At 42.9% G+C, this 1,153,433-nt stretch overlaps 3 protein-coding genes and 1 non-coding gene across 16 annotated transcripts; 2 read left to right on the top strand and 2 right to left on the bottom strand.

Annotated features, from left to right (window-relative positions):
• Positions 1-61,607: 61,607 nt before the first annotated feature.
• MTUS2 (microtubule associated scaffold protein 2) lies at positions 61,608-825,084 on the top strand. 8 transcript variants are annotated; one of them, XM_049867778.1, is made up of 16 exons: positions 61,608-61,848; positions 113,774-113,851; positions 293,404-295,843; positions 303,085-303,325; positions 347,254-347,445; positions 565,695-565,856; positions 617,280-617,378; positions 637,243-637,454; positions 734,726-734,792; positions 785,171-785,385; positions 806,507-806,612; positions 810,099-810,172; positions 813,797-813,895; positions 815,560-815,679; positions 820,022-820,119; positions 822,176-825,084. In XM_049867778.1, exons 3-16 carry the CDS (start codon positions 293,633-293,635, stop codon positions 822,387-822,389), a joined length of 4,110 nt encoding a protein of 1,369 aa, XP_049723735.1. In that variant the 5' UTR covers positions 61,608-61,848; positions 113,774-113,851; positions 293,404-293,632; the 3' UTR covers positions 822,390-825,084. The 8 variants fall into 8 exon arrangements, with proteins under 8 accessions (XP_049723735.1, XP_049723731.1, XP_049723736.1 ...); XM_049867774.1 differs by having other exon boundaries at positions 347,251-347,445; positions 822,176-825,083; XM_049867776.1 differs by lacking the exon at positions 61,608-61,848 and adding an exon at positions 61,922-62,190 and having other exon boundaries at positions 347,251-347,445; positions 822,176-825,083.
• Positions 607,677-607,747, top strand: TRNAR-UCG (transfer RNA arginine (anticodon UCG)). The gene has a single exon. It is a non-coding gene; the product is annotated as a tRNA-Arg (tRNA).
• A 5,109-nt stretch (positions 825,085-830,193) lies between the features above and the next one.
• On the bottom strand, positions 830,194-924,585 carry SLC7A1 (solute carrier family 7 member 1). 6 transcript variants are annotated; one of them, XM_049867183.1, is made up of 14 exons: positions 924,496-924,585; positions 883,786-883,885; positions 876,546-876,654; positions 861,643-862,026; positions 857,916-858,074; positions 853,239-853,413; positions 847,593-847,714; positions 846,723-846,945; positions 845,598-845,737; positions 841,928-842,030; positions 839,119-839,336; positions 838,761-838,927; positions 837,897-838,005; positions 830,194-835,534 (listed from the first exon to the last, which is right to left on the bottom strand). In XM_049867183.1, the coding sequence occupies exons 4-14, from the start codon at positions 862,010-862,012 to the stop codon at positions 835,431-835,433; spliced, it is 1,890 nt and encodes a 629-aa protein (XP_049723140.1). In that variant the 5' UTR covers positions 862,013-862,026; positions 876,546-876,654; positions 883,786-883,885; positions 924,496-924,585; the 3' UTR covers positions 830,194-835,430. The 6 variants fall into 6 exon arrangements, with proteins under 6 accessions (XP_049723140.1, XP_049723137.1, XP_049723138.1 ...); XM_049867180.1 differs by lacking the exon at positions 876,546-876,654; XM_049867181.1 differs by lacking the exon at positions 876,546-876,654 and having other exon boundaries at positions 861,643-862,029.
• Positions 924,586-1,061,653: 137,068 nt separating this feature from the next.
• UBL3 (ubiquitin like 3) lies at positions 1,061,654-1,145,149 on the bottom strand. The gene is made up of 5 exons (XM_049867186.1): positions 1,144,508-1,145,149; positions 1,077,964-1,078,072; positions 1,070,368-1,070,454; positions 1,065,524-1,065,601; positions 1,061,654-1,065,225 (listed from the first exon to the last, which is right to left on the bottom strand). Exons 1-5 carry the CDS (start codon positions 1,144,532-1,144,534, stop codon positions 1,065,173-1,065,175), a joined length of 354 nt encoding a protein of 117 aa, XP_049723143.1. The 5' UTR covers positions 1,144,535-1,145,149; the 3' UTR covers positions 1,061,654-1,065,172.
• Between the last annotated feature and the right edge of the window lie 8,284 nt (positions 1,145,150-1,153,433).

Genomic DNA, 1,153,433 nt, shown 5'->3' on the forward strand with positions numbered 1-1,153,433 from the left:
AGTGGTTAAGTACTCAGCTGCTAACTTACAGGTCAAAGGTTTAAAACCACCAGCTTCTCCAGGGGATAAAGATGTGGCAGTCTGCTTCCGTAAAGAGTGCAGCCTTGGAAGCCCTATGGGGTAGCTCTACTCTGTCCTATAGGGTCACTATGAGTCAGACCCGGCTCAACAGCAATGGATGTGTATGTGTGTGGCTCTGAAAGGTCAAGTCCATCAAGGGTGAGAGAAGCGATGTTTTGTGGTAAAATTGGCATGGGATTTCGCACTAAAGAGCTGGATGCCCCATTTGATTATCTTGGAGATTTTAGGGGAAGTCACACAAACTCTATACGCCTCAGTGTCGGACCTGTAAATGGGGTATGATGATGCGAGCTATTGTCAGTATTAAGTGGGAGTATATAGGAAAATTGACTCCGTAAACTCTGAAGGGCTATAGAAACACTATTGTAATAACAGTAATGGTCAACGGAGTCCCTAGGTGGTATAAACACTGAACACACTCTGATGCTAACGAAAAGGTTAGAGGTTCAAATCCACCCGGAGGCACCTTGGAAGAAAGGCCTGGCAATCTATTCCAAAAAGTCAGCCATTGAAAACTCTATGGAGCACAGTTCTACTCTGACACCCATGGTGTTGCCATGAGTTGAAATCAACTCACGGCAACTGGTGATGGTTATGATTAGTCAGTTCACTTTCTGAAATCCTTCGCTTTCTACCACATTTTTATACGGTCTTTGTAATATTCTGTGATGGCATACTAGTACACTTATTAAAGCACTTCTCTTGCACATTGAAGTATGATGTTGTCTGGAGGACAAGCATGTGTTAGATTGAGTTGTGAGCTCAACTAGTCACTGTTTTTCATGGAACACCAATTTTGCTTAAAGCAGCAACAAGCAGTCCAATTATTGGCACTCATACCTGGGTATTAGGGAGACACGTTCTTGAAGAGGAAGGAAGTAAGCCTATCACTTCAAAGCAAACAATTGGCAGAATTTGTTGCTATGATAAAACTCCAGCTTCCAAGTGAAAATTAGAATTTTGTATTGGCCACCATGAGCTTGGCAGGTTCCCAATATTTAAACATTTTTTTTTTGATGAGATCAGTGATATTAACCAATGTGGTTTTCTGACACTGTATTGTGAAATGTGTCCGCCATTTGGAAGACCTGCATAACTAGTGAACCAGTATTTCCAGCTGACCAATCTGTGATGTTATGAAATCACGCAAGGGTAAAAGCTCCGTTCAAAGCTCTGAGTAGACCCATGGATTTTAATGGAACACAATATGAAAAGTTAATTGATGTGGTTTCAAATTCTGTGATACAACTAACCATTTGTCATGTTTTGGTGTGTTTCATAGGCTGAATTCTGTCCACCAAAAATATGTGTCAACTTGGCTAGGCTATGATTTCCAGTATTGTGTGGTTGCCTCCATTTTGTGATCTGATGTAATTATTCTCCATTTTGTGATGTGTTGTAAATTCTAACTTATATATGTTAATGAGGCAGGATCAGTGTAGGGTATATCTTGAGTCACAGTCTCACACCCCTGCTTGAGTTACACCTTTTATCTTACAAGAGGTAAAAGAAGAGAGAAGTAGGTAGAGAGGAGAGGGACCTCACTACCACTAAGGAAGAAAAGCCAGGAGCACAGTATGTCCTTTGGACCCAGAGTCCCTCAGTTGAGAACCTCCTAGACCCAGGGGGAGATTGATGCCAAGACACATGAAGATCTCCAAGGAAAGACAAGTCCACAGATATTGAAAGGAGTCAAGGACCTTCCCCGAGAGCCTACAGAGAGAGAAAGCCTCCCTTTAGAGCTGGCACCCTGAATTTGGACTTCTAGCCTCCTGTAAGAAAATTAATTTTTGTTTTTTTAAAGCCATCCACTTATGGTATTTCTGTTATAGCAGCACTAAATGACTAAGACAATGTGGTACCATAAAAGAATATTCACAATTATCTGAAAAGGCTACTGAAGTACTCATCTTCCAACTATATATCTGCATTGTACCAGGTTTTCTTCATAGACTTTAATCAAAACAACATGTCACAACAGATTGAACGCAGACCAGATGTAACATCCAGCCATTTTTTATTAAGCCAGACACAGAAAGATTTGCAAAAATGCAAAACTACTCACTTATCTTTTTTTGTTCTGAAAAATAGTTATTTTCACAAAAAATATATTAACATGTAATGATTTATTAATTTTTAAGTAAATATTTGAAAATTTTTCTTAGTTTTAATTTCTAATATAATAAATATTGATAGCTATATATATTTTTTTATTACCTATACATGCAAACACTCTTTGAGGTCCTTAATAATTTTTAAGACTACAAAGAGGTTTTGAGATCACAAAGTTTGACAGCCACTGACAATCACGTCCAGACAACCACCTGCACCACCAATTTTCCAGAACTGATACAATAACTTCATTCAGCATTCCATCCTTACATAGTTCTTCTCAGCAGGTCAGAAATCACATTGTTGGAAGAAGTGGCAAAGCGGGTAGTGCCAGAAGGGACGAGCTTACCTGCAGCTCCCTAAGGTAACTTGCTTCCCTGTCTAGGAGCCCTTCCCTAAATATTTGAGTCCCCTTTTGTCACCAATCTTGAGTTCAATAAGGACCCTTTACCACTGACTTTTTGAGCTCACCTGGTTACTATCAATACATTGCTTGTGAGATTATAAGAGCTTTTAAAAGTCAAAGTTGTTTTAAAAAGAAATGGAATGAACTTCCTTAAAAGGTAGAGAGCCCCCTGTAATTAAAGTATTCAACGGTTGGATTGTGTCTCCTGAAATATGTCCTGGAATTTTAAACGCTATATTGTCTATGTGGTTGCTGTGAGTCGGAATCAATGAGGAGACTTCTCCTGATTCACAAAGCCACAGGGGCTAGCAGACCCAAGATTGGCAGGTCAGACAGCAGGGCTCTGGCTCACAGGCTGCAAAATCCAACGAATCCCAAGACTGGCAGGCAAGATGGCAAGTAAGCTGGTAGTTCAAATCCTAAGAACTGGAGGTCAGATAAATAGGAGCCAGCTGCAGGGTCCAGGGCAAGCAAAAGCCCACAAGTCCTGCCAGAATGTCCACCTACATTTGCTACAACCCACTCCCCCAAGGAAACTCCCTTTCAAATAATTGGCTACTCATTATATCAGATCTCATCACTGAGGTGGTCACATCCTTATACGACAGCCAACCTACATCGTAACTGCCAAACCACTCAGAATCATGGCCCAGCCAAGTTGACACACAACCTTAATGATCATCCCCCTCCCTGAAATATGTGTTGTAAATTCTAACCCCTACACCTATGGTTATAATCCCATTTGGGAATAGACTTTTCTTTGTTACATTAATGAGGTTGTATTAGTATAGGCTATGTCTTAAGTCAATCTCTTTTGAGATATTAAAGAGCAGATTAAACAAGCAGCAAAAAAGCAGAGATGGGAAGATAGATGCCATGGCACATGAAGATCACCAAGGAAGTGAGAAACAGAAGCTTAGAAGAGACAAGGACCTTCCCCCAGAGCCAACAGAGGGAGAGAGACTCCTCTAGAGCCAGCTCCCTAAATTCCGACTTCTAGCTCCCTAAAGCTGTGAGAAAATAAATTTGTTTGTTAATGTGCCACTCACTTGTGGTATGTTTGTCATAGTATCTCCAAGACAAAGAAGTTTCCATTTTTCTGGGTGAGAAGGGCAGGAAACACATTGACAGCTGCCATACGCAGTCCTTAGCACAGCCACTGGTGTGAATCCCCAGAGGGCCTGTGTCATGGATTGAATTATGTCTCCCCAAAATAACTGTCACCTTGGGTGGGCCATGATTCCCAGTATTGGGTGGTTGTCCTCCATTTTGTGATTGTAATTTTATGTTAAAGAGGATTAGGGTAGGCTGTAACACGCTTACTCAGGCCACATCCCTGATAGAGTGTAAACGGCGTTTTCCTGGGGTGTAGCCTGCATCCCTTTTTATCTCTACAGAGACAAAAAAAAGAGTGATGCAAGAAGAGAGGGGGGACCCTGTACCACCAAGAAAGCAGTGCCTGCAGCAGAGTGTGTCCTTTGTACCCAGGGTCCCTGCACAGAGAAGCTCCTAGTCCGGGAGAAGATTGATGAGAAGACAGAGAGAGAGCCTTCTTCTGGAGCTGACGCCCTTAATTTGGACTTCAAGCCTACGAGGCTGTGAGAAGATAAGTTTCTCTTTGTTAAAGTCATCTGCTTGTGGTATTTCTGTTATAGCAGCACTAGATGACTAAGACAGCATGGGTAGTGTTTCTGATGGTCAGTTTGATGCACTAAAGACAACTGTCACTGGGAAGTCAACACCCACGCCAGGGACCAAGGGAAAGCTGAGGTGCAGCAAAGAAGGCAAAGGGGGATGAGGACAGAGGAGGAAACTGATTCAGATGGAATGAGTCATTAACAGTCTTCTGATACCCTTGGCATCTTGGGAGATGCCCTTCAGGGCAGCACTTGCTGCTTGAAGCCTTCCAGAGTGGTAAATAACGGAATAAGCCTGAGGAAGAGCTGTGACAAAAGCAGGGTCAGGAGGGGGCTGGGGCTGTGATAGGCAAACTGAGAAGTCCGAGAGCTCGTCCTGGGCATACCCCCTCTCTCCCTGCTGCCCCAGACACCCACAACCTTCTGTGGGGCAAAGTCTCAGGTTCTAGGACAAGGAGGGCTGCAGCCTCTGCTGAAGCTCTGAAACACGAGTGCCCCTCAGCTCTTACAGAGCTGAAGGGATTGATCTGTGTTACAGTGCCAGGGATGGGGGGACCTGAAGGGCAGCCACCTCACATTGGAGAAGGGTCATCTTGGAACACCATGTTGCAGTTAGAAGATCAGGTATGGGCTGAGAGAGCACCCCAGGCAGTGGCAGCATGTCCACCTTGCCTGGGTTGGAAAGAGATTTGTAACAGGCTGGGCAGCAGCCCAAGTACCGCACCACAAGTCTTGATGGGACACTTTCTATCAGATGGGACTCCAGGGCCAGCCCTGAGAACTAGGCCAGGCTGAGCAGAGAAGACCACTTTCTACTAAAACCCAAAAAACCACACTCATTGCCGTTGAGTCGATTCTGACTCACGGCGACGCAATAGGACAGAGTAGAACCACCCCATAGGGTTTCCAAGGCTGTAATCTTTACAGAAGCAGACTGCCACATCTTTCTGGTGGGTTCAAACCGTGACCTTTCAGTTAGCAGCCAAGTGCTTAACAACTGTGCCACCAGGGCTCCTTAGCTCCTTGCTACTAGGACTATGTAAATAAATTAATTTTCAAGCCATTGACTGCATCATTCAATTTCAACATGTATGTCTCCTGAAGGTTCTCAAGGCAATGTTTCTCAAAGTAGGGCCCTCAGATTGCAAGCATCTGAATCCCCTGGATGTCCTTGTCAAAAATACTGATTCTGATTTTGTGGGTGTGGGGCAGGGTTCAGGCATGTGTATTTTTAACAAGGACTTCAAATGGTCCTTGCTGCATAAAGATTTCCCCCTGTAGATGGGTATCTTAGGAGTCAAGACAGGTTTCAGTTACTGTCAAGTTGATCTTAACTCAAGGTGACCCTATGTGTGTCAGAGTAGAACTGCGGCCCTCAGGGTTCTTAAAGCTGTAACCTTTCTTCCAAAGTGCCTCTGAGTGTGTTCAAAGCGCTTAACCCTGTCAAGGTAGGTAGGTGGGGTAAATATTTTTGGACTGACAGCTTTTTAGTATTGCTCAACTTATACTATGCTAGTTGCTGTTTGCTCTGTTAATTCTTGAGAGAAAAATGTGTTTGGGAGTGATAGAGTTCCATAATATTTCTCATTTTTCTCTCTCTTCTTAGGTCCAATGTAATTCTGAATTTCACATAAACATTCCTAGCTTAGCATCATGTGGATACCATCTTCCCTCTCCCACCAAATAGAAATCTCAGCATTGGGCCTGTATTTGTTTTCTATGCTGTGTAACAAATTACCACAAATGTAGTGGCTTAGAACAACACGCCTTTATTATCTCACAGTTTCTGTGGGTCAGGAAACCAGGCTAGGTCTTCTGCTCAGGGTCTCACCAGGCTGCAGTCAAGGCGTCAGCCAGGCTGTGAGCTCATCTGGAGCTCAGGGTCCTCTTCCAAGCCCATGTAGCCATTGACAGAATTCATTTCCTTGTGGCTGTAGGTCTGGGGGTCCTGGCTTCTCACTGGCTATTGGTTGGATGCTGCCTTTAGATCTTAGAGGCCACCCACAGTTCCCTGCCACATGGTCCTCTCCATAGGCAGCTTACATTATGGGTCTGTGCTTCTTCAAAGCCAGCAGGAGAGTCTCTCTCCAATCAGCTAATACAGACTCTTACACAGCATAACCTACTCAAGGGAGCAACATCCCATAATCTTTGCCATATTGGCTAGAAACAAGGAGAGGGAATTATCCTGGTCTTGGTCCAGTAGCTCAATGATGTCAGGACAGCACCTCTGTGATTCTCTTCTCTTTTCCCTCGTGGTCACAAGATAGCTTTTGTTTCCCTGGTATCATTTCCGGGTTCAAGGCACAAAAAATGAAGAAATGGTATTGGCAATGTCTGTCTTTTTTTATCAGGAAAGCAAAAGCTTTGCTAGAAGCATATACATTGTTGTTAGGTGCCGTCGAGTTGGTTCCGACTCATAGCGACCCTACGCACAACAGAACGAAACACTGCCCGGTCCTGCGTCATACTTACAATCATTGTTATGCTTGAGCTCATTGTTGCAAGCACTGTGTAAATCCACCTTGTTGAGGGTCTTCCTCTTTTCCGCTGACCCTGTACTCTGCCAAGCATGATGTCCTTCTCCAGGGACTCATCCCTCCTGACAACATGTCCAAAGTATGTAAGACGCAGTCTCACCATCCTTGCTTCTAAGGAGCATTCTGGCCGCACTTCTTCCAAGACAGATTTGCTTGTTCTTTTGGCGGTCCATGGAATATTCAATATTCTTTGCCAACACCACAATTCAAAAGCGTCAACTCTTCTTTGGTCTTCCTTATTCATTGTCCAGCTTTCACATGCATACGATGTGATTGAAAATACCATGGCTTGGGTCAGGCGCACCTTAGTCTTCAGGGTGACATCTTTGCTCTTCAACACTTTGAAGAGGTCCTTTGCAGCAGATTTGCCCAATGTCATGCGTCTTTTGATTTCCTGACTGCTGCTTCCATGGCTGTTGATTGTGGATCCGAGTAAAATGAAATCCTTGACAACTTCAATCTTTTCTCCATTTATCATGATGTTGCTCATTGGTCCAATTGTGAGGACTTTTGTTTTCTTTATGCTGAGGTGCAATCCATACTGAAGGCTGTGGTCTTTGATCTTCATTAGTAAGTGCTTCAAGTCCTCTTCACTTTCAGCAAGAAAGGTTGTGTCATCTGCATAACGCAGGTTGTTAATGAGTCTTCCTCCAATCCTGATGCCGCGTTCTTCTTCATATAGTCCAGCTTCTCGGATTATTTGCTCAGCATACAGATTAAATAGGTATGGTGAAAGAATACAACCCTGACGCACACCTTTCCTGACTTTAAACCAATCAGAATCCCCTTGTTCTGTCCGAACAATTGCCTCTTGATCCATGTAAATGTTCCTCATGAGCACAATTAAGTGTTCTGGAATTCCCATTCTTCACAGTGTTATCCACAGTTTGTTATGATCCACACAGTCGAATACCTTTGGATAGTCAATAAAACACAGGTAAACATCCTTCTCTGCTTTCAGCCAGGATCCATTTGACATCAGCAATGATATCCCTGCTTCCGCGTCCTCTTCTCAAACTGGCCTGAATTTCTGGCAGTTCCTTGTCGATACACTGCTGCAGCCGTTTTTGAATGATCTTCAGCAAAATTTTGCTTGCATGTGATATCAATGATATTGTTCTATAATTTCCACATTTGGTTGGATCACTTTTCTTGGGAATAGGCATAAATATGGATCTCTTCCAGTCAGTTGGCCAGGAAGCTGTCTTCCATGTTTCTTGGCATAGACAGGTGAGGACCTCCAGTGCTGCATCTGTTTGTTGAAACATCTCAATTGATATTCTGTCAATTTCTGGAGCCTTGTTTTTCGCCAGTGCCTTCAGAGCAGCTTGGACTTCTTCCTTCAGTACCTTCAGTTCCTGATCATATGCCACCTCTTGAAATGGTTGAATATCGACTAATTCTTTTTGGTATAATGACTCTGCGTATTCCTTCCATCTTTTGATGCTTCCTGCGTCATTTAATATTTTCCCCATGGAATCCTTCACTATTGCAACTTGAGGCTTGAATTTTTTCTTCAGTTCTTTCATCTTGAGAAACGCCGAGCGTGTTCTTCCCTTTTGGTTTTCCATCTCCAGCTCTTTGCACATGTCATCATAATACTTTACTTCATCTTCTCGAGAGGCCCTGTGAAATCTTCTGTTCAGTTCTTTGACTTCATCAATTCCTCCTTTTACTTTAGCTGCTTGACGCTCAAGAGCAAGTTTCAGAGTCTCCTCTGACATCTATCTTGGTCTTTCCTTTCTTTCCTGTCTCTTCAGTGACCTCTTGCTTTCTTCATGGATGATGTTCTTGATGTCATTCCACAACTCGTCTGGTCTTTGGTCACTAGTGTTCAATGCATCAAATCTATTCTTCAGATGGTCTCTAAATTCAGGTGGGATATATTCATATTTTGGCTCTGGTGCACTTGCTCTGATTTTCTTTAGTTTCAGCTTGAACTTGCATATGAGCAATTGATGGTGTGTTCCACAGTCGGCCCCTGGCCTTGTTCTGACAGATGATATTCAGCTTTTCCATTGTCTCTTTCCACAGATGTAGTCAATTTGATTTCTGTGTGTTCCATCTGGCGAGGTCCATGTGTATAGTCGCCGTTTATGTTGGTGAAAGAAGGTATTTGCAATGAAGAAGTCGTTGGTCTTGCAAAATTCTATCGTTCGATCTCTGGCATTGTTTCTATCACCAAGGCCATATTTTCCAACTACTGATTCTTCTTCTTTGTTTCCAACTTTTGCATTCCAATTGCCAGTAATTATCAATGCATCTTGATTGCATGTTCGATCAATTTCAGACTGCAGCAGCTGATAAAAATCTTCTATTTCTTCATGTCTGGCCCTAGTGGTTGGTGCGTAAATTTGAATAATAGTCATATTAACTGGTCTTTCTTGTAGGCGTATGGATATTATCCTATCACTGACAGCGTTGTACTTCAGGATAGATTTTGAAACGTTCTTTTTGACCATGAATGCAACGCCATTCCTCTTCAAGTTGTCATTCCCAGCATAGTAGACTATATGATTGTCTGATTCAATATGGCCCATACCAGTCCATTTCAGCTCACTAATGCCTAGGATATCGATGTTTATGTGTTCCATTTCATTTTTGAAAATTTCCAATTTTCCTAGATTCATACTTCTTACATTCCAGGTTCTGATTATTAATGGATGTTTGCAGCTGTTTCTTCTCATTTTGAGTTGTGTTTGAGGTGTGTTGCTGTGATGCTGAGACCTAAGCCACCGGTATTCAGATACCAGCAGGGTCACCCATGGAGGACAGGTTTCAGCTGAGCTTCCAGACTAAGGCAGACTAGGAAGAAGGACCCGGCAGTCTACTTCTGAAAAGCATTAGCTGGTGAAAACCTTATGAATAGCAGCGGAACATTGTCTGATATAGTGCTGGAAGATGAGCCCCCCAGGTTGGAAGGCACTCAAGAGATGACTGGGGAAGAGCTGCCCCCTCAAAGTAGAGTTGACCTTAATGACGAGGCTGGAGTAAAGCTTCCGGGACCTTCATTTCCTGATGTGGCACGACTCAAAATGAAAAGAAACAGAAGCAAATATACATACATACATATATATGTATATATATATATATACACATGCATAACTATACACGTACATATGTGCCTGTACATATATTGTTTGGTTGTTGGAGGTCATTCCTACCCTATTTAATTCGCCTAGCCTAGAGATAGAAAGGAAGACTGAGATCCTGGAGTCTTCAACAAATGATGGCACAAAGAAGTTCACAGGATAATAGCCATTTGGAGGGGAAAAGTGTGCAGCAGGTATGAATGTTTCTTTCATAAAGTTCAGGTTCATGAAACATGGCTTTTTTGTCTTTCTATAAAATCCCATCTGTTTTTGGGTCCCCACCTGCCTGACTAGTGGCATGGCCAACGTTGGTTGTTATTGGGGCTCTTCCTGCCCCCTTTTTATTGAATTCTTTAACATCATCCCAGGGCCGATATGGTCTCAGAGAAATGGACGATGGTTGCCATCATCCCACTTGCTCCCATTACATGATATGGTTGTCCAGCCTTGCGGGACTATTCAGGCGAGCTAGAGTGATGCCCACAGTAGTGGTCTTCTTCATTGGTGGCAGCTCAGCTACAGTCAATCCTCACTTAGGCTCCTGAGCCTTGCAGATTCAGACCCCAGCCTCCACAGACATCCAGCCACTCGGCCCTGACTTAGGTCCTACCTTCTCAGGGACACTGTGGAAACAGGGCTCAGGTTTCCAACGCTCTTGGAATTCACCACTCTTGGTTCTAAAATTATTCAGAACTCCAAAGAGCTTTTGTTGGGTTGTATTTATCAATATGTACTACGTTAGAAATTAAAACAGAGAAATATTTAAAATCTTTGTTTATTAATTGTGCAATTACATAAGAAAATGCACACAGAGCCCCTAGCATAGTCAGGGTCTGGTTCACAACAGATGTTTGTTGTGGCTTGTGTGTTGCTGTGATCCTGGAACCTATGCCACTAGGATTTCAAACACCAGCAGGGTCACCCATGGTGTACTGGCTTCAGCAGAGCTTCCAGACTAAGACAGAATATGAAGGAAGGCCTGACAATCTACTTCCAAAAATTAGCCAATAAAAACTCTGTGGATCATAGCAGAGTATTGCCCAACTCATGTGCTTTGGACACACCATCAGGAGGGATCAATCGCTGGAGGAGGACATCATATTTGGTGAACTAGAAGGCCGATGGGGGTGAGGGAGACCCTGGTGAGATGGGTTGGCACTGTAGCTGCCATGATGGACTTGAACATGCTAGTGATCATGAAGATGATGCAGGACTGGGTAAAGTTTTATTCTGTTGTGTGTAAGGTTGCTATGAGTTAGAGTTGACTCAATGGCATCTATATATCTGTCTATGTATCTATCTATGTCTCTATCTATGTATCTATGTCTCTATGTATCTATCTACCTACCTACCTACCTACTTACCTACTGATCTATCCATCCATCTGTCCATAAATCTATCTATCTAACCACTGAGGTCTCTCTGAGATGTAAGAGTCAACTGGCACTTCTTTCTATAATATAGAACTTTTACTCTATATCTCTTAGAGCTTTTTAAGGCCTCCAAAGCACTAATCATTCAAATTTTGTTTACCTCATATAAAGGGGTCTATGAGCATCTTCCAGTTGTGCCCATGTCTCTCAGAGTCAACCCAATCAACGCCATGACTATCCTTGTCACCAAGAACTTTGGTCACAATAATCTTTTCTGCATAACTCTTCCTTTTTTTTTTTTTTTTTACAGTTTCTCCTTTTTAAACTGAGACTAGTTTTAGGTCCACATTAAATCCTCCGTGTATTATGTAACAAGTACAGAATTGCAAAGTCATTTCTCTATGGATCTTTCCACTCAGCACTTTCCCCCTGGCTTGATGAGCTGAGAAGGGCATAATTGTGGCCACAACAGCTGCAGCTCCCCCCTCACCCCCAGGGGGTGAGTGTCTGTGAGGCAGAATGAACTGAACCAAGCTGCCCAACCTGAGGCTAATTTGACAGAAAACAGAACTTGGATTTAGTTAGTGAAGATCAGGTTTTCAATGCCCTCTTACAAATCCTTTTCTCCTTTCTTTTATGATTCATGTTTCCAAAGAAATAGTTGAACTGAAAAAATTCCTTTCTAACCCCCCCAAGGCACTTGGATTTAGCAACCAGATTATTTAGGGAGTTATCGGTCATTCGTTCAACATAGATTTATTGAATGCCTCCCAGGTTAGAGACATAGCTCTGTTTTTTTTTAATCAGTTTTATTGCAATATAATTTACATACAATAAAATCCACCACTTTTAAACTTGGTGATTTTTTTTTATTGTTATTGAAAACATGCAGTACAAAACATACACCAATTCAACAATTTCTACAGGTATAATACCGTGACACTGATTACATTCTTCAAGTTGCACAACGATTCTCACTCTCCTTTTCTGATTTGTTCCTCCCTCATTGATGTAAAGTCACTGACGCCTATGTGTCCTATCTAACCTTTCGAGTTGCTGTTATCGGTTTGATCCTATAAAGATAGATTTTAAAAGAGCTCAATGCTCAAGGGAGGCATTCTTTGCTAGTCAGGCTAGATGTTGTTTGGTTTAAAGAACCAAACAACATCTATTTAACATTTAACATTTCAAGGTTAAATATTATTCAGGGCAATAGTTTTGTGGAGGGGATTCATCCAGCCTCAGTGGCTCCAGAAAATCTGGATTACATGAGAATTGAAATTCTGTTCCACATTACCCTCCTTTTGATCAAATATCCTTTTATAGAATCTTTGATCAACATGTTCAGTAATGGAAGCTGAGCGTATAGACACAACTCTTGGTTCTGCAGACCCAGTAATGAACAGGGCAGACAGAAGAGGATACTGGGGCAGACAACACACAAGAACACAGGTAAACCTGAAAATACCAGGCTGGAGGCCAGGTGAACCAGGTAAAGATTTGGGTTACAAGCTTGACTTTGTTTAAACAAAAAGGCAAAAAAAAGGATTTTGCTAGGAGGATATAGCGTAACTCACAGAACTGAAAGAAAGGCAGAAGAACCAAGATTTGGAAACCCTGAAAGTAGGATACCTCTGAGGATAGAGGAAACAAAAAGCGATGAACTGTTTTTTGAGCACCTGCCCTCAAACCAATCAGTTCCTACTGGCATCTCCTGAGTCAAGATGGTCCCAAACCAAATTCCAGAGAGAGACCTAGTTTGAGGCACAAGCCCACCTCTTGGCCAGGGCAAGGCAAGCAATTCCTCCAGGATTCTGTCCAATGGCTAGAGTAGCAACCCTTCAAAGTGAAACTGGGGTGCTGTTGCAGAAGTGGGAGAACAGGGTACTGAGCAGGCAAAAGGGACAGATGCCCACGGTTTTACAGCAGTCTACATAAAGGAGATCTTGAGGTTTTAGCTCATGCATGTGCTCCAAAAATGGATTTGGATTTACATTAAAATGCTTGGGTTTTAAGGGAGCAACAATCTTCACAGTTCCCTATGGTGGTTAGAATAGGATTGAGGATTTAAGTTTAGTTATTTTAAGGACACTGGTTGTGCAATGATTAAAATTTTGGCTGTTAACCAAAAGGTTGGTGGTTCGAATCCACCCACTGGTTCTGTAGGAGAAAGACCTGGTGATTTGCTTCGGTAAAGATTAATCCTATGGGGCAGTTCCACTCTGTTACTTGGGGTCTCTATGAGTCAGAATCAGTCTCTATGGGTCAGAAACAGCAGCCAACAATAACAACCAACAATTTAGAATGTGTCAAGGGGAGGATAATCAGGACGGTGAAGGATCTAGAAACCCTGATCTATGAAGAATAGTTTAAAAAACTGCTATAATAGCCTGGAGCTCATAAAGAGATACTATTCTTGCCTCAATGTTGTGATGTCTTCTAAATGAGTTAAGAAGTAAGCTTCATTCCCTCTTTAAACTTTATTATGTCATCTTATTTTATCAAAGGCTGATAATTGGTTATTTCTGCATTTCTGTTTATTCCTCTGTAAAATGAATTTGAACCACATCACCTTTGGGGCCTCGTCCCCTTAAAAAATTTAGGAGCCCTGGTGACACAGTGGTTAAGTGCTCGGCTGCCGACTGAAAGGTTAGCTGTTCAAACCCATTAGCTGGTCTGTGGGAGAAAGACGTGGCAGACTGCTTCTGTAAAGATTACAGCTTGGAAACCCCATGGAGCAGTTCTCCTCTGTCCTACAGGGTCACTATGAGTTGGAATCGACTTGATGGCAACAGGTTTGTTTGTTCGTTTTTGGTTTATGTTAGACAAATCTCATCGTTTTTACCAATTTGTTATTAGACAATCATGTTGTAAATAAGGGCCACTATGAGTTGGAATGAACTCGATGGCAATGGGTTTTTGGTAGCTCAGTGGTTAAGCTCTCAGCTGCTAACCGAAGGTCGGTGGTTCGAACCCACAAGCCACTCTGCTGGAGAAAGATGTGGCAGTCTGCCACGTTGCCAGATTATTGTGGTTGTTAGCTGCCATCATGTCAATTATGACTCATAATGACCCACTGTGACAGAGTAGAACTGTCCCATAGGGTTTTCTAGGCTGTAATCTTTATAAAGAAGGCCTGGTGGCACAGTGTTGTTAAAGCGCTCAACTGTTAACCAAGAGGTCAACAGTTCGAACCCACTAGCCACGCCAACAGAGAAAGATGTGGCAATCTGCTTCTGTAAAGATTTACAAACTTGTAAACCCAATGGGCAGTTCTACTCTGTCTTATAGGGTCACTATGAATCAGAATCAACTTACCGGCAATGGGTTTGGGTTTTGGTATGTGTAAATACTAATATTATTTACATGGTTCCTTGCTTGCCAAAATTATTCTACGGTACTTTTTTTCCCTAAAAGTATTAAATTAACCTTCATAATCTCCTTTCAAATAGACAAAAGTCAAATGGAATTTCTTCAACTTTCAAGATTAGGAAATGAAGAACATGGTGGTTCATGGAAGAGGGTAGGATACATTTATTTTTTCTGTAGTCACACTGAAGTGCATTGTTCTAATCCCTGTAATAATTCAACATCAGACACTATTAGACAACCGTGTTGTGGGGATTATTGTCACTTAGGAAATCTGGTATCAACCCCGAAGCTGTCTGCGGTGTAAGGTTTACTTGGTTCCTTAGCTGTGGCCCGGTTTTAGAACTAGGTAAGATAAAACATGAGCATAGGACTCGATGATGAAATCTAAGATCTTCGTTTCAAGAGTAAGAAGCAATAACAATTTGCAATTTAATTAGGAAAACTCAGTTAAAGCAACGTAGAGTGTTTGTTCTCCTGCTGAATGTCAAGTTCACTGCAAAGGAAACCCGTGCGTGAAATGCAGCTGTGGTGAATTGGCCGCAGTATATGCGCTGGAACAAGGGCCTTGTTCAAGGTTAGGCAATGAGTCCTCTGGGGCTAGAGATCAGTGATCATGCAGGCAGCCAACGCTTGGAGTCATATAGCTTCGAGCATGCCTGTCTACTGCAATGTCTCACAGTACATCACACACACTCCTACATGTCTCTTGACATTAGATGTGCAATTGCTTAGAAACGTCCTCGGCTTGGGCTTACTCCTAAAGAACTATTGATCTGTTGACACTGAACAGAAACCTCTGCAAGCAGCTGGGTAAATCCCCAAGGTTCTGGGCCACTAAGCAGAGTTGCTCCAGGCAGCCACTCTTGGCTGCTGCCTCCTGACCCTGGAATAAGGATAAAAGCTCGGATAAACAGACCACGTGTTCAGAACGGCATGATTCCCGGAAAGGACACAAGGATAAAGGTCGAGAGTCTTGGTCTCCGGGTTTGGGCTGTGTGACTTTAAGTAAGATCCTTGACTTCTCTGGGCCTTAGTTACTTCACCTGGGAAACGAACCACCAAATCACTTTCCCGGACGTTGTAAAAATAAGACAAATTACCAGACCAGCTGCTGCGGAGTCAACCCCGACTCTTGGCAGCCCCATGTGTGTCAGAGAAGAACTTTGCTCCACAAGCTGGTTTTTTGGAAGCAGATCACCAGGTCTTTCTTCCAAGGTACCTCTGGGTGGACTGGAACCCCCAGCCTTTTGGTTAGCAACTGAGGGTGTTAACCATTTGCATCACCCAAATATAAAAGTGCTTTGCAAACTGTGTATTCTTTTTTTTAGAGCAAATCTGCATAGAGGTAAGGGGAGCTTTGTCGTCCTACCTGCTGATCGGACCTGCATACCTGTGTTGTTCTTATTCTGTGGTCTTGGCCTTTGCCTCAGGAGTGGGCACTGCCACCGTCAGGCCAGGGGGTTATCTACGTAAAATAGTGCCTATGGCAATTAGTTTTCAATTGCTGAATGATCTCTCACAGCTGGCGATGGAAACCACAGTGGCCAACAGAAACTGCTCCTTAGTGCTCCTCCCCAAGTGGTGCCCAGGGCACGCACCCTACCTGCCATACCTTAGTTACACCTCTGCATCAGAGTGAGTGGTCGGGACATCGAATCTCATTTCAACATTCAACAGTTGTTGTGGATTGAATTGTGTCCCCCCAAAATGTGTGTCAACTTGGCTAGGCCATGATTCCCAGTATTGTGTGGTTGGCCACCATTTCGTCATCTGATATGATTTTCCTATGTGTTGTAAATCGTACCTCTACGATGTTAATGAGGCAGGATTAGAGGCAGTTATGCTAATGAGGCAGGACTCAATCTACAGGATTAAGTAGTTTCTTGAGTCAATCTCTTTTGAGATATAAAAGAGAGAAGTAAGCAGAGAGGAGAGGGACCTTATGCCACCAAGAATGAAGCACCAGGAGCGTGTCCTTTGGAACCAGGATCCCTGTACTGAGAAGCTCCTAGACCAGGGGAAGATTGATGACAAGGACCTTCCCCCAGAGCCGACACAGAGAGAGAAAGCCTTCCCCTGGAGGTGGTGCTCTGAAGTTGGCTGTGAGAATAAATTTCTCTTTGTTAAAGCTATCCACTTGTGGTATTTCTTCTATAGCAGCACTAGATAACTAAGTCATTTACACATGTCGGGCACTGGTGGCACAATGGTTAAACTGAGCTGCTAACCGAAAGGTCAACAGTTTGAACCCACCCAGTGCTTCTAAGGGAGAAAAGCCTTGGAGATGTGCTCCCATAAAGATCCCCCCCCCCCAAAAAAATCCCTTTGCCATTGAGTCAATTTTGACTCATAGGAATCGACTCGACGGCGCTGGGTTGGGTGGGTTTAGTGACCCTATAGGACACAGTACAACTGCCCCATAGGGCTTCCTAGGCTGTAATCTTTATGGGAGCAGATCACAAGGTCTTTTATCCCACGGAGTGGCTTGTGAGTTCAAACCAACGACCTTTCGGTTAGCAGCCCAGCGCTTAACCATTTGTGCACAATGGCTCCTTATCTATTCTTACTGTATCATTATTATATATGGTTGGGTATAAGGAAAGGCTGAGGCCCTTTACTTTTTGTAAGTAACCATTCCTGGACTTTGTACAGAAACTCCATGTCATTCTGAAAGGCATAAATATATCCAATATTTAGGAAGAAGGGTGGGTATGGGTATTTTAAGGGCCAAAGAGGTGGTGTGACAGAAATTGCTAATTGTCTCTGAATACCTGTTCTTTCCTTTCTTCACAGCAGTACAAACAAACAAAGCCAGCTGCCACCGGGCTGATCCTGACTCATGGTGACCCCATGTATATCAAGGTAGAACTGTTCCCCATAACATTTTCAAGGCTGTGATCTTTTGGAAGCAGATGGCCAGGCCTGTCTTCCAAGGTGCCTCTGGGTGAGTTTGAACCACCAACATTTGGGCTAGTGGTTGAGCACTTAACTGATTGCACCACCCGGGCCTCCCAGGAGAAGGTAGTAAGCATAATTACGTGGAAAGTGTTCTTGAACAACTTTCAGTTAGCAGCCGAGCACTTCACCACTGCAACCCAGGGCGTCTCCCATAGAGATTCCCCCTTCCATTGCCATGGAGTCGATTCCAAATTATAGCGACCCTACAGGACAGAATAGGTCTGCCCCATAGGGCTCCAAGGCTGTAATCTTCACTGAAGCAGACTGCCACATCTGTCTTCTGCAGAACGCTGGTGGGTTCAAGCTGCCGACCTTTTGTTTAGCAGCCGAATGCTTATCTGCTACACCACCCATAAAGACTATATATAGCCTAGAAAACCCTGCAGTGCAGTTCTACTCTGTCATATTGAGTTGCTATGCAACAACAACAGACACTGCTCCTGGAGCTGGAGACACCATTGTGAATAATAAAGACAAGCCTCTTGCCCTCCTGGGTGTTCTAGTCTAGGCAGGCCAACCAAAAGCAAACAAGTAAACACACAATATGTCAGGGGTTAGTGACAAGGGCTGTGAAGGAAACCAAAGCTGGTTAAGGGGCGGGCCATGACGGGAGGGGTGGCTGCTCTGGCCAGGGAAGGCCTGCCTGACCAGTAGGATCTGAGCAGAGGTCTGCGTGAAGAGCCGGAGTGAAAAGGGTCTCAGGAGTGACAAGGGTCCTGGGGAATCAGCCTAGTAGGGTGGGCAGTTAAGGACAAAGACCCCAAAGGAATCAAGGAATAACAAAGAGACCACTGTGGCTGGAGCCAGCAGGGCCAGGTTAGGAGACTAGAGGGGTACACTTTCTGTTTGTTACGGCAATAAGGATCATGGGCCGTAAAAACTGCTTTCTTTCCAGTAGTTGGAAAATACACGGGTGACAGGCCAGTCCCAACTGAATGTTACCTAGGTGGTAGTCGTGGCTGGGCTCAAAGAGGCTCAGAGAGGCCAGCTTCACAGGCATGAGACCACTGGAGGTCCCTAGGGCTCCACTCTACCAATGGGGATTATTGCATGTGGTCACCATCTTAAGTTCCTAATCATTTCATCTCTGATGTTGTGATCGGTAAGTGAAGTCTGACGGGACAATGGAGCATGGGCTGGGAGTTTGGAGCCTCGTCTTGTGTGGAGTCCTGTGTCCAACACCTCCTGGGTAGGCTTCTCAGCCACCATGCCCACCATGCTGGGTGATCGCTGCTGCCCTCCATCACTGACAGGGGCTGGGCACAGTTGTAGGAAGGGCTGGTCCAGGACAGGCCCATGTACTCTGCAGGCCACGCACAGGGCAGGACCCCAGTGTCTGTGTGACTCTGTGCTCACCCTGCCAGCCTCCCTGTGTCTGGCAGAGAGACATCAAATAGCAAACAATGAACACTGTCACAGGGTGACAGAGAGAATGTGGGAGAAAGGAAAACACTTTTTTTTCCTGCTTTTTGAATGAAAAAAACAGTTGTTGTCAAGTTGACTCAGACTCATGGTGACCTCATGCGTGTCAGAGAAGAGCTCTGCTCTATAGGGTTCTCAGCAGCTGATTTTTTCAGAAGTAGATTGCCAGGCCTTTCTTCCAAGGCGCCTCTGGGTGACCTTGACCCTCCAACCTTTTGGTTAGTGGCTGAAAGTTTTATTTGCACCACCCAGGGGCTCTTTTTTTTTTTTTTTTAAACAAGGAGTTTGCATTTGCATTTGGCACCAGACCCCCTGATCCTCTTCTTGGCCAGGAATAGAGTGTCATCTCTCTGGCTGCAGCTTTCTGCGGTCAAGCCTGTGGAGCCTTATTTTTAAAACGGAGAAACTTGCTTGCTGTTATCCTGTGGGTGCTGTTGCCCTCTGCTGGACAGCCTAGACATCAGCACTACCTCAAGCCCTGGGGACGCATTGCTTCCCAATCAAAACTTTGAAAGCCTGATTTGAGACAATGGTTTAGTCATCGATTTTCTCCCTCTGGGCTTTTGAAAGCCACTGCAAGTTTAAACAGCCAATGCCAGAGTGAATTGCCTTGTATGTAGGAAGTTTTTGCTTCAAACATGCAATCACAAAGACTTAGTCTCCAGATCTGTGAGGCAAAGGATTGCAGAAACAGCATGTGAACAGTTGGTGATACTGCTGTTTTTCTTTAAATGTAATTTGTTTTACACCAATTCAACAGTTTCTGCACATACAATTCAGTGACATTGACTACGTTCTTCCAGTTGTCCAACCATTCTCACCCTCCTTTGCCGAGTTGTTCCTTCACTTTAACGTAAACTCAGTGCCCACTAAGGTTCCTATCTAACCTTTTGAGTTGCTGTTGTCAGTGTGATCCCATATAGTGCGAGTTTTAAATACCATAATGCCCCCTGGCGATATTGTTTTATTGTGCCATCCTGTAATATTGCTAGCTGTGTATGAAAAAAAAAAATAGTCTTTAAAAACTACTGGAAAGGGCTTACACAGTAGTGGTGTTTTTGTCCAAAGTATAAAGAACTTAATTACTCAAATATCCAAGCTCTACATGTCTGGCGGAAACCCTAGTGGCGTAGCGGTTAAGTGCTACGGCTGCTAACCAAGAGGTTGGCAGTTCGAATCCACCAGGTGCTCCTTGGAAATTCTATCAGGCAGTTCTACTCTGTCCTATAGGGTCACTATGAATCGGAATCGACTCCGCAGCCATGGGTTGTTTTTTTTTTTTTTTGGTTATGTGTCTGGTGACTTTTCATTTTATTAGACATAGGGAGGATTATCTAGGGAATATTTAATGACTGTAAGACATAAAGTATTTAATAGTTAATTCACTGCATCTGTGATAGGCTTTCTTACTGGTAATGGTGGGAGTCCCTCAGCGTTGCAAATGATTAACGTGCTTGGCTGCTAACCGAAAGGTTGGGGGTTTGAGTGCACCCAGAAACACCTCAAAAGAAAGGCCTGGCAATCTAGTCCCCAAAAGTCAGCCACTGAAAACCCTATGGAGCTTGTTGCTACTCTGACATGCATGGGGTCTCCACGAGTCAAAGGCAGCCCAGTAACTGCTGGGTGGTTGGGGGTACTGAAATCATAAGGAAAACTCCATTAAAGTTGCTGGACTACAGTCCTCACCCATTCCACCATGATGTGTGTGTGTGTGTTGGGGTGTGCTGGCATATGTGCGTGTTGTGTGTGTGTGTGTGTTGTATATGTGTGTGCGTTGCTACCTGTGTGTGTGTTGTGTGTGTGTGTGAGCTGCGATATGTGGGTTGTGTACGTGTGTGTTAGGGTGTGTGTGTTGTGGAGTATGGTATGTGTGTGTTGGGGTGTGTGTATGGCTTGTGTGTTGGGGTGTGTGTGTGATATAAGTAAAACACAATTAAAAAAAAGTAAAGACGAGTTTTCTCAGTGTATAAGCACGAGGGTGTAATGAACACCGTTGATGTCCCTGTCTAGACCCTGTTGCATACTAAGCACAGTGGCGTGTGCTTCATCAACCTGATGTCTTTTAAATTTCACAGCTACTGTGCAAGGGAGGTGTCTTAGTTATCTAGTGCTGCCACAACAGAAATACCACAAATGGGTAGCTTTAACAAACAGAAATTCATTTTCTCAAGTTTAGAAGTCCAAATTCAAGGCACCGGCTCTAGGGGAAGGCTTTCTTTCCTGTCAGCTCTGGGGGAAGGTCCTTTTCTTTTCAGCTTGTTTTCTGGTTCCGTGGAGATCTCCCTGTGACTTGGCATCAATCTTCCCCCATCTCTGCTCTGCTCATTTGTTTAATCTCTTTTATTTATCAAAAAAGATGGACTCAAGATACACCCTACAGTGATCCTGTCTCATTAACGTACAAAGACAACCCATTCCCAGATGGAATTATAGCCACAGGCATAGAGGTTGGGGTTACAACACATATTTTTTGGGGGGACATTATTCAATCCATGTTGTTGTTGTTGTTAGGTGTCGTAGCGACCCTATGCGCAACAGAACGAAACACTGCCCGGTCCTGCGCCATCCTTACAATCGTATTCAATCCATAGCAGGAGGTATTCTATTTTCCATGGAAAACAATAAAGTTAAATAACTTGCTCAAGGCTGTTCAAATAGTGTCTTAGTTATCTAGTGCTGCTATAACAGAAATACCACAAGTGGATAGCTTTAACACACGGAAGTTTATTTTCTCACGGCTAGGAGGCTAGATGTCCAAATTCAGGGTGCTGGCTCTAGGGAAAGGTTCTCTCTCTCTCTGTCGGCTCTGGAGGAAGGTCCATGCTTCCTCTGAGCTTCTGTTTCCGTGTTATCTTCGTGTGGCTTGGCAACTCTCTTCCACTGCTTCCGTACTTGCGTGTTTAATCTCTTTTATATCTCAAAAGAGATTGACTCAAAACACACCCTACACTAACCCTGCCTCATTAACATAACAAAGGCAACTCATTCCTAAATGGAATTATAACCACAAGCATAGAGGTTCTGAATTATAACACATATTTTGGGGGACACAATTCAATCCATAACAATTGGCAACTGACAGTTTGGACTCAATTTCAGACCTGCCCAACTCCAAAGCCCCGTGTCTTTCTATTATGTAACGTGGACGTCTAATGAATGAACCTAACCCTGAATAATTCTGTAGAGAACAAAGTTTGTGAGTTGCGATGGTTAAGACTGTGTGTCAACTTGCCTGGGCCATGATTCTCAGTGTTTTGGCAGTCAAATAATGTGATCACTTCCCTGTTGAGATTTGATACTTGATCACCCCATGATGGGATCTGCTGTGAGTAGCCAATCAGGTGAAGGGGAGTTTCCTTGGGTGTGTGGCCTGCACCTAGTGTGGGTGGACGTTCAGGCAGGTCTCTTGGGCTTATGCTCATTCTGGATCCTGCAGCTGGCTCCTTTTTGTCTGACCTCCAGTTCTTGGGACTTGGGCTAGCTGCAGTCTTGCCTGCTGATCTTGGGATTCATAGATCTTCACAGCCTGTGAACAACAGCCCTGATATCCGGCCTACCAATCTTGGCTTCACCAGCCCCTGCAGCTACGTGAATCAGGAGAAGCTTCTTTCCTGACTCATGGACGTGGGATGTTACAGCCTCTACAACCCTGTGAGCCACTTCCTTGATATAAATCTCTTTTTCTCTCTCTCTACATATTTATAGGCTTTACTGGTTTTGCTTCTCTAGAGAACCCAGTCTAAGATATAAGGATTTACTAGTTTGTCTAATATAACCTTCCGTTTTATAAATGGCAACATGGCAGCCCAGAGGGGTGAAGTAGCTGCCCCAAGCTGGGTGGTAAGAGGAAGAGCTAGATTTCGAATTTGCCCTTTCCTGTCTTCTGTCTTGGACCCTCCCCAAACTACTTACCAGTTAACTAGTTGCTGTCCAGTCAGCTCAGACTCATGGCAACCCTATGTGTGTCAGAGTAGAACTGTGCTCCGTAGGGTTTTCAGTGACTGATTTTTTTGGAAGTAGATCACTAGGTCTTCTTTCAATTCACCTCTGGATGAATTCAAACCACCAATCGTTGGGTTAATAGTTGAGCGCTTAACCATTTGCCCCACCCAGGAACTCCCAAAAAACTACCTGAGTGAGAAATATGAAAGAATGACCTGGGGCAAGAGTTGGAATGAATTGTGTGTTGGTCACAGTAAATGACTCCCAGAGAAGAGCAGCTAACCAAATAGGCTGCCCTCTGTCACTTTAGTATTACCCAGTACAACCTTCCAATCGGTTGATCAATCAGTTGGCATGTACTGAGCATCCTCTATGCCTGTGGTTATAATCCTTTTCGGAAATGAGTTTTCTTGGTTACATTAATGGGCAGGATTCATGTAGGGTGCACCTTGAGTCAATCTCTTTTGAGATATAAAAGAGATTAAACAAACAAGCAGAGCAGGTATGGGGAAAGAGAGATGCCAAGCGGCATGAAGATCACCCAGGAGGAGAAGCTCAGAAGAGGCAAGGACCTTCCCCAGAGCCGACAGAGAAAGAAAGCCTTTCCCTAGAGCCAGCACCCCGCATTCAGTCTTCTAGCCTCCTAAACTGTGAGAAGATAAATTTGTGTTAGTTAAAGCCAGGTACTGGTGGTATTTCTGTTACAGCAGCACTACATAACTAAGACAAATCCCGTCTGGGAATAGGGTTTCTTTGTTATGCTAATGAGCCATATCAGTGTAGAGTGTGTCTTAAGCTAACCATTTTTTGAGATATAAAAGGAGCAGCTTAGGCACAAAAGCAAGCAAGGACAAACTGCAGAAAACTGATGCCACACAGATCACCAAGGAACCACGGAACAGGCGCTGAAGAGACAGGGACCTTCCTCCAGAGCCAACAGAGACAGAAAGACTTCTTCTAGTGCCAATGCTTTGAATTCAGACTTATAATCTCTTAAACTGTGACAAAATACATTTCTAATCACTAAAGCCAGCCACTTGTGGTATTTCCATTATAGCAGCACTAAGAAACTAAGACAAGCACATTGCCATGCAAGGCCTACGAACACCCTGCTTTGGGAGCACAAAGAAGAGTCAGAGATTCCACCTGGAAGAATTGGGCAAGGCTTCACTGAGGGGCATACATTCACCCATGCCAACCTGCTGTTGTTGAGTCGATTTTGACTCACAGTGACCCTATACGACAGAGTAGAACTGTCCCATAGGGTTTCCAAGGAGTGGCTGGTGAATTTGAACTGCCGACCTTTTGGTTAGCAGCCAAGCTCTTAACCACGGCACCACCAGTCACCCATGCCAGCTTACCTTCAATATGGAAATGCAATTCACACATTTTTCTGGTCCTTTCTACAAGGAAATATGTGTCCTTCAATTCCAGGTTCTACAAACAAGATGATTACAAGATAATCCAGAAACTGGAAATAATAAATTTGTTGGAAGCACCTCAATTATTTTGGTTAATTAAGAAAGACATGTGAATTACTAGAAGGTTCTGGCGAGTTTAAATTCTCTAGAGGTATTGAGCAGCAGATAGAAGCTTAATTTCAGCTTAGTTAAACTCGAAATAATTGGATTAGTTGAATTGGTAGGTTAATTTAATGAAAAATCTAAAGGAAAAACAAACATTAGCTAAAAGGGTGAGTACATGTATAATATTAATGAGTTTCAATTTAAATACTTTTCTAATTAGAAACAAGATTAGCTTTAGGGCTCCTATATATATTTTATTGAACTCAGGAAAAAATAAAAAGATATAGAAATGATTACTATAACTCTCTCCAGAGAGATTACAGAATTACATGTTTGAAAAGTTTCAGAAAAACAAAAAATGGAATTGATTATGTATTAAACCTTGGAAGTGGGAAGGGCTGTTTCGCTTCAAAAGGGGTGGAATAATAACAACGGATATATGAACAAATTTAACTAAAAATAAAAGTTTCCTTATTGTTACGGACTGAATTATATCTCCCCCCAAAATGTATTGTAAATCCTAACCCCTATATAGACCTGTGGCAACCCTGGTGGTGTAGTGGTTCAGTGCTACAGCAGATAACCAAAAGGTCAGCAGTTCAAATCCACTGGGTGCACCTCGGAAACTCTATGGGATGGTTCTACTCTGTCCTTTAGGGTCACTATGAGTTGCAATCGACTCAAAGACAACAGGTTTGGTTTTTGGTATGTAGACCTGTGGACGTAATTCCGTTTGGATACAGGGTTTCCTTTGTTATGTTGATGGGTCACATAAGTATAGAATGTGCCATAAGCCAACAATTTTCGAGATATAAAAGGAGGAGATTAGGCACAGAAGCAAGGAAGCACAGATTGTGGAAGATAGATACCATGCCACATGAAGATCACCAAAGAACCAAGAACTGAAGCTGAAAAGAGAGAAGGAGCTTTCTCTAGAGCTGATAGAGAAAGAAATCTTTCTAGAGCTGGCACCCTGAATTCAGACTTCTAGCCTCCTAACTGTGAGAGAATAAATTCAGTGTGTTAAAGCCACACCCTTGTGGTATGTATTTCTGTTATAGCAGCATTAAGAAGCTAAGACACTTACGTAAATTAAACAAACAAAAAACACTATCAAAAGTACAGGGCAAATAAACAATAGCACATGGGGAATAGTTACAGTAATAAGCTAGTAATTATTTAAAGAATTCCTAAAAATTAGTAAGAAATTATCAAACACCCTAATAGATAAATAGCTGTATTGGTCAGCCAGTGTCACAATAATGCCAAGTAACAAATTCCCTCAAACTCGTGGCTTACAACAGCAGCATTTATTCTCACACAAGTCTTCAGGTCAACTGTGGTTCTGGTCGGACTTGGCTGGGTGACTGAGCTTCAAACTGCAAGTGAGTTGGGCTTGGCTCGAGAATGCTGTTTGGGTACAGGTCTACCGTAAGCGTCCCTCATCATTCTAGGACCAGTGGTTATCCAGGGCTGTTTCTTATGGTGATGGCAAAAGTGCAAGAGACAAGCCACTCTGAGCAAGCACAGTTTGCAGTGTCATGTCTGCTTAAGTTCTTTTGGCCACAGCAAGTCATACGATCAAGCCCAATATCATTGGGTTTGTTGCTGTTGTGTGCCGTTGAGTTGATTCTGATTCATAGTGACCCCAGGTGACAGAGTCGAGCTGCCCCATAGTGTTCGAACTGCAGATCTTTCAGATAGAAGCCAAGCGCTTAACCACTGCGCCACCAGGGCTGACATTCCATCCACAGTGGTGGGGGTGGGGAGTTAATTCAAACTGTCATGATGGGCAAAGGGAATAACTGGCAACCCACAAAGAGGGAGCCTTCAATTCATGTTGTTGTCGTGTGCTGTCGAGTTGATTCCGACTCATACTGACCCCGTGTGACAGAGTAGAACTGCCCCATAGGGTTTCCTAGGCTGTAATCTTTACTGGAGCAGATTGCCAGGTCTTTTCTCCCAGGAATGGTGGTGGGTTCTAACTGCTTACCATTAGGTTTGCAGCCAAGTGCTTAACCATTGCACAAATGATCAATCCTTTTAGTGATATAATAAACGGAAATTAAAATCACACTGAGATGCCACTTTAAAAAAACCCGGTTGCCATGGAGACAACTCTGACTCCTGGCGGCCCTGTGTGTGTCAGAGAAGAACTGTGCTCCGCAGGGGTTTCGGTGGCTGATATTTTGGAAGTAGATCACCAGGCCTTTCTTCTGAGGCATCTCTGGGTGAACCTGAACTTCCAAGCTTTCAGTTATCAGCTGAGTGTGTACACTACCCAGGGACCCTGGGATGCCACTTGTTACATACCAAATAAAGTGTTAAGGAAATCAAATTACTAAACAGTAAAAACTCTTATTAGAAAATAATTTCCTATTAGAAAAACACAAGGTGTTTATGATTTTACAACAGAATTCAACTGAATTTTCTAGGAACAGATCACTCTAATCTTACGTAAATTCTTCCAGAGAATTGAATGTGAGGAGATATCTCTCAACTCTTCTTATGGCATCAAAATAAATAAGAGGCAGAGCCAAGATGGCGGAATAGACAGACGCGTCCATCGAGCTCTCTTTACAACAAATACCCGAAAAAACAAGTGAAACGAGTATATTTGTGACAAGCTGGGAGCCCTGAGCATCAAAGGCAAGCTTAGACAACGAACTGAGGGGCAGGGGAAGGAAGAGGCTGTTCAGAAGCGACGAGGAGTTGCCGGACCTGAATCGCGGGGAGCCCTCAGGCACCAGTTCCCAGAGTGGCGGCGCCTGTGGCAGCGGAGGCAGAGGCAGGCTGGTCCTAGAGTTGGACCGCAGTTTCCTCAGGGAGAAGCAGCAGCCACACAGCCCGCTCACACCTCCGGAACCTGAGCAGAAGGGCGCTCTCGGCAAAAGCTAAGTATTTACGTATATTTTACCGCGCCCCCTCCACCCCCAACCCAGCTTCAGCGGCTGAATCCCTGGGCCCGAGATGGGCCCTGGTGAGCACCTGGAGCCGTCCTCCCAGCTTTGGGGAAGGAAAAAATTCGCAACTGGGGGGAAAAGACAATTTGCTAGCTCCATTAACTGGGGGAGCTCAGGACAGAAGCGGCTCCTGCCCAGGCATAAACTGTCCGTGGACCTTGAGCACCTCTCCCTTCTGTATGGACCTGTGTGGGCCTATTTCGGGAGAATAGGCCCTTGTTGGCAAACTCCAACCATTTCAGCTGTGCGGTGGAGAGGTGGGTGTTTGACGTTGACATTGCTTTGCCTCTTAAACAAGGTCCTCAGCTACCCACAACAGGGAACTAAGGACTGGTGGCTCCACTTGGGTCACCCAGCCACCCACAACAGGTGTCCAGGGATAACTGGTACTTCCCAGTCCTTACAACAAAAACTTTGGATGCCCATGACCCTCTGCAGAGCATACCCACCAGCACGCTCCAGGGAACAGAGATGCGTTTTCCTCAGAGACACTTGGGGGTCGGTTCTCAGCCCCCTGCCTTGTTCAGAGCATGACTCCCTGCTGCAATCAGATATGGGTATATACGCCAATCACCCCTGCCCCTCTAAGACTGTAGTACAGAGCCTGTACCACACACTTGATGTCAGCTGCCTGGAAATCTGAGCTGAATTCATACAGGAAAACTGAATGGACTCCTAGACTGATATACCTGATAACAGCTCTAGCCATCTGGGGACAGGTCACCAGAGCTCCAAAGGTGAAAATAATCAACCTAGCTCACTCAAGCAACCCATAGGGATATACCAAAACAAAACAAAACAAGCAGCTACGACACAGTAAGCAAACATAAACTAATACAATAACTTATAGATGGCTTGGAGACAACAGTCAATATCAAGTCACATAAAGAAACAGACCATGATCACCTCAACACGCTCTCAAAATAAAGAATCATGGGATCTATTAGATGAAAGTGCATTCCTGGAATTACCAGATGCAGAATACAAAAGTTTAATATACAGAACCCTTCAAGACATCAGGAAGGAAATGAGGCAATACGCAGAACAAGCCAAGGAACACACAGATAAAACAACTGAAGAAATCAGAAGGATTATTCAGGAACATAATGAAAAGTTTAATAAGCTGGAAAAATCCATAGAGAGACAGCAATCAGAAATTCAGAGATTCACAATAAAATTACCGAATTAGATAATAGAAAGTCAGAGGAGCAGAATTGAGCAAGTAGAAGCTAGAATTTCTGAGCTTGAAGATAAATCACGTGGCACTAATATATTTGAAGAAAAATCAGATAAAAGAATTAAAAAAAATGAAGAAACCTTAAGAATCACGTAGGACTCTATCAAGAGAAATAACCTACTAGTGATTGGAGTACCAGAACAGGGAGAGATAACAGAAAATACAGAGAAAATTGTTGAGGATTTGTTGCCAGAAAACTTCCCTGATATTGTGAAAGATGAGAAGATATCTATCCAAGGTGCTCATCTAACTCCACATAAGGTAGATCTTAAAAGAAAGTCACCAAGACATATTATAATCAAGCTTGCCAAAACCAAAGATGAAGAGACAATTATAAGAGCAGCGAGGGATAAAAGAAAAGTCACCTACAGAGGAAAGCCAATAAGAAACCATGCAGGCAAGAAGGCAGTGGGATGACATATTTAAACAATTCCCTGCCAAGAATCATATATCCATCAAAACTGTCTATTAAATCTGAAGATAAAATTAAGACATTTTCAGATAAACACAAGTTGAGGGAATTCATAAAAACCAAACCAAAACTACAAGAAATACTAAAGGGAGTTCTTTGGTTAAAAAATCAATAATATCAGGTATCAACCCAAGACTAGAACCCTGGGCAGGGCAACTAGAAGTCAACCCAGACAGGGAAATCCAAAAAAAACAAAGCAAGATTAAAAAAAAAAAAAAGAAGAGCCCAACACAGGGTAACGGTGATGTTATTACATAAAAGAAGACAACATTAAAATAATAAAGAGGGACTAAGAAATGTAATCATACACCTTCCATATGGAGAGGAAGATACGGTGATACAAAGAAAAAAAAGTTAGTTATAAATTTAGAAAAATAGGGGTAAATAATAAGGTAACCACAAAGGAGACAAACTATCCTACTCATCAAAATAAAATACAAGGGAAAAATACAGACTCAGCAGAAACAAAATCAACAACAACAAATATGAGGAAAGGACAATATATAAAGAAAATCTACTCAGCACATAAAATCAAGTGGGAAAAAGAAGCTGTCAACACACAAAAAAAGACATCAAAATGATAGCACTGAATTCATACCTAACCATAATTACCCTGAATGTAAATGGACTAAATGCACCAATAAAGAGACAGAGAGTGGCAGAATGCATTAAAAAACAAGATCCGTCTATATGCTGCCTGCAAGAGACACACCTTAGACTTAGAGACACAAACAAACTAAAACTCAAAGGATGGAAAAAATATATCAAGCAAACAACAATCCAAAAAGCAGGAGTGGCAATATTAATTTCTGACAAAATAGACTTTAAAGTTAAATCCATCAGAAAAGATAAGGAAGGACACTATATAATGGTTAAAGGGACAATACACCAAGAAGTATAACCATATTAAGTATTTATGCACCCAATGACCGGGCTGCAAGATACATAAAACAAACTCAGCATTGAAAAGTGAGAGAGACAGCTCCACAATAATAGTAGGAGACTTCAACACACCACTTTCGGTGAAGGACAGGATATCCAGACAGAAGCTCAATAAAGACACGGAAGATCTAAATGCCACAATCACCCAACTTGACCTTGTAGACATATACAGAACACTCCATGCAACAGCAACCAACTATACTTTCTTTTCTAGTGCACATGGAACATTCTCTAGAATAGACCATATATTAGGTCATAAAGCAAGCCTTAGCAGAATCCAAAACATTGAAATGTTGCAAAGCATCTTCTCTGACCATAAGGCCATAAAAGTAGAAATCAATAACAGGAAAAGCCGGGAAAAGAAATCAAACACTTGGAAACTGAACAATACCCTGCTCAAATTTAGAAGACATTAAAGATGGAATAAAGAAATTCAGAGAATCCAATGAGAACGAAAACATTTCCTATCAGAACCTTTGGGATACAGCAAAAGCGGTGCTCAAAGGCCAATTTATATCAATAAATGCACACATCCAAAAAGAAGAAAGGGCCAAAATCAAAGAACTATCCCTACAACTTGAACAAATAGAAAGAGAGCAACAAAAGAAACCCACCGGCACCAGAAGAAAACAAATAATAAAAATTAGAGCTGAACTAAATGAAATAGAAAACAGAAAAACAATTGAAAGAATTAACAAGTCCAAAAGCTGTTTTTTTTAAAAAATCAACAAAATTGATAAACCACTGGCCAAACTGACAAAAGAAAAACAGGAGAGGAAGCAAATAACCTGAATAAGAAATGAGATGGGCGATATTAGAACAGACCCAGCTGAAATTAAAAGAATCATATTAGATTACTGTGAAAAACGTACTCAAACAAATGTGAAAACCTAGAAGAAATGGATGAATTCTTAGAAACACACTACCTACCTAAACTAACACAAACTGAGGTAGAACAACTAAATAGACCCATAACAAAAGAAGAGATTGAAAAGGTAATCAAAAAACTCCCAACAAAAAAAAATCCCTGGCCCGGACTGCTTCACTGCAGAGTTCTATCAAACCTTCAAAGAGTTAACACCACTACTACTAAAGGTATTTCAGAGCATAGAAAAGGATGGAATACTACCAAACTCATTCCATGAAGCCAGCATATCCCTGATACCAAAACCAGGTAAAGATACCACAAGAAAAGAAAATTAGAGACCTATATCCCTCATGAATGTAGATGCAAAAATCCTCAACAAAATTCTAGCCGATAGAATTCAACAACATATCAAAAAAATAATTCACCATGACTAAGTGGGATTCATAGCAGGTATGCAGGGATGATTCAACATTAGAAAAACAATTAATGTAATCCACCACATAAATAAAACAAAAGACAAGGGTCACATGATTTTATCAATTGATGCAGAAAAGGCATTTGACAAAGTTCAACACTCATTCATGATAAAAACTCTCAGCAAAATAGGAATAGAAGGAAAATTTCTCAACATAATAAGGGGCATTTATACAAAGCCAACAGCCAAAATTGCCCTAAATGGAGAGAGCCTGAAAACATTCCCATTGAGATCGGGAGCCAGACAAGGATGCCCTTTATCTAGCCAGAGCAATTAGGCTAGATAAAGAAATAAAGGGCATCCAGATTGGCAAGGAAGAAATAAAAGTATCTCTGTTTGCAGATGACATGATCGTATGCACAGAAAATCCTAAGGAATCCTCCAGAAAACTACTGAAACTAATAGAAGAGTTCAGCAGAGTATTGCGATACAAGATAAACATACAAAAATCCGTTGGATTCCTCTACACCAACAAAAAGAACATCGAAGAGGAAATCACCAAATCAATGCCGTTTACGGTAGCCCCCAAGAAGATAAAATACTTAGGAATAAATCTTACCAGAGATGTGAAAGACTTATACAAAGAAAACTACAGTACACTTCTGCAAGAAACCAAAAGAGACTTACATAAGTGGAAGAACATACCTTGCTCGTGGATAGGAAGACTTAACGTTATAAAAATGTCTATTCTACCAAAAGCGATCTATACATTTAATGCAATTCTGATTCAAATCCCAAGGACATTCTTTAATGAGATGGAGAAACAAATCACCAACTTCATATGGAAGGGAAAGAGGCCCCGGATGAATAAGGCATTACTGCAAAAGAAGAACAAAGTGGGAGGCCTTACTTTACCTGATTTTAGAACCTATTATACCACCACAGAAGTCAAAACAGCCTGGTACTGGTACAACAACAGGTACATGGACCAATGGAACAGAATTGAGAATGCAGACATAAATCCATCCACATATGAGCAGCTGATATTTGACAAAGGCCCCAAATCAGTTAAATGGGGAAAAGACAGTCTTTTGAACAAATGGTGCTGGCGTAACTGGATATCCATCTGCAAAAAAAATGAAACAAGACCCATACCTCACTCCATGGACAAAAACTAACTCAAAATGGATCAAAGACCTAATTATAAAATCTAAAATGATAGAGATCATGGAAGAAAAAATAGGGACGTTAGGAGCCTTAATACATGACATAAACACTACACAAAACATTGTAAAGAATGTAGAAGAAAAACTAGATAACTGAAAAAAAAAAAAAAAACTGGGAGCTCCTAAAAATGAAACACCTATGCTCATCCAAAGACTTCACCAAAAGAGTAAAAAGACTACCTACAGACTGGGAAAAAGTTTTTAGCTATGACATTCCTGATCAGGGCCTCATCTCTAACATCTACATGATACTGCAAAAAGTAAACTGCAAAAAGACAAATAACCCAATTAAAAAATGGGCAAAAGATACAAACAGATACTTCACTAAAGAAAACATTCAGGTAGCTAACAGATATATGAGGAAATCTTCCGGATTATTTACCATTAGAGAAATGCAGATCAAAACTACAATGAAATTTCATCTCACTCCAACAAGGCTGGCATTAATCCAAAAAACACAAAATAATAAATGTTGGAGAGGCTGTGGAGAGATTGGAACACTTCTACACTGCTGGTGGGAATGTCAAATGGTACAACCACTTTGGAAATCGATTTGGCGCTTCCTTAAAAAGCTAGAAATAGAACTACCATACGATCCAGCAATCCCACTCCTTGGAATATATCCTAGAGAAATAAGAGCCTTTACACGAACAGATACATGCACACCCATGCTTATTGCAGCACTGTTTATAATACCAAAAAGGTGGAAGCAACCAAGGTCCCCATCAACGGATGAGTGGATAAATTATGGTATATTCACACAATGGAATACTAAGCATCGATAAAGAACAGTGAGGAACCTGTGAAACATTTCATAACATGGAGGAATCTGGAACGCTGAGTAAAATTAGTAGCAAAAGGACAAATATTGTATAAGACCACTATTATAAAAACTTGAAAAATAGTTTAAACTGAGAAGAAAATATTCTTTTGTGGTTACGAGAGGGGGGAGGGAGGGAGGGTAGGAGAGGGGCATTCACTAATTAGATAGCAGATAAGAACTACCTTAGGTGAAGGGAAAGACAGCATACAATACAGGGGATGTCAGCACAATTGGACTAAACCAAAAGCAAAGAAGTTTCCTGAATAAACTGAATGCTTCGAAGGCCAGTGTAGCAGGGACAGGATTCTGGGGACCATGGTTTCAGGGGACATCTAAGTCAATTGGTATGATAAAATCTATTAACAAAACATTCTGCATCCCACTTTGAAGAGTGGCGTCTAGGGTCTTAAACGCTAGCAAGCAGCCACCTAAGATGCATCAATTGGTCTCTACCCACCTGGATCAAAGGAGAATGAAGAATACCAAGGACACAAGGCGATTACGAGCCCAAGAGACAGAAAGGGCCACATGAACCAGAGACTACATCATCCTGAGACCAGAAGAGCTAGATGGTGCCCGGCTACAACCAATGACTGCCCTGATAGGGAACACAACAGAGAACCCCTGAGGGAGCAGGAGAGCAGTGGGATGCAGACCCCAAATTCTCATAAGACCAGGCTTAGTGGTCTGACTGAGACTTGAAGGACTCCTGTGGTCATGGCCCCTAGACCTTCTGTTGCCCCAGGACAGGAACCATTCCCGAAGCCAACTCTTCAGACAGGGATTGGACTGGACAATGGGTTGGAGAGGGATGCTGGTGAGGAGTGAACTTCTTGGATCAGATGGACACTTGAGACTATGTTGGCATCTCCTGCCTGGAGGGGAGATGAGAGGGTGGAGGGGGTTGGAAGCTGGAGAAATGGACATGAAAAGAGAGAGTGGAGGGAGAGAGCAGGCTGTCTCATTAGGGGCAGAGATTTTTAATAGGGAGTGTGTAGCAAGGCATATATGGGTTTTTGTGTGAGCGACTGACTTGATTTGTGAACTTCACTTAAAGCACAATAAAAATTATAAAAAAAAGAAAAAAAAGGACACTAGAATAAAAGAAAATTAAAGATTAATCTTACTCTCAATCATAGATATAAAAATACCAAATAAAATATTACTAAGTAGAATCTTACAGTGTATAAAAAAGGTTGTTGTTGTTAGCTACCATCACGTCAGCCCCTGATTCCTGGCTACCCCACGCCCAACAAAATGGAACACTACCCGGTCCTGTGCCAGACGGTGGTAGCTTCACATGAGCTGCATTGGCTGGGAATCAAACCTGGGTCTCCTGCTTGGAAGGCGAGAATTCTACGACCAAGCCGAGACAGCATGTCACAAGATGCCCCAAAACACCAGGGCTTAAATAAGAGAGGAATTTACAGCTTGGCCATTCTATACCGGTGGGCAGCTCTTCTTCAGCACGTTGTTGACAGACCTAGGTTCCTTCCAGTTTGTTGCTAGGTCCTTCCCTGGAGCATTGTCCTCATCTGAAAGATCAAAGCTGGGCAACTGCCACGTCACTTGTATTCAGCACAACATAAGGAAAAGCTGGAGTTAGGAAGAGCAATGTTTCTTGAAGCAGGAGATACCTAAAAAGTGTATCAGCACTTTTTTTAAAATAATTGTTTGTTGTTGTTGAGAATATACACAGCAAAACACACACCAATGCAACAGTTTCTACATGTACAATACAGTGACGTTGATCACATTCTTGGAGTTGTGCAACCGTTCTCACCCTCCTTTTCTGAGTTGTTAACAGAAACTCATTGCCTCTAAACTACCTAGTCATTCGAATTGCTATTGTCGATTTGATCTCATACAGATAGACTTTAAAAGAGCATAATGCTCAAGGCAGACATTTCTGTACCAGTTAATCTAATCTATGTTTGGAAACTCTGATGGCATAGTGGTTAAGTGCTACAGCTGCTAACCAAAGGGTTGGCAGTTCGAATCTGCCAGGCGCTCCTTGGAAACTCTATGGGGCAGTTCTACTCTGTCCTATAGGTTCGCTATGAGTTGGAATTGACTCGACGGCACTGGGGTTTTTTTTTTGATGTTTAGTTTTAAGATGACTTCAGAAGATATTTTTGGTTTAAGGCTTATTTCAAGGCAATAGTTTCTGGAGCCTCCATGGCTCCAGAAAATATAGAGTCCATGAGAATTTGAAATTCTGCTCTGCATTTGTCCCCTTTTAATCAGGATTCTTCTACAGAACCTTTGATTAAAATAGTCACTAATGGTAGCTTAAAAAAAAAAAAAATTTTTTTTTCTTAATGGTAGCTAGGCGCCATCCAGTTCCTCTGGTCTCATGGTGAAAGAGACGGTTGTTCATGGAGGCAATTAGGCACATATGCATTTTCTCCTCCTATTCCTGGCTCTCCTTCCTCTGATACTCAGGCAAATAGAGACCAACGTTGTGCCTTGGATGGCTGCTTGCAAACTTTTAAGATTCCATGTACTACGCAACAAACTAGGAGGTAAGAACAGAAACACTAAACACATTATTAGGCCAATTAACTGGAAGTCCCATGAAACCATGATTCTAAGCCTCCAAGCCAAGGAATCAAATCTCGTGAGGTGTTTGGTTGTACATTAGCAGCCTCAGTGGCTACTTTGTGTGTGTGTGTGTGTGTGTATCATTGTTGTAAATATAGCTACCACACAACATTTGCCAATTCAACTTTTTACAGTTTTACAACTTATTAACAGCAAATACCATAATCAGCTGTGTAATTCCAGCCTTAATCAATGTGATTTTTCCATCACTGTCAACCGAAACTCACTGCTGCTGTATAAGCAATAACAGCCCTCCTTTACCCCTCCCTCCTGCCCCTGGTAACCACTAATAAACTTTTGTCTCTATGCATTTTCCTGTTCTTGTCTTTTTATATAAAGGAAGTCATATAATATTTGTTCTTTTGTGATTGACTTATTTCACTCAACAATAGTGTCTTCCAACTCTATCCATGTTGCAGCATGTATCAAGACTTCATTTCTCTCACTGGCTGAATAGTATTCCATTTGTATGCAACACTTTTGGTTTATCCATTCATCCATTGATCGACATTTAGGTGGTTTCCACCTTTTGGCTATTGTGAATAGTGCTGCAAAGAACATTGGTGTATAAATATTGGAGTCTTTGTGTTCGAGTCAGTTTACATGAGGTCATACTGGAGTAGGTTAGGACTTAAGACAATTTGAGTGATGTCCCTGTGAAAGAGATGAGACACATAGAGAGAGAGGAAGGGGGGACATGTGAAGATACATCTACAAGCCAAAGAACACCTGGGGCGACCAGAAGCTGGAACAGACAAGACAGGATCTTCCCATGAACACTTGGGAGTGATCATGGTCTGGTTGACATGTTGATTTAGACTTCCAGCCTCCAGAACTGTGAGACCATCAATTTCTGTTCTTATAAGCCACATAGTTTGCAGTACTTTGTTATGGCAGTCTTAGGAAATGAATATGCCAGTGTTGTGCAAATTTTATAGTCATGTTTGAATATTTTGGTCAACATCATGGCTCTTCAGAGATCTTCTGAGATCCTAAGTATGGTGCTAGGGTATTCTCATTCTGCTAAGAAAGTCTCTTGTAAGATTTTCTGTGATTAGATACTGTCTTAGTTATCTAGTGTTGCTGTAACAGAAATACTACAAGTGGATGGCTTTAACACAGAGAAATTTATTCTCTCACAGTCTAGCAGGCTAAAAGTCCGAATTTAGGGTACCAGCTCCAGGGGAAGTCTTTCTTTCTCTGTTGGCTCTGAGGGAAGGTCCTTGTCATCAATGCTCCCCTGGTCTAGGAGCTTCTCAGCACAGGGACCCTGGGTCCAAAGATGTGCTCCGCTCCTGGCTCTTCATTCTTGGTGGTAGGAGGTCCCCCTGTCTCTCTGCTCACTGCTCTCTTTTATATCTTAAAATAAATTAACTCAAGATGCAACCTAATTTTGTAGATTGAGTCCTGCCTCATTAACATAACTGCCTCTAATCCTCCCTCATTAATATCATAGAGGTAGGATCTACAACACAGGAAAATCACATCAGATGACAAAACGGTGGACAATCACATAATACTGGGAATCATGGCCTAGCTAAGCTGACCTACTTCTTGGGGGATACAATTCAATCTGTAACAGGTATTTAGAGACTATAACATAAAATAACAATCTAGGAAAACCAGGACATTAGGAAAACTGGTTTGAATATATCAGATTTCCTAAGGATTCCTTGTATGCTATAGATTGTGTTAAAGCCTACTTGTACACCTTTCAATAGACTTTGCCATAATAAATGAAGTTTGTTTTTATCACAAGTATATAAAGCAAGCAAAGGGAAGCAAAGAACATAATTTTTTATATGTAATATTTTAGTTATGTTCTTGTAGTTGCCGTCAAGTTAACTGTGACTTATGGTGATCCAGTGTACAACAGAATGAAACGCTGCCCAGTCCTGCACCATCTTCAGGATCCTTGGTATACTTGAGTCCATTGTGGGGACCACTGTGTATTTTGAGTGCCTTCCAACCTGGGAAACTCATCTTCCAGCACTGTACCAGGCAATATTCTCTTGTAATCATTAGGTTTTCATTGGCTAATTTTAGGAAGTAGATTTCCAGACCTTTCTTCCTAGTCTGTCTTAGCCCGGAAGCTCTGCTGAAACCTGTCCAACCTGGGTGACCCTGAAATACCAGTGGCGAAGCTTCAGTGTAACAGCAACATGCAAGCCACCACAGTATGACAAACTGACAGACGGGTGGTGAATTTCAGTTATAGCCCTAAATTGATATCACTTTCTCAAATGACGTAATGCATTTGAAATCCGCATAGTATCAAGAGGATTGCAGCCATTTTTATTCTACTGATGTCTTAGCCACAGCAAACATAAATGCCTGGGGGGCTTTGCCTTAGGTCTAGGGACAGAAATTATTATTTTGTGTCGTTTTTCATACTTCACCCCACTAGAAGCCAAAAAGCCCAGCAAGTAGTCTAAAATTGGAGGAAAAACAGACCTTTGGCCCAAGCAGAGAGTTCACAGTTGTGGCAAAACCCAGTCAAATCAGTTTATGCCAGACTCTTTTAAGATATTTACTATAATAGTCTAACTTGTAAACAAATGTCAGAAGAAAAAAAAAAGACTTCAAGGTCTTAGACATTGTGTATAAATCACAAGCATGTTTCAAGAACAATTACCAGCTATGTAATCTACCTGGGAGGCAGGTGGCATTGATACTGTTTAATAACTGCAGCCAATACCCACAGGAGCCTGGGAAGCAAGGCCTGGCAATCTGCGTAAAAGGTCACAGCCTTGAAAACTCTACTGAGTACAGTTCTACTCTGCACACATAAGGTCAATATGATTCGGAATCGACTTGATAACAACTGGAAAAAAAAGGTCTGTCAGTGGAGGCTGGCGTGTTACCATGATGCTGAATAGGTTTCAGCAAAGCTTCCAGGTGAAAATGGACTAGGAAAAAAGGCCTGGCAATCTATTTCTGCAGATCAGCCAATGGAAACTCTATGGAGCACAACAGTTAGATCCCCAACCAATCGTGATGATGGCACAGGACTAGCCAGTGTTTTGTTCCATTGTTCATGAGGTCACCATGAGTCGGGGGCCAACTTGATGACAGCTAACAACAACAAAGACAACAACAGCTACTGCAGCAGCCGTGCCCAAGAAGTTTAGATCAGCTTCTCATTGGTGTAAGCAGTCAGCAGCTCACCTGGCTCCTGCTCTGTACATCTCTTATTTCCCCCTGAAGACTCTCACATCATGGCATGAGCATCTGTAGGAACGTGCTCAGCTCTGACACATGCACACTGTGGAAGAGTGGGTGAGTTTAGAGCCTGTGGGACCACCCTTGACCAGCACTGGATAAAGAATGGCTCCCTTTTGTTCCCCAAGGCAGCATTCCCGAGATGCATTTCTAAGGCTCTTCAGGAGGACCTGACAAGATCTAGTACCATTTACCCTTTGTTGCTGTTGTTGTTGCGTGCCATCACGTTGATTCTCTGTCTTGTCAATTTGGCACATAGCAACTTTATAAGATGGGGTAGAACTGCCCTATAGGGTTTCCAAGGCTGTAATCTTTACAATAACAGGTTGCCAGGTCTTCCTCCCATGGAGCCACTGGTGGGTTCAAACCTTCAACCTTTCAGTTAGCAGCTGAGTGCTTAACCACTGCACTACCAGGGCTTTTCTCAATAATGCAGCCAACATTCGTTTCCCCTCTGTTATGATTGGATTGTATTCCTCAGAAATACATGTTGAGTTCCTGGCTCTTGTACCCATGAATGTGACTTTGTTTGGAAACAGGAGTTTTCTTCTTTATGTTAATGAGGCCATACCTAGTGCAGGGTGGATCCTAAAACTAATCACTTCTGAGTTATAAAAAGACCAGAATAGACACAAAAACACACACATGGGGGACAACAGATGACCCATCTTCAAGCAAAGGAACACCAAGGATTGTTGGTAGACACCAGAAACTGGAAGAGAGGCTCACAGAAGGAATCGACGTGCCTGAAGCCCTGGTTTTGACTTTTAGCCTCCAGAACTGTGAGAAAATAAATTTCTGTTCTTGAAAGCCACGTACTTGTGGTATTTCTATTATGGCAGTAAGGCAGCATCCTTTCATGTTTCATAACTTCACTCCCTCTTACTGCTTCTTGGGGTTGTTTGCCCAATAGTATTTCTAAACACAAGCTTAAAAAAAACAAAAAACAAAAAAACTTCTCCTTTCAGGAGGACTCAGTCTAAGGCGGTTCTAGCTGTGGCTCTGGAAAGCAGCCCCTCAAGATGGGACTTTGGCTGGATCACTTTCCAGGCAGACAGCAATAAAGACCACATTGCTAGCAGAAACTGAGAGTGATAAACCTTCATGCAGTTACATCAAAATTACTGAGATGCTCACATGCGGTGGAGTAGGCTGAAGTAAAGGTAGGAGGGAAATCCTGGTGGCACAGTGGTTAAGAGTTCGGCTGCTAACCAAATTATTGACATCAGGCTCGAATTCACCAGGTGCTCCTTGGAAACAATATGAGCCAGTTCTACTCGGTCCTATAGGGTTGAGATGAGTCTACAGTAATTTTTTTTTTTTTAAAGGTAGGAGGGGAAGCGCTGAGATAGTGTTTGAGCAATATGGCGGCAAAAATAATGGTAAGGATTGTGGCAGAGCTGTACGGGAGACTGAAGGCACAGCCTCAGCTGGTCTCCCATGTCAAAGTCAGGGTCCTGATGTGAAAATGGCGGGGCCCTGAGTCATGGGATAAGTGTGTTTGGGTGGACAACACAAGTATTTTGAACCTGTAGATATCTCTCTTGTTGCTGGGTGCTGTTGAGTTGATTCCGATGCATAGCAACCCTGTCTTAGTCTTCTAGTGCTGCTATAACAGAAATACCACAAGTGGATAGCTTTAACAAAGAGAAGTTTATTCTCTCGCAGTCCAGTGGGCTACGAGTCCAAATTCAGGGCGTCAGCTCCAGGGAAAGACTTTCTCTCTCTGTTGGCTCTGGAGGAAGGTCCTTGTGATGCATGTCTTCCCTTGGCCCGGGAGCATCTCAGTGCAGGTACCTCAGGTCCAAAGGATGTGCTCTGCTCCTGGTGTTGCTTTCTTGGTGGTATGAGGTTTCCAATTCTCTGCTTGCTTCCCTTTCCTTTTTATCTCTTGAGAAATAAAAGGTGGTGCAGGCCACACCCCAGGGAAACTCTCTTTACGTTGGATTAGGGAGGTGACCTGAGTAAGGGTGGTGTTACAATCCCACTCTAATTCTCGTAACATAAAATTACAGTCACAAAATGGAGGACAACCACATAATACTGGGAATGATGGCCTAACTAAGTTGATACACACATTTTTGGGGGACATAATTCAATCCATGACAGACTCCATGTGACAGAGTAAAACTGGCCATTGGGTTTTCTTGGCTATACTCTTTATGAAAGCAAATTGCCAGGTCTTTCTTCCATGGAGCATCTGGTAGGTTTAAACTGTTAATCTTTTAGTTAGCAGCCGAGAGTTTAACTTTTGGGCCACCAGGACTCCTCTCGGATATCTCTAGACCCTCTAAACTGGCAGAAGTAGCCCCCCCACCCACCGCCTTACTAGAGGAGAGAAGCCTGCTTTTGCTTGCATTCCCTGCAGAAATATCACCTGAGACATGAGCCTCACAAAATCAGGCCATGCTCCTCAGGATCTGCCCACGCCATTCCTTTGCTGCCTCCCAGCTGGTACCCAAATTCAGCTGACGGCTCTGCCTGGGCAGAAAAATGCTGACCTTCTTCCAGGAAGAAATCGCTTGCACACTGAAGGAATTGCAGTACTGGATCATGTGGACCAGCAGGGAATGGGGGACACAGGTGGAAATAGACCTTGAGCATGTTGGACTGTGGGGATAGGGTATGAAGCTGATGGGGAGGAATCTTTTACACAGGAACATTTCCCTTTCATTTGGGTTTCAGCATCCTGGCCAGGACACTTAGAATTGGTCTTAATACGTTGCTGGGATGGCTCCTTGAAGCCTGGCCATGCCAATGCCCCGTAATAGATGAGGAAGTGGTCAGAAGGCTCAGAAAGGTAGGAATATTGGAATGAATTTGTTTTATGAGACCAGAAATCCCACCACCTAACCATGTTCCCTGGGAAAGCCCAGAGGATACTCTATTCATTAAAACGACAAGGAACATGGTAGTAAGTGTACCAGCATCTGTGAGAAGCTCAGTGGTGGCTGTCCTCTGCAGGCTGCGGTTGGCAGTGGGATGTGCCACAATAGTGTTGGGCTTCCTGATATAAGTTGGGGATTTTAGGCCATCTGGGACCAGGTTGTGGCACTTAATTGGCTAACTGAGATGTTACCTAACTTGCGTATCCAACAAAATCCCAAGCCAACCAAATAACAAGAGCTGGTAAGTAAAAATCTGATGTCAGCTGCCTTAACAGAACATCATATTCTCTAATTTCTAAACCTATCAGTTCTCAATCCAGAGTCTATTAATTGAGGGGTATGTGGGGTTCCTGTTTTAGTTGTCTAGTGTTGCTGTAACAGAAAAATTACAAGTGAGTGGCTTTAACGAACAGAAATTTATTTTCTCACCATTTAGGAGGTGTCATGGATTGAATGTGTCCCCCCAAAATATGTGCCAACTTGATTAGGCCATGATTCCCAGTATTGCGTGGTTGTCCTCCATTTTGTGACTATACCTTTATGTTAAAGAGGATTAGGGTGGGATTGTAACACCTTTACTAAAGTCACATCCCTAGTCCAATGTAAAGGGAGTTTCCTCAGGGTGTGGCCTGCACCACCTTCTATCTTACAAGAGATAAAAGGAAAGGGAAGCAAGCAGAGAGTAGGGGACCTCATACCATCAAGAAAGCAATGCCAGGAGCAGAGTGTATCTGTCTTAGTTATCTAGTGCTTTTATAACAGAAATACCACAAGTAGATGGCTTTAACAAAGAGAAGTTTATTTTCTCACAGTAAAGTAGGCTAAAAGTCCAAATTCAGGGTGTCAGCCCCAGGGGAAGGCTTTCTCTGTCTGTCAGCTCTGGAGGAAGGTCATTCTTGTCAATCTTCTCCTGGACTAGGAGCTTCTCTGCACAGGAACCCAGATCTAAATGACACACTCTGCTCCTGGTGCTTCTTTCTTGGTGCTATGATGTCCCTCACTCTCTGCTTGCTTCCCTTTCCTTTTATCTCTTGTAAGATAAAAGGTGGTGTAGGCCACACCCCAGGGAAACTCCTTTTACATTGGATCAGGGATGTGACCTTAGCAGGGGTGTTACAGTCCCACCCTAATCCTCTTTAACATAAAATTATAATCTTAAAATGAAGGACAACCACACAATACTAGGAATCATGGCCCAGGCAAATTGATACACACATTTTTCGGGGGACATAATTCAGTCCATGACATTCCACCTTTTGGCCCCCCCAAGTTACATCCTTGCAACATGCAAAACGTATTCACCCCATCATATCATAGCAAAAGTCTTAACTCAAAGTTCAAAATCCAAAAATTCCTCTTCATCTGTGAAATCTAGAATACAAGTTATCTGTTTCCAAAGGTAAAATGGCAGAACAGGCACAAGCTAGACATTTATTTCCATTACAAATGGGAGAAATTGGAGGAAAAGAAGTGATAACAGACACCAAAAAAGTCAGCAGAACACATTGCATTAGCCCTCAAAGCTTGGAAAATAATCCTCTGTTCTCTGAGACCATTTATATAATAGCCCCGGCTCCAGGCTCTAGGTATGGGCCACAGTCTCTGGATTCTCAGTGGAGGCCCCTCAGCCCTGGGCTTCAGTTCCGCCTTCCAGGCCCATGGGGGCAGTAACTCTGCTCCCTCAGCTTCAGGCTAACCATTCTCTTAGTCCATCTGAGCGGTGACTCCACCCTTAGAAACACCAGAGGCCATGGCTCCCCCTCTTTGAAACCACAGGGTCAAGGCCATATCTTTTGAGACTGAGGCAGCTTGGCTTCCTGTGTTTCTTGCCTCTTCAGCTTCTGCTTCCCAGTTTCTTGGCCTCTTGGATCCTCAGACCTCACACCTGCATCTGCCCTGCTGGGGCAAGTGTTCCAAAGCTCTGTAGCTCCACCGATAAGTGCCTAGAGGCACTCCACTCTGCCAGGAAGACTTCTGCACACAGGCACTCAGCTTTCTCGCTCCATGGGTTGGCTTCAGCACTGTCTGGCACTGTCTCCTGGTTCTGCTGCTGCCAGTTCACTTCTGCTGCTGGTTCAGTTCTGCTGTTTCTCACCATCTGCACCTTCTCTGGTGTTAACAGTTCTTCTTACTTTCTTCTGAGTCTTCTATCCATTCACAGTTTCAAAACTGTTTCCACATTTTAGGTATGTTAGAGCAGCACCCCATTGTCTCGGTACCAAATTCTGTCTTAGGCTGGGTTCTCTAGAGAAGCAAAACCAGTATATATATATATATATATATGGGTGGATATGTACATATATCAAGGAAACAGCTCACACAATTGTAGGGATTGGAACGTCCTAAGTCCTTGGATCAGGATAGAGGCCTTTCCCAATTCACAGAGCTGCAGAAGCGATGAACCCATGATCAGCAGGTTGGAGAGCAGGGCTCCCACTCACATGCTGTGAAGGTTGAGGAATCCCCAAGGTCAGCAGGCAAGACCGCAGGTTTCTCCTGATTCACGTGGCTGTAAGGGCTGGCAAATCCAAGACTGCTAGGTTGGGGAGCAGACTCTTGCTCTCAGGCTGTGAAGATAGATGAATGCCAAGATGGACAGGTAAGCTGCTAGCTCAAGTCCCAAGAACCAGAGGTCAAAAAAGAGATAGCTGCTGGATCCAGAGCAAGCCAACGACCTTGGCAAGGCAAGCAGGAAGGAAATAGGTGGCAGAAGGTGGAGAGATGAAGGCTGAAGGGCTAGGGTTCCTGAACAGAGAAGCTTCTGGTTGAGGGGAAGATTGATGACAAAGACCTTCCTCCAGAGGTTATAGAGAATGACTTCCCCTGGAGCTGACACCCTGAATTTGGACTTCTAGCTTACTAAACTGTGAGAGAAAAAACTTCTGTTTGTTGAAGCCATCCGCTTGTAGTATTTCTGTTATAGCAGCACTAGATGACTAAGACAGGAGGCTAGAAGCCTGAATTCAGGGTGCTAGCTCTAGGGGAAGGCTTTCTTTCTCTGTCAGCTCTGGGGGAAGGTCCTTGTCTCTTTTCAGTTTTTATCCCTTGGTTCCTTGGAGATCTTCATGTGGCATGGCACCTATCTTTCCCCATCTCTGTTGCTTAATCTACTCCTTTTATGTCTCAAAAGAGATTGACTCAAGACACACCCTATACTAATACCACCTTGTTAACATAACAAAGAAAACCCATTCCCAAATGGGATTATAACCACAGGTGTAGGGGGTTAGGATTTATAGCACATATTTTTTGGGGAAACAGTTCAATCTATAACAGTTCCTATGTGGAAGGACCCTGTAACCCCACCACAAGGATAAATGACAAACGTTTCCCCAAACTTTCCCCCATGGGAGACTGAGGCCATTTACCTGGGTGTTTGTGCTCTGAGGAACAGGGTTTACCCAGACTTTTTGAAGGTTGTCAGATATGAGGTGGGGGTGGTACTGATAGCAGGGAATTCACATGACATCATGGTCTTCCAGGTACAGCAGAAGCTTAGAGAGGCAAGGTGACAAATGGAGTTCTGAACCCAGTCTGTGTAATAGAGGGTACAGTGTGTCTACACAAAACCACTCTCTGGTCATCTGGCCGTTTCTCTGGCTGTCCAATTGGTGCATGCATGTGTGTGTGTGGGTGTGTGTATGCATACACATATGTTGTTGTTATTTTTGTTGGGTGCTGTCAAGTCAGTTCAAACTCATTGCGACCCCATGTGACAGAGTTGAACTGCACTACAGCGTTCACTAAGCTATAATCTTTAAAAAAAGGAGCCCTGGTGGTGCAGTGGTTAAGCGTTCAGCTGCTAACTGAAAAGTTGGCAGTTAAACCCCACCAATCGCTCCACAGGAGAAAGATGTGGCAGCTTGCTTCCATAAAGATTACAGTCTTGGAAACCCTGTGGGGCAATTCTACAGGGTCACTATGAGTCGGAATCGACTTGATGTCAATAGGTAATTTTTATAGGTACATATTGCCAGTTCTTTTCTTCTGAAGAGTCACTGGGTGGGTTTGAACCTTTGACCTTTTGTTTAGCAGCCAAGCTTTTAACCATTGGGCCACCAGGGCTCTCTACTCTCTCTCTATAGATACACACACATACTGTATTTTTACTCAAATAACACACACCTTCAATGTTTGTTTGCCAATTGCACACTCTCCCTGCAAGGTATTTTGGTATGCATGCTATACTATTTTTTTTTTTTAATAGCAAAAGGTAAAAAAATTAGCATAGAGGAGCTTGTGAAAATAACTTGTGGGGGAGGGCACGATTGGCAAACAAACGCAGAAGGCATGTGTTATTTGCTTAAAAATAAGGTACATATACACACATGTGTATTCACATGTTGTTGTTGTCACGTGCTGTCAAGTCGGTTCTGACTCACAGCAACCCTATGCACAACAGAACAAAACACTGCCCGGTCCTGAGCCATCCTCACAATCGTTGCTATGCTTGAGCTCATTGTTCCAACCACTGTGTCAATCCACCTCATTGAGGGTCTTCCTCTTTTCGGCTGACCCCGTACTCTGCCAAGCATGATGTCCTTCTCCAGGGACTGATCCCTTCTGACAACATGTCCAAAGTATGTAAGACGCAGTCTCGCCATCCTTGCTTCTAAGGAGCATTCTGGTTGTACTTCTTCTAAGACAGATTTGTTCATTCTTTTGGCAGTCCATGGTATATTCAATATTCTTCACCAACACCACAATTCAAAGGCATCAATTCTTCTTTGGTCTTCCTTATTCATTGTCCAGCTTTCACATGCATACGATGTGATTGAAAATACCATGGCTTGGGTCAGGCGCACCTTAGTCTTCAAGGTGACATCTTTGCTCTTCAACACTTTAAAGAGGTCCTTTGCAGCAGATTTACCAAATGCAATGCGTCTTTTGATTTCTTGACTGCTGCTTCCATGGCTGTTGATTGTGGATCCAAGTAAAACGAAATCCTTGACAACTTCAATCTTTTCTCCATTTATCATGATGTTGCTCATTGGTCCAGTTGTGAAGATTTTGGTTTTCTTTATGTTGAGGTGCAATCCATACTGAAGGCTGTGGTCTTTGATCTTCATTAGTAAGTGCTTCAAGTCCTCTTCACTTTCAGCAAGAAAGGTTGTGTCATCTGCATAACGCAGGTTGTTAATGAGTCTTCCTCCAATCCTGATGCCCCGTTCTTCTTCATATAGTCCAGCTTCTCATATTATTTGCTCAGCACACAGATTAAATAGGTATGGTGAAAGAATACAACGCTGACACACACCTTTCCTGAGTTTAAACCAATCAGGATCCCCTCGTTCTGTCTGAACAACTGTCTCTTGATCCATGTAAAGGTTCCTCACGAGCACAATTAAGTGTTTTGGAATTCCCATTCTTTGCAATGTTATCCATAGTTTGTTATGATCCACACAGTTGAATGCCTTTGCATAGTCAATAAAACAGATGTAAACATCCTTCTGGTATTCTCTGCTTTCAGCCAGGATCCACCTGACAACAGCAATGATATCCCTGGTTCCATGTCCTCTTCTGAGACTGGCCTGAATTTCTGGCAGTTCCCTGTTGATATACTGCTGCAGCCGTTTTTGAATGATCTTCAGGAAAATTTTGCTTGTGTGTGATATTAATGATACTGTTCTATAATTTCCACATTCGGTTGGATCACCTTTCTTAGAAATAGGCATAAATATGGATCTCTTCCAGTCAGTTGGCCAGGAAGCTGTCTTCCATGTTTCTGGGCATAGACGAGTGGGCACCTCCAGCGCTGCATCTGTTTGTAGAGACATCTCAATTGATATTCTGTCAATGCCTGGAGCCTTGTTTTTCACCAGTGCCTTCAGAGCAGCTTGGATTTCTTCCTTCAGTATCATCGGTTCCTGATCATATGCCACCTCTTGAAATGGTTGAATATCAACTAATTCTTTTTGGTATAATGACTCTGTGTATTCTTTCCATCTTCTTTTGATGCTTCCTGTGTCGTTTAATATTTTCTCCATAGAATCCTTCACTATTGTAACTCAAGGCTTGAATTTTTTCTTCAGTTCTTTCAGCTTGAGAAACGCTGAGTGTGTTCTTTCCTTTTGGTTTTCCATCTCCAGCTCTTTGCACATGTCATTATAATACTTTACTTTGTCTTCTCGAGCAGCTAAAGCAAAAGGAAGAATTGATGAAGTAAAAGAACTGAACAGAAGATTTCAAAGGGCGTCTCGAGAAGACAAAGTAAAGTAAGTGTATTCAAGTACATATTTATATATACAGTGGTACGTGCACTCAACTACTGGCCGAAGAGTGGTGTTGTGTCATCAATAGCTAGAATATATTGGTTCAGGAACCGCAGGGAAGAAGTAGGACTAGGTCTTCTCATTGCTCTCCCAGTGACCCACTCATATTTTGTGCTTCCCATGAAATCTTGGACTGTGCTGGATTAGAGGTCCTGTTTTACTGTAATGGTTCCACTGGACTTGGAGCTACAACTACTGTCTGGTCACTTTGAGCTCCTCATCCCAATAGACCAGCAGGCAAAGAAAGGAGTTAGTGTTTTGGCAAGAGATATTGACCTTTGTTATCAGAAACAGATAGAATTATTGCTGCACAATGGTGGCAAAAAAGAGCAGGCCTGGACTGCAGGGGATTCACTGGGCATTTTCTGATACTTCATACGCCAATGGGAGCAATACATGAGAAATTGTAGCAAACATGGCCTGACAAAAGCAAGGCAACTTGGGGCTCCAGGCCCACTGAGAGAGAAGGTCAGAGCCACCCCACAAGCCAAGCAACCTCACTGGCCAAAGTCCTGGCAGTTGTAAAGAAAATCTGGAATGGGAATTTGAGGTGAAAGATGATGATTATCAATTACCTCCTAGGAGCCAGCTGCAATGGAGAGATTGTAGCTGGTTCTACTAACCTACTGGTATTAAGTCTTTTTAGCGGTTATGGCTAGCCACTGCCATGACAGAAACTCTGTGATGGATTGGACTTCATGGAAAGCACAAGATATCTAATTGGTGCAAAGAGACATATCTGAGATGTATTTATAAGAGTTTAGCAAGATTGAGTATAAATTACCTGTAGCAGTGCCTAACTCTGTAATGAATTTTCATATGGTTTCCCCTCCTTCCCTGGTCCCTTTTTGCTGTTTCCTGGGATTATTTCCCAAATGAAATTCCTAAACACAAGACTTTGTCCCATGCCATGTTTTCAGGAGAACCCAGTCTATAATAACATCCTTTTTAATGCATATTTAAGTAACGAAGTAAAAGAAATTGACTAGGGGCTAAAGAAAGAACTGAAACCAGATTGATAAGCAAGGGTTCAAGAAACAGGTTGCCTATAGATTAGGGTTTCACCAGCTGCTCGGGTGGTGAAATATTAGGGCTTTGATTTATATAAAGGAAGATGTTGAAACTAAGACCTCTGCATAACACCTCTAAGGGTTATATCATCAGTAAGAGGGTATATAGAAAAATACGTCCATCAGTAAAAGGAGTCCAGAAGGAAACCAAATATGAGCTCTAAATAAACAATTACCAAACACACGAGGAAACAGCCCACAATGAGTGAGAGTCAGCAGAGGAAACAAGTAGTATCACTAGGCCCTCAGGACTTCAGGTATTGAACTAAGCAGATGTAAACATTTCAAAGGTATGCCTAAGATCCAAGAAAAGGCAAGAATAAGAGCACAGCATGCATTTAATTGAAATTCCAGAACCAGAATAAGGAAAAAGCAGTATCAGTAAATGGGTAAATTTTTAGATGCAAAAAGCACAATAAATCACAAGTAGGAGGAATAAAAGAGAATTCACACCTAGATGCAATGATATGAAACCGCAAAACACCAAAGACAAAGGAAAGATCATAAAGGCAAACAGAGGAAAGATAGATCACTCACAAAAGAATAACAATTAAACTGGTAGCTAATTTCTTAGCAGCAGGAATGGAAGCCTGAAGACAGTAAAAAATATTATCTTCAAGGGGTTGAGGAGAAAGTAATTGTCAACCTAGGCTTGTATAAATGGATAAGTATTGTGCAGAAACAGAAATAAAATAAAGACATCTTTAGGAAAACAAACTGGAGAATGATGCATTCACAAAATAGTTTTTTACCATGTGCTTGAAAAAGAAAAAAATTGATCCCAGAAAGATCTGAGATTCAAGACGCAGTGGTGAGCAAACATGGACTATAAAATAATAACAGAAAGAGAGATAGCTAACATTGAGTTGACTTTGACTCATGGTGACCTTACGTACAACAGAACAAAACATTGTCTGGTCCTGAATCATCCACACGACCACTGACTTGTCTGAGCCATTGCTGTGGCTGTGGGGCCAATCTGTTTCCCTGAGGACCTCCCTCACCCTTGTTGGCTCTTCTCTACTTCACCAAACGTGATGTCCTCCTCCAGCAATTGATCTCGCCTGATGTTGGGTCCAAAGCAAGTGAGCTGGACAATGTTCTGATGTGATCCAAAACCAAAAACCAAACTAAATCTGTTGTCATTGAGTCAATTCTGACTCATAACGACCCTATAGGACAGAGTAGAACTGCCCCGTAGGGTTTCCAAGGAGTGGCTGGCAGACTTGAACTGCTGACCTCTCAATCACTGTATCACAAGGGCTCCCTGATGTGATCTATCAGATTTTCATCAGCTAATTTTCAGAAGATCACCAGGCCTTTCCTCCTTGTCAGTCTTTGGAAGCTCTGCTGAAGCCTATCCACCATGGGTGGCCCCGCTGGTGTTTGAAATACTGATGGCATAGCTTCTAGCATCACTGCAACACTCGAGTATGACAAACTGACAGAAAGGGTGGTGGAAAATAAGAACACTGTCTAATTTGCAGGGTTAAAAAAAAATATTGCATGACATCATGTAAGATGGGCAGGGGATAATTAAAGTCTTCAAAAGTTCTTGTATTACGTAGGAGAAGGGCAATGATACAAAAAATCAGAATATCCAGTCACTCAGGCATGTAGCAAGTTTAAAGATATTTACTAGAAGGAAAAAAATAGAGTGTACGGCTTCTATAACAGGAGAGAGAAAACAATGGAACTAAAGTGACCTGTATCAATCCAAAGAAAAGCAGCAAGGAAGAAAAGAAGATACATAAAAAAGCAGGACAAATAGAAAGTACAAAATTATACGGCAGAGACAGGTACACTTACATAAGTAATTAATTTAAATGGAATGAATTTGCAAATTAAAATATAGGTATTGTCAGACTGGATGAAAATCACCAGATATTACAAATATTTTTACGTATTTAAAAAACATATATTTTATTGTGTTTTCGGTGAAAGTTTACACAACAAATTAGGTTCCCATCTGAGAATTTCTACACACATTGTTCACTGACATTAGTTACATTTTTCACTAACATTCTCTTTAATTGAGTCCTGGTTGCTCCGTGTCCAGTACTCTAGTTTCCCTCTCCCCTAGATATTACAAATTTGTAGGGAACACATCTAAAATATAATGACACAGAAAGGTTAGAAGAGTCACTATATAATAATAAAATACATAATTTGCCAGGAAGATATGATATTTTAAAAGCTGTTTGCCCCTAATAACATCATTTCAAAGTATATAAAGCAGCAGCTAACAGGATTGTAAAGAAAATGGATACATTCAGCATTAGAGTGAGGGATTTTAATACTGTCTTCTCAATAATTAATAGCTCATGGAGACAGAATATTAGAAAGACTGTAAAATATTTGCGCCAGGCGCTCCTTGGAAACTCTATGCGGCATATTTGAGGAAACCCTGGTGGTGTGGTGGTTAAGTGCTGCTAACCAAAATGTCAGCAGTTCAAATCCACCAGGTGCTCCCTGGAAACTCTATGGGGCAGTTCTACTCTGTTCTTTAGGGTCGCTATGAGTTGGAATCGACTCGATGGCAACGGGTAGTTATAGAGTATTTGAACAACAAAATTAACAATTTTTATCTAATAATAAAACCCTGCACCTAGAAATTAGAGGGTATACATTCATTTTAATGATGTGGCACTTTCATGAACAGGTCACACAGCAAGGTTATGTCAATTTCAAAGAATCTGTATCAAACCATTCTTGTGGTCTGACCACACTGCAATTAAATTAGAATCAATAGCAGAAAGACAGCTATAAAAAGCTTCATACTTTAGAAATTAAAAAACAGACTTCTAAATAACTCATGGGTCAAAGAAGTCATCATAACGGAAATGAAGAACTGACAACTTCCAGAAGAACTAGATGGTGCCTGGTGACCACTACTGACCATTCTGATCAGGGCCAGATGGATTCTGGTAGAATGGGAGAAAAATGTGGAACAGAACTCCAATTCTTAAAAAATCCAGACTTACTGGACCTGTTGAGACTGGAGGACTCCCCGGTACTATAGCCTGATATACTCTTCAAACCTTGACCCGAAACTAACCCCTGGGGTCATCTTGTATCTGAATAACAGATAGGCTCAAAAAATAATGAATATCACCCATAAGTACTGTCTAAAACCAAACTTGTTGCCACTGAGTAGATTCAGACTCATAGAGACCCTATAGATCAGAATAGAACTGCCCCATAGGATTTCCAAGGAGCGCCTGGTGGATTCGAACTGCCGACCTTTTCGTTAGCAGCCGTAGCTCTTAACAACTATGCCACCAGGGTTCCCTGAATCTGGCCCCTTAGACCACTCAGGCATCACCTGTATGAGACCAAATAGACAACAATTACTTTAAAACAAAGATGAGAATTAAAAAAAAAAAAAATCAGGGAAATTAGATTAATGGAAATGGAATAAGCAGAACAGAAATGAGAATGCTCACACATCGTGAAGCACGTAACCAATGTCACACCAATGTCACTGCACACCTTGTGCAGAAATTGTCAAGTGGAACCTAAAGTGCTGTGCAAACCTTCACTGAAAACACAACAAAATATTACTAAAAAGAAAAAGAACTTACAACTTAATGATACTGAAAATACCACATGTAAAATGTGTGAGGAATTAATGCAAAAAAGACTGAAAACAAATGAGCTAAGTTTTAAAGCTGAGAACTTAGAAAAAGAACACAAAATTAACCCAAATAACAGACCAAAACCAAACCCACTGTCGGCAAGTCGATTCCTACTCAAAGGAGGAAATAATAATCAGGGCAGAAATTAGTAAAATTTTAAGTAAAATACAGTAGACTCAACAAAGTCGAAAGCTAGTTCTTTAAAAAGACTAGAGAGAGAGAAACTGCAGGCATAATTAATTAAGAGAAAAGGCACATCTAAACAATATTAACAACAAAAATAAATATAACTACAGAAGTAGCAAGTATTTGAAATGAATAAGAAAATATCCCCTGAAGTCTTCTTAAAACCAAACAACAATATATCTTAACTGGTAAAGAATGTCTGCCTTGAACCAAACCCATTGCCTTTGAGTCGATTCCAACTCATAGCAACCTTATAAGACAGAGTGGAACTGCCCCATAGGATTTCCAAAGAGTGTCTGGTGGATTTGAACTGCCAACTTTTTGGTTAGCAGCCATAGCTCTCAACCACTAGGGCACCAGGATTTGCGTGGGACCCTATTGGCAACAGCAACTCTAAACGCTAGGGGCAGTGAGTGTATGTTAATGGGGGAGGAAGACACTCAGAAAAGGAGTGTGAGACTGCACTATTGGAAGAATATAATCAATACCACTGAACATGTAGAAACTGTTGGTGTATTTTTTGCTGTGTATCTTCTTAACAACGATAATATAAATAAAAATTTAAAAAATAAAAAAACGAATAAGAAAATACTATAAACAATTTTAGGCCACTTGTAGAGCATAAGGAGGGTCACCCAGATTCCCTTTCAAGGAAGGACTTGTCTCAGCTGCTGGAGGAAGAGCACACCTTCCCCAAAGAGTAAATATCCAATGACTGATCCAGGTGGGGATACAGACCTGGCCATTTGCCCACCATGGGACAACTCTGACCATGTCATATGCGCAGTGGCGTGCTCGTAAATGTTTAACAACTGGCTCCTTGCAGGGAAAAGCCCTGCTTTGTAGCCTTTGCCAATTTTGGTGGTGGAAATAATCTGGTGGTATACGACTGTGCACTACTGTCAGCTCTACATCCAGTGACGTTGCTTTGGTAGCTCGAAATTGTCTGTGGTGTGATGTTGTCAGGTGCTGTCAGATCGGCTCTGACTCAGTCCTGCACCATTTCCGTAACTGATAGTATGTTTTAGTCCATTGTTGTGGCTAGTGTGTCAATCCATCTCATGGAGGTTTCTTGTGTTTTTGCTGACCCTCTACCATACCAACCATGATGTCCTCTTCACTTTCTGGTTGTATTTCTTCTAAGGCTGATTTGTTCGTTCTTATGGCAGTCCATGGTAGATTTGATATTCTCTGCCAACACCACAGTTTGGACTCATCAGTTTTTCTGTCTTTCTTTTTCATGGCCATACTTTGGCACGTAATTGTAAAGAAACTCAAGAGCATATACACCTGCTGTAAAATAATTAGGACGTGACGAGTTTTGGAAAAAATTTTATTTTTTAAGATAATGTACTTAATTGCAAATTTATATAATTTTTTTTTATGTAGCTTTATTGTGTTTGAAAATTTACCTACGGAAATTTTTTAGATTCCTTTTTAATATTTATTTATTTTTATTATTGTACTTTAGATGAAGGTTTACAGAACAAACTAGCTTCTCATTAAACAATTAGCACACATATTGTTTTGTGACATTGGATAAATTCATAACCTTTACTTACGGCTGTGTTTACCAACTGGCTCACAGAGTTCCTAAAAATTTAACAGTTGGCTGTTGGGAGCTGGCACCAGCAGGTTCCAGCACACCACTCCAGAAGCTAGAGCTCCCCGTGGGGCTGGCCGAGGCTTTATTGGGCTTGACCCACAGCTCAGCCTTTCCCTCTCTCCAACTCTGGCTCCTTTCTTTTCCCACAGGTGCCAGCCCCTAATAAACAACTTGCTGTTTGGTAAACTCCTGCCCAGCGTCATTCCTGACTTGCAACCTCCACTCTATCCTTTCTTCCTCAGTCTTTGCCCACTGGCATTTCAGCCATTTGAGATTACACAAGCCAGTTACCTATGGCCCACCTCTCTGATCCTCAGTCTGGAAAGGCAATGGGAAAATATTCATTTCTTTTATTTATAATGTATAAATAAATCTATACTTTATTTTATTTTTGTTGTTACCATTGAGAATATGCACAACAAACCATACACCAATTCAACAGTTTCTACATGTACATTGATCACATTCTTGAAGTTGTGCAACCATTTTCATCCTCCTTTTCCAAGTTGTTCCTCCCCCATTAATATAAACTCGCTGCACTCTAAGTTTTGTGTCTATCCTTTTAAGTTGTTATCAGTTTGATTTCATTCAGATAGATCTCAAAAGAGCACAGTTCTCAAGGCAGACATTCATTACTAGTTAAGCTAAACTACTGCTTTAAGAAGACCTCAGGGGATATTTTTGGTTTAAGGTTTAAAGATTATCTCAGGGGAATAGTTTAGGGCATTCATCCAGCCTCCATGGCTCCAGACAATCTGGGTTCCATGAATATTTGGAATTTTGTTCTGAATTTTCCCCCTTTTGATTTGGATCCTTCTATAGAATCTTTGATTAAAATGTTCAGTAATGGTAGCCATCACAATCCAGTTCTTCTGGTCTCATGGTACAGCAGGCACTTTTAATGCTCTGTACCACATCTCCTAAGCTATCTTTAAGTCAAGCTCTGATGGACAGTACCTTATCACCTAGAACTCTGGTTGATAATGTCCTACCTCAAGGGTGCTTTCATGGGTCACTCTGTTTCTTTGTTGCAGGGCCTTTTCTAAAGCCCTGGGTCCTGGAAGTGTGTGGGAATTAAAACCCCACAGGCAATCCAAACAATGGAGAATAGGAGCCGGAGGGTAAATGCTCAGCCCCTTGTGCTTGAAATGGCAATTCTGGGAGGACTTCTGGAAGATTTCAGAGATCTCGGTGTTATTGAACACTTGTTGCATACAACAGTGACCTTTATAACATACCTTTATACTGGCTTTTCATCCTTCCTGGTCTCAATCTTTCGATTCATCACTCCTGCTTCCTCGGATGATGCAAAGAGTGAACATACTTGGCTGTTAACCAAAAGATTGGAGGTTCGAGTCCACTCAGAGGCATCTTGGAAGAAAGACTTGGCAATCTACTTCAAAAAAATCAATTGAAAATGTTATGAAACACAGTTCTATGCTAACACACATAGTGTCACCATGAATCGTAGTTGACTTGATGGCAACTGGGAAGTTTTTTTTTTGGCTTCCCTGGGATCACGTACCAAAATAAAGTCTCTGTATTCAAGTCCTTCTATCAGGTTCTGTTCTCTCTCTCTCTCTGTGTATGTGTTGGGGGGGACCTATACTAAGATACCAGCTGATGATATTTTTTTTTTCTCGAGAGAACATTCTACTCTTCTCTTCACAGCTTCTAAATCCATGCAAAACCAAATGTTACTATGGGACTTGTCTTAGAATAGCTGCTGGGGACAACAGGTGAGTGTGTCAATTTGGACCCTTGAGAAGTGGATGTCAAGAGACAACTAGATGTACAAAGATATATCAGAGAAAACACCTGTGAAGGATAAGGCAGGAGGGAGAAGGAGCCCGTGTGTAGTGGGGAGAGCCTTCAGACTGGGTTGCAGGTTTGACACTTGAGAAAGGAGAGAGGGAAGGAAAGAAGGTTGGGTAGGAAGAGTTTCAGACTGCAGTGCAGCCCTGAGGAAGTCTTGGCAGTGTAGTGGGCAGTTCTGAGCAAACATTGCCCATCAGAGGGGTTCTGGCTCAGGCAGACATGGTCCAGCCCTAGTTCCCCCACTATGCTCAGTTGTTGGCTGCGAACAGCTAGAGGAGTGTGTGACCTTTGTGTGAGAGCCTTGGTGGGCCCGAAGGTATGACAGCTGGGGGCTGTCAGTGAATTATGCTCAAAGGTTTGAGTGGCATCTCTTCACGGCCACCATGGCAAAAAGTATATCCACATTTTAGATAGAGCTATTGGGCCATAGAATCCCTCAATATTGCAATCGAGGCTTGAATTTTTTCTTCAGTTCTTTCAGCTTGAGAAATGCCGAATACGTTCTTCCCTTTCAGAGTTTTAACTCCAGGTCTTTGCACATTTCATTATAATACTTTGTCTTCTTGCGCTGCCCTTTGAAATCTTCAGCTCAGCTCTTTTACTTTGGCATTTCTTCTATCCACTTTAGTTACTCTACATTCATGAGCAAGTTTCAGAGTCTCTTCTGACATCCATTTTGGTCTTTTTTTTCTTTCCTGCCTTTTTAATGACCTTTGCTTTCTTCATGTATGATGTCTTTGATGTCATCTGACAACTTGCCTGGTCTTCAGTCATTAGTGCTCAGTGCATCAAATTTATTCCTGAGATGATCTCTAAAGGGAAAATTCAAGCTTTGAGTTGCAATATTGAAGGACTCTATGGGCAAAAAATTGAATGATTCAGGAAGCATCAAAGGAAGATTGAAGGAATACAGAGCCACTTACCAAAAAAAAGTGGTCAACAGCCAACCATTTCAGGAGACAGGATATGATCAAGAACCAATGGTACTACAAGAAGAAGTCCAAGCTTCACCGAAGGCATTGGCAAAAAACAAGGCTGCAGGGATTGACAGAATACCAAATGAAATGTGTCAACAAATGGATGCAATGCTGGAAGTGCCCACTCATCTATGCCAAGAAATCTGAAAGACAGCTACCTGGCCAACTGACTAGAAGTGATCCATATTTGTCCTCACTCCAAAGAAAGGTGATTCAGTGGAATGTGGAAGTTATCAGACAATATCATTAGTATCACACGCAAGTAAAATTTTGCTGAAGATCATTCAAAAATGGCTGCAGCAGCACATTGACAGGGAACTGCCAGAAATTCAAACTGGATTAGAAGAGGACATGGAATGAGGGATACCATTGCTGATGTCAGGTGGATCTTAGCTGAAAGCAGAGAATACCAGAAAGATGTTTACCTGTGTTACATTGACTGTGCATTGACAGTGTGGATCACAATAAATGATAGATAACATTGGGAAGAATGGAAGTTCTAGAACAGTTAATTGTGTTCATGTGGAACCTGTACATAGACTAAGAGGCAGTTGTTCAAACAGAACAAGGGAATACTGCATGGTTTAAAATCAGGAAAGGTGTGGGTCAGGGTTGTAGCCTTTCATCATATTTATTCTATCAGTATGTTGAGCAAATAATCTGAGTAGCTGGACTATATGAAGAAAAACGTGGCATCAGAATTGAAGGAAGACTCATTAACAACCCGTGATTTGCAGATGACACAACCTTGCTTGCTGAAAGTGAAGGGTACTTACTGATGAAGGTCAAAGACTATAGCCTTCAGTAGCTACTACATCTTAACATGAAGGAAACAAAAATCCTCACAACTGGACCAATAAGCAACATCATGATAAAAGGAGAAAATATTGATGTTGTCAAGCATTTCGTTTTACTTGGATCCACAATGAACACCCATGGAAGCAGGCGTCAAGAAATCAAACGATATATTGCATTGAGCAAATCTGCCGCAAAAGACCTCTTTAAAATCTTAAAAAGCAAAGATGTCATTTTGATGACTAAGGTGTGCCTGACCCAAGCCATGGTTTTTTTCATTCACCTCATATGCCTGCAAAAGCTGGACAATGAATGAGAAAGACCAAAGAAGATGCATTTAAATTATTGTTTTGGCAAAGAACGTTGAAAATACTGTGGACTTCCAGAATAACTAACAAATCTGTCTTGGAGGAAGTACAGTCAGAATGCTCTTTAGAAGCAAGGATGGCAAAGCTTTGTCTCATTTACTTTGCTCATGTTATCAGGAGGGGTAATCTCTGGAGAAGGACATCATGTTCTGTAAAGCAGAGAGCCAGTGAAAAAGAGGAAGACCCTCAACTAGTTGGACAGTCAGAGTGGCTGTAACAATGGGCTCAAGCACAGCAACGATTGAGGGGATAGCGTAGGATGGGGCAATGTTTTGTTCTGCTATGCGTAAGGTTGCTAGGAGTAGGAATCAACTAGATGGCACCTAAGAACAACAAATTGGTGCCTCTTTTTTTTTTTTTCTCACAGTTATGGGGTTTATTAAGGAAGTAAGAGGTTGCAATTCAGGTTCAGAAACACTCTATGATACTGTTCTCCCATCAGGACAGCCTCTTCCCAGCCATGCTCACAGGCACACCTCTCCCTGGCCCTCATGCTCTGCCCAAAGGCACTCAGCTTTCACTCTCCATGGGCTAAGAAGCCCACTGTGCTGTCTCCCGTGAGTCTCTCCTTTCTTGGTGGTGGTGAGTTCTTCTGTCCTGCCTCTGGGATGGCTCATTTCAAACCCAGCAGAATGGCAAAACTGGCCAACCCCTTTGGTGGGCCACAGTTACCCTATCACACAGTCCTGACCAATCGCTTGGGTGGAAGTTGCAAGGTCATGTGAGAAAGTCCACTCATTGTCGGAACTGAATTGATGGCATCTAACAAAAACAATTTCTTGTGAACTTACATGACAGGACTGATTCTTAGATATATGAATTCATTTAATCTTCACAATAACTTCATAAGAGAAACATTAATACAACAAATGGGCACCTCTTTATTGGAGTTGCTAAGGGTTCTGCCATCTTCAGTCGAAACTGAAAGAAAAGAGAGTGATCAAGGGGGAAAGTTGGTTCTGAGAATTTCCTTGGAATGAGCCTAGGGTGTTGTGATGCAACTTAGGGAGTATCTACCCACTTCATGCAAAAAAAGGGTGTGCTTCTGGAGAGCTACCTGGACCATGGAGAAAATGTATCACCTGCAGCTTGGGACATTTGTGAACCCAGAGATGGGAGTCTGACTCCGGCATGAAAAGCTTCAAGGAGAGAGGCTGGTCAGAGCTGCCTGTGGCCAAAGCCTGAGCAGAGTGTGCCTCAGGGACACTGGCCTGCAGTATTAGTGTGATGAGCAACAATGCCAAGTACTTTCCATGGGACAGAGTGGACACGGTGGAAGGTAGCTGGATCTGAACCATCTCAAAAGGACTGCACTCGAGAGGCTTGCCTGCCAGGGCACGGCAACACCCACCGAGGGTCTATGTGAGGTGGACCACCTGAAGGAGATGCTGAAGTGAAAGCTGCAAGTGATCAGCACCACGGCCTGATTCAGTGGGAGCTTCCCTCACCCCTGCCATCCTGGAGGATTCAGTCTTAACCCAGTCAGTGGGGAGGAGGCAGAACAAGGAAGGGAAAGACAGGCTTCTTTCCCCTTCCCCACTACAGGCGTCTGAGCTTGGGTCAGGCTGGGAGCTGGTGGGCATGGGAGGGGAATAAAGAAGGGGCAAATTGAATGAAATTAAAGTTTTGATTTGGATTTGGATTGGACTGGACTTTTTAATACCAGAGTTTTATTAACACCTGAAAGTGATAGGAAAAGCTATGAAATCTGCCCTAGATTCTTCCAGAAGAGAAGGAAGATCTGATAGAATACATTGTAAAACACAGTGCTGTGGGAGAGAAAAAAAAAGGTGCTATTTCACGTTGTCCTTTCACTAAGATCAGCTTGTTAAAAAATATAACTGATATAAAGTATTGCTTAATACCCACCAGGTTCACTGCTTAAGGAGCCCTGGGTAAGCGCTGGGCTGCTAACTTAAAAGTTGACAGCTCCAGCTCCGTGGAGAAAAGACCTGCCAACTTGGTCCCATAAAGATTACAGCCTAGGAAACCTAGGGGGCAGTTCTAACCTGTCGCATGGGGTCACTATGAGTCAGAATCGCCGTGAGAGCAACGGGTTTGGTTTTGGTCTAGGTGCACTGTTTAGGGGAAGCAAGAGCATTTCAGGTAGGGCCAGAAGACCCTGCAAGAAGTCATTAATGAAGCCATTTATTCCTGAGAACTGTCAAAAATCGCTGGAGCTCCTTGAAGAGTGTTAGGCACATTTGGTGCTTATTAGACACAGAAATAAACCTGATTCTAGAAAGAAAAGCCCGCCTTTTCCTCCAACAGTTTGTCGGAGACCGCATCTGGGCTCCTTGTTGTGAATGAGGGATCCCCCCGCCCTCCAAGCTCTTCCCAACGCTTTGCCTAAATTCCTCTTGCTTCACCCAATTCCAACCTGTTCGGTCTTCGTCCTAAGAGGAAAACAGCAGATCGCCCTCCTCGAAGCCCTCTGCCTTGCCACCCCTCTCCTCAGCCTTGCTTCTCCTTTCTCTCCCCTGGGGCCGCCTAGCCGCTAGGGGACCGCGGTGGCGCGGCTGGGTGGCTCCAGGAGCCGCCGGACGGTGCGGACGCGAGCGGAGCTGCGGGCGGAGGCTCCGAGGGGCCGGCAGAGGGCGCTGTGGCTCGCGCTGGGCGGCCTGGGTGCGCGGGGCGCGGGCAGGGAGGGGCGCGCCGGGCGGCTGGCGGCGCCGGGCCTCGGCGTGCGCGTCTCGGGCCGGCCAGGAGGGGGTGCGCGCCTCTGCTGCCCGCGCCGCCCGCCCTCCCTTCCGCAGCCGGCGGGCTGTCACCGAGGGCCGCACCGCGCGAGCGAGAGTTGCCGGCTGCGCGGCGCGCTCCGAGGCTCGGGCTCCGCCGCCGGCCCCGCGGCTCCTCTTTGTCCGGGGAGGCGGCCGAAGCGCGGTGGCTGCGACGGCCGAACCGGGCGCGCCCGGCGTCCTGCCCTGGTCCCCTGGTTATCCCCCGGCTCCCCTGCGCTGGGGCGGGGGCGGCGGCCTGGGCGGTGCCCGCGCAGAGGTGAGTGCGGGGGCGCAGCGGGGCGCTGGGTTCCCAGGCGCTCCCGGCGCTGCGTGCGCCGCGGCGGGCGTGGGTGGTGCGGGCGGCAGTTGTCAGGGGCTGTCTCCAGCTGGGGTGGCGTCCCTGGTTTCTCCACCTGCGCCCCCTCTCCTGGTTCCCTGGCAAGTTTGTCCACCCCCTTTGGCTGCAATCCGTGGCCGGTCCGCAGAGTCCATCCTCTCCGTAAATAGCAAACTGGAGCCGGGGAGGAGGAGGACGCGCGTCGGAGCCGGGTCGCCAGGAGAGGCTAGTTAAGGGCAGGAGTGGCCCCTCGGACATCTTTCTTGGCTCTTTCGGATCCAGGTGAGCACATTCTGTTCTGCGGTCTGCAGGGGTCGGTCTTGGCTCCGGTGCCTGCCTTCAGGGGACAGTGCTGAGACTGGGACAGAATTGGGAATGGTCGCAGCCGGTGCTCCGGAAAGCGCAGCGTTTTTTTCGGCTGTTCTGTCGTCATAGCAGTTATTCTTTCCTGCCCACATCACCTGCGTGGGCTGAAGTGTTGCAGCTCATTTGGCACCTTCGGGAGCTGCCGGGTTAGACTATCCCGTTTTAGAGGGGATGGTAGGTTAAACCGAGTGAAATCAGGTGTCCCCCACCCTCCTCCAGCTTTGGATAATTCGGTCTGTGTCTTCGTCTTAATTTAGTATGAATGTGTTACTTCCTTCGAGCTTTATAATGGTACGCAGTGAAGCGGTTTGCTACATCCATTTTTCATTCTGAGCCTGTGCACAGAGGAATTTCAGGCACACAAGTGATGTTACTACCATTCTATTTTAAATACAAACACGGGAAGAAGTACTCTTGGCAGGGTCCCAAAGGCGCCTGTACTCTCTGTTATATAAGTGCTTTAAAAAAATATTTGCTCTTTGGTTCAGTTATGAAAAGTGATTACCAGAGGATCTAAGAAGAGGGAGCGAAGATGTCAGAACCGTCATTTCGGCTTTAAACCAAAACTTTGCTTGAAGACAAACGTGGACCCAGCTCGAGCCACCCTTTTAAGATAGTAGGAAGCCCTTTTTTCTATAACATTAGGTAGAGACAGAGTTGCAAAGCATTAAACAATAAAGTAGGTTTTGTAAAGACTACTGCAAAACTTGATGAGAATCTTTGACTACTTATTGATGTTGCTGTGGGTGCTCTGGGGTCCGTTTGGACTCATAGCGACCCCATGTGGCAGAGTAGAACTGCCCCATAGGGTTTTCTTGGCTGTTGCCTTTATGGAAGCAGATTATTTGCTAGTAATGAAAAAAAAATTCTACAGATATCGTTTATGGGTTTCAAATTATCGAATGATTTCATTTTGACGTGGTTGTGTGCCGTTGAGTCGATTCCGACTCATAGCAAGCCCATGTGACAGAGTAGAACTGTCCCATAGGTTTCCTAGTGGTTATCTTTATAGAAACAAATTACCAGGTCTTTCTCCTGCAGAGATGCTGGCTGGTGGCTTCAAACTGCTGACCCTTTTGGTTAGCAGGCGAGTGCTTAACCGCTTTGCCACCAGGGTTCCTTTTATTTTAATATCTGATGAAAGCATAGTAATTGGGAGTTGCCAGTTATTCAAGACCTGCCCCCTCCCCCAATAAAACCTCTCTGCTCACATTTATGGTTGTTTTTTCAGGTAAAAAGAAGCCAAAAGTAGAAACTGTCAGATATACCAATATCTAGGTGCCTCCTCCCCAGGCCCTGCCATCCCCCGCCCCCATATCGTTTTACCTGGTTTGGGGTAGTGCTTTGGCATCTGCAATGTCAAAAGCTCCCATGGGGATTCTACCATGCATCCAGGGTTGAGACCCATTGGATAGCATTGTTGTTGTTGTTGGGTGCTGTCAAGTTTATTTTCGCTCACGGTGACCCAATGTGACAGAGCAGAACTGCCCCATAGGATTTTCTAGGCTGTGATCTTTACAAAAGCAGATGGCCAGGTCTTTTCTCCCGCAGAACTACTGGGTGAGTTAGAACCACCAACCTCTCCGTTAGTAACCCAGCACTTAACCGTTGCACCACCAGGGCTCTTGTTTTGGAAAACATTATTTCTTTTCATTTGTCAGTTTGTAGCCCAAGGTGTGGCTGGTAAAAGCCCAAGGTATGGTTTAAGTAAACAGTTGTTGTTAGGTGCAGTCCAGTCGATTTTGACTCCCAGCGACCCCATGTGACAGAGTAGAGCTGCCCTATAGGGTTTTCTAGGCTGTGATCTTTGTAGGAGCAGATTGCCAGGTCTTTCTGCCGTGGAGCTGCTGGGTGGGTTCAAACAGTAACTTTGTGGTTAGCAGCCGAGTGCTTAACCGTTGCGTCACCCGGGCTCAGAAATATGGGAAGAGAAAAATGGTATTGGAAAGGTGGTACGCTGAAGAATTTTACGGCATGTATACTTTCATATAAATAATGTTTCTTTTTTTTATACTTTCGTATAAACAATGTTTCTTGTTTTTTATTTTTTAACACTGCACAGAGTAATTTATCAGGGACTTGTAATTCCGTGTAGAACACTTGCCAGAGTCGTAAGCGACACGTTTCATTGTGCACAGCTCACAGCAGTGAAAGCTGAGTACTCAAAAAAAAAAAACCACACTCTTGGCCGTCGAGTCGATTCTGACTCGTGGCGACCCAGTAGTACTCTTTTATGTTTACATGATCAGAGCATCAGGTCTTATGAAAGATAATTTTTCTATTAAATTAAAAACTCGTTACGTTAGTATAGACTAGGAAATGAAGTACATAACACTTTTATTATTTTTAAGGTCTACATTATGTATTTCCAAATATCCCAGCCTGGGAGCAGATCTTAAGGATGGTTTACGGTGTAAACGTCTATCTGTTTCTGAGGCTTATGTAAGAATGCTGGCCGTTCTTTTGGTATTCCGTTAAACTCCTTGTTTTGGTGATTACATAACTGACATAGAACTGAATTGCTAAAGCCCAAATAGTGGAAGGACGCCCAACCCCAGGCCAGCACACACAGTTTTATAATGAATTGCTGCTGCCAAATTAGAGGAAAGAGCAGGGATGGTGGTTTGTGAAAGAGAGATAAGAATAGTATCTGGAGGACTGATGTAATATAAGACTGTTATGCTTAGCAGTTTTCTCGAGATTTTTTAATGCTTCGATATAAACCTCTCTAGTCTTTTATATCTCCCAGCTGAGGCAGATTAACTGGGAAGCTAATGAGTCTAAAGCTTCAGGGCCCGTCACCAGCTCTCCCAGACCCCTGGGAGAGGTGCTAGCCATGTGGACACATGGTCATACCTAATTTGTATTTGTAATTTTGCTTTCTTTCTAAAGAGGGAACATACCACCACCCCTGCCCCCGCCATTATATAAACCTCACGTCCTCCCCCAACTCCGAATCAGCCCCTACTCTAAGTTATGTTCAATCGTAAAGTTAACTTACAAGACTGCCTTTTTAAAAATTTTAATTTTTGCAGTCTTATGAACAGAGGAGCCCTGGTGGTGCAATGGTTAAGCACTCGGCTACTAACCCAAAGGTCTGTGGTTCAAACCCACCAGCCGCTCTGCAGGAGAAAGATCTCGCGATCTGCTCCTGTAACGATTACCTGTTACCATCGAATCAATTCTAACTCATAGTGACTCTGTAGGACAAAGTAGAACTGCCCCCATAGGGTTTCTAAGGAGTGGCTGGTGGATTCGAACTGCCAGCCTTTTGGTTAGTGGTCAAGCTCTTAACCCAGCCTAGGAAATCCTATGGGGCAGTTCTACTCTGTCACATGGTGTCACTATGAATTGGAATCGCCTCGGTGGCACCTAGTAACAACAACATGAACAGACCAAAAAAAAAAAAAAAAAAAATCTGGCCAACACTGCAGTTGACCTGCTGTGAAATGCATATTTACTCTGATGGAGGGCTGTGTGGGGTCCCTGAAGTCCAGGTGGTGACATGGAGAAGCAGCTCTCGGCCCCGCCATCTGACGCAGAGGGCCTGTTTTGGATCTGAGTGTGAGCTGGAGGCTGAGATGAGGGTGGGACAGTGGCGGCAAGCTCTTGCACATCTCAGAGGCGGGCTGGCAAGGAGACAGGAGGAAGAAAAGCAAGTACGAAAGTTAGCAGGAACAGATAGCAGCAGCTTCCTAGAGGATCTTTTCATAAGCTCTTTAGGATCTGTCTCTCATCTGAATTTTAAACAGAGAGCCAACAAACGCAGACCTGGAAAATAGCCTGCAGGGAGCAAAGTCAGGTTGGGAAGGACTTGTCCCGTTTGCAATTTATGTGAGTAACTGGGAGCCTCAGTGTATGCACTACGGGAATGTCTGAGAGGGACGTGTTGCAGAGTTGAGGAGTTTTTCCTTTTCTCTGAAATGATTTCTAGTTCATACCTAATTCAGACGTCTTCAGATCTTACCGTCTTGCCCCCTTTCCCACTCACCAGTATGCCTCACCCATCCATCCATCCATTCTTGGTGGCACAATGGTTAAATGCTGTGCTTCTAACGGAAAGGTCGGCGGTTTAAACCCATCCAGTGGCTTCTCAGGAGAAAGATCTGGCAATTTGCTCCCATAAAGATAGTTGTTGTTGTTAGGTGCTATTGAGTCAGTTCCGACTCATAGCGACCCTATGCACAGTAGAACGAAACACTGCCCAGTTCTGCACCATCCTCACAGTCGTTGCTATGCTTGAGCCCATTGTTGCAGCCACTGTGTCATTCCATCTCATTGAGGGTCATCCTCTTTTTCGCTGACACTCTACCAAGTATGATGTCCTTCTCCAGGGACTGATCCCTCCAAAGTATGTGAGACATAGTCTCGCCATCTTTGCTTCTAAGGAGTCTTCTGGTTGTACTTCTTCCAAGACAGATTTGTTCGTTCTTTTGGAAGTCCACAGCATTTTCAGTATTCTTCGCCAACACCACAATTCAAAGGCGTGAGTTCTTCTTTGATCTTACTTATTCATTGTCCAACTTTCACATGCATATGAGGCGATTGAAAACACCATGGCATGAGTCAGGCAAACCTTAGTCCTCAAGGTGACATCTTTGCTTATCAACATTTTAAAGAGGTCTTTTGCAGCAGATTTTCCCAATGCATTGTGTCTTTTGATTTCTTGACTGCTACTTCCATGGGCATTGATTGTGGATCCAAGTAAAATGAAATCCTTGACAACCTCAATCTTTTCTCCATGTATCATGATGTTGCTTATTGGTCCAGTTGTGAGGATTTTTGTTTTCTTTATGTTGAGGTGCAATCCATACTGAAGGCTGTGGTCTTTGATCCTCATCAGTAACTGCTTGCCAGCACCCAACAACATATATGCTAGAGGGAGTCCCTGGGTGGTGCAAACGGATAAGCATTTGGCTACCAACAGAAAGGTTGGCAGTTTGAACTCCCTGAGACGTACCTCAGAAGAAAGGCTGCTTCCGAAAGGTCACAGCCATGAAAACCCTATGGAGTACAGTTCTACTCTGCACACATAGGGTCTCCATGAGTCAGAATTGATTTGATGGCAAGTGGTTTGGTTTTTTGGTTTTTATATGTTCCAGGTACTGTTCTAGGCATTTAGTGTAGAGCAGAGAAAAAAAACAACACGTAACTGTGCCCCTGAGGAAATCACATTGTAATGGAAGGAATCAGATCCACTTAACTAAAACCTTTAACATATCAGGCAGGGATAAGTTGTTACGTGCCATCAAGTTGATTCTGACTTGTAGCGACCCCGTGTGACAGAGTAGAACTGGCCCATAGGGTTTCCTAGGCTGTAATCTTTACAGGAGCAGGCTGTGGCATCTTTCTCCTGAGGAGCAACTGTGTGGTTTGAACTGCCAACCTCTGGGTTAACAGCCGTGTACTTAACTGTTGCACTACCAGGGCTCTTTGTAAGTGCTCTGGGGAAAAATAAATCAGAGAAGGAGAAGAGGGAGTGTGGGTGGATAGGAAAGGTAGAGACCTGTAGGAGAGGTGGAGTGGGCCATGTGGAAATCTAGGAAGGGCATCTCCCTTACTGGGGAACAGCAAGTTCAGTGCCCTGAGGCCAGAGCAGGCGGGCACATGGGAGGAGCACTGGGAGGCCAGTGTGTGTTGTTTCTTTTTTTTAATTTTGTTGTTGAGAATATACACAGCAAAGCATATACCAGTTCAACCATTTCTACATGTACAATTCAGTGAGATTAATTACATTCTTTAAGTTGTGCAACCATTTTCACCTTCCTTTTCTGAGTTGTTCCTCCTTCATTAACATAAACTCACTCCCCCCTAGAGTTCCTATCTAATCTTTCGAGTTGCTGTTGTCACTTTGATTCCATATAGATAGATCTTAAAAGAGCATAATGCTCAAGGCAGACAATTTTGACTGGTTAAGCTAAACTACTGTTTGGTTTTAAGAAGACTTCAGGGGATATACAGATGTATATATACATATACACACACACACACACATACATATATATGAGTTGAGAAAAAGTCTTTACTGTATAATAATGGACAGAATCCAAGTTTCAAAGAGGGCATGGGTGATGTTTTTGTTACTTATTTTAGACATAGTGGCATTTGGTCTGGAGTCATATGTTCAATTATTATTAGATGAAGGTTTTCAGAACTAACTTCCTATTAAACAATTAATACACATATTGTTTTGTGACATTGGTTGCCAACCCCATGACATGTCAGCACTCTCCCCTTCTGGACTTTGGGTTCCCTGTTACCAGCTTTCCTGTCCCCTCCTGCCTTCTAGTCCTTGCCCTGGGCTGGTGTGCCCCTTTAGTCTCGTTTTGTTTTATAGGACTATCTTATCTTTGGTTGGGAAGCCCTGGTGGTGTAGTGGTTAAGTGCTACAGCTGCTAACCAAAAGGTTGGACGTTCGAATCCGCCAGGTACTCCTTGGAAACTCTATGAGGCGGTTCTACTCTGTCTTATAGGGTCGCTATGAGTTGGAATCGACTCGACGGAAGTGGATTTTTAGTGGGTATCTTTGGTTGAAGGGTGAACCTCAGGAGTGACTTCATTACTGAGCTAAAAGGGTGTCTGGGGGCCATATTCTCAGGGTTTCTCCAGTCTCTGTCAGACCAAGAAGTCCTTTTTTTGTGTGTGTGAGTTAGAATTTTGTTCTCATTTTTCTCCCACTTTTCCTGGGACCCTCTATTGTGATCCCTGTCAGAGCAGCCAGTGTTGGTAGCCAGGCACCATCTACTTGTGCTGGACTTAGTCTGGTGGAGGCTGTAGTACTTGTGGTCCATTAGTCATTTGGACTAGTCTTTCCCTTGTGTCTTTGGTTTTCTTCATTCTTCCTTGCTCCAGATGGATAAGACCAGTGGGGTATCTTACATGGCTGCTCACAAACTTTTAATACCTTCAGGGGATATTTTTGTTTAAAGATTTAAAGATTATCTCAGGGCAATAGTTTCAGGGGTTCATCCAGCCTCCATTGCTCCAGAAAATCTGGAGTCTATGAGAATTTGAAATTCTGTTCTACATTTCCACCCTTTTGATCAGGATTCTTCTATAGAATCTTTGATCAAAATGTTCAGTGATGGTAGCCGGGCACTATCCAGTTCTGGTCTCATGGTAAAAGAGCCAGTTTTCCATGGAGGCCATTAGCCACATATCCATATCCTCCTCCTATTCCTGACTGTCCTTCCTCTGTTGTTCCAGGAATGCAGGTTTTTTTATTTTATGCAAATGGCCAATACTTCCTCATGACAGCAACCACCCGTGTATTGTGTATGATGGTTCCTTGAGTCTGTTCTTGGGCCCTTCTCTCCAGTGACTTGAGGCTGTGTCCGCAAGTGGTGGCCTTGCCCTTGGGCCTTAGGTAATGTGGTGGCTTGGGGACAGGTGCAGCCAAGGGCTTCTCAGGGTGTTAGGAATCCAGTCTGGACCATTACATAACCAAAGAGTAGGGAGGGAGGGTGTATGTCTTTGCCAATGACTTCCACTGGTTTGTTGTTGGAAAGGGGCCAGCAGAAAAGTTCCATTTCAGCCTGGAATCCCTGGAACCATCTTAGGGTCAAGTAGAATGACTGTGGGTAAAGGATGTTGATGGGGAACCATGCTGCTCTCTCTCAGGGAATGTTTAAATGTCAAGGGTACAGAGCAATTCTCTGGGGTAGAACTGAGCCAGAGAGCACCCCCTGGCCTGAAGGCATCTTGGGTTTTACTGAATGCCAAAGCTGTAACAAGGGCTGTGTTACCCGTGGACACCCAGATGTGACTCAGCTGTGGTCCTAGCTCCCGAGGAGTGACAGATTAAAAGTCAGCATTGATTAAGAGCTAGGCAAGAGGTAGTGATGAGGGGGCTACAGAAACACAAAGGAAGAATGAGAAATTTGACCAGAGGAAAGAAGGGTGTCAGGGAAGATTTGCCAGAGGATGGTAGGAGTTAAGCATTGAAAGATAAGCAGAAGTTTTCCAGTCAGGTGAAGAGGAAGTAGGATATTTACAGCAGATAAAACAACATGGCAGAGACTTGGTGCTGTCACGGCATGTCAAGGGCATGGGGATGGAGTGTTGCTCATTGGCCTGGCTGGGATACCATGTGTCCAGATGGTGGCCCTGCATCTTATGACCAGCAGGCATGCAGACACACTGACACACACTCGTGGCTCTGGCAGAGGGGTGTCATGGTCCCTCAGCAGAGAAGGTGAAGAAGCCAGTGGGGGCAGCTGCCAGGAGCTATCTGCTGGTAGAGATGCCAGTGATAGTGTCCTGGGTGCAGGTGGAGATGGGGGTGCGTGACAATGATGTGATACTTCCTTGCTTTTTCAGGCTTATGACTGTTTTTGCCCCTTGCATAGCCCAAAATATAAGTTCCACGTAGAAGTTCTCTGGATTGGAACAGCTGGCCATGTAGGGGGCCCAAGAGCAGCCTTGATGAGCACATTTGCAGGTGGCATTAGAAGGCGGCTATCTTAGTTATCTAACCAAAACCTAACCCATTGCCATCAAGTCAATTCTGACTCATAGCAACCCTATAAGATAGAGTAGAACTGCCCCATAGGGTTTCCAAGGAGCGCCTGGTAGATTTGAACTGCCAACCTTTTGGTTAGCAGCCATAGCTCTTAACCACTATGCCATCAGGGTTTTTGTCTTAGTCATCTGGTGCTGCCATAACAGAAATACCACAAGCGAGTGGCTTCACTGAACAGAAATTTATTTTCTCACAGTTTAGGAGGCTAGAAGTCCAAATGCAGGAGGCTAGCCCTGGGGGAAGTTTCTCGCTCTGTCAGCTCTGGGGAAGGTCGTTGTCTGTTTTTGCATCTGTTCTTTGGTGATCTTTATGTGGGGTAACATCTGTCTTGCCCCTTCTCTGCTTCCTTGCTTCTGTGTCTAACCTGCTTGCACTGCACACTCAGGCTGCCTTGAAGGCTGTCTCCAGGTCCCAAGTAGCCACCTGAGTACTGGAATGAGGTTTCCAGCCGGTGGTGTTATAGCCATGGGCTGTGTCCATTTAGCCTGATCCAGTCGTACACAGGAGACACGAACATGGTGTTGGCAATAGTGAAAAAAGCTGTCGTAATTTAATTACTCACAGACAACAGTGTAGGACAGGACAAGTTCCATCGTGAGTGGTCCTCCCTGGCTCGAAAGCTGCCTGGGTGGGATGGGTAACTTCCACAGGCACCCCTCTCTTTGCACCGTTTATGAAGGACCTTGAGTCTCTTCCCCCACTGGTTTTCTATCCCAGGGGTTGTGTATTTCACTGCGCAGAGTGCATTGCAAGTTTTCCACTTGATCACCTGAAGGAGGGGGTAGCCAGACATGAGGGCGCCAGCTGGGAATTGTTAGCCTGGAATTGTATCTCTTTAGCCCTGCTGCTTATTTAGACAAACCATTGGGCTTCAGAGGGGAAGGGGCAGTGGTTTGTTCTGAAACCTAAAGAGGCTAGCAGTTGGGGAGATGGGAAGGAATGGGGAATAATTAGAGCTGTTAGGGACATGTGAAGAACTGCTTCCTCTCACTGTTCCTTTTATATCTCAAAAGTGACCGGCTTAAGACACACCCTAGACTGCTGTGGCCTCATTAACATAATAAAGAAAAATTCTATTTCTAAATGAGATTACAGCCACAGGTATCCTGTGGCCTTGGCTGTGGAGTCGATTCCGATGCATAGAGACCCTGTGGGACAGGGTAGAGCTGCCACATACGGTTTCCTAGGCTGAAATGTTTACAGGCAGATCACCAAGTCTTCTCTCCAGTGGAGCAGCTGGTGGGTTTGAACCGCCGACCTTTTTGGTTAGCCTCTGAGCGCTTACCCATTGTGCTACCAGGGCTGCTTATCCGCAGGTATAGGGGTTAGGATTCCAGCACCTATTTTGGGGGGAACACAGTTGAATCCATAACATCAGCATGTACGGGAGATTGACATTCTCGTCTCTTCTCTGTGAGTCTCACTTTGTAACCGTCTCTGTACGCCCTACCATGTTTGGAAAATGGGGGATTTGGGTTATTCCTGGGTAGTTAATACTCTTCTTCAGCTTTTGTGGATGGACCTTTTTCTCATTGGTTATTGTTGATATATAGAAAGTCCCATGGTTGTCTGCCTTGCCAACCATGATACCCTTTTCTAGCAACTGGTCTTTCCTGATGACATGTCCAAGGTGCTGCTGTTGTTGTTAGGTGCCATCGAGTCAGTTCCAACTCAGGCACTTGCCTGTAAAACTGGTGCAAACAGTTAACACACTTGACTGCTAACTGAGATGTTGGAAGTTCAAGTTCACTCAGAGACACCTTGGAAGAAAGGCCAGGTGATCTACCTCTGAAAAATAATTCGTTGAAAACCCTATGAAGTACAGTTCTACTCTGACACACCTGGGGTTGGTGTGAGTTGAAATTGACTTGGTGGTAACTGGTTTTGATTTTAAGATAATCATATAACCGGGCACTTTTCTGAGTTTGCATCAATTCTAATATATATTTTTTATTATTTCCCTTAGATTTTCTAGGTAGACAGTTACATCATTTGCAGATAATGATTATTTTGGTCTCCTTTTTAATTTCTATTTCACGTTTGATTACCAGGCTTGAGAGAGAAGGAGAAGAGGTTGTTAACTCAATCTGTTGAGTGATTTTTTTTTTTTTTTAAATAAGATTAGGCAAATGTATGTTCCCCGTCCCTGAGAGGATGGGCTGGGTGATCCCTCTAGACTCCTCTCTTTTAGTCATAATAAGTAGCTCCGTTCTTTGTGCACCTACGGACCCTCTCAACCAGTAGGTTCCGTCCCCCTAGGAATAAAGTAAGTCATCAGTTATGTGATTAAACCAAATCTATTTTTTTTATTGCTGTTGAGTTGATTTCAACTCACAGGGACCCTGTGGGACAAGAGTAGAACTGCCCCATAGGGTTTCCAAGGCTGTAAATCTTTATGGAAGCGGACTGCCACATCTTTCTCCCAGGAAGCAGCCGGTGGGTTCAAACCACCGACCATTCAGTTAGCAGCTGAGCACTTTAACCACTGTGGCAGCAGAGGTCCTTGCATATGTGATTAGGGCCAAGCTAATCTACTGACAGGTTAACATTGACTTTGGAAAGTGTGATTCGCCTGCAGAAATGAAAAGCCAACATAGTATATTGGCTCCCATAAAGACTGTAATAAAGCAAATATGTTTGTCCAGGAACAGGCTAATATGGATATGTAGTGATTTTACGTGCTTTAAATGGAGAAAGCGAGCTGTATAGTGCCATGGATGACAAGAGATGATGATAAAACAGCAAAGCAAATAATGAACTCTTAATGAGGGAGTTAAATTTGCCCGCTTCACCAGACTGCTACTGCAAAGTACTAATCTAAAAAACATGGTGGGAGCACTATCTCTGTTAAATGTCAGAATAGGAGAAGTAATCTCAGATCATTCAGAATTAATGGTCTTTGTACTAAGGTGTTTGAATGACTCACTCAAACATCAGTCTTTCTCTACACGGAAAGAACCATCTTCTCAGATTGGAAATGTTGCCACGTACTAAACCAAACCCATTTTTGTCCCTGATACACATATTACTATCAGTTTATTTTCATGGGCAGTCAGTTTGAGAACTGGAATCCTGCAGTACAATAATTTTGGTTGAAATTGGTATTTCTAAGCCTGATGAGTTTTCTGTTAGTGTTGAGTGATATCTTAGGAAGTCTGTATGGTGAACAAGCCACGTATTACATTTAATTTCCCCAAGACTCTAAGAAGTATTCCTTCAAATCTACATTATATTAGTCTAACCAGCATCTAGTAATGAGTTTCACACTGTGTGAGCAAATTTGACTTTAGGTCAGTGAAAAAGAGGAAGACCCTCGAAGAGATGGATTGAGACAGTGGCTGCAACAATGGGCTCAAACATAGCAAGGATTGCAAGGATGGTGCAGGAGTGGGCAGCATTTCGTTCTGTATACATAGGGTCATTATCAGTCAGAACTGACTCGATGGCACCTAACAACAACAACAACAGCACCTTGGACATGTCATCAGGAAGGATCAGTTGCTAGAAAAGGACATTAATGGTTGGTAAGACAAAGGGCAGTGAAAACAAGGGGAATCCTCTATGAGATGGATGGACTCAGTAGCCATAACAATGGTCTTGAGCATGTACAATCATGAAGATGGCACAGGACCAGGCAGTGTTTTGTTCTGTTGTTTATAAGGTTAGCATGAGTTGGAGCCAACTTGATGGTAACTAACAACAACAAGAAGAAAAACAGATTTGTGAAGTTAATTTAATATAACTTCATTACCCTCTACCCACAAACTTCATGCTGAAATTTTCTTGCCAGATTTTAGGATTATCATTTTGGCAACAGCCTGAGGTATTGTAATGGGATATAAATGTGTGTTAAAACTGACATCTCAGCTTGGGAAATAAAAAAAGCAGAGATGTGGGCTGAAAATCACCCTTACCCAGGGCCTGGAGGTGAGGCAGGCACTTGCCTGGGGTGAACATTTTAAAGGAGCACCAAAAAACTCAGTAATGTACTAGAGTGTACAGTTTCACATGGGTTTCACCACATCAAAGATGTAGTGCAAATCAGATGAAATTGTGCACTACAGATTAGTAAATAGGCACAAGTAAACCTCTGCATACCTTGTTTATTGGGTAATCTGTCCCTGCGTCAAAGCACTTCTGGAATGGCAGAGTATGACCCTCTGAAAATCTACTCCTCTACTCGAGCAGAGAGAACACTGGAAGAAATTGGCAGCATGAGCTTTTTTAGAACTCTAGAAATTAACCAAAAGCTTGCAACAGTCCAAACCAACCCAACCAACCCATTTCTGACAAGTCAGTTCTGACTCGTGGTGACCCAAGTTGCATTTAATCAAGAAAGGGACTGAATCTCAGTAAGAATAGTGACTTCGTGACATTTAAATTTGCCATATTCCCACCTCTCCTCCTCAGCTCTATGGTAGTCTTGAAAATCAGTAGCCTACAGAACAGATTTGGAGCTCCCCAAAAGCCCTACACCCAGAAAATTGTCATTGTATTACATGTCTGGCAGCTCCCTGAAAACCTTAATTCTCAGAGCTTGTCTTAATTTGACCTGACTCAGAGCTCATGCTATGTGAACAGTCCTATCTTTAGGGTGTTTGTTGAAAAACAGTCAGAGGCAATTGTCAAACATTGCATCTGCTTGAAGTGGTGAAACCAGTTAGGGATAACAAGACGCTGACCAAAAACACTTAGAAGGACAGACCTGAGAATGAGGTATTTGTAGAAAACTGAAAAGTTTTGACAGATTCCTGAGAATCTGGATGGCCATCCACATGTACAGGTCTTTGCGTATGCCCAGGAAAGACCTGAGAAAGCCCTAATCTCCCAACTCTGGCTGACTGGAGGCTGTGCACAGTCAGGAAGAGAAGCTAAATCAGAGTTGTAAGCTCCCTACCAGAGCATTGAAAGAATGCCTCAACATATGCACAAAACGCCTTGGCAGAAACTGTGAGAGTTATTAATTCCAGGCATTTAAGAATTCCTTTCCAATCATTAGCTGAACGCTAAGTTAACCAAGCTGAGCCCTGGTGGCATAGTGATTAAGAGCTCAGCTGCTAACATAAATGTTAGCAGTTCAAATCCAACAGCTGCTCCTTGGAAACCCTGTGGGTCAATTCTGCTCTGTCCTATAAGGTCACTATGAGTCAGGATTGACTCGATGGCACCTAACAACAACAACAATAACAACAAGCTAACCAAGCAGAGACTATATAAGATAACACAGACTTTACAGTATCAGTGCAGGAAGGCCACTCAACAAACAAATAGCAAAGGGAAGAACAACAATAAACACCACCAACAACAAACCTGGGGGGTGGGGTGAAATCTGATTCCAGAGCTGCCACATCGTACTATTTAAAACTCAGTTTTCAACAAAAAACTTCCACACACACCCACGTGCATGCACACACTCACACACAGCAGGAAAGTATGGCCCAAACACGGAAAAAAGCAGTGGAAAGTGTGCCTGAGGAAGCCCGGATATTGGACTTATTAGAGAAAGACTTTAAATCAGCCATTATAAATATGTTCAAATAACTAAAGAAAATCATGTCTAAAGAATTAAAGACAAGTATGAGAATTTAGACTCACCAAATAGAGAATATCAATAAAGGGATTGAATTATAGAAAAGAACCAAATGGAAATTCTGGAGTTGAAAAGTACAATAAGTGAAATAAAAAGTAATTCCCTGGGAGGGCTCAAAATCCGATTTGAACTGGCAGAAGGAAGAATGAGTGAACTTGAAGATAGGTCTATTGAGATTATGCAGTCTGAAGAACAGAAAGCAAAATGAATGAAGAAAAATACGCAAAGCCCCAGAGACCTGTAGGACACTATCAAATATATAACATACACATAATGGAAGTCCCAGAAGGACAAGAGAGAAAAAGGAAAGGACAGAAGGAAAATTTGAAAAAATAATGGCCAAACCAAACCAAACCCATTGCCATCGAGCTGAATCTGACTCATAGCGACTCCATAGGATAGAGTAGAATTGCCCCATAGGGCTTCCAAGGCTATGCATCTTCATGGAGGCAAACCGTCACATCTTTGTCCCCCGGAGTGGCTGGTGTGTTTGAACTGCTGACCTTTTGGTTAGCAGCTGAGTGCTTTAACTACTGCACCACCAGGGCTATAATGGCTAAAAACCTCCCAAATTTGATTTAAAACATTAATCTGCACATCTAAGAAGCTCAGTTTGCTGCACGTAGAATAAATGCAGAGAGATCCACACTGCGATGCATAATGGTCAAAGTGTCAAAAGCCAAAATAAAGACAGGATCTTGAAAGCAGCAAGAGAGATGTGACTAATTATGTACAAACCTATTGCTGCTGCGTTGATTCTGACACACAGTGACCCCATAAGACAGGGTGGAGCGGCCCAGTAATATTTCCAAGGTTATAATCTTTGTGGAAGAAAACTACCACATCTTTCTCCCACAGACAGAGTGGCTCTTGGGTTCGAACCACTGACGTTTTGGTTAACAGCCAAGCACTTAAGCGCTGTGCCACCAGGCCTCTTTAATTATGTACAAGGGATCCTCAGTTAGATGAACAGCTGACTTCTCACTAGAAATTATGGAGGCCCAAGGCAGTGAGATGACATATTCAAAGTGCTGAAATGAAAAGACCGTCAGCAAAGAATTCTGTCTCCAACAGAACTGTATTAAAAAGAAGGGAAAGTTAAGACATTCTCAGAAAAACAAACACCAAGAGAATTTGTTGCTAGCAGACCTGCCCTACAAGAAATACAAAACGGAGTCTTTCAGCCTGAAATGAAAGGACATGAGATAGTAACTTGAATCCACAAGAAATAAAGGTCACCAATAAAGTAACCACATAGGTAAATGTAGAAGACAGTATAGCTGTGTTTTTATTCGTAACTCTTTTCATCTATTTGATTTAAAAAACAATTGTATGAAGTGATAATTATAAAACTGTGTTGATGGGCTCATAATGTTTAAGGATATAATTGTATAAGAATAAGAGCACAAAGGCAGGGGCAGGGGACAGAGCTACGTTGGAGCAGAGTCTTTTAAGTGAAATTAAGTTGGTATTAAGCTCACCTAGGTTATTTTAAGTTGAGATTTTGAAGTTTAAGTTAATTATAGCCCGCAGCGCAACCATTGAGAAAAAGCAGGTACGAAGAGTTTAAAAAAGTAAAAAGACACACTATGAGAACAGCAACCAAAGGAGTTGGAGTGGCTATATTAGTATCAGACAAAATAGATTCTAAGACAAAAGCTGTTACTAGAGACTAAGAAAGATGTTTAAAAATGAGAAAGGGGTCAATCAGGAAGACATAACAATTATGAAGAAATATGCTCCAAACACCAAAAGACAACCCAGTTAAAAAATGGACACAGGATTTGAACATACATTTCTCATAGAAGATATACAGATGGCCAACAAGCACGTGAAGAGGTGATCATTGTTGTTGTTAGGTGCCATTGAGTTGGTCCTGACTCTTAGTGACTCTGTGCACAACAGAACGAAACACTGCCCGGTCCTGCGCCATCCTAACAGTCATTGCTGTGTTTGAGCTCATTGTTGCAGCCACTGTGTCAATCCATCTCATCGAGGGTCTTCCTCTTTTTCGCTGACCCTCTCCCTTACCAAGCATGATGTCTTTCTCCAGGGACTGGCCCCTCCTGATTACATGTCCAAAGTACATGAGAGAAATCTCACCATCCTCACTTCCAAGGAGCACTCTGGCTGTACTTCTTCCAAGACAGACTTGTTCATTTGACTGCCTCTTGGTCTATGTACAGGTTCTGCATGAACACGATTAAGTGTTCTGGAATTCACATTCTTCACAGTGTTATCCATAATTTGTTGTGATCCACACAGATGAATGCCTTTGCATAGTCAATAAAACACAGGTAAACATCTTTCAGCCAGGTTCCATCTGACATCGACAATACGAATATATCTTAGACAGAAATAAATGTTCCTTCATTCCGTCTGGATTTGGGCTTGAACCTACTCTTAGTTCTTCATCGTGGCCTGACGCTCTCCCGTCATATAAGTGCTGGGTTAGTGAGGCAGCCCTTCTGCCTTCTTCCTTTTGCATCTGTTCGCCTGTCATCCCAGTGTCCTGTCCCCCACGTACACTATCACACTTTAGCTTCTTAGAGGCCAGCATTCTGACTCTCCCCCTTTTGCCTTCCAACTCCTAGCAGAGCTTTTCTTTCTGCCACATTTGTACTCTTGGAAAAGACTCTTAGGTTTCAAGGAGGAAGCTGAGAGTGAGCTGAGAAGTTTGTTGTTGTTGTTGTTGGGTACTGTCGAGTCGGCTCTGACTCACAGCAACCTTCTATGACAGAGTACAACTGCCCCGTAGGGTTTTCTTGGCTGTAATCTCTACGAGAGCAGATCAGCAGGTCTTTATACCCTGAAGCTACTGGTGGGTTTGAACCACCAATCTTTTGGTTAGCAGCCATCGCGCTGCCTGGGCTCCTTAAATAGGGACTGGATGGGAAGAATGAGTTGAAAAGATACACTGAAGCCCCCCAAGAGCTGGCAGCAATTCACTCATATTTTTCAGGTGCTATGATGTTGGAGCCCTGGTGGCACACTGGTTAAGACCTTGGCTGCTGACCAAAAGGTCGGCAGTTTGAATCCACCAGCCGCTCCTTGGAAGCCCTATGGGGCAGTTCTGCTCTGTCCTGCAGGGTCACTATGAGTCAGAACCAACTTGATGGCACCCAACCACAACACCATGATGAGATGTTGGGTTGGAATAGGACCGGTGAATAACACAAACCACTGATTCTCTTCAGGGCAATGATGTTTGCCAAGCAAGAGTTTTTTTTTTTCTAATTGTAATAAAAAAGTATATTAAAAAAATTTGCCAGTCCATTAATTTTTACATGTACAGTTCAGTGACATTATGTTCATCATGTTTTGCAACCATCCTCATTCTCCTTCTCCTGCTTATTCCACCACCATTAACAGAAACTCTGTGTCCCCTAAGCAATGCCCGCTACTTCCCCCTGCCCCTGGCACCCACTAATACCCTTTTGTCTCCATACATTGGCCTGTTTCATACAAGTGGGATCAGGCAGTATTTGTCCTTTTGTGACTGACTGACTGACTGACTGACTACTCAGCATAGTGTTTTCAAGGTTCGCCCATGTTGTAGCATGTTTCAGGACTGCAGGAGGTAGTTTTGAGACTACACTTGTTTCATAGTCACTGGGTTTTCCAATCCTGCCTGCTCTGTTCCCTTGTTTGGAAAAAAATTAGAAAGAGCCATATGCAATTGCCATTTTTGTAGGTAAAAATATGGTTGGGTATTAGCAATTTTATATGGCCCCAGCTCATAACAGCAGGCATTCTATAGTATCCGTCCCATGAGCATTTGGGAGGAAAATCTGTGTCTTTTATAACACCTAGCCTTTAATCAAGGAGCCCTGGTGACACAGCGGTTTAGTGCTCAGCTGCGCACCAAAAGGTTGGTGGTTCAAACCCACCAGCAGCTCCTTGGGAGAAAGACCTGGTGAACTGCTCCCGTAAAGATTACAGCAAGAAGATTAAAAGATAAACCCAACGCTGTCGAGTTGGTGTCTAGCAAGCCTGTAGGACAGAGTAGAACTATGTGCCTCATAGGGTTTCCAAGGCTTTATGGAAGCAGGCAGCCATGTCTTTCTCCCATCGAGTGGTTAAGTTCCCGAGCACTTAACTACTGCACTCCCAGGGCTCCCCCTTTTTTAAAGTACAGAGTTCTTAAGTGTTTAATTAATATCAACATTGTTAATATGGTTGGATTCACAGTTCCCTTGGTTTCTTATTCCTTCTAAATTAGAGGAAAATAAGAAACGTAACAGAGCATAAATTTGGTGCACTTTAAGAAAATTAAGATCTACAAAACGGGCATGATTATTCATGTAAGAGAGGTATTTGTCCCCTGACAAAAGCCAAGCGTTAAGTCCCTAAGATACTTCATTTATATGGTGTATTTAAGAATCAGTTTTCAGATCTTTAAGTACTTGAGGGATTAAGATAGACAGAAAATTGAAGTCACGTCATCCACTGAGGATTAATCAGAAAATAAGATTAAGCGTCTCTGAAATTCTAGACACAGCCAATGGAAAATAATGAGTTATGAAACAGTTCCCGTCATGAAGAGTTTATCTGCAGTGCAAATTACTGCGTAGACTCAAGGACTTCTGAAGTAACTTTATTTTTCAACGAGAAGAAGCCTTATAATGAAATTAATGTTTGTGCTTTTCCTAATCTTTCTGCTTTCTTCTAAATTTTCCTTTTATTTTTTTTTTATGGTTTCTATAGCTGGATTTTCTGTAGGGCAGATTGTCACCGATGGCAGTAAAACTTATCTTCTGAGGCTCTGGGTGAATTGATATGGACTTCCAACTCATTTCTTTTTCCATTTTGACTTGGGTTCATAACTACCTCAAATGCTGTATAAAGGAGCCCTGTTGGTGCAACCATTAAGCGCTCAGCTGCTCACAGAAAGGTTGGCCGTTCGAACTCACCCAGTGGTTCTACGGGAAAAAGACCTGGTGATCTGGTGATCTGCGTCCATGGAGGTTACAGCCAAGAAAACGGTATGGGACAGTTGTACTCTGTCACTTGGGGATGTTATGAGTCAGAATTGACTTGATAGTACACAACGACAGCATTTCTCACTACTCAAAAGAAATAACTGCTGGTAGTTTTCTTAAGTGATATTGTTTAATGACACAAGTCAATGAAAAATTTTTATATGAAAGCTTAATTTTGCTTTTGTAAAATTTAATTCGAAGAACATATTCAGACATTGAAACTCTAGGTCAGGCAACGCGTTTTGTTAACGATTTTTAAAGCGTGGAGTGTGTCTACAATGGACATCTCTTTTCTACTGATAATTGATCTTCTGCTGTGACAAAAGGTTATCTTGCTATTGTTAACTTGGGTTTAGTAATATGAATTGTCAGAAATAGGACAAAGGGATGCAGCAATGCCTAATGACTAAAGATTTGTTAAGAGAAAAAGACCAGATTTGGGAGGGAGGGGAAGCTAGCCCAGTGTAGACAGAGTCTATTAAACTAACAGCGGAAACTTTAGCCAACAGCCAAGACCACAGAAAGTTTAAAACGTTTGAGGGAAGCTTTGTGGAGGGCTGCTGCTAGCTCATATGGCACTTTGTGCAAATAGACAAAGGTGTCCCTTCCACAAGACATTTCACTTCATCTCATGGAAAGTTGTTGAGCTATACTGATTTTGAGAGCAAGATACTTTATTGCCGTATGCCGGAAAATTAATGTCAATAATCAAATAAAAAAAAAAACCGTTGCCATGGAGTTGATTCTGACTCATAACAACCCTATAGGACAGAGTAGAACTGCGTCCATAGGGTTTCCAAGACTGTAATCCATACAGAAGCAGACTACCACATCTTTTCTCTGTGGAATGTGTGGCGGGTTCAAACTGCCAACCGCTGCACCACCACAACCCCCCCAAAACCAAGCCCATTGCTGTTGAGTTGATTCCGACTCATAGCAGGGCTCCTTAAATAATTCAATGAAAAAAACCAAAAGCCAGACCCGTTGCCTTTGAGTTGATTCGGACTCATAGTGACCCTATAGGTCAGAGTATTGTGCATCTTTAAATCATCAAAGTTAAAAGAAAAATACAAACAACTACAAAAACTTAGAGTGAGGCTAATGATGTGGTTGGTGCCTTCTTAAATGCGGCACACTTGCACAGTACACAACCTGAGCAACTATCAGGCTGGCCTGCCTTGTGGAGACTCACAGGACAGACTCTTAGGAAGAGAGGCTTTTTTATTGGGTTCTGTTCATAGGTGACAGGATAAGAGGGAGAGTTTGTGGTGTAGCTATGATTGGAAACGGGTGGTGCGAGTACAGGAATAGTAGCTTCTGTAGGCTCTGTGGCAAGAGGGGTAGTCTGAGCTTTCTAGGGGTACAATTAGGAGGAAAAAATTCCAGACTCTATTTTATTTTATTTTTTTGCAGACTGTATTTTAAACCAAGTTTATGACTGAGTCCCTGCAATTTAGTGATGGTAGTATGTATTTTCAGATCCTTGACACTTCAGTAAAGTAGGCTTCATTCTATAAATCACAACTTGTGTGATGTTCTTGTTGTTCTCAAAGACTGTTTAAACTTGATTTTTTTTCCCCCAGTAAAAGATTAGCTTTCAAAGTGTTACGTGTGTTTGTGATGGATGGCTGTTTCCTACTTAGGTGTTTTTTGTAATTAATCTTCTGATGAGACAAAAAGCTTATGTGTTGATGTTAATGTGTTTGGTAGCTGTTGGCTGGTCGATACAGGATAAGAGGAATGCAGCGGCATTTTGGGAACAGAGCGGAGAGGGCAGAATGGTTAGATGACTGACTGATGACAAAGAACACAGTTTGGGGAAAAGATCTTAACGCAGTGAAGATAAGGTGGTGGTAGATGTGGTAGCTGGAGTCGTGGGTGGAGGTGGGGTAGTTATTGGGGGATGATCAGGGTGGCTGTGGCGGGGGTGGCCGTGGGGAGGGCAGCTGGGGGGCTGAGTGGGGGCGGCAGTGGCAGCCAGTGCTGATGACTCCTATGAAAGAAGGAAATGAGAGAAGGAAAAGGTTCCAGGCCACAGACACAAAATACATGGCCTGAGAAAAGGATTTGGTTCTTTGGGTGCTGAGAACAGAATTGATCAGAGGGAAATTTAAGGTGCCTTTTGTATGTTTTTTTTTTTTTTTTTTTTTTAATATGTGAGCCCTGGTGGTGCAGTGGTTAAGAACTTGGCTGCTAACCAAAAGGTTGGCTGTTTGAATCTACCAGGTGCTCCTCGGAAACCCTATGGGGCAGTTCTGCTCTGTCCTGTAGGGTCACTATAAGTTGGAATTGACTCGACAGCAGCAGCTTTGGCTTTTGGTTTTTATTTGTGGTGAGCAGTTGGCTGCTGATTCAAAGGTTCAAATCCACCCAGAGGCACCTTGGAAAAAAGGCATGGCAGTCTATTTCCCAAAAAATCAGCTGCTGAAAACCAGATGGAAATCTTTCCATCTTAAACCAAACACATCCCCTGAAGTCTTGTTAAAACCAAAGGGTAATTTAGCTTAACTGGTAAAGAATGTCTGCTTTGGGTATTATGCTCTTTTAAGAACTGTCTATATGAGATCGGATTGACAACAGCAACTCAAAAGATTAGATAGGAATCTTGGGGGCAGTGAGCTTATGTTAATGAGGGAGGAACGACTCAGAAAAGGAGGTAAGAATGGTTGCATAGCTTGAAGAAGAAACTGTTGAATTGGTGTATGTTCTGCTGTGTATATTCTCAACAACGAAATCAAATATAAAAAGAAAACCCTACGGAGCTCGGTTCTGCCCTAATATACAAGGGCTTGCCATGAATTGGAGTCGACCTATGGCAACTGGTTATGGGTTTTTTGTTTTTTGTGGAACTCTAAGCTAGCTTTCTTACTGTATCATTTTTCCAGCCCCTTCCTCCCCCGAACAATAAATACTGCCCTGACCTTAAGACTAGCAATGAGGAGACCTCAGAGAGTAGCCAAAATTCCAGTGCACACTGATACTGATTTCCCATACACCTTATCATGGCCCACACTTTTTCTTGTCCTCCCCTGTCCTCCTCCTTTGTTGTTGGGTGCCCATGGAGTTCATTTCGACGCATAGTGACCCCACGTGACAAAGTAGAACTGCCACACATGGGTTTCCAAGACTATAATCTTTACGGAAGCAGATTGCTACATCTTCTCCCACAGAGTGGCTAGTGGATTAGAACCTCCAAGCTTTCGGTTAGCAGCCGAATGCCTAACCACTGTGCCACCAGGGCCCCTTCCCTCTCCTAGTTCTTTTCATTCTCTTCCTTCTCTTCCTCTTCCTCCTTATTCCCTTCCTCCTCACCCTCCTCCTCCCCACCCCCTCTATCATTAGGGGTACCAGCTGCGGTGGGTTGACACTCGGAATACAGACTCACAATAACGCGATCAATTGTAAGAACTGTTTACGTGATGATTTAGGGGAAAAGGCCCTGAGTGTTATTTACACGAGACACCCTCTACTTGACCCCGCCAGGCACACGGTGTCATTATGTATTGAAGAAAAAAAAAAAAAAACGTGGATTTTTTTTTTTAAACGAGTGGAGGGAGTGAAGGAAAAGGGGTCACAAGGAAGGCTTATCTCAATCACCCCGCTCCCCAGGGTAATTCATGGCTTAGCTGTGTTACCATGTTTGTGGGTATCATGACCGATTTTTTTCTTTGCCTTTGAGATGCTGAGGGAAGAATGGAGATGGAAAGAAAGCTTGAATCTTATGTTTGGCACCTGTGATATTGAGCTAGTAATTGCGTGCTCCATTTTTCCTTACCTTTCAGCAGAGAGAGAATATTTACCGTTGGAAACTGCCGAGGGAGTATTTGTGAAAACAGCAGTTTAATAGGTGTTAAAATAGAACAGAATGATAGGCTTCGCAGACATCAGCCCTTCTGCCTGTCATTCATCTTCGGAATTTTTGTATTTTATCACTGTATGGTCCAAATAATTGTCCCAGCTCTTTTATTTTTAAATATTTTTTAAATGACCTTTTTTTAAAGAGTAGTTTTAAGTTTACAAATTGTGCATAAAATACACAGTTCCCATATACCCACCCTCCCTATACATAACCCAGGGCTGTTAAGTTGATTCCGACTCACGGAGACCCTATAGGAGACAGCAGAACTGCCCTACGGACTTTCCAAGGAGTGCCTGGTGGATTCGAACTGCTGATCTTTTGGTTAGCAGCCATAACACTTAACCACTACGCCACTAGGGTTTCCCCTATACATATAGGGGGAAAAAAAAAGTTGCTGTAGAATCGGTTCTGACTCACGGCAACCCCTTATGTGTCAGAGTAGAACTATGCTCCATAGGATTTTCTTTTCTTTTTAATTTTTAAATTTTTTGGGTGAAGATACACACAAGAAGACACACCCATTCAACAATTTTTACGTGTGTGGTTCGTTGACAGTGGTTAAATACTTTCTGTTGTGTCACCAGTCTGTCGCTGCCTGTATTGTTTTACCACTGTTGACTTGGACTCCCTGCCTCTTAAAATTCTCATCTGTGGTTTACAGTTACTCTTGTCCATTGAATCTCACGTAGACAGTTTTTTAAAGTAATATTTTATTGTGTTTAAGGTGAAAGTTTACACAGCAAATTAGGTTTCCATTTAACAATTTCTACACAGATTATTCAGTGATTTTTTTACGTTTTTCACAATGAGTCACCATTCTCATTCATTCTGTTCTGGTTGTACCGTTTCCAGTACTCTAGTTTCCCTGCCCCCTTACCCTCTCATCTTTCTTTTAAAATAATTGTTGACCATTTGGTGCCCTGTAGATGATTTTTTAAAGGAGCTCATTTCTCATAGGTGATACCCTTTATTGTATGAGCCAGTCTGTTATTTAGCTAAAAGGTAACCTCAGGGAGGTAGTTTTGGTTTGAGGCTTATGGAGTATCTCAGGGTGATAGTTCCAGGGGGTCTTCTAGTCTCAACTGGTCCAGTAAGTCTGACTTTTTTGAGAATTTGAAGTTGTGTTTCACCTTTTTCTCCCATTCTATCAGGATCCATCTATTGTGGCCCTGATTAGAATTGTTGGTAGTGGTAGCCGGGTACCATCTAGTTCTTCGGGTCTCAGAGTAGATGAGGCTGTGGTTCGTGTAAACTATTAGTCCTGTGGACTACTTTCTTCACTGAGTCTCCAGTTTCCTTCTTTCTTTTCTTTTCTGGATTGACTAAAGACCAATAATTGTCGTCCCATTATTTTAAATAAGTTATCCTTTAGGATGATAATGTAAAGATGTGTATACTCTGCAGCAAGAGAGATTTAGACCTAAAGAACTATGCTCCATAGGGTTTCCAATGGCTGATCTTCTGGAAATAGATTGCCAGGCCTTTCTTTTGGGATGCTGCTAACCTTTCTGTTAGCCGCCGAGCGCTTAACTGTCTGCACCACCCAATGCATGTGTAATCAGGCTCCTTACACATGCTTAGCAAAGTGACTTTATAATGTTTAAATGCTAATAATATCACCGTATATTGAGTGGTGCCTTGCTTCAGTGTTGTGCAGAGCCCCAGACATTCATGCCTCATTTGATCCTTACGACCACCCTATGAGGTAGGTACTATTATTGCCCTTGTTTTACAGCTTAGCAACGATTTGCACTCGACTGCTGATAGGTTGGCAGTTTGAGCTCACTCAGCAGTGTCATGGAAGAAAGGCCTGGCGATCTCTTACGTAAAGGTTCCAAACCAATTCCATTGTGGTTGAGTTGATTCTGACTCGTAGCGACAGGCAGGGGTGGATTAACCAGTAAGCAAGGTATGCACGGGCTTACAGTAAGCAAGGTATGCACCTGTGAAATTGGGCACTACAGATAAATAAGTGGACACAAGTAAGCCCACGTGTACCTATATGGTGAAAAACAGGCGACACTGTATACTACAGGTTAGTAAGTAAACATAAGTAAGCCTATGTGTGCCTTGCTTGTTGGGTAATCTGACTTTGCGTGGGGTTCCAAGGCTGTCATCTTTATGGAAACAGACTATCACATCTTTCTTCTGTGGAGCCGCTGGTAGATTTGAACCTCTGACCTTTAGGTTAGCAGCAGAGTGCTTAACCACTACACAGCCAGGGTTACAGCCAAGAAAACTCTATGGAGCAGTTCTACTTTTTAACGCATGGAGTTGCCATGACTTGTAATCAACTCAGTGGCACTGGGTTTGGTTTTTTGGTTTAAGTGGTGAAGGGTGGAGCTGAGACTGGACCCAGCCATGCACCTAACCACTATGGTTTCCTGCCTCCTTGGAAACTGGACTAGATCCACTCTTAAAAGTTCTTTTGATTTCTCTAATTCTATGCATTTGAGACTACCCTGCCCGTTAATGTGAAGCCTGATAGCTTTATAGCTTGAATTTCTCTAATTCTATGTGTTTTTTTGTTTATGTGTTTGAGACTAGCCTGCTCCATAATACGAAGCTTGATAGCTTCATAGCCAAAGCCCATAATTCTGTCATTAGAGAGCACCAGCTGAACAAGGCCAGAGGAATGGCAGAAATAAATTTGCACCCTATAATGAGATGTTAGGGAATTGTCGCTTACAGTTTGTTTCCTAGACCTTAGAAATTTTTAAAGGCTATGTGGTTTTTTTTTCCCCCACCAAAGAAGGTCCTGTGATTCTGAACTAGCTAAATGTCAAATAGGACTGAAATATCCTCTGATTTGAAGTACGTGGAGAAACTCAGCAGCGTGTATATCTTATTTTCTGCCTTGAAATGATCCTCAGGAGTAGATTAGAAGCACCCGGGTCTCAGAGCACATCATTCCAGGGAGGGCAAGGCTAATCTTTTTCCTATTCCATCTGCTCCTTCACGAAAACACAGGCGAGGAAAAGACCAAACACACGCCAGTATTGAAATCGCTAAATCGGGAGCCCAGAACTGTAGGAAATTGGTTGTTGGGGGTTGGGGGAGGCAGTTTCTGTAAATGCCACACGGGCAGTTCTATTCGGATGATAGAAACCACATACGTTTCTTTGTTGTCAGTTTTTAAATGGTACATGAGGCTGTGCACCATTTCCCACGGCCTGCTGTCTCACACATACTGCTATCCAGCTGCTCAAGCTAGGGATTAAACCTGTGGTCTGTTTGACGAGAGGCCAGATTTTTATTAAACTAGGTCATCAGGGCATAGGCACAGAGGCCTGGGTCACCCTGGCACCGTGTCATTGCTGGTAATTAAATGGCCAAGCACGCCAGTGGGCCAGTGCAGTGACTTCACCCCTGCTCCAAGAAGCAGCTAGCAGGAAACTGTGTGATATTTGAATACTCGTCCAGTTAATGATGAATTACCACGGGAATGCTGGAAAAGGTCCTGAGATGCTCACATTATGTCAAATGAGTTCATCGGATTTAAAACCATCACAGAAATTACAGAAGAATTCAACATGAATGGGTTATTATTATTTCAGCGGCTTGTGAGTTATTGCTTCAGCTGGCACATTTTTAATACAGTGTGGATTTTTTCCCCGCTCTCCTTTTTGAAATGCGGAGAACCTGAGCTGTCATCAGCCGCTTGGCAGTGCTTTCCTGGGGTAGGAACTTGAGACATTGTCTAGGGAGATCAGTTGGAGATCTTTTGGAATTTTCTTCCTTTGAAGGTTTAGTTTGGTTCTGTCCAAAGAAGTTGTTGTAGTGTGCCATCAAGTCGATTCCGACTCATAGCGACCCCATGTGACTGAGCAGAACCACCCCATAGGGTTTTCTAGACTGTAATCTTTACAGGAGCAGATTGCTAGGTCTTTCTGCCCCGGAGTCACTGGATGGGTTCGAACCAACAACTTTTTGATTAGCGGCCAAGCGGTAAACCACTGCACCACCAGGGCTCCTTCTGTCTAAAGATAGGAGAGTGAATTAAATGGCTTTTTAAGATCTGCTTTTGACTGAAGAGGATCTTATATTTAATTCTTCATTATATACCTGTAGTTGTTATTCATTGTACTTAGTGTCCTGATTTTAAAAAATGCTGTTTTTTGTTTTTGTTTAATTTGGCTACTTAGATGGGGTACTCCTCTTTGATATCAAGACTGGAAGGTTGTGTGAGTATGTGTGTCTGTGCATACACATTTAATTTGATACTCAGAATACAGAATCACAATGTTGTTGAGTGCTGTTGAGTTGATTCTAACTCTTAGGGACCCCTTGTGACAGAGTAGAACTGCCCCATAAGGTTCTTAGGCTGTAATCTTTATGGGAGCAGATCACCAGGCTGTTCTCGTATGGAGCCACTAGGTAGGTTGACACTGCTGACCTTTGGTTAGCAGCCGAGTGTTTAACCATTGTGCCGTGAGAGCTCACAGAGTCACATTAGTATGGTCAATTATGGAAAGATGTACAAAATTTAGGGGAGTTCTGGACCGGATGGCTTCACTGAGGAATTCTACCAAATATTTAGAGAAGAATTGGCACCAATACTGTTTAAACTCTTCCAGAAGACAGAGAAGGAAGGAATACTCCCTATTCCTCCTGTGAAGCAAACATAATCCTGATACCCAAATCAAAGACACCACAAAAAAAAAAAAAAGAAAACTACAGGCCAATATCTCTTATGGATATAGATGCAAAAATCTTCAACAAAATACTAGCAAACAGAATTTAACAGCATATTAAAAGGTTCATACACCCATGACCAAGTGGGGTTTATTCCAGGAATGTAAAGGTGGTTCAACATTAGCAAATCAATCAACGTAACACATCAGTAGAACAAAGAAAAAAAAAAAAAACCCACATGATCATCTCTATGGATGCAGAAAAAGCATTTGATAAAACCTAACACCTTTCTTGATGGAAATCTTATAGAAGATCGAAATAGAATGGAAATTCTTCAGTATGATTCTGAGTATATGCGAAAAGCCAAAAGCTAACATTATACTTAATGAATAAATACTGAGAGCTTTCTGCTTGTAATCAGAACTAGACAAGGGTGCCTGCTCTTACCACTTCCATTCAATGTTATATTAGAAGTCCTAGCCAGATCAATATGACAAGAAAAAGAAATAAAAGATATCCAGATTGGAAAAGAAGAAGTAAATATATTTTTATTTGTGGATGAGATGATCCTATATATAGAAAATCCCGAAGAGTCCACAAGAAAACTTCTAGTACTAATAGAGAAATTTAGCAGAGTTTCAGGGTAAAAGGTCAACAAACAAAAATCAGTTGGGTTTCTATACACCAGCAATGAGAAATCTGAAAGGGAAATTAGGGGAAAATTCTATGTACAATGGCATCTAAGGGAATAAAATACCTAGGAATAAATCTAACCAGGGATGTGAAGGACTTATACAATGAAAACTGTAAAACACTGCTGAAAGAGATTAACCAAAAACCAAACCAAACCCACTGCTGTCAAGTCGATTCCGACTCATAGCGACCCTATAGGACAGAGTTGGACTGCCCCACAGAGTTTCCAAGGAGTGCCTGGTGGATTTGAACTGCTGATCTCTTGGTTAGCAGACGTAGCACTTAACCACTATGCCACCAGGGTTTCTAAAAGAGATTAAAGAAGACATAAATACATGGAAAGATGTTCCATATTCATGGAGTGGCAGACTTAATATTGTTAAGATGTTAGTACTACCCAAAGCGATCTATAGATTCAACACAGTCATGATAAAAATTCCAACAGCCTTCTATACAGAAATAGAAAAATTAGTCCTCAACTTTATAGGGAATGGCAAGAAGCCATGAATAGCTAAAGTGATGTTGAAAGAGAAGAACAAAGAAGGAGGACTTGCACTTCCTGATTTAAAAACGTGCTATATAGCTTTTAGTAATCAAAACAGCCTGATACTGGTATAACGATAGACACATAGCCCAGTGGAGTAGAATTGGCAGTCCAGAAATAAACCCACATATCTACGGTAACCGATTTTTGACAAAGGCTCTAAGTCCATTCGGTGGTGCAAGAAGAGTCTCTTCAATATATGGTGCTGGGAAAATTAGATTTCCAGCTGCAGAAAAATGAAGCAGGATCCATGCCTCACACCATACACAAAAAGAAATTCAAAATGAGTTAAGGACCTAAATGTGCAAATTGAACCATAAAATTCCTAGAAGAACAAGCAGGGGCAACGCTGTCGGCCTAGCTTTCAACAATGGATTATCTGATCTAATAACAAAAGCAGAAACAGCAAATGCCAAAATAAATAAATGGGACCTCATAAAAATTAAAAAGTTTTGTTCATCAAAAGACTTTACCGAAAAAGCAAAAAGACAAGCTAGTGACTGGGAGAAGATCTTCGGAAACCATAAATCTGACAAGAATTTAATTACCAAAATACATATAAAACTTGACAACAAAAAGACAAATATCCCAATCATAAAATGAACAAAGGACTTGAATAGACATTTCACCAAAGAGGGTATTCAAATGGCCACCAAACACAGAAAAAGATGCTCAGGGCCATTAGCTATCAGAGAGCTGTAAATCAAACCACAATAAGATACCATTTCATTCCCACTATAGGGTTGCTATAAGTCGGAATCAACTCAATGGCAATGGATTTGGTTTTTTTTTTTTTTTAGGATGGCTAAGATTAAAACAAACAAACAGCTGTTGGTGAGGATGTGGAGAAATTGGAACCCTTATCAACTGCTGGTGGAAATGCAAAATGGTACAGCCATTGTGGAAAGTAGTATGGTGATGTCTCAAAGAGCTAAAAATAGATCTAGCTCAATTGGCATAACATAGTTTTTAAAGAAAATGTTCTATATCCTACTTTAGTGAGTAGCATCTGAAGTCTTGAAAGCTTGTGAGCAGCCATCTAAGACACTCTACTGGTCCCACCCCATCTGGAGCAAGGGAGAATGAAGAAAACCAAAGACATAAGGGAAGGATTAATCCAAAGGACTAATAGACCACAGCTACCACAGCCGCCACCAGACTGAGTCCAGCACAACTGATGGTCCAGCACAACCACAGCACCACTGCCTGCTCTCACAGGGGTCACAAAAGAGGGTCCTGGACAGAGCTGGAGAAAAATGTAGAATAAAATTCAAACTCACACACACACACAAAGAAAAAAAAAAACAACACCAGACTTACTGGTCTGACAGAGACGGGAGAAACCCCGAGAGTGTGGCCCCTGGACATCCTTTTAACTCAGTACCGAGGTCATTGCTGGGGTTCACCCTTCATCCAAAGATTAAACAGGCCTATAAAACAAACAATACATGTATATAAGAGTAAATGGGCATACCAGCCCAGGGGCAAGGACAAGAAGGCAGGAGGGGCCAGGAAAGCTGGATGAATGGAAATGGGGAGCCTAAAGTCAAGAAGGGAAGAGTGTTGACACGTCATGGGCTTGGCAACCAATGTCACAAAACAATATGTGTATTGTTTGATGACAAGAACCTAATTTGCTCTGTTAACCTTCATCTAAAGTGCACACACACACACACACACAAACTAAAAATAGAACTACCATATAGCCCAGTGATTCCGTTTCTAGGTATATACCCAAAAGACTTGAAAGCAGAAACTCAGAAAGAAACTTGTACACCAGTGTTCACTGCAACACTATTCGCAATAGCCAAAAGGTGGAAAAAACCTAAATGCCCATCAACAGATGAATGGATAAACAAAATATGGAACATACATATGTCATGGATTGAGTTGTGTCCCGCCAAAATATCTGTCACCTTGGCTACGTCATGATTCCCAGTGTTGTGTGATTGTCTACCATGTTATCATCTGATGTGATTTCTCTGTGTTGTAAATCCTGTCACTATGATCTAGTAAGATGGATTAACGTGAGTTATATTGATGAGATCAACAAGATTAGGTAGTGTCTTAAGTCAGTCTCTTTTGAGATATAAAAGGGAGAAGCGAGCAGAGAGACATGGGAACCTCATACTACCAAGAAAGCAGTGCTGGGAGCAGAGCGCTTCCTTTGGATCTGAAGTTCCTGTGCTGAGATGCTTCCAGACCAAGGGAAGACTGATGACAAGGGCCTTCTTCCGGCACCAACAGAGAGAGAAAGCCTTCCCCTTTAGCTGGTGTCCTGAATTTGGACTTTTAGCCTACTGGACTGTGAAAGAATAATTTCTTTTTTGTTAAAGCCATCCACGTGTGGTGTTTCCATTATAGCCGCACGAGATGGCTAGGACAACATGCAATGGAATACTATTCAGCCAATAGGAGAAAAGAAGTCTCGATACATGCTACAGTACGGATGGAGCTTGAAGACATTATGCTGAGCTAAATAAAGTCAGTCACAAAAGGACAAATGTTGTATGTCCTCATGTACAATGACAAGAAAAGGCAAAGTTTATTAGTGGTTACCAGGGGTGGGGGGGGGGAAGGAGGGGCTAATAGTGATGGAAAAATTTCGTTGATCAAGGATAGGGTTGCACAGCCGATTATTGTAATTGTTGTTAATAAGTTGTACACCTGTAAAAAGTTGTAAAGAGTTGGCAAAAGTTGTGTGATAGATACATTTACAACAGCAACACAAAAAAAGAGTAGCTGCTGAGGCTCCTTATATGTACAACCAAATACCTCGTGGGATTTGGTTCCTTGGTTTGGAGGCATCCCAGTTAATTGGCCTAATAACATGTTTAATGCTTCTTTTCTACCTTCTAGTTCATCGGGTAGTCCCTAAGGTCTTAAAAGCTTGTAAGCGGTCGTCTAAAGCACAATGATTGGTCTCTGTTCACCTGAAACAACAGAAGAGGGAGAGTTAGGAACAGGAGGAGGATAAGGAATGTGTGGTTGATTGCTTCCATAAACAACTGCCTCTTTTGCCGTGAGACCAGAAGAACTACATGGTCCCCAGCTACCATTACTGAATATCTTGATCACAGATTCCCTAGAAGAACCCTGATCAAAATGAGGAAAATGCAAATCAGAATTTGAAATTATCATGGACTGTAGACTTTATGGAGTCATGGAGGGTAGATGAACTCCTGAAACTATTGCCCTGAGATAATCTTTAAGCCTTAAACCAAAAATATCCCCCGAAGTCATCTGAAAACTCAACAGTAAAATTAGCTTAACTAGTAAAAAAAAGGTTTGCCTTGAGCATTATGCTCTTTTTAAGAACTATCTATAAGGAATCAAAGCGTCAACAGCAACTCGAAAGATTAGATAGGAACCTTAGTGGGCAGGGAGGTTATGTTAATGGAGGAGGGACAACTCAGAAAAGGAGGGTGAGAATGGCACAACTTGAAGAATGTAATCAGTGTCACTAAATTGTGCCGGTAGAAACTGTTGAATTGGTGGGTGTATATTTTGCTGTGTATATTCTCAAAAACAACAATAAATTTAGAAATAAATAAAATTTAGAAAAAAAAAAAAAGGAAAGATTTATGGGAAAAGGTCCTGAGTATTATTTACATGTGACGCCCTCTTGTGTTGCTTGTTGGCCCATGTGACTTGGGGAGCAGCCATGGCACATGGAAAGAAATGCCGGGGGAACTGCCAGGATTATCTAACTCACTCCTATGGGCCCAGCTTATCACTGGAATGTAAGCTCCACGAGGGCAGGGGTTTCCTCTGTTTATTCACTGCTGTGTTCTTGACCCTCCATCCATCTGTTGGTGTTGTACTATGGAGGCTTGTGTGTTGCTGTGATGCTGGGAGCTACGCCACTGGTATTTCAAATACCATCATGGTCACCCATGGTGGACAGGTTTCAGTGGAGTTTCTGGACTAAGACTAGGAAGAAGGACTTGGCCGTCTACTTCTGGAAAAAACTAGCCAGTGAAAACCTCATGAACAGCAGTGGAATGTTGACTGATACAGTGTTCGAAGATGAGCCCCCCAGGTTGGAAGGCGCTCAGAATACGACTGGGGAAGAGCTGCCTCCTCAGAGTAGAGTCGACCTTGAGAGGATGGCCAGGACCGAGCAGTGTTTCATTCTCTTGTACATATGGTTGCTATGAATTGGAACCAACTGACAGTACTTAGCAACGTTTTCATGGCACCTAGACAATTAGCTGCCAGGCACATATTAAAAAAAAACCAAACTGGTTGTTACAGAGTCAGTTCCGACTCATGGCAACCCCACGTGTGTTAGAGTAGAACTGCGCTCCACAGGGCTTCAAGTGCTGACTTTTTGGAAGTAGATCACGAGGTCTTTCTTTCGTGGCACCTCTGGATAGACCTTCACCTCCAACCTTTTGGTCAGACAAGTGAGCACTCAACTGTTTGTGCCACACAGGGACTCCTAGACACATACTGGGTGCTCAGTAAATGTCTGTAAAATGAATAACTGCTGTCTCTGTCAGGCAACCTTGAAGCTTGGGGCTCTGGGAAGTAGAATCTTTTTCATTCATCTCAACTGATAGAAAACAGGGAGGTTTCATAGCCCTTTTCTCATTCCTTCAGCAGCACGGAAGCATTTTTGAGAGGTATAAGCAAGGCTTACTTCATTTAAGAAACTGAAAAGAAACAATTCTATATTCATGCTGTATAACTTAATAGAAACATTGCCTTTGCAGTAGAGGTCTGTCTTAGTTTCTCAGTGCTGCTATAACAGAAATACCACAAGTGGCTGGCTTTAACAAACAGAAATTTATTCTCTCACAATTTAGGAAGCTAGAAGTCCGAATTTAGGGCACCGGCTCTAGCGGAAGGCTTTCTTTCTTTTTGAGTTCTGTGTCTTTTCAACTTCTGTTCCTGGGTTCCTTGGTGACCTTTATTTGGCGTGTTAACCTCCATTTGCATTTGCTTACTTCTGCGCCTAATCTGTTCTTTTTATATCTCAAAAGTGATTGGTTTAAGATACATCCTATACTGACATGGTCTCATTAACATAAAGGAAACCTTGTATCCAAATAGGACAACAGCCATAGGTATAAACTCATTGCCACGGAGTTGATTCTGACTCGTAAGAACCCTATAGGACAGAGTAGAACTGACCTATAGGGTTTCCAAGGCTGTAAATCTTTATGGAAGCAGACTGCCACATCTTTCTCCCATGGAGTGGCTGGTGGGTTTGAGCTGCCAACCTATCCCATCGCAGCTAGGTGCTTAATCACTGCGCCACCAGGGCTTTACAACACATCTTTTTGGGGAACACAATTTAATCCATAAGGTCGCTTATATGTTTGATTCTTCTTTGTTTTTTACAAAGGAATGCTTGTTACACTTACCATTCAGGATGAGATAGAACACGAGTCGTTAGCATGCTGTGAAGAAGGAAGACATGGCATTGGACACGCTCTGGCTTGTGTCTCGGCTCTGGCATTTTGCGGTGTGCGGCCTTATTTACATTCCAGTTTTCTTACCTTAAAAGGGGAAAGGTACCTTTCTGGTAGTTAAAGTTTAAATGAGATGACCATGGGACCCACCCTATGACAGGGTCTGGCACAAAGCAAATGTTTTTCTCTTCCAAACAAGGCTGTGTTTAAACATTTCCTTGAAGAAGTTGGTACGTCTACTCTTAAAAAAAAAAAAATACGCAGTTTTTCAGATGTTTCTTTTAGAACGTTGTTATTGTTTTTAGTTGCTGTCATGGCACAGTGGTACGAAATGTTACCCAGTCCTGCTCCATCTTCGTGATGGTTGGTATGCCTGAGTCCATTGCTGCGGCCACCGTGTGTTTTGAGTGCCTTCCAAGCTAGGGGCTCATCTTCCAGACTATTGTGATCCATAGGGTTTTTATTGCCAATTTTCAGAAGTAGATTGCCAGGCCTTTCTTCTTAGTCTGTCTTAGTCTGGAAACTCTACTGGAACCTGTCCACCGTGAGTGACTCTGCCGGTATTTGAAGTACCAATGGCATAGCTTCCAACATCACAGACGCACACAAGTCATCATAGTACGACAAACTGACAGATAGGTGGTGGTTTCTCAGAATAAAAATTAAAAAAAAAACCAAACCCGTTGCCATCGAGTGAATTCTGACTCACAGCAACCTCACGCGACAGAGTAGAACTGCCCCATAGGGTTTCCAAGGCTGTAATCTTTACGGAAGCAGACTGCCACATTTTTCTTCTGCAGAGTGGCTGGCAGGTTCCAACTGCCAGCCTTTCGGTTAGCAGCCAAGCGCTTAACCACTGTACCACTGGGCTCCTTTTCCTCAGAATAGGTCATATTAAACAGAGTCCCTTAAGGGGATAGGGCTGCTAGAGTTATGATTTGGTACTGTGGAACTCGTTTAGACATTTACATCGCAACACTTATCTGAACTAGTTTGTTAATGAACCAACATTCTTACATGTTGAAGTTGGTGTGGGAGCCACGGAGGAAGCCTTGGGGAGATGCAAACTGAGTGTTCGCAGTCTGCCGGTCCTGGGCAGCTTTCTCTGCAGAGTTTAATTGAAAGAAGAGTATTCTCTCTAGTAACGAAAATGCATGAAAGAAGGAGATTGGAAACACTTGGCTGATTATAAATTCTCTGATGCATTTTTGGCCTCAGTGGTTTCACATCACTCCCAATGTGCAGATACACTTCTGAGTCCATCCAGCCAAAAGCTGCGTGTGCCCTTTAAATATTTTCGTTCTGTTTTCTTCTTTTCTCCATGGAAGAAATTAAATTATCTGGGCAGGTTCATCTCCACAGACTGTTATAAATGTGCAAATAATATGCCACTTACGGCGGATTTTTAATAGACTGCTTGTCAGAAGAACTCAGGTTTCCTGGCGCTTCACATAGAAGCCATTCTTAATGCATTCAAACAACAAAGCCATCTTCCATTTATTAAGAAAATGCCCACTTAACAAAACTAATGAATTTTAATAGGGAAAAGGTATTAGGACTCATGTTCCCTCTCAAAGGCAAATTAACAAGATTGCTATTCTGTGAATGTGCTAATTTGAATCTCACGTATAGTACTACTTCTTTCTTATTGTAATTGTTGTTGGGTGCCACTGAGTTGACTCACAGTGACCCTATAGGACAGAGCAGAACTGTAATCCTTATAGGAACAGTTCGCCAGGTCTTTCTCCTGCAGAACAGTTGGGTGGATTTAGACTGCCATCCTTTTGGCTAGCATACTACAGGTATTTATTTTCAAGTCGTATTTTTTTAAATTAAGCTCTTTCAAGGAGTCCCTGGGTGGTGTAAACAGTTAAGTCCGTTGTTGTGGCCACTGTGTATTTTGAGTGCCTTCCAACCCAGGAGCTCATCTTCCAGCACTATGTCAGACAGTAACTCTGTTGTGATCCATGGGGTTGTCATTGGCTGATTTTTGGAAGTGGATTGCCAGGGCTTACATGTTATATGAAAGGTTGGTGGTTCAGACCCACTCAGAGGCACCTCAGAAGAAAGGCCTGGCTATCTGCTTCTGAAAGGTCACAGCCATGAAAACCCTATGGAGCACAGTTCTACTTTGCACACATGGGGTTGCCAAATTGACAGCAACTAGTTTGGTTTTTAAGCTTCTTCAGGGGTTCCTTGGTGATTAATGCTCTGAGCCGCCAACTGAAAGATGGGAGGTTCAAATCCACCTAGAAGCACCTTGGAAATAAGGCCTGGCAATCTACTTCCAAAAAATCAGTCCCTGAAAACCATGTGGAGCACCATTCTACTTTGACACACATGGGGCCACCATGAGTTGGAACTGACTCGATGGCAATCCATGGTGGTCAGAGCCTCCTCAGGCCTGTGATGCATGCCTTGCTGACTCCTGATGTTATTTGGCAGGTGCCTTACATGTAACGGGCAAATGAATGAAGATTCTGTGTCTGACCAAGGCACAGAGGCTGGATTCATTGTTTGCAGTTCTCATAGTTTAAGATGGGGATGAGGCAGAAAAGGGTCATGTCCTTGTTAGATCCTGGCTTAGCCATTGCACTAGACTGTATTTAGGATGAGGAGCCCTGGTGGCATAGTGGTTAAGCGCTCAGCTGCTAACTGAAACGGTGGTTCGAACCTATCAGCTGCTCCATGGGAGAAAGATATGTCAGTCAGTTTCAGTAAAGATTATATCCTTGAAAACCCTTTGGGGCAGTTCTGTTCGGTCCTGTAGGGTCACTATGAGTTGAAATCAACTTGATGGCAGTGATTTTTTTTTTTTTTAGCATGTCTTTTAGGGTGATAGGAGAAGCCTGCTAGAAAATCACCTTTGTAAAATGGGAAGGTATTGAAATAGGGTGGGATGATTTGGAGTTTCTGCTAATAAAGAAGTCAATGCCACCTGAATTTTTTCTGAGTCTTTTTTTTTTTTAATTTATTTCAGTGAATGGAAAAAAACACATCAAGCAAACCATGATCAAAAAAGAGCGGTAGTGAAAATATTAATCTCTGACAAAATAGACTCTAAAGCAAAATCCATCAGAAAGGATATGCAAGGACGCTGTATAATGATTAAAGGGTCAGTACACCAGGAAGATATAACCATAATAAATATACACAACCCAATGACAAGGCTCCAAAATACATAAAACAAACTCTGACAGCATTGGAAAGAGAAATAGCTCCACAATAGTAGTAGGAGACTTAAACACACCATTGTTGGTGAGGACGGAACATCCAGAAAGAAGCTCAGTAAAGACATGGAAGATCTAAATGCCACAATCAGCCAACTCACAGACATATACAGAACACTCCCTCCAACAGTAGCCAAGTTTACTGTCTTTTCCAATGTACATAGAACATTCTCTAGAACAGACTACATACTCGGCCACAAAGCAAGCCTTAACAAAACTTATTTCAATGAAGATAAACACAGTCATACACCATTTCTACAATTTCTGTATGTACGACTCAGTGACTTTGATTACATTCTTCAAGTTGCGCTACCATTTTCACCATCCTTCTTGGAATTGTTCCACCACCATTGGCTTAGACCTCCTGCCTCCTAAGGTTCTCATCAAATGTTTTGAGTTGCTGTTACCAATTTGATCTCACATAGATAATTCTTTTTTTTTTTTTGTTTTATATACAGAAGGCATTTATTGTATATTGGTCTCCTACCCCCCAAAAATTAGCATAAATTTTCTTTAAATGACATTTGTCTTGAGTACCAATTGGTTGTATAAGTCTGAAGCTTTTCCTGGTTTGGGTGTTGAGAAAGTCTTAACCTCAGTATTTCCCATGCAGAGCGGAAGTCTGTCTTTCAGGTTTGTAAAGTGGCACTGAAATCAGATGATGAAGTCATCAGGTTGAATGCATCCCAATACATCTTGGAGAAGAAGCACTTTTCATCTTTCTTAGGGATCTTGCAGTTCATTTTCGTAATTAAATATGAAGTACATTGTAAATCCTGGAGGGCTGGCCCATATTTTCAGCGCTGACATTTTTTCTTGTCACACTGGTCTAAAAAAACTTTCTTTTCAAAGGTCAGGTCTCAAGCACACGTTGCCTGTGATTTTGCTAGTTTACCCCTTACACACTTCCTTATGTTTCTTGAGGGGCATTGGAAAAGCCTAGGGAACACACTTCTACTCTGATACATATGGGGTCACCATGAGTTGGAGTTGATGGCAACTGGATTCTTTTTTTTTTTTTTTTAATTTTTATTATTGTGCTTTAGATGAAGATTTAGAGAGCAAATTAGTTTCTCATTAAAGAGTTAATGCCCATATTGTTTAGTGGCATTGGTTGCCAACCCTACCACGTGTCAATATGCTCACCTTCTCGACCTTGGGTTCCTTGTTACCAGCTTTCCTGTCCCCTCCTGCCTCCTGGTGTGTCCATTTAGTATGGTTTTGTTTTATGGGCCTGTCTAACCTTTGGCTGAAGGGTGAGCCTCAGGAGTGACTTTCAGCACTGAAGATAATCCTTTAAAAGAGCACCGCAGGAAAGGGAGCCAAGATGGCGGACTAGGCAGACGCTACCTCAGATCCCTCTTACAACAAAGACACGGAAAAACAAGTGAATCGATCACATACATAACAATCTACAAACCCTGAACAACAAACACAGATTTAGAGACGGAGAACGAACTAATACGGGGAGCAGCGATTGTTTCCAGAGCCTGGAGCCAGCGTACCAGTCAGGTACGGCACAAGCACAGAGACCTGCTCCACCCCCCTGAACTAACCCCGGGAGGGGGACCAGCCGGTTCCACGGGCGGCGTGGGACTCAGCCGGTAGGAGAAGTCCCCGGGAGGCAGTGACTGGTCTTGGAGCAGAAAGAGCAGCATCCGAGCCGGGGAACCGTCCCGCAGGGATTTGGACTGGACGCAGGTACGCCATAAACACGGAGAGTTGCTCCACCCCCCTGAACTAACCCCGGGAAGGGGACCAGCCGGGTCGCGCGGGCGGCGTGGGACGCAGCCGGTAGGAGAAGTCCCCGGGAGGCAGCGACTGGTATTGGAGCGGGGAGAACAGCGTCCCAGCCGGGACACTTGGTCACGGCACAAGCACGGGGAACTGCTCCACCCATCTGAACTAACCCCGGGAGGAGGCCTACCTGGTTCTCGGGGGCGGCACGGCCACGCGGCTGGAGGGACGAGAAGTCCCCGGGAGGCAGCGACTGATTTTGGAGTCGAGAGTGCACCGTCCCAGTAGGGGAGCCTTGACGCTGGGCGTGGGGCTGGAAGCGGAGGATCTGACCGTGATTCCAGCGGGCCAGACCCCCCAGGGGCAATCTCCACACAGCCAGCACACATAGGCGACGCACCCGCGGGAATCTCAGATATAATAGTCATTCCAAGCAAGACAAGCAACTCTGGCTATATTCTGAGGTGCTACTCTCCTATCTCTCTATTCCCTCCCCCACCCTCCCCAGGCGGCTTCATTAACATCTGAATAGCCTGAGCCAGAGGGAGAACTCTGATAGGGATCTGACTGCATTTTTTTTTTAGCGGATTTTCTGGAAAAACTAGTTTCCCAGTGATGGCTCGGAGACAACAATCCATATCAAACCACTTAAAGAAGCAGACCGAGACAGCTTCTCCAACCCCCCAAACAAAAGAGTCAAAACCCTTCCTGAATGAAGATACAATCTTGGAATTATCAGATACAGAATATAAAAAACTAATTTACAGAATGCTTAATGAAATCACAAATGAAATTAGGATAACTGCAGAAAAAGCCAAGGAACACACTGATAAAACTGTTGAAGAACTCAAAAAGATTATTCAAGAACATACTGGAAAAATTAATAAGTTGCAAGAATCCATAGAGAGACAACATGTAGAAATCCAAAAGATTAACAATAAAATTACAGAATTAGACAACGCACTAGGAAGTCAGAGGAGCAGACTCGAGCAATTAGGATGCAGACTGGGACATCTGGAGGACCAGGGAATCAACACCAACATAGCTGAAAAAAAATCAGATAAAAGAATTAAAAAAAATGAAGAAACCCTAAGAATTATGTGGGACTCTGTCAAGAAGGATAACCTGCGGGTGATTGGAGTCCCAAAACAGGGAGAGGGGACAGAAAACACAGAGAAAATAGTTGAAGAACTCCTGACAGAAAACTTCCCTGACATCATGAAAGACGAAAGGATAGCTATCCAAGATGCTCATCGAACCCCGTTTAAGATTGATACAAAAAGAAAAACACCAAGACACATTATCATCAAACTCACCAAAACCAAAGATAAACAGAAAATTTTAAAAGCAGCCAGGGAGAAAAGAAAGGTTTCCTTCAAGGGAGAATCAATAAGAATATGTTCTGACTACTCAGCAGAAACCATGCAGGCAAGAAGGGAATGGGATGACATATACAGAACACTGAAGGAGAAAAACTGCCAGCCAAGGATCATATATCCAGCAAAACTCTCTCTGAAATATGAAGGCGAAATTAAGATATTTACAGACAAACACAAGTTTAGAGAATTTGCAAAAACCAAACCAAAGCTACAAGAAATACTAAAGGATATTGTTTGGTCAGAGAACCAATAATATCAGATATCAGCACAACACAAGGTCACAAAACAGAACGTCCTGATATCAACTCAAATAGGGAAATCACAAAAACAAACAAATTAAGATTAATTAAAAAAAAAATACACATAACAGGGAATCATGGAAGTCAATAGGTAAAAGATCACAATAATCAAAAAGAGGGACTAAATACAGGAGGCATTGAACTGCCATATGGAGAGTGATACAAGGCGATATAGAACAATACAAGTTAGGTTTTTACTTAGAAAAATAGGGGTAAATAATAAGGTAACCACAAAAAGGTATAACAACTCTATAACTCAAGATAAAAACCAAGAAAAACGTAACGACTCAACTAACATAAAGTCAAGCACTATGAAAATGAGGATCTCACAATTTACTAAGAAAAACGCCTCAGCACAAAAAAGTATGTGGAAAAATGAAATTGTCAACAACTCACATAAAAAGGCATCAAAATGACAGCACTAAAAACTTATTTATCTATAATTACCCTGAATGTAAATGGACTAAATGCACCAATAAAGAGACAGAGAGTCACAGACTGGATAAAGAAACACGATCCATCTATATGCTGCCTACAAGAGACACACCTTAGACTTAGAGACACAAACAAACTAAAACTCAAAGGATGGAAAAAAGTATATCAAGCAAACAATAAGCAAAAAAGAAGAGGAGTAGCAATATTAATTTCTGACAAAATAGACTTTAGACTTAAATCCACCACAAAGGATAAAGAAGGACACTATATAATGATAAAAGGGACAATTGATCAGGAAGACATAATCATATTAAATATTTACGCACCCAATGACAGGGCTGCAAGATACATAAATCAAATTTTAACAGAATTGAAAAGCGAGATAGATACCTCCACAATTATAGTAGGAGACTTCAACACACCACTTTCGGAGAAGGACAGGACATCCAGTAAGAAGCTCAACAGAGACACGGAAGATCTAATTACAACAATCAACCAACTTGACCTCATTGACTTATACAGAACTCTCCACCCAACTGCTGCAAAATATACTTTTTTTTCTAGCGCACATGGAACATTCTCTAGAATAGACCACATATTAGGTCATAAAACAAACCTTTGCAGAGTCCAAAACATCGAAATATTACAAAGCATCTTCTCAGACCACAAGGCAATAAAACTAGAGATCAATAACAGAAAAACTAGGGAAAAGAAATCAAATACTTGGAAAATGAACAATACCCTCCTGAAAAAAGACTGGGTTATAGAAGACATCAAGGAGGGAATAAGGAAATTCATAGAAAGCAACGAGAATGAAAATACTTCCTATCAAAACCTCTGGGACACAGCAAAAGCAGTGCTCAGAGGCCAATTTATATCAATAAATGCACACATACAAAAAGAAGAAAGAGCCAAAATCAGAGAACTGTCCCTACAACTTGAACAAATAGAAAGTGAGCAACAAAAGAACCCATCAGGCACCAGAAGAAAACAAATAATAAAAATTAGAGCTGAACTAAATGAATTAGAGAACAGAAAAACAATGGAAAGAATTAACAAAGCCAAAAGCTGGTTCTTTGAAAAAATTAACAAAATTGATAAACCATTGGCTAGATTGACTAAAGAAATACAGGAAAGGAAACAAATAACCCGAATAAGAAACGAGAAGGACCACATCACAACAGACCCAACTGAAATTAAAAGAATCATTTCAGATTATTATGAAAAATTGTACTCTAACAAATTTGAAAACCTAGAAGAAATGGATGAATTCCTGGAAAAACACTACCTACCTAAACTAACACATTCAGAAGTAGAACAACTAAATAGACCCATAACAAAAAAAGAGATTGAAACGGTAATCAAAAAACTCCCAACAAAAAAAAGCCCTGGCCCGGACGGCTTCACTGCAGAGTTCTACCAAACTTTCAGAGAAGACTTAACACCACTACTACTAAAGGTATTCCAAAGCATAGAAAATGACGGAATACTACCCAACTCATTCTATGAAGCCACCATCTCCCTGATACCAAAACCAGGTAAAGACATTACAAAAAAAGAAAATTATAGACCTATATCCCTCATGAACATTGATGCAAAAATCCTCAACAAAATTCTAGCCAATAGAATCCAACAACACATCAAAAAAATAATTCACCCTGATCAAGTGGGATTTCTACCAGGTATGCAAGGCTGGTTTAATATCAGAAAAACCATTAATGTAATCCATCACATAAATAAAACAAAAGACAAAAACCACATGATCTTATCAATTGATGCAGAAAAGGCATTTGACAAAGTCCAACACCCATTCATGATAAAAACTCTTACCAAAATAGGAATTGAAGGAAAATTCCTCAACATAATAAAGGGCATCTATGCAAAGCCAACAGCCAATATCACTCTAAATGGAGAGAAGCTGAAAGCATTTCCCTTGAGAACGGGAACCAGACAAGGATGCCCTTTATCACCGCTCTTATTCAACATCGTGTTGGAAGTCTTAGCCAAGGCAATTAGGCTAGACAAAGAAATAAAAGGTATCCGGATTGGCAAGGAAGAAGTAAAGTTATCACTATTTGCAGATGACATGATTATATACACAGAAAACCCTAAGGAATCCTCCAGAAAACTACTGAAACTAATAGAAGAGTTTGGCAGAGTCTCAGGTTATAAAATAAACATGCAAAAATCACTTGGATTCCTCTACATCAACAAAAAGAACACCGAAGAGGAAATAACCAAATCAATACCATTCACAGTAGCCCCCAAGAAGATAAGATACTTAGGAATAAATCTTACCAAGGATGTAAAAGACCTATACAAAGAAAACTACAAAGCTGTACTACAAGAAATTCAAAAGGACATACTTAAGTGGAAAAACATACCTTGCTCATGGATAGGAAGACTTCACATAGTAAAAATGTCTATTCTACCAAAAGCCATCTATATATTTAACGTACTTCCGATCCAAATTCCAATGTCATATTTTAAGGGGATAGAGAAAGAAATCACCAATTTCATATGGAAGGGAAAGAAGCCCCGGATAAGCAAAGCACTACTGAAAAAGAAGAAGAAAGTGGGAGGCCTCACCTTACCTGACTTCAGAACCTATTATACAGCCACAGTAGTCAAAACAGCCTGGTATTGGTACAACAACAGACACATAGACCAATGGAACAGAATTGAGAACCCAGACATAGATCCATCCAGGTATGAGCAGCTGATATTTGACAAAGGACCAGTGTCAATTAACTGGGGAAAAGATAGCCTTTTTAACAAATGGTGCTGGCATAACTGGATATCCATTTGCAAAAAAATGAAACAGGACCCATACCTCACACCATGCACAAAAACTAACTCCAAGTGGATTAAAGACCTAAACATAAAGACTAAAACGATAAAGATCATGGAAGAAAAAATTGGGACAACCCTAGCAGCCCTAGTACAAGGTATAAACAGAATACAAAAGATTACCAAAAATGATGACGAGAAACCCGATAACTGGGAGCTCCTAAAAATCAAACACCTATGCTCATCTAAAGACTTCACCAAAAGAGTAAAAAGACCACCTACAGACTGGGAAAGAATTTTCAGCTATGACATCTCCGACCAGCGCCTGATCTCTAAAATCTACATGATTCTGTCAAAACTCAACCACAAAAAGACAACCCAATCAAGAAGTGGGCAAAGGATATGAACACACATTTCACTAAAGAAGATATTCAGGCAGCCAACAGATACATGAGAAAATGCTCTCGATCATTAGCCATTAGAGAAATGCAAATTAAAACTACAATGAGATTCCATCTCACACCAACAAGGCTGGCATTAATCCAAAAAACACAAACTAATAAATGTTGGAGAGGCTGCGGAGAGATTGGAACTCTTATACACTGCTGGTGGGAATGTAAAATGGTACAACCACTTTGGAAATCTATCTGGCGTTATCTTAAACAGTTAGAAATAGAACTACCATACAACCCAGAAATCCCACTCCTCGGAATATACCCTAGAGATACAAGAGCCTTCACACAAACAGATATATGCACACCCATGTTTATTGCAGCTCTGTTTAGAATAGCAAAAAGCTGGAAGAAACCAAGGTGTCCGTCAACGGATGAATGGGTAAATAAATTGTGGTATATTCACACAATGGAATACTACGCATCGATAAAGAACAATGACGAATCTGTGAAACATTTCATAACATGGAGGAACCTGGAAGGCATTATGCTGAGTGAAATTAGTCAGAGGCAAAAGGACAAATATTGTATAAGACCACTATTATAAGATCTTGAGAAATAGTAAACCTGAGAAGAACACATACTTTTGTGGTTACGAGGGGGGGAGGGAGGGAGGGTGGGAGAGGGTTTTTTATTGATTAATCAGTAGATAAGAACTGCTTTAGGTGAAGGGAAAGACAACACTCAATACATGGAAGGTCAGCTCAATTGGACTGGACCAAAAGCAAAGAAGTTTCCGGGATAAAAGGAATGCTTCAAAGGTCAGCGGAGCAAGCGCGGGGGTCTGGGGAACATGGTTTGCGGGGACTTCTAAGTCAATTGGCAAAATAATTCTATTATGAAATCATTCTGCATCCCACTTTGAAATGTGGCGTTTGGGGTCTTAAATGCTAACAAGCGGCCATCTAAGATGCAGCAATTGGTCTCAACCCACCTGGAGCAAAGGAAAATGAAGAACACCAAGGCCACACGACAACTAAGAGCCCAAGAGACAGAAAGGGCCACATGAACCAGAGACCTACATCATCCTGAGACCAGAAGAACTAGTTGGTGCCCGGCCACAATCGATGACTGCCCTGACAGGGAGCACAGCAGAGGACCCCTGAGGGAGCAGGAGATCAGTGGGATGCAGACCCCAAATTCTCATAAAAAGACCAAACTTAATGGTCTGACTGAGACTGGAGGAATCCCGGCGGCCATGCTCCCCAGACCTTCTGTTGACCCAGGACAGGACCCATCCCCGAAGACAACTCATCAGAAATGAAAGGGACTGGTCAGCGGGTGGGAGAGAGACGCTGATGAAGAGTGACCTAATTATATCAGGTGGACACTTGAGATTGTGTTGGCAACTCTTGTCTGGAGGGGGGATGGGAGGATAGAGAGAGAGGGAAGCAGGCAAAATTGTCAAGAAAGGAGAGACTGAAAGGGCTGACTCAAGAGGGGGAGAGTAAGTGGGAGTAGGGAGTGAGATGTATGTAAACTTATATGTGACAGACTGATTGGATTTGTAAACGTTCACTTGAAGCTTAATAAAAGTTATTTAAAAAAAAAAAAAGAGCACCGCATTCAAGGCAGACATACTTATTACCACTTGAATTTTTTAGTGTCACTTTGATTCTCCTTGTGGCATCTCATGCCAAGGAGAAGGAGGGGCTGAGGGTGGGATCTAGGTTTTTGCCTCCCAGTGGGAAGGAGCCAGGGGGCATAGGAGTTCTGCGTTGGGTGTGTGAATGAGAGGAAGAGGGAAAGGGGCTGGCTCAGAGGACATGGAAGGTGTCAAGAAAGGAGCTTGGTGGGCTCTCAGGCCTAGACTAGATTCTAGAGAGCACTGAAGGTAACATTTGAGACTTTCGAAGCTTCTTTTGATTTTGTAAGTCCCCCGCCCATGTCTTCTGTCATTGCTTTAAATAAGGAATTGATGAGTTGGGAGGGGGCTTTTGCAGGGTTCTTTCCCTGCTGACTCTAGATTCCTTAATCTGGAACTCTCTTGTTCGTGTCTTTCTGCGCTCCCACATCTGCCAGACCTACGTCTTGCTGGGGCGTTGCTCGGGGAAGCCAGGTGGTGGCCCTGAGGACTGGGGTACTTGTCAGTTCTACTTTCTAACACGGGCTGAGCCTGCAGCGTAGCTCCGTATCCGGGTGTCCATTCTCCACAAAGCTCGCCTGTAGGAGGAAGGCAGAATGTAGTGAGGCCTGTTCATGACGACAGAGACCAGCATTTACCCAGGCATTCTGCCTCTCCCAGGCTGAGCCCTTCATGCTTCTAATGAACACTCTATAGCATTTGCCTAAGGACAACATCCAGATTCCTTAGAAGGAATATAGGGCCCTTCACACACTTCTTAAGAATTCCTGCTGGCACAATGGTTAAGCACTTGGCTGCTAACTAAAAGGTTGGTGGTTCAAATCCACCAGCGTCTCCGTAGGAGAAAAATGCGGCAGTCTGCTTCTGTAAAGATTACAGCCAATAAAACTCTATGGGGCAGTTTTACTCTGTTCTATGGGGTCTCTATGAGTTGGAATTGACTCAACAGGAATGGGTTTTTTGTTACATTCACTGTGCTGGAACCTGAGAACATAAAATGGAATAAAATATAATTTCTGCTTTTCACAAATTCACAATCTAATGGGAAAGCCCAATACCTAAAAGAATGATTATAAAAAGAATGGTTTAAAGAATGTTAAAGGGAAGCCCAGAGGTGGAAGCGACAGCCCCCTCCCCTCCATCCTTCTTAAACCGCTCATTGCTAGCATGTTTGGGATCAGTCATTTTGGTTGTGATATGTGTGTGGTATTGGTTTTTTATATCTGTAGTATAGTACGAAAGGAGCCCGGTAGTGCAAGCAGGTAAGCACTCAGATGCTAACCAAGCGGTTGGTGGTTTGAACCCACCCAGCTGCTTTGTGGGAGAAAGACCTGGTGATCTGCTTCAGTAAAGATTATAGCCCAGAAAACCCTATGGGGCAGTTCTACCCAATGGCATCGAACAACAACAAAAGTATTGCATGAATTGTATGAACTGTTGTTCAAAAACAACATTTTGTATTAAGTTACATTTATGTCACCTAGTGCAGTAGGAAAAGAGACTTATGCTTTGGAAGTATCTTCAATAACAAGGGGCGTGATTGTGAAGTTTCAGAGAAAATTAAATTAGTCAGAGGAGTCTTCCCGTAAGCGTGCCTATTAACCACCAGTTTACAGCATCCTGGTCCCCACCCCTCCATCCCTTCGCTGTCGATGTGAGAATCTTTTTGGCTTGAATGGTCTGTAGCTCAACTAGGGTAACTTTGCCCCTCTGCTCTCCCAGGGGAGAACATTTGGGAAAGTCATTTTTGGAAACATTTTTGGTTGTCACAAGTGGGCTACTGGCATCTAGCGGGTAGAGGCCAAGCATGATGCCAGACCTCCTGCAGCGCACAGGACAGCACCCACAACAAAGAGTTTTCTGACCCCAAATGTCAGTAGTGCTGAGGTTGTGAAACTCTGATCTGGTTGAGTGTTACTCACATTCAGTAGAACTATGGATAAGATGCAGTGTCATGTATTGTGCCCATTGTTGTTGTTGGGTGCCATCAAGTCAATTTCAACTCATGGTAGCCCCATGTGACAGAGGAGAACTGCCCCGATGATTTCCTAGGCTGTAATCTTTTTTTTTTTTTTTTTAATCTTTATGGGAGCAGATCGTCAGGTTTTATTCTCCCTTGGAGTGGCTGGTGGGTTCAAACTGCCAACCTTTCGGTTAGCAGCTGAATGCATAACCCTTGCGCCACCAGGGCTCCTGTTGTGCTGTAAGGATATACAAAAGATGATTCTGAACAAATGGGGGTCGGAGAGCTAGGTAGAAAGGTGGGATTTGGGGATGTTGGTAGTGATTTTTCACTGTTGGCCTGTTTTATTTTATTATGGCTTTTGCGGCAGGTCTTTTTTTTTTTTTCAGGTCTTTAGATGAAGGTTTAAGGAGCAAATTAGTTTCTCGTTAAACAATTAATATGCATATTGTTTTGTGACATTGGTTTCCAACCCCACAATGCGTCAACATTCTCCCCTTCTCGACCTTGGGTTCCCCGTTATCTGCTTTTCTGTCCCCTTCTGCCTTCTTGTCCTTGCCTCTGGATTGGTATGCCTGTTTAATCTGGTTTTGTGTTATGGGCCTGTCTAATCTTTGGCTGAAGGATGAACCTCAGGAATGACTTCAGTACTGAGTTAAAAGGGTGTCCAGGGGCCGTTCTCTCAAGGTTTCTCCAGTCTCTGTCAGACCGGTAACCAAACCCAAACCCAAACCCAAACCCAAACCCAAACCCAAACCCATTGCTACAGAGTTGATTCTGACTCATAGTGACCCTGTAGGGTTTCCAAGGAGGGGCTAGTGGATTTGAACTGCCAAACTTTTGGTTAGCAGTCATAGCTCTCAACCATGGCGTTACCAGGGCTCTTTAGGCCAGTAGTCTGGTCTTTTTTGTGAGTTTGAATTTTGTTCTACATTTTTCTTCAGCTCTGTCCAGGACCCTCTTTTGTGACTCCTGTCAGAGCAGTCGGTGGTGGTGGTAGCCAGGAACCATCTCGTTGTGCTGGACTCAGTCTGGTGAAGGCTGTGTGCTGTAGGTCTTTTTATAAGAAGCTTGTTTTTATTAATTGATCCTTAAGATACATTGTTTTATTTGGTCATTGTTTAGCATGTTTTGGAGGACGTTACTAATGTGTCCATAGTGTCTAGTACAGACCCTGTTACATACTGCACAATTAATATGTATTTGTTGGATGAATGTAGGAATGCATAAATACATATGTTCCTGGAGATGTTGCTGTTAGTTGCTATGAGTCGATTTCAACTCATGGTGACCCCATATGACAGAGTAGAACTGCCCCATACAGTTCTCTTGGCTATAACCTTTACAGGAACAGATTGCCAGGTCTTTCTCCCATGGAGCTGCTGGGTGGATTCGAACCACCAGCCTCTGGGTTGGCAGCTGAGTGCTTAACCATTGTGATGCCAGTGTTCCTTAAGTAGTGCTTTCTTTCTTTTCCAAATACTCCTCTTGTGCTTTCATAATTAACTAGATGGAAAATGTGCTGCTAGAATTTATGAAAGTCATTTCAAAGAGTCAAAGAGAGTGTTAGGTCAGTAGAAACAAGTTAGCTGGCTCTCCAAAAGGGAGAAGCTAGAAGGCCAAGGAACCTAAAGTCAGCTTGTGTGGAAGGCCTAACAGGCGAAAACACAGCAGAAGCTTACGGAAGTCCACTTGGTCTTAGCCACAGAGGGATATGCTTATTACAAGCAAACAGCCGTACCAAAAAGCCCACTCAACACAAATCAGTAATAGGAAACAAGCAGGCATAATACAGAGTCCTTAAAACCAAACCAAACCAAATCCGTTGCTGTCAAGTCAATTCCGACTCATAGTGACCATATAGGACAGAGTAGAACTACCCCACAGAGTTTCCAAGGAGCGCGTGGTGGATTCAAACTGCCTTAGGGACACAGAAATGTGTCTAAAAGGCAGCAGTAGCAGCAGCCGTGGGGCACGTACTGATATGTTGAGAGCCAGCTCAGAAGGCACTGCACACCATCTCATGGACGCCATCTTTGCTGGTCTGCTTTGAGAAGGTGGGTACTTGACTCTTCCGGAGTTCCTGGGTATTGCAGATGGGTAAGCGCTCGGCTGCTAACTGAAAGGTCGGAGATTTGAGTCTACCCAGATCTGTTTTGGAAAAACAAAAACAAAAAACAGTCGTTAAAAAACTTATGGAGAAACCTTAAATCAAAAATATTCCCTGTGGTCTTCTTAAAACCAAACAATAGTTTAGCTTAACTAGTGAAGAATGTCTGCCTTGAGCATTATGCACTTTGAACTATCTATATGGGAGCAAATTGACAACAGTGACTCGAAAGGTTAGACAGGAACCTTTAGGGGCAGTGAGCTTATATTAATGGGGGAGGAGCAACTCAAGAAAAGGAGCGTGAGAATGGTTGCACAACTTGAAGAATGTTATCAGTGTCACTGAATGGTACATGTAGAAACTGTTGAATTGGTGAATGCTCTGCTGTGTATATTCTTAACAACAACAACAAAAATAAAATAAATTATAAAAAATAAAACAAACCCTATGGAGCACAGTTTTACTGTGACACACCTTGGTTGCCATGAGTCAGAATAGATTTGACGGCAACTGTTTGTTTTTACTCCAAATTTCTCCTGATGTTTTCATATGTGAACCCTTTGCTCCAGCCGGACTCCCACCCCTCGTTCCCTACATGTGCCTGGTGCCATCTCTACCTGTTCACGCGATGCTTTTCTGTCTGGAAAGCCATTTTCTCCTCTCTATTTTTCAGTTTTCTTTCACAAGATCTAGCTCAAGTTGTAGGTCCTTTGTGAAACCCTTCCTAAGTTTTTCGGCATCGAAATCTTTAACGGTTTGAGTTGTTCCCCCCATCCAAATTTAGGAAGCAACTTCCAGTTATGTTTTATCACCAGGGCTTGGAAGGGCCAGCCTTCAGCACAGAGGTAGATTAGCCAATAAGCAAGGTATGCACAGGTTTACAGTAAGCAGGGTACACACAGGCTTTGATATGGTGAAAAATAGGTGAAATTGTGTACTGTAGATTAGTAAGGAAGCACAAGTAAGCCCATGCACACCTTGCCTATTGGGTCGTCTGTCCCTGCTTCAGCACCTTACATTCTGGGATGTGAGCCAGTGGTACGAAGGAGTAGAGATAAGGAAAGCCTCGGAAAGATTCCGCTCTGTGGAAACATCAGTGTTTCTAAACAATTAACTCAGAATAAATTCATCTTATGGTCCTGAAAGGAGCCCTGCTAATCGAAAGGTTGGCAGTTCAGGCCCATCCAGAGGCTCCACAGCAGAAAGACCTGGCAACCTGCTTCTGTAAAGATTGCAGTCTGGAAACCTACAGTGCAGCTCTTGTCTTTCCTATAGGGTCACTGTGAGTTGGAATCGACTCGAAGGCGCCCACTAACAGCAACGTCATGGCCCTGAAGCAGTCAGTAAGAACAGGTGAGCTTGCCCTTTCTGTCTAGCACGGGCCGTTGACTGAACACCTGCCAGGCAGTGGGTTTTTGGCTAGGGTCTGTAGCATACCATCCTGCCTGCTGGCTTAAGATCTGAGTGAAGGTTGGTTCTGACAGCACCGACCTGGACAAAGAGAGGATTGGAAGGAATGCTTATGTCTTGTCTGCAAACTCCAGACCTAGAGGCAGACAAAAACCTACATGTCACCTTAATGTTTTTATTGTTAGCTGCCATTGAGTTAGCACTGACTCATGGCGACCTTATATATAACAGAATGAAACGCTGTCTCATCGTGTGCTATCTTCATGATCATTGGTGTGCTCAAGTCCACTGCGTCAACCACTGTGTGTTTTGAATGCCTTCCAACCTACGGGGCTTATCTTCCAGCACTATAGCAGACAGTATTCTGTTGTATCATCCATTGGGTTTTCATTGGTTGATTTTTGGAAGTTGATCACCAAACCTTTCTTCCTAGTCTGTGTTAGTCTGGAAGCTGCATTGAATCCTGTCCACCATGGGTGGCCCTGCTGGTATTTGAAATACTGGTGGTATAGCTTCCAGCATGACAGAAACACACAGACCAACACAGTATGACAAACTGACAGACTGGTGGTGGATCCTGATAACAACAACAATGAAAAAACCCAAACCCATTGCTATAGAGTTAATTTCAACTCATAGTGACCCTATAGGGCAGAGGAGAACTGCCCCATAGGGTTTCCTAGGCTGTAACCTTTACAGAAGCAGACAGCCACGTCTTTCTCCCATGGAGCTGCTGGTGGGTTCTAAACACTGGCTTTTAGGTTAGTAGCCAAGTGCTTAACCACTGTACCACCGGAAGTCCTTATCATAACATTGGACAAAGGTAAGTTTCCCCATGTAGGGGGCCCTATCCCAGTTTTTGGATGCAGGCGAAATAAAGGCAGGTCTTGTTTTCTCAGGGTCCAGGTACACCACAATAGGTGTGCGTGTCTCTTCCCTTGCTCTCGGCAAGCTTACTGCAAGCCCAGGTGGAGAGGCCAAGCTTTGCTAATTGGCTGGAGCCAGCACCATTTTTGCTCGACATTTGTGTTGGCCTTGCCACAGATCCTCTCCCAAGATCCAGCTGAGAACTTTGCAGTCATGTGTAGAATACCCAGTAACAGTGGGTTTTGATCAGCCCTATTTAGAAGATGAATATTTAAAAACATAAGTTGCCCGGAGGGTGCGCTTAACATTAAAGTGTTAAGCGGCAGAATGGGAGAAGGGCCTTGTGAAAATGAAGTTTAATTTTGCTGTGGAGAACTTTCATTCTTTGTGCAGCATTATGTCTTTAAACTGTCTTGGAGGCAGGTCTTTAGACAGCTGGTTCATTTTATAGTGATAGCTCAGATGGTTAGATTAAAATTCAAATCTCATGCTAGGTGTTAACATTTCATTATTATACCTGTCCTTATTACAATTACTTGTGTGAGTGTGTGTGTGTGTTTTTTTTTTTTTAATTCATATGAGACCATTAAGTAGAGAAAATTTACATTGATTTTTGTATTCGGAATACTTGGTTCCCTGTTTACCATGATTTCATTTATGTTTTAGGTGATAATGTCCCCCTTTTTGTGTACGGCAGAGTCTATTTCTCAGTTGCCAGAGAGGAGGGAGTATCACGGTTAATGCAAGTTAAAATATATTCAGAAAAGGATGGAAGCTGCTTCTTGCCTGAAGCTTGTTTGTCTTTGAGGGCTCTGAAGTGTCTCTGAGGGCTGCGTTCTATGCTGTGTTTTTTTCCTGTGTCTTAGTGTTGTTGTTAGGTGCTGATGGGCCCATTTCAACTCCTAGTGACCTCATGTGACAGAGTAGAACTGCCCTACAGGGTTTCCTAGGCTGTAATCTTTATGGGAGCAGATCACTGGGTCTTTCTCCTTTGGAGCTGCTGAGAAGTTCGAACCACCGACCTTTCAGTTAGCAGCCGAGCACTTAACTGTTGTGCCACCAGGGCTCCTTCGTGTCTTAGTAAAACCTTTACATAGTGTAGGAAGCACAGAAAGGTGAAGGAATTTACCTGGAGTGGGCCTATGAGAAATAAGAAGCCCATAATATTTGCAAAATTTAAATGCAGGGCTTGGCTCTGGCAGGGTGGTTTCTTTTTTGCACAGTGTATGAGAAATTGACAAAAGGACCCTGCTATGCCACATAGGCAGATTTCTAGGAAAGATGATACTTAAAACAACAAAAAAAGCACATTACCAATTTAAAAATCACTGAACCGGTGATTCTGAGAGTTGAAATTTTGTCTTTAAATGCCATTTTGTAAGCACACGCAGTTACTGTCGACAGCTGTGGAATTCGTCTAAAACCATCACAGTACTTGCTGCCTTAGTGTTGCCAGTCTACGGAGAAAGGAAGTCAGAGCACTGGTTTCAAAAGCAAACCATCGCATATCTGCGTCAAATGATTCAGTGAATATTTGTTGAGGGACTGTTATATGCTGCGTGATGCAAGCAGTTGTGTTTGCTAACTGAAAGGTTGGCAGTTTGAACCCACCAGCAGGTCTGCAGGAGAAAGACCCAGTGATCTGTTCCCATAAAGATACAGCCAAGAAAACCCTGTGGAGCTCAGTTCTACTCTGTCACATGGGGTTGCCCCAAGTTGGAACTGACTGTGTAGCAATGGGTATGATTTTTATTATATTTTGGGTACTATGCAAATGGGTACCAACCATCTGTCAGTGTGTCGTACTGTGGTGGTTTACATGTTGCTGTGACGCTGGAAGCTATGCCACCAATATTTCAAGTACCAGCAGGATCACTCATGGTGGACAGGTTTCAATGGAGCTTCCAGACTTAGACTAGGAAGAAATGCTTGGTAATCTACTTCCAAAAATCAGCCAATGAAAACCCAATGTATTACGCACAGAGTATTGTCTGATATCGTGCTGGAAGATGAGCCCACTAGGTTGGAAGCCACTCAAAATACACAATGGTCACAACAATAGACTCAAACACACCAATTGTGAAGATGGTGCAGGACTGGACAATGTTTCATTGTGTTGTGCACAGGGTTTTCATGAGTTGGAGCTGATTCAAGGACAAGTAACAACAACAACAACATACAGATGTTATGAATACAAACGTAAATATTATATAGTCCTTGCCCTCCAAGAACCTAGTCTACAAGGCCATATAGACAAGTCAACAAGCAGTTACAGTACAGGGTAGGAAGGGCTCTGACCAAGGTCCTGAAGCCCATACAATTCTCTAGGCCCTCCTTTAAAAAAAAATATACAAAAAACACAATACAGTACAGAACTGGTTGTTTATTTAGAAGGAGTTACTGCAGGTGAGCAGCCCTGAGGCATCAACTTCCTTAGCATCACATCACCCCTGCCCTCGAGGAGGTTTCTGAAGGCTGTAGGAATGCCTGAGAGGGACCTGGCACCCTGCTTCCTGGAGAAGGCAGCACTGTAGGTGTGTGCTGTTTCCACCCTGGCTCCTCTAGAGTGTATTCTCCACACAGCAGCCTGAATGAGCCGCATTCAGAAAAAAGTCCCTCTAGTTGCTTTCCATCACACTCAATACAACCCCAAATCATCCCCCTCCCTCCAGCTTCTCCTTGCTCCAGGTGTACCAGCTGTGACTTCCTGGCTGTTTTTTTGTATCAGACATCTTCCTGTCTCAGGTGTTTACGCTTTTTACGCTTGCTGTTCCCTCTGCTAAGGAGCCCTGGTGGTGCAGTGGTTAAGTGCTTGGCTGCTAACCAAAGGTTGGTGGTTCCAGTGTACCTAGAGGCTCCACAGAAGGAAGACCTGGCGATCTGCTCCTGTAAAGATCACAGCCTAGGAAACCCTATGTGGCAGTTCTGCTCTGTCCTATAGGGTCAGTGTGAGTTGGGATCACCTTGACAGCAATGGGGTCGGTATTTGGTTCCTTCCCCATATAGCAGAGGAGCCCTGGTGACACAGTGGTTAAGCGCTTGGCTGCTAACCAAAAGGGCTCAGCAGTGCAAACCCACCAGCCGCTTTGCAGGAGAAAGATGTGGCAGTCTGCTTCTGTAAAGATTTACAGCCTTGGAAACCCTGTAGGGCAGTTCTACTCCGTCCTATAGCGTCATTATGAGTGGGAATCAACTCGACTGCAATGGGTTTTTTGGTTTTTATAGCACATGGCTGCAAATGTTGCCTTGCTCGGCTGTGCCATCTGCAGTGCTTCTGCATTCTCTTCCCTCTTTACTGTAACTTCTTGTCTTCGGAGCATTATCACTGCGTTGTGTACTCATTTGTTTGTTCGTCTCCCCAACTGGGATGTAAGCTCTGGCAGGATGTTTTGTTCTCTGCTGGACCCACCACCTAGAATGGGAGCTGGCATACAGGAGACACAGAGAACGAGGGTAGTAGAGAGAGTCACGGTGTGGGAACAGTAGTCAGGCAGTTGGTCTGTAATGGCTTGTAGAAAGAAAAGTTAATGGTCTTCAATGGCTTTCTCTCCCTATAGATACATATTTAATAACACTTTATAGTGTTTTTGGTGAAAGTTTACACAGCAAGTTAGGTTCCCATTTTTGTGTTCAGTAACATTAGTTACATTTATCACAATGTGTCAACATTCTCTTTAATTGTACTCTGGTTGTTCCATTTCCGTTATCTAGTTTCCCTGGACTTTTTATTAATTTGGGTTCTGTTCCATGTTTTTCTCCCTTTCTATCAGGGTCCATCTATTGTGGATCAGAATGGTTGGTGGTGGTAGCCGTGCACCATTTAGTACTTCTGGTAAAACCTAAAACCCACTGCTATTGAGTCAATTCTGACTCATAGCAACCCAATAGAGTAGAACTGTCCCATAGGGTTTCCAAGGCTGTAAGCAGATTGCCACATCTTTCTCTTGTGGAGTAGCTGGTAGGTTCGAACCTCTGACCTTTTGGTTAGCAGTTGAGCACTGTAATTACTGTGCCTCTTCTGGTAAGGGATCTACATATTTTTAAAGGCTAAAAATAGAAATAACTGTGTCTGAGCAACACTATTTTACAGAATTTCTAAATTCTTTTGGAAAAATGCCCCTGCCAGATTCCTATGGAAAAATAGCTTCAGATTACTCGGAAGAGATAGGTCTGCTACTGTGCTATAATTCATACCTATTTGAAATATTCTGTTTAGTTTCAAATGCTTTCATTTTGAATCTGCCTGAAAGATTTTAAACTAAAGCAGAAGTGAGAAAGGAAGGGGAAGTTCAGTGTCTGTATTTCAGGTGTGGTTTGAAAATCCCATATAAAATATTTTCGTCCATGAGTTATGTATTTGTTAAACTTTTTGGAAAATGCATTTGATCATGAGATCAGCAGCATGTTGGCAAGTGAAAGTGTATGTCTTGTTCTTCACTTTCTCGCGGGATGCACACGGCCTCTTGCCCAGGAGGGCAGTTTCCAAAGTGGGGTGTGTCCACCCCGGGGAGTTTTAATGGGGAGGCTCACAGAATTCCTTTGGGGGTGGGGCGTGGAGGATGGGAGGGAAACTGAGCATCATTAGATTTGCCATACGGAATGACACGGAGAGCCTCACCTGTCACCGGTAACATTCTGAGCTGAAGCGTCCTGGGGAGTGGTGGGGGAATTCATCATGGGGCGGGGCAGAGACCCCTGCATGCCCTCGTCCCTTTTGCAGCTTACCTGTGGGAGGTTAAGTAGATTTACAAGTTACATTCTCCAGCTTTAACTAAATTAGCCTTCACAAATATGGGTAAGTGTCTTCAAAAACAGAAAGCGACTGTCATCCTAACAAATGAAAGTGTAGATGAATATCAAGAAAATGGCAGAATTGATATTGCTTCTACTCCGTGTGTGAGAACTTCCTTAGACAAGTAAAAAACTCTGATAAACTAATCAGGTCGAACAAGACCTTGGCCCCAAATTCCTGGCCATTATTCTAACAAAGTTTGTTGTTGTTGTTGGGTGTCGCTGAGCTGATTCTGACCCATAGCTATCCTCTATGACAGAGTAGAACTGCGCCGTAGGGTTCTCTTGGTTGTAATCTTTACGGGAGCAGATTGCCATGTCTTTTCTCCCAAGGAACCGCTAGGTGGGTTCGAACCACCATCCTTTCAGTCAGCAGCTGAGCAATTAACTGTTGTGCTGCCAAAGCTCATAACAATGTGTATGGTCCTAGTTGGATAAAAACAAAAAAACCCAGTGCTGTATGGTTGGATAGTATGTCTTTTTATAACTACTGATCATAATACGTGTAGATAATATAAATAAGCAGATGTACCAGTTTTGGGGAATGCTTACTCAAAAGTTTTTTTACCTTTGGGGATCAGAGCATTTAGTGCCCACTGCTTTACCAGCTGCTTTTGAGTTGAATCCAACTCATAGTGACCTTGTGTGTGTCAGACTAGAACTGTGCTCTGTAGGGTTTTCAGTGACTGATTGTTTGAAAGTAGATTGCCAGGCCTTTCTTCCAAGGCACATGTGGGTGGACTCAAACCTTCTGCCTTTCAGTTAACAGCTGAGTACCTTAGGCTTTTGCACCCAGGGACATTACCCACTGCTCTGGGGCCTTGCTATTCAAAGTGTGGTTCCCAAACCTTGGCATCGCCTGGAATTGCTCCTTTTAGAAATGCAGAGTCTCGGGCCCCACCGAACCAGAATCTGCATTTCAGCAAGATTCCCAGGTGACTTGTGTGTACATTACAGTTTGGGAAATGCTGCTTAGGGGCATATTTCATAACTTGCTACTTCTTTGCATCAGAAATTGGGGAGGCATTCATTCCCCCACGCAAGGAATTGTGGAATCAGACAGGCCTGTTGTTTAATTTTTATTTAAATTAAGGTAAAATTCACGTAACACAAAATTCACCATTTTAAAGTGTACAGTTCAGTGACATTTAGTACATCCTCTGTGTTGTGCAGTCACCACCTCTAAGTACTTCTAAAACATTCATCACCCTAAAAAGAAACAGTTGAGTGCTCAGCTGCTAACTAAATGGTTGGCAGTTTGAACCCCAGTGGCTCCACGGGACAAAGTCCTGACTGTGTGCTCATGTAAAGATTACAGCCTAGAAAACCCTATAGGGCAGTTCTGCTCTGTACATGGGGTCACTTTGCGTTGGAATTGACTCGGCAGCAACTAAGCTAAAGGTTGGTGGTTTAAACTCACCCCGCAGTGCCATGGAAGAAAGGCCTGGTGATCTGCTTCCTAAACGATTACAGCCACGAAAACCCTAAGGGGCAACTCTGCTCTGATACACACTGAGTTGTCACCAATCAGAGTCAATTCAACAGAAATTTTTTTACCCATTTGCTAATCAGTCAGGCCTGGTTTGGAATCACAGCTCTTCCACTTGCGAACTTGACCTTGGACATCTTATTGAACCTCTTTGACCCTGTTTGCTCATCTGTAATATAGGCATAAGGACGCCTGTCTCCTAGGGTGTTTGTAAGGATTATATGTATGTCAGTCACAGTGGGAGGACATCAGTAAATGTCCCTGTAATCCCCTTCTGCCCTTCTGCCTCATTAGTCTGGGAACGCATTGACAGTGGGCAGCTTTTCCTTATCTTTGTATTTCGCGGTACAGAGGTCTTTAAACTTGTTGTTCATGTACATCTTAAACTGGAAGGTTGATGATTCGAACGCACTCAGCAACTCCACGAGAGAAAGGCTGGGTGATCTGCTCCCATAAAGATTACAGCCAAGAAAACCCGATAGGGCGGTTCTACTCTGCCACACGGGGTTGCTATGAGTTGCAGGTCGACTTGATGGCACCTAACAGCACCACCACCTAAGAAGAATTTAGAGAAACTGTGTATTCACACATTTTTAAAAGTGAACCGTCAGAAAGTTTCATCATGAGTTTAAGCAGTTGCAAGGTCATCTCTAGGTTACTATAAATATTGACATCACTCTGTTCTAGCTAGCTGATGGAATCTAAATACTAGCGTGGTACATTGTCGAGGGGGTTGGCTGGTGGGAGAAGGGGAGAAGCAGAGACGGTCTTCCCTCCCTCTGACTTGCTCCCCTCTGTCTGCATTTGGTGGTGCCTCAGCAGCAGCTGGGCCCCCTTGTGGCTCTGGCTGCCTCCTGGTGATGGTGGTCCCTGGGGTCTGGTAAACCGTCTCCTCCCGCTGTTCCTCCAGCTAGGGGTGTTGATGGCATCCAGCTACTGCTCATCTCTGTAGCCTCACTGTTCTCAGTTGGTGTCTCACCCCATCCTTCATCCTCGTAGTCAGTTTCCTGCATTAACACCCCCTGTGGTAAATATGTAAAGTCTTTTCTGTTTTCCTGGTTAGATTCTGACTGACATACCAGTCTTTATGGATAAGCCAATATTTGGAATTACTCGACTATCGTGGGAAGGTATTTTGTGTGTGTGTGTGTGTGTGTGTGTGTGTGTGTGTGTGCATAGTAAAATACGGAGCCCTGTTGGTGTGGTGGTTAAATGTTCAGCTGCTAACCAAAAGGTGGGCAGTTCGAATCTACCAGGCGCTGGTTGCAGACCCTCTGGGGCAATTCTTCTCTGTCCTGTAAGGTCGCTATGAGTTGGAATGAACTCAACAGCAATGGGTTTGGTGGTAAAATATACAAAACATTTGCCATTTTAACCAGTTTTATGTACACAGTTCAATGTCATTAATCACATTCACCGTGTTGTATAAGCATTCGTTTCCAAAAGTGTTTTTGTATCGCCCTAAACAGAAACTCAGTGCCCCTTAGGCAGCACCTCCCCACTTCCACCTCCCCCAGCCCCTGGTGCTCACGGGTAAACTTTTGTCTCTGTGCATTGGCTTATTCTAAGTGGGTCGCGTGGTAAGTGAGGTCTTTGATACCTGGAGCTGCTGTAACAGAAATTCCACAAGTGGGTGTCTTTAATGAACAGAAATTGATTTCCTCACAGTTTAGGAGGCTAGAAATCCGAATCCAGTGTGCTGACTCCAGGGAAAGGCTCTGTGTCTCTTGACTCTGGGGGAAGGTCCTTGTCTCTTCTCAGCTTCTGTTCCTCCGTTCCTTAGTGATGGCATCCGTCTTCCCCATCTCTGCTTACTTGGTTGCTTGCTTAGTCTCCTCATTTATGTCTCAAAAGAGACTGATTTAAGACACACACTACCCTGGTGCTACCTCATCGACATAACAAAACCCATCCCCAGATGGGATTATAACCATAGGTATGGCAGTTCGGATTTACAACACATATTTTTGAGGACACAATTCAGTCCATAACAGGGGGTCATACAGTATTTGTCTCTTTGTGTCTGACTTATTTCGCTCAGTGTAATGTTTTCAAGGTTCATGCATGTCGTAGCATGTATCAGGCCTTCATTTCTTTTTACGGGTGAATAATACTGCATTGTGTGTGTAGACTACATTTTGTTGACCCATTCGTCTGCTGATGGACATTTAGGTTGCTTCCGCCTTTTGGCTGTTGTGAATTGTGCTGCAGTGAACATTGGTGTAGATGTCTCTGTTTGTGGTCCTGTTTTCAAGTCTCTTGGATATATACCTAAGAATGGAATTGCTAGATCACGGAGTGATTCTGTGTTTCACTTTTTGAGAAATCGCCAAACTGTTTTCCATGGCAGTGCACCATTTTATATTCCCACCAGCAGTGCACGAGAATTCTGATTTCTCCACATCGTCACCAACATTGATTTTTTTCTTTTCTGGTAATAGCCATTGTAGTGGCGGTGAAGTGGTATCCCATTGTGGTTTTGATTTGCATTCCCGTCGGCTCTCGTTATCTCTGCTCTAGCTGTTTCACTCCCATTAATTTAGACTCATTGCCCCCTAAACTTCCCATCCATACTTAGAGTTACTGTTGTCAATCTGGGTTCCATACAGATAATTCTTCAAGAGACTCCAGCACTCAAGGGTGACAGTCTTTACTTTTTGAGCTAAACCGTTTTTCAGTTTGAAGATGACTTCTGGGGATAGCTTCAGTTCAAGGCCTGAAGAGTATCCCAGGCGGTAGTCTTCAGGGGGTTCCTCCAGCCTCAATGGATCCAGCAAGTCTGGATTCTTTAAGAATTCCACATCTTTCTCCCCTTCCATCAGGATCCATCCATTGTATCTCCATTTGCAATGTTTGGCAGTGGTAGCTGGACACCATCTAGTTCCTCTGGTCCCATGTTAGAGGAGGCAGTGGTTCGTGGAGGCAAAATAGTCCTGAGGTCCTAAACTGGAAGGTTTATGCCCTGAAACAGTACATTACAGGGAGATTCAGGATGTGCAAGAGCTTTGCCTTTGTTTAAAAAATGCAAGAAGGATGGTTGTGAGGAGGAGGAAAGATGTTCCCAGGCAGCACAGTTTTGGGAAAAAGTACAAATAAAGGATTAGGATCCATAAAGAGACTACCTTCAACTGAGAACTCCCTGAAAAGTGTCTGTGGACCGCCCGTTGGAAGATTGCTACCTTGGAAAGCCACGTGGCTTATAGCTGGGAAACTAGATGTTGTTTGAGCAAGCGGATGACTGATTATATACCAAGGCCCCAGCTTACCCAGGAAATCTGTACAGGTGTGCAGTCTGAATGCAGGCCAGCTACTTGGAATACGTGCTCAGGCAGACACATCCTGAGGCTGCAGTTCATGGCTACCTGTACTGGGCATCTGCGAGGGCCTGGGCACTTGGCTGAGTAGACAGAGTCACCAGAGGGACAGGCAGAATCTCTGAAGCCCAAGCCATGACGGGCCAACAGCTGGAACCAGGGCTGCTGGGCTGCGGTTCTTGGTTTGCCAGCAGCAGCGGCGGGCGGTGCTGATGTTTGCAGTTGTGGGCATGTGGCACTTTGCTTTGGAACTCTGCCACTTACTGGGGAAATCTCTTTGACAAATTTGTTTACAGAATATCAGATTGTGCATTTATTGGTTAGCCAGCTACACTGAAAATAGCCTAAGGAGGATTTTAAAAAGAGGGTCTATCTCCCATTGCTGGTAAAACGGAGTCCTTCCAAAAAAAGAGTAGCATTTAGCATGTTTGCTTGCTTTTTGCTGTGTTTTTTTGAAGTTACAATTATATCTCGAGCATTAACCCATATTAAAATTGAATTATAGGGATGGATCTTAAAAGAGCTAAAAAAAAAAAAAAGTGACACTAATGTAGAGAGAGAGTATGTATTTGTGGAGTGTTAACTGTGCCAGGAAGGGCCTGGTTGGCGGAGATGGTTTGCTGTCAACTACTAACGTAAAGGTTGGTGGTTCAAACCCATCCAGCAGTGCTGTGGGAGAAAGGCCTGGCAATCTGGTTCCATAAAGATTACAGCCAAGAAAATCCTATGGAGCTCAGTTTTACTCTGTAACACATGGGTTTGCCATGAGTCAGATTTGGTTTGGCTTTTGAACTGCGCCAAGTGCTGATAGGCTTTAACTCAGTTATTTCTCACCTTGTGAAGTAAAACATTATGTCATGGATTGAATTATGTCCCCCCTCCACCCCAAAATGTGTGTATCAATTTGGCGGGGCCGTGATTCCCGGTATTGTGTGATTTTCATGTGTGTTGTAAATCCTGCCACTGATGTCAATGAGGGCGGGTGGGCAGCAGTTGTGTTATTGAGGCAGGACTCAACCTACAAGATTGGATTGTGTCTTGAGGCAATCTCATGAGATAAAAAAGAAAGAAGTGAGCAGAGAGACGGGGGACCTCATGCTACCAAGAAAGAAGTGCTGGGAGCAGGGTGCATCCCTTTAGACTTGGAGTTCCTGCACAGAGAAGCTCCTAGTCCAGGGGAAGGTTAACCAGAAAGACATTCCTCCAGAGCTGACAGAGAGAGAAAGCCTTCCCCTGGAGCTGACACCATGAATTTGGACTTTTAGCCTACTTTAATGTGAGAAAATAAACTTCTCTTTGTTAAAGCCATCTACCTGTGGTATTTCTGTTATAGCAGCACTAGATAACTAAGACACGTTGTTTACATTTTACTGATGGTGAAACTAAGACCTGAATAAAGTAGCTTGCCCAGAGCCACATAGCTTGTCAGAGGCAGAAATGAAATTGACTCAGACATTTTGGCTCAAAAACATTTCAACCTCTTAATTACTAAATCAAAGCATCTTAGCAGTTGAACACATGAGCCACTGGTACTTTAAGGAGGAGCTGACATTTCCTGAGGGGACTGGTCACCTGTCTGCCTGGCTTACCTAGGAGGGAGGACTTTGGTGTTGATTACATTGAGGCTGTGTTAAGTTTGATATATAGTACCAATTAATACTGTTTCAAAGAGCTGCCCTGGTATAGAATTGGTGGTTTCCTATCAATTCTCAGCTGGAATGTCGCCCCAGCTGAGAAACTGAATAAAGATGGTAGCTCTGGGAGACAAAGGAAAGCCTGACCTTTCAACTGAAGATCCTTCTCATTAAAAATCCAAAAGATTAAAGTCATACAGCCCACGAGCTTTCTGGAGGGATTAGAGATCGAATATAAAATATTAGGAAGAAGCCAAATGGGATATGGAGGAGAGGCCAAGGTCAAAACAAATTGTCTCTTGAAAGAAAAGGTAAGATGGTAGACGTGGAGGAGGGGGGAAACCCAGAGAGCAAGGGGGTTTTAAAGTAGTGTCAAGAAGTAGTAAGAACCAGGGAGCAGGCTTTCTTCTGCGGAAAGAGGGAAATGGAAAATTAATGGTTTTGAAAAGTGTAACTACGGAACTGCCCTTTTCAAGTTTTTTAATAAATGAAGAAGGGAATGAAAATATATGCAGAAGCAGTGAAGGGCTTGTTAATGGAGCTTTGATCATCAGTATGTAAGAAAAATACTTAGGGGATAAGAGAAAATAAGTCAAGGTCAAGGGAGATGCCTAGTTAAGTTCAAGTTTGCTCCAGTGTTGTGTTACAGAATCTAACATTACGGCATCACTTTGGTATTTCCAGTATTATTGGTTATTGTCATCCATCCATCCACCCACGCACTTACCTATCCATCTATCCAACCATCCCTCCATCCGTGTATCCAGCCATTCATCCATCCATCCATCTACCCACCGTTCTATCTGTGCAATCATCCGCCCATTCATGCATCCAATCATGTATCTAAACCAACCAGCCAATCAACCAGCCATCCATTCATCCATATGTCCACCTATACACCCGCTCATCCATCCATCCATCCATGTAGTGACCATCCACCCACCCACCCATCCATTCATCCATCCATCCGTCCATGTATCTAACCAATCTCCATCCATCCATCATCCATCCATCCTCCATCCATCCATCCATCCATCCATCCATCCATCCATCCATCCATCCATCCATCCATCCATCCATCCATCCATCCATCCATCCATCCTCCCATCCATCCATCCTCCCACCCACCCACCCATCCACCCACCCACCCACCCATCCACCCATCCACCCATCCAGCCCCCACCCCCACCCCCCCACCCCCCATCCACGCACCCACCCACCCACCCATCCATCCATCCAGTCCATCCATCCATCCATTCATCCAGTCCACCCACCCATCCAGTTCACCCATCCACCCATCTATTCATTCTGCAAATATTTTTGAGCCCCTGCTATGTGCCAGGCTGTGTGCTTTGTGCTAAGGACACAGTGATGGACAAAGCCACACGTGGCAGCGGCTGTGATGGGTCTTATTAAAAACATATATAACTACAGTGATGGTAAGTGCTATGAAGAAGAGCTTTGTGGTGCTCTGAATATGTAATAGAGGGATCTGGTTTAACCTGATCACAGAACGAGATGGAAAAAGGCAACGAGTAAGGATGAACTGTTTCCCTGAAAGGCTGAGTCCTTATTTGTTTGAGAATTACAGGGTGTGTAGATCTTCCCTAAGATCGGGGTTCTTCTTCTGGGAAGATTTTTGAATGAAAATATCCAGGGATGGAAAGCCATTTCTGCTTTGTGGCATTTTTTTTTTTTCAGTTTATATCAGATCAGGTATTATACTGTGGATGCAGCTCAGAAGTTAAACCCATGGCTCGATGCAGGAGAATTGAACTGCAAATTTGTCTTTTTCACTGACCTGTTGTATAGAATGATATTAAGATCAGCAAATTACATGCTGCAACATTGTATGAGTACATATTAAAGATAACGTACAAAAAAAAGACGCAAGTGAGGTTCATTGTAACGTGAATGCATCATAAGTTGGAGACTATCGGTGTGTGTGTATATCCATATATCTGTATTTATGTGTCTCTATCTCTGTATCTAAAAACCAAAAACTCCTTGCTGTCGAGTCGATTTTGACTCATCAGGACTCTATAGGACAGAGTAGAACTGTCTCCTTGGGTTTCCAAGGAGCTACTGGTAGATTTAAACTACTGACCTTTTGATTTGCAGCCATAGCTCTTAACCACTACACCACTGGGGCTCCTGTCTATCTCTGTCTCTATCTCTATTTGTATCTCTATCTATATATAACACATGTGGCCACTACTTATCTCCCCCCCACCTTGAACTTAACATCCAGAGAGGGAAACAGATGTTTTCAAATATAATGCATTAATTTCTCCTGAGGCATGAACAAAGGGCATCAGAATATGAGGGAGAAACCCCTAACTCCGAACATGTGTGTGGGGTGGTGTGGGGAGGAGGTTGGGGGAAGGGTGGCTTCCTGGGGCAACATAAATGTTGATGAATGTGAAAGATTGAGCTAGAGAAGGTGAGGATGAGGGACAGGTACACACAGAAGGTGAACTTTGCTAGATGAGGAAGAGGGAAAGCTAGAGGTGAAGCCAGATCTTCCAATTTCATGGCCAGTGCCCGTCCCTGAGCTGAGTGTGTGGAGGAGGTGTCAGTGAGGACATGTAAAGTACATGTGATTTTTTTAAAGGTGTCTTTTATTGAGACCTTATCAGACCCAGGAGCAGAGCTAAACCCACTGCATTACATTTCCTCTTTACAATGTGAAGAAGAAAGGAAGGAAGGGAGGGAGGGAGGGAGGGAGGAAAAAAGGTGCATGGATGGATGGATAATTGGATAGATGGATGGGCAGTTGGATGATAAATGGATGAATGGCTAGTTGAATGCGTGAATGAATGGATAGTTGGATAGATGGATGGGTAGGTGGATGCATGGATGGATGGATGCATGGATGCATGGATGGTTGGATAGAAGAGGATTTTGGTCATATGCTCCATTAGACAGAAGGTACAGCTGAGGCCCAGTGGGGTTTGAACCCATGGTGAACTTCAAACCCTGTGTTGGTCTGATCCAGTGGTCAGCTTGCAAGAGTTGGGTGGGGAGTGGTGAGAACTATGATGGGTCTGTGGTGTTGCCCTGGGTTGGACTTCTGAAGATGTCTCCACGGTTGCCAGGCATGACTGGATCCTTCAGATACATAATGAACGTAGAGGATTTTGTGGACTAGCTTGGGGACCTCATCCATTCAGTATAAACATTTCTATGGAAAAAATGTGTGTTTTGAGTGAGCCAACTTGTAAAGGAGTCTTTTAGTTTGTTGTTGATTTTGTTTTTGGTTTGTGACTTTGGAGAGACTCCATCTGTTATAGAGTAGAACTGCCCCATAGGGTTTTCTTGGCTGTAATCTTTATAGGAGCAGATCGCCAGGCCTGTTTCTTGTGCAGTGCCATAGGGTGGGTTTGAACTGACAACGTTTTGGTTACCAGCCAAGTGCAAACCATTCGTGCCACCCAGTGACCTTCAAAGGAGTCTTTTGGAACACCACCTATTTGCAAGGTGGGCCTGTCTGGGTGTTACTTTACTTTCTGGTACTCAGAGGTCAATAGGCATATGCTAGTTTTTTTGGCCGTGTGTATTTGACAGTTTTATAAGTTGTAATAATTAAGGTGCAACAGTTTTATAAGTTGTAATAATTAAGGCACTTACGAGTTAGCAGAAGTCAATGTAATGTGGAGTAGATGTATCTACAATTAAATTTAACTACTCAGGTAAAGTGAGGGCAGCGGTGGCTCAGCGGTAGAACTCTCGCCTTCCAGGCAGGAGACCTGATTTCAGTTCCTAGTCAGGGCACCTCATGCACGGCCACCACCCCCTGCCAGTGGAGGCTTGCGTGTTGCTGTGATGCTGAATGGATTTCAATGGTGCTTCCAGACTAAGATGAACTAGGAAGAAAGGCCTGGCGATCTACTTCTGAAGATTAGCCATTGTGAAAACCCTGCAGGTCACAATAGTCCGATCCACAGCCGATCATGGGGATGGCCCAGGACTGGGCAGCACTTTGTTCTATTGTGCATAGGATTGTCATGAGTTGGGGCCTGACTTAAGGGCAGCTAACAATACCACCGCTTAGGTAAAACTTTATTTTCACAAAATATACTAGACTTATAATGGCATGAGGTAAATTATCACGTAACTGATTTTAAAAGGGCTATGTTTATTGAAAGGAGCCCTGGTGGCACAGTGACGAAGTGCTCGGCTGCTAACTGAAAGGTTGGTGGTTTGAACCCACCAGCTGCTCTGTGGGAAAAAGATGTGGCAGTCCGCTTCCGTAAAGATTACAGCCTTGGAAACCCTAAGGGGGAAATTCTGCTCTGGCCTAGGGTTGCTATGATTCGGAATCCACTCGATGACAATGGGTAATGGGTGTTTATTGAAGGAACTTCAGTAAGAAACATCATACAATTGAGAAAAGATGTAGCCTGGAAAACGTGTAATGGTGCTGCCAGAAACTCATGGAATAAAAAGTAGATGAGAGTTGTCAGGATTCGAGGAAAACAGCCTGCCGAACAGACACAGGTGCCGGAAGCCTTTATTGTAACATGTTTCCGCTGGAGCACAATCAGAGAGACAGACTGTTGGGTTTTTATTTCAGCATTAATCCTGCTTATCAATATACTTCGCTCTGCCTACTTTTGTTGCCAGACCTAATGTCCGAGGGGAGGCGGAGCTGGGGGAGGGATTTAAATTACATTTCCTTGTCATCAGTTAGACAAAGCAGTAAATATCTTTGACAAGATGGTTTAGAATTTGCTTAACTGCAACTTGCTGTGATGTTCTTCCGTCTGCAAGGAAAGCTTCCGTTTGGAGATATAATCAAAATAGTGTTTCTAGGCTTTTTTGGGGGGGGGGCTCTCCTCCCTTAAACAAATACTGTTGTTTCTCCTTTCTAGTTCGTTATTCTCATTTTCTGTGAAAACATGCAAACAACTTATTTATTAGAGAAGTGAGTCAGCATTCCAAGTAGTCACTCCTTTGCCAGCTTTCTGCAGGAATCAGGGAATTTGAGGTTCTTCTTCTAAGAGGATAATTCACAGCCAATGAAAACCTTGTGGATCAGAACAGACTACACCTACTCCTCACTTATCGATTATCCCGTTATCCGACATTTTGCGTCTACAACAGTAGTAAAAAATCTACTACCTGGCTATTTTGCACATTAACAATGTACATCTGGCAGTAATGAACACTGAGGTGTGAGGCAAAAGTAACGCTGGCTGTGATGGGTAAAGTTATGTATCAACTTGGCTGGGCCATGATTCTCAGTGGTTTGGCGGTTATGTGATGATGTAATTTGGCGGTTATGTAATGATACAGTGATGCTCCATTTTGTAATCTTTTGTGATCATCTTCTATTTTCGCACGACAACCTGGTCTTTGAAACCTAACCGTGTCGCTAAGTAAGGAGTGGTTGTATTGTCCAATGTAGTGCTGGAAGATGCTCCACCCAGGTTGGAAGCCACTCAAAGTGTACTGTGGGTAGGGTGCGCTTGAGCAGATCAACCATTGTGCTAATGGTGCAGGACCAGGCAATGTTTTGCTCTATTGTACATGGGGTCTTCATGAGTTGGAGTTGACTTGATGACAACTAACAACACCAACAAGATAGTGTCTGAACTGACCTGAGCAATGAACACTGAGGATTCACCCATCGTCACTTGAGCTGAGAGGCTAGAATGAGAGATTTGGAAAAGTAAGCCATGTCTTGACATTTTCTAACTCCCCGTGTTAAACCAGTGTAGAAACCCAGTGTAATTATAAGAGCATGGAGAATCTCATTGAAGGCGAAGCTAGTTTGCCCTCAGTTGTAAGGGTAAAGCAGTAGAGAACACCCTAGGAAATCATCAGCATTGTGCTGCCCATTTCAGCATAAAATGGGATGTGTGCCAGGCTTATCCCTTTAGCTCTCACCTGATGTTTGGAGTCTCACTGACTGCAGCCTCCTCTCTCACCCTCCCTTCTCAGCTGTCCCAGCGTGTGTTCTGGGTATCAGGGAAACTACGACAGGCTATTCTTGTGCTGGTTTAAGGGAGTTTACTAAATGCATGTGTGAAATGTCATTCTGTGCACACTCCTTGCAAACATTTGTCTTTACACATCAGGTAAGCTGTGACTGTGATTCAATGTGTGCGTCTCATTTGTCATGCTGACCCGCTGTAGCTCTCTGCTGGACAGCTGTCTGTTGGCATGATAACAGAAATCCTCCTTGCCAATGGCAGGCAGATGCTCCCTTACTAGTTCCCTCAGCAACAGATGTTGTTCTTGTCAGGCAATCAGTCTATTAGGAAACTTTATCCGTCTCGAGTGAGCCAGCAGATAAGGAGAGTTGAACCTCTGTGGACTGGGGGGGCAGGCCCGAGCGAGGGCAGTACTTTTTGCTGGGAAAGAATCTCTGTTGGGCCCTGTAATGGTTCATGTTATGTGTCAACCTGGCAAGGCTGTGATTCTCAGTGGTTCAGCAGATACTATGTAATCACCTTCCATTTTGTGATCTGATGTGAGCAGCCAGTCAGTTGAAAGGGGAGTTTTTTGGGGGTAGCCTGCCTCCTGGATATAAATGGGTGTTCTGGCAAAACTCGCTCTTTTTCTTAAGCCTGCACTCTTCTCTTCACCTGACCTCTGGTTCTTGAGACATAAGCCGGCAGAAGTCTACGGCCTGCCACCTGACCTGCAGATTCTGGGTTCGCCAACCCCACAACCCCATGAGCCAGCAGAGGTCTCCAGCCTGCTGCCTGATCCATGGATTTGGGACTTGCCAGCCCCTGTCACTGTGTGAACTGTTTCTTCACAACTGTGTGAGCCATTTCCTTGAAGTAAATTTCTCTTTACTGTAATTTTCTGATTCAGAGCGACCCTATAGGACAGAGTAGAACTGCCCATAGGGTTTCCTGGATTGTAATCTTCACGGAAGCAGATTGCCAGATCTTTCTCCCATGAAGCAACTGGTGGGTTCAAACTGATGACCTTTCAGTTAGCAGCTGAACACTTAAGCACTGTGCCACCAGCGTTCCTTATAGCAATTCCTAATTAGAATGATGATTTTATGGGTGTTTGTTCTTTTTTTTTTTCTATTTCCCAAATTTGCTTAAATTGTGGTGTTTTATAATTTCAAAAGTTATATATTTAAATAATTACCATTAGTCTACTAAGGTAGATCAAAAAGAAGAAATTACTGAATGTGAAAACATGTAAAAGTTGTTCACATGCTCTCTAGTCTAGTCTTCTGTTCCCTAAACATCCCAGTAGTATAGGTGAGGGCATTCCTGGGAATTTAAACAGTTAATGCACTCAGCTGCTATCCAAAAGGTTGGAGGTTCAAGTCCACCCAGAGGTGCCTCGGAAGAAAGACCTGGTGATCTCCTTCCCCAAAATCAGTGCTGTAGAGCACAGCTCTACTCTGACACACGTGGAGTCACCGTGAGTTGGAATCGATTTCATGGCAGCTGGTAAACGGGTGAGCACCTTCCCGCTCTCCCCCAGTGTGCTCACAAGTGCAGGCACTCTCTCACAAATACAAACCAACTGTGGGCCCGGAGTGTAACAACTGTTAACCACAGAGTACCCACAGCCGTATATTGTGAGAGCTCACACATGGTGAAAGGGAAGCAGAATGGTTTTCTACACCGTCTGATACAGGGAGCAAGGTTAGCCTGGTTCCGGGTTATCAGGTTCCCACAGAGCTCAAGATCTGAGCTGTTAGCATGTCTGAGGCAAGCTCTGTGCTTTCAGAATATACCAGTGGCAAGTGCCTGGCAGTGGTTGCTGTGTAATTCCCAGGCTTCCTGGCTCTCAGGGCCATTCAGGTCGGTGAGGAGAGAAGCAGCTAATGGGGGCATGACAGCGTGGTTCCTGAAACTGAAAGGCTGAGGGGGAGGATGTGGGACACGTCTTGGGGTGGGGGCGCAGGAGGTCCCTGAAGGATACTCAGGTCTCTGAGACCTGACTTCGTGCCTTACTGAGTTCCTACTATGTGCCATTGCTGACATTGTGTTTCTTTCCCAACTTCTTTGACCCAAATGTAAGCATGTTAGTCTAATTAGATAACATACCAGTTACTGTGGAGCCCATTCCAACCCATGGCGACTCCATGTGTGTCAGCGTAGAACTACTCTATGGGGTTTTCAATGGCTCCTTTTTCAGAAGTAGATCACTAGGCTTTTTTTACTAGTCTTCGTAGACTGGAAGCTCTGCCGAAACCTGAGCAGCATCATGGCAACATGCAACCCCCCACTGACAGACAGTTGGTGGCTGTGCTTGAGGTGCGTTGGCTGGGAATTGAACCCAGGTCTGATGTTGTTAGGTGCCACCGAGTCGATTCCGACTCATAGCGATCCTGTATACAACAGAACGAACACTGCCCAGTCCTATATCATCCTCACAACTGCTGCTGTATTTGAGCCCATTGTTGCAGCCAGTGTGTCAATCCATCTCATTGAGGGTCTTCCTTTGTTTTGCTGACCCTCTAATTTACCAAGCATGATGTCCTTCTGCAGGGACTCTTCCCTCCTGATAACATGTCCAGAGTATGAGAGATGAAGTCTCAACATCCTTGCTTCTGATGAGCAAATGAGCATTCTGGTTGTATTTTTTCCAAGACAGATTTGTTCATTCTTTTGGCAGTTCGTGATATATTCAATATTCTTTGCCAACACCACAATTCAAAGGCATCATTTATTCTTCAGTCTTCCTTATTCATTTTCCAGTTTTCACATGCATATGATGTGAGGTGATTGAAAACACTATGGCTTGGGTCAGGTTCACTTTAGTCCTTAAAGTGACATTTTTGCTTTTTAACACCTTTGCGGCAGATTTGCCCAGTGCAGTGCGTCTTCTGATTTCTTGACTGCTGCTTCCGTGGGTGTTGATTGTGGATCGAAGTAAAACGAAATCCTTGACAACTTCAGTCTTTTCTCCATTTATCATGATGTTGCTTATCGGTCCAGTTATGAGGAGTTTTGTCTTTTTATGTTGAGGTGCAACCCATACTGAAGGCTGTGGTCTTCCAGTCCTCTTCACTTTCAGCAAGCAAGGTTGTGTCACCTGCGTAACACAGGTTGTTAATGAGTCTTTCTCTAATCCTGATGCCCTGTTCTTCATATAGTCCAGCTTCTTGGATTATTTGCTCAGCATACAGATTGAATAGGTATGGTGAAAGGTTACAACCCTAACACACACCTTTCCTAACTTTAAAAACTCTTTAAACCACACAGTATTCCCTTGTTCTGTCCGAACAACTGCCTCTTGATCTTTGTACAGGTTCCTCATGAGCACTATTAAGTGCTCTGGAATTCCCGTTCTTCACAATGTTATCCATAATTCGTTATGATCCACACAGTCAAATTCCTTTGCATAGTCAATAAAATGGGTAAACATCTTCCTGGTACTCTCTGCTTCCAGCCAGGATCCCTCTGACATCAGCAATGATAGCCCTCATTCCACGTCCTCCTCTGAATCCTGCTTGAATTTCTGGCAGTTGCCTGTCAATATACTATTGTAACCACTTTTGAGTGGTCTTCAGCAAAATTTTACTTGCGTGTGATGTTAATGGAAGGTGAGCCACCACTACCCCTGTTAAAAAACCAGTTACCGTTGAGTCAATTCTGACTCAGGGTGACACCATGTGTATATGAGAGTAGAATTGTACTCCATAAGGTTTTTAATGGCTGAGTTTTCAGAAGTAGATTGACCAAGCCTTTCTTCCGAGATACCTCTGGGTGGACCGAACCGCCAACCTTTCAGTCAGCAGGTGGGTGCCTTTATTATTTGTTGCACCCAGGGACTCCAGTTAGAGAACAGGATTGATTAACATTTGGAAGTATATTTAATCCTCATGTGGGTCAGTTTAAAGACACTGTTCTGTGCCACCAGCCAGTGTCCTTGGCTCAGCTGCCTGTCGCGCCAGTGCATACTATTGATCCTCAGGAGGCCCCAGTTAGATTGTGGATGGCTTAGTTCAGTTATTTATCATCTCTGGAAAGCACATTTGAAGTTTCTGTTACTTTTTGTCAGGGAAGGGCAACCCCTTGATTTATTTAGTATTCCATCTGAACATACTGTAATGGAGTAAGAGCCTTATGTTTGGCAAGTTCATTTCTGTAAGAATTTCTCCTCAAGTGATTAAGAGTCAAACTACATGGCAGAGTGTGCCATAAAAAGATGGAAAGGAGTAAGTGATCCTGGGTTGTGTCCTCAGAGGGAAACAAAGTGACCGTTATGGATGGAATTGTTGTTGTTAGGTGCTGTCAAGTTGGTTCCGACTCATAGCGACCCAATGCTCAACAGAACAAAACACTGCCCTGTCCTGAGCCATCCTTAAAATTGTCGCAATGCTTGAGCTCATTGTTGCAGCCGCTGTGTCAGTCCACCTCGTTGAGGGTCTTCCTCTTTTCTGCTGACCCTGTACTCTGTGTCCCCCAAAATATGTGTTGTAAATCCTAACCCCTATACCTGCGGCTGTAATCCCATTTGAGAATGGCTTTCTTTGCTCTGTTAACGAGGCAGTATTAGTGTAGGGCGTGTCTTAAATCAATCCCTTTTGAGATATTCAAGAGCAGATGTAGCAAACAATCAAGCAAGCACAGGTGGGGGAAGAGAGATGCCATGCCATCTGAGATCTCCAAGGAACCAAGGAGGAGAAGCTGGAAAAAGACAAAGACCTTCCCCCAGAGCCAACAGAGAGAGAAAACCTTCCCCTAGATCTGGTGCCCTGAATTCAGGCTTCTAGCCTCCTAAACTGTGAGAAAATAAATTTCCGTTTGTTAAAGCCATTCACTTGTGGTATTTCTGTTAGAGCTACAGTAGATAACTAAGACAGCAACCCAAGAGTGTGACCATCAACACGGCAAAGGTCTTCAGCATGGATGGGGACACGGGGAAGGGGGTTTACTTCTCTTTAAAAGAGCTTCTAACAGAATAAACCTGTCTCCTGCAATGCTCTATGTGAGAGGACAGGAATTGGAGGGAACAGAATATTCTAGAGATTCAGCAAAATATTTTGAGCCAAAATAAACCTCACAGCTCTGGGACAATATGAGTTTATTGTCCAGTTGAGGTGGTAAATTATTTATAATGAACTTGTGTGAGCTGCTTCAGTCCCATTTTTGCAGTAAGATAAGAAAATAGAGAAGGCGCAGATTCTGTTATGTGAACATGCTAAAATGAGTATACCAGGTCCTCTGGACCCCTGGGAGGAGCTCAGGAAGGTTGAGAGAAGTTTCATGGTGGGGTGGGGCTGTCAGTTGACATTTTAGGAGCTACAGTGCACAATCCTGAATCCAGTTTCTTGGAATAAAGCTTGGAATGTTTTGTAATTTAAATCCAGTTTTTTTGGTGACCTGCAACAAACTGGGGAATTTTGGTTCTCACTCTTATTTGAAAGGATATTAGGGAACTGTGGAGCAAATATATAAATTTAAAGGCTTTTCCGTTTTAATGCAAACCATTTAATAAATTTCAAGGAAGTTATAATTGGTCACACAAGTTAAGATGCATTAAATTAATAGATAAAGACCGTGCATTTTAAAACACTGTGATCATAGCTTGCCAATAACCAAACTAAATCAAGCGAAGATTAAACTAAACCAAGAGAAAATTTAAAAGGTGTGGGCCTGAAATTGTGCTCAATCAAGAAGTTGTGAGGTTTTCAACTCACTAAAGAAAAGTATCCAACTCAGATTCTTCACCCCTAAATTGCCAGCCTGGTACTTTAGTGCTATTGGACATTTCCACTTCCGTCTTCCCATGGGGAAAAATTGAGCCATTCCTCAGAAACAGAGACTTGTAGGTTGGTGGCCAGAAAATGTGAACTGTGGTTACAAGTCACTGATCAACACCTTATTTTCATTGTGTTGTCCTTTGATTTGTTTGTTGTTTTTTGCCCTCATGTTGACAGCTGGTAGTAGTTGAATTTTTGGTTAGCTATTTTTTTTTTTATAGACATGGCAGCTCTTGAAGTTAGGTGAAACCGTGTTTGTAATCTTCGCTTAAAGTCTGAAATGAAACATGGAATTCTTTCAAGTGAATAAATCTGCAAGGGTGTGTGTTTGTGAGTTTGTGGTGGTGATGGGGAGAGATGGGTGTGTATGCGTGAATATGTGTATGTATGTGTATACATGTATGTGTGTGTATGTATGTGTGTATATGTATACATGAGTGTGAATGTGTGTAGGTATATATGTTTGTGTGTATGTGAGTGTATATATGTGTATGTATATGCATGTGAGTGCATGTATGTAGGCATATATGTTTTTGTGTATACATGTGGGTATGAGTATACCTGTGTGCATGTGTGTGCTTGTGTGTAAGTGTGTAAATATGTATGTGTGTATATGTATATGTATATGTATATGTATATGTATATGTATATGTATATGTATATGTATATGTATATGTATATGTATATGTATATGTATATGTATATGTATATGTATATGTATATGTATATGTATATGTGTGTATGTATAACATATATGTGCATCTGTGTATATATGTGTGTGAGTACGTGTGTATATATGTGTATATATATGTATGTGTGCACATGTATGTATATTGTAGGTGTATGTGTGTGTGTGCAGGTATGTAGGTGTGTGTGTATATGTGAGTGTGTGTGTACATACATGTCTATTCAGCGCAGTAGCATGCCTGTGAAGCAGACACAGCATCAGCAACTCTTTCATTCAGAATGGGCCAGCTGGTAGCTCGTGGGGCAAATTTTAACATGCACAAGCATTACACATACAGATTCCGGGGCCCATCCCAGGATATTCCGGTGGAGTAGGCCTGGGCTGGGGCTCGGGAGCCTGCATCTCTGCTAAGCACTGTAGAAGACCGGGTTGCAGGCAATGCCGAGGGCCAGTGTTTAAACAAACATGATGTTAGAGGAGTGAATGTGGAGCTAAGGGAGTCCCTTTCATTTTCATTCTGGCTCTAGCTCTTTCTCCAGTCCTCTTGTTCAGACCCCTATGCATGTGTCAGAGTCAAACTAAAGCCGTGAAGCACCCAGAAAATATTATTAAGTCTGTGTATTAAGTTGGCAAACTGTCATGCTGTTTTCAGCCATTTGGGCTGCTGAGTGTGACTTCGTGGTTGTTCTGGAAGTGCTCGATAATGAGAGCTGAGCTTAGTGATGCAGATTGTTTTAGCACCAAGTACCACCCTAGGCTGCATGTTTTAAATTGGGAGCAAATATAACCTGTGCTATGGAAGCACGTTCCGGGTTTTGGCTGATGGATTATCCCTTGCACCACGAGATGGCTTATGGTATTTCTGGGGCATTCCACTTAGCATCAGTCCATTGATTGAGCCGGCGTGCAAAGAGCCGTTTCATCGGGAACAGACTGTCATGTTTTCCCCATGGTGACATTCTAGGGAGAACTTGGGTACCCTGGAGCGACGGCCTCTCTTACGCGCTTAGCTGCTGCTCTGTGTAATTGCTTTTCTTTCGTGATTGATGAATGAGCCAAACAGTTTTCTTGCAAACAAAACTAGAAACAAACCGTCTGAGACTGCTGGAGAACTTTGCTTAGTTTGGGTTCCTAGTTTTCTTGCTAGCAAAAGCTAATGCCATGTTTTTAGGGTTTCTCACTTGTCTTTAAAAGGATCAGTGTAAACCATGGAGGGAGGAGTCCATTGATTGATGATGTGTTTCATTTTTAATGAAGGGTCTGTTTTAGTGCCTCCCCAGGTAGGTGGCTCTGATGCGAATGAGCCCGAAGGTGTTTGTTGTCTGCCTGGAAGCACGCGTGTGCATTGATTTTTGCTTCTGCGAGGAGACAGTGGCCACTGCTATGGGTGCTGTTGACTGCACTACCTCATTGTTTTGAGCTTCGGTATTAACTGCCTGGCTGTTGGTCTGAGGCCTCAATTCCTTTCCATGTGAGTCTTTCCAGGGTGCTGCTTGAGTGTCCTCCCAGCATGGTGGCTGGCTTCCTCCAGAGAAGGCAATCCAGGAGGCCAAGGTAGAAGCTGCAAGACTGTTTATGTACTAGCTTTTATGAGCTATCAATTTAACCGTAGCACACCTTCAGCTTTGTGCCTTCTTTCTTTCCCTATGTTGAGATTGAAACGATGGAGTCTCTTCACCCTGAACTTCACAGAGCTGGTGAGCACAGATGCTGTGGAAATGTGCAGCCCGGGGCATGACGGGAACAAGGAGCTGTGTGCTGCCTTGTGGCTCTTTGCATGAGGCCTTTTATGGTTTTTATTATTGATCCCGAGGGAATCTGTGCGTCTGGAAACTACGCATTAGAAATAGTCTGCATGAAAACATTCAAATGACTGATTCTTAGTTTGAAGCCAGGTTTCAAAAGTTACTTTGAAATGATATTAAGTAAAAAAAAAAAAAAAAAAAATTTTTTTTTAAATACTTAACATTTATTGTAAGCACTCTTTATATCATTATCATCTTTTAAAGACGGCTCTGTATAGGACTTAGAGAAGGACTACAAAGAATGGTTTTTAAGTAGAGTATACATAATTTTCATGTTGAGTAATAGTAACTCTAACTTGTTGGGTGTCATCAAATCGATTCTGACTTATAGCGATACTATAGGACAGTGTAGAACTGCCCCATAGGGTTTCTTTGACTGTATCTTTATGGGAGCAGATCTCCAGGTCTTTCTCTTTTAGAACATCCAGGTAGGTTTGAACCTCCAGTCTTTCGGTTAGCAGCCAAGGGCTTAACCATTGTGCCACCATGGCTTCTTAGCTTTAACTCAGGCTTTCACTTTTTGTTTGCCAACTAGAAAGTTAGTGTCATGGATTGAATTATGTCCCCCCAAAAATGTGTGTGTCAATTTGTCTGGGCCATGATTTTGAGTATTGTATGCTTGTCCTCCATTTTGTGACTGTGATTTTATGTTAAAGAGGATTAGGGTGGGACTGAAATACCCTTACCAGGTCACATCCCTGATCCAATATAAAGGGGAGTTTCCCTGCAGTGAGGCCTGCACCACCATTTATCTCTCAAGAGATAAAAAGGAAAGAGAAACAAGCTGATCTCATACCACCAAGAAGGAAGCACTGGGAGCAGAGCGCTTTCTTTGGACTCAGGGTTCCAGGGGAAGATTGATGAGAAAGACCTTCCTCCAGAGCCGAAAGAGAAAGAAAGCCTTCCCCTGAAGCTGACACCCTGAATTTGGACTTTCAGCCTATTTTACTGTGAAGGAATAAATTTCTCTTTGTTAAAGCCATCCACTTGTGGTACTTCTGTTATAGCAGCACTAGGTGACTAAGACGTTTAGGCTTCTCGCCTAGAAAGAAAGGACTTCCTGCTGCCTGTGACTCCCATGCTTGCCTTTTTAAAGTGGCTACCTCCTTCTTTAAAATACATTTTAATAATTTATTATGCGGAATGATCACAATTGTAAAATGAATTAGAGAATGCAGATAACTTTTTTTGAAGGACAGCATTAGGATCATAAATGAATCAAAATGCAATATCTCACACCAGCTACCTGAAGTAAACATTCGAGTTATGTAAATAATTCCTGAATCCCAGCAGGCCCAGGCAAATATGAGTAAAAGTTTTCATTCAGACTCACTGTATTTGAATGGGGGGTGGTAGGCACCAGAGGGCAGAAAATGCTGAGAGAAAGGGAGTCGATCCAGTCTCCTGGGAGAGAGTGGCCAAGAATGGTAACAGTTTTAGATTCTAAAAGACCTTTGCTCTTTAATATTAAGGACATACTTCTGTGTTTGTCGCCACTAACCCAAACTTGCTTATAGCTCGAGCCCGTTCAGGTTCGTAACCAAAGCTTGCTTTTCTTCCCTTCTCTCCCTTCATATTTGATTTGATATAACACCACCGCTACAGATTTACAAATAAAAGAAAAAAATTGAGAGAGGGGCCTTATATTAACCAACAATGTGAAATGAGAGGGTTCTAAACCCACCATTCGTGCTAGGTGCTTCTGGAGAAAGAGAAATGTCATTCAGAATTTCTTAAGCGTTTCACCACTGATCTGCTTATCTTTTTCTGGCAAATATTACTTTGCGTTGCTTAAAAAATATCTAGTGGGAGGAAAGCTTCACCTTTCTGTGCTAGTAGCCACAAACCAACCAGCTTCTGTGGAGTCAATCCCAGCTCCTGGCGACCCCATGTGTGTCAGAGCAGAACTGTGCTCCAGGGAGTTTTCAGTGGCTGACTTTTTGGAGGTAGATTGCCAGGCCTTTCTTCCTAGGTGCCTCTGGGTGAATTCAAACCTCCAATCTTTCACATAGCAGCTGAGTCCATTAACCGTTTGCACCACCCAGGGACTCCTAGTAGATTCAAATTGTATTTAGATTGTGTTGTAACACTTCATCTGTACACATGGGTTTCCTGAAGATGAAGAATACTGGAAGTTAATGTTTCAGGCAGGAAGCTTGGAGTTTTTCTTGTGAGCAGATTGTGAATCTAGGCGGTATGATTCCATCAGCTGTCATGATGATTTAGGCAGCCTTCGGCACTTGCGTCCCTTGCTTCGTATTTGTCACAGTGACTGACTGTCGCAGCACCTTTGCTTTTTCCTGAAATAGTGTTGCAAGGGCCCAGGCAAGTGACTGCACGTGGGGAGTCTTTTTTGCACAGCCGTTATCTCCAGGATGTGTGTTGTTTGCTCAGACTCCAGTGGTTTTAAAGTTCTGGGACAGTTAAGACCCTTTGAAGGGAATCCTGGAAAAATCATCACAAATAATAAAACAGCTGTGTAATTTCTAGTATCTGCTTCTAAGCAATGCTAAATGCTTTCTACCCATATCCTTCATCTTTATCTCTTGGTGACGGTGTTGAAGGGATCACAAAGACTGATTTAGAGAAAAAAAAAGAGAGAGAAGGAAATAGATGTTAGAAAAGAACATTTTTTTCCCAATTAAGAACATAGAGAGTTTTTTTTTTTTTATTGTGGTAAATATGTTTGTAACAGAGCATTTGCCATTTCACTATTCTTTGTGTGTGCAGGTTAGTGACATTTATTGTATTCGCCATGCTGTGTGACCATCACCGCTGTCCATTTCCAACTTTTCTCATCACCCTTCATGGAAGCTCGGTGTTTCCTAGGCAGTGGGTCCCTTATCCCCCTCCCTCTTGCCCGCCCTTGGTAACTGCTAATAACCTTAGATCTGTATACATTGACCTAGAACCTAAAGGATTTTGAATGTGCATTTTAGCCTTAAAAAAAAAAAAAGCAACAAAATCCAAACCCATTGCCATGTGTATAGTAATTTATAGCATAATGCATTAGCTCATTGGACCTCAGAAGAACCCATTATGATCCCTTCGGCTGCTAACCAAAAGGTTGGCCGTTCAAATCTACCAGCTACTCCTTGGAAACCCTATGGGGCAGTTCTACTCTGCCCTATAGGGTCACTATGAGTTGGAATCTACTCCGCGGCAATGGGTTTGGTTTTTCTTTTTTTTGGTTAGGCTAAAATGAAGGGGCTCTGGTGGTGCAGTGGTAAAGCGCTCAGCTTCTAATGGAAAGGTCAGTGGTTTGAACCCACCAGCTGCTCTGCTCCACAGGAGAAAGATGTGGCAGTCTGCTTCCATAAAGATTACAGCCTTGGAAACCTATGGGGCAGTTCTACTCTGTCCTGTAGGGTCACTATGGGTCAGAATTGACTCGATGGCAATGGGTTATTATTGTACTATAAAATTTCAAAGTGCAAATAAGAGTTTGTCAGTATCCATCCTGCTAATCAACCTTTTAGTCACACTTTAGTTTTAAGAAATATTTTCTTAAGTAATTCATAAGAAAATAATTCTTAAAATATTAAATATAAAATATTAATTAAACTTACTGTCATAATTCTTTACCACTTTTTAAGATTAATTGTTCAATTTATTTAGTTCTGAGTAAAAATTACACAAATCATTTATCATGTCTCACAGTTTCTGTAGTCAGGAATTGAGGGAAGGGTTTGGCTAGGTAGTTCTCACCTGGGGTCTCTCATGAGGTTGTACTCATGTATCAGCTGAGGCTGCAGTCATATAAAGACCTGATTAGGCTGGTTATTGCTCACTCATTTGGTTGGCTGTTGGCCTGAAGCTTCAGTTCCTCTCCAAGTGGGTCTTCCTTCCCAGGGGGCTGCTTGAGTGTCCTACTGGCATGGTGGCTGGCTTCCTCCAGAGAAAGCGATCCAAGAGGCCCAGGTAGAAGCTGCAGTACCATTTATGTACTGGGTTTTATGAACTACCTTCAGAGGTCGCATACCATCATTTCCATGAGCTGTTGGTCAGTCAAGGCCAGCCCTGATTTAGTATGGGATGGAAATAAACAAGGACATGAATACCAGGAAGCATGGCTCATTGAGAATTTTATTCTAAGTGGATTCAGCCCCAGGGGCACAATGGTTAAGTGCTCAGCTGCTAAATGAAAGCTCAGCGGTTCGAACCGACCCAGTGGCTGTGCAGGAGAAAGACCTGGTGATCTGCTCCCATAAAGATTACAGCCTAGGAAACCTTGTGGGGCAGTTCTACTCTGTCATATAGGGTCGCCATGAGTGAGAATCGACTTGATGACACCCACCAACAAAGAAGTAGTTCCTCCCAAACCATTATTTTATAGAGGTTCTTACCCCAGTTGTAATCATTTATTTGTGAGATTATATTATTTTCTCTTCCTCACGACGGTGTTCTATGCAGGCAGAGCCTGATGTATCCCCAGCACCGAGCATTGTACCTAGCATGTAACAGGGGTTCAGTAAAAATATATTAAGTGAATGCATAAATGAACGCAGTAGAGGTGATTTGTTCTTGTGCTAGAGAAGCTCTGAGCTCAGACGATATGGGTTCATTTTTTTGTTTTGTTTTGTTGTATTATCCTGGGTGTGTTCTAGAACGCTTATATATAAAAAAATATAGTGAGGTTATATGCTGAGTTTTCTGGGTTCATCCTAGTGTTTAGTTTCTAAAAGGGTTAACTTAGTCTGTGCTAGTTGTGGGAGGAAAAAAGACTGAATAAGTAAATATCTATTATTGGACTGATAGGGACTCAGCTTCTTCTGGGGGGAAAAATGACCAGGTGACTTCTGTGATTGATCACCTGATGTCACTAGAGAATGTTGATGGCCATTTCCACAATTTGGGGTTAGCGAGTGGTTAAGAATGGAAACCCTGGTAGCATAGTGGTTAAGAGCTACAGCTGCTAACCAGAATGTCAGCAGTTCAAATCCACCAGGCGTTCCTTGGAAACCCTATGGGACAGCTCTACCCTGTCCTGTAGGGTCACTATGACTTGGAATTGACTTGACGGCAACGGGTTTGCTTTTTTTTTTGTTTTTTAAGTGGTTAAGAGCTCAGCTGCTAACCAAAAGGCTGGCAGTTTGGATCCACCAGCCACTCTTTGGAAACACTATGGAGCAGTTCTACACTGTCCTATAGGGTCGCTATGAGTTGGAATTGACTTGACAGGTTTTTTTTTTTTTTTTTGGTAAGGGAGGTAGAGTCTTAGTGTGGCACAAATAGTTAAGTGCTTGGTTACTAATTGAAAGATTGGCAGTTTGAGTCCACCTGGGGTGCCTCAGAAGAAAAGCCTGGTGATCTACTGCTGAAAAATCAATCATTGAAAACCCTATAGAGCACAGTTTTACTCTAACTGACACACATGGGGTCCCCATGAATCAGAATGGACTCAATGGCAACTGCTTTTTGTTTGTTTTGGTTAAAGAAGTGTATCCCCCCAAAATATGTGTTGTAAATCCTAACCTCTCTGCCTACAGCTGGTGGCGTCGTGGTTAAGTGCCACGGCTGCTAACCAAGAGGTCAGCAGCTAGAATCCGCCAGGGGCTCCTTGGAAACTCTATTGGGCAGTTCTACCCTGTCCTATAGGGCCGCTATGAGTCAGAATCGACTCGCCGATGGCGGCTTTGGCCTTTGGTTTATGCCTGTGGTTATTATCCCATTTGGGGATGGGCTGTCTTTGTTATGTTAACGAGGCAGGATTAGTGTAGGTTGTATCTTGAGTCAATCTCTTTTGAGATACAAAAGAAACTAAACAAGTGAGCAGAGCAGAGATGGGGAAGAGATGCCAAGTCACACTAAGATTGCCAAGGAGCAGAAGCTCAGAAGAGGCAAGGACCTTCCTTCAAAGCCAGCAGAGAGACAAAGCCTTCCCCTAGAGCCGGCACCCGAAATTCGGACTTCTGGCCTCCTACACTGTGAGAGAAATTTTGCTAAAGCCACCTGTTTGTAGTATTTCTATTATAGCAGCACTGGGTAATTAAGACAGGAAGACAGAACTCTGTCTTCAAATGAAAAAAATTGGTTTCTATTCATTGATTTTTAATGATGTATCAGTAAGAAAGATTATTCTTGCTTAAAAGGTTTAGAGCAATTATTTTGTAAGTGATTATTTTGTACTTTTGCTACTTGTAATATTCTAGAATTTGTTTTATTTATGATTTGTTTTGCCTTCTAAAATCTGCTGAAAGTGTTAATTAAAAAAATTGATGACACGTGGATAAGTGACAGAATGCCAGAAAGGACCAATTTCTCCAGCTGCCTGCATGCTATGACTCCATGATGCTGTTACTTAAATGGCTGAGCTAACAGCAGACATGTGACTCTGAGCATGGTTTTGTGTTGGCGAAGAATACAGAATATACCATGAACTGCCAGAAGAACAAACAAGTCTGTCTTGGAAGAAGTACAGCCAGAATGCTCCTTGGAAGCAAGAATGGCGAGACTTCGTCTCATGTACTTTGGACATGTTATCGGGAGGGACCTTCCCTGGAGAAGGACATCATGCTTGGTAAAGTAGAGAGTCAGCAAAAAAAAAGGAAGACCTTCAATGAGATGGACTGACACAGTGGCTGCAACAATGGGCTCAAACATAGCAATGATTTGGAAGATGGCACAGGACCGGGCAGTGTTTTGTTTTGTTGTACATAGGGTTGCTATGAGTTGGAACAGACTTGGTGGCACCTAACAACAACAGTCTCCTGTCCTGAGGAGCCCTGGTGGCTTAGTGATTAAGCACTCAGCTGCTAACCTAAAGGCGGGCAGTTTGAACCCACCAGCCGCTCCATGGGAGAAAAATGTGGCAGTCTGTTTCCATAAAAATTTCAGCCTTGGAAACTCAGTGGGGCAGTTCTACTTGTCCTTAGGGTTGTTATGAGTCCAGTTCCACAGCAAGAAATTTGGGGTTGGTTTGTCCTCCTCGCCATCCTTGAGATGTCTGCAGCAGTTCCGAACCCCTCATCTCAACACACTAATGTCCAGAGAGAGAGAGTTGCTTCCTGAAAGTTCCAGAAGACCAAGGAAGATCTTTTCCACAAAGTTCGTAAACTCAATCTTGTAGATCTTTGGCGTGGGTTTGGTCACAGACCGCTTCTGGAACCCAGATCCAAAACCAATCATACCCACTGCTGTTGAGTCGATTCTGACTCCTAGCGACCCTATAGGACAGAGTAGAACTGCCCCATTGGGTTTCTAATGCTGTAGTTTTTTTGGAAGCAGACTGCCCACCTTTCTGTTAACAGCTGTGTGCTTTAACCACTGCACCACCAGGGCTTGGAAGCCAGAGAGGAACGGAATTATCCTCAAACCAGTCAGGCCCACCCATGGAGCTGGAAATGGGACCAACCTTTCCTGAGGCAAGTGAGATGCATTGGAGCAGAGGGGAATACGTGAGCAGAATCAGGGTTTTATTAGCAAGGACGGAATGCATGCTGAGTGGACAACTAACAATGTCCCCTACACTCCCCGTTGTGTCCCCAGACCTCGAACAATGCCAGCTACATCCTAGGTTGTCAATCAGTATTTATGACATTAATTTCCTTTTTTTTTTTTTTATCTTCTGGTTTCATTTCTCAAATTCTGTAATTGCTTTTGTGTCCCAGGGAGATTAACATTTATACATTGCTTATTAATATCTTACTTGTAACTGTCATTTAAGAAAAACTTATTTAAATAGCCTGACTCTAGTTCACAATTAAAAGAATTACTAAAAATAATTTATAACAAAAACAACTGGGTAGATATATCGTTAGGCAGTTTTGCTAGCGTATCCCAGTCTGGGGGCTCCTTCCTTACTACAGCTAAGGAAGCAGATCTGATCCATTATTTATAACTTGTAAGCCAGTGGAAGCGTAACAGAGAATGTCATCTTACAGTGATGGCATATGGTGGGAATCATAAAATCTCACATTCCTAGCTGACACTCGTTCAGTTGAAAGAAGTGACTTTAGTGTGAGATTACTATAAATCCTGTAACCAGTGTAGTGGTGATGTTGCTTTGGCAAATGAATACTTAAAAAGATTCTCAGAAGTTGTCCCACTAATCTGTGGTGGTGTGGGTATGTGTATATTTTATTTCTTGATGTCATTAAAAAAATCAGTCGCCGTAAGTTGCCCCTGACTCATGGTCCCCTGCTGTGTCTCAGAGTAGAACTGTGCTCTATAGGGTTTTCAATGGCTGATTTTTTGGAAGTAGATTGCCAGGCCTTTCTTCTGAGGTGTCTCTGGGTGGTGAACTTGAATCACCAACCTTTTGATTAGCAGCAAGTGTGTTAACGGTTTGTACCACCCAGGGACTCCTCTTGATGTCATTAACTGTAATTAAATTCTTACATTGCTAGGGCCATTGTGGGTCCATTTAAGTAAATTTAGCATCCAGATTACAGTTTACTTGGATGATTTCTACCCTGGTGCTTGTCATCCTCTAGGCACACAGGCCTTAGATGTGCTAGCTTCTCTGTTTCATCATGACCCAATAATATCTCCTTTTGCATTTGAAAACGAAGCTGCTGACCTACCTGTCCTGCGTGTGGGGCGTGGCATTATGTGTTTTCTCTGGTTAGGGTGCAAGGTCTGCCCTTGACCATGTGAGTAGGGGCTGGTGGATTAGGCTCCATGCTTTGTTGCTCCGATAGAACAAGATTTAATTCATGCATATGGGGACCAAACCTACTTTTTGGTGACCTTTAGCCTAAAAATGGCCCAGAGTACTTTCTGACATTGAGCTTTGTGGCTTAAAAAAATAACTCTGGTGAAAAGGGACCCTCCCCCAGATGATTTATGGGACCAAACCAAACCAAACCTGTTGCACTCAAGTTGATAAGGACTGCCTCAAAGGGTTCCTTAGGCTGTAATCTTCATGGGAGCAGATGACCAGGTTTTTCTCCCGTGGAGCTGCTGGGTGTGTTTGAACCAATGATCTTTCTGTTCGCAGCTGAGCGCTTAACCACCATGCCACCAGGCCTCCTTATTGTCCAGCAGACAGGGAATAAGTCATGTTGGCCAGCATGAGGGTTTGAGTTAGAGATCAGTGGGGGGTTTGTTGTTGTTAGGTGCCAAGAGTCGATTTTTGACTCGCAGTGACAGAGTAGAACTGCCCCATAGGATTTTCTTGGCTGTAATCTTTATTGGAGCAGCTCGCCAGGACATTTTTCCATGATGCCACTGGTTGGGTTCAAACTGCAAACCTTTCAGTTAGCAGCCGAGCGCTTGACCAGTTCACTACCAGGGCTCCTTAGTGGGATTTAAGGCTGGGTATAAAAAAAATTTTTTTTTTATATGCTCCAGCTGAGGAAGGCCTGGATGGTGATTAAGGAGTCTAGCCGTCATTTTATAGATAAGCCATTGTTAAAGAGTTTGATTCACGTAATTGACCGGATTGAAATAATGCCTTAAGAAGTTTAAATCATTCCCATTAGATTTCTTAGAAGTAGTCCTCTCTGTTTTAATTGTCTTATTCTGTGGGTAACCTCAAGATTGTTGACTACCCCGTTCCTGATGTGAAGTAACTGGATAGTGCGAACAGTTAATGCACGTGGCTGCTAACAGAAAGGCTGGAGGTCTGAGTTCACGCAGAGGTGCCTCGGCAAAAAGGGCTGGAGATCTGCTTCTGAAAAACCAGCCATTGGAAACCCAAGGGAGCACAGTTCTGCTCTGACACGCACGGGGTCGCCATGAGTCAGAATCAACTCGACGGCAACCGGTTCCTTCTTGACACACTCCCCGCTTTTGGCCCTGGACACCACTAACCCCTATTTCACTTCCAGTCTCTCTGACCGTAGTTCCTTCCTCATTCACTCAGTAAATTTTTATGGAGGGTTTGTTTTATGGTAGGCCTTATGCTGGGCATGGAAGGCGAAGCATGAACAAAACAGGCAGGGTCTCGTGGGGGAAATACATTAAATAGACGATTTCACAGAAACAAAACCAAGCCCATTGTCATCATGATAAAGAATAAAGGGAGAACTACAGAGCTCTGAGGAAAGGGGTTCTGGGAAAGGCCCCTGAGGGAGGGACTTTTAACCTGAGGTCTGAGACCTGAGTAAGTGTGGGCAGCAGGTAAAGGGACGAACATTCCAGACAGAGGGTGCGTGAGCAGAGGCCCAGTGATGGGAATGAGCTTCATGCATCCAAGAAAGAGAGCAGAGGGTGGTGCGGCTGCAGAGTGGTAAGGCGAGGGTCCCGAGGTCTGCCCTGGGACCGCTTTCTCCTCTCGTACCACCCTCTGAGCTCTTCCTTTGGCCTCAGCGATCATCTGGGCTGTTACTTCTGCCTTCCACCTCTCTCATGACATCCGGACTTCCTTAGCAGCAGTCACCACCTGAATGTCCTAAAGGCGTGGCAGACTTGTTGTTGCCGTTGGGTCGGCTCTGACTCATGGCGACCCATAACATTACTGAGTCGTGGACCATCTTCACCATCGTTGGTATGCTTGGGTCTGCTGTTGCAGCCACTGTGTGTTTTAAGTGCCTTCCAACCTAGGGGGCTCATCTTCCAGCACTATATCAGACGATGTTCAGTTGTGATCCAGAGAGTTTTCACTGGAGGCTCTGCTGACACCTGTCCACCATGGGTGACCCCGCTGGTATTTGACATACTGGTAGCATTGCTTCTGGCATGACAACAACATGCAAGCCACCACAGTCTGACAAACTGACAGGTGGGTGATAGATGATAAATTTAGCATGTACGGTGAAACCTGTGAGAGCTGGAACTCAGTGGTTCTGCCTTGTTTTTCCACGTCCATAAGTTTTCTACCTCTGACAGGGTGCAGTCTTACCACTTTTCTGTCATTCGTTTTAGTGAAAAACATTTGAGTTTTCCCTCTCTGACAGGTTTCTGCCTTACACAGGTTCTGGCGTCACAGGTTTTACTGTGTCTTCTCACTTTGCCATCTGGTTTTCTTCATGCTTTTCTCCCTGCCCAGAACCTTTGCTACTCTCTCCTGCTTGTCAAAACACAGCTCAAATACTGCTTGCTTTCTAAAGCCTTCCCCGGCCTGCGTCTGCTTCTCCTTCCCTGGCTTTCCCGGCAGCACTGATTAATCCCGTGGCCCTATAAAACGCTGTCCATTCCTCTGTCAACACGATTGCTTTGTATTATCGACTGTTGTTTATTTGTCTGTGTTCTTAATTGATTTCTTGGAGCTTATATCCCTGGTGCCTTGCATGATATTTGGGACTCAGAGTGTTACTACTCATTGCTGTCGAGTTGATTCTGACTCGTAGCAACCCTATAGGACACAGTAGAACTGCCCCATAGCGTTTCCAAGGCTGAAGTCTTTACGGGAACAGACTGCGACATCTTCCGCTGAGCCGCTAGTGGATTCAAACTGCAGACCTTTGGTTGACAGCCAAGTGCTTTAACCGCTGTGTCTCTAGGACTCCTTCAGAGTGTTACCAATATGAGCAGAATAAAAATAGCGATGGTGATGCTTTAAGTAGGACTCAAGGTGGAGAGGAAGTGGAGTCATGTGTAGTGCAGATAGAGGATATATAGTGAAACCTGTGAGAGCCGGAACGTGACAGGATTGCCTTGTTTTTCTGGGTCTCACAGGTTTTCCACCTTTGGCAGGGTATGTATGGTCTTACCACTTTTCTGTCGCTCTCTATTAGTGGGAAATATTTGTGTTTTCCTTCTCTGACAGGTTTCCGCCTTACACAGGTTCAAGTTTTCATAGGTTTTACTGTATCAAATGAAAGAAACCCAGCTCTCTGATTTTCCCCTCAGTGTCTTAATCAGGGGATGCTGTTGATTGTTATTCTGGTTGGAGAACCTACATAAATCTGGTAAAATCCACAGAACAGGAGATATTTCAAGAGAGAAAATGGGTCCCTTGAGATACCACAGTCATCCTTACATTTAGAATTATGTTGTCAGTGTCTAAGGCAAAGGGCAAGGGACAAACCACCTTATTTAGAAAGATTCGTTAAAGAAAAAGAAAGAAAATTATACGCTAACTTCAAACACCACCCGCCCCTTCACTCCCCAAGTAAAAGTGTAATTGATAGTGAAGTCAGATCAGCACGAATCTACTTAGAAGTAATTAGCGTTTGCTCAGGGTGTTTCCTGGAACCCATTTATTTTAATTTCTTTTTAATTCTTTGTGATGACGGTACTGACAGGCTCGTTGTTCACCTGCACAGGGCTTTTCCTGGGGTGTAGCCCTTCACGTGTGCCCCTGATTCTCTGTGCCAGGTTTCAGGACAAAAAAAGGAAAGATCTTTTGCTGGGGGTATTCCATTCGAGGGAAACAAATTGGGAGGCTTTTAAAGGGATCACTTGCCTTGCAAAGGTGATTGAATTAAGACAGGCGTTGCCTCCCCCAGATAATTCAGCTTATTTCCATAGTGGTGTCTTCTCTTCTGTGCTGGGATCCGGGTTGCAGGTCCCACACTTAGGATTTCTGACTTTCTAATTTAATTATAGCAAATTCATCACAGATTTGGGGGAGCTGCCTAGTGATTACCGCTATTGTCTCGCTCTTACCTGAGGTTGTTCGGAGGCTGGAGTAGGCCTTGAGCGTGGTGTGTCTTCTTTCAAGGCTCCTACATTTTTTCTCTGTTTATGTACTGATTGCAAACATTTCTTAAACATAGAAGGTGCTTTATGCTGCCGCTGGGATCTGCAGAGCATAAGAGCGTGTGAGGGGTTTTATTTTTCTTCCCGTTTTGGAGAGAGGGGTAGCTGTGACTGTGTGCACTGGGAAAAACATTAATCTCTGAGATGCTCTAATTTTGTGATTGTAAATGTACCCAGAGTAAACCACTAGTAGCAATAAGGATGCAAGCCCTGGGGGCGCAATGGTTAAAGCACTCAGCTGCTGACCGCAAGGTAGGTGGTTCGAACCCACCTAGTCGCTCCTCTGGAGGAAAGACCTGGAGATCTGCTCCTGTAAAGACTACAGCCTTGGAAACCCTGCTCTCTCACATGCACCACTGTGAGCTGGAATCACCTTGACAGCATACAACAACCAAACAGCAATAAGGATGGGGCCATGGTGGTTCTGTGGTAGAATTCTCACCTCCCATGTGGGAGACCCGGGTTGGACTCCTGGCCAGTGCACCTCGTATGTAGCCACCACGCACCTGGTCAGCGGAGGCTTTTGTATTGCTGCGAGGCTGCACAGGTTTCCGTGAAGCTTTCAGACCAAGGTGGGCTAGGAAGAAAGGCCTGGCGATAGACTTTTGAAAATCAACCGGTGAAAACCCTGTGGATCACAGTGATCTGATCCGCCACCCATCATGGCGATGGCGCAGAACCGGGCAGTGTTTTGTTCCACTGTGCGTGGAGTCGCCATGAGCCAGGGGCCAACTAGACAGCAGCCAACAGCAGCAATAAGGATAAGCTCCCCAAAGAGTAGCAAACAGAGAACCTGCCTGACCTCACTGAAGCTCTGCAGTGTCTGCGTGTGTTTTGTGTTCCTCATCTTAAGTGGAGTTGGATTGAGAGAAGGCAGAGATGGTCCACTGTAACGGGGGCGGGTGAGGTTGGGGAATGGGGTGCCTCAAGGATATTTAATTAGGATCTTTGGCTAATATTTCCCATAACTGTATTCTAGTGTTCTGGAGGACGTAGCAGGAAAGTTTCTAGGTGGTGTAATAGCTTTTTATTAGACCATGAAGTACGTATTGTCCCCGGAACATTCTTTATTTTGGTAACGTAACTTCACTTCTAATGATTTTTACTATACAGCCACAGAGTGACCTAAGTTATGTGAGCTCTTGGTGGTTGTGTCATACTCCTGATAGATGGTGGCTTGGTCTCCTGGTACTACTGTAACACAGATACCACAGTGGATAGCTTTAAAGGACAAAATTAATTTTCTTGCAGGTCTGGAGGCTCTAAGTCCAAATCAGAGTCTCCGCCATGTCGATTCTTTCCCTGTTGGTAGCCCTGAGCATTCCTTGGTTCCTTGGCTTCTAGACAGTTCTCACATGTGCCTGTCTTTCTGGTGTGTGTCTGTCTCTGTGTCTGTTCAGGTCTGTTTATAACTCAGAAGTGAAGGTTTAGGATCTGCCCGGCACTGGTATGACCTTGTTAACATAACAAAAGAAAACTCTATTTCCAAACAGGATCACATCCACAGGTACAATGACCAGGACTTCCACACCTATTTTTGGGGACACAATTCAACTCATAACAGATGGGTTGGAAGTGACCTTATTAAAACATTTAGAAAAGTATATTTCAAACGTCAGTGATCTGAGTGCTATATTCATGATTTGTGCAGTATCTGAAAACTACCTGTACTATTATTTACTAAACCGTTTGTCTCTAGATTACATCGTGTTTTTGGCTTAGTCTCATCTTAAACGTCATGTGTATGTTTGGTGATATTATAGCAGGGACTGTGAAGCTGGACTGCCAGGGTTCAAATCCTGGCTCCACTTCTTACGGATGTAGTGACCTTGAGCAAGTTTGCTTCAATGTCTCTATGCCTCAGTTTCCCCGAGTGCAAAAGGTGGATAATAAGAATATTTGTTTCCTAGGTTTTTTGTGAGGATCAAATGAAAAAATTAAAAAAGAATAGAAAACAGCTACAACAGTGCACAGCCCACAGTCAGTGCTCATAAAGTGTTGCATAATTATTAGTTACATATTTGTATAAGAAACATGAAAATAAATGTTTAATCATTAAAATAAAAAAAATCACTTTCATACCACCTAAACTGAGCATAAGGAGCCCTGGTGGTGCAGTGGCTAAGCACTCAGCTGCTAACCAGAAGAGCGGCAGTTTGAACCCACCAGCTGCTGCTTGGGAGAAAAGACCTGGCAATCTGCTGCCATAAAAATTACAGCCTAGGAAGCTCTATGGGGCAGTTCTCCTCTGTCCTATAGGGGTGCTATGTGTTAGAATCGACTCGAGGCACACAATAGCAACATTAGATTACACTCTATTAGCAGGATATCTATCTCACTTTGAGAAGCGTTGATCGTGTCATCTAGTCATACACTTTTTTTTGTGCTTGACCCTTTCCTACATAATCGGTTGACATTGAGTCGATTCTGACTCATGGCAACACCATAGTGTCAGAGTAGAACTGTGCTCCATAGAGTTGTCAGTGACTAAGTTTTTGGAAGTAGATTGCCAAGCCTTTCTTCCAAGATGCCTCTGGGTAGACTCAAACTTCCAACCTTTCAGTTACTAGCTGAGAGCATTAATCATTTGCACCACCCAAGGATCCCTTTCCTACATTACCGTGGACTGATGCCACCAGGGGTGCCACTCCGTTTTAGCCAATGGGACTGTTAGAACGATCCTCCTTACGTGGGGCTTCATAGCTTCCTCCCTTCAGTTCCGTTTTACCCTCTGACATCACAGAGACCAACTCTAACCCTTCCTCTACATTTCAGCCCTTTACATAACTGAAGAAAGATATCATGTCTCCCAGAGTCTTCTCTTTCAGCCCTTCAAAGTATCATCTTTACTCCCTGAATGAGTCCCAGCCTGTCTTGAGTGTAGAATATCATCCTTTGATGTGGAAGGAAGCTGGGAGGAGAAGAGATTTGTCCAAGAACACACGGGATACATTTTGCGGGTACTTCACTGGGTTTTTTAAGTAGTATTATCACCTTGCAACCTGAGGTTGGCGTCTTTTCAAGTGGGAAGTAGATACAGCTAGTATTCCCATGAAAAGCCAGAATCATTCATTTAAAGAAATCTTGGAAAGCTGGTGCCTTTGTTTGCCTCTGTGAAAGGAGACCGAATGGCTCAGTGAAAGTAATTTTTACTATATACTCTTTCACTTTTGAAATTTGCATCATACAATGGTATTACCTGTTAAAAAACTTTCACACTCATATACAAAAAAGCAGACTCATAGACTACTGGAACTGAAAGGGATCTTAAAAAATAAAATGAAGGAGCTTTGTAAATATCAGCTCCTGACTTCTCATTACTCATTGCCATTGAGTTAATTCTGACTAACACATAAAGGTTACGGCCCAGGAAACCCTGTGGGGCCATTCTGCACTCTCACATGGGTTGCTAAACGGATGGCCAGGTCTTTTCTCCCGCAGAGCCGCTGGGTGGGTTTGAACCACCTATCTTTCTGTTAGTAGCCGAGCACATAGCCATTGTGCCACCAGGGCTCTTAAGTCCTAGGTGGGAGAAGCTTGCACTTCATTCTTGAGGCAGTGGGGAGCCACTAAAGATATTTGAGCATGCAGTTAATGTATCAGAGTTGTAATCAGAGTCAAGTGTCCTAACTAGACAGAAAAACTAGTTTGAAAGCTTTTTATTAAGTCAGCTGGGTGAGAGGTATTAGTGTAAAGAACCAACAGACGCAAGAAGAAAATTATTCCTGGCCATATGGTTCATTGAGGTGGCTTTTCTGGATTCCTTCTCTGCTCAGTTTAATGTAGAAAATGGCACAAGGCAGACACAGATTGGAAATGACCAAGGAAACAATGCTGTTGTTGTTGTTAGGTGCTGTTGAGTCGATTCCAACTCTTAGCAACCCCGTGTGACAGTGTAGAACTGCCTCATAGGGTTTTCTTGGCTAAAATCTCTGGAAGCAGATTGCCAGGTCTTTTTCTCGTGGAGTGGGTGGTGGGTTCGAACCTCCAACCTTTTGGTGAGCAGCTGAGCGTTTAACCATTTTGCCACCAGAGCTCCTTAAGGAAACAATCTAATCTGTGTTTACAAGAGTCTCAGAGCGGCTAGAAATGGTCAGAATTGTGGCTTCAATATGTACATTTCTGTTAGCTTTGGTACGCCTGGTAATTTTTCTAAGGTTGGATAGTGAGTAATTCTGAAGCCTCTTTCTGCAGTAGAGGGACAGAAGTGCTTGATGAAGCACAGTGCTTCCCAGATGCCGTGGCTTTGCTGGATGGATCCCTGGAGGAATTTAGGTTTCAGAGACGTCAGAGAGTGACTCTGAGTATTGACCAAAAAACCCAAAACCAAACCTGTTGCTGTTGAGTTGACTGACTCATAGCAGCCCTACAGGACAGAGTAGAACTGCCCTATAGGGTTTCCAAGGACTGGCTGGTGGATTCGAACTGCCAACCGTTGGTTAGCAGCCTGAGCGCTTAACCACTGTGCCATCAGGACTCCTGAGTACTGACCAAACCAAAACCAAAACCAAACCCACTGCTGTCAAGTAGGTTCCGACTCATAGTGGTCCTATAGGACAGAGTAGAACAGCCCCATAGAGTTTCCAAGGAGCACCTGATGGATTCAAACTGCCGACCTTTTGGTTAGCAGCCGTAGCACTTAACCACTACACTACCAGGGTTTCCGGAGTATAGACCAAAGACCAAACCAAATCCACTGCCATCAAGTCGATTCCAACTCATAGTGACCCTATTGGACAGAGCGGAACTGCCCCACAGGTTTTCCAAGGATGGATGGATTCAAACTGATGCATTTAAACTGCCGACTTTTTAGTTTGCAGCTGAACTCTTAACCACTATGCCACCACGGTTTCCAGAGTATTGACAGTACCTCTCAAACGATTTCTTCAGCTACAGCTGGCTAAGCGAGAAGACAGGTTAAACAAACTTACCATATGAATAGAACATGATTGTAACTATTTCCATCCCTGAGTTGTGAGGCTCAGCTTCTGCCATGTGCAGATTGGTAGATAATTTTTATGACTCCAAGAGAAATATACTGTACAGCTAGGATCCACATAAAAAAAAAAAAACCACATAGAGCATCATTTTTTCTTCGCTGAAGACTGGGAATTTTGCACTTTCAGGTGTAAGCTACACTTTGTTCTTTCGTGATGGGTAAAAGGCACATGGAGGGGATTTGCTGTTGAGTGCGTCTAGGTTTGTATCGTTGGGCCACTCCTCACTGTTCTACTTCCCTTTTCGTGACTTTTTCACCACTGTCATAAGTGTGAAATTGAGGGTTCACGGTCACGCATCTGTTATGTAGAAATGCTGCTCCATGCCTCGACTGGGCTACGTTAAGTAATACATTTTTAGCATGTAATGTCTGATGGAGACCAGCTGAGGTCAAAACTGGGATCTGTTTGTGTGACAAATTATAGTAAAGGCGAAGGCATAATTTGCTTTGTTGTTGTTGTTAGCTGCTGTCGAGTTGTCTCATGGTGACACCACGTAGAAGAGGATAAAACGTTGTCCAGTCCTGTGCCATCTTCATGGTCATTGGTATGCTCAAGTCCATTGTTGCAGCCTCCGTGTATTCCGAGTGCCTTCTTCCAGTGCTATATCGGACAGATTACGTTGTGATCCATAGCATATTCTTTGGCTAATTTTTGGAAGTAGATCGCCAGGCCGTTCTTCCTAGTCTGTCTTAGTCTGGAAGCTCTGCTGAAACCTGTGCACATGGGTGACCCTGTTGGTGTTTGAATCCCGGTGGCATAGCTTCCAGCATCACAGCAACACACAAGCCTCCACAACTTAAGAATTGTTAAAAGGTTTGGAGCCTAGGATGCTGTATTCTCTAAGTATAGAAGCTTAGAGTCCCTTGGGTATTTAGCTAGCTTGATGTTTAAATCCAGAAGTTCTTGAGTGTACGGTAAGATTCACAGATTGGTTCATTTATGATTAGTGTCATTTTTGGGAGCTAACTCTGTAACAATAAAGGAAGTACCTAAGACCAAACAGTTTAAAACAGAGCAAAGATCAAGAGAAGTATGAAAGTATTTTTGTAGCTGAGTGGTATTTGTCTGTTTCAAAATGAAAAATAACCAAGCCCATTGCCATCAAGTCGATTCTGACTCTCAGAGACCCCATAGGACAGAATAGAACTGCCCCACAGGGTTTCCAAGGGTGTAATCTTTATGGAAGCAGACTGCCACATCTTTCTCCCACAGAGTGAGTGGCAGGTGGGTTCGAACCACCAACCTTTTGGTTATCAGCCAAGCACTTAATCATTGCATCACCAGGACTCCTAAAAATCGTCCTTTTACAGCCCCCCAGAGACCAGTCTCATGCAAGCTCCCCTTCCAAATCCATATATATAGATATACCTATCTATCTATGTATATTCATAGAGATGGACCTAGCTATGTCCTCATAATTCCCCACTCTGAAATTCAGTGGGACTCCCCTAGAACTTGATTTCAGGGGTCTCAGAGGCAGCAGCCCCAAATGCAGAGAACATATCATATCAACCTTTGATTGTATTTAGCTGATATAGTGGCAGTCACTCGTGGGTTTTATTTGACTTGTTATTTTCTAATTTGTGCAATAATGAGTTGTACTTCTGTTGGATTTTCAGGATATAGAAAGATATTTTGAGGAATTTTGTAATGAAAAGAAAATTACGGATGGATATCTTAAATTTTCACACCTGCCTGTGAGTTTGTCGTATTGTGGTGGCTTGCGTGTTGCTATGATGCTGGAAGCTATGCCACCAGTATTTCAAATACCAGCAAGGTCACCCATGGTGGACAGGTTGCAGCAGAGCTTCCAGACTAAGACTAGGAAGAAAGGGTTGATGACTTACTTCTGAAAACCAGCTAAGAAAAATCCTGTGGATCACAACAGAGCGTTGTCTGATACAGTGCTGGAAGACGAGCTCCCAACACTGGAAGGCACTCAAAGTATACAGTGGTTGCAACAATGGACTCACATATGTCAACAATCATGAAAATGGTGCAGGACTGGGCAGTGTTTTATTCTGTTACACATAAGGTCGCCATTAGTCAGAGCTAACTCAGTGGCAACTAACATCTTAAAAGTGAAGTCATGTAACTCCCAGATATTAATTCAGACAAAGAGTTACTTTCTTTTTTTAAGGTAAAAGACTATTAATAGATAGTGTGTATCTACCAGGAGTCCTGGTGGCACAATATGTTAAGCACTTGACTAATAGCTGAAAGACTGGCGATTTGAACTCACCTGGGGCACCTGAGAAGACAGGCCCGGTGATCTGATTCTGAAAGGTCACACCCTTGAAAACCCTATGAAGCACAGTTCTACTTTGCTCACATGGGGTTGCCATGAGTTTGAATTGACTTGACGGCGACTAGCAACAACAGCGAATAATGGTGTTAAACATCTTCACGTGCTCATTGGACATTTGTATTTCTTCTTCGGAGAAAGGTCTATTCATTTCCTTTACCCACTTTTTAATTGAGTTGCTTAGTTTTGGTTGTTAAGTTGTGGGAGTTCTTTATATATTCTGGGTATTGAACTTTTATAAGATACAAGGTTCCCAAATATTTCTTCCCATTCTGTAGGTTGTCTCTACATTGTTGACATAGGCCTTTGATGCACAAAAGTTTTCGATGAAGTCCAGTTTATCTGTTTTGTCTTCTGTTGCTTGTTCCAATGACTGTTTGGTTTTCGGAGCCCGCCTGGTGGTCTTTGGATTTCTTGGATTTACCTAGTACCACTGGTACTTCCGCTGGTTGCTGCTGGTGCCGCCTGAGGGGTTGGGAAGCAGCCAGGCTACCTGGTCCTCGAGGTGGGGTAAGGGTGTCTCTGGCCCATGAAAATAAGGGACTCCCTATGCCAGGATGCTTGTGGTGTTGGGATTCCCTGACTGGTGCTGCCTAGCTTCCCAGTGTTTCTTGTCCATAAATTGATAAAAAGTTATGGATTCTTTTTTTGAATGCGCAGTCTTAAAGCCTGCTGGGACAAAGAGGCTTCCCTAGTGAAGCACTTGTTGTGGCAGGATTTCCCCTGCCTACGGGGATGTAGAAGGAACCCTGGTGGCGCAATAGTTAAGCTCTCAGCTGCTAACTGAGTGGCCGGCAGTTTGAACTCATCCAGTCGTTCTGCAGGAGAAAGACCTCGTGATTTGCTCCCGTAAAGACAACCCTACGGGGTAGTTCTGCTCTGTCGCATGGGGTCACTATGAGTCAGACGGCAACAACGGCATGAGAATGTGGAGCACTTCCCTGACGGGGTACTTGCTGTGGGGGGTCCCTCCCGCCTGTGCTGGCCGGCCCTCTGGCACCTCTAGATGGGGAGAGTAGTTTGAGGCCTGCAGGGACAGAGAAGCTTCCCAGTCATCTGTTACGGTGGGAATCCCTTCGCTGGAGCCGTTAGCCCCCGCTGCCCCTCCTGTTTCTCCTGGGGGAGAATATTCTTGGCACACCTGGGAAGGAGGGTGTTTCCCGCCCACGGTCCCATATACTCCCCACTCCCCGGTGACAAGAACTGATAAACAGATTTGTGGTCAGGAAGGATTTTCACACAGCATTGTCTTGAAGAGCAATGAAAATAATTACTGATTTACCCTAAGCACGGCTCCCAGTCTGACCCTAGAAGCCTGTTTTCCAAAACTGACTGAATTCTTCAAAAGAGCGCAATACCAAGGCAAAATGGTCTTATTAGTTTATCTAGACCATTGTTTGGTACCCCTCATGGTGTAGTGGTTAGGAGCTTGGCTGCTAACCAAAACCTCGGCAGTTCAAATCCACTAGCAGCTCTTTAGAAACCCTATGGGCAGTTTCACTCTGTCCTATGGGGTCACTATGAATCTATGAATTGGAACAATTGAAACTGACTGGACGCCACCTAATAACCACAACAAGACCATTGTTTGACTGAAAGATGGCTTTTAGGAACCAGTTTTTTCAAGGCTCAAGGTTCAAAAGGACACCTCTGAGCAATACCCTGGATGGGTTACCCCAACTTCATCGAAAGCCAGGAATCTGATTTCAGGAAGATTAAAATGGTTTCTCAGGGTTTTCAAGAAAGCAAATCACCAGGCTTGTCTTCCAAGGTGCCTCTCAGAGGGTTCAAACTGCCGACCTTTTGGCTAGTAGTTGAGTGTTTAACTGTTGGCACCATGCAGGGACTCCACTTCCTGCCCTCTAGCACTGAAAAGGAATGGGAAAAGTGTGACAATCTCTTTAAGATGAGTGGGAATTAGTAGAGAAGCTGATGAGATTGCTACCTGATGGTCCTTTTTCCTTTAAACGAGGGCGCATACGTTGCCTTCTGCTGGAAGAGATAAACCAGCATTACATTTGTCTTCGTGGCAAGATTTGTTCCATTAGTGAGATGGATTCCGTTCTGTGCTGAATTGGAAAGGAAAGGATTTCTCTCCTGCTCCTTGCCTCGGATCCTTTTTCTACTGCTGAAAAGACGGTGAGCTGAGAGCAGCCTTGTTTGCCTTTGGGTCATAGAATGGTTTAGATCAAACAAGGCAATGTTAAATCAGTTTTGCATTTTACCCAGAATTGGAATGCTGTACTTAATTATTGAGACATACGAAGCCGTTGGCGGTCCCTGGCTTTGTGGAAGTCAGTAAATACGAAGGTTTCTTAAGGAAACAATTTGTAGCATATTGATCCTGGCTATATGCAGTTAAATGATTGAACAATTGACAAATTCATGGTTACATTCCTCTATTTTCTGTTTTATCTAAGACTACCGTTTCATTAAATGAATGAAAATGACTTTGGTACCAGTATGTATGTATTAACATATAATCCATTCAGATATTTTCAAAACTAATATATGATCATTCTCCATGAACAAGTACTACTCATTAGCTGCTGTTAAGCTATTTTAAACACAGTGGTGCAGTGGTTAAGAGCTAGGGCTGCTAACCAAAAGGTTGGCAGTTCAAATCCACCAGGCGCTCCTTGGAAAGCTTATGGGTAGTTCTGCACTGACCTTTAGGGTTTCTGTGAGTTGGAATCAACTGGACGGCAGTGGTTTGGTTTGGTTTTCAGGAGCCCTGGTGGTGCAATGATTAAGTGCTTGGCTGCTAACTGGAAGGCTGACAGCTCAAAACCCCCTAATGGCTTCCCGGGAGAAAAGACCTGGCATTCTGCTTCCATAAAAATTACAGTCCAGAAAACCCTGTGGGACAGTTCTCCTCTGTAACACACGAAATTGGAATTGACTTGACAGTGCCCAACAACAACAAATACTAAATACCTGGTACGATGTTTTCAAAATCCTAACTGCCAACTGGGTGACTCCCTGAAGCTTACATTTCCCCATAGTTGGAGCGTGCTCTTCTCTTATGAAGACCTATCACATTGGCGAGGAGCTGTTTATCCCACTCCGTTGCATGGCTTCGAGTCTTGGTTCCACTGTTTATGAACTTTGGGGCCTAGAAAGCTAACTCACCTCTGGGGACTCAGTTTCCTCATATTTAAACCAGGGAAATATAAACCCATTGCCTTTAAGTCGATTCTGACTCATAGCAACCCTATAGGACAGAGTAGAACTGCCCCATAGGGTTTCCAAGGAACAGCTGGTGGATTTGAACTGCCAAGCTCTTGGTTAACAGCCATAGCTCTTCACCGTTGCACCTACCAATATGGAGGCATTGTGAGAACTAAATGAAACAATGTTCGCAAAGCCTTTACAACAATACCTGGCTCACAGCAGACACGTACTTGATGTTAGCTTTTGTATTAACAATGGCAAAACCATTTTCTGTCAAGTTGGTTGACTCATGACAACCCCACGTGTGTCAGAGTAGAGCTGTGCTCCACTGGGTTTACAATGGAAAATAGACTGCCAGGCCTTTCTTCTGAGGTGCTTCTGGGCAGACTTGAACTGCAGCCTTCTAGTAAGCAACTAAGCATGTTAACCGTTTGCAGCACACGGGAACTCCGTTAACAACAATAGCCGTTCATGTTTCTCCTGGTGGGATGTTACAGTTATCATGAAACTGAAAGAGTATAGTCGTGACTGCCATTTAAAATAAACACTTAAAGATAAAACTAGCGTGGCATTGCTTTCATCACCAGAATCTTGAATACTCTGGACAAGTAATAAAAATAATGTGTCCTGACATTTAGCTTGATGACTCAGAGCAACCCCAGGTGTGTCAGAGTACAACTGTGCTCCACAGTTTTTAATGGCTGATTTTTCAGAAGTAGATGGCCAGGCCTTTCTTCCGAGGTGCCTCTGGGTGGACTCAAACCTCTAACCTTTTGGTTAGCAGCCGAGTGCACCTACTGTTCAAACCACCCAGGGACTCCGATGCCACATTGCCCCGTCTGAATTAACAGTGCCTTGCTTAGCTTGTTGTCTTCAACCACCTCCATTATCCTTCCTTCCTGCTTTCCTCCGAAGAGTGAGAATTCTCCTCAGCTTCTCTTTATTATGCTCTTCATAACAGCCAAATTGGAGACAAGCTACTGAAGACACAAAGCCCTATCTAATCTGTCTTTAAAATGCATGGCCTTAAAAAGCGAGTACATTTATGATGGTTAATTATGTTGTACTTTGTTATTAAGAGAAGGTAATGTTAAGACCAAATGAGTAATAGAATAATAAAAAACCAATTAAAATCATTTAGGGAAATTAAAGTGCTGACAAGTTCATAATGGTTTTTCTGGTTATTAAATGAGATTGACATGGATTAACGTTGGGTGATGGACAGAAATTTGCTGAATTTACTGAAGCATCTTTCCATTAAAATGACAGCCGTGTTGTTTTAAGAGCCAGCACCAGGCACTTAGTTACGGGGCCCCTGAGTGTCAAGGAGAGAGCTAATCAAATAAGACAACTTGTACTTTATTTTAATTAAGTAAATTCTCCTTCACGTTTTAATCACATAAACTCAGTCATGGATGATGTAGAACCACGTGATCAGCCCATTTTACTAACTCCTGTTTGTTTCTCTCAGTTCTTTTTAAAAAGAAAACTTAGTTTTAGGCTGAATTTTTGTACTGATTGTACATTCTAAATCCACTCTTTAATGAACAGAGTTTGTCAACTACCTTTTCAGTGTTTGAATTTTTTTTTAAATAATTTTTATTGAGCTTTAAGTGAACGTTTACAAATCAAGTCAGTCTGTCGCATATAAGCTTATATACACCTTACTCCATACTCCCACTTACTCTCCCCCTAATGAGTCAGCCCGCTCCCTCCTTCCGGTCTCTCCTTTCGTGACAATTTTGCCAGTTTCTAACCCTCTCTACCCTCCCATCTCCCCTCCAGACAGGAGATGCCAACACAATCTGAGGTGTCCACCTGATACAAGTAGCTCACTCTTCGTCGGCATCTCTCTCCAACCCATTATCCAGTCCCTTCCGTGTCTGATGAGTTGTCTTCGGGAATGGTTCCTGTCCTGGGCCAACAGAAGGTTTGGGGACCATGACTGCCAGGACTCCTCTAGTCTCAGTCAGACCGTTAAGTCTGGTCTTTTTATGAAAATTTGTGGTCTGCATCCCACTGATCTCCTGCTCCCTCAGGGGTTCTCTGTTATGCTCCCTGTCAGGGCAGTCATAGGTTGTGGCAGGGCACCATCTAGTTCTTCTGGTCTCAGGATGATTTAAGTCTCTGGTTCATGGGACCCTTTCTGTCTCTTGGGCTCATAGTTATCGTGTGACCTTGGTATTCTTCATTCTCCTTTGATCCAGGTGGGTTGAGACCAATTGATGCATCTTAGATGGCCACTTGTTAGCATTTAAGACCCCAGACGCCACATTTCAAAGTGGGATGAAGAATGTTTTCATAATAGAATTATTTTGCCAATTGACTTAGAAGTCCCCTTAAGCCATAGTCCCCAAACCCCCGCCCTTGCTCCGCTGACCTTGGAAGCGTTCAGTTTATCCTGGAAACTTCTTTGCATTTGGTCCAGTCCAGTTGAGCTGACCTTCCGTGTATTGAGTATTGTTCTTCCCTTCACTTAAAGTAGTTCTTATCTACTAACTAATCAGTAAATAACCCTCTCCCACCCTCCCTCCCTCCCTCCCCCCCTCGTAACCACAAAAGTATGTGTTCTCAGTTTATACTGTTTCTTAAGATCTTATAATAGTGGTCTTATACAATATTTGTCCTTTTGCCTCTGACTAATTTCACTCAGCATAATGCCTTCCAGGTTCCTCCATGTTATGAAATGTTTCACAGATTCGTCACTGTTCTTTATCAATACGTAGTATTCCATTGTGTGAATATACCACAATTTAGTTAACCATTCATCTGTTGATGAACACCTTGGTTGCATCCAGCTTTTTGCTATTGTAAACAGAGCTGCAATAAACACGGGTGTGCATATATCTGTTCGTGAAAAGGCTCTTATTTCTCTAGGGTGTATTCCGAGGAGTGGGATTACTGGGTTGTATGGTAGTTCTATTTCTAACTTTTTAAGAAAACACCAGATAGATTTCCAAAGTGGTTGTACCATTTTACATTCCCAGCAGCAGTGAATAAGAGTTCCAGTCTCTCTGCAGCCTCTCCAAAATTTATTATTTTGTGTTTTTTGGATTAATGCCAGCCTTGTTGGCGTGAGATGGAATCTCATCGTAGTTTTAATTTGCATTTCTCTAATGGCTAATGATCGAGAACGTTTTCTCATGTATCTGTTAGCTGCCTGAATATCTTCTTTAGTGAAGCGCGTGTTCATATCCTTTGCCCACTTCTTGATTGGGTTGTTTGTCTTTTTGTGGTTGAGTTTTGACAGAATCATGTAGATTTTAGAGATCAGGCGCTGGTCTGAGATGTCATAGCTGAAAATTTTTTCCCAGTCTGTAGGTGGTCTTTTTACTCTTTTGGTGAAGTCTTTAGATGAGCATAGGTGTTTGATTTTTAGGAGCTCCCAGTTATCTGGTTTCTCTTCGTCATTTTTGGTAATGTTTTGTATTCTGTTTATGCCTTGTATTAGGGCTCCTAACGTTGTCCCTGTTTTTTCTTCCATGATCTTTATCGTTTTAGTCTTTATGTTTAGGTCTTTGATCCACTTGGAGTTAGTTTTTGCATGGTGTGAGGTATGGGTCCTGTTTCACTTTTTTGCAAATGGATATCCAGTTATGCCAGCACCATTTGTTAAAAGGACTATCTTTTCCCCAATTAACTGACACTGGTCCTTTGTCAAATATCAGCTGCTCATATGTGGATGGATTTATATCTGGGTTCTCAGTTCTGTTCCATTGGTCTATGCGCCTGTTGTTGTACCAGTACCAGGCTGTTTTGACTACTGTGGCTGTATAATAAGGTCTAAAATCAGGTAGAGTGAGGCCTCCCACTTTCTTCTTCTTTTTCAGTAATGCTTTGCTTATCCGAGGCTTCTTTCCCTTCCATATGAAGTTGGTGATTTGTTTCTCCATCACATTAAAAAATGTCATTGGGATTTGGATCGGAAGTGCATTGTATGTATAGATGGCTTTTGGTAGAATAGACATTTTCACTATGTTAAGTCTTCCTATCCATGAGCAAGGTGTGTTTTTCCACTTAAGTAGGTTCTTTTTAGTTTCTTGTAGTAGTACTTTGTAGTTTTCTTTATATAGGTCTTTTACATCTTTGGTAAGATTTATTCATTTTTACTATGTTAAGTCTTCCTATCCATGAGCAAGGTGTGTTTTTCCACTTAAGTAGGTTCTTTTTAGTTTCTTGTAGTAGTACTTTGTAGTTTTCTTTATATAGGTCTTTTACATCTTTGGTAAGATTTATTCCTAAGTATTTTATCTTGTTGGGGGCTACTGTGAATGGTATTGATTTGGTGATTTCCTCTTCGATGTTCTTTTTGTTGATGTAGAGGAATCCAAGTGATTTTTGTATGTTTATCTTGTAACCTGAGACTCTGCCAAACTGTTCTATTAGTTTCGGTAGATTTCTGGAGGATTCCTTGGGGTTTTCTGTGTATACGATCATGTCATCTGCAAATAGAGATAATTTTACTTCCTCCTTGCCAATCCAGATGCCCTTTATTTCTTTGTCTAGCCTAATTGCTCTGGCTAGGACCTCTAGCACAGTGTTGAATAAGAGCGGTGATAAAGGGCATCCTTCTCTGGTTCCCATTCTCAAGGGAAATGCTTTCAGGCTCTCTCCATTTAGAGTGATGTTGGCTGTTGGCTTTGTATAGATGCCCTTTATTATGTTGAGGAACTTTCCTTCAATTCCTATTTTGCTGAGAGTTTTTATCATGAATGGGTGTTGGACTTTGTCAAATGCCTTTTGTGCATCAATTGATAAGATCATGTGGTTTTTATCTTTTGTTTTATTTATGTGATGGATTACATTAATGGTTTTTCTGATATTAAACCAGCCTTGCATACCTGGTAGAAATCCCACTTGGTCGTGGTAGATTATTTTTTTCATATGTTGTTGAATTCTATTGGCTAGAATTTTGTTGAGGATTTTTGCATCTATGTTCATGAGGGATATAGGTCTGTAATTTTCTTTTTTTGTAATGTCTTTACCTGGTTTTGGTATCAGGGATATGGTGGCTTCATAGAATGAGTTAGGTAGTATTCCGTCATTTTCTATGCTTTGAAATACCTTTAGTAGTAGTGGTGTTAACTGTTCTCTGAAAGTTTGGTAGAACTCTGCAGTGAAGCCATCCGGGCCAGGGCTTTTTTTTGTTGGGAGTTTTTTGATTACCTTTTCAATCTCTTTTTTTTGTTATGGGTCTTTTTAGTCATTCTACTTCTGAATGTGTTAGTTTAGGTAGGTAGTGTTTTTCTAGGAATTCATCCATTTCTTCTAGGTTTGCAAATTTGTTAGAGTACAATTTTTCATAATAATCTGATATGATTCTTTTAATTTCAGTTGGGTCTGTTGTGATGTGGCCCATCTCGTTTCTTATTCGGGTCATTTGTTTCCTGCATTTCTTTAGTCAGTCTGGCCAAAGATTTATCAATTTTGTTAATTTTTTCAAAGAACCAGCTTTTGGCTTTGTTAATTCTTTCAATTGTTTTTCTGTTCTCTATTTCAGTTAGTTCAGCTCTAATTTTTATTATTTGTTTTCTTCTGGTGCCTGATGGATTCTTTTGTTGCTCACTTTCTATTTGTTCAAGTTGTAGGGACAGTTCTCTGATTTTGGCTCTTTCTTCTTTTTGTATGTGTGCATTTATGTATGTAAATTGACCTCTGAGCACTACTTTTGCTGTGTCCCAGAGGTTTTGGTAGGAAGTGTTTTCATTCTCATTGCATTCCATGAATATCTTTATTGCCTCCTTAATGTCTTCTATAACCCAGTCTTTTTTCAGGAGGGTATTGTTCAGTTTCCAAGTATTCGATTTCTTTTCCCTAATTTTTCTGTTATTGATTTCCACTTTTATGGCCTTATGGTCACAGAAGATGCTTTGTAATATTTCGATGTTTTGGATTCTGCAAAGGTTTGTTTTATGACCTAATATGTGGTCTATTCTAGAGAATGTTCCATGTGCGCTAGAAAAAAAAGTATACTTTGCCGCAGTTGGGTGGAGTGTTCTGTATAAGTCTATGAGGTCAAGTTGATTGATTGTAGCAATTAGGTCTTCAATGTCTCTATTGAGCTTCTTACTGGAAGTCCTGTCTTTCTCCGAAAGTGATGTGTTGAAGCCTCCTACTGTAACTGTGTCGGTGTCTATTTCACTTTTCAGGTCTGTTAAAGTTTGTTTTATGTATCTTGCAGCCCTGTCATTAGGTGCATAAATATTTAATATGGTTATATCTTCCTGGTCAATTGTCCCTTTTATCATTATGTAGTGTCCTTCTTTATCCTTTGTGGTGGATTTAAGTCTAAAGTCTATTTTGTCAGAAATTAATATTGCTATTCCTGCTCTTTTTTGCTTATCGTTTGCTTGATATATTTTTTTCCATCCTTTGAGTTTTAGTTTGCTTGTGTCTCTAAGTCTAAGGTGTGTCTCTTGTAGGCAGCATATAGACAGATCGTGTTTCGTTAACCAGTCTGAGACTCTGTCTCTTTATTGGTGCATTTAGTCCATTTACATTCCACGTAGTTATAGATAAGTATGTGTTTAGTGCTGTCATTTTGATGCTTTTTTGTGTGTGTTGTTGACAATTTCATTTTTCCACTTACTTTTTTGTGCTGAGACGTTTTTCTTTGTAAATTGTGTGTTCCTCATTTTCATAGTATTTAACTTTATGTTTGCTGAGTTGTTATGTTTTTCTTGGTTTTTATTTTGAGTTATGGAGTTGTTATACCTCTTTGTGGTTACCTTAATATTTACCCCTATTTTTCTAAGTAAAAACCTAACTTGTATTGTCCTATATCGCCTTGTTTCCCTTTCCATATGGCAGTTCTGTACCACCTGTATTTAGTCCCTCTTTTTGATTATTGTGATCTTTTACATATTGAGTTCAATGATTCCCTGTTTTGAGCGTTTTTTTCTTTTTAAAATTCATCTTAATTTGTTTTTGTGATTTCCCTATTTGAGTTGATATCAGGATGTTCTGTTCTGTGACCTTGTGTTGTGCTGGTATCTGATATTATTGGTTTTCTGACCAAACAATTTCCTTTAGTATTTCTTGTAGCTTTGGTTTGGTTTTTGCAAATTCTCTAAGCTTGTGTTTATCTGTAAATGTTTTAATTTCGCCTTCATATTTGAGAGAGAGTTTTGCTGAATATATGATCCTTGGCTGGCAGTTTTTCTCCTTCAGTGCTCTATATGTGTCATCCCATTGCCTTCTTGACCGCATGGTTTCTGCTGAGTAGTCTGAACTTATTCTTATTGATTCTCCTTTATAGGAGACCTTTCTTTTATCCCTGGCTGCCTTTAAAATTTTCTCTTTATCTTTGGTTTTGGCAAGTTTGATGATAATATGTCTTGGTGATTTTCTTTTTGGATCAATCTTAAATGGGGTTTGGTGAGCATCTTGGATAGATATCCTTTCGGCTTTCATGATGTCAGGGATGTTTTCTGCCAACAGATCTTCAACTATTCTCTCTGTATTTTCTGTTATCCCCCCCTGTTCTGGGACTCCAATCACACAAGTTATTCTTCTTGATAGAGTCCCACATGATTCTTAGGGTTTCTTCATTTTTTTTAATTCTTTTGTCTGATTTTTTTCAGCTATATTTTTGTCAGTTCCCTTGTACTCCAGATCTCCTACGCTGTATTCCAATTGCTCGAGTCTGCTCCTCTGACTTCCTATTGCATTGTCTAATTCTGTAATTTTATTGTTAATCTTTTGGATTTCTGAATGCTGTCTCTCTATGGATTCTTGCAGCTTATTAATTTTTTCACGATGTTCTTGAATAATCTTTTTGAGTTCTTCAACTGCTTTATCAGTGTGTTCCTTGGCTTTTTCTGTAGATTGCCTTATTCCATTTCTGAGGTCATCCCTGATGTCTTGAAGCGTTCTGTAAATTAGTTTTTTATATTCTGCATCTGGCACTTCCAGGATTGTATCTTCGTTTGGGAAAGATTTTGATTCTTTAATTTGGGGAGTTGTTGAAGCAATCATGGTCTGGTTCTTTATGTGGTTTGATATAGACTGCTGTCTCTGAGCCATCTCTAAGATATTGTAGTGATTTATTCTATATTTGCTCACTGAGTCTTATATTGTTTAGTTTTCTGGCAATATACATAGATGGGCTACTAGATTGCGCTGTCTTGATTGTTGTAGCCCTTGACTCACTTATGTCCTTTTACCAGCTGGTTTGGGCTGTTACCAGATATATAAGCCTAAAAGTCCATTCACTATTCTTGAGTAGAATCTGATTTTGGGTCATCAAGTGTGTGGTGCAGACTGTCACCTGTCCACCTAGAGAAGTAGTGGTGATAGTTGTGTGCACCAGATTCTAGTCGCAGCAGGGGTTCATACTCTGGGGCGGAGGGGGGGGCGAGGCAGGATGCTGACAGGCTTCTCCCAAGTGTCAGTGAGGTAGGTAGTGTCTTTATTCCTAAAGCACTTTGGTGGGTGAGCGCTGCAGCTGTACCTTAGGCCCCCAATGTAAGTACCTCTACAGGTTGGTAAGTGTCACCCTCCTTAGACCCCTAAGGCAGGAGGCTAGGTGGTCTGGGGGGAGCTTCAGCCCTCAGTTTCGTGTTGTGGATCAGTGAGGGCTGTGCTGTATAGGCAGAGATATCAGACCTGGGAAACTTGGCTTTCCAGTAATCCGCTAAAACAATTATAGTCAGATCCCTATCAGAAATGCCTTTGCATTATAATAGCCACCTTGTTCCCTGTCGGGATGAAAGCCCAAGACTGTGGATCACGTATGTTTGGCTGGAGCTGGTTCTGTGTTTCTAGTCCAATTAGGGAAGGATTTTTGGTCCCTGGGTTTTTTGTAGCTGCTTCTCTCAGGCCAGGAGAATGTGTTAGGAAAAGATTAAAAAAAAAAAAAAAAGGAAAGAAAAGCCGCAGCGCACTTCTCTCTCTGGCTCAGGAAATTCCAATGTTAATGAAGCCGCCTGGGAAGGCGAGGGGAGGGTTCAGATAAAAAGGAGAGGGTAGCACCCCGGAATATAGACAAAGTTACTTATCTTGCTTGGGATGACTCTTTTATCTGAGATTCCCGAGGGGGGCGGCGACTGTGTGCCCTGGCTGGATAGAGATTGCCCCCGAGGGTCAGGCCTGTGTTCGGTGCTTGCTCTGTCTCAGAAGCCGTGGTCAGTTGCTCTGCTGCCAGTCCAAAGCCCAGTGCCAAGGTTCTCCGGCTGGGACACTGTACTCCTGGCTCCAAAACCAGTCGCTGCCTCCTGGTGACTTGTCCTCCTGTCAGCCACATTGCTGCGCTGCCTGCGTGCTCTGGCTGGGCTTCCCCCGAGGTCACTTCTGGGGGCTAGGGCTGCGTCCCGTGTTTGCACCCTCTCAGGATGCCGTGCTCAGCTCCCCTGCGCCCAGTCCAAAGCCCGGCGCCAAGGTTTCCTGACTGGGACGCTGGCTCCAGGCTCCGAAAACAGTTGGTGCTTCCCCGTGGTTGCTCGTTCTCAGTCTGTCTCACTGAGGTCAACTCTTTATATCTGTGTTTGATGGTCAGGGTTCGTAGATTGTCATGTATGTGATTGATTCACTTGTTTTTCTGAATCTTTGTTGCAAGAGGGATCCGAGGTATCTTCTACCTAGTCAGCCATCTTGGCCCCGCCTCCAGTGTTTGAATTTTTTTGTCTAATAAATCATGTTTAAGAAAATACTTGTAGTCCCTGACTTACGACGGGATTCGGTTGTGATGACTATGTCGTAAGTCAGTTTTGATGTAAGTTGAATACTTCATTTTTGTTTGTTTGTTTTCATGATTGTCTTTGGAGGTTGGAAACATTACATATAAACTTACAGATCATAATAACATAAGCAAATAATGGCCCTGCAACATTGTATGTAGTATATATTACTAATGGTAAACCAAAAAAAAAAAACAAAAACCCAAACCCATTGCCCTCGAGTCGATTCTGACTCATAGCGACCCTATAGGACAGAGTAGAACTGTCCCATGGAGTTTCTAATGAGTGCCTGGTGGATTCGAACTGCTGACCTTTTGGTTAGCAGCGTAGCTCTTCACCACTGTGCCACCATCGTCATAAATTGAATACATTTCAAGTCAGGGACTACCTGTACACTGAAAAATCATACAGTACGATTTGCTGTATAAAATGCAATCAGATACAAACGACTCATTTAAGCTAAGGTGTTCAGTTGCTGAAATGACAGTAGTGTACTTCTAGGATATGATTTCCAAAGACCATTAACGCCTTTTTAGTTTTGTGCTATTTATTTATTTTTTTGCAGTGTGGGTATAAATGGGATGTTGATCTCTGTTGGTTCAGCAGAGTTTTTCTTCACTAGGGTGTTGGGTGCAGGAAGGTACCCGATAATCAAGAGTCTGTTATACTTGTACGATATAACCAGGTGTTGCAGCATTTATAGCCATGGGATTTTCTTCTGATTAAATGTATAGCGTACAATTATTTTTTTGGTTAATATAAATAGAAGCATAATTAATGCATTTTGCAGCAGCCTATGAGATGGGAGCCCTGGTGGTGCAGTGGTTCAGCGTTAGCTGCAAACCGAAAGGTCAGCGATTCGAGTTTACCGGCTGCTCCAAGGGAGATAGATGTGGCAGTCTGCTTCCATAAAGATTACAGCTGTGGAAACCCTGTGGGGCAGTTCTGCTTTGTCCTGTAGGGTCACCATGAGTTGGAATCAACTCGTTGGCAACAGGTGTGCTTCTGAGATGAGCATTATAAGGCCTGATAAGTGTGTTCAGAAGGAAACACTGGTGAGTAGTGGGGCTGGAAACACGGCCATTAGACTTATATAATGAAATATTAGAGAATGTGATGCAGGTGGGGGCTTGAACATGCTTGAGTATATAGCTTTGTGCTTAGGTGGTTTGTCCTGAGAAGAATGCTTCCTGGAGCTGCACCCTTCAGGTCCTGGGCCCAGAGTAAGAAATGTGGAACAGACCACCCCCCGCCCCGACCTCAACCCAGAATCAACTCTGCTGAGCGCTGCCTAGGTCAGTTTAGCCTTGTCTCAGGCGGGGTTCTCCAGAGAAGCAAAACCAGCGAAGCATACATACGTGTGTGTGTGTGTGTGTGTGTGTGTGTGTGTGTGTGTGTATCTGGAGGCTTCTTCTGACTCACATAGCTACTGGGGCTGAGGAACCCAAGATTGGCAAGTCAAATGACAGGCCACTGGCTCACGGGCTGGCTGCAAAGGCCAATGAAACTCAAGATCGGCAGGTTAACAGGGCAGACTGCTGACTCACAGGCTGCAGAGGCCTGTGAATCCCAAGATTGGCAGGAAATATGACAGGCAGCTGGTTCAAGTCCCAAGAACTGGAGGGCAGATAATTATGAGCCAGATGCAAGATCCAGAGCAAGCTAGTGAGCTTTGCCAGAAAGTCCATATATATATTTTGGAAGCAGGCCACACCCACAAGGAAGCTCCCCTCACAACTGATTGGCTGATCACATCAGATTGCACCATGGAGGATGACTACATCATTACGTAACTGCCAAATTACATTATTACATAACTGCCAAACCACCGAGAATCATGACCCAGCCAAGACGACATACAACCTTAACCATCACAAGCCTCAACCAGGGTGCAGACTCATAAACAAGAACAGGAGGCATTTGTTGTTATAGGCCGTTGAGATCTGGGGTTTTTGTTCTGGGCGCAGTGGTGGTTCAGTGGTGGAATTCTCGCCTTGCGTGCAGGAGACCCAGGTTTGATTTTCCCCAGACAGTGCACCTTTATGGGCAGCCACTTGTCTGTCAGCGGTGGCTTACATGTTGCTGTGATGCTGAACAGGTTTCAGCAGAGCTTTCAGACTAAGACAGACTAGGAAGAAAGGCCTGGTGATCTATTTCCAAAAATCAGCCAACAAAAACTCTATGGATCACAATAGTCTGATCCCTAACTGATCATGGGGATGGAACAGGACCAGGGCAGCGTTTCATTTTGTTGTGCTTGGGGTCACCATGAGTTGGGGGCTAACTCAATAGCAACTAATAGCAGCTAACAACCACAGCACGCATTCTTGTGGCAATAGAGAACGAGACATGACACTCTGTCTGTTTCCTCTTTTGTGAAACAGGAGCACTAGCTCTTTCCTGTCTCAGGGTTTTTTTGAGAGCTTAAAGTAAAATGACCCTGTCAGTACAGCTCTTAACTCAGAGCAAGCACGCGGTAAATGAATTGCAGCTGTTTTTAATAATTAAAATATACGCTAGGCACATAAAATAAAGGGTGCACTCTCTGTACCTCTGGGAATTAAAGGTAAAACTAATGCTGTTGTGTGTCTGCTGTAAACCAGTTATTGTGCTGGGTGCTTTACGTTTACTTGTTCAGCATGACGCAGGACCATCCTTTCGGTTAGCAGCTCAGGGCTTAACCGTTGCGCCATCAGGGTTCCTAGTGTGGTGAGAATGGCCCACAATTTATTTGTCCATTCTATTCTTGAGGAAGATTCCAGTTGTTTCCAGTTTGGGGCTAGTATGGAGGATGCTGCTATGACCATTTTTGTACTTAGGTTTGGAGACCATAAGTAGTTACTTGTCTTGGTGTATATTCAGGAGTGAAACTGCTGGGCCACAGGACATATATGTATGTTAGTTTTAGGAGATAGGCCGAGCCATTTTTCACACTGGTTGTGAGTCAGCAGTGTGTGGTAGTGGCTCTACACCCTCACAGTCACTTGGTTCTTTGAGTTGGTTTTAAAATACTATAGACGAGCCCTCTTGAAGACATTTAGAGTCGTAAAAGTGACTACAGGCTTGCTATGAGTTGGAACTGACTCAACAGCGATGTTTTTTTTTTTTTTTTTTAAAGCAGCCCTGGTGGTGCCGTGGTTAAGTGCTTTGCTGCTAACCAAAAGGTCAGTGGTTAAAACCCACCATCTACTCTGAGGGAGGAAGATGTGGCAGTCTGCTTCTGTAAGGATTACTGCCTTGGAAACCCTATGGGGCAGTTCTCTGCTGTTCTATAGGGTTGCTGTGAGTCGGAATCGACTCCACGGCAGTGGGTTTGGATTTTGGTTTTTATAAGTGACTGTGCTGACAGCAATCATTACCTCTGCTTTCCCTTCGTGATTAAATTCTTGGATTGACGCTGCTTCTGGCAAGCCCTTTCCTGAAGTTCCTGGAGACCATCCTCTCAGGACATTCTGTTGTCACATTCACAATGGCTGGATGCTAAGCCTGAGATAAGGTGCTCATAGTTGCTTTCACTTCCCTTCTGGGCAGTGCCTCAAGACCAGACTCGTTTGAGGCCAGATTTTGCACTCAGGAAATCAAGACATCTACAACCCGCCAAGGGAAACTTTGTTAGTTTCTGTGATGTTCACATGATTATATGATGTTAGCAGGCAAGCATGGAGCCCTGGTGGCTCAGTGGTTAAGCGCTCAGCTGCTAAATGAAAGGTTGGTGGTTCGAACCCACCCAGAGGCTCTGAGGGAGAAAAGACTGGGCGATCTGTTCCCATAAAGACTACAACCTAGAAAACCCTGTGGCGCAGTTCTGCTGTCACGTGGGGTCGAAATTGACTCGATGGCACCTAACAACAACTGCAGGCAAGCTGGTGTAGCACTAGTGTCCTGGCACCTTTATTAGCACACAGTAACTTCCTCAGCTCCAAACCCCAAAACTAAACCCATTGCCATCAAGTAATTTTGACTCAAAGCGACCCTAGAGGACAGAGTAAAACTGCCCCGTAGGGTTTCCCAGGCTGCAATTCTTTCTGGAAGCAGACTGCCACATCTTTCTCTCGTGGATTGGCTGGTGGGTTTGAACTGCCAACCTTTTGGTTCGCAGTCAAGCACTGAAGCGCTGTGCCACCAGGGCACCTTCTCCTCAGCTCCAGCACCCCTAAAAGCCCTGGAAAGCCGACTTTGTTGTAACTGTTTTTTTCTTTTACAGCTGCAAAATGGGTTTACCTTGGCCACATGTGTCCCTGGAGGTACAAATGATCTATCTGACATTTGTGCTGACCTGATTGTGCGTGCCTCCAATTGCTCTTGTTACCTCTGAGTCTGGAGTTCACAAACAGATCCTTGCAGCTGAGAAGATGGTTGTTGTTGTGTGCTGTCGAGTTGCTTCCGACTCATAGAGACCCCATGTGACAGAGTAGAGCTGCCCCATAGGGTTTCCTAGACTAATCTTTATGGGAGTGGATCACCAAGTCTTCTCTCCCTTGGAGCCATTGGGTGGGTTTGAACCACCAACTTTTCAGTTAGCAGCCCAGTGCTTAAAAGTGGCGACATTAGGCTTCCTTGAGAAGGTGGCAGTGCTGGCCATTTCCTTTCCCTCAGGCGCTCTGCCTCGAGTGCCCCGAGTGGCCTGTGGAGAAGAGAGTACGAGCACCTTCCTCGGGAACTTAGTACTCACTCCTGGCGTCACCTCTGACTCTCTCTTTTGGGAGAACCTTTCTACCCTTGAAGCGTTGATGGTAGGGGTGTGTGGGGTGTGGTCAGCTTGTCTTTCCTCATCAGGTGTTTTCCTGTGCCTCTTGAGATCTAGGCTTTGGGAACCTCTAGGCGAAGATTGACTTAGTTTTCTCCCTTTTTTTTTTAAATATTGTGTTTTGGTGAAAGTTTACACAGCAAATTAGGTTCCCATTTGACAATTTCTACACAGTTTTTTCAGTGACAGTTACGTTTTTCACAGTGTGTCGGCACTCTCTTTAATTGCATTCCGGTTGTTCTGTTTCCAGTACTCTAGTTTCCCTGCCCCCTTATCTTCTCATCTTTGCTTTAGAGTAATTATTGACCTTTTGATCTCATACAGATGGTTTCTTAGTGGAACACCATACTTACGGATACTAGCCTTTATTTTGTGTGCCAGTCTGCTATTTCGCTAAAAGGTAAACTCAGAGGATAGTTTCAGTTCAAGGTTTGAAGAGTATCTCAGGACGATAGTCTCAGGGAATCTTCTAGTCTCAACTGGTCCAGTAAGTCTGGACTTTTTTTTTTTTTTTTTAAGAATTTGGGTTCTATTCTGTGTTTTTCTTCTATTTTCCTGGATTTATCTATATTTTGGCCCTGATCAGAACGGTTGGTAGTGGTAGCCGGGCACCATCTAGTTCTTCTGGTCTCAGGGTAGATGAAGGGATGTCTGCTTTCTTCTGGGATATGAACCCTGAGGTGATGATGCAGAATGTCCAGCTAACTGGATGGGAACTCTGTGGTAAAGGGAAGTATGGCGGGGTGAAGAGGGGAATCCATATGTTAAAATTTCAGAATGTTATATGGCTTCACCTGCTTCACATACTTGGTGGTGGTTGTTGTTAGCTGCCATAGAATTGGTCCCCGACTTGTGGAAACCTCATGCACATCAGAAGGAAACACTGCCCAGTCCTGCACCATCAGTTGAGGATAGGACCATTGTGAGCCATAGGGTTTTCATTGGCTGAGTTTTGGATATAGATCACCAGGCCTTTCTTCCGAGCCCATCTTAGCCTGGAAGCTCTGTGGAAACCTGTTCAGCATCGTAGCAACATGCAGCCTCCACTGACAGAGAGGTGGTGGCTGTGCGTGAGATGCATTGGCTGGGACTAGAACCCCGGTCTCCCGCATGGAAGACGAGAATTCTACCACTGAGCCACCACTGCCTTCTTTACCTGCTTGGCGGCTGGAGTTAATTCCTTTGTGCTGCCGCGATATGACTCTACTTTCTGGATATAATGTATTCTTTTCCTCTTTAAAGGGAGATATTAGGGTCCTGGAAGGAATGGGGACAGAGTTTGAGTTGAAGGAGAATTGAAGGGAGGAGATTCTTGATTTTAGACTGAAAAGCCAAGTAGGTCCCAGTAGGAGGAAGGCAGTTCAAGCCACCTGACTGACGGACCCCCCTAGCTCTTCACAAACCTAACTCACCAGGCGTTTTGGAGCAGTGCAGGTGGACCGCTGTGTGCGATGGAGCGTAGCTGAGAGAGAGCCCTGGGCACGGTGTCTTCTCCGGGCGGCAGTGCTCTGGCTTCTGACTGTGTCCTGTGGCCTCTGAGCATAGTAGTGGGGTCTGCTGACCCCTGGGGCTGAAGACAGGGTCTTCGAGTATGTTTTTGGGGGAAGGAAGACACTGAGCCAGAATGGGACAGGATCTTAGCCACTTCACTTCTTTAAAAGAAGAGCCGTTGCTAAACGTTCCTAATCCCCAGCCACACCTTCCTGTTTATCAAATGGTTCTGTATGCCCAGAAGTGAAGATGTGTCGCTGATCCAACCCCTTGGGTACATAGGCCACTCAGAAAATGAAAGTTAAAGTTTATTTTTAAATGTGACTGACTTCATTAAAAATGTATTTTTATCCCCTAGTTTATTTAATGAGCCCTGGTGGCACAATGTTTAAGCACTCGACTGCTAACCAAAGTGGTTCAAACCCACCAGGGGCTCCATGGGAGAAAGACCTGGCAATCTGCTCCCATAAAGTTTACAGCCTACAGAACTCCATGGGGCAGTTCTACTCTGTTACATGTGGTCGCTATGGGTTGGAATGGACTCAACGGCACCCAGCAGGGACAAAGAGCTTATTTAAGGAATCCTTCTGATTACTGTGGTGGTGTTCAGAATGATAATAATGTTTTTTAGAGCTCTTTAAGACCAGCAGTAGGTTTATCACAGAGAAAGTTAGCTATTTCGGGGTTTATAGTCTGGAGGAAACGCCAAATTTTAAAATTTTATGTTACACGTAATTTTGCCTCATTTCCCTTGCCGACTAGCATCTGTAATACACAACTGTGAGATTCTTCCAAACTTCCTATGTGGGGTTTTCAGTTCTAGAAATAGAGAGGAATTTATGGAAATGGCCATTAATCATTACTGGAGAAACTGAGGCACAGAGAGCCACAAAAAGGCCAAGTTTTAGCTAACTATGTCAGTGACCTTTCTCACTAGAGACTAAATAAGCCAGTGAGTTAAGTGCTTTGAGCTACTTTGTGTGCTGTTGAGTTGATTCCGACTCACAGTGACCCTATAGGACAGAAAAGACTGCCCCATAGGGTATCCAAGGCTGTAACCTTTATGGAAGCCTACTGCCACATCTTTCTCCCATGGAGTGGCTGGTGGGTTTGAACCGCTCCTGACCTTTCAAGTAGTAGCCAAGCTCTTAACTACTTGGCTGCAAAGACTAGTATGTCTTTGCACTTAACCCTTGCACCACCAGGGCTCCTTTTTGGGCTACTAAGACTTTCAATTTAAGAAATTGAATGGTATCTGAGATAATTTTGCTTGCTTTGAAATGGAAATCCATAAAGTGAACGCAGTTTTCAAATTAACTCTTCATTCAGTTCAGAAGTGTAGGTACATAGTAATAAAATAAGCCGTGAAATCAAATTTCTACACTTGGGTTTTTTTCATTCCATTTCACATTTCTGGGCTTTTCAGGAATTAACCCAAAGTAATCTGGTGCGCAGCCCAGTAGCCATCTTTCTCTTTCTCGTTGGGCAGGTCTATTTTTGCAATTCCATTTTGCTTTCCTCTCAAACTTTATAATGCCCCATGCTTTGCATTTAGCTTTCACATTGTATTAAAACTTTATTATTATTATTTTGTCAAATGCTAAATATTAAAAGTCAGTGTCCTCGTAGCCACTATAGTAATTGTTTGGTATGGGAGTATTATAGAGCTGGAAACTAGGCATTTTTAACTGGAGAAATAGAAGCAGAAATATTTAAGAATATCTGTTTTTGTTTTTTGTGTGAAAGGGGATTTTCATGTTGAATTTATGTAGCATATCCCTCTGGGGCTGAGTTGCTTTTTACACCATTGTTTCTGTATTTAGGCCTAAGGAGAGCTTGGGTGGTGTTAAAAAAGCATCAACAAGGCAGTCGCCAAATGTTTGCCAAAATATTTAAAATTGAATATTTGTTTTATATTCCAAATAATAAGCCTTTCCTTTAGTGATTTGTTCAGGATCCATTTTTTGTACTGTAAGTTTTCAAAATGAAATTGAAAATGGGCTTCTACTTCTGGTAATGATGGACTGTTGTTCTATGCTGTCAAGTTGATTCCAACTCCTAGCGACCATATATGGCAGAGTATGTGTGTAAACATAGTCCAAAAATGTTCTTTATGATCATAACTATATAATAGAGGTATAAGCCATGGTCAAGAATCCATGGGTCGAGTTTACTTACAATCAGAAAATAATTAATTTTTCTATTAATTTAAGTTGATAAGTATAGCTCCTTAGCTCAACAGGTGAATGCAGAAACCTTATCAAATTGTCTTAAGTGAAACCATTAGTTTACTTTAGGTCCGCTTATTTCATAGTTTAATTATGCCTTCTTAGCACCAATTGAAATCAGCAATATAAAAAAAAATGGCACAATGTGTTTATGAAAATAACGCGCAGGGGAGGTGGTGTGGTTGGCAAAGAACATATAATGCACATGTTATTTGTGAAAAAATATGGTATTCACCAAAGCATATGGACAGGAATGTCCATAGCAGTGTTATTCCAATAGCCCCAAACTGAAGACAACCCAGGTGTCCCTCAGTAAGAGACTAGATCAGGAACTTGTAGTGTACACTTATAATGGGACCCTCTATAGCAAGCAATAGAACTGCTGCTACACTGATGATGTGGAAACAGTGTTGTGTGAAAGAAGCCAGACACACAAGAGTACATAGTAAATGATTTCACTTTTTATCAAGATGAAAATAGGAAAAATAATCTATTGTGTCAAAGTCTAGACAATGATCTTCTGTGGGAAGGAGAGTGTGGGGGTACCGTGAGAGAGTACACTAGAAGGTTTCAACAGTGTGGTAGCGTTTTGTTCCCTGATTTAGGTGGTAGTTTCATTGAGTGTTCCCGTTGTATTTGTTCATTTAATTAACATTTAATTGTTCACTTTTCATTATGCATGTTATACTTCAAAAATATTTTGTATAAAGGGAAAATGGTTAAGAAAGAAATGTAAATTAAAAAGTGTCTTAGCCTGGGTTCTGTAGAGGAGCAAAACCGGTGAAGTGTGTATATATATGCGTGTGTGTGTATATATATATACACAGAGAGAGAGAGATTGATCCCAAGGAAATGGCTCATGAAGTTGTGGAGGCTGACAAGTCCCAAATCTGTGAGTCACACTTCAGACTGAAGGCTTTTCGTGACTCACACGGTTACAGTGGCTGACCCAAAAGCAGCAGGTCAGGTGGAATGCTGCTGGCTCATGGGGTTTTGGGAGCTGGGGAATCCCAGGAACTGCCGGTCGAGCAGCAGGCTGCTGACTGACATCCCAAGAACTGGAGGTCAGAGGTTGACAAGTTAGATGTAGGATAGAGAGAGCGTGAGCTTTGCCAGAACATCCATATATATTGGATGAAGGCTACACCCCCAAGGGAAATCCCTTTTCAACTGATTGGCCACTCACATCATATCACAAAATGGGGAATGACTACATCAGATCACAAAATGGAGGGTGATTACATTATTACAGAACTGCCAAATTATATCATTACATAACTGCCAAACTCCATCACTGCCTAACTGCCAAACAAGTGAGAATCATGGCCCAGCCAAGTGGACACATAACTTTAACCATTACAGTCCATCCATTGTCTGCTTGGCACCTGTGCACATCTCCTTAAACCACACATAATCTCTAAATAAAGAAAATTATAAAGTCATACTGGCACCTGACGTGATACAATTAACACATGTACAACTGAAACACAATAGCCCCATTTACATCTATATTTTATAATAACTAATGTTTTTTAATGGCATAAAGGAGGGAAGAAAACAAATATATATATGGAGCCCTGGTGGTGCAGTGGTTAAGAGCTACAGCTGCTAACCAAAAAGGTCGGCAGTTGGAATCCACCAGCTCCTCCGTGGAAACCTGGAACCTGGTGGGCCAGTTCTGCTCTGTCCTATAGGGTCGCTGTAAGTCAGAATCAACTTGATGGCAAGGAGTTTGGTTTTTTGGGATATATATATATATATATAGCAGGGTGAGTCAAAAAGAATTGGTACTAGGTTCCCAGGTCATACATGCATGTGTTTATTCCAAATAAAACATGTCTCTGTAATCAGTGGGTGGCTACAGACAAGTTGTCTTAGTCTTGCTAGGGTGCCTTCCAAAAAAAGGATACTTACTTTTTTTATATTTATTGTGCTTTACATTAAAGTTTACAAATCAAGTCAGTCTCTCATACAAAAACTTACATACTCCTTGCTGTGTACTCCTAGCTGTTCTCCCCCTAATGAGACAGCACACTCCTCCTCTCTACCGTATATTCCCCATGTCCATTCAACCAGCTCCTGTCCCCCTCTGCCTTCTCATCTCGCCTCCAGACAGGAGCTGTCCACATAGTCTCCTGTGTCTACTTAAGCCAAGAAGCTCACTCCTTACCAGGATCATTTTCTGTCTTATAGTCTAGTCCAATCCCTGCCTGAAGAGCTGGCTTTGGGAATGGTTCCAGTCTTGGGCTAACAGAGGGTCAGGGGACTACCAGTCTCAGTCATATCATTAAGTCTGATCATTTTACGAGAATTTGAGGTCTGCATCCCACTGTTCTCCTGCTCCATCAGGGATTCTCTGTTGTGTTCCCTGTCAGGGCAGTCATTGGTGGTAGCTGGGCACCATCTAGTTCTTTCAGTCTCAGGCTGATGTAGTCTCTGGTTTATGTGGCCCTTTCTGTCTCCTGGGCTTATACTTACAAAAAAGATACTGAGTCAGAAAAAATTGATTTTGAGGTCAGGGCTAACATCAAATTTTTAATGAAACTCAAGTGGATATCTTCCCAAATCATTGAAGCTTTGCAACAAGTTTGTGGGAATGCTGCCCTACATAAAGCAACAGTTTTTAGATGGATCAAGCATTTTAAGGACGATCAGGAACACCTCAAAGGTGAGCCAAGAGAGGGAAGACTGCTCAGAAGTTATGGTGACTGCTTTTTGGTATCCCAAAGGGATAATCTTGATAGATTTTCTTGAAGGACACAGGATGATCACGGGGGCTTATTATGAAGAAGTTTTAAGAAAATTGAAAACTTCATTGGTGAGAAAAAGGCCAGGAAGGTTGTGCTGAGGGATTTTTTTCCCATCACAACAATGCACCTGCTCGTTCTTTGAAGGTAGCAAGGGCTTTCCTATGAGAATTTCATTGAGAAATCTTACATCATCCACCCTACAGCCCTGGTCTTGCCCCTTCAGACTTCTTTTTGTTCCAAAAACTCAAATAACATTTAAAAGGAACACGAAGTGAGTCCCTCGAGAATGCCAAAAGTGCCGTTTTGATATGGTATAAATATAAGAGTGCAGAGTTCTTGGAGGAAGGGTTGGAGAGCTGGAAACACCACCTTCAGAAGTATATAGACCTAGATGGGAGGCTATGTTGAGAAACAATAGCTTCACATCTTGATATTTTTGTTTAATAATCGTTTCTATGATTTTGTAGCAATACTTTACTTACTCTCATGTATATACATATGTATGTATACACACACGCTCACATGCACGTGCAACAACACTATAAGAAATGCTAAAAACAATTACATCCTTGTTTCTGCAACTGATGATGTGGTCGTAGCTGGTATTTAGAACTACCTTCTTCCACCACTCGTTCCTTACTTCCTTTGCCCTCAGCAGGCACCTCAGCTGTCTGTGGTTCTTTGCCCGTTGGGGTGTCCCAAACTTTCATTCCTGAAAGGTCCGGGCCATGAGTAGTCATGTTGGAATTGGGTTGCTGTAGTTTTCCATTGCTGTTAATCACAGGGCATGGTAGTACTAAGCAACATCCTAAGGAATCTCCTGTATTCCAGACATACTGTTCTTTGCCTGCATTATGTAATACCAGTCTGATTTCCACTTGGAATTTTTTTTTTAATCAAGATCAGTCACTCCAGCCAATATGGTAACTCCCTTCTTTTCCTGTTGATCCAGAGGCATGAGGAGTCCAAAGTGGCTGGGTGGCATTCTTAACTTCCAGTTCAGTGGAATCATTGTTGTGTCTCCTGGTGGGAGCATTCCTTCCCTTGAAACTAACATCTCTAGACCCGCAGAGCATAAGGTCTGGGGAACTGGAGCAAAAAGTTTACAAATGGTCGCTAGGAGTAATAGTGAGTGGTGTCACTCCCTTTTCCACCCCTTGATTCCTGGTTACATGAATCCTGGCTATGAGAGAAACAACATCATATATTGGACACCAGTTTAGACCATATACAGACTCCTGGAGAACATTGTTCCAACTCTGCAAGGTATTGTCACCTAGCTGGTGCCATAATTGTGTCTTCAGAAGGCCATTCCATCATTCTGTCAAGCCAGCTGCTTTAGGATGATGGGAAACACGGTAAGACCAGTGAATTCCATGAGCATGGGCCCATTGCCACACCTCGTTTGCTGTGAAATGAGTCCCTTGATCAGAGGCAGTGCTGTGTGGGGTACCATGACAGTGGATAAGGCATTCTGAGCCCACAGATGGTAGTTTTGGCAGAAGCATTGCATTCATAGAAGGCAAATTCATATCCAGAGTAAGTGTCTATCCCAGTAAGAATGAAATATTACCCTTTCTATGATGGAAGTTGTCTTAGGATTCCCTAGAGAAGCAAAACCAGTAAAGCATATAAATATATATATAGAGAGAGAGTGAGATTTATATCAAGGAAACAGCTTACACAATTGTAGAGGCAGAAACATCCCAAGTCCATGGATCAGGATAGAGGCTTCCCCTGATTCACATAGCTGTGGGGGCTGGCGAGCCCAAGATCTGCAGGTCGAAGAGCAGGGCTCTTGCTCACAGCTGTGAAGATCAACAAATCCCATGTTGGTAGGTAAACTGCTAGTTCAAGTCCCAGGAACCAGAGGTCAGATGAACAGGAGGCAGCTGCAGGATCCAGAGCAGGCAAAAGCCAGAACACCAACTTATATTCGAATGCAGGCCACATTCCCAAAGAAACTCCCTTTCAACTGATTGACTACTCACAGCAGATCCCATCATGGGGTTGATCACATATACACACTGAGAATCATGGCCTATCCAAGTTGACACACAAATTTAACCATCACAGAAATGGTACAGTGTAATCAACCCACCACTATGTTGCTAGATGATGGCCCTGAGGAATGGTGCTAGATCAGGGACTCAGTGTTGGTCTCTGCTGCTGGCAGATTGGGCATTCAGCAATGGCTGTAACCAAGCCGGCCTTGGTGAGTGGAAGTCCGTGTTGCTGAGTGCCATAACTTCCATCCCTGCTGTCATGGCCACTTTGTTCATGAGCCCATTGGGCAATGATAGTAGTGGCTGGGGAAGGAGCATGACTTGTTTCCACAGAACACATCATCTTATCCACTTGATTGTTAAAATCCTCCTCTGCTGAGTTCACCCTTTAGTGAGCATTCACATGAGACACAAATATATTCACTTTTTTGGCCCATTCTGAGAGGTCTATCCACATACCCCTTCCCCATACCTCCTTGTCACCAATTTTCCAATCATGTTCCTTCCAAGTCCCTGACCAGCCAGCCAAACCATTGGCATCAGCCCAGGAATCAGTATGCAATTGCACATCTGGTCATCTCTCCTTCCAAGCAAAATGAACAACCAGGTGCTGCTCAGAGTTCTGCCTGCCAGTAGGATTTCCGTTCACCACTGTCCTTCAAGGAGGTCCCAGAAAAGGGCTGCGGTGCTCTTGCTGTCCACTTCTGGGTGCCTGCATAACACACAGAAAAATCTGTAACCGGGTGAGAGTTTCCTCTTCCTCAGTCAGCTGATCATAAGGAGACGCCATAGGTGCAGACTGGGAGAAGGAAAGTAACATAACAAGAGTGGGGACTATGGGCATTTGGGCCACTTCCTCATGCAATTTACTTGTGCCTTCAGGTGCTTCTTGAGCCCGATCTCATATATGCCATTTCCATCTCATAATCTGCACATCTGACTTTATGACTCTGTGGGTCAGACAACACCCAGTTCATGCACCCAGGTTGCATGGTGACTTGGTCACCCACGGTTAAGCAGGCTGAACATTCAGTCTCTACTAAGGCCCAGTAAGAAGCCAAAAGCTGTTTCTCAAAAGGAGAGTAGTTATCTACAGAGGATGACAGAGCTTTGCTTTGGTCCAAAATCCTAAAGGTCTGCACTGTGACTCACCGATAGGGGCCTGCCAAAGACTCCAAACAGCATCTCTCTGCCACTGACACTTCAAGCGCCGTTGCATCCGCTGGATTATATGGCCCTATGGAAGAGCAGCTTGCAAAGCTGCCTGGACTTTTTGTACAGCTTTCTCTTGTTCTGGGCCCCACTCAGAACTACTAGCTTTTTGAATCACTTAATAGGCTGCAGTAGAACATCAAACGAGGGATATGTTGCCTCCAAAATCCAAAGAGGCCCACTAGGCATTGTGCCTCTGTTTTAGTTGTGGGAGGGGCCAGACGCAACAACTTATCCCTCACTTTAAAGGGAATATCTCCACATGCCTCACACCACTGAACCCCTAGAAATTTCACTGATGTGGAAGTCACCTGAATTTTTGACAGGTTAATTTCTCACTTCTAGAACACAAATGTCTTACCAATACTATGGAGTGATTGATACTTCTTCCTGAATAGGTCCAATCAACATAATGTCATCAACATAATGGACCATTGTGATGTCTTGTGGAAGGGAAAGATGATTAAGGTCCCTGCATACTAAATTATCCCTTTCATGAGTAATGGGATACACATTTGCCAATCTACGTTTTACATCTTTCAGGTATCTTGGGAAATTGCTGGTAGTGTTCATGTGTGATGCTACCAGGCAGGGACCTGTGTAGCTGTTTGAAATGGAAGAAACAGGTGTGTGCCACAAATTACCATTTTTAAAGGGTATTTTATGAAGTGGTGCATCTTGAAAGCGTGATTCTGCAAAACTTTTGTTTCTTTTGGCTTTTGTATAGCAAGATAAGCCATGTAAGTATATTTCTGTTTTCTTGTGTGTTATTTGGAAGTTGTGTTTCTCTCGAGGCTTCCATGTTCACCTGAATACCTCATTTTCATGTGCCATACATTGTATGTACCTGTCAAGGCACCTAGTAGGTGATGCAGAGTCCAGAGGGACATATGTGTCCCACATAATCCTACACTCTGAGACCAGAGGGACATATGTGTCCAGCATAATATTATTCAAAATCCATATTACTACACAAAATTCAGACACACTCAATGATTCAGCATGCATTCTGTCAATGAGAAAACATTATATAAACAAAAAATTTATTAAATAATTTAATTTGTATATGAAAGTGTTAAGACATATGGTGGAAGAGTTGATATGCCCTGAGTTAGGACAGTGAAGGTGTATTGCTGGCCTTGCCAGCTGAAGGCAGACTGCTTCTGGTGGTCTTTCAAAATAGGTAAGGAGGAAGAGGCATTAGCCTGATCAATAGCTGCACACCATGTACCAGATGTATTAATTTGCTCAAGCAATAAATCACATATGGAACAGCAGCTGCATTTGGAGTCACCGCCTGGTTGAGTTTACAGTAATCCACTGTCATTCTCTGAGATCCATCTGTTTATTGCATAGCCCAGATAGGCAAATTGAATGTGGATGTGGTGGCAATCGCCACCCCTGCATCTTTCAAATCCTTGATGGTGGCAGTAATCTCTGTAGTTCCTCCAGGAATGCAGTATTGCTTTTGATTTAATATTTTCCTAGATAGGGCAGTCCTAATGGCTTCCACTTGGCTTTTCCTACCGTAATAGCCCTTACTCCATTTGTCAGGGATCCGCTGTGGGGGTTCTGCAAGTTGCTGAGTAGATCTATTCCAATTATGCACTCTGGAACTGGGGAAATCACTAAAGGGTGGGTTTGGGGACCCACTGAACCTACTGTGAGATGGACATGAGCCAAGACTCCATTAATAACTTGACTTCCATATGCCGCCATGCTGAGTGGTGGCCCAGTGACGTTTTGGGTCTCCAGGAATTAGTGTAAGTTCAAAGTGTCAGATCCAGTAATCCCCGAAAAGTCTGATTATTTCCTTTTCCTCAGTGAACAATTACTCTCATAAAAGGCCATAGATCCCTTTGGGGAAGACTGGGAAAAAGATGAACAGTATAAATTTTTGGCAGTGTAGTGGGGTCCTTTCTTCCTCAAGGGAACCCAGCCTTCCTTTCATTCAAGGGGTCGTGGGTCTGTAACCTGGCTCAAATTAGGGAATTGATTGAGAGTCCGTGGCTCTGTATTCTGGCGATTCTAATTAGACTGTTGTTCACTTGACCTAGAATTCTTTGTACAGATCAAGTAAATATTGAGTAGATTTCCTGTCTGTTTCATGCCTAGGGACACCATGGCTAAGTAGCCAGTGCTGTAAATCCATATAAGTCAGATTATACTGATTACTGCTTTGACTCTGCCGTCCGTTACAGTAACCACACCCACCTTGTCTTTGTTGATTGAGTACTGCCACTTGGCCCTTACCACTACAGGGTCCAATCAGCCCCATTGTAGTCAGGTGTCTTAATTCAGTTAGGGCACTCACCACTGTCAAATCTGACTTATATAAAATAGCAGTCACAGTAGTCTTCAAGGATGCTTCACAAATTTGTTCCTCACCATTGTGGTTGAAGGTGTGTCCTCTGGCCACACCATAGGTGGGCTTGTGGGTCCAACTTGATAAATCCACTCTAACATGCCAATTTCCCTAAGCCTTTGGATACCTTCTTCTGCAGTATACCAAGGCAGTTCTGGCATTTCAACTTGATTTAGTGTAGACCACCTTGTAATCCATGCTTCAGTGAACCAACCAAATAAATTATTAGATCCGTTTCTAACCTCTTGAGCTGAAACACTGAATGAAGAATCTGTGCTTAGTGGGCCCATACCAATAACTCAGAATAATCCAACTTTATGTTCCCTGAATCATTATCCCACACCCTTAATAGCCATTCCCACACATTTTCCCCAGGTTTCTGTTTGTATATATTAGAAAAGTCAAGCAGTTTTTTTGGAGTGTAGTATACCTCCTCCTGGGTTACACTCTGTACTTCGCCTCTTGGGGCTCACTGGGGCTTAAGCCTACCTATAGGTCTGGAAGTGAAAATGTGTAGTGGAGGTGGGTTCTGGGGACACTCAGCAATGTCTTATAAATCATCTGCCTCAGGCAATGCCCCAGATTCTGCCCCAGGTGATATCTCAGACAAAAGCTCTTCAGACACAGCTGGGTTAATCTCATAAGATGGGGGTGGAAGAGATAATGGTTTTATTGGGGAGGGTGGCTTAGCCGATGAAGACAGAGAGGTCTCTTCAGATGGGAGTAAGAGGTCCGGTTCTCTTGGCAGGAGTGATTCAGTGGAAATTAGGGGCTCAGCATCCCCAGCTTCCTGATTATCTGCCCATTTATCCCCATCCCAAGTTTCAGGATCCCATTTCTTCCCAATCAGTGCCCTTTACTTTAACTTCAGACACCATTCTAGGTTGGGAATCCAATTGGTGGTGTAATTCAGCCCCTCTTATGATAAAACTCTGGGTTTTGTTTGCAGCAATATAAGCTCTGTTATTACCATAAATGAGGCTTTATTTCAAGACACAAGTGGCAATTTTCAGGTCTTTTACGCAGCACTTGAAAATTGTGACTCCGAAGCCCTGAGCTCTTTACCACTTTATCTTGTGAAAGCAGGACTAACCAACCAGCTTCCTTATATTTCTCATTCTGTCAGAAAGGTGGAAAAGTATCAAATATGCGATCCCCCAGAGACTTGTCTCTCACAAATATTTGATCCACTGGTGGTTGTATTTTACTTATTTCTACTTGCTCCTCACACTATGGACTAGCAGTGCCCTCTATACTACTGCAGGCAGAGTCATCAGTGCCTTTAAGGCTAGCCAGACTTGAGAACCAATTCAGAAAACTCATCCTTACAATTTTGTTCCTCTAGAAGCACTGTTGGTACCACATGTCTCAGGTTGGGTTCTCTAGAGGAGCAAAACCAGTGAAAATATGTGTGTATGTGTGTATATATATACATACACACACACACACACAGAAATTTATTTCAGGGAAATGGCTCAGACTGTTGTGGAGGCCGGCAAGTCCCAATCCAGGGGTCAGGCATCAGGCTGGAGGTTTCTCCTGACTTGTGTGGTTGTCAGGGCTGACAAACTCAAAATTGGCAGGCCAGATATCAGGTTGCTGGCTCACAGGACTGCAGGGGTTGGTGAATCCCAACATCTGTAAGTCAGGTGGAAGGCTGCTGGCTCATGGGGTTGTGGTAACTGTTGAATCCAAAGATCTGCAGGTCAGGTGCCAGGCTGCTGGCTCACATCCCAAGAACCAGGGAGTGACAGCTTTGCCAGAATATCCATACATATTGGATGCAGGCCACACCCCCAAGGAAACTCCCTTTTCAACTGATTGCTCACATCAGATCACAAAATGGAGGATGACTACCTCATTACATAACTGCCAAATATGTCATTATATAACTACCAAACCACTGAGAATCATGGCCCAGCCAAGTTGGCACACAACCCTAACCATCACAGAATGTTACCATATCACAGAGAACTTGGAAAAACAGTTAAAAGGACACAACCCTCACAATCCCTACAGCCCCCAACTATTTACTAGCCATGTGATTTGGGGCAAGTTGCTTAACCCTTTCAGTTCCTTACATTCCTCGCCTGTAGAATAATGCCTATTCCATATTGTTGTCTTTGTTGCTGTTGTTAGATGCCATTGAGTCGATGTCCAGCTCATAGTGACTTCATGTGACATAGTAGAACTGCCGCATAGGGTTTTCTAGACTGTGATCTTTACAGGAGTAGGTTGCCAGGTGTTTTCTCCTGTCGATCACTGGTGGGTTTGAACTGCTGACTTTTTGGCTAGCAGCTGAGCATTTAACTATCTTTTGGAAATTGAATGGTATCTGAGATAATTTTACTTACTTTGAAATGGGAACCCATAAAATGAACATAGTTTTCAAATTAACTCTACACTTAGTTTTTTTTTAGTATTGTAGGTATATGGTAATAAGAGAGAAACTGTGAGATCAAATTTCTGCGCTTGGAATTTCTTCATTCTACTTCCCATCTCCAGGCTTTTCAGGAATTTACCAAAGTAACCTGGATTACTCTGCTGTCCAATACTGTGGCTACTAGCCACATGTGGCCATTTAAGTTTAAATTTAATAAAGTTAAAACTTCAGCTCCTTGGTTGCACTAACAACATTTCAAATGCTCTGTAACTGTACGTGGCTAGTGGCCACCACACCACAGATATGGATGATTTCCATCACTACAGAAAGTTCTTTTGGACAGTGGTGGACAGAGGAGGTCAGCAGGTATGGTGATAGATGCGGGTGTTGGCAGGTGTCCTGCTAGAGGACTTGAGCTGTTTTGAAGGATGAGTTTTCAGGTGGAGAGATGGAAAGTTGGCCTTTCCAGTAAAGTGGAAAAGCACGAGGACGCAGGGCTTTGAGAGAGCTTTGATCACCTGGAGATTGGAAGTAGTTTAGTGTGTTATGAGCACAAGTTGCAAGGGGGAAGAGGCTGGAGAGGAAGGCAGATGGGGGATCTGCCTGGAATGGAATGTGGGGCTGGTTCTGAAGGGCCTGAATGCCAAGCTAAGAAACTTTTCTGTAGAACAGTCCAGAGTGCTTTTTATCTGTGATTCACTTACCTATTGAGGGTTAATGCTTCTCTTACCAGTCCACCTAACAAAAGTAAGACTATCTGTAATAGTTGGTGAAAATATTTTCACTAGTCATTTGTTTTCTTTAAAAAAAAAAACAAAACCCAGCAAAAACTATGTGGTAGTCAGAGCGGACTTGAGGACAACTAACAGTGTTAAAAGTTTATGTAGGAAGTTGGTGCTCCTTTCCTTTTGTGGTTTCTAAGTATACAAAGTATCACCTGTAGAGGCTGAAAAAGTTTCAATTCTGTTTTATTTTTGTTTTCCTATGGCTTTATTTTTATATTTTAAAATATAAAATAAGGAGCCTTGAGGGTGCAACAGTTAAGTGCTCTGGGCTGCTAACTGAAAAGTTGGCAGTTTGAACTCACCTGGTGGGAGGGAGACTTGGTGATCTGCCCCCGTAAAGATTATAGCTTAGAAAACCTCATGGGGCAGTTCTCCTCTGACACGTGAGGTCGCTATGAGCACAGCACCTAATAACAACAACAAATATAAATTGGTGTCAAATCGGTGTTGGTATGGCTGGAATGGGGTGTCTGAACTATTCTCTCTCTCTCTCTCTCTCTCTCACACACACACACACACACACACACACACACACACACACACACACACACACACACACTTTATGTATTGGTAGCTATTATATCGTTGTTAGTTATGGCGATCTTTTACATAACAGAGCAAAATGTTGTCTGTATTGCTACCTAGTAATCCCCAAACCATTAAGTCAACATTGTTTCCCTTCCTGATGGATGGATCCTTTGACATATATTACATTCTTATATATAATGAGATTTGCTTCTGAGTTATTGGTTTTATTCTAGTGCTCTTTCTTTTCTTATGCCTGTGTAACATTGTTTATTTATACCATGAAATTTATTAAGTACCTTCCTGTGTTTGTAAATTAAAACGCGTCGTTACTTAGTTTCTCTTTCTATGTTTGTATGAAAATTGAAAGCCATGGTTACATAGGCCTAGAGAGTGGTCTGAGAAGGTTAAATCATGCCATTTGTCACTGAAATCCAGACCAGCATAGCACTTACTATAAAAAGCATTCACTTATGTTAGGCACGTCTGTAATTAAATGTATATGGTGGTCCTTCAGTCCTTAAAAAAACAGCTTAACCTGATGGGTGATGATACACTCAGTGGGGCATTTAGCACATAGCTCAGATATGCAGAAAGATCTTCTGTACGAGTGTTATATAATTATTATTATTTTTATTGAACTTTAGGTGAAGGTTTACAGAACAAACTAGCTTCTCATTAAACAGTTCGTACACGTATTGTTTTATGACATTGGTTACCAACTCCACAACATGTCAACATTCCTCCTTCTTGACCTGGAGTTCCCTATTACCAGCTTTCCTGTCCCCTCCTGCCTTCTAGTCCTTGCCCCTGGGCTGCTGTGTCCCTTTAGTCTTGTTTTGTTTTATGGGCATGTCTAATCTTTGCCTGAAGGTTGAACCTCAGGAGTGACTTCAGTACTGAGCTAAAAGGGTGTCTGGGGGGCTATACTCTTGGAGTTTCTCTAGTTTCTGTCAGGTCAACAAGTCTGGTCATTTTTTTGTGAGTTAGAATTTTGTTCTACATTTTTCTCCAGTTCTGTCAGGGACCTTCTATTGTGATCGTTGTCAGAGCAGTCAGTGGTGGTAGCCACAATCTAGTTGCACTGGACTCAGTCTGGTGGAGGCCGTGGTAGTTGTGGTCCATTAGTCATTTGGACTAACCTTTCCCTTGTATCTTTAGTTTTCTTCATTATTCCTCAGGTAGCAGTGTTATAGTCTTTTGAAATTTATGTTTCTGTAGTTTAATATTGCAATGTTAACGGACAAATATCAGCTATAGGAAAAGGCTGTATTATTGATATTTTATTGATTGGAAGCCTCACAAAGCTAAAAGTAACTAGCGTGTGAAGGGTGCTTCGAATTAACCAGTCTTGGAGCAATGGTTAAATGCTCAGCTGCTAACCAAAACATCGATGGTTTGAACCCACCAGGTACTCCTTGGGAGAAAGACATGGCGATCTGCTCCCGTAAAGATTACAGCCAAGAAAGCCCTATGGGCTAGTTCTACTCCATCACATAGGGTCACTATTGGTTGGAAAGGAGTCCTGGTGGCACAGTGATTAAGCGTTTGGCTGCTAACTATAAGGTCGATGGGTCAAACCCACCAGCGGCTCTTGGGGGGAAAGGTGGCAGGCAGTTCAGAAATTAATATTGCAAAGATTACAGCCTTGAAAACGCTATGGGCAGTTCTACTGCGTGCTACAGGATCACTATGAGTCAGAATCCACTCAATGGCAATGGGTTTATGAGTTAGAACTGACTCGCGGCACACAAAAACAACAGCTAGAATTGCCAGGGGTGCTTTCACTTTTCCTGGAATTTCTCTCAGTGTGTGTGTTCACACACACACACACACGAGCACACACTAATGGGCTGAGAGGGGAGAGGGATGCAAGTGACTAGGGCTTTGGCAGGCTCTTCAGAAATTAATATAATTCTTCAGTAGCTCATAAGAAAGAAGGCAAGGGAAGGATTTTGAAGGAAGCGGCTTGATCAGCATTTTAAAATACGGGCAAAGCAGCATCAGTTCTGTATCATGTTGCTATAGCCTTTAGGCAGATCATTGATATAGTTGTGTTAGTCATCCAGCGCTGCTATAACAGAGATACCCCAAGTGGTTGGCTTTAACAGAGAGAGATTTATTTCTTCATGGTAAAGTAGGCCTAAAAGTCCAAATTCAGGGTGTCAGTTCCAGGGGAAGGCTTTCTCTCTCTTGTTGGCCTTCTCATCAGTCTTCCCCAGACTAAGAGCTTATCTGCACGGGGACCCTGGGTCCACAGGACACACTCTCCTCCTGGCACTGCTTTCTTGGTGATATGAGGTCCCCCGGTCTCTCTGTTCATTTTTTTCTTTTGTATTTCAAGAGATTCCCTCAAGACACAATCCAATTTTGTAGATTGAGTCCTGCCTCACAACACATCTTCCGCCCTCATTCACATTATAGACGCAGGATTTACAACATACAAGAAAATCACCCAATACCAGGAATCATGGCCCAGCCAAACTGATACACACATTTTTGGGGGACATAATTCAGTCCATAATAGCCATGAACTGTTTCCGTGTTTCAGAGATTGCTTTAAAGAATAATTAGTAAATTTCACAGTTTGAAATTCAGACACTATCACTTCGCTTAAATGGAATATCACATACAGAAATGAATCAACAGTTTTTAATAGTTGCTCTTGCTTCTTTTGAACCCATTGCCGTGTGGCAATGTCTGATTCGTATACAGGTTTAGCATTCACAAAACACCTTTCCTGTCCCTCAGCTCATCTGTTCGTTACAACAGAACGTACCTGTGAGGTAGGTAGCAGTACTAACCACATTTTACAAATGAGGAAGCCCAGGCTCATAGAGATTAAGAAACACCCCCCAAGAATCAAATTGATAACAGCAACTTGAAAGGTTAGCTAGGAAACCTGGCGGGCAGTGAGTTTATGTTAATGGGAGAGGAACAATTAGCAAAAGGAGGGTGAGAATGGTTGGACAACTCGAAGAGTGTAATTAGTGTCACTGAGTGGTACATGTAGAAACTCTTGAATTGGTATATGTTTTGCTGTGTATATTTTCAGTAACAATAAAAACAACAAATAAACAAAAAGAAACCTCCAAGAAAAAGTAAGTGCCTCAGATTTCAGGCTTCTCCCAGACCTATCCCTCAGGGTTTTCTATAAAATGAAAGCAAACAGAATCACTGTAATTTTAACAGCAATCCGTCTGGTCGTGGTTATTCATGTTTGTAAAGATTGGTGATATGATGACGTTTAAAACATGCTCCATTGAGGACCATGTTTATTTATTTTAATTATTAGTAATGCATCAGAAACACACAAATAGAATGAAGCCTGATTGAGCCATTTTCCTTATCCAGAGAGTTTTTTCCCCTTAAGTTCTGTCCCGAGGCCAGCCTGTGAGTTTTGCCATATGTATTTTTTCTATTGCTGTCTGCCTATGGGTTGGGCTATTTATTCACAGCAGGTAACTGAAAGGAATCCCATAATCATTGGAATCAGCTCCACTAATGGGGGAACATGATCAGCTGCCCAAGTTCCCTCTTTGGCATAGAAAATGCCAGGCCACTGTCACTTATATTTGGGGCCCTGGATGCGTAGTTGTTGAGAGCTTGGCTGCTAAACCAAAGGTCGGCTGTTCAAATCCACCAACCACTCCATGGAAACCCTGTGTGCAGTTCTACTCTGTCCTGTAGGGTCACTGTGAGTTGGAACTTACTTGACGGCATCTAAGAACAACAACAACATCACTTATATTTAAGGAGCCCTGGTGGCACAGTGGTTAAAAGCGATGGCTACTAACGAAAAAAGTCAGCAGTTTGGATCTACCAGCTGGTCCTTGGAAATTCTGTGGGGCAGTTCTACTCTGTCCTGTAGCATCACAATGAGTCAGAATCAACTCAACAACAGCAGGTTTGGTTTTTGGTTTGGTGGTGTAGTGGTTAAAAGCTTGGCTGCTAACCAAAAGGTCAGCAGTTCAAATCCACCAGCTGCTCCTTGGAAACCTTGTAAGTAAGGCTGTTCTACTCTGTCCTGTATGGTTGCTGTGAGCTGAAATTGACTCTACAGTAACGAATTTGATTTAGTTTTGGCTTTGGTGGTGCAACGAGTCTTGGTGGCACGGTGGTTAAGCTCTCGACTGTTCACCGAAAGGTCGGTGGTTCAAACCCACCAGCTGCGCCATGAGAGAAAGATGTTGCAGTCTGCTTCCATAAAGATTACAGCTTTGGAGACTCTATGGGATAATTCTGCTCTATCCTATAGGGTCGCTATGAGTCAGAATTGTCTCGATGGCAAAGGGTTTGATTTTTTTTGGTTTTGGTGCTGAAACAAAACGATAGGGCAATTCTACTCTATCCTGTGGGGTAAGTGCTGGGCTGCTAACTGATAGGTTGGCCGTTCGGACCCACCAGCCACCCTGTGGGAGAAAGATGTGACAGTCTGCTTCCTTGGAAGCCGTATGGGGCAGTTCTGCTCTGTCCTGTTTGGTCGCTATGAGAGGGATTCAACCGATGGCAGTGGATCTGGTTTTGGTGGCACAACAGGTGAGCGCTTGGTTGCTAACTGAAAGGTTGGCAGTTCAAACCCACCAGCACTGCTGGAGAAAGACCTGGCCGTCTGCTTCCATAAAGATTATGGCCAAGAAAACCCGGTAGGGCGGCTCTACTCTGTCACACGCGGTTGCTGAGTTGGAATCGATTCGACAACACCCCACAACAACAACAACAACAACAATCGCTTACATTTACCACTATACTGAATTTCTAAGGAGCACAGGTGGTGAAATGGTTAAGTGCTCTGCTGTTAACCAAAAGTCAGTGGTTTGAACCCACCAGCTTCTCTGTGGGAGAAAAAAACCTGGCATTCTGCTCTGGTAAAAATTTACCCCTTGGGAGACCCTATGGGGCCGAGCTCTGTCCTGTAGGGTTGCTGTGAGTCAGAATCAATGGCACACACCAGCAACATGGCTTACGTGGTCCTTCTTGCCTAGGATCTGGGCACAGCCAAAAGCAGATTCTTTTGAGGCAGATAAAAATCTACAGGAATAGGTTATGAGTAACTGTTTGGAGAAATAAAATTAAGTTGGAGGTGAGATGTTGGTAAGCAAAGAATATACTTGGGCTGTTGTTTACAATTAATTTCCAAGTTGTAGAAATATTTAATTGCGCTTGAAGCCATCCATATACATCTCTGAATAAACAATAATTAAAGTTTTTTAAACCAAATACGTTCCTTTATTGTGATTGCATTTACTCTCATTACTGTAACTTAAGTAAGATTTTATATTACTTTATGTGAGTATCTTAATTTGAGCCTTGGATTCCTTAATTAAAGTTCCTCTGGAATTTTATTATATTTTGAGTATTAAGGAATGCAGCTGAAAAGGGTGTCCTCTTCTTGAAGGCAAGGAACACTTTTAACGATCTGATATTTGGTACTGGTTAGTGATGGTTATACAACCTGGAACCTGTTAAAAATAGTCAAAACTGAAGGAAACTTGAACATAAGGTTTATTCTGAGCAGTTATTCTGTATGCATGAAGGGAGATACATTTTTTTTTTTTAATTGTGCTTTGGATAAAGGTTTACAGAGCAAATTAGTATCTCATTAAACAATTAAGCCACATATCGTTTTGTGACATTGGTTGCCAACCCCACGACACGTCAGCACTCTCCCCTTCTGGACCTTGGCTTCCCCATTACCAGCTTTCCTGTCCCCTCCTGCCTTCACATCCCTGCCCCTGGGCTGGGGTGCCCATGTAGTCTTGTTTTGTTTTATGGACCTGTCTAATGTTTGCCTGAAGGGAGAACCTCAGGATTGACTTCAGTACTGAGTTAACAGGGTGTCCAGGGGCCATACTCTCGGGGTGTCTTCAGTCTCTGTCAGACCAGTAAGTCTCGTCTTTTTTTGTGAGTTAGAATTTTCTTCTACATTTTTCTCCAGCTGTGTCTGGTCCACTCAATTGTGATTCCTGTCAGGAGATCATTTTGATTCCAGAAAAAGCAAATGGCTGGAAGAAGCTGGGTTCCATGAAGCTTGTAAAGAGAAGAGGAGGGAGAAATATAGAAGATCAACCACTGGCTAACCTTAACATGACTGCTTGAACCCTGTCTACCGCGTTTTACTTAAAACAACTGCTATCAGGTCACAGGATGGCCCTTGCCCCTCCACCCAACCGTATCTTTTGAAATTCAAATTTGTAAGCCTGACTTCAACAGGAAAGAAAGGATTTGCACTTGGGGTGAAAGAAAGGTGGCTGGGGGATTAATTTTGGTCAGAGATTTCTTTAAAGTGACTATTTGGTGTCATGAGTAAGAAAACCCCCAAATCAAAGCAAGATACCTGCTATCAATTCCTCTGTTTGACAAACCCAATTAAGCATTAGAAGCGGAGACACTAGGGACTGGAGTATTGCTTTGGAATCCGTGAGCCAGAGACAATTTCCTAGAAGGATATTGCTTGAGAAAAATGTTTGAAATGAAATTTTATAATTTTTGTTTGATGAAGTACAAAAATTTGAGCACGCAGTGTATTTGTGGGCGAAACATTCATTTAGAAAAGGATTCTTCAAAGTGTGTGCCAAACCCATGAGAGGTTTTATTTTTTTGTAAAATAATGTTCGGAACTATTAATGGACACATATTATGAGTGAGCTCTTACTGTGGACCTAAAGCATCCTCCTACTTAAAAAAACATTTAAATACAGTACATTCTCAGTATTTAAAGAATATAACAGCGTACCAGGTGTATCACCAACACTGCTCAGGTCTTGCCAGTGTCAGCTAATTGGCATTTAAAGTTTTATATTTAAGGAAAAGAAAGGTCAGCTTGTTGTTCAATTTTATTTTCTACATCTTTCAGCAGGAAAAGCAAAATAATGAATAATTGCATGTATACAAACTCTTCAAGAAAGGATCTGAGGGAACTTTCAGAAATAGAAGCCATTACTTTAAAAAAAAAAAAATGAGAAGTACTTACGACATATTTGAGTTATGACAAACTGCTGTTAAGACCGTCCTTTTCTTTCATACATCTTATCCTTGGTAATGTGTACCACAAACAGTGTCGCAGAGCGTAATTTGTTGATGTTATCATTCTCAGATGTTCACTCGAAGATGTTCAATGTTACGATTTACTGTTCATGACACCCTCCTATAGCAGGCTATGACCTGCCTGCTGTACAGTGAAGTGTCGGTGTCGGGAGTCATAAGGGATAGAAAGTTCCAAGCATTTCATCAGGATAATATTCCGGAAGAGATTGGTGGGAAAATCGTCCACATGGCGAGAACGTTGAACTTAGAACTTGATGTCACCGACGTGGAACACTTCATAGATCACGAAGAAGAGGAATTGACAGATCAGGACTTGGTAGATTTCGAAAAGCAAAGAAATGCTGAAGAAGAAAGAAATAATGAGGAAGAGAAGTTGTCAAAAATTTTGCAGTGAAAGGATTAGATGAAGTTTTTTCTAAATTAAATCAGGGGCTTCAGTTGCTTGAAGACATGGACTCAAGTGCTGATCACTTTGCTAAAGTCAGTAGGAAGATTGGGGAAGCAGTGAGATGTTACCGTGAAATATATGAAGAAAAAAAAAATAAAAGGAGCATACAGACAGCTCTCACTAATTTTCTGGCTAGAAACACCATCCACAGCCCCAGGAATAATCCAGATGATCTCGAGCCTTCCACAGGTGGAGCTATTCCCATAACTGACAAAATGCCAACATCCAACTCCTCTCCATCGTCGGGGTAAATTTTTGATTTGTGTATTTTTATGTTTGTATGTAAATACATGTGTAAGTTTATGTGTAATATTTTCAACCCGCAAAGACAAAGATTGGATTTATAAAGATACTGATAAAAGAAGGCAATAATAATGAAAACTAAAAAAAAAGAGGTATTTAACTTTTTTTTTTATCAGAACTGACTTACAATGGAGTCGTTGGAACAGAACCCCATTGTAAGTCGAGGACTGCGTGCACTGGTCACTTGGTTAAATGTTTACCCAGAATTTAAAGGCAGTTTTCTAACATGGTTTTGTTGAGGATAATTGGAGAAAGGAGCAATTTATCACTCTTGACAATTGTGAATTTTGGTGGGTTGTTTGAGACCTTAATGGTTTTAAGTATACTGTTTATGCCTCAAGGGGAATTTTTATTTTAGAAATTCAAGCAGAATTCACAGGCCAACTTTTTCTTATTCAAAGATGACAGTTCGTTTTCACAGTTAGCATGTTTATGCAATAAAAAAATATCGGGCGTGATATTGGCTATTTTTCGCCGGTTTTATCGTTGGGTGTATTGAGCCAATTCTGAGTCCTAGCCACCCCACGTGACAGAGTAGAACTGCTTTATAGGGTTTTCTAGGCTGTAATCTTTATGGGAGGGAGCAGGCTGCAGCCCTTTCTTCAGAGGGGCCACTGGGCAGGTTTGAACTGCCAGCTTTTTTGTTATCAACCGAATGCTTAACCATTGTGCAACCAGGGCTCTTTTTTCACTGGCAAAGTCATTTTGCTGTTATTCTGACCTCCAGAATCTAAGCTCCTTGAAGGCAGGGACTCGGCGTCCAAGCGCTCACTCAACAGCTGTTCACTGACTCCTACGACCTACATATATCTCCAAGCAAATAATACGTCATCTCAGATGGTGGATAGGAGTTTCAAGTGTTTTCAAATGACCCTAAATCACTTAATAATTTCATATCTCTATTTTAAGAAGATAAGACTCAGGCCATAGGGTTGGAAGTTACAAGGAGACAGTTTTTGATTCTGTACAAGAAGGAATTTTCTAACTTTTAGGGCTGTTCAAAAATAGAATGGGTTGTCTTATTAGGTAGTGACAATCCCTACAATTAGAAGTGTTCGAGCAGACAGCAGACACTTACCTGTCAGGGATTCTGTGGGCCGGATTCCGCAGTTAGATAGGCATTAGTCTTGTCTGCTTCTAAAATTGCTTACCTTATTCCAGTATTGCTTATTTCTATAATCACATAAAATAACTGCTTCTGATCTGTTTACATATCAGAGGAGGCTTTATAACCTCTTTGGCAACATATTTTAGATCCCCGTGGTGGACATGTGTTGTTAGGTGCCATCGAGTTGGTTCCAGCTCATAGCGATCCCATGTACAACACAACAAAACACTACCCGGGCCTGTACCATCTTCACAATTGTTATGTTTGAGCCCATTGTTGCAGCCACTGTGTCAGTCCATCTTGTTGAGGGCCTTCTTTTATGCTTACCGTCAACTTTACCAAGCATGATAACCTTCTTCAGGGACTGGTCCATCTTAATAACGTGTCCAAAGTTACGTGAGAGAAAGTCTCACTTCTAAGGAGCATTCTGGCTATATTTTTTTTAAGACAGGTTTGTTTGTTCTCATGGCAGTCCATGGTGCATTCAGTATTCTTCGTCAACCCTGTAATTCAAAGGCATCAGTTCTTCGGTCTTACTTATTCATTGTTCAGCTTTCCCATGCGTATGAGGTGATTAAAAATACCACGGCTTGGGTCAAGCACACCTTAGTCCTCAAAGTGACATCTTGGCTTTTTAACACGTTAGAGAGGCCTTGGCAGTAGATTTGCTCAATGCAATGCATCGTTTGTTTTCTTGACTGCTACTTCCATGGACTTTGATTGGCTCCACAATCAACACCCACAGTGGACTTACAACACACAGATTTTAGTATGGTAATGTTGGCTATTGCTTATTTCAATGGGAGGGAAAGAACAGAACCAACATTTCCTGGGCCACTATATAGCTTTATATATTGTAACAGGTGTCCACTCTCTACTGGTCCAGCTTGAGGGGCTTCATAGTAAGCTCAGATCCCAAGTACAGGTGGGGGCTCCCCCCCCACTACCTCGTTGGATGTCCAAGGTTCCCCTTTGGACTTAAAGTTGTTCTGGGGTAGCTTGTTGTTGTTAGCTGCCATCAAGTCTCCCCCTTCTCATGGTGACCACATGCACAATGGAATGAAACACTGCCCGGTCCTGCACCATCCCTGTGTTCAGTTGCAGATTGGACCGTTGTAATCCGTAGCGTTTTCACTGGCTGATTTTCAGATGTAGATAGCCAGGCCTTTCTTTCTAGTTTGTATTAGTCTGGAAACTCCACTGAAACCTGCTTAGCATCATAGCAACACACAGGCCTCCACTGACAGACGGATGGTGGCTGGCATGAGGAGCATTGGCCAGGAATCGAATCTTGGCCTCCTGGATGGAGGGCAAGAATTCTACCACTGAACCACTATCAACTTGCAAATCTTAGAATATATGTTACATCTTTGAGCTTTATTTTTCCTTTTACCTCATAGAGCGTATGTATATGTTGTAGGTTATAAAAGAGATCATGTATACACAGTGGGATAGTAGACCTTTTTTAAAATTAAGAAAACAACTTGTTTTTCAATCTTTGCTGCATAGGAAGGGATTTTTTTTTTGCGCATTATATGGGAAGACTGACCTTCACCAGGATGGAATACACCTGTCCTGTTCTTTGAGTGCAGCCAGACTTTTGAGTTTTGAGCAATGGGAACCAGCTTTTTCTGTTGCTTATGATTTGGGCACGTTTAATAGACCATTAAAGCCCTGGTGGCACAGTGGTTAAGAGCTCGGCTGCTAACCAAAAGGTCGGCAGTTCGAATCTACCAGCCACTGCTTGGAAACTCTATGGGCAGTTCTGTTCTGTCCTATAGAGTTGCAGTGTGTTGGAATGAGTTGAAATCAACTTGACGGCAACAAGGCTATTCCAAATGGGAACCATTGTCCTGTGTTGGGGGCCCTGGCTTCCAGAATCCTTTTTGTTTTCTCCCTTGCTCCCACCCTTTCTCAGTTTTCAGCTTAACTTCTTACCACTACATTGCCCATCTTATCTTTTTTTTTCCTTCCTATTTGTTTAATATGGCCAAATACATGCAACATAAAATTTGCTGTTTTAACATGTATAAGCATGCAATGTAGTGGCATTAATTATAGTCACAGTCTTGTGCAACCATCATCATTACCTATTTCCAAAAGGTTTTTGTCACCCCAAGCAGAAACCCTGTACTCATTAAGCAGTGTAACTCTTCCTTCCTCCCTCACCTCGCCTCCCCCTCCCCCCACCCCAGCTCTTGGCAATTTCTAATCTTCTATACATTTGTTTATCCTAGATAGTCCATATAAGCGGAATCATACAATATTTGCCCTTTTGTATCTGGCTTATTTTACTTAGCATAGTGTTTCCAAAGTTCATCCTTCCTTTTTACGGCTGAATAGTATTCCATTGTATGGATAGACTACATTTGCTTATTCATTGGAATAAACTTGTTCCTTTGTCTTTTTTGATTGACTGTCCGTTTTGTAAGATGAGGATATTAGCTTACTTACTCTTCTCTCCATTGTCATTCTAAGTCCTACTTTGTATTAGAATTTAGGAAGATGAAGTCAGGAAAATTTGCCAGGCTAGAGAGCAAAGAGACAAAGAAAGAAAAAATATGTAAGGAAGGTCCATCATCCAACTAATTCATGTTCTTATTTTAGAAACGCTTGGGGAGTAAATTATCAAAGAAATAATAGCTGAAAAATACAACAAAATGAAATAAAATAACCCACATCTGGTATCCACCTTGTTGTCTTTTAATGAAAATGTCCAATTCCCCTTATTATTTATTTTTTTTAAATAAACACCCTTGCATTTTCAAAAGCACTGTGATTGGGACACCAAGATGAAGAATCTGACCTTGTGATAACACTTGCAAGTAAGCAATGCCGTTGGCAGAGCCTCTGCCCTGGCCAGGGTGGGACGGTGTGGATTGAAAGGTAGGGGCTAGTGATGGGGTATGTATGCTGCATGCCCACTGTCTTAGTCAGCTAGTGCTGCTGTAACAGAAGTACCACAAGTGGATGCTTCAACGAACAGAAGTTTATTCTCTCACAGGCTAACAGGCTAGAAGTTTGAATTCAGAGCACCGGCTCCAGGGAAAGGCTTTCTCTCTCTGTAGGCTCTGGAGGAAGGTCCTTGCCATCAATCTTTCCCTGGTCTAGGAGCTTCTCTATACAAGGACCCTGGGTCCAAATGGCACACTATGCTACTAGTGCTTCTTTCCTGGTGGTATGAGGTCCCCTTGTCTCTCTGCTCGATTCTCTTTTTTATATCTCAAATGAGATTGGTTTAAGATACAGTCTAATCTTGTAGATTGAGTCCTGCCTCATTAACATAACTGCCACTAATTCCATCTCAGTAACATCATAGAGACAGGATTTACAACAGATAGGAAAATCACACCAGATGACAAAATGGCGGACAATCACAGAATACTGAGAATCATGGCCTAGCCAAATGATGCACATATTTTAGGGGGACACAATTCAATCCATGACACCCACATAATAGATCTTCCACATGGTTGCAAATGCCAAACTGAAATTTGAAAAAAAAAGTTCCATGATGCATTTCTTATTCTGTCACTGTTAAGATTATTTTTCCTTTTCTAAAAAAGAAATAAAAATTTTATTTGATACATTTAGTTATGTTGTTGTCATTTGTGGTTGAGTCGATTCCAACTCATAGCAACCCTGTGTGACAGAACAGAATTGCCCCATAGTGTTTTCTTGGCCGTAATCTCTACTGGAGCAGATGGCCAAGTCTTTTTCCCACAGAGCTGCTAGGTGAGTTCGAACCACCAACCTTTTGTTTAGCAGCTGAGTGCTTAACCATGGCACCGTGAGGGCTTCTTTTTTTTTTTTTTTAAATAATTTTTATTGTGCTTTAAGTGAAAGTTTACAAATCAAGTCAGTCTCTCACATATAAACTTATATACACCTTACTACATACTCCCATTTACTCTCCCCCTAATGAGTCAGCCCGCTCCCTCCTTCCCGTCTCTCCTTTGGTGACTGTTTTGCAGGGCTTCTTTTAAGTGTCTGAGAAGGCTTTTATCATAGCACAGCATTAAAGGAAAGCCTTTGTCTCGTTATAAGCATCATACCATGTGAGCCAGAGCCAGCCACATAGGAAGCTGGTGTCCCACTTAAGTGCTCTTTAATTGCTCACTATAAATAGGTTAATGATGGTGCCATAAAAAGACTCTAATATAAGCGAGGAGCTCAGTGTGACCCATATATGTGATGTTTTTCTAGGTATTCGTGTCTGGGAAAATTGATGGTCATGCATGAGACGGTTTTCACTGCTGACTTCCAAGCTTGATTTTCCAGCCAGTCATTTCTTACCCCCTCTTCCCTTCCAACTTGAGCCCCGGTGGGTCAGTGGTTAAGCACATGGCTGCTAACCAAAAGGTCTGCTGTTTGAACCCACCCGGTGGCTCCATGGGAGAAAGATGTGGCAGTCTGCTTCCGTACAAGATTTATAGCCTTGGAAACCCCGTGGGACAATTCTGTTCTGTCCTATAGTGTCTCTATGAGTTGGAATCACCTCCATGGCAATGTTTTTTTTGTTTGTTTGTTTCCTTCCAGAGGAGCCCTGGTGGTGCAATGGGTAAGCACTTGGCTACTAACCAAAAATTGTTGGTTCTAACCCACCTGGCGGCTCCGTGGGAGAAAGACCTGGCAATCTGCTTCCATAAAGATGAAACCCATTGCTGCTGAGTTGATTCCAACTCACAGCGACCCTGTAGGACAGAGAACTGCCCTATAGTGTTTTCAAGGCTATAAATCTTTACAGAAACAGACTGCCACATCTTTCTCCTGCAGAGCAGCTGGTGGGTTCAAATCACTGACCTTTTGGTTGGCAGCTGAGCACTTAAGTGCTGTGCCACCAGGGCTCCTTCTTATAAAGATTACAGCCTAGAAAACCCTAGGGGGCAGTTCTACTCTGTCATGTGGGGTTGCTATGAGTTGGAATCAACTCAATGGGATATAACAGCTTCCCTTCCAACCCCATTGTCTTCATTGTTTCTTCCCTGCCCTCATCTATGGTGAGGTTGTAGCTCCACCCTCTACCACTCACATGCCAACTACAACCCACCACCCATTTGACCTGGTACAGGAAGACAAGTGTCTGTTGAGCCCAGCCCTGAAGCCTAAGAGGACTGCCTGCAGGCCCGATGGTGCTGCTTCCTTTCTGGTCTGCAGTCGTGGGCACCTAGACTCCTTGCTTTGTTGATCTAGACATCAATGGCTTTTGTTGATCACCTCTGCTATGGTTCTCACCAGCCTTTGCCGACTTTCCTGAGGCCTCTATGTCTCTTGCAGGTTCTTTCCCACTGCTGTGGTTGCAGCTCAGTGCTCCTTCTGGCTTTTCTGTCTACTTCCACCCAACCCTATGCTGGTTTCGCATACTAGTATGGAACATCCTACCAACACTTGCTTGGTTTCCCATCAGCGTGGCTCATTTCAAAGAGAAGGGGATCCAGTAGAATTGGAGGGTTGAAAGACTGGGAGTATTGCATTGAAAGGGAAGGGACTGGTGGGTAGAAAGCAGCATACAGAATAAGGACCCAAACTCTAGGGGAGTGCCCGTTGCTTGGGGGACAAACACCAAAACAAACCAACAAATCCACTGCTATCACTCGGAGGATTGAAGGGAGAGACAGGGAGTAAGAGAGAGCATGTGGGAGGCAGTCGTGGGGAGGTTAGATAAATGAGCTGGTGAATCAAAAGCATGGTTGGGACAGAGGGGAAGAAGGCAGCCCTAGATAAGGTGCTGGTGACTTTCACGGGTCTGCAGCTTTGCATTTGCCTTTCCGCATGCGCTAAAAGACATAGGACCCGGTACAAATAACTGCGTTTGGAGTCACAAGGTTGATTCTACCTAGACTGAACACCAACACAGTGCTTTGTACACAGAGGCTGATCACTTGTGGTGTTTTCTCTTCATAGAGAGGTAGTCCGTTCCTTAAACTTACGTATCACTAAGAGTGATATGTAAATAATAATATATATTTTTCTTTTTTAAGGAATTTATTGAAGTTTATTTAATATAGGACTTGCAAATCAGGATGAATTTTTTTTTTATTGTACTTTAGGTGACGGTTTACAGAACAAACTAGCTTCTCGTTAAACAATTAGTACACATGTTGTTTTGCGACGCTGGTTGCCAACCCCGTGACATGTCAACACTCCCCTTCTAGACCTTGGGTTCCCTATTACCAGCTTTCCCGTCCCCTCTTGCCTTCTCGTCCTTGCCCCTGGGCTGGCGTGCCCCTTTAGTCTTGTTTTGTTTTATGGGCCTGTCTGATCTTTGGCTGAAGGGTGAACCTCAGGAATGACTTCATTACTGAGCTAAAAGGGTGTCCGGGGGCCATACTCTTGGGGTTTCTCCAGTCTCTGTCAAGCCAGTAAATCTGGTCTTTTTTTGTGAGTTAGAATTTTGTTCTACATTTTTCTCCAGCTCTGTATGGGACTGTCTATAGTGATCCCTGTCAGAGCAGTCAATGGTGGCATCTGGGCACCATCTAGATGTGCTGGCCTCAGTCTGGTGGAGGCTGTGGTAGGTGTGAACCATTAGTTCTTTGGACTAATCTTTCCCTTGTGTCTTTGGATTTCTTCATTCGCTCTTGCTCCTGACATGGTGAAACCACTGAAGTATCTTAGATGGCCGCTCACAGGCTTGTAAGACCCCAGACACTACTCACCAAAGGAGAATGTAGATCATTTTCTTAATATTTGCAAGAAGCCCTGGTGGTACAATGGTTAAGCACTTGGGTGCTAACCAAAATGTTGGCAGTTCAAACCCACCCAGCGGCTCTGGGAGAGAAAGACTTGGTGGTCTGTTTCCATAGAGATTACAGCCAAGAAAACCCTATGGGGCTGTTCTACTCTGTCACATGGGCTCACTATGTGTTGGAATCGACTTGATGGCAGCCAACAACAAACATTGTTTTCATGATGCAAACTCAAGGAAACAAAATTGTGAAAAAAATCTTTGCTATGGGAATATGCAAAAGATGAAGAAAAGAAAGCATTGTGGGGGCCATGTGTTAAAAAAAAAAAAGTTGAGAAAATAGTAATAAAATTTGCCGTTGATTGAATAAAAACACCCATGTTTTTTTTCTTTCTTTTGCACTGTGGTTTTCCTCTCCAAAGCTCACCATAACTCAGTAAAGCAGGGCATATTTTCCTCATTATATTAGATGAGGAAATATTCAAGTAACTTGCCAAGGCCACAGAGATGAATTTGGAACTCTCTGGCTTTAAACTCACGCTCTTCCTTACGGCACATGTATCCTCGGCTCTCAGGAGCACAGGTGCTTGAGCCCTGCAGTCTGGTGTTGGAAGCTGAATCTGAATGTCCTGGAATACAGGGCTGCCATGTTCTGTGTTGTGTGAGATGCACGTGGTAGGAGGCATGAGAAGGAGCCCCAGTGGCACAACTATTAAGCACTCAGCTGCCAACCAAAAGATTGGTGGTTCAAACCCACCCAGTGGCTCCATGAGAGAAAGACCTGGCAATCTGTGACTGTAAAGATTGCAGCCTAGGAGACCCTATGGGGCAGTTCTACTCTGTCACATGGGGTCCTTATGTGTCAGAATCAGCTTGGTGGCACCCAACAGCAACAACAACAAAGGAGGCATGAGACTAAGCTCAGAGATGGGCCTTTAACCAGTTAATAGTTGAAGCATCTTGGAAAAACACACTCCTGGGACACGTGTTTGGAGCACATTACATTTCTGGAGACTAACAGGTGCCTGACTGTGACCCATTTTTGCTGAAATTGTCAGCTTTGGTTGTGCTTTGACAGTAATGAAGTCAGAAAAATTTTCAAAGTGCTTATTACCAAAACCAAAACCCATTGCCATTGAGTGGATTCTAACTCATAACGACCCTAGAGTACAGAGCAGAACTGCCCCATAGGGCTTCCAGGGAGCAGCTGGTGAATTTGAACTGCTGACTTTTTGGTTAGCAGCTGAGGCCTTAACCGCTTTGCCACCAGGGCTCCAAAGTGCTTATCAGGCACCAAAAATAAAGAAATAAACAAATCCGATGCCATGGAGTCGATTCCGACTCACAACGACCCTATGAGATAGGGTAGAACTGCCCCATAAGGTCTCCAAAGCTGTAATCTTTATGGAAGCAGACTGCCACATCTTTCTCCCGTGGAGTGGCTGGTGGATTTGAACCTCCAACCTTTTGGTTAACATGCAAGTGCTTAGCCACTGTGCCACCAGGGCTCCTTAGGCACCAATTAATGTTGTTAGGTGCCATAAAGTCAGTTCCTAGCCATAGAGACCCTATGTACAACAGAATGAAACACTGCCCGGTCCTGTGCCATCCTCACAATCGTTGTTGTGCTTGAGCCCATTGTTGCTGCCACTGTGTCAATCCATCTTGTTGAAGTTCTTCCTCTTTTTGCCAACCCTCTGCTTTACCAAGCATGATGTCCTTCTCCAGGGCCTGGTCCCTCCTGATAACAGGCACCGTCATTTAACTTGTTCCTCCTGTTTCATAAGGACAGTGGTGATGGAGTCCTGAGCTTCAAGCTGGTTGGAGACCCCCAGCCTCTCTCCTGGGTGGCAGGGTGGTGGGAGAGACAACAAGAGGAGGGCATGTTTCCAGTGGTCTGTCGTGAACCTGGCTGCCTGCTTTCCCACAGAGCTCAATGGCTCTGATCTCGACGAAGGGAAAAGTGAACCTATAAATACAGTAGTACTTCATGTTATTTGAGTTCATTTATCATCCAACTATGGGAGCCTTAGTGGCACAGTGGTTAAGTGCTCATCTGCTAACCAAAAGGTCAGTGGTTCGAACCCACCCAGTGGCCACGCAGAAGCAAGATGTGGCAGTCTACTTCTGTAAAGATTACAGCCTAGAGACCCATTGGGGCAGGTGTACTCTGTCCCGCAGGGTCGCTATGAGTTGGAATCGACTTGATGGCAATAGGTTTGGTTTTTTTGGATCGTCTAACTTCATCGAACCGGAATATAGATAAAGAAACAGTAAGAAAGCCAAATGGATGTCTGAGCAACCCACATCAAGGTTGGAAAATTTGTGTATAAAGCAAAGAGTCTGTTATTCTTAGTCTGTTTACTATTGTGTAAAAATATCTCCGAAGGATTTGATGATCTGATTTCGCAGCCCGCAGACTGTTAGAAGTAGCAAGTTAAAAAGTGTGGGGGTTCTCTGGGGAGAGTTGCACTGACACGAGCAAGAAATAGAAAAATGAACAAGCAGTCACAGGTGCTTCCAAAACTGGGTCAACGGGTCCTGTTCAGTGTGACGGCAAATGCAAGAGTGCCTATCACGTAGTCAATTCAACGTGAAATCTCGTGGAATAAATAAACATAGAGCCATGGGTGTTCATATTGTTGAGTTTTGTAAAAGGTTAAGTTAATTTTAGTGCCCTGTGTTACAGAAAAGGAGCCCTGTGGTGCAGTGGTTAAAGCGCTCGACTGCGATCCAAAAGGTTAGCAGTTTGAGCCCACCAGCCACTCCTTGGGAAAAAGATCTGGCAGTCGGCTTTCGTAAAGATTACAGCCTTGAAAACCCTACAGGGCAGTTCTCCTCTGTCCTAGAGGGTTGTTATGAGTCAGAATCGACTTGACAGAAACGGGTTTTTATGTTTCAGAAATGGAGTCCGTGAGTGGCGCAAATGGTTTGTGCTCAACTACTAATCAAAAGGTTGGCAGTTCAAATCCACCCAGCAGTGCTGTGGAACACAGGCCTGGTGATCTACTTCCATAACGATTACAGGCAAGAAAATCTTTGGAGCTCAGTTCTGCTCTGTAACTCATGGGGTCGCCGTTAGTTGGAATTGACTTGATGACAATGGGTTTATATTTCAGAATAAGGAAATGCAGGGTTCACTTAATAGCTATCTATGTTTATCTATTTTTCATTGTGCTTTAAGTAAAAGTTTATAATTCAAGTCAATTTCTCATACAAAAACTTATACACGTTGTTATGTGACCCTAGTTGCTCTCCCTACAATGTGACAACACACACTTTCTCTCTACCCTGTATTTCCCGTGTCCATTTTAACAGCTCCAGTCTCCCTCTGCTTTCTCATCTCGCCTCCAGACAGGAGCTGCCCACGTAGCCTCATGTATCTACTTGAGCTAAGAAGCACACTCCTCACCGGTATCATTTTCTCTTATAGTCCAGTCTACTCTGAAGAGGTGGCTTTGGGAATGGTTTTAGTTTTGGGCTAACAGAAAGTCAGGTGCCATGACCTCTGGGGTCCCTCCAATCTCAGTCAGACCATTAAGTCTGGTCTTTTTACTAGAGTTTGAGGTCTGCATCCTACTTTTCTCCTGTTCCATCAGGGATTCTCTGTTGAGTTCCCTGTCAGGGCAGTCATTGGTGGTAGCTGGGTGCCCTCTAGTTCTTCCAGTCTCAAGCTGATGAAGCCTCTGGTTTATGTAGCCCTTTCTTTCTCTTGGGCTCATATTTTCCTTGTGTCTTTGGTGTTCTTCATTCTTCTTTGCTCCAGGTGGGTTGAGACCAATTGATGCATCTTAGATGGCCGCTTACTAGCATTTAAGATCCCAGGCACTGCTCACCAAAGTGGGATTAAAAGCTATCAGTTTAAGATTAAAAAAAAAATTTTTTTTAATGTGTGTTTAAAAAGATAAACTGACTTCTGCTCTGGAAAGATAGAGTAAGAATACTTTTCCCTATTCTTCCCACTAAGAACAATGAAAACAAACATAAGAAGAGTCTCAAAGGTGGAGAGTACTATCTATACACTTTACAAAATTGAGATCATTGAAGATATACAGCTTCGCAGGGCACCTTCTCACAATCACAGCTTTTCCATACTGCTAAATAGTCTTCAAGAATGGGATTTTTCTATGGCTGCAAAACATTTCATAGTATGAGAGTAAAATGATTTATGTTTGGTCATTTTGGTGGTTTGCAATTATTTTTTTTATTGTTTTAAATAACACTCCCATGCACGTCATTGAACATAAATCTCTGGCTGTACCTTTCATTATTTTCTTAGGATAGGATCCTAGAAGTGGAATCCTTGGATTCAAGAGAGTAAACAATTTAAAATCTCTTGAAATATTTTGACAATTGCTGTCCAGAAAAGTTGTACTAGTTGGGATGGATATATATATGTATATGTTTTCTTTCTTTCTTGCAGTAAAAATATCAGATGCATTCTTCTACCAGTCTAGTCAAGAATCTTGACATATTTTCATCTCTCTCATCTCCTTACCCTGGATGTCAGCTGGCCCCAACACTTTGCTTACCCACATTGAGATTTTCTGGGATATTAGTTTTATAATGTCCCTAATATTTTTTTAAATTATATTTTATTGTGATTTCAGTGTAAGCTTACTCAGCAAATTAGGTTCCCACTTAACAATTCCTACACAAATTGTTCAGTGACATGGGTTACATTTTTCATAAGTGTCAGCATTCTCATTATTTCTGTTATGGTTGTTCTGTTTTTAGTAATCTCGTTTCCCTGACCCTTTAGCTTCTCATCTTTGCTTTAGAGTAATCGTTGACTGTTTTCACTAATATTTTTAATAATAAAATTACTTAAATATAACTTTTTTCTGGTATATTGACTTGCTATTATTTCTTGAATTAAAGTCTTAGCCGTGGAACCATTTCTTGTTTTATTGGAATATATCCTTCAGTTATATCTTTAACTTAATTTTGTGAATGGCAGGTCACTCTGATGAATTAGTAAAAATTCTGCTTCGTTGAAAGGAAACAAACAAACATAGGTTCCTGTTTTCAACCGATGTATAGCATCGACCACCATAAAATAACCCATTGCCGTGGGGTCAATTCCAACCCATAGCAACCCTATAGGACAGAATAGAATTGCCCCATAGGGTTTCCTGGACTGTTATCTTTACGGAAGCAGACTACCACACCTTTCTCCAGCAGAGCAGCTGGTGGGCTCAAATCACCAACATTTTAGTTAGCAGCTGAGCACTTAACCACTGTGCCACCAGGGCTTCATAGCTTCCTGATATCCTGGAGATCTTTTGCTGACATTTTTCAGCCTCAGTTGCTTCGGTCTTAACGTTTATTATTATTATTAATAATAGTATTTTATTGTGTTTTCAGTAAAGGTTTACGCAACATTTTAGGTTCTGTTCAACAATTTTTCACAGATTTTCAGTGACATTGGTTACATTCTTCACAACGCATAAACATTCTCTCATTATTTCCATTCTCATTGATCCATTTCCATCAGTCTAGTTTTCCTGACCCCCTGACTTTCTCATCTTTGTTTTAAAGTAATTGTTGACTGTTGGTCTCATGCAGATGATTTTTTAAAGAAGCATCACAGGTGATACTTTATATTTTGTGAGCCAATCTGTTATTTTTTAAAAGGTGGCCTCAGGGACTAGTTTTGTTCAAGGTTTAAAGAGTATCTCAGGGCAGTAGTCTCGCAGAATCTTCCAGGTTCAACCACTGCTCCAGCAAGTCTGGGTTTTTTAAGAATGTGAGGTTCTGTTCCACTTTTTTTTTTCTCATTCTATCGGGGTCCATCTATTCTGGTTCTAACCAGAAGGGTTGGTAATGGTAGCTGGGAACCATTAAGTTTCTCTGATTTCAGGGTAGATGAGGCCATGGCTCATGTAGACTGTTGGTCCTGTGGAGTAGTTTCTTCTCTGAGTCTTTGGTTTCTTCTTTCTGTGTTGCTCCAGATGAGTGGAGACCAATAGATTTATTATGATTTAAAAAATATATTCAGAATAGCTAGATTTAGTGATCCAAGATTTGGGAAGGAATGTTAGAGGACAGGTTTTAGAACCCTCTTTACTGAGTTGCCTTGGGCTTCTCAGAAATGCTGGATTGAGAGCAAGCGGCATGAGATCTTCTAGAGCCTGGTATACCTGGGTCTCTATGCATTCCCACCCCAACCAGCCTTGGCCAGTGCTGCCTTGGAAATTGATGAGGCCAAGTTTGCAGGTTGCATTTCCTTAGAATTCCTTTGGGTTCTCTCTTCCGCACCATCCATTTCTCCCTTCTGCCCTACCATTCCCAAATAACATATGTTGTCGTTAGTTGCTATCGAGTCAGCTCTGACTCGTGGCGACTCCGTGTACAGCAGGACAAAATGTTGCCCAGTCCTGTACCATCTTCACAGTCACTGGTGCGCTCCGAGTCCACTGTTGTGGCCCCTGTGTATTTTGAGTGCCTTCTAACCCAGGGGGTTTATCTTCTAGCACTATGTCAGACAATATTCTGTTGTGATCCATAGGGTTTTCATTGGATAATTTTCCAAAGTAGATAGCCAGGCCGTTCTTCCTAGTCTGTCTTTGTCTGGAAGCTCCACTGAAATCTGCCAACCATGGTTGACCCTGCTGGTATTTGAAATACCCTTGGCATAACTTACAGCATCGTAGCAATACACAAGCCACAGCAGGATGACAAACTGACCAATGGGTGTGCCTGTTCCTGTAATCTGGTCTTTATACTGCAACTAAGAGACCTTTGGAAAATGTAAATTGGATCATATCATTCACCTACTTAGAGTAAAACCCCGAGTCCTTAGTACAGCCTATAGTGCCTCTGACTTGGTCTCTCCGTGCCAATCTCATTCCCTTCTGTTTCTTGAACTTGCCAACCTTGTCTTGTTACCGTTGCAGCCACGGTACCTAAACAGCTCCTGGCAACAAGTAGGTGCCCATGTAGCTTTTGAATGAATAGTAAAGGATGGTGACAGGCAAGTATGCTTACAGTGTTAAAAGTGATACTTATCATAAAAAATTCTGTTGCTGCGCTTTGTGTGAATAGGGGCCTCTAGTGAATAGGGTCAGTATTCCAGTCTGTCCAAGCTTCATTTGTATAGATGAAGCTTTTCTGTGTTTTTAACATCTGGGTCTTGGGTTAGAATAACCCAGATGCCCGAGGTTCCAAACCTTGATTGTACATTTCCAAACAGTATCGTTCCATTCCTAAGTGCAGATCTCCATCTTGGCAGTAGTTCATCTCCGCATATAGATCTGAGAGTCCCATATGTTCTCCCGGTTTTGATGTGGCTCCCATTTTAGAAACATGTGGTTTGTGTGTGATTGCTCCCTTGAGCTGATGAGCGGAACAGTGATTGGAATCACCCTCTGGCATATGTGTGTCACTTTCCATTTCAGTGACATAGTGGGAAGAGTCTCTTGATTATAATCCACATCTTTGTAATGAGATTCACATACATTTCTTCAAGCTGGTTGTCGCGATTTATTTTCCGCAGTCTCGTCCACTAGCTCTTCCTGTTGTTGCAACATTTCCTGGTAGTTTACAAAGTTCTTTCAAAAAGCATAATCGTAGTGAGAACCTTACGAGGGAGGCAGCAATGGGAGCAGAACTTCCGTGAAGTGGATGGGGAGACTCCAACGTAGGAGGTCAATCACTTGTTCAGTTTTGCATGGTTTGTAATCTGAGGGTCAAGATCTTGAGCCTCGGTGTTTGCATTTTAAAGTGGAATTCTTGGCATTCCCCTCTCCTGTCTGCTTGTCTTCAGTGTGCAGAGATTCCTACCTGTGGTACGTAATAGGTAATAATACTGGTTATGAGAGAGATCCACTTGGAAGCCCTCTTTGCGTTAAATGTCTACAACTTGGAACTGTGTCCCTGTGTCATGGCACACCTAGCTAGTGCTTGAAGATGGCATCTCTCACAAAGAGATTTCTAGTGTGTCTGGCAAAAATGGAATGTTTATACTTCCCCTAGCATTGCTAACCAAATAATGAAATAAAGGAATAATTACAAGCAAGAGCCTTTAATCATATGGCTATTTTTATGATGTCCTACAAATGTTGTTGTTAACGGCCATTGAGTAGGCTCCAACTCATGGCGATCTTCAGTACGACAGGTCCAAATGTTGCCCAGCCCTGCGTCATCTTCATGACTGTTGATACGTTTATGTGGCTGTTGTGTAAACCCATCTCGTTGAGGGTTACCTTCTTTTTCGTTGACCCTCTACTTTACCAAACATGATGTCCTTTTCTAGTGATTGGTCAAAAAGTATTCCGGTTTTATTTCCCCTAAGACTGACTTATCCTACAAATAGTATTTAGTAAATAAAGAGATAATTTCACCCTTTTTATTTCAACACTAAAAGAGCTAATGATGATTAATTCCTAGAAAATTTTATAGCTGCTTGGAAGAGTGGGTTCTGGTTGCCAAAAGCTTTTGTTTCGGAGACTTCCTTAAAGACAGTTTACTTATACGTTCTTAGATTTGGAAATTCTTAGGCTTTTTTTTTTTTTTTTTTATTAAACTTCCTTGGGAGGCAGGGCCAAGATAGTGGAGTCTTACAACAAAGACCCCCCCCCAAAAAAAAAAAAAACAAATGAAACGATTATATATATGACAAGCTAGGAGCCCTGAACATCAAAGGCAAGGTTAGAAAAGGGACTGAGTGGCAGGGGGAGGGAGAGACGGTTCAGAAGTGGCAAAGAGTTGCTGGACCTGAATCACCGGGACCCTCAGGGACCATTCCCTGGAGCAACCACGGAGGGGCTGGCGGTAGCAGCCATAGCACTTAACCTGCTATGTCACCAGGGTTTCCCCAGGGTCACCAGGGTTTCCCCAGGGCTCCTAGGATATGTTAAATAAGCTATGATGACCTTAATTCCATCATGGGCATGAATCAGTGATGGGATCGTCAGTAGTACTTTGGTCATGAAGATGAATATTATATAAACTATATTCAAATTCTTTTGCTTTAAACATATAGCACACCCTGAGCTTGGTGGCTCTGTAAATATAACCTGCTCAACATTCTCCTGTTTATAGTGGGAGGAGGAAGGGCATTTGCTGATACTGTCTATTTCTCAATCAGGAACTTTCCAGAAAGTTTTAAAGTAACGAAATGTAATTATGGTTTGTGGAATATTGGACTACCAGTGTGTTTTTGACCCCACTTACATCTCCATAGTCTTTCCAGCAAGGAGAAAAAGGAAAGCTTTGGTTTACCATGAAATTATTGATTTCTCCAGTAGAATACATACAGGATGATTAGATCATCACTGTCTATATCTCCATTGTAATCACCATCATCATTATCATTATCATTAAAAAAGGCTCCATCATGTTGCTTGATGACATTCTGGATGTTTTCCATCAAAAGTACTGACACGTCTGGTTTGGCACTGGATGCTGTATTAGGTGTTGGTGGAATGGGGGCAGGGTCTTGAGTTAGGGCCCCATTGCCCTTCTCATTTCCCCTTTTCCCAAGCCAGTGGCCTCACACACAGTTGCTCTTGCTGCTCAGATGACATGGCCTGTACAAAACTTTCATCACCAAAGGAAAAGGTAAGCCCAGTGTATGTGCCAGGAATAATGCTGTCTGTATATGGAGGAGTCCCTGGGTGGTGCGAGTGTGTTAACATGTTTGGATACTAACCAGTGATGTGTCCAAAGTAAGGATACCAAAGTATTGCCATCCTCACTTCTAAGGAGCATTCTGGTCGTATTTCTTCTGAGACTGATGTGCTCACTCTTCTGACAGTCCACGGTATAGTCAATATTCTTTGCCAGCGCCACACTTCTGTCTTCCTTTTTCATTATCCAATGTTTGTGCGCATATGAGTTGATTGATTGGTTCAGGCACACCGTAGTCATCAAAGGGACATCTTTGCTTTTTAACACTTTTAAAGAGGTCTTTTGCAACAGATTTGCCTGACGCAATGCATTGTGTGATATCTAGACTACTGCTTCCATGGGCACTGATTGTTGATCCAAGTAGAAGGAAACTTGACAGCTTCAGTTTCTTCTCCATTTATTATAATGTTGTTTATCGGTCCATTTGTGAGGATTTTCATTTTCTTCATATTTAGCCTTTGCTCTAGACCATAAATTAGAACATAAAGTTGTTATTGTTGGTGGTGTTAGATGCCATCAAGTCAGTTTTAGACTCATAGCGACCCCATGTGGCAGAACAGAACTGTCCCATAGGGTTTCTAGGTTGTAATCTTTACAGGAGCAGATTGCCAGGTCGTTCTCCCACAAAGCCACTGGGTGGGTTTGAACCACTGACTTTTCAGCAGTCAAGCACTTAGCCATTTTGCAATCAGGACTTCTCCTCCATGTTGGCACAGCACAATAAGCATGCCTTCATTACATTCTGTACTTCTGTTCAGAGTCATAGGGCACAGTTATGCAAATGCATTTCCCTGGGGCACAGGTGGCTCAGTGGTTAAGAGCTTGGCTGCTAACCAAAAGGTGAGCAGTTCGAATCCACTAGCCACTCCTTGGAAACCCCATGGGGCAGTTCTACTCTGTCCTATAGGGTCACAATGATGAGTGGGAATCGACTCGACGACAATGGGTTTTTGAGTGGTGTTAATGAGCAAAGAGGATGATCACAGCCATAGGTCTGTGCTGAAGGCTGGGTTCAGAGTGACAAAGGCACCTGTGAGGTATTTTATTGTGTGTTTTTGTGATTTAGGAGGCCAGCTAATGCAAATGTGTGTAAGAGCTTACCAGGTGTCGTTGCCGAGTGGATTCCAACTCCCGGTCACCCCATGTGTGTCAAGCAGAACTGTGCCCCATCGGCTTTTCAGTGGCTGATTTTTTGGAAGTAGATCATCAGGCCTTTCTTCCAAGGCTCTTCTGAGTGGGCTCGAACCTTTACCCTTTCCGTTAGCAGCTGACCTTGTTAACTTTTTGCATCACCCAGGGACTCTGGGTATAAGAGTATTCAGTTTGTTGTATCAGCTGTGTTTCAATCCAGACATTGCTCACAAATCCGTGTTAAAGACTCCTACCCAACACTCACTCAGAAATACAATGCCAGAAAGTAGGGATTGCTGCTGGATTTGGAATTTTTAAACGCCGAGGGAAAGCTTCATTATTTCAATCCTTTGAGAACTTTTTAGAAATATGGATTTATAGGTTGTTCTTTTTTCTTTTTTTATAATAAGAACACTATTCATTACCAATAGTGCTTTTTCCTTAATATTGGTGAACTGAAGGCAGACACATGGTCAGGGCCACTGAAACACACCGTAATAAGCTATTTTGGGAGGCAAACAAATCCCAAGACTTTGGATGGAACTCCATGCATTATCTCTGTTCAACCAGGGATCGAAGAAACAGCCAAAGGAATCCTCAGGTTTCCATTTGAAAAAATAGTCTGAGTACCTTAGCAATCAGAGCTATGTGGGAATTAACGGGCCACCATGTGCAAACCTGGAAATGTCAATGCCCAGGTTTCTTTTTTTTTTTTTGCATTATATAATGAACGTAGGCATTACATTTTATTGCTACTACCACCAATAACAGTACCACCTTAAATATATTTTCATAATGCTTCCTATTTTTTAAAAAATAAAATATATTTCTTTAGGTGAAAGTTTACGTAGAAAATTAGATCTCCATTTGACAATTTATATGCAAATTATTCAGTGGCATTAGTTACATTTTTCGCTGTGTGTCAACATTCTCTGTAATTGTGTTCTGGTTGTTTCTTTTCCATTATTCCAGTTTTCCTGCCCCCATATCTTCTCATCTTTGCTTTAGAGTCATTGTTGACCTTTTGGTCTCATATGGATGGTTTTTTAATGCAGCACTGTACTCACAGGTAATATCCTTTATTTTGTGTGCCATCTATTATTTTACTAAAAGGTGACCTCAGGGAACAGTTTTGGTTCAAGGTTTAAAGAGCATCTTGGAGTGGTTGTCTCAGGGAGTCCTCTCGTCTCAACTGGCCCAGGACGTCTGGACTTTTTAAGAATTTGAGTTCTGTTCCCGTGTTCTTCTCCCAATCTATCAGGGTCCCCTATTGTGAACCTGGTCAGAACGATCCTATTTTTATACAGAATTTCCCACATACTTAAGCTCATTTAACCCTCATGTAATTAAATGTGAGAAAGTATAGACCAAGAAATGGAGTTCAGAAAAGTGAAGTGACTTGCCCAAGGACAGAAAGCTTCCATGTGACTAAAGTGGGACAGAAATTGAGGTGTTCTTCTGTCATTTGCCACGCTCTTTCTGTGTTACCAAGGCTTCCATAGGGTCATGGATGGCATTTGCATGCTGTACACAGCCACGCTAGATGCTCATGGTGACACTGAACCAAGTGTGAATAGACAGGGACGCACTCCAACATACGACTTCTGCCTTTAGAATTAATGAGGCCTTCCAGATCCAGATGTCACAAGACGAGGAGGGGTTTGTGTGTAGGGTGTTAGAAATATAAAAACCAATACTCATTCAGGTTTGACCTGTAGACCCACTGTTGAGGGGCAGGAAGTCCTTGCCCCGACCCTGCAGATCTTGAATAATGCCCAAGATCTTAGATCTGCACGAGCCAAGATGTCTCTGAGGGTTGAGGACAGTGGCAGGGTTTGTCCTCAGGGTACGAGTGTTGTCTGCAGATGGTGATGTGTGAGGAAGATGCCAGCCTTCGGGATCACAGCAGTCACAGGCAGCTTAATGAGCGGCTTCTGTGATGAAGTGACCCTCCGATTCTTCCAGGGCACTGCACAGAGAAACAGTCAGCATTATTCATCTAGGAAGTAATTGGGCCCCACCAAGTCCTTCTACATGATTTTAGCAGGTGGCCTTGCAAGGAGTCAGCTAAAATCGTGCCAGTTCAGCACCAGGCAGCATTTCAACCCCCGAAGCCTCAGGATAAGCAGTATGCATTGGGAAGTAGAGAATTTTAATACCCAGAAATCCCAAACGATCTTAGTTTTTCCAAGAGTCATTTTTTCATTTGCTAAAGATTTTTTTCAAAAGAAATAAAATACTTCAGATACAGCCATAGCCTATGAACCCTCAATTTTAACCCTTTTCAGCAGTAGATGTGAATTCTTCCCTTGCATGGTTTTATCTTTTACTATATATGTATGTACTCAAATACATTTGGTGAAGGTCAAGGACTACAGCCTTCAGCATGAATTATACCTCAACATAAAGAAAACAAAAATCCTCACAACTGGGCCAATAAGCAACATCATGAACAACAGAGCAAATATTAAAGTTGTCAAGGATTTCATTTTACTTGGATCCACAATCAACGCCCGTGGAAACAGCAGTCAAGAAATGAAATGACATATTGCATTGGGCAAATCTGCTGCAAAAGACCTCTTTAAAGTGTTCAAAAGCAAAGATGTCACTTTGAGGACTAAGGTGCTCTTTACTCAAGCCATGGTACTTTCAGTTGCCTCATATGCCTGTGAAAGCTGGGCAGCAAATAAGGAAGACCGAAGAAGAATTGATGCCTTTGAATTATGGTGTTGGTGAAGAATATTGAATATACCATGGACTGCCAAAAGAACAAAAATAAATCCATCTTGGAAGAAGTACAGCCAGAGTGCTCCTTGAAGTGAGGATGGTGAGACTTCGTCTCATGTACTTGAGACGTGTCATCAGGGGGACCAGTCCCTGGAGAAGGACATGCTTGGTAAAGTAGAGGGCCAGTGGAAAAAGAGGAAGACCCTCAATGAGATGAATTGACACAGTGGCTGCAACAATGGTGCAGAAACGGGAAGCGTTTTTGCTGCCATACATAGGATCGCTATGAGTTGGAATGGACTCGGTGGCATCTAACAACAACAACAACAATGTATCTAAATAAATATATGATTCCATTGTCTGTATTTAAAGTTACACACACTCTGCATATCTAACTTGCTTTTTTAGAAAAAAAACCTTAACATGGTTATTTTCAAGATTAATCAAAATGAATACCTGGATTTAGTTTATTCATCTTAACTACTGTATAATAGGAACGTGATATAACAAAAAAAACAAACCCATAGCCATCAGGTTAATTCTGACTCATGGCGACCCCATGTTGCGACGAGCATGATACGAATATGAAATCTTGTTGTTCCTGCCTGTTCTTGATAGACATTGAGATTTTTTTCAATTTTATTATAAGTAGTGCAACAAAATTTCTTACAGATGGACACAGGTGAAAAGTGTCCTCAAGGTACAATTTTCATACTGTGACCAAGTAGTGGATCATGAAATCAATATAATGGGTTGCAACCAACATAAAAAATAATAACAATAAATATGGGTACGTTATATGTTATGCAAACAATAATATCAAAGTGCATTATACTTTATAAGGCTAAGTTGTGTTTTGACAAAATTTTCTTTAGTTGTGTATGTTTACTGGTGCACTGGGTTGTCATGTAAAATGTGTTTCGTGCTGAGGGCCGTGGTCCCAAAGGCTGGAAGCCACCACTCTGGGCTATGTCCGAGAAGTTCAGTTGCTGGGCCATTCAGTATATGTATCTTCAACTTGTATTGCCGCACTGCTCTTGAAAGTGCTGTATCTTATTTGCAGTGTTCTTTCCTGTTCCACCACATCGTAGCCCTGACTTGGTAATCAGATTTTCAGGTTTTTGCCCCAAGTGTTTCTCATTGTAATCTTAGTTTGCTTTTCCGAGCAAACATAGAACACGTGTTATTTGTGTAGAAGTACTGTAGATGGCCAGACCTTTCTTCCTAATTGGAACCTCCACTGAGACCTGTTCAGTATCATAGCAACGCAGAAGCCTTCACTGACCGATGGGTGGCCAGGAATAGAACCTGGACCTCCTACAGGGGAGGCGAGAATTTTCCCACTGAACCACCACTGCTCCTGCTCAAAGAAATATGCCCCCTCCAGGTTTTCTTGAGTCATACTGCCCTCTTAGTCTTTTATTTTCCGACTCGTGGTATCTGTGTAGATCCAGATAGCCAACAGGGGGATGACAATGGTGGCCAGCGGTGGGTTTTCCTGTTGGGGAGGCGGTCTGCAGCGGTAGGGACAGGTGACCTTGACCTGGAGCAGGCCTGGCCTCTCTAAAGAGGCAGCTGCTGTTCCTCTCTAGAGGTTTTTGCTTTGTGGGAATGTGAATCCAGGGCGCCTGGCAGTTCTCATGTGTTTTCCAAAAGAGTGGAACTAGTTTTAAAATTAAGTTTAATTTCATCCAATCTCTTGATTTTGTTTTTAAAACACTGTCCCATGTTTCTGAAAATACGATTTCATCCAAACAAATTGTCTTAATTATCTAATGCTGCTGTAACAGAAATATCACAAGTGGGTGGTTTTAACAAACAAATTTATTTTCTCCTATTTTAGGAGGCTAGAGTCCGAATTCAGGGTGCCAGCCACAGGGGAAGGCTTTCTCTCTTTGTTGGCTTTGGGGAAAGGTCTCTTTCTCTTCAGCTCCTGTTCCTTGGCTCCTTAGTGGTGATCTTCATGTGGCTTGGCACCTCTCTTCCCCATCTCTGCTTCTGGTTTGGTTGTTTAATCTTTTATATCTCAGAAGAGATTGGGGTAAGACACACCCTACACTAATACTGTCTCATTAACATAACAAAAAAACCCATTCCCAAGGATTTACAACACATTCCTTGGGGGACACAATTCAAACCATACCTGAATTTTGCCTCTGGGCCACTGGTTTGCAATTTCTGCATTAGGGGAACAAAACCACGTAATGGCTAAAACTTAAAAAATTGTGAACGCCAAGGTTGATTCCTTGTGGCCTAATTTGTCATTTCTCTTGCTTCCTCTCTGCTTCAGTGCATTAATGGCTGTTGAGGAGCTGTGTGATATGGCATTAAATTGTTTCATTGGTCTTCCCTGCTCAGCACCTAACACAGGGCTTGCTATAGAATAGTTCATAGTAGATGTTCCCTGAGTGAATGTGGAAATGAATGATAAAGACATACAGCTTCTGCATTCCTTTGGATTTGCACATCTTCACGTTTAGGAAAAAAAAAAAAATGCAGTTACCATTTGTCAGTTTTGTGTTATTTTCTTCGGGCTCATATGAAAAGGGAATTTCTGCTGCACCAGACTGTCCCCATGTCATAGGCGGACAGTTTTACTGCTCACCAAAATGCCACATGGCTAATTCATGATTTATAAGGAAACCTCAGCACATTAATAGATTAGCTCGTCCGTCGAATGAATAATAAATGGCAAAGCTAGGTATACACAGAAAATATGCATAAAATACAGAAAATATGCATAGCTATTGGAAAATAATGTAACGAGGCCTGGCCCATCTGGAGCCCTGGCTTCCCTGGGGGAAATTAGAAGCCCAAGCGATAATCCTTCAGTCATAAAAGGAGAAAATGAAGTTCCATATGGGGCATTTGATCAAGCCCAGGAAATTGCAGTGCTGGGGAAATTCTAGAACAATTAACACTCTTCTGAACTAATGCAGTAGGCAGCTCTTTTGGATTGGTGGCAGCAGGATGTTATTGAAAATGTTAGGATCGAGTGGATTGGAATTATAGGCACAAGCCTTTCCAACCCCAACAGTCAGAGCCATCAAGGTATCAAATTTATTTTAAGTTTCTTGATTCCGAGAACTAATTCAGAGTTGTCAGTTCTCCTTCCTACCCATCCGCAAGCCCCCAACTTGACCTTCCTCCTTGCAAGTCTAACCACTCCCACTTTTTCCTTGTGTCACATCTCCTTGTCCACAGAGTTGTGTCGGGGTCAGCTGGACCCTTGCTGTTGCCCAGTGGGCCTTCTGGTCTCCCCTGATTCCTCTGCCAACACCCCACATCGGTGTATCCTTAACAGAAGCTTCCGGTTGGAGCTCAGCCCCTTCCTAAGCACCATTGTCACCATCCCCCGTGGCCTCTTGCCTTCAGCACCGTAAGAAAACTCAGCCTCCAAAGACCCCGGTGGCATCTTCGTCAACCACCCCACACATCTTTTTTCAGCCCTTACTCTCCTTGACATCATACTAACAACTAGCATCTACCGAATACTTTCTGTATGCCTGGCGCTGTTCCAAGTATCAGATGTGTATTCTCTCATTCAGTCTTTACCATGTCCCTAGGAGGTGCAAGTGGTTTACCCGGCGGTGCTGTGGAAGATAGGCCTGGTGATCTTCTGTTAAGACTATAGCAAAGAAAGCACTATGGAGCAGTTCTGTTCTGTAACGCATAGGGTTGCCATGAGTTGGAGTGGAGTCAGTGGTAACTAACGACAGCAGCAGCCTTTGCCGCAAACCTGTAGGGAAGGCACCGTTATCATGGCCAGTTTTTGCAGTAAGGAAACTGAGGCACAAAAACATCTTGATTCTCTTCACCTTTTTGAAACTCAGCTTCTCTTTTGCTTTCTGTACCAGTCCTTGTTGATAAACATCTCAGGGCTTATTGTATTTCAGTTGGGAGTTCTGGGTGGTGCAAACAGTTAAGCACTGGGCTGCTAACCGAAAGGTTGGCAGTTCGAAACCACCCAGAGGCATCTTGGAAGAAAGGCCTGGTGATCTGCTTCCAAAAAATCAGCTATTAAAAACCCAGTAGAATGCAGTTCATCTCTGACATACACGGGGTTGCCATGAGTTGGAATGAACTCGATGGGAACTGTTTTTTTTTTTTTTTGGTGTTTCAGTTATAAAGAGGGGCAATGCAGGCATCTTCCCCTCCAGGACGTCCAGTTGAGGGGAGGAGCGTTGAGTAATGACCCCACTGTGGCAGGTCCAGGGAGGACTAGGTGGGTGCAGTGACCCCACTGTGGCAGGTGCAGGGAGGACTGGGTGGGTGTAATGACCTCACTGTGGCAGGTACAGGGAGGACTAGGTGGGTGCAGTGACCCCACTGTGGCAGGTACAGGGAGGACTGGGTGGGTGCAGTGACCCCACTATGGCAGGTGCAGGGAGGACTAGATGGGTGCAGTAACCTGACGGTGGCAGGTACAGGGAGGACTCGGTGGTTGTAATGGCCCTACTGTGGCAGGTACAGGGAGGACTAGGTGGGTGCAGTGACCCCACTGTGGCAGGTGCAGGGAGGTCTAGGTGGGTGTAATGACACCAATGTGGCAGGTGCAGGGAGGACCTGGTGGGTGTAGTGACCACACTGTGGCAGGTGCAGGTAGGACCTGGGGGGTGCAGTGACCCCACTGTGGCAGGTGCAGGGAGGTTTAGGTGGGTGTAATGACGCCAATGTGGCAGGTGCAGGAAAGACCTGGTGGGTGCAGTGACCCCACTGTGGCAGGTGCAGGGAGGATCTGGGGGGTGCAGTGATCCCACTGTGGCAGGTGCAGGGAGCGCTAGGTGGGTGTAATTGCCCCACTGTGACAGGTACAGGGAGGACTAGATGGGTGCAGTGACCCCACTGTGGCTGACCCCACTGTGGCAGGTACAGGGAGGACTAGGTGGGTATAATGGCCCTACTGTGGCAGGTGCAGGGAGGACTAGATGGGTGTAGTGACCCCACTGTGGCAGCTGCAGGGAGGACTAGATGGGTGCAGTGACCCCACTGTGGCAGGTGCAGGGAGGACTAGGTGGGTGTGGTGACCCCACTGTGGCAGGTGCAGGGAGGACTAGGTGGGTGCGGTGACCCCACTGTGGCAGGTGCAGGGAGGACTAGGTGGGTGCAGTGACCCCACTGTGGTAGGTGCAGGGAGAACTAGGTGGGTGTAATGGCCCTACTGTGGCAGATGCAAGGAGGTCTAGGTGGGTGCAGTGACTCCACTGAATTAGGAGAGGGACTTATAAAGAGCTATCAGAGGAAAGCGAAGAAAATGTGTCTGTTTCTAAGAATCTTGTCCAGGCTCTTAGGAGAAGGAAAGGAAACTCATGTCAGTGATCTGGAATCAAATGGTTACTGGAAACCTAAATGCCATGTATTGTAGTTTTTAGGGCAGAACGTATTCTTAGTTCCTAATTACTTCCTTACTTACCGCTAAACTTTTTAGAATGTAACCTATTTGGCAAGTTGGGAACTATCTTTACTTGCTTCACATATACATCCATCGTAATAATGTTATTTTGCTGTATTATCAGCTGGAGAAGGAGCCCAGATGGCTTAGTGGTTAAAGTGCTCAGCTGCTAACTGAAAGGTCGGTGGTTCGAACCCACCAGCCGCTCTGTGGCAGAAAGATGTGGCAGTGTGCCTCCTTAAAGATTCCAGCCTTGGAAACCCCATGGGCTGGGATGAATTACCCAATAAGCAAGGTACGCACGGCTTACTTGAGCTCATTTATTAATCTGTAGTGCACAAATGCACCTGTTTTTCACCACAACCATGTGAAATTGTGCACTGCAGATGAGTAAATAAGCACAAGTCAGCCTGTGTGTACCTCGCTTCCTGGTTAATCTGCCCCTGCCTGTGGGGAAGTTCTGCTGTGTTTTATGGGGTCACTGTGAGTCAGAATCGACTGCAGTGGGTTTGATTTTTTGTTTTCGTTTGTTCTAGAACTTGCAGGCCACACCTGAGGATTTGTGCTGGCACTGGGGGACTGGCCACACCAGAAAAGACTCACCTGGAGGTCCATATCAAGTAGTCTAAGGAGGCATGATTTAGCCTCTCATACAGGACTGGCCGATAAAAGCCTGGAACCATTGGCTAATTTTTGGATGTAGATTGCCAGGCCTTTCTTTCTAGTCTGTCTTAGCTTGGCTACTCCACTGAAACCTGTCCACCTGGCTCTCAAAAGCGCTACTCTTTGAAATACTGCTGGCATAGCTTCCAGGATGACTGCATCACACAAGCCACCACAGTACAACAGACTGGCCGATGGGTGGTACAGTCCTTTCTCAAATCTATTGAAAATGACTATAATATGAAAGTTGTGATTCTGCTTGTTTTTTTTTTAATACTTTTTATTGTGCTTTAAGTGAAAGTTTACAAATCAAGTCAGTCTGTCACATATAAGCTTATATACACCTTACTCCATACACCCACTTACTCTCCCCCTAATGAATCAGCCTGCTCCCTCCTTTCAGTCTCTCATTTCGTGACAATTTTGCCAGTTTCTAACCCTCTCTACCTACCTATCTCACCTACAGACAGGAGATGCCAACACAGTCTCAAGTGTCCACCTGATACAAGTAGCTCACTCTTCATCAGCAACTCTCTCCAACCTATTGTCCATTCCCTTCCATTTCTGTTGAGTTGGCTTCAGGAATGGTTCCTGTCCCGAGCCAAAAGAAGGTTTGGGGACCATGACCGCTGGGATTCCTCTAGTCTCAGTCAGACCATTAAGTCTGGCCTTTTTATGAGGATTTGGGGTCTGCATCCCACTATTCTCCTGCTCCCTCAGGGGTTCTCTGTTGTGCTCCCTGTCAGGGCAGTCATCGGTTGTGGCCGGGCACCATCTAGTTCTTCTGGTCTCAGGATGATGTAAGTCTCTGGTTCATGTGGCCCTTTCTGTCTCTTGGGCTCATAGTTGTCGTGTGACCTTGGTGTTCTTCATTCTCCTTTGATCCAGGTGGGTTGAGACCAATTGATGCATCTTAGATGGCCACTTGTTAGCATTTAAGACCCCAAACGCCACATTTCAAAGTAGGATGCGGAATGTTTTCATAATAGTATTATTTTGCCAATTGACTTAGAAGTCCCCTTAAGCCATAGTCCCCAAACCCCCGCCCTTGCTCCGCTCACCTTCGAAGCATTCAGTTTATCCCGGAAACTTCTTTGCTTTTGGTCCAGTCCAGTTGAGCTGACCTTCCGTGTATTGAGTATTGTCCTTCCCTTCACCTAAAGTAGTTCTTATCTAATAACTAATCAGTAAATAACCCTCTCCCACGCTCCCTCCCTCCCCTCCTCATAACCACAAAAGTATGTGTTCTTCTTAGTTTATACTATTTCTCAAGATCTTATAATAGTGGTCTTATACAATATTTGTCCTTTTGCTGCTTTTGCTGTGTCCCAGAGGTTTTGGTAGGAAGTGTTTTCATTCTCCTTGCATTCTATGAATTTCTTTATTCCCTCCTTAATGTCTTCTATAACCCAGACTTTTTTCAGCAGGGTATTGTTCAGTTTCCAAGTATTTGATTTCTTTTCCCTAATTTTTCTGTTATTGATTTCCACTTTTATGGCCTTGTGGTCTGAGAAGATGCTTTGTAATATTTTGATGTTTTGAATTCTGCAAAGGTTTGTTTTATGACCTAATATGTGGTCTATTCTAGAGAATGTTCCATGTGCGCTAGAAAAAAAAGTATACTTTGCAGCTGTTGGGTGGAGTGTTCTGTATAAGTCAATGAGGTCAAGTTGGTTGATTGTAGCAAGTAGGTCTTACGTGTCTCTATTGAGCTTCTTACTGGAAGCCCTGTCCTTCTCTGAAAGTGGTGTGTTGAAGTCTCCTAGTATAATTGTGGAGGTGTCTATCTCACTTTTCAGTTCTGTTAAAGTTTGTTTTATGTATCTTGCAGCCCTGTCATTGGGTGCATAAATATTTAATATGGTTATATCTTCCTGGTCAATTGTCCCTTTAATCATTATGTAGTGTCCTTCTTTATCCTTTGTGGTGGATTTAACTTTAAAGTCTATTTTGTCAGAAATTAATATTGCTACTCCTGTGCTTTTTTGCTTATGGTTTGCTTGATATATTTTTTTCATCCTTTGAGTTTTAGTTTGTTTGTGTCTCTAAGTCTAAGGTGTGTCTCTTGTAGGCAGCATATAGACGGATCGTGTTTCTTTATTCAGTCTGAGACTCTCTGTCTCTTTATTGGTGCATTTAGTCCATTCACATTCAGCGTAATTATAGATAAGTATGTGTTTAGTGCTGTCATTTTGATGCCTTTTTATGTGTGTTGTTGACAATTTCATTTTTCCACTTACTTTTTTGTGCTGAGACGTTTTTCTTTGTAAATTGTGTGTTCCTCAATTTCATAGTATTTGACTTTATGTTTACTGAGTCGTTATGTTTTTCTTGGTTTTTATTTTGAGTTATGGAGTTGTTATACCTCTTTGTGGTTACCTTAATATTTACCCCTATTTTTCTAAGTAAAAACCTAACTTGTATTGTCCTATATCGCCTTGTTTCCCTCTCCATATGGCAGTTCTATGCCACCTGTATTTAGTCCCTCTTTTTGATTATTGTGATCTTTTACATATTGAGTTCAATGATTCCCTGTTTCGAGTGTTTTTTTCTTTTTAAAATTCATCTTAATTTGTTTTTGTGATTTCCCTATTTGAGTTGATATCAGGATGTTCTGTTCTGTGACCTTGTGTTGTGCTGGTATCTGATATTATTGGTTTTCTGACCAATTTCCCTTAGTATTTCTTGTAGCTTTGGTTTGGTTTTTGCAAATTCTCTAAGCTTGTGTTTATCTGTAAATGTTTTAATTTCACATTCATATTTGAGAGAGAGTTTTGCTGGACATATGATCCTTGGCTGGCAGTTTTTCTCCTTCAGTGCTCTATATATGTCATCCCATTGCCTTCTTGACTGCATGGTTTCTGCTGAGTAGTCTGAACTTACTGATTCTCCTTTGTAGGAGACCTTTCTTTTATCCTTGGCTGCTTTTAAAATTTTCTGTTTATCTTTGGTTTTGGCAAGTTTGATGATAGTATGTCTTGGTGATTTTCTTTTTGGATCAGTCTTAAATGGGGTTTAATGAGCATCTTGGATAGATATCCTTTCATCTTTCATGATGTCAGGGAAGTTTTGTGCCAACAGATCCTCAACTGTTCTCTCTGTATTTTCTGTTATCCCTCCCTGTGCTGGGACTCCAATCACATGCAAGTTATTCTTCTTGATAGAGTCCCACATGATTCTTAGGGTTTCTTCATTTTTTTAAATTCTTTTATCTGATTTTTTTCAGCCATATTGGTGTCAATTCCCTTGTCCTCCAGATCCCCCACCCCGCATTCTAATTGCTCGATTCTGCTCCTCTGAATTCCTATTGAGTTGTCTAATTCTGTAATTTTACTATTAATCTTTTGGATTTCTGAATGCTGTCTCTCTATGGATTCTTGCAGCTTATTAATTTTTCCACTATGCTCTTGAATAATCTTTTTGAGTTCTTTAACTGCTTTATCAGTGTGTTCCTTGGCTTTTCCTGTAGATTGCCTTATTTCACTTCTGAGGTCATCCCTGATATCTTGAAGCGTTCTGTAAATTAGTTTTTTATATTCTGCATCTGGCAATTCCAGGATTGTATCTTCATTTGGGAAAGATTTTGATTCTTTAATTTGGGGAGTTGTAGAAGCAATCATGGCCTGCTTCTTTATGTGGTTGGATATTGACTGCTGTCTCTGAGCTATCTCTAAGATATTGTAGTGATTTATTCTATATTTGCTCACTGAGTCTTATCTTGTTTTGTTTTCTTTCAATATACATAGATGGGCTACTAGATTGTTCTGTCTTGATTGTTGTAGCCCTTGACTCACTTATGTCCTATTACCAGCTGGTTTGGGCTGTTACCAGATATATATAAGAGTCCATTCACTATTCTTGAGTGGAATCTGATTTTGGGTCATCAAGCGTGTGATGCAGACTGTCACCTACCCACCCAGAGAAGTAGTGGTGATAGTTGTGTGCACCAGATTCTAGTAGCAGCAGGGGTTCACACTCCAGGGGGGGCAGGATGCTGACAGGCTTCCCCCAAGTGCCAGTGAGGTAGGTGTGTTTCTATTCCTAAAGCACTTCGGTGGGTGGGCTCTGCAGCTGTACTTTAGGCCCCCAATGCAAGTACCTGTACAGATTGGTAGGTGTCACCCTCCTTAGACCCCTAAGGCAGGAGGCTAGGTGGTCTGGGGGGAGCTTCAGCCCTCAGTTCCCTGATGTGGGTCAGTGAGGGCTCTGTTGAGTACGTAGAGATATCAGACCTGGGAAACTTGTCTTTCCAGTAATCCACTAAAACAATTACAGTCAGATCCCTATCAGAATTACCTTTGCATCATAATAGCCACTTTGTTCCCTGTCAGGATGAAAGCCCAAGACTGTGGATCACATATGCTTGGCTGGAGCTGGTTCTGTGTTTTTAGTCCAATTAGGGAAGGATTTTTGGTCCCTGGGTTTTTTGTAGCTGCTTCTCTCAGGCCAGGAGAATGGGTTAGGAAAAGACCAAAAAAAAAAAAAAAAAAGAAAGAAAGAAAAACCGCGGCACACTTCTCTCTCTGGATCAGGAAATTCCAATGTTAATGAAGCCGCCTGGGAAGGCGAGGGGAGGGTTCAGATAAATAGGAGAGAGTAGCACCCCGGAATATAGACAAAGTTACTTATCTTGCTTGGGATGACTGTTTTATCTGAGATTCCCAAGGGGCGTGTTGACTGTGTGTGCTGGCTGGGTAGAGATTGCCCCCGAGGGTCAGGCCCGCATCCTGTGCTTGTGCTGTCTCAGAAGCAGTGGTCGGTTCCTCCACTCCCAGTCCAAAGCCCAGTGCCAAAGTTCCCCAACTGGGACGCCGCACTCCCAGCTCCAAAAGCAGTCGCTGCCTCCCGGTGACTTCTCCTCCTGTCAGCCGCGTCACTGTGCTGTCTGCGTGTACTGGCTGGGCTTTCCCTGCCGTCACTTCTGGGGGCTAGGGCTGTGTTCCATGTTTGTGCCCTCTCAGGATGCCGTGCTTAGCTCCCCTGCGCCCAGTCCAAAGCCCGGCGCCAAGGTTTCCTGACTGGGATGCTGACTCCAGGCTCCGAAAGCAGTCGCTGCTTCCCCTTGGTTGTTTGTTCTCAGTCTCTGTCACTCAGGTCAACTCTTTATATCTGTGTTTGATGGTCAGGGTTCGTAGATTGTCATGTATGTGATCGATTCACTTGTTTTTCCGAGTCTTTGTTGCAAGAGGGATCCGAGGTAGCTTCTGCCTAGTCAGCCATCTTGGCCCTGCTTTTACTTGGTTTTAAGATACAGATTTAAATGTATTTCAGGTCAACATACATCCTGCTGAGTGTAATTACTTGGATACTGCCCTTTGGCTGTAAGAGAACACCCTTTTTTGGGTACCAGTGTTCTAACAGGCTCTATTCACTGCTCACTGCCCCTTCTCATCTTGTGACTGACCATGTCGGCTGTGAGCTACCTGTCCAGTCTCCACCAGGGGTGTTATCCTTGGTCGTTGGGTTCTGACAGCTGAGGGATCACTGGAAGACAGCCAGCCAGAGTGGTACCATCTCTGGAATCAACCATAGCATTTTCCTCCACCTAAGAAGACCTTTCCAAAATGGCCACCTTTCCTTTGTGCAATAGAAAATGACCCTGTTCTCAACCCATGTGTCCTTCAGAGGGGCGACTAGTCCCCGAAGTATCTGTCTGCGCTGGACTTAGAAATCACATAGAGCACCAGCTGATGTCTTAACATGAGTACCCAATGCAAGTGGTTTTATTGAGGAACTGAAGTTTGGAAGAAAGCGAAATTAAATTTTTTTTTTTTTTTTAACGGTGCTTCGGGTGAAGATTTACAGAACAAATTAGTTTCCCATCCAATAGTTTATACATAAACTGTTCCGTGACATTGGTTTCAATTTCAATCCCTGAAATGTGTCAGTGCTCTCCCCATTTCCACTCTGAGTTCCCCATTTCCATTCGTCTGGATTTCCTGTCCCTTCCTGCCTTCTCATCTTTGCTTTTGGGTAGATATTGTCCTTTTGGTCTCATGTAGATGATTGTTCTAAGGAGCACTTTCCTCATGGGTTACTGATTATTTTATAGGGCTGTCTATTATTTGGCTGAAAGATGATATCCGGGAATGGCTTCAGTTCCAAGTTAGAAGGGGATCCAAGGACCACAGCCTCAGGGGTTCCTCCAGTCTCTCTCAGACCAGTAAATCTGGTATTTTTTATGAATTTGACTTTTGTTCTACATTTTCTTCCCACTCTAACTGGGACCTTCTATTGTGATCCTGGTCAGAGTGGTTGGTAGTGGTAGCTGGGCACCATCTCGTTCTTCTGGTCTGAGGCTAGTGGAGGCTGTGGTTCCTGTGTCCCTTAGTCCTTTGGACTAATTGTTTCCTTGAGTCTTTGGTTTTATTCACTCTCCTTTTCTCTGGGCAGAAAGAGACCGATAGTTGTATCTTACATGGACACTCACAAGTTTTTAAGATGCCAGACACTACTCACCAAAGTAGGATGTGGAATGTTGTAATGAACTATGTTATGCCAATTGACCTAGATGTTCCCCCAGACTATGGACCTTAGCATTCAAGCCCAGTAACTCAGTCCTGCAAATGTTTGATTATATCTAGGATGTTTCCATGACTGTGCTCCCCATGTGCTCTCTTATTTTGGTAAAAATATGCATAACAATATATATACCAATTCAACAATTTATATGTGTATAAATCAGTGACATTGATTACATTCTTCAAGTTGTGCAGCCGTTCTTTCTGTTCTTTTCCAAATTATTCTACCATCATTAACAAGCCCTTAAGTTTCAAGAGGAGCCCTGGTGGTGCAGTGGTTAAGAGCTCCACTGCTAAACAAAAAGGTTGGCAGTTGGAATCCACCAGCTTTTTCTTGGAAACCCCATGGGGTACTTCCGCTCTGTCCTATAGGGCCACTATGAGTGGGAATCGACTCCATGACAACAGGTTTTTTTGTTGCTGTTGTTTGTTTTTTTATCTTGGGGTCAGGCCTGTCAGGTCCAAAGTGATTCAAAATAGAAAAGGAACCTGGAAGAGTAAGAGACTCAGATGAGACTTTGAGTTTTGTGCCTCAGATAATGCCTCTTTTCCCAAGGTACACTGTAGTGTGACTGCCCGAATGTAGTCTGAATCCCTCACACAATGGCTGTTTCCACCTGCCTCGTGAGAAAGTGGGTCCCGAACTCAGGGCTTAGATTTTGGCTCCAGCTTTTGCAACACTTGTCCTCTTTGCCTTGACCTTACTCTATTATGGTGCTCGCTGTGGCCTGCCTCTTGTGGTTGGTTTCCATCTCTTGCCTCCTGTCTTGATTAGTTTATGTGGTTTAGCTCTGGTTTGTTGTGATTTTTCACCCCTTTGAACTCTATCTCTGCTGAACTGGGGTCAGTTGTAGAGTTGACAAATGGTGTAAAAAAATACCAGCACACTTGATCAAAAAAGTATTAACGATATATATATATGTATGTCTGTACCCATTTATATATAGTTGACTCATTTATGTATATTACATACTTTTTTTTTTACACATTTAGGGTTTATTGATGACAGCCTATTTCTTATGTTATATTCTTCATTAGATTGTGAGGTTTTCAACACATTTGTATTTTTAAAAACTCATTGTGGGTGGAGAGGCTAAGCCAAGACGATGGACTAGTCAAAAGCAACATGCCATCCTTCAGCAGCAAAGACCTGAAAAACCCAGCAACACCAATGCAGATGTCAGCCCTGCAACCCTGAGCATTAAAGGAAGGGATAAAGAACTAGACTGAATACCGAATGGAAGAAGAAACTGCCTAAAAAAGGCAAACAAGAAAAGACTGAGAAGAGGTGCCTAGCTGACTGGCCTGGTACTGGGAGCCATCTTGAAACAAAGATAGCCGCGATCCCAGGTGAGGAGCATGGGGGCAACTTAACGGAATTCTCATCAGGACACAGAGAAACTGGGAAGATAAAGCTGAATTGAAACAAGGTGAACAATGACAGGAGCCTCCTCCCACCCCAACCCCTACAGCCCATCCACCGGGGACTACGGTACAAGCCTCCTCCTTTTTTTTCTTTCTCCACCCCACCCCCAACTCGGGCTGCCCACCCCATTCCACGGGCCCACCAGCCTGAGGGAGCCAAGCACTGGAAGGCAGCTCTGGCTCAACTTCGGCCCCAAGCTGCCCCCCACCTGAGGGACCCGAGCACCAGCGGGGAGCTCTGGGGCAGCTCTGGTCCTGTTCCATCCCCGCCCAAGTGACTGGAGCACCGACAGATAGCTCCTGCGCAGCTTCAGCCCCACCCCACCTTTCTAAACTGTATTGAGAACTGGCAGGCTGCTCAGGCACGGATGCGATCGCCTGACACGCCCTTCCTGCCTGCTGACCCTGCCACACTTGGGAAGGCCGTGTCAGCTTGGCTTGGCCCTCATCCGCCCTCTCCTGTCATCTGACCATGCCGAGCACCAGCAGGCTTCTCCAGTAGAGACCCAACCTCCCGCCTTGCCCGTCTTCCCTGCTGACCCTGTTGGGCACCAGCAGACAGCTCTGGCATGACTTTAGCTGCCCACTCTGCCTTTTCTGCCTCCCTGATTGAGCGCATGAGATAGCCCGTATATCATCCACCGCCCTTGCCAGGCGAGCGCCAGTGACCACGAGTCCATGCTCACACACCCCTCACCCACCTCTCTCTCTTCCCCGATCCTGTGAGTGGAGGAGCCTGTGCTCCTACTCCTAGCCACCAGTGCCAGACTATAATCCAGTGGCGCCTTCTACTTCCTCCAGCCACCTGCACTGGGGACCTGAGGACCAGCTACAACCCTCCCCACAGCTCGCCCTAGTGGACAGGGGCACACCTTCCAAATGGGCACCCCTGGGCTTGCAGCATCTTCTCTGCCTTGCCCTCCACACTGTCCTCCCTCTATAACAGGAGGCTTATGCCCATTCAGACCGCCCCACCCAGCCTGGCCTGCCAGGGATCATCAGTGTAAGTTTCCGTGCCACTCTCCTGGTGACCGACAACTCAGACATCCTTGACTAAGACTGGCAACTGGCAGTGCACACACACAATCCAAACCAGTGACCAGTGAGAATGTTCCATCTACCCACATCCAGCTGACTGACCGGACAGACACATCATCTCACTAGAAACACCAGCTATATCCTCAGCTATACTGTAAGACCAGTGAACAGAGAACGAAGCTCTCACACCCAGTCACTGCCCCACGCACCCAGAATCACATGGTGAGAGCTCCAGAATAGTCAAACTAGTGACCAGAGTAATATACATGCCTTGCCTACTCAGATATATATAAAAAAAACAAAAAATCAGGACACAAGATACAAACATACAATAAATCAATAAATACAATAACACCTCGATGCCTTATAAAGAAGCAGGTCAAGATGGCTTCAGCAGATTACCAAAATAAAGGGCCAGATAACCTTCCAGAGGAAAACATGGCAACAGAACTACCTGAAAAGGAATTCAAAAGACTAATATACAGGGTTCTTTTTATGAGAGATCAAGAAAGAGATCGACAAAACCAAGGAAAACACAGACAGGGCAATAAAAGCTGAATGACTGAAAACAGGGAACCAGAGATGTCAATCTATAAGTAATGACGATGTCAAGACAACAAGGGGGAATAAATGGTGTAGCTAGAGAATTTTCCTATGGAGAGGAAGTCAAGGTGATATCAAGAAGTAAAAGACTGCTTTAACTTAGGAAGATAAAGGTAAATTTCAAGGTAACCACTAGAAAGGTAACAAACCTAATCATCAAAATAAAAAAGAAGAAAATTTTAAAGTTTCAGTATTCACAAAATCAATAACCAATGAAAGAAATGAAGAGAACATTCATAAACAAAAAGAAAATTAAGCAGAAATCCTCAATACCACACACGCACACACACTCACAACAAAATGACAGTAGTAAATACCTATTGATAATCACACTGAATGTAAATGGTTTAAATGCACCAGTAAAGGACAAAGTTACAGAACAAATAAAAAAATCATGACCCTTCAATATGCTTTCTACAAGAGACACACCTTAGACAAAAAGACATTAATAAACTAAAATTCAAAGAATGAAACAAAAATATATATCAAGCAAGCAATAACAAAAAGAGAAGAAGTGGCAATATTAATCTCTGATAAAATAGACTTTAAGGCAAAATCTACCATAAAGGATAAGGAAGGATATTATATAATGATTAAAGGGTCAATCCACCAAGAGCACATAACCATAATAAATATATATGCATCCAATGAAAGGTCGTGAAAATACATAAAACAAACTCTGACAACATTGAAAAGAGAAATAGATGGTTATCAACAATAATAGTAGGAGACTTAAGCGCACCACTTTTGGTGAAGAAAAAAGCAACTAGGAAAAAACAAAAATACAGAAGACCTAATTGCCACTATTGACCAACTACACCCAAAAGCAGCAAAGTATGCATTCTTTTGCAGTGCACATGAATCATTCTCCAGAATAGAGCACATTTTAAGCCACAAAGCAAGCCTCAATAAAATCCAAAACATCTGAATAATGCCAAATATTTTCTCTGATCACAATCCTATAAAAATCGAAATCAATAGTGGGGAGAACAAGAAAAAAACATCGAATACATGGAAATACCTTACTTAAAAACTAATGGATAATATAAGAAATAAAAGTGAAATAAAAAAATTCCTAGAATCAAATGGGAATGAAAACACATCTTACCAAAGCTTTTGGGACACAGCAAAAGCAGTGCTCAGAGGACAATTTATAGCAGTAAACACACAACATCAAAAAAGAAGAAAGGGTCAAAATCAAAACGTTAACTTTACAACTCAAACATATAGAAAGCAGCAAAAGAAGCCCACAGTCACCAGAAGAAAGGAAATAATAAAGATTAGAGCAGAAATAGAGAACAGAAAAATAATAGAAAGAACCAACAAGACTAGAAGTTGGTTCTTTGAAGGATCAACAAAATCAAAAAACCATTAGCCAAACTGACAAAAGAAAACGAGGAGGAGAAGCAAATAATCTGAATAAGAAATGAGATGGGTGACATTACAATGAAACCAACTGTAATAAAAAGGATCATAATAGAATACTATGAAAAATTGTACTGCAACAAATTTGAAAACCTAGAGGAAAAGGACAAATTTCTATAAATGCACTACCTACCTAAACTAACACAAACTGAGATAGACAATCTGAACAAACTCATGACAAAAGAAGGGATTGCAGAGGTAAAACAAAACAAAAAAATCCACCCCCCACCAAAAACAAAAACAAAAAACAGCCCTGGCCCAGAAGGCTTCGTTGGAGAATTTTACCAAACATTCAGAGAGGAGCTCACACCAATACTACTCAAACTATTTCAGAGCGTACAAAAGGAGGGAACACTCCCAAATTCATTCTACGAAGCCAGTATAACCCTGATATGTTAAAGCCAGGCAAAGATTCCACAAAAAAAGGGAAAGAAAATTACAGAGCAATATTCTTCATGAATATAGATGCAAAAATTCTCAATAAAATTCTAGCCAATAGAATTCAACAGCATATCATGACAAAGTGGGATTCATACCAGGAATGCAAGGATGGTTCAACATTAGAAAATCAGTCAACATAATCCACCACATAAATAAAGGAATCGCATGAACATCTTCATCAATGCAGAAAAGGCGTTTGATAAAGACCAACACCCATTCCTGATAAAAGCTCTCAGCAAAATAGGAATAGAAGGAAAATTTCTCAACATAATTAAATGAGTTTATGCAGAGCCAACAACCAACATTATTCTCAATGGTGAGAGATTGAAAACATTCCCCTTGAGAATGGGAACCAGACTAGTATATCTAGTATCACCTCTCTTATTCGACATTGTACTGGAAGTCCTATCTAGAGCAATAAGGCAAGAAAAGGAAATAAAGTGCTTCCAAGTTGGTAAGGAAGAAGTAAAGCTATCCCTATTTGCAAACAATATGATCCTATACATAGAAAATCCCAAGGATTCCACAAGAAAGCTACTGGAACTAATAGAAGAACTCAGCAAAGTAGCAGGATACAAGATCAACATACAAAAATCAGATGGATTCCAACACAACAACAAAGAGAATTTCAAAAAGGAAATCAGGAAAACAATTCCATTTACTATAGCTCCACGTAAGATAAAATACTTAGGAATAAATCTATCCAGGGACATAAAAGACCTTTACAAAGAAAACGACAAAACACTACTGCAAGAAACCAAAAGAGAGCTACATAAATGGAAAAATATACCATTCTCATGGATAAGAAAACTCAACATTATGAAAATGTCAAAACTACCTAAAGCGATCTGCAGATATAATGCAATTCCAATCCAAACTCCTGCAACATTCTTTACCAAGATGAAAAAACTAATCACCATATTTGTATGGAAAGGAAAGAGGCCCTGGATAAGTAAAGCAATATTGAAGAAGAACAAAGTAGGAGGCCTCATGTTACCTGATCTCAGAACATACTGTAATCAAAACAGCCTGGTACTGGTACAATGACAGACACATAGACCAGTGGAACAGAATTGAGAACCCAGACATAAATGCATCCACCTATGGTCAGTTGATCTTCAACAAAGGGCCAAAGACCATTAAATGGAGAAGATACTCTTTGATAAATGGTGCTGGCAAAACTGGATGTACCTCTGTTAAAAAAAATAAAACAGGACCCATACCTCATGCCATGCACAAAAACTAATTCAAATTGGGTCAAAGACCTAAAAAAAGGAAAAAGTAGGGACAATGCTAGAGGCCCTAATACATGGCATAAATAGAGTATAAAACATAGCTAAAAATACACACACAGCATAAGATGAACTAGTTAAATGGGACCCCCTAAAAATTAAACATTTTTGCTCAACAAAAGACTCCTCCAAAAGAGTCAAAAGAGAACCGACAGACTGGGAAAAATGTTTTGGCTGCAACATAACCAACAAGAGACTAATCTCTAAAATTTATAGAAAACTTCAACTCAACAAAATGACACTCCAGTTAACAAAATGGGCAAAGGATATGAACACGCACTTCATCGAAGAAGACATTTAGTTGGCTAACAAGCATAGGAGGAAATGCTCATCATCATTAGCTATTAGATACAAATCAAAACTGCATTGATATACCATCTCACCCCAACATTACTGGCACTAATTAAAGAAAATAATAAATATTGGCAAGGTTGTGGGGAGATTGGAACTCTTTTACACTGTTGGTGGGAATGTAAAATGGTACAACCATTTTGGAAAATGGTGTGGCGTTTCCTTGAAAAGCTAGAAATAGAAACACCGTATGATCCGGCCAACCCACTCCTAGGTATGTACCTTAAGGAAGCAAGAGCTGTTACATGAATAGACATATGGACGTGCATGCTCATTGCAGCATTGTTCACAATAGCAAAGAAGTGGAAACAACCTAAATGCCCATCAACAGATGAATGGATTAACAAGCTGTGGTACATACTCACAATGGAATACTGTGCAACTATCAAGAATAATGATGAATCCATGAGACATCTCACAACATGGATGAATTTGGGGGACATTGTGCTGAGTGAAATAAGTCAATCACAAAAGGACAACTATTGCATGAGACCACTACTATAAAGTAATGACAAAAGGTTTACACACAGAAAAAAAAATTATTTGATGGGTACCAGGAACAGGAGGGGGAGGGAAGGAAAATTACCAATTAGATACAAGACACGAGTTAATTTTGGTGAAGAGAAGGGCAGACATAATATGGGGGAGGTCAGTACAACATGACCAAGGCAAGAGAAGACACTGAGAGGACGCAGGAAAAAAGGGCAACTATTATGTTAACTACTGTAGTTTAGGCAATCCTGCAGCAATAGGATTAACAATAATTTATGAATGGACAAATAGGTAGATAGATACACCAGGAAATGTGGGAAGATGTCAGGGAACACAACCACTGGCAAATATAGGTTTGCTGGTGGATATTTTTACATATACGACTGTAGGTGTAGCTCACACAGGGCACAAGAGGGGTGTAGTCAGGGAAATGTCTTAGACATAGCCAAACACCTCACAGAATGAAGTTTCTAGGCTAGAAGACAAAGGCCATCGACTTGGGGGACACCTACATCAGTTGGCACAATATAGTGCATAAAGTCAGCATTCTGCATCCTACTTTGTTGAGTAGTGTCTTGGGTTTTAGAAGCTTGCCAGTGGCCATCTAAGATATAACTATTGGTCTCTTCCCATCCAGAGTGAGGGAGAGCACAACAGGAGACCAAAGACTCAAGGAGCAATTAATCCAAAGGACTAATGGGTCACATGAACCACAGCCTACACAACCCGGTGACCAGAAAAGCTAGATGGTACCGGTTACTGCTCCCAAACACTCTGACTGGGATCACAAAAGAAGGTCCTGGACAGAGTGGGTGAAAATTGTAGAACAAAAATCAAATTCACAAAAAACTAGGCTTACTGGTCTGACAGAGACTGGAGAAACCTCCAAGACTGTGGCCCTAAGATACCCTTCTGACTGGAAAAGGAAGACATTCCCGGAGACCACCTCCCACCCAAACAATAGGTAGGCACATAAGATAAACAATAATACCAGAAGGAAATGTACTTCTTAGAACAATCAATTATATGAGACCAAAAGGACATTACCTGCCCAAAAGCAAAGATGAGAAGGGGTAGAAAATCAGGATGACAGGAAATGGGGCGGAAATGAGGAGAGTGCTGACACGTTATACCCAGTGCCATCAAGTCTGACACATTGTGGGGAGTGAAACCAGGTCAGGAAACAGTTTATGTACAAACTATTGAATGGGACGCTAATTTGCTCTGTAAACTTTCACCTAAAGCACACAGACAGACAGACAGACAGACAGACAGACAGACAGACAGACAGACAGAAAACATCATCGTAGTAGGTAGAATGGCTCTCAAAGAACCTGTGGCTATATCACATTACATATGGCAGAAACTTTGCACATGTAGGTAAGTTACAGACCTTTGTCGTTGTGGGGTACTGTCTAATCAATTCTGACTCATAGTGACCCCATGTGGACAGAGTAGCACTGCCCCATAGGGTTTCCTAAGCTGTGATCTTTACAGAAGCAGATTGCCAGATCCTTCTCCCACGGAACGGCTGGGTGGGTCTGAACTGCCAAACTTTTGGTGAGCAGCCGAGCCTTTAGCCATGGCGCTACCAGGGCTACAGACCTAAAGATGGGGAGATTATTGTGGTGAACACGATCTAATCACATGAGCCCTGAAAAGCCTAGTGTTTTCTTTACCTTTAGGGTCTCTATGAGTCAGAATTGACTCGACAGCAATGGGTTAGAGTCAGATTTGAAGCTTGAGAGGGACTTGACCCGCCATTGCTGCAGGGGGTGACATGGAAAGCATGGAAAGAAATGTCGGCTGCCTCTAGGAGCAAAGACTGGTCCCTGGCTGATAGCTAGCAGGGAAATGGGGCCCTCTGTCCTACATCCCCAAGATACTGAGTTCAGCCAACAACCTGAATGAGCTTGGAAGCTGATTCTTTCCCAGAGCTGCCAGAAGGCAACACAGCCCTGCCAACGCCTTGATTTCAGCCTTGTGAGACCCTAAGCAGAGGCCCGGGTTCACCCACTGAGACTTCTGACCCACAGAAACTGTGAGATGATACATTTGTGTTATTTTAAGTTGCTAAGTCTGTAGGAAAGTGTGGCAGCAGCTATAGAAAACGAACGTGCTCAACTTGTAGCGTCCAAATGTACTTACAAATTACATCTTATCAAAAAATCTGTTGTGAGCATCACTTCAGAGATCAGGATGCTTGAAATTATCTTCACGCTAACATTTAATGCACAGATTGAAACAGTATTAAGGCAACGTTTTAGAATTTGTACCAACTTTTCTTTTTGGCTCTACAGTGATTCCGCTTATGAAGGAATCTTGTTCCCTCCTGAGCAGTGAACTTGGCATCCAGAAGAAAATTTGAGGCAGGCTTGCTCTTTTGTGGTGACATGTTTAAAGTACATCAACAGAAGGGACTTTTTCATGATTAGCCAAACTCAAAGCACTTAGGGAACTATATGGTGAATTTTGAAAAGAAAGTCACTTTCCAAGTATTGGAGGGCTTTTGGGCATAGTTGGGATTTGAAAGGTAGATTTACTGATTTTGTGAATATTGGAAATAAATTGTTTACAATAAAGCGCCCTTCCAAGATGTGAGTGTAACTTCTACACCATTAAACTTCACAGTTCTTTTCCAAGAAACTTCTTCCCCTGTGGAGCCCTGGTGGCTCAATGGTGAAGAGCCTGGCTGCTAACCAAAAGGTTGGTAGTTTGAATCCACCACCCATTCCTTAGAAACTGTAAGGGGCAGTTCTGCTCTGTCCTGTAGGGTTGCTGTGAGTTGGAATCGACTCAATGGCAACTTTTTTTTTTCCCCCTATGTTTTATTATTTTTAAAATTTAATTCTTTCTGGATACATTTACAGAAATCCTGGGTGGTATAAACGACTAACACACTCAGCTGCTAACCAAAAAGTTGGACGTTTGAGTCCCCCCACAGGTGCCTCAGAAGAAAGGCCTGGCAGTCTGCTGAAAAATCAGCCACTGAAAACCTTATGGAGCACAGTTCTACTCCGACACACGTGGGGTTGCCGTGAGTCAGAATCATCTCGACGGCAACTGGTTAATGCATTTACATTGTTCAAAAATAAAAAAAGGTATACCTTGAGAAACCTAAATGAATGCCCCCCGCCCCAATTTCAGCCCTCAGCCCCTAAAATAGGCATGTTAGTTCCCTCGGTATCCTCCCAGTGTTTCTTTAGGCATGTGCAAACAAATATATATTGTTTCCCACCCCTCTTTTCTTACACAAAAGGTAGCAGACAACACATGCTGTTGTTCTCTTTGCTTTCCTCATGTCAGATTATATCCTAGGTCTCTTATCATGTCATATGCCATGTCAGAACATAGAGGGCTTCTCCATTCTTTTTATGGTGGCATAGTATTTACGTAACCAGCTTTCTGTGGATGGCTACTTGTTTTCTTTCTTTCTTTTTTTTTTAACAAACACTGCTGTTGTAAATATCCTCAAATATGTATGTGTAGAGCCCTGGGGGCACAGTGGTTAAGAGCTCGGCTGCTAACCAAAAGGTCGGCAGTTCGAATCTACCAACCTCTCCTTGGTGACCCTCTGGGACAGTTCTACTCTGCCCTATGGGGTCGCTAGGAGTCAGAAATGACTCATAGCAACGGGGTTGGTTTTTTTATATGCTCTGGCCTTTCATGTCTTAATGATTCTATCCCATTTCTTGGAGTAGGGAAAGCATTCTTTTTTTTTTTTAAATTGTGGTAAACATATATGTAACATCATTTGACATTTCAGCATTCTCTCCGTGTACAATTCAATGACATTAGTTACGTTTATCATGTTGTTCAACCATCCGCATTATCAATTTCCAGAGGGCAGAGGACTCATATGCAGTGGAATGATCTCAGCTGTGATACAGGAAGCCATTTGATGGTTGTCATGGACTGAATTGTGTCCCCTCAAAATATGTGTCAGCTTGGCTAGGCTGTGATTCCCAATATTGTGTGGCTGTCCTCCATTTTGTGATGTTTTGTAAATTCTAGCCTCTGTGGCTGTGGTTATGGTCCCATTTGGGAATGAGTTGTCTGTTACGTTAATGAGGCAGGGTTAGGCTATATTAATGAGGATTAGGTTATGTTTTTTCAGGATTAGGGTGGGATGTATCACCCTTGCTTGATAAAAGGAGAGAAAAGCAAACAGAGAACAGGGAACTCATTACCAGAAAGAAAGAAGAGCTGGGAGTGGAGCACATCCTTTGGACTCAGGATCCGTCTGCTGAGAACCTCCTAGACCCAGGGGAAGATTGATACCAAGACACAAGGAGACCTCCAAGGAACACTGGGCACACAGATGTTGAAAGGAAATAAGAACCTTCCCCAGAGCTGACAGAGAAAGAAAGGTTTCCTCTAGAGCTGGTGCCCTGAATTCGGACTTCCACTGGCCTCCTAAACTGTGAAGGAATGTATTTCTGCTTGTTAAAGCCATCCGCCTGTAGTATTTCTGTTATAGCAGCACTAGATATCTAAAGCAGTGGCCAAGATAAATGCCTGCTGCATTCTGGACCAAGGAATTAGGATGCCTAGATAGGCAAGAACAGATGGTCCCACGGATAAGTCAGGACCATGAAGGCAGTGAACATAGATGAAAGAAGCCAAGTGCTGTACGCCCAGGCTAAGGAGCAGATGTGAGAGCCTGAGAGGTCAGGAGTAAAAGAGGGGAGTGAGCTAAAACCAGCACTCGCCTGCTGTCATGGATTGAATTGTGCCCCCCAAAATATGTGTCAGCTTGGCTGGGTCATGATTCCCAGTATTGTATGATTGCCCACCATTTTATCATCTGATGTGATTTTCCTGTGTGTTGTAAATCCTATCACTATGATGTAATGAAATGGATCAGTGGCAGTTATATTGATGAGATCTACAGGATCGGATGGTGTCTCAAGCCAGTGTCTTTAGGGATAAAGAAGAGAGAGGTGAGCAGAGAGATGTGAGAACCTCATACCACCAAGAAAGCAGTGTTGGGAGCAGAGCATGTCCTTTGGACCTAAGGCTCATGTGCTGAGATGCTTCCAGACCAAGGGAAGACTGATGACCAGGACCTTCTTTGAGAGCCAACAGAGAGAAAAAGCCTTCCCCTGGAGCTGGCGCTCTGAATTCGGACTTCTGGTCTACAGGACTGTACGAGAATAAACTTCTCTTCGTTAAAGCCGTCCACTTGCAGTATTTCTGTTATAGCAGCACTACATAACCAAGAGACCTGCCAAGGCAGGGGAAGGCAGCTGCACAGACTCCCTCAGGTGGGTGGGACAGGCAGGCTGATGAAACAGGTGAGGGCAGCATCATCCATGTTTGTGCAGGTGTCTGTCACTTCCTCCTCATACTCACAGATCAGTTACTGAAGGCAAACACATTATAGCTCTGTGAAGTAGATGTCGAACGTTCCCTTAATTACATGCAGTATTTCCTGAGAATCAAAGGCAACACATTTGCTTTCTGTCATTGATGATGGGTGTGTGCTGAAAGGCTTGGAGATTTGGAGAACTGGCATCAGCAGCCAGTATTAGCTGGTAGACAAGCCCTTTCCCTTTTCTCCAGATGCCCATATGTTTTTATTATTGTTGTTGTTGTAAAATATATATATAGCATAATGTTTGCCAGTTCAACATTTTTCACATGTATAATTCAGTGACGCCAATTATATCTATCGTGTTGTGTACCCATCACCGGTATCTGCTGCCAAGTTTTCCATCACCATAAACAGAAACCCAGTGCCTCCTAAACAATGACTCCTTCTCTCCCCCTCCTTCTTGCCCCTGGTAACCACTATTAAATTTTGATCTCTATAAATTGCCTACTCTTTGATCTCTATAAATTGCCTACTCTGGGTATTTCATAAAAGTGAGACCATATAATATTTGTCCTTTTGCGACTGACTTATTTCAACAGCATAATGTTTTCAAGGTTCATCCATGTTGTGGCAAGTCAAGACTTCATTTCTCTTTCTGGCTGAGTACTATTCCATTGCATGTATATATGACATTTTGTTTATCCATGTGTTGATGGACATTTGTGTTGTTTCTGCCTTTTGGCTATTGTGAATAGTGCTGTAATGAGCAATAGTATGTATGAGTTGGTTTGTGTTGCTGTTCTCATATGTTCTCATTTTGGACTACTCAAACTCATCTTCTCCCTACCACCCCACATCTGGGCCTTGCTACCTTAGCAAACTCTGATACCTTAGGATTTTTCTGGCTGGTCTTAGATACCAATGTTAGGGGCCAGGGCCTAGCCTAGCCCACTGGTGTGTCACCCCGAGGGTCAAATGAATATGAATAGATCTTGTTCTCCATTCTACCTGGAGGGAATGCAGAAGCCAGATGACTGCTGGGAACATCTCAGGAATTTGCAGAGTCATCTGGGGGTTTCCTTCTGCTCCGTTTTTGTCCTGCTCCCAAGGACACTGGCTGTAGTACTAGATGTTAGAACTGCAAGGAGCCACTCTGTGCTCACTCCCCAGGCATGCAGTGTGTGACTTCTACTTTGACTTTTATGCATCCGTCCCTGGGCGGAGGGGTGTCTTTCCTTTGCCGTTGTGTGCCTTTCTTGGGCACACGAGTTACGAAACGGGGCTTCCTCAAGCTCGTGATGTTGTAGGGATGCTTTCACAAAGCCCCTTGTCTTAGATCTAGTGCTGCTGTGACAGAAATACCACAAGGGGATGGCTTTAACAAAGAGAAATCTACTTTCTCCCAGTCTAGTGGGCTACAAGTCCAAATTCAGGGCATCAGGGGAAGGCTTTCTCTCTCTGTTGGCTCTGGAGGAAGGTCCTTCTCATCAATCCTCCCCTGATCTGGGGACATCTCAGCGCAGGAACCTCAGGTCCAAAGGATGCGCTCTGCTCCTGACGCTGCTTTCTGGGTGGTATGAGGTCCCCATGTTTCTCGGCTTGCTTCTCTTTTATATCTCAAAAGAGATTGGCTTAAGACACTATCTAATCTTGTAGATCTCATCAATATAATTGCCACTAATCCATCTCATTACATCATAGCGATAGAGTTTACAAGGCATAGGGAAATCACATCAGATGCCAAATGGTAGACAGTCATACAATACCGGGAATCATGACCTAGCCAAGTTGACAGATATATTGGGGGGACACGATTCAATCCATGACAGCCCTCTTACAGGGTTTACTCATTCTAATACTCAGTCCTCGGGCGGAGGGCCATGGGCTCAATGAGAAAACAGCCAGTAGTTTTGCCTCCCCTGTCATACCGAACTGTTTAGGGCCTCTACTCTCTATTCCTTAGGGTGTTTTTCCCAGAAGGTTCTATGGTCTCTGTGTTAGTTGCATAGTGCCGTTATAAGAGAAATACAACAGGTGAGTGGCTTTAAAGAACACAAACTGATTTTCTCACAGTGCTGGAGGCTAGAAGTCCCAATCGAGGTCTTGAACGTGCAGATTCCTTCCTTGTTGGTAGTCCCAGCAACTCCATGGTAGATGATCCTCACGTGGTGTCTGTCTTCCTCTGTGTGTGTGTGTGTGTGTGTGCGCGCGCCTGTGCACACGCATGCAATAACACGTGCGCGTGTGTGTGTGAGTCTGATCTACCCTTTGTATAACACAGTAGTGATTAGGTTTAGGTGTGACCTTCAACTGATTAATTGATTACATTAGATTCGATTGCATCATGGAAAGTAATGTGTTCTAGTTAAGGCCAGCTTCTGTCTTAGTTATCTAGTGCTGCTATAACAGAAATACCGAAAGTGGGTGGCTTTAACAAAGAGAAATTTATTTTTTCACAGTTGAGGAGGCTGGAAGTCTGAATTCAGGGTGTCAGCTCCAGGGGAAGCCTTTCTTCCTTCGTTGGCTCTGGGAGAAGGTCTGTGTCACTTTTTAGCTTCTATTCCTCAGTTCCTTGGTGATCTTCAGATGGTTTGGCATCTGTCTTCCCCCATCTCTGCTTGTTTGCTTCATGGATTGCTCAACCTGCTCTTTTATATCTCAAGAGAAATTGATTTAAGACATACTCTATGCTTTTTTTTCCTATACTTATTCTGCCTCATTAACATAACAAAGTAAACTCATTCTTAAATTTACAACATATATATTTTTTGGAGTCAATCCATAACATTCCATCCTTTGTCTGCCCCCCTGCAAATTCATGTCCTTCCCATATACAGAACACATTCACTCCATCACACCATCCTGAAAGTCTGAAATCAGCCCCAAGTCCAAAATCTCATCTTCTGAATCATCTACAGCAAATATGGATCATAACATAAATCATAACAGTGTACGGCCAGGATTTCAATACATATTTTGGGGGGACACAATTCAATCTCTAACAGTCGCTAGTATAGAAATCCCGGCAGGTCCACCTCTTCAGCCCTCCAAAGATGCCTTATCCTCTTTGGAGTATCAATGACCATAACTTAGGCTCTAGCTCACCCCCTGCTATGTGCATTGGTATTCACACACAATGCTGATCTTCTCTAACGATGCTGTCTAGTAAAGTAGCCAGAAGCCACGTGTAGCTACCAAGCACTTGAGATGTGACTGGTCCAAATTAAGGTGTTGAAAAGCAAGTATGTCACCTTGAAGACTAAGGCGTGCCTGACTCAAGCCATGGTGTTTTCAATCGCCTCATATGCATGTGAAAGCTGGATGATGAATAAGGAAGACAGAAGAATTGACACCTTTGAATTGTGATGTAGGAGAAGAATGTTGAATACCACAGACTGCCAAAAGAACCAACTATCTTTCTATCTTGGAAAAAGTACAGCCAGAATGCTCCTTAGAAGCAAGAATGGTGAGACTTTGTCTCACATACTTTGGACATGTTATCAGGAGGGATCAGTCCTTGGAAAAGGGCATCATGCTTGGTAAAGTAGAGGGCCAGCGAAAAAGACAAAGATCCTCAATGAGATGGATTGACACAGTGGCTGCAACAGTGGACTCAGACATAATGATGGTTGTGCGGATGGCACGGGACCGGGCAGTGTTTCATTCTGTTGTGCATAGGGTCACTATGTGTTGGGATCAGCTTGACAGCACTTAACAATAACAACAATAAATGTTAAGTACACACTGGAGCTTAAAGACAGTATGAAAAACAAGAATTTAAAATACCTCGTTAATAATTTTATACCGCTAACATGTTAAAAGGATAACATTTTGAGTATACTGGGCTAAGTAAAATATATTAAAATTCACTTGTTTGATTTTAATTTTTTCATTGTGGCAGCTACTGTTTTTGGGTGCTATCAAATTGACTTTTGACTCACAGGGACACTCTGTGACTGAGTAGAACTGTCCCATAGGGTTTCTTAGGCTGTAATCTTCACAGGAGCAGATCTCCAGGTCTTTCTCCTGCAGAGTGGTTGGAAGGGTTCAAACTGCCAACCTCTCAGTTAACAGCCACACACTTAACTGTTGTGCTACCAAGGCTCCTTACATGGGGCTGCTGGAAAATTTTTAAATTACGTGTATGACTTGCATTGTATTTATATAGGACAATGCTTTTATAGAGCACCAGTATCACCTGGGAACCTATAAGAAATGCAAATTCTTGGGCCCTACAGTGGGCCCACTGAGTTAGGAACTCTGGGAGTGGGGGCCCAGCAGTCCATGTTTTAATAAGCTTTCAGGAGTCTCTGTTGCCTACTCAAGCTTGAGAACCACTGCTCTTCAGCTACTCTATCTCTATCAGTTCTTAAGTCACTAGTTACCTCATTGAGGAGACCCTGGGTGGTGCAAATGGGTTAATCTGCTTGGCTGCTAACTGAAAGGTTGGAGGTTCAAGTCCACCCAGAGGCTTCTTGGAAGAAAGGCCTGTTGATCTACTTCTGACAAACCAGCCATTGAAAACCCAGTGGAGCACAGTTTACTCTGCACTCAGGGGGTCCCCATGAGTTGGAGTCAACTTGATGACAGCTAGTACTGGTTTATTTCTGAAAGCATTTACAGTGGACAGAAATGAACAAGAAGGAAATAGCCAGCTGGTAACTGTGAATGAACGCTGGGATATTAGTGTAATAACTGCTGGGACTACCAGGTTGCCTTAATAGTGCTGCTAAACGCATTGGTCTTTAATTATCACTCATGGTCAAAAGGCCTACAGGTATGATTTAGCCATGGACACTCTACCTCCAATTGCAGCAATTGTTTTCGACTGTCCTGCTTTGCCCTGGGCTCCTCTCATCTCTCTCCTTGCTTCTTTTCCTCTTTCCTGCCCCATGTGCAGTTGGCCTGACACAGAGTTTGGCTTTCCCTTTTCATTGCTCCTCGGGACAAAGGCTTGCACTCACCCTGGAGCTGTTTCTGCTCCTTGATGAACTTGAGTTAATGATGATCACTGAGTAATCGTGTGAACTTTGATGAATCCTGAATGGTGTCTGCGTTCAGCTTAGACAGAAAGGAGGGGAAGACAAGGAGAAGAATAAATCAGGGAAAGGGTGTTGAATTTGCAGTGATTTCTGAGATCTCATATAGCTGAGAATCCCTTGAGGAAAATTGAAGACTCCAAATTTGTTTTTAATTTTTTTGTTGTTTTGTGCCCTTTTTAAAAATAATTCTTTTATTTATTTTATTGTTGTTGAAAGTGTACGTAACAAAACATACACCAATTCAACAGTTTCTACACTTACAATTCAGAGACATTGATTACATTTTTCGAGTTGTGCAGCCATTCTCATCCTCCTTTTCTGCGCTGTTCCTCCCCCAATTAACATAAACTCAGTCGACCCTAAGGTTCCTATATGATCTTTTGAGTTTCTGTTGTCAGTTTGATCCCATATAGATAGATCTTAAAAGAGCATAATGCTCAAGGTGGACAGTTTTTATTAGTTAAAGCAGTATCTCTGCTGCGGACACTTCAAGCACCATTGGATCAGCGGGATCATATGGCCCAAGTGGCAGAGCGGCTTGCATGGCAGCCTTCTCTTCTTCTAGGCCTCACTCAAAACGAGCAGCTTTTCAAGTCACTTGATAAATAGGCCGGAGTAGCACACCCAAATGAGGGATAGGTTGCCTTCAAAATCCCAAGAGGCCCAGTGAGTGTTGTGCCTCCTTTTTAGTTGTGGGAGGGGCCAGATGCAATAACTTATCCTTCACTTTAGAAGGAATATCTTGACATGCCTCACGCCACTGAACCCCTAGAAGCTTCACTGGTGTGGAAGGTGCCTGAATTTTTGTGGGATTAATTTCCCACCCTCTGTCACACAAATGTTTTACCAATAAGCCCAGAGCCATTGGCACGTCTTCCTTACTAGGTTCAATCAGCATAATGTCACCAATCTAATGGACCAATGTGATGTCTTGTGGAAGGGAAAGGTGATCAAGCTTCCTGCAGACTAAATTATGACATAGGGCTGGAGATTTGACGTAGCTCTGAGGTAGGCAACTGAAGGTGTATTGCTGGCCTTGCCAGCTGAAGGCAAACTGCCTCAGTGAGACAGAGAGAAAGGGAGGGAGGGAGAGAGAAAAAGAGAGAGAGAGAAATGGGTCATATGATTATAGAGACTGGAAAGTCCCATAGCTGTGAGTCAGGTTGGAGGTTTCTCCTGACTTGCCTAGCTGCAAGGCTAAGGAACCCAAGGTCAGTAGGTCAGTCAGCAGGCCACTGGCTCACAGGCTTCAGAATCTGACAATTCCCAAGGTTGGCATGTACGCTACTGGCTCAAGTCCCAAGAACTGGAGGTCAGATGGTGAGCCAGGTGCAGGATTCAGAGTGAGAAATCCCACAAGTTTTGCCAAGAAGTCCACATATATTGGAGGAGGACCACACCCCCAAGGAATAGCAGATCTCATCATGGAGGTGATTACATTATATCAGATCTCATTAGGGAGGTAATTACATCATTACGTAGCTGCCAAACTGTATCTTAACTACCAAACCAGTAGAATCATGGCCCAGACATTTTGACACACAGCCTGAACCATCACACCTACCTGACACTGTCACCCGGTGTGGTTCACACCCCTCTGCCCCTCCCACCCCACCCTGTACCCTCCTAGTGCCGCCACTGGTGGAAGATAAGGGAAACAGAAGTAGGAATCCCTGAGTCTCGAAAATGGTTAATGAGCTAAATTGCTAACTGAAAGGTCGGTGCTTTGAATCCACCCAGGGGCACCTTAGAAGAAAGTCCTGGCCATCTAACTCTGAAAGCCACTGCAGACCCTTTGGAGCACAGTTGTACTCTGACACACATGGGATCATCATTAGTTGGAGTCAACTTGATGACAACTGCTAGAAAGAGACATAAGAACAAAAGACAGACAGAATATTTTTAGGATTGAAGGGACTTGAGCCAGTTGCTAGGCTAAGTGATGCTTATGGGCACCAGGCTGGTGTAGCTTCAGTGGGGAGCAGCAGGAACAGTGGTAGCCCTGAGACCCACGCCATGTTTGAAGGGGCAGCCACCAAACTGTGCCAGCTGACTGGGAGATTATGTTAGCTTACTTTTGCCAAATTCCAGAAGTCTGGATCTTTTTGTGAAATATGTCTAATTATGAACATTAAAAAAAAAAAAAAAGCATGTCGTACCACCTCCAAACATGTCCCTGGGCCATTTTGGTCCACAGGCTATGAGTTCATGACTTTTGGGCCACGGCATAGAGGCTGCCTTGCTGAAGAAGTTGGAGATGTAGAGCAGTGCCTCCCTACCTTAGGTGCTCAGTAGAACCCTAATGCCTAGGCCACACTCCAGACTGATGAAATCAGACTGTCTGGGCTGGCACCCAGGCATCAGTAGTGGTTAAGGCACCCTGGTGATTCCAGTGCACAGCCCAACTTGAGAACCTCTGGTATAGCGGATGAAGTAAGTGGAGGATAGATGCCCCAAAAGATCTAGGAAGTAATAGACTGAGAACCGAAGTGTAGGGAACCCCTCTGCTTCTGGTACCTGAGGAACAAAAGTAAGGATGTTTGCAGATTATGTTTAAGATTAAGGGCATGAAGACGCCGGAGCAGGAGTAAACCCAAAACAAAGTAGTTGCTGTCAAGTTGACTCCGACTCATGGTGACCCCATGTGTGTCAGAGTAGACATAGGGTTTTCAGTAGCTGATTTTTTGGAAATAGATCGCCAGGCCTTTCTTCCACGACTGCTGGGTGGACTAGAATCTCCAACCTTTAGGTTGGCAACTGAGCACATTAGCAGCTTGTGCCACCCAGGAATTCCAGAGCAAGAGTAACAGAGACTTTTATCATGCTCAGTAAGTGAGCTCATCTGCTCTTTAGCTTCTTCATTAGTAAAATGGAAATGAGCCTTGGTGGCACAATGATTAAATGCTCTTGGCTGCTAACCAAAAGCTCAGCAGTTCGAACCTACCCAGCAGCTTTGTGGGAGAAAGACCTGGCAGTCCATTTCCCTAAAGATTGTTGTTGTTAGATGCCGTCAAGTCGGCTCTGACTCATAGCAACCCTGTGTGTGAAAGAACGAAACACTGCCTGGTCCTGTGCAGTCCTCACAATCGTTATGCTTGAGCCCATTGTTGCAGCCACTGTGTCAGTCCATCTCATTGAGGGTCTTCCTCTTTTCCGCTGACCCTCTACTTTGCCAAGCATGATGTCCTTCTCCAGGGACTGGTCCCTCCTGATAACATGTCCAAAGTATGTGAGACAAAATCTCGCCATCTTTGCTTCTAAGGAGCATTCTGGCTGTACTTTGTCCAAGACAGATTTGTCCAAAACAGCGTAGAAAACCCTATAGGGAAATTCTGCTGTGTCATGTGGGGTCACTGTGAGTTGGAATAAGGGGGCCTGGTGGCACAATAGTTAAGTACTCAGCTGCTAACTGAAAGGTTGGCAGTTTGAACCCACCAGTCACTCTGAGGGAGAAAGATGGGGCAGTCTGCTTCCGTAAGGATTACAGCATTGGAAACCCTCTGGGGCAGGTCTACACTGTCCGATGGGGCATCTATGAGTTGGAATTGACTCGACGGCATTGGATTTTATGTGTCCGAATCAAGTGGATAGCACCCAACAATAACGGGCTACATCTCAGTCCGCAAAATGTACCTTTGTGTTTTTGAACATCTCCTTGCTCCTTAGGAATTAGTTTTGTATAAATTTATTATAAAACAGAAGCGTCATTCTTCCCCACAATCACCTTTTTAGAATCACTTTACCTTTCAATTTCTATCACCCCCACCAAAGTAGTGATTAATTCCTTTTGGAGAAAAGAGAAAATTAGAAAAATGAGTTTGAGGGCAAAGAGATTGATCTGGAAAAAAGTTAACATCTAAATGTACAGCACCAACAACAAAGCTTTTAGTAAACTGAACATGTTCAAAATATTTACTGAATATTGACAGCTATTTCCAAAGGTGTAATTATCACTTTGAGTACAAACATGTTAAAAGTCCATTAATTACCACATATTTAAAGAGGTGCACTTAGAGTTGACAAAGCCCGAGGCATTCCCTCAGAGGGAGTGTTTTTTATTTTTATTTTAAGGAGGGGGGATATGTATGTGTACTAAAAATTAGAGAGGGTTTTGAAGCCCTAGTGGCACAGTCATTAAACACTCAGCTGCAAACTGAATGGTCGGCGGTTTGAACCCAGCAGCTGTAAAGTTTGTAGCCTCGGAAACCATATGGGGCCGTTCTGCTCTGTCCTGTAGGTTGGCCATGAGTCAGAATAGACTGGTTGGAAATGGGTTTAATGTTTTTTTTTTGTTGTTTTTACTAATTCCGGGGGAAATAAAGTTGTAGCATTTCCCTCTGAATTTAATGTAGTTTGAAGTGATATAGGTTCCTGTCTAAAATATTGGTTTAATATGAGAACAAGTCCTGTTACAGCATGAAGGTGTTTCTGGTTCAGCTTTCCTTGTAATCAAAAGCAGTTGTTTTGTAAAACAGCCCTGCAGTGTTTTGATTCAATTGGTTTTAGACCAGATTCTAATCAAGAGATGCAAATACTTTCTTGTCAACAGTTTTACCGGCTTTGGTCTGTCTGGGAGGGAGATTTATATTGATTCCCCTGTAATTTAAGATGCTCCAGTGGGCACGCTTTATAAAATTCTTGAGGCTGGGAGAGCACCGGGGAGCCGTGATTCTGCCTGCTGGGTCAGCTGTTGGTGGGAGAAGGTGCCAGGAAACCTAGTCAGCCCCAGGAAAATCGTTGCTTAGTAATTTGGGCCTTCGGGGATGAATTCTCATCTTGCCTAAAACCTAACCAGTGCAAGAAGCTTATGGAAATGAGGCCAAGATAGTGACATCTTTTTAGAACAGAGATAAAGGCATGAGGACCATTTAAGAATGTACATGTAGCTCAGATACACGACTGGGAAAGACAAAAAGAATTGGCATCCCACTGAACATCTGTTCATGGTGATGGAAGATTTGGCAGTGGATACTGGTGATGGTTGCACACATGATGAGTATAATGAATGCTATTGAATTGTACATGTAAAAAATGTTGAATGGGCAAATGTGTTATGTATCATATCGTCATGAGTCTGAACCAACTCAATGGCAACTGGTTTGGTTTTTAGTTTGGATGTGAGAGCTGGACACTGAAAACGGAAGACCGAACAAGAACCGACGCCTTTGAATTGCGACATTGGCAAAGAATATTGAGTATACCATGGACTGCCAGAAAAATGAACAAATCAATCTTGGAAGAAGTACAGCCAGAATGTTCCTCAGAAACAAAGATAGTGAGATTTCATCTCATGTAATTTGGACATGTTATCAGGAGGGACCAGTCCCTGGAGAAGGACATCATGCTTAGTAAATTAGAGGGTCATCGAAAGAGAGAAAGACCCTCAACGAAATAGATTTACACAGTCGCTGCAGTGATGGGCTCAAGCATAGCAATGATTGTAAGGATGGCACAGAACCAGGCAGTGTTTTGTTCTGTTGTACATATATAGGGTTGCTATGAGTCAGAACTGATTCCACAGCACCTAACAATAACAACCCACAGCACCTAACAATAACAACAACATGTAAAATATAAATATCTCTTGATTTGCTGGGTCCCCTTGCCCTGCTAGGGTGAAAGCCCCTTGAGAGCAGGAATGCCATTTTATTTGCCAGTTTGTTCTCAGTTTACAGCCTAGGAAATCTTATGGACCAGTACTACTCTGTCAGCTACTCTGTTGCTATGAGTTGGAATCAACTTGACAGCACCTAACAACAACAACAAAAGATGTTGGTGAGTGGCTTTCTGACAAGGTGACGTTTAATCAGAGACCCAAAGGTGAATTTGCCTTTGTATATTTTGTATTCTGCCTTCTCTTGCCTTCTCAGGGATCACGCACTGTTATTATCTCCCATTTTTCTCTTTGATGGCTTCTTCCCGTCCAAATTTAAACACATCTGTTTAAGAGCTCCGGTGGCACAGTGGTTAAGTGCTTGGCTGGTAACTGAAAGGTCAGCAGTTCAAACCCACAAGCCGTTCTACAGGAGAAAGATGTAGAGCCTGCTTCTGTGAAGATTTACAGCCTTGGAAACCCTATGGGACAGCTCACCTCTGTCCTATTGCGTCACTGTCATGGATTGAATTATGTCCCCCCAAAATGTGTGTATTAACTTGGTTAGGCCATGATTACCAGTATTCTGTGGTTGTCCTCCACTTTGTGATCATAATTTTATGTTAAAGAGGATTAGGGTGGATTGTAACACCACCTTTACCCAGGTCGCATCCCTGATCCAATGTAAAGGGAGTTTCCCTGGGGTGTGGCCTGCACCAACTTTTATCTCTCAGAAGATGAAAGAAGAGGGAAGTGGGCAGAGAGGGGGACCTCATACCACCAAGAAAGCAGCACCAGGAGCAGAGCACATCCTTTGGACCTAGGATCCCTGTGCCTGAGAAGCTCCTTGACTGTGGAAAGATTGAGGACAAGGACCTTCACCCAGAGCTGACAGAGAGAGAAAGCCTTCCTCTGGAGCTGACGCCTTGAATTTGGACTACTAGACTGTGAGAAAATAAATTTCTCTTTGTTAAAGCCATCCACTTGTGGTATTTCTGTTATAGCAGCACTAGATGACCAAGACAGTCACTGTGAGTTGGAATCGACTAGGCCACAGTGGGTTATATGTTTGACACCTTAGAAGCAAGTAAGGAAGAAAAGAAGGAAGGAAGGAAAGAAAACAGAAAAAATGAAAACCCCTTGGGACTCCCCTCTTTCTCCTGGTACTTCCCGATGGTCCAATTTCCCATCCCAGCCACACTTTTTTTTTTCTCTCTAATCATGAATTATTATTATTTTTTTTTATTGTGCTGTAAGTGAAAGTTTACAATTCAAGTCAGTTTCTCATACAAAAATGTATACACACATTGTTATGTGACCCTCGTTGCTATCCCTACAATGAGACAACACACTCCTCCTTTCCACCCCGTATCTCCCATGTCCATTCAGCCAGCTCCTGTCCAACTCTGCCTTCTCATCTCACCTCCGGACAGGAGCTGCCCACATAGTCTTTGTGTCTACTTGAGCTGAGAAGCACGCTCCTCACCGGTATCATTTTATGTCTTATACTCCAGTCTAATCTTTGTCTGAAGAGTTGGCTTTGGGAATGGTTTTAGTTTTGGGCCGACAGTCTGGAGGCCATGACCTGTGGGGTCCCTCCAGTCTCAGTAAGACCATTAAGTCTGGGCTTTTTACTAGAACTTGAGGCCTGCATCGCACTTTTCCCCTGCTTCCTCAGGGATTCTCTGCTGTGTTCCCTGTCAGGGCAATCGTTGGTGGTATCCGGGTACCATCTAGTTTTTCTGGTCCCAGCCAGCTACACTTAGTAAATGAGTTCTCCAGTCTTGCTTCTTCCGCTTCCTCATTCCATAGTCCACTGAAATTTGCTTTGAACTCTACCAAAACTGTCTTGTCAAGGTCTTTAGCTCCTTAAAAAAAAAAACTGGACACTAAATCTGGTGGAACGTTTTCAGTCCTTGTTCATTTTGCTGCCTACAGCACTCCTCTTTGAAACACTAGCTTCTTTTGCATTCTGCCTGTAACAGCAGATGCTGCTAGTTTTTTCCCTACACCTGTGTTTTTTTTTCCAGTCTCCTTTGTAAATTCTTCTACTCTTATTTAGTCCTACATCCCCTTCTCTTTTTCCTCCTATATGCTCATCCTAGGTGGTTTCATCCGTTCGCATGGTTTAAATGTTGCTGTCAGCTGCAGCGAAGTCAGCCCTGACTCATGGTGACCACCTGTACAATGGAACAAAACACTGCTCATTTCTTCGCCAGCCCCATGATCGGTTGTGGTTTGGGCTGTCGTGATCCATAGGGCTTTTATTGGCTGATTTTTGGAAGTAGATCTCCAGGCCTTTCTTCCTAGCCCATCTTAGTCTGGAAGCTCCCCTGAAACCTGTCCAACATCATAGCAACAGGCAAGCCTCCACTGACAGATGAGTGGTGCATGAAGTGATTGGCCGGGAATCGAACCTGGGTCTTCTGCATGAAAGGCCAGTATTCTACCATTGAACCACCACTGCCCCCATTGTTTAAATAGCCATCCAGAAAGCCACCCATAAACTCCAAATACGCATTTGCAGCCTGTATCTCTTAGCTTATCATGAAATTTCATATAGTCATCCACCAGCGTTTTCAATGAGTATCTCCTGCATACCTGAGTCTCAGCCTGTCACAACCAGTTAGTTCATTGTTCTTGCTGAGCCTCCTGTGCGGCTGATTAGCACTACCATATTAGATACACATTCACTCAAGCCAGACCTGAGTGTCATCCTTGACCCCACAACTGGTCCCTCACCAAGTTTCGCCATTTTGGCTCCTAAGTAGCCGTGAATCTGTCTGCTCCTTTCTCTCTGCTGTCACTGTCCTCTCTGCTGGACTCCTGCAGCGGCCTCCCAGTCCTTCTCCTTCCCTCCCAGCCCACCTCCTCTAGTCCATCCCATGCTGCAGCCACGGCAGTCTTCTCCAGACGCAGACTTGGTCACAACACCGCTCTGCTGCTCCCTTCAACAGCTCCCCGAGGACCTTAGGATAGGGTCGGATGTGTACCATGGTTCACCACGCTTCCGATGCACGGATGCACCTTTCATTCCTTCTCACAGTCTTTGCTCAGGCCGTCCTGAATGGCTTTCAATTCCCGGATAGCACTGTGCTCTTTCTTGCCTCGGAAATTTTCCCCATGCTTTTCTTTTTTCCTGCGGTGCTTGCTGTCAGGACTTTGGTTTCAGAGAGAGAGAGGGAGAGATACATGATAGATAGACAGACAGATAGATAGATCGATTGATTGATAGATCAATCCCTCTCACCTGGTGGCTGCCAGGCGCAGGTGATGAGGCCTTGGGGTTGTCACAGGCTTACGACCAGGCAGGCCCTTCTGCAGAAGGCTTTCTGCCTTGTTTTGCCATTAGGTGCTGTCAAGTTGATTCGGACTCACAGTGACTCTGTGTGTTAGAGCAGAACCGCTCCATGGGGTTTTTTAGGCTGAGTCGGAATTGACTGGGTGGCAACAGGTTTTGGTTTTTTTGGTTTCCTCTTTAAGGGAGTACATCACTAGGACTTTATCCTACAGAGCCACTGCACGGGTTCGAACAGCCAGCCTTTCAGATAGCAGCCAAGCACTTAACTGTAACTTTCTGTCTTATTTCCTCTTTATTCCTAGCACCGGTACCATCTTTGGCACAAAATAGATGCTCAATATATCTTCAGAGAGTGGACCAACCAAGATCATCAGCTGAGCTCCTGCGGACAGTGGGAAGACCTCAGTCACCAGGGCTGTGGCTGAGGGACCTCTTGCACCTTCCTCAGGGCTGAGGGGGACATGGAGCTCTTTGGGGAAGCAGCACATACAAGGTGCCACCCCCAATACCGCAGAAACTGGATGGAGGTGCAAGTCTCAGCACAGCTCCGATCCTAGTGCTCGCTTATCCGCAAATCAGAAACCACAGGTTTTACCTGCTGAACTGGGCAAATTTTTATTGAGGTCCTGTTACGTGGAAAGGGAGCCTGGGTGGCGCAAACGGTTTGTGATCGGTTGCTAACCCGTAGGTGGGCAGCTTGAGCCCACCCAGCAGTTCCATGGAAGAAAGGCCCAGTGATCTGCTACCATAAAGATTATAGCCAAGAGAACCCTATGGAGCACAGTTCTGTACTAACCTACTCTAACACATGGTGTTGCCGTTAGTCAGAATTGACTCGAATTGACTCGATGGTAACCAATTTGATTTTGGGTTTTTGATTGTGTCTCTAGACTGTAAATAGACATTTTGCCGGGCCACTCTTACTCTTCACTCTTGGCATCATCTGACCTATGGCTTTTGGGACAATAGCCTGCTAGAATCTCCAGTCTGCCACCTGGAGTTAGACTTGCCAGCCCCTCACAATCTCATGAGCCAGTTCCTTGAATTAAATCTCTCTCTCTCCCTATTTACATATCTATCTCACTGGTTCTGTTTTTCTAGAGACTAAGACAGCATGGCACAGGCAGAAAGAGCATGGCCAATGGCCTTGGGCCATAGTCGAGTTTGAACTCCAAATTGACTTTGGAGGATGTAAACCGGGTACATACCTGTTCCCTTTCTCTATTAATGATACCAATGTCTTGCCACCCCTGCTTCTTCTTGAACCACAGTGAACCTGGCGCTGTTCACCTCATTCATCAGAGCACTTCTGTGTACTGGGGGCAGTCCGCTGAGCACAGTCGTCTCTCTAGGAATGTGAACCACGAGATGATGCTGGAAAGGAACACCATTATGGCATCTCTCCTTTCAGAATGAAGCTATTTCCGTGTCCTGGCAGATGGCCCATAGTAACGATCCTCTTCTGTGATTACAGCCAATTCTTTTAAAGATGAAGCTCTGCCGACGGGGTGTTTTCCCAAGTCCCTTACTATACAAGGAGTCAGCTTCTGGAGCAGAAACTAAATATTTATTCACTGTTGATGGGCTGGACGTTCTAGAGTAGAGAGAAAGGAGGTGGTATAATTAGAGGATAGGAGCCCTGGTGGCGCAATGGTTATGCACTTGCCTGCTCACTGAAAGGCTGGCAGTTCAAACCCACACAGTGGCTCCTGCTGAATCCTGCCGAATAATGTAAAAGCCATTCAGTCATTTCAGGGAGAACGTTCTGTTGAGTCTGCAGGCGTCCAGTACAACCATCTCTTTAGATCCCTTACATATTAAATTTAAGTTTAAACTGAAAAGCCATGCTATAGATCTTGTTGTTGAATTTCATAATGTCGCTTCCGTTCTTCATTCAAGTTATCCATATGTTCACACTTTGGACCAGTTTCCTTTAAGTCGCTGTTGTTAGGTGCCGCTGAATCAACTCTGACTCATAGTGACCCCATGTGACAGAGTAGAACTGCTCCACAGGATTTCTCAGATTGTAATCTTTATGGGAGCAGACTGCCAGGTCTTTTCTTTCATGGAGCCATGGGGTGGGTTCAAACCGCCAATCTTTTGGTTAGCTGCTGAACCATTGCCCCACCAGGGCACCTTTTTCTGTAAGTAGTTCATGAAGTGGCTTTAAAATTTTAACTTCTTTTACCGTATTTTTACACAAATAACGTGGCCTTCTATGTTTATTTGCTAACCATGCCCTCCCCTCCAAGGTATTTTCGTAAGCATGCTATGTTAATGTTTTTACAGCAACATGTAAAAAAAAAATTGGCATAGCGCTGCTTGTAAAAATTCCTCCCGGGAGGGAGGGTGGGTTGGCAAACAAATGTAGAAGGTGTGCGTTATTTACGTAAAAATATGGTATATGACAAAAGGCTTCTAAGACAAAGATGTAATCCCCTGCCCACCCTTCCAATTCTAAGTCCTACTTCTCAGAGGCAACCTTTTCTGGTCATTGGGCTGTTCCTTCTGGTATCTGTCTTCAGCATTCTAAAAATAAACCTGCTTCTATTTTTTTTTTTTTTTTTAAATAAATCAATCTTGGACATTTTCAGGTGGTTTCTCATCACGGTAGTGGGGAATCCAGCTCTCTTACTGCATACCCCCGCTGTTTCCCTTTCCCCGGCTTTCCAAATTTTGGGTAAGTCAGCAGCAAACATTTGCATTATGTGACTGTTTCATGGAATGTATTGTTGGGCCCATTAGTGCGCTATGATGATTCATTGGTTTTCTCAGGCAGCTTTTTTTTTTTTTTTTGAGTTTTTTTCCTCTAAGCTTAATAAGGAGTCCCTGCTGGTGCAAATGGTTAAGTGCCCAACTACTAACCAAAAGATTGGCAGTTTGTACCCACCCAGAAGCACCTCAGAAGACAGGCCTGGCAATCTGCTTCAGAAAGCAGATTGGAGCAGTTCTGCTCTGCACACACGGAGTTGCCATGAGCTGGAGTCAACAACCAACAGCACCAACACAATGTTAATAAATGCCACATGGAGTAGACCTTGCTGGTTGCTGCCCCAAAGCCCTTTCCTCCTGTGTCGTGCTGGCTGAATCCAGAGTCTGTTCTTCACCACTTGACTCAGTAACTCCTAATTAAGCGAAATCAGTCAGTGGGGTCCCGTTCCACTGCCATGTGAGAGAAAGCCTGTAGGAGGTGCCATCCGGGGAAGATCTCTTTGTTTTTAGCAAGATCAGCAAGGAAGAGATGGCCTTCCTGATCTCTGGGAGAAACTTCAGGGCTCCAAGACACCAGCTGCCCTTGAGTCAACTGTAACTCATGGCAACCCCATGTGTGTCAGAGCAGAACTGTGTTCCATAAAACTTTCCGTGCCTGATTTGTCATAAGGCCTTTATTCTGAGATATCTTTGGGTGGACTTGAACCACCAACCTTTCCATTAGCAGCTAAGCACATTAACTGTTTGTTCCAGCCAGGGACTTTGCAGAACACTTAGTAAACACAAAATATCCAAGTGCATCCAGCCCTCCATTGCGTCTTTCTCACTGGGTTCTCCTTCCACAACCTCTGTTCTTCTTGCTCCAGCCTGAACTGGTTTGTCCCTGGGTCTGGGGCACTACATTTTTTCCTGGGGTTTTTCTTTGATTTCACCCAGTCCTGGCTCCCCTGTCTTCTTTCTTGATTTACATATTCATTTTGCAGAAGCATGTTCTTTAGAGGTATGGGAAATACTCATATATTTGAATTTACTGCATGTTTAAAAATACGTTTAATCTGTCCTCACACTTGATATGGTAGTTTAGCAAGATACAGAATTCTAAGTGAAAATGATTATTTCTTGGCATTGCTCCCCTGACTTCAGATATTTGTTAGTGCTGCTCAGAAGTCTGTTTCTAGTGCCATTCCTGTTACCTGAGATCTATTCTCTATCTGGAAGTTTTAGGACCTTCTTTTCATTCCTTGTTAGTTGCCATCCAGTTGGCTCTGACTCATGGTGACCCCATGTATGACAGAATGAGACATTACCAGGCTTTGTGCCATCTTCATGATCATTGGTGTGTTTCAGTCCATTGTGGTGACCACCATGTCAGTTCATCTTGTTGAGGGTTTTCCTCAACTTTGCTGGCTCTCTGCTTTACCAAACATGATGTTCTTCTTATGGATTAGTCCTTCCTGATGATGTGTCTAAAGTAAGCAAGTCGAAGTATTGGACAGTATTCTGTGATCTGTAGGGTTTTTGTTGGCTCATTTTTGGAAAAAAAATATCTGAGTTGTCAAGGATTTCATTTTACTTGAATCCACAATCAACGCCCATGGAAGCAGCAGTCAAGAAATCAAACAACGCATTGCATTGGGCAAATTTGCTGCAAAAGACCTCTTTAAAGTGTTCAAAAGCAAAGATGTCACTTTGAGGACTAAGGCACACTTGACCTAAGCCATGATATTTTCAGTCGCCTTGTATGTATGTGAAAGCTGGACGATGAATAAAGGTAGACTGAAGAAGAACTGATGCCTTTGAATCATGGTGTTGACAAAGAATATTGAATATACCATGGACTGCCAGAAGAACAAACAAGTCTGTCTTGGAAGAAGTACAGCCATAGTGCTCCTTGGAAGTGAGGGTGTTGACACTTTCTTTCATGTACTTTGGACATGTTATCAGGAGGGATCAGTCCTTCGAGAAGAACATCATGCTTGGTAAAGCAGAGGGTCAGCAAAAAAGTGGAAGACCCTTGATAAGATGGATTGACGCAGTGGCTGCTACAGTGGTCTCAAACATAGCAATGATTGTGAGGATAGCACAGGGCTGGCAAGTGTTCCATTCTGTTGTACCTAGGGTCCCTGTGAGTCAGAAATGACTCCACAGCATCTAACAACAACAACAATAGATTTCGAGGCCTTCCTTCCTGGTCTGTCCTAGTCTGGAAGCTCTGTTGAAACCTGTCTACCATGGGTGACTCTTCTGGTATTTGAAATACTCCCAGCATAGCTCCCAGCATCATAGCGACATGCAAACCACCACAGTATGACAAACTGACAAACAGGTGGTGGCTTTTATTCCCAGGACACTTGAATTACGTTATGCTTGCCTTGCAAAATGCAAATTTTTGTGTTCTTCACCATTGAGAATTTTCTTGTACTGTTTCCTTGGTAATTCTCCTTCCTTGTTTTCTTGTTCTTTTATTTTTCCCTGCATTTCTATTAGAATTTAGACCTCCTGGATCAATCCTGTAATTATTATTTTCTCTTTTTTCTTTCAGTTTCTCCTTTTTCATTGTTCTAATTTTTTGGAAATTTTCTAGACTTTACCTTTAAAACTTACTGTTCTTACACTGTAATGTTCACATTTTTAATTGTACAGGCTCTTTTTTATTCCCTGACTGTCCTTTCTGTAGCACTCTATTCTTGCTTTATGGAGATTCTTATTGCCCTGAAGATATGAATTAGAATTTTATAATGTTTTATTCTGTGCTTCAACTAGTGAATGGATAAACAAACCACGGTGCATCCATACACTGGAATGCTTGTTGTTGTGGGTGCCATCGAGTGGATTCCAACTCACTCAGACTCCATGTGACAGAGTAGAACCAGCCCATAGGATTTTCTAGGCTATGACCTGTATGGAAGAAGATTACCAAGTCTTTCTCCTGTGGAGCTGGTGGGTGGGTTCAAACTGTCAACCTTTCAGTTAGCAACCAAGTGCTTAACCATTGTGCCACCAGGGCTCTTTAAGAACAAACTATTCATACATGCAGTCATGTGGAGGAAGTCAGACTCATCTGATTGTATTTATCTGACGTTCTGGAAAAAGCAAAACTTTAGGGGTGGAGAGCGGATCAGTATTTGCCAGCAGTTTGCGGTAGAGGAGGGGTTAATTTACAAAGGGGTAGCGTGAGAGAAGTTTGAATTCACTGTAATGGTGGTTACTCTATGCGTGTGTACAGGCATACAGAACTGTGCACCAGAAGTAAATTTTATTGTATGTAAATTAAAATATTAAAAAAAAATTCTCTTATTTTCCGTATTTTTTAAAGCCTTCTTTTTTTTTCTTTTAATTGAAGGCTTTTTGGCATGGTTGTTAATTCTCAGCTGTTCCTATTTAAGGGTGAAGCACTGAAAGTTGATTGGAAGCTGTATGGGTGTGTGCACTTATTACTGCTACATAATGTTTGCCTGTGCTCTGCTTTAGGTATCGAGAGATGTCGTTGTTGGGTGCCTTCGAGTCAATTCCAACTCGTGTTGTTGTTTGGTGCCGTTGAGTCAGTTCCAACTCACAGTGACCCCATGCACAACAGAACAAAATACTGCTTGGCCCTGCACTGTCCTCATAATCATTGTTATGCTTGAGCTCGTTGTTGCAGCCACTGTGTCAGTCCATCTCGTTGAAGGTCTTCCTCTTTTTCGCTGACCCTCTGCTTTACCAAGCGTGATGTTTCTCCAGTGATGGTCACTCCTGATAACATGTCCAAAGTATATGAGACGAAGTCTTGTTATCCTTGCTTCTAAGAAGCATTCTGGCTGTACTTCTTCCAAGACAGATTTATTCATTCTTTTGGCAGTCTGTGGTATATTCAATATTCTTTGCCAACTGTAATTCAAAGGCGCCGATTCTTCTTTGGTCTTCCTTATTCATTGTCCAGCTTTCTGGAGCCCTGGCGGCACAGTGGGTGAGAACTATGACTGCTAACCGAAAGGTCAGTAGCTCAAATTCACCAGCTGCTCCTTGGAAACCCTATAGGGCAGTTCTACTCTGTCCTATAGGGTGCTGTGAGTCAGAATCGACTCGACAACAGTGAGTTCGTGGGTTCTGAGATTCCAACTCATAGCAACCCCATTTGACAGAGTAGAACTGCATCATAGAGTTTTCTAGGCTGTAGTCTTTATGGAGGAGCCCTGGTGGCACAGTGGTGGAGTTCGGCTGCTAACTAAAAGGTTGGCAGTTCAAATCCATGAACCGCTCCTTGGAAACCCTATGGGGCAGTCCTTCTCTGTCCTATAGGGTTTGCTATGAGTCAAAATTGACTTGATGGCAGCAAGTTTTTTTTTTGTTTTTTGTTTTAATCTTTATGGAAGCAGGTCTCCAGGTCTTTCTCCCACGGAGCCTATGGGTGGGTTTGAATGGCCAACCTTTGGATTAGCAGCCAGGAGCTTAACTGTTGGCGCCACCAGTGTATTGAGAGTATGGAGGATGAAAAGCTATAAAATGTTTACATGTGCACACACGCACACACACGAAGCAGTAGCAAATCACTGTTACCATTTCCTCTTTTCTAGATTGATTATCTTTTTCTTCTTCCCTTGAATGCCCTCTGGTTTCCCCTTTCCTTATCTTTCCTCCTCGTGTAGCCTCCTTGGGCTGGCGGGGACGGGGGATGTCTGTGTTTTGATGGGGTGTGGAGAATTATCATCATTTGTCCCATATGACTTTATTCTTTTCACCTTAATGAGGGGACGTGGTGTCAGGAATTCTATTTACCTCCTTCCCCTTCCTGGCACTCCTCAGGATGAGGGGCTTTGGGCCTTTGCAGGCTGGTGTCACTTGAATCTCCTCCCCTGGGGGTTGGAAACCCTGGCTTTCAGGCTTCTACTCTGAGCTGGTAGGGCGCCCTGCTCACCTGCTCATGGACAGGTTTCCTCTGGCTCACTTATGCCACCTCCTGACACCCAGCTATGCTCCAGGGGAAAGCTGTCCCCAACTGGATTCTTTGTTTTCTCCTCACCTTTGTAGCTGTTCTCACACTTCTGGTCAGCTCAGGACTACTGTCTCTGGTTAGGGGGACAGTGGTGGTTTTTGTTGCTGTTGTTGTTGGGTGCCATCTAGTTGATTCTTACCCATAGTGACCCCATGTGACAGAATACAACTGCCTCAAAGGGCTTTTTTTGGCTGTAATGTTTATGGGAGCAGATCACCAGGTCTTCCTTTCGCAGAGCTACTGGGTGAGTTCGAACCTCTGACCTTTCAGTTAGCAGTCAGGCCTTAATTACTTCACCACCAGGGCTCCTGGGAGAAGGGTCCCCCTCACCCCCTACCCTGATCCCTGTTTCTGTTGAGTCGATTCCAACTCATAGTGACCATATGGGACAGAGTAGAACTGTCTTATAGGGTTTCCAAGGCTGTGATCTTTACAGAAGCAGACTGCCACATCTTTCTCCCGCAGAGTGGCTGGTGAGTTTGAACCGCTGATCTTTTAAACCAATACGTCTCCAGGGCTCCTCGGGAAAAGGGTAATTGCGTGTAAACGTGCTAGTCCTAGCAGTTGGATCAAGGCTGGCTGACTGCCCTTGAAGATGTTGGCCGGATGAACAGTCAGAGGGCAGAGGCTTTCCTGCAAGCTGCCGGGCCCACACTCTCGGGAGGGCCTGTTAGGATGAGTGCTCTTAGTGGATTTATCCAAGGAACGGACCCTTCTTGTGCTTACAACAGATGCGTCCGTCTCATACATATAAGAGGCTGTGAATCATGCAATGAAATTGGCTAATTAGCTTTTTTTTTTTAAATGTGTGACATGAGACGTATGGAATTTCTTTGAGAGACTCTGATGGCAGCGAATGTGTTTGAGTGTCTCATGTTATTTAACAGTGACTTTCCAACACGTGATTTTAAATATTTAAAACGTGCCCATTAAAATTCATACTTATTCAGATTTGGGCTCTCTGGGAATGTTTGATTTTTGTTGCTTACGGATTATCTAAGTTGATGACCTGGAAGCATGAAGCTCAGATCCAATCCCCAAAATGCTAGCAAGCCAACAATCGACCCTGGGATTGTAGACTGGCTGCTATTCAAATACACGTCTGCAAGCTGCTCTTTAAAAAAAAGCCTTCTTAAATTTTGGTTGGGACCATAAATATTTTTACTATTTTTCTTCAAGTTTTACGGAGATGCTGGAGGATTTTTCCGAGTTAGCCAAGGCAGTGTTTTCGTATGTCCCCGTTGGACAGAAAAACCAGGCGTTCTCTGAAGCATGTATCATTTATTTTTCTTGGGTCTTTTGAGGCCGAGTTGGTTCCTAACTAAACAATAAGTATTTTTTTCCTTTTCTGTTTATCTTCATTTCCTTATCTCTTTTTTACAGATAAAGGCACTCCAAGCATGGTGATCCAAAATACCTTGTTCATTACATAGCACAACCAGTGAAAGGAACTTGGAAATACACACTTTAGGGTTTTGCATTCGCCTGTACAGTTTATTTGCTTCTCGGTATTTCCAGCCTTTTATTTATTTATTTATTTATTTGATAAATCTATGAAGCTAAATATTTAACAACCACGATGCAAAATTGCATCATGGTTGTTAAATATTTAGCTTCATCCTTTGAGGTTTCGAGTTTACTTGATGGAAGAAGGGTTCTGTGTTTCTGATAAAAGATAAATTTCACCTCCCAGTAAAAAAGCAGTTTGTAGAAGTCTCACTTATAGTGACCCGGGGCAGGCTTTTGAGCTGTAGGTGATCCGCGTTTCATCCCTGGTAATGTTAGAACGATTTCTTTCTTCCTTTCTGGAAGCAGAGATTTATAACCCGCAGGCACACAGATATGCGAGGGCTCAAGGGCCGCCTCGGTCATTAAGGAGAGAAGTCCTTTCTCTTGGCCTCATGTGCGTGCAAGAGTTGTGTGTACACCGTTCAAACATGCCTGCTCCTTAAAATAAACCCACTTTGAGAAGTTAGGCTGAGTGGGGCCTATCAGAGTTTGAGAATATCTGTGCTGTGCTGGGAGTTTCTTGGTTGTGCAAACGGTTAACACACTTAGCTGCTAACTGAAAGTCAGAGGTTCTAGTCCACCCAGAGGCACCTCAGAAGAAAGGCCTGGTGGTCCTCTTTCGAAAAATCAGCTGTTGGAAACCCGATGGAGCGCAGTCCTACCCTGACACACGTGGGATTGCCATGAGTCGGAGTTGACTCAGTGGCAACTGGTTTGGTTTTGCTACCCACAAGCTGGCACTGAGCCAGCCTCCCCTGGGACCGTGCCCATAGGAATCCGCCTCCCTCTCCACTGCTCAAATGGCTTTATGGATTCTTCTGTGACTGCTCTGGTCCAGTCTGTCTACACTACAGAGGCCACTGGGCCATAGAATTAGACGTAGGAGAGAAAAACTAAAAAAAAAAAAAAAACCCATTGCTGGCGAGTCAATTCCAACTCATAGCGACCCTATCGCACAGAGTAGAACTGCACCACGGGGTTTCCAAGGAGCGCCTGAATGTGCTGGAAATATTCACATAAAGGGTTTGTGGTTAGAAATGAGGAAGGGAATGCATTCATGAAATATTCAAGTATTGTATTTATATTCTGGCAGCTGAATAAATAGAAGGCAGCCCTCTAAATGTGAAGGAGTGGGCCCAGTTTCAGTTGCCATCAGGTGCCCGGCAGGTAGTTTAGGCTGTGAGGCACTCAGGTGTGAGTTAGTAGGCCAGATCGCCACCAAAGAAAGGGGAAAGCGCCGTGCCCTGCAAACATGTATTTCTGTTTAATTTTTAAGAAACTGTGCTGCCCACACCTCCGACAAAATAAAATCAAAAACAAAAGCCTCGTTGTTTGGGCTCAATTCAGCCCTTGGGCTTCTGGCTGAAATTCCTCCATATAAATACCTTGGCTTTCCCGTAAGTCAAAAAACCGTTCGCTTTAATCTAGACGTGATGTCCCTGGTCTCTCTTTTTAGTCTCCTGTTAAGAAACACAGGCTGGTAGTATGCTCTTGGAACAGTTTGCATCTTATCTGGTATTTTGTAGGTAGCGTGTTAGCCGTTAATATGTCAGCATTTTTTTTTTTTTTTTACCTTGTACTCATGAAGTACTGGCATGAAATTTGTCACCAACCTTTGAAATGTTGAAACAGTTGTCCCTGCTGCCTTTTGAAACTGCCTGTCTTCTAAAGCAGATGACAATGTTTTCTTCCTTCGCCAGCACAGATAACTCCCAGTTTTTCTGGTAAGCAGATAGGGATTGCAAAGATAATTGAAATCTGTAGATAACCCCAGGCCTCATTTGAACAGTTATTTTGCTCTCTTTTCTTATGACGCCCGTTTTAGAGGAAGCAGTGTTTGGCAGGTTTGAGTTTTATGGTGTTTTTCCTTATGCACTTTCAGCACAGGGAGGGTATCAGGTAGAGATCCCAGGAAGTAGAGAGCTGGGGAAGGAAGAGGCCATGGGGCTCCAGCAACAACTACACACCCCTACTCAGGCCTGGATAGAGGCATTGCTTCTGAGATGCGTGAACATCGGGCAACCAGCTTGAGTCCTTGTAAAACTGTGTGTGTGTACTCACCCCCGCCCCCCCGTTGCCATCGAGTCGATTCCGACTCATATTGACCCTGTAGGACAGAGTAGAACTGCCCCATAGCGTTTCCAAGGAGCGCCTGGTGGATTTGAACTGCTGACCTTTTGATTAGCAGCCATAGCTCTTAACCACTAAGCCACCAGGGTTTATACATATACATATACTGTGTGTGTACCGCATATATTTATTATTATTATTAGCTGTCAAGTCAGCCCCCAACTAACAATGGCCCAGTTCACAATGGAACAGAATGGTTCTGTGCCATTCCCGTGGTTGAATGTGTATCCAACAGTTGTGATCCATAGGGTTTCCATTGGCTCATTTTTGGAAGTAGCTCCAGGCTTTTCTTTCATGTCTCTATCTCTATATCTATGGGTGGGATTTGATAAGAATAGACATAGAGATGGATAAGAGATACAGATATGTAGTATCTGCATCTTCTGTGTCTCTGCACATGCAGACAGGCTGGGCCTCAACTTTTCAGGCAGCCGTAAGACTGCTAGGAATGACATGGACACCCACTGGCGTCAACCACTCTGTGGGTGTTAAATTCATGTGATCAAGCCAGACACATGAGGCACTTAACACAGTGTTGGCAAAGAGAAAACCATTACTATTATTCATAGAAAGCAAACAGTAAACAATAAGAACAGATTCCCAAAGGGGAAATGCTAATCCTTCCTTAAATTATCTATGTCCTGTCTTTTCTGGGCGGGCAGGCCCGTGGTTCAGGTCAGATGTCAGATGCTGTCTTCATGTTAACCGCTGCCTCTGGCTACCACCACAGTGCTGGGGGCGGGGGGCGGGGGGGCCTGCACGGCTCCCAAGCCTTCTGCTCTGCAGCCGGCCTTGTGGCTTCCGCTGCCAGCTTCTGCTGCACTATTGGAGCCTGTGGGGTCTCTTGCTGCCACACTACCCAGGCCCACACTGCATGGGCACACTTAGGCCTCTTGCCCTGCAGAAGCAAGTGTTAAAGACAGCCCTTTTAGCTCCACTGGCAAGCCTGCTGCCCAGAGGCATCCGGCTCTGCCCTGCTGTAGGAAGGCCCCTGTACGAGACCCTCTGAGGCAGCCTGAGCACTGGGCACACTCAGGGCTCTGCCTTCACGGGCAAGTGTTACAGCTCTTTTAGCTCTGCCGACAAGCCTCCTGCCCGAAGGCGCCCAGCTCTCACTCTGTGATCTGGCAAGCCTGCTGCAGCTGCCTCGCTCTATAGGCTGGCAAGCCCGCCACCACTGTCTCTCACCATCTTGTGTCAGTCTTCAGTGTTACAGCTCTTTCTTTTGGGTCTAGGAGATTCTTAGCCATGGGACCCTGGGTCCTTGGCCCAAAGTACATGCCCCACTCCAGACTCTTCTTCATGGTAGTGAGGTTCCCCTACATAAGTGGAATTGGCCCTTATATAAACAAACCACCTTGTCAATTTCAAGCCGTGGTCCTCCCACCAGGACCGTGAACTGACCAGTCCCTTCGGTAGACCACAAATCAGTCAATTTGCGTAGTAAACTGACCATTCCTTTGCAAGATTGTGGCTCAGTCAGTCATTTTGGGAGAGTTGGAAGAAAGACCACATAAAAGCAATTCACTGCACCGAATATAGTAGTCCCTAGGGGGCGGAAATGGTTAATGCATTTGGCAGCTAGCAGAAAGGTCAGAGGTTCAAGTGCACCCAGAGGCACCTCGAAAGAAAGTCCTGTTGATCTACTTCCAAAAAATCAGCCATTGAAAACCCTGTGGAGCACAGTTCTACTGTGACACACATGGGGTCACCGTGAGTCAGAATCAACTTGATGACAACTGGTTTATAAAAATCCTCTACGGGTGGGATTTGATATCTGAAATAGCATACCCATAAGTTTCAAAGAGGGGCAACCCCTCAGTTTCCCCCAGCCTCTCGGTTGGGATCACTACCTCCATCTGGCCGTTACTGTAGTCCTTGGTACTTTGATTTCACAGTGTGTTTTTTGGTAGCGCAGTGGTTAAGAGCTCAGCTGTTAACCACAGGGTCAGCAGTTCGAATTCATCAGCTGCTCCTTGGAAACCCCATGGGGGCAGTTCTGCTCTGTCCTATAGGGTCACTATGGGTCAGAATCGATCGAGTGACAACAGGCTTTTGCTCTTATTACCTTAGTTATTTGTTGTGTGTACGTTACATCCTTTTCCCTGAAGAGTCTGCAGTTTCCCTGAGGATTCGGGCCCCTCTTTGATTGATCTTTTAGTTCCCAGTGTCCCTTGCACTGTGCTTTTTATAGAGGGATACTCATCAGCTGCCTCTGCCTTCAGAGCGCCTTTGAGCCCCACTTGCATGCCACCTTGCTTGTCTTACCTTGCCAATACCTGTGGCTGTGTCCCAGGGAGGCCAAGGTCTGTGGGGCAGGGTGAGTCTAGCCTGAGCTTGAGAAGCCTGGCCACGGCCCCTGTGACCAGGTCCCAGCTCTGGGACACTGGTTTCCTCACTTAATAAAATGAGGGAGTTGAACGAATTAAAATCTCAATTCCTTCCCCCCCACCACTTAGAAATCCTGTGATTAATAGACACTCAGCAAGACTTTATAACCCGGACAGACAAATAAATCAGGAAAAACTCAATTATGCCATCATATTACTCAATTCACCAAATATATATCAAGTGCTTGCAATGTGCAAAGGAGCCCTGGTGGTGCAGTAGTTAAATGAGAAGGTTGGCGGTTTGAACCCACCCAATGCCTCTATGGGAGAAAGACCTGGCAATCTGCTTCCATAAAGATTACAGCCAAGAAAACCCTATGAAGCAGTTCTACTCTGTCACATGGGGTCGCTATAAGAATCAATTCAACGGCACCCAAGAACAGTTGATTATGTATCTGTCTTGCCCTCATAGACTGTCCAGTTCTTTAGGGCAGGTATGGGAGGGATTTACTCATCTTCCTGATCCTGTGCCTAGCAGTGCCTGGTGTGTAGTATGGGCTCCAAACAAGCCTTTGAAGTGAGCACGAGGCAATACATTGCACCAACATCCTCCTTCCAAGAACATGAAATGGGGAGCTTGAAAACTGATCTGATATTAGTTCAGGTTCCTAATGCTAAGGTGTCCTTGGGTAGCACAAACAGTTAAGCACTTGGCTATTAACAGAAAGGTTGGTGGTTCAAGTCCACCCAGAGGCTCCTTGGAAGAAAAAGGCCTGGAGATCTCTTCCGAAAGGTCACAGCCATTGAAGAGCCTATGGAGCACAGTTCTACCCTGAATCACATGGGGTCACTGTGAGTCGGAATCAACTTGATGGCATCTAACAACAACAATGAACAACAACTAACAATAACAATTAACAGCAACTAACAACAAGAACTACAACCTGGGGCGGAGCCAAGATGGCGGTCTAGGCAGACGCTACCTCGGATCCCTCTTACAACAAAGACACGGAAAAACAAGTGAATCGATCACATACATAACAATCTACGAACCCTGAACAACAAACACAGATTTAGAGACGGAGAACGAACTAATACGGGGAAGCAGCGATTGTTTCCAGAGCCTGGAGCCAGCGTACCAGTCAGGTACGGCACAAGCACAGAGACCTGCTCCACCCCCCTGAACTAACCCCAGGAGGGGGACCAGCCGGTTCCGCGGGCGGCGTGGGACGCAGCCGGTAGGAGAAGTCCCCGGGTGGCAGTGACTGGTCTTGGAGCAGAAAGAGCAGCATCCGAGCCCGGGAACTGTCCCGCAGGGATTTGGACTGGACACAGCAGATTTTCTGGAAAAACTAGTTTCCCAGTGATGGCTCGGAGACAACAATCCATATCAAACCACTTAAAGAAGCAGACCGTGACAGCTTCTCCAACCCCCCAAACAAAAGAATCAAAACCTTTCCCAAATGAAGATACAATCTTGGAATTATCAGATACAGAATATAAAAAACTAATTTACAGAATGCTTAATGATATCACAAATGAAATTAGGATAACTGCAGAAAAAGCCAAGGAACACACTGATAAAACTGTTGAAGAACTCAAAAAGATTATTCAAGAACATAGTGGAAAAATTAATAAGTTGCAAGAATCCATAGAGAGACAACATGTAGAAATCCAAAAGATTAACAATAAAATAACAGAATTAGACAACGCACTAGGAAGTCAGAGGAGCAGACTCGAGCAATTAGAATGCAGACTGGGACATCTGGAGGACCAGGGAATCAACACCAACATAGCTGAAAAAAAATCAGATAAAAGAATTAAAAAAAAATGAAGAAACCCTAAGAATTATGTGGGACTCTATCAAGAAGGATAACCTGCGGGTGAGGTGATTGGAGTCCCAGAACGGGGGGGGGGGGGGGGACAGAAAACACAGAGAAAATAGTTGAAGAACTCCTGACACAAAACTTCCCTGACATCATGAAAGACGAAAGGATAGCTATCCAAGAAGCTCATCGAACCCCATTTAAGATTGATACAAAAAGAAAAACACCAAGACATATTATCATCAAACTCACCAAAACCAAAGATAAACAGGAAATTTTAAAAGCAGCCAGGGAGAAAAGAAAGGTTTCCTTCAAGGGAGAATCAATAAGAATATGTTCTGGCTACTCAGCAGAAACCATGCAGGCAAGAAGGGAATGGGACGACATATACAGAGCACTGAAGGAGAAAAACTGCCAGCCAAGGATCATATATCCAGCAAAACTCTCTCTGAAATATGAAGGCGAAATTAAGATATTTACAGACAAACACAAGTTTAGAGAATTTGCAAAAACAAACCAAAGCTACAAGAAATACTAAAGGATATTGTTTGGTCAGAGAACCAATAATATCAGATATCAGCACAACACAAGGTCACAAAACAGAACGTCCTGATATCAACTCAAATAGGGAAATCACAAAAACAAACAAATTAAGATTAACTAAAAAAAAAAATACACATAACAGGGAATCATGGAAGTCAATAGGTAAAAGATCACAAGAATCAAAAAGAGGGACTAAATACAGGAGGCATTGAACTGCCATATGGAGAGTGATACAAGGCGATATAGAACAATACAAGTTAGGTTTTTACTTAGAAAAATAGGGGTAAATAATAAGGTAACCACAAAAAGGTATAACAACTCTATAACTCAAGATAAAAACCAAGAAAAACGTAACAACTCAACTAACATAAAGTCAAGCACTATGAAAATGAGGATCTCACAATTTACTAAGAAAAACGCCACAGCACAAAAAAGTAGGTGGAAAAATGAAATTGTCAACAACACACATAAAAAGGCATCAAAATGACAGCATTAAAAACTTATTTATCTATAATTACCCTGAATGTAAATGGACTAAATGCACCAATAAAGAGACAGAGAGTCACAGACTGGATAAAGAAACATGATCCATCTATATGCTGCCTACAAGAGACACACCTTAGACTTAGAGACACAAACAAACTAAAACTCAAAGGATGGAAAAAAGTATATCAAGCAAACAATAAGCAAAAAAGAAGAGGAGTAGCAATATTAATTTCTGACAAAATAGACTTTAGACTTAAATCCACCACAAAGGATAAAGAAGGACACTATATAATGATAAAAGGGACAATTGATCAGGAAGACATAACCATATTAAATATTTATGCACCCAATGACAGGGCTGCAAGATACACAAATCAAATTTTAACAGAATTGAAAAGCGAGATAGATACCTCCACAATTATAGTAGGAGACTTCAACACACCACTTTCGGAGAAGGACAGGACATCCAGTAAGAAGCTCAACAGAGACACGGAAGATCTAATTACAACAATCAACCAACTTGACCTCATTGACTTATACAGAACTCTCCACCCAACTGCTGCAAAATATACTTTTTTTTCTAGCGCACATGGAACATTCTCTAGAATAGACCACATATTAGGTCATAAAACAAACCTTTGCAGAGTCCAAAACATCGAAATATTACAAAGCATCTTCTCAGACCACAAGGCAATAAAACTAGAGATCAATAACAGAAAAACTAAGGAAAAGAAATCAAATACTTGGAAAATGAACAATACCCTCCTGAAAAAAGACTGGGTTATAGAAGACATCAAGGAGGGAATAAGGAAATTCATAGAAAGCAACGAGAATGAAAATACTTCCTATCAAAACCTCTGGGACACAGCAAAAGCAGTGCTCAGAGGCCAATTTATATCGATAAATGCACACATACAAAAAGAAGAAAGAGCCAAAATCAGAGAACTGTCCCTACAACTTGAATAGAAAGTGAGCAACAAAAGAATCCATCAGGCACCACAAGAAAACAAATAATAAAAATTAGAGCTGAACTAAATGAATTAGAGAACAGAAAAACAATGGAAAGAATTAACAAAGCCAAAAGCTGGTTCTTTGAAAAAATTAACAAAATTGATAAACCATTGGCTAGACTGACTAAAGAAATACAGGAAAGGAAACAAATAACCCGAATAAGAAATGAGAAGGACCACATCACAACAGAACCAAATGAAATTAAAAGAATCATTTCAGATTATTATGAAAAATTGTACTCTAACAAATTTGAAAACCTAGAAGAAATGGATGAATTCCTGGAAAAACACTACCTACCTAAACTAACACATTCAGAAGTAGAACAACTAAATAGACCCATAACAAAAAAAGAGATTGAAACAGTAATCAAAAAACTCCCAACAAAAAAAAGCCCTGGCCCGGATGGCTTCACTGCAGAGTTCTACCAAACTTTCAGAGAAGAGTTAACACCACTACTACTAAAGGTATTCCAAAGCATAGAAAATGACGGAATACTACCCAACTCATTCTATGAAGCCACCAAAACCAGGTAAAGACATTACAAAAAAAGAAAATTATAGACCTATATCCCTCATGAACATAGATGCAAAAATCCTCAACAAAATTCTAGCCAATAGAATCCAACAACACATCAAAAAAATAATTCACCCTGATCAAGTGGGATTTATACCAGGTATGCAAGGCTGGTTTAATATCAGAAAAACCATTAATGTAATCCATCACATAAATAAAACAAAAGACAAAAACCACATGATCTTATCAATTGATGGAGAAAAGGCATTTGACAAAGTCCAACACACATTCATGATAAAAACTCTTACCAAAATAGGAATTGAAGGAAAATTCCTCAACATAATAAAGGGCATCTATGCAAAGCCAACAGCCAATATCACTCTAAATGGAGAGAACCTGAAAGCATTTCCCTTGAGAACGGGAACCAGACAAGGATGCCCTTTATCACCGCTCTTATTCAACATCGTGTTGGAAGTCTTAGCCAGGGCAATTAGGCTAGACAAAGAAATAAAAGGTATCCGGATTGGCAAGGAAGAAGTAATCACTATTTGCAGATGACATGATTATATACACAGAAAACCCTAAGGAATCCTCCAGAAAACTACTGAAACTAATAGAAGAGTTTGGCAGAGTCTCAGGTTATAAAATAAACATACAAAAATCACTTGGATTCCTCTACATCAACAAAAAGAACACCGAAGAGGAAATCACCAAATCAATACCATTCACAGTAGCCCCCAAGAAGATAAGATACTTAGGAATAAATCTTACCAAGGATGTAAAAGACCTATACAAAGAAAACTACAAAGCTCTACTACAAGAAATTCAAAAGGACATACTTAAGTGGAAAAACATACCTTGCTCATGGATAGGAAGACTTAACATAGTAAAAATGTCTATTCTACCAAAAGCCATCTATACATTTAACGCACTTCCGATCCAAATTCCAATGTCATATTTTAAGGGGATAGAGAAACAAATCACCAATTTCATATGGAAGGGAAAGAAGCCCCGGATAAGCAAAGCACTACTGAAAAAGAAGAAGAAAGTGGGAGGCCTCACCTTACCTGACTTCAGAACCTATTATACAGCCACAGTAGTCAAAACAGCCTGGTATTGGTACAACAACAGACACATAGACCAATGGAACAGAATTGAGAACCCAGACATAGATCCATCCACGTATGAGCAGCTGATATTTGACAAAGGACCAGTGTCAATTAACTGGGGAAAAGATAGCCTTTTTAACAAATGGTGCTGGCATAACTGGATATCCATTTGCAAAAAAATGAAACAGGACCCATACCTCACACCATGCACAAAAACTAACTCCAAGTGGCTCAAAGACCTAAACATAAAGACTAAAACGATAAAGATCATGGAAGAAAAAATTGGGACAACCCTAGGAGCCCTAATACAAGGTATAAACAGAATACAAAACATTACCAAAAATGCTGAAGAGAAACCAGATAACTGGGAGCTCCTAAAAATCAAACACCTATGCTCATCTAAAGACTTCACCAAAAGAGTAAAAAGACCACCTACAGATTGGGAAAGAATTTTTAGCTATGACATCTCCGACCAGCGCCTGATCTCTAAAATCTACATGATTCTGTCAAAACTCAACCACAAAAAGACAAACAACCCAATCAAGAAGTGGGCAAAGGATATGAACACACATTTCACTAAAGAAGATATTCAGGCAGCCAACAGATACATGAGAAAATGCTCTCAATCATTAGCCATTAGAGAAATGCAAATTAAAACTACGATGAGATTCCATCTCACACCAACAAGGCTGGCATTAATCCAAAAAACACAAAATAATAAATATTGGAGAGGCTGCGGAGAGATTGGAACTCTCATACACTGCTGGTGGGAATGTAAAATGGTACAACCACTTTGGAAATCTATCTGGCGTTATCTTAAACAGTTAGAAATAGAACTACCATACAACCCAGAAATCCCACTCCTAGGAATATACCCTAGAGATACAAGAGCCTTCATACAAACAGATATATGCACACCCATGTTTATTGCAGCTCTGTTTATAATAGCAAAAAGTTGGAAGCAACCAAGGTGTCCATCAACGGATGAATGGTTAAATAAATTGTGGTATATTCACACAATGGAATACTACGCATCGATAAAGAACAGTGACGAATCTCTGAAACATTTCATAACATGGAGGAACCTGGAAGGCATTATGCTGAGCGAAATTAGTCAGAGGCAAAAGGACAAATATTGTATAAGACCACTATTATAAGATCTTGAGAAATAGTAAACCTGAGAAGAACACATACTTTTGTGGTTACGGGGAGGGAGGGAGGGAGGGTGGGAGAGGGTTTTTTATTGATTAATCAGTAGATAAGAACTGCTTTAGGTGAAGGGAAAGACAACACTCAATACATGGAAGGTCAGCTCAATTGGACTGGACCAAAAGCAAAGAAGTTTCCGGGATAAAATGAATGCTTCAAAGCTCAGCAGAGCAAGCGCGGGCGTCTGGGGAACATGGTTTGCGGGGACTTCTAAGTCAATTGGCAAAATAATTCTATTATGAAATCATTCTGCATCCCACTTTGAAATGTGGCGTCTGGGGTCTTAAATGCTAACAAGCGGCCATCTAAGATGCAGCAATTGGTCTCAACCCACCTGGAGCAAAGGAAAATGAAGAACACCAAGGCCACACGACAACTAAGAGCCCAAGAGACAGAAAGGGCCACATGAACCAGAGACCTACATCATCCTGAGACCAGAAGAACTAGTTGGTGCCCGGCCACAATCGATGACTGCCCTGACAGGGAGCACAGCAGAGGACCCCTGAGGGAGCAGGAGATCAGTGGGATGCAGACCCCAAATTCTCATAAAAAGACCAAACTTAATGGTCTGACTGAGACTGGAGGAATCCCGGCGGCCATGCTCCCCAGACCTTCTGTTGACCCAGGACAGGAACCATCCCCGAAGACAACTCATCAGAAATGAAAGGGACTGGTCAGCGGGTGGGAGAGAGACGCTGATGAAGAGTGAGCTAATTATATCAGGTGGACACTTGAGATTGTGTTGGCAGCTCTTGTCTGGAGGGGGGATGGGAGGATGGAGAGAGAGGGAAGCAGGCAAAATTGTCAAGAAAGGAGAGACTGAAAGGGCTGACTCAAGAGGGGGAGAGTAAGTGGGAGTAGGGAGTGAGATGTGTGTAAACTTATATGTGACGGACTGATTGGATTTGTAAACGTTCACTTGAAGCTTAATAAAAGTTATTAAAAAAAAAAAGAACTACAACCTGCTGGATGCTCTTCTGGTCACTGGGGACCAAGGATGAGCAGGACTTACAGGATCCCTAACCTCACGGAGCTTACATTCTATTGGGAGAGGAGGCAATGCACAAATAAACCAATGTGTAGGATCGCTGGGGAAAGCTGTGAAAGAAATAGTGAGGTACTGTGATCGGGGAGAGAGAATGACTTCTCAAGGAAAGCCTCTCTCAAGAGAGAACATTAACCTGAAAACTGAAATACAAGAAGGATCTGGCTGTAGAGTGTTCAAATGTAAGGGCTTAGCTTTAGTGTTGGGGTCATGCTTCTGTGTGCTATCCCAGTTAATTGGCCTAATAACACGTTTAGTGCTTCTGTTCTACCTCCTAGTTTGTTACATGCTGCCTGGGGTCTTAAAAGTTTGCAAGTGGCCATCCAAGGCACAACAATTGGTTTCTGTTTGCCCAGAGCAATAGAGGAAGAAGGAAAGTCAGGAATCCCATTGCTATCCAGTTGATTCTGACTCATAGCAACCCTATAGGACAGAGTAGAACTGCCCCACAGGGTTTCCAAGGCTGTAATCTTTTTGGAAGCAGACTGCCACATCCCACAGAGCTGTTGGTGGGTTTAAACTGCTGACCTTTTGGTTAGCAGCTGGACACTTAACCACTGTGCCACCAGGGCAGTCAGGAATAGAAGGAGGAAATGGAATGTGTGGCTGATTGCTTCCATGAACAGCTGCCTCCTTTGCCATGAGACCCAAAGAACTAGATGGTACCCGGCTACCATTACTGAACTTTTTGATCAAAGATTCTACACAAGAATCCTGATCAAAAGGGGGAGAATGCAGAATAGAACTTCAAATTTTCATGAAATCCAAACCTTCTGGAGCCATCAAAGCTGAATGAACCCCTGAAACTATTGCCCTGAGATAATCTTTAAACTTTAAACCAAAACTATTCCTGAAATCTTCTGAAAACCAAATAATAGTTCAGCTTAATTAGCAAAGAACACCTGCCTCGAGCATTGTGTGCTTTTAAGATCTATCTAAAAAAAAAAAAAACCCAGTGCCATCGTTATCTATATGGGTTGAATTGACAGCAGCAACTCGAAAGCTTTCTAAGGAAACTTAGGGGACAGTGAGTTTATGTTAATGCAGGAGGAACAACTCAGGAAAGAAGGGTGAGAGTGGTTGCACAAATGGGAGAATGTACTCAGTGTCACTGAATTGTACATGTAGAAACTGTTGAATTGTTCTGTGTTCTGCTGTGTATATTCCTAACTACAACAACAAAATAAGTTTATATATATAAATAAATACATGCAAAGGCAGTGGGCAGGAAGGCCCATGGAGCTACAGCTCAGAGAGGGAGGTAGGGGAGTAGTGGAGATGAGAGAGGTTGTACGACCAGGCAGGTGAAGGCAAGGAAGCCATCTGAAGACTTGTAGCAGGGAAGTCATCTCTGATTAATAAAACCAGTTGCTGATGAGTCGATTCTGACTCAGGGCGACCCCATGTGTGTCAGAGTAGAACTGTGCTCATATGGTTTTCGATGGCTGATTTTTCAGAAGTAGATCACCAGGCCATTCTTCTGAGGTGCCTTTAGGTGGACTCAAACTTCTGACCTTTCCGTTAGCAGCCATGTTGTTAACCATGTGCACCACCCAGGAACTCCTATCTGAGTAACAGGTTGGGATGTTACTCTGGCTACTGTGTGGAGAATGGCTTGTTAGAGAAGTAAGATTAGAAGGCAGAGACCTGGTAGGAGACTTGTCGTGGTTATGTGGGCAGTGGTGGTGGTGATGGCGATGGAGAAGAGTGAATGGACTGGTGATTAATTTTGGAAGTCCACCTGAAAGCTCTTGCTGATGGATTGGGTGTGAGTTAAAGGGAAGGGCCAAGGATGCTCTAGATTCCAGGCTTTGGTGACGAGGCGAATGAAGGCATCAATAACTCAAGTAGGGAAGACTAAGAGAGGGTGGGACTAGGGGTGTAAGGTGGGCAGAGTCAAGAGGTCATTTGTTGTTGTTTGCTGCTTCGAGTCATCTCCAACTCATGGTGACCCCACAAGTGCAAAGCAGAACTGCTCCATAGGGTTTTCAAGGCTGTGACCTTTCAGAAGCAGATCACCAGGTCCTTCTTCCAAGGTGCCTCTGGGTGGGTTCGAACTGCCAACCTTTTGGCTAGTAGTTGAGTGCTTAACCATTTGTGCCACCCAGGGATTCCTTAGAGGTCTTTTATCGGATCCTGATTCTGGAACAAATCCGTTAAGTTCTAATATCTTAGTTTCTCTTGGTAAAACCTGGATTCTAGAAATAGCTTGTCTCCAGTGCTTGCCACTAGAAACAATAGTTAAAAATAATTCCACTTTAGAGATAGGCAGTACCAAAGAAGAAATACAAATAGCCAAAAATTATATGAAAGAATGTGTAACCTCACTAACCACGTGATACAGGGTAGAACTGTGCTCTATAGAGTTTTCTTGTCTGTAATCTTTATGAAAGCAGGTTGCCAGGGCCTTTCTTGCACAGCACCCCGGGTGGGTTCAAACTGCCAACCTTTAGGGTAACAGCCTCTTTCAGACTGCACTACCCAAGGGCTGAAACCTCACTAGGGGTAAAGTAAAAACAAAAGAAAGTAACAGGGTATTGGTAACCATTCACATTTAAAAGGCTAAGGACTCTGTGGAAGCTTAACATAGTGTTTTAAGACTGTGGACTGTGGGTTCAAATCCCAGCTCTGCCACTTACTTTCAGAAATTATTTCACTTCTCTCTGCCATAGCCATTTGCTAGTAAAATGGGATAATAATAATAATACCTATCCATGGTATTATTATTATAAAGATTTTAAAATTTAAAAAAGATGGTAGAGTATTTACTACATGTGTTTATATGTCAAGACGCCCAGGACATGCTAAGTTAAGAAGTAGATTATGGAACTCCTCCCATGAATGTAAATAGCACAAAGAAAAAAAGAAGAAGAAAGAAAATGTCCAGTCAAACTCTGTTCGTTGGGGGTGGGGGAAGGATTTGTCATATTTTTCACCTTCCTTTTTTTATACAATGGAGAGCCATTCGTTTTATAATTGGCAGCACAAATACTTACATTTTAATAAGTCCAAGAAAAGAAATATTAAGCATAACCAGCAAGGAATGAATACCCTATGTTTTCTGGGTGAAATTCTGTCCTGGAAAGAAGGATTTGTTCATTACAGGGGAAAACTACAAATGCTTTCTGCTGGCCAATGAAATTGAAGCTTTTTTTTCGAGAAACACGCAGCATTTTTATTGTGTAAAACTTGAAATATCAATGCACACAGCATTTTGCTTAAATATCAGATTGGCTGAACCTATGAAAAATCAAGTTCCCACCTCCTTTCCTAGCCCTCCGTAAAGGGCGAAAGAGCAGCGTTCCAAGTATGCACGTGTGATGTTCTTTACAATTTTTTCTCAACATAAAAGTCAAATAGCCTCTGCTACTTTGAAAAAAGATATTCCTCCTGAACAAAGTTCTATCTGTATATTCTAATAAAATGTGATGCGCTCTCCGTGTTAGGTATGTAAGATATTGTTAGTGCCATCGAGTCGATTCTGACTCATAGCAACCCCATGTGACAAGTAGAACTACCCTATAGGAGTATTTTTACTGGGCATATATTTGAAGTCTTTAACATTCTATTACAGAGCCCTGGTGATGTTGTGGTTGAGAGCTTGGCTGCTAACCAAAAGGTGGGCAGTTCGAATCCACCAGGTGTTCCTTGGAAACCCTGTGGGGCAGTTCTACTCTGTTCTAGAGGGTCCAAATGAGTCGGAATCGACTCGATGGCAACGGGTTTGGTGTATCATGTTAATAATATAATTTTTTATAAAGTTGTTGTTGTAGCGACCTCACATGACAGAGTAGAACTGCCCTATAGGGCTTTCTAGGCTATAATCTTTACAGGAGCAGATTGCCAGGTCTTTCTCCCTTGGAGCTACTGGGTAGGTTCGAACCACCAACCTTTTCAGATAGCAGCCAAGTGCTTAACTGTTGTGCCATCAGGGCTCCTGTATGAAGATGAGGAAAGCAGAACAGCTGTTAGATTTTACATTATTTGGCAGGATTCAGCAGGAGCTACTGGGTGGGTTTGAACCGCCAACCTTTTGTTTAGCAGCCGAGCACTTAACCATTGGACCACCAGGGATTCTTTCTGATACCATAGAAATCTCAAAAGCTTCCTTGAGTTTATTTATGCTGTGAATAAATGAAATATTAAGACAAATATACATCAAAGTGATGATGAGAATTTATTTTTTCATATAATCTCCCCCGGATATTCTGATACAGCCCTTTCTGTTGGGGGAGGAGGGTGCCTAAGAGTTACCCAGCTGGAAATGATGGCTTTACAATCACTATCTTAAAAGATCTGACAGAAATAATAGAGCCATTGTTGAGGACAAGTTGAGATGAGATACTTCATCCCAAAGCGCCTACTATGTGCAAAGTGCTGTCCCAGACACCACCAGGAAATGGAAGTTTAAACCTAATGAGCTTATAGTTTAATAAAGGGTGTGAGACACACATAACTGTAATAAAAATGACACACATGCTGATGTTGTGAGTTGCCTTCGAGTCGACCCCGAGTCATGGAAACCCCATGTACAAGGAAGGAAATGCTGCCTGGACCTGTGTTATCCCCATGATCGGCTGCAGATCGTAATGGTGTCATCCATAGGGTTTTCGCTGACTGATATTTGGACGTGGATCTCCAGGCCTTTCTTCCTGGTCCACTGTAGTCTGGAAGCTCCGCTGAAACCTGTTCAGCGTCATAGCAACACGCAAGCCTCCACTGAGGGACTGTTGGGGACTGTGCGTGAGGTACGTTGGCCAGGAATTGAACTTGTGTCTCCAGCATGGAAGGGGAGAAGTCGACCACTGAACCACCATTGCCCTCAGAAGACACACATAACTAAAGTAAAAAGACATGGTTAACAATAATAAAATAAAATTTACTTAACTATAATGAAAAAACATAGCATTACAGTACCCGAGGAAAGATTTGGGGTTCAGGGCATGGGGGGACAATATGTAGCTCCTTCTTCACTTTTCCTTTGCCAGGAGGAGGCTTGATGTAGGAGGTAGTGTTTGAACTGGAATTTGACTCTCAGAGGGTAGAGCTATTGGGTTTTTATCTTAGTAGGGAACTGTGAATTGAAACCCAAGTCCAGAAAAAAACTCTTGTTTGTATTTGCTTTGGGATCGTCTTCTGGCAGACTGATAGCTTTGTGGTGGGAGTGTGAAGCAGGGTTGAATGGGTGGGGGGGGAGGAAGGAAGCGTGAGCCCTAACCTCCTGTGTACAGTTCCGCCTTATGTAATTCAAGAAGGTCTTTTCAATGACTTCTTTGATCTTGTTTAAGCTTTCTCTCCTTGTTTGGTTTTTCCTTTGGCGTTTCCATTCGTGTTCTTAGACAGTGCTTTCACGTTGGATTCCTCCCATGAGGTTGGCACGGTCTCACCCACGGGCAGCCTTCCTTTACAGCTCCTGCTTTCTGCAGGCATTTACTTTTCTGTCTTTGTCTCTGCTCTGCCGCTTCCTAGCTGTGTGTCCTAAGGAATGTCACCCTCTCTGAGCTTTTGTTTCCTTACCTGGAAAAAAAAAAAGTAGGTGGATGTTAAGAGCTATTTCTAGAGGCCATCGCAGATATTAAATAGCCTAATATGAAAAAGGGCTGAGCAGAATATCCAGTACCACTCATCTGTCAGTGTGTCGTACTCTGGTGGCTTGTGTGATGCTGGAAGCTATGCCACCAGTAATTTAAATACCAACGAGATCACCCATGGTGGGCAGGTTTTAGCAGAGCTTCCAGACTAAGACAAGGAAGAAAGGCCTGGCAATCTCTGAATGTTGTTAGCTGCCATCCAGTGGGCCCCGACTTAAGGTGATCCTATGCATACTGGGATCAGATCATTGTGATCAATAGGGTCTAATAAAAACGTTATGGATCACAACAGAACGTTGTCCAACTTGCTTGCTTTGGACACGTCATCAGGAGGGATCAATCACTGGCAGAGGGCATCATGTTTGGGGAAGTAGAGGGCCAGTGAGAGCAAGGGAGGCCCTCGGTGAGATGGATTGGCACAGTGGCTGCTGCAATAGACTCAAACATACTGGTAGTCATGAGAATGTCACAGGACTGGGGGCGGCATTTTGTTGTGTTGTATATAAGGTCTCCATGAATCCGAGTCAACTTGTTGGCTGCTAGCAACAGGTGGTTCCAGCTTTCCATCCACTTACCAGTGAGTAATAGCTATTGCTTACTGATGGAGACAAAGAACATCTATGATACAGTTCTTTAAAAATTAAACTACAACGCTTTAGAGCAAGACACTGATTTTATATCTGCTTGTCACTTTCTACCAGCCACATTGTGGATTGTGGTTTATATAGTGTTCTATTTTGTTGTTTACTGCTGAGAAGAGTTTGAGTTGTCTCCCAGCCTCACCAATTCAAACCAAAGGGGACTCTCAGCTTCATGCTTACAGTTCTGCCTGCAGAGCGTTAGGGAAGCTCACTGTCTGTGGATGGCCCTTATTGGTGGATTTTTCTGCTCTTCATGGCTCGCTGGGTTGTCTGCTTATGGACCCAGGGAACAAAGTATTCTTTTAAACTGCTGTCTTATTGATTTGCCTAAATGGTTGTCACCAGAGCTCTGTTTTGCAGTGCCTTTTGTATTTGTGCCCGAGAACATGTATACATTCAAGGGAAACACTTTTAAACTGAAACTATTCGCTGAAGTCTTCTTGGAACCAAAAAAAAAAGCTTATCTTTGTTAGTAACGTATGTCTACTTTGGACATTGTGCTCTTTTAAAGAATTATCTATGTGAGATCAATTCGACAATGGCAACTCCAAAGGTTGAATGGGAAGCTTGGGTGCTAGTAGTATAAGATAACGGTGGTGGAATAACATGGAAAAGGATAGTGAGGATGGGAACACAACTTGCAGAATGTAACCAATGTCACTGAATTATACCTGTAGAAATTATTGTAATGGGGTGTCTCTGGCTGTGTGTACTTTCACCAAAATAAATAAATAAAAACACCATGGGAGCAAATAGCAGAAACAACAACCAAAAATAATAAAATTGACCAAAGAAATATTGAGAATACTCTGTGTGTGAGGAAACTAAGGCCGGGATCAGAGTATCAACACCTGGGTTAGGCTTGAGGGGTGTGCTGGGGTCAGGCAGACCTGGGGTGCCACTGGCTTACTGAAGACAGGCCTGGGAGGAGAGGAAAGAGAAGGAGAAACCGAGTGGGAGACAGGGATGAAGGAAGTGGGGAGGATGACGACAATGAGTGAGACACTGAGAAGAGGGACGGGCAGCACGATGGGAATAGAAAGCACATATGTATGTGTATGGGTGTGAGTCTTCGAGGAGGGCTACTGAGCCTGGGGGAAGCATGGAAAGAAAGAGACCAGTACGCTAATGTGTCTTGGGGTGAAAGGGAGGAAGGACAAACAAAAAAAACTGACTTAACAAACCAGCTGATGTGAAATGATCTCACTGATGCAAAAAATACATGTTTATGCATAGATGAGGTCCCAGGTGGCACAAACAGTTTGTGCTTCACTGCTAACCTAAATGTTGGCTGTTCGAACCCACCCAGAGGCACCACAGAAGAAAGGCCTGGCGATCAGCTTCTATAAAGGTTTCCAAAAGAACCTTACAGAGCAGTTCTACTCTGTCACACATGGGGTTGCCATGAGTTGAAATCGATTCAACAGCAAAGGGTTTTATACACGGACGCCAAAGAAATGAAAGGAAAGAAGAATGCTATCAACTGATTTTTTTTTAGGGAAGGTTGTCGAGTGAAAAATTAAGTTGGAAAGGTAGGGGTTGGGAATGAAGAGGGGCAGAGAGGTAGCTGCAAGTTAATGGGAATCTTTCAGCCCTAGGGTCAGGTGGTAGACTCTCAGATGTTCATTATATCATTTTGCTTTAATACACACACATGCATCCACATACATACACATATATGAATAATATATGAGATGATGATTATGATATGAATAACATATTAGATAATGATGAAAGGATGTAACCTATTTCAGTAAAAACAAAAACACCTCCTGTGTAGTGTACCGTATTTTTATGGAAATAATGTGCACATTCTACATTTTTTTGCCAACCATGTAACCCCTCTCCACCCGTACTATTTTTGTAAGTGCACTATGCCACTCACTATATGTGCGGTTGCGCTATCTATGTGGGCGCATTACTTGCAAAAAATACGGTGTATATACTGGTATTGTCTGTACAAAGGAATAGGAAGGTGTGAGAGACTGTTAACTTTGAATATCCATTGGGGGAATTAGGGATGGGGCATAACTTTGTTACAGTTAAAATCTACCACCCTCAGTTCTAATAAAAGGCACTCAGAGTGGTAGAGAAAACAGTGTTAGCCTTGACTTGAATGACTTAGTGATGATGGGTGAACTTACTTTAACAGGGAATTAAATACAGGTAGTCCCCGAGTTATGGTGGGGTTCCATTCTGAAGACTCCTTCGTAAATTGGCTCTGACGTAAGTCAAATACCTCTTTTTTTTTTTTTTTAATTGCCTTTTTTTTTTTTTTATTAACGATGTCTTTATAAATCTGATCTTTTTTGTCTCGGGGGTTGTAAACATTACATATAAACTTATAGAGAATGGTAACATCAGCCAATCCTGCTGCATTGCGACATTGTATGTAGTACACGTTATTAACAATAAGATGTACAGAAAAAAAAAACTGACAGCTGTAAGTGGGAATATATTGTAACTTGAATATGTCTTAAATTGGGGACTACTGTATTAGATTTTAAACTCTATGAGGAAAGAAACAACTTTTATCTTCGTCATTGTTTATTCTTTCATTCATGCTGTAAATAAGTATTAAGTGCCTAATACATTTTCCAGATATTGAACAATATTTATCTCCGGTGTCTAGCACATCTGAAGGTTTTTTTTTTTTAATTTAATATTTCAACGTCAAACTACAAGATGTCATGAATGTTCATCAGAGACAGATTTAATTTGTTCCAGTGGCTCAGGAAGACTTCCTGGAAGAAGTGGTATTTATGCTGTGGACTGTAGAATATGTAGCAGTTACTTGGATGAGACTGGGGGAGGACTCCACATTCCACTGCAGATGGGAGAGTAGGTGCAAAGGTCCTGGTGCAGGGAGGAAGCAATGTGTAATGTGAGGAATGAGCCCAGTGCGGCTGCAGCCTGGAGACAGAGAGGGAGGTAGAAAGCTCTGTAGGGGCCAGATCATGGAACCCTGAAGGCTGGAATCAAGAGTCTCCCCAACTTTTTTATTTTGAAAAATTTCAAGTCTGTAGAAAAGTTACAGCTATAATAGAGTGACTCACCTAGATTTTCAAATGGCTCATCTTTTGCCATGTTCGTGCTTTCTCTATCTCTCACACACACACATTCACATTTTTATTTGTTGGATCACTTGAGAATGATTTCTAGACATCATGTCATGTGTCACCTAAATTCTACACCATGATACTTCTGAGGACAAAGATAATCTCCGACATAGTCACATTACTGGTATATACCCAATAGTGTAACATTGATGCAATACTCTTACCTCACATACAGTCCATATTTAGATCTCCAATCGTCCCAATAATGTCTTTTGCTGACTTTTTTAAAAATCCAGGACCCAGTCCAAGATCATGCATTGTGTTCAGATACCACCTGGCTGTTTTGAAGAGTTAGGCCAGTTATTGAGTTGAATGTCCCTCAATTTGAATTTCTGTTTATTTCCTCACAGTTAAACTCAGATTGAGCATTTATGGTGAGAATACTACATCAGTGCTGTGCGTGCTGAGAAGGACCTAGCTTCAAGGGCATGTGATGTCAATGTTCATTATTGATGATATGAAATGTGAACCTGTGGTTAAGGTCATGTCCTCCAGATTGCTCCATTGTAAAGATAAAACTTTGCTTTAGTAAGAAATAGAGTAGTCTGTGGGATGATACTTTGAGACCCTGTAAGTAACCTGTTCCCCAGCAATTTTTCATCCAATGTTTTGAGCGTCCATTTGTGGCCTTTGCACAAAACAGTTATCGTTGCGATCATTGCTACAGGGCGATTTTCCTAATTCTGTCATTTTTCTGTTAGTATTCTTCTGTAAAGAAGAGCCTTAGCTTCTCCTCTATCCTTTTTTTATTTTTTATCATCTGTATGGACTTGCAGCTTTTTAAAATTTGTCGTTATTGTTAGATGCTGTTGAGTCATTTTCGACTCCTAGCGAGCCCATGTGACAGTGTAGACCTGCCCCTTAGGATTTTCTAGGCTGTAATCTTATTTTTTTTTTTAATTTTAATCTTTACTGAAGCAGATTGCTTGCCAGGTCTTTCTCCCCAGGAGCTGTTGGGTGGGTTCAAACCCTCAACCTTTCGTTTAGCAACCAAGCGCTTAACTGGTTGCGCCACCAGGTCTCCTTTATAAAATTTAGTATGTTTTTATCCACTTGTAACATGGTATCAATTTCCCAGTGTTTGGCCAGGAGGAGCCCCTGCCTGACAGGTTTTTGAGAAATATGTTGATTGGGTGAATGAAATGATAGTATGAAAGCCATGAATGAATCTACATATACTACGCTTTTGTCTCCTAAGTATCTCTTGTTGTTGACCTAACGCAGATGTATTTTTATTTGTCTATAGGTCTTTTGGACTAGTTGATTCTCATTCAGCGGAAACCCAACCGATACGTCATTGTGCTGTGCGCCCAGACAATGCCTGGTGTTAAAATGGCAGCAGCATCATCACGTGACATTGTCCGGGGGCAGCAAGCAGCTTGAGGACTTCCTGTTGGTCAAATTGCAGCTTGAAGGAAGCCCCTGCCTGTTGAGGAGGACTGCATGGCACACAACCCCCCCGTGAAGGGGTGACAATGAGTGTTCCAATGGCTCCTAAGAAGTCATGTTACACGCAGTTGCGGGACAACAGAAATGGAGTGAAAAATAATAATGAGAGTATCCTCAGTCTGGGAGATACAAACGCCAATCAAATCACGGGAGAGGCCAGTTCCCCTCATGATGAGTTGAAGACGTGTGGCCTGGCAGATGAAACCGGAAATGCAAACTCAAGGGAGCCAGAAAATATCACCCATTTCAGTAAGGAATTCCACAAGCTTCAGGGCTTTGGGAAGGACTCTCAGGCCAGCCCCGCCAGCCTGAAAGACTGTAAGCTCTCTTCAGCAGTTCACGGGGAGCTGAGTGAGCACACCATGGAGAAAGGCACAGCTCTTCTGCAGACTCCCCTGGGTGTTCAGGGACCTAGCCTGCCGGGCTGGAGGACTGTTTCAAGTGAGGCATGTCCGGAGGTTTTGGCTAAAAGGGATGCTGACATTACCCAGCATGTTCCCAAGGATAAATTGGCAAAGGCCCTTGACGGCGAGGAGCTGAGGAAACATTCCACGGAAAGAGCAAGTGGCTATGCTGTTCAGATGGACGCGCTCACCAAGGAGCATGCTGGGAGCGGGAATCAGCAGCGTCTCCAGCCTGCCTCAGTGGATGCCACCCAAGCCCTGTGTCCTGTGTCTGGAGGTGGGGAGAAACCACAGAAGACGTTGTCAGTCCACTTTTTAGAGGCAGCTTTTCACTCAGCTGACAGAGCCTCAGAGGAAAAGCTTGGGCTGTATCCTAAACCATCTACCTCAGAAATCAAGGAAACCACCCCCTCAGAGACCCAAAGGGAGGGGCTAAGTGTACTGAATGTTAGCGATGAGAGCACATCACGTTCCTCACAGACGGAGCCTACTCTGCATTTCATGTCAGGCTCTAAGGAAATCCTAAGTCAGCCTGAAGCACAATTAGTTCAGGGAAAGGAAGAGCCCAAGACGGAGCTGAAATATATTCAACCCAGGGCTGCACAGGAATTAAAGTCTACTCAGGCAGAATGTCTGGGGGGTAGTAAGGAAGATAGTACATTACCCCTAGAGAGAAAAGAGCCATGTGGAAAAGCAGAGAAGCCTCCCTCACACCAAGAAGCCACAGGTGCAGTCAGTAGCCTGCCCAACAACAATCTTCACCATCTTGGGCTGGGAAGAGGAAGTCGTGACGATGAGAAGAGAGAGGTTGACCTAGATGATGAAGATTCTCTTCAAACCATCTATACACAGGGCCCTGCTTCCACTGGCAAAATTTCACCAAGTGTAGGTAGGAAATTGGGTGAAACACCACCAAATATTTCACCAGGTGAAGGTCAGGCAGCTTCTAGTCTTGGTGATCCACCCAGCAGCAAGCCCCCTGATGTCAGTGAGAAAAGAAGGATACTGGGCAGTGGGAACATGGATGTTGCCATGTCTTTGGCTTCAGATTCTTCTGCTGGAGAAAACAATACTGGGGTCCCTGAACCCCTTGTCCATCAAAGCAGCAGCTCAGAAGCAGGAGAAAACAAACAGATGACTGCATCTGCTGTTGAAACTAGGAAACTTCTAGAAAATGCAACTGAGACGGACAGTACCCCAGCAAGAGCCAACTCCCTTTTCAACATCCCAGCACCCCTCAGTATCCCAACAGTGAACGTGACCCACCAGCCCATACTGGCCAGTAGCAGTGTCCAGGATCTTGGCATGTTGGGCTTGAACTCGGGGTTCTCCGTGGCTGCCCCACCTGCCCCCGGCAGTGTGCAGTTGTTGAACACTCCCCCGAAAGTGCCTGACAAGAACATCTGCCCCAGTGGGGTCCCCAAGCCTGTCTTCACACATTCCAAGGACACGCCTTCCTCTCAGGAGGGAATGGAGAATGGCCAGGTTGAAAAAGCAGATGAGAGGACAGAAGCCAAGCCTGTCATCATGCCCAAACCCAAGCACGTGAGACCCAAAATCATCACTTACATCAGGAGGGGTCCTCAGGCTCTGGGCCAGGTGGATGCCTCGCTGGTTCCAATGGGGCTCCCTTACGCCCCGCCTGCGTGTAGCATGCCTCTTCCCAAAGAGGAGAAGACAGCAGGTGGAGACCTCAAGCCGCCTGCCACCCTCTATGAGAAATTCAAGCCAGACTTGCAAAAGCCAAGGGTCTTCAGCTCTGGGTTGATGGTGTCTGGAATCAAGCCCCCAGGACATCATTTCAGTCCAATGAGTGAAAAGTTTTTGCAGGAGGTAAGAGAATGATGTCATTGTGATATGACCTATAACCACCTGGCCGTCCTAAAGCTTGTTATATATTCTCAATGAATTGTGAAAACAAAATATTCTCTCTAAGCAAATTGGTGGATGTACTTGGTCAGAAATGGACATTTTTGACTAGAAGAGTTTGACGATCGTAATGAGTTGGATAAAAGCAGTTGCTGTCGAGCCGACTCTGACTCGTGGTGACCCCGTATGTGTCAGGGTGGAACTGTGCTCCGTGGGGGTTTCAGTGACTGATTTTTCAGACGTAGATCACCAGGCCTTTCTTCCGAGGTGCCTCTGGGTGGACTTGAGCCTCCAACCTTACAGTCAGCAGCTGAGCGCATTAATCATTTGTACCACGCGAAGACTCCTAATACCTATCAAATTATGTGAATATTAAATTAACCTCCATGTTTAAATGTTGTTGTGGTTGTAGGCACTGTCAAGCTGATTCTGACTCACAGCGCCCCCATGTGGCCAAGTAGAACCACTCCATAGGGTGTTCTCGGCTGTGCCAGGTCTTTCTCCCACAGAGCCGCTGGGTAGATTCAAACTGCTCACTTTTTGGTTAGCAGCTGAGCGCTTAACCATTACACCACCAGGGCTTCAGGCCAAAGGAAGAAAAATTCCGAAATAAGTATATTCTTCAAATTGACTAAACTTTATCCTCTGATGGGAGAACCTCATATTCACACAAGTGAATATAACGTGGCAAATGAGCAGACAATGATCTGTTAGGCGTGGGTGGTCAATGGCTGATTTTTCAGAAGCAGATCGCCAGGATTTTCTTCCGAGGCACCTTTGGGCAGATTTGAGCAGAATGGTTAACAGCTGAGTGCGTTAGCCATTTGAATCACCTAGGGACTCCTTGGCACAAATAGGTGCTCAAAAAAATGTTGTATGCTAAGCTGAATTATGAAACGCATGTATGTTGGATTCAAATAAAGGCATGCCAAGGCTCCCTAGAGATAGATTCTAAACCAAACCAAACTCATGGCCGTCAAATTGATTCCAATTCATAGCAACCGTATAGGACAGAGTAAAACTGCCCCATAGGGTTTCCAAGGCTGAAATCCTTATGGAAACACTGCCACATCTCTCCTGCAGAGCAGCTGGTGGGTTCGAACTGCCAACCTTTCGGTTAGCAGCCTTAGCCGCTGTACCACTAGGGCTCCCTAGAGATAAACTGGCTGAGTCCAAAGTTGGCCTCCAGCTTGACTGAATATATTGACATCCCTAAAGTAATGTAGTGATCACAGGAGGAGTCTCCTGATTTGGCCCAGAGCAAAGGGCGAATCCATTCTTGGCAGGAGACGTTGGCAGGGTGCCCACTGACCAACTGGCCATTTGCCCTGCCCCTTAGCACTCAAATCACACAGCTCCTCCCAGAGCTCTGACCCTGGGCCTGCCTAGCAGCCCTCTGATCGTAGCTGGCCTCCCATCTCGGGCCTCCAGACAGAGGCTGCTGACTGGAGAGTTCCAGGGTCCCGTGTTACTGTGCTGGATTGAGCTGCATTCCGTTCATAAGTGTGCTTCTCACGTGGTGGCTGCAGTGACAATCAGGAACGTTCAAGTCTGGCTGCAGGCAGTGGTACCTCACTGAAAATGGAGAAATTACCTTTCTTATTTTTTTTATACGTCAGTCTCTGAGCTTGGTTAACATGACTAGTTCCCAGATTTCCAAAATCATAACCACCTGGTCCTCTGAGACCCAGGGTCAGGCTCAAAACCTGTGAGGCCCTGGGAGATGGCCCCGGGACCCTCCCAGGCAGGTCTTGCATGGCTATAGGTACCAAGGCTGCTTAAAGAAATGAATGAACCTCCTCCCCTCCCTTGCAGGATCACTGCAGAAGTTCCACAAAGAGCCATTAGATTTTTCTCTGCAAAACACACTCATGAGGGAAACCTTATTCAGAGATGGTCTTAGTCTGGGTTCTCTAGAGGAGCAAAACCAGTGAAATATATGTATAACTATGTAGAGAAATTTACTTCAAGGAAATGGCTCATGCAGTTGTGGGGGCTGGCAAGTCCCAAATCTGTGGGTCAGGTGGCAGGGAGGAGACTTCTGCAGGCTAACGTCCCAGGCACTGGAGTTTAGGCAACAGGAAGAGTGCAGGGCAGAGAGAGAGAGAGTGAGCTCTGCCAGAGCGTCCATTTATATACTGGAGGCAGGTCACACCCCCAAGGAAACTCCCCTTTCAACTGATTGGCTGCCCATGTACTATAATGTATACACCAGATCACAGCATGGAAGGTGATTACATTATATCACATTATGGAAGAGCAGCCAGTCCAGTGTCTGCCAAACCACCGAGAATCAGAGCCAAGCCAGGCTGACACATAACATTAACCATCACAGAGATGTACCCAAAACTCAGTTTTCTCTAATGCTTTCTCTGGGACCCATCTTAATTTTTCATTTGTATATTCCTTTTCTTGCTTCTGCTCCATTGAAGAATTTCTATAATATATACATGTTTCCCCAAATATTTTCTATTTTTCATCCTCTAGAAGCTGCCCTACATCTCAAGGAAATGGAATCACAGGGTGTTGTGTGGTTTTAATAATCCTGAAGGGTTTGGAGGGACCCAGCAGGGGTGGGTGAGGGTGGCCCAGCTGCACTCTGGCCTGTGTAGCTGTGAGTCATTTCTTCCATAATCAGAGCATCTGACAAGACAGAGAACAGCCCCAGGGTGTTGTGTTGGGCTAATTTCTGTGGTGGTTGTTGTTAGCTGCCACCGAAACGGCCATGCCCAAGGGGACCAGACTGTTGCGCTCCACTGGGTTTTCACTGGCTGATTTTCAGAAGAAGACCACCAGGCGTTTCTTCCTAGTCCGCCTTAGTCTGAAAGCTCTGCTGAAACCTGTTAAGCATCATAGCAACATGTAGGCCTCCACTAGCGGATGGGCGGTGGCTATGCACGAGGTGCTTTGGCTGGGAATTGAACTGGGTCTCCCACATGGAAAGGGGGAAATCTACTGCTGAACCACCACTGCCCCCAATTCCTGTGGTTGTCATCTTTCATCAGAAGTGGAGCACGGCCTGGCCCTTGGCCATTCGCTGCTACAGCTGTGACGTGGTGAGACCCAGCCAATGCCCCCCTCCGTCTGCAGGCTCGGAGCAGGGAGATCTGAAAGCCTGTGCACTCCTAACTCCCCATGGGATGGCTTTAGCCCTTCTCAGGAAAGTAGCATGTGTAAGACCAGTTGCAACAGAAATAATTTTTTAATGCAGAAGCCATGTATTTTTTAATACATACAGTGAGAGAGTCTTAAAGAAAAAAAAAAAAACTTCAGATTTTTTTTATCGCTAGTGGCAGTGCCCAGCAGGTTAGATAGCATAGATGTAAACAGAGAAATCAATTGTAAATGCTCTTTTCAGAAAGAAAATAGCTTCCCAGCTGGCAAGAGCAGCAGAAACATTTAAATCACCAGAGAAGTGGCTTCAAAGTTAATCTTGAATCTAAAAAACCCAAACCAGACCCACTCTGGTAAAAAACACCAACCAGTTGCAGTGGAGTTGACTCCAACTCATGGGGCCCCGTGTGGGCCAGAGCTGTATTGTACCACATAGGGCTTTCAATGGCTGAGTCTTTAGAAGTAGATCACCATGTGGACTCGAACCTCCAATCTTTCAGTTAACAGCTGAACGCATTAACTGTTTTCGCCACCCAGGGACTCCAGACCAATTGCCATCAAGTCAGTTCCAACTCATGGCGACCCCATGTGTGTCAGAGTAGAACTGTGCTCCATTGGATTTTCAACGGCTGAGTTTTTGGAAGTTCACGGAGGGTGAAAAGTATTCTCACTTGTTTAGCCTGCTTTCTGCTGTTGCCTAGACTAAGGGCTGAGAACTCCTTCCCACCGACTTCTCTGGTATATTGGTGAGCCCTTTCAATTTTTGGTGAAGGAAGGTAGGAAGAAGGGGCAGTGATGAGAAGACAGGACCTTATGGCTCAGGGTCTGGTGCCACATCATCTCTTTGACAAGCACCTTCTTCCCTGCGGCTATCCCAGTGGCCTCTCGGGAAGCCTCCGCAGTTACCCTCTGTCTCCTAGGGAAGAGGGACAGTCCAGCAAGAATGCATTTGTGAGTGTGCCTTGATAGCTTTTAGGAGTTCGTCTGAAATCCCAAGGATTCTTTTTTTTTTTTAATTTAATTGTTATTTATTTTTGACTTTTTATTTGTTGTTAGGAGTATACACAGAACATATGCCAATTCAACAGTTTCTACATGTACAATTCAGTGACATTGATTACTTTCTTTGAGTTGTACAACCATTCTCTCCCTCCTTTTCTGAATTGTTCCTCCCCCATTAACATAAACTCTCTGCCCCCTAAGCTTCTTATTTACCCTTTTGAGTTGCACTTGTCAATTTGATCCCATATAGATAGCTCTTAAAAGAGCACAATGTTCAAGGCAGGCATTCTTTACTAGATAAGCTAAAGTACTGTTTGCTTTAAAGAAGACTTCAGGGAATATCTTTGATTTAAATTTTAGAGATTATCTCAGGACAGTAGTATTAAGAGCCAAGGAATCATTTGTTTGTTTTGCTTCCAAAATTATTTCTCTTCAAAATTATTTCTTTTCAAAAGCTCTATTAGGGAAGACAAAACCATTTGGGGTTTTTCTCTGTAGGTATGACAGTGCAATGTGGCCTGCTGGGTTCCTTTAATGAAGATGAAAGAAAAGAGTGTGGAGCCTTTGGTAGACTCCCTTGTTTTATTAAAAATTCATGGAGCATGATCCTGCTTATATGAAATAGGCAAAGTTAGAGACCAAAGTTTATTAGTGGTTCCAGGAGGAGGGCCTGGGTGGTGCAAAAGCTCTGGGCTGGTAACCAAAAGTTGGGCCGTTAGAACCACCCAGAGGCACCTCAGAAGAAAGGCCTGGCGATCTACTTCTGAAAGGTTACAGCCATGAAAATCCTATGGCGTACAGGTCTATCCTGAAACACATGCGGTCGCCAGAGTTGGAATCTAGTCCACAGCAACTGGGAAAAAACAGGAGAAATGGGGAGTCATTGCTTAGGGGACGCTGAGCTTCTGTTAATGGTGGAAGAATTTGGAAAAGGAGAGTGGTGATGGTCACACAACATGATGAACGTAATCGGTGTCACTGAATTACACTTGTAAAAAATTGTCCAATTGGCAGTAAAAAAAAAAGGCATGGCTCTAATCTTTATGGGAGCAAATCACCAGGTCCTTTCTTCCATGGACGGGTGGTGGGTTTGAACTACTGGCCTTTCGGTTGGCAGCCGAGCACTTAACCATTGAGCCACAGGGCTCCTTGTTACAGAGACCAGCACTGTGCAAACCTTAAGAACCTGATAGATGTAGATTGGAAGTGATAGTAATTTCTTCATGAAAAAAAGCACTTGCTAAAAGCAATGAGCAATAGCACCAAAAATTTAGAAAGTAAAATAAATAAATAAAAATAGAGGGGATCTGAGTATAATAGAGAAGCCAAAGATTGATAGTGAGAGTTAGCAGAGAATGATAAAAATTTTATCAGAGAGCAGCTGTAGAATGTTCTTTCACGGGAGTGTATCATTTGCCAGAGCCTGATGTCAGACTACTACAGTAATCATGCATATTTTACGATGTAATTATGATAAAACATTAAAGGCCTAATCTTTTGTTTCAATAGTGGCAGCTTTAAGAACTTTGCATCCATTTCAACATTAAAAGGATATCAGATTAGGGTTTTTTCTCTTGAACAAGTTGGATCAAAGCTTTTATAGCCCCTATTAAAGACTATTGCTTAAACACTCATGATTCCGGAATAGATATAAGTTTGACGCCTAAAATGTATTGTGATTTAGAGCAGAACTAATTAACAGATGTATCTTTTCATACAAAGCCTTTGGCACTATTTTTTTAATTAAAATTTAAAAGAAATAGATGATTTAGTTCTGCCTTTTTTCATTTTTAATGTGAAGAAGCACAGATCATATGAGTACATACGAGCTTTGGGAGTACAGAACAGTTGCATATGTAAAGGGTTCCAGCAAATTGTGTTCTGATACTACAGGAGAAGGCAGTGGTAATGTTATATTATTAAATTTAGGAAAGAACAGAAACAAGATTCCTTTAATACATATTTATCGAGCTTTTCAACTATGTGCTTTCACTGGTCTGTTGTTGTTGGGTGTCCTCGAGTTGATTCCGACTCAGAGTGACCTGATATGAGAGTACAACTCTCCCAGAGGGTTTCCCAGGCTGTAATCTTTATGGGAGCAGATCTCCAGGTCTTTTCTTCTGCAAAGTGGCTGGCTCATACAACATTCTTTAGGTTAGCAGACAAGTGCTTAAATATTGTACCACCAGGGCTCCTTAACATTGTTCTAAACCAAAAAAAGGAAAAACCCAAACCTGTTGCCGTCCAGTCAATTCTGACTCATAGCGACCCTATAGGACAGAGTAGAACCATAAGGTTTCCAAGGAGTGGCTGGTGGATCCGAACTACTGATCTTTTGGCTAGCAGCCAAGGTCTTAACCACTGCGCCACCAGGGCTCCAACAGTGTTTTAGGTGCTAGGGATTCAGCCATAATTCCTCTGCCCTAGGGAATTTACATTCTGGTAAAACTTGATCAAACATTTTTTGGGACATCACATTACTGGCAGAAGACAATCGGAGGTAATTCACAGTCTTTCATTTTTAATTATGTAAACAAATAGTAGATGCCTGAGAACATACTTTCCATTAACTTCTCTGTTTTTCCAAATAGTCTTTCTCTCTCATTAACAATGCATGTTTTATTCTCTAAGTACCATAGTAAAGACTTAACATAAGTTGATAAAGTCCAGCTGCTTATTGTAAGATGAGGGTTGTGCTTTGTCTCTTTAGGTATAATGAAACTTTCAAAAGTTTGTGAACGTTTGCCAATTTTTTTGTTTGCTTCGTTGACATTGTAGATGGACTACTTGTACAAATTCCAATGATTTTAAGGATGGTGAAGTTAAAAACACTTATAGAATGAGTTCTTTTTTCTCCCAGTGAAATACAGGTTCACAGAGTATTAGAACTGGAAGAGAAAGCAAAGATCATACTATTTATATTGTTGACTTAGAGATGAAGGCACTAGGGCCTAGAAAAGATAAGTGATCTGTGATCAAGTAACTCAACGGTGCCAGCATAGTCACTGTTAGAACTTTGTCCTTTGCAGAATTTAGTATCATGCTATGATGGGACACACTCTAACTGACCTTCTGATAATTCATCATAGGTTACAGATCACCCTGGAAAAGAAGAGTTTTGTTCTCCTCCATATACTCATTACGAAGTTCCTCCAACTTTCTATCGATCTGCCATGCTTCTTAAACCCCAGTTGGGATTGGGCGCAATGTCTCGTCTGCCGTCTGCAAAGAGCAGGATTCTGATCGCGAGTCAGAGGTCTTCAGCGAGCGCCATTCATCCGCCAGGACCCATAGCAGCCACTGCCAGTCTCTACAGTGCAGATCCAGCAGGTAACCGATGCTTTCTCCTGATGCGCTTTTAAATAACAACAACCTAAAATGGATGTAGTGATCTAAAATACGAATTTCTCTCACCCTTTTTAGTGGAACTTTTTTCTGTTCTTCCACGTGTCTGCAACTTTCTTTTGCCTGCCACTCTCATGCTCCATATCACCTTTAAAATGGCGGCCCTTATTACTGCCTCCTGGCTTTTTGCAATTTCTGCCTTCTCTAATAGATCCTATAGACCAAGGTTCAGAAAACCTTTTCTATAAAGGGCCAGATAATAAATATCTTAAGTTTTACAGGGCTAACAGTCTCCATTGTAACTACTTGACTGTTGTTGTAGCATAGAAGCAGCCATAGACAAGACATGAATGAATGGATGTGGCTGTGTTCCAATAAAATGTTATTTATAAAAGCAGGTGGTGGGCTCAATTTGACCTGCTAGCTCTGGCTTGCAATACCCTGCTGTAGAATTTGTCAGAGAGATCTTCCTGCGGTATAGCAGTGAGCACATCAGTATCCTGTTCAGAAATCTTGAAAATACTGCATTTGCTAACGGAAGGACCTGCTGCCTTCCCGTCCCTCTGTTCCTGTTCTGCAGTGGCTGTTCCTTGTCATCTTCTTGATGTCCTCTGTACTCCTTTGCTTTCTTCCCTCCATTCCTCTGCTCGTGTGGTTCCTTCCAGGTTTTCAATGTTATTTTATTTAAAAATTACTCAGCCATGACCATTACTGAATGTTTGTACTGTATAGAAGAATCCTGATCCAAAAGGGGGAAAATGTAGAACAGAATTTCAAATTCTGTTGTGATCCAGACTTCCTGGAGACAAGGAGGCTAGATGAACCCCTGAAACTATTTCCCTGAGGAAATCTTTAATCTTAAATAAAAAATATTTTTTGGAGTTTTCTTAAAACCAAATAATTCCCAAATTAAACCAAACTTGCTGCTGTCAAGTCTGACTCATAGCAAAACTGTAGGACAAAATAGACTGCCCCGTAGGGTTTGCAATGCTGTAAATTTTTACTGAAGCAGATCGTCACATCTTTCTCCCGTGGAGTGGCTAGTGGGTTTGCATTGCTGACCTTTGTTTGCATAAAAATATGGTATTAAGTATATCCACAGAGTTGTTCAACCAGCACTACGATCCAATTTCAGAACATTTTCATACCCCTCAAAATCCTCGTATCCATAGCAGTCAGTCCCCATTTTCTCTCCCCCTCAGCCCTAGGTAACCACTCATCTACTTTCTGTCTCTACAAATGTGGTCTATATGTGTCTTGTGTCTGGCTTCCTTGACTTAGTGTCATGTTTACAAGGTTCATCCATGTCGTAGCATGTATCAGTTCTTCGTTCTTTTTTATTGTTGAATAATATTCCATTGTGTGGATATATACCCCATTTTGTTTATGCATTCATTAGCTGTTGGACATGTAGGTTGTTTCTTTTTTTTTTTTTTTAATTAATTTTTATTAAGCTTCAAGTGAACATTTACCATTCCAATCAGTCTGTCACATGTAGGTTTACATACATCTTACTCCCTTCTCCCACTTGCTCTCCCCCTATTGAGTTAGCCCTTACGGTCTCTCATTTCGTGCCAATTTTGCCATCTTCCCTCTCTCTCTATCTTCCCATCCCCCCTCCAGTCAAGAGTTGCCAACACACTCTCCAGTGTCCACCTGATTTAATTAGCTCTCTCTTCATCGGCATCTCTCTCCCCCCCACTGACCAGTCCTTTTCATGCCTGATGATTTGTCTTCGGGGATGGTTCCTGTCCTGTGTCATCAGACGTTCTGGGGAGCATTGTCTCTGGGATTCCTCTAGTCTCAATCATACCATTAGGTATGTTCTTTTCATGAGAATTTGGGGTCTGTATCCCATTGGTCTCCTGCTCCCTCAGGAGTTGTCTGTTGTGTTCCCTGACGGGGCAGACATTGATTGTGGCCAGGCACCAACTAGTTCTTCTGGTCTCAGGATAATGTAGGTCTCTGGTTCATGTGGCCCTTTCTGTCTCTTGGGTTCTTAGTTGTCGTGTGACCTTGGTGTTCTTCCTTTGCCTTTGCTCCAGGTGGGTTGAGACCAATTGATGTATCTTAGATGGCCGCTTGTTGGCATTTAGGACCCCAGGCACCACAATTCAAAGTGGGATGCAGAATGTTTTCATAATAGAATTATTTTGCCCATTGACTTAGAAGTCCCCTCAAACCAAGTTCCCCAGACCCCAGCCCCTGCTCCGCTGACCTTTGAAGCTTTCATTTTATCCCGGAAACCTCTTTGCTTTTAGTCCAGTCCAATTAGGCTGACCTTCCTTGTATTGAGTGTTGTCTTTCCCTTCACCCAAAGCAGTTCTTATCTACAGATTGATCAATAAAAAGCCCTCTCCCTCCCTCCCTCCCTCCCCCCTTTGTAACCACAAAAGTATGTATTCTTCTCCGTTTTTTCTATTTCTCAAGATCTTATAATAGTGGTCTTATACAATATTTGTCCTTTTGCAACTGACTCATTTCGCTCAGCATAATGCCTTCCAGATTCCTCCATGTTATGAAATGTTTCAGAGATTCGTCACTGTTCTTTATCGATGCGTAGTATTCCATTGTGTGAATATACCACAATTTATTTACCCATTCATCCGTTGACGGACATCTTGGTTGCTTCCAGCTGGTTGTTTCGTTTTTGACTGTTATAAATAATGCTGCTATGAACGTGTGTGCACAGATTTTTGCACGGGCTTATGTTTTCATTTCTCTTGGGGAACAGTTTGAGGAATTGCCAGACTCTTTTCCAAAGTGCCTGTCTCATTTTACATTCCCACCAGCAATGTAAGAGGGTTCTGATTTCTCTATAGCTTGCATGATGTTTTTTAAGAGAGCTTGATGCTCTGGGCACTGGGGGAGAGACTAAGCCTGGGAGGAAATATAAGCATTCTATTTTGGAAATAGCAAAATGCCTGTTAGAAGATCAAGTGGAGCTTTCATTGAGGTAATTAGATACACGAGTCAGGGGCACTGGGGGGAGGTCAGGGCTGCAGATGGAAATTTGGGATTCACCAGATGCCAACTAAGGCTAGGGGAGTATAGTTTAAGAAAAGAAGGCATCCCACAAGGGCCCCTGGGACAGTCCAACATTAGGAAGTTTGTCAAAGAAGGCTGGGAGGCAGTAGCCGGTGTAGAAGGTGGAAAACCAGAAGAAGTTGGCGTCCTGGAAGCCAAGAGAAGAATGTATCTGAAACAAGCAAGGCGTGTTCAGTGATTTTCAATGCCACTGAGAGAGGGAGTAGTTTAAGGGCAGAGAAGGGATCAGTAAATTTGGCAATGTGGAAGTCATTGATTATCTTTATAACAGCAGATTAATCGGAGTAATGACCCAAGCCATGGCATTTTCAATCGCCTCATATGTATGCGAAAGATGAACAATGAATAAGGACGACTGAAGAAGGGTTGATGCATTCGAATTACAGTGTTGGTGAAGAATGTTGAATATACTATGGACTGCCAGAAGAACAAACAAATCTGTCTCAGAAGAAGCACACAGATGCTCCTTAGAAGCAAGAATGGAGAGACTTCATCTCACGTGCTTTGGATATGTTATCAAGAGAGACCAGTCCCGGGAAAAGGACATCATGCTTGGTAAAGCAGAGGGTCGGCGAAGAAGAGGAAGACCCTCAATGAGCGGATTGACACAGTGGCTGCAACTGTGGGCTCAAACATAGCAACCATTGTGAGGATGGCGCAGGACTGGGCAGTGTTTCATTCTGTTGTACATGAGGTTGCTATGAGTCGGGACCAACTCAACAGCATCTAACAACAATGGGACAAAAGCCTGATTAGCAAGATAGGTGAAGTAGGCTTCTCAAGCTTATAGAATATAAGAAGCAAATATCAGAAATGGATAGATGAGACTTGCAGTTATTTCATGATTTGGGGAATAAGAAAGATTCTGGTAGGTTCAGGGTTTCTGAAAAACACAGATAATAATTTGGAATGACTAGGCTGATGTGCCGGGTTTCCTTGAAAACCACCTCTTTATTGCATATGAGCCAAACAGAGGCAGCACTGGCAGCTGTCCCAAAATGTGCTATGGGTCACAGCAATTCTGTTTTCAGGTCATCGACACTTCTCTGGCTGCCAATGTGCGCTGTCGTATGAGTCATTTTCCCAGGTCTATTGGCTCAGCTTTGAGAAAATCAAAACAGCTGGAAAAGGAAAGTCTAGATAAGCAAGGAAATATGATAACGATTCCTGCAAATGAACAGATCATCTCATAGTTTACTGTCACAAAATTTCAGAATGTCGACAGAAGCTAGGAAAGCTATAGTCCTGAAAGATGAAAGACTCTTACTGTGGGAACAAGAGTCACTGTGCCATGCCTTGGTGAAAGTAATGACTTGTTTTAAGGCAGAACTGCTTGTGTGCAGAATTAATTTGATAACTTAAGTATAGTGAAGGAGCCTTGGTAGCGCAGCTGTTGAGTGCTTGGGTGTTAACTGAAAGGTTGGGGATTCGAACTCACCCAGCAGCTCTGTGGGAGAAAGACGTGGTGATCTGCTCCTGTAAAGATTACAGCATAGAAACCGCTATGGGGCAGTTCTACTCTGTCACACAGGTTTGCTATGACTCAAAAATGGACTCGATGGCACCTAACAATGAATATAGTGATGATGAAGGTGATGAGGTAACTGTAATTGTGCACAGTGATTATCTAAAATAATATTTTTTTCATCTGCATAGAGTCTTATGAGGTAGGTTTTTTTTCTTTTCTGTTCCACACATAAGGCAATTGCAGTTCAGATGAGGCTCAGGGCTATTAAGTAACATCCATAAGGCCACATCTAGTAATTCAGAGAAGTACCACTCCAGTTGAGATGTGTATGGTTGTTAATTCATGTTATTAATCATCAGGATAACCAGAGCATTGCCCACCCACTACAACTGGGGGTCCCATGTTATTTTCCCACTTGGGGCCAGTAGGTAGGGTCCAGTTTTGGGAGCTTGAGTGTATCGTGTCAAAACTAAAGCCGGCAGTGACTGAGAGTGGTGAAGGAGCAGAGTGTGCCTATACCCATTTTGAATGTACATTTTTTTAAAAAGAATTTTTATTGTGCTTTAAGTGAAAGTTTACAAATCAAGTCAGTCTCTCACACAAGAACTCATATACACCTTGCTACACACTCCCAGTTACTCTCCCCTTAATGAGACAGCCTGCTCTTTCCCTCCACTCTCTCTTTTCGTCAGCTTCTAACCCCCTCCACCCTCTCATCTCCCCTTCAGGCAGGAGATGCCAACATAGTCTCAAGTGTCCACCTGATCCAAGAAGCTCACTGAGTGTACATTTTAATGAGTTGTTGTTGTGGTTAGGTGCTATCAAATCAGTTCTGACACACAGCGACCCTGTGCACAACAGAATAAAAACTGCCCGGTCCTGGCGCCATCCTTACAGTCCTTGCTGTGTTTGAGTCTGTGGGTGCAGCCATTGTGTCAGTCCATCTCCTTGAGGGTCTTCCTCTTTTTCACTCATCCTCTGCCAAGCTTACTGTCCTTCTCCAGGGACTAGTCCCTTCTGATAACATGTCCAATGTAAGTGAGACGAAGTCTCACCAAGCTCGTTTCGGAATTACTGGGTCACATGGTATGTGTGTGTTTATATTTATAAGAAATTCTCAAATTATTTTCTGAAGTGGTTGTATTGTCTTACATGGCCCGTGAACAATCTGAGAGTTCCAGTTGCTTCATATCCTCACCAGCATCTGCAATTGTCAGTCTTTTTTTTTTTGAATAATAGTGTGTTTTCGGTCAAAGTTTACACAGCACATTAGGTTCCCCCATAATTACTGCACAGACTGTTTGGTGATATTGGTTATATTTTTCACAGTGTGTCCACATTCTCATTCATTCCATTCTGGATGTTTTGTTTCCAGTAATCTGGTTTCCCTGTCATTTTACCCTTTCATCTTTGCTTTAGAGTAATTGTTGACCATTTGGTCTCCTATAGGTGATTTTTTAAAGGAGCACAGTACTAATTACTAGTAATATTCTTTATTTTATGAGCCAATCTGTTATTTAGCTAAAAGGCAACCTCAGGGGTAGTTTTGGTTCAAGGTTTATGGAGTATCTCAGGGTGATAGTCTTAAGAGTGCTCTAGTCTCATCAAGTCCAGTAAGTCTGAACTTTTTAAGAATTTGAGTTCTGTTCCACATTTTTCTCTCCTTCAATCAGGATCCATCTATTTGGACCAGAACAGTCGTTAGTGAAAGCCAGGCACCATCTAGTTCTTCTGGTCTCAGGGTAGATGAGGCTGTGGTTTCTGTAGACTATTAATCCTGTAGACTAGTTTCTTCTCTTGTCAGTCTTTTTAATTTTAACCATTCTAGTGAGCATGCAGTAATATTATACCATATTTTTACACAAATAAGGTGTGCCTTCTACATTTGTTTGCCAATGATGCTCTCCCCCAATGAGGTATTTTTTTAAGAATGCTGGGCTAATTTATTTTTTTACAGCAACATGTAAAAACAATTGGACTAGTGGCGCTTATGAAAATACCTCCAGGGGGAGGGCGCAGTTGGCAAACAAAAGTAGAAGGTGTTATTTGCATAAAAAGATGATAGTATTAGTTTGCATTTCTGTAATAACTAATGATATTAAACATCTTTTTGTGTTTAGTTACATTAACATATTTTTTCTGGTGAAGTGTCTGTTTAAATCCTACTGTTTTAAAATCTGGTTGTTTTTCTTACTATCGAGTTGTAAGAGGTCTTTATATACATTCTGAAGAGAAGTCCTTTTCTAGTTATATCATTTGAAAATATTTTCTTCCAGTTTGTGTCTTGGCTTTTCATTTTCTTACCAGTGTCTTTCAGTGACTCATAGTGACCCCATAGGACAGAGTAGAATGGCCCCACAGAGTTTCCAAGGAACACCTGGTGGATTGGAACTGCTAGCCGTTTGGCTAGCAGCCATAGCTCTTAACCACTATGCCATCAGGGTTTCCTTTTCATTGAGGAGACCTTTAAATTTAGATAAGATCCAATTTATGAGATTTGTCTTGTATGATTTATGCCTTTTGTGTCTTAGTTAAGAAATATTTGCTTAACCCCAGGTCTCAAAGATTTTTCTCTGTATTTTCTAGACAAGTTATAGTTTTATTTTTTATGTTTAGGCCTATAACCCATTTTGAGTTAATTTTCGTGTGTTGTGTGACGTATGAATTGAAGTTCTTGTTTTTTCGAGTCTGGTTTCTTGAAAATACTGTCCTTTTGCCATTAAAAATCAACTGACCATATAAATGTAAATCTATTTCTGAGCTCTATATTCTGTTCCACAGATCTTAATGTCTATCCTTTTGCCAGTATAACACTCTCTTGAATACAATAGGTATGTAGTAAATCTTCAAATCAAGTATTGTGAATCTTCCAACTTTGTTCTCATTTTTCAGAGTTGTTTTGGCTATTCCAGATTTTAGGATCAGCTCATCAGTTTCTAGAAATAATCTTGCTGTTACTTTTATTGGGATTGCATTGAATCTATAGATCAATTTGTGAAGTGAAATTTTAACAACTTTAAGTTTTCCAGTCCATGAGTGTGGTATATCTTTCAATTTACCTGGGCTTCTTGAACTTCTCTCAGCAGAATTTTATAATTTAACATAGAGATTTTACACATCTCTAGGTATTTTATGTCTTTTTAAAATGCTATTGCCAGTGTTTCCTTAAATTTCAATTTTTAGCTGAATCCTACACATTCTTAATTCCTTTTTCTTCTTTTACTGCCTTTATTTGGATTATTTGATTTTTTTTAGATTCCATTTTATCTCCATTGTTGGCTTGTTCTATACTTCTTTCTTTTATATTCCTTTAATGATTTCTCTACGGCAGTGGTTGGCATGCTGTATCTAGTGGGTTAAATCTGGCCTGCTGTCTGTTTCTATAAACAAAGTTTTACTGGAACACAGCTATGCTTCTTTATTTATGTATTTTCTGTGGCTGCCTTTACACTACCATGATGGAGTTGAGTAACTGCAAAATAGAGGGTATGGTTCACAAAGCCTAAACTATTTGCTATCCGTCTCTTTATAAAAAAAGTTTGCTAGCCCCTGCTCTAGGAGTTTGATATACATCTTTAACTTATCATAGTCTACTCAAATAATGTTATATCGTTTTATGTATAGGGTAAGAGCCTTAGTATAGTGTACTTCCATTTCCTCCCCCTTGTCCTTCATAGTATTAGTTTTATACATTCTACATGTATTAATAGCCTCACAATATGTTATTGATTTTGCTTTAAACATTCAGTTAACTGTTAAAAAGGTTTCAAAATATAAAAACAATACTGCTTATTTTCACCTACATTACTGTTTCCAGTACACTTCATTCCTTTGTGCGGTTCATATTTCTATGTGATATCATTTTTCATTTGCCTGTAGAGTTTCCTTCCTAAACATTGTTTGTTGTACAGGTGTTTTGGTGATGAATTCTGTAATTTATCTGTAAGTTTATAAAAGTTTTTATTTTAAAACATATTATTACTGGGTATAGACATCTAGGTTGACAGTTTTTTCTTTCAGTACTTTGATCATGCCATTACATTGTCTTTTGGTTTGCACAGTTTCCGATAAGAAGTGTGGTGTCTTCCTTTGTCCTTCTCCACTGTGGTGAAATCTAGTCTTTATCATTGGTTCTTTGGAAAAGCAGCTTGAGAGATTTCCCCCCTAAGCCCTGATGAGTTACCTTTGCCTTAGTTTTCTACCGCAGAAGGTTTGTTACATTTCTTGAGTAAGCTGTAAGCAACTTGCTTTGATACTTTTTGTCTGGTCCTGGTCTTCAGCCAGCCCTGTGATTGGTGTGTACCTTCCAGGGATTGGTTGATGTACCCATGCAAATGAAGTGACTATGGACTGTGCAAATGAGGTGACTGTGGCCTACTATGCAAATTAAGTGTCTTTGTCCTGCCAAGAGGGGATTGGTCAGTTTGTGGCCTCCACTAGGAGGGACCATACCTTGAAATTGACAAGGAGTCGTGTATATATGCAGCCAACCCCACAGGTTTTTGGAGACAGAAAGAAGCAGGATGACAGGAAGCAGACAGAAGCAGAAGAAAGAAAGCAGAAAGAAGAAGCAGAGAGAAAGAGAGAGAGAAGAGGGAAGGAACCTCCTAAAACAGCTGTAACACAGTCAAGCACTGTAACACTGAAGATGGTGAGAAGCCCAGAAAGGGCTCAGAAGCAGAGCTGGTGGTGACAGACAGCAGGGCCAAGAGGAGCCTGTCCTGAGGGGACTAAGAGGAGCCTGTCCTGGGAGTGGTGGGTCAAGAGGAAACCTGTTATGAGGAGGCTGAGAGGGGGCCTACATGGGTGAGAGGAGCTGAGAGAACTGTCCTGTGCTGAAGAAGGCAGTCTTTGCCTACCTGCTTCCTGATCTAGATCCTGAGTTGTAGCCTGTTCCTTAATAAGCCACTGAACTGTAAGTATGGTCTGTGGTTCTATGTGTCCACTGAACACAGAAGATAAGTAGAGAGTGCCATGGGAGGGACGGCTGGTGTCAGAACCGGTGAAAGGTTGGAGAGGGGAGGTATGTCTGACCACCTTGTAGGGGTCAGCATCGGGCTGACCTTGATCCACATTATCGCCCCTGAAGTTAGACAAGCTCTTATGCTGCAGACGCTACTACTACTCCCGCCATTTCACACCCAGTTTTTTTTTTTTTAAGAAAAAACTCTAGCTGTTTTTAAGATTTTCTCTTTATCAGTGGTTTTCAGCAGTTTGATTATCATCTGCCTTGGGTTGGTTTTATTTATGTTTATTCTGCTTCGAGTTCATTGAGCTTCTTTGATATATGGGTTTATTTAAAAAAAAAAAAACAAACCAAACCCATTGCCATCGAGTCGATTCTGACTCATCGCGATCCTATAGGACAGAGTAGAACTGCCCCATGTGGTTTCCAAGGACCGCCTGGTGGATGTGAGCTGCTGACCTTTTGGTTAGCAGCCATAGCTCTTAACCACTGCGCCACCAGGGTTTATAGTAATCAGCAAATATGGACATTTTTGTCATTAATTTTTCAAATAGTTTTTCTGTCTTAATTCCGGCTATAAGAAGCCCTGGTAGCACAGTGGTTAAAATGCTTGACTGCTAACTGAGAGGTCACTGGTTCGAACCCACCAGCTGCTCTGTAGGAGAAAGATGTGGCAGTCTGCTTCAGTAAAAAGGTTACAGGCTTGGAAACCCTGCGGGGCTGTTCTACTATGTACTGTTGGGTCGCTGTGCGTTGAAATCGACTAAATGGCAACGGGTTTGGTTTTCGTTTAGTATTCCAGCTATATGTATGTTAGACAGCTTGATAAATCACTGAGGCTCTGTTTATTTTCAGTCTCCATATTTCATTTTGGAGCCCTGGTGGCACAGTGGTTAAGTGTTTGGCTGCTAACCAAAAGGTCAGGAGTTCAAATCCACCAGCTGCTCCTTGGAAACCCTATGGGGCAGTTTTGCTCTGTCCCATAGGGTCACTATGAGTCAGAACTGATTTGACAGCAATGGGTTTGGTTTGGTTTTTATACGTCAGTTTGGATAATTTCTCTTGTTATGTCTTCACATCACTGGCCTTTTCTTTTCCAGTGTCTGTCTGCCCCCACACTCATATATATAGGGTCGCTATGAGTCGGAATCTACTCCACGGCACTGGGTTTGGTTTTTTTTATCTGCCCCTACATTCATCCAGCCTATTTTTCATTTCAGGTATGCGTATTTTATCTCTAGAAGTTCCATTTGGGTCTTTTTCAAATACCTTTTAATTCTCTCTTCATCACATTCATGTTTTGGTCTGCCTCTTTGATCATAATGGAGTCTATTTATAGTAACTCTTTTGACATCCTTTTCTGCTATCCCAGCATCTCTGTAATTTTTTGTCTGTTTCTATGGTTATGGTCATATTATCCCATTTCTTCGCATTTCTAGTGATTTTTTATTTGATACTGGACATCAAGAATTTTATCTCATTTGGGGCTGCATTTTGCTCTATTTCTTTAAAGAGTATTAAACTTTTTCTGCAGGAAGTTTGGTTCCCTATTGATTAGTTTGATCCTTTTGAGACATGTTTTTAAATTCTTTTGGGTGGGTACACCAAAAAATACCAGATGCACTGCCGTTAAGTCAGTCCTAACTCACGGAGACCCCATGTGTGACAGGGTAGAACTGCTCCACAGGGTTTTCTAGGCTGTAATCTTTAAGGAAGCAGATTGCCAGGACTCTCTTCCATGGCACCACTGGATGGGTTCAGACCATCAACCTTTAGGTTGGTAGTCAAACACAAACCATTTGCTCCACCCAGGGACCTAGAGGGTGGGTTTAAAGTAGCCTTTATTCTAGAGATAATTTCTTGAGTCTCTGCTGAGCGTCCCTGTATTCGAAAGGGTTTATCCACTATGTAGGGAAATGGAACCATTCCCAGCCTATATGAGTACTGGAAGTTGTTTTTCTTAAAGCTTCCCAGTAATTGTTCTTTCCTACAAATTGTTCTCACTGAGTACTGTGGGGTTTTTACTTTATGGATGCGCCAGTTGTTATTCCTCCTAAGACTCAAGGAGACTCCACTGTAGATTTTTGGAACAATTTCCCTGCATAGCTTCCTCCTCTCCAAAACTCTGCCCTATAAATTCTAGCTGCTTTGGCTTCCCTGAACTTCAATCTCTGTGTCTTTAACTTAAGATGACCAAACTTTGTTTGAGTTCCTCCTACCTGTGCTGTGGCCTACAACCTTCCACTAGGCAATGAGATGGGCAATTTAGGGCTCACCTCATTTTTTTTTCCTTCTGTGATCACAGTCCTGAGCTGGCTGCTATTTTCTGAAAACATCACTGGCTGTTGGACAATCTCTGAAAATGTTACTTTCATATATTTGTTCAGTTTTTCTGATTAGTTATGGCAGCTTCCATAGCAGTTCACTCTTCATGGGTAGGATTTCCCTTACGTATGTATCAAGGGTTGTTAACATCATATGGTGTTTGCTGAAGCTAATAACAACTTCCTATCCCTTTTGTGTTTACTGTTTTTTGGTACCAGGCCGTTTATTTAGGGATTGCTTTATTTTGCTTTTGTTATTTTATAAGTACTTTTCTTTTTATTATTGTACTTTAGATGAAGGTTTTCAGAACAAACTAGCTCCTCATTAGACAATTAGTACACCTATTGTTTTGTGACCTTGGTTACCGACCCCACGACGTGTTTTATGACTCCTCTTCAAATGTGCATAACTATAGTTATATATTTGGAAACCCTGGTGTCGTAGTGGTTAAGAGCTACAGCTGCTAACCAAAAAGGTCGGCAGTTTGAATCCCCCAGGCGCTCTTGGAAACTCTGTGGGGCAGTTCTACTCTGTCCTATAGGGTCGCTATGAGTCAGAATCGACTCGACAGCAGTGGGTTTATAGTTGGATTTGTGTGTTAGACTGGTATCATGCACTCAACAGGTCAGGATTCGCTGTAGAATGGCCACTCAGGGCTCTGAGCACCATCCCACTGGTAAATGAGAGCTGGAGATAGGAACAGAGCTTATGCTGCACCCAGTAATTTAGCATTTATGTATTTCCAACCCCAGGTGATTCTCCTTATTCTGAATTCCAAGAACTGGTTTGCTATGTGAATTGCATACATCTCACTTATTCAGTTCTCAGATAGGGAACCTCTTCAGGCTGTAATACACCAGGAAGGTGGGACTTGGATTTTGGGAAGAATTCTGGGTGTTTCTACTCCTCTCTTGGCTCTGCAGACACCAACAGGCACATAAAGTAGTCTGGGAGAACTCGTTGTTGTTCCTGGGTGCCATTGAGTAGGTTTTCAACGCAGAGCAATCCAGTGTGACAAAGCACAACTGCCCCATAGGGTTTTCTTGGCTGTAATCCTTATGGAAGCAGATCACCAGGTCTTTCTCCTGCAGAGCCACTGGGTGGGTTTGAACCACCGACCTTTTGGTTAACCACCACGCTCTCAACCATTGTGCCACCAGGGCTCCTTGGAAGAACTAGACACACAGTAGTAAATACATGCTTCCCTGCAATACAGAGTCTCCATGAGTGTCTATGTCGTATCAATGCTATTTCCTCAGATCCTGAAGCCTTACAGACCTTGATGTGACTATACTTGCTGAAGGATGCATGAGCCTAAGTGCCTCCCAATTCTTCCATCATCCCTGTTTTGATTCTATTGCTGTCTGACTCCACAGTCATGCTCGGGCCTGTGTCTGAAACTCCAGCTTAGGTGGATGTAACACCTGTGTTAGTGAAACTTCAGATCATGTAGAAAAGCAATTTGATGTCAAATCCCTCACTACTATGGAGTACACTGTACTTTTCTGCACTGCCTTTTTTAAAAAATATATATTTATTTTTTGGTGGCAATAGATGCAGCCAAACATACATCCATTCACAATGTCTACTTGAACAGTGGAAATTCAATAATATTGGCTCCATACTTCATATTGTGCCGCCATTCTCATTATCACTGTTAATTTAGGCTCTCTGCCGCTGAAAGTTCCCATCTGTGCTTCGGATTAACTGTTGTCATTTTGCACTCAGATAGATAATTCTTTATAAAAGTGCTATTCTGGGGGCAAACATTCTTTATTAATTGAGCTAAATTGTAATTTAGATTAATGATGGCTTCATGGGATAATTTTGGTTCAAGGCATAAAGATTATTTATGCACATTAAATTTGGGGGTTCCCCCAGTGGATCCAGTAAGTCTGGTTTCCACGTGAGTTTGAAGTTCTTTTTCCACATTTTTCCCCCTTTTGATCAGAATTCATTTTTGAGTCCTTGATCAAAATGTTTAGTAATCATAACCAGGCACCATCCATTCTGGTCTCATGGAAATGAAGGTAGTAATTTCTGCACTGCCTTTTTAGTAGATCTGTGTATCTTCTATGTTCTTTCCTCAGCAAAACATCTCTCACAGCTGAGAACATTACATAAAAAATGCTAACCTACCTGGTGTATAGTGTGCCAAGATATAGTTTGTACACGTGGAAATGCACCTGAACTAAATATATATTACTGTTGCTTAAAGCATGATTGTGTGTATGGGTGTGGGTGTGTGTGTGCCAATGCAACGTGAAAGAACTATAATATTTTTTGATAAGGAGCAGTAGAAGTGTCAGAATGGAAATTTTTTAAAGACTAAACAAGGCTACTCCATTCTAAAAATAACCTGCGAGATTCAGTCAAATAAGAAAAGTTGGAAATTTTTTCTCAACTTACATACAGTTTTGTTATGAGTTCTGCTTATTAAAATCCATTTTGTTTTGGAGTTTGACATACTGCGTAGACTTTCTTCTTTAGTAATTTTTTAAAAAAGGCAGAGTGAATGGTAGCAAAATTCTAAATGAGTTAACATATCTTGAAGAGTAAGTAAAGTTGATTGGAATAATTTAAAACACAAGTGCGGTTAATATTTGCTGAAGAGCCTGAATGGTTATTATGATGGCAGAAATTTTGCAAAATATAAGCATCTGCTTAGGATTTCTACGATAAGAATTATAATGTGACAGCGTTATTTTTCTCCTAGGACTTTTGCCTTTTCTATGCCAAAAAATGCCAAAGTGTGTAATAATTCTGAATCTTCTGATTTACAGTATAAGGATAGTTTCAACTTCTAGTGAGTTTAGTCATTTAGTGAATTTCATACAAAAATAATGTCTTTTGGATGCCCCCAGACAGCAGCAGGATCATCTCCCCCTGTTCGCATCCCAGCAGAGCACGGGACAAGAGAATGAGGACTGACCAACCATGGATTTGCGCAGTAATCATGCTCCTAGCATCAGCTCTGTGCAAAGCACTGTGATATGTCTTGGGAAGGTGTTCTCACAGGGAGAAGAGTGCCAGGGTTTGACTTACTCTGTGTTGCCCGATGTTGTTATGATTGTGTGCCGTTGAGTCTGTTCCCACTCATGGTGATCCCATGTGACAGAGCAGAACTGCCCCATTGGGTTTCCTAGGCTGTAATCTTTATGGGAACAGATGCCAGGTCTTTCTCCCACAGAGCCACTGGGTGAGTTCTGACCACCAACCTTTCCGTTAACAGGAGAGCACTTAACCCTTAGTGATAGGGAACCCTTTGCTATCAAATCCCACTTTTATAAAATGCCAAGCATTATGTTACATTTTCTTCAACATCAATTTAGTTTCGTGAGAATCGTTGTTGCTGTTGGGTGCCATTGAGTCAATTCCAGCTCACAGAGACCTCATGTGACAAAGAACTGTCCCATAGGGTTTCCTAGGCTGTAATCTTTTCGGGAGCAGATCTCCCACAAGTAGCTAGTGGGTTTGAACCATTGACCTTTGAGTTAGCAGCCGAGTGCTTAACCATTGCACCACCAGGGCTCCTTGTATTAGCCATTGGGAGAAGGCTGTACAGCGGGCTGACATGGAAGCTGGGCCTAGAAAGTGAAACAGAGCAGCTTGTGCAGGAAGGATGTGGCAGAGGCATGGACGCTGCGGCTTCTTCAGCAAACAAGGTCCAGCTCTGTGGCTGAACGTAGAGCAATGGCTTGGGTGTCACTGGAAACAAAGCCAGATGGGTTTATTGGGGCCAGATTGGGAAGAGCTTTCAGCGCCAAGCTAAGTTTGAACATTTTTGTTGGGGGAGGAGAGTGGGTAAGGAATTGGAAGTCTTTAAGATTTTTAAATTGAAAATTGACATTATTTTAAATTTTGAAGAGATAGTCATAAGCAGCAGTATGTAGAGTTAATGTTTGAGAAGCCAGTGATTTCAGTAGACAAGTACTATAAACCCACTTATCGACACGGTTGGGTTCCAAAGACCAGGTCGTTATGTGAAAACTGGCGTTATGCGAAAATTCGGGTAGTCTAGGCCTAACCAGGAAACCCTGGTGTTGTAGTGGTTAAGTTCTAAAGCTGCTAACCAAAAGGTTGGCAGTTTGAATCCCCAGGCGCTCCTTGGAAACCCAATGGGGCAGTTCTACTCTGTCCTATATGGTCGCTATGAGTCAGAATTGACTTGACAACAATGGGTTTGGTTTGTTTTTTGGGTTTAGGCCTAACCAAGACTGTGTTTAAGAGTTTACTTTGGCCTACCATACTCAATGCAGAAGAGATGATCTGAAATGAATGAAATCATCTTAATCTTACAATTCCTGACTGACTCTTGACGAAAGCTTAGTATTGTACATTTCTAGGTTCAGTGGAAACTCAATGTATTAAATGTTGGTTTATTGCATACAAAAATGTAACTGAAATATAGTACAAAATCCTATTTTACAATAATTCAGTAAAGGATGACAAAACTAATCAGATCACAAAATGGAGAATGACTATGTCATTACATAACTGCCAAACTGCTGAGAATCACGGCCCAGGCATGTTGACACATAACCTTGACCATCACAACCAGCGTCACTCTTGCCTCACACCTGGGCATTTGTTACTACCAGATGTACGTCATTAATGTGCAAAAGAGTGGGATAGTAGACTTGTTACTATTGTTGTGAATGCAAAATATAATGAGACAGTCAGTGAGTAAGGAGTGGGTGTGCTAGGGTGATGTCGCTGGTTGCTGTTAAGTTGGCTACAATTCATGGTGACCCCATGCTCAACAGAATGAAACATTACCCAGTTCTGCATCATCTTCATAATCATTGGTATGCCTGAGTCCATTGTTGATTCCGCTGTGTAATTTGAGTGCCTTCCAACCAAGGGGCTCATCTTCCAGCACTATATTAGATACTATTCTGTTGTGATCCATAGGGTATTCGCTGGCTGATTTTCAGAAGTAGATCACCAGGCCTTCCTTCCTAGTCTGTCTGAGTCTGGGTGCTCTGCTGAAACTTGTCCACCATAGGTGACTCTGCTAGTTTTTGAAATACCAGTGGCATAGCTTTCAGCATCATTTGTATTTGCTATGCCTTCTAGAAAGCACTTCCTCCAACTCTTTTCATGGCTGAGCTGAATTTTAAACGATTGATCGAAGTTTGCCAGACTGAGAAGGGGTAAAGGAAGAATATATACCTATCTCAAGGAGAAGTTGTCAATGTGGTGATTGTTGTTGTTATTAGGTGCCGTCGAGTTGGCTCTGACTCACAGTGACCCTGTGTACAACAGAACGAAACACTGCCCAGTCCTGTGCCATCCTTATAATCGTTGTTATGCTTGAGCCCATTGTTGCAGCTACTGTGTCAATCCACCTCGTTGAGGGTCTTCCTCTTTTCCACTGATTCTGTACTTTGCCAAGCATGATGTCCTTCTCTAGAGACTGATCCCTCCTGACAACATGTCCAAAGTATGAAAGATGCAGTCTCGCCATCCTTGCTTCTAAGGAGCATTCTGGTTGTATTTCTTCCAAGACAGATTTATTCGTTCTCCTGGCAGTCCGTGGTATATTCAATATTCTTCACCAGCACCACAATTCAAAGGCATCAATTCTTCTTTGAGCTTCCTTATTCATTGTCCAGCTTTCACATGCATATGATGCATACCATGACTTGGGTCAGGTGCACCTTAGTCTTCAAGGTGACATCTTTGCTCTTCAACACTTTAAAGAGGTCCTTTGCAGCAGATTTACCCAATGCAATGTGTCTTTTGATTTCTTAACTGCTGCTCCCATGGCTATTGATTGTGGATCCAAGTAAAATGAAATCCTTGACAACTTCAGTCTTTTCTTCGTTTATCACGATGTTGCTCATTGGTCCAGTTGTGAGGATTTTTGTTTTCTTTATGTTGAAGTGTAATCCATACTGAAGGCTGCGGTCACTGATCTTCATTAGTAAGTGCTTCAAGTCCTCTTCACTTTCAGAAAGCAAGGTTGTGTCATCTGCATAACGCAGGTTGTTAATGAGTCCTCCTCCAATCCTGATGGCCCGTTCTTCTTCATATAGTCCAGCTTCTCGGATTATTTGCTCAGCATACAGATTAAATAGGTATGGTGAAAGAAAACCCTGACACACACCTTTCCTGACTTTAAACCAATCAGTATCCCCTTGTTCTGTCCGAACAACTGCCTCTTGATCTATGTAAAGGTTCCTCATGAGCACAATTAAGTGTTCTGGAATTCCCATTCTTCGCAATGTTATCCATAATTTGTTATGATCCACACAGTCGAATGCCTTTGCATAGTTAGTGAAGCACAGGTAAACATCCTTCTGGTATTCTCTGCTTTCGGCCAGGATCCATCTGACATCAGCAATGATATCCCTGGTTCCACATCCTCTCCTGAAACCGGCCTGAATTTCTGGCAGTTCCCTCTCGATACACTGCTGCTGCCATTTTTGAATGATCTTCAGCAAAATTTTGCTTGCGTGTGATATTACTGATATTGTTCTATAATTTTCACATTCGGTTGGATCACCTTTCTTGGGAATAGGCATAAATATGGATCTCTTCCAGTCAGTTGGCCAGGAAGCTGTCTTCCATATTTCTTGTCGTAGACAAGTGAGCACCTCCAGTGCTGCATCTCTTTGTTGAAACATCTCAATTGATATTCCATCAATTCCTGGAGCCTTGTTTTTCGCCAGTGCCTTCAGAGCAGCTTGGACTTCTCCCTTCAGTACCATCAGTTCCTGATCATATGCCATCTCTTGAAATGGTTGAGCATCGACTAATTCTTTTTGGTATAATGACTCTGTGTATTCCTTCCATCTTCTTTTGATGCTTCCTACGTCATTTAATATTTTCCCCACAGAATCCTTCACTATTGCAACTGAAGGCTTGAATTTTTTCTTTAGTTCTTTCAGCCTGAGAAACACCGAGCGTGTTCTTCCCTTTTGGTTTTCCATCTCTAGCTCTTTGCACATGTCATTATAATACTTTACCTTGTCTTCTCGAGCTGCCCTTTGAAATCTTCTGTTCAGTTCTTTTACTTCATCATTTCTTCCTTTTGCTTTAAAAAAATTAGCTGCTTTATATTCGAGAGCAAGTTTCGGAGTTTCCTCTGACATCCATCTTGGTCTTTTCTTTCTTTCCTGTCTTTTCAATGACCTCTTGCTTTCTTCATGGATGATGTCCTTGATGTTATTCCACAGCTCATCCAGTCTTCGGTCACCAGTGTTCAGTGCGTCAAATCTGTTCTTCAGATGTGGTGATTAGGGTTCCTAATAAAGGTCCTATAGGGTCTGTTATAGGGACCAGTAGCACTCAGTAGGGCCACTGGGGTATGTTTTGTAGGATTTAGGGTGGTGATGGACAGTTGGCTTATTTGACACATGCAAATTTTGAGGTAGAGATTTCCAAAAGACAGAACTTGAGCCTGGAGAGAAGCCTGAACCAAAGATATACACTTGGGGGTCATTATCCTATCAGTGGAGCCCTGGTGGCCCAATGGTTAAGGACCTGGCTGCCAACCTAAAGGTTGGCAGTTCATTCCCACCAGCTGCTCTGTGGGAGAAAAGACCTGGTGATCTGCTCCCATAGAGATTACAGACTAAGAAACTCTATGGAACAGCTCTGTCTCGTCCTCTAGGGTCACTATGAGTCAGAATTGACTCAACAGCATACAACAACAACAACAACAATGTCCTATGTATGTGAGTTGAAGCAACAAAAATGGATGGACAGATTCAGGGAGATTGAGGGAAGGATAGAGTAAGTAGAGGGTCAAGAAGAAGACTTGGGGAAACAACCACATTTAAGGGGCAACTGAAGAGAGAGAAGCCAAAGAGAGAAAGAGTATTGTAACGGTGGGGCACTGGAGAACTGGAGTGTTTGTTCAGAGCCTAAGGAAGAGGGAGTGCCTGTGGTGGAAAGTGGTCAAAACTGTCTCACAGAAGAGAGGACAAGTAAGAATGCAAAGAGCTTGTTGGGACTGGAAATGAGGAAGCAGTTGGTGACCTAGTTTTGAATGAGCCATTTTAGTCAAACGTGGGGGTGGAAGTCACGTATTAATAGGTTGAGAAGTGAATGAAAAGTGAGGATATGGAAGCCATGAGATAGACTGCAGCTTCTAAAAATGTGCTGGAGCAATGGGTGCTAGTTTGAGGGGGAAGCAGGCTGAGTTTGTTTTGCTTTTTTAGAGTGTGGTGGGAGAGACTGGAACTCCTTTGAAAGATGAGAGAATGGTCCACAGAGAGAAATTGATGATAATCGTGTGATAATTGTTACAACAAGGTCCCCAGGAGGGGTGTAAATAATGGATAAAAATCACATGTAGAGGGTAAGCCTTGGAATAGAAGGAAACATTTCTTTTTCTCAGACAAAGGAGGAGGAATAGATGAAAAGCAGACTGTATAGAATATTGATACCTATGTGTGAGGTATCGTACGTATGTTCAGAATAAGAACAATATATTGACATTGCCTGTTATGGATTGAATTGTGCCCCCAGTGACGGTAATGTTGAAGTCCTAACCCCTGTGCCTGTGAACTTGACCTGGTTTTGAAATAGGTTCTTAGAAGATGTTACCAGTTAATATGAAGTCATCCTGAAGTAAGGTGGATTCTAATTAAATCTGAGTGGCATCCTTATAAAGAGAAGAGACACAGAGAGAAACCGTGTGATGATAGGATTACGCTGCAGCTACTAGTCAAGGAATGCCCGGGGGTGCCAGAAACTGGGAGAAACAAGAAAGCGTTTTCCCTTAGCAACTTCAGAGAGAACATGGCGGAGCCAGCGCTCTGAATTCAGACCTCTAGCCTCCAGAACTGTGAGACAATAAATTTCTTAAGCTACCCAGTGGAACTTTGTTATGGCCGCACTAGGAAACTAATCCTTCACCTAAGTGTCACTTCATTATTTTTGCTGCTCTTATACTTGATTTCAAGGAGCCCTGGTGGTGCAATGGTTATGCTCTTGATTGTTAACCAAAAGGTTGCTGGTTCAAACCCATCCTTCCTCTCTGAGAGAGAAAGACCTGTCGATCTGCTCCTGTAAAGAAAACCCTATGAGACAGTTGTACTCTGTCACATGGGGTTGCTATGAGTTGAAATTGATTTGATGGCATCCAACAACATACTTGATTTCACAGAAATAGTAGAACTATAAAACCAAAAACCAAACTCACTGCTGTCAAATCGATTCTGACTCATAGTGACCCTATAGGACAGAGTAGAACTGCCCCATAGAATTTCCAAGGAGCGCCTGGTGGATTCGAATGCCATCCTTTTGTTTAGCAGCGGTAGCTCTTAACCACTACCCCACCAGGGTTTCCAGTGGAACTATAGCACCTACTAAAGAAGATTTAAATCAGATGGGAAAATATCCCCAGAGGACAAACTGGTGAATTATTCAGATGATAAAAGAGAATATTGCCTAATAGCAGCTACTTTGGGGTCTAATGATACTGGATGACTTTGGCATTTATCTTGAAGGCTGCAAAGGAGCCATTTGATTTGTTCCTGTGTTTGTCTTAGTATATATCTCAGCGTTACCCTTTCTTCCGTACTGTTCAAGTGGACAGTGACAATAACTATATTTTCATTGTGCGTTCAGCAAACACAGCTGTCTTATCTTTGGCTTACTTTACATGCAACTCAGCATGCCTAATAATGTCCTGTAGGAACTTATTAAAAATGCAAGTTTCTTTGGCCCACACCAGACAGTAGACTTCCGTGGCTCTGGAGTGAAGCCCAGGCAGAGCCAATATCACTCTACTTATTTGGAGAAACATTCTTTGTATATTTAACAACTACTTTTTTTTGTTGAGTACCTACTATGTTTCAAGCTGTCTTAAGCACTGAGAATACAATGATAAATAAGACAGGCACGGTCTCCATAGGCATTTGCGGTACTGTGATTGAATGTATGATGGCCAAGTCTTCCGAGCTCAGGAGGATATAGGAAGGAAATCTGACCCAGATTGGGGTCCAGGAAAGTTTCTCAGATGCAATGTGGTATGGAGTCCAAAGGATTTGGTGGTGGGGGTGAGCGGTAAGGATACAGTGGGAGTAGAAGAAAAGGTATTCCAGGCAAAGGGAGTGGTACATGTGTAGACTGGTAAATCAAACCAAACTCATTGCTATCGAGTAGATTTCAACTCATAGCGACCGTATAGGGCAGAATAGAACTGCCCCATAGGGTTTCCAAGACTGTGCAGACTGCCACATCTTCTTCCTGCAGAATGGCTGGTGGCTTTGAACCACTGACCTTTTGGTTAGCAGCCGAGCACTTAACCACTGGACCACCAGGGCTCCTTGAAGACTGGTACGGCTAGAATTTGGAGTATCAGAGGAAGGATGAAAAAAATGTGTATATATATATGAGAAGAAAGCAAAGACCAGATTGTGAGGACACTGCAATTTATGTTAAGAAGTTTGGATTTTATCCTAAGAGCAATATGGCTCCCTCAAAGGGTTTTAGCAAGGGATGGATGTGATCATATTTCTCTTTTAGAAATATCACTGAGACTGCAGTTTGGAGAATAGGTTGAGGGACAGGAATGGAGTGGGGTGGGGTGACAAGGATTGGAGACAAAGAGCCCCTTCAGTAGGTGGTTGCAGTTTATCAGAAATGACAGTAGCCCAAACAGGGTGGTGGTGGTGGGGATGGAGAGAAGTAGATAGATTGTAGGAGGTGCATTTGACAAACCTCCTATCTGTGTGGGTCAAGTTTACATCAGAATAGACTGGAAGAGAGAAGAATAAAGAAGAAAAAGCAAGGAAGAGTAATGCCAGCCCTAGCTCAACTCTACTGGCAAAAATCAACTAATTCCAATGGGACTCTGTTGAGTATGGCTCTTGCAATTAATTGATCTGTAACTGTGTTTACATTTTCAAGTGGTAGAGAAGATGAGGATGTATAATCTAGGTTTTTTGTTTTTGTCCTACTGTCTTTGACCTTTGGCTGATATGAAATCTCAAGATGTCTGTCTTGTTTATCATTTTATTCGAGCACCTCGAACAAAGTGTCTTACATATCCTATGGAAGGGGTTGTATCCTTACCTTTATGTACTCATCTAGTTCCTTATTCCAAAACCACTTAAAAAACATGGTCTCAGAGCACAGGTTCACAAGTTGGAGAGTAATTGAGTAGTGTGGGCCGGTAGAGTGAGGGGATGGAATGATGCATTAAGCATTTGTTGGACACCGACTGTGTACTGGGCTCTCTATTTGAGGGATGCTTTTCCTGTTTCTCCTAGTGCCTCCCTCTGGAACTCCCCATCCTCCAGCTGCTGTTCACCTTCTCACCCAGAAAGTGCTCTCCTGGGACTTTCCCTCAATTGAGAAAGTTGAAGGAATGGGTCCATGAGTTTCACCTTCTTGGTTTACTGGCTTGTTTTGCTGGAGCACATGGTCGTCTCATGGGGGACGATCCAGGGGAAGCAAACTTGCAGAGGCTTTGCATTTTTGCAACTGCCTTTAGCCTGCATTCACTAGGTTAAAAATAAATCTCTAGGTTGAAAATCATTTTCTTTCAAAGCCTAAAGACTTTCAGTGTTGCTTAAGAGAAACCAGATGCCAGCCTGATGCACATTCTTTTGTAGGTGACCTAATTTTTTTTCTTCTGAAAGCTTTAGAATCTTCTCTTATCCTAGGGATTTTGAATATTTACGGGGTTGTGTGTGTGAGAGAGAGAGTTAGAGGGATTGGTCGATCATGCTTGGTGCCTGTCTACCTTTCCTTTCTGTCTTTCTTTCTGGAATTTCTATTATTTGATTTTGGCACTGCCTAGAAGGGTTGCCTGTTTCTACCTTTTTCTTACATGTTTTCTCTTACCTTGTGTTTTCCTCCTGTATTTTGGACAGTCTTACTTGACTTTATCTTCTAACCCTTCTGTTGAATTTTTGTTCAGTATTTTTACTTTCTAAGATTATTTTTTTGGTTGCTGATCATTCCTTTTCATTACTTTATTGTTGTAATACCATCCCAAATTTCTCTGAGGATATTAATTAGAATTTTTTTTTAAAGACCCTTTTGTTGTTTGAATTCTCTCTGTATTCTCAGGGGTAATTTTTCTCTTTTCTTCTTCTCCTTCTTTGTGCTTTTGCCCTTTACCTTTAGTTAGAAAGTTTTTATCCAAGGTATAGTGTCTAAGGTCTTTCCACTCTTTCATCCTTTGCCTATTCAGCATTGTTTTGGGGATGTAATTTCGTTTGGGAATAGGGTTTTCTTTGTTATGCTAACGTGGGGTATGTTTTAAGCCAATCACTTTTGAGACATAAAAAGAACAGATTAGGCACAGAAGCAAGAAAGCCGAAGGAGAAGATACACACCATATGAAGATCTCCAAGGAACCCAGGAACAGAGGCTGAAAAGAGACAAGACCTTCCCCCAGAGTCAACAGAGAACCTTCTCCTAGAGCCAGCTCCCTGGATTCAGACTTCTAACCTCCTGAACTGTGAGAAAATAAATTTCTACCTATTAAAGCCACCCACTTGTGGTATTTCGAAGAAACTAAGACAAAATGTCAATAACTTGGTTTTGCCAAGACTTTGAAATCACTGGAAACCCTGGTGGCATAATGGTTAAGAGCTATGGCTGCTAACCAAAAGCTCCTTGGAAACCCTGTGGGGGGTTTCTGCTCTGTCCTATAGGGTTGCTATGAGTCAGAATCAACTGGACAGCAATGGGTTGTTTTTGTTTTTTTTGGTTGAAATCACCCTCGGATGACAGAGAATTTACCCAGCATTTTGGTTGGCAGCCCATTCCATGTCACTACCCTAGGCCCTTCTGTCACATTTTCATCACTCCTTACACTGAGGGACTTTTCTTCCTTGCTGTGAATTGAATTGTGTCTCCCAAAATATGTGATGAAATCCTAAACCCAGCACCTGTGGATGTGATCCTGTTTGAAAATAGGAATTTTCTTTTTCGTTAATGAGGGCATACCAGTGTTGGGTGGGTCCTAAACCTAATCACTTCTGAGTTTTCAAAAGACCAGAATAGACACAGAAACACAACGTACATGGGGAAGAAGGACACCAAGAAATACCAGGGATCACCAGAAGACACCAGAAATTCAGAGAGAGGCTCGACACAGTTGAGACCCTGTGAGAACTGTCAGAAAATAAACTTCTGTTTTTCTAAGCCTCCCATTTGTGGCATTTGTGTTACGGCAGCACTAGGTAACTAAGATACACCTAGATCCAGATTCACAGCGGTTCTGTAAGGCTTGAAGTTGTTAGTTGAACCTGAGAGCTATAAAGCTAGGGTGACCAGCCATTCTGGTTTGCCCAGTACTGAGGGATTTACCAAGATACAGAATTTTCCCTACCTAAACTGTCCTACAGGGTCAGTAGGAGCAGGAATCAACTCCATGGCAATGTGTTTTTTTTTTTTTTTTGAGGTGTGGGGTGGGGTGGGAGAGAGCTTTTGCTGAGGCTACTAAGGGACAACACCCTTAACCTTCTTAGAAGCCTTATTGTTTGACCAGTTATCTACAGCACTGCCTTAGATCTTTCTGAAGTCTTATCAAAGGGTTTTACAGTCACACCTTTGACTCCCTCTGTAGACCATGTTTTCCTGATAAACCAAAACCAATCCAAACCCACTGCTGCCATTTGGTGGATTCTAACTCTGGTGGTGTAGTGGTTAAGTGCTGCAGCTGCTAACCAAAGGGTCGGCAGTTCAAATCCACCAGGTGCTCCTTGGAAACTCTATGGGCCAGCTCTACCCTGTCCTATAGGGTCGCTATGAGTCGGAATCGACTTGATAGCACTGGGGTTTTTTTTTTTTTTTTTTTTTTAACTCACAGTGACGCTATAGGATAGAGTAGAACCAACCACCTCATAGGGTTTCCAAGGAGTGGCTGGTGAATTTGGACTGCGGACCTTTTGGGTTGGCAACCAAACTCTTAAACCACTGTGCCATCAGGGATCCCTAAAAAAAAAAAAAAAACCAAACCCAGTGCTGTTGAGTCGATTCCAACTCATAGCAACCCTATAGGACAGAGTAGAACTGCCCCCATAGAGTTTCCAAGGAGCGTCTGGTGGATTCGAACAGCCGACCCTTTGGTTAGCAGCTGTAGCACAGGGCTCCCTAGATATGAAATTTACCCAGAGCAGTTCTTAATTATAGGATCATTTACCATCTAGAAAGGCTGGGAATTTTAAAACCAAGTAAGTCCTGGCTTCTTTATGTGTAACACCTCCTTATGCTAAATCCTTTAGCTCATCTCTTTCCTTTTGGCTTTTACTATAACAATAAATGAAAGAGCCCTGGTGGCGTAACAGTAAGCACTTGGCTGTTGACTGAAAGTTGGTGGTTCGAACCCACCCAGTGGCTTGCAGGAAAAGAACCTGGTTTATCTGCCCCTGTAAAGATTACACCCTAGAAAACCCTATGGGGCAGTTCTACTGTGTCACATGGGGTTGCTATGAGGCAGAATCACTCGACAGCACCCAACAACAATGTAAGAGTAAGAAGCTAGGTGGACCTTCGGCATCCTTCCTGGAATTCTCCTTAGCTGTATTCCCAAGTTTATTGGATACAGTTTCTACATTCCACATAACAACAGGCAACAGTGTTGCTAAACTTTCTGCCACTGAATAGCAAGGATTCACTTTCCATCCATTTCCTCACTTTCCTTCAAATCCTGACCAAAAGCTTCCTCAAGGGCTATAGGCTTCTGCTATAAGTTTCTTTGAAGCCCTTTGAGACTTCACTAATGCTCTCCTCAAGTTCCTTGCAGTTTCTACGCTCTGCCTGGTTCCAAAAGCACTCCCACATGATTAGTTTCTTGTTACGGCAGCAACGCACTTCAGGGTACCAAAATCTGTATTAGTTACATATTGTTGTTGGTGCTGTCAGGTGGATTCCGACTCATTAGCGACCCTATAGGACAGAGTAGAACTGCCCCATAGTGTTTCCTAGGCTGTAATCTTTATGGGGGCAGACCACCAGGTCTTTTGCCCACAGAACTGCTGGGTGGGTTTGAACCACTGACCTTTAGGTTCACAGCTGAGTGCTTAACCATTGCATCACCAGCGCTCCTCTTCCCCAAAATTTAGTGACTTATACTTGCAATAATAATTTGTTATCCAATAATTTCTATGGGTCAGGAATTTGGAATCATCTTGGCTGAGAGATTCTGAGTTGGAGCCTCTCATGAGGCTGCCATCAGGTTCGGTTGGGACTAGAGTCACCTGAGGCTCGACAGAGGATGGAGGACCTACTTCCAAGACGAAGCGGTTCGCTGTCATGGCTGATACATCGATGCTGGCTGTTGGAGGAGGCTTCAGTTCCTCTCCGTTGGTGCCATTGCACAGGGCTGCTTGAACATTCTTAGGACGTGGCCGGCTTTTCCCTGAGTAGCAATCCAAGAGTCTGAGGAAGAACCTACCGTGGCTTTTATGACTTACGCTCAGTAGTCATGCCTCTCACTTCCACAGCATTTTATTGGTCGTTGTCTTAATTACTTGGTGCTGCTGTAGCAGAAATACCACAAATGAGTGGCTTCGACAAACAAATTTATATTCTCACAGTTTAGGAGGCTAGAAGTCCTAATTCAGGGCGCCAGCTCTAGGGGAAGGCTTTCTCTCTCTGTCAGCTCTGGAGAAAGGTCCTTGTCTCTTCAGCTTCTGCTTCCTGGTTCCTTGGAGATCTCCATGTGTCTTGGCATCTATCTTACCCCATCTCTCCAGTGTTTGCTTGTTTAATCTCTTATATCTCAAGAGATGGACTCAAGATACAGCCTACGCTAATCCTGCCTCATTAATGTAACAAAGACAGCCCATTCTCAAATGGGATTATAACCACAGGTATAGAGGTTAGGATTTACAACATATATTTTGGGGGGACACAGTTCAATCCATAGCAATCGTACAAGTCAGCTGTGATTCACGGGTGAGAATCATTGGAGAGCCATCTTTAAAGTTGGCTACCATACACTTTAATCTATGTTCTGTTTTTTTTTTCCTCTTTTGAGGAGGATGCTTTTTGCAATTTCAACAGTAGCAACGGTTATGATAGCAACAATAACAATGTCTGATTTGTTGGCTATTTGCTACATGCTTTTTTTTTTTAGGCAATATGATAAGGAGCCCTGGTGATACAACAGTTAAGCACTCGTCTACTAATCGGAAGTCTAACGGTTCCAACCCACCCAGCAGCTCCACGGAGAAGGACCTGGTGATCTGCCCCCATAAAGATTGAAAACCTGTTGTCAAGTCAATTTCAACTCATAGAGACCCTGTAGGACAGAGTAGAACTGCCCCATAGGGTTTCCAAGGCTGTAATCTTTACAGAAGTAGACTACTACATCTTTCTCTCAAGGAGCGGCTGGTGGGCTCGAACTGCCAGCCTTTTCGTTAGCAGCCACATGCTTAACGATTCACCTTTAGGGCTCCTCCGTAAAGACTTAAAAACGAAAAACAAAAACCTAACTCGTTGCTATCGAGTCGATTCCAACTCATAGTAACCCTATAGGACAGAGTAAAACTGCCCTATAGGGTTTCCAAGGAGCAGCTGATAGATTCAAACTGCCAACTTTTTGGTTAGTAGCCTGAGCTCTTCATCGCTTTGCCAACGGGGCTCCATCTACCCATTATCATGATGGAAAAGATATTGCATGTACAGTGCTTATCATATTGCCTATTGTTGTGTGCCGTCCAGTCTATTCTGACACATAGTGACTCTATACAACAGACTAGAACTGCCCCATAGAATTTTCTAGGCTGGTTAAGAGCTCTGCTGCCAACCAAAATGTCGGCAGTTTGGTTTTGGTAACTTTTTTTTTTTTTTTAATGTGAGGAAATAGGTTTGGAACGTTTGAGTTTCAGCTCAGATTATGCCCATGATAGTAGCAGTATCAAACCCAGATCTGTAGTACAGCCTTGAAACGTGCCACTTCACATGCTTTGTTTAATTATGCTTTGCTCCTGAGAGAGTCGCAGCCTTAATACTAAAGAACTTTGTTTATTGTTTCCCAGCGTGAGGGAAACTTGGTAAAAATGGCTGCTGTTTTTTTATATTCCCAAGCAAGGTGAGAGAGGAACAGTTGCTTCTCAGCCATGTGAACGCAGCAAATCACCTCTCTGCAAAACACCTGTGGAAAAAGAGAAAAGCAACTAGGAAGAAGTAGAAAGAGCCCTGGCAGCACAATGGTTAAGTGCTTTGCTGCTAACTGAAAGGTCGGTGGTTCAAACCCACCAGCGGCTGGAACCCACCAGCAGCTCCACAGGAGAAAAGACCAGGTGATCTGCTCTCAAAAATATTATAGCCAAGGAAACCCCATGGGACAGTTCAACCTTGTCATGTGGGGTTGCTATGAGTCAGAATCAACTTGACGGCACACAACAACAGGAAGAACTATAGGAAAAAAAAACTGATTTGGTACAAATAATATCTTACAAATAGTAGTTATGTATAAGTATGTCAGAAGACAACACTTTATACATAAACCAAAAAAAAAAAAAAAAAAAAACCCAAACCCTTGCTGTCAAGTCGATTCCGACTCATAGCGACCCTACAGGACAGAGTAGAGCTGCCCCCACAGAGTTTCCAAGGAGCACCTGGCAGATTTGAACTGCCGACCTTTTGATTAGCAGCTGTAGCTCTTAACCAGCACACCACCAGGGTTTCCTTATATATAAAATTGTATGGAAAAAATGGGCCTCGAAGAAAAAAAGCCCTGGGTTGTTCTGCTGGAAGACCGTGCCTTAATTTAGTTATTTTCTTCCCGTAGCACTTGGTGTCACTTCTGTTCTCGCCCTGTTCTCCCTTTTCTCTTGTTGCTGTTATTAGCTGCTATTGACTCGGCTTACAATTCATGGCGACCCCATGCACAATGGAATTGACCGTTGTGACTTACAGGGTTTTCACTGGCTGATTTTTGCAAGTGGATCACCAAGCCTTTCTTCCTAGTCCATCTTAGTCTGGAAGCTCCCTGAAACTTGTTCAGCATCATAGCAACACATGTCACCACTGACAGATGGGTGTTGGGTGCACGTGAGGTGCACCGGCTAGGAATCAAACCCAGGTCGCCCCCATGGAAGGTGGGAATTCCGCCACTAAACCATCTCTTGGAAAAAATCAAACCAACCCTATTGCCATTAAGTCTATTCCGACTCATAGCGACCCTATTGGACAAAGTAGAACTGCCTCATAGGGTTTCCAAGGAGTGGCTGGTGGATTCCAACTACCAGCCACTGCTCCGCAAGGGCTCCGAACCACCGCTTAGGCTGTGGTTATTTATGAATAAACGTCTCTATGCCAGTAGGTTGTCAGCCCCACGTGGGGACTGCTGCTGCTTTGTTTCTCAGTTTCCCACAGCATCCTGTGGAATTCCTGGCCATTGGTAGGTACCGTGAATGCATGTCAAATTGGATTAATAGCCATTTATTTTCTCAACTTTATTTTACTGCCTGCTATGTCAAGAATATTGACAATGATGGGTGAATCTTTATCAATATAATATTGAACTCCAAAAGCACTAAAATTTGGTACTAGTTGATTAAGGTATTTCTCTAGCACCACAGAGTCATGTTTAAAGGAAAATCAATATAAAAAGAAAAAGGTAAAACAAATATAATTCTTAAAGTTTCATCAAAATGTGAAACTATTTGCCTTCCTCAAGGGTTTTATCTTTCAAAAGAAAAATACCGTTGGTTCGAAATAGGAACGTGTCTAAACGTTCGATGGCAATAAGATCTCTTTTGTTGTTCAAACAGGGAGGTCATCTTTTTTTTTTTTTCTGCAAAATCTTGTCAGAATATAAAGCCTTGAGGAAAATAAAAGAAGTGAGTCCGTTTTAACTTCTTTGCTTTTCATTCGATCCCAGGATTTTTTAAAGATGTTTATTCACTTTTGAATTTATTTTAATTAACTTTCCCAGTTTGTTTATATTCATTTGGAAGGGTCTTTGATCTTTAGGAAACATTTATTTCACCTGCCTGTTAGGAGTGTTTTCTGTAGAGGGCACACAATGACACACCAAGTTCTATATTTAAAAATTATCCAGTGCTTTCCAGACCGTTTGGAACTGAGATGACTGATACAGTTGATAAAATAGCCATTTTCTCTGTTGAAACGTGAACCTACTGAACTAAGGATAAAAATGATGTATTTTTTTTTTTTGAACTTTTGTTTTAATACAACAGCTTTATTGAGATATAATCCAGATACCACACAATTTGCCCTTTTAAAACATAAAATGTAGTGGTTTTTAGTATATCCACAGAATTGTGTAGCAGTCACCAAAATCAATATTAGAACATTTTCATTACACCCCCCCCCAAAAAAAAATTCCTCTACCCATTACAGGCACCCCCCATATTCCTCAAACCACAGTCCCTGGAAAACAGGAATTTACTTTCTGTTTCTATGGATATGCCTGCCTAGACATTGACCTTTTGTGTCTGGGTGCTTTCACTTAGCTTCTTGTTTTCCAGGTTCATTCATTTTGAAGCATGTATCAGAACTTCATTCCTTTTCATGGGCAAATAATACTACCTTGTGTGGCTATACCACACTTTGTTTATAAATTCATGACGTGGACATTTGACTTGTTGCCACTTGTTGGATCCTATTGGTAATGCTGCTATGTACATTCATGTACAAGTTTTTGTGTGAATGTATGTTTTCAGTTCTCTTTGGGGTAGAATTACTGAGTCATACGACAACTCTAGGAAACCCTGGTGGCGTAGTGGTTAAGTGCTATGGCTGCTGAACCAAAGGGTCGGCAGTTCAGATCCGCCAGGTGCTCCTTGGAAACTCTGTGGGGCAGTTCTACCCTGTCCTATAGGGTCGCTATAAGTCGGAATCCACTCAATGGCACTGGGTTTGGCTTTTTTTTTTTTTTTTTTATGACAACTCTAAAGGAACCCTCATGGTGCAATGGTTCAGCGCTCACCTGCTGACTGAAAGGTTGGTGGTTCGAACCCACCAGCTGCTCCGAAGGAGAAAAGACCTGGCAGTCTGTTCCCATAAAGATTACAGCCTAGGAAAACCTGTAGGGCAATTTTACTCTGTCTTATAGGGTTGCTAGGAGTCGTAATGTACTGGCACACAACAACAACAACAAAATGATAACTCTATATTTAGGCTCTTGAGGAACTGCCAGACTTTTCCACAGTGGTTGCACCGTTTTGCATTCCTACTAGCAACGTAGGAGAGTTCCACACTCTCCCCATCTTTGCCAACACTTATTATTGTCTATCTTTTTTATTGTAGTCATCCTAGTAGGTATGAAGCAGTAGCTCACTATGGTTTTGATGTTCATTTCTCTAATGACTAATGGTGTTGAACATATTTTCATGGGTTAATTGGCCATATGTATGTGTTTGGATAAAAGCCTATTCAAATCTTTTCTCCGTTTTTAAATCGAGTTGTCTTTTTATTGTCCAGCTCTAAGAGTTTTTATACAGTTTATATACCTACCTTACCAGATACATAATTTGATAATATTTTCACCCATTCTGTTAGTTATCTCTTCACTACACTTGTAATGTACTTTGAAGCACAAAAGTTTTACATTTTGATGAAGTCCAGTTCATTAATTTTTTTCTCTTGTCACTCATACTTTTGGTGTCACATCTAAAATATCCACGGTCACAAAGATTTACTCCTACTTTTTCTTTCAAGAACTTTATACTTTTAACTCTTATATTTAGGACTATAATCCATTTTCAGTTAATTTTTGTGTATGGAAAGAGGGAGGGTCCAAGTTCATTCTTTTGCATGTGGGTATTGTGTTGTCTGTACCACTTCTTGGAAAAAAGGATTCTTTCCCATTTTTCCCCAAGTCTTGGTGGCCTTGTCAAAAATCAGCTGCCCATAGATGTGAGGATTTATTTTGGGACTCTAATTCTACAGCATTGCTCTGTATGTATATTATTATGCCAGTACCGTGCTGGCTTGATTACTGTAGTTTTGTGCTAAGTTTTGAAATTGGGAAGTGTGAGCCCTCCAATTTTGTTCTTTTTCAAAATTGTTTAGGCTCTTCTGGGTCCCTTGAATTTCCCTATGAATTACAGGATCAGTTTGCCAATTTCTGCCAAGTAGCCAATTCTGATTTTGATAGGGATTATTGAATATGTAGATCAAGTTGGGTAGTTTTGCCATGTTGACAATGTTCAGTCTTCTGAGTCATAAACATGGGATGACTTTTCATTTGTTTGTATCTTCTATAATTTTTTCAACATTTTGTAGTTTTCACAATATATGTTTTACAGTTCTTTTGTTGACCTTTTTTCCTGTTGTGGTCACCCTTGAGATATAGGATGGACTTCCACCCAAAATTTAGTTCAGATGTTGATACTGACGGTGCCATACAAACACCAAGAGGGTGTGAAATTTTGTTAGGTACTTACAAATCAGAGTCCTTGGGGGAGAACAAAGCAGGCCTCTGCAGCAAGTGTGAAATGGGTGGAGAGACCATGGAAAGGAGATTTGCCATGGGAGTTTTTATGGTGGTTAGAAGTTGGGGCTGAGGTGTTTTCACCCACAGGTAGGGACTCTTGTGGTTTGAATCTCCAACCAACGCTGAAAAGGGGAGACCCCAGGAGAATCCAGGCTTTCTTAACATCCTTCTCAGATATGGAGCAAAAGGAAACTAAGAAAGAGTGGGGTGTACACTCTGCCATCAGTCAAACATTAAAAAAAAAAAAAGGAACCCAACTCTTTAATTCAGTTCCTAAGTATTTTATTCTTTTTGATGCTCTTGTGAGTGACATTGCTTTCTTAATTTTACTTTAGGATTGTTCATTGCTAGCGTATAGAAACACATTGATTTTTTTAACAATAATGTTTATTGTTTTTGGTAAAGGTTTACACAGCAGTTTGGGTTCCCTTTCAACAATTTATACACAAGTTGTTCAGCAACGTTGTTTATATTCTTCACAAGGCGTGAATATTCTCATTATTTCCGTTCTGGTTGTTCCATTACAATTGATTTTTGTATGTTGAATATTACTCTGTGACCTTGCTGAAATCTTTATTAGTTCTGATATTCAGACTATATGCTGAGCACATAATCTGAGAAGTTGGACTATATGAAGAAGAACACAGCATTAGGACTGGGGGAAGACTCGTTAACAACCTGCGATACACAGATGACACAACCTTGCTTATTATACATCAACATAGATAAAACAAAAATCCTCACAGCTAGACCAATAAGCAACATCATGATAAACAGAGAAAAGACTGAAATTATCAAGGATTTCATTTTACTTGGATCTACAATCAATGCCCATGGAAGCAGCAGTCATGAAATTGCATTGGGCAGGAGCCCTGGTGGCACAGTGGTTAAGAGCTGGGGCACAACCCAAAAGGTCAGCAGTTCAAATCCACCAACTGCTACTTGGAAACACTATGGGATAGTTCTACTCTGTCCTATAGTTTGCTAGGAGTTGAAATCGACTCAATGGCAATGGGTTTTATTGCATTGAATAAGTCTGCTGAAAAAGACCTCGTCGAAGTGTTAAAAAGCAAAGATGTCACTTTGACGCTAAGGTGCACCTGACCCAAGCCATTGTATTTTCAATCACCTCTCATGAATGGGAAAGCTGGCAATGAATACAAGGAGGACCAAAGAATAATTGCTGCCTTTGAATTATCATGTCATTGAAGAACATTGAATATACCATGGACTGCTAGAAGAACAAATACATCTGTCTTAGACAAAGTACAACCAGAATGCTCCTCAGAAGCAAGATAGTGAGACTTCATCTCACGTACTTTGGACATATTATCAGGAGGGACCAGTCCCTGGAGAAGGACAACATCATGCTTGGTGAAGTAGAGGGTCAACAAAAAAGAGGAAGACCCTCAAGGAGATGGACTGACCCAGTGGCTGAAGCAGTGGGCTCAAACATAGCAACAACTGTGAAGATGGTGCAGGACCAGGCAGTGTTTGGTTCTGTTGTGCGTGGGGTTGGTATGAGTCGGAGCCCACTCTACTGCACCTCACAACCACAATGATGGTTTTTTTTAGTGGATTTCTTAGGATTTTCTATATACAAGATCATGTCTTCTGCAAATAAAGATATTTTTGTCTCCTTGTTTCCGATGTTCCTGACTTTAATTTTTATTTCTTTGCCTAATTGCCTTGACTAGAACCTTTTATAAAATGTGGAAAAGAAGTGGTGAGAGCAGACATCCTTGTCTTGTTCCTGACCTTAGGGAGGAGGATTCAGACTTTCACCATTATGATGTTTGCTTGAGCTTTTCCTAGGTGGCCTTTATCAAGTTGAAGAAGTTTCCTTCTGTTCCTAGTTTGCTGAGTATTTTTCATCTGAAGTGCTGTTGGAATTTGTCAAGTGCTTTTTCTGTTTCTATTGAAATGATCATGTGGTTTTTGTTCTCTGTTCTAGTAATATGGGGTGTTACATGGATTGATTTTCATGTGTTAAACCAACCTTGCAATTTTTGGATAAGCCCCACTTGGTCATAGTATGTAATTATATGTTGCTGATTTCAGTTTGCTGGGTTTTGGATGAGAGTTTTGCATCTCTAGAGACGCTGGTTTGTATTTTTTTTTTCTTCTTCTTGTAATGGCTTTGTCTGCTTTTGGTATCAAAGCGATACTGCCTTCATAGAATTAGTTTGGAAGTGTTCCTTCCTCTTTGTGTGTGTGTGTGTGTGTGTGTGTGTGAAGAGTTGTTATTAATTTGGTGGAATTCACCACTAAAAACCTCTGATCCTGGGTTTTCCTTTATGGGAAAATTTTGGTTACTAATTCAATCACTTTTTATAAATACATTAAGATTTTTCATTTTCTCTTTAATCAATTTTGGTAATTTGTGTCTTTCTAGGAATTTCATAGGCTGTCTAATATATTGGGATAGAGTTGGCCATTCCCTTTATTACTAAAATATCAGTAGTAATGTCCCCTATTTAACTCCTGATTTTAGTAATTTGAGACATTTCTGTATTTTCTTGGTCAGTCTAGCTAAAGATTTGTCTTTTGTTGATGTTTTCAGAGAACCAACTTTGGGTTTTATTGATTTTATCTTTCTATTCTCTATTTCATTTATCTCTGCTCCAACTTTTATTATTTCCGTCTTTCTGCTTGATTTAGGTTGGGTTTACTCCTCTTTCTTCAGTGTCTTTAGGTGGATGATTAATTTATTGATTTGAGACCTTCTTTTTTTAATGTAGGAATTTACAGCTATAAATTTTCCCCTAAACACTCTTAGTTATATCTCATGCATTTTGTTGCTTTGTGTTTTTTAAAAAGTTTTTTTGTTTTAATTCATCTCAGAATATTTACTGATTTCACTTGTTATTTCATCTCCGATCCGTTGGTTACTTACTAGTGCATATCTTAATTTCCACATGTTGGGAATTTCCCAAATTTCTTTATGTGATTTAGTTCTAATTCTACTTTGTGTGAGCAGAGAACATACTCTGTATGATTTCAGTCCTTTTAAGTTTATTGGTTTTGTTTTATGGCCTAATATATGGTGCGACCTGGAGAATTCTCTATATGCACTAGAAAAGAATGTGTATTTGGCCGTTGAGTGGAGTATTTTATAGACGTCTGTTACTTGGTTGAGTTGCTTTACAAAAACTATTTAAAAAATAACCGTGTTGCTGTTGAGTTGATTCTGACTCATTGCACTCTATAGGACGGGGTAGAACTGCCCCATAGGGTTTCCAAGGCTGTAATCTTCATGGAAGTGGCTGGTGGGTTCAAACTGCCAACCTTTCGGTTAGCAGCCAAGCAATTATCCACTCCACCGCCAGGGCTCCTTAGTTGATTTATAGTGTTGCTCAAGTATTCTCTTTCCTTGTGGATATATCTCTCCATTATTGAAAGTGAGATTTTTTTCAAAAACAAAGAAAGCTATTACTTTTGAGTTTCTCGTTTCTCCCTTCACTCCTGTCAGTTTTTACGTTACGTATTTTGAGTCTCTGTAGTTAGGTGCATATATATTTATAATTACTGTATCTTTCTGATAGATGGACCCATTTATCATTCTAAAGTATCCGTCTTTATCTCTTCTAACATTTAAAAAATATGTTTTGTCAAGTATTAGTATGGCCAATCCAGTTTTCTTATTTGTGCTTTACATGATCTGTCTTTGTCCATTCTTTTAATCCACTTCTGTATTTGAATCTAAATTGTGCCTTCTCTACGCAACATATAGGTGGATCTTGTTTTTATAATCTCTGTCTTGTGATTTGTTTGTTTAATCCTTTCAAATTTAGTATTATTATTTATATAGTTGGATTTATGTGTGCCATTTTACTTTATTCTGTATGTCTCATGTCTTTTTGTTTCTCCGCCCCTTGTTTACTGCTTTCTTTTGCATTAAGTGAATTTTTTATTATGATGTCTTCATTCATTTAACAATTTTTTTCTCTATATTTGTTGAGTCATTTTCTTATTAATTGCTCATTGTTGTTGTTAGTTGCTGTCTAGTCAGTTTTGATTCATGATGACCTCTTGTGTTAGAGTAGAACTGTGTTCTGTAGGGTTTTCAAGGCTGTGATTTTTTGGAAATAGATTATCAGACCTGTCTTCTGAGGTGCCTCTGGGTGAATTCAAACCACCAACCTTTCAGCTAGGAGTTGAGTGCTTAACCATTTCAGGGTTTATTAGGTATATCTTAAACTTATCAGAATCTTCTTCGGGTTTATATAACTCATTTTAAGTGAGATAGAGAAACATTACTCCTGTATACCTCTGTTTTCTTTTTTTTTTTTTTTTGTCCTATTATTCTTATGCATATATATCTGAGACTCTGCTCATTTTTCTTCATTCTTTTTACTCTGTGTTTTTGGATTGCTATTATTTATATGTCTTCAAGTTAACTGACTCTTTCTTCTGTCAGTTTATATCTACCACTGAGCCCCTCCAGTTAATTTTTCATTTTATTTATTTTAGTTTTCACCTCCAGAATTTAGATTTGGTTCTTTTCATAATTTCTATCTTTTTATTACTGTTTTCCATTTGATAAGACGTTTCCAACATACTGTACTTCTTTAAGCATAGTTTTCTTAGTTCTTTGAATATATTTTAAATAGCTATTTTTAAATCTTTCTCTGCTAAGCCTAAAATCTGGGCCCTCTCATAGGCAGTTTCTGTTGCCTTCTTTTTTTCTTACACATGGGTCACACTTTCCTGTTTCTTTACATGTCTCATAGTTTTTGCTGTAAAATGACATTTTAGATAATTTATTGTAACAACTCTGAATAGTGATTCTCTTCCTCCCTTTCCAGAGTTTATTGTTGTTTTTTGCTGTGATGTGAAGCCTTTGGTGTCACTCCTCACAGAGCACAGCTGGGGCACATACACAGTCGTTCTGAAAGTGTTTTAGCAGGGATCTCTTTGACCGTATCTTCCCCCAGTCATTCTGTTGTCTTCCTCTGTTGGTATCACATCTAGCTTTTAAAAAGGCTCCACTAATTACTAGCTGATTGTTCTGTTGTTTTCAAGGATGCCCTGAAGCATAAACTGTTCCACTATCTGATCTAATTAAAATCAGCACTCTTTGCAGGGTTAGTTTTAAAAAAAAATTGTCATGCTTTAAGTGAAAGTTTACAATTCAAGTTTGTTTCTCATACAAAAATTTATACACACATTGTTATGTGACCCTATGATGTGACAGCATACTCCTCCTTTCCACCCTGTATTTCCATGTCCATTCAACCAGCTCCGGTCACTTTCTGCCTTCTCATCTCACTTCCAGTCAGGAGCTGCCCATTTAGTCTCATGTATCTATTTGAGCTAAGAAGCACACTCTTCACAAGTATCATTTAATGTCTTATAGTCCAGTCTAATCTTTGTCTGAAGAGTTGGCTTTGGGAATGGTTTTAGTTTTGGGCTAACAGAGAGTCAGGTGGCCATGTCTTCTGGGGTCTCTCCAGTCTCAGTCAGACCATTAAGTCTGGCGTTTTTACTAGAATTTGAGTTCTGCGTCCTACTTTTCTCTCATTCTGTCAGGGACTCTCTGTTGTGTTTGCAGGGTTAGTATTTGAGGCCACTCTTTGAAGTTAGTTCTGACCCCTAAGGACTCCTCTTAGCTGTTTCTTTCCCTAGTTCTTTGCCTAACCTCAAAATCTCCCTTGTTTTCAACAGTACCCTTAGGCTTGAATTTCCCCCACACTCTGTATCAAGTAAGATCAGTTTCTTTGTGGGGTACTTTGGAGATCTCTGCTCTTATAGCCTGACTCTACCTTTGGGGAAAATTTCTTAGTCACTCTTCTGTTGCTGGGGGTGGAGACAGTGGCCTGCTTCTCTCCAAGTGGCATACCTGTTTTAAAAGTGAGATGAGAGAGGAGGGTGGTAGCCTCTGGTCTTTTCTCTTTACCTCTTTTTATATTGAGCTTCATTCTTACAAGCAAGCTGGGGCAAGAGTGGTGGAGGCCTCAGTTTTCTTGGCCTTCTGTGCCTGGGGTAGTGCCTGTACGACTTGGGGCTGGATGAGGGAAGGGATTCTGCAACATTTTGGCTTCTTACCCTGTTGTACCCCTTGCCATTGACTTGATTCTGACTCATAGCGACCCTATAGGACAGAGTCGAGCTGCTCCAAAGGGGTTCCAAGGAGTGGCTGGTGGATTCGAACTATTGACCTTTTGGTTAGCAGCCATAGCTCTTAGCCATTGTGCCACCAGCGCTCCAGCCTCTTCGTCTCGCTCACCTGGACTTTAGCACCTGCAACATGGAGCTGAAAGCAGGGATGATAAACAATGGTGGTCTGCCCCTCTTGGGGCAGATGTCATAGCCCTTGTCTGGGATTGCAGGGAGAGGAAGCCTGTCCTTCAGGCTGCACCTGACCAGAGTCGAGCTTCTGTCATGCTGAGTGGGTTGTGGCTCAGGTGCCATATACTCTCACTGTTCTTACTTAAATGTAGTAGGTTTTCTTACATAAATGTTTCTTCTTTTCCTGTATGCCCTTAGACCAATTTCCAGAGACTATTTTTTAAAAAAATGATTTTCATTAGTTATGGCTGTTTTAATGGAGAGAGTGTCTCTGCAGTTCCACATGGCAGTATTCTCGAAATTACCTCTCTTGCCCCTCAGTTTTGTTATAATAGTAATTGCTAACATTTGTTTATTGAGGGTTTACTCTGAGTTGGTATATGATTATTTCTGTCAAAGGCTATATTCTTGAATAGCCCAAGGGCACTAAATGCTTGGAAAAATGGGTCCCCCTGACATGCTGGGCTTGTTTGAAAAATAGTAACGACTACATGTATTTTTTAAGTAAATCCTTTTTGTAGGAAACACACGTTAAGCCACATTGAATCAGAGCAGCGAGTGCAGTTATATCACATGTGAGTTGGGATCTTCTGTTGAAGTTTTTCAAAATATGGCTCTGGGAGCACTTGCATCGGAATCACTGAGATGCTTATTTAAAAAGCAAACACTTGACCTCCACTCCGGGCAAGTTCTCAAGCAACTAAGAGTGTTGGAGGTATTTGACTGATATTGTGGACTGAATGAATTTAGTGGAAGCTTAGCTAATGGAGACGTCAACTAAACATTTATTGAATAACAACTGTGGAAGCCACTGTACTAGAAGAAGGAGTTGTGAGAAGATTGATCTGGTGGAGGGCGAGATTGTTATATAGTAACTTGATGTATAGTGGAAACCCTAGTGGCATAGTGGTTAAGAGCTATGACTGCTAACCAAAAGGTCAGTGGTTCAAATTCACGAGGTGCTCCTTGGAAACTATGGGGCAGTTCTACTCTGTGCTGTAGGGTCGCTATGAGTCAGAATTGACTCGACGGCACTGGGTTTGGTAGGTTTGGTTTTGGTTTCACTATTCTGTGGCTGTCATCTAGAAATCCACAGAGTGATATGGGAACAGCAATTTGAAGGTGTAAACCTAATCTTTCCTAGTTATAAGAGGAGGAGAATAAACAGATATACGGGGGAAGATGCCATATAAAGACAGACACATGCGACACCTGTGAAATTTGAAGGCATCAGACATGGCATTCATTGCTTGATGTAGAAAGGGCCATTACTGTTGGGTAAATAGTACATTATTTCTTCCTTTTCACAATTGAGCATTTATTTTACCCAAGCATTAGGCAGGACCTGAGCTGGGCATATTTGCAGCCCCAGCTTCCTATTCCCTGTTCCTTCTGCACTCACTCATTTCCCACCCCACCCCCTCCTAGTTCTGACCCAGGAGTCAGGAGTCCACAGCTGTTCACGTTCCTCCTTCACCTGCACGTGCAGCTACCCATGGCCTCACTCTCAGGAGCTGCAGCAGGTAGGGGAAGAGACAGTTTCCTGTGGCCACTGTAGACCCAGCATGGCAACTATTGGCTCTATGTATGTTTCCACATGATGGATTCTTTCAGTATTTAGATATTTCACTGATGTACAGACATTAAATTTTTTAAAAGTGGGCCATTTTAAAACAATCTGCAACCTAGGTAATCTTCTACTAGATAACAAAGAACTGACTAATAATAGAATAAGATGCTGCTGAGTGATCTGTATATAAGCACCCATGGTAAACATGATTGCAGGGAAAAGTTGTTAAATGGCTTGTCTAAGACTGTTATAGGAGCCCTGGTGGCACAATGGTTAAGCGCTCGGCTGCTAACCAAAAGATTGGCAGTTTGAACCCACCCAGTGGCTCCACAGGAGAAAGATGTGATGACCTGCTTCCATGACGATTACAGCCTAGAAAAACCTGTGAGGAAGTTCTGCTGTGTCCTGAAGTGTCGCTGTGAGTTGGAATTGACTCGATGGCGCCTAACAACAACAACCACAGGCCAGTTATACAGAATGTGTGGAAGCTTGTTCATCTTCACTTTTTAATTTCATATCAGAGAGCTTTTGTGTGTTGACAGTATTCTGGTTCTGTTTTGTGGGGAAAGATGTTTTGTAGTGCTGTGATGGTCATCACAGTGGTTATTAATGGAGCCCAGCTCAGACTTGGAGCATGGTGGTATTGAGTGATGGATTTACGGTGTGATGTTTTATTGTTTTGAAACAAGCTGGCTTGCTACGTATCTGTAAACTAATTTTGAAGTTTGGGCTAACAGAAAAACAGACAAGGGGAAAATGAGTAAAGGAACCTCTTAGTACATAATGCTACCATGATAAATAAAAAATTCCACAACTGCCTAGCTTTTAAAGAACAGAAGATTATTTCTCTCCATTCAGGAGGCTAGAAGTTCAAATCCAGGGTGTGGCTCTAGGGGGAAGTCTTTGTCTCCTTTAGCTTCTAATAGCTGCCGGCCATCTTTGGGGCTCTTGGGCTTGTTGTAGATTTATCTGTCATGTGTCTGTCTTTATGTGGCATCTTCCTCCTGTGAGTCTCTCTGTCTGTTTTATTCTTTTTATAACTTTGAAGGGATTAGGCTTAGGCCCGTCCTACTCTGATACAGTCTCTTTAACAAAACAAAACAAAAGAGTCCCTACTTCCAAACAGGGTCACATTTAGAGGTACAGGGTTAGGACTTCAGCACATTAATTTGGGGGGCACAATTCAGTCCATAAGAGACACATTTACTTGTATACTAGGTACATATCAAGTTATGGGTCACATGCAACACGATTTATACCAAATCCGTGAGGGCAGTTTTATCATCCTTTTTCTTTACACAGAAGTAACTGTGCTTCCAAGTGTTAAGTCAAGTGCCCGAGGCTACACAGCTAATGATGGGTAGAGCCCAGACTTACATACAGCTGACTGTCTCTGTAGTCTATGCACTTTCCACCTCATCCCTGAAACCAACAAAAAGTTATTCAGATGATCTTTATAAGTCCTTCTGTAAGACTTATTATCAGTTGCCACTCAGTCAACTCTGACTCATGACAACCCCACTGTCCCGGTAACAGAAATACCACAAGTGGGTGGTTTTAACAAAGAGAAATTTATTCTCTCACAGTCTAGTATGCTACAAGGCCAAATTCAGGGCGTCAGCTTTAGGGGAAGGCCTTTTCTCTCCTTCAGCTCTGGAGGAAGGTCCCTGTCATCAATCTTCCCTTGGTCTAGGAGTTTCTCTGCACAGGAACCTCAGGTCCAAAGGATGCGCTCTGCTCCTAGAGCTGCTTTCTTGGTCATATGAGGTCCCCATGTTTCTTGGCTCACTTCTCCCTTTGATATCTCAAAAGAGATTGGCTTAAAGACACTGTTTAATCTTATAGATCTCATCAACATAAATGCTGCTAATCCATCTCATTAACCTCATAGTGACAGAATTTACGACACACAGGGAAATCACATCAGATGACGAAATGGTAGACAATTACACAATATTGGGAATCATGATCTAGCCAAGTTGACAGGTATTTTGGGGGGACACAATTCAATCCATGGCACCCGTGTGTGTCAGAACAGAACTGTGCTCCACAGGGTTTTCAGTGGCTTGTTTTTTTTGGCAGTGGATCACCAGGCCTTTCTTCCAAGGTGCCTCTAGGTGGACTCCAACCTCCAATCTTTTGGTTAGCAGCTGAGTGCATTAAACCATTTATACCACCCAGGGATCCAAAGCCTTATTACACACTAGTTATAACCACTAATATATATTTTCTCCAAGGGTCTTTGCCCATTGTATGTCCAATTTTAAGATGTATCTCAATTTCAGAAATCCGGGGTAACTTGTAACAATGAGTGTTATTTTTCCATTGAGCTTCCTAAATACTGTATACCTTTCTTTATGGCCTTACAGTAGGTTTATTTGTGTGTCTTTGTCTCACCAGCCTCACCTGTGAACTTCTCCAGTGCAGGAATGGCCTGTCCTCTGAATTCTCTGAAAGACCTGGCCCACAGTGAGGGGACTTTCTCATAAAGATTTGTTGTTGAGTTGAGCCCTGAAAGATTAATTTTGATCTGCTTATAGTAGAATTAAGGAACCCTGGTGGCACAGATGGTTAAGCAGTTAGCTGCTAACTGAAAGATTGGAGGTTCCAGTCTACCCAGGGGTGCCTCAGAAGAAAGGCCTGGTGATCTGTTTCTGAAAGGTCACACCCTTGAAATTGTATGGGGCAGTTCTCCTCTAACGCATGCAGTCGCCATGAGTCAGAATCAGCTTGAGGCACCTAACGACAACAGCAACATGGAAGAACTGGGTTAGTATTCACAATATGTGGCATGGTCCATGTTGCCAGTCAACAGAATAATTCTGTTTTGGTTTGTTTGGGTTCATTTTAGCAGATTTAAAGAAAACCTCCAGTTCCAATGCTGCAAAATCCAATCTCCCCAAATCTGGACTTCGCCCTCCTGGCTACTCGCGTCTCCCGGCTGCCAAGCTGGCCGCGTTTGGCTTCGTCCGCAGCTCCAGCGTCTCCTCGGTCTCCAGCACCCAGTCCGTGGACAGCGCCCAGACCGAGCCCGGCAGGACCAACCGTAAGTGGGCAGGGTGAGGATAAATCTGCGAGGCATTTTACTTCTGCTTCATTTTCTTTGCATGATAAACCAAGAATTTGGCTGACTACCTTAATCTACCCCCATTGGGATTTTGAAAAAAAAAAATCTACTGAAGAAAAATCGCCGATGTGGTCCTCTCCTTTTCTTATTAGGGGAAGTTCAGGTACCAGAGAAAGAGTCCAATGAGCCCTTTTGCTTCTTGGGTTCTGGGTAAGAAGTCAAAGAATGACCCCAAAAAGGGTTTTCCTACATTGTGCTACCATGAAATGTACTCGATATGAATTATTAGCTGATAGAATCCGTTTTCATCACATGTAATTACCTGTAATGAATTACCTGTGATGCCTTCAAATTAGTGGCACACTTGACTGGATTTCTAAAAGCTAACGAACTGAAGTAGATGAGTGCAGTTGAGCTTCCTCTAGTCTGTGCCCAGAAAAGCCCCCGTTAACTGAGAGGATATCACTCCATGTCCGTTTGCTGGGATCGGCAGGCTGGGGGCTGTATCATAAGATACAGATTAAGGCTTTCAAGGCAAGTCACAACAGCCTCTGCTCCACTCTGCTGAGCCTTTGATGACCAGATCCCATCCCAGCTGTGTCGACTTCAAAGTCACTGTTATCAGGGCTAAAGTCATGGATTTTCTCTGATGCTGTTAGGGAGAACGTGCCAGGGGCCAGGGTGGTGCAGAGCTGTATTGAAGGGATTTATCAAAGTAGAATCAAGTTGGAGTAATGAGAGAGAGAGATTGAGTCTTATTTATTTTTAAATTTCCTTTTTCCAAGTTTTTTCTTTGTCTGCTCTCTCTTGGGTTTCAAACCAAAGACCAAATCCATTGCCATCGAGTTGATTCCAACTCATAGTAACCCTACAGCACAGAGTAGAACTGCCCCATAGAGTTTCCAAGGCTGTAATCTTTAAGGAAGCAGACTGCCACATCTTTCTCCTGTAGAGCGGCTGGTGGGTTCGAACTGCCCACATTTTGGTTACCAGTTGAGTGCTTAACCACTGCATCACCAGGTCTCCTATTTCTTGGGTTTACAGAGATATAAATGGAGATGGACAGTTGTACCTTTACAGTTCCAAATTCTAATCTACGTTGTTATTCTTAAAAGCAATGCAGTACGTCTTCCTTTGTCATAACATGTTTGTAAGCGGTCTCTAAGAGCTTGCTTGCTCGTTAGGTTTCCGGAAGGTGATAGGGATGCTATTTTCACCCAAGGATTCATCTTAGGAATACCACTGTACTTAATTAGAGATTGTATCATTGCATAGTAGATGTCTCAAAATCTGAAACATGAATATAATAATTATTTGCAGAAGTGCAATTTGTATTTTTAGATACTTATGTGCATATAAAAAGTCATTAGATTTTGAAGTACAGAATCACCTATATGTCATCATGCTGGTAGTAAAATCCCCAATGATGTGTTTCTCTTTTAGAGAGAACATGAAAGAAAAATTTCAAATGCTATCTATTCTTTAAAGGAAGGAGTTAAGGTTCTGAGTTCTTAAGAAGTGAGTTAAGCCCCGTCCCCATGGCCGCAGCGTTTGCTAAAGGAGAGCCAACAGGTGAGGAAGGAATAAGCCGGGTATGTTTAGGGTATTTCTGCTCACTTCTGCTCCAGAGGATGCTTATAGGGAGGGACCCCTGGGCACCCAGGGGAAACCAGAGCTGTTATGTGCCTGAGGCAGGAACTTCTAGTTTAAAGACTTCCTTTTAAAAAGTGGTATTTGCTGTACTCAAAATTCTTTTACATTTTTAGAAACACAGTATTTTAGGATTGTTGTGTAATTACCTGCCACCGGCTACGGTGAAACCTGTGAGAACCAGAGCTTGACAGGACTCCCTCGTTCTTCCGGATCTTGCCAGTTTTCCACCTTTAACAGCGTGCACAGTCTCACCACTATTCTATCACGCATTTTAGTGGAAAATCTTTGAGTTTTCCTTTTCGACAGGTTTCTGCCTTACACAGGTTCCAGCTCTCATGGGTTTTACTGTGTATGTGAAATGTCTACCTTGTGCATAAACCACAGAAAACCTTCATGTGTGTTTGGACTGATGTCTCGGTGCCACTAACGATTATACCTATGCTTGTTAGTAGGCTTCTGATCTTGAGGGGAGAGGTGCTTTGATGGCAGGGATTAAGTCATATAGGACATTGCCTGCAGTTCCTAGGGGGTGCTGAAAGCCTGTAGATCATACATATCCCAGGAGCAAAACATTGCTGTTTCAGCATTCCTGGGAGCCACCGCCTTGATCTCAGACTTGGCTCCTTTTTCTCCTTGGACAGTTTTTCCTTATTCAGAGTGTGTGGCTACACTGACTGTGAACATACTATGTTTGAAGAATTTTTTTTTAACTTTTTTATTTTGAAATAATCTAAGAACCACAAGAAGTTGCAAAAAAAAAAAAAATAGTACAGAGTTCCTGTGTACACTGTACCCAATGATAACATCTTTTTTTTTTTCAAATAATATTTTACTCTTTTTGGTGAAGGGTTCACACAGCAGTTTGGGTCCTCATTCAACCGTTTCTGCACAAGTCATTCAGTGACATTGGTGACATTCTTCACGATGCGTGGACATTCTCATTATTTCCCTTCTGGTTGTTCCATTTCAATTAATCTGGTTTCCCTGCCCCCTAATATTCTCACCTTTGTCTTAAAGTCATCGTCAACCGTTTGGCCTCGTATAGGTGATTTTTGAAAGGAGTACAGTACTTAGAGATGATATTCATTATTTTTTGGGCCAGTCTGTTATTTTGCTACAAGGTGACCTCAGTGGTTCAAGGTTTGAAGTGTTTAGGGCACTTTTAAGTGATTCAGTGTGAACCTATTCATGTTTCCTGGGCTGGCTTGGCTTAGGTGCGTCTTTTCCTAGGCTGTTTTCCAGGGTCCAAGGGGCAAGTGGCAGTGAGCATCACCTGGGGCTCTCCATGGAGCCCCAGGTGTGAGGTGGCAGGGTCGCTTGGGTCCCAGCTGTTCCATGTGTTGTTCGCCCTCCACACTGGCTCAGGCCCCCGTACGATAAGATGAGCCCCACGGGCAGAGGTTTCTCTTGGCTTCTAAGTCAGGTACCCTTCTATGTCTTGTACCTACAGGTTTTTGCAAATGGAATATGGTCTTGGATCCTCAGAACTCGAGCATCTTTTACCATCCGGCCTACCTCCCCCATACCGTACCCTGCCGTTTCCAGATAAGTAATCTAGATCAGAAAGACTTGCTGCAAGTCCTGGGCCAGTAAAATTCCTTCATATTTAGTCCTTAAAGTCGAAGACATACCCATGGTTTAAGTGTCTTTTCCTTTCTATCAGTGAAGCAAGACTCAGCGTCAGGCTGTCTGAGAGTCCCTCAGGCCAGGCCTATCGCCACGCCTTCCCCAGGGTCAGACAGCCCTGCAGGGACACTTTAAGTGATTGGCAGCGTTTCATTTCATGGAGAAGCAGGTGTGTGGCTTGGCAGCTCTCATCGTTAGGAAGTGCTGCTCAGGAATTCATCTGCCTCCTTGTAAATTCCTGCTGGTAGTCACAGTCCCGCTGGAGTAGTAGACAGATAGCTGCTGTGGAGTTGACCTCCTGTACATGCCATTGAGGTGTCCCCAGGTACAACAGAGCAAAACCATGCCTGGTCCTGCATCACCCTCACTATCTCCGGCATGTTCAAGTCCATCATTGCAGCTGATGGGCCAGTCCATCTCACTGAGGGTCTTTCTCACTCTGGCTGGCCCTCTGCTTTACCAGACATGATGTCCTCCTCCAGTGGTTGATCCCTCCTGATGACATGGTCAAAGCAAGAGTTGGGCAACGTTCTGTTGTGATCCATAAGGTTTTCCTTGGCTAATTTTCAAAGTAGATTGCCGGGCCTTTCTTCCTAGTCTGACATAATCTGGAAGCTCCACTGAAACCTGTCCATCCATCATGGGTGACCCTACTGGTATTTGAAATACTGGTGGCATAATTCCCAGCATCACAGCAACATGCAAACCACTGCAGTATGACACACTGACAGACCCTCTATCTTCCGTTCTTCCATGTAGTGGCCCTAGAACTGTGGTCACAGGCGCCTCCACTCCTTTACACACTCATCATGTGAAGACGATGAGGTTGGCCCATTTAAAACCCCAAATAGAATTTCAAATTATACTAGTTAGTGACCCACAGCCTTTTAATTTAAATTGAAGGGGAAAAAATTAATTTTCTAGATTTCAAATTATAGCATGTGAGCACCAGTGTTCAGGTCTGACTCAAAGTGTAGTGCATAATTCTTTTCCAGTTTTAACAGAAGGAAAAATTATCCCCATTACCAAAAGGTAATGGAAATGTAAAGAAAACAAAAATCACTGTAGCATGTTGCTTTGCTAATGTACTGTAGCATAAGTATACCTGGTTGTCAAGTTAGTCAGTAATGAGGTGTACACTCGATTTTCCCGGTGGGTAGGTAGGTGTAATTTAAAACCTTTGGGAGTCTGTATAGGGGGAAAAAGGAAGACTTAGGGTTTTGTGAGTTACTCATGAATGAAAATAGAACCTTATCCCCCAAGGATGGGATAATTTTTGTGGAGAGTCATATCTCATTGCATATTCTGAATAACGGAGCCCTGGTGGTATGGTGTTTAAGCACTCAGCTGTTAACCAAAAGGTTGGTAGTTCGAATCTACCAGCCACTCCTTGGAAACCATATGGGGCATTTCTACTCTGTTGTATATGGTCACTATAAGTTGTAACCGACTCAACGGCAGTGGGTTATTGGGTACTCACAAAACAGAAAATAGCATGAAAAGGATGGCACTTGCCACTATCCTTTCCTGTTTCTCCTTCTCCTTTTCTCTTCTTAGCCTGACATGTTTCCTCTGTGGGGTGAACCGGGACCAGAAATCACGAGGCAGAGAATTTCAAAACAGAAGTAAAAAAGATAAGTTAGGTTTTTCTCTCGTTCCGTTCCCTGGTCCAGGGAAATGATAGATGATGGGAGAAGTAGGAGTACAACCGGGAGGTAGGGAAAAGTAAGACGTTTGTATAAGTAATCATGACAGAGGATGTATGTGTTCAGAGCCTCGAACATGGTACAAAGCTTTATAGAAGTGAACATGTTAGAGGTAAGGGTTTGATTCTGATTAGAGCCATCAGGGAGTTTCTCGGAGGGGGCTTGTAACATGGGCAGTATTTTGCAAATTTTGAGATGGACTCTAGGAGGTCTTTTTAGGTGAGCTGTTGGTACATCAAAAAAACCTTGTGAACTAAGGAGCTGCCGTTTCTGGCCCCACCTGCCAGTTCATCATGGCTTTGTCTGCCTTCGGTGTACTGAGCCTCAAGTGTTCAATCTCCTCAGGGCCTTGTTCTTATAATGCGTCTGTTCCAACTGCCTCTTCTTCTCCTTGGTCATCTCATCTACAGTTCCTGCTGTTAGCACTTTAGATATCATCATAGGGGCAGCCATATCTCCTGCTCCAGCCTGTCTCTAGAACTGGTTGTTGTTGTTGGGTGCCTTCGAGTCGATTTCGACTCATAGCAACCCCATAAAAGAGTAGAACTGCCCCATAGAGTTATCTGGGCTTTTCTTCCCCGGAGCTGCTGGTAGGTTCAAACCATTGACCTTTCAGTTAGCAGCCAAGCTCTTAACCATTGCACCATCAGAGCTCCTTCTCTAGAACTATCCCTGCATTTCAAATTACCTGCCACATGTCTGCAACCAGGTGACCTAAGTCACCTCCAACTAAACATTTTTCAGAAGTGGATCCTTTGTTTTCCTTTATAAACCAACACCGCTTCTGGAAGTTGCTCTACCTTATAATGATATCTGTGATGTTCTGGTTACCCAGGCTATGGATTTCAGAACCCGTGTTTACTCTTGCCTTCTCTTACAGATTGAAATATGTGCTGGAATCCTAACTCTTATACCTGTGAATGTAATCTCATTTGGGAATAGGGTTTCCTTTGTTATGTTAATGAGACCATATCGGTGTAGGGTGTGTCTTAAACCTAACTACTTTTGAGATATAAAAAGAGCAGATTGCACACAGAAACAAGCAGGCACAAACGGGGGAAGAAAGATGAATGCCAAGTGGAGATCACCAAGAAACCAAGGAACACAGGGCCTAGAGAAGCTAAGACAAGGGTTCTTCCCTAGAGCGGACAGAAAGAGAGCCTCCCCTAATGACAGGTCCCCTGAATTCAGACTTTTAGCCTCCTACACTGTGAGAAAATAAATTTCTGTTTGTTCAAGCCACCCACTTGTGATACTTCTGTTATAGCAGCACTGAGAGACTAAGACACCTTCTTTCTCTTCAGTGATCAGATCTGATCAATTCTTCCTCTCTCAGATTGACTTCATCCTCTCTCTTCTCTACTCCTCATTTTAGTTTAAATCTGTAGTAACTATTCCAGGCACATTGCCATTCTCTACACCTATATGGTTTTTCCTGTGGTCTGTTTTCATTGTTTTACCCCTGTGTCTGCTTCAACTCCTTGATGGACATACAGGTCCTCCTCGACCCGGCCCCAATCTTCTCCTTACCTTTTATCTTATATCGTCTCCTGACATATACCCTCAATGCACAACCTGAACTGTCCACACTCTCCTCTGAGGGCTTTGTCCTTTCCCACCTTTGGGTCTTGGTTTAAGCCATTCACCTCTGGAATGTCCTCCCACCATCTCTGTCTGTAGAATCTGTCCTTTCCAGAAGCAGCTCAGAAGCCACTTCCTCTAAAAAGCCTTCCTTCATCCTGTGAACCTTTTCCACTTGGGAACTCCTAGAGTCCTTTGCTCGTATCAATATTGTGTTTTATCGCCTACTGTCTCACTGAAGTCAGTTGTTTACTTTGTCCTATCTTGAGTAAAATTGTAAACTCTCTGAGGATAGGGATTATCCCTCTTAAAGTTTTAGTCTCCCTGAGACTACCTAGCATTGTTCTTTACACTAGTAGAATTTGAAGAGAAATTCTCTCCCAATAGAAACTTTTTCACTTACGTAAGAGTATGGAAAAAGAGAGAACTTTGAGAGTAACTTGAGTGGCCTTAGGAATATCTTATAAGTGGAACACATTTTCCCTTTATGCACAGATCTTGATAATTGGTAAGGTTCATCACTGTGGTTTTCACAATTTTCTGAGATCTCTAAAATGTTACTTTCTTGACTGTAGTGTACCTATAGCCAATTTACACAAGTCAAAGAGTAGAAAAGGTAATACCTGTTGCTGTCAAGTTGATTCTGACTCATAGTGACCCTACAGGACAAAATAGAATTGGTCCGCAGGGATCCAAAGCTGTAACCTTAACCGAAGCAGACTGAGGTATCTTTTTCTAACGGAGCAGGTGGTGGTTCGAACCTCTGACCTTATGATTAGCAGCCAAGCACTTAACCACCGTGCCACCAGAATTCCTAGAAAAGATAATAGGTCATTCAGATTATATTCAGAGATAAATCATTATGTAGACTGACCTAGCAGTCTCGTAAGTGTCTAATGGCCTATATATCTCCTTGCATCTCATGAGTCATTTTAAAGGAATTGAGCCCAAACCGTATTGTCGAGGCTGTTTATTTCAGAGAATTTAAAAGCTGCCAAAATCAGCCGTCTTTATTTGGAGAGCTTAGATATGCTCATTAAGTTCCAGGGTTTCATTTCTTGTTTTAATACTTAAAGTAAATAAGTAGGTGTTCTTTTAATTATCGAATAGGATTTGGGCTCTGGAGATAACCTCAAGTGGGAAAGAGCTAGCCTTTTTTGGAGGGTTAATCAGTGAAAGTGGGGGTTAATACGAAAGCCTTTTTACAGTGTTGACTTCAATATTTACACTCATGAATACTATAAAGTACATTTACATACATAACAGGTTTGATTGTCTAGGTCTGGCACAATTTTAAATAAGATCAACGTTGACAAGGAATGTTATCAACAACTCCTAGACAAGCAGCCATGAACTAGCTCATGTTGCATTGGCAAAGAGAGAGCCATTTTTTAATTCATGGAAGAGGGAGCTGAATGTGACGCTGGGGGTCAGATTGCAGAGAAGCCATTGCCTGTTCGAGTTAAGCCTTATTGAAGCCTTTGTTCATTCTCTTTCAAAATACTCTGACAATGATCACGTCCACCCAGAGATGGGATAAGAGTGTACTGTATTTTTACACAAATAACGCACACTTTCTGTGTTTGTTTGCCAATGGAGCTGTCCCCTCCCCCAGGTATTTTTGTAGGCAAGCTTTGCTAATTTTTTTTTACATATTGCTGTTGTTAATGAGACCATATCAGTGTAAAAATTAGCATAACAAAAATACCTGGGGGAGGAAGGGCACAGTTGGCAAAAAAACGCAGTATGTGTGTGCTATTTGTGTAAAAATACAGTAAACTTTATTTTTTAATTGTGTTTTCGGTGAAAGTTTACAATGCAAATTAGTTTCTCATTCAAACATTTATAGACAAATTGTCTTGTGACATCGATTGCAATCCCCGCGACATATGAGCACTCTCTTCCTTTCTCTTCGCACCATGGATTCCCTGTGTCCATTTGTCCAGATTCCCCGTCCCTTCCTGCCTTCTCGGCTTTGCTTTTTGGGCAAGTGTTGCCCATTTGGTCTCTGTATGCGATTGAACTAAGAAGCGTGTTCCTCACATGTGTTACTGTTTGTTTTATAGGCCTGCCTAATCTTGTTTTGTTTTTAAGAGAGCTGAACATTTAGGGGTAATTTTTTTACTTCTAGTAGAAAATAATGTCCAGTTTAACTCCCTTGTTTTTCTTGGCTGTCTGGATTTATAAGATCAAATTGTCTCTTTCTCTGCCCCAGCCCTGCTTTCATGCAGCATCTGTTGCGTGATAAGTACTGTGCCACTGTGGCCAGGAAGCCATGATCCTCACCCCTGAGGAGCTTGGAACCCAGTGTGGAGATAAAAGAAAAAAAAAAAAACAGTTGCCCTCAAGAGGGTTCCGATTTATGGCAACCTCATGTGGGTCAGAGTATTATGGTGCCCCAGAGGGTTTTCAGTGACTGATTTTTTTCGGTAGTAGATCCCGAGGCCTCTCTTCCAAAGGTGCCTCTGGGTGGACTCGATCCTCCAGTCTTTCAGTTAGCAGCCGAATGGGTGAAATATTCGTACCACCCAGGGACTTCAGTGTGGAGATAGGAATGTGCACATAAATACGTGCAGGGAAATGCTAGCGGGGCTGCCATTGAAGACTGCACAGCCCTTCGTGGGCTGGGTGGAAGAGGAGGTACAGGCTGAAGGAAGCATTCAGTTCACCCTGAACCGGGGTTGAGGAAAGCCATCGTGTGTCTGTGGTCCTTTCCTGGCCGACTCAGTGCTGCCATGTTATAGCTTCAGGTTTCATTATTCCTAATATTTACTTTCCCACACTGGCTTAAGGTAATGACAGCTTTCCTGGGTTTGCTTTAAAATACTTGAGCAAAGAAAAAAAACAGGGGAAGAAAAACGAAAAAAGACTGGGAAATTTTCAATAACTCTTGAAGTGGGATGATGGAACTGCAGAACCTTCTCTCTTTGTATTGGGTTTTATTTCTCAAGAATGGTTAAGACCTATACGCTGGGTGTAGACTGTCTGGGTTGGCATCCCACCTCTGCCCTTTACTAGCTCTCTGTGTCTCTGCATCCTCACTGTAAAATAAAAATAGTAATAGTGGCTACCCCATGTTGCTGTTAGCTGCCATCAAGTTGGCCCAGTGGTGTCACTAGGCTTGATATAGCCCGGTTTGGTAACTCATGGTATCACCACCCTGCAGGGGGTGGGGCCAGCTGACAAGACCCTCCCCTCGTGGACGGAGCAGCCAGCCCCTGCCCCACCCCCACACAGGACCTAGCGCCTGCCATGCTGCCTTGCGCCTCCTGGCCCAACCCCGGTGGTTCCCCACAGCTCCTTCCCTCTCACATTGTCCAAGGTGGAGACCCTTCTCTTTGCCCAATGATGGGCATGTGGCCCAGGGGTGGTGATAAGTTACTGCACTGGGTAACACCACCCCTAGTGATTGTGGGTGACTGGGTGGGGGTGGGAGTGGGGGTGGGGGGTGTGATGAATCACCATGCTGGGTGAGGGATGACACCAACCCCAGGGATGCCATGCCTTAATGGCCCCTTCCCTCGCAGCGCCGTGGACTCTGGAGTCATTTTGGTGTCGCCCCATCTGACAGTTTCAGGGATGCAGTCCACACCCCCTTAGTGACAGCACTGAGTTGGCCGTGGACTCATGGTGACCTCATGCAGAACAGAACAAAATGCAACCTGGTCCTTCACCACCCACATGATGGGTTGGTGATTAAACCATTGTGATCCAAAGGGTTCTCACTGGCCGACTTCAAAAGCAGCCTTTTTTCTTAGTCCATCTTAGTCTGGAAGCTCCGCTGAAACCTGTTCAGCATCATAGCAACATGCAGCCTTCACTGATAGGTGGGTAGTGCTATGCATGAGTTGTTTTGTCTGGGAATCAAACCTAGATCTCCTGTATGAAAGGCAAGACTCGTACCACTGAACCACCACTGGCCCCGTAGCTACCCCATCTGGGACCAGTTGCCATCAGGTTGACTCTGACTCATGGCAACCCATGTGTGTCACAGCAAAACCATGCTCCATGCAGTTTTTGATGGCTGATCTCTTAGAAGTAGATTGCCAGGCCTTTCTTTCAAGGAACCTTTGAGAGATTCGAACCTCTAACCTTTTGGTCAGCAGAGAGTGCGTTAACCCAGGGACTCCGTAGCTACCCCATAGGGTTGACTGAATGTAAAAACAGGGCCTGGCACAATAATAATAATGTGTGTGGGCCTGTCTCCTTCCATTGGCCATGTGCATAAAATTCTGTGTTGAGAAGGATTCCGCAGGTCAGTGGGAAAAATGACCATGACATTTATTATGAAAGACATTTAGTTCATATCAGTTATGAGTCACCAAGATGACAATCCTAGAAGTTGGTCAGTTAATTGTCGTGGGAGTCTCTTGGGCTGTAAGCTTGTGTTTTTTTTGGATATTTATAAAATACAGTCAAGGAATGTTGTGTTTTGATTTCTTTATCTACCATATCTCTGCTATGTCCTTAACATATTATCATTTAAGAAAACATACCAGTTGGGCTCTCTTTAAGTAAAACGTATTTATACAAGGTGACTAATAACCTAGCACATTTATCTGAGCTGATGGCGTTTAAAACCTGTGCCTGAAATAGAAACTGAGAGTTGGATCCGATTTTATTTCTGTACCTTTCCTGTGTCTGTAGGGGAAAAAAAAAAAAGAAAATGAGAACATTCAGTTTTGCAGTATGTAAAGGGCTTTGCACGGTGCCTCATTTTGCTACAGTCTAATTTCCATTGTCCTAGGGCTTTCCTTTGTCACGTATCTCCACCCAATCTGGGTGAGTGGGAGCAAGAGAAAAGTGAGAACAGAAACCAAAATAAGCTTCTGGTTTTCTCTGGAAATGAGGAAGCCAACCAAATGTCACTGCTGGATTTAAATACAATCTGTAATTATGTAGTTTAAAGTCTTCTTTATAAGGGAAAAGACAGAATTATTTTCACTGAAGCTTGCTGTTAATCCTTCCAGTTAATCCCACACATTCGGTTCTTTCTCTCCCTCTTGTCTATCCTTCCTTTCCACGTGTTTCCAAAGGAGAGCGTGGTTTTTACGAGTATTGTTCAGCAGTGCCTGTAAATGAAGCTGTTTCCTTTACTGATGAAGTAACAGCTGTTTTATCTGCCTCATCTCAGCTACTGGGCAAAACTGTGAGAAATCACATTGTCCCTCAAAGCGCTTATCAGGTTTATAAGTGTCACATCTAGAAAGTTCTAACTCATTTAAGATGGGTAATGAAGAAAGAATCACCAAATAAATAAAGGAAGAAAAAAAGAAAGGATCACCTTGAAGTATATAAAAAAAAAGTAGTTAAGAAATATGCCATATTTGCATGCATAATATGCATTGAAACAAGCATTTGTGGTAATAGAATATTCTTTGGGAAAGTTGGCTAACCTTGGTGGACGCAGTTTTTTATTTTAAAGTTGGAAGGCGTTGGCCTAAATGAATTGATCACTTTGGGCTCTGAAGAGCTGGCGTTCTGTAGCTTTATTCTGTAAGAAATATGAAATCATTTGTGGTTCTTGACTAGAAGGCAACCAGAACTATATTGGAGGAAAGTGATTATGATAATGGCAAGTACAAGTTTGGAGAATGGAGACTGGCGGTAAGAGATCTTAAACCAAAAAAAATCAAACGTATTGCCGTTGGGTCAATTCCTACCCAGAGCCACCCTACAGGACAGAGTAGAACTGCTCCATAGGGTTTCCTAGACTGTAATCTTTATGGGAGCAGATCTCTGCAGAGCTGCTGGTGGGTTTGAACTGCCAACCTTTTGGTTAGCATCTATCTAACCATTGTACCACTAGGGCTTTTTCTCTAGGTAGATATAGAGATAGAGCTAGAGATATGTCACTGGGTGTCACAGATGATTTGCACTCCACTACTAACCTAAGGAAACCCTGGTGGCATAGTGGTTAGCTGCTAACCAAGAAGTAGTTCGAATCCTCCAGGCACACCTTGAAAACTCTATCAGGCAGCTCTACTCTGTCCTGTAGGGTTGCTGTGAGTTGGAATCAACTCTATGGCAGTGGGTTTGGTTTTTTGGTTTTTTTTTACTAACCTAAAGATTGGTGATTCAAACCCATCCAGCAGGGCCATGGAAGAAAAGACTTTGCAATCTACTTCCTTAAAGATTAGAGCCAAGAAAACACTACAGAGCGGTTCCAACCTGTGACACACATGGGGGTAGCATAAGTTGGAATCAGCTCGACAGCAAAGGCTTTGGTTTGGTTTTACTATGTATATGTATGGAGCCCTGGTGGTGTAGTGGTTAAGAGCTCAGGTGCTAACCAAAAGGTTGGCAGTTTGAATCCACCAGCTGTTCCTAGGAAACCCTACGGGGCAGTTCTGCTCTGTCCCATTGGGTCACTATGAGTCAAAACCAACATGAGGGCACCTAATAACAACACATGTATATATATATGTATGTATATAAACCATTGCCATTGAGTTGATTCTGATTCATAGCGACCCTATAGGACAAAGCAGAACTGCCCCATAGGGTTTCCAAAGAACAGCTGCTGGATTCAAACTGCCGACCTTTTGATTAGCAGCCAAGCTCTTATATACATGTAAGTGAAATCTCTGAGAGCCAGAACTCGATTGGACTGCCTCATTTTTCCGGGTCCTGCAAGTTTTCCACATTTAACAGGATTCTCTATTAAGAATCCTACATTGTTTTAGTGTTGAGATTGCCACCTTCCATAGGTTTGGGCTTTCACAGGTTTTACCATACACACACACACACACCTGTATGCTTTTATGTTTGCCAAAAGCTGCAATGCAGCCTCCTCACCCACCTCTTGCCCTGGCCACAAATAACTCTGACAGGAAGGTAGCCACCCGAGGCTCTCCTACACAGCGCTGTGACAGAAATCAGAGGCTCGGCTCTCTTTTACGCTATTTATTAGAAACTGTGTGTAGCAGGGAGTTGACATGCTAGACATCCACAGCCGTCAACTGCCAACACCCGTTGACTCCGACCCTTTGATTAGAAATGGAAGATGCTGACACATGGCAGGTGCTGTCCACCCTGGGGCAGGCTTCTGAAGTTGGCGCCAACCAAGGAAACTTCTGTTGCTGTTAATAAGGCTTGTTAGTAAAGGCTATTGAGCCTGGATGGACTCTGTCAAAATGACTGCACTTAACAAATATGCTAATTAAGCTGGAGGTCAAGGGGCAGGCGTTGCCCAGACCCTGTGCTCCTTTTCTAACAAGTGCTATTAAAAAAAAAATTAGTTTGTGGCAAATGGTGACCCTGATAATGCAAGAGAAACGGTTCACATCTTCGTAGTTTCTGTTACTGCTAAGGAGAAGATATGAGGTGTTGGTTGCTCAGTGGAAGAACTCTGGTCTTCCACGCGTTCTACCCAGGTTCGATTCCCAGCCAGTTCACTTCGTGCACAACCACCACCCATTTGTCAGTGGAGGCTTGCATGTTGCTATGATGCTGAATAGGTTTCAGCAGAGCTTCCAGACTAAGACAGACTAGGACGAAATTCCTGGCAATCTACTTCTGAAAATCAAACAGCGAAAACCATGTGAATCCCAACAGCCTGATCCACAGTTGGTCATGAGGATGTGCAGGACCAGGCAGCATTTTGTTCCGTTGTACATGGGGTTACCAGAGCCAGGGGACCAACTCGACAGCAGCTAACAACAAGGAAAAGATGGGCTCACTGGCTTGTTGTTGTTGGGTGCCTTCAAGTCAAGTTTGACTCATATCAACCCCATGAAACAGAGTAGAACTGCCCCATTGGATTTTCTAGGTTGTAATCTTTTACAAGAGCCATTCACTAGGTCTTTTTCCTGCAGAGCCACTGGGTGGGTTCAAAGCATCAACCTTTCAGTTAACAGCAAAGTGCTTAACCATTGCACCACGAGGGGAAAAGATATGGACAAGAGCTCACTAGCTAGAGACTGGCTATTTGTCCAGGGAATGTGAGTTCTCTATGGATATCCTTTATATCCACTGGGCACTGTTCATACTCTGAACTAGCTTCCTTGTTCACATGCCCTTAGCTGGTCTTTACTTCCAGGAGCCCTGTTTACCAATCATAGAAGCCTAGAGTGTCAACATCTTACGTATTACCCAGGTGACTGCAGTCATTCCACACAGGGGAGATGGGTGTCCAGAAAGGTGAGATGACTTTTATCAAGATCTCAGAGTGAGTGATGGACCAGAGAATGGAGCATCAGTCTTATGTCCTCAAACACCAGGTAGAACAAAAACAAACAAAAAGGTAGAAAGGCACTGAATATAGCTCCAAGGTGCCTTGGAGAAAGCCTACATGCATAACTTGACTCTTAGGACAAGGGGTGCCAGTGGCATTTTGACCTGGTGATCTACTTCTGAAAATCAATGGCACCTGCCATTGTTGTGGTCCTACAAGATAAACTGACATGGACTAGGGTCTAAGAGCTTCCCATGATACTTGCTTTGCTGAGTATCTAAAGAAAGCTGAGTTCAGCTGCCCCAAATGCATGGGTGCCCACTAGGCAGTACACAGATATTGGTTCATTTTTCACTTTATCAGCCCCTGAAGGGAGCCGTGGAGAGAGGGTGGGAGTGATTGTGTTGCCCAGACCCTGTGCTCCTTTTCAAAGACTTCGAGAGGGGCAATGAGGTGGACACAATGGTGCCCTAAGAGTTTAGGAGAGTGGGGATCTAGACAAGCACCTGGGTCATCACCTTGGGCAGATCACTCGATCCCTGTGGGTCTCCAGTGTCGTCCCTGTAAAGTGAGGGGTTAGAGGATGGAAAGGTGATTCCAGAATGCCTTCTGTGAAACCCTTGTCTCTGGTCGTACGACTCCAGAGCAGAAGGTCCAGAGATTCTGGCACCCCTGGACATGAGTTTGCTCCTTCTCACTTTCGGATTCAGAAAATATAGGAAAGCTGCTCATATTGTCCATATATTTTTTCTTTCTCACAAGTTGAGGGCATAGAAGTTATGCTAATATTTAGTTACATCCATTACTGTCAATATATGATATTGTCAGTGAAAATTAATAATTGCAGTACTATATACCTATAGGGTCACTATGAGTCACAGTCAACTCGACGACAATTGGTTTGTCTTGTTTTTTATACCTAAAATAAAGGAGCCCTGGCAGTGCAGTGGTTAAACACTCAGCTGCTAACTGAAATATTGACGGTTAAGACCCACCCAGTGGCTCCACGGGAGAAAGACCTGGCGATCTGCTCCCATAAAGATTACATCCTAGAAAATTCTAGGGGGCAGTTCTGCTCTGTGACATGGGGTGCCCGTGAGTCGAAATCAACTCAACAGCACACAACAACAGCGACATACCTAAAACATACAAAAATTGCTTTTTCCCGTTTAAGAAAATCTAACTCTTTGGTAATATTGTTGAGGATGAAATCCTGAGTCTCAGTGCATGAATACGTACCAGGTCCATTTAACTGAGGAATAAATGGCTCAAATACTACTTTACAACACCTAAATAGTGGTAAGGTTCTGCTGGTCCCTACTGTATTCTTTGATGCTAATCCTTGTATTTACTTCATAAAAATAAAAGTAATAAACGGTCTAGTATAGACCAGAAAGTAATGAGAGATCTAACATCATGAATTCTAAGTTTCAGAAACAAGTATGACAAATTTTTTTTTTTATGTATTTTTATCTAATATTATGAAAAACACCTCTCTTGTATAAAAAAAAAAAAATTATACCTCTCTTGTATAAGTTACCTTAAAACTTGAGTTCCTTAAGCCGAATAACTTACAAATTTGATATGATGAAATCATATGATTGTGTGATTAAGGGAAAAAGTTGACTAAAATCTGTAGAAATTTAGTAACAGAAAGACATGTTTTTATTTCTGGTTCGGTGTTCTCACCCTCAGAATTCTTATTTGCCTCTTTTGACTGATGATAAGCCAAAGTCCAATGCTAGCTTCCAGCGTCCTGTTTAAACATATGGCTGTGTAAAATTTTATCAAAAAATCTGTCCTTAGTCATAACCCTAAGAGATAAAACAAATTCATAAAGAAAGACAACCACTCATGCAATTAGCAAATAACAGAGGATGACCAGTCCATTCTTACGAAGGTTAGGAAGGAGACAAGGAGCTGTTATTTTCTATTTTTTTTTAATGCTGATCAAAACTGACAAGACAAGGAAAAGACACTCGGTGTAAACATTGCAAAAGAGACAAAGGCAATCACTTTAATAAAAAATGCTGCTCATGGAAAATCAAAGAAATAAAAAAAAAAAATTTTAGAACCAATGACTAAGGTGGCTAGTTGCAAAATACAGGATGAGAAAAGTAATAACATTTCTCTATAAAACCCAAACCCGTTGCTGTCAAGTCTGTTCCGATTCACTCATTGTGACCCCATACAACTGAGTAGAACTACCCCATAGAGTTTCCAAGGAGCGCCTGGTGGCTCTGAATTGTGGAACTTTTGATTAGCAGCCATAGCACTTAACTGCTACACCACCAGGGTTTCAATTTCTGTAAAAAAAAAAAAAAAAAAATTTCTGTATACCCGCTAGAAAATATAAGGTAGGAAAAAAAGAGCCATTATTAACAGTAACAAGGAAAGAAAAATACAAAAATTAAAAAAAGAACAAAAACCCAATGTACAGGATCTGTGATGGAAACTACAAAACTTATGTAAGGGATAGAAAAGAAGATTGGGTAAGCGAAGACACATGCCTTGTTCCTGGATGGAAAGGTTCAAGACTGTGAAGATGTTGTTGAACTTCTCCCCATTACCCTAAAGACATGTTGATTACAGTGCTAATGATAATCCCAGTAGGACTTGCCAAAAAGATTTGCATATTCATCTATCAGAATAAATGTACAAAAATAACCAGAAAATATTTGAAAATGAAAAGTAATGAGGAAGCACTTGCCCTTCTAGTTTTAAAACGTAAGGTTTAAAATTTTTAAAATATAAACAAGCATCTCAGTGAAATAAACAAGAGATTCAGAAATAAGCCCAAGCCAATCAATCATAACCAGTAAATCTCTCCTCATTAATTAATGTAAATATAATAGACACATAGTATATATGTGTACATCTAACACACTTAATACAGACAAATTAAAAAGACAAATTTTTCAATAAGTAGAATTAGAAAAATTTGGGGGGGAAGACGTCAGATCACTCTCTCCTACCATATGACAACAAATAACTTCCAGACAAATTATACATGTAAATCTAAAACAAAAAATAAAACCATATGTCATGGATTGAATTGTGTCCCCACAAAAATCGATTTGGCTAGGCCATGATTCCTAGTATCGTGTAGTTGTCCTCCATTTTGTGCTGTGTTGTAAATCTTAGCCTCTGTGTCTGTGCTTATGGTCCCATCTAGGAATGAGCTGTCCATTATGTTAACGAGGTAGGATTAGGTCCCGTTAAAGAGGGTGAAGTTTTTTTGTTATGTCAATGAGGCAGGATTAGGGTGGGATACAACATTCTTACTCAGGTCACAGCCCTAACCTGATGTAAGGGGGGGTTTCTCAGGGGTGTGGCCTGCATCACATTTGTCTTACAGGAGATAAAAGGAGAAGTGAGCAGAAGAGAGGGGAACCTGACTACCACCAAGAAAGAAGTCCTTTTCAATTCTTTTAAATCTAAATAAAATGTAAAACTTTTTTAGGTAATAAAAGATTATAAGGGAAACAATAAATTAGGAAACATTTATAACCGTTATGAACAATAATTGATACCCTTAATATATAAAGAGCTTTTACAAATAAGAAAAAAAAAATAGCGAAAATAGGCAGAAGATATAAATGGACATTCATAAGAAAAGTACATTAAATATCAAAAAAACTTATGGTAAATTTCTACCCTCATTATTAGTATAGTAAAACAAGTTAAGGAATAAAACATTTTTTCTTGTTCTTAGCCTGAAAAGCATGATAATACGTAAAGAATTAGTATGTGGGGAACTGGGCAGCCTCATAACTGTTGTCAGATTATAAGTTGGTACACTATTTAAGGTGGATGCTTTGGTGATATTTAAAAAAGAAATGCTTAATAGTGTTTCTTTTTTTCAAGCAGTTCCACAGAAAGTATCATCTTAAGGAAGTCATCAAACAGACATACCTAAAACAATGCTCATGCATTTTTGTCATAATAGCAAAATATTATAACAACTAAAGTCTGTTAGAGGCAATTTGGTTAAATAAAGCATTATACATCAATATAGCTGAATACTATGAAATCCTTAAAAGTGATGTCTATAGATGCACATGTATTCACAAACATTTGTGATTACTTAAATTGGAAAAAGTCAAACCAGTATATATGTATGAGCCTATTTTTTGTAAAACAAAGACAAAGACCTAAATTAATTTCTACTTTAATGTTAATAGGGTTACAGAAGACTTTTAAAAATGTTTGCACAGTAGTATTTTCTAAACACAAGGATAAGGTGAAAAGGGAAGAAGAAAAGAGGATGGAAATGTATCACATCTTTGAAAGACGAAAATAAAAAGAAAGGGAAAAAATGGCTAATTGGCTCACCTTTACCAGGCACTTAAGAAAGAGTTTAAATTTCAGGATGAACTGAGGGGGGACGTCACCCCGTAAGGATGGCCTGCTCTCCCGTGAGGTGTGATGTGTGTTAGAATTCTGTGTATTCTTTTTTTTTTTTTTTTTTATAATACTTTATTGTGTTTTTTGGTGAAAGTTTACACAGCACTTTAGGTTCCCATTCAACAATTTTCCACACAAAATGTTCAGTGACATTGGTTATGTTCTTCACAATGCATGGACATTCTCAGTATTTCCATTCTGGTTGTTCTGTTTCTGTTAATCTAGTTTCCCTGCCTCCTTACCTCTTCATCTTTGTTTTAAAGTAATTTGTTGACCATTTGGTCTCATATAGGTGATTTTTTAAAGGAGCACAGTACTTATGGGTGATATTATTAATTTGTGAGCCAATCTGTTATTTAGCTAAAAGTTGACATCAGGGGCTAGTTTGGGTTCAAGGTTTAAAGAGTACTTCAGGGCAATAGTTTTGAGGAGCCCTCCACTCTCTACTGATCTGGTAAGTCTGGGTTTTACAGGAATTTGAGATTCTATTCCACACTTTCTCCCATTCTGTCAGGATCCATCTATTGTGGCCCTGATCAGAATGGTCAGTAGCGGTAGCCAGGCACCATCTAGTTCTTCTGGTCTCAGGGTAGATGAGGTCATGGCTCATGGAGGCTGTTAGTCCTGTAGACTGGTATTTTCTTTGAGTCTTCTTTCTTTCTCTTTTGCTCCAGACAAGTAGAGACCATTAGTTGTATCTTAGAGAATTGCTTGTATTCTTGAATTCAGCTATTTCCGGCTGTGAAGATCAAAGTGGGGCATAAATAATCTATACAATAAAAAAAAATATTCTGACAAAAATTAAAAGATGAAAGAAGGCTGCGGAAAATAATTGATATAGCAAGAAAAAGCAGCGTCTCCCTGTGCTCAGAAAAGACTGTGATAAAAGCCGCTTTGATGAGTGAGTGCTGTCATGTTATGGAATAGACAATACAGAGGACAAAATGCCAGATCGCTTCCCTAACAAGGTGTAAGTGCCTTTGAAATTTTGGTGTCTTCCTGTATTTCTCAAGGGAGTCTTAGGTTAGTGATCATAAAATTCCCCATAATTCTTTATTACTTTTCAAAAGGTAACAATATAAAAGCTTTAGGGGATGCATGTAAGAAATAACTCTCACTGATGCCTAAGAAAACTAGCTTCATACATGTTCGACAGATGCTGTCAGACAGCTCCCTGAAAATGTCTGGTCACTCTTATTCTAAGAAATCTCCAGGAATATTCACTCAGAGCCCATTGTCTCTGTACTGTGCTGGGTTCTTAAGTAACAAGACAGAAAGGGATGTGGAAGACGAGGGCCGGGGCATGAAAGCACTTACATCTATGTTGGTAAAAGGAAAAAAAAATTCCTATAGAAAATTAAAATAAACGTTTCTTACATAAAGTTAATTTATATAAGGAGCTATATATTAATTTTATACAAGCAGTGTCATGTAGATATGGGAGAATTGTATGGAGAGTGATAATAATATAAAATTAAATTCCATACAAGGTATGTTTCAGGCCAATTCAGGGGCATAGAAAGAGCACAGAATTTAAAGTGAGAAGACCCTAGTTCAAGTCCCCACTCTGCAATGACTCAAGCAAGTCATTTCACTTCTCCAAACTTCATTTCCCAGTGTATTGTGAGAATGAAATCATGTTGCTTACTTACAAGTTCCTTGTAAAGGATAAAATGTAGTACAAGCGTTGTTAGCTGCCATCTAGTCAGCTCCAACTCATGGAGACCTTAAGGATAAAATAACGCAACATTACCCAGTCCTGCGCCATCTTCATGGTCACCGGTATGTCTGAGTCCATTGTTGTACCTTTTGTGTCAAAACATCTCATGGAGGGTTTCCCTCACCTTCATGGACCCTCCGCTTTAGCAAACATGACGTTCTTCTCCAGCGATGGGTCCTCCCTGTTGATGTGTCCAAAGTAAATGGGTCGAAGTCCCAGATAATATTCTGTGATGCACAGGGTTTTCATTGGCTAATTTATGGAAATAGATCACCAAGCCTTCCTTCCCAATCTGTCTTAGCCTGGAAGCTCTGCTGAAACCTGTCCACCATGGGTGACTCTGCTGGTTTTTGAAATGCCTGTGCTGTAGCTTCTAGCATCACAGCAACACACAAGCCACACAGGACTACAAACTGACAGATGAGTGGTGGTAGGACTGGTTATTATATAATTAAATCCTAGGCAGAAAGATGGATCCTTTATTAATATCGAAAGCAGTCCCCAGAGAAACAACCAAGTGTCCATCAATACATGAATGGATAAACAAAATGTAGAACATAATGGAATATCACTCAGCCATAAAAAGAAATGAAGTCCTGATTCATGCTACCGCATGGTCGAACCTTGAAAACTTCATGCTGAGTGAATTGAGTCAGACACAGAAGGACAAATACTATATAATCCCGCTTAATGAAACATGTAGAGTAGGGAAATAGAGACCAAAGTTAAACACAGACTACCATATAATCCAACAATTCTGCTTATAGACATATACCCAAAAGATTTGAAAACAGGAACACAGATACACACCATGCTCATTGCAGCACTGTTTCACAAAGCAGAAGGTGGAAACAGCCTGTGTCCATCAACAGATAAATGGATACACAAAATGTGGTACATGCATACAGTCAAATATTATTCAGCCATAAAGAGAAATGAAGTCTTGATACATGCTACAACGTGGATGAAGTCTGAAAACATTATGTTGAGTGAAATAAGTCAGTCACACAAAGACAAATACTGTATGAGCCCACTTAAACATGAAATAGGCAAATATGCAGAGCCCAGAGCTTGTTAGTGGTTACTGGAGGTGGGAAGGCGGGGGAGAGGGGTGTCATTGTTTAGAGAGCACTGAATTTCTGTTAATAGTGGTGGAATAATTGGGAAAGAGACAGTGGTGATGGCCACACAACAGGACGACCTAATCAGTGTCCCTAAATTGCACACATAAAAACTGTTGAATTGGCAAATGTTTTGTTACATATGTTTTTACCACCAAAAAAAATAAAAACCTCCAATTGAGCCCCCACTGCTGCCAGCGTGGAGCCTGTTCTAAGAGGCTGTGGGGAAGGAAAAGGGGCTGAGCTGGCTTAGATGGCTAGGCTCTGGCTCCATAGAAGCGAAAGGAGAGAACATTTCCGAACCAGTCTTTACCCTGTGAGTTCTGTCACTTCCTATGGCTATGTTTCCTTCTCACTATCCAAATTGACTATTTTTGCTGAAGACTCATATAAGAATATGTTTTCCTACTGTTTAATGCAAGACACGCTTTTTTCACACCCATATTTTCAGCTACTTTGGGAAGCTCTAGTTTGCTTTTCTTCTCTTTCCTCAGTGGCATCTGTTCTTGTAGACACCACGGTGCTTTTGCGATGTTTTCTAGAATTGCCTTCATGTATTTCCACTCATGTTAGTCTCTTTCTGGGAAGTGTCTAGCTAAGGAAGGGAGATGGGTAGGCCAGTGAAGAATCACAACACAGAGCTATGTGATCACATCTTAGACATGCTTGTGTTGAAATTAGTTCTACTCTGACCCACACGGGATCGCCATGAGTTGGAATCAATGTGAGGGCAACTGGTAACCATCAGAAATAGAAGAAACTAAATGGTGTGACGTTATCTAAACAAATTCACATCCCATGCATGTTCTTGTTTCTTTCCTTCAGTCGCTTTAAATTCTGCCAGAGGGATTTATCATGTGAGGAGGGAATAGAAAATGTTGCCTTTTTGTGGCCAGTAGCTGACCGTCCTCCATCTAGACTGTAAGCTTCTTCAGGGCTGAATCTACACTGTCCCAGGACCTAGTACCATGCCTGCTCTAGGCAGAGTGTTAAATGTGTGTTTAAAATGGGAAATAATTTAAAAAACTATGATACAGGTAAAAATTTTCATCATTTATAACATAGTTCCTTCTCTTCATCCTTGATCTTTGTAGGGCTTAGTTTTGTAAAGTCTCCTACTATATATTAATATTCTCAGTAGTGGCTCAGTGGTAGAATTCTCGCCGTCCATGCGGGAGACCAAGGTTCGATACCCGGACAATGCATCTCATGTATGGCCACCACCTGACTGTCAGTGGAAGCTCGTGTGTTGCTATGATGCTGAACAGGTTTCAGCAGAGCTTCCAGACTAAAATGGACTAGGAAGAAAGGCCTGGCAATCTCCTTCTGAAAATCAGCCAGTGAAAACCCTATGGATCACAATGATTTGATCCCATCATGTATGGTTCACTATGAGTGGGGCCCACTTGATGGCAGCTAACAACATCAATAGATGAAATTTTTTTTTCAATTTTATAATGAGCTTTGCATTAGTTTCTCTAGTATTTCTTTAGCTTCCTTTCACTGTTAAAAAAAAAAAATCCCATTGCTGCCGAGTCATTTGTAACTCATAGAGACCCTGTAGGACAGAGTAGAACTGCCTCATAGGGTTTTCAAGGCTGTAATCTTTATGGAAGCAGACTGTCACATCTTGCTTCTGCTGGTGGCAGTGAATCACCAGCCTTTCAGTTAACAACCAAACGCTTAACCACTGTGCCACCAGAGCTCCTCCCTTCACTGTACTTACGTTTAAAGATGATTAACCCATTGAAAACCCGTTGCCATCAAGTCAGTTCTGACTCATAGCAACCCTACAGGACAGACTAGAGCTGCCCCACAGGGTTTCCAAGTAGCAGCTGGTAGATATGAACTGTGGACCTTTTGGTTAGCAGCAGTAGATCGTAACCATTGTGCCACCAGGGCTCCTAAAGATATTTCCTGTTTATATTGTCTACTGATTTTGTTTTTTGTGGATAGTTTGAATACTCTATGAACTCAAAAAAAAAAAAAAAAAAACTCCACTGCCATCAAATTGATTTTTTGACTCATTGCAACTCTATAGGACACAGTAGAACTGCCCTGTAGATTTTCCAAGGAGCAGCTGGTGGATTCAAACTACCAACCTTTTGGTTAGCAGCCATAGTTCCTAACCACTGCACCACCAGGGTTTCCCGGTGAACTCTAAGAGCTCTGTATTCTTAATTTCCACAAACATTTTTTGCGTCCATGTTAAGAACTTACCATCATTTATTAACTCACCACATTTATATTTCTACTTTTAATATTCGAAACATACAAATTTGAAAAATGTATTTCCTAAACTATGTATTGAGACCTCTGTGTTAAACTGAGTTTCCCTTGAGAATAAAACCATAGTGTGCTCAGAACACAGGCCCCAGCCCTCCCCTTCTACTTCATTGCCTTGACTACCATCCTCATTCGATCTCATCACCTTCATCCCCAACATGACTTCTGTAGTCAGGTAATCAATCTCCTTGACTCCAGGTGGTCTGATCACGACACCATCACCAAACATTTGATTATACCATCCTCTTGCTGAAACAACAAACAGTTGCTCTCCCTTATTGTTGAGGTACAGTCTTAGCCTGGTATTCAAGACCTTCCTCCATAGACTGTGGACCTATTACTCAAAGCTGCATTATTCATTGATAACAAGGGATGGGGCAGACACTCAGACGTTTATATTTCCCTGTTCTTGACTCTGTGTATTGATTGTTGTTGTTAGGTGCTGGTAAGTTGTTTCTGACTCATAGCGACCCTATGTACAACCGAATGAAACGCTGCCTGGTCCTGCACCAACCTCATGGTCGTTGCTGTTTGAGCCCATTGTTGCAACCACTGATCAGAAAATATTCTGCTGCTATTCCTAAGGTTTTCACTGGCCAGTTTTTTCAGAAGGAGACCACCAGCTCCTTCTTCCTAGTCTGTTTTAGTCTGGAAGCTTTGCTGAAACCTGTCCACCATGGGTGACCCTGCTGGTATTTGAAATACTGGTGGCATAGCTTCCAACATCACAGCAACACACAACCCACCACAGTACAACAAACTGACAGACGAGTGGTAGTGTTTTGATTGAGGGGGTACTAAAAATGAAGAAAGAGGCCTTGGTGGTGTGACGGTTAGCACTCAGCTGTTAACCAGAAGCGTTCAACCATTGCATCACCAGGGCTTCTCCCTGTAGAAGCTGAGGCATGCAAAACAAAGCTTATAAAATCCAGTGAGGTCCAGTGAAGTAGTAGTTAATAAGGAAGTAGAAAAGTAAATCAAAGAGGCTATGATGTCATTTCATGACTATAGGACAGCCTGTGGGGCTGATGGGGCATCAGGTTTTATATCCCATAGTGGTAGTATCTTATGTATAAATCTTATGTGTGAATGCTCTGGGCTCTTGATAAGTATCACATTCAGCTTCTTGAGCAGCTTCATTGGTTTAAAAATGAGTCGCTGCTCGAGTAGGTTTGCAGTTCAACCCAAGAAACACTCAGGTTGCCAAGCAACTTATGACTGCTGTCAACAGAAGCAAATCTAGCGTTAATTTTATACACCTTAAAATGTGACAGAAGAAAATTGAATCTAAATGTTTTCATTTCTACCTACTCTGCTGAATAAGATAAACACTCTGGTTGTCAGGAACGTGCTGCTTCTACAAGAACAAAGTTTCAAGCAGCAACCCCAGCGTTTTGTTTTCTTTGCCAAAGCACAGTCTTTCAGGAGAGCAAAGGCAAGGCGTGGCTATCTGCTATTGAATGTACACAGTGAGGACTAATTAATTGCTTTACAGCAGAGGTTCTGAAGTCACTCAGTAAATAAAGTCATTAAACGGCAAACTCTTTTTGTGATGACTTTTTAAATTCAGAGGCCTTTTGTTGTTGTTCAGCTTAGGAAACAAAGACAGTAGTTCAATTGCTTATTGTACTTTCTGCACAGAGGAAAAAGCAGACTCACCTGAGAGAGCTTTTTGTCTGAAGCGTGTCCTTGCAAGTATCTGTGATCCACAGGAATAGAGCCAATAAGAAATGTACAAAATTGAAATGATTCAACTGAATTGGTCAAAGTGTCCCTGTAGAAGAAAGTGTGATTCCCTTTTCCTTCTGGAACGAGAATTGTATAGTCTACTTAGACAGCTGTGGTGGTTGCATTTAACTGACTATATCTGGAGTGGACCAGTGAGGAATCTAGCTAAGCATGTGACTTCTTTCAATACTCACTTTCTTCAAATACCAAAAATCGGGGTGGTGGGAAGTCCAAGCACCTGGGCTTTCTTTTGACTTTAACTCTCGCCACTTCCTGGGAGCCCACGTGGATGATCCACTCAGCACGCTATCTTCTCAGTCCCTTGCCTCCATGCTAACAACCCACACCTCTGGTCACTTCCTGTGTCTTGCCATCACCAAGAAACAGCCAGCCTCTGAAATCCTTGCTCTCTGTGTAAACCTGTGGCCATAACTTCCTACCCTGTCCGCTCTCATCCCACTGCCACTGGGGCTTCTCCAGCCCTCCCCCATACTCTGTAATTCAACGCTTCTTGCTCCTCTCTGGGTGCCTATCCTTAGCTCCTTCTTTCCTGTTTTTGTCCAAAGCTAAAAGAGTCTCTCTACCTGTGCCCATGACTCTACCTCCTGCTGTAGCATGCGGACCCTTTTTCTACTTAGAAGGTCTGGCTGAGATTCCTGCTTAGGAGCTGTGTGACCTTGGGGACTTGTTTTCTCTGTATATCAGTTTCTTACCAGCAGAGTGTGGTTCATAGTACCTATGTGCAGGGCAATGGTGAGGATTAAAAGAGATACTGCATGTAGCCCACATTAGACAGTGTCTGGCACATAGTAAATGCTCAATAAACCTTGTTTTTGTTAGCTGCCACTGAGTTGGCCTCATGCACGATGAAAGGAAACCCTGTGCAGCCATCCCCATGATTGGCTGCAGATTATTGTGATCCACAGGGTTTTCACTGGCTGATTTTTGGAAGCTGATAACCAGGCCTTTCTTCCTAGTCCATGTTGGTCTGTCTGTTCAGCATCAGAGCAACACACAAGGCTTCACTGATGGATGGGTGGTGGCTGTCCATGAGGTGCATTGTGGGGAATGGAACCCAGGTCTTCTGCATGGAAGGTGAGACCACCACTGCCCCAATAAATGGTGAGTGCTATTATTATCAGCAATAATGTCTTCAACCTCAATGCCTCTGGATGCTGTCCTTGGTGGCCCCTTTGCCTTGGCTTCTGGGGTCCTGTCCATGTGTCCACTTGCTTCCTGGTTATTTCATCCAGGACACCAGCAGTCAGGTTCTCCACACCACTTACTTGATTTCTCTCCAGCTGGTAAATCTCAGTTTTATGTAGCACTTCCTCCAACAAGTCTTACCTAGTTCTGCCTCCCCCAAGTGTGAGTGAGGGGTCTGTCCTCTGCCCTTCCACAGCTCCAGTCTTCCCCTTTCGTGGTACTGACCACACTGCATGGCACCTGTTTGCTCTCTGAGTCTCTGCTGGGCTGATAGCTACATGCAGGCAAACCAGTTACTGTCCAGTCCACCCCGACTCATAGCGACCCCCCATGTGTCAGAGAGTAGGACTGTGCTCCATAGGATTTTCAGTGGCTGGCTTTTCAGAAGTAGATTGCCAGGCCTTCTTCTAAATTCCGAGGTGAACTTGAACCTCCACTCTTTCAGTTAGCAGCTGAGCATTTTTGCACCACTCAGAGACCCCAGCACCCAGGAGCCACATTCAGCCCTGTGAGTGTCCCCCAGCTCAATTTATATATTACTTTTCCCTGTAGGAAAAGTCGGAATGTATGATACCACATCTTCAGACATAATAAAAATAATCCCCTAATGAAAAAGTCCTTTCCTATTTGGAGAACAATGTCTCATCACACCTTCCAGTCAAGTCCACAGAGAATAGTATTTCTCTTATCTGCTCTGTCCTCTTGTCTTGGCCATTAAGGACCTCGGCTATTACTATAACCGTCCATTTCACCCACTGACTCAGAGATGGGATCAGTCATTTATCTGAGGTCGTTATTTATCCTTTTCACTTCTGTGTGGCCTCTTTGGAGACAGCTTTTTGGTTTTCTTCTACGTGCATGATTTGCATGAGAGTAGTTTATAAATTGGGCAGTTTTTTTTTCCTGCTTCATTCCTCACTAGGATTTTTCTTTCTATAATAGCTTGCTTTGATATTTCTGTCAAGAGGATTGTTTTGAAGCCCCGTCTGAAGTCAGCTCTCTCTGTCCCTCATGAAGATGCGGATGTGTATTTAAAGTCCCAGGCGTCCCTTTAATCTTATTTTACTAGGTTTTTATTTTCAGTCAAGTTACATTGAACTGACCATGTTTTAACTCGTTCTCAGTTGACTGCTCTGTCTAGCACGGACTCAATGGTTTCACCCCATTTTCCTTACACTTAGAGTCCCTGGGTGCTACAAATGGTTAATGTGCTCAGCTGCTAACCAGAAAGTTGGAGGTTCAAGTCCACCCCAAGGTGCCTGAGAAGAAAAGCCTGGTGATCTACTCCCAAAAGATCAGCCATTAAAAACCCTGTGGAGCACGTTCTGCTGTTACACACACGGGGTCGCCATGATCAGAGTCAGCTCTACGGCAACTGGATTTTTCCTCATACTTACTACACTCAGGGGTCCCCCTGAACTCAGAAACTATCTCTCGATGCTGCCAGCACTGTTAAAGATCCTAGTTCTGAGCTGGCATTGTGAGTCCGTGGGGCAGTCGGGACTCCTTGGATCTCTTTCCACATGACATAATGTATTTGTCAAAGCTGGAACACAGTGAGGCTATGAACTTGGGCCATTCCTTGAACTGTTTGGATTCGGAGACACTTGGAGGAACTAAAGGTAGCTTTACATGGAGAGAAGTATATGGGAGCATTTCTCCTTTTGGCTGTGTCCCGCAACAGGCCACGTGAGCTCTGTTACTTCTGGCTTGGGCTTCTTGGGAAGCTGGGGCTGAGTCCCTCATGGGGGCCCCAGGGTGGTCAGAGAGTTGGGGTCAGCATTCTGTGCCTTTCAGAGCCCAGTGTCCAGGCTCCCTGGGCCCTGCTTGGCTCTGAAGACAGGGGAGCTCAGCTTCAGAGAGGGGCAGAGCAGGGAGAGATCATAGGGGGCCTGAGAGCTTGAGGGATGTCCCTCACTCTAGGACTGAGCCCCGGAGAGGGAGAGCAGATTGATTGAGGCAGGAGGTGACGTTTTAGGGACAGGAGAAGAGTGCACAGGCAGGCTCGAGGGGGTGGAGGTGGCCTGAGTTTTGAGCTTAAATCACTGAGGAAGCGGTTAGTAGAGTTACCCTGCTCGAATGTGAGCTTTATTTCACTGATCACACCGTGGAAGTTGACAAGTGTGATGGATTGAATTGTGTGCCCCAAAGAATACGTGTTGTAAATCCTAACCCCTACACCTGTGGTTAAGGAGCCCTGGTGGTGCAGGGGTTAAAGCGATCAACTGCTAACCGAAAGGTTGGCAGTTTGAAACCACCAGCAGCTCTGAAGAAGAAAGATGTGGCAGTCTGCTTCCATAGAGAGTATAGCCTCAGAAACCCTATGGAGTCGCTATGAGTTAGAACCGACTCGGTGGCAGTAGTTTTGGTTTTATACCTGTGCCTATAGTCCCATTCAGGAAAGGATTTTCTTTATGTTAATGAGACAGTATTTGTGCAGGGTGTGTCTTAAATCAGTCTGTTTTTGAGATATAAAAAGAGAAAGGTGAGCAAGCAACAAGCAAGTAGAGATGGAGGAAGATAGATGCTGTCACATGAGATCTCCAGGGAACCAAGAAACTGAAAAGAGACAAGGACCTTCCCCCAGAGAGGACAGAGAGAGACCCTTGCCCTAGACCCGGCATCCTGAATTTGAACTTCTAACCTCCTAACCTGTGAGAAAATAAATATCTGTTTGTTAAAGCCACTCACTTGGATGTTTCTGTTATAGCAGCACTAGAGAACTAAGACAAGGGACAGGTGGTCCTGTCCCCACTTCCTGTCTGGGGTAAGTTCTTAGTCGTTAGTAGAAGAAACTGACTTGAAAGTCACACGAAGTCTGGAAGAGAGCCAGGATGGTGAGCTAAATGTCCCTATCCCAGCACAGATTGGGCTGGCTTTGGTCTCATACAAAGAGTGTAGATTTTGAATAAGTGTGTGTGTGAATCCCAAATGTGTCACTTGAGAACTATGTAGTCGCCTTGTGCTTTAGATTCCTTACATGTAAAAGGGGAATACAGGGAGCCCTGGAGGTGCAGTGGTTAAGCACTTGCTGCTAACCAAAATGTCGGCGGTTCAAACCCACCCAGTGGCTTTGCAGAAAAAAATACCAATTGATTTGCTTGTAAAGATTACAGCCAAGATAACCCTATGGGTCAGTTCTGCTTTGAAACATGGGTTGCTATGAGTCATAATCAAATTAATGGCACCTCACAACAACAACAACAGTGAAAATAGTAATCCCATCTCTTCCTGCTACACAGAGTGGCTTTAAACATTAATGCATTCAACAGATGTTTATTGAATATTTGTTATATGCCACATAACCTTGCAAGGTGCCAGACACACAAACCTGAAAAGCCTTTGCCCCTCCTATCAAGGTCTACAAGCTGTGACATTAAAATTAGAGTTAACACTTGTCTTGGTTATCTAGTGGTGCTATAACAGATAGACCGTGTGTGGATGCTTTAACAAAGAGAAATTTATTCTCTCACAGTCCAGGAGACTAGAAGTCTGAATTCAGGGTACCAGCCCCAGAGAAAGGCTTTCTCTCTCTGTCAGCTCTGGGGCAAGGTCCTTGACGTCAATCTTCCCCAGACAAGGAGCTTCTCAGTGCAGGGAAACCAGGTCCAAAGGACGCGCTGTTCTCCTGGCTCTTCTTTCTCGGTATTATGAAGCTCCCATGTCTTTCTGCTCACTTCTCTCTTTTATATCGCGAAAGAGATTGGCTTAAGACACAATCTAATCTTGTAGATTGAGTCCTGCCTCATTACCATAACTGCCACTAATCCCATCTCATTAACATTTAAGATTTACAACACATAGGAAAATCATACCAGATGACAAAATGGTGGACATTGGCACAATACTGGGAATCATGGCCTATCCAAGTTGACCCACATATTTTGGGGGACACAATTTACTCCATGACAACACCAAAGCAAACCTTTATAAGACCATTTAACAATCACTGTGATGTAGGTGTGTGTGGAGTTGTTGGGTGACGTCAAGTTGATTTTGACTCATAGTGACCCTGTGTAACAGAGTAAAACTGCCCCGTACAGCTTTCTAGGCTGTCATATTTATGGGAAAAGATCCCCAGGTCTTTTTTCCTGTGGAGCCGCTGAGTGGGGTTCGAACTACCGAGTTTTCAGTTAGCAGCTGAGTACTTAACCATTGTGCCACCAGGGCTACTTGTGTGTGGTGTAAATGGGCCTATTAGAAGAGGGCCTGAGTTTGCTTGGGATATCAGAGAATGTGGTGGCAGAGGAAGAGGCAAACTTGAGGGGAGAGTAGTTTGTCAGGTGAGGCAAGTAAGAAGAGTGGGCGGGAGTCCCAGAGTCCTGCTGTGTGGGAAGCCTTAGCTGATGCACTGCAAAGGGACCAGTCCCTAGGGGTCTCACCGCCAGTCACGGCGCTAAGTCAACGCAGCATAGATACAGTGAGACCAGGAAACAGTGTTCAGCCAGGAAGGGCTCAGATTTGTGAATTAAAGAAGGCAATGACAGCCGAGTGACAGTGGGGGGAGTGGAGCAGATAAAGATGGAGCTAGAGGAGAGGAGACCAGCTGGGAGTGGTCCAGCAATGGACGATAAAGGCCAGGACAGGACCATGGTAGGATGGAGTGGAAGGAATGGCTACAAGAGCTCTGTAGGATTACCTCACTTTAGAAATGGTAGAGTACATTAAAAAGTAGGGGTAAAAAGAAATACCATTGCATCCGAATTAAATCTTGATAATGTGGGGTTTAGAACAGAACTGTGTTATGGTATGTAACACCACCTGTCGGTCAGTTTGTCATCCTTTGGTGGCTTGTGTGTTGTTATGATGCTGGAAGATACCACTAGTATTTCAAATACCAGCAGGATCACCCATGGTGGACAGGTTTCAGCAGAGCTTCCAGACTAAGACAACTCATAGCGACCCAACAGGACAGAGTAGAACTGCCACATAGAGTTCCCGAGGAGCGCCTGGTGGATTTGAACTGCTGACCTCCTGGTTAGCAGCCGTAGCACTTAACCACTCCACCACCAGGGTTTCCCCAGACTAAGACAGACTAGGAAAAAAGACCTGGCAATCAACTTCAAAAAATAGGCCAATGAAAGCTCTATGGATCACAACAGAACACCGTCCAATGAGCCCCTGGAAGATGAGCCCCTAGGTTGAAAGGCACCACAGTAGCCGCAACAAAGGACGCCAGCATACAGATGATCATGAAGATGACACAGGACCAGGCAACATTTCATTCCACTGTACATGAGGTCACCATGAATTAGAGCCAACTCAATGGTACTAACCAAAGGCTACAGTTGGGTGTGAATTATATAACAGTGAAAAGAGAACTATCAACATTTACATGAGAAAAAAATCAAGACAAATATATTAGTTTTCTTCCCCAAATCAGCAGTGCGTCTCTCTGAATGGTGGCATTCGGGGTGATTTTAGTTTTGTCCTTCGTCTTCTTGCCATCGTTTAAAATATGTGATGACAGCAATGTAATACTTGTGTAGTTAATATGTATACAAAAGAATGCCAGGGTGCCTTCAACTCTGTTTATCGGAATAGTCCCTCTAAACACTTGGGCTCCTTCTGTATACCTCTGGGTTTTGTTTCTATGTAAAAGTGAACAAGCACAATGCGTATTCAACAATTAAGTGATAAATAAGAGAAAGAGGAAGCCCTTCATCCACGGTGCCTTTATTCTGCATTAAAAGATGACTCCAGTTTGAAAGTAAATTATAAGCGATAAAACAAAGGCTTCATTGGTACCACTGCTGTGACATGGGGCCTGGGAGGGCATGTCTTCAGATGCTCAGGACCAGGTGTGCTGTGGGTGGTAAGCACAGTTTTACAGTGATGGACGCTCTGCACACTTGCCCCAGTTTATGAATATTTAGTGCCACGATTGCTCATAAATCCAGGGAACGATTTTTCACTGGCAGTCTGTTTTCTCATTGGGAACGGCATTAAGATTCAGAAAGGATTGGTTGTCATTTAGCTGTGTTGTTTGAGAGAGTGTAATTCCATATATTCCCACCATTGTGCTAAGGCTCGAATTTTGTGGAATAAGAGTCTGGTATCCTTTTTTGCAATGGGAAATACAAAGCTGAAGGCAAAGTTCCCTAATTCAACAGACTACAAAAACCAAACAAAACAAACCCTGTTAAGTTGATTCCGACTCCCAGCAGCCTTATAGGACAGAGTAGAACTGCCCCATAGGGTTTCCAAGGCTGTAATCTTTACGGAAGTAGACTGCCACATCTTTCTCACGTGAAGCAGCTGATGGATTTGAACCCCATCAACCTTTCAGTTAGCAGCCGAGTGCTTAACCGCCATGCCAGCAGGACTCCTCCCAAATGATTATATTGCTTTTTCTTTTTCCAGAATTAAAATAAATTGTAATAACTTTTTAAAGGAATTTTGCAATAACCCTTGAAGTCCCAGGAGATATTCTAAGAGTCGCAAAACAGACTGCAGGGGGTCTTCCCATGCAAAATACATGGTTCACTAAAATCTACCTCATCTTTCCCGTGTGGTCGTCATTTCAACAGAGTTGCAGCCTATTCAGTGAGGTTGGCATTTTCATTATGTGATTGGGAACAAGAGGGGGCCGAGATTAGCCGTGGTTTATAAAGGAGAGTGGACAGTTAGCAGCCACGCACGTTAACCATTTATACCACCCATTGTGTAGGGTACCATAAAACATAGGTACGGCCGCTTTGCCTCAGTATAGTGAGCTGTGCTGAATCTGTGAAGCAGAAAATCATCTCTCTTCAGAAAAAAAAAAGCGGGGGTGTGGTGGGAATGGCAACGGGGAGTCCTGGTCTATGAAGGCTAGAACAATGAGAATTGGCTCCATTTTCACACTTACACAAAACCTCAGGACCCTTCTTAACACCGGGCGTGGCCACATCTCCTGATTTGTTAATCACTGCCGTTGCCATTGTGCGATGTTCGCCCTTTGTGTTTTCAGATTACTTTGTGACATGACCTTTGTTTAGCCATGTGGCAGAGAACCAGGTAGGGTCTTGCCCCATCATGTGGAGGGTAAAGGGGGTCAGAGAACCATCTAGTTGCCACCGAGTCCACTCCACTTCATGGCGACCCTACATGTGTCAGAGTTGAACTGCGCTCTGTAGGGTTTTCAGTGGCTGATTTTTCAGGCCTTTCGTCCAAGGTGCCTCTGGGTGGACTTGAACCCCCAAACTTTGAGTTAGCCAAGCATTTAACCATTTGTGCCACCCAGGGACTCCAGAGTCAGAGAAGACAGGAAGGTTGGGTCATTGCGCTAGGAGTCCTTACTGAAAGGAGCAGGAACACGTGTGGGTTTGGAATGTGTAGTTAATTTCTCCACACTGTCATTGGAAGAATAGCTGTGATTGGCAGACAGATTATATAGATCACTGCTGGGGAGGAAGTTACAGTTGTTTTGTTTTTTTAAATAAAAAGGCAGCTGTAAAGCTCTTGGGTAAGGAACAGAACAGCCTGAGTGATTCTTTTTAACACTTTTTAGTCAGACCATGTCCTTCTCCACTCCAAATTCTTTAATTTTTTCTTTCACTCAGAGTAAAGCCATACCAAACCAAAAAACCAAACCTGTTGCCATTGACTCGATTCCAACTCATAGCAACCCTATAGGACAGAGTAGAACTGCCCTGTAGGGTTTCCAAGGAGCACCTGGTGGATTTGAACTGCTGACCTTTTGGTTATCAGCTGTAGCACTTAACCACTATGCCACCAGGGTTTCCAAGTAAAGCCATAGTCCTTATTAGAATGGTCACCATAGCCTCCTATTACGTGTTCTCATTCTTTTCCTCTTGCTCTTTCCCCCTCACTCCTTACTGTTCATTCCATCCACCCACCAGCTCACTCCTGCTTGAGGCCTGGAAGGCTCTTTGCCCACACGTTCAGTTCCTCCTTCGACCCTTTGCCCCAGTTCCGCCTTCCCCAGGAGGCCTGCTTTGCCACCTACAGCAAATGACAAACTTCTTCCTAGCACGCTTTTCCACTTTTCTTTTTTTTCTTCCTTGTGCTTGTCACCGTCTTGCACACTTATTATATGCATTTAATTTTTATGTATAATTTACTTGTTTTTTCTATGTACTGCTTATTATTTATCTCACCGTGTTCCAAGAAGGGAGTCCCTAGGTGGTTCAAATGAGTTAGTAGGCCAGTGCTGCTGGCAGTATGAATAGCAGGCCTAGGGTGTTGACACACAGGTTGGGATGACCTAATGTTAATGGGCAGACAGCCTCCACAGCCATGGTGGTGGACCTAATGTGGCTGGGCAGACAGCCCCCACAGCCATGGCCGTGGACCTAGTGTGGCTGCCAGACTGCCGCTATGACAATGGCCGTGGGCCTAGTGTAGCTGGAAGACTGCCTCCATGGCCATGGTGGTGGACCTAGTATGATTGGAAGACTGCCTCCACGGCCGTGGTGGTAGACCTAGTGTGGCTGGAATACAGCCTCCACAGCTATGGTAGTGGACCTAGTGTGGTTGGACAGACTGTCCCCACAGCCACGGCTGTGGACCTAGTGTAGCAGGGCAGACTGTCCCCACAGCCATGGCCGTGGACCTAGTGTGGCTGGGCAGGCAGCCTGTACGGCCATGGCGGTAGACATAATGTGGCAGGGCAGACAACCTCCATGGCCATGGCTGTGGACCTAGTGTAGCTGGAAGACTGCCTCCATGGCCATGGCCGTGGAGCTGGTGTAGCTGGAAGAGTGCTGCCAGAGCCATGGCCGTGGGCCTAGTATGGTTGGAAGACTGCCTACACGGCCATCGTGGCGGACCTAGTGTGGCTGGAAGACAGCCTCCACGGCCATGGTGGTGGACCTAGTGTGGTTGGACAGACTGCCTCCACGGCCATGGCGGTAGACCTAATGTGGCAGGGCAGACAGCCTCCCTGGCCATGGCCACGGACCTAGCGTAGCTGGGAAGACAGCCTCCATGGCCATGGCTGTGGACCTAGTGTGGCTGGGCAGACAGCCCCCACGAACATGGTTGTGGACCTATTGTGGCTGGGCAGACAGCCTCCACGACCATGGCTGTGGACCTAGTGTGGCTGGGCAGACAACCTCCACGACCATGGCTGTGGACCTAGTGTGGCTGGGCAGACAGCCTCCACGACCATGGTTGTGGACCTAGTGTGGCTGGGCGGACAGCCTCCACGACCATGGCTGTGGACCTAGTGTGGCTGGGCGGACAGCCTCCACGACCGTGGCTGTGGACCTAGTGTGGCTGGGCAGACAGCCTCCACACCCGTGGCTGTGGACCTAGTGTGGCTGGGCGGACAGCCTCCACGCCCATGACTGTGGACCTAGTGTGGCTGGGCGGACAGCCTCCACGACCATGGCTGTGGACCTAGTGTGGCTGGGCAGACAGCCTCCACGACCGTGGCTGTGGACCTAGTGTGGCTGGGCGGACAGCCTCCACGCCCACGGCTGTGGACCTAGTGTGGCTGGGCGGACAGCCTCCACGGCCGTGGCTGTGGACCTAGTGGGGCTGGGCAGACAGCCTCCACGGCTGTGGCTGTGGACCTAGTGGGGCTGGGCAGACTGCCTCTGTGGTGGTGATGTGGGCAGGGCAGGGAAGCATTGTCATCTCTTCAGAGGGACACAGGCCAGCTTGAGACACCTGTAGTGCAGCATCGGGGTGCAGAACCAGCCTGCTGGGAAGCTCCCCGGAGTAACAGCTCTGAAAGCTGCTGGACAGTGCCCTGAAGCTAAAGAAACCTGGCCACCCTCTCACTTCCCCTTTTCTTGATTCTTCTTCTCCAAACTCATTGCTGTCATTTGCAACTCATGGCGACCCCATGTGTGTCAGAGTAGAATTGTGCTCCACAGGGTTTTCAATGGCTGATTTTTGGGAAATAGATTTCCAGGCCTTTCTTCTGAGACACCTCTGGGTGGACTTGAACCTCCAGCCTTTCAGTTAGCAGTTAGCAGCCAAGTACGTTAACCCTTGGCACCACCCAGGGACTCCAGACCCTCCTTCTAGGCTGCTTTAAATAATGTTTATTTTTCCGATTTCCTCACAAAACCAATACATCTTCACTAGAGAGAATTTGGAAAATACAGTCGTATGCCCGGTACAAAATAAAAGCCATCCCTAATTGTGCCATTCAGAGATGTTCATGATGATAAAATATTTGTAGCTAATATTTGTTGAGTGCTTACTATGGGTGTGGCGCTGCACTCATTTTTAAAATGCTCACCACAAGCCTATGGGGTAGATATCATTTTCTCCATTTTACAGAGGAGAAAACTGAGGCACAGAACAGTTCGATGGCCTCCCAAGATCACATTGCTGCTAAGTAGTGAGTCTAGGTTTCAACCAAAATAATAAAATGACTCTGGAACTCCAGAACATACATGTTTATATATTTTACATATACACATATGATGTGTGTGTGTGTATATACATATGTATATATTTACATATATATTCTTACATATATTTTTTAAAATTTTTGGTGGCAATATACATAACCAAACATACGTCCTTTCACCATTTCTACATGTAGAGTATGATGACACTGGTTACATACTTGACATTGTGTCACCATTCTCACTATCTCTACCTATACTGTTATGTCATTGTAATTCTTCATACGAGCACAATGCTCAAGGCAAACATTGTTTAGTCACTGGGCTAAACTGTAGTTTAGTTTAATGATGGCTTCATGGGATAGTTCAGTTCAAGGTTTAAAGGTTATTTCTGGGCAATAGATTTAGGGCAATATATCCAGTCTCAATGGATCCAGTAAGTCTGGTCTCCACATGAATTTGAAGGCTTGCGGAACATATGTTTTGTGTGTGTGTGTGTGTATACGTTTAAAAGACACACCTATAAATATAAACTTTATTAACACAAACCCAGGATCTAAAGGACACGTGTCAAAAATTAAAAGGTGGAAGATTGAGGGCTGGGGGAGTGACTGACTAATGAGTGGGGAGTTTCTAGGATGAGGAAAATGTTCTAAAATTAGATTATGGTGATGGCTGCACAACTCTGTAAATCTACCAGAAACCATTGAATCAGATGCTCTAAGTGGGTGACGTTTATGATATGTAAATTATATCTTAGTAAGCTTAAAAAAAAAAAAAAAGACTTGGCCAAAGTCAACCCAAACCAGTTAAAATGTGACAGCGTGAACCATTCTACTCGAACTGAGCCAAAACTGTATGAATCCTGTTTTGAAATACGTAGAATAAAAAAATATCAAACTTGTTTAAAAAGAGAGAAAATTAATAGGTGACATTATAAGTTTGAGTCATTTACATTTTTTAAAACAGAAAGGATCACACAACTGCTTCGGAAACTGGTCTTTCTTATCCCAGTGACCTGGAGTAAGTACCTGTCCACGTTAATAAACATACATCTACAGACACGTAGTACTTATCCAATAGATGTAACGATCCATGTAGCCAAGCTTCAGTGTAAGCATTTAGGCTGCGTCCTATTTCTTCTCTCCATCTTTTATAGCTAACATGTGCCAGCCCTCACGGTAGGTACTTTGCATGTAGTATCTCATGTACACTATGCACGCACATAACCCTTATGAGAGAGGTTCTTTAATTATACTCTGGCTTACACATGTTAAAACTCAAGTACAAATTGGCCACCTCAAGCCCATGGTCACACATAAGCACTATTTTCCTTCTTGGTTTTTGCATTGGGGCAGTGCACCTCTAAGGGGCCCTAGTAGTGCAATGGTTAAGCGCTCGGCTGCTAACCTAAAAGCTGGCAATTCAAACCCACCCAGTGGCCCCGTGGGAGAAAGACTTGGAGATCTTCTTGTGGTTTAGTCCCTGACTTAAAACGGGGTTCCATTCCTACAACTCCGTTGCAGTTCTGATGTAAGTTGAAAACCTCATTTTTTAAAAAGCTTTCATTATTGCCTTTTATTATCAGTATCTTTGTAAACCTGATCTTTGTCTTTGAGGGTTGGCATGAGAATGATAACATCAACAAATTACACACTGCAACATTGTATGTAGTACCTATTACTAACAATAAGATGTAAAAAGAAAAAAGAAGGGTCGTACGTGTGGCTCATCATAACTTGAATACATCATAAGTCGGGTACTACCTGCATTACATTTTTTTACATTAAAAAACCAAAAATTGCCCAGTTTTACAAATCTATACAACATTTATTTGGATTCATTTCTGTTATAACTAGTTTCTAAAGTCCTTTTTTCCTATGCCTTCCATCCTCATGCTCTGCTTCTCAGTTCGTCAGTGGTGTAAATCTTCAAATAATGCCTTCCATAAAGGTATATGGATGATTTATTTTATGATTTTTTAGATTTGGGAGAATGTCTCTGTCTTGATTCACACAAATGACAACTTTGTTGGTATTATATTCTTGGGCCAAAATTTTTTCCCTTGTGGACAACGCTTCGTTGTCTTCTGGTATTTACATCTGCAGTGAACACATCAGAACCTGTTCCTTGAGATCACCTCCTTTTTCCAGCTTGATGGAGGGCTTTTCCATCATTTTGGTGTTAAAATTTTTGCTAAGATATCATACATTGCTGATGGGAATGTCAAATGGCATAGCCGCTTTGGATATCAGTTTGGCAGATGGTTAAAAATTTAAACAAATACTTACCATATGACTAAGCAGTTTCACTCCTAGGTATCTACCCAGGAGAAATGAAAACATGTCCACACCAAGACTTTTACAAAAGTGTTCATAGAGGCGTTATTTCTAATCACCCAAAACTGGAAGCAACACAAATGGCCACCAACTCACGAGTGGGTAAACAAAATGTGATACATAGATACTACTCAGCAGTGAAACAGAGTGGGCGTACTCACATGCTGTGACATTGATGAACCTCAGAAATGTTATCTTAAATGAAATCAGCTAGACACAAGGGATACATATTACATGATTCCATTGATATGAAATTTCTAGAAAAGGCAAAACTATAGCAATAGAAAACAAATCAGTGCTCCCTCAGGTAGGCATGAGAGGCAGGATTGACTGCAGACAGGGTGATGAAAGTATTCTAAAACTAAATTATGTTGATAGTTGCATAACCACATAAATTTACAAAAGTCATCTAATTGTAGACTTAAGCAGGTGAATTTTATGGTATGTAACTTAACCTTAAGGAATCCTAGTGGCCCAACAGTTGAGTACTCGGCTACTAACAGAAAGATCGATGGTTCAAACCCACCCAGCAGCTCCACAGGAGAAAAACGTGATGGTCTGATCCCAAAAGGTTATAGCCTAGAAAACCCTATGGAGCAGTTCTACTCTGCCACATGGCATTGCTGGGAGTCAGAATTGACCCGATGGCACCCAACAACAATGCCAGCTTAACTCTGATAAAGCTATTAACATTTTAAAGTTGTTCAGATGACTCTCTTTTTCTTGCCTTTTTTTTTTCTTCTGGAAAATAGCAAACCCATTGACTCTGCCTACTAAGTGCTTGTTCAACTCTGGGGAATCTGATTTTGTTGCATATGGCTTCATCCAGTTGGTCTAGGTGCAACTTCAGGGTTATAAATTGGTTCTCCATTCCTAGTCTTCTGTATCTGTGACCTTTGTTGTCATCTCTTTCTGCTTTCCGTCTGCATCTTAGGAAATCTGTTTAAATCTCTCTTCCAAATCATTAGTCTGGTTTTCTGGAACAGATGATTCAATGTGGGTGCTAATATTTTTTGTTCTAATATTTATGTTCTCATAGGCCAAGTGATTTTCTGAGTTTTTATCTGAATGCCACAGTAGATGTTTCCTGGTTGCTATTCTTATTCCATAGTTCAGAAATATTTCCCCACAGTTTCCCTGTTGTTTTTTCTGTAATCATCATCGGACAAAGCAGGATTTATTCTCGGTCCATCTGAGGTCCCAGAGAAAAGCCTTCGCCTAGAGCCTGTGCCCTGAATTTGGAATTTCAGCCTCGTAACTGTGAGAAAATTTCCATTTGCTAAAGCCACCCATTTGTGGTATTTCTGTGAAAACAGCATTAAGAAACTTAGACAAGGACCAACCTCTTGGAGTAGACTTTGCTGCCATCACTGTCCAGCTGGCCCTTCTCTGAGATGTATGGTGTCTGCCTGGGTGTAGACACAAGTCAGCTGAGGGTAGGAAGAATGGTGATGGTGGGAGTGGCTGTCGGGGTTTTCCTCTCTGCCCCTAACTGTGACAGGAGTAGTGGGGAAGTGTTCCAGGAGCCACTGCTTGCTTTCCTATCTTTCCCGCCCAAATGATTTCCTCCTGAATGTCTGTCTGGCTGTCAGAAGACAGAGGAAGGAAGGGAAGAGACAGGAGGTAAAGGAAAGGGCTGAGAACAGATGAAACTGCCTCCAATAGCTGCCCCTAGAAGCAGAGAATGACTAGTGAGGTTTCTGATTAGTACTGGGCCTGGGTCTTTGGGAGAGGAGTAACTGCCCTCCCTTCCCCAGCCCTCTCTCCATTGCCGAGTCCTTCCTAGGCTGGCTTTTCTCTACTGAGCATCCCTTGACCTGTAATTAACAACTGTTTTTCCAAATAGTACGTGGAAAGAGTAGGTTGTCTGCCTGTCATAGTTGGCCATGTTGAGAGTTTTCACTTGCTTCTTCCTCTGAGTTTTCATGAATGAAAAACTGTACCGGAAGGCTGCTGATCACATGTCATTTAAAAAAAAACTGTTGTTCATTTCAACTTTTCTCCATGAAAAAGAAGAGATTTAATTTATGTCAGGATATATGCATAAAGAGGTCCCTGGGTGGCACAAACGGTTCAGTGTTCAACTACTAGCTGAAAGGTTGGAGGTTTGATCCCATCCAGCAGTGCCACGGAAGAAAGACCTGGCAGTCTGCTTCTGAAAGGTCACAGCCTTGAAAACCCCTTGGAGCAGTTGGACTCTGTAACACACAGTTGCCATGAGTCAGAATCGGCCTGATGGCAACAGGTTTGGGTGTTTTTGTTTGTTTATTTTTACGTGCATAAAATCTTTCCTGCCTTCATCAAAATCATTGGTTTCTCAAATGAGTAAGACACCCTAATTTAAAAATAAAAAGGAAACATGTTAAATTTTGACTCTTCAGACTTTCAGGAACAAGCTGTGAAGAGATTGATTTTCGTAGAATGCAAAGGTAGTCTCACAGAGATGACCTGCTTCTGAGTGATCTCTGGCATATTCCAAACACAACAGTGTTTTCCAGCACTCTTCACAAATTACCCTGGCCAAAGCAAACATGGCTGCATCATGCGGTTAGCTTCTCTGAGGTCTCATGTCCTGTCAGACAAAATGTCAGAGTAGTGAAGGAGAACAGAAATTCCTTCTCAAGCCTTCGAATATTTTTGGAATGGTTTCCTATTTGTAGGAAACTACATTAATCGTAGTGGCTGCAACAATGAGCTCAAGCATGACAACGATTGTAAGGATGGCGCAGGACCAGGCAGTGTTTCGTTCTGTTGTGCATAGGGTCACTATGAGTCGGAACCGACTCGAGGGCACCTGACAACAACCTAACAACATTAATCGTGCTTGGTGGTGTTCTGAACCAGTTGTCCCACGTCTTGAGCAATGGAACCAGAGTTAACTGGCCAGGAAGGTAATCAGCCAGAGGTTTCTGTTTGTGTTTTGCCCTTTCTTTGCAACAGTGCCACGTTAGGTGCTGAGGCAGCACCAACCCCTAGAAAAGAAACTTTTCCTCTCTTGAGTGTATTAATTGGTTGTCTGCCCACTTTTAAATGGAGGCTTCTGTGGGTGGACATTCACAGAGGCTTTCCTCATGGGGAAGTCACCATATGCAAACTTGCCTGTGGTAGCTGCAGGTTGTACTTGGAAATACAACGAAATCTGTACTCATTCTTCTTCCTGAGTCTGGCGTCATGCTTCTGGATTACTGGCACACTGCTGAAGAAAAATCAGTGTGAGTGTGCAGTAGACGTTGTGAGGGCTGCAGAAACAGCCCTCCCTTCTGGGGTCCGCAGAGACAACAAATCCCATTCTACTTCCAAAATTCTCACGCAACTAAATTTGTTGTTACTATAAAATATATCCATTCTTGTTGTCCGAGGGAATTGATGCATACAAAGCACCTGTTATGGATTGAAATATGTGCTGTAAGTCCTAACTTCTATATGTGTGAATGTAATCCCATTTGGGACTAGGGTTTTCTCTGTGACTTTAAGAGGCCATATCAGTATAGAGTGTGTTTTAAGCAAATCGACTCTGAGATATAGAACGAGCAGATTAGAAACTGAGAAGCAAGCTGAGATGGGGGAAGAGAGATGCCAAGCCACATGAAGATGGCAGAAGAACAGAGAGACAAGGACCTTTCCCCAGAGCCAACAGAGAGAGAAAGCCTTCCCCAAGAGCTGGCATCCTGAATTCGGACTTCTAGCCTCCTAACTACAGGGTCACTATGAGTCAGTATCGACTCAACAGCACTGGGTTTGGTTTGGAAACCCTGGTGGTGTAGTGGTTAAGTACTACAGCTGCTAACCAAAGGGTCAGCAGTTCGAATCCGCCAGGCGCTCCTTGGAAACTCTGTGAGGCAGTTCTACTCTGTCCTATAGGGTCGCTATGAGTCGGAATCGACTCAATGGCACTGGGTTTTTTTTTTTTTTTTTAACTGCAAGAAAATAAATTTCTGTTTGTTAAAGCCATCCACTTGTGGTGTTTCTGTTATAGCAGCACTGGATAACTGAGACAACACCTAATGCAGTTAATACCAAACCTCACCCACTTATTTTTCCTGATCAACAAATGTTGAGCACCAACTATGCGGCTAGCACTGGAATACAGTGATGAATAAGATGCCGTCCCTGCCCTCAGGGTGCTCATAATCTGCTGGGGCAGACAGACAGGTGAAAATGCTTTCACAGCACAGTGCGGCCAGTGCCAGGATAAGAGAAAGTAGAGGGGACTCCAGGAGCACAAGGGAGGGGTGTCTAACTATGATGGGGTGGGGATGAGAGAAGCTTCCTAAAGATGGGCCTTGAAGGGTAGGTAGAAGGTAACCAGGCAGCAAGGAGCAGAGAAGGATGGTCCAGGCAGAAGTTCCAGCTTGGAGATGCTGTCGAGGGCATACAAATGGGACAATATGGCTGGAACCTGGGGCAGAAGATGAGGTTAGAGATGTACAAGGCACCTCATGAAAAAGAGCTTTGTTTGTTGAATTTCTTTTGGTCTTTACAGCCTTAACCAGAGATGCAAATACATAGTGTTAAAGAAAATGGACCCCTTGTTTAAACCTAAGTCTTCACCCTTCACAGAAGCTAGAAACTTGTGTCAAAAACGAGCAACTTAGAACTCAGAGTCTTAGAAACAAGACATCTTCATTAATCTTCAATTGTTTTCTGAAAGAACAAGTTTCCAGTGTTTCAGTGAGTGTCATCACCTAAATACTATGAGGTGAAAGTAGACAAGTTGCTTTTAAACATTAATTATAGTTTAAGACAAAACTATAAGCTTTAAAAATTTTATATAAATATGTATGTATATACACATACACATAGAGTCATGCGTCGCTTAACATCCATGATGTTAAGTGAAATAGGACGTTCTGTGCAATAGGACATTACGTGATTTGGACATTGTGGGACCACGATATTACAGGCAGTCTCCAAGTTATGACCATCCAACTTATGGCCCCAATTGTACTTAAAAATGGACTGCAATAAAGCCTATTATATTAAAAATTTGGGTTAAATACAATGGTTCATAATAACGAATTCACACACTACTTTGTGATGCTCGTGAAAACATTGCATGGTTGGTTTGGAAGAGTTTCTTAAGTGTTTTATATGCATTGTTTGTTGTTTGGTGCTGTCGAGTCAGTTCCGATTCATAGTGACCCCATGTACAACACAATGAAACACTGCCCAGTGCTAGCCTATGTACAACAGAAAGAAACACTGCCCAGTCCTGTGCCACCCTCACAATTGTTCCTATGCTTGAGCCCATTGTTGCAGCCACCATGTCAGTCCATCTCATCAAGGGTCTTCCCTTTTTTTTACTGACCCACTAATTCACCAAGCACAACGTCCTTTTCCAGGGACTGATCTCTCCTGATAACATGTCCGAAGTATGTGAGACATAGTCTTGCCATCTTTGTTTCCAAGGAGCATTCTGGTTGTACTTCTTCCAAGAGATTTGTTCGTTCTCCTGGAAGTCCATGGTATATTCAATATCCTTCACCAACACCGTCATTCAAAGGCATCAGTTCTTCAGTCTTCTTTATTTATTGTTCAGTTTTCACATGCATATGAGACCATTGAAATGCCACAGCTTGGGTCATGCACACCTTAGTCTTCAAAGTGACATCTTTGCTTTTTAACACTTTAAAGAGGTCTTTTGTAGCAGATTTGCCCAGTGCAATGTGTCATTTGATTTCATGACTGCTGCTTCCATGGGTGTTGATTATGGATCCAAGTAAAATGAAATCCTTGACAACTTCAATCTTTTCTCTCCTTATCATAATGTCGCATATTGATCCAGTTGTGAGGATTTTTGTTTTCTTTATGTTGAGGTGTAATCCATACTGAAGGCTGTAATCTTTTTTTTTTTTTGCAGCTCTTCAAGTTTTATTAATTCACCAGTTCATATATGTTACTATTATTTAATATTGTATTTATCCATATGGATGACCGTTTATGAGGGTCTTCAATCTATCAGCAATGAAAAAAAATTATTTGCATGTTACTTCAGAAAATCATTGAGATATAATAATTTATATGTGTATGATGTATGTTCATTGTAGCATCAAACATAATAGCATTTTAAAAGTACTGGAATCAGACCGAATTCCTATATAAGGTAGAATTTGGATTTTTTTTTTATTGTACTTTAGATGAAGGTTTACAGAACAAACTAGTTTCTTATCAAACAGTTAGTACACACATTGTTGTAGAATTGGTTAACATCCCCACGACATGTCAGCACTCTGCTGAAGGCTGTAATCTTTGATCTTCATCAGTAAGTGCTTCGAGTCCTCTTCACTTCCAGCAACCAAGGTTGTGTCACCTGCATATCACAGGTTGTTAATGAGTCCTCCACCAACCCTGATGCCCCATTCTTCTTCATATAGTCCAGCTTCTTGGATTATTTGCTCAGTATACAGATTGAATAGATATGGTGAAGGGATACAATCCCGACACACACTTTTCCTTATTTTAAACCACGCAGTATCTCTTGTTCCATTCAAACAACTGCCTCTGGATCTATGTACAGGTTTCTTATGAGCACGATTAAGTGTTTTGGAATTCCCATTCTTCACAATGTTATCCATAGTTCGTTATGATCCACACAGTTTTATGCCTTTGCATAGTCAATAAAACACAGGTAAACACCTTTCTTCTATTCTTTGCTTTCAGCCGAGATCTGTCTGGTATCAGCAATGACACCCTTATTCCACATCCTCTTCTGAAGCCAGCTTGAATTTCTGGCAGTTCCCTGTCAATGTACTCCCGCAACCATTTTTGAAAGATCTTCAGCAGAATTTTACTTGAGTGTGATATTAATGATATTGTGCGATAATTTCCACATTCTGTTGGATCACTTTTCTCCGGAATGTGCACAGATAAGGATCTCTTCCAGTCAGTTGGCTAGGTAGCTGTCTTCCAAATTTCTTGGCGTGACGAGTGAGCGCCTCTAGTGCTGCATCCAATTTGTTGAAACATCTCAATTGGTATTCCAGTAATTTTTGGGCCTTGTTTTGCTCCAATGCCTTCAGTGCAGCTTGGACTTCTTCCTTCAGTAACATCAATTCTCAATCATATGCTGCCTCCTGAAATAGCTGAATATAGGCCAATTCTTTTTGGTACAGTGACTCTGTGTATTCCTTCTATCTTCTTTTGATGTTTCCTGCGTTTTTCAGTATTTTGCCCAATAGAATCCTTCGCTCTTGCAACTCAAAGCTAGAATTTTTCCTTCACTTCTTTCACCTTGAGAAATACCAAGGTTGTTTTTACCTTTTGGTTTTCTAACTCCAGGTCTTTTCACATTATCGTTATAATACTTTACTTTGTCTTCTCGAGCTGTCCTTTGAAATTTTCTGCTCAGCTCTCTTACTTCATCATTTCTTCCGGTCAGTTTAGCTACTTGACATTCAAGAGCAAGCTGCAGAATCTCTTCAGACATCCATTTTGGTGTGTTCTTTCTTTTCTGTCTTTTAAATGACCTCTTACTTTCTTCATGTATGATGTCCTTGATGTCATTCCACAATTCATCTGGTCTTTGGTCATTAGTGTTCAGTGCATCAAATCTATTCTTGAGATGGTCTCTAAATTCAGGTGGGATATACTCAAGGTTGTCTTTTGCTCTTGTGGACTTGTTCTAATTTTTGTGTGTATATGATATACATGTATGCTTATACAGCAGATGGGTTTCTAACATTTAATAGGGTGACCTTTAGTGTCATGGGCAAGAGAACACTGTTTTCATAAAGCAAAGTTCTGGGCAAAGTTCAAATAATTAGATAAGCCATAACCAGCCTATAGGATGCAGATAGGTAAACTTAATAAACCAATCCAAGCTGCCACCTCTCAATTAAGTGAATGCCAACCAATCATTTTACATTTCCCTTTGGAAAATTCCATAACAGTCCAAAAAAACCAAACCAAACCCACTGCTGTCGAGTCGATTCCGACTCATAGCAACCCTATAGTCCATACTGTGTAAAAGGTGATCACATTTGTAATGTGACCAGCTCATCTTTTTGGAGACTGCTCCCTGGTCACCAGCAGTTCATTCTGCTCAATAAAGCCTTTTAACTCTAATTGACTTATTGATCCAATTTTTTGACCATAGTTATCAGGAATTATTTGCTTTACTAATCTTCTTTCTTTTGCTCCCCTTTGGTCAAAAGTGCTTAAAAGTTAATGAACCAAGATGGGATAAAGAGATAAATGCTGTTTAGCCAACATGTAGTGAGTCTGAAATTTGTACAAAATACTTTTCTAGGTACTATGAGTGTTAGAAAAAGAATAATAGTACTAGTTAAATTTTATCGCATGCTTCTTGCCATCCCCAAACAGCTTCAAGTCTACACGAGGTTTGTCTTAGTTTCCTGGTGCTGCTATGACAGAAATACCACAAGTGAGTGGCTTTAACAAACAGGAATTTATTTTCTCACAGTTTAGGAGGGTGGAAGTCTGAATTCAGGGTGCCAGCTCTAGGAGAAGGCTCTCTTTCTCAGTCAGCTCTGGGGGAAGGTCCTTGTCTCTTTTAAGCTTCTGTTCCTCGGCTCCTTGGTGATCTCCACGTGGCATCTGTCTTCCCCCCATCTGCGCCTGCTTGCTTCTGTGCCTAAGTGACTTCTTTTGTGTCTTGGTGTTATTGGCTTAAGATGGACCCTACGCTGGTATGGTCTCGTTAATATAACAAAAAAAAAAAAACCCTATTCCCATATGGAATTATACCCACAGGTGTAGGGGTTAGGATTCCAACACATACCTTGGGAGAACACAATTTAATCCATGACAAGATCTAACTTTTTTTTTTAAGTGACATAACACCTAGGTAACTGTGTGTGTGTGTTTATATGTATGCATTTAAATTTATAGGAATCCCTGGGTAGTGCAGATGACTCAGCTACTAATTGAAAGGTTGGAGGTTGCAGGTTCGGATCCACCCAGATGCACCTGGGAAGAAAGAACTGGTAGTATTCTACTTCTGAAAAATCCGCCACTGAAAACCCTGTGGGGCACAGTTCTCTGACACACATGAGGTCACCATGAGTTGGAGTAGGCTTGACAACACCTGGTGGTGGATATTATTTATATTTATGTATTCATACACACACACACACACATATACACACACACACATTAGTCAGTGGTTCTCAAACTTTAGCATGCATCAGAATTACCTGAGCAAAAATCGAAGCAAACCTGTTACCGTCAAGTTGATTCTGACTCATAGCAACCTTTTAGAACAGAGTAGAACTGCCCCATAGGGTTTCTAAGGCTGAAATCTGTAAGGGAGCAGACTGCCACGTCTATCTCCCGCAGAACTGATGGGTTTGAACTGCTGACCTTTTGGTTAGCAGCCAAGTGGGTAACCACTGCACCACAGGGTTCCTTTTCTAAATACTGTGCTCCATATATTCTCAGTGCTTAATAAATTGCTCACTGAACAAATAATTAGCTTACATGGTAACTCCAAAAACATTTTTCTGCTTCTCTTTTCTTCTCCAAAAAATAGGGATTACAATTGCAAGTCTACCTCTGAACATTACACTGATAAATAATTGGTCTGAAGTACTTTGATCATTCAAAAACCTGAGTGTGATTATTTTTGCTAATGACAGAATGAGAAATCAGGTTCTCATGTGGATTTAAATTGGTTCAGAGAAAAGAAGTTTGTGAAAATTCCCATCATAGACTGGAGTTAATGGGGTGCCTCAGGAATTGGTGCTACACATTTGAAATAATTAGTTGGAGAAAAGGAGCTAGCTCATTGAAGCATCTGATGACATAAAATTATGTAGGCTAGTAAAAACTACAGAGAATTATTTTTAAAAAATTCCATAAGGATCTAATCAAATACTATGACCAGAAAATAGGACGGTAGCTCCGTTTTAATGACAATAAATGACTGGCTTAGAAAAGGAAATAATTTCAGCTCCCTCACCGTGTTGGTAACTAAGAGATGTTAGAGGGAAAAGCAGTGTGTCGTGGTGGATAATATGTGCACAGTAATGCTAAGGTGCCAAATGCATTCATTCATTCATTCATTCATTCACTGGACTAGTTACTCGGCACACACCTACTGACTGTATCAGACAAGTATGCTAAAGGTACGCTAAACGCCAAGGGGAGTAGACAACAAAACTAAACGAAGACGTAGTCCCTATGTTTAAACTAGCTCCCAGTTCAGTTAGACTGTCGTTTTTGTTAGTTGCCATCGAGTTAACTCCTATTACTGGCAACCCCGTGTACAACAGAACAAAACATTGCCCAGTCCTGCACCATTTTCATGATGGTTGGTATGCTGGAGTCCATTGTTGAAGCCACTGTGTATTTTGAGTGCCTTCCAACATAGGGGAGCTCATCTTCCAGCACTATATTGGACAGTGTTCTGTTGTGATCCATAGGGTTGTTATTGGCAAAATTTCAGGACGTAAAAATAAACAACTGTGGCCACAAAACAACCAAATAATTCTATGAGTTTTATATTGCTGTGAAACTGCTTTCCATAAACTTACCGGCTTAGAACAGCACACATTATCACTCAGCTTCCGTGGATCAGGTGTCTGGGCACCACTGGGCTGGGTCCCCTGCTTAGGGTATCTGCAGGCTGCAATTAAGGCATCGCTGGCTGCATCCTCATCTGGAGGCTTGACTGGGGAAAAATCCATTTCCATGCTCACTTAGGTTGTTGGCAGAATTTATTTCCTTGTGACTGTATGACTGAGAGTCCTAGTTTTTTGCTGGCTGTTGTCTGGGGCCCACACTGAGGTCCTAGAGGCCACTGAGAGTTCCTAGGGGTCACTCACAGTTCCTTGCCACATGGGTTCCCTCAACATGATTGCCGCTTCTTCAAGCTAGCAAGGAGAATGTCTCACTCCAGTCCAAGATGGAGTCTTCTATGATAGCCTAATCATGAGAGTGACATCTCATCCACTATGCATGGTTTAAAATCAGGAAAGATGTGCATCAGGGTTGTGTCTTTTTACCATACTTATTCAATCTGTATTCTGAGCAAATAATCTGAGAAGCTGGACTATATAAAGAAGAACACAGCGTCAGGATTGGATAAAGACTCAATAACAACCCCCAATATGCAGGTGACACAACCCTGCTTGATGAAAGTGAAGAGAGAAATTAAAGTGCTTACAGATGAAGATCAAAGACCACAGCCTTCGGTATGGATTACACCTCAACATAAAGAAAACAAAAATCCTCACAACTGGGCCAATAAGCAACATCGTGATGAATGGAGAAAAGATTGAAGTTGCTATGGATTTCATTTTACTTGGATCCATGGAAGCAGCAGTCAAGAAATCAAAAGATGCATTGCATTGGGCAAATCTGCTGCAAAAGACCTCTTGAAAGTGTTGAAAAGCAGCCACTTTGAGGACTAAATTGCTTCTGAACCAGGCTGTGATATTTTCAATCTTGTCATATGCATGCGAAAACTGGTAATGAATAAATAAGCCCAAAGAAGAATTGATGCATTTGAATTTGGTTTTGGTGAAGAATATTGAATATACCATGGACTGCCAGAAGAATGAATAAATCTTTCTGGGAAGAAGTACAGCCAGAATGCTCATTAAAAGCGAGGATAATGAGACTTCTTCTCACATATTTTAGACATGTTATCAGGAGGGATCAGTCCCTGGAGAAGGACATTATGCTTGGCAAAGTAGAGGGTGAGTGGGAAAGAGGAAGACCCTCAGTGACATGGATTGACACAGTGGCTGCAACAGTGGACTCAAGCATAGCAACAATTGTGAGGATGGGGCAGGACTGGGCAATGTTTCATTCTGTTGTACATAGGGTCTCTATGAGTTGGAAGTGACCCAATGGCACCTACCAACAACAGAAGGAAGTCACAGGCCCCAACTTCAATCAAAAGTAGGGGATTACACAAATGAATAAACAATAAAAGGTAGACATTATCGGGGGGAGGAGCCGCTTGGTGGTGCCAACGGTTAACACATTTCCTAGTCAAGAAAACATCTGAGACAAATAAATTGGTAAGATTATCAGGCACACTATTCATCCACTGCTCTTGGCACTTTTGGTTGCATCCTTGGGTCACTTATAAGATTACTCAATGGCTTTATAATTGGACCTGATAGGACTGTCCTTTATTCAGTTATTAAGTTGTACTTATTACTGTCGTGTTCATCTGTATTTATTAGAAGCTTCAATAAGTCCAGCCCAACCTCAAGGACAGGAGATTACACAAGGGCATGAAGACCAGGAGGCAGGGGTCCTGGGGGTCCTCTTATAGGCTGTCTACCACACTTAGGAAAGAGTTCCATAGAAGTATGTTGGAGAGCCTTTACTTTTTCTTATCCAGGAAGGTAAGTACTTAGTAGACTGGGGAGACTGATCAGTTGTGAGACCTTGGAAAAACCCCCGGACCACTCTGAACTCACACAGACGTAAAATGTAGGTTGTACCGGGTAAACACCATAGTGCCTTCAACGTAAATGGTCCAGAATTCTTCATCTGTACAATCTGCTGATTTTGACAAATCTGCCTTTCCAATGAATCTCGTCACTTCGATGTTCTGTAGTTGTTGTTGTTGGGTGTCATCAAGTCAATTCTGATACACAGAGACCCCCATGACACAGTAGAACTGCCCCATAGGGTTTTCTAGGCTGTAATCTTTATGGGAGGAGTCCTGGTGGCTCAGTGTTGAAGTGCTTGGCTGTTAATCAGAAGGTCTGCGAATTGAGCCCACCAGCCTCTCCGTGGGAGAAAAGACCTGGAGATCTGCTCCCATGAAGATTGCAGCCTAAAACCCCTGTGGGATAGTTCTGCTTTGTCGTATAGGGTCGGTATGAGTCAGAATCAACTCAACAGCGCATAATAACAATCTTTATGGAAGCAGATTGCCAGGTCTTTCTCCCAGGAAGCCACTGGGTGGATTTGAACTGCCAACCTTTCGATTAGCAGATGAGCACTTAACCATTGTGCCACCAGGGCTCCTTGTACTGTAGCAGTGCAGACCAAATTGAAATTAAAATTGTCTGAGACAGGACCACACAATTGCTGTGTCATTACCATTAACCTCCTAACAGCCCATGAAGAAACCTGAGTAAGTTTAAATAACTCACATTTCCTATTCTGGGTGATAGGACGTAACTGAAACATTTTTGCTAACCACCCACAGATATATAATAATTTATTTCCCTTGGAGCCTAATTAGCCAATTCCACTCTGGCCCGTCCTGGATGCCTGGCACAAACCCCGCTGCTGCATTTTCTCGACCCCTCACCTGAGCAGTGTTGGAGCTGGAAACACCCTAGAGTCGAGTCAGGAGACAACTAGTCCGTAACTTCTCCCCATTGTACACTGCCATCTCCAGGAGGGGAAGGTGGCTGCCACCGGCTCATCAGACTCCCACGGAGGGCTCCTTCTTGAACAGCGCTGCTTCTGGCTCCGGAACAACCCCACTGCACTTCCAGTCCCCACGTGCCTGGGCTCAGTCCCAGTCTGTCCATTTTGCAGTGCTCCCCTGGAGTTGGCTGAGTGAGCCTTGGTCCCCTCATCCCTTGTCTTCCTCCCCAAATCCCCTGCCCCCCTTCACCTTCCTCCTTCTCCTCCTGTTCCTCTTCCTCTTCCTCCTCTTCCTCCCCCCTTTTCCTTATCCCCCTCCCCTTCCTTTTCTTCCTGTCCATACTCTTCCTCTTCCTCCTTCTTCCTTCTCTTTTTCCACTTCTTCCTTTCTGGTTTTATTTGACAGTGTTTCACTTGGCTTGAAAAAAGGATCAGCTGACACTACGTCTTTTAAAGTTCCTGAGTTTTATTTAGTGGGAAGGAAGGTAGAAGGGTATAGCTGTAATGCCCAGCTGTACTCTCTGTTGCTCGGTCAGGAAAGTTTGAGAGTAAAAAAGATACTGAGGTGGCTGGCAGAAAAACAGGAGCCCTGGTGCACAGTGGTTAAAGCTTTTGGCTGCTAACTGAAAGGTCAGCGGTTCAAGCCCATCAGCCACTCCGTGGGAGGGAGATGTGGCAGTCTTGTCCTGTAAAGATTCACAGCCTTGGAAACCCTATGGGGAAGTTCTGCTCTGTCCTATAGGGTCACTATGAGTCGGAATGCACTTGACGGCAACGGGTGGGGAGAAAAACCAACCATGGGCGTCTAAAAGCAACTGATCTTCCCTGTTCAAAAAGAGCTGGAGGTGGCGGATAGAGGCACTTTCAGATGTTGGAGTTACGTTTATTAACACTGTGTTGTTCCAAACTTGGCTTTGCTATCACATCGTTCACTAGGTATTGACTTTCACTAACTACTACAATTAGAGGAAATAAAAAGATACTATGTTTCATAGACCAGCTTGGTAGAAAATACATTCTTATTTGAGAACATTTAAGATTTATGGGAAAACTGGAGTTTTTTTTTTCCTCCAAATTTTATTTATTTTGCTGTCGTCATTGAGAATATGCACAGCAAAACATAGACCAGCTTAACTCTTTTCTACATGTACCATTTAATGATGTTGATTACATTCTTCGAGTTGTGCAACCATTCTCACCCTCTTTTTCTGAGTTGTTCTTCCCTCATTAACATAAACTCACTGCTTCCCAAGTTCCTAACTAATCTTTCAAGTTACTGTTGTCAATTTGATCCCATATAAATAATTCTTTAAAGAGCATAATGCTCAAGGCAGACCTTTTTTTTACTAGTTAAGCTAAACTATTGTTCTGTCTTAAGAAGACTTCAGGGACTATTTTTGGTTTAAGGTCTAAAGATTATCTCAGGACAATAGTTTCAGGGGTTCATCCACCGTCCATGGGTCCAGAAGGTCTAGAATCTATGAGAATTTGAAGTCCTGTTCTGCATTTTCTCCCTTTTGATCAGGATTCTTCTATGGAATAGTTGACAAAAAGTTCAGTAATGGAGGTTTTCAACTACTAGCTGAAAGGCTAAAGGTTCAAAATATTCAGGAATGGTAGCCAGACAGCCTCCAGCTCTTCTGGTCTCATGGAAAAAGGGGCAACTGTTCATGGAGGCGGTTAGAAACACATTCCATATCCTCCTCCTATTCTTGACCCTCCTTCTTCCTCTGTTGCTCCAGGTGCACAGAGACCAATTGTTATGCTTCAGGTTTTCCACCATGAGCTACTTCATCATAAAATATCTGAACTCATTTGTTTGGTTACTTTTTAATTTGCAAGTGCTTTTCTCAAGTTTAAGAGCAAGATGAAGTAATCAGTAGAATTATTTTTCCATACCTCCCTATATCATAAAAGCTTATAACCTTATTGGAAATATAAATGAATTAAAAGGCTGTCATTTCAGGCATTATTAAACATAGCAAATCCTGCCACCGGCTAAATCAGTTAACCATTAATGTTCGCACAACACAATGTGTCAGGAATCCGATTTATAAATAATGTATCTTTGCAAATGGTACAAAATGGGATATCTTCACAGTGAACACTAGAATCCTAGATAAAAAGCTTAAGTGTTTAGACATTTGCAGGGAAAGCAATACATGAAGAGAATTCAAATTGCCTGTTATCATACCATATGCCACATCTTTTGCTTACATAATATATTTAATTGTTTGACAGGTTTGCTCCACATGAAATTGCTTAGTATGGCCGAGCTGGATTGGATTCAATGTATTAACTATTAAATAGAGTGAAGTATTTCCTTGGTTTCATGTTTCTACTTCTCAATTCATAACCCGTTATTTTCACTTACATGCTGAGTCAGCAATTTTTTTTAGAAACCAATCATTTCAAAAAGGAGAGAGAAAAATAGCTATTGGTTGAGAGATATAAGTCACATTAAAATAGCCCCTTTTAGTAAGGTGACTGGAGAAGAATGTAAGTTTAGCTGATGTGCGTTCCTGTTAATGGAATAAAATTCCGTGGGAGATTATTATGAACACATACGGATCAAGAACTGGAAACCTGGACCTGTTTTTAAAGTTCCAATTCCTTTCCTCTGAATTGTAAGGATAATTTCTCATCGTTAGGAAGGTTGATAAAGATAAAACAGTACCTTCACAAGGGTTTCTGAGATTTGAAAGGGTTACCCAGATTTGATGAAAGCATACCCTCCACGATAGCCCTAAGCAAGCTTCTCCAGACTCCAGCAGTTCCGTGGGTTTCTGTAACACCTTGACAGGGAAAAGGACACTTGTCTGAACTGGGGGGTTTAAGAGGGTCAGAATGTTATTAAAAGGGGCTGATAGCATTCTGTCTTTCCTTATCACTGTGTAATTTGAGGTACCCTTGCAAAATAGAAACACATAAAAATAATTCCAGTGCATTTGATCTTATCACTGAAGATAAAGTAGAGCTATTATCTGTCCTCTTTGAGCAGTATGCTACACTTCACTGCCTCAGCACATAAACCCTGCCCTTCCCCCACCGGGGAGGGGTGTGGAGATGGAGGGAACAGTGCAGGACAGGATCAGAAAGTGGCAGACTCAGGACGGATGTGCTCGAAGATAAGACTTATTCCAGTATTGAATTTTTAAATTATAAAATCAGTATAAGATTGTGGAAGGTGTGTAATATAGAGGGAAAAACACTAGTAATTTTAGCTCCCTAAATCATTTATATATGTATATAGCCCTGGTGGCATGATGGTTAAGTGCTTGGCTGCTAACCCAAAGGTTGGCAGTTCAAACCCACACAGCGGCTGCAAGAGGAAAAGACCTGGTGATCTGCTCTCATAAAGATTATAGCCAAGAAAACCCTATGGGGTGGTTCTACTTTGTCACATAGGGCCACTATGAGTCAAAAATCGATTTGATAGCACCTAACAAATTTATATGTATATGTATAAATATATATATACATATACCCATGCACACATATACATATTGTTTTTTTTAAAAAAAAATTTTTTTTTAACAAACAACAATATGTATGTGTGTGTGCATGGGTATATATATATATATTTATACATATATATATACATATAAATTTATGTATGTATTTGTGTATATGCAAGGTGTGGAATCACCTTGCAGAAAACAATTTGGCCTTTGTTCTCAGTTCTTTCCAGTCAGACCACATCTGAGGCTAATGAGTGGGGGCTGACCAGACCAAGAAGGACCAGCTGGTGGCCCAATTTTGACTGGCCTCAGGAGGCATGATGTAATCTACTATTGGCCACATAGTGAACTGGAAGGCTCAGGGGGCTTCCTGGTTGGCAAGAACATCTGCTCTGATAAGAACAGTGCGTCCCCTGGGAACATGGAGGCTCTGTGTTGGAAACACTCCCAGACCTCACCCTGTGTGTCTCTTCATTCGTGTTATTTTTGGCTGTAGTAAGTTTGTTGTCATAAGTGTGGTATATTCTTCAAGAGGTTCTGTGAGCCATTCCAGTGAGTTACCAAACTAAGCAGTTCAGAAAGTAAGGGTTTCTTGTGGACTCCTGTGCTTGCAGCTGACATCCTGAAGGGGTAGTGGGAAACCAGCCCTGAATTGGTGACCAGCAGGTCAGAAGGTTGGGGTGTCATGTGGACTCCCCAAACTTGTGGGTGACGTCTGTCTATTTGGCAGTCCAAAGTGTGGTGTCCTTCTAACCTGTGAGCTCTGACCCGGCTCTGGGTGGCTAGGGTTGGCGAGAGCGTGCCATGTGAGTGTCTGGCAACAAGAATGGAGAGGCAGAAAGGAGGAGGTTAGATCAACCTCCACATTTTGGGGGTTGGATTCCTGCTGACCCTTAGCACACAGTAGGTGAGCAAGGTAGGATTCTCCCCTTTTGTCGTGCAGTATATTTATGTTTATATCATGAGTTGCATAATTTGAAGTTGACTCAATGGCAACTGGTTTTTATATGCATGTATGTATACATATGTGTATGTATGTGTCTGTGTGTGTATCTACATATACATGTGTGGATACTCTGGACTTACATGTAAAACATAAAACCCTAAAATTTCAATGAAAACCGTAGGAGAACATCTTCAGGATCTAGGACAAAGAATTCTTAGACTTGACATCAGAAGTGTGATCTATAAAAGGAAAGAGTGATCAGTTGGGCCTCATCAAAATTAAAAACATGTGCTCTGTGAAAAACTCTGTAAGAAAATGAAGTCAGTCTACAGGTTGGGAGAAAGTATTTGCAAACCACGTATCTGAAATTGGACTAGTAACTAGAATACATAAAGAACAGTAAGAAAACAAAATCCAATTAGAAAATGGGCAAATGACATGAACAGACATCTCACCAAAGAGGATCTACAGATGGCAAATAAGGCCATGAAAGGATGTTCAACATCTAGCTGTTAGGGAAATACAAAGTAAAACAACAATGGTGTGTCACTCATACACTTGTCAGAATGGCTGAAATAAAAAATTGTGAAAACACCAAATGCTGGTGCGAATGCAGAAAGAAATGGATCGCTCACGCGTTGCTCATGCGTGGGAATGTAAAACGGCACTGCCGCTCTGGAAAACAGCTTCGCTGTCCTTATAAAACTACATGTACAATAAACCAAAAAGCCAAACCCGCTGCCGTCGAGTCGATTCTGGCTTCTAGCAGCCCTATAGGACAGAGTCGAACTGTCCCAGAGGGTTCCCAAGGCTGTAAACCTTTACGGAAGCAGACTGCCACATCTGTCTTCCATGGAGGGGCTGGTGGGTTCCAACTGCCGACCTTTCAGTTAGCAGCCAAGAGCTTAACCACTGCCCCACCAGGGCTCTGTAATGCAGGTACCATGCCACCCAGCAATTGCGCTCTTGGGCATCTGTCCCTGAGAAATGGAAACTTTTGTTTACACACAAACCTGTACACAAATGTTTATGCAGCTTTATTTGTAGTAGTTAAAAAAAAAAAAAAAAAACTGGAAACAACCCAGTTGTCCTTCCGTGGGTGAATAGTTAAACAACTATGGTTATGGTATATCCATGGTTGTATGCGGAATTCTACTCAGCAACAAAAAGGAATGAACTACTGATACAAGCAAGAACTTGGGTGAATCTCCAGGGGATTATGCTGGTTAGGAAAAAAGAAAAAAAAAAAAAAAAAGGCCAATCCCAAAAGGTTACATACTGCCTGATTCCATTTATACAGCATTCTTGAGATGGCAAAATTATAGAGATGGTACTTATGAGTATGAGGCTCCATTAAAAAAACATCTATATGAGCCCAAAAGGTCAGCAGTTACTCTAAAGCAAAGATGAGAAGACAAGGGAGACAGGGAAACTAGAGCACTGGAAATGGAACAACCAGAACGCAGTTAATGATAATGTTGACACATTGTGAAAAATGTTACTAATGTCACTGAACAACTTGTTTAGAAATTGTCATATGGGAACCTAATTTGCTGTTTAAACCTTCACTGAAAACACAATAAGATATTTTTTAAAAATTATAGAGATGGAGAACAGATTAGTGGTTATTTGTGTAAAAATACAGTAATTAATAAGGTGGCCTGATGGTGCAATGGTTAAGTGCCCAGCTGCTAATCAGAAGGTTTGTGGTTCAAACCCACCTATCAGTCCATGAGAGAAAGACCTGGCGACCTGCTCCGGTAAAGGTTACAGTCCAGGAAACCTTATGGAGCAGTTCTACTCTGTCACACAGGGTCGCTATGAGTCGGAATCAAGTCAATAGCACACAACAACACAAATGTAAAGGCCATCTCTTTCTTTTACATTCAGGCTCCAGTATGACGTGTCCTGGCAGTGTGTTTGTGTGTGTGTGTGTGCGCGCACGCTCATGGCTCTGTCCAGGGTCAAGTCTGGGACATCATGGACATTACGTGCATCCCCAGGGGTGACTTCATCTCAGCACCACTAGAAGGGCAGATCCGTTCTGACCAATTCAAGGGTGAGACAAGGTATTCTTTTTTTAATTTCATTGTGGTAAGATATGTGGTAAGATATATGTAACACAAAATTTACCATTTTGACCATTTTTAAGTATATAACTCAGTGCCATTATTTACATTTACCATGTTGTGCAGCAATCACCACTGTTTTCAAAAGTTTTTTATCACCCGGAACAGAAAGTGCCAGCTAGGCGGTAACGCCTATCCCTCCCTCCTCCCCACCCCACTCATAAACTTTAGTTTCTATGCATTTGCCTGTTCTCCAGTCCCTGGAGACAGACATCATGCTTGGTAAAGCAGAGGGTGATCGAAAAAGAGGAAGACCCTGGATGAGATGGCTTGACACAGTGACTGCAGCAATGGGCTCAAGCATACCTACTATTGTGAGGAATGGCGAAGGACCAGGCATCGTTTCATTGTTATACATAAGGTCGCCATGAGTCAGAACCAACTCGACAGCACCTAACAAGAACAAATTTCATATATGTGGCATCGTGCAATATTTGTCCTTTGTGATTGACTTATTTCACTCAGCATAATGTTTTCAGCGTTCATCCATGCCTTAGCATACGTCAGAACTTCATTTCTCTTTGTGGCTGAGGACTGTTCCATTGGGTGTACGTACCATGATCCAGGGTACTCTTGATTAGGCCCAGGTGGGGACCGGTAGCACTGTCTCTACATCCCCTATACCTGTGGATGTAATCCCATTTGGAAATAGGACTTTCTTTGCTATGTTAACAACACTACATCTGTGTAGTGTCAGTCTTAAGCCAATCATTTCTGAGATATAAAAAGAGCAGATAAGGCACAAAGAAGAAAGCACAAATGGAGGGAAGGATACATGGCACGTGAGGATCCTCAAGGAACAGAAGCTGAAGGAAACAAGGACCTTCCCCTAGAGCCCACAGAGCGAGAGCCTTCGCCAAGGGCCAGCACCCTAAATTTGGACTTCTAGCCTCCTAAACTGTGAGAGGATAAATTTCTGTTCATTATAGGCACCCACTTGTGGTATTTCTGTTATAGCAACACTAGATAATGAAGACAACTATTATAACAGAAATTTATGTCTACACATAGACTACTTTTGGGCTTCACAATGAGTGCAGTGATAACATGTTAGGAAAAGGGCTTCAGAATCATCTTTATGATCTTTTTCTCCACCAGGAATCAAGAATCTTCACGTCTTTTGCCACATAGTAAAACCTACCCAAACCGGCTTATGGGGTGGTTACACTGTTGTGTTCCGTTGAGCCAATTCCAACCGTAGCAACTCTGTGTGACAGAATAGAACTGCCCCATAGCGTTTTCTAGGCTGTAATTTTCATGGGAGCAGATTGCCAGGTCTTTCTCCTGTGGAGCGGTTGGGTGGATTTGAACTGCCAACCTTTTGATGAGCAGCTGAATGCTTCACTTTGTACCACCAGGGCTCCTTGTGGTTAGGCTAGGTGACTGAAAAGTAAAATCAAGAGAATTGCACAGCCCGCGAGACACACGGCTTTATGAACCCAGAGCAAAAATAACCCTGTGTTCTCTGGGAACCACAGAGCTTCCTCCCTCCTGTCTGTCCCAGGCTCAGTTCTGCTCTGCTTTTACCTGACAGCATTTTTGCTCTCTCCTCATTTTGTTTGCATCATTATTTCTATCCTAAATTTAGCAGCATTGTGCATTTGGGCTTATGTTTTTGACAGTGATATTGGTTAATGTGTGCAGTGGTGGGAAGACAGGCGCCCTACGCAAATCTTAATAATTTCAAAGATTCTCAACAGCTTTGGCGCTCAAAACGCTCCCTTAAACTTGGTGATTGACAGGGTTCTTGGGGAAAGCCTTTCTAGTGTCAGCCTGTCGTGACTATGGTTTGAGGTGTTCCCATTCTTTGTCTAGGGGTAATATGAATGTGAATTTAATTCATAGTGCCTTTGTGTCAGAGTGGGAACCACAGATGGAAAATGACTCTGAAGTCATGATTGTTTTATAGGATATGAAAAATAAAGAGCACTTCTGCAAAACAAATTTTTCTGGAGAAATCCTGAAACCACAAATAAGTATTGGTCCTCTGAAATCATTTCAAGTAGGAAACAATTTCTGCCTACCCTAAGTCAGAATTTTTAGAAATGAGATATTCTACTGTTAGTATTACATGAAAAGATTGACATAATTAGATATATTTTTTCTATTGATGCATTGAAATTAGTAAAAAAGCTTTTATTTAAGGTAGAAATGTACTATTATAAATGATCAAAAAATGTACTAAAGCTTCAGCTTTAAGAACAAGGGTATTTCTGTAGAATTAGGAAAATACTGAAAAGCTAAAACCTCAATGGCTTGCCATTGCTCGTGGAATCAACATGACACAGCTTGGCAGGAGTTAGGAGACACTGCCAGTCTGGACTTCTTGGGTTCTAGTGTTACTATACAGTAAAACCTGCAAAAGCAGGAACCTGTGTAAGGTGGAATGGAAAACTCAAATATTTTCCACGAATAGAGACCAAACCAAATGAAACCCTTTGCCACCGAGTCAATTCCACCTCATAGCGGCCCAATAGGACATAGTAGAACTGCACTATAGAGTTTCCAAGGAGCACCTGGTGGATTCAAACTGCTGACCTATTGGTTAGCAGCTGTAGCACCTAACCACTATGCCACCAGGGTTTCCCACTAATAGAGAGTGATAGAAAAGTGGCAAGACTGTGTCCTGTTGAAGGAGGACAACTTGTGAGACCCAAAAAAAGAAGGCAGCCCTGTCGAGTTCCAGCTCTCACTGGTTTCACTGTATGTCACTACTGCCCTTACTCCCTCCGCTGAGGTGCCCTGACCATCCTTCAGGTGCTGGTATGGGCATGCTTCCTTGTGCCACAGGGCCTTTGCATATTCTGTCCCTGGCCCAGGTCATCCTTCCCTTCATTCTTCACGTATGTTAACTGATCTCAGCTCAAGGCTGTCACCTTCAGGTAAGCCTTTTCTGACCTTCTAGACTGGATTGACCCTTATTCCCCTCACTCCCCAGCAGCACCCATAAGGCCCCCTACCATGTGCCTCCACCCTATAGCTCTTACCAGAGCTGCACTTTTGTAGTTTTGTTTGAGGTTTTTTGGTTGTGCCTGTCTATCTCCATAGAGCCCGTGAGTTGCTTGGGAGCTGGGACTTAAGCTGGTTTTGTTTTCCATATCCTTTCTGTCTATCCTAAGGCCTCAATAAATGTTTGTCGAAGGAAGTAAAGAAAATCACTGTAAGGCTGTCTTTTTTAAATGGCTGATTAATGGCTGTAAGTAAAAGAAAATGCTTTGAAAAATGCTTGTGTTTCAAATAGCCGTTCAATAGACGACATTGCAGAGAAATAGACAACGTTGCGGAGAGTTTTAATTTTTCTGTGTTTCCTCTCCCGTCATTAGAGTTGCTGATATTAATGCCTCAGTAATAACAGGTCTGCTGTGTCCTGGGCGGAGAGAACACATCCAAGATGCATATTTACTGCTGCTCTGAAGCACTTTTTTTCTGCTAAGGATGATGGGAAATAGTTAAAATGCCGTGGGAAAATGCATTTCCATAAAATTCATGCCGTGAGAACATGTGTCTCTAAGTCAGGGTGCCACTACCAGTGAAAACAGGACTCTGCTCTTACTGTCAAAAGAATGGCCCAGCCACTCATTGTAACTAGAATGAGGAAGCAGGATTTGAAGTTCCACGCAATAATATCTGTTTCTCTAGGAGGTTGTTATTGTTGCTGGCTGCCATCAAGGCAATTTGGACTCATAGCAGCCCCCATGAGACAGAATAAAACTGCCCCATAGGGTTTTCTAGGTTGTGATCTTTATGGAGGAGTCCTGGGGGTGCAGTGGTTAAGCGTTCGGCTGATAACCGAAAGGTTGGCAGTTTGAATCTACCAGCCCCTTGGAAACCCTATGGGGCAGTTCTGCTCTGTCCTGTAGGGCCACTGTGAGTCGGAATCGACTCAGTGGCAACAGGTTTGGTTTGGTTTGGTCTAGTCTTTACAAAAGCAGATCGCCAGGTTTTTCTCCCAAAGAGCCTCTGGGTGGATTCGAGCCTTCAACCTTTCGATTAGCAGCTGAGTGGACTAAGATTTGACATATAAATGGTACTGTTTCTGGAGCTTTGAAACACAATTTTGTTGATCCATAAATTGAGGAGGAAAAATAGACTGACCCGGAGAGCCAACACAGTATTGGAGCAGAATTCCAGGTATGAATCTTCCAGCAAACAGAACACCACAACAAAGCTGCTTGAAAGTGCCATTCCTTACTGACTCTAACGTCCGAGTCCTTGCTGCAGCAGCTCTAGTGTCCTGTGAGTCTTCTTACTGCTTCTGGTGGGTGTCAGCCGCAGACCCGTCATCCACGCTGACCTGCCTGAAGTTTTCTTCATCCTCCAGTAATGCTTGCCAACACACATACAGCCTTCAATGGATAGAGTTCTTTTTTTTTTTTTTTCTTACTGAAAATAGAACATATTTAAATACATAGGTTCTTATTTGCCTTGGGAAGTCAGACCAGGTTTGCGGTGGTAGTTTTCATATGTGTTTACATGCAGATTTGTCCAAAACAAATAGATTTTGTACAGACATATTTTTAAAACCAGTTGCTGTCAGGTAGACCCCTACTTATAGCGACCCCAGGTGTGTCCGAGTAGGACTGTGCTCCACCGGTTTTCAATGGCTGGCTATTAGAAAGTAAATCTCCAGGCCTTTCTTCCAACGCACCTCTGGGTGGGCTTGAACCACCAATCTTTTGGTGACCAGCCAAGCACATTAACCATTGGCACTACCCAGGAATTCCTTTTAAATTTCAGCTTCTTTAAAAAGTTGTTTGAGGATTTGACATTTAAATACTTACCAGGTCAATAGCCTACCATTATTAACCATAAAATTTAATTTACTTTAAAAGAAATTCAACTCAGTTGATGATAAAAAGCTAAATGAATTTCAGTTGCTTTTGAGTGTGCTTCTATGTAGTTAATTCAGTTTTTCCAACAATGTACCATTAGTGGATTTATGGACGAATAGAAGCACCTATTAAACCGTGTATTTTAGATTTACATCACAGATATGTTCTTGCTTTCTTAAGATTTAATTCTCAAGTATGCTGTAGAAATGATTATTAGGACCCTTTTTTTAAAAAATGAAGCCTTTCTAATAATGCGAGAGCTTTTCTTTTCTTTTTTCCTTTTAGAAAGTACTTTCTAAACTAAACTAGCTCAGTGCTCTATGGAAGCTGATTCCTGATGACATTCCTCCCGGCATTGGAAACTAAGAACAGCTGCATGGCTTCTGCATTTGACAATTAGAAAAATGATTAGATTTTTAAAGTTGCCTTATTTAAATAAACAGAAAAGTTCAAATCAGAATATAACTTAAGAATAAACCATGGTAAATGACCTAACAAAATAACATAATAAAACCAAAAAAAAAAAAAAACCAAACCCACTGCCGTGGAGTCGATTCTGACTCATAGCGACCCTATAGGACAGAGTAGAACTGCCCCATGGAGTTTCCAAGGAGTGCCTGGTGGATTCGAACTGCTGACCTCTTAGTTAGTAGCTGTAGCACTTAACCACTACACTACCAGGGTTTCCAAGTAACATAATAGAAAACCAAAAACTCCTTGCTGTCAGGTCAATTCCAACTCATAGCCACTGTGATGGTCAAGGTTATGTGCCAACTTGGCTGGGCCATGATTCTCAGTGGTTTGACAGTTATGTAATGATATAATTTGGCAGACATTGGACTGTTCCATAATGTAATCACCTCCATGATAAGATCTGAGATAATGTAATCACCTCCATGATGAGATCTGCTACGAGCAGCCAATCAGTTGAAAGGGGAGTTTCTTCAGGGGTGTGGACCACATCCCATATATATGGACATTCTAGCAAAACTTCCTGGCTTTTGCTCACTCTGGATCCTGCATCTAGCGCATCATCATCTGATCTCCGGTCCTTGAAATTTGGGCTAGTGGCCTGCCATATTGCTTGCCTATCTTGGGATCCGTCTTATAAGCCAGCAGCCTGCCATCTGACCTGCCAATCATGGCTTCATCAGACCATGCAGCTATATATATACCCAGTCCCAGTGCTGTCAAGTTGATTCTGACTCATAGCGACCCTAAAGGGCAGGGTAGAACTGCCCCATAGAGTTTCCAAGGAGCGCCTGGCGGATTCAAACTGCTGACTCTTTGGTTAGCAGCCGTAACACTTAACCACTACACCACGAGGATATCCCAGAACTTCAAACTCGTTGCCGTTGAGTTGATTTCAACTCATAGCAACCCTACAGGACAGAGTAGAACTGCCCCATAGGGTTTCCAAGGAGTTGTTGGTGGATTCAAACTGCCAATCTTTTGGTTAGCAGTCAAGCTAGGCTAGACTATGGGATAGACAATGATATTGGTGAAAAACGAGCTTCTTGGATCAAGTAGACACATGAGACTATGTTGACATCTCCTGTCTGAAGGGGGGATGAGAGGGTCAGAAGCTGGCCAAATGGACACGAAAAGAAATAGAGGAGGGAAGGAGTGTGTTGTCTCATTAGGGGGAGAGCGATTAGAACTATATAGCAAGGTGTTTATAAATTTTTGTATGAAAGTCCAACTTGATTTGTAAACTTTGACTTAAAGCACAATAAAAATTTAAAAAAAAAAGGATTTAGTATTGTCCGCGTGAATGAACTTTGGCCTGGTAAGAGAAGAATCACCCAGCAAACTGAAGCATTTAATAAACTGAATAAAATGGTGTCATGAATTGAAGGATTAGTCAGACCTGATATTTCATGGGGAATTAAATGTTGGCAATGTCCAGCTCAGTGTCTTCTTCAATATAGGAGTCTTGGCTCTGACTGAAATTAGCATTATAATTTATTATAATAGGATGCAATTGCACACTCAAGCTTGAAATCCTTCAAGGAAACAAAATTACAAAGAGAGCCCGAGTCAGGGAAATTGTTTATCTCAATAAAAATTTGAGTATGTGCCAAGTGCCAGGCCCTGAATTAGGGACAAAGAGATGCTACCAGGCCAGTATGGGTACAGAAAAAAGCACATAAAATCTTGTTGAGTACATGGCAGTGATTGCGGTGTGTACAAAGCAGAAAGGGACATGGAGGAGGAGGGAGGCCATGTTTAGGATCCCTGTGGGCCATCCCTATGGGGCAGTTATACTCTGTCCTGTAGGATCGCTTGAGTCAGAATCGACTCGACGGCAACGGGTAGGCCATCTCAGTGAAAACATGCAGCAAGCAGAGTGCTTTGGGGTTAAGTTCAGGTAAAATACGTAGATTTAGAAGTCTTCACTGTAAAGGTGGTGGACAAAACCTTGGGAATCAGATCTCTCCCAGCGAGAGGCCCTAAACGGAGAACTCAGGATGACAACAACTTTTGGAGAGGAACTAACAGATAGGAGAAAACGCAGGAGAGCAAGGTTTCACAGAAGTCAAGGTGAACTCACTTGATAAGGACGTGGGTTGCGTGCGTGTGTGTGTGTGTGTCCTTGGTTATTGTTGTTGTTTGAATGAAAGGATGAGAATGAAAATTTATCTAATAAATTGATTCAGCGATTCATTTGCTCGTACCCAGGACTGGCTACATAGTTTGTGGGCCCAGTAGAAAACGAAAATGGGGGAGTTCTTCCCTAGCATAATATCTGGATGGTGTTGTTAGCTGCTGTGAACTCATGGCGACCCCATACACAATGGAATGAAATGATGCCTGGTTCTGCACCATCCCCAAGATTAGTCTCAGGTAAGAATGTTGTGATACGTAGCGTTTTCACTGGATGATCTTTGGAAGTAGATTTCCAGGCCTTTCTTCCTAGTTCATCTTAGTCTGGAAGCTCCACTGAAACCTGTCAGCGTGGTAGCCACACGCAAGCCTTCACTGACAGACGCATAATGGATGCGCTGAGGTGCGTTGGCCGAGAATCAAACCCCGGTCTCCCACACGGAAGGAGAGAGTTCTACCTCTGAACCACTGATGCCCTTAATTAAGTATATGCTGAGGCATGAATAAATGTTGAACAATGAACATATAAAAAGATAAATAAGGATTAGAAAACATCCATTGGATTTAGAAATGGAACGGTACTGAAATTGAGGTGGGGGCAGAAGACATATTGGAGTAGGTGAGAAGTGAATGCGGTGAGGGAGGGGAGATAACCTGATTGCTCTGTCCTCTGGAAGGCTGGGACAGGAAGGGAAGGCAAGGGATTTATGGGCCAAACATAAAGGGGCACATTAGGCAGGAGGTCCTGTGTGTGCTTGGAGTCTGAGGAACAGGAAAGAAAGAAAGTCCTGTCTGAACCTTGTTCAACCTTGTTGTTGTTAGGTGCTGGGGAGTCAGTCCTTATCCCGGAGACCCCGGGTGACAGGTTAGAACTGCCCCATAGGGTTTTCTAGACTGTAATCTTTACAGGAGCAGATCTCTTTTTCCCACAGAGCCACTGTATATTCGAACCACTGACCTCTCAGTCAGCAGCCAAGCTCTTAACCTTTGCGCCACCAGGGCTCCTTGAACCTTGGCGATCTGGAACCATTGTAGGGCCCCTTGAGGCAGTTCAGAACGCTGTGAGTGAGAGCAGGGCCTGCCCCGAGGGCGAACAGCCTGTGTAGTCACACAGGGCCCTGCACTCCTAAGGGCCCTTGCTGGGCTCAGTGCTCTAGTGTCGCCACCTTGAAATTCTTCATAATTTTTGAACAACCGAACAAAGGTCCTGCATTTTCATTTTCCACTGGGTCTGCGAACTCTGTAGCCAGTCCTGGGTAAGAGCAAATGAATCATTAAATCAGTTTTTTTTCTTTTGGTAAATTTTCATTCTCATTCTTTTATTCATTCTTCCATTCATAAATGTATCTTTCTTGTACCTAGTATGTGCCAGACACCCTTCTGGGCGCTTAATTCTTAGATCTTGGGCTTGTCATTGGAGCTCTGGTGGCTGCTAACCAAAAGGTCAGCAGTTCAAATCCATCAGCTGCTCCTTGGAAACCCTATGGGCAGATCTACTCTGTCCTATAGGATTGCTGTGAGTTGAAATTGATTTGACGAAGCAGTGGGTTTGGTTTTGGATTTTGGGGCTTGTCAGTTGTGTTGGTTGCAAAATAATTACATCTTTCATTGCTAAAAAAAAAATTCAATAGCTTCTTGTTATTCTTTACTAATATTTGGTGTGCTGTGTTAAAATCCATATCACTGTGTGTTCAACCTTTACTTTTCGGAGTCAGCCTGTCTACTCTGGGGTTTGTCTATGCTCACAAGTAGAAATTGAGAAAAGATGTTGCTACTTGGCAGTTTCAAGCCCCAGGATATTCAAGTAACCAAGCCAAGAGTACTTGTAGACCGACTTGCTTCAGTTTTAAAGTTGATTTTGTTTTCTCATTCGGCCTAAATGTTAATGGTCTTAGAAAATACACCGAAATTCAGAAGCCTGTGTCAAGCTATGTATTTAAGTACTGGTTTATCATCACATTTAAATTTATGTATTTGCTTATAAAGCTCGAATGCTTGGTCTTTTTGATTGGTTATCTGTAAATTTAACACATGAGTTAGATGTTTGGTAATCTGTGACATGTCGGGGCCTTAGTACTCTGTTAAGCCTCTTCCATTTCCTGAGGAAAAATTATAGCTTAGAGTGAATGATTAGGATGGAAATAGGGCATATCGATTCTCTCCCAGAGAAGGTGCCTTTCGGAGAAGATTATTAATGGATCAGTACTTCATTCAAAGAAACTGCGTTGCTTTTCTCACTTTTATTTTGTAACCCAAATGTATAGAGAGATACAGGTGATGTAGGTACGTAGATTTTCCCTTTGTCTATTTCCCAAAATTAAAATTGCAAAAGCGTATCTTTCGTATTTATGACTCTTAGATCCCAAATCAGATTTTAATTGAGATTTTTAAAAATTTCTCCTCCCTCATGAACGTTTAGGAGCCCTGGTAGCACAACGGTTAAGTGCTCGACTACCAACCAAAAGGTCAGTGGTTCGAAGCTGCCAGTGGCTCTGCAGGAAAAAGACCTGGCAATGTGCATCTATAAAGATGACAGCCTTGGAAACCCTCTGGGGCTGTTCTACTCCGTCCTGTAGGGTCGCTATGAGTCGGAATTGACTCCACAACAACGGGTTTGGTTTTTTATTTGGTACGTGAACATTCAGACAATATTTTTCTGTGCTGTTCAGTGAGTACAGACTTTTATGCTCCTTTCCCCTGTAGGGCAGGTTGTAAGCTGTAACATGGTACTTATAAAGGCAATCTGATTTCATATTAATTTGAAGAAAACACGGCTGCTTGTTAACAGTTGTTGCACTCCCATTTCCCCCTTGAATCAGCTTTCCTTTACTTTGTTGGAAAACCTGCTTCATTGATCCCAGATGTTTCCATGCTTCCCAGAAATAGTGATATGCCTACACCACCTAGTTCGCGTAATGTGACATATTGCATGTTTGGGTGCACTCATAATGCATTCGGTTCACCTCTGAGATTATCAGGAAACCAATTTCCTAACAACAAAAGAAGGAGGGTCCCGTGGTGTTTTGCACATTTCTATTTGCTGTTTTACCCTTGAGAAATCCTTCACGCTGTTTAAGCCTCTTTAATGCTTAAAGAACCACTGAGCCGCCAGGACCAGAAGAGTTGCTTGCGTGCTGTTTTCATTAGTGTTTGTCCATAGTGAATTATGGAATTGGAAGGTATTTTATGCCAACGGAAAAAAGGTTGGGTTCAGACTGTAGAAATGAGTGATAATACGGATAAAAGATCAACCAAACTGCATGCTATTTTGCATTCTGAAATTACCCGCAGTTTGTCTAATCAGTTTTCTGCTCACCATTGATGAAGACCTTCACTGTTTAATTTGCTTACCCATCAGTGGTCAGTGGTTTTCCCCCAACACCAACATGGGTTATGTCACGTGGATAAGAATTTCTCCTCTGCGTCCTATTGCCGTGGAGTCGATTCCGACTCATAGCAACCCTATAGGACAGGATAAAACTGCCTTATAGGGTTTCAAAGGCTGTAATCTTTATGAAAGTAGGCTGCCCGATCGTTCTCCTGAGGAGTGCCTGGTGGATTTGAACCACCGACCTTTTGGTTAGCAGCCAAGTGCTGTAACCACTGTCCCACCAGGGCTCCTTTCTCCTCCAGCATGGTATTGCAGCACTCAGCATAATACATTGAAGAGCTTATTCCTTTGTCCTAGTGGGGCAGCTGGTGATTATTAATGGTCAGGAGTTCATGGAAAGTACATTCCCCAAGATTTGCCTTTTGTAAGGATTAACTCTGTGCAGAGTAAAGCTAAAATGTGTGTGCTGGTTAAGTAACTATTCTGCATTCGTATTAGGACATAAGCAAGCCTCTGTTATAAGTTTCAGGAGAAAAAAAAGTAATAATAACAGCATAGTGTTTAGACCCTACAAAACTGAGCTTTGTATTTCCAAACAGCATTTGTTGGCCACGTGCGTCCGCTCCTGTGAGCAGCATCGTATCATCGCCCTCAAGGGCAATCAGAGGCATCACTGTGTCTGGTTAGCATCTCCCCATTACTACCGTTTCCTTTGCCAACAATCATTTAACCTCTTTGCACCTCAATTATATCTTTAGCCGATAACATGTTCACACGTCAAACGGATAGTTGGAATCTGAGCGGCTTATTTCAATCTTATATATTCCAAGATCTGAGCATGTCCGTTTTTTGAGGCTTTTAACCTCAAAATTACTGTATCATTGTTTAGTTTTGTTTTCAGAAAACTAACATTCTTTTATTTAAAAAACCCGTTAACATCAAATCAATTCCAATTCAGTGGCCCTATTTTTATAGGACAGAGTAACTTTCCCATAGGGTTTCCAAGGCTGTAACCTTTACAGAGAAGAGCCCTAGTTAAAGCGCTTGGCTGCTAATGGAAAGGTCAGTGTTTCAAACCCACCCGAGGCTCCACGGGAGAAAGATGTGGCTGTAAGATTTACCATCCTGGAAATACTATACGGCAGTTGTCCTCTGTCCTCTAGGGTCACTATGAGTTGAAATTGACTCAACGGCAGTGGGTTTGGGTTTTTGGTTTAATCTCTAGGGAAGCAGACTGCCACATCTTTCTCCCACGGAGCAGCTGCTGGGTTCAAACTGCCGACCTTTCAGTTAGAAGCCGAGGGCTTAACCACTGTGCCCCCAGGGCTCCTACCGTTCTTTATTACAAGCTGAAAATAATTTTAAAACAGAAAATCAACACAGAAACCCAATATTATTTGTACATGGTAAAAGTCAAGCCTGAATTCTTTCTTTGAATAGTGGAAGACATGCTACAATAGTATGCCTCTTTGTTTTGGAAGGTGAAGACTAGTAGACACTAAAACGTAAATATTTATGGCTCATTACAAAGGAAAGGGATTTGATTCAATTTATTCCCAATGAAGGTGGGTTTGCTGTTCTTCCCTTCATAATTAGGGAGCCCAGGTGCTACAGTGGAGGCCTGGTGGCGCAGTGGTTAAGAGCTTGTCTGCTGACCAAAAGGTCAGCAGTTTGAATCCACCAGCTGTTTCTTGGAAACCCTATGGGGCAGTTCTACTTTGTCCTACAGGGTCACTATGAGTCGGAATCAACTTGATGGCAACGGGTTTGCCTTGGTTTGGTTTCGTGGTGCAGTGGTTAAAGTGCTTGGTTGCTCACCAAAAGGTCAGTGGTTAGAACCCACCATCCGCTACATGGGAGAGCGATGTGGCAGTCTGCTTCCGTAAAGATTTATAGCCTTGGAAACCCTATGAGGGCAGTTCTGCCCTGTCCTATAGGGTCGTTACGAGTCGGAATCGACTAGACAACATTTTTTTCCCTTCATAATTACAGCCATTGCCATTTGAAGCTTTCATGGGTAATAACAGAAGGGAAAATAATAATTCTCTCTTACAATAGCCATTAGACAACGTGTGTTCTCCACTTAATATGCATTTTGGGAAAAAAATTGCTTTGGGATGGCAACAAAGAAAGCAGCCTGGTATAGATAACTGTCACTACTGCTTGTACAGACTGTCGATGGCTTTGGGAAGCATTGTGGCATTGGAGGGCTGAAGTGTTTCTAGTGTTTTATTAGATAGCTGGATATATTGAACTCACTAATGATTGTCTTTGAGCAAGACAATTAGCAATAGACATTTCCTAACAAATGCATCTGACCAACAAATGCTGTTTGAAAATACAAAGCTGAATTTTGCAGGGTCTAACTGGAAACCCCTGTGGTGTAGTGGTTAAGTGCTACTGCTGCTAACCAAAAGGTCAGCAGTTCAAATCTACCAGGTGCTCCTTGGAAACCCTATGGGGCAGTTCTACTCTGTCCTGTAGGGTCACTATGAGTTGGAATAGACTCAATGGCAATGGGTTTGGTTTTGGTACAGGTATGGGGTCACTATGAGCTGGAATTGACTCGATGGCAATGGGTTTGATTTGGTTTGAACTGTATACAGGAGCCATGGTGGCATGGTGGTTCAGTGCTCGGCTGCTAACCCAAAGGTCGCCAGTTCAAACCCACTAGCCAATGCTCCATGGGAGAAAGATGCGGCAGTCTGCTTCTGTAAAGATTACAGCCTTGGAGATCCTATGGAACAGTTCTGTTCTGTCCTATGGAGATGCTATGAGTCAGACTTGACCCTATAGTGATGGGTTTGGTTTTTTGGTAAACAGTGTAAGCAGGATCACCGTGAGTTGGAGTTGACTCAGTGGTACCCAACAGCAGCAAACAGTTCGTTTTATTTATTTATTTAGAAACTTACAATAGAGACTTGCTTGCGTCCTGTTGCGGATGCAGAATATTTCTTTAAATATCGCACATATTTCCCCTCCAACGGCTGTGACCTTTTGAAAGTAGATAACCATGCTTTTCTTCAGAGGCACCTCTTGGTGGACTGGAACCTCCAACCTTCGATTAGCAGCTGAGCACATTAACCGTCTGCATCACTCAGGGATTCCCAAGTATCACACATATTTTAAATGTATAATTTATTTAAATATTAAAGTTCAGCTACAATAGAGACATGCTGACCTTCAGGTGAGCTCAAAAAGCCACCTTGTATTTATATGTTCTCTTTATATAGGGCAGAGCCCTGGTGGCGCAGTGGTTAAGTGATAAAGCTGCTAACTAAAAGGTCGGCAGTTCAAATCCACCGGCCACTCCTTGGAAACCCAATGGGGCAGTTCTACTCTGTCTGTCCTATAGGGTCGCTAAAATGGCAGTGGGTTTGGTTTGGTTTTTCTGGTTTTATATATCTAGTGGATTTAAATTTACAGTCCCAACCAGGACATAAAGACAGTCATAATTTTCTCCTAGTTTCTATACCTGAGCTCAGCAAGTTTCTGAGCCACCATTTCTGCTGAAAACAAAGAATATGATCTTGCTGCTTCAAGGTAGCTCAGTTTCTGCAGAGTTGTGGTTTTGGGTACCCAGTTGTTATGGATTGATTGTGTCCCCCAAAAATATGTATTGTAAATCCTAACCCCTATGTTGTTGTTAGGTGCCGTCAAGTTGGATCCGACTCGTAGTGACCCTGTGTATCATAGAACGAAACACTTCCCAGTCCTGTGACATGCTCACAGTCGTCGTTATGCTTGAGCCCATTGTTGCAGCCACTATGTCAATCCATCTCCTTGAGGGTCTTCCTCTTTTCCGATGACCCTGTACTTTAACAAGCATGATGTCCTTCTCCAGGGACTGATCCCTCCTGACTACATGTCCAAAGTCTGTAGGATGCAGTCACGCCATCCTTGCTTCTAAGGAGCGTTCTGGTTGTACTTCTTCAAAGACAGATTTCTTCATTCTTTTGGCAGTCCATGGTATTATTCAATATTCTTCGCCAACACCGCGATTCAGAGGCATCGATTCTTCTTCAGTCTTCCTTGTTCATTGTCGAGCTTTCGTATGCACATAATGCGACTGAAAATACCATGGCTCGGGTCAGGCGCGTCTTAGCCTTCAAGGCGACATCTTTGCTTTTCAACACTTTAAAGAGGTCCTTTGCAGCAGATTTGTCCAATGCAATTTGCCTTTTGATTTCTTGACTGCTGCTTCCATGGCTTTTGATTGTGGATCCAGTAGAATGAAATCCTTGACAGCTTCAGTCTTTTCTCTGTTTATCATGATGTTGCTCATTGCTCCAGTTGTGAGGGATTTTTGTTTCCTTTATGTTGAGCTGTAATCCATACTGAAGGCTCTGGTCTTTGATCTTCATCAGTAAGTGCTTCAAGTTTGTCACCTGCATAACGCAGGTTGTTAATGAATCTTCCTCCAGTCCTGATGCCCCGTTCTTCTTCATATAGTCCAGCTTCTCAGATTATTTGCTCAACATACAGATTGAATAGGTATGGTGAAAGAATACAACCCTGACACACGCCTTTCCTGACTTTAAACCAATCAGTATCCCCTTGTTCTGTTCGAACAACTGCCTCTTGATCTATGTAAAGGTTCCTCATGAGCATAGTTAAGTGTTCCAGAATTCCCATTCTCTCAGTATTATCCATAACTTCTCATGATCCACACAATGGAGTACCTTTGCATAGTGAATAAAACACAGGTAAACATCCTTCTGGTATTCTCTGCTTTCAGCCAGGATCCGTCTGACATCAGCCATGATATCCCTGGTTCCACGTCCGCTTCTGAACCCGCCCTGAATTTCTGGCAGTTCTCTGTCAATAGCCACTTTTGAATGATCTTCAGCAAAATTTTGTTTGCGTGTGATATTAATGATATTGTTCGATAATTTCCGCATTCAGTTGGATCACGTTTCTTGGGAATAGGCATAAATATGTATCTCTTCCAGTCAGTTGGCCAAGCTGTCTTCCAAATTTCTTGGCATAGACGAGTGAGCACTTCTAGCGCTACCTCTGTTTGTTGAGACATCTCAGTTGATTTTCCGTTAATTCCTGGAGCCTTGTTTTTCTCCAATGCCTTCAGTGAAGCTTGGACTTCTTCCTTCAGTACCATTGGTTCCTGATCATATGCTACATTTTGAAATGGCTGAACATCGGCCAATTCTTTTTGATATAATGACTCTGTGTGTTCCTTCCATCTTCTTTTGATGCTTCCTGCGTCGTTTAATATTTTCCCCATAGAATCCTTCACTGTTGCAACTCCAGGCTTGAATGTTTTCTTCAATTCTTTCTGCTTGAGAAATGCAGAGTCTGTTCTTCCTTTTGGCTTTCTAACTTCAGCTCTTTTCACATGTCATTATAATACTTTACTTTGTCCTCTCAAGCTGCCCTTTGAAATCTTCTGTTCAGTTCTTTTACTTCATCATTTCTTCCTTTTGCTTAGCTGCTCAACATTCAAGAACAAGTTTCAGTGTCTCTCTTGACATCCATTTTGGTCTTTTCTTTCTTCCCTGTCTTTTTAATGACCTCTTGCTTTCTTTCATGTATAATGTCCTTGATGTCACTCCACAATTCGTCTGTTCTTCAGTCATTCATGTTCAACGTGTCAAATCTATTCTTGAGATGGTCTCTAAAGTCAGGTGGGATAGAGTCAAGGTAGTACTTTGGCTCTCGTTGACTCGTTCTAATTTTCTTCAGTTTCAACTTGAACTTGCATATGAGCAGTTGATGGTGTGTTCTGGAGTTGGCCCCTGGCTTTGTTTTGACTGATGATATTGAGCTTTTCCATTGTGTCTTTCCACAGATATAGTTGATTTGATTCCTGTGTATTCCATCTGGTGAGATCCATGTATATAGTTGCCCTTTAGGTTGGTGAAAAAAGGTTTGTGCAATGAAGAAGTCATTGGTTTTGCAAAATTAATCATTCGATCTCCAGCATCATTTCTATCACCAAGGCCATATTTTCTAACTACTGATCCTTCTTTTCTGTTTCCAGCTTTCGCATTCCAATCACCAGTAATTATCAATGCATCCTCATTGGTTGTTTAATCAATTTCAGACTGCAGAAGTTGGTAAAAATCTTGAATTTATTCATATTTGGCTTTAGTGGTTGGTGCATAAATTTGAATAAGCCGTATTAACTGGTCTTCCTTGTAGGCTATGGATATTATCCTGTCATTCAAAGTGTTGTGCTTCAGGATGGATCTTGAAATGTTCTTTTTGACGATGAATGCAATGCTATTCCTCTTCAAGTTGTCATTCCTGGCATAATAGACCATGTGATTGTCTGATTCAAAATGGACAATACCAGTCCATTTCAGCTCAGTAATGCCTAGGATAGCAATGTTTATGCATTCCATTTCATTTTTGACAATTTCCAATTTTCCTGGATTCATACTTCGTACATTCCAGGTTCTGATTATTAGTGGATGTTTGTAGGTGTTTCTTCACATTTTGAGTTGTGCCACATCAGCAAATGAAGGCTCCAAAAGCTTGACTCCATCCACGTCATTAAGGTTGACTGTACTTTGAGGAGGCAGCTGTTCCTCGGTCACCTTTTGAATGCCTTCCAACCTGGGGGGCTCATCTTCTGGCACCATATCAGACAATGTTCTGCTGCTGTTCATAGGTTTTCACTGGCTAATTCTTTTCTGAAATAGACTGCCACATCCTTCTTCCTTGTCTGTCATAGTCTGGAAGCTCAGTTGAAACCTGTCCACCGTGGATGAACCTGCTGGTATCTGAATACTGGTGGCATAGCTTCCAGCATCACAGCAACACGCAAGCCCCCACAGTACAACAAACTGACAGACACGTGGGGGCTAACCCCTATACCTGTGGTTTTAATCCCACTTGGGAATGGGTTTTCTTTGTTATGTTAATGAGACAGTGTGAGTGCAGGGTGTGCTTTAAGTAAATCTCTTTTGAGATATAAAAGAGATTAAACAAGCAAGTGAGCAGCAGAGATGGGGGAAGAGAGATGCAGATCACCCAGGAATAGAAGCTCAAAAGAGAGAAGGACCTTCCCCCAGAACCAACAGAGAGAGAAGCCTTCCTCTGGAGCAGGTACCCTGAATTCACACTTCTAACCTCAACTGTGAGAAAATAAATTTCTGTTTTTTAAAGCCACCCACTTGTGGCATTTTTGTTATAGCAGCACTAGATAACTAAGACACCAGTTAATTCATTTTTTTTAAATGTTATTTCAGTGCAGATTTCAAACTCTGTAACTGTAATGCTCTTCCCTCTAAAAGGCATTCTGTCTCCCTGTCTCTCCCCAACCCTGCTGGCACTTGGTTATGGAAAGAGGGTTATCCAGGAACATGAAGGTGGGCGAGGTCTCATTCCCTACACTGAGAGGGCTCATCCTCTCGGCGTGTGGGGTCAACCTTTCTCTCCCCAGCATCTCCTGCTGTGGCATCCATGGTTAGCTCTCTTGCTCACTGCCCCCAGGACTTGACCAGCTTTTCCCATTGGCCAGGCCATCTCTACATCTTAGAGAAAAAAACAGAAACACTGCTGTAAATAACAACCATAATTTAAAGAAAACCTTCTTAGGCTTGGAGACTGGGTGGGATGTTAGTTCTTACCCATTTGTTTATGAAAGTATCAGGAAATAGATCCAAAATGGCAGCCTTTTCTCCTTACCATCCTTCACTAATTATCTCAGAACACTTTTCTGCAGGGCCTGGGCTCCTTCATCGTTCAACACAATGCTTCATCAATAAATTGAAACTGGCACATGTAGTGGAACTTGTTTACCAACTGTGAAATAGATTATAGAGTGGACAGAGTAGCAATTGGTTTAAATTAAAAAGGTGATCCTATTTCTTCCATGGAAATTTCTCATTCTAAAACACTTTAAAATACCCAGCCATGTTTCACCAAAAACACAATAAAATACTAAAAAAAAAAAAAACAAAAAACCAGTCATTCAGGTGGGAGGGGAATATGGGAAGTATTGCTTAAGGGGTACTGAGTTTCTGTTAAAAACCTGTTGTTGACCTGTTGTTGAATTGATTCCTGCTCATGGCAACCCTATAGGACAGAGTAGAACTGCCCCATAGGATTTCCCAGGCTGTAAAAAAAAAAAAAAAAATTTTTTTTTTTAATTTTTACAGGGAAACCCTGGAGGTGTAGTGGTTAAGTGCTATCCCAAAGGTCGGCAGTTCAAATCCACCAGGTGCTGCTTGAAAACCCTGTGGGGCAGTTCTACACTGTCCTGTAGGGTTGCTATGAATCAGAATTGACTTGACGGCAATGGGTTTGGGCTTTTTTTTAAATCTTTATAGAAGCAGACTGCCACATCTCTCTCCCGCAGAACAGCTGGTGAGTTCAAACCGCCAACCTTTCAGTTAGCAGCTGAGTCCTTAGCCACTGCGCCACTAGGGATCCTTGAGTTTCTATTGAGGGTGACGAAAACATTTGGAAATGGATAATGGTAGTGGTTGTACAACATGACGAACGGAATTAATGGCACTGAATTGTACGTGTAAAAATGGTTGAAATGGCACGTATTTTGTTATATATGTTTTGCCACAATAAAAAAGAATACCCAGCCATGACCCACAGGCAGGAATGGGCCCCCATTAGTCCAAGACTTGATCAGTGTAACCCCATTGTAACCACAGGACTGCCTGCAGCATCATATAGCCTCCCCAGTGCACGCCCAGGAAAGGTCCCTTAGATACATCTCCTTTGGAGGAAAACAGAGGCAAAGCAGCCAACAATCCTTACCTTCTAGAATCTCGAATCCTCAATTTCTGTGCATTGCTTTCTTTCACTTCTTGCAGGAAGAAGAAAGCATCAAACTTTTGAATATAATGACAGTTTGCTAGGATGCAAGAGTCTCGGCATCACATGAAAGGTCTCTGTCCTAGAGAGCCCTCCTATCTGGAGAGGCCAGATGCTGTGCTGTAGTCCTTCTGGAAAGTTCATTTTAATTCCTTAGCTTTTTTGTTGTGGTTGTTGCTGGCCATTTGGCTTAGAGGTCAGATCACACTGAATGCTGAGAGACATAAATGCTATGAAGTTTAAAATTGTTTAATTTGGCTAAAACATTAACATATGTTTACTAAGGGTAATAAACATATCCTTGAAACATTTATAGTTTTGCTAAATTCTGTTGCTTGGTCAAGAGTTCGTTTGTTGATCATCACCACCACCCCCTGGTCCCAAATGATTATATTGCTTATATGTTTTTTAGAATTAAAAATAAATTGTAATTAATTTTTAAAAGAATTTTTCTGAGAATCCTTGAAGTCCTAGGATGCACTTTAAGAATTTCAAAACAGAGTTAGGTGTTAGTTATTGCCTAAACAGGGTTTCTAAACCTCGACAATATTGTTGTCATGGGCTGCCCTATGCATTATAGGGTGTTTAGCAGCATCCCTGGCTTCCACCCACTAGATGCTAGTAACGGTAACATCCCCTACCCCAGCCCGCCCCAAGTCTGGTCAGTCAAAAACACCTCCAGATCATTCCACATGACCCCTAAAGGACTAAACCACCCCAGCTGAGGACCACTGATCTAACGGAATAGGATTTAAAGAGAGCTTTTCTTTTTTTTTTGTCTATAGGAGACATGTTTAAGATGTTCTAAGTTATACACATAGATATGAAGTCTCCCAAATACCTTACCATCTTTTCCTGCCATGCGGGAAGCAAAAGGGACCAGATCACATTTGACATGATAATATAGGAGAAGCCAGGGATCTCTTAGGACCATGAAGTAAGGGCTGGTCCACAGGGAATAAGATTCCATCAGGCCAGTTGCATTAGAGGAACACAGGAGTTTGAACAGGTTAGGGTTCAGCCTCAGAAGTAGCTTCCGAGGTCGATGTGGTACGTCCAGCAGATACGCGAACTCTCCAAGTGGACGTCTGCCATAGTGTCCTCTACACCAAAAAAAAAAAGTCGCCCTGAGTCAACCTTGACTCCTGGTGACCGCGTGTGTGTCAGAGTAGAACTGTGCCCGTGAGGTTTTCAGTGGCTGATTTTTCAGAAGTAGATTGCCAGGCCTTTCTTTAGACGTGCCTCTGGGTGGACTTGAACCGCCAGGCTTTTAGTGAGCACATTAAACGTTTGCACCACCCAGGGACTCTTGGTTTTCTACATACCCTTCGCCGTCAACCCCGACTAATAGCAGCCCTGTAGGAAAGAGCAAAACTGCCCCATAGGGTTTCCAAGGCTGTAATCTTTACGGAATCAGACTGCCACACCTTTCTCCCGTGGAACAGCTGGTGGGTTTGAACTCCCAACCTTTCAGTTAGCAGCCAAGTGCTTTAACCACTGTGCCACCAGGGCTCTTTGACTTCCTACAAACCACTGTTTAATTATGGAAAGTGTGTCCTGGATTGAGAGTCTTTACCGCAGACATTCTGACATTTCTGTAGTGTGCTTTATTTGTGTTTGTTGGTTTAATATGACCCAGCCCCACATTCAAAATATAAAATAACAGATAGATGTGGACGGCTGAGTCATGAAGAGGCAGCTGCTTCTGTTTTATCCCACTCAAAGAAAAAGATAAGACCCAAGAGATTAGGATCCTAGAAAGAAAAATCGCCTCTGATTATTGTCCAGAAAAATCTCCTTGTTAACCACATGCAAGAAACTGTTTAACATGGTTTAGTAAGGTATGATGTGATTGTATGTAACTACAAAGAAATGAGGAAAATTAAATGTAAAAGGAACTAGTTTTTAATAGATCAATTACTGGCCTACACTGTTGGGGGCAATGTCATTGGAAGTACTTAGCAACAGTGCTGATAATAACCAGGAAGAATTTCCTTCTTAAAGAGGAGATAGGAAAGCCACCATCTCGATGACTGAGAAAGTGTTTTTAAATTCTGTCTTCTACAATTCTTATACCAACCCTCAGCAAACTAAATATTATGCAATGATGCTATGTGTCCTCAACCCATGGAATTTTTTACTTAAAAAAGGCACAAGAAATAAATAACTCTTAAACAATTAGAAAGAAACTTTGGAAAATTTGTTGATTTTCAGTCTTATTTGGGGATCTGAAAATGCATTTGATTTGCAGCGTGATTCCAGTAGTTACAGTATTGCTTAAAATTGTACCTATACTTTTTATAGGAGCCCTGGTGGCACAGTGGTTAAGCATTTGGCTGCTAACCAAAAGGTTGACAGTTCGAATCCACTAGCTGTTCCTTGGAAACCATGTGGGGCAGTTCTTCTCTGCCCTGTAGGATCGTTATTAGTCAAAATATGAAAATGGGTTTGGTTTTTTTGGTTTATGCTTTTTATAAGCCACCATTCGTCAGTCAGTTTGTCACACTGTAGTGGCTTGTGTATTGCTGTGATGCTGGAAGCTATGCCACCAGTATTTCAAATACCAGCAGGGTCACTCATGGTGGACAGGTTTCAGCGAAGCTTCCAGACTAAGACTAGGAAGAAGGATCTGGTGACCTATTTCTAAAAAAAATTGGTGAGTGAAAACCTTATGAATGGCAGCAGAACATTATCTGATACAGTGTCAGAAGATGAGTCCCCCAGGTTGGAAAGCACTCAAAATACAACAAAGGAAGAGCTGCCTCCTCAAAGTAGAGTTGTCCTTAATGATGTAGATGGAGTAAAACTGTTAGGACCTTCATTTCCTGAGGTGGCACAACTCGAAATAAGAAGAAACAGCTGTAAACATTCATTAATAATCGGAATGTGGAATTATGAAGTATGAATCTAGGAAAATTGGAAGTCGTCAAAAATGAAATGGAACACTTGAAGATAGATATCCTAGGCACTAGTGAGTTGAAATGGACTGGTATTGGCCATTTTGAATCAGACAATCATATGGTCTACTATGCCAGGAGTAACAAAGTGAAAGGAATGGTGTTGCATTCATCGTCAAAAATAATGTTTCAAGATCTATCCTGAAGCGCACATACTTTTAGTGATAGGATAATATCCATATAAAAAAAAAAATGCCTGCCGTTAATATAACTGTTATTCAAATTTACATACCAGCTGCTTCAAAGATGAAGAAATGGAAGATTTTACCAACTTCTGCAGTCTGAAATTGATCAAACATGCAATCAAGATGCATTCATAATTACTATTGATTGGAATGTGAAAGTTGGGCACAAAGAAGTATCAGTAGTTGGAGAATATGGCCTTGATAAAAACAACACTGGAGATCACATGATAGGATTTTGTAAGACCAATGACCTATTCATTGGAAATACCTTTTTTCAACAACATAAATGGTGACTATTTTTTTTTATACATGTGAACCTCAGCGGATGAGATACACAGGAATCAAATCAACTATATCTGTGAAAAGAGATGATGGAGAAGCTCAATATCATCAATCATAACAAGGCCAGGGGCCAAATGCAGAATAGACCATCAATTACTCATATGCAAGTTCGGGTTGAAGGTGAAGAAAATTAAAACAAGTCCACAATAGCCAAAGTTGACCTTCAGTATATCCCACCTGAAATCAGAGACCATCTCAAGAAAGATTTAACACATTGAATACTAATAACCAGATGATTTGTGGGATGACATCAAGGACATCATATGTGAAGAAAGCAAAAGGTCATTAAAAAGACAGGAAACAAACAAAAGGCCAAACGGATGTCAGAAGAGACTCTGAAACTTGGTCTTGAATGCAGAGTAGCTAAAGTGAATGTCAGAAATGAAATAAAAGAGCTGAACGGAAGGTTTCAAAGGTCAGCTCAAGAAGACCAAGTAAAGTATTGTAATGAAATGTACAAAGATCTGGAGTTAGAAAACGAAAAGAGAAAAACACACTTGACATTTCTCAAGCTGAAAGAATTGAGGAAAAAGTTCAGCCTCAAATTACAATAGTGAAGGATTCTGTGGGCAAAATATCGAATGATGCAAGAAGCGTCAAAAGAAGGTGGAAAGAATACACTGAGTCACTGCAACAAGAAGAATTGGCCTGCGTTTAGCCATTTCAGTAGGTACCATATGATCAGGAACCAACGGTGATGAGGGAAGAAGTTCACGCTGCACCAAAGCCATTGGTGAGAAACAAGGCTCCAGGAACTGACAGAATACCAACTGAGATATTTCAGCAAACAGATGCAACTCCGGAATCGCGCACTCGTCTAAGCCAAGAAATTTGGAAGACAGCTACCTGGCCAACTGACTGGGAGAGATCCAAATTTGTGCCCATTCCAAAGAAAGGTGATGCAACAGAATTCAGAAATTATCAAACAATATCGTTAATATCACATGCAGTTAAAAATTTTGCTGAAGATCTTTCAAAAGCGGTTGCAGCAGTACATCAACAAGGAACTGCCAGGAATTAAAGCCAGATTCGGAAGAGAACATGAAATGAGGTATATCATTGCTGATGTCAGATGGACCCTGGCTGAAAGCAGAGAATACCAGAAAGATGTTTACCTGTGTTTTATTGACTATGCAAAGGCATTCGACGTTGGATCATAACAAATTATGGCCAATATTGCAAAGAATGGGAATTCCAGAACATTTAATTGTGCTCATGAAGAACCTGTACATAGACCAAGAGACAGCAGTATAAACAGAATAAAGGGAGACTGAGTGGTTTAAAGTCAGGAAAGGTGTGTATCAGGATTGTATCCTTTCACCATACTAATTGAATCTGTGTACTGAACAAATAATTCAAGTTGTTGTTGTTAGTTGCTGTCGAGTCAATTCTGACTCATAGCAACCCTATAGGACAGAGTAGAACTGCCCCATAGAGTTTCCAAGGAGCTCCTGGTGGATTCGAACTGCTGACCTTTTGGTTAGCAGCTATAGCTCTTAACTACTCTGCCACCTCAGTTTCCAAATAATTCAAGGAGCTGGACTGTATGCAGAAGAATGGGGCATTAAGATTGGAGGAAAACTCATTAACGTTGTGCAATATGCAGATGGCACAGCCTTGCTTGATGAAAGCAAAGAGGACTTGAAGCATTCACTATAAGATCAACGACCACAGCCTTCAGTATGGATTACACCTCAACATAAAGAAAACAAAAATCCTCACAAGTGGACCAATAAGCAACGTCATGATAAATGCAGGAAAGATTGAAGTTGTCAAGGGTTTCATTTCACTTGAGTCCACAATCAATGTCCACAGAAGCAGCAGTCAAGAAATCAAATGACATACTGCATTCGACAAATCTGCTGCAAAAGACCTCGATAAAGTGTTGAAAAACAAAAATGTCACTTTGAGGACTAAGGTGCTCCCGAGCAAAATCATGGTATTTTCAGTTACCTCCTATGCTTGTGAAAGCTGACAATGAATACAGACCAAAGAAGAATAGACACTTTTGAATTGTGGTGTTGGAGAAGAATGTTGACTATACCATGGGCTGGCAAAAGAACGAAGAGGTCTGTCTTAGAAGAAGTGCAACCAGAATGCTCCTTAGAAGCAAGGATGGCGAGACTTCGTCTCACATACTTTGGACATGTTATCAGGAGAGACCAGTCCCTGGAGAAGGACATCATGCTTGGTAAAGTAGAGGGTTATTGACAACGAGGAAGACCCTCCATGAGATGGTGCAGTGCAATTAATTAGTTTCGTGTGTGGCCTTTCTAGCCATCGTCTTGTGATTTCCACCCAGGTGATTGGGTGAGGCTGTACAAATAAGATAATTGTGCCCCCCTCCACTAAGGGAATTGATTAGCCTTGACTTAAAAGAAAGCCAATTCCAGAGCAGAGAGGAGAGCCCACCACCACCAAAGAAGAAGAGACCCACAGCAGAGGCCAGCAGTAGAGATTGGCAGCAGAGATCCGCAGGAGACGGCGCATTGGGCTTCCCAGCCCACAGAGGGAGAAAGCTGAGTGCCTTTGGGCAGAGACTGAGGGCCAGGGAGATATCTATGCCTAACCTATGAATTTGGACTTAGCAGCCTCCACAACCACGTGAGCCATTTTCTTTATGTGGTTCATGAGTTCTGTGAGACATTGCAGCGAATTAGGGAACCCAAAGACAGGAGAGAGAGTACTGAGGTGAGAGGGAGAAGCTGATGTTAGAGATGACGGAGTGGGACAGCAGCTTGGAAAAGTTAGACTTTGGGGACATCTTTAACACCGCCTCATAAGAATCAGCTTTGTGCCTATCTTTATAAAAGAAATTATTCATTTAGATGGATTGACCCAGTGACTACAGCAATGGCTTAAACATAGCAACAATTGTGAGGATGGCACAAGACCAGGCAGTGCTTTGTTCTGTATGAGTCGGAACTGACTTGACACCAAACAGCAACAACATACTTTGTGAGCAGATCATAAAGGTTTTCAGATTTTCTAGGCTGCCCTACTTGATGTATAAAATAGCTAGGCCATCTCATTTTAAAATGAATATAGGATTTTTTTCTCAAACTGAGAAAAAAGGGTATAGATAGGTTATAAATGCAATCTTTAATCACTAGTAATAGTTACTTTGTTCTTAAGCACCAATACTATGTAGGCATTTGAGGTGAATGCACTCTCCAAAAATCAAAGCTCATAAAATGTGTTAAGTGGAGAGAAAGCCTTTTCAGTCTAACTTTTTTGTCTTTGGTTGGTTTCCAAATGAAGATGTTCTTCAAGAAAGAAAAGTGATTTTTAATGACTTTCAATACTTCTCTGTAGTTGAATAATTTATGCATCTTTAATATTGGAGAGGGAAGTTATTCCTTGAAGGCTAGCTTTTCATAACCACTTTGTCATGGTTGATTGATCTTTTCATTCCCAATGACATGCCTTCTGGAAGCACACAGCCAAGTGGATCACTGAAACTCGTAAGAAATGGGTCACAGGGAAAGAGTCGTATACACAATATTGATTTGAATAGCCAAATACAGGTATTATAAAGAAGCAAACATTGCTAATATAAAGAAAAGTGATGTATAGGACTATGATGGTTAATGTTATGTGTCAGCTTGGCTCGGCTATAATTCTCAGAGGTTTGACAGACTGGACTGGGTGCTTTTCCACAATGTGATATAATGTAATCATCTTCCATGATGTTATCTGATGTGATGAGCCAATCAGTTAAAAAAGGAGTTTCCTTGGGGGTGTGGCCTGCCTCCAGCATGTAAATGAGTGCTCTGGTAAAGCTTGCACTCTCTCTCTTGACCCTGTACTCTTCTCATCGCCTGACCTTCAGCCTTGGGAGGTAAGCCAACAGAAGTCTCAGGCCTACCGCCTGACCCGCACAGTTTGGGTTTGCCACCTCTCACAATCCTGTGAGCCAGCAGAGGTCTCCAGCTTTCTAACCTACCGATTTGGGACCTGCCAGCTCCTATGATTGCGTGAGCCATTCCTTAAAGTAAATTTCTCTCTATATATTTGTGTGTATGTCTCACTGGTTTTGCCCCTCTAGAGAACCCAGACTAAGACAAGGACAAAGGCAGAAGTTCTGTTTACTGGAAACAAATTAACACGTTACAGCTCTCCATTGACACATCTTTTGCTTTCTTGGCTTTGGCTAGCATTCAGTTCACTCATTTTTAAAAAAAAGTACTGGAACTTTTTCAGGTATGTTTTCATGAAATTGGCTTTCCATGGCATCTGTGTACGTGTGTCTGTATCTTTGGATAAGCCTGAGCATTTGACACGGTGGTTCATCATCAACTCCCAGAAGTTCTTTTCTTCAAACTTCCAATTACTCCAACTCAGAGTTTTGCTCCAGGTCATAGGTCACCAACCAGCCTATGAACTGGCTTCCCTTGCGTTCCGTGGCCACTTCTGGTCTAGCCAGTTATGAACAAGGAGGCAGGGTGACATGGTGCAGAATTTGGCTAGTGTGGGTGGGACAGTGCCCTGTGTGAGAGAATGTCTCAAGGAACAACTTCTGACCTTAGTACTCTCAGACCTGTCTTCTGATGGAAGCATGGTTTGCTATAGATTATGTTCTCTTCAATATATAAGTATTTGTAATGAGACTTTAGAGCCTGATTGAAAAGCAACTTCATTTTTTTTTTTTTAGATGAAGGTTTACAGAACAAGCTAGCTTCTCATTAAACAACTAGTACGCACATTGGTTTGTGACATTGGTTAACAGCCCTGCAACATGTCAATACTCTCCTTTCTCTAGACCATGGGTTTCCTATTACCAGCTTTCCTGTCCTTCATGCCTTCTAGTCCTTGCCCCTGGGCTGGTGTGCCCATTTAGTCTCATTTTGTTTTATGGCCCTGTCTAATCTTTGGCTGAACGGTGAACCTTGGGAGTGATTTCATTACTGAGCTAAAAGGGTGTCTGGGGGCCATACTCTCGGGGTTTCTTCAGTCTCTGTCAGGCCAGTATGTCTGGTCTTTTTTGTGAGTGAGAATTTTTTTCTACAGTTTTCTGCAGCTCTGTCCGGGACCCTCTATTGTGATCCCTGTCACAGCAGGCAGTGGTGGTAGCTGGGCACCATCTCGTTGCTCTGGACTCAGTCTGGTGGAGGCTGTGGCAGTTGTGGTCCATTAGTCCTTTGGACTAATCTTTCCTTTGCGTCTTTAGTTTTCTTTGTTTTCCCTTGCTCCCGACAGGGTGAGAGCGGTGGAGGACCTCAGATGGCTGGTCACAGGCTTCTAAGGCCCCAGACACTACTCATCTAAGTAGAATGTAGAACATTTTCTTTATAAACAATGTTATGCCAGTTGAGCTAGATGTTCCCTGAGACCATGGTCCCCACAGCCCTCAACCCAGTAATTCAGTCCCTCAGGGAGTTTGGATGTATCTATGGAGCTTTCACGACCTTGCTGAAAAACAGCTTCATTTTTATCCGCTCGATTTTAAGTCTATACGTTTTAGTATCTCCTTAAAAAAAAAAATCCTTACCTTTCTCATTTTTTAAAATAATATTTTACTATGTTTTCGGTAAATGTTGACGTTCTCTTTAATTGTATTCTGGTTGTTTCGCAGCCAGTCCTTGGAAACCCTATGGGGTAGTTCTGCTCTGCCTTATAGGGTCGCTATGAGTTGGAATCAACTCAACGGCAATGAGTTTTTGGGTTAGTTTCCCTGCCCCCTTTTCTTCTCATCTTTGCTTTAGAGTAATTGTTGACCTTTCAGTCTTACTTTTCTTATGATCTAATTAAGGCAGAGTTATAAGGTGTTAAGAGCTTCTAGAAGAATAATAAGGCAACTCTGCTCCTTTCACCACTTCAAAAACCACGGGCACCAACGGTTGCACAACTTGAAGAATGTAATCAACGTCATTGAATTATACGTGTAGAAATTATTGAATTGGTGTATGTTTTGTTGTATATATTTTCATCATGATAAACAAAACAAAAAACCTTGGACATCAAGTGTGAGAGCCAGGGATGGGTGAGGTCATGAAAAGTACAACACCATTCTCCTGACCAGTCCAGTGTCCAGAATGGTGTTTCCTTGGTAGCGGCTATGTATCACTATCGGCCACTGGTGGTGGACAGATGCCCCTGCTGATGCGTCTGTCCATCATACTCACAGGTGACAAGAGCAAATAAACCTCCTCAGGAGCCCACTGCACTGGCCAGAACAGTGTGAGTGGCTACATCACACCCGGGTGACTGGGCAACCCTTCCCTGAGCCTGCCCATTACCATAGTGCACCCACTTGGCCCATGAGCAGATTATAATGGCAGAAAGCTGGTTCCCTACTGCCAGAGCTTCAGAGCTCTTCCAGGCCAAGTGCCACCATTTAAATCCCCAGAGAGGTGGCCCTGGGGCAAGAGGTCCTCATTAGCTTGCCTCAGGCTTTGGAATATAGTGGTTTTGAGACTTTTTTTTTTTTTAATATGTATAATTAATGGATCAAGGCAGTTACCAGGGCCATTCACTGTAAAAACAAAATCCACATGAATGATGGTTTTAATAGGTTTTCTAATATAAGGACTTTAAAAGGCATTTTGAAGTTTCTCTTGTATGTGAACTTTTTCCAAAAATCATTATGACTTCTATACTACTATATTGCAGTTTTTCATCAAGGGGTTTTCAATAAAAATATTTTTTTCCTGCTGATAATAAAAAAAAAAATTTGTAACAGACACTCTTGTTCTATACTTAAATATTCCTAAGAAAATGTCTTAAAATTGTACACATTTTTATTATAATACAGTACATTGAGAAGAATTACAGAATTTCTTCATTCTGTGTAGTAGACACAATATAACTCCATTTTTTCTCTGTCTCTCATTGTCCCTGCTTACTCTGGTTGACTGATGTGTCTACTTCTTTCTCTTTTGGCCACCCCTCCGTGGTGTTTAATGGTGGGGGATATTTTTCCTAGCTCCTAAGAATCCCTGCTTACACAGTGATTAAGTACTCAGCTAATAACCAAAAGATGAATGGTTTGAACCCACCAGCTGCTCCACTTCTCGGCCATAACAGTAACACCCTTGGAAACCCCATGAGATGACTCTGCCCTGTCCTGTAGGGTCACTATGATTCAGAGTTGACTTGATGGCAATGAGTTTTGTTTTTTGGGTTTTTAATGTCCCTGGAGAAGAAGGTTCAATCTCTGCAGCCTTGAGTAGACTGAGCCTAAGGCTAAATCCTGCTAAGACAAAGACCTTGGAGTCATCCTTGGCTCTCTTTCACACCCAACATCCAGTCCACCAGAACATGTTGGCAGTAACTTTAAATTACAGCCAGAATGGGTCTGTTGAGTGCTAGCCCTGCTTAGACTTTAGTATCTTCATCTCCACCATCTTCAACAATGACTAGCTCTGGTCTTCGAGTGATATCAGTAGACTGTATTGTGTAATTGAGAACTCTGTGTAAAATGTGCTTCTTATTGTCTTGTGCCATCGAGTCAATTCCAACTCATAGCAACCCCATGTGACAGAGTAGAACTGCCTCATGGAGTTTCCTAGGCAGTAATCTTTGTGGGAGCAGATCACCAGGCCTTTTCTCCCACTGAGGCCATTGTGCCACCAGGGCTCCTTCAACGTCACACTAGTGTGCTGTTGTTGTTTGGTGCTGTCAAGTTGATTTCCAACTCATAGAGAACCCTGAATGGTAAAGTAGAACTGCCCCATAGGGTTTTCTTGGCTGTAAACTTTACAGAAGAAGATTGCCAGGTCTTTCTCCCATAGAGCCACTGGGTGGGTTCGAACTGCTAACTGTTTGCACCACCAGATAGTTGCATATATAACATGTATATAGCTTGACCAGTAAAAAAAGTCTTTTGCATTACTCATTCCTAAGTCCTGCAAACCATCTCTGGAAGAGTAGTTCATCCGTTCCTCCTCTGTATCAATTTCATACCTTATACACTATATTCCTCTGTTATTCATTCATTCAACAAATATTTCCTGAGAATGTACTATGTACCAGATTGTTTTCTAGACTCTTGGGATACGTCTGTGAACAAAGAGGAAAAAAAAAACCTCTGCTGTTGTGAACCTTACTTTCCAGCAGGAGGAAATAGTATGTAATAAATATAATAACTAAGTACATTGTATAGCATGTTAGTGGTGGCCATGGGTGGCACAAACAGTTAAGCACTGACTGAAAGGCTGACTGTGTCTGAATCCACCAAACGTGCCTTGGAAGAAAGTCCTGGCAGTCTGCTCCCAAAAGATCACACCCGTGGAAAACCCTATGGAGTGCAATTCTACTGTGACACACGTGGGGTCACCATGAGTTGGAATCAACTTGATGGCAACTTTTTTTTTTAAGAGCATGTTAGTAGGTTATAAGTATGAAGATAAAAAATTGAGAGTAAGGGGATCAGAAATACCAACAGAAGTTATAATTTTAAATTGAGTGAGAAAGTTGAGTTAAGCAAAGATGCAGAGGGCTAGGGGCTAGGGAAGCAGATATCTGGGGACCAATCACTGTAAAGATCCTAGGGTAGGAGCAAGCTTGGTGTGTTCCAGGAGGAACAACAAGGCTAGTACGGCTGCCGTAGAGTGAGGAAGAGGAGAAGTAGCAGGTGATGAGTTCTGAAGAGTGGGGCCACCCAGGACTGGGAGCCACGGAAACCACTTTGGCTTTTATTGTGGTTGAGATGGGAAGCCAGTAGAAAATTTTGAGCAGGGAGATGACATGACCATATTTACGTGTTAATGAGATCATTCTGGCTGCTCGTTGAGAATAGAGTCAGAAGGGGTATTATTGCAATAACCCAAGCAAGAAATGATGGGGAGTTGAAGCAGGGTGGGTCCAGTGGAGATGGGAGAAGCTGCCAAATTCTGACTATATTTTGAAGTCAAGACCAACAAGATGTTCTGATGGAGTGGATGTTGGGGCATGAGATGGAGAAAGATGAGGATGATAGTCAGGTTTTTGACCTGAATGATTGGGAAGATAGAGTTGCCATCAACTGAGATTGTAGTTGAAAACCAAAACTTATAAATTGCAGGCGGAGCAGGTTTGGAGTGTGTGTGTATAAAGGTTACAGGAGGGTTCAGGAGTTCCATTTTGGACCCGTTAAATTGTCAATGCCTATTCCACTTTCCAGTGGAGATATCAAGTAAGGAATCCGGAGTTCAGAGGAGAAAGGTGGGGCTGAATGTATAGAGCTGGGAGTTGGGGCCCAATAGATGGCTTTCAATACTGTGAGACTGGAAGAGATCACCAAGAGAATGAGTGTAGTAAGAAGGGGTGTTCAAGGCCTGAATCTTGGGGTTCTAACGGTAATAGAAAGGAGCCCTGGTGGTGCAGCAGTTAAGCACTCAGCTGCTAACCGAAAGGGTGACAGTACGAACTCACCAAGGGAGAAAGACCTGGCAATCTGCTTCCCTAAAGATTACAGCCTAGAAAACCCTATGGGGCATTTCTACTGTATCACATGTGATCGTTATGGGTCAGAATCCATTCAACGGCACCTAACAACAACAACATCAATAGGTTGAGAAGAAGGGGAGGAACAAGCAACCAAGTCCAAGAAGGAATGAACAGTAGAGTTAGAGGGAAACCAGGCAAGTTTGATGTCCTGGAAGCTCAATGAAAGAAACTCTGTTGAGAATATGAACAGCTGGGTCAAGTGTGGTTGATGAGTCATCTTTACAAATAGTCTTAGCTAAGTCTTCTGCATCCTTACTGTGCTTTCCTTGCATTACCTGTCTTCTAATCTTACTACAAGTTGAATTTTCAAGGACCGTTTCCTTTGTATGATTTCAAGAAGGAGGAGAAATGTGCCAATTTATACAATTAGAGTGGAAGAGAGTGTCTTTCACTTGCTCTTTTTTCCCCCAACATTTTATTACAAAAATGTTCAAACATTTTAAAAAGTTGAAATAATGATACAATTTACACCTGTTTAATAACCATCCAGATTCAACAATAAACATTTTGAATGTTTGCTTCCTCACATATCCCTCCGTCTATCCATCAATCAATCTTATTTTTTCGCACAGATCAAAGTAGATTGCAGTCATCAAGTACACTTAAGCCCTGAACGCTTCAGCAGGCATGTCATTATCTAGAATTCTATTTTTGTTTACAGTTCTTTTTTTTTTTTAGGTAAAATTTACCTATGGTGAAATGTACCAATGGTAAGCGTACCCATTCAATTAGTTTTGACAAATACATGCATCATGTATCCCAAAACCTTTTAAGGCATAAAATATTACCATCACTCCCAGAAAGATCCTTATACCCCTTCAGTAAGTCCCCATTCTCCCCATCCCCCAGAGACAGTCACTGTTCTGATTTTTTTTTTTTTAACCAGAGAGTAATGCGGCTTGTTGTTGAACTTCATATAAATGGGGTCTTACTGTATATATTCTTTTGTGCCCGGCTTCTTCTTCTCAGCATAACGTTTTTGAGATTAACCTGTGTTGTTGCATAAAACAGCAGTTTGTTCTTTTCATTGCTGAACGCTGTCCTATTGTATGAATGAACCACAGTTTATCCATTTTCTTGTTGATGGACACCTGTACTGGTTCCATTTCTTGACTAATAAAAATAAAGCTGCTATAAACATTCTTTTACAAGCCTTTTGTAGGCACTTGCTTTCATTTCTTTGGGGTAAATTCATAAGAGTGGAATTTCTGGGTCACGGAATAGGCGTACATTTAATTTTATGAGAAAGTGGCAGAACTTTTTGCAATGTGATTGTACCATTTTACACTCAACAACAATTTATGAGAGTTTCAGTAGCTCCTGACAGCTTCCATCATTTGCCTTTGTCAGTCTTTTGAATGTTACCCATTCTGGTGGGTACGTACTGTTACCTTGTGGTTTTAATTTGTGTTTCCATGATGACTTTTTGGCCACTTTTTCATGTGCTTTTTTGCCTGTCGTATATCTTCCTTTGTTAAATGTCTGTTCAAACGCTTTCCCATTTTTATCAAGTTTTTTGTCCTTATTAAGTCGTACGGATTCTTATATATTCTTGATACGAGTCCTTTGTTAGGTAAATATTTTGCAAACATTTTTTCCCAGTCATGGTTTGCCTATTCATTTTGTCACCAGTGTCTTTTGTTGACAGAAGTTTTAAAATTTGATGAAGTCTAACTTATTTTTCGTTTTTCTATTATGGTTATTTTCTATGTCCAGTAGAGAAAATGTTTATCTCCAAGTCTCAAAGATATTCTCCAATGTTTCCTTTTACAAAATATTTTTGTGTATGGTGAAAGTTAGGAGCTGAGATTGAATCCAGTTGATTCAGTACTGTGTCTAGAAAGCCTTTGCCTTTTCCCACTGGTTTGCTTTGACACTTTCATAAAGAATTAGTTGGGTGTTGTCAGTGAAAATGGTTGAGGAAGGACCACTGAAAATTCTCTCCTCCATAAAAGCAGTGAGAACACAGGCAAAAATTGTCAGAATCAACTTTTTCAGATTCTGGAAATTGACCCAAGACTTGCAGCAATCCAGGGACCATTTTTTAAAAAATGGCTGCATCTCAGTAAGAATAGTGAGCTTAGTGGCATTCTAACTTGCCCTATTCCCATCTCCTCCTTTCCAGCTCTGCAGTACACTTGAAAACCAGCAGCTTGTGGTCATGATAAAAACGAGCAGCTTGGTAGCCACTGGTGGGGACAAAATGAGGTTGGAATTCCTTCAAAGCTCCATTCCCAGAGAATTGCCATTATTATCATTTAGTGTTCTCTGGAAGACTCCATTTACAAGGCTGACTTCACTAGGCCTTAAAAGAAACTGTCCACTGCAAGGAGCCTTTTCCCCAGGAAGGTCTATTGGAAAAAATCAGAGGCAATTGTTGAACATCATGGCTGTCTGGGCCACTGGACAGCAGTTGGGGCAAACAATAGGCTAACCGAAAAGCGTAAAAAGAAAAGCCACAGAATGAAATGTCCATAGGAAGCTTTGAAAAACTCTGACATATTCCTGGGGAACTAGAAGGCAATGCGCATGAGTAGGGCTATGTGCATGCCAGGGTTGCATAAACTCTCAGGAACGACCTGAGAAAGCCTTAAGCTCCCACCTATATAACCTTGAGGCATTTGGCAAGCAGGAAGTGCAGACTAAGGCAGAGTTGTAAACTGCCTGGCTGAGTGTTAAAGGCATGTATTGACACACACACACTGCTGCTTCACAAAGACTGAATGGAAGACTGCTGGTTCCAGGTATCTAAGGAAATTGCTGTCCAATCATACATACAACAAAAATACACATTTTACAGAATTAGTTCAGAAAATTTACTAAAATAACAGAAAACAGTATCAACAACAAGCTCTGTGGAGGGAAGAGAGGGTAATTTCCAAAATTTTCAAATTATATTATTGAAAATCTGCAGTTTTCAACAAAGAACATGAAAAGAAATGAGGAAATATGACCCATGCACAGGAAAAAAAGCAGCCAAGAGAAACTGTCCATAAGGAAGCCAGACATTGACTTATTAGACAAAAACTTTAAATCAGATGTTTTAAACATATTTAAAGAACTAAAGAAAATCATGTGTAAAGAACTAAAGGAACACATGAGAGCAGTGTCTTGCTAAATAGAGAATATTAATAAATGGATGGCAGTTATAAAAAATAATGAAATAGATATTCTGAAGTTGAGAAGTACAATAACTGAAATGAAAAATCCACTAGAGGGACTCAACAGTAGATTGAAGCAGCAGAAGAATCAGCAGACTTGAAGATAGATCAATTGAGATTATCCAGTTGTAGAAACACAAAGAAAAAAAGGTGAACAAAAATGAACAGTGCCTCAGAAACCTGTAGGACACCATCAGCTGTATCAACATACGAATAATGGGAGTCCCAGAAGGGTAGGAGAGAGAAAAGGGGCAGAAAATATATTTATGTATTTGAAGAAATAATGGCTAAGAACTTCCCAAATTTGATGAAAAATATTAATTATATATCCAAGAAGCTCAATGGCCTCCAAGTAGATGTATATATAAACTCGAAGAGATCCACACTTAAACACATAATCCAACTGTAGAAGTCCAAAGACAAAGAAAGAATTCTGAAGAGAGAAATGCCTCATCACATACATGGAACCCTCAGTAATATCAACAGCTTATTTCTCATCTGGAAACATGAAGACCAGAAGGCATTAGGATAACATATTGAAAGTGCTGAAAGAAAAACACAAAACAAAACAAAAACACTATCAACCAAGAATTCTATATCCAGCAAAACTATCCTCCAAAAAAATGAAGAAGAAATTAAGACATTCCCAGATAAACATAAACGGAGAGAATATGTCACTATCAGACCTTCCCCATGAGAAATAATATAAAAGAACCCTTTAGGGGAAAAAAGGGAATTAATATTATAAACTAAAAAATATATACTTAACATAGAATAAAGCAGTCATGAAGAAATAGGGACTAAAAGGACAAAGGACATATAGAAAACAAATAGAAAAATGGCAGGCAAAAATCTTGCCTTATCAGTAATTCTGTTGGATGCAAATGAATTAAATGCTGCAGTTAATAGGCAGAAATTGGCAAACTGGATAAAAACATTATTCACCTGTTGTTGGATCTGTCTGTAGATTATGCTGTCTACAAGAAATGTATTTTAGATTCACTTTGTTGTTGTTCTGTTGGTTGCCATCAAGTGATCTCTGACTTATGGTGACCTTACGTATAACAGAATGAAACACTGCCTGGTCCTGTTCCATCCTCATGATTATTGGTATGTTTGAGTCCGTTGTTATGTCTATTGTGTCAATCCATCTCTTTGAGGTTTTCCTTCATTTTCACCAATCCTCTACTTTACTAAATATGATGCCCTTTTCTAGCAGTTGGTCTTTCCTGGTGATGTGTCCAGATAAGCAAGCCAAAGTCTCACCATTCTCACTTCTAAGGAGCATTCTGGTTGTATTTCTTCTAAGACTGATTTGTTCATTCATCTGGCAGTCCATGATGTATTTAATATTCTTTGCCAGCACCACAATTTGAATATGTCATTTCTTCTTCTGTCTTCCGTTTTGATTGTCCAGCTTTTGTATGTATGTGAGGTGATGGAAAAGACCATGGATTGGGTCAGGTACACCTTAGTCCTCAAACTGACATCTTTGCTTTAAAAAAAAAAACTTTGAAGAGGTCTTTTGCAGCAGATTTGCCCAATGCAATATGTTGTTTGATTTCTTGACTGACTGCTGCTTCCATGGATATTGATGATTGATTCTAGCAGAATGAAATCATTGACAGCTTCAGTTTTTTCTCCATTTATCCTGATGTCCTTTATTAGTCCTTTAGACACTCTTTAAAAACAAACAGGTTTAAAGTGAAAGGATGGAAAAAGATACATCATGGAAATAGTATCCAAAAGAGAACGGGAGTAACCGATTTAATAGCAGATGCATAGACTTTAAGACAAAAATTGTTACTAGACACAAAGAAAGATATTTTATAATGATAACAGGGTCAATTCATCAAACAACAGAACCCAAAAAACACAAGAAGCAAAAACTGACAGAATTGAAGAGAGAAATAGATAACTAAACACCAAGTTGGGCACTACATTATTCCATTTTCAATACTGGATAAAGCAACTAGAGATGAAGTCAACAAGGAAATAGAAAACTTGAGCAACGCTCTAAACCAGTGGGTCAAAGAAGAGATCACAAAGGAAATACTTTGAGGTGATTGAAAACAAAAACACAACACACCAAAACTCATGGGCTGCAGCTAACACAGTGCTTAGTGAGAAATTTATAGCTGTAAATGCCTGTATTAAAAAACAGGGAATATCTCAAGTCAATAACCTAACCTTCCACCTTAATGAACTAGAAAAATAAGAGCAAACTTAACCCAAAGAAAACAGAAGGAAATAATAAAGATTAGAGAGAAAGCAAGTGAAATAGACTATGGAAAAGCATTAGAGAAAATCAGCAAAACCAAAAGTTGGTTTTTTAAAAAAATATCTTCCCCCCACATAAAAAAAAGAAGACAAACCCTTAACTGGACAGGCCAAGAAAAAAAGAGAGAATACTGAAATTGCGAACAACAAGAATGAAAGAGGGGACATTACTACTGCCTTTACAGAAATAAAAAGGACTATAAGGGAATATTTATGCCTATCCCCAAGAAAGGTGATCCAACTGAATGTGGAAATTATAGAATAATATCATTAATATCACACGCAAGCAAAATTTTCCTGAAGATCATTCAAAAACGGCTGCAGCGGTATATTGACAGGGAACTGCCAGAAATTCAGACTGGTTTCAGAAGAGGACGTGGAACCAGGAATATCATTGCTGATATCAGATGGATCCTGGCTGAAGACAGAGAATACCAGAAGGATGTTTATCAGTGTTTTATTGACTATGCAAAGGCATTTGACTGTGTGGATCATAACAAACTATGGATAACATTGCGAAGAATGGGAATGGGAGCACTTAATTGTGCACATGAGGAACCTTTACATAGATCAAGAGGCAGTTGTTCGGACAGAACAAGGGGATACTGATTGGTTTAAAGTCAGGAAAGGCGTGTGCCAGGGTTGTATCCTTTCACTATACCTATTCAATCTGTATGCTGAGCAAATCATCTGAGAAGCTGGACTATGTGAAGAAGAACGGGGCATCAGGATTGGAGAAAGACTCATTAACAACCTGCGTTATGCATATGACACAACCTTGCTTGCTGAAAGTGCAGAGGACTTGAAGCACTTACTAATGAAGATCAAAGATGACAGCCTTTAGTATGGATCGCATGCACCTCAACATAAAGAAAACAAAAATCCTCACAATTGGACCAATGATCAACGTCATGATAAACAGAGAAAAGACTGAAGTTGTCAAGAATTTCATTTTACTTGGATCCACAGTCAAAAGCCATGGAAGCAGCAGTCAGGAAGTCAAAAGACGCATTGCATTTGGTAAATCTGCTGCAAAGGACCTCTTTAAAGTGTTGAAGAGCAAAGATGTCACCTTGAAGGCTAAAATGCACCTGACCCAAGGCATGGTATTTTCAATCGTATCATATGCATGTGAAAGCTGGACAATGAATAAGGAAGACCGAAGAAGAGTTGACGCCTTTGAATTGTGGTGTTGGCAAAGAATATTGAATATGCCGTGAACTGCCAAAAGAATGAACAGATCTGTCTTAGAAGAAGTACAACCAGAATGCTCCTTAGAAGCAAGGATGGTGAGACTGTGTCTTACATACTTTGGATGTGTTGTCAGGAGGGATCAGTCCCTGGAAAAGGGCATCATGCTTGGCAGAGTACAGGGTCAGTGGAAAAGAGGAAGACCCTCAGCGAGGTGGACTGACACAGTGGCTGCAACAATGAGCTCAAACATAACAACGATTGTAAGGATGGCTCAGGACCGGGCAGTGTTTTCGTTCTGTTGTGCATAGGGTCGCTATGAGTCAGAACCGACTTGACGGCACCTAACAACAACAACAGTAGGTGGCGCAAATGGTTTATACTCGACTGCTAACCTAAAGGTTGGTTGTTTGAACCCACCCAGCGGTACCATAGAAGAAAAGGCCTCTCAATCTGCTCTCATTAAGGTTAGAGCCAAGAAAACCCTGTGGAGCAGTTCTACTCTGTAAAACACAGGGTCGCTGTGAGTTGGAATTGACTTGAGGGCAACTACCTACAACAACAATAAAAAGAATGAAGTACTGATACATGCTATGACATGAATGAACCTTGAACATTAAACTAAGTGAAAGAAGCCAGATGCAAAAGGCCACATGGTTGTATGATGCCATGCATAGGAAGTGTCCAGAATATGTAACTCTATAGAGACAAAAAGTAGTTTAGTACTTTCCAGGCACTGGGGAGAAGGAGGAAATGGGGAATGACTGGGATGGTGAAAACATTCTGGAATTATTGGGGATTGATGGACAACTCTGTGAATATACAAAAAGTACTGAATTGTACACTTTAAAATCGTGAATTTTATGGTATGTGAATTATTTCTCAGTAAAAAAAATTAATTGACCATATCAGTTGAGCCTATTTCTGGGCTTTCTGTTCTATTCTATTGATATATTTGTCTAGCCTTCAGCATGGATTACACCTCAACATAAAGAAAACAAAAATCTTCACAACAGGACCAATAAGCGACATCGTGATAAATGAGGAAAGATTGAAGTTGCCAAGATTTCATTTTACTGCAATTCACAATCAATGCCCATGGAAGCAGCAGTCAAGAAATCAAACAACGCTTTGCATTGGGAAAATCTGCTGCAAAAAACCTCTTTAAAGTGTTAAAAAGCAAAGATGTCACTTTAAGGATTAAGGTGCTCCTGACCCAAGCCGTGGTGTTCTCAGTTGCCTCGTATCCATGTGAAAGCTGGACAATGAATAAGGAAGACCGAAGAAGAATTGACGCCTTTGAATTATGGTGTTGGCGAAGAATATTGAATATACCATGGACTGCCAAAAGAACCAACAAATCTGTCTTGGAAGAAGTACAGCCAGGATGCTCCTTAGAGTCAAGGATGGTGAGACTGCGTCTCACGTACTTTGGACCTGTTATCAAGAGAGACAAGTCCCTGGAGAAGGATATCATGCGTGGTAAAGTGGAGGATCAGCTAAAGACAGGAAGACCCTTAATGAGATTAATTGACACAGTGGCTGCAACTATGGGCTCAAGGATAACAATGATTGCGAGGGTGGCGCAGGCCTGGGCACCTGGATTTTGTTCTGTCGTACATAGGGTCGCTATGAGTCACAACTGACTTGATGGCACCTGACAACAACAACATATGATGGTACATTGTCTTCATTATCACAGCTTTATACTAAAACTTGAAGTCAGGTGATGTAAGTCCCCCAATTTTTTTTTTTTAAGCTTGCTTTGGTATTGTAGGTCTTTTACCTTCCAATATAAATTTTAGAACTAATTTGCCAATTTATGGAAGGACAGAAGGAGGGATGATGGAGGCAGGGAGGGAGGGAAGAAGGAAGGAAGAGAGGAGAGAAAGTGGGAGAGAGAGGAAGACTAAGCCCTGCTGGTATTTTGTTTGTGGTTGGATCATACATGCAAATCATTTTGGATAGTACTGACACTTTTTCAGTCTTCCAGTCCATGAACATAATATAGTTCTCCATTTCTTTAGATCATCTTTAATTTAAGCAGTTTTGTAGTTTCTAATGTAAAGGTCTTACATGTCTTTTATTGAATTTATTCAGTAGGGGTTTATGTTTTTTGATGTCATTATCACGGAAATCTGTAACTTTCATTTCCCAGAGCTCTTCGTTTTTGTTTTTGTTCTTTGAATATTTTATGAACTGGAGTCAGACAGACCAGTGTTTATATCATGGTCCTGCATTTTAGTGGTTGTGCTCTTGGGTAAGTTGTAGCTCTCTCATTTATCAAATAGGGATAATAACATTTCCTGTCTCTTAGAACTGTTTGGAAGATTAAATGAGGTCTTTGTAAAGTTATTATTACAGGTAGTGGGCCATGCCTGTAAAAAAACCCATTGCTATCGAGTCGATTCTAACTCATAGCTACCCTATAGGATGGAGTAGAACTGCCCCATAGGGTTTCCAAGGAGCTGCTGGTGGATTTGAACTTCCAACCTTTTGATTAGCAGCTGTAGCTCTTAACCAGTGTGCCACCAGGGCTCCCAGTGAGCCATAGTTACAACTAGAAAAATGTTAAACCAAAAAAAAATCGTTGCCAACAAGTCGATACTGATACATAGAGCCACTATAGGCCAGAGTGGAACTGCCCCATAGGGTTTGCAAGGCATGCCTGGTGGATTTGAATTGCCGGTCTTTTGATTAGCAGCCAAGGTCTTAACCACTACTGTTATACTAGGGCCCTGGTGGTGCAAGGATTAAGCATTCAGTTGCTAACTGAAAGGTCGGTGATTGAAACCCCCCAGAAGTTCCTCCGAAGAAAGACCTGGCAATCTGCTTCTGGTAACTAACAACTGCTATACTTACACTTATTTATTCCTAGCCTTCCTCATCTCACAAATTCAGAAACATGTTTTCTTAAAGATACTGCAGTTCCCATTACAGGTTACTTTACCTGTTACCCAAACAAACTAAAAAAAAAAAGTTAAGTTAAATTAGTTTAATTTCTGGATCTGGTTATCTAATAGTTAAAAATCTATGTTGGAAACTTTTTTTGCCCTGAAGTTTTCGATGATACCTGTTGTTGTGGAGTTGATTCTGACTCATAGCGACCCTATGGGACAGAGTAGAGCTGCCGCGCAGGGTCTCCAAGGCTGTAAATCTTTATGGAAGCAGACTGTCACGTCTTTCTCCTGAGGAGCAGCTGGTGGGTTTGAACCACTGACCTTTCGGTTAGCAGCCAAGTATTTGACCACTGCACCACCACAGCTCCTTTCTTCAATGACAGGCTTACAAAATAAACTACAATGTCTCCCTCCTTCTACCCACTGCCAAGGTTACACTGGACACCTGGACCTTGTTGGAATAAATCCCTCTTGGGTTATATCCAATTGTGACAGAAATGGCCAGCATTCTGAATACACTGAAACCCTCCAAGATTTTATTATGCTCTTTTGCCTTCTTTTTTCTCCTTTTCTGTCACATCTGGTTCTCTTTCTTTCCTATCCTTCCTTTCCTTTCATAGCCACTGAACCGTAGAATGGGAAATCTCACGGCTGTCCCTCATGTATATGCATAGATTCATTTCCAGATTGGTTCATTTTTATCGCCTAGCTTTGATTAATTTTTTTGTAGTGGTTTCTTTGTACTTGTTGTTGTTGTTGTTGGGTGCCATCAAGTAGATTCTGACTCATAGCAACCCCATATGACAGAGTAGAGCTGCCCCGTAGGGTTTTCTTGGTTGTAATCTTTACAGGAGCAGACCCCCAGGTTTTTCTTCTTCAGAGTCACTGAGTGGGTTCAAACTGCCAACCTTTCATTTGACAGGTGAGCACTTAACCGTTGTGTCACTGGGGCACCTACTAATTATATAGCAGGCAGGTAATGGCTATTGAATTGCGGACTGAATAAATGGGTTGTTATCATTACCCATCACCAACACTAGTCTTGCAAGATATTAGAAGGCTACACTCTCCCTACTGCTAACCTCATTCCTCTAATTATTGCCTCCTAAAACAATGTTGGTGGCTTAGTTAGCTAACCCCTTGCCATGGAGTTGATTCTGACTCATAGCGACCCCATCTGACAGAGTAGAACTGCCCCATAGGGTCTCCTAGGCTGTAATCTTTATGGGAGCAGATTGCCAGGCCTTTCTCCTGCGGAGCTGCTGGGCGGGTTCAAACCACCAACCTTCAGGTCAGCAGCTGAGCACTTAACCACTGCATCACCAGGGCTCCTTATGCTTTCTACTTAAGGGGGTTAAAATAGTTCTTGTCTGTGCTCAGTGTCTGTGCAGTGGGGCTAGCACTGGATTTAGAGCAACGGTGACTAAGAGTGAATCTGTAATTTCCTACTGTCTCACTGTGGTGTGCCTGTTGACAAGTTACTTAGTCCGTTGCCATCGAGGCGATTCTGACTCATAGCGACACTATAAGACAGTGTTACTTGCCCCATTGGGTTTTCAAGGAGCGCCTGGTGGATTTGAACTGCTGACCTTTTGGTTAGCAACCAAGCTCTTAAGCCAAGCTCTTAACCACTGAGCCACCAGGGCCCGGACAAGTTACTTAGCCATCTGAAACTCAGCGTCATCAACTAGAAGTTAGCAATTTCATCTGTCTCCAGGCTACTGGGATTAGGTCTGATTAGATAAAATCATTTTATGAACGTGCCTAACCCAAATTCTTCTGTAAGGTAATGATTCAAGAGCTCTTCATTTTCTTCTTTTCCTGGGGCAAGTCAGTTCATGTTTCACCAACAAAATAAGATGCTAAATCTCACCAGGTTTGAAAAGATGAAATTTTAAAAACAGTTTGTAAACTCAAATGTACTCTACCAGTGTACAATTTATTATAATTCCTTTAACTTGTTAAAATGCTGTATTTATTGCTACCTTCACTATGTATTACAGTGTATTCGGAGTAATTCAGATATGCATTGTCTTCAGGTGTCTGTAATAAACTTAATTGGTTATTCCACTGGCTGGAGGTTAGGTGGTATAAAGCCATTTAAAGAAAATAATTTCAGGACATCTAACCTACAGGTGGAGTCCCTGGGTGGCACAAATGGTTATGCACTTGGCTGCTAACTGTAAGGTGGGCGGTTCAAATCCACCAGAGGTGTCATGGAAGAAAGGCCTGGCAATCTACTTGCAAGAGATGACAGTCATTAAAAACCCTATGGAGCACAGTTCTCTGACACACAAGGCTTACCATGAGTCAGAATAGATTCAACACAACTGTGTTTTTTTTTTTTTTCTAACCCAGAGATATTACAGTGTTTCTGTTTCTACCTTGTTTTAACATGTATCAGGAGTACAGGCACACTGAGATGAAATTAAGTGCTTTGTCTTCAGTAGTAATGTCCTTTGCCAATCAAAGCAATGAAAGGTGAGAGGGCCCATCAGGCTACCCTGAGAAAGTGAGGGAACCTTCCATTCTTTCAATGTGTTTTTTGTTTTTACTTATTTATTTGGTCTGTTTAAGCAAGGAAGAAAGCAGAATAATGAAGGAGTCAGACAAATTATCATCGTTATGATGTGATAATAAGTTTTGCAGAGCTTTGGTGAGAAAGAGCTATTTTAAAGAGAAAACATCTTCCAGTTGGCCACTAGAGAGTTATTAAAAGATAAACACTTTTACTTGCATTTACCAAGTAGCAGTAATGGACATTTTTTTTAATTAATTTGAAGTATGGTTTGAATACTATCTATATTAAAAAAAAAAAAAAACCAGTTGCCCTGGAGTCGATTCTGACTCGTGCAGACCCCCGTGTGTGTCAGAGTAGAGCTGTGCACCATAGGGTTGTCAGTGGCTGATTTTTTGGAAGTAGATTGCCAGGTCTTTCTTCCTCGCCCCACTGAGTGGACTTGAACCACCAACCTTTCGGTAAGTAGCTAAGTGTTTTAACCGTTTGCGCCACTCAAGGTCTAGAAAAATTATAACACCTACTGAGAAGGTATGAGACTTACGCACTCTGTGTTCCTTATACCATTTTCTAAATTTATTGCTCAGCCAGTCCTCTATCAATAATGATATGAATGGGACCAGTGAAGCACCAATGTCTAAAGAGTCTTAAATTTTGAGAGTCATGACTACAGGAGCCAAAATTGCTACTGCAGCATCTTACCTCTGGTTTTACAGTCTTACTATATATAAGATCTTTTAGTAGAAAATTTGTCGACATAGAGGATGGCACAGGAGAAGGAGTGAGATATTCTAGAACAGCACCCTCCAGTAGAAATAAAATGTGAGCCACGTATATAATTTAAAATTTTCTGGTAGTCACCTTAAAAAGTTTAAAGAAGTGGGTGAAATTAATTTTTAATAATATATTTTATTAAACTGAATAGATCCAAAATATCATTTAAACATGTAATCAATATAAAAATTATTACTGATTTTATATTCTTTTTTTCTTTATACTTACGATGTGTCTCTGTTCCAACTAGCCGCGTATCAAATGCTCAACAACCGCACGTGGCTGTTGTTGTTAGGTTGTTAGGTGCCATGGAGTCAATATAGAGTCATAGCAACCCCATGTGACAGAGTAGAGCCACCGCATAGGGTTTTCTAGGCTGTGACCTTTATGGAAGCTGATCGCCAGGTCTTTCTCTCTTGGAGCCTGTGGGTGGGTGCGAACCATTAACCTTTTGATTAGTAGCCAAGCATTTAACTGTTTGTGCCACCTAGGGATTTATAGTAAGTACCTGTTGTTTTTGTTAGGTGTGGTTGACTCGACTTGACCCATAGTGACCCCATGTGACAGAGTAGAACTGTCCCATAGGGTTTTCTAGGCTATAATCTTTAGGAGAGCAGATTACCAGGCCTTTTCTCCAGGGGACCCACTGGGTGGATTCGAACCACCAACCTTTAGGTTAGCAACCAAGAGCTTAACCATTGCTCCACCAGGGTGTCCTATGAAATGTGGCTAGTGATTCCCTTATTGGACAGCGCAGGTCTGGTATCTCAGATGTGATCTGTATTCCAATTGTGCAAAATGTTTTTTTAAAGTTTGCTTTTTCTTAGCTATTGAGATCCTTGCCTACTCTGTGATAAAAGAGTAACATTTTTTGTTTGTTTTTCACTCTTGAAAAACATTTATTAGATTGCATGCCTCTTAAAAATTTTTTTTCCCCTCTAAGTTGTACTTTCTAATTTTAAAATAAATTGGTCGAATTTACCAAAACTCACTCCCCATTCTGAATGGTACTCCTGTTATTATTTTAAATTTTTACGTAGGTGTTTTGTTTGTATTTTGCTCTGTTTTTAAGCAGCTAGCTTTGTAGTTCTAGGAAACCTGGTGGGCGGGCAGAGGGAGTTGGTGCATGCCTGCCAACTTGGCACAGTGGCCAGGACAGAGGCATGCCTGCAGTGTTCCCAGAACTGTGTCTGCTGGCACATTGGCATCACTGAGGACCACTATAGCTGCCTGAGCCAGAGCTGCAAAGGAGTGGGGCCTGCATTGCCCAGCACCCTTCAGTGCCGGGCACTTGGTGGGCACTCACATAACATGTGCCGAATGAATGAATGACAAAGAACGAGGTGTGTATTGCTTCCTCCTGTGTTTCCAATCTGCGTGGGTGTTTGGTAGTGCTTGTGGCATCTCTCAAAGCTGCTTCCACTCCAGAGATCGCACTCCTGTACCAGGGAACTGACAGTGCAGGGTCGCAGGGATACTGGTGGCTCTGGAAAGACAGCGCTGCCTCACTCACACATCTGCATGCCCCATAATCCATGGCCAGGACTGTTTCCCACCAGGGCCCATGCAAATGTGTATCAGCCAGTCATCGCTATAGTTTACAGGTTTATCTCCGCTTCAGGTGAGGCCTTTTAATTACCACTGAATACCATGTCAGGTGCTGATAAGCAGTTCAAAAATATATGAAAAAGAATTGTTGTTAGGTGACATCGAGTCAACTCTGATTCATGGCAACTTTACGTGTAACAGAATGAAACACTGCCCAGTCCTGCGCTATCCTCACCATCGTTGCTATGTCTGAGTCCACTGTTGCAGTTAGTAAGTCCTTCTCGCTGAGGGTTTCCCACTTTTTCACTGATCCTTTACTTTGGTGCAGTGGTTAAGAGCTCAGCTGCTAACAAAAGATCAGAAGTTCGAATCCACCAGCTGCTCCTTGGAAACCCCATGGGGCAATTCTACTTTGTCCTATAGGATTGCTATCAGTAGGAACTGACTCAATGGTAACCAGTTTGGTTGGTTTTTGGTATGACCTTCTCCAGGGATTGGTTCCTCCTGATGATATATCCAAAGTAAGAGTGACAAAGTCTCACCATCTTTGCTTCCAAGGAGGATTTTGACGGTACTTTCTCCAAGGTAAATTTGTTCATTCTTCATTCTCTGGCAGTCCATGGTATATTCAGAACTCTTGGCCAATACCACAATTTGAATGTGCCAATTTTTCTTTGTTCTATTTCACTCTCCAGCTTTCCTGTGCATATGTTGTTGTTGTTAGGTGCCATCGAGTCAGCTCTGACACACAGCGACACTGTGTACAACAGAACGAAACACCACCTGGTCCTGCACCATCCCCACAATCGTTGTTATACTTGAGCCCCTTGCTGCACCCACTGTATCATTCGATCTCTTTGAGGGTCTTCCTCTTTTTCTCTGACCCTGTACTTTACCAAGCATGATGTCCTTCTTTAGGGACTGATCCCTCCCGATAACATGTCTGAAGTATGTGAGATGTAATCTCGACATCCTTGCTTCTAAGGAGCATTCTCACTGTACTTCTTCCAAGACAGATTTGTTCGTTCTTTTGGCAGTCCATGGCATAGTTAGTGTTCTTCGCCAACACCACAATCCAAAGGCACCAGTTCTTCGATCTTTCTTGTTCATTGTCCAGTTTTTACGTGCAAACGAGGTGATTGAAAATACCACAGCTTGAGTCATATGATCTTAGTCCTCAGAGCGACATCATTGCTTTTTAACAGTTTGAAGAGATCTTTTGTAGCAAATTTGCCTAATGCCATATGTCGTTTAATTTCTTGACTGCTGCTTCCATGGGCATTGATTGTGAATCCAAGAAGAATGAAATGCTTGACTACTTCAATTTCTTTGCCATTTATCATCATATTGCTTATTGGTAGAATTGTAAGGATTTTTGTTTTGTATTCAGGTATAATCTATACTGAAGGCTGTAGTGTTTGATCTTCATCAGTAAGTGCTTCAAGTCCTCTTCACTTTCAGCAAGCAAGGTTGTGTCATCTACTTATCTAAGGGTGCTAACGAGTCTTCCTCCAATCATGATGCCACATTCTTCTTCATATAGCCCAGCTTCTTGGAGTATTCGCAGAGCATATAGATTGAATAAGTAAGGTGAAAGGATACACCCTGCTCCACTTCTTTTCCTATTTTAAACCACACAGTATCCCCTTGTTTTGAATGACTGCCTCTTAATCTATGTACAGGTTCCACATGAGCACAACTAAATGTTCTGGAATTCTCATTCTTTGCAATATTATCCATAATTTGTTATGGTTCACACAGTCAAATGCCTTAGCATAGTTGATGAAACACAGGTAAACATTTTTGTTTTTGGCCAAGATTTCCTGACATTAACAATGTGAGCACTTGCCCCATGGCCTCTTCTGAATTCAACTTGAACTTCTGGCAGTTCTCTGTCAATGTACAACTGCAGCCATTTTTAAATTATCTTCAGCAAAATTTTGCTAACATATTATATAAATTATATTGTTAAATAGTTTCCGCAATATGTTTGTTCACCTTTCTTTGGAATGGGCATGAATACGGATCTCTTCTAGTCAGTTGGCCAGGTAGCTGTCTTCCAAATTTTTTGGCATAAATGAATGAGTACTTCTAATGTTGCATCTGTTTGTTGAAACGTCTCAATTGGTATTCCATCAATTCTTGGAGCCTTGTTTTTTTGCCAGTGCCTTCAGTGTGACTTCTACATCTTCTTTTAATACCAGTGGTTCTTGATCATATGCTACCTCCTGAAATGACTGAACATCGACCAATTCTTATTGGTACCAGAACCAAAACCAAACCCGTTGCCGTCAAGTCAGTCCTACTCATAGCGACCTTAAAGGACAGAGTAGAACTGCCCCATAGGGTTTCCAAGGAGCGCCTGGTAGATTCGAACTGCCAACCTTTTGGTTAGCAGCCATAGCTTATAACCACTATGCCACCAGGGTTTCCTTTTCTTGGTACAGTGACTGTGTTTTCCTTCCATTTTCTTTTGATGCTTTCTGAGTCATTTAATTGTTTGCCCATAGAATCCTTTGATATTGCTACTCGAGGCTTGAATTTTTTCTTCAGTTCTTTCAGCTTGAGAAATGCCAAGCGTGTTCTTTTCTTTTGGTTTTCTAACTCCAGGTCTTTGCACATTTCATTATAATGACTTACCTTGTCTTCTTGAGTTGCCCTTTGGAATCTTCTGTTCAGCTCTTTTATGTCATCATTTCTTCTGTTAACTTTAACTACTCTGTGCTCAAAAGCAGGTTTCAGAGTCTCTTCTGACATCCATTGTGGTCTTTTTCTATCTTTTTAATGACCTTCTACTTTATTCATGTCCTTAATCTCATTCTACATATATTCTGTTCTTCAACCATTAGTGTTCAGTGCATCAAATCTATTCTTAAAATGGTCTCTAAATTCAGGTGGGGTGTATTCAAGGTTGTACTTTGGTTCTTTCGGGCTTGCTTTGATTTTCTTAGCTTGAACTTGCATATGAGTAATTGTTGGTCTGTTCAGCAGTCAGCCCCTGGCTTTGTCTTGGCAGATATGGTCGATTTTATTCCTGTCTAAACCATCCGACAAAGTCCACGTGTATAGGTGTCGTTTGTGTTGTTGAACAAAAGTATCTCTGATGAATAGGTCATTGGTCTTGCAGAATCCTATCCTGCGGTCTCCAGCACTGTTGCTATCACCAAGGCTGTATTTTCTAACTACTGATCCTTCTTTTTTGTTTCCATGTTTTGCTTTCCAAATATTCACCTTTTCCTAATTATCAGTGCATTTTGATTGTACATTTGATAATTTCAAACTGCAGCAGTTCATAAAAATCTTCATAAAATAACGCTAACATATTTCTTAAACTTCAAGATCTCAATTCACCTACTTTGGACACATCATCAGGAAAGACCACACGAAAGAAGGGCATCATGTTTGGTAAAGTGGAGAGTCGGCGAAAAGGAGAGAAACGCTCCATGAGGCGAATTGACACGATCGCTACAACAATGGACTCAGACACACCAGCAATCATGAAGGTGGTGCAGGATTGGACAACGTTTTCTTGTGTTATACATCAGGTCACCATGAGTCAGAGCCAACTCAAGAGCAGCTAAGAACATTTCTCAAATAGAGTGGTGGTTATATGGGTGTTTATTATCCTTTAAGATGTGCAATATCTTTATACTTTCTTTTTATGTGTGATATATCGACGGCACTGGGTTGGTTTTTGGGGGTTATATTTCATAATAAAAATAAAATGGCTCTCATAACAGCAAAATTGCAGTGTCTTTTGTTTTTGTTTCTGTACACCCATGGGTCATGACAAGTGTCTTCACATCTCAGGATGACCCTTGATTTCTCTCTTACCATGAAATCTTTGATGTTTCTTTATTTCCCGCCACACTACGTCAACATTCTCTTTTCTGACTGATAAGACTCTCTGCAGTATGGCTTTAGTTTGCTTGTTATTGTTGTTGGATGCCATTGAGTGGATTCCAACTCATGGTGGCCCTCTATGACAGAGTAAAATTACCCCACAGGGTTTCCTAGGCTGTTATTTTTACAGGAGCAGAGCACCAGGTCTTTTCTATCATGGAGCCGCTAGGTGGATTCAGACCACCAGCCTTTTGGTTAGCAGTTGAGCACTTAACCATTGCACCACTAACGTGAATTTCCCATTACTCCACAGTAGTCATGACAGTGTCCTAACTCATTATCCCCTGACTTTCTCTGCTGGTTTCTGCTGTGTTGTTTTTATTCACTGTGTCTTCATTGTCCAAACATCTCTCCTCTGTTCCCAAAGTGCGTTTGTCTTATTTCAACAACAAAACAATAAAGTTCTTGAGGGCACATTTTGTGTCTGACCTTTCTCTACAGGAGCCTCCAAACCTGGGCTCACAGTTTGGCTTCCCATCACCAGGAGAGCTTTAAAAAATGACCAATTGCTGATTCACCTCCTGGGAATACAGATTCGGTAGGGCAGTTGGGAGTCCAGGAATCTGGATTTTTATCAAGCATCCAGACAATTCTCATGCACTCTTCCAGGCTTCAACTCAATGCTAAGATGTCGAGGAGATGTGGGATAAACACTGTAGGTGATCGACTTTTCAGACAAGGGAACTGAGTGTCACAAAGTGATTAAATCATAAAAGAAATGGAAATTACCAATAAGTCTGTACGTCAAATGATTTAGCCATTTAGCGTAAATTATACTAGTCAGAAGGAGCCCTGGTAGTGTGGTGGTTAAATGCTCGGCTGCTAACTGAAAGGTTGGCATTGAGACCCACCAGCATCCCTGAGGGAGAAAGACCTGGTGATCTGCTCTTATAAAGACTACAGTCTAGGAAACCTTATGGGGCAGTTCTGTGCTTTCCTGTAAGGCCACTACGAGTCAGAATTGACTTGACGGCACCTGACAGACAACAAGAACATACTAGTCAGGATGATGCATGTTTTCCAGTTCATTTGACCTGGCAGCCTCCATGCAGGTAGACAGGTAATATGCAAGTCACATAGGTAGGCAAACCAAAAAACCACACCCGTTGGCATTGAGTCGATTCCACCTCGTAACAGTCCTATAGGACAGAGTAGAACTGCCCCGTAGGGTTTTCAAGGAACGCCTGGTGGATTCAAACTGCTGAGCTCTTAACCACTACAAATTCTGGAGATTATTAGAATGAGTAGCTCGAGTGGCCAGGTCAGATGCAGTCAGCCCTGACCCTGGGAAAGAGATTGCCTCTAAGAGGCCAGAGCCCAGGACTCCAGCTCGGAATTGAGGTGGAGTGACCAGAGCCCCTCACACGAGCCTGGGCCACTCGTCTGCATTTTGTGAAGTATATATTTCTCTCTAGAAAGTACAGCACACAGGCAGAGAGGGAGAGCATGTTCAGGACTTTCATAAGCATGATTAGGTTCAGGAATTCTTTTTGGGGAACTTCTTAGAAATGACTTCAGAGGATAGAAAACCAAGAAGTAATTTGTTTGCTCGGAGCCTCTGTATTGTTTCTAAGGAAGAGATAATTACAATTTTTAATATTTATCTCGTATCATAGAGTGATATGTTCCCGTGTGTTTAATCTTCAAGGCATTTCTTCATGTTATACTCACAATATTAATGCTACAAAGCTATCTTTGCTTAGTTAAGCTGTAAACACTGGTAATATCCACCTACCATGAAAATAATTTTCTCTAGTGCAGGGTCAAAAAGGAGAGTTGCCATGGAGTTGATTCTGACTCGTGGTGACCCCTTGTGTGCTCCACAGGGTTTTCAGTGGCTGACATTTTGGAAGTAGATCATCAGGCCTTTTTTCCGAGGTCCTTATGGGTAGAATCGAACCTCCAGCCCTTCAGGAAGCAGCTGTCTTAGTTATCTAGTTTTGCTATAACAGAAATACCCCACGTGGATCGCTTCAACAAACAGAAATCAATTTTCTCACAGTTTAGGAGGCTAGGAGTCCAAATTCAGGGCACTGACTCTAGGGGAAGGCCCCCTCTCTCCATGGGCTCTAGAGGAAGGTCCCTGTCCCTTCTGACCTTCTTGCGTCCCCCCCCACCCCACCCCCACCCAGTCTCTGCTTGCTAGCTTGCATTTAAATGTCTTTTGAATCTCAAAAGAGATTGACTGAAGATACACCCTACACTAATTCTGTCCATTAACATAGCAAAGACAACCCAGTCCCAAATGAAATTATACCCACAGGCACAGAGGTTAGGATTCACAACACATGTTTTTGGGGGGATACAATTCAATCCGCAACAGCAGCGAAGTTCATTAACCGGTTGTGCCACCCAGGGGACGACAGTAAAAAAGAAATTTACTGGGGAAAATACAGGGGAGACTTTGCACTTCCAGTTCTCTAAGTTGACTATTTGATTAATCTTTCGCTTTTTTATATGACTCAACTACAGTTTTTTTTTTAATTTATTTCACTTAAAATATAATTTCTTGCCCATTGAATTAAGCTGGGTAGCTCCATCTTATACCTGAGATGGGCCTTAAGTGGTCACTGTTATGCGCTGTTTCTTCAGTGATAAGCCCTCAGAGGGTCCACCTATTCTTTCTTCTTCCATGTACTTTAATGATGAAAATACCATAAAAGATGGCTTAAGGGGACTTTTAAGTCAATTGGCAAAATAAATTCCATTATGAAAACATCCTGCATCCCACTTTGAAGTGTGGCATCTAGGGTCTTAAATGCTAACAAGTGGCCATCTAAGGTGCATCAATTGGTTTCAACCCACCTGGATCAAAGGAGAATGAAGAACACCAAGGTCACACGATAACTATGAGCCCGAGACAGAAAGGGCCACATGAACTAGAGACTTACATCATCCTGAGACCAGAAGAACTAGATGGTGCCCGGCCACAACCAATGACTGCCCTGACAGGGAGCACAACAGAGAACCCCTGAGGGAGCAGGAGAACAGTGGGATGCAGACCCCAAATTCTCATAAAAAGACCAGACTTAATGGTCTGACTGAGACTAGAAGAATCCCGGCGGTCATGGTCCCCAAACCTTCTGTTGGCCCAGGACAGGAACCATTCCCGAAGACAACTCATCAGACACGGAAGGGACTGGACAATGGATTGGAGAGAGATGCTGATGAAGAGTGAACTACTTGTATCAAGTGGACACTTGAGACTGTATTGGGATCTCCTGTCTGGAGGGGAGATGGGAGGGTAGAGAGGGTTAGAAACTGGCAAAATTGTCACGAAAGGAGAGACTGGAAGGAGGGAGCGGGCTGACTCATTAAGGGGAGAGTAAATGGGAGTATGCAGTAAGATGTATATAAGCTTATATGTGACGGACTGACTTGATTTGTAAACTTCACTTAAAGCACAATAAAAATTATTAAAAAAAAATACCATAAAAGAGCTGACATGTATATGACACAATAATAAATGCTATTCACATATTAACTCAATCCTCACAACTACTCCGTGAGTTACGTACTATTCTAACTCCGTTATTCAGATGGAAAAACTGAGGCAAAGGAAGCTTACGTAAACTGTCCAGAGTCATGAAACTAGCAAGTGACGGGGGTGGGATTCAAACCCTGAAAGCTTGGCCAGAATCCGTGGTCTTAACCACATGCCAAGCTGGCCCTGCCTGTTGTGGAAGTGGCTGGGAAGCTTGCCCGTCTCAGGATAGTTTGACCTCACTGTGGCCCTGGTAGTGGCTGCCGGAGAGCTCGGAGGCTGCACAGAGGAGCCACGCTGAGTTAGCTTATCGTACACTGATGGATAGTAACGTTTCAGTGCTACCTGGCATTTTTTTTCTAAATTATCACATTGTAATACTCAAGCTCCACCACCTGACTGTCACCCGTTTGTCATACTATGGTGACTTACATGTTGCTATGAAGCCAGAAGCTATGCCACCAGTATATCAAATACCAGTAGGGTCACCCATGGTGGACAGGTTTCAGTGGAGCTTTCAGACTTAGACTAGGAGGAAAAGCCTGGCAATCGGCTTCCAAAAATCAGCCAGTGAAAACCTTATGAATCACAACAGAACAACTTGCTTGCTTTGAACTCGTCATCAACAGGGATCAGTTTCTGGAGGAAGGCATCATGTTTGCTGAAGGCCAGCCAGATTGAGGGAGACTGTTGGTGAGATGGATTGGCACAATAGACATAACGATGGACTCGTACATGCTGGCAATTGTGAGGATGATGCAGGACCGGGCAAGGTTTTGTTCTGTTGTACATAAGGTCACCATGAGTTGGAGTGGACTTGATAGCCACTAACCACAACATTATCACTGTAGTGGATTTTAGCAATGACGGATATTTTTCCCTTTCAAACCAAGCGATTTGATTCAAGGGATTCGCCCTCAAAATCTACCATGCCCTTGGCTTACCCTTAGAGTCATATCATGATAGGTAAAAAGCACTGTTCCCAGGAGACTTTTTTTGCAATCCTGTGCATAGAAGCAGGCAGTGTCCTTACAGCTGCCACGTGGCCATATGTTGGAGCCCAGGAAGTCTTGGCCCCTGGCATTCTCAGGTATGTTCTTCCAGACCCACTCTTCCGGAATCTCATGTCTCTCCAGCTTGCCCATGTTGTAGTCACTATTAGTCATGGTGTTCTTGGACGTTCAGAAATCTGGTTTAAGTTTGAAGGTATGTTTTTAAATATGCCTAAGCAGTAGAGGGAAACCCTGGTAACGTAGTGGTTAAGTGCTATGGCTGCTAACCAAAAGGCCGGCAGTTGAAATCCACGAGGCACTTCTTGGAAGCCCTATGGGGCAGTTCTACTCTGTCCTATAGGGTTACTATGAGTTGGAATCGACTTGACAGTGAAGGGTTTTGGGGTTTTTTTAAGCAGTAGAGGAGCCTTAGTGGCACAACAGTTAAGCGCTGGGCTGCTGACTGAAAGCTTATCAGTTCAAACCCACGTAGCCGCTCCACAGGAAAAAAAAAAAGCCTGCACCTGTAAAGATTAAACCCCCCCCGCCCCGCAAAAAAACCAAACCTGTTGCCAGCGAGTCAATTCTTACAGCCTAGAAAACCCTATGGGCAGTGCTACTCTGTCACATGGGGCCACTAGGAGTCAGAATCAACCTGATGACACCCAGCGACAACAATGTAAGCAGAAAATGGGGAAATGTCAAAAAGAATTTCAGTTTCTTGGTGGCCTCAACATTCTGTAGCTGAACCAGAATCTCAAAGATACAAATGGGTTTGTTTTTTGTTTCATCTAATTGGCTCACAGGGCCTCTGAATTAGGAGGAGAATTACAGATATAAAAACAGCAGTGAGGAGCAGTTGTTACGGTGGAAAGGTGATAATTAGACCAATGGAGCTTGTCTCCCTGGGTGCTGGCATAATTGAGGTTTTGATGTCCTGGCACCTACAGATTCTCTAAGCTCCTGGAAGCTCTTTTGCAGTGCTGGTAGTTTGCGGGGCTCCCCTAAGATACAAATGCTGGGCTGGGCAGCATTCATTTCTCTGATAGTTCTGAATGCTGTGAACCTGTTGTCGCTGGTAATGACTGTGAACTTACATAATCATCAGTTTCTATACCTTCCCCTTTACCATACTCAATTCTCCAGTACTATGTGGCATAAAAAGGAGCCCTGGTGACACAGCAGTTAAAATGTTTGGCTGCTAACTAAAAGGTCAACGGTTCGAACCCACCAACCACCCTGCAAGAGAAAGATGTGGTAGTCTGCTTCTGTAAAGATTAAACCCATTGACATTGAGTTGATTCCGACTCGTAGCAACCCTATAGGACAGAATAGAACTGTCCCATAGGGTTTCCAAGGCTATAATCTTTACGGGAGCAGACTGCTGCAGCTTTCTCCCGCGAGCAGCTGATAATTTCAAACTGCCAACCTTTCAGCTAGCAGCCGAGTGCTTAACCAGCTTGCCACCAGGGCACCGCCACATAAAGATTACTGCCTTGGAAACCCCATGGGGCGGTTCTACTCTGTCCTATAGGGTCACTATGAATTGGAATCAACTTGATGACAATGGGTATGAAGAATAGGTCCCTGGGAGGCGCAAATGGTTTGCGTTGACTACTAAAGAAAAGGATCCCTGGCAGTGCAGTGGTTGGAAACCTGTGGGGCAGTTCTACTCTGTCCTGTAGGGTTGCTATAAGCTGGAATCAACTTAATGGCAACGAGTTTGGTTTTTTCGGTTACTGACGGAAAAGTCAAGAAACCCTGGTGGTGTATGTAGTGGTTAAGTGCTACGGCTGCTAACCACAGGGTCAGCAGTTCGAATCCGCCAGGCGCTCCTTGGAAACTCTACAGGGCAGTTCTACCGTGTCCTATAGGGTCACTATGAGTTGGAATCAACTTGACGGCACTGGGTTTGGTTTTGGTTTTGGTTTAACGGAAAGGTCGGTGGTTCAGCCCACCCAGCGGCTCCTTGGGAGAAAAACCTAGTGATCTGCTTTGTAGCCAAGAAAACCCTGTGGGGGCATAGTTCTACTCTGTAATACATGAGGGCGCCATGAGTCAGAACTGACCTGACACGATGGGCTTGCTTTGGGCTTTTTGTTGTCATGTACAACAGGATTTTGCACAACATCTGCAAAAGCTCAAAGAAAGAAAGAAAGTAGCATGCTGAGTTTAATGCGGTGAGTGATTTCCCAAGTGGTAAGTAAAGCTTGGAAGAAATGTTAACAGCATAGAAGTCTGTGAGGATGTCATAAATCTCAAAATTTGCTTTGTGCCGAAATACTTTATTGCAGCATTGATGGTACTTGGAAAGAAATTTATTGAGTAATAAATCACTCGAATTAAGTAATTAGAGTTTGTGTGAATTCTCATAAACTTCATGTAGATCTTCAATATGTTGGTCAAATTTTCTGAGCCTTTTTTTCCTAGGTCTCTTAGTTATCTAGTGCTACTATAACAGAAATACCACAAGTAGGTGGTTTTAACAAACGGAAATTTATTTTCTCACAGTTTAGGAGACTAGAAGTTCAAATTCAGGGTGTCAGCCCCAGTGGAAGGCTTTCTCTCCCTGTTGGCTGTCTGTCGGCTCCAGGGGAAGGTCCTTGTTCCTCGGCTCCTTGGTGGTCTTCATGTGGTGTGGCATCTGTCTGCCCCCATCTCTGCTTCCTCCTCTGTCCTAATCTGCTCTTTTTATACCTCAAAAATGATTGGCTTAAAACACAGCCTACAATGACATGGACTCTTTAATATAGCAAAGAAAACCCATTCTAAATGGGATTTTAACCACAGCTATCTTCTTATAGGGATTAGGATTTATAACACATATTTTGGGGGAACACAGTTCAGTCCATAACACTTGGGATTTTGTGGGGACATGTTTTGGGAAAGGTCTGGTTTCCTTAAGTGTGCAGAAAAATAAAACAGTTGCCATGGAGCTGACCCCGACTCGTAGAGACCCCATGTGTGTCCGAGGAGAACTATTTTCAGTGGCTGATTTTTGGGGAAGTAAATCACCAGCCCTTTCTTCTGGTTCGCAGCTGAGTGCCTTCACAGTTTGCACCACCCAGGGACTCCGTATAGATTAACAGGTGGTTTGATGCTGTTAAGGAACCCTGGTGGCACAGCGGGTAAGCAGCCGGCTGCTGAGAAGTTGGCGGTTCAAACCCACCCAGAGGCTCCACAGGAACAAAGACCTGACGATCTGCTTCCGTAAAGATTACAGCCTAGGAAACCCTATGGGGCAGCTCTGCTCTGTCACATGGCGTTGCTATGAGTCGAAATTGAGTTGACAGTGGCTGGTTTTGGGTTTTATTTATTTATTTATTTTTGCTGCTGTTAAAGAACATGAAGTCTTGCTTGTTAAAAATGCCAGCCAAGTCCCGGGCCCCATAGTCCACTTGAAATTTCAATTGTCTGTTTTTAAATACAGCCTGGTGTGTTATTTCCTGAGGCCATGGCCAAGCCATTTTACAGTATACATGGGGACAGAACTCTACAGTTTAGATTTACTGATTCAGCCTAGAGTGGATGAAAAACAGAGATAGTAAATTGCAATGTGAGAGAATGACAGTAGGGGGACTTGGGCGGACACAGCTGCGGCAGCGTGGTTGTTTGCTTCCCACTTTTGCCTTTTTGAATCTCTGCCGAATAAAACTTTATTTTTGCTTTAAAAAGAAAATGACAGTAGGAAGCCATGGGTGTGAGGGGATTGGGTAGGAGAGAGGTTACCGTGGAAAAGTACTGGGAAAGAGCATATACCCAAGTTACTCATTCCATGTGTTTATCCAGAATCAACTCTTTAGGGAAAGCTGAGTCAATAGCAGAAGTTTCCATTTAGGCCAACGAGCAGCACTTTGGAAAGGAAACATTTTTGGTGCCTGCTACCAATACAGACCATTCCGATCAGGGCCACATTAGATGGATCCTCACAGAATGGGAGAAAAATTTGAAACAGAACTCAAATTCCTGAAAAGTCCAGACTTATTGGACCAGTTGAGACTAGAAGGCTCCTTGAGACTATCGCTCTGAGATGCTCTTTAAACTTTCAACCGAAACTATCCCCTGACGTCACCTTTTAGTGAATTAACGCATTGGCTCATAAGATAAAGAATATCACCTGTGAGTAATGAGCGTCTTTAAAGGAAAAAAAAAAAAAAAGAATCAACTGTAGGAGACTAAACGGTCAACAGTTACTCTAAAGCAAAGATGAGAAATAAGGGGCAGGGAAACTAGAGTGCTGGAAATGGTACAACCAGAACGGAATGAATGAGAATGACACACTGTGAAAAACGTAACCAGTATCACTGAATACTTTGTGTAGAAATTGTTAAATAAGAACCTAATTTGCTGTGTAAACGTTCACCTTAAACACAATAAAATATTAAAAAAAAGAAAGAAATCATTTCCTGCCTTCTAGCTGCCAAACCAAACTAAACCTGTTGCCATCGAGTCAATTCTGACTCATAAAGCGACCCTATAAAACAGAGTAGAACTGCCCCATAGAGTTTCCAAGAAGCACCTGGTGGATTCAAACTGCCGACCTTTTGGTTAGCAGCCACTTAACCACTACGCCGCAGAGCCCTATTAATATATAACATAAAGATCTCTCTGTGGTCATGAAACAGTACAGGAGCTGGTGACCAGGAGGGTGGCCATCTCAGTTCCTGAGTATGTTGCTATGTCGTTAGGTGCTGTCGAGTCAATTTCGACTCATAGCAACCAAATGTGACAGAGTAGAACTGCCCTGTAGGGTTTTCTTGGCTGCAATCTTTATGGGAACAGATCACCACGTCTTACTCCCACGGGGCTGTTGGGTGGGTTCGGACCTTTAACCTTTCAGTTGGCAGCCGAGCACTTTACCATTGCACCACCAGGGCTCCTTTCCCTAAGTATATTTCTTGCTTTTTTATAGAGTGACGTGGAGTACTGAATCAGGGAGAAATAGGAAGGGAGAAAGTGGTAGTAAATGTAGAATGCACCATGCAATTGAGTTAAGCCTTTCTGGGCAGACATTGTATTAAATCCTGAGAGCTACAATAGCTAGTAAGTCCCAGCCCTTCGTGTTGGTGTTGGAAAATACATAAAGTGTCAAGTGTGAATAGAGAGGTGGCACTAGAGGGGCCCAGAGGAAGGGTACCCAACCCAGTCTGGGCCAATCAGGGGACTCATCCTGGCTACAGTGAGGCTGATACCATATTTTTTCAGCAAATAATGCACACCTTCTGCGTTTGCTTGCCAGCTGCGTTCCCCACCCCCACCCCCAGCGACCCTCTTAAGCACTGCCATGCCAACCCTCTTCCACATGCTGCTGTAAAAAAATTAGCATAGCACGCAGCCAGCAAATGAACGTAGACAGCGCACGTTATTTGTATAAAAATACAGTCGTTTCTTAAACGGTCCAGTTAAAACACAGGGACAAAAGAGGGGAAAATACAGAACAGAATTTCAAATTCTTATGGAATCCAGACTTTCTGGAGCCACTGAGTCTTGGATGAACCCCCCCAAAACTATTGCTCTGGGATAATCTTTTTAACTCTTAAAGCTTAAATCAAAAATACTGCCTAAGATCTTCTTTAAACCAAAAACAGTTCAGCTTAATTAGTAAAGAATGTCTGCCTTGAATGTTGTGCTCTTTTAAGATCTATGTATATGGGACCAAATTGACAACAGCCAACTTGAAAGATCGGATTGGAAGCTTAGGGGACAGTGAGTTCCTGTCAATGGGGGAGGAACAAATCAGAAAAGGAGGGTGAGAATGGTTGCACACCTCAAAGAATGTAATCAGCGTCGTGATCTTGTACTCGCAGCAGTAGGTGTATGTTCTGCTGTGTATATTCTCAACAATTAAAAAACAAACAAAGAAAAATAAAAAACAAGGGACATGCATTCCACGAGGGGAAACAAGTTAAGCACAGAAGCAAGAACCAGCACAATGTGCTCAAGGAACGGAAAGAAAGTGGCGTTTTGGAACATGAAATGATGGGAAACTGGGAGGTGAGGCTGCATAAGAATTTCGAACTCTATTTGAGAAGACCAGAGTGCTTGTAAGGAACCTGGACTTGATTCTGCTAAGGATGGGACATCTGAAGGGTGACTGATGCAGTCACATTTATTATTTTTTATTTATTTTCTTTATCTCTTGAATTTGGCTTTTTTTTTCCTAAAAGTATATGTTGTTGTTGTTAGGTGCCATCAAGTCAGTTCCAGCTCATAGCGACCCTGTGCACAACAGAACCAAACACTGCTGGGTCCTGTGTCATCCTCACAATCGTTGCTGTGTTTGAGCTCACTGTTGCAGCCACTGTGTCAATCCATCTCCTTGAGGGTCTTCCTCTTTTTCGCTGATCCTTCACTTTACCAAGCCTGATGTCCTTCTCCTGGCTGATCCCTCCTGATCATATGTCCAAAGTACATGAGACTTGGGATAGTTTTGGTTTAAGATTTAAAGTTAAAGGTCATGTCAGGGCAGTAGTTTCAGGGGTGCATCCAGCCTCTGTGGCTCCAGAAAGTCTGGGTTTCATGAGAATTTTAAGTTACGGTCCACATTTTACCCCCTTTTGATCAGGATTCCTGTACGGAATCTTAGATCAAAATGATCAGTAATGGTAGCCGTGCACATCCAGTCCTTCTGTTCTCATGGCAAAAAAGGCAATTGTTCATGGAGGTAACCAGGCACGCAATCCATTTCCTCCTCTGATTTTTCAGATTTATGTTTTAAAAAGATCACTCTGCTAACAGAGGGTGGATGAATTTGAGAGGTACAAGCCAAGAGCTGCAGAGGCTGTTCTCATAATAAAGGAGAGATGGTACAGGTGTAAACTACTGCAGATTTTACAGCCCCAGAACAGTGGGTGTTCTTTAGGTTTATTTAAATGTATTTTTCTTAAGTATGCAACATTTCAAGCATGCAGAAAAATATAGAGAATAACATTCATGTACCAAACATGAAAGTATGACATATTAATGTTTTCCATGATTTGATTTTTTTTAATAATTTTTATTGTGCTTTAAGTGAAAGTTTACAAATCAACTCAGTCTCTCACACAAAAACCCATATACACCTTGCTACATACTCCCAATTACTCTCCGCCTAATTATACAGCCTGGTCCCTCCCTCCACTCTCTCTTTTCGTGTCCATTTCACCAGCTTCTAACCCCCTCTACCCTCTCATCTCCCCTCCAGGCAGGACATACCAACATAGTCTCAAGTGTCCACCTGATCCAAGAAGCTCACTCCTCACCAGCATCCCTCTCCAACCCATTGTCCAGTCCAATCCATGTCTGAAGAGTTGGATTTGGGAATGGATCCTGTCCTGGGCCAACAGAAGGTCTGGGGGCCATGACCACTGGGGTCCTTCTAGTCTCAGTTAGACCATTAAGCTTCTCTGTTGTGTTCCCTGCCAGGGCAGTCATCGGTTGTAGCCGGGCACCATCTAGCTCTTCTGGTGTCAGGATGATGTAGTCTCTGGTTCATGTGGCCCTTTCTGTCTCTTGGGCTTGTAATTAGCTTTTGTCCTTTGTGTTCTTCATTCTTCTTTAATCCAGGTGGGCTGAGACTCATGGATGCATCTTAGATGGCTGCTTGTTAGCGTTTAAGACCCCAGACACCACTCCTCAAAGTGGGATGCAGAATGTTTTCTTAATAGATTTTATTATGCCAGTTGACTTAGATGTCCCCTGAAACCATGGTCCCCAAGCCCCTACCCCTGCTACACTGACCTTCAAAGCATTCAGTTTATTTAGGAAACTTCTTTGCTTTTGGTTTAGTCCCGCTGTGCTGACCTCCCTGTATTGTGTGTTGTCTTTCCCTTCACCTAAAGTAGCTCTTATCTACCATCTAATTAGTGAATACCCCTCTCCCAGCCTCCCTCCCTCCCCCCTCTCGTAACCACAAAAGAGTGTTTTCTTCTCAGTTTAAACTATTTCTCAAGTTCTTATAGTAGTGATCTTATACAATATTTGCCCTTTTGCAACTAATTTCACTCAGCATAATGCCTTCCAGTTTCCTCCATGTTATGAAATGTTTCACAGATTCCTCACTGTTCTTTATCAATGCGTAGTATTCCATTGTGTGAATATACCATAATTTATTTATCCATTCATCCATTGTTGGGCACCCTAGTTGCTTCCATCTTTTTGCTGTTGTAAAGAGTGCTGCAGTAAACATGGGTGTGCATATATCTGTTCGTGTAAAGACTTATTTCTGTAGGATATATTCCGAGGAGTGGGATTGCTGGGTAGTATGGTAGTTCTATTTCTAGCTTCTTAAGGAAGAGCCAAATCGATTCGCAAAGTGGTTGTACCATTTGACATTCCCACCAGCAGTGTAGAAGTGTTCCAATCTCTCCACAGCCTCTCCAACAGTTATTATTTTGTGTTTTTTGGATTAATACCAGCCTTGTCGCTTTGTTGGAGTGAGATGAAATCTCATTGTAGCTTTGATTTGCATTTCTCTAATGGCTAATGATCGAGAGCATATCCTCATGTATCTGTTCACTGCCTGAATGTCTTCGTTAGTGAAGTGTCTGTTGATATCTTTTGCCCATTTTTTAATTGGGTTATTTGTCTTTTTGTAGTTGAGTTTTTGCAGTATCATGTAGATTTTAGAGATCAGGCACTGATCAGAAATGTCATAGCTAAAAACTTTTCCCCAGTCTGTAGGTAGTCTTTTTACCCTTTTGGTGAAGTCTTTGAATGAGCATAGGTGTTTGATTTTTAGGAGCTCCCAGTTATTTTAGTTTTTCTTCTCTGTTCTTAATAATGTTTTGTATTCTGTTTATCCCATGTATTAGGGCTCCTAACATTGTCCCTATTTTTTCTTCCATGATCTTTATCGTCTTAGATTTTATATTTAGGGCTTTGATCCACTTTGAGCTCGTTTTTGTGCATGGAGTGAGGTATGGGTCTTGTTTCATTTTTTTGCAGATGGATATCCAGTTCTGCCAGCACCATTTGTTAAAAAGACTGTCTTTTCCCCATTTAACTGTTTTGGGGCCTTTGTGAAATACCAACTGTTCATATGTGGATGGATTTATGTCTGGATTCTCAATTCTGTTCCATTGGTCTATGTATCTGTTGTTGTACTAGTACCAGACTGTTTTGACTACTGTGGTGGTATAATAGGTTCTAAAATCAGGTAAAGTAAGGCCTCCCGCTTTGTTCTTCTTTTTCAGTAATGCCTTATTTATCCAGGGCCTCCTTCCCTTCCATATGAGGTTGGTGATTTGTTTCTCCATCTCATTAAAGAATGTTGTTGGGATTTGGATCAGAATTGCATTAAATGTATGGATCGCTTTTGGTAGAACAGACATTTTTATAATGTTAAGTCTTCCTATCCACGAGCAAGGTATGTTCTTCCACTTACGTAAGTCTCTTTTGGTTTCCTGCAGGAGGGTATTGTATTTTTCTTTGTATAAGTCTTTTATATCTCTGGTGAGATTTATTCCTAAGTATTTTATCTTCTTGGGGGCTACTGTAAATGGCATTGATTTGGTGATTTCCTCTTCGATGTTCTTTTTGTTGCTGTAGAGGAATCCAACTGATTTTTGTATGTTTATCTTGTATCCCGATACTCTCCTGAACTCTTTTATTAGTTTCAATAGTTTTCTGGAGGATTCCTTAGGGTTTTCTGTGTATAAGATCATGTCATCTGCAAATAGAGATAATTTTACTTCTTCCTTGCCAATCTGGATGCCCTTTATTTCTTTATCTAGCCTAACTGCTCTGGTTAGGACTTCCAGCACAATGTTGAATAAGAGTGGTGATAAAGGGCATCCTTGTCTGGTTCCTGATCTCAGTGGGAATGCTTTCAGGCTCTCTCCATTTAGGGTGATGTTGGCTGTTCGCTTTGTATAAATGCCCTTTATTCTGTTGAGGAATTTTTCTTCTATTCCTATTTTGCTAAGAGTTTTTATCATGAAAGGGTGTTGAACTTTGTCAGACACCTTTTCTGCATCAATTGATAAAGTCATGTGATTCTTGTCTCCTGTTTTATTTATGTGGTGGATTACATTAATTGTTTTTCTAATGTTGGACCATCCCTGCATAACTGGTATGAATCCCACTTGGTCATGGTGAATTATTTTTTTGATATGTTGTTGAATTCTATTGGCTAGAATTTTGTTGAGGATTTTTGCATCTACATTCATGAGGGATATAGGTCTATAATTTTCCTTTCTTGTGGTGTCTTTACCTGGTTTTGGTATCAGGGATATGGTGGCTTCATAGAATGAGTTTGGTAGTATTCTGTCCTTTTCTATGCTCTGAAATACCTTTAGTAGTAGTGGTGTTAACTCTTCTCTGAAAGTGTGGTAGAACTCTGCAGTGAAGCCGTCTGGACCAGGGCTTTTTATTGTTGGGAGTTTTTTGATTACCTTTTCAATCTCTTCTTTTGTTATAAGTCTATTCATTTATTCTACCTCTGTTTGTGTTAATTTAGGAAGGTAGTGTGTTTCTAGGAATTCATCCATTTCTTCTAGGTTTTCAAATTTGTGTGAGTACAATTTTTCATAGTAATCTGATATGATTCTCTTAATTTCAGTTGGGTATGTTGTATTATCGCCCATCTCATTTCTTATTCAGGTTATTTGCTTCCTTTCCTGTTTTTCTTTTGTCAGTTTAGCCAGTGGTTTATCAATTTTGTTGATTTTTTCAAAAAACCAGCTTTTGGTCTTGTTAATTCTTTCAATTGTTTTTCTGTTTTCTATTCCTTTTTTTTTTTTTTTTATTCCATTTAGTTCAGCTCTAATTTTTATTATTTGTTTTCTTCTGGTGCCTGTGGGTTTCTTTTGTTGCTCTCTTTCTATTTGTTCAAGTTGTAGGGATAATTCCTTGATTTTGGCCCTTTCTTCTTTTTGGATGTGTGCATTTATTGATATAAATTGGCCTCTGAGCACCACTTTTGCTGTGACCCAAAGGTTTTGATGGGAAGTGTTTTCATTCTCATTGGATTTTGTGAATTTCTTTATTCCATCATTAATGTCTTCTATAATCCAGTCTTTTTGGAGCTGGGTATTGTTCAGTCTCCAAGTGTTGGATTTCTTTTCCCTGCTTTTCCTGTTATTGATTTCCACTTTTATGGCCTTATGGTCAGAGAAGATGCCTTGTAATATTTCAGTGTTTTGGATTCTGCTAAGGCTTGCTTTATGACCTAATATGTGGTCTATTCTAGACAATGTTCCATGTGCACCAGAAAAGAAAGTATACTTGGTTGCTGTTGGGTGGAGTGTTCTGTATATATATGTCTGTGAGGTCAAGTTGATTGATTGTGGTATTTAGATCTTCCGTGTCTTTATTGAGCTTCTTTCTGGATGTCCTGTCCTTCACCGAAAGTGCTGTATTGAAGTCTCCTGCTATTATTGTGGAGTTGTCTATCTCACTTTTCAACGCTGGTAGAGTTTGTTTTATGTGTCTTGCAGCCCTGTCATTGGGTGCATAAATATTTAATATGGTTTTATCTTCTTGGTGTATTGTCCCTTTAATTATTATATAGTGTCCTTCCTTATCCTTTCTGATGGATTTAACTTTAAAGTCTATTTTGTCAGAAATTAATATTGCCACTCCTGCTCTTTTTTGATTGTTGTTTGCTTGACATATTTTTTTCCGTTCTTTGACTTTTAGTTGGTTCATGTCTCTAAGTCTAAGGTGTGTCTCTCGTAGGCAGCATATAGACGGATCTTGTTTTTTAATCCATTCGGCCGCTCTCTGTCTCTTTATTGGTGCATTTAGTCCATTGACATTCAGGGTAATTATGGATAGGTATGAATTTAGTGCTATCATTTTGATGTCTTTTTTTGTGTGTTGTTGACAGTTTCTTTTTCCCACTTAAATTTATGTGCTGAGTAGATTATCTTTATATATTGTCCTTCCTCATATTTGTTGTTATTGATTTTGTTTCTGCTGAGTCTCTATTTTTTTCTTGTGTTTTATTTTGATGAGTAGGATAGTTTGTCTCTTTTGTGGTTACCTTATTATTTACCCCTATTTTTCTAAATTTAAACATAACTTTTATTTCTTTGTATCACTGTATCTTCTCTTCCATATGGAAGATCTATGATTACATTTCTTAGTCCCTCTTTATTATTTTAATGTTGTCTTCTTTTATATAATAACATCAATGTTATCTTGTTTTGAGCTTTTTTAAAAAATATATTCTTGCTTTGTTTTTTTGGATTTCCCTGTTTGGGTTGACTTCTGGTTGCTCTGCCCAGTGTTTTAGTCTTGGGTTGATACCTGATATTGTTGATTTTCTAACCAAAGAACTCCCTTTAGCATCTCTTGTAGTTTTGTTTTGGTTTTTACGAATTCCCTAAACTTCTGTTCATCTGGAAATGTCTTAATTTCACCTTCATATTTAAGAGACAGTTTTGCTGGATATATGATTCTTGGCAGGAAATTTTTTTCCTTCAGTTTTTTAAATATGTCATCCCATTGCCTTATTGCCTGCATGGCTTTAGCCGACTTGTCCGAGGTTATTCTTTTTGGCTCTCCTTTGTAGGTGACTTTTCGTTTATTCCTCACTGCTCTTATAATTCTCTATCTTTGGTTTTGGTAAGTTTGATTATAATACGTCTTGGTGACTTTCTTTTCACATCTACCTTATGTGGAGTTCGATGAGCATCTTGGATAGATATATTCTCATCTTTCACGATATCAGGGAAGTTTTCTGCCAACAAATCCTCAACAATTCTTTCTGTATTTTCTGCTACCCTCCCTGTTCTGGTACTCCAATTGCTTGTAGGTTATTTCTCTTGATAGAGTCCCACATGATTCTTAAGGTTTCTTCATTTTTTTTTTTAACTCTTTTATCTGATTTTTCTTCAAATATATTAGTGCCAAGTGATTTATCTTCAAGTTCAGAAATTCTGGCTTCTACTTGCTCAATTCTGCTCCTCTGACTTTCTATTGAGTTGTCTACTTTTGTAATTTTATTGTTAATCTTATGAATTTCTGATGGCGGTCTGTCTAGGGATTTATCCAACTTATTAAATTTTTCATTATATTCCTGAATAATCTTTCTAATTTCTTCAGTTGCTATATGTGTGTGTCCCTTGGCTTGTTCTGCGTATTGCCTCATTTCCTTCCTGATGTCTTGAAGGGTTCTGTATATTAAACTTTTGTATTCTGCCTCTGGTAATTCCAGGAATGCACTTTCATCTAAAAGATCCCTGGATTCTTTGTTTTGAGAGCTTGTCGAGGTAATCATGGTCTGTTTCTTTATGTGGCTTGATATTGACTGTTGTCTCCAAGCCATCTGTAAGTTATTGTGTTAGTTTATGCTTGCTTACTGTGTCGGAGCTTCTTGCTTTGATTTTTTTTTTTTTTTTATATACCCAAATGGGTTACATGAGTGAGCTAGCTTGATTATTTTTGCCTTTGGAGCTCTGATGTCCTGTCATCAGATGGCTAGAAGTGTTATCAGGTATATCAGTCTAGGAGTCCATTCAGTTTTCTTGTATGAACTCAGCTTAGGTTTTCAGGTAGCTGATCATCAAGTGTGTGGTACAGGCTCTGTCCTACTGTCTTAGAGGGGCAGTGGTGATTGGCGTATATACCGGCATCTGATTGCAGCAGGGGGTCACACTCTGAACGAGGCAGGGAGCTGAGAGCCAACCCCCAAGTGTCTCTGAAGAAAGCGCGATCCTGTTCCCTAAAACGTGCAGGTGGGTGGGTTATGCAGACGGACCATGGGCACCCAAAGTTTTTGGTTTTAAGGACTGGGAGGTACCAGTTATCCTTGGACCACTGTTGCAGGTGGCTGGGTGACCTGAGTGGAGCTACCAGTCCTTAGGTCCCTGGTGTGGGTAGGTGAGGACCTTGTTTAATAGGCAAAGCAATATCAAACATCAAACACCCACTTCTCTACCACAGAGCTGAAATGGTTGGAGTCTGCCAACAAGGGCCTTTTCTCCTGAAATAGGCCCACACAGGTCCATGCAAAATGGAAAAGTGTTCAAAGTCTACGGACTGTTTATGCCGGGACAGAAGCCACTTCTGTCCTGAGCTCCCCTGTTTAGTGGAGCTAGCAAATTATCTTTTCCCCCAGTTGCAAATTTTTTCCCTTCTCCAAGGCTGGGAGGATGGCTCAGTGCCTATCTCAGGCCCAGGGAATTCAGCCACTGAAGCCAGCTTGGGGGTGAGACGGGGGCACGGTAAAGTATACGGAAGTTCTTAACTTTTGCTGAGAGCGCTGTTCTTCTCAGGTTCCGGAGGTGTGAGTAGGCTGTGTGGCTGGCTGCTTCACCCTGAGGAAACTGTGGCCGAATGCTAGTACCAGCCCGCCACCACCACTCTGGGAATGGTACCTGAGGGCTCCCCACGATTCAGGTCTGGTAACTCCTCTCCACTTCTGAATGGTCTCTTCCTTCCCCTGCCCCTCAGTTCATTTTCTAAGCTTGCCTTTGAAGCTCAGGGCTCCCAGCTTGTCACAAATATACTCATTTCACTTGTTTTTTCAGGTCTTTGTTGTAAAGAGGGCTCGCCAGAAGCATCTGTCTCTTCCGCCATCTTGGCTCCGCCTCCCTTCTCATTCCATGATTTGATTTTTAAGGAAATAGAATAATACAGTTAATTTTCCTGTGAACCTCCTGAATTTCAATCTGCTCCCCATTCTGAAGTTGCTGCTTGTCATTCCTGTGCATTTCTGTTTTATAGTTTTACTACATATATTTGTACCTATATGTAAAATGGAGCCCTGGTGGTACGGTGGTTAAGCATTTGGTTGCTAATCAAAAGATCAGCAGTTCAAATCTACCAGCCCCTCCTTGGAAACCCTATGGGGCAGTTCTGCCTTGTCCTATAGGGTTACTATGGGTTGGAATTGACTCAGCAGCAATGTGTTTGGCTTTTGGTTTTGGTATACATAAAACATTGTATTGTGTTTTTATATATCTTACACTTTTATAGTATCAGGCTATATGTATCATTCTGCAACTTGATTTTTGCATTCACCATTATTTTTGAGACACACCCATATTGAATAATCACATAGCTTGAGTTTTTCTGTGGTAGAATCCTCATCTTCCATGCAGAAGACCAGGGTTCGATTCCTGGACAATGCACCTCACGTGCAGCTACCACCCATTTGTCAGTGGAGGCTTGCGTGTTGCTATGACGCCGAACAGGTTTCAGCAGAGCTTCCAGACTAAGATAGACAAGGAAGAAAGACCTGGCAATCTACTTTTGAATATCAGCCAATGAAAACCCTGTGGATCACAATAGTCACATCTGCAGCCAATCATCAGGATGGCTGAGGACTGTGCAGTATTTCATCCCTTTTGTGAGTCAGGGGCTGACTTGATGGCCGCTAACAACAACATTAGATCGTGTTCTAGCCTGAGGATGTAATATAACTTAGTATCCAGTCTCCTGTTTGTGAACATAGTTTATTTCACTTTGGACTATTTCCAACAACTCAGCTATGCACTTTTCTTTACATGGCTCCTTGCACACTTTTCCAGGCATTTCTCGCAGCCGTCCTCAACCAGCGTTCCCTAGAGAATAAAGCCCTAACACCCACGTCACCCACTGTGTGTAAAGAATTCGCTTCTCACCTCTGCACTGAGAATGGCACTAATTATATAGGATGGTTATATATTATCTTATGTGTTTATAGGATATAAATATATGTAGTAAAACTGTGAAACCCGTATGCAAGGGAATGTCAAGCAGCAACTTCAGCATGGGGAGCAGATTGGAACTGAAGAGAGATTCACAGGAAAAACATTTTTTTTTTAAATTTATTTATTGTGCTTTAAGTGAAAGTTTACATATCAAATCAGTCTCTCATATAAAAACTTATGCACACCTTGCTATGTAGTCCTAGCTGTTCTCTCCCTAATGAGACAGCATACATCTCCTCTTCACCCTTTATTTCCCATGACCATTCAACCAGCTCCTGTCGTCCTCTGCCTTCTCATCTTGCCTCCAGACAGGAGCCGCCCCCACAGTCTCCTGTGTCTGCTTGAGCCAAGAAGCTCACTCCTTACCAGTATCATTTTCTGTTTTATAGTCCAGTCCAAACCATTTAAAGAGTTGGCTTCAGGCATGGTTCCAGTCTTGGGCCAACAGAGGATCCAGGGACCATGACCTCTGGGGTTCCTCCAGTCTCAGTCAGACCTTTAAGTCTGGTCTTTTTATGAGAATTTGAGGTCTGGATCCCACTGTTCTCCTGCTTCATCAGGGATTCTCTCACAGGAAAATTCAATTGTAATGTTTTATTTCCTTAAAAATGAGGAAAATAATCCCTTGAATCATTGTCTATGTTCTGTGGTTCAGCTGAGAACCATGGGTAGAGAAAGTCTTTGAGTAGAAATCCTGGGACATAGAGTTTGTATGTTTTTCTTGCCTTCAATCTGGTGTGACCAATTGTCATTCAAGGTGCTTTTCAGATCACATTTTCCCAGCTCTGTAAAAGTAGTTGTTCCTCATCTTTGAGGTTGTTTTTTTTTTTTTTTTTTTGGTGGAGGGGGAGTGGGGCAGATTTTTGTTTTTGCCAGCTGAGGAATGTAAGTGATACCTTATTGCATTCATTTTCACTTCCCTGATTCTTAGTCTGGGTGATCAGCTTTGTCATATTTTTGGTGATTAGGACATCTTCTGTAAATTGCTGGACCACCTACTTCTCAATTTTCTATCTTGATTTTGTCTTTATTTGTAGGCTTTATATATTCTGCTTACTAATTATTTGTTGGTTATATGGGTGACAAATATATTTTAAAGTTACTTATGGAATCTCTTTTGGATGGTAGTTTTAGTATTTTAACTTGAATTGATCAACCTTTTTCTTTGTGGTTTGTGCTCTTTGTGTTTCTTTAGAAGTTTTTCCCTACTCACGCTTTTTCGCAATATATACTTTTTTATTGTGGTGAAAATATGCATAACAAAACATATGCCAACTCAACAGTTTCTACATGTACAATTCAGTGACATTGATTATATTCTTCAAGTTGTGCAACCATTCTCACCCTCTTTTTCTAACTCATTCCACCACCATTGACATAAACTCAATGCCCTCTAAGAAAAAACTCCCCCTTTCCCACCTCTGGTAACCACTAATATTTTTGGTTTCTTTATATGTGCTTATTTCCTATAAGTGAGATTTCCCCAATATTTTTTTCTAAAAGAGCTGAAGTTTCACTTTTCGTATTGAAGTGTTTATTTCTCCTCCTACAGTTGATTTTTATGTATGGCATGAGCTAGAGGGCTCATTTTATCTTCTCTGTAGAGATGACCAGTGGCCCAGGAACCATTGGTTCAGTCACCTACCTGAGCACATGTCCATGGTTCTCAGTGCCTCCTGTAGGACGCCTGGTGGCACACCCGTGAAGTGCTCAGGTACTAACCGAAAGAATGATGGTTCAAACCCACCCAGTGGCTGGGTTAAAGACCTGCTGATCTGCTCCCATAAAGATTACAGCCTAGAAAAAAACCCTATGGGGCAATACTGTTCTGTTACACGGATAGCTATGAGTCGAAATCAACTCAACGGCATCTAACAACAGGTTTGTTCCTGGGCTCTCTAGTCTGTGGCTTTCTGTTTGTCCCTGTTTCAATACTGCACTGTCTTCATTACTATAACTTTATAATACATTTTGAGATACAGCAGGGAAGTCTCTCCTACCTCTTTTTTATTATCATCTTGCTATGTAAGACCTTTGTGTTCTTACATATCAATTTTAGAATCAAATTCTCGAGCTAAAAAAAAAATTAAGACTCTTAAGGTTTTTATTAAAATTCTTTGAGTGCATAGAATAATTTGGGCAGAACTAATATTTTATGATGTTAAGTCTTCTTTTCCATGAATGTGTTATATCTTGGTATATATCCAAATATGCTCTTAAATGTCCTTCAATATTATTTTGTAATTTCCGTTATAAAGATCTGTCACATCTTTGTAAGATTTAATCCTGGGTATCCTATAATTTTCCAGCTGTTTTCTCTTCAAATATTGCTTCTACTCTTCATCTGGCCTCTTATGTTGCCTACCTGTGCTTGCACTGTGGTAACTTCCCAGTTGTTGCTGTTGTTAGATGCCATCCAGTTGGCTCTGACTCATGCGACCTTAAGTAGAACAGAGCAAAACGTTGCCCAGTCCTGCACCATCTTCATGATCATTGGTATGTTTCAGTCCATTGTTGTGGCTGCTGTGCCAATCCATCCCATTGAAGGCTTCCCTCATTTTCCTTGGACTTCTATCAAATGTACTTTACCAAACATGATGTACTTCCTCAGTGTTGTTGTTAGGTGCCATTGAGTCAATTTTCAACTAATAATGACCCCATGTGACAGAGCAGAACTGCCCCATAGGGTGTTCTAGGCTATAATCTTTATGGGACCAGATCACCAGTCTCTTCTAATTCACTAAGTCTCGCTTCCACTGTCCAGTCTAGAGTTAATCCTATCTGAACTGTTTTTACTTATTTAAATGACCCTATTTTTTCATTTCCAAAAATTCTAATTAGTTCTTTTCTCTGTCTGTATGTTGTTTTATTTTTCCCTGTTTTCTTTCATGATGTTTTGGTTTATTTTGTTTTGTTTTTTTTTTTAATGAGTGAGCCTTTATTTTTTTGACTATCCTGAACATTTATTTTAAAGTCTTTGTCAGGCTAGTTTACAAAATTAATTCATTCACAGTAAATCTGTGTGGATTTTGTTGGCCGTCTTTGCTGGCATTGTTGTTAGGTACAATGGAGTTGATTTTGACTCTTGTTGATCCCATGTGACAGAGCAGAACTGCCCCATAGGGCTTCCTAGGCTGTAATCTTTATGGGAGCAGATTGCTAGGTCTTTCTCCTGTGGAGCCGCTGGGTGGGTTTAAACCACCAACCTTTTAAGACAGGGAACAGAAGGCCCCCCAAATCTACAACCAAAGTAACAGGAAATGGGCCAGGGCGCAGAAACAAAGCCACTCCCCAGAACAATGGGGCAGGGTATCAGAAAATAACCTGCAAACTTCTTTAAAGTTGTCTTTCAGAAGCAGCTGGAGAAAACCAGCCCCAGGGATATGTGCAGAACATCCACCTGTGGCCGCTGCGTGGCCTTCCACCAGGGGCAGTGAGGGGCTGCAGTAGCAGCCAGGGAATCGAACCCAGGGAATGAGAGACTACGCAGGTGCAACACCCCATAATAAGTCCTGCTACAAATCCCAGAGGCCTCCGGTACCGGAGCCATCTTAGAAAACTGCTGCACCAGCACCATAGTTAACATATCCCCGTCTGTGCCTATGAATAAACATGAGTCTTTTCCTGCCCAAGAACTTTTAAAAACCCAGGCCCATCTTTTGTTCTGTGAGACGGGGGTAAGCATTGCTCTAGGCCCTCCTTGTCTCTGCTTACAAGTTTCTTCAATAAAGCTTTGGTCGTGTGGAAAATTCTACATGCCTTACCTGTTCATTCTTGACTGATGAGAGCCAAGAACCTTATTCTGGTAACACTTTTAGTTAGTAGCTGAGTGCTTAACTGTTGTGTCACCAGGCGTCCGTTTCCTAGCATTAGATGTATTCATAGTTTTGCAATTTTAGTTTACAGGCCCCTTTTGTGGTATCTGTTGTTTCTCTTTTTCCTTCTGTGTTTGCTCTCCCTATTTAGTGGTTGTGCCTACTAAAGAACTGGGTCCCCTAGTCCAGAATGAGATCTTTCAAAGGTGATTTGATCTCCTGTCCCCTAGTGATATTATCATGAATGCAATCACAGCACCAGGACGTAGCAGGAATGAGGGAGCTGCCTGGGTTCATGGCCACTGGCTAGGTCAGCTTCCTCCAACCTTCCTAGGTCTGCAGCCTCTTGAAAGCTGTGGCCCCAGGCAGCATGGTGAACAGTAGTTTTTGTTCAGCCTTCTTCCACAAGCTTCTTCCTACTCTGGTTATTCATCTTGGAGGAAGCACAGCGAGTCTGCCTTTCCCCCATAGGACCCTGCTTCCAGGCCGGGAGCCCAGCAGACCAAAAGCTCCAGCCCTTCCCACGCTTTATGTGTCTGTTCCAGTTCTGATTCACGACTCTATCTTGGTTTGGAAGGTGACCAAGGCTATCTCTATGTATATTTAATCTGTCATTGGTCTATATTTGGAGCAGAGGATCTACATCAAAGTGTGGCCATATTCTGCCACCCAGACTGGTTGCCCAGTGGTTAAGTGCTCAGCTGCTAACTAAAAGAAAGGTTGGTTGCACCTACCAGCTGCTCCACGGGAGAAAGACATGGTGATCTGCTTCTATAAAGATGACAGCCTTGAAAACTCCATGGGGCAGTTCTACCCTGTCCTTTACGGCTGCTATGAGTCGCAATCAACTTGATGGCAACGGGTTTTAGCCTAGCCCCCAACTAAGACTTTTAAAAAATAATTTTCAAAGTTGCCTGGTGTTGTGCTAACATTTGCCTCTCACAACAGTGCATTTCTGCATCCTCTCCCTCCCTGCTCCCATCTGTCTTTACAGGATCCTAGAATCAAGTGTGACATTCTTCCAGTGAATCATATCATGATCTACCAGCTGAGAGATTAATTCAGAAAAAAATGATTAGAAAGAGACATCTGAATAGTTTAGCTGAACCATAAGGCATGGGCAACAGTGACAGGATTTAAATAGCTGAAATGAATTCTCCTTAGTTTTCTTGTCTTTCCAAATTAGCATCAAAAGGTTTTTACAAGTTGAGGGAAGGAGGTGTCGTAAAATCTGACTGCTTTGCGGGTCATAAATTATCACTGTGATTGTGTGCTGTTACAAAAACATCTTCTGCTAATGAAATACCTCCTTTGCTTTTTGGCACAAGAATAACTATGTGGCATTAATATAGGTATAGGACATACCATACACTAATTTTTTGCAACAATTTGTCAACAGTCTAAGTAAATAAGAAATTGCTCCTTCTCTTTAGTCACCTCTCTCTATTCTTTAGTTCATGCTTCTAGGGTAACAATGGCAATCAACCTGGAATTGATATGTCCTTCAGCATTAGGGCTGTGTCTCCAGAAATGCCATATTAAATTTAGGTTAGTGCTGGCTGCAATTTTCCAGTGTTCCACTGAGTTAATATTAGCCCATAGCTCATCGTTGTCATGCCATCTGTTCTTAGAACATGTTAATGAAACAACCTCCCCCAGATTAAAAAGATAACATTCCACACTCTCCATGAGCCTTTCAGATTGACATACACTTTTAGCTAAAATAAAATATGTGTTTAAAAGATGAAAAATGGTGTAACGGTACTTGGGGATAGTTCATTGTAGGTTCCACCAAATAATATTTGACGTGTATAAGCGCTCAGCTGTTAGCCAAAAGGTTGACAGTTTGAACCCAGCCATCCCTTCTGAAGGAGAATGAACGGGCGATCTGCTCCTATAAAGATTACAGCCTAGGAATCCCAAGGGGCAGTTCTACTCTGTCATGTAGGGTCACTATGAGTCAGAATTGACTTGATGGCACACAACAGCCACAACATGGCTAAATTTAAATGCTAAACTTCTAAGTGGCTTTTCATGTTCTCATTTTCACTCTCAAGAGAAGAGGATGACAGCATTAGATTTTAAATGTTAAGATAGCAATGCTTTTCGTATAAAGAATTCAGAGAGCTGAACACTTAGATTCAATTGGCCAGGGGCTACCATCACTTGATACCTCCAGGAATCTACGTTTGAATTCCCTAAACAGGACCTGAGTGCTTTTATTTTTTTTGATGTTTAAAAATTTCAGACATGAGCTAGACTTTTTTTTTTTTTTTCATCCAAAGCTTTCAAGACTATAGAATTCAGTAGGGATCATCAGAATTCATAGACTTGGAAGTAAGTTTTCTAAAACTTAAATTACTTTTATTTATAGTTAAAGCCTCTTTAGTATCTTTGCTGGGGAGAGTGATCTCTCTATGCCTTTGGGCAGCCAAAGACGGTAACTCGAATAAATAGAAATAACCCATAACCACAGAGATACACTTTGTGACTTTAAAAGTTTCACTTAAATGCCAAAATTAATCCGCTGGGACGGTGATGTTTATCTTAAAAGATTTTTGAGAATAGCGACTACAGATTTGAGAATACTACTTCAGGATCTGGGATTCTTCTCGTTTCTTCTCCTGCCTGCCTTGGACTCTGTCCTGCGCGGGATAAGAGGCAGCTCCATCCCCTCCTCCGACAAGAAAAAGCAACAGTTCCTGTGGAGTTAACTCCGACTCTCGGCCACCCCACGTGCATCAGAGCAGAATTGTGTTCCATCGGTTCTCAGTGGCTGATTTTTTGGAAGTGGTTTGCCATGCCTTTCTTCCAAGGCACCTCTGGGTGGACTTGAACTGCCAGCCTTTAGGTTAGCAGCTGAGCACATTAACTGTTTGTACCACCTAGGGACTCTCCAACAGGGAAAACCTCTGTGATGTCGTGAAACATTGAGAGTCGTCTGTCTCTGGTTGGGGATATCAGGCAGCAATATCAACGAAATGTCGACTGGCCATGATGGGCTGTGCCTTGCCGCATGAGGACGCAGTGCCCCCAGCCCCTGTGAGCTGCATCAGGAGAGCTGTGCCTTTGGCTTTTCTTCTAGCCAGGGAGGAAGCCAAGAATTGGATTAAGGTAACTTCTTGAGGTTGACCCTGAAACATCTACTCCTTCATCATGTTATTGTTGTTTGTTAGATGCTGTGAGCCAATTCTGACTCATAGCTACCCGACTCATAGAGTAGAGCTGTCCCATAGTTTTCTTGGCTGAAGCGTATTTTAAAAACTATTTTATTATTTTTTCGGTGAAAGTTCACATAGCAAATTCGGTTCCCGTTTGACAATTTCTACACAAATTGTTCAGTGACATTAGTTACATTTTTCACGGTTGTGTCAGCTTTCTCTTTAATTGTGTTCTGGTTGTTCTGTTTCCAGTACTCTGGTTTCCCTGCCTCCTTATTTTCTCATCTTTGCTTTAAAGTAATTGTTGACATTTTGGTCTCATGTAGCTGGTCTTTTAATGGAGAACCATACTCATGGATAATATCCTTTATTCTGTGTGCAATCTCATTATTTCACTAAAAAATGATCTCAGGGCATAGTTTCAGTTCAAGGTTTAAAAAGTATCTCAGAGTAATAGTCTCAGGGAGTCTTCTATTCTCAACTGGTCCAGTAAGTCTAGATTTTTAAGAATTTTAGTTCTGTTCCACATTTTTTTCCCCTTCTCTCGGGGTCCATCTATTGTGGCCCCGGTCAGAGCCATCAGTAGTGGTAGCTGGGTACCATCTAGATCTTCTGGTCTCAGGATAGATGAGATCATGGCTCATGTAGGCTATCAACCCTGTAGACTAGTTTCTTCTCTAAGACTTTGTTTTCCTTCTTTCTCTTTTGCTCCTGATGAGTAGACAGCAACAGCTGCATCTTAGATGGCTCCTTGTAAGCTTTTAAGACCCCAGAAACTACTCACCTCACTAGGATGTAGAAGATGAACTTTATGAATTATATTATTCCAACTGACTGAGCTGTCCCATGAGACTAAGGTCCCAAGCCTTCAATCCAAACATCCAATCTCTCAAAGTGTTTGGTTATATCTGAGAACTATCTGTAACTGTGTCCTCTATGACTATATGCGTGCACCCCCATACCTGTATGTATACGTATTGGCTGTAATCTTTACGGGAGCAAATCATCAGAGATTTGCAGAGCTTCTCTCCTGAAGAGTTGCTGAGTGGGTTCGAACCACCAACCTTTTGGTTAGCAGTCAAATGCTTAACCGTTGCACCATCAGGGCTTCCCTCCATCATCCTGAGGATAACCTGAGGACTCTCTAGTGCTGGAGATTCTGGAATTCTTTCCTTCTGTGAAAAACAGAGGAGGGTAGAATTTATAGGCATGGCTGAGATCACTCTGTCAAAAAGAAAATTTTATTTTCTCCAGTTTCATGGGGGAGCGGGTCTGCCAAGTTCCTCTTGCTGCTGTGGTGGAAGTCAACCTCCTTGGAAGGGAATCTTAAAGGTTATCCAATCCAAGCAGGCCTCAAAAGCCAGAATCCTTGCTGCTTGGGCAAAATTTCTGAACATTCCCTTATAATTAAAGGAAACCACTATCTCCAAAGGGAAACCATTTTTATCAGTACACATACCTTCCTTATTTGTATTGTGCTTACATCCGGCCAGTGATCTGCCCATGCTGTCACAGCCAACAAATAAAAATTAGATCCTTTCTGGAGGAAGATGACATCATCAAGAGCCTCTAAAATGTTTCATACACAATGTGTAGCATTAAAAAAAAAAAAAATTACCAGGCATTCCAGGAGCAAGGACCAAATAACTGAAAACCAAGAGGAAAAACCTGATCATGTCCCCATATAAGACTGCTGCACAGTGTAGGTTGCAGTTTTCTTCTCTGCCTCGGTGCCCTGTACTGCAAATCAGCAAATGATGTCCCAAGGGGAAAAAGCAGCAGAGAAGGTCTGCTTCGCATATTAACATGTTTTGATTTGTGCTGATGTACTGGCTGCTCAAATTCTGGCTTCTTTGGTTGACTTGAGATCCCCTCAAGCAGCCCGATGTTTGTATTTTGCGTATTTTTTGTGATTGTGCTTTTGTCGGCAGGAGGGTTGGTCTGATGCAAGCTACGCTTGGCCAGAAGCAGACTGAACACACAGGGTAATGAGAAGTGTTAATGAAATGTTGTTGTTTTCATAAACTTTGGAATTGGATAACATTTTCTAGGAATTAAGATTTCAACTTCATGGTTTGGGGACTAGAGTTCATTTCTGAAGACTGATTACAGTACAGGAAATGGAGCTGGATTCTTCATACCATGACTTTACCCATCAATTTCCATCTGGAAACTTCCTAGCAGACATTGTGCTTCTCATTGACAGAACTGTTGAATGCTTGTTAGTTGGTGTCAAGTCAATTCCAACTCACGGCAACCCCACATGTGCAGAGTAGAACTGCTCTATAGGGTTTTCAAGGCTGTAACCTTTTGGAAGCAGATCGCCAGGATGTTTTCCAAGGCACTTTTGGTTGGGTTTGAACTGCCAGCCTTTCAACTAGAAGTCAAATGCTTAGCTGTTTATGGCACCCAATTACCAATCAGTTTCTGTATTTGTGTACCTCGTGTGAACATTAATGAGGAAAAATATTCAAAGTATTTAGGTAGGTTGCAGCATCTCCAAGAAGACCAAATCTTTGATTCATTTCATTTTTTTCCCCCATTAGGATTTTGCTTGCTTGACGAGAATAAATTGTTTCCTGTCAACACTTAAAAAAAAAATCTTCACCACGATATGATGACTTTTTATAGTATAACTAACCAAATACCATATTGCAAATCTAGTCAGTTCAGCCAAGCTTTGAATTGTTGTAGTTCAAGCCATAGGAGTATATCTAGTTCATCATTTTATTGTGTTCCATTTTTAACTTTTTAGTACAATGCCCTTCCTGGTGAACGATTCAAGGAACTAACTTAAATTATCCATGTAAAAATGTTGTTATTGAATTTATATTTTGAAAAGTGTGAAATTACCCATAGGAGGGCCATCTCTTTAGATATGCTTACTACGTTAAACTTCAAACAAAAACTTTTCCCAACACATCAAAAGAAATAATTTCCTGCTACTGTCTGTTTCATGGGTACCATGTCCAGCCGTTTTTCACTCACATCAAATTTCTCTTTAGTACCACACAAAAATATAGGTTACCATGCTCTCATCAGCTGCAGTGTCACAAACGGTTTATCTTTGTCATGTAACTTGTCTTGCAAGTTTTCTACTAAGCCTTCAACACTCTGAACAACAGTGTTGAGGGTTACAATTATATTCACAAAAGGTTATTTCTGTCTGTTCAGGATACAATTAAAGCTAAACTCAATAAACACATTTAGTGTTCAATGCTTCCATTCTACCTCCTAGTTCATTGCCTGGAATCTTAAAAGCTTGCAACCAGCCATCTAAGGCACAACAGTTGGTTTCTATTTGCCTGGAGCAACAGAAGAAGAGGGAGAGTCAGGAATAGAAGGAGGAGATGGAATGTGAGACTAATTGTCTCCATGAACAACTCCCTCCTTAGCCATGAGACCAGAAGAACTAGATGGTGCCCGGCTACCATAACTGAATATTTTGATTAAAAAAAAAAAAATCTATAGCAAGACCCTGATCAAAAGCAGGAAGATGCAGAATAGAATTTCAAATTCTCATGAAATCTATATTTTCTGGAGCCATAGAGGCTGGATGAACCCCTAAAACTATTGCTCTGAGAAAATCTTTAAACCTTAAACCAAAAATACCCCCAGAAGTCTACTCAAAATCAAACAATTGTCTAGCTTAACTAGAAAAGAGTGTCTGCCTTGAGCATTGTGCTCTTTTAAGATCTATCTATATGGGATCAAACTGACAACAGCGACTTGAAAGATAGATAGGAAGCTTAGGGGCAGTGAGTTTATGTTAATGGGGAAGAAACAACTCAGAAAAGGAGGGTGAGAATGGTTGCACAAATCAAAGAATGTAATGGCACTGAATTGTACATGTAGAAATTGTTGAATCGATGTATGTCAGCTGTGTATAATCTCAACAGCAACAACAAAAATAAAGTAAGTTATAAAGAAATAAAAAAAACACCTTTATAAACTCACCATCTCTAAGAGGTTTAATGCACAATTTTTTCATTTAATTCGTAACCACATTTCACAGTCCCAGCGCTTTGTTCACATTCAGAAACAAATCTTGTTGGAAAGTTTGTTCTTTTTTCTCATTTTATTAAGCTTTCATCACAATTTTTTTTCCTTATAACAGCATTTATTTCGGTGGCTTGTTTCAGAATGGCATTTTATGCTGTATTCATTCGGCACAGACGTGCTTTGTTTGCATGCTGAATAACTACCATATTTTTATGTAAAAGTGAAGAATATTACTTTCTTGCATTATTCATGGTACATCTAACTTTCTGGATCTTTATTTTCTTGCTTTTAACATGAATGCAAGAAATATTTCACCTTCCTTTTATTCAGCTGTAAGAGAAACAACAGCACAAGCTTAATGACTAATGGCAGATGACATTTGACTTTAGAGTTGTATAGACATTAGAGAACGGTGGGGACTGTGGCAAACTGGAAAATACATGCCCTGTCTAAAGGTGGTAGCCACTGCTTAACTTCAGCTAGGTGTCATGTAATCTTTCCATATCTTCTGATTTTTTTTTAAATGAAAGCCATAAATTCAGATTTTTGTGTGACATCTCTCAACTTTGGACGTTGTTCGTTAATTCCATGATTTCTGTAAACAATGCGTGGATCAGACGGAACATGTGTCGGACTGATTTGGCTCACAGGTACCAGTTTTGAAACCTCAGTTTTGTAAAACGGACTCCAAAAATTCTAAAACTAGTAGGAACCTTTGGGATTATCGACATAAACAGCTATCTAGAGAAAGGACTAAGGCCAGAACTCAGACTCCTGATTCCCACTTCAGGGAACTGTAGGCTTCTGATCTGTTTAATAGAAAGTGTTTTTGATTAATACAAACCCTGCTATCATAAGACAGTCAAAGCAAAAAGAGCTCAAGGAGTGGAGGTTGGTTGGTTGGAAGTGGCCTGTGTATTTACGTGGATTAACTGAACAGCTCTGTTCAGTTTATTTTATTTAATATGTTTATTTTAATTAATATGACTGTGGGAGGAGGGGAAGGAGCCCTGGTGGTGTAGTGGTTAAGCACGCTGCTGCTAACCAAAAGTCGGTGGTTCAAATCCACCAGCCACTCCTTAGAAACCGTATGGGGCAATTCTGTTCTGTCCTGTAGGGTCACTGAGTCAAAATCGACTCACCGGCAATGGATTTTTTATAGATTTATGGGAGGAGAGTTAGTATTGTCTGGCTTTCCAGTATAACCTATATGATTCAGAAGTAATTACTGCTTGCTGCCTGCTTTTTTATTATTTTTTTTCCAAGACACAATGCCTGTATGAAATTCTGTGGTAGTGGGAAGCATTCCTCACAAGAGTTCAAGTGGTTGAATTTAGAATTGCTCTTTTTTTTTTCCCCCAAATGAATTAGGAAGTTTTTGACAGTGAATGCCTCAAAGTTCAGAGTCCCCAGTTCAGTAGGGACAAAAAAATATGGTGGCTGGACATTAAGAAAATGAAAATTGCTCTGGATTTGTTTCAGAGCAGAACTAGCAAATACCATTTGAAATGTGTGTTTAATTACATGTTGCTGTTGAATTCTAAAAAATTAGGTCAATCTTTATGTGCACGGTCTTGCTTCTAGTAAGGAGCACTGGTGGGGTAATGGTTAAGTACTTACTGCTAACTGAAAGGTCAGTGGCTTGAACCCACCCAGCAGCTCCACATGGCAAAACTTGGTGATATGCTTACATAAAGACTAAAACAAACAAACCAACAGCTGCTGTTGAGTCGATTCCAACTCGTAGCAACCCTGTAGAACAGAGTAGAACTGCCCCTTAGAGTTTCCAAGGAGCAGCTGGTGGATTTGAACTGCCAAACTTTTGGTTAGCAGCCTTGGTACTTAACCGCCAGACCATAAAGATTACAGCCTAGAAAACTTTATGGGACAGTTGTACTCTGTTACATGAGGTCACTAGGAGTCAGAATCTACAATTCCTTCCTATTATGATGCAGTTCAGTTACTGCCTAATGACATTTACTGAGGACTTTAGTTTTGCAGGAGCCCTGGTGGTGCAGTGGTTAAGAGCTTGCCTGCTAACCAAAAGATTGGCAGTTTTTTCCACTCCTTGGAAACCCTATGGAGTAGTTCTACTCTGTTCTGTAGGATCGCTATAAGTTGGAATTGACTAGGTGGCAACAGGTTGTGATATTGGTTAGGAAAAAAAAAAGTTTTTAGTGATGCCGAAGTGTCCTGTACCCAGCATGGTGGGGGGTGGACAAGTAGGATGTGGCCTGTACTGGGTCAACCTGCAGCCTGTGAGGGGGACAGAGACGTGATGTCACCAGTAGGAACAGTGGTGTTGATGCCACAAGCACCTTGGGACAGAGTCAGTGAGTGTGCCTAACGTGAAATTTTACCCAGATGCAAAATTATAGCCAGCGTTGGTGTGATTGTAGATTTCTTCTCATATAAGCTTGATCTTTTGACACACAAAGCTACAAATGTTATGACCACTAATGGTTAATGTGCCATGGTGGTTGAGAGCTACAGCTGCTAAGCAAAAGGTCGGCAGTTTGAATCCACCAGGTGCTCCTTGGAAGCCCTATGGGGCAGTTCTACTCTGTCCTATAGGGTCACTATGAGTTGGAATAAACTCAACGGCAACGGGGTTTTTTTTTTTTGGTTAATGGTTAACAAAGGAGCCCTGGTGGCGCAGTGGTTAAGTGCTTGGCTGCTAAGGGAAAGGTCAGCGGTTCGAACCCACCCAATAACTCCGTGGGAAAACGATATGGCAGTCTGCTCCCATAGAGATTACCCAAACCCAAACCTACTGCCATCGAGACGATTCCGACTCGTAGCAACCCTATAGGACAGAGTAGAACTGCCAGATAGAGTTTCCAAGGAACGCCTGGCGGATTCAAACTACCGACCTCTTCGTTACCAGTTGTAGCACTTAACCACTACGCCACCAGGGTTTCCACTGTAGAGATTACAGCCTAGAAAACCCTATGGGGCAGTACTCTGTCCTATAGGGTCGCTATGAGTCAAACTTGATGGCAATGGGTTTTTTTGTTAATGGTTAACAAGAACCTGCTGGATTCTGAGCCGTGTGCTGGGAGATATGTCTCTACATTTTCACTTGCCCACAGACATTTTGTATTTGTGGTGAGCCAATCTCGGCCTCTTAATCCTGTCAAAGAACTTGCTATTTCCGGGGAAGCATTTCTGCCAAGATTTGGAAAGGGGGAGAGGTAAATCTACCGTATCACCTGAAGGTTGACAGGCATGGAAGGAAAACAGCTCTGTGGGATGCTTTTAGAAGGGAAATAACATGAGCAGTTTTAGTCATTCCTATTTAAGAAGGTTATTCTCATCTGAAAAAGGACACTTGAAAGGTTGAAGTGGAATATTACCACCGCTATACCTCACACGGTGAGCGGAAGTAATAGGCAATTATTTTTGTAGGTGCTCCTCAAAAGAAAAGCTACGTAGAACTAGCCGAAATTCTGCGATAAAATGGGGGAACTGAGAGGTTATTCAGAGAATTGCAAACAGGGTCAAGCACTGATAATCATGATTTTTTGCCGTGAAGTATGTAGACTGACTTTTAGAGTGAAACTAGCTTCCAGTCCCTTATAATGATAATGTAGTTTAATGTAAAAAAATAAAAATAGAAAAAAAGTCAAACAATAAAACCACATAAAATGATTTACAGGTGGTTCCCGACTTACGATGTATTTGAGTTCCCATGAACCAAACTTACGACCTTCCTTTTTTTTCTTTTGTGGTTTTTATCATTAGTAATACATCCAGTGCATAATTTGCTGATGTTATTCTCAGATGTTCACTCGAAGATATTTGATGTTAGGATTTACTGTTCGAAACACTGCTAGATTTATAAAAATACTGATGATAAAAGGCAATAATAACAAAAACTTTTTAAAAAATGAGGTATTCAACTTATGTCAGAACTGAGTTATGACGGAGTAGTCGTTGGAACGGAATCCCGTCGTAAGTCGGGGACTACCTGTATTTCGATTTTTCACCTTGAAAATATCTATTGAGCACCTACCCATTGCCTCTAGTAGATTCTGACTCATAGCAACTCCAGGTGACGGAGTAGAGCTGCCCCATAGGGTTTCCTAGGCTGAAATCTTTATGGGAGCAGACTGCCGGGTCTTTCTCCCAAGGAGCCACTGGGTGGGTTCGAACTGCCGACCTTTCAGTTAGTAGCTGAGTGCTTAACCATTGTACCATCAAAAGGAAAAAAAAAAAAGTTACTGTCGAGTCAATTCCAGCTCATAGTGACCCTATAGGACAGAGTAGAATACTCCATATGGTTTCCAAGGAGCACCTGGTAGATTCAAACTGCTGACCTTTTGGTTAGCAGCCATAGCTCTTTACCACTATGCCACCAGGGTTTCCATTGTGCCACCAGGGATCTTTTTTTGAGCACCTACTATGTGCAAATCAGGTGTTAAGGATTCAGAAATGTTACAACAGGCATGGTCCTTGCCATGTCCCTCCACTAGCTGACTATTTCACTGAAGGTTCTTCCAGTCATTGCAGTAAATTTATTTATACGCACAGACCTGTGGATAATTTTGTATGAGATAGCCTCATATGAGCAGTTCTGTAGCATAAGATGATCTGTCCAGTAGGCATTTTGTTATCAAGGAAGGTAAACATGCATCACGCATTTTAATGACTATATAAACAAAACAACAGACCCGTTGCCATGGAGTCTATCCTGACTCAACGATTCCATGACTATCTAGTATTCACTTTTGTGAATGTTCCTTTGTTTCACCAGTTTCTTATTGATAAGCATTTAGATGGTCTCCAGAGCTGTTTGTTTCATTTTGGGGTTTTGAGGGTTTTTTTCCTTTCTTTTTTTGTTCTATTATAGACAATATCGTAGCCTTGCATGTATGATGAACTGCCTTCGGTAGATTGATTTCTCAGAGGTTATATGAAATACTAATGTTGATATGTTTGGCCAAATTTCCATCCAGTAAGTGCTCGACTACTAGCCGAAAGGTTAGCAGTTCGAATCCACCCAGAGGCGCCTCCAGAAACTGGCGTGGTGATCTTCTGAAAGGCCAGAGCCTTGAAAACCCTGTGGAGCACAGTTGTACTCTGCCATGTGGGGTCACCATCAGTCGGAACCAACTCGACAGCAGCCAATACCACCACCAACAACAAAGGTCACTATACTCCCACCAGTGTGAATGAGTTGGCCTGTTTCCATACACCCTCACCAAAACGGACTACAGTATTATCAGACTTTTGTATCTTTGACAGTTTGCTAAGCAGATAGTGGTATCTCATGGTTTTACTCGCATTTCTTTGATTTACCATGAGCCTGACTATCTTTTCACATATATTTGTCTCCTCTTGTGCAAATGGTTGGGGATATCTGACCTCCTCCAACCCCACAAGGGGGAAGGAGAACCAAGATCAATAGCACAAGGCTGGCTCCCATGAGGCAGAGGCCAGATGAGCCCCCTCTCTCCACCATCATTACCAATTCTAACACCAACCGTCCCTCCCACAGCACTCTCTACTGGGTTGGATAATTCATTGCGATGGTCACACAGAACTCCCAGACCGTACTCACAATTACGGAGTTCATCAGGGAGGCAACAGTTACAATTCAGGCTCAAAAACATTCAGGATCCAGTTCTTCTGTTAGGACAGCCTCTCCCCAGCTGTGCTTGCAGGCACGCCTCTCCCTGGCCCTCTGTCTGTGCCCAAAGGCACTCAGCTTTCTCTCTCAGTGGGCCAGGAAGCCCACCACACCGTATTCTGCTGCCAGTTCTCTGCGGCCGGGTCTCTCCTTCCTTGGTGATGGTGGGCTCTTCTCCCTGCTCTGGAATTGGCTCTCTTTTAAGGCAAAACTGACCAATCCCCATGGTGGGCCACAATTACCCTATCACACAATCCCATTCAGTCACCTGGGTGGGAGCTAGGAGACCATGGCTAGAAAGGCCACACACAGAGGTAATTAATCCACAGCACGTGTATTTCTTCTTTTATTAGTTCTACATATTCTCCACCTATTTCTCTATTGAAATGTTCATTTTTTTCCTATTAATTTATAAAAAATAACTTATTTGGAGAATAGCATGTGTATCATAATTTATAAATGTTTTTCTTGTGTGTATGTTGTTTATTTTAAATTTTGTTTACAATAGGATGTTTGTTAAGTTTCTTACCTTTTGTAGTAAAATTTACCCACTTTAAAAAATGTTTCATAATTCATTTTATTTTGTTGTTGTTGAGAAGATACACAACAGATCATACACCAGTTGAACTATTGCTACATGTATAATTCAGTAACAGTGATTACATTTTTCAAGTCCTGCAGCCATTCTTACCCTCCTTTTTGAGTTGTTCCTCCCCCATTAACATAAACTCACTGCTCCCTGAGATTCCTGTCTAATCTTTCAGGTCATTGTTGTCAATTTCAATCCCATATAACGAGATCTTAAAAGAGCACAATGCTCAAGGCAGACATTTTTACTAGTGTAGCTGAACTATTGTTTGGTTATCCACTTTTATTTTTAATTTCTGCTTTGAGTTTTTTGTTTTGTTTTTTTGGAGTTTGTGTTTTTTGGGGGACCAGGGGTCGTATATTGTCAACAAAGACTGGCGTTCGCATGTTCAGTCGTGTTTTGGATTTTGATCTTGGTTTTTGCTCAGCCAGGTTTTCCCTGAGTCCTTGAAATATAAATCTTTGGCTCACCTGGAATTGATTTTGGTGGAAAGTTTGGGGGAGAGGGTCAAGTTTATTTGTAGCCAAGTGGCGAGCCAGTTGTAGGAACACTTAGGAAATAGCTCCTTTATCCATTGCTTTGTACTGCCGCCTGTACCGCCTGCTGGTGTCTCTCTGCGTGCTCTGTTTTATGGATTTGTCAGTTTCACAGTGTGGAACACTGCAGCATTTACCATCTGGTGGTATGAAAAAAAGGTATACCTTCCTTAATTCTTCTTTTCCCCGCACATGGCTGTTCTCACAAATTTATTCTTCAAGAGCCTTTCACTGTCATTTTTGTGAAGGTCAACTTCCCACAAAATAGGAGTTAGCACTCGCTTATTGGTCATCCACACTTTTAGTTAAATTTATCAGTTCTTTATTTGTTTGTCAGTAATTTGAATGGGATTTTTCTGAGGGCTTTCTTAAACTGATAAAGCTGTTGTTACTGTTTATACTTTCAACTAGCCATTGAATCAGTACTTATCATTACAATATTTTCAATTTCTTATTTTTAGATTTACTAGGTATGCTAGTATAAACCCATTGCTGTCAAGTCAATTCTGACTCATAGTAAAACTGCCCCACAGGGTTTCCAAGACTGTAATCTTTACAGAAGCAGACTGCCACATCTTTCTCCCACAGAGTGACTGGTGGGTTCGTATCGCCAACCCTTCAGTTAGCAGCCAAGCACTTAACCACTGTGCCACCAGGGTTCCAAAAATAGCACCTGAAAATAATAATAACAACTTTATGTCGTGTCTAACGTTTAAAACTTGGGTTTTACTCTGTTTTAATTGTACTTCTGAGATAGTAGTAGCTAATAGTAGCGCTAATGAAGACTTTTATCTCATTTGGGGGTTTGTTGGGAATGTTTTTAGTGTTCGTTAATCTTAGTGTTTTGGCTGATGGTCTGAAATACATGCTAAACCCTCAAGGAGACAGACTGACGGCAATTGCCACAACAACCTGCTCAGACATACCGACGATCCTGAAGACGGCGCGGGACTGGGCAACGTGTTTCGTTCTGTTGTGCGTGGGATGGCCGTGAGTTAGAGCCATTCCTACTTTCTTCAGTCTTTATTTTCCCCAGCCAGAAATGAATATTGAATTGTGTCAAGTGTTTGTTTAAACCAATAGTCGACACACTCCCGTGATTTTTCTCTTTGACTTTCGATATACTGAATTACTTAATAGAGTTTCTATTATTGAGTTCTTTTTCTCTGTACTCTGGAACTAGTGAATTTGTGTACTAATTCTTTCTTTCTTGAAATAAAATCTGGACCTTTTTTTTATTATTATAAATAACTGGCAACTTTCTCAGTTATTTCCGTGCTTTTCGGCATATTTGGGTATTCCAGTTAACTTTTGTAACATATTTTCCTGCAAGATTATCCAAAATTATCCATTTCACCCAAGTTTTCTAATCTATCGTATACAGTAAAACCTGCAAAAGCCAGAAACTCTGTAAGGTGGAAATCTATCAGAGAAGGAAAACTCAAATATTTTCCACTAAAACAAGCAGTAGAAACGTGGTAAGACTGTACCTTGCCGAAGGCGGAAAATTTGTGAGACCTGGAAAAACAAGGCAGTCCTGTCAAGTTCTGGCTCTCACAGGTTTCACTGTAGTTCTTTAAACTTCATCTGTATCTCTGTCTGTCTGCCACGTCCATATCCAATATTACATATTTGGTTTTTTTCTTGATTAAAAAAACAGAGAACCCAGTGCCTTCTTATATGGTATATTGAGGTTGTTTCTCAAAAAAAAGAAAAAATTCCTTTATTTATTTATCTACCATTTTTTCTTTTCCCTGGTTTTTCTTTATCTTTAAATCAGTCCTCTGCTTTTCTATGGACATATTTCTTTGCTCTTTGAATAACCTCTTCTGTCAAGTGCTTGCTCCATTTCTTTTATTCACTCTTACTTAGCACAGAAGGTGTATTTTACTCTGAGTATATCTCTGACTGTATTCTGTGGTTTTATTAAGTAATTAGGGTAAGATTGACATTATTCAGTCACACTATTGTCTGGGGCTACAAAGACACAGAATCTTGACCTCCATCAATCAGTAATCCGACAAGGTCCACAAGGACCCAAGCCCTAGTACAAAGGCCCTATAAAGCTGGGGTGAACCGTATAGAAAACGAGTTTCTCCTAACCAGGTTAGTTTTAAATAGCTTTGTGTGCGTGTGTGTGTGTGTGTGTGTGGTAAGATATACATGACAAAACATTTGGCAATTCACCAATTGATTGACATTGTATAGTTCAGTGACATTATGTCCATCATGTTTCCTGCCCTTTTCCACCTTATTCCAACACCATTAACAGAATCTCGTTGCCACGACTCTCTCTTTCCCCTGCCACCCACCCCTGTAGCCATTAGTAGGCTTTGTTCTCTATACATTTACCTGTTTCATGTAATACCTGCCCTATTGTGACTGATTTCACTGAGCATGAAGTTCTCAAGGTTCATCCATGTTGGAGCACGTAAGAAAACTTCATTTCCCTTCCTGGCTGAGTAATATGCCACTGTGTGTGTGTGTGTGTGTGTGTGTGTGTGTGTGTGTGTGTGTGTACCACATTTTGTTTATCCATTCATTAGTTGATAGACATTTAGGTTGTTTTCACCTTTTCACTTTTGTGAATAGTGCTGGAATGAATATCGGTGTGCATGTTTTTGTTTGCACTCCTGCTTTCAGTTCTTTTGGGTACACACCTAGGAGTGGAATTACTGGGTCATATGGTAGTTCTGGAGCCCTGGTGGTGCAGTAGTTAAGTGGTTAAGTGATACAGCTGCTAACCAAAATGTCAGCAATTTGAATCCACCAGCTGCTCTTGGAAACCCTGTGGGCAGTTCTACTCTATCCTATAGGGTTGCTATGAGTTGGAATTGACTCGATGGCAACTTTTTTTTTTTTTTTATGATAGTTCTAGGCTCTTGAGTGTTACAAATGGTTTGCACTGGCATTGAAAGGTTCGAATCTACCCATTGGAACCACAGAAGAAAAGGCTGACAATCTACTTCCGTAAGGGTACAGCCATTGAAAGTCCTGTGGAGCACAGTTCTACCCTGAAACACGCAGAGTCATCATGAGTCAAAACCAACTCAATGGCAACAAGTTTATGGTAGTTCTATGTGTAACTTTTTGTTGTTGTTGTTTTTATTTATTTTTGTATTGTGCTTTAAGTGAAAGTTTATAGTTCAAGTTAGTTTCTCATACACAAATTTATATACACATTGTTTCATGACCCTAGTTGCTCTCCCTATAATGTGAAAGCACTCTGCTCCTTTCCACCCTGTATTTCTTGTGTCCATTCAACCAGCTCCTCTCCCTTTCTGCCTTCCCGTATCACCTCCCGACAGGAGCTGTGCATTTAGTCTTATGTATCTACTTATGTATCTAAGAAGCACACTCTTCACAACTATCATTTTATGTCTTATAGTCCAGTCTTTGTGTTTAACTTTTTGAGAACCTACTGGACTGTTTCAGTTTAAATAGCGTTTGATTAAAGGCAATAGTGAAACCTGTTCTATTTTACTCCTTTCAAAATGCATACCCAAATCCAATTCAGTATTAGAAAAGTATAATGAATGACCTCCAGCACTATGAGAAGTGGAAATAAAGAGAGGTACTATTGAGCACATTAATACTTCAACATGTCCAGTGTCAAGTCAATGGCGGCCACAGCAGGGGCCTGATGGAGGACGAGAGAGGAGAGGGTGAAAACTAGATGCTCAGGCCCTCTGCCGTGCAGGAGCAGGTCCTGTCATTGTCACCGTGTAGGAGCAGGTCCTGTCATTGTCACCCCCACTTTCTGGAAGGGAGCTGCAGAACAGCCAACCTGTGGTTCTGGTTTAATGTTGGCCACTAGCAAACGTGTCGCCATCAGCGTCCTGGAATGTGTCCAGTTGTGGCAATTCTCATTCTCTGTTAGGAAAAGCAAGAGAAAGGTGGCAGATGAACACAGAAAAAAGAAATTTATTCTCTGAGATCAAGAGTTTTGATCTGGACTCTAAATTTTTGTAATTTTCTTGATGTTCTGGAATGTGGTTTTGGTACCTTCTTTGACCCAAGCATTCTCTAGGAGACCATTTTTTTAATTTCCAGTGAGTCCAGTTTGCTTGTATTTTAGCTATTTATGTCTAGTTATGGGAGCAGGGGTGGTGAAGTGGGAGAATTCTCACCTTCCATGCTGGAGACTGGGGTTCAGTTTCTGGCCGATGTACCGCAAGCTCAGTCACCATCCATCTGTTGGTGGAGGCATGTGTTTTGCTATAATGCTGAAGAGGTTTCAGCAGAGCTTCTAGACTAAGATCCACTAGGAAGAATGGCCTGATAAGCTGTTTCCAAAAATCAGACAGTGAAAACCCTATAGATCACAATGGTCTGATCTGATATAGATCGTGGGGATGGCACAAAACGGAGCAGCGTTCGGTCCGTAGTTCATAGGATTGCCACGAGCCAGGTCAGCTTGACAAAGGCTGACAACAAAAACAATGTCTAAAAGAAACCAGACCTACTGGACTAGTTGAGACTGGAGGGCTCTCCAAGACTATTGCCCTGAGTTACTCTCCAAACCTTGAACCAATAGAATGGAAGAAGTGTGCATTTCCTTCTTTGATGCTTGGGGAAACCCAGGAGTCAGGCCACTTGTTGAGTCAGGCTACCGGGGGTTGAGGGGTAGGGGTGGGGACTAGCCACAGTGTATAGAAGCAAGTGCAGTCCAAGAGGTTCTCATATTTTGGGGGCAATCACAGACTCCTTTGAAAATCTGAACAAAAAGTCTAGACCCCATTCCTAGAAAAACACTGTTATGGATTGAATTGTGTCCTCCCAAAACATGTGCTGTGAATGCTAACCTCTATACCTGTAGATACAATCCCATTTGATATTAGTGTTTTCTTTGTTATGTGAATGAGGCAGTATCAGTGTAAAGTGTGTCTAAAACCAGCCACTTCTGAGATCTAAAAGGAACAGATTAGGCACAGAGAAGCAAGCAGAGATGGGGAAGATAGATTCCACCGAGCCAAGGAACAGAAACTGAAAAGAGGCAAGGACCTTCCCCCAGAGCCAACAGGGAAAGAAAGCTTTCACCTTGAGTCAGCACTCTGAGCAACTGTTAAGCACTCAACTGCTAACCAAAAGATTGGGGATTCAAACTCACCAGCAGCTCTGCGGGAGAAAAGACCTGGCAATCTTCTTCCCTAAAGACAGCCTAGGGAATCCTATGGGACAGTTCTACTCTGTCACATGGGGTTGCTGTGAGCCAGAATTGGCTCAGCAGCACACAACAACACGAGGCTCCAGAACTCTAAGAAAATAAATTTCTCTTTGTTAAAGCCTCCCATTCGTGGTATTTCTGTTACAGCAGCACTGGATAACTAAGAGAAACACACGTTCATTTTTGTCTTACATATCTAGTGCTTTTGTAATAGAAATACCACAAGTATGTGGCTTTAAAGAACAGAAATGTATTTTTTTACAGTTCTGGAAGCTAAAGGTCTAAAACAGGGTCTCAGCCCTGTCGATTTCTTCCCCGTCGGTAGCCCCAGGCATTCTTTGGTTCCTTGGTGTTCCCTGGCTGGTTGAGGATCCTCACAAAGCATTTATCTGCCCACTGTGTGTGTCTCTGTGTCCATGCTGCACCTTTTATAACCCAGAAATGACTAGATTTAGGAACCACCCTACAGTGCATGACCTAAAGTGAGTGAGTGATTTCATTACATTCGATTACAGTATGGAAGATGAATATATTACATCCACAGGTAAAGGGATTAGGATTCCAACACGTATTTTGGGGGGACACCATTCAGTTCCATAACAGTTTTGCACACAGCTTAGGGATTCCTGGAGCCCTTCTGTAGACTTCCGAGAATTAGGAACTGCTGAAGTTGATGTAAGATAAAACCTAGTTGAGGTTTTGATTGTGATGTGAGTCTTGTGAGTCCTTCTGGAAAGAGTGGGTAATTTTGTTTCAACCACAACGTTAGTATACAGACACCGTAGATGCCATTGGAATTGTGTTTGACATGACTAGTGTTTCATGCTATGAGTCGGAATTGACTCGATGGCAGTGGGTAGTGTTTCATTGGAATACGTTTTATTATTCCTCGCGCTATCTAAATAGGGTCACCAGAGCCTCTGAGTGGCAGAAACAGTTAAGTGCGCAACTACTAGCCAAAAGGCCTAGTAAACCACCCAGAGGCCTTGGAAGACAGGCCTGGAGATCTGCTTCTGAGAGGTCACAGCCTTGAAAACTCTGTGGAGCGGTTTTATTCTGCACACATGGGCTCACCATGAGTCAGAATCGACTTGACAACAACTACTACTGCTAAGTAGGGTCATTAGCATTACTATTAACACAAATGATGGAAGCATTTATGAACTCAGCTGCCATCTGGGTTGAATGTGCTGACCACTCTGGCCTCTTTCGTGATCTCTGTCAACACTATGAGGATTCTAGCTGTAAAGTCCCAGCTACCTGATGTGACACTGTGGATGCCATCAGCAAATTTAATGCTGTTGTCGTGATGGATGGAAGGACTCTTAGCATGATATGGAATAACTGATCTTTGCTTACAAAGTCGAATAAGCTTGCCCCCACTGGTGCTATTTTTCTGTCGCCTTTGCACTGAATCACATTTGTAATGCTAAAAAAAAATAAGTTTTTGTCAGTGTGTTGTTGTTGTTAGGTGCCATCGAGTCAGTTCCTTCTTGTAGCGGCCCTGTGTACAACAGAATGAAACACTGCCCAGTCCTGCGCCATCCTCACAGTTGTTGCTATGTCAGTGTAGGGCAGGAATAAATAAAATGTTGATTTTTCTTTAACTGGATTCTTGATGCACTGTAACAATTTCAGGACATTATCATCAGTAGGTGACTTGTTCTTCGTGAACTCATGTGATTAAAATTCCTGAGCTGTGGGGTTCTGATTGGGGAATGAACATTCTCAGCAAACAGTACAGTTTTTACCTTTCTTAGGAATTTATTTTATGAAGACTATTATTCACAAACCACATTGTTTTTTATCTTAAATCTATTCCCTTACTTTGATTTACTTTCTTTTTTGCTAGGAGTCAATAGGTGTCACCAACCTGTTGCCACTGAGTTGATTCTGACTCATAGCGGCCCTATAGAGTAGAACTGCCCTATAGGGTTTCCAATGAGCAGCTGGTGAATTTGAACTGCCAACCTTTTGGTTAGCAGCAAAGCTCTTAACCATTGCGCCACCAGGGCTCCAATATAGATGTCATAGTTTTATGAAATCCTTATACATAAAACCCAACCTTACAGGAAAGAAAAATTTATAGTTCTCATAAATTTTTTAAAAATGTCTTATACCTCTTTTCCCTTACCAGCTTAATGACATCACAGATTTGTTTCTGTATAATTAATTATTGACAAAGGAAGGCGCCCTGTGTGGCACATAGTTAAGCACTCAGCTGCTAATGGAAAGGTCGGTGGTTCGAGCCCACCCAGTGGCTCCAAGGGAGAAAGGCCTCGCAATCTGCTCCCGTAAAGATTACAACCTAGAAAACCTTATGAGGCAGTTCTACTCTGTCACATGAGGTCGCTTTGAGTCAAAATCAACTTGACGGCACCTGACAACAACAGCATTGACAAAGAAGAGGAGAAAAAGTTAAATCATACTTTACATTTTATAGAAATCAAATGCAGGTTACCACAATCTGTAATTATGAAAACAGGAGCACATTTCAGCGTAGTTGAGAAAAGACCATGCCTGGGTTAGAACACCTAGACGTGCTTCCCAGCTCTGGGTCGTGATACCGTCTGTATGATCTGCAGCAAACCATTTTACCTGCGTGAGTTTCTCTTTTCCTGTCTGTAAAACTTACATAAAAATACGAGAAAGACTTTAAATGACAAGTAAATGCCTTACACAGTATAGTACCCTTCCCCGGTGCCTTAATCTTTTTTCTTTTTTAGCAGTTATTTTCTAAAGATATATCCGGTTGTTTTTTCCTTATGTGTTGCCTTTAAACTTCAAGGGGACAAAGAGTGACATGCCTAGTACCTAACATGTCATTAGCCATATTTGAATCAGCTCCGACTCATGGCGACCCCAGGCACAACAGAACGAGACACTGCCCAGTTCCTGCACCATCTTTAAGACCACAGATATACTTGAGTCCACTGTCGGGGCCACTGCATATTTTGAGTGCCTTCCAACTCTAAATTGGACAATATTCTGCTGTGATTTGTAGAGTTTTCGTTGGCTAGTTTTTGGAAGTAGATGGCAAGGCCTTTCTACTCTGTCTTAGTCTGGAAGCTTCACTGAAACCTGTTCAGCAGCACAGCAACACAGAAGTCTCCACCAACAGACGGTGGTGGCTGTGTACGAGCTACACTGGCCAGGAGTCAGCCCTGGGTCCCCACATGGAAGGAGAGAATTCTACCACTGAACCACCAATGCCCCCTACCCAACGTAGTACCTGGCATATGGTAGTCGGCAACCTCATCCTTCTAGCTCGATTACAGGATCGCATCCTCTTGGAGGCCTTTTCTAATCTGCCTCCCTCTATGTCAGTGGAACTGATGAACTTTTACCCCTACCCAGTAAAAACCAAACCCATTGCCATTGAGTCAATTCTGACTCATGGTGACCTCATGTGTTACAGGGTAGAACTGCTCCATTGGGTTTTCTTGGTTGTAATCTTTGTGGAAGCAGATCACCAGTCCTCTCTTTTGCAGTGCTGCTGAGTGGGCTCTGACCGCCAACCTTTAGGTTCATAGTCAAGAACAAACTGTTTGCACCACCCAGAGATCCACCCCTACCCAACAGAAATGTCTGAAAAAGTTCACGTTGCATTTGATAGCACGCATTTTTCTATGTCTGTTTCTTCCTGCAAATCATTAATGCTCTCTAAGGTAAGGACCATGTCTTATTCTTCTTTGTATCCCTAGCATCTGGATGGGGTTTAAAATTTTAAGTAAATAAAAAAAATTTTTGTTTTAATTGTGGATGTTGGGTTAGCACAGCAGGTGAAATGTCTTTTTCTCTGCTTCTGTGTCCCATGAACCTGTGAGACCAGCTCATTTCTGGGTTGGCAGGAAGTTGTTAGTTTACGAAGTATGTTAAAGTTACCGTATGTCTTAGTCTCCTAGGGCTACCAAAACAAAATGCCACAAAGTGACTGGCTTAAAGGACAGAAATTCAGTCTTCTCACATTTCTGTAGAAGTCCAAATTCAAGACATTGGCAGGGCTATGCTGTCTCTCTGTCTGCTGTAGTGGGAAGATCCTTCCTGCAAGCCCTGAGTGTTTCTTGGCATTCCTTAGCTTGTAGGTCTTCCCTAGCGTGTCGTTCAGTTTCCATGTCTCTCCTCTTTAATAAAATGCTACTCAGAAGAGATTAGGTTTAGGACCCACCCTACCTGGTATAACTTCCTTAATTCAACTGATAACATCTTCCAAGAAAAATCCTATTTCCCCAAACAAAGTCATATCCACTGGTGCAGAGGTTCAGTCTTCAACATATCTTTTGTAGGGACACAATTCAGTCCATAACACCGTACATGTTGTCTTCCCTGGAATAGTCCTATTTGATGCCTGCTTTTAACCCCAGTGTCCCATTCAGTTTATCATTTGTTCCAGATATAATTAATCAAGGACAAAGCCTTAGCTTATGTGGTGTTCTTTAAAGAACCCTGTTGTTGTTGTTGTTGTGTGTCATCAAGTTGATTCCAACTCATTGCAACCCTATAGGACAGAGTAGAACTGCCTCATAGGGTTTCGTAGGCTGTAATCTTTTTGGAAGCAGATCGCCAGGTCTTTCTCTCAAAAAACCACTGGCGTGTTCAAACCGCTGACCTTTTGGTCAGCAGCCAAGCACTTAACTATTGCGCCGCCAAGGCTCCTTATTCTATTGCCCTACATCATTGGTTAAGCGCTCGGCTACTAACTGAAAGGTCGACCTTTTGAACCCACCAGCCGCACCACGGGAGAAAGATGTGGCAGTCTGCTTCCGTAAAGATTACAGCCTTCAAACCCTATGGGGAAGTTCTACTCCATCGTATAGGGTCACTACCTATGAGTTGAAAACAACTCGGTGGCCCACCATAACAACAACATCATTAAAATTTTTCAGAGCTGCCAAGAGAAGGAGTGTCTCCAGGACCAGTTAAAGACCCAGGAGCTCCTTCAGCTCCAGACATGGAGCTCAATGAGACAAGACAAGGATCCGCTAACTTGGAAATCATTCCAGCCATGCCCCAAGCAGTTAGTGAGAATTCCTCGTGCTCACTGATAGAGGTCAGGTTCGTAATGAAGACATAGCAACGGCCACAGACATAACCTGCTGAACCAAAACTGCACCTGGCTGTGGCTGCTTTCCTTCCCAACACTCACGTTGTTAGGAAGGGGTTTCTAAGTACCCAGAATTGGAGGATCCATGGGTTTTTAAGCAATAAAAGTGAACAGGCATATTGCAAGTTTTTTTTTTTTTTTTTAAATAGAAATGGGTAGGAAAAACACGTAGCAAAATAATACCCAGCGAAAAAGGAGGAAAAAAGTTTTAAGTTGAAAACAATTGGATTACATTGGGGTGAGAATAGCTCTCCAAGTTCTGTTCCGGCCAGGGAATGTTTTGTTCTGTCACCAAAGCCCCTGGCAGATTGATTGCCTGATCCTAAACAGGAAAAATAATGAGTGCTAATATCAGCATCTCTTCTTTTTTTATTATACTTTAGATGAAGGTTTACAGAACAAACTAACTTCTCATTAAACAATTAGTACACATAGTGTTTTGTGACATTGATTGCCAACTCCACGACCTGTCAACATTCTCCCCTTCTCGACCTCGGGTTTCCTGTTACCAGCTTTCCTGTCTGCTCCTGCCTTCTCATCCTTTCCCCTGGGCTGGTGTGCCACTTTAGTCTCATTTTGTTTTATGAGCCTGTCTAATGTTTGGCTGTCTAATCACCTTCTTAATGGCCTCCGACCAGTGTTGATGATTTCCACGATTCAGAACATATCCCTCACGTTTATTTAAAAATGAAGAGTTGTCCTATTGTCTTAATCTGTCTTTGGAAATAATGCAGTCATTTAATCTCTCTTACATGGCCTAATTTGCCATCCTGGCTGTCTTAGTCTTCTAGCGCTGCTAAAACAGAAATACCACAAGTGGATGGCTTTAACAAAAAGAAATTTTATTTCTTCACAGTAAAGTAGGTTAAAAGTCCAAATTCAGGGCATAGCTCCAGGGGAAGGCTTTTTCTCTGTCGGCCTTCTCATGAGTCTTCCCCCAGAATAGGAGCTTCTCTGCACAGAGACCCCCGGGTCCAAAGGACATGCTCTGCTCCTGACACTGCTTTCTTGGTGATATGAGGTCCCCCCTCTCCGCTCGATTCCCTTTCCTTTTTATCTTTTGAGAGATAAAAGGTGGTGCAGGCCGCACCTCAAGGGAACTCCATTTACATTGGGTCAGGGAGGTGACCTGAGTAAGGATGGTGTTACCTCTTAACATAAAATTACCACCTTAGTCCTCTTAACATAAAATTACAATCACAAAATGCAGGACAACCACACTGTACTGGGACTCATGGCCTAACCAAGTTGATACATATCTTGGGGGGACAAAATTCAATCTATGACACTGGTAGTTGTGTTCCACTGCACAGGGAATGTCACAGTGGTGTGAAGATTCTCACTTCTCTCTCCTTTCCCTAGTTTTCAGGGAGGGAAGGGAATGGTTTGAGTTTTAGACCTTCAGGGAATTAAGTTTAGTTTAAAATATGTCTCCTCAATTTGAAAAATATTGACCTGTGTTGAGTTATGTAGTCTCTCCAAAGGATAAACTAGTTTCCAAGGTTAATATGAAATGTTGGAAAATTTCTTAAGTACCAAGAATTTCCCGTTTTTTTATTGCCCATCAATTCGAGTTTAAATTAGTCTTCAGTGCTCAGAAGACATGAGATTCTTGTAGATCTGAGCAAACTGTCTATATGGACCCAATTTATAAACACCAAGGGCAGCAAAGATAGGGCAGACCATAAAGGTTATCACTCTTCGCCTTAGTTAGCTAGTGCTGCTACAACAGAATACCACAAGTGGGTGGTTTTAAAGAACAGAAATTTATTTTCTCACAGTACTGGAGGCTGGAAGTCCAAATTCAGGGTTTCAGCCCTGTCAATTCCTTACTTGTCAGTAGTCCTGGGCATTTCTTGGCTCCTGGACTTTGCTTGGCTTGTAAATGATCCTCACACGGCATCTGTCTTCCCTCGATGTGTGTGTCTGTGTCCAGTCTGCTCTTTTTGTAACTCAGAAGTGATTAGGTTACTAAACCCTCAACATTTATTCTAAAGCAGCTGTCGTGGATGGAATTATGTCCACCCAAAAAATGTGAGTATAAATTTGGCTAGGCCGTGATTCCCTGTATTGTGTGGTTTGTCCTCCATTTTGTGATTGTAATTTTATGTTAAAGAGGATTACTGTGGGATTATAACACCCTTACCCAGATCACATTCCCAATCCAATGTAAAGGGAGTTTACCTGAGGTGTGGCCTGCACCACCTTTTATCTCTCAAGGCAGAAAAGGAACGGGAAACAAGCAGAATGTTGAGGACTCATACCACCAAGAAAGCAACACCAGGAGCAGAGCGCATCCTTTGGACCCGGGGTCCTTGTGCAGAGAAGCTCCTAATCCAGGGAAAGATTGATGAGAAGGCCAACACAGAGAGAGGAAAGCCTTCCCCCGGAGCTGACACCCTGAACTTGGTCTTTTACCCTACTTTATTGTGAAGAAATAACTTTCTCTTTGTTAAAGCCATCCACTTGTGGCATTTCTGTTATAGCAGCACTAGATGACTAAGACAGCAAAGATGAGAAGGCAAGGGGACAGGGAAACTAGATTATAGGAAATGGAACAACCGAACAAAAATAATGAGGATGTTGGCACACTGTGAAAAATGTAACCAATGTCACTGAACAATTTGTGTAGAAAATTGTTGAGTGGGAACCGAATATGCTGTGTAAACTTTCACTGAAAATACAATAAAATATTATTTAAAAAAAAACCTATCCACCTATTGAAAAAAAAGAAGTGATTAGGTTTAGGACACACTCTACATTGGGACACAACTCAATCTGTAATACCCAGTGCATTTTGTTTTCATAAGACATTTGGTGGTTATTCTCTTGAAACACATCCAATGCTCCCTATTTTGTTGAGAATTGAAAGTGCAAAAAGGAAGCAAATGACTAGTTGTAGTTAGGTGCTGTCGAGTTGGTTGCAACTCATAGCGATTCTGTGTTCAACAGAACAAAACGCATCTTGGCCGTGTGCCATCCTCATAATCATTGCTATGTTTGAGCCCAATGTTGTGAATCTTCTGGCCAAGTGAGGATGGACAGCTTCATTTAGCGTGATTAAGAGCACAAGTACAAACCCAAGCTCTGCACTTAGGCAGATGAGCCTCATTTTTTTAAGAATACTTTATTGTGTTTTTGGTGAACGTTTAAACAGCTGTTTAGGTTCCCACTGAACAATTTCTACACAAGTTGTTCAGTGACATTGGTTATGTTCTTCACAATGAGGGAACGTTCTCATTATTTCTGTTTTGGTTGTTCGGTTTCCATTAATCTAGTTTCCCTGCCCCCTTGCATTCTTGACCATTTGTTTTCATATAGTTGATTTTTTTTTTAAAGAATCACACTACTTAGGAGTGATATTCATAAGTTTTTGAGCCAATCTGTTTTTTAGCTACCAGATCTGTTATTAAGCTACAAAGTGACCTCAAGGGCTAGTTTCAGTTCAAGGTTTGGAGAGTATCTCAGAGCAATAGTCTCGGAGAGTTCTCTAAACTCGACTAGTCCAGTAGGCATTAGTTTTCTTTGTTTTTTAGGAATTTGAGGTTCTGTTCCACAATTTTCTCTCATTCTGTCTAGGTCCATCTATTGTGGCCCTATTTAAGATGGTTGGTAGTGATAGCTGGGCATCATCTAGTTCTTCTGGTCTCAGGGAAGATGAGGCGATGATTCGTATAGGCTGTCTTATAGACTAGTTTGTTCTTTAAGTCTTTGGTTTCTTCTTTCTCTTTTGCTCTGGACAGGTATACAAGTGAGCCTCTTAATATCAGTCAGCTTTGGTATTCTCATTTGTGAAATTGGGATAATAACGATACTTACCCTCATGGATTAAATTGTGTCTCCCAAAAATATGTGTATCAATTTGGCTAGGCCATGATTCCCAGTATCGTGTGATTGTCCACCATTTTGCCATCCGGTGTGATTTTCATATGTGTTATAAATCCTACCTCTATGATGTTAATGAGATGGATTAGTGCCTGTTATGTTGATGAGGTTACAAGATTAGATTGTGTCTTAAGCCAATCTCTTTTGAGATATAAAAGAGAAAAGCGAGCAGAGAGACATGAGGACCTACACCAAGAAAGCAGCCCTGGGAACAGAGCACATCCTTTGGACTCAGAGTTCCTGCATGGAGAAGGTCCTAGACCAAGGGAAGATTGATGACAAGAACCTTCCTCCAGAGCTGACACAGAATGCCTTCCCTTGGAGCTGATGCCCCAAATTTGGACTTCTAGGCTACTAGGCTGTGAGAGAATAAACTTTTGTTTGTTAAAGCCATCCACTTGTGGTATTTCTGTTATAGCAGCACTAGATGACTAAGACACTCACTATCTAGGGTTGCTATGAGGTTTTAATGAGAAATTATAATAAAGCTTCTGGAATCCTGCAGCCGATCACGGGGATGGCACAGGGCCAGGCAGCATTTCCTTCTGTTGTGCATTGGAGTTGCTGTGAATTGGGGGCCAACCTGGTGGCAGCGAACAGTAACAAAGTTAGTTCAGGCAAGATGTGAGAGTCTAGAAGGCAAATCAATTTTATTTCTATGCCAAGTTCTGTAAAAATGATACAGTATATAAGAACGGTGAAATGGGCTCCTGAACAGAATCAGAGCGAGGTGGGGCTGTTGGGAAGTGATGAAGGTGGGGGCTGGGCCGCACGTATGATGCACTGTGAATAATTTTAAATGCAGTGGTTAAGAGCTTGGCTGTCAACCTAAAGGTCGACAATTTGAATCCACCAGCTGCACCTTGGAAACACTATGGGGCAGTCTACTCTGTCCTATCAGGTCACTATGAGTCAGAATCGACTTGATGCAATGGGTTAATTATGTGTTTAATGTCTTTTGTTCAAAATGTTTAGCTTCCTGGGAGCTTACATTCTGTGGTCTTCCCCAGGCACAGAGGAAGCTCCACTGAATGCGATTAATGAGTAAATGAATGAGTGAATCAACAGACAATCAAACAGGAAGACAGAAGACAGAGTGGCCTGGCCCTGGGCCAGGGCTGGGGAATGGATGAAGGGATGGATTTAGGAAATACTTTATCCAGGAACAGGCCTCGGTATTGGGCAATCGGTTCGAATTGATGGTTTTAGTACAGTACAGCAGTGAGTCTTAATGGCACTGAGATTGCTTACATGGAAAATTGATGCCACATAGCCATTTGCTGCAGCTCTGTGGAAGCTGTTGTTGTTGTGTGCTGTCGAGTTGATTCCGACTCGTAGTGACCCTATGGGGCGTAGTAGATCGGCACCATAGGGTTTTCTAGTCTGTAATCTTTATGGGAGCAGATTGCCAGGTCTTTCTTCCACAGAGCTGCTGGGTGGGTTCAAACTGCCAACCTTTCAGTTAGCAGCTGAGTGCTTAACCATGGAGCCACCAGGGCTCATCTGGGGAAGCTAAATATGTCAAAAGAGGTTAGCCTTCTCTGTGTTTTATTTGCAAAAGCAGTAGGGTGTCCATTGGAGAAACATACCATCAAGTACTCAAGGAAGAATTTTCTCGTCCTGCCTCTGTTTAAAAGCAAGTGCCACTGGTCTCCTAGACCTCCATCCCACTTAGCGTTCTGTTCACACCAGCGATTCCTTCCCTGTGACAGGAAAATAGAGTAGCACTTCACAGAAATATGAAAACACTGCCAGCTCATATTAGGTCCAACTTACCTCATCCTGCCTTTTTTTTTTCAACTTTTTGTAGTGTTGATCCAGAAACATGTAACTGCCAGCCCAGCTGTAGTCACACGGCAGGATCACCTGCCACTGGCTTCCTTGCTGTCCCTCTCTCTCTCCGGCTCAGTGCTTTGAAAGTTAGAATACTCATGCCGTCCGTTTTTAAAAAATTGTTTCACAAGATTGCTTCCTTAAATTAAATGTGCTCTGTGATTTGGTTTGGTTTGGTTTTCTGAAAGATCCAGGTTCGGAGTATCCCCTAGCTTACAAGCAAAATGTTTTTTGCCTTAGCGTATGTACTCATATCAACACTAAGTAGCTCCCCAGTGAACATTTTCCACACTCTCAGCCGCTGTAATCGCACCCCATGGCAGCTGGAGGGCAGTGTAAGCAGAAATGGCTCAGGGAGATGCATCTTTCATGCTCCAGGGAGGGTGGGGAGGGGAGGCCATGGGTCTGCTGCCACCCCTGTCTGGGAGAGTACTCCTGGGTCGGAATTCTGATTATTAACACACAAAGGAAGGAGCCCTGGTGGTGCAGCGGTTAAGTGCTTGGCTGCTAACCAAAAGGTTGATGGTTTGAACCCATCCAGTGGGTCCTCAGCAGAAAGACCTGGCAATTTGCTCCCATAAAGATGACAGCCTAGGAAACCCTATGGGGCAGTTCTGCTCTGTCCTATGGGGTGGCTATGAGTTGGAATCAACTCTTAGACAGTGGGTTACACACAAAAGTAAAGAACTTGCTATGTTAAATATGGTTCTCAGTTTCCTTTGGCTCACTTGGTGGCTTTGTTCTACAGTGGATTTACATTTGTCTAGAAATTAAAACCAAAGACTGAATAACACTGTGAGAAGCATACCAGATTAAGACTGGGAGTCCCTGAGTAGTGCAAACAGTTCATGCCCTTGGCTGCCAACCAAAAGGTGGCGGTTCGGACCCACGCAGCGGTGTCTCGGAAGAAAGACCTGGTGATCTGCTTCTGAAAGGTCACAGGCATGAAAACCCTGTGGGGCACAGTTCTACTCTGACACACCAGACTAAAAACATCTCTAAGGACCAAACTTCTAAAATCCTCAGACTTATCCTCTGGGGTTTGCACGTTCTTGCATCCTGCGTGTTGCTGGAACAAGTCGGGAGAGCAAGGTTCTGTTTTGCACAGACTCGTCACTGCTATCGCTGAGGCAGAGCTGTGGATTTGCTGTTAGCCAGAGGTTGGGGAGGGCTAGAAGGTAGTGGGGGCTCCAGGAAGGTGGACAATGATTTCTAGAAGGTGAAAATGGGCCCCAGCCACTGAGCAGCTGGGATTCAGGAGCAGCGTCCGGCAGGCTTCATGGAACTGCTGAAAGAACAGATTCACAGAGACTTGACGGAAGGCTGAGTCAGGCCTGGCCTTTGTAATCTGGCCTGGTACAAATCACTGGGCCTGCCTTCCTGCTTCTATAGAGTGAGCAGAAGGTTGCACTAGTTAAATGAGAGAATACATGTGAGTGCTTAATACGAGTGTTTGTCAGCACTAGGCCTTCTGTAAGTCTCTGTTTCTTCGGGGCTGGGCAGCAGGAGCATAGGACAGAGGCCTCCTGCTGGAATAGAACTGAGGAATCAGCATGGTCTCAAGGCCATTAACCAGAAAGACCCATGCCCGTTGCCGTCAAGTTGATTCTGACTCCTAGCGATCCCATGTGACAGAGCAGAACTGCCCATAGGGTTTTCTAGGCTGTAATCTTTTTTTTTTTTAATTTTATAATTTTTATTGTGCTTTAAGTGAAAGTTTACAAATCAAGTCAGTCTCTCACATAAAAACTTATATACACCTTGCTACATACTCCCAGTTAAAATCTCCCCCTAATGAGACAGCCCACTCTCTCCCTCCACTCCCTCTTTTCGTGTCCATTTCATCAGCTTCTAACCCCCTCTACCTTCTCATCTCCCCTCCAGGCAGGAGATGCCAACATAGTCTCAAGTGTCCACCTGATCCAAGAAGCTCACTCCTCACCAGCATCCCTCTCCAGCCCATTGTCCAATCCAACCCATGTCTGAAGAGTTGGCTTCGGGAATGGTTCCTGTCCCGGGCCAACAGACGGTCTGGGGGCCGTGACCACTGGGGTCCTTCCAGTCTCAGTCAGACCATTAAGTCTGGTCTTTTTATGAGAATTTGGGGTGTACATCCCACTGCTCTCCTGCTGCCCCAGGGGTTCTCTGTTGTGTTCCCTGTCAGGGCAGTCATTGGTTGTGGCTGGGCACCATCTAGTTCTTCTGGTCTCAGGATGATGTAGTCTCTGGTTCATGTGGCCCTTTCTGTCTCTTAGGCTCATAATTACCTTGTGTCCTTGGTGTTCTTCATTCTTCTTTGATCCAGGTGGATTGAGACCAACTGATGCATCTTAGATGGCTGCTTGCTAGCATTTAAGACCCCAGACACCACTCTTCAAAGTGGGATGCAGAATGTTTTCTTATGCCAATTGACTTAGATGTCCCCTGAAATCATGGTCCCCAAATCCCTGCCCCTCCTACACTGGCCTTCGAAGCATTCAGTTTATTAAGGAAACTTCTTTGCTTTTGGTTTAGTCCAGTTGTGCTGACCTCCCCTGTCTTGTGTGCTGTCTTTCCCTTCACCTAAAGTAGTTCTTATCTACCATCTAATTAGTGAGTACCCCTCTCCCACCCTCCCTCCCCCCTCCTCTCATAACCACAAAATAATGTTTTCTTCTCAGTTTAAACTATTTCTCAAGTTCTTATAATAGTGATCTTACACCATATTTGTCCTTTTGCAACTGAGTAATTTCACTCAGCAAAATGCCTTCCAGGTTCCTCCATGTTATGAAACGTTTCACAGATTCCTCACGGTTCTTTATCGATGCGTAGTATTCCATTGTGTGAATATACCATAATTTATTTATCCATTCCTCCGTTGATGGGCACCTTGGTTGCTTCCAGCTTTTTGCTATTGTAAAGAGTGCTGCAATAAACATGGGTGTGCATATATCTGTTCGTGTAAAGGCTCTTATTTCTCTAGGATATATTCTGAGGAGTGGGATTGCTGGATCGTATGGTAGGTCTATTTCTAGCTTTTAAGGAAGCACCAATTCGATTTCCAAAGTGGTTGTAACATTTGACATTCCCACCAGTAGTGTAGAAGTGTTCCAATCTCTCCACAGCCTCTCCAACATTTATTATTTTGTGTTTTTTGGATTAATGCCAGCCTTGTTAGAGTGAGATGGAATCTCATTGTAGTTTTGATCTGCATTTCTTTAACGGCTAATGATTGTGAACATTTCCTCATATATCTGTTAGCTACCTGAATGTCTTCTTTAGTGAAGTATCTATTCATATCTTTTGCCCATTTTTTAATTGGGTTATTTGTCTTTTTGCAGTTGAGTTTTTGCAGTATCATGTAGATTTTAGAGATCAGGCGCTGATCAGAAATGTCATAGCTAAAAACTTTTCCCCAGTCTATAGGTAGTCTTTTTACTCTTTCGGTGAAGTCTTTGGATGAGCATAGGTGTTTGATTTTTAGGAGCTCCCACTTACCTAGTTTTTCTTCTGCATTCTTAATAATGTTTTGTATACTGTTTATGCCATGTATTAGGGGTCCTAACGTTGTCCCTATTTTTTCTTTCATGATCTCTATCGTTTTAGATTTTATATTTAGGTCTTTGATCCATTTTGAGTTAGTTTTTGTGCATGGAGTGAGGTATGGGTCTTGTTTCATTTTTTTGCAGATGGATATCCAATTATGCTACAGGCTGTAATCTTTAGGAAAGCAGATCGCTAGGCCTTTCTCTCACGGAGCCACTGGTGGGTTTGAACTGCCCACCTTTCAGATAGCAGCCAAGTGCTTAACCACTGTGCCACCAGGGGCCCATAAATCAGAAATGAAAAGGGCTTATTAGGGATATCAAGTAAAGACCAAATCCAGAGTGAGTAAGGAGAGACTTTATCCAAAAGGATTTTTGCAAGGAGGGAAGGGACAATTGCAGTAGGGAGAATGTTCCAACCCCGAGATTAGCAAGTATCTCAAGAGTTAGGTAAATAAGGGTTTTCTTTTATAGAGGCATGAACAAGACTAAAACAACCAGGCATGGGGAAGTGGGATGAAAGGGTGGCATGATTAGATACTAGGTTAGAGAGTGTTTTTTGCTGAGGCCAACCTCTTCTCTGGAAGGGGCCCTTAAGGAGAGGTTGTGTGCTGGCTCAGGCTGAGGGTTGGCCAAAGTTTGAGGACTTTGGGAAGGAGAGAAGCATCACCAAAGTTTGAGGAACAAACACGTCATTTCTGATTGATCAGTGGGACAAGCAATTCTGTTACTCATTGATAAAGCAAGAAATGGAGATTTGGAGTGTCTGTGTCTAGCCTTCTCATGGTAAACAAGGGGCATTCCTGAGTCTTATCTTAGTCATATGGGGAAGCGTGGCTCTTTGTGGTCAGCCATTTTCTGGAACACAAAGGTCTGGGGAATTTCTTTAACCCTCTTTTTTCTAGGACCACAGGATTGAGGTAAAATTGAGCACTGTCAGGGATTCCAGCTGTGAAACTATGGGAGAGAGTTTATCAAAATGGCAGTGCCTGTGGGGACCAGGGCAGTGAGCCCACAAGGAGCCATGATTAGCATGGCTAATTATGTCCCTGTGTCTGCCAGAGAGTGACTTGGAATGTGGTGTCCAGCACTGGGACACCTTGTCCTGGACCAGCATGTCAAGGATGCTCAGTGGTCAGCACTGAGGTCTTGAAACAGAGGCCAGACCAGCAGAAATGTGTCTTAGTGCCAAGCCCTGTAGCATGAGGTCTGTGAGATGGAGACTAAGTGCTGACTGCCTCAGGTAAGGGGGTGGGGGTGGGGCAGGGAGACAAATGGCTGAGCCCGGAGAGGGTGAGTGAAGAGGGCCCCGTCAAGTTAACTCTGACTCACAGTGATCCTATAGGGCAGAAGAGAACTGCTCCCTAGGGTTTCCAAGGATGTAATCTTTATGGAAACAGACTATCACATCTTACTTCCATGGAGCAGGTATGTTTGAACTGCTGACCTTTAGGTTAGCAGCCAAGCACTTAACCGCTGTGCCATCAGGGTTCCTTGAGGAGGGCTCAGACACCAACAAACACCATTGCCCATCTATCAGTTTGACATAATGTGGTGGCTCGTGTGTTGCTATGATGCCGAAAGCTAGGCCACAGGTATTTCAAATATCAGCAGGGTCACCCATGGTAGAAAGGTTTCAGCAGAGCTTCCAGACTAAGACAGACTGGGAAGAAAGGCCTGGTGAACTGCTTCTAAAAATTAGCCTGTGAAAACCCTAAGAACCCCAACAGGCTATTGTCCGATATAGTGCTAGAGGATGAGCCCCTTAGGTTGGAAGGCACTCAAGATACACAGTGGCCACAACAATGGACTAAAGCATACCAATGATTGTGAAGATGACACAGAACTGGGCAAAATTTTGTTGTGTTGTACATGTTGTGTGGGAGCCGACTCGACAGCAGCAACAACAACAGCAAGAACATGTATGTGGCTCTGAGAACAATTGTAAACAGGATAGATGATTATTTCTTTTGCTAAAAACAGAGAAGAAAAGAAATGGAAGACTTAATTCCAGTGTTTCAAAATGTTTGACTCTTTGCAACAAATAAATAGCCTCTCTGCTACTGAGGGGCAATTAAGTTGCTTATAATTGCCATGTTTTGTTCCACTCTTAATTATTCTTAACTGGTTTTATCTACTTTGAAATAAACTCTTCTTGGCACCTCCAGTAGGATGCTACCACGACTTGGAGTTTGGTTTGATCAGGGCTCATGAACACATCATCCAAGCGTATATTCTGAAACCAACTATGACTTGTCATCGATAAGAATAGGTGGCCTCTTTCGCCTGCTTCCCAGCAATCCCTCTGCGAGGTTGCTTTCTTCAGTCTGGCCACCATTATTGCAGAAGAGTTGGTGTTCCCAGCACTGTTAACCTGATCTGGCTACCCTTCCCTATCCCATGACCTCTGCTCAGAACGGACCCTTCTTGTATCTCAACCTGCCGAAACAGCCTCTGATTCTGTCCTTGCCCCCAGTCTTGCCCCACTCGAATACTTTTTTCCACTCTGTGGTCATAGTGATCTTTCTGAAATAAACATGGCCATGTCATCCCTTTGTTGAAACCCTTCAGTGGCCTTTTGTTGTCTTCAGGATCAAGTCTAAACTCTGTAAGACAGCATAAGAGAGTGAGATGAGAGACCCCTGCAGTTCTTGACCCACCTCCTCTGGCCGCCATCTTGAAATGCTAACTTCTCGTGCTTCTCTGACTCGGTCGCTTCTCCCCATCTTTGTTCATACTGTGGACTACCCTTTCCTTTCCCTCTTCTCTATCTTGCTGGTTCTTGAGGACACAGAGGAGACCTCAGCTCTTCTGTGGGAAGCTCTCCATCCTCCCAGAATGCCTAAGTTAGCAGCCCCACCTGTGTCCATGCAACAGTGTTTTCTTCAGTCTCAGCATTTATCACTCTGTGCTTAATTTCTGCTTTGCTTCTCTGTCCCATCCAGGGATGGTTTACCCAATAAACAAGGTATGCATGGGCTTAATTGTGCTTCCTTACCAATCCGTAGTGCACAGTTTCACCTGGTTTTCACCACATCAACAATGTGAAATCCATGTGAAATTGTTCATTACAGATTGGTAAGTAAACATAATTAAGCCCATGCGTACCTTGCTCACTGGTTAATCCGTCTCAGTCCCACCCCAGCCTGTGATTTCCTGAGGGACTCTCTCTTTCATCTCTGAATCTTGAGCACCTAGCAAGGTGAAAAACCTTGTGTACAAAACTGGACTTAGGACCAATAGAAACATGGAGTATGGCTCAGGAGACAGGAGAAAGGACTAAGTAGACTAACATTTAGAACTCTATCTGACCAACTCCTGAAGTGGAGGGGACCAGATGAGCATGTGTGTGTCCTGTGTCTGGAACACAAAAATGCCCTAGAAATTCTTGGGACAGCCCAGTATGTGGGACATTGGCCCAGAACATCACACAAATGGCATCTAAAGGTCAAGTGTCCCCTGGAAGAACCACATATGGTGGGGGGGAGGGGTGATTTGTTGATACTTCATTCTGAATCATGCTGAAGCTTTCACAGAGAAGGAACTATCTACGTATTTGTTGATCGATCAATTGATTGATTGATTATCAATAACCAGATTAACAGATTTGCTGCTGTATTCATAAACTTCACCAGCCAGCAAAGCTGACCTCTCTCCCATCCTTCTCAGCATAACTGTTCTTATGTATCTCTTGGAAAGAGCATCAGCCCCTGAGAAAGCATGGAATGAGGACTGGGAATGAAATATCGATTTTAGGGAAAATTCCCACTTTCTGGTTTTTCTTTGGCCTCACAGTTATGGATTAAGTTTTATCCACACCCCCCCCCCCAAAAAAAATCTGTGTTGTAAATCCTAAACCCTATACATGGAGCCCTGGTGGTGCAGTAGTTAAGTGCCTGACTGCTTACTGAAAGGTAGGCAATTGGAATCCACCAGCCGCTCCCTGGGAGAAAGACCTGACAATCTGCTTCCATAAAGATGACAGCCTTGGAAGCCCTATGGGGCAGCTCTACTCTGTCTTATGGGGTCGCTACGAGTTGGAATTAACTTGACGGCAATGTGTTTGGTTCTAGTTCTATACATGTGGATACAATTCCATTTGGGAATTGATTTTCTCTAGGCCATATCAATGTAAGGTATACCTTAAACCAATCCCTTTTCAGATACAAAAAAAGCAGATTAGGCACAGAGACAAGCAAGGAAGCAAAAATGGAGAAAAATTGACACCACGTGGAGATCACCCGGAACCAAGGAAGCGAAGCTGAAAGAGACAAGGACTTTCCCAAAGAGCAGACAGATAGAGCCTTCCCCTAGAGCTGGTGCCCTGAATTCAGACTTCTAGCTTCCTGTTGCTGTTGTTGTTAGGTGCCATCTAGTCTGTTCTGACTCATAGGGACCCCATGCACAACAGAACGAAACACTGCCCAGTCCTGTACCATCCTCACAATTGTTGCTATGTTTGAGCCCATTGTTGCAGCCACTGTGTCAGTCTATCTCACTGAGGGTCTTCCTCTTTTTCACTGACCCTCTACTTTACCAAGCATGATATCCTTCTCCAGGGACTGATCCCACCTGACAACATGTCCAAAGTATGTGAAGTGCCATCTCACCCTACTTACTTCCAAGGAGCATTCTGGTTGTATTTCTTCCAAGATGGATTTGTTTGTCCTCATGGCAGTCCACGGTATATTAAATATTCTTCACCAACACCACAATTCAGAGGTGTCAGTTCTTCAGTCTTTCTTATTCATTGTCTAGCTTTTGTATGCATATGAGGCAATTGAAAACGCCGTGGCTCAGGTCAGGCACACCTTAGCGCTCAGGGTGACATCTTTCATTTTCAACACTTTAAAGAGATCTCTTGGAACCGATTTGCTCAGTGCAACGCGTCTTTTGATTTCTTGACTGCTGCTTCCACGAATGCTGATTGTGGATCCAAGTAAAATGAAATCCTTGACAACCTCAGTCTTTTCTCTGTTTATCGTGATGTTGCTCATTGGTCCAGTTGTGAGGATTTTTGTTTTCTTTATGTTGAGGTGTAATCCATACTGAAGGCTGTGGTCTTTGATCTTCATTAGTAAGTGTTTCAAGTCCTCTTCACTTTATCAGCAAGCAATGTGGTGTCATCTGCATAATGCAGGTTGTTAATAAGTCTTCCTCCAGTCCTGATGCCCTGTTCTGCTTCATACAGCCCAGCTTCTCAGATTATTTTCCCAGAATTCAGATTGAATAGGTATAGTGAAAGAATACAACCCAGACACACACCTTTCCTGACTTCAAGCCATGCAATATCCCCTTGTTCTGTTCAAAAGACTGCCTCTTGATGCATGTACAGATTCCTCACGAGCACAATTAAATGTTCTGGAATCCCCATTCTCCACAATGTTATCCATAATTTGTTATGATCCACACAGTCAAATGCCTCGACATAGTCAATAAAACACAGGTAAACACCTTTCTGGTATTCTCTGCTTTCAGCCAGGATCCATCGGACATCAGCAATGATATCCCTGTATCCCTGGTTCCATGTCCTCTTCTAAATCCGGCCTGAATCTCTGGTAGTTCTCTGTTGATATACTGCTCTAGCCACTTTTGAATGGTCTTCAACAAAATGTCGATCGCAAGTAATATTAATGGTATTGTTCAATAATTTCCGCTTTCGGTTGGATCACCTTTCTTGGGAATAAGCATAAATATGGGTCTCTTCCAGTCAGTTGGCCAGGTAGCTGCCTTCCAAATTTCTTGGTATAGACGAACGAGCACTTCCAGTGCTGTATCCATTTGTTGAAACATCTCAATTGATATTCCATCAGTTCCTGGAGCCTTGTTTTTCACCAAAGGCTTCAGTGCAGCTTGGACTTCTTCCTTCAGTACCATCAGTTCCTGATCATATGTTACCTTTTCAAATGGTTGAACTTCGACCAATTCTTTTTGGTATAGTGAGTCTGTGTATTCCTTCCATCTTCTTTTGATGTTTCCTGCATCGTTTTAATATTTACCCCGTAGAATCCTTCAGTATTGCAACTCGAGGCTTGAATTTTCTCTTCAGTTCCTTCAGCTTGGGAAGTGCGGAGCCTGTTCTTCCCTTTTGGTTTTCTATCTCCAGCTCTTTGCGCATGTCATTGTGATACTTTACTTTGTCTTCTCTAGCAACTCTTTGAAATCTTCTGTTCTAGCTTCCTAGACTGTGAGAAAATAGATTTCTGTTTGTTAAAACCACCCACTTGTGGTATTTCTGTTATAGCAGCACTAGTAACTAATAAACCCGCTATCGGTTCTGTCTTTCTTAAAGCAGTGATCCTGAGCTACCCACATTCACACCTTAAATAACAGCACAGGTCCAGGTTATCACAGTGCAGGCTGGAAAGAGTTAATACTGCTCCTGATTTCAAGAGGATACGTTAAAAAAAAAATTTTAAAAACCTAATATTTGTTATCAGGAAAAAAAAAAGTCAATTTTCCTTCAGTATCCAAAAAAAAAAAAAAAATTTTTTTTTTTTTTTAACCGATGTGCTCACTTCCACTCCTTAGCAGAGCTTTTACAAGGAAATGTAATTAGGGGCTTGCAGAGAAGGGACGGAAACAATAATAAGCTTTTGAAATGATTCTTTCAATGGTTCATTCAGTCATTCACTTGTTTGTTCATTTGTTCAACAAATATTCATTCCACCTTTTGCCCAGCCCCAAGTCACAGTCCAGGTTATGTCCCAAGTGTGAAAAGATGGCTGTAATATTATGTGGCTGTGCTGACATAAAGATGTCTGCAGAGGACTTTGGTGCTTCGGAGCAAGATGCTATTACTACTGTTCACAGCCTTCCCAGAAGAGCTTACCTTGGCTGTAATGCCTGAGTGGGGTTCACTTGGCAGGAGGAAATGGACGAAAGACTTCTGGACAGAGCACACCATGTGTTCAAAGGCACCAAAGCAAAGAGCAATGTGGCATATGCACAGAGTGACGAATAGTGTTAGAGCTAATTGATTAATGAGAAGCTAGTTCTGTATACCTTCATCTAAAGTACAATTAAAAAAAAAAAAGATTAGAAGGAGAATGAAGAACACCAAAGGCACAAGGTAATTATAAGCCCAAGAGACAGAAAGGACCACAGAAACCAGAGGCTACATCAGCCTGAGACCAGAATAACTAGATGGTGCCCGGCCAGAACTGATGACTGCCCTGACAGGGAACACAAGAGGGAACCCCTGAGGAAGCAGGAGAGCAGTGGGATGCAGACCCCAAATTCTCATAAAAAGACCACACTTAATGGTCTAACTGAGACTAGAAGGACCCCAGAGGTCATGGTCCCCAGACCTTCTGTTAGCCCAAGACAGGAACCATCCCCAAAGCTAACTCTTCAGACAGGGATCGGACTGGACAATGGGATAGAAAATGATACTGGTGAAGAATGAGCTTCTTGGATCAAGTAGACACATGAGACTGTGTTGGCATCTCCTGTCTGGAGGCAAGATGAGAGGGCAGAGGGGGTCAGCAGCTGGCCGAGTGGACACGAAAATAGAGAGTGGAAGGAAGGAGTGTGCTGTCTCATTAGGGGGAGAGCAATTAGGAGTATATAGCAAGGTGTATATAAATTTTTGTATGAGAGACTGACTCAATTTGTAAACTTTCACTTAAAGCACAGTAAAAATTAAAAAAAAAAAAAAAAAGATTACAGCCTAGAACATCCTATGGGGGCAGTTCTGCTATGACATGCAGTCATTAGAAGTTGGAATAGACTCGATGGCACCCAGCAACAGCAGCAACAATAAGATTTATATAACAAAAAATGTGCACTTTGACTATAAGCGTACCATTCAGTGACATTAATTATATCTACCATGTTGTACCATCATCATCACTGTCTATTTCCAAAAGTTTTTGTCACCCCAAACAGAAACAATAACTTTTCATTAAGCACTAGCTTCCCATTTTCCCCTCTCCCCAAGTCCCAGCAACTGCTTACCTACTTTTGTGTGTATGTGTTTGCCCAATCTAGATATTTCATGTAGGTGGGATTACACAATATTTGTTCTTTTATGTTTTATTTTGCTTAGCATAATGTTTTCCAGGTTGGTCCATGTTGTAGAATGTATCAGGACTTCATTTCTCTTTATGCCTGAATTAACGCTCCAGTGTACTGTGTATGCCATAGTTTGTTTATTCATTCATCTGTTGATGGTCATTGGGTTATTTCTACATTTCGGCTATTGTGAATATTGCTTCAATGAACAGTGGTGAGCAAGTATCTGTTTGAGTCCTTGCTTTCAGTTTTTTTGACTATATGCCTAGGAGTGGAATTGCTGAGTGAGATGATAATTCTGAAGGAGCCCTGGTAGCTCAGTGGTTAAGACTGGGCTGCTAACCAAAAAATTGGCATTCAAACTTACCAACCCCTCCATGGGAGAAAGATGTGGCAGTCTGTTTTATAAAGATTACAGCCTTTGCAAGGTCATGGTAGCTCCATAGACATATCCAAACTCCCTGAGGGACCGAATTGCTGGGCTGAGGGCTCTGGAGACCATGGTCTCAGGGAACATTTAGCTCAATTTGCATAAGAGTTTATAAAGAAAATGTTCTATACTCTACTTTGATGAGTAGTGCCGGGGGATCTTAAAAGCCTGTGAGCGGCCATCTAGAATACTCCACTGGTCTCACCCCTTCAGGAGCAAGAAGAATGAAGAAAACTAAAGATACAAGGGAAAGACTGGCCCAAAGGACTAATGGACCACATCTACCGCAGCCTCCACTAGACTAAATCCAGTACAACTATATGGTGCCAGGCTACCACCACTGACAGCTCTGACGGGGATCACAGTAGAGGGTCCCAGAAAGAGCTGGAGAAAAATGTAGAACAGAATTCTAACTCAGAAAGAAAGACCAGACTTGCTGGCCTGACGGAGACTGGAGAAACCTTGAGAGTGTAGCCCCGGACACCCTTTCAACTCAGTAATGAAATCACTCCTGAGGTTCACCCTTCAGCCAAAGATTGAACAGTCTCATGGGACAAAACAAGACTAAAGGGGCACACCAACCCTGGGGCAAAGACTGGAAGGCAGAAGGGAACAAGAAAGCTGGTAATACGGAACCCAGGTTTGAGAAGGGAGAGTGTTGACATGTCGTGGGGTTATTAACCAATGTCAAAGAATAATGTGTGTATTGTTTGATGGGAAACTAGTTTGTTCTGTAAATCTTCTAAAGTACAATTTAAAAAAAGATTATAGCCTTGGAAACCCTGTGGGGGAGTTCTATTCTGTCCTATAAGATTTCTATGAGTCGGCAACAGGTTTAGATGTTTTGGTATGATAATTCTGTGCTTAAATTTTGAGGAATGGCCCAACTATTTTCCACAATGGTTGTACCATTTACATTTCTGTGAGCAATGGATTTCTCCACATCCTCACCAGCACTTGTTATTTATTTACTTTTTTTCTGATAATAGCCATTTTAGTGAGTGTGAGGTGGTATCTCATTATGGTTTTGGTTTGCGTTTTCCTGATGACTAGTGATGTTGAGCATCTTTTCATGTGTTTATTGGTCATCCATATATCTTCTTTGGAGAAATGTCTGTTCAAGTCCCTTGCTCATTTTATACATTGGACTGTTGGTCATTTTGTTGTTGAATTATAGAAGCTCTTTATATATTCTGGATATTAAGCCCTTATCTAATCTATGGTTTTGTCATGAATTGTGTCCCTCCAAAATATGTGTCAACTTGAGTAGGCCATGATTCCCAGTATTCTGTCTTGTCCTCCATTTTGTGATCGAGGTAATTATCCTACATTTTGTAATGTGTTGTAAATCCTAGCCTCTGCCTGTGGTTATAATCCATTTGTGAATGGCTTATGTTTGTTATGTTAATGAGACAGGATTAGGTTATGTCAATGAGAATTAGGTTATATTTATTGTGTTAATAAGGCAGGATTAGGGTATATTTTGAGTCAATCTCTTTTGTGAGATAAAAGAGATTAAACAAGTAATGAGGGAAGCAGAGACCAGGGAAAAAAGATGCCAAGCCACTTGAAGATCACCCAGCAGCAGAAGCTCAAAGAGACAAGGACCTTCCTCCAGAGCCCACAAAGAAAGCCTTCCCTTGGGGTTGGCACCCTGAATTCAGACTTCTAGCCTCCTAAACTGTGAGAAAATAAGTTTCTGTTTGTCAAAGCACCTACTGTGGTATTTCTGTTACAGCAGTACGAGATAACTAAGACAAGTGTCCAATATTTTCCATTTTGTAGGTTATCTTTCCAGGAAGTGGGCTTTTTTTTTGGATCCATTAAAGACCTTGGATTTTATTTTATAAGAAATTGGGATTCCTTGAAAGGTTCTCAATTAGGAAAATATTCAATTTGAATTTTAGAAAAATGAAGTTGGAGAATAGAAGGGAGAAGGAACTTTATATTTATTGAATACCTTTTAAGTGTCAGGAGCTCTTTTAGGTGCTTGATCTATGTTGTTTTTAATTTTTTATCAGAACCCCTTATACAGATGAGGAAACTTAGATTCAGAAAGATTCAGAAATTTCCATGAGTCCATCTAGCGTGTCTGTGGTGGATCCATGTGGCCATTTCAGGGCATCAGGAGAGCCTCTGTGAATCCTGTGAGGCTGCAGTCACTGAGCTCTGTGGGCTGGGTGTTCACTGTCTGTCCTCGCTCTGCAGCAGCCTCCCTGCCCTGAGGCCCACCTCCCACAATCCCACAGCACTACGTTGTACTAGTGCTGGTAACGTCTACCTGGTTGATGTACTAGCACTCTGTACAAGTTTTCTATTGCTGCCTAAGAAATCACCACAAACGTTAAAACAACTTCTATTTATTAGCTTGCAGTTCTAAGTTCAGAAGTCTAGGCGCAGCATAGCTGGATTCTCTGCTCAGGGCCTTAAAGGCTGAAATCAAGGTGCCGGTTAGACTGAGTTCTCATCTCAAGGCTCTGGGGGAAGAATCCAAACTCATTCAGGGCCTTAGCAGAATTCACTTCCTTGTGATTATAGGACTAAGATCTCTATCTCCTAGCTGACTGTTAGTAGGGGGCTTCTCTCAGCTCCTAGATGCCGCCTGCTTCCCTTGCTACGTGGTCCCCTCCATCCTCTAGCCGTCAACAGTGTGTCAAATGTTTGTGCTTAGAATCTGACTTCCTCCTCTTTGAGCAGCCAGAGAAAACTTTCTGCTTTTAATGGGCTCATGTTTTGGTTTTTTTGGTAATTAGGTCAGACCCACCCAGATAATTTCCCTATCTTGAAGTTAACTGTGCGGTACAGCATAACCTAATCACGGGAGTAAACTCCATCATATTTACAGTCCAGGGATTATGCAGGACGTGTATGCCAGGGTGCAGGAATCTTGGGAGACATCTTAGCATCCTGCCTACCAGATACTCCTTGTTTAAGTTTATGTTCAGAATATGCCATTATTTAAAATAAACACTTTACCTCCTTAGAATAGCCGAGGTTTTCTTTCCTATCTGCTGCCTTGCACTTTAACAGAAGTCTTCTTGAGGGAGGAGGCATTACCAGATATTGCATTTAGTACATGTTTTAGGAAACTATTTATTCCACTTCTGCTTAAGCCCTAGGGCTGCAGACTAGGCCATTGTTTCCTTTCTGCACACACAGTCTTTGGTGTCTTACTGTCCAGAGTGGGAAACAAAGAAGGTTCTATTTATCATCCCTGTAACCACCTAGATGCTGCCACTTAGTTCAGATGAAGCCTTCTAAGAATTCTGTGCCCTTCAGCCATTGTGCTCTGGGTAATGAAGAGTCCAGTTTCTGCTCTGTTTAAAATACTTCAGTTTATCAAGCTTAATTTATACCTTTAAAGCTCTATGAGTAATAGATATTTATACCTATTTTCTGAAGGAGCCCTGGAGGCACAACGGCTAAGTTCTTGACTGCTAACTGAAAGGTCGGTGGTTTGAACCCACCCAGCAGCTCTGTGGGAGAAAGAACTGGCTGTCTGCTCCCATAAAGATTACAGCCTAGAAAACCCTACGGGGCGGTTTTTCCCTGTCACTTGGTGTTGCCATGAGTCAGAATCAACTCAACAGCTCCTAACAACAACAACCTATTTTCTATCTACAAACATTCTTCAATTATATATATATATATTTTTTAAAAAACAACAAACAGCTATGTCATGTTCTGAGATGAGAGGGAAATCACCAGCTGGCATTTCTCTGGTGGAGGGTTGGAGAGTGGAAGGAGGGTAGGTAAAATGAGTGTGGGCAGTGTTGTCCAGTTCAGAAGATCAGGCCCCCTGCCCTGCAGAGAAGCTGAGTGATTTCCAGCCCTTGCTTTGGCCTGGTTTATACTCTCACAATTATCCGTGTACAGTTTTGCCTTTGTAGAGGGACCTCAAGAGAAAAGCAGCTATCTAAAATACAACTTTTGTTCTCAACTCATCTGAAGCAAAAGAGAACAAAGGAAACCAAAGACTCAGAGAAGAAACTAGTCTATAACTGTCTACAGGAACCATGACCTCAAATACCATGACACCAAAAGAACTAGAATGGTGCCTGACAACCACTACCAACCATTCTGATCAGGGCCACAATAGATGGACTTTGATAGAGCAGGAGAAAAATGTGGAACAAAAGTCAAATTCTTTAAAAGTCCAGACTTACTGGAGCCGTTAAGACTGGAAAATTCCCTTGATACTATCCCCTGAGGCACCCTTTAAACCTTGAACCAAAACTCTTCCCTGAGGTCAGCTTTTAACTAAATAACAGATTGGCTCATAAAATAAAGAATATAACCAATGAGTACTGTGTTCCTTTAAAAAATTATGAGACCAAGTGGTCAACAGTTACCCTAACACAAAGATGAGTAGGTAAAGGGGCAGAGAAACCAGATTACTGGAGATGGAACAACCAGAATGGAATTAATGAGAATGATGACACATTGTGAAAAATGTAACCAGTGTCACTGAATAATTTGTGTAGAAACTGTTAAATGGAACCTAATTTGCTGTGTAAACTCCCACTGAAAACACAATAAAATATTATTCAAAAGGAAAAAAACAAAGAGGAAAGCAACTGAAGAGAGAGAAGAGTACAGAAGAAGTAAAATTCTCAAAGGGTTGAACTTGGTATCAAAGAGTCATACAATTGAGAAGCCAAGAGACACAATTATGCTCACAGCTTTAGGCTTAGTGCTGAGGCTGCTGTTATCTTCCCCTAGGAAGTTCAGATTTTCATCAAAGATAGTCTCCTCAGAGACCAGTCTTTTCTGGTAAAAAATGCCCTAATTTTATAGGACAGAAGCACGTAAAACAGTGAAAGAGTATTGTTGTTATTTGCTGTCATGTCGGCTCAGACTCATGGTGACCCCATATAAAACAAAATGAAATGTCGCCCAGTTCTGCACCATCCTCATGGTGGCTGGTCTGTTTAAGTCCATTGTTGTGGCTATTGTGACAATCATCAAGGGTTTCCTTCACCTTTTCTGGCCCCCCACTTTACAAGACTTGATTTTCCTCTAGCAATTGGTCCCTACTGATGACTCATCTAAGGTAAGTGAGTTGGAGTTTCAGACAGCATTCCATTGTGATCTATAGGGTTTTCATTGGCTGATTTTCTCCTAGCCTGTCTTAGTCTGGAAGCCCTGCTGAAATTTGTCAGCCATGGGTGACCCTGCCTGCTGGTATATGAAATAACGGTGGCATAGCTTCCAACATCATAGCAATACACAAGCCACCACAAACATTTGAAGACTTTAAAAGGGCTGTCACGTTCATTTATTAGACTGTTTGTGATAATCTGCAGAACCCGTTTTAATAATGTTTGCCTGAGTGATTTTATGATAGATTGAAGAGCATTTGTAATTTTATTTTGCACAAATGTTGACTGGGACAAAAGCTATCAATCATAGCTTCACCTCTAAAATGAATAGAAGTAGGGGCTTCATTTTTGGAATTTTTTATTAGAAAGGCTTTTCGAGGAAAGGGTTATGTTCATAAACTAAGAAATGAGCATAATGTTTTCCAGAAGGGAGGAATCTAACATTTACTTAGTGCTGACTATTTATCAAAGAACCCTGGTGGTGCAGTGGTTAAAGTGATCAGCTGCTAAGCTAAAGGTTGGTGGTTTGAATCCACCAGTGGCTCTGTGGGAGAAAGATGTGGCAGTCTGCTTCCATGGAGATCTACAGCCTCAGAAACGTGACGGGGTCACTATGGCTTGGAATCAGCTCAACAGCAGTGGGTTTGGTGGGTGGGGACTATGTATCAGATACTATGCATAGGTTTTTTAGTCCCATAAAGTGCTTGTTGTCATTGGGTGGCATCGAGTTGACTCTGACTCATAGCAAATGACAGAGTAGCACTGTCCTATAGGGTTTCCTAGGCTGCAATCTTTACAGAAGCAGATCTCCAGGTCTGTCTTCTGCAGAGCCACTGGGTGGGCTTGGACTGCCAGCCTTTCAGTTAGAGCCACAGGCTGAACTGTTGCGCCAGCAGAGCTCCTCCATAAAGTGCTTACTCGCCTGATGGCACAAACGTGGACACAGGTGAAGTAAAGCTGAATGACTCTCCCAGGATCGCCAGTGCTGAGGCAGCACCAGCCTTAGGCTCTGTGACTACAATGCCCTTTTAATGGAGCCAGTGGCCAGGAAGACACAGCTAAAGCGAAGAAAGAAAAAACTCGATTTGTTTTGTTTTGATTTATTTTGATTTATGCATCCAGTAATTTTCGTGTTTTTAAAGCTGTTAGGGGACTCTCAACAAACGAATTATTCTCCACTAAACCATGATGATTTAGCCTGCTTGAAGAACATCACCGTCTGTTTCCTATCAGGGTTTCCCATACGGTTTTAATTAAAATCAGCTTCTGTTTATGTTATCGGGATATTTTTTCTTTGGACTTCAGAACAGCTCCTGGGAATTAAGATTTTGGACCGAGGTTGTCAGCAGCAGGAAGATTTCAGTCCAGTTTCCCAGTGTCTGAGACTCATCAGGATAATAAATATGGAAGGCAGGAGAGACCCCTTACTGAACAATCATTAAAACTTTATTGACTATTGAATATGGACAACAGCATATTTATACAGTTCCAGGACACCTAAAGAATGAAGTGACAGAAGAACTGAGAACTTATATCTATAAAGAGTATTCCTGGGTGCCACAAACAATTAAGTGCTTCGCTGCTAACCAAAAAGTTGGCAGTTCGAGTCCACCCAGAGGCATGTCAGAAGAAAAGCCTGGCAATCTACTTCTGAAAAAATCAGCCATTGAAAACCCTATGGAGCACAGTTCTATTCAGACATATATCGGGTTGCCATGAGTTGGAATCAACTCAGTGGTAACTGGTATGGTTTTAGTTATAACTATAAAACTCATCTGGGGGGAAATTAGGTGTTACCTGTCTTATTTTACGCTAAGACAAGTGCCAAAACAAAATACCGCAAAGTGAGTGGCTTTCGAGAATAGAACTTAATTTTCTCACAGTTCTGGAAGCTAGCAATCTGAATTCAGGGCATCAGCAGAGCTATGCTCTGTCTCTGTCCACTGTTTAATCTTCAGTTGTTGGGTGCCATCGAGTTGATTCTGACTCATAGTGACCCTACGGGAAAGAGTAGAACTGCCCCCTAGGGTTTCCTAGGCTAAAATCTTCATGACAGTATATCACCAGGTCTTTTCTCCCATGGAGCCACTGGGTGGGTTCAAACCACTGACCTTTCAGTTAACAGCTGAGAACTTAACCATTATGCCACCAGGGCCCCTTTTCAGCTTCCAAAGCCCCAGGCATTTTTTGGCATTCCTTTGCTTGTAGCAGAACCCTCACAACCTGTCCTACCTGGTGTGTCACTGTCTCCACGTCTGTTCCCCTCTTTTGTAAGACACCACTCAGAAGGAATTATGACACCATACTCAGGTATGACCTCATGCACCTAAGTGATAACCCTGCAAAGGAAAATCCTATTTCCCCAAACAAGTCACATTCACATGTACGGGGATTAGGACTTCAACATGTCTTTTTGGGAGGAAAAAGTCAGTCTATAACACTCTGCCCTCTGTCCCCCCAAAGTTATGTCCTCCACACATGCAAAATACATTCACCTTTCTTCAGCATCCCCAAAAGCCAGAACCCACTCCAGCGTCAACCAAGTCCAAAATCTCACTTGCAAATCAACTGTAGGTGAGATTCTGGGTATGCTCTATCTTGGGGCATTCTCATGGACCCTGAAAAAAGAGAGAAAAAAAAAAGAGAGGGAGTTCTCTAATCCCCAGGAGGGGATCGAAATTGCTTAGAGTTCACGTGTTGAATATTTTTTTGATTTACAAGTTGATCACCCAAACCAAGCCCATTGCCATGGGGTCGATTCTGATTCATAGCAACCCTACATCATAAAGTAGAATTGTCCAATCGGGTTTCCAAGGCTTTAAATCTTTACAGAAACTGGCTGGCACATCTTTGTCCTGAAGAGTGGCTGGTAGGTTCAAACTTCTGACCTTTTGGTTAGCCCCTGAGAGCTTTGCCACTCCATCACCAGGGCTCTTTTTACAAGTTGACACACTTCCTTAAAACCAGGGCTTTAAACCCCTGCTGGAAATTTGCATTTCCACCCCAGACATAACTGAGTCAGAATCTACACTTTAATAAGATCCCCAGGTGATTCTTAGGTATAACTTCCTGGGAACTTGCAGACATTCAAATTCTCAGCAGGGAACTTGTTAGAAGTGCAAATTCTCAGCAGGGGTTTGAACCTGAACGGAAGCCCTACTTAAAACCAGTATGTTGTTCACTGGGGATTTCCTAACAGGCAGAACGTCTTCTTCCTTAAAGGTTTCACATTCCCCAGAACCTACTAGAAAGGGTTCGTTTTAAGAGTGCAAGAAATCCCAGCTAGCATTTCCAGATGCCCTGTTCTCTGTTGATGTACAAGCTGACTCCCTCGAGCAGTCCAAGTGGTGGTTGGAAGCATTCATGAAAGGAGTTTGGGGCTTCGTCACACATAGACACACAGGCTGTATTAGTAAAGGCTGATACATAAACCCTTGATCATATCTATAATTTCTTATAGCGTATTAATAACCGCAGCAGCATTTAAATTGAGTCCAAATCAGAAGCTCTTATCTTTGAACAACTCCCATATTAAGCATTTAATTAAAATGCTCCAGTTTACATATTTTCCCCACGGTGTTAACTGCCGAGAGTCCCGTAAGGAGGAACTAGACTAGAATATTCATGGATGATGGCTTTAGCTTTTAAGTACTTCAAGAGGAAAGGGGCCTTATTACAACTGGTCTAACTGATAGAAAAGAGGAATGGTAAAAAGTTGTTTTTAGTTACTCAAAGGTCTCTTGACATATCATATTAGCCCTTAGTCTTTTAAGTAACTAACCCTCATCAATATTTGACTCCTTTTTTTTTTCTCTCCTTTGTGAATATGACTTGGTAAATATTAAAGAGAATTTCCTAAATCAAAAAGAAACTTTAAGTCATTTATGTCTGGGAGTTCAAAAGCCCTGAGCTGGGTGATGCCACCTTTCATCTTCTGGGATTATTCTGTGACCTACGGAGAGTTGGGGTTAGTGCAGCTGGTCTTTGCTTTCTTTGCTAACCAGCTTGGTCTTTTGTAGGATAGCTCTGTTACCTACAGGGAAATTGAGAGAAGACATCATAGAGAAGGTTGCATTTAACTGGGCTGTGAAGGACTGGTAAACTTGTTCACAGCTGTAGAGTGTTACAGCGTTCTTAGACAGGCCTGTCGTTGTTGTTGGGTGCCATCGAGTCTATTCCAATTCATAGCGACCCTATAAGACAGAGTAGAACTGCCCTGTGGGGTTTCCAAGGTTGTAAATCATTAAGAAAGCAGACTGCCACATCTTTCTCTCTTGGAGTGATTGGTGGGTTTCCTAGGCTGTATTCTTTTTTTTTTTAAATAGTTTTTATTGAGCTTTAAGTGAAGGTTTACAAATCAAGTCAGTCTGTCACATATAAGCTTATATACACCTTACTCCATACTCCCACTTATTCTCCCCCTAATGAGTCAGCCCTTCCAGTCTCTCCTTTCGTGGCAATTTTGCCAGTTTCTAACCCTCTCTACCCTCCTATCTCCCTTCCAGACAGGAGATGCCAACACAGTCTCAAGTGTCCACCTGATACAAGTAGCTCACTCTTCATCAGCATCTCTCTGCTACCCATTGTCCAGTCCCTTCCATGTCTGATGAGTTGTCTTTGGGAATGGTTCCTGTCCTGGGCCAAAAGAAGGTTTGGGGACCAAGACTGCCGGGATTCCTCTAGTCTCAGTCAGACCATTAAGTCTGGTCTTTTTATGAGAATTTGGGGTGTGCATCCCACTGCTCTCCTGCTCCCTCAGGGGTTCTCTGTTGTGCTCCCTGTCAGGGCAGTCATTGGTTGTAGCCGGGTACCATCTAGTTCTTCTGGTCTCCGGATGGTGTAAGTCTCTGGTTCATGTGGCCCTTTCTGTCTCTGGGGCTCATAGTTATTGTGTGACCTTGGTGTTCTTCATTCTCCTTTGATCCAGGTGGGTTGAGACCAATTGATACATCTTAGATGGCCACTTGTTAGCATTTAAGACCCCAGACGCCACATTTCAAAGTGGGACACAGCATGTTTTCATAATAGAATATTTTGCCAATTGACTTAGACGTCCCTTAAGCCATAGTCCCCAAAACCCCGCCCTTGCTCCACTGACCTTTGAAGCAATCAGTTTATTCAGGAAACTTCTTTGCTTTTGGTCCAGTCCGGTTGAGCTGACCTTCCCTTCACCTAAAGTAGTTCTTATCTACTAACTAATCAGTAAATAACCCTCTCCCACCCTCCCTCCCTCCCTCCCCCCCTCGTAACCACAAAAGTATGCGTTCTTCTCAGTTTATACTATTTCTCAAGATCTTATAATAGTGGTCTTATACAATATTTGTCCTTTTGCCTCTGATTTCACTCAGCATAATGCCATCCAGATTCCTCCATGTTATGAAATGTTTCACAGATTCCTCACTGTTCTTTATCGATGTGTAGTATTCCATTGTGTGAATATACCACAATTTATTTACCCATTCATCCGTTGATGGACACCTTGCTTGCTTCCAGCTTTTTGCTATTGTAAACAGAGCTGCAATAAACATGGGTGTGCATATATCTGTTTGTGTGAAGGCTCCTATTTCTCTAGGGTATATTCCCAGGAGTGGGATTTCTGGGTTGTATGGTAATTCTATTTCTAGCTTTTTAAGAAAACACCAGATAGATTTCTAAAGTGGTTGTACCATTTTACATTCCCACCAGCAGTCTGTAAGAGTTCCAATCTCTCCGCAGCCTCTCCAACATTTATTATTTTGTGTTTTTTGGATTAATGCCGGCCTTGTTGGAGTGAGAGGGAATCTCATCGTAGTTTTAATTTGCATTTCTCTAATGGCTAATGATCGAGAGCATTTTCTGATGTATCTGTTAGCTGCCTGAATATCTTCTTTAGTGAAGTGCGTGTTTATATCTTTTGCCCACTTCTTGACTGGGTTGTTTGCCTTTTTGTGGTTGAGTTTTAACAGAATCATATAGATTTTAGAGATCAGGCACTGGTCAGAGATGTCATAGCTGAAAATTCTTTCCAAATATGTAGGTGGTCTTTTTACTCTTTTGGTGAAGTCTTTAGATGAGCATAGGTGTTTAATTTTTAGGAGCTCCCACTTATCTGGTTTTTCTTCGTCATTTTTGGTAATGTTTTGTATTTTGTTTATGCCTACTATTAGGGCTCCTAAGGTTGTCCCTATTTTTTCTTCCATGATCTTTATTGGTTTTAGTCTTTATGTTTAGGTCTTTGATCCACTTGGAGTTAGTTTTTGTGCATGGTGTGAGGTATGGGTCCTGTTTCATTTTTTTGCAAATGGATATCCAGTTATGCCAGCACCATTTGTTAAAAAGACTATCTTTTCCCCAATTAACTGACAGTGGGCCTTTGTCAAATATCAGCTGCTCCTATGTGGATGGATTTATATCTGGGTTCTCAATTCTGTTCCATTGGTCTATGTGCCTGTTGTTGTACCAGTACCAGGCTGTTTTGACTACTGTGGCTGTATAATATGTTCTAAAATCAGGTAGAGTGAGGCCTCCCACTTTCTTCTTCTTTTTCAGTAATGGTTTGCTTATCCGAGGCTTCTTTCCCTTCCATATGAAGTTGGTGATTTGTTTCTCCATCAAATTAAAAAATGTCATTGGAATTTGGATCGGAAGTGCATTGTATGTATAGATGGCTTTTGGTAGAATAGAAATTTTTACTATGTTAAGTCTTCCTATCCATGAGCAAGGTATGTTTTTCCACTTAAGTAGGTCCTTTTTAGTTTCTTTCAGTAGTACTTTGTAGTTTTCTTTGTATAGGTCTTTTACATCCTTGTAAGATTTATTCCTAAGTATTTTATCTTCTTGGGGGCTACTGTAAATGGCATTGATTTGGTGATTTCCTCTTCGATGTTCTTTTTGTTGCTGTAGAGGAATCCAACTGATTTTTGTATGTTTATCTTGTATCCCGATACTCTCCTGAACTCTTTTATTAGTTTCAGTAGTTTTCTGGAGGATTCCTTAGGGTTTTCTGTGTATAAGATCATGTCATCTGCAAACAGAGATAATTTTACTTCCTCCTTGCCAATCCAGATGCCCTTTATTTCTTTGTCTAGCCTAATTGCTCTGGCTAGGACCTCTAGCACAATGTTGAATAAGAGTGGTGATAAAGGGCATCCTTGTCTGGTTCCTGTTCTCAAGGGAAATGCTTTCAGGCTCTCTCCATTTAGAGTGATGTTGGCTGTTGGCTTTGTAAAGATACCCTTTATAATGTTGAGGAACTTTGCTTCAATTCCTATTTTGGTGAGAGTTTTTATCATGAATGGGTGTTGGACTTTGTCAAATGCCTTTTGTGCATCAATTGATAAGATCATGTGGTTTTTGTGTTTGTTTTATTTATATGGTGGATTACATTAATAGTTTTTCTAATATTAAACCAGCCTTGCATAAGAAAAAAAATTTTGCATACCTGGTATAAATCCCACTTGGTCGTGGTGGGTTATTTTTTTGATATGTTGTTGAATTCTATTGGCTAGAATTTTGTTGAGGATTTTTGCATCTATGTTCATGAGGGATATAGGTCTGTAATCTTCTTTTTTTTTTTTTTTTACCTGGTTTTGGTATCAGGGATATGGTGGCTTCATAGAATGAGTTCGGTAGTATTCCGTCATTTTCTATGCTTTGAAATACCTTTAGTAGTAGTGGTGTTAACTGTTCTGTGAAAGTTTGGTAGAACTCTGCAGTAAAGCCATCTGGGCCAGGGCTTTTTTTTGTTGGGAGTTTTTTGATTACCGTTTCAATCTCTTTTTGTTATGGGTCTATTTAGTAGTTCTACTTCTGATTGTGTTAGTTTAGGTAGGTAATGTTTTTTTTAGGAATTCATCCATTTCTTCTAGGTTTTCAAATTTGTTAGAGTACAATTTTTTGTAATAACCTGATATGATTCTTTTAATTTCAGTTGGGTCTGTTGTGATGTGGCCCATCTCGTTTCTTATTTGGGTTATTTGTTTCCTTTCCTGTATTTCTTTAGTCAGTCTGGCCAAAGGTTTATCAATTTTGTTAATTTTTTCAAAGAACCAGCTTTTGGCTTTGTTAATTCTTTCAATTGTTTTTCTGTTCTTAATTCATTTAGTTCAGCTCTAATTTTTATTATTTGTTTTCTTCTGGTGCCTGATGGATTCTTTTGTTGCTCACTTTCTATTTGTTCAAGTTGTAGGGACAGTTCTCTGATTTTGGCTCTTTCTTCTTTTTGTATGTATGCATTTATCGATATAAATTGACCTCTGAGCACTGCTTTTGCTGTGTCCCAGAGATTTTGATGGGAAGTATTTTCATTCTCATTGCATTCTATGAATTTCTTTATTCCCTCCTTAATGTTTTCTATAACCCAGTCTTTTTTGAGCAGGGTATTGTTCATTTTCCAAGTATTTGATTTCTTTTCCCTAATTTTTCTGCTATTGATTTCCACTTTTATGGCCTTGTGGTCTGAGAAGATGCTTTGTAGTATTTCGATGTTTTGGATTCTGCAAAGGTTTGTTTTATGACCTAATATGTGGTCTATTCTAGAGAATGTTCCATGTGCGCTAGAAAAAAAAGTATACTTTACAGCAGTTGGGTGGAGTGTTCTGTGTAAGTCAATGAGGTCAAGTTGGTTGATTGTAGCAGTTAGGTCTTCCGTGTCTCTATTGAGCTTCTTACTGGATGTCCTGTCCTTCTCCAAAAGTGGTGTGTTGAAGTCTCCTACTATAATTGTGGAGGTGTCTATCTCACTTTCCAGTTCTGTTAAAGTTTGTTTTATGTATCTTGCAGCCCTGTCATTGTGTGCATAAATATTTAATATGGTTATATCTTCCTGGTCAATTGTCCCTTTAATCATTATGTAGTGTCCTTCTTTATCCTTTGTGGTGGATTTAACTTTAAAGTCTATTTTGTCAGAAATTAATATTGCTACTCCTGCGCTTTTTTGCTTATTATTTGCTTGATATATTTTTTTCCATCCTTTGAGTTTTAGTTTGTGTCTCTAAGTCTAAGGTGTGTCTCCAGGAGGCAGCATATAGACAGATCGTGTTTCTTTATCTAGTCTGAGACTCCCTGTCTCTTTTTTGGTGCGTTTAGTCCATTTACATTCAGCATAATTATAGATAAGTACGTGTTTAGTGCTGTCATTTTGATACCTTTTTATGTGTGTTGTTGACAATTTCATTTTTCCACTTACTTTTTTGTGCTGAGATGTTTTTCTTTGTAAATTGTATGTTCCTCATTTTCGTAGTATTTGACTTTATGTTTGCTGAGTTGTTATGTTTTTCTTGGTTTTTATTTTGAGTTGTGGAGTTTTTATACCTCTTTGTGGTTACCTTAATATTTACCCCTATTTTTCTAAGTAAAAACCTAACTTGTATTGTCCTATATCGCCTTGTGTCCCTCTCCATATGGCAGTTCTGTGCCACCTGTATTTAGTCCCTCTTTTTGATTATTGTGATGTTTTACATATTGACTTCAATGATTCCCTGTTTTGAGCATTTTTTTTTCTTTTTAAAATTAATCTTAATTTGTTTTTGTGATTTCTTTATTTGAGTTGATATCAGGATTCTCTGTTTCGTGACCTTGTGTTGTGCTGGTATCTGTTATTATTGGTTTTCTGACCAAACAATTTCCTTTAGTATTTCTTGTAGCTTTGGTTTGGTTTTTGCAAATTCTCTAAGCTTGTGTTTATCTGTAAATGTCTTAATTTCGCCTTCATATTTCAGAGAGAGTTTTGATGGATATATGATCCTTGGCTGGCAGTTTTTCTCCTTCAGTGCTCTATACATGTCATCCCATTACCTTCTTGCCTGCATGGTTTCTGCTGAGTAGTCTGAACTTATTCTTATTGATTCTCCCTTGTAGGAGACCTTTCTTTTCTCCCTGGCTGCTCTTAAAATTTTCTCTTTATCTTTGGTTTTGGCAAGTTTGATGATAATATGTCTTGGTGATTTTCTTTTTGGATCAAACTTAAATGGGGTTCGATGAGCATCTTGGGTCGATATCCTTTCATCTTTCATGATGTCAGGGAAGTTTTCTGCCAACAGGTCTTCAAATATTCTCTCTGTATTTTCTGTTATCCCTCCCTGTTCTGGGACTCCAATCACATGCAAGTTATTCTTCTTGATAGAGTCCCACATGATTCTTAGGGTTTCTTCATTTTTTTTAATTCTTTTATCTGATTTTTTTCCAGCTATATTGGTGTCAATTCCCTTGTCCTCCAGATGTCCCACTCTGCATTCCAACTGCTTGAGTCTGCTCCTCTGACTTCCTATTGCGTTGCCTAATTCTGTAATTTTATTGTTAATCTTTTGGACTTCTGAATGCTGCCTCTCTATGGATTCTTGCAACTTATTAATTTTTCCACTATGTTCTTGAATAATCTTTTTGAGTTCTTCAACTGCTTTATCAGTGTGTTCCTTGGCTTTTTCTGTAGATTGCCTAATGTCATTTCTGAGGTCATCCCTGATGTCTTGAAGCATTCTGTAAATTAGTTTTTTATATTCTGTATCTGGCAATTCCAGGATTGTATCTTCATTTGGGAAAGAATTTGATTCTTTAGTTTGGGGAGTTGTAGGAGCAATCATGGTCTGCTTCTTTATGTGGTTTGATATCGACTGCTGTCTCCAAGCCATCACTAAGATATTGTAATGAGTTATTCTATATTTGCTCACTGAGTCTTATCTTGTTTTGTTTTCTTTCAATATATGTAGATGGGCTACTAGATTGTGCTGTCTTGATTGTTGTAGCCCTTGACTCACTTATGTCCTATTACCAGCTGGATTGGGTTGTTACCAGATATTTAAGCCTAAGAGTCCATTCACTATTCTTGAGTAGAATCTGATTTTGGGTCATCAAGTTTGTGGTGGAGACTGTCACCTATCCACCTAGAGGAGTAGTGGTGATGGTTGTGTGCACCAGATTCTAGTAGCAGCAGGGTTTCACACTCCAGGGGGGGCAGGATGCTGACAGGCTTCCACCAAGTGCCAGTGAGGTAGGTGTGTCTCTATTCCTAAAGCACTTTGGTGGGTGGGCTCTGCAGCTGTACCTTAGGTCCCCAATGCAAGTACCTCTACAGGTTGGTAGGTGTCACCCTCCTTAGACCCCTAAGGCAGGAGGCTAGGTCGTCTAGGGGGAGCTTCATTCCTCAGTTCCCTGTTGTGGGTCAGTGAGGGCTCTGTTGGATACGCAGAGATATCAGACCTGGGAAACTTGTCTTTCCAGTAATCCACTAAAACAATTACAGTCAGATCCCTATCAGAAATGCCTTTGCATTATAATAGCCACCTTATTCCCTGTAGGGATGAAAGCCCAAGACTGTGGATCACATATGCTTGGCTGGAACTGGTTCTGTGTTTTTAGTCCAATTAGGGAAGGATTTTTGGTTCCTGGGTTTTTTGTAGTTGCTTCTCTCAGGCCAGGAGAATGAGTTAGGAAAAGACCAAAAAAAAAAAAAAAGAGAAAGAAAAACCGCAGTGCACTTCACTCTCTGGCTCAGAAAATTCCAACGTTAATGAAGCCGCCTGGGAAGGGGAGGGGAGGGTTCAGATAAATAGGAGAGAGTAGCACCCTGGAATATAGACAAAGTTACTTATCTTGCTTGGGATGACTGTTTTATCTGAGATTCCCGAGGGGCGCATCCACTGTGTGCGCTGGCTGGGTAGAGATTGCCCCCGAGGGTCAGGCCCCCGTCCCGTGCTTGCGCTGTCTCAGAAACCGTGGTTAGTTCCTCCGCTCCCAGTCCAAACCCCCGCACCAAGGTTCCCCGGCTGGGACGCCGCACTCCCGGCTCCAAAACCAGTTGCTGCCTCCCGGTGACTTCTCCTCCTGTCAGCCGCATCGCTGCGCTGTCTGTGTGCACTGGCTGGGCTTCCCCTGAGGTCAGTTCAGGGGGCTACGGCTGCACCCTGTGTTTGCGCCATCTCAGGATGCTGTGCTCAGTTCCCCTGCACCCAGTCCAAAGCTCAGCACCAAGGTTCCCCGGGTGGGACGCCACACTCCCGGCTCCAAAACCAGTTGCTGCCTCCCATCAGCCATGTCGCTGCGCTGCCTGCGTACACTGGCTGGGCTTCCCCCAAGGTCAGTTCAGGGGGCCAGGGCTGTGCCCCGTGTTTGCGCCGTCTCAGGATGCTGTGCTCAGTTTCCCTGCGCCCAGTCTGAAGCCCGGCTCCAAGGTTTCCTGACTGGGACGCTGGCTCCAGGCTCCAGAAACAGTCGCTGCTTCCCCGTGGTTGTTCGTTCTCAGTCTCTGTCACTCAGGTCAACTCTTTAGATTTGTGTTTGATGGTCAGGGTTCGTAGATTGTCATGTATGTGATCGATTCACTTGTTTTTCCAAGTCTTTGTTGCAGGAGGGATCCGAGGTAGCTTCTACCTAGTCAGCCGTCTTGGCCCCACCCCAGGGTGTATTCTTTATGTGAGCAGATCACAAGGTCTTTCTCCCTCAGAGCCATGGGGTAGATTTGAACTGCCAACCTTTTGGTTAGAGCTGAGCACTTAACTGTTGCAACAGCAGGGCTCTATTATGAATCTCATTTTGCCAGTTCCTTTGCACCTATTTCCTCCCCCATCTCCCAAGGAGAGATAAGAAAGGGACTCTCTTTGTTGTATGCTGGAAACTCTGGTGATGGTGTAAAGTGCTTTGGCTGCTAACCAAAAGGTTGGCAGTTCGAATCCACCAGGTGCTCCTTGGAAACTCTATGGGGTCATTCTGCTCTGTCCTATAGGGTCACTATGAGTTGGAATCAACTCAACAGCAAAGGTTTTTGTTTTTTTTTTTTAATTGTATATCCGAATGGATTCCACAAGGAGATGTAAAGGCTTTTCTGGGATGCCTGAATGTGACGATTTAGTTGTGTTCGGTGTCAGAAGAAGTAGATTTTGGTGAATTATACCTAGCTCTGGGGTATTGAGATTCTAAGACCATCGGTTAGGCTCTGGGAGATCTGCCTCTTGGAGCAGTGGAAACTTGTGAGGGCAGAGAAGATTCACTGTGGTCTGGGGCTGGAGTCATTCATATTAACTCCTACTGGAATTATTGAACTCCTGGAGTACTGTGCTAGGAAAGACTGCTGACTCACTGAGAAACAGTGCAGCACTTGCTGAATGTGGATGAGGTGAAATGCATGCCATATGCTTCCCATCTCTTCGTTAGGGCTTAGGCCACGCGGGAAAGATGGCAGAGAGAGGGTTCTCTAGAGTTGCCTGTTCAGAGCCAGACCCTTAAGAGTGATCCTGGTTATTGACTTGGAAGGATGTGAAGCTATGGGAAGACTGCTGGCTGGATGAAAAGGGAACAGTAGATAAGCTAGAGGGCTTCAATATGAGCCTCATGTTGGATTGTTGTTGTTGTTCGGTGCTGTCGAGTCAATTCTAACTCATAGCGACCCCATGTGACAGAGTAGAACTTCCCCATAGGGTTTTCTTGCCCGTAATCTTTACAGAAGTAGATCACCATGTCTTTTCTTTCATAGAGTCGCTGGGTGGGTTTGAACTACCAACCTATCACTTAGCAGCAGAGTGCTTGACCATTGTGGCACCAGGGCTCCTTCTTGTTGGATTAGTGGGCAGAATAGTAATAAGTAGCATGTACTGAATCCTTAGAAGGAGCCCTGGTGGCACAGTGGTTAAAGCAGTTGGCTGCTAACCCATAGAAAGGTGGGTGGTTTGAACCCACCATCTGCTCCTTGGGAGAAAGATGTGGTACTCTGCTTCCATTAGGATGGCAGCCTTGAAAACCCTATGGGGCAGTTCTCCTCTGTTCTATAGGGTAGCTGAGTTAGAATTGACTGGACAGCAACGAGTTTGGTTTTGGGGGTGTGGAGGTTACTGAGTCCTTACTATGTGCCAAACACTATTCCAAGCACTTTATTCTAAAACATAATAGCTTTTTTAATAATTTATTTCAGTTTTGTTGTTGTTAAGAATATACACAGCAAAGTATATACCAAGTCAACAGTTTTTACATATGCAATTCAGTGACATTGATTACATTCTTGGACTTGTACACCCATTCTCACCTCCCTTTTCTGAGTTACTCCTCTTCCATTAACATAAACTCAAAGCCCCCTAAGGTTCCTATCTAATCTTTCCAGTTGCTACTGTCAGTTTGATCCCATATTGATAGGTCTTAAAAAAGCATAATGCTCAAAGCAGATATTCTTTACTAGTTAAGCTAAACTATTATTCAGTTTTAAGAAGACTTCAGGGAATATTTTTGGTTTAAGGTTTAAAGATTATCTCAGGGCAGTAATTTTGGGGTTCATCTATGTCCCATAGCTCCAGAAAATCAGGATTCCATAAAAATTTGAAATTCTGTTCTGTGTTTTCCCCCATTTGATCAGAATTTTTCTATAGAATCTTTGATCAATATGTTGAATAATGGTAGTTGGGCACGATAGAGGTCTTCTGGTCTCATGGCAAAGGAAACAGTTGTTTGTGGAGGCATAAACATGCAATAACTTTTAATATAGCAACTAGTAGGTACCACAATTATTCCCACTCTAAAGATGAAGAAATGAGGCACAGAGAGACTATGGAACTTGTCTGGAGTCAGTCAGCTAGTAAGAGGTGGAGCCATGATTTGAACTCAGGCAGTCTTAAGTACTTAACTACTAACCTCTCAAGTTTTATCAAGCCCAGATACTAATGGTTAAGATGAGACTGATTTAAAAATAGAGTATGATGTAGAGGAAAATTATCACATAATTGTTACCCCTATCTTTTAGGAAGAGCTCATAGTGCTTAAGCAGAAAGACCAGAAAAACATTAAACTTTGATATTGTCTAGTTTTTGTCTTTCTGGGTATTGCTGTCAAAAATGTTTGAAAACCTACACAAACCACAGTCTCATCTAACCTGAGATCAAAAGAACTAGATGGTACATGGCTACCGTTGCCAACCACTCTGATCAGGGTAACAACAGATAGATCCTAACAGAAGGGAAGAAAATGTGGCACAGAATTCAAATGCTTAAAAAAAAAACCAAAAGCTAAGACTTACTGGACCGTTTAAGACCAGAAGACGCCCTGAAACTATTACCCAGAGATACTCTTTAAACCTTGAACTGAAACTAGCCCCTGAGGTCACCTTTTAGCTAAATAACAGATTGGCTCACAATTTGAGTACTGTGCTCCTTTGAAAGAATCATCTCCTTTAAAAGAATCATCTAGATGAGACCAAACGGTCAACAATTACTTTAAACAAAAAACGAGAATCTAAGGGAGCAGGTAAACTAGATTAATGGAAATTGAACAACCAGAATGAGGATATTGAAAATGTTCATGCACTGTGAATAATGGAACCAATGTCACTGAACAATTTGTGTAGAAATTGTTGAATAAGAACTGAAACTGCTGTGTAAACCTTCACCAAAAACAAAAAAATATTAAAAAAAAAAAAGTTTGAAAACCACCATTTTACACTATAGACAATTGCTACCTTTCAAACAACAAATGCCCCACCTTAGCCCTGCCCACTGTGTCTACATCCCTGGGAGCTGTTGTGAAGTATGTGATGGTTTTACAAGAGCCTGTGGATTCAGATATAAATTTTTTATGTTGAAAAGCAAAGATGTCACCCTGAAGACTAAGGTGCGCCTGACCCAAACCATGGTACTTTCGATTGTATTATATGCATGTGAAATCTGGACGATGAATAAGGAAGACCGAAGAAGAATTGATGCCCTTGAATTGTGGCGTTGGTGAAGAATATTGAATATACCACGGACTGCCAAAAGAATGAACCAGTCTGTCTTGGAGGAAGTACAACCAGAATGATCCTTAGAACCAAGTATGGCAAGACTGTGTCTTACATACTTCAGACATGTTGCCAGGAGGGATCAGTCCCTGGAGAAGGACATCATGCTTGGCAAAGTACAGGGTCAGCGGAAAAGAGGAAGACCCTCAGCGAGGTGGATTGACACAATGGTTGCAACAATGAGCTCAAGCATAACAACGATTTTAAGGATGGCATGGACCAGCCAGTGTTTCGTTATGTTGTGCATAGGGTCACTATGAGTCGGAACCGACTCGACAGCACTTAACACCAATAATAACGTAGAAGGACACAATGGCTGCATGGGACAGATTTGCAGTCAGTAATTTTTTTGTTCATACAGCAAATACATCTTAAGTACCAGCCTTGTATGTGGTAAGGTAGGATATCACATGGTGAAGTCCTACTTGCCTAGAGCTTATAAACAAAGAACCCAGTGCCATCAAGTCGACTCCTAGCAATCCTATAAGACAGGGTAGAACTGCCCTATAGGGTTTCCAAGGCTGTAAATCTTCACAGAAGCAGACTGTGGGTTAGGACCACTGATCTTTCAGTTAGAAGCCGAGTGCTTAACCATGGCACCACCAGGGGTCCCTACCTGGAAATTATATCGAGCCTAATGTGGTAGTGAGAAACCTTGGTGACACAACAATTAATCCCTGGGTTCTTAACTGAAAGGTTGACAGTTTGAACCCGACCAGTGGTTCTGGAAGAAAAAGACCTGGTGATCTGCTCCCTTAAAGTTTACAGCAAAGAAAACCCTCTGAGGCAGTTCTCTGTTACACGGGGTCACTGTAAGTCAGAATCAGATCAATGGCAGCTAAAAACAACTGTGTGGTAGTGAGGACATTGGTGGTTGAGGAGTGGAATTCTCGCCTTCCATGCAAACATGGGTTCCGTTGTTCCACCAAGGGTTACAATTGTGCATTACAGCTTGGGACTTCTTTAAAGTGGGTGAGAACCAAGGAACGAAGTACCCAAAGGAGAAGGTTTAGCGAGAGAAGAAAAGAAACAGGGGCCTGCAGGGGTCTACATTTGAGGGATTAGAGAAGAAAGAATATCCAGTGAGCAAGAAAGCAAGCAACCAGAGGCAGGAAGAGGGTCCCTGAGCCAAAGGAAGAGTGAGTGTCAGGAAGGAAAGGTGAGGTCAGAAGCTAAATGGCACCATTCACCAGTTAAGTAAACTGATAACTGCTAAAAAGACCGTTGTATTTGGTAACTAAGAGATCATTTATAATCCTCAGGAAGGCAGTTTTAGTAGAAGTCGGATTTTGAGAAAGAAGTAAATAACATGAATGTGGAAAAAACAATCAGCTCTGAGAAGTTTGGGCAACATATAGAAAAGTGAACGTTTTTTGAGATGGTAGCAGATTTGCGGGAAAAACCTGTTTTTTATATGAGGAAGATTTGAACGCTCGTTGTTGTTGTTGTTGAAAATATACACAATGAAACATACAGAAAGCACAGGGGCCTGGGCTGGTGTCTCTCAGGATCAGAACACCCTTTCTCAGCCTGTGTGGGGTTGGCGTGTGACTGCTGTTGATGCTGGCATGGCCCCTGACAGGCACGCAGCCACCTGAGCAGATGGCGGGGCCACCTGAGCAGATGGCGGGGCACGCAAGCTATGTCAGGGAATTGTCAGGTGCTCTCGGGGTGAGCTGGACACTTTGGTGGCTGCCAGTGACCACGAGGGAGTGTGTTCTCTGTCCCTTTCAAATGTTCCTGACTCAGTTGGCAAACAGAAGAGTTTTGGAGGTATTTCACTATTAACAGTGTAGAGTTAGATCCTCAAAAGAAAATATACCCTCAACCTTATTTCAAGCCATCTTCCGGGGGTCTGTAACCTCAAGTAGTCTTATTAGACTATGGCTTTAAAAATAGGACTTGAGGATTTGGCGGTGAATTCTCAGATACAGCATCAAAGGCATGAGCAACAAAAGAAAAAAATAGATAAATTGGACTTCATTGAAATTAAAATTTAAAAAATGTCAAAGGACAGCATCAGGAAAAGTGAAAAGACAACTCACAGAATGGAAGAAAATATTTGAAGATCATATACATCAAAAGGGTTTAGTATCCAGAATATTAAAGAACTCCTGTAATTCAGGAACAAAAAAACAAACGATCCAATATCAAATGGAAAAAGGGCTTGAATAGACATGTCTCCAGAGAGGATTCACAAATGGCCAATAAGCACGTGAAAAAATGCCCAAAACCACAATGGGACGCCACCTCACACCCATCGTATTGGCTTTTATCAGAAAATAGAAATAACAAGCCTTGAAAAGGATGTGCAGAAATAGGAACCCTCATCCATTGCTGGTGGGATCGTAAAACGGTGTTGCCACATGGAAAAGAGTTTGTGGTTTCTCAAGAAGTTAATCACAGAATTACCATTTTAAAAAAATTGGCTTTGAGTCGATTCCGACTTGCAATGACCCCATAGGACAGAGTAGAACTTGCCTCTAGGGTTTCCAAAGATCGGCTGGTAGATTCAGACTGCCGACCTCTTGGTTAGCAGCCAAACTCTTAACCACTACACCACCAGGGCTCCAATGACCCAGCAGTTTTACTCCTAGGTATATACCAAAAAAAAAAAAAAATTGAAAGCAGGGACTCAGACAGATGCGTGTACTCTGGCATTCATTCCAACAGTATTTACGATAGCCGAAAGGTGGAAACAACCCAAACGACCATCAACGAATGGATAAACAAAATGTGGTATACCCATACCATGGAAATATTATTCAGCCATAAACAGAAATGAAGTTCTGATGCCATGGATGAACCTTGAAGATATGCTAAGTGAACTAGGTCGGACACAAAAGGACAAACATTGTATAATTCCACTTATACCAAATATCAGTTATTATTATTGTCAGGTGCCATCGAGTCAATTTTTGACTCATAGTGACCCAATGTGACAGGTAGAACTGCCCCCATAGGCTTTTTCTAAGCTGTAATCTTTATGGGAGCAGATCACCGGGTCTTTCTTCCAAAGAACTGCTGGGTGGATTTGAACGGACAAACTTTCGGTTAGCAGCCCAGCACTTAACCATTGCACCACCAGGGCACCCTTTGAAATATGTAGAACATGCAAATACGTTGAGAGAAAGTTTAGAGGTTACCACGGTTGGAAAGGGGACAGGGATGGCTGTTGCTGCTTAATGGGTACTGAGTTTCTGTTTGGGGAGATGAAAAAGTTTTGAAAAGTACTAGCGGTGATGGTTACAAAACGTGGCAACTATAATTACTGCCACTGAACTGTACACTTAAAAGTGGCTGAAGTGATCAATTCTATGATACATGGTATATTACCACAATAACTTTTTTAAAACTAGGACTTGAATTAAATCTGAAATAACTTTGGCTTCTTAATTTCCTAGTGGAAGGATCCCTCCCATGTTAGCCTCCTGCAGCATCCACCGTGGAGAGTTTCCTCAAATTAGGAACAAAAGTTTACTTCCTGTTCTTGCAACAACTTCTCAGTGAGAAGGGCGAGGGAGAGGTTGATAAGAGCGGTTGTTATTGTTGTTGGGTGGCATTGAGTCAATTCCCACCCATACCAACCCCATGTGACAGACTACAGCTGCCCCAAAGGGTTTCCTAGGCTCTAATCTTTGCAGGAGCATATTCCTGGGTCTTTCAGAGCTGCTGGATGAACTCAAACTGCCATTCTTTCAGTTAACAGCAGAAACACATTAACCATTTCCCCACACAGGGACCCCTTCACTACAGGGTGTGTTGTTTTTGTTAGGCACTGTCTAGTCAGTTACGATTCGTAGCAACTCTGTGTACGACAGAACGAAACACTGCCTGGTCCTGCGCCATCCTCACAATCATTGCTATGCTTGAGCCCATTGTTGCAGCCACTGTGTCAATCCACCTCCTTGAGGGTCTTCCTTTCTTTCACTTACCCACCGTAATGTCCTTCTCCAGGGACTGGTCCATCCTGATAACATGTCCAAAGTATGTGAGAAAAAGTCTTGCCATCCTTTTTTCCGAGGAAGATTCTGGCTGTACTTCTTCCAAGACACATTTTTTCATACTTCTACCAGTCCACAGTATGTTCTATATTCTTCGCTGGTACCATAATTCAAAGTCACCAATTCTTCTTCAGTCTTCTTTATTCATTGCCAGCTTTCGCATGCTTATGAGTCAATTGAAAACACAATGGTTTGGGCCAGGCACACTTTATTCTTCAAAATGATATCTTTGCTTTTCAACACTTTAAAGAAGTCTTTTGCAGCACATTTTCCCAGTGCATTATGTCCTTTGATTTCTTGATTGCTCCTTCCATGGGCGTTGATTGTGGATCCAAGTAAGATGAAATCCTTGACAACTTCAAACTTTTCGTTTATCATGACGTTGCTTATTGGTCCAGTTGTGAGGATTTTTGTTTTCTTTATGTTAAGGTGTAATCCATACTGAAGATTGTAGTCCTTGATTTTCATCAATAAAAGCTTCAAGTTCTCTTCACTTTCAGCAAGCAAGGCTGTATCACCTGCATATCACAGACTGTTAATGAGTCTTCCTCCAAACCTGATACCATGTTCTTCTTCATATAGTCCAGCTTCTCGGATTATTTTCCTCAGCATACAGATTGAATAAGTATGGTGAAAGGATACAACCCTGATGCACACCGTTCCTGATTTTAAACCACATAGTATACCTTGTTCTGTTGGAACAACTGCCTTTTGGTCTATGTACAGGTTCCTCATGAGCACAGTTAAGTGATCTGGAATTCCCATTCTTCTCAATGTTATCCATAATTTGTTATGATCCACACAGTCGATTGCCTTTGCATAGTCAATAAAACACAGGGAAGACATCTTTCTGGTATTGTCTGCTTTCAGCCAGGATCCATCTGACATCAGTGATGATATTCCTCATTCCATGTCCTCTTCTGACTCCGGCTTGAATTTCTGGCAGTTCCCCGTTGATGTACTGCTATGACCACTTTTGAATGATCTTCAGCAAATATTTTACTTGAGTGTGATATTAATGAGATTGTTCGGTAATTTCTACATTCTGTTGAATCACCTTTCTTTGGAATGGGCACAAATATGGACCCCTTCCAGTCAGCTGGCCAGGTAGCTGTTTTCCAAATTTCTTTCCGTAGATGAGTGAACACCTCCAGTGCTGCATCAGTTTGTTGAAATATCTCAGTTGGTATTCTGGTGATTCCTGGAGCCTTGTTTTTCACCAGTGCTTTCAGTGCAGCTTAGACTCTGCCTTCAGTAGTATCAGTTCCTGATCATATACTACCCCCTGAAATGGTTGAGTGCCAACTAATTCTTTTGGGTGCAGTGACTCTGTATTCCTTCCGTCTTCTTTTGATGCTTCCTGTATCATGTAATATTTTCCCATAGAATTCTTCAATATTGCAACTCAAGGTTTGACTTTTCTCTTCAGTTGTTTCAGCTTGAGAGATGCCAAGCATGTTCTTCCATTTTGGTTTTCTAACTCTAGGTCTTGGCACATTTCATTATAGCACCTTACCTTGTCTTCTCAAGCCACCTTTTGAAATCTTCTGTTTAGCTCTTTTACTTCATCATTTCTTCCTTTTGCTTTAGCTACTATCTATTCGAGAGCCAGTTTCAGAGCCTCTTCTGACATCTATTTTGGTATTTTCTTTTTTTCCTGTCTTTTTAATGGCCTCTAGCTTTCTTCATATATGACCTCCTTGATGTCATTCCGCAACTCCTCTAGTCTTCTGTCGTTAGTATTTAATGAGTCATATCTATTCCTGAAATGGTCTTGAAATTCAGGTGGAATATACTCAAAGTCATACTTTGGCTGTCATGGACTTGTTCTAATTTTCTTCAAATTCACCTTAAAGTTGCACATGAGCAATTGATGGTCTGTTTCACTGTCAGCCCTTGGTTGTTCTGACTGATGATATTGAGCTTTCCCATCATCTCGTTCCACAGATGTAGTTAATTTGACCCTGTGTGTACGTCTGCTAAGGACCATGTGTATAGTTGCCATTTATGTTGGTGAAAAAAAGGCATTTCCAATGAAGAAGTCATTGGTCTTGCATAATTCTATCATGCGACCTCCAGTATTGTTTGTATCACCAAAGGCATATTTTCTAACTACTGTTCGTTCTTTGTCTCCAGCTTTGGCATTCTAATCACCAGTAATTGTCAATGCATCTTGATTGCATGTTTGATCAATTTCAGACTGCAGAAGTTGGTAAAAAATCTTCAGTTTCCTCATCTTTGGCGTTAGTGATCTGTGTGCAAATTTTAATAATAGCTGTATTAACTGGCCTTCCTTGTAGGCATATGAATATTATCCTATCACTGACAGCATTATACTTCAGGATAGCTCTTGAAATGTTCTTTTTGACCATAAATATAATACCATTCCTCTTCAATTTGTCATTCCCAGCATAGTAGACCATATGATTGTCTGATTCAAAATGGCCAATACCAGTTCATTTCAGCTCACTAATGCCTAGGATATCTGTCTTCAAGCATTCCATTTCATTTTTGATAACTTCAAATTTTCCTAGATTCATACTTTGTACATTCCATGTTCCTATTATTAATGGATGTTTGCAGCTGTTTCTTCTCGTTTGAGTAATGCCACGTCAGCAAATGAAGGTCCTGAAAGCTTGACTCCGTCCATGTCGTTAAGTTTGACTCTACTATGAGGAGGCAGCTCTTCCCCAGTCGTCTTTTGAGTGCCTTCCGACCTGCGGGGCTCATCTTCTGGCACTATATCAGACAGTGTTCCACTGCTATTCATAAGGTTTTTACCAGCCAGTTTTTTTAGAAGTGGATCGCCAGGTCCTTCTTCCTAGTTTGTCTTAGTCTAGAAGCTCAGCTGAAACCTGTATCATGGATAACCCTGCTGGTATTTGAATACTGGTGGCATAGTTTCCAGCTTCCACAGCAGCTCTCAAGGCGTCACAGTACAACAGACTGACAGACGTGTGGGGCTCTACATAGTTCTTCCTTCCTAATTCATCATTGGGAATGCCAATAACTGAGCCCAGATTTTAAAAAGAAGAAATAATGGCAATGAGGGACAAACACCGATCAGACCAGAATGGCTTCCTAAGGAGAAGGCTGTAGCAGAAAGCCAAAGTTATTAATAATATGATGGCATTACAACCAAATGTAAGACTTGTTCACTGATTTTGAATATTTACCTATATTATAGTAATTAAACTACTCTCTTGACTGATTCTTTTTTCCTTTTTTTTGACAAATCCCAGGCAATCAAGTTGTATAATGTTCTGGCTGCATAATTACCTAATTGATGCATATTTCTCAGCGTTTGTCACTAGTGACAAGATGAAGTTTAATTATTAAAGTATCAACTAAATGTCTGATCTCCCACCTTCTGCATATTTTAACCCAGGTGGATGTTTTCTTTCTCACATTAGGGAGTGAAAGTAAACCTGATACCTTGCCATTTAACCAATGTAATTTCTTTGTCAAAATGAAATATTTTCTAAGAAAAAATGAGATTCCACAGGAAAAGGGCTAGACATGAAAAGTTTCCAGTTCTGGAATCTCTTATCACGGAGAACTGTAACCTCAGAAGAAAGGCCTGGAAGTCTACTCTTGGAAAAAACCCACCGTTGAAAACCCTACGGAACGCAGTTCTACCCTGACACACATGGGGTCACTGTGAGCAGAAGGCAGCTCGATGGTGACCGGTACTGGTGCTGGTACCGTGTGGTGAAAAGAGCGCTGAAATATGGGTCGGTGATCCTGAATTCTCATCCTGACCTTAGCTATAGTCAGAATTAGCCTTTTGAGGAGGCCGAGTAGGCACCACGCACGACCTAGTGGGAGCATATGAAGCGTCCAGTAAATCTACTGCCCCCCTCCCAGTGCCTAAAATTTGCCAGGAGACCTTCATTCCTTTAGCACAGCCTGCTTTGGCCTGGGTTGGCATGTGTCTTCCTCTCTCTGTGATAAAGGACCAGAGCAGCTCAGACTCACACCTCACTGGGTGAGGTATAGACGAGAAGGAAGGAGCCCCGATGGGGCAGTAGTTACGTGCTCGGCGGCTAACCACAAGGTCGGTGATTCGAACCCACCAGCTGCAGGAGAAAGATGTAGTAGTCTGCTTCCGTAAAGGTTACAGCCTTGGAAACTCTATGGGGCAGTTCTGCTGTCTCGTGGGGTTGCTATGAGTCGGAATCAATTCCATGGCACACAACAACAACAGACGAGAAGGGAGAAAGGGTGTGAGGATGAACTGAGTATCACCCTCCTCACAGAGAAGCTTGGCGGCTGTGCTGTAGATAATGAATGGGATGTAATAGTGGGTTGGAGAAACATTCTTTTTTTTTTTAATACCATACGAGATTATACCATCAAGAGACAGAACAGCCCTGGTACAGGCTGGTTGACATCCGCTGTGTAGCCACATGCAGGGACTTGGGAAAGAGAATAAGAATACAGAACTGCATGAGAAGAGAAAACCAGGAGACTCTCAGGGGAGAGAAGGAGAGCTGAATCACAATTTTGGGTTGCTTGTTCCAGCCAGGAGAGCCAGGAAAGAAAATTTATGGATGAGATTTTTTTTTTTAATTGAGATATAATTCAAGTATAATTTTCACCCTTTTACAGGGGCAATTTAGTGGGTTTTTAGTATATTTACATGCAATAAATCAGACTACATGTAATCTGAAAAGCTGGACTGTATGAAGGACAATGCAGCATCAGGGTTGGAGGTAGCTCATCAACAACCTGCGTTACGCAGATGATGCAGCCTTGCTTGCTGAAAGTGACGAGGACTCCAAGCACTTACTGATGAAGATCAAAGACCACAGCCTTCGGTATGGATTACACCTCAACATAGAGAAAACAAAAATCCTCACAACTAGACCAGTGAGCAACATCATGATAAACGGAGAAAAGCTTAAGGTTGTCAAGGATTTCATTTTACTTGGATCCACAATCAACACCCATGGAAGCAGCAGTCAGGAAATCAAAAGGCACATTGCATCAGGCATATCTGCTGCAAAAGACCTCTTTAAAGTGTTCAAAAGCAAAGATGCCACTTTGAGGCCTAAAGGTGTGCCTGACCCAAGCCAGGACATTTTCAATTTCCTCATATGCATATGAAAGCTGAACAATGAATAAAAAAAAATAAGGAAGACCAAATAAGACTTGATGGCTTTGAATTACGGCGTTGGTGAAGACTATTGAATGTACCATGGACTGCCAGAAGAATGGGCAAAGTACAGCCAGAATGCTCCCTAGAAGCAAGGATGGCGAGGCTTCAATTCACATGTTTCGAACATGTTACCAAGAGGGACCAATGCCTTGAGAAGGACGTTATGCTTGGTAAAGTAAAGTGTTGGTGAAAAAGAGGAAGAGCCTTAACAAGGTGGACCGACACAGTGGCTGCAACAATGGGCTCAAACATAGCAAACATGGCAGGGGACCAGGCAACGTTTCGTTCTGTTGTGCATGGGGTCTGTATGAGCCAGAAGCAACTCGACGGCACCTAACAACAACATCAACAGTATATTTATATGGTTATCCAACCATCACTACTATCTAATTTCAGAACATTTTCAAAACTTCAAAAAGAAACCCCATACCCTCTAGGCATTACTCCTCTTTCCCCCAGCCCTTGGCAATCACTAATCTGCTTTCTGCTCTATGAATTTATCCATTCTGTGTTTTTAATATAAATGAAATCATCATGTGGCCTTTGTATCTGACTTATTTCACTTAGTATAATGTTTTCAAGGTTCATCCACGTTGTAACATGTATCAGGACTTCATTCCTCTTTATGGCTGAATAATATTCTATTGTATGCATTTACCACATTTTATTGATCCATTCATCACTTGGACATTTGGGTTATTTCCATTATTTTAGCTACTATAAATAATGCTGTTATAAACATATTTGTACAAGTTTTGTGTGAACATATTTCATCAATTCTCATATGTATGTATACCTAGGAGTGGAACTACTGGATCCTATGGTATCTCTAAGTTTTTGAGGAGCTACCAGATTGTTTTCAAAAGAAACTGTGCAAGTCTACAATCCCATCAGCAATAGCCGAGGGTTCCAGTTTCTCCATATTCTCACCAACACTTTTTGTTGTCTGTATTTTTTATTATAGCCTTCCTAGTGGGTGTGAAGAGCCCCTGGGTGGTACCATTGGTTAATGCACTTGACTGCTAACCAAAACTTTGGATGTTCGAGTCCACCCAGAGGTGTCTCAAAAGAAAGGCCTGACAATCTACTTCTGAAAAATCAGCCATTGAAAGCCCTGTGGAACACAGTTCTACTTTGACACACGTAGTGGTTGGAGTCAACTCGACAGTAATTGTTTAATGGTAGTGGGTGTCAAGTGGTATCTCATTGTGGTTTTGGTTTTCATTTCCTTAGTAACTAGTGATGTTAGGCATATTTTCATGTGTTATTGGCTATGTGTATATCTTAATTGGTGAAATGTTTATTTAGATCCTTTGCTCATGTTTTAATTGGGTGATTTGTTCTTTTATTTTGGAGGTTTATAGAAGTTCATCATATATTCTGGATATAGATCCTTATCAGGTATATGATTTACGATTTTTTCTTCCATCTGTGGGTTATCTTTTCACTTTCTTGATGGTGTCTTCTGAAAAACAAAAAAAATTTTTTTTTTTAATGGAGTCAATTTATTTTTTCTTTGGCTGCTTTTGCTTTTGGTGTCAAATCTAAGTAACCGTTGTTTCATCCAAGTTCATGAAGATTAACATCTATATTTTCTTCTAAGAGTTTTATAGTTTTAGGCTTCTATTTAGGCCCTTGATCCATTGTTAGTTAATTTTTGTATGTGGTGTGAGGTAGGGGTTAAGTTGGATGAAATTTTTATGGAATCAACTGATCAGCTAAGGGTATTCAACCACTGTGAAGAAAAAAAAAAAAAAAAAAGGTCACTTTCCCTGGGTTGTCCTGACAGTTTGAAGAGAAAATTGTAGAGGAGAGAGATTAGGTTTATGTATTAAACTGGACCAACCTGAGTTCTGTAACCATGCAGAATATATGCCTTGCAATGTCTCGAACCCTAATGAAGGGGAGAGCTTACTTTCCAAATGGCAGGTTGATGATGTGATGGCTTGTATGTGTACAGAGGATGGACACTAGCAGTGAAGGAGGGGACTAGAATCCATATGTTACTACGAACAGAGAAAAACCTTCATACATTGGCGGTAATGTGGCCGATAAGGGAGTTCTTGACCACATCACTGGCATGGACAAAGGAAAGGAATTAAGGAGAGTGTGCTGGCAACTAACAGAGCTAAGAATAAAAAAAAAAAAAAAATAGGAAAATTCCCTTTGGGAGTTGTGACTATTAACTAAAGTGTTGTATTTTCTCCTCATAACCCTTTGGCTAACATTTATTAACCCCTCTTCCTGCATTTTTACATACCTTTTGAACAGAGGTCTTGACAGCCCACACCCACTAAATGCCAGTGCTGCTTCAGCCCAAAATACCTCACAGATTTCCAAAATGTCCACTATGGATTAGTGCTCCTCTTTTTTAGAACCACTGGTTTTGATATTTATTTTTTCATGGCACTGGGCCTTCTTTGTATTTCCATCATCTCACACGAGCCTAGAGTATAATAGATGTTCAGCATGTTTGCTGGTCTTAGTTAAATATATGCTTGCTCTCCCTTCAATTATGCTGCAGATGAGAAAAAAGACTTAATAGTATCCACTGAAAATTCTGACGGTTTTTCACAGAAGCTGACAAGCAACTCAAGTTCTAGAATTTATATGTAAGAGCAAACAGCCAAGGATAGCCAACACAATTTTTAAACTGAAGTAGAAGAACAAGTGAGGGGTAATTAATTATCTTACACGAGCTCAATATGATCATAAAGCTGTGGTAATAAATACAGGATGACGTTGGCACAGTGATAGACAGTTAGATCAATGAAACAGAATATAGAGCTCAGAAATGGAGCCTCATGTGGCAAAAAGTGGGTAATTGTTCACCAAACCATTTCCCTATGCTTCTGATCAAAAGCAGAACTGCATTTCCCAGACTCCGGTGCTGTCCCATGTGACTGAGTTTCAGCCAATGGACTAAAGGTATAAGTGACACACATCACTTCCAGGCCTGGTCCATACAATCCTATGAACTGTTTTCCACTTTTTCCCCATCTCCCACCCAAATGTTAAGATCTCTTGAGAGCCCTAGGAAAAACAAAAGCACAAGAGGGAAGAAGCCTGGGTCCCTGAGTTCCTGCCTGGAGAGCTTCCCAGGACAGCAGACCCTATAGGAGCTCCTGTATTAGATTCATGATCAAGAAATAAACTTTTATGTGTTGAGTTACTGAAATTTTGGAGTTGTTAGCCTACCCTAAAGCATCATGCCTCTATGGAAACTTGACAAATGATAGCTGGCAATGCCAATATCGTAGGAATGATAGGCTATCCAGTATATCCAGGGCTTTGACAATGTTGTGTATGTGTATTTAGAAAACAACAACAGCAAGTTAGATTCCCGCCCCATGCCCCAATCCAGGTGAATGAGTGAACTAAATGTGGGGGAAAAAAAAAGTTGCCATTGAGTCAACACCAACTCATGGCGACCCCATGTGTGTCAGAGTAGATCTGTGTCCACAGGATTTTCAATGGCTGATTTTTTGGAAGTACATAGCCTTTCTTCTAAGGTGCCTCTGGGTGGACTCGAACCTCCAACTTCCAGTTAGCAGTTGAACACATTAACCATTTGCAACCACCCAGGGACTCCAAATGTGGAAACAATTTTAGAACGTTTAGAAGAATACATAGCAGGACATCTTTGTGACATCAGAGTGGGTAATGAATACACAAAGCACAAATCCAGGGGAGGGGGGAAAGACTGATAGAAATCAACTGCATAAAAACGGTGTTTTGTTTTGTTTAATTTTAATAAAGGCACCATAAGTGTGAAGACAAGCCAAAGACTGAGAGAATATCTGCCCCATAAGCAATAACCTCAATCTTTTCCTTTCTTCTTGCTTAGTACAGCCCATCTGATATTAATCCTTGAACACTCTCCAAGTTCCTAAGAAACACTGACTGGTTGTAATAATTAACCATTGAACTTAAAAGTAACACTTAAGTGTTAATAACTAACACAAAAGAGAATTCAATGTACTAGACACCATTCTAAGAGTTACTCTGGTTGTTTTATATCAACTTTGTATTAGCTCTTTTAATTCTCACAACTCTATGAGGTAGATCATCAAGATCTCCACTTAACAAAAGAAGAAACGGAGGTACAGAGAGGTAGGAGGTAGTCGTTGTTGTTAATTGCTGTTGAGTTGGCTCCAACTCATGGCAACCTCATGCACGACAGAAGGAAACATTGCTGGGTCTTGGAGGTGGTTGGTATGCTCGAGTCCATTGTTGCAGTCACTGTATTTTGACTGCCTTCCTACCAGGGGCCTCATCCTTCAGCAGTATATCAGACAATATTCAGTTGTGATCCATAGGATTTTCATTGGCTAGTTTTCAGTAGTAGATTGTCAGGTCTTTCTTCCTAGTCTCTGTTGAAACCTGTCCACCATGGGTGAGCCTGCTGGTGTTTGAAATACCGATGGCATAGCTTCCAGCATCATAGCAACACACAAGTCACCACAGTAGGACAAACTGACAGATGGGTGGTAGATGGTAGATACAGGAGATACTTTTATCGCTCTGAGGCCGTCTTGCTCCTGAGTCTGCATCATGAACCATTTGGCTGATTTTTATGTTGTTTCTGTGGCTGAGTAGATGAAAAGCTGGATCACTCAGGCCAGAGTAGACGTAGGTTGGTTGGAATGGAATGACTGAATTAGATGTGTGAACCATTTTCACTGTTGGAATTCTCCAGAACATTTTTCTGGCTTGCACAAGCACAGTTTGCTCATTTCCAGTTGTTTTCTTCCTCTTACCGAGCGGTGATTTTACGCTGTCAGCATTGAAGTGAAGTGTTCAGAGCATTTATGGAATCTAGCAGCCATTTCCCAACCACAGTGCTTCAGTTTACTGAATAATGCCTCCATAACTACTGGCCAACATAAGCTGTTTTCCAAAGAGTGGAACTGTTTACTGTCAGCTGTATTCCACAATAATAGACAAGAATAGAGTTTTATTGTATTGCATTGTATTTTTCGGTAATTCCAGACCCCTCTCAGAGAACACATAGCTTCCCCTGACACTTCATACTTCAAACAGATGAATTACTTCTCAGTCTGGAAAGTAGCCAGATCTCTAAATTGACATGTTCACTGAATGATAAATTTCATGTAAGAGAATAATGCCAGGCGGGAGAGAATGTGATAAAAGGACATTTGAACTCTACAAGTGATACAAAATATTCTCCTTCTTAAAAACATTAATAAATTGCTAAATGAAAGATTCTGCGTGAAAGGTTTCGTGCTCAATTCAGCTTCTGCAGATTTCAGCTGATGGATTATTCTGGAAGTATGTGCGCAGTAGACTGGACATTAGATAGTTTCATGTGAAATATTTCTAGTGGCTGAACCCTCTCCTCTGAAATGCCATACAAACTTCCAGAGAGTCTCTGATTTCTAGGATTGGACTGGTGAGCTGTTCTGTAATTCAGAAGCAAAGACAGAGCTTGGCAATGGTGTCCCTTTTCATGACTGAGTTTAGATCAAACACGTGTGTGTCTTTTTAATCAGAAATTCAAGACAGTGCAGATCCTTTTGTGGAGTTTTAATGCATTTGTTCTGTTTGCAAAGGTCAAGTGCACTCTCTTAGCACACTTTAGAGAAATATGTAGATAGCTGCTGTCAAGTCCACTCTGACTCATGGGGACCTTAGTTTCCTGGTCCTACATCATCCTCATGATTGCCAGCATGTATGAGTCAATCGCTGTGGCTATGGTACCAATCGATCTCACCAAGGGTCTCGCTCACCCTCCCCGGCCCTCCACTTCACCAAACATGGTGTCCTTCTCCAGCGATTGATCCCTCTTGATCATGTGTCCACATCAAGAGAGTCAAACAGCATTCTCTTGTGATCTGTAAGGTTTTTATTGGCTAATTTTTGGAAGTAGATTGCCGGGCCTTTCTTCCTAGTCTGTCTTAGTCGGGAAGCTCCACTGAAACCTGTTCATCATGGGTGACCCTGTCAGTATTTGAAATACTGGTGGCATAGCTTCCAGCATCACAGCAACATGCAAGCTACCACTGTACAACAAACTGTCAGACAGGTTGTGGTAGCACTCCAGAGCCATTTAAAACCTTCCACAACGCCTTAAAAAGTCATAGGTCCTGGTTTAAGAAATAGCACGTTCTTTATTTTTCCTTCTAAAATATGCTTTTCTTTAGAACCAAAACAAATTTCACCAATTTTAAACAGATTTTCAGGTCTTCAGAGAGAAAAAAGCAACAATCTCTCTTACGTTAAATGGTTGGGGATTTTATGACCACTGAAGCCATTTTAAGGAGCCGTGGTGCCACTGTGATTAAGTGCTCTACAGCTGCTAACCAAAGGGTCGGCTGTTCGAATCCTCCGGGTGCTCCTTGGAAACTCTATGGGGCAGTTCCGCTCTGTCCTACAGGGTCACTATGAGTTGGAATCGACTTGACAGCACTAGGTTTGGTTTTTGGTTTTAAAGCCATTTTAAGGAGCTGTGGTGGCACAGTGGTTAAGAGCTTGGCTGCTAACCAAAAGGTCGACAGTTCGAATCCACCAGCCGCTCCTTGGAAACCCTATGGGGCAGTTCTACTCTGACCTATAGGGTCACTATGAGTCAGAATTGACTCAAAAGCAATGGATAGTAGTAGGTAGGTGGCGCAATGGTTAAAGCAAGTGGCTGCTAACCAAAAGGTCTGCAGTTCAAATCCACCAGTTGCTCTGTGGGAGAAAGATGCGGTAGTCTGCTTCCATAAAGGTTACAGCATTGGAAACCCTATAGGCAGAGGTGTAACTAAGGGATGGCAGGTAGGGTGCACTCCCTGGGCACCACTTGAGGAGGGGTGGCAACAAGAAGTTTCTATTGGCCATCACAGTTTCCATTGCCAGCTATGAGATCATTCAGCAATTTAAAACTAATTCCCATAGGCGCTTTTTCCGTAAACAAGCCCCTGCCTATGGGGCAGTTCTACTGTGTCCTATAGGGTCGCTATGAGTCTGGATAGACTCCACAACAATGGGTGTGGTTAAAGCCATTTTAACAATGTTGTCATGGTTTTTGCAGGCTCTATTTAATAAAATGTTATGACTATCCTTTTAAAATGATGAAAACACAACATTTAGTCTTCCTAAAATTCTGCATACTTCTTCCAGCAGTCATTGCTTATTTTTCACAATAAGTGGTCATGTTCCTATAACTGGCTCATTTTATTTCAAACAAGTGGTAGTTTCAGTACATTCAGACTCTCTAATAGACTAGGCCTCATACGGAATTCAGAGGTACAATTAGGAAGTTTATTCTTTAACGGAGAATGGATTGTGGTGTCATTGTCTGAAAGAGATGGCAAATAAACAACAAAAGCTTTGGAAAGACCCAGAAGAAAAGTTTGGGCCACGTCAACTTTACATGTTTGAACCTGACACAAACACACATCCCAGGATATCATACCTTCAGAATGTCAGAGGGGTCAATTATAACCTGTTAACATGCTCACTGGCTGACTGAAAGGTTGGAGGTTCAAGTCCACCCAGAGGTGCCTTGTATCTACAGTTAGGCCTGGCGATTTCTGAAAAATCAGCCCTTGAAAACCTTGTGGAAATGGAACAACCGTAACAGAAATAATGAGAATGCTCACATGTCATGAAGAATGTAATAAGTGTCACTGAATAATTTGTGTAGAAATTGTTGGATGGGAACTGTCATGTAAGCCTTCACCAAAAACACAATAAAATATTATTTTAAAAAAAAAACGAGCATAGTTCTACTCTGACACACACAGAGTCGCAATGAATCAGTCAGCTCCATGCAACTGCTACTGGTTCTGGTCCTATATACAAAGGGGCTGTATTTCTACACTGAGTAAACCTACCCGCTGCTGTCAATTCCGACTCACAGTGACCCTATAGGACAGGGTAGAACTGCCCCATAGAGTTTCCAAGAAGCACCTGGCAGATTCGAACTGCTGACCTCTTAGTCACTTTAACCACTACACCACCAGGGTTTCCCTACATTGAGTAGTAAACAGAAATATTGATAAATATCTTATGTCTTTGAAATAAACTAGGCTCTCATTTAGGGTCCACCCCTTTTGATGAAGCCTCAGAATAACCAGTATCTGCTTTCATGAATTCAAACAGATCCTCTGTCTCCATTCTCCCCACCCACCATCTTCATCCTAAGCTTCTAATTCTCTTATTCTGACTGTAAAATTTGCTGAGTTCAGGGAGCTCTGAGTGAACTTTCTGGGCGAATATTCAGTCGTTGTTTTTGGGTGTCTTAAAGTTGATCCCAACTCATAATGACCCCATATGACAGAATAGAACTGCCCCATAGGGTTTCCTAGGCCATAATCTTTATGGGAGCAGATTACCAGGTCTTCTTCCCACAGACCCACTGGTAGATTCGAACCGCCAGCATTTCAGTTAGCAGCCAAGTGCTTAACCATCGCACCACCAGAGCCGTTATATTCAGTGGTACATGTTGATATTTTCTTTTTTTATATATATTTATTTATTGTGCTTTAGGTGAAAGTTTACAAATCAAGTCAGTCGCTCATACAAAAAGCCATATACACCCTACTGTGTGCTCCCAGCTGCTCTCCCCTTAATGAGACAGCACAGTCCTCCTCTCCACCCTATATACCCTGTGTCCATTCAGCCAGCTCCTGTGCGCCTCTTCGTTCTCATCTCCCCACAAGACAGGAGTCATCAGCATAGTCTCGTGTGTCAGCTTGAGCCACGGAGTTCACTCCTCACCAGAGTCATTGTCTATCTTACAGTCCAGGCCAATCCCTGTCTGGAGAGTTGGTTTCAGGAACAGTTCCAATCTTGGGCTACCAAAGGGTCTGGGTACCGTGACCGTCAGGATCCCTCCAGCCTCAGTCAGTCCATTAAGTCTGGTTTTTTATGAGAATTTGAGATCTGCATCCCACTGTTCTCCTGCTCCATATTCTCTGTTGTGTTCCTTGTCAGGGCAGTGATTGGTGATAGCCGGGCACCGTTTAGTTCTTCTGGTCTCAGGCTGATGGAGTCTCTGGTTTATGTGGCCCTTTCTGTCTCTTGGGCTCATCTTCGCCGTATGTCTTTGGTGTTCTTCATTCTCCTTTACTCCAGGTAGGTTGAGACTGATGCATCTTAGATGGCCGCTTGCTAGCATTTAAGACCATGGATGCCTCTTACCAAAGTGGGATAAAAGACCATGGATGCCTCTTACCAAAGTGGCATGCAGAAAGTTTTATTAATACATTTTGCTATGCCAATTGACCTAGATGTCTCCTGAAACCATGGTCCCCAGACCCCCATCGCTGCTACTCTGGCCTTCGAAGCTTTTGATTGTATCCAGGAAACTTCTTTGCTTTTGGTTTAGTCCAGTTGTACTGACTATCCCTGTCTTATGTGTTGCCCTTCCCTTCACTTAAAAAAAATTTTGGTCTACTATCTAGTTAGTGAATATCCCTCTCCCTCCCTCCTTACCCTTGTAACTATCAAAGAATATTTTCTTCTGTGTTTAAACTCTATCTAGAGAGTTCTTATAATAGTGGTCTCATACAATATTTGCCCTTTTGCAACTGACTAATTTCACTTAGCATAATGCCTTCCAGATTCCTCCATGTTATGAAATGTTTCACAGATTCATCATTGTTCTTAATTGTTGCATAGTATTCCATTGTGTGAATATACCATAATTTATTTATACATTCAGCCATTGATGGGCACCTTGGTTGCTTCTATCTTTTTGCTGTTGTAAACAGTGCTGCAATAAACATGGGTGTGCACATCTGTTCGTGTGAAGGCTCTTATTTCTTTAGGGTGTATTCCGAGGAGTGGAATTGCTGGATCGTATGGTGGTTCTATTTCTAGCTTTTTTAAAAAAAAAGTGCTAAATTGATTTCCAAAGTGGCTACATCATTTTACATTCCCACCAGCAGTGTATAAGTGTTCCAGTCTCTTCACAACCTTTTCAATATTTATTATTTTGTGTTTTTTGGATTAATGCCAGCCTTGTTGGAACAAGATGGAATCTCATTGTAGTTTTGATTTGTGTTTCTCTAATGGCTAATGATCGTGAGCATTTCCTCATGTATCTGTTAGCTACATGAATGTCTTCTTTGGAAAAGTGTCTATTCATATCCTTTGCCCATTTTTTAATTGGGTTATTTGTCTTTTTATTGTTGAGTTTTTGCAGTATCATGTAGATTTTAGAGATCAGACGCTGATCGAGAAATGTCATAGCTAAAAACTTTTTCCCAATCTGTAGGTAATCTTTTTACACTTTTGGTGAAGTCTTTGGATAAGCATAGGTATTTGACTTTTACGAGCTTCCAGTTATCTAATTTCTCTTCTAGTGTTTGTACATTGTTAGTAATGTTTTCTATACTGTTTATGCCATGTATTAGGGCTCCTAGCATTGTCCCTATTTTTTCTTCCATGATCTTTATCGTTCAGATTTTATATTTAGGTCTTTGATCCATTTTGAGTTAGCTTTTGTACATGGTGTGAGTTATGGGTCATTTCATTTTTTTGCAGATGGATATCCAGTTATGCCAGCACCATTTGTTAAAGAGACTGTCTTTTCCCCATTTAAATGTTTTGGGGCCTTTGTCAAATATCAGCTGTTCATATGTGGATGGATTTAAATCTGGGTTCTCAATTCTGTTCCATTGGTCTATGTATCTGTTGTTCTACCAGTACCAGGCTGTTTTGACTACCGTGGCAGTATAATAGGTTCTAAAATCAGGTAGAGTGAGACCTCCCACTTTGTTCTTCTTTTTCAGTGACGCTTTACTTATCCGGGCCCTCTTTCCGTTCCATATGAAGTTGGTGATTTGTTTCTCCATCTCACTAAAAAATGTCACTGGTATTTGGATCGGAATTGCATTGTATCTATAGATCGCTTTCGGTAGAATAGACATTTTCACATATGTTGAGTCTTCCTATCCATGAGCAAAGTATGTTTTTCCACTTATGTAGGTCTCTTTTGGTTTCTTGCAGTAGTGTCTTGTAGTTTTCTTTGTACAGGTCTTTTATGTCTCTGGTTAGATTTATTCCTAAGTATTTTATCATGCAGATATTCTTAATCTCACCTCTTCTGGGCCACTCCCTGTCTTTGAAAAAAAGGACTACTCGTCTCTGACTTATCATATAAATAAATGCTTGTACACATGCATATAGTTACACACACATAAAGCAACATGTGTGTGGGGTGCGTGTGTGGGGTGTGTGTGGGGTGTGTGTATTGTACATGTGCTGGTGAGTGTGTGTGATGTGTATGTGTGTGTGGTGTGCGTGTGATGGTGTGTGTATATATATGTGTGTGGTGTGTGTGTGTGGTAGTGTATGTGTAGTGGTGTATGTGTGATGTGTGCATGTAGTATGTTCGGAGGTGTGTGTGTATTGTGTATGTATGTGTGTGGTGTGTGTGTAATATGTGTGGTGTGCATATAGTGTGTACATATGGTAGTGTGTGTGTAGTGTTGTGTGTGATGCGTATGTGATATGTGTGGTGTGTGTGAGGTCTCTGGGTGTGTGTGTGCAGTGTATGTGTGATGTGTGTGTGGTGTGTAGTGTGTGGTGTGTGCATAGTGTGTGTGTACAGCACTGTGTGTGTGTGGTGTGTGTAGTGGTGTGTGTATATGTGTGTGGTGTGTTTAGTGTGTGTGTGTGGTATATATATGGTGTGTGTGTGTTGTGTGTGTGTTTAGTGTGTGTGTGTGGTATATATGTGGTATGTGTGTGGTGGTGTGTGTGGTGTGTGTGTGGTGTGTTTAGTGTGTGTGTGTGTCTCCTCTCTGCTCTTGTGAAGCCCCTTCAGTGACGGGACTTGAGTGGCAGAAGTTTTTGCAGTGATGGAAACTCTTTTTCGCATCCACTTCCAGAGAAATACTTCCCAGGGTCACCCGCTAACAGCCAGGCCAACTCATAAACGGGATCACGGCCTTATGATTGGTTGGTAATTGTAGATGGTGAGGGAACCCATCCATTTTTTATGAAGATGTAATTAACACGCCGTCTGTCTCCCACAGGCTCACCCTTTGGAAATGAAGACCAGCAGGCTCTGAAGGCAGCTTTGCCTTCCAAAGACACACCCAAGGGGGTCAGCCGAGCAGCACCCCCAGCATCCTCCAGTGTGGCCACACCCCGCAGGAGTTTACTCCCAGCGCCCAAATCTGCTTCCGCACCCGCCGGTAAGACTTTCTGCCGTGGAGAACTCTGCAGTGGAGGGCCCTTTCTGCATTAAATAGAAAGTCTTTTGAAAGTACTTGTGCAAATCAGTAGTTTAGATGTGGTGATAGATGAATTTTAAATGGCATTTAAAATAAACCATAATAACAATGCCATTCTTTTCAAAGCACTTTTATATATAGTGAAACCTGTGAGAGCTGGAACTCAGTGAGGATACTTTGTTTTTCTGTGTCTTAAAAGCCTTCTGCCTTTGACAGGGGGCAGTCTTAACACTTTTTTGTCACTCTCCATTAGTGGAAAATATTCGAGTTTTCCTTCTCTGACAGGTTTCCGCCTTACACAGGTTCCAGCTTTCTCAGGTTTTACAGTATTTGTTGTTGTTAGTTGCCATCAGCTCTGACTAGTGGTGACCCCGTGAACAGAAGAATGAAACACTGCCCAGTCCTGTACCATCTTCATGATTGCCAGCATACTTAAGTCCATTGTTGCCTTCCAGCCCAGGGGGTTCATCTTCTAGCATTATATTGGACAATATTTTATTATGATCCATAGGGTTTTCACTGGCTAATTTTCAGAAGTAGATCTCCAGGCCTTTCCTCATAGTCTGTCTTAGTCTAGAAGCTCCACTGAAACTTGTCCACCATGGCTGACCCTGCTGGTATTTGAAATAACAGTGGCATAGCTTCCAGCATCATAGCAACATGCAATCCACCACAGCAGGACAAACTGCTGGGCTTTCATATGTACATATGTTTAAATTCTCATAAATGCCTCTTACCCTTGCCCCACTAGTAATGTGCTGAATCACACAGTCGCCATTACAGAAAATAAAACCAAGTGATTTTAAACAGATTGGCATTTGGCTCAGGGAAGCAGAGCCTTACAAAGTTATTGGAAGGGCTGTGGGAGCAAGCTCTAGGAGGAGGCTCCAGGAACAAGTCCCAAAGCATCCCAGGGATCTGCTGCCCCTACAACAACCAGGGACCACCACTCCCCTGCTCGCTCTAGACTCTACCACCAGACCTGGGACCAGAGGTCAGCTGTTCCTTCAGGATAGTCGACTCCAAGGCCTGCAGTGCCTGCAAAATATGTGCTACAAAGCAGGTGCCCTGCGCCTTACCTCTCCACACTCACAGAGCTGGTCGCTGGACCCGGGAACTCAGCTAGTGCAAACGGGTGCCAAGTGGAGGTGCTTGTCCCAGAAACTGGATGCAGGCCAAGCATGGCTCTGCCTCCCTTTCTCCTGCCACCCCTCACTTCTGTTCATCTCTTTGGCCAAGCCACAATTACATCCCCACCAGAGCCACAGGGATATCAGAGCAGGTAGGTTTTAGCTTTCCGTCTTCTGCACTAGGGGGACACCTACTAGGGGGAGGGTAGAATGGATGTAGCTGGCTCACCTATACCTGTATTGGTACTTTTAATCAGCTAGATTAGATGGAGCCCCTTGCTCTAGGACGCAGTAAACCGGATCAAACCAAACCCATTGCCATCGAATCGATTCCGACTCAGCAAGCCTATAGGACAGAGTAGAATCTGCCCCATAAGGTTTCCAAGGCTGTAATCTTTACAGGAGCAAATAGCCAGGCCCTTTGTCCTGCGGAGTGGCTGGTGGTTTCAAACTGCCAACCTTTTGGTTAACCACTGCACCACTAGGGCTCTTTAAAAAAAAAGGCTCTTTAGGGTGCAGTAAAACCCATTGCCATGGACCTAATACCATTCCTACTCATAGCGACCCTATAGGACAGAGTAAAACTGCCCCATAGGGTTTCCAAGGCTGTCCTCATTATGGAAGGAGACTGCCCCGTCTTTCTACCCTGAAGCAGCTGGTGGGTCGAACCACCAACCTTTTGGTTAGCAGCTGAGTGCTTAGCCAGTGCTCTACCAGGGCTCCTTAGCACCTTGTTATTCCTGTTGGCAAGGCTTGAGTTGGCTTGTGGAGTTCTATTGAGTTTTATTTATTATAGAGCCCTGGTGGTGCAGCAGTTAAGAGCTCGGCTGCTAACCAAAAGGTTGACAGGTTGAATCTACCAGCTACTCCTTGGAAACCCTATGGAGCAGTTCTTCTGTGTCCTATAGAGTCACTATGAGTCAGAATCGACTCGATGACAATGAGTTTGGTTTTTTTATGGGTTAATCCACCATAGTTGGCTCACGGACATGGTATTTATTTTTCCATGTTTTTCTCCTGTGCTCTAATAAACACATACCAATGCATATACATACACACATATACGAGTTTTTTGTTTTTTTGAAGCTGAGATTGCGTTATACCCATTTTTCTGCATGTTGCTTTTCTCGAATTGCATCACAGGTATACCTTCGAGGTGGTGGTGTGTTCAGTCTTCTCCATGGCTGCATCACACTCACTTATCCAGCCCTTCTCCTGCTGATGGGAATTCACTCTGTAGCCAACATTTGCCCCTACAAGCAGTGCTGCACAGCCTGAATGCGGGGTCTTCTTTTCTATGGGGTCCATTCCCAGGAGCGAGGTTGCTGTGTTTGTTGCGTTAATGGATTGTGCTAGATTCCTTTCCAAAGAGGCTGTCACTGACGCTTTCCATTCAGATACCTGCCAAGCAAAGGTGTTATCCTTTTTGAGTTTTTTTATCAGTCTGCTGAAAGTAAAATATTGTCTCAGTTCATTTTTTTTTTTTTAATTTGTTGTTGTTGTTTAGAATATACACAGCAAAACAAACATTAATTCAACAGTTTCTACATGTGCAATTCAGTGACATTGGTTACATTCTTCATGTTGGGCAACCATTCTCACCCTCCTTTTCTGGGTTGTTCCTCCCCGTTAACATAAACTCACTGCCTCCTAAGCTTCCTATCAATTTGCATTTCCCTGACCTCTGGACTAATTGGAGCCCCTTATCTAGGGTGCAGTGTTATTAGTTGCCGTCAAAGCAATTTTGACTCATGGCGACCCCATGTGTGCAGAGTAGAGCTGCTCCAGAGGGTTTTCAAGGCTGTGACCTTTTGGAAGCAGATCGCCAGGCCTTACTTTCAAGGTGTCCCTGGTGGGTTTGAACTGCCAGCCTTTCGATTAGTAGTCAAGTGCTTAACTGTTTGCAGCACCCAAGCACCTAGCACTTTGTAATTCTTCTTGGTAAGGCTTGAGTTGGCTTGTTGGGCTTTGTTCTTCCTCATTAGAAGGTAAGCTCCGGGGGATAGTGGCCGTGTCTGTTTTGTTTAACACTGTGTGCTCATTGCCTACCATAGAGACTGACTCATGGTAAGTACTTAATATCTGTTTGTTATTGGTTGAATGAATCAACAAATGAATGTCCCATGGCATTTGAATTGGGTGATCTTTCAGCTCCAGTTTATTAATACTTTGGCCTTGGTTTAATTAGAGAATAATTAGACGAGCCTATGGAGTCCCTGGAGCCCTGGCGCACAGTGGTTAAGCATTCGGCTGCTAACCAAAAGGCCGGCAGTTCAAATCTACCAGCCGCTCCTTGGAAACTCCGTGGGGCAGTTCTACTCTGTCCTGAGGGTCGCTGTGAATCAGAATCTACTCAACGACAGTGGATTTATGGAGTCCCTGAGTGTGCAGATTGTTAATGTGCTCGGGACTAACTGAAAGGTCGGAAGTTTGAGTCCATCTAGAAGCACCTTGGAAGAAAGGCCCAGTGATCTACTTCTGAAAAATCAGCCACTGAAAACCCTATGGAGCCCTGATACACATGGGGTTGCCATGAGTTGGAGGTGACTGGATAGCCGCTGGTGCTTTAAATAGGATGGTGAGCTAACATACAGAAGTTGAATCAGTCCTATAGGTGAGTTGTTTTCAAACTTTACTGGATCATAATCACCTGGAGGGCTTGTTAAAATAAACATTTTGGGGCCCCAATCCTGGAGTTTCTTATTCAGGAGGTCTGCTTTAGGGCCTGAGGATTTGCGTTTCCAATAGGTTCCCTGGTGATGCTTTTGCTGCTGGTCTAGGGATCACACTTTGTGACCCACTGCCATTGAAAAATGAGCTAGAAATATGACCACACAGCACTTAGAAAAATATATGTGAATGTCTCTTAGCCATATGAAAAGATGCTCAACCTCACTTGTAATAAGAATAAACCAAACTAAGACCGCAGCGGACTACAATAGCTCATCTATTGCATTGGCAAACTCCAAAATTTTCTCTGTTTTCATAAGGGTACAGGCAATGGTACAACTCCTATGAAGGGGAATTTGGCAACATCTAACAAAATCGCATATATATTTATTCTTTGATTTAGTGGTTCCACTTCCAGGAATCTCCCAGAGACAAACCAAAAAACCTATTGCCACTGAGTGGACTCTGATTCATTGCAACCCTGTAGGACAGAGTAGAACTGACGCATAAGGTTTCCAAGGCTGTAGTCTTTACAGAGGCAGATCGCCAGGTCTTTTTCCTGTGGAGCCGCTGGGTGGGTTCGAACTACCGAACTTTCAGTTAGCAACTGAGCACTTAACAGCTGTGCTACCAGGGCTCCTTTCTGAAGACAAACTGACAAAAATACAAAGCACAAAGTAACTATAGCACCACTGAAATTAAAAAAGACTGAAAAGAACTCAAAAGTCCATGAGTAGGAGACTGGCAGAACATTCTGTGGTAGACCCACAGGATGGAATACTGCACAGCTGTCACATGAATGGGGAAGATTAATGAATGTTGTGATCAAGGACCCAATAGTTGGATCTTGATCAAAATGAACGAAAATGTGGAACGGAACTTATTGGAAACCAGACCAACGGAGCCATGCAGACTAGAAAAAAAAACTAGAGGAACCCCCAAATCTATTGCTTAGAAAGAACTTTTGAGCCTTGAAACAAAAATATCCCATGAAGTCATCTTTAAACAATTTAGCTCATTTCATAAAAAATGTTCACCTTAATACTACTCAGCCAGTAGGAGAAATGAAATCCTGGTACATACTGCAGTATGGACAGAACTTGAAGACATAAGTGAAATAAGCCAATCACAAAAGGTCAAATATTGTACGACCTCATTTGTATAAAAAGATAAGAGAAGGCAAATGTATAGAGACCAAAGTTTATTAGTGGTTACCAGGGGTGGGAGGGAGGGGAAATAGGGGTTAATAGTGATGGGAAAATCACATTGATTAAGGGTGGGGTTGCACAGCCGATTATTATAATTGCTATCAATAAGTTATACCAAAACCAAAAACCCACTGCCATCGAGTTGACTCCGACTCATAGCGACCCTATAGGACAGAGTAGAACTGCCCTGTAGAGTTTCCAAGGAGCGCCTGGTGGATTTGAACTGCCAACCTTTTGGTTAGCAGCCGTAGCACTTAACCACTGTGCCACCAGGGTTTCCATCAATAAGTTATACAACTATAAAAAGTTGAATTAGCAAAAGTTGTGTAACAGATGCATATTTACAACAATGGCACAAAAAAGAGTAGCTGCTGAGGCTGCTCATGTACAAACATCTCATGGGATTTGGTTCCTTGGTTTGGAGGATTAGGGTCATGGTTTCATGGGAAATCCCAGTACATTGGCCTAAATAATGTGTTTAATGATCCTATTTTACCCCCTCTTTAGTTTCTTAATGCCTGAAGTCTTTTAAAAGCTTGCAAGTGGCCATATAAGGCACAACAATTGTTCTCTATTCACCCGGAGCAACAGAGGAAAAGGAGAGTCAGGAATAGGAGGAGAATATGAAATGTGGGGCTAATTGCCTCCATGAAAAAGTGCCTTCTTGCCATGGAACCAGAAGAGCTGGATGGTGCTCAGCTACTATTGCTGAACATTTTGATCAGTGGTTCCGTGGAAGAACCCTGATCAAAAGGGGGAAAATGTAGAATAAATTTCAAGTTCTTATGGGCTCTAGACTTTCTGGAGCCATGGTAGGTAGATGAACCCCTGAAACTATTGCCCTGAGATAATCATTATATCTTAAACCAAAAATATCCCCTGAAGTCATCTTAAAACTGAACAATAGTTTAGCTTAACTAGCAAAAAAGGTCTGCCTTGAGCATTATGCTCTTTTAAGATCTATCTATGTGGGATCAAATTGACAACAGCAACTCGAAAGATTAGACAGAAACCTTAGGGGGCAGTGAGTTAATGAGCGAGGAACAACTCAGAAAAAGAGGGTGAGAATGGCTGCACAACTTGAAGAATGTAATCGACATCACTAAATGGTACATGTAGAAACTGCTGAATTGGTGTATGTGTTGCTGTGTATATTCTCAGCAACAACAACAAAATAAATAAAATTTAGAAAAAATAAAAGAATGTTTGCCTTGAGCAATGCACTCTTAAAGAATTATCCACATGAAATTGAATGGACAAGAGTAACTCTAAAGCACAGATGAAAACTTTAAGGGGCAGAGAGTCTAAGTTAATGGTGGTGAAACAATATGGGCAGAGATAAGGAGAATGCCAGCACAATGGGAAGTATGTAACTATTGTCAATGAACTGTACATGTAGAAATTGTTGAATGGTGTCTTAGTCATCTAGTGCTGCTATGACAGAAATACCACAAGTGGATGGCTTTAACAAGAAAAATTTATTCTCTCACAGTCTAGTAGGTTACGAGTCCAAATTCAGGGTGTCAGCTCCAGGAGAAGGCTTTCTCTCTCTGTCAGCTCTGGGGTAAGATTCCTTGTCATCAGTCTTACCCTGGTTGAGGAGCTCCGTAGGCACAAGGGCTCCATGTCCAAAGGATGTGGTCTGCTCCTGGTGCTGCTTTCTTGGTGGTATGAAGTACCCCAGTCTCTGCTTGCTTCTCTTTCCTTTTATCTCTTGAGAAGTAAAAGGTAGTGCAGGCCACATCTCAGGGAAACTCCCTTTACATTGAATCAGTGAGGTTACCTGAGTAAGGATGGTGTTAACCTCTTAACATAAAATGGCACCCACAAAATGCAGGACGACCACACAATACTGGGAATCATGGCCTAGCCAAGTTGATATAAACATTTTGGAGGGACACAATTCAATCTGTGACAAATGAGTATTAATTTTGTTGTACATATTTTTATCAATATATTTTTTAAAAAGTATAAAAAAGAAAAGAAGGGGGAAAAATTTCTACATATACTACTGCTCAAGGAGATATCGATAAGTGACAAAGATGGAGAAAAGTACGTACATTAGGCTACCTTTCTAAGCAGTGAGGAAATGTATATATTTGCTTATATTAAGAAAAGCAATGAATTTTTAAAAAATGGTTACCTGTGGTGGGGGGGGGAGAAATAGGATCAGAGAATAGGAATAGAAGCTAGACTTTGAATACATTTATTTTGTAGATTTGACTTTGAAACTATGTAGCAATTTTATACAATTATAAATTAAAATTATATTTTAAACAGTACAATTAAACAAATGAAAGTAACTATATCCTGTTGGTGGCATAATCACACAGAGAAGAACTATTCCAAGTGACTTTAAAAAAGTAATTTGTATATCTCCTATAAAATACACCCTAAGTTCAAAGAGTAGTTTGATTGTGTAAAAAAAAAAAAAAATCCTATAAAATACACCCTAAGTTCAAAATTGGGGGCAGTGGTGGTTCGGTTGTAGAATTCTTGCCTTCCACACGGGAGATGCGGGTTTGATTACTGGCAAATGCGCCTCATGCGTAGCCCAACCCATCTGTCACTGGGGGCTTGCATGTTGCTATGACGCTGAACAGGTTTCAGCAGAGCTTCCAGACTATGACAGACTAGGAAGAAAGACCTGGAAAGTTACTTCTAAAAAATCAGCCAACGAAAATCCTATAAATCACAGCAGTCCGATCCCATTGTGTGTAGTGTCACTGTGAGTTGAGGGCTGACTGGACGGCAACTAAGAACAAAGTTCAAAAAGAATTGCAACAAATATCTTTATCTGTCTTCAGTAATTGTGTTATTTGGTGCTAATACTGGTATTGTTATTCTGAGATTGTGTATTATGGAATAAAACAAACGAGTAATTATTTTTGTACCACTGAGAAACTAGAGTTTTGGTGTAGTTGAAAGGAGGTACGTATTAGGCTAGTTAGATTAAATTTAAAAACTGAAGTTTTGAGCTCAAGCATAACGATTGTAAGAATGGCGCAGGACCGGGCAGTGTTTCGTTCTGTGGTGCATAGGGTCGCTCTGAGTCGGAACCGACTCAACAGCACCTAACAACAACAACTAACAGTTCTGGATTTGAATTGGAAGTACAAGTATGAACTCATATGAAATTTATCTTTTAAAAGAAATATTCCCAGCTTTGTGTACTGGAAAGACCTAACCCTGCTGCCCAAATCGTTATCCCTAAATAGATTTTTTGTTAAAAGGAACTAAGGAGCCCTGGTGGCACAGTGGTTAAGTACTCAGCTGCTAACCACAAGGTCATTGGTTCAAATTCACCAGCTGCTCTGTGGGAGAAAAGACCTGGCGACTTGCTCCCGTAAAGATTACAGCCTGGGAAACCCTGTGGGGCAGTTCTACTCTGTCACATGGAGTCGTTATGAGTCGGAGTCAACTCAACAGCACAGAACAACAACAGGGATCCTTGGAAATGGCTGTCTCCAGTCTAGGAGAGCAAGTACAGATCCAGAACATCTTAGCATAATAGAAAGCCAAGAAGCCTTCAAAGGATAAGCGTGGTAACCAGCTGCCACTGAGTCACCGTCAACTCATGGAGGCTCCATATGTATCACAGCAGAACTGTGCCCCATAGGGTTTTCAATGGGTGAGTTTTTGCAAGTAGATAGCCAGGCGTTTCTTCCAAGATGCCTCTGGATGGACTCAAGCCTCCAACCTTTCCATGAGTAGTGGAGCACATTAGCCATTTGTACACCCAAGGACTCCTCAGAGAATACTGGGTGTATCAAAAGTAATCCAGAATCAACCTGAATGTGTTCCTACTGGCAAAAAATGAGTTTGAATATTAGTAACTGCAATGGATTAATACTTACCAAAATACATGTATATCCATGAGGGCATAATGATACAGAAAAACTGAAAAATGAATTAGTCACTTTGGCGGTTGGTGGAAAACTACCCCATTTTTTTGAAACCTAGTAAACAAGGAAAAGAACATTTGACTTACCTCTCGTATTCAACCTGCAAGGAGCCTTGGTGGCACAATGGTTAAATGCTTGGCTGTCTACCTAAAAGTTGGTGGTACAAACCCACTAGCCACTCCTCAGGAGAAATATGCAGCATTCTGCCTCTGTAAAGATTGTTGTTAGGTGCCATTGAGCCAGTTTCAACTCATAGGTGACCCTATGTACAACAGAATGCTGCCTGGTCCATTGCCATCCTCACAGTTGTTGTTATGTTTGAGCCCATTGTTGACTGCAAAAGTTTGTCCCTCTTCTTTGTTTCCCACTTTTACAATCCAATCACCAGTAATTATCAGTCAGAGCTTTGGACGGGTTCCTTCCATTCCAGATATACTGAATCAGAATCTACATTTTAACAAGATCCCCGGATGATTCTTATGTATAAATTTTGAGAATCATTACCCTACCAGTGGGTCTCCGAATTGGTCCCTAACCAGCAGTATTAGCATGGCCTGGGAACTTGTTAGAAATGCAGATTCTCAGCAGGGGTTCAAAGCCCTGTTACCAATGCATATGTTTGCAGCTGTTTCTTCTCATTTTGAGTCATGCCACATCGGCCAACGAAGGTCTCGAAACTTTCCTCCATCCACTCATGAAGGTTGACTCTACTTTGAGGAGGCAGCTCTTCCCCAGTCATATTTTGAGTGCCTGCAACCTGAGGGGCTCATTGTCCAGCACTATATCGGACAATGTTCCACTGCTATTCACAAGTTTTATACTGGCCAGTTTTTTCAGAAGTAGCTTACCAGGTCCTCCTTCATAGTCTGTCTTAGTCTGGAAGCACCTGTCCACAATGGGTGACCCTGCTGATACTTGAAACACTGGTGACATAGCTTCCAGCCTCACAACAACCCTCAAGCCGCTACAGTACAACAAACTGACAGACGAGTGGTGGTTGTAAAAACTACAGCCTTGGAAAAGACCAGACTTATTGGCGTGACAGAGACTGGAGAAACACTGAGAATATGGCCCCCGGACACCCTTTTAGCTCAGTAATGAATCACTCTCAAGGTTCACCCTTTAGCCAAAGATTAAACAAGTCCTTTGAACAAAACGAGACTAATGGGTCACAGCAGCCCAGGGGCAAGGACTAGAAGGCAGGAGGGGACAGGAGAGCTGTAATAGGGAACCCAAGGTCGAGAAGGGAGAGTGTTGTGTGATTGGCAACCAATGTCACAAACAATATGTGTACTAACTGTTTAATGAGAAACTAGTTTGTTCTGTAAACCTTCATCTAAAGTACAACTAAAAAAAAAGAAGCTACAGCCTTGGAAACGCCACGGGGCAGTTCTACTCTGTCCTATAGGGACACTAGGACTTGGAATTGACTCGACAGCATGCAACAACAACATTCAACCTGCACATCTCAAGGTGTCAAAGAGTTGATCAGGGGACTATTCTCTTTATAAAATATTCTAGCTAATGAAGAAGATATGATAGACCATCACTTTTTGCAACTCCTAATGGGTCAGTGGATGAAGGCAGTGATCCTCAATTAAAAGAGACAACCAGATGTCAAAGAGTAAAAATGCATACCCGTTAAAATAAAAGCAAAGAGATTTATTGAAGACTCGAGATAGTTCAAACCGGGGAAATGCTAGCTTATAAAAAAGTGAAACCAAAAGCTCCGAGGAACTGAAGGCGAATAATTATATTTATATAATGAAATCAGGGACTGACAGTACAATTTTTCTGATTGGTTTTCAAGCGTTTAGGGAAGCAGGAGGTGGGATAATTTGAAGCAGGGATCTTAAGGTAATTGAGTTAAGGAAGATATGTGGGCTTAGATTGGTTGCTATCAAAAATTGCAGAGGTATGTGACTACAGGGGGATTATAGGGTGGTCACAAGACAATCACAGGACATTCTTTCTGAAGACTTTCTGTTGAAATAGCTTTCCAAGTAAACCATTTTCTGGGAGTAGCTTGCACAGGTGATTTCTGATAAGATATTTGCATCAAGACCTTCTGGGACAGTTCTGTCGACATCCCTTCCTAGCTCGGTCACAGAAAAACATTTCCTTAGCTGCATTATTAAGTCTCTTCAAAGGTTAATGGTTGCTAGGGTGTGAGCAGAAGTAAAAGGAGTTACAGCAAGATGATGTCGGAACTCAGACCTAGGTCAGTCATTCTAGTTATGTCAAGTGCCTCAGTTTTGGGGCTCCCCCCCACACACACATAATGAACTCTACTGAAGGAAATATATGCAACCCTACCTGAGAATTAGTTATAGAGAGGAAAAAAAAAAAAAAAGCTCAATCTGATCCAGGCTCTGAATATAACTACCAATTTACCAGAAATAAAGGAGCCCTGGTGGCACAGAGGCCAAATACTAGGTGGCTAACTGAAAGGTTGGGAGTTCAGACCCACTCAGCAGCCCCACAGGAGAAATCTTCTCCCCTGAAGATCTGCTCCCATAAAGATTACAGACTAGAAAACCCTATGGGGCTGTTCTATTTTGTCATATGGGGTTGCTCAGAGTCGGAATTGACTCAAAGGCACACAACAACAATAATCTCTCAACTTGCTTGTGTGTTTAAAATTTTTTATTATTTTTTTAATTGTGCTTTAGGTGAAGGTTTATAAATCAAATCCATTTTTTACTGAACAATTGATACACGTATTGTTTAGTGACATTGGTTGCCAACCCCACAACATGTCAACACTCTGCCTTTCTCGACCTTGGGTTCCGCATTTCCATTCATCCAGATTTCCTATCCCTTCCTGCCTTCTTGTCCTTTCCCCATTTAGTCTCACATGCATGGTTGAGCTACGTGTATTATTGTTTGTTTTATGAGCCTGTCTAATCTTTGGCTGAGGGGTGAACCCCAGGAAGGAGTGACTTCAGTACTGAGCTAAAAGAGTGTTTGGGAACCATACTCTCGAGGTTTCTCCAATCTCCGTCAGACTAGTAAGTCTGGTGTTTTTTTGTGAGTTAGAATTTAGTCCTACATTTTTCTCCAGCTCTGTCCAGGACCCTCTATCGTGATTCTCGTCAGAGCAGCTGGTAGTGGTAGCCAGGCACCATCTAGTTGTGCTGGACTTAGTCTGGTGGCGGCTATGGTAGTTGTGTTCTATTAGTCCTTCAAACTAATCTTTTCTTCGTGTCTTTGGTTTTCTTCATTCTCCCTTCCTCCAGACAGGGTGGGACCGGTAGACTTATCTTAGGTGGCTGCTCACAAGCTTTTAAGACTCCGGGTGCTACTCACCAAAGTAGGATGTAGAACATTTTTCTTGTAAACTACGTTGTAGCAATTGAGCAGGTATCCTATGAGACCATGATCCCCAGCCCTCAGCCCAGTAACTTGATCCCTATGGGAGTTTAGATGTGTCTGTGAAACTTCTATGACTTGGCCTTGGCCAAGTTGTGCTGGCTTCCCCAGTGTTGTGCACTGTCCTACCCTTCACCAAAGTTACCATTTACCTACTGTCTAGTCAGTGTTTTTCCCTCCCCACTTCTCCCTTCCTTCATAAAAATCAAAGATTGTTTCTTTCTGTGTGTAAACCTTTTCTTGAGTTTTTATAATAGTGGTGTCATACAGTATATGTCCTCAGTTTTTTTTCCCCCAGTAATGTCAGAGTGTAATGGCATCCCATTGTAGTTTTGATTTGCATTTCTGTCATGGCTAATGATCACTAGCATTTCCTCACGTATCTGTTAGTTGCCTGAATGTCTTCTTTGGTGAAGTATCTGTTCGTATCCTTTTTTAAATTGAATCCAATTTTTGCTTCAGAGGTGTTGGATTTTCCTATAAATTTTAGAGATTAGACTTTTGTCAGATATGTCATAGCCAAAAAATTTTCCCAGTCTGTAGATTCTCTTTTTACTCTTTTGGTGAATTCTTTTGATGAGCATGGGTGTTTCGTTTTTAGAAGATCTCAGTTATCTAGCTTATCTTCTCGTTTTTGTATATTGTTAGTTATGGTTCATATCTTATTTGTAACCCTGTTTTTTCTTCCATGATCTTTATAGTTTTTGGTTTTATATTCAGGTCTTTGATCCATTTCGAATTAATTTTTGTGTATGGTACGAGGTGTGGATCCTTTTGCATTTTTTTTACAGATGGACATCCAGTTTTGCCAGCACCATTTGTTAAAAAGGTTGTCTTTTCCCATTTATTGGACTTTGGGCCCTTGTGGAAGATCAGGTGACCATAGGTGAATGGATTTACATCTGGGTTCTTGAGCCTGTTTCATTGGTCAATGTATCTATCGTTGTACCAGTTCCAGGCTGTTTGACTACCATAGCTGTATAGTCGTTTCTGAGGTCAGATAGTGCGAGTCCTCCTGCTTTATTCTTCTTCAATAGTGCTCTACTTACCTGGGAACTCTTCCGTTTCCATATAAAGCTAATGATCAGTTTTTCCATCTTTGTTAAAGAATGCTTTTGGTATTTGGATCCGGATTGCATTGTATTTGTAGATTGCTTTGGGTAGAATTGGCATTTTCACAATGCTGAGCATGGTATGTTTTTCCATTTATGTAGGTCTCTTTTGGTTTCTTGCAGTAGTGTTTTGTAGTTTTCTTTGTATAGGTCTTTTATATCCCTGGTTAGATTTATTCCTCAGTATTTTATCTTTTGAGGGGCTATTATAAATGATATTGCTTTCCTGATTTCCTTTTCATAGTTCTGTTTATTGGTGTATAGGAATCCAACCAATTTTTGTATGTTTATTTTGTATACTGCTACTCTGCTAAGGAAACCCTGGTGGCGTAGTGGTTAAGTGCTACAGTTGCTAACCAAGAGATCGGAAGTTTGAATCTACCAGGCGCTCCTTGGAAACTCTGTGGGGCAGTTCTACTCTGTCCTATAGGGTCGCTATGAGTCGGAATCAACTCGACGGCAGTGGGTTACTCTGCTAAATCTATTAGTTCCAGTAGTTTTCTTGTGGAGTCTTTTGGGTTCTCCGTGTTCTCTGTGTATAATATCAGCTCATCCATGAATAGGGATAGTTTACTTCTTCCTTACCAATATGGATGCCCTTTATTTCTTTTTTCTGTCTTATTGCTCTAGTTAGGACTTGCAGCACAATGTTAAATAACATTGGTGATAAAGGTCGTACTTGTCTTGTTCCTGTTCTCAGGGGGAATGTTCTCTCCATTGACAATGATGTTGGCTGTTGGTTTTGTATAAAATTGAATAATTTCCCTTCTATTCCTATCTTACTAAAAGTTTTTTTTTTTAAATCAGGAATGGTGTTGAACTTTATTGAATGTCTTTTCTGCGACGATTGAGAAGATCATGTGATTCTTTTATTTATGTGGTGGATTACATTGACTAATTTTCTAATGTTGAACCATCCTTGCATACTGTTATGAATCTCACTTGGTCATGATATATTGTTTTTTTGATATGTTGCCAAATTCTTTTGTCTAGAATTTTTGTGTCTGTATTCATGGAGATATTGGTCTGTAATTTTCCTTTTTTGTGGTGTCATGGTGTCTTTGCCTGGTTTTGGTATGAAGGTTATGCTGGCTTCGTAGAATGAATTTGGAAGTATCCCTTCCTTTTCTATGTTCTGAAATAGTTTAGGTAGTACTGATGTGAGTTCTTCTATGAATATTTGGTAGAATTCTCCATATGTATAAAATTTTGCATGACAGTATGTTAGAATATGCAGAGAGAATGGCTATTTCAGTGGAGTTAAAGTTAGATGGAAATAGGAATTTTCAGGTGTAGAAGGGAGAGGGCAAAAGGCATTCCAAGATTCTTCTAAGTATTTCTGCTAATAGGAGATACTGCTAAATTTAGGAGAGATATGTACAGTGAGGAAACCCTGGTGACGTAGTGGTTAAGTGCTACGGCTGCTAACCCAAGGGTCAGCAGTCTGAATCTGCCAGGCGCCCCTTGGAAACTCTATGGGGGGGGGTTCTACTCTGTCCTATAGGGTCACTATGAGTCAGAATCGACTCGACGGCACTGGGTTTTTGGTTTTGGGCTGTACAGTGAGCTTTTTGAGCACCACGTGATCTTATAATAATAATTTTCTTCAACTTTGTATTACTTTGTAAAACACTTTAACACACTGAACCTAGTTTAATTCTCACAAAAACCCTGGAGGTGGGCAGGGAAAGTATGATTTTACAAACAGGGAAACAGAGACATAGAGAGGTGAAATGACTTTGTTAAATGATCATGCAGCAGAATCGCGAAAGAAATGCGTGTTGTCTGTGCTTCCAGTGCTTTTTCCAGAAGGATATTAAAAGTACACAGCTGGGGACTGTCAGAATTCCATCTGTGGCCACAATGTGTCCTTTCCAATGAGATTTCCCAGGTGGGAACTGGGGATGGTGGTGTTAAAACCGAAAAACCAAACCCATTGCCATCAAGTCAATTCTGACTCATAGCGACCCTATTGGACAGAGTAGAACTGCCCCATAGGGTTTCTGAGGAGCAGCTGGTGGATTCGAACTGCCAACCCTTTGGTTACGAGCCATAGCTCTTAATCACTATGCCACTGGAGTTTTCTCTCACAGTTTAGGAAGCTAGAAGTCCTAATTCAGGGCACTGGCTAAAGGGGAAGGCTCTCTCTCTGTCTAATTGCAGGGTAGGAGGGCCAAAACTACTCCCAACTCAGAAAACCTCTTCACAAAAGAGAAAGAAATGTTTTATTATTGAATAAACATAAAACCAGAAAGTGCTACATTGCAGGCAGTCTGTTAAAGAGATTGCAAAGACAGAAAGAAATCTGGTGGCTGTAACCCATTACATTCATGTGTTCAAGGTAAAATTGCTAATTTTCTGGTATCTTTATGGCAGGGGCCTTGAAGTTACGCTAATCTCCTTCCAGGAAACTGGAAGTAGGGTCGTGAGCTTCCTTGATTAGTGTTCAGAAGGGATGGCTCCCAGGTCCTTGAGGAAACATCTTTAATTACATGCTTTTCACAGAGACTAAGACCTCACAATAACAGATTTTCTAAAGTGAATTCTGAAAGAAAGGGGGTGGGGGGTCTCCTCTTATTTTCAACAGGGAGAATTGAAACTTCTTATTTTTTATTTCCACCATCCGTCAGTTTGTCTTCCTGTGGTGGCTTGTGTGTGGCTGTGATGCTGAAAGCTATGCCACTGGGATTTCAAATACCAGCAGGGTCACCCATGCTGGACAGGTTTAAGTGGCGCTTCCAGACTAACAGACTAGCAATAAAGACCTGGTGATCTACTTCTGAAAATCAGCCAATGAAAACCCTATGGAGCATAACAGAATATTGTTCAATATAATGCTGTAATGCTGGAAGATGAGCCCCTAGGTTGGAAGGCAATCAAAATACCCAGTGGCCTCAACAATGGACTTGATCATGAAGGTGGCATAGGACTGGACAACATTTCCTTCTGTCGTACGTGGGATCGCCATGAGTTAGAGCTAACTTGAGGGCAACAAACAACATTTTTTATTTATATTTGCCCTTATGCTGGGAAGCAGTGTTGTAGGGAAAAAATATCCCAAAGTTTAGTAAGGCAAAAAGAAAGTTTTATTTGGCATATATTGGAAAAGACAAAAGCAGAAAGCAGACAAACATGTTTGCCAGGGCCGTATCTGCCTGAATCCAAGGAAATATTACAGAATATGCAAGAGTGGGAAAACAGACAAGCATGCTCTTGGAACCATGTCTGCCTGAGACCAAGGAACTATTACAGAACAAGCAAAAATGGGAAAACAGACAAGCATACTGCTAGAGCCATATCTGCCTGAGTTCAAGGAATGTTACAAAATAAGCAAAAATGGGAAAATGGAGAAGCATGCTGCCACAGCCATGTCTGCCCAGTCCAGGGAATGTTACAGAATCATCAGTATACAGTACAAATGGGCAAAACCTTTGTAAGCTTCACCTTTTCACAGATTGGCTAGAAACTGGGATGCTATATTTTGAATTGCCTTTCTTAACAATCATTGGCACAGGTTTCAGTATGAGTTGGAATCGGCTTGATGGCATCTAACGACAACACAACAACCTTTGTGGTCTAGAAGATCGAGAAAAGAAGGAGGAAGTCGAGGTGTGGAAAGTAGTTGTACGTGTTGAGCGAGGTTGCCAGGTGGCAGATGGAGAAAGGTCCTGCAGCACCAGGGAAGGACTGGTCAGACAAAGGAGCTAAACCTTCTCAGACGAGATGGGAGGCCAAGAGACAGGGTGCCTTAGGCTTTGTTACCGCTGAGGGCACAGAGGCCCTCCAAACTCAATGGGTCTTTGTCTTCCTCTTGTTAGACTACACAGAGGAGACAATTTTAGGTTCAGCTTTAACAGGTTTATTCTACTTGTGACAAGTAAAAGGAGTCAGTGGGGGGTTCATGCCGCTCCAAAAGACTGACTCAAAAAGGGAAGCAAGGCTAGGGCCTATATGGGCTTGGTGGAGACAATAGAATAATGAATATTCAGTGGATTTCTTCTCGGAAATGGTAGTGCATACTAATTAGGCTGCACTCGCATCTGGAATCCAAGATGGACTCTGCTGATGTTCAAGATGGAGTCCTCTCGGCAGCACTTGGCATCACTTATTATAGGATATAGCGCAGGTGCACTGATCTTTGGCACTACATCGCCCTCTTCTGTGGGCTGAGGAAGGTCAAACAGCTGTCACACCTTGTCTTTCTGCAAATGCAGAGCCTGTAAAAGGGAGAAGCGTCTAGAAAAGCACTAAGGAGGAAGTAGTGATTCACGGGATGTTCTACCCTTGTTTCATGTTGGCAGGATGTGGTTCTTGTTTGCCCAACTTCTAGATGGTAATCTTTTAACAGCTCTTTTATTCTGCCAGGACATTTAACCCTATCTGTCTCAGCTCCACTTGAGATGGAAGATGGATTCTGCAGGAGATTTGAGAAAATGGTTAACTCACTTTTTATTACCAACCGGTTCGTTACTGATAACACCAGAACAGCAGTGCATTTCCCCAAACGCCTAATCCATCATCGAGGTGTAGGGCACACACCTGGTCTCAGTGGTTTTGTTACAGCTTCTTAGAGGAAAGGTCTCTGAGTGGCACAAATGGTCTGCAACTCAGCTACTAACCAAAAGGTCCCCAGTTCAGACCCCCAGCAGGCACCACAGAAGAAGGGCCTGGAGGTCTGCTTCCGTAAAGATTACAGCCTAGAAAACTCTATGGGGCAGCTCTACTCTGTCACACAGGGTCGCTAGGAGTCGGAATCAACTCCACTGCAAATGGTTTTTGGTTTTGTGCTGAGCTCACCAGTGATGGTCTTCATTGGCCTCAGGTCAGCTGACCTCTTGAGGTGGTTGAGGTTGCAGTGCTAGCTGTCCTTCTTTCCTCCTCTTCAGAGGTTTAAAATCCATGAGAGAGAAGCCACATGTTTTGTTCTTCACCAAGGACTGGGAGGTCACATAAACCAAAACCCATTGCCATCAACTCAGAACGACCCTCTAGGATGGAGCTGAACTGCCCCATAGGGTTTCCAAGGCTGTGATCTTTTCAGAAGCTGACTGCCACATCTTTCTCTCTCAGAACAACTGGTGGGTTCAAACCGCTGACCTTTTGGTTAGCAGCCAAGCGCTTTAACCACTGCAACACTAGGACTCCTTGGAGGTCACATACCCGTTGCTGTCGAGTCAATTCCAACTCATAGTGACCCTGTAGGACAGAGTAGACCTGCTGCATAGGGTTTCCAAGGAGCAGCTGGTGGATTTGAACTGCTGACCTTTCAGTTAGCAGCCGAGCTCTTAACCACTGCACCACCAGGGCTCCATACCTTGCCTAAAAACTCAGAGAGTAAAACTGAGTTGTCAGAGGAGGAAGTAGATTAGGCAAATGAAGCGAAAAGCCCCTTCTAAAGATGTTCAAGCCTTTCTCTTCTAAGTTTCTCTAACTCCCAACTAAGGCTCCCTTGCATTTCAAAACCGTTGTTGCCAAAAGGTAAGTTAGATCACTGAATTTTAGCTTTGTATTTATTCCACTGGCTTGAATTTCAAATTTCAATAAAATCTAGTTTCTAAAACTAAATCAGCTTTCACATCGCCTCCTTCCACCATCAAACTAATCAAAAAGCAGAAAGTAGATATGCAGATTATAATTAAATCTCAGATAATTGGATTTCTTGGGACTGGGAGGTGTTTGGGTTATTTTAGTTACTTAGGTAACACAAGCCCTTATTATTTTAACCCTTGTTGTTGGAGCTGTGATACTTGGCTTCCTTCCCTTGGTGATTCCTAGCTAATGATGGCTGAGCTCCTGCGTCTGTGGGTCATCAGATGAATTACAGGCATCCACAACCGTAGAGTCACCATGTACCAACAGTGGAGCATACCCTAGGAGTATTTGGGCTGTTTCCTTTAACCTAGATTTCTGATGTGAGTTTTTGTATAAGTGACTTTTCTGGCTCATTCATTCAGCAAACATCTAAGTGCCTGCTTTAAGCCATAGGCTTGGATTCCAGGATAATTAGAAAAATCCTTACCCTTGAGGGACTCACAAAGAGGCAAACTGATTTGTAAGCTAATAATTGGAGTAGGAGCAAGAGACCTACATCTATCTTATCAGCCAGATTCCAGCTAATTCCAGCTGGCCAAAATTCACAGTAAGATGGTGTTATTGATTGAATTGCGTCCCCCAAAAGTTCTTTCAGCTTGGCTGGGCCATGATTCCCAGTATTAGTGTGACTGTCCGCCATTTCCTATGTGTTGTAAATCCTACCTCTATGATGTTAATGAGGCAGGATTTGAGGCAGTTATGTTAACGCAGCAGGACTTAATCTACAAGATTGAGTTGTGTCATGAGTCAACCTCTTTTGAGATATAAAAGAGAGAAGCCAGCAGAGAGAAAGGGGGACCTCCTTACCAGCAAGCAAAAAGAGCCAGGAGCATGCATCCTTTGGACCCGGGATCCCTGCACTGAGAAGCTTCTAGGCCAGGGGAGGACTGATGTCAAGGACCTTTCCCCAGAGGGAGAAAGTCTTCCCCAGGAGCTAGCACCCTGAATTCAGACTTCTAGCCTCCTAGACTCTGAGAGAATAAATTTGTCTTTGTTAAACCCATCCACTTCTGGTATTTCTGTTATAGCAGCACTAGATGACCAAGACACATGGATTAAGAAACTAACAACTTGAAAAATGTTAAAATTAAGCGTAAGTCTTGAATTCACTTATTATTTAACCTTTTTCTAATTTCAGAAAATATCCAAGGTAGCATGCAGTAAAGGGTACAGAGTAATACATATTTAAGGATTAGAAAAAAAAAATCCAAGTAATAAAAAAGAGGAAAGCAAGACAAAAATAGACAGGGAGCTTCCTGGCTACAAGGGCAAAAGAAGAAATATAGTCATGAAAAATGCAGGTCATCTGAAGAGAGAAACTTATTTTCTAGCAAAAATGTTTAATTAAAATGTTTAATTTCGTGGATTTTTAAAAATTACGTTGAACAATGAAATGAATAATACCTTTAATTGTATGTTTTCAAAAGCTGTTTTCTAAAAATTAGAAAATAATTTTAAATTTTGGAATAAGGAAAATCTAAACAAAACCTAGAAACGTTAAAAAAATAACAGATTTATAATTTTACACTATAAAAATGCAAAACTTACTATGATGAAAGATATCACAGAGTTAAGAAGGATGATACACTGGTAAAAAAAAAATGCTGCAATGAAATGTTAATATGCATGGAATTTAAAGAATGCCTGAAAGTCAATAGGAAAAAGATAATTTGAAAAATGGGTAAAAGATATTAATGGGTAATTCGCATAGAAGTACAAAATGGTCTGCAAAGAAAGGAAAAGATGTTCAAATTCACTAATAACAAAATGCATTCACTTTTTAAAAATGAGATACCAAATTTTCTTATTGGATTAGCAAAAATCATGAAGATTACAGCTACTGTTGGTAGGAATATGACAAATGAATGAGTACTCCTTATGACATTAGTGGGAACATAAACTGGTAGAGAGTTTTAGAGAGCAAATTGGCAATATCTATAATCCAGTATTTCCACTTCTAGAAATCTCTCCTCTAAAAATACTTGCTCAAGCAGCAATGACATATGTACAGAAATTTTTTCAGCATTGATTATAATACTGAAAAATTCAAAATAATCTTAATTTCCTTCAATATGAGTATATTTAAATAAGTTACAATACATTAGTTCAATGGGCTCTTATGTAGGCATTAAAAAGAATGACCTAGACCTACTTGAACTCTAAACCAAAATCAAACCCACTGCCGTTGAGTGGATTCTGACTCATAGCAACCCTATAGGACAGAATAGAACTGTCCCATAGGTTTTCCAAGGCTGTAATCTTTGCAGAAGCAGACTGCCACATCTTTCTCCCAAGGAGCAGCTGGTAGGTTTGAACCACTAACCTTTCAGTTAGCAGCAGAGTGCTTTAACCATTGTACCACTAGGGCTTTCCCTGTGGGGCAGTTCTGCTCTCATCTGGAGTCGCTGTGAGTCGGAATCAACTTGACGGTACCCAACAACAACAGCATAGATTGGCATATTGCCTTTCAATCTTCTTTATATATGGGTATGGGTTTGTCTGTTTTTTCATATTTGAGTCAATACTTTACATACAGTTCTAATTCTCGTTTTTCAATTAACATTATATCCTAAACATTTTCTAGTATTATGATCAATATAGGGTCGCCATGAGTCAGAATCGACTCAATGGCACTGGGTTTGGTTTTTTGGTTTGGCTTATGACCAATATGTGCAAATGTTATTTTTAATGATATAACAGTTTCATATTGTTGTTAGTTGCAGTTGAGTGGATTCCGGCTCCTGGCGAACACGTGTGCAGAGTAGAACTTCTCCCTAGGGTTTTCAAGGCTGAGACCTTTCGGAAACAGGGCTGTCTTCCATGGCACCTCTGGGTGGGTTCGAACTGCCAACCTTTCAGCTGGTAGTCAAGCACTTAACTATTTGCACCACCAGAGTATTGAACTATTTAACATTTAGCATTTAGGTTGTTTGCGATCTTTCACTATCATGAAACAATGAATTGCAATGAACGTATTTTGCATAAAGATAACTTGTTGAGGGCCCCATACCACCCTCAGGCTCGATGATTCACTGGAAGGACTCACAAGACTCAGAAGTTATGACTTATTACAGCAAAAGGATACAGAGTAAAATCAGCAAAGAAAAAGGGTGCATTAGACGAAGTCCCAAGGAAACCAGGAGCATGCTTCCAAGAGTCCCCTTCCCAATGGAATTGCAGGGGACATGCTTACTTCCTCCAGCAACGATGTGTGACATCGCCCGTGAAGTGTTGCCAACCAGGGAGGCTCACCTGAGCCTGGTTGTCCGACTGACCTCAGAGAGGCCCCCGACCCTCACAGAGAAAGCAGGTGTTAGGCAAACTGGCACAGCATGGCCCAAGGTCTCGGGTATGCAAAATATTCTTATTACCCAGAACATTCCAAGGAGCCAGCCAAGGGCCACTCATGAAAACAGGCCCTTCTTGAGAGTGTGCAGGGTTTGCACAACCCAGACAAGCTGAGCTCTTACACACAGATGGTGTTAATATAGACTCCTAGAGAAAATTCTGAGTCATGTTCAAATGTGGTTTTGCAAATAACACAGCCATATTTTTACTCTATGGCACAATGGTTAACCAGTCTCCTGATAACCAAAAAGTCAGCAGTTCAAGTCCACCAGTTGCCCTGTGGCAGTCAGCTTCCGTAAATATTACAGCCTTGGAAACCCAATGGGGCAGTTTTAGTCTGTCGGTTTCAGCAGAGCTTCCAGACTAAGGCAGACTAGGAAGAAGGACCTGGCAGTCTGCTTCTGAAAAAAATTGGCCAGTGGAAAACTTATGAAAGACTGCAAATATTGTCTGATATAGTGCCCAAAGATGAGCCCCTCAGGGTGGAAGACACTCCAAATAGGGCTGGGAAAGAGCTGCCTCCTCAAATAAGAGTCGACATTAATGACATGGATGCAGTCAAGCTTTCAGGACCTTCATTTGCTGATGTGGCACGACTCAAAATGAGAAGAAACAGCTGCAAACATCCATTAATACTCAGAATGTGGAATATACGAAGTATGAAACAAGGAAAATTGGAAGTCATTAAAAATGAAATGGAATGCATAAAGATCAATATCCTGGGCATTAATGAGCCGAAAAAGGACTGGTGTTGGCCATTTTGAATCAGACAGTCATATGGTCTACTATGCCAGGAATGAAAATTGAAGACGAACAGTGTCACATTCATTTTCAAAAAGAACATTTCAGTGCTGAAGTACAGCACTGTCAGTGATAGGATAATATCCATGCAACTATAAGGAAGACCAGTTAATCCGACTCTTATTCAATTTATGCACGAACCACTAATGCCGAAGATGTGGAAACTGAAGATTTTTGCCAACTTCTGCAATCCGAAATTGATTAAACATGCAATCAAGATGCATTGATAATTACTGGTGACTGGAATGTGAAAGTTGGAAACAAAGAAGGATCCGTAGTTGGAAAATACACTCTTGGTGATAGACATGACACCAGAGATAGCATGATAGAATTTTGCAAGACCAACAATTTATTCATTGTAAATATCTTTTTTCCCAAAAACATAAATGGAGATTATATACTTGGAACTTACCAGATGGAAAACACAGGAATCAAATCAACTCTATCTATGGAAAGAGAAGATAAAAATCTCAATATCACAAGTCAAAACAAGGCCGGGGCCAACTGCAGAACAGACATCAATTGCTTATATGCAAGTTCAAGTTGAAGGTGAAGAAAATTAAAACAAATCCACGAGAGCCAAAATACAACCTTGAGGTATATCCCACCTGAATTTAGAGAACCATCTCAAGAATAGGTTCGATGCACTGAACATTAATGACTGAAGACCAAACAAGTAATGGAAAGACATCATACATGACGAAAGCAAAAGGTTATTAAAGAGACAGGAATGACAGAAAAGATCAAAATGGACATCAGAAGAGACACTGAAACTTGCTCCTGAATGTAGAGCAGCTAAAGCAAATGCAAGAAATGATGAAGTAAAAGAGCTTTTCATGGTTCGAATTGTGTCCCCCCAAAACTTTTTAAAATATGTGTATGAATTTGGTTAGACCATGATTCCCAGTATTGTATGATTGTGTACCATTCTCTCATCTGATATGATTGCCCTATGTGTTGTGAATCCTATCACTATGATGTTAATGAGATGGATTAGTGGCAGTTATGTTGATGAAATACACAAGATTAGATAGTGTCTTAAGCCAATCTTTTTTGAGATATAAAAGAAAGAAATGAGCAAAGAGACAGGGGAACTTAATACCACGAAGAAGGCAGCACCAGGAGCAGAGTGCATTCTTTGGACCTGGGGTTCCTGCACAGAGAAGCTCCTAGTTCAGAAGAAGACTGATGAGAAGGACCTTCCTCCAGAGCCAACAGATAGAGAAAGCCTTCCCCTGGAACTGATGCCCTGAATTGGGACGTATAGCCTCTAAACTGTGAGAGAATAAATTTCTCTTTTTTAAAGCCATCTGCTTGTGGTATTTCTGTTACAGCAGCACTAGATGACTAAGACAGAGCTAAACAGAAGATTTCAAAGGGCAGCTCGAGAAGACAAAGTCAGGTATTATAATGAAATGTGCAAAGACCTAGAATTAGAAAACCAAAAGGGATGAACACCCTCAGCATTTCTCAAGCTGAAAGAACCGAAGAAAAAATTCAAACCTCGAGTTACAGTATTGAAGGATTCTACAGGGAAAATATTAACCATGCAGGAAGTATCAAAAGAAGATGGAAGGAATGCACAGTGTCACTGTACCAAAAATATTTGGTGAACGTTCAACGATTTCAGGAGGTGACATACGATCAAGAAATGATCATATTGAAGGAAGAGGTCTAAGGTGCACTGAAGGCATTGGTGAAAAACGAGGCTCCAGGAGCTGATGGAATACCAATTAAGATGTTTCAACAAGCAGTTGCAGCAGCGCTGGAAGCCTTGGTCTATGCCAAGAAATTTGGAAGATAGCTTACCTGGCCAACCGACTAGAAGAGATCCGTATTTGTGCCCACTCCAAAGAAAGGTAATCCAACAGAATGCAGAAATTATCCAACAATATCATTAATGTCACACTCAATTAAAAATTGCTGAAGATCATTCAAAAGCGATTACAGCAGTACATCGACAGGGTACTGCCAGAAATTCAAGCCGAATTCAGAAGAGGAAATGAGGGATATCACTGATGATGTCAGCTGGATCTTGGCTGAAAACAGAGAATACCAGAAAAATGTTTACCTGTGTTTTATTGACTATGCAAAGGCATTCAACTGTGTGGATCATAACAAATTATGAATAACATTGAGAAGGATGAGAATTCCAGAACACTTAATTGTGCTCATGAGGAATCTGTACATAGATCAAGAGGCAGTCGTTCGACCAGAACAAGGGCATACTGCATGGTTTAAAATCAGGAAAGGTGTGTGTCAGGGTTGTATCCTTTCATCGCACTTATTTAATCTGTATGCTAAGGAAATAATCCAGGAAGCTGGACTATATGAAGAAGAACACAGCATCGGGATTGGACAAAGACTCATTAACCACCTATATTACGCAGATGACACAGCCTTCCTTGCTGAAAGGCAAGAGGACTTAAAGCACTTACTGATGAAGATCAAAGACTGTAGCCTTCAGTATGGATTGCACACCAACATAAAGAAAACAAAAATCCTCACAACGGGACCAATAAGCAACATCATGATAAATGGAGAAAAGATTGAAGTTGTCAGGGATTTCATTTTACTTCATTTTACTAGTATCCACAATAAATGCCCATGGAAACAGCACTTAGGAAATCAAATGACATATTGTATTGGAGGTGTAGTTAATTGCCTTATGAAAAATTGCCTCTTTTGCCATGAGACCAGAATTAGATGCTACCCAGGTATCATTAATAAATGTCTTGGTCAAAGATTCTATAGAAGAATCCTGATCAAAAGGGGGAAAATGCACAACAAAATTTCAAATTCTTATTGAATCCAGAATTTCTGGAGCCATGGAAGCTGGATGAGCCCCCAAAACTATTGCCCTGAGAAACCGAATTTCCAACCTCAAATGGTGTCTAAAGTTAAAGTGAGAGCATTGATTGGGAAGAAATGGGATCCTGAAACTTGAGATGGGGCCATATGGGCAGATGATCAGGTAGCTTGGGACATGGAGCTGCAAAAAGCAAAGATGTCACTTGAGGACTAAGGTGCGCCTGACCCAAGCCGTAGTATTTTCAATAGCCTTATATTCATGGGAAAGCTGAACAATGAATAAAGAAGACCGAAGAAGAACTGATGCCTTTGAGTTATGGTATTAGTGAAGAATATTGAATATACTATAGACTGCCAGAAGAACAAACTGGTCTGTCCTGGAAGAAGTACAGCCAGAATACTCCTTAGAAGCGAGGATGGTGAGACTTTGTCTCACACACTTTGGACATGTTATCAGGAGGGATCAGTCCCTGGAGAATGACATCATGCTTGGTAAAGTAGAGGGTCAATGAAAAAGAGGAAGACCTTCAAGGAGATGGATTGACACAGTGGTTGCAACAATGGGCTCAAGCATAACAATCCTTGCGAGGATGGTGAAGGACTGGGTCATGTTTTGTTCTGTTTTTTTATAGGGTCACTATGAGTAGGAACCAACTCAGCGGCACCTAACAACAATATAGGTTCTCTATGAGTCAGAATCGACTTGACAGCACACAACAACAAATTTCTTCTAACTATAAAACAATAAAATCAGTGATACAAATATTACATCATAGTTGGAGAGATTTCTTATGGGAGCTAAAGTCATATAATCTAGGGAAGTACCTCTTAGGAAATCTAACTTCTATAATCCATAGAAGTAAATGGTTAGCATATGCCTTAGACTGTCACTTTAAAATGACAGTTTTCTCAGTTCAATTTATTATGGCAAACAAGTTGATATTAATTTGTTTTAAGTGCAATATTCTGTGTTGATAATTGAAAGGATGCATAAATATTTTAGATACCAGGCATATGGATGACAAAATTGTTCTGTTAAAGTCTTTTCTTGTTTGTTCCCTTCAAAAAAAAAAAGCATTTGTTAAGCCTTCTTTGTACTATGCCATACAATTAGAGATTTATTTACTCTACTTCATTTAATCCTAGAGGAAACTGGGATTTAGAGAAATTAAATAACTCCTGCTGGGTCATACAGCTTCGATGTAACAGAGCAGGAGTCAACCTAGGTCCATCTGACTTTAAAACCTGAATGCCTACACTTGCAAGCAGCCATCCAAGCACAATAATTGGTCTCTATTTGCCTGGAGCAACAGAAGAAGAAGGAGACTCATAAATAGTAGGAGGAAATGGAAGGTGTAGTTAATTGCCCTTATGAAAAACTGCCTCCTTTGCTATGAGACCAGACTAGATGCTACCAGGGTATCATTAATGAATGTCTTGATCAAAGATTCTATAGAAGAATCCTGATCAAAAGGGGGAAAATGCACAACAAAATTTCAAATTCTTATGGAATCCAGAATTTCTGGGGCCATGGAAGCTGGATGAGCCCCCAAAACTATTGCCCTGAGAAACCGAATTTCCAACTTCGAATGGCGTCTAAAGTTAAAGTGAGGACACATTGATTGGGAAGAAATGGGATCCTGAAACTTGAGATGGGGACATGTGGGCAGATAATCAGGAAGCTTAGGACACGGAGCCCGTAGATTCTGTTGAATCACTCCTACCAACAGAAGTTGACCACTTAGCCAAATCTGAAGAGATTACTTGATCTTTGCTAAGCCGCCCTCCCCAGTGAAATTGTTGTCCCTTCCACCCACATCTGATGAGATTAACTGACCTGTGCCTGAGAGTCTTTGGCTGAAATATCTCCTGGGGTGGTACCTGAGGCATTGCCTGGGACATTGCCTGAGGCAAATGCTTTGGAAAACATTCCTAAATGTCCCCAGGACCCACTCACACCACCCATTTTTGCTTCTAGACCTATAACTAGACTTCAGTCCCAGGGAGCTCCAAGAAGTACAGTTCAATGTGTGACCCAGGAGGAGGTATGTTACCCTCCAAAGTAACTGCTTGATTTCTCTAATAACCTGCGGAAGATGTGTGGGAATGGCTATTAAGGGTGTGGTGCAAGGAATATAAAATTGGATCAGTCTGAGTTACTGATATGGGTCCACTAAGCACACAGATTCTTCATTCAGTGTTTCAGCTCAAGAAGTTAGAAAAGGATCTAATAGTTTATTTGGTTGGTTCACTGAAGCATGGATGAAGTGACGGCCTATACTAAGTCAAGTTGAGATGCCAGACCTGCCTTGGTATACTGTAGAAGAAGGTATCCAAAGGCTTAGGGAAGTTGTCATGTCAGGTTGGACCCACAGACCCATCCATGGAGGGCCCAGAGTTCCTTGCCTTTCACCATAACAGTGAGGAACAAATTTGTGAAAGGAACTACAGCATCCCTGAAGACTGCTTTAATTGCTATTTTATATAAGTTTTGATAATGGGGGCTGCCCTAAGTGAATTAAGACACCTAACTAAAATGGGGCCGGTTGGACCCCATGATGCCAGGGGCCAAGTGGTGGCACTGAATTAATGAAGACAAAGCGGGCATGGTTACTGTAATGGACAGCAGAGTCAAAGCAGTAATCAGAACAGTCTCACTCATATGGACTTACGGCATTGGCTACATAGTCATGCTGTGAAATAGAAAAGAAATAGATGGGAAATCTACTAAATATTTACTTGATCCATACAAGTGGAAGAATTCTGGGTCAAGTGAACGTTGGTCTAACTCAAATCACCAGACTAGAGAGTCAAGGCCCCTCAATTAATTCCCAGACTTGAGCCAGTGTACAGGCCCACAACCCCTTGAGCGAAGGGGAAACCAGGTCCCCTTGAGGAAGGACCCCACTACACTGCCAAAAATTTATACCGTTAATCTTTCTCCAAGCCTTCCCCAAGATCTACAGCTTTTAACGAGAGTGATAATTCATTGGGGAAAAGGAAATAATCAGACTTTTCAGAGATTACTGGACACTGGCTCTGAACCAACACTAATTCCAGGAGACCCAAAATGTCACTGTGGCATACCAGTCAGGGTGGAGGCATATAGAGGTCAGGTTATTAATGGACTCTCAGCTCATGTCCATCTCACAGTGTGTCCATTTGGTCCCCAAATTCATCCTGTAGTGATTTCCCAGTTCCAGAATGCATAATTGGAATAGGCATACTCAACAACTGGCAGAACCCGCATATTGGACCCCTGACATGTGGAGTAAGGGTTATTATGTTAGGAAAAGCCAAGTGGAAGCCATTAGAATTGGCCCTACCAAGGAAAATAGTAAACCAAAAGCAATACCGTATTCCTGGAGGGATTGCAGATTAGCGCCACCATCAGTGACTTGAAGGATGCAGGGATGATGATTCTTACCACATCCCCATTCAACTTACCTATTTGTCCTGTGCAAAAAACAGATGGATCTTGGAAAATTACAGTGGGTTATTGTAAACTTAAACCAGATGGTGACTCCAATTGCAGCTGGTGTTCTAGATGTAGTTTCATGGCTTGAGCAAATTAATACATCTCCTGGTACCTGGTATGCAGCTACTGATCTGGCCAATGCCTTTTCTTGATTCTGGTTTCGAAGGACTCCAGAAGCATTTGCTTTCCACTGGCAAGGATGGCAATAAACCATCATTAGTCCTACTTTAGAGGTATATGAACTCTCCAGCCCTATGTCATAATTTAGTCGGCAGGGACCTTGATCGTCTTTCTCTTCCACAGATATCACAAAGACGTCACACAGGTCCATTACATTGATGAATTAAGCTGATTGGACCTAGTAAGGAAGAAGTACTAATAACTCTAGACTTCTTAGTAAGACATTTGTGTGCCAGAAGGTGGAAAATCAATTTAACAAAACTACAGGCACTTTCCACCTCAGTGAAATTTCTAGAAGCCCGGTGGTATGAACCATGTCAAGATATTCCTTGTAAAGTGAAGGATAAGTAGTTACATCTGGCCCCGCCTATAACTAAAAAGGAGGCACAACACCTGGTGGGTCTGTTTGGATTTTAGAGGCAACATATCCCTCATTTGAGTGTGCTACTCCAACTATTTATCAAGTGACTTGAAAAGCTGCTAGTTTTGAGTAGGACCCAGAACAAGAGAAGGCTCTGCAACGGGTCAGACTGCCGTGCAAGCCACTCTGCCACTTGGGCCACACAATGTGGCCAATCCAATGGTACTTGAAGTATCAATGGCAAATAGAGATGCTGTTTGAAGTCTTTGGCAGGCCCTTATTGGTGAATCACAGTGCAGACCTTTAGGATTTTGGAGCAAAGCTCTGCCATCCTCTGCAGATAACTGCTCTCCTTTTAAGAAACAGCTTTTGGCTTGTTACAGGGCCTTAGTAAAGACTGAACGCTTAACCATGGGCCACCAAGTCACCATGCGGCCTGAGCTGCCCATCATGAACTGGGTGTTATGTTACCTAGAGTCATAAAATCTGATGTGCGCAACCAAAAAAAAAAAAAAAAAAAAAAACAACCATACCTGCTGCCATTGAGTCAATTCCAACTCATAGTGACCCTATAGGACAGAGTAGAACTGCTCCATAGAGTTTCAAGGAGCAGCTGATGGATTTGAACTGCCGACCTTTTGGTTAGAACTCAACACTTAATCACTGTGCCACCAGGGCCCCAATGTGCACAGCAGCACTCCATTCTTAAATGGAAGTGTTGTGTATGAGATCAGGCTCAAGCAGGACCTGAAGGCACAAGTAAGTTGCGTGAGGAAGTGGCCCAAATGCTCCTGGTCCCCACTCTTGTCACATTACCTTTCTTCTCTCCGTCTGCACCTATGGCCTCATGGAGAGTTCCTTATGGTCAGCTAACTGAGGACGAGAAAACTCATGCCTGGTTACAGATTGTTCTGCACAATATTCAGGCACCACTCAGAAGTGGACAGCGAGGGCACTGTAGCCCTTTTCTGGGACCTCCCTGAAGGACAGTGGTGAAGGGAAATCCTACCAGCGGGCAGAACTTTGAGCAACACCTGGTTGTTGATATTGTGTGGTAGGAGAGATGGCCAGATGTGCAATTGTGTACTGATTCATTGGCTGTGGCTGGTTTGGCTGGCTGGTCAGGGACTTGGAAGGAACATGATTTGAAAGTTGGTGACAAGGAGGTATCAAGAAGAGGCATGTGGATAGACCTCTCTGAATGGACAAAAGAAGTTAAGATATTTGTGTCTCAAGTGAATGCTCACCAAAGAGTGACCTTGGCAGAGGGTGATTTTATCAACCAAGTGGAGAGGATGATGCTTTCCATGGATACCAGTAAGCCTCTTTCCCCAGCCACTCCTGTCACTGTCCAATGGGCTCATGAACAAAGTGGCCATGGTGGCAGGGGTGAGGCTTGTGCATGGGCTCAGCAACACAGACTTCCACTCCCCAAGGCAGACTTGGCTATAGCCACTGTTGAGTGCCCAATCTGCTAGCAGCAGAGACCAACACTGAGTCCCGGATATGGCACTATTCCTTGAATTGATCAGCCAGCAAGCTGGTGGTAGGTTGATTACACCAGACCACTTCCATCATGGAAAGGGCAGCGTTTTGTTCTTACTGGGATAGACACTTACTCTGGGTAGGGATTTGCTTTCTTGCATGCAATGCTTCTGCCAAAACTACAGAATGCCTTATCCACCATCATGGTATCCTACACAGCATTGCCTCTAATCAAGGGACTCACTTACAACAAATGAAGTGTGGCAGTGGACCCGTGCTCATGGAATTCACTGGCCTGACCATATTCCCCATCATCCTGAAGCAGCTGGCTTGATAGAATGATGGAATGGCCTTCTAAAGACGCTATTGCAGTGTTGGGGCAGTGTTCTTCAGGAGGCTTGCATGCTATAAACCAGCATCCAATATATGGTGATGTTTCTCCCGTAGCCAGGATTTGTGGGTCCAGAAATCAAAGTGTGGAAATGAAAGTGGCACCACTCGCTATCACCCCTAGTGACCCATTCACAATATTTTTGCTTCCTGTCCCCACAACCTTGTGCTCTGCAGATCTAAAAGTCCTAGTTCTAAAGTGAGGAATGTTCTCACCAGGAGACACAATGCTGATTCCATTGAACCGGAAGCTAAGAATGTTACCCAGCCACTTTGGGCTCTTCGTGCCTCTGAATCATGAGGCAAAGAAGGGAGTTACTGTTTTGGTTGGTGTGATAGATCCTGATTACCAAGGAGAAATCGGATTAATATTACATAATGGAGGTAAAGAAGAGTATGTCTGGAATATAAGTGATTCCTTAGGACGTCTTTTAGTACTACCAGGCCCTGTGATTAAAGCCAATGGAAAATTACAGCAACCCAATTTTGACATAACTACTAATGGCCCAGATCCTTCAGGAATGAAGGTTTGGGTCACCCCACCGGGCAAACAACCACGACCAGCTGAGGTGCTTGCTGACAGCAAAGGGAATACGGAACGGGTGGTAGAAGAAGGTAGTTTTAAATACTAGCTACAATGGCGTGACCAGTTGCAGAAAAGAGGACTATAATTGTTTTGAATATTTCTTCCTTGTTTGGTTATACATGTATGTGTATGTGTATAGCAAATATCTTTGTTTTCTTCCCTCCCTTATATCCATTAATTTTTTTTTTATATCCATTACTTGTTATAAAATATAAGTGGTAAACAGGTCTAGTTTTTAATTAGTTGTACACGTATTGTATCATGTTACATGCAAGTATGTCTTTATAATTGTCTTTATTTAGAGATTAGGTATGGTTTCAGGAGATGTGTACAGGTGGCAAGTTAACAAGGGGTAGAATGATTAAGGCTATGTGTCAACATGGCTAGGCCATGATTCTCAGTGGTTTGGCAGAAATTATGTAATCATTCTCCGTTTGGTGATCTCTTGTGAGCAGCCAATCAGTTGAAAGAGGCATTTGCTTGGGGGCATGGCCTGTATCCATGATATAAACAGGCATTCTGGCAAAGCTTTCTCTCTCTCTCAATTCTGCGTTCGTCGTCATCTGACCTCCAGTTCTTGGGACATGAGAAGCCTTCAGCCTACCACCTGACCTACTGATTTTGGATTTGCCAGCTTCCACAACTCTGTGAGCCAGCAGCCTACTGTCTGACCTGCAGATTTTGGGTTTGTCCACTCCTGCAGCCACATGACTCAGGAGAAGCCGCCAGTTTGCCATCTGACCTGTAGACTTTGGGTTTGCCAGCCTCTGTAACCATGTGTCATGAGAAGCCTCCAGCCTGACACCTGATCCATGTATTTGGGACTTGCCAGCCTCCACAACTGCGTGAGCTGTTTCCTTGATATAAATCTCTCTCTATATATATTTATATATATATATGCTGCACTACTTTTGCTCCCCTAGAGAATCCAGCCTAAGATACTACCGGAGACAGAAAATTCCCTGGGAATAGTAAGGCTGGTCCACTGTGGGTGACAGAAACTCTACTTGTATAAAAAAAAAATATATAGTAAAGATTAATTTTGCTTCTCTAAAAAGCAGGTTATTTTCTCTGAATTAAATTTCACAAATTTAGGTATTTCTGGGCATACTATAATTTTAAAACAGAAGTAGCTTGTCAGTGTCATCAGAACGTGTTTACTGAGTACCTTGAGGTGCACGTTGCCAGGCAGAGCAGCACCTTTGAGTTCTCCCTGCCCTCCTACAGTCTGGTCAAGCAGCCGCTGCAATCTCTGGGCCTATCATAAATGAATAAATTAAGAAAGGGCTTTATGAAATATTCTGCTTTAGGAGAAGACAAGCCTGGCAAAATGGATCACGTTGATTACTGCAGAAATCTCAAGTCCAGATAATTTTTGGATTGTTCTTATCATTGTTGTTCTTGTCAGCTGCCATCAAATCAGCCCTGACTCGTGGTGACCCCATATGCAATGGAATAAAACACAGTCCAGTCCTGCGCCATCCCCATGATCAGGTACAGATCTGACCATTGTAGTCCGTAGGTTTTCACTGGCTAGTTTTCAAAAGTCGGTCGCTGGGCTTCTCTTTGCAGTCTGTCTTAGTCTGGAAGCTCCACTGAAACCTGTTCAGCATTGTAAAAAAAACACAAGACTCTACTGACAGATGGGTGGCAGCTGCGCATGAAGTGACTTGGTCAGGAATCAAACCCAGGTCTCCCGCGTGGAAGGCGAGAGTTCTACCACTGAATGACCACTGCCCTCTTCCTCTTACCATCGCATGTGATACGTGCGCCTTTAACTTAAATAGCTGTGTTGTTGGGTGCCATTGTGTCGATTTCGACTCATAGAGACCCAGTGTACTTTGTTTTCCTGATAATGATCATGGCATCTCACAGCGTGGAAGGAAGCTCATGATGATTCAGGAGTGTTCAGTTACGTCCCAGAAGTGGGTCCATAAGGAGGCAAGTTCGAGGCAAGCAACTTTAGCTAGATTTCTTCAGTGCAGAGAGTGTTACTGGCTGGTGTTGACCGTGTTCTCCCTGAGCCTGACTCTGAATTGTTACCACAGTTTCAACTATTTGTGAAGCCAACAGGGAATCAGCAGTAGGAGGATATGGGAGAGTAGACCCGTTGAAAAAGAACCTTTGAGGGAGGAAAATAAAGGCAATAAATTTGAGACCTGTCCAGAGGTGTAACTAAGGTATGGCAGGTCCACATGCCCTGGGTGCTGCTTGAGGGGGCGCCCACAAGCAGTTTCTGTTGGCCATCACAGTTCCCATTGCCAGCTGTGAGAGATCTTTCAGCAATTTAAAACTGTCATGGGCGCTGTTTTCCGTAGATAGGTCCCTGGCCCTGTCCCTTCGCATTCAGCCTCAGAGACAGGAGCGAATGATGGGGAGGATGTGTGTAATATCTGGTAAGAACAGCTGTCCACTTCATCATTCAGAGACCCACTTAAGCGGATGTCTAGAAGGTCTATCTGCTCTTTTTTCTGCCCTGCAGTCCTGAGGTTCTTATCCCCTTGTAGTGGGCCAGTTGTGGTTAGGTGCCGTCAAGTTGATTCCAACTCATAAGCCCCATAGGGTCTCCCAGGCTGTAATCTTTATGGTAGCAGATAGCCAGGTCTTTCTTCCGTGGAGCCACTGGTGGATTTCAACTGCAGACCTTTCAGTTAGCAGCCGAGCGCTTAACCACTGCACAACCAGGGCTCCCTCTGTGGTCCATGCTGCTATGTAGCAATTCTAATGGAAATGCCACAGAATGATCCAAGTAAGAGGAAAGCTACATTTATCTTTCTCTGTTCTGCCTTTCAAATTCTTTCATGGAAACAACAGTTAGAATAGTGTTTTTGGATAATTTGGGAAGTGTTATACGACCAGAGAATTCATTTATACAAGGCTCTGACTCACCTCGATGTTGTCAAAGGAGGAGGCAAGCCACCTGCAGGCTGGTGTGACACCTCTTATTTCAGAAATAGGGTACGAACATCCTCAGTCTCATATAAGAGTCCATTCACGTATTATGTCTAAAAGGTTACACACCCGGCCTTTGCCCACTCTGCTTGCCAGCGGGAGGAGCTGCGGGAGGTGGTTCAGAGCAACTCATGCAAATAAATCGTTTGGAGCTGTGTTGGCCATTGTGCTTCTCAACGTTTGTAAGTTTCAGAAATCTGCCTGCTGTCCTACAAAGGCACTTTTATGCAAATCACTACCGTCATGTGGCCCGAATTCTGAACATGATTAGCGCAGAACTTTTAATTACGTATCACTGTTTTAAAACTTTTCATTTGTTTTCAGTCTTTTATTACAAGGAGTCCTGGTCATGCAATAGTGAAGTGCTCAGCTGCTAACTGAAAAATTGGCGATTCGAACCTTCCCAGTTGCTCCTGGGGGAAAAGACCTGGTGATCTGCTCCCATAAAGATTATAGCCTTGGAAACCCTGTGGGGCACTTCTGCTCTGTCACGTGGGGTTGCTGTGAGTCAGAATCGACTCAATGACACCTAACAGCAACAGCTATATTGCACTGATGAAATACTAAGTACTAAATGTTATCTTCATGCAGGTAGAATAATGCAAATATCATAAGAAGGAGACAAATGCCAGCTATCCATTTCTTAAGATAACTGGAAAAGAATAACACATTTTTGGGCACTGCAAAGTTTTCATATCTCTACTCTTTAATCCATCAGTGAGCAAATTTGTACTGCGAAACCCTGAGGCCCACAATTTCCTAATCGATAATCATCCAAGCAGCCTAGTTGGTATGAGTCTAAAGCCCCTAGCTAACCTCCCCCACTGCTGGCTGTGGCCTTTCACTTTTCTAGAATGCAGATATAGCCCTGTTACTCTTCCGCTTGTACCTGTTAGTTTCATCTAACAGGAGTCTGCTCTGACTCATGGCGACCCCATGTACAACAGAATGAAACACTGCCTGGTCCTGCACCATCTTCGCATCGTTGGTATGCTCAGGCTCATTGTTGTGGCCACTGCGTGTTTTGAATGCCTTCCAACCTGGAGGCTCCTCTTCTAGCACAGTATCAGACAATGTCCTCTTGTGATCCACAGTTTTCGCATTGGCTAATTTTAGGAAGTAGATTGCCAGGCCTTTCTTCCTTATAAGCTCCCCTGAAAACCTGTCCACTGTGGGGGACCCTGTTGGTATGTGAAATTTGTTCAAGGTAACAAAACTAGGAGACGGCAGAGTTGGGATTCAAGCCCAGGCATCTGACTGGGAAGCTTCTGCTTGTAACCAGTGTTCTTTCCTGAAGCCATGGCTCAAGGAGGATCTGCCAGTGAGGCCCTCTTCACACAGCTGCTGTGGCCCAGAGTCACCCAGCACCAGGACAAGCCTGCTCTGCCAGCATGCATCATTTTCTATGGCCTAGGAAAAAAGAGTCAAGTTATAGGACCACTGGTCCCTTTCTTTTTTATATAATTGGCTACACCTTTTTGGTCTGAGGTGAAAACGCCGCCTTGGACATATCTATCGCCACGTGATTCTTTTTCAAATGAGTGGAACAACGTTATTAATAATCCCCAGTGAATTATTGATGGAATGTGGATGGCAGAGTAACAGAATGGACTTTAAAGTTAGACCCAGATTCCAATCTTGGTTGCACCACTAATAGCTATGTGACCTTGATTCAATTATGTAACCCCTCTGACCCTCAGTTACCTCATTGGAAAAATGAGAATAGCACCAGCCTTATCCCTCATAATTAACGTTATCACCATACTTATAATCCATAGGTTCTGTTATGGATTGAATTGTGTCCCCCCAAAATATGTGTCTTGACTAGGCCATGATTCCCAGTATTGTGTGATTGTCCACCATTTTATCATCTGATGTGATTTTCCTGTGTGTTGTGAATTCCACCTCTATGATGTTAATGAGGCAGGATTACAGGCAATTATGTTAATGAGGCAGGACTCAAACTACAAGATTAGGTTGTGTTTTAAGTCAATCTCTTTTGAGATATAAAAGAGAGAAAGGAGCAGAGAGATGGGGGGCCTCATGCCACCAAGAAACAAAAGCCAGGAGAATAGTGCGTCCTTGCACTGAGAAGCTCCTCCACCGGGAAAGATTGACGACAAGGACCTTCCCCCAGAGCCAACAGAGAGAGAAAGCCTTCCCCTGAAGCTAGCATGCTGAATTCAAATTTCTAGCCTCTTAAACTGTGAAAGAATAAACTGTTTGTGGAAGCCATCCACTTGTGATATTTGTTATAGCAGCACTAAATAACTAAAAAAAAGCAGGTTCTAAACAAATATTTATAATAACTAAATTAATATTGCCAGTAAGTACCATTTAATGCCTGCTTAAGTATTTTTTTTTTTTTCTAGTTAAGTAGGTTTCTGGCACTGTGCAAAACACTTTTAATACTTTATCCCATTTTATTCTTACAACAGCCCCACGGGGTAGCTACTGTTATAACTGCTATTTTACACAGGAGAAAACAGAAAGGTTAAGTTATCTGCCTGAGGTCACACAGCTAGGTACACAGTAGACCTGTGTTTCTGGGCCTTTAACCATTGCGCTAAACAATCTCATTATGCCTTTTACCAACTTCTACCTCCAACTCCAAACTGATCAATATTTATAACCACAGCTTCTATTTTATAGTAGCAACTATCTCAATTATGTTATCGTTGTTGTTAGGTGCTGTTAAGTTGGTTCCAGCTCATAGCAACACTATGTGCATCAGAATGAAACACTGCCCAGTCCTGCGCCATCCTTACAATCGCTGCTATGTTTGAGCCCATTGTTGCAGCCACTGTATCATTCCATCTCCTTGAAGATCTTCCTCTTTTTCACTGACTCTGTACTTTACCAAGCATGATATTCTTTTCCAGAGACTGATCCCTCCTGATAACATGTCCAAAGTCTATGAGACAAGTTTCACCATTCTCACTTCCAAGGAGCACTGTAGCTGTTCTTCTTCCAAGATAGACTTGTTCATTTTTCTGGAAGTTCATGGTTTATTCAATATTCTTCACCAACACCGTGATTCAAAAGCATCAATTCTTCTTTGGCCTTCCTTATTCTTTGTCCAACTTTTGCATGCATATAAGGTGATTGAGAATACCATGGCTTGGATCAGGTGCACCTTAGTCCTCCCAGCGACATCTTTGCTTTTCAACACTTTAAAGAGATCTTTTGCAGCAGATCTGCCCAATGCAATATGTTGTTTGATTTCTTGACTGCTGCTTCCATAGGTGTTGATTGTGGATCCAGGTAAAATGAAATCCTTGACAACTTCAATCTTTTCTACATTTATCATGATGTTGCTTACTGGTCCAGTTGTGAGGATTTTTGTTTTCTTTATGTTGAGCTGTAATTCATACTGAAGGCTGTGGTCTTTGATCTTCATTAGTAAGTGCTTCAAGTCCTCTTCGCTTTCAGCAAGCAAGGTTGTGTCATCTGCATATCGCAGGTGGTTAATGAGTCTTCCTCCAATCCTGATGCTACATTCTTCTTCATATAGTCCACCTTTTTGAATTACTTGCTCAGCATACAGATTGAATAGGTATGGTGAAAGAATACAACCCTAACACACACCTTTCCAGATTTAAACCTCAGAATATCCCTTTGTTCTGTTCGAACCACTGCCTGTTGGTCTCAGTTACGAGTTATCATTTAAACTACTATGTTATTAGTTTACATTTTTAAAATATTGTATATTAACACTAATATTATCATGAAAGATGATCATGCTATATAAAGTTTTTTTAAAAAAGCTTACAAAATTATATTATTACTCTTATAAATCAATGAAAAAAGACGAAAAGGCATAAAAAGACTTGGCCTACATGCCAGAAAAGAAAAAAATAAAATCGGCCCACATATGAAAAGGGTGCTAAACTTGATCAGTCATCAGGAAAATGCAAGTAAAACCACAATGAAGTATACACTCATCAGAATGGTAAAAACTTAGAAATCTAGCCTTCCTACGAGTTGACGAACGTCGACCCTGCTCACTACACCAAACCGTCAAGCCAGGATCCAAGGTCGCCAAGAAAGACATGACTTACACAGGGGCATTGGCCCGAACACTACTTTAATCGCATAAAGAAGAGACAGTCAAGGTCAGTTTCAGTAGTGGGTGCCAGCCTCCTGTGGCCAGCGGGTCTCACCCTCAGCAGCCGACACAGGTCTGTGTGTGCTGGCTTCTCTTGTGCTGCAGAAGAGTGATCTCCTTCCCTCCCTGCTGGGAACAGATATAGAAATGGGTTGGCCAGGTGCCATATGACGCGCACACAGAAGCAATAAGCAGACTGTGCATCCACAACAAGGAAGGCGTTTCCCTGATGAAGAAGAATAAACAAAGCAAGGCTCATTTCCCAGCCTCTATTCTCAGGGGATGTCCGGGGCCCAAGGACTCTGACTGGGCCGTCCAGGTTGGTCAGAAGGCCATGTGATAGATTGCTTTCCCACTTTCCTAACAGTGAAGATGTAGTACATGAGGAGCTGTCATACACCGCCAGTGGGCGAATGGGCACAGCCACTACGGAAAAGAGCATGGTGTTATCTAGTTAAGTTGAGGAGTCACATGTGCCGTAACGTGGGAATTCCACATGTGCGCCAGGAGACACGTATAAGTATGTTCAGAGGGGCATTGTTCATAATTGCTAAAAACGGGGGGTGGAAAAAACTCAAACTTCCATCGATCGTGGAATAGATGAATTTACTGTGATATCTACGTGCTGTGGATCGCTATTTGGCCATGACAGTGACGGAGGGCTCCATGCTGCAATGGATGGTGAGCATTACAGATGCAATGTGTCATAAAAATTATAAGACAACAGGATACATACAGCGTGATTCCACTGTCACAAGGTTTATAAACAGGCTTAAGGGTATTGTTTGAAGGTGCTTGTGGAGCAGTAGATGAAGAAAAGTGAGAAATGATCAAGAAGAAGTCATGACACCGGTTTCCTGTCATGGGAAAGGTGGGGAGGCAATGAGATGTGACAAGCTTCTGGGGTGCCAGTTGTTTAATGTTCTAATTCTTGACCTGGGTAGCGATTTGATGGATGTTTGCTTTGTAATTATTCATTGCACTGTACAAGCTAGTGTTAAGTATTATATTTCACAATAAAGTGTTCAAAAACTGAATTCTAGCATTTTATTAAGAAAAAAAGATATAAGTGCACATAATATGGTCTGAAAAAAATCCATTTCAGTGGGCTTATAGTTGTTATCTCTCGGTGAGATTATAGTGAAAATGAAAAAACAATGTAGTTTCTCATTTTTCTACAATGAACATGTATCCTTTTATTTAAAAAAAGAGGAAATAATTTATTTGAATATTTATGTACATTTGATGGCTGAGTCTTGATTAGTCACCTTAGCCTGATAATTTAACCATAAACAATAGCAGCCGAAAACAGTTTAACTTCATTAGTTATCACTAACAGAATCAATAAGCAACATCATGATAGAGAAAAGATTGTCGTTGTCAAGGATTTCATTTTCCTTGGATCCACAATCATACCCATGGAAGCAACAGTCAAGAAATCAAACAGCGTATTGCATTGGGCAAACCTGCTGCAAAAGACCTCTTTGAAGTGTTAAAAAAGCAAAGATGTCACTTTGAGAACTAAGGTATGCCTAACTCAGGCCATGGTATTTTCGATTGCTTTGTATGCATGTGAAAGCCGGACAAAGAATAAGGAAAACCGAAGAAGAATTGATGCCTTCGAATTATGGTGTTGGCGAAGAATATTGACTACACCATGGACTGCCAAAAGAACCAACAAGTCTGTCTTGGGAGAAGTACGGCTAGAATGCTCCTTAGGAGCAAGCATGAGGAGACTTTGTCTCTCAGACTTTGGACGTGTTATCAGGAGGGATCCGTCCCTGGAGAAGGACATCATGCTTAGTAAAGTAGACAGACGATCAGTGAAAAAGAGGAAGACCCTCAGTGAGATGGATTGACACAGTGGCTGCCGCAATGGGCTTTTAACAAAGATCGATTGTGAGGATGACGCAGGACCAGGCAGTGTTTCGTTCTGTTGTACGTAGGGTCGCTATGAGTCGGAAGCAACTCGACTGCACCCAGCAACAGCAGCACTGACAACCTCATCACTGGCCACCTCAATCACAGTTTCCCATTTATAAAGAGAAAAAAACTAGTACATTCAGTATTTAATTTAGGAGTGTTCTTATTTAGCCTTTAATTAGATTTTCAGGGGAGTCAGATATGTTGGAGGGAAACAGAGTGAAATATTCGCGTTAGTGAAGCTGGAGGGCAGAGACGGCTAGAGAAAAGGTAGGCTGGACTCAAGAAACACAACCCTCCAGCCTCGTCTCCTACCCTGCTCGCTGTGAACATGTCGGCCCTTTCACCTCTTGTACCTTTGCAGTGGAGGCAGTGGTGGTTCAGTGGTAGAATTCTCACCTTCGGTGCGGGAGACCAGGGTTCGAGTCCCGGCCAATGCACCGCAAGCACAGCCGCCACCCATCTGTCAGTGGGTGCTTGAGTGTTACTGTGATGCTGAACAGGTTTCCTCAGAGCTTCCAGACTAAGACATACTAGGAAGAAAGGCCTGGCAATCTACCTTTGAAAATCAGCCAATGAAAACCCTATGGATCACAATGATTATGGGGATGGCATAGGACCGGGCAGTGTTTTGTTCTGCTGTGCGTGGGGCCACCATGTGTCAGGGGCAGACTTGACGGCAGCTAGCAACACCGACTTTGCCCATGACCCGCTCCCTTTATTGCCCTTGCCTTCTTAGCGATTCCTCTTTGTACTTCATGTCTCACCTCAAACGTGATCTTCTCAGTGAAGCCGTACCTGGCTCCTTCTCCAAGCTCCCGGGGAGAATTCTCTATCCAGACCTCTGGGCTGGCACTCGTATTATCTTGTCATTGTTTATTTACATGTCCCACTAGCTGGTGAATTTCTGGAGGATTTGCTGTTTCCACCTTGGAACCCTCAGTAGCTAATAACACACCAAGTACAGTGTAAGCCACCAGTAAATGCATGCTGAGTGAATGAATGAATAAAGGAATGCGTACGATCTATCAAATCAAGGGAAGAGTAGTGCAGAAAATAGGAACGGGTGCCAGCATTTGGAGTAAAACTGCGGAATGCTTCCATGTTATTATGGCAGCAACTTTAGACACCTATTTTCTAAATAGACCATGTTAGGGATCACGTTAGTTACCTAGTGCTGCTGTAACGGAAATACCACAAGTGGGTGGCTTTAACAAACAGGAAGTTATTTTCTCACAGTTTAGGAGTCTGGAAAGTTCAATTTCAGGGCAGCGGCTCTAGGGGAAGGCTATCTCTGTCTGTCAGCTTTGGCGGAAGGTCCTTGTCTCATCTCACCTGTGTCTTGGTCCCTTGGTGATCTTCATGTGGCGTGGCGTCCATCTTCCCTTATCTCTGCTTGCTTAATCTGCTTTGATATCTCAAAAGAGAACATAAGAAGGAGAACCCATTCCTAAACGGGGTTGTTATAACCACAGGTATAAAAAACAAAACAAACCTGTTGCCACTGAGCCAATTCCAACTCATAGTGACCCTACTGGACAGACTAGAACTGCCTCATAGGGTTTCCAAGGAGCAGCTGGTGGATTCGAACTGCCAAGGTTTTGGTTAGCAGCCCAGCACTTAACCACTATACCACCAGAGCTCCAAACTACAGGCATAGGGATTAGGATTTACAACACATATTTTGGGGGAACACAATTCAATCCATAAGGAATTTTTTTATTTACTTGGGAGAAAGAGGTTAGCTCTGGAAAGCACAGTGTTATTGTTCTCTTTAATTAACGTGAAAGTCAGTTATTGAGCAGACTAAAACAGTTAATCCAGACCATTTCTTTCTTTTTGGATTACTTCATTAAAACAGCCACAATTAATAAAACCACCTATTTTCTTTGTCGAGAGTAGTTTTTCTGTCTTCACAGGTTCTTGGTACCTAATAGAGCGCACAATGTCTTGATCCCCAGGAGAGCTGGATTGCTCTCTTTCCCCGAATCTATCATATTCAGGGTTTTACTCATTTTGCTTCAAACAGTGAACACGAGGAGTTCTGATGACTCAGGACGTGCATGTTTACTATGTGGGGGGAGAGAGTTTCTGGGGAAGATATGACAAGGAGAAAAGGTGAGATTCCAGAATGTAAGGAATTTACCTATCTCAAGGTTGACCTCTGTTGCCACAGAGGAAGAACAAAGTCATAATAACTAACTCACTTGTTTACAAATATTTACTGAGTCAGCAGTAAATCGTGGGTAATTCTCACAGAGTGTATTGTCTAACAGGGTATAAAGGAGCCCTGGTGGCATAACGAACAGTTAAGTGCTGGACTGCTAACTGAAAGGTCGGCAATTCTAACCCAGCAGCCACTCCGTGGGAGAAAGACCTGGTGATCTGCCTCCATAAATATTAAACCAAACCAAACCCACTGTCATCGAGTCAATTCCAACTGAAGTGCAGTGGTTAAGCACTAGGCTGCTAACCAAAAGGTCGGCAGTTCAAACCCACCAGCTGCTCCATGGGAGAAAGATGTGGCACTCTGCTTCCACAAAGGTGACAGCTTTGGAAACCCTATGGTGCAGTTCTGTAGGGTTGTTGTGAGTATGAGTCCATAAAGATTACAGCCTAGAAAACCCTGTGAAGCAGTTCTGCTCTGTCACATGGGGTCTCTATGAGTAGAAGTCTACTTGATGGCACCTAACAACATTATAGATCTAATTTTTGCAGACCTCTGTCTGAGCATGTATCACTTTGTATTTTAGTGACTTCAGGGTCTCTTTTCCCTCAAACAATAATCTTATGAGGACAGAGACCTCCCCTTATTCTCCTTTATGTTTCCAGCTACAATGTCTACCCTAGAGCAGGTACGAGCAATAAATGGGTGTTGAACCTTAAGTGCGTTAAAACCTAGCCTTTTCTCAAGTGTGGTCCAGTATTCACATTGTTCTCCTCATTAACTCTATTCTTCAAAACATCACATATTTCTTTTGATAATTAAAAAAATTACTTTCACTTAAAGCACAATAAATATCAAAAAAATTACTGTTGGTAACAATGAACTGTTTTCCTTTTCTTCTTGTTTCTTGGCATTCATTCTCTCTCTCATCCAGGCTTCTCTTATTTGATATGTTCTTATCTAGATAATATTCTTTTCCTTTTTTATTCTATTCAAGCCCCATAAATCTTCCCTTGAAATGTTCCCCCATTCAATTTGTCTTATAAAGGACATCGGAATCCGTTTTCTGATTACATTATTCATTTTGTTCTATTCGCTCCTTCCCGTTACACTGGTACGATCATAATGGCTTACACTGTTGCCGAGTTTACATTTCATTCTTTTTCTTGCTCCTCTCCATCTTGTCCAGTTCCTTGTCTGGGGACGGCTCTGCAGGATGACATGAAGAATTGGCCCGTTCCTGAGCGTTCACAGGCTTCAGGAGCAAGAACGTTAGACAGTTCAGGGATGAAGTCTATTTCCCGTGTATGTTTCTTTATCCTTTTTTTTTTTTTTTTTTCTTACTTACACTGAGATTTGCTTGCAGGATTTTGCAGGCTATTATGTGTGAGGTTAAGAACCTGTAAAAATTCCTTTTGGTTTTTTTTGTCTACCTGCTTATTTCTCTTTATGAAAAAGTATAGCCTTCTTCTAACCACTATCTTAAATCTTTTTCTTTTTTTCTTTCATTTAGATGTACTCAGTGAGTACATTGTGAATTAGCCGTTGTCATTTGTCTTTTTCTTTTTTTTAAGATGACAGCCTCATCCTCGGAGCCACCCTGTCATTCTTTATCGGGCAGCTATGGGGCCAGACTTGCACGGTGACTTATGTTTTGTTCTCACGGCTCTGGTGCAAATGGTCTTTGCCTTATTGTTGGTTCCTGTCAGGTCAGCTCTGACTCATGGCAACCCCGTGTACAGCCTGGTCCTGCACCATCTTCACGGTCATTGGTATACCTGAACTCTTTGTTGTAGCCACTGTGTGTTTGGAGTGCTTCCAACCTAGGGGCTCATCTTTCGGCACTATATCGAACAGTATTCTGTTGTGACCCATAGGGCTCTCACTGGCTGATTTTCAGTAGATCGCCAGGCCTTCCTTCCTAGTCTGTCTCAGCCTGGTCTTTGCCGTAAGCATCCATAATGATCAGAGTCTAAGTCATTTTTACAATGTTCAGTTCAAGACTAAAATATAAAAGCCACTCATATCACCCTGGAAGGCCCTTGTTCTTGTGAGAAACTGGGCTTTGATGCCTTTCTGTCCTGAGGAATGTTTACAGATTGCCAGGCAACATCTTTCAACTCAGGCCTTTGGGGTGATCTTTGCTGCCGTATTCATGGTGGGACATTTTAGCATGATTGGGTGTGTGGCAATGGTTTGGAATTAGGTGAATCTCATCAGTGACTGTGTTGGAATTAAACTCTATGGACTTCTCCTCAGAGATCAGAATGAGGCTGACATTCCCACCCCCTCCCGCCACCTCCTCCCATCTCAAAGGCTGTACTGGTGAGGCTCTACATGTTGTGTGCATGTATTCTTGCATATCGCACTGAGTCACCGTGTACATGAAGTGCACAAGGAGTCGTTTTGAGCAATAAATAATTCCCTGAGAGAAAAGCGTGTGTATTTCTTTGTTAAGGAGATATTTTCTTTGGCTGGCATTGTATTTTTCAGTTCTTGTTTGGTGGCAAGTTATAGAAACTCAACTCAAAGTGCCTTAGGCAAAAAAGAGAAAAAAGGAGGGAGCAGAGGAATATTTGGCTCATATAACTGAGAAGTCCAGGTGGTCATGCTGACTTTAGGTCAGGCTGTATCCAGGTACCTAGAGTCACTATGAATTTGTTGTCATCTTTTGGCCCTCCTTCCCTCTCTTGTGGCTTCTTCCCTAAGTGGGATATTGATGGCCAGCAGCAACTCTAGGCTTATGTCCTGCCAGCTTAGGCATCCAGCAGAAAGAGCACTTTTCCAAAACTTCCAGCTCTCATGGTCCCAACCGGGACATTGTTTCTTTCTCACACCAGCATGCGATACAACACCGAATGCGGCAGAGCTCTGATTGGGTAGGTGTGGATCACGTGCCCACCTCCAGACCCAGGAGGCTCAGCCCCACCAACCACATGGACCGAGAAGAGGGAAGGGCTGGGTGTCTCAGTTCAGCATGGGTGCTGTTAAAGGAAGGTGATTGGGCCAACCAGCAGAAGTCCATTAGAGGCATACAGTCTGCACTAGGGGAACTGATGCATTCCAACTGTGGTATTGGTGAAGAATACTGAATATATCATGGACTGCCAGAAGAACGAACAGATACAACCAGAATGTTCTTTAGAAACAAGGATGGCGAGACTTTGGCTTGCTGACTTTGGACACGTTATCAGGAAAGATCGATCAATAGAAAAGGCCACCAAGTTTGGTAATATGGAGGGTCAGTGAAAATGAGGGAAACCCTCAATGAGATAGATTGACACGATAGCCACAACAGACTCAAGCATACCAACGATCATGAAGATGGCGCAAGACTGGGCAATGTTTCATTCTGTTGTACATGGCGTCACCATGAGTTAGAGCCAACTCAACCACAACTAGTAATAACAACAAGGGGAAAGAAAACAGAAAACCAGGTGGGGTCTAAGGAAAGATTTCCTCCTGAGGAAAGGAGTCAGGAAATTAGGGAAAGCTTCGTAAATGTCAGGGACTCAGAGGACTAGTGTAGGCCAAGTTGTTAGTGCCTTTCTGTGAGCAAAAGGATTTTCTGCATTTATTCCTTCAGTTAGATGAGGGAGGCTACGGCAGCTTAGACTCTGCAGAGGTAGCAGAGGTGATGGGGGATGGACAGATGTGGGGGATACTCTGAGAGGAGAGCTGATGAGTTTTGCTGACAGACCAAAGGTGAGAGGGGCAATGAAATACATAGGGAAGACTTCTAGCTTTTTTTGGCCTGGACACAGTGAGTGAATGATGGTGCCATTTACTGAAATGCAAAAGGCTGAGGGCAAATTAACTAAATGCCAGAAGGTATATAGAGCATAGGAAAAAAAGGGTAGGAGGAGGAAGACGACCAAGAATTAAGGTCCTGGAAGAGAGAAATCAGTGAGACTGCTCAAAGGAAGTAAAACAGAGGAGGTGGCAGTAGCTGTGTGGGTGGAGTCCCTGGGTGGCACAACCAGTTAATGCTCTCAGCTGCTCACCCAGAGGTTGGAGGTTCAAGTCTACCCAGAGGTGCCTCTGAAGAAAGGCCTGGCAATCTACTTCTGAAAAATCGACCCTTGACAACCCTGTGGAGCAGAGTTCTCCTCTGACACACATGGGGTTGCCCCGAGTTGGAACTGACGAGTGGCAGCTGGCTTGGGTTTTTTTGTTTTTGTTTTTGCTTTAACGTAGATGGAAGAGCAGTCAGGCCAGTAAACAAGAATGGAAAGTGGGCGAGCTGGACTGATAGAGTGGGGTAAGTGGTAGCACAATCAGGCTAAAGGAAAAGAACAAGAGAGAGGGAGGTTGAATCCAAATTGCTGCCTCCCTCTCCAAATCCCAAGAAAGGCCCTTGCCCCCGATACTATATGCACACGCATGCACATGTACTTAGATACACACGTGTGTGCAAACAATCTGTGGTGGTGTTTTTAAAAAGCTGTAAAGGGAAACACTGACATATATGAGCATATTAAAATTTAAAACTACAGTATAATGAAAGATACTATAAATAAGTTTGAAAATAAGTGAGAGACTGGAAAATACAACTTTTAAATAAATTAATATCTAGAATATATGAAGAGCTCTTACACATCGACAAGAAAAATGGGAAAAGGGCTTAATTAAGCAATTCACAAATGAAGAAAGGCATATGACCAATATGAAAATACTCTCGGTATTTTCATATTGGTCATACTCTCAAAAATTTAAATGATTGAGACTTCATTGCTGGCAGGGTGTGGGGCGTGGAGGAAGAGTTGTGCTCCTACACTGTTGGCTGGGAGTGTGAATTAGTGGAGGATTTTTTTTTTTTTTTTTTTGAGGATAATTTGTGTCTAGCAATATTCCGGGGTAGAGGTAGGTGAGTGGTAGAATTCTCTTCTTCCATGTGGGAGACCTGGGTTCAATTCCCGGCCAGTGCACCCACCTGTCAGTGGAAGATTTTGTCTTGCTATGATGCTGAACAGTTTTCAGCAAAGCTTCCAGAGTAAGAAAAACTAGCAAGAAAGGCCTGGTGATCTATTTCCAAAATCAGCGAATGAAAGCCATATGGATCACAAAGATTCAATATGGAGTTTATCATAGATCAGGCACAGGATCAGGCAGGATTTCATTCTGTTGTGCATGGGGTCGCCATGAGTCGGGGGCTGACTTGACAGCAGCTAACAACAGCAATATTCTAAATGAATACACTCTTAATTCAATGTCTTAGTTATCTAGTGCTACTATAACAGAAATACCACAAGTGGATGGCTTTAACAAAGCGCAGTTTATTCTCTTACATTCTAGGAGGCTAGGAGTCCAAATTCAGGGTGCCAGCTCCAGGGGAAGGCTTTCTCTTTCTGTCGGCTCTGCAGGAAGGTCCTTGTCATCAATCTTCCTTGGTCAAGGAGCCTCTCAGCTCAGGGACTCCAGGTCCAAAGGACGTGCTATTTAGCTCCAGGGGAAGGCTTTCTCTTTCTGTCGGCTCTGCAGGAAGGTCCTTGTCATCAATCTTCCTTGGTCAAGGAGCCTCTCAGCTCAGGGACTTCAGGTCCAAAGGACGTGCTATTCTCCTAGCTCTTGTTTCTTGGTGGTATGAGGTTCCCCTCTCCCTCGGCTCCTTTCTGTCTTTTATATCTCAAAAGAGATTGCCTAAGACACAACCTAGTCTTGTAGATTGAGTCCTGCCTCAGTAAGGTAACTGCCTGTAATCCTGCTTCATTAACATCATAGTGGTAGTATTTAGAACACAGAGGAAAATCACATTAGATGACAAAATGGTGGACAGTCATACAATACTGGGAATCATGGCCTAGCCAAGTTGACACACATTTTTGGGGGACATAATTCAGTCCCTAACATCCAGCAAAACCAATTCTGTGTATTCGCCCTATAAAGATACTGGTACCTGTGTAGAAAGAAACAAGTAGAAGAATGTTTATCGTGACACATTTAGCCATTTTAACAGCAAAAACAAAGAAGCAGGCTGAATGTTTATCAACAGGAGGGTGGGTCAATGAATTGTGGTACATCTTTGCCCATAATGATATGACATTTTTTGAAAGATCTGTAAATACACAGATATGAAAAAAGATCTCAAAAAAAAAAAAAAAAAAAAAAAGAACTAAGGTGGCTAGGTAGAAATTGAGGAGTTTGATTCATTTATTTAACTAATAGCTGTATTGGGGTATATAAGGAGCCCTGGTGGGTCAGTGGTTAAGAGCTTGGCTGCTAATCAAAAGGCTGGCGGTTCGAACCCACCAGCCGCTCCGTGGGAGCAGTCTGCTTCTGTAAAGATTACAAACTGAGAAACCCTATGGGGCAGTTCTTCTCTTTCACATGGGGTCGCTGTGAGTCGGAATTGACTCAGTGACACCCAGCAACAACATGTATTTCTAAATACCTAGACAGAGGTCTGGAATAATAATTGCTAGTAGCAGTTACCTCTGAAAAGAAGAGTGAGGTGGCAGGGTTTGGGGGACGTGGGGCATTCATGTTTTGCATCTACTGAACAACCTCCAAGCTTTGTTTTTTTGAGGTGACAGAACAGTGTGCTGGAGTGTAAGCAGGTCTAGGTATGTGTGTTGTTGTTGGGTGCCGTCGAGTCCATTCCGACCTATAGCGACCCCATGTGACAGAATAGGGCTGCCACATAAGGTTTCCTGGGCTGTAATCTTTACAGGAGCAGATGGCCAGGTCTTTCTCCTGCAGAGCTGCTGAATGAGTTTGAACTGCCAGCCTTTCATTTAATAGCCAAGTGCTTAACCATTACTCTCCCAGCACTCCTCGTAGGTACATGTTAAAACCAACCCGTTGCCGTCAAGTCGATTCCAACTCATAGCAGCCCTACAGGACAGAGTAGAACTGTCCCGTAGAGTTTCCAAGGAGCAGCTGGTGGATTCGAACTGCTGACCTTTTGGTTAGCAGCCTGAGCTCTTAACCACTGTGCCGCCAGGGTTCCAGGTACACGTAGGTCTGTGTTATTTCCCTAGTCTTCACTGTTCCTTGACTTTCTGACTAAGGCAATGTGAAGGTGAGGGCCTGTTCCAAGCCTACTAAGGAGGAGACAGTGCTGTACTCCACATGTCCCTGCCCATCATCTGAGGGGCATCACCAACGGTTCTATCACCCACACTCCAGCTGTCCCAGGAGCCCTGGTGGTGCAACGTTTATGTGCTCAGCAGTTCAAACCCATGAGGTCACTAGGAGTCAGACCTGACTCAATGTCACCCAACAACAACAACAACCAGCTCTCCCATTCAGCTACAGCCAGCTCCAACAGCAAGGTCCGGAAAGGTGCAGCTGCAGCGGGAAAACTAACGGCTGTCTAGGTCATCTCTGTGGACAGCTGCACGGAAATCAATTAGAGTCAGACTCCGTCCCCTGTGGCATGGCTCTCAACGATGCTGAAGTCATTAGCGGTTATGTTCAGCTGCGGCTTCCTTCCCTGGCTTCTGAAAAAGTGTTTAGATGGAGGGAGGCAGGCTGACTGAGGTGGTGGCTAAGGACAATAACATTTTAAATCCCAGATAATTTTTCAGGGTCATTGGGGTGGCAGTGACCTGCAAGGAAGAAAACCTTTGTCATCAAACCAGAGACAGCAGAGTACTTATTCCCCTGGTCACGCAAAACTAAAACCCCCTTGCTATAAACAAGTGTGTCCTTCCTCAGGCACAGGGGCAGTGACCATAGCAACAAATCACCCCAATAGTATCTTTTTGTCCTGTTTGCCTGTTGTTAAGCTGCCCTTGTCACAAACAGCTTATGTGACTGTGTCCACTGTAACTAACTTTCTTTTCTTTTTTCACTATATATAGGGCCGAAGAAAGAAGCACAGAAAGGTCAAGATGCTCATAAACCTGCAGTTTCATCTCCTAAGAGGACCGCAGCGTCAACCACCAAGCTCCATTCACCAGGTAGTTAAGCGATGTGATCTTAGTTACTGGGGGGAAGACTTGAACTTGGCATTTACTCTATTCAGGTGTCATTAATGGAGCAACTCTAGCCCCGCTAGAATGCGGATCTGTTCCTGTGCTTGACATACGTAGACAGAGGTTTTCTGACTCTAGATGAAATTCACCAACTCTCAGCATAATTTTACCTTAAAAAAGAAAATGTTAACACGCTGTGTTTAAATGGGAGAATCTTCTTTGTGCTAGAGTTGTTGCTGTGTGGTGCTGTGGAGTTGATACTTGGCTCCCGGCAACCACACGTGACAGAGTAGAACTGTAATGGTAGGAGGCTGTAATCTTTATGGAAGTGGATCACCAGGCCGTTCACCCGCAGAGCCGCCGGTTGGCTTCAAACTGCCAACCTCTTGGTTAGCAGCCACGCTCTTAATCATTGCATCACCAGGACTCCTTTGTGTTGGAGTATCTTTGTGCTATTCCAACAGCTTGTAGACACAATTTATAATTGAGAGACTTTGAAGCTCTAACCTCGAGAGATATTTTCTAAAAGAAAAAAAAAAAGAAAAAGGAAATCAAAGTTTGTTACTTTGTCAATGGGAAACCATTTATTCACATTAAGATATGAATAAGGTAGGTAGTGTCACTTGACAGTTGAAAAATCTTTGTTATGAATATGCATTTCGTAAGACTTTAACCCTAACATAGAAAAAGAGTATGCAAAATAACCTCAAAAGGTTTTCTTTAAGCACAAAAATAGTAGCAATAAAAGCAGTTAATGTCTGAGATCTTACTGCTGCCAAGGTACTGTCTTAAGTTCCTTAAATGTATGAGCTTACTGAATACCCACAATAACCCTGTGACATGGGTACTATTATCACTCTTTACATGGGAGGAAACTGAGCACTGATTTTCCCAAAGTCACAGGTATAAGTAGTAAAGCCTTGATTTGAACCTGGCCAATCTGAATCCCAACCCTGCATTCTTAGCCTCTACACTATGAACCAAGGAGCCCTGGTAGTGCAACGGTTAAGCACTTAGCTGTTAACGAAAAGGTTGGCAGTTCAAACCCACCAGCCGCTCCACAGGAGAAAAGACTTGGCAACCTGCTCCTGTAAAGATTACAGCCCAGGAAACTACAGGGCAGTTCTACTCTGTCACATGGAGTCGCTATGAGTCGGAATCGACTCAACAACACACAATGACACTATAAACCAGAAAGCTTGGAGAATATAGAAATTAGCAACATTTCTGGTTAATTAAAAATTTTGGGGAAAGAGGCTGAAGCCATGCATGTGAGGATCAGGAGACAAAGCCTGGTGACTAAATAAGGTGGGAGGTCAGGTCAGAGGACACGGCCCTAATCTGGGATTTCTAAAAGGTAACCCCCTTGCTGGATGAAACAGGAAGAAAAAGAAAGCACACTCTGTAGAAGGAGACTTGCCTATTACACAACTCTGGCTCTGAGAGAAGGGGAGAAGCATGCCCTTAGGAATTCCTAGGAGCCCTGGTGGTGCAGTGGTTAGGTGCTCAGCTGCTAACCGAAAAGTCGGCAGTTCAAACCCACCAGCCGCTCCATGGGAGAAAGATGTGGCATTCTGCTCCCATAAAGATTTATGCAAAAAGTTAACATGCTTGGCTGCTAACGGAAAGGTTGGAGGTTCGAGTCCACCCAGAGGTACCTCGGAAGAAAGGCCCAGCGATCTACTTCTGAAAAATCAGCCCTTGAGAACCCTATCAAAGTCTATAAGAAACTCAGCACCTGAGCTCCCGGCATGTACCTGCTGGGTGCTGGTCTGCAAGAAACAGAGTTCCTTCCTGCTGTGATGCTGAGCAGACTCATTAAGTGCTTTTTATTCAACTGGGAAGCTATCAAAGTTGTGTCCTATAATTTGTCCCTTCTTGCTTACAAGTGTGAAGGTCATGAGCCCTCTCTGATGTTATAAACACGTAGGTTCCAACGCTGCCCTGTATGTTTCTATATCAGTTACACTTTCCAGCTTGAAAATTAAGCCAAGCCTTTCCAGTCATTAGAATCCTCTAGATAGTGGCCGAGTGGCTGCAGATGAATTTTTTATATTCTTTTTCCATTTTCAAGGGCTGCGTTCTCCCAGATGCCCGGCCTTTGCACGCAAAGTGTTTTCACCCACCTCTGTGGTAATGTAAGCTTGCGGGCATTTTCCCGGGGGCCGTAGAGTTGCCAGTGACCTACCACTGGGATCGTCATAGATTCTGCCTGTCCCAAGCCAGAGGTATGCAGCCAGGAGGATGGACAGAAATAAATGGTAATTGGGGCAAGATTTAGACAGGAGGAGGATATTCTAGATTTTGAGTACGCCCCCAAACCTGTGCAACCTGGGAGAGATGTCGTAGGACTCAGCAGTGTGCCGAAGTGGGAGAGCCGTGGTTGGGAGTCAGGAGACCTGAGCTCCAGACCAGGCTTCCCCGGCTGCACACTGGATTGCCCAAGGGCAAGGAGGCCCCTTCTTCCCACAGCGCCTTGTTCAAGGAGCTCTGGTGATGCAAAGGGTTAAGAAACCCTATGGGGCCGTTCTACCCTGTCTCATGGAACCACTGTGAGTTGAATCAACTGAATAGCACCCAACAACAACAGTGATTTGCACTTTTCATCCACAGAGTAGGTCCTCAAAGAATGTTGCCAAGTATTTTGGTGCCCCCCAAAGCATGACATGAAGGGTACAGACGAAATCAGCTCTGTCTGTAGGTCATGGCAAGACACTGATTCAGGTATTTCTGCTGGTATATGTCACGTAGACAAGGAGCACTGGGCATAAGATGCGTTCATGGTTGGCAGGCCTACAAGGGCCAGTCAGTAAAAAACTGGTATTTCTTCTCTTTCAGTCAATTCATTTAAAGATTCCAAAACCACCGATAAGTCCCGTTTTGAAGATCTTTATTGACTAATATCAGAGTGCCTGGGTGGCACAAACGGTCGAGCACTCAACTGCTAATCAAAAGCATTCACCCAGCGGTGCCGCAGCAGAAAGGCCTGGCAATCTCCTTCCCAAAAATCAGCCATCGAAAACCCTACGGAGCACAGTTCTACTCTGACACACACGGGGTCGCCATGAGTAGGAATCACCTTGGAGGCAACCGGCTTATTCTCTGATACCAGTTTCTTAGTTCAGCTGTGTGAAAATTAGAAAGATATCGTAGGAGGCTAGGGCTTTGCTCCTCCGTAAAGAGACCACACACAGATAATTAGGCTCTGCCTAGCTGCTGAGTGAAGTCAAAGCCTGCCTGCTTTGAACCTGCTGTGAAGCTACCCCAAAAGCAATATAACTGTTGCAAGGAACAGGGAAGGAGGTGATAAAAAAATATTCCAGCACCTTGGAGGTGTCCTCTGGGGAGGTGACATACCCTTTACTTAAAGCATGAATGGTGACCTTTCCAGAGAAGTGTGGACCTACCAGGTCAGAAATGAGCCCCAACATCCGGCCTCACCTCAGCAGCACCATCAGCTCAAGGAGCCTGTCATTCACATGTGATCACTGTCCACCAGAAGATTTCCATCCAATATCCCATGAACCCTGTCTTAGTTATCTAGTGCTGCTATAACAAAAATATCACAAGTGGGTGGCCTTAACAAACAGAAATTTATTTTCTTACAGTTGAGGAGACTAAAAGTCTGAATTCAGGCTGCCGGCTCTAGGGGAAGGCTTTCTCTCTCTGTCGGCTCCGGTGGAAGGCTCTTGTCTCTTCTGAGTTTCTGCTTCTGGGCAACCTTCATGTCATTTGGCATCTCTCTTCCCCATCTCTGCTCTGCTCGCTTGTTTAGTCTCTTTTATATCTCAAAAGAGATTGACTCAAGACACACCTTACGCTAATCCTGCCTCACGCTGGCGTCACTAGGGTTGGTGTCAGCCAATGTAGTAACTCATGGTGTCACCGCCTCCATGGACCTCTTCTCACCAGACCATATAGAATCTTTAGTGAGGCTTTTGTACTAATGTTAGATCCCTAAATGGTAATTCTCACGTATCACTGAATGTAATGGCAATTAGCAAAATTAAAATTACCCTTTAAATTATAATATCATATGCACAACTTAAATGTATTTACATTTACATAGTTTCAGGTGGTTAAAGGGCAAGTTTGGTTAAGAAAACAATAGAATTTGAAGTAAAAATGTTTAAGAACTACATTAAAATTATGTTCATTTTAACATTAAACTTTACCGTTACCTAAGATACATTAATGGATTAGGTTTACATAATCAGTAAACAAGACCCATTGCTGACGAGTTGATTCTGACTCATAGCAACCCTACAGGACAGAGTAGAACTGCCCCATAGAGTTTCCAAGGAGAGCCTGGTGGATTCGAACTGCCAACTCTTTGGTTAGCAGCCATAGCACTTAGCCACTCTGCCATCAGGGTTTCAGCTTAATCTGTAACCACCCAATTATATAGAAGTTGTAGAGAAATGCATATGGAAATATATTCATAAATGAAATAATACCATAAAAATAAACGAGAGCAGATACACAAGCATTTCAGCAATTAGTGAACACCTCGATTAAATTAGAACTTCTCTGGCCTTCAAAGCTGCAAAACTGTGGATGGCTTCATTGAAATCAGTGCCCTTTCACCAACTTACTTTTTAATGTTTCACTATTTTTTAAAACCATAATTCAAACTTAAACCCCGAAATTTTCATTGAAGTCAGAAATATATTTGCAAGGCAGTGCTGTCTTTAAAGAAAATTAAAAAGAACTAAAACTTTTTTTAAAAAACTGAATTTAAGATTTAGTTTATATATCTAAATATGTATCAAGAAACATAGCATTTCCCCCACTTCATGTTTTAAATTGTCAGTTTTCTAGTTATCAAAGTTACATAATCAATAACTGTTATAATGTAAGTTTATTACCAATTTTAATTGTAGAATAATATATGACATAGTTGTAAGTTGCTTAAATGTAATATGTTTTAAATTATACAAAACTAACAACAAAATTGTCTTGTAAAATGTTTCTACATTGAATTACAACATTATTAGTAACTGGGAGGAAGCCTTTTGTGATTTTTCTCCTTTTTTTTCCTTTAATTACTACTTCATTCTCAAAAAATTTATTGATATAGGATTACAAATACTAATTACTACAATATTATAGCTAAAATACCAGAAAATTTGGAGGGCAGAGCCGACATGGTGCTATAGACAGAAACACCTCACCATCCCTCCAGAGCCAAAGACCTGAAATATTAAGTACAACAGAGACAAACATCAATCCTGGAACCCTAAGCATCAAATGAAGAGATAAAGAACTCAACCAAGCCCCAAATGGAATAAGAAACTGACAGAGAACAGAGAGTGAGGAGAGATACGGAGTGGAGGTCCCCTATCAGCTAACATGGCACAGATTCGCCATCTTGGACTCCTCAGCCACCAAGATCCGCAGACAGGGAGTACGGGAAGATAGCTTCATGGAGCTCCCAGCAGGAGACAGAGCACCAGGTAACCAGTGATACACACTTCCCCCACTCCCCGCCCTTCTTCCCTTTGCTCGGACTCCACCGCTTCACAGTGGGCCACAATCACTCAGCCAGAGAGGTGTTGGCTCCATGCTGATTGTATTCACCCCGCCCATACCAGCTGCCTCCTTCACTGCCATTTTCTTGTTGCTGTTGTCGCATTTTTCGGCTTCTTTTGGTTTCTTCTCTCTTTCTCACCTCCTTCCCTTCCTTTCTCTCAAACACCTGGCTCCATGTGCCAGCTCCGCTTCTTCTTGACAGGCTGTGGAACTGCTCCTCTGGTCCGCACCACCATGTCCATGGGATCCCTGGTGGCATGTTTTTTTCTTTTTCTTTTATACGTTTTGTTTTTCTTCATTTCTTGGTTTCTCATCTCTCTCTTCTTTCCTTCTTTTCCTGTCTCCTGAATACCTGGTGCTGTGTGCCATCTCCGTGCCTTCAAGGTGGGCTGTGCAGGACCCAGCAGCTTGGGAGCCACTTCCCCAGTTGGTACCGCCAAGCCAGTGGGCTCCTTTGGGAATTTTTTTTTCTTTCTTTGATTTCTTGTCTCTGTCTGCCATCCTTCCCTTCTTTTCCCCTGAGCGCCTGGTGCCATGTGCCATCTCTGCTCCTCCTTGACAGGCTGTGCAGTGCTGCTCAGTTGGGGCATTTTTTTTTTCTTTCTTCTCTTTTTCTCTCAATTTTTTTGTCTGTCTTTACCTCCCTTCCTTACCCTTCTCCTGAACACCTGGTGCCATGAGCCATCTCTGCTCCTTCTGGGTGGGCTGTACAGAGCTGTTTGGCTGTACAGCACTTCTGGTGGGCTCCCTTGGGGCACTTTTTTTCTTTCTTTTCTTTCTCTCAGTTTCTTATCCATCTCTACCTCCCTTCCATTCTTTCCTCTGAACCACCTGGCATCTTTCCTTTTTTTTTTTTTTTTCTTTTTATCTGTCTCTTCCTTTCTCCTGACCACCTAGCCACATGTGCCTTTCTCTGTCCTTGTTATTTTCATCTAGTCTCTTATCTCCCTCCCCCCATCTTTCCTTTCCTTACTCCCTCCCATCTATCTGTGTGTGCCGTACCTGTCCCTTCTTGACGGGCTGTGCCTCACCACCTGCCTACAAAGCCACCGGCATGTGGCTCCCCAGGTCAATGCCACTCCAACAGCAGGCTCCCTCAGCATTTTTTGGGGGGGGCCCTTTTTTGTCTCTCCTCTTTCTCTTCTTTCCCACACCCACTTAGCTCCAACATCATAACCTTCCCCCCACGCTGCTCCTGCCTACCTGCACCATGTGCTGAACATTGCACCCCCGAGCAGCACAGGCACAGTCTACTGGAACCTGCCCTGCACTAACCCCTAGCCCCACCCTGTCAGCCCCAGTAAATTCCACAAACAAGCCATCCCAACCCCTCCCCTTCCACTGGACCTGCTGTGCTGCACCATAGCAGAGCAACTGGCCCTGCCCATTGGACAAGGTGGTGAGAAGCATTGTACTCACAGACAAGCAAACAACAAAGAACACACAGCCTGCTTGCTCAGACATAACCTAATAAAACAAAAAAGCAGGACAAAAACAAACAAATCTACAATCGGTAAATGAAGAAAGTAACTACTGAATGTCCCAAAGGCAGCAGACAATATCAAAACACATTTTAAAAAAGTGGGATAGAATGGTTCCAGTAGGTGCCCAAAATAAAACAGCAGATGACCTTCCAGTAGAAGAAAAGACACTGGAAATACCTAAAAGGGAATTCAAATCTCTCATATTCAGAGCTATCCAAGAATTGAAGTAAAAAGCAGACAGAAATGAGAAAAAAAATAGACAAAAGCATGGAAAAGGCAGACAGAACAATGGAAGAATTCAGGAAAAGAATACAGTAACAAAATGTGAAGATAAATTCACAACTAGAAATCATACACAAACAGCAATTAGAAATCCAAAAGATAAACAACAAGATTTCAGAAGTGGACGGTGTCACAGAAAGTCTGGGGAGCAGATTTGAAACAATGAAAGACACGATTGGCAAAGTTGAACACAAATACTTGGATACCACTTTGTTTGAGGAAAAATCAAAGAAAAGAACAAAAAAAATGGACAAACCCTGAGAATGATGTGGGATACAATCAAAAGCAAAAATTTGCAAGCAATTGGAGTTCCAGAACGGGGGGAAAAAACAGAAAGCACAGAGAGAGTCACTGAAAAATTGCTGACAGAAAACTTTCCTAATATCATGAAAGATGAAAAGCTGACCATCCAAGAAGCTCACCAAACCCCGTATAGGATAGACCCCAAAAGAAAATCACCAAGGTATATCATAATCACACTGGCTAAAACCAAAGACAAAGAATCCTGACAGCAGCTCAAGAAAAATGAAAAGTCACATACAGAGGGGAAACAATAAGGCTAATCTCTGATTACCTGGCAGAAACCGTGCAGGCAAGAAGGCAATGGGATGACATATGTAAAACCTTGAAAGAAAAAAAATTGCCAACCAAGAATAATATATGCTGCAAAATTCTCACTCAAATATGATGGTGAAATTAGGGCATTTCCAGATAAATGGAAATTAAGGGAATATGTAAAAACCAAACCAAAATTTACAAGAATTATTAAAGGAAGTCCTTCAATCTGAAAACAAACAACATCAGACCACAGCCTGAATCTAGGATGCAACGCTGTACCAGCCAGATACGAACCTAGGAAATGAACTCTCAAGGACTATCCAAAACCAAAAAAATTACAACAGGGAATGAGAGAGGTTAATCTGTATACGACAACAACATCAGAACAATAAAAGAGGGAATAAAAGTATAGCCAGGCACTCCTTGGAAACTCAGTGGGGCAGTTCTACTCCATCCTATAGGGTCGCTATGAGTCGGAATCGACTCGAGGGCACTGGGTTAAAAGTATAGAACTTTCTAATGAAGAGGAAGGTAAGGTGATACCAAGTAATAAAGGACTGTTGAAACTTAGAAAGATAAGGGTAAATTTCAAGGAAACCACAAAGAAAGTTACAAACCTACTCAGGTCAAAATAAAGAAGAAAAACATAAAGTCTCAGTAAATGCAAAATCTACAAAATAAATAAATAAATGGGAAAAAATCCACAAACAAAAGGAATTCAGCATAGGAGAGTAAGAAGAACAAAGAAAACATCAGCACCACAAAAAAAAAAAAACTACAAAATGACAGCAATAAACTCACACTTATCAATAATCGCACTGAACATAAGTGGCCTAAATGCACCCATAAAGAGACAGAGAGTCACAGAATGGATAAAAAACCAGGGCCCATCAATATACTGTCTACAAGAGACACACACACCTTGGAAACAAAGTCGTAAATTTGTTAAAAATCAAAGGATGGAAACAATATATATCAAGCAAACAGCTACCAAAAGAGTGGCAATACTAATCTAAGATAAAATAGACTTTAAAACAAAATCCGCCATAAAAGACAAAGAGCGTTATATAATGATTAAAGGGAAAATCCATCATGAACACATAACCATGATAAATATCTACACGAAAAAATGACAGGGCTTCAAAATATATAAACAAAGTCTAACAGCACTGAAAAGAGAAATTGACAATTCCACGATAATAGTAGGTGACTTCAACACATCATTCTTAGTAAAGAACAGAACATCTAGAAAGAAACTCAGCAAAGATACAGAAGATCTAAAGACCACAGTCAGCCACACTCCACCCAACAGTTGCAAAGTACACATTCTTTTCTAATGCACATGGGACATTCTCCAGAATAGACCACATCTTAGGCCAAAATATTAGGCCATTGAGATAATACGAAGTATCTTCTCTGATCGCAAGGCCATCAAAGTAGAAATTAATAACAGGAAGAGCAAGGAAGAAAAATCATTTACATGGAAACTTAAAAACCACTGGGTAATAAAAGAAATCAAAGGCAGAATTTAAAAAAATCCTACAATCAAACGAGAATGAAAACACATCATACCAAAACCTTTGAGACCCAGCAAAGACAAATGCTTAGAGGTTAATTTATAGCAATAGATGCATGCATCAAAAAAGAAAAGGACAAAATCAAAACATTAGCTACACAACTTGAACAAATATAAAGAGAACAGCAAAAGAAACCCACAGCCACCAGAAGAAAGGAAATATTAAAGATCAGAGCAGAAATAAATGAAAGAGAACAGAAAAACAATAGAATCGACAAAACCAAAGTTGCTTCTTTAAAAGGATCAACAAAAGAGAAAAACCACTGGCCATATTGACAAAATAAAAACAGGAGAGGATGCAAATAACCCAAATAAGAAATGAAATGAGGAACATTACAGCAAACCCAACTGAATTAAAAGGATAATAACAGTACTATGAAAAACTATACTCCAATAAATTTGAAAACCTAGAGGAAATGGACATATCTCTAGAAACACACTACCTACTCATACTAACACAGAATGATGTTGAAAATCTGAACAAACCCATAACAAGAGAAGAGATTGAAAAGGTAATTTAAAAAAAAAAAAAAAAAAACTCCCAACAAAAAAAAGGCCCTGGCCCAAATGTCTTCACTGGAGAATTCTTCCAAACATTCAGAGAAGAGCTTACACCAATACTTCTCAAACTATTTCAGAACATAGAAAAGGGAAGGATACTTCTGAATTAATTCTATGAAGCCAGCATAACCCTGATACCAAAACTGGACAAATACACCACAAAAAAATTGCGGACCAATATCTCTCATGAACATAGACGGAAAAATTCTCAACAAAATTCTAGCCAATAGCATCATGTCAAAAAAATAATACATCATGACCAAGTGGGATTCATACCAGGTACCAAAGGATGGTTCAACATTACAAAATCAATCAACATAATCTACCACATAAATAAAAGAATCACATGATCACCTCAGTCAATGAAAAGGCATTCAACAAAGTCCAACACCCATTCCTGATAAAAACTCTCAATATAATAGGTATAGAAGGGAAATTCCTCAACATAACAAAAGGCATCTGTACAAAACCAACAGCCAACATCATTCTTAATGGAGAAAGGCTGAAAACATTCCCCTTGAAAACAGGAACAAGACAAAGATGCCCTTTAACACCACTCCTATTTAACATTGTGCTAGAAGTCCTAGCTAGAGCAATAAGGCAAGAAACAGAAATAAAGGGTGTTTAAATTGGTAATAAAGAAGTTAAACTGTCCCTATTTGCAGATGAGATGATACTATACATAGAAAACTCAATAGACTCCACAAGAAAACTACTGGAAGTAATAGAAAGATTCAGCAGGGTAGCAGTATACAAGATAAACATACAAAAATTAGTTGGAATCCTATACACCAGTAAAGAGAACAACAAAAAGGAAATCAAAAAAACAATACCATTATAATAGCCCCTAAAAAAAAAATTTTTTTTTAGGAATAAATCTAGCCAGGGATGTCAAAGGCCTATACAAAGAACAGTACGGAACCACTACTGCAAGAAACCAAAAGAGATCTACATAAATGGAGAAAACATACCATGCTCATGGATAGGTAGACTCAACATTGTGGAAAAAAGCCATCTACAAATACAGTGCAATCCTGATTCAAACAGCATTCTTTGAAGAGATGGAAAAACTAATCATTAACTTTATGTGGAAAGGGAAGAGGCCTGAGATAAGTAAAGCACTATTGAAGAAGAAGAATAAAGTAGGACAACTCACATCACCTGACCTCAGAACCTACTATACAGCTACGGTAGTCAAAACAACGTGGTACTGGTATAGCTAGAGATACACTGGCCAGTGGAACAGAATTGGGAACCCAGATGTAAATCCATCCACCTTCTGTCACCTGATCTTCAAAAAAAAAAAACAAGGGCCCAAAGTCCATCAAACGGGGAGAAGAGAGTCTTTTTAACAAATGATGCTGGCAAAACTGGATGTCCATCTGCAAAACAATGAAATAGGACCCATAGCTCACAACATACACAAAAACTAATTCAAAATGGATCAAAGACCCAAATATAAAACCAAAAACAATAAAGATCATAGAAGAAAAAATAGGATCGACACTAGCTTCCCTAATACACAGGATGCAAACTATAACTACCAACAAGTTCCTGAAGATAAGCTAGATAATTGGGATCTTATAAAAATTAAACATTTAAGTTCATCAGAAGACTTCACCAGAAGTGTAAAAAGAGAAACTACAGCCTGGGAAAAAAATGTTTGGCTATGAGAAATTCGACAAAGGTCTAATCTCTAAAATCTAACACCTCTACAACAAAAAGACAAATAAACCATTTAAAAAAAAAATGGGCAAAGGAAATGAACAGATATTTACCAATGAAGACATTAAAGTGGCTAACAGACACATGAGGAAATGCTCTCGATCACTAGCCATTAGAGAAATACAAATCAAAACCACAATGAGATACCATCTCACCCCGGCACTACTGGCATGATTCAAAAAAGAAAAGAAAAGAACAGATGTTGAAGAGGCTTTGGGGAGATTGGAACTCTTTTGCACTGCTGATGGGAATGTAAAATGGTACAACCATTTTGGAAAATGATATGGCACTTTCTTAGAAAACTAGAAATAGAAATACCATATGATCCAGCAATCCCACTCCTAGGACTATATCCTAGAGAAATAAGAGCCATCACATGAATAGACATACGCACACACATGTTCATTGCAGCATTGTTTACAATAGCAAAAAGATAGAAACAACCTAGATGCCCATCAACAGATAAATGGATAAACAAACTATAGTATAAACACACAATGGAGAGCTAGGCAACAATAAAGAACAATGATGAATCTGTGAATCTAAAAGGCATCATGCTGAGTGAAATAAGTCAATCACAAAAGGACAAATATTGTATGAGACCACTACTGTAAAAACTCGTGAAAAGGTTTACACACAAAAAGAAACCATCTTTGATGGTTACAAGGGAGGGGAGGGCTAGGAATGGAAAAACGCTAAATACACAACAGATAAGTGGTGACTTTGGTGAAGGAAAGGCAGTACACAATACTGGGGAAGCCAGCACAACTTGTCCAAGGCAAGGTCATGGAAGCTCCATGGACACATCCCATCTCCCTGAGGGACTGAATTGCTGGGCTGAGGGCTGTAGGGACCATGGTCTCAGGGAACGTCTAGCTCAATTGGCATAACAGTTTATTTAAAAAATATTCTACGTTCTACTTTGGTGAGTAATGTCTGGGGTCTTAAAAGCTTGTGATCGGCCATCTAAGATATTCCACTAGTCTCACCCCATCGGGGACAAGGGAGAATGAAGAAAACCAAAAACACAAGGGAAAGATTAGTCCAAAGGACTAATGGACCACAACTACCACAGCCTCCACCAGACTGAGTTCAGCACAACTAGATGGTGCCTGGCTACTACCACTAACTGCTGTGCCAGGGATTACAATATAGGATCCTGGACAGAGCTGGAGAAAAATGCACAACAAAATTCTAACTCACAAAAAAGACCAGACTTACTGGCCTGACAGAGACTGCAAAAAACCCTAAGAGTGTGGCCCCCAACACCCTTTTAGTCACTCCTGAGGTTCACCCTTCAGCCAAAGATTAGACAGGCCCATGAAACAAAATGAGCCTAAAGAGGAACAAACAGCCTAGCGGCAAGGTCTAGAAGGTAGGAGGGGACAGGAAAGCTGGTAACAGGGAACCCAAGGTCTCCAAGGGAGAGTATTGACATGTCGTGGGGTTGGTAACCAATGTCACAAAACAATAGGCATACTTATTGTTTAATGAGAAGCTAGTTTATTCTGTATACCTTCATCTAAAGTACAATAATTAAAAAAATGTATACCAGAAAATTTGACAAAATCAGCAACTATAAAAACATCGGCAGCAAATGAAAACAACAGCACAAGTAGTACGTGCAGACAAAACACCATGATCTGAAGTGTCACTGTAATTGAGTAATTATGACAGCTCTGACCAGAGTGCGTTAGAAGGTTCAAAAATAAATTAACGTAAAGTTTTAGCCTTGTAGGTATTTATGAAAAACTTTTGTATTGTTATAACTAACTACAGAGATAGGCTTTCTCTCTCTGTTGGCTCTGGGAGAAGATTCTTGTCCCTTTTGAGCTTCTGCTCCTGGGAAGTCTTCATGTGGCTTGGCATCTCTCTTTCCTAGTCTCTACTTCCTTGCTTGCTTGTTTAATCTCATTTATATCTCAGAATAGATTGTCTCAAGATATACCCTACACTAATCTTGCCTGATTAACATAACAAAGACATCCCATTTCCAAATGGGATTATAACCACAGGCATAGAGATTAGGAACTATAACACATATTTGTAGAGGACACAATTCAATCCCTAACATTCCACCCTTTGGCCCCTCAAAATTCATGTCCTTCCCTACAGTCCAAACACATTTGCCCCATTACATCATCCCTGAAGTCTTAAATCAACTCCACATCCAAAATTTCATCTTCTGAACCATCCAAATCAAACATGGGTGAGACTTTAGGCGTAATTCCCCTTCATCTGTGAACCTGTGAAATCTGGAATACAAGTTATCTGTTTCCAAAATACAGTGGTAGAACAGGTACAAGGTAGACATTTCCATTACAAATGGGAGGAATTAGAGGGGAGGAAGGGATAACAGGCACCAAACAAGTCCAAAACCCAGCAGAACAAATTATATTAGCTGTCAAGCCTTGAAAATAATCTACTGTTCTCTAAAACCATCTGGGCATGGCCCCACCCTCCAGACTCTGGGTGTTGGCCATGCCTTCTGGATTCTGGGGGGAGGCCCCTTAACCCTGGGCTTCAGCTGTGCCTTCCATACCCACTGGGACAGCAACTCTATTCTCTCACCTTTTGATGGCCTCATTCTCCTAGTCCGAGTGGGGACCCCACCCCCTCAGCCCCAGTAGGCCCTGTTTTTCTGCCCCTTGGGCACGGCATCCCCACCCCTTCAGCTTTGGGAGGCGGTTCTACCACCCCACCCAACCCCCCAGCACACCTTTTCTTTTCTTAAAGGACAACAGATGTAGCTCCTTTGGCCTGTTGCCTGCCTAAACAATTCCAAGAGGCAGACAACTTTCTTTCCTTTCATTCTCTGTGCCCTTCAGTTTAAGCGAATGGGTTTTCTGCTGTGGTACTTGGTTAGATCCATCAATCACAGACTTAATCTCTTTAAGAAAACATTGTGTAGCCATGTCCTTAGTGAATATTCTAGGACATGTGTCCTTACTTTGTACAATAGAATTTTCCAAATCTTCAAGTCCTGGTTTTTCACTTTGCACAGTTCATTTTTAAGTCCATCTCTTTCCTTTTGCATTTTACTATAAGCAACAAATTCATCACTTACAAGTTGTACCTTCCAGCAAACATTTAAACATAATTCAGACAAGTTCTTTGTCACTGCATAAAAAGTGATCACCCTTCTTCCGTTTTCCTATCACATGTTCATCATTTTCTTTTAAAGTCTCACCAGAAGCACGTTTAACATCCACATTTCTAGCAACATTCTCTTGATGGCGCCATATGTATTCTCTGATAGAGACTTTCTCTATAGCCCTCCTCACTTCTGTCTGAGCCCTCACTAGAATTGCCTTTGACGTCTGTAATTCTACCAACCATCTCTTCAAGGCAATCTAAGCTTTTATTATTGTTGTTAGGTGCCACTGAGTCAGTTTTGACTCATGGTGACCCTATGTAGAACAGAACCTTAAAACTCTTCCAGCCTCTACCCATTACCCAATTCCAAAACCACTTCCACATTTTAGGTATTTGTTTAGAGCAGTGCCCCCACTTCCTGGTACCAAATTCTGTCTTAGTTATCTAGAGCAGCTATAACAGAAATATCACAAGTGTGTGGTTTTAACAAACAAATTTATTTTCTCACAGTTTAGGAGGCTAGGAGTCTGATTTCAAGGTGCCAGGCTAGGGGAAGGATTTCTTTCTCTGTGGCTCCGAAGGGAGTTCCTTGTGTGTTTGAGCTTTGGCTTCTGGGCAGTCTTCATGTGGCTTGGCATCTGTCTTCCCCCATCTCTGCTCTGCTTGCTTGTTTAATTCCTTTTATATCTCAAAAGAAATTTGCTCAAGATAAACTCTACATTAATCCTGCCTCATGAACAAAACAAAGATAACCCATTCCCAAATGAGATTATAACCACAAGCATAGAGGTTAGGATTTACAATACATGCTTTTAGGGGACATAATTCAATCCATAACAAGCCCCTTCCCTCCTAAGCAGACTCACATTTTAGCTTCATTATATGCAGGCTTTTGAGAGAAGAAGGCAAAATCTCCCTTTTTTTTTTAAAGCAGCCTCAACAGCTGCTTTTTTTAAAAAAATGTAATTTAGATGAAGGTTCACAGAACAAACTAGCTTCTCATTAAACGGTTAGTACACATATTGTTTTATGACATTGATAAACAACGCCACAACATGTCAGTGCTCTCCCATCTCAACCTTGAGTTCCCTATTACCAAAAATCCTCACAACTGGACCAATAAGCAACATCATGATAAATGGAGAAAAGATTGAAGTTGTCAAGGATTTCATTTTACTTGGATCCACCATCAACACCCATGGAAGCAGCAGTCAAGAAATCAAAAGATGCATTGCTTTCGGCAAATCTGCTGCAAAAGACCTCTTTAGAGTGTTGAAAAGCAAAGATGTCACCTTGAAGACTAAGGTAAACCTGACCCAAGCCGTGGTATTGTCAGTCGCATCATATGCATGTGAAAGCTGGACAATGAATAAAGAAGACAGAAGAAGAATTGATGCCTTTGAATTGTGGTATTGGTGAAGAATATTGAATATACCATGAACGAACAAATCTCTTTTGGAAGAAATACAACCAGAATGCTCCTTAGAAGCAAGGGTGGTGAGACTGCGTCTTACATACTTTGAATATGTTGTCAGGAGAGATGAGTCTCTGGAGAAGACATCATGCTTGGTAAAGTACAGGATCAATGAAAAAGAGGAAGACCCTCGATGAGATGGATTGTTACAGTGGCTGCAACAGTGGTCTCAAGCATGACAAGGATTGTGAGTATGGTGCAGGACTGGGCAGTGTTTCATTCTGTTGTACATAGGGTTGCTATGAGTCAGAACTGACTCGATGGCACCTAACAACAACAGCGAGGACTTCCAGCACAATGTTAAATAGGAGTGGTGATAATGGTCCTCCTTGTTTTGTTCCTGTTCTCAAGGGGAATGTTTTCAGCTTCTCACCATTAAGAATGATGCTGCCTGTTGGTTTTGCATAGATGCCCTTTATTATATTGAGAAATTTCCTTCTATACCTATTTTATGGAGAGTTTTTATCAGGAATGGGTGTTGGTCTTTGTTAAATGCCTTCTCTGCATTGAATGAGATGGTCATGTGGTTTTTTTTCTTTCCTTTTATTTATGTGGTGGATTACGTTGATTGATTTTCTAATGTTGAACCATCCTTGCATACCTGGTATGTATTCTACTTGGTCATGGTGTGTTATTTTTTTAATAGGATTCAACAGCTGCTTTTTTAAAATTATTATTTTGTAAAAATATATATAACACAGCATTTCCCAAGTCATTTTTCAGATGTTGTCGTGGATTGAATTGTATCCCACAAAAATATTTGTCAACTTTGCTAGGCCACGATTCCCAGTATTGTGTGATTGTCCACCATTTTGTCATCTGATATGATTTTCTTATGAGTTGTAAATCCTACCTCTATGATGTTAATGAGGTGGGATTAGTGGCAGTGATGTTAATGAGGTGGGATTAGCCGCAGTTATGTTAATGAGTTAGGGCTCAGTCTACAAGATTAGATTGTGTCTTAATGAGATATAAAAGAGAGAAGCCAGCAGAGAGACGGAGGACCTCATACCACTAAGAAAGCAGTGCTGGGAGCAGAACATGTTCTTTGGACCCAGGGTTCCTATGCTGAGAAGCTCCTACACAAGGGGAAGACTGATGACAAGGACCTTTCCCCAGAGCCAACAGAGACTTGTAGCCTACTGGACTGTGAGAGAATAAATTTCGCTTTGTTAAGGCCATCCACTTGTGGTATTTCTATTATAGCAGCACTAGATAACTAAGACAGGTATATAACTTCTAAAAACCCATTGCCGTTGTGTCTATTCTGACTCATAGTGACCCTATAGGACACAGTAGAAGTGCTCCATAGGGTTTCCAAGGTTGTAAATCTTTACAGAAGCAGACTGCTACGTCCTTCTTCCACAGAGCAGCTGGTAGGTTCTAACCGTCTACCTTTCAGTTAGCAGCCAGGGACTCGGACGTATATGTTACTCTCTGGAAAAAAAGACAAAAGAGGAAGGAGGAACATTTGAAATATTAGAGGTTGTTCATCATCATGTTGGTCAGTGTCTATGCCCTGTGCTCTCAGATGTGATTTCGTTACCGCAAAACATGGGTTCGGGCCACCTGCTGCAAAGCCAATACTGAGACAGCAGTAAGAGGGTTTTATTGTATACCAGCATACAAGAGACGGAGGGGAATGGGCTCCTCCAGAATCTGTCTGTCAGAGACAGACCAGAGGGTTTTATAGGGTTAGGGCTCAGGCTTGAAGAATCTGGAGAATGGCAGTTCTCCTCTGAGGGGGCATGTTGACCACATTTCAGACATGTTGACCTTCTGTGGGTATTCTTAGAGGTCCTCTGTAGCCATTCTGGTTTCAGTCACAACAACAGTGATGATGATGATAATGATGATAGTAGGTCCTTGTGGCTATTCCACCCAGAGATAAATCTGAAGGCCAAAATATACAGCAATATGTGTACTTACTAATGTCCACAAGCTTGGAAGTGATTTGATGTACCACAGATTGCAATTAGCTTTAATTCACTGATCTGGAAGTATGCTATATTACTTCCTGTAGATTTCTGGGAGAAGAGCCTTCTATTGTAAGGGTATCAGGCAGCTGGTACCTCAACACATTAATTAAAATGCTGAAGTGTTTTATAAAATCATCAGCCACAACAATAAAATAGCAAACAGTAATATGAAAAAACCCACCATAGGTCAAAATCTCTCACCTTTTGTTGGTGATGTTTTCTTTGTAAGAATGCATAATAAGGTTTTAAGAAGCAGGGGTTTCACATTCAACTATTCCATTAAGCCGTAATAATTTAAGTTCTGCTATTTATATGTGAGGTCATATTTCAATCTATTACCTCCTGTTCGAAAAGAAAATCTCTGATGACTTTTTAAGAGGAGGAAGAATTTAATTAGGAGAGAGATGATGGCTTGGACTAGCCCTGTAGCAGTAAGGGTGGGTGGTCAGATTGGGACAATGTTTTAGGGGGTGACCTGGCAGGACATGGGTTCTGTAGGAACGTAAAGGCAGAAATCCCTGAAGCAGAAGTGATCGGGGGTGTGCCTTGAACGTGACATTGAAGAGAGGGTCACTAGAGTGGCCACCTAATGGAAGGAAAGGGGCATTACTCCCTAATGACCCATTAAAAGGCTGCTGGCTGCTTCCATGAAGACTACAGCCTTGGAAACCCTACGGGGCAGCTTAACTCTGTCTTATAGGATCGCTATGAGTCAGAATAGACTCAACAGCAGTGGGTGCAATGGGTAGGTTATCATCCTTCTGCCTTCGATCCAGACTGATTCATGTATTGATTCCCATTATACATCTTCAAAGAGTAATCTTGTTTAGGAGGCAGTGGTAGTTCAGTGGTAGAATTCTTGCCTTCCGTGCAAGGGACAATTCCTGGCCCATAGACCTCCTGCATAGCTACTACCCACCCATCTGTCAGTGAGATTTGCATGTTGCTATATCTACTCGACGGCACTGGGGTTATGATGCTGAACAGTGTTCAGCAGAGCTTCCAGACTAAGACAGACTAGGAAGAAAGCCCTGGCAATCTACTTCTGAAAATCAGCCAGTGAAAACCTTATGGATCACAATGGCCCAACGCACCACCCATCATGGGAATGGCGCAAGACTGGACAGTCTTTTATTCCATTGTACGTGGGGTCACCATGAGCCAGGGCAGATTGACAGCAGCTAATATAATGTAACATAACATAACATACGGTAAGGTAAAGTAACATAATGTAATGTAACATAAGATAAGGGAGCCATAATATAACAACCTTGTTTAAGAAAAAAATAAGTGCTTCAACCTCTGTAAGCATCCCTGGAAGAAATGTCGAAAGCTGGAAGCAATTCGCCAGTTTTATCTATTTTTCTTTTTGCCAGCATGAAACTTTGCCACTTAAAACCATATAAATGGAGGAAATATTCTAAGTCCCTGTTTGTTTTCCTTTCTAATCCCCCAGATGATAAGCCATGGCAGTTCTTTGCGGGCCGCTCGCTCTTGATGAAACCAGGCTGTAGTGACACAGCCAGTTGCCATCACATCTGTGTCAACAGTGTTGTCACAAGTCACTGTCGTTTCCTTGTAGGGTACCCCAAGCAGAGGACCACTGCTCCCCGGAATGGGTTTTCCCCCAAGCCCGACCTGCAGGCCCGCGAGGCCGAGCGGCAGTTCGTGCAGCGGCTGAAGGAGAAGTGTGAGGAGCAGGCCCGGCAGCTCGGCCTGCTGCGGGCGGAGCTCCGGAGAGCCATCTGCGGCTTCGGCGCCCTTGCCGTGTCCACTCAGCACTTCTTCCGGAAGGTGAGGATGCCAGTGGTGAACGCTATTGAAGGACTTCTCACTGGGGTGGCGGGTGGTAATATGACGGCTGTTTGTGTTTAAGGGAGCCCTGGTGGTCCAGTGGGTAAGCACTCAGCTGCTAACTGAAGGGTCAGCGGTTCGAACCTGCCAGCCGCTCTGCAGGAGAAAGATGTGACAGTCTGCTTCTATAAAAGTTACAGCCTTGGAAACCCTATGGGGCAGTTGTACTCTGTCCTATAGGGTTACTATGAGTCAGAATCGACTGGACAGCATCGGGCTATGTTTGGCAACATTGATTCTAGTCCTGGTTTTACTTCTGACTCAGTAAGTTGCCTTAGACAAATCTCTTCATTTCTCTGAGCCTCTCAGGGTTCAACACTGAAATCGGTTTGATGTATTTCTTCATATGCCATAGAGACGTTAGAGACTAGATGATGAGACTGGTTTTCCTGATGCAATCTCTCCTAACTCCAATTTTATTTATTAATTTTTATTAACGACACTCCTCTAGTAGGTTGTCAAGGAGCCCTGGTGGTACAATGGTTAAGTGCTTGGCTGCTAGCCAAAAGTTCAGTGGTTCGAGCCCACCAGCTGCTTTGCAGGAGAAAGATGTGGCAGTCTGCTTCTGTAAGGATTACAGCCTTGGAAACCATGTGGGGTAGTTCTGCTCTGTCCTGTAGGGTCGCTGTAGGTCAAAATTGACTCAACGGTAGTGGGTTTAGTTTGGACTTGGGGTTAAAGCTGGGGTTTTGCTTTTCAGAAGGTTGCACAGCATCTCCTCCATTGTCATGGGATGTCTTGGGGACCAGGCTTTATGTTTCTCTATGAAGGCAATTAATCTGGGAAGAATGATTTAACAGCCTTGATTCCAAAAGAGATCATTATATGAAACAGAAAGGAAAGGGTGGAAATGAAGGTTTAAAGGTGAGATCTTTTTTTTTTTTTATTGTACTTTGGATGAAGGTTTACGGAACAAACTAGCTTCTCATTAAACAGTACACGTATTGTTTTGTGACATTGGTTAACAACCCCACGACATGTCAACGTGCTCTCCCTTCTCAACCTTGGGTTCCCTATTACCAGCTTTCCAGTCCCCTCCTGCCTTTCAGTCCTTGCCCCGGGCTAGTGTGCCCCTTCCATCTCCTTTTGTTTTATGGGCCTGTCTAATCCTCGGCTGAAGGGTGAACCTCAGAAATGACTTCATTACTGAGCTAAAAGGGTGTCCAGAAGCCACATTCTCAGGGCTTCTCCAGTCTCTGTCAGGCCAGTAAGTCTGGTCTCTTTCTGAGTTAGGATTTTGTTCTACATTGTTCTCCAGCTCTGTCCAGGACCCCCAAGGTGAGATCTTTGAAGCACATGGAGCAGGTGGTCCGTTTGCATCTTGGAGATGAGGTGGCCCGATTCTGGAATTTCTGCTCATTTCAAATCAGAGGGAGGCAGGGCCCCAGTGTGGTTGCATTCCCACTGCTGGTTGAGAATGGGGTGTGCCAGGCCCGGGAGCATCTCCTGAGGGCCAAGCTGACAGTATTCATGTGCAGGGGCCAGGGCAGCACGGGGAGGGGTTCCTCACTGCTGCCTCGGTTTTTCTGACAATGAAGAGAGGGCTGGCTTCTTCTCAGCAGGTACCCAGGGGATTCTGGGACCATCGGACCCTGGATCTGTTATTTGCATTAACCATGGACTAGTTAAGCTTCCCAGCCTCTTAATTTAGGAGGGTGGCTGATAGTGTGTTTGTTCTTCACTTTGAGGTAGGACAAAGCCCCTTTAGAAGTCATGGTGGCTCAACAGTTAAGCACTCAGCTGCTAACCGAAAGATTGGCAGTTCAAACCCACCTAGCGTGTCCTGGGAAGAAAAGCCTGGCAATCTACTTCTAAAAAATCAGTCATTGAAAACCCTATGGAGCACAGACACGTGGGGTCACCATGAATCAGGATCGACTCAAGGCAGCCGGTTTTTGGAGTCCCTAGGTGGCACAAATAGTTAACACGCTTGGCTGGTAACAAAACTTTTGGAGGTTCAAGTCCACCCACAGGCACCTTGGAAGAAAGGCCTGGCTGTGTACGTCTGAAAGCCCAAAACCTTGAAAACCCTATGGGACGGTTTTACCCTGACACACATGGACTCACCTGTGAGGCAGAGCCAACTCAACAGCAATTGGTTGGTTCCTCCCCTCCTCCCAGAGTTAAAGGTTTCTCTGTGCCCCACCCCCTGGGCTTCCTTGGAGCACAGTCTGTCTACAGCTAATGTTGTTCGCAGGGTAATGCCTGAGCCAGGAGTTCTATTTCTCTGCAGTCTACACACATAGTCGTAAATCAGAGACCAAGAGAAACTAGCAGGTGATTTGTGGGCCTCTCCATTGGGCCACCCCAAGACTGGAGCCGCACTGGACATGACATTTTAGCAAGATGAATGGTGGGCATGAATTTCATTTCATTTCACTTCAGTAAATCAATCACAACAAGCAACTCCAGACAAGGCTCCTGAATGACCATAGCATTTCGCCTCCCAAGCCGTGCATCCTTTTGTCCTTCTGAACTGCAACCCTCTCCAGACAAACCCCAGGGGGAAAAATGGACATTGTTTACAGTCTGTATATAACCGAACAGAATGAGTGGCTGCCCACAGTAGGCTGCCATACCTTCCGTGTGGTTTGAGATGATTGATTTGAGAGTTCACCATTAATACCCAACGAGACCTGGAGTCCTTGGGGAGCATCAATGGTGAAGTGCTGGGCTGCTATCCAAAAGGTTGGAGGTTTGAATCCACCCAGAGGTGCCTCAGAAGAAGAGCCTAGCAATCTACTTCCAAAAGGTCACCACCCAAAACCCACTGCCGTTGAGTCGATTCCAACTCATAGCCATCCTACAGGACAGAGTAGAACTGCTCCACAGGGTTTCCAAGGAGCAGCTAGTGGGTTCAAACTGCCAACCTTTGGTTAGCAGCTGAGCCCTTAACCACTGCCTCACCAGGGCTCCATATATATTTGTTGTTATTGTTGTGTGCTGTGGAATCAATTCTGACATATAACAACCCCATGCAACAGAGTAGAACTGCCCCCATAGAGTTTTCTAGGCTATAATCTTTATGGGGGATCCCTGGTGGCACCATGGTAAGAGCTTAGCTGCTAACCAAAAGGTCAGCAGTTTGAATCCAACAGCCATTCCCTGAAAACCCAGTGGGGCAGTTCTACTCTGTCCTAGGGTCACCGGAATCAACTGAACGGCAACGGGTTTGGTTTGGTTTGGGAATCCTTACGGGAGCAGATTGCCAGGTGTTTCTCCTGAAGAGCCACTGGGCGTGTCTGAACTGTCAGCCTTTTGGTTGGTAGCCCAGTGCTTAACCATTGTGCCACCGGGGCTCCTTATGCTGTAGCATATCAGCCTGCAAAGCATGTTATAGTGGAGGGAGAGCCTAGGGCCAGCCAAGAGTCAGGCCCTACCCTGCTCCATCAAGCTGTGAGCTCTTGAGCACATCACTGCCCCTCCTGAGTCTCATCCTCACCCCAATGAGAACGTCCTTGTCCTTGCTCTGCCTCCCTCTAGCTGAGTCACCTCTGACTTTTTGTCTCAGTTCCCTAGACTTCAAATAGGATTAATAATAACCACAAAGTTATTGTGAGAATGGGTGAGTTAACAGGTGAAATGAACCAATCCTCAACCCAACATTCTTTTTGAGTACAAGGACCTACCCTCAAAGATTGTACTGTCAGTCCTAGGTGAAGGAAAGGACAACACACAATACAGGGGAAGTCAGCACAACTGGACTAAACCAAAAGCTAAGAAGTTTCCTGAATACAACCAAACAGTTCAAGGGACAGAGTAGCAGGACCTGGGGCTTGGGGACCATGGTTTCAGGGGACGTCTAGGTCAATTGGCATGACAAAGCGTATCAAGAAAATGTTCTGCATCCCACTTTGGTGAGTGGCATCTGAGGTCTTAAAGCTAGCAAGTGGCCATATAAGATTCATCAATTGGTCCCAACCAACCTGGAGCAAAGGAGAATGAAGAACACCAAAGACACAAGGAAAATATGAGCCCAAGAGACAGAAACGGCCACATAAACCAGAGACTCCATCAGCCTGAGACCAGAAGAACTAGATGGTGCCTGGCTACCACCAATGACCGCCCTGACAGCGAACACAACAGAGAGTCCCTGAAGGAGCAGGAGAAAAGTGGGATGCAGAACTCAAATTCTAGTAGAAAGACTGGATGTGATGGTCTGACTGAGACTGGAGGCACCCTGGAAGACATGGCCCCCAGGCTCTCGTTAGCCCCAAACCATTCCTGGGGCCAACTCTTTGGACAAAGATTAGACTGGACTATAAGACATAAAATGATACTTGTGAAGAATGTGCTTCTTAGCTCAAGTAGATACATGAGACTAGATGACCAGCTCCTGTCCAGAGGCGAGATGAGAGGGCAGAAATGGACAGGAGCTGGTCGAATGGACATGAGAAATACAGGGTGGAAAGGAGGGATGTGCTGTCACATTATAGGGAGAACAGCTAGAGCCCCATAACAATGCATGTATAAATTTTTGTATGAGAGACTAACTTGATCTGTAAACTTTCTCTATAAGCACAATTAAAAAAAAAAGATTTTACTACCAAGCGGATGAAAAGGCATATAAGATGTGTATAAATAGTTCAAGCACAGTACAAGTCACTCCTTTTTCATTAAATACATACTCTATGTTTGGCCTGGGGTGTACTTTAAGAGTAGAAACAATTTTCTAATCTAGCTATTTAGTTACCGCTATATATTTTTTCCAGAATGTGCTTATGGCATTAATTATATCTTGGAAGGAAGTCAAAATGTATAGGACCAGCTGACGTTGAGTCAACTCCAACTCATGGTGACCCCACGTGTGTCAGAGTAGAACTGTGCCTGATAGGGTTTCCAATGGCTGACTTTTTGGAAGTAGATAGCCAGGCCTTTCTTCTGAGGTGCGTCTGGGTGGAATCATATCACCAGCCTTTTGGTTAGCAGCTGGGCATGTTAACCGTTTATACCACCCAGGGTCTCTAACGTATGGGACGTCACTAGGAGAAAAGAATCAGAAGCCCAGATAAGAATTTCCATTTCTGTCCTGTGCTTTACTGCTCCCAGCAGAGTGACTGTGAACACCGTCAGCTGTGACACAGCCTCTGCCCAGCCTCCAGGGATTCTAAAGTGGTACATCTAAGTGCCAATAGCAGCCTCACACTTGTGCAGGCTCCAGGCAGCTCTGCCCCTGTGTCACGGCATGGTTCTCACCACGGTCCAGACAGACCTGCTGAAATCCACGGTCCCAGACCTGGTAGTGTAGGAATTGGTGTGACTCTCAGGGACTCACACTTCTCAGGGTCAAGTTGAATAAAAAAAAAGCTTGCGTTACCTTTCTCTTGCTGTCTGGTTTCTGGAAACACTGCTCTTTAGCAGCCCCTGGTGGCGAATAGATGAAACAATACAGACCGTGGTCCTGTTGTATGAAGTGGGGTGCCCTGCTGTGTAGCACCAAGTTTTATGCAAGTTCCATTTAAGGGTGTATTTATTAAAAATTTATTTTTAACAAGATTTATTATACTAATTACTTTTTTTCCATATTAATTTGTGTCATATTTTTGTTATCTTTAGCTTCAGGGAAGTCATAGAAGATGATAGTTTTTCTTTAAGAAGCCCTAGTGGTGCCACGGTTAAGAGCTTGGCTGCTAACCGAAAGGTCGGCAGTTTGAATCCACCCAGCGGCTCTGTGGGAGGAAGCCCTGGTGATGTGCAGCCTAGGAAGCCCTGTGGGCGGTTCTGCTCAGTCCTGTAGGGTGGTCGTTATGAGTCAGGACTGATTCAGTGACACGCAGTCGCAGAAGTTTGTCGTTGCTTTTCATTCATTATTAAATATTTTAGGCATTAAACGTGTGAAGATGAAATGTCAAACGTTTGTGTACTTTCTAAGGTTAAATGCAATCAATAATGCATCGCCCTCCTTCTTCCCGAAGTATATGTATTTTATTTTACTTATTCAGCTTGTTATTACAATTTTTAAAAAATACAGAAAAGTGGAAAGAGTAACACTAAACACCCATCATCTGTATATAACAGTTTTTCATATTCACTTTTGTGTTTTCTTGTTCTTAAATTCCAAGTAGGTATTTTTTAATGAAAATGCTCTTCTCACCTGCAGTTCACTTATGTTAATTCTTTTTTTTTTTTTAATTATTGTACTTTAGATGAAGGTTTGCAGAACAAGCTAACTTCTCAGGTTCTCATTAAACAATTGATACACATATTGTTTGTGACATTGGTTGCCAACTCCACGACATGTCAACACTCTCCCTTCTCGACCTTTGGTTCCCTGTTAGCAGCTTTCCAGTCCCCTCCTGCCTTCTAGTCCTTGCCGCTGGGCTGGTGTGCGGCCTTAGTCTCATTTTGTTTTATGGGCCTGTCTAATCTTCGGCTGAAGGGTGAACCTCGGGAGTGACTTCTTTACTGAGCTAAAAGGGTGTCTTGGGGCCATAGTCTCGGGTTTTCTCCAATCTCTGTCAGGCCAGTAAGTCTGGTCTTTTGTGTGTGTGTGTGTGTGTGTGAGTTAGAATTTAATTCTCTATTTTTCTCCAGCTCTGTCTGGGACCCTCTATAGCGATTCCTGTCAGAGCAGTCAGTGGTGGTAGCCGGGCACCATCTCGTTGTGCTGGCCTCAGTCTGGTGGAGGCTGTGGTAGTTGTAGTCCCTTAGTCCTTTGGATTAATATTTCCCTTGTGTCTTTGGTTTTCTTCATTCTCCCTTGCTCCCGACGGAGTGAGACCAGTGGAGTACCTTAGGTGGCTGTTCACAAGCTTTAAAGACCCCAGACACTACTCACCAAAGTAGAATGTAGAACATTTTGTTTGTAAACTATGTTATGCCAGTTGAGCTAGATGTTCCCTGAGACCATGGTCCCCACAGCCCTCAGCCCAGCAATTTGGTCCCTCAGGGAGTTTGGGTGTGTCTATGGGGCTTCCATGAAGTTGTGCTGGCTTCACCAGTGCTGTGTACTGTCTTACCCTTCACCAAAGTTACAATTTGTCTATTGTCTAGTATTTTTCCATCTCCACACCTCTCCTACCTCGTAACCATCAAAGATTGTTTCTTTTTGTGTGTAAACCTTTTCATGAGTTTTTACAGTAGTGGTCTCATACAATATTTGTCCTTTGGTGATTGACTTATTTCACTCAGCTAATGCCCTCCAGATTCATTCATGCTATGAGATGCTTCACAGATTCATCATTGTTCTTTATCGCTGCGTAGTACTCCATTGTGTGTATGTTTACCGTAGTTTGTTTATCCATTCATCTATTGATGGGCATCTAGGTTGTTTCCATTTTTTTGCTGTTGTGAACAATGCTGCAGTGAACATGGGTGTGTCTATGTCTGTTCGTGTTATGACTCTTATTTCTCTAGGATATATTCCTAGGAATGGGATTGCTGGGTCATATGGTATTTCTATTTCTAGCTTTCTATAGAAGCGCCATATCGTTTTCCACAATGGTTGTACCATTTTGTATTCCCACCAGCAGTGCATAAGAGTTCCAATCTCCCCACAGCCAATAGAGGCTCTTTTTCAACCTGCCTCTACCAGGTAAGATTCTATAGAGGATTCAAAAAAGTAAAAGGCAGAGCTTCTAAATAATAATAATAATATGCTGTTGTTAGGTGCCATTGAGTCAATTCCAACTGGTAGCACCCCCTCATGACAGAGCAGAACTGTCTTATAGGGTTTCCTAGCCTGTAATCTTTATGGGAGCAGATGGCCAGGTCTTTCTCCTGTGGAGCTGCTGGGTGAGTTTGAACAGCTATCCTTTCGGTTAGCAGCCAAGTGCTTAACTGTTGCAACACCAGCATGCCTGGTGATGTAGCTAATGGGGAAAAAGTAATTTTAAAAAAAGTGAAACTATAATCTAAAAGTTAAACACTTATACAAGATGGTAACAGAAAATGTCCTAAGCTGATATTTAACCAGTAGCCATAAAAAAAAAAATGCCTTGTGCTCAGGGAAAAACCTGAATCAGGGACAGATTACCCAGTAAGCAAGGTACACACGGGCTTAATTGTATTTGCTTACTAATCTGTAGTGCACAATTTCATGGTGAAAACCTGAACCCAGATTAGTAAGTAAGCACAATTAAGCCCATGTGTACCTTGCTTACTAAGGTAGCGCGTACCGTGTTTACGGGATAATCCGCCCCTAAGCCTGATGACTGTGGATGGAAAGGGAGTGGCCTAAAGAGTCAAAGCAGAGCAATGAGCAGGATTTGGGATCAGTAAAGGGGAAGGACAAGTAAGTACTTTGGATATGTCATCAGCAAAGACCAGTTGCTAGAAAAGGACATCACGTTTGGTAAAGTTGAGGGTCAGTGAAAACGAAGGAAACCCTCCATGAGCTGGATAGACACAGTAGCCACAACAGCGGGCTGAAACATGCCAATGACTGGGAAGATGGCGCGGGACAGGGCAGTGTTTCGTTCTGCTGTACGTAAGGTTGCCATCAACAAAGAGAAAGAGCAGACGTGCAAAGCGAACGCTCAAAGCCTGCCGTCTGCAAGTGTGTGTCCCTCCTCATCTCCAAGCTCTTGATAAATTAGTTGATGATTTACGAGTAGATGTTTAGCCCCCGGGAACTGTCTTTCAAGGCGCAATGGTTCCTCAGTAACAGATGGCAAGATCCTCATAGTCTAGGTAGACCAGATGCATCTGCCTTGCTCCAGAGCGCCTGACTAGCTTGGTCCAAGACCAGGGGGTCCTTGGGGGGAAGGAGAAAAGAGACCGAGGAGAATGCTTTCATAAAATAGCTGCTGCTTCTTTAAGCATGAAACGAAAACCCATTGCCATCAAGTCGATTCCGACTCATAGCAACACTAAAGGACGGAGTAGAACTGTCCCCTAGGGTTTCCAAGGCTGTAACTTTACAGAAGCAGACTGCCACATCTTTCTCCCACAGAGCAGCTGGTGGGTTTCAACTACAGACCTTTCTTTCATTAGCAGCTGAGTGATTAACCACTGTGCCACCAGGGTTCCCGATTTTAATGCAGGAGTGCATCACTGTGAACGTGTACCCCGCTGGGCCCCCAGAGCTCCACAGCAGTAGAGAAGTCACTGTGTCCACCAGCTCATATGCTTCACACGTCAGATTTCCTGCTGAGTGATGCTCACAGAACAGTAATCATACCAGAGAAAAAGTGCAAACAATGAGCTCTAAATCCTAAAAATGGCCGCTTAGCACAGTATTTTGCCCCCCTTTATACAAATGCCCTGTGATTATCTTCTCTTCCCTTGATTTTATCTCGAATCACTGAAGGTTTATTTTATGTTTTAAAATGTGAGCACTTGGGTCAGCATTCCTGACAGTTTTTTGGCATGTAACCTGTTGGGAAATGCTAGTCACAAGGCAAACTCAGGGTGAATTGAGTCTTCTAAGAATTGCAGCTCTGGACGGATGTTAACCAGTTGAGGTCAAGTAGGCCCTGACTCGCGGTGACCCCATGGGTGTCAGAGTTGAACGGTGCACCATAGGGTTTTCAATGGCTGATTTTTCAGTGAGATCACCAGGCCTTTCTTCCAACGCACCTCCAACCTTTCAGTTAGCTGCTGAGCACACTAACTGTTTGCACTACCCAGGGACTCCAAAAGAATGGCGTGTGTCACAAAAGTAAGTGACACACTAGCTTCAGGAATTTCTTAGCACTACAGGGTCGCTGTGAGTCGAAATCCACTAGACGGCAACGGGCTTATATGCAAACAAAGGTGCCCTGGTGGTGCAGTGGTTAAAGCACTAGGCTGCCAACCGAAAGTCAGCAGTTCAAACCCACCAGCTGCTCTGCAGGAGGAAGATGCGGCAGTCTGCTTCCATAAAGGTTACAGCCTTGGAAACCCTATGTGGCAGTTCCGTTCTGTCCTACAGGGTCACTATGAGTCAGAATGGACTCAGTGGCAACAGGTTACGCCCAAATAACAAACTATTCCCAATATCAAGGGGTAGCAGCCCCCAGCTGTGCCAAGCTGCTCTTCGAAGTAACAAGAGCCTCTAGTGTGTGATGTCAGTGATGGAAAAGGTTATGGTAGGTAGAAAATAGGCATCCCTGGCTGGTACCAATGGTTAACGTTCTTCAAGTCCACCCAGAGACACTTCGGAAGAAAGGCCTGGCAACCTCCTTCCAAAAAAATCAGCCACTGAAAACCCTGTGGAGCACAGTTCTGCTCTGACACACGTGGGACCACCGCAGGTTGGAGACAACTCGGCCACGACGGGTTTTGGTTTGGTATAGAGAGAAAATAAAATTATGAACAGCAAAGTCTGCTCAACTTTCATGGAAGATCCCCGGTATTGGAGCCTGAGAAGAGCCAACTTTATGCATGGTAAAATACGAATTTTATAGTAAGGTGCAATAAGATAAGAATAGATACGTGATTGAGGTGAAAAGTAATTGCCCTTATTCAGTTCATCTCTCTGACACTATCTCATAAATGGTTTGTTTTTAAAATGAAAGAACACCCCTTTTGAAAGCAGACAGACACCATGAAAGAAGAAAAATGAGTTTCATCTCCTTTAGGACAGATCTGCATGGTTTCTCCAGACCCTCGTTATCAGTTGGTTAAAAATGTTGCTGTTGGGTGCCGTCGAGTTGATTCCAACACATAGCAACCCTATGCAACAGAGTAGAACTGCCCACAGGGTATGCTAGGCTGTAATCTTTACAGGACCAGATTGCTAGGTTTTTCTCCCGAGGAGCCGTTGGGTGGCCTTGAACCACGAACCTACCCGTTAGCAGCCAGAAAAACTAATCTATTTCTAAAGAGAATGCCTTTAACACATTCTGGAATGTAGAACTCAATGTGACCGTCCTCCGGGCCGACAAGACGGCAGAGGGGAGGAGAGATGGTACACTATGAGGAGATGCCACTCAGGCTTTCTAGGCCCATCTCTGCTGATAAACACCAAGTCCCCCCTTAAATGCCATGTGAACATTGTTTTAAAATAAATTAAATGCTGTAACTAAAAAAAAAAAAAAAAAACCAGTGCTGTCAAGTTGATTCCAACTCATAGGGACCCCATAGAGTTTCCAAGTCTATAAATCTTTACAGAAGCGGACTGTCACACCTTTCTCCCAAAGAGCAGCTGGTGGTTTCTAATCGGTGATCTTTTAGTTAGCAGTCGAACGCTTTAACCACTGTGCCACCAGGGCTCCTCAGATGCTGTAACTAAACTCTTTGGCATTGAGTAGATTCTGACTCATAGCGGCCTTACAGAACAGAGTAGAACTGCCCCATAGGGTTTCCAAGGAGCAGCTGGTGGATTCAAACTGCCGACCTTTGGGTTAGCAGTCAAACGTTTTAACCACTGTGCCACCAGGGCTCCCAAATGTTGTAAACTCGCCTCCAAATGTACACAAGTCACAGTAATGGTTTTAAAAATAACTACTGCTCTAAGGATACTGAAGATATGAAACCCTGTTGCCTATGAGAGATGTCTGGTAATGTTCCTGAACCTCAATTTTTCTGTAAAATGGGGATACTAAAGGTACATCATCAGGGACAAGACTGGCATGAAGGGACTCCTCGGGCCCTGGGGCCTGTGAGTGAATTCAGTTTCTCTAACTCTGTGAGCCAAGCCCTGGTGGCATAGTGGGGGCCTGGCAGTGCAATGGTTACGCACTCAGCTGCTAACTGAAATGTTGGCAACCTAGAAATCTGTTCCTGTAATGATTACCACCATCACCACTACCCCCACCCCCGCTGCAAAAAAAACCAAATCCAATGTTGTCGAGTCAAATTCTGCCTCATAGCGACCCTATAGGACAGAATAGAACTGCCCCAAAGGATTTTTAAGGCTGTAATCTTAATCTTTACGGAAGCAGGCTGCGGCATCTTTCTCCCAGCGAGCAGCTGGTGGGTTCGAACAGCAGACCTTTTGGTTAGCAGCTGAGTACTTAAGCACTGCCCCACCAGGGCTCCTTCCATCAAGATTACAGCCTAGAAAGCCCTATGTGGCAGTTCTGCTCTGTCACATGGGGTTGCTATGAGTAGGAATTGACTCCACGACACCCAACATCATGCGGGGCCCTCCAGAGAGAAGGGGCACCTGGTAAACTGCGCCTCAAAGGATAGGAAAATTTCCGGAGGCAAAGGTGGAGGAAGGAATGGGGCATTCCAGGCAACAGGAGGACCGTGAGCAGGTACAGGGCTGGGACAGGGCAAGACAGCCCTGCAGGAGTCAGGAGACGAATTGCCTCAAGCTTAGAGTGTGGGACTGACAGTAGACATGAGGCTGAAGAGTTGGGGGATTTGAATAGCAGAGTGAAGCAAGGGGACTTTATTCTGAGGCTGGTGCAAAAGTTAAGCCCTCAGCTACTAACTGGAAGGTCGGTGGTTCAAATCCATCAGCGGCTCCGAAGGAGAAAGAACTGGTGATCTGCTCCAGTAAAGATTACAGCCAAGAAACCCCTAGAGAGCAGCTCCACTCTGGCACCCAAAACAACAACGATGAGGAGGCGCTGAGAGTTATCAGAGAACTAAAGTGTTTTAAGCGTGTTTTAGGAAGACTGGTATGGCAGCAGGGTGTGCAATGATGGCAGGAAGAAAATCTCTAGGGAGAAAGTAAAACTGGGAGGCTACTGCAATCATCCGGCAAGAGGGACACAGGGTCAGGATGAGGATACAGGGTCTCAGTGGAAAGGAGAGCACAGATACAGAACCCAAAGACTGAGGTGAGGGTCTGGCCACTGAGTGGGCTGGTGGGGGCTTTCACAGATATGAGATGCACTGGATAAAAAATGATGAACCCCACCATCCCCTCAGCAGGACGCCCATGTGGAAATCACAAAAAGCTGGAGTGCTAGTGTTAGGAACTTAGGAATTACGTGAGAGTGGTATAGCTCAGAAATTTTTAAAGGGGTCATGGGTTCCCTTTAAGACATCTTCTCTGAAACTGGAAAATACAGTGATGCCAAAACAAAAAACAAACCTGTTGCCATCAAGTCGATTCTGATTCATGGCGACCCAGTGGATCACAGAGTAGAACCGCTCCGCAGGGTTTTCTTGGCTGTAATCTTTACTGAAGCACATTGCCAGGCCTTTCTTCCATGGTGTCCTGGGTGGATTTGAAACACAGACCTTTAGGTTAGTGTTGTTGTTTACTCTCAGGTCAGTTCTAACTCATAGCAACCCCGTATGTTACGGAGCGGAACTACCCCATAGGGTTTTCTAGGCTGTAATCTGTATGGAAGCAGAATGCCAAGCCCTTCTTTCATAATGCCCTGGACAGGTTTGAACACCACACTTTAGGTTAGTAGCTGAGTGCAAACCGTTTGTACCACGTAGCAACTCTGGGGTCTCCACTAGAGTGTTATAAACGTGAGTCTAGATCTCAGGAGAGAAAAACGGCAATCCTAGTGAAGTAAATCTGGGACTCATCTATATAGAAATGACACCAAAAGGGAGAGACCAACAGGACAGTTTCTCAAGGAGCAAAGTGGACACAGGAGAGCTCCGTGGGAAATGTCTGTGCTTCTCATGTAGGAGCCCGAGGAGGGGAGAGGCCAGGGAAGGAGACAGAAGAAGTGAGAAAAGTGGGAAAACTCCATGCTACCGAAGCCAAGGGAAGCGTTTCTAAAAGGTGTGGATTAAAATACCAGGTATTAGAAAGTGGTTGAGAAGGACACAGAATGAGAAAACACCCTAGACTGTGGCCATTTGAGAGGAGTATCTGTAAAGAGGAAACCCTGGTGGCATAGTGGTTAAGTGCTCCAGCTGCTAACCGAGAGGTTGGCAATTCAAATCCGCCAGGTGCTCCTTGGAAACTCTATGGGGCAGTTCTATTCTGTCCTACAGGGTCGCTATAAGTCGGAATCAAATCGACAGCAGTGGGTTTGGTTTTGTTTATCCTGGTTCCTCCACCGTCAAATAATCCAGCAAAGCCTTTTCTCCTGTGAGACGTGGCAGTGGCGACACCTAGAGGACATCGTCTGGGAGTGATAATCTGTGCCCATTCCAGGAACCATCCCTACCAAGGGAGCCTTGGTAGTGCGATGGTTAAGAACTTCGCTGCTAACCAAAAGGTTAGTTGCTCCAACCTACCAGCTATTCCGCAGGAGAAAAAACCTAGCATTGTGCTTCTATAAAAATTATTTAAAAAAAAGATTAAACCCTATTATAGAGTTTCCTGTAAAAGAAACCTTTTGGGAAAGTTCTAAATGTGACATGGGGTCGCCATGAGTCAGAATCGATTCAAGGGCACACAACAACATCCCCACAAAAAGCAGGCGCTGTTTGCCTCCGCCTTGCTCGTGAAAGTGTGAATTGCAGACCTACTTAATCCACACAATTAACTGAAATTAGGTTTGAAATTTACAACACACCACTACTTTCATTTTTCATGTTATCCCGGATAATCGCGTGATAAAGACAGCAAGAATAAGATTTATGCAGTATGTTGAAAGCTGTTTGCCTGTGAGATAATTCGTAAAAGCAGTTGTGTATTGCACTAACGTCAGAGTCAAAATAATACAGTTCTGTGTAATTCTGTCCCTGGGGAGAGAGGAAGCTCATCACTTCTGCCTCACCAGGAGCAGAAAGAGAGGCGTTCCAAGTTCAAAATTATTGAGACGGGACAGTGTTCTCTGGAAAACCAAGGTTCATCACAAGTGCTGTGCTTAGAGAGCAGAGAGAAGCTGATGGTATTTCTCTAATTCTTCAATGGTATTACGCCAACTTTCATTTGAATTTAAAAGAAACTCAGAGCCAGAATTTTATGTTTAAAAGGAATGGAGGCAGAAGGAACCCTGGTGGTGTAATATTTCAGCACTCAGCTGCTAACCAAAAGGTTGGTGATTCAGACCTACCCAGTGGGTCCGAGGGAGAAAGACATGGCGATCTGCTTCTGTAACGATTAAAGCCTCGGAAACCCTATGCGACAGTTCTGCTCTGTCACATGGGGTCTCGAGGATTTGAAATCTACTCAGTGGCACCCAACAACAACAATGATGTTCTTTGTAATACAACAATTTGCCAACAAAATAGAAAATTTCTATTTTTCCTTGCTAAAAATGTAACACCTCTGCTCAGCTATGCGAACAGACATGGGTTTTAGAATGACTGACTGAATAAAATAAAAAAGAATGGAGGAGGCCGGGGGGGACAACAAATGCAACGGATAGAAAACTGGTACAAAGATGATAGATAAGAATCCAAAAGTGCAACCTGGAAGTGGGCACCTGGGCCTGAGCAGAGAGTGCTCCAGAAGCCTTCTAGTTCTGGTTCAAGAAGTGGACACTCAGAGACACTTAAGGAAACACCCCCCCCACCCCCTTATGCTTTTCTTTTCTCCATTTTCTCATGCCCCAGCCTGCAAGCGACTTTGTGGTGGTGGCTGGTGGCAGCAGGAGTCCGTTGAAGCCAAAACCTTGAGGAAGGCAAACTTCCCTGTGATTGGAGAAGCTCTGGATCCAGAGGTGGGGCAAACCCCCATTGCTTTTCTTATCTCTCTCTTCTCCTGCATTTAGCCTTGAATATGGGCACAGTTAAGGAGCTCTAATAGCGAAACAGTTAAGCACTAGGCTGCTAACATTAAGGTTGGCAGTTTGAGCCCGCTCAGCAGCTCCACAGGAGAAAGACCTGGCAATCTGTGCCTGTGAAGATAACAGCCAAGAAAACCCGAGGGAACAGTTCTGCTCTGTCACACGGGGTCACTATGAGTCGAAATTGGCTCGAAGGCACCCAACAACAACCCAGCGTGGACACAGTTGCAAGAAGTGCCCAGCAGAGTGGGACAAATCAAGTCCCAGCTTTCTGGCTGGAGGGCTAAAGAGAGGAGCTCAAGGGACCTGGCAAGGGCCGGGGGGACTGGGCAGAGGGAGGAGCTTGGGGTGGTGAAGAACTTACAATTGTTGATGAACCCTGGGCTCACCCACCAGCTGCGCATGTGTGAATATGTTCTAGCTTCCAGATGAAGCCCTAAGGCTAGCCCACTAGCCCTCCATAAGGCGGTCTCTTTTTACAGATGGGTAAACAAGCGTGGGAGTCCTTGGATGGTGCAAACAGTTAATGGGCTCAGCTGCTAACCTAAAGATTGGAGGTTTGAGTCCACCCAGAGGCACCTTGGAAGAAAAACCTGGCGACCTACTTCCAGGAAATCAACCACTGAAAACCCTATGGAGCACAGTTCTCCTCTGACACACTTGGGGCCTCCATGAATCCTGGTCAACCAGCCGACGACTGGAGAGAAAAGGAGCTTGAGGGATGAACTGAGCTGAGGCTGCACGGCTGATAAGCAGCTGAGGCGGGATCTGAAGATACATGACTCTCCAACCTGTGTTCATCCCTCCTCTGCTCCGCACTGCCTCTCAGAACAAGTAACAGCCAGGTTAGCCCAGTCCCTCGGGCCTCAGGGCTCCCACAGTAGGAGACGGAGAATGTTGGAGGGAAACAGATTTCCGCTTGGGTAGCACTGGCATCGGGATGGTCCACAGTGGCCCTGATATTACCCAGTTGGGAATCTTAATTGGCACCAGAGAATAGCTTATAATTGGTCAACTCTCATACTCCAGTGAGTTTGTAGTTTTGTTTGAAGCAACATCCTTTAACATTTGCTTCATCTCTAAAGACGACAAAGAGTTTGTACTATAGTTGGGTGTTCCCAAGAAAGGAGAGTCCCCTGGCCCCACTGATTTCTCTGTGGAGTTCATGTGGCATAGTCAGTGAGTTGTAACGTGTTGGTAGTCTCAGGAACTCCTATATCTAATGGGTAAATTGTTCTTCTAAAAGAACCCACCGGATATTGGTTCATAGGGTACTTTGTTTTTATTGGAGTCCCTGGGTGTGCAACTAGTTAATGTGCTCAGCTGCTAACCGAAAGGCTGGAGGTATGAGTTCACCCACAGGCACTTAGATGAAAGGCCTGGCTATCTGCTGCTGGAAAATCAGCCTTTGAAAACTCTGTGGAGACAGTGGTACCATGACAAACATGGGGTTACCATGAGTCAGGGTCAACTCGACAACAAGCGGTTGTGGTTTGTTTTTATTAGTGAAAAGTACATAGAAGTCAGCTAAGGCTGCTACACAGTAGCCCCATGCTGGAGAATAGCTGTGCCTGTCAGCTTTGGCATCCCCTTCTAGAAAAATCTAGATTGATCTTAGGAGAGCTATGCATAACGAGAGAAGGAAGAGGTGGAACTACCCAAATTAGAATCTGTAGCTGGTTAGAACCCATTCTGCAGCTGGCAATCTGTAGCTGGACCTTAAGGGGGCTGATTCCTGGGCTTCCACCCAGATATAGGTGGTGCTACAATTAGGGAAGAGAGAGAAAGTTCTGTACCAGGAAGAAAATCTGGGGCATGTAAAGTAAACTAGACAGAAAAAAAAAAAAAAGACAGAGTAGGGAGAAATTTTGCAACTGTAGCAAGCAAAGGTGGAAGATGGGTAAGGTTCCTACCACAATGATGCAATAGGTTTTGATTCCATATAATCAGAAACCATGGTGCTTATAGCAGGGGTTATGGTAGAGAAAATAACCTTTCCAGAGGAACAGAATTACTTTTAGGTATTGGGATCAAGAGGAAATTATATACTGTTTATTCGTCATTATTGTTAGCTAACAGGTGGCAGTGATGTTTCAGTGGTAGACTTTTCACCTTCCACGTTGGAGTCCCAGGTTTGATTCCTGGCCAACACACCTTATACACAGCCACCACCTGTCTGCCAGTAGAGGCTTGTATGTTGCTATGAGCCTGAACAGGTTTCAGGAGAGCTTCCAGACTAAGACGGACTAGGAAGGCAGACTAAAATGGACTGCTTCCAAAAATCAGCCAGTGAAAACCCTGTGGGGCACAATGGTCTGATTCTCAGTTGATCGTGGGGATGGTGCAGGACTGGGCAGTATTTTGTTATTTTGTTTATGGGGTCGCCTTGAGGACCCCATATTAAGCACTTGCCTGCTAACTATAAGGTTGGCAGTTTGAAACCACCCAGCAGCTCCACAGGAAAAAGTCCTGGCAATCTGTTCCTGTAAAGATTACAGCCAAGAAACCCCTATGGGACAGTCCTACTTTGTCACATGGAGTCACTGTGAGTCAGAATCAACTTGATGGCACCTAACCACAACAATATGTGCCAAGCACTTTGACAACACATCATGGTGAGGGTGCTGTCATTAGCTAGAAAGATGAATTACTTTCCCAGAAGCCACACAACTAAGTCAGAGCAGAGCTGAGATTTGAATCAAGGTGGCTCTACCATTAAAGCCCTGTTAATCACTGCTTCCTGCTCCTCCTAGCGGTTTAGTTCCAGAATGATCCCGTGATGATTAACAATGTTTGTCAGCTGGGATTCTCAGTGGTTTGGCAGACACACGTAATCACCTCTCGTTTTGTGATCTGATGTGAGCAGCCAGTCACTTGGAAGAGCAGTTTGCTTGGGGGATGTTTGCTAAATGGATGTTCTGCCAAACCTTTCTGTCTCTCTCAATCCTGCGTTTGTTGACTCTGACCTCTGATTCTTGGGACCTGAGAAGCCTTCATCCTGCCACCTGACCTGCAGATTTTGGATCCATCAGCCCCTGCAACCACATGAGTCAGGAGAAGCTTCCAGCCTGACGCCTGACCCAAGGATTTGGGACTGGCCAGCCGCCACAGTTGTGTGAGCCATGTCCTTGAAATAAATCTCTTTATATTTATTTATAAATACACTTCACTAGTTTGGCTGCCGTAGAGAACACAGCCTAAGACAGATACCTAGTACGATCAAGTGAGAAAATGCAGTGCAGAGGAAGCACAGAATTCGGGATCCGAAAACCTGCCTCAGCTCTGGCCCTCAGTACCACCGGGACCTGGAAAACCCACAGAACCTCTCTGGGTTTCAATTTCCTCGTCTGTACAATGAGAATGAGAACATTCTGGGGGCAGGGGAAATTGAGATAATATATATGACTGTGTTTTGAAGACCCTAGTACTTTCTGGTGATGGCTATTTATTCAAAAAATAATTATCGAGTGTCTGCTAAAGGGCCGCAAACTGTGTTTGGGACTGGGATACAAGAGTGAGCAAACAGACCTGATTTGTGCCCCCATGGAGCTTAGGGCCTGATGCAGAAATTGATGGAGTCATCATCAAAGTGATTAAAGGCTTTGTGGGTCTGTCCAGTCAGTTGGCATAACATTGTTTTTAGAGTATCTGTTCTACCTCCTACTTTGGTGAATACACCTAGGATCTTATAGGTTTGTGAGCGGTCACACAAGATACAACAATTGGTCTGTACTCACAAGGAACAGTAGAGGAAGAAGGAGACCCAGAAACTGGAGAAAGAACTGGACTGCAGGTCTGATTGAACTACTACCTCCATTACCATGAGACCAAAAGAAATGGATGGTGCCTGGATACCACTACTAAACATTTTGATCAAGAACCCAGTCATTGGGATCTTGATCAAAAAGAGGAAAAAACGTAGAACAGAACTTCAAATTCTAATTGGAAGCCAGACTTACTGGATACATGGATACTGGAGGAACCCGGTAATCTATTGCCTGGAAACAACTTTTAAGCCTTGAACAGAAACTATCCCATGAAATCGTCTTTAAAGTAAACAACAATTTAGCTATTTAGTAAAGAATAAGGAAGACCAAAGAAGAAGCGATGCCTTTGAATTATGGTGTTGGCAAAGCATATTGAATGGACTGCCAGAAGAATGAACAAATCTGTCTTGGAAGAAGTACAGCCAGAATGCTCCTTAGAAGCAAGGATGGCAAGACTGCATCTCCGTACTTTGGACATGTTATCAGGAAGGACCAGTCCCTGAAGAAAGACCTCGTGCTTGGTGAAGTAGAGGGTCAGCGGAAAAGAGGAGGACCCACGACAAGACGAACTGACACAGTGGCTGTGATAATTGGCTCAAACATGGCAACGATTGTGAGAATGGGGCAGGACCAGGCAGCATTTCATTCTGTTGTACATAGTAGATAGGGTCGCCGTGAGTCAGAACCGACTCAGGGTACCCAACAACAGCAGTAATAAGGAATATTTGCCTCCCTTGAGCAATGTGCTCTTTTTAAAGAATGATCTATACGAGATTAAATGGATAACAGTAACTCTAAAGACGAGAACTTTTAAGGGGCAGAGAGTCTAAGTTAACGGTGGTGGACCCATACAGGCAGAGCAGGGAGAGTGGTGACACAATGTGAAGTATGTAACCACTGTCAATGAACGTATGTGTAAAAATTGTTGAATGGGTGTATGTTTTGTTGTGTATATTTTAACCCCATAAATTTTTTAAATGCATATAAATTGCAACTATGATACATGCTAAAGGGAGATGTATTAAAACAGTTGGAGGTGGGGTGCTGAGACATAACCCAGGCAATCAGGGAAGGCTTCCTGAGGAAGTGTGTGTGCCCTGAGATTGAAGGAAGAGCTCAGGGAACAATACTGTGGCAGGATGGGGGCGCTGCACCTCCAAAGCACTGTGTGGCATGGGGGAACATGGCACATCCAAAGAAATGAAGGAGGGAGGTGACTAGAGCAGAGAGGGGGGACCTTGATGCAAAGGGAGGTTGGGCAGATGGCTGACGAACCAGACCTTGCAGTGCTCAGCAGTGGGATAGGGACTTTTGTCCTTAGCAAAGAGCTAAAGTTTGTAAAAGGGTGCAGCCACTGTGGATAACAGTGTGGAGGTTTCTCAAAAGTTAAACAGAATCACCATGTTGTTGTTGGGTGCCGTTGAGTCAGTTCCGACTATGGATCCCACATGACTGAATGGAACTGCCCCATAGGGTTTCCTGGGCTTTTTTTTTTTTTTAATATTTATGGGAGCAGATCACCAGGCCTTTCTTCCTTTGTACCACTAGGTGGGTTCGAACCGCCATCCTTTTGGTTAGCAGCCAAGCAGTTAGGCACCAAGGCTTCTTGATACAACAGTTCCACTGCTAGGTATTTACTCAAGAGAATGGAAAGCAGGGACACAAACAGATACACCAGTGTTTACTGCAGCACTATTGACGACAGCTGAAAGGCAGAAACGACCTAAGTGTCCATCCACAGACGAGGGGATGACCAAATGTGGTGAATACGTACAATGGATTGGTACTCAGCCAGAAAGAGAAATGAAGTCCCGATACACGCTACGCCATGGATGAACATGCTGCATGAAGTCCGTCAGTCACAAAGGGCATGTATTGTATGGTCCCACTTATAGGAAAGATCTAGAAGAGGCAAATGTATAGAGACCAAAATTTATTAGTCATTACCAGGGATGGGTTAGAGGGAGTCATTGCTTACGGGACGCTGAGCTTCTGTTAAGGGTGGTGGAAGAATTTGGAAATGGATAGAGGTGGTCATACAGCGTGAGCATAATGAATGTCACTGTATGTGGAAAAGGGTTGAAATGGCAAGTGTTTGGTTATATATATTATATACTCACTTCCATTGCCACTGAGTTGATTCCGACTCATAGTGACCCCATAGCAGAACTGTCCCATAGGGTTTCCAAGGCTGTAATCTCTACCGAAGCAGACTGCCACAGCTTTCTCCGGGTGAGTGGCTGGTGGGTTTGAACCACTGGCCCTTTGGTTAGCAGCCAAGCACTTCACTACTGTGCCACCGTGGCTCCTTATCTGCTTATTACTGTCCTCAAAAATCACCCACAGGCTCCTGGCAGAGAGAAAGCATTTCTGACTTCTAACTGTCCACTTTGTCTCAGTAATAGGGAAATTTACTCATGCAAAACTTAAAAGTAGTTCAGGTACAGTCACTTTGGGGCCCATTTAAAACAAGGTGACCTACATCGTATATAATTAAACCTAGAGTGGGTTGCATTTTGAAAAATGCCTGAAAGTTAATGAATGCTTTTTCAGCACACCACAGCAAAATCCCCAAAGAAAAGAAATATATATGTATATATATATATATATATATACATGTGTATTTATAAAACACCCTCTTTGAAACCCTGGTGGTGTAGTGGTTAAGTGCTACAGCTGCTAACCAAAGGGTCGGCAGCTCGAATCCACCAGGCACTCCTTGGAAACTCTATGGGGCAGTTCTACTCTGTCCTATATGGTCGCTGTGAGTCAGAATTGACTTAACGGCATTGGGTCATTGGTTTTGCAAATATATTTTGTGAGAGGTAGACGGCAGGGTGAAACGTCACTGCCAAAAAATCAACCTTCCCTTCCACCAAAGAGCCTTTTTCATAATGAAATCGAAGTAATGATGAGTTCCAGGTACTTCTTCAAACCAAAATCAAAAACCAAACCCGTTGCCGTCAAGTCGATTCCGACTCACAGTGAGTCAAGCGGAAATCCTGTGTCCACTGGACTTCTGAGATTAGATTATCTGAGTATTCTGACATAACCGTCATTATCTATGCCCTCCCTCAAAGAAAAAAAAAATACCAGCTTCTTGTAACCCAGAGTCTGACCCCATACGTTTGTCCAGAGGAAAAGAACTTTGCATGTACGGTCATGGTCTAGATTGTTCTTTCAGCACTTAGAAAGGTCAACCAAATGGTCAGGGAGAAGATCTCAGTTCAAACTGTATTCTGAGTTCTGTGCTCGTTAGCGAAGGCTGACCCCTGCAAGAGCTAACGGATTAAAACGAAGGTCTCTGCTACTTGTGACTGCCAGGGACCATGTTCTGTTTCATCTTCAGTCCTGACAACAGCTTGGGTACCATGAAACCTGTCTAGCCACAGGTGTTGGCATCACCCTAGGGCAAGTAGCTGCAGACAGCCAGAGCCCCCACCACACATAGCCTCATCTGCTTCAGCCTGGAAATCACTAGAACACAGCAGCCCCACAGCTGTGGACCTCAGCCGGAAATACTCCCAGCCCACTCATGTGTCCACCCCAAAGGCAGACCAGTTGTCATCAAGTCAGTTCCAACTCATGGAGACCCCATGTGTGTCACAGCAGAAGTGTGTTCCATAGGGTTTTCTTTTTTTATTTATTTCAGCAAAACATATACCAATTCAACAGTTTTCTACATGTACAATTCAGTGACATTAATTACATTCTTCAAGTTGTGTAACCATTCTCACCCTCCTTCTCTGAGTTGTTCCTCCCCCATTAACATAAACTCACTGTCCCCTAAGGTTCCTACCTAATCCTTTGAGTTGCTGTTGTCATTCTGATCCCATATAGATAGTTCTTCAAAGAGCACAATGCTCAAGACAAACATTTTTGGAGCCTTGGTGTTGCAGTGGTTAAGAGAGTGGCTGCTAACCAGAAGGTCGGCAGTTCAAATCCACCAGCCACTCATTGAAAACCCTATGGGGCAGTTCTACTCTATCCTGCAGGGTTGCTGTGAGTTGGAATTGACTCAACGGCAGCGGGTTTGGTTTTTTGGGTTAAACAATTGTTTGGTTTTAAGAAGACTTCAGGGGATATTTTTGGTTTCAAATTTAAAGATTATCTACGGGCAATAGTTTTGGGGGTTTATCACCATAGAGTTTTCAGTGGCTGATTTTTCATAAGTAGAGCACCAGGCCTTTCTTCCTGATGCATGTCTGGTTGGACTCGAGCCACCGATCTTTCAGTTAATAATCCAGCAGTTAACCGTTTGCTCTACCAAGAGATTTCTGCTTCTATGTCCAGCCTGTCTTAATCTACTTTGCTTATTTGAAACAGTTATTTCTACTTGAAAACAAACCACAGCTCCTGGTCGAGTAGTGCCAGTGGCCTAGTTTTAACAGTGTGACGGGGGGACCACCATGTCAGTGGGTAACACTAGCATTAGTGTTCTAATTCCATTCTAAATCCCAGGTAGATTCATTCACTCATCAAATTTGTCTCCAGGGCCCGCGCAGGTGCCAGATGGTCTACTGGGCTCCAGCAGGAAGCAAAACCAACACAGGACCTAACTGGTTTTTACTGGTTTATGACAGCACAGGGCTAGCATCTTGGAACCTCAGTAAATGTGGGATGGTTAAAGGAATCACCATCTTAGAATGCTTTGAATGAACTGAATGAACAAATTTAAAATTCATTTTTTGAATAAATGAAAGGATTGAAATGAACAAAGGAAAGAACACATCAAGGTTTAAGACCCTCGCCTGGTAAAAAACTTTCCTTCACATTTGCTGACAAATTTTATTGAGGAGTTTGTTTTCTCCTGTATTGGTTCATGTATGCACACGTAAGTCCGGCTGCCCCATTACTCCCCTGTAGGAGAGCCGCTCCAATAACCAGCACAGTTGCCATCCAGCAGATTCCATCTCATGGTGACTGCATGTGTGTCAGAGTGCAATCGTGCTCCATAGGGTTTTCAGTGGCTGATTTTTCAGAAATAGACTGCCAAGCCTTTCTTCCAGTGCACCTCTGGGTGGACTCAAACTTCCAACCTTTCGGTTAACAGCCGAGCACGTTAACCGTTTGTGCTATCCAGCTCCAATAAGTCTGCATTTTAAATAGCAGAGATTTTAAAAATGGGAAAGGCATGACACCTCCTTCCTGCTTGGCTTGCAAATGCCCAGGTCATACTGAGAGCAGGCTCCAGGCCCCGGATAGGACTGTTCCCTAGAGAAGGAGTTCAGGGATGACCCTTTTGCTAATAAGCCTTGCTGTTTGTGCCTTGGTAGATTTTCTACTCCACAGGTTTAAAGGTTAATAGGTCTAGAATCTTGAGGTTGTCATCGAATCATTCAACAAATCTTTATTGAGTATCTACTATGTGCTAGGCCTTATGCTAGCCCCTGGGCTTCAAGATGAGAGCTAGGGGACAGTAATAGCCCCTGCCATCATTGAGATTTCTTTCTGCTGGGAGACAAGCAACAAATAACCTTACCTGTAAAACCCACCACCGTTGAGTTAATTTCGACTCATAGTGACCCTATAGGACAGAGTAGAACTGCACCATAGGGTTTCCAAGGAGCAACTGGTAGATTCAAACTGCTGACCTTTTGGTTAGCAGCCATAGCACTTAACCACAGTGCCAGATAGATGTAAATTTGTTGTGGTTGGATGTCGTCTGATGGATTCCAACTCATAGCAACCCTATGTGACAGAGCAGAAATGCCCCATAGGGTTTTCTTGGCTGTAATGTTTATGGGAGCAGATCGCCAGGTCCTTTACCTGAAGAACCCGTGGGTGGTGCAGTGGCTAAGTGCTTGGCTGCTTACTGAAAGGTTGGCAGTTCAAACCTACCGAGTGGCTCTAAGGGAGAAAAAACCTGATGATCTGCTCCCATAAAGATTAAAAAAAAAAACCAAACCTGCTGTCATCGAGTCGATTCTGACTAATAGCAACCCAATAGGGCAGAGTAGAACTGTCCCATAGAGTTTCCAAGGAGCGCCTGGCAGATTCGAACTGCTGACCTTTTGGTTAGCAGGTGTAGCACTTAACCACTATGCTACCATGGTTTCCATAAAGATTAGAGACCAAAAAACCTTATGGGACGGTTCTTCTTTGTCACATGGGCTCAGTATGAGGTGGGATTGACTCAACAGCACCCAACAACAACAGTGAGGGTGCTATTGGAACAATTGATAATGGAATCCTGGAGAAAAGTGGACCAGGGCAGAGGCAGTTATTAGGAGATACTGGGTGGTAAAAACCCAGTAGCACTCTGTGAAGGGTTGGCTAGAGGGGTGGATTAGGGAATGGTGTTCAGGGAGAGCTTGGCTTTGGGTTTGCTTAACTACGTGGCTGGTGGAGCCATTTACTGAGATTGGTCTGGCCCAATCCACTGCCTTATAGACTAAGGTCCTGTGAATGGCAATTAGCATTTTTCAATGATGCTACTGATATTTACAGTCACTTTGATGACTAAGGTTCGTCTAACCCAAGCCATGGTACTGTAATTTCAATTATCTCATATGCATGTGAAAGATGGACAATAGAAAAGGAAGACCAAAGAAGACCTGATGCATTTGAATTGTGATGTTGGTGAGTCTGCAAGAAGAATGAACAAATCTGTCTGAAATATAGCCAGAATGCTCCTTGAAAGTGAGGATGGCGAGACAAGGTTGGACATGTTATCAGGAAGGACTAGTCTCTAGAGGACATCATGCTTGGTAAAGTAGAGGTCAGCAAAAAAGAGGGAGACCTCCAACAAGATGGATTGACATAGTAGCTGCAACGCTGGGCTCAAACATGGCAACGATTGTGAGGATGGTGCAGGACCAGGCAGTGTTTTGTTCCATTGTTCACAGGGTCACTATGAGTTGGAGCCAACTCAACAGCACCTACTGACAACAATATAAAAACTAGAAACTCCTTTATTCGGTCACAGGAGAAATACAGCACGTGCCCATGACCATGTCACCACTTCATTCCGAAGATGCATTTTCTGCAGCATAGAACTTTATTCTGCTTCCCTGTGACATCGCAGCCATGTGGCTTTGAGGACCCAGCACACTCCTGCCCCCAAAGCCCAAGAGGAGTCACTCCACAGCTCCACCACCCTACGTGAAATGAGTCCAGGGTGTTGGGCAGAAAGCCAGGATGGGAGCCTATCTCTCACTGCAGGTCTACTTGACTCACCCTCATTCCATTCGCAGTGACAGGCTCCTGTAGAATTGCTGGTATCATCAGTAGAAAAATTAAGATGGGGTTTGGGAGGTTGGCTTTGTTCTCTTCTAAGTGTTTTTTTTTATAGTTTACCTAAGTAATTTTGTGGCTATAATGAGGTGCCATTTGGTAAAATATGGCATGCTGAGCTTTCTAAGCAGAGGAATCCAGCAAAATAGCATCTAGGTGCTTTCCTCAGCAATCTATGTAGACGGAAAGATTGCTGACTCTAAACTTTGTTCTCCAAGGTCCAAATTCTGGCCTCCATCCACACATGCAGGGCTTGGTTCAGTTCCTATTTTATTTTTCCTTCTTAGTTATCAAAACAAGGAGCCCAGGTGGTACAATGGTTAAGTACTTAGCTGCTAATCGAGAAATCAGTGGTTGGAACAGAACCAGCAGCTCTGTGGGAGAAAGAAGTGGTGATCTACGTCTATAAATACTAAAGCCAAAAAAAGCCCTATGGGACAGTTCTACTCCGTCACATGAGGTCCTTATGAGTCTGAATCGACGCGACTGCACCTAACAACAACATCCGTTATCAAAACAGCTAATTGTTAACCTTATTTATAATCATCAAAGTCAATTTTGACTTTCCTGGTAGGCATCTTTTTATGTTAAAGCTGAAAAAAAAAATTAGGCCACTTTTGCAGGCAGTGTAAATTGGGCTAAAAATGGGAAATACCTTACTAAGGCACGTGGCTTCTGAATGACTCGTACTAGATCATCACCTTTGAGTTTGGCTCCATTGGTCTATGATTTTCGATGTGCTCATTCTCAACTTTTGTATCCCTTTGAGCTGAAAAAGACATTAATATTTTGTGTATCACTGTTTATAGTTTGTTGAAGGCTGTTGTCTGGCCCCAGCACTATTTCCTAAGGGAGCTGCCATTATAAAGGGACCACCTGCGTCCATACACCTCTTTCCTTTTCTAATAGCAACCACAGTCTGTAAATCAAGCTTATTAACATCTCGGCGACAGTGGTCTGTACTTGATGCCTTTGTTTTCATCGAAGCAGATCTGGGTTGAGTTAATCACAGTTTCCTTTTACTCATAGAGAAAAGAGAACCCAAAGATGTTTTGACAATAATAGTTTTGATTTTCTTAATACGTAGAAACAACTAAAAGGAAAGAACGAGTAAGGCATCGTTATTGTTGTTGGTGTTGTTGTTAGTTGCTGTCCAGTCCGTTCCTACTCATGACAACCTCATGTGTGTCAGAGTAGAACTGTTCCATAGAGTTTTCAAGGCTGTGACTAAGGTGCACCTGACTCAAGCCGTGTCTTTTTAATCACCTCACATGCATACAGAAGTTGGATTGGGGAAAAGGAAGACCAAAGAAGAATTGGCATATTTGAATTCTATTGTTGGTGAAGAATATTGACTATACCCTCGACTGCCAAAAGAATGAACAAATCTGTCCTGGAGAAAGTGCAAACCGAATGCTCCTTAGAAACGAGAATGGATAGACTTCGTCTTAACTTTGGATACATCATCAGGAGGGACCAATCGCTAGAGAAAGACATCATGCCTGGAAGAATGGAGGGTCAAGGAAAAAGACGAAGACCTTCATTGAGATGCATTGACACAGTGACTGCAACAGTGGGCTCAAACATAGCAATAATTGTGAAGATGGCCTAGGACCAGGCAACATTTCATTCTGTTGTACATGGGGTTGCTAAGAGTCTGCGTCAACTCCACGGCACCTAACAGCAACATTCTCCCTGTCAACTGTGCTCAGAACCTCAGGAAGGTGTTGACTTCTTTCCTTCCTTAAAGGGGAGCCAACCCAGTCACCAAGTCCCAGGAGCCACATGGGGTGAAGACCACAGTTCTTAGAATACACTGAAGATAGGACTCATGCACTGTTCCCATTTGATTTTGTCCACAAGGTCAATACCATGGCAAGCACATGATAGTTCCACGGTAAACCCTCCCTGAATTTAATTTTAATTAGTTAAAAATGTAGATCTGTCTCAGGCACAGTGATATTCACAATCTTAATTCCTAATATTACTATTTTAACGTACGTTGAAAATTGCATGTCACTTCATAGACTTCCTTTTCATGACATTAATTCATTCAACAAATACTATTGAATGGCTACTATATGCCAGGCACTATAGTGGAAACTCTGGTGGCCTAGTGGTTAAGTGCTACAGCTGCTAACCAAAAGATTGGCAGTTCGAATCCACCAGGAGCTCCTTGGAAACTCTATGGGGCAGTTCTGCTGTGTCCTATAGGGTCACTATGAGCCTAAATCGACTCTACAGGAATGGAGTTTTAAGGAGCCCCAGTGGCACAGTGGTTAACTGCTCAGCTGCTAACTGAGAGGTCAGCGGTTCAAACCACCAGCCACTCCGAGGGGGAAAGATACAGCAGTCTCCTTCTGTAAAGATTTACAGCCTTGGAAACCATATGGGGCAGTTCTGCCCTGTCCTAAAGGGTCACTATGAGTCAACTGGATGGCAGTGGGTTTGGTTTAATGGTATAATGAGAGTTCCTGGGTAGTGCAAACTCTTAGTCTGCTTGGCTGCTAACTGAAAGTTTGGAGATTCGAGTCCACTCAGGGGCCTGGGATCTACTTCTAAAAAATCAGCCACTGAAATCCCTGTTGAACACACATGGGGTCACCACAAGTGATGGCTGACTTAACGGCAACTGCGACTGGTAATGACATGAGGAGTGCCTGGGGGGTGGGCTGCTGTGGATGGGGTCCTCGTGGAAGGCTTATCTGAAGAGGTAGCTTGAACGTTGTGAAGGAGCCAGCCTTGTAAAAATATAGAGGGGAAGAGGGTCCAGTCAGAGGGGACAGTGAGACAAAGGCCCTGAGGCAGTAATGAGTGTGATGTGTTTGCAAAACAGAAAAAAAGCTGCGGCTGGAACTCCAGGTGAGGAGGAGAATGGAAGGAAATCAAGCTCGACAGTTAAGCAGGATTGAGATCAGACATAGAATGGGTTATTTCCTAGGGTAATTGCCACTGGAAGGTGTTTTGTTTTTTTTTAGTATTTATTTTGGTGGCAATATACAAAACCTAACATACATCCATTAACAATTTCTACATGAACAGTTCAATTATATTGGTTAAAACAAACAAACAAAAAACCTGTTGCCATCAAGTCGATTCCAATTCATAGTGACCCTGTAAGACAGAGTAGAACTACTCCATAGGGTTTCCCAGGCGGTAGTCTTTACAGAAGCAGACTGCCACACCTTTCTCCCACAGAGCGACTGACGGATTTGAACCGCCAACGTTTTGGTTGCAGCTGAGTGCTTAACCACTGTGCCACCAGGGCTCCTTATAATATTGGTTACATACTTCCCATTGTGTCACCATTCTCACTGTCTCTACCCATACTGTTTTGTCACCATTAATTTAGGTTCTGTGCCCCTTAAAGTTCTCATATGTGCTTTAGGTCAACTGTTGTCAGTTTGCCCTCCTATAGGTAATTCTTCATAAGAGCATTATTCTCGAAGCAAACATTCCTTATTAATTGAGCTAAACTGTTACTTATATTAACGATGGCTCCATAGGATAGTTTCAGTTCAAGATTTAAAGATTATTTCAAGGCATGAGATTTGGAGGTTCCTCCAGTCTCAATGGATCCAGTAAATCTGATTTCCTGATGAGTTTAAAGTTCTGTTCCACTCTTTTACTTCTTTTGATCAGGATCCTTCTATTGGGTCTTTGAGCCACTGGAAGGTTTTAATGTGGAGTGACAGGACTTGGTTTAATTACATTTTTAAAAAATGTCCCTGCATAAGTGATTCAAGGGCTACAACAGTCAAGACAGTGCAATCTAGTAGCCCATCTACGTATATTGAAAGAAAACAAAACAAGATAAGACTCAGTGAGCAAGTATAAAATAAATCATTACAATATCTCATAGATGGCTCGGAGACAGCAGTTGATATCAAACCACATAAAGAAGCAGACCATGATTGCTTCTACAACTCCCCAAATTAAAGAATCAAAATCTCTCCCAAATGAAGATACAATCCTGGAATTGTCAGATGCAGAATATAAAAAACTAATTTACAGAATGCTCCAAGACATCAGGAATGACCTCATAAATGAAACAAGGCAATCTACAGAAAAAGCCAAGGAACACACTGATAAAGCAGTTGAAGAAATCAAAAAGATTATTCAAGAACATAGCAGAAAAATTAATAAGCTGCAAGAATCCATAGACAGACAGCATTCAGAAATCCAAAAGATTAACAGTAAAATTACAGAATTAGACAACTCAGTAGGAAGTCAGAGGAGCAGAATCGAGCGATTGGAATGCAGAGTGGGGGAGGGGGAGGATAAGGCAATTGACACCAATATAGCTGAAAAAAATCAGATAAAAGAATTTAAAAAAATGAAGAAACCCTAAGAATCACGTGGGACTCTATCAAGAAGAATAACTTGTGTGTGATTGGAGTTCCAGAACAGGGAGGGATAACAGAAAATACAGAGAGAATAGTTGAAGATCTGTTGGCAGAAAACTTCCCTGACATCATGAAAGACGAAAGGATATCTACCCAAGATGCTCTTCAAACCCCATATAAGATTGATCCAAAAAGAAAATCACGAAGACATATTATCATCAAACTTGCCAAAACCAAAGATAAAGAGAAAATTTTAAAAGCAGCCAGGGATAAAAGAAAGGTGTCCTACCAAGGAGAATCAATAAGATTAAGTTCAGACTACTCAGCAGAAACCATGCAGGCAAGAAGGCAATGGGATGACATATACAGAGCACTGAAGGAGAAAAACTGCCAGCCAAGGATCATAAAATAAAAATAAAAAGGATCATATATCCAGCAAAACTCTCTCTAAAATATAAAGGTGAAATTAAAACATTTACAGATAAACACAAGCTTAGAGAATTTGCAAAAACCAAACCAAAGCTACGAGAAATACTAAAGGAAATTGTTTGGTCAGAAAATCAATAATCTCAGATACCAGCACAACACAAGGTCACAGAACAGAACATCCTGATATCAACTCAAATAGGGAAATCACAAAAACAAATTAAAAGTAATTTTAAAAAGAAGAAAAATGCTCAAAAGAGAGAATCATTGAAGTCAATATGTAAAAGATCACAATAATCAAAAAGAGGGACTAAATACAGGAGGCATAGAACTGCCATATGGAGAGGGATACGAGGCGATATAGGCCAATACAAGTTAGGTTTTTACTTAGAAAAAATAGGGGTAAATATTAAGGTAACCACAAAGAGGTCTAACAATTCCATAACTCAAAATAAAAACCAAGAAAAACATAATGACTCAGCAAACATAAATTCAACTACTATGAAAATGAGGAACACACAATTTATGAAGAAAAACGTCTCAGCACAAAAAAAGTAAGTGGAAAAATGAAATTGTCAACAACACACACAAAAAAGCATCAAAATGACAGCACTAAACACATACTTATCTATAATTACACTGAATGTAAATGGACTAAAAGCACCAATAAAGAGACAGAGAGTCTCAGACTGGATAAAGAAACACGATCCGTCTATATGCTGCCTACAAGAGACACACCTTAGACTCAGAGACACAAACAAACTAAAACTCAAAGGATGGAAAAAATATATCAAGCAAACAAAAATCAAAAAAGAACAGGAGTAGCAATATTAATTTCTGACAAAATAGACTTTAAAGTTAAATCCACCACAAAGGATAAAGAAGGACACTACATAGTGATTAAAGGGACAATTGACCAAGAAGATATAACCATATTAAATATTTATGCACCCAATGACAGGGCTGCAAGATACATAAAACAAACTTTAACAGACCTGAAAAGTGAGATAGACACCTCCACAATTATAGTAGGAGACTTCAACACACCACTTTCGGAGAAGGACAGGACATCCAGTAAGAAGCTCAATAGAGACACGGAAGACCTAACTGCTACAGTCAACCAAATTGACCTCATAGACTTATACAGAACACTCCACCCAACAGCTGCAAACTATACTTTTTTTTCTAGCGCACATGGAACATTCTCTAGAATAGACCACGTATTAGGTCATAAAACAAACCTTTGCAGAATCCAAAACATCGAAATATTACAAAACATCTTCTCAGACCACAAGGCCATAAAAGTGGAAATCAGCAACAGAAAAATCAGGCAAAAGAAATCAAATACTTGGAAACTGAACAATACCGTGCTCAAAAAAGACTGGGTTATAGAAGACATTAAGGAGGGAATAAAGAAATTCATAGAATGCAAGGAGAATGAAAACACTTCCTATCAAAACCTCTGGGACACAGCAAAAGCAGTGCTCAGAGGCCAATTTATATCGATAAATGCACACATACAAAAAGAAGAAAGAGCCAAAATCAGAGAACTGTCCCTACAACTTGAACAGATAGAAAGCGAGCAACAGAAGAATCCATCAGGCACCAGAAGAAAACAAATAATAAAAATTAGAGCTGAACTAAATGAATTAGAGAACAGAAAAACAATTGAAAGAATTAACAAAGCCAAAAGCTGGTTCTTTGAAAAAATTAACAAAATTGATAAACCATTGGCCAGACTGACTAAAGAAATACAGGAAAGGAAACAAATAACCCGAAAAAGAAACGAGATGGACCACATCACAACAGACCCAAATGAAATTAAAAGAATCATATCAGATTATTACAAAAAATTGTACTCTAACAAATTTGCAAACCTAGAAGAAATGGATGAATTCCTAGAAAAACACTACCTACCTAAACTAACACAATCAGAAGTAGAACAACTAAAAAGACCCATAACAAAAAAAGAGATTGAAAAGGTAATCAAAAAACTCCCAACAACAAAAAGCCCTGGCCCGGACAGCTTCACTGCAGAGTTCTACCAAACTTTCAGAGAAGAGTTAACACCACTACTACTAAAGGTATTTCAAAGCATAGAAAATGACGGAATGCTACCTAACTCATTCTATGAAGCCACCATCTCCCTGATACCAAAACCAGGTAAAGACACCACAAAAAAAGAAGATTACAGACCTATATCCCTCATGAACATAGATGCAAAAATCCTCAACAAAATTCTAGCCAAGAGATTTCAACAACATATCAAAAAAGTAATCCACCACGACCAAGTGGGATTTATACCAGGTATGCAAGGCTGGTTTAATATTAGAAAAACCATTAATGTAATCCACCATATAAATAAAACAAAACACAAAAACCACATGATCTTATCAATTGATGCACAAAAGGCATTTGACAAAGTCCAACACCCATTCATGATAAAAACTCTCAGCAAAATAGGAATTGAAGGAAAATTCCTCAACATAATAAAGGGCATCTATACAAATCCAACAGCCAACATCACTCTAAATGGAGAGAGCCTGAAAGCATTTCCCTTGAGAACGGGAACCAGACAAGGATGCCGTTTATCACCACTCTTATTCAACATTGTGCTAGAGGTCCTAGGCAGAGCAAATAGGCTAGACAAAGAAATAAAGGGTATCCGGATTGGCAAGGAGGAAGTAAAGCTATCACTATTTGCAGATGACATGATCTTATACACAGAAAACCCTAAGGAATCCTCCAGAAAACTACTGAAACTAATAGAAGAGTTTGGCAGAGTCTCAGGTTATGAGATAAACATACAAAAATCAATTGGATTCCTCTACATCAACAAAAAGAACATCGAAGAGGAAATCACCAAATCATACTGTTCACAGTAGCCCCCCAGAAGATAAAATACTTAGGAATAAATCTTACAAAGATGTAAAAGACCTGTACAAAGAAAACTACAATGTATTAGTGCAAGAAACTAAAAAGGACCTACATAAGTGGAAAAACATACCTTGCTCATGGATAGGAAGACTTAACAGAGTAAAAATGTCTATTCTACCAAAAGCCATCTATACATACAGTGCACTTCCGATCCAAATCCCAATGACATTTTTTGTGCTGAGGCGTTTTTCTTAGTAAATTGTGAGATCCTCATTTTCATAGTGCTTGACTTCATGTTAGTTGAGTTGTTACGTTTTTCTTGGTTTTTATCTTGAGTTATAGAGTTGTTATACCTTTTTGTGGTTACCTTATTATTTACCCCTATTTTTCTAAGTAAAAACCTAACTTGTATTGTTCTATATCGCCTTGTATCACTCTCCATCTGGCAGTTCAATGCCTCCTGTATTTAGTCCCTCTTTTTGATTATTGTGATCTTTTACCTATTGACTTCCATGATTCCCTGTTATGTGTATTTTTTTTTAATTAATCTTAATTTGTTTGTTTTTGTGATTTCCCTATTTGAGTTGATATCAGGACGTTCTGTTTTGTGACCTTGTGTTGTGCTGATATCTGATATTATTGGTTCTCTGACCAAACAATATCCTTTAGTATTTCTTGTAGCTTTGGTTTGGTTTTTGCAAATTCTCTAAACTTGTGTTTGTCTGTAAATAACTTAATTTCGCCTTCATATTTCAGAGAGAGTTTTGCTGGATATATGATCCTTGGCTGGCAGTTTTTCTCCTTCAGTGTTCTGTATATGTCATCCCATTCCCTTCTTGCCTGCATGGTTTCTGCTGAGTAGTCAGAACATATTCTTATTGATTCTCCCTTGAAGGAAACCTTTCTTTTCTCCCTGGCTGCTTTTAAAATTTTCTGTTTATCTTTGGTTTTGGTGAGTTTGATGATAATATGTCTTGATGTTTTTCTTTTTGGATCAATCTTAAATGGGGTTCGATGAGCATCTTGGATAGATATCCTTTCGTCTTTCATGATGTCAGGGAAGTTTTGTGTCAGGAGTTCTTCAACTATTTTCTCTGTGTTTTCTGTCCCCCCTCCCTGTTCTGGGACTCCAATCACCCGCAGGTCATCCTTCTTGACAGAGTCCCACATGATTCTTAGGGTTTCTTCATTTTTTTTAATTCTTTTATCTGATTTTTTTTCAGCTATGTTGGTGTTGATTCCCTGGTCCTCCGGATGTCCCAGTCTGCATTCTAATTGCTCGAGTCTGCTCCTCTGACTTCCTAGTGCGTTGTCTAATTCTGTTATTTTATTGTTAATCTTTTGGATTTCTACATGTTGTCTCTCTATGGATTCTTGCAACTTATTAATTTTTCCACTATGTTCTTGAATAATCTTTTTGAGTTCTTCAACAGTTTTATCAGTGTGTTCCTTGGCTTTTTCTGCAGTTATCCTAATTTCATTTGTGATATCATTAAGCATTCTGTAAATTAGATTTTTATATTCTGTATCTGATAATTCCAAGATTGTATCTTCATTTGGGAAAGATTTTGATTCTTTTGTTTGGGGGGTTGGAGAAGCTGTCATGGTCTGCTTCTTTAAGTGGTTTGATATGGATTGTTGTCTCCGAGCCATCACTGGGGAACTAGTTTTTCCAGAAAATCCGCTAAAAAAAATGCAGTCAGATCCCTATCAGAGTTCTCCCTCTGGCTCAGGCTATTCAGATGTTAATGAAGCCACCTGGGGAGGGTGGGGGAGGGAACAGAGAGATATAGCCAGAGTTGCTTGTCTTGCTTGTAATGACTATTATATCTGAGATTCCCGCGGGGCGCGTCGCCTATGTGTGCTGGCTGTGTGGAGATTGCCCCCGGGGGGTCTGGCCCGCTGGAGTCACGGTCAGATCCTCCGCTTCCAGCCCCACGCCCAGCGTCAAGGCTCCCCTACTGGGACGGTGCACTCTCGACTCCAAAATCAGTCGCTGCCTCCCGGGGACTTCTCATCCCTCCAGCCACGTGGCCGTGCCACCTCCGAGAACCAGTTGGGCCTCCTCCCAGGGTTAGTTCAGATGGGTGGAGCAGCTCCCCGTGCTTGTGCCGTGACCGAGTGTCCCGGCTGGGACGCTGTTCTCCCCGCTCCAATACCAATCGCTGCCTCCCAGGGACTTCTCCTACCGGCTGCGTCCCACGCCGCCCGCGCGACCCGGCTGGGCCCCTTCCCGGGGTTAGTTCAGGGGGGTGGAGCAACTCTCCGTGTTTATGCCGTACCTGCATCCAGTCCAAATCCCTGCAGGACGGTTCCCCGGCTCGGACGCTGCTCTTTCTGCTCCAAGACCAGTCACTGCCTCCCGGGGACTTCTCCTACCGGCTGCGTCCCACGCCGCCCGTGGAACCGGCTGGTCCCCCTCCCGGGGTTAGTTCAGGGGGGTGGAGCAGCTCTCTGTGCTTGTGCCGTACCTGACTGGTACGCTGGCTCCAGGCTCTGGAAACAATCGCTGCTTCCCCGTATTAGTTTGTTCTCCGTCTCTAAATCTGTGTTTGTTGTTCAGGGTTCGTAGATTGTTATGTATGTGATCGATTCACTTGTTTTTCCGAGTCTTTGTTGTAAGAGGGATCCGAGGTAGTGTCTGCCTAGTCCGCCATCTTGGCTCCGCCCCCCCAATGACATTTTTTAATGTGATGGAGAAACAAATCACCAACTTCATAAGGAAGGGAAAGAAGCCTCGGATAAGTAAAGCATTACTGAAAAAGAAGAAGAAAGTGGGAGGCCTCACTCTACCTGATTTTAGAACATATTATACAGCCACGGTAGTCAAAATAGCCTGGTACTGGTACAACAGGCACATAGACCGATGGAACAGAATTGAGAACCCAGATATAAATCCATCCACGTATGAGCAGCTGATATTTGACAAATGACCAGTGTCAGTTAATTGGGGAAAAGATAGTCTTTTTAACAAATGATGCTGGCATAACTAGATATCCTTTTGCAAAAAAATGGAACAGGACTCATACCTCACACCGTGCACAAAAACTAACTCCAAGTGGACCAAAGACCTAAACATAAAGACTAAAACGATAAAGATCATGGAAGAAAAAATAGGGACAACCCTAGGACCCCTAATACAAGGCATAAACAGAATACAAAACATTACCAAAAATGACAAAGAGAAACCAGATAACTGGGAGCTCCTAAAAATCAAACACCTATGCTCATCTAAAGACTTCACCAAAAGAGTAAAAAGACCACCTACAGATTGGGAAAAAATTTTCAGCTATGACATCTCTGACAAGCTCCTGATCTCTAAAATCTATATGATTCTGTTAAAACTCAACCACAAAAAGACAAACAACCCAATCAAAAAGTGGGCAAAGGATATGAACACGCACTTCACTAAAGAAGATATCCAGGCAGCTAACAGATACATGAGAAAATGCTCTTGATCATTAGCCATTAGAGAAATGCAAATTAAAACTACAATGAAATTCCATCTCACTCCAACAAGGCTGGCATTAATCCAAAAAACACAAGATAATAAATGTTGGAGAGGCTGCGGAGAGACTGGAACTCTTATACACTGCTGGTGGGAATGTAAAATGGTACAACCACTTTGGAAATCTATCTGGCGTTATCTTAAACAGTTAGAAATAGAACTACCATACAACCCAGAAATCCCACTCCTCGGAATATACCCTAGAGAAATAAGAGCCTTTACACTAACAGATATATGCACACCCATGTTTATTGCAGCTCTGTTTACAATAGCAAAAAGCTGGAAGCAACCAAGGTGTCCATCAGTGGATGAATGGGTAAATAAATTGTGGTGTATTCACACAATGGAATACTACACATCAATAAAGAACAGTGACGAATCTGTGAAACATTTCATAACATGGAGGAACCTGGAAGGCATTATGCTGAGTGAAATTAGTCAGATGCAAAAGGATAAATATTGTATAAGACCACTATTATAAGATCTTGAGAAATAGTATAAACTGAGAAGAACACATTCTTTTGTGGTTATGGCGGGGGGAGGGAGGGTGGGAGAGGGTTATTTACTGATTAGTTAGTGGATAAGAACTACTTTTGGTGAAGGGAAGGACAATACTCAATACACGGAAGGTCAGCTCAACTGGACTGGACCAAAAGCAAAGAAGTTTCCAGGATAAACTGAATGCTTCGAAGGTCAGCGGAGCAGGGGCGGGGGTTTGTGGACTATATCTTAAGGGGACTTCTAAGTCAATTGGCAAAATAATTCTATTGTGAAAACATTCTGCATCCCACTTTGAAATGTGGCGTCTGGGGTCTTAAATGCTAACAAGCAGCCATCTAAGATGCATCAATTGATCTCAACCCACCTGGATCAAAGGAGAATGAAGAACACCGAGGTCACACAATAACTGTGAGCCCAAGAGACAGAAAGGGCCGCATGAACCAGAGACCTACATCATCCTGAGACCAGAAGAACTAGTTGGTGCCTGGCCACAACCGATGACTGCCCTGACAGGGAACACAACAGAGAACCCCTGAAGGAGCAGGAGAACAGTGGGATGCAGACCCCAAATTCTCATAAAAAGACCAGACTTAATGGTCTGACTGAGACCAGAGCAATCCCGGCGATCATGGTCCCCAAACCTTCTGTTGGCCCAGGACAGGAACCATTCCCGAAGACAACTCATCAGACATGGAAGGGACTGGACAATGGGTTGGAGAGAGATGCTGATGAAGAGTGAGCTACTCGTATCAGGTGGACACTTGAGACTGTGTTGGCATCACCTGTCTGGAGGGGAGATGGGAGGGTAGAGAGGGCTAGAAACAGGCAAAACTGTCACAAAAGGAGAGACTGGAAGGAGGAAGCGGGCAGACTCATTAGGGGGAGAGTAAGTGGGAGTATGGAGTAAGGTGTATATAAGCTTATATGTGACAGACTGACTTGATTTGTAAACTTTCACTTAAAGCACAATAAAAATTATTTTTTAAAAAAATGTCCCTGGCTTGCTCTGCAGAAAATGGATTGCGGAGGGGCAAGAGTAAAGGGGAATGCCAGTTCAAAGGCTGTTGAGCTAACCCAGGTGAGAGAGCTGGTGGTCTGGACCTGAGTGATGGTGGAGGAGGTGATGAAAACGGAGGTTGGAGATATTTTGAAGGTAGAGCAAACACTGCTGGTGAGTTAGATTGGAGGGAGGTAGTGAAGGGAACAGAACAAGAGAACACTGTGTAATTTAAAGTCAGGAAATGTGTGCATTAGGGTCATATCCTTTCACCATACTTATTTAATCTGTATGCTGGGCACATAATCCCAGAAGCTGGATTGCATGAAGAAGAACATAGCATCAGGATTGGAAGAAGACTCATTAACAACCTGTGTGCAATATGCGGATGACACAACCTAGCTTGCTGAGAGTAAGGAGGACTTGAAGCACTTACTGATGAAGATCAAAGACTACAGCCTTCAGTATGGATTATACCTGAACATAAAGAAAACAAAATCCTCACAATTGGATCAATAAGCAACATCATGATAAATGGAGAAAAGATTGAAGTAGTCAAGGATTTCATTCTTCTTAGATCAACAATCAATGCCCATGGAAGCAACAATCAAGAAATCAAATGATGTATTGCACTGGGCAAGTCTTCTGCAAAAAGCAAAATATCACTTTGAAGACTAAGGTTCACCTGACCCCAAGCCATGGTATTTTCAGTCGCCCCACATGCATGTCAAAGCTGGATAATGAATAAGGAAGACCAAAGAAGAATTAGTTTCTTTGAATTATGGTGTTGGTGAAGAATATTGAATATACCGTGGACTGCCAAAAGAACAAACAAATCTGTCTTGGAAGAAGTACAACCAGAATACTCCTTAGAAGCAAGGAAGGACTTTGTTTCATGTAATTTGGACGTGTTATCAGGAGGGGCTGATCCCTGGAGAAGGACATCATATTTGGTAAAGTAGAGGGTCAGTGAAAAAGAGGAAGATCCTCAACAAGATGGACTGACACAGTGGCTGCAATAATGGGTTCAAACATACCCACTATTGAGGATGATTTAGGACTGGGTAACATTTCATTCTGTTATACATAGGGTTGCTGTCAGCCTCTGCTGGGCTTCTCTGTGATGCTGGAGTGCCCCTCGCCAGCACATTCCTCATTGTCCTTAACAAAAGGTGAGTCCTTGGGGCCCTCCTGAGGAACATAGCCAGCCTGGTGGGTCTTCCAATCTTATATAAAATATCCATTCTAATATGCCCTCTTCTGTATCCTTTTGTTGCCTTCCATCATCACCTGCCATGGAAATTTTGGTATCTCTGCTTCATTCGTGTAGGCCATTCGAGCTTCTAAGAGACATTTCCAAGCTTCTAAGAGCCATTCCAGTAGCATAATATAACCATACTCTAGGACCCTTGCCATGGTGTTAAATCCTGTGTCATGGAAAGTACCCCATATCAAAAACTTCTCCCTTATCCAGCTTTATATTCTGCTCTTCCCCTTGATTTGACACCATTGGAATCTACTCTCAGGAATATTCTACTGGTTTCTGCCATGACAGGTTAGCCATGGCCTGCAGCTCATTTGTATTTTAATCTGTCTTCTGTCTTAGCAGACCCAGCATTTCCCTAGTTGGGTCATTCTGAGAATTGACCTTAGTTATTTATCTATTTATGAACAGGGTCAATTTGGGCAGATCCTGAGACAAACAGGCATGGTCCTGCAAGGCACCTGCTTCATTTAAAGTCCTTGCATGGTCTTCAAGCAAGGAGTGGGGTTGCACTATTCACTAACAAGTGAGTGGGAAATGAATCACTTCTGCAAGTCATGGGACTTAGGAAACTCTGGCTGTGATCAAGGTTTTCAAGTGCATCTACCCAGATATCCCCATCCCAAGTCTCAGGGCCCCTCTCCTTCCCTCTCAGCTCTTTGACGTTGCTGTAGGAGACTTTGCAGAGCTGAGAATTCTTCCTTCTCTGAAAAGAAATGACTGCTACTCTTAGCTTAGGCACTGACTCTGGTCAAAGTTGATGACAGATTCTTTAAATGCTGCCAAGGAGGCCCTCTGGCTTTCACACTTGCTTTGATTGATGTTTAATTGGTTTGATTGCCCTGAGTCTGTCATTTTCTCTTCAAAGCATCGATGCTGCTCAGCTCAATTCCATAGTCCTTGAAATTATCCTTTCTCTTCATGCCTAACAAATGCCAGAGACAATACACAAGCCAATCAGTATATACCTGTCCACTTGAATCCTATCCCAGTTCACCAAAAGTGCTGTATCATTCCAGGGACCATCACTACTCACCTACCACCTCATCACCAGCCAGAACTATTTTCAACAAATTCCCCTACTTATTCTTTTTCAAAGAGTGTTCTCTGCACTTCCTTTCCTTACCTGCTAACTTTGCATATACCAATTATTCATTGTGCTTCCATCCCAACTTGAAAGTTCATCCTCCTTTGAGGCTATGTTTGTCCTCTACCACTCCTTGCCAGGGCCAGCTAACAATTCCCTGGACGCTTTTACCACCACCCAACCCAGCCTCATTTATTAAAGACATCTGAGTAGATTCCTCCTTTCTCTACCCAACTCCTCCCAAAAGTGCTGTAGATACCACCGTGTTGACAACCCAACCCAACTTAACCTTCAATTCCTGGACCTTCTTAACTCAAGATACTTTTACAACTCCACTTCAGCTGTCACTCCAACGGCTATGCCCTGGATTATATCTTAACACAAAACCGACACCCTTTCATGATAAGAACACTCAGAAAACTAGGAATAGATGGGAAATTCCTCTGCATGATAAAAGGCATATATGGAAAAACCTACAGCTAATGTCATACTCAATGGTAAAGGACTGAAAGCTTTCCTCATGAGATGATGAACAAGACAAAGATGACTGCTTTTTCCACTGCTATTCAACATTGTACCAGAAGATCTACGCAGGGCAATTAGGTAAGGAAAAGAAATAAAAGACATCCAAGTCAGAAAGAAAGAAGTAAAACCATTTCTGTTTATAGATGACATGATCCTATATAAATAGAAAATCTCAAAGAATCCACAAGAAAGCTACTAGAGCTAATAAATGAATTCAGCGAAGTCGCAGGGCACAAGATCAACACACAAAAATCAGTTGTGTTTCTATACACTGGCAATGAACAATCTGAAAAGGAAATCAAGAAAACAACTCCACTTAAAATAGCATTTAAGAGAATAAAATAGAATAAATTTACTAGGGAAGTAAGAGATTTGTACACTGAAAACTATAAATCATTGCTGAAAGAAATTAAAGAAGACCTAAATAAGTAGAAAGACATCCCATGTTCATGAATTGGAAGACTTTATATTGCTAAGATGTCAATATAGCCTTTTTGCAGAAGTGTGAAAGCCCATCTTCAAATTCATATGGAAATTCAAGGGGCCCTAAATAGCCAAAGTCATCTTGAAAAAGAACAAAGTACAGATTTCAAAATATATTATATATCAAAACAGTGTAGTACTTGGCATAAGGATAGACATGTAGACCTGTGGAATAGAATTGAGAGTCCAGAAATAAACCCATATGTCTATGACCAATTGCTCTTTGACAAGGGTGCTATGTCCATTCAATGAGGAAAGAAGAGTTTCTTCAACAAATGGTGCTGGGATGGTTGGATCTCTACATGCAAAGGAATGAAGCTGGACCCATACCACATACCATATGAAAATTAACTTAAAATGGATCAAGGTCCTAAATGTAAGAGCTAAAACCATAAAACTCTTAGAGAAAACATAGGGGCAATTCCTTGGGACCTAGGTGTTGACAATGGATTCTTAGATATGACACCAAAAGCATGAGCAACAGAAGACAAAATAGAAAAACTGGACTTCATCAAAATTAAAAGCTTTTGTACATCAAAAGACTTTATCAACAAAGTGAAGAGACAACCTACAGATTTAGAGAAAGCTTTTAGGAACTGTATTTTAGGTAAGGGTTTAATTTCTAGAATATACAAATAAGATCTACAGATTTGCAACAAAAAGACGAATAACCCAATTAAAAAGTGGGCAAAGGAATTTAATAGACATTTCACCAAAGATTATGTAATTTCACACTTAGGAAGACATTTCCCCATCCAGTGATTATAATGATATTCTTACATATTTGCCTGTGTTACTTACAGTTTTAATTTTAATGTTTGTTTTAAGTCCATATGAAATTTATTTTAATATATAATTTGAGATAGAGTTCACCTTTTTGTTTTTCCACATAAGTAGCCTACTGTCTCAGCACCGTGATTGAATATGTACTCCTTTATTTCCCATAAATTGGAAATGCCATCTTTATGATATTACTGAGTTCCAAAATATACATGGTTCTATTTCTGGCTCTCTTTTTATTCTATCAGTTTATGTGCCAGAATGACACTGTTCTAATGGCTATAGTCTTATAATGAAGTTATATATGTCAATTATTTTCTCTTCACCATTATTATTTTTGAAAATTTTTTCATGGCTATCTTCATGCAATTTTTTCCTTCCAGGTGAGTTGTTAAAACAGCCTGTCAAGGGGCAGAGGCCTGGGGACCATGGTTCCAGGGGGCATCTAGGTCAATTGGCATAACAAAGTTTATTAAGAAAATGCTCTGCATTCCATTTTGGAGAGTGGTGTCTGGGGTCTTTAAAGCTAGTGAGCAGCCATCTAAAATACATCAGTTGGTCCCAACCCACCTGGAGCAAAGGAGAATGAAGAACCCCAAAGACAAGGAAAATATTAGCCCAAGAGACAGAAAGGGAAACATAAATCAGAGACTCCATCAGCCTGAGACCGGAAGAACTAGATGGTACCCGGCTACCACCAATGGCTGGGTACAAAAAAAGAGTCCCTGATGGAGCAGGAGAAAAGTGGGGTGCAGAACTCAAATGCTAGTAAAAAGACCAGACTTAATGGTCTGACTGAGACTAGAGGGACCCCGGAAGACATGGCCCCTGGACTGTCTCTTAGCTCAGAACTGGAACCATTCCCAAAGCCAACTCTCAGAACAAGATTAGACTGGACAATAAGACATAAAATGATACGCGGGAAGAGTGTGCTTCTTAGCTCAAGTAGATACATGAGACTAAATGGGCCACTCCTGTCCGGAGGTGAGATGAGAAGGCAGAAAGAGACAGAAGCTGGTTAAATGGACATGGGAAATCCAGGATGAAAAGGAGGAGTGTGCTGCCACAATTTAGGGAGAACAACTAGGGTCACATAACAATGTGTGTATAAATTTTTGTATGAGAAACTAACTTGAACTGTAAACTTTCACTTAAAGCACAATAAAAAAAAATGGAAAAACCCATCAAGTTTGAAAGAAAAGCATATTTGGGTATAAAATTTAATTACGTTGAATATATAGATAGAGATATTCCAAGTCTCCACGAGGTCCATTCGTGATACAGTTTTTTCTTCTTATTTCTTTCCAATAAATATTTATGAACTTAAAACTGAGCTTTGGGAAGGAGGGAAAGAAGAAGGGGAGTTAAATGAATGTCCCCAGCCCACTGTCTTGAGTGAAAAACCTACCTCTCCTTATCAGTAGACAACCTTGCTTCCTATGTCATCAAGTACTATAAAAGGATTAAGCATAATCTTCATCAATTTCTCACACCCCTGCTCCCCTACAAAATTATATACCTATATTAGTCCTCACCTCCTTCTCATCATGCCCAGACGATGAGTAGCCCCTTCCTCCAATTCAAGGTTAATATCTTCCACCATGACCCCAGGCATACACACCTGTACCTTGATCAGAATCCCTGCTCACTCCTTTTGGGGATTGCTCCATTAACCACCAACTCTCCCACTTATATCTTTAGCTTCTCCTTCATTCCTGACTTCTTGTTGTCCTATAAAATACTCAAGTCTCATCTTCCTAAAACAGAGCTCCCCCTTCACTCCACACCTCCGTGTCTACCTCTCAGTCTTCCTGACTCACCTCTAGAGTTCAGTCCTACATTGTAAACTAAATTAGGTGTGGGCAAAGATTGGTTACAGAGAAGATGTGCTTTCTTCTTTACCCCTTAGTGCTTGTGCTCATGCCAAAACAAAATAGATGAGCCAAAAAGATCTGTCCAATCACCCAAAAGAAGATATGCTCAAAGTTGTGTTTTAAGCTAAACTCCTTACAGAGAGGAGAGACGAGCTTCCTCTGCCTTCCCGAAAGCACATTCTCTTGGAGTCATTACTTAACTCAAAAATAGAGGTCACTGGAGACATGCTTAATAATAAGCTCGTTAAAAAAAAATTCATATATTGTTACTAAGCCTCCATGACGTTTTCGTATTGCTCACCATGCCTGTATTGGTTGTGGAACTAAAGATTCCTGATCTTTCTTTAGGCACTGCCCAGTAAATCTTCAATTTGCTTTCCATACTTTCAGGAAAAGAAAGCCACCTAGCAGGTATTCAGTAAAAGAGCAAAATCCCTTGTTTCTCTGCCCCTGGGGAGTAACTTAATGTTCTTGGGGAATTTGTGGCTAATTAATTTCATTTGAATAATCAGCACTGTAATCATGTTAAATAGCTATGGCTGAAGCATTTTGATTTGCTTCTTAATAAAATAATTTTACTAGAACTTAGACAAAAGTGTTCAGCTTTAAATCATATTGATACTTTGCTCTTCTTTATTATCCAAATATGAGAGCTTTTGGAAAGTTTATAAACATCACAATTTTTTTTAATAAAAATACCGAGTTCAATACCATTTCTCATTTATTATTAACAGAAACAAAAATTACATAGCACAGCCTAAAGAGGAAGCTTCTGAATTTCTGTACAGGTAGTCCCCGACTTACGACGGAGTTCTGTTCTGACAACTCCACTGTAAGTCAGTTCTGACCTAAGTCAAATACCTCATTATTATTGTGTCTTAGTATCTTCTTCAGATGGTCACCAAATTCAGGTGGGATATACTCAAGGTCGTGCTTTGGCTCTTGTGGACTTGTCTGATTAAAAATGACCAATACCAGTCCATTTTAGCTCACTAATGCTTTTTTTTTTTTAATGCCTAGAATATCGATGTTTATGTGTTCCATTTCATTTTTTACAGTTTCCAATTTTCCTAGACTCATACTTCGTACATTCCATGTTCCGATTCTTAGTGGATGTTTGCAGCTCCAGGAATTGACGGGATGCCAACTGAGATGTTTCAACAAACGGATGGTGAAAGAATACAACCCTGACGCACACCTTTCCTGTCTTTAAACCAATCAGTATCCCCTTGTTCTATTTGAACGACTTCTTCTTGATCTATGAGTACAATTAAGTGTTCCGGAATTCCCATTCTTTACGAAGTTATCCATAATTTGTTATGATCCACACAGTTGAATGCCTTTGCATAGTCAATGAAACACAGGTAAACATCCTTCTGGTATTCTCTGCGTTCAGCCAGGATCCATCTGACATCAGCAATGATATCCCTGGTTCCACGTCCTCTTCTGAAATTCACTTGAATTTCTGGCAGTTCCCTGTCAATATACTGCTGTAGCCGCTTTTGAATGATCTTCAGCAAAATTTTGCTTGCATGTGACATTAATGATATTGTTCTATAATTTCCACATTCAGTTGGATCACCTTTCTTGGGAATAGGCATAAATATTTTCCAGTCAGTTTGCCAGGGAGCTGCCTTCCATTTTTCTTGGCATAGACGAGTGAGCACCTCCAATGCTGCATCTGTTTGTTGAAACACCTCAAATGATATTCCATCAATTCCTGGAGCCTTGTTTTTCGCCAATGCCTTCAGAGCAGCTTGGGCTTCTTCCTTGAGTACCATCGGTTCCTGATCATATGCCACCTCTTGAAATGGTTGAATATCGACTAATTCTTTTTGGTATAATGACTCTGTGTATTCCTTCCATCTTCTTTTGATGCTTCCTGCGTCGTTTAATATTTTCCCCATAGAATCCTTCACTATCGCAACTCAAGGCTTGAATTTTTTCTTCAGCTCTTTCAGCTTGAGAAATGCCGAGCGTGTTCCTCCCTTTTTGTTTTCCATCTCCAGCTCTTTGTACATGTCATTATAATACTTTACTTTGTCTTCTCGAGGTGATCTTTGTATTCAATCTGTAGTTGAGCAAATAATCCAAGAAGCTGGACTATATGTAGAAGAACGGGGCATTAGGATTGGAGGAAGACTCATTAACAGCCTATGATATGCAGATGACACAACCTTGCTCGCTGAATGTGAAGAGGACCTGAATACTTACTGCTGAGATCAATGACCACAGCCTTCAGTATGGATTACACCTCAACATAAAGAAAACAAAATCCCTCATAACTTGACTAATAAGCAACATCATGATAAGCAGAGAAAAGATTGAAGTTGTCAAGAATTTCATTTTACTTGGATCCACAGTCGACATCCACAAAGCAGCAGTCAAGAAATCAAACGACGCATTGCATTGGGCGAATCTGCTGCAAGAGACCTCTTTAAAGTGTTAAAAATCAAAGATGTCACCTTGAAGACTAAGGTGAGCTGACCCAAGCCATGCTGTTTTCAATCACCTCATATACATGAGAAAGCTGGGTAATGAATAAGGAGGACCGAAGAAGAATTGATGCCTTTGATTTATGGTGTTGGCAAGGAATATTGAATATACCATGGACTGCCAAAAGAATGAACAAATCTGTCATGAAAGAAATACAGCTGGAATGCTCCTTAGAAGCAAGGATGTGAGACTTTGTCCCACATGCTTTGGACATGTTATTAGGAGGGATCAGTCCTTGGAGAAGGGCAGCATGCTTGTTAAAGTAGAGGTCAGCGAAAAAGAGGGAGACCTCTAACAAGATGGATTGATACTGTGGCTACAACAATGGGCTCAAGCATAACAAGGATTGTAAGGATGGCGCCGGGACAGGGCAGTGTTTTGTTTTATTGTGCACAGGGTTGCTATGAGTTGGAGCTGACTCGAGGGCACCTAACAAGAACCACAACTACACCTCTGTCTGTCTACTTGTGTATATACTAAGGACATGACTTTGTACTAAGACCTCCAATTCCAGTTGAACACCGTAGGTTTTATTCTAGCCTGGCCCCTTTGTTTACTTATAATTCATTTCTCCAACAGTGAGATAACTCGGTCTTGTTATCCACAATATATTTACCTTTTTGCTATTTGGATAAGCATAAAATATTTTCAATTGCTAACCTATTTGTGTACAATTTCTTTTGTCTTTAGTCTTATAGTATACAGTCAAAATAGTGTTTTTCAAAGTTACTTAGATTAATTTTTTCCCATTTGGTTTTATGTGGTTATGTTATTCATTTGTTAAAAATAAAAGTTAGATTCAATTGTATTCCATTTTGGGTCCTCTACATCCTGGGTGATTTTAATTATTTCTTTTCTTTTGAGTATGTGGAACATGGACATGGTTCTACAGGTGTACTCAGAAAAGTGTCACGTCCCCTTCGGTCCTTTTATGCCACTCCTTTATTCTTTCTACTTCTTTCCCACCAACCCCCTCTAGTGATGGGGTTAGTACCTGGTCCATCTTCTCTATATTTCCTTTTGTACAAATGAGTGGATGCATGCGTACTTCCTATGGTCTCTTCTTTCTAACATAGAAGGTAGCATACTAGAGCACAGATATGCTTTTTTTTTTTTTTTTTCTTACTTTTATTAAGCTTCAAGTGAACGTTTACAAATCCAATCAGTCTGTCACATATAAGTTTACATACATCTCACTCCCTACTCCCACTTACTCTCCCCGTCTTGAGTCAGCCCTTTCAGTCTCTCCTTTCTTGACAATTTTGCCGGCTTCCCTCTCTCTCTATCCTCCCATCCCCCCTCCAGACAAGAGTTGCCAACACAATCTCAAGTGTACACCTGATATAATTAGCTCACTCTTCATCAGCGTCTCTCTCCCACCCGCTGACCAGTCCCTTTCATGTCTGATGAGTTGTCTTCAGGGATGGTTCCTGTCCTGTGTCAACAGAAGGTCTGGAGAGCATGACCGCCGGGATTCCTCCAGTCTCAGTCAGACCATTAAGTTTGGTCTTCTTATGAGAATTTGGGGTCTGCATCCCACTGCTCTCCTGCTCCCTCAGGGGTCCTCTGCTGAGCTCCCTGTCAGGGCAGTCATCGATTGTGGCCGGGCACCAACTAGTTCTTCTGGTCTCAGGATGATGTAGGTCTCTGGTTCATGTGGCCCTTTCTGTCTCTTGGGCTCTTAGTTGTCATGTGGGCTTGGTGTTCTTCATTTTCCTTTCCTCCAGGTGGGTTGAGACCAATTGCTGCATCTTAGATGGCTGCTTGTTAGCATTTAAGACCCCAGACGCCACATTTCAAAGTGGGATGCAGAATGATTTCATAATAGAATTATTTTGCCAATTGACTTAGAAGTCCCCGCAAACCATGTTCCCCAGACCCCCGCGCTTGCTCCGCTGAGCTTTGAAGCATTCATTTTATCCCGGAAACTTCTTTGCTTTTGGTCCAGTCCAATTGAGCTGACCTTCCATGTATTGAGTGTTGTCTTTCCCTTCACCTAAAGCAGTTCTTATCTACTGATTAATCAATAAAAAAACCCTCTCCCACCCTCCCTCCCTCCCCCCCTCGTAACCACAAAAGTATGTGTTCTTCTCAGGTTTACTATTTCTCAAGATCTTATAATAGTGGTCTTATACAGTATTTGTCCTTTTGCCTCTGACTCATTTCGCTCAGCATAATGCCTTCCAGGTTCCTCCATGTTATGAAATGTTTCAGAGATTCGTCACTGTTCTTTATCGATGCGTAGTATTCCATTGTGTGAATATACCACAATTTATTTACCCATTCATCCGTTGATGGACACCTTGGTTGCTTCCAACTTTTTGCTATTGTAAACAGAGCTGCAATAAACATGGGTGTGCATATATCTGTTTGTATGAAGGCTCTTGTATCTCTAGGGTATATTCCGAGGAGTGGGATTTCTGGGTTGTATGGTAGTTCTATTTCTAACTGTTTAAGATAACGCCAGATAGATTTCCAAAGTGGTTGTACCATTTTACATTCCCACCAGCAGTGTATGAGAGTTCCAATCTCTCCGCAGCCTCTCCAACATTTATTATTTTGTGTTTTTTGGATTAATGCCAGCCTTGCTGGTGTGAGATGGAGCTTTCAGGTTCTCTCCATTTAGAGTGATATTGGCTGTTGGCTTTGCATAGATGCCCTTTATTATGTTGAGGAATTTTCCTTCAATTCCTATTTTGGTAAGAGTTTTTAGCATAAATGGGTGTTGGACTTTGTCAAATGCCTTTTCTGCATCAATTGATAAGATCATGTGGTTTTTGTCTTTTGTTTTATTTATGTGATGGATTACATTAATGGTTTTTCTGATATTAAACCAGCCTTGCATACCTGGTATAAATCCCACTTGATCAGGGTGAATTATTTTTTTGATGTGTTGTTGGATTCTATTGGCTAGAATTTTGTTGAGGATTTTTGCATCAATGTTCATGAGGGATATAGGTCTATAATTTTCTTTTTTTGTAATGTCTTTACCTGGTTTTGGTATCAGGGAGATGGTGGCTTCATAGAATGAGTTGGGTAGTATTCCGTCATTTTCTATGCTTTGGAATACCTTTAGTAGTAGTGGTGTTAACTCTTCTCTGAAAATTTGGTAGAACTCTGCAGTGAAGCCGTCCGGGCCAGGACTTTTTTTTGTTGGGAGTTTTTTGATTACCGTTTCAATCTCTTTTTTTGTTATGGGTCTATTTAGTTGTTCTGCTTCTGAATGTGTTAGTTTAGGTAGGTAGTGTTTTTCAAGGAATTCATCCATTTCTTCTAGGTTTTCAAATTTGTTAGAGTACAATTTTTCATAATAATCTGAAATGATTCTTTTAATTTCATTTGGTTCTGTTGTGATGTGGTCCTTCTCATTTCTTATTCGGGTTATTTGTTTCCTTTCTTGTATTTCTTTAGTCAGTCTAGCCAATGGTTTATCAATTTTGTTAATTTTTTCAAAGAACCAGCTTTTGGCTTTGTTAATTCTTTCAATTGTTTTTCTGTTCTCTAATTCATTTAGTTCAGCTCTAATTTTTATTATTTGTTTTCTTCTGGTGCCTGATGGATTCTTTTGTTGCTCACTTTCTATTTGTTCAAGTTGTAGGGACAGTTCTCTGATTTTGGCTCTTTCTTCTTTTTGTATGTGTGCATTTATTGATATAAATTGACCTCTGAGCACTGCTTTTGCTGTGTCCCAGAGGTTTTGATAGGAAGTATTTTCATTCTCGTTGCTGTCTATGAATTTCCTTATTCCCTCCTTGATGTCTTCTATAACCCAGTCTTTTTTCAGGAGGGTATTGTTCATTTTCCAAGTATTTGATTTCTTTTCCCTCGTTCTTCTGTTATTGATCTCTAGTTTTATTGCCTTGTGGTCTGAGAAGATGCTTTGTAATATTTCGATGTTTTGGACTCTGCAAAGGTTTGTTTTATGACCTAATATGTGGTCTATTCTAGAGAATGTTCCATGTGCGCTAGAAAAAAAAGTATATTTTGCAGCAGTTGGGTGGAGAGTTCTGTATAAGTCAATGAGGTCAAGTTGGTTGATTGTTGTAATTAGATCTTCCGTGTCTCTGTTGAGCTTCTTACTGGATGTCCTGTCCTTCTCCGAAAGGGGTGTGTTGAAGTCTCCTACTATAACTGTGGAGGTATCTATCTCGCTTTTCAGTTCTGTTAAAATTTGATTTATATATCTTGCAGCCCTGTCATTGGGTGCGTAAATATTTAATATGGTTATGTCTTCCTGATCAATTGTCCCTTTTATCATTATATAGTGTCCTTCTTTATCCTTTGTGGTGGATTTAAGTCTAAAGTCTATTTTGTCAGAAATTAATATTGCTACTCCTCTTCTTTTTTGCTTATTGTTTGCTTGATATACTTTTTTCCATCCTTTGAGTTTTAGTTTGTTTGTGTCTCTAAGTCTAAGGTGTGTCTCTTGTAGGCAGCATATAGATGGATCGTGTTTCTTTATCCAGTCTGTGACTCTCTGTCTCTTTATTGGTGCATTTAGTCCATTTACATTCAGGGTAATTATAGATAAATAAGTTTTTAGTGCTGTCATTTTGATGCCTTTTTATGTGTGTTGTTGACAATTTCATTTTTCCACATACTTTTTTGTGCTGAGGCGTTTTTCTTAGTAAATTGTGAGATCCTCACTTTCATAGTGTTTGACTTTATGTTAGTTGAGTCGTTACGTTTTTCTTGGTTTTTGTCTTGAGTTATAGAGTTGTTATACCTTTTTGTGGTTACCTCATTATATACCCCTATTTTTCTAAGTAAAAACCTAACTTGTATTGTTCTATATCGCCTTGTATCACTCTCCATATGGCAGTTCAATGCCTCCTGTATTTAGTCCCTCTTTTTGATTATTGTGATCTTTTACCTATTGACTTCCATGATTCCCTGTTATGTGTATTTTTTTTTTAATTAATCTTAATTTGTTTGTTTTTGTGATTTCCCTATTTGAGTTGATATCAGGACGTTCTGTTTTGTGACCTTGTGTTGTGCTGATATCTGATATTATTGGTTCTCTGACCAAACAATATCCTTTAGTATTTCTTGTAGCTTTGGTTTGGTTTTTGCAAATTCTCTAAACTTGTGTTTGTCTGTAAATATCTTAATTTCGCCTTCATATTTCAGAGAGAGTTTTGCTGGATATATGATCCTTGGCTGGCAGTTTTTCTCCTTCAGTGTTCTGTATATGTCGTCCCATTCCCTTCTTGCCTGCATGGTTTCTGCTGAGTAGTCAGAACATATTCTTATTGATTCTCCCTTGAAGGAAACCTTTCTTTTCTCCCTGGCTGCTTTTAAAATTTTCTGTTTATCTTTGGTTTTGGTGAGTTTGATGATAATATGTCTTGGTGTTTTTCTTTTTGGATCAATCTTAAATGGGGTTCGATGAGCATCTTGGATAGATATCCTTTCGTCTTTCATGATGTCAGGGAAGTTTTCTGTCAGAAGTTCTTCAACTATTTTCTCTGTGTTTTCTGTCCCCCCTCCCTGATCTGGGACTCCAATCACCCGCAGGTTATCCTTCTTGATAGAGTCCCACATAATTCTTAGGGTTTCTTCATTTTTTTTAATTCTTTTATCTGATTTTTTTTCAGCTATGTTGGTGTTGATTCCCTGGTCCTCCAGATGTCCCAGTCTGCATTCTAATTGCTCGAGTCTGCTCCTCTGACTTCCTAGTGTGTTGTCTAATTCTGTTATTTTATTGTTAATCTTTTGGATTTCTACATGTTGTCTCTCTATGGATTCTTGCAACTTATTAATTTTTCCAGTATGTTCTTGAATAATCTTTTTGAGTTCTTCAACAGTTTTATCAGTGTGTTCCTTGGCTTTTTCTGCAGATATCCTAATTTCATTTGTGATATCATTAAGCATTCTGTAAATTAGTTTTTTATATTCTGTATCTGATAATTCCAAAATTGTATCTTCATTTGGGAAAGATTTTGATTCTTTTGTTTGGGGAGTTGGAGAAGCTGTCACGGTCTGCTTCTTTAAGTGGTTTGATATGGATTGTTGTCTCCGAGCCATCACTGGGAAACTAGTTTTTCCAGAAAATCCGCTAAAAAAAAACTTCAGTCAGATCCCTATCAGAGTTCTCCCTCTGGCTCAGGCTATTCAGATGTTAATGAAGCCGCCTGGGGAGGGTGGGGGAGGGAACAGAGAGATAGGAGAGTAGCACCTCAGAATATAGCCAGAGTTGCTTGTCTTGCTTGGAAAGACTATTATATCTGAGATTCCCGCGGGCGCGTCGCCTATGTGTGCTGTCTGTGTGGAGATTGCCCCCGGGGGGTCTGGCCCGCTGGAGTCACGGTCAGATCCTCCGCTTCCAGCCCCACGCCCAGCGTCAAGGCTCCCCTACTGGGACGGTGCACTCTCGACTCCAAAATCAGTCGCTGCCTCCCGGGGACTTCTCGTCCCTCCAGCCGCGTGGCCGTGCCGCCCCCGTGAACCAGGTGGGCCCCCTCCCGGGGTTAGTTCAGATGGGTGGAGTAGCTCCCCGTGCTTGTGCCGCGACCGAGTGTCCCGGCTGGAACGCTGTTCTCCCCGCTCCAATACCAGTCGCTGCCTCCCGGGGACTTCTCCTACCGGCTGCGTCCCACGCCGCCCGCGGGACCCGGATGGTCACCTTCCCGGGGTTAGTTCAGGGGGTGGAGCAACTCTCCGTGTTTATGGCGTACCTGCGTGCAGTCCATATCCCTGTGGGACGGTTCCCCGGCTCGGGTGCTGCTCTTTCTGCTCCAAGATCAGTCACTGCCTCCCGGGGACTTCTCCTAACGGCTGCGTCCCACGCCGCCCGTGGAACCGGCTAGTCCCCCTCCCGGGGTTAGTTCAGGGGGGTGGAGCAGGTCTCTGTGCATGTGCCGTACCTGACTGGTATGCTGGCTCCAGGCTCTGGAAACAATCGCTGCTTCCCCGTATTAGTTCGTTCTCCGTCTCTAAATCTGTGTTTGTTGTTCAGGGTTCGTAGATTGTTATGTATGTGATCGATTCACTTGTTTTTCCGTGTCTTTGTTGTAAGAGGGATCCGAGGTAGCGTCTGCCTAGTCCGCCATCTTGGCTCCGCCTCCACAGATATGCTTTTGCACCTTGTTTTTCTTTTTTTTTTTCATTTAACAATCTGTTCTGGAAATCATCTCATACAGATCTCTGTCATTCCTTTTTAAGGCTGTGTAGTACTCCATTGTGTGAATTGACCATAATGTATTGAACTGCTCCCCCATGCATGTGATTTAGGCCGTTTCCAATATTTTGCAATCACCAACCGTGCTATCATGCATATGTATTTTCATAATGTAGTAAGTATCAGGGTAGGAGCCCTGGTGGCACAGTGGTTAAATACTCAGCTACAAACGAAAGGTGAGCTTTCAAATCCACCAGCCATTCTGCAGGAGAAAGGTATGGCAGTCTCCGTAAAGATTTATAGCCTTGTAAACCATGTGGAGCAATTCTGCTCTGTCCTGTAGGGTCGCTATGAGTCGGAATCAACTTGACAGCATGGAAAATGATCTATTTAACTGCCTGTGGTGAGATCAGTTTTGGTAATCTGCATTTTCTTAGAAAATTATCCATTTCATCTATAATTTCAAACATATTTGCATAGAGATCTGCAACATAGATTCTTACGATTAAAAAAAAATTTTTTTTTCCTCTTTCTCCCTTGTCATTTTTTATTTGTGCTTTCTCCTTTTTTTATTGTTCAGGTTGGCTTGTGGTTTCCTATTTTGTTTTTCAATAAAGTCTACTAGTTTTCCATCCTCTACTTCATTAATTTCTACTTTTATCTTTATTGTTTCCTCCCTGGTGCTTTCTTTTGGTTTACTTCATCGTTCTTTTATAGTTTTTTTCAAGCCGAGTATTGGAGTCATTTATTTACATTCTTTCACTTTTAACTTATGCAGCTTTTCCTGTTATGAATTTTCCTTTGATAACTGCTTTACATGTATTCCATAGGTGCTGACAGGCAGTATTTTCATCATTATTATTATTACTATTATTTAGAAATTTGGAAATTTTAGTTTGTATTTTCCCATCCCAAGAGTCTTTTAGTAGGAAGCTTAATAAAATTTTCAAGTAGAAAGCCTTTTTGTTTTTAGTTTTGGCTAATAATTTCTACTCTTATTACATTGTGATCAGAAATAGTGTTGTTTTTAGAATTTCTACTTCAGAGAACTTACTGATGAATTTTTATAAATGGTTCATAAACACTTGATAAAAAGGTATATTCACAGTTATCAAGGTATAAAGTTCAATATGTATCCATAAAACCTACCTAACTGATTATGTTGTTTCGGTTTTATATCTCCTTGTTTTTTGCCCGCTTGATCCACCCTGAGCTAAGAGTGTTACAACTCCTTAATAAATTGGGCCTCTGTGTTATTTGATGTGTGGATATTTGTAAGTGTTAGTATCTTCACTGTAATTTTGGCTTTTGGCATTAAAAGGTGCCCTTCTTTCTTGTGTGTGACACTTTTAGGGTTGAATTCTTTGTTGAATGTCAGGATTACTACTTCAGTTTTGTTACTGTTTCTATTTTCCTGGTATACCTTTATCCATCCACTGATGTTTTGCTTTTCTGAATCATTTTTGTTTTATATATGTTTTATGTATAGGATGGAGTTGGGTCTTTCACTGTGAGTGAAATTAAGAATTTTTTTCTTTTAATTAGTGAATTCCGTCCATCACCCTGACCGATATGACAGATATGGTTGGTCTTAAATTTATCATAATTTATAACCGTATGTATTGTATTTCCTGTGTTTCTTTTTCTAAAGATGTGTATGCTTTGCTCTTTAATTTAAAAAAAATTATATTTAGGAAGGTTTTTATTTTTGTTCAAAGGAGCCCTGGTGACCCAGTGGTTAAGCACTAGGCCGCTAACTGAAAGGTTGGTGGTTTGGACTCACCAGCTGCTCAGAGGCAGAAAGATTTGGCATTCTGCTTCGGTAAAGATTACAGCCTTGGAAACCATATGGGGGCAATTCTACTCTTTCCTATAGGGTCGCTATGAGTTGGAATCGACTAGAAGGTAGCAAGAGCGAATTATTTTTGTTTTAGTGGTTACCTTAAATTTCTATAGTTTCCTGTTTTTTTATTTAACCTTTTACTATCTGGTTTGTCAATTTTTAATGAAAACAAAACTGCTGCCATTGAGTCGATTCCGACTCATAGCGACCCTATAGGACAGAGTAGAAATGCCCCATAGAATTTCCAAGGAGCTCCTGATGGATTTGAACTGCCGACCATTTGGTTAGCATCCATAACACTTAACCACTACGCCACCAGGGTTTCTAAACTCTTTGTCTTGGAGTCAATTTGGACTCATAAGGACCCTATAGGACTGAGTAGAACTGCCCCATAGAGTTTCCAAGGAGTGCCTGGTGAATTTGAACTGCCGACCTTTTGTTTAGCAGTCATAGCTCTTAACCACTACACCACCAGAGTTTCCAAACCCATTGCTGTCGAGTCACTTCCAACTCATAGCGACCCTACAGGGCAGAGTAGAGCTGCCCCCCCAGGGTTTCAAAGGAGCAGCTGATGGATTTGAACTGCCAGTCTTTTGGTTAGCAGCCATAACTCTTAACCACTGTGTCACCAGGGCTCCTATCGATTTTTAATAGTAAGCTTTAATTCCCACCTATCACCTGAACAATTAATGAGCTTATATTACTTTCCTCATTCCTTCTTCCATCTCTTCCCAGTTTTTATTTGCATCATTTCTACTTTATCACGACATATAACATTTGTCTTTTATCCCCTACTTTTGTCCCCACCTTTATCTTTGTCTGAAATCTGTCATTACATATATTCACTCTAAATTTTCCCCATCATCCCTGGGTTGAATGAAGCTTATCCTGTAGAAGATTCCTCAAGAAAAGCTCACAGGGACAGAATTCTCTAGGTTCTTGCATGTTTAAAGCTGTTTTTCTACAGCCTTGGCACCTAGACAGATGAGCTGTATATAAAATCCTTGGTTCACTCTCCTTCATTAAGCTGCTTTTTGTTTTTGTTTTGTATTGTTTTCCATTGTTGTCTTCCTTTGTGTATCTAATATTTTTACCCTTTTAATTGTCATCCTGTGCTATACAGTTGATTCCAACTCATGGTGACCCTATAAGACAAAGTAGAACTGCCCCGAAGGGTTTCCAAGGCTGTAATCTTTAGGAAACAGATCACCAGGTCTTTACTACTGCAGAGCAGCTCATGGGTTCCAACCGCCGACCTTTCAGTTAGCAGCCAAGTACTTTAACCATTGGGCCACCAGGCCCCTTGCCCTTGTAATTAGGTGATCTTTTTGCCTGGAGGTTTTGGCTATATTTTTAAATCTTTTAATTCTATTAGGCTTAATAGGATAGGTCTTAGAGTTGGTCAACCTGATTTAACTTTCCTGTCTCAACCACTGGGCCTTTTCAATATAGAGCTTCTGTTCTGTGGAAAGTTTTCTTAGATTATAGTTTTAAATATTAGTTCTGTTCCCATGTTTTGTTTCCCTTCTTCAGGGAATCCAATAATATGAATATTATTTCTTTGGGCCCATCTTCCATTTCCACCACTTTCTTTATGACCCCTTTTGCTTCTTTCCTTTTTTTCAGTTTCATTTTCTTGCGTTTTTCCCTGCTTTTATTTCAATTCCTCTTATTAAATTTTTATTTGACCCTGAGTTGTTCTTCAGACTTCGAATTGAAAGTGTCCCCTGAAGTCACCTTTAAACTAAGTAACAATTTAGCCCAAAGAGTAAAAATTGTTATCCTTGAATATTGCATTTCTTTTAAAAAAAATACATATATATGCACACACACATACATATACACGTATATATATTATGATCAAAGGGTCAACAGCAATTTTAAAGTATTGATGAGAAGGTTGGGGGGGCAGGGAGATTAAGTAAATGGAAGTGAAACAACTAGAACAGAAATAACAAGAATGTTGACACAATGTGAAGAACGTAACCAATGTCACTGGTTATTATGTCTGGAAACTGGAATCGAAGCAGATTTTGCTGTGTACATTTTCACAAAAAATAAAATAAATAAATAAAAACTCCAGAAAAAAAATTTTTTCTAATTTGAGTTTATTTTTCCTTGGGCACCTTGCAATTTAATCATTTCTGACAGAATTTTCTGTTTTTCTTCCCTTTTTTCCTGAATAGAATCAACTCTCTTTTCATTATTTTCTATTCTTTATTTCTGTTCTTTGTTTTTGCAGTTCTGATTCAAGATCTTTTTTCTCATATCCCAAAATGCTCATTTGAGTATATTTCATTCAGTTGGAGAGTTCTCTTATAATTTTCTTCTGCTTCATGGTTGTTTTCTTGGGGAAATTTTTCATTAGTTAAGGTGTGTTGGATTTTTACTTCTGATTATTTGTATTAACTCTGTAAGCATTTATTCATTCTTTTCTGTTTATTTTTGTAATATTTGGGTGCTTTTCAACATTCCTAGTTTGGCACCTTCTTTTGTCATTGTAGCAAAGTCCAGATCTTAATGGATTCAGTGGAGGGGGTGGAGTAGAGGAAGACATTGGTGTCCTCTAAATTTTTGTCTTTTGCCTTCCAGAACCCTAAATTTCTCCCCTTTTGTTTCTTTTCCCCCTTAATACCCAGTTAAAACAGGGCACTTCCCTCTACCTTGTTGCCTTTTTTTTCTTCCCCAGAAGTTCTGCATTTTCAAAGACCACGCTACAAATCACACGTTCCTTTAAGTCCCTTCTCTGAAGACTGTGCTCGGTCTGCCATGACGCTTTTTTGGTACTTTCATACTTAGAGTGGACTAGGTGTCATGAGTGTTGTTGTGTGCTGTTGAGTCAATTTTCAACTCACAGTGACCCCACGTGATGGAGAAGAACTACCATAAGGGTTTTCTAGCCTGAAACCTTTACAGGTGCAGATCACCAGGTCTTCCTCCCATGGAGCCACTGGGTGGATTCGAACCACCAACTTTTCACTTACTGCTCTTTTCTCTTCCTTGCAGTTTCTCTTATCCAGCTCTTACTTACAGAAAAGTCTTGTGGAAGAGAAACAGTGTGAGAAATTGCTTTCTGGGATTTGGGGGTTTTTAACTTTTATAGAAGGAGCCTCGGTGGTATAATGGCTAAGTACTTGGCTGCTAACTGAAAGGTTAGCGGTTCAAACCCCCCAGCTGCTCCTCAGGAGAAAGATGTGGCAGACTGCTTCCCTGAAGATTACAGCCTTGGAAACTCCATGGGGCGGTTCTACTCCGTCCTACAGGGTCGCTGTGAGTCAGGACTGACTCTACAGCAGTAGGTTTTGGTTTTATCTTTCTATTTACAATAATTTTGAAGTTTGGCCATTTTATATATTCCTTCTCTCTCTCTTTTTAATCTCCACAGTATCTGTATATCTACTTTTTATGATATTTATCTGTATCTTTTTATCTTTTCTCACAATGACCTGAGCCAGTGGTTCACTTTCATTCATTAACTCAGTAAGTATTTATTCAGTCCCTGCACTGTGCTGGAGCTGTGGTGAGGAAGTGGTTAAGAGCTCGGCTGCTAACCAAAAGATCTGCAGTTCGAATCCACCAGCCGCTCTGTGGAAACCCTTTGAGGTGGTTGTACTCTGTCCTGTAGGGTTGCTATGAGTCAGGATCAACTTGATGGCAGCAGGTTTTTTTTTTTTTTTGGTTTTGCACTGTGCTAGGCGCTGCTGAAAGGGGAATGCCTCAGTGGCAGAACAGTCAGAAACCCCAACCCACATAGTGCTTACATTCTAGTAGAAGGAGATGAACAATAAATAAGGAAATTATTTTAGGTGCCATAGAGAAAAATCATCAAGAAAAAAGGTACAAGGAGTACTAGAAGGGGGCAAGGGTGTGTTGTAATATTAAACAGGGTTCTAGTCTGCAGGGATGATAGCCTACATGAACCATAGCCTCATCTACCCTGAGACCAGAAGAACTAGATGGTGCCCAGCTACCACTATCGACTGTTCTGTTCAGGGCCGCAATAGATGGACCCGGATAGAATGGGAGAAAAATGTGGAGCAGGACTCAGATTCTTAAAAAATCCAGACTTACTGGATCAGTTGAAACTGGAGTTTAGAATATCACCCTGAGATACTCTTTAAACCTTGAACTGAAACTACCCCCTGAGGTCACTTTTTAGGGAAATAACAGATTGGCATACAAAATAAAGAGTATTACCCGTGAGTATGGTGCTCTATTAAAAAACCATCTATATGAGACAAAAAGGTAAACAATTACTCTAAAGCAAAGATGAGACCACTGCGGGTGGGGCGGGGGGAGGGTGGACAGGGAAGCTAGAACACTAGAAACAGAACAACCAGGGCACAATTAGAGAGGATGTTGACACATCATGAAAAATGTAACTAATGTCACTGAACAATTTGTGTAGACATTGTCAAATGGGGACCTAATTTGCTGTGTAAACTTTCACCAGAAACACAATAAAATACTATTTGTAAAAAGTTAAATAGGGTGTTTAGAGAAGGCTTCACGGATAAGGGGACAGTGCAGGAACAAGCTACATGGATGTCTGGGGAAAGGGTAACACAGGCACAGAGATCAGTAAGTGCAAATGACCTGAGGTGGAGGAATACTTGACATGTCTAAGGTACAGCAAGGAGGCCAGCAAGGAGCCCTGGTGGCACAAGGTTAAGCACTAGGCTGCTACCTGAAAGGCTGGGCTTTCAAATCTACCTGGCAGCTACTTGGGAGAAAAGACCTGGTGATCTGCTTCCATAAAGATTACAGCCTAGGAAACCTTACAGGGCAGTTCTACATGCCACATGGGGTCCCTATGAGTTGGAATTGACTTGATGGCGTCCAACAACAAGGAGGACAGCAAGACTGGATCATAATAAGTAAGTGGGAGAGTACTAGACAATGAGATCAGAGAGGGAGCAGAGACAAACCACGTCATGAAGGGCCATTGAAAGAACTTTAGCCTTTATTCTGAGGAAGAAGGGAAGCTATTGGAGGGTAGAGCATAGGGGAGACATAGTCTCTTATTTTTTTAATTTCTCCTTGTCTAGTATGTTGAGAATAAGCTAGAGGTAGGGCAAGGGTAGACACTGGGACATCAAGTGTTCGGCTGCTGACCTAAAGGTTGGCGGTTCAGACCCACCAGCTGCTCCACGATAGAAAGATGTGGCAGTCTGCTTCTGTAAAAATTATAGCCTTGGAAACCCTACAGGGCAGTTCTCTCTTGTCCTATAGAGTCACTGTGAGTTGGAATTGACTCGACAGAAGTGGATTTAGTTTGGGTCATTGCAGTAACACACGTGAAATATGATAGCAGTTTGGACCAAGATACTTAGAGTGGGGGTGTAAGGGGTGGACACATTCTTTTTTTTTTTTTTTTTAATAATTCAAATGGACTTTTATTAGACTTTTGAACAACATAAATGTATTCCCTATTCACCAAATTAAACTAGAAATTTCAAAATAAGTTTACAAAGATAGAGGGTGACTAGACATCTCTAATCAAATTTCCTAGGTTTGTTCAAAAGAGCCTAAGATAGAACTCCAAAATATGCCCAGATGTGAAATTTCCCTGCACCCTGCATCAAGACACCCAGATTCTGCCGTTTTGTAGTCAAATGGCCTTTGCCCAATGGTGTCTGAAGTTCATTTGGCATCAAAGCATTGGTTGATAGGACCACTTTGAATAACCTCTTTGCCCACATCACAGGGGTGCTATAAGGATGAAGTACCATAACGTTTATAAAAAGTAAAGTTCAATTTACAACAAAGTGGACATTAGATGTATAGTGAAGAGAGGATGGCCTTGTCAAATAAATGGTTCTGGGTCAATTGGATATACATATAGGAAAAATATATATAAATTTTGATCCTTACCTCACATCATACACACGCACACACACAGAAGGGGAAAGATCATTCCAGGTGGACTGTAGATCTAAAAGTAAATGATAAAGATAGAAAAATGTCTTCATGACCTTGGGTAAGTAAAGATTGTATATACTGAAAACCAAACAGAACCCAGTGCCGTCGAGTCGATTCCGACTTATAGCGACCTATAGGACAGGGTAGAACCACCCCACAGAGTTTCCAAGGAGTGCCTGGTGGATTCGAACTGTGAAACCTTTGGTTAGCAGCTGTAGCACTTAACCACTATGCCACCAGGGTTTCCAGATTGAATATAGAATCCAAAAAAAAAAAACCACTAACCATGAAGAGAAAAGTAAAGGACAGATTGGACTAAATGAAAATTAAGAACTGAATTAAAACTTAAACTTAATTAAAAGTTAAGAACTGAATTAAGAATTAAGGTGTCATCCTTTAAGACACCTTTAAGAGTGTGAAAAAGCCATAAAATGGGAGAAGATATTTATAGTATGTATATCCAACAAAGGATAGCCATAATAAATAACTCCCATAAATCAATAAACAGAAATCTGATATAAAAAAATGAGCAAAAGACTTAAACAGACGTTTTACAAAAGAGGATAAACAAATACACTCAACTTCATTAGACATTAGGGAAATACAGATGAAAACCACAATAAGCAATGAAAATACACCCATCAGAATGTCTAAAATGACAAAGACCTGGAGCAACTAGAATTCTCATACAGTTCTGGTGAAAGTGTGAATTGGTACAGTCACCTTGGAAAATTGTTTGGAGGATCTTCTAGAACTAAACATTCTCATGCCTTACTTTGCCCCCAGCAAATTCATACTAGGAATGTACCCAACAGTAATCTATACAAATGTTCACCAAAAGAATGCACAAAATGTTCACAGAAGTACTATTCATAATAACCAAAAGCTGGAAACCAGCAAAATGCCAATCCAGAGCAGAATAGAATTTTTTTTTAACTATGATACATAATCGTATTAAAAAAAAAAGACAGGGGGTCAAGATGGCGGACTAGGTGGACGCTACCGCGGATCCCTCTTGCAACAAAGACTTGGAAAAACAAGTGAATTGATCACATACATAACAATCTACGAACCCTGAACAACAAACAAAGATTTAGAGATGGAAAACGAACAAATACGGGCAGGCAGCGATTGTTTTCAGAGCCTGGAGCCAGTGTACCAGTCAGGTGACCTTCGGCGCCCAATTTGGGGCAGAGCCCGGGGGGCAGATGGCACAAACAAGGGGCCCAGCCCTGGCCCCCCAACTCATTCCGGGAGGGGGCCCAGCCGATTCGCACAGGCGGTGTGGCGGCGCAGCCGGTGGGAGAAGTCCCCGGGAGGCAGTGTCTGGTCTTGGAGCGGGGAGAGCAGCGTTCCAGCCGGGGAACCGTCCCGCCGGGATTTTGGCGGGCCACGGGCATAGCATAAGTGCGGGGAGCAGCTCCACCCCCCTCAACTAACCCCGGGAGGGGGCCCAGCTGGTTCGCGTGGGCTGCGTGGCGGCGCAGCCGGTGGGAGGAGTCCCTGGGAGGCAGCGACTGGTCTTGGAGCGGGGTGAGCGGCGTCCCAGCCGGGACATGCGGTCGCGGCGCAGGCGTGGGGAGCTGCTCCGCTCACCTGAGCTGACCCTGGGGGGGGCCCAACCGGTTCTTGGAGGCGGCGCAGCGACGCAGCTGACGGGACGGGGAGTCCCTGGGAGGCAGCGACTGATTTTGGAGTCGGGAGTGCACCGTCCCAGTAAGGCAACCTTGACGTAGGGCGTGGGGTTGGCAGCGGAGGATCTGACTGTGACTCCAGCGGGCCAGACCCCCCGGGGGCAATCTCCACACAGCCAGCACACATAGCCGACGCGCCCCGCGGAAATCTCAGATATAATAGTCATTCCAAGCCAAGCAAGACAAGCAACTCTGGCTATATTCTGAGGTGCTACTCTCCTATCTCTCTGATCCCTCCCCCACCCTCCCCAGGCGGCTTCATTAACATCCGAATAGCCTGAGCCAGAGGGAGAACTCTGATAGGGATCTGACTGCATTTTTTTTTTTAGCGGATTTTCTGGAAAAACTAGTTTCCCAGTGATGGCTCGGAGACAGCAGTCCATATCAAACCACATAAAGAAGCAGACCATGACAGCTTCTCCAACCCCCCAAACAAAAGAATCCAAATCTTTCCCAAATGAAGATACAATCCTGGAATTATCAGATACAGAATATAAAAAACTAATTTACAGAATGCTTCAAGACATCACAAACGAAATAAGGCAAACTGCAGAAAAAGCCAAGAAACACACTGATAAAACTGTTGAAGAACTCAAAAAAATTATTCAAGAACATAGTGGAAAAATTAATAAGTTGCAAGAATCCATAGAGAGACAACATGTAGAAATCCAAAAGATTAACAATAAAATTACAGAATTAGACAACGCACTAGGAAGTCAGAGGAGCAGACTCGAGCAATTAGAATGCAGACTGGGACATCCGGAGGACCAGGGAATCAACACCAACATAGCTGAAAAAAAATCAGATAAAAGAATTAAAAAAAATGAAGAAACCCTAAGAATCATGTGGGACTCTGTCAAGAAGGATAACTTGCGGGTGATTGGAGTCCCAGAACAGGGAGGGGAGACAGAAAACACAGAGAAAATAGTTGAAGAACTCCCGACACAAAACTTCCCTGACATCATGAAAGACGAAAGGATATCTATCCAAGATGCTCATCGAACCCCATTTAAGATTGATCCAAAAAGAAAAACACCAAGACATATTATCATCAAACTCGCCAAAACCAAAGATAAACAGAAAATTTTAAAAGCAGCCAGGGAGAAAAGAAAGGTTTCCTTCAAGGGAGAATCAATAAGAATAAGTTCAGACTACTCAGCAGAAACCATGCAGGCAAGAAGGGAATGGGACGAAATATACAGAGCACTGAAGGAGAAAAACTGCCAGCCAAGGATCATATATCCAGCAAAACTCTCTCTGAAATACGAAGGCAAAATTAAGATATTTACAGATAAACACAAGTTTAGAGAATTTGCAAAAACCAAACCAAAGCTACAAGAAATACTAAAGGATATTGTTTGGTCAGAAAACCAATAATATCAGATACCAGCACAATACAAGGTCACAAAACAGAACGTCCTGATATCAACTCAAATAATAATAATAATACACATAACAGGGAATCAGGAAGTCAATAGGTAAAAGATCACAATAATCAAAAAGAGGGACTAAATACAGGAGGCATTGAACTGCCATATGGAGAGTGATACAAGGCGATATAGAATGATACAAGTTAGGTTTTTACTTAGAAAAATAGGGGTAAATAATAAGGTAACCACAAAAAGGTATGACAACTTCATAACTCAAGATAAAAGCCAAGAAAAATGTAACGACTCAACTAACATAAAGTCAAAAACTATGAAAATGAGGATCTCACAATTTACTAAGAAAAACGTCTCAGCACAAAAAAGTATGTGGAAAAATGAAATTGCCAACAACACACATGAAAAGGCATCAAAACGACAACACTAGAAACTTATTTATCTATAATTACGCTGAATGTAAATGGACTAAATGCAACAATAAAGAGACAGAGAGTCACGGACTGGATAAAGAAACACGATCCATCTATATGCTGCCTACAAGAGACACACCTTAGACTTAGAGACACAAACAAACTAAAACTCAAAGGATGGAAAAAAATATATCAAGCAAACAATAAGCAAAAAAGAAGAGGAGTAGCCATATTAATTTCTGACAAAATAGACTTTAGACTTAAATCCACCACAAAGGATAAAGAAGGACACTATATAATGATAAAAGGGACAATTGATCAGGAAGACACAACCATATTAAATATTTATGCACCCAGTGACAGGGCTGCAAAATACATAAATCAAATTTTAACAGAATTGAAAAGTGACATAGACACCTCCACAATTATACTAGGAGACTTCAACACACCACTTTCGGAGGACAGGACATCCAGTAAGAAGCTCAATAGAGACACGGAAGACCTACTTACAACAATCAACCAACTTGACCTCATTGTCTTATACAGAACTCTCCACCCAACTGCTGCAAAGTATACTTTTTTTTCTAGCGCACATGGAACATTCTCTAGAATAGACCACATATTAGGTCATAAAACAAACCTTTGCAGAATCCAAAACATCGAAATATTACAAAACATCTTCTCAGACCACAAGGCAATAAAACTAGAAATCAATAACAGAAAAACTAGGGAAAAGAAATCAAATACTTGGAAAACGAACAATACCCTCCTGAAAAAAGACTGGGTTATAGAAGATATCAAGGAGGGAATAAGAAAATTCATAGAATGCAACGAGAATGAAAATACTTCCTATCAAAAGCTCTGGGACACACACTTGAACCAGAGACCTACAATATCCTGAGACCAGAAGAACTAGTTGGTGCCCGGCCACAATCGATGTCTGCCCTGTCAGGGAACACAACAGACAACTCCTGAGGGAGCAGGAGACCAATGGGATGCAGACCCCAAATTCTCATTAAAAGACCACACCTAATGGTATGATTGCGACTAGAGGAATCCCAGAGACAATGCTCCCCAGAACTTCTGATGGCACAGGACGGGAACCATCCCCGAAGACAAATCATCAGGCATGAAAAGAACTGGTCAGTGGGGGGGAGAGAGATACTGATGAAGAGTGAGCTAATTAAATCAGGTGGACACGGGAGAGTGTGTTGGCAACTCTTGACTGGAGGGGGGATGGGAAGATAGAGAGAGAGGGAAGAAGGTAAAATTGGCACGAAACGAGAGACTGTAAGGGCTGACTCAATAGGGGGAGAGCAAGTGGGAGAAGGGAGTAAGATGTATGTAAACCTACATGTGACAGACTGATTGGAATGGTAAATGTTCACTTGAAGCTTAATAAAAATTAAAAAAAAAAAAAATCTATCACAAAAATACAAAAAAGTAAAATAGAATACACAATTGAGTAGCCAACCCTATCAGAGTATTGACAATATTAATTACCAATAAATAGAAGAAGCTACATATGAAAAAAAAAAAAAAGCTCTGGGACACAGCAAAAGCAGTGCTCAGAGGCCAATTTATATCGATAAATGCACACATACAAAAAGAAGAAAGAGCCAAAAGCAGAGAACTGTCCCTACAACTTGAACAAATAGAAAGTGAGCAACAAAAGAACCCATCAGGCACCAGAAGAAAACAAATAATAAAAATTAGAGCTGAACTAAATGAATTAGAGAACAGAAAAACAATTGAAAGAATTAACAAAGCCAAAAGCTGGTTCTTTGAAAAAATTAACAAAATTGATAAACCATTGGCTAGACTGACTAAAGAAATACAAGAAAGGAAACAAATAACCCGAATAAGAAACGAGAAGGACCACATCACAACAGAACCAAATGAAATTAAAAGAATCATTTCAGATTAGTACGAAAAATTGTGCTCTAACAAATTTGAAAACCTAGAAGAAATGGATGAATTCTTGGAAAAACACTACCTACCTAAACTAACACATTCAGAAGTAGAACAACTAAATAGACCCATAACAAAAAAAGAGATGGAAACGGTAATCAAAAAACTCCCAACAAAAAAAAGCCCTGGCCCGGACGGCTTCACTGCAGAGTTCTACCAAACTTTCAGAGAAGAGTTAACACCACTACTACTGAAGGTATTTCAAAGCATAGAAAATGACGGAATACTACCCAACTCATTCTATGAAGCCACCATCTCCCTGATACCAAAACCAGGTAAAGACACCACAAAAAAAGAAGATTACAGACCTATATCCCTCATGAACATAGATGCAAAAATCCTCAACAAAATTCTAGCCAATAGAATCCAACAACACATCAAAAAAATAATTCACCCTGATCAAGTGGGATTTATACCAGGTATGCAAGGCTGGTTTAATATCAGAAAAACCATTAATGTAATCCATCACATAAATAAAACAAAACACAAAAACCACATGATCTTATCAATTGATGCAGAAAAGGCATTTGACAAAGTCCAACACCCATTTATAATAAAAACTCTTACCAAAATAGGAATTGAAGGAAAACTCCTCAACATAATAAAGGGCATCTATGCAAAGCCAACAGCCAATATCACTCTAAATGGAGAGAACCTGAAAGCATTTCCCTTGAGAACGGGAACCAGACAAGGATGCCCTTTATCACCGCTCTTATTCAACATCGTACTGGAAGTCCTAGCCAGGGCAATTAGGCTAGACAAAGAAATAAAGGGTATCCGGATTGGCAAGGAGGAAGTAAAGTTATCACTATTTGCAGATGACATGATCTTATACACAGAAAACCCTAAGGAATCCTCCAGAAAACTACTGAAACTAATAGAAGAGTTTGGCAGAGTTTCAGGTTATAAAATAAACATACAAAAATCACTTGGATTCCTCTACATCAACAAAAAGAACACCGAAGAGGAAATAACCAAATCAATACCATTCACAGTAGCCCCCAACAAGATAAAATACTTAGGAATAAATCTTACCAAGGATGTAAAAGACCTATACAAAGAAAACTACAAAGCTCTACTACAAGAAATTCAAAAGGACATACTTAAGTGGAAAAACATACCTTGCTCGTGGATAGGAAGACTTAACATAGTAAAAATGTCTATTCTACCAAAAGCCATCTATACATATAATGGACTTCCGATCCAAATTCCAATGTCATATTTTAAGGGGATAGAGAAACAAATCACCAATTTCATATGGAAGGGAAAGAAGCCCCAGATAAGCAAAGCATTACTGAAAAAGAAGAAGAAAGTGGGAGGCCTCACTCTACCTGATTTCAGAAGCTATTATACAGCCACAGTAGTCAAAACAGCCTGGTACTGGTACAACAACAGGCACATAGACCAATGGAACAGAATTGAGAACCCAGATATAAATCCATCCACGTATGAGCAGCTGATATTTGACAAAGGACCAGTGTCAGTTAATTGGGGAAAAGATAGTCTTTTTAACAAATGGTGCTGGCATAACTGGATATCCATTTGCAAAACAATGAAACAGAACCCATACCTCACACCATGCACAAAAACTAACTCCAAGTGGATCAAAGACCTAAACATAAAGACTAAAACGATAAAGATCATGGAAGAAAAAATAGGGACAACGTTAGGAGCCCTAATACAAGGCATAAACAGAATACAAAACATTACCAAAAATGACGAAGAGAAACCACATAACTGGGAGCTCCTAAAAATCAAACACCTATGCTCATCTAAAGACTTCACCAAAAGAGTAAAAAGACCACCTACAGACTGGGAAAGAATTTTCAGCTATGACATCTCCGACCAGCGCCTGATCTCTAAAATCTACATGATTCTGTCAAAACTCAACCACAAAAAGACAAACAACCCAATCAAGAAGTGGGCAAAGGATATGAACACACATTTCACTAAAGAAGATATTCAGGCAGCCAACAGATACATGAGAAAATGCTCTCGATCATTAGCCATTAGAGAAATGCAAATTAAAACTACGATGAGATTCCATCTCACACCAACAAGGCTGGCATTAATGCAAAAAACACAAAATAATAAATGTTGGAGAGGCTGCGGAGAGATTGGAACTCTCATACACTGCTGGTGGGAATGTAAAATGGTACAACCACTTTGGAAATCTGTCTGGCGTTATCTTACACAGAAATAGAACTACCATACAACCCAGAAATCCCACTCCTCGGAATATACCCTAGAGACACAAGAGCCTTCACACAAACAGATATGTGCACACCCATGTTTATTGCAGCTCTGTTTACAATAGCAAAAAACTGGAAGCAACCAAGGTGTCCATCAACGGATGAATGGGTAAATAAATTGTGGTATATTCACACAATGGAATACTACACATCGATAAAGAACAGTGACGAATCTGTGAAACTTTTCATAACATGGAGGAACCTGGAAGGCATTATGCTGAGTGAAATTAGTCAGAGGCAAAAGGACAAATATTGTATAAGACCACTATTATAAGATCTTGAGGAATAGTAAAAACTGAGAAGAACACATACTTTTGTGGTTACGAAGGGGGGAGGGAGGGAGGGAGGGAGAGGGTTTTTTATTGATTAATCAGTAGATAAGAACTGCTTTGGGTGAAGGGAAAGACAACACTCAATACATGGAAGGTCAGCTCAATTGGACTGGACCAAAAGCAAAGAAGTTTCCAGGATAAAATGAATGCTTCAAAGATCAGCGGAGCAGGGGCAGGGGTCTGGGGAACATGGTTTGAGGGGACTTCTAAGTCAATTGGCAAAATAATTCTAGTATGAAAACATTCTGCATCCCACTTGGAAATGTGGTGTCTGGGGTCTTAAATGCTAACAAGCAGCCATCTAAGATGCATCAATTGGTCTCAACCCACCTGGAGGAAAGGAAAATGAATAACACCAAGGTCACACGACAACTAAAAGCCCAAGAGACAGAAAGGGCCGCATGAACCAGAGACCTACATCATCCTGAGACCAGAAGAACTAGTTGGTGCCCGGCCACAATCGATGACTGCCCTGACAGGGAGCACAACAGAGAACTCCTGAGGGAGCGGGAGATCAGTGGGATGCAGACCCCAAATTCCCATAAAAAGACCATACTTAATGGTCTGACTGCGACTAGAGGAATCCCGGTGGCCATGGTCCCCAGACCTTCTGTTGGCACAGGACGGGAACCATCCCCGAAGACAACTCATCAGACATGAAAGGGACTGGTCAGCGGGTGGGAGAGAGATGCTGATGAAGAGTGAGCTAATTATATCAGGTGGTCACTTGAGAGTGTGTTGGCAACTCTTGTCTGGAGGGGGGATGGGAGGATAGAGAGAGAGGGAAGCTGGCATAATTGTCACGAAGGGAGAGACTGAAAGGGCTGACTCAATAGGGGGAGAGCAAGTGGGAGTAGGGAGTAAGATGTATGTAAACTTACATGTGACAGACTGATTGGATTTGTAAATGTTCACTTGAAGCTTAATAAAAGTTATTAAAAAAAAAAAAAAAAAAAGACAAATCCATTGCTGTCAGGTCGATTCTGACTCAGCGACCCTAAAGGTTAGAGAAGAACTGCCCCATGGGGCTTACAAGGAGCACCTGCTGGATTCGATCTGCTAACTTTTGGTTAGCAGCCAAGCTCTTAACCACTGTGCCACCAGGACTCCTACATGCAACAACTTGATAATTCTCATCAACAAGCAAAATTAACATACATGGTTGGAATTCAGGATCTTTATCTTTGGAGAGCTGTTGACTAGGAGGGGTGACAAAGGACGGTTTGCATTGCAGGTGATATTCTCTTTCTTGATATGGGTTCTAACTACACAGGTTTGTTCACCCTGTGAAAACTCATGAAATTGTACCCATGAATTTTCTGTATGTATGCTGTACTCTAATAAAAAGGTTTATAAAATTATTTGTATATACATTGGTGCTATTAAATGTGAAGTAGGTTTGATACTTTAGTACTTCAAATTCCGTTATAAAATTAGTAACTTACAGAGTTACCGAGCACCTGTTATGTGGTACGAAGTAGACACACACTTCCATTTTCCCACAACCGTATACAGTAGATGATGTGATCTCCAGCTTACAGAGATGAAAACCGTGGCTCAGAGAGAGGAAGTGACTTACGCAAAGTCACAGAACTGAGATTCAAACAGAACTCCATCTCATCTCTGTGTTGAAGCTGCTCTTTTTCTTGCTTTCATTCTTTAATAAGTAGTTGCACTGTTGTTGGATATTCAGCTGATGTTCCACCGTGACGGTCTTTCTCATCTAATGTTGTATCACATAACCAAATGTACTTTGTGGCTTTCCCAACTGTGTTTCTGGTACTACCCATCCATTGTCTCATATTGTCTAACCTATTTGTCCAGCTTTGTTGTTGTTGTGTTCCATCGAGTAGATTCTGACTCATAGTGCCCCTGTAGGACAGAGTATTCTGACTCATAGTGCCCCGTAGGACAGAGTATTCTGACTCATAGTGCCCCTGTAGGACAGAGTAGACTGCCGCTTATGAGTCAGAATTGACTCAACAGCAGTGGGTTTGGGTTTTTTGGTTAATCTTTACAGGTGAAGATCACCAGGTCTTTCTCCCACAGAGCCACTAGGTGAGTTTAAACCGCCAGCCTTTTGGTTAGCAGCTGAGCTCTTAACCATTGAGCCCCCAGGGCTCCCTATTAGCTAGTAAGGGCCATTTTGAATTGCATGTCCCTTTTGAGAGTGGTCAACTCTTCTTAAGGTTAATAACCTTAAAACCCAACCCACCTTTTGCTGTGGAGTCAATTCCCATTCATAGCAACCCTAGAGAACACAGTAGAACTGCCCCATAGGGTTTCCAGGGAGCGCCTGGTGGATTCAAACTGCTGACCTTTTGGTTAGCAGCCAAGCTCTTAACCACTGTGCCACCAGGACTCTAATCACCTTAGTCACAGATTTGAAAGAAGAAGAAGAAAAAAAAAAGATGTCAAAGTACAACAGACTAGGGAAAGGAGGGATTGTTCTACATAAGTTGGCGGGCTTTCCTACTTGGGTATTATATCTAAGTGACAGTTTTATAGTTCTTTTTAAAAGTATCTAAGAACAGAAAAGCACAGATGCCATTCATTTCTCCTTTTTCCCCCTTAATTTTCAGAGGTGTCTGTATGCAGATGAAGGCAAGCATCAATCACTTCCAGTTTAAAGATGTACGTCTTTTATTTTCTTTTTCCAGCCCATCCCCACCTTGTTACAGTCTCTGGATGGGTTGTGTTTAGCGAGAGCTACGCGTATTTTCCTGGCGAACGCCTTTGCGGAAAGGCAGCGCTAGGGCTCAAGCTCATATTTCAGATGCATGGAAAAAGGAGGGGTATGGACGGTGTATCCAAAATAAACAGATGGTTGCCTTGACAGTCTGTAAGAGGCTCTCTCATGATGGCTTTTCATGGTTTTCTTTTGGAATAGATAGTGAGACACTGATACAAGTTTTCTCTCGTCGACCTGCAAATGGCACCATAGCTCACAAGCTGCATGAAATGCCAGGATGCTTCTGTGGAGGTGCCACCTGCAGTTAGCTCGGCTCCGCCGAGGTCCCATGCCCTGTCCCTTCAGAAATGTTCCTGAGACCTGTTCTCAAGGCTTACTGCCTGTGTTCTCTGTGGGGCAGTTCTACTCTGTCCTATAGGGTCGCTATGAGTCGGAATGAACTCGACGGCACTGGTTTGGTTTTGGTTTGGACTGCCTGTGTTGCGGGTGTGAACATAAGGCCCAGCAAGGGGGCTGTCTTAGTTATCCAGTGCTGCTGTAGCCAAAATGCCACAAGTGGGTGGCTTTAACAAACAGAAATTTATTTTCTCACAATTTCAGAGGTTAGAAGTCGGAATTCAGGGCACCAGCTCCAGGGCAAAGCTCTCTCTCTCTCTCTGCTCTGGAGAAAGGTCCTTTTCTCTTTTGAGCGTCTGTTCCTTGGCAATCTTCATGTGGCATGGTGTCTGTCTTCCCCCATTTTTGCTTGCTTGCTTAATCTATTCATTGATATCTCAAAAAAGACTGATTTAAGATACACCCGACATTAACATAACAAAGAAAACTCATTCCCAAATGGGATTATAACCAACACATTAGCAGCCAAGTGCTTGATTACTGCATCCCAAGGCTTTCTACCACTCGTTTAGCCACAACCCATTGCCCTCAAGTTGTTTCCGACTCGTAACGACACTATAGGACAGAGTAGAGCTGTCCCATAGGGTTTCTAGGGAGCAGCTGGTGGATTCAAACTGCCGACCTTTTGGTTAACAGCTGAGCTCTTATAGGGGTTAGGATTTACAAAATGTTTTTGGGGGACACAATTCAATCCATAACAAGGGCCCAGCAGGGAGGCCCCATATGTAAGCAATTATTACTACGTTTAAACCTGGATGTTACAGGCAAGAGCAAGCTTATAGAAGGACATGAAATCCCAGAGGAGGAGAAAACGAACTCCAGATGGGCAGATCGGGTAGAGGCCCTGGAGAAGATGAGGGATGCTGACCAGGACTTGGGGATCAAGGTTGACAGGAGGAAACTGAGTCTGCCCAGGGGTGACAGAGAGGGTGGGAGAGGGGAGGACTGGAATGCAGGTTTAAGAAGGACACCTATTGCTGTCTAGTCAATTCCTGCTCATAGTGACACTATAGGACAGAGGAGATGTGCCCCATAGAGCACCAGTTCTTTCTCCCACAGAGCAGCTGGTGGGTTTTAACCATTGACCTTTTGGTTAGCAGCCAAGCTCTTAACCACTTGACACCAAGGCTTCTTTAAGAAAGACAAGGAAACATAAATAATAAAATTGAACATTTGAACACTGACTTATGTACATGGTTTCTACTACATCAGTTTAAAGTTATTGTACATTTGTTTATAAGTATTCTTAAAAAAAAAAAAAAAAACCACTGAAGTAGATCAAGCTCCAAGCTGTGACATGCAGGGCAATGCCATAAATATGTTTGAATTCCCTTTTACATTTTTCATGTGCTGAGATACCTTATCCAGGTTACAACACAAACTTACAATTATGCTAGGAGCCCTGGTGGCACAGCAATTAAGCACTCAGCCGCAAACCAAAAGATTGTTGGTTTGAACTCACCCAATGGCTCCACTGGAGAAAGACCTAGCCATCTGCTTCCCTGAAGATTATTATAGCCAAGAAAACCCTAAGGAACTCAGTTCTACTCTGTCACATGGGATCCCTATGAGTTGGAATCAACACAAGGCACCCAACAACAAACAACAATTTTGCTAGCCTTGAAGATAAAAGGCTCAGTGATTACAATGCAATTAATAAACACAGTGGTTAGGGACATAGCTTTAGCATCAGACCTGAGTTCAAGTCCCCGCTCTATCACTTCCTAACTTTTTGCATCCCTAACAGGTTATGTAATTGCTGAGCCTCAGTCTTCTTATCTATAAAATGGACATAACAGTAGTGCTAATTTCACTTACTACATGCAAGCCCTAAGCCCAGGGCCTGGCATCTTTCTCCAAAACACAGAGCATTAGTAAAGCTTTCTCTGAAGAGATACTGAATTGCACACATGAAAAATGTCAAATTTACAAATGTTTTATTCTCTATTTTTTTATAGCAATTAAAAAACAAAGACACAGGAGCCAACAAAAGGAGTGCCCAATGGCCAGGTTAGTTAGTTAGGTGCTGTTGAGTCAGTTCAGCTCACTGCAACCCCACGTGACACAGTAGAACTGTCCCATAGGGTTTTCTAGACTGTAATCTTTATGGGAGCAGATCTCTAGGTCTCTCTGTAGAGCCACTGGGTGGGTTTGAACCACCAACTTTTTGGTTAGCAGCCAAGCACTTAACCATTGTGCCACCAGGGCTCCTTCCCATTGATTAAAGATGGCATACATTGAGCATCTAAAAGGAATAATAAACCCTGGTGACATAGTGGTTAAGAGCTATGGCTGCTAACCAAAAGGTTGGGAGTTCAAATCCACCAGGCACTCCTTCAGAACCCTATGGGGCAGTTCTATTCTGTCCTGTAGTGTTGCTGAGTCGGAATGACTCGATGGCAGTAGTTTTTTTTTTTTTTTTAAGGAATGATAAGTGCAATTGATTGAAACACATTCTATATATTTTTTAATGAGCTTAAAATAATGTTTTGAAAAGAAGTGAGAGGAAGCCAAAAAAAAAAAAATTTAATAAAAACAGCACCGAGTCTTTATTTAGCATATCAGCACTTAAAAGGAAAGAACCAAGCATTTATCTTGCCTTGTCTGCACAAAATGTATTGCAGGGAATTGAAATCACCCCAGTTGATAAAGAAAAGTCTTTTTTTTTTTTTTTTTTTACCATAATATAAAAATTGCAACAAATAGATGCAAAAAAAATCATGTTGCAACTCTGATGAGTCAGGTGATAATGATTAACAGGCGAAACCATGAGATGGAAGGTTGATGGGGAGCTTTACAGTGGAGGAGAGGAGGCCCTTGTACCCTGTTCTGTGACAGCTGCACTAAGACCGGGACACCTGGAGTTGATGGGCTTCCTGGTGGGATGCAATGAGGCCCGCAAGTGAGGTACTGCTGCCCAAAGAAATTAGATGTGAATCTAATTCAGCCTGGAGAACTAAATTTTATTTGCAGGGCTGCAGGAACAAGGGAGAGGGCAGTGTTGTTCAGTGGTAGAATTCTTGTCTTCCATGTGGGAGACCTGGGTTTCATTCCCAACCAATGCAGCCACCACCCGTCTGTCAGTGGAGGCTTGCGTGTTGCAATGACGCTGAACAGGTTTCAGCGGAGCTTCCAGGCTAAACCAGACTAGGAAGAAAGGCCTGGAGATCTATTTCCAAATAACAACCAGTGGAAACCCTATGGGTCACAACGGTTCGATCCATGAGGCCGCCGTGAGTCAGGGGCAGACTCCATGGCAGCTAACAAGAGCAACAACAACAGGAGCAGTTGAGGTGACATTAGAAGGAAATAACCAGGAAAACCCAGAATGTGGGACATTCCACAGGACAGCTGACCCAGTTTCTGAGCAAGTCAATGACTTGGGGGCATGGGGGGAAAGGAGAGGGGGAGGAGTGGGGACCATTGTAGATAAAAGACTTAGTATAATATGTGGGCCTGGTTGAGATCCTGCTTCAAACAAACCAACTCACAGGTTTTCTGGTTTTGTTTTTTTGTTTTTGGAGACACCAAGAAAATTTGGTTGTAGACTAGGTATTAGATGCCAAGGAAATGCTGTCAGTTTTCTTTGGTGTGTGAATGGCATTGTGGTTATGTACGATATTTTCCATAATTCATAGCAACTCATTCTAAAGTATATAAGGCTTTGCTTTAAAATACTTTAACAAAGAAAAAAAGAGCGAAAGAGAAAAGGGACAAGTGAAGACAAGGTGACAAAATCTTGGTAATTGCTGAATCTGGGTTATGGGTATATTTTTAAAAAGTAAAAAAGGGATAAAAACCAGTACCACTGACCAACGAGTCAACTCCAGCTCATGGAGACCGCATGTCTGTCAGATTAGAACTGTGCTCCATACGGTTTTCAGTGGCTGATTTTTCATCAGGCCTTTCTTCCGAGGTGCTCTGGGCGAGCTTGAACCTCCAGCCTTTCGGTTAGCAGCCAAACACATTAACCATTTACACCACCCAGGGACTCCCAAAAAGAAAGAAAGAAGGAAAGGGAAAGGAAGAAAAGAAGGGATAGATGAAACAAGTGTGCCAAAATCTTGATAAACACTGAAACTGGAAACGGGTGTATGAAAGTTCTTTGCATTTATTCCTTATTTAAAGAAAACAAGGAAGGCAATTTTAGGACACTGGTATAATTTTGAAATTCTAGGTCATTTGCACTAAGATCATACCCCGTGTCAACTGCAGCAGTGCTGTTTAGGCTGGACTGTGCCAAGCCCAGTCTCCTGCCCTTTAATGCCCTCTGTGCACCAGAAGAGAAGCTACACCTTGTCTTTCTCTGTGTCGCCTCCCCAGTCTCATCCCTAATCTCCTGTAGGCAACCACTTGAGCCAGCATTCTCAGACATCTCCCAAGAACAACCAGTAATTTTCAAGTACAGTGTAATCGAAATTCTAATTTAGAAAGAAACAGTTGCCTAAGGCGAACTATCTGCAGAAAGACAGTCCTGCCCAAAGAAAGCACCCTTTACATTATTACGGGGAGAAGTTGAGCTTCTTGGAGCATCCCCACTCCCACTGGTCCCTTCTACAATAGGGGCTTTGCTCTGTCCGTGCTTAATCAGAGCCTTAGTGTGCAGGACAGTCTGCCTCAAGGTGAGCGCAAGTCACCACTTCTGCAACATAAAGGTTTTCTCTCAAGGTTTCAAAAATCCAAGAAACAGGTTCAAGCTCAAAGTTCTGTGAGCTTTTCTTCCTCTGAGAGGTCTGCCCAAGAGGTTCCCAAGCTGGCTGCCAAGGTGGGCAAGTCTGTCTGAGAGGAAGGCAGTTCTGTTTCTCCATGGCCCTGCAGAACCCAGGCCCAGGGCTCGCTTACTTTTTGCTGCTGTATATATAGAGAGTACTAACCGCTATACCACTATGGCGCGCCACAAGAGGGAAACCCTGGCGGCATAGTGGTTAAGTGCTGTGGCTGCTAACCAAAAAGTCCAAAGTTCGAATCCACCAGGATTATGCCACTCAACGGCAATGGGTTGGTTTTGGTTGGTGTAGAGAGCCATTGCCATTGAGTCAATTCCGACTCATAGCGGCCCTATGGGACAGAGTAGAACTGCCTCATAGGGTTTCCAAGGAGTAGCTGGTGTATTCATACTGCCAAACTTTTGGTTAGCAGCCAAGCTTTGAACCACTGCCTCACCAGGGCTCCATATATATTTGTTGTTATTGTTGGGTGCTGTGGAATCAATTCTGACTCATAATGACCCCATGTGACAGAGTAGAACTGCCCCATAGGATTTTCTAAGCTGTAACTTTTATGGAGTTCAAAGGGTCCCTGGTGGCGCAGTGGTTAAGCGCTTGGTTAGAACCCACCAGCCACTCCTCGGGAGAAAGATGTAGCAATCTGCTGCAGTAAAGACTACAGCCTTGGAAACCCTATGAGGCAGCTGTACTCTGTCCTATAGGGTTGCTATGAGTCAGAATTGACTTGATGGCACTGGGTTTGGTTTTTGGCATATATATTTCTAGATATATATACTATATATGCTATATTATATAAATTATATGTAATACATATTATATCACTAATACATATATAATTATATATATATACCCATTGCTGTCGAGTCTATATTCAGACTTAAAGTGACCCTATTGGACAGAGTAGAGCTGTCCCATACGATTTCCAAGGAGCAGCTGGTGGATTCGAACTGCCGACCTTTTAATTAGCAGACTGAGCTTTTAGCCACTGTGCCACCAGGGCCCCGATTATATACATGTTAGAGATTAATTATATGTATTAGAAAATATTTAGTATATATAATACAGTATATCTAACATATATTTAGAAATACGTATAGTTATGTATTTTATATATACTTGTTAAGTGCTGTCAAATCAGTTCTAACTCATAGCAACCCTGCGCACAACAGAACAAAACACTGCCTGGCCCTGCGCCATTTTCACAATTGTTGCTATGTTTGAGCTCATTGTTACAGCCACTGTGTCAATCCATGTCTTGTCTTTTTCTCTAACCCTCTACTTTACCAAGCGTGATGTCTTTCTCCAAAGTATGTGAGACAAAGTCTCACCATCCTCGCTTCTAAGGAGCTTTCTGGCAGTACTTCTTCCAACACAGACTTGTTCATTCTTCTGCAGTCCATGGTAGATTCAGTATTCTTTGCCAACACCATAATTCAAAGGCATCAATTCTTTTTCAGTTGTCCTTATTCATTCGAACTTTTCCAGCTTTCACATGCATATGAGGCGATTGAAAATACCATGGCTTGGGTCAGGCAGAAAACTCTGGTGGCCTAGTGGTTAAGTGCCACTGCTGCTAACCAAAGGGTAGGCAGTTTGAATTTGCCAGGTGCTCCTTGGAAACTCTATGGGGCAGTTCTACTCTGTTCTATAGGGTTGCTATGAGTCAGAATCGACTCGATGGCACTGGGTTTGGTTTGGTTTGGTTTTGGGTCAGGCGCACCTTAGTCCTTAAAGCAACGTCTTTGCTTTTCAACACTTTAAAGAGGTCTTTTGCAGCAGATTTGCCCAATGTGATACGTTGTTTGATTTCTTGACTGCTGCTTCCATGGGCATTGATTGTGGATCCAAGTAAAATGAAATCCTTGTCAACTTGGATCCTTTCCCTGTTTATCATAATGTTGCTTATCAGTCCAGTTGTGAGGATTTTTTTGTTTTCTTTATGTTGAGGTGTAATACATACTGAAGGCTGTGGTCTTTGATCTTCACCAGTAAGTGCTTCAAGTCCTCTTCACTTTCTGCAAGCAAGGTTGTGTCATCTGCATAATGCAGGTCCTTAATGAGTCTTCCTCCAAACCTGCTGCCACATTCTTCTCCATATAGTCCAACTTCTCAGGTTATTTGCTCAGCATGAATATTGAATAGAAGTGGGAGTGTTGGATCAAAGGATATGTACATTTAAAATTTTGATAAACCCACCCACTGCCGTCAAGTCAATTTTGACTCATAGCAACCCTATAGGAGAGAGTAGAACTGCCCCACAGAGTTTCCAAGGAGCACCTGGTGGATCTGAACTGCCAATGTCTTGGTTAGCAGCTGTAGCACTTAACCACTACGCCACCACAGTTTCCTTAAAATTTTGATGAAACCAAAAACCCAAACCCAGTGCCATCAAGTCGATTCCGACTCATAGCGACCCTATAGGGCAGAGTAGAACTGCCCCATAGAGTTTCCAAGGAACGCCTGGCAGATTCGAACTGCTGACCTCTTGGTTAGCAGCTGTAGCACTTAACCACTATGCCATCAGGGTTTCCAAAATTTTGATAGGTACAGCCAAATTGCCTTCCTGAAAGACTGTACTAATTTACCTGCCTATACCTGTTAGGGAAACCCTGATAGTATAGTGGTTAAGTGCTAAGGCTGTGAACCAACAGGTCATGGCAATGGGTTTATATATATATATATTATATATACACCTATTAGCTTTAAAGAAAGGTATGAACCTGTTCTTTCAAGTTTAGGGCAAACATTCCAACCTGTCATTATGCAATCACAAAATATTCCCCTGCTTTCTATGAGCAAATCCGAATAGCCTGTGCTACTTTATTAAAATACTTGGAAAATCTCATGAAGTTCATAAAAATCGCCTTATTTTAACAACTACGTTTTGCTATGAGTTGGAATTGACTCGAGGGCAGTGGGCTATTTGGTTTGCTTGTATAATGAGGCAAATTTAGTGCCCAAAAATGTAATTTTATATGTCTGTGGATGATAAATTTCAGAATTTCTCCTCTGAGATACCAGGACATAGAAAGGTTAATCTTGTGTATATTTGTATTTTTTTGCTTTCAAGGCTATGAGGATATCTTTTTAAATACCAGGTCTCTTTTCAAAGGAGACTTTTGCCCCCTCCCACCCCCACCCTTCTCCCATTTTGGTTTTTAACAATTTGAAAGATAGACAATTGCTGAGAAAGATCAAGTCCTTTAAGGCTTTTATGCCTAGGAGAAATAATATCTGCCCCCAACCCCACCCACCCCCATCTTCATCATTTCATCCGCTTGAATGGCTTGTGTATGTCAGCCTAGGCAATCAATTTCACAATTCCAGCTCAAATATAAAGATTTCATCAAAGAAGGCAAATTTTGTTCACGGCACACAAATTCAAAAATGAGCCCATAGCAGTGGGAGCAGGCTAACCAATATCCTGGCAGGGGGCGTTCAGTTTTGGGCGAGATCAAGCAACTACCTCACATTTGCAGATCTGTTTACCTATCAGAAAAATAGCAGCCCAGTATTTGAGCGGAGCCAGGTCCTTCTCAGCCCCCCTGCCCTTTCTTTCAAGTCTCCCTTTGCGCCCGAGGATGGTCTTTTGTGTTCCCATCCCTTCTCCAGGCGTGTCTGTTGTGTGCGGAGAGGCAGATCCACCAAGGAGAGGAGGGAGCGGCCGCCAGGGGCAGGCTGGCCGGCCTCTTAGGAAGCCGGAATTGGTAAACGCTCCGTTATTCTGCGACTATTGATTTGCCTCACTGAGGATTCCAATGGCAAAGTGACCCTCCCTCCTGCCTGTCCCCTCCCTTCCTTGCTCCCTCCCCTCCTCCCACAGTAGGATCCTAACGCTGGCGAGCCCGGGCTCCTCCTCTCCTTCCTCGGGCTCCTGAATTCCCGAAGTTATTAGGAGAAATAAGGTAGCGGAGGGGGCCACATGGAAGTTGTGACAGCTCCCAGAGGCTCGCCCCTTTCGCGTGTGTCATCCCTCGGCTTAGGAATTACCCGCTGACACGTTGAATACAGGAGTCCCCTTTCCAGCCAGCCTGCCGGGATGGGCCATTGCTGCTGCAAGCCTTATAACTGCCTTCAGTGCCTGGACAAGACGGTACTTTGCCTTCTGTCTCCTTCTTGTTTCCCCCCTCCCCCTTTGAAAGGGCAGAGATAAAGCCTGGAGCCGGCAGCCCACCACCCTTCGTTCTCCTTAGCATGCCTGTGCGCTTTGTTGGGGAGAAGGAGACTCCCTTCCTGGCTTCCAGTGTGCTGAATCCTGAGTGGTGCTCAGAGAAACACTTGCTCTCACATACTCTGCAGTGCCTTACATAATTCTCTGTTCCTGCAGGCTCAGATGGAACTGTTGCATTTTCCTGAAATAGTCGGGCTCTGCAAAAACATCTTGAAAATCCAAACTACCCAACCCTGGGGAGATTTTGAATGCATTTTCATGGACCTGCAAAACCTAAGGTGGTCCGGTGGGGGAACTTAGATTAGCTAGACGGATTTCTCTTTGCCAAGGGCTAACTTTGAAAGTTTACCACTATTTTTTCGAAGCAGCATCGATTCTTGTCGTTGATATTCCTAAGGCCGTGAAAGAAAGCTTAGGTCTTTTCTGTGTACTTTCTTATGTCACATAGGAGGGAATAGCGTAGAAATGAAACTTACGGAGCCAAGAGTCTGAGGGTGTGTTTCAAGTCTCACTGGGAGGAAAATTCACAGCCAGGGAACTGAAAATAGAGAGTGGGAACGAGAATTGTACGCCAATTCCAGCACAAAGCTTTTCTTTGCTCTTGACATTTGCCTAGTCTGTGAGCTGGTGGTATAGGGCAGGTATAAGAGAGGATTTCAATTTCACTGCTAGAAATATGTTGCCAAGAACTCACATCTGTCTGATATATTTTATTATTGAGCACGTTCAGGTTCCTCAAAAATGTATGAAATGAGATTTAATAAGAAGTTGAAATTGCCTCCTTTCTACCCATATGGGCATCAGCTGTCTAGATAGCTTGAGGTACAGTGGGTGACCAGGTGATGGAAATGATGATGACTTAATATAAAACTCATTACAAGACAGTCACTTGGGAACATATTCGTTATCAGCTCTGCTTATGAACTTCGGCCTGAAGTAGGGGTACCTGTCACCTAGGATAATTACACTGGCACCTAAGAAGTCACTTAGTACTTTTCTTTCACTAGAAATAACAATTTCAATGGGTTTGACTTTTGCTATGGTAAGTACGAGCTGAAATATTTATACACGCCTTTATGTGCTTTTAACAAACGGAAATAGAAAACATTTGCTCTCTCTTGCCTCCAAGTCCAACATTGCCGTGATTAATAGGCCCTTTTCCAAGAATGGAGCTCTGGTGGCGCAGTGCTTAAACACTCAGACTGCCAACCAGCTCCCCAAGGATCTGTCCACCTGTGGACTCAGCATGGCCCAGGATCAAAAGGTGGGCAGTTCAAATCCACCAGTCGCTCCTTGGGAACCCTATTGGGCAGTTCTACTCTATCCTATAGAGTTTCCATGACTCGGTATCGGCTCAACAGCAATGGGTTTTGGTTTTCCAAGAACAGTGGTCACAAAAAGGCTCTGAAGAAAACTTTGTAACAATAATTATAATAAGAAGGAAGGATTTGCCCCATGTACAACAATATTAGGGGCCCTGGTGGCTCTCGGTGGTTAACGGCTTGGCTGCTAACCAAAAGGTCAGAGGTTCGAACCCACTAGCCGCTCCACAGAAGAAAGATGTGGCAGTCTGCTTCCACAAAGATTTACAGCCTAGAAAACCCAACGGGGCAGTTCTCCTCTGTCACATGCGGTTGCTGTGAGTCAAATAGACTCGACAGCAATGGGTCAGTGGGGTTACAACAATATTATCAAGTTCATATTCATAGACCCTGGTGCAAAAGTTTTAGAGAAACTGTAATATGGCAGGCCTTTTTTGTTGGACAAAATGTATTTTTAGTAAATCCTTCCTCGTTTTTGTTCCAAATAAGGTTCATGAAAATAAGAATAATCCCTGTGTCACTCTTTAATTCAGAGATTTGGAGGGATAATTAAATGCTATTTGATTTCTTTAACCCAGCGATTGTATCTTTCAGATGTTTTGGCTTTGAAACTCCAAACTTAATACAAAATTACTCCTTCCTGATGAAAACTTAAATGCTTACACGGTATTGATCAACTTTTTCATAATGTTCACACTCCCAGTTCTTGATATTTCCTTGCTATGTTTTAGAGCAGTATTTCGTCGGCAGTTTTATAGACGTTATCTACATAGATGTTGTTTTCGGAAATTGAGGGCTTTAAAAAAAATGTTGTTTTCGGAAATTGAGGGCTTTAAAAAAAATGTTAAAAGTCATTAATTAAAAATTTGAAAAGTCATTGTTTTATTTAGTTGCTCACTTTTCAGGATAACTTCGTAGGCGGTATGCTAAAATCATTTGTTTATTCAATAGTTACTTATTAAGTAAGCCAGGCTTTGTATACTAGGAGGATTGTGGGTTTTTACTCCAAACTCAAACTCTAGAAAGCAGTATATATTTCAATCCCGGAGTAAAACTCATCAGTCTCTTAATCAACTCTAACATGGTTAGGGAGAGGCTTCATAAAATTGTTGATAAAGTCATTCCTGATTAATTTACCTAGCCTAAATAATTTTTATTTATTTATTTATTTAATAAACCTTAAGAAATAATAATTTTAAAAAATTTTCCTCCAGAACTTAAGAAGTTCTTCAATTTCATAACTATATGATCATTACAAAATAGAAAACTTCAACTGCTTTGAAAAACTAAAAAAAAAAAAATTGTTTTTAAGTAGTTCAGATAGCTAAAGATGTTCTAAAGAAGTGTTTGGGCAATTTTAAATAATCAGTTTTGGAGATGGGGCTAGAAACACAAATCTGAAGCCGCTCTCTTGACTTTATGTAATTTGTTAGGGAAAACTATAGAGGCTACCTAGAGTACAAAATGAATAACAATTTGTTCAATGAACAAATGGGTTTTAAAAGCTGACTGTTTCAACTTATAAAAACCTATTATTGACAATTTTATTGCGATTTACTCTGTGCCTGGTTATTTTGGAAACTATCAAAGAATTCTTCAAAGACACACACAGCCTGCCCTAACAGAGTTTACCAGTTATTGTGGTTTGGTTGTGTTTCCGCTTATTCCAGAAAAATTACAAGTGGGCTAGATAACAGTAAAATACCCATTAAAACTCATTGCTGTCGAGTCCAATCCAACTCATAGTGACCCTAAAGGACAGAGTAGAACTTCCCCATGGGGTTTCCAAGGAGCACCTGGTAGATTCGAACTGCTGACCTTTTGGTTAGCAGCCATAGCTCCTCACCACTACGCCACCAGGATGTCCAAGGATAACATACATAGGACAGTTAGACATTGGCCCGAGACTGGAGTATACTTAAGGGAAAGTTACGTGAGACTGATCGTACCCGTTTCTGGAATGTAGGAAAAGGGGAAATCAGTGCTGAAATTATGAGCAAGGCTTCTTGGAAAACAGTGGAACATGAATCGCACTGTGCAGTGGGGTGGAATTTTAATAAATTAGAGAAGGAATGCGAATCAAAGTACAGAGTGCATAAATAAAGGTGTCAGCCCAATTCGACGAAAGATGAGAGGGAAAAATCTCAGCAGATGGAAAAATATTTTCCAGCCTGTGAAAGCTAGACCCAGGTTTCTTAACTTGGGTTAATAACAAGTAGGGAGTCTTTTTGGGGTTTTGAGCTGAGAGGCAATCTAGAAAGGCTCGTCTAAGAAAGATGTGGCCCAGGAAGGCCACTGATACCCCAGATGGATCCCACTGGTATCCCCAGATGGATCCCATTGGTACCCCCAGATGGATCCCCAAGGATCTGTCTACCTGTGGACTCAGCATGGCCCAGGATCAAGCCATCAGCCCTGCACATACAGAAATCCCTTATCCTTAACCTTCCAGAAGTGATCCTTCTTAGGAATGCTGACCTGGTAAACCAGAAAGACAACTTGTTTTGTTTGTTTTTTTTTAAACTATAAAAAAATAAAACTGACAAAGGAACAATAACAAGCCTGATGAACGTGCTATTTCTTTTTAGAGTCAAAAGTCTAGCTTCTTAAGAATCCAGATTATCACAAGGTGTCTTGATGTAAATGTGGTCTGAGCCAGACGGTTGTGTTCTGTGTCTTGTCTTTCCTTGCCCTTGAAATGCACTTGGGAAGGCTGAGTGATTGTTTATGCAGCCTGGGGCCTGCCTATGCTGAGCTTTCTTTGCTGACCTATTCCCCTTGTTCTTTCTTGTCCTGTGTTAATAGATTCGGCCAGTTCTTAGTCAAGTCTAGCTGGTTTATGTACTTTCCTGTTCCTTTAGGGATGACTTTGCATATTTCTACCCTGACCTTTTGTATGTTGATTATAATCTCAGAGACTAATCTTATTTACCTTTTTTACCTGAATTCCTGGTAGGAGTGGGAGATGGGAGAGGGCACTTTGTTCTTCCTCCTGAATACACCTGAGTGTTAGCTGCATCACCACCCCCGCCCCCCAACATGAACAAGGGAACGTAATGCTGCCTGGTCCTACACCATCCTCATGACCAGTTTCGGATAAGACCATTGTGATCCACAGGACTTTCATTGGCTAACTTTCAGAAGTAGATCACCAGGCTTTTCTTCCTAGCCTGTCTTAGTTCTGGAAGCTCCCTCTGAAACCCGGTCAGCATCATAGCAACACGCAAGCCTCCCCTGACAGACAGGTGCGTGAAGTACGTTGGCCGGGAATCAAACCTGGGTCTCTCCTATGGAAGGTGAGAATTCTGCCTCTGCACCATCACTGCCCCCATGTCTGGGTGGTCTGACAATAAGAAGTTTGGGAAAGCGATTAAAAGGCGGTAGAATCCAGAAATGTCAAGAAACTTCCAAAGCGATACATACCCAAACCCAGTGCTGTCGAGTCGATTCCAACTCATAGCGACCCTATAGGACAGAGTAGAACTGCCCATAGAGTTTCCAAGGAGCGCCTGGTGGATTCGAACTGTTGACCCTTTGATTAGCAGCCATAGCACTTAGCCACTACGCCACCAGGGTTTCCATAAGTGATACATAAATGGATTAAAAATCATAATACTGGCTGATTATTTTCCATTCTTCTGTACTTAATCTGAGATCCAGAATTTCCCAACATTACTTCTTGGGATTAGCATTCCTCTACTTTCCAATGTAATCCGTGGATGACCTGATATAACTGCAGCCCCTTAGGTAAACCAGATGTTTCTTTAACCAGTGCCTCTCCTTAGTATGTACAAAAACTGAGGCTGGAAGTATGAACTTTTAAGCTTAGTCGCTCTTATTCTTTCAAAACTAGATACGGCTTTGCTCATTTTTTACACAGATATTGAAGAATGTTAAATGTGAGAGAGACTTTGTCTTCGACCAAAAAAAAAAAAAAACCCTGTTGCTGTCAATTCGATTCCAACTCATAGCGACCCTATAGGATAGAGTAGAACTGCCTGCCCTGTAGAGTTTCCAAGGAGCACCTGGTAGATTCAAACTGCCGACCTTTTGATTATCAGCCGTAGCACTTAACCACTGCACCACCGGGGTTTCCTGTCTTTGACTAGTCTTTATTCAATTTCATTTCATAGTAGAAAAGCAGATCATTACACAGGAATAGTGGCCTTATTATTAGTTATATGTGGAAAAAAAAAAACTTATTGGTTAAGTCAAGATGAAGTATCAGTACTGCCTTCAAGCCGTCATAACAAAAATGAAAAACCAAAGGTCAGTCACGTCCCCTGGGATTCTTCCACAGAGCCGTATTATGAATCTGGCAAAGCATCGTAATATTAATATTGAAAATGAGTGTGGTGTTCACAAAAGGTGGTAGGAAAACAACTCTGAAGATTTATATATTCCGTTGATGTCACCTTGTAGCCAGTTCATTCTGAAATATGAAAGAAAATGTTTCCCTATTAAGACTGTTAGGAATTAATCAAAACTCAAAAGAAATTGCATCATAAGGTCTATTCCGAGCAGTTAATCTATATGCATACAGGGAGATCGTTCTGATTTCAGAAAAAAAGCTAGTTACAATAGGGTTTATAAAGAGAAGAGGAAGGAAGGAGAAAAATAGAAAATCAACCATTGGCTAATCTTAACAGGATTGACTGAACCATGCCTTGCCCCCTTTACTGAGGTCCACTGATACCAGGCTACTTCTGGCTTAGCTGCTAATCACTTGGCCTCCATCCACCTGCAACTGTGAAACTTTCTGAGATTGAAAATAGGAGAACCTAGAGTATTCTTCAGGAGCCGAGGTGGCATGGTAGTGAAGTGCTTGGCTGCTAATTGAAAGGTTGGTGGTCTGAACTCATCCGCTCTATGGGTTTCTATAAAGGCTTACAGCCTGGGAAACCCTTTGGGGCAGTTCTGCTCTGTCCTCTAGGGTCGCTGTGAATCAGAGTCTACTTGACAGGTTTGGGTTTGAAGAGTCTTTTTCTTTAAATCAGGAGGAAATGGCTTGTTGACTATCCTTTTCTAGCAGGATAATACAAATTTGCTGTAGAGAAGTTTCTGGCTGGCTTTTCCAGTTTGGGTCAGACTTTTTATGGTTAATAATTTTTAATTTTCTGGCTAAGAAAAACCTTAAAAATCAAAGTAAGATGCCTCTTCAACAAGGCAAAGTTCTACCACCTTGAATTAAACCCTAATTGCAATTTCCAGAGCCCTGGGTAAAAACAGTTTTGCTTCTGCGAAGAATAAAAACTTCCTCTTGGTAATTTAGTGTATATATATATGCCACATTTGAATTTTTACAGTAAAAAAGACCCAGAAAAAAAAAAAAAAGAGAGGGATTTCCTCAAATACAAGAATTCTATAGCTCTCTGAATTAACTGCCTGCTCTGGTTCTCTTTCTTTAACTTGGGGAAAAAATGGCCCAGCGCACATGGTTGACATTCCCTGATTGTCACTGATGTCAGAGCAGACTAAAAATCTAGGCGAGATGACTTGGGAGTCTTTGGGCTTACACATAGGGGTTCTTTTATTTGTTGTTAGGTACCATCAACTCCAACTCCTAGCAACCCCATGTGACAGAGCAGGACTGTCCCCTGGGGTTCTCTAAGCTATAATCCTTACAGAGCCAGATCGCCAGGTCTTTTTCCCACAGAGCCACTGGGCGGGTTCAAATCGCCAGTGTTTTGGTTAGCAGACGAGTGCTTGACTGTTGCACCACCAGGGCTCCTCTGAGATATAAGGAATGTCATCATATCCAAGCATAGCATGTGGTGGCACACTGTTGTTGTCGGATGCTGTCGAGTGGATTCTGACTCATGGCACCCCCAGGTGACAGAGTAGATCTGCCCTATAGGGTTTTCTAGGCTGTAATCTTTATTTTTTTTAATCTTTACAGGAGCAAATCGCCAGGTCCTTCTACCTTGGAGCCGCTAGGTGGTTTCGAACCGCCAACCTTTCGGTTAGCAGCCAAGCGCTTAACCATTGCCCCACCAGGGCTCCTTATTTTTATTTACAAATACGGTCGCTAGGAGTCAGAATCTATGGCACCGGGTTTTTGGTTTATATATGTATGTCTTTCTTTAAAAAAAAAAAAATTGGGTGGGTAGCAGGGAGCTGATAAAATCTCTCAGAACTATTGACTTTGGCGTCAGTCTCCCCTGTAGCCAATCAGGAATTCTTGCAGGGCAGACAGGGGGCAGAAACTTGGAGAGGAAAAGAGAAGATACCATCTGGTGGGAGTGGCAGAGGTCTTCAGAAACAGCCCCGGGTGCTTTTTTTGTCTTGAGGTCTCCCAGCCTATGCCTGAGGGCTCCCTTCACCCCGCCCCCACCCCGTATTCATGCTTCTGGTCTCAGCTTAAATCTCCGCAACAGCCTTGTCGCGTTGATTTATATTACATTGTTTTGTAATTGCATAGTCATTGGAATGACTTTCTTAGAGACTCTTAAGCTCCCTGAAGACAGAAATGTCCCCAAGTGCCTGGCACAACGTCTGTCTGGTATATAGTAAAACAGGCACTCAGTAATATGGGTTGGATTCAAAAAACAGAAAACAAGACGGTTGGAGTGATTCCATGTGTGGCAGAGTTGAACTGCACTCCATGAGGTTTTTGATTTTCTGGACGTAGATTGCCAAGCCTTTATTCTGAGGCACCTCTGGGTAGACGTGAACCTCCAACCTTTTAATTAGCAGCTGACCACATTAGCTGTTTGCATCACCCAGGGACTCCTGGGTTTGGATTAGTTGGAATGAAAGCATCTCACATTCACCGAACATTCAGTTTTAAGGATAAGCAAGCCATTCTGCTTTCTTCCTGTTCAAGCAGGGGTCACATGGCTGAAGCCCAAGTATACTGGCCGTGTGGGTGATGCTAACAAGGAGAGGAGGCATTTTCACTTCCTGTTTCCACCAGGTTCACATGGGGAGCATCAACCATCTGAACAGATAACTCACACTGACCACGCAGGTTAAAATAACAGAGTGTGTCCGCCTAGCTTGTTATGATAAGCAGGTTTTACGCTTTGCCAGGCTTCTGTAGCCGAGAAAGGTAAAAGGCAGCATTCCCTAACAGTTTTTGAGAGTCCTCAGGTTTGAGAAGGAGACCTAGTGGTGCAATGGTTAAGTGCTCGACTGCTAACCAAAAGGTCAGTGGTTCAAATCCACCAGCCACTTCGAGGTAGAAAGATGTGCCGGTCTGCCTCCATAGAGATTCCAAAAACCAAGCCCATTGACAATGAGTCAGTTTCGACTCATATCAACCCTATAGGACAGGGTAGAACTGCTCCAAAGGCTTCCAAGGCTGTAACCTTTACAGGAGCAGACTGCCTCGTCTTTCTCCCTCGGAGCAGCTGGGGGGTTCGAACTGTTGACCTTTCGGTTAACAGCCGAGCACGTAACCGCTGTACCACCAGGGCTCCTTCCGTGAAGACTACAGCCTGGGAGACCTTATGGGACAGTTCAGCTCTGTTCAATAGAGTCAGTATGGGTTGGAATTGACTTGATGGCAATGGGTTTGTTTGCTTTGTTTTGTTTTAGAATTGAGAGAAAAACAGTTGCCGTCGGTCAACTCCAACTCACCGTGACCCCAGGTGTGTCAGAATCTGGCTGTGCTCCACAGCGTTTTCAATAGCTGATCTTTTGGAAGCAGATCACCAGGCGTTTCTTCCGAGGGACCTCTGGTTGGACTCCAACTGGCAGCCATAGAACTGAGAGCCACACAGGCAGCACTGTAACTGACGTGTGTGCTAGGGGCTAGATGTGGAGGCCGTGAGGTGGATGTTTCATGGGAATAGCTCGTCTTGGAGTCCATCTGTGAATGCACTGGAGAAGAGAGAACTCTGAGAGCAGAGGAGAGGTGCACGGCCAGATACAAGAGTTAGCTAAAAAGACACAGCTGCTGCGTGGGGCTTGGATGAGTGTTCCAAAGTGTCCATTTCCAGTTCAGCCTGTCGTAGGGTAAACAGTCATTGGAGAGGCATGGCCTTCTTAGGCTGTGAGATTTCTGGACTGTGTCTCTAGGACTGTATAGGAGGTTAATACTGACTTCTATTTTTAGCCCATTTGAGTGAAAGCAGGAGCTCAAGTGTGCTTGGCACTAGTTAGGAATTTTCCACTCATCCACCATTTAGGGAAACACTGATCTAACCGTGAGCCATCAGAGGAGGCTTTGCTCGCGTTCCGGTCATCCCACCGTGTCATCACTCTGGATCTGGCTGAGGCTGGGGAATAGGAGGAATGGTGACATGAGATGCTTTCAGAGGGACTCTTCGGATGGCCTTACTCCTGGGCATTCAACAGAACCTAACGCCTTGCACCACTGCTGCCGAGTTCCATAGGGCCACAATGGAGGGAGGGGCACCTTGATGAGGGCAAGGAGGAGAGGGTGGAAGTTTCTCTCTTCTAAGCTCACCTCTTGCCTAAGCACAGCATCCCTGCAGTGTCATAGGCATTGGCTCATTTCCTCGCAGGGTTGCACCGAGTCATTCTGGTTCACCTTGCAAGGGAACAAAAAATAACTTGCAGAGAACTCAGCAATTAGAAGAGTTGGTATTGTTTCAGAACCAAACGCTTAAGGGAAGAGGTCTGTAGCCAAACTGCACAGGCTGGCCTTGAGGAACCAGCACTGAGCTGTGCCAGCATCTTCAGCAGGAAGTATTCAGACCCAGCGGGATGGGTCCTCACAGAGCCTGTTAGGGAAAATGAAATACTTACCCTAGTGCTAGGCTGCTAACGGAAAGGCTGGTGGCTCAAATCTACCCAGCAGCGCCACAGAAGAAAAGACGTGGAGATCAGCTCCTGTAAAGATTACAGCATAGGAAACCCTATGGGGCAGTTCTGCTCCATTACATGGGGTCGCTGAGTCGGAATCAACTCAATGGCACCCAACAACAACACCAGAAGTTACAGCCCCATGTAGGCTAGACTAAAGCAGGTCCAGACAAACACTGGACATGTGTGAACGTGCAACGGACAAATCAACACCGAGGATCAAGGTAGTTCAGGCTCTAGGATGGGTGTGAATGCATCAGGGAGCTTTTTCATGGAAACAGAGTAGCCAGGAGCTGACTGCTTCTTTTCCAACTAGACATGAAAAGGTTTGAGGTAACAAGCACTCAGAGGACAGTGGTGGTGCACTGGTGGGTCAGTGGTAGACTTCTCGCCTACCATGTAGAAGACCTAGGTTCGATTCCTGACCAATGCACCTCATGCCCAACCACTAGAAGGGGCGGATAATCCAATATTTACTAGTCTGTAGTGAACAACTTCACATGGGTTTCACGCTGTGGTGAGTTACGGATTAGTTTGAAAGATTAGCAAGTAAACACAAGTAAGCCCGTGTTTACCTTGCCTGTTGGATAATCCGCTCTGGCTGCTAGGATTGTCAGTGGACACTTGCATTGTGTTGCTATGGTGCTGAACAGGTTTCAGCAGAGCTTCCAGACTAAAATGGACTAGGAAGAAAGGCCTGGCGATCTACGTCCAACAACCAGCCAATGAAAATCCTGTGGCTCACAATGGTCCAATTATATGGATGCATTATGGGGATGGTACAGGATCGGGCAGCATTTTGTACCATTGTGCATGGGGTCGCCATGAGTCAAGGGCCCACTTCATGGCAGGTAACAGCAACAGCAATCAGTGCTCAGATGAAATCCCTGATGATCAGGGCACTTTGAATCCTGATGCTGCGTTTACGTAAGGATGGGTTGTTGTTGCTGGGTGCCATCAAGTCAATTCCGACTCATAGTGACATGCAGAGATAGGAGGGTAGAATCTTGGTATCTTAGCATTCAGGGGCTTGTTTCTTAACCGTACAGCCCTAGTTTCCTCTAAAGGGAAATAAAACCCAAGCTCTACTTTACAGTCTTTGGAGAAATAAATGCTGTAATGGCCTTACCTAGCCCTATGTCTAGTGTACAGAAAGAGTTTGATAAGTGTTAGCATTAATACTGAGGTAGGGATTAGCCAGGTCTCACCCAAATTTAGCCATTGCCCTTGACATTTTAGTCATCATGTTAGTTGGTCTCTCTGAGTGCTGAGTCTTCCTTGGTAAGCCATGCGGTGAGTCTCATTTGGAACTTGTTGGTTCTGTAGTCTGGGCATGAAAAGGGATTGGGTTGAGTCTTGATCTCTTTTGATGGCCACTGCTTTCCGAAGTGGAAAAAATACAGGGTCTCTAACCTTATTTGTCTTTCCTTCCCCCTCTTCCGTCTCTTCTCCCTTCCTATCCCCTCTTTTTCTTTTCTTGCTTCTTTTCTCTTATTCTCTCACTTTGTTCCCCTCAATCTTATTTGTGCTTCCTCTAAAACAAGAGATGGGTGGGGAAGGGTCGACCTCAAGATATCAGCATTAGCTTTTCATCAAAGCAATTCAAGTCTGAAGTCTCCACTGTGATCAGCACTGTATCCAGCTGAGGTCTGGCTCTCAAGCCACTTCTTCCCCAAATGTCTGACTCTTCTGTGGTGGAAAGTATGGAATGATTTGTTAAAATTTCAAGATCCATGGGACACTACACCATTAACATCCTCTCAGGGCTGTTTTTCCCAGGGGCCAGTATAAGGAGCTGTTTTAAGGCATTGGTGGTTCAATGGACAAACCACCTGTCTGTCAGTGAAGGCTTACATGCTGAACAGGTTTCAGTGGAGCTTCCACACTAAGACTAGGAAGAAAGGTCTGGCAATCTATTTCCAAAAATCAACCAATAAAAACCCTATGGATCGCAAAGGCACATTGTTCAATCCATGGCAGATCATGGGGATGGTGCAGGACTGGGCAGTTTCATTCCGTTGTGCATGGGATCACCATGAGTCAGGGCCAGCTAACAACAACAGTACAATGATCTGAGGGAATCGTTGCTTTGGATTAAAAACTAGGATTAGTTTGTTGTTTGTTAAGTTCTAGTTGATCATTGCCTGAACTGGTCTAAGTCTTTGCTCCACTCACCACCTTCAGAGTTAATATTTAGTAAAACTATTCTGGACTAAGAAATCGAGTATTTCACTTCTCTGGCTGTGTTTAGAGCCCTGGTGATGCAGTGGTTAAGAGCTGGGCTGTAAACCAAGAAGATGGCAGTTCGAATCCACCAGCCACTCCTTGGAAACCTTATGGGGGCAGTTCTACTCTGTCCTGTGAGTTCACTATGAGTTGCAATCGACTTGACGGCAGTGGGCTTGGTTTTGGGTTTTGGCTGTGTTTAAAATTATTCTGGATAGTGGAAACAAGTTTTTTTTCACTAGTTTAAGACAATTGCAGGATAAATACTGAAATTAACAGTCTCTAGAATACCAAGTTTTCTTGACTTGTAATAACTATCTGGATGTTGGCTGGCAGGATCACGCTGCAGTTAGAACAAGCTTGTAATTCCTCGTGGTCAGCCCTGGTGAGAACGTTTTCCATGCTCCGAGTTCCCCAGTTTTTGGACCTTGTCAAAATGTGGAGCAAGATCGGAGGAGAGCCAGGAAGGTGTTTAAAAGATCGGAGCATAAGGCTGATGTGGGAATTCTAATGCATTCCTATAATTAACTTGGAGAAGCCCTGTTATCCGGTCACAAATAAAATGAAAGGAAACAATGGAATTATAGCAACAACTACTCATTGCCGTCAAGTTGGCTCTGACTCACAGTGACCCTCTAGGACAGAATAGAGCTGCCCCACAGGGTTTCCACGGCGGTAATCTTTTATGGGAACGGACTGCCCCATCTTTCTCCCTCAGAGCAGTTGGTTTGTTCGGACCGCCAATCTTTCTGTTAGCAGCCAAGCACTCTGCTGTGCCACCAGGGCTCCTTAGAGCATGTCACCAAGGCCTCAGTGCAACAGGGAAGGAAAGAAGGTGGCGAAAATTGTTTATTCACAATGAGCACGGGCTCCTCAGAAGTGCTGAAATCAAAGTCAAAGGTGATTAGTAATAAAAAAAATTGTTTTAAATCACATGCCCTGGTGATATACTATTTGATAAATATTTTAGTCAGAATTTCCTCCTGAATTAAGATTGCTTTGGGACTACATCCTACAGACGACTTAGAAAAACGCCTGTGTTTGGCCATCTCTAACTTGAAGACGGAAACCCTGGTGGCGTAATGGTTCAGTGCTACGGCTGCTAACCAAAGGGTCGGCAGTTCAAATCTGCCAGGTGCTCCTTGGAAACTCTACGGGGCAGTTCTACTCTGTCCTATAGGGTCACTATGAGTCGGAATCGACTCAACGGTACTGGGGTGGGTGGCTAACTTGAAGAGAATGTATTTAGCACGTCTTTCCTAGTGACTATTAGTAATGGAACCCTGGTGGCGCAGTGGATAAGAGCTCAGCTGCTAACCAAAAGGTCGGCAGTTCGAATCCACCAGCTGCTTCTTGGAAGCCCCGTGGGGCAGTTCTGCTCTGTCCTATAGGGTTGCTATGAGTTGGAATCGGCTCCAGGGCAACAGGTTTGGTTTTTTTGGATTTGTAAATCCTATCCCTGTGATCTCAGTGAGGCAAGATTAGAGGCAGTTATGTTAATAAGGCAGGACTGAATCTACAGGGTTAGTTGTATCTTGAGTCCCTCTCTTTGTGATATAAAAGAGAGAAGTCAGCAGAGAATCAGAGGGACCTCATACCAAGAAAGTAGAGCCAGGAGCAGTGCACATCCTTTGGACCCAGGGTCCCTGCGCTGAGATGCTCCTAGACCAGGGGAAGATTGATGACAAGGACCTTCCCCTGGAGCTGAGAGAGAAAGCCTTCACCTAGAGCCGGTGCCCTGAATTTGGACTACTAGCCTCCTAAACTGTGAGAGAATAAATTTCTCATTGTTTAAGCCATCTACTTGTGGTATTTCTGTGATAACAGCACTAGGTAACTAAGACACCTCTGATCTTCATTAGGTCTTAGGTAGCTATTACATACGGACAAAGGGTTCATTTAAGGCTATAGCTGGTAAAACAAGCATTTGCCCCTCAAAGAAATAGGGCACAAGGTTTTTCATGGTCAAAATTATCATGATAATAATGATAATTAACAGTGTACAATAGTATATGACAATAGATCCATGCGTAGGATGTAGACATTGAAAGAAGTATTATAGGATTATAGGCAAGAGTGAATATAGAGGGGAAAAAAAGCACAGCCATGGGTATTATTATTATACTGCAAACTTTGCAATTGGAATGTGATACAAATGAATGAGTCAGACTTGGCTTTGTGCTTTTTTTTATATGTGCTTATGTAATGAGAAAATTACCTCCTTAAAGGCTAAACTTGTAAATATTTGCATAATATGATTCATTAATTAAACATGTGAAAGTGTTTATCTGGCATAAAACTAGGGAACTCTCAGTATCCAATTTGTTTTGTTTTGTTTTTTTCAGAATGAAAGTGCCCTTGTGAAAGAAAAAGAGCTGTCAATCGAACTTGCAAACATCAGGGATGAAGTTGGTAAGTGGGCCTTGGGGGTGAGGGGCACAGCCCCCTCCTGATTCCTGGGAATGTGTCACAGAAGCCATTCTATTATGTCTCATGTATGAAGTCCGGGTGAACCTGCCTAGACAGTGCACCACAGTGGTGGACATTGGTAGCCTTGCAGGAAGCTGTAGGCTCTATCTCTCTGTTGTTATAAAGGAGCCCTGATTGCACAGTGGTTAAGCCTGCTGCTAACTGAAAGGTCAGTGGTTCAAACCCACCAGCACCTCCACGGGAGAAAGACCTGACCATCTGCTTCTGTAAAGATTACAGGCTAGAAAACACTATGGGATAGTTCTACCCTGTCCTATGGACTCGACAGTAATGGATTTGGTTTTTTGATTGTTATAAAGACAGCCTCCTAACTGTATGCCGGGGAAGTAATCAGGCATTCACTCTGCTGTTCACAGGTGACAACGAGTATCTCAGTCTGTCTCAGTCAGCTGTGTCTGCTGTAGGCAAGCACCTGTCCATTTAGACACACCTGGGCAGGCAGGGCCCAGGCCAGGTATGGCTTGCAGAGAAGCAGGAAGCATCCCCAGCTTGGGAGGGTAACATGAGGCGATTTCTATAAGATGCAGTGACTTGAAGATTCCCGTGTATACAGAATAAGGTCAAAGACACAAATCAGGTTGAATTAAAAACATTGGGGTTCCCTTGAAGCTGTCTTAAAACCAAACAGTAGTCTAGCTTAACTAGTAAAGAATGTCTGTCTTGAGCATTGTGCTCTTTTAACAACTATCTATGGGGAATCAAATGGACAACAGCAACTCAAAAGAAATAGGAAGCTTAGGGGGCAGTGAACAGCTCAGAAAAGGAGGGTGAGAATGGTTGCATAGCTCAAAGAATGTAATCAATGTCACTGAATGGTACGCTGTATATATTCTCAACAACAAAAATAAAATAAATTTATACAAAAAGAAAAGTCATTGGGGTTCCTATTGAAACTCCTGCTCTTTGGATGGTGATATGAGTAAAATGGTATAGTTCAGCCTGAACCATAAGAGGCCTTGCTAATGACAAATGACCCTCCAGACCCAGGAGGTGTCATAGGAGACTAGTTCACTCTGGGCCAAAGACCAGACCAACTGTTTGCCATGTTCTAACTTCCTGACCCCATTTTCTGTCTTGAGGATCTGTTATTGTTTCCCCAGGAATCAAAGGCAGCAAAGATGAAATAAATCTAGCCCATTTTTATTGGCCCACTGTTCTTCTCTGTGGAGTCCCTGGGTGGTGCAAATAGTTAACACACTCAGCTGCTGACTGAAAGGTTGATGGTTTGAATCTACCCAGAGGCACCTTGGAAGAGAGGCCTGGTGATCTGCTTCTGAAAAATCAGCCATTGAAAACCCTATGGAGCACAGTTCTCCTCTGACACACATGGGTTGCCATGAGTTGGCATCAACTCCATGGCACCTGGTAACTGCTATTCTGCTCTTTAACGGTGACCATTATTGGTGCTTCTAGGTGGGTCCTAGGGGTGGGCTTCTTTGGTGAGTAAAAGGGCTTGAGCAGCCCCACCCATCCTTATAGGTGGCCGGGCTCCTTTTCCTCCAGACCAGCCATGCACATAGGTGCCAAGTCTGAAAGCCAGACTCTGGGGCACATGGGCCCCCAGGAGGGGCAGAGGCCTGAGACAAAAAAAACCATTGCCATAGAATTGATTCCAACCAACAGCAACTCTATAGGACAGAATGGAACTACCCCATAGGGTTTCCAAGGCTGTAATCTTTATGGAAGCAGACTGCCACATCTTTCTCTCAGACTGGTTGGTGGGTTCAAATGACCAACCTTTTGGTTAGCAGCTAGCTCTAACCACTGCACCACTAAGGCTCCTTGAGGACTGAGTAGTGGTGTCCAAACATAGCTCCGCCTCCCCCTTTTTAAATGTTCTTCCTTTTTTTTTTTTTAACTATGTTTTCCTTCGCTGTGAATTCTGAGACTTCTCTCATCATTGAGGTAGGGTAGCAGTGGTCTCTCCTGCCTCCTGAGGAGAGTGGGCACCTGTGGAAAGCGCTCAGTAACCATGCCTTCTTCCCAGCCTCCCCTGTGTGTGAGTGGGAGCAGGAAGATGCCGCCATGTTGCAGGAGTTCCTCCACCTGGCTGGTTCTGACACAGAGCTGCTGCCATAGGGTGAGAGAAGCCTGCCAGGGAAGGTGATGGCAGGGTTTGTGAGGGAGGTTCCTGGAAAGCCCCTGTCCAGGAGAACAAAGATCAACACCACTGGAAGGAGGAGCAGCAGCCAGGAAGGGAGAGGCTGAAGCCACCCTATCTCCCCTCAGACTCTCTGCTTAAGAATCTCATCCTTCCTTTTTTTGTTTGTTTTAATGGACATTGTCTCATTTCTCACACTTGCCACCATCCCTTCCAACCTGTTGTTTATTGGTTCTCAGCCCCACATGGCATCCCAGTAACAGCCCCAGGGAATGGCCTCATTTTCAGGGTGCCCATGATGGAAGCCTTTGTGTCCCCACTTTGGTTCCTTCACCAATGGTGGCCACCCCTTGGGAACTAGGTCCCCATTTATGATCTCAAAGACCACATGAAGAGGGACGCCCACTTTCCCAGGACAGGAAACCTCTAGCGCACTCACCTACGCTAAGAGCATCCACGCTAAAAGCTGGAGGCTGTTTTCAGTCCTTGCGAAGGAGGTCTTGCCGTCCTTCCACCAACAGCGTGTGCACACACACACACACACATTCAGGGTTCTCTGTAAAAGGGTATTCCTCCTCATTTTCCCCTTGATAGGGACTCTATCTTATTTAAAAACAAGCAAACAAAAAGAGCCTCTCCTTCCTCAGTTTGCAAAGAACCACCCTCTCCATCCTCACCCACCCTGGCCCCTGCACTGAGTTTGATGTGGTTCTAGAACTGCTCCCCACCCCCTCCCCCCCGCCCCCGCAGTGAAGCTACAGAAGAACTGCGTTGGCCTGTGCAGACCTTCAGGTCAGTTCCCAGGGTAAAGTGGGGTTGGGGACAGCTGGTAGCCCTTGGCCTCGCACCTTCTGGAGTCTCATACCAGCCCAATTTTTAAAGGTGAAGACCCTCCAAAATGACCCCTAGTGGCACTGCAGGGGCAGCTCCTAGACAGAGTGGTGGTTGTTGTTAGTTGCTATCAAATCATCTCCAAACCATGACAACCGTATGTACAACAGAATGAAATGTTGCCCGGGCCTGTGTCATCCTCACGATTGCTGGCATATCACGTCTATTGTTGTGGCTACTGTGCCAATCCATCTCACCTAGGTCCCCCATTGCCCTCGTTGGCCCTCTACTTCAGCAAACATGGTGTCCTCCTCCAGCAACTGGTCTCTTCGGATGATTCAGATAATGTTCTAGACATAGGGTAGAGGTCCCAAAACTTCTCAATTCATAGTGTCTCAGTAATTTTTTTTTTCCATAGTACCTCAAGGCCAAATAAATATCTAACAGCTCTGTCAATTAAGGAATTAGGTATAAACCTTAATAAGTGTTTATGTTCTAACAAAATATTGGCCATTTGAAAAAATAATGTGCATTAATTGAAAATTTTTAATTTCATTCTTGAATAACCATGATTACTTATTAATGGTATGTGTGTGCCCACTGAGCCCTGCACAACTTCTCAAACCCTGGAATCAGATTGACAATACCACCCTCATTTCCTCTTCCATGTTGACTTTTCACTCAGTACTTTTCATCACAGCAACTTCCAGAAGCCTAGCTTCACAAACATACGATGTCATCAAAAGGAACAAAGTATGATCTAATCTTGACACTGTGAGCTACCTCAAGGTAGAGTTCTCATGATGCCAAACAGATAGCCAGCATTTCTGTTTCCTGCAGTGAATTTTTTGTGGGGGCCCAGGGTGCCTCAGTACACAGTTTGGCAACCACAGCCTTAGAAACACATTCCTTCCCTCAGTGGCTAAGAGAATGGAGCTTGAGGATGGATGGGTCTTGAGGATGGCTGGGCCTTGAGGATGGATGGGTCTCGAAGATGTTTTGGTCTTGAGGATGGATGGACCTTGAGGATGGAGGGGTCTTGAGAATGAGTGGGCCTTAATGATGGATGGGTTTGAAGATGGGTGGGCCTTGACAATAGATGGGTCTTGAAGATGAATGGGCCTTCATGATGGATGGACCTTGATGATTTATGGTTCTTGAGGATGGATGGGTCTTGACAACGAATGGTTCTTGATGATAGTTGGGTCTTGAGGATGAATGAGCCTTGACAATGGATGGGTCTTAAGGGTGGATGAATTTTGAGGATGGATGGCCTTTGTTGATGGATGGGTCTTGAGGATGAATGGGTCTTGATGATCGAGTCTTGAGAATGGATGGACCTTGTTGATAGATGGTTCTTGAGAATGGATGGATCTTGACGATGGTTGTGTATGGAGGATGGATGGACCTTGATGACGTATGAGCCTTGAGGATGGATGAGTCTTGAGGGTGGATGGGTTTTGAGGACGGGTGACCCTTGTTGCTGAATGGGTCTTAAGGCTGGATGGGTCTTGATGATGGTTGAGTCTTGACAATGGTGGGGTCTTGAGGATGGATGGGCCTTGAAGATGGATGAATTTTTAGGATGGATGAGTCTTGAGGATGGATGGCTCTTGTCAATGAATGTGTCTTGATGATGGATGGGTCTTGATGATGGTTGGGTCTCGGGAGTGGATGGGCCTTGATGATGGATGAGTCTTGAGGATGGATGAGTTTTCAGGATGGGTGGGTTTTGAGAATGGATGGCCCTTGTCAGTGGATGGATCTTGAGGATGAATGGGCCTTGACAATGATTGGGTCTTGAGGATGGATGGGCCTTGAGGATGGGTGGGTGATAGATTGGCCTTGATGATGGCTGGGTCTTGACGATGGATGGGTCTTGACAACAGATGGGTCTTGATAGTGGATGGGCCTTGACAATGGGTGGGTCTTGACGATGGATGGGTTTTGAGGATGGATGGGCCTTGACAATGAATGAGACTTGACAGTGGATGGGTCTTGACAATGAATGAGTCTTGAGGATGATAGGTCTTGAGGATGAATTGGCCTTGATGCTGGATGGGTTTTGATGCTGGATGGGTCTTGATGATGGATGGGTCTTGACAACAGATGGGTCTTGACAACAGATGGGTCTTGATAGTGGATGGGCCTTGACAATGGGTGGGTCTTGACAATGGATGGGTTTTGAGGATGGATGGGCCTTGAAAATGGATGAGACTTGACAGTGGATGGGTCTTGACAATGAATGAGTCTTGAGGATGATAGGTCTTGAGGATGAATTGGCCTTGATGCTGGATGGGTCTTGATGCTGGATGGGTCTTGATGATGGATTGGCCTTGATGATGGATAGGTCTTGAGGATGGATGGGCCTTGAGGATGAATGGGTCTTGAGGCTGGATGGGCCTCGAGGAGGGATGGGTCTTGAGGATGGATGGGTTTTGAGGATGGATGGGTCTTGATGATAGATGGATCTTGATGATGGATGGATCTTCCAAGACTTGAGATCAAAAATTGCTCATGAGTAACAAACAGTTCATCCAGAAAATTATGCAGTAATATCCTATGTGAATTACATTTCTTGCCACATTTTCTTCCTTTCACAAGGTAAAAAAAAAAAAGGTATGTTGGTCTTAATTGAGAGAGAGAGAGAGAGCTGCCATCAAATTGGCTCCAGCTCGTGGTTACCTTATGCACAACAGGACAAAATGTTGCCTGCTCTTGCATCATCCTCATGATTGCTGGTATGTTCCAATTCATCATTGTAGCTATTGTGCCAATCCATCTCACCAAGAGTATCCCTCATTGCTCTCCCTTTACTTCTCCCAACATGATGTCCTCCTACAGTTACTGATCCCTTCCAATTGCATGTCCAGAGCAAGTGAGTTGGACAATATTCTGTTGTGACTCATAGGCTTTTCACTGACTAATTTTCAGAAGTAGATCACCAGGCCTTCTTCCTAGTTGGTTTTATTCTGGAAGCTCTTCCGAAACCTCTCCACCATGAGTGATTCTGCTGATATTTGGAATATTGGTGGCTTAGCTTCCAGCATCACAGCAACCTGCTAGCCACCACAGTACAACAAACTGACAGACAGTGGTAGAAAGAGAGATAGAAAAGCATTAAATTATTATATTGTCTCCAGATTTTCCATTTGAAGGATACCGAAGTCTGTACCCCTGAAGTGCTGTGAACCAGATGCTTCTTCTGTTTGGATGAGCTCTTAGATGGTAGTAAGCCTTGACAGTTCCCACCATGGGCTTTGGAGTCAAATGACCCTGGCTGAAGTGCAGTGAGCAAGTTCACTTCTCTGTGTCTCTTGTTCCCCTTTATAAAGTGGGAAGATGATGAGGAATTAGAGAAGATAGTGCTGGCAAAGCACCTAGTCAAGGTGACTATCATAGCTATTAAGTATGTGGCACTTTGAACTTTATAAATAGAGGATTATACCTTCCATGCTAGAATGAATTCCTCCCCAGAGAGAGGTCTGCACCTCCATCAGCAGGTAATATATCTGGGCACGTATGCACTGACTCAGCTGGGTGGTTGTTGTTGGTATAGTTGTTAGCTGCTGTTGAGTGGGCCCCCGACTCATGGCAACCCTATGTACAATGGAGCGAAATGCTGGCTGGTCCCTTGTCATCCCCGTGATTGGTTGCAGATCAGACCATTGTGATCCATAGGGTTTTTACTGGCTGATTTTTGGAAGTAGCCCTCCAGGCTTTTCTTCCTAGTCCATGGTAGTCTGGAAGCTATGCTGACACATGTTCAGCATCATAGCAACACGCAAGTCTCCACTGACAGACAGGTAGAGGCTGTGCATTAGGCTCATTGGCCGGGAATCAAACCCTAGTTTCTGACATGGGAGGTGAGAGTTCTGCCCTTAGCCGCCACTGTTGGGGGTGCCAAATCCAATGCCACTTCTCTCTGTATTTTTCCCGAAGCTTAACAAATGCACCAGGATCACACTGGGTGTCTGTTTTTAAGTCTTCCTTGATTTTTGCATTAGTTCTAAGAATAGAACCAATATTTACCTGCCAAATGAAAAAGCCACTGTGGGGAGAAGGGAAGGTCCTGGCAACACTGTGGCCCAGTCCATTCAACCCAACCCTGGTTCGCAATGGTTAAGCACTTGGCTGCTAACCCAACAGTTAGCAGTTTACACCCACCCAGCAGCTCCAGGGGAGAAAGACCTGGAGATTTGCTCCCATAAAGATTACAGCCAGAAAACCCTATGTGGCAGTTCTACTCTGTCACATGGGGTTGTTATGAGCTGGAATCAACTCAGCAGCACCTAATAACAACGACTAGAACCACTGTAGAGATTCTATTTGTGATAGAAGAGAGATGGGGAATATGGGGATCCATTGTAGACTTAAATCCCGTAAGTTCTGGGGTCATGACTTCCAATGTATTCCCTTGGAAGGGAGAAGAGAATCAAGCTTACAAACCCGACTTAAGAATGATCCATGTAGAATGTTAAGATGGCAAATATCATGTTACGTACATATTTACCACAATAAAAAAGTAATCCATATGTATAGATGGTCAGTCCTCTCCCTACCACCAGTCCTGCCCTTATTTAGACCTCTTATCAGCTGAGTTTGATGGGAACCATTGAAAGTGGGGAAAGATGGGATTTCTAAAACCTGAATTAAAACATGGGAGAAAGAAAGAAGCTGTAAAAAGTCAGAAGAACTTAGGGGTACTTATTACACTTATACTCAGCTATTAAGTGAAAGGTTAGTGGTTCAAATCTACCCAGAGGCTCCTTATAAGAAAGTCCTGCAATCTACTCCCAAAAAATCAGCCACCGAAATCTCTTATGGAGCAGTTTACTCTGACACACATGGGGTTCTCATGAGTTAGAGTCAACTTGACAATAATCGTTTTTTGTTTTTGTTTTTTTGGTACGGAGGGGGGATATCGCAGATTTCAGAGCAGGGCTAGCCTATACCCAAGTAAAAATTCCTTCTTAAATTTTTTCATATCCAACAAAAACTAACTGGAATCAAAGACCTAAATATAAAGTCTAAAATGATAAAGATCATAGAAGAAAGATAGGGACAATGCTAGAAGTCCTAATACATGACATAAACAGTATACAAAATATTACTAACAACGCACAAACACCAGAAAAGAAACTAGATAACTGGGAGCTCCTAAAAATCAAACACTTAGGCTCATTCAAGACTTCACCAGAAGAGTAAAAAGATTACCTTCAGACTGGGAAAAAGTTTTTAGCTATGACGTTTCCAGTCAGTGTCTGATCTCTAAAATCTGCATGATATGCAAAAACTCAACAACAAAAAGACAAATAGTCCGATTAAAAAATGGGCAAAGGATATGAACAGACGCTTTACCAAAGAAGACATTCAGGCTGCTAACAGATACATGAGGAAGTGTTCACGATCATTAGCTATTAGAGAAATGCAAATCAAAACTACAGTGAAGATACCATCTCACCCAGCGTTTAAAGCAGGGCCACATCCCAGTGACTATAGCTTGTCCACATTTTAGAGATGCTTCAGATAGATAGAGACAGCCGTCATCAAGTCTATTCTGACTCATGGCGACCTTATGTACAACAGAATGAGACGTTGCCCAGCACTGTGTCATCCTCACAATTGCTGGCTTGTTCAAATCCATCGTTGCTGCATTGTGCCAATCCATCTCCCTGAAGGTCTCTGTCTCCTTCACCAAACGTAAGGCCTCTTCCAGCAATTGATCCCTCCTGATGACATGTCCAAAGGAAGCAAGCTGGACACTCTTCTTGTGATCCATAAAGATTTTCATTGGCTAATTTTCCGAGGTAGATCGCCAAGTCCTTCCTAGTCTGTCTTAGTCCTGGAGGCCTGCTGAAACCTGTTCACCATGGGTGACCCTGCTGGTATTTGAAAGACAGGTGGCATAGCTTCCAGCATCACAGCAACATGAAAGCCAGCATAATGTGACAAACTGACAGATGGGTGGTGGACTGCCTTTTAGAGATGAATAAACTGAACCTTGTCCAAAGAGCTCAGCTAAGCAGGGACAAGTGCAAGGAGCAGAACTTAGTTCTCCTGACTCTCAGTCTATTCATTCATTCATTCAATAAACATTTATTGAGCTCCTAGTGTGTCCCTGGTGGTACAGCAGTTAAGAGCTTGGCTGCCAACCAAAAGGTCAGCAGTTTGAATCCACCAACTGCTCCTTGGAAACCCTATGGGGCAGTTCTACTCTGTCCTAGAGGGTCACTGAGTCAGAATCAACTTGACAGCAATGGGTTTTTTAGTATGTTCCAAGCACAGGCTAGGAAGGGTCACCATCGATGGTTGAGCACCCTACAAACAGGGCATCCCTCTGAGTGAGGGCTGAAACGCACCCACCCCACATTGCAGCCAGCTGACCAAACCCGTGCCCTGCCATTGGGCTGCTGCCACCTAAAGTAAGGGGTGCCTTTTTCTAATTTGCACAAAGTTGCTGCATGGGCTAGTTGTGGCTCAGTTGCCATGTATGCCAGATAAAATGGTGAATAAGACTCAGCTCCTGACAGGAAACTTACAACCAAGAGCATCCATGGAGGAGGTGATACCTGAAATGGGCCCTGTGTGATGACTAACGTTTAGATAGAAGGATATAGGAAGGGAAAGAGACTGTAATGACTGACACCTAAAAATGCCCACTTCGCCTAATGGGCGTGCCCTGGACCAATGGATGGCATGATCATTGTCAACTGCTACCCATCCTGCAGACCTCAGAAAGGAAAAACTCTGTTTCCCCAGTCCTCTTTCTGTATATCAAAAAGCTTTCACACTTGTCATTTTAATAGTAACAAAGCGTTCTGTCATGCTAATAGACTAGAGTAAGCCATTCCTATGCAGCAAGCATTTGGGTTTTCACAAATTTTTGTAGTTACGCAACAAGGAGTGTACTGCTTGCAAATTAATCTTTCTTTTAGTGTTATTTCTTGGGAATATATCCTAAAAAGTCTGGACCAGTAATTTTGACAAGATTTTGCATTTGTTCCAAGCTCATCTGTATGGGAAGTAACCTTGGGATTTATTCCGAGAACTAAAATAAAGGATGATGGTGAATTAATCTCAGCGTAGCTAGTGTTGCCTTACAAAGAGGAAGCGAAGTCAGTATTTCTCCCTCTCCCTCCGGCTCTTCTCTCTCTCCCCCACCCCGCCCTCTCTCCCTATCACTCTCATTCCTCCCTCTCCCTCCGGCTCTTCTCTCTCTCTCCCCCACCCCACCCTCTCTCCCTCCCTCTCTTCTCTCTCTCTCCCCCACCCCGCCCTCTCTCCCTATCACTCTCATTCCTCCCTCTCCCTCCGGCTCTTCTCTCTCTCTCCCCCACCCCACCCTCTCTCCCTCCCTCTCTTCTCTCTCTCTCCCCCACCCCGTCCTCTCTCCCTATCACTCTCATTCCTCTCTCTCCCTCCCTCTCTTCTCTCTCTCTCCCCCACCCTGCCCTCTCTCCCTATCACTCTCATTCCTCTCTCTCCCTCCCTCTCTTCTCTCTCTCTCCCCCACCCCACCCTCTCTCCCTAACACTCTCATTCCTCTCTCTCCCTCCCTCTCTTCTCTCTCTCTGCACCCACCCCGCATATCCCTTTTTTCTGTCTCTCTTTTCTTGCTCCCTCGCTGTCCCCCCCCATGTACCTCTCTTTTCTCTCTTCTCTGTCTCCCTCTCTCTCTCTTTCTAACCATCTCTCTTTTCTCTGTTCTCTCTCTATCTTTCTCTTTTCTCTCTCCCTCCCTTTATCTTTTCCTCTCCCTGCCTGTCTCCCTCTCTTTTTTATCTCTCTTTCTTTTCTCTCTCCCTACCTCTCTCCTCTTTCTCTGTCTTTCTCGCTCTCTCTGCTCTCTCTCTGTTCTCTCTTCTCTCTCTTTCTCAACTGAGAAGAAATGCGTAATATCCAAGTGTGTACTGGGGTGTAGTTTGGGGTGAAGCCTTTCGTGGTCCCAGAGTAGAGTCCTGTGGAGAGGCAGATGTTGTCCAGATCTTCATAGATTGTATCCCCTGGGAGTGGAGGTCTTGGTCATCCCCCTGAAGACTCCCATCCTCAAGTTACCCCCCAGGGGAGAGGGTCCTCCCTTGCCCTGCTGGGTCTGTCCTTGGGAACGCCTTCTCAGTCTCCAGTGGTTGGGATGCAGGGATGTCAGGGCATCTTGCCTGCTGGGTCTGTCCTTGGGAACGCTTTCTCAGTCTCTAGTGGTTGGGACGCAGGGATGTCAGGGCACCTTGGATCCCAGGAGATCAGTATCCAGCACCACATCCAGTGAAGGAGGATCAGGGATGTGGGAAATCAAATGGGATATTTGGGTTTTATCCTCTTTACTAATACCCCTTTTTCCAGAAAATATAGTTTTAAAATTATGACCCTTGGTTTTCGCATGGAGTGCCCTTTCTCAGAAGTCAAATGTTAAATAACTGAATGGTCACTCTCACATTTGCAAGGTTTCTGATGTTTTTCCTAGAAGCAGGTTGTTTATTTTGGAGTCCATGTGTTTCAAATGTTGTTTGCTGCCATCAAGTGGATGTTTAGGGTCCTTTCCCTAGCAAGGCTGAATGAGAGAATGGCTTCACAGCCTGATCAGTATTGCCTTAATTAGAAAGTCTGAGCCTGAAAAGTCAGTGTGTGTCACTGCAGTCAATGCAGTGGCTTGAACCCTGAGGCTCTCCAGCCAGTTGGGACCTTCCAGTTGCTGTTAAGGTGACCCTGACTCACTGCGGGCCCATGTGTGTCAGGGTAGAATTGTGCTCCATAGGGTTTTCAATGGCTGATTTTTTGGAAGCAGATCTCCAGGTCTTTCTTCCAAGGTACCTCTGGATGGACTTGAACCCCCAACTTTTAGGTTAATAGTCAAGCATGTTAACCATTTGTTAACTGTTTGCAACAACCAGGGACTCCTGCCAGATGGGAAGTCCTGGTGAAATGTAGACGAAAACTTGGGCTGAACCTATGGGAAGCCCTGGCAAGCTTCAGCCAGATTCTTTCCTGGGGACACTCAGAGCTATAAGTATCTCAATTGGGCTTTAAATTGTCTATCATCTTTCCAAGGCACACTGGTGGTGCAGTGGTTAAGCACACAACTGCTAACCAAAAGGTTGACAGTTCAAACTCAGCCCGTGGCTCCATAGGAGGAAGACCTGGTGATCTGCTCCCATAAAGATTACAGCCTAAGAAACCCTATGGGGCAGTTCTGCTTTGTCACATGGGGTCGCCATGAGTCGGAATTGACTTGATGGCACTCAACAACAACAGCATAGTTCAAGTTCTCAGTCCCCCAGCTGCTCTTCTCCGGTTGCTTCTCTTAGTGGCCCCCAGGCCCCAATGCTGATGGACAAAGCTGCTGCTGCTTCCTCTGTGGCTTCTGTCACCCTTTCTGAACCACTCTCCTCTCTTGAGCTCATTACAGCCTCTGTCCTGGCTGTTCCCACCCCACCCAACTCCTTAGTTTTCATCTTTCTGCCAGCTTCAGACCTAAGGTGGACTTTGCCTTTCTGTCTCTACTGAACCCTCCAAAAATACTTAAAAATGAAGTGCAGTTTTAAAACAGAAAGCCATGTTTAACAAAACGATCATTCTGGCAAAGTTTCTCCAGTGTTATCCAGAAATCAAAATGGTTAAGTATTCACTTTGATTAAAGTCAGCTTATTGAAAATATAGTAAGTAATAATAACACCTGGATATTTTCTATAATGTAAAGTAAAGAGATAAAGATCTTTGAGAGCTTTGATATAAAGGTATGATAGAAAACTAAGTTTGTGGTGATAAGAGTGGGTTGTTATATATTATATTCTTAAGATACTAAGTGGAATGGATTTTTCAGTTTATTCTCATTTATAACTAGCCACTTACCCATAGCACACACACCCACTGGAAGTATGTTTGTGACATGAGTTTACTTTTCAGGGTTATACCTAAAACTTACCTTCCAGTTTTGTGATCATAACCCTTTATATTTTCGTAGTTTTAGTACAGCCTAGGAAACCCCATGGGGCAGTTCTACTCTGTCCTGTAGGGTCACTATGAGTCGGAATCAACTTGATGGCACACAACAGTAACAGTACCCCTACCAACTTCTTTCATATGATAGGTTTTATTTCAACATTCAGATGACTCAAAAGTTGATGTTGGTATTTGTATTTTATAGATGAGGATATTAAGGCTTAAAAAGATTAAGTGTAATTCTATACCACAGTGTGATGTTCATTGGTCCTAGACTGTGTCCATTAGCATTGGGTTCAGGTACAAATAATAAAATCCCGAAACCAGGTAGCTTAATTATTGAGGTAGATGTTTATTTCTCTCTTGTGTAAAAGTCAAAATCCCCAAACAAGGTAACTTAACCGGGGTGGATATTTGTTTTTCTCTTATGTAAAAATCAGAAGATAAACACCCAGGGCACATATGTGGTTCTGCTCCACAGAATTCTCAGGGGCCCAGGCTCGTTACAGCTCACTGTTCTACTATCCCAAGCCTACGGCCCCTCTCTTCATGGTCCATTATGGCAATTAGTGCAATAGTCATTATGTCTACATTCTAGGCAGCAGAAAGAAGGAACGAATGCAGGAAGAAGCAGGCAGAGTGTGTCAGCTGTCTTTGGGGAGAAGTTCCCGGGAGCTGTACTTTAACTTACGTCTCGTTGCCCAGAACTAAGTGACAAGGTACACCTAGCTGCAAGGGAAGCTGAAAAATGCACTCTTTTGTTCCTTGCTGACCTTGCTCAGATATTATTTTATTCTGTGGAGGGAAGGGAGAATGTATTTGGAGGAACAACTAGCAGCTGGTGCCACAGAGCCCCCAAGAACATCTTCAGCAAGATGGGTCTTAGTAGGTAGTTTGAGGAAAGGATCCAGCAGAGTGCTGGATGCAATATTGAGGGATCAGTACATGTTAAACGAAAAAACCAAACCCATTGCAATCGAGTCAATTCTGACTCATTAACCAAAAAAAAAACCAAACCCACTGCCATCGAGTCGATTCCGACTCATAGCGACCCTATAGGACAGAGTAGAACTGCCCCATAGAGTTTCCAAGGAGCACCTGGTAGATTTGAACTGCTGACCTATTGGTTAGCAGCCGTAGCACTTAACCACTGCGCCACCAGGGTTTCCTCTGACTCATTAGTTCCCTTAAATTTCAGATTAGACTCTGTTCTCTCCTTCCTCTCACAACTTTAAAAAAGCCCTGAGTCAAAATGCAGAAACAAAGGCAACTCAGAAAAACTATTCAATCTTGGGGTCACCAAATGAATGCCCATTTTCTGATTCACAAAAATGTACATATTAAAAACAAACCAATTATAAAAGAAGTTATCAGATTGGATAAAAAAAATACTTTGCATTAAAGATCTATTCCTACCAATAAATACTAAAACAAACAAACAAAGAAAAAACAATACTTAATTGTGTGCTGCTAAAAGAAACTTATTTCAAATATAAAGAGAGAGGTAAGTTACAAAGTAAAAGGATGGAGAAAAACAAGATTCACTATGCTAATGTCAGTCAAAAGAAAAGGGGAGTGTCTGTATTAATATCAGACCAAAGAGACATCAGACCTAGGAATATGACCAAGGATCCAGGGATGAAGATGGACATTACATAATGATAACCTGTTGCCATTGAGTGGACTCCGACCCATAGCAACAGAGTAGAACAGCCCCATAGGGTTTCCAAGGAGTGGCTGGTGGATTTGAACTGCCAACCTTTTGTTTAGCAGCTGAGCTATTAACCACTGTGCCACCGGGGCTCCTCTATAATGATAAAGTGGTCAGTTCACTAGGAAGACACAACAATACTAAACATCTATGTATCCAAAAATAGAGTTTCAAAATACATGAACCAAAAACATATAGAGCTGAACTGAGAAACAGACAAACCCACAGTGATGGTTGGAGACTTCAGCACTCCTTTCTCAGGATCATAGAACAAGCAGGCAGAAATCAGTAGGAAAATAGAAACCTGAAGAGCACTACCAACCAGCTTGACCTAATTGACATTTATGGAACACTCACAGAAAAAAAGCAGAATACATAAAAAAAAAAAAAAATTTTTTTTTTTTTTTTATACATATCCTTTTCAAATTCACGCAGAACAGTCAGCAAAATGAGCCATGTTCCGGGCCACGAGGCAAACCTCAACAAAGATAAAAGAATTGAAATCATAATGGAATCAGACTACAAGTCAACAACAGCAAAATATCCAGAAAAACTCCAAATGCTTATTAAACAACATACTTCTAAATAACGAAGAGGAAGCCATCTGTGGGATGCAAAAATGTCTCTGATTCACAGATTTGAGTCTCTTTGATCAATTTGCTCAAAGTTTTTGAAGCAGCCAATATATGCTAAGGACTGCGCTAGGTTCTCTGGTAGTGAGGTAGGGGATGTTATTTGAAAGAAAGTTTCGATCTAGTAGGTTTAGTCTATTCTCAGAAATTTGCATTTGACACTAAAACCAAAAAATCAAACCCATTGCCGCCAAGTTGATTTCGACTCATAGTGACCCTATGGGACAGAGTAGAACTGGCTCATAGAGTTTCCAAGGAGCACCTGGTGGATTTGAACTGCTGACCTTTTGGTTAGCAGCCATAGCATTTAACTACTACGCCACCAGCGTTTCTGCATTTGACGATACGGCTCCTTGCTTTCCTTGTAAGACAGGCCACCCAGAATGACTAGATCCAGGTATCATCTGCTCCTCATAAAGGGAAATGATATGAATTCTAAGCTGGGAAACATTCAAACCAGTGATGTCAGCTGCCATGATTAGATTTTATTCCAGTAACTGTAATTTTCTAAAGTCATTTTGGTTTCCATCCTGGAACCCGTGCACAGTAATGTCAAAACTGCAGGCTGTCTTAAATGTACCAGAGGCTGGGTCTGGTTGCCATGGAAAATACATTATCAGCTACAGTTCCACAAAACTGCTACATTTTCTTTGAGACAAGCAGGTATTCCAATTGGCAGACACACTTTTTTTTATATTTATAAAACGCTTTTAAGTCTCTGCTTAACATTCTAGTTTTTTTATATAGAGAGGTTTGTTTTGTGACCCTCTAAAATATTTACTCTTTTATGAATTCAGAGAATTTTACCTTCTGTTAAAATAGATGTTAATTTAATATTTTAAAATTAGTAGGTTTAACCCTTAACTAAGCTGGCATGACGCACTAGACTCGCTCAGGATACCCAGGCTTCCCCTAAGCCACCCTTAGGACAAGCAGCTTCTCAAAACCAGCTGCCTCCACCATTTGTGACTCCATAAGACTAATATTTAAACATTGATACACAGCTTACAAAGCCCTTTCACATGTGTTATCTCTTTGGATCCTGACAACCCTAGGAGTGAGCTAAGGTAGGTAATGTTGTTAGGTGCCACTGAGTTGGCTCCGACTCGTAGGGACCCAGTGCACAACAGAACAAAATGTTGCCTGGTCCTGTGCTATCCCCAAAATGATAGGTATGTTTGAGCCCATCGTTGCAGCCACTGTGTCAATCCATCTCATTGAGAGCCTTCCTCTTTTTCTCCGATCCTCTACTTTACCAAGCAAAGTACAAAGTAAGTGAGATGAAGTCTGGCCATCCTCCCTTCCAAGGAACATTCTGGCTCTACTTCCAAGACAGACTTGTTTGTTCTTCTGTCCGTCCATGGTATTTTCAGTATTCTTCACCAACATGATAATTCAGTTGCATCAATTCTTCTGTCTTCCTTATTCATTGTCCAGCTTTCACATGCATATGAGGTGATTGAAAATACCATGGTTTGGGTCAGGCTCACCTTAGTCCTCAAAGTAACACCTTTGGTAATACTACCACCATTTTGCCAGTAAATAAGTTGTGGCTATAGAGATTAGAAGCAAACCCCAGATCATACACCTGTGAAGAATAACAGCCCTGGATCCTTCTCTGTCCACCACACCATGCTGCCTTCATGGTGTTAGATCTAAATTGGGGCCTGGGGAAGATAATAAACAGGAAGAAAAGACAGAACATGTTATAGAGTTAACCTGAACCTTGCTGAAGAGCATTGTGCAAAATCTATGCTATAGATTGCAGGCGATGACAAACAAATTATACGAATCTAGTCACCTCCCGCCTGTGAGTTGCTTCTTTTATTTTTCTCTCTATCCTCAGCACGCAGCCCAGCGCTTAGCATGATGAAGGTGTATCAGTCACAGATTCGTTCTGTAGACTTGACTGATGCCGGAAGGTGTGTCCTTTACGTCCCAGGACTAACAGAGGTGTTTGACACAGCATCTGAGCTCAGAGAACACCTGTGTAACGACAGGGACAGACACATAAACTGAGAATTAAGTTACAGCCTAGTGAGTAAGGTGATAGGGGTCTGGGAGTTCAGAGGAGGGTTTGTAATTCAGGTTGGGGCCCGGGAAAGACTTTTTGGGGTGAAACAGCTGAGCTTGAAGAAATATAGGAGTCGGCGTACAAGTGATTCTTCCACACACTTGATCAATGATAGAGGAGGCATTAAGGCCATCACTGACCTAATCTCTCTTTTGAGAGATGGGAAAACAATGAAAGGCATGTTTTCCATGTGACTATCACTAAACAATGGAAACCCTGGCAGCATAATGGTTAAGTGCTACAGCTACTAACCAAAGGATTGGCAGTTCAGATCTACCAGGTGCTCCTTGGAAACTCTATAGGGCAGTTCTACTCTGTTCTATAGGGTCGCTATGAGTAGGAATTGACTCAAGGGCAACGGGTTTGGTTTTTTTTTTTTTTTAATCACTAAACAAAGGAGCCTTGGTGGCACAGTGGTTAAGCACTCAGCTGCTAACCAAAAGGTTGGTGGTTCGAGCCCACCCAGCAGCTCCGCAGGAGAAAGACCTTGTGATCTGCCCTCATAAAGATCGTAGCCTAGACAACCCTATGGGGTAGTTCTACTCGTCATGTGGAGTAACTATGAGTTGAAATTGACTCAAAGGCACTCAACAACAACAACAACATCGCTAAGCACTGGGGAGCATTGGTATTTCAGTGGTAGAATTCTCACCTTCCGTGTGGGAGACCTGGGTTCCATTCCCAGCCAATGCTGTCTGTCAGTGAAGGCTTGCATGTTGCTATGATGCTGAACAGATTTCAGCGGGGTTAGCCTAAGTAGCAAGGCCTAGCAATCTACTTCCAAAAATTAGCCAATGGAAAAAAACCCTATGGGTCACAATGGTCTGATCCACAACCAATCATGACGATGGCGGAGGACCAGGCAGCATTTCCTTCCTCTGTGCACAGGTCACCAAGAGTCAGGGGCCAACTCATCAACAGCTAACAACAACATCACTAAGTAAGGGTTATAGGACAAGTTGAGTTTGTGTTTATGAAATTACTGGCGTAAAAAACAGTAGCAGTGTTTGGAACATAAGACACAAATTGTTCTCTCTTGGCAGATTTCTTAACATTCAGCTTTCCTTGTCACATCTAGTGTCATGATGAATTATTCTCATTTACTCAAATAATCACAGATATCACCAGAGTCATCTTCAGGGGTTCAAGAGAGTACAATTAGTTTACTTAATTTGGTAGTTTATTTGATCATTGTAATATATAAATTGGAGTATATGCTTATGTAATTTTCAGGTCACTCTTTTTGAACAAAATTGCAGTTTTTCAGCCAAACATCAGGTCATTTTGGAAGTTAATTCTGTTGCAGATGATAGCGAGGCCAGTTCTGCAAGTAACCACGTAAAGACTCCATTGGGTGCTGTGGAGTTGATTCTGACTCATAGTGACCCCATGCGACAGAGTAGAACTGCCCCATAGGGTTTCCTAGGCTGTAATCTTTCCAGGAGCAGACGGCCAGGTCATTGTCCTGCGTAGAAGCTGGGCAGATTTGAACCGCCCACCTTTCATTTAGCAGCTAAGTGCTTAACCGTTTGTACCACCAGGGCTCCTTAAAGACTTCCTAGCTTTCAGTAATAATAAACCTGATTATGACATCATGACCCCTTAACATAGCTGTTTACTAAAAAAGACCTGATGAAGAACGTGGTCAGAGTTTAGCCAACCAGAATGATGCTTCCAGAGGAGAGTCCTCTGCAGAGAGCAGACTGGCAGCCAACTGTGGGTGTTGACCTCGTGGATTCACCATGGTCCTGCTTTTTAAAGTTTATTTTGTTGGTGGCTCAACGTTGAAGCGCTAGGCTGCTAACCAAAAGTTTGGCAGTACAAACCCACCACCAGCTGTCCCACAAGAGAAAGACCTGGTGATCTGCTCCCATAAAGATTACAGCCAAGAAAACCCTATGGGGCAGTTCTACTCTGTCACCTGGGGTCGCTGTGAGTCAGAATCCACTGTCTGGCACCCAACAACAACAACACACCAAGAATGGATCTGACTTTTTGGGAAACGCCTTTTAACTAAGTTCACCACACCCTGGTACTGAAAAACAAAATGCCAACTTAATGATTTGCAATGAGAAATATAATAGGGTTCGCATACTCCTGTTGACTGCATTATCTCCTTACAGGTATATCCAACATAGAAAGCCAGAATGTAAACAGAAGACTGCTTGGTCGGTGGACTAAAATCAATCATGTGCTGTAAATAATAATGTCGTCTCGCTGAGATAGCCTCGGGCATCCATCTGCATAAATCAAAAAACTTGTTGCCATCGAGTGATTCTGCCTCATAGCAACCCCATGTGACAGGGTAGATCCCATAGGGTTTTCTAGGCTGTAATCTTTACAGAAGCTGATGGCCAGGCCCTTCTTGCATGGTGCGACTTGGTGAATTCAAACTGCCAACCTTTAGGTTAGGAGGTGAGCATAAACCTGTGCGTGCCCCTCAGGCGAGGGCCTCTGGAAGGTGGGAGGGAGATGTACACAAGCTAGGACACCTGTATCTCCCGTTCCAGGACAGCAGGAAGTCAGGCAGCAACGCTGGGTGTCTCAGGCCCACCTTTCCTTTAGGTTGGCAGTCTCGCCATCCTCACTTCTAAGCTGTAGTTCTTCCAAGACAGACTCGTTCATTCTTTTGGCAGTCCATAGTATATTCAGTATTCTTCATCAACACCGTAATTCCAAGGCATCAATTCTTCTTCAGTCTTCCTTATTCATTGCCCAGCTTTTGTACACATATGAGGCAACTGAAAACACCATGGTTTCGGTCAGGTGAAACTTAGTCCTCTAAGTGACAACCTTGCTTTTTAAGACTTTAAAGAGGTCTTTTGCAGCAGATTTGCCCAATGTAATACATCATTGGATCTCCTGACTGCTGTTTCCATGTGGGCGTTAATTGTGGATCCAAGTAAAATGAAATCTTTTCTCCACTTACCATTATGTTGCTTATTGGTCGAGTTGTGAGGATTTTTATTTTCCTTATATTGAGGTATAATCCATATTAAAGGCTGTAGTCTTTGATCTTCACTAGTAAGTGCTTCAAGTCCTCTTCACTTTCAGCAAGCAAGGTTGTGTCATCTGCATATCCTATGTCATTAACGAGTCTTCCACCCATCCTGATGCCACACTCTTTTTCATATACACCAGCTTCTCAGATTATTTGCTCGGCATACTGATTGAATAAGTGTGGTGAAATGATACAGTCTTAACCCTGACTTTAATCCAGGTGGAATCCCCTTGGAAACTCTGGTGGCGTAGTGGTTAAGTGCTATGGCCGCTAACCAAGAGGTTGGCAGTTCGAATCCACCAGGCGCTCCTTGGAAACTCTATCAGGCGGTTCTACTCTGTCCTATAGGGTCGCTGTGAGTCGGAATCGAATTGACGGCAGTGGGTTTTGGTTTTGGTTGTTGGGTATCCCCTTGTTCTTTTCAAATGACTGCCTCTTGGTCTACGTACAGGTTTCTCATGAGTACAGTTAAGTGTCCTGGAATTCTCATTCTTCACAATGTTAATCATAATTTGTTATGATCCACACATCGAATGCCTTTGCATGTTCAGTAAAACAGGTAAAATCTTTCTGGTATTCTGTGCTTTCAGTCAAGATCTATCATACATCAGTAGCGATATCCCTTATTCCACATCCCTTCTGAATCTGGTTTGAATTTCTGGAAGTTCCCTGTCAAGGTAGTACTGCAACTGCTTTTGAATGATCTTCAGTAAAATTTTACTTACATGTGATATAAATGATATTTTTTGATAATTTCCCCATTTGATTGGATCACCTTTTTTTTTGGAATGGGCACAAATAAGAATCTCTTCCAGTCAGTTGGCTAGGTAGCTTCCTCCAAATTGGTGTAGATAGTGAGCACTTCCAGCACTGCATCTGTTTGTTGAAACATCTCAGTTGGTATTCTGTCCATTTCTGGAACCTTGTTTTTCACCAGTGCCTTCAGTGCACCTTGTACTTCCTTCGATACCATCAGTTCTTGATCATATACCAACCCCTGAAATGGATGAACATTGACAATTCTTTTTGGTACAGTGACTCTGTATTCCTTCCACCTTCTTTTTTTTTTTTTTTTTTTTCCATAACTTTTATTAAGCTTCAGGTGAACGTTTACAAATCCAATCAGTCTGTCACATATAAGTTTACATACATCTCACTCCCTACTCCCACTTGCTCTCCCCTCTTGAGTCAGCCCTTTCAGTCTCTCCTTTCTTGACAATTTTGCCGGCTTCCCTCTCTCTCTATCCTCCCATCCCCCCTCCAGACAAGAGTTGCCAACACAATCTCAAGTGTCCACCTGATTTAATTAGCTCACTCTTCATCAGCATCTCTCTCCCACCCGCTGACCAGTCCCTTTCATTTCTGATGAGTTGTCTTCGGGGATGGTTCCTGTCCTGTGTCAACTGAAGGTCTGGGGAGCATGGCCGCCGGGATTCCTCCAGTCTCAGTCAGACCATTAAGTTTGGTCTTTTTATGAGAATTTGGGGTCTGTATCCCACTGATCTCCTGCTCCCTCAGGGGTCCTCTGTTGTGCTCCCTGTCAGCGCAGTCATCGATTGTGGCCGGGCACCAACTAGTTCTTCTGGTCTCAGGATGATGTAGGTTTCTGGTTCATGTGGCCCTTTCTGTCTCTTGGGCTCTTAGTTGTCGTGTGGCCTTGGTGGTCTTCATTTTCCTTTGCTCCAGGTGGGTTGAGACCAATTGCTGCATCTTAGATGGCCGCTTGTTAGCATTTAAGACCCCAGACGCCACATTTCAAAGTGGGATGCAGAATGATTTCATACTAGAATTATTTTGCCAATTGACTTAGAAGTCCCCGCAAACCATGTTCCCCAGACCCCCGCACTTGCTCCCCTGACCTTTGAAGCATTCATTTTATCCCGGAAACTTCTTTGGTTTTGGTCCAGTCCAATTGAGCTGACCTTCCATGTATTGAGTGTTGTCTTTCCCTTCACCTAAAGCAGTTCTTATCTACTGATTAATCAATAAAAAACCCTCTCCCTCCCTCCCTCCCTCCCCCCCTCGTAACCACAAAAGTATGTGTTCTTCTCAGGTTTACTATTTCTCAAGATCTTATAATAGTGGTCTTATACAATATTTGTCCTTTTGCCTCTGACTAATTTCGCTCAGCATAATGCCTTCCGGGTTCCTCCATGTTATGAAATGTTTCAGAGATTCGTCACTGTTCTTTATCGATGCGTAGTATTCCATTGTGTGAATATACCACAATTTATTTACCCATTCATCCGTTGATGGACACCTTGGTTGCTTCCAGCTTTTTGCTATTGTAAACAGAGCTGCAATAAACATGGGTGTGCATATATCTGTTTGTATGAAGGCTCTTGTATCTCTAGGGTATATTCCTAGGAGTGGGATTTCTGGGTTGTATGGTAGTTCTATTTCTAACTGTTTAAGATAACGCCAGATAGATTTCCAAAGTGGTTGTACCATTTTACATTCCCACCAGCAGTGTATGAGAGTTCCAATCTCTCCGCAGCCTCTCCAACATTTATTATTTTGTGTTTTTTGCATTAATGCCAGCCTTGCTGGTGTGAGATGGAATCTCATCGTAGTTTTAATTTGCATTTCTCTAATGGCTAATGATCGATTGCATTTTCTCATGTATCTGTTGGCTGCCTGAATATCTTCTTTCGTGAAATGTGTGTTCATATCCTTTGCCCACTTCTTGATTGGGTTGTTTGTCTTTTTGTGGTTGAGTTTTGACAGAATCATGTAGATTTTAGAGATCAGGTGCTGGTCGGAGATATCAGAGCTGAAAATTCTTTCCCAGTCTGTAGGTGGTCTTTTTACTCTTTTGGAGAAGTCTCTAGATGAGCATAGGTGTTTGATTTTTAGGAGCTCCCAGTTATCGGGTTTCTCTTCATCATTTTTGGTAATGTTTTGTATTCTGTTTATACCTTGTAATAGGGCTCCTAACGTTGTCCCTATTTTTTCTTCCATGATCTTTATCGTTTTAGTCTTTATGTTTAGGTCTTTGATCCACTTGGAGTTAGTTTTTGTGCATGGTGTGAGGTATGGGTCCTGTTTCATTTTTTTGCAAATGGATATCCAGTTATGCCAGCACCATTTGTTAAAAAGGCTATCTTTTCCCCAGTTAATTGACACTGGTCCTTTGTCAAATATCAGCTGCTCATACGTGGATGGATCTATGTCTGGGTTCTCAATTCTGTTCCATTGGTCTATGTGTCTGTTGTTGTACCAATACCAGGCTGTTTTGACTACTGTGGCTGTATAATAGGTTCTGAAGTCAGGTAAGGTGAGGCCTCCCACTTTCTTCTTCTTTTTCAGTAGTGCTTTGCTTATCCGGGGCTTCTTTCCCTTCCATATGAAATTGGTGATTTGTTTCTCTATCCCATTAAAATATGACATTGGAATTTGGATCGGAAGTGCGTTAAATGTATAGATGGCTTTTGGTAGAATAGACATTTTTACTATGTTAAGTCTTCCTATCCATGAGCAGGGTATGTTTTTCCACCTAAGTATGTCCTTTTGAATTTCTTGTAGTAGAGCTTTGTAGTTTTCTTTGTATAGGTCTTTTACATCCTTGGTAAGATTTATTCCTAAGTATCTTATCTTCTTGGGGGCTACTGTGAATGGTATTGATTTGGTGATTTCCTCTTCGGTGTTCTTTTTGTTGATGTAGAGGAATCCAAGTGATTTTTGTATGTTTATTTTATAACCTGAGACTCTGCCAAACTCTTTCAGTAGTTTTCTGGAGGATTCCTAAGGGTTTTCTGTGTATAAGATCATGTCATCTGCAAATAGTGATAACTTTACTTCTTCCTTGCCAATCCGGATACCTTTTATTTCTTTGTCTAGCCTAATTGCCCTGGCTAAGACTTCCAACACGATGTTGAATAAGAGCGGTGATAAAGGGCATCCTTGTCTGGTTCCCATTCTCAAGGGAAATGCTTTCAGGTTCTCTCCATTTAGAGTGATATTGGCTGTTGGCTTTGCATAGATGCCCTTTATTATGTTGAGGAATTTTCCTTCAATTCCTATTTTGGTAAGCGTTTTTATCATGCATGGGTGTTGGACTTTGTCAAATGCCTTTTCTGCATCAATTGATAAGATCATGTGGTTTTTGTCTTTTGTTTTATTTATGTGGTGGATTACATTAATGGTTTTTCTGATATTAAACCAGCCTTGCATACCTGGTAGAAATCCCACTTGATCAGGGTGAATTATTTTTTTGATGTGTTGTTGGATTCTATTGGCTAGAATTTTGTTGAGGATTTTTGCATCTATGTTCATGAGGGATATAGGTCTATAATTTTCTTTTTTTGTAATGTCTTTACCTGGTTTTGGTATCAGGGAGATGGTGGCTTCATAGAATGAGTTGGGTAGTATTCCGTCATTTTCTATGCTTTGGAATACCTTTAGTAGTAGTGGTGTTAACTCTTCTCTGAAAGTTTGGTAGAACTCTGCAGTGAAGCCGTCCGGGCCAGGGCTTTTTTTTGTTGGGAGTTTTTTGATTACCGTTTCAATCTCTTTTTTTGTTATGGGTCTATTTAGTTGTTCTACTTCTGAATGTGTTAGTTTAGGTAGGTAGTGTTTTTCCAAGAATTCATCCATTTCTTCTAGGTTTTCAAACTTGTTAGAGTACAAATTTTCATAATAATCTGAAATGATTCTTTTAATTTCATTTGGTTCTGTTGTGATGTGGTCCTTCTCATTTCTTATTCGGGTTATTTGTTTCCTTTCTTGTATTTCTTTAGTCAGTCTAGCCAATGGTTTATCAATTTTGTTAATTTTTTCAAAGAACCAGCTTTTGGCTTTGTTAATTCTTTCAATTGTTTTTCTGTTCTCTAATTCATTTAGTTCAGCTCTAATTTTTATTATTTGTTTTCTTCTGGTGCCTGATGGATTCTTTTGTTGCTCAGTTTCTATTTGTTCAAGTTGTTGGGAGAGTTCTCTGATTTTGGCTCTTTCTTCTTTTTGTATGTGTGCATTTATTGATATAAATTGGCCTCTGAGCACTGCTTTTGCTGTGTCCCAGAGGTTTTGATAGGAAGTATTTTTATTCTCGCTGCTTTCTATGAATTTCCTTATTCCCTCCTTGATGTCTTCTATAACTCAGTCTTTTTTCAGGAGGGTATTGTTCATTTTCCAAGTATTTGATTTCTTTTCCCTAGTTTTTCTGTTATTGATCTCTAGTTTTATTGCCTTGTGGTCTGAGAAGATGCTTTGTAACATTTCGATGTTTTGGACTCTGCAAAGGTTTGTTTTATGACCTAATATGTGGTCTATTCTAGAGAATGTTCCATGTGCACTAGAAAAAAAAGTATATTTTGCAGCAGTTGGGTGGAGAGTTCTGTATAAGTCAATGAGGTCAAGTTGGTTGATTGTTGTAATTAGATCTTCCGTGTCTCTGTTGAGCTTCTTACTGGATGTCCTGTCCTTCTCCGAAAGTGGTGTGTTGAAGTCTCCTACTATGAATGTGGAGGTATCTATCTCGCTTTTCAATTCTGTTAAAATTTGATTTATGTATCTTGCAGCCCTGTCATTGGGTGCATAAATATTTAATATGGTTATGTCTTCCTGATCAATTGTCCCTTTTATCATTATATAGTGTCCTTCTTTATCCTTTGTGGTGGATTTAAGTCTAAAGTCTATTTTGTCAGAAATTAATATGGCTACTCCTCTTCTTTTTTGCTTATTGTTTGCTTGATATACTTTTTTCCATCCTTTGAGTTTTAGTTTGTTTGTGTCTCTAAGTCTAAGGTGTGTCTCTTGTAGGCAGCATATAGATGGATCGTGTTTCTTTATCCAGTCTGTGACTCTCTGTCTCTTTATTGGTGCATTTAGTCCATTTACATTCAGGGTAATTATAGGTAAATAAGTTTTTAGTGCTGTCATTTTGATGCCTTTTTATGTGTGTTGTTGACAATTTCATTTTTCCACATACTTTTTTGTGCTGAGGCGTTTTTCTTAGTAAATTGTGAGATCCTCATTTTCATAGTGGTTGACTTTATGTTAGTTGAGTCGTTACGTTTTTCTTGGTTTTTATCTTGAGTTATAGAGTTGTTATACCTTTTTGTGGTTACCTTATTATTTACCCCTATTTTTCTAAGTAAAAACCTAACTTGTATTGTTCTATATCGCCTTGTATCACTCTCCATATGGCAGTTCAATGCCTCCTGTATTTAGTCCCTCTTTTTGATTATTGTGATCTTTTACCTATTGACTTCCATGATTCCCTGTTATGTGTATTTTTTTTTTTAATTAATCTTAATTTGTTTGTTTTTGTGATTTCCCTATTTGAGTTGATATCAGGACGTTCTGTTTTGTGACCTTGTGTTGTGCTGATATCTGATATTATTGGTTCTCTGACCAAACAATATCCTTTAGTATTTCTTGTAGCTTTGGTTTGGTTTTTGCAAATTCTCTAAACTTGTGTTTGTCTGTAAATATCTTAATTTCGCCTTCATATTTCAGAGAGAGTTTTGCTGGATATATGATCCTTGGCTGGCAGTTTTTCTCCTTCAGTGTTCTGTATATGTCGTCCCATTCCCTTCTTGCCTGCATGGTTTCTGCTGAGTAGTCAGAACATATTCTTATTGATTCTCCCTTGAAGGAAACCTTTCTTTTCTCCCTGGCTGCTTTTAAAATTTTCTCTTTATCTTTGGTTTTGGTGAGTTTGATGATAATGTGTCTTGGTGTTTTTCTTTTTGGATCAATCTTAAATGGGGTTCGATGAGCATCTTGGATAGATATCCTTTCGTCTTTCATGATGTCAGGGAAGTTTTCTGTCAGGAGTTCTTCAACTATTTTCTCTGTGTTTTCTGTCCCCCCTCCCTGTTCTGGGACTCCAATCACCCGCAGGTTATCCTTCTTGATAGAGTCCCACATAATTCTTAGGGTTTCTTCATTTTTTTTAATTCTTTTATCTGATTTTTTTTCAGCTATGTTGGTGTTAATTCCCTGGTCCTCCAGATGTCCCAGTCTGCATTCTAATTGCTCGAGTCTGCTCCTCTGACTTCCTAGTGCGTTGTCTAATTCTGTTATTTTATTGTTAATCTTTTGGATTTCTACATGTTGTCTCTCTATGGATTCTTGCAACTTATTAATTTTTCCACTATGTTCTTGAATAATCTTTTTGAGTTCTTCAACAGTTTTATCAGTGTGTTCCTTGGCTTTTTCTGCAGTTATCCTAATTTCATTTGTGATATCATTAAGCATTCTGTAAATTAGTTTTTTATATTCTGTATCTGATAATTCCAAGATTGTATCTTCATTTGGGAAAGATTTTGATTCTTTTGTTTGGGGGGTTGGAGAAGCTGTCATGGTCTGCTTCTTTAAGTGGTTTGATATGGATTGTTGTCTCCGAGCCATCACTGGGAAACTAGTTTTTCCAGAAAATCCGCTAAAAAAAAATGCAGCCAGATCCCTATCAGAGTTCTCCCTCTGGCTCAGGCTGTTCAGATGTTAATGAAGCCGCCTGGGGAGGGTGGGGGAGGGAACAGAGAGATAGGAGAGTGGCACCTCAGAATATAGCCAGAGTTGCTTGTCTTGCTTGGAATGACTATTATATCTGAGATTCTCGCGGGGCACGTCGCCTATGTGTGCTGGCTGTGTGGAGGTTGCCCCCGGGGGGTCTGGCCCCCTGGAGTCACGGTCAGATCCTCCGCTTCCAGCCCCACGCCCAGCGTCAAGGCTCCCCTACTGGGACGGTGCACTCTCGACTCCAAAATCAGTCGCTGCCTCCCGGGGACTTCTCGTCCCTCCAGCCGCGTGGCCGTGCCACACCCGAGAGCCAGTTGGGCCTCCTCCCGGGGTTAGTTCAGGTGGGTGGAGCAGCTCCCCGTGCTTGTTCCGTGACCGAGTGTCCCAGCTGGGACGCTGTTCTCCCCGCTCCAATACCAGTCGCTGCCTCCCGGGGACTTCTCCTACCGGCTGCCTCCCACGCTGCCTGCACGACCCGGCTGGTCCCCTTCCCGGGGGTAGTTCAGGGGGGTGGAGCAACTCTCCGTGTTTATGCCGTACCTGCGTCCAGTCCAAATCCCTGCGGGACGGTTCCCCGGCTCGGACGCTGCTCTTTCTGCTCCAAGACCAGTCACTGCCTCCCGGGGACTTCTCCTACCGGCTGCGTCCCACGCCGCCCGTGGAACCGGCTGGTCCCCCTCCCGGGGTTAGTTCAGGGGGGTGGAGCAGCTCTCTGTGCTTGTGCCGTACCTGACTGGTACGCTGGCTCCAGGCTCTGGAAACAATCGCTGCTTCCCCGTATTAGTTCGTTCTCCGTCTCTAAATCTGTGTTTGTTGTTCAGGGTTCGTAGATTGTTATGTATGTAATCGATTCACTTGTTTTTCCGTGTCTTTGTTGTAAGAGGGATCTGAGGTAGCGTCTGCCTAGTCCGCCATCTTGGCTCCGCCCTCCTTTCACCTTCTTTTGATGCTTCCTCTGTTGTTCAGTATTTTGTTCATAGAATCCTTCACCACTGCGAATCGAGGCTTGAATTTTTTCTTCAGTTCTTTCAGCTTGAGAAATGCCAAGTGTGTTCTTCCCTTTTGGTTTTCTAACTCCAGGTCCTTGAACATGTCATAATAATACTTTACTTTGTCTTCTCCAACCACCTTTTGAAATCTCCTGTTCAGCTCTTTTACTTCCTCATTTCTTCCTTTTGCTTTAGCTACTCAACATTCAAGAGCAAGTTTCAGAGTTTCTTCGGACATCCTTTTTGGTCTTTTCTTTCTTTTTAATGACCTCTTGCTTTCTTCATACATGATGTCCTTGATGTCTTCCCACCACCATTCATCTTGTCTTCAGTCGTTAGTGTTCAGTGAGTCACTTGAGATGGTTTCTGAATTCAGGTAGGATATATTTGAGGTTGCATTTTGGCCCTCTTGGATTTGTTTTAATTTTCTCCAGCTTCAACTTCGACTTACATGTGAGCAGCTGATGGTCTCTTTCGAAGTTGGCTCCTGGCCTTGTTCTGACTGATGATATTGAGCTTTTCCGTCGTCTCTTTCCACATATGTACTTGATTTGAATCCCGGGTTTTCCATCCGGTGAGATCCAGGTGTTTGCAACAAAGAAGACGTTGATCTTGCAAAATTCCATTATGAGATCTCCGGTTTCATTTCTATCACCAAGGCCATACTTTCTAATTACCAGTCCTTCTTTGTTTCTAACTTTCACATTCCAATCGTCATAATTATCAATGCGCCTCAGTTGCATATTTGATCAATTTCAGACTGCAGAAGTTGGTAAAAATCTTCAATTTCTTCATCTTTGGCCTTAGTGGTTGGTGCATAAATTTGAATAATAGTCGTATTAACTGGTCTTTTCCTTGTAGGCGTATGGATATTATCGTATCACTGGCAGTATCGTACTTCAGGATAGATCTTCAAATGTTCTTTTTGACAATGAACAAGGCACCGTTCCTCTTCAATTTATCATTTCTGGCATAGTAGACCCTATGACTGTCCCATTCAGAATGGGCAGTACCAGTCCATTTCACCTTACTAATGCCTAGGATATCGATCTTTATGTGTTCCATTTCATTTTTGACTGTTTCCAATTTTCCTAGATTCATACTTCATACATTCCACATTCCGATTATTTTTTTTCTATTCCTTTTTTTTTTTTTATTGTGCTTTTAAGTGAAAGTTCACAGCTCAAGTTAGTTTCTCATACAAAAGTTTATACACACATTGAGATGCGACCCTAGTTGCTGTCTCTATAATGTGACAGGAAACGCCTCTTTTTCACCCTGGATTTCTGTGTCCATTCAACCAGCTACTGTCCCTTTCTGCCTTCTCATCTTGCCTCTGGACAGGAGCTGCCAATCTAGTTTCAAGTATCTTTTTGAACGAAGAAGCACACTCTTCATGAGTATCATTTTATGTTTCATAGTCCAGTCTAATCTTTGTCTGAAGAGTTGGCTTCAGGAATGGTTTTAGTTCTGAGTTAACAGAGTGCCTAGGGGCTATGTCATCCGGGGTTCCTCCAGCCTCAGTCAGACCATTATGTCTAGTCTTTTTGCTACAATTGGAGCTCTGCACCCCGCTTTTCTCCTGCTCTGTCCGGGACTCTCTGTTGTGTTCCCTGTCAGGGCGGTCATTAGTGGTAGCCGGGTGTCATCTAGTTCTTCTGGTCCCAGGCTGATGGAGTCTCTGGTTTATGTGTCCCTTTTGTCTCTTGGGCTAATATTTTCCCTATGTCTTTGGAGTTCTTCATTCTCCTTTGCTTCAAGTGCGTTGGGACCAATTGATGCATCTTAGATGGCCGCTCGCAAGGTTTTAAGACCCTAGATGCCACTCGCCAAAGTGGGATGCCAAACATTTTCTTAATAAACTTTGTTATGCCAGTTGACCTAGATGCCCCCCCACCAAAAGAATGGTCCCCAGATCCCCATCCCTGCTACACTGTCCCTCAAAGTGTTTGGTTGTGTTCAGGAAACTTCTTAGCTTTTGGTTTAGTCCAGTTGTGCTGACTTCCCCTGTATTCTGTGTTGTCCTTCCCTTCACCTAAGACAATTCTTGTCTACTGTCTAGTGAATTCCCCCGTCCCTCTCTCCCCACCCTCTAAACCATCAAAGAATGTTTTCTTCTGTATTTAAACCTTTTCTTGAGTTCTTATAATCGTGGTCTCATACGATATTTGTCCTTCTGTGACTGCTTAATTTCACTCAGCATAATGCCTTCCAGATTCCTCCATGTTATGAGATGTTTCACAGATTCATCATTGTTCTTTATCGTTGCATAGTATTGCATTGTGTGAACGTACCATAATTTGTTTATCCTAGGGCACCTAGGTTGTTTTCATCTTTTTGCTATTGTGAACAGTGCTGCAGTGAACATGGGTGTGCATGTATCTGTTCGCATGATGGCTCTTATTTCTCTAGGATATATTCCAAGGAGTGGGGTTGCTGGATCGTATGGTACTTCTATTTCTAGCTTAAGTGCCAAATTGATTTCCAAAGTGGTTGTACCATTTTACACTCTGACTAGCAGTGCATAAGCGTTCCAGCCTCTCTACAACCTCTCCAACATTTATTATTTTGTGTTTTTTGGATTAATATTTGCTGGAGTGAGATGGCTAATGATTGTGAGCATTTCCTCATGTATCCGTTAGCCACCTGAATGTCTTCTTTGGTGAAGTTCCTGTTCATACCTTTTGCCTGTTTTTTAACTGGGTTATTTGTCTTTTTGTTGTATCGTGTAGATTTTAGAGGTTAGACCCTTACCGGACACGTTATAGCCAAAAATATTTTCCCAGTCAGTAGGTTGTCTTTTTACTCTTTTGGTGAAGTCTTTTGATGAGTGTGTTTGATTTTTAGGAGGTCCCAGTTATCTAGTTTCTTTTCTGGTGTTTGTGCATGGTTAATAATGTTTTGTATTCTGTTTATACCATGTATTAGGGCCCCTAGAACACTAGAACACTATTTTTTCTTCAATGATCTTTATCATTTTAGATTTTGTATTTAGGTCTTTACTCCATTTTGAGTTGGTTTTTGTGCTTGGTGTGAGGTATGGGTCTTGTACCATTTTTTTTTTGCAGATGGATATCCAGTTATGCCAGCACCATTTGTTAAAGAGACTGTCTTTTCCCCATTTAACAGACTTTGAGACTTTGTGGATGAATTTACGTCTGGATTTTCAATTCTGTTCCATTGGTCTATGTTATCTGTTGTTGTACTAATACCAGGCTGTTTTGACTACCATGGCAGTATAATAGTATCTAAAATTAGGTAGTGTGAGACCTCCCACTTTGTTCTTCAGTAATGCTTTACTTATTTGGGGCCTTTTCCTTTTCCAAATGAACTTCGTGATTTGTTTCTCCATCTCATTAAAAAATGTCATTGGATTTTGGATCAGGATTGCATTGTATCTGTAGATCGCTTTGGGTAGAATAGACATTTTCACAATGTTGAGTCTTCCTATCCATGAGCAAGGTATATTTTTCCACTTATCTAGGTCTCTTTTGGTTTCTTACAGTAGTGTCTTATAGTTTTCTTTGTATAGGTCTTTTATGTCTCTGGTTAGATTTATCCTCAGTATTTTATCTTCTTGGGGGCTATTGTAACTGGTATTGATTTGGTGATTTCCTCTTCAAAGTTATCTTTTTTGGCGTAGAGGAATCGTACTGATTTTTGTATGTTTACCTTATATCCTGAAATCTTCTATTAGTTCCAGTAGTTTTCTTGTGGATTGTTTGGGGTTTTTCTTCCTTACCAATTTAGATGTTTTTATTTCTTTTTCTAGCCTAATTACTCTGGCTAGGACCCCCAGAGCAATATTGAATAAGAGTGGTGATAAAGGGCATCCTTGTCTGGTTCCCGTTCTCAGGGGGAATGCTTTCAAACTCTCTCCATTTAGGATGATGGTGACTGTTGGCTTTGTATAAATGCCCTTTATTATATTGAGAAATTTCCCTTCTATTCCTATTTTGCTGAGAGTTTTTTATCACGAATGGGTGTTGGACTTTGTTAGATGCCTTTTCTGCATCAATTGATAAGATCATGTGGTTCTTGTCTTTTGTTTTATTTATGTGATGGATTACATCAAATGTTTTTTTAATGTTGAACCATCCCTGCATACCTGGTATGAATCCCACATGGTCATGGCGAATTATTTTTTTGATATGTTGTTGAATTCTATTGGCTAGAATTTTATTGAGGATTTTTGCATCTATGTTCATGAGGGATGTTGGTTTATAATTTTCTTTTTTCGTGGTGTCTTTACCTGGTTTTGGATCAGGGTTATGCTGGCTTTATAGGATGAGTTTGGAAGTATTCCATCCTTTTTATGCTCTGAAATATCTTTAGTAGTAGTGGTGTTAACTCTTCTCTGAAAGTGTGGTAGAATTCTCCAGTGAAGCTGTCAGAGCCAGGGCTTGTTTTGTTGGGAGTTTTTTAAATTACCTTTTCAATCTCTTCTTTTGTTGTAGGTTTATTTAGTTGTTCCACCTCTGTTTTTGTTACTTTAGGTAGGTAGTGTGTTTCTAGAAATTTGTCCATTTCCTCTAGATTTTCACATTTGTTGGAGTACGGTTTTTCCTAGTATTCTGCTATGATTCTTTTATATCAGTTGGATCTGTTGAGATATCACCCATCTCATTTCTTATTCGGGTTATTTGCTTCCATTCCTGTTTTTCTTTTATCAGTTTGGCCAATGGCTTATGGATTTTGTTGATCTTTTCAAAGAACTAGTTTTTCGTCTTGTCAACTCTTTCAATTGTTTTTCTGTTCTCCATTTCATTTAATTCTGCTCTAATGTTTATTATTTGCTTTCTTCTGGTGCCCAAGGTCTTCTTTTGCTGCTCTCTTTCTATTTGTTTGAGTTGTAGGATTAGTGTTTTGATTTTGGCCCTTTGTTCTTTTTGGATGGGTGCATTTATTGCTATAAAATGACCTCTGAGCACTGCTTTAGCTGTGTCCCAAAGGTTCTGGTAGGATGTGTTTTCATTCTCATTTGATTCTGTGAATTTCTTTATTCTGTCTTTGATTTCTTCTATAACCCAGTAGTTTTTGAGCAAGGTGTTGTTCAGTTTCCACGTGCTGGATTCTTTTTCCCCCTTGCTTTTTCTGTTACTGATTTCTACTTTTCTCCCTTTATGGTCAGAACAGATGCTTTGGAATATTCCGGTGCTTTGGATTCTCTTAAGGCTTGCTTTGTGGCCTAATATGTGGTCTATTCTAGAGAATGTTCCTGTGCATTGGAAAAGAAAGTGTACTTGGCTGCTGTTGGGTGCAGTGTTCTGTATATGTCTATGAGATCAAATTGGTTGATTGTGGCATTTAGATCTTCCGTGTCTTTATTGAGCTTCTTTCTGGATGTTCTGTCCTTCACTGAAAGTGGTGTGTCGAAGTCTCCTACTATTACTAAGGAGCTGTCTATCTCTCTTTTCAATGCTGCTAGAGTTTGTTTTATGTATTTTGGAGCCCTGTCACTGAGTGTACAAATATTTATTATGGTTATGTCTTCCTGGTATATTGATCCTTTAATCATACATAGTATCCTTCCTTATCCTTAGTGGTGGATTTTGCTTTAAAATCTATTTTGTCAGTGATTAATATTGCACTCCTCTTTTTTGATTGTTGTTTGCTTGATATATTTTTTTTCCATCTTTTGAGTTTTAGTTTGTGTCTTTAAATCTAAGATGTGTCTCTTGTAGGCAGGATATAGATAGTGTTTTTTTATCCATTTTGCCACTCTCTGTCCCTTTATTGGTCCATTCAGGCCATTTGCATTCAACGTAATTATTGATAGGTATGAGTTTAGTGCTGTCATTTTGATGTATTTTTATGTGTGTTGTTGACAGTTTCTTTGTTCCACTTAATTTTCTGTGCTGAGTCGTTTTTCTTTATGTATTTTCTTTTCATCTTTTTTATTGTTGTTGATTTCGTATTTGCTGGATCTTTATGTTTTTCTTCTTTTTTATTTTGATGTGTAGGATTGTTAGTTTCCTTTGTGGTTAGCTTAATATTTACCCCCATTTTTCTAAGTTTAAACCAATCTTCTGTTTCTTTATATCTCCTTGACTTCCTCTCCATATGAAAAATCTATAACTACATTATTTAGTTCCTCTTTTTTGTTTTAATGTTGTCATGTTTTACATATTGATGTTTCTGTTTCCCTATTTTCAGTGTTTTAGCTTTGATTTATTTTTGTGACTTCCCTATCTGGGTTGATATCTGGGTGTTCTGTCATGTGTTCTAGCCTTGGGATGTTATTTGATGTTATTGGTTTTCTAACTGGAGGACTCTTTTTAGTATTTCTTGTGATTTTGGTTTGGTTTTTACAAATGTCCTAAAATTTTGTTTATCTGGAAATGCCCTAATTTCACCGTCATACTTGAGAGGCAGTTTTGCTGGTTCTATAATTCTTGGCTGGCAATTTTTTTCCTTGAAGTCTTTATGTATGTAATCCCATCGCCTTCTTGCCTGCGAGGTTTTTGCTGAGTAGTCAGAGTTTAGTCGTATTGACTCTCCTTTGTAGATGACTTTTCATTTATCCCTAGCTGCTATTAAAATTCCATCTTTATCTTTGGTTTTAGCAAGTTTGATTATAATATATCTTGGTGACTTTCTTTTGGCATCTACCTTGTGAGGGGTTCGATGAGCTGCTTTGATAGATATCTTCTCATCTTTCGTGATATCAGGGAAGTTTTCTGCCAACAAACCTTCAGCAATTCTTGCTTTATTTTCTGTTACCCGCCCCCCCCACCCCCGGTTCTAGTACTCCAATCACTCATAGTTTATTCCCCTTCTTAGAGTCCCATGTAATTATTAGAGGTTCTTCATTTTTTTTAATTCTTTTATCTGATTTTTCTTCAAATAAATTAGTGTCAAGTGCTTTATCTTCAATCTCACTAATTCCAACTTCTATTGCCACAATTCTGTTCCTATGACTTTCTACTGAGTTGCCTCACTCTGAATTTTATAGTTAATCTTTTGAATTTCTGTTTGCTGTCTCTCTCTGAATTCTTGCAGCCTGTCAAATTTGTCATTATGGTCTTGTATAACCTTCTTAAATTCCTCTATTGCTTTACCTGTGTGTTCCTTGGCTTGTTCTGAGTTTTGCCTGATCTCCTTCCTGATCTCTTGAAGAGCTGTGTATATTAATCTTTTGAGTTCTAGCCCCTGGTATTTCAAAAAAATTATCTCCCTCCAGAAGGTTCCTTGATTCTTTGGGGTGCTTGCTGAATCCATCATGGTCTGCCTCTTTATGTGATTTATATTGACTCTTGTCTCTGAGCCATCAATAAGTTATATTTATTTATGTTTGTTTACTGTGCCTTAGCTTCTTGTTTTGTTTTGTTTTGTTTTAATATGCCCAAATAGGCTGGTCATGTGAGCTAGTTTGATTATTGGCGTCTTTGAACCTCTCACGTCCTGTTACCAGGTGGTTAGAGCTGTTACTAGGTATGTGAGCCCAGAAGTCTATTTACTTTTCTTATTCAAATTCAGCTCAGGGGTCCAGGTAGTCAGTCACCAAGTGTGTGGTGTAGGCTGTCACCTACAGTCCTAGATGGGCGGGGTAATTGGAGTAGTCACGGGTATCTGGCTGCAGTAAGGCTCATGCATTGACCAATTCAGGGGGCTGTCAGCTGCCCCTGAGTGTCTGGGAGGAAAGTGGGTCCATATTCCCTACAGGGCGTAGGTGGGTGGGTTTTGCAGTCAGACTACGGTGACCTAATATTGTTGGTTGTAAGGATTGGTAGGATCACTTACTCTTGGACCCCTGTTGCGGGTGGTTAGGTGGTATGGGTGGAGCCACCAGTCCTCCAACCTCTGATGTGCATAGGTGAGGACCCTGCTTAATGTGCAGGACCATGTCAAGTGTCAGGAATCTGCCACTCCTCCTTATAGCTGATATAGTTGAAAATAGGCTTTAGGTACATACCCTCTTGTAGTGTGCTAATGAGGTCCTATGCTGTTGAAATGGGTCCACACAGGTCTATGCAGGCATGAAAGGCATTCAAAGTCCGTGAACCACTTATGCCTATGCCTAGGCAAAGGAGCTGTTTCTGCCCTGAGTTCCTGGCTTAGGGGAGCTGGTAGATTATTTTTTCCTGTTTGTTAATTTGTTCCCTCTCCAAAGCCAGGAGAATGGCTCAGAGTGTGCAACAGGTCCTACTTCCAGCTGAACCGAGACCAGAGCAGAGTGGAGAGAGTGCAGGTAAATGGGAGAGAAGTTCTTCCCAAAGGAGGTGTTTTTTCGCTCTACGCAGCAGGTTAGACACATGTACTTATCTTTTGCTGATTGAGCGCTGCTTCTCACTGGTTCTGGAGGGTTGTGCAGACTCTCCGCTGCTCAGTCTCTACTGCTATGGAAAGTGCGTCCCAAGCGCCACTGCTTGCTTCACCATGCACACCAGCTGATCCCACCTGCAGGGTGCCAGCTCCTGCTGGGTAAGTTCCAGCAACTCCTTGCTGCTTCTGAACCGTCTCCCTCTCCCCCTGCCACTCAGCCCTGTTCCTCAACTTTGCCTTTGATGTTCAGGGCTCCTAGATTATTATATATAATCGATTCACTTGTTTTTTGAGGTCTTTGTTGCAAGAGGGACCACAGGAAGCATCTGACTACTCCATCTTGGCCCCATCTCCACCGCCTCCACGTTCTGATTATTAATGGATATTTGCAGCTATTTCTTCTCGTTTTGAGTCATACCACATCAGCAAATGAAGGTCTCAAAAGCTTGAGTCCATCCATGTCATTAAGGGTGACTCTATTTTGAGGAAGCAGCTCTTCCCCAGTCATCTACTGAGTACCTTCCAACCTGAGGGGCTCATCTTCCGGCACTATATTAGACAATGTTCCGCTGCTGTCCATAAGGCTTTCACTGGCCAATTTTTTGCAGAAGTGACTGCCAAGTCCTTCTTCTTAGTCTGTCTTAGTCTGTAAACTCTGCTGCAACCTGACCTCCAAGGGCGACCCTGCTGGTATTTGAAATACCAACGGCAAAGCTTCCGGTATCGTAGTGACACATGAGCCACCACAGTACAACAGACTGACAGACGCAAGGTGGCCAGGCAGGTACAGACCAATTGTTGTGCCTTGGATGGCTGCTTGTAAGCTTTTAAGATCGCAGGCACTACACAGCGAACAACGAGGTAAAACAGAAATATTAAACGTGTTATCATGCCAATTAACTGGGATGTCCCACAAAACCATGGTTTGTCCAGCTGCATGGTTGTCTTGATTCTTTCCACGTAATACCAAGAAATGCCACAGCTGACGATGTTCTTGTTTATACATTTCAGCGAGAAATCGTGTGGTTGTTGTTGTTAGGTGCTGGCGAGTCATTATCAACTCCTAGCGGCCCCATGTGACAGAGTAGAAATGCCCCATAGGGTTTCCTAGGCTGTTTTTAATCTTTACAGAAGCAGATCGCCAGGCCCTTCCTCCTCGGTGTCACTGGATGAGTTCGAATTGCCAACTTCTCAGTAGTTGAGCACAAACCGTATGCACCACCCAGGGACTTTTTTCAAGACCACCGTTAGGTGCTGCTGAGTCGATTCCGAATCAAAGCCACTGCATGTGACAGAGTAGGGATGTCCCATAGGGTTCTCCAGTCTGTAATCTTTATGGGAGCAAATCACCATGTCTTTCTCCCACAGAGCTGCTGGGTGGGTTCAAACTGCCAACCTTTTGGCTAGTAGCCGAGCGCTTAACTGTTTACACCGCCTGGGCTCCTTTTGGAATTGTATGGGCTACCCTTAAAATTATAATTTTCTCACAATATTATTTTGGGCCTCTTTGGGATTGCATGTTCAGTCCCTACTTCCTTCCTGAGAAGGGGTATGTGTATTGAAAATGGAACTAACAGGTTTCATACACACACACACACACACACACACACACACATACATGTATATATACACACACATATATATACACACGCACATACACACACACGCACACATATACCTACACACACATATAAAACAGTTTGCACTCGGTTGCTATCCTAAAGGTTGGCAGTTCAAACCCATCCAGTGGTACCACAGAAGAAAAGCCCTGGCAACCTCTTTGTGTCAGATTACAGCCAAGAAAACCCTATGGAGCAGTTCTGCTCTATAACACATGGTCGCCATGAGTTGTAATCAACTTGACAGTACACAACAATAACAAAAACAGAAAGAGAGAGAGATTAATTTTAAGGAATTGGCTCTGGTGGTTGTGGGGACTGGCACATCCACAATCTGTAGGCCAAGGCCAAGTACGCTGGAAAGTCAGCAGGATTTCTTTGTTACAGTCTTAAGGCAGATTTTGTTTTTCTTCTGGGAAACCTCAGTTTTTGCTCAGAATGCCTTCATCGGACTGGGTGAGGCCCACTCACATTATGGAGGGTCACCTCCTTTGTTGTTGTTGTTAGGTGCTGTTGAATCAGTTATGGCTCATAGCAACCATATGTACAACAGAAAGAAACACTGCCCAGTCCTGCACTATTCTCACAATCGTTACACTTGAGCGCATCGTTGCAGCCACTGTGTCAGTCCATCTCATTGAGGGTCTTCCTCTTTTTCACTGGCCCTCTACTTTACCAAGCATGATGTCCTTGTTGAGTGACTGGTCCTTCCTGAAAACATGTGCAAAGTATGTGAGACTTAGTCTCGCCACCCTTCCTTCTAAGGAACATTCTGGTTGTACTTCCTCTAAGACAGATTTGTTTGTTCTTTTGGCAGTTCGTGGTATATTCAATATTCTTCGCCAGCACCACAATTCAAAGGCATCAGTTCTTCTTTAGTCTTCCCTATTCATCATCCAGCTTTCACAGCATGAAAGGTGATTGAAAACACCCTGGCTTGGGGCAGGCGCACAGCCTAGCTGGCTTGACACATAAAATCAGCCATCACAGCGTGACTCACCGACTACTCTAGATGTGGGTTTTGTTTTGCTTTTTCTCTGACTTACCATTCTTTCTCTCCTCACTTCTAAAATCTATCAGCCCCTCCTCTTTTCATATGACCTTGTCAGGACGCCGGGTTCCTCCCCCCCCACCACCCCTGCAACTCCTGTGCTCCTGTCATTACCTTCCTCCCTGATTTCTGCACCAGCAGCCTTAGCTCCACACAGCTTTACTGAGTGTTAGCTCTGGACGAAGCCTGACTTTTTTAGGTTTTAATTACTCAGTGTGTTTACTTTTATCTTTATTATGGTAAGTATATATTTAACAAAACATTTCTCACTTTAACCATGTTTGCTTGTATGATTCAGTGACATAATTACATTCACTGTGCTTTGCAGCCATTACCACTATGCGTTTCCAAATAGCTTCATCACGCATAACCGAGGTTCAGTGCCCCCTAAGCAAGGAGTTGCTCCTTTTCCCTCCCTCCTACCCCTAAACCAGTTGCCGTCGAGCCCATTCTGACTCATGGCAGCCCTGTGTGTGTCAGAGTGGAAGTGCTCCATGGGGTTCTCATGGACTGATTTTTCAGGAGGAGATCACCAGGCCTTTCTTCCAAGGCACCTCTGAGCAGACTCAAACCTCCAACCTTTCTGTTAGCAGCCAAGTGCGTTAACTGTTTGCACACTCAGGGACTCCACTGTCACCCTTGGTGACCACTAATCAACTTTGGTCTCTATACACTATGATTTGGAATCAACTGACTAGCAACGGGTTTGGGTTTTTTGGTTTTTGGTTTAGATAAGGCATTAGAGACACATTTGTGCTAATCACGTACACACTCTCGGGCTAATGTCAACAGCCTGAAAACTTGGCTTCTTCTGTCTCTGTGCCTCAGAATGAGTGGGAAGAAACAGCTCAAGGTAGTCGGCTTCCTTCCTTAGAATCAATCTAACGTATTTAGAAGTAATGGGGAGAGGCTGGGGGGAGCTGAAGGGGAAAGGCACACCCTTAATGTTTAACATCAGCATCTGTAGATTGAAACCATAAATCCTTCATTCCTGTGCAAAATTAAAAGCAGTAAATATTCAACACCACAACCTCACGAGGCTATTATCGGCCTTGTCCAAAGCCCAGGCCTTCAGAATTGGAGTGTATTATGAGAGCAAGGTGCTACAAAGATGCTTTTAAAATGCAGCAGGGCCAAATTAATCTGGAGGAAAGAAAGAAAGGGGCAATGTGCAAAACCATTTCCCCGTAAAGCCATTTCCTATTTATGGGCGGCAGTAGTGTTTTTAGTTCTTATATAGACAATAATTTTTTTTTTTCTTTTCAAAAAACCTTATCATCACCCTCTTAAATCCATTTCCTCCTTCCTGCTTGGCCCATAAGTCATTCCTGTCTTTTGCTCCTCTCAGACCAAGTTGACGACAAGCGTTGCGAATTATATGCACACACAGGAGCAGGCATTAACCATTTGTTGAAATGCTTATTCTTTGGCTTAAAAACACCCAAAAATGGTGCAAATTATTTATTTCTAGAAAAGGAGCTTTAAACTAGTTAGGATATTCAGAGGCATAGCGAGAGCGAGGCAGAGGGGGGCCCTTGCCCCAGGCAGAAGCCCAAGGGGGCACCAGACGAGGCGCAGAATGACATTCTGAGGCGCCACAAATGTGAAGGGCGCCTGACTGAGACAGCCGGATGAGAGGGGAAGAGCTTCTGCCGCTGCGTCGAGGCTAGCACCATCTGTTCACCTTGAAACTGGGCAGGGGGACGCAACTTAGAGATTGCCCCTGGGTCCTGGTTACCCTCCTAAGCCCTTGAGGGTATTTTGTATCTGTTTTTCCTTATATTCCTTTGTTTCTTTTTCCAAAACATAAAGCAGGATAACGTTGTTATTATTTAAAAGAGCACCACTGAGAAAAGCTGGCTCTATCTCTTTCTGGTGCTGTCAGCTCGGACAACCTACTTAACCTCTTGGAGACTCCATTTCCTTGTCTATAGAATCCAGGCCAAAATTCCTGCTTTCTAACAGCTTTTAAATTTATTTTGAGAGTTAAACAAGTTAATGTTGTACACTGAAGAATTTGTAAGGAGTAAAGTACAGGCAACTGTCAGGTACCGATAAATTCTCCTGTGGCTGGAGAATGAGTGATTTCACGTGGGGCTGCTTCCCGTCATTGAAACGTTCACCTCCTCGGGGACCCGTTTTAGAGGAAAACCATCATAAAAAAATGGGACACCCTTCCCTGTGTTTTTGTTGTTCTTGAGACTACACATAGCAAAACGTATACCAGTGCAACAGTTTTTACATGTAACAGCGATGTTGATTAAATTCTTCGAATTGTGCAAACGTTCTCACCCTCCCTTTCCCAGTTGTTCTTCCCTCCTTAACGTAAACGCTCTGCCTTCTTACAGAAAAGACTAGTGGGTATAATGTAAATTCTTCTTGCTAACCCCAGGCCGTCATTACAAGTAACCATAGAATTATGGCCTGCATGTTGCTGACCATCATGGTGGAGCTTCCACACTAAGACAGACCAGGAAGAAAGGCCTGGTGGTCTACATTCAAAAATCAGCCAGTGAAAACCCTATGGATCACACGGTCTGTTCTCCTTGTACCTGGGGCTGCCATGAGTCGGGGGCCGACTCGAAAAGGGCCTTCAGACTCCAGTTGCCCAATCTCCTCATTTGACAGATGACAACACTGAGATTCAGAAAGGGTGTGTGACTTGCCAAAGCTGATAGAGCTGGGACTGGAACCCAGACCCCAAGGGCAGGGCTTCTCCCACCTTGCGTCCCTCTCCCTGCCTGGCCACTCAGTTCTGCCTCCCCATCATAGTTTTCTTCTTTCCTTTCAAGATCAACCTGACCACCTTCCTTCCTGAACTTTCTCTTCTTCTTCCACCTCTTCTAGACTCCTATTCTCTGGAGACTCCAATATTCAGGATTCAATATAAAGTGTTTTTGTGTTGTTGGGTGCTGTATGTACAACAGAACGAAACACTGCCCGGTCCTGTGCCATCCTCACAATCATTGCTGTGTTTGAGCCCATTGTTGCAGCCAGTGTGTTGGTCCATCTCATTGAGGGTCTTCCCTTTTTCCCACTGACCCTCTACTTTACCAAGCATGGTGCCCATCTCCAGGGACTAGTCTCTCCTGATAACACGTCCAAAATATGTGAGATGATGTCCCACTATCCTTGCTTCCAAGGAGCACTCTGGCTGTATTTCTTCCAAGACAGACTTGTCTGTTCTTCTGACAGTGTAAAATAAGAGTTATTTAATATCACTCTTGGGTGAACATTTAAGAAGTAAAGGCTGGGATTTTAGTTCAGGGCTTTATGACAACTATTTGGCAATCTGGAGGCGTTTATAGTCATCTGGTTTGTGGGCTGCATTCCCAAAGTTTGACCTACGGATAAGAAAGATGTTGTTGTTATTGTCAGGTGCCGTTGAATCAGTTCCGACTCACAGCAATCCTTTGTACAACAAAACAAAACACTACCTTTCCAGTGCCATCCTCACAATCGTTGCTGTGCTTGAACCTATCATTGCAGCCACTGTGTCAATCCATCTCGTTGAGGGTCTTCCTCTTTTTTAGTGACTTTCTACTTGACCAAGCATGATGTCCTTCTCCAGGGACTAATCCCTCCTGATAACCTGTCCAAAGTATGTGAGACAAAGTCTTGCCATCCTTGCCTCAAAGGAACATGCTGCCTGTATTTCTTCCAAGACAGACTTTTGGCATCCAACAACAACATATGTACATGAATTAATCTGCTGATTCACTGAAGATCTACTAAGTGCCCGATGCATAGTGTTTCTCTCCAGTTATTCTCCTCCTCCAACAATCCCATTTTCTTTAATGGCACCACCCATCTCGTTGCTCAGAGCGAAAGCCTAGGAATCACTTGTGATTCCTGTCTTTCCCTCATTTCCTACATCCAATCCATCAGCAAGTCAAGCTAGCTTTGCCTCCAAAACACATGCCAAATTAATCCATTGCTCTCGCTGCTAAAGCCCTAGTCTAAATCACCATTCCGTCTCGCTGCCTGGACTGCTGAAATGTCCTCTAGCTGGGATCCTTGCCTCCATCCTTCCTGCTCCAATCCCTGCTCCATGCAACCACTAGATGATCTTTTAAAAGCTTCAATTAGCTCTTGTCAGCCTCCCGTTAAGGAGCCCTGGTGACACAATGGTTAAGTGCTCGGGTGCTAACTGAAAGGCTGGAGGCTGGAATCCACCCAGTGCTCCGCAGGAGAAAGACCTGGTGATCTGCTTCCCTAAGGATTACAACCTAGAAAACCCCGTGGAGCAGTCCTGCTCTGTCACGTATGGTCGCCACGCGTCAAAATCGACTCAACGGCACCCACAAAACAACAACATCCTGCTGTTTAAGACAGTCCAGTGGCTTTCCACTTCTACCAGCACACAGTCCTAACTCCTTTCCATGGACCCTGCATGGTTCTGACCCCTGCCTGCCTCTCAAACTCCACTTCCCTCATGCTGTCCCTGACTCATATGCAAGCCCTCCTGGTTGCCTTTCTGTTCCGTAGCTATGCCAAAACTTTTCTGACCTCAGGACCTTTGCACTTGCAATTTCTTGTAACTCCCTTCTTTAATCTCTGTACACCATTGCCTCTTGTCATTCCAGTCTATGTTCACATGTCATCTTCCCAGAAGTACCTGCCTTGACTGTCCTAGCAAAGTCCCCTTTCACTTCCCCACTCTCTCTACCATTTCCTCAATGGGACTGGCTTCACCGCAGTTCTCGCAATCTAAACTGCTCTCCACTATCTACTCACTCTCCACACAAGCAGGTCTTATTCCCCACTATGCCTAGAACTGTGCCTGGCGCATAACAGGTGCTCAGTAAACTCAATGACCATTTATTGACTCTCAGCTTGCCTGCCTGCCTGCCTGGCTGGCTTCATGCAAAAATGAACGTGACTCTATCCTTGCCCACTGGTGGAGACAGACAAAAGAGCAAACTGAGAGATTTAAGAGTGATATGCCGAAGCATTGCCTTACCAAGAAAAAAAGCCACCAGAGCAGTTGCCGTGAAGTCATTTCTGACTCAGAGTGACCCCGTGTGTGTCAGGATATACATGTGCTCCATAGTGTTTTCGGTGGCTGATTTTTTGGGAAGATCACCTGGCCTTTCTTCCAAGGTGCCTCTGGGTGAACTTGAACCTTCAACTTTTCGGTTAGCAGCCAAATGCATTTATTGTTTGTACCAACCAGGGAGTCCAAACTAGCTGCCATGGAGTCATCTCTGACACATAGCAAGCCCATGTGTGTCAGAGTAGAACTATGCTCCATAGGGTTTTTAAAGGCTGATTTTTTGGAAGTAAATCACCAGGCCTTTATTTTGAGGTACCTCTGGGTGAACTTGAACCTCCAACCTTCCCGTTATCAGCTGAGCACATTAACCATTCCATCCAGGGACTCCCAAGCCTTGCCTTATCGCTGAGATGTTAAAATACTTGTGTGTTGTGGAGATGCCATGGTGATCTTCTCCCTCCTGAGGATAAGGTCGTCTGTGCTCATCTGTGCAGCAGTAGGGAAATAGGATGGGCTCAGGCGTGTGTTCCAGCCTCTAGTCTCTGAGTTCCAACCTGCTCACAATGTGACCTTGGATAAGTTAGTTACCTTCTCTGAGTGGACTTCTACCTGCCCGTCTTTTAGTGGAGATGGTAGCTACCTGTGGATATCTGGTAGTAACAATACTGTCTAGGTGATGTGAGGTGTGTCCAGAGCTTGGCACACAGTCAGCACTCTATAAAAGCCAGCTCTTGATTTTATAGTACAAGCTCCCATTGAAGTCACTGAGCCTTGAGGGCCTGCGGGGACCTGCAGAGACAGCAGGAAACCTGGTGATTCTCTACCTAGCTGCTTCACTCTCCCTTCTGCTCGTGGCCCACAAACCTTTCACACTTCATTTTCAGCCTCTGCTTTTCTCTCTTCTTGACATTTTCATCCAAAAAAGCGTCTTAGAGAGAGTAGGGCTGGAAAAGGCAGTGTGGCCAGGATACGAGGTGGCCTGTTCCATGAGACCGATCCTGTTTGCCTCATGGATGTAGGACTGTGATACAGTGAAACCTGTGAGAGCCAGAACTCGACGGGACTGCCTTGTTTTTCTAGGTCTCGCAAGTCGTCCGCCTTTGACAGAGTGCATTATTACTACTTTTCTATCACTCGTTTTTGTGGGAACTATTTTCCTTCTCTGACAGGGTCCCACCTTACACAGGTTCCGGCTTTCGTTTCACTGTATAAGAAGTTTGAACAGAGGTGTTTACCACCAGAGGGCGCTTTGCAGGCACCCTGGCGCCCCCTGGTGGGCACCAGCTTGTTAAAGGATCACTGCCATCCAAAAAAATTATTTTTACTACGTTAAGATGTTCATCACCTTTAATCCCATGTAGTTCCACTCCTAGGAATTTATTTTAAAGAAGAAAGCAGAACAGCATACATTGAACACACCCGTTGCATTATTTATAAGGTAACTCTTGGAAACAAACAAAATGTCCAACAATTAAAAAAAAAAAAAAAAAAAACAGTTGACATTGAGTTGCTTTCGATTCATGGTGACCCCAGGTGTGTCAGTGTAGAACTGTGCTCCATAGGGCTTTCCATGGCTGTGACCTTTTGAAAGTGATACAATAAAGAGGTATGAATTACGGCCCAGCAACGTGAGAATATAACGTTGCCCAAAAATGATAGATAGGAAGGCATAGAAAATCCTTAATGGGATATTAAAAGCTGATACCATTGCAGCAACTGGGAAGGGATTGTGCAGTTGCAAACTCCCTTTTCTTTGTGGAGTGAGATTATGGGTAATTTTTAAATTAAAGCTTTCCCTTGAAAGTTACTTTGTCTTTTCAATGACTCTACATCTCCCAAAGAAACAATTTAATCTTTTATCTAAGGGTGGTACCTCCTTCCATCAGTATGTAGTGATAATAGCTATTATAATAGTACCATTGATATACACAGGGTTGTTCATCACACCTAGATGATTTATTTTATAACTGTTTTATCTAAAACACTCCCAATGACATAAAAGGCAGTATAATATTATTCCCTATGTTTTTATCATGAGCTATAGAGCCAAAGAGCTCAGCTTCTAACTGAAAGGTCAGCAGTTCAAATCTACCAGCCACTCCTTGGAAACCCTATGGGGCAGTTCCGCTCTGTCCTATGGGGTCACTATGAGTCAGAACCAACTCACTGGCACCCCACAACAACAACAACATAGAGCCAGACATTTCTCAAGTCTAGCGCCGTAACCACCAATCTTTGCTACCTCTTTGGCAAACCAATGAAATGTTAGAATTATGAAAGAGACATTTGGGGCAGCTTTCTGAAGCACGTTTATCTTCGTGGCTGAGTGCTCTCCTTAGATTTAGGAACTGTGGTTGAAATTAAGCTTGTCTTACAAACGGTTCCACAGCAGCTCCACTCTGCTGTTGTCTTAAGGATCGTGTTACCTCTTCAGGTTTATACTCACAAGTTGGCAGACTCTTATCCTTTCTGTTATATATGTCTGGGGATGTTCCAAGTGCGGCTTTAATCATATTTTAGGTTTTTTACGTCATATATATGCATATATATTACACACACACACACATAGAGAGAGCCCTGGTGGCCCAATGGTTAAGCATTCAGCTGTTAACAGAAAGGTCAGTGGTTTGAACCCACCAGCGGCCTCACAGAAGAAAAGACCTGGCAATTTGCTTCCAAAAAGATGACAACCTTAGGAACCCTATGGGGCAGTTCTGCTCTGTCAGCTGGGGTTGCTAGGAGTTGGAATCGACTCGATGGCAATAGGTTTGGTTTGGTTTTTTGTCCTCCTCTCCTCAGCCCCTGGTAACTACTAACCTCTTTTCTGTCTCTAAAAAGCAGAGGACTTTTCAAGTTGGTTTGGCTCTTGCTGTGAAATTCTCAACAGACAATATGTCCCCTTATTGTCACCACCTGCCCTTGGTGCACCCCGATTACACTGGCAGACTCTCCAAACATTTTTGTCCAGTTGCATGGCAGAGTCCCACTGAGTGGTGGACACAGAGCGCTAGACCCGTTGAAGCCTCAGCCCAGAATGCTGTTGCAGACAGTTCCAGGCTGCTGGGCCAGCCAGATCCTTACCCATCTCACATGCCAGGGCAGAGGTGCCTGTACAGCATCTAGCCAGCCCGCCACTCACTGCACCGGGGCGGGGTGGGGGGGAATATTAACATCCCTCATGCTAATAAACAAGCCCTTTATCTACTCCTGAGAATCGGCCAATAAAAACCACATGGATCACAATGGCCTGATCCACATCCAATCAATGGGATGGAACAAGACCAGGCAGCATTTAGTTCCATTGTACACAGGGTCACCATGAGTTGGAGGGACTTGGTGGCAGCAAACAGCAATAACAAAGGCTACTGAACCCCCTTGATGTGATATTCCTAATGTTATGTTCTATAAGATATTCCTAATCATAACCAACCACCCCTAGGATGTAAATTACAGTTAACTAGCACATATACCCAGTCACTGTGACTACTTAAAAATTACAGTGTCTCCCCAGCTTGTGGCACAGGACAGAGAACATGGTAGCTCTCGGTCTTCGTGAAAGGTAAATGATGTGTGTGTGTGTGTGTGTGTGTGTGTGTGTGTGTGTGTGTGTGCGCGCACGCGCAGGCACCCACGTACACAAGAGTGCAGGCTTGCAGCCCCGGAAGCCATCTTTAAAATGAAAGCACTCGGTTCTTGCCCACAGCATTGTTGTTGTTGGGTGCTGTTGAGTCAATTCTGATTTATAGCCACCCCATGTGACAGAGAACTGCCCCACAGGGTTTTCCAGGCTGTAATCTTTATGGGAGTGAGTGATAGCTGAGACACATACCCAGAGATCCAGCAGACCCAGAGGAAGAGCGTATCACCAGGAGCAGCAAGGGCAGCTGTCACGGCCTCCTCCCTTCCAGTACCCTATACAGGTGACCCCCAAACTACAGTGGGGTTCTGTTTCAGCAACTTCATTAAAAGTTGGCTCCGACATAAGTCGAATACCTCTCCTTTTGTTTTTCCATTATTATTGCTTTTTGTTATCTTTATAGATCTGATCTTTGAACACCTGAGAATGATAACATCAGCAAATGACACACGGTATCACTGTAGATAGTACATGTTACTAAGAGTAAAGTGACTAGCCATTAGCCAGGAGCTCGCCAGAGAAACTGGTGAGAAAGAGCGATCCCCTTGAGAACGTTCTAGAAAAGCCTTGGGTCTGCTGAAAGGGCACCTCGTGCCTTCTCTGCTCTGGTCCCTGCCTGGCTTCTTAGCCAGGAGAGAATGGCCTCCCAAATAGGGCTCCTCATTCCTGTCTCCAGCTGCCACTGAGTGCATCGTTCTCAACCTTGGTGTGCGTTAAGAGTCACCCACACACCTTGTTGGAATTTCAGACCCTCAGGGCCAAAGTAGGTGGATCTTGATCCAGTGGGAGAAAAATGTGGAACAAAATCTCAAATTCTTAAAAAAAAAAAACTAGACTGATTGGACCAGTTGAGACTGGAGGACTCTCCAAGACTGTCGCCCTGAGATACTCTTTAAACCTTGAACTGAAACTAGCCCCTGAAGTCACCTTTTAGCTAATAACAGATTGGCTCGCAAAATGAGTATCACCTGTAAGTATTGTGCTCCTTTAAAAAATCACTTATGAGACCAAATGGTCAGTAATTACTTTAAAACAAAGATGAGAGTGTAAGGGGGCAGGGAAACTAGATTAATGGAAATGGAACAACCAGGTAGAGAATGTTCTCACGTTGCGAGGAATGTGACCAATGTCACTGAACAATTTGTGTGGAAATTTTTGAATGAGAACCTAAACTGCTATGTAAACCTTTACCGAAAACACAATAAAACATTATAAGAAAAAAATTCTTTTCAGATCCAGGGCTCCCGCCTCAGGGGCTGTGATTCAATGATTCACCTAGGGTGGGCCTGGGAGTCTGAATTTTTAACAAATGCCCCGTTTTTGATGCCTGTGGCCCATGGACCCCCTGAGCAACTTTGCTCTCACAGAAGGAATGCTGAGCTTAGAGTCAGAAAGCCCAAATTCACATTCCCAGTCTTTCTCCAAACAACTGAATGACCTTGGGCAAGTCACTTGAAATCTCGGAGGTTCAGATCTTCTCACGCTCAAGTGTTTGCTGTGAGTACGCATTCCACACGCGAGAGCCAGGTTCGATTCCCGGCCGGTACACCTCATACATAACCACCACTTGTCTGTTAGTGGAGGCTATGTGTTGCTATGATGCTGAATGGGTTCCAGCAGAACTTCCAGAGTAAGACGGACTAGGAAGAAAGGCCTGGTGATCTACATCTGAAAATCAGCCAGTGAAAACCCTCTGAATCACAGTGGTCATGGGGATGGCACAGAACCAGGCAGCGTTTTGTTCTTTTGTACATGGGGTTGCCATGAGTCGGAGGCCGAGTCAAGAGCAGTTAGCAACAACAGCAGCGGCAATGAGACAGAAGAGAAAGCACTTTACAAAGTGCAGAGCTCAACGAAGGCGAGGCAACCTCGCCTGTCTACTAGGTTAACCTTGATGATCTAACCGTGGATGTTAGCGTGGCTTAGCCTAAATCCTCTCGGTGCCTCCTAACCAGTGTTTTTAAAAGCCTGTCGCTCTCTTCCGCAGCCGTCAACACAGCGAGATGCGAGAGACTACAGAAGGAGAAGGAGGAGCTGGAGAAGCGGTTCGAGGAGGAGGTGCAGAGGCTGCGTTGGCAGCAGCAGGCTGAGCTCCAGGCCCTGGAGGACCGGCTGCAGCTGCAATTCGAGGCGGAAGTCACACGCCTACAGGAGGAGCACGAGAGCCAGCTGCTGAGGATCAGGTGTCAGCACGAGGAGCAGGTCAGCCAGGGGGACGCAGGTGGAGGGAGCCCTGCGTGCACTCTAGCGCGACGCCCCTGTTCCTCTGATGAGCTTTTTTTTTTTTAAGTTCACTTTCTGCCCACATTTCTTCCTTCTCTCCCTCTCCCTTCTCCCCTCCAGCCACTCAGGGCTCCCACACTCTTCCTAGCCAGGGCCAGGAGTGCTCTCCCTCTGGACAATGCGTGGCTCCCTCTTGCCCTCCCTCCCTTCAAGACTTTTCTCCAATGTCACCTTCTCGGTGAGGGCTTTCTTTCTTTCTTTTTTTTTCTTTTATTGTTAATACTGAATATACACAGTAAATCATACCCCAATTCAGCAGTTTCTACATACACAATTCAGTGATATCAATTACATTCTTCAAGTGGCGCAGCTGTTCTCACCATGCATTTCTGAGTTGTTCCTCCTCCATTAACATAAACTCACAGCCCCCTAAGGTTCCTGTCTAATCTTTCTTGTTGCTGATCCCATATGGATAGTTCTTAACAGAGCATAATGCTCAAGGTAGACATTTTTTACTAGTTATGCTAAACTACTGTTTGGTTTAAAGATTGCAGGGGATATTTTTGCTTTAATGTTTAAAGATTATCTCAGGGCAATAGTTTCAGGCGTTCATCCAGCCTCCATGGCTCCAGAAAATCTGGAGTTTATGAGAAGCTGAAATTCTATTCTGCATTTTCCCCCTTTTGATCAGGATTCTTCTATAGAATCTTTGATCAAAAATGTTTAGTAATAGTAGCCGGGCACCATCCAGTTCTTCTGGTCTCATGGCAAAGGAGGCAGTTGTTCATGGAGACAACTAGCCACACATTCCATATCCTCCTCTTTTTCCTGACTCGCCTTCTTCTTCTGTTGCTCCAGGTGAATACAGTGAATCTTTTCTTTTTTTTTTCTTTATCTAAAACTCCTCCCACCACAACATACTCACTTCAGGTGGTACTAACTGCAGTTCCAGTCCACCCAGAGGTGCCTTGGAAGAAAGGACTGGCAACCTACTTCTGAAAAGTCAGCCACTGAAAACCCTGTGGAGCACAGTTCTACTGTGACACATATGGGGTTGCCATGAGTCAAAATTGACTCCACAATTTGTTTTTTTTGTTTTGTTTTGTTTCTCCGGGGGGTGGGTAATATCACTAACATTCTGTAAATTTGGCTTTTACATCTTTTCTTTTTTAATTGTGCTTTAGGCAAAAATTTACAGCTCAAGTTAGTTTCTCATACAAAAATTTATACACATACTGTTTTGCAACCCTAGTTGCTCTCCCTATAATGTGACAGCACACTCTCCCTTTCCACCCTGGGTTTCCCGTGTCCATTCAACCATCCTATCCCTTTCTGACTTCTCATCCCTCCTCCCGACAGGAGCTTCCCATTTAGTCTCACGTATCTACTTGAATCTACTTGAATTAAGAAACACACTCTTCACGTGTATTATTTTATGTTTTAAAGTCCAGTCTAATCTTTGTTTGAAGAGTTAGCTTCGGGAGTGGTTGTAGTTCTGAGTTAACAGAGGCTGGGGGTCATGTCTTCTGGGGTTCCTCTAGTCTCAGTCAGACCATTTAAGTCTGGTCTTTTTACATGAAAAGGAGTTCTGCACTGTACTTTTCTCTGCGCCATCAGGGACTCTCTGTTGTGTTCCCTGTCAAGGCACTCATTGGTAGCAGCCGGGCACCATCTAGTTCTTCTGGTCTCAGGCTGATGGAGTCTCTGGTTTTATGTGGCCCTTATGTCTCTTGGGCTAATATTTTTCTTATGTCTTTGGTATTCTTCATTCTCTTTTGCTCCAGGTGGGTTGGAACCAATTGATGGCCACTCGCAAGCTTTTAAGACCCTAGACGCCACTCACCAAAGTGTGACGCAGAACATTTTCTTAATAAATTTTGTTACGCCAGTTGACCCAGATGGGCCCTGAAACCATGGTCCCCAGGCCCCAACCCCTGCTATACTACCCCTCAAAGTATTTGGCTGTGTTCAGGAAACTTCTCAGTTTTTGGTTTAGTCCAGTTGTACTGATTTCCCCTGTAATGTGTGTTGTCCTTCCCTTCACCTCAGCTAATTCTTGTCTACTGTCTCCCTCCCTCCCTACCCTTGTAACCATCAAAGAATGTTTTCTGTATTTAAACCTTTTCTTGAGTTCTTATAATAGTGGTCTCATATAATATTTGTCCTTTTGCCACTGCCTGATTTCACTCGGCATAATGCCTTCCAGATTCATCCATGTTGTGAGATGTTTATTTATCATGGCATAGTATTCCGTTGTGTGAATATACCATAATTTGTTTATCCATTCGTCGGTTGATGGGCACCTACGTTGCGTCCACATTTTTGCTACTGCGAACACTGCTACAGTGAACATGGGTGTGTATTTATCTGTTCGTGTGACAGCTCTTATTTCTCTAGGATATATTGCAAGGAGTGGGATTGCTGGATCTTACGGTACTTGTGTTTCTAGCTTTTTAAGAAAGTGCCAAATCAATTTACAAAGAGATTGTACCATTTTACACTCACACCAGCAATATATGTGTTCCAGTCTCTCCACAACCTCTCCAACATTTATTATTTTGTGTTTTTATATTAATGTTCTTGGGGTGAGATAGTATCTCACTGTAGTTTTCATTTGCACTTCTTTTTTTTTTTAATGGCTAGTGATCAGGAGCATTCACCTGAAGGTCTTCTCTGGTGAAGTGTCTGTTCATATCCTTTGCCCATTTTTTAACTGGGTTATTTGCTTTTTTGTTGTTGAGGTTTTGCGGTATCTTTTAGGTTTTAGAGATTAGACCCTTATCGAATATGTCTTAGCCAAAATTTTTTTCCCAGTCTTCTTACTCTTTTGGTGAGGTCTTTTGATGAGTATAAGTGTTTGATTTTTAGAAGCTCCTAGTTATCTAGTTTCTCTTCTGGTGTTTGTGCATTGTTAGTTATGTTTTGTATTAGGGCTTCTAGTGTTGTCCTTTTTTTTTCTTTCATGATCTTTATCGTTTTGGATTTTATATTCAGGTCTTTGATCCATTTGAGTTAGTTTTTGTACATAGTGTGAGATATGGGTCTTGTTTCATTTTTTCACAGATTGATATCCAGTTATGCCAGCACCATTTCTTAAAGAGACTTTTAAGGACTTTAGGTCCTTGGTCAAAAGCAGCTGCTCATAGGTGAATGAATTTACATCTGGATTCTCAATTCTATTCCATCGATCTATGTATCTGTTGTACCAGTACCAGGTTGTTCTGACTACTGTGACGGTATAGTAGGTTCTAAAATCAGGTAGTGTGAGGCCTCCCACTTTGTTCTTCTTCTTCAGTAATGCTTTGCTTATCTTGGTCTTCTTCCCTTTCCATAGGAAGTTGGTGGTTTGTTTCTCCATCTTGTTAAAAAATGTCATTGGAATTTGGATCGGAAATGCATTGTATCTGTAGATCACTTTGGGTAGAATTGGCATTTTCACAGTGTTGAGTCTTCCTATCCTTGATCAAGGTATGTTTTTCCACTTATTTAGGTCTCTTTTGGTTTCTTGCAGTAGTGTCTTGTAATTTTCTTTGTATAGGTCTTTTACCTCTCTGGTTAGATTTATTCCTAAGTATTATCTTCTTGGGGGCTATTGTAAATGGTATTGATTTGGTGATTTCCCCTTCAAAGTTCTTTGTTGGTATAGAGCAATCCAACTGATTTTTGTATGTTTATCTTGAATCCTGATTCTTTGCTGGAATCTTCTATTAGTTCTGGTAGTTTTCTTGTGGATTCTTTGGGGGTTTTCTGTGTATAAGATCAAATCATCTGCAAATAGGGATACTTTTACTTCTTCCTTACTAATTTGGATGCCCTTTATTTCTTTTTCTTGCCTTATTGCTCTGGCTAGGATCTCCAGCACAGTGTTGAATAAGAGTGGTAATAAAGGGCATCCTTTTCTGGTTGCTGTTCTCAGACTCTCTCCATTTAGGATGATGTTGGCTGTTGGCTTTGTATAAATGCCCTTTATTATTGTTGTTCTGGTTGTGGTTGGTTCCAACTCATAGCGACCTTAAGCACAACAGGGCAAAACACTGCCTAGTCCTGCATCATCCTCACAATTGTTGCTATGCTTGTGCCCATTGTTGCTGCCACTGTGTCAATCCATCTCATTGAGGGTCTTCCTCTTTTCCACTGACCCTTCACTTACCAAGCATGATGTCCTCCAGGGACTGATCCCTACTGATAACATGTCCAAAGTATGTGAGACTTAGTCCTGTCACCCTTGCTTCTAAGGAGCATTCTGGTTGTACTTTTTCCAGGATAGATTTGTTCTTTCTTTTGGCAGTCCATGGTACATTCAACATTCATTGTTCCGCTTTCGCATGCATATTAGGCAATTGAAAACACCATGGCTTGGGTCAGGTGCACCTTAGTCCTCAAGGTGACATTTTCACTTTTCAACACTTTAAAGATGTATTTTGCAGCCAATTTGCCCAATGCAATGTATCTTTTTATTTCTTGACTGTTGTTTCCATGAGTGTTGATTGTGGATCCAGGTAAAGTGAAATCCTTAACAACTTCAGTCTTTTCTCCATTTATCATCATGCTGCTTATTGGTTCAGTTGTGAGGAGTTTTGTTTTCCTTATGTTGAGGTGTAACCCATACTGAAGGTTGTAGTCTTTTATCTTCATCAGTAAGTGCTTCAAGTCCTCTTCACTTTCAGCAAGCAAGGTTGTGTCATCTGCATAATGCAGGTTATTAATGAGTCTTCCTCCAGTGCCGATGCCCCATTCTTCATATAGTCCAGCTTCTCAGATTATTTGCTCAGCATACAGGTGGAATAGGTATGGTGAAAGGATACAACCCTGATGCACACTTTTCTAACTTTAAACCACTCAGAGTATCCCCTTGTTCTGTTCAAAGGACTGCTTCTTGATCTATATACAGGTTCCTCATGAGCACAATTAAGTGTTCCAGAATTCTCATTCTCTGCAACGTTATCCATAATTTGTTATGATCCACACAGTCAAATGCCTTAACGTAGTCAGTAAAACTATAACACAGATAAGCATCGTTCTGATATTCCCTGCTTTCAGCCCTTTATTACTTTGAGAAATTTCCCTTCTATGCCTATTTTGCTGAGAGTTTTTATTGTGAATGGGTGTTGGACTTTCTCAAATGCCTTTTCTGCATCAGTTGATAAGATCACATGGTTCTTATCTTTTTTTTATTTATTTACATGATAGATTACATTGTTGTTTTTCTAACATTGAGCCATACCTGCATATCTGGTATGAATCCCACTTGGTCATGGCAAATTATGTTGTTTTATTCTATTGGCTAGAATTTTATTGAGGATTTTTGTGTCTGTGTTCACGAGGGATATTGGTCTGTAATTTTTTTTTTTTTTTTTTGTGGTGTCTTTATCTGATTTTGGTATCAGGGTTATGCTGGCTTCATAGAATGCATTTGGGAGTATTCCGTCCTTTTCTATGCTTTTAAATACCTTTAGTAGCCGTGGTGTTAACGCTTCTCTGAAAGTTTGGTAGAAGTCTCCAGCGAAGCCATCAGGGCCAGGGCTTTTTTTGTTGGGAGTTTAAATTATCTCTTCTTTTGTTATAGGTTTATTTAGTTGTTCTACCTTTGTTTGTGTTAGCTTAGGTAGGTAGTAAGTTTCTAGAAATTTGTCCGTTTCCTCTAGGTTTTCAAATTTGTTGGAGTGTAATTTTTTTTAGTATTCTGTTATAATTCTTTAAATTTCAGTTGGGTCTGTTGTAATATCACCCATCTCATTTCTTTTTCTAGTTATTTACTTCCTCTCCTGTTTGTCTTTTGCCAGTTTGGCCAAGGATTTATCGACATTGTTGATCTTTTCAAAGAACCAGTTTTGGTCTTGTTAACTCTTTCAATTGTTTTTCTATTCTCTGTTTCATTTAATTTTGCTCTAATTTTTATTATTTCCTTTCTTCTGGTGCCTGTGGGCTTCTTTTGCTGCTCTCTTTCTATTTGTTTGAGTTATAGGGTTAATCTTTTGAGTTTGGCCCTTTGTTCCTTTTGGATGTGTGCATTTATTGTTATAAATTGACCCCTGAGCGCTGCTTTTGCTGTGTCCCAAAGGTTCTGGTAGGATGTGTTTTCATTCTCATTTGATTCTGTGAATTTCTTTATTCCGTCCTTAATTTTTTTATAACCCAGTAGTTTTGTGCAAGGTGTTGTTCAGTTTCCATATATTTGATTTTCTTTCCTTGGTTTTTCTGTTACTGATTTCTGTTTTTTTGGCTTTATGGTCAGAAAAGATACTTTGTAATATTTCAGTGTTTTGGATTCTGTTAAGGCCTGCTTTGTGGCCTAATATGTGGTCTATTATGGGGAGTGTTCCATGTGCATTGGAAAAGAAAGTATACTTGGCTGCTGTTAATTGGAGTGTTCTATGTATGTCTGTGAGATCAAGTTGGTTGATTGTGGCACTTAGATCTTCTGTGTCTTTATTGAGCTTCCTTCTGGATGTTCTGTCCTTCACCGAAAGTGGTGTGTTGAAGTCTCCTACTATTATTATGGAACTGTCTAGTTCTCTTTTCAATGCTGTTAGAGTTTGTTTTATGTACCTTGGAGTTCTGTCACTGGGTGCACAAATATTTATTATGGTTCTGTTCTCCTGGCGTATTGACCCTTTAATCATTATATACTGTCCTTCCTTATCCTTTGTGAAGGATTTTGCTTTAAAGTCTATTTTGTCAGAGATTAATATTGCCACTCCTGCTCGTTTTTGATTGTTGTTTGCTTGATATATTTTTTCACATCCTTTGAGTTTTAGTTTTAGTTCTAAGGTGTGTCTCTTGTAGGCAGCATATAGGTGGATCATGTTTTTTTAATCCATTCTGCCACTCTCTATATTGGTGCATTTAGTCCATTTACATTCAGTGTAATTATCGACAGGTATGAGTTTAGTGCTGCCATTTTGATGTATTTTTTTGTGTGTTGTTGAAGTTTGTTCCACTTAATTTTCTATGCCGAGTCATTTTTCTTCATATATTTTCTTTTCATCTTTTTCACTGTTGTTGATTTTGTATTTGCTGAGTCTTTATGTTTTTCTTCTTTTTTATTTTGCTGTGTAGGATTGTTAGTTTCCTTTGTGGTTACCTTAATATTCACCTCTATTTTTATAAGTTTAAACCAATCTTTTATTTCTTTATATCGCCTTAACTTCCTCTCCATGTGAAAATTCTATGACTACATTACTTAGTGCCTCTTTTTTCTTTTAGTGTTGTCATCTTTTACATACTGACATCTTTGTTTCCCTATTTTCAGTATTTTAGGTTTGATTTATTTTTGTGACTTCCTTGGCTGGGATGATATCTGGTTGTTCTGTCCTGTGTTCTAGTCTTGGGTTGTTATCTGATGTTATTGATTTTCTAACTGGAGGACTCCTTTTAGTATTTTTTGTAATTTTGGTTTGGTTTTAATAAATTTCCTAAACTTCTGTTTATCTGGAAATGCCCTAATTTTGCCATCATATTTGAGAGACAGTTTTGCTGAGTATATAATTCTTGGCTGGCAATTTTTTTCCTTCAAGGCTTTATATATGTCAGCCCATTGCCCCCTTGCATGCATAGTTTCTGCTGAGTAGCCAGAGCTCAGTCTTATTGACTGTGCTTTGTAGGCGACTTTTCATTTATCCCTAGCTGTTCTTAAGATTCTGCCTTTATCTTTGGTTTTGACAAGTTTGATTATAATATGTCTTGGTGACTTTCTTTTGGAATTTACCCTGTGTGGGGGTTCGATGAGCTTCTTAGATAGATATCTTCTCATCTTTCATGATATTAGGCCACGTGCTCCAGCCAATACAGCCTCTAGGCCACCGGCAGTTCAGCTCTGGCACATCCGAGCTGCTTCTGAACTGTCTCTTCCTTCCCCTGCTGCCCAGTCTGACTCCTCAACTTTAACTTTGATACTTAGGGCTCCTAGATTGTCATATATAATTGATTCAGTTGTTTTTTTCAGGTCTTTGTTGTAAGAGGAACCACAGGAAGCATCTGACTACTCCCCCATCTGGGCCCTGCTTCCACTTTTATATCTTATTTATTGTCTGTGTTCCATGAAGGTTGTTGTTGGGTGCTATCAAGTTGATTTTAACTCATAGCGACCCCAGAGTTCAACTGCCCCATAGGTTTCCTAGGCTGTAATCTTTACGGGAGCAGATCAACAGGTCTTTCTTCCACAGGAGCTAGTGAGTTTGAATCGCCAGCCTTTCAGTCAGCAGCAGAGCACTTAACCATTGCACCACCAGGGCTCCTTTCCATAAGGGTAGAGATAATAATGAGCAAATACATATCTAGCACTTGTTATGCACCAAGCACTGCTCTAAGGGCTTTATATGTACTGACTCACTTAATCCTCACAATAACCCTGTGAGGTGGGTACCATTATTATCATCATCTTACAGATGAGAAGACCAAGATCCAGAGGTTAAATAACTTGCCACAATGTATAGAGCTAATCAGGGTAAAGCCAGGATTGAACCCATGCTGGCTCAAGAGTCTACACTCTCAACTGCTAAATTATAATTGTCTGCTGGGTTTACTGCTATATTTTTGGTATCTAGAACCATGCCTCTAAAGAGTAAGCCTTCAATATTTATTTGTTGAATGAAAGAATGAATGCCTCCAGTCAGCTTTTAGGCCAGTGGTCTTACTAGAGACAGAAAATCGTTCATGAAATAGCTAGAGATTATTCCAAGGTAGGATACCCTGGTGGTATAGTGGTTAAGTGCTACGGCTGCTAACCAAAATGTCAGCAGTTCAAATCCACCAGGTGCTCCTTGGAAGCTCTCTGGAGCAGTTCTACTGTGTCCTATAGGGTCGCTATGAGTTGGACTCGACTCAACAGCAAGGTGTTTTTGGAAGCCCTGGTGGCATAGTCATTAAGAGCTATGGCTGCTAACCAAAAGATCAGCAGTTCAAATCCACCAGGTGCTCCCTGAAAACCCTATGGGGAAATTCTCCTCTGTCCTGTAGGGTTGCTATGAATCAGAATCAACTAGACGGCAACAGGTTTGGTTTTTGGTTTTATTCTCAGGTGGGGGGCACTGGTGGTTCAGTGGTAGAATTCTCACCTACCATGTGAAAGACTCAGGTTTGATTCCCAGCCAGTGTACCTCTTGCACAGCCACCATCTGACAGTGGAGGTTTGCAGGTTGCTATGATGCTGAACAAGTTTCAGCAGAGCCTCCAGACTAAGACTGACTAGGAAGACAGGCCCGGAAATCTACTTCCAGAAATCAGTCAATGAGAACTCTGTGAATCACAACAGTCCAATCTGCAACCAGTCACGGGGATGGAGCCAGGTAGTGTTTCGTTCCCCTGCACACGGGGTCGCCATGAGTTGGGGCCAACTCAATGGCAGCTAACAACAACAATTCCCAGGTAGCATGTCAGTATGAAAGCCGGGTAGGAGCTGGTTATCCCCGCCTCATGGCCAGCTGCCCCGTCCCTTACAGCTATTAGCCGTGACATGAGTCCAGCCAAATAAGACAGTCAACCAACTGTGCTTACGTGTGAACTAGTTCTACTCCTATCTTTTCACTTCTTTCAGAGTTCCAAATCTGCAATGCATTAATCCTCACCTTCTAATTGCCTTATTATTGTACACAGCCTCTGTATTTTGTAGTTGTTGTTGGGTGCTGTCAAGTCGATTCTGAGTCATAAGTGACACCATTTGACAGAGTAGAACTGTCCTGTAGGGTTTTCTAGGCTGTAATCTTTACAGGAGCAGGTTGCCAGGTCTTCTCTCCTTTGCTGAGTGGGTTTGAACCATCGACATTTCGTTCAGCAGCCGAGTACTTAACCATTGTGCCGCCAGCGCTCCTTCTGTGTATTATACGCCTAGGTTACTGAAGACTCTTAGATTAGTGCCGAGTGGCCCTTAGTTATCATCCAGGTGGATATCTCAGACTGCAGTGCCTCCCAGAGGCTTGTGAATTGTAAGGGCCCGAGGAGGCAGTGCAGAGGAACGGTAAGTATGGCTGTTGTAATAAAAACCTCTCGTGTTACATAGCTGTATAATTTACAGACTTTGTTCTAGTCAGCTTCTCAGGTTAGTCTTTTGTCTTTCTGAGAGGTCTGCGAAAACCAGACAACACTAGGTGCTCGAGGTGGTTTAGGCTTAGAGACTGGGAAACTGAATAGGGTACAGCTACAGTTACCCACTGCTGTCGAGATTAGGGACTGAGATGCTTTCATCTTCCCATCCCCGCTCCCGCTGTCTGAGAGTTTCTCCTGTAAGAAAACATTTCTGCTGCTGTCTACAGTCACTTCTTTCACGGTCAATGTACATCACAGGAGTCTCTGGGTGATGCAAACAGTTAACCTGCTAGGCTGCTAACTGAAAGGTTGCAGCTTTGTATCCACCCAGAGGTACCTCAGAAGAAAGGCCTGGCAATCTTCTTCGCAAAAATCAGCCGTTGAAAACCCTATGAAGCACAGTTCTACACATATGTGGTCATCATGGGTTGGAGTCAACCTGATGACAAATGTTTTGGTTTTTTCTGTTATACTTCTCAAACCTGGTGCAAAGATAGCTTTTTATGTGCCCTTGTGTCCCTGAGTTATTCATACCCAATTTTTTGCAGAGAGTATGTTTATACCCATATTTACCAAAAGACTTCTGGCCCAAAGCTCTGGGGCAGTTGAGAAGATACCAAGAAGGGAAGAGCAAGGACAGGAGGTATAGAGAGTAGGGGGCATGCTCACTGGTGGTGCTGTCTGGGGAAACCACGGAGTGGAGGCCACCGCTAGCGTGGAGCACTGGTCCCTGGGTCCAGACGCCTTGCTAAGACTACACCGGTATAGAATCACATGCTGAGATGTGTTCTGGAAGGGAATTAAAGAAAAGAAGCCCCTGGATTTTCCACTTGAGGATGAGTTACATTTAATTTGTTTTTGTTGGGTGCCATCAAGGCTTTTTCAACTCATATGACCCATGTGACACAGTAGAACTTCCCCATAGGGCTTCCTAGGCTGTAATCTTTATGGGAGCAGATTGCCAGGCCTTTTCTCCTGAGGAGCCACTGGTGGGTTTGAACTGTCGACCTTTTGGCTAGCAGCCGAGGGCTTAACCATTGCACAACCAGAGCTACTGCATCGCATGCTCAAGTTGCCTTAAAGGCTGTTTCCAGATTCCAAGTAGCCACCAGAGCACTGAAATGAGAATTCCACGCAATGGTGTTATATCCATGGGCGTTACATCCATTTAGCTGGATCCATTCGTACATACGAGACATGAACACGGTGTTGACAGCAGTGAAAGCCGTTGTAATTACTCACAGACAACAGTGTGCAGCAGGAAAAGTTCCATCCCGAGTGGCCCTCCCTGGCTCAAAAGCCGTCCGGGCCGGCGGGATGGAAAACTTCCACGGTGGCCCCTTCCCTTGCACCGTGGACAAAGGGCCTTGGGGCTCTTCCGCCACTGGTTTTATATTCCAGGGGTTGTGTATTTTGCCGCACAGAGTGCAATGCAAGTTTTCCTGTCTGATCGCCTGAAGAAGGGGGTAGTCAGACATGGGGGCACCAGCCCGGAATTCTATGTCTTTAGCCCTGCTAGCCCTGCTGCTTATTTAGACAAACCATTAGGCTTCGGAGGGGGAGGTGCAGTGGTTGGTTCAGAAGCCCAAAGAGGCTAGCAATTGAGGGGATGGGAAGGAACGGGGAGCAATTAGGGTGTTTGGGCCATCTGAAAGATGCCTCCTCTCAGCTATGTGTGTATATTTAAAAAGGGCTCCGTTTTATTAGTGCTCTCAGTTCTGTTCTTCTTGATCCTTTATGATAGACAGTGATTGTGTATTCACTCGTGTGTGTGTGTATGCCCACGGTATAAAGGCCCTGTGATCGTCAGGGCACTGCAGGCAATACCAGCACGTGTAAAATACGGGCCTGCATAGCCCACAGCCTTGGCTCTGGGTCAGGGGGAAGGCCTGAGACAAGCACCCAAGTACCCAGTGAGAAGCACAGGACGAAGAGGGTGCGCGAGGCTTTATTCCAGCTGTGAGGATATAAGGGTAGGCTTTGTGGCGAGAAGAGTGTTTGAATACTTTGCACTTAAGTATTTCCTGTAGAAACCCGCTGGTGGGGGCGGCTCGGTGATCTGCCTGTGCTCCAGCAGCTGAGGGCTGGCGGTTTTCCTGACTTCAGCTTCTCCAGCAGGGAGCATGCAGGAAATGAGAAAGAAAATGGCTTTCAAACCAGCCCAATGTTCTAATTTCCAGCTAGAGTAAATGCTAATTTGTTTAGTGGGAGAGAAGATGCAAGTGGATGCTGAAGCAAGCTAAGAGCTCGGCTGCTAACCAAAAGGTCGACAGTTCAAATCCACCAGCCGCTCCTTGGAAACTCTACGGGGCATTTCTACTGTGTCCTGTAGGGTCACCATAAGTCAGAATCGAGTTGATGGCAACAGGTTTGGTTCTGGGTTTTTGTTTTTTTGGTGGTGCAAGTGGTTTTTGATCAGCTGCTAACCTAAAGGTCAGTGGTTTGAACCCATCAGCAGCTCCACGGAAGAGAGGCCTGGTGAACTGCTTCTGTAAAAAAATTGCAGCCAAGAAAACTCTCTGGGGCAGTTCTACTCTGTGATACATGGGGTCACTGTGAATTGGGGGTGGATTTGACAGCAGCTAACACCAACAACAAAGGTTTTAATCATCCATGCCAGACTCTCCACACCTGGGGCTTCCTTATCAGGGATAATCAGATTTGGCAAAGCTAATTTCATGGATCGTTCCATTTCTGTCCTTCTTTGGCCTTACAAACCGAGATTAGCCAAGCTGGGTGCACCTCAAGGCCCCAGACCCACCAGCAGTGAGGAGGCGGCTTCCATCCTAACATGTAGGATATTCTGAGGCTTCAAGTCTCAGCCAACTCCTGAAAGTGGGCCACACTTGCTAAGGCAAGATGGCCTCTGGCTTCACTGCAGGATTCCTCTGTATGACAATACCAGTCGACTTTCCTTCATCCGCTCACTCAAGGGCAAAGGCTGCCTCTCTTTCCATGGTCTCTACTCGGGTTACCCATGGAAGCCTTAGGGAACTTCTGGAAAAACACCCATTCTCATCCCCTCAGACCCAGGTGCCATTTAGTGGACTCATGGTGACCCCATGCGTGTCAGAGTAGAAAGAACTGTGCTCCATGGGGTTTTCAATGGCTGATTTTTCTGAAGGAGATCACCAATCTTTCTTCCAGAGAGCCTGTGAATAGACTAGAATCCCCTGTGTTTTGGTTAGCAGCCAAGCACTTATTCATTTGTACTACCACCCAGGGACTCTATCCTGATCCTCACCCCACATTGATTGACTCAGAATCTCTGTGGGTGGGGCCTGACCTTGGGTCATTTTAAAAAGCTCCCTGCGGGATCCCTGTGAAGTTGTGTGCAGCTTTGTGCAGGACCTTGTTCTTCAGCCCTCAGGCCCTGATTAGGGGGCAGGAGCAGATAGGATGGCCTCACTGAGGCATTGCCTCTTGACTTTCTTAAGTGAGTTTAAAGATAGGGTATAAGTTTTATTTTAAAAGGATAATTTATTCCAAGGTACAACAATTGGTCTCTATTTGCCTGGAGAGACAGAGGAAGACAGAAAGTTAGGAATAGGAGGAATGAATGTGTGGCTAACAGCTTCCATGAGCAAACTGCCTCCCTTGCCATGAGACCAGAAGGACTGAACAGTGCTGGCTACCGTTGCTGAGTATTTTGATCAAAGATTCTATAGCTGAATCCTGATCAAAAGGGGGAAAATGTAGAACAGAATTTCAAATTCTCCTGGGATCTAGATTTTCTGGAGCCATGGAGGCTGGATGAACCCCTGAAACTATTGCCCTGAGATAATCTTTAAACCTTAAACCAAAAATATCCCCTGAAGTCTTCTTTAAACCAAACAACAGTTTAGCTTAACTAGTAAAGAATGTGTCTACCTTGAGCATTGTACTCTTTTAAGAACTATCCATATGGGATCGAATTGACAAGAGCAACTCAAAAGATTAGACAGGAACCTTAGGGGGCAGTAAGTGTGTGTTAATGGGGGAGGAACAACTCAGAAAAGGCAGGTGAGAATGGTTGCACAACTCCAAGAATATAATCAATGTCACTGAATTATACATGCGAAAGGGTTGAATTGGTGTATGTTCTGTGTATATTCTCAACAACAACAAAAAATGATTAAAAAATTTTAAATCATATGATTATAAAGATCTTTAGTCAAAGTCAGCTGTCACTCAATGGCTGCACATTAATAGGAGCCAAATTGCCACAGTGTTCCTGTTCCCAAAGCACAAACAGCTTTTCAGTGTAAAAGCACAGGCTTTTCCCTTCTTGCCCGGAACACAGTTCTCACAGTCAGTTCCTTCTCTGCCTAGCTTCCAGTTCTCCTTTCTGGGCTGCCTTTGGCTGTTCCCCAACATGCTCAGCCACAGAGCCTGGTAGGTGTTTAGTGACCAGACTGGTGACCTTTAACTCCATTCCTCTGACACTTCAAGGAGCCCTGGTGGTGCAGTGCTTAAGTACTCGGCTGCTAACTAAACGGCCAGCGGTTGGAATCTACCCAGCAGCTACACGAGAGAAAAACCTGGCGATCTAGGAAACCCTATGGGACAGTCCTACTCTGTCACATGGGGTTGCTATGAGTCAGAATCGACTCTGCAACACCTGACAACAACAAGGCCCTTTGGCAGTTCGTCTTACTCCATGACTTGCCCTAAAGGGTGACACGTTCCGAGATTCATCGTGGGTTCTGCCCGGTGACATCTCAGCCGTGTTCCACGTTGGGAGTTTACGTGTGCTTTGTCTCCAGGCCACACTTGATCCCCTTTCCTAAAGAAATTGCCCCTTTAGACTGCCTGGTGGGAACAGCATGCCCAAGGTCCCTCAGCGTGGACAGAGACCACCTTGTCCATTATCCTGCACTGCAGGCTCACAGCCGAATGCCCCAGAAAGCTCACTCCTGCTAATCAGATAGAATGAGACCCTGCAGGGCCCTCAGCCTCCCAGCATCAGAGCCCTCCCCCTGCCCCATCACAGCCAGAGTCTCTACAGATGAAAGTCTCTTTAAACACCTGCCCCCTTGGTTGGCTGCAGTTCAGTACCAGCTGCCATTGGGTCGACTCCGACTCCTGGTGACCCCATGTGCATCAGAGCAGAACTGTGCTTCACGGGGTTTTCAACAGCTGACTTTTCAGAAGTAGATTGCCAGGCCTCTCTTTGGAGGCACCTCCAGGTGGACTTGTACCTCCATTAGCGGCCAATTGTGTTAATTGTTTGTGCCTCCCAGGGACTCCAAAAACCAGCTGCCATTGAGTCGACTCCGACTCCTGGTGACCCCATGTGTGTCAGAGTAGAACTGTGCACCAAAGGGTTTCCAATGGCGGATCTCTTGGAAGTAGATCACCAGGCCTTCCAAGGTTCCCCTGGGTGGACTTAAACCTCCAGCCTGTTGGTTAGCAGCAGAGTGTGTTAACCTTTTGACCACCCCTATGGGCTGCAGAGCGGCAAAGAGTGCACCCCAGAATGGGATGAAGTAGGACTGGAAGCTTTGGCATGACTAGTGGCCTGCTCCATGTCTATATCGAGGGTATTATAGCAGGGACAGGAAGAAAAGAGGGTCTCCTTGTCTAGATGGAAGGCATGAGGAAAGATGGAGGAGAGGAAGCAAGGGTGGCTCCCCTCTATCCCATCAAATAGGATTATGCATCTGGGATGGGGTAAATGAGAATTTAATCCGATTGGGGTGTAATGAGCGAAGCCGAGACAATATAAAGCACGTATTTCTTCCTTCTAAATCTATGTCTTCTCTAAGTGAATTGCTACAATCCCAGATAATTGCATTTTGCAAACGGCTGAATGAAGGACACCCCACAGCTCTGTTCTTACCCATGGAGAACATGGCTGTCCACCCGTCTGCTCTGTGGTGGCAAAGCCCAGCTGAGCTGCAAGCAGCTGTGGAAATGGGAGCATTTCAGAGGGAACAGCTGCTGTCCCAGACAACCGTGATGGCCCTATATGGCAGATGGACAGACCTCTCGCTCACTTAGGCTGGGACTCTGTCTAAATCCTCTCCCGTGCCATCGGAATATTCCAAGGTCTCTCAGGCTGAGAATTCTTATTGTCGTGGGGTAGTGTCGAGTCAGTTCTGACTCATAGTGATCTCATGTGACTGAGTAGAGCTGCCCCATAGGGTTTCCTAGGTTGTAGCCTTTATGGTAGCAGATCACCGGGTCTTTCTCCTGTAGAGCCAATGAATGGGTTCGAACTGCTTTTGGTTAGCACCACCAAGGAGTTCTAAAAAAAAAAAACAAGTTGCTGTTGAGTAATTCCCACTGATGGTGATCGTATAGGACAGGGTAGAACTGCCCCCATGGAGTTCCCAACAGGGCTTCAAACTGGTTTATCACCAACAAAATGAAATTGGGACAGACTTGAATTTTTTAAATTTGGGTGAAGTGAAATGGGAAAAATTAGGGGTCTAAACTTTGGAATGGGAGACTCGGAAGAGGCATAGTGAGCCCTTTCAGGAGCTTGATGGTGGAATTGAATTATTGCCAGGGCTGTGGAGTGTGACACACATTCAAAGTGGCACGGTCGGCTGCCATCTTCGAGTGGAACACTGTTGTTTCTGACTCTGCCAGTCAAGAGATTTGGTTGCTATGCAGCATGCACGCTGCCCTTACTTCCTAAGCAGATTAATTTTCTAGCAGGGCTTCGACCCTCAATTTTTCCATTCCACTTATCATTCTGCTTCACCCACATTTTAGAAATTTGGGTCCATTCAGGTTTTGCCTTGTTGACCATGACTGAACCAGGCAGTACCAATTCAAAGCCCTGGTTTCCAAGGTTATAATCTCTACTGAGCAGATCACCAGGTCTTTTCTCCCATGGAGCTGCTGGTGGGTTTGAACGATTGACCTTTTGAGCTCTTAACCACTGCACCACCAGTGCTCCTTCAGGGATTTCTTACTGGCTGCTTATTTGCATGTGAGCCCCTGCTCTAGAAGGAAGCCAGGAGCCATGGGAGGGGAAGCCATGGGAGGAATACCACGACAAGGAAGAGGATGGCCAAAAGTGGACAGCCACTTCCTCACTGAGGAAAGCTTTACAAAACTTAAAGATGTATAGAAACGTACACGGCTGTTCATGACCTCTACTGGTTTTCTTCCAAGTGTACTGGACAGTTCTCTAACTCCAGATGGCCTTTCAGAGTTAGGAGGTCAATACTTCATTTATAAAAGAGCCTCTGAGAGGCTGTAATGGATTTATCATGCCCTTACACACACACACACAGCTGCTGTGGATTCGACACCAACTCAGGGCAACCCCGTGTGTGTCAGAGCAGAACTGTGCTCCGTAGGGTTTTCAATGGCTAATTTTTCAGAAGTAAATCACAAGGCCTTTCTTCCATCTTCCAAGGTACCTCTGGGTGGACTCGAACCTTTCCGTTAGTAGCCAAGCACTTAACTGTTTCTGCATCCAAGGACTCCTTGTCGTGTCTTTGTCAAGCCCATTGCTGTCGAGTCAAGTCTGACTCATGGTGACCCTATAGGACGGAGCTGAACTGCCCCACAGGGTGTCCAAGAAGCAGTGGTGGATTCCAACTGCCAGCCTTTTGGTTAGCAGCCGAACGCTTAACCACTGCGCCACCGGGGTGGGGAGAATCATGCCCTTACATCCTCCTCAATATACTGGGATGGCATTCCATCACCACTAAATCAAGCCACGCCTTCCAACAAACGAGAAGCTTAGTCTTTTCACCCATCTCTGTTTTCTGGAACCACCCCTAGTAAGCGCCTGATAAATTAGAATCGTGCCAAGGACTGGTGGAAAATTTTTCATTATCCAGAACTATGCAATATACATGCAGGTAGCGTCTGGGTACTTGTGCTAACAACAGTGTCTGCAGAGTTAACTGACATACATAATGGAGGAGGAAGAAAGGATATTTCCTTTTTCTTGCCAGCAATTTATTTTTCCACTAGGCTGAAAAGGCTTTGGACAAAGAGTCCATAAAAGCCTCCTATAAACAGGAATCGGACAATTAAATACTTCGTCATCAGCCTTGCTGTAGAGGGGATTGCAGAGTGGATCTGAGCCTCAAATAAAATATTGTTTAATCAAGACTAGCCAGTAAATAAACGTGAATCATGGCATGTGCCCATTTTCACAGTTGAGAAGCAGCTTTCCTACCTGACACCGTCGGCTTCTCTGTTCGCTTCACCCAGTAATATTTCTATTTCAGTGAATAGAGGTCTCATTCCATGTAGGAGGGAAAGTCAGGAAATATTTCCCATGAATGGCCATCTGTTCTCGTTATTTGGTACCATCGAATCCATTCCGACTCATAGTGACGCTATAGAAAAGAATAGAATTGCCCCCTGGGGTTTCCTAGGCTGTTTTTTTTTTTTTTTTTTAAATCTTTATAGGAATAGATTGCCAGGTCTTCCTCCTGCAGAGCTGCTGGCTGAGTGGGTTAGCAGCCCAGTGCTTAACCGCTCCACCACCAGGGCTCCAAATGGGAATCTACCCCATTGGATATAAAAATGCCCTTGCATCCACTCCACTAGGGTGCTTCCTTTCAGGTTCCTGTAGGGTACCCTTCCTCCTTCCAGAGCAAAGGTCTGCCTGGAGTCATGCACCGCCCTGTTCCCAGAGAAATGAGGGGTTTGAGGAAGGGGCTGACTGTTACCAACTAAAGCAATGGATTCTTAGCTCACCCACCAAAGAGCTCCAGGTCCTGGGAACATTTTCTCGTTCGGTGTTTTGCAAAATGCAAGTTTTAACCCCTTGATAGATCATGAAATAAATTTAGTGGCTTGTCACAAGCATTTTGTAAAACAAAGCAAAATAGAATTAAAGATTTCAAATGGGATCATTGCAAGTAGTAAGGGTAAGTATCGTTTGGTGAGACCTTGCTTTCAGGGGTGCGTGTTTGCGTGTGTATGTGTGTGTTTGCCCGTGTGTGTGTGTGCATGTGTGTGTGTGTGTGTGTGTGCACTTTGTCACAATATCAGATGATACATTTGACAATGGGTCACTGACAAAGAAGTTGGAAGAACACTGTTCTGGTGGGTCCAGGAGAGGTTTACTAACATCGGGAAAGGTCATTTTACTGGTTACTCTAGGGCTTAGTCATACGTTTAAGAGTTTATCAAAACCACCTCCATCACCACCACAACAAAATGAGTAAACGTGGTGAGCAGTCAGGGTGGAAGTAGGGGAGAAATCAGGGAGCGTAAAAATGAGACCCTAAACTCTGCACTACGCAGATTAAAGTCCTGGACATGTCCTTGCAGCCATGGGGGAGAGGATTGCATACGAGTAACCCCATCAATGGAAAAGATTCTGTTTCAGAAGGGGTCAGGCACCACCCCAGGACTTAGAGGTCGCCCTTCACAGGAAGTGCTCCGAAGCTGCATGGCTGGGAGGTCTAGTTGTCATCCGGAAGGAAAGTTTATGTGTAGGAAGCTGGTCCACCTGTGGGCGCACAGGTCTGCCAGCCTCACCTTGGCACTGGTGAGAGAGCCCAAGGTGCTGCTGGTCTCTCTTGGGGGAGGCAACAGTGGTGTTCGAGAAAGCTTCACCTTGGAGTCAGGCATGTGGGATTGACCCCTGGCTCTGCCTTTTACTAATGTGGCCAAACCATTTCAAGCCTCTCTAAGCCTCAGTTTCCTCATCTGTAAAATGGGGATTAAAAATACCTGCTTCAGAGGGTGCTCTGAGGGTTAAGCGGAGTTACCATGGACTATGGCTCCCATCCCACCAGCCGTCATCAGTTTGTGGTACTGTGCTGGTGTCGTGGATTGAATTGTGTCCCCCAGAAAATATGCATGTTGATTTGGCTGGGTCGTGGTTCCCAGCATTGTGTGATCGTCTACCTTTTTGTTGTCTGATGTCATTTCCCTATGTGTTGTGAATCTTATCACTATGATGTAATGGGATGGATTAGCGGCAGTTATATTAAGGAGATCTACAGGACTGGATAGTGTCTTGGGCCAGTGTCTTTTGGAATATAGAAGAGGCAAGTGAGCAGAGAGACATGGGGACCTCAGACCACCAAGAAAGCAGTGCCAGGGGCAGAGCTTGTCCTTTGAACATGAGAGCCCTGTGCTGAGATGCTCCCAGACCAAGGGAAGACTGATGCAGCACAAGGACCTTCCTCCAGAGCCTACAGAGAAAGAAAGCCTTCTCCTGGAGCCAGAGCCCTGAATTCGGACTTCTGGCCTACTGGACTGTAAGAGAATAAACTTTCTTTGTTAAAGCCTTCCACTTGTGGCATTTCTATTATAGCAGCACTAGATGACCAAGACAGCTGACCTTCATGTTGCTGTGATGCTGGAAGCTCTGCCACTGGTATTTCAAATACCAGCAGGGTCACCCATGGTAGACAGTTTTCAGCAGAGCTTCCAGACGGATTAGGAAGAAAGGTCTGACAATCTACTTCCAAAAACTAGTCAATAAAAACCCTGTGGATCACAATAGAACATTGACCAATATAGTGCTGGAAGATGAGCCTCCTAAGTTGGAAGGCACTCAAAATACACAGTGGCTGCAACAATGGCCTCAAGCATACCAAGGATCATGAAGTCGGCGCAGCACCAGGCAACATTCCGTTCTGTTGAACACGAGGTCACCACGAGTCAGAGCCAACTAAAAAGCAGCTAACGACAACAACATAGCTCCCAACTGCCTCTGGGAGACAGTGTACAGACCATACATAAGGAGGATGCTTTTCTTTTCCTTAACTATCATTAGCTCAAGTAAAAACTCATTGGTGCAAGGGGAAGGGATGGGAACGGGAACGGTGTAGTCCAGAAGCCAGGCCCTGACTCTCAAATGGTAGCTCCGCCCTGTCACCCACTTCGGGCTGCCACTCACGTGGCAAACAGCCAGGCTACAGCAGGGACTCCCCCTGACTCGTGCCAGCCCCATCACCACCAAACCTTGGCCCTCCAGCCTCAGTGGCACAAGGCTGAGAGCAGCTGCCATCTCAGCAGAAACAGTTCTTTCTCCTTGACGTTTTGGTCCACTGCCCTTGTCCATTCGTAGGATTTCACTCCTGTTCTCCAAGCAGCTAGGAAATGGCTGACATTCCCACCCCAGGTCTCTGTGTAACTGGCTACTGCGGCTCTCTTTCAGGTCGAAGATATCACCACCAGCCATGAGACTGCTCTCCTAGAGATGGAAAACAGCCACACGGTTGCCATCGCAATCCTGCAGGATGACCATGACCACAAAGTCCAAGGTAACCCCCAGCCCCGATGTGTGCGGCAGGCAGGGCAGGCTCTGCAAGCCTGGCCTTCTCGGGTGCAGAAGCAAAACGACAGCGGTGTCTGGAGTCCCTGCCTCTTTCTCTCTGTCCCTTTCCCTTTATTCTTTTCTATCCCGAGCATCCTTTGTGTTGGTTTCTGTGGAAAGAAGATAGAAATCAAGGGTCAAGGTAACTTCTTTCCGCCAAAGCAGTCATTCTCAACCTTGCCTGGTTATTACAATCCCCTGAGAAGCTTTAAAAAAAATACTCATGCCCACCTGGCCCCTCCCACCCCCCACCCTCACCCAGGAATTCTGATTTAGTTGGCCTGGGGTGCTCCATAAATGATTCTCACACGTACCCAAACTTGAGAACCACTGTTCTAGGAGTAGACGTGGAATGGAGGTGTCGGGCCATCTTGTGTTTAAGCATTTTAAGATTAAATGGCAAACCCCCTGTGGATACACTTTTTGTACACCTGTGTTCTCCTCAGAGCCATAAAAAAATTTTTTAAAAACTCATTGCTGTCGAGTCCGACTCATAGCGACCCTATAGGACAGAGTAGAACTGCCTCATAGGATTTCCAAGGAGTGGCTGGTGGATTTGAACTGCTGACCTTTTGGTTAGCAGTTGAGCTCTTAACCACTGTGCCACCAGGGCCGTGACAGCCTCTAATTGCATGTTGGCCTACAGACCTTGGGCTCATAGACCACGTTCACAGTGGGCTGAAGCTGAGCATCAGTGTCTTTCTTTTGACACTTCTGTAACTTTAAATTATCTTTGGATAATTAAGGGTTTAATAAAATTTTAAGGTGCCTTGGTGCTGCAAAGGTTAAGTGCTCGGCTGCTAACCGAAGGTCGATGGTTTGAACTCCACTACCCCCCACCAGTGGCTCTGTGGGAGAAAGACCTGGCAATCTGCTCCCGTGAAGATCAGCACCTAGAAAACCCTGTGGGGCAGCTCTACTCTGTCACATGGCATTGCTACGAGTTGGAATCAACTCAATGGCACACAACGACAGAGAGATTTTGACTTCGTTAGAGAAGCAGCTTTTGACACTTGAACATGCACTTACATTAATACATACAATTTATTTTTCCATTTTCCCTCCCCTCATTTTTTCTCCCAGTCACTGCTTGTTAAAGTATATTAAAAACAATGACTTTTAAAAACAGATGAATACATTTAACAAATTTGAGAATTGGCCTCAGAGCTTTTATTATGTTTACAATGTTCTGTTGTAGACAGGGTCGCTGTGAGTCAGAAGTGACTCGATGGCACCTAACAACAACAACAACAGACAGCAAAAGCCTGCTGGGCAGTAAGCACCACTCCTGCTTACCTGGGGAGCTTGCAGAGCTGCCGATGTGTGGGTCCCAGCCCAGAGGGTCTGATGCTGTTGCTCTGGGAGTTTTTAAAGCCTACCAGGTGATTCCGACGCCCGGCACAATTTGAGAACCACCATCTCAGAGTACAGCATTAAGCACAAGACCGAGTGCCATGAGTCCAAAATTAAGAAATCCGTGATGGGGACACAGATATTAGCAATGGCTTATACCATCTTCAGAATAGATGTTTGTTGACTTGTCTTTTATTTTGGGTTATTGGGGTCATTTGGAAATGCCCTGAAGCCCATCACAGCACTGCAGGAAGTGGTTTCAGGAAAGGGAATATGAATAGAAATGGTGTAAGGAGCCAGGGTGCTGTCTTTGTTTCTGGATTTTCATTTAGTAACTAGACCTGGTGGATTTTTCTAACTTATGTCTCAGTCTAGACGCCACATCCAAGGCCTTTGAATATATAATGTCAAGACAATGTGGGTGTATGTAATGGTGACTTAAAAATTTTATTATCATAGTTAGGATGACGCTTTCGATGGCTATTAAAACTAATCAGTTGGACAGAAGCAGGTAGACCAGAAGGCCACATTGTTCTATGTCAGTGAAACTAGGACTGAACTTTTGTCCAAATGTAAACTTCAGCAATTACAACTGGATTTCTTAGAGACCTTTGCCACCATTAGCTAAAAGATTTGGTCAACGTAAACCACAGTTTTCCTGATTGCAGCCCCTGCCAGCCAGGATGGTAATTGCCAGTCTCCAGTATTCTTCTGTTCTAAGCGTGATTAACGAGACCTCTCCTCCCTCCGGTGACAGCATGAAAACAAATTGCTTGTGTAGCCGGAATGAGATGGGCTTCACTCGGCTAATAAGACTCTTCCCATCTGGAGGAAAATAGACTCTGTGTGCTTAATAACTCTTACATGACATCTCTTGCTGCCTAACCTGCAAATTATTGCCAGGATGACACTTTCCACAGAGCGGAATTGTTGTAATAAGCCCTCCCGGAGGACCCAGTCCAATTAGTCCTTCCTTCTGTCTGAGAGCCTTGACACCAAATCTTTGCTCAAGTGAATCCTGGAGATTGGTGTTCTTGGAGAGTGGTCCAGAGACCACCTTTCTGCAGCAAGCCTGGGCTGGCAAGATGGCTGCTCGCTGCTCCCTCTTCTCGGAAAGCTCCCTTCCTGAGCCCCAGACTGCTGCTTCGGAGTGGGACCGAAGAGTGGTCCTGGGAGAGGGAGGAAATGGGATTTCACGTTGAGTAACCAAATGCTTGAATCAATGAACACTATGAACAAAGAATCTGACTTGGTCAGGATGGTAGTGGAGCAAGGAGTGGGCTTGTGTGAGTGTGTGTGAGAGCAAGAGTGTGTGTGTCTGTGTGTGAGCGAGAGAACGTATGAGTGTTGCGTGTATGTGTCTGAGTGTTGGGTATGTGTAAGAGCAAGAGTGCGCATGTATGCCTGTGAGCGAGTGTTGTGTATGTGTGTTTAAGCAAGAGAATGTATGGGGTGAGTGTGTACGTGTGAGTGTTGTGTGTGTGTGAGTTGTGTATGTGTGAGAGCAAGAGTGTGAGTGTTGTGTGTGTGTGTTGTGTTTTTGTGTGAGAGCAAGAGTGTGTATGTATGAGTGTGTGAGCGTGAGAGTTGTGCATGTGTGAGTGTGTATGAGAGTGTCGTATGTGTGTGAGAGCAAGAGTGTGTGTGTGTGTTCATGTGACTGTTGTGTGTGTATGTGTTTGAGTGTTGTATATGTGTGAGAGCAAGAGTGTGAGTATGTGTGTTGTGTGTGTGTACGTGTGTGTTTGATACTACTGTGTATGTGTGTGTGAGAGCAGGACAGTGTGTATGTGTGTGTGTGTGAGAGGTGTGTGTGTGGTCATATGTGCTCTATTTCCTTTCCACCTGGTTTCTCCATTTACCCTATTTCCTCTTTCTCTCTCTTCCAGACATCAACCTGGTCATCACAGAAAATTTCAAAATAATAGAGGAGTCTCTTCAGGCTTAAAGCTACTACATACAAACTATATACAGCGGTCACTTATTTACTGAGAGTCATTAGGCTTAGTGTGATGAAAGGGCCATGTTTTATCCTTTTCAAAAGAAAGACCAACATAACAATTTGCTCTCTTCTTTCCAGAATTGATGTCTACCCATGAGCTTGAAAAGAAAGAATTGGAAGAAAATTTTGAAAAACTGCGGCTGTCATTACAGGTTAATATTTCCTTAACTCTGGTATCAAAATAGCACAGCAGCAGCTTTATTTCCATCTATAAGCATTTATCCAGGACCTACTGTGTACTGTTAACCTGTTGCCATCAAGTCGATTTCAGCTGATAGCAACCCAAGGAGCAGCTGGTGGATTCGTACTGCCAACCTGTTGGTTAGCAGCCGAGCTCTTAACCACTGCACCACCAGAGCCCCGTTACTGTGTACAGAATCCTGTATTTAGCACTGGAATACAGTAAGGTAAATAAGACAAACACCCTGCCCTTAAGGAATTTGCTGTCTACTCAGAGAGCTGTGACACAAACAGAATCAGCCAACCACAAACAGTAACACACATTTTTGTACCAAATGAGTAATGCGGATAGGGAGCACTATAAGAGTTCAAAAGAGCCCTGGTGGCACAGGGGTTAAGCGCTCAGCTGCTAACCAAAAGGTCGGCAGTTTGAACCCAGCTGCTCCAAGGAGAAAGATGTGGTAGTCGGCTTACTATAAAGATTACAGCCTTGATTAGTTTACTGGGTTAAAAATCTTGGGACCATACTCTCGTGGGACAACTCAGTCATTTGGCATGCCGTAGTTCATAAAAAATAATGTTCTACAGCCTCATTTGGTGAGTAGTGTCTGGGGTCTTAAAAGCTTGTGAGTGGCCATCTAAGACACAACCATTGGTCTCTACTCGTCTGAAGCAAAAGAGAATGAAGGAAACCAAAGACTCGAAGAAGAAACTAGTCACAGGACTAATAGCCCACACGAACCACAGCCTCTTCTAACCTGAGACCAGAAGAACTAGATGGTGCCCAGCTACCACTACCAACAGTTCTGACCAGGGGCACAATAGGAGGTCCTGGATAGAATGGGAGAAAAATGTAGAACAAAACTCAAATTCCTGAAAAAGATCAGACTTACTGGGCCAATAGAGTCTAGAGGAACCCCTGAGACTATCACCCTAAGATACCCTTTGAACTTGGAACTGAAGCTGCTCCTGGAGGTCACCTTTCAGCCAAATATTAGATTGGCTTATAAACAATATCACCTGTGAGTAATATGCTCCCTTAAACAAACAACAATACGAGACTGAATAGTCAACATTTACCCTAAAGCAAAAATAAGAAGGCAAGGAGGGGCAGGGAAGCTACATCAATGGAAACAGAACAAACAGAATAGAAATAATGAGAATGCTGATACATTGTGAAAATTGTAACCAATGTCAGGGAACAATCTGTATAAAAATTGTTAAATGAGAACCCAACTCACTATATAAACTTTTACCTAAAACACAATAAAAATTTTTTTTTAAAGAACAGAAAAAAGATTACAGCCTTAGAAACCCTATGGGGCAGTTCTACTCTGTCCTATAGGGTCGCTATGGGTTCCCGTTGACTGGACGGCAATGGGTAAAGTAAGTTCCTTCACGACAGCTTCAGATAGCGCTGTAGGGAGAGGCCATTGCTATCACGGTCGTCACTACCAGCGTGGCACTTATCATCACCATCATGCCATAGGTGGGCTCCTGAGTTGGCCATGCTGAGCTAGGAGCCAGCTGGGCCTTTGTGCCTCTTAGCTTGACATAAAAGGCGCCAAGCCAAGAGGAAGACCAGTCTCTCCTGTCTGAATACGGCAGAACCACCCAATCCCGGTGGGTCTGTGCTGGGTATAGTGAATAAGGCAGGAAAAATGACAGTTTGATATTTTAGATCCAGTCTAGGAGTCTGTTGCTGGTTTTGTTTTTTAATGGAGGGGAAGAAACTTGATGGGAAGGGCTTCCTCTGACAACAGTGAAGAGGTAGGAGTTGTGTAGGAGCCGTGCAGACATATGGTCAGTTTTATTGTCCCGTCCTGGGAGGAGGTGCCTGCTGCCTTGCAGTGGGCGTGTGAGTGGGGGTCCATGATTGACACTCACCAGCTCACTTGGATAGAAACTTCCACTGACAACTATGTTGACTCATCAGCATTTGCACTTAATTTTACTGTGGAGCTTTTATTTCTCAAAAAGGAAGTGGAAATGACTGGGGGAAGAAAGGCAGTGGGTGGGAAACAAACCTGCTCAGGGGGTTTGCCAAACAGGGTCTTCTGCACTGAAGAAGAAAGAGCAAAGCCAGCACACTGCACCTTGTGGCGTGCATACTTCCCCTTGACGGCAAAGAGTAAAATAAACAGCTGCCATCCAGTTGGCTCCAACTCGGGGCAACCCCACTGAGGTCAGAGGAGAACTGTGCTCCACAGGGTTTTCAATGGCTGGTTTTTCCGAAGCAGATTGCCAGGCCTTTCTTTCAAGGCAACTCTAGGTGAACTTGAAACGCCAACTTTTCAGTTAGTAGCCGAGCATGCTGACCGTTTGCACTGCCTGCCCACTTCACCTTGAGGACCGCAGGGATTTAGATGAGGGGTGACAGGATCAGGTTTGCATTCTAGAGTTGTAATGTGGATATCAGGCCCAGGGAGGAGTCAGTGGGTGGCCTGAGCTGAGGGAGAGGGAGTGGGAATGGAAGAGAGTTAGTGGATACCAGGGTTACTCAACCCCAGTGCTGTTGGGTGGATTCTGACTCTTAGTGACCCTGTAGGACAGAGTAGAACTGCTACATAGAGTTTCAGTAAAAATTACCCAAAGGCTGAAATCCTTACAGAAGCAGACTGCCACATCTTTCTCCCATGGAGTGGCTGGTGACTTCAAACCACCAGCCTTTTAGTTAGCAGCCGAGCTCTTCCACAGTTGTGCTACCAGGTTCCCCAGGGATACGAAGGCGGTAAAATCGGCAGGCTTTGCTGACTAACTCAATAACTAGAGTGTTTGTGGTGGTGAAGGGGCTCCCCAGGCAGAGAAAGAAGTCAAGGGTGGTCTGACTGGCTCTGGCTTGAGCCTTATAAAGGACAAATTTTCTTCTTTGAGAGGTTGCTTGAGGTCCTTCCTAACATCAGGGGCTAGATGCTGCCGCGACTGGTTGCCTTCTCTCCGCTCATTTCCCGACTCTGTAAGAACAGATATGAAATGTTCCCCACTTGCAAGCTTCTTATTCGAGGGATCGGGTTTGCATCTCAGGAGACCCACAATCTGGCTGCCTGCTTTGAGAACTCCCATCCTCGCTGTCAGTACGCGCCATTTGGCATAAAAATCTACTTCTTCATCTGTTAGTGTGTTTGTGGTCTGCTCTGGACAAGGCAGGAGTTTGTGGGTAGTAAAAATGGTTAACGTGCTCAGCTGCTAACCAAAAGGCTGGAAGTTCAAGTCCCCCCAGAGGTGCCTCGGAAGAAAGGCCTGGCAATCTACCGAAAAATCAGCCATTGGAAGCCCTGTAGAGCATAATTCTACTATGTGTCAGAACTGACTTGATGGCAACTGTTTTTCTGGACAAGGTGCCAAGGAGGGGGAGGATGAAGGGGTGATGGGGTGGCTGTATCTCCCTCCATCATGCAATGGCCGGAAAGTTCCTCGAGCTTGCACTTAATTCTAGGGACAAAACCTTCTTTGTTCATTCCCCTGAGGGGAAATCCAAGCAGCCTCTGATCCCGGTACACTTTAAAGAGTTCACCAAGGAGAGGTGATTGTCCCCTCACCAGTTCCCCAGGCTGCCGCGTTCCCAGGGACCAAGGTGGACTTGTCATTACTTTCAGGACCAGGTGGACACGCTGACCTTCCAGAGCCAGTCTCTGCGGGACAGAGCCCGACGATTTGAGGAGGCTTTGAGGAAAAACACGGAAGAGCAGCTGGAGGTAGTCAACCGCTTTCCAGCCCTCACAGGCCCCAGCTGGCCCTAATGAGTCACTTGTGTTTAGCCTCACCCCAGTGGAACCACGTGGCTTCCCCACAGAGCCCCGCAGCAAGAAGGTCTCCACACTGATCAGCTGCCCACCACCTCCTCAGGGTTTTTAAACATAGTCCTGTCAGCACATCTCCCCTGAGGCCACTGAGAGCTGTGGGTTTCTCCCTCAAATGTTGTTCTTCCAAATTCCACATCCCTTCCCAGCCAGTAAAGGAGCCCTGAGGGCCTAGCAGTTAAGCACTCGGCTGCCAACCGAAAGATTGGTGGTTCGAACCCACCTGTCGGCTCCATGAGAGAAAGACCTCCTAGGAAACCCTATGGGGCAGTTGTCCTCTGTCACATGGAGTCGCTATGAGTTGGAATCCATTCGATGGCACCCAACAACAAAGCAGCAACTCCAGCCATGGTCCTTGAGCTCCTGTGATCAGCACGCGCCTGGGACCTCTTCCCCCTGGCCAGGTTCTGCCACTGCCCCTCGGTCCTGTTCTCTCCCGCATCTAAAGCACAGTGAGGCACTAGCTAAAGCATTGAGTTTGCAGGTTGAGAGGAATTTTGCCCAGAGAAGCTGGCAAAACTCCTTCTGTCTAATGTGGGGTTGCCAGATAAAAAGCATGACACTCAGTTCAATTTGAATTAGAGATAAATGAACTTTTAAGTAGTATAAGTATATCCCGTGTAATACTTAAGTTCGATAGACAGACAGATTTAAAAAAAAAAAAAAACCCATTGCCATCAAGTCAATTCCAACTCATAGCGACACTATAGGACAGTTAGAACTGCCCCATAGGGTTTCCAAGGAGCGCCTGGTGGATTTGAACTACCAACCTTTTTGATTAGCAGCTGAGCTCTTAACCACTGCACCACCAGGGTACCAAAAGGCAACTTCTTTCCTTGGCCCGTAAGGAGATAAACTATATGTGTATATAGTTTATCTGAAATTCAAATTTAACTAGATGTTCTGTATTCTTGCTGAATCAGGCAACTCTGATGTGCCTTTTTCTAAAATGACTTTTCTCCTCTTTAAACCATTGCTCTCATCTCCAGTGCATGGGTGCCTCTCCCTGGGCGCAGCTGGGACCTGTAAGACCCCCACCTGCCTGTTGGACCAGCTAGTCTGGGTGAAGGGTAAAAGCCAATAGTGCAGTTCCTATTTTCCTGCGTGAGTTTCTTTTTAGGGATGGGCTGGTAGTGTCAGGCAGTTGCGGCATCCAGACTTTTCTGTGGATGATGGATGGCTCTCTCTCTCGCATGCGCTCTCTCTCTCTTTCTCCCTCCCCAAAGGGTTGGATTTTTCTCAGCCTTTTCAGTGGGTAACTAATGGGGCATTTTCATCAGGAGAGGCTGCGACCATCCCCTCTCTCTCTCTTTCATTCTCTCTCCCCCTTTCACTCTCCTTCCCTCCTTCCCTTTCTTTTCTCTCTCTCATTCTTTCTTTTCCTCTTTCTCATTCTCACACCCTGTCTTCCTCTTTCTCCCATTCTCTCTCTTTCCCTCTCTCTCATTCTAGTTGCCTGCTGGGCAGCTTGGTAACAAAGGCCAGCTGTAGTGACTGCGTGGAGCTGGTGCACAGCTGGTGGGAGCCCTGGGCACTAGTTCCTCACTGTCCCCCTGCAGGTTGCCCTGGCTCCCTACCAGCACTTGGAAGAGGACATGAACAGTCTGAAGCAGGTGTTAGAGATGAAGAACCAGCAAATACACCAGCAGGAGAAGAAGATCATTGAGCTAGAAAAGCTGGTGAGTGGGTGTGTCTGAGGAGAGCCCCGGTGACCTCTGGGGACTCCCCTGCTGCCCTCATTGAGGTCACACTGCTGCCACTCAGCGGCCGTGCTCCACGCCTGCTCATTGCTTGTGTCTGAACCGAGTCCGAGGCCTGTCCTCTGAAGCTGGGGTTTGGATGAGGGATCTATCTCAGAGGTGGCTTCATTTTGTACAACCCTGGAGCCCCTCTGATGCCCTGCCTCCAGCCCCAAAATGCCATTTCCTGGTCCCTCACCATCTTCTTTCTTTCCTGTGAAGGCACCGTTTCCTTCTCCCCACTTCTGGGATGTCTGGCGGCCAACGTTGACCGAGTGTTGCTGTGTGCCAGTGCGGCACAAAGCACTTGGCAGCCTTTTGTTCTCTGACAACAACCCTATTGTTGTTGCCCCATTGTAAAACCAAGACCAAACCTGTTGCCATCAATTCCGACTCATAGCGACCGTACAGGACAGGATAGAACTGCCCCATAGTATTTCCAAGGGTGTAAATCTTTACAGAAGCAGGCCACCACAGCATTTTCCCATGGAGTGGCTGGTGAGTTAGAACTGCTGACCTTTCGGTGAGCCGCTGAGCACTTTAACCACTGGACCATTAGGGCTCCTTAGCCCCATTTTACAGGTGAGGAAATAAAGGCCTGGGGAGAGAGTCAGTGGCTCACCCACGGTTAATACAGGGCAGAGCCCAGGGAAAGTGCTGAGCCTGATTAAGCCCTTGCTCTCACTAAAACTCCCACCTCACCCTTCTAGCCTGGCTCCCGTACAACCACAAAAGGCCTCCTGAAGGGGCAGCAGAACACCCTGGATTTCACTTCCCTACCCTTTGGGCAGGAACCCTCGTGATGCAGTGGTAGAATTCTCTCCTTCCATGCAGGAGACCGGGAATTGAACACCTCACGTACTGCCGTCACCTGTCTGTCAGTAGAGGCTTGCATGTTGCTATGATGCTGAGCAGATTTCAGCAGAGCTTCCAGACTAAGAGAGACTAGGAAGAAAGGCCTGGCAATCTACTTCCAAAAATCTGCCTGTGAATCACCAGTGTCCATTCCCATTGTGCATGGGGTCACCATGAGTCAGGGGGCTACTCAACAGCAACTAAAAACAACGATAACACCTTAGGGACGCAGGACCTGGCCAAGGGCTTGAGTCTAAGACAGGCGTCCAAAGCTAGACGCAAAGAAGCCTGCTGCCACGGGGATCTAGTCTTGATGTGGAAGTTGTCCCAACCATCTCAGACAGGCTGTTTTTCTTTTCTTTTCCCCTTTTTGAATTGTAATTTTTCAAGTAAGCTTTTGGTATTATGAACGAAAAGCCATGTGCATTGCAGAACGTTATAAGATAAACAATAAGATTAACAAAAATAAGAGAATATTATCATATTTCCCCCACTCACTGTTTAACACTTTCCAAAGCGTTTTCTGTCTGTGTCTACACACACAGACACACATGTACACACGAACACACACACACAGAAACACACAGAAACACAAATACTTTATCGTCCAAGTGTTCTGTATCCTGCTCTCTTTCAGTTACCGAATCTCACCTTGCCATCTCAGGAACGTACCTCTCATCCAGTTTTTGTTTCCCATTTGTCCCTGAAGTGTTCCTTATTTACATCTGTCACATCTCCAGTGCACGCACAGGTGATTTGAACAGTACCCAGGAGTTACTGTGGTGCACATACCCGCTGTCCACTAACAACACCACGGTCACGGTCAGAGCCAGAACTCACCAGATGCCCCCAGAGCAGCAGCACATGGGAAGTGGATGGAAAACAGCACTGCATACCCATTCCGTGCTGGGGAGTAGGTGTTTATACATCACTGGGCTGTTGCGTCTCTGGGCTCTGCCCCCTTCGCTGCCGGTCCAGCTCTCGGCCCACAGCCTCGGACAGTCCTGCCTGGACCAGTGCATCTCAAAGCGGAACTATCTGAGGGCAAACCCTGCACGGGGTGTACCCAGGCTCAGCAGGCAGACCCCCTCAGCTTCAGATAGACCCCCCCACACCTCATACAGGCCCCCCACGCCTCAGACAGGGCAGGCCACCTGCACCTCAGACAGGCCCCCCACGCCTCAGACAGCCCCCCACGCCTCAGACAGACCCCTGCACCTACGATAGCCCCCTCGCACCTTGAACAGGTCCCCCGTGCCTCAGACAGGCCCCCCGTGCCTCTGACAGGCCCCCCACGCCTCAGACAGGCCCCCATACCTAGGACAGGCCACCCGCACCTCAGACAGGCTCCCACACCTAGGACAGGCCACCCGCACCTCAGACAGGCCCCCCATGTCTTGGACAGGCCCCCACACCTCAGACAGACCCCCCATGCCTCAGACAGACCTCCCCTGCCGCGCTTCAGGCAGGCCCCCATTATCCAAACCAGGATCTGATCCAGGCCCACCCATTGCATGAGGTTGTGTCCAGCACAGTCCCCTTGTGCCAACCCTCTCTTATGGCAGGGGTGCTTGTCCGTTACACTAGGGTCAGAATGAGGCACCAGCCTCTAGTTACCACCATCCTGGGTGATGTTGGCCACCTGGCACTTCCCCCACAGCACAGAGATTCCCACTCTGGCCAGGACTCGGGCCAGTGGGAGCTCACAGAGAGAGCCCTGCCCCGCCCCAACCCCCCCCCCCCGCCCCCGGCCCTGCAATGCAACCTGGCCCTGCGAGGACCAGCGGCTCTAAGCGTGGCCCCTCCCAGCCAGGCCATCTGCATCCAATTGTGCTGGTCACCCCCCAGTCTCTGGGTTTGTTTGCCTGTTTTTAGCCACACTTCAGGCATCCAGCAGGCAGGCATGACTTCCCATTCCAGAGACTTCCCAGGGAAAAAGCACCTATTTAATCACGATGCATTTGCTGAGAGCAAAGACCAGGGCGAGGGGGTTTGGGTGAGGGGGTTGAAGTGACTTGCTGAAGAGTAGGGACAGAGGCCAGCCCTTTGGCTCAGATTTCTAAGCCTAACTTATGGAGACGTGATCATTTTCTTTATAGACTAACTATGCTAACAGTACGCTCGTCACATTCTTTTCAAGCAAGAGTTTATTTCTGAATTCGTCTTGGAATGTGTCTGCAGGTCAGCCAGGTTTCAGGCCCTTGGGGACACACTGTCAGAGAATAGCATAAATTGCCGGGGATTAGCAACCATAGACAGAGCCCTGGTGGCCCAACGGTTATGCACTTGGCTGCTAACCAAAAGGTTAGCACCTCGAACCCACCCATCAGCTCCGTGGGAGAAAGACCTGGTGATCTGCTCCCATAAGGATTACAGCGGGCAGTTCTGGTGTGTCACATGGGGTTGCTATGAGTCAGCACTGACTGACGGCACCCAATGGCACCCTGGGGTGATATCACTTTCTAATACACCAAGCTGGCCTTGCACTTTCTGGTCCTGCATGCCCAACGCCTGAGAAGAAAAGTGTGTGTCCACATTATTTATGTTGATCATCCTCCATCAGTTCAGAATACCATGTAGTGCAGGTGTGCTTGGCCACGGATGGTCATGGAGTACAGGGGACCCTTTGGGAAGAACCATGGGACTCATTCCCCAAACTAGGTCCTGGTGGTGTTCCAGGCTCCTCTCTGACAATGACGAGGACCTGGGAACACTCACTGTAAAAAAGTATCTTTCACATAGTGTCTTGGCATCCTAGTTCTACTGAAACAGATCTTCCATAGGTGGGTAGCTTTAAAGAACAAAATTTATTTTCTCGTGGTTCTGGAGGTTAAAAGTCCAAATCAAGGTCTTGGTTGGGTATATTCCTTCCTTATTTGTAGCCCTAGGCATTCCTTGTTTCCTTTTATCTGTCTGTGTGTGTGTCTGTGTCTACTCTGGTCTTTCTATAACTCAGAAGTGATTAGGTTTAGGACCCAACCTATGCTGGTATAGCCTCATTAACATAACAAAGAAAACTTTATTTCCAGTCAAGATCCCATTCGCAGCTATTCAACACATATTTGGGGGGGGACACAATTCAACCCATAACACAGAAAAAATATAGGAACCCCACATATACATATACACACAATATCTATAAAACACATATATACGTCAGATATATATCGATTTGAAAGTTTCATGTAGCAATTCTTTTACCTTATACAGTGCACTCTGGTATTTTCTGTTCTATTTTATTTTTTATTTAACAAAGAACTGCCGATCACATCCCTCTAAGGTGATTTTATGACCCAGGACTGGAATGCAAACTTCTGTGTGCAAAATACTGTCCTTGGTGATCCTCTAAAGCCTAGAAGCTGAGGGCTCAGGTTACTTCCTGTCCTGTGGCCGTGCTGAGACCTCTTCAACACTGCATCCTTTGCAGGTGGAAAAGAACATTATCCTGGAAGAAAAAATCCAAGTTCTCCAGCAGCAGAATGAAGACCTCAAAGCCAGGATCGACCAAAACACTGTTGTCACCAGGTAGGTGGGCCTGCGTGTCCAAGCTCACAAAGAACATGTCACCTACAAAGGGCCATTGCTTTTGAGTGTCTTCCAGGGCTCTGTGTTTGCCCCAAAGTCCAGCTTACCTTTCTCCTCTGAGCTGTGCAGCTTGCACACACTGCTTCTTAGAATGTCTCGTAGGAATGGAAGAACAAAAAATAGGCCACCACATCACCTGGCCTAATGGCTTGGCTCTTACCAATGGGTCCTAAACCAAAAAACCTAACCCGTTGCCTTCAAGTTGATTCCCACTCATAGTAACCCTATAGGACCCAGAGCAGAACTGCCCCCATAGGGTTTCCAGTGGGTCCTACCACGGGAGAACTGAGTGAAAGGCAGATGTGTGCAGCAGGGACCACCCATGTGCTGGAAGGTTACGGGATTCATTTCTGGAGGAGACTAGTCCCCCAGAGGTTTTGGAGAGAAATGCCCCCAGAGTGTTTCTAGGTAAAACCAAGCCACCAGCAATCATGCCAGAGCTTCCTTAGCTCCTCAGTGCAAGCTCGGGCTGGGCCCTTGGCCAGTGCCCTGTCTTCTGAGGCAGCCTGGAAGAGGCAATGCAAACTAGTCCTGGGCACGGAATAGTGGGGTGGAACATGCTGGAACAAAGCTCAGTAGCTGAACACAATGGATCCTCAGTGATGCTGTCTGCACAAATAACAGCCAACATAAGGCTAATTTCCAAACTGAGGATAACTCATGTCCTCACTCTCCCATTTCATCATCCTGATACCAGCCACCCATGTGGCACTTCCTCTCTCTGACACTAACCACTCAGAGCTGGGTCTCCACAGTTGGGACTCTGCCCTTCCAGCCCCTGCCAAATAGGTAAACACCAGCCTCTCTGCTGGTTCTGTCTCTGGTGGGTTCTAGAATTTGCTAGAATGACTCACAGAACTCACAGAGACTACCTCTACTTCCAGTTACCCATTTATTATAACCAGAAAGGATGCAACCAAACAGACACATCAGGCATAGATGTTCTCACAGATCCAGGAAGCCGCAAAAGAGAAAGCTCCAAGGTCCAGATTCCCCTAGTCACTGGGACCTCAATGAATACGCATGGTTGGGCCTTAATGCATAATAATGATCGATCCAATCAGTGAATATGTATGACTGACTGCATCATGCCCTGTCCCTTCCTGAGGTCTGTTGCCAGGGAGGAGTCTGTGTGACTCCTACTTATTTGCACTTGTTTTGTTTGGCCTGGCTGTTTTAGAAAGATCGACTCCTAGCGACCCTATAGGACAGAGTAGAACTGCCCCATAGGGTTTCCAAGGCTGTAATCTTTACAGAAGCAGGCTGCCACATCTTTCTCCAGTGGAGCAGCTGGTGAGTTCAAACCACTGACCTTCAGTTAGCAGCCGAGCACTTAACCACTGCACCACCAGGGTTCCTAAGGGCTTCATGATGGAGGATACAAAAAGCATCGGTATGTTTTCCATTCAGCATCCTTTCTAAACAAGCACTAACAGAATTTCCTAGGCGCCAGGCTGGTCCCTGCCCTGTAAGCAGACAGATACCTCATCAGTCTTTGCAGGAGAGTCGGGGTGGGGAAGGGGGTTGCCACAGTGCGGGCAGGAGCCAGGGGCAGAGAGGCAGGGACAGGCATCCTCCAGGCAGCTTGGCAGGGCAGAGAGGCCCTGGGCAGTGGTCTTCTGTGTGCTGTCATTTTTGCTGGTGGCTGACCTGCATGCCTGTCCCTCCACGCTGCACACCAGCCACCCCTCACACCAGCTCTCCACTGCCCCTTCTCTTCTTCAGCCTATGGCTTTGCTCTGTCCCCTGGAGGACAACTAGCGCCTCCCCAGCCCCAGGCAGAGGGACTGTGAGCTGCCTAGGTTCAGGTGGAGAGGCTCTGGAACAGACGTGGCAATGCGACATGCAGAAATCATGTTTCATCTCAGGTTCTTGGTTGCTGTCGGTCTGGCTTGTCCCTGTCCCCTGTGCCACCTACCTTTGCCCAACACCCATTGGCCTGGCCAGTGTCAAGTTCATGACTGCCATTTGATGATTTATCTTCCTCCCCTTGCAGACAGCTGTCAGAAGAAAATGCGAATCTTCAAGAATACGTGGAGAAAGAAACCCAGGAAAAGAAGAGGCTAAGCCGAACCAACGAAGAGCTGCTTTGGAAACTTCAAACTGGGGATCCGACCAGCCCAGTCAAACTGTCCCCCACATCCCCCATTTACCGCTGCTCCTCCTCCGGCCCTCCATCTCCGGCCAGAGTCAGTACGACACCGAGATGACGCTGCTGTGCAGCCTGCAGTGCCCGGCTGGCTTATCCGCCCACTGAGCGCTTCCATCCTAAGGGAGAATTAGCCAGAGTAGCTGATGGCCCAGAGCTGGTCCTGCACGCATGCTCAGTAGCAGCATAACTGTGTCCTAGCAGAGCCCTCTTCTGATTCCCGGGTACGACTGTCTTGATATTGGCACACACGTAGGCAGGTATGAGTGGTATAGTCCGATGTGAAATGTGTGACCGTAGTTAGAGCCAAAAGAAAGATAACTCCAGCAACGACTTGTTCTTTAGCAATGAACTTCCACTGCGGAATTTCAGGTCAGTTACAAATATCTCCATTTTGAATCTACCTGGGTGAATCCTTGTGCACTGCGCCAAGATGTGTGTATATTTAGATATACCTGTATACACATGCAGCCATTCTGAATTGCATTTTTTTATAACAAGAAATGCTGACATATTTTAATGACAGTCAGCAGTTTTCTAATTTGTGCCTCAGAATCATTGGGAAATGAAAATGCATTTCTATCTAGCTTCCCAGGAACATTTCTACCCAAAATAGAAAAAGAAAAAAAAAAAAAAAAAAGATACAGAGAAGAAGCGCCTTGTACCTACCACCACATGGGATCTATTTAACATGGACACCAGCGATTCGTGAAATGGTAACTGCCTTTGGGTCAGTCAGCTTCTTAGTCAATGTGATGTAAGGTCACTGTTATTCCATCCACAAGTTTTAATTAAGAATGCTCCTGTCATGAGTGGGAACCCTGGAGAGGGTTAGCAGTTTTGCAGGTGTTACTCATGACAGTGACTCATCTACAGTCTCTTAAACACAAGTTTTGCTTTTCTCCTAAAAGTCATCTGGGAATCAGTCATTAAGCTGTTGCCTCCTCGGCAAACACGTGGAAGATCATAACCTTCTAGGGTGAGAGTGGGAATGACCTTGGCGATGACCAAGACCATTCATGCCCCATCCTTGTAAAGGAGAACCTCATTGACGGGGTCCATATTTGGACGTGGCACAGAGTAGGAAAACGTTCTCCAGCATTCCATTTGATGTGCTCTGATGCAATGTTTAAGTGGTCAGTCCACTGAAATAGGAACCTCGTTCAGGCCCCCATTTCATTAGGCAATTCCTCCCCCCATCACTAAGTTCTGTAACTCAGCCCATCAATGCACATGGAGATGGCTCAGGGGTTTCAGCAGGGGCTTCCAGAAGACCCAGTCTTCCATCCTGGAGGACAGAGTTCCAAGCTCGGCTAGATCATCACTCGACATCTCAGAAGCCCAGATGATTGAGCAAAGCCCCTACTGATGGGGGTCCCCATCTTGGGCCCAGGAGGGTCTCCCAATAGAGGAGCCCAGGGAAGCAGCCAGCCAGTATCACCGGCTCCTGGGCTAGCACTCGTCTCCAAAATGGTAGAGTTAGAATGTGAATGGTGTTCACGTAGTGCTGTGGAAGATTAGGGGCATGACACACAAAAGAAAGACGTAGTTTTAACAGTCGATATGGTGATGATAATGATGCCTTTGTTTCTTGTGTGTGAAAAAGACCCTGCACTTTTCTCCCTAAGACCCCCAAAAAATGTTCTAAGCACACACCTGTCTTTGAGCATGTCCGAGGCAAGAATCCCACGTGGCCAAAGCTGGGAAGCAGGGAAGAAATGGCCCACTGAAAGGGGTTGGTGCGTCCAGGGCCCACCACACGTGCCACACCGGAATACCTGGTGGTGTGTCCCCAGCATGCTTCAAAGTTGGGCTGGCGGGCCTCAGGTACACCATTTCCAGCAAACCGCCAACGGTCTTTTGCCTATCTTAGGACCTACACCGTAGATACACATTGAAGACATTTTCTTTTTTCCTTTAGTGGCTCTCTCTGCATGACGCTGTGATCTTGAAGTGGGCGTTCCATTAGAGCAGAGCACCCCACCAACTAGCCCTACTGACACTCGTATTTATTCCCGGAGCAGGCACTGCCCACAGGCACACACCCAGCCACAGCTCAGCTCTCAGAACTGCTTCCAAAACCGCACCTGCACAGTAGGGTGACCCAGCGATACAGACTCCGGTGTTAGGGTAGGACGCGTGCTAGGCGATTGCAGTAAACGTTGTAGCAATGTTAGGTCTAAGGAATCCCTCCCTAGGTGGACTCCGGCCTTGCCTAACTAACCAGCCCTGACCTTGGTACTTGAGTCAGTTTCCACATTGCCCTGGCTTCGTTTTTCCATCACGGGCACTCATCATTGATGCCTCCCGACCTGAACCATCACCTTTCCCGGGAAAGTTGGGCGGCAGCTGCTGCGCCCCCTCCTTGCCACTTCCACCCCCACAGCATTAGGATTGGAACCTCTCTCTCTCAACACGGGAAGTCTTCTCATCTGTCTCCCAGGCAAGAGCTGTTTTGACCAGCAAATGCTGCAGCCCCAGCTGCCTCAGGCGTGACCACAGACATCGCCGTCTCTCCCTGTCACTTGGGAGAAGTGTCTACGTCCTGCCCCTGCCCTCTGCCCACCACCTGCTGGGACTCAGCTCTGGATGGTTGTCGGGTGGGGTGGGCGGCCTGGAGGGCGGGCACGCTCTGTTACTATCTGAATGAAGTCACAACACTCCTCTTCCCGCGCCTACTCTTTCTGTGTTGCATATGTGTGTTTAATTCTAAAGCATATTAAAATTAACTTGAGGGAATGTCGGTGGTATCCACTTACTGTAACTAGAAATCTGCTCCTTGCAGATCCCCGCCCCCGACTCAGCAGGTCCAAGGTCTTTGTGCCCACATATCCAGCCTAGGATCTCTGGCAAACCCCTGCCCCAGACTTTGGGGAGCTCGGTGGCTCTGCTGTACAAGGCCATCCAGTAAGCTGGGGCGGAGTGGAGTCAGTTGGAAATAGGACACAAAAGATTGAGCTCAGTCCCATCACCATTTATGTCAAATTCAGACCTAGATGAGTGTACAATTCTACCCCAAAGAGAGCTGGAGTTGCCCGAAATTCAGTCCATCTGTACCTGGACCATTCCAGAGGACTGTGATCACGGTAGCAGGGGGAGAGGGGCTGCCCCAGTGGCGTCTCCACAGTCACAGCTGTTCCTTACCATGAGCTTTCTCAAGCCAGTGGGGCCACGGGACCCTGGCACCCATGGCTCTTCCTGTGACAAGCCCCAGCACAGATGGGGGCACTTATTTCAACCTGAACACGGGCCACTCCATCCCCCCAACCTCCAGGTGAGGCGGCAGCTAGTTTGGCCAGCCTGACCCAGAGTGTTGCATAGGTGCCTGGCATTGCTTGGGGTCCCAAGGGAGACACCGACACATACCAGTTCCCTGTGGTGGTTTTGCAGGGTCAAGAGTGTAGCAAGGAGCCCTAGTGATGCAGTGGTTAAGCACTCAGCTGCTAACCAAAAGGTCAGCAGTTTGAATCCACCAATCGCTCCTCGGGAGAGAGCTGTTTTAGTCTACTTTCGTAAAGATTAACAGCCCTGGAAATCCAATGGGGCAGTTCTACTCTGTCCTATAGGGTTGCTGTGCGTTGGAATGAACTTGATGGCAATGTTTTTTCCTGTTTGTTTTTTGTTTTTGGAAGAAGGCGGCAGTGACTTTAGGGAGACTTAGGCAGAGCTGCCCTCATGAACAAGTGCCGAACAAGAGACTCACAGACTGTAAGACACCTCAAGCCACTTCTGGGCTTCAGTAGGAACACCGCTAGATCCCTCTGGATGATCTGCTTTCCAGATGATCAACTTCGACTACCTGTTGCTTTAAGGAGCCCTAGTGGTGCAACAGTTAAGCACTCTGCTAATCACTGAAAGGTTGGTAGTTCAAACCCACCCAGTAGCAACTCAGGAGAACGACCTGGGCATCTGCTCCCATAAAGATCACGCGGGGTCACTGTGAGTCGAAATCAGCCCGACAGCATCTAACAACGACCTATGGGATGGATGATGTATTCAACACCAGGCCTAAACCTTTTAGTTCCTTCTGGGGTATCTTGAGTTCCCTCCACTTTTGTTTTGTTCTGTTATTATTTTGGTAAAACCATATATAACATTTGCCAGTTCAACAGTTTTTCCATATACAATTCAGTGACGTTATGTTCATCATGTTGTGCGACCATCATGCTATCCTTTTCCAAAATCTCCACCCCCGTTAACAGAAACTCAGTGCCCCCTGAGCAAGACTCCCCCTTTGTGTTCCCACCATGAACCACAGTCCTAATCATACCCTGTGATGTAAACAAGGCAGATGAGGACACTTACGAAGGAGGAAACTTGGATCCCGGGGGGCCGCCACATGTAGGGAACGAGATCAGAGCCAGCCTGCCTCCCATCTACAGAGAAGCCTGGGTCCCCTCCCACCGCTCGCTCACGGGTGGAGGAGAGCTTTGAAATCCACTCACTGTGTGCCTCCTCTGTGCCTCCTCTGTGCCAAAGAGCAGTTCCCCCGAAGTGGGAGGCTCGCCTGGTCTGGGGGAGGGAGTGGTGGAGCTCAGGTAGAAAATGAGAAACTGGCTAGCTTCCCACCTCCTGTTACATTTGAAGGACATTCTCCAACCGTTGCTCCGCTCCCAGTGTACTCATCCCAGACGGTGCTGGGCTTGCTCCCAGACCTCCTCACCGTGAAGACCAGGAGGGGAGGGACTGCCCACTTGAGAGCTTGTGTCAAATGCTTAACCAACCCACCATCAAAGATGGTAAACCGTTCTGGTAAGACAAAAACCGGTTAACCGGTTGCTGAGGAGTCGACTCCGACTCATGGCGACCCCACGTGTATCCGAGTAGAACTTTATCCCATAGGGTATTCAGTGGCTGGTTTTTCAGAAGTAGGTTGCCAGGCCTTTCTTCCAAGGAGACTCTAAGGGGATTCAAACTGCCAGCCTTTCAGTTAGCAGCCCAAGAGCTTTAACTATTTGCACTACTCAGAGACTCTCCTACATCCATTGGGGTTAGATATTTGGCAGTGCTGCATATATGAACATGCTCGCTTGAATTGTTCCCTTAATTAGCAAAGGTACTACTTGTTTTGTTCCCTAAGGCTTTCTCTCATGTTGGTTTTTTTTTTTGTTTGTTTTTTAATGGATGTCTTTATGGCTTGGTCGTTGTTGTTAGGTGCCATCGAGCTGATTCTGACTGATAGTGACCCCATGTAACAGAGTAGAACTGCCCCCATAGGGTTTTCTAGGCTGTAATCTTTATGGGAGCAGATTGCCAGGTCTTTCTTCCGCACAGCTGCTGGCTGGGTTCGAACTGCCAACCTTTCAGTTAGCAGCTGAACACTTCGCTGTTGTGCCACCATGGCGAGGTGAACAAACTTAATTTGGTAAAACTATTCCTTTTAGAACAGGGACATATAAAATTTGCTATAGTTGGGGTTCCAAGATACCCCACTGCAGCCCAGCACTCTCCCCCTGCTCCCCCAGCTGGTTAAGCATGACTGGGCTGTAAGGATGGGTTTGAAAGGCCCTGAGAGTTAATCTAAAGGTTGGCAGCTTGAACCCACCCAGTGGCATTATGGAAGAAAGGGCTGGTGTTCTGCTCCCATCAAGATTACCACCAAGAATACCCTATGGAGCAATTCTACTCTGTCACATGGGGTCGCCATTAGTCGGAATCAACTGAACTGCAATGGGTTTGTTTTGTTTTGTTTTGTTTGCAGTGCTCAAGGCCCTAGCCCGGGTGAATGGTTCTATAGCCTTAATCTTGTTACTGAGAATGGCAAGTCATTTGATGGCAGCTTTAAAAAAAAAAAAATTTTTTTTTTTTAATTCACTACAAGTGTTTCATAAGCAAACTGTCCAAGTGAAAACTTGCTGAAGGTGACGTGCCCTCGGGCCTCCGGGCTGGAACCCCCTCTGGGTGGCTAGAGGAGCCCAGGGCCATGGTTTCCTAGGAAATTGCTGGAACACTTTAGAGGTACTTTCGGGCTGCCTAGAGGCCCTGGTAGCACAGTGGTTAAGATCTATGGCTGCTAACCAAATGGCTGGCAGTTCGAATCCACCAGCTGCTCCTTGGAAACCCTGTGAGGCAGTTCTACTCTGTCGTATAGAGTTGCTATGAGTCAGAATCAGTTCCACAGCAACAGGTTGAGTCCCTAGATGGTACAGTTACTATGCCTGCCTGCTAACCAAACAGTTGGCAGTTTGAGTCCACCTAGAGGTGCCTTGGAAGAAAGGCCTGGCGATCTACATCCAAAAAAGCAGCCATTGAAAAGCCTGTAGAGCACAGGCAGGTCTTCTTGGATACACACAGGGTCGCCATGTGTCGAAGCAAGCACCACTTTCAGCCACTGGGTGGCGGTGTCACCCTGTCGCAATCCAGATTTCCTCTTTCACTCCCAGCTCTCACCCTGCCCAGGGAAGAACCCGGCGCAGCCCTCCTGCCCAAGGACACATAACAATCAGAGTTCAGGTTCTTATCAGACACACACAGGAATCCAGGAACAAGAAATGCCCATTTTTATCCCTGAATTCCAGGACCCACCAAGCCCGCTCCAGGACACTGGGGCAGCATGCCCGTTTTACGTGGAGGTCAGGTGTGGGCTCCAGGCCCTGCCTCCCACACAGCCCCCGGCACCTGGGAGTTGTCAGCACCTGTAACACATCAGTCACGCCAGGGGTGGTGCTGGACACACACAGAGCCCAGGGTACACAGTGGGGACCTCCTTCCAGTCGTCCATATTATGTGGTCCCGTTTACTCTGGTCGGTTCACGTGGAATTTTCTGAGCTCGAATGTACAGACTCTTGTAATAGATTCCTGCTAATAAGCACCCTGTTCGCCTGCCCTGGCTTTCTCTGCAGCTCCCTGGGAGTCCACCTCCGGTGCCGTCCATCAGCTCAGGCAATCGAAGGTGAAACTTTATCTTCTAGGCAGCACGTCTTGAAGCATCATGACTGAAAATCGCCGCGGCTTCACGGCTGAGAAGGCCCACTTGACTGGATGGATTTGCCTCCCGTGTAAAGAATGCTTTCTCTCTCAAGAGGGCGTGGGAGGGGGAGTACAATAGGGGAATGATCAGGACAGCTAACCCCCCCCTCCCTGCACCCACCCCGTTCTCCCGCCTGCAAGCGTGTGTGAGGGAGCGCAAGGCCAGGCGGTAAGGGGTTGAGGGGGCTTCCTGAGACCCTCAGCGAAGGCCTGGCAGGAGGCCCTCAGGGCAGCTCGATGAGAACAGGACCCCTTGGGGGCCAGAAACTCCAGCAAGCCTGGAGAAGAGTGGGAGATGGGGAAAGACAGCATCAGAGGGTCCCAACTGTGGGTTTCAGGAATTCCTCGCCCGACGTTCAAATCGCCGAAATGAGGATTTGCAGGAAATGGCTGAAAAAAAAAAAAAAAAAAACTACGCACTACACCAAACCCAGTCATCTTTACCCAGGGCAGGCAGGGAAACCCACTGTGGGTCCAGGTGGGGAAGAAGCTGGGAAACCAGGCTGTGGAAAAGCAGCAAGAGTACTAGAGGGTCAGAGCGCAGGATCTGAAACTCTTGCCCTGGTGGTGCAACGGTTAGGCACTTGGCTGCTAACTGAAAGGCTGGCGGTTTGAACCCACCCAGCGGCTCCATGGGAGAAAAACCTGGTGATCTGCTCCCGTTAAGCTTACAGCCTAACGAAAAGGTCAACAATTATTCTAAAGCAAAGATGAGACGACCTGGGGGGCAAGGAAACTAGAGCACTGCAAACGGAAAAACCTGAACGCAATTAATGAGAATGCTGACACACTGTGAAAAATGTAACTAAACGTCACTGAACAACTTGTACAGAAATTGTCAAATGGGAACCGAATTTGCTGCATAAACTTCCATCGAAAACACAATAATATATATATATTTTTTTAATTACAGCCTAGGAAAGCCTATGGGGCAGTTCTACTCTGTCACATGGGCTCACTGAGTAGGAATCGACTTGACGGCACTCAAAAAGAAAGCAGGGTCCCCAGCTGAGCACCGTCAGAATTCTTGAGGTTACACTGCACGCTGGAGAAGCAGGATAAAGCAACAGACATAATTTATTAGAATTTGGAGAAGCATGAGATAATGTACCACAAAAGAGTTTGGCTTTACAACACAGAGGCCGGCCAGAAGTTGTCCATTTGTACAGCGTTGTCACGTGAAGGGTACACGAGGAGCGTTTCACATTGTCTTAAAGGCGGCAGACCACACCTAAACTTGTCCTTAAATGATGAAATGGAAACAGGAGGGACCTGCAGAGACCAACCTGATTTGCACTTAGCATCAGAATCTAAACCTAGTATCACAACTACGAGAAACTATTAGAAAAATAGAACACCAAATGAGCAAAATATTATACAATTTACATAATAAAAAAAACCTCATAATGGCTCCATGTTCAGTAGAAGAAAAGCTGAAAGGAGAAACCACAACTATTATAGGTTTGATAATAAACCAACCCTCGTTAGTTACCTTCACCCTTTGTGTTCCTCAAAACTATCGAAGCTGAAAGGCACAACTTAAGCAGAAAACTTTCAGTTCAAAGATATATATGCATATATGTGTATAAATACGTATATACACACATACGTACAAAATATGTATATACACACATATTATATATACATACATATATATATGTAAAACTTCTCAAATGGGAAAATAAGTCCCAAACTTAAACGTCTGTCATCAAAGAAACACAGTCATATACCTTGTTAATAAATTAACAAAGTCTGGCTGCCTCTTCCCCACCCTGCTTCCCGATCCCACTGGACAAGCTAATCCCCTGAGAAAATCAGTTTGGACATCTCTTGAACCACGGCCATGGTCTCCCACGGGCTTTGCAGCTGGTAGTTCCACACATGGGTATTGGGTGACCAGGGAGGGCTCTGTGACGGCTGCACCCTGAAACTCTCAGCTGATCTGTTCCCTCCTGGAGAGGCCACTGGCACTCAGCGAAGCAATGGGCACAGAAAGATGCTGAGTCATAGCGACGGACAGGAGAAGGTTGGTTGACCTTTTTAAAGACCCATTAGGCACCCTAATTACGATGACAAATCTGGAGTGTAGTTTCCTGCACCACTGGATCAATAAAGCACTTCATTACCAAACAAGTGACAAGTCTGACAAAAATGTACGTCCTGCTCTCCCATGGAGCCCTCGCATAGAGCACTCTCCTTACGATGGCAGACACCTGCATTTTAAATTATACAAAACAATTACATAGAACATACATGTAGTTCCAGCTCAAGTTTAACTGTGACAGTTCCACACACAGATGTCACATGGCCTGTGCTCAGCGATGTCACCCCCCTAGGGGCTTAGGGAGACCCTCAGAGCCGACATACACCCAGGGACATCTCTCGGCTCATCCAGAACACACCTGGTTGCTGGGGCCCTGTCTTGGTATGGATGATTCTTGGATGCCAACAGAACTGCTAGCTGTTATTAAAAAGAAACTGAGTGCCTGTGTCAAAGCCGGGCATCGGAATCGGAAAGGACAGCCCTGGTGCAGAGTAATGCCCACACTGCGGGAACCTCACCTGATTTACCGCAGGGACCCACCTCCTGCCCTTTACACATAGCTTTGTCTTGGGTTTCACCCAGCACTTCGCTCAGGCCACACTCTGGGGGCCTGTACACACCAGCCTGTTCAGAAGGTCTGCTTGGTGGCGGCGGTGGAGGGGGAAGCCCACTGTGGTGCAGAAAATTTGGTAGAGCCTGCATGTCCACCATCTCCACACCCCCTGCATAAAGTGCTAGTCACCTCACCCTGGTGTGGACACTGGCTGAGCTGCTGGGGCAGAGGGGAGTTTTGCCAGCAGAGCCTTGATCACAAAGAGGCCAGCAAGAAGCCCACCCCACCATGTGGGCCCAGTGCCCGCTACATCCTGCTGGTCACTCTGGACACGGGGCGCCCCCCACCAGCCGTGCCACTGCTCAGCGTCAGTACAGGAGGCCAGGGGGCTGCCCGGAAGCAGTTGGAAACCTGGCGGCCTAACAGGGATCAAAGGCTCAATGGAAAGGGAGGTTCGTGGCAGGAACAAAACAACGTCGGGGCACAGCTGAGCAATTCTGGCCACGGTGTGAATTCAGCAGCCTCCCTGAAATGGCCTAGGAAAGATGAGCTTGTGCCCCCAACTCCTGGTTTGGTCAAACAAATCCTACGCACCCAAAGCATCAGCTGAAGCGGGGTGCAGAGACTGGGGTCCCCTCCCTGGGCTGTGTCCCTGGAGACCCCCTCTATCCATCTCTTCCAGAGATGCCCTGAGCCTGCGCTTTGGGGTCTGTTTTTTAATGAGCGTGGGCCCTGCTGGGTCATGAAAACATGTAGGGTTGGGAGTTACGGTGAGACAGGGAGGAGGCCCACTCATCCCAAATGGGTCTTTCCTACATGGGTCTTTGGGGTTGGTGCTCAGATAAAAGCTGAGGCAGTATTCCCTAAGGATATGTCTCTATACAGAAGGAAGTCCTGACTGTAAGAAAGGAGTGGCTGAGCCATGAAACCAAGTTACATTCCTGTTGCAGAGGGCGGATTAGGGATGTGGGACCCTCAGCTTTTTCTGCCTCTGTGTGTGTGTGTGTATGTGTGTATGCATGTGTGAGAATGTTTACCTCTGGCAAGTGAGGGATGTATAAGCAAAAATCTATTATAATTTTAAGGCCTAACCCAAACACCATTCCTTATGTCACTGCCTTTATATACAAGAGAAAAGCCCTGGCAACTGTACAAAACCCCTCTTACTAATAAGCAGCCCAGCAACCACGAGAACCACTTTTGTCAGGTCAACTTGGGTGTCCCATTCTAAAGTGAAGGCCCCTGCCTCCACGGGAGGGGCAGGCAGCTTCCATTCCTACTGAGTCTGTGGGTACTTCCGTCTAGAACTTTAAGGCTTCGGGGTGAAGAAAGGAGGAGAGACCCACACTTGTCCCAGTACTCTCAGGTGAGACATTTTAAGGGAAAACACACCCTTTGTCAAATGTCAGCTGTCAAACATACATTCTGTTGAGTAATGTCTTGAACTGAAATTTCAGCCAGAAAGTTAAAAAAAAGAAAAAAGAAAACTATTCTCTCCCCACCCACCTTTCCTGGATACCCTCCCTCCTCCAGGTTCTCTTCGCCCACGTTAGAAAGGTAACAGAAGAAAACAGCAAATAGCTCACAGGTCCCAGGAAAACAGGAGACAACCAAAACCCAACAAAATAAGTTAATATTTATCAAAATATTTTACAGCACCAATCTACAGAAATCTAAATACCTTTCTTTGGAAATCCAAGCTTTGGGCTCTTAAGATACTCTCTGTGAACATTCGGCGAATGGGATTTAGTGGCTGGAAGGAGGCTGCCCCCAGCCCTCTCTGAGAGGAACCCTCCCGCCCTCCCTCCACTGCGCTTCCAGAAGGCTCACTCGGCCTTTTGGCCACTTCTCTCCAACGGCCTTCTGGGGCAGAGAGAGAGAGAGGAAGAAAAGTGCCATCAATTTATCAGGCTTCTTTCTACCAGATTCGTGTCAGAGGTCAGCTGGGAGAAAATGACAAACAACCTGGAAAGTAGCATTTACGTTTTCCACATTTTCTAAACTGCTGACCATTCTCACTTCCCACCGACATGAAGGGCCCATCCTGTCGCCTTAATCACACTCTACATGGAATTGAGGCTCAGTCCACAGTTTTGTGTCCTCTGGCTTCAGTCTATGAGGAGTGTGTGCAATGGTGTCTGTCCTCAACCGTGTGCCCTGCCCACCTAGAAAGGGGGGCAGGATGGACTGCAGTCCGAGTGCAAGTGCCCAGGCAGCTGGTCAGGTGGGTGTTCCGCCTCGCGGAGCATGAGGGCTATACCAGAGCCAACATCTCATCAGCATACATCAGCATGTAGCATGTGGACCACAAAGCCACTGGAAGTACATCAACACAACCCCAGCCACCTGCTCTGCAGGACAAGCCCTGAACGACGTGCCCATGTTATGGACAACTGTATGGCCATTGTCCCTAATGTTAAGCCCCGACTTAATCTGGTGGAGTGATTCACAGCAACTCATAAGAGAACTCAATTTGATGCTAGGTAGAAAGGGGCCAGGCAGATGGCCAACACCTGCGTCAAGAACCTTACAAGACCCAAAAGACTGACCACAGGCATTGGCGGATGAGACTTAGGTGAATGGCAAAGACCTGCAAGAAACGCAGTTCTAAGGTCTGTCAGTGTGAGGCCAGTCCTACAAATAGTCTCTTGTTCCAGTTACTCAGGACATAGCCACGGTGAGACTCCAGAATAGCTGGGCCGTTAGGGAATGGAGCAGAAGGCCCCTGTGCACACACAGGCGTGTCAGGGGGTCGTACACAAGAATGGAGCAAGCACTGAGCTCCCACTGACAGCCACCCTACGCCTTGTCCAGACTGACCACCACTCCCGACACTGCTCAGTGCCCCAGGTGCCCCCAGACGTCGTGCAGGGCCTGTCACAGTGTCAAAACAAAGCCCCTTCTGGGAAGGGGGAACTAACAGGTGGGGGTCACCATCCCAGACACAGGCCTTCAAACGCCCCATCGGGCAGTCACTACGTGGCTGGAGCAGCAGCAGGAAGCGTGGCCTGGTCTGTCCTTGTGAAGCTAAAGGTGGCAGTTTGGCTGTGAGGGCACAGGCTGTTTTGGGTACCCATCTTGCATCTCAGGCCGGCTCACTGGGGCTGAGTAGGGAGATGGCCATTGGAAGTCTGCAGTATGCACGTTTGTTTTCAATATCAGATGTAGGTCCTGAGAAGAGGTCTGAATTCTCAAGGTCACTGGGAGGAGGTGGCCCCCTCCTTGCACTGAGCTGGCAAGGAGAGAAGAGGAGTGGAGCGGCCTTCTTTTTGCAGAGGGAGGTGAGGAGACACGGCGAGCCAGCCACAGGCGGGTGGCCCGGCCAGGGAGCTGCCCGGCCGTGACCGGGCCTTGTGGGCCTGGGCGGGGAGCACGTGCTGTGGGCTGAGGCTGCAGTTCAAGTAATTGCACTCTAGGCTGTGCTGGGGGCTCTTTGTAGGGGGTGTTTCCTGTTCCATTGGCAGAGACAGGAAGGCATAACCCAGACCTCCGCAGGGTCCTGAGGGCTGCCGCCTCCTGGGCCGGAGCTGCCCCGTCACTTGCAATGGTCCAGGTTGCCGTCGGGAGTCCTCGCCTGGCCCGTAGCCAGGGATGCCTCCTCACTGTGCCAGAGGCCGTAGCCGAAGTAGATGGCAAAGCCTGGGGGAGAGAAGGAGGAGAGAGGCCAGGCGTGAGCAGGGCGAAGCTGGGGCCACTCCGGGGATGGCCCGGGCTGTGGGCTCAGGAAAGGCAGCCCCTGCTGGCCCTGGGCCTGAACGACAGCACATGGCCCTCACGGGCTCACCTTCCGTATTTGGAAAAACCACCAGACCCAAAAACCAGTTGCCACCGAGTCAACTCTGTATCAGAGTAGAACTGTGCTCCATAAGGTTTTCATGGCTGTGACCTTTTGGAAGAATACCTGGCCTTTCTTCTAAGGCTCCTCTGGGTAGGTCTGAATCTTCAACCTTTAGGTTAGCAGCTGAGTGCTTAACTGTGTATGTCACCCAGCGACCCTCTTCAAATGGGGCCAGCAAAGCTGCATAGCTCATTATCTGACGGCCCCTCTGTGTGGCGTCTCTAAGCAGAGATATCAGCTAGGCTGGAGGCCTAGTGCCCTCCTGGTCCGTCCCTAAGCTCACCCCACTCAGCACCTATTAGGATCGGCGGGGTGTGGAAGGGGACAGGGCAAGTATCAGGAAACAGCACCGGTTCCCCATCCAGGCAGGATTCTAGCGGGACTAAAGGTCCTCCACAGCCTCCCGGTTTCATCCATACAGCTCCTGTCACCCCCACCTGACTCTACAGATGTGACGACCAGACCACAGAAGGCACTTACATTGCCCGAGGAACTTATCCACATGAAAATGCACAGACCCAAACTTGTAACAGCCTCGCAGGGGCGACAGCGCAGGCTTACAGAGGCTGTGCATTTGGAGCTGGCACAGGGAGGCAGGCCTTAAGGGAAAGCACTGCGCAATCAAGGCCAAGGGCTCATGCCCTTGATCATCCTCCGCCCTGACCAGGGGGCCCTCCTGGTTTCAAGAACGTGGCAGAGAAAGCCAGGCCCAGGCCACCTTCCTGCTACGCCCACTTCCTCACCCGCAGGCTCAGTGGGAGAGGCCAGAGAGTGGGGGTCCCTTGCTAGGGCTGGAGAGAAGGGGGCAGCAAAGAGCTACCTGGGGAGAAAGCCCTCAAAGTCCAGGCCTGGAAAGCCAGGGCTGTGGCCAACACCTGCCCTCCCAGCACTGCCCCGGGGGCCAACGGGCTCAGCAGGGAAAAGGTCCTTAAGTGACTGGCTCTCAGCAGTGACACAAAGGGCCAAAGGTCAAGGCCAGCCCTGGGGCACCAGGATCTGGACTCAGAGACTCTTAGCTTCTGTCTCACCAGCCTATCAGGTCAGCAGCCCAGAGAGGGCTGACATGGTCAATCCCTGAGAGGGCCAGCTCTGCTGGGCTCTGGGTCCTCTGCAGCCTTGATGGCCCCGTCTGGGGGCAGTGGCCAATGGAAGGCCAGCAGTCTGGGACCCGAGAGGGAAGAGCTCAGCCACCACCAAATCACCCCCTCAGCTTCATCAGCAGTCTCTGGGTAGCACAAATGGTTAACATGCTAGACCGCAAACGGAAAGGCTGGTGGTTCAAGTCCACCCAGCGTGCCTCGGAAGAAAGGCCTGGTGATCTACTTCTGAAAAATCAGCCACTGAAACCTTATAGAGCACAGTTTGACTGTGACACACATGGGGTCGTCCTGAGTCAGAGCCAGCTCGACGGCACCTGGTTTGGTTTTTGGTTTTGCTTCATCAGCACCTCACCGCCCTTCTACAGAGAGATCCCATCACCAGGTGGAGAGCTCAGGGGAACTCAGGGTTGTCCGGCAGCCCCACAGCCTCTCACAGCCCCGCCGATGCCCAGAAGGCCAGTCCTTCCCATTTGATGCGAAACTAACCGGTTCCTTGTTGACAGCATACTCATCATCTCGTTCTTATTAACAACAAGCTCTTGTCTCATGAGATCAGGCAAGAGGCTGCTAAAATGAACAGTATCATAGAAAGGAGCCCTTGGGTTAACACGCTCAGTTGCTAAGCAAACAGATGAAGGTTTGAGTCCACCAAGAGGTGCCTCAGAAGAAAGGCCTGATGATGTGCTTCCAAAAAATCTGCCACTGAAGACACCACGGAGCACAGTTCCACTGACACACATGGGGTGCCGTGAGCTGGAGTACACTCGGTAGCAAGGGAGGGGGACCTGCAACCTTCCAGGAGGTCATTATTGTTTAGAGGAGGCTGCTGACTTGTCTGCGCTCTGCTGTGCAGCCTGAAACGAGGGCAGGCTCTGTGGCATTAGCCGTCCGGCTAAGGAGCATGGACCACGAACCCACAGACAGCACAGGCTCAGGAAGAGGCCTGCAGGTGGGCCCTGCCACAGAGAGAGGAGAGGCCCCGCCACAGAGAGAGGAGAGGCCCCTGGGAGCAGACCCTGGTGGGACAGAGTACAGACGTGCACAGCCTCTCGTACCGACTCACCTATCAACATCCACACTGCGAAGCGCACCCACGTGCCTTGGTCCAGCTGCATCATGAGATACACGTTGACGAAGATGCTGAGGATGGGGAGCACTGGCAGGAAGGGCACCTGCCAAGAGACCCAGCAGCGTCATGTTGCAGAGAAGGGGGAGAACACGAGATGGCGCCGGGCTAGGCGTTTTAGCAAAACGACCAAGAGATTTACAACGACTGCCAGGAAGCATGGGGAAGGGGCAGTGAGCACCAATCCCTACTCCACAGGCTCCAATACACACACCTCGTTCCCCGACACACACCCCTCTCCCCAACATACACACCTCACTCCTCAACACACAGCCTGCTCCCCAGTACACACACCTTGCACCCTAACACACGCACCTCACACCCCAAAACACACCCCACCACCCAACACACACCTCACTCCCCAATACACACACCCAATACCCCAACACTCACACTCCAACACACACACGCCTCTCCCCAACACACACTCCATGCCACCTCAACACACACACCCGCAACCCAACACACGGAGAGTGTAATGATGTATTACTACATAACTCAAGCATCCCAAGCCCCCGGGGCACCTGGGCAGGCCTTCCCGACGAGCTCCTGGGGACGAGGTACACTGCAGTGCCTGAGGCCGAGGGATGGGGGTGGCTTTCCCTCTAAGAGTCTGGCCACCTTCTTTGAGTGCCAGATCTCTTTCTCCACAGGTGCAGTCTGTGCCTCTGGCGCCCCTGCCCCACGCTCCCCCTCTAGCTCCAGGTCTGGCCACCCCCAGCAGGGGACAGCTCCCAGCAGGAACCCAGACCCCGCTGCTTTACAAAGATGTTCCCGACCTGCCCTTAGGCAGGCGCTCACCTTAAACGAGAGCTTGGTCTTGCTCTCAGGCTGCCTCCAGATGATGACAGTGACCACCAAGCAGAGGAGAACAGCCCCCGCCAGCAGGAAGATGGCCCACATCTCGCTGGCTGCCAGAGCCTCTTTGGCAAGCACAGCCAAGAGGCAAAAGGCGATGATGAGAATTGCTGAGACAGAGAGAGAGAAGGTGTGACCCAACCATTTCTCACATGCCCACAGATACGCTCACTCTCCCCACACGTGGAGAAAGAGGCTCCGCTTCTGCAGGCATTGAACACAATCAGGAGGCTGATGCCACAGCCCAAGCAATGCCAGAAGCAAGACCCCAAACACCTTACAGGAAAAGGTAGGCTCTTACCTACGAGGCTGGCTGAAATGTTCACAATTAGCCCAGAGATTTTGGAAGGCTCCATGTTTTTTGGCGACAGTATGCTTTTCAAAGAAAACGTCTCCGCTTCTGGTAAGAAGCCCATCTGGGAATCACTGGTGCTCACCAATTCATTCTGATCGACTTGATCTAACTCGTCTGTGGTTCTGGCCATCTGGTAGACTACATTGGGTTGCTCTGGCTGATACCTGTAAAGAAATGTCTGACATGACCACTGTAATCCACCCTAACTGCTGTCGCTAGGTTCAGTCGGGTCAATTCTGACCCTCAGCAACCCTATGTAACAGAGCAGAACTGCCCCATAAAGTTTTCTAGGATATAAGCCTTACAGGAGCCCTGAAGGCGTAATGGTTAGAGCACTCGGCTGCAAACCAAAAAGTCAGCAGTTTGAACTCAAGATTAACAGCCTTGGAAACCCTGTGGGGCAGTTCTACTCTGTCCTACTACAAGCCAGAATGGACTCGATGGTAATGGGTTTGGTTTTTAATCTTTACAGGAGCAACTCTCCAGGTCTTCTCTCTTGTGGAGTCGTTGGATGGATTCGAACTGCCAACTTTTTAGTTAGCAGTCAAGTGCTTAACCACTGTGCCACCAGAGATCCTTATGCTCTAATTAGCAGGAGGAAATGCACCAACTCAAGTTTTCAGAAAGCCTTCAAAGGTGCCCCAGACATGAGGCATAAAATGGGAGGGAGGTGATCAGAAACGGTGTACCCCTGGCAAAGCTGAGACAGGGAAGGAGGAAAGACGTGGGTTCTCGCCTTCGGCCTCAGTTAACACACTCCCAGGAATCTCTGTTTTAGGGAAACATGACCTCCACTCTGAACTGGCCCCAAAAATGTCCTGAGACTTTTTCTATTGCTTTGTGAAGTAGCACCAGCCCTCCCATGCTTAAGGTATTAAGACACCTCCAACAGAAATACAGCTGTGGGGAGCTAAAAATCAGGACAGAAATAGAAAGCAGTAACATTAGGGTCCTACTGGGTGCAGAGAGCCAGAGACATCTGTCTGCAGACTGACGGGTTGGAGAATTCTGTTTGTGTGACTTAATTGGATCGATGTATTCGAAGACTCCAAGTGTTTGAAAGAAATGATGCTCCGGAGCTGGTGCAGGTCCTAGCCCGTGGGTGGCCCTGGTTTCCGAGACACAAGCCACCTGCGAGGGACGCGTTCGTTTGAAATGAGGCTCCTTATCTCCCGGCTCCAAACAAGCAGAGCCCAAATCTATCCCGCCAGCTCTGACAAACAGCGCTTTAGGAATGCTCTTGCATGTGATCACTTCTCAGGTGGGCGCCGGGATATTTAACCATTCTCGCACCACTTTCCTCGTGTGGCACATCACCACTTGGTCAGTGACGACAGGGATGGAAATTCATGGAGGATTTTAACTTTGAGCCCCTGAAAAGGAGTAAAAACCAAAGGGGCTGGGGAATCAAACCCGCTGCTGTCGAGTTGATTCCGACTCACAGTGACCCTACAGGACAGAGGAGAACTGCCCCACAGGATTTCCTAGGCTGTAATCTTTACTGGAGCAGACGGCTACCATTTTTCTCCTGCAGTGCAGCTGGGGGGTTCGAACTGCCGACCCTTCAGAGAGCAGCCAAGCGCTTAGCCGCTGTGCCACCAGGGCTCCTCAAAAAGCAGTAAAGTTTCAGCAAACTAGTTACAGTGGCATCTACAGGGCCACTAACTGAGGCTGAGCCCAGGTCTTACAGAAACTCGCTGTTGGCCACCTTAGAAGCACAGCCACTGGCCTGGCAGGTATAAACTCCTAAAACAAACAGGAGGGAGGCTCTTCCCAGCTGCCCAACACTGAACCTCCGGAAGCATACGCTGTCGTGAGGAACGCGGCCTGGGGCTCAGCAATCACAGCCCTGGCCCCCCAGGGACGAGGGGGCGCTGGAGCCCAGGCATGTGCTTTGGGAGAGGGCCCTGGGGCAGCTGAGAACACCAGGCTGCAAGCTTAGGGCCGGAGCCACTTCACCGTGGCTGTCCAAGGCACCTCTGGGTGTACTTGAGCCTCCCAGCTTTTGGTTAGCAGCTGAGCGTGTTAACCATTTGCACCACACAGGTGCAATATGATACTCTTTTTGATAAACGCTTCATTTTAACAGCCTCTTGCCTGAAATGGTTATCTCATGAGGCAAGAGCGTCATGTTGGTAAGAACAGGAATAAAATGGCCAGAAGCGGGAAGGCGTGAGTGTCCACCTCAGCCCTCACTGCCACCCAATAGGCCTCACTCCTCCGGCCACAGAGAAATGAAGCCGCACAAAGAAGCAGCACAGGCCTCGGATTTTCCCCTGATTCCCCCAGGGCCACTCCCCGCCTCCTGTCTCCCAGGAACCTGGACCAAGTTGCCATCATTACCTTTGTTACTGTTGCTGGGTGCTATCGAAGTCGATTCCAACTCATAGCGACCCCCATACGGCAGAGTAGAACTGCCGGGTAGGTTCAAGCCACCAACCTTTCGGTTAGCAGTCAAGCGCTTAACCGCTGAGGAAAGCCCTGATCCCAGCATCCAGGCCCAAAAGATGGACTGAGAGCCTGTCTCCCAACATTCTCCCAACATCAGGTCAAAAAATGAGAGCACATGGTGGAGGGAGGTAGGGTCGCCCTCAGACTTTACCCTCTCCTCAGAAATTCCCAAGGGCTCTACCACTGACTCAAAGTAATGCCTTAGAAATCATTAATCTGAAGAGTTAAAGCACGAGCTTTCGTGCAGGGGAGGGCCAGAGTGTGTCTGTAGCTCTGTCATGGAACCCTGAAAATCCATACATACCGTAAAACCAGCACACAGGCAGCCACCAAAGAGTAGGCCAGGAGAGTCCCAATGGACATGAGGTCCACCAAGTCCTTCAGGTCAAACAGGAAGGCCATCACAGCTGGAGAGGAGACAGACATAAGGATCTGAGGAGGGCCCCCTCCACAGCTAACAACCAGAACCACCACCCACAAATGACCCAGGGCACTTGAGGTACGCTGGTTACATCTCATGCATAGCCCTCAACAACTAACACCTATACAGAAAGCACTTTCATCAACATAACCTTTTTCGATCTTCACGGCAACTGTGAGTCATCGCTTCACTACAGACACAGAAACTAGTTCAGGCAGGTCAGAAGACTTACCCAAGGTCACACAGCTAGTAAGAGGAAGAGGCAGGATCTGAACTAGGTTCTTGTGACTTTAGGTCCAATGTGTCTTCCTCTACACCATGCTAACTCACAGACCATCATGGGCATCCATCCATCCATCCACCCCCACCCATCATCATCCATCCATCTGTCCGTCCATCCATCCCTTCACCCATCCACCTACATCCACCCATCATCTTCCATCCACCCATCCATCCATCTGTATCCATCTATATCCACTCATCATCTTCCATCTATCCACCCACCCACCCATCCGTCTACATCCACCCATCATCTTCCATCTATCCACCCACCCACCCATCCATCTACATCCACCCATCATCTTCCATCTATCCACCCACCCACCCATCCATCTACATCCACCCATCATCTTCCATCCATCCACCCACCCACCCATCTACATCCACCCACCCACCCATCCATCTACATCTACCCATCATCTTCCATCCATCCACCCACCCACCCATCCATCTACATCCACCCATCATCTTCCACCCATCCACCCACCCACCCATCCATCTACATCCACCCATCATCTTCCATCTATCCACCCACCCACCCATCTACATCCACCCATCATCTTCCACCCATCCACCCACCCACCCATCCATCTACATCCACCCATCATCTTCCATCCATCCACATCCACCCGTCATCTTCCATCCACCCACCCACCCACCCATCTACATCCACCCGTCATCTTCCATCCATCCACCGACCCACCCATCTACATCCACCCGTCATCTTCCATCCATCCACCCACCCACCCATCCATCTACATCCACCCGTCATCTTCCATCCATCCGCCCACCCACCCATCCGTGTACATCCACCCATCATCTTCCACCCATCTAACCACCCACCCATCCATCTACATCCACCCGTCATCTTCCATCTATCCGCCCACCCACCCCTCCATCTACATCCACCCGTCATCTTCCATCTATCTACCCACCCACCCACCCATCTACATCCACCCGTCATCTTCCATCCATCCACCCACCCGTCCATCCATCATCTTTTACCCATCCATCTATCTATCATCTCCCATCCATCCATCTACATCCATCCCTCATCTTCCATCCACCCATCTATATCCACCTATTCATCTTCAATCCATCTACCCAGATCCATCCAGTCCTGGACACTGTTCAAGACAGCCAGGCATTAGGTGCTAGGAATAGGGCAGACAGAGTCCCTGGCTTCCCTGAGACATGTGAATCAGTAGGTGACAGAGACAATGAGGTGGAGGATGTGTCCTCCCAGGAGGACTCACAGGGCTCCTAACCCACACAGGTAAGCATGGAAAGCAGGGCTGTTCCAGAACAGTGTCAGCCCTTCACCATGCCCCACACCCTGCTTAAAAAAGAATAGAACACACATGCTTATCTGACAATCCTTTGTCATTTGCATGAGAGTATGTACTTATTTATGTGTATTTGTGTGTCAAATTTCCCACTGAAAAAACAACTTGGGTAGATACACTCTGGAATTTTTTTCAATCAACACAAATTAAAAACATGAACTCAAAACTATTACTTTTCCACAGGTATCTCTCAAGGCCCTCTAAATCACAACAACAAAAACAAGTTTAAATTCAGAATAAGTAATAGGATTAAAAAGCAGTGAGGGCCTTCTGGGTAATCAGAACAGTGTTCAACTACGCATGCCACAAATGCCTATGTTCCTACTCACAGAGAAACTGGAAGCATTATTTCTTCCACATGAGGAGATCTTAGAAAACCAAATACTTATTTCCCACTCCTGCTGAGTGAAAAGAAAGAGTAAACCCTCGGCTTGGTGAATGACGTGTATGTTATTTCTCTAGAGATCACAGTTTGAGGTCCCTTTATCAGCACAGGAAGGAAATAGAGGCCATCTTTAATATGAACAAATCACACGTACACTCTGCCTAAAATGATGATACCCAATTCTTTAAATCCTTAAAATATATTGGTCATCTCCTGACATATACCATGTCCTTCAACCCGACCACTGTTACCACTATCGAGTATTCTATATGATGTTGTTGTTGGGTGCTGTCAAGTCAGTTTCGACTCATAGTGACCCCATGTGACAGAGTAGAACTGCCCCGCAGGGCCTTCCAGGCTGTAGTCTTCACAGGAACAGGTCGCCAGCTCTTCTCCTGCAGAGCCGCTGGGTGCATTCAAACCACCAACCTTTCAGTCACCAGCCAAGTGCTCAACCATCTGTGCCACCAAGGTTCCTTATTCTAAATTTGTTCAGTGTATGGAAAACTAGTTTTCTTTCATTGCATAATGCTGATTTATGAAACTAAGCACACATTGTCAAGGGCACAAATACGAGTAAAATTCAGTGAACGATTCACTCATTTCAGAAGGTCAATGTCTTACCAATGGACATTCAACCAGTCACCGCGGGTACAAAATGTGACTAGTACTGCGTTTCCTGCCTTACAAAAGAACCCCTGCTCCCAAAGACCTGGGAGAAGCCCCGGCTGCCTCAACATTAGAAACAAACCAGGAACTAAGGCCAGGTCTACCACTAATGAGGCATGTGTTCTAACTTCACTGCTCGAGCCTCTACTCCACATCTGTGCAATGGGGATAGCAGCTGCCTCCCAGGGCTATAAAATGTGAGGATGGCACATCCTGCCTGTGCATGTGCGTTTCCTTTCAGGTTTCCCTTCTCGTCACCGGGGGCCCCGCGGGAACAACAGTTCAGATGGTTTTTGGCAGTCCATTTATTTCATCTATCAAATTTATTTTTATCTACTAACATGGTATTTCATAATAAGATAAAACTACTCTGGGTTGCAGTACTTATAATCTTAGGGGCAAAAATGGCCTCAACAGCAATACCCTCGATATCCCCCAGGGAACAGATGGCACATTTTATCAGATGCTGATTGTGAGAGGCACTCATTTTCCAGACTGCATGAGCTGAGATACACGGACATTGACTGCCCAGGGACTAACAAAGTCCCGCTTGGCTTCTGCAAGAAGATGTCACCCAGCCAAAATCAACTCAGGGAGACATCCAGAAGAGAGCAAAGACGGATGACTTTGAAGGGGACGGGTGTATGTTCTGAGCTCTGTCAACGAGACGGTAATAAAGAGTTCAAACGCCAGGAAAGTTCCATGACATCTTCTGTGAAACTGGCCTTCGCCTTTTGTCAAAATGGCAGCTACCTTTCAATGGGCCAGGTCCAAGTGTTAAAAACCAAACGTTAAAAAAGAAAACAGTTAATGTTTCTTACAGGCCAGACTCAACTCTTAAAACGTTGGCATGTGAATTCATTCCCGCTCTTACCGGCAATGGCACCTGAGGTCAACGTGGCTATTATTGGTGTTTTGGTCCTATCGTTGATTTGGGCCAAAAATTTAAACAGTAGTCCATCTTCAGCCATGGCATAAATGACTCGAGGCATGGGAAACATGGAGCCTAAAAGGCTGGATGGGAGGAGAGGGGGAAGGCGGAATGCATCAGTAAAACTAGGTTATCAGGAATAATCCAACCATGCAGTTTATCTCTGAGAACAGGCCGTGAAATTCTTACAGGGAACTGCCATCCCTCTAAAATGTGTGAACCTTACAGCCAAAAGACTTGGGATTCGACAAATCAACCACAGAGGAAGCGGATTCTCTACATATGGATCACGCTCACAGAAGAGGAAAATCTGACATAAGCCAGCTTAGAGTTCTACGGAAGGGAAAGTGCGTATTGATCCCTGCAATTATTTCTAGCTGAATCCCAACAGAAAATAAGGGCATCAGTGCATTAGTGGGACTTTCTCTGTGGTAACTCAATATTTAGCCAAAACTTCCTATTTATACAGGCTGGTAGGAAATACCAGGGGCAAAATGTTTCTCGTTTTAACAGGCACTTACTCCTTTTTTCAAAGTAGCCCTTGCTTTGTAGCCAAACTAAGGGCCTGATCATGGTGTTCAAAGGGGCGGCTTGGCCCGATGGCCACTCCCTTGCTAAACAGCTGATGTTGGAAAATGAGTCTCCAGTTCTTCATGACTGAAATAGCAATAACACTAGCAAGTCTAGGGATGACTGATTAGCAACAACGGGAGAGAAACCACTTCATAATCAGGGCTGGGGCACTGGGTTCTAGCTCAAGGAAAGATATTGGCAAGTAAACGACCCACTGGAGCCCTAGTGGAACAGTGGTTAAGCTACGACTGCTAACCAAAAAGTCAGCGGTTCCAATCCACCAACCGCTCCTTGGGAAGCCTGCAGAACAGTCCTACTCTGTCCTGTAGGGTCACTAGGAGTTGGAATTGACTCAACAGCAATGAGTTTGATTTTTTGTAGGGTCGCTATGAGTTGGAATCGACTCGACGGTAACGGGTTGGGTTTGGTTATAGCCGTACTATCCCTAGCAGTTTTGGAACGCGGTAAGAGGAAGCACAAGAAGGCCTCTCTCACCTGGTCGACAGTGCACAGAGGGAGCCGACGGCCACGGCGTACTTGGCGCCTTCCCAGCCCACGTGCTTGAAGGCATCTGGCAGGGGGCTGTCCGTATCCAGGCAGAAGTAGGGCATCATGAGCGTGAGGGCGGCAGATACCCCGAAGTAGGCAATGAAGCAGATTAGGAGGGAGGCCACGATGCCCACTGGGATGGCCTTCTGGGGGTTCTTCACTTCTTCACCTGAAGGCAACAAAGTGTCGGTCCTGAGGAGGACCACAGGACAGGCCACCCTTGGAGCCCATGTGACCCCTGGGCCATTCACGCCAAAGGAACCCAACCCACCATGAGGAGTGTCCCACAGAGCCTGCCACGGGCAGCAGCCAGGGGCTCCTGGGCTTTCAGGAGCTCGGGGGTGACTCTCGGGAACAAAGACCAGGTGACCACAGCCCCTATGGTGCTCTCCGCCTTTACATGGCAGCTAAGCCAAGGAAAGCAGTGGGGGCTCCACAAGCCCAGCCTGCCCACTCGGCCACTGGGACAGTATCAGCAACATCCTCATCCCTCCTGGGCAATGCACAGCCATGAAATCAGGCCACAGAATGGCTACCACGACGCCGTTAGATGGCAGAACAATTAGTCCACTAAGGGGCAGATCTCTTCCCAGGCACTGCTACTTGGGGAGGTGACGAGCAGGCAGCTATGAATCTGCAAGTTACTCATGGGTGAAAGGGAAAAAAAAAAAATGCCAACAGAAAGAAACACAGCGACCTGGGGAAACCGAGGCCCAGCCTATCTGAGAGGAGAGGACCATCTGGGGCAGGGGGGCGGAGGGGGGAACCAGAGAGTCAAATGGGCAGGTGGACGGGCTGGCAGGTGGGCTGGCATACCTGTGGTGGCGATGCAGTCGAAGCCCACAAAGGCATAGAAGCACGTCGCTGCCCCTGAGAGCACGCCAGAAAATCCAAAGGGCATGAATCCCCCAACACCAGGCTTTCCTTCTTTTGTGTCACTAGAAAAAAGGAGCCACAATCAAAGATCACAGCACACACAGCTCAGCTTGGCTTTAAGGAACAACGCTCAAGTCCTGTCAGAGCAGTAATACCACAGTCACCCACCCAGCTGACCATCACTGCCAGGTCCCAGGGCTCAGGACCCTGAGTTATTGCTCACTGGCCATTGTGCTCAGGCTTGCTGGGCAACAAGCACTCTGTTTTATGGAGCCCAACGCCACGATGGGAAGCATTAAGCACCTTCTAGAAAATCAAAACCAAACCAAATCCATTGCTGTTGAGTCAATTCCGACTCATAGTGACCCCGTGGGACAGAGCAGAACTGCCCCACAGGGTTTCCAAGGCTGTAATCTTTGTGGAAGCTGACTGCCACATCTTTCTCCAGCGGAGCGGCTGGTGAGTTCGAACCGCTCACCTTTCAGTTGGCAGGCGGCAGTTTAACCACTGCGCCACCAGGGCTCCTCCCTCCCTTTCCAGGAGCATCATATAAGTATTGACTTTGGAAACAAGACAACCAGAATGGAAATAATGAGAATGCTCACACATTGTGAAGAATGTAACCAATGTCACTGAACAACTTATGCAGATAACTGCTGAACAGGAACCTAAGCTGCTGTGTAAACCTTCCCTGAAAACACAGTAATATATTAGTATTTAAAAAAACAGAGAGAGAGCGAGAGACTTTTGGAGGGGAGAGGTAGAAACCAAGAGCCAGGAGCTCCAGTGAGAGACACAGAAAAGGCCCACAAATGCGGCCGCCCCTCCTGCTTCTCTCCCCAGACCCCCAGAGAAAGACCACGGGCTTCAGAACCACACCTTGCTGTCACCCAGGTGTGCTGTCCCCCTGCCCAGAAACAAAATGCAAACATATCCTCTGGTATTTAGCAGCAACTCACATTTGAAAACAAGTATTTCCAGAGAAACTCGGATTAAAGAAAAGAAAAAGGTTTTAGTCACAAAAAGCATTTCCTAAACACTCATATGCACAAGGTAAACAGTCCTGAGGCCAGAAGTTCGCCCGAGCTCCGCCCACACGGTGGGGGCCCAGCACCCGGCTGGCTTGGCTTCCGGCACAGAGCCAGGGCCCAACAAACGTTTTCTGAATCCGTGAATGCAAAGTTAAACAAACACATTTTTTTAAAGCCCCAGGAGTCCAAAAGAAGCATGGCTCCTTAGCTATTCAGTACATAACCAACCCCATTGGTGTGACTGGGAAACACCTTATGATTTCAGAGGGACACGCGAGGCAAGCCTGCATGGCCACCGCAAGAGACCCAAGTCTAGAGCTGAGGAGAAAAATAACAGACGATTTTTTTCAGGTTGTGATAAAATAGAAAAGCAAGCTATGAACGAGCACTGTGGAACGCTACCTCTCTTTCAGAGGGACTGACCCCACAGCCACCAGACAGTGCTGGCCGGTGAGGACCAGGACTCTGGCAGTGCTGGCCATCAGGTGTGACTGGCCAAGGGGCTGGGGAAACAGAGGCTGCCTTGTCTTGGCAGTCAGCGGGGCCCATCATGAGGACATCGAGCGTGAGGATGACGGATGAGATGAAATACCATCGGCTGGCACAAACCACCTCTTCATAAAAACAACAAAATTAAATATCGATTGGCAACCAGGAAACAAGAGGTGCCCTTTATATTTAATTCCTCACCTGTAAATGCCAACAAGTAAGACACGCTCTAAAAGTTCTCCATGTCTACCATGTTACTTCAAAGCACGTTCTGAACTGGCTCCGCTCACCTCGAATTAACGGGCATAAGTAAAGGTGGTGTAAATACTACGTAGGAGTGCTTGGGTCTTCACTTCTCTGTGAGAAAGTCTGGACACCAAGAGGAAGACTATTTTTATTGGTTGACCCTCTGCACCAGCCAGGCACTCCTGCCAGTGACTAACACTGTATATGGCCCTCCAGGAGCCTCAGTGTGGGACACCATTCCTCAGCCTCCTTGCAGCTGAACGTGGCCCATCTGACTGGATTCTCTGACGCATGGGCTGCAAGCAGCAGGGCTGTGTCTTCTGGATCTGAGTTAACAACACAGGGCACACACTCCCCCTACTCTTTCTTTTCTGGGAGAGCTGGATCATGCTTGTGCCCAGGTAGATGAGGACATCGAGCCCCTGGGTGGTGCAAATGGTTAACACAACTGGCTACTAGCCGATGACTGGAGGTTTGAGTCCACCCAGGGGTGCCTCAGAAGAAAAGCCTGGCAATCTACTTCTAAAAACTCAGCCACTGAAAACCCTCTGGAGCTCAGTTCTGCTCTGACACATTCAGGGTCGTCCTAAGTCAGAGTCAGCTCGACTGCAGCTGGTAAAGCGGAAGGTGAAGATAAGGACAAGGCCCTCGGGGTGACAAAGCAGCAGGACTGTGTGTGGTGGAGCTGTCTGGCCTGCACCACTGCCAGCAGGGCCTGAGACACCACCGTAAAGCCCTACAGTTTAGGGGGGTCTGTTTAGTAGCCTTAAGTAGTCATTAGTAACTGTTATTAGGTGCCATCAAATCAATTTTGACTCAAGTGACCACATGTGACAGAGGACGACTGCCCCAAAGGTTTTCTTGGCTGTAATCATTACAGGATCAGATTGCCAGGTCTCTCTCCCACACAGCCACCAGGTGGGTTTGAACCACCAATTTTCAGTTATCAGCCGAGCAGTTAACCACGGGGCCACCTGAAAAAAAAACAAAAAACCCTCTGTTGTCGAATCCATGCTAACTCACAGAGACCCTACAGGACAGAGTAGAATGGCTCTATAGGGTTTCTAAGGGGTGACTGGTGGATTCGAACTGCTGATCTTTTGGTTAGCGACCGAGCTCTTAGCCACTATACCACCTAATCAGTAATCAAGTAACCTTAATTAAAATAGAATCAGAGAAAAATCAAACTACCTATTCTCCATCCAGGGATCCTAATATTCACCTGGAAATCTGACCAAAAGCATATGAGAAGACACGTTACCACTGCTTGGCCTGTGTGCCCTAGACAATCAGAGCTTGTGAGTGAGTGCTAGCTGAGAAGCACTCCTGGGTCTGAGAGCACAGGGCCCACAGGCCGCCACACACTCCCGCCAACTCTGGGCTTCCTGAGTCAGGCCGACCCAAGAGGGAGGAGGCCGACCGCTTGTTTAGGAGAAAGAGCTAATTACAATCACATTTTGGTACTTCAGTAATCCTGAAAACCTTGGGGAAAAGGCTCTGATAAAAGGCTCACGTCTTCCTTCCCCTTCACATAAGGGATATAACAGGAAGGGATTTAAAAATAACGTAGAACCAAGTGTTATCACGGATGTGGGGTAACAAGAGCTCTCAGGCACTGCTGGTGGGAATGCAAATTGGTAGTGCCGCGCTAGAAAAGAGACTGGCAGTTTTATAAAAAGTTAAGCGTACCATAAAAAGTTAAACATGCACCAATGTTCACTGCAGCTCCATTCACAATAGCCACAAGGTGGAAACAACCTAAACGCCCATCAACAGGGGAATGGGTCAACAAAATGTACACACACACAATGGAATGCTACTCAGCCGGAAGAGAAACGAAGTCTTGATACCTGCTACGGTATGGATGGAGCTTGAAGACATTACACTGAGTGAAATAAGTCAATTACAAAAGGACGAATATTGATCGGCCTCACTACATAAAAAGACCAGAAAGGCAAACGTGTAGAGAACGCAGTTTATTAGTGGTTACCAGGGGTGGGAGGGAGGGGGAAAGGGGAGGATGGAAATATTGCATTCATAAAGAGAACGGTTGCACAGCCGATTGTTGCAACTGCTGTCAATAAATTATACACCTATAAAAAGCTGAATTGGCAAAAGTTGTGTGACAACACAACAACAAAAAAAAACAGAGTAGCTGCTAAACTGCTTATGTATAACCAAAACCCTCATGGGTTTGGTTTCCTGGCATGTTTTCATAGGACATCCCAGTTAACTGCCCTAAGAACACGTTTAGTGCCTCTGTTTTACCTCCTAGTTCACTGTGTGGTGCCTGGGGTCTTAAAAGCTTGCAAGCGGCCTTCCAAGGCACAGAAATTGGTCTCTATTCCCCTGGAGCAACAGAGGAAGGAGGGTCAGGAACAGGAGGAGGATATGGAATGTGTGGCTAATCACCTCCATGAACAACTGCCTCCTTTGCCACGAGACCAGGAGAACTGAATGGTGCCCAGCTACTATTACTGAATATTTCAATCAAAGGCTCTATAGGAGACTCCTGATCAAGAGGGGGAAAATGCAGAACAGAATTTCAAACTATCATGGACTCCAGGCTTTCTGAAGCCATGAAGGTTGGATGAACCCCTCAGACTACTGGCCTGAGATAAGCTTTAAACCTTAAACCAAAAATATCCCCTGAAGTCTTCTTAAAACCAAATGATAGTTTAGCTGAACTATAAAGAATGTCTGCCTTGAGCATTGTGCTCTTTTAAGAACTATCTGTATGGGATCAAGCTGACAACAGCAACTTGAATGATTACACAGGAACCTTCGGGGCAGTGAGTTTATGTCAATGGCAGAGGAACAACTCAGAAAACGAAGGTGAGAATGGTTGCACAACTTGAAAAACATAATCAATGTCACTAAGTTGTACATGTAGAAATTGTTGAATTGCTGCATGTCTACCGTGTATATTCTCAATAATGACAACAAAATAAATAAAACTGAAAAAAAAAAAAGTTAAACATAGCCACCAGGGCTCCTTCAAAGTATCCGTTGCCGTCAATTCCGATTCATAGCAAACCTATAGGACAGAGTAGAACTGCCCCATGGGGTTTCCAAGGCTGTAATCTTTGCAGAAGCAGACTGCCACATCTTTCTCCCGTGGAACAGCTAGTGGGTTTGAACTGCTGACCTTTCGGTTAGCAGTCCAGGGCTTAACCACTGTGACACCAGGGCAGTTCGTTAAACATACACATTCCATATAATTCAGCCATTCCACTCTTAGGTATTTAGCCATCAACACTGACCATGCAGGTAACACAGGGGTTGTGAGCGACATGTAAAGGGGACTTTAATTTATCTGACAGGATAATATATGTACTTATTTTATAATTAAAAATTGAACTTAAAATTGGAAAAAAAAATAATAATAATGTGGTATCCCTATGGTATTGCCAAGAAAACCTTTTCTGCAAACAAAACTCCAGAGGTTTCTCATGCAACAGTCTATGAGGAACAAGGGATTAGAGTATCTGACAATGATCTTGAACTATACACAATACTGGAACTGGGATTAGGAGTTTGTTTTACTTAACACCTTTCTTTGTTATTGTCATCCAATTTTCTGTCCAGTTCAAGGAAATAAGCATTAACGCAAATTCCAAAGATTAAAAAAAAAAAAAACCCCGCTGGGCATAGTCTGAGCTACTTCACTGCAAAAATAATAACAATAGAACAAATTAAAATTATATTTTTAAAAAAGCATGTGCTGTTCTAGCCAATTACATCCCCAAACGCATGTGTGTTGCTAAATACGAAACACAAATGAATGGTCACATGCCTAGAGACGGAAGAAACAACTTACTTGTTCAAACAGAGATGATCGGACGCATTCTGGAAATCCTCCTCCGAGAGCTGCCAGTTTTTGACTGATCCTTTCACGAATCCTGATACCATTATGAAGCCCAGGACCAGAACATTGACACACGTGAATATTTTGTTGACCATGGCTGACTCTTTCACACCAAATGTTAAAAGTCCTGGAAAAGTGCACAAGCAGCAAACTTTGAAAGTGTTAACCATGCACTTGGTAAAAGCTTCTTGGGATGGGGGCTGGGGGTGGGGATGGGGATGATGAAGATCAGAGGGTAACCTAAAAGAATCCAAGTGCATCAAACCACTGAAGGCCTCTGTGGGAATGGGGCTGAAGTAATTTTCTAAAGGCAGAAGCAAACTACCGAAATCTGTGGGGTGTCACACAAAACTGTGAAATCTGATCTTCCAGGACCCCTTCGGAATTAAGGACGCCACCTTAGGGGCACCACAGACTGCAGAGATGAGGGTCATCATAGTCATCTCTCCACAGAAATCAAGTTCCTCACAGAGGGTGAAAAGAAAGCCTCTACATGCACTCTCTCTCATGAAAAGTACATGCAAAAGAATGATGGTGGACCCCTACCTCACACCATATACTAAAACTAACTCAAAATGGATCAGTGACCTAAATGTTAAGAACTAAAACCATAAAACTCTTAGAACAGAACATAGGGGCAATATGCTTCAGGACCTAGCTTTTAACAATGGATTATTAGATATGACACTGAAAGCATGAACAACAAAAGGAAAACTAGATAAAATAGACTTCATTAAAATTAAGATCTTTTGTGCATCAAAGGACTTCGTCAAAAAAGTAAAGAGACAACCTACAGAATAGGAGAAAATATTTGGGAACCATGTATCTAATCAGGGTTTAAAATCCAGAGTATATAAAGAACTACTAAAACTCAACAACAGTAACAACAGAAAACAACCCAGTCAAAAAATGGGTAAAGGATTTGATATACAAATGGACAATAAATACATGCAAAGTAGTTCAAGGTCATTAGTCATTACCCGTTGCTGTCGAGTCGATTCTGACTCGTAGCAACCCTAAAGGACAGAGTAGAATGGCTCCACAGAGTTTCCAAGGAGCAGCTGGTGGATTCGAGCTGCCAGCCTTTTGGTTAGCAGCCAAGCTCTTAATCACTGCTCCACCGGGGGGAAATACAAATCGAAATCACCATAATGTACCACCTCACATGCAGTGGGATGGCTGTGATCAGAAAAAGGGAAACAAACAACTGTTGATGAGGATATAGAGAAACCGGGACCCTGGCCCACTGTTGGAGGAAATGTAAAACGGTGCTGCCACTATGGAAAATAGTTTGGCTGGTCCTCAAAAAGTTAAACACAGAACTATCATATGTCTCAGAAATTCCCCTTCTAGATACACACCCAAGAGACCTGAAAGCAAGGATCCTGATAGCTGCACAGCAGTGTTCACTGCAGCACTATTTGCAATAGCCAAAAGGTGAAAACAACTCAACTACCAATCAATAGATGATGAATGGATAAACAAAATGTGGTACATACTTGCAACAGAGTATTATTCCTCTGAAGAGAAATGTGGTTCTGACATATGCCACAACGTGGAAAAACCCTAAAAACACTAGGCTGAGTGAACTCAGTCACAAAAAGACAAACATTGTATGATCCCACTTTTATGAAACATCTAGATTAAGCAAATGCATAGAGATCAAATTTTATTAGTTGTTACCGGGGGCTAGTGGGAGGAGGAAATGGGGAGTTATTGCTTAAAGGGCACTAAGTTTCTGTTAAGTGTGATGAAAATAACTTGGATACTGATGATGGCTGCATAACATAATGAGCGTAACTAATGGCACCAAATTGAACACGTAAAAGTGGTTGAAATTGCAAATATTTTATTACATGTATTCTATCACAATTATTAAACAAAAAAAAAGTCCATTACTGGGAAAGTATAGTCTGGATAGAATTTTATTTACTCTGAGTAGGAGAAAAGGCAATTATTCAGACTTACGTTGGGACGTTCATAATACCAGTAATGACAACTATCTACGGTTTCAGAACCACTGACACATATGCATTTTTAGTAACAGTGGAATCCTTGTTGTGCTCGGTGCATATAAAAAAAAAGATCTAAGCTAAAGCAGTTCTTTGTAAACTCACATTAAAAAAAAAATCAAGTGATAAAAACGAACAGGAACCTAATGACAGACGACCTTTGGCACTTATGGCACAAGAGACATTTGTGGTCACATGTGGACACTTTATAGTAAAAACATCATTCCAAGGCTTCCAGAGGTAAACTCTGCTGGGCAGTACAGGCAGGATAGGAAGGTTCCCAGGCCAACTGTTGACCGCTATGTATCACCTGAGACTACTATTCTGCCATATAAACCTTTCTTGCATCTTAAAATAAAAAACGCTGTACATACAGATTAAATTCTGAAACCCAAGAGTCAGGAATCAGAGAAGAAAATGAAATGTGTGACCAATTGCCTCAATGAACAACAGCCTCCTCTGCCATGAGATCAGAACTGGATGGTGCCCAGCTATCATTACTGAATGTTTTCATCAGAGATTCCATAGAAGAATCCTGATCAAAAGCGGGAAAATGCAGAACAGAATTTTGAATTCTCATAGACTCCAGACTCTCTGGAGCCAAAACCCCCAAAACTACTGCCCTGAGATAATCTTTAAACCTTAAATCAAAAATATCCCCTAAAGTCTTCTTAAAACCAAACAGTAATTTAGCTTAACCAGTGAAGAATGTCTCCATGAGCATTGTGCTCTCTTAAAGAACAATCTATGTGGGATCACACTGACAACAGCAAATCGAAAGGTTAGATAGGAAACTTAGGGGGCAGTGAGTTTATGTTAATTCAGGGAAGGAGGATGAGAGTGGTTGCACAACTTGAAGAATATAATCAGTGTCACTGAACAGTGTATGTACAAATTGTTGAATTGGTATATGTTCTACTGTGTGTATTTGCAACAAGAACAAAAAATAAAATCGATTATTTTAAAATTATAAAACAGATGTTAGAAGAGAATCGGTCAGTTAATCACAGAACTAACTTCTCATACTCTACTCTTCTATGCATTTTTTCCTCAGTGCTTCTCCTCTTTCATGTTCAGTAAAAGGAAAATCTCACAAGCATAAATTTTTTTAACGATCCATGTTTCTGCCAACTTAGACCAGGAACACTGCAGAGACTGGCCTTGGTGAAATTATTTCAATTATGCGCTATATAAAATAAGGCATGTTGTTTTAAAAACTTATCCAAGATTTTCTAGCCTCAAATGAGACTGTGTCTGCATTTCAGCTCAACATTCACATAGCAAATGCCACATGGAACAAGACCCGCCATTTTAGCAGCTGAGGCACATATAAACATCACTAATAAGAAGTTATCCTCAACTACCCTGAGACCAGAAGCACTACCCTCAGACCAGAAGCACTAGATGGTGCCCGGCTATCACTACTTACAGTTCTGATCACGGACACAATAGATGGAGCCTGATAGAATGGAAGAAAAATGTGGAACAGAATCTCAAATTCAAAAACAAACAAACAACAACAAAAACCCTGGACTTACTGGACCAGTTGAGACTAGAGGATCCTCAAGACTCTTTAAACCTTGAACTGAAACTAGCCCAAGGTCACTTTTTAGCTAAATACCAGACTGGCTCACAAAGACTATCACACGTGAGTACTGTGCTCCTTTAAAAAAAATCTATATAAGACAAAATGATCGACAATTACTTTAAAGCAAAAATGAGAATGTAAGGGGGGAGGGAAACTAGATCAAATGGAAATAGAACAACCTGAACGAAAATACCAAGAAACGTTCACACATTGTAAAGATGTAACCAATGTCACTCAACAACTTGTGTAGAAATTGTTGAATGGGAACCTAAACATCACTGAAAACACAGTAAGATATTATTTAAAAAAAAAAAAAAAGTTGCCATTAGCTGTGTTTGAGCAACATTTGTAATTTTAAAATTCTGCAAGCACCACTTTAACATGAAGCTTATTTACTTACAGGATGTCCTGATGGTTGTAAAACCAACCACGTCTTTACACGTCCAGGCACACATCAATGCTCCAGACGTCGTTCCTCTGGCAGGTCAGCAGACTCGACAGCCTCCCTTCCCAAACGGTCACCCACTGAACCACAAGAGTTCATGTTCCTGGGTCACCTGTACCAAAAGTCTGCACTGCCACCAAAATTTTAAATCCATAAAACGAGTTGCTGCCAAGTCAACTCTAACTCGTAACGACCCCACGTGTGTCAGAGTAGAACTGGGCCCCACAGGGTTGTCAATGCCTGATTTCTCGCAAAGATCACCAGGACTTTCTTCCGAGGTGCCTCTGGGTGGACTTGAACCTCCAACTGCCAAGCATGTTAACTGTTTGCACCACCCAGGGACCTACAATTCTCTTTTAATGACACATAACTCCACAGCTATGAAATAGGTCCATCCCATGTGAACCTATTTAAAAAAGCCATTAAGACAGGGTCAAGTAAAAAAAGATGTGGGCACTGATTACAAAAAAAAAAGGAAATTGGGGAGGGAAGAGAAAAAGCAAAGGAAAGGAAACCTAACAGTAGTCTTTTATATCACCCGGACCCATCACTCCGACTCAATCTTTTTGAATGTGCTGCTTTACCTGTTAAAATGAGGATGATAATCACAGCAAATATGTCAGGGTTTTCGGCTAGCACCCCAGGGGCATTCAGGGCCATGTGCGTCCGCGAGAACTCCCCGATGGGTCTGCCTATCAGCTCGTCAAAGGTCGCACTCCAGGCCCTGGCCACACTCGACGTACCTGTCACAAAACAGAAGCATCACAGGACATGCAAGGGAAATCATTAATTTGTCTTTGTCATCAAGCTCAACGTTGACAGCACCCAGGCAGAAGTCACACAAAATAGCCTGACCGCCGTATGCTAACCCGGAACCCGGTGTCATTGAGTTGATAGCGACCCCATAGGACAAAGCAGAACTGCCCCATAGGGTTTCCAAGGCTGCAATCTTTAAGGAAGCAGGTTGCCACACCTTTCTCCCGCGGAGCGGTTGGAGGGTCAAACCACTGACCTTTCAGTTAGCTGCTGAGCACCTAACCACTGCACCACCAGGACTCCTGTTGTTAACACAGAAGCAGGAGTCAATTAATATTTCAAGGGAAAGTATGCAAAGGCTTCTAAGGGCATGGAAAGCAACACATGAACACCACAGCCCAACACACACCTGCATACCATGGAATTCAAATACACACAACTGAGTCAAGGTGTACAGTTACCCTCACCACCCCATCCAAGAAGCATTCTGATGGTATCTAGTCAATTCTACTGATTTCATTTTATTAGGAAAAGGAATACTGGTGGCAACCCATTAAACTGATTTCACAATCCACTCAAGGGTCGCAATTAGCACTTTGAGAACCATTGTTCCAGAAGTGCCCTTTCCCAAGAATACCCTGGCAGCAGAGCTGACGGGGCCTGCCTCGCTGTGAACACTGCTCTCTGGGAGGAGGAAGACCAGGGAGACCCCCAGAGGTGGCCTTCACACTCAGGACAGATGCCCGCTCACCTCAGAGCAGGCATCACTGATTCTGCCACACAACGTCAGAATGGGGGCGCACACAAACCGATACTCACCAGGGCGCCAGCAGCAAACCAGGCCCAGCTCTCCCCATTCCCCTGAACCCAAACCTGCCCCCAGCCCCTCACCCACCCCTGAGCCAGAAGAAACACAAAGTGAGGCGGCACCAAAAATGCCAACAAAAGTGACCTGCTCTTTAAAAAAAAAAAATCCGTAAAAAGGTACTGTTTTTCTAGTGTTTCTTCCAAAAAACATTGCTAAGTTCCCAATATTAGCATAAAAAAATACCCATTTCCGCTGAGCTGATTCCAGCTCCTGACAACGCCATGTGATAGAGCAGAATTGCCCCATTGGGTTTTCTGGGGTGTCATCTTTACAGAAGCAGATTACCTGGTCTTTCTGCCTCGACGTCACAGGATTGGCAGCCAAGCATTTAACCGGTTAAGCTACCAGGTCTCCTTGATATTAGCATATAATATTGTCCCTTATTTTCAAAGCTGGCCTTGCCACTGACTGTGGACTGACTTAGCCACAGAATTTAACCAAAGTAGTCAGCAATTTGGTCTCATGATATTTTCCCAAAAACTCAAAAATTTAACCATATTTCTTAACCCTGAGCAGCCAGCCAATTAGGAGTTCTGTCCACCAGGGCCACGATGCAAAGAATCCTGTGTCTCAGGGTCTGTCAACAAGCCCTGTCTTTCTGCCCACAGCCCATTTCTGAATGACGGCTATAAAAACAAATGCGTCTGATGGCCACCCTGCTCTTCCCCATAGCTACGGCTGGGAACAAATTCCAGTAAAGCGTGGGCTTGACCAAGAAGAGCAAACAGCACTCTGGCAAGGAATCACGTGTTTGCTGCTCTGGAGCCAGGGGGCACTTCCTGCTCCGGGTTTCGTCTGAGGCCCAGGTAAAGCCTCGGAAAACTTAACAGTCCATTTAAAACAGCTACATGCCCACCAAGAGGCTTTGGTTTGGGAGAGCCATGTGTGGCTACAAGTCCTGATGTTTCACAAAAAAAAACAAAATAATGATGAATTTTACTTTAGAACTTTGAAGAGTGAGCTATGTGGGCTCTCAGCAGATGGTGAAAGGAAAAAGGTGCTGCATAGAGAGCCTGAGCTGGAGCACTGGGCCAGCTGGGACCCACCCGCCACAGAGCTGAGGCCAGCGTGAAGCCCACAGGAGCTGGGGATCTGAGGCCGTGAGGGCCCACCCGCCACAGAGCTGAGGCCAGCGTGAAGCCCACAGGAGCTGGGGATCTGAGGCCGTGAGGGCCCACCCGCCACAGAGCTGAGGCCAGCACGAAGCCCCCAGCAGCTGGGGATCTGAGGCCGTGAGGACCCACCCGCCACAGAGTTGAGGCCAGCGCGAAGCCGGCAGGAGCTGGGGATCTGAGGCCGTGAGGGCCCGAGCCCGCAGCACACACCCTCCAAGCAAGATCCCCAGGGCCAGTGGGCTCAGGAGCAATCTGTACCCAACTTAATCTTACTGTTTCTTGATAACAGTACAAAAAGTTTGCTAAAAATAATTTAAATATTCGGGGGCCATGTGTATTTCTACCGTTATGAACTGGTCATTCATACCCTTCACCTAAGGAGCCCTGGTGGGGCAGTGGTTAAGCGTTCACCTGCTAACCGAAAGGTATGAGGTTCGAACCCAGCAGCCCTTCCACAGGAGAAAGGATGTGGTAGTCTGCTCCCATAAAGATCACAGACTTGGAAACCCTATGGGGCAGTTCTCTCTGTCCTATAGGGTCTCTATGAGTTGAAACTGACTCGATGGCAGTGGGTATGGATAGCCTTTGCCTGTTCTTATATTCAGGCGTTTGTTTCTTTTAAATTGATGGGTCCAACTTCAGTTCTAATCAAAATGCAAATCACCTTACCTACCAAACTGGAAGTATATATATCAGAGCCCTGGTGGCGCAGTGGTTAAGCGTTCGGCTGCTAACCACAAGGTAGACAAGTTTAAATTCCCCAGCTGATCCTTGGAAACCCTATGGGGCAATTCTACTCTGCCCTACAGGGTCACTATGAGTTGGTATCAACTTGATGGCAACAGGGTTGATTTTTGGCTCAACAAGTATTTGTTGAAAGAAATGAATGAATGAGAAAATTATCTGTTGTCAGACTGGGCAGTTTCTACTTTCTGCTTTTCTAGAGTTCCCAAATTTTTCAGTATTGGTGGTGTATTTAAAAAAACCCAGTATTTACTCTGGTAATCAGAAAAAAAATACTAGAAGAAACTTTCATTTTTTTTTAACTGATTAGAAACACCCTCCCCATACTACGTCTCCCAAATCAGCAGGAGTGATGGCCTTGTTGGCCTGGCCTGGTTCCCACCTTAACCATTAAAAACAAGGGCACAGACCAGAAGAAAAAAAAAAAAAAAAAACTAAACCAAACTGGTTGCCGTCAAGTCAACCTGACTCATGGCGACCCCATGAGAGTAAAACTGTGCTCCATAGTGTTTTCGATAGCTGATTTTTCGGAAGTAGATCAATAGGCCTTTCTCCCAAAGTGGATTCAAACTGCCAGCCTTTAGGTTAGCAGCTGAGCACTCACCGTCTGTGCCACCCAGAAACGTGCACAGACCAGAGGGAGCATAATCACCGCAGCAACGCCCGTGACAAGGAAAACAATTGACAGCAGTCAGGCTAGACGGCAGGTCCTGGAGAGGAGAGAGACCCATGGTCGAGGTGAGGACACAGTGGGCCCCGCCCGTGGTGTGAAGTGGAGCAGAGAGAAGGCTGACAGAAAGGCTCGGGCCCAGGCCCCCTGGGACTCACCGATGATGTAGGACAGGATTAAGTTCCAGCCTGTGATGAAGGCCCAGAGCTCGCCCACGGTAACGTAGCTGTAGAGGTAGGCCGAGCCCGTTTTGGGCACCCGAGCGCCAAACTCGCCATAGCACAGGCCGGCCAGCACGGAGGCGAGCGCGGCGATGAGGAAGGAGATGACAATGGCGGGGCCGGCATCCTCGCGGGCCACAGCCCCGGCCAGGACATAGACGCCAGCGCCCAGCGTGCTACCCACGCCGAGGGCCACCAGGTCGAAGGTGTTAAGGCAGCGAGACAGCCGGCTCTCCTCCCGGCTGCAGTCCACCACCTTCCGGCGCAGCATCTGGTGGCCAATGTCGAGCAACACTTTGCACCCCATTTTGTGGCTCAAATCTGCTGGCAACAAAGAACAAAGGCATGTCACTACTGCCGTTCTTCTCAACCACTCATCTTATCACATATTCCCCCACAGACAGGAGTGACGCCCTTCAGAGTCATTCACGGCTGCTAGGTTGGGCGTCTCCGATGTCCGTGATCCAGTGTCAGAAGGACTGCCATATACAGTGACTTGTCCAGTCAAGGACAAACACCCAAATAAAACAACTAAACCACCTGTTGTTGAGTCGACTCCAACCCATGGCAACCCCATATGTATCAGCGTAGAATGGGCTCCCTGGGGTTTTCAGTGGCTGATTTTTCAGAAGTGGAGTGCCAGGTCTTTCTTCCGAGGTGCCTCCAGGTGGGTTTGAACTGCCAACCCTTGGATGAGCAGCCAAGCCTATTAATCCTCTGCACCACCCAGATGTTGTTATTGTTCTTAGGTGCTATCGAGCTGATTCCAACTCAGAGCAACCCCATTTGACAGAGTAGAACTGCCACATAGGGTTTCCAAGGCTGTAATCTTTACAGAGACAGGCAGCCAGGCCTTTCTTCCGAAGACGTCTCTGGATGAGTCTGAACCACTAACCTTTCAGTTAGTAGTCGAGCACTTAACTATTTGCACTGCCCAGGGACTCCAGAAATACCCCAGGAAACCAATATACTCAGCTGATCTTACTTTTCCAGCTTTGAGCTTCCATGCTTATTTCAATTGTCACCACTGGGAGCCTTCTATGGGCAGAAATCATGTAGTAAGGGAAACAGAAATAAATGGCACTGTTCCTGTCCTTCATAATTATATAATTTCCCAAGAAAAACAAGATGTTATTCCAAAGACACTGTAATGGAAGGCAAACCAAACCCAATTGTAATTTAATTATTAAAACTCAGGGGCCTTGAACTGCAATGACAATGGTTTTTGGAATTGTCTAGGATTCTCCGAGGGCAAAGACCAAGCTGTTTTCACTTTTCAGTTAACAGCCCCCAGCACAGAGTTAGGCCCAGAGCAGACAAATGTTGACTTATTATATGTTAGGGCTTTTTCTAACCGTTACTACTCCAGGAAGTACCTTTCTTTTGGACCAAAATGTGAGCCGAATTGCTACATAATATGCCCCTGATGAGCATGGCGAGACTTCGGCTTGCTTACTTTGGACACATTATCAGGAAAGACCAAGCTAGAAAAGGACATCATGTTTGGTAAAGAAGAGGGTCAGCAAAGGCAAGGGAACCCCTCCATGAGATGGATTGACATGGTGGCCGCAACAACGGACTCAGACCTACCAGAGATCATGAAGATGGTGTGGGACCAGGCAACGTTTTGTTCTGTTGTACATAAGATCACATGGGTCAGAGCCCACTGGACAGCAAATAACAACAACTTACCAAGACATGGCACGTGCTAACATACTGTCTGACATCATCCAACCTCCCCACGGACCATACCCAGTGAGGGCCGCAGGACACTTCACACGTGTAGCATTGACCCAGGTCTGGGTTTTAATTGCTCTCGTGTAACATACAGGCCATTTCTGCCCAGGCAGTTCATTCCGAGATAGGTGACAACCATCGGTGATCACTTGGCCAGGATGGGCCAGCAGCCAGCAAGCACCTTGGCAGTGGTGGGACGGATGTGGTTCAAGGTCAAGCTGAAGTTCTGTGCTCCCCTTTCGGCAGCAATGTGGTGTGTGGGTGCTGGGCCCCCAGACCGCTCACAAAGGTCTCTTTAACCCGACTATAAGGAGCCCTGGTATTATTTACCCTGCCCCAGACCCCACTTCTATAGGAAAATGCATTCCCAATAGCACCAGGAAACTTGCAGAATTACGTCTTGCTGTAGATACAGCGGTGGGCACTGTATTCAAAAGCCCGCTTTGCAGCTCAGGAAAACAATACAGAATTGTCATCTCCAAAATGAACTAGTAACAGAAAAATGGCACTCTAACTGTGTTTTCCTCCCCAAAGCCCATAACCCCAGTCAAATCAAGAGGTTTCCAACTGAGCAACATTCTACGAAATACCTGACTAGTACCCCTCAAAACTGTCAAAGTCATCAAAATCAAGGAATGTCTGAGAAACTGCCATAGTCTAAAGGAACCTAGGATGACACGACAATTAAATGGCATGTGGTGTCCTGGACAGAATCATCTTTAATTGACATTTACTGACCTAACTTAGCTGCAACTAAGTCACCAGTAAAACATAACAGTCTGAATGGAAAATGTTGTTGGGTGCCGTCAAGTCGATTCTGACGTACGGTGACCCCACGTGACACAGCAGAACTGCCCCATAAGGTTTCCAAGGCTGTAATCTTTACAGAAGCAGATCGCCAGGTCTTTCTCCCGCAGAGCTCCTGGTGGTTCAAACCGCTGCCCCTTCGGTTAGCAGCTGTGGGCTTAACATTGTGTCACCAGGACTACCAGATGGAGATTACAGGTCCTAAAATGTCCACATCTAACCACCTAAAACCCTTCACTGCCCACCCACCCCTTCTTACACTCCTAAATTCTGCCTGCACTGGAGCTGGAGGAATCTTGGGTGGTCCTTTTATGTATCCTATCTGACAGGCCAAGAAAAGGGAAAAATCTCAAGATCCGTACAATTTTAGCTAGAATGGGGAATAAAAACCATGGGACCCGAACCCCTTGTAACATAGATGAGGAAAAAACAGCTCAGAGAGCCAAGTGTCCAACAAGGTCACAGAGCCACCCAGGCACAGGCTGGGATCTCAGTCGGGGGTGGTGACTCCTGATCACCCATCTGGCATTACAGGTGGGTCGGAAATGATATCACCGTATAGCAAGGTGGGGAGGAAGTGGAGAGGAAACAAGCAGGAAATGAAGAAAGACAGCGTTATTTACGGAAGAGCAACTGAGTGGAAAAATCACTGACAGAAGAGTTTAATAAGAGAACAGAGGGATCCACGATGCAAACAGGGGATACACCGACACAAAGATCGATGGCTCCCTGATTTGTTTTCAGCCACATAATGGCAGGTTTCTAAACAGTAACGGGAGCAGATTCTGAGGCGCCTCCTCCAAGGCCACAATAGCCAGGGTCCCGTAAAGGGTTCTGTGTGGGATACGGGGAGAAGAAGAAGAAATGTAGACAAGGACCTGGGACACCAGGACCAGGGTGAGGCCCAGTGCTCTCCACCGGTGACCTGGGGCCCAAGGTGTCATTTCGCCCAGGACTGCCTTTTGTGAGGTTTTTGCTTCTTTGTAGGGTTTAACTTTTATTTGATCAAGTCAAATTTCAAATCATCACAACATAGCAGTGAGCGAACAAACTGACTGGATTATAAAAAGTTTAAAGAGAAAATGCAACTTTTCAACACAAGCCTTGGCAGAAAAGGCTGTGCTTTGGGGGAGCTACAAAAAAATGCTTCTCAACTTAATTTTGAGGGGAAAGAGGGTGTTTTAAAAAACCAAATCAGCTGCCGCTGAGTCAACTCAGACTTGTGTTGTCAGAGTAGGACCACGCTCCATAGGGTTTTCAGTGGCTGGTTTTTCGGAAGTAGATTGCCAGGCACCTCTTTCTGGACTTGAACCTCCAACCTTTCTGTTTGCAGCCAACCTTGAAGTGGGGTGTGAAAACACCTTAGTGCTTACATTGTTTTTTAATTTGCTTGAGAAAGAGTATTGATGGATGGATTTAGAGAACAGCTCTTTCTGGACTTGAACCTCCAACCTTTCTGATTGCAGCCAACCTTGAAGTGGGGTGTGAAAACACCTTAGTGCTTACATTGTTTTTTAATTTGCTTGAGAAAGAGTATTGATGGATGGATTTAGAGAACAGCTCTTTCTGGACTTGAACCTCCAACCTTTCTGATTGCAGCCAACCTTGAAGTGGGGTGTGAAAACACCTTAGTGCTTACATTGTTTTTTAATTTGCTTGAGAAAGGGGATTGATGGATGGATTTAAAGAACAGGCTTACCTGCTCTAATTCTTGTTTTTTGGTTACTAATAAGCTGATTCTCTCAACAAAACAATGAAAGCCAGGCCCAAGACAAAGGCACACTATTAAACAGCTTCCCCCCGCCCTCTGAAGTTTCACAGAGTAAAGAGACCCAGGCCCTTTCTCCAGAGGGTGCTGTTGACTTCATCTGACTTCACTGGGACCAAAAGCTGCCAGCGTGCTCACACTGGGATTCCTGGGAGCAGACTGGGCCCCAGACATGCACCAGGAGCAGACGGCTGAGCCGTCTGAGATCACGGCTCCTGTGCAGTCAGTCCCTCCATCTTAGGATGAGACCACCCACCTGGGTCTGCACAGCTGGAAACTGCGTGTGTGCCTGTGCACACGCACGGGCACATGCATAGAAAAGCCACTCGGAGAAAGCCACACTGGAAAGACTTCAGCGCCATCTTCAAAGCAGAACACCAAAAAAAACCAAGCCTGTTGCAATCAAATCAATTCCAACTCCTAGAAGCCCTACAGGACAGAGCAGAACTGCCCCATAGGGTCTCCAAGGCTGCCATCTCCACAGAAGCAGGCCGCTACACCTTTCTTCCAAGGAACGACTGGTGATTTCAAACTGCAGACCTTTCAGCTAGCTGGCGAGCACTTAACCACTGTGCCACCAGGGCTCCTTGGATACAAGGCAAAGGGGGCAGGTTATTAAATACCATAAATTTGGATACTGCAATGGATTTTCAAGGATAATGTGAAAACGGAATTCTCTGGTTAGACGACCCTAGCTGCACAGATGCAGTTCATGATTTTTAAATAGGTAGGTACACGGTGGCCCATTTTCTTCAGGAACCATTCCTGCCCGTCCCTCTCTGGAAGACGAGCCCTGAAGAAAGCCCGCTGTGTACCATGGGGCGGAGCAGGGACTCTGGCTGGAAGTTAACTTCCCCTTACTTCTACCTTTGTTTTTTCTTAAGTGCTGCTTGCTAAGGAGAGGGAAAGCTCAGTTCCCTGGAAAATCGCTGTTGTTGGGCACCATCGCGAAGATTCCGGCTCTTAGCAGCCCTGCGTGACAGAGTAGAGCTGTCCCATAAGGCCGCCTAGGCTGCAATCTTTACAAGAGCAGATGGCCAGGTCATTCTCCCACAGAGCTGCTGGGCAAATTAGAACCACCAACCTTTCAGTTAGCAGCCAAGCACTTAGCCATTGTGCTACCAGCGCTCCCATGGAAGATACTGGAACAAAAATGCAGCCGAGTGCCACCGGGAGGCCTGGAGCTGATAATCTGGAGAACAGGAATGTCAAGTTAGGTGTTCATTTCTACTTTCCAGGGCAGGAGAAAATGAGATGATCACTAACAATCATCAGTCTCCTTAGAGGTAATGCCAAAGTCTTTTCCAAGGGGCATCCTCCATCAGCATTTTGGGCACGTTAGACTACCTCTCCCGGTTAACTTACATTCATGCCAGGACTCTACAGCCGTTAATTCAACCATCACCGAGAGTGAAAGAGACTTGTCTGTGCAGAACGAAAGTCACCACACTAACCCCAGCAATGTCAGGTTTATATAGGCTTCCTGCTGTGGGGTTTTACCCAGAAAGCTGCCAGAATACTCTGAAAGGGGATCAGGTTATCCTTTCTTGTGGGGAGGAATTCATGCAATGTTAGCAAACACCTACTTTTATCGGAGGCTTTGACATAAATCTTGCAACGGCAAGCCTGGCTGCACCCGGTCACTCATCACTAAAGGACACTCGCCCTTTTAGGAAGGCAAAGGAAACCTGCCCCCTTCTCAGAGAAGCTCTATCTCCAATGTTTATCCTAGCGATCACTAAGTCACAACGGAAGTCAAATGATCCCATGGGATTTCAAAGGTAAAGACATTCACAGGCTCCGTTTTAACTGTTTCTGATAAAGGTGGGAAGGTATGCATGGTATCAATTTTTTACTCTCAAATTTCACTGATAATTTCAGCACTGAAAAAGTCCACCTTAACGGCTTGAGGAAGGGGAAGGGGTCAGAAGCAAGTTCAGAAATGCCATCCTTTGGAGAAAATCCACCTTTCTCACAGGAGTCAGACTGTGGTCACATTTGTACTAGGCCAACATAGGTATTGTTTTGTGGGGTGGTAGCAGAGGTCCCTGGGTGGAGGGAACTGTGCACACTCTACTACTAATGGAAAGGTTGGTGGTTCAAACCCACCCAGTGGTTCTGTGGAAGAAAGGCGTGGTGATCTACTTCTGTAAAGATCACGGCCAAGAAACCCTTTAGGGCGGTTCTCTGTAACAGCCGTCAGTAGGAATCACCTGGTTGGCAACGGGTTTGGCTTTTTTATTTATTTTATGGGATGCAACTAATGGGTGGACATACCTAGTCAATTAAGTCAGTTTGCTTCCCTCAAACACCAGCAGCTGACCCACCAGCCTACAGGTGGTCAACTAGAGGTAGTTGGCAGGTCCCAGCCCTGGTGGCATGACAGTTAAGCACTTGGCTGCTAACTGAAAGGTCAGCAGTCCAAACCCACCCAGTGGCTCTTTGGGAGAAAGACCTGGTGATTGAAATGTTCCTACGAAGATTAAAAAAAAAATGAAGATTACAGCCCAGAAAACCCAATGGGGCAGTCCTACTCTGTCACACGGGATCACTGAGTCAGAATCCTCTCGACAGTACCCGACGACATGCAGCTAACAGGTAAGGGAGCTGAACGTTTGTATTAGAAGGCCGTGGGCCCAGAGCTGGTTGGGGGAACCCACAAAGAGTAGGCTAGGATGCTAACACTGTGGGAGAAGAGAAGGAGACTAATGACCAGGGGTAAACCTGTGCTACAGGAAGTGACATCAAAGCAGGCTCCACTTCCCCCAGATGTTAGGGGGCCCAGGTGCAAGAATGTAAATATAAAACAATCGGAGCATCGAGGCGACTGGCATACACTGAAGATGGGAACCTCGGGGAGACACGGTGTTCTGGCAGGAGGTAAGGAAATGACAGAGCTAAGTGAGGTCTCATGAAGGGGTGCAGATACAGAACAGGCAAAGGACAGAAAAGGAAAACGACAGTGGTTGGTGGGCATAAGCCTATCGATCCATTGACACTGAGTTGATTCCGACTCATAGCAACCCTACAGGACAGAGTAGAACTGCCCCACCTGGTTTTCTAGGTTGTAATCTTTATGGAAGCAGACCACCGCATCTTTCTTCTGAGGAGCGGCTGGTGGGTTTGAACCACCGACCCTTTTGTTTAGCAGCTGAGCGCCTTAACCACTGCACCGCCAGGACACCTTATCCTATAACAGTAGGCATCAATTCCTCCTGCTCATTTCTTTCTTTTAAATCTCAATTAGCAATTTGTCAGCTGCCTCTGCCCCATAGAAGCAGAGCAGGCTGTCCCAATCAGCTCAGGGTTCCGGTCACTGGGGCTTTCCTTCACTGAGGCTCTGCCACAGCTTCTGTTAATACCATCTCCCAGACCAGACTGTCATCTCAACATTGTTCACACACATCCCAGGATGACAAAAAAGTCAGGAGCCAGTGGAGGAACTATTAAGCACATCTTCAAAGTAACCAGACAAAGCTTCAGAAACGGTTCCTCTGGAAGCCAGCAGGGTGTGATGAAAGAGGACTTCCGGCTCTGAAGGGGCCAGACGCTATGGCCTCGTGTGCTGCTGCCGTGAGCTGCCACAAGGCAGCCCAGACTCACGGTGGCCCCGTTTACAACGGAACCCAACGCTGCCCGGTCCCGCACCATCCCCATGATGGGTCACAGATCAGACTACTGAGATCCACAGGGATTTCACTGGCTGATTTTCAGAAGTAGATTGCCAGGTCTTTCTTCCTAGCCCATCTCAGTCTGGGAACTCTGTTGAAAGCTGTACATCTTAGCAACGCACAAATGTCCACCGACATACAGGCAGTGCCTGCATATGAGGTGCACTGGCCAGGACTCGAACCCGGGTTTCCCTCATGAAAGGCGAGAATTCTACCACTGAACCACCACTGCCCCCCACCTTTGTGTAGACGCCTTATGACAAAAACATGTATTCTATCAGGAGCTCAACGTTCCTTTGACACATGCCTTATCAATCAGACTACTCTGGCAGTATACAAAGAAAACCTTCTTTTCTAACTCAGTATTTGGTTCACGATAAGGTAAAGCTGAGACTACAAACTGCAGGGGGCAGGACCAAAGAGAGAGTCACTGCTGCTTCTCAGGTACAATGTGGATTAACCAGAACATCTGAACATGGAACTCGACCTACCAACGGAGCTAGGTGCTTTCATAAAGCGGGCTTTATAGGAACTGTGAGCATTTCACTTGGGCTTCCAAGGTTGTTAGGGAACCAGCTCTCAAATCTCGGTTGAGGGAAAAAAATGTGTTATCACAGTAAAACCTGTGAAGGCTGGAACCTGTGCAAGGCAGAAACCTGTCAGAAAAGGAAAAAATATTTTCCACTAGTACAGAGTGATAGAGAAGTGGCAAGACTGCACCCTCTCGAAGGCAGAAAACTTTCGACAGCCAGGAAAACACGGCTGTCCTGTTGAGTTCCAGCTCTCACGGGTTTCACTGCATAAAGTTCCCCAAAGATTCCCAGGTTGGCTCAGCTGCTAAGCAAAAGGTTGGTGGTTTGGACCCACCCAGGGGCTCCACGGGAGAAAGACTTGGTGATCTGCTCCCAGAAAGATCACAGCTTAGGAAACCCTATGGGACAGTTCTACTCTGTCTCATGGAGTCACTATGAGTCGGAATTGACTTGGCAACACCTAACAACAGTAACAACAAGATGGGAATTCAGGAATACTACAAGAACACTGACTCTTTCTTTCTCTAGGCATCTAAAGGATCCTGAAGGGTCAATAAGAGTTCTACTTGGCTCCTCCTAGAAATGTCCTCTTTCAAAAAAGCACCAGGAGAACTAACAATGGGATCTCAGGCAAGGCAGGGGATTTGATGCAAAACTGATGTAATTTTCATTTGACATTCATAGGCCTTATTTTTCCAGTCACTGACTCACTCGCTCAACAAACCTTCAACAAAAACTCAGGCAGTTCAGTGATGTACTGACTTATGGCAGGCCTGGGGTGCCTTGGTCCTCGAACTGTAAATTTTCACCACATCCCCAGTCTCCTCGCTATTGCAAGCAATTATGTGAAAAAAACATGGAATTTCTAGAGAATTCAGTAGTTCAAAGGCAGACAAGGACATGGTGAACACATGGTGAACATAGTTAAGGTCACTGAAATGTAGACGGAAAAATGGTTGAAATGTTTTGTTCCAAATATTTCACCACAGTACACTTTTTTTAACTAAAAGGAAAAAAAGGTAGACAAGGAAAAAGAAGCTGAAAATCAGAACCAGCTACAAGAATTCAGCCTGTGAACAGATTCCTGGTGAACTAGGGTCTGGTAAGAGCAACCGACATCATAAAACAGCAGCAGCCCCAGACCACGTACAGATACCATTTCTCTGAATCCTCACCAGAAATGAATGAAGTGGCAGCGATCAATCCCCTCAGGAGGCTAAGAGAGTGGCGTTTAACTGCCGGATTACGTTTTATAAGTGGAACCAGGATTTGAACTAGGTTGTCTGATCCTAGAAACTCTATTCTATACCAGTTGCCATGCTGACCTGCCTTTGACCAAGCTTACTGTCCCTGCTGTCTGACCATTCTGTATTTGTCACCCTGACTGAAACGCTACTAATGAAAGATTCATAAGGAAAAGCTCTTCTTGAATGCTAACACCCCTGCAGAAATTAAGTCCACTGGCCGTTCACACAGTGCAGTGAATCAAGCCAGATCCACTGGCTTTGGGGCAATGGGCACTTTATTTGAGACAGAGGAAAAGTGGGTAATTTGGGCTGCAGGACCCCACCAGGGCTACAGCAGAAAGTGCTGGAAAGCATAAAGAGAACAGAGGCAGTACACACTCATTAGTCAAGAAAATGAGCAAAATGCAGAAATGGACCTCAATTTTCCTTCCAGGCTGTTCTTTGTATGAGTGGGAATCGACCTGATGGCAATGAGTTTGCTTTGGTTTTGATATGGCAGCACAATGGTTAAGTGCTTCGCTGCTAACCAAAAGGTTGGTGCTTTGAATCCACCCAGTGGCTTTGTGGGAGAAAGGCCTGACAATATGCTCCCATAAAGATTATAGTCTCGAATACCCTATAGGGCAGTCCTGCTCTGTCACACGGGGTTGCTGTGAGTCACAATCAACTCAACAGCACTCGACAACGACAATTCGTATACCACCACCTGTCTGTCAGTTCTGCTGTGCTGTACAGGCCTGTGTGTTGCTGTGTTGCTGGAAGCCTATGCTACTGGTATTTCAAATACCAACAGGGTCATCCACAGTGGACTGGTTTCTGCAGAGCTTCTAGACTACAAGACTAGGAAGAAAGGCCTGGCGATCCACTTCAGAAAATTAGCCAATGAAAACCCTGTGGATCACAGCACAGCACTGTCTGGCTCGCTTATATGGACACATCATCAGGAGGGACGGTCACTGGAACAGGACATCACGTGTGGCAAAGCCGAGGGCCAGCAAAGGCGAGGGCGACCCTCAGTGTGATGGACTCACACAATGGCCACGACGATGGACTCCAACACGCCAACAGTCATGAAGACGGTGCAGGGCTGGATAAACGTTTCACTCTGCTATACAGAAGGTCACCACAACTATACAGAAGGTCACCACAAGCCATAAAATGTTTAATTAAGTAAAGGGTGTACATCCGGAAAATGGTATCTTAGAAAGACTAATGTGGTCTCGTTGTGTAAGACAGGTGGGAGGGTTTGGAAAGACTGAGCACAATGACTTTACACTACTCACGGCTCAATCTTCTTCCTTTTTAGCAGCACATCAATGTGTTCGCCTTTGAGCATGACATTTTAATCCCACTAATAAAACATCTTTGCTTACACAAGTGCTATAACCTTTCCTATCTGCCTGCCATTTCTTCTCCATCCATGTTTTTCTCTCAAAGAGCCCTGGCACAGACGTCATGCACACGCCCATAGTTGCCATGGAAATTATCTATGCGGTCCATGTCATGCAGTTGCCAGCCCAGTAAATAATCCCTCAGCAGGAAATACCACATTTTATGTAGGTCTTCCTCTCCTGTCACAGTCACACTTCACTGGTGGCCAAAATTTCAGGCCCCTACCCCCCAAAACTTAACATTAATAATCTGAAAGAAATGCCAGAGCCTTCTGGTGTAGTTCACAACCTCCCTTGTGTTTGATCCTCAAAAACTATCTATCTTATTTTTCCAGTCATGATGTTTTCTTTCTATGTAATATACCTAAAGAAAAGGAACCCTGGTGGCACAGTGGTTAAGTGCTTGGCTAGTAACTGAAAGGTCAGCAGGTCAAACCCACCAGCTGCTCTGCAGAAGACAGACGCGGTGATCTGCCTCTGCAAAGACTACAGCCTTGGAAACCCTGTGGGGCAGTTCTACTCTGTCCTATAGGGTCGCTGTGAGTCGGAATCGACTCAATGGCACACGACGACAACAACATACCTAGAGAAGACGTCCCTTGGAAACCCTGTGGGGCAGTTCTACTCTGTCCTGTAGGGTTGCTGTCAGTCGGAATCGACTCAATGGCACACGACGACAACAACATACCTAGAGAAGACATCCCAGCAAAGGCAACAGAAGACTCTCTATTATAAGAAAACCGTTATCTGATTTGCCGGAGATTCCTTTAAGGTGCCCGAAGCAAATGGCCAATTACACCAGAGCCCAATAATACCAGGGAAGTTGACTAAATGATCAAAGGCCAGGAGAGGGTCCATCCCAGAGGACATGGCTGGAGTCCAGGGACAGACAAAGCAGCCCAGAATGTTGGGCAAATACAAATAGTTCCCACTAGAGCCCTGGTGGCGCAGTGCTTAAGAGCTTGGCCACTAACTGAAAAGGCTGGCGGTTCAAACTCACCCAGGGGCTCCATGGGAGAAAGACCTGGCGATCTGCTCCTGTAAACATTATACCCTAAAAAAACCCTATGGGGCAGTTCTCTCTGTCACATGGGGTGGCTGTGAGTCAGGATCAACTTGGCAGCACCCAACAACAAACAGGACAAAGTTGGATGGGATTAAGTGCAAAGAGGTCTTCTAGAACGTCATCCTTCTCAGGCAGTGTGAGAGCCTGTGCCACCCGCTCCGCTTCCCTGGGAGGCTTCAGTGCACTGTCATAAGTACAGGCTGTCACTCCAGAGGAGTCCCTGGGTGGTACCAACAGTTAATGTGCTCAGCTGCTACCCCAAAGGTAGGTGGTTTGAGTCCATTCAGAGATGCCTCGGGGGGCCTGGAGATCTACCTCCAAAAAAATCCACCACTGAAAACCCTAGGGAGCACAGTCCTACACTGACACACGTGGGGTCACCATCAGCTAGGATCAACTCGACAGTAACAGGTTTGCTTTTTTTTTTCCTGTCACTCCAGAATGCTACCAGAACTTGACCCAGTGCCTCTTGATATTCAGGCTGAGCACATTCAAAGCTCTCCTCTGTCTGGTCTCTGCTTTTGACAGACTTCACATCTTCAGGGAATCAGGAGACAGCACAGGTGACTTCTGCTGTTGTTGAAGGATCATCTAAAGGCTGAAAACAGGCACTGCAACTTACACTCCGAATAACACTCTTTGCGTTCCCCCATGCCACAGCAGAACCTGCCGGGCGGACATCTTGCCTTCTAGAAGTTCGCTGTCGAGTTAGTCATTTGAAACTCAGGGCTACGTTCTTCCATACAAACAATGTGACAAAACAATATGACAGACCACAGCTGAGTTCTAAGGAAGCTCGCAAAAAAAAAACCCAAAAAACAAAAAACAATTTAACCCACAATACTCTGAGGTAAAACAGCACTCCAGAACCACCCTCTGCCCAGTGGGGACAATGATGGCACGCGAAAGTGCATGCTGGTTGGAAGAATAAACCCCGTAGAGCTGTGACCCTCTAACAGATTTAAAATCACAGACGTCACTATGGAAAAAAGAACCAATTTCTCACAAAAATGAACAGCAGATAGGAAGCACTTTTCCATCTTTCTCTCAAAGAACAGAGAAAGGTGATCTGTGGTGGGCAGTTTCTAAGGGGGTCCCTATAATCCAAACTCCAGGTGCTCCCTTTGAGTGTGGGCAGGACCTCTGACCTGCTTCTGGCCAATAGAACATGGCAAAGGGGACGGGATGTCACTCTGTGACTATGGTATGCTATGTAAGGCTGGCTGGTGAGCCGACTCTCCTTGCTGGGTGGATGAAGTTATGTGGCCATGTTGGGAAAGCCCTTGTGGAGAGGAACCAAAGGCAGCATCTCGGAACTTCAGGCAGCCTTTGGAAGCTGATGGCAGTCAACAGCCGACACCCAGCAAAAGGGCAAGACCCTCAGTTCTTCAACCACATGGACACAAATCCTGCCAACAACCTGAGGAAGCCTGCAGGGGGACTCTTCCCCAGCCGAGCCTCCAGACGAGATGCCCACCCAGATGACACCCTGACTGCAGCCTCGTGAGACCCTGAGTGGAGGATCCAGCCCAGTTGTTCCAGCCTTGCCCACAGAAACTGTGAGATAAAAAACGTGTACTGTTTTAAGCCTCTAAGCTTGTGGTAATTTGTTACACAACAGTGGTTTACAGATGACGTTGTTGTTGGCTGTCGTCGAGTCAATCCTGACCCACGGTGGCCATATGGGACAGAGTAGAACTGCCCCACAGGGTTTTCTAGGCTGCAGTCTTTACAGGGGCAGATCACCAGGTCCTTCTTCCACGGAGCCACTGGGAGGGTTCAAAATGCCAACCTTTCTGTTAGCAGCTGAGCGCTTAACCAATTTGGCACCAGAGCTCCTTAAATACTCGTACACTGTCCAAATGGACATCTAAGAAAATAAGTGAGTTTGCACTCATTCTCTCTTTAAATCCTCAAGTAGCTAAAAATCAGAATCCCAGCATTTAACTCTCAGCCCCAATGGTAGCACTAACCTTTACGTCACCTGAAACTATCTTTCCTTGATCAAGGCTGAAGAATTTGAAAAAAATTGTCCTCCTTCCGGAAAAATGGCATAATATTAAGTGGCTACTATTTCGTTTTTTAAAAATGTCTTTATTTACTCTGTACAGCTGATCTAGAAGCTAATGGAGCTACAAAAAATGAGCAATACATTATTTCTGCCCCAAAGTGCTCACAGTCAGGAAAGAATGAAGTAACCACATTACAGGCATACATACACTCAAAAAATATTTATTTCATTTCTACTATGCCCCCATCCCAAGCACTTGGCTGTTAACCAAAAGGTTAGAGGTTCGAGTCCACCCAGCAGTACCTCAGAAGAAAGGCCTGGGACCTACTCCCAAAAAACCAGCCGATGACAACCCTGCGGAGCACAGTTCTACTCTGTAAGCACAGGGTCACCATGACTCAGAGTCGACTGAATGACAGCTGGCTCTGGTTTTTATGCCCCCTCCCCCGTGCTGTAAGGCGCTCTGGTGGTGCAGGGGTTAGAGTGCTAAGCTGCTAACCCAAAGGTCGCAGCTCAAACCCACCAGCCACTCCGCAAGGGAAAGCGGTGGCAGTCTGCTTCCATGAAGATTACAGCCTTCAGAACCCCATGGGGCAGTTCCACTCTCACCTGTAGTGTCGCTATGAGTTGGAATCGACTTGATGGCAACGGGTTTGGCTTGTTTTGTCTGGTGCTGAGCAAACAGCAGGGAAGAGAACTGACAAAGCTGCCTTCCCTCCTGGGGGGAGGACAGAAAGCGATAAATTAGAGAACGTAAATGACCGTGGCAGAGAGTGCCAGGCCTCCAGCAGACGCACCACCTGTTTTTATGTTGTAGATCTATGTCTCTTCACCTGAGCACAGGTGATGCCGTGGTGGTGTTTAGCTCCTGAGTCCAATGAGGCACAGCTCCTTGGCCAAGGGTCTCAGAGCTGCAGCAGCTTCCCCACATGCTACCCGACCCCGAGGGCCGATACAGTCTGATTCTGGCTCTCCGCTCGGGTGTCAGCACTCACCACCGTGGGCCCGGCACTAAATAGAGGAAGAGGTTCTAAAATAGTCTGTTAAGACCACAGAAACACGTCCGTCCAAGGTGGCAAGAGCAGAGGCCGCCGTGAACTCCCTCTCATGGAAGCAGACTACCAAATAAGCAACTCCACGGGGACGAAGAGAGAAGATATCCAAGGCTCACACCGTCTCCGCACACGATGGCTCGGGGTGACACAGTGTCCTCCCGCTCCGGCTAGCGAGCTTCCAGTTTGACTGACGGGCTTCGGGAAAGTGCACCTGCTAACGCTGCACCTTTGCCGCTGACATTTACAAGGCTGCAGCAGCCTCATAAACAAGGTGCTGACTGAGCGCCACCGCCCTCGTCGGGAACTAGGGGCTCACGGGAGCCCCTCCTCCTTCCGCCTCCATTCTTACTCCACAGCAGCCTGCTCGGAGCTGCCTTCACGTGGCCAAGGCCACGGGCTCCATCTCCCACAACGTCTTCTGATTAAGGACTCGGTGTGGGCTGCTTATCCTGCTTAGGCATGCATTCTTAATGCAGGCATCAACTCAGAATTATGAGTACAAATGGCCCCAAAATGACATAAGAATGTGAGTGGGGAGAGTCAGGCGGGTTTCTTTACACACACATACGACTGAGAACACTTGACCTTGACTTCTGTGAGGAATAAAATGGTGACAGTAACTACGAAGTGTCCACATTCAGTAAGTCTTTTTTATTGGTCTCAGAAAATAATCAGAGCAATCGTTTTCAAATATTTTAATAGCAGAACTCTTTTTCCCAACTCCACTTTACATCGCATTCAGTAGAAGAATCAGCTAAAACTGGAGTCCCTGGGTGGCGCAGACAATGAACACACTCAGTTGCTAACTGCAAGGTTGGAGGTTCAAGTCCACCCAGCGGCACGTAGGAAGAAAGGCCTGGCGATCTGCTTCCAAAAAACCCTATGGAGCACAGTTCTACTCTGATACACATGGAGGCACCAAGAGTTGGGATCAACTCCACGGGAGATGATAGTGGTAGCCTTTATTTAAACGAGGATAGGGCAAGAGAGCCTCACCGGCTGGCCTGAACCCTCCCCTCCCTGCCTGGCTCCTGTGTCCCCCTGTATACCTTACTCAGAACTCCAGGACTCCCGGAGAACAGTATGAAATACCCTTACCTGCAGCAGACCATTATAACACCTACAGCCAAGAACAAGCAACCCCATAGAATTCTTTTTTTTAAAAAAAGGGTGACGAATAAGAAACGAGAAGGACCACATCACAACAGAACCAACTGAAATTAAAAGAATCATATCAGATTATTACGAAAAATTGTACTCTAACAAATTTGCAAACCTAGAAGAAATGGATGAATTCCTGGAAAAACACTACCTACCTAAACTAACACATTCAGAAGTAGAACAACTAAATAGACCCATAACAAAAAAAGAGATTGAAACGGTAATCAAAAAACTTCCAACAAAAAAAAGCCCTGGTCCGGACAGCTTCACTGCAGAGTTCTACCAAACTTTCAGAGAACAGTTAACACCACTACTACTAAAGGTATTTCAAAGCATAGAAAATGACGGAATACTACCCAACTCATTCTATGAAGCCACCATCTCCCTGATACCAAAACCAGGTAAAGACATTACAAGAAAAGAAAATTACAGACCTATATCCCTCATGAACATAGATGCAAAAATCCTCAACAAAATTCCAGCCAATAGAATTCAACAACATATCAAAAAAATAATTCACCACGATCAAGTGGGATTTATACCAGGTATGCAAGACTGGTTTAATATCAGAAAAACCATTAATATAATCCACCACATAAATAAAACAAAAGATAAAAACCACATGATCTTATCAATTGATGCAGAAAAGGCATTTGACAAAGTCCAACACGTATTTATGATAAAAACTCTCACCAAAATAGGAATTGAAGGAAAATTCCTCAACATAACAAAGGGCATCTATGCAAAGCCAACAGCCAACATCACTCTAAATGGAGAGAACCTGAAAGCATTTCCCTTGAGAACGGGAACCAGACAAGGATGCCCTTTATCACCGCTCTTATTCAACATCGTGGTAGAAGTCCTAGCCAGGGCAATTAGGCTAGACAAAGAAATAAAAGGCATCCGGATTGGCAAGGAGGAAGTAAAATTATCTCTATTTGCAGATGACATGATCTTATACACAGAAAACCCTAAGGAATCCTCCAGAAAACTACTGAAACTAATAGAAGAGTTTGGCAGAGTCTCAGGTTATAAAATAAACATACAAAAATCACTTGGATTCCTCTACATCAACAAAAAGAACATTGAAGAGGAAATAACCAAATTAATACCATTCACAGTAGCCACCAAGAAGATAAAATACTTAGGAATAAATCTTACCAAGGATGTAAAAGACCTATACAAAGAAAACTACAAAGCTCTACTACAAGAAATTCAAAAGGACTTACTTAAGTGGAAAAACATACCTTGCTCATGGATAGGAAGACTTAACATAGTAAAAATGTCTATTCTACCAAAAGCCATCTATATATACAATGCACTTCTGATCCAAATTCCAATGTCATTTTTTAAGGTGATAGAGAAACAAATCACCAATTTCATATGGAAGGGAAAGAAGCCTCGGATAAGCAAAGCATTACTGAAAAAGAAGAAGAAAGTGGGAGGCCTCACTCTACCTGATTTCAGAAGCTATTATACAGCCACAGGAGTCAAAACAGCCTGGTACTGGTACAACAACAGGCACATAGACCAATGGAACAGAATTGAGAACCCAGATATAAATCCATCCACGTATGAGCAGCTGATATTTGACAAAGGACCAGTGTCAGTTAATTGGGGAAAAGATAGTCTTTTTAACAAATGGTGCTGGCGTAACTGGATATCCATTTGCAAAAAAATGAAACAGGACCCATACCTCACACCATGCACAAAAACTAACTCCAAGTGGATCAAAGACCTAAACATAAAGACTAAAACGATAAACATGGAAGAAAAAATAGGGACAACGTTAGGAGCCCTAATACAAGGCATAAACAGAATACAAAACATTACCAAAAATGACGAAGAGAAACCCAATAACTGGGAGCTCCTAAAAATCAAACATCTATGCTCATCTAAAGACTTCACCAAAAGAGTAAAAAGACCACTTACAGATTGGGAAAGAATTTTCAGCTATGACATCTCCGACCAGCGCCTGATCTCTAAAATCTACATGATTCTGTCAAAACTCAACCACAAAAAGACGAACAACCCAATCAAGAAGTGGGCAAAGGATATGAACACACACTTCACTAGAGAAGATATTCAGGCAGCTAACAGATACATGAGAAAATGCTCTTGATCATTAGCCATTAGAGAAATGCAGATTAAAACTACGATGAGATTCCATCTCACTCCAACAAGGCTGGCATTAATCCAAAAAACACAAAATAATAAATGTTGGAGAGGCTGCAGAGAGATTGGAACTCTTATACACTGCTGGTGGGAATGTAAAATGGTACAACCACTTTGGAAATCTATCTGGCATTATCTTAAACAGTTAGAAATAGAACTACCATACAACCCAGAAATCCCACTCCTCGGAATATACCCTAGAGAAACAAGAGCCTTCACACAAACAGATATATGCACAACCATGTTTATTGCAGCTCTGTTTACAATAGCAAAAAGCTGGAAGCAACCAAGGTGTCCATCAGCGGATGAATGGGTAAATAAATTGTGGTATATTCACACAATGGAATACTACGCATCGATAAAGAACAGTGACGAATCTGTCAAACATTTCATAACATGGAGGAACCTGGAAGGCATTATGCTCAGCAAAATCAGAGGCAAAAGGACAAATATTGTATAAGACCACTATTATAAGATCTAGAGAAATAGTATAAACTGAGAAGAACACATACTTTTGTGGTTATGAGGGGAGGAGGGAGGGAGGGAGGGAGAGGGTTTTTTTACTCATTAATTAGCTGAAAAGAACTGCTTTAGGTGAAGGGAAGGACAACACTCAATAAATGGAAGGTCAGCTCAACTGGACTGGACTGGACCAAAAGCAAAGAAGCTTCCGGGATAAAATGAATACTTCAAAGGTCAGCGGAGCAAGGGAGGGGGTTTGGGAACCATGGTTTAAGGGGACTTCTAAGTCAATTGGCAAAATAATTCTATTATGAAAACATTCTGCAGCCCACTTTGAAATGTGGCGTCTGGGGTCTTAAAAGCTAACAAGCGGCCATCTAAGATGCATCAACTGGTCTCAACCCACCTGGAGCAAAGGAGAATGAAGAACACCAAGGTCACATGACAACTAAGAGCCCAAGAGACAGAGAGGGCCACATGAACCAGAGACCTACATCATCCTGAGACCAGAAGAACTAGTTGGTGCCCGGCCACAACCGATGACTGCCCTAACAGGGAGCACAACAGAGAACTCCTGAGGGAGCAGGAGATCAGTGGGATGCAGACCCCAAATTCTCTTAAAAAGACCATACTTAATGGTCTGACTGAGACTAGAGGAATCCCGGTGGCCATGGTCCCCAGACCTTCTGTTGGCACAGGACGGGAACCATCCCCGAAGACAATTCATCAGACATGAAAGGGACTGGACAGTGGGTGGGAGAGAGATGCTGATGAAGAGTGAGCTAATTATATCAGGTGGACACTTGAGACTGTGTTGGCATCTCCTGTCTGGAGGGGGGATGGGAGGATAGAGAGAGTTGGAGGCTGCCAAAGTTTTCACGAAAGGAGAGACTGGAAGGGCTGACTCCTTAGGGGGAGAGCAAGTGGGAGTAAGGAGTAAGATGTATATTAACTTATATGTGACAGACTGACTTGATTTGTAAACGTTCACTTGAAGCTCAATAAAGGTTAATTAAAAAAAAAAAAGGGTGAGAGGAACAGGAGCAAGATGAAAGTTCCCCAGCCAGAAGGAAAGTGGAACCAGCCCCCTGCATCTGAGAAGCGCAGAGATCCAAAGAACTAGATGGTACTCAGCTACCGCTACTGACCATTCTGATCCGTGCCACAACCCTGATAGAACGGGAGAAAAACATGGAACAGAACTCAAATTCTTAAAAAGGTCAGGCTTACTGGATCCACTGAGACTAGAGGATTCCCTGAGACTGCTGCCCTGAGATATGCTTTAAACCCTGAACTGAAACTATCCCGAGGTCACCTTTTAGCAAAATAACATAGTGGCACATCAAAAAAAGGAGTACATGTACCCATGAGTACGGTGCTCCATTAAAAAACCATCTACACAACACCAAAAGGTCAACATTACTCTAAAGCAAAGCAGAGAGGGCAAGGGGGCGGGGAACCTAGAGCACTGGAAACAGAACAACCAAGATGCAATTAGAAAGAAGACTGACACATTGGGAAGAACGTCACATCGCCGAACAATGTGTGTGGAACCTGTCCAGTGGGAACCTAATTTGCTGAATAAACATTCAGCAAAAACATAAGAAAATATTATTTAAAAAAAAATGCAAAGGCTCCAGGAGTCAAAATCAGAAACACAACAGGAGGCCATCGTTGCTGCTGCGTCTGAGGCCACCAGGAGGCGGGTGAATGGCTGCTGCCTGTGCGCAGGTGCTTCTACCTGCTGCACACCGCACACCGCCCAGGTGTGTGCCTGGGAACAGGTGCTTCTACCTGCTGCACACCGCACACCACCCAGGTGTGTGCCTGGGAACAGGTGCTTCTACCTGCTGCAGACTGCACACCACACACCACCCAGGTGTGTGCCTGTGCACAGGTGCTTCTACCTGCTGCAGACTGCACACCGCACCTCACCCAGGTGTGTGCCTGGGAACAGGTGCTTCTACCTGCTGCACACCGCACACCACCCAGGTGTGTGCCTGGGAACAGGGGCTGGAGGGGCTCAGGTAGACCCTTTCTCCACAGCATGCCACGGCAACCAGGCCCCTGCATACAGGCCTCACAACCTGCAGCACGTTATAACGTCTGTTTAGAAGGAAACACAGCCACATAAGAAATAGTCACGTGAAAAGTCAAACCTGTCTCTCTTTGTCTGGAGCAACAGAGAAAGAGAGTCAGAAATAGGAGGAGGAAAGGCAATGTGTGGCTAATTGCCTCCATGAACGGCTGCCTCCTTTGCCATGAGACCAGAAGAACTGGGTGGTGCCCAGCTGCCATTTTTGAATATTTTGGTCAAAGATTCTATAGAAGAATCCTGATCAAAAGGGGGAAAACAAAGAATAGAATTTCAAATTTTCATGGACTCCAGACTTTCTGAAGCCATGGAGGCTGGATGAACCTCTAAAACTATTGCCTCGAGATAGTCTTTTAAACCTGCAACAAAAATACCCCCTGGAGTCGTCTTAAAACTAAATCATAGTTTAGCTTAACTAGTAAAAAACATTGCCTTGAGCTTCACGCTCTATCTATGTGGGATCAAATTGACAACAGCAACTCAAAAGGTTAGAAATGAACCTTAGGGGACAATGAGTTTATGTTAATGGAGAGGAACAACTCGGAAAAGGAGAACGAGGATGGTTGCACAACTCGAAGAATGTACTCAGTGTCACTGAATTGTACATGTAGAAACTGTTGAACTGGTGTTATGTTTTACTGTGTATATGCTCAACGACAACAACATGGGGAAAAAAAGGCAGATCTGACTTCAGATGAGTCAGTGAGGTAAAAAAGAGCTCTATGATGAGTCGTAGAAAGTACAGCAGTTCCAGTGTTTTTCTCAAAGAGAAGACTAAGGGTTTTAGCTGTCAATTAACTTAAAAAGTAGACTTAAAAAGTTAGCCCCATTAACTGCAGATGCCTGAAGGTCTAAATAAATAATATACCGTGAGGGTGTGGTACTGCTGGGCAGACGATACCTGGGCTGTGCGGTGAGGACTCAAAGCCTTGTCACCTAAGAATCAGCTGGGTCTCAGGGCAAAGACGTCTCAGGAGGGCTAAGACGGTGGCTTCAGGCTCCTGGAAGGCAAGGAAGAGGTGTTAGATGTGGCCTGTTTTGGCTCCAGAACCTCAAAGACTGTGGCTGTTACGAGGAGGAGTGATTTCCAGTCAGTTCAGCATCAGAAAGGACGTCCTGACTGTGACACCAACTGAAGACGCAATGAGCCACATCAGGAGGTAAAAAGGTCCCACCCTGGGACTGAGGAGGCCCGAGGGTGACTCAGGTAGGACGCGAGAGACTGAACTAGCTGGCTGACCTCCAAGCCAGAGGTTCTGCGTCTCCACCTCTACAAATAGACTATCAAATTTCAAATCAGGATGACGTGAGAGTCACCAGGATACTTCAAAGGAGCCCTGGTGGCATAGTGGTTAGGTGCTCAGCTGCTAACCAAAAGGTCAGTGGTTTGAAACTACCAAATGCTCCATGGAGAAAGATGTGGCAGTCTGCTTCCATAAAGATTAGAGCCTTGGAAACCCTATGAGCAGCTCTACTCTGTCCTACAGGGTCGCTATGAGTAGGAATGGACTCGATGGCAATGGGTTTTTCAGTTTGAAGGCAACTTCCACATATGTGGGGTACAAAGATGGACATGCAATTGCTGAGAGGCCCCTGTTAGGGGACATACAGGAGAGTGAATCCTGACATAAGCACTGAGAGCTGAGAGAGGCCTAGGCATAAAACCCTGTTAGGAAGCAGTTGACTCTCATGGGTATAGTCCGCCATTTTGTAACATAGTTCTCCTGGACTAGCTGACAGACAAACACTGAGTGAACACCAGCACAGTCTGACCGCTTCAAGATGAACCATAGATTGTTCTAGAAACGTCCCTCTGTTCTTGCACCGCCGTGCCTGGTGGACTGGCCCACAGTCTCAGAAGGAATGAAATCACTCCTCACCAGTGACTTGTATCGCCACTGTCTAGGTGCAGCTGAGAGCATCACTTTCCCCTGAGGGCACGCCGGAAGACCCTCTTAGATTATGAGCATACAAAGTTCCTTATTTTCTACATCTTCCCATTTATACTCTGCATATGTTTATGTTCAAGCACTTGCTCAGGAGTTGGAAAGGTTTAACTAAGCTTACTGAACATGACGCCCACCTAATGTGAACCCAGGGAGGGTTATCACTATGCCAAACACGTGTACAAAGATGCTAATCAACAGGGAAGAGTTTCATAGCTTAAACAGCAGCTAGCTAGCTATGTTTCTAATGATTGGAACCCTACTCCACCCCAACTAAAAACCTTTGGTCCATTCAATTCATGTCCTGATACTTCATTATTTTCCCCTTCCTATTTTGAAAATATTCAAGCCTACAGAAAAGTTGAAAAAAATATTTCCATACTCTTCCTTTACAGTTACCAATGATTAACACTTTTTTGTCTTTCTTCAGAGAAGTATATACTGTGCTCACAAATATCTGACACCATGACACTTGACCCCTAAATACTTCAGCAAGTATCTCCTAAGAATGGCATTTTCCTACATAGTTGGAGTATGACCATCAGAGCAAAGAAACATAACATTAACCCAGTGTCATCTAAAACACAGACCAAAATCAAATTTCCCCAACTGTCAACATATTGCTCTTTCTTGATGACTTCCTGATCACGTGCCAAGCACCATGAGAGCACTGAGAAAAACCAAGACGAAGATGAGACAGACATTTAGAGGCCCTGTAGTGAGACAGAAGGAGCCCTGGTGGCGCAATGGTTAAGCACTTGGCCACTAATTAAAAGGTTGGTGGTTCAAATCCACCCAGCAGCTCCACGAGAGAAAGACCTGGTGATCTGCTCCTGTAAAGATTACAGCCTAGAAAACTCTATAGGGCTGTTTTACTCTGTCACGTCGGGTTGCTATGAATCAGAAGCAACTCGACAGCACCTAACAACACAGTGAGACAGACTGACATGGTGGCTGAATCAATGGACTCAAACACATCAACGATCATGGGGATGGCACAGGACTAGGCAAGGTTTCCTTCTGTTGTACGAGATTCCACTATGAGTAGAAGCCAGCTCGATAGCAAAGAACGAAAACAGTGAGATGAACACAAAAGTAGTGGCTCATATGCAATGCTCTATCTTGGTGGAAGAGACAGCAGTTGGCTCTGTGTGGAGACCTAGGAGATGTCTGAAGGATGAGTTTACCAAATATACATGGGGAGAGGGAAGGAAGTGCTCTAGAGGATCGGAGCAGAATGTACCAATGTGGAGGCTTCAAACAAGGCTGCAATAAAAACTGCCAACGTGCTGGGGGCCGAGGGTTGAGATCATCAGAGCCCTTGTTGTCAAGTCAAGAAAATGTCACTTTATCCCTGGGGACCACTGTGGGGGGAGGGGTGGTAACAGAAGAGGTAATCAGCCAAGGGTCACAATCAGATCTGTATTTTAGGAAGGTAACTCTGGACTACGGAGCCCCGGTGGCATAACGGATAAGTGCTCAGCTGCTGAAAGGTCAGCAGTTCAAACTCACCAGTGGCTCCACGGCAGAAAGATGTGGCAATTTGCTCACGTAAAGATTACAGCCTAGGAAACCCTATGGGGCAGTTCTACTCTGTCACATGGGGTCGCTATGAGTCGGAACCAACTCAATGGCACACAACAACTCTGGAATAAAAGGGGCAGAATCCAGAAGGAAAACAATTGACACCACCTGTTGCCAATGATAAAATCTGAGATTTCAAGCAAAAATTGGTCATTTTGGAAAACTCTTCTCTCACGCTGAGATCTTGAAAACTTCCCAATACTTAAAGAGCTTTCTGATCACATTGGTGGTGATATTAAGAAATATGATTTTTTCAATATTGTATCATGAAACGTGTCACCATTTGGACAATCTGCGTAATTCAGTAAAACAATAATTCAGTAACAACTCATGGATAAAAGATCAATTCAAGGTGCAAGACGGTGGTGGTGCTGCTGCTGCTGTAGCCAACATCCACTCAGAGCGATCCCATGGGACAGAGTAGAGAAGAACGGCCCCACAGGCTGTAGCCGACACCCACTCAGCGATCCCATGGGACAGAGCAGAGTACGACTGCCCCACAGGCTGTAGCCGACACCCACCCACAGCGATCCCATGGGACAGAGTAGAGTAGAACTGCCCCAGAGGCTGTAGCCGACACCCACTCAGAGCGATCCCATGGGACAGAGCAGAGTAGAACTGCCCCCGAGGCTGTAGCCGACACCCACTCAGAGCGATCCCATGGGACAGAGCAGAGTACGACTGTCCCACAGGCTGTAGCCGACACCCACTCACAGCGATCCCATGGGACACAGTAGAGTAGGACTGCCCCACAGGCTGTAGCCGACACCCACTCAGCGATCCCATGGGACAGAGTAGAGGAGAACTGCCCCACAGGCTGTAGCCGACACCCACTCAGCGATCCCATGGGACAGAGTAGAGTAGAACTGCCCCACAGGCTGTAGCCGACACCCACCCACAGCGATCCCATGGGACAGAGTAGAGGAGAACTGCCCCATAGGGTGTAGCCAACACCCACTCAGCGATCCCATGGGACAGAGCAGAGTAGAACTGCCCCATAGGCTGTAGCCAACACCCACTCAGCGATCCCATGGGACAGAGTAGAGGAGAACTGCCCCACAGGCTGTAGCCGACACCCACTCAGAGCAATCCCACGGGACACAGCAGAGTAGAACTGCCCCATAGGCTGTAGCCGACACCCACTCAGAGCGATCCCATGGGACAGAGTAGAGTAGAACTGCCCCATAGGCTGTAGCCGACACCCACTCAGCGATCCCATGGGACAGAGCAGAGTAGGACTGCCCCACAGGCTGTAGCCGACACCCACGCACAGCGATCCCATGGGACAGAGTAGAGCAGAACTGCCCCACAGGCTATAGCGGACACCCACTCAGCGATCCCATGGGACAGAGCAGAGTAGGACTGCCCCACAGGCTGTAGCCGACACCCACTCAGCGATCCCATGGGACAGAGCAGAGTAGGACTGCCCCAGAGGCTGTAGCCGACACCCACTCACAGCGATCCCATGGGACAGAGCAGAGTAGGACTGCCCCACAGGCTGTAGCCGACACCCACTCACAGCGATCTCATGGGACAGAGCGGAGTAGGACTGCCCCAGAGGCTGTAGCCGACACCCACTCACAGCGATCCCATGGGACAGAGAGGAGTAGAACTGCCCCACAGGCTGTAGCTGACACCCACTCAGAGCGATCCCATGGGACAGAGTGGAGTAGAACTGCCCCACAGGCTGCAGCCGACACCCATTCAGCGATCCCATGGGACAGAGTAGAGTAGAACTGCCCCACAGGCTGTAGCCGACACCCACTCAGCGATCCCACGGGACAGAGCAGAGTAGAACTGCCCCATAGGCTGTAGCCGACACCCACTCAGCGATCCCATGGGACAGAGCAGAGTAGAACTGCCCCACAGGCTGTAGCCGACACCCACTCAGAGGGATCCCATGGGACAGAGTAGAGTAGAACTGCCCCATAGACTGTAGCCAACACCCACTCACAGCAATCCCATGGGACAGAGCAGAGTAGGACTGCCCCACAGGCTGTAGCCGACACCCACTCACAGAGATCCCATGGGACAGAGTAGACTAGGTCTGCCCCACAGGCTGTAGCCGACACCCACTCATAGCGATCCCATGGGACAGAGCAGAGTAGGACTGCCCCACAGGCTGTAGCTGACACCCACTCAGAGCGACCCCATGGGACAGCAGAGTAGGACTGCTCCACAGGCTGTAGCCGACACCCACTCACAGCGATCCCATGGGACAGCAGAGTAGGACTGCCCCACAGGCTGTAGCTGACACCCACTCACAGCGATCCCATGGGACAGCAGAGTAGGACTGCCCCACAGGCTGTAGCCGACACCCACTCACAGCGATCCCATGGGACAGAGTAGGGTAAAACTGCCCCACAGGCTGTAGCCGACACCCACTCAGAGCGATCCTATGGGACAGAGTAGAGGAGAACTGCCCCACAGGGTTTCCCAAGCTGTGATCTTTAAGAGAGCAGATCACCAGGTCTTTCTTCCATGGAACCGCTGGATGGGTTCGAGGTGCCAATGTTTCCGTTAGCAGCCGAGTACTGAACCTCTGTGCAACCTGAGCTCCTTAAAGTACAAGACAGAACAATAAATTTTAGAGTTCAAGGAGTTCATGGGTACCTTTCAGCCTCCGCAGTAGAACCAACTGTCACCTGTCAAGTTTTGGTGTAGTACCAAAAAAAGAATATCCACAATTATCTAACAAGACTGCCAAAATATTCCTTCTTTCCAAAGTACATACCTGTGAGGACCTATTTTTTTATGTGCTTCATCCAAAACAGATATAATACAGAGGCAAACACAAGAATCCAGTTGCCTTTTTGCAAGCTGAACATTAAAGAGATTTGTAAATATGTAAACCAACGACACTCTTTTTCATTCAATTTTCTTGTTTAGCGAAAGATATTTTTCATAAAAATGTTACTTAGGCTGACATGTTGTTGTTGTTAGCTGCCATTGACTCATAGCGACCACACACACAGCAGAACGACACGTTGCCTGGTCCCGCACCATCTTCACGTTTGAGTTCAAAGTGGCAGCTACTACAGTGCCTTCCAACCTAGAAGACTTGTCTTCCAGCACTATATCGGGCAATATTCTGTTGTGATCCATAAGGCTTTCACTGGTTAATTTTCTAAAGTAGGTTGCCAGGACCTTCTTCCTGGTCTATCTTAGCCTGGAAGCTCCGCTGAACTATGTTCACCACGGGTGACTGTGCCGGTATTTGCAATACTGGTGGCAAAGCTTCCAGCATCACGACAACACACAAGCCACCACAGCACGGCACACTGACAGATGGGTGGTGGAAAGTTAACATAACATGAGTTTATTATTATTTTAAAATGAACTAATAAACATTTTCAGTTGTTCTCAACTTTAGCTTCTAATACGATATGTAACACACATAAGCAAAAGCTTTTTGGAGTCCTCAATAATTTTTAAGAGTGTAAAGGGGTCCTGAGATCGAACTGTTTGAGAACCGCTGCTTCAGGGCTGCCTAATCAAATCCAGAAAACTGCTACCCCGCTTCTTTACGGCATAAATTAACAAGCAACCTGTCAGAGTAATTCTTGCTCCAGTCAGACTTTTCTGTCATGGGACAAAGGCAGTTAATGCTAAGCTCCAAAGTCCTAAAGAAAAGCCTGCTGTACACTAATCCAGGATGACCTCACTGGCATTAATGGGATTGGAATGCTGGCAAATTAATTAATTAGTACTGCTTTTCTTTAATCCAAGCATGTTCCAACTGACTTACTCTGATTTCTCAGATGTGAAAATCCATTTGTTAAAGGCAGAGTCACGAAAATTCTACACATCATACCAATTTCATTTATTTCATACATATAACAAACAGTGTTCCAAAACCCCCTTTCCCAGGCTTCCAGGAGCACACTGTGGGTAACCCTGCTATTGTAGGGGACACCTGGTACACAGTTTCAAACGGAGGGAAAACACGTGCATAAAATAAGCTGGCAACACCAACAAACAGAGTCCCTCGAGCAATCTATAAATCAAAAGGAACCGAATCTTTCTACTGAATATACTGGTGATCAAAGCCAGTTGCACACTGAGTCGAGTCCAACTCATGGCAGCCCCACGTGTGTCGGAGTAGAACTGTGCTCCACAGGGTTTTCAATGAGTGATTTTTTGGAAGTAGATCACCAGGACTCTCTTTCAAGGCTCCTTTTGGCGGACTTGAACCTCCAACCTTTCGGTTAGCAACCAAACATGTTAACCGTTTGCACTGCCCAGGGACTCCTTAAATGTATTGGTAGGAACCACTAAAGATGTTTTTTGTTTAATTAAACATAACATCCAACTGTTTGGCAACTTACATAGCTTGTCTATGAATGAGTTTTGGTTTTATTCTTCACCCAAGAAGTATTTAGTGACTGTCAGATACAGTTCTAGACGCGGGCAGTGAACTAACCACACCAAAACCCGGTCCTGAGAAGCTGATACTCTATCAGTGGAAATGGCTCTGTATAATAAGAACAGAGTACAGATAGTTCCCGAATTACAACGGGGCTCCATTCCAACGACTGTGTTTTAAGTCAGTTGTGACCTAAGTCAAACACCTTTTTCTTTTTAAGTTTTCATCATTATTGCCTTTTATTATCTGAACCTTTATAAATCTGATCTTTGTCTTGGGAGTTAGAAAATTTACATCTGAGAATGATAACATCAGCAAATTATGTGTTGCAATATTGCATGTAGTACATATTACTAACGATAAATGTACCAAAAAAAAGGGGGAGGGGATGTTTTAAGTGCTATTTATTGTAACTCGAATATGTCCTAAGTCAGGGACCACTTATAATATTAACTGAAAGTAGCAGACTTCTGATCTCCTAAAGCAGTCCATGAGATCAATGAGAAATCAGATGAACCCCAACTACACAAGCAAGTGCTCCTCCCTCGAGCAGGTCCCTCGAGGGTACCATTATTGGTGACAGGGACCCAAAGTGGATGAGGCTGTGAGGAATAAATCTACAAAGAATCAGAGTTAAAGGCACTTCGGGAATTTCTGTTAAGCGGACTGACTTGCACTTCAACCACAAACCAAGTCAAGGACACATCCCTTCAGGATGACCCAGTTCCTCTGGAACTGCCAAGGCAGTTCACGAGGAGACACACGTGGGGGTGTCAGAATCTGGGGGGCAGGCATGTGTAGTTTGAAAAAGTAATCTACACCTAACATTTTCTTTGGCATAAATACTGCTTTGACCTTTTGGCATGAGTTTGTGTGTGTGTTTATTAAAAAGGAGCATGAGGTGAGGCCGGTAGTACAACTTGGCCAATGTCACTGAATTGTGCATGTAGAAATTGCTGGACTGGGGTGTGTTTTGCTGCATGTATTTTCAACAACAACAAAAATAAATAAAACTGCTTTATATGTATTTGCTCTGTATCTAATACAGAGAAGGTCAAGAGTTTGAAGAATTCACCTGGAATCAAATCGGCAACAGCAACTCGAAAGGTTAGATGGGAAGCTTAGGGGGCAGTGAGTTTACGCTAACGAAGGAGAAACGACTCAGAAAAGGAGGGTGAGAAAAACTGCATGAAGAACGTAATTGATGTCAGTGAATTGTACATGTAGAAACTGTTGAAATAGTGTTATGTTCTGCTGTATATCCTCTACAATGCTACAACAAAAATACAATCAGTTACAGGGAGGAAGGGAGAGAGGAAGGAAGGAAGAAAAAAATTTGAAGAGATGGGATTGCTGGGAATTTAGGGGCCTGGATTCGGGAGCTAAGAAAATGGCAGTGGTTGGGTGGGTGGGGCTCTCTGTGAGAAAGGAACTAACATGTATCGAGGGGCCACTAAAGGGCTCTCAGGTGCCCTGGTGGCACAATGGTGTGCTGCTACCTGAAAAGTTGGCGGTTCAAACCCACCCAGTGGCTCCAGCAAGCCCATCTTTTCGGACTTTTTGATCCTGGAGATTACAGCCAAGAATACCCTACGCAGCAGTTCTACTGAGTTCTAATGAGTGGACACTGACTCAGCAGAACCGAACAAACAACAACACGTGTATCTCATTTAATGCTCAAAAGAGCCTGAGGACACTCGATACATGTTAGTTCCTTTCTCACAGAGAGACCATTTTACAGATGAGATACTGAAGCTCAAAGAAAGTAACTTGACTTTCAAATTAAAGTCTCATCACCGTTTTATAGAGAAGTCCTCTTGTTATTACGAAAAGCACAAGGCTTCAGATTTAAGTGGACAGTGTATCTTTAACTTGTGGTTATGGAGAAGCAAAAAGATTAGGGGCTGTGTTCAGCTTTCTCTGCCAGCACTGCTCCACCTGCCAAAGAGCCTGGAACCTCTTTATTTCGCAAGGCCTGAACATTTGAAAAACCAAAGCGTAAATTCTAAGTGCTGGCTTCAAAAGGAAAAAGGGGTTAGGGCAGGAAGCTAGTGAGGGCAGAGAGGAAGCTGGAGGAAGGAGGGGAGTGGAAGGATACGCTGACTTTTCCACCCAGTCATCTCCCTCCCTACACTCTAAACGCTCTCACCAACTACCTCAGAACTGTCCGCTGGTCCACCAATCGTGAATGCACGCTACAGTCAGTTATATTCCCACTGACAATGATAATTGTGGTGAACATTTACAGTAATGTCCCTGGGTGGTGCAAACTGTTTGCACTCAACTACTAACCAGATAGGTTGACCATTCAAACCTACCCAGCAGCACCTCAAAAGAAAGGGCTGGCAACTTGCTTCCGCAAAGATAACAGCCAAGAAAACCTTATGGAGTAGTTCTACTCTGTAATACATGCGGTCACCGTGAGTCAGAATCAACTCGAGGGCAACTGGTTTTGTTTTAACATTTTATATTGTTGTTGTTGTTTGGTGCCGTCGAGTCAATTTCAACTCAGAGTGACCCCGTGTAACAAGAGTAGAACTGCCCCATAGAATTTTCCAGGCTGTAAGCTTTACAGAAGCAGATCACCAGGTCTCTCTCCCATGGAGCTGCTGGGTGGATTCAAACTGCTAACCTTTCAGTTATCTGCCAAGCATTTAAACTTTGTGCAACTAGGGCTCCTTAACATTTATATTAGGTGCCTACTACCCTCATGCTGAGAAAGTAGAGGGTGAGGGAAAAAGAGGAAGACCCTCAACGAGATGGATCTGCACATTAGCTGCAACGATGGGCTCAAACATAGCAACAATTATGAGGATGGAGCAAGACCGGGTGGTGTTTTGTTCTGTTGTACCCACGGTGGCCATGGGTTGGAACTGACTCGACAGCACCTAACAACAACAACAACATGTACCAGCGTGGCCCTCTCCTAAGGCGCTGTAGGTGTGTAATTTCCGTCAGTACTCAAACCGAGCCTTTGAAGTTTATACTGTCATTACACCCATTTCACATACGGGAATATGAGCTCCATAAAGCAGGTAAGAAGGAGAGCCTTCGCTCTACCCTCAAGGTCAATTCTAAAGCCGCCGTGATGCTCCGTTATTTTCAATACTTCTGAAGCTCTACATGAGACTTCTAATAGGCCCTCCAGGCAATGGGCCATAATGTAATCACGGTAAAAGTTTAATTAGACACAATGATGGTCCTCCCACTTAGTAAATACAGGCAGGAGGATGTAATGGAAAGAGGATATCAAGGTTCTGAAGAAGACTTTGGCTCCAATCCCTTACTAGCTGGATAAACTTGGACAAATGTGACTTTCCATGTCCTCCTTTCTCCAATGAGACAATCACTGCTACGCTCACAGAAACCACTGAAAAAATTAAATTGAGAACATGCCTAAAAACATACTAAGCCCTTTTTGAAATAAGTTCATTCTTGGAGGATTTTGCTGAATAGATATCAATTTCAGTACTACTTCTTCATTTCATACTGTTCTCCCATTGCACCAACTCCTAGCTGACATTTTGAAATTCCTCTGCCAAATAGCTAATGAGCTATACAAATAGGTAAATGCAGCCAGGGGGAGCTGCTATTTAAAGAAATCCTCTTGTTTCAGCAAAGAATTATTTGATATGTGAATAGCCAGCTCTTAATTACAGGGTTTGTCAATATTTTTAAGGAATTATCTCATTAACAAGCTGCTGGAGTAGACTGTGGTGCCCATCCTGAATTGGGACATGTGATGTGTCTGTCTGCCAGTTATTTATGGAGGACTAACCAAACATAAGGAGCCCTGGAGGCGCAGTGGTTAAGAGCTCGGCTGCTAACTAAAAGGTGGGCAGTTGGAATCCACCAGCCACTCCATGGAACCCTATGGGGCAGTTTACTCTGTCCTACAAGGTTGCTATGAATCGGAATCGACTTGACAGCAATGGGTTTTTGAAAGCGCAGTGGTTAAGCACTTGGCTGCTCACCAAAAAGTCAGCAGTTCAAACCCACCAGCCATTCCGTGGGAGAAAGATGTGGTAGTCTGCGTCTGTAAAGATTATAACCTTGGAAACCCTACGGGGCAGTTCCACTCTGTCCTATAAGGTCGCTATGAGTTGGAATCAACTCAACGGAAACGTGTTTGGTTTTTGGTTTTTCTCTTAACCAAGAGACAATGTCAATTGTTTCATCAAAACCTAAGAGGACAACTTGAAAGGACAGATAGGGAGCTTAGGGGGCAATGAGTTTATGTTAATGGAGGAGGAACAATTTGGTAAATGAGGATGAGAATGACCGTACAACTCGAAGAATGTAATCAATGTCACTGAATTGTACAAGTAGACATTGTTGAACTGGTCTATGTTTTGTTGTGTATATTTTCAACAATAAAAGAAAAATTTTAATTTAAAAATTAAAAGGCAAACAAAGAGGATTCCTCAAAATGTTAAACATGGAGTTGCCATGTGACCAGCAAAATTCTACTCCTAAATGAAAACATGTGGCCACACAAAAATTTGTACACCAATGTTCACGGCAGCACTATTCACAATAGCCAAAAAGTGGAAACAACCCAAGGGTCTATCAAATGATGAATGGATAAGCAATATGTGGTACACCCACACAATGGAATATTATTCAGCAATAAAGAAGGAATAATGTACTGAAGATACATGCCAGCACATGAAGGAACTTTGAAAGCATTACGTTAAATGAAAGAAGCTTGTCACAGAAGACTATGTATTGTGTGATTCCACTTTTATGAAATGTCCAGAGTAAAAAGAGAAAAAGTAGATCGGTGGTTGCCTAGAGCTGGGATTAGAGGAGAGAAATGGGGAATGATTCCAATGGGCACGAGTTTCCTTTTTAGGGTGATGAAAATGTTCTAAAATTAAAGGTGGTGATGGTTACGTGACTCTATGAATATGCGAAAAACCAGTGAACTATATACACTTTAAACTGGTAAACTTTATACGGTATGTTAATTATATTCAATATAGCTGTTATAAAAAAAAAAAAAAAGAGACACCCAGACCCAAAAGGAAGTGTAGGGCAGCTTTAGCATCGACTGTGCCCAGGAAGACCTAACAAGTTCCATACAAGCTCAGTTGCTAAAGCATCATTTTCTAACATACTTCAATTCTGCTTCAACTCAAAACTCTGCCACCAAAAAAAAAGAAAGTAAGTCAGTAATTATGGCTCTGGTTGCAATTGGTAAGAGGATTTCCACTATATTTGCACAACCATTTATTACATGTAACAGTCCTGAATGTGAAATTAGCTCCTACTTAATAAGCCTCCCTACAGGCACAGCCATGTCTTTTGTTGTTGCATGGAAGTGCAAACGTAAGCTCCATCTTTAATATGTAGCTTAAATATTTCATGGAGACAGGGCACAGGATAGTAAAATTGAGGAAGAATGCAGCATTTGTTGGTTTAAACAATACAATATACTTAGTTTAATCTTTTAGCTCCAATAGAGTACTCTGTGTGCAGATGGTCCAGGATCTCAGAGAAAATGGTGTGGCTTTAATAGGTAACTAGGTTCCTGGATGGCGCAAGTGGTTTGTGCTCGCCTGCTATATAAAGGTCGGCAGTTCAGCCTACGCAACAGTACCGTGACAGAAAAGGCCTGGTGATCTGCTTTTGTTAGGATTACAGCCAAGAAAGCCATGAGTCGGAATTGACTGGATGGCAACTAACAGCAACTAAGTGAAAGGTTGGTAGTTAGAAGCCACCCAGGTCACGGCCTACAAAGGGCCTAGCAATCTGCTTCCATTACGATTACAGCCAAAAAAACCCTACAGAGCACAGCTCTACTCTGTAACACACAGGGTCGACATTAGTCATAATCAGCTTGATGGCAACTAACAATGACAAGTAACTGAAAGGTTGGCTGTGAGAACCTGAGAGGCACTTCACAAGAAAGGCCTCACGACTTGCTTCTGTAAAGATTACAGCCAAGAAAATCTCATGGGGCAGCTCTACTCTGGACTACATGGGGTCGCCATGAGTTGAAATCAACTCAATGACAATGACACACACATAACAGGCAATTAGAAAAAATTAAAAGATCACCAGGCAGTAAGAAATTTAGAAAGGTCTCTTAGCACTAGCCGGAGTCCCTGGGTGGAGTAAACAGTTAACGTGCTGGGCTGCTAGCTGAAAGGTGGGAGGTTCAAGTCCACGCAGAGAAGCCTCGGAAGAAAGGCTTGGCGGCCTACTTCTGAAAAATCAGCATGACAACACTGGGGAGCCCAGCTCTACTCTGACACACGTGGGGTGCCATGAGTCGGAGGCGACTCCGTGGCAATTTGTTCTCAGCACTAGCACAATATTTTTAAGGCCGCCGAGGCCTGCTACCAGGGCAAATAAATTACCAGTGAAGCTGGAGAAAAGACATGCCAAACTGGTGAGCTGGGGAAAAAAAATGCACGAGAGACAAACTTCAGGATGCCTCCCATCCTGAATGTTCGGAATGCTCAGAGGTTTGTTCACAGCAGCCTTTTGTCTGCCAAGGAACACCTGACAGGTGAGTTTCTGTGACACCTGGGAGTTTGCAGCTGCTGGGCACAGCTCCGTGTGGAGGGGTTCACCCCCTCCTTCCCACTGACGAGTCCTGGATGGTACAGCAGCTCCCAAGAGCCTATAAAGACCAATGGGCTACGGACGCAGCCCAGAGCCAAGGAAAGCCGCCCAGGTTCAGGAGAGAACAGACTGCAGACACGCCAGCCCACAATTACCAAGGGGAATTAGGCAAGCAGTTGCAGGCCTCTGCCTCTGGAACTCTGTTCTTTTATAGGCTTAATTTGTTCTCCTGAGGCTAAATTGCTAATGTGTAGCTACAATTCTACACAGGAACACAGTTAGGGGAGTTTAACGTTCATGCCATTAAGTGTTGAAGTGTATAAAGTGGCCCTCTCTGCTGGGAGTGGTTCCTGAATCCAATGAGCTCATCCGCAGGTGACCATTCACAGGACCAGGTGGGAGGGCATCGCTGGCACCTGGCATTTGTCAGGTAGGACTCACCGTAAAAAAGCCTCTTCCCTCTTGTTTGTTCCACTAAAACCCATTGCAGTCGAGTCGATTCTGACTCGCAGCAACCCTACAAGAGAGTAGAACTGCCCCATAGTGTTTCCAAGGCTGTCATCTTTACAGGAGCAGGCTGCTACATCTTTCTCCCGTGGGGCGACTGGTGGGTTCGAACCGCCTGCCTTTCAGTTAGCAGCCGCGTGCTTAACGACTATGCCACCAGGACTCCTTGGCGCCTCTAAAACTTACCCAAGATTCCTTCCGCAGGCGTTGAGATCATTTTCATCTGTTTGAAACACTCCCAACTGGCTACATGTAAACTCTGAAAGACGAAGACACACCAGCACTGGGAAGCAAGCAGAAATGAGCTACACAATCACCCCAGGCTACAACCAATCTACACACTCCCTTTGTCAGCTGCCGCTGTCTCTGTGTAGCACGTACTGGTTGTTGTTAGGTGCTGTCTAGTCGATTCCGACTCATAGTGACCCCATGTGACAGAACAGAACTTCCCTAGCCCTGGTGGCATAGTGGTTAAGAGGTCGGCTGCTAACCGAATGGTCGCAGTTCGAATCCACCAGCTGCTCCTCGGAAACCCTATGGGGCAGTTCTACTCTGTCCGATAGGGTGGCTGTGAGTCAGAATCGACTTGATGGCAACAGGCTCAATTTTCTTTATAGGATTTCCTAGGCTATAATCTTGACGGAGGAGCCCTGGTGGCACAATCATTAAGCCCTTGGCAGCCTGCTAACTGACAGGTTACATGATTACATAACCGCCAAACCACTGAGAATCATGGCCCAACCAAGTTGACACATACTTTGAGGGGGACACAATTCAATCCATGACAGTACTCAAAACAGCCTTTTTAAATTATACGAAGGTATTATATGGCTTAAAAATATTATATGGCTTTAAAAAATAAAAGGAACCCCAATATCTGATCTTTGCATCTACACTAATTCAGACAGTGGAAGACTTGAGGGTTGTCTAGAATATTAATACTATTAAACACGAAAACAAAAGGAGAAAAGTGTAAAAGCATAACTAAAAATGACCAGGTCCTGAACGACTGATTTTTACGTACACGTCTCAGTGTCTGCAGAGCTAACACCCCAAGTCCTTTGCAATGGGTGTACACTGGAGGGAGCGGGGAGGAGGGGGTGGTGGCAGTGACTATATCCGCTCTTAATCTCAACATATGTCCTTTAGATGCTAGGAAGGTCATAAATAACAGATCTGCTACACTAAGAATGCCCTCTTGTAAAAATAAAAGCCCATCACATGTCATGGGTCACTCCATCTGCTGGCTTTTTTATCTCTGTTTGGCTCTTGGGTCAAATGCAGCAGTTTTCACTTTTCATTTGGAAAATGAAACGCTCTTGCAGCACCTGCCCTGCCACAAGGCCCTCTTTTCCCATGTCTTCCGCTCCTAATGCGGGTGGAAAAGGAATGTCAAGGCCTGTGCCCCCTTCCAAGAGGCCTGGGAACTCACAGAGCCCGTCCTGGATTCTGCCAATCTCTGTATACACTGAATGGAAATGTTTGTTTTCCATGACCCATTTTGTCTCTAAAGAAAGGTGATCAGAGCATAATTTCAAGCGCATTTTTTCTTCTCTGCTCTTCGCCTCCAACCTGGTTATTATTAAGCAGCCACTCTTCCTGCCTTTTAACTTACATTTCTGTCAGCTGACCATCATCCACACTTCTTTGTTGACTTTTATGGGTAAAATGCCCCTCCAAAACCCTTCTTCACAGAAAGGGTCAGTGGGAAATGTCACCGAGAAGGATACCGGGTGGCCGGCGGCTGGGTGGTGCCCAGTTCCCAGAGACCCTTCCCACAGCTGCGTCCTCAGAACGGTGCGCTGCCAGACCTCCTGACCTGACTCCGTGAAGCCTGGTGGGCACGCCCCCAGCCAGGCCTCTCGGACCAGGCAGGCGGGAGCAGAGCCAGGGCCCACATCCCAGACTCTCTGTCTGCGCTCTCTACTGCGCACACACTCACACACACACCCTGTTAGGAACTGTGGGCCACAGAAAAAGGCCTGGCTGCGCTCGCTACCCTAGTTGCTTGTTGTTGTTGTGTGGTGCCATTGAGTCGGTTCTGACTCATAGCAGCCCCACGTGAAAAGCCAGAACCTGTGTAAGGCAGAAACCTATCAGAGGAGGAAAACTCAAGTATTTTCCAGGAAAACGAGTGATAGAGAAGTGGTAAGACTGCATCTTGTCAAAGATGGAAAACTTTCAAGACCTGGAAAAACAAGACCGTTCCGACGAGTTTCACCTCTCAGTCTCACTATACTAAAAATGCAATCATTGTTTATCTGAGATTCAGATTTCACGGGGCACCCTATATTTTTATCCGCTAAATCTGGCAACCCTAGCTTAGTGTCGACTCAGGGATCAACACCTCGTACCCACTCCCCATCTTCCTTGAGCCCAGAAGAGAAGAGGTGGCAAGAGTTTGGCTTTCTCTCTAGTTGGCACGATTGTAAAGAAATGGGGTTCTCAGCCAAATGCTTACATTATCACTGGATCTGCACAACCCCCAGGGAATTAAGCTCCATAAGCTGGGCAAGAACTTTGATACCCAGTAAGGGCACGTGTAGGCATTCAACCAACATGTGTTCAATGAATGAATGATGAATGAATGAACGCTATACCCCTCGAAGAGCTTGTTTTGAAATTTGAAATCTTATATAATAACTGCCAATGAAAGTCTAGGGCAAATCGTAACATTCCACAGCACTCATCAGAGTAGCTAACATTCTTTACTTTTTAACCGGCTTGTCATCTGAGGAATACTTGTAGTACAAATCACAGGCATCTGCAACTGAGTCAAAACCAAACAAAGGAACAAAAACACCTGCCTTTCCACATGACGAAGCACATGGCAAGATTCACATAAAGGACAGGGAGAAGAAAGGCAATGTCTCCCTAACACAAACCAAAACCCACTGCCGTCGAGTTGATCCCGACTCATAACAACCCTACATAGGACAGAGCAGAACTACCCCATAGGGTAGTAATCTTTACGGAAGCAGACTGCCACAGCTTTCTACCCCCGTGCAGCTGGTGGCTTCGAACTGCCAAACTTTCTGTTAGCAGCCACGCACCTAACCACTGTGCCACCAGGGGTCCTTTACCGCCTCCCAGACTAAAGCAAATCCAGTTCAAAAGTCCTTTTTTTCTGCGCCCCTTTGTGTAACTATTGTAACTATCCTTCAGTTACAGGAGGTTTTAAGCAAACAAACATCTAAGAACACCACGATTTTCTTATTTATACAGAAAAGTGTTATTCAACCCTGTGCCAATTCCCCTTGATCTGTGTTGGAAGAAATCTCAGGGATAACTATAAAACAATAAACTTCAAAAAAAAAAAAAAAAAAGATCCATGTTTTAAAAAGAGAGTACCACATATACGACCCACGATAAATCCCCCATATACTTGAATTTTTTTTTAAAAAACCTGAATTTGCCTTGCAGCTGTGAACTTTCCATTTACAAACAGATAGAGCCTAAATAAAGTGAAAGCTGTGTTTAACTTTTGGACATGCCATTATTTGGCATTAGAGAACCACCCCCCACACACACTCCCTTCCCTAAACTGTTAGGTATTTTTATTATGGAGTTAAAAGAGTTCAGATGAAAGTTAGTTTGTGTACAAATTAAACAGAAGGTTTTGCAGACCAATGCCTGAAAAGTTTAAATTCCCAATGTAGTCTATACTCCCAGTACTATTTTTTTTTTTTTCAAACTTGGCCCAAAGCAATCTACTCCTGTCAGCTGGGGGACATTGGTGTCAGCTCTGGCCACCCTCCACTGGCTTGCAACTTCCAAGGAAGAATCCATGAGCCTTACGGCCCTCCCTGATTCAGAGCTGAAGAAATATTTTAATGTATTAATTTTCAGCAAACATCATTAATGCTCAATGTCGTCTACTTGTTGTTGTTGTTAGGTGCCATTGAGTCAGTTGTGACTCACAGTGACCCCATGTGACATAGCAGAACTGCCCCCTGGGGTTTCCTAAGTTGTAATCTCTATGGAAGCAGATTGTTGGGTCTTTTCTCCTGTAGAGCTGCTGGATGGGTTCGAACCACCAACCGAGAGCTTAACCATTGCACCACCAGGGCTCTTCAATGTTGCCTAGTGCTCCTGTGTATTTCACGCATCAGAGCATGAACTCACAGGGCTAGCAGAGTCATCGAGAAATGCAATGCTTTCCGCAGGCAGAAAGGACCACATAACTAAAACTGGAGACCACTCACTTGCATTACATTCATTGCTTCTTTGGCCACAATTCCTCCTATTTTCTAAAGGCTGACACCAACAATGCCAGTTTCAAATCAAACCTATACTTCGCAGAACCACAGAGAGTTACGGGCATGTGGGAGGGAGGTGGGGTGTCCTGGCGGTCTGCTGCACTTAGGTTTTTGATGGTTTGCCTTATCTGCTCACCTGCTAAGGGACCTTGTTGTTGTTAGGTGCCGTCAGTTGACTTCGACTCATGGTGACCCTATGTGACAGAGTATAAGTGTCCCATAGGGTTTCCTAGGCTGTAATCTTTACGGGAGCAGATGGCCAGGTCTTCCTCCCAAGGAGCAGCTGTGTGGGTTCAAACTGCCAACCTTTCGGTTAGCAGCCCAGCACTTAACCACTGCACCACCAGGGCATCTCTAGCCCCATTAATAAGTAATGAAAGAATAAGGAAGAACATCAAAAAAGAAATTAATATGTATCACCCAACTATCGCGCTAAGTACTTATCAGCCATTCTCTCAGTTCTTGAGCACGCTGGGAGCTAGTGTACCAAGGCTGGGCAGGGGAGTGCTTCGAGCAGGTCCATGCATCCCGGTCAGCACCACAGCCAAACCCTGAACTCAGGTCTGCCAGGCACCATCACGCTGCACCTCCCACCCCCATCCCAGCAGCTCTAGTTCAGAGGACCCCCTCCTGGGCTTGCTACCTTCATTGCTGTTTTTTTTTTAATTACCTAAATGTAAATGATAACGTGAAACACTACAAAATACGTTATCAAGAGTGAAACACCAGGTGGGTCCTGGCACAATGACTCCTAAGAGAAAGGTGGTGAGAAGGGCCGTTCTGCTATCCGCGAAATGGTGACGACCAAAGAGGACACCACCGACACGCACTAGCGCATCCATGGAGCAGGGGCTCCAAGAAGCGTGCCCCTCGGGCACTCCAGGAGATGTGGAAATTTGCCATGAAGGAGATGGGAACGCCGATGTGCACGATGACAGCAGGCTCGGCAGAGCTGCCTGGCCCAAAGGAATAAGCAATGTCCCATACTGTATCTGTGTTTGGTTGTCCAGAAAACGTCATCAGGATGAAGATTTACCCAACACACTCTATACATCCGTTACCTATGTATCTGGCACCACTTTCCAAAACCTACAGTCAATGTGGGTGGAAACTAACAGCTGGTTATTAAATACAAATAAAATTACAAACCTGCAAAAGAAAAAATGAAGAGTGAAATGCCAGGGCAGTTCTAGGACTCAAATAAAATTCCGTAAGAAGGCAATGACTCTCCTTCACTGTAGTCTGAAGGCTAAAGGTACAAGTAACTACCGTGACAGTCAAGATGGGTGGCTGGCTCGCCGTCCCTGCCTCCTCCCTGTAGCTACCTCTCTTGGGCTGGCGTTACTCCTGACAGTGTCTCTGGCTTTTCTCCACGGCTCCCGGCAGTGGCCTGGCTGGACGCCAGCTCTGACTCTATCCTCCCACGCAACTGGGTCAGGGTCAGCTGAAGGGGGGCCACAGATTCAACTGGCTCCCACTGATGCGGACCATTGCACAAGCTGGCGACACCCACCTCAGCCGGCAGGGAGTGGGAAAGGCCATGAAGGAAGCTGGGTCCCAGCATAGGAAACAAGGGCTGGGGGGCAGGCAGAACTGCAGAGCGGGGTGCCCCCAGGGACGAGGCTCTGCATGGTGGCAACCAAAGGGGCACGCAGTGAAAGGGGCATGCCTTGGAGAGTACAGAGAAATCCACCAGGATGCAGCTCCAACTGGGGGTGCCTGAGTCAAACAAGAGTCCTGTGGCACAGTGGTTAAACGCCTGGCTGCTAACTGAAAGGTCAGCAATTTGAACCCACCAAACACTCCTTGGGAGAGAGATGTGGCAGTTGACTTCAGCAAAGATTATAGCCTAGGAAACCCTCTGGGCAGCTCTACTCTGTCCTGTAGGGTCACGATGAGTTGGAATTGACTCAGCAGCAAAGGGCTTTTATTTAAGTCAGACAAAACAGCCCTGGTGGCACAATGGTTAAGCACTCGGCTGCTAACCAAAAGGTCAGCAGTTCAAACTCACCAATGACTCTATGGAGAAAAAGACCTGGCAATCTGCTCCTGTAAAGATTACAGCCTAGAAAACTCTATGGGGCAGTTCTACTCTGTCACTGGGATTGCTACGCGTCAAAATCGACTCGACAGCACCCAACAAGTCGGACAAGAGGGCTGTGTCAATCCTGGGGCTCCACCATGACCAAGAGAACGCAAACAAGATGACCCTGATGGGCTTCGCCCTGCCCCGTTTTGAAATGCCAAGCCACCCATATTCAGAGCGCTCCAAGAACATAAGAAACTAATATCCCTGGTCAAACTTGGTCTACCCCAGCCACATGTCCTACCTTTGGTAGAGCTGACAAAGCAAGCTTTGTGAGACAGCTCGTCCCATGACGGCATTTCAAAAAGATGAGTGATAACCCGCAAGTCCTCTGGCTCCCAGGGGCCACGTGACTGTCTAGAATGAATTCCTCTCTAGTCCATTTCCACAGTCAGCCAATACTCCCTCCAGTTCTACGAATCTGTACTGGCTGTGGAAGTACTATTTGCTTTTTGTTTATTCTCAACCATTTTTAAGTCCCTACAAAGCTTCTTGAGCCCTGGTGGTGCAATGGTTAAGCACTCAGCTGCTAACCAAACGGTCAGCAGTCCAAACCCAGCAGCCACTCCGTGGGAGAACCATGTGGCAGTCCGCTTCTGTAAAGGTTACAGCCTTGGAAACCCTATGGGGTAGTTCTACTCTGTCCTACAGGGTTGCTCGCTATGAGGTAGAATTGACTCGACAGCAACGGGTTTGGCCAAGCGCTTCTTAGCTCTAGAACTGACTGTTAAGTCTGTGGTTCGCCTTGCCGTCGCTTTCTTCCTCTTGGTCTTTCCAGCCTGGGCAGCCCCAAATCTTTTCATCAACCCACTTAGCAGCTATCCTCCACCCCCAAATGAAAAGCTACGGCTTCTTTTGGGACCTGCAAGCTAGTAATGTCCCCTCATCTGTAACACAATCCTCATCAGATTTCTGTGCAGAGAGCAGATACTGAAAGCATTTGAACTTGAGCTGCACAAAGGGAGCCTCTTTTTCTGCAAACTTGAAGATTTGCCGTCTTTTGTTCTCCTGCGAACCTGAGATGAACTCGATGGCACAGCTGAGTGTGTACTGCTCCGTACAAGGGCGTGTTATTTTTATATACACACGTCTGCAGTCATAAACGAATGCTCTGTCGTCGGCAAGATCGTGTCTGCTAAGGCAAATCTAAAAACCTTGGGCAAAACGTCCTGAAGGGGGGGTCTCTAAAGTTTCAGGACCAATGAAGAGATGTTGGATGTCCTGTCGTGGCGTGAGTTCTCCCCAGCATCCACAGATGGCTGAGGGCTAGAGAGGGAGCGCCTTGGGGCAGCAAGCAATACGGACCAGAAACCATCTGTCCTACATTGTTATTTTCTTGCTGAAAAGGACACTAGTGAACCAGTTGTAGTTCAGTCAACTCCAACTCAGGCGTCAGACAGAACTGTGCTCTAAAGGGTTTTTGATGCTTGCTTTTTCAGAAGTAGATTGCCAGGTCTTTCTCCTGAGGTGCCTCTGGGCAGACTCGAACTGTCAACCTTTCGGCTAGCAGCTGAGCATGTTAAAGTGGCTGGGCAAGAGGAGACAAAGGAGGTGAAGTTTTGGCTCTAAATCTTTACAAGGAGCCTTGCTGGCACAATGGTTAAGCATTCAGCTGCTAACTGAAAGGCTGGCATTTGAACCCAGCAGCCCCTCCTAGGGAGACAGAGAAGGCAGTCTGCTGCTGTAAAGATTACAGCCTTCGGGCAGCCCTACTGTCTTACAGGGTCACCATAAGTAAGAATCAACTCACGGCAATGGGTCGACGGGTTAAAGAGCTTTAATGAGCCCTGGAACACGATGGTTAATCGCTCGGCTGCTAACTGTAAAGTTGATGGTTCGAACGCACCCAGCAGCTCCGTAAGAGAAAGACCTGGTGAGAGAAAGACCTGTACAGATTACGGCCTAGAAAACCCTATGGGGCAGTTCTACTCTGTCACATGCGGTAGCTATGTGTTGGAATCAACTCGATGGCACCCAACAACAACAAATCTTTAAAGCCATGTTCCGAGCCCAGGACCCCAACACCATGCCCCCACCCTTTTTGAAACATATGCTAGGTCTTACCTCTCCTTTGTGTTCAGACGATCTGCAAATACATATGGAGAACGTGCCTAGCGCTGGGTAGCAGAGCCTTCTCCTCTATGGGCGATTCTCACACCTTGAAACATGTCTGAATGTCCTCACCCGGCTGACTCACTGAGCAATCAAGAGCTGTCTCCCTCGCTAACTGACTTTTCTCCTCTGGCGTAAGGCAGTGAGTGCTATAAGGCCGTGATTATTCACAGGCCCAACTGCAAAAGTTCCACCTGGGTGGTGTGCTGTTAATCTTAACAGCACTGGTGAGGCAAATAATAACACGCAAGTTGACAGAAAAGTGCAGAAAAGGTGATTATACACTGCTATGCTTTTTTTTATGCTCTACATGCCTGCCAGAGGCACCACAAGTTAAATCTGATTGTCCCAAAGAAACAATGCCATGACAGCATTTCATAAAGTGATACCTGCAAAATGCAACATCCAAAAGCTGCCAGAGGGCATACAATAAACTGAGTCCCCCTCCGTGTCCCGATCCCACCATCCCCGCCACCATCCAGAGCCCCTCCCTAGAAAATCCACTTTCAACCCAGTTTTTTACAAAGGGAATCATGAATTTCAGATTTTGGAGAAAAATTTAAATGATATTTCTACATGCTATTTGGAGTCTCTGGGTGGTGCAAGCACTGAACACGCTTGGGGGCTAAGTGAAAGGTTAGAGGTTCAAGTCCACCCAGAGGCACCTCAGAAGAAAGACCTGGTGATCTACTTCCAAAACCTCAGCCACTGAGAACTCTGTGGGGCCCAGATCTGCTCTGACCCGCATGGGGTCGCCACAAGTCAGAGCCGACTTAAAGGTAACTGGAGGAAAAATATTATTTAATACAAAGTTTTCTAGTGAATATATGAATTAGTGAAACAGGCATATAGCAAAAATATAAATCACATACGACTGAATTTAATAACACTCTGTCTACATTGCTTCTCTAATTCCTTTGCCTGAGAAGGTAAAAAATATCATTGAGATCAAGGAATTCCAAAGGGCTTCTGGACATTTTCAGACATTCACATTCAAATACCTGGACCACTTTGAAATGTTTTTGAGAAACTGCTCTGCTTTGCCTTTCTCTTTATCTTACCTTCAATGTCCCTATATTACTAAATATATAAAGCTTTTCCCTGAATGATGGTCAAACACAGCCAAGTTGTTTCCTGAATATTCAAAGCCCAGGCTCTCTGCCTCAGCCCCAAGCCCGGCACATTTAAAAGGCTAGAGGTGGGTCCGGACCATGACAGGGCACCCCTCTTTACCTTTAAAAAAAAAAAAGACACCCCTTTATAAAACTTCTTAGGATATTTTTATTATTTTTAGTGACAATTTTGAAATGGAATAAGATCGTTGTTTCTGGGTGCCATCAAATCAATTCTGATGCGAAGCCACCCCAGGTGACAGAGCAGAACTGCCCCATTAGGATTTCCTAGGCTGTAATCTTTATAGAAGCAGATCACCAGGGGTCTCTCTCCCATGGAGCCACTGGGCTGGGTAGGTTTGAACCGCCAATCTTTCAGTTGGTAGCCCAGTGCTTAACCATTGACCCGCCAGGGCTCCTTTCATAAAACCTTTTAAGAATCAAACATAAGTAAAAGCAAGGAGGCTTAAACACCTGAGTACACACCCAAACGTGGCATCCGTGTAGATAAATTGTGTTTGTTCGCTGCTGTCCAGTCAGTCCTGACTCATGACGACCCCATGCACGATGGAAAGAAACACTGCCCGGTCCTGTGCCATCTCCACGGCTGCTTACGGATCTGACCGTTGTGATACACAGACTTTTCACTGGCTGAATTTTGGAAGCAGATTGCCAGGCCTTTACTCCTAGTCCATCTTAGTCTGGAAGCTCTGCTGAAACCTGTTCAGCATCATATCAACACGCAAGCCTCCACTGACAGATGGGCAATGCCTGCACATGAGGTGCACTGGCCAGGAATCGAACTCAGGTCTCCCGCATGAAAGGCGAGTATTCTACCGCTAAACCACCATTGCTCCTTGGTAGACAAACAGTGCCCTGGCTTAGAGGTCTTCCTGGCAAGGGACCCAAGGGCCTCTCTCCTCCTGCCCACCCAGGGGCCCCAGCTCTGACACCTCAATGCCTGCTCCTGACTGTACCCCCAGGCCTCTTCTTCCCTCTCTTCCCCTTAATTAGAAAGCTCCTGAAATCCACCTTTTCTATTAAGAATTTCCTGATGTGGAGAGAACAAGTAGCAACCTCTCCTTAGCTGACCTCAGTGCACGCCCCCCCCTTGGAAGGAATCACTTTGCATATTAATTAAAACTTACTCCTACACCAGCGTCGGGGGCTTTTTGCTTGGGAGAAACAATTAATTGTACATCTTATCAGTCAGTAATATGTGTTACATATTACTAAAAAAAAAAGACGGTCGTAAGTACAGTTCATTGTAACTCGAATACGTCCTAAGTTGGGACTACCTGTACATTAATTGCTAAGCTCTCAACACAGGTCTCCAAAGTGTGGAATATTACTGCCCTCGTTTTCCACAGGAAGAAACCAAGGCGCAGAGGTGCAGAGGGTCCTGCACACAGAGACCTAGTTATTTAAATCATGTGTGTTTTTACATTTTCCTGTCTCCTCCCTTGCTGCCAGGCCAACTCTCACCATTGTTTGGAGCCCCACCTCTGCAGTCTCATTTACCGCTTCCGTTTGGAAACCCTGGTGGCATAGTGGTTAAGTACTAGAGCTGCTAACCAAAGGGTCGGCAGTTCGAATCCACCAGGCGCTCCTTGGAAACTCTATGGGGCAGTTCTACTCTGTCCTATAGGGTCGCTATGAGTCAGAATTAACTCGACGGCACTGGGTTTTGGATCTGCTGTTTGTCCCCTGTGGAAACACATCACCAGACTTGTCAGAAATGAGCACAGGGACTATGCATGGGTACCCATTCTGTTCCCCGCCCCTCCAAAAGACACTAAGAATAAATGAGCTAGATGACTGCAATTTCTTCCTTTCAGGTGGAGAAACATTATTTTGAGCTTCTATTTTATACCAAAGGAGCTCTGGTGCTGCAATGGTTAGGCACCGGGCTACTAACCAAAAGGTTGGTGGTTCAAACTCATCCAAGGATGGAGCAGGAGAAAGACCTGGCGATCTGCTCCTATAAAAACTTCAACCAAGAAAACCCTATGGGCAGTTCTACTCTGTAACATGGGGTCGCTATCAGTCAGGATGGACTCAGAGCAGCCAGCAGCAGACCTAGGACTGTGAAGGTCATGGCCCTCAGGCCACAGAATACTAAAGGAGCCCAGGCCCAAAGAGCCCTGGTAGCACAGGGGTTAAGTGCTTGGCAGCTCACGGAAAGGCTGGTGGTTCTAACCCACCAGCGGCTCCCGGGGAGAAAGATGTGGCAGTCTGCCTTTGCAAAGATTTGCAGCCTGGGAAACCCTATGTGGCAGTCCTACTCTGGAGTATCGACTCGATGGCAATAAACCAAAAAAACCCAAAACCAAACCCACTGCTGTCGAGTCAATTCCAACTCAGCGACCATAGGTTGGGTTTTATGCCTGTGCCCACATGGCAGAAAGACCTGCATAATAAAGCGAGCCATAAAGTTCTCCTAACAATGCAGTCTAGCAAGAAGGGCAACTCTAGAAGGGAAGAGAACTAACATTTCTGAGTTACTACTCACTTGACTGGGGGCACAACTACTTGCTCCCACAAAGCATCAGTGTCGAGTAACTGCCCCGCTCCTCAATCCTTGCTCCCAGTGCCTCTCAGGGCAAAATGAAACTCCCTTTCTTCACACACCTGTACACTGGAGAGAGACCCCCGCTAGAGCATCTGGGGGTCAGTGCCAACGGCACCCCATCACCAGTTGCCATGGAGTCAATTCCAACTCATGGCCACCCCATGTGTGTCAGAGAACTGTGCTCCATAGGATTTTCAACGGCTCATTTTTCAGAAGATCACTGGGCCCTTTTTCCAAGGTGCCTCTGCGTGGACTTGAACCTCCAACTTTTTGATTAGCAGCTGAGTGTGTTGACTATAACTGTCCTCCAACCAAAGGCCATCCTGGGTAACTCAGCAAGATCTCCCTTAAAGACCCAGAGCACAGGACAGCTAGCGGGAAGCCAGGAGCAACAGGCAGGCGAGAGGCACTTGTGCGGGACCTTGTCTCCTCCCCTCGCCACTGCCCCCATTCAGAACTGCCCAAGAAATCTAAGACGGCGCTGCCTGGGCCTGGGCTCACCAGTTCACAGACCCGAGAGATATCCTTCACTAATTAGATCTGAATTCCTAATGCAAAGTACATCTGGCAACTTTTCTAAAATTCTGATTGTATCAGACTCTGAGACCAGCAAGAGAGTTTCCTCAGTTCAGTGTCATCACTCAGAGTGAATGAATGCTCTTGCCTAGTGTCTCCCAAGGCTGCCTCTAGAGAAGAAGCAAGCGGAAAAAGTCTACCAACAAAAGTTAAAAAAAAAAAAAAAAACTAGTTGCTAAAAATTTGAGCATATGAATTTATGGGGGAATTATTACGCTCTTATACCTACAAACTATCCTTTATTCTAAATAATACATATACGTAAAACAGCATAAAATCAAGTTCTTGACGATTCTTCTCAAATACAAACAATGGTGGCGATAATATTTCTTACAGATGAATTTTTAAAAGACTGTAAATTGAGTACTCTGAATGGCGCAGTGGTTAAACACTCAGCTGCTGACCAAAAGGTCGGTGGTTTGAACCCAAAAGCCACTCCAGGGAAGAAAAATGTGGCGGTCTGCTTCCGTAAAGATTACGGCCTTGAAAACCTTATGGGGCAGTTCTACTACGTCCTATATGGTCACTCACTATGAATTGGAATCAGCTCGATGGCAATGGGTTTTTGATGACATTTTTACAATAAATTTGTTTTTATTGAGAAGCATAGTAAAAAAGAGATGCTCACCAGGAAAAAGGGCAAGTATTGGTACATTGTTTCAATAAAGGTGGACAATTTATCTCGTTCTAGTTCTCTGTTATGTCACTGTGCCCTTGTTTGGTACAATCAATTCTCGTGACTTACGATTGTTTTAGGAATTACATACACAGACTTGTTATTTAAAAATATTTATTTTCTAAGAGGGGGGACTTTCAAACACTTCATAAGCAAACAAGATTTAAATTTATATAAAATCCCGTCAACCTTTTGAAGAGCTACCTAATGCCATGACTCTTACTGCTAAGGTTACATGTTCAACACTGTTAGATTTTAGCCCACCAGACTTGAATCCAAAAATTCACATTTCCGTGAGGGCAGTTTTTTCTCCCTCTTCTTCCCTGGCTCTCAACTGGCTCCTTTCTCAAAGGACACTGAATAAAATAAACTCAATAAAAATCAAACCACAGAAATTAATAGATTAGACTCACACACAGTCTGACCAGGCCACCTTCAAAACACCTATGTGTCAGGCAAACTGAAGACAGAGAGAGCCTGTCATCAACAGACCACACTGTGTCATCCAAACAGGTCTTGCCCACTGAGCCTATTAACATTCTTGGGGATGAGCACAGAGAATAATGCCCACCTCAGTCAAAAACCCTCAAATCACCCAGAAACAAACAGACAAAAACCTCCACTCCCTGATTTTCTTTGCTCAAACCGGTCCTTACAGAGAACTGCTCCCACCCCTGCCGCCAGCCGGCTTGAACTTCTGCCATACTAATGGAATGCCATGCAAGGGGCAGTCTGCTTGCCCACGCCAAGCAGCATTTCTCAAGCTGCAGGTCACCACCAGGATTTTTTTTTTTTTTTAATGAAAGAGAAAAGAACAAAAATTACCAGAGTATACCACAAGTAGTAAGGATAAGTATGATTTCATGAAAACTTTCCTTTTAATTTATAAATAAATATGCATATATAAGGAGTGTGTAAGGAACCCTGGTAGCGCAATGGTTACGTGCTTGTCTGCAAACTGAAAGGTCGGAGGTTCGAACCCACCTAGTCACTCTATGAAAGGAAGACCTGCTAATCTGCTCCTGTAAAGATTACAGCCTAGGAAGCCCTGTGGGGAGATTCTACTCTGTCACAAGGGGTCGCTGTGAGTTGGAATTGACTTCAGGGCACCTAAGAATGACAACATGTGTATATATTTGATCACAATGGAAAATTTACTTCTCGCTGTAGAATGTGGTTCACAGGTTTGAAAGCTGCCATCCATAGGAACACAAGTTTGTTGGAACCACAAGCCCCATCCCAAACACAGCCCAAGAAGAAGCTTCCAGAACATGGTGCCAACAGCACCGTGGAAAGGCAGCAAATCGGGCCTTGGAAACCTAGGAGGACGTGTCTGACTGAAGGAGAGATGGAGCTGATGATACCAGCGAGCAGCATCATCAGCTCTAAAGTGGTATCCATTCTTCCCACACTAAATCCCTGAGATCCGGGACACTTCAAACGCTAACGCACAGTGTAAGTAAAGACGAGCTGCTGCATTTTAAAGAATTTTGTATGTCCGAAATCAGAATGACACACAGCCAGCATATCTTGGTAGAAGAAGAAACAAGGTCCTGGTGCTCAAAAATGAGAAATCCTGGGCATCGGGCAGAAACTGCCAACAACAGGACAGGACAAGCCAGCCCAACGGCACGCTGGCTACAGTCGGGTAAGGAGAGCAAGCTGTAATTTGACCAACCAACCTGGGAAAAACATAACATCCTGATACTCTGCTTTCAACAGGGCTGGCTTAGTCCACAAATTAAAGATCAAGCCTCGCATTCGCAACATGATTTGCTGACCAAAGTGCAAAATAAACCCCAAATAGAGACGCCAGGACAGGATTACAATAGAAATATAAAATAATTTGTTGTTCCTTCCACCTGCCAAAATGTCCCTACTTAGCCCAAAGCCGTTCCTCCGGTAAAAATACTGCTGTTTTTCTAATGATAAAAATATTCAGCAAATATTTATCGAGCACAATTTTAGGTGCTGCCCATGTAGCAGTGAGCAAAACAAAGTCCAACTTCAAGTCTCTTCCTGTGCAAAATACATATATCGCATTAAGATAACACTGAATATGGAAAATTGACCCAGATTTTTTTTTTTTCACTTTTAACATTCAAGTTTTCCCATAAAGTCAAATGTTCGTTGAAAACACCAGTGTTTTTGGCTCCATAGCATTCTGTCATGACAGAGACACTGTAAGACATTACCAAATGCTTTGTTCCTGTCGATGGGTGCCACTGAGTCATCTTCCACTCCCAACAACCCCACGTGACAGCAGAAACACCCCATAGGACTTCCCAGGCCGTAACCTTTACGGGAGCAGACCGCCAGGTCTTTCTCCGACAGAGCCACTGGGTGGGTTCGAACCAGCAACCTTTTGGTTAGCCGCTGAGTGCTTAACCATTGCACCATCAGGGCTCCTTTCCAAATGCTTACCAAGATAAAAACACAGAAGAGAGACGCAGTTAAGCGTAACATGTTAGATCTAGATTTAACATCTTTAATAAAAGGAAAGAAAAATACAGTCTTACCAAACTTGGAGCCCCACCGCCAACAGTGGTGTGTATTAGCACAGCCACTCCTACACCGTTCACCTCCTCCAGGTCTACACTGTGATTCTGGCTTTATAAGCCCCACTCCCCTCTTTGATCCAAGGGAACATTGTCTGCACAGAACAATAAGTTTTAATTTCAATTTCCCTTCTTTTCAGGAAAGGAAATGTTTGCACTTCAAAGGACTGCTTTGAAGAGTGGCCTTCCAGTGCTGGCTGTGCAGGTTAGGAGATGCGTGGGCCCAGCAGGTGGGCAAGCGCTGGCTGGGCGGCTGCCCGCTGAAGTCACTCTCAAGGCCAGCTCCTTCAAGGAGAGGGTCTGGGGCAGGGGAAGAAAAAACAAACACATGAAAAAATACTGCAGGCTTTTGATCAGGGCCTTCAGAAGCCCTTTTTCACACATCACATAGGGAAACTGAGGCACAAATGATGGGAAGCCACAGACAATGCAATAATAGCTTCTAAGACAAAAAGTATGCTGGAAACCAGACTCATGGAGCATAGACCCGTCCCGGGCCTGGTAAAAGCAGAGCCGTTCTCAGTTATTTCTGGGAATGACAAAGGAGATAGCCCAGATAAGTCTAATACCCTTATTAAGTCTAAAAAAAAAAAAAAAAAACTAGTTACCATCATATCAATTCTGACACATGGGGACCCCCTATGTGTCAGAGTACAACTGCGTTCAGTAGGGTTTGTTTTTTGTTGTTGAGAATAGGGTTTTCAATGGCTGGTTTTTCAAAAGGACATCGCCAGGCCTTTCTTCTGAGGTGCCTCTTGGTGGACGTGAACTTCCGGCCTTTTGGCTAGTAGTTGACAGCTTAACTGTTTGCACCACCCAGGCTATTTAATAAAGTAGAAGTCCCTGGTGCTGCAAACAGTTAATGGACTCAGCTGTTACTCAAAAGGCTGGCGGTTTAAATCTACCCGGAGGTGCCTCAGAAGACAGGTCTGGTCATCTGCTACGGAAAGGTCACAGCCTTGCAAACCGTACAGAGCAGTTCTACTCTGCACACATGGGGTGGCCAGGAGTCAGCATCGACTCAACAGCAACTAACAAGCCACAGCAGCAAAGGCTCAACCAAGAGGCCAAGGCTACTCCCCTCGTCTCACGCCATCTCCCACCCTTACCCCCCGCTAAGTCTAGGAAGCAAGTGGCACACAGCAGACAAGAGAGGGCCTGTAACGCTTCATTTCAAGTCTTGAACAAGTTCTGGATATTTATGACGATCTAAGCCCTTCCCTGCCCCAAGGATATATGACAAAAGATTAGTTTTCCTACCCAGGTGGGCACCTACCCAAATGGTGGGCAGAGGTGATGAATGAAAAAGTCAGCTCAGGAGAGGGAGCCAGCTCCTCCCTCCAGCCCGAGGACTCGCATGCAGAGCTCTTGGCTGTGTGCCTGTTCGCAGCTGGGGGGGACAGCTCTGGGCGGCCAGGGCTCCCTGAGCTGAAGGAGAGGCTTCCAACCACCCTTCAGCAAGCCCTTCACCTGGCCGAGCGCTAAGCCTTTGGGGTGGAATTATGAATGGTTTTTATTTTAAAATCGAATTTTTAACAGTGAGCATTCTAACTCTTAGAAACACTTTTTCCTTTGGATTATGAGGTAGAAAATTAAAAGTACGGTTCTTTGGAAAAATCTCCCTAAAAAGAAAACAAATAAAAATGGCTGTAAAGGGCATTATTCGGACAACTAAAAGTTGAACATGGACTGTGGACTAGAGAACGATGTTGTATCAATGTTAGATTTCCTGATTTTAGTATTTTCTGGTATCACTGTGGTTATATCAGGAACTGTCCTCGTGCTTAGAAAATAAACACTTTGGTATGCTGAAGTGAAGAAAGGGACATGATGTCTTCAATGAGCAAACAGTTCAGAAAAAATGCACGTGTGCATATGTGCATATATGTGTGTACGTGAGTGGGCATGTATATACGAGTATACGTGCACGTGTACATGTATATAAATGTGTGTAAATACGTGTACGGGTGTGTGTGTAGGTGTGTATATGCACATATATAGAGACAGAGAGAGAATGATAAAAAAGGGCAACTGGTGGATTTGAGAATAAGACACACGGGAGTGAGTTCCTTGTACTACTCCTGCAACTTTTCTTTGTATTTAAAATGTTATCCAAAAAAGTTGAAAAGAAAGAAAGGCAGGGAGGAAGGGGTGGGGGGAGCGAGGAAAGGGTGGGGAGAGAGCGTTTGCCCTAACTGTGAGACCAACGTTCCAGAGCTTCTGAGGACAGTTCCGGCCTGCACTGCGCGGATGCGCCCTGTCTCCGCAGGCGAGGAGGCGTCCCCTGCGTGGCAGTGGACACACAGCTGGCTTAAGCAGCGCCGCGGTGACCATCCAGGGAAAGCACTCTCAAATCAATTCAGAGTGGACAGGGCTCCTTGCTGTGCGCCTGTGGCTTGGACAGCTCCTAACACTTTTTCAGGGTGCCAAACGGTGGTGCAAACGGTTAACGTGCTTGGTTGCTAATTGAAGTGTTGGCGGTTCGAGCCCACCCAGAGGCACCTTGGTAGAAAGGTCTGATATAATCTACTTCTGAACGGTCAGTCACCGAAAGCCCCGTAGAGCACAGTTCTACTCTGACACACACGGGGTCGCCACGAGTCAGCACCGACTCAACGGCAACTGGCGAGCAGCGTAATCCAAGGGAGGGGATGTTCCTCCCACTCACCACATCGGAGAAACAGGCAGATTAAAGATCTGCAGGCAGCATTACTGCTGCCACTGGTCCTAAGAAGCAAGGGTGGAGTACAGAGAAGGAAGCCGACTTTTCCCTATAAACACAGTCTCTGGTTCCCACCAGACCTCCTGCATGGGGTTCTCCCCACGCCATTCAGGGAGTGGAGCGCAGGATGACTGGAGTTGTCGAGTAAATAGAGCAGCACCCCCGCCCCACCCAGGGTCCTGGCAGGAAATCCCATGTCCAGCTAGGCTTAGGGGATGTGAACATGAATGACTGACCCAGAAGGAATGCAACCGAGCCTGTCACACGCCAGCTCCCAGGGTCTGGCCACTTCCCAGCTTGGCAGACCCTGAGACACCCGGGGAACCAGCTGTGCTGAGTGGGGGTCCGGCTGCTGGCGCTCAGGGAGGGAAGGTCTGAGCTCAAAGACAGCAAAGAGAAACCAGGGCGAACAGGGGAAGAAAGTGGGGGTGCCAGAAAGCAGCGGAGTGGCCAGCTGCAGCGCCCCAGTACTCAGAAACACAGAATGGAACGGTGACCAAGGGTCTTCTGTCTGTGTGCTGGCGCCGCCCGGGGCACATGGCTTGCCAAAACATGGCTGGCACAGGCTGAAAGTTCACAGTCCCAGTACTTACTCTGCCACTTAGGAACTTCCTGTGTGCCTACGAGCAACGTGCTGAGCTTCGCTGTGATTCCTCCTCACTTAATACTATCAACCTCACCAGGCCAGTGAGGATCAAAGGAAAGTACGTAGGAAGTGCCCAAGTACATGGTGAGTACTAAAGAAGTGCTTGCTATTATCGATATAAAAGGGCAGAGATGGTGCAATGGTAGAACCCTCACCTTCCATGCAGGAGACCCAGGTTCAATTCCCAGACAATGCACCTTATGCCCAGCCACCACCTGTCAGTCTGTGGAGGCTTGTGTGTTGCTATGACGCTGAACAGGTTTCAGCAGAGCTTTCAGACGAAGAGGGACTAGGAAGAAAGGCCTGGCGACCTACTTCCAAAAATCAGCCATTGAAACCCTTATGGATCATAGTGGTCCCCCAACCCATCATGGGGATGGTGCAGGACTGGGCAGCATTTCCTTCTGTGGTACATGGGATCGCCGGGCATCAGGGGCCAACTCGACCACAGCTAATAACATTATTGTTATTACACAGCCCCAGGGTCTCTCTCTTCTTTCCTGTTTGATGTAACAGACTTTGATTAATGGTATCTGGTAGGCCGATAAGAAGATACAGAGAAATAGGACCTTTCCAAGCCAACCTTAACAGATAACCCCAAGCATGTTTATAGGTAGAATGACGAGTTAAAACAGTCTGATGAACTAACGAAACATAAGGTGCTGTTGGTTTTCCTTTCCCTTCCAGTGTTTGTTGCTTTCTCTCCTCACTGCTATCACCAGATGACGTGTCCCTCACCCTGCAAGAGGCTAGGTGAGTCTACATTTACCACCTGAAGGGAGGACTGAAATAAGGTGGAAAACAGAACTAGCCCTGAAGAAGTGTCAGGAATTGGAGGAGAAAATGGAATGTGCGGCTAATCGCCTCCATGAAAAACTGCCTCCTTTGCCATGAGACCAGGAAACCTAGATGGTACCCAGCTACCATTACTGAATATTTTGATCAAAGATTCTATAGACAAATCCTGATCAAAAAGGGGGGAAATGGAGAACAAAATTTCCAATTCTCATGGAATCCAGACTTCCTGGAGCCATGAAGGTTGGATGGACCCCTGAAACTACTGTCCTGAGAAAATTTTTAAACCTTAAACTAAAAATATCCCCTATAGTCTTCTTAATATCATATAATAGTTTAGCTTCTCTAGTAAAAAAAACACATCTGCCTTGAACATTATGCTATTTTGAGAACTATCTATATGGGATCCAATTGACAACAGTGACTTGAAGGATTAGATAGGAAGTTTAGAGGACAGTGAGTTTATGTTAATGGGGGAAGAACAACCCAGATAAGGATGAGAGGAATGGCTGCACAATCCAAAGAATGTAATCAATGTCACTGAATGATACATGTAGAAACTACTGAATTGGTATACACCAACTTTTGCTGTGTATATTCTCAACAACAACAACAAAATAAATTCAAGAAAAAAGAAAAGAAATAGCTCTAAGTCTTATGCTTTGGTTTTTCCAAAACTCAAGATCCTCAGGGTAATTTGCACAAAATGTTTGGGGGTCAGAATGACTATGACCGGGTCAGACAGCCCTCAGACTCACACACACACACACACACATACCCCTCACTCATACATACACACACAAGCAACGGAAAGAAAGAGGCTGTGTGCTCTGCATCCCAGACTTGTCAGTTACCATCAAGGTGAGTCCAACTCATGGCAACCCCATGTGTGTAGAGCAGAACTGCTCCATACGCTTTCCAAGGCTGTGACTTTGGGAGGCAGATCACCACTCCTGTCTTCCGAGATGCCTCTGGGTGGGTTCGAACCACCAACCTTTCAGCTCGTAGTCGAGTGCTTAACCATTTGGGCCACCCAGGGACTCCTCCAGACTTACTGTTGTTGTTGCTATTGTATTTAGGTGTTGTTGAGTCTGTTTCAACTCACAGTGACCAGAGTAGAGCTGCCCCATAGGGTGTTCTGCCTATAATCTTCACAGAAGCAGATAGCCCGGTCTTTTTCCTGTGGAGCTGCTGGGTGGGTTCAAACCACCCACCTTTTGGTTAGCAGCTGAGGGCTTAACTAGTGCACCATCACGGTGCCTTAGTAGTCAAACCCAAGATAAGTGTGTGGATCTGAGGAAACTGCCCCCCATTTTCCAGGGGACACCTAGATCCTAGACAGTGACTGGCTGCCAGGTATGCCCCGGCACTTAGAACCAAACTGACCCCAGGAGCTATTGTTTCGTCCCCCACAGTGACCACAGAATGACCTGGATGATCACCCCACACTGCATTTGCCCCTGTTACTGACATGCAATCCCAAAGAAAGGTGACTGGATATTGTCTTAACACCCTGGCAGAATGGGATATCAAAATAAAGTTGGTATGAAAATTATTTTTCTCCCGTGCCTGAGTCAAGGAACTGAGATTTCTTTCCAGTATAGCAGTTAACATTAAACACTAGTGAGTAACATGGATTCTCATTTAAGTCCTCTCAATCCCGTAAGGTTTGGAGCCCTGGTGGCACAGTGGTTAGGAGTTCAGCTGTTAACCAAAGGGTTGGCAGTTCTAACCCACGAGCCGCTCCTTGGAAACCCTATGGGGCAGTTGTACTCTGTCTTATAGGGTTGCTATGAGTTTGAATTGATTGGACAGTAACGGGTTCTTTTTTTTTTTTTTTAAACTAGTAGTCAGTAACTAGTTTCCATCTAGTTGATTCTGACCCACAATGACCTCACGTGTGTCAGAGTAGAACTGTGTTCCATATGGTTTTCAATAGCCGATTTTTTAAATGTAGATCACCAGGCCTTTCTCCCAAGATGTCTCTGGGTAGATGCAAACCACCAACCTTTCAGTTAGCAGTCGAGTCAACCTGACAGCAACTGGATTTACTAGAGGAAGGGTCATTCTTTCTCCCACCCCCAAGTAAATCCACCAAGCCGCAGCCTTTAAAGAATTCTCTGAGCTTGATTTCTGATTTCCAGAAATCGGAGAGAATCACCAGGCTTCTTACATACTCCAGACATCACTACCAGAATGGTAGGCTAGTAACAAAAAAATAAATAAACCCAAACCCGCTGCCGTTTTGTCAACTCCAGCCCACAGTAACCCTACAGGGCTGTACATCTTCGCAGAAGCAGACTGCCACATCTCTCCCCCGTGGAGCAAGCGGCTGGGGGTCTGAACCACCACCGTTTCAGTTAGCAGCAAAGTGCCAACAGGGCTCCTCTAGGCTGGTAACAGATGGAACTTATTTCATGAGAGAAATCTGAATGTAAGGATTTGGTACTTTCCCTGTTTCAAAGAATATTATGTATGGACTTCATGTTTATTAGCTTCATTTATGGTGAGGCGGAGAGAGACCCACTTCCCCAGTCTACACATGGAGCAAGTATATACCTAGTTCAGAGAGTCAGATGGCCTTCTGGAGGCAGCCTGCAGAGAAAGAGGCAAAGCAGAACTCCAGAAGCCACAAGTGGCTCCCTTCCCAGTGTTGGCCCTACCTTTCCCTTACCTTCTAAAAGGGGCAGTCATCGTTTCAGGAAAACTCGCCTTCAATGCAGGAGACTCAGGTTTCATTCCCAGCCAACGCACCTCACGTGCAGCCACCACCTGTCAGTGGAGGCTCGCATGTTGCTATGATGCTGAACAGGTTTCAGCAGGGTTTCCAGGCTCAGACAGATGAGGAGGAAAGGCCTGGTGATCAACTGCCTAAACTCAGCCAATGAAGACCCTATGGATGCCAACAGCGTAATCTACAACTGATCACTGGGACCCCTACAACCTATCACGGGGACGGCACGGGACCAGAAGTGTTAAGTTGGGTTGTGCATGGGGTCGCCAGCAGACACTTAAACTTAGTCACGTGCCTATAACTCCAAGTTTATACAATTTGTTCACCAAATGTACCATCTGGTGGTCCCCATTGTTAATGACAATGACCAAAGGGGAAAAAAAACTAAAGAAAGCCAGCTGGGTGTGGCTGGATGGGTGACCTTTATTCCAGAATGTATTCCAAAGTCCAGAAACATCTTGCCCACAGCCACTGTTACCAGGATGAAGGAATCCTGACCAAAAGGGTCAGGGGAAAAGCTTCCCCCGCTGCTCTGCGAATGTTACATATCTGAACGAATGTCTTAGGCATATAATGAAGATATCTAGTAGTTCACCAAACCATTTTACCAATTTGCCACCTGTCCTTCTCGCAGGTTCACAGGCAGCCCCATGCACTCCATCCCCTTTAACAAATTATGGCTCGCTTTGAACAACTACAAAGGTAGTTATCTTCAAGGCTAATCTGGAGTTGTGTGTGGGAGGGGGCTCGAGAGGAATGGTTATGGAGAAAGAGAAAGAAAGGCCTCCAAATTTTGCCACAGGCTGATAATTTGTCAGAAAAACTAAAAAAATCAGTTGCCATGGAGTTGACCCTGATTCATGGTGACCCTGTGTGTGTCAGAGTAGAACTGGGTTTTTAGTGGTTGATTTTTCAGAAGTAGACTGCCAGGCCTTTCTCCCGAGGCACCTCTAGGTGGACTGGAACCACCAACAGTTTAGTTAGCAGCCGAGCACATTAAACCACTGCATCACCCAGGGACCCCTGCCAGGAAAAACTCTCTAACCAGAAGAAGAGACTTAAAATTTGCGGGGTGGACAGGGTCTTGGTCTGGGATGCCACGTCACTAGGTACAAGCTGAATGGCCAAAGGTCCATAAGATCCCTGCAAGCCCACTGCCAGCTGCCTAGTGGAGTGTGGCAGGGCAGTGCAGAGGGCCCATGGGCACCAAAGGAGACTGAGGAGATGCCCAGGTGCGGTACGAGGAGCCAAGACAGCTAGGTGAATGAGAAGGAGGCCCCCCACCCTGAGGCAGGTGGCTGCAATACAGTCACCCCCTGAGAAGCGGGCCAAGACAGGACTTTGTCCAGCCCTGTCCCTTTAAGATGTGAGTGTCTAAAAAATTCACTTACTGCCTTTGAAAAAAAAAAAAAAAAAGTCCTTCCTCCACCAAACATGCTCTTCCCTTGGCCTTCCCCATCTCGTTAACATAGCAACTCCCACTGGACTTGGAATCCTGTCTGACTTCCTTCTCTGCCACCTCACATCAAATTCACTGGCAAATTCTATCGGTTCTACTTTTAAAATACATCCAGAATTCACGTCCACCAAAATTACTGCCAATCACCTCCTAATTAGCCTCCAGGCTTCTCATTCATCCCTCCACACCAACCTACTATCCACTCGGCAGCAAAAGTGATCAATGAAGAGCATGTTGGAATTTCCTTCCGGTGGTTCCCCTTCACACTCCAGTCAAAGCTGCGTCCTGATGACTTACAGAAACAATGACGTAAAAGGACAGGGGAAGAGAGAGCCCCCAGGTCATACCTGAAGCTCCTGCTTGGAGTGATGCAAGGGCCAGAAAAGAACATCAAGAACCCCAGATACGCTGAGGCTTAGAGGAAATGCGCTGCTCCATCACAAGAAGAACTTACAATTCCTGTTTCAAATCCCTCCCTAGAATTAACAAGAGCAACACCTCCAAATGGATGGCTAATAAAGAAGAGGAACTAATTTAATTGGACATAACACTGTCCCCCCAACTTAATTACCTATTTTTTTACGAGCCTTGCTTAAAAAAAAATAAAAAGCCTACAGGCTGAAATAATCGATAAATACGTACTTAATTCCACCAAGAATTGGAAGGTACTACCAAATATAATTAATGTGTCTTAGAATTCGATCGCACTGAGGCCAGCGATCTTGTTTCTCAAGCCCTGTTTTTCCCTACAGCAAATAATTCTATGCTTAACAGCACGCATGTGGCACTGGGATCCAGACTCAGGCAACTGAGCACATTGGTGATCTCTATTTACTAAGCCCTGTCCTGTTTGGATACTTAACTCCTTTGATACCTCTTGAATTTCATCGTTAATGATTAAACATGACCCCAACGTGCCAAATCTTTAAAACTATTTTAATCCATTGTCGACCTTTTCCCCCACTAAGTTTCCATTCTGTCGGGTGACTTAAAACAAGGCAGTTTGTTTTAATGACAAAAGGGTGTGTTCATATAAAAATAATAATTTCCACTGAGACCAACTAAAAATATCAGGGGGAATAAATGTATCACGGTTTCCTATTATGTGAACCAAACATAAAAGGCAAGAAACGTTAAGATAAATGGCAAATAAGTTATAACTCAAGTCAAACACAATTAGGAAATTCAGCCAAAGGTTATTAGCTCTATTAGTCAACTTTCAGTTGAGAAGATTTTTAGGGAAATAACACTGAGGGCTGAAATCACCAGCCGAGGCTCCTCTTGTATTTAAGTCTGAAATAAAACCAACTCCAAGCTACATGCAAGCATGACCGAATGTACTGGGAAGTGTAGGTTTTTTGTTGTTGTTTCCAAAAGGCACAAGTCTGGCTATCCTAATCATACAAGTCAAACACCGCTCCTAGCTGGTTCCCACAGTTACAGTGAAAAGAGGAAGGAGCCAACATAGTACATAAGCTGTAGTAATACTGTACTACAAAGATCAACGCTACTCTGCACACACAGGCTTTGGAATGACTTGGTCAGCCTGCGCTCGGAAGTTTTCTACTATGCAGGATGCAACACACCGAGAATAGGTTGTCTTTATAAAGCCGGAAGAGCTTCCTCCCACTCCAAACCATCTGGAAGGCTTAAAGAACACGGCCTTTTCGGGCCACATCGGGTCATAAGGAAGCCCACCAACGGGGACTTCTCTGAAGTAACCCTGGGGACCCAGAAAAGAGGTGTAGGAGGACAGGGGCGCGCCTTGGGGTCTGAGGACCACGGGAGGCGGGCGCCAAGGTCCCCGGACCCGCCACTTGCCTCGGGACCACCCTCCCGGCCGCCGGGCGGGCTCCGGACCCGCTCTGATGACACATCCCCGGGCCTCGTGGCGGGGCGGGGTGCTGTGCCCCGCGCCATGTAAGGGAAGCTCTCCTCCGCCGCCCGCCGGGCTTCAGAGACTGCGGGCCGCCCCTGGTGCCGCCCCCTGCCCACCCGGCCACTCCGTGTGCCCCGGAAACCAGCGGCGCTGGCATCCCCGAGAGGCGGGCCGCCCACGCTTACTCACTCGGTGTTGCATCATGCACCACACCGCGCCTTCAAAAACCCAAGATGGACTCCGAGGGAGGCGACAGCCGCGTGGGCACCGGCCCCGCGCGCACCCTGAGCCCGCCCCTGCCCGCCACCCTCCCGCGGGCCCCCAGGAGGCGACGTCCCCGGCACGGGACCCTCGCCGCTCCTCGCCGCGGCCCCACGCGGCGCCGGGTCCTCCCAAGGTGACCCTAGCCGGGGACGCTGCGCGGGCGCCGGCGGGGACGGGGCACTCACTGAGTCGGTGGGACGCGCGGAGGACCACGGGCGGACAGAGGGACAGCTGGACGGGCGGACGGACGGACGCTCGGATGGAGACGCGGATGGCCGAGCGCGTTGCGCCGCGGGCAGGAGTGGAAGGTGCGGTTAGCGGATGTCCGCTGCCTGCGCGCCCTGCGACCGCGCCCGCTCGGCAGTTGGCCGGCCGCTCACACCTGCCGGCGCCGAGTGAATGAAGCGCGGGAAGCCGAGCCGGGGCCTGTTTCTTCAAGCTCGCGCCGCCGGGCGCCCGCGCCCCCTCCCCGCCCCGTGCCCGCCCCCCTGGCCCGGCAGCCGGCCGCGCGGCGCGCTCATTGGTGCCCGGCTGTGACGCGCCGAGCGGCCGGCTCCGGCTGGGGCGGTGGGCGCGGGGCTGGCAGCGGGGTGGGCGGGGCTGGCAGCGGGGTGGGCGGGGCAGGCTGCGGGGTGGGCGGGGCGGGCACCTCCGCGCCCCAGCGCCCCTCTACCTGGGATTCCCCCTCCTGGGCGGTGCCTCCCTAGACTGTCGCAAGCGCCCCGCCCCTGTTCCGCTTCATCCGCCAATTAGAGACAGCGGCCCCGTGGTCTCCACCTACCCACCGGCAGCCTGACCCTGCGCCCCGGGCTGCTGCTGCGCCCCGGAGGTGCCTTCCGAGACAGGTGGGCCTTAAGACAGCTGCCGGAGCTGTCCACTGGCTACTTTTCTCCAAAATTAAAAAGTTGGGATATATGTGAAAGGCTTTTAAAAATGATTATAAACATTTGTTTCGTTGCATTTAATTATTTTATTGCTATTTCTTTGCTGTTAATAACTTATCCTTGACTACTGTCTGGAAAGGCCCTACGGCGCACCTTGGCAGAGGACAAGCACGCGGGGCAGGCAAGCTAGTCACAGCAGCTGGCTTCCAGAGTTACGCTTTTTACTAACTGAACAGTTCCTGTGTGGTGCACACGGCGCTTGAAAGTTTTTAGGTTCGAGTCCACCCAGAGGCGCCTCCTTGGAAGAAAGGTGTGACACTATGAAAGGGGCGAGGTGGGCAAACCCTACCTTTATCACTGAGTGTCAAGGATCAACATAAACCCAGCTGGAAGTGGATCCAGGCTTCACCTTTCCACATCTCCATTCCTGGTCACCAGCCCCTTGCTTCCATGGCAAAAACTTTCAGAGCCGCACCACTCAGAGTCAGATCAGACCTCATCCCTGGCTGTCCTGAGCCGAGTCAAAACATCTTTGGCCATCTGAGGCCAGGTAATCAGGGAGCAGCCATGAACTCAGGAGTCTGTACGGCTCCCTGCACTTCAGGTTAGCTGCTCTCTGTCTCTCACTTTCTCTCTCACTCTCTCACTCTCTGTCTTTTCTCCTGGGACTAGGTCACAAACTAGAAGGACTTTTTCTTTATCACTGCCCTTGCAGCCTTCTCTACCACCCAGCCACCCAGAGCTGGGCCTACACAAATTGTCTCTGTACTGCTAGCCGTTGCTGGCTCATTGTCCTTGTGAGTTCATTAATTCTCTAGAACGGGTCACTAAATTCCCGAAGACTATTACCTATATGAATTTACAGTTACGCATTTATGACCAGGAAGGACACAAGCAGAGACACATCTGGCAGGGACTGGGAGGGTTCTGGCATGAGGCTTCCATTGTCCCCAGGGACATGCCTCACTCACTCCGCTGCCTGGATGTTCTCACCAATCCAGGAACCCCCAGAAGAGAAAGCTCCAAGGCCCAGGGTCCCCTGGTCACTGGGACCTCAATGTATATGCATGGTTGACTGCATCATGCCCCTTGCCTTCCTGAAGTTAGGTGGTCAGGCGGGAGAGCCTGAGTAGTCCCTCCTTGCCTGGCTATTTTAGAAAGGCAAAGAACACTTCACAGCTCAGGCTATTTTCAAAAACCTGAGACAAAAAGCCAAACTTGGTTCTTTGTCCCACCAAAGGCCTGACAAAAAGATTAGCCATCGAAAACGCTATGGAGCACAGTTCTACTCTGACACACATGAGGTCACCATGAGTTGGTATCAACTCCACAGCAACTGGTTGGTTAGAATTAGACTAAATTTAAAAAGCATATAACTGCATGGTACTAGCTTCAGAAAAGGTGTTAATGTAGCTATAGCACTTTGAATGTGCTTGGCATCATAACAAGCGACGAGGTATGCCTTGTTTTAAAACAATGAATTTCAGTTTCAAATGCACAGTAGTAAAATAACGTCCTCAAGTTCCATAAGGAAGCCTCCTGACTCCCGAGCTGGGTCCTGATTCCCCCAAATCCAGCCATAATGCTCTTACTTGCTGTGGCTGTTCATTTGTTCCATCATCATTTGTTGAAAAAAAACTATCCTTTCTCCACTGAATTGCCTTTGCTAATTTGTCAAAGATCAGTTGGCTGTATTTGTGTGGGTCTATTTCTGGACTCTCTATTCGTTTCCTCTGATCTATTTGCCTGTTCTTTCACCAGTACTGCACTGTCTTCATCACTATAGCTTTATAGTAAGTCTTGAAGTTGGGTAGGATTAGTCCTCCAACTTCATTCTATTCCAGCATTGTGTTTGCCTTCCCGTATAAACTTTAGAATCAGTTTGTCAATATCCACAAAATAACTTGCTGTGGGATTTTGATTGGGATTGCATTGAATCTGCAGATCAAGTTGGAAAGAATTGGCCTCTTAATAGTAGTAAGTCTACCTATCCATGAACATGGAATATCTCTCCATTTATTTAGATATTCCTTGTTTTCTTTCATTACAGGTTTTTAGTTTTCCTCATATAGAGTTTGTATATATTTTGTTAGATTTATACCTCGTATCTAAGTATGTCATTATTTTGGTGCTAACGTAAATGGTTTTGTGTTTTTAATTTCAAATTTAAATATTCATTGCTGGTATATAGGAAAGCAAATGACTTTTTTATATTAACATTGTATCCTACAACCTTGCTATAATTGCTTATTAGTTCCAGGAGGGTTTTTTTAATGTTAATTTCATTGGGATTTTCTACATAGACAATCATATCATCTCCAAAGACAGTTTTATTTCTTCCTTCCCAATCTCTACACCTTTTATCTCCTTTTCTTGTCTTATTTCATTAGCTAGGACTTCCAGTACAATGTTAAATAGGGGTGGTGAGAGGAAGTATCCTTGTCTTGCTCCTGATCATAAGGGGAGAGCATCTAGTTTCTCACCATTAAGTATGATGATGTTGTTGTTATTAGGTGCCATCAAGTCGATTCCAACTCTTAGTGACCCCCTGTGACAGAGTACAACTTCCCCGTAGGATTTTCTAGGCTATGGGAGCAGATCGCCAGTTCTTTCTCCCACGGAGCTGCTGGGTGGGTTTGAACTGCCAGACTTTTTGGTTAGCAGCTGAGCACTTGACCATTGTGCAACCAGGGCTCCTAGTATAATGTTAGCTCTAGGTGTTTTTGTAGATATTCTTTATCAGGTTGAGAAAGTTCTCCTCTATTCCTAGCTCACTGAGAGTATCTATCGTTTACGAGTGTTGGATTTTGTCAAATGTTTTTCTGCATCTATAGATATGATCATATGGTTTTTCTTCTTTACCCTGTTGATGTGATTAATTGCATTAACTGATTTGTGAATATTAAACCAGCCTTGAATGCCTGGACTAAATCACACGTGATCATGGTATATAATTCCTTTTATACATTGTTTCATTCAATTTTTAAATATTTTGTTGAGGATTTCTGCATCTATGCTCCTAGTCATGTCTGTCTGGTTTTGCTGTTTTCTAGACTAGCTGGTAAAGAATTGGTGTCATTTCTCCTTTAAGAGAGTTTGGTAGAATTCACCAGCGAAACATAGGCCCCATCCTTTCTGTGTTGGAAGGTTACTACCTGTAGCATCCATTTCTTTAATAGATAAAGTCCTTTTCAGATGATCTAATTCTCTTTGGGTGAGTTTTGGTAGATTGTGTCTTTCAGAAAATTGATCCATTTCATCTAAATTACCAAATTTGTGGGCATGTAGTTGTCAGTAATATTGCTTTATTATCCTCTTAATGCCTGTAAGATCGGTTGTGATGTCTCCTCTTTGAGTTTAAATATTAGTAATTTGCATCTTCTCTTTTTCTTTTTTTGTCAGATAGCCTGGCTAGAAGTTTATAAACTTTACTGCTCACTTCAAAAAACCAGCTTTTGGGTTCATTAATTTCCTCTATTAATTTCCTGATTTCAATTCCATTGATTTCTGCTCTAATTTTATTATTTCTTTTCTTCTGCTTACTTTGGATTTGCTTTACTCTCCCTTTTCAAGTTTTCTAAGGTAGGAGCTCAGGCTATTAATTTTAGATCTTTCTTGATTTCTAATGTGGAATGCTATGGATTTCCCTCTAAGTGCTGCTTTTTGGTAAATTGTATTTACCTTTTTATTTATTTCAAAATATTTTTTTAATTCCCCTTGAGACTTCTTCTTTGACCCATGTGCTGTTTAAAGGTGTGTTGTTTATTAATCTCCAAATATTTTGGATTTTTCTCTTTCTGTTATTGACTTCTAGTTTAATTCCACTGTAGTCTAAAAGCATACTTTTTATAATTTTTTTTCTTTTGATTTGTTTAGGTGTGCTTTATGGTCCAGTATGTGGTCTGTCTTGGTGAATGTTGCGTGTGAGCTTGAGAAGAATGTCTATTCTGCTGTTGTTGGAAGACATATTTTATAAATGCCAATTAGATCCAGTGGATTGATGGTGCTATTCAGTTCAGCTACATCCTAACTGATTTAGCACCTGCTGGGTCTATCAGTTGCTGATAGGAGACGTTGAAGCCTCCAACTATAGTAGTGGATTTGTCTATTTCTTCTTTCAGTTTTGCCTCATGTATTTCGACGCTCTATTGTTAGGTGCATACACATTCAGAATTGTTATGTCTTCTCTTGGAAAATTGACCCCTTTATCATTATGTAATGCCTTTCTTTATCTCTGATCATTTTCCTTTCTCTGAAATCTGCACTGTCTGAAATTAATAAAGGTCTCTTTTGATTAGTGTTAGCCTAGTCCATTGGTGGCTTCTGCTCCCAGTGAGTGTTTCTCTGTGTCTGCCTTTATCTCCAGTTTTCAGGGCAGTTTTTGCCCTGTGTCCTCAACTCTTACGGATCTAAGAAGAGTTGTTGATTTTTAGTTTTCCAGATTTTCTTTTCTGTTGCAAGGACAAGAGTGACAGCTGCCAAGATCTTTGCATTGCAGATGGGAAATGCCTCCTGTCCTTGCTGACACCACTGTCAAAGTACGTCTCCCTTCTCACAGAGGGAAGCATGTGTGATTCAAAGAGCACCAGCTTCGCCTTTGGCATCTGTCATGGATTGACTAGTGTCCCCCCTCAAATGTGTCAACTTGCCTAGGCAATGATTTCCAGTGGTTGTCTTCTATTTTTTTGTCTGATAAAATTTTCCTGTGTGTTGTAAATCCTAATCTCTGCCTGTGGTTAATAAGGCAAGATTAGATTATGTTAAAGAGAATTAGGGTAGGATGCGACACCCTTACTCAGGTCACAGCCATGATAGGATGTAAAAGGGGTTTCCCAGAGGTATGGCCTGCATCACCTTTTATCTTACAAGCGATAAAGGGAGACAGAAGCAAGGAGAAAGATAGGGACCTCATTACTGCCCAGCAACAAGAGCCAGGAGTGGAGCATGTCCTTTGGACTCAGGGTCCCCGTGCTGAGAAGCTCCTAAACAAGGGAAGGATTGACCTCCTCCAGAGCCAACAGAGAGAAAGCTGTCCCCTGGAACTGGCACCCTGAATTTGGACTTCTGGCCTCCTAAACTGTAAGAGCATAAACTTCCATTTGTTAAATACTCGTGGTATTTGTTATAGCAGCACTAGATAACTAAGTGAACTCTGTCACTTCGTTTGCCGTATGATCTTCTGCAAGCTATTTCACCTCTGCTTGAAGCTTATCCTTATATTCTTATAAGAACCCCACGCCTTAGTATTGGAAATATGGTTATGGCAGTTTTTTCAACTGACTTTAGAGTTTAGTAGATTGTACAGATGTTGTGCTTGGGCAACCGAGAGCCAACATAGAGTTAGCTTTTATAAATTCTAAGAGCAAGTGCTCAAGGCCCTGATGGGTACATGGGTGAACTTAACTGAGTAGATTTTTAACACCTTGTTCAGTTTAGCAGTCCTACCCAGAATCTTTCACCTTCAGGGGGCAATAGGAGACCCTCAATGACAAGCGAATATTTAGGCCTGTGAGCAGATGATTCCCAGTGAAAAAGTCTCCAAGTGAACTGCGGAAAAATAGTCCCTGGAGAAGGACATCATGCTTGCTAAAGTAGAGTGTCAACAAAAAAAGAGGAAGACCCTCAATCAGATGAATTAACACAGTGACTGCAATGATGGGCTCAAACATAGCAACGATTATGAGGATGGGATAGGACTAGGTGGTGTTTCGTTCTCTTGTACATAGGGTGACTATAAGTCAAAACTGACAGAACAGCACCTAACAACACAACAACGAAGACTGAAGAAAAATCTAGAGGGTGCAAAAAAAAAAAAAAAAAAGGACTGTGTTTTTAAAATAAAGCTAACTTTTAGACAGGCCAAGATGCAAGTTACAGGACCAGAGGGACTATGAGTGACAAACAGCCTTGATTAGAATCAAAAAGCAACTGAGCCAAGATTCCAGAAGCCATTACAGAAAGGAGATACCAGAATTTAAACCCTAGAAGGCATGGTCTAAGGCTCAGTTTGACAGTCCAAGTTCTAGCCAGCACCCTCAGGCAGTCTGGGGGTGCACCCAACAATGTAGGAGTCCCTGGGTGGTGTAAATGGTTAACGAATGTGGCTGTGACAGAAAGGTTGGAGATTTGAGTCTACCCAAAGGTGCCTCAGAAGAAAGGCCTGGCGATCTAGTTCCAAAAAATCAGCCATTGCAAACCCCGTGGAACATGGTTCTCATCTGACTTACATGGGGTCACCATGGGTCAGAATCCAGTCGATGGCTACCGGTTTGGTGTCGTTACTAAGCAGACTAGAAACAGAGCTCCTCTATTTTCTAGAGTGTTTCAAAATAAGGTATTAGGTAGGTCAAGTGTGAGGACTCCATAGGCAGAGGGCATAGGTTCAAATCCTGGCTTTGCAACTTGGAAACCACACAAACCAAAAACCAAACCCATTCCCATCAAGTTGCTTCCAACTCACAGTGACTATATGGGACAGGGTAGAACCGCCCCATAGGGTTTCCAAGGCTGCAATCTTTACAGAAGCAGACTGCCAGATTTTTCTCCCACGGAGCAGCTGGTGGGTTTGAACCACTGACCTTTTGGTTAGCAATTGAGCACTTAACCACTACACCACCAGGGATCCTTGGAAGCTACACAGACCTAGACAAATTACTCCACCTTTCTTAGATCTCAGTTTTCTCATTTCAAGAAAGGGATAATAACTCGTGTGTTGAATAAATGATAATATTCATGCAAAACAATTAGCATGGGGCCTGGCGCATAGTAGATGTCCAGTGAGCATTGTTATGTAGCACACCAAACTGATTTCTGGGCTCACACACAATGCTGAAGGTAGGGAGACTTTTATTTCCACAATAAAGGGACACCCTCCTTTGTCCCTCATAATCAACAAGCGGACACCGTGCTAGGAAGGGCTGGCAGTAGTTGGCCCTTCAAGGACTGAGTAGTAAAAGCTCACTGTCCTGGTGGCCCAGGCGGGGAGTAAGGAGCACAGCATAACGGACTGAATTGTGTCCCCCAGAAATACTGTATTGTACATCATAGCCTGTACCTGTGGTTATAATAATCCCATTTGGGAATGGGTTTTCTTTGTTATGTTAGTGAGGAGGCATTCACGTAAGGTATGTCTTGAGCCAGTCTCTTGAGATATAAAAGGAGCAGATTAGGCAACAGGAGATGGGGGAAGATAGATGCCAAGCCAGAGGAAGATCACCAAGAAACACAGCTCAAAAGAGACAAGAACCGTCCTCCGGAGCTGACAGAGAGAGAAAACCTTCCCCTGGAGCTGGTGCCCTGAATTTGGACTTCTAGCGTCCTAAACTGTGAGAAAATAAGTTTGTTTGTTAAAGACACCCACTTGTGGTATTTCTGTGATAGCAGCACTAGATGACTAAGACAGTGTCTCTGCATTCCTCAGGGACCATTACTGCTCTGCCTGCTAGCTCCCTCTTATCACCAGCACTACTCTCCCTTTTCTGGGAAATCTGCTCTTTGTCCCTCCCAACCTTTCTAGGAAACCTTGATAGGAGCTGGCATCTCACACAACCCCATTTTCCTCAGCACAGAGACTGTTGGGGGTGGGAAGCCTCTGGCCCAAGCTGATCAATTAGCCCCCTGGCTACAGTGATGGCTTATGGTGTGCAGGCAGATGACCCAAACTGAGGTCACATCCCAAGCCTTCCCAAGTACTTTTTGAATTGAAATGAAGAGAAGTCTCTTTCCGTTGGTGGGACTAGGAAGATGTGAGCCAGGTGCTACCAGCAGCCATGGGTGGGGGCCTATCTATGGAAGACAGCACCCTATGGCAATTAGTTTTAAGTTGCTGAATGTTCTCTCACAGCTGGCAATGGAAACTGTGATGGCCAATAGAAACTGCTTGTTAGTGCCCCTCCTCAAGTGGCACCCAGGGTATGCACCCTACCTGCCGTACCTTAGTTACACCTGAGGCCAAGGGTCCACTACATGGACTAAGGCAGTCTAAGAGAATGAAGAGGAAAATCAAAGGTGAGTGACAAAGCCAGTGTTTTTGTTAGCGGTGTCCACTTGGCCCCCAACTAGTGGCAACCCCATGGTTGCCAGGTCCTATGCCAGCCACATGATGGGTTGGAGATTGGACTGTTGTGATCCATAGGGTTTCCACTGGCTGACTTTCAGAAATAAAACCTCCAGCCTTTCTTCTTAGCCCATCTTCATCCATGAAACCTTTTTACCATCATAACAAAAGACAAGCCTCCACTGACAGACGGGTGGTGGCTGTGAGTAAGGGACATCAGCCAGGAATTGAACCTCAATCTTTGCATGGAAGGTGAGAATTCTACCCATGAACCAGAATTGCCCTGGAAGCAAGTGTTAATACTGTTCAGATCCCCATCTCAGTGCTCACTGAGGCCACCTTGGGTGATGACACAAGCCAGCAAGGTGAAATACAGATACTTCGCAACTTACTTACTACAAGGTTTCATTCCATCAACTCCATCATAAGTTGGTTCAGACATAAGTCAAGTACCTCCTTTCAGTTTTAGTTTTCATTATTATTGCCTTTTATTATGAGCATCTTTATAAATCCGATCTTTGTCTTTGGAGGTTGGAAACATTACATATAAACTTACAGATATATTTTAATACATACATAAAAAATACACAAATGATGAAAATTTACTCTGATGAAGAAGAGTTGGACGAAGTTGGCATTTTGTCAGTTGCAATAACAACTCCACTTGTGGAAGGTTCTGAATTACCTGGATTATTCCTGGGAATGAAGGTGGCATTTCTCGTCAGAAAATTAGTGAGAGTTGTCTGTATGGTCCTTTTCTTCATATATTTCATTGTAACTTCTCACGGCTTCCCGAACGAATCTGCCTACTGACTTTAGTAAAGCCATCAGTGTTTGGGTCCATTTTTCAAGCAACTGAAGCCCCTGATTTAGTTTAGAAAAAAACTTCGGCTAATCCTTTTACTGTAAAATTTTTTGATAGCTTCTCTCCTTCCTCTTCCTCATTATTTCTTCAGCATTTCTTTGTTATACGGCAGCGTTTTGAAAAGTAAATCACAAAATTGAACATCTGCGATTAAACAGCAGAGAATGGGTTAAAAAAAAAAAAAAAACCCACTGCCATCAAGTTGATTCCGACTCATAGTGACCAGATTCCGTTTCCGAGGCCGTAAATCTTTGCAGATGCAGACTGCCACATTTTTCTCCCTCAGAGCCCTTGGTGGTTTCGAACCGCCAACCTTTTGGTTAGCAGTCGATCTCTTTACCCACTGTGCCACATCAGCAAATTACACGACGCAACATTGTATGCAGTTAATATTATTAATGGAAAGATGTACAAAATTTTTTTTAAAAAAAGAACATCATAAGTACGGTTTGTCATTAACTCAAACACATCATAATTCGGGGACTACCTGTATTAACCATAAAAAAGTCTGACCCAAACTGCAAAAGCCTGCCAGAAACTACTCTAAAGCAATGTAAATTTGTCTTACCCAGCTAGAAAAGTATAGTCATCCAACCATTAATTCCTAATTTAAATCTTAAAAAGCGTCAGGGCTGCAAGTGGGTTTTTAAAAAAAAAAAGCCAAACCCATTGCTGTCTGGTCAATTTGGACTCATAGCGACCCTATAGGACAGAGTAGAAGAGCCCCATAGAGTTTCCAAGGAGAAGGTGGTGGATTCGAACTGCCAACCTTTTGATTAGAAGCAGTAGCTCTTAACCACTGTGCAACCAGGGTTTCTGCAGGTGGGCCCCTTGTACCCGTTGCCGTCGAGTCGATTCCGACTCATAGCAGGTGGGCAGAGGACCAAATTATTAGCAGCCAGGCCAGAAGTAAACTGGTATCAGTTGATCTCAGTAAAGGGGGAAAACCCAAAAAGCCAAATTCATTGCCGTTGAGATTCATTGCGACCCTATAGGACAGAGTAGAACTGCCCCATAGGGTTCCCAAGAAGCAGCTGGTGATTTCAAACTGCCTACCTTTTGATTAAGGGCCAAGCTCTTAACCACTGAGCCACCAGGGCGCCAGAGGAGGTAAAACCGAAAAACCAAACCCGTTGCCACTGAGTTAATTCCAGAAGGCAGGGCTCAGTCAATCATGTTAACATTGGCCAATGGTTGATCTTCTGCATTTCTTCCTCCTCTTCTCTTTATAAGCCTCACTGTGCCTACCTTCTTGGAGCCATTTCCCTTTTTCTGGAATCAAAATGACCTCTCTACATGCCTCTAGGATCACTATGAGTCAGAATTGACTCGACAGAGACGAATTTAGTTTTGGGTTTTTTTTTTTTATATGCATATGGGGGCCTGGTAGCACCGAGATTAAGTACTATGGCTACTAACCAAAAGGCGTCAGTTCGAATCCACCACCTGCTCCTTGGAAGCTCTATGGGGCAGTTCTACTCTGTCCTATAGGTTCGCTATGAGTCAGAATTGATTCAATGGCAAAGAGTTTTTTTGTTTTTTTTTTTAATGCATATAGAATAACTGCTCAGAATAAATCTTATGTTCAAATTTCGGTGAGTTCTGACTATTTTTAACAGCTTGAAATTTGAAAGTCAGCAGTACTTGTTTCCTGCTGGGTTTCCATATAGTTTGGAAGGTTTTTGTGCTCCATCAAAAAAGTTTTTAACCAATTCCCATATCTTTGCTATATTCTTTAATAATATGGATGCTAAATCCATTGACATTTAAATTTGGGAAATACATGAGAACGCTCTAAAATATATGGTGGAAACTGTAGTCTTCTTTGAACCAAAAAATAGTTTATCTTAAATAAGTATGTCTGCCTTGAGCATTGTGCTTTTCTAAGGAATTATCCACCTGAGATCAAATTGACAACAGCAACTCAAAAGGTTAGATGAGACGCTTGGGGCAGTGAATCTAAATTGATGGCAGTAGAACAATTTGGAGAAGGATGGTGAGAACGTTGCACAACTTGAAGAATGTAATCAATGTCACTGAGTTGTACATGTAGAAATTGTTGAAATGGTATATGACTGTATACATTTTCATCAAATAAAAAAGAAGATTGAATATCAGGGCTGAAGGAGACATGAGCCAAACACCGGTGCAAACCTCTAGTTTACAGAAGCAGGGAGGCCCCGTGCATTTCCTGTGGTCAAGCCTCAGGGTCAGTTAGAGGCAGAGTCAACACTCCAGCTGGTAGTGCAGGACCCTTTTCACAACCTCAGATGGATGTGTCCATTTGCTTATTTATCAACTCTTTGTTTTTAAGGTAAGTCTTTCCCACGATTGCTCTCCCCACGCCTGGCTCATGTGCCCAACTTGGAAGATGGAAAAGCAGGGGAGATTCTTCATGTCATCCATGTCTATAGCCTTTGTGGTTGGGTTGACGTTGCGGCCAACACAAACAGTCCACTTGCTTTCAACTGATACAGACACAATGCTATCAGCTTCAGACAGTGGCGTCACTCAGGGGTACGTGGGGGGTGTGGACCACACCAGTTGATACTGTCAGAGGGGTTAACACCAAAATGATTGTCTGTAAAGATATCCCTGTAGTTAGTTATAACAACAAAAATATTTTTCATAAATGCTAGTTTACTTTTCGAACCTCCTAATGCACTCTGGTCACAGCTGTTGTTATCACCCAATTACAATGACACTTCAAATCACGTGGTTTCCTCTGCACACACTACAAGTACATGCTGTTGTTTTCATTGCTCCTGGTGTCTTTTTGTCAAATTTTCTAGTGTTTTAGCTAAACTTTGTGGTAATTAGTAGTTGTGAACCTGCATCAATAATTTTTTGAGGATGAAGTAGTAATTAAAGGAGAAGAAGAAGAGATATACAGGAATTACGATTGATGAAGAACCCTAGTACAAACAACTTTACTAAGGTTTCTGTACGGTCTGGTATGGGAGGAGGTCCACGGGCGTGGGGGGTGGGATTACATCATGAGTTACCGAGCTGGGTGACACCAACTCTAGTGAAGCCAATGAATTCAGAGGCTGTGACTTCCCACTGTGAGCAGAGTGGCGAGGTGGAAAAAACAAGAATTTTGGCATCAGATAGGTGTAGGCGTGAACCTGGACTCCATTAATCAACCGAGTTACCTTGGTTACATAACTTAAACTCTTTAAGTCTTCTTAAATGTAAATGAGGGTAGGTTAATACAGCAAATTTTATCTTGTATTTTATCCCAATAAAAAATATAAGGGAACACCAAAACTATTGCTCTGAGACCATCTTTAAACCGTAAACCAAAAATATCCCCTGAAGTTTACTTTAAGTGAAAGGTAGATACTTTAAATCAAATATTTAAAGTATCTACCTTGAGCATTGTACTCTTTTAAAGAACTTTTAAAAAACTAGCTATAAAGCCAAAACCAAACCAAGCCCATTGCCGTCCAGTCGATTCCGACTCATAGTGACCCTGAAGGACAGCGTAGAACTGCCCCATAGGACCTCCTAAGCTGTAATCTTTGTGGAAGCAGACTGCCACATCTTTTCCCGTGGAGCAACTGGTGGGTTCAAACCGCTGACCAAAAAGTTGGCAGCCGAGTGCTTCACTACTGTGCCACCAGGGCACCTACAACTATCTATATGGGATCAAATTGACAACAGATTAGATAGGAAATTTAGGGAGCAGTGAGCTTATGTCAATGGGGGAGGAACAATTTGGAAAAAGAAGGTTAGAAAGTTTGCACAACTTAAAAGAATGTAAGCAATGAACTGTACCCAGCAAAACCCAGTGCCATCGAGTCTGTACATGTAGAAATTGTTGAATTGGTGTATGTTTTACTGTGTGTATTTTCAACAGTAACAAAAATAGAATAAATTATGTTTAAAAATGTAAACGAGGGCAGCAATATTTACCCTTGACTGATTGTTGTGATGGTTCAGTGAAATCATGTATGAAAGGAAGGGTCAACAAGCGGTAGCTTCCTCCTACCCTCTCTTCTTTCCTCTGTTGTTGTTGTTAGGTGCCATTGAGTTACTTCCGACTCATAGCAACCCTATGTACAACAGAACGAAACACTGCCCAGCCCTGTGGATTGCCATCCTCACAATCATTGTCATGTTTGAACCGATTGTTGCAGCCACTGTGTCAATCCATCTTGTTGAGGGTCTTCCTCTTTTTCACTGACCTTCTACTTTACCAAGCATGATGTCCTTCTCCAGGGACTGGTCCATCCTGATAACATACCCAAAGTACGTGAGACGAAGTCGCACCATCCTCACTTCTAAGGAGCATTCTGGCTTTCCTCTATTCTCCTACCTACTATTCCTTTCCTCCTCTTCTTGTCAGAAGAAAGGAGATGAAAGAAAGGGTAGCAGGGCCTGGCACCCAGCTCTCTGACTCTCTTCCGCTGCCATTTCCACTAAAGCACACCCTTCTCACTCAACCAAGGAAAGACTGCCTGTGGATCTTAGGGTTCTGTGTGGAACCTGGAGGCCATTCACCAATCAGCATCTTTCGTGGAAACCCTGGTGGCCTAGTGGTTAAGAGCTACGGCTGCTAACCAAAAGGTTAGCAGTTCCAATCTACCAGGTGCTCCTTGGAAACCCTGAGGGGCAGTTCTACTCTGTCCTATACGGTCGCTATGAGTTGGAATCAACTCAACAGCAACAGGTTTAGGGTTTTTTGGTTTTAGAAAATCAAATCCCACTTCCAACACCAAACTGTAAGGATCAAATCAATGCAACCTATTTTTAATTCTGTCCTCCTTCCTCCCCACCCCTGCTCCCCCCAGTTCCACTTCTGTTCTGATACCAGCTGCACATGGAACACTTCTCCCTCTGATGCTGACTACCTGGAGCTAGGTCAGGCCTCACAAGTTAAAGGTCACAGTCCTCCAGGCTGCCAAATCAGCCCAAGACCTTAGACGCCAGCCACAATCTTGGGAGTTCCTATGACACCCTTACTTCTGACCTGCTGGCTACAACTGTGGGGTTTTCCTGTTACCCCTTCAGGATGCCACCCATAAGCTCAGGAGTCCCCAGAGTTCCCTCACTTCTGACATGCTGGATCCCACTACTCAACAGTGCTACAACAATTCATACACAGAACTCACGGAAAGAACCATACTTATGATTACAGTTTTATTATAGCAAAAAAAGGTGCAAATGAAGAGGCACATAGGGTGAAGCCTGGGAAAGTTCCCAGTGCAAAGCTTCTGTGTCCCAATAAGAGACGTGCTGCCCTCCCACATGCACCAATGTCTATCATCAGCCAGGAAGCTCACGGGGCCTCCTGAGCCTCAGTGTCCAGAGCCTTTATTGGCATCTCATTATGTAGCCATGATCCATTGAGTCAGCCCCCCTCCCCAGAGGTTAGGCTGATAGCACGCGGTGGGTCTTTCTGGCCTACAGCCTCTATTCAAGAGGGCCTTATTGGCATAAAACATCAGATGTGGTCTGAAGGCCTCCTCAAACTCACTTCAATCACTGGGGAAACTCCAAGGTCTTAGAGGCTATCTCTCAGGAACCAAGGAGCTCTGGTGTCACAGTAGTTAAAGCTTGGCTGCTAAGCAAAAGGTCATTGGTTCGAACCTACCAGCCACTCTGAGGCAGTCTGCTTCCGTAAAGACTTATAGCCTTGGAAACCCTGTAGGGTAGTTCTACTCTGTCCTGTAGGGTCTCTATGAGCCTAGATCGACTTGACAGCAATGGGTTTGGTTTGGTTTTGGTTCTCAGGAACCACAAACAAATACTAAATTCTTTGGGCAAAGTTAGATTTACCCCACAGTGAGGTTTAACTCTTTTCTGCAAGGATTTGATTTGACAGAAGCCATCCCTTTCTTTGGGTTTCTAAAAAGGCCTGCTAATTGGGTGATGTGTCATCTTCAGCCAAGCCCAGCCACAGTGGTTCTTTTAACCTAGAAATCTTCATTAGGGATAAGGTTTTCTTGCTACATTAAGACAGAAATAGTAGAAATTTCAGCTCACCCAAACACTTCAGAAGTTTCTACTTGTTTGAGCAAAAATATAACCTTTGTGCCAAGCCACTTGGGGCTTCTAAATAGTTTGCCCGTCTCCCTAATCTCCCATCCTTGCCTTGAGCTACTCTAACCTCAAAGCCTTGGAGTTCCTTAACAGGAATTAGGATCTTGCACTGGACACTCCTTTGACAAGACTGGGCTACCAATGCAGCAAGAACAATGCAGTGGCTGAGAAGTAGACAGTGGAGACAGAGCCAAATGCAATGACTTTCAGCAGGGAATTAACGTCTCTAGGCTTCTGTTTCCTCACCTAAAAAAAAAAAAAAAGGAAACCTTACAAGTTGCTGTAAAAATTGAGGTAGAAACTGAAAGGCCCCCATGCAGTGCCTCTCCCGTAACAATACCCACTTCATAGATGCTACCTGTCATTATTATTAACAGTCTCATCTAACGCATACTCTGCTGCCACAAGGAAATGCCAGCAGAATATCTTCAGCGATGCCAGTTATTTTATTCTTTGACTACAAAGAGATTCAGAGGGGAAAAAGCCAGGGGGGCAGTGGTATTTATGTTTTTCATTGTGAACTGATGCACACCCCAAGTTGACAAGGTGATAGGAACCTACCATCAAGACCATCTGCAAAACAGCCGGTTATCGTAAGCGCGGTCCATAAGTTATACACCTGTAAAAAGTTGAATTGGCAAAAGTTGTGTAGTAGGCATATTGATAACAATGGGGGAAAAAAAGAGTAGTTGTTGAGGTGTGGAGTCATGCCTTCATGGGACATCCCAGTTAATTGGCCTAATAGGGTGTTTAGTGCTTCTGTTCCACCTCCGATTTCATTGTGTAGCTATTGGGTCTTAAAAGCTTGCAAGTGGCCATCCAAGACGCAGCAGTTGGTCTCCATTCACCTGGAGCAACAGAGGAAAAAGGAGAGTCAGGAACAGGAGGGGGATGTGGAATGTGTGGCCAATTGCCTTCATGAACAACTGCCTCCTTTGCCACGAGACTAGAAAAACTGGGTGGTGCCTGGCTATCACTACTGATCATCTTGATCAAGGATTCTGTAGAAACAACAGAGCTCCAAAACACATGAAGCAAAAAACTGTCAGAATTGAAAGGAGAAATAAAAGACAATAACAACAGTTGAAGACTTAAATCGTCATTGGTGTTGTTAGGTGCCGTTGAGTTGGTTCCAACTCATTGTAACCCTGTGTACAACAGAACAAAACACTGTCTGGTCCTGCACCATCCTCACAATTGTTGCCATGTTTGAGCCCATTGTTGCAGCCACTGTGTCAATCCATCTTCTTGAGGGTCTTCCTCTTTTTCACTGACCCTGTACCTTACCAAGCGTGATGTCCTTCTCCAGGGACTGCCCTCCCCATAACCTGTCCAAAATACACAAGACGAAGTCTCATCACCCTTGCTTCTAAGGAGCATTCTGTCTGTACTTCTTCCAAGACAGATTTGTTTGTTCTTTTGGCAATCCAAGGCATATTCAATATTCTTCGCCAACACCACGATTCAAAGGCATCAGTTCTCTTCAGTCTTCCATATTGATTGCCCAGCTTTCACATGCATATAAGGCGGTTGAAAACACCATGGCTAGCGTCAGGCACACCTTAGTCTTCAAGGTGACATCTTTCTTTTTTAACACTTTAGAGAGGTCAAAAAAAAAAAATTTTTTTTTGCAGCAGATTTGCCCATTGCAATGCATTGTTTGACTTCTTGACTACTGCTTCCATGGGTGTTGATTATGGAGCCAAGTAAAATGATATCCTTGACAACTTCAATCTTTTCTCCATTTATCGTATGTTGCTCATTGGTCCAGTTGTAAGGATTTTTGTTTTCTTTACGTTGAGGTGTAATCCATACTGAAGGCTGTAGTCTTTGATCTTCACCAGTAAGTGCTTCAGGTTCTCTTCACTTTCAGCAAGCAAGGTTGTGTTACCTGCATATCACAGATTGTTAATGAGCCTTCTTCCAATCCTGATGCCTGATGGTTTCCAATTTTCCTAGACTCATACTCTGTACGTTCCAAGTCTGATTATTAATGGATGTTTGCAGCTGTTTCTTCTCCTTTTGAGTCGTGCCACAAAAGCAAATAGAGGTTCCGAAAGTTTGACTCCACCCACATCATCAAGGTTGACTCTACTTTGAGGAGGCAGCTCCTCCCCAGTCGTCTTTTGATTGCCTTCCAACCTGAGGGGCTCTTCTTCCAGCACTATATGAGACAATGTTCCTCAGCTACTCATAAGGTTTTCACTGGCTCATTTTTTTCAGAAGTACACCGCCAGGTCCTTCTTCCTAGTCTGTCTTAGTCTGGAAGCTTAGCTGAAACCTGTTCGCCATGAGTGACCCTGCTGGTATTTGAATACCGGCGGCATAGCTTCCAACATCACAGCAACACACAAGTCCCCACAGTACAACAAACTGACAGACACAAAAATAGTTAGATGATTGTTATTCTACCAAAAGTCTTCCAACAATGCATTAATTTTTATCTCCTCTTCCATCTTTACTAAATGAAGTACAAAGTAGTATTTCAGACTACTTAAACCTACTGATAAGGAGCCCTGGTGGCTTAACTGTTAAGCTTTTGGCTGCTAACCAAAAATCACCCTGCGACTCAGGCAATGTGCTCCTGTAGATTACAGCCAAGAAAACCCTGTGGGGCAGTTCTACTCTGTCACCTGTAGTCGCTATGAGTTGAAATTGACTTGACAGCACCCAATACCAACAAGAAACCTATTGATGACAACAGCTACTTTCCTAGTTCCTGATTTTGCAGAGCAAGTGCTAAGAGATGGTCCCCCTTGGAACGCTTCTGTAAATAGAAATATGCCACTTCAGGTGGTATGTCCTTAGGCTCTGGGGTGGTGTGTGCATGCTGTGTTTCTCTGTAGTATGGTTTTGGAGTTCAGACGGAATAGGTCCCGGTGTGCTTGCAGTGGGGTTGGTGACCGACTTGTTGTTAAGACAAAAGACATCAGAAGTGTTGCCACTGACATTTGATAAGCCTAGAAGAGTGCTTCAATAGGAAAAACACCTAGCTAACCTGGAGTACCAATGAACTCAGGGCCAAGGGAGAGAGGACAGATAAATTAGGGTGGTGGGTTACATACCGAGTTCAAGGGAATTTGGAGCTGATCAAGGAAAAAGATATGACCATGAGATAGCAATGTCACACATCAAGCTATTTACTGGGGCCAATGAATGGATAGCTCCAGCAGGGGCTCAGAGGCCCTGGGAGCCACCAGAAAAGGAAGACGGCATGAAAACCCCCTGGGGAAGAAAAGAAGGGAAGGGGAAGCTGACGTGAACCCTATGTGATGTCCTCCCGTATTAAGGTCTGGGTCAGAGAGCTCCAAAGGACAGCAGCACCTTAGGGTCCTTATAACTACAGGGTTTTATCTTATCTCTGGCTGCCAGATGTTGGGTGCAGTTCCCTGAGATATGTAAAGCAGGCAGGCTGTAAGTGGCTAAAAATTTGCTTATTTGGGCTATTTTTAAAACAATTGGTTGTGTATGAATTTGAGTTTGGTGCCGGCAGAGCTTTGGGCTAAAAGTCTTCAGCTTGCTCTGACAAAGTAAACAACTTGGGGCCAATGCACAGAGACGATTTTTGACCCATGGATATAACAGTAGTCCTAGTGGTGCAACGGTTAATTGCTTGGCTGCTAAACAAAAGGTTGGTGGTTTGAGCCCACCCAGCAGCTCCACCGGAGAAAGACCTGGCAATCTGCCCCTGTAAAGACTACCCATGGTCGTCATTGACTCATAGCAACCTATAGAACAGGGTAGAACTGCCCCATAGAGTTTCCAAGGAGTGGTTGGTGGATTCAAACTGCTAACCTTTTGGTTAGCTCCTGCACCTAGAAAACGCTGTGGTGCAGTTCTACTCTGTCACATGGCATTGCTGTGAGTCAGGATTGACTCCAAGGCACCTAACGAGCAACTACACATGTTAACAGGTTACTCTCAAGATAAGCCTATTTGCCAACTAGCAGCAATGGGCTTGTTGCAATGTCACGAGAACCATTGGAATAATGGCTCATCCACTGTGGGCCTTCTCAGGAAGGCCAGTTTCCATCAAAGTAGGTTTTTTGGTCAGAGCACTGAGCTAAGTTTCTGTAATTGAGAGGGAAATTCGATGTAATTTATTGTCCAGAGTCCTTGGTCAAACTTCACGGCATATCCACCTCCGAAAACAATGCTTCGAAAGTATAGTAAATAAAGCCAGGAAACAAGGATGCTAAACTCTCCAGTTTCCTCCTGCCTACCACCAAACTTGGTGGTATAGTGGTCAGGCGCTCAGCTGCTAGCTGAATGGTCAGCGGTTCGAACCTACCAGCCACTATTGGGCAGTTCTACTTTGATGTGTGGAGTCTCTATGAGTTGGAATCGACACAGCGGCAATGGGACTGGATTGGCTGACCACCAAACCTAACCACCCAGAGCTCCTCCTCCTCTCAGAGGCGGTGGCCTCGCCATAGCCAGCTCCTCACAGGCACCCCTGGGTCTTGCCACACGTTCTTCTCCACCTGAAGTGTTCTCCCCTCCCACTTCACCTCTCTAACTCCACGTGGGTCTTCAGAGATATTGTTTAATCTCTCCATGCCTCAATTTCATTTTCTATGAAATGGACAAAATAATGATTCCTTCTTCAGAGGTTATGGTGAAGGTTCAATGAGAGTGTAAGCCTTCACCAAAAACACAGTAAAATATTATTAAAAAGAAAAAAAGATTCAATGAGATGCAGGTAGTCCCCGACCTACAACGTGCGAACTGCACTTGTGGCCGTTCATCTTCTCATCAGTAGCATGCAGTACGTACAATGTTGCAGCAAGTAATCTGATGATGTCATCGTGTCTGTACGTCATAGCTAACGTTTCCAACCCCAAAGACAAATAAATGTTGGATTTATATATAAAGATACTGATAGTAAAAGGCAATAACAATGAAAACTAAAAAAAAAATGAGGTATTCGACTTAACGTCAGAACCGACTTACGACAGAGTCGTCAGAATGGAGTCCCGTCGTATGTCGGGGACTACCTGTAATACACGTGAAGTGCTTAGCACGGTGCCTGGCACATAGCAAGCATTTAATAAATATTAACTACTGTTATAAGCAAAGAGCCCTGGTGCTGCAAAGAGTTAAGGACTTGGCTGCTAACCAAAAGGTTATTGATTTGAACCCACCCAGCAGCTCTTTGGGAGAAAGATGGGGCAATCTGCTCCCGTAAAGACTGCAGCCTAGAAAACCCTATGGGGGCAGTTCTACTGTGTCACATGGGGTTCTATGAGTCAGAGTGACTCCATGGCACAAAACAACATTTGTTATAAGCATTGCTCCTTGTCCTTCACATGTCAGCTTCCTCCACTAAGCCTCTCCTGATGCCCTAACCCAGGTCATTTGCCCTGTTCTGTGCCCCATGAACAACAGAACAAAATGCTGCTTGGTCCTGTGCCATCCCCATGATAGGATGAGGATGGGATCATTGTGATCCATAGGGTTTTCATTGGCTGATTTTCAGAAGTAGATTGCCAGGTCTTTCTTCCTAGCCTGTCTTAGTCTGGAAGCTCTGCTGAAACCTGTTCAGCATCATAACAACACGCAAACCTCCGCGGACAGACAGGTGGTGGCTGCACAGGAGGTGCGGTAGCTGGGAATTGAACCCCAGTCTCCCATATGGAAGGTGAGAATTCTACTATTGAACCACCAATGCCCCCCCCCCTTCTTATGTACTAACCATGATGTATTTCTGGAGCTGCCAGGGGCTATCTTTGCCTGCAAGACAGCCCTCCCCGAGGATGAAGCTGATACAGAAGAAAGCAGAAGCCAAGAGAGACAGAGGTAGGGGGTGAGGATGAGGGAGAGAGACCGGATTACATTGTTGGAGCCCTGTTGTTAGGTGTCGAGCCGATTCTCAACTCATACAGACCCCATGTGACAGAATAGAACTGCCCCGTAGGATTTTCTAGGCTGTTATTTTACAGGAACAGACAACCAGGTCTTTGTCCCACAGAGCCACTATGTGGATTCTAACCACCAGACTTTTGGTTACCAGCTGAGTGCTTAACCCTTGCACCACCAGGGCTGCTCGTTGGAGCCCTGGAACCACCTAAAACATTTGTACCCAGAGCAACCGACCAGTCTGTAAATAGTCTCTTTTTGCTTCAGCGAGCTTGAATTTGGTTTTTCTCACTTGTTACCAACAGTCCTGATTAATACATCATACTTTCCCTTTAGTAACACGTCATAATTCATCGTCTAATTGTCTGTCTTTCCCTAACTGGACTGTGAATTCCATGAAGGTGATGACCCTGTCATACCTGTTCGCCATTCTATTCCAAGCATAGTTCCTGGCCAGGTTAGGTATTCGAACATGTGTTGAATGAATGAGTCATGAATGATCTGAGTGATCCCCCGATGAGATCATAGGTTCTACTTGAAGCAAGGGTGGGCACGATAAAGCCCCCACCATCTTCTCTCAACTCCCCCCCAACTGAAAGTAGACTGGAATTCCCCTAAAAGACAGCTCCTCATTTCATTGCCTCCTGTTTTCCTGAGAAACACAGGGCTATAAGATCATTACTGCCTGTGGGGAAGCAAGGTCTCCAAGCCCAAAATAAAATCTCTCCCTGGGTCGTGCAGTTAAGTGCTCAACAACTAGCCAAAAGGCTGGCGATTTGAACTTACCCACAGGTGCCTTGGAAGACAGGCCTGGTGATCTGTTTCTGAAAGGTCACAGCCATGAAAACCCTATGGATGAGTGCTACTCTGCACCCATGTGGCTGCCACAAGTCAGAATCAACTGGACATCAACTAACAACAACAAGCCCAAAAGACAAGTTCCCAGGAGGTGAGGTGAGACGTGAGTCATCAGAGGAAGTACTTGCGGGCACATCGTATTTATCAAGTATCACCTTATCATCAAACCAGCAACTTTTGGACACTTTCCAAAAGTAGATATTGTTATTCTTGTTAACAATTCCCCCATTAACAGTATGAGATGTTGGGTAAGAGCCTGAGGAAGTGAGTACTGGCCCCTGGCTTTTTCCTGTGACATCTCCATTTCTCTGGGTCACAGCACCCAGTTATCAATGGTCACAAACAACAGCGAGTAAGTGCTCCTCTGTGTTAGTCAGCAGTCACTCAGCTGCAAGTAATCGACGCCTGATTTCAACGAGCTGGAGCAAAGTGTTGAATTTGATTGGTATGTAACTGGGAAGTTTAAGGTTTGAGCCAGTTATGCACACGGCCAGGGCCAGGTTCTCAAGACTGGTCCTCTCTCTCCTCTCCATCTCCCAGTTTTTGCTTTCCTGATGATTTTTTTTTTTTAATTTTATTTTGTCGTTGTTATTCAGAATATACAAAGCAAAATGTATACCAGTTCAACCGTTTTACATGTAGGATGCAGTGACATTGATTACATTCTTTGAATTGTGCAACCATTCCCATGCTCCTTTTCTGTGCTTTTCCTTCCCCATTAACACAAACTCACTGCCTCCTAAAATTCCCATCTGAAAAAAAAAAAAAAGAATTTTTTTTTATTCTTTTAAGTTGCTGTTGTCAATTTGATCCCATTTAGGTGGACCTTAAAAGAGCATAATGCTCAAGGCAGGCATTCTTTAATAGATAAGCTAAACTATTGTTTGGTTTTAAGAAGACTTCAGGGGATATTTTATCTCAGGGCAATAGCTTCAGGGGTTCATCCAGAAAATTTGGATTCCATGAGAATTTGAAATCCTGTTCTTCATTTTCCCCCTTTTGATCAGGATTCTTCTATGGAATCATTAACCAAAACATTCAGTAATGGTTGCCAGGCACCATTCAGTTCTTCTGGTCTCATAGCAAAGGAGGTAGTTGTTCCTGGAGACAAGTAAAGACCAATTGTCTTGCCTTGGATGGCCGCTTGCAAGCTTTTAAAACTGTGCAACAAACTAGTAGATAGAACAGAAGCACCGAACATGTCATTAGGAAGATTAATTGGGATATCCCATGGAACCATGACCCTAAACGTCCAAACCAAGGAGCCAAATTCCATGAGGTTTTTAGTTATAGAGAAGCAGCCTCAGCAGTTACTCTTTTTTTTTTTTTTTGGTCATTGTAAATATATTTGTCATACAACTTTGATGACCTTATTCCCTGCCAGCTCCCTCTATGGTAGGAACAATAGTCTTTACAGTTTCTAACATGGGAGAACCCTTTCAGCCTCCATTGTGATACTCTGTTTTGCTCATATGTCCAACTCTGCCCTTCTAGCTGATTCCAGCAGCACAGGATTATAACCTAGGTTAGGCTGCCCTCTGTAGCAGGTGGGGCATCAGGGGCTGGGAGACTGACTGGCAGTTTCACCAGCATTGTGTAGGTGCAGAGACAGTTCCCAAAGGAAAGTGTGCAGGCAAAGAGTAACAGGTGCCTACTGTGCACCTCAACACACTTATTCACTCAAGTGCCCCCCAGCTCATTCCCAGAGTGTCCAGGGACACTATACCATATGTTCTTCGTTTCTACAACCCCCAGCCTACTCTGGTGGTCTCTCCAGCTGTATCTGCACTATGCTTCAATCTGACCCCAAACCAAAACCAAACCAAACCTGTTGCCATTGAGTTGGTCCTAGCTCATGGTGACCCCACGTGCTACAGAGAAGAACTGCACGCCATTAGGCTTTTTTTTTTTTTGGCTGTGATCTTAATAGAAGCTGATCTCCAGTCCTGTCTCCCATGGTGCCACTGGATGGATTCAAACCACCAAACTTTAGGCTACCAGCCTATTGCAAACCACTTGTACCACCAGAAAGCAGGCCTCACATCCAGTTGTGCTAATCCTGTCACACAACTACACAATACCACCTGTCTTGGTTATTTAGTGCTGCACTTGGGTAACAGAAATACAAGTGGATGGCTTTAACAAAGAGAAGTTTATTTCCTCACAGTAAAGTAGGCTAAAAGTCCAAATTCAGGGCATCAGCTCCAGGGGAAGGCTTTCCCTCTCTGTTGGCCTCCTCATCAATCTTCCCCGGGACTAGGAGCTTCTCCACACAGGGTCCCGGGTCCAAAGGACACGCTCCTGGTGCTGTTTCCTTGGTGGTATGAGGTACCCATGTCTCTGCTCGCTTCTTTCTTTTATACCTCAAGAGATTGCCTCAAGACACAATCCAATCTTGTAGATTGAGTCCTGCCTCACCAGCACAACCACAGCCCATTCTCCCTCATTAACAACATAGAGGCAGGATTTACAACATATAGGAAAGTCACAGGATACCGGGAATCACGGCTCAGCCAAATTGATACACACATTATTTGGGGGACGTAATTCAATCCACGACACCATCCAAACCAGCGCTGCCTTGTGCCCTGACTGTCTTGAGAGACTTTCAGCGTTTTACCTCCTCTTTTTCTTAGTCTCCTCTTCTGTGGAATTCTGGAAACTAGGCTGAAGGGCACAGTAGGGGCAATAGCCACCGGGCTGTAATCAGAAATGCCCTTCCCCTCTGACACTGGTCTTGAACCAAACTTGTGGACATGGACTTTCTCTGCTTAGGTTAAGTTGCTTTCCAGAGGGTTTCTCAGTCTCTCCTGACACTACACCTCAGGCAGCCCAGCTCCACTATCTCTAGATACTCTATGCCGCGTCCGAAGACTAAGCTAAATAACAAAGCATAAAACTGGGACCACGGCTGTACCTGTTGTAAGAGAAATATTTTCTTCTCAGATGGACTTCCTATGTTTTCACCAGACAGATTTAATTTTTAGTTGTCCTGAACAGCTAACTGCCCTGCCATTGATCATCTACCAGATGACTGGTTGTCACGGGGACCAAAGATTATGAAATTCTCTTCTTAGCATTTTCTTTTTTGAGGGGAGGAAAGTTTCTTTGATTTACCTGTCTCTGTTCCCATATAGGAAACCCTGGTGGTGTAGTGGTTAAGTGCTATGGCTGCTAACCAAACGGTCGGCAGTTCGAATCCACCAGGCACTCCTTGGAAGCCCTATGGGGCAGTTCTACTCTGTCCTATAGGTCACTATGAGTCAGAATTGACTCGATGGCAGTCTTATTTTTCAAAGCCCTGTGCATAAACATGGAGCCAGGTTCTACTCTCACACCTATGGGGTCACAATGAGTTGGGGTTGACTTGATGGCAACTGGTTAGCATGGAGCATACATGGAAGAGCCAATACAACTGCAACTGACAGGCTATCGGTCGTCATTGTTGGTAGTTGCTGTCAAGTGGATTCTGACCCATGGCAACCCCACGTGTTACAGAGTAGATGGCTTCATAGGATTTTCTCGGCTATAATGTTAATGAAGGAGCCCTGCTGGCACAAATGGTTAAGTACTCGCCTGCTAACCGAAAGGTTGGTGGTTTGAAAGTACCTAGCAGCTCTGTGGGGAGAAAACCTGGCGATTTGCTTCTATAAAGATTACAGCCAAGAAAACTTTACGGTGCAGTTCTACTCTGTTACATGGGGTTGCTACAAGTTGAAATCAGCTCAATGGCATCTAACAACAACAATCTTAACAGGAGTAGATTGCCAGGCCTTTTCTTTCACTGTACCACAGGGTGGGTTTGAGCCATGAACCTTTACTTCGGCAGTTGAACTCAAACTGTACCACCGTGGGCCCTTAACTATTGGAAGAATTTTAAAAAGTGAAGGAAAAAGATCTTGACTGACCAAGTAACTACAGTATATTTGCAGTGATACCTGACCTTCTATCTGTACCCAAAATATCTTCCCATTTTATGGGACATATTGCCTATCGTAGGGAACGCTATATATAAACAAGGTGCCCTGGTGGCACAGTGGTTAAAGGGCTGGGTTGCCAACCAAAAGGTCGGCAGTTCAAACTCACCAGCTGCTGCACAGGAGAAAGATGTGGCAGTCTGTTTCCATAAGGACTACAGGCTTGGAAACCCTATGGGGCATTTCTACTTTGTCACATGGGGTCACTATGAGTTGGAATCGACTTAACAGTGATGGTAATATGTAAATAGATGCTGGCAGGTACCAGGAGCAGCATTTCAACACCTTCTTAGACTCATGCCCCCTTTATAAGCATTCAGGCTCATGCTGTGGCCGGATTCCCATTCTCTGACCTAACATGCCTCCTGTTTCTCCCTTCTCATGTGAGTCATCACCGCCCCCATCTGCGTCCTTTTCGCCCAGTAGACTCCATTCGGCCCCACTCATTTCCAGCATGATTTCCATCTGCCCACCACGAACATCACTCAGGAAATAGCAACTCAGGAGCTCCCTCCTCCAACATACCCACACATTCCCTCACAGTGAGCCAGCCTTTCACAGACTGGCATTAGCATCGTGAGGCAGGTAAAGAAATGAAGCAGGCAGTTTAAAAGCCTTGTTCATCTCTGGCCATTATGACACTGTTGTCTTTCTGGTGCTGAAAACTGCCCATAGACAAAGAATCAGGCAAACACTCGTCAGATTAGACAATGACAACTGAGCTGAGAGAACCGGAAGACGATTCTGACAGGGCATCTGGTCTACGGTTTTGTTTTACTGTATCAGAGTATGTTACAACACAGCATAGAGATCACTGGGCACATTCAGTTGTGTTCAGCACACACTTGATAATAAGAATTGATGAACCAGTTCTTCTGCCCCCAGATCTGTGGCTGAGGAAAGGCCCAAACCCACTGCCATCAAGTTGCTTCCAACTCATAGTGACCCCACAGGGTTTCCAAGGCTGTAATCTCTACGGAAGCAGACCGCCACCTCTTTCTCCCACGGAACTGCTGGTGGTTTCGAACCAACGACCTTTCGGTTAGCAGTTGATTGCTTTAACTATTGTGCCACCAGGCCTCCTTTGAGGAAGGCAGGCTCCTAATAAATACTGGCTGGAATATCTACTGAAGACTCGAGGGAGCAATTAGTCTAAAGGACTAATGGACCACATGAACCACAGCCTATATGATCCCGAGACCAGAAGAACTAGATGGTGCCCAGGTACCACTACTGACTGCTCTGACTGGGATCGCAACAGAGGGTCCTGGGCAGAGCGAGAGAAAAATGTAGAACAAAAATCAAATCCATAAAAAGATAAGACTTATTGGTCTGATAGAGACTGGAGGAACTCCCAAGACTATGGCCCTAAGACATCGTTCTGACTTGGAACTGAAGCGACTCCTGGAGACCATCTTTCAGCCAAACAATAGACAAGCCTACAAAACAAACAATAACACTCAAGAAGACTGAGCTCCTTGAAACCAAAAAACAAACAAACAAAAAACCAAATCCATTGCCGTCGAGTCGATTCTGACATAGCGACCCTATTGGACAGAGTATAATTGCCCCAAGGAGCAGCTGGTGGATTCGAACTGCTGACCCTTTGGTTAGTAGCTGAGCTCTTAACCATTGCCACTAGGGCTCCAGAACTGCTAATCAGATGAGACCAAAAGGGTAACATCTGCCCAAAAGCAAAGACGAGAAGGCAGGAAGGGGTAGGAAAACTGAATGAAAGGTAACGAGGACCCCAGGGCAGAAATGGGGAGAGTGATGACACAGTGAGGGGACTGTGACCAATGTCTTGGAACATTCTGTGTACAAGCTGTTGAATGGGGAACTATTTTGCTCTGTAAACCTTCACCTAAAGCATAATAAAATATTTTTTAAAAAAGCAATTGGCTTAAGACACACCCTACACTGGTATAGCTCATTAATATATCAAAGACAACCCTATGCCCGGGTGGGATTATACGCACATTTATGTTGTTGTTGTTGTTATTGTTGTGTGCCCTCCAATTGATTCTGACTCATAGCAACCCTGTATGATAGAGTAGAATTACACCATAGGATTTTCTAGGCTATAATCTTTATGGCTCTAATCTTAAAATATGGCAGTCGACTTCTGTAAAGATTTATCCAAAAACCAAACCCATTGCCATTGAGTTAATTCTGACCCATAGCAACTCTAGAGGACAGAGTAGAACTGCTGCATAGGGTTTCCAAGGAGCAGCTGGTGGATTTGAAGTGCTGGCCTTTTGGTTAACAGCTGTATCACTTAACCACAGCACCACCAGGGCTCCGAAAGGATTTATACAGCCTTGGAAACACTATGGGGCAGTTCTACTTTGTCCTAGAGAGTGGCTATGAGTTGGAATTGACTCAAAGTCAATGGGTTGAGTTTGAAATCTTTACGGGAGTAAATAGGTAGGTCCTTCTCCCCCAGATACGCTGGGTGGGTTTGAACCATCAACCTTTCAGTTACCAACAAAGTGCTCAGGGTTCCGATCATTTTACTGTTCACAAATAACCATTACCCTTGTGTGGCAGAGGATTGTACCTCCCACCCAGTTGATAGCTGGAGTGCCATGTGACCTGGTTTGGCTAAGGAAACTGGAACAGAAGTGATGTGTGCTGAGTCGAAGCAGACGTTTTAAGGGCCAGTGCATGGTTTGTCATGTCCTCCTCCCACTCTGCGTGATAACCAGCAATGTCCCAGGCAGAGGTTGCAAAATGTCAGCTTGAGTCCCAAAGGGAAGACACGTGCAGCAAAGCTGTAGCCAGCCTTTGATGGACATGAAGCATGAGTGAGAAACATCTTGAGTTGGGTGGCTGAAAATGAGTCGACTTTTTTATATACCACGGGACAATCTAGTCTGTCTCCTACAAGTTATTTGCTTACCCTTCTCATCTAGGCGGGGCAGACGGACTCAGCGTGACCAGGGGATCTATAACCTTGTAGCCTCTTCTCCTGTAGTGGCTCTCAGTCCTCTCCTTCCACCTTCAAAACCCAAACCAAACCTGTTGATTCCAATTCATAGCGACCCTCTAGGACAGAGAAGAACTACCCTGCAGGGTTTCCAAGGCAGTAATCTTTATGGAAGCAGACTGCCACATCTTTTTCCTACAGAGCGGCTGGTGTGTTTGAACCACTGAACTTTGGGTTAGCAGCCAAGCACTTAACCACTACCCTACCGGCGCTCATCTGGGAAAAATGCCAACAATGTACAACAACACTGTATTTCAGAGAAGGGCCACATAGCCCAGTGTGTGGCCCTCAGGAACTATCCAGAGCCCCGTGAGCCTGTCTGAGTTGAAAGGCTTTCCTGTGATCACTCGCTTCATAGGCAGCGGTGCAAATGGGTGGTACAAACTCACTCAGCTGCTAACCAAAAGGCTGGAGGTTCAAGTCCATCCAGAGACACTTGGGAAGACAGGCCTGGGGATCTACTTCTGAAAAATTAGCCATTGAAAACCCCAAGGAGCACAATTCTACTCTGACATACACAGGACCGCAATGAGTTGGACTTGGCTAGACAACAACTGGTATGGTACTGGCATATGCAGAAGGAATAAACCAAAATAGGTACACCCGCTGTCTCCCTCCCATCAGAAGTCTTTCTGTGTTAAACCAGGGCAGTAAGTAATGTCTCCATTTCATGAATGATCTTCCAAAGTGCAGCTTTTAGGGGATTTATCCAAGTGTGAGCTGTGAATCTACCCATTATGGGGCTCCGTTGACTCATTATCTCTGTTTTTTAAAAAATATTTTCTTGTGTTTTTGGAGACTGTTTACAAAGCAAATTCGGTTCTCATTTAACAATTCTTAAACATATAGTTTAGTGACATTGGTTAGAATTTTCATGATGTGTCAGCATTCTCATTATTTCTTTTCTGGTTGTTCTGTTTCCATTTATCTAGCTTCCCTATCCCCCCTTACCTTCTCATCTTTGGTCCAGGGTAAATGCTTACCATTTGGTTTCATTTAGACAATTATTCAGAGGAGCACAGTACTCATGGGTGATACTTTTTTATGAGTCAATCTGTCATTTGGCTGAAAGGTGACTTCCAGGAGTGGTTTGAGCTCCAAGCTTAAAGGGCCATAGTTTTGGGGGTTCCCCTAGTCTCTACCAGTCTAGTAAATCTGGCCCTTTTTTTGTTTTTTAAGGATTTGAGTTTTGTTCTACGTTTTTCTCCCATTCTATCAGGGTCCATCTATTGTGTCCCCAGTCAAAACAGTCAGTAGTGGTAGCCAGATACCACCTAGTTCTTCTGGTCTCAAGGTAGGTGAGCCTGTGGTTCATGTAGACTCTTAGTCTTGTAGATTAATTTCTTCTTTATGTCTTTGGTTTCCTTCTTTCTCTTTTGCTCCAGATGATTAAAGACCAACAGTTGTACCTTAGATGACCACTTGCAAGCTTTTTTTAAATTTTATTTTGTTATTGTTGAGAATATAGACAGCAAAACATACACCAGTTCTGAATGGCGCCTGCGGTTTTAAAAGCTTGCAAGTGGCCGTCTAAGATGCATCTACTGGTACCATCTCACTCGGAACAAAGGAGAGTTAGTAAAACCAAAGACACAAGGAAAAAACCAGCCCTAAAGGACCAAATGAATCAGAGATTCCACCAGCCTGAGATCAGAAGAACTAGATGGTGCCTGGCTACCACCAGTGACCACCCTGACGGGGAACACAGCAGAGAGTCCTGGACAGAGCAGGTGAAAAATGTGGAACAGAATTCAAATTCATGTAAAAAGACCAGACTTAATGGTCTGACAGAGACTGGAGGAACCGCCAAAACTATGGCCCCTAGATGCTCTGTTAACCCAGAACTGAAACCATTCCCAAAGCCCACTCCTCAGACAAAGATTAGACAGGACTATAAAACAAAAAATAATACATATGAGGAACGTGCTTCTTAGTTTAGTCAGATATATGAGACCAAATGGGCAGCTCCTGTCCAAAAGTAGGATGAGAAGGCAGGAAGGGGCAGGAGCTGGATGAATGGACACAGGGAACCTGGGGTGGAAGGGGGAGAGTGCTGCCACATTGTGGGGATTGCAACCAATGTCACAAAACAATATGTGTATAAATTCTTGAATGAGAAATTAACTTGACTGTAAACTTTCACCTAAAACACAATTAAAAAAAAAGAGAGAAAAAAATGCATCAATTCTACATGTACAATTCAGTGACATTGATTACATTCTTCAAGTTGTGCAACCATTCTCAAATTCCTTTTCTGAGTTGTTCCTCCCGTCATTAACATAAACTCACTGCCCCCTAAGGTTCCTATCTAATCTTTTGATTTGCTGTTGTTACTTTGATCCCATATGGCTTTAAAAGAGCATAATGCTCAAGGCAAACATTCTTTACCAGTTAAGCTATATTATTGTTTGGTTTTAAATAGGCTTCAGAGGATATTTTTGGTTTAAGATTTAAAGAGTATCTCAGGGCAATAATTTTAGGAGTTCATCCGGCCCCTATGCCTCCAGAAAGTCTGGATTCCATGATAATTTGTAATTCTGCTCTGCATTTCCCCCTTTTGATCAGAATTGTTCCATAGAATCTTTGATTAAAAGAAAAACATTCAGTAACAGTAGCCAGGCACCATCCAGTTCTTCTGGTCTCGTGGCAAAGGAGGCAGTTGTTCATGGAGGCAATTAGCTACACAATCCATACCCTCCTCTTATTCCTGACTCTCCTTCTTCCTGTGTTGCTCCAGGCAAATAGAGACCAATTGTTGTGCCTTGGATGGCCAGTCGCAACCTTTTAAGACCCCAGACACTACTTTCCAAACAAGGATGTAAAATATTATCTTTATAAACTATATTGTGCCAATTGACCAAGTTGCTCCCTGAGACTATGGTCTTAAGCCCTCAAAGCCAGTAAATCAAGCCCACGAGGTTTTTGGTAATGTCTAGGAAGTATCCGTAACTATGCCCCTATGTACTTTATTTTATATACGAATGCGTAGCACACAAACATGTATATACATATGCCTACAGATACACTAAACATACATATCCATATATTCTTATTGCCTTCTTATACATATATATTCACACATATCTATCGATGCCACTCCACACATATTTTTAGTTGTTATTGCTGTTGTTACAAAATTGTTTATATTACAACATTTACAAAATTGTCACTTATTCTTATGTACTTCTTGTATCACCATTTACCTTGGTCAAGTTGTGCTGACTTCACCCTTATTTGGTACTGCCTTTCCCATCACCTGAAACCCTGGCGGTGTAGTGGTTAAGTGCTACAGCTACTAACCAAAAGTTTGGCAGTTCGAATCCACTAGCCGCTCCTTGGAAACTCTATGGGCCAGTTCTACTCTGTCCTATAGGGTCGCTATGAGTCAGAATAGACTCGATAGCAACAGGCTTGGTTGGTTTTTGGTTTTCCCATCATCAAAGCTAGCAAGTGTCTACTGTCTAGAGAGTGATTTTGATCCAGTATTTTTGAAGCAACAATTAAGAAAAAGCAGTTACCATTGATTCAGCTTTGACTCATGGTGACCCCGTGTATGTTAACAGAATTGTGCTCCATTGGGTTTTCAAGAACTGATTGTTCAGAAGCAGACTGCCAGGACTTTCTTCAGACTGGGTGGACTTGAACCTTCAACCTTTCAGTTAGAAGCTGAGCTCGTTAACCATCTGCACAACTCAAGATGGCAAGAGCAGCGTATTGCAACTTCTCCCAGAATGCCCTCTCACAAATGGAAGAGGATAGTCAGCTTTACTCTAATAGAACAGCCCTTCTCTGCTTTGCCTGCTGAGTTGTGCCTTATTGGTACTAGTCCAAATTTAGGGTCAGGGAGAAACTGGGCCCTGAGTTTAACCTCAAACCATGGAAATGGCTAAAAAACCTCCCTTTATGTTCATTTGTTGCCTTAGTTAGCTTTTTTTTTTCTTTTTTTTAACCAGCAAAGTTTTGACAGACAGATTATGCAAGAAAAATGTTTTAGACAAGCTGTGGCAAAGGAAACCTGAATCATTACAGGCATTAACCATCACTGGCCAAAAAGAGCCGGATGGTATAACTCCGTGAAAACAGCTATTAAATCAAGGGCATTGGATTCTTCTAGCTAATTTTCTCATTTTCTGGCTTATCTCCAGCTGGCTTGAAATGCTTAGAACTTGATCCAAACACAGTTCAAAATCCACAGGGCTTCGGGATTTCTGGAATCCTTTGAAACAACAACAAAAAAAAGTTTTGTTTTTTTTTTTTTGAAACAGTTGTCTCAAGCAAGTGTCCATTTTCAAATCTCAATTAAAAAAATAAGCTAAAAATAGAGTTTTACTGTCTCTAAGAAGATGTATGATGTCAAAGATAAGGCCTATGTAATGAGTATCTCCTCTTAAAAACGTATTCCTGTATGTAGGGAGCCTGGTGGCGTGTTGGTTAAATGTTTGGCTGTGAAACAAAAGGTTGGCAGTTCGAACCCACCCAGCAGCTCTGCAGGAGAAAGACCTGGCGATCTGTTCCCATAAAGATTACAGACAAGAAAACCCTATGAGGCAGCTCTACTCTGTCGCGTTTGGTCGCTGTGAGTCAGAATTGACTCCACGGCGCCTAACTATAGCATTCCTGTGTGTCATAGTGGGAGTTCCCTAAGTGTGTTTGTCATAATTAGCATCGTTCAATCTTCCTTATAAAACAAGAATGTTCCGGCAAGAAAAATGAGGCAATGGGGGCTAGGAATTTGGAATTCCAGTTCAGACTTCAACACTGGCTAACTGGATCCTTGGGCAAGTCCTAGCATTTCTGGCCTCGTTTTCTTGTCTATGAAACGGGTAAAAACGGGGGTAAAAACATGATGCCTCACATACATTATCTGATTTGTTAGGACAAATATCATGACCACATCAGCCTGAAATGTGGATGAAGTTGAGACCAAGACGTGGATGAGAGACACTGAATCAAGATGGTGAAAGAAGAGAATGCTAGCAACCAAACAGAAACGCCATTCCCACACACCTGGCTGGGGGCTTCACTGGTGTGATGGGTGAGAAGGTGGAGGTTGGCAGCAGACCCATTTTGAAAACAACTGCTATTTGTAATTTGTGGTATATTTAGACAATGTATTGCATTGGGCATATTGGCTGCAGAAGACCTCTTTAAAGCCTTAAAAAGCAAAGATGGTACTTTGAAGACTACGGTGCCCCTGACCCAAGCCATGGTATTTTCAGTCGCCTCATATACATGTGAAAGCTGGACAATGAATAAGGAAGACTGGAGAAGAATTGATGTCTTTGAGTTACGGTGTTGGCGAAGAAAATTGAATATACCATGGACTGCCAGGATCAGTTGTGCATAGGGTTGCCATGAGTTGGAACCGACTCGACCGCTCCTAACAACAACAGCCAGAAGAACGAACAAATCTGTCTTGAAAGAAGCACAGCCAGAATGCTCCTTAGAAGCAAGGAGCGCAAGACTTTGTCTCACTTACTTTGGACATGTTATCAGGAGGAATCAGTCCCTGGAGAAGGACATCATGCTTGGTAAAGTAGAGGGTCAGTGAAGAAGAGGAAGACCCTCAATGAGATGGACTAACACCGTGGGTGCAAAAATGGGGCTCAAACACCAATGATTGTGAGGATGGCACAGGACTGGGCAGTATGTTGTTCTGTTGTACATAAGGTCGCTATGAGTCAGAACCAACTCGAGGGCCCCTAACAACAACAAACAACAAGTTAACTTTGGGAGGCAGTGATGGTTCAGTGGTAGAATTCCCATCTTCCACATGGAAGACCCAGGTTTGATTCCTGGCCAATGAACCACATGCCCAGCCACCACCCCTCTGTCAGTGGAGGCTCGTGTGTTGCTATGATGCTGGACAGGTTTCAGCAGAGCTTCCAGGCTAAGATGGGCTAGGAAGAAAGACCTGGCAACCCACTTCTGAAAATCAGCCAATGAATACCCGATGGATTGTAGTGGTCCAATCCGCAACCAGTTATGTGAACAGGACTGGACAGCATTTCATTCCATTGTGCACGGGGTCACCGTGAGTTGGGGGCAACTCAGCAGTAGCTAACAACAACATGTTAACTTTAATACATTGCATAACATGGTATATATGTTACATATGATTATATATCATATATTATGAAGATAGATAATATATTATAAATATATGTATGTGTATACATATATATATATAGAGAGAGAGAGACAAGATATTTCAGCGGTCTTCTTTTTTTTCAGTTGATGCTTTTATTGTCTTTGTAATTTTCCAAGTTAGAGGAATCCTGCTGGATGGTGGTAAGGAGAGAGATCTGAACTAAATGGATCTATTCTGATATTTTGATCAATGAACCATTTTTGGTCCCTATCCTGATGGCCCAATGGATGGGGCAGATCCAGTGACCACCACTCTTTGAAAAATGAGGATGAAGGAAGAATTGTTCTGGCTTGGGTATGCCATCTTCGCATCTGCATCCTTTTGAATTGACTTGTAAAGCTGATGAGGAGCCCTGATGGGGCAGTGGTCAAGTGTTTGACTGTTAACCGAAAGGTCAGCAGTTCAAACCTCCCAGCCCCTCCATGGAAGATGTGGCAGTCTGCTTCCATAAAGATTACAGCCTTGGAAACCCTACGGGGCAGTTCTACTGTGTCACATGGGGTTGGTGTGAGTTGAAATTGACTAGACTGCAACGGGTTTGGTTTCGATTTTGGTCAAGCTGATGCTGCCGATTGGCAGAGTACTGGGTATTTTTGTAGATAATTTATGTGTCATAGTCTAGACATGACTATGAAACTGAGGGGAATGGCAAGTCTTAAATTCTGGCACTAACATACTGGTATATAATCATTCTTAGCATTTTTTAAATTGCATTTCTTTCTGGAAAACAAACCAACAACAACCACAAACAAAAAAACTCTGAAACAACAATTGGCCAAAAATAATGGGTTTTGGAATTACTGAAAGAGGAATCTTCATTTGGAAAAAGTTCAGTTTGTGGTTCTTATCCAAACTTTTTGAGCGTTCTTCAGTTTGTTTACATAAAATCAACTCAAGTTTCATCAACTTTGCTGAGAACAGGAGAGGGAATACATACCTTATAAGCAACAGTCAGAGATCTCAAAGGGATAGCTTCTTTAATTGCATCATTCATTTCCAAAGACACATCCATCGTGCTTGAGCTTGCAGTACATAAAAATATACTGGGGATAAGCCAATTTCAAGTGCTATTAAAAGAGAAAACAAAAATTACATTCACCAGCAATCGCTACTTCCTTTGATTTATAGTTTTCAGAAAGCAACAGTGTCCTTCAACTGCAGGGTCATGGCCAACTCTTCATTCCCATGGGCTCAGGGCACATGGCGATCATGAAGAACAACTACACCGGAAGTGGGGCCAATCACTGCACTATTACTGAGCACTTGCTGCACACAGAGCACTATGCTGATTTTATTTATTTATTTATTTGAATTGCATATTTGGATTTTATTTATTTTGTTGTTTAGTTGAAGGTTTACAGGGCAAATTTGTTTCTCATTAAACAATACGTATATTGTTTTGTGACATTGGCTGCCAACTCCATGACTTGTCAACATTCTCCCCTTCTCAACCTTGAGTTCTCCATTACCAGCTTTCCTGTCCCCTCCTGTCTTCTCGTCCTTGCCCTGAGCTGGTGGGCCCATTTGGTCTTGTTTTGTTTTTGGGCCTGTCTAACCTTTGGCTGAAGATGAACCTTGGGAGTGACTTCATTACTGAGCTAAAAGAATGTCGGGGGCCATACTCTCGGGGTTTCTCCAGCCTCTGTCAGACCAGCAAGTCTGGTCTTTTTTTTTGTGAGTTACAGTTTTGTTCTATATTTTTCTCCAGGTCTCTCCAGGACCCTCTATTGTGGTCCCAGTCAGAGCAGTCAGTGGTGGTAGCCGGGTGCTATCTAGTTGTACTGGACTCAGTTGGTGGAGGCTGTGGTAGTTGTGTGATTTTATTTTTGACATCCTCTCAACAATAACTTTTCTGGCCAAAGGAAGGAAGTATTATCTCAAATAATTCAAAAATGGCGAGTAATCAACCTCAAATTCCTTCTCCCTACTTCCTGCGAAAAAGGATCCCTGGTGGCATAACGGTTACTTGTTCGGCTGCTAACCGGAAGGTTGGAGGTTTGAACCCACTCAGTGCCTCCGCAGGAGAAAGACCTGGAGATCTGTTCCCGTAAAGCCTAGAAAACCCTATGGGGAAGTTCTACTCTGTCCTATAGGGCTGCTAGGAGTCAGAATCGACTTGACGACAATGGGTCTGGTATTTTTTGGTGTCAACAAGGCAGGGGTGTGTGGGGAACTCTAATCATGTTGGCGGTGTTCTATTTCTTAAGCTGGGTGGGAAGGACAAGGGTGTCATTGTATTATTTTTATCCCTTTTTTGTATATCTAAATATTGCTTTGTATGTATTTTTAAGTAGACTCAAATACATGGGCTTTGAAAATAATTCACCCTCTTTTAAGTCATTTGTGCCTTGTATACCCTTTTTATAGCTCCAGGCAAGAATTATTTCATGCCATTAAATTTTTTCCTACTCACAAAACACTTATTGATCTTTGTTGATCTTTTATATACATAAAAACCAGTCACCAGACAAAGCACCAATCTCCCTTGAGCCCTTGTTCCAACTTTTCTCCCCTCCCCAAAGATACTTACACCTTCCCATCTGGAATATGTCCCCCCCTCCGACCATTTTCTCTACTCCTACACTGTTGTTAGCTGTGGTTGAGTCAGCCACCAACTCATGGTGATGCCATGCACCTAGGAATGAACCAATGCCCTGTCCTGCACCATTGCCCTGATTGGTTGCAGATCAGACTATTCTGATCCATAGGGTTTTATTGACTGATTTTTGGGAGGAGATCTCCAGGCCTTTCTTCCTAGTCCATCTTAGCCTGGAAACTCCACTGAAACCTGTTCAGCATCCGAGCATCATGCAAGTCTCCACTGACAGAGAGTTGGCGGCCGTGCGTGAGGTGACTTGACTGGGAATTGAACCTGGGTCTCCCTCATGGAAAGCGAGAATTCTACCACTGAGCCACTGATGTCCCTTATACATACATTTACAATTGCACTTTAAGTGTACTGCCAGTCTTCACCTATGCATTTTTTCTGAGTCATTGGTAACATAATGTAGGCAAGAAGGGCTAACATCCTGGCTTAGAAGAATAGGAATGTTCGAAAGGAAAACTGGGATGATTAAAGGGTCAGCTGTGATCTTAATGGAAAAACGTTTGGAGGGAACAGCGGCTTGTTAAACTCACCCTAGACAGCGTGCCTAGAGCTTGCCCAAGACATTCTGTGCGAGGAGACAGGGGATGAGAGTAACCATTGGGCCTCTGGCACCTTTGGAGCCAGATCAGCTGGAGTTTCAGTACATGGCTTAGCTCAAGGGCTGGGGGCTGAGTGGTGGAGTCTGAACGACTCAGGCACAAACAGGATAAAGCTGAGCAATGAAGCTGGTTTTATGAGTTAAGATAACTCCAAGGAAGTTGTCTATGGGGAAGTTTATAAGTGAGATGAAGCAGATTTTTCTAAAGGCCGTCTCAGAGCATCCTGGGCTGGGTGAATCACTGCTGAGGGGAAGAGTGGATCTTGAGTGAAGAACCAGGCTGTAATCCTATGGCCCCAACCTAATAAGGGTCGCTTTTTAATCCCTTGAGCAATAGGGGGAGTTACTAGGGTCAACTCTTGGTTTTGGGGAGCGTCTTGGTTATCTAGTACTGCTGTAACAGAAATACTACAAGTGGGAGATTTTAACAAACAGAAATCTATTTTCTCACAGTTTAACCCATTTCCATTGAGTTTATTTTGAGTCATAGCAACCCTATAGGACAGAGTAGAACTGCCCATAGGATTTCCGAGGCTGAAATCTTCATGGAGGCAAACTATCACATCTTTCTCCTGTGAAGCTGCTGGTAGCTTTGAACCACCAACTTTTTAGTTAGAGCTTAACCCATTGCATACTAGGGCTCTTCTCACAGTTCAGGAGGCTGCTGTTATTGTTGTTAGGTGCCATTGGGTTGGTTCTGACTCACGGTGACCCTATGTAGAATAGAACAAAACACTGCCTGGTTCTGCACCATCCTTATAATCATTGCTATGCTTGAGCCCATTGTTGCAGCCACCGTGTCAATCGATCCCACTGAGGGTGTTTCATTTTTTTGCTGACCATCTACTTTACCAAGCATGATGTCCTTCTCCATGTACCGGTCCCTGAAAATATGTCTAAACTATGTGAGATAAAGTCTTGCCATCCTCACTTCTAAGGAGCACTCTGGCTGTACTTCTTCCAAGACAGATTTGTTTGTTCTTCTAGCAGTCCATGGTATATTCAGTTTTCTTCACCAACACCATAATTCAAAGGCATCAAGTCTCCTTCAGTCTTCAGTTTAGGAGGCTAGAAGTCCAAATTCAGGGTGCTGGCTCTAGGAGAAAGTTTTCTTTGTCTGTTCTGGGGATAAGCCTTTGTCTCCTTTCAGCTTCTGTTTCTTGGTTCCTTGGCTATCTCATGTGGGTGGTATCTATCTCCCCCCATTTCTGCTTGTTTGCTTGCTTATTCTGCTCTCTTATATCTCAAAAGTGATTGACTTAAGACACACCCAACACTAATACTGCCTCATTAACACGACAAAGAAAACCAATTCCCAAATGAGATTGCAATGACAGTATAAACCAAAAAAAGCCAAACCCATTGATGTCGAGTCTATCCTGACTCATAGCGACCCTATCGTACAGAGTAGAACTGTCCCATAGGGTTTCCGAGGAGCGCCTGGTTCGAACTGCTGACCTTCAGGTTAGTAGCCATATCTCTTAACCACTACGCCACCAGGGTTTCCAACAACAGTATGAGGGTTGGGCTGTACAGCACGTATTTTGGGGGGACACAATTCAATCCATAACAAGAGGTCTCCCATATTGTGGCTGCTTTGGGGACAAAAGCATTTCTTCCTTCGATTCCTTGGAAGTGGAAACTCCCAACACGAAGTGAGACTTGTGATCTGTGACATACCATCCAAGCACATGTGCAAATAGAGTGAATGGAGAGCCAGGCTGTCCTTTCTTCAGACTGTGACAATCTCCCATCTTCTCAGTGCTTCCAGGCCTTCTCTGATTGGTGTTTCCTTACCCTTCCCTTACGCCATTCTTGTCCTTCTTTTTGTATCTAAAAGAATCTCTCAGCTTAGATTTTCTTCTTATACTTTTTTTTTTTTTTAAATTGTTGTTGGTTTTGTTGTTGTTGTGGATTTGTGACTTAGAAAATCCCATGTCTTACAGCGTAGAGCTTCTCGACAGGGTTTTCTTGTCTTTAACCTATGTGAGAACAGATCGCCTTACCTTGTTTCTTCCACAGTGCCATTTGAGTTGGTTCGAACCGTCAACATTTTTGTTACCAGCTAGGCACAAACCGTCTGTGCCACCTAGGGATCTTCTTTTTAAAAAAATTGAGAATAATTCACATACCATAAAATTCACCCTTTTAAAAAATGTTATTTATTTTGTTGTTGTTGTTGAGAATATACACAGCAGAATATACACCAATTCAACAATTTTCACATATACGATTCAGTGACATTGATTACATTCTTTGAGTTGTGCAATCATTCTCACCCTCCTTTTCTGAGTTGTTTCTCCCCTATTAACATAAACTCACTGCCCTCTAAGGTTCCTATCTAATCTTTCAAGTTGCTGTTCTCACTTTGATCCCATATAGATAGTTCTTAAGAGAGCACAATGGTCAAGGCAGACATTCTTTACTAAAAAAAAAAAATTCTTTACTAGTTAAGGTAAATTCTTGTTTGGTTTTAAGAAGACTTCAGGGGATATTTTTGGTTTAAATTTTCAAGATTATCTCAGGGCAATAGCTTCAGGGGTTCATCCAGCCTCCATGGCTCCAGAAAGTCTGAATTCCATGAGAGAAATTCCCTCTTTTATCATGTACAACTCAGTGGTCCTAGTGCAGATTTGTTCCTTCTGCATAGCTTGCTTTTATTCTGGAAGCTGCAGGCTATTCTTTGTCAAGGCTCTTTTGGGGAGCAGATTTGCTTCCTTCTGACAAAGATGAACTGTAAGAGAGCAATGGGCCAACTTCTCCCTATGGCCACCTCTGTCTCTACCACCCAGCAGCTTCAGAGTCCTCTCCTGCAGCTCTGCTGTTGATTGGTACTTGGGGTGTCCACCGGTGTCCCCATGTACTGAGCCTGCACTTGAGCTGAGAGTCCTGATATGGGGTGGAAAGGGAGCGAATTCATGCAAACGCCATTGATTTTGCCATCTTCTCGGTTCATCCAATTCCTTCCTTTTCCCTCAAGGGACAGTAAGGAAACTCACTAACAATCCTGGAAGCCACACTGAGTTTCTGAATTTATTGCAGCTTTGAAAGAGTGGAAGAGAAATGAAGAACTCAAAAATATCACAGACAAGCAAACTATGATCCTGTGTGACTGTGAGGCAGCGTGGCAAAGCCATACCTTCAGGGATATGACATATACTGAGAAAGGACCTTCCTCAATGTTCAGAAAATAATGGACTGGCTCTTACAGGGACTATCGTTCTCCTTGAGACTAATTAGACTGTTCGGGAAACACAGTCAAGGAGTATAGGGTACTTGTCTGATTACATGCTCAAAATGACAATCTAACAGCCAGAAATAACTAGGGTTGCATACAACTTTCTGAGAATACAATAAACAAAATTCCAAATTCACAAAATGTTAAGAATTGAAGAGTAGTTATGAACTTTCCAAAATGATTTTGCATTTTTATGCTGCTGAAAACTTCGTGGTATTAGATATGGCTGAAAATAAATGGGTCAGGGACCGAACAGACTCCATTCTAGTAATTCCTAGACTCAGAGGTGCATACCTCAAAACAATACAGCGAGACAAACCCTCGGAAGATCAGGAACATAATGCTATGTGATTACCCAAGGTCACATGCCAACTGCGAGTTGATTTTTGTATTTTAAATTGATGTTGCTGGAAACTTTTCCCATATAAGCCAGTGCAAATTATATTCCTTGGAATCTCAGTAGAGTTGAGGGGCTAAGAAAGATGCTAAGTTGACTTTACTAGTCTCAGACTTCTCGTCTACTCATGGAGCACTGAGAAGCCATCAGACAGGAGACATTTTCAGGCATAATCCTATGAATTAGGGCCTTGGTGTGAATCAGAAGCCCCTGGGAAGCTTCTTAGGAATACAGAGGCCCAGCTAATTGCCTCCGCGAAGAACTGCCTCCTTTGTCATGAGACCAGAAGAACTGGATGGTGCCTGGCTACTGTTACTGACCATTTTGATCAAAAATTCTATAAAAGAATCCTGATCAAAAGGCAGAAAACATAGAGCAGAATTTCAAATTATCATAGAATCTAACTCTTCTGGAATGATGGAGGCTGGATGAACCCCTGAAACTATTGCCTTGAGATAACTGTTAAACCTTAAACCAAAAATACACCTGAAATCTTCTTAAAATCAAACAATTGTTTAGTTTCACTAGTTAAGAATGCCTGCCTTGAGCATTATGCTCTTTTAAGATTCTATATATACAGAATCGAATTGACAACAGCAACTGGAAAGATTACATAGAAGCCTCACGGGGCAGTGAGTTTATGTTAATGGGGAGGAACAACTTGGAAGAGCAGGGTGAGAGTGGTTGCACAACTCGAAGAATGTAATCAGTGTCACTAAGATGTACACGTAGAAATTGTTGAATTGGTGTATGTTTTGCTGAGTATATTTTCAACAACAATGAAAATCAAATAAATTATATTAAACCAAACAAAAATACAGGGGCCCAGGTCCCCCTTACCCCTCCCAAATTAATTCAATAGATCTTGGGTGAGATAAAAACTTCTGTAATTTTAACAAGCTGCCTAGGTGTTTTCAAAACCAAAGAAACCAAACCAGTTACCGTGGAGTTGATTCTGACTCATGGCGACCCAACGTGTTTTAGAGTAGAATTGTACTCCATAGGGTTTTCCATGACTGTGATCTTTCGGAATCAGATCGCCAGACCTTTCTTCCCAGGTTCTGAGTGGATTCAAACCACAAACCTTTCGGTTAGTAGCTGAGCGATTAACAATTTGAACCACCCAGGGATTCCTAGGTGACTCTGAAGTATACCAATACTTGAGAACCTCTTTGAGTTTTGCAATAAGATGGACAGGAGTTGAGATTTAGAGTCCACTATTCCGTGACGTTGGGTGAGTTCCTTCTCTCTGAACCTCATTTTCTCTACTTTTACCTACCTTGGCAGGGCTGTTATGAGAATTAAGTTAAAGGCGTGTATTCAGTGTTTATCTCTGTGCTTGCCACCTGTTGTTAGTTGCTTCTAGATTGGCTTTGACTCATGGAGACCACAGGTACAACAGAGCAAAACACTGCATGGTTCTGTGCCATCTTTATGAACGTTAGTATGCTCGAGTCCACTGTCGATTTCACTGTATATGTTCAGTGCATCCAACCGAGGGGGCTCATCTTCTAGCACTATATCGGACAATATTCTGTGGTGCTTCATGGTGTTTTCACTGTCCAATTTTCTGAAGTAGATAACCAGGCCTTTCTTCCTAATCTGTTTTAGTCAGGAGCTCTGCTGAAACCTGTCCACCATGGGGCGACCCTGTGGTATTTGAAATGCCAGTAGCATAGCTTCCAGCATCATGGCAACACATAAGCCACCACAGTACGACAAACTGACAGACAGGTGGTGGCTTGCTACCTGGTGGATGATTAATAAATGTTACTTCCCTTCACCCTACCTTTTCGCCTGTACTCCTTCCGTCTGCCATCCACCTTGACATTATTCTATGTTTGAACTAGCTTTAGCTCAAAAGAACAATTTTATCGTACTCATTTGACAAAAGCAGTATTTGAAGGTGAGGGTGAGGACAGGATTGTGGGTGCTTTACTCAAGGTCCCTGCTTCATGGAAAGCCAGGCCCCAGAACTCTGGTCTGATAATAATATAACAGAGACTTTGCTCTTAGCTAGGAGCCCTGGTGGCACAGTAGTTAAGCACTCGGCTGCTAACCAAAAGGTTGGTGGTTCAAGCCCACCAGTCCCTCCTCTAGACAGAAGATCTCGTGATCTGCTTTCGTAAAGATTACAGCCTTGGAAACTCTATGGGGCATTTCTCCTCTGTCCTATATGTAGGTCACTATGACTCAGAATTGACAGCAATGGGTTTAGGTTGCTCTTAGCTAAAGGGTTTGCTTACTCTGGCTAGCTGGAGTTTATTTTTTAAAAAAGGAAAAGGAAAAACGTCCAAATGGAGAAGACACAGGCTCCTCCTGTTCCCAGACTCGGAATCCCACCCCCACCCAACCCCCCTTTTTAAGCTAGATCACAGTAGAGAAAAGGCAAAGCCCTTTCTAATTTCCTAAGTGGAAAGCTTCACTTTGTGGCAGGTTCTTTCCTGACAGAGTAGTTACTTAGCCCTATTTTTAGAGAAAGTCACCTTCCGGTTCAGACACATGAAGCTCCGCCCCCCCGCCCCCCGCCCCCCCCCGCCCCGCGCGGCTCCTTGGTGGCTGGCAGCGTGGAGATAGGCTGTGCCGTAGGCTCTGTATTCATCACGATGTCACACTGCAGAGACTTGCGGCTTCCCACCCCATCCGTTATGTAACTGGCAAGGCCCTGGGCTGAGTCAGTCTATGAATCACTCAGCATGAAGCTAGAAATTTTGAGCCATTACTCTGTTCTCTTACTCACATTAGGATAAATTACATTTTCTGGCTGAGGCTATGAATTCTACCTCTTTTCCAATTTCTCATGTTCCTTGGCTATTTTTTTTTTTTCCTGTGAAACTGAAGCAGGCTTCTAGATATATGCATTTATTATACAGATATATGTGTGTGTATGTATATATGTATGTTCGTCTGCTTAATTTAAAATGCCTCTGTGATTACTCTGAATTGTAAATGACAAACTGAATGGAGAAGGCTGGGAATCGTTACTTACTTATAATAACATGTTAAATATTTTTCTCTGATAACTGAGGCAGAAATTAAGGCTCTGATTTCTTTTCTTTTTTTTTTTAGGGGCAATAACCCACTGCCGTTAAGTCTATTAGGACGCATAGTGACCCTATAGGACAGAGTAGAACTGCCCCATAAGGCTTCCAGGGCTGTAATCTTTACAGAAGCAGACTGCTGCATCTTTTCCCCTGGAGGGGCTGGTGGGTTTGAACCTCTGACTTTTCGGTTAGCAGTCAAACGCTCAACCACTCGCAACCAAGGCTCCATTGATTAGGGGCAGTACTGACACGTTATTAACAGCTCCATTCCGGCCACCCCATGGCCTGAAGCAGTGGAAATACTCATACTTTCTGCATTCCTTCATCTCGTTTGCCCTACACTTGGAGAAGAGACTTGTTAGGGATTGAAGGTGCCACCTAAATAGGTAACTTGAAGTTCTAACTGCTGTACCTGTAAATATGATCCCATTGGGAAAAGGGGTTTTCTTTTGTTATGTTAATGGGATCATACTAGAGTGGCATGAGTTCTAAACCTAATCCCATCTGAGTGGTGTCTTAAAAAAGGAGCAGAATAGACCCAGACACACACAGAGGGGACCCCAAGCGAAGATGGAGGGAAATAGATGCAGTGGCCTCACTGAGGAGGGTTTGGGGGGTGCAGACTGTACCAGGTGATGCTGTCAGAGGGGGTGACACCAATGATTGTCTATAAAATTGTTGTGAAGTGCTTCAGCAGTTTATTATTTTTTATAAAAATATCCCTGTAGTTAGTTATAACAACAAAAATTTTTTTTTTTGGTAAACTCAGCTTACATGTATCAGTACACCTACAAGGCTAAAAGTCTAGGCTAATTTACTTTTTGAATCTTCTAATGTGCCCTGTTCAGAGCTGTCATTGTTACCCAATTACAATGGCACTTCAAATCACATGGTTTCACCTGCACACGCTACAAGCAAGCAGTGTTATCTTCGTTGGGGCTAGGGTTATTATAGTCGCTGGTTTTGTCAAATTTTCTGTTGTTTCAGCTACGATGTTGTGGTAATTAGCATGGGGGTGACACCAGGAGTTACCATACTGAGTGACACCAACCCTAGCGATGCCACTGAGTGCATGTACAAGCCCAGGAATGCCAAGGATCGTCGGAAGATACTAGAAGCTAAAGAAGGACGTTTCCCCAAGCTGACACCCTGAATTCAGACTTCCAGCTTCCAGAACCCTGAGAAAATTAATTTCTCTTCTTGAAAGCCACGTCTTGTGGTATTTTTATTACAGCAGTACAGGAAAATTAAGACAGAGCTATGCAGTTAAATGCTAGAATGTCAAAGAGGGAGGGTCTTAGTGTCACAGAGTCCAGTCCCCTCTATTGTCCTCAACATTGAGTTAAACAAAAGTCAAACATATAGAGAAATTGAAAGAAGGTACAATGAAAACAGATACTCTAACCCTAGATTCATCAAGAGTTAGTGTTTTCCTCATTTACATTCTTTCTCTCAACACACTTCACCCCTAAATCCTTCAGTGTGTACCTCCTAAGAACAAGGACATTCTTCTTAGCCACTGTACCTTTATTATACCCAAGATATAAAATAATGCCATCTAATAAGGAGCTGTGGTGGTGCAATGGCTAAGCACTTGGCTGCTAACCAAAAGGTTGGTGTTTTGAGAACCAACCCAATGGCTCCTTGGAGGAAAGACTTGACAATCTGCTCCAGTAAAGATTGCAGCCTAGAAAACTCCACGGGGCAGTTCTACTCTGTCTCATGGGGTTGATATGAGTCAGAATCAACTCGACAACACCCAACAACAACAATATGCATCTATATTCGAATTTCTCCAGTTGTCCCGTATATGTCCTTTATAGTTTTTAAAATCTAGGATCCAATCAATTTAGGATTCACCTGTTCCATTTGATTGTCCCATCCCTTTTAGCCTCTTTTAATGTAAAAAGTCTCTTTCCTTTTCATTTTCTTTTCCTTGTTCCTTCTTTCCTCTCTTTCCCCTCCCCCCATTTGTTAGTCTTCAATGACATTGAGATTTTGAAGAGTTCAGGCCAGATATCTTGCCGAATGTCCCACCTTCTGGAAGTGACCAATTGTTTCATTATGGTAGGTTTAAGTTAAAAAAAAAAGTTGGTCAGACACAGATGGTAGAGTGTACTTTCCCTTACATCACATCCCATTGCCGAACCCATTGCCATTGAGTCAATTCTGACTCACAGCAACCCTACAGGACAGAGTAGAACTGTCCCATAGGGTTTCCAAGGAACGCCCAGTGGATTTAAACTGCTGACCTTTTGGTTAATAGCCGTAGTACTTAACCACTACGCCACTAGGAGGCAGCAGGGGGCACACAATGTCAGTTTGGTGGTGGTTATTGGTGATGCCAAGTGCAGTAGGTAGTGTTATCGGCCCAATTTTCCACCCCTTCTTATAGCCACACCTTTGTCACATAGTTTTGCAGTGCCCTCCCACTTTGGCACAAGGTGTAATTCCCTGCACCTGGGTTCAGTCATGTGACATGCCTTGGCCAATGGGATATGAACAAATGTGATGCAAGGAGAATCTTGAAAAGTGCTTGTGCGGTTAGCCCTACTCTCTTGTAAGGAGCTCTGGTGGCATAAGGGTTAAGTGCTCTGCTGCTAGCTGCAAAGGTTGGTGGTTCAAACCCAGTCAGTGGCTCTGCAGGAGAAAAGACCTAGCAATTTGCTCCCATAAAGATTACAGCCAAGTGAATAAAAAAAAACAAAAACAGGAAATAACAAATGTTGGAGAGACTGCGGGCAGATTGGAACTCTTAGGCACTGCTGGTGGGGATGCAAAATGATACAACCATTTTGGAAAATGATATGGTGCTTCCCTAGAAAGCTAGAGATAGAAATACCATATGATCTAGCAATCCCACTCCTAGGAATATATCCTAGAGAAATAAGAGCCGTCACATGAACAGACATATGCACACCCATGTTCACTCCAGCATTCTTCACAACAGCAAAAAATGCAAACAACCTAGATGCCCATCAATGATGAATGGATACACAAACTGTGGTACACACACACAATGGAGTATTACACAACGATAAAGAACAACAATGAATCTGTGAAGCGTCTCATAACATGGATGAATCTGGAAGGTATTATGCTGAGTGAAATTAGTCAATCATAAAAGGGCAAATATTGTACGAGACCACTACTGTACTGAAAAGTTTTACATACAAAAAGAAACAATTTTTGATGATTACGAGGGAGGGGTGGGGTGGGGATGGAAAAACACTAAATAGAAAATGGATAAGTGGTAACCTTGGTGAAGGATAAGACAGTACACGATACTGGGGAAGCCAGCACAACTTGTACAAGGCAAGGTCATGGAAGCTCCACAGAAACATCCAAACTCCCTGAAGGTCCAAATTGCTTGGCTGAGGGCCGTGGGATGTTCTCAGAGAACATCTTGCTCAACTGGCATAACATAGTTTATAAAGAAAATGTTCTGCATTCTACTTTGGTGAGTAGCATCTGGGGTCTTAAAAGCCTGTGAGCGGCCGTCTAGGATACTCCACTGGTCTCACCCCCTCGGGAGCAAGGAAGGAAGAGGAAGACTAAAGATACAAGGGAAAGATTAGTCCAAAGGACTAATGGACCACATCTACCACGGCCTCCACCAGATCGAGGCTAGTACATCTAGATGGCTACCAGCTACCACGACTGACTGCTCTGACAGGGATCACAATAGAGGGTCCTGGCCAGAGCTGGAGAAAAATGTAGAACAAAATTCTAACTCAAAAAGAAAGACCAGACTTGCTGACCTGACAGAGACTGGAGAAACCCTGAGACTATGGCCCTCGAACACCCTTTCAGCTCAGTAATGAAGTCACTCCTGCGGTTCACTCTTCAGCAGAAGATTGGACAGGCCCATAAAACAAAAAGAGAGTAAAGGGGCGCACCAGCCCTGAGGCAAGACTAGAAGGCAGAAGGGGACAAGAAAGCTGGTAATAGGAAACCCAAGCTTGAGAAGGGAGAGTGTTGACATGTCATGGGGTTGTTAATCAATGTCATAAAACAATATGTGTACCAACTGTTCAATGAGAAACTAGTTTGTTATGTAAACCTTCATCTAAAGAACAATAAAAAAATAAAATAAATAAAAAGATTACAGCCAAGAAAACCCTATGGGGCAGTTCTACTCTGTCACATGGGGCCGCTATAATTTGGAATCAACTCAGTGGCACACAACATAAACACACACTTGTACTTCTGCTATTACTATGGGAAGATCATGTCTGGCTAGCCGGCTGATTCTAGGAAGAGGATAAGAGACACATTACCAGAATTGCCCCAGCCTAGACCAGAGCTCCCCAACTGAACTGCAGATGTTTGAGGGAGAGCAGCCAAGATCACTGAGCTGAACCCAACCTCACTCAGCCAAACTCCAACCAGCTCATAGGTTTGTGCTTTATAAAAAGAAATGATTGTCATTTGTAAGCCATTACATTTTGGGATGGTTTCTTATGCATTATTGTGGTAATAGCTGATATATTAAGTTTTGTCACTTGTTTTGAGTAGTATCTGCCCAATCTCTCCATTGTAACAGTACTTTTTTGCCTTTGTGATTTATAAGTGTCCCTGGGTGGTAAAATGGTTAAGCTCTTGACTACTGGCCAAAAGGTTGGTAGTTCAAATATACCCAGAAGTACCTCGGAAGACAGTCCTGGTAATCTGCTTCCAGAAGGTCACAGACCTGAAAATCCTATGGAGCAGTTCTACTCTGCACACATGGGGACACCAAGAGTAGGAGTTGACTCAATGGCAACTAACAACAACCGTTTATAAGGAATCTATGGCACAGTCCTCCAAGCCCAGGTGAACATGCAGCATCCAATAACATTTTCCCCAATCATTTCAGCAGGCATTCATCGTCCTCCTTTTACATCAATTAGCTAATGTGCTTTTGTAAAGAAGGCCTCTCCCTTCCCCAGTTCTCTTTTTAGTATGAATATGAACTTATGGGTTCTTTTTTACTCAATAAATTATAATCTGTTACTGCCATTCTTCTTCTGCTTCTCCTTAATAATATTTTATGGTGTTTTCGGAGAAGGTTTATACAGAAGTTTAGGTTTCCATTCAACGATTTCTACGCAAAGTGTCAGTGACATCGGTTATATTTTTCACGATGTGCGAACATTCTTGTTATTTCCGTTCTGGTTGTTCCATTCCCATTAATCTAGTTTCCCCGACTCCTTACCTTACCATCTTTGTTTAAAAGTAATTATTGACCGTTTGGTCTCAAATAGGTAATTTTTAAAAGGAGTGCAGTACTTATGGGTGATAGTCATTATTTTTTTAGCTAATTTGTGATTAATTGTTTAGCTACAAGGTGACCTCTGGGGATAGTTTTGTTTCAAGGTTTGAAGAATATGTTAGGCAATAGTCTTGGGGCATCCTCTAGTCTCAATCAGTCTAGTAGGTCTGTTTTTTGAAATTTAAAGTTCTGTTCCACATTTTTCTCCCATTCTGTCAGGGTCCATCTATTGTGGCTCTGATTAGAATGGTTGGTAGTAGTAGCCGGGTACCATCTAGTTCTTCTGGTCTCAGCGTAGATGGAGCAGTGACTGCCATTATTCTTTTTGATGGTCAGAATATACTAAATTTGGCCAGTGGGAGCTCCTTCAATCATCCGCTGTGTCCTTTCTGTATGTCCCTTTTAAGCTTTAAGCATTTCCTTGCCTTCTAAGCAATATTCCCTGCTGCTACATTTAATTTGTTACTATTTTGTTAAGGATTTATACATCTATGTTCATGAGGAATGTTGATCTGTAGCTTTCTCATAATGTCGTTGTCATGCTTTGGCATCAAGGTGCTGGATTCATAATATGAATTGAGCTCCATAATATGAAATAGGGTTTTGCTTTTGTTGTGTTGATGAGGTCATACCAGAGTACAGTAGATCCTAAACCTAATTCCTTCTGAGTTACAAAAAGGGCAGAATAGACACACACAGGGGGAAGACAAATGCCGTGTGAGGACCCAACTACAAGCAAAGGAATGCCAAGGACTGCTAGCAGCTGCCAGAAGCTGAAAGAGACAAAGCAGAACCTTCTCCTAGAGCCAATGCCCTGAATTTGGACTTCTAGCCTCCAGAATCACGAGAAAATAAATTTCTGTTCTTCAAATCTACCTACTGGAGTTATGTCTTTGTTATGGCAGCACTAGGTAACTAAAACAAGAGGTTAGAATTAAATTTATTTAATAGAGCTGTTGTTATTGTTGTTAGGTGCCATCAAGTTGGTTCTTACTCATAGCAACCTTACATACAACAGAATGAAACACTGCCTAGTCCTGTGCCATCCTCATGATCATTGCTATGTTTGAGCCCATCATTCTGGCCACTGTGACAGTCCATCTCCTTGAGGTTCTTCCTCTCTTTCACTGACCCTTTACCAAGCATGGTGTCCTTCTCCAGGGACTGGTCCCTCCTGATATCATGTCCAAAGAACATGAGGCGAAGTCTTGCCATCCTTACTTCTAAGGATCATTCTGGCTATACTTCTTCCAAGACAGATTTGTTTGTTCTTCTGGCAGTCCATGATATATTCAATATTCTTTGCTATCACTATAATTCAAAGGCATCAATTCTTCAGTCTTCAATATTTGTTGTCCAGCTTTCGCATGCATATGAGGCCGTTGAAGCTAAAGATAGGCCTATTCAATTATGTATTTCTTCTTGAATGAGCTTTGGGAGTTTATGACTTTCAAGGAATTTGTTCATATTGTTTAAGTCATGATATGTATTAGAATAAGACTGCCTCTAATTTTCTTATTATTCTTTTCATGTTTGCAATTACTGATATCAGTAATTTGGGTCTTTTTTTCTTCTTGATCAGTCTGTCTAGAGGTTTATCAACTTTATCAATATTTTCAAAGAATCAGTTTTTGGTGTCACTGATTTTTTTCCCTTGTTTTCCATTTCATTGATTTCTGCCATTATTTTTATTATTTCCTTTCTTCTGGTTGGATTGGGTTTAATTTGACCTTCACTACTGGTTTCTTAAGTTGGAAACTTATATCATTGATTTCGGACCTTTCTTCTTTTTTAATGTGAAACTTAATACTGTATACCTCCTTTTAAACACTGCTTTCGCTGCATCCCACAAAGTTCTGTGTTGTATTTTAATTTTCGTTCAGTTCAAAGTATTTGTTATAATTGCTTTGACATGTCCTCTTCAATTCATGGGTTATTTAGAAAGATGTTGTTTAATGTAAAAATATTTGAGAATTTTACAGTTATTCATGTTGATTTTTAGTTTAATTATACTGTCGTCAGAGAACATATTTTGTACGATTTCAATTCCTTTAAACTTAGGGTATGTTTTATGGCCTGGAATATGGTCTATCTCAGTGAAGGTTTCATGTGAACTTGCAAAGAATGTGTATTCTGCTGTTGGTGGTTGGAGTGTTCTAGAAATGTCAATTATGTCAAGTTGTTTGATAACATTGCTCAGGTCTTCTATACACTTGCTGTTATTCTGTTTACTTTTCTATCACTTACTGAAGGGAATATTGAAGTATCCAACTAAAATTGTAGACTTTTTTCATTTGTCCTTTCAGCCTCATGTATTTTGGAGCTATGTTTTTAGGTGCATACACATTTAGGATTGTTATGTCTTCTTGAGGGAAATGACCCTTTTATCATTATGTAATTTGCCTTTATCCTTGATAATTTTTATTGTTTTCAATCTACTTTGTCTGATTGTCTACCCTTTACTAGAAGCAATATGCTCTGATCGTGTTTAAAAAGTGCCGATTCTAAACCACTAACTTCACTCTGTGGCTCACCGTTTTTGTTGGGTGCCACAGAGTCAATTCCAATTCATAGTGACCCTATGTGACAAGTAGAACTGTCCCCATAGGGTTTTCTAGGCTATAATCATTATGAAAGCAGATAGCCTGGTCTTTCTTCCATGGAGCCACTGGGTGAGTCTGAACTGTCAACCTTTCAGTTAGCAGCTGAGTGCTTAACTGTTGCACTACCAGGGCTCCTCTATGACTTACTAATGAGCCACGACCTTTAATTTATAAAACACTGTTGTAGGCAGACTAACGACCCCTCCCCAAGGATGCCCACATCCTAATTACCAGAATCTATGAAAGTGTTACCTTATGTGGCCAAAGAGACTTTGCAGCTGTGATTACCTGAAGGATCCTGAGATGGGGAGAGATGCAGTTGGTCATTGGCAGCTTGGAAGATGGAGGAAGGGGCCACAAGCCAAGGAACGTAGGCAGCCTCCACCAACTGGGAAAGGCAAGAAAATGGACTTTTTCCTGAAGGCACCGAAAGGAACCCAGCCCCGCTGACACCTTGATTTTAGCCCAGTCAGACCCATTTCCAACTTCTGATCTTCAGAGCTGCAAGAGAATAAATGCTTTAAGCCTCCAAGTTTGTGGTAGTTTGTTACAGCAGCAATGAGAAACTAATACATGGAGGGAGATGAAGAGAGTACAAATGAAGGCAGTGTCAGTGTGGGGACATTCTAGCAGGATCCTTTCCTTTTTTTTTTTTTTAATAATATGTATTATGTTTTTTGAGGATGGTTAACACAGCAGATTAGGCTCCCACTTCTACACAAGTTGTCCAGTGACATTGGTTACATTCTTCACAATATGTGAACACTCTCATTATTTCCATTCTGGTTGTTTCATTTCCATTAATCTAGTTTCCCTGCCCCCTTACATTCACATCTTTATTTTAAAGTAATTGGTGACCATTTGGTTTCATATAGGTGATTTTTTTTAAAGGAGCACTGTACTCACAGGTGACATTTATTATAAGAGCCTTTCCTTTTGAGGTCATCCCTTAGGATGAAGGTCCACAGCCCCACGGCAAACCAGTTTTTCTTCTGCTACCATTTTTTATTCCTGGTAAAGTTAAAACAGTCTGGTCTAAAATTCTTGGTTTCAGTGATATGTACCAACCAACAATCATACTTGGTACATTCCAGGTTCCAATTATTAATGGATGTTTGTAGCTGTTTCTTCTCATTTTGAGTCTTGCCACATCAGTAAATGAAGGTCCTGAAAGCTTTACTCCATCCATGTCATTAAGGTCGACTCTCCTTCGAGGAGGCAGCTCTTCCCCGGTCATCTTTTGAGTGCCTTCCAAACTGGGGGGCTCATCTTCCAGCACTATATCAGACAAAGTTCCACTGCTATTCATAAGGTTTTCACTGGCTAATGCTTTTCAGAAGTAGACTACCAGGCCCTTCTTCCTAGTCTGTCTTAGTCTGGAAGCTCAGCTGAAACCTGTCCTCCATGGGTGACCCTGCTGGTATCTGAATACCGGTGGCATAGCAACACAGCAACACGCAAGCCCCATGGTACGACAAACTGACAGACACGACTGAGGGACATGACTCAAAATGAGAAGAAACAGCTGCAAACATCCATTAATAATCGGAAGCTGGAATGTACAAAATACGAATGTAGGAAAATTGGAAATTGTCAAAAATGAAATGGAACGCATAAACATCAATATCCTCAGCATTAGTGAGCTGAAAGGGACTGGTATTGGCCATTCTGAATCAGAGAATCATATAATCTACTATGCTGAGAATGACAACTTGAAGAGGAATGGTGTTGCACTCATTGTCAAAAAGAACATTTCAAGATCTATCATAAAGTACAATGCTGTCAGTGATAGGATAATATCCATAAGCCTACAAGGAAGACCAGTTAATATGACTATTATTCAAATTTACCCACCAACCACTAAGGCCAAAGATGAAGAAATAGAAGATTTTTATCAGCTGCTGCAGTCTGAAATCGATAGAACATGCAATCAGGATGCATTGATAATTACTGGTGATTGGGATGTGAAAGTTGGAAGTGAAGAAGGATTGGTAGTTGGAAAATACAGCCTTGGTGATAGAAACAATGCCAGATATCAAATGATAGAATTTTGCAAGACCAACAACTTCTTCACTGCAAATACCTTTTTTCACCAACATAAACAGCAACTATACACATGGACCTCACCAGATGGAACACACAGGAATCAAAGTGACTACATCTGTGAAAAGAGACGATGGAAAAGCTCAATCATCAGTCAGAACAAGGCCAGGGGCCAACCGTGGAACAGACCATCAATTGCTCATAAGCAAGTACAAGCTGAAACTGAAGAAAATCAGAGCAAGTCCACGAGAGCCAAAATATGACCTTGAGTATATCCCACCTGAATTTAGAGACCATCTCAAGAATAGATTTGACGCATTGAACACTAATGACTGAAGACCAGACGAGTTGTGGAATGACATCAAGGACACCTTCTACGAAGAAAGCAAGAGGTCACAGAAAAGACAGGAAAGAAAGAAAAGACCAGGATGGATCTCAAAGGAGACTCTGAAACTTGCTCATGAACATCGAGTAGCAAAAGCAAAAGGAAGAAATGATGAAGTAAAACAAGCTGAACAGAAGATTTCAAAGGAAGGCTCGAGAAGACAAAGTATTATAATGACACGCGCAAAGAGCTGGAGATAGAAAACCAAAAGGGAAGAACACGCTCGGCGTTTCTCAAGCTGAAAGAACTGAAGAAAAAATTCAAGCCTCGAGTTGCAATAGTAAGGATTCTATGGGGAAAATATTAAACAACGCAGGAAGCATCAAAAGAAGATGGAATGAATACACAGAGTCGTTATACCAAAAAGAATTAGTTGATGTTCAACTCAAGAGGTAGCATATGATCGGGAACCGATGGTACTGAAGGAAGAAGTCCAAGGTGCTCTGAAGGCATTGGTGAAAAACAAGGCTCCAGGAATTGATGGAATATCAATTGAGATGTTTCAACAAATAGATGCAGCACTGGAGGTGCTCACTTATCTATACCAAGAAACATGGAAGACAGCTTCCTGGCCAACTGACTGGAAGAGATCCATATTTACACCTATTCCCAAGAAAGGGTATCCAACTGAATGTGGAAATTATAGAACAAAATCATTAATATCACACGCAAGCAAAATTTTGCTGAAGATCATTCAAAAACAGCTGTAGCAGTGTATCGCCAAGGAACAGCCAGCAATTCAGGCTAGTTTCAGAAGAGGATGTGGAACCAGGGATATCATTGCTAATGTCAGATGGGTCCCGGCTGAAAGCAGAGTATACCAGAAGCATGTTTAAAAAAGTACCTGCATTTTATTGACTATGCAAAGTCATCTGACTGTGTGGTTCATAACAAATTATGGATAACATTGTGAAGAATGGGAATTCCAGAACACTTAACTGTGCTCATGAGGAACCTTTGTGTAGATCAAGAGGCAGTTGTTCAGACAAAACAAGGGGATACTGATTGGTTTCAAGTCAGGAAAGGTGTGCATCAGGGTTGTATCCTTTCACCATACTTATTCAATGTGTATGCTAAGCAAATAATCTGAGAAGCTGGACTATGTGAAGAAGAATGGGGCATCAGGGTTGGAGGAAGACTCATTAACAACTTGCGTTATGCAGATGACACTACCTTGCTTGCTGAAAATGAAGAGGACTTGAAGCATTTACTGAAAAAGATCAAAGACCATAGCCTTCAGTATGGATTACATCTCAACATAAAGAAAAAAAAAAAAAAATCCTCACAACTGAACCAATAAGCAACATCATGATAAATGGAGACAAGATTGAAGCTGTCAAGGATTTCATTTTACTTGGATCCACAATCAACAGCCATGGAAGCAGCAGCCAAGAAATCAAAAGACACATTGCATTGGGTAAATCTGCTGCAAAGGACCTCTTCAAATTGTTGAAGAACAAAGATGTCACCCTGAAGACTAGGGTGCGCCTGATCCAAGCCATGGTATTTTCAATCGCATCGTATGCATGTGAAAGCTGGACAATGAATAAGGAAGACCAAAGAAGAATTGACGCCTTTGAATCGTGGTGTTGGTGAAGAATATTGAATATACCATGGACTGCCAAGAGAATGAACAAATCTGTCTTGGAAGAAGAACAACCACGATGCTCCTTAGAAGCAAGGATGACGAGACCATGTCTTACACACTTTGGACATGTTGTCAGCAGGGATCAGTTCCTAGACAAGGACATCATTCTTGGCAAAGTACAGGGTCAACAGAAAGGAGGAAGACCCTTAACGAGGTGTACTGACACAGTGGCTACAACCATGAGCTCAAGCATAACAAGGACTATAAGGATGGCTCAAGATCCGGCAGTGTTTCGTTCTGTTGTGCACAGAGTCACTATGAGTTGGAACTGACTGGATGGCACCTAACAGCACCAAAAATCATGAAGATGGCTCAGGACTAGTCAATGTTTACTTCTGCAGTACTACTCTGTTCTATTTAGTCGCTATGAGTCAGAATCGACTCAATGGCGATGGGTATACATAAGGTCACCATGAATCAGAACCGATTGGATGTCAACTAACAACAATGTTTGTGCTCAGCGTGGATCAATGGAATCTGCTATAAGCCTGTGAGCTGATTTGGAAGGCGGAAAGAGCCACCTAGATGGCTCCTTATTTCTAGCTTCTTGAGGAAGGAGCCATGGTGGTGCAATGGTTAAGACTTGGCTGCTAACTGAAAGGTTGGCAGTTCGAACCCACACAACAGCTTTGTGGGAGAAAGACCTGGTGACCTGCTCCTGTAAAGATTACAGACTAGGAAACCCTTAGGGCAGTTCTACTCTGTCACATGGGGTTGCTATGAGTCGGAACCGACTCAATGGCAGTGGGTAACTGCTTGAGGTAGTTAGCTGAATCTATGGCTTTCAGAATCCATGAAACAAAACAAACAATACTGATTATTTGAGCCACGAAAGAAGAAACTGCTCCAGCTTAAATGGATACTCAACCATACAGTGGAACGAGGAGATGAGTGATTTGTACAAGCGGTCAGAGCAGCAGGTTGTACCCATTGTTGAATACTGGACAGGCAGCGAGGAATACGATCTGGTGACAATCAACTCATATTTGCAAGTATGTGTGTTCTGAAAGTTCAAACCATCTGAAAAACGAGTCTACCAAACAACTAGAAAGTATATTTAAAAGAACAAATGATTTACAATAGCAATAGAAAATACAAGGTAAGGTGCCTAAGGAAAATAAACCTCCAGGTGTACAAGACCTTTGCTTAGAAATTTATAAAGCTCTATAGAAAGGCAATACAAGACCTAATGCATAAAAAGCTATTCCATGTTTGTGGAAAAGATGACCACTTTAAAGATGCTAAATCTCTCCCCAAATTATTCTGTAAGTTCACTGCAATAGAAATAATTATTTTAATGAGTGTGTGTGTGTGTGTGTGTGACTCGCAAAGATGGCGTGGAAAAGCAAAAGATCAAGAATCGCCTGGACTGTTGGAAATTTTGCCTTCCCAGATGTCATCCCTTATTATAAAACTAGTGTTAGTGGGGACTGTGGGTACAAAAGCGGGAGTAGACACCAGGCTAATGGGCAGAATTCTCTTATGTTCATCTGAGCAAGCTTGCTCTATAACCCAAGTGGCATCGCAACTCAGAGAGAAAGGATGGACTATTCAATAAATGGCAATGGGACAACTGCTTGTTGATTTGAGAAAAAATAAAATTAGACCAATTTATGAAAAAAAAGAGCCCTGGTGGCATAAGAGTTAAACACTTGACTGCAAAAGGTTGTCATTCTGAACCCGCCTAGTGGCTCCCCCAAAAGAAAGACATGATGATCGGCTCCCATGAAGATTACAGCCTAGAATATCCTGCGGGGCAGTTCTACTCTGTTATGTGGGGTTCCTATGAGTTGAAATAGACTTGACAGCTCCTAACATCAACAACAAATATGAAAAAGAAAAACTTTTAGACAAAAAATATAGGAGGATGTCTTTCTATCATCAAGGAAAGGAGTAAGTTCAAGATACACAATCGCAAAAGCAAACATGGATTCATTCAATTATATTGAAATTTAAAACTTCAGCACAACGAAGGCACCGTAAACAATATAGAAAAGCCAGTGAAAGACTGGGAGAAAAATAGTAAATACAGATAACTAATAAAGGGATTCATGGCAACCCTGCATGCGACAGAGTGAAACATTGCCCCTTCCTGGGCCATTTTCTGATGAGGGTGTCTTTGAGTCTGTGTCAATCCATCTCCTTGAGGGTTTCCCTCATTTTTGTTGGCTCTCTGCTTTACCAGCCATGATATCCTTCTCTAGAGACTGGTCTTTCCTGATAATGTGTACAAAGGAGTAGTGTCTAGGATATATTAAAAACTCTGTATATCAGCGTGAGACAACCAACCCAATAGGTAAGCGGGCAACGGAACAGCAGTTCACAAAAGAGGAAACCTGAATGGCCAACGAATATTCAATGAGATGTTCAACTTCACCAGTAATTGAGGAAATGAAAGCTAAAATGATTTACCATTCCACTCTGATCAACTGGAAAAGAAAAAATTTTTTTAAATGTGATAATATCAAGTGTTGGAGAAAACAACCTGTGGAAAAACAGGACCTTTCATCCTTTTCCAATGAGTATAAGTTGTACAAGAGTTTTGGAGAACAATTTAACTGTATCTAGTGAAGTTGAAAAGGAGCTCGGCTGCTAACTGGAAGGTTGGTAGTTCAAATCCCCCAGCCGTTACGCGGGAGAAAGATGTGGCAGCCTGCTTCCGTAAAGATTTACAGCTTTGGAAACTCTATGGGCAGTTATACTCTGACCTATAGGGTTGCTATGAGTCAGAATTGACTCGATGTCCATGGGTTTGGCTCTTTTCGGTTAGTAAAGTTGAAAGCAGCCCTGAGTGCAAAGGTGAAGCTCTCAGCAGCTGATAGAAAGGTTGACACTTCGAAGCCACCCAGTGTCTCTGCAGGAGACAAGACCTGGCAATCTGCTTTCGTAAAAATTGCAACCTAGAAAACCATATGGAGTAGTTTTACTCTGTCACATGGGGTCACTATGAGTCAGAATGGACTTGACAGCACCCACCAACAACAACATGCCTTTGCATACACTGTTTCGTCTCCTGCCATGCTTTCTCTCTAGCCCTTTCTGGAAAACTCTCCATCCTTCCAGAGTCATGTCCTATATCCTCTCTGGTGTAAAGGTGGCTTTTTCTCCAATATGGCACTTGTCAAGGTTTCATGTGCGTAAGAATCATTTGGCGATCTTGAGAAAATGCAGATTCATCGGTTTGGGGAGGGGCCCAGGTCCTGCATTTCCGACCAGCTCCCAGGTGATGCTGATGGGCAGGTGTGAAGCTCGCTCTATGGGTAGCCAAGTCCCAAGGACTTCACCTCCTTCCTGGGCAAAGTTAAGCGCTCCCTATTCCACCTTCCCTCTTAAACAACATTCGTTGCTTTGTTTCGGGTCTTTTTTTTTTTTTCATATTTCTTTTCCATGACACTTTTAGCTTTTAAGGGTAGGAATTTTGTCCTGTACCTCATTATGTTCCCAGCACCTTGTATTCATTTAGGAGCCCTTTTTGGAGCCCTGGTGGTGCAGTGGTTAAGAGCTACGGTCGCTAACCAAAAGGTCAGCAGTTCAAATCTGCTAGTCGCTCCTTGGAAACCCTATAAGGCAGTTCTACTCTGTCCTAAAGGGTCACTATGAGTTGGAACCAACTCGATGGCAACAGGCTTAGTTTTTCAGTGGTGCAACGATTAAGCCCTTGGCTGCTAACCGAAAGGTTGTCAGTTCAAACCCACCTAGCAGCACTGTGGGAGACCTAGCGATCTGCTTCTCTAAAGGTTAGACCTTAGGAAACCCTACGGGCAAGTTCTATATGTCAAATGGGATTGCCATGAGTCGGAATCGACTCCACGGCACCAACAAAATAATAGTATTCATTTCTGGATGTTTGAAATATCAAGTACAATTGTGTTTTGCATTCCAGGTGAAACCTTATTAAACCTCATTAATCTATTGAAAAGCTGTTTAAATTTTGTTCTATAAGCCCGGGGCCAGTAGCAACAGGTCGCTGGAGCAGTAAGCAGCCTTCTGTGTAGGTCAGGGCTGAATAGGTTCCTAATTACAGGGTTCAATTGGGGAGGAGAAATCGAAACCCTTGCAAAACACTCAGAACCCTCAGGGCAGAGAAACCTTTGGAGATCTGGAGGATTTAGCCGTTTAGTCACAGGCTGGATTTGACTCTGAGTACAGATGGCTGATAGGTTTGCAGACCCACATCTCCTGCTTGGGAGGCAAAAATTCTACCACTGAGCTACCACTGCATCTCATACAGAAGTATTAGCTATTATTATTTATTACTTTTATAGTCAGAAAACTGATTGATGGGACAAACAGTTAAAAGGTGGTTATATAATACGATTCCAATCATGTAGGAAATCAAATTCTAGTTCTTCTCCTCCTTAGTTCTGCAACTTCAAGCAAGTGCCTTGGTATCTGTGCCTTGTTTTCCTCATCTATAGAATAATGAATGCTGTGCACTTGTTGGCACTTATTATTTTTTTAATTTAATCATTTGACAAACGGAAATGTGCATCTTAGGAGATGAAATTTTAAAAGTGAAAAAAAACCCAAGAAAACAAATTACCTAGATCTTGATGCTTTCTTTGTTAATCTGGATTCTAGAAAATTGAACAACATAGAAACCAATCAGGAGTATCTCGATACAGCCCCCTAGCCGATACTCAGATTCACTTATCGCTGGTTCCTGTCTCATACTTGAGGGCATCATTCATCTGTAGCCTGACCACTGTACACCATTGGGTGTGGACACCCTTAACTTCCTTCTCTGATGCCTCCAAATTGATCTGCGGTCTCTGTAATCCTTTATCCTTTCTGTTCTGTTTCAAGAAGAGGTGACCATTCTCATTTTGAGTCTCATCCCTCACCTGTATTCTTGACTCTCTACCCTTCCTGCTCCATCAATGAACCTTCCCATTCTGTGGTTCCATTTGGCTCTTGCTTTCCACTTAGCAAGCGTGTACTGTGAAATCTCCTTTACGTCAGAGAAAACATTTCTTTGGACGTCCAGCCTTACCCTCTACCAACTGCCCAATCTCCCTCCTTCCATTCATCGCTTAACACATCAAAAGAGAAATTTCTATTCTATGTTTCTATTTCTTTTGATCACTCCTTAGCTTGTGATAATGTGGCTTAATTCTTGACCTCTTACTTGACCTCTCTACTACATCTGACATTGTTGACAACCAACCACATCTTAACTGAAATTCTTGTCTACCTTTACTTTCAAGACCCCGGTTTCCTCTAATTCTTTTTCCACTCCTCTAATCACTCCTCTTAAGTTCTTTTGCTGACTCCCCCAGACACCCCACCTGGTTGTACTAGAGTTCTCTAGAATTAGGTTCTTGATCCTACCTCTATTAATTTTGCACATGTGGTCTATTCAGGGAATCTCATAGCTGGTTTGAGGAACTGCTTCCCAATGACGAACTCAAATATTCAAATAATACATTATAAATAATTGAATAAAATGAAACAAAGAATAAAAAGCTAATAAAAAAAGAAAAACAGAATATTAAGAAATGCTTAAGTGATCAAAAGAAGTCAAGAAGAGAAATAAAATAACATCAAATGGGATCAATGGAAAGAATAAGAAGATATTACATTGAAAGACAAATATATTAATAATAATATTACATTTAAATAAAATAAATACTTTAATTAAAAGATGGAGACTGCTATATTACATTAAAAAATGCACCAAACCTTATGCTATTTATAAGAGACATATTTTAAATACAAAGACACAAGTAAGTTAAAAATAAAAGGGTAGAAAAAGATATACCATACAAACTCAAATCATAAGAAAGCTTCTGTGTCCAGTAGACTTCAAGACAAAGAATATTACAAGACGTAAAGAAAGGCATGCCACAGTGATAAATGGGTCAATTCAGCAAGCAGAAATACAATCCTAAATGTGCGTAAACCTAGATTTGCAAGATTTATGAAGCAAGGTATGCCAGTGAAATAGACAAAAAAAGGAATACAAAAATCCACATTATAGTCAGAAATTTAAGTACTCCTTTTTTCAGTAATTGATAGAGCAAGTATATGGAGGGGATCTGAATAACACAACCAATCAGCTTAACTTAACGGAAATTTATTTAACATTCCACCCCAAAAATTCAGAGGAAACATTGTTTTCAAGCGCACAAGGAACATTCACAGTGGTATACCATATGTTGAGATATAAACCAAGTCTCAGTAAATTTGAAGGTATTGGCATCATATAGAGTCAATCCTCTGTATGATGCGTGTAGAATCTGTTCCCTGATCACAGTGGAATTAAAGAAGTATCAATAAGTTAACTACAAGACTCCCAAATGCTTAGAAATTAGATGACGTGCTTATAAAGAAAAAGAAATCACAGGGGAAATAAAATATTTTTAACTGAATAACGATGACAATAAAAACCAGAAAAAAACCAAACCGGTTGCCATCAAGTCGACTCTGACTCATAATGACCCTACAGGACAGAACAGAACTGCCCATAGAGTTTCCAAGAAACACCTGGTGGATTTGAACCAGTGACCTTTTAGTTAGCAGCCACAGCACTTAACCACTACACCACCAGGGTTTCCAACGATGACAATAGAACATATAAAAATTTATTAATGAGATGCAGCTGTAGTCACTCTTAGAAGAAAATTTATAACTTTAGATGCTTATATTAGAAAGGAAGAAAAGTCTCAAATGAGTGACCTAGGCATCTACCTTAAGAAAATGAAAAAAAAAAATAAACTCAGAGTAAGTAGAAGAATGGAAGTAATAAATATAAAAGTAGAAATCAATGAAATGGGCAAAATGATGAAATCGAAATGTTCTTTCAAAAGATTAATAAAATTGATAAACCTCTGCCTACATTGATCAAAAAAGAAAGGAAAATACATCTACAAACATCAGGAAAGAGCAGGGGTGATTATAGGTTCTGTACTCATTAAAAGAATAATATGGGAATATTATTGTTATAGATTAAATTGAATTGTGCCCCCCAACGTTGTATTGAAGGTTCTAACCAGCACCATTTGGCAAGAAACATAAAATACATCCAGATTGAAAAAGACAAAATAAAACCATTTCTCTTTGCAGATTACATAATCTTATATATAAAGCCTGAAATCAAACCCATCACCTTAGAGTTGATTCTGACTCGTAGTGACCCTATAGGACAGAATAGAACTGTCCCTTAGGGTTTCCAAGGCTGTAATCTTTACAGAAGCAGACTGCTACATCTTTCTCCTGCAGAGTGGCTGGTGGTTTCGAACTGCCAACCTTTCAGTTAGCACTGGAGCATTCCACCATTGCACCACCAGGCTCCTTGACAATCATATATAGAAAACTCTAAAGAATCCACAAAAAAATGACTAGAGCTAATAAGTTCAGCAAGGTTGCAGGATACAAGATCAATATTTTAAAAAATCAATTCTATTTCTATATCCTAATCTTGAACAGTAGAGCTCTGGTAGCGTAGTTGTTAAGAGCCTGGCTGCTAACCAGAAGGTCTGCAGTTCGAATCCACCAGCTGCTCCTTGGAAACCCTATGGAGTAACTCTATTCTGTCCTACAGGGTTGTTATGAGTCAGAATTGATTTGGTGGCAACAGGTTAATTAGGAACATTCTGAAAATGAAATTAAGAAAACAATCCCTTTTATAATAATATCAAAAATAATAAAATACTTAGGAAAAAATTTACAAAAAAATGAAAGACTTGTACCTACCTGACAACTATAAATTGATGTTGAAAGAAATTAAAGAAGACCTAAATAAACAGAAAGACATTATGAATTCATGGATTCATAGACTTCATATTGCTAAATGACAGCACTCCTGCGATGAGTTAGCCAAACTCAAGGTTAAGGTCACAGTCTTGCATAAAACTGCCCTCATTTCCAGTCATCAGCTGTGAACTTGGAGGTCCCCAGGCCGTCCCGTCCTTCTTTTGGGGATAAATTCGGGACTCCTCACTTACCCCCTACAATTCACAGAACTCAGGAAAGCACTATACTTAAAAATTGTCTTTGTTATCCAGTGCTGCTGTAACAGAAATGCCACAAGTGAATGGCTTTAACAAAGAGAAATTTATTCTCTCACAGCCTAGGAGGCTAAAAGTCTGAATTTAGTGTGCCAGCCCCAAGGAAAGGTTTTGTCTCTCCATCAACCCTGGGGAAAGGTCTTTGTCATCAATCTTCCCTCTGGTCTAGGAGTTTCTCAGTACACGGACCCCAAGTCCAAAGGACATGTGTTTCTGGCTCTGCTGTCTTGGTGGTAATAAGATACCTCTGTCTCTCTGCTTGCTTCTCTCTTTTATATCTCAAAAGAGATTGACTCAAGGTACAACTTAATCTTATAGATTGAGTTCTGTATCATTAACACAACTGCCACTAATCTTGTTTCATTAACAGCATAGAGGTAGGATTTACAACACATAGTATAATCCCATCAGATCACAAAATGGAGGACAACCACACAATACTGGGAATCATGGCCTAGCCAAGTTGATACACATTTTGGGGGGACACAATTCAATCCATAACACTTATGATTACAGCTTTATTATAAGAAAAAAGGATACAAATCAGAACCAACCAAGGGAAGAGATATAGAAGGTGAGGTCTGGGAGAGCACCAAATGTGAAGCCTCTGTTTTCTATTCCCTGTGGAGTTGAGTTGTGCCACCCTCCCAGCATGTCGATGTGTGATGATAAGCAGAGCATTGCCAACCATGAAAGCTCACCTGAGCCGTAGTGCCCAGAGCTTTTTTGGAGTTTTATTATGTAGCCATGCTTGATTGAATCATTGGCCAAGTAATTAAACTCAATATCCAGTCACTATCCTCGCTGGAGGTCAGGCTGATATCACATGGCTCAAAGTTCCAAGCTTCCAATTTTCCAAAGGTTGGCTGATCTTTCTGGCATGGACAGCCCCTATCCTGAGCTATCTCATTAGCATAAACTATCCAGGGGCAGTATGAGTCCCCTCTTAGCATAAACCAACAGGTGTGGTCTAGGAGCCCACCGTGAATAACAAAGACACAACAAATCATTCAGGAAATTACTAGGGTTTAAAGGTTACCTCCCAGGAACCTGAGATAAAACCTGAGTGGCTGGTGATTCGAACCCATCCAGCAGCTCCATGGGGAAAAGACCTGGTGGTCTGCTCCTGCAAAGATTACAGCCTAGAATGCCCTATGAGACAGTTCTACTCTGTCACATGGGGTCGCTATGAGTGGAAATTGACTCCTCAGCACCTAACAACAACAACCACTATAAATAATCGGAGAATGAAATTTAAAAAAAGGGGGACCACCATTGACAATAGCTTAAAAAAATAAAATATTTAGGAATCAATTTTACAAATACATTTAAGACCACTACATTGAGAGATACATCTATTTCTGAGAGAAGTTAAAGAATACCCAAATAAATAGAAAGATATGGCATGTCCATAAATTGGAAGACAATATTGTGAAGATGTCTTTTCTCCCCAAATTGAACTGTAGATTCAATGTAATCCCTTTCAAAATCCAAGAAGGCTGTAGAGAAAATCAATAAGCTTGTAGAAATTGACAGAAGTGCAAAGGATTTAGAACAACCAAACAATTTGAACAAGATTCGAAGTCACTGTATAATTGCTATAAACTATAAAGTAATCACTGGATTTTTTTTATTAGATTTATAAAGTAGTAACAATGCTAAACAAGATTTCAATAGTTACTATAAAGCTACATTAATCAAGAAAGTATGCTATTGGCCTAAGGATATTCCTATAAATCAATGGAATGGAATAAAAAGTCCAGAAACAGAACCACAATTGTAGTCAATTTGTATTCAATACAACTGTCAAAGCAATTCAATGGAGGAAGGAAAGTCTTTTTCAACAAATGGAGCTGGAACAACTAACTGGATGTTCATATAGAAAAAAAAAGAATCTTGAGCCCTACCTCACACCGTAATCCTAAGGTAATTCTGGATGGATTATAAACATAAATGTAAAAACTAAAACCACAAAGCCTGTAGAAGCATGTACAGGAGAATATCTTTGCAAGCTTAGACTAGGTAAGAGTTACTTAGATAAAACACAAAGAACACTAACCAGAAAAAAGAACTGATAAATTGGACTTCAAAAAATTAAAAAGTACTACTCAGCAAAAAACAATGCTAAGAAAATTACTAGGTAAGTTATAGGTTGGGGAAAATTTTTACAATGCGCATATCTGACAGAGGACTTGTATTTAGAACAAATAAAGAACTCCTCTATTCAATAATAAAAAGATTACAGTTAGACCAGTTACTATCAAGTCGGCCTTGACTCATGGTGATCCTTTGTGTGTCAGAGTGGAACTGTGTGCCATTGGGTCTTCAATGGCTGATTTTTTTTTTTTTCCAGAAATAGATCACAAGGCCTTTCTTCCGGAGGCACCCCTAGGTGGACTTGAACTTCGAACCTTTCAGTTAGCAGCTGAGTGCGTTAACTGTTTGCGCTTCCAGGGACTCCAAATAAAAAGATTAACAACACAATAAACAAGTGAACACTAAGGTCCTGGCTGCCAAGTTCACCTTATATGTCTCTAAAAAACCCTAAAAACTCTAAAAAATTGCAGTTGAATTGATTCCAACTCATAGCAACCCCGTAGGACAGAGCATAGGGTTTCCAAGGAGTGCCTGGGGGATTCAAACTGCTGAGATTTGGTTAGTAGCTGTAGCTCTTCATCACTATGCCACCACACTGGGATTTTCCATATGATTCTAGAGATGAAAACTGCAAGTTGAACTATATTGTAAGAAAACCCACTTCATTTTCAATAAGCCTCTTCAAGGTTTTCAAAAGAGCCACATAAATGCAAAGTACGGTATCACTATTACAGTAACCTTTGATACATCCTGTACAGCATGTCTGCAAAGAGCTTCGGGAAGATTAATCTGGTAATCCTCGCAGTTTCCTTAAGAGCGAGGTGAGAGAGCCTAATCCCGTAGAGAAAACCAAGGAAAGGCCTGTGGCTGAGCTGCAGCTGAAGGCAGATCCAGGAACTCTGGTTGTGGCTCCTGGTAGCCGGACAAACTCTCTTAGCTGAGTCAAGGTGTACACTGTGAGCCAGAGCTGCCCTTTCTCACTCCTTCTGATCAGTCTGCCTACTCACTGGCTCACTCAGCAGTTATTAAATGTTAATAAATTCCCTCCTCACAGTGAAAACTAAGGCTGTGGCTTTGCTGTATGGCTTTCACTTCTAAGGTGTGTCTCGCCCGGCTGCCTCTGCATGCCTTGGGTGACTCATTTCCTCCCCTGGTCTCCGTCTCCCGTGGCCTCAGGAGCTCCATGCCTCAACCTCACCCCTTAGCAGCTACTGTTTCCTGGCCTCTCACAGGTTTTCTGTGACCCTCCGAAGCCCTCACGGGAACTTCCTCACCGTCATGGCCACCTGGGCCCCTTGCAGCGCTTGATGGTGCTAAAGTCATAATAAAAAAAAATCTCACTGGCTAAACCCTGGTATGAACCCTCTGTGACTGCATGGTCTCATCAGCCTTCTGACCTTAAAGCCTTTGTCTATGCTGGGTGCCTGGAATGCCCTTCTCATTCTTCAGCTCTCCGAACCATATCCATTATTCCACAACCACCACGTCCAAGACATTTCCCCTGGTCTCTCCCTTCTCCCAACTGTCTTCCTGCTCTGGACTTGGGGCACTTAACAATGTGAACCACTTAACAAGATGCAGTGCATTTTTGCTCTCCTTGGAGGAGGACACAGACAATAAACTTGTAAGCATATAGTAGAGATAGATAACTAGATAGCTAGAGGGGTGCATGGATGAAGGCATGAATGGATGGGTGGTTGAGTGGATGACAGATAGATAGGTAAGTGGGTAGATAGATAAGTAGATGGGAAGGTAGATAAAGATAGCTGCCATCAAGTCGACTCTAACTCACAGTGACCTTACGTATGACCTTACTTACAGCAGAATGACATGTCTCCCGGTCCTGCTTCATTTTCACTATCGCTGCCATGTTTGAGTCCATCGTTGCAGCTATTGTGCCAATCCATCTCACCAAGGGTCTCCCATGCCCTCGTTGACCTTCACCAAACATACTGTCCTTCTCCAATGATTGATCCTGCCTGATGACATGTCCAAAGCAAGCAAGTTGAACAGACGAGTGGTGGAACATATAAGTAAAGTACTTTAAAATACAAAATAAGTACTACGAAAAAAATAAAACAGGGTCATTGACCAGCGAATGAAGTGTGGGGCATTAAGACTGCATTGTCAGGGAAGACCTCTCTGTGGAGGTGACACTGAGTTGAGATTTGAGTGATGAAATGGAGCTAGGCTTGCAAAGATCAGAGAAAGCATGCATCTGGCAGGAGGCACAGCATGTGCAAAGGCCCTGAGGTGGGAATAAACTTGGAGGAAAAGGAAGAAATCTAATGTGCCTGGAGAGTGGAGAGTGAGGGTGAGATCATTTCATGCAGCGCCGTGTGGGATATGAGAAGAAGTTGGCGTCATCCCAATTGCTTTCTGTTTCTGGAGCATAAGAGAGAAGCAAATGTGTGCTGGGCCCTGGGGTGCTGGCTGTCCCTTGTCAGAGGCATTGGTCTTTCATTTTATAACCCCTAAAGTTGAGCTGCATTTGCTAGGCCTTCTGTCAAATGTTGCGCATGCCATCCCTGGCTTTTTTGTTGGAAAGAAATTAGTTCCTGTTTAGAGGTTACAACGGGAGAGTGGCAGATTGAGAAGGCCATCGATAGGAATTCTCCCAGATATCCAGGACTATTGTTGGGAGCCAATGGCGAAGCAGTGCCTAATAGCTTCCTTCCTCCTCCTGGCTCCTTATATCTAGAAAACCAACTTTGCCTTTTACATAAATGAGAACGTCAAGAGAAAGTCTCAGTGTGTCTGAATGATTGAAAAAGCATTTGCAATGACAAGATAGGCTAGTAAGTGGAAAGACGCACAGGGTTGGGGATACCAGTTCATAGTTCTGTTTCCAATCTGTTAGCCTTGAGCTTTGAGGGGTCAGATAAATGGGTACGATAGGCTAATTTCCTTCCTCTTAACAGTAAGCTTTGGCGTTCCTGGGTTGTGCAAATGGTGAATACATTTGGCTGCTAACCCAAAGGTTGGAGGTTCAAGTCCACCCAGACTGCCTTGGAAGAAAGGCCTGGCTATCTACTTTCCTGAAAAATCAGCCATTGAAGACCCTATGGAGCATAGTTTTACTCTAACACACATGGGGTGGCTGGGAGTTGAAATCCACTCAACAGCAACTGGTTGGTTAGAGTTAGGCTAACAATTTAAAAAGCCTATAACTGCATGGTACTGTTGTTGCTGTTGCTGTTAGGTTACGACTCATAGGGACCCTATACACAATAGAATGTAACACTGCCAGGCCCTGAGCCATCCTTACAATCGTTGTTATGCTTCAGCTCATTGTTGGAGCCACTGTGTCAATCCACCTCGTTGAGGGTTCTCCTCTTTTCCGCTGACCGTGTACTCTGCCAAGCATGATGTCCTTTTCCAGGGATTGATCCCTCCTGACAACGTGTCCAACAAAGTATAAGATGCGGTCTAGCCATCCTTGTCTTTGAGGAGCATTCTGGCTGTACTTCTTCTAAGACAGATTTGTTCGTTCTTTTGGCAGTCCATGGTATATTCAATATTCTTTGCCAACACCACAATTCAAAGGCGTCAACTCTTCTTCGGTCTTCCTTACCCATTGTTCAGCTTTCACATGCATATGATGCAATTGAAAATACCACGGCTTGGGTCAGGCGGACCTTAGTCTTCAGGGTGACATCTTCGCTCTTCAACACTTTGAAGAGGTCCTTTGCAGCAGATTTACCCAATGCAATGCGTCTTTTGATTTCTTGACTACTGCTTCTATGGCTGTTGATTGTGGATCCAAGTAAAATGAAATCCTTGACAACTTCAATCTTTTCTCCGTTTATCAGGATGTTGCTCATTGGTCCAGTTGTGAGGATTTTTGTTTTCTTTATGTTGAGGTGCCATCCATACTGAAGGCTGTTGTCTTTGATCTTCATTAGCAAGTGCTTCAAGTCCTCTTCACTTTCAGCAAGGAAGGTTGTGTCATCTGCATAATGCAGGTTGTTAATGAGTCTTCCTCCAATCCTGATGCCCCATTCTTCTTCATGATACTAGCTACAGGAAGAAAAAAAAATTTTTTTTTTTTAAATAAGATTTTATTGTGTTTTTGGTGAAGGTTTACACAGCAGTTTAGGTTCCCATTTTATAATTCCTACTTAAATTATTCAGTGACATTGGTATGTTCTTCATGAAGTGTGAACATTCTCATTATTTGCATTCTGGTTGTTCCATTTCCAGTAATCTAGTTTCCCTGCCCCCTTATATTCTCCTTTTTGTTTTAAATTGTTGACTGTCTCATATAGGTGATTTTTTAAAGAAGCACAGTACTTACAGGTTATACTCATTATTTTTCCAGCCAATTTGTTATGTAGCTAAAAAGTGATCTTGGACTAGTTTTAGTTCAAGGTTTTAAGAGTATCTCAGGGCCCTTGTCTCAAGGAATCCTCCAGTCTCAGCCAGTCCAGTAGGTCTTTTTTGGTTGTTGTTAGGAACTTGAGGTTCTGTTCCACATTCTTCTCCCATTCCATCAGGGTCTATCGTGGCCCTGATTAGAACGGTTGGTAGTGATAGCCAGGCACCAGCTAGCTCTCCTGGTCTCCAGGTAGATGAGGCCATGGTGCCTCAGAAAAGGTTTTAATGAACACAGAAAAATGGGTTAATGTTTGTAAAGCACTTTAAATGTGCTTGGTTGGCATCATGATATGGGGTCGCCGTGAGTCAGGGTCAACTCTAGGGCAACTGTCATAGCAACCAGAACAACTAACACTTACTGAACAAACACTATGGCCCAAGCCCATGGTGTTAAGCAGTATACCTGGAAAAGATTATTCAGTCTTCACAATTATCTGTTTTTCCAATGAAGTTCAGAGAGGCTAAGTAGTTGGCCCAAGATCACAAACTTGATGAGTAGAAGAGCTAGGAGTCGTGCCCAGTTTGATTCCAGAATCTAAGGTCTTAACCACTGTGAGGCCTTCCCCTGAGGCCATGCCCTTTCATCGTCTGTTCTCAGATTCCAATACCCACAGGGCCTGCACATGTTCTCTCTGAGCTTCTCCCTGGGCCTGGCAGCTGCTGGAAACCTGTCCCGACAGGAGCAGCCTACCCTCAAGGTGCCAACCTACAAAGCAGAAAATACATCCAGGTTTGACAGAGCCAGGCCAAGCCCTCTTTATTTGCCCTTGAAAACAGTGAGGAAACTGGTTTTTATGAACAAGTTTAACCCAGCCTCTTTTTGAGTCCACACCCAAATATCTTTTGTAGAAGCTTCTTTCTAGGTAGTTATTGAGAATATTGACTGTAGAGGGAAAATGTCACGCAATTTTTCCTTCAGTTGGCCCTGTCCGCTAGGTGATGTGGTCCTTGAGGCGGATCTTTGGTCTGAGAGGACACGTGGAGCCAGCCAGCTGAGCCCTCGCTGGTGCTTTCTTAGCTACGATGATGGAACTGGATGGGTCAGGAAAATTGATTTAGAGTAAGAGTGAGGTCAACAGTGAGGGGCTTTCTTGATGATGGCCCCATGCGCTGGCTATCACTGTGTAAGTCCACATCCTCCAGAGGCAGGCCTGGGAGGCTGGTGGGGTGAGCCACCACTCCTTGTCTCGGGTCACACATGAGCCCACTTTCCTAGTTACACACACTCCAGATTAGTGGGTTATCTCTTTAAGATGAGAAATGCAACCGAGGAGAAGGACCCCTGTCTGACCTGAATTCTTTGAAGAATGAAGAAAATCAAAGATAAAAGGGAAAGATTATTCCAAAGGACTAATGGACCACAACTACCACAGCCTCCACCAGACTGAGTCCAGCACCACTGGATGGTTCCTGGCTACCACCACTGACTGCTCTGACAGGGATCACAGAGGGTCCTGGACAGAGCTGGAGGAAAGTGTAGAATAAAATTCTAACTCACACAGACACACACACAAAGACCAGACTTATTGGTCTGACAGAGACTGGAGAAACCCAGAGAGTATGGGCTTTGGATGCACTTTTAACTCAGTACTGAAGTCACTCCTGAGGTTCACCCTTCAGCCAAAGATTAGACAGACCCATAAAATAAACAATAATACACTTAGCTCAACCATGTGTACGAGACTAAATGGGCACACCAGCCCAGGGGCAAGGACGTGAAGGCAGGAGGGGACAGAAAAGCTGGACGAATAGAAATGGGAAACTCAAGGTTGAGAAGGGGAGAGTGTTGACATGTCATGTTGTTGGCAACCAATGTCACAAACAATATGTGTATCAATCGTTTAATGAGAAACTAATTTGCTCTGTAAACCTTCTCCTAAAGCACAATAAAAAATAACAAGAAAGGCCTTCTGCCTCAGGCACTGGGAAGGACATCCCTCCCAGCGTGATCTGAGGTAGCCTTGTTGGGGAGCTTCGGGAGGCTTGGCCAGCACCCTCCCTCCCTGCTGGGGTGCACACAGCCCATTTGCTCTGTGACTTCTTTCTGTGCCCTGAGCTTACAGAGCCAAGCCTTTGATTCCCACCACCTTTCTCTAAACGGGGCATGGTTAGGATCCAACTTACTAAGTAATAACCAGTAAGTAGTTGCTATTGAGTGGACTCCAACTCATGCCGATCGCACATGTGTCAGAGTAGCACTGCGCTCCGCAGGGTTTCCAATGGCTGCCTTTTTGGACGTAGATTGTCAGGCCCTTCTTCTGAGTCACCTCTGGGTGGATGTGAGCCTCCAACCTTTTGGTCAGCAGCCAGCGCATTACCCATTTACACTGCCCAGGGACTCCTATTACTTTATGACCACGTGCCAATCTTCCTTCTTGAGTCATTCTGAGTTTTGGATGATCCTAACTTCTTTGGTCACATGTTGACCAACAATTCTTCTTGGTTCTTTCGCACAGGTAGCTAATCCCACCCTTGAGTGTGGATTTTTCTAGTTTCATTCTAAGGACAATTTCCAAGTTCTTGAGGGATACGGAAAGCACCTCCTGGTTGGGACTCAATGCTCATTGTCCAGATGGCTGACCAGAGCTCAAGTGGAGGGGTGAGGTCTAAAGCCATGGAACAGAGCTGGCCTTTTGAGTGAGCCGAGTAGCCAGTAACAAGGTCTCAAAAGATGTCCTTTTCTTGGTGTTTGACATAATGTAGATTCATACTTGGAGTCCCTGGGTGGTGCAAACAGTTAACGCGCTCAGCTGCTAAACAAGAGGCTGGAAATTCTAGTCCACTTAGAGGCACCTTAGAAAGAAGGCCGAAAACCTGTCTCCAAAAAATCAGCCGTTGAAAACCCTATGGAGCACAGCTCTACTCTGACACACAGGCTGTCGCCATGAGTTGGAAACAACTTGATGGCAACTAATGGTGTTGGTATATTCATACTTACTACTTTTTTCTTCCTCTCTGTGTGATGCAATGCGTGTGTGTGTGTGTGAGAGAGAGAGAGAGACAGTGTGTGTGTGTAAGAGAGACAGAGTGTGACTTTGTGTGTGTGTGAGAGAGAGAGTGTGTGTGTGTGAGAGTGTGTGTGAGAGAGAGGTTGTGTGTGTGAGAGAGATAGTGTGAGTTTGTGTGTGTGTGAGAGATAGTGTGTGTGTGAGACAGAGAGCGAGCGTGGTGAGAGAGAGTGTGTGTGTGTGAAAGACAGAGACGTTGCGTGTGTGTGAGAGAGAGAATGAGTCTGTATGTATGAGAGAAAGACAGTGTGAGTTTGTGTGTGTGTGAGAGAGAGAGGCAGTGCGAGTTTGTGTGTGTGTAGGAGAGAAACAGCGTGTTTGTGTGTGTGTGAAAAAGAGAGACTGAGTTTGTGCATGTGTGTATGTGTGAGAGAGTGTGTGTGTGTGAGAGAGATAGAGTGAGTGTGTGTTAGGAGTGAGAATCAGTCACTAACTGCCAAAGCTTTTGGCTTTTTCTGACTGTCAGCAGAAAGGAGAGACTTTGAAGGTCTTTTTCCTCTCCCCTTAGCTCTACAACCCTAAGATTCTGTGGTGCTTGCTCCCAAAAGAATTTAAAACAAAAAAAAAATGAAGAGTTCACAAGCGCTTTCAACAGCTTGAGCTTACAAGGGAACTCCAAACCCACAAGAAAAAAAGATACCTGTCCAGACCCCCCTCCTCATCAGTGCGCTGTCCAGGACACGAAGCCTTTTCAGAGGAATTTGATGCTGTCAGGGACTAGCATTAGGTGGCAGCATGATCTTTTTTTGATTTTACATTTGTCCTAGAGCAACCTTCCAGGTGACAAGGTTGCTGCTGCGGAGAAAACTGCCCAGGGTGGGCTGTGCTGTGCTGCTGGCCCCAGAGTGGCTTCCTCTGTGAACCCTCTGCAGCCCAGCTTTCTGTTGTTCAGCCTGGACCTCCCCATTTATTCCTGACTACTGTCTTTTTGTCTGGGTTTTTTTACTGTTTTTTTTTTTTCAAGGAGCCCCGGTGGCACAGTGGTTAAAGCGCTTGGCTGCTAACCAAAAGGTCATTGGTTCAAACCTACCAGCGCTCTGCGGGAGAAAGATGGGCAGTCTGCTTCTGTAAAGATTTACAGCCTTGGAAACCATACGGGGCAGTTCTACTCTGTCCTAGAGGGTCGCTATGAGTCAGAATCAACTCAACGGCAGTGAGTTTAGTGCCCTCTTTTTCTCATTGTGCAGATTTCCTTGACCATGATAAAGACACAATAAAAACAAGGACTCCCAATAAAGGAAGAACTAGACATGTGGAGAGTCCTTTGGTGGTACAAACAATATGCTCAGCCGCTGACCCAAAGGTTGGAGGTTTGAGTTTACCCAGAGGTGCCTCGGAAGAAAGTCCTGGTAATATGCTTCTGAAAACCCTATGGAGCGCAATCCTGCTCTGACACACGTGGGGTCACCATGAGTCCGAGCTGAACCCGTGTCAGCTGGTGCAGGTCAACAAAGGGATGTGAAAAATCAGGAAGCAATATGGTGAATGGCACAGTAACAGACGAGTTCAGTTCTGTTTTATTCATTCCTGACTTCACCTCTGATCCCAACAGCCCTGTCTCAGATACTCAGTCCAGTGGACACCCTCATCTGCAGATGTAGCTTGAAGGACTTTGCTTTAGTTTTTATGCTGTTCTTCCCTTGCTATGACTAGCTGGTGTTTGTGATATTGGCTTGGGGTGTGGGGAGGGTGGGTAAGTAGGGATGTGAGCTCCCAGCAGTGTTCCTCCTTGGGAAGCTAATTAGATCCTCCCTTGGGCCTTGTCCATACTCCATCCAGTGGAAAGACCAGTCCAGGTAGAGACCCACTGGGTGGTTTAAGGAATTTATGTGGAACTCTGGTTTCCCGAAGACACAATAGTCAAAGGCCAGTGAGATGGGCTAAGAGTAATTTGGTCAAGCTCCAGTCTGGTATTCCTAGATTCACTCTGTCATTCCCTTCACTTGAGAAATGTTTGTTGCGTGCCTTTTCTGTGCCAGGCATTGTGTTAGACACTTGGGGATATAGTGATGAACAAAACAGACATGGACCTTATGCTCAACCAACCCAAGTGGTTGTTTTTCCTTTGCTAATGCTGAGGATATGTCCAAGCAGGAGCACAGCCCTGTCTCCTTTCCTCTCCTGAGTGTGTGGATATAAGGACTCAGTGCTGGCCTCCACTTCTGTGTCTGAGCGCCCCGTCTCCACCTCTGGCCTGCAGCGAGCAGAGGCTCCATCATCTGGCATCTCCAAACAGGCTTTCTGGCCCTGGAGCCTAGCCCTGTTCTCACAGGTATATAGCACCCTCTGTTGGTGACCCAGATGGAATCCCTTGGGCCTTAGGCTAGGAACTCATGCTGCTGGAGTCCTTGAATTGTGCAAACGGTTAACCTGCTCGGCAGCTAAACAAAAAGTTGGAGGTTCGAGTCCATTCAGAAGTGCCAAGGAAGAAAGGCCTGGTGATCCACTGAAAAATTAGTTATTGAAAACCCTATGGAGCACAGTTCTACTCTGACACACATGGGGTTGCCATGAGCTGGAGGCAACCGGATGGCAGATGGTTTATTTTTGGTTTTTCTGCTCATCTAGACAATCTGTGTTATCCATGCATCCGTGCATCCGTGCATCCGTACATCCATCCATCCACCCATCCATCCGCCCATCCGCCCACCCGCCCATCCATCCTCCTGCCCACCCACCCACCCACCCACCCATCCACCCATCCACTTGTTCTCCCAAACACCCACTCTAGGGGTTATGTATATAAAAATGTACAGGGTACATTTTCTGTCCTCACCGCAGGATAAATTTCCTGTCTTCTCACAGGTTTGAAGTTCATCTCCCTTCCTGTGACTGAGCATCCCAGTGCTTGTAGATGGATGTGAAGGGGGGTTCAGTCTGGAGCCCCTGGTTCCTTTCGAAGGCCTTTGTGTCTAGCATACCCTTTGTGGTTCTCCTTTATTTCTGGAGTTTCTGAGGTAAGATGGGCAGACCTGGCCCCGTTCTGATTCTGCGCTCCAGGAGGAATGTTGTTCTTGTTGTTGGGTGCCATTGAGCCGATTCTGACTCACAGCGACCCCATACGGCAGAGTAGAACGACCCTGTAGAGTTTTCTATGCTGTAATCTTTATGGAAGCAGATCACCAGATCTTTTTCCCATGGAGCCACTGGGTGTGTTGGAACCACCAACCGGGCTCAGCCAAGTCACAATACTTGGCTATTGACGAAATGTAGAAACAAACCAAGTGCCCATCAATAGACAAATGGATGAACAAAATGTGATATACACATATGATAGAATACTATTCAGCAATGAAGAAAAATGAAGTCCTTTTACATGCTACGACATGGATGAACCTTGAAGACATGATGCTGAGCGAAATTAGTCAGACAAGAAAGGACAAATATTGCGCTATCCCACCAGGGCTCCTGCATTTTAATTGGGATGAGCATATAATTTATTACTCAAACTGGGACATTTTCAGAATGAATGGGGACTGTTAATAAATGCACTGGACCGAAGGTATAGGCCGGGACTATCCCTGGCAAACCAGGAGATGTGGACACCCTACCTTCAATTAAAAATGGCTAAGAAGCTCCACTTCGCACCCACTCTGAAGCCATCTACCTCCAGGTCCCTGAATCAAAATCACCAAATCACCCTCGGTAAACTTGGGTCAAAGAGTCCTGGTGGTACAATGGTTAACCACTAGGCTGCTAACCAAAAGGTCGGTGGTTCGCACCCACCATTGGCTCCTTGGGAGAAAGAACTGGTGATCTGCTCTTGTAAAGACTGTACCCGGGAAATCCTATGGGGCAGTTCTACTCTGTCACTTGGGGTCACTATGAGTCAGAACTGACTTAACGGCACATGACACCACCAACAACCACTTTGGGCCTTACCGGGTACTGAAGGTGATTTACTTCCAAAGTCGCTAATGCTCTATTTACAGCTGAAGCCTGCTTATGATTTACGGGAGAAATAAGAATAGTTTCCCCCCAAAGAGATGAGAGCTGGCAGTTTCATTTTTCATTTTGGAAGCATGAAATTTGACTGCATGGGGCACAGACTGCAAGGGAAACAGATGCAGAAAACAAAGCTATTATGACAAATACATGAGGGGTGTTGTGAACTATGGGCCGTCAGGATGAGATTCAAGGAGCCTTAATTGGGTGGGTTACGCAAAGCAGCTCTGTAAAGGGCAAAGTAATTATTTATTGTTGTGCTATTAAGTGCGCAAGGCTCAGTGTCATCTCTCACTGTGACGCCTCTCCCAGGCTTTCATAATCTTGGGGATGTTTCCATGTTTGTAAGCAAGTGAAATTTTATCATTTTTTCATTGTGAGTATCTACCGGGTAGAGACAGAAGTTAAGCCTCCCGTCACTGTTACTCCTGGCAAAGTGAGTACCAGACAGAGTTCGGCGCGGTTGTTGTTGTAAGTTGCTGTCCAGTCAGCTCCGGCTCATGGTGATCCCATGTACAACAGAACAAAACGTTGCTGGGTCCTGCACCGTCTTCATGATTGGAGTCCATTGTTGCAGCCACGGTGTATTTTGAGTGCCTCCAACCTAGGGGACTTGTCTTTTAGCACTATGTCTGACGATGTTCTGTTGCGATCCATGTGGTTTTCATCGGCTGATTTTTGGAAGCAGACTGCCAGAGCTGACTTCCTACTCTGTCTTAGCCTGGAGGCTCCACTGAAACCGGACCACCATGGGTGACCCTACTAGTATTTGGAATACCGGTGGCCTAGCTTCCAGCATCACAGCAACTCGCAAGCCACCACAGCACAACAAACTGACAGATGGTTGGTAGAGTTCAGCAAGAGATGTTTTTAAACTGTTCCTTCCCTTTTCGCTGCAATTAGGCTTGATCACGTATGGAAATCTCTCTGTCACCAATAAAAAGCCCTGGTGGAAAAACTATTGAGCATTCAGCTGCTAAACGAAAGGTGGGTGGGTGGTTTGAACCCACCTAGCAGCATAGGGTCGCTATGAGTTGGAATTAGCTCGACGACAATAGGTTTTGGAAACCCTGGTGGCGTAGTGGTTAAGTGCTACAGCTGCTAACCGAGAGGTCGGCAGTTCAAATCCACCAGGTGCTCCTTGGAAATTCTATGGGGCGGTTCTAGTCTGTCTTATAGGATTGCTGTGAGTTGGAACCAACTCAACGGCAGCGGGTTTGGTTTTGGGTTTTAGCAGCTCTGCGGGAGAAAGACTTAGTGATCTGTTCCCATAAAGATTACAGCTTAGAAAATCCTATGGGGCAGTTCTACTCTGTCCCATGGAGTCACTGAGCTGGAATCCACTCGACGGCACCCAACAACAACTCTGTCACCAAACATAAGCATCACTGTCATCAAACAAGCATCAGAGGCCCACCACACACAAGACACGCTACAACTCTCTGTTGGGACTGCAAACAAGATACACTTCGGCCCACTGGAATGCTACTACGCGAAAGGAGCAATTATGCACAGTAACTGAAAAGTCACCTTCTCCCCGTCTTTGGCTCTGATTAGACCCCTGTCACTGCCTTGCTCCCAGATTCTCTGAGGCAATGCATGAGGGTTCTACGATTTGTCTGTCTTCTGAACTCACTCGCCAGGCCAGTTTGGAATTGGCTGTGGTAGTGTGGTCAGGGGTGGCCCCAGGTGAAGCTGATTTTGATTCCTGCTGCGCATTCGCAGGATCCGTCCTGGCAGCAGACGTTAGTCCTGACTCCTCCCAGCCATGCCACCCCCCCATGCCAGCCCCAGTCCTGGAGCTCCTCTGGGGTCCCCAGCAGCCTTTGTTTGTGTGTGTTTGTGTCTGAGCGCTTCCATCTGGCCTCCCTGCTGCCACCTTTTCTCCTATTTACACCCACCATTCTCAATTCATCTTCCAACTCTTTCTGAACCAATTACCCTATAGACAGATTTAGTTGATTTCTAGACCAGATGCTCAAAAACATCCTCGTCTGCTTTAAAAACAATCCCAGCAGGCTCCCAGCCAGCCACAGAATTTACAGACCCTTGGAATTCTAGAAATCTGCAGAAAACTTTCTGATCCTGGCACAATCCCCAAATTCATTCATTAGGGGGAAAAACGCATCAAATTGGTAAAAGCATGGAGGACATCTTTTTTAATTTTTATTGTGCTTTAAGTGCAAGCTTACCAATCAAGTCAGTCTCTCACACAAAAACTTATATACGCCTTGCTACAAACTCCCAATTACTCTCCACCTAATGAGACAGCCCACTTCCTCCCTCCGCTGTCTCTTTTTGTGTCCATTTCGCCAGCTTCTAACCCCCCTCCACCCTCTTATCTCCCCTCCAGGCAGGAGATGCCAACATAGTCTCAAGTGTCCACCTAATCCAAGAAGCTCACGCCTCACCAGCATCCCTGTCCAACCCATTGTCTAGTCCAATCCCTGTCTGAAGAGTTGGCTTTGGGAATGGTTCCTGTCCTGGGCCAACAGAAGGTCTGGGGGCCATGACCACTGGGATCCTTCCAGTCTCAGTCAGACCATTAAATCTGGCCTTTTTAAGAGAATTTGGGGTCTGCATCCCACTGCTCTCCTGCTCCCTCAGGGGTTCTCTGTTGTGTTCCCTGTCAGGGCGGTCATCAGTTGTAGCCGGGCACCATCTAGTTCTTCTGGTCTCAGGCTGATGTAGTCTCTGGCTTATGTGGCCCTTTCTGTCTCTTGGGCTCATAATTACCTTGTGTCCTTGGTGTTCTTTATTGTCCTTTGATCCGGGTGGGTTGAGACCAATTGATGCATCTTAGATGGCTGCTTGCTAGCGTTTAAGACCCCAGACGCCTCCCCGTGGAGAACATCTTAAATGCTGGTTTAAAGATTTAAAGTCAGTCTCTCGCATGGCCCATAGATCTGGCCTAGACCACCTGGCGTCTCTCTCCTGATACAATAGTATTCACAAACCAGAATAGCTTAGCTACCAGAAATGGAAAACCGCTCTTGAGGGGTCTCTGGAGTCCCTGGGTGGTGTGAATGGTTAACATGCTCGGCAGCTAACCGAAAGGTTGGAAGTTCGAGCCCACCCAGAGGCACCTCTGAAGAAAGGCCTGGTGATCTGCTTCAGGAAAAATCAGCCTTTGAAAACCCTGTGGAGGACAGCTCTACTCGGACACACCTGGGGTTGCCAGGGGTCGGAATCAACTTGTAGGCGACTGGTTTTTCTCAGCATTTTGGCCAGGCCTGTCCCTCAGCCTGGGAAGCTGGGGTTTTCTCCTTGGCACCATGTTCCCCACTTTGTGTATTCAGCTGCTGTTTGTGCAGATGCCTGTACCTTTTCAAGGCATGGAGCATGTTTAAGGCAGGACCATAATCTCTTGCCTCCTCTTAAAGCTCTGGAGAAGAAAAAAACAAAACAACAACAACAAAACACAGCTGCTGTTGACTCATCTCCAGTTTACATCGACCCCACGTGCATCAGAACAGGGCTGTAATCCACTGGGTTTTCATTTCTTTTCCTTTTTTACGTAGGGTTTCAGTGCCTGATTTTTGGAAGTAGATCACCAGGCCTCTTCCAAGGTGTCTCTGGGTGAAGTCAAACCTTCAGTCTTTCAGTTAGCAGCTGAATGTATTGACTGTTTGCACCACTCAGGAACTCCCCCAGAAAAGTAGCACCAATGAAATGGGTCTGGTTTTCCACGGAGAAAAAACGCCTTAGGGAAGGAAAGACGCTTAATCAGCCCTTAGCTGGGGCTCAGCCAAGTCTTTACATACAGGTGTTCATGCCACTGGGGCGGGGGGAGGGGAGAGAACCCAAATACTCCAGGATTACCTGCTGCCTGTCACTTCCGAGCTCAGGCAGATACCTCTTTGTCATCCATGTTGGTACAAAGACTCCCCTGGTTTTCTGCAGAGAAGCAAGTCTCAGAATTCAGCACGCTGATGGGTGTACAACCTGGTGAATATAATCAATGCCACTGAAAGGTACACTTAAAAATGATTAAAATGGCAAATTTTACATTATGTATATTTTACCACAATAAAAAGTTAAAAAGAAAATTAACCCTGAGATCATCTTTAAATCTTAAACCAAAACTATCCCCTGAAGTCTTCTTAAAACCAAACAATATTTTAGCTTAGTTAGCAAAGAATGTCTGCCTTGAGCCTTGTACTCTTTTAAAGAATTATCGATATGGGATCAAATGGACAACAGTAACTCAAAAGATTAGATAGTGACCTTGGGGGATAGTGAGTTCATGCTAGTGGGGGAGGAGCAACTCAGAAAAGGAGGGTGAGAACGGCTGCACAACTTGAAGAATGCAATACATGTCACTATCTAGTACACGTAGAAAGTGTTCCTTTGGTGTATATTTTGTTGTGTTTGCTCTCAACAACAACAAAATAAATAAAAAATTTAAAAAAGTAATTGAGTTTACCATTTACAAATATAATGCCTAAAATGGAAAAAAAAAAAAAAAAAAAGCTATGGAGCACAGTTCTACTCGGACACACACGGGGTTGCCGTGAGTTGGGGTGGACTCGGTGGCAGCTGGTAGAGGTCTGTCCTCTACCAGGCAATGAGCCCAGTGAGAGGACAGACTAGACTTTGCTCATCTTTGATCCCCTGTGGTAGGAGTCCAGTGAGGTGCAGAGTCTGAGAGACGTGTTTTATAAGCGGCCAAGTCTACCCACGTATTAAACTGCTGCCGTGAAACCTCAGCCACAGGCCCCTAGGGCCCTCATTTCCTGGAACTGTGCACCTGGGCCCCTTCTGTGGGAGACAGCCCAGTGACAACGTGAGGGCTTGGGGGCCAGCTTTGTACACAGCTCCAAATGTCTGTGTTCTTCTAGCCCAATTGTTCAAGGCTGGCAGGGAGCGAGTGCCCAGGATGGAGCCATCAGCTGTGACAGGATTTCCCAATCTTCCAATTTCTGATCCAACAATTCATCCAGAATAAAGCATATTTGAGTTTTAACCATTTCCCAAGTAACAATTGAATTAAGGGTGACTAATTGGTTGAAGGGCCAGTTGCAAGCTGAAGGGAAAAGGCTTCCATGTTGGCACGTTGGGCTCAAATTTGGAGCTATTATGCTTTAGCCATCTGTCCATGCCGGCAGGCAGCATCCTCCTGACCTCCCCAGCTGTTGTAGTCAAAGAATAAAGAACCCTCCAAATGGGATTTCAAACACTTCCCTGTGGCTTGGGTCACATACATTTTAGAGAATGAAATCTAGCCCTAGCACAGTCTTGCTTGGTATGGATTTTCTCTGGTTGGGAGCTCTCTTTAAACATTGTGAGGCATCACTGAAAGGTGACAGGGAGGAAGGATACAGCTGACAAGACCATTGGTGTCACTTGTGGAGACCAGGAAGTGAGTGTTGGAGACCAGCTTTCAAGTCTTGGAAAGCCCTTGTACAAGTTATTTGCTGAGTCCTCAGTTTCCTCATCTGCAAAACGGTGACAACATTAACAATCCCACAAGGCTTTTTTGAGGAAGAAATGAGAAAACACAAATGAAATTGTCAAATACATATTAGGTACTTGATACATTTTTATAGAACCTGGAACCTTGCTATTTACCACTGAATGTAGAACAAGTAAGGCTCAATTTGGAGTCAGTCCCCAAGGGCTGAGTTCCCAGAATACCACAAGGGTATCATTCACAGGCAATTTGATCCAAAACATGTTCCTGCTCAAGGTGGAATTCTGACGTGTTTACTGAGGAGCCTAAAGCAAGGCAGAACATCACCTCGCTTGCTCGGAGAGGCTCATCAGGAAGCTTGTAGAAACTCAACAGGAACAGTAGGAATTCTTACCCATCAAGCTTTTTTTCACATGTTGTTGTTGGAACATAGAATCCCTCTTAATGAGTCCAAACCTGCAACCCACTTGTTCATGACGTTATGGATTGAACTGCGTCCCCCCATAATACGTGTTGTACAATTGGACTAAACCAAAAGCTAAGAAGTTTCCTGAATAAACTGAATGCTTCGACGGCCAGCGTAGCAGGGACAGGGGTTTGGGGACCATGGTTTCAGGGGACATCTAAGTCAATTGGCATAATAAAATCTATTAACAAGACATTCTGCATCCCACTTTGAAGAGTGGCATCTGGGGTCTTAAACACTAGCAAGCAGCCATCTAAGATGCATCAATTGGTCTCAACCCACCTGGATCAAAGGAGAATAAAGAACACCAAGGACACAAGGCGATTACCAGCCCAAGACACAGAAAGGGCCACATGAACCAGCTACTACATCATCCTGAGACCAGAAGAACTAGATGGTGCCCAACTACAACCAATGACTGCCCTGACAGGGAACACAACACAGAACCCCTGAGGGAGCAGGAGAGCAGTGGGATGCAGACCCCAAATTCTCATAAGACCAGACTTAATGGTCTGACTGAGACTGGAAGGACCGCAGTGGTCATGGCCCCCAGGCCTTCTGTTGGCCCAGGACAGGAACCATTCCCGAAGCCAACTCTTCAGACAGGGGTTGGACTAGACAATGGGTTGGACAGGGATGCTGGTGAGGCAAGAGCTTCTTGGATCAGGTGGACACGAGACAATGTTGGCATCTCCTGCCTGGAGGGGAGAAGAGAGGGTGGAGGGGGTTAGAAGCTGGCAAAATGGACAGGAAAAGGGAGAGAGGAGGGAGAGAGCGGCTGTCCCATTAGGGGGAGAGTAATTGGGAGTGTGTAGTAAGGTGTATATGCGTTTTTGTGTGAGAGACTGACTTGATTTGTAAACTTTCACTTAAAGCACAATAAAAATTATTAAAAAAAAAAATACGTGTTGTAAATCCTAACCCCTGTACCTGTGGTTATAATCCCATTTGTTATGTTAACGAGGCAGTGTTAGTGTAGGGTGTGTTTTAAGACAATCTTTTTTGAGATACTAAAGTTAAAGAGCAGATTAAGCAAGTAAGCGCAATTGGAAGGGGAGATACATGCCACATAATGGCCCCCGGAACCTAGGAATAGAATCTGAAAAGAGAGAAGGACCTTCCCTAGAGTGAACAGAGAGAGAAAGAGCACCTTCCCCTAGAGCTGGCACCCTGAATTCGGACTTCCAGCCTCCTAAACAGTGAGAATAAAAAAAATTTCTGTTCATTAAAGCCACCCACTTGTGGTATTTCTGGTATACCAGCACTAGCTAGCTAAGTCACATGTCCACTAATAAAGGGCCACCTGTTGGTCAAGTACAACTTTCAGGTTCTTTTTGGGAGATATTGATGGGAGGGGAGCAATACTCCCCTACCACCTCGTTACCAGGTTTTAACTGAAGCAAATCTCACATCAAATTCTACCACACATTTATATTAAACGTTTGTTAACAAGAAGGCACAGAATAGTTCATCCAATCTGCTCTTGTAGGTTTGATACATCCCAGCTCCCTGGACTTTAGGCATCTGACCTCCCCCTCCCCCTTCCCGGACACACATTGTTTAGAAGGTCCCCCAAGCAGATACAACACTCTGGTGCAGGCTCTGTTACCATTATGGTGGTGTCTTAGCCTCTAAGGGCTGCCAAATAAGATACCACTAAATAGGTGGCTTTAAGGAAGAGAACTTTATGGTTTCACAGTTTTGGAGGCTAGGAGTGTGAATTCAAGGCATTGGCAGGGATATGTTCTTTCTCTGTTGGCTCTCAGCTCAACTTCTGATAACTCTGTGCGTTTCTTGGCATTCCTTGGCTTGTAGATGGATCCTCACATGGTGTCTCCCTTCTGTGTACGACTCTTTCCATGTTTGTCCTACTCTTTTATAAGATGCCATTCATAAGGAGTTAGGATTAGGATCCAGTTTACTAGGACATAACAAAAGGGAACCTTTATTTTCAACCTAGGTCACGTTCACAAGTAGCAGGGTCAGGACCTCATATCTTTTGGAGGGACACGGCTCAGTCCATAACAGATGGTATCAGGCATAGAGATACTCCTGGAGCCTTTTGGCTTCTCTTCCTTGGTTCCTTGGTGGTGATCTCCATGTGGCATCAGTCTTCATTTGTGCTGCTTCTCTGTGCCTAATCTGTTCTTTTTATATCTCAAAGGTGATTGGCTTAAGACACACCCTTCACTGATAGAGTGTCATTAACATAACAAAGAATGTCCTATTCCCAAATGAGATTACACCCACAGGTATAAAGGCTTAGGATGTACAACACATATTTTGGGGGGACAATTTCATAACAATGTGACTTACAGATACCATAACAAATGGCTACTTGGGACCCATCAGATAACACATGTGTATTGAGTAGCGTTCCTAGTATGTAGCTAGCTCTGTAATAAGAATTGTGTGTGTGTGTGTGTGTGTTTTAAGTAGGAATCGCTTGCCTTTAAGCAATGCACGAATTTATTGGAGCACCAAAATATATGAAGTAAATACTGGTAGAAAAGAAAGGAGAAATAGATAGTGCTAGAATAATAGTTGGAGACTTCAATACACTACTTTCAATATTGGATAGAACACCTAGAAAGAAGACCTACCAGGAAACAGAGTACTTGAATGACACTATAAATCAACAAGACATAACAGACATGTATAGAACACTCCACTTAACAACAGCAAATATACATCCTACCCCAGGACACATGGATCATTCTCCAGGAGAGACCATGTGTTAGGTCACAAAGCAAGTACTGATAAACTTAAAAGGATTGAAATCATACAAAGTATCTTCTCTAATCATAACAGAGTGAAGCTAGAAATCAATAACAGGAAAACAAACAAACTGGAAACTATACAAACATATGAAAATTAAACAACACACTATTAAATTACCAATGGGCCAAGGAAGAAATTAAAAGAGAAATCTCAAATTTCTTAGAGTCAAATGAAAATGAAAGTGCAACATACCAAAACTTATGGGAGACAACAAAGGCAGTACTCAGAGGAAAACTTATAGCAATAAATGCCTCCATGGAAAAAAAAAAGAATGATCTCAAATCAAAAGCCTAACTCGACAACTCCAGGCACTAGAAAGAAAATAGCAAACTAAGCCTAAACCTCCGCGAAGAAAGGAAATTACAAAGATCAGAGCAGAAATAAAAAAAAAATTGAAAACAGACAAACAATAGAGAGAATCAATAAAACCAGAAGTTGGTTCTTTGAAAAGATCAGTAAAATTGACAAATCATTCACCAGACTGACAAAGAAAAGATGCAAATAACCAAAATTAAAAAATGAAAGACAAAATTACAACTGCCTTGATAGAAATAAAGAAAATTATGATAGAATATTATGAACAACTGTATGGCAACAAACTGGATAACCTGGATGAAACGGACAAATTCTTAAGATCACACGACCGGCCCAAACTGACTCAAGGTGGAATAGGAAGTCTCAACAGACCCTTAGCAAGTGAAGAGATGAAATTAGTGATCGAAACCAACCAACATAAAAGAAGTCCTGGGCCACATGGCTTCACTTGGGGATGCTACCAAACATTTACAGAAGAATTGACATCAATACTGTTTAAACTCTTCCAAAAGATAGGGACAACTTGAAATTTTCCCACGGTGGGTTTGTAGTACATCCTCAGTCATCCAGGCCTGTCCCCTGCCTTTTACGGGACAGCTGTCTTCTTATGCACCCTTCTCCTGAAAGTGTGACGACAGTCCCCTCCCGAGGCTGCTGAACTCTGGCCTCAGTGGCCCCTGTTTAAGAGAATTCAACCTCCACCGCATGTAAAAGGGATGAGTCATTCATTCTGCAAGCATCAATTATTTGGGAAAGTTTTGTTTATTTTGCCAACTGAAGTGCTTAAAAAGAAAACCAAATATATTTTATTTATAAATATCCTATAAAATGTCCAAGGGAATTTAATGAGCTGACTTCGAAAGTCCTTCTGGTAAATGACTCCATAAATTTAAATAGATTCACAAGAAAAATAATGAGATTTGTTAAGTTTAACTTAAAAACTCAAGAAAATGTGGGTTTTAAACATGTTACTTTAAAAGTATTGAATATTAGTTTTCAAAACCAAAGTAGTCTTCTGTGCTCAAAGGTTCCCTCAAGACAACAAAAAATCTTACAATAAATGCAATTATATTAATTGGCTGTGCAACCCTACCCTTAATATGATTTTTCCATCACTGTAAACCAAAACTCAGTACTCCATTAAGCAATAATTCCCCCCCACCTCCTTTTCACCCCTGGTAACCACTAATAATAAACTTTGGCCTCTACAGATTTGCCTGTCCTTGTCTTTTTATATAAGTAGGATCAGACAATATTTGTCCTTTTGTAACTGGCTGATTTCACTCAGCATAATGTTTTCAAGGTTCGTCTTTATCATATCATGTATCAGAACTTCATTTCGCTTTATACTTGAATAATACTCCTTGTATGGATATACCACGTTTTATTTATCCATTCATCTGCTGATAGGCGCTTGAATAAGCCTGCTATGAACAGTGGCGTACAACCTGTGCGTTTTTACTACATCTTTCTGCTTCCTGTTATAAACTCATCCACTCGACAGATATTTCCAGACTACATGGGCTCTGGGGACACAAAGACAAGATGGCACCCTTACAGAGGTTACGGTAGAGTGGGAAGGCAGGCACTCAAATAGCAAGTACAGTAACAGAGAAAGTCAAACACTATAATGTACTGGGTGGGAAAGGAAGAGATGTGTTTGAATCCGTGTTCCAGGCAGCCTAGTAAGTCCCTTGTATGTTGTAAGCATGGGGAGCTGAAGACAGGTGTTCATGGAAGCAAAGTCAATGGCGTGTGTGTGCTACTGTATACAAAGTCTCTGCTGACATTTTCCACTGAGTGAGATTGTTCCCTGAAGGTCATGGGCCTAGGAAAAAGGCAGGCTGGGACCAGATATTCTCGTTTCTTCGACTACTCAAGTGCCAAAGACAGAGTTGCACATGCAGAGATCCAGAAGAAACACTGTTTTCTGAGGTGGTCTCTGCTGGAGGAGGGAGGGAAACCTGCCTTTGAGAAGGAGGCCAGGACCTCAGATGCTGGAGACAAAAGCCCTCTAATAAGTATTGGAAGGAGCCCTGGTGGTCCAATGGTTAAGTGCTCAGCTGCTAACTGAAAGTTGGCAGTTCGAACCCATTAGCAGCTCCATGGGAAAAAGACATGGCAATCTGCTCCCATACGGTTAGAGCCTAGGAAACCCCATGGGGCAGTTCTACTCTGTCACATGGGGTCGCTATGAGTCAGAATCTACCCAACAGCACCCAACAACAAGTACTGGTGCCTTAGCTCCTAACTCCACATAGCAGAATGAGCGCTGCTGTCCCTCAGACAAACTGAGGATTGTGAGTGTCTTAGAAGCTGCCGAGTACATACAGTCACACAGTATGAGAAACTAAAAAACCAAACCCTTTGCCATCAAGTCGATTCCAACTCATAGTGACCCTATAGGACAGAGCAGAACTGCCCCATAGAGTTTTCAAGGAGCGCCTGGATTCAAACTACTGACCTCTTGGTTAGCAGCCATAGTACTTAACCACAACACGAAGCGACCCCGAACCCGAGGGTGCTCCGATGGTGGGGCGATGCTGGTGATGGTAACTGACATTTGCCAGCACGTATCATGCACCAGACACGGTGCAAAGAGCTTTCTGTGCATCATGTTATTGGATCCTTGCCACGACCTTAGAAGGAGTTGCAGTTATTACCATCCTCATTTCTCAGGTGTAGAAAGAGGCCTACAGGCAGGTGCAGTAACCTGTCCAAGGTTACTTAGAAGTAGGGTAGAGCTGCACTCCGTTTTGGAACCCGTGATCTGGCGTTGACTTCCCAGACACCTGGAGAGAGAGAGAGATGGGGGTGGGAAGGTGCCCAGGGCACTTGTTTGCCCCACGTGTACATGATGACACCAGGAGCACATAGGGGCAGGAGCCTGTGGGGTGCCACTGTTCTGCTGTACGGAAGGCCAGGGTGAGAGGCCATGCTGGGTCAGAGGGATGCTGGTTCTATGCAGGCACTATGCTTGGCCAAATCTCACTCCAGGCAGCCACACTCATGTGGGCCCAGGAAGGCCAGGTGAGGAGCTGGCAGCTGCACACAGAGCGATTGGAGTGGATCCAGACCACTCTCTGGCAATGGCTCTGAGCTCAAAGGCTTTCCTGGAACACATGAGCAGCTGCATGGCAAAGAGTCTGGTTGAAAGTGTAAAGAAACCGGCATTCTCCAGCAAACTTAATTATGGAGCCACTGAATGGTGTGTGTGTGTGCGTGTGCGTGTGTGTGTGTGTTTAGCAGAGTTGTCACTGTCATCCTTCTGTCCACCAAACATTTGTTGAGTTCTTCCTTCCTAGGCTCTGGATTCAGACATGGCTCTGAGAGTATCCTGTCCACATGGAGCGGGTCATTGGGCAGCGGGGCAGGCCAATGAGACACACACAGTGCAGTGTGGTCAGTGCTGCAGGAGGAGTAGAACCAGGGACCCCAGGAGTGCTGAGGACACGTGATGCTCCATTAGAAAACTGTCCTGGGTGGGGTGGGGTGGGACAGGGCCCACTGAAGGAGCACGTGAAAAGCTACGAGTTCAGGCACTGGGCCCACCTAGCAAAAGTGTGTTACTCTACTGCTGGACACACCGTGACTATTGGTCAATGCTGAGGGGAAGGGAAGCCTCCTGATTTCTCAACTTGGCCCAGTCCTGTCTGACACGCTCCTGTCTGAGAGTGTTAGGCCCCAGCTCAGCACCACGGAGCACAGCGGACACATCGGGAACACATTGGTGAGGAGTCCTGGTGCATTGGTTAAGCGCTCAGCTGCTAACCAAAAGGTTAGTGATTCAAAGCTACCCAGCAGCTCAGGGGGAGAAAGACAATCTGCTCCCTTAAATATTACAGCCTAGAAAACCTTATGGGGCAGTTCTACTCTGTGACTCGGGGTGGCTTTGACTCAGAATCGACTCGACGGCATCCAATAACCATGGTCTTGAAGAATGTTCGTGGCTGGCACAGATGGTTTGTGCTCAACTACTGACTGAGAAGTTGGCAATTTGATCTCACCCAGCAACACCTGGGAAGGAAGTCCTGGCAATCCACTTCTGTAAAGATTATAACCTGGGACACCCTACGGGGCAGCTCTACTCTGTCACATGGGGTTGTCTTGAGTCAGAAATGACTCGACAGCACCTAACAACAACAACAAAGATGGGGAAGCAGGAGAGATGAGGGAGGAAAGAGAAATGGAGACGGGATTGTGAAAGGGGCTCCGGAAGAGGATTCAAGACAACAAAGACGACATCAACTTTGTAGATTTGCTAAGCTCTGATGCTTTTACTTTCATGCTTCACGATCCAGCAAACAGTGCTTTCACTGTATTGATTTTTCCCTCAAGGAACAAAAATCCAAAAAAAATAAAAATAAAAAAACAGGAAATGTCTTCAGAGATAAACCGAAGCACATGGACCCAGGGACCAGTGTCTCCCACTTGAATATATCCCCTCAGAAAGCTTCCTTCTTTCATCCGTTTAGTCATTGAAGACATATTACTGAGTGTCTACCATGTGCCAGGCACTGTGCAGGGCCCTGTTGTTCTGTTCCGACAGGGATCACAATACAGGGTCCTGGGCAGAGGGGAAGACAAATGTAGAGCAAAATTCAAATTCACAAAAAAAGACCAGACTTACTGATCTGACTGTGATTGGAGGAACCCCCAGGACTATGGCCCCTGGGCACCCTGCTAACTCAGAACTGAAGCCACTCCTGAAGTCTGTGTTTCAGCCAAAGATGAGACAGGCGTATAAAACACACAATAACAGATGCCAGGAATGTTCAGTCAAGTATATGAGACTGAATGGGCAACACCTGCCCAAAAGCAAAGACAAGAAGGCAGAAAGAGACTGGAAAACTAGACAAATGGACATGGGGAACCTGGGGTGTAAAGGGAAATGGGGAGGATGCTGACACATTGCAGGGATTGCAACCAATGTCAAAAACAATTTGTGTATAAATTTTTGAATGAGAAACTAATTCGTGCTGTAAACTTTCACCTAAAACACAATAAAAAAAAATAAAAAGGCCCTGTCCAGTTGACTTCAACTCATGGAGACCTTATGTATCACAGAATGAAACGTCGTCTGGTCCTGCCCCACCTTCATGATCATTAGTATGTTTGAGCCCATTGTTGTGACTATTGTGTCAATCCATTTCTTTGGGGTCTCCCTCATTTTTGCTGACCCTTTACTTTACCAGGCGTGATATCCTTCTCCAGGGACTGGTTCCTCCTGATAACACGTCCAAAGCATGTGAGACGAAGGCTTGCCATCTTTGCTTCTAAGGAGCATTCTTCTAAGATAGATTTGTTCATTCTTCTGGCAGTCTATGATATAGTCAACATTCTTTGCAACTCCAAAATTCAAATGCATCAATTCTTCTTCTATCTTCCTTATTCACTGTCCAGCTTTCACATGCATACGAGGTGAAGGAAAGACCGTGGCTTAGGTCAGGCACACCTTAGTCTTCAAAATGACATCTTTGCTTTTTAAGATACTAAAGAAGTTTTTTGCAGATTTGCCCAATGGCATTCCCTGGGTGTTGACTGCTGATCAAGTCAATTCCGACTCATAGCGACCCCATGTGACAGAGTAGAAGTGCCCCATAGGGTTTCCAAGATTGTCATCTTTACGGAAGCAGGCCTGCCACTTCTTTCTCCCATGAAGCAGCTGGTGTATTTGAACCACCAACCTTTCAGTTAGCACATGAGTGCTTAACCACTTCATCACCAGGGTTCCCTAGATTGCTGATCCAAGTAGAACGAAATCCTTGACAACCTCAATTTCTTTACTATCTATACGATGTGCAAGGTGCTGAGAATATGAGGATGAAACATAATAGACAGTGTGTTTGTCCCACAACTGGCGCCCTGGAGGCTCAGTGGTTAAGAGCTCTGCTGTTAACCAAACGGTCAGCAGTTTGAATCCATCAGCTGCTCTTTGGAAACCCTATGGGGGCAGTTCTACTCTGTCCTGTAGGGTTGCTATGAGCTGGAATCAACTCAACAGTAATGGGTTTGGTTGTTCTGGTTTTGTCCCATAAACAGTGGAGAACTAAGTTCCCAGAGGGCTTTTTCGAGTAAAAAACTTGTGTTCTGGGTGTACCCATGATGCAATGGCTTATAATCTCCCCAGAGCAGTGGGATATGGGGATATGGGGAGATTTGGGGAATAGCTTATATTGTTGGGAGGTTTAGAAAGCCTGGAAGGACAAAGGAAATAATATTCCCCTCTTCCATCTTTTTTTTTTTTTTTTTCTTTTTTGGTGACAGGACATGGAAGAATGAGAGAAGAAAGGAAAGTGGGTTAAATGCTGAACTCTGAGTTCTGCAGATGGCCTGAGGCCAGCCCGTGGCTTTGAAGCATTGTTACAAAGAGAAAAAAAGATGTCTGATCCACGAAGGAGAAGTTAATTGACTGGTGATATGAGAATCAGTTAAATTCACTGCACCTTATTTCATTCCACTTACTTCTGTTTGTTCCCGATATCCAATTTCCACCTTTCTCCAGTTATGTAAGAGCCATAATCTTCATGCCCTAGTACCCTACCCTTAATGAAATTTCTTTTATTCCTTTTCTTCCACTTATTACACATTTGTTTCCCCCGCCCCAGGCCGTTACAGAGGACATGGACAAAATAAAACTATTCTGTGATTTCAATAAATGCTATCTAATCTCTCTCTCTAAAGCACTGCTCTGCTTGGAAAAATCAATATTCCTCCATTGGCAATTTCCCTTAATGTGGTTAGTTTAACAAAACAAAATTTGAAAAATCAAAATGTTGTGAGAACTGCTGCATTCTTACGAGTTTGCCTTAATTTCCGACCCTCCAGTATTTCTTAAGCTTTTTCGTGTCCTACCTCATTGTCGGCTAAGTGAGGAAGCTGAGAAAAGCTGGCCTGGAAAGTCTTGAGAAGAAAAGGTGTTGTCTTAGTGATCTAGTGCTGCTGTAGCAGAAACAAACACCACAAGTGGGAGGCTTTAAAGAACAGAAATGTATTTTCTCATAGTTTCAGAGGCTAGAAGTCTGAATTCAGGGCACTGGCTCTTGGAGAAGGCTCTCTCTTTGTTGGCTCTGGGGGAAGGTCCTTGCCTCTTCTAGCTTCTGTAGCCCCGGCGTTCCTTGTGATCTTCATGTGACATCTGTCTTCCCCGTTTGTGCTTCCTTCTGTGTCTGATCTGCTGTTTTTATAACTCAGAAGTTATGATATGAAGACATTAAAAGAACAAAGAAAACCCTATTGCAGAATGGGATCACATCCACAGGCGTAGGGGTTAGATTCTGTCTTAGTTATCTAGTGCTGCTATAACAGAAATACAACAAGTGGATGGCTTTAACAAAGAGAAACTTATCCTCTCACAGTCTAGGGAGCTAGAAGTCAGAATTCTGGGTGCCACCTCCAGGGGAAGGCTTTCTTTCTCTGTTGGCTCTGGGGGAAGTTCCTTGTCATCCATCTTCTCCTGGTCTAGGAGCTTCTCAGCATAGGGAACCTTGGGTCCAAAGGATGTGCTATTCTCTTGGCTCTTGTTTCTTGATGGTATGAGGTCCCCCTGTCTCTCTGCTCAGTTCTCTCTCTTATATCTCAAAAGAGATTGATGTAAGACACAACTTAATCTTGTAGATTGAGTCCTGCCTTACTAACATAACTGTCGCTAATCCCACCTTATTAACATTGTAGAGGTAGAATTTACGGTACATAGGAAAACTGCATCAGATCACAAAATGGTGGACGATCACACAATTCTGGGAATCATGACCTAGCCAAGTTGACACATATTTTGGGGGGACCAAATTCAATCCATACAGATTCTAAAGCATATTTTGGGGGACACAATTCAATCCACAACAGGTGTATTAGTTAAGTTCTCTTGGTTGCAATTTACAGAAACTCACCTTGAACTAATTTAAGTCAAATAATGAGAGTAGGAGGAGGGGATGGGCATTGTTAGCAGAAGAAAAGGGTAGGAATCTGAAGTGCAAAATTAGCATATGTCTACCACAGCATTCAAAAGCAGGTGGTTCCTTCTCACTCCTACCCTCTCCCATACACATATCTCGGAACGGCAAGGAGGAAGCTGGAGGTAGAGACTTTTGCCATTTGGGAAAGGCATCCAGGATGTGGGGTTGAGAGAGGCTAATTGGGACACAATCATCTTCTTCCCCAGGGGTGTGGTCTTCTGTCTTAGACTGCCATGTTTAGCCAAAGCAAGAGCTTTCAAAAGAGCTATCTACAAAAGCTGTATCACTTCCTCAACAACCCGCTCCTATGTAACTTCCATCCATCTCATATAGTTTCCTCTACATACACTGAGACTGTGCTTGACCTGATTACCAGTAGCCTTCATCCTGCCCAATCCAATGGACTTCTCTGGCTCTTATTTTGCTCTATCTCCCAGCAGTGTTTGACACTGTTGATTGCTCCTTCCTTCCTGAAACACAGTTCCCTCCTGGCACCTGAGATTCATCCTTACTCTGCACCTACCACACTGACCTCTCTTTTTTTATATTCTCTTGCAGCTCTCCCTTCTTTATTTACCCCCTAGATAGTGGGTTTCCTCAAGGTTTGGTCCTGGGCACTGTTGTAGTCTCTATAACCAAAAAACCTAGGTGCCATCAAGTTGACTCCAACTCATGGTGTTCCCATGTGTGTCAGAGTAGAACTGTGCTCCACAGGGTTTTCAGTGGTGGATTTTTCAGAAGTAGATCTCCAAGCCTTTCTTCCTAGGCAACTCTGGGTGGGTTTGAACCTCCAGTCTTTCAGTTAACTGCTGAGCACATTAACCAATTGTACCACCCAGGCGCTCCAGTCTCTATCTATACTCTCTCCTTAAGCAGTTTCATTTAACAACACGTCCACTTAGATGTTTCATAGGCATCTCAAACTTACACGAAAAGCAGACTCTTTAAGACTTCTCCCTTTGTCCATATCTGACTCTCTCTTCCTCCTCGCAGCATCAGTAAGTGGCACCATCATCCACTTGATTACTAAAGCCATCTACTTGCTGGGCACCATCCTTGACTCCTTTCATTCACTTTCTCCTGGATCTAACCCACTAGCAAGTTCTGTTGGCTATACTTCAAATTACCTGTGGTTTCCACCTCAACCACCTGGGTCAAATTCACCATCACACCTCATGTGGTTGATGGCAGCAGCCTCCTAACATCTCATTCGTTCCCCTCTTTCCTCTTCCAACGAGCTTTCCACGTTGCAACGAGACTATTCTTTACAAAGCAGATTATGTCACTTCTTTACTTAAAATTCTTCAGAGGCATTCCATTGCCCTGAAGATAAAGGCCAATGTGCCTTCTGAGGCCCACAAGGTTCTACCTGTTCTGGTTCCTCTTAACTTTCCAACCTCATCGATTTAGGTCATGGTTTCATGAAACATCTAAGTTAATTGGCCTGGGGTCTTAAAAACTTATAAGCAGCCACCCAAGTTACAACAGTTGGTCTCTATTCTCCTGGAGCAACAGAGGAAGAAGGAGAGTCAGGAATAGGAGGAGGAAATGGAATGTGTGGCTAATTGACTCCATGAACAGCTGCCTCCTTTACCAGGGGACCAGAAGAACTGGATGGTTCCCATCTATTATTACTGAACATTTTGATCAAAGGAGAATTCTGATCAAAACGGGGAAAATGAAAAACAGAATTTCAAATTTTTCATGGAATCCAGACTTTCTGGAGCCATTGAGGCTAAATGAATCCCCAAAACTATTGACCTGAGATAATCTTTAAACCTTAAACCAAAAATATCCCCTGAAGCCTCCTTAAAACCAAACACTTCAGCTTATCTAGTAAAGAATGTCTGCTTTGAGCATTGTGCTCTTTTAAGAACTGTCCATACGGGATCAAATTAACAACAGCAACTTGAAAGATTAGGTAGGAACCTTAGCGGGCAGTGAATTTATGTTAATGGAGGAGGAACAACTCAGAAAAGAAGGGTGAGAATGGTTGCACAACTTGAAAAACGTAATCAATGTCACTGAATTGTACATGTAGAAACAGTTGAGCTGGTTTCTGTTTCGCTGTGTATATTCTTAACAACAACAAAAATAAAATTATAAAAAACAATAAACTTCCCAACCTCATCCCATACCCAGCTCTGCTCTCTCTCTCTCTCTGCCCTCATCACACTGGCCGCCCCTGTAGTCTTGGAATACACACAGCTCTTTCCTGCTCAGGGCCTTTGAACTCTCCCTTGCCTGGAACACTTTTCTCTGTTCACTTGGTTGGCTCTTTGTTATCCTCTGTGACTCTCACCTCCTCAGAAAGATCTTTGTTGATCACTTGATCCTCTGTCCTTGTTGTTGTTGGGTGCCGTTGAGTTGATCTCAACTCACAGTGACCTCCTGTGATAGGGTAGAACTGTCCCATAGGGTTTTCTTGGCTGTGATCTTTAAGGAAGTAGATAGCCAAGTCTTTCTCCCGTAGAGCCTCTTGGTGGATTCGAATAGCCAGCCTTTCAGTGAACAGCTGAGTGCTTAACTATTACACCACCAGGGCCCCTATTCTCTGTTCTAGTACTCAGTTATCATCCTCCATTTGCAATTCTTTGTTTCTTTGTTGTGTCTCACATGAGACCATAAGCACCTTAAGGACATAATATCTAGTGTTCTCCATTTTTCCTTAATGCCTAGCAGAAGATCTGGCCTATAGTGTATCTTCAAGAAATGATTTTTGAATGAATGCATGAGAATAGCAATGGATTAATAGTTATATAGTCATAGTTAACAGTATGTCAGTCAGGGTTCTATTTTTGATATTGAACTACAGAGATTTTTTGTTGATGAAACTTTTTCAGAATATTTAAATAATCTGAAATTGAAATCATGTACCCAGAGAATTCCATGCTGCATTAAATTTTCAAATAGGCAAAAGCTGCATTCTTGAAGTTTAGAAGGAATTCTCTGTCCCTCCTATGAGGAGAAGAGCCCTATGGCATGATTATTTCTCCCTAATTCAAAGATTTTTCTGATTAGTAGAATATAAGCTATATTATTGAAATTCATACAGGTAACTATGTGTTGGAGTCTCCATGTACATGATGAAGCAGAAAGGAAAAAGATAAAACAGAAACATCTTTTTTTGGAAAGAAAACTATATCTTGTATGAATAAAAATTTCCAGTGCCTGTCCTACCCTCGCAAAAAAAAAAAAAAAACCCGAAAAGTTATTTTACAAATTATTCTTCAGAGTTAGCAATGGGAGACGAGATTAGTTGAAGATGGAGCCTAAGGAGATATTCGGAGTTAGCTTTTAGCTTCTCCTTACAAATCTTCTGATTAGTATATGGCAAAAAAGCTTTTTCAGTAGCTGCCATTTTTCAACAAAAATATGTTCGCCATGGCCCCGGCCACCCTTGTAACTCAGTACTGAAGTCACTCCCGAGGTTCACCCTTCAGCCAAAGCTTAGAGGCCCCTAAAACAAAATGAGACTAAACGGGTACATGAGCCCAGGGGCAAGGACTAGAAGGCAGGAGAGGACAGGAGAGCTGGCAATGGGGAACCCAAGTCTAGAAGGGGAGAGTGTTGACACAATGTCACAAAACAATACATGCATTGTTTAATTTTTTTTTTAATTTGCTCTGTAAACCTTCATCTAAAGCACAATTAAAAAAATTTTTTTAAATATGTTCACCATTCAACAGTGACAGCACTGACTCACTTGTTTTTCAAGACTGGTTCTGAAAAAAGATTGATTAATATGATTTTATTTGTAATTATTTATGATTCGATGTTCATTTTATGTAGTTTTATGGTATTTCAAATAACACTTTAAATAAATATGTATTTAATAAATCAACTTTCTTATTGTTGTAAAAATATACACAACATGACGTTTGCCGGTGCGACATTTTTTGGGTGCACGATTTAGTGACACCAACTACATTAATCATGTTATGCAACCATCACCCATAATTGTTGCCAAATTTCCCATCACCGTGAACAGAAACTCACTGCTTTCTAAACAATGACGGCCCCTTTCTCTCTCGCTCTTCCTATCCCTTGGCATCCAGCAAAAATTTAGCCTAGTAGCCAAAAACCAGCTTCTGCCTAATGGATTCTGACTCATGGCCACCCCATGCGTGTCAGGGTAGAACTGTGCTCCTTAGGGTTTCCAATGGTTGATTTTTCAGTAGTAGATCACTAGACCTTTCTTTCAAGGTGCCTCTGGGTGGACTAGAACCTCCAACCTTTTGGTTAGCAGCCAAGGGTGTTAACCATTTTTATCACCCAGGGACTCCTTAGTACACAGTTGTCGTTGTGTGCCGTCAAGTCGATTCTGACTCATAGAGACCCTACGGGACAGAGTAGAACTGCCCCATAGGGTTGTCTAGCCTGTAATCTTTACTAGAGCAGATCGGTTAGCAGCTGAGCATTGCACCATTGTACCTCCAGGTCTCCTTTAACCAAAACCAAACCTATTCCCGTTGAGTAGATTCCAACTCATAGAGACCCTATAGGACAGAGTAGAACTGCCCCATAGGGTTTCCAAGAAGCACCTGGTGGATTCGAACTGCCGACCTTTTTATTAGCAGCCATAGCTCTTAACCACTACACCACCGGGGTTTCCAGGGCTCCTTTAGTACACAGTAAAACCAAAACCAAACCAGTTGCTGTTGAGTTGATCCTAAGTCCTGGCAACCTCATAGGTAGGACAGAGTAGAACTGCCCCATAGGGTTTCCAGGGCTGTAATCTTTATGGAAGCAGACTGCCACTCCTTTCTTCCCATGGAGTGGCTGGTGGGTTCAAACCGCTGGCTTTTCGGTTAACAGCTGAGTGCTTAACCACTGCACCACAAGGGCTCCTTCAGTGCATCAAAGATGTCCATAAATAGAGTGAAAGGGGAGGACTGTAAACAATTACACCTGGACAACAGGCATTAACTAAACGTGTGTTCCTCTTTCTATAAATATTTGTTGAATTTGATTCTTGTTAGTTTCTTGTTCCTTTTTCACCGTCTGACCTTCCTGACAAGACTGTGTATGTAGGTTGCTGGATCACAAGAATAGGCCTATTTCTTTCCCTGCTTTCTTCCCAGTGCCTCAGGCTTCCTCTGATGAATCAAATAATTTTTTGAGAGCTGCCAAAGTTGTCATTTGCTTGAAGCTCAGATTAGAAGAAAGCATCTTTACCACGAAGCACCCCAAACATACAGCTCAAACTTCTTTGTGGGCACATATTTCTACCAGGCTCAGCATCTGTTTCTAGGCTACCCATAGATGTGCGCTGACATTTTTCCCAGCTTTCGTGCTCGTTTGTAATCTTAGAGACCATTCTCAACTATTTACAGTAACAGCTACATTTCTTACTTAGGAGCTGGTGTCGGAGATCCCCCTTTGCAGTTTTGGGGAACTGAGAGTCCAGAGAACAAATTTGCATTTCTGGCTCACACATCTACACCATCTTGGCAAGGGCTGGGCTGGGAGTGCTCTGTTGTTTGAAACCACACACCAAGCAGGTGTGAGCTGGGCCAACACAACGTGTCAGTTTTAATGTTTATTTCTTTGTTTACTATGGATATCTTACCTACCTACAAAATGCAGTTGTCAACACACAGCATGTTGTTAGCTGCTATCGAGTTGACCCCAACTCAGGGTGAGCCCATGCACAACCAAACAAAATGCTGCCCAGTCCTGTGCCATCCTCATAATTGATTGCAGATAGGACTGTTGTGATCAACGAGGTTTTCACTGGCTGATATTTGGAAGCAGATTGCCAGGTCTTTCTTCTTAGTCCATCTTAATCTGGTAGATTGGCTGAAACCTGCTCAGTATGATAGTAACATGCAAGCTTCCGCTGACATATGGGTGGTAGCTGCACTTGGGGTGCATTGGCTGGGAATCGAACCCGGGACTACAGCATGGAAGGCGAGAATTCTACCACTGAGCTACCATGGCTTGTGTAGGATGCACAGCTAGGACGGGTCTATCAAAAAAAAGAAAAAGGAAAAGGAATCCTCAAGGTCTGAGCACTTACCATGTGTCAGGTTTTTACAGATATTAGCTAGTCCAATTTTAACAACGATAAACCAACTTCAAGGGTAGGTATTATATCTCTATTTTCACATAGAGAAATTGATGTTTAGAGAAATCATATAATATGCATGCATTCATTTGACTTGTTTACAGTAAACCTGGGATTTAAAACACATCTGTCAGAGTGTTGAGTTAGTGTTTTTTCCACAACACCAACAGGGTTGTATAATGGCTGGGTGGGTGTGTGGATAATCAACAGAAAACCAGGCTAGGGTAGCTCCTGCAAACGGGTGTAAAACAGAGCTGAGAGTATCCAAGCAACCAAGAAAGACATTACTGAGATTACTCATCTGATAAGTAGGCCAAAGCAATTTATTTATCAAGAAAAATACATTTTCTGAGAAAGTTGTACAAAGATCTTCTGTAATAATTTTTTAAATAATTTATTTTTTGGTGTCGAAAATATACACAGAAAAACATAAAACAACTCAGCAATTTCTACACGTACACTTCAGTACCCATTAAACCCATTGCCGTCAAGTCAATTCTGACTCCTAGCGACCCTATAGGACAGAGTAGAACTGCCCCATAGAGTTTCCAAGGAGCGCCTGGCAGATTTGAACTGCTGACCCTTTGGTTAGCAGCTGTAGCACTTCTGACTCGATGGAAATGGGTGTGTACACTTCAGTGACATTGATTACATTCTTCTAGTTGTGCAACCATCTCCCCTTCCTTTTCTGAATTGTTCCTCCCTCTGTTAACATAAACTCACTGCCCCCTAAGCTTCCTATCTAATCTTTCAAGCTGCTGTTGTCAATTTAGTCTCATATAGATAGATCTTAAAAGAGCACAATGCTCGAGGCAGACATTCTTTACTAGTTAAGCTAAGTTATTGTTTGGTTTAAAGAAGACTTCAGGGGATATTTTTGGTTTAAGGTTTAAAGATTTCCTCGAGGCAATAGTTTTGGGATTTATCCAGCCTCAATAGCTCAAGAAAGTCTAGATTCCAAGAGAATTTGATATTCTGTCCCACATTTTCCCCCTTTTGATTAGTATTCTTCTATAGAATCTTGGATCAGAACATACAGTAATGGTAGCCAGGCACCATCCGGTTCTTCTGGTCTCATGATGTGGTGTAATGAATTACTTTATATAGTCCTTCCAGCCGTGCATGGTCTTGTGACTCCCACAAAATGATTGGGTAAGGGTATGTAAATAAGGTGCTTGTGGCCCACCAGATGGTTGAACAGTCTGTTAATAGTGCAAATAAAGAGCATGGAACCCTTGTGGGAGCAGGGCCATGCGAATAAGGTATATGGAACCATTGCAGGGGATTGGTCAGTTTTACTATCTCATAAAGATTAGAAAGAGCCAATTCCAAAAAGCAAGAGGGGGTACCTCACTAACGTCAAGAAAAAGAGGCAGGAGTGGAGCTCATCTTTTGAACCCATTGTCCCTCCACTGAGAACCTCCTAGACCCAGGAGACAGAGGGAACTCTAACACTGGAGACAGCGCAAGATGGTAAGAAATGGTGGCAAGCACAGCAGAGACCAGCAGCAGAGAAAAGTCAGCAGCGGAACCAGGAGACTGGCATCAGATGGTATTGTGGGCTTCCTGGCTCACAGACCAAGGCAGCTACAGTGGGTGTGCCGAACCATGGGGCGAGAGAGCTGAGTGCCTTTTTGGGCAGGAGGCTTCCTGGCAGAGTGCAGGTGCCTCCAAGCATTTATTGGGGGGCTAAAGAAAGAGCTGTAGTACTTGCCTGAGCAGGGCAGAGGCCAGAGCTGAGAGGAGCCTGTCCTCAAGGGGCCAAGAGAGAGGCCTGCTTTTGGGCACAGCTGAGAGCAGGCTGTTTGATCAAAGAACTGTATCTTGAGTTGTTCTTATTACTTTCAAGTTGATCCTGATCCTGAATTGTAACCTGCTAAAGGGAAGAACACGCTCAGCATTTCTCAAGCTGAAAGAACTGAAGAAAAAATTCAAGGCTCGAGTTGCAACATTAAAGGATTCTATGGGGAAAATATTAAACGACACAGGAAACATCAAAAGAAGATGGAAGGAATATACAGAGTCACTGAACCAGAAAGAACTGGTCGATGTTCAACCATTTCAGGAGGTAGCATATAATCAGGAACTGATGGGACTAAAGGCAAAATTTCAAGCCGCGCTGAAGGCATTGGCGAAAAACAAGGCTCCGGGAACTGATGGAATACCACGTGAGATACTTCAACAAACAGATGCAGCACCAGAGATGCTCACTTGTCTATGCCAAGATGTTTGGAAGACAGCTACCTGGCCAACTGATGGGAAGAGATCCATATTTATGTCTATTCCAAAGAAAGTGATCCAACGGAACACACACATTATTGAACACTATCATTAATATCACACGGAAGCAAATTTTGCTGAAGATCATTCAAAAGTGGCTGCAGCAGTACATCAACAGGGAACCGCCAGAAATTCAAGCCAGATTCAGAAGAGGATGTGGAACCAGGGATATCATTGCTGATGTCAGATGGGCCCAGGCTAAAAGTAAAGAATACGAGAAAGATGTTTACCTGTGTTTTATTGACTATGCAAAGGCATTCATTTGTGTGGATCATAAATTATGGATAATATTGAAAAGAATAGGAATTCCAGAACACTTAATTGTACTCATGAGGAACCTGTGCTTACATAAAGAGGCAGTTGTTTGAACAGAACAAGGGGATACTGATTGGTTTAAAGTCAGGAAAGGTGTGAGTCAGAGTTGTATCCTTTCACCATACTTATTTGATCTGTATGCTGAGCAAATAATCAGAGAAGCTGGACTATATGAAGAAGAATGGGGCTTTAGGACTGGAGGAAGGCTCATTAACAACCTTCAATATGCAGATGACACAACCTTGCTTGCCGAAAGTGAAGAGGACTTGAAGCACTTACTAATGAAGATCAAAGACCACAGCCTTCAGTATGGATTGCACCTCAACATAAAGAAAACAGAAATCCTCACGACCGGACCAGTGAGCAACATCATGATAAACGGAGAAAAGATTGAAGTTGTCAAGAATTTCATTTTACTTGGATCCACAATCAACACTCATGGAAGCAGCTGTCGAGAAATCAAATGACACATTGCATTGGGCAAATCTGCTGCAAAAGACTTCTTTCAAGTATTGAAAAGCAAAGATGTCACCTTGAAGACTAAGGTGCGTCTGACCCAAGCCATGGTGTTTTCAATTGCCTCATATGCATGAGAAAGCTGGACAACGAATAAGAAAGACCAAAGAAGAATTGATGCCTTTGAATTGCGGTGTTGGTGAAGAATACTGAATATACCATGGACTGCCAAAACAAGGAACAAATCTGTCTCTGAAGAAGTACAACCAGAATGCTCCTTAGAAGCAAGGATGGCGAGACTACGTCTCACATACTTTGGGTGTGTTGTCAGAATCAGCCCCTGGAGAAGGACATCAGCAAAAAAGAGAAAGACCCTTAATGAGATGGACTGACCCAGTGGCTGCAACAATGGGCTCAGGCATAACAACGACTGTGAGGATGGCCCGGGACCAGGCAGTGTTTCCTTCCGTTGGACACAGGGTTATGAGTGAGAACTGACTCAATGGTGCTTAACAACAACAACAACACTTCCCTAATAACCCCACAATCATGAATACAGTCTGAGTCCTGTGTGTTCATTGCAACCAATTATCAAACCCAGCAGAGCAGTAGAGAGTGCTGTGGAGGGGTGACTGGTGTCAGGATTGGTAAAAAGGTTGGAGTGTGGAGGTATTCCTCCACCTCAGAGGAATCAGCCTTGAGCTGATATTGATCTTGATTATTCCTCCTCCTCCTGAAGTTTTTCCTGAAGTTAGACAAAGTCTGACGCCATGCCATTTTTATGCATGGCAAAGGAAGCAATTGTTCATGGAGGCAATTAGCCACGTATTCCTTCTGTAATAATTTGATCAATAATGTCCAAAGCCGGGACAGCTAAGGAACTGTCTAATCTCCCTCCCTTGGAAAGTGGGGACCAAGATGATGTATGTTCAGCTGAGGGAGGTGTCCAGGGGGTGTGCGCAGTGTGGGGAGGTGAGTGGCAATTACCAGAAACAGGACACTAAGGAGGTGCCAGGACACGTCAGCGAGGGCAAGACAGTGCCAAGACTCCAGGCCACATGGTATGGAGCTATAATTGTGTGTGTGTGTGTGTCTGTGTTTGTGTGTTTGAAGAGATCAAAGAGATTGCTTATGCGCTTTATTTCTTTGGCGTGCACATGTAAGGTACATATAAAGAAGCAGACCGAAGAGTTTTCATCTGGCCATTTCCTACATCATCCCTTGATTCAAGCAGAGACCACAGCCTACTTCTCTGAAGGCATTTCATGGGATAGTTCAAGTAAGGTGAGAAAGGGAAGGAGCACTTGGATAAAAAGATGGACTGAGCATTGTTGTTGTTAGATGTCAAGTCGATCTGACTCATGATGACACAATGTGGCAGAGCAGAACTGCCTCATAGGGTTTTCTAGGCTGTGATCTTCCCAGGAGATCACCAAGTCTTTCTCTTGTGGAGCCTCAGGGTAACTTGGGACCACCAACATTTTGGTTAGTAGCTGAACGCTTAATCTTTGATCACCAAGGCTGAGCACAGTTGTTGCAATTGGGTATACAAAGTTGCCCTGAGTTTCCCAAGGATGGGTTAGGGACGGCTAACATGCTCCTTGGCCTACTGAACCTACCCACAGAGAGGGTGCTCCTCCATGGTTTACTCCTCTATGGCACTTTGTTCACCTGAGTAGCATGATACCTTTGCCCAACTAAATCAAACCTGTTGCCATTGAGTCGATTTTGACTCATAGTGACCCTATAGGGCAGGGTAGAACTGCCCCATGGGGTTTCCAAGGCTGTAAACTTTACAGAAGCAGATCGCCAAGTCTTTTCTCCCATGGAACAGCTAGTGGGTTCAAACCACTGACCCTTTGGTTAGTGGATGAGTGCTTTAATCACTGCACCACCAAGACTCCCAGTACCCCTGCATGGACGAGGCACATAGCAGTTTGCCTTTGATTCAGGGATGACTCCAGGGTAGAAATCAGAGCATCCTATTTCTCACTCTGAAGGAAGAAGGCTGGGTATGGTCTATCACAATGGCCTACTTGTTCTGCCAAATCCATCACCCGCCCCTGGGCTCGGTCAACAGTTGCTTTCATGCCCAGTTTCTGAGCCCTGTAATGAAGCCCAGTGTGGCCCCGGCTCCATCCTCTGGGCCTGGTCGGCTGCCTCCCTTGGACCATGTACTGAGAGCTGGCTTTGGCTTTCACCAGCCAGCCCTGAGTTGTGGCCAAGAGGTCTCAGTGGACAAGGCGGGTAATTGAACATATGCAAGTTGTTTACTTTGTCCATAAAGCAGTGACCACACTCTGAGAAGGAATTGCCTTGTTAAAAAATAATTCTGTGCTTCATTGCTCTGTGCCTGGCACTGCCAGCTGCAGGGGCTTTCTTTCCAGTGATTAAAACAAACAATTCCACATGTGTTCAATCAACCTTGAAGAAAAAGGTGTCAGGAAATAAAGATGTCACTGAGTTTGAAATAGAATGTGTATAAGAGCAGCTTTTCTATGGATTGGTCTTTCCTGATAACGTGTCCAATGTAAAGGAGTTAAGTCTCTCCATCCTTGCTTCTAAGGAACATTCTGGTTGTATTTCTTCTAAGACTGATTTGTTCCTTCTCCTGGCAGTCCATGACACACTCAATATTCTTTGCCAACAACGTAATTCAAATGTGTCAATTCTTCTGTCTTCCTTTTTTAATGTTCGTCTTTCACCAGAAAAAGACATCATGTTTGGTAAAGTGGAGGGTCAGCGAAAACAAGGAGAACTGTTAATGAGATGGATTAACACAATCGCAACAATGATGGATGCAAACACAGCAACAATCATGAAGAAGGTGCAGGATCAGGCAAGGCTTCGTTCTGTTATACATAAGGCCACCGTGAGTCAGAGCCGCCTTGACAACCAATAACAACAACAACAAAGAGCAGCTAGCCTCTCTTGAATAGTGAAGTGGCTTTTCTTGAAGTTTTAGAGTATTAAACATTTTAGAATTGGAAGAGACTGTAGTGTTCATATGGTCCAACCTCCACAGTTGCAGTGAAGCAAACTGAGAACTACCATATTTTTACAAAAATAACACATGCATTCTACGTTTGTTTGCCAACCTCATCCTCTCCTAACAAGGTATTTTCATAAGCACGCTATGCCAATTTTTTGTGTAAAAATGTAATTTTTCTTGTATTACAACTGGTCAGTGGAAGAGATGAGACTGTAAACCTGGCTCCTAACTTGCAGTGCTGTGATTTTATGTCCATTGTAGATGATCAGTGAGGGTCAGAGTAGCCCCCAGGAGGAAGGGTTCTCACCCTGGATCTGAAAAATTCAAGGTCCTGGTAGAGATAGATACAGGTCAGGGAGAAAAAAAGAATAAAGGAAGTTACATGAATATAGAATTAATATGGATTTGAATATAAATATGGACATGGAAATGAATATGGAATATTTCTGGAGATAGAGGTGATATTAGTCTGATAGGTTTTAGGGAAAAGTGAGAATTAAAGTTCGGTGCTATATTGGTCAAAGTTATTAATTGCAGAAACCAAGATCTATTCTAACTAGTTTAATCAGAAAAAGGGCTTTGAAATGGTTCTTCCAGGTTCAGTCATGGCCAAGGAAGTGACACCTGAACAGACCCAAATTTTAAAAATTTGGGTGAACTGAAGCCATAACCGGAACAGAAAAAATTATGGGTTGAAGCCCTGCTATAAACTTAATCTCCCTCTTAGAAAAAAAGGGCGGTGTACACATTGCATAGCAACCAAATCTCTTGCCCATCGGATTTTTTGCAGAGTCGGAAACAGTGGTGCCCCACTCAAAGGTGGCAGCCAGCCATGACACTTTGAATGTGTATCACTCTCCTCAGTAGTGGCAATAATCCAGTCTCATGCATAAGGCTCCTGAAAGGGCTCACTACACTTCTTCTAAGTCTCCCCTTCCAGGGCTTTGACCTATAATTTTTCCTATTCCAGTTATGGTTCCAGATCACCCAAATTAAAAAAATTTGGGTCTACTCCAGTTTCGCTTCATCAGCCATGACTTAACCCGTTCGAACTGGTTTAAGTCTCAATCAGAAAGGGCTAGTTGTTGCGTGCTGTCAAGTTGATTTCAACTCATAGTGGCCATGTGTGACAGAGTAGCACTGCCCCATAGGGTTTTCTAGGCTGTAATCTTTACAGGAGCAGATCACCGGGTCTTTCTCCCATGGAGCAGCTGGGGGGTTCCAACCAACAATCTTTTGGTTAGCAGCCGAGCACACTTAGCCATTGCACCAGGGCTCCTTAGAAAGGACTCAGTGGCATGTATTACTCAGAGATTGGGAAGGATAAAGAAACAATCTCTAAGCTAAACCTTCAAGAATTTCCCACTTAACCTTACTGCAGAACTGGACCGCCAGGTGATCTGGTGTCTCTGCCATAACCAGAAAGATGCCATATTAAGAAGCTGCTTACTCTGGTGGTGTAAATAGTTAATGCATTCAGCTGCTTAATGAAAGACTGGAGGTTCAAGCCCACCCAGAGGTGCCTCAAAAGTAAGGTTCAATAATCTATATCCAAAAATCAGCTATTGAAAACCCAGTGGGGTCTTCAGGAGCTGGGGTTGACTTGAAGGCAACTGTTTTTTTTTTAACCATATCAGGCATCTACTGCTTCCAAACCAGAATCCCCCTCCCTTGCCACAACCCTTACCAGCAAAATGGGTGTATCAGGCCCAGTTTCTTTTTCCAGATAATTCATTTGTGAATCAAAATTGCACCTCAGTGCATCTGATAGGAGGAACTTAAATTACAACTAGAACTCTGGCTGCAAAAGAGTTAGGAAAATGTAATTTTTAACTTTCACCTGTGCAGTTTAGGGGGGAATTATAGAAAGGGTTTGGAATGGATACTGAGCAAGTCAATACACAGTGTTCATTATAGACGGAGAGCTTGGAGCCATAGAATGGAGACCTGTGCACAGGAGTTTGGATTTGATGTGGCCAGAGTAGGAAGTCATTGATAATTCATTAACCAGAGGAAAGTCATGATGAAAGTGGTTTTGAAACAAAATTTATCTAAAACCATCATGCAGGCTAGATTTGTTACCAGGAAGTCTTAGGTAAAAAGGAATATGTAGGAGACTGTCGCTATAATACTGGTCGCTGGATGGTGCAAAATGCTTGACTACTAACCTAAAGGTGGGCCGTTTAAACCCACCCAGTGACACCATGGAAGAAGGTTCTGGTGATCTGCTTCCATGAAGTTCACAGCCAAGAACTCCCTGATGGAGCAGGAGACCAGTGGGACGCAGATCTTAAATTCTTGCACAAAGGCCAGGCTTAATGGTCTGACTGAGATCAGAGGGACCCTGACGGTCATGGTCCCCGGACCCTTTGATAGCCCAAGATTGGAACCATTCCTGAAACCAACTCTGTAGACAGGGATTGGCCTGGACTATAAGACAGACAGTGATGCTGGTGAGGAGTGAACTTCATAGGTCAAGAAGGCACACGAGACTACGTGGGCGACTCCTGGCTGGTGGCAAGATGAGAAGGAAGAGGGGGACAGGAGCTGGTTGAATGGACATGGGAAATACAGAGCGGAGAGGAGGACAGTGCTGCCTCATTAAGGGGACAGCAGCTGGGAGTACATGGAGGGGTGTGCATGGCTTTTTGTATGAGAGACTGACCTGATTTGTAAACTTTCACCTAAAGCACAATACATAAATTAAAAAAAAAAAAGATTACAGCCAAGAAAACCCTATGGAGCAGATCTACCCCGTAACACATGGGGTCACATGAGTCGGAATCAACTTGATGGTGATGGGTTTTTTGTTTGTAATATGTACAGGAGAAAATGAAGACCTGGATGGTAGCAGGGGCAATAGGAGCAGAGAGGAAGAGAATAATAATTAATAGCAAATTGAGAATATTTCATGGCTGATGGAAGGGGTAATGAAATGAACCATAAACTCCTTGTGAGCAGAGACTATGCTACTTCTTTTAAAACTCCTAGTATCTCCCCCAATGTGTGGCATACAGTAGGTGCCTAATGAAATGATTAACACATGAATGAGAAGGGTAAGTCAAAGATGGTGAGTGATCCTCAAAAGGCAGGTGATTAAATAAGTATATAAAATAAGGGAGTCTATAGATTTTACTATTTTCTCCGTTTGCGAACAGCAACATAAGTAAACAGAAAGAGTACTTTACAACAAGTCAAAGAGTCAAGAGAGAGACTGAGGAGATGGAGGGGTAGAGGAATGGGAGAAAGTGAAAAATGGAGCTGATTCTCTAGCTGAAATGAAGGTTCTAGGACTAGCAAGGATTACACCTGAATTAGTAGAACAATCCGAAGGTTGAGGTTAACCCCATATAGGGATGTTGTTTAAGAGGCAGTTATTCGAACAGAACAAAAGGATACTGCATGGTTTAAAATCAAAAAAGGTATGTGTCTTAGTTATTTAGTGCTGCTATAACAGAAATACCACAAGTGGATGGCTTTAACAAACAGAAGTTTATCCTCTCATAGTTTAGGAAGCAAGAAGTCCAAATTCAGGGTGCCAGCACCAAGGGAAGACTTTCTCTCTCTGTCACCTCTGGGAGAATGTCCTTGTCATCAATCTTCCCCTGGTCTAGGAGTTTTTCAGTGCAGGAATGTCAGTCTAAAGGACACGCTTTGCTTCTGGCTCTTCTTTCTTGGTGCTATGTGGTCCCTCTCCTCTCTGCTCATTTCTCTCTTTTATATCTCAACAGAGATTGACTCAAGATACAACCTAACCCTATATATCTAGTCCTACTTTATTAACATAACTGCCCCTAATCCTGCCTCATTAGCATCATAAAGTTTAGGATTCACAACACATAGGATAAATATATCAGATCACAAATGGAGGACAACCACACAATACTGGGGATGAGGGCCTAGCCAAGCTGACACACATTTTTTGAGAACACAATTCAATCTGTGACAGTATGTGTCAGGGTTTTATCTCCTCACCACACTTATTCAATCTGCATCTTGAGCAAATAAACTGAGAAGCTGGATTCTATGAAGAAGAACTCGGCACCAGGATTGGAAGAAGACTCATTAACAACCTGCAATATTCAGATGACACAACATTGCTCCCTAAAAGTAAAGACAACTTGAAGCATGTACTGATGAAGATCAAAGACTATAACCTTCAGTATGAATTACGTCTTGACATAAAGAATACCAAAATCCTCACAGCTAGACCAATAAGCAACATCATGATGAACAGAGAAACTTGGATCAACAATCAATGCCCATGGAAGCAGCAGTTAAGAAATCAAACAATGTATTGCATCAGGGAAATCTGCAAAATACCTCTTTAATATCTTAAAAAGCAAAGATGTCACTTTGATGACTAAGGTGAGCCAGACCTAAGCCATGGTATTTTCAATCACCTCATGAAAGCCAGACAATAAAAAAGGAAAACCAAAGAAGAATTGACACATTTGAATTATGGTGTTGGCAAAGAATATTGAGTATATCATGGACTGCCAGAAGAACAAATCTGTCTTGGAGGAAGTACAGCCAGAATGCTTCTTAAAAGCAGGGATGGTGAGACTTTGTCTTTCTTACTTTGAACACGTTATCAGGAGGGACCAATTCCTAGAGAAGAACATCATGCTTGATAAAGTAGAGGGTCAGCGAATAAAAGGAAGACCCCTCACCAAGAAGGATTGACACAGTGGCCTCAACAAGAGACTCAAACATATCTACTACAGTGAGGATAGTGCAGGACCAGGCAATGTTTTGCTCTGTTATGTACAGGGTAGCTATGAGTCAGAGCCGATGCAATGGCATCTAAGAACAGCAATCCAAACTGAAAAACCCATTGCCTCGAGTCAATTCCAACACATAGCGATCCTATAGGACAGAATAGAACTGGCCCACAGAGCTTCCAAGGCTGTGATCTTTTTGGAAGCAGCTTGCCACATCTTTTTCCTACATAACAGCCGGTAGGTTCGAACCACAGACATTTTAGTTAGCATCTGAGTGCTTAACCACTGCCCCATCAGGGCCCCTTGAGAACAGCAAGAAGAATGTGAAATACCCTCCTATGAGATGGAGAGAACTCTAGCTCCAGACATTAAACAACACATCAGCAGAGAGATAAAAATACAGTTCCTCTAGAAAAGACCACTCTGCTGCAGCTGAGCTTTCCTTCTTTTCCTTACATCCTCCCACCCATTCCCTCAAGCACCAGTACATCATAATTACATAAGTACAACATAAATTAGAAAAAGCAAAGGACTACACATAGCTGAAAATCAGAGAGCCAACACAGAAGAAAGACTTGAGGTCATCTCACTAAATGCACATGGAAGAGACAGAAATGTTAAAGCAAACAGAAGACAATAGATATGGTGAAGACATGAAGATAATCCAACATAGGGATAATTGGTGTCCCTGAAGTAGCAGATTGACAAGTGGTGAAGAAGGTGTACTCAAAGATATATACAAAAAATTTCCCATTCTGTGTTCTCAGAGATTTTGATACTGAAGGCTCTACACTAGACATACTCTGATGAAGCTATTGAACATTAGACATAAACAAAGAAATCTCTAGGCATCCAGGATAACACAAATCAACAGGAACAAAATAGACCAGCCCCAGCCTTCTTCAAAATAACAATCAAAGACAGAAGACAAGGAAGTGATATCTAAAAACATTTAAAGGGTTGTAATTTTTTATGATTTAAGATTATCATATCTTGTCAAGATATCATTCAAATGTAAAGACAACAGGCAGACATCCTCACAGAGTAACAAGAATCTTCTTAAAAAATGTTTTATAATAAGACGTTACTGACTGATAATGCATTATGGTTTGAAAACAAGCAAACAACAAACAAAAACCCTCAGGAATAGGGAGGCTCTGATAAAAAAAAAGACTGGCAGTGAATATGGAATTCACTTAAATGTAGAATTAAAACCAAATAATTTTGAGAACTCATATAATAACAGGGTAAGTGTCACAAATCTGGAAAATATTAATCACTTAACCTAAAAAGTTGGGAGGGGGTTAGATGGGAGAAGAAATGACATCTTCATCTTCATTAAAAAGAAGCAAGGGATTAACCAGTATTGCCTGAAATTGATACAAAAGTTATAAAAACAATAAGCACAACCTCTTCTTCTCCCCCCCCCCATAATTACTCTTTCCTTAATCCCAAAGGGGTCTAGTTAAACTATTGTTTGGTTTTAAGAAGACTTCAGGGGATATTTTTGGTTTAAGATTTAAAGGTTATCTCAGGGCAATAGTTTCAGGGGTACAGCCAGCCTCCATGGCTCCAGAAAATCTAGATTCCATGAGAATTTTAAATTCTGTTCTGCATTTCCCCCCTCTTGATCAGGATTCTATAGACTCTTTGATTAAGACATTCAGTAACGGTAGGTGGGTACCATCCAGCTCTTCTGGTCTCATGGTAAAGGAGGCAGTTGTTGATGGAGGCAATTAGCTACATATTCCATATCCTCCTCCTATTCCTGACTCTCCTTCCCCTGTTGCTTCAGGAAAATAGAGACCAATCATTGTGCCGTGGATGGCCACTTGCAAGCTTTTAAGACCCCAAGCACTATTCAGTGAACTAGGAGGCAGGACATAAGCACTACTGGAGGCAGTTCTTGGTGAAAAGATTCCTGGACTACCAGAAGCTGGTGGAGGGAACTGACTTTCATTGAGCATCTGGCAAGTTCTAGAAACTCTGCGTATGTCATATCTCTAATTCTCCAGCAACCTGATAAAATGAATAATGTCTTCCTCATTTTGTAAGTGAATTTTGTCTACATGACTACCTCAGTTTCCCTGGCTGTTGCGTTAAGGAGCCAGAATTCTAAGCAGATATACATCTAATTCAAGTTCCTTCTACAATACAATGCTAGCTTCTGAGAAGCAGTAAGGGGGTCTGGGGTCTATTTTATTTTCATAAATTAAGAATGCAAGGTATGATCCTATGGTCAGCAGAATAAAGACTCTCAAAGATGTACATGTTCTAATCCCTGGAACTTGTGAATATGTTACCCTACATGGCAAAAGGAAACTAAGTTTGCAGATGGAATTAAGTTTGCTAATCAACTGACTTTAAAATGGGGAGCTAATCCTGGATTATCTGCGTGGGCTCAGTATAATCACAAGGGTCTTTAAAAGCAGAAATGGGAGGCAGAAGAGGAGATCAGAGAGATGTAATGTGTTGCTATTGTTAGGTGCCGACTCATAGCAACACTATGTACAACAGAACGAAACACTGCGAAATCTTGTGCCATCCTTGCAATCATTGCTATGTTTGAGCCCGTTGTGGCAGCCACTGTGTCAACTCATCTTGTTGAAGGTTTTCCTCTTTTATGCTGACCCTCTGCTTTACCAAGCATGATGTCTTTCTCCAGAGACTGGTCCGTCCTGATAAGACGTCCAAAGTACATGAGACAATATCATGCTATCCTCGGTTCTAAGCATTCTGACTGCACTTCTTCCAAGACAGATTTATTTATTCTTCTGGCAGTCCATGGTATAGTCATTATTATTTGCCAACACCATAATTCAAAGGCATCAATTCTCCATTTGATGCAATGTGAGAAGGACTCAACCCAACGTTGCTGGCTTTGAAGAAGGGAGGAAGGGGCCACCAGCCAACAAATGCAGCTGCCAATAGAAGCTGGGAAAGGCATGGAAGCAAGTCTCCCCCTAGAGTCTCCAGAAGGAAGGCAGCCCTGCGGACACCTTGGTTTTAGTCCAGTGAGACTCAATTCAGATTCTAATCTACCCAACAACAAGATGACAAGTTTGCCTTGTCCTAAGCCACTAAGCTGTGATAATTTGTCACACTGGCAATAGGAAACTAACACAGGTCCCTAGAGCTTTAGATTTCATGTTGTCTTTGGGGTCAGGTTGCCATGGTAAGCTATTACTTTTCTTGTTCATTTAGGGAATTTTAAATCATTACATATAAAAAATATATATTTATATTTAAAATATAAAGATATTCAACAAAATTTAAATATATATATAATATATAAGCTTTATATAGATCCCTGACAGCACTGCGGTTAAGAGTTCAGCTACTAACCAACAGGTTGGTAGTTCAAATCCACCAGTTGCTCCTTGGAAACCCTATGGGGCAGTTCTACTCTATCCTATAGGGTTGCCGTGAGTTGGAATCGACTTGACGGCAACGGGTTTGTAAGGTTTATATATATCATAGGAATCTCTTGGTGGCACAAACAGTTAAGCACTCAACTACTAATTGAAAGGTTGGTGGTTCAAACCCACCCAGAGGTGGCTCGGAAGAAAAGCTTAGCAATCTGCTTCCAAAAGGTCATAGGATTGAAAACCCTATGGAGCGCAGTTCTACTCTGACACACATGGGGTCCTCAAGAGTCAGAATAGACTTGATGGCAACTGGTAATACATTTTCTATAAATATAAATAAGCATGGAAACCCTGGTGGCGCAGTGGTTAAGAGCTACAGCTGCTAACCAAAAGGTCAGCAGTTCGAATCCACCAGGTGCTCCTTGAAAACCATATGGGGCAGTTCTATGCTGTCCTATAGAGTTGCTATGAGTCAGAATCAACTCAATGGCAACGGGTTTGGTTTTTTGGTTTTCATAAATAAGTATAAATACATTTTTACATACACCACTTTTCATTTGTCCCTAAAACATTCTTCAAAGGGCAGTACGATTGGCGTTTTCTTTTGCTTGAATAGATCAAAGAGTAGCTGAGGAAGAGGGTTTACATGGCTTATTCAAAATTAAACAGCTTGTAAAGGACTGGCCAAAATAATTCTTGTTGTTATTTGCCATCAAGTCAGTTTAGACTCATGGCAACCCCGTGTGTTACAGAGTACAACTGCTCTATAGAGTTTTCTAGGCTGTAGTCTTTAAGAGGAAAGCCTGGTGGCATAGTGGTTAAGTGCTATGGCTGCTAACCAAAGGGTCGGCAGTTCATATCCGCCAGGTGCTCCTGGGAACCTCTATGGGGCAGTTCTACTCTGTCCTATAGGGTCACTACAAGTCGGAATCGACTCAACAGCAATAAGTTTAGTCTTTAACGGGAGAGATTGCCAGGTCTTTCTCCCACAGAGCTACTGCGTGGGCTTAAACAACCAACCTTTCGGTTAGCAGCTGAGCATTTAGCTGTTGTGCCAGCAGGGCCCCTGGTGTGTTAGTGACCCAAAAAAAGCAAAGATCCTTGACCTTATGAGATCTAGTCTAGAAGTAAATGATAAATATAATAAGTAAATTATATAATTGTTAGAAGGTGGTAAATGTTACAGGGAAAATTGTGGAACAGGTTGAAGAGGCTGGGTATTGCTGAGGATGTGGAGGGTTGATATCTTAATTAAGGCGGTTGGGATAGGCCTGTTGAGAAGATGACATTTGAACATCGGTTTAGAGGAGATGAGCAAGTGAACCAATAAAGCATGCCACCATTCTGCTTCTAAAACGTGGTCTTAAGAGAATGGATGACCAAAGTCATATGGAGATACAGGACTACCATAGGGAAGGTCAGGGACTGGAGGTCTGGGTGTCAGCAGGGTCAGCTGTCAAACACTGAAATCGGATGGTACGGTCTGGTGGACAGGAAGACAGTGAGCCAGGCTGTGACATCTCCGTTGAGTTCTGTCAGTTTATAAAGACAAGCACTGCGTATCTGTCTGTCTGTCATACTGTGGTAGCTTGCATGTTGCCACGATGCTGGAAGCTATGCCACTGGTATTTCAAATACCAGTAGGGTCACCCATGGTGGAAAGGTTTCAGCAGAGCTTCCAGACAGACTAGGAAGAAAGGCCTGGTGATCTACTTCTGAAAATTAGCCGATGAAAACCTTATGGATCACAGCAGAATGTGGCCCAATATACTGCTGGAAGATGACTCTCATAGGTTGGGAAACAACAGGGACCTCGACAATGTACTCAAACATGCCAATGATCATGAAGGTGACACAGGACCAGGCGACATTTCATTCTGTTGTATGTGAGCTCACCATGAGTTTGAGCCAACTCTATGACAACTAACAACAACATAGAAGACAGCAGTGAGGGGTGAGAGGGTGGATAGAACAACTTAAAAACAAAACAAAACAAAAAAATCCACTGCTGTTGAATTGATTCCAAATCCTAGCAACATTGTAGGGCAGAGTACAAGTGCCCTGTAGAGTTTCCAAGGCTGTAATCTTTACAGAAGCAGGCTGCCACGTCTTTCTCCCTTGGAACTGCTGGTGGGTTAGAACCGCCACCAACCTTTTGGTTAACAGCTGAGCACTGAACACTGCGCCACCAGGGTTCCTTGATAGAACAACTGGGGGGGAGGGTGCAAACAACAGAACTGGGGGCTGCAAGTCTCAAAAGAGAAGGGGTCATGGAATGAGAACAGAGGAGCAACAAGCCTAAAACTGAGACTGAGGAACCGTGCTGTGGCGACACCATCTTGCCCTACACGTGTCTTTGAGAGCTGGATTAAGTGAACAACGTCCTATGGACCGAGTTTATCTATCTCCCAAATTCACATGGCCCCACATGCCCCCAGGCTCTGGCTGCTTGCTCCATGGAAAACCCTGGCCCCGGCCACTACAGAGCTTCATCTCCTAACAATGCTGGCTGCTTAGCATGTTGTGGGGTGGGGACCAGTCACCATCTCCGGCATTCCTACCCAGCTGGGAACCACAGCATAGAGCCCCTGACTTCTCCCACCACTTTCAGGCTCAGAAAAGTACCACACAGTGGGTTGTGGGACGTGGATTCACCACCATCTGCCCGGGATCAGTGACCAATTGTGATAGTTGATGTTATGTTTCAACTTGTCTAGGCCATGATACTCAGTGGTTTGGCAGATATTGTGTAATCATCCTCCATCTTGTGATCTGATGTGAGCAGTCATTAAGTTGGAAGGGGAGTTTCTTTGGGAGTGTGTCCTGCATCCAATGTATACGGATGTTCTGGCAAAGCTCGGCTCTCTCTCTCAAACCTGAGCTCATCTCTTGTGCCCTGACCTCCATTTCTTAGAGAAGCCTTCGGCCAGCTCTCTGACCTACAGATTTTGGATTCGGCAGCCCCTGCAACCACAGGAGTCAGGAGAAGCCTCCAGTCTGGCGCCTGACCCATGGATTTGGGACTCACCAGCCCCCACAAAAAAAAAAACAATAGTGCGAGCCATTTCCTTGAAGTAAATATTTTTCAGTGTATTTATATATGTGCTTCACCGGTTTTGCTCCTTTAGAGAACCCAGCCTAAAACACCAACTAAGAAGCAAAGGGAAGTGAATGCCCCCAGTGAAAATCTAACCAATGAGAGAAGGCAAGGGACTGGCAGATAAGTGCCTCTCCCTCCTTCCCCTCAGTGGTCTGTTTCCAGGTTTTAAAGTCTGTCTGGAAAATGTCCCACGGACAGGAACAGCTGGTTGGGCTTTGTCTTAGGGGTGTGGTCTGTTTCGTAAGTACCACGTTGTGTTTGCTTTCCCTCTTTCCCTCCTGTGCTTTCTTTTCCTTCTCATTCTATTACCTGGGATTGAACCTCCCAATAAAGCCATAGCATGTAAATTTTGCCTGAGTCTCTATTTTCTAGGGAACCTCAGCTCAGACAAATATACTAAGGGATGGTCACATTTCAGTTAAAACATGGGGGGTGGCTGTCCGGAGAAATTGAAGATGTAAAGAAGTCTTTGTAGGTAAGTAGTGATCCCAAGATCATCCTTGATTGACAAAGAAGGACATACCAGAGGGAAGATTCTGGGAGGTGTGGATACCTGTAAATGAGAATGAGGATGTGTGGAGGCAGGAAAATCCCAGTGATGCGGGGAAGAAGGACAGAAAGGAGAGGTGGAATCAGGTTTGGAAGGGAGCTTAAATGGTAACTCATTCATCCTATACCCATCATCTCTACAGTCTGCCCGTGTGGCAAGGGATTTGTGCTCTCTGATGGCCTCTGTCTGGAAGCTTCCTATGCTGGAAGACCCACTACTCAAAAATAGCTCCTCCCATTCTGCACGTTTCTCAGCCAAACTGTGTCAACATCTGCTTACTTGGAAATTCCACCCATTAGTTCTGTTCTGACCACTGCCGCCCTTCAGTAGGTATAAATGCCTTTTCTACATTTGTTAGGTGTTGCTAAGTGCTGTCAATTTGACTTCGACTCATAGCGATACGACAGAGAACTGCCCCATAGAATTTCCTAGGCTGTAATCTTTACTGGAACAGGTCTTTCTCCCCTGAAGTCACTGGGTGGGTTTGAACCACCAACCTTTTGGTTAGCAGCAGAGCACTGAACTGTTGCACCATCAAGGCTCCTTTTATCTACATAATCGCCCTTCACATATTTGGAGACAGTTGTCGTTTCCTCTCTTTCTTTAGGGGTGAAACATCTCTACCTCCTCTGATGGTCCCAACTATGGTCCCATCATTTCTGGACCCTTTAATATCCCTTTTGGCCTCCTTGAGCACACCAAGGTGTAACAAACTTGAAAAAGTGGAACCTAGAACTGAACCTAACATTCCACATGACCTGACAAAACTGGAGCACAATATTATGGCTCATATTCCAGGCTTTATCATTCTGTCCATGAAGTCTGAGAGGGAACTAGCTTTTCAGCAGCGATTCAGCGATATTGGGTCGTACTGAGTCAAAAATCTATTTTTAAACACAGCTCTTGCTGCTGCTCAAATCATGTATTTCAGAGATTCTCTAATTATTCGGATTTCCTTTATTACTAAAAAATGTCAAGACGAACATAGCATTACCAACTTTTTTATGGTCTCAAGTAAGGCTATTTTAAAAGACAAAGGACTGAAGGAGATAATACTGGATGGCAAGTTATATCTACACAAAGCAATGAGAGCTTTAGAAATGACAACTATATGGGTAAATATAAAAGTCTTCTTTAAAATCATTCTAAATTTTCTTTAAAAGATAATCAAATGTTTAAAACAATAATTATAACAATGTATTTATTTGGGGATTTCTAGAAAGGTAAGCTATATGGCACAATAGCGCATAAGACAGAAGGGGAAATGAAAGCAATCTGTTTTCAGATTCTTGAATTATGTGTGAAGTGGGATAATGTTATTTGAAGGTAAGCTGATAATTTAGAGAGGCATATTGTCTACCCTAGATCAAGCACTAAATGAAAAGAAATGGCATGGCCATTAAACCAAATGTAGAGATAAAATGAAAAATCCCAATCCAAAGGATAACTCCTTGTGGACAAGTAGATTCTGACTCATAGCGACGCTATGGAACAGAGTAGAACTGCCCCATAGGGTTTCCAATGCTGTCATCTTTATGGAAGCAGACTGCCACATCTTTCTCCCTCAGAGCGGCTGGTGGGTTCAAACCAACCCTTCAGTTAGCAGTAGAGCACTTAACCACTGCATCACCAGAACAAAGGAAAAAAGGACAGATGAGAAAAACAGAAAACAATGCCAAGACTTTAAATCAGTTATGTCCATAACAACTTTAAATGTGACTGGTATAAATACTCTAACTACAAAGCAAAAGTTGTCAGGCTAAATTTTAAAACAAAAAAAGAGCCTACTATATACAGTATACTAAAAACATGCTTTAAATATAATGACACAAATAGGTTAAAAATAAAAGTATGGAAAAAAGATATACTATGCAAATGCTAATGCTAAAAAAGTTGGAGTGGTGATAGGAATATCAGAAGAAAAATTTAATTCAGAACATATAATATGACGAGGAATAAAGAAGAACACTTTGTAATGATAAAAGAGCCAAAGAGGTATAGAAACCCTGAACGCTTACACACCTACTTACACAGCTTCAAAGAAAAGAAGCAAAAACTGACAGAACTGAAAGGAAAATTGGACAGATACAGAATTATACTTAAAAATGCCAACATTCTCCCCTCAGTAACTAATGGAACAGACAGAAAATCAGTCAGACCTGAACACAATTTCTATTCAAGCACATATATGGAATATTAACCAGGATAGACTCTGTGCTGAACCATAAAACAAGTGCCAAAAATTTAAAGAATTTAAATTCAATTAAAAAAAAATTTTTTTTTTTAATTTTAAGAACTGAAATAATACAAAGAGTACTTTCTGTCTTTAATGGAATTAGATTAGAAATCAATAATGAAAAGATATTTGAAATACCCCTACTTTGAAATAAACCATACATTACTTTCTGAACTCTGTTGGATCACCTTTCTTGGGACTAGGCATAAATATGGATCTCTTCCAGTCAGTTAGCCAGGTAGTTGTTTTCCAAATTTCTTGGCAAAGACAGGTGAGTACTTCCAGCCCTGCATCCGTTTGTTGAAACATCTCAACTGGTATTCAGTCAATTCCTGGAGCCTTGTTTTTTGCCAGGGTCCTCAGTGCAGCTTGGACCTCTCCCTTCACTACCATCAGTTCCTGATCATATGCTACCTCCTGAAATGGTTGAATGCCGACCAGTTCTTTTTGGTATAGTGACTCTGTGAATTCCTCCCATCTTCTTTTGGTGCTTCCTTCGTCATTTAATATTTTCCCCATAGAATCTTTCAATATTGCAACTCGAGGCTTGAATTTTTTCTTCAGTTCTTTCAGCTTGAGAAAAGCCAAGCATGTTCTTACCTTTTGGTTTTCTAACTTCAGATCTCTGCACATGTCATTATAATACTTTACTTTGTCTTCTCGAGCCGCCCTTTGAAATCTTCTGTTCAGTTCTTTTACTCCTTCATTTCGTCTGTTCTCTTTAGCTACTTGAAGTTCAAGAGCAAGTTTCAGAGTCTCTCCTGATATCCATATTGGTCTCTTCTTTCTTTCCTGTCTTTTTAGTGACATCTTGCTTTCTTCACGTATGATGTTCTTGATGTCATTGCACAACTCGTCTGGTCTTCAGTCAGTGTTCAACGCACAAAATCTATTCTTGAGATGGTCTCTAAATTTAGGGGGGATATACTCAAGTTCATACTTTGGCTCTCATGGACTTGTTCTAATTTTCTTTAGCTTCAACTTGAACTTGCATATGAGCAATTGATGGTCTGTTCCACAGTCGACCGCTCGCTGTGTTCTGACTGATGATACTGAGATTTTCTATCTTCTCTTTCCACAGACGTAGTCGATTTGATGCCTGAATATTCCATCTGAATTCGGAAAGTATCGAACAATATCATTACTATCACACACAAGTAAAAGTTTGCTGAAGATAATGCAAAAGCAGCTATAGTAGTACATCAACAGGGAACTCTCAGAAATTCAAGCCAGATTCAGAAGAGGACATGGAACCAGGGAAATCACGGCTGATGTCAGCTGGATCCTGGGTGAAAGTAGAGAATACCAGAAAGATGTTTACCTGTGTTTTATTGACTATGCAAAGGCATTCGACTATGTGGTTCATAACAAATTAGGGATGACGTTGCGAAGAATGGGAATTCCAGAACACTTAATTGTGCTCATAAGGAACCTGGTCATAGATCAAAAGGAAGTTGTTTGAACAGAACAAGGGAATACTGGGAGGTTTAAAGTCAGGAAAGGTATGTGTCAGTATCCTTTCACCATACTCATTCAGTCTGTATGCTGAGGAAATAATCCAAGATGCTGGACTATATGAAGAAGAATGGGGCATCAGGGTTGGAAGAAGACTTATTAACAACCTGTGTTACGCAGATGACACAATCTTGCTTGCTAAAAATACAGAGGACTTGAAGCACTTACTGATGACGATTAAAGACTTCAGTATGGATTACACCTGAACATAAAGAAAGCAAAAATCCTCACAACCGGACCAAAAAGCAACATCAGGATAAATGGAAAAAAGACTGAAATTGTCAAGGATTTCATTTTACTTTGATCCACAATCAAAACCCTTGGAAGCTGCAGTCAAGGAATCAAAAGACTCATTGCACTGGGCAAATCTACTGCAAAAGACCTCTTTAAAGCATTGAAAAGCAAAGATGTCACTTTGAGGTCTAAGGTGCCTTAGCCTGACCCAAGCCATGGTGTTTTCACTTGCCTCATATGCATGCGAAAGCTGGGCAAGACCAAGAAAGAATTGATGATTTTGAATTATGGTGTTGGTGAAGAATATTGAATATACCATGGACTGCCAAAAGAACCAACAAATCTGTCTTGGAAGAGGTACAGCCAGAATACTCCTTAGAGGCAAGAATGGCAAGACTACGTCTCATATACTTTGGACATGTTATCAGAAGGAATCAGTCCCTGGAGAAGGACATCATGCTTGGTAAAGTAGATGGTCAGCAAAAAAAGGGAAGACCCTCAATGAGATGGATTGACACAGGGGCTGCAACAATGGGCTCAAGCATAACAACAGTTGTGAGGATGGTGCAGGACTGGGCAGTGTTTTGTTCTTTTGTACATAGGGTGGCTGTGAGTCTGAAATGACTTGACGGCACGTTAACAACAACAACATGCATTACTTAATAATCCATGGGTAGAAAATGCAAAGAAAACTAAAATCTTTTCTAACTGAATGATAATAAAAACCCAAGATACGATGTGTGGGATGCAGCTCAGGCAGTGCTTATAGGGGAATTTATATTTCAAATATTTATATTAAAAGGAAAAAATCTACGGTTCTAACCTAAGACACTAGAAAAAGGAAGGGCACATTAAAACCGTGAGCAGTAGAAGGAAGGAGATAATGAAAAGAGTTGAAATCAATGAAATAGAAAATGGATACCTAATGGGAGAAAGAAAAAAAAAAAAACAATGAAACAATATACTAGTTCTTTGAGAAAAGCAATAAAAGCAATATGCCTCTAACAAGAAAACACAAATTACCCATACCAGGAATGGAAAAGGTGAAATCATTACAGATCTTGCGGACATTAAAATGGTATCAAGGAAATATTATTAACGACTGCTCGGTTACCTAATGCTCTATAACAGGAATGCCACAAGTGGATGGGTTTAACGACCGGAAGTTTATTCTCTCACAGTCTAGGAGGCTAGAAGTCTGAACTCTGGTGCCAGCTCCAGGGGAAGGCTTTCTCTTTCTGTCAGCTCTGGGGGAAGGTCCTTATCATCAATCTTCCCCTGTCGAGGAGCTTCTCAGTGCAGGGACCCCGGGTCCAAAGGACACACTATCCTCATAGCTCTTGTTTCTTGGTGGTATGAGGTCCCCATATCTCTCTGCTCCCTTCTTTCTTTTATATCTTGAAAGAGATTGGTTAAAGACACAACCTAATCTTGTGGATTGGGTCCTGCCTTCTTAACATAGCTGCCTCTAATCCTGCCTCCTTAACATCATAGAGGTAGGATTTACAACACATAGGAAAATCACATCAAATGACAAAATGGTGGACAATCACACAATACTGGGGATCTTGGCCTAGTTAAATTGACACACATTTTTGGAGGACACAATTCAATCCATAACAACTTTATTATGCCAATAAGTTTGACAGGTTGCATGAAGTGGAGAAATTTCTTGAAAGACACTTATATCCAAAACTGATATATGACAAAATAGAAAATACGAATAGCAATTTGATTATGGTGGTGGATACAAGGATGTAAATATTTGTCAAAATGCATTGAACTATACACTTAAAATATTGCATTGCATTTTATTGTATGCAAATTATAAAAAAAATACACTTAAAATATTGCATTTTATTGTATGCAAATTATACATCAATAAAATTGATTTAAAAGAAGTAGGTGGCAACTAGAGATGGAAGTGGGGAGCCTTAATTTTGTTTATTTTTTAAATAAAAGGAATGACGTGCTTATATGCTTACGGGAGTGATTAAGTAGAAAGAGCAAAGTTGATGGTGCATAGGACATGGAGAATGGCTGGATGTCCTTGAGTGAGTAGTTACTGGGAATGAGATCTAATGTACAGTTCAAAGTGTTGATCTCAAACAAGAGTATCGAACAAAAAATGCAGTCCATGGTATACCTGATATTCTTCATTAACACCACAATTCGAATTCATCAATTCTTCTTCTGTCTTCCTTTTTCATTGTCCAGCTTTCACATGCAGTTGGGGTGATTGAAGAGACCATGGCTTGGGTCAGGCACACCTTAATCACCAAAGTGATATCTTCGCTTTTCAAAAATTTTAAAGTGGCTTTTTGCAGCAGATTTGCCCAATGTAGTACGTCATCTGAATTCTTGACTGCTGCTTCCATGGAAATTGATGGTTGACCCAAGTAGAATGAAATAGTTGACAACTTCAGTTTTTTTTTTTTCATTCACTATGATGTTGTTTTTGTTGAACATACCATGGACTAACAGGAGAATGAGCAAATCAAATATAACCAGAATGTTCCTTAGAAGCAAAAATGATGAGACTTTGGCTTGCTTACTTTGGACACATCAACAGGAAGAGCCTCGCTAGAAAAGGACATCGTGTTCGGAAAAGTAAAGGGTCAGTGGAAATAAGGGAACCCCTCAATGAGATGGATTGATGCAGTAGACACAACAATGGGTTCAAGCATACCAACCATCACGAAGATGGCGCAGAACGAGGCAATGTTTCATGCTGTTGTAAATAGATCCCCACAAGTTGGAACCTACTCAATGGCAATGAACAACAACAAGAAAGGAAGCTGAGCATATGTTTACAGATTCTGGTGAGTTGTATGTATGGGGAGAGGGACAGAGCTCGTGAAATTTCTGTTTGTTTCTACTTACTCAGTGAAATAAAAAGCAAGGATGGAGAAGAAGGAATTGGAAGGCTGTTTGGGGAAGTGGAGCAGCGGTCATCACGTGGTTGTGAGAGGGAATGGACCAGAAGAAGGCGATATAATTGCTCGACAGCACTAAGAACTCTCTTGGGATTAGAAGTCATGCTCTTAAACTGAGACCAGTCCGAATAGTTTGTGCTTTTCCCTACCCCTATTTGGCTGGCACAGATATAAGTGCAGAGTGGACGAAGAATCAGATTTAAGTAGGTTTAGGGTTTTGCCAAGGAGCCCTGGTGGTGCAATGCTTAAGTGCTCAGCTGCTAACAGGAAGGATAGTGGTTCAAACTCACCCAGTATCTCCATGGGAGAAAGATCTGGTGATTTGCTTCCAAAAAGATTACAGCCTAGAAAACCCTATGGGGCAGTTCTACTTTGTCACATGGGGGCACTAGGAGTCGAATTTGACTCAATAACACACAACAACAAAAAGGGTTCTGCGAAGCAAAGCAGGAGAGGGACAAGGGAGCTGAGAGTATATACAAAGGAGAGGATTATAAAGAGGGTACAATAAGTTTAGCTGTGTAGGGAGAGAAGTAAAGTCATGAGGAATGTCTTCATCATCTAATGCTGCTATAGCAGAAATACCACAAGTGGGTGGCTTTAACAAGTAGAAATTTATTCTCTCACAGTTTAGGAGGCTAGAAGTCTGAATTCAGGGAGCTAGCTCCAGGGGAAGACTCTTTCTCTGTCGGCTCTGGGGGAAGGTCCTTGTCTCTTTTTAGCTACTGTTCCTTGGTTCCTTGGTGATCTTCCTGTGGTGTGGGACCTATATCTCCCCATCTCAGCTTGCTGGCTTAGTTGCTTAATCTGCTTTTATATCTCAAAAGAGATTAATTTAAGACACACCTTACACTAATAGATTTAGAGGTTAGGATTTACAACACATATTTAGGGGGGATGCAATTTGATCCATAACGAAGAGTAAGCACAGTTACAATGTAATAGGATCAATGGACTGTAGACCTAGACAGGGTTGGGGGAAGTATTGCTGGTGTCAGGCTGCTGGATGGAGTGAGCTGGAAGGTGGGAGATGGTAGGTGGAGAATGGGAAATTTGACACTGAGATTGTGGTGGGATTGCCGTCACTGGTAATAAAAAGATCTAGAGTGTGAAGACGGGAGTGAATGGCTGAGGCAGCAAGGTCAGGGAACAAGGTGACAGAGGAATCATCCACCCATGTGGATTAAGTCACCAAGGATTAGAAGAGAAGTAGGGGTGAAGAAAGCAAGTGACAGGGAACCAAGAGTTAAAAGCCAAGGCATAGGAAAGAGTAGCCTGGGGCCAGTGGAGGCTACAACAACGAGTCTACAACTAGGAGATTACAACAAGGTAATGAGTACTCTTGTGTGATGACATGAGACTCAAGGCTACAAGTTGGGAGAAAGGTCTGAAGGACAAATGAGAGCAAAGGGGACGGGAGTGTAGAGGTCAAAGACTTGAGAGGCTCCAAATAACTGCCCTGGATCCTTCAGAAACAATGCCTTCAAAGACAAAAAAGACCTTAAGGTCATGATTTCATGGGACATCCCAGTTAATTGGCTTAATAACATGTTTTGTGCTTCTGTTCTACCTCCTAGCTTGTTGTGTAGTGCCTTGCAAGCTTGCAAGCGGCCATCCAAGGTACAACAACTGATCTTTATTCACTTGCAGAAACAGAGGAAGAAGGAGGGTCAGGAATAATGGAGGATGTGGAATGTGTGGCTAATTGCTTCCGTGAACAACTGTCTCTTTTGCCATGAGGCCAGAATAACTGGATGGTGCCTGCCTACCCTTACTGAAAATTTTGATCATAAATTCCACAAAAGAATCCTGATCAAAATGGGAAAATGCAGAAAATGGTCATGAACTCTAGGTTTTCTGGAGCCATGAAAGGTAGGTGAACTCTTGAAACTATTGCTCTGAGATAATCCTTAAACCTTAAACCAAAAATATCCCCTGAAGTCTTCTTAAAATCAAACAATAATTTAGCTCTTGACATCGTGCTCTTTTAAGAACTACCCATACGGGATCAAATTGACAACAGCAACTCAAAAGATTGGATAGGAACCTTAGGGGGCAGTGAGTTTATGCTAATGGTGGAAGAACAACTCAGAAAAGGAGGGTGAGAATGGCTGCACAACTCCAAGAATGTAATCAGTGTCACTAAATTGTACATGTAGAAACTATTGAACTGGGGTATGTTGTGCTGTGTATATTCTCAACAACAACAAAATAAATAAAATTTAGAAGGAAAAAAAGAAAGAAATCATGTAACAATCAGAATGGAATTAATAAGAACATTGACACATTATGAAAAATATAATCAATGTCACTGAATGATTTGTGCAGAAATTGTTAAATGGGAATGTAATTTGCTGTGTAAACTGTCACTGAAAACATAATAAAATATTATTTAAAAAAAGACAAAAAAGAACTAGGAGCTTCTCCTAGGTTAAAGAAGACTAAAAAGACATGACAACGAAATGAAATGCATGTTACTTGATTGGATCCTAGATTGGGGGTAAATGAGCTTAAAGGGCATTATTGCAACACCTGGGGAAATTTGAATATTGGTTGTATTTTAGGTAATATACTTTGAATCAATGTTAAATTTCCCGAGTGTGAAGTGAAAAGTATGTTAGTGTTTTTTGAAAAATACAGGTTACAGTATTTAGAGTTGAAGTATCATGATATTTGCACAGTCAAAATATTCAGCTCACACCCCGACATCTCTACCTCTGTATTACATCCATTTCTTTCTACATAAAGAGAGAAAACAGCTGAGGCAAAAGTTAACAAATGATGAATTGTGTGTGAGTGTGTGTGTGTGTGTGTGTGTTGGTGGTGCCATCAGTTGATTCGGACTCCTAGTGACCCCACGTGATAGAGTAGAACTGCCCTATAGGGTTTTTTAGGCTGTAATCTTTATGGGAGCAGATCGACAGGTCTGTCTCCCATGGAGCTGCTGGGTGAGTTTGAACCACCTCCCTTTCAGTGAGCACGTGAGTGCTTAGCTGCTGCGCCACCAGGGATCCCTATTGGTATATATACATAATACACATACACACACACACACACATAACCAAACTAAACCTGTTGCGTTGAGTTGATTCTGACTCATAGCGACCCTATTGAACAGAGTAGAGCTGCCCCACAGGGTTTCCAAGGCTGTAATCTTTATGGAAGCAGACGGCCACATCTTTCTCCTAAGGATTGGCTGACAGTTTAGAACCACTGACCTTTGGGTTAATAGTCAAGTGCTTAAAGGTTGCGCTACCAGGGCTCCTCGATATATATTAAAAAACCAAATTCCCACTCATAGCAACAGTATGGGACAGAGTAGAACTACCTCATAGAATTTCCAAGGAGTGGCTGGTAGATCAGAACTGCCAACCTTTTGGTTAGCAGGCAAACCCTTAAGCACTGTGCCAACAGGCTCCCTTGATGTATATATGTGTATATATAAATAATGTTCACTACATTATTGTATTCTTTGTACAACTTTTCTGTAGGTTTGAAATTTTTCAAATACAAAGTTGGGAATTTTTTTTTTAATTGTATTATTCATATTGTCAAGACTTTGAGATTTCCCTTAGCAATTTCTTCTATTGGTTTATGTGTAAAAATATTTGAAATAATGTCCAAAGTTAGGTGTAGGATGGAAACACAGTAAACTCAGAGGGGACCCGGACTTCTGCCGTTGGATCCCAGGAGCCTTGTACATTTCCTGGCACACGGTAGGTGCTCACAAAATACTTCTTTCCTTTCAGCTTATTTTTATTGAGGTCTAACCTACTTTTTAAAAATTATAATACAATAAAGTGTACAAATATGAGATGTTCAGCCTAATTAATTTTTACATGTGTATTATACCTGCGAGGAGCCCTGGTGGCATAATGGTTAAGCGCTCGGCTACTAAGCGAAAGGTTGGTAGTTCAAACCCACCCAGCGACTCCATGAGAGAAAAGACCTGGCAACCTGCTCCCATAAAGATTACAGCCTAGGACACTCTATGGAGCGGTTGTGGTCTGTCACACGGGGTTGCTGTGAGTTAGAATTGACTCGACGGCACACAAGAACAACAGCTTAACAAGAACAAAGTATACCTGCAAGTAACAACAACCCATTTCAAGATGCAGAACATGTCCAGCACCCCGGAAGCCTCCCTCAGGTCCTCTCCTAGTTAATAGCACCCTCTCCCCAAAGGTGACCAATATTCTGACCGTTGTCACCATGGAGTAGTTTTGTGGGTTCAGGAAGCTTATTTAGATGAGCTTATGCATTGTGTGTCTTTTATGTTTGGCTTCTTTCACTCAACATTATGCTGTTGCATGTAGCAGTACTTTGTTGTTTTGTAATATTTCATGCAAGTAAAATTTTGCTGAAGATCATTCAAAAGCAGCTGCAGCAGTACATCGACATGGAACTGCCAGAAATTCAAGCCAGATTCAGAAGAGAACGTGGGACCAGGGATATCACTGCTGATGTCAGATGGATCCCGGCTGGAAGCAGAGACTATCAGAAAGATGTTTACCTGTGTTTTATTGACTATGCAAAGGCACTCGGCTGTGTGAATCATAATAAATTATGGATAACATTGCGAAAAACAGGAATTCCAGAACACTTTAATTGTGCTCATGAGGAACCTGTATATAGGCCAAGGGGCAGTTGTTTGAACAGAACAAGGGGATGCTACATGGTTTAAAATCAGGAGAAGTGTGCGTCAGGGTTGTATCCTTTCACCATACTTATTCAATTCTGTATGCTGAGCAGATAATCTAAGAAGCTAGACTATTTGAAGAAGAACGGGGCATCAAGATTGGAGGCAGACTCATTAACAACCTGTGTTATGCAGATGACAGAATGTTGCTTGCTGAAAGTGAAGGACTTGAAGCACTTGCTGATGAAGATCAAAGACCACAGCCTTCAGTACTGATTACACCTCAACATAAAGAAAACAAAAATCCTCACAAAAATCCAGTAAACAACATCATGATAAACAGAGAAAAGATTGAAGTTGTCAAGGGTTTCATTTTACTTGGATCCACAATCAACACCCATGGAAGCAGCAGTCAAGAAATCAAGAGACTCATCGCATCAGGCAAGTCTACTGCAAACGACCTCTTTGAAGTGTCCAAAAGCAAAGATGTCACTTTGAGGACTAAGGTGTGCCTGACCCAGCCCATTGTGTTTTCAATTGCCTCACACGCATGCGAAAGCTGGACATGAATAAGGAAGACTGAAGAAGAATCAAAGCTTTTGAATTGTGGTGTTGGCGAAGAATATTGAATATATCTTGGACTGCCAAAAGAACGAACAAATCTGTCTTGAAAGAGTACAACGAGAATGCTCCTAGAAGCAAGGTTGACAAGACTTCGTCTCACATACTTTGGACATGTTGTCAGGAGAAAGGCATCATGCTAAGGGACAGCTGAGAACCAGTAGTCCGCCCCTGTCTTGTTTTGTGTGTTTGTGTTCTGAACACAACAAACATGTACTTTTCATTTTCTATGAACTCCAGCTCATTCCAGACCTTTCGAACCTTATTCTTAGAGGTGTTTGACACTTAATAGAGTCATCCTTGATTTGTATACCGAAACTTCCATCTTCTCCTCACACCTTTCTGATTATGAGATCAGAGAGCTAACCTGTGGCCTCAATAGTCTCTTTGGACGGACGCCTCTTCACCAGCAGGATAATTTGTGACTCCACGGCAAGAGATTTCTTTTTGAGAGATCTGAAGACAGAATATGCCTCATATTTTCTCTGACATTTTTGTAAGCTTGGGCTCTATGTTGATGCCTAGCATTTTCTTCTATTTTCGACTGGAATTAGGAGAAAACGCCAAAACACCGATTAAATCACCTGCAGAAAAGTCTAGCACATTGGCACTTCACGCTTGACAAAATCAGCCGCTGGCCCATGTCCTCAGGAGCCAGGACTTCTGTCTTTCTACTCTGCAAGATAGAGGTGTGTTGGCTCTGCTCTTGGGCTAGCTCCCCTCTGGGCCTTAAGGTGGGTGTAGCAGTTTCAGTCAAAACGACGACCAGAGGCAAAGAAAATTGTCTCACGGTTCCTTGGGAGTAAGGGAAACTTTCTCAGAAATGCCCTCAGCAGAGTTCCTTTCATGTTTCATTTGCCAGGATCAGGTCCCATGACCACCCCTAAACCAATCACATCATAGGAGTTGATTACCATTACCCCTGGAGCCCTGGTGGCACAACAGTTAAGCGCTTGGCTGCTAACTGAAAGGTTGGGAATTTGAACCCCCAGTGACTCTGAGGGAGTAAGACCTAGTGATCTGTTCCCATAAGATTGCTGTTGCTCTGGACTAAACCAGGAGCAAAGAAGTTTCCTGAATACTTCAAAGGCCAGACTAGGAGGGACTGGGGTTTGGGAACCATGGTTGCAGGGGACATCTAGGTCAACTGGCATAACAAAATTTATTAAGAAAATGTTTTGCATCCCACTTTGGTGAGAGGAATCTGGGGTCTTAATTGCTGGCAAGCAGCTATCTAAGATGTATCGATTGGCCTCAACCCACCTGGAGCAAAGGAGAATGAAGAACACCAAAGACATATGGTAAAAATGAGCCCAAGAGCCAGAAAAGACCACATAAACCAGAGACTACATCAGCCTGAGACAGGAAGAACTAGATGGTGCCTAGCTACCACCAATCACAGCAGAGAACCCCTGATGGAGCAGGAGAACAGTGGGATGCAGATCTCAAATTCTTGTGAAAAGATCAGACTTAATGGTCTGACCAAGACTGGAGGGACCCTGGAGGTCATGGTCCCCGGACCCTTCGTTAGCCCAAGACTGGAACCATTCCTGAAGCCAACTCTTCAGATGGGGATTGGACTGGATTTTTTATAAGATAGATAATGATACTGGTGGGAGTGAGCTTCTTGGCTCAAGTTGATACGTAAGACTGTGTGGGCAACTCTTGTCTGGAGGTGAGATGAGAAGGCAGAGGGGGACAGAAGCTGGTTAAATGGACACAGGGAATGCAGGGAGGAGAGAAGAAGTGTGCTGTCTCATTAGGGGGAGAGCAGCTAGGAGTACATAGCAAGGTGTGTATAACTATTTGTATGAGAGACTGGCTTGATTTGTAAACTTTCACTTAAAGCACAATAAAGATTGCTGTTGCTGCTGTGTGCCATCGAGTCGACTCCAGTTAGCGACCCTATTATAGCCTAGAAAACCCTATGTGACAGTTCTACTCTGTCACATGGGGTCGCTATGAGTCATCAGCACCTAACAACCACCACCCCTGGAGTTGGGATAAGGTCACACCTCCTTGAGTCACGTGGGGAGAGGAATCAACAGTCTCCTCCCCTCCAAAAAATCAGGGCTTAGCCAGTAAGGAAGAGCAGGGGCCACTGGGAGGCAACCAACAGTCAGCCTTATTTGGCTTTTATCATTGCAATATCTAAAGAGCTCTACTATCGTCTCCGCAGACCAAACCAAACCCATTGCCGTAAAGTCTATTCCGACTCATAGCGACCCTATAGGACAGAGAACTGCCCCAGAGGGTTTCCAAGGAGCAGCTGGTGGATTCCAACTACCGACCTTTTGGTTAGCAGCCGAGGTCGTAACAACTGTGCTGCCAGGGCTCCTGATATTTCTGCTAGAACCATTCCTTCCTTCTGGGCTAAAATGAAACCCAGAGCAGCAGTTTTTCCTTCGTTGCTTCTGTTAATCTAATGGGATGGAATCGTCAGCAAGTCAAGATTCTGTGCCTTTAACAGAGTAAGACTCCCAGCAAAGGCCTGTGCGGTTGAACTACCTCATGAATACAGTGTCTTGCCTCCGTGCTTTCCTAATGGAGATTCAGAACAGGAATTGATAGCCTGGATCTGGAGAAGAGACGCGTAGTTAAACCACGTCACCGTATTTTTGGGTTCCGTTTCCATCATTATTCAGATCCTCCTCACCTGCTTCCATGCTCGGGTCAATGAACTTCCATGCGTGTCTTCTTGACGTATATTTTCCCACCCTTTTTATTAAACCTATTTCTTTTGAACAATATAGTATATTTTTGTATCTTAGTCAATGAAGCCCATCTCAAATTTGGATTTATGTCATTATGTTAAAACGTCAATTCCAACTCGTAGCGACCCTGGAGGACAGAGATCTGCCCCCTAGGGTTTTCTAGGCTGTTATCTTTTCAGAAGTGGACTGTCACATCTGTCTCCTATGGAACAGCTGGTGCGTTCAAAATGCCAACATTTTGGTTAGCAGCCGATTGCTTAGCCACGGTGGAAGCAGGGCTCCTTGTCCACACTTTATACCCTGGTAAGTTTCAGTGGTGAATTACTGGGTGCTTTTTCCTCTTTTTTTTTTTTTTCCTCTAGTACATGGTTTATTTTTGAGATCTCCCCACTTCTTGTCTTCAAGTCTGGTTGCAGAACAACTCACATATTTTCTCTGACCTTTTTATAAGCTGTTGTTATAGATTGGAATGTGCCCCCCTCCCTGAATTTACGTTGAAGTCCTAACCCCTCTACCTGTGAACGTGACCTTGTTTGGAAATAGGGTCTTTGAGGATCTAACAGTGAACACCCAGTCATACTGAAGTAGGGTGGGTCCTAATCTATTCTTATATAAGAGACAGACAGAGCAGGGACAGCCATGTGAAGGTGCACCTACAAACCAAGGGATGCCTGGGGAAACCAGAAGCTGGGACAAACAAAAAAGGATCTTCCCTAGAGCCTTCAGAGGGAGCACAGCCCGGCCAACACGTTGATTTGCACTTCAGCCTCCAGAACTGAGACAATACATTTCTGCTTGCATAAAGCCACCTGTTGTTGGGTGCTGGCCAGTCAGTTCTGACTCACGGTGAGCCCGTGCGACAGAGCAGAACTGCCCCATCGGGTTTTCTAGGCTGTACGTCTTCCCCTTGAAGAGCAGCTGCCAGCTGGGCAGAGTGAGCTTGAACTGTCAACCTTTCAGTTAGCAACCAAGTGCTTATTCATTGTGCCACCAGGGCTCCTAAGCCACTTAGTTTGTGGCATTTTGTTATGGCAGCCCTGGCAACTAGCACAACTTCCACAAAGTTTAGAGTGCTTGCTGACGTCCAGCGCGTTCTATAATGCCTTTTCACAGGTTTGTCGGTCTAGAGAACTCTTCTTGGGCAAGGCATTATATGCAGTGTTCTAGTGTTCATTTAAAAATAATCCTTTTAACAATTTGGAGCCCTGGCGGCACAGAGGGTAAGAGCTCAGCTGTCAACCAAAAAGACAGCGGTTCGAATCTACCAGCTGCTCCTTGGAAACCCTATGGGTCAGTTCTAAAAAAAAAAAAAAATCTACTCTGTCCTATATGGTCGCTGTGAGTTGGCATCGACTCGACAGTACCAGCTTTGGGTTTTGGTGTAACAATCCTATAAAATAAGTATCAATCGCATTTTATATATGGAAAAAACTGAAACTCAATGATTGAGGGACTTGTTCAAAGTCACCCAACTCAACGCCAGCCTGACTTCAAAGCCCAGCTAGTCTCTAAAACCCGAGGCCTGAACGACAACATCAATCAAAACGGAAATGTGCCAAAATTAGCAGATTTTTAAAAATGCTTCTGAGAAGCACTGGGGCAAGTGGCACACTGACCAGTGAACTCAGTTAAGCAATCCCAGGCAAAAGCATATGGTAAGCAAGGGGGAGCCCTGGTGGCGCAGTGGTTAGAGTTCAGGTAACCACCAAAATGTCAGCAGCTTGAATCCACCAGCCGCTTCTTGGAAACCCTATGGGGCAGTTCTACCCTGTTCTATAGGGTCGCTCTGAGTCGGAATCAACCCCAGGACAACCGGTTTTGTTTTTGATTTTTACTTAAGAGACAACGTGAAGGGAACTGAGTCCTGGTTCTTGAATGCCGAATAAACTGTTGTTTATCCGCTGTTTTTTGATCTAGCAGGAAGTTGAGAACTGAATAAATCAAAAAAAGGTATGATTGTATGCAAGGTTTGGACAGTGTAGAAGCAGCAATTGGAAACTTACGTGCCCACTCTGCTTATGGCCAGTCCCTGTTTCTTCCCTCTAGATTTTGTCCCTTCACTGCAAAACTCCTCTCACTACATTGCAGACCTCCCTTTTACCAAAGTAAGCCTCAAGGAATGTAGAAAGTCAGACACTGAATCCTGTTTGAATGTGTACTCCAAAGTCAGTTGTCTCTGCCAAAAACCTCAAATTACTCCAGAGCTGCCATTTTAAGAAAGGTGTGTATGTTGTTAGGTGTCGTCAAGCTGATTCCAACTCAGTGATCCCGTGTGACAGAGTAGAATCTTTACAGAAGCAGCTACACACACACACACAGAGCCCTGGTAGCGCGAATGATTAAAACAGCCTAGGAAACGTTATGGGCCGGTTCTACTCTGTCACACAGGGTCACTAAGAGCCCCCTAGATAGGAAGGCACTCAAAATACACAGTGGACACAACAATGGGCTTGGAGCATACCAACAATTGTGAAGATGGCACGGAACAGGGCAATGTTTCATCCTGTTGTCGTGGGGTTGCCATGAGTTGGAGTCAACTCAATGGCAACTAAAAACGTGTATACACACGTGTACAAACGTGTTTGCCCTACTCCTTTTTTACTGGTTGGATCACATGAAAGAGACCGACATTCCTTTTCCAAGTGTCGATTTACTATGCCTACTGCCATTGTGAAAGAGGCAGAACATAAAAAATACATGTAAAAGACAGACATTTGATATCATCATCAAAGTCTTACAAAACACCATATTTTAAATTAAATCTGCTTTACAACCCAATACTGGTTTAAACATTGCTATCTAAGAATCATGATTGGTAAAAGGTCAGCGAAAAAGAGGAAGACCCTCAATGAAATGGATTGACACAGTGGGTGCAAAAATGGGCTCAAGATTGTGCAGGACCGGGCAGTGTTTCCTTCTGTTGTACACAGGGTCACTGTGAGCAGAAGCCAACTCGACAGCACCTAACATCTAAGAACCAGGTATTTTTTGCTGAATTTTGTCCACGAACTAGTTCAACCATAATTTTAGGTTCTATGTCTTCTTAAGACTGCCTCCCACCCCCCAATTACTCCGTGTAGCTAACAAGTGACTACATTACAAAGTGATAACGGGAAAGAACTGAAGACATGCCTGCCTGTGGTCTACAAACATCACAGGAAAGCCTCCCACATTTCAGTTGATCACTTCTCTTTGCTTTGGGTAAAATATGGCAGAGTCAAGGCTGGCACCAAGCTGAATTCTACTGAAGAATGTAGTAAGTTGGAGAAAGGAAAAAAGAGAAAGAAAAACAGTGGAGAAATAAAAACCAGGAAAATACACCAAAATGATGAATGGGAGTCATTTGAAAGAAAGGAAGTATTCTACAACAGATGAAGAAAGTTTTAATTTCTTTTCACATTAAACATTGCTTATTACAATCAGCTAACAGAAATACTGTAACATTGGTCAAGATGACTTCATTAAAACTAAGAATAAATGTTTGCAAAGAGAAAACCTCATTTAATGTGAATGATGATGTCAGATACTATCATTGTCACAGTAAGATTAGGAAGCAACTTATCTTGAAGAGAAAGCAAACGGTTCCAACCCGGGAGCCATGCTGGGGCTTTCATAGCGAAGCTCTGCCTTGCTCAGAATGCTTAAAGCCTAGACAGTTCAGGGAAGAGAGGTGAGCTCTGATTAGATGTGTCAGATCTCGCCTTCAGGTAAGCGAGCTGCTATTTTGGGCAGAAGGGTCTTCAACAGCAGCCTTGGACAGGGCCAATCACATTTTAATCATCAGACAGTCCAAGGAACTATCTCAAAAGGAATAGTTAAGTTTCATGTACATGCTACTACGGTGTCTAAATTTTTGGTGTTTTCCATATATAAATTCACTGCTACTACTTTTCTTTTTCATTTTGCACAACTATGATATTTGATATTAAGAGACACAATTCTTTCTCTACCAATGAACCGGTTTCTCCCATTTCGCAAACTCTAAATTGAGAGGTCTTGTGGAAGAAAAGGGAAAAACGTAACGTGGGGCCTTACAGAGAAAGATCGTGAAAATCAGTAGACAATATACACAGAGTTTCACCATCGTAAAACCTCAGTCATAATTACGTGACAGTCTTTAAATCTGGAAAAAGAGAGGAGCGATCAGAATTAAAAGAGGTATTAACAATAATCACCAGGAGTTGGTTTTACAAAAGTAGAGCCATAAATGGCTTAATGGCCCAATTAAGTAATGACCAGACTCTCTTTTAGTCAACAGTAAAAGAATTCTCACTGGTGCTACAGTCAACACAGCATGTAAATATTTAACATCTCTTGAAAGTAACATTTTCGCGATGACAGAGACAACGTAATCCCATCCACCGCTGTGACTGTGCACAAATGAGCCCGGCCAGGTGTCAAGCAGGCACTGGGCACACCCCGACACCGGCGACGGAACATGAATCGGAAGAGCGAGAAAAGGATTCAGAAAGAAAAGTAGAAAACAAACTTTAACATGGATGAGACCGTCCTTAAACAATTATTGACCTAATCAAGACCTTGAAAATTACCACCAAAATGCACTGCCATGTATTTTTATTTAGTTTACAGAAAGACTCTGTAAGTACCGGTTGCAGAAAGAAAATGTTTAGTGCTATTTACATTTGTTTTAAAACTCTGCTCTATACAAATTTAATTCTGATCAGTATGAACAGTATTTTTGTAGGTCTACTGCATATAAAGCCTTTCCATCAAAGCATTAACAATGAACAAAATAACCTGATTACATTTAAACAAAGAGGACTGTCTGGAACCATTCACACTTCATGTTCGTAAGGGCCAGGACGCTAAGTTCAGAACATAAGGTCAGCCTGTAACTTCATTTTTATAAAGGCTTAAGTTATTTATATGGAATATGGTTCTATATACTACACGCCAATCTATATTTAAGTTCTATAGTTAGGTATTTTATAAGTTTTTTTTATTAAATATATTCTACACATATTTGTAATTCCACCCAGGAAGGATTTCTTCCCAGTGAAAAAAATATAAAAATCTTTTATATTTTTACAGGTTTAGATGAAACTAGCTCATGCTTTAGTGCTGTGCAAATTGTTTTTAGCGTATCAATTTTTAAATTATTGGTACAAAACAGAAGAAAGAACGGCATCCTAAATCATGTCTGCCTTAAAAAAATCAGCTTTCAATTTTAATACAATTGCAAGCACTAATACCAAATGCAAACTACATAAAGAAACAAAATTAGTGCTATGGAGATTTATTTATTTTTAATTTTTTAGAATTCAATTGAGCTGTAATGAGTATGCATGACACTGGACAGAGCCACAGATGAGCAATAATTATGGAAAAATTCAATCTGCTGATATTCAAATACATAAAATCGATCAGTAAATGAGGTTTTCTAACGTTTCTGCACAATCATAAAAGCCTCTGAGCGGCTGGAATTTACCCCTCCCGTATTAAGGCTAGGAAACGCACTCTCGTCCCTTTGTGTGCGGTATGAATGAGCACTTGGTTACTGTGTGACGCGAGAGTGCACGTGGTAAAGGAATACAATGTTTCATCAGCCCTCTACTGAGTGTTGAGACAACAGGCACATTTCGTTTTTTGTTTGTTTTCATGTGTTGCAGTGAAAGTAGTCACACTCAGTGTAGGACTCTGTGCCAGCGCAGCCCCCGAGGCTGACTTTGGTAGGATTCACCCAATGTTTTAGTTTCGATTCCATTTTTTCCTCTCAAGTTGGCCCAGTAATTAACTCCACTAACTGCTGAGTGTCTTCCAGTGTGGAACCGTATCTACGAGTATTTCTAAGTGCCATAAACCGTGTTACAAATTCTGCTGACGAGGCAAACCATGTCAATCTGTTTGTTTGTTTGTTTTTTTCTTTAGTGCAAATTGTATTTGGAACACTTCATTTGTTAGTTCTGGTGATGAACATTTTGTGGCAGCAAAATGGTTTCTGCTATGGAAGATAACGTGTTAACTTTTCCCCTGGAGGTTGACTGCAGTCAAAAACCAATGCACTTTAAACTGCTCAAATAAACAAAAATACGAGAAAGAAAAAATCATAGTGAAAAATGTCCTTGGTTCAGTTGACAGAGTTGGTGTAATTGTTCTGTTCCATGGGTCGACAGACAGGCTGTTCTAGGGGTTTCTGATGCGATGGCGGGTGTCTCCTGTCCCAGCAGCATGAGGGACAATGACTCCGTCACACGCACTCAGCAGACACGGCAGACAGTGTTTACAGGATTACACAACAATTACTCTCGCCGGTCTTTTCCCGATTCCTCTGACCTGTGGAAAACAAACAGCAGTTTTGTTTATAAATGCTACCCTCAGAAGGGGGAACCAAGTCTAGTAAGAAATAGTTTTTGCTTTTTTAACATCTCCTTTTTTTGTTTTAATTAAAAAGCTACAACAAATGCTTCTATAATTTTAGCCTGTTTCCAAAATGTCTGGTTATTTGCTTGACAAGCTCTATTCATAAACTATGAAAATTTCCTTTCCCTCAGAATGGCCAAGAAAAACCAAGACATTCTGGAACGCCTGCCTCTGTGGCTCCCGCTAGGAAAGTCTCCAGGGCCTGCCTTACCTTGAGAGTTTGGCTCAGGCAATGTCTCTCTGGCCACCAAATGCATCACTGTTGTTTTGCCAAAAGGAAGTTTTAACGCTATGTGAAAAGTAGAAAACAATGTGTTACATACACAGTGACCCATTAAGTACCTATCTAGAACTGAAACCATTTAAAAAATGGATTGCTTTCCTCAAAAGATGGAGCTTCTGACCATAGAGAGCACCTCCTTTACAAAATGAAATTAATGTTACTAGAAACAGCCTTTACAATTCAAGTAACGATTTTTCCTAGCTATGGCCATCGGCTTCACTTGTGCATCCGTGTTGTTTGAGGAAAGGGTAACAGAAAATACATAATCAGGTAATAACAGAGACAGCCTTTGGCGGGGGGGGATTTAAAAAAAATTTTTTTAAGAATAATTTTTCTAGATTAAGAAAAAGTTTACACTGGGAGATATTTGTTTCTAAATCTAATTACTTGTCAGTCACCTAATAAAATTACCGCACTGAACAGGCTGCTATAATGAAGACAAAGAAGAAATGACAAACTTAATTTTCAATATTTATTCTCAACCTTGTATTCTTCAATTAGAAAATAAAGTTCTTAAAAAGGTCAGTCTTGGCATTATTAAAGATTATTGTTTTCTAATTGAGTTTTCCAAAGATTTTTCTCACTCCTAAGTAAAAAGTTATTACAACATATTTCAGACATAGAAACAATAATATAGTAAACAACCATGTATTCATGAACCACTAAAGCAAACACCAACATCAAGTTTCACGGCAAACCTTTTGTTCCTCCGTGTTTAAAATGAAAAGCAGCCAGTATTGGCATTAGCAGCTTCCGGAGCGGGGCCGTGGGGGAGATGTTTTAGTTCTGACATTCCTAACGACTTTATCTTCACTAACTAACTAGGCTTAAGATCATCACTTAGCAAGCATGACCGCCTACTACCTACTTTGTAAATCTTGCCTTATAGGATGATCATTTTTTTAAAAGAGGGCCCAAATTATCCTCAATATTATATCTCACGTAATCAAGGCAAGTTTCCATTTTATTTAAAGTTGAACAGCTGTAATTTAGGACCCGGCAGTGTTTCATTCTGTTGTACACAGGGTCGCTACAAGTCAGAGGCGACTAGACGGCACCTAAAAACAACAACAACAAATAAAAGCCACAATTTAGTCTATTCTCTTAAGCGCTTAAGTTCAAATGAGGCACGATGGTCCCAAAGTACCTTAAATATACCCGGGCCTGCTGCTGTTGAGTCGATTCCTACTCACAGCGGCCCTACAGGACAGGGTGGAACTCCCCCATAGAGTTTCCAAGGAGCAGCTAGTGGATTCTAACTGCCGGCCTTGTGGTGAGCAGCTGTAGCTCTTAACCACTACGCCACCAGGGTTTCCTAAACATACACTAAAAAAAAAATACACTAGGAGGGGAAAAAAGAAAGTTACCCTTCCTGGGAGGGGAGGGGTAATCTCCTAGGCCTGATTAATGTTTTTAAAATGCAAATAAGACTTTATGTTAGAAATTTCATCAAATGTATAGGTAAAGCCTAAGGAACACTCTACCCTTGCACTGAAGTTAAAACGTACGCATACCTAAATGTGTCACTCTCATACTATCCTCTTGGCTCTAGCAGGCCAGCCAGCCTTGCTTAATTTAGTAATTCTGTCTCTGCCACCTGCACTTTGAGCAAGTTAACCTCTCCTTAAACAAGGAGCCCTGGTGGTAGAGTGGTTAAGCACTCAGCTGCTAAACAAAAGGTTGGTGGTTCGAACCCACCAGCTGCTCTGCAGATGAAGACTTGCCAGTCTGCTTCCATAAAGATTACAGCCCTAGAAACCCTATTGGGCAGTGCTACTCTGTCACATGGGGTCGCTTTGAGTCAACTTGACGGCAGTGGCCAGTAACCTTAAATGGTCCCCTTAATCTAGATATTACTTCTAGTATTTGCCCCTTACAGTTGTGCCAATTAAATGAGACAGACGATGTAAGGAAGGTGCCTGGTTCAGAGTTTGGCGCCAAGGAGCACTGCCAAGATCACCACTCTGAGATGCCAAGGAAGATGAATTTCAGCAAACAGGTGAGTGAACTGAACTGTAAATTTAAAGAAATGTTGGACAGGAGTGGACAGATGCTGACTGGCTTACATTTGAAGCTAGAAATCTGATTGGTGGGGACTGTTTTTCTTCTCCATTTGAATTTTAACGAGACCCAGAAAATACTGATGCTAACAGTATTAAAGGTGAAGTGAGACAGACACGGGGCTTTAAAGCGCTGTTTCCTTCACTGTAGGTGCGTCTGCTGTCTCCTATGACACCGTACAGACTTTTCAGAACAGGCCTTCAATCCAGCATCACATTGGGAGGCAGGAGTTGGGGGATGGAGAGATGCACGTTTGTAAACACGTGTCCTTGGGTGGATTTCATGCCCACGGTCTAAGAACCACACTTTGGAAAGCACTGACCTGGAATGTATTAAATATGAAACTTTTAGCTGATATTCTCCTTCTTTGTCCTCCAGTTAGTAAGGCTGCTACCACATTTTAGTACATTGAAATCCTATATGACTAAAAAGTCCCATCTCAAAAAAGGGGATTTGAGGCTATGTTTTAAGAGATCCAAAAATGTAAACCTGAAACTTACTGGAGCATAAAATCTCAAGAATGGCAGAGAATTCCCAGGTTTCCCAGTTTAGCCACACACTTCAGCCAGTCAATGATGACTGACTCCTCCCCATAACACATATTCCTACAAGCTCACATTCACCTACTGCTTGAATATAACCAATGACAAGGATCTCACTCTTTCCCAAGGCTGTCCATTCTTTCTTTAGGAGGCTCAATGTGTTCAAAACTTTTTTCTTCTATTGAATAGAAATCTGTCCGTGGCTGATTCCCACTATTGGTCCTAAGTCTAATGCACATGGCCACAGAGGGCAGGCTGAAGCCTTCTCCCTCAGCAGTCCTGCAAATACCTGAAGACAGTTGTTATCCCCTTGTGTGCTCTTCACTATCCACATTCAATGACTAAAAAAAAACCAAACCAAACCCGTTGCTATCAAGTCAATTCCAACTTAAAGTGACTCTATAGGACAGAGCCGAACTGCCCCACAGGCTTTCCAAGGCTGTAATCTTTATAGAAGTGGACTGCCACATCTTCCTCCCACAGAGCGGCTAGTGGGTTCAAACCACTGACCTTTCAGTTAGCAGCTGAGCACTTAACCACTGTGCCGCAGGAGTTCCTTAAGCAACATTTACCAATTGTTTGAATTAACAATTTCTTGTGTGAGCCACAGGGGGAGTAAAAAAAAGACTAAACATGGCCCCATCCTTAAAGAATGTACAATATAGCCAGAGAGCTAATATTCAATTCTTACATTAAGGGTTGGTTCCCTCCAATCACACAAAGAGGTATAATAAAACGAACTACAAACAAAGTAAAGCTGTATTCAAATGGCAGATACCTCATAGTAGACAGAAATACTTTTCAGACTGGTTATACCGCTGCCCCCAAAACTTATTCTGTATGAGATTTATATCAAGACATGTTCTACCTACTTGCTCCTGTCATATCATCGGCATGTATCTACTCCAGCCCTTAACACAGTGTTTTAAAACTGGATTCTGTCTGTTTCTCCTACATAATACTACGGCACCTTGAAGAGATGCTATGTTGTTCAGCCCTGCATCCCCAAGGGTTGGCAAATAGGAAGAATGCAATAAATATATGTGAATGAATGAATATATTCTACCTTTAAAGAAAAATAGATTGAATATTTCACTGTCAGGTGTAGAGAATAAGACACTATATTTAAACAAAAACATACTTAAATGAATCACCTTTCTTCATTTGCCTTCCAATTTCTAATTATCTGAATACATCTGAAACACATAGACACAACAGAAACCTTGCTTATGACAGAAAATATATCCCAGAAGGGGGCACCATTGAGCTACATTTCTCCAATCACAATTGCGTGTGGTGTAATGGTTAAGAGCTACAGATGTGAACCAAAACGTTGGCAGTTTGAATCCACCAGGTGCTCCTTGGCAGCTGTATGGGGCAGTTCTACTCTGTCCTATAGGGTCGCTGTAAGTTGGAATCTAGTCAGCGGCATTGGGTTGGTTGGTTGGTTAAGCACTACTGTTATCCTGTTTTACTGAGGAGGATACTAGGACACAGACTGGTTAAGTAACTTGCCCAGGGTTACACAGCCAGTAAGTGGTAAAAGTGTAGAGCTAGATAAAACTTAGTCTGGTTCTAGAATTTACTCTTCAGTCACTACACTATACTGGCCTCTAATTTTAGTCGTTTACTTTTATTCTCACATGATTAGCAATGACATCAGTTAGAGTCAAACTGAAAGATCCATGGGTAAGAACTGACCCGTAGGGTTTCCAAGGGCACCTGGTAGGTTCGAACTGCCAGCCTTTTGGTTAGTAGCCGTAGCTCTTAACCACTATGCCACCAGGGTTTCCAATCCATTTATTACTATATTTGAAAACCAATTGAAAACTTTTTCTAGTCTGTGTACATAATTTTAACTTAAAAGTAATATTCACATTACATTATCCAGAAGTACAATAAAATAACATTTATAAAATAATAAGCATAGACTCTCACTGAAAATGGGATAGATTATAAGGTAAGAAAAACTTTCATGGTACTAAAATTGAATTTAACAGAATACAAAATGTAAAGGAGCAAGCATACCAAAGAAATGCACAAAATTCCTTCTGAATTTGATTTTATAATTTTTTTTTTTTTTGTAAAATCAAAGACAGTAGCATTTAAAAGGAAGATACAGTGTCATCATGAGATGGAATTAAATCCCATTACAAAGGTGGTCATTACCTCCTAATGTGACATTTCCATGTAGAAACCGCCCTTGATAAATAAGTCGGAGAATGTTTGGACTGCTGACTTGTTCTTCTTCCCAGTCTGAAAAGAATCCAGTGAGATGGTCAGGAGCATTTCAACATATAATTAAGGCACTACTGTATTGTTTTACAAATTCAGATCCCAACTAGACAGTCAGAAAAAGACTACACTTTGAAATTCTTAATAATTCAGGCGCCACAATGCACACATTCACCGCAGCTTTGTTTTCTCTTTTTCTTATCACTAAATAATGAGGGAGACTACTTTTCTTTGCCTGGTAAAGGATACTAAAAAAAAAAAAAGAGGATACTAAGAGGTGCCAAACTGTAGTCCTGGAGTTTACAAAATTAAAGCTAATGAATTGAGAAAATCTCATCCCAGTAAAGAGATGTACCATTTGAAAACTAATTTCAGTTACCAGTTACTAACAGAGGACTATAATGTTTCAATACTGCAACCTGTTTAAAATGTATATTCGAGGCTAGAAATAATAGGTTTATTAAAGATTTTTAAGTGAATTAATATATTGATTTGAAAATAACAAAAAATAAGTACAAAAAATAATGGTTTAAAGATACTGACGCTATGGAATGAGATGCTTATGAATAGGGCATGGAGTTAGTAATTTTCATTTACTTGTAACTATTTAAACTTTGATTTTAATAAACTTTTAAGAATTCCTCAGTTGTCTTTGTCAAAAATTCTAGTATGATGTTTGTTTACCATAAAAGAAGGTAACAGTCAACACACAACAAAATAGCTCTAAATAATCTGAAAAGAGTGAGTAACAGAAGCGAAGGGGGTAGCAGAAAGCTTTTCTTTCTCCTTTGAGGGTTCACAATGAATATGAATTCAAGTCTGACAAAACCACTGCCTCTCAGTGACTCAGGTGCCCAGACACTGGAGGGGACGGGTCTGTGACAGTCTTCAGCCTATTCTTGGGGCATTTTCCTTGTTTTTCTCCTCTACCCTCTGGCATTCCTTTGTGGCCATTTATCCCAAGTCTCTCGTCTTGGGGAAGAAAGATCAAATCAGCTCTCAACACTTTAGTATGGATGACACTGTTACTAGGATATTGCATGTCTGAACGGAGGTGTTCCACAGACACAAAGTAAGGGCAGCGATTCTCTAACCCACAGAGAAAAGAGGCTAAAGGCACACATTTCTCAACTTATACGACGTTTTGGAAGTACAATTTCTAAAAATATTTCAAGTGTTATTTTGAGACGCAGAAATTCATTATGTTATACAAAAAGCATTGTGATTTCCGGGTGCGGCACTGGTTTCATACGTTACTCCCTTCCCCCGCTTGGAGGGTCTGACGTTTTGAGACTCACCTACAGGACAATGCTTAAAGACAAAGGAGAACTCCAGGTATTAGCAACATGTATTTAGTGGACTTCCGGGGTGACACCTGGCCCAATAAGAGCTGTGTGTCTGACCATTCCATCTAGTATCGATCTTTTCACTGAACTGCATGACAATCTGCTAAAGGAAACTAATTGCTCCCAGAAGTCTACTGTACAAAGGATTTTCTTCTATGGATTTAATATTTACTACACATTCTTAACATCAGTAGATATTTACTTTTACTGACCTTTAGTACTTTGATACATTGTAGACCTATATTCTTGGTTTAAATATTTTATAGGAATAAAAAAAAAATTTATTCCCTGCAGTGTCTAAAAATGCAGAACAGATTTGGCAAACTCGGGAAAGACTGGGAATCTAAAACTTTTATGTGAAAATGATGAACAAAGGGATGACACAATCAATTTTCAATACAGCTCATTCTTTGGGGATATTATTTATGGCAAAGACCTGCTACACTTGAGCCTGTCCTTTGTTTACCTTTAATCAGGGAATTTTAAGAAGTTAAATAAAACTAGTTTTAATAATCTAAGTCAATTATGAAAGTAAAAGTATTTTTTCTTACCTCAAGCAATAATATTGCTGAAATAAAATAATGGGGGGGTGCACAAAAGGGATAGCTTTTTTGGTCTTCTATGATCTTTTCTACAATATCTATGGATGTTGAAACCGATTAAAAGTAATCCTGTGAACATAGCTAGTAAAACATCACTATTAGACAGGTATTTAAAATTCTTATTGTACTGATACTTAGCTATTTTTCGTGGTTATGAAGAAAGCCCAGTACTCTATGAGCCCCATGTTTAGCCAATTTACCTTTCTGAAATGTCTTCTCAGTGACAGCCTTTAGCTTCATCCCCTCCCTGACTAACTAGCACTAACTCACTTGGCTACTAACGGGAAGAATGATCCAGTACTTGGAAGGATTTGTCTAAACCAGTGTTTCCTAAGCTCAGCTCTGAAAACCACAAAGACAGACCCTTTGCTTTTAAAAGTCCTCTTCAAGAATGTTTAAACTGTGTTTTCACTTTCACGATAATCTGAAAGAGATTGTCTAGATGATTCAAATAATGACCTTACAACCAAACAGAGCCCTGGGATTTAGCACCCACACAGGCACGTCTGTTTCCGATCGCGCGGGTGCCAAGCAGTCCTGCTTTAATTGTCAACGGGCTAATGAGAAAAGCACGGAGGTTAACCTAATATTTCAAAGACGCATTCTTGCCGAGTGAAGGCTGAATGACAAATTGGTACACTGTGTGAACGAAGGTTTTGTGGCAAATCTGCAGATAACTGAGTCAGCATACAACATGTGGAAGTGGCAGCACGCCCAACTCCACAGTGCCGCATCCGCTGCGCTAGTACGGACTCGGTTTCACCAAAACCCTATCACCGGGTGTGTGAATATGAGTTTGAATATTATTGCTTTTAGAGTTATAGCTGCATCTCCTTTATAGATTGGCTTTAGTTCTACGGTTGGATACAAGTTATAAGCATAAAGACTTTCAATGTTTGTACATTTTAAAACAAGTCACATTTTAATTAAAAAAAATAGCTTAAGTGGGCGTTAGGAAACCTATGAGAATTTTCTTCCCTAAAAGGGCTCCATATATTATTTAAGGTTGAGCAGCACTGATCTATCTAAATCATTCATTTTGTATACACACTGTGTTCTTTGTTGAAACAAGTCTCAGCCTTTAAAAGTCCAAACTGCTTCTGCCAGTAAAATTAGCTGAAATCAGCTGGCACAGTCATGTGGCTCTGGTGCCTGCCATAAAAAGGGCCAAGAAGACACTTGGGGAAAGTTCAAAGGGAGATCATAAGCTAAAGGTTTACTTAAGGGAGGTGAGACAGTGTCCTATTATGCAGAAGAGAACCACGGAAAGGAAAAAGTGCGTCCCCGCCAACCCACCACCGCCAAACACCCACCCCAGTAAAACCGCCGCCAAACACACACACTCAAAATTTTTTCACGGATACCTACTGTCTTGAAAATGAAAACATTAAGTGGGCTTTCTATCATCTTGGCCTTGTTCAAAGAACACAGGAATTGACATGGAATTAGAAATTAACTTTGTATAAAATTCAATTTTAAGTAGGTTAGGTATAGAGTAGACCAAAGAGAATGTATTATAATCTGTTAAAGATAGTTTTTCTTTTCTTTCACCTTCTGTTTTGTATAGATGGGTATGATACAAATATGCAAGTGTGTGTATATTAACTACTTGCAGTTTTCCTTCTTGTCATGGACTGAATTATGTCCCCCCAAAAATGTGTGTATAAGTTTGGCTGGGCCATATTTCCAGCATTGTGTGGTCATTCTCCATTTTGTGTCTGGATTTTATGTTAAAAAGATTAGGGTGGGATTGTAACACCACCCTTACCCAGGTCATAACCCTGATCCAATGTAAAGGGAATTTGCCTAGGGTGTGGCCTGCACCACCTTTTCTCTCTCAAGAGATAAAAGGAAAGGGAAGCAAGCAGAGTTGGGGACCTCATACCACCAAGAAAGCAACACCAGGAGCAGAGCACGTCCTTTGGACCTGTGGTCCCTGCACCTAAGAAGCTCCTTGACCATGGGGAGACTGAGGACAAGGATCTTCCTCCAGAGCCAACAGAGAAAGCCACCCCCTGGAGCTGACATCCTGAGTTTGGACTTTTAGCCTACTTTATTGTGAGGAAATAAATTTCTCTTTGTTAAAGCCATCCACTTGTGGTATTTCTGTTATAGCAGCACGAGATGACTAAGACACTTCTTAAAATATGCATGTTCATTTACATTAGAACAGTCCTAAGGCAAGAAGCGGGGGCAAGACGGCAGAATAGCCAGGTCCTTCTGGCGATCCCTCTTATAACAAAGACCCAAAAAATCAAGTGACATGATTATATTTATGACAAGCTAGGACCCCTGAACATCAAAGGCAAAGTTAGAAAATGGACTGAGCAGCAGAGGGAGAAAGAGACGGTTCAGAAGGGGAGAGGAGTTGCCAGACCTGAATCACTGGGATCCCTCAGGCATTACTCCTAGGAGCGGTGGTGGGGGGCTGGTGGTAGCGTTTGGCCGCAGTTTCCTCAGGGAGAAGCAGCCAGCCACACAGCCTACTCACACCTCCAGAACCAGAGAAGAACTGTGCTCTGGGCAAAAGCTAAGTACTTGCAGGTATTTCACCATACCCTCCTGCCCCGAAGCCAGCTTCAGCAGCTGTTGATTTCCCTGGGCCTGTGATAGGCCCATTTGAGCACTCTGAGCCATGCTCCTGAACTTGGAGAAGGAATAAATTCACAACAGGGGGAAAAGATAACTTGCCAGCTCCACTAACCTGGTGAGCTCAGGACAGAAGCGGTTCCTGTCCAGGCATAAATGGCCCATGGACTTTGAATATCTTTCCCCCCGGCATGGACCTGTGTGTGGGGGCCTATTTCAGGAGAATAGGCCCTTGCTGGCAGACTGCAAATGTTTCTGCTGTGCAGTGGAGAGGTGGGTGTTTTTCATTTGACACCACCTTGCCTATTAAACAGGGTCCTCACCTATCCACATCAGGGGCCTAAGGACTGGTGGCTCCACTCAGATCACCCAGCCACCCATGACAGGGGTCCAAGGACAGCTGGTACCTCCCAGTCCTTACAACCAAAGCACTGGGTGGGTACCCATGGTCCGTGTGCAGAACCCACCCACCTGTACACTCTAGGGAACAGGGACATACTTTTCTCAGAGACAATTGGGGGATGGTTCTCAGCCCCCTGCCCTGTTCAGAGCGTGACTCCCTGCTGCAAACAGATAGCAATATCGACACCAAACACCCCTGCCCCTCTAAGGCTGTAGGACAGAGCCTGTACCACACACTTGATGACCAGCTACCTAGACACCTGAGCTGAATCCACACAAGAAAAGTGAATGGACTCATAAGCTCATATACCTGATAACAGCTCTGGCCATCTGGTAACAAGATGTCAGAGCTCCAAAGGCAAAAATAATCAAGCTAGCTCACTCAAGCAACCCATCTGGGCATATCAAAACAAAACAAAGCAAGAAACTAGGCTACAGTAAGCAAACATAAAACAAACTAATACAAAACTTATAGATGGCTCATAGACAACAGTCAATATCAAACCACATAAAGAAACAGACCATGATCTCTTCAAAAAGCTCTCAAAACAGAAAGTCAAAGGCTCTTCTGGATGAAGATGCCTTCCTGGAATTACTAGATGCAGAATTCAAAAGACTGATATAAAAACTCTTCAAGAAATAAGAAAGGAGATCAGGCAATATGCAGAACAAGCCAAGGAACACACAGATAAAACAGCTGAAGAAATTAAAAAGGTTATTCAAGAACATAATGAAAAATTTAATAAGCCACAAGAATCCATACAGAGACAGCAAGCAGAAATTCAGAAGATTAACAATAAAATTACAGGATTAGACAATTCAATAGAAAGTCAGAGGAGCAGAATCCAGCAAGTGGAAGGCAGAATTGGTGACCCTGAATACAAAGCACTTGGCACCAATATACTTGAAGAAAAATCAGATAAAAGAATTTTAAAAAATGAATAAAACTTTAAGAATCATGTGGGACTCTATCAAGAGAAATAACCTACGAGTGACTGGAGTACCAGAACAGGGAGGGATAGCAGAATATACAGAGAGAATTGTTGAAGATTTGTTGGCAGAAAATTTCCCTGATATCATGAAAGATGAGAAGATATCTATCCAAGATGCTCACTGAGCTCCACATAAGGTAGATTTTAAAAGAAAGTCACCAAGACATGTTATAATCAAACTTGCCAAAACCAAAGATAAAGAAAGAATTTTAAGAGCACCTAGGGATAAATGAAAAGTCACCTACAAAAAAAAAAAAAAAAAACAAAACCTAAAAAGGAGAGTCAATAAGAATAAGCTCAGACTACTGGGCAGAAAATATGCAGGCAAGAAGGCGATGGGATGACTTCTGCTAAGCACCGAAGGAAAAAATTTGCCAGCCAAGAATCATGTATCCAGCAAAACTGTCTCTCAAATATGAAGGTGAAATTAGGACATTTCCAGCTAAACAGAAGTTTAGGGAATTCGTAAAAAGCAAACCAAAACTACAACAAATACTAAAGGGAGTTCTTTGGTTACAAAATCAATAATATCAGGTATCAACCCAAAACTAGAACACTAGGCAGGGCAATCAGATGTCGACCCAGACAGGGATCACAAAAATAAATCAAGATTAAAAAAAAAAAAAACCCTCAAAACAGGGTAACAGCGATGTTGTTATGTAAAAGAAGACCACATAAAAATAATAAAGAAGGACTAGGAAATATAGTCACTGATCTTTCTTATGGAGAGGAAGACAAGGCGATATAAAGAAATAAAAGTTAGGTTTAAACTTAGAAAAATAGAGGTAAATATTAAGGTAACCACAAAGGAGACTAACTATCCTACTCATCAAAATAAAATACAAGAAATAGAGATTTGGCAGAAACAAAATCAACAACAACGAAGAAGAGGAAAAGACAACATATAAACTACTCAGCACAAAAAAATTGTGGGAAATAGAAACTGTCAACAACACACAAAAAAAGACATCAAAATTACAGCACTAAACTTATACCTATCCACCATTACGCTGAATGTTAATGGACTAAATGCACCAATAAAGACAGAGAGAGGCAGAATGGATTAAAAAACACTATCTGTCTATATGCTGCCTATAAGAGACACACCTTAGACTTAGAGACACAAACAAACTAAAACTCAAAGGACAGAAAAAATATATATATAAAGCAAACAATAATCAAAAAACAGCAGGAGTGGCAATATTAATTTCTGACAAAATAGACTTTAAGGTTAAATCCACCACAAAGAATAAGGAAGGACACTACATAATGATTAAAGGGACAATATACCAGGAGGATATAACCATATTAAATATTTATGCACCCAATGACAGGGCTGCAAGATACATCAAACAGTCCTAAGGCAAAAGCCAGATTTTGTGCACTGGGCTACTTTAACCTGCGTTTTGCAATGAGTGAGGCAAAGGGTAAAATCTAGGGAAGGGTACAATGGTCTCCCCCTTTAAGTCTGGGCCCTACATTCTCTATTCTTTGTGCTTTTGTATTTCATATATTTGCCACTATGTCAAAACTTTTGTTAAACAAGTTGGGGCATAAAAAATTAACATTATTCATTCTCAAGAGGAAAAGGTCACTCACCCATTGGCCAGTTGTCGTACACATGCTTCGCAATGTCTGAAGCAGAATCATTAGGAGAAAACAGGAACTCTTTTGTTTTCCCGCTCACCAAGATGAGGCGCAAATTTATCTGGGGGGAGAAAGCAATGGTTCTCTTAATATAAATCTTGACATTTAAAGTAAAAAAAATTTTTTTAATTTTATTTCAATCACAATATAAACTATTGCTAATGCCACTTCCTAGTTATTTTTATTTAAATTCTGCAAAGTTTTTTTAGAATGGAAATCTAAGTATATGACTTTACTTCTAGTATATAAATTATACGTCTGTATAAAAAAAAATTTTTTTTATACACATGCACATACATATGCCATAATAAATGAATAAAAGAAAAGCAAAATGCATGCGCTTCTAAACTCACCTACCTAAAGAGTGCTCAGAATCGGACTTTTGTAGGTTATAACTATTACTATCAAATATGAATTTTCTATTTCAAAATTCTCATCACTAAAAACAAAAAAACTTAGTTGGTACTCCTTAAAAAGAGAAAACAAAATTATGTAATACTTTTTAACCTATAAAAACTATTAAAAAAAAAAACTAACCAAATTAATTGTTGACGGGGGAATCAATAATAGTAGCTACTTTAACTGTGTGAACATTTCTTGGTGCGGGGAGAGCAGGGCATGTGACAAAAGTCAGAGATTCATTCCCTTGCAGTAAAAACACCAAGGGGGATAACAAAACTAAAAATGTTGAGATTCACTGGATTTACATTTCCAAGCTAGTTTGTATTTGCTTGTTGTTGTTGGATGTGGTCGAGTCAATTCTGACTCATAGTGACCCCATGTGACAGAGCAGAACTGCCCCACAGAGTTTCCTAGGCTGTAATCTTTATGGGAGCAGAGGTCCAGGTCCTTCTCCTGCAGAGGTGCTAGAAGAATTCGAACTGACAACTTTTTGGTTAGCAGCCAAGCCTTTACCACTGTGTCACCAGGGCTCCTTATACTATTCTTAACATATTTTCCAAAATGCTCACTTTGTAATTTTCACCTGCTGTGATTACCTTGATATTATTTAAAAAATAAAATAAAAATTCATTTTCCCTAACTCACAGGACTGTAAACATGGTTTTCCATACCTCTGGGTGGGCCTCTGTTAGAGAGTAAATAAGACCGCCCTAAGTTTGGGTCTGGTCCAGAGCCGAGCCCTGGGACTAGGCAATCTAGCCTGGATTCTTTACATGCAAAGAACAGAGGGTGTCATTGTTCCAATTTCAACTGTGCCAGGTCCCAGGTTACCCAAGCTCTCTTCTTCAGTTACCAATTTTTTTTTTCTTATAAAAAATACCAGAAAATCTTTAAAATGCCAGCATTCACAATGAGACTATACTGATGCCTAAGTACTGAGGCATCATCAAGATATGGGGTCACTGATTACTGTCTCCCCTACATCAGCAATGCTCCCACCAGTGCCTTGCCAATTTGATAATTTGTTCAAAGTCAGAAATGCGCATATACACAAGTCATTCTTTTGGATTCCATATGAGAACCAGTATTCTAACTGTTCGTACATTATAAGTTTTGAAAAAGAGAAAAACAAAAAACACCTTGATCCTAGGTGAAAAGCCCTTTCGATATATCCAGTAAGAGTTTCTTGTGCCTTTCTTAAGTCGAATGAAATCAGACCAAAAAGCTTAACAGAGGAGATTTGATGAAATCTCACTGCTGTAAAGAAGTAATACAACCCAGAGGCTCTGCAAGTTCCATGTGAAAAAAGTTCAAGTAGTAGTTTGCAAAAATGATTAAATAGTAAGGAAGTACCACTTTATTTATGTCCTATAGCCAATAAGTAGTCATAAGTGCTTTTTCAAGCAAGGGACCTAACATCTATGCAGCACATTCATGGCTGTGCTCTTCATGTACGAATATTGGCAAATACATACTATGCTTTGAACTTACATGGAATCTTTTCCAAACCACTTTACAAGGATCCTTTAGTCACGAATGTCCAAGAAATTATGTCCCTCATCATAATTCAGCCATATATATCTAAACAGAAAGAAAAACTGACAGTAACAGCTAAAGATTGTTTCATGAAACAAGCTTAAACCCACAACTGAAAGTAACAGCAATAAACACGCAAAATGAAGCTGCTGAGTAAAGTTAACACCCTGCCTGGCACAGTGCCTGGCACACAGCGTGTACTCCACAAACAACTGACATCGCAGTTTCTTCAGTTTCAAGATGCAGTGAAAATGCAGGTTGGTTGGGCCGGAGCTAAGACTCAAACCCAGGCTGTAGGGTTCTGGGCACAGGGCAGGGAGTGTATGAAACGGGAACGGAACGCAGCCTCTTCTCAGTGGTCACATGGGTGTGTGGCTGGTTCCACTGTGTAAACACCTCAATCTTGAATTTGCTGGACTCTGGGGCTTTACTGTCAGCAAAAAGCCACAGTTTATAGAAATGCTATCATTTAGTAAGGCATTGTGACAAGTAAAATTAATTCTGCATGGCCATGTTAACCTGTACACTGTACTTAGTTTTCTAATAAAGAAAACGACTGAGTTATTGATAGGGAAGTAAGTCTTGACTTGGTCCTGTATTGATATCTATTATGAGATGACCCTGCTCCTTGCCCAGATGCATGACTCTGTCTCGGTCTGCAGTCAAGTACATCTTAGGACGATAGATAACACCAAAACACCGAATCCCATCATTACATTTAGATGAAACCTTGAAAGCAATCATCCAGATAAACACCTGAAGACATAGGTTGGTCAGTGGTTCAGTGCATATACAGTGACACCTGGGAGAGCTGGAACCAGATGGGACTGCCTTGTTTTCCCGGCTCTCCCAAGTTTTCTGCCTTTGACAGGGTGCAGCCACCACTTTTCTATCACTCGTTTTAGTGGAAAACATTTGAGTTTTCCTTCTCTGACAGGTTTCTGCCTTACACAGGTTCCGGGTTTTGCAGGTTTTACTGTCTTACAGCAAGAACCTTCCAGGGCTTGGTCAGATTAAAGATGTCAATTCTAGCTCCTTTCAGTAAATGTTCAGCAATTCCTATAAATGTGAGCTAGTTCTTTAAAAGATAATGTCTCAATTATTTAAACACTGAATGCAAGAAAGACCTTCTTACTTCTTTGAAGCCAAGCTGTCAATCTATAAAATATCTTAAAAGAATCTCTGCTTGTAGAGTAGTGGGGTCCTCAACACATTGACAATGGGTTAAAAACAATACTCTCATTTACAGCTTCAAATGTGATACATTTCACGTACACGCTGGTCTAAAAATCAGATCGTCTGTCAGGACTCTGAATGACTTGGTCTGAGACAGCGCACCTATTGTGTAATGAAGTTCCAGGGTACAGGGTTTAGAGCATCCAAATGAATTACATATTTTATAATTCCTTTTGAGGCAAAACAAATCAAAACAAGACTAAGCTAAGAGCTAAGAACTAACACAGTGGTGTCCAGTAAGCTCAAAGGAAACAGCAAGAACCCTTCCACGCATGTGATATCAAGTTCAAAAAGGTCTTCAGCCAAATTATCGATTTTTTTTGGTCAGATTATATAAACTGGGAGACAACACACCTAGAACTTAATTCACAAAATAATTTGTTTCCAATTAGTTAGGGTGGAAAAACTCAGGGGAAGGAAAGAGGGAGAAAGGCAGATGGGTCGGATTAGAACAGTGATTGGAAATGAAACAATTACGGAGATGGACCACGCCCTTTAAGAGAAATATGGCTGTTTCCCACTGAGAAATGGGCATGCTTATCAGAAAAGGAATTCCCAGATTCTCTGGGGAGAGTCTCTAAAGAATGGAATGAGTAGTGGGGGACCTATTTCATATGCGAGTCCTTGGGGAAACCACAGCAGAAGTGCCTCTACTATATGCAATGCTCATTCCCACTCATTTGCCAAAGGACAGTAACAAGCAAGTGGCCAGTGGGAGAGAGGTTAGGCCCTCTTCGCAAATCACTTTCAAAAAGCTCTCAATCTACCTCAAGGGAATTCTGGTGAGTGAAAAAAAGCCAATCCTACAAGGTTACACGCTGTATGAGTCCATCTACGTAATGACAAAATGAGAGACGGAGAACAGATCAGTGGTGGCCAGGTGTTCAGGGAGGGCATACAAGGGGAAGAAGGGGGTGAGGGGGCTGAGGTTATGAAGGGGCAGCACAGGGGTTCCTGTGATAGAGCTGATCTGTGTATCCTGACTGTGGTGGGGTTCACAGGAATCCGCTCATGTGATAAAACTGCACAGACCTCAAGAAATACACCCAAAACCCACTGCTGTTGAGTCGATTTCAACTCACAGTGACCCTGCCGGACAGAACAGAACTGCTCCACAGGACTTCCAAGGCTGAAATCTTGACGGAAGCAGACTGCCACATCTTTCTCCCGCTGAGCGGCTGGTGGGTTCAAACTACCAACCTTCAGGTTAGCAGCCAAGCACTTAACCACTGTGCCATCAGGGTTTCCAAAGAGGGCCTGGTGGATTCAAACTGCCAACCTTCTGGTTAGCAACCAAGCTCTTAGCCACTGCACCACCAGAGCGCCTGCAAATGGATATGCAGACACACAGATAAGTTCACATAACCTGGAGAAATATGAATAAAGTCCGTGGATTTTATTAATGCCAATTTCCTGGTTGTGGTATTGTACTACAGTTCTGCAAGATGTCACCACTAGGGAAACTGCGTGAAGGGTACATGGGGTCTCTCTGTATTCACCACAGGGGAAACTGCGTGAAGGGTACATGGGATCTCTCTGTATTCACCACAGGGGAAACTGCGTGAAGGGTACATGGGATCTCTCTGTATTCACCACAGGGGAAACTGCGTGAAGGGTACATGGGGTCTCTCTGTATTCATCACTAGGGAAACTGCGTGAAGGGTACATGGGATCTCTCTGTATTCACCACAGGGGAAACTGCGTGAAGGGTACACGGGATCTCTCTGTATTCACCACAGGGGAAACTGCGTGAAGGGTACACGGGGTCTCTCTGTATTCACCACTAGGGAAACTGCGTGAAGGGTACATGGGGTCTCTCTGTATTCACCACAGGGGAAACTGCGTGAAGGGTACATGGGGTCTCTCTGTATTCACCACTAGGGAAACTGCGTGAAGGGTACATGGGGTCTCTCTGTATTCACCACAGGGGAAACTGCGTGAAGGGTACATGGGGTCTCTCTGTATTCACCACTAGGGAAACTGCGTGAAGGGTACATGGGGTCTCTCTGTATTCACCACAGGGGAAACTGCGTGAAGGGTACATGGGATCTCTCTGTATTCACCACTAGGGAAATTGCGTGCAGGGTACATGGGGTCTCTCTGTATTCACCACTAGGGAAACTGCGTGAAGGGTACATGGGATCTCTCTGTATTCACCACAGGGGAAACTGCGTGAAGGGTACATGGGGTCTCTCTGTATTCACCACTAGGGAAACTGCGTGCAGGGTACATGGGGTCTCTCTGTATTCACCACTAGGGAAACTGCGTGCAGGGTACATGGGGTCTCTCTGTATTCACCACAGGGGAAACTGCGTGAAGGGTACATGGGGTCTCTCTGTATTCACCACTAGGGAAATTGCGTGAGGGGTACGTGGGGTCTCTCTGTATTCACCACAGGGGAAACTGCGTGAAGGGTACGTGGGGTCTCTCTGTATTCACCACAGGGGAAACTGCGTGAAGGGTACATGGGGTCTCTCTCTGTATTCACCACAGGGGAAACTGCGTGAAGGGTACATGGGGTCTCTCTGTATTCACCACAGGGGAAACTGCGTGAAGGGTACATGGGGTCTCTCTGTATTCACCACAGGGGAAACTGCGTGAAGGGTACATGGGGTCTCTCTGTATTCACCACTAGGGAAACTGCGTGAAGGGTACATGGGATCTCTCTGGATTCACCACAGGGGAAACTGCGTGAAGGGTACATGGGGTCTCTCTGTATTCACCACTAGGGAAACTGCGTGAAGGGTACATGGGATCTCTCTGTATTCACCACAGGGGAAACTGCGTGAAGGGTACATGGGGTCTCTCTGTATTCACCACTAGGGAAACTGCGTGAAGGGTACACGGGGTCTCTCTGTATTCACCACTAGGGAAACTGCGTGAAGGGTACATGGGATCTCTCTGTATTCACCACTAGGGAAACTGCGTGAAGGGTACATGGGATCTCTCTGTATTCACCACTAGGGAAACTGCGTGCAGGGTACACGGGGTCTCTCTGTATTCACCACTAGGGAAACTGCGTGCAGGGTACATGGGGTCTCTCTGTATTCACCACAGGGGAAACTGCGTGAAGGGTACATGGGGTCTCTCTGTATTCACCACTAGGGAAATTGCGTGAGGGGTACACGGGGTCTCTCTGTATTCACCACAGGGGAAACTGCGTGAAGGGTACATGGGGTCTCTCTGTATTCACCACTAGGGAAACTGCGTGAAGGGTACATGGGATCTCTCTGTATTCACCACAGGGGAAACTGCGTGAAGGGTACACGGGGTCTCTCTGTATTCACCACTAGGGAAACTGCGTGAAGGGTACATGGGATCTCTCTGTATTCACCACAGGGGAAACTGCGTGAAGGGTACATGGGGTCTCTCTGCATTCACCACAGGGGAAACTGCGCGAGGGGTACATGGGGTATCTCTGCATCATTTCTTACAGCTGCACGTGAATCTAAAATTATCTCAGAATGAAAAAGCAGGCTCTCAGCTCACTACAAATCCACACGGTATTATATGTCTATCTCTGCTTATTTTTCTTCATTGCAGTTGAAGATGAATAGCATTTTCTAAAAATATCGTATTAAAATCGCTACTTGATCAGTGACTTATTTTAAGCCATGCTATGAAATTTTAAAATAGATATGCATATTCCCTTCATTTTCTAGAGCTATGGATTCATAAACGACATTTTAATCTTTTTAAACTGCAATGTACAAGAAACATGAATGAGGGAGAACAGAAATGTACTCATTTTTCTACGTAGGACTGATTTAAAAGAAATTATTCAAACAATTGTAGGGCTAAACTACAGTAATTACATATATTTCATAAACTTTCTTTTAATCATTCATTTATTCAAACACTTTCTGAGACACTGTGCTTGGTGCCTGAATTACTAAAGATTAATATGAAATCCATTGAAGATTTCATAACCTTGAAGCTGTAAGAGAGGCTACTGATGGGAGGAGGGGTAGCTAGTACATGTATGAAACTGTAGGTGTTCAGATACGTATTTGCTGGATGAATTTAAAACATAATAATATAATATAAAGGAAGCTCCTGTGAGTCCGAGATTCCACAGTATGGGATGGTACAGTGAAAAAAAAAGTCCAAATGCTAACAGCTTCTATTTATTAAGTGGCTTACTGTAAAAGGTACTCTATTTAGTTACTCCTAACCCCTCTCTGAAGGAGTACTGGTGGCCCAACAGTTAAGCGCTTGCCTGCTAACTGAAAAGTTGGCAGTTGAAATCCACCCAGCGGCTCCGTGGGAGAAAAGACCTGAGGATTTGCTCCAGTAAAGATTACAGCCTTGGAAATCCTATGGGGCAGTTCTACTGTCGTACGGGGCCGCTAGGAGTTGGAACTGACTCGATGGCACTGGGGTTTTTTGTTTGTTTGGCCCCTCTCTGAAGCAGGTATTTCTACCCCCATTTAAGAGCTGTGGGTACAAGTTTGGAGACACTTAGCGATATAATACACTCTCGTCAGTGGGTAAGTTGAGATTTGAACCTAGGTCTGCTGACCACAAAGTACATGCTGTTCAGCATTCTGCTAAAGGGTGCCAGGAACCAAGTCACAGCTCTCCCCTCCCCAAGCTGCAACCACATATATCTTCTCTCAGATCCTCAAAACGTACTTGCTTTTACACATGTCATTCTGTCTGCCTGGAACACTCTGCTCTCCTTCCCCAGCCCCCAAATCTACACACTGGCCTGCACGTCTGCGAGATGATGGCATAAGCAAACGCCCCTGAGCCCAATCATCCCTGGATGAAATAATGAGACACAATTTTTAATAAAGAGTAGGAAACGAATTTCAAACTAAATTGGAGGAGCTAAGAAAGCCTTCTTATTCCCCATGAAACGGCATGGCAGTCACATTTATGAAGTTATATATTACAAGGCATTGTGAAAACAGATTTTAACCTGTAAGAAAATATATCTGAATTCTTTCTATGAATTTACTCTTATTCAGTAGACTGAGGCATGGAGTTTTAAAACACACTGAGATTTGCTAAATGGATTGAAGCTATGGGATCATCCTTTTTCTACATTGTTATTTTTTAGCACTTAGCACAATGCCGATTTTAATAGATATTAAATCTTTATAGGTGGAAAACTCAATGGGATTTCCTATTTTTAATTGTAGAAACATTTACCTACCCTGCGAGGTAGGTAAAAAGGAAGGCTGGAGAATTCTCCAGCTTAAGTGCCCAAGTAAAACGTTAACAACGTCGCTTCCACTTAATTTTACTTGGAATGTGAATTTCCAGAACATTTAACTCATTTTAAAATTTAAATAGACAACCGCATTCCAAAGCAACATTTAATACTTTTTAAATTATATGAACCGTTGAGCTATTTATAAATTACTTTTTGAGTGCTGAGCATGAACGAGAAGCTGTTGGGGTTATAAAGATGAATTAACAATAATAGTGAGTTAGCCTACTTGGTTTCTATGTAGACTGATTTTTTTTTTTTCTCTCACATCAGTGAAGAAACAAACTTTGGGTTCTTCTAAATACATTTCAGACTCAAATTATATCGCACAAAGTGTCTAATGCATTCTAAAGCACTTAGTGTCTGCCATGTAGTAAGCAGCTAGTCAGCTATTAGAAATTACCTCTCACTGTCATCATCATAACCATTATCGGTTTGGTAAATCACATCACTAACTACATAATGTGCTTCCTTTAAATACTTCACAATGTACATTTATTTACTTTAAAATAAATTTGGGAAACTGATATAAAGTTCCATGAAAAAACTGAACTGTTTTCTTGAGAACTGGTAGTGCAGTGGTTAAATACTTGGCTGCTAACCCTAAGGTAGGTGACTGGAACTCACCAGCTGCTCTGTGGGGGAAGGATGTGGCAGTCTGCTTCAAAATTACAGCCTTGACCTGACAGGGAACACAACAGAGTCCTTGACAGAGCAGGAGAAAAGTGGCATGCAGAGCTCAAATTCTAGTTTAAAAAAAAAAAAAAGACCAGACTTAATGGTGTGACCGAGACTGGAAAACCCTGGAAGACATGGCCCCCAGACTCTGTTAACCCAGAACTAAAACCATTCCTGAAGCCAACTCTTCAGACAAAGGTTAGACTGGACTGTAAGACATAAAATGATACTTGTGAAGAGTGTGCTTCTTAGCTCAAGTAGATAAAAAAAAAGAAAAAATACATGAGACTAAATGGGCAGCTCCTGTCCGGAGGTGAGATGAGAAGGCGGAAGCGGACAGGAGTTGGTTGAATGGACACGGGAAATGTGGGGTGAAAAGGAGTGTGCTGTCACATTATATGGAGAGCAACTAGGATCATATAACAATGTGTGTATACATTTTTGTATGAGAAACTAACTTGAGCTGTCACTTAAAACACAATTAAAAAGAAAAAAAAAAAAGATTACAGCCTTGGCAACCCTATGGGGTGGTTTTACTCTTTCTTACAGGGTCACTGGGAGTCGGGATCAACTCAACCGTGATGGGGTTGGTTTTAGTTTTTATTCTTAAAATTAATTTTTTTCAAGTACCAAGTCCTATAATCTTAGAATACATGTTTGTTCGGAATTAGATCATGGTTCTATATCACTTTAAAACCTGGTTATAGGGATCTCCCTTTAAAACCTGCATACAGAACCCAAACTAACTGCTTTAACCAGATTACAACATGTAACAGCAATCCAATTTCCCATATATCCTGTCAACTAAATAGAAAACCTGAACGAAACCAAAGCACTCCCTCTGGGGCTCTGGATTTGTATCTAGGGAAACCTTTGTTTTGAAGAGGATTTTTAGGTCTCATGACTCACTAAATTAAGAACAACAGTTGAGTACAATTGGTTCTATCAACCAAATGTGGCAGATGTGAAAGCAGGATAGAAGAAAAGGGGCTGGCAATGGCTAAGCAAGAGGGGACATTAGGGGAAGGGAGAGGGCAGTTGTTTTCTCTATTCATAACATGTTTTTATGTATTTCAGGAAGATGACAATTCTTTCTTCCCTCTGTCCAAACTCCCATTAATGAAACACAATGGTGGAAGTGTTTTGCTAAGACAGCCTGAAATGATGGGAAAAGAACTAACATTTACTGAATACCTACTATGTACCGAAGTTTTCCTTACATATATGATCTCATTTGATGTAGTTCTAGCAAGGGCTGTGTTCTGGTACCTAAATATATATAATGCTTTCTGTTCTCCCTAAATGGAAAACCTGATGGCCTAGAGGTTAAGTGCTACGGCTGCTGACCTTTGGGTGCTAACCAAAAGGTCGGGAGTTAGAATCTACCAGGTGCTCCTTGGAAACCCTATGGGGCAATTCTACTCTGTCTTACAGGGTTGCTAGGAGTCGGGTTCAACTCGACAGCAATAGGTTTGGTTTTTTTTTTTAATCACCTAGCTACTCCAATGAAATGCAGGTGAGACAGAGCCCCCACAGTGCTGTATTCTTTTCCTGGCTTCCTCCCCTACAGTGCTGTACTGCAAAATCATTTCCTTTGCTGGGTTCGCACCCCACCCACTTTGCATTTGAATCCTGCTTTTGCTTGAAGGTTATATGTAAACCCCACTGCACCTGCCTAGTACAATTAAGAATGTTGCTGATGTAACTTGTATGAACTCCCTACCTGTAACCCCCTTTTTTTAAAGTAACTTGCCTACCCGCCCTTCGTGAGCTGTCTTGGCAGCAGCAGCTCCGACTGACTCCATTTCCTTGTACGACGAAATAAAGGTGCCTTTCTTGTTCTCCCACGTGGCTCTCTTGTTTATTGGCCAATAGGAGTCATGCCAAGTAAGAACCTGGGGTAACACAGGTAGGACACAGGATGGGTCTTTTAGATGCCTACACTTCTTGCACTTTCTTGGCTTTGCCATTATTTGAAACCCTTCACAATACAGCCCTGGAGGGGTTCACCCTTTTGCTGTGCGTGCCAAGTCCCAGACCCTCTCCCTCCTAATCTACGCTTTATTGCAGTTATTTCTGCTCCAAATTCTCAGTACTACTTCCTTAATCACTCAACACAGAATCATTTTAAAAACTGGAGAGAATCGCAGGATTCATTCCTGTCTAGTTCATAGGTAGGGAGAGGATGAGTGGCAAGAGGCCCTGATGGGGTAGCTAGTTAGTGGCAGAAGCGGAACCCAGGTCTTCTCTTTCCTGGGCCGGGCTTGTTCCAGCAAGCTTCAATGCCTTCCCAAACACCCTCGTGATCTTCCCCTGGTTCCTTCTACATATCCTAAGCAGCCACTCCAGAAGGGCTTTCTTTTCTCTGAGAATTCATACGACCTCTGGGATGAAATACTCCTTAATTAACCTACTACTTACTAACTAAAACCTAATCCTGCATTTCTCTGAGCCATGGAGCTTCTAGGGAGTACTGACTGTATAATAAAGCTGGAAATGCTGGATTAAACCAGGCAAACCAGTTTCTTCACCGCAAACCTTCTCAGAGCCTTTCATAGGTTAAAATGCACCCTGGATCTCTGAATGGGCCCAGGGCCTATACCAGAGTGTTGAAGAGTGTTCTATTTTCAGCTGATGCTTCCAAAGACTGAACACAAGGCACTATGCTAGGTGCTACAGAAGACATCAAGATGACCCAAACAGAGTTCCTGACTCTACAGGACTTCGGGTGTACATTCAGCCACCTCAGGAGGCAGCAGGGCTAACACAAACAGGTCACTGAAAAAGAAATTTGTTCACTGATTTTCAAATTTATTGAGTATGGTGTATTGATGTGAAAACAAATTTTATTTGTAATAGAAAGGCAGCCATCAGCTCTATGCCATACTATCTTATCTTCAAAAATGTTGAAAGAGCAGTGATTAAGATAATCTGCTTACATAGAGGATATCAAAGTTATTTTCCCCCTTTTACAACACAATTGTGAATCAAGTATTTGTATCACTGTAAGAGCAAGACAGACCCTGGGAATGGTCTTTATGTTAGTTAGACTAAAATTCACATATTTTGGACACCTTATAATACAAAGGTGAAGAAGGCTTATCTTTCCCACCTACTTTTAAAACATCATGGAGACAATGGTTTAGACTAGACGCTATGGCTGTCGCTACAAAAGAAAATTTTAATGTGTGTTTTTCTCTCATGAAAGGAATACTAATAGTTCTCTGAGGGATTGTTTTGGATGGTTGTTAAGGTCCTTTGCAGCTTAATATCATATGGTTAGCATTTTTTAAAAAGGTCATGTTATTTAGAAAATAATATACATAGGACACACATTCAGTAATGACCAAGTTATTCTTGTCAGTCATACTTTATACATGAATTAATTGAGGTGGAATGACGTAAACCCATTGCCTTCGTTTCCTTATCATTAACTTCTTAACTCCCTGTAAGACCAAAAAACCAAACCCATTACCATCAAGTTGATTCCAACTCATAGTGACCCCATGTGACAGAGTAGACTTGCCCCACAGGGCTTCCAAAGCTACAATCTTTACAAAAGCAGACTGCCATACCTTTCTCTCACGCAGTGGCTGGTGGGTTTGAACTGGTGACCTTTCAGTCAGCAGCTGAGCGCTTAACCACTGCACCAATTCGTTCCGTCTTCAAAGTCTCTCCTTGCTCACGTTCCACATTTCTACACCAAGTTTCCCAGTGTGTTTTCTGGAACACTACCTCCCATGAGGGGGTTGGCAGTTTGAACCCCCCAGCCTCTCAGCAGGAGAAAGATGTGGCAGTCTGCGTCCATGAAGATTACAGCCTTGGAAACCCTTGATGCGGCAGTTCTACTCTCTTCTACCAGGTCATTAGGAGTCGGGCAAGGATTCCCACTTCTTTGATCCTTCTTTCAGTTCTTCTTTCTCTTATACTCCAAATACGCGCTTCTGTCAGGGTTCCCGCATCAATCTTCTCCCCCACCCCAACACTCTAACCTTGAGAGAGCTCACCCACTTCCAAGACTCCAATGGTCTCCTGTCTGGACTCTCTCCAAACTGATTCCACATGGAGCATCACTTTCATTTCTCTAACTGCCTGCCGGCTGGCTGTTTCTAATGAGTAGCCTCTCCCCTCAAAGTCAATGTGTAAATTTGAACTTATTTGCCCCCAAATAACAGGTATTCCTCCTGACTTAATCACTTCTGCTGAATTCTCTTGGTCTCCCAGTAATTCAGGCTTGGAGGAGCAGTTATCACTGACTCCTGTCCTTTTATCTCATCTCCCCTTACACGCACAGGTACTAAATTCTTTCAAATTCCCTCTGCCACCCATCTCTTAGCCCCAGAGCATCCTGCACACTGCTGAAAGCTTTTATCACTGAAAAGCTGTCAGTCTCTTATAGAAATCTTAACACTTACTAATCCCTGCTAAGTGCTCCGCGCGGTACATTGCATGAGGTACAGTTAACCCTACATGGCCCTCTGAGACAGGTACTATTATCTCCACCTCACAGAACATAACTGGGACATCAAGAGGTTAAGCAACTGCTTAAGATCACATAGATCCCTACCCAAATCTCTATGCCAGCCAAATTGATATTTTAATTATAAATCTCATCCTGCCAAGACTCTGCGAAACGACTTTCTGATTGCTCTCGTTCCATTCAAATGCCACTACTGAAGCTGATGTGGCTCCAGCTAGACTGCTCATTCCTTCCTCCTTCGGAGCTCTAGCCAACCCCTGACGATCACATGTCCATGATGGCCTGGGACAATTGTGGTTTATGTTTGCTGTCTCACTATTATTATGAGCAGTGCCTCCTTTTATCCTCAAAAGTACCTCTGCTTAGACAATTAAAAGGTCACCCTACATGCAGCACATCATTTACTGCAGAAAGATGCAGTTTATACATGTGTCTTAACTCTCCAATTAAATCACGGTCCTTGGGGGAAGACAACCAATCCCCAAACTTTTTAATAATTCTCTTAGCACGAGGCATAATTTCTTATGTGTGTGGCTGCAAAACAATTTCAGAGATGAGGTATGTTTTGCTGTGTCTTGTTTCCCAATAAAAATTCTAGTGAAAGATCAAAAAAGGGAGAAGTGGAGCATTCTAAATTAATTCACGTAGTTAACCTCGGTCATAGGGCCTGAAAACAATGGGTGTTTAATAAGTAGTAAAAAATGAACGAATTAGGTACCAGCATATGCCAGACTACAGGCAACGTTCCTAAAAAAGTTGCCTAATATTTTGAACTGTTATGTACAGTTAGGGGATGACATACTCCTTGTTTTCCATACACAATGTCACAGACCACAAGCCCTGAAACACACCACAGTGATAACACCAAGTGCCATGAAGAGGGAAAAAGGAAAAAAGCATTTAAAATCATCCAATTCTTTATAATATGCTTGTCAGTCAACTCATTATTCGAAAGTGACAGCAAGCTCTCCTGTTTAGGAAGAATACATTCTCTTCCTATAAAGAAAACGATTGTTTCCCGCGCCTCCCGCGCCTGAGCTCTGCAGCCCATTCAGCTCCCACAGACAATTGGCATCAACCTGTGACGAGTGATGCTGTCACTTAGTGGTGCCCCAGACAGCCACGAGCTCACTGCCCTTAACATCGAGGTTCTCATTTATAAATTAATGGTTCTGGAATATTTAAGAATTCTTACTTGAATACAGTTGTGTTTTATTAATTATTATTGATTAAATTTGAACACCTTAATAACTTGTCGATTTACCTCGGACCGGTCTGACAAACTGGCAGCAGAGCTCTGCACAGCGAGCAGAGACGAGATGGATGAGCGTGACAGACGCACTACTGTTACTGTGTGGTGTGAAATGAAATTATGGATAAAATACAGCATACAGTAATCAATGTCACTGGACTGCACGTGCAGAAACTGTTGAATTGACGTGTTTTGCTGTGTATAGTTTCAACAACAAAATAAAATTAGAAAATATATACATAGCATAAAACTCTGCAACTGTGTACACTTTCTAAGTTAAAAACGTGAATTAGCATACATTAATTGTTAGTCACAGAAGGGGAATGCATCATACTATTCATCTAAAAACCCCGAGAGGCCATATTACGTGGCCGTTACAGGATACAAGTCCAGCAGCATCAGAACACTGCAGTTTACAGTGGAGAGCAAACAAAAGGCGACAGACGGCTGCGCTGAGGAGAAAAACAGAACCACAGAGTACTGAAGTACAAATTAGAGCTAAAAAGGAAAAGAAATTAAAGAAATGGTTAAGGAAAAGGACAGATGAACTTCTGAAATTCCTCACACGTCCCTGAGGGCTGTGGGCTATATTTAAGTGGGCACTGGTAAGCACATAGCTCAGGTCAGAGGGCAGCCGTACTTAATGGTGATGCAGTGGTTAAAGCACTCGACTGCTAACCCAAAGGTTGGTGGTTTGAACCTACCCACTGGCTCCACGGAAGAACGACCTGGCCATCTGCTTCCATAAAGATGACAGCTTAGAAAGCCCTATGGGGCTGTTATACTCTGTCACATGGGGTCACTGTGAGTCAGGATCAACTCAACAGCAACTGGGATCTATCTCCTGGTGTCCTCATAACCTTAGACAATTATTTTAAAACTGTGAACCAAAGTTTCTAAATTTGCAAAAAGATGCTGGTTTGGTATTTTGTAGAGCAATGCCAGGGATCTTCTCATTCTTGAACTGTTTCTCTGGTTACAGTGCATTCTGCTCTTTTCAAGTCCAAGTCCTTGGATAATTGTCTGATTTGTTCGTAGCCGTCTTCCCTATGTGTGGACACTTCTTTTCTTTTGCCCTCTGTTCATCATTTGCCTGCCACGCGACTGCTGAAATAAATCGGAAACCTCCAAAAGCGAATTAGCAAGTCCATTTCAGTGTGTGCTCCCAAGATCGTGAAACTGGATGTACGTGTGATTCTGGCTTTATGCAGCAGTTGTGGGCAACAATCAAATGCATCATCAGGACTACAAGATAACACAGGCAGAGTTCTACTCAAGTTGGCGACTACAGTTATTACGTACATGAGCCCAAATATTCTTTTCTTGGTGCTCCTGAACGAAAGGATAACGAACACTCATTTCACAGTCAAGTACTTAAGCTATTCACTCGGGAATGGAGTTGGTGATGCTGATACATATATTTTTATGTGTGAAGGACCTAATGCCCTCAAGGAACAACTCTATAATCAATGGCTTTAACCAAGCACATACTAAATAACTTGATCCCACTCACTGCCATCAAGATTCTGACTCATAGTGACCCCTTAGGACAAGCAGAACCAGCCCACAGGGCTCCCAAGGCGGTAATCTTTGCCGAAGCAGGCTGCTACATCTTCCTCCCGTGGAGTGGGGAGTGGGTTCAAACTGCTGACCTTTCGGTTACCAGCCAATCACTTAAACACTGCACCACCAGGGCTCCTTAATTTGATCCAAACTGATTCTAATTTATAAATCTTTGCACCCCAAGGCTTCATTTGTAAATTTTTGTACATGGATTACATTTAACCTAATAATATGACTAAAATACACTTGCTCTGCATCCGACTGTGTGGACCATAACAAATTACGGATAACACTGTGACGAACGGGAATTCCAGAACATTCTTGATTGTGCTCATGAGGAACCTGTACATAGCTCAAGAGGCAGTTGTTTGGACAAAACAAGGGGATCCTGATTGGTTTAAAGTCAGGAGAGGTGTGCGCCAGGATTGTATTTTTTCAGCATACCTATTCAATCTGTATGCTGAGAAAATACTCTGAGAAGCTGGACTATATGAAGAAGAACAGGGGCATCAGGATTCGAGGAAGACTCGTCAACAACCTGTGTCATACAGATGGCACAACCTTGCTTGCTGAAAGTGAAGAGCACTTGAAGCACTTACTGATGAAGATCAAAGACCACAGCCCTCAGTATGGATTACAATTCAACATAAAAAGAACAAAAATCCTCACAACTGGACCAATGAGCAACAACATGATAAACGGAGATAAGATTGAAGTTGCCAAGGATTTCATTTTACTTGGATCCACAATCAACAGCCATGGAAGCAGCAGCCAAGAAATCAGAAGACCTAATGCATTGGGTAAATCTGCTGCAAAGGACCTCTTTTAAAGTGTTGAAGAGCAAAGACGTCACCTTGAGACTAAGGTGCACCTGACCCAAGCAAGCCATGGTATTTTCAATCGCATCATATGCATGTGAAAGCTGGACAATGAATAAGGAAGACCGAAGAAGAATTGACGCCTTTGAATTGTGGTGTTGGCGAAGAATATTGAATATACCATGGACTGCCAAAAGAACAAGCAAATCTGTCTTGGACGAAGTGCGGCCAGAATGCTCCTTGGAAGCAAGGATGGCGAGACTGCGTCTTACATACTTTGGACATGTTGTCAGGAGGGATCAGTCCCTGGAGAAGGACATCATGCTTGGCAGAGTACAGGGTCAGTGGAAAAGAGGAAGACCCTCAAAGAGGTGGACTGACACAGTGGCTGCAACAACGAGCTCAAGCATAACAACGATTGTAAGGATGGCACAGGACCGGGCAGCGTTTCGTTCTGTGTGCACAGGGTCGCTATGAGTCGGACCCGACTCCACGGCACTGAGCAACAACAAGAACGATGCAGTGAAAGGTAGTAACATTACTGATAATAGCTAAGACACATAATCCTTATTCTGTGCCAGATCCCCTTTAGGAGTTTTTTATATATTGCCTTATTTAACCCTCACAGCAGCCCCATGGGGAAATTACTATTATCATACCCATTTTGGGAGCCCTGATGGTGCAGTGGTTAAGAGCTTGGCTGTTAACCAAAAGGTTGGCAGTTCAAACCCACCAGCAGCTCCTTTGAAACCCTACGGGACGATTCTACTCTGTCCTACAGGGTCGCTCTGAGTCAGAATCCACTTGACGGCAACGAGTACATCCATTTTTACTAAGGCAGAAACTAGAGAGAAATTAAATAACTTGCCCAAAATCACACACCTAAGAAGTGGCAGAGATGGGTTTTAATCCTGATCTGGCCCTGAGTCTGTGCTTTTAACTACTATGTTCAATTGCCTATAGCCATTAAAAAAAGTTTTAAAAAGTAGAATAAAATGGTAATTTTTGCATTGAACGCTGGTATTTAGGAAAAGGCAAATTTAACTTAATTGAAATGAGGACGATAAGGACTTTTGGGAATATCATGAGGGAACTTCTAAGGTACCGTCTGGGTCTGATCCTCGCTCTCTACTTCTCAGCTGTGTCCCATCTGTAAAATGGGGATGAGTCAGTATTGACGATACAGGGCTGCTGTAAGGATAGATGGGTTAATATAGAAGTTCTTAGGAGTGTAACTGTCTCAATGGTCTATCAGTTTTTGCTATTATTCTTTTTATTTTCAAAGGCTTTAAAGATTGATGGCAATGATTTTTGTTTTATGATCTCAAATGCCATTTCAAAAGTGAAACCTTCCTTTATACATAGACATACAAAAGTATTCATCGCATCGCTCGTAGCCACAAGTATGATCCCTTCTCGATTCACGAATCGAATAAAGAAAGAGAAGGAAAGAAGGGGGAGAGAATGCATGAGGTTCTTCTGAAGTAACTGGATAACAAACTAGATATAGAGGGCACGAGTTAAATAAGATTGTCTAAAGAACAATTTGGTAAGAAAAAAGGAGGAAAGCGGGGTGGCAGAAAGCAACCTTGGGCAGATAGCATGCTGGACACTAGGTGGCAGCATCGGCAAAGGGCAGCTGGGCAGTTAGTCAAGAGTATCTGTATAGGAAGACCTTAGTTTTAGGATGATGGACAAACATCACAAGAGATATTCATAGCTTTTATATTTAGGTCTCAAAGAGTGCTTTATATTGCGTTTCTTAGAGATTCTGAGATGTATGTCTCCAGAAGGTATTCTTCAAATCTATCAAGGCATTTTCAGCTAAGAAACATGGGAGAAGTTGAGAGTAGCTCAATACAACCCGAATTTGTTGGCTGGTAGCCAATATTGGTGTATATACTTCTCTATTTCTCTTTAGATCTTTTTCAGAATGAAACCGATGTCAGTTATTTACTAAAACCCTACATCAGGTTCCACAGTCTCTGGAAAGGGAAAAAATATTTTTTAAAATATGAAAAATGGTTTTCTCTATAAACTATCTTATGTAATTGCCTACAGTTATATTAACTAGCTTTCTCATGTGAATAAAAATATCTCCACAAAATTATTCTGATTTGAATATTCCATTGATTTTCTATAAGAACAAAGTGTTATACAGCATATCCAAATATGTAGTGAAAAATATGAGGGCTACAAGAATTATACTAAACCATGTACATTTAAAAATAATTTTACCTATGAGCCCAGTAAAGCCATAATAAATGTGTGAACTGAATGACCATTACTGTTAAAAAGTCAAGGCTTCCAAAGACAATGCTGTGATGCCAAGAATTACAATACACTTGGATCATTATAAAAATTTCCTTTACATTATTTTAAGATGGACTATTATATTTTTATGCAAATAATGTGTGCCTTCTGTTGGTCTGCCAACCACTCCCCGCCCCACCCGAGGTATTTTTGTAAGCATGCTATACTAGTTTTTACAGCAACATGTAAAAAAAAAAAAAAATTGGTATAGCAGCACTTGCGAAAATAATTCGAGGGGGGAGGGAATGGTTGGCAAACAAATGAAGAAGGTATGCATTATTTGCATAAAAATATGGTCATGAGTTTTTAAATTCTCAAATGTAATAGTATTAAAAACTGCTTCAAAATAAATACATTTCATACAGATACTTCAGAAGGCTGTTAACTAAGAGATACAAGAATGACAATCTAGCATACATGCAGAATACAACTTGTATAAACTTTAAAGTGCTGCTTTGTGGCACTCATCCAAAGATGCAAGTTTTTTTTTTTTTTAATGTAAATAATTAAGACAGCTTAAATAAAGATAATTTCAGCCCACAGAGCATCCAATTTTTCAAAAGTCTACCATGGTTTGAAGTCAGACAGCTCATGTAATATTTAAGGTTCTTCTGAAGTTAAGGAAGCCCTTGTGGCGTAGTGGTTATGTGCTACAGCTGTTAACCAAAAGATGGACAGTTCGAATCCACCAGGCGCTCCATGGAAACTCTATGGGGCAGTTCTACTCTGTCCTATAGAGTCACTATGAGTCAGAATCAACTCCACGGCAGTGGGTTGGGTTTTTTTGTTGGTTCTAAACTCAAATGGTCTCACCACTCAGTCAAACATAGTTTAATGAACTGCTTGGTTCCCAGAATTTAGTTCAGGATCAGTCTATATTAACATGACCCTTGAGTAAGATGCAACACTTGGGTTGCCCCCATTTCTTCCCAAAATATATGCTTCCCAAATAAACCTGAGTTGTTCTGATTTTTTAAAAAAGAAAAGAGAAGAAAAATACCCTGTCAAGAAGTTAACTGTCGGGGCAAATATTGCCACAACTTCTTCTAATCAATCAGTCCAGAAATACACGGAATTAACCTCTGACTCCAGTTCCTTGTCTTGTGTTTTACCTACCGGGGAAGGGCTCTAGCCTGGTACTTCAACCTGTTTGTTTTCTATAAATTTCCCTCTGTAACTGCTGTCCTGGCAGTATTCTTCTTGGTTCTACCATCTCCTCACTCCAGGAAACAAAGATTTAAAGAAACCACAGTATTAACAGAGTTCTGAATCAGAAAGATTCCTTGGTGTGCTTGTAGGACCAGTTTTTCTGCAAAGACAAGAAGAATGGGGCAGGGGTGATGAGCTGGAGGATGGAGAGGATGCTAAATGACAACTCAGATGGGTGAAAGAAACGAAGGGACTAAGAGTTCTCAACTGGAAAGAAAAAGGACCTCGGACTCAAGGGAGGGGAGTGAGGGCTGGAGTGTGGACTCCTTGCTGAGCCCACAACTTGCTGACAATTGGGAGGTCAACATGCCTAGATACTTGGGTACCTTGTGTGGGAACAGGAGTGTGAAAGAAAAAGCTTGCCCCATGACCAAGATATAAGTTAAGCAGACCAGCTGGAAATTTCCCTCCAGGTCAAAGAGCAGTGAACACATTATCTACCATTACACTATAAACCCAAACCAGCTGCCACGGAGATGATTCCGACTCATGGCAACACTGCGTGTGTCAGGGTAGAAAACCAACTACTCCATAGGTTTTCAGCGGCTGTGGCCTTTCAGAAGCAGATCGACAGGCCTTTCTTCCAAGATGCTTCTGGGTGGATTTGAATGCCAGTCTTTGGAAATACTGGTGGTGTAGTGGTTAAGAGCTATAGCTGCTAACCCAAAGGTCTGCAGTTTGAATCCACCAAGTGCCCCTTGGAAACCGTATGGGGCAGTTCTACTCTGTCCTATAGGGTTGCTATGAGTTGAAATCGACTCGCCAGCAACAGGTTTGGTTTTCTTTTGGTTAGTAGCTGAGCACTTAATCATCTGTACCACCCAGGGGCCCAGTTACACTACAGGAACCCTGAAATTAGGGACAATGCCTGCTTCTTCCTTGATTTGCAAGTTGGCTTCAGAGTAATCAAACCTGTCTAAAACGATGTGTAACTACTTGTGAATCACACTGGCATTCCTAAAACTACACTTCCTATAACTGAATAACTTGCCCAAGAATGCGCCAAGCCAACTGGTCCAAGCACAAGCTAAACTAAGACCCCAAGGTCTCTACCAAGTCCAAGCTCCCATTTTATGTAAAACCAATATCGAGAAGTACCTGTAAGAAGTAGTGGTAGCAGCAATTTCGTTTTTTAAATGAAGAAATAATTTTAATGGCATTAAAAATAATTTAGTTCTGCTGCTGGAGTCCTAGGACAGGGAGCCCGAAGAGACAGGAAAAGAACAGAAGATAAAGAAAGCGGAAAGGATCCACTGCACTCCAGAGTTGGCACGACAGAAGCAATCCGATGATAAACATTTTGCTGTAATAAAAGGCTGAAGATGTCAGCTGTTTTTTGGAGCCCCTGGAGTTAGCTTTTGTGCCAGGGGTTGTTTTCTCAGGCACAGAAAATACTATAGTAAAACCTGTGAAAGCCAGGACCTGTGTAAGGTGGAAACCTGTCAGAGAAGGAAAACTCAAATATTTTCCAGTAAGAGAAAATGACAGAAAAGTGGTAAGACTGCACTTTGTCAAAGGTGGAAAATGTGCGAGACTCAGAAAAACAAAGCAGTCCCATTGAATTCCTGCTCTCACAGGTTTCACTGCATTTAGAGATTTACTTAGGTTTTGGTTTAAAAAATTAATATTTGATTTATGAGAGTTACGAATTTAAAGTCAGTCCTCCATTAAGCTTATAAAGCTAGCTTGAAAATTTTATACAATTTATAAATATGGCAAAATGTATCTCTTATCAGTGGCTTTCGATGAATTACTTAGATTTTAAACTGCAGCTACTAAGTGAATAGGTTCTAGTTTCTTTCTTTAAGTCTTTCAACTACCTATCTGATGGCAAATCTCCCAGTTCTTACTAATCCTGACAAATCTCAGAAAGTCAGTTTATAAAAATGGTGAACCTTAAATTCTCGTACATGTTCTAGCACTGCCTATAAACTTACAAAACTTTAACCTGAAAATCACAAGCCAAAGGCAATACCCGGTTACCAATAAGCACGTGAAAAGGCGCTCAGCATCACTGAGTCAGGGGAAATCCAAACCCAAACCACAGCCAGATAGCTCTTCAAACCCACTAGGAAGATAAGACAAAATGTGGAGTAACTGAAATCTTTAAACATTGCTGGTGAGAATGTACAACGGTGCAGCCACTCTGAAAATCAGCTTTTCAAAATGTTGAACATAGAGTTACCACGTAACTCAGCACATTCCACTCCCGGATATATACATAAGAGAACTGAAACATATCCTCACAAAACCTTGTACACAAATGTTCACAGCAGCATTATTCATAAGAGCCAAAAAATGGCAACAACCTAAATGTTCATCAGCTGATGAACGGACAAACAAAACGCGGTATATATCCAAACAATGGAGTAATCAGCCATAAAAAGGAAGGAAGTACTGACATACACCACAACACGGATGAACTTCAAAACCATTACGCTAAATGAAAGAAGCTAGTCACAAAAGGCTTTTCAACATATATCCTATCTTTTAGGGCCACAATTCTGTTGTTGTCAGGCGTCGTCAAGTTGGTTCCCACTTATAGCGCCCCTATGTACAAAAGAACAAAACACTGCCCGGTCCTGCGCCATCCTCACAATCCTTGCTATGCTTGAGCTCTTTGCTGCAGCCACTGCATCAATCCATTTCGTTGAGGGTCTTCCTCTCCTTTGTTGACCCTTTACTTTACCAAGCGTGATGTCCTTCTCCAGGGACTGAACCCTCCTGACAACATGTCCAAAGTACGTGAGACATAGTCTTGTCATCCTTGCTTCTAAGGGGCATTCTGGCTGTACTTCTGCCACGACAGGTTTGTTCTTTTGGCAGTCCATGATCTCAAGGCCAGTCTTCCTCATTCATCATTCAGCTTTCACATGCATATGAGGTGACTGAAAACACCATGGCTTGGGTCAGGTGCACCTTAGTCTTTAAGGTGACATCCTCACTTTTCAACACTTTAAAGGGGTCTTTTGCAGCAGATTTGCCCAGTGCAATGAGTTTTTTGATTTCTTAACTGCTGCTTCCATGGGTGTTGATTATGGATCCAAGTAAAATGAAATCCTTGAGTATTTGATCTTTTCTCTGCTTATCATGATGTTGCTTATTGGTCCTGTTGTGAGGATTTTTGTTTTCTTTATGCTGAGGTGTAATCACTACTGAAGGCTGTGGTCTTTGATCTTCATCAGAGTCCTCTGCACTTTCAGCAAGAAAGGTTGAATCATTTGCACAACACAGGTTGTTAAAGAGTCTTCCTCTAATCTTGATGCCCTGTTCTCCTTCACAGAGTCCAGTTTCTCGGATTATTTGCTCAGCATACAGATTGGATGGGTATGGTGAAATGATACAACCCTGACGCACACCCTTCCTAACTTTAAGCTACGCCGTATCCCCTTGTTCTGTTTGAAGGACTGCCTCTTGATCTACAGTTTCCTCATGAACACAATTAAGTGTTCTAGAATTCCCATTCTTTGCGGTAATGTTATCCATAATTTGTTATTCACGATTCTTTTAGGTGTTAAAATAATATATGATTTAATTTCAAACTCTTTCATGACTTAGTCTGAATTGTGATCACGAAAGGGTAAGGCCATTCTACTAAAGGATATTATTTGTAATTTCTCTCAGCCTTTTCACCAGGTAATATCCTAAACTTAAGTGCTATTCCATGAGGGCTTTATATTCTAGATTTAGAGAAATTGCAGGAAGGTTTTTGGAAAAAAAAAATGGAGCGTAGGAAGTACTTGTCATATAAAAAAACACGGTTTGTTATGAACCTCTCCTTTTTATCCACTCGCATTTCAATTACAAAGTCATGGAATGAGTAATGTAGTTATAACTTAATTTATAAATTAATTTGTAGAAATGCCTTATAAATTACTATAGTATTTTTCTTATTCCCCATAGTTTAGTTTTTAGTTTGCTTGTCTGTCTTTGTTGTCTCCCCACTAAAATTACACATTTCAGGTCAGAAAAGCGAGAAGAGAGAAAATTATGTGCTGGGTGTTTTGCTGCATTATGAAGGAGACATTATGCTCACAGCCAAGGAAACAGGCTTAGCTGGAAGAAAAATGTGGTTTGAAGAACACAGAATCTTAGAATTAAGGGAGTTTAATGTCTTTAAAGGGGTCCCTGGGTGATACAAAGCTACCCTGTATGTAAGGTTGGAGGTTTGAATCTACCTTGAAGCACCTAGGAAGAAAGGCCCAGTAGTCTCCTTCTGAAAAACCAGCCAGCTGAAAGCCCTGTGGAGCTGAACGACCACAGGAACCAGAAACTCCACAGCCTGAGGCCAGAAGAGCTAGATGGTGCCCGGCTACCAACAAGCACCACCCCGACAGAGTAGGAGAAACAGAAAGAACAGAACTCAAATTCATGTAAAAAGACCGGATTTACTGGAGGAACCCCTAAACACTCTGCTAATCCAGAACTGAAACCCTTCCGGAACCCTACTTTTCAAAGATTAGACAAGCCTATAAAGCAAACAATAACGCAAGTGAGGAACGTGCTTCTTACTTCAATCAAATACACAAGACCAAATGGGCAGCTCCTGTCCCAAAGGAGGACGAGAAGGTGGAAGGGACAGGAACTGGATGAATGGACACAAGGAATCCAGGGCAGGAAGGGGGAGCGTGCTGTCACATCGTGGGGATTGCAACCTACGTCACAAAACGATACATGTATAAATTTTTTAATGAGAAATTAACTTGAGCTATAAACTTTCAGCTAAAGTACAATTAAAAAAAAAAAACAACCCTATGGAGCACAGTTCTACTCTGACATACACGGAGTAGTCAAGGGTAGGAACTAACTCGATGGCAACTGGTAATGTCTTTACAGGATATATCTTCATCAAGATGTGGTTATCTGGGGCGGGGGGGAGGGATCTCTCTTCTACTCTTTAAGGTGTCCTTACATATTTATGTCCACTGGACAGGATGGGGCTAGAGATGGACCATTTCTAATTTCATACTGATATTCCCAAGATATTTTCACAACCTCAACATGTTCAAATCTATAAGTTAAAGTTACATTACATATATTAAACCCTTTGCCGTCGAGCTGATTCCAATTCATAGTGACCCTACAAGACAGAGTAGAACTGCACCATACTGTTTCCAAGGAGCAGCTGATGGATTCCAACTGCCAACCTTCTGGTTAGCAGACAAATGCTTAACCACTGTGCCACCAGGGCTCCTTACATATATTACCTACATACATTTGGGATGCATTTTAATTTACATATCTGTTAATCTATCTTTATGGCTACTGCAAAGATCAAATAAAATAAATACGAAACTTTCATTGTAAATTCTAAGACTCTACTCTGTTTTCTTGTATTTATATATAAAGAGTAATTACCTTCAATCAAAAAGAATGGTTGCCCTTGATTTGTCCTTTTTCTAACCTTGCTCAATTACTTCCTATCTTATACATCAGGCTCCCCATACGTTTAGGTCTATAAATCCTCTGAGTGTTAATTAAACATGTATGGAAACTACGCTCCTCGACTAGACAGTAAACTCCTCAAAGGCAGGAATCACAGTGCCTTCCATTCCGTTGTGTCTTTACTTCCTTCTACTTCTTCTCCACCACTGGCTGGTTTTGCACAGGCTGGGTATTTGTGGCAGCATTATTAAATACCCTTAATGAACCAGCTGATCATCCTCCCTAAAGTGCATCAATAAAATCATCAGGCCATGAGAGAGGAAGAGAAGGCGGCCGTGATTACCATGGTCACCACGCGGTCTCTCAGAAGCAGAGCGGCCACTGCAGAGGCACCCTAAGAAGTCCACCCACTTACCAACTATTACTCCAATCCTTACTCCAAACACTCAAGGTCCTCTAAACATCTGCAATCACTCTACCCATTTTTCAGTCTTTAGACATTCTTACTCTGAAAACTGAAATCTGGATAATATAACTTGAATCACATAATCATAAAATATGTGAAAAAACAAAGCTTTCTAAGTGGCATTACTATGCCGTGGCACAGCTATTTCACAAAGCATACATGAATTATTTCTCAAATGCAGTAATTTAGCAAAAGGAACTCTGAAACTGTTAAGATGTTTATAAATACTTTATATAGTTTTTGGGTTTCTGAATCTCAGCACTATTGGTATTTTGGACCAAATAATTTCTGTTGTGGGGGCTGTCCCATTCATTGTAAAGTCTACATAACACTATCCCTGGCCTCTGCCCACTAGGTGCCAGTGGCACCCAGCCCATAAATGATGGCAATAAAAAATGTCTCCTATGCGTTGGTTTTTTTTTATGGAGCAAAATCACCCTGGGTGATAATCACTTGGCTAAGGCCTTTAACTTGTTGAACTATCAAGATCACATTCTTGGAGAAATCTAGGGCAATAGAATAACATCACTTTTAAAGTACTGAGCAAAAAAAAATTCAAATCATTTGAGAATAAGACTAACTGAAAATATACACCCAAAACCAAACCCACTGCCATCGAGTAGATTCTGACTCACAGCAACCCTAGAAGAAAGAGTAGAACTGCCCCACAGAGTCTTCCAGGAGAAGTTGGTGGATTTGAACTGCCAACCTTATGGTTAGCAATCACGCTCTTGACCACTGTGCCATGTATAATATTTTAGTGGTATCTCAATTAAATAAACTACAATACCACATTTTATTTCTTTGCTTCCCTATACCACCCCCCCCGAAACACCCACTGCTGTCAAGTCGATTCCAACCCATGGCGACCCTACAGGACAGAGGAATACTGCCCCATAGGGTTTCCAAGGAGCACCTAGAGGATGTGAACTGCCGACTTGCTGGTTAGCAGCCATAACTCTTAACCACATGCTTCCACATACAAAGGCTATAAAATTAAGAGTCTGTAACGAAAGACAACTATATATGCAGGTGAGTATGTTTCTTCAAAGTTGTCCCTCTGACCGGATGTACACAATTGTCACTGGTGGAGAAGGAGTCAAAACATGTATTTCAGATCCAATTTAGGACTACTTTCCACTTCTTTTTCTGCATTACCTCCTTTCCGCATTACACACACACACACACACACACACACACACACACAAAAACACCAAACTCATTGCCATTGAGTCAATTCTAACTCATAGGAAGACTGTCTTATTATTTTAGAAATGCCATTTGGCGCTTTTTTTTTGTTTGTTTTTTTCCCTATGCTTATTTTTTTTTTACTGGGTTAGAACAATATTATGCAGTTTATCATTTACTTATCGGCCTTTGTTTTGAATGAGTTTTGCTTGTTTTCAAGATAGATTTAAATCTCAAAAGGACAAATTGCACAATTGTGGATATTCCAAAAAATAAAATGACCAAAAAGTGAAAGTATGTTTTGCAATGGCAGAATCAATGAATTGAAAATAAAGCTTCCTAAAATGACTCTCTGGTCACATGGTGTATATTTAAATTGAAAGGTTTAAAAAATTTGAACATACGAATCTATTTAGTGACTATTTTGATGGGTTACTCCAATACAGAAAAAAATTACAAGTTATTATTTTTTTTAACTTTCCATGAACAAAAGACTAAAACTATCTAGGTATATCTGATACTAAAGAGGACAATGCTAGAACTGTGGAATTTTTATCAAAGATTGAATTTTGTATGCTTTATTTTTTTTTAATTCTTTACAAGTAAAGGCAATAAACAGCTATAGGTCTTAAACACTTAAGGACCTTTAAAAGTAAATTACAATTTTAAAAAACAAAGATGTGGGAACCAGTTTGTTCATCAAAAGTTAGACACAGAATTACCATATGACCCAGCAGTTCTACTCCAGAGAGAAACGAAATCATATGTCCACACAAAAACTTGTACACACATGTTCACAGCAGCACTACTCACAACAGCCAAAGGGCTGAAACAGCTCAACGTCCATCAATGGATAAACAAAACACGCACACACACAATGGAATATCACTCAGCCCTCAGGAGAAACGACGTACCGTGAAGTACCAGGAGAAATGAAGAATATTCTACAATACGGACGCACCTCCAAAGCAGAACGATAAGCTGAAAGAAGCTAGACATAAAAGGTCACGTACTGTATGGTTCCATTTACCTGGCATATCCAGAACAGACAGATTTATAGGGACAGAGTGCAGACTCCTAGTGCTGGGAGAAGGGGGTGGGGGAAATTGCTTTAATCATCAAGGAGTTTTACTGAGAGTGATGGAAATGTTTGGGAACTAGATAGTAGTGGTAGTTGCACAACACTGTGAATGTACTAAATGGCACTGTTCACTCTAAAATGGTTAACTTTATGACTTTTTTTTTTTTAATTAAAGAAAGATCTATTCTACAAAGAAAGAAGGAATGGGTGGAAGGAGAACCACACAATTTATCAGAATTAGGATTTTGAAAAAATTACATTTTAAACTATGACTAAAACCATGTAAAGTAAGAACTAAAATCTGTAAGAGAAAATATTTGTTGTGTAAAGGGGAGACTGTGAACTAGCTGACCTTACTTTGATTTTTTTTTTAAATTACTGTATTTTTACAATAAATAAATGTTAGGAGGGGGAAAAACCCACCCAGAGAAGCAAAGACTTAGGGAAAAGCAGGCAGGAGAGCCACCTTCATACAGAGTTGAAAGGTTTTGACAGTGACGAATGTATACAGACTAATCCTTGGTAGTGCTTAGGGCACCCCTGGGACCAATGGGACACCTAAAGGAAAGCAAATAATCAGAGCTGGAAAGAAAAGACACAAGTTAGCTTATGAAGAGGCAAGCCTGTCATCGCCGTGAGGACCTCTGCGGATGTGTGCAGGTGTCTGCTGCACGAGGGAGAAGACTGGATCAGACTCAAGATATCTTCTAAGAATTTTTCAACTCTAATTTGGATACCCTGGTGGCGTAGTGGTTAAGTGCTACGGCTGCTAACCGAAGGGCTGGCGGTTCAAATCCGCCATGTGCTCCTTGGAAACTCTGTCCTGTAGGGTCGCTATGAGTCGGAATTGACTCAACAGCACTGGGTTTTGGGTCTGGGAAGGTGACTTAGATTTGCTGAATGCTATAATCAAGCACTGTGCTAGGCATTTTTATGTATTTTCTATGACATTAAGATTCAACTATTGTGTTTTTAAAGAATATTTAATAACCTGAGAAAATGATCACTCCATAATGTTAATCTTACAAAGCAAAATATAAAACTATATTTATAGCATGACAGAGAGAGAAAAAAAGTAACACGTAAAATGTTGATAGCTGTTATCACTGGGTGATAGAGTGATGAGTGATTTTAAATTTCTACCTTATCTTCTTCTCTAGTTTCCCAAATTTCTACAAGGAGCATGAGTTATATTTATAAACCATTTATGATTCATCCCATCACCCTACATTGTGCTGATCTGATCAACATACACACGTGTGGCGGGGGGACTCACATATACTTACACACACACACACACACACACACACAATTTGGTTACATATAATCCTGAATTTCAGGCATCCAAAGACCCCTTAGCTAATGTGAAAAAACTAGAAAATAAAGAAATCAAAGTTACCACCTGAATCAGAACCATGAGACCATTTCAATTAAGTTAAACTAACAATTTTAAAAAACCTTTATAAAAACACTACACAATGATTAAAAGGTATCTAAAGTTTCTGAAATACTAGTACTGGTATTTTACGTAAAACAGACTTACTTATGTATCAAAATAAGCAGGTCTGCTATTTTACAACAATGAAAAAATTAAATGTTCCAGCAGGTTTCCACAGTAATCCCCACATTAAAATCGTCTGAAAAACAAACTTCAGTTTTAATTTTTCACCTCATTTCTAAAGTTCCCACATCTCAGTAGTCCTTGAGGGCAATGGAGATTCAGAACCTCAGAGCTTTTTCAAGTTATGTTTATAGGCCTGGGCCCCCTCTGCAGGGACTCTAGATGAAAGGATGGGCCTCTCTACGTTGAAAAAGGCCTTTCTGTCACTAACACCACCTTACCTTTGGGAAACATGGTTATGTAGGCTATAACTTTTTCATTAAAAATAGTCTCTTTCAATTTGGGGGGAAAATCACTCCTTTAACACAATGAGAGTATTAAGAACTTTTTGCTGTTATATTTTCAGATAATTTGTTCTCCCTTTATTTTCTATTATGTGAATGGTTGAACACCATGACATTCAAGAAGATGACAAGACAGAGCACTATTTTAAATATTCATTATATACCATTTCCATGCCACTATCCAACATTAGATTATACACAGGCTAGATTTAAAAATAATTCTTTGCAAGCAATTCTACCATTTAATACTACACTAAGAGTTTCCAGAAAACTCGTGGCATTGGAAATGCCATTCTAGAAAAAAAACTGATGTGCACACAAAGTAGCATCTTGTATCTTATATTAGTAAGTTATATGCAAATTATCCAATAGGATAAAACTACACCATGGGGGAAAAACAGAGTTTGGGTATTCCTTAGCTAGTGGGTAGTCTATCCCCTCTTGAATGGTCATATGCGAACTTAACTAACCTATACATTAGTCAACTTAAGAAAGGACAATAACCAGACAATATCTAATGCTAGAACACAGTTTTTATCATTCTTGCCAATTTCTATTGATTTATAGTGGCTGCCAAAAACACTCCAATTAAGAAGAGCTCTGAAGCCATCTCTGGCTCAGTGTAAAATGGGTTGTGATTAATTATCCATGTCTGTGATGGGCAAAGGGTAAGGCTGGGGTGGGGACCGGGGACAGGGGGCACAGAGCTAAAGTGGCAAAGGTGCCTTGTATTTACTGACCCCAGTCTAATCCTTTTTGAGCTGGATCAAGATCTTCAATATAAACACTAAGTGAGGAGTTCCTTGCCTTAAATGTAAATTGTATTAAAAAGGTTTTTCTTTATTCTAAAATTTGCCTCTGATATCCATGCTTCTGCATACTCATATCTCCTTCTACTGTCTTTTCTGATGGAAACCCTGGTGGTGTAGCGGCTAAGTCCTACGGCTGCTAACCAAAGGGTTGGCAGTTCGAATCCACCAGATGGTCCTTGGAAACCCTGTTGGACAGTTCTACTCTGTCCTATAGGGTTGCTATGAGTCGGAATCGACTTGACGGCACTGGGGTTTTTTGGTTTTTTTTTTTTTTTGGTCTTTTGTGATTGGTAATGCTTTATTCAGTAGCTCCTGTGTCAATAGTCGTGTCTGCACTTGACAATAACAGTCTCTTTCTGCTTTTTTCCCTACTGGGGGACCGGGCTATATTTCCAAATCAGTATTCCATACATACCATGTTACACCACTTTAATTATAATCATCAATGACTCAAATATGTCATGAACTTTAATTATAATCATCAACGACTCGAATATGTCATGAACTTGAAAAAGATGAAATCATGCTTGCCTGGAGCAACAGAAGAAGAAGGAGAGGCAGGAACAGAAGGAGGAAATGGATGTGTGGCTAGCTGCCTCCATGAACAACTGCCTCCCTTGCCAGGAGACCAGAAGAACTGGATGGTGCCCAACTACCATTACTAAACATTTTGATCAAAGGGTCTATAGAAAAATCCTGAATAGAAGAGGGAAAATACAGAATTTCAAATTATTATGAAATCCAGATTTTCTGGAGCCATGGAGGCTGGATGAACCCCTGAAACTACTGCCCTGAGATAATCTTTAAACCTTAAGCCAAAAATATCCCCTGAAGTCTTCTTAAAATCAAATAATAATTTAGCTTAACTAGTAAAGAATGTCTGCCTTGAGCACTGTACTCTTTTAAAGAACTATGTAATGATTATTGTAATTGCATTAAAAATGCTAGTCTTTAGGTAGCGGGAGTCTGATTTAAAAAAAAAAATTTTGTTGTTGAGAATATACGCAGCAAAACACACACCAATTCAACAGTTTCTACATGGACAGTTCAGTGACACTGATTACATTCTTTGAGCTATGCAACCACTTTCACCTTTCTTTTCTGAGTTGTTTCGCCCCCACTAACACGATGCTCGATACAAAATTTTCTTTCTTGCCCTCCAAAAAATAAAAGCATTTCTCCATGGTATTAATCATACATTCAAAATATATATTTCGAGCATCTACTATGGACACACTGGGTGCATGGGGTTAAACAACACAGACAGGTCTTTGACTTCATGTAGCTTACGGTACAGTGAGGAAGGCAGATACAGAAGTAACCAAGCTATAAAGGAAACAGCAGTGATCTAGAATAGGGAACTAGGAGAGGGGGAACTTTAGGAAGGCCTTCACTGAGGGCCTCTCTGAGGAGGTGATACTTGTGTTGAGACCTGGAGTAGGAGCCAGAAATGAAAAAATTAGGCAGTAGAACATTCTAGGCAGTGGGAACAGCATGTATGAACACCGCAAGGCAGAAAAGGGGTGGGAAAAAAAAACTTGGCACATTTGAGGAAACAGGAGATAAGCAATAAGGACAGAGAAGAGTGGCACGTAAGAGGGTGAGGAGCGAGCAGAGCCAGATCTCCGAGGGCTGTGGGAAGGACTGTGAATCTCACCCCAAGGGTAATGTGAAACCACAGCACAGTTTTAAGCAGGAGAGTACATGATCCAATTTACATTTAAGATCACCGTGGACGTTACATGAATAAACTATTGGGAGAACAGAAGCTGAGAGACCAGTTAGAAGGCTGGCAAAGGCTGGACTGGGTGGAAGCAGTGATGAGAACATGGTGATATTAGGTAAGTATTTTAGGGAGCCCTGGTGGTACAGTGGTTAAGTGATATGGCTGCTAACCAAAAGGTTGACAGTTCAAATCCACCAGCCACTCCTTGGAAACGCTATGAGGCAGTTCTACTCTGTCCTACAGTGTTGCTATGAGTTGGGGTTAACGCAATAGCAACGGGTTTGGTTTTGGTTTTTATATATTTTAGACGTAAAACAACACTACTTGCTGAGATATTGGATGTAAATGATGGAGAAAACTAAGGAATTAAGATTACATATGTTTTAAGCAACTGGGGGAATGATGATGCCAATCTCTAGTACGCAGCATAAATTTGAGATGTCTGTGAGATTAAGAAAAGAAAAAAACACGTAAAATAAATAACTGACCACATGATTAAGGAATTCAGAGGAGAGAGTTTGGGCCAGAAATATAAATTTGGGAGTCATCAGCATTTAAGTGGTATTTGTTGTTGGTGGGTGCCGTGGAGTCAATTCTAACCCATATAACCCCATATGACAGAGTAGAACTGCCCCCATGGGGCTTTCTAGGCTGTAACCTTTTTTTTTTTTTAATTGTACTTTAGAGTAAGGTTTACAGAACATACTAGTTTCTCATTAAACAGTTAGTATACATATTGTTTTATGACCTTGGTTAACCACCCCATGACATATCGACACTCTCCCTTCTCAAACTTAGGTTCCCTATTACCAGCTTTCCTGTCTCCTCCTGCCTTCTAGTCCTTGCTGCAGTGCTGGTGTGCCCCTTTAGTCTCATTATATGAGCCTGTCCAATCTTTGGCTGAAGGGTGAACCTCAGGAGTGACTTCATTATTAAACTGATAGGGTGTCCGGGGGCCATACTCTCGGGGTTTCTCCAGTCTCTGTCAGGCCAGTAAGTCTGGTCTTTTTGAGTTAGAACTTTGTTCTACATTTTTCTCCAGCTCTGGCCAGGACCCTCTATTGTGATCCCTGTCACAGCAGTCAGTGGTGGTAGCCAGGCACCATCTAGTTGTACTGGACTCAGTCTGGTGGAAGCTGTGGTAGATATGGTCCATTAGTCCTTTGGACTAATCTTTCCCATGTCTCTTTAGTTTTCTTCATTCTTCCTTGCTTCCGAAGGGGTGAGACCAGTGGAGTATCCTAGATGGCCGCTCACAGGCTTTTAAGGCCCCAGATACTACTCACCAAAGTAGAATGTAGAACATTTTCTTTATAAACTATGTCAATTGAGCTAGATGTTTCCTCAGGCCACGGTCCCCACACTAGGCTGTAATCTTTACAAGAGCACATCGCCAGGTCTTTCTCCCACAGAGCGGCTGGGTGGGTTTGAACCGTCAACCTTTGGGTTAGTGGCTGAGCAGTTAACTGTGCCACCAGGTCTCCTTAAGTGATATTTAAAGCCTAGGAATTGATCTTATTCTAAAGGAGAGAAGAAAGACAAGCCATGAGAGCCCAGGAGAGAGCACTGAAGAATGCTAACATTTAAAAATCAAATAAAGGGTTGGCAAAGGAAACTGCGATGGGATAGCTTATGAGACAGCAGGAAAACCATGTATATGGGGTCATGGAAACCAAGAAAAGAAATTCTTTGAAGGACAACCAGAGGGTCTTAAGTGCTGCTTAAGAGGTCAAGTAAGACGAGGACTGAGAAATGTCCTTTGGATCTGTAACCTGGAGATCGATAGCAACTTAGAGTAGTCCCAGTGGTTCGCAGCGTATTTGTACACAGCCTTCATAAATACGTAATGACCACTTAATATTCTACTAGGTGAAAATACAGGCATTTTTCCTACAAGAGTGAGTTTTCTACATGTAAACTAGATACTCTGAATTCAGCTAAAGCACATGATTTGCCTTATCTGAACCAATGTTGTTTAAAGCACAATCTATGATAGGGAACCAGCATTCTGCTTAGGAAAGAGGCTGCATGCATGCCGCTGAGGGTCAAAGAACTACTTAGTTAGACAGGCTAGCTATTACGTTGCTGGTGTATTCCTCCATTCATTTTGAACGAATATAAATTCCAAGCCTCCACAATTAAGGCCTCCAGGAGATCAGCTTAAATTTCTAACACCATGCACGGATCCTTGATATACTCTGATCAATGCAGGATAGGTTAAAGTACCTGGACAGGGAGTACCTTCTCGAAGTACTGCTAGAGAAAAGCCGTTTGCCCTTCCACCTTTCTACCACCTAGAACATGGTATGATATTTGGAAGTAGAGTGATCTTTGGGCCATGAGGAGGCAATCCACGAGCTAAGAAGAGTGGAGCAGGGAAACACGTCCCTTGAGGGTATTCTCAGGCCACTGTACCAACCCTGGGTTGCCACCTACCAGATTTTTTGTTGCAGAAAGCATTATTATTACTCACTTATTTTAAGCCACTAGGTATGTTTTTTGGAGCCCTAGTGGTGCAGTGGGGCAGTTCTTTGTCCTATAGGGTTGCTTTGAGTCGGAATCAACTCGAGAGCAGTGGGTTTAGTGGTGCAGTGATTAAGCACTTGGCTGCTAACTGAAAGGCTGGTAGTTCGAATCCACCAGCCACTCCTTGGAAACCCTACAGGGCAGTTCTACTCTATATGAGTCAGAATCGACTCAATGGGAATGGGTTTTGGTTTAAGTATGACTGTGCAGTTATTAATAGTTAAACAGACGTCCCTGGGTGGCGCAAAAAGTTAAGCACTTGACTAAAAGAAAAAAATCGGCAGTTCACACCTACTCACAGGTGACCTAAAGGAAAGGCCTGGCGATCTACTTCAAAGATCACAGCCTTGAAAACCCTCACGCATGGGGTCACCATAAGTCAGGGTTGACTCAGCGGCAACGTTTTTTGTTTGTTTTTTAAATAACTAAACAATATTTTCTGATACATGCCATGGTTGTTTCCTTTCTTCCTAAGTAAGAGTATTTTTTTAAATGAATTGATGTTTAATACAGGAAGAGAACATAAGAGCTATAGCAAACTCCCCTGCAGTTACGGGCGTCCACGTGACCTAGGTCTGCACGACGAGCTGTAAGGGAAGGCTGATGGGGACTTCTAGGAGAGCTAATCTTTTGCCTATAAGAGTAGAGAGTTGCTGAAGAGATACTGTAGTTGGACCATATTTGCCATGCCTTCCACTCTACCCCTCTGGCCCTTCCTGCCTTTTAGTTGGTTGTGACAGCTGGAGCTACAGCAGCCATCTTGAAATTACAGGGCAAAAAACACAAGTATGAAACGCCCATCTCCAAAAACAGGAAAAAACCTGGCTACCCGATGACGTCACTAAGCTGCTACACCAGCCCTGGAGATTTCTGATTATGTGAGATAATGTAATATCTTTATTGATAAAGGACCTATTATTTAGGTTTTTAAAGTTTGTCTGTTTATTTTTGCAGCTAAAAACATTCTTAACATGACTCTCTACCTTCTCTCACATGCCAAAATGTCTTCATACCGACCTCCAAAATAATCAAAATTTTCTCCCTACTTTGCCTTTCCACCTCCATTCCCAATTTCTTCTCCAACGTCGGCTGAAACTGTACTAATGGTCTCATACCTGGGTTGCTCTCCATCTAAATCTTTTCCATTCTTAAAGGCCTTGCTTAATTCCTGTGCCCTTCAAGAAGTCTCTCCAAAAGGGCCATCAGGGCTATGTCGACAATTCTCTCTATTCATTTACTGACATTGTATTTATGAAATCTAAATATAGGCTAATATGCAACTACTGGTCTCCACTTGTCCAGAACAAAAGAGATATAGAAGGAAACCAAAGATTCTGAGAACAAAGAAGTCTACAGGACTAATAGTCTACATGAACCATGGCCTCATCTACTCTGACATAAGAAGAACCAGATGGTGCCCAGCTATCGCTAACAATCATTCTGATCTGGGCCACAATTGATGGATCCAGATAGAATGCAAGAAAAATATACAACAGAATTCAATTTCTTAAAAAGTCCAAGATTTACTGGACCAGTTGAGACTAGAGGACTCCCTGAGACTATCACCTTCAGGTACTCTTTAAACCTTGAACTGAAATTAACCTTTCAGGTCACCTTTTAGCTAAATAACAGACTGTCTCAAAAAATAGGCAGTATCATCTGTGAGTAATGAGCTTCTTTAGGAAAATCATCTATAAGAGACCAAATGGTCAAAAATGCTCTAGAGCAAAGATGAAAAGATAAAACACATAGAAATTAGAATACTGGAAATGGTACAACCAGCACAGAATGAATGAGGATGACCATCGTGAAAACGTAGCCAATATCACTGAATAATTTGTGTAGAAATTATTAAATGGGAACCTAAACTGTTGTGTAAGCTTTCACCTTAAACACAGTAACATATTATTAAAATAAAATATAGACTGAGTATGTCTAACGAAAACTTGACACCTGAACTGAGATACATCGTTACGTGTAAAATACACACTAGAGTTGGAAAGCTTAGTATGAAAAAAATGTTAACAAATCACTAATAATTTTATGTTGATTTCTTGTTGAGATAGTATTTTGGATATATTGGGTTAAAACATATTATTAAAATTAATTTCACCTGTTTAAAGTTTTTTTAACATGGCTATTAATTTTTAAACTATATATGCTATTTGCATATTAGACAGCGCTGTTCTCTAAAGAATCATATCTGTAACATATATATATCTCATTGATCAAAAAAAAAAGAGTAGCTACTGACACTGCTTATGTACAGACAAAATCCTCATGGGATTTGGTTTCTTGGTTTGGAGGCTTAGGGTCATGGGTTCATGGGACATTCCAGTTAACCGCCCTAAGAACACGTTTAGTGCCTCTGTTCTACCTCCTAGTTCACTATGTGGTGCCTGGGGTCTTAAAAGCTTACAAGTGGCCATCCAAGGCGCAGCAATTGGTCTCTATTCACCTGGAGCAGGAGAGGAAGAAGGAGAGTCAGTGGAATGTGTGGCTAATCACCTGTAGGAAAAACTGCCTCCTTTGCCATGAGACCAGGAGAACTGGATGGCACCCTGCTACTATTACTGAACATTTTAATCAAAAATTCTACAGAAAAATTCTGATCAAAGGGGAAAATGCAGAACAGAATTTCAAATTCTCATGGACTCAAGAATCCCTGGAGCCATGAAGGTTGAGTGAACCCCTGCAACTATTGCCCTGAGATAATCTTTAAACCTTTAAAAAAAAAAAAAATCTCCTGAAATCATCTTAAAACCAAACTATAGTTTAACTTAAGTACTAAAAAATGTGCACCTTGAGCATTATGCTATTTTAAGAACTATCTATATATGGGATCAAATTGACAACAGCAACTCAAAAGATCAGATAAGAACCTTAGGGGACAGTAAATTTATGTTAATGGAGAAGGAAGTACTCAGAAAAGGAACGTGAGAATGGTTGCACACCTCGAAGAATGTAATTAATGTAACTAAATAGTAGATGTAGAAACTGTTGAACTGTTTTGCTATGTATATTCTCTACGGCAACAGAATTAAAAAAAAATTTTTTTTTGTCCAGTTGTGACTAGAAGTTTTGCCACTCAAGACCCCCTATTATATTTACCTGGAGAGAGCTATTTACTCTATCACCCTGCCTCCTTTATGAAGACCTATTCCTCAGAATCAGTGTCAGGAAAAAATGTCCTATTCCTAAGCAACTGTTACAGTTTCATTTTATGAACAATGCTAATCTTATCTTTGATCAAGTATCTCTTTTCATCCATACCCATAGGAAGCTCAGAGCCAATTTTCTAGCCAAACTTGACTAATCTGTAATAGAATCTTAAGGAATACTTCTAGTTAGCCCTACGGTAGTACTCTACCTTTATTTTCTCTTTGCTCAGATTTTTTTTTTTTTTCTTTTTAAGTCATAAGTCTTTCTTTGCAATGAGGCAGGAAGAAATAATCTTCAATAAGAATCAGAGCCTGGATAAGCCTAAAAACTTAAAGCAAAGGCAAACTTATTAAGGAAATACATAAAAAGTTATTTAAGATTAACAGTATCGTTTTAATGATTTATTATTATACCGCTTTATACAGTGTTCCTTCTTTCTCACAATTAAAGCAACGTGGTACTGAAAAACCCAAAAATCCACTACCATCAGTCAATTCCGACTCATAGCGCACCCTACAGGACAGAGTAGAACTGCCCCGTAGAGTTTCCAAGGAGCGCCTGGTGGATTAGAACTGCCGACGTCTTGGATAAGAGCCGTAGCACTTAGCCACTACACGACCAGGGTTTCCGTGGTACTGAAGAAACTGATTTTATTACGGAATACGATAATGGAGTTTAGGGAATTCACTTCCAGAACAAACTAGTAGTAAGGCGACTTTATCACAGGAGCTGCCTGCTGTATATCTCCTGATGTATAGGCTGTGTCTTAGTTATCTAGTGCTGCTGTAACAGAAATACCATAAGTGGATGGTTTTAACAAACAAAAGTTTATTCTCTCCCAGTCTAGCAGGCTAGAAGCCCAAATTCAGAGCTTCGGCTCCAGGGGAAGGCTTTCTCCATGGCCTTTGGAGGAAGGTTCTTGTCATCAATCTTCCCCTGGACTAGAAGCTTCTCCGCATAGGAACCCCAGGTCCAAAGGACCTGCTCTGCTGTGCTCTGCTCCCAGCACTGCTTCATTGGTAGTACGAGGTCCCCTGTCTCTCTGCTTACTTCTCTTTTATATCTCAAGAGATTGGCTTAAGACAATCTAATCTTGTAGATCTCATCAACTGCAGTTAATCCATCTCCTTAACATCACAGTGATAGGATTTAGAACACACAGGAGATCACATCAGATGACAAAATGGTGGACAATCATACAATGCTGGGAATCAAGGCCCAGCCAAGCTGATTCACATGCTTCCGGGGGACACAATGCAATCTACAACAGGCTGAGGTAAGGCTGAGATCATCGGTTTTAAACTACAACTTAAATAAGAGCTAAAACACTCAAAGCGTTGAACTCTGGAAATATTCTAGGGTTAAAGTTTATAAATTTGGTTACACTCACTGGTGTGATTTTTTTGCTGTTTGGAGATCTCTGTTGTTATTTCCTTGGTCAATGAAAAGGTTGGCAGTTTAAATCCACCAGCTGCTCCTTGGAAACTATGGGCCAGTTCTACTCTGTCCTTCAGGGTCGCTATGAGTTAGAATCGACTCAACGGCAGCAGGTTTGGCTTTTGTATTTACAGTTCAGTAGGCTACAAAAAAAGCAAACTGCCATATCTTGCTTAAAAATGAAAACATAAATTGTCATAACGAAACCCCAGTTTCCTGTTTACTTTGACTCCAGTGCGACAGATGCAGAAGCAGCAGAAACCATGAATTTTAAAAAATACCATTCAAGCTGTCCAGACTCCCCTCTGTGTTTCAATCTCTGCTTGGCCCCTCTGCCCTGCCCCAGTTTGGTATTATGATGGGTTGGCATGGCGCTGGGAATGGGAGAATGGGTCAGGACAGAACAGGAAAGAGGCCAAAAACAAAAGTAAACTTCAATGTATCAGAAAGGACTGGCTCTCTAGAGGTTTTGGGTTTTTTTAAATGTCACTGTTACCAAACTCTGTAGGAGAACATAATCACCGATAAAACATTTCCAGTCAGCAGAGACCACTTCTAAAACCGTCCGTGTGTTAGAAGGGGTCCTTAAGGACACATTCACTGTGCACGTACGCATGCATGTACAAACCTGGGCCCGGGGCCAGTCCCAGCGCCAATCCACAACAGACGAGAGGGCCAGGAGCTGGGCGAATGGCAGTAAGACTCGAAATGCTTTCTCTGTAGAGCCTAGCATTCGAAATTAGATTTGATTTAGAGAGCTTTTTTTAACCTTTTGCTTTCATTGAGTTCATGAGTTCTAGCCTGAACTGCTGACCAAAGTACATTTCAAAAATTTGATGCAGCTGCCAGTTCCACAAATCACTATGGTTCACTCAGATTTTTTCAGTCCCTGTCTTAAGTCCCTAGTACAGGATACGTCTCAGTCATCCAGTGCTGCTGCAACAGAAGTACCACAAGTGGATGGCTTTAACAAACAGAAGTTTATCCTCTCGCAGTTTAGGAGGCTAGCACTCCAAATTCACGGTGCCAGCTCCGGAGAAGGCTTCTCTCTGTTGGCTCTGGGGGAAGGTCCTTGTCATCAATCCTCACCTGATCTAGGAGATTCTCAGAGCAGGGACCCTGGGTTCAAAGAACCTGCTAGCTCCAGGTCCTTCTTTCTTGGAGGTCTGAGGTCCCTGTCCCTCTGTTCCCTTCTCTCTCCTTTTATCTCCTGTAAGATAAAAGGTGATACAGGCCACATCCAGAGAAACTCTCCTTACATCAGATCAGGGCTATGGCCTGAGTAAGGGTGTTGTATCCCACTCTAATCCTGTTTAGCCTAACCTAATCTTGCCTCATTAACCACAGGCAGAGATTAGGATTTAAAATACACAGGAAAATTACATCAAATCACAAAATGGAAGACAATCACATAATACTGGGAATTAGGGCCTAGCCAAGCTGACATACATTTTTCGCCGACACAGTTCAATCCTGACAGAATATAAGGAACCCTGGTGGTAACTGAAAGGTTGGCAGTTTGAACCCACCCAGGAGCTCCATGGGAGAAAGCCCTGGTGATCTTCTTCCATAAAGATTATCGTCTAGGAACCCCTATGGGGCAGTTCTACTCTGCTATGAGTCCTAATTGACTCAAGAGAACATACAACAACAATATAGAAGAACATAAAACGTGTAAATGCTCTGGCCCAGGGGCTGCATTACACCAGCACTTAGCTCTACACTCACCCTTAGCTACACCCAAAAAAACCCAAACCCATTGCCATCAAGTTGATTCAGACTCACAGTGACCCTATACACAGTGGGGTGAAAAAAGAAAGGGCAAAAAGCTAAAAATAAGAAAACAGTCATACCTTACCTCTAGTCCACATATGCTCACAAGCTTTCTAATTCTTGATCAAGAAGTCTAAATTTAGAATGACTAAGGAAAATAAGAAACTATCACACACATCCTCTTCAGTCAGGAAGAGAAAGTTAATAATATCTTAAAGCCTTCAAACCACAGGAATTCAGAGACACTTAACATTAATTATTTAAATAACTACTAATCTCTTACAAAGCAAAGGAAAAAAGAGCAAATGGTCCAGGTCACTTGACCAGAGGGTACAAATACTATTTCTTTTCTTCCAATAAGAAAGGAATGTGGAAAATTAATTATTTTCTAAATTAAAGCCAATTGATCATCCGAAGCAGTTTCTCTGTTCAAGAACTGTTTCTATACAGGACACTCCACCCCAAACAGCGTGATATACATTCTACTCCAGTAGAGACCACATTTTAGCTCACAGCAAGGCCTGATAAATTTAACAAGACTGAAATCCTACAAAATTATTTTCTCTGATCACCACAGAGTGAAGCTTGAAATCAATGATGAAAAAAAAAAAAAAAAACCTGGAAAACACACAAACATACGGAAATTAAACAACTCAGTATTTAAACTACCTGTGAGGTCAAGGAGGAGTCCTGGTGGCACAGTGGTTAAGAGCTCAGCGCTAACCAAAAGGGTGGCTGTTGCAATCCACCAACCGCTCCCTGGAAACCCTATGGGGCAGTTCTACACTGTCCTATAGGGTCACTATGAGTCAGAATTGACTCGACGGCAACAGGTTTGGTTTTCCTTTGGGAGTCAAGGAAGAAATGACAAATTTCTTAGAGTCAAAGGAAAATAAAAATATAAGACACCAAAATATATGGGATGCAGTGAAGGCAGTACTCAGAAGGAAACTTACAGCAATAAATGCCTACATGAAAAAAGATCTCAAATCAACAGCCTAACTTGACAACTCCAGGAACTAGAAAGAGAACAGCAAACTAAGCCTAAACCTACCAGAAGAAAGGAAACAACAAAGACCAGAGCAGAAATAAATAAAAATAAAATCAAAAACAGAATAGAGGGAAACAAAATGAGAAGTTGGTTCTTTGAAAATACCATTAAATTTGACAAACCCTTAGCTAGAATGAGAAGTAAAAAGAGAAAAGATGCAAATAATCAAAATAAGAAAGAAAAGGGATGTTACAACTGACTTGGTAGAAATAAAGAGAATTATGACAGAATAGTATGAACAACCTGTCTTAGTCATCTAGCACTGCTATAACAGAAATACCACAAGTGGACAGCTTTAACAAAGAGAAATTTATTTTCTCACAGTCTAGTACGTTAGAAGCTCAAATTCAGGGCATCAGCTCCAGGGGAAGGCTTTCTCCGTCGGCTTTCTCAACAATCTTCCCCCAGATCAGGAGCTTCTCTGTGCAGGGACCCCAGGTCCAAAGGACGCGCTCTGCTCCCAGCACTGCTTTCTTGGTAGTATGAGATCCCCAGCTCTCTGCTTGCTCCCCCTTCCTTTCATCTCTTGTAAGACAAAAGGTGGTGCAGGCCACACCCCAGGGAAACTCCCTTTATATTGGATCAGGGATGTGACCTTAGTTACAATTCCACCCTAATCCTCTTTAACATAAAGGAAACTGCAAATTATGCAGATTTTTTAAATAAGTATTTTCCAAAAACTATGCTTTTCTACAGAAAGGACATTTTTTAAAAAAGAAAATTTAGATGAGAACACATAAGAGAAGTAATTTAGAAAAGATCCAAGGATCACCCAATCCTCAAAAGAATGAACAACACTGATTAATGTCAAAGGGCCCGAGACCTCCACCTCCGCCACAGGGATAACTCCAGGACAATAATTCCCCCACCGCCCAAGCCTTCTCTACAGACAACTGCAAGGATAAAAATGTCAACCACTTCAGAAATGTACAAGGTTCTACAAATAAACTTTATAGGGTGATTTATGGTGTCTGGATAAGCCCAACATCTCTCTCAACTTACAGCACTTCCAACACATGGTATTTTATTTCTTTTCTGAAAAGAAGCTCTTGTAATGAAGTCCCTAGTGACAGTAGTATGTTAGTGGCTGTGAAGAAAAGATGTACCAGAGATGAGCAGGCTCTTGCTGACTTTTCACAGTAATACAGAATTCATTTTAGGTTTAGACTGCTCCCCAGATTCCTTGCGATCCTGGAGTTTATTTTTTATTCATGGTTTCTATATTTGAAATGGCATTACACATGTAAAACATTATATATCAAGCTTTTTTTTTTTTTTCTCCTTCAATTATCCTTCACTTCTCAAGAATTAACTATGGACACTGCTCAAATCAGTAGGCTAGGTTATGACTCTAAGCGGATACAAACAGTAAACTTAAGTGCATACTAAAGATATGGACGTCAACCCTGTAGCTTATTTGCCATTTATTTGTGAGACAAACGCTGTCTTTTTGCTGTATAACCTTACTATGTGCTTACACAAAATGAACTGCCTTATCTCCAATAAATGTAGTGTTCAATGGCACAGCACACCTTCCCAGAATTCCACAGATGTCACTTTGTTACCTAACAGGCTCTGGAAATAGAATGCCTGGGTTCGACTCCTGGCTCCACCAGTTATCAGCAAATTGCTTAATTTCTTCATGTTTCTGTTTCCTTATTTACAAGGTGAGGATAATAATGATACGTACCTCACAGCCTTGTGGAAAAACGTTACTGAGTTAATATGTATGAAGCACTCAATGCATGCCAGCTAAATCGTATTTATATATTGAAAGTAACTTGGCATGAGACAAGAAGGCTTACTGACTTAAGTACCAAAAGGCTATGAAATCTGAGCATGTTTCGATGTCGGACACTTTTTTTTAACCCAGTATTTGTAGAACATATGTTTGATTTATTCCATGAAACTCTTCACAGAGAAAAACAAAATACCTTCTTTGTTATTCATTCACATAGTAAAGCTGTATAACTATCTGAACAGAACTTGTTTACCGTGCACGTTATTACTCTTAGTATTATTACCTTGTCATTTCACAGTCATCATGCTTCTTGAGTGACTAACCAAGCTGCTCAGGAAGCCAGATGTGACACCTTTTGCAGCCATTCTACAAAGCTTTATTGGAAGGTCTAAGTTTAAAACTTCTGGAACAAAGTTAGAGACTGTGCTACTACTGCTTTGCAGACTGAATTCTACCTGGAGACTGAAGACCCTGTTTTTTCCCAAAGAACATGCTAACTTTCTTTGTTCGGTTTTCTACTGTGCATCTTTTTTTTTCACTGAATCATTTTTTTCACTGAATATGGATCCCACAGGTGGCAGAGTTTAGTACGCCAATAAAAACCTTTTACTCACTTTATATCTTCTCTGATGGAAGCCCACATAAAAACTTTGACTAGCTTTCTTTAAACTTACGCTTGCTTTATGGTGTCACACTGACTTCGTAAGAAATACATAATCAGAATTATCTGATTGCACAAAAAGTTCCCAAAGAGACTCACCAACAAACAATGGCTCTCAATAAATTTAGATGAGATTAAGAACTGTTTTATAAGTAGTTTTCTGGTAACTGCAACTGGTCTTGTACAGCCCTTTGCTAAATTATTTAAAGTATAAAATGTAGAAATCTGCTCTCATTCAGGACTGTTGAGAAACGGTGTTGCTGTCCTTAATTTGGATAAAATTGAGAGTGCCATCACTGGAATATGCTGCCTTGATGAATGTATCTGGCAGGCAAAGCAGCTTAGAAACTGTCAGAGACTGAACTCAGTAATGCTTCTATAAAGTCAACGAACTTTACACAAATGTGATTTCTGACAAGCAAACGGTACGTATAAACCGTATAAGTCATACGTTTACAATTTATCTACACTTTTAACAGGTGGGTGAGGAGGAGAAATGCACTATAAATAAATTCTTAAGTATAAGATTCTTTTTAAAAATCTTTTCAAATACAGAGATGTATGAAGATATTATTGTCTAGTACTACACATGTATTTACCAACCTGGAAATAGGACAAAGCACAGTACTGAACAAAGGCGGAAAAGTAAATAAAAAGTTGAGTCCTTATGTGAAATCGCATCAGCATCCCTACAAATCTCAAATATAAATAAACTCAAACTCCTCCTCCTGATTCCACCGAAATGAAGTGCTCTGGCTTAGCTAAGTTCTTGCTTTGTTTTTAAGAGAATTACTGCATTAAAATGTTAAAAATGTTTCCAGTCCCTGGTATATCCATGTTAGACCCTACAGAACCCCCTGAAGGATTACATTTTAAAAAGGAAAAATGGTACATATATGATGTGTTAAAAGCAGCAGGCTATTTTATTCTTTGGAAAAATGCAAAGACTTAAAATGTTTTCTTCTGAGTGAACGCACACCGCCTACGAAAGGATGCATAAATATTTAAATCTGATCTGTAAGGAATCCCCAAAGCACAACATTTCAAAATGAATCATCAAAAGTACACACACATTTACATATAGCACACACAGAAATAGTCTAGTGGGTAAAATGCAAAAATGTTCACAGCCTTTATATCCAAGTGACAAAATTTTATGAATGGTGTTACTTTTTTAAAATGTTTTGTCTTTTAAATGTTTTACAATAAATCTATTACCCTTCTAATCAGTTACAAAATTGAAGTAAAACAAACAAACAAAAAAAAACAAGCAATAAAGTTTAGATTTTTTAATGAAGACAGATAAAATATGACCAAGAAAGGACAAAACAAGACAGGCCAGATAAACGGTCCCCTTTAGAAGCCACTGGTCAAATACACTGAGAAATCACAGAAGGGATGAGTGTCATTCATTTTTACTACAGAAGATAAGTTACAGTTCACTTATTGCTGAATGGCAATCATATTATTCTATTTGTTACTGCTTAATTATGATTACCTTAACTTCTAAAAAGTTTATTTAAAAAAAATATTAAATGTTCAGGCTAAAAAAAAAAAGTCAAATTAGGAAAGCTACTCTTCTAAAAAAGAAAAAAAAAAATTTTTCTTTTTTAGAAGAGTAGCTTTCCTATTCTTCTAGCTAATATTAATAATAATCTGACCATATACATAATGACTATGTTTTCAAAACTGAGTCAAAGTGGGCGACCCTGTTCTAGGATGTCTTCTGTGCTTGTGGTTATTTTTTGGTGTGTTTCTCAGATAAGTATAACATCTATGTGTTATTCAAGTCACCTGTGAAATGAGAAGAGGGTTTTACAAGTTCAGGGTAGAATGATATTCCTTTTGCCCACCCATCCATCTTCAAAACTCTGTTGCCTAGGGTGACCACTGGAGCAATCCCACAAAGATGTCAGCTGGATATCCATCAGGTTCTACTTGAAAAATGACTTATGTCCTGGCTTAATTTAAAAGACAAAAACACAATAAAAAGCCCATATCTTCACTATGCACAACTTACGAGTGAACCTATCCCTACTTCAGAATAAAGATTTTTTGGGAAAATATTCTCCCAGTTTATTTGTCTTGGCTGCCTGTCCTAAGTCCCAAAGGAGTAGGGTAGACAGTACCTGGGGAGATGAAACAGCCATTTGCTTGCCTCCTATGCCAGCGAGGAGTCTGACAGCACCTCTGAGAGGCAAGGTGCCCCAAATTTTTAGTAAAATTATCTTTCTCTGGGTACGGAGAATTAACAAGAAAACAACATCTCTGCATCAAAGCATGAACTGAATTGAATGGCTGCTACTGAACCAACAACACTGTTATTAGGTAATAGAGAAATTTACCTATGCAGGATTAATAATGTATCAATTTCAGAGCAAAAGATCAAGTACTACTGATGCTTGTCCAGATTATACATAGTAGCAAAGCAAGATCTTTTGACAAAAGAATTGGGAAGATACAACTCTCTGGAAAAAAAAGAATGAAGGAAACCAAACACTCAAGAAACTAGTCCACAGGACTAATAACCTATATGCACCACAGCCTCATCTAGCTGAGACCAGAAGAACTAGACGGGACCCAGCTACCACTACAGACTGTCCTGACTAGGGACACAATAGAAGGTCCCAGACAGAAAGGGAGAAAAATGTATAACAGAACTCAAATTCCTAAAAAAGGCCAGAATTACTGGACTGACAGAGACGAGAGCAACCCCCAAGACTACTGCCTTAGTATACCCTTTGAACTTAAGCCACTCCTGGTGGTCACTTTTCATCCGAACAATAGATTGGCCTTATAAAATAAACAATATCACCCATGAATACAGTGCTTCCTTAAATAGTCAACTATATGTCAACATTTACCCTAAAACAAAGATGAGAAGCTATGGAGGGGCAGGGAAGCTAGATTAATGGCAACTGAACAAAAAGAATGGAAATAATGAGAATGTTGACACAGTGTGAAAATGTAACCACTGTCAGGGAACAAGCTGTATAAAAATTGTTAAATGGGAACCTAATTTGCCATGTAAACTTTCATCTAACACACAATAAAATATGAAATAAATAAACCCAGAATCTGCAGCCTGGTCCAGAAGGCAGAAGCTCCAAAAAAAAGAGAAAAATTGTAATAACTTTTTTTAAAGTAGACATATTGAATCCTTCTATGCCTATCATTTCAATTTGGAAGAAAATGATCAGAATTGTATTTGCTATTATTTGATACTGTTGTGACCACATGGAAACACTTGACAATGAGTTGACCCATATAGCCTTCATCAAATTACACAAAATGTATTAAAATTTGTCCTTATTCTTCACACTTCCCCCCACAGCTGCTACTGCTGAGCACTCTTCCTCCTTGCCAGTTTCTCCTTTTATGACCTAACATGACAACTGGACACAGATGATCTAGACTTAAGAGTCCTTAGCCAGGAACTTTACACAATCATGTAACACACTAAAAAAAAAATTGATGAAAATACAGACAGTTCCACTAGATAACTTGAATGTGTGTAAACTTTAGGATTGAAACTAAAAAGAGCTGTGTATAATAAGATATTGGACAGAGAAGATAAAAAGTGAACTGGAAGAACGTTCAGCAGGAAATATTCAAACTGATACACAGAGAGGAAAAAAGTATGGAAACAATGAAATGATCTAACATACACGTAGCTGGAGCCCCAGAAAGAAAGGGGAAAATAAGATGGAAACGATATTTACGGAGATACTGCCTAAGGAATTTCCCAAAGTGACAAAAGACAGGCAGGGCAGACCCAAGAAGCTCTACAACACCATGCAGGAAGATTATACTAAAAGCCACATATAAGCACATCATAGTAAAATTGCTGAGAACCAAAGACAAAGAATAAACCTTAACAACAGCTAGAGGCTAACATAGTAACTTCAAAAGAAGCAACAATAAGACCAAAAGCTGATAGAAAAGCTAATAGAAACTGTGGAAGCTAGAAGACAATAAAATAACATATCAGAAGTGCTGAAAGAAGAGGTCTTTTAAAAATGAAGGCAAAATAAATACCTTTTCAGGCAAACAAGAACACAAAACTCATCACCAGAAGAATTGCACTAAAAGAAATACTAAAGGGAGCTCCTTAGACAAAAGGAAATGACCCAGATGTAAATACAGTAAAACAGGAAGAAATGAAGACTTCCAGAAAGGGTAAATGTGAGGACAAGCTGAATAAGTAAGTGCTGTTTTAACAACAGCAACACCATCGTCATCATCAAAACAACAACAATGTCTTCAGAGTTTAAAACAAAGCAAAAAGTGGACGAGGGACAAATGGGGTTAAATTGTTGTGAGGCACCGTCATAATTTATGACAGACTCAAATAAGTCAAAGATGCATATTGTAAACTCCAGGTTAAGCAGGGGGAGATCCCGGGTGGCATAATCCATTAATCCACTACTGGCTGAAAGGCTGGCAATTGGAACCCACCCCGAGGCACCTTGAAAAGCAGCCCTGGCCATTTGCTTCTGAGAGGTCACAACCTTGAAAACCCTATGGTGCATTTCTACTCTGCACACAAGGGGTTATCCTAAGTCAGAGCTTACTCAAGGGCAACTAACAGCAGTGTTAGGCAGTAAAAGAACAGCAAAAGAATTTAAGACAAACAAGCTAAAACAGGATGTAGAATGAATAACAAAAAAGGATATCAACAAAAAAGAAAGCAAGATTGGCATAATAAAATCTATTAAGAAAACATTCTGCATCCCACTTTGAAGAGTGGCATCTGGGGTCTTAAACGCTAGCAAGCAGCCATCTAAGATGCATCAATTGGTCTCAACCCACCCGGATCAAAGGAGAATGAAGAACACCAAGGACACAAGGCGATCACCAGCCCAAAACACAGAAAGGGCCACATGAACCAGCGACTACATCATCCTGAGACCTGAAGAACTAGATGGTGCCTGGCTACAACCAATGACTGCCCTGACAGGGAACACAACAGAGAACTCCTGAGGGAGCAGGAGAGCAGTGGGATGCAGACCCCAAATTCTCATAAGACCAGACTTAATGGTCTGACTGAGACTGGAAGGACCGCAGTGGTCACAGCCCCCAGGCCTTCTGTTGGCCCAGGACAGGAACCATTCCCGAAGCCAACTCTTCAGACAGGGATTGGACTGGACAATGGGTTGAAGAGGGATGCTGGTGAGGAGTGAGCTTCTTAGATCAGGTAGACACTTGAGACTATGTTGGCATCTCCTGCCTGGAGGGGAGATGAGAGGGTGGAGGGGGTTAGAAGCTGGCGAAAAGGACACGAAAAGAGAAAGTGGAGGGAGAAAGCAGGCTGTTTCATTAAAACCACAAACAAACAAACAAAAAAACCGAGTGCCGTCGAGTCCATTCCGACTCATAGCGACCCTATAGGACACAGTAGAACTGCCCCATAGAGTTTCCAAGGAGCACCTGGCGGATTCGAACTGCCGACCCTTTGGTTAGCAGCCGTAGCACTTAACCACTATGCCACCAAGGTTTCCATTAGGCTGTCTCATTAGGGGGAGAGTAATTGGGAGTGTGTAGCAAGGTGTATACGGGTTTTTGTGTGAGAGGCTGACTTGATTTGTAAACTTTCACTTAAAGCACAATAAAAATTATTTAAAAAAAGAAAGAATGAGGGGGGAAGTTATAAAGAGCCAATGATGCAAACAGAAAACAAATATTAAGATGGTAAATTGAAGCACACGTAAATGTAAAGAAATGAGATTATCAAACTCAATAAAAAACAAAATCCAATTATATAATCCTTAAAGAAAGTCATCTTAAGTAAAAGAAAAAAAGAGTTAAAGAGAAAGCATTGAAAGAGTAGCCCAAAAAAGTGATATTATCAGATAAAACTAAGACTTTAAGAATTATTACCAGAGATAAAAATGACAAAAGTGTCAAAAAGTCAAAAGGATCAATCCAACAGGAAAGTACAAGCTCAAATTTATCCACAGCTAAATCTCAGAGCATACAGATGAAATCACAAGCCAAGTTGCACATTTTCATACTTTTCTCAACTAACTAATAAAAAGACAAAAATGTCAGTAATACAGATTTGAACATAATTAATAAACGTGTTCTTTTTGACAATGAATGCACTCCCTTGTCTCTTCAGTTTGTCATTCATGGCACAGTAGACCACACGACTGTCTGACTGAAAACGGCCAACACCAGTCCATTTCCGTTCACTAATGCCTGGGATGTCTATCTTCGAGCATTCCATTTCATTTTTGAGAACTTCCAATTTTTCTAGGTTCATACTTCTTACATTCCACGTTCTGATTATTAACGGATGTTTGCAGCTGTTTCTTCTCACTTTGAGCTGTGCTATGCTGGGAACGACAAACTGAAGAGGAATGGCATTACATTCACTGCCAATAGAACATTTCAAGATCTATCCTGAAGTCCAACACTGTCAGTGACAGGATGATATCCACATGCATACAAGGAGTAAATACTATTATTCAAATTTATGCACCAGCCACTAATGCCAAAGATGGAGAAACTGAAGATTTTACCAACTTCAGCAGTCTAAAATGGATCAAACATGCAATCAAGATGCATTGATAACTACGGGTAATTGGAATGTGAAAGCTGGAAACAAAGGATTAGTAGTTGCAAAATAAGGCCTTGGTGATAGAAACAATCCCAAAGATTGCATGACAGAATTTTGCAAGACCAATGACGTGTTCATTGGAAATGCCTTTTTTCAACAACATCCACAGTGACTATACACACGAACCTCACCAGATGGAATACACAGGAATCAAATCAACTATATCTGTGGAAAGAGATGATGGAAAAGCTCAAGACCCTCAGTCAGAAGACCAGGGACTGACGGTGGAACAGACCATCAATTGCTCATATGCAAGTTCAAGTTGAAGGAAACTAAAACAAGTCCACAAGTGCCAAAGCACAATCTTGAGTATACCCCGCCTGAATTTAGAAATCATCTCGAAAATAGATTTGACACATTGAACACTAACAACCAAAGGTCAGACGAGCTGTGGGATGACATCAAGGACATCACACATGAAGAACGCAAAAGGTCATTAAAAAGACAGGAAAGGAGAAAAGACCAAAATGGATGTCCGAAGAGACTCTGAAAATTGCTATTTAACACGGTGTAGCTAAAGCAAAAGGAAGAAATGATAAAGTAAAAGAGCTGAACAGAAGGTTTCCAAGGGCGGCTCGAGAAGGCAAAGGAAAGTGAAATGTCCAAAGTCCTGCAGTTAGAAGGCCAAAAGGGAAGAATACGCTCAGCATGTCTCAAGCTTAAAGAACTGAAGAAAAAATTCAAGCTTCAAGTTGTAATGTTAAAGGATTTTATGGTAAAGCCGAGGGTCTGTGAAAAGAGAAAGACCCTCAAAGAGATGGATGGACACAGTGGCTACAACAATGGACTCACACTGGTTTGAGAGATAAGGCTGGAGCCACTGTTCCCTGTCCTAGCATGTGACCCAGCTGGAGCTGGCCTCACAAGGACTCCAAAGGACACACCAATTGGGCCCTGAGGTACAAAGACAATAGCTAGGCCAATCTCGGGAAAACACCTTTTAGGGAAACTTTCACAGAAACAAATCATAAAGCAGAGCACAAAAGGCCCATATACTCTCTGCTCTCATCTTTTTTTTTATTAGCATTTAGTGAAGAGTAAGATTTGTTGGACCAATGAAGACCCTGCTGATTGTCCTAAAACCTGTACGAATGTAAAGAAAGACAAAGTGTAGGATCACAGTTTCTAACCAAGCTGTGAAAAGGTGACTCTTTCAATGGTTTTGCCCGTTTGCAATGTGAATATATACTGATGATTCTGGAACATCCCTCAGACATGGCTGTAGCGGCATGTTTGTCGTTTCCTACTTATACCATTTTGAATATATGCTGAATAAAACTTGCTTTCTCCTTTACTAAATTTTGTGATGTTTGTACCCTGGAGCAAAACGTAACAATGACTGTGAAGATGGCACAGGACGAGGCAGTGTTTTATTCTGTTGTACACAGGGTCGCTACGAGTCAGAACCAACTCAATGGCACCTAACAACAATAAATCTTCTTAATTAATACATAGAGAATACTGCACTCAGTCTTCTTAAAATTGACCATAAAGCAAGTGTCAACAGGTTACCCACAACTGAAGCAGAACGAACGGTCCTAGACCAGCAGTTTCCACTGAGTGGACTCCAACTCAGCACAACGCCATGTGTGCAAAGTACAACCGTGCTCCACAGAGTCTGCATAGCTGTGACCTTTTGGAAGCAGACTGCCAGGCCTTTTTTCCAAGGCACCTCTGGGTGGGTTCGAACCATCCATTTTTTGGTTAGTAGGCCAGTGCTTTGTACCACCCAGGGACTCCTCGTCCACAGTAGTAGTAAACTGATATCAATAACAAAAATAGATCTAGAAAATTGCCAAATGTTCAGATGTTAAGCAATATATTTCTAAATAATCCACAGGTCAAAGAAGACACCACCAAAGAAGACTTAAAAATATTCTGAAATGAGTAATAATAAAATACAATGTTAAACTTTTGAGATCCAGCTAAAGCAGCATTTAGAGGGAAATTTCATACACTTAACTGCATATATTTTAAAAAGTAGAAAGACTGATAACGATTTAAGTAACCATCTCAAGAAGTTGAAAAGAACAGTAAATTAAAGTAAAAAAAACAGAAAAAAATAAATCAAGGCCAAAGCAGAAATCAATACAAAACAAATTTTTAAATCTGAAAATTGGCCCTTTGAAAAGACCGAGATCAAAAAAAGAGGAGGCAGTAAGATTACCACTAAGAGGGAGGAATTTTTAAAGCAGACATCACTACAGGTAACATATGGAAAAAAAAAAAAGGATATTGTGAAAAACTTCACACCAAATTGGGAAATTCAGATGAAATGGACAAATTCTGTGAAAAGCAAAACTTGACAAAATTTACAAAGAAACAGCAAATGGGAACAGTCCTGTAAGTAGTGAAGGAATGGTCTCAATCTCCGTAACAAAACCCCAGAGGGCCTCACCACTGAAATCTTCCAAACACTTAAGGATGAAATAAAACCAATCTTCACAAGCTATTCCAGAGAATTAAAAACAAAACAAAAACCTTTCTCAACTCATTTTAAGAGGTCAGCATAACCTTGATACCTAGATCTCTCAAATACTTCGTAAGAAATTCAACTTACTAGTCAATCTTTTTCATGCAAAATTATAAACAAAGCATAATCTAGTAAAGACAAATACAAACTGAATATTAGAGATTTCAATTCTCCATGTTGAAAATAAGGGAATAAATTCCTCTATTCCCCTGTCCTTTCAGAATTCGCTTTAGATAACTGTTGTTGCTGTTGTTAGTTGCTGTTGGTGGAGTCGGTCCCAACTCATAGCAACTCTATGTACAACAGAACAAAACGCTGCCCGGTCCTGCACCAAACTCACCATCGTTGCTACGCTTGAGCCCACTGTTGCACCACTGGGTCAATCCATCTTGTTGAGGGTCTTCCTGATAACCATGTCCAAAGCACGTGAGACAACTCTCACCATCCTTGCTTCGAAGAAGCATTCTGGTTGTACTTCCTCCAAGACAGATAACTACTAACTAGTTAGACAAATAGTAACCAATAATGGTAAAATCTTTGTATTTCCAAAAAGTACATAAACCAAAGATGTTTCTGCGAAGACCTGGCAGCCATCTCTTGAAATGTAATCAAGGAAGCTCACACCCGTACCTCCCAGTTCCTGGAAGATCAGCATAACTTCAGGTATCTTGCCATAACATACTGGAAAATTAACAATTTTATCTTAAACATGAATGTAATGACTTGTATCCACTCAGCTACATAAAGGATAAGATTTCTTTTTGTCTTTGCAATCTCTTTAAAGAACTGCCTGTGCTACACCACATTCTGGTTTAACATTTATTCAATCATAAAACTTGTCTTTTCTACCCACGGATTATGTTTGTACAGAGGTTTCCTGGGATGGGAGTAGATTTTTTCTTTTTAGTAACTTTTCCTCAACACTCAACACTAGCATATTAAAAAGGAGTCCTGTTGGCACAAGGGTTAAGCTCTCGGCTGCTAACCCAAAGGTTGATGGTTTGAATCCACCCAGAGGCTCCATGGGAGAAAGGCCTTGGAGATCTGCTCCCATGAAGATTATAGCCAAGAAAACCCTGTAAGGCAGTTCCACTCTGTCACATGCTGTTGGAATCTACTTAACAGCACTCAACAATAACAGCATATTAAGAGGATAATGCATAGTGAGTAAGTTACATTTATCCAGAAATTCAGTGGTTCTTTAAAATTAGGGAATATTTATCTTTCCTCCCTCCTCCCCAGAAAAAAATTTAAATAAGTATCCTTTAACACAGTAGCTATATTTTTAAGAATTTTATCCTAAAGAAATACCGTATTTTTCGCAAATAACACTCCCTTGTAAACAATAGGCATAGCGCACCTAGGAAAATAATGCACTAAGGGGTTGTGCGGTTGGCAAAAAACGTGTAACACAGTGCTATCTGGGTAAAAAATATGGTAATCAGACAAGACAGGGATATGTTTAAGAATATTCACTATATCATTTTTTATAATAGCTTTTAAATGCCCACGAACAGAAAAGTAGCTAAATAATTTATGTACATCTATCAGAATCAGTTCAAAAATACAATGAAGCTCTTTATTTATTTGTATGGATAGATAACCGTGAGAAATGGCTAAACGGAAAAAGTAGGCTATGAAAGCAATATGTCTACGACAAAACACTAGTTTTAAATGAAAGTAAAGAAAATTAAATATTTTTATGAGAGAACATTTTGTCTAGACATGATGAATTGCCACCTCAATTTAGGTACATAAATAAAGGATATAATGCCAAACTTGGGCAATTTTCTTCAGCAGAAAGAACATTTTCTCCGCAAAATCTAGTCAGAAAATTGCCCATGTATATATTTTGGTTAGGCCATTTTAAAATGCTATCAGATTTGAATTAATCAATAAAGACTCTGCATCATATATAAGCAGCTCACTGTATGAAGACAAAAATAAAATGCCCTGAAAGCATTAAGTCCTTTATAAGTCAATCTCTTTGTTACATATATAAAGCAGTAAGAGTTTTTCAAGTGGTAAATTAATAGGAAAATACTCAGTTGTTCAACAAAAATATATACAACAGGTTAAAGAAAAGGCCCTTGAATTTTAGCAATCAGTAAGACAACCCACCTTCATGAGAATAATCCTGACCCAGAGGTTACGTAGCATACTACAGAGGTACACAAAATAGCTTTCATCCCTATCCCATTGCTAGCTCTAGCAGCAAGGATTGTCTGGAGCAAGGTGCTGGGAAGGAATCTGAGCATTCCGCTTTGGAAAATGTGCCTGAGGAATTTAGGGCTGTTTGCTCAGGTATGGTAGGAGGGAGGGTCACAGTGTACTTATCAGGACTGCCATCAGACCCAGATTCTTATCCTCGCTCTACTTTTTATTAACTATGTGACCTCCAACAAGTCCCTTACCCTCTCTCAACTTAGGTTATGAGAAGGTGAAAAATCAGTCTGCTGATAATCAGACTGTGATGTCTCCAAGAGACACAGACAAGGCCAACAGAAGACCAAGGCCACGGGACAGCTCCAAAATGACTAACAACTTCCCTTTCTCTGAGCAACTGTGCCTCTCTTACCAATGACTTCTGCAGCCCACCTCATTTCTCCCACCTCTGTAACAAAGACTGCTGAGAGGCCCAATTACTGAGCCACCTCCACTTCACGCATGACAGCATTCAAGCCAGAGCTCCAACCCCACAAAACACTGCGCTCTGCTTACTGAGATGCCACGTGGTTCCTCTGCTACGTGCTCTTTCTGGCTGCAGCAAATTCAGAGCCCTAACTCCTTTCACTACCTAGGCATTCCTGGTGGTCCTCCCCGGTGGGCATTATCCCTTTCTTTACCTATAAAGAGGTGATATCACCTGTATGTACCCAGGGGCACTGTGAAGAGTAAATGGAATGTAGGGCACCAAGCATCACCCCTGGCAGAGAGCAAGCACGTGACAAACACCAGCTCTCCCCCCAGGAGCTCGAAGTGAAACCACACGTGTCATTTTATTTCTTAGTCATCCACCTAAGTACTTCACTATCAAAAATCCGCCCTCCTCCAATTAACAGATCTCTAAACAATCAACGGATGTGGATCAAGTCTGTGAAATAAAGCTCGCACACTTTTTTTGTTGAGCAACCTCTGAAAATCCAACTTGTACACTACCTGACGCATATTATTCCAATTTTTGACACACATTATTCTAATACACTTTAGAAATCTGGCTTTCATACCCACAGCAAACCAGAATCAGCTGTTGTAAATAGAGGGCTACGTAGGCATACTGACCATAAAAAAAAAGAAAAGAAACGCCAATGCTGTCAAGTAGATCCCAACTCACAGTGACTCTATAGGACAGAGTAGACCTTCCCCATAAGGTCTCCAAGGCTGTAACCTTCACAGAAGCCGACTGCCACATCTTTCTCCGGCGAACCTACCTACCTGTCTTCTGGTTAGCAGCCAAGTGCTTAACCACTGCACCAGCAGGCTCCTTATACTGACCACAGAAAGAAAGAATTACTCGGTAAGGCAGGAGACAGAAAAACTAAAAATATCAAACTCAAGAACTTAAAATACTCAGAAATCTGAAGCTATCTTGCAGTGGCTTCTACTTTTTGATTGAATATCACAAGTAGAAAATATTTATAAGCATATACCTTCAACATACATATAATAAAAAAATTTTTTTATACTCACTTATACTGTGTATTTTATAAGGCACATACTAAGATGGAAATGAAAAAATAAAAACACTGTTTTAATTTTACTTTTTATTTTAACTATGAACTATTTTAACTACAGTGAAACCTGTGAGAGGATTGCCTTGTTTTTCCAGGTCTCAGAAGTCTCCCGCCTTTGACAGGGTACAGACACCACTTTTCCATCACTCTCTATTTAGTGGAAAATACTTGAGATTTCCTTCTCTCACAGGTTTCTGGCTTCCACAAGTTTTATGTTATTAACTTTGCAATCACTAAAAAATACTACTACTATTAACATTGAATGAAAGCACTATTATTGAATACGCCTCTTTATTTTTAAAGCCTTGGATTCCCAATTTGTGAAGTTCAATGTATTTTGTCATTTCTGTTTTAAGAGCTGACATAACTAAAAAACCTAGTAGCTCACCAAAATGCATAGATCTATGTGGAAGAACATGTCACTAGCTGGTTTACTAAGTCATGATATTACTTTTCCATTCTATCCACCGAACAGACAAGGTTTTTCTTAAAAGTCAGTTGCTTGATGTCCATGTTATTAAAACAGGAACATCTTTAAATATTAAAATACTTTCCCTGATGGGAGTCAGGTATTTTTGCAAACTAAATAAAGGTGTTGCTTTTTAAATTTCCTACAAATGGGTCCAAAGTTCACCGAAATTCTTGCTAAGGAGGATTTTTCAACAGATTAGAAATACCTGTATGTTTTCAAAATGCTCTCCCCACATCATTAGCTTCTTCTGAAAAGCAGACATTTTCTCACTTACTGTTTAAAATGTCCGTTTTGCCTTGAAGAAACAACTTAGAGCTTGCTTTTTCACAGACATCTGCTAGGAAGCAGACTAGTGATAGCCTCCTGTCATCAAGAAACAGGTCAGCGTATCTAGAATACTCCATATTTTGTTCAATAAAAACCTGTAATTCATCTTCGAGTTCCAAAACTCTTTTAAATACACTGACAAGTGAACCTCTGTATAAAACAATTTCACAGTGGTTCCCTATCTCAATGCAAAGTATCACAGATTCTTCTTTTTTAAAGTATTTTAAAAAGTAACCACAGGGTACACTGTAACAGAAGTACAAAATCGTTGAGAAACTCAGGGCTGCTCTTGGCCTCTACGTGACAGAATTCCCACATCTGCCCTCAACAAACCACACTCCCCCGACCACCTGAACGTGGACCGAGGAAAGCCTCACAGCCATCCATACATTAATGCGAAAGCTCAACCCTCACCCTTTTTGGGTACAAAACAAACGTAGAAGTCTACTATGTTTATACTCACAACTCAATTGACTGTTGCCTCACCTTACTCTGGAAACCCTGGTGGCGTAGTGGTTAAGAGCCATGGCACTTAACCAAGAGGTTGGCAGTTCGAATCCACCAGGCGCCCCTTGGACACTCCACGGGGCAGTTCTACTCTGTCCTATAGGGTCGCTATGAGTTGGAATCGACTTGATGGCAGTGGGTTTGGTTTCTGGTTTTCACCTTACTCAGTACAAACGACTGGCCTAGAGACATAAGGTCCCTGGGTGGCGCTAAAGGTTGGTAGTTGGAACTGTTAAAAATAATCAAAACTCAGCAAAATTTGAACATAAGGTTTATTCTGAGCAGATATTCTATATGCATATAGGGAGACCATTTTGATTCCAGAAAAAGCAAATGGTTTGAAGAGGCTAGGTACAATGAGGCTGGCTTATAAAGAGAAGAAAACCCATTGTCATGGAGTTGATTCCGACTCACAGCGACCCTACAGGACAAAGTAGAACTGCCCCATAGTTTCCAAGCAGTACCTGGTGGATTCAAACTGCTGACCTTTTGGTTGGCAGCTGTAGCAGTTAACCACTATGCCACCAGGGTTTCCCCGAGGAGAAGAGGAGGCAGAAATATAGAAGACCAACCACTGGCTAATCTTAATATGACTGACTGTACCTACCCTACCCCTTTTACTGAGATCAACTACTATCAGGTCACAAGACAGCCTCAGTCCCTCCACCTGGGCGTATCTTCTGAAATACAAATTTAGTAAACCAGGCTTCCAACAGGAAAGAAAGGATTTGCAACTTTGGGTGAAAGAAAAGCTGCTGGTGGGTCAGAACCCATCCAGTAGCACCATGGGGCAAGGACTAGGGCTCTGCCTCCATAACGATTACAGGCCAAAAAAACCCCACGGCGCAGTTCTACTCTGTCACATGGGGTCACTATGAGTCGGAATCAACTCAATGGCAATGGTTTGGATCTAGTGAAGAGCCACAAAGCTTTACAATCTATGTCAGGTTCTGAGGGTATCACGGTTGTAGCTTACAGAATAATTAAAAATTACCCAGAGAGCTATTTCAACAAACGCTCACTGAACTGCATTAAGATCATTCCACTGATGACTCTACATGGCCAATAATAAGTTCACTCATACACAGTACATTCTGCTTAAGCAAACAGGACAATAACCCAAAGCTGTCAGATTGGGATGCTTCAAAACACAACTTTAATGTATTAAGGAAACCCACTGGTTCAGAATGACTTGTTTCCCAGGGTTTACGGATTACTGTGAATTCTACCATCACTTTCGTTTTTTTCCCCAGAATGAAAGAAATTTGAAAACGAAGAGCACATTTAAGAAGCGTATACTTCAGTTTCCTAAATCACATTTAGTGTTTTACATTATGAAAACTAGGAAAGTCATCAGTACTTTATTCACTAATTTAAAATAAGTTTCAGCTTTAAGAGTAAAAGAATATTTTTCACAGATAAAGTGATAATAGAAGCAAGTGCCCATGGAAGCAGTAGTCAAAAAAATGAAAGGATGTGTTGCATTGGCAAACCTGTTGCAAAAGACTTCTTTAAAGTGTTGAAAAACAAAGATGTCACTTTGAGGACTTAGGGTCCAAGTCATAGTATTACCAATTGCCTCATACTCATGCAAAAGCTGGACAATGAATGAGGAAGACCAAGGAAGAACTGATGCCTTTGAGTTACGGTGTTAGAGAAAAATATTGAATATACCACGGGCTACCAGAAGAAGGAACAAATCTGGCCTGGAAGAAGTACAGCCAGAATGCTCCTCAGAAGCGAGGATGGCGAGGCTTCATCTCACGTACTTTGGGCATGTCATCAGGAGGGACCAGTCCCTGGAGAAGGACATCATGCTTGGTAAAGTAGAGGGTCAGAGAAAAAGAGGAAGACCTTCAATGAGATGGACTGACACCGTGGTGGCTGCAACAATGGGCTCAAACACAGCAATGATTGTAGGATGGGGCAGGACCAGGCAGTGTTTGGTTCTGTTGTACATAGGGTCGCTATGAGTCAGAATTGACTCAATGGCACCTAACAGTAACAACAGAAGGAGACATCACAGACTTCATATTTAACACCATTACTAATTAGTAGTAGATAGCAGCAGTATGGAGCATATTCACCTGTCCCCTGTTGGCACAGATGGGTAAGCACTCAACTACTAGTGGAGAGCTTTCGCAGTTCAAACCCACTCAGGGGTGCTTTGAAAGACATGCCTGATCTGCTTCTCAAAGGTCACAGCCACTGGAAACCCTATGGAGCACAGCTCTGTGCCCTCATGGGGTTGCCATGAGTCAGAATCCACTTAGCAACAACAAACAACATAAATAACAAAGAAAATAATGTTTCCTCAGTCAAGAAAATAATTCAACATAGTTTTTTTTTTTAAAGTCTATTATTCTATTTTAGAAACTGTGGGAGACAAAATAAATATGACTTATATTTTTTATATTCATATAGAAGCCCTGGTGGCACAGCTGCTAACCAAAAGGTTGGCAGTTCAAATCCACCAGCTACTCCTTGGAAACCCTATAGGGCAGGTTCTACTCTGTCCTATAGGGTTGCTATGAGTTGGAATTGACTCAAAGACAGTGGGTTTGGTTTTTTGGTTTTATATTCATATAAATTTTATATTGTATAAGAACGTCAAAGACACTGACAGGAAACAGCTTATAGGAAGGAAAGATCACTGGGGGTTAGAATGAACGAAACTGTTTCCACAGAGGAGGTACATGAGGTAGGGAAGGCTTCAGAGAGCTGGAAAGGAGATGGCGTTCGAAGCAGAGGAAAATACTTTGTCTTATGTTGATAAAAATGTGTAATTCAAAACACCAAATATAAGACACATGCAAATAAAACAATTTGGAGAAACATCCCATTAGAGATGCATTATTTATTAAGCTGTTCATCAATTCACACACTTACACGTGTAACTGGTACTTATCTACTCTTCAGTGTCATAAAACTTCCTGACTTAGACTTGATGTAAGATCTCTAGCAGGACAATAGGGAAAGAAGAGCCCTAAGTAAAGGGAGAAAATCGGCAGGAGGTGGGGGTAGGGGGGTTAGATTGCAATATACTCTCTTCTCTGGACCTTTTTCTAGCAAGGCAATTCTTCTCTGGTGTAAACTACATCTATCACCTCACTTTAACTTGGAAAAATGATAAAAGTTCAATTTGAAAGGAAATTCATTTTTGTAATTTGCTGTCCACCAGAGGGCTCCAATATTTCTTCCACAGATGGAAGAGATACAACAGAAATCACAATATTCATTAAGCACATAAAACGCACCGAAAAAATTCAGATTGCCATTATCTCCTTTAACTCAAAACTAAAAACTGCTGCACCTACTGTAATTTCAACATTAATAGCCTTAAAAGAGATGGGGCTTTTCTTCAAATGTTTTATTAACTAAAATGTTTCAAATATCTAAATTGCTTTGCCATTATTCTCACAATACCAATACCTCTCTTAGGAAGGGTTTTCAGATTTAAGATATTGTAAAGCATAATTTTAGTCCAAAGCTCTAAATGGTAGCTTACATCTTATATATGATACTTTTATAGATACAATAATTTATTTCCTCGTAACTCTCCAGAAATGACAACCCGTAGAGCAAAATTACCACCTTCATCTACCCAGATTTAGGCCTTAGTAACATAAGGGGCAAATAGTTCTCTTGCAGAAAATTGACAGTCATTAAAATAATTCATTCAACAACCATAAACAATGAACACTGCGCCCCATTAAGAACTATGATTTTGGCTGAGGAAAAAAAAAGGTAAGGAATCATTTAATATAATATATTATAATAATATTCTGTTCAGCTATTTTCAAATCCGTTTCATAAATAAGTTACACTGTGATATTAGTAAATCCTAGTGCAAACTCAACTACCCTCAGCAAAAGAAAACTAGTATTTTAAGTAAAAATATTGATACTATTCATAGGACATACTTTTACTGAACATTAATTGGAGAAGTGCCAACTGTAAATTATTTTTCTTCAAAAGCACAGCAAATCCATTCACTAGGTGTGTCATTCCCCCTCCAAAAAGACTGACTCACTAAGTTCGAATTATAAAAAATATGAGACTCCTTCTGGTAAGCAAAAATTTATTAAATGTTGAAAAATAAATTTTAAAGGTGAGTTATATTTACAAACAAAAACCAATGCTAAAAAAATCTATTTTAAAGTCAGTCACAATCATAACGATAAGATGACTGTACAAAAAAAATCAATCAATTCAGCCGTTCCTGTAGCTCAAGAATGAATTATCTCTAATGAAAACGTGACAGCAATTACAACTTCACTACCCTACCCCATCCCTGAAATAGGATTATTCCTACACAACTAACAAAAAGCACCATCAAAATGTGAAGAGCGAAACGCTGGTTTCTAAAATGCACACGCTGGCTGTCAGCGCTTCAAAACCTTAAAATTTTACCTCCCGGGCAAAAGTCTGTGTTCCCACTTGCCAGTTTCCTGGATTGTAACAGTCTGTATCCTCATCAATTTAGAGCTAAGCTGCAAAGAAATGTTACTTTGTTTGTGGATGGGAGGTGGGGGTAAGGAGGCTTTTCAAGATTCAAGATTCAAAGAGTGGTAAAAATTGTTCTCATTTTCAATTCATGAATGTAAATGCAGATTCATCATCAATTATTGCTGTGAAAAGTATAACAAATACGAAGTACTTCACCACCAACTTCTAACTAGTATTTATCATGTTATATTTCAAAAAGTTGAGAATTCCAGGTGCATAGCAAATAAAAGCACTTCTTAAGCCAAAATGCAAGGCAAGTAAGAGCAAATGGAGATTTATAGAGCCTTCACCCAGGAAAAACAGTCTCAAGGCCTCCGAGTTGGCCATCGAGAAAAGGAGACATAAAAAACGCTCAGCACAATCTACTCTGAGCTCTGAAATCGCACCGTCAGGGCACTGTATGTTTATTACATAAGACCGCTCTGCCCTTGCACATCACCTTTCACCAACGGATCTCAAAGCACACAAAAATCATCAAGGCCTTCAAATCCAGTCCAGAACAGAGACACAGTCCTCTTTTCTAACGGCAGCTGTTATTTTCTTAGTGTAACAAGACCCTGCCGCTCCTTCCAAGTTCCCTGATGTGAACAGTAGCTTCCACTCGCTGACTTGGAAGCAACACCATATTCCCCAAATCGTCTTAGTCTGTGGCTGAAGCTACGCACATTCCAGGTTTTCTTCACCGCGGGGCCTCAGGAAAGCAGTGGCACTGTTTTAATGACAGATACCTATTCCGTGACAACTTCTGTGACAGAATAGATAGTACTTGGGGTGAACATATCGTGCAGTGCGAATGTGACGTAAAATGGAGGCTTCAGAAAGAGCAGATCTTTGCTGGAGGGCTTGAGTCCACAGAGAACTCCCCCAACAAGAGAACTAGCATTTCTCAGCTCTGTCTAGAGACCTCTCCAGACAACTTCCAGAGCAGCCTGGAGGAAATCTGTCCAGCCAGCCCGAACCAGGCACGATTCTCCTGCGTGCACACCGTAAGTGAAAGGAAAATTAAAAGGACAATGCATGGGTTTTAAGGCTCAGGAAGCAGGCTGCGAGGCTGCCAAATGGCCACTCAAGAGCCAGAACGTTATGGTTCCTTTGCATTCAAATCGCACGTTAAATGGAAAAGCAGAAGCAAAATGTCTTTAAACCAAGGTCAAAAAACGTCGTTTAGGGTGCTCTTTTTTAATTAATATCTGTAAATAAGGTTTGCTCCTATGGAAACATGACATTTCTGGAAATTTGATCATCAGCAAAGTTCAATTTCTTTTTTTCACTGGAATACACACTCAAACGTTAACTCGATAAAAGAGAGCGTAACTACGTTAACGTCAATTCTTTCAACAAAGAGAATTATTCCCCTTCTTGTTAACTGCATTATGTTTGCCCTCAGGGCTACAATGTATCGTCTCAGGGTCGGGCTAGCCCACCCCCCAGCACTGGAAGCCTACAGTCACTGTTAGCCAAGAGCCACAACCTTAACCTTTACAAACAAGCAGATAAGCCCCAATGAAGAGGACTTTGTTTCAAGTTCCAAACACGCAGCGATAAAAGACTCGACAACGCGTTTCATCGGCTTTAAAAGGCGAATATTTGGTACTAAAAGTCCTGGAATGTTCACTGAGAGAGCAAAGAGACAGTCTGTCTAGATTTGTGAAAACTCCAAGACACCTTAATACTCCTGATGCCACACCTGCTCACCCGGAAATTCCCGAAAGCACAGGGAAGTAACACAAATTCGAACAGACTTCTTAAAGAACATCCCTGTTCTCGTAAAAAAAAAAAAAAAAAAAAAAATACCCAGTGTGTACCTACTGCGTGAATGCTCTCTCCTCGGTCACGGAGGCACCACTCCCGTCCGTTTCCCTCTCGCCCTCCGTGGCCCGGAGGGACACCCACTGCCATCGACGCTTTCCAAGCCTTAAGACGCAAGTGTTTTCGAGGCTTCTGGCAAAGACACAGATTTTCTCCACTTCAAGCTACCTCGCTCCATTCTCCCTACTTCTCCACTGTCTCCCGATGGTGTAAAAACACGCCCACCCAAATGAGAAAACCCAGATTAAAAACTGTACTTTCGAAAAGAGGAAAACCAGGGGCCCCAACTTCTCCAAATCCCCCAGCACGGAGGCTTTCCAACAGTCCCCCGCAAACCCTCACCCCGTGCCTTTGGCCCTTGTGATAAGACGGGATTGGAAACCACACTTGGACCCAATCCTGCCAGCGTTCCTCCTCCACTTACCATCTCCGCCGGGACATTACTGGACATCTTGCCGTTTGATAGCTACCCAGACGTGGACGCGAAAAGCAAACGAGCACACGGAGCAGAGATCGTCACACGCCAGACAGAAGTCTTCCCGATTTGGAGGGGTTCGTGATGCGCTTCCCCAAAACGAAGTTATCCTGCAGCCCAAGCGCCGCCTGGCCGAGGAGCTCCAGTTCCCAGGCGCTGGATGTGCTGGATGTGGCCGGCGCGGAGGGGACTCCGGGATGGAGCAGCAGCCCCGGCGGCGTCGTCAACAGCAGCAGCGCGAGCAGCAGCCCCAGGACCGGCCGCGCCAGGTGGACCCCGCCGAGTGACACACGGGCATGGAGCGGGCGGGAGCGGGTCACGTCCGCCTTCCTCCTCTCCAGCCCCGGCGATGATTCACGGTCGCTCCGAGTCAAGTCCTCATTAGGCAGGAGGAGGACGCCCGGGGTGGAAGTGCACAGAGCGCTATGTCGCCACACATGGACGCGGGCGGCGCGCAGAGACCGAGAGCCGAGCCGCGCCGCGCCGCCGAGCGCTCAAGGGCATGGACCTCGTCCGCAGCCGAAGCGGGGCCGGAGGCAGCGAGCGCGCTCGGGCCGACGGGAGCCCGGCCTCGGGTCAGGCTGCGGGCGCCTCCAGGCAGCGGCGGCGGCGGCGGCAGCGCCGGCTCTCGGGGCGCATCGTCTTCCCCGCCTCCCGCGCCGCCGCCTCCCCGTCTCCGCCTTCCCCTCCCCGCCGAGCTCCCCGGAAGACGCGGCGATGGTTTCCTCTCAGAGCCCTGTCTCTCCTCTTCCGCCGCTACTTTTCAGTCCCACACGCCGCGGCCGCCTCCTGTCATCGCCCCTCAGGCCAACATGGCGGAGGCGGCGGCGGCGGCCGGAGCGGGAGCTGGGGACAAGCGGAGAGCACGGCGCCCCCCCGCCGCAAACCGCCGCCTCCGCCCCCCACCAAGTGCGTCCCTACGGAGACCACCCGCGAGCATCATGGGAATTGTAGTCCGCGCGAGCGAGGGGTCAGGGGGCCACGTAGTGCGTCCTCGCCCGAGTCCCAAGCCACGCCCCCATAGCAACAGTTGCTAGGAAAGGAAAGCCCCCTTCCCTGCTTGAGCTGAGCTACCGCGCAGGAGTTAGGTGATACCTTGTACCAGGAGTGCTGTGATCAAGGGGATTATTAGAGCTAAATAAGTCTGCAGAGAGAAATTCCCTCATGCACTATCTGCACAGAGTTTAGGAAGGTATAGCTTTAAGCAAAATGATTTATTTTAATTACAGCGTGCTCTCCAGAAGTCCTACAATCTCAAAGCATTTTGTACAGTGATTTCGCCTAGGTCCCCCTCACCATTACATTTGGAAGATCAGAAGCAATCATCGATTTCCATTAAGGTCACAGAGGTTCAGCAGAAACAGGGATCTCATTAAGTAGGGAGAATGTTTGAACATGTGTTTCTTCAACACCCTGGGCCATAAAGCTGCAGTCTAGTTAATTGAAATTATCAAAAACTACATTAGATACAATGGTGTATCATGCCAAATCTGTATCAGGAAATGGCTGTTACAAACATGGGGATTCACCAGTTTACCAGGTTAGTCCCTAAAGTCTATTTAACTCATAATGTAATTGAAAACTGATACACCTGCAGTGTCCCTGAGTGGTGTAAACTGTTCATGTGCTTGGCTGCTAACAGAAAGTGTGGAGGTACCAGTCCACCCAGAGATGCCTAAGAAGTAAGGCCTGGCAATCTACCGCTGTGAAAATCAGCCATTGAAAACCCTATGGAGCACAGTTCTACTCTGACACACATGGGGTCACTGTGAGTTGGAATTGACTCAATGGCAACTGGAAACATCTACAATGATTAGCAAATAGCTGAAAATTATGGTAATATTGAGAGACATAAGTAAAAAATATGTCTACCCCAGGGTTAGGTTTCATTTTACTGGGGTCCACAATCAACGTTGGGCAAATCTGCTGCAAAAGACCTCTCTAAAGACTTAAAAAAAACAAAGGCCTCACCTTGAAGGTTAAGGTGTGCCTGATGCAAGCCTAGGTGTTTTTGATCGCCTCATATGCATGTCAAAGCTGGACAACGAATAAGGAAGACCAAAGAAGAATTGACGCCTTTGAATTATAGTGTTGGAGAAGAATATTGAATATACCACAGACTGCTAAAAAAAAAAAAAAGAACAGACAAATCTGTCTTGGAAGAAGTACAGTCAGAATGCTCCCTAGAAGCAAGGGTGGCGAGAGTACGTCTCACATATTTTGAACGTGTTATCAGAAGGAATCAGTCCCTGGAGAAGGATATTGTGCTGGGTTAGAGTGTCAGCAAAAAAGAGGAAGACCCTCAATGAGATGGATTGACACAGTGGCTGCAACAATGGGCTCAAGCATAACAACGATTGTGAGGATGGAGCAGGATTGGGCAGTGTTTCCTTCTGTTGTATATAGGGTCGCTGTGAGTCAAAACTGACTCGGGGGCACCTAACAGCAACAACAACAAGTTTAGGAACACAAGGCAGAAGCTACCAATATCTATCTGAATCTCTCTTTCCAAATCTCTTAGTCCTTTGGCAGGGTACTATAGAAACAACCAGGAACCAGTTGTCACCAAGTCAATTCTACTCATGGCAGCCCTGTGTGTGTCAGAGTAGAACTGTGCTCCACAGGATTTTCAATGGCTGATGTTTGGAAGTAGATCAGCAGACCTTTCTTCAGAGGTGTTTCTAATTGGACTGGCACTGTTACTGGAATAAGGGCTCTTGCCTCTCACTGGTCAAGAATGAGCAGGTAAGGCACGTAGGTTTCCACACCAGCAAAGCTTTATTGAAGAGGCGTGCAAGCGGAGACAAGGAGGGCCTAGAGCAACGTTTACCTCCCACCCACACCCCAGAACAAAAGACAACCCGAGTTTTTAAAAGTTCTTTGGGGGGAGGGGGGTGGAAATTCATGTTTATTCACAGGCAGGGATATGTTAACTAAGGTGCTCACGCAGCAGCTTTCCAAGATGGCTCCTGTCCTGGAGGCCTCTGGGGTTCGTAGCAGGACTTATTATGGGGTGTCGCACCTGCGCAATCTCTGGCTCCCTGGGTTCAATTCCCCTGCTGGGGCTGCAGCCCCTGACTGCCCCTGGTGGAAGGTCACACAGCGGTCACAGGTGGATGTTCTGCACATGTCCCTGGTCTTGGTTTTCTCCAGCTGCTTTTGAAAGGCAACTTTCAAGAAGTTTGCAAGCTATTTTTAGATACCCTGCACCATTGTTCTGGGGAATGGCTTTGTTTCTGTGCCCTGGCCCACTTCTTGTTACTTTGTTTGCAGATTTGGGGGCCCCTCTGTTCCTTGTCTTATTAAGTCTCTAGGTTCTACACTCAACCCCCTATTACCTCGCTGATAGTATAGTCTATTTCTCTTTTACTTGCTTCTCCTCTAACCACAGCAGTCTCTTCGCTAGTTCTCAAACAGGCAGCCTCCGATCTCAGGGCCTTTGCTCCCTGTCTTAGCACTACCAAACTTTCAGTTAGCTACTGAGCACATTATTGGTTGTGCCACCTGTGTAAAAATGCCCACGAATTTAGAGTCTGAAAACCACCTGCAGCTGTATGACCTCATCTGTAAAACACTTTCCTACGTTGCAGGGACAAAGTCCGGGCAGTTGCGAGGATGAAATCATGCACCTTGTAAATAATCGGCACCATTTGATGTGAAATGTCACTACTCATTCTCTCATTCAGCAAACATGCCAGGCACTCTGCTAGGCACCAGAAGTTTTACAAAAGGAATGATCCAGTCACTATCTTCAGGGAACTCATTGTCCAGTAGCCAGTCTCATTTCCCACAGTCAGGTTTTTCCTCATCAGAATGTTTGGAGTACCTGCCCTTTGAGTGGTCTGGGTGGAGAATTTCCAAGCACTCCAAGGAGTCAACGTCACCCAGTGATGAGTTAGGGTGGTAACAGGGAGAAGCAAGATAGAATAGATTCCCAAAGAAACAAACAGCAGAGGAAAAAGGGCCCCAAATCTCATCCTGATTTCAGGCTTTGGGACTACATCTAGATGTTTCTGAGGCTGTAAAAAAAAAAAAAATTTTCCAGGGCCTCTGTTACTTGGAAGCAGCCCTGGGAAACAACAGTTAAGCGCTTGGCTGCTAACCAAAGGGTTGGCAGTTCAAACCAACCCAGCTGCTCTTCAGGTGAAAAACCTGGCCATCTGCTCCTATAAAGATTACAGCCTAGGAAGCCCTGTGGGGCAGTGCTACTCTGTCACTTGGGGTTGCTGTCTACTCGGGGGCATCCAACAACGACTGTTACTTGGGCACTCATTCTCCATGTTTAGCACCCACAAGGAACGTTCCCCCACAGCTTGCCAGGATATAAGGGCAGTTGAAGGTGCTTCAACTAATCAGGGAGTTCAGAAGGAATATTGAGACACACTTGGGAAGTCTTCCACCCCACCCCTTGTTGTTGTTGTTGTTCGGTGCCGTCGAGTCGGTTCCAACTCATAGCGACCCTATGCACAACAGAACGAAATACTGCCCGCTCCTGCGCCATCCTTACAATCGTTGTTATGCTTGAGCTCATTGTTGCAGCCACTGTGTCAATTCACCTTGTTGAGGATCTTCCTCTTTTCTGCTGACCCTGTACCCTGCCAAGCATGATGTCCTTCTCCAGGGACTGATCCCTCCTGACAACATGTCCAAAGTATGTAAGACGCAGTCTCGCCATCCTTGCTTCTAAGGAGCATTCTGGTTGTACTTCTTCAGAGACAGATTTGTTCGTTCTTTTGGCAGTCCATGGTATAGTCAATATTCTTTGCCAACACCACAACTCAAAGGCGTCAACTCTTCTTTGGTCTTCCTTATTCATTGTCCAGCTTTCACATGCACATGATGCAATCAAAAATACCACGGCTTGGGTCAGGCGCACCTTAGTCTTCAGGGTGACATCTTTGCTCTTCGATACTTTGAAGAGGTCCTTTGCAGCAGATTCGCCCAATGCAATGAGTCTTTTGATTTCTTGACTGCTGCTTCCATGGCTGTTGATTGTGGATCTAAGTAAAATGAAATCCTTGACAACTTCAATCTTTTCTCTGTTTATCATGATGTTGCTTATTGGTCCAGTTGTGAGGATTTTTGTTTTCTGTATGTTGAGGTGTAATCCATACTATAGGCTGTGGTCTTTGATCTTCATCAGTAAGTGCTTCAAGTCCTCTTCCCTTTCAGTAAGCAAGGTTGTATCATCTGCATAACGCAGATTGTCAATGAGTCTTCCACCAATCCTGATGCCCTGTTCTGCTTCATATAGTCCAGCTTCTCGTATTATTTATTCAGCATACGGATTAAATAGGTATGGTGAAAGAATACAACCCTGATGCACACCTTTCCTGACTTTAAACCAGTCAGTATCCCCTTGTTCTGTTCAAACAACTGCCTCTTGATCTATGTAAAGGTTCCTCATGAGCACAATTATGTGTTCTGGAATTCCCATTCTTCACAGTGTTATCCATACTTTGTTATGATCCACACAGTCAAATGCCCTTGCATAATCAAAAAAACACAGGTAAACATCCCTCTGGTATTCTCTGCTTTCAGCCAGGATCCATCTGACATCAACAATGATATCCCTGGTTCCACACCCTCTTCTGAAACCGGTCTGAATTTCTGGCAGTTCCCTGTCGATATACTGCTGCAGCCGTTTTTGAATGATCTTCAGCAGAATTTTGCTTGCGTGTGATATTAATGACATTGTTCTATAATTTCCACATTTGGTTGGATCACCTTTCTTGGGAATAGGCATAAATGTGGATCTCTTCCAATCAATTGGCCGGGAAGCTGTCTTCCATATTTCTTGGCATAGACGAGTGAGCACCTCCAGTGCTGCATCTGTTTGTTGAAACATCTCAATTGATATTCCATCAATTCCTGGAGCCTTGTTTTTCACCAATGCCTTCAGAGCAGCTTGAACTTCTTCCTTCAGTACCATTGGTTCCTGATCATATGCCACCTCTTGAAATGGCTGAATATCGACTAATTCTTTTTGGTTGTTATAGAGTCATTATACCAAAAAGAATTAGTCGATATTCAACGTTACCCCTAGCCCTGGCTTTTATCCAGTGACCTCTCTGTTCAGTGCTCTGGGGCCTAAGTGCAACTGTAAGTAGAAAGGCAAGAAGGGGAAACTGGCAGGTCTAATAGAAGCACCAGTTCACACTTCCTCTGCTGTTTTTCAAGGTTCTTGGGTGTCATAACAGTTAAGAGCTCAACTGCTAGCTAAAGAGTGGGCTGTTTGAATCCACCCAGAATCTCTATGAGAGAAAGATCTGGTGATCTGCTCCTGTAAAGATTAAACCCATTGCCATTGAGTCAACTACAAGTCATAGGGAGCTCTGGTGACACAATGGTTAAGCACCCAGCTGCTAACCTAGATATTGGTGGTTCAAAACCACCCAGTGGCTCCATGAGAGAAAGACCTGGTGATCTGCTCCCATAAAGATTGCAGCCTAGAAAACACTACAGGGCAGTTCTACTCTCTCACCAAAAAAAAAAAAAAAACAACTGCCATTGAGTCAATTCTGACTCATAGTGACCCTATAGGACAGAGTAGAACTCCCCCATCGGGTTTCCAAGGAGCACCTGGTGGATTCGAACTGCTGGCTTTTTGCTTAGCAGCCGTAGCATTTAACCACTATGCCACCAGGGTTTCCTACTCTGTCACATGAGGTTATTATCAGTTGAAATCAACTCGCTGGAACCTAACAACTAATTGAAACGTTGCCAGCTCAAATCTACCCAGCAGCACCATAAAAAAAGGCCTGGTGATCTGCTTCTATAAAGATTGTTGTGTTGTAAAAAAAGAGGTGTTGTCAATTCCAACTCGTAGCGACCCTGTGCACTGCCTGGCCCTGCACCATCCTCACAATCTTTCCTATGTTTGAGCCCATTGTTGCAGCCACTGTGTTAATCCATCTCATTGAGGGTCTTCTTCTTTTTCACTGACCCTTTACCTTACGAAGCGTGATATCCTTCTCCAGGGACTAGTCCTTTCTGATAATATGCCCAAAGTACATGATATGAAGAATTCTTGCTTCTAAGGACCACTCTGGCTGTATGTCTTCCAAACCAGACCTGTTCCTTCTTCTGGCAGTCTGTGGTATATTCAATATTTTTTGCCAACACCATAATTCAAAGGTATCAATTCTTCTTCACCCTTTCTTATTCATTGTCCAGCTTTTGCATGCATATGAGGTGATTGAAAATATCATGACTTGGATCAGGCGCACCTTAGTCCTCAAAGTGACATCTTTGCTTTTCAATACTTCAAAGAGGTCTTTTACCGCACATTTGCCCGATGCAATATGTTGTTTGATTTCCTGACTGCTGTTTCCACGGTGGTGTTTGTGGATCTGAAGAGAAATGAAATCCCTGACATCTTCAATCTTTTCTTCGTTTATCATGATGTTGCTTATTGGTCCAGTTGGGAGGATGTTTGTTTTCTTTATACTGAGGAGTAATCTGTACTTAAGGCTGTAGTCTTTGCTCTTCATCAGTAAGTACTTTAAGTCCTCTTCACTTTCAGCAACCAAGGCTGTGTCATCTGCATATCCGCAGGTTGTTAACTGAGTTTTCCTCCAATCCTGATCCTGTATTCTTCTTCATATAGTACAGCTTCTCAGCACTGAACGATTCTCCCAGCTATTATCCTCATCCTAATTGCTTTGCCCAGCATACAGATTGAATACCCAAACCCAAAACCAAACCCGTTGCCGCCGAGTCGATTACGAGTCATAGCAACCCTGTAGGACAGAGTAGAACTGCCCCATAGAATTTCCAACGAGTGCCTGGCAGATTTGAACTGCCAACCTCTTGGTTAGCAGCTGTAGCACTTAACCACTATGCCACCAGGGCTTCACAGATTGAATAGGTATAGTGAAAGAATACAACCCCGATGCACACCTTTCCTGATTTTAAACCACGCAGTATTCCCTTGTTCTGTTGGAACTACTGCCTCTTGGTCTATGTCCAGGTTCCTCATGAGCACAATTAAGGGTTCTGGAATTCCCGTTCTTCACAATGTTATCCATAATTTGCCGTGATCTACACAGTCGAATACCTTTGCATAGTCAATAAAACACAGGTAAACATCTTTCTGGTATTCAAGGAAACCCTGTGGAACAGTTATATTCTGTAACACATGGGGTCTCCATGAGTCGGAGTAGACTCAACGACAACGAGTTTTTTTGTTGTTGTTGTTGCTATATTTCAGCAGCCCTACAGGAAGGGATGTAATGACCCCCACCACCAGCCCAAGAAGCCCTTGACATTTCTGACCCATGAGGCTGCTGTTTGCTACCAGCTACCACTGCCACCACTCCAAAAGGCTGCATCTTTTAAAAGTAAAGTCGCTGCATCTAGCTGTGTTTACAATGACTCTTCTAAGACTTGCTGAGGCATTATTCTCAATAAAGCTCTTTATAACTCCTCCTTGACACACTTACTGCATGATGGAGCATTAAGCTAGATACCTGCAGATGTCTTCACACTCTCTTGTCTTTACTTTCTGCTTCTGGACTAGGGCAGGTGAGGTGGAAGTTTATAGGAGGGGGCCCATCTGACCACAGCAGGGAAGAATAACATCTTGGTACCGTTAATCTACTGTCAGCATTGGTTTGAAGGAAGTGAATGACACAGCATTTTGTGTTGAGAAAAATAAGCTCTGACAAATTCATTTTAATTCTCCTGGAATTCAGATTTCTGGCTTTCATGGAAGTTGGGGTAACCAATACAGACTATTGCCCTTAAATGTCATTTTGAACCTTCAGTCTTGAAAAAGTGGTTCCTAAAAGCCACCTTTGAGTAAAACAATGGTCTAGATAAACTATTAAGACCATTTTGCCTTGGTATTTTGCTCTTCTGAAGAATTCAGTCA

This window comes from Elephas maximus, chromosome 23, assembly GCF_024166365.1.
Source record: "Elephas maximus indicus isolate mEleMax1 chromosome 23, mEleMax1 primary haplotype, whole genome shotgun sequence".
Classification (NCBI taxonomy): Eukaryota; Metazoa; Chordata; class Mammalia; order Proboscidea; family Elephantidae; genus Elephas; species Elephas maximus.

Bases quoted from the DNA above. Each gene is read 5' to 3' on its own strand.
- MTUS2 (XM_049867774.1), top strand. From the start codon at position 293,633: ATGAGTGTTCCAATGGCTCCTAAGAAGTCATGTTACACGCAGTTGCGG. The intron at 734,793-785,170 runs GTAAGTGGGCCT...TCTCTTCCGCAG, and splicing joins AAACATCAGGGATGAAGTTG to CCGTCAACACAGCGAGATGC. The intron at 815,680-820,021 runs GTGAGTGGGTGT...CATCCTTTGCAG, and splicing joins TCATTGAGCTAGAAAAGCTG to GTGGAAAAGAACATTATCCT.
- SLC7A1 (XM_049867180.1), bottom strand. From the start codon at position 862,012: ATGGGGTGCAAAGTGTTGCTCGACATTGGCCACCAGATGCTGCGCCGG. The intron at 858,075-861,642 runs GTGAGTCCCAGG...GTTTTGTGACAG, and splicing joins AATCCTGTCCTACATCATCG to GTACGTCGAGTGTGGCCAGG. The intron at 846,946-847,592 runs GTATGCCAGCCC...TGTTGCCTTCAG, and splicing joins CGACTGCATCGCCACCACAG to GTGAAGAAGTGAAGAACCCC.
- UBL3 (XM_049867186.1), bottom strand. From the start codon at position 1,144,534: ATGTCCAGTAATGTCCCGGCGGAGATG. The intron at 1,078,073-1,144,507 runs GTAAGTGGAGGA...TTCTCCCCCCAG, and splicing joins GTAATGTCCCGGCGGAGATG to ATAAATTTGCGCCTCATCTT. The intron at 1,065,226-1,065,523 runs GTAAGGCAGGCC...TGTTTTCCACAG, and splicing joins GCCTGAGCCAAACTCTCAAG to GTCAGAGGAATCGGGAAAAG.